Source organism: Suncus etruscus, chromosome 7 (assembly GCF_024139225.1).
Source record: "Suncus etruscus isolate mSunEtr1 chromosome 7, mSunEtr1.pri.cur, whole genome shotgun sequence".
In the NCBI taxonomy this organism is placed as follows: Eukaryota; Metazoa; Chordata; class Mammalia; order Eulipotyphla; family Soricidae; genus Suncus; species Suncus etruscus.
Genome location: NC_064854.1, coordinates 37,057,054 through 38,077,053, shown reverse-complemented (window position 1 = coordinate 38,077,053; position 1,020,000 = coordinate 37,057,054). Strand labels below are relative to the sequence as shown.

Below are 1,020,000 nucleotides of genomic sequence, written 5' to 3'. Positions count from 1 at the left end.
AGTGGTTCCCTCTGTGTCTAGCTTTCTCCTTAGTGATCTTACAACTGTTTGGTCTTGGTGCCTCCATTATTTCCCCCTCTAATTGGGAGGCGAGACTAGATAGTTCAAGTTATGTGGTTTTGTTTGAGGAAGAGAAAAATAATAAAATATGTTTCCAGAAGACCCATTCAATTGCTATTGTCTCATTCAGATCTCTGGAATTAGAGATCATGGTTGTTGTGCAGGTCGTAGAACAAACCCTAGACTAGGGCTTTTTTATTGGTCCCAGAATGCATACTGCCCGTGCATGGTTCTATCAGCCAGTCATCTGTAGATCGCGATCTTGGCTTTTGTTCAGACCAAAGGGTGACAAGTCTTCTGATTTTGTCTTATCGCTTGTTAGTGAGGTGGGATACCCTGCTCTTAGGTCCAGTTGTTCCCAATTTCCTCGTTGTCAGGATATCATCTTAGAGCTGGCAATGTTGGTGTTCGAGCAGTATTAACGTCCTTTTTAAAAAAAAAATATTTTGGGGTCACACCCGGCAGCACTCAGGGATTACTCCTGGCTCTATGCTCAGAAATTGCTCCTGGCAGGCTTGGGGGACCATATGGGATACCAGGATGTGAACCACTGTCTGCATGCAAGGCAAATGTCCTATCTCCATACTATCATTCTGGCCCCTTTCACGTCCTTTTTAAGTGCATTTCTTTTATTAAAAATTATATTGCATGGGGCCGTAGTGATAGCAAAGTGGTAGGGCATTTGCCTAGCATGCGGATGAACCGGGACAAACGAGGTTCAACTCCCGGCATCCCATGTGGTCCCTCGAGCCTGCCAGGAGTGATTTCTGAGCGCAGTCAGGAGTAACCCCTGAGCACTGCCAGGTGTGACCCCCCCCCAAAACAAAACAAATCAAAACAAATCACATGGGACCAGATGAATAGCACAGCAGGCAAGGTGTTTGCCTTGCACAAGGCCACCTGGGTTTGATCTCTGGCATCCATATGGTCCGCTGAGCCTACCAGAAATAATTTCGGAGCTCAGAGACAAGAGTAACCCCTGAGTGCTGCCAGGTGTGGCCTCAAAACAAATAAACACATACAAATATCAACCTACCCACTACTCACAAAAGGAAAAAAAAAAAAAAGCATATAACTTACACATATATCTCCTACCAGCAGAAATGTTTGATTTTTTTTGTATATGATTATAGAATAAAACAGAAAAGGAAATCATTTCAATTCTGATTAAATTTTAGCAACAAGCTATGTTAGAAGGGTCTGTTATATTGAAATGTTTAAATAAATTTTAAGAGAATGTTTTGCCCTGCTATGTAATCTAAGTAGACTGCTGTTTTTGAACGAATACTTTTCAGATGTATTTGCCTCCCGGGGTCAACACCTTCTTCAGATGTAAAACGACAGTGCTTTGGTGAGGAGATTTCAAAATCGTGTCCCAGACACCCGAAAGACATGAATGCTCAATTGGCCTGTTCTCCCCATGTACTTAAGAAACTGATCTGCTTACCAATTTTTTATCATCCTCAGAGAAGTGACTGTGCTCTAACCAGAGACATCTGTTTGCAATTTGCAGTCACAAAGTTGCTGAGGATTTTCATAGGCGCTTCAGCTGAAACTCTGGTTCATTTGTAGAAAAGTTAGCTTACGTCCATGTGGGCTGCAGACAACCATATCCCCACTGGGGCTCAGGGGAGGATTCTGATCTGAGTTCTGGGCTCTGTGTTTTTAGTCTGTCCCAGAATAGGGGTGAAACTGCACTGGTGAAGGGGGTGTTCTTTTTGAGACTGAATCCCAACTACAGTCAGGTTTGTAATCATGGTGTTTAAATAAAGATATTTAAAAAAAGAAAAAGAAAAGGAACTGAGATGTCTTTCTTTTTTGAGGCAGGGGGTAGGCAGCACACTTGGTGGTGCTCAGGGTTTTCTCCTGGCTCTGTGCTTAGGGATATCTCTTGGGATTGCTCAGGGGAACATATTGCTCAGGTCCTCATTTGAGCCCAGGTCTGCCATGTACCTGTGCCATGTACCTGGTTCTGGAACTAAGATTTGATGCTGATAATTTGCTATTGTTTGATTATTGTCTTGCTGGAATGAACTCTCTGGTTTTGGAGTGTGTGTGTGTTGTGTGTGTGTGTGTGTGTGTGTTTTATTTTTGTTTGGGGGCCAGGACACTCTGTGCTTTACTCTTGGCATAGTTACAAGGCTTCCTCCTGACTTAGGTATCACTCTTGATGGTGCTCAGGGAACCATATAGGGTGTCAGGGATTGATCCCAGTTTGGTGACATGCAACAAGCACCTTTTCTACTATACTATCTCAGACTTAATGAACGCCCTCTTATTCACAGAAAAGGACTCTATTTTGAGTTGATAAAGAAATGTTTCTCAAGTCACATAATTGCAGCACACACACACACACACACACACACACACACACACACACACACACACACCATAGAAAAGCCCAGCCCTAGGACTCCCAAAGATGTGAGTTCCAGTCCAAGTCCAGTCCCTCATAGCTCTGTGTACTTGAGAAACTAATGAACCTTCTCATCTTATTCTCCATATCTGAAAAAGGAAAATCACAATGCCTGCCATGATGGAAATGTCAGGAGGTCCTGTTTCTGGGAGAGAAAAGTTATTCTTGTTTCTACCATTTCTCTTTCTCTTGTTTCTATTACCTGTGGCCAACTGAGATTCAAAAACATTACCTAAAAAGAGAGAGAGAGTGAGAGAGAGAGAGAGAGAGAGAGAGAGAGAGAGAGAGAGAGAGAGAGAGACTTACATAACTTTCATTACAGCTTTATGTTAGTATTAGTTTTGCTTGTTGTTGTTGTTGTGATTTCAGAGACTTGCCCAGCAGTACTCAGGGACTCCCAGCTTGGAGCTCAGGAGTTATTATTCCTGGTGTGCTTAGTGGACGCTGTGGTGCCAGAGATTGAACCAGGCACTGCATGTAAAACAGCCAAACAGCCTGTTGAGTAACCTCTGATCCTATTATTAGTTCTTTTTTGGGGAAAGGAGAATATATTTAGTAATATTTGGGAGTTACTCCTGGCTTCAGACTCAGAAATTACTCCTGGCAGTGCTCAAGGAACTATATAGGATGCCAGGGATCAAACCCCTGTCTGGCCACTTGTAAGGCAAGTGCCTTACCTGATAGATTATCTCTCTGGATCCTCATATTAGTTCTTATTATTAATCTTGTGCTGTGCCTTATTTATAAATTAAACTGATCATATCAGAGTTCAGTGCTACCCAACCCACAATTTCAGAGACCCAATGGGAAGCTTGGAACATACCCTCCAAAGATAAAGGAGAACTATATTAGTATTTTATAATGTCTTATAAAGTATTGTTCCAACCTATGGTGCTATTTGTCAGAACTTTTTTTTGGCCACACTCAGCAGTGCTCAGGCTTACTCTTGGCTCAGGAATCATTCTTAGTAGGGCTTTGAGTACATATGAATGTCCAAGATTGAACCCTGGTTAGCTGCATGCATGTTAAGCACCGTTTTTCCTGTACTATTGCTCTGGCCCCATTTATCAGAACTTCTATGGTATTGTTTCCACAAATCCATTTGGAAAACAAATTTGAAAATGAGGATTAGGAGTGCTGCTGATTTTTTTTTTTGGTGTTAGAAATAAAACAGAAAACACATTTCATTTCAGCTTTAATAATCAAACTTTTCCCCTCCACCTAAAAATCAGTATGAGGCTTCCAATGGAAAAAGATCATTCACAGTGTGAGGTTGGTTATTGCTTTGGTGAGTTTGACAGAGCAGCTACATTTTTCTGAATTTCAGTGTGTTCATATATTAATTGAAAAGATTAATATCTAACTGGCAGATCATTCTAACATATAAATAATAAATGTAACACAAATGATTGTGCTATTTTAAGCCTCTGATTGCTTTATATTTCCAAGACAGTCTAAATGCTCAGTAAATGCCAGAGACGAAAGTATCATCTGTGTGGAACCTTGTGACAGCAATCATGAAGAGAAATACTTTTTAGCAGGGCTCCTGGGTACCCCTCCGGAACAAGTTTCTAAATCACTGCACCATTGACTTTTTTTTTTTTTAATAAATTGGTATTATAAATGACTGGAACTTTAAATTTCAATTCATACTCTTCCCTAAATACTTGAATCCCAGGAAATATAAACACATATCAATTAGCCAATCATACAACAAGAAAACAAACTCAGAAGATGGAGCGATAGTTCAGGGGTTAAAGCATTTGTTTTGCATGCAGCCAATGTGGGTTTAATCTCTGGTTTTACACCTGGCCCCCTGAACACCGCCAGTGCTTCCTAAACACCATCAGAAGTGGGTCTGAGGGCTTGGAGAGATAGCACAGCGGCGTTTGCCTTGCAAGCAGCCGATCCAGGACCAAAAGTGGTTGGTTCGAATCCCGGTGTCCCTATGGTCCCCCGTGCCTGCCAGGAGCTATTTCTGAGCAGACAGCCAGGAGTAGTAACCCCTGAGCACCGCCGGGTGTGACCCAAAAACTAAAAAAAAAAAAAAAAAAAAAGAAGTGGGTCTGAACCTCATATCCAAATAACAATGGTAACAATAACCAAATAACAATAACAAAAAGAAAATTTATTTATGCCAAACATAAATATAAATGCCATACAAAATTTGTTTGGTTTTGATTTTTGGCAGTGCTTTGGGCTTCTATGCTCAGAGATTAGCCATGTTGTTGCAAATGGCAGAATTTTATTTTTTTTCTACAAAATCATTGGTTGATGAACACTTGGTCCATTTCTTGGCTATTGTAAACAACCAACCCGGCTATTGAAACTAATGCTACAATACTTTTTAAATAATTATATGTTAAACATGGTGGAAGGTGCGTTTATTTCTTTGAAGTAATACAGTATTTCCATATTCTTCCAGTAACTGAATGCTTTGGATTTTTCATCTCCCATAGTTTTGAGGAAACACCATGCTATTTTTTCATGATGGCTGCACCAACCACACTCCCCCCCATGGAGTAGAGGGGAGTGCCTCTCTCCACTTCCTTGCTAAGGCTTGCTGTTTCTTGCTTTTTGGATGACAGCCGTTCTCATGGGTGTGAGATAATATCACATAGTTGTTTTCATTTGCTTTTCCCTAATAATAATAGATGCTGACAATATTTTCATTTGCCTATGTTGCCCTCTGCATGTCTTCTTTGGAAAGGAGCCTATTCAGTTACTCTGCCCATTTTTTTAAACTGTATTTGGTAGATATTTTAAGATATGATTTGCAAATATCTTCCATTCTCCATTTGTCAGAAAATAAAGTCTTAAATACATGTTGTTCTCTTACAGTCAACCCACAAAATATTTAGAGTTTATTAATAGTATTTTTCAGTTTTATTATGACTTTTCTCCCCACTCTATCCCTTATTTTCCTTGCCATTTTCCTTTTCTTTTCCTACACTCTTCTTCTACTAGTTCTCCTATTCCATCCAAGCTCCTTCTGTGCCCAGTGCAGGGTCCCCCCCAGCTCTGAGCAGTTTAAGTGCCCACTGAGATAACCTTCCAAATAGAAGTTCCCCCCCCCTGGAAAAGCCCATTCCTTCCCTGCAGGCAAATACTTCAGTCCTTCGAACTCTTCTGTTTAGATTTCACAAGAGTGTCTTTTGATGTTTTTTTAATATATCCAGTTTAGTAATTTTCCATTCACTTCTGATCCCAATAGCTTAGTATTTTACTCTAATGCTAGTATTCTTCCCTCTCTCATGTAGTTATAACCTAAGGACGATATTATGTTTGTATTAATATCATTAGACTCTTTTTTTTTCATTAGACTCTTAAATAATGTTCACTGCTGAGCTTCATAATGTACTGTCATTATGCTTCCTTTCTTACACAATTTTTCCATCTTTCCTGGAATCATTCAACACTCTTCTTTGCCTTTAGTTTTGCTACTTTAATATACTTATCTTTAATTTGACCCACAAACTTCATTTAAGATATTATAAATATTAAGTATTCTTTTCCAGAATGGCCAAGTAAATCAGCCAATCTATAAATTCCATTCCTTCTGTCCAACCCATAGAAAATCCTAGAGTTATTCTCTCTGTACTGGGTTGGACAAAGTTGTCATAATAGAAATTGCTTTATTGCTTCATGCTCTTTTTTGTTTTGTTTTGTTTTTTGGGCCACACCCGGCATTGCTCAGGGGTTACTCCTGGCTGTCTGCTCAGAAATAGCTCCTGGCAGGCATGGGGGACCATATGGGACACCGGGATTCGAACCAACCACCTTTGGTCCTGGATCGGCTGCTTGCAAGGCAAAGATAGCCCTCTGTGCTATCTCTCCGGGCCCCTGTTCATGCTCTTATATACTGATTGCCTCCTTGTTGCATGTGTCTTTTCTTCATTTATCTTTTTGGTGGGAAAAATATCCTTTTTTTGTTTGTTTGTTTTTGTTTTTTGGGCCACACCCGTTTGATACACAGGGGTTACTCCTGGCTAAGGGCTCAGAAATTGCCCCTGGCTTGGGGGGACCATATGGGACGCCGGAAGATCGAACCACGGTTCTTCCTTGGTTAGTGCTTGCAAGGCAGATACCTTACCTCTAGCGCCACCTCACCAGCCCCAGGAAAAATATCTTTTATGGTTGGGAAAGAGTGCTCAGGAAATAAATTGTATCCTGGGAGACTCTTTTCAGGTGCTATTATGTTTCTCGCTTGTTCATGCATATTTGAGGGTGAGGCAGTTGCTTAAAACCCAAAGTTCTTATATATACCACAGTTGTAGTAAAGAAGGAATGCCTATATAAACCTTGACTTCAGGGTTTAGGGAGGAGAAGGAAAGAAATCAAGACAAGAAGAAAGAAGATAAGCTAGGGAAGTAATGAGGAAACAGTGGCCAGAGATTAGATCACACTGTCAATGCAGGAGAGTGGTATTGCTATATATACAAAACACAGATGCTAAATACACTGAAAACATGAGATTTAAGCTGTAACCATCAGACTTTGTAATGTGCCTGTCAAGGTCGTGGGTGAGGGGTGAGAGTGAGGGATGATGGAGTATGGAAGCATTCATGAAGGGAGTTGATACTGGTGATGGGCTTTCTATTGAAATATATGCCTAAAATTCAACTATCAATAACTCTGTAAATTGTGGATCTTCAATTAAATAAAAAATTAGTTCATAAATAAATAAAGGAAAAACTCTCTAGATTTATTAAAGGGTAGACTAGGCTGAACAGACTTATCAGCTCAGGAGGATTGGCTAGTTTTTTTAAATTGGAAATACCCCCAAAATGCCAACATTTTCAGTATATATTAAGAATCTTTGTTCTCCAAGGATGTTTGCCGCCTCCTTCATTTCAAGGGGCAGGGGGACAAAGTGTATACTACTGACATTTCAAAAGAAGATTAGGAAAGAAAAATTAGGAAAAATTAGGTGCATGCAAGGCAAGCACCCTATTTACTATAATATTGCTTCATCACCTCATTTTACATTTTTATGTTCAAACCCTTATGGTCTCTTGATATTTGGTGTAATGAGGATGGTGCACTTGATATATAATGCTGACACCTGATTTCTGGGGGTGATGAAGAAAATTCCAACTTCTACCTCCTTGTCCCCAGTCTAGAGACTTTCAGGAGTTTTGGGGAAAGATTTTACTTGTTTGTTTCCTTTAGTACTCTCTGCAAATGAACTACCAACAAAATCTGTCTTCTTCCACTCTACTCAATTAGGCATCCCTCTATTAGACTGAACACATTTTTGAGTGTTTTCAAGTATTTTACTGTTTGATGTCTCCTACCAATATCTTTGTCCTTGTAGCTTTATATTTATGTTTATTCTAAAATGATAAGAGATATCTCAATGGATTAACTCATCACATTTATTTATATTTGGTGGGGTTTTTTTTGGCCACACCCGGTGACACTCCCCTGAGTGTCTGGCTATGCGCTCAGAAATCGCTCCTGACTTGGGGGACCATATGGAACGCTGGGGATCAAACCCATGGTTTGTCCTAGGCTAGTGTGGGCAAGGCAGACACCTTACCGCTTGCACCACCACTCAGGCCCCTAACTCATCATATTTAATACATAGTCTGATATCTGTGTCTCTTGTTGAAGAAAACTCTTCTAGTTCTGATAACAGGAAGTAAGGGGCAGCAACTGCTCCACTTTGGAGCAATAAGATGTCTGCTCAGCACTCTAGAGAACTGGGGGGTTTCTCACAATTAAAGGAGGACAAAATTTTCTGCTGGAACTTTCTTTTACCTTTTGAAGCCTTCCCCCACTAAGTCAGTTGCATTTTTGATTTGTATTTGTGATTTGCATCTTTGGACAAGATGAAACAGCAGAAAAGCAGAGAAAGTTTTTAGACTTTTCTTTTCTTTACTTGAGGGCCCATATCCTGGCTTGGAGTCTGAAGACAAATAGTGTATGAAGTAAGCAAGAATCAATATGATCTTTATTTTCTATTGCCTCTAATTGAACCCCAACATTATCTTTAACATGAATGTTATGACGATAGTTATGTGTACATTACTAATAAAAATCATGGATTTGCAACCCAATAGAGTGGTTAAGGTATATGCCTTACTTGCATGTAAACAACCCTGGTTCAATTTCCAATAGCACATGGTGCCCCAAACGTCACTGTGTACTTCCCTGGAGGTGTCTGGGAACCACTGGGGTGACTGCTGGGCTGCCTGGCTAAGAACAGTTGGGAGGGCCCGGAGAGTTAGCATAGCGGCGTTTGCCTTGCAAGCAGCTGATCCAGGACCAAAGGTGGTTGGTTCGAATCCCGGTGTCCCATATGGTTCCCCGTGCCTGCCAGGAGCTATTTCTGAGCAGACAGCCAGGAGTAACCCCTGAGCACAGCTGGGTGTGACCCCAAAAAAAAAAAACAAAAAACAAAAACAAAAACAAAAAAACAGTTGGGAGTGGTGTCTGGGTCTCTGAGCACTGTTTGGGAAACCAGTCCCCCAAACTATGGATTTTCTAGATTCTTATAAGAAAGTGAATGCAGATACCTTAATTGTCATTTATTCTTGCTAGAAATTATGATATTAGACCTGTTGAACTTATATTTACTGATTAAACTAGGTATTTGACTTAATGACCAATATTTTGATCAGTTCATTTCTGTATATGTGACTGGATTTGTAGCCCTATGCATGAGGTTTTTGCATTTAACACATTTTCTAAGGGACCAGAGAGATAATATGGCAGAGTTAGTGCTAACACTGTTTGCAGCTGCTCTCACCTCAAATCACAGCAGTAAGCCCAGAGCCAGGAATAAGCTGGGTGTGGCCCATAAGTGAAAACCAAAAAGAAATGAAATGAGAAGTAGTGGTGGCTAGCCAAACTGTGAGTTACATGGCTTTCTTGGAAAAGTTTTTTCTCTGGCTTTCTTGGAAGATTTTCTGTTTTGGTTAAGGTGGAATTAGTGGGGCCTGGCAGATAGACAGAGATTGGGGAGCATAACATGATGGTATTCATTAATTTCTTGCACCACATGGCCCCATTGGCATCACCAAGTATAGCCAAGACCTCCTAAGAACTCTGGTGCTCCTCTACAACACATGGTCAGAGCAGAACTGCATCTTTGAACCTGAGCATTCAAAATGCTGAGAATAACCAGGATTCATCACTGGAGACTCTGTTTGGGAGAGCCCCCATGACCTTAACCTCCCCAATGTGGTTTCAATAAACTTTTTCAGACTTGCATCCAATGAAAATGACATCCCTGCCATGTCATGCATCTCACAAGGAACGTGAGGGTGTCTTCAGTGCCATTTCAGGGGTCCTAACCCTTCCTCCCAGGCTCCTGTGACTTGCAGAAATGCTTTGTCAACTGTCACACCTTTGCTCTGAGGAACTCTGTTCCCATAAAAGCCTGGCACTTCTACTTCCATCCCACAGTTCACAAGTGAGGGACCCATGACTGACCTTGCAGAGCTCCTGCATGGGTTAAGGATGTCAAAACTCTCCCAAATGTGTCTCATAGAGGATATAGCCTAAACCTGGGAGTCCTTTGTGTTTGTGAATTAGACTTGGGATATTCCAGTGAAAGAAAATCAGTTATAGTTTCAGAACTTCTTATGGCTTAAAGTTTCATGTGGTCCTCAAACTATGGCTCTCGGACCACATATTGTATTTGTTCCCATTTTGTTTCTTCACTTCAAAGTAAGATATATGCAGATATGTGTGCATAGGAATTTGTTCATAATTTTTGTTTTTACTATAGTCCAGCCCTCCAACAGTCTGGCCCCCTGTTTAAAAAGTTTAAGGACCTCTGGAACATAAAGCCAACGTTTCTTGGGGCTGGAGAGATAGTACACCGAATAAAGCACTTGCTTTGCACGTGGCTGACCCAGGTTAGAACTCTGGCATCCAGAAACCCTTGAGCACTTCCAGGCGTGAATCCTGAGTACAAAGTAAGCCCTGAGCATTGCCAGGTATGGCCCCAAACAAACAAAAATTTTAATATTTCTTATAATCTTGTTGATGAGAAGAAAATGAAAGGCATAAGACTTATATCCCCCCCCCCTTGGGGCCAGAGAGATAGCATGGAGGTAGGGCATTTGCCTTTCATGCAGAAGGATGGTGGTTCAAATCCCGGCATCCCATATGGTCCCCCGTGCCTGCCAGGGGCGATTTCTGAGTGTAGAGCCAGGGGGAACCTCTGAGCGCTGTCGGGTGTGACCCAAAACACCAAAAAAAAAAAAAAAAAAAGAAAAGAAAAAGAAAGAAAGACTTATATCCTCCAATTCTAAAGGTGTTATTGATTTTTGTTACTAAATTGGTATGAGTCATCAAAAGTGTTAGACATAAAGCAATTCTCCAGTTGTGTTAAAGGAGGAAATAATGGAGGATACCAAGACCAAACAGTTGTATGAACATTGAGTAGAAATAAAAAATGATCAGACTTAAACACCAAACCCAAAGCCAATGACAACAGAATCAATACCCAATCTACAACAAGCTAGACACAGAGGGGGCCACTTATACTAGCAGCTCGGGGGCGGGGGAGGGGGAACAAAGAAGGGGGATATGGGATGCATGCTGGGAACAGGGCTGGAGGGAAGACAACACTGGTGGTGGGAATGCCCCTGATTCAATGCCACTATGTACCTAAAATATTACTGTGAAAGATTTGTAGTCCACTTGGTCAAAATAAAATTTATCTAATTAAAAAAAAAATTAACCTTCAAAAAGAAAAAAAAAAAAAAAAGAGGAAAGGCCTCAGGTCCCAGCCCTGGGAGTTCTGATTGAATTCAAACCAGTTAATGCTTGAACTGGACTCTTAAAAACTCAGTCGTTGAGGTAGAGTCTCGTTGTCCTACTGTGTTTTTCTTCCTTCTATGTGGAGTATGGAGTAGAAGAAGCTTCTGAAATGTGTGTGTGTATTGGGGTGGGGCCAGAAAACCCAAGCAAATCTGAGCCTATACTCTATAAGCTGGCCATAGTGCTTTCCGGGCTGGGATCCCATGAGGTCAAAGCCCATAATCCTTTGCTTTCTCCCTTGTTTTCATCAGTAAACAGTGAAAAAAAAAAAGTATAGCTGGTAGGGCATTTGCCTTGCAAGCAGCTGAACCAGGTTCAATCTCTGGCGTCTCATATGATTCCTCAAGCACCACCAATAGTGGTTCCTGAGGATACAGACAGGAGCAACCCCTGAGCATCATTGATGTGGTCCAGAAAGAAACAAATATATAAAAATAAGCCAGGAAAAATTTTCCCCTGAAAATTCTCCAGGAAATCACACCCTTCCTTTCCAGCTGTTCCCCTTCTGTGGAACTTTTCACCGACATGCTGTGTGATAAGAACTCACAGCCTGGTGAAATGAAAAATGAACTCAATAACTAAATGCCTCAAACTCAGGGCTCAGAACATCCTTGGATGATGGGGATCCAGACATTTGCCATTTTGGGGGGAGGTAGTCTCAGGGCTCACTCTTGGTGGGGTTTGGGGGAACCATATAGGATGCCAAGGATTGAACCTGGATTGGCAATGCGCACAGGGCAAGGCTCCTACCCACTGTACAATCTTCTGGTCCCAGACATTTACTCTTGTCCACACCTAAACTTGGCAAACAGTGGAAGTTCTAGGGAGATGGAACTTCCCCAGCAAACATGAAGCAAGTCTGCCTGGAAATGAAAGACAGGAGCAGGTTCTAAATAGGGGTCCCTGTAGAGCACAGGAAACATGCCCACTCATGAGTAGACAGGGAGAGAGGCAGGGTGAATTAATCAGTAATTCTGATTGCACAAGATTGCACAAGTGCTTAGTCAACCTAGCCTCACTAAAATGGTTAACAAGCTTAGAAAACACAAGCTTATACCAAGAATCAGGCTATTCTGATCTATGAGATGCTCCTAGAAATGCTAATCAAACAACTACCCCAGTTCATCTGCAGAGATTACTACTCAGATCTATTGCCCCATAACCTGGTCTAGTGCTCTCAGGCCAGATTGTCTGTTGAGAATGGAGAAAATCTCACTGTGTGGCCTGACAGCCTACATGGCCTCCTTTGACACAGACCATCGTATCTTCAATTCCTGAATTATTTATTAGATTTTTTTGCCACACCCGTTTGATGCTCAGGGGTTACTCCTGGCTAAGTGCTCAGAAATATAGGAGACCATATGGGACGCCGGGGGATCGAACCATGGTCCTTCCTTGGCTAGTGCTTGCAAGGCAGACACCTTACCTCTAACACCACCTCACCAGCCCCTATTTATTAGATTGAAAAGCCAAAGAAATATATGTTTTTGTAGCAAGAGAGGATTCGGCCACACTAGAAAGTGCTCAGATATTACTTCCTGCTTTGTGCTCAGGGTGCCAGTACTTAGAATCTAAACTGGGTAGGCTACATGCAAGGTAAGTATATATTTTTTTTAGGTTTTTGGGCCACACCTGGCAGTGCTCAGGGGTTACTCCTGCCTTTGTGCTTAGGAATCATTCCTGGTAAATTCACAGGAGCATATGGGATGCTGGGGATCAAACCTGGTTGACCACATGCAGGCAAACTCCCTACCTGTTGTGCTATTACTCTGGCTCACAAGGTAAGAATTTTAACTCCTGTACTCTTTTCTCCAGCCAGATATTCTTTTCTTTTTTTTGTTGTTGTTGTTTTTTTTTTTTTGTTTGTTTGTTTTTTTGGGGGGGCCACACCCAGCGTTGCTCAGAGGTTACTCCTGGCTGTCTGCTCAGAAATAGCTCCTGGCAGGCATGGGGGACCATATGGGACACCAGGATTCGAACCAACCACCTGTTTTCCTGGATCGGCTGCTTGCAAGGCAAATGCCGCTGTGCTATTTCTCTGGGCCCTCCAGCCAGATATTCTTCATTAAACCACAAATTAGTTTCCTGGAGTATATTCTGCCCACGACACCATTCTCAGTCACTGCAGAAACTCAGGATGAGTGGAAAGCTGGGCAGTGAGGGGGCTGGAGAAAAAGAGAGAGGCAGGGAGAGTGCAGTCTGTGGGGTGTCCCAGGTATCTAGAATATCTGATCCCATCTGAGATGAGACAGGGAGAGAAATAATGGGAAGAGGAGGAAGTGGTCTCTGAGGGAATGTATTCCCTCAGCAGTTGGAGAAGAGTTAGCTGTTTCCTCAGCATTTAGAGAAAAACATGTTTGTTTGTTTGTTTGTTTGTTTTGGGGCCACACCAAGTGACACTCGAGTTACTCCTAGCTCTATGCTCAGAAGTCACTCCTGGAACATTGGCATAATGACTTGGCTCAGACCTCAGAAGAATGGGCATTGCCCATACACCCCTGAACCATTGACCATCTACGGAAACAACCACAATTGTCTATAACACCACCAGGAAGCAAACCTCTGCCAGGGAAGACCCTACCACTACCCTGGCATTGACTTACTCCAAAGAGTGTTCTCTTAACATCCATACGACTCAGCAACAGCAACAACCTGCTTGCAGGGCAGGATGCTCTGCATCTAATAGTGAGATGAAACTAGAGGTCGTCCCACATCATCCTGACTTCGAGGAAAGAAATGCACAGAAACCAGAATCTTTAACTACAGAAACTTGACACTAACAACAGCTAATATGCGGAAAAAATTTCACCGGGACCACAGACAAGGACTCAGGGGTTGGACAACCTATTTTGACTGGAACCCAGAGTCAGTCTTATGCAAGAAAACTTTTGGGATAAGGTCTCCTTGTATTTAGGCCACGGCTTTTTTTTCTTTCCATTTTCCCCATATTTTGCTGGGCCTATGCAAACGACAACAATTGCCACTCTCACACCGTTATTACTGTATTTTTTTTTTTTTTTTTGGTTTTTGGGCCACACGCGCCATTGCTCAGGGGTTACTCCTGGCTGTCTGCTCAGAAATAACTCCTGGCAGGCACGGGGGACTATATGGGACACTGGGATTTGAACCAACCACCTTTGGTCCTGGATCGGCTGCTTGCAAGGCAAACGCCGCTGTGCTATCTCTCTGGGCCCTACTGTATTTTTTTTAACTCATATTTTTTTTAAAGAGCTTACTAAACTTTCTGCTGGTACTTTAATGAATTTATTGTGTTTCAATAATTTTCAAAAATATACTTGCTACTGAACTTTTTCTTCTTTCCTTTCTCTTCCATCTCTTTAGTTTTTCTTCCAATTTTCTATTTTTTTTAAATCATGTTGCTTTTGGTCTTCCTAAAACAAATGTATTATGATCAGTTATGTCAATTATGTAATGCATTTTCTTTAAATAAAGAAATAAGAGAAAAGTCACTCCTGGAAGGCTCAAGGAACCATATGGGATGCCGGGATTCGAACCAGGGTCTGTCCTGTGTTGACCACGTGCAAGGCAAACGCCTTAACATTTACAGCTCTGGCCTCTTTTTAAAATTTTGTTGTTGTTGTTTTTGAGTCACACCCAGCATCGCTCAGGGATTACTCCTGGCTCTGTGCTCAGAATCGCTTCTGGCAGGCTTGGGGGACCATATGGGATGCCAGGATTCTGACCACCATCTGTCCTAGATCAGCTGGGTGCAAGGCAAAGGCCCTACAGCTGTGCTATCTCTCTGACACCCCCCCCCCCCCAGATCCAGGGCTCTTAACCTAAGAAGTTCAGAATGGGACAGAGGCATTTTCTAAGCAGTGACCAAAGAATCTCCTCCAAATAACCCATTGATTTAATTTGTTGAGTTGTTAATATATTTTTTCTAATTATATTTTTCAATTTGAGATCCTAGAATTTGGGGATACAAGTTCACACTGTGCTCCCACAACTCAGCCATCACCAAAGTGCCCATCTTCTTACACCATAGCCCCCTGGCCCTTCTGCCCCATTTCCTTCCTTCCTTTTCCTCTCTTGGTCACCTCAGTTCTGGAGTCTGAGGGCAAGGATTTGTTTTCATCTCCTTGTATCTATTCCCTTGCTTTGCTCTTTTATATTCAAATATAAACAGTCCTCCACTATCTGTCTGTCTTCTGACCTAGTTCATGTAATGTGACCCTCTCTTATTCCATTCATGCTCTCACAAAAGACAACATTTCTCTTTCCTCATAGCTGAGTAGAAATCCATTTTCTACATATAGTCTACTTCCACTTTACTACTCTTCCATTGTTAGGCACGTGAGTTGTTTTCAGCTCAAATAGCACTGCATTGAGTTTAAGTGTACAGAATCTTTTCAAATTAGTATCATATTCTTTGGACAGATACCTATGATTGAACTGCTGGATCATAGAAAGGTAACTTTTAGTATTTTAACAAATATTTAAACTCTTGTTTATAGAGACTAAAACAATCTACATGACCCTCAACTGTATATGAGATTTCTCTCTACACACTTGCCAGCACTTATTGTTAATGAACTTTTCCCTCATTATTTGGAGTCGTCTATACTCTGTGTTGTTTGGGGATCACCTGGACCAGAGTAGGCAATGCTGGTGTAAGAGTATGCAGTCTAGGGCCCGGAGAGATAGCACAGCGGTGTTTGACTTGCAAGCAGCCGATCCAGGACCAAAGGTGGTTGGTTCAAATCCCGGTGTCCCATATGGTCCCCCATGCCTGCCAGGAGCTATTTCTGAGCAGACAGCCAGGAGTAACCCCTGAGTGCCGACGGGTGTGGCCCAAAAACAAAAACAAACAAAAAAAAAAAGAGTATGCAGTCTAGGGATCAAATTCAGTGCTTTGCATATGCAAGTTCGTCAAATGCTCTACCTTGAGTCATATCCCCTGCTTTGGTATTTTTAATGTAGGCCATTCTCACAAGTATGAGGTGAGATCTCATGGTTGCTTTGATTTGCATTTCTCTAATAATAAGTGAAAATTAGCATTTTTCCCCACTAGCCTATTGGCCATCTGAATGTCGACTTCAGGTCTTCTCTCTATTTCTATGGGGTTGTTTGTTTTCTTGTTGTTGAGGTTTTGAAGTTCTCTGAATAACTTGGATATCAGTACTTTGTCAAATGTATGTTGAGTGAATGTTTTCTCCTATTCTTTTTGTTTTAATAATAGGTTATTTTGGGAGACAGAAGTCTAGTTTGAAGTGACCCTGTTCTTTAGCTTTGTTTTTGTCTTCCTTGATATCACAGAATTGAACATCAAAATTAACTTATAATAATGTTCATTTTAATTTATTAACTTAATGATTTTGGTGGTACTAGGGATAAAACTCAGGTCTCATGCCAACAAGGATGTAACCACCTACTCACATCCCTGATTTATTATTTTGACAGTCATAAATAATATTGGGTTGTAATATTTTTGCTGAAAATTAATGTTAAATTTCATAAAGTCAGTAAAGAGTTTTCCTTTTTAAGTTTGGAGCTCATTAAGCAGAATCAAAGACTGCCTTCTCTTTAAAGAAGTTAGAGGATCCCTTAAAGTAAGTTGAGCATTTTTTGAGGGACTCTGACAATTTTCTTTTCTTTGTATAAATATCAATCCATTTTAATTTTCCTTCCTTTCCAGGGGTCTATTTTAAAAAATTATATTTTCTAAGAAAATTACATATTTCACCACCATTTTCAAGTGTAATTTCTTATTTATTCTTAGCCTTTCTGGGAACCCCAAAACATGGAGTCATTAAGCTCTTGAGCTTTTTAACTTAACTAGCACTTTGTCTATTGCTTTTTTTCCCCTTCAATTATTGAATTAATTTACTCATTTGACTGTTTGTCTTTTAACTCAGTAAATGAGAAAGCTCTGCTTTCTTTTTCACCGATATTTTCTCTTTGCATTCTTTTTATCTATTATGCTTATGACAATGCTTTAATAGTTATATTATAGATTTTAATATGTAGTAAATTTGTGTATTATCATTTTGTAGCCTCCTGCAATTTAATAATTTCTATTTTTTCTAAGAGTTGAGATCTTTTAAAACAACGTAAGTCCATTTGAGATAATTTCCAGGTAGAAAGAAATTTTTACTGTTTGATTTTAAAAATGATCTTATGGCTTTATTGTATAGTAGTCAAAGAATAGTGTCTGTAATATTACTACTTTTCTGTAATTTATTGAATATGTATATTCAATTGTATATGTGGCCTAATAATCAAATCAAATTTTGGAATGGATCATTTTTGAATATTTTTTGTACTGGGGAGTGGAAGGCAGACACAGCCAGTAGTGCTCCAGGGCTCAGATCTCTCTTAGTGGTGCTTGGGAGACCATGTAGTGCTGTGGATTGAACCAAGGTTAGTTCAGGTAAATATGCCTTGGAAGACAAATGTTTTAATCCTTTTAATATCTCTCCAGCTTCCTATTTTTGAGTATTCTTGAAAATAAAATTACTCAATGTGGAGAATAGAGTTTGCTGCAAATATTAATCAGATTTTATATATGAGTTCTGCATGATGGGTTTTATTTCAATGACTTGATTGGTCATAAACCATAGATACAGGAATGAAACCAGTGTGTTTCTGATGGTTTCTCCTTTTATCTCCCACAATGTCAAGTTTATGAGTGCTATCACTTTATTATTTGGTACTTAGCTATTTATAACTGTTATATCTTCTCTGTGAATCACACCCTTTAGCATTATAAGGTGCTTTTATTGGTCTTGCTTAATCACTGTTTTGGTCTGAATGCCAACTTACTTAAAGGACCAAGAACTCTGTTCTTTCTCTTTCAGTACATTTCCTTCTAATCTATCATCACTCATTCTTTTATTTTTAACATTATGACTTCTTTCAATCATGTTCTGTGTCTAGAAAATTAACTCTGCTATATAATTTAATATAAAATGTTCTCATAGCCATATTTGTTGCTTTTATAAGAGGTTTACTCATAGTTTTGATATTTTATTTTGTATTATGATTCACTTTTAGAATGTTTTTACATGTCAGTGCAATCGTTTTCAATTGTTTCCCTTTGCATTATTTTATGTCAATTTTTTTTTTTTTTTTTGCTTTTTGGGTCCCACCCAGTGATGCTCAGGGGTTTCTCCTGGCTATATACTCAGAAATCGCTCCTGGCTTGGGGGATCATATGGGACACTGGAGGAATTAAACCTAGGTTAGTGCATGCAAGGCAACACCTTGCTGCTTATGCCACCACTCTGGCCCCATCATGTCATTCTTTTGGTATTTAAGATATTCATAAATTTTTCTAGTGGATAACATTTATTAATAGTTATATATAGTACATTTAATATTTTATTTATTTAAAAAGTATATATAATTCTCAGTTTTAAAGTGAAGGCAACATTACTATGCTTTTTCTTCCTTCTCCCCATTCTACTGTTATCTAATTTTGAGTAGTAATATAATATTTATTACCATCAACCTTTGTTCTTTTAAGAGGTTTGCAGTTTTATTACTTGTCAGCTCTTAGATTAGTTATGGTTCAGGAAAATAGAAGTCATGTTAAAAGTTTAAAAAAATGAGTTACTTTTTGGTGGGCCAGGGGACAATACCAGGAAGTGCTCAGGGATTATTCCTAGTATTGCTCAGGGCATCATAAGCAGTTCTGGGGATTAAACCTGGATTGGCTCCATGCAAGGCAAGGACCTTCGACTCTGTATTCTCTCTCTCTCTCTCTCTCTCTCTCTCTCTCTCTCTCTCTCTCTCTCTCTCTCTCTCTCTCTCTCTCTCTCTCTCTCTCTCTCTCCCCTGAGTGACTTTTAACACAAAGAAATGGTTATAAAGGTGACATAAATGTTGTGAAACCAAGTAGGCTGCTGAAGAAGTCCGGATAACAGTAAAGCACAAAAGGTGATGTTTGGATGTCAGTGTTAAATGGGGATAGCTGTCACCATTTGAAGCTATCTTTTGAGACTCTAACCCTAGAGGAGATATTGAAGATATTGGCCAAGGCTTCTCTCTTTCCACTCTGCAGTCTCTCACTAGGGTCTTCTGGCTGACCCAGTCAAAGTCAAGGGCAACCAGTTGGAAAACAACTAGTTGGGATCCACTCCCTTGTGATTTGACCAGAGTAGCAAAAAAGTGAGGAGGAACAAGAACTTAAACTGACCTGAAGAAAGTCAAGGACTGTGGGGCTCTAAGAGGTATCTGCTGACTACTGGTTACTATGGATATAGTAATAGAAATAGATTCAGGTATTTCTTTTGGTTACCAACAAGCTTTCTACCATCGTCTCCATTTCTGCATTGTGAAACATAGAACATGTTCAGTCTGTCAGGTCACCTCTGCTCACATAGTTCTGGTTTTAGTCCCACTGTTCTTTCTATTTAGCTTTCTTCAAGAGAACTCCAACCCAATCACATTGGCTAATGTTGGCCTCTTCATTAAAGGTTACTCAAGGGAGGACAGAAAGATAGCATAGGGTGTAAGGCACTTGTTTTGCATGCAGCAAACCCCAGTTTTATCCCCAGCATCACAGATGACCCCTGAGCTCTTCCATATGTGATCTTTGAACACAAAGCTAGAGAACTACTAGGCGTGCCCATAAAGCAAACAAAGATGATTTAAGATAACAATGTGGGCCCGGAGAGATAGCACAGCGGCGTTTGCCTAGCAAGCAGCCGATCCAGGACCAAAGGTGGTTGGTTCGAATCCCGTTGTCCCATATGGTCCCCCGTGCCTGCCAGGAGCTATTTCTGAGCAGGCAGCCAGGAGTAACCCCTGAGCACCGCCGGGTGTGGCCCAAAAACAAACAAACAAACAAACAAACAAAAAAGATAACAATGTACTCTGGGGTTTCTCACATGTAAACTTGGTCTTCCATTTCCATGTTCTACACAGTCCAGTTACAAAACATCATCTTTTTGTTGCCCTAATAGGGAATTGTGTTGATTTTCTATAGAATTTCTTGCAATGGAGAGATCCAAGGTGAGCCTGATTTTTTTCCCTCCCTTTTAAATGATGTGGATTGTTTGTTCTTTTGTTTTTGTCAAACTCCCTGCAGGAATCTTTCATTTCATTAAAAGTTCAATAACTTTTCTAGAATATTTATCTAGGATGACAACACTGAATTAATTTCCTGTGGCTGGTTTTATGCCATTTTAACATGCAAGTTTATTTTATTCCCCAAGGATTCTTTTTATTGAGTTTGTTCCTAAATATTTATTTCTTCCTATTGTTTTAAATTTCTTTCTCAAGAATTTGTGTCAGAATTAATTAAAAGAGGGGTGAGATAAGTTGCAGTTACAGAGTTTGTCTAAGGTTATGTTTTTCTTATGGGTTCAAGCAGACACTCATGTGAGTTAAAGATACTTTGGTGAATGTTATCTCTTTTTTTTTTTTTTTTTTTGGTTTTTGGGCCACACCCGGCGGTGCTCAGGGGTTACTCCTGGCTGTCTGCTCACAAATAGCTCCTGGCAGGCTCAGGGGACCATATGGGACACCGGGATTCGAACCAACCACCTTTGGTCCTGGATCGGCTGCTTGCAAGGCAAACACCGCTGTGCTATCTCTCCGGGCCCCTGTGAATGTTATCTCTTAAGAATCCTTCTGGAGGGGGCCAGAGAGATAGCATGGAGGTAAGGCATTTGCCTTTCATGCAGGAGGTCATCGGTTCGAACCCCGGCGCTCCATATGGTCCCCTGTGCCTGCCAGGAGCAATTTCTGAGCCTGGAGCCAGGAATAACCCCTGAGCACTGCCGGGTGTGACCCCCCCAAAAAAAAACAAAACAAAACAAACAAACAAACAAAAAGAATCCTTCTGGAAAATTTAACTGAAAAAAAGAGAAAAGAAAAGAAAAGAAAAAGAAAGAAAGCCTGTCTGACATGGCTCATAAAAAAAAATCTTTGGAGGTTATTACTATGTTTAAGAATTAAAATTTTCTGGGGCTGGAGCAATAACACAGCAGGTAGGGCTTTTGCCTTGCATATGGCAGATTGGGGTTCAATCCCCAGCATTATACATGGTCCTCTGAGCATACCAGGAGTTATTTCTGAATGCAGAAATGCAGAGCTAGGAGTAACCCCTGAGCACCTCTAGGTGTGGCCCAAAAAACAAACAAATAAAAACAAACAAAAAATTTGGACCAATAATTACATTACCTGTTCTAATCTCTACCATCATGTTGCAAAGGCAAGAGTCAGCAAAATCTTTTGCCTTCCCAATCAACCTCTTTCTGAAAATCCATGGACAAGATAGTGAAGGGGAGGAGAATATAACCCAGAAAAATAGAAAATTAAGAACATGGGTCTGGAGCAATAACACAGTGGTAGGGCCTTTTCCATTGCACTCTTCCAATGCTGGATGACCTGGTTCGATTCCTGGCATCCCATATGGTCCCCTGTGCCTGCCAGGAGTGATTTCTGAGCGCATAGTCAGGAGTAACTTCTGAGCACCACTGGGTGTGACCCAAAAACAAAAACAAAACAAAACAAAAGAAAAAGAACAATGTTGGTTGGGGAGTGCAGGGGTGCTGTATATACTCAGGAATTATTTCTAGTTCTATTCTCAGGAGTGACTCTTGATCATGTTCAGGAAACCATATGTGGTACATGGATTTTGAAGCCAGATCTGGTACATAAGGAAAATGTTTACTCAGTCCATGTCCTTAATTATTTTTTATTTGTTTGAGATTGTATTGCCTTTTTTTGGGGGGGGAGGTTACACCCGGTGATGCTCAGGAGTTACTCCTGATTATGCGCTCAGAAATCACTCCTGGCTCGGGGGACCATATGGGACGCCAGGGATCGAACCGCAGTCTGTCCTGGATCAGCTGCTTGCAAGGCAAGTGCCCTACTGCTGCGCTACTGCTCCAGCCCTGTATTGCTTTTTGTATGGAGTGGAAAGGCCTTAAATGTGGTCAGGACTTATTGTTAACTGTGTGCTGCAGGATCACTCATGGTAGTGCTTAGGTAACCTTATGTAGGATGTTGGGGGTGGAAGCAGAATTGACTGCATGTAAGGTATGTGCCTAAACCTCTATACTGTCACTTTAGTCCCTTAATTATATCTTTTGAAAAAACTTAATGTGGAGTCCCTTTATCAAAGGGAACTCATTCTATTATAGTTTATACATTGGTGTACTATTTAAGCAATCTTGCTTACTTCAATGCTACAAAAGTGTTTCAATGTTTTCTTCTAGATACTTTATAGCTTTAGTCAGGATTTTATTACTAGAATTTAACTAAAATGTTGGTCTTGGCACTGTTGACATTATGAGTTGGATAATGCTATATTGGGAGAAGAGAAAATTGTTCTGTGCATTATAGATTGTTCAACTAAATTCTGGACCAAATTCGCTAGCACCTATCCCATTGTGAGAACTCCCAAATGCTTCCAGACAGTGAAAAGTCCCTTTTATTTATTTATTATTTATTTTTCATTTTTATTTAAACACTGTGATTACAAACATGACTGTAGTATCCCTTTTAGAAGACAAAATTGACTCCATTTGATAATCCAAGTTGATTTTGCTCTATGGCTCCTATTAAGTAAAGTTCTTTGTATGGTGTTAAGTAAAAATTGTGCAGTTTTCTTCTCTGCAGATGGTCACTTGTTTCAGAATCATTTGAGGAAAAATGATTGTCATTCCCCAGTTCACTATCTTTATCAAGAATAAGTTGACTCAGTCTGGAGGTAGGGAGGCGTGAGTCCTGTCTTTACTTCAAGGAAAAGAATGGAAACATTAAAAATCAGCAGTTTGAGGCTTAAGTGATATAGTATAACAGGCAGGGCACTTGCCTTGCAGGTGGCCAACACTGGTTCAATCCCCAGTGTCCCATATGGTCCCACATACCCTGCCAAGAGTAACACATGAGTGCAGAGCAAGGGGTTATCCCTGAGAATTGCTGAGTGTATTACACCCAATCAATAGCTCCTTTTAGAGCCTCTGACACTTGAAGTTAGAGGGGAAATTGCTACCCCACAAACTGGAGAGAAAGAAAGCAGTAAGGCTCCCATGAAAGCAGACATCCTGTAATTGGAGTCAGTGTCCAGGTAGGAAAATTTAAATATACTTGCTTAATTGTTATAAATATATATGAAAACATGTTGAGAGTTGAACATTAGAAAGGAGCTCCATTTTGGAGCTTCACTCAAGAGTTTTATCTTCAGGAGAATACAAAATTCACAGGAAGATCAGAGGTGAATCCTGGGGACTTCTGACAGAGAGGAGAAAAATAACCTTTGGAAACAGGTTTTCCTCAATGGGAAAATTAAGGAAGAGCATATACACAACTACATATGAAACCTTACACATAAAACACATGGAAATCTTATACTGCTCATAAGAGTTAAATCAAGCACATCAAAGATATACAAGCAAAATGCAAATCTATGAAACTTATAAGAGGTAACAGAAGAGAACAGTCTATATAGCTTGGCATTGGGCCATGGCATTTTAGGCATAGCACCAAAAGTAAAATACATTTTTTTTTTAAATTGCAGGTTGGATTCATTATAATTAAAATCCTGGGCCAGAACATATACCTAAAGCATAGCGTTGGGCATTTGCCTTGCACATGGCTGACCTGGGATGGACCTGAGTTCAATCCCATATGGTTCCCTGAGCCTGCCAGGAGTGATTTCTGAGCACAGGGCCAGGAGTAACCCCTGAGCACCACCGGGGATGGCTCCAAAACAAAATAAAACCAAAAATAAAATAAAATAAAATAAAATAAAATGGGTTAGTTTTAACACTCACAACCTGTGAAAAGCAAATTGATAGAATAAAGAGTAGAGATTCTCTATAGAATCAGTGTTCAAAAGACTCAGATGTTGAGCAGTCCAGGAAGTATTGGCATAGGGCAAGTGTATGTTCACTAACTTTGTTCTTTTCCAAATTTATTTGGACACAATTAAAAGAATAAAAAAGAAAGCTATAATCTAGAACATAATGATTGCAAAATGCCCATCTGTTAAAGGAACAGTACTTAAAATACACAAAATGTTAAAATTCAATGAGGAAGTAGACCGACAGGACAGCAGATAAGGCACTTGTCTTGCACACAGCCAATTTGAGTTCACTTCCCAGTACTGTATATGGCTCCCTGTGTTCTTAAGTGATCCCTGAGTCCAGAGCCAGGAGTAAACACTGAGGATCTCTGGGTGAGACCTCCTCCTTCTTAAATTCAAAAATAAGAAAATAGTTTAGGAAGGGGGCAAAAGATAAGATCTCACATACCAGTGAAGATTTACAGATGATAAAGTCATACATTCGACATCATTAGTAATTACAAACTAAGATAAAGATACTACTACATACATTCTAACATAGTCAAAATCCAAACACTAATAACACCAAATGCTAGTGATGTGGAATAATAGAAACTCATTCATTGCTGCAGGAATGTAGGTAAGCACAGCTACTTTAGAATATAGCATTGTCTAACAAAACTAAACATAGTCTTAGCTATATTATCTAAAATTTTCACTTCTTGGTATTTATCCAAAGGAGTTGAAAGCACATGTTCACACAAAAACCTGATCACATATGCATATAGCATCCTTATTCAAATTTCTAAGGCTTAGAAGCAGTCAAGTTATTTTTTTTGACAAGTAAATGGATAAATAAACTGTGATGTAACTATTATTCATTTAAAAAAAGGAAATTAAGCTAGCAAGCCATAAGACATGGAAGAAGCATCAATACGTGTTGTTGAGTGAAAAAAGACAACTTAGATTCTATTGACATTCAACTAAATGACATTCTGGAAAAGATTAGAAAATAGAGATAGTTGCCAGGGAGAAGAAACAAAGAAGGAAGTGAAACTGTTCTGTACTAGTATGAAACATATACTATAAACACATATAATAAAGCTCTCAAAGACAATAAGTTGGAGAATACAGAGAGGGAACATAATCTAAACTATGGGTTGTCATCTGAGCATGAACCCTAATAAACTATGGAATTATAGTTAATCATAATGATGCATCGATGCTATTTTCTCCCTTTTCATGGTCTACATGAATACAAGATATAAATAATAGTGATGAAGGGAAGGAGAGGGAGTTTGTGGGAACACTGTAGTTTCATACATTTTTTGTAAATCTAAAACTGTTCTAATATTTTTTTGGTTAAAATGACACAAAGAATAGATAAATTGAGTATATATACATATATAGGTGTGTGTCTCTATTACCTCTGTTTATAATAGTATTTAATGCCACAGTCTTGATTAATTAGCTCTGTGCTGTTATAAAATCAATTCAGAAATTGTGATTATGAAATACTGTCAGTCCTACATTCAAAGTTTTACTTTAAAAATACATAGATTATTGAGAGATTGGTAGGTATAGATAGATGCTAGAAAGATAGGTAGCAGATAAGTGATAGATATAGACCCACCTAGACTGGGTCAGAAATAGCAATAATAATAACTTACTTAGCAATAATAGTAGCCAAAGTGACCATCTTTCCCTCATTTGACCTCCCTACCAGAACAAGCATTATCTTTCTTTGAGGGGAAAAGACATTTCATTGTGATTTTGCTACATAAATAGCTATGGACAGTTGGGAAGACTGACTGCAGGCAGCCACAACCATCTCCTTCTGCACAGATCACTAAAAAAAAAAAACTCTTCAGCAGGGCAGTTGGGAGCAGGGAAGGATTAGAGGGAGAAAAAAATTCCCTGGCAAGGGGGGTTTACTGTGGATAAGAAATGAGGTTGTATGGAGGAAAAGCAGAATCTCAATTGTATGGGTAACAGAAAAGACATGATTAGACTTGATTGCTCAAACAACAACAACAATAAAGAAACAAACAAAACACGTCTTAATCCTGACTGTGACTATGGGATTTGAGTGACCCTATATCCACGGGTATAAATAAATAAAGTGCATTTGAAAAATAAAAGGCAGGCCGGAGAGATAGCATGGAGGTAAGGTGTTTGCCTTGCATGCAGAAGGATGGTGGTTCGAATCCCAGCATCCCATATGGTCCCCTGAGCCTGCCAGGAGCGGTTTCTGAGCATAGAGCCAGGAGTAACCCCTGAGCGCTGCCGGGTGTGACCCAACCCCCTACCAAAAGGCAACAGTTTCATAACAATGAAGTTTGTTAACTTTGTTAATACACTGACTATAAATAGGGAAAAATGATCTTTTTCTCTCTTCTTTTTTTTTGTTTTGTTTTCTTTCTCTTTTTTTCTTTTCTTTTTTTTTTTTTAATCACCACACCAGGTAATGCTTTAGGTTTATTTCTGGCTCTGCACTCAGGGATCACACTGGGATCACTGCTAGGGGTAGAACTCGGGTTGACAGCATGCAAAGCAAGTGCTCTATACACGTACTATTGCTTTAGGCAGATTTGGATTTTATTTTTCACTCCACATAGATATTTCTGCCCACATCTTTTGCCCACCCCTTTTATTTGGGGGGGGGTCACACCCGATGATGCTCAGAGGTTACTCCTGGCTATGTGCTTAGAAATCTCCCCTGGCTCAGGGGACCATATATGGGATCGAACCCAGGTCTGTCCTGGATCAGCTGTGTGCAAGGCAAATACCTTACTGCTGTGCTATTGCTCTGGTTTTTTTTTTTTTGTTTGTTTGTTTGTTTTGGCGCTATACCTGGTGATGTTCAGGGGTTACCTGGCTCTATACTCAGGAATCTCTCCTGGTGGTGTTTGGGGATCGTATAGGATGCTCAGGATTAAACCTAGGTTTACAGCGTGCAAGACAAACACCCTATACATTATTCTATCACTCTAGAAATCTTTTGCCCATATTAACACAGGGTTATGCCACACTTTTTGTTAAGTTTATATGAACTCTATGATCATGTGTAATCTGATGCCTAATAGAGATGAAGAATTCATTATGAATAACTTGTAATTCTTGTAATATTTCCCCCTTCAGCTACTAATTGACTTGGATTACTTTTGTGTATCCTTAGGGTTATTTCTATTTTGCTTTCACAAACTAACTGGTCAACATCTTATTGTTAATTCACCTTCAAAGTTCTTGGAGAAATAGTCATCTTGGTGGCACTCAAAATCACTAAATGATCTGTTGGCTATATATTTGCTCTTCCTCCACCTCATAGGAAATCTGTCTTCTAAGTTCCCCACCTCTAGCTCTTCAATTCTGAAGTGATTTTGCATTTTCTCCAGGAACATTGCTTTCTGAGTCCTGACAGTTTCTTTCTCCCATATTGTTGGACTTCATGCTTCTGAGTCCTATGTCTGCTGTTCTTTGTCTTTCTTCTCTCCTCTAAAATATTCTCATAGACATTCCTGAGAAACAGTACATGGGAGGTAATATTGTTTGAGATGATACATCTAAATGTTCTTATTCTATTCCACAAAGCCAATCTTTAATTATAATGTCTATACCACATTTATTAAGGAATGACACTTACAATGGAGAAGAGTGTGTATAAAAAAACAAAGTCAGGGAAATGAGATTGTTTGGGACCAGAGACATAGTACAGGAGAGCAGGCACTTACTCTGCATGTAGCTGCTTTGGCCATGACCCTAGTTCAATCCTTAGCATGGCATATGGGGTTCTCTTCCACTGTGTGAGGGGGGTCATTCCTGCAAAGCCAGGAATAATACTGCACCCTGACAACTGCACTCCCTAAAAAATGAGAAGAAATGAGATAGATCTAACAGATTTCTCTATTCCTTTGAAGCAATGAAATATATGCTTTTGTGAAACTGTGATTTGGGGTCTGAAGTGAGCTGTGTCCACCTGAAAGCATTTCTCCTTAAGAAACTCCTTTCCCCTATGAGACCAGTCCACCAGAGCCCTTTTTTTTATCTGACCACAGAGCTTGGGGCTTGAGAGGCCAATCAATTCTGTCTGTGATTAATAATAGATCTGGGATAGAAAAACAAGATAAAACAAGCTTTTGTATTATCTATCTTGTGCTTGCAATTTCAGACATTTTCTTACCATATGCTCCCTGACTTGATGTCCCGAGGGATGCCCTGTCTGTCACTTCCCACTTGTCTGAGTCTTTAGGGTATTGACAGGGAGCTAGAGGAGGAAATAGTCAGCCACAGGCCTCTACAATGGCACAGCTTATGCAGGAAAAGTGTCTCCACTCAGTTCTCCATTCCATTCCATTTGAACAGGAACACAGAGCTAGGAGTAAGCCCTGAGACCTTCCAGAAGTAACCCCCATCACCAAAATAAGAAAAAAAACCAAAATATCTCCTTTGGGGGCTGGAGCAATAGTTCAGTGTTAGGGCATTTACCTTGCATATATATGGCTGACCCAAGACGAACCACTGTTCGATCCCCTTGCATCCCATATGGTCTCCCGAGTCTGAGCACATAGCCAGGAGTAACCCCTGAGCATCACTGGGTGTGACCAAAAAACCAAAAAAAAAAAAAAAAAAAAAAGATTCCCTTTGAAATCTTTGCTACTTAATAACAATCACCCAATCACCTACTCTTCTTGAGAGCTGATGTCATTATGGAAAATGTATTGAATTTTTAGTCAAATACATTCCTCACTGACAGGAAAAGAATAAACTAAAGACATATTTCAGAATGTATGTACCACCATAGGCTGCAGTTTACGAGATCAAGATGTGACAATCAGTTGTATTGCTTTGTACTAACTATAATGTGAAAGTGAAATGAAGTATCATTTATAATAGCATGAAGAAATACATAATACCCGAAAAAGCCTGGCTCTCTCTTATATATACATACATATATATGCATATATATCAGATACATACCTTGAAAATAGCAAAAAAGTGTTTAAAAAACTTCAGTATTAAAAATAATAAATAATAATAAAAAACTTTTAATACAGTATTTTAAAAACCTTAGATTAAAAAAACTTCAGCAAATAGAAAGGTATACCAGGAATTTAAAAACCTGAATGCTAAGGTCCAGGAAACAGCTGAAGGTCTAATGCTCTTTTATGCCTAGCTTAAGGCATGAGTTCAGTCCCTGGAGTCACCAGTTGATAGGGTCTGATCCTGGCAGCTCTGTTATCTGTGGCTACATAAGAAATTTTTGTTGTTGTTGTTGTTGTTTTTGGCTATACCTAGAAGATCTTAGGGGTTGCTCCAGACTCTGCACTCAGAAATTGCTCCTGGCAGCCTCGGGGATCCCTCATATGGGATGCTGAGGAATGAACCCAGATCTGTCACGTGCAAAGCAAATGCCCTACCTGCTGTGCTTTCGCTCCAGCCCCATAAGCAATTTCTGGAAGCTGGAAAGATGGTGCTTGGATTAAGGTACCTGCCTTGCACTCAGTCAATCCAGGCTCGATTCCCAGTACTATCTATAGTCCTCAAGCCCTACCTGGAGTGATTTCTGAGGACAGAGTCACGAGTAAGTCCTGAGAAACAATGGACATACCCCTATCAACCAAACACACATAAGTAATTTCTGGCTATCCCAGAAATGTAGGCACACTAGAGATTCCTTCTAAACCCTGATACAACTTGCTGATTTAAAGATAAATATATCTCTATAGCTCACCCAATTTGTTTTGGTTCACCGAATTAATGTCATTTTCTGTGTCTTATTTCTCAATTGTTTCCAAACTCAGAAAATAAAGACTAGGCTGTTGTTTGACTCCTAAAATTCCGATACCCTTCTCCTAAAACTCCAACAACAACAAACCATAAATCAGCCAACATTTATTAGGTGTTTGCTATGTGCCAAAATTACTATGTGTGGGCCCGGAGAAATAGCACAGCGGCATTTGCCTTGCAAGCAGCCGATCCAGGACCTAAGGTGGTTGGTTTGAATCCCGGTGTCCCATATGGTCCCCCGTGCCTGCCAGGAGCTATTTCTGAGCAGACAGCCAGGATTGACCCCTGAGCAACGCCGGGTGTGGCCCCAAAACAAAACAAAACAAAAAAATTACTATGTGTAAAAATGCTTATAAAATGTTAAATCCTCATAACAGACCAATGAAATGGGTTTTGTTTTTATTTATATTTTGAGGTTGATAAAACCAAGGCACGGAAAGATTAAATAATTCATCCACCATCACATAACAAACTGGTTGGTGGCAGAATAGGGATTTGAATCCAAATAATCTAATTCCAAATAATTGCCTTACTGAGATTTCCATGCTGGCCTTCTTCTTGATGATTTCCACACAGTACAATTTGGCCGAACAATAGATTTGATCAGGTTAGTGATCTTTTGATGTCTTCTAAGACCATTAGGTATTTGATCTTATTGATATTGATATTATTGATATTACTTTTGATTTATTGGTGGGGTCTATGTGAGGCAACACTTATAGGCTGATTCTCAGCTCCACATTGAAGGGGCTGTTGTTGTTTGAGGGGTCATATCTGGCACTGCTCATGGGCTACTCTTACTTCTGTGCTCAGAAGGGATCTCTGGCCATGGTTGGGGGATCATATATAGTGTTGGGGATTCAAATCAGATTCAGCTATATACAAGGCAGCAGACTTAAGCCCTATAATATCTCTCTGGCATACTTTATTATTTTTTGTCCAATAGTATTACAGATGTTAATCTTTTTAAAATCTTTCTTTGGTCATTAGTTTTCTTTAAGTCTTTAATTTTTCTTTTACTGCTATATAGAACCTATGTCTACTGCATGCAAATCATGCCCTCAATCCACTGAACTTCTTCAGTTTCTCTAACCCTCTTTTTTTTTTTTTTTTTTTTTTTGGGGGGGGGGGGCTACACCTAGCGGTGCTCAGGGGTTACTCCTGGCTGTCTGCTCAGAAATAGCTCCTGGCAGGCACAGGGGACTATATGGGACACCGGGATTTGAACCAACCACCTTTGGTCCTGGATAGGCTGCTTGCAAGGCAAACGCCGCTGTGCTATCTCTCCGGGCCCTTCTCTAACCCTCTTATTATATTCTCAGGATTCAATAAGACTAACCACCTACCTTTTGCATCTGTTAGAGATTTTTTTCTCCTCATCTTTATATTTCTGGTCACTGTCATCTTATTTTGAGTTCCCACAGACCATTTGCACAGGCTATTTTCTTTATAAGGAATGCCTCTTGCTCACCACCACACCAATTGGTTCTTTTCAGTCCTGGGTTAAGAACCACATTTTAGAGAGGCTTTCCAAACTTCCTCTTCTCCAAATCCAACCCTATCCTTCTGTTATTCTTTTTTGCCAGTAAACCTGTCTTTTGCAGCCATTGCATGTATTACAATTTGGAATGATTTTCCTATTTCTGTGAGTAACTGGTATGACCTGCTGCTCCAGCTCCATGTGAAATTAAGTCACAGCGCTGAATTCAAGTCAGAACTGGCTCTGGCTTCTACTTGCCACAAGTCTGGGAAAATTGTTCCCTTCCTGGAGTTGCAAGAGTTTCAAACGCATTGTCCAATAATTTCAGGGATTTGTTCACCTTAGAGGTGAACAAACAGTTCTGATCTTTCAAGCCTTCAGCTTCAGAGTCAGCTGAGGTTTCTTGGTAGGTTGGCAGTTTGCCCTGGGGTAGCTTCCTCTGAAGTTAAAAACTCTTGAGGAGGGGCGGAGAGATAGTGCAGCAGGTACGGAACTTGCTTTGCAGGTGGCCGATGCTGGTTTGATCCTTGACACACCATTTGAACCCCTGAGCCACACCAAGAGTCATCCCTGAGGACTGAGACAGGAGTAAGCCCTGAGCAGATGTAATCCCCAAGCCAAACCAACACCCCTACTGTACCATTGTAGCTTCAAAGCTTACATTCAGGCTCCGCAATCAATTAGGGTGGGTGACCTGGGGATGCCTTGGCTGAGTCTGAGACCCACCAGGTCAGATGTTTCCCAGGCCCCCCTTTACTCCCACCTCTTGACAATGCAGCATTCCCTGCTCATCAATCAGCACCCGCTCCCACTACCCTGCCCTCCATCGTGTCAAAGGACTGGAGTCCCCCAGAACACAGGCACTTGCCTTCAGGGAGCCCTGTAACTCTGCCCCCACACAGGCTCCAGGTTTCCTTGGTCCTGCTGCCTGCCTCCTCCCCAGTTTCCCCAGGGCTGACCTCATGCAAAAGTCACTGATCGGTGAACCCTCACATCTCAGGATTCTGACTCCCAGAAGGGAACCTAAGAGAATCCTCTCTCATTGACAGATCTCTCAGCTCCTAGATATTTTCTCTGCCGGTAGATCCCCTGAAGACACACACAAGCCCACAAAAATATGGCACAAAAACCTGGCAATATTTTTTTGGGGGCATACCTAGTGACGTTCAGGGGTTACTCCTGGCTTTGCATTTAGAAATCGCTCCTGCATTGGGGGACCATATGGGCTGCCGGGGATCGAACCCAGGTCCATCCTACCGCTCAGACCCTATGGGCCCTGGCAATGTTGCTTTTTCTTTGTCCTGGGGAATTTGGAGTTCCTTGTCTGGGCTAGTCCACCTTCTCCATGTGTCCAGAGTAATAATAACATGTGTCTGCTCACTGGCTCATCTACACACACACACACACACACACACACACACACACACACACACACACACACACACACACACACACCTCTTTTATTTCCTTCTCTTGGAGTGATGAGCTTCCTTATTACTTTCCTAAGACCAGGAAAAACCATTCAAGTGATTTATTTCAGATCATGAATAATCCAGGGGTTTCCCAGATAGAAATAACCAAAAAAAAAAAAAAAAAACAAAAAAAAAACAAACAAACAAAAAAAAAACAAAAAAAACTTTAACTAGAAACTCTTAGATTTGGGTGGGAAAACCCTGCCAGCTTATTGTACATGAGACTATGTCCCTGGATTACGTGTCTTATGTCTTTTGCTTCTTTTTTTTTTTTTTTTTTTGGTTTTTGGGCCATACCCGTTTGATGCTCAGGGGTTACTCCTGGCTTTGCGTTCAGAAATCGCTCCTGGCTTGAGAGACCATATGGGACCTGGGGGATCGAACCACGGTCCATCCTACGCTAGCGCTTGCAAGGCAGACACCTTACCTCTAGCACCACCTTCCCGGCCCTGTCTTTTGCTTCTTTTGTAAACCTGGTTTTACCTAACCACCTAGCATATTGTGAGCAGTCACTCCATTTTCGTGCTATGAATGAGCTGCCAGCTCCTGACTAAAACTGCCTATCGGCAAACTAGGAAAAGAGAAAATGCCAATTAAAATGATGCCACCTCACACTAACAGGAGTGAGGAGTGAACTCTGAAATGAGGAGTGAATCCTGAGCTGACCCCTGAGCACAAAGAAAAATAAATGAAAAAAAGATCACTGTACTCCCACACTCCTCTGCACTCCTCTTCTCTTCACAGCATCTCCATTTACTCTAGTCAAGATCTGGAAACACTCAGAGCTCACCGACAGATGAGGAGTAAAAAAATATGAGGTCTAGGTACACAGTGAAATATGATTTGATTCAGCCCTAAGATACGGTAAAATTTTGCCTTTTGCAACAACATGGGTGGAACCAGAGATTCAGGCTAAGTGAACAAAATTCAAAAGATGAGCTCATTCCTCAGTGGGGTACAGAGAAGCAAGAGAACAGGCAAAACAAAATCTCACAGCAGAAGTTGCCTAAAGGAAAGGGGGAGCAGGGATCAGATGGAAGAGGGAGCCAGTGGGTGGCAGAACTCAGTGGTGTGGTAGTGCATATGCGGGCAGACTCCAGAGCAGGGGCTTTGTCTTACGATACTCAGAGCTGCTCGAAGAGCCTGACAGTTCAGTGTTCAGGCCCAGTGTTATGATGCTGGTGGTCATCAAGGCTGCCCTGGTTAGTCCTTGTCTGCAGGGGTTATAAGAGCTATGTCTGGTAGTGTGCAGAGATCCTTATAGACCAGACATTGAACTAGTGGTCTTGTGTATGGCCGCCATGCCTCCAGTCTTTTATTTATTTTATAATTTTTTGAAGACCAATATGAATTACAAGTCTTTCACATTTCTATTTAAGGTACATAGTGACAGCATATGCTCCAGTCTTTTGTATTGTGTCCTTGACCCTTAACATAAACTTGAATGAGGCATGGAATTAGACTAAAACATAGAGTCCTGTAAATTAATGTTATCTAGAATCTCTAAATTATGGTTTTTAAAAATTAAGATAATAGAGGCCGGAGAGGTAGAATAGGGGTTAAAGCACATGACCTGCATGTGGCAGATCCCAATACCATGTCTAGTCCTGCCAGGAGAGTTCCAAAGCAGAGCTACAAGTAAGCCCTGAGCACTGCTGGGTGTGGCCCAAAACAAATAAAAAGTTAGGAAAATAATTTCAGAATCAAAGAATGAACCAAGAATAATCTAATAGTCACATACAATTCTGGTTGATAATATGCACCTACATATATATACATGCTATTTCTTTCTCTTTTTTTTTTGTTTTTGGGTCACACTCAGCAGTGCTTAGGGGTTTACTCCTGGCTCTATGCTCAGAAATTGCTCCTGGCAGGCTCAGGGGACCATATGGGATGCTGGGATTCGAATCACCATCCTTCTGCATAAGAGGCAAACGCCTTACCTCCATGCTATCTCTCCGGTCCCTATACATGCTATTTCAACACATATTATCTTGCTTTTATTTTTGTTTTATTTTGCTTGGGGGCCACACCCAGTGATGTTTAGGCTCTGTATTTAGGAATTACTCCTGGTGGCACTCAGGGGACCACAAGAGATGCCCAGAAGCAAATCCAGGTCTATCCCATGCAAGGCAACTGCCCACTATACCACTCTGGCCCTTCTTTAAAAAAATGTTTAGGCACCAAGATTCACAGTACTGAAACATATTAGGGTTTCATGCTTACAGAGTTCCAACAGCATATCCACCACCAGACGACCCCTCCCTCAATCCACTCCCTTGCTTTTCATTAGAAGAAGAGCCCCTTTGTGTTTTGAAACTTTCAAGGAAGAGTTTAGATGTTCAAAGTGGTCTGAAGAATAGTTAGAAGGAGCATCAGGAAACTCTCCAGAAACTTTACAAATGAATAAATTTTCCTTTAGGAGGGGGCACACTTGTTCTGCTGGCCAGCTATCTATTCCCAGCTTAGTGCTCAGAAGTGGCTCTCAGCAGTGTCGTGGGCACCCAGAGATCAAAGCCAAGGCTCCAGCAAGCCAAGAGAACTAAAGCAGTTGGATTCATCTGGATCCTCTTCCTTTGTCAAACTAAAGCAGCTGGAAGAAGAGTCCAGGGGTCAGCCATTTGTCTTCCATGCAGCTGATCTAGGTTCCAGTGTCCAGGCTGAGCACCACCAGAAAGAGCCCCTGAGCACTTCCAGGCTTGCCTTTGAAACCAAAACCAAATAAATAAAGCTAAAGCAGTGATTCATGTGTCCGCTCTTCCCCATTTCCTACCCACCTGAAGTACACTGTCTCCTGTCCTACAACTGGGAGGTTCCACCCATGCTCCCAGCCAAACTGATGCTTTTTCTCAAGGATCCAGAATCACACTCCTGAGCTAATGTGTATGATGAACAAATCTTACAGGTCATGCTAATTTTAGGGTTCCAACTTTTCAGGGGGTGTGGCCTTGATAAGAAGCTCTGTGCACAGATGAATAGTGTGAACAGTGAGAAAAGGTGGAAAGATAGGGTACTACACAGAGATAAAGCTAAGGGAAGGTATTGGAGAAATGCCCTAAAGGGTGGAGCTCAGACCTCGCCTGCTGGAGTCCCAGCTTCAACTCCCTCTTCTTTCCCCACCCCAGCATTGCACAGTCCCCTGAGCAGCACTGGGAGTGAACCCAGAGCTGAGAGCTGGGAGCAGCTCCTGAGCACAGCTGAGTATGGCCCCAAATCAAAAAAGAAAGAAACAAGGCGGGTAAAGAAACGGGATTGGGGGGTAAGGTGAAATAGGCTGAAACAGGAAAAGGAAGGTTTTGATTTATTTACAATTCATATTCTACCCCTCTAAGGCTCTCCTGATTTTTCTATTTGGGGAGAAAGTGTGTTGGGGGCTGGGTCATACCCAGTGTTGTTCAGGAACTATTTTCCAGGGTGGGAAGTAGAGGCAATCTTGGAGGGACGCTGACAATGGTGATGGATGTGGATTAGATAGAACATTGTAGACAAGAAACTAGTATTAATAGTATTATAAAAGCAGGTAGGACATTTGCCTTACAAGTGTCAACCTAGGTCTGATTTCCCTCTGTCCCATATGGCCCCTGCCTAAACACTAGAGCCAGGAGTGGGCCCCGAGTTTAGCTGTCTGTGCCTCAAAACTAAAACAACAAAAAATACCCACAGTATAAGTAATGATGCCTAAGTAAAAATTGAAAGAAAAGGGGCCGGGCGGTGGCGCTAGAGGTAAGGTGCCTGCCTTGCCTGCGCTAGCCTTGGATGGACCGCGGTTCGATCCCCTGGTGTCCCATATGGTCCCCCAAGCCAGGAGCGACTTCTGAGTGCATAGCCAGGAGTAACCCCTGAGCATTACCGGGTGTGGCCCAAAAACAAACAAAAAAAAATTGAAAGAAAAAATCATTTACTTCTGGAACTAGAGGATTGAGGTCTATGGTTAAGGTACAGCTTAACTTTAACCTTGTGTGTACCAGTTCATTTCCCAGTACTATGTGTGAACCCCCCCCCCCCTTGAGCACGACCAGAAATTACCCTTGAGCACAGGGCTGGGAGTTGCCCCTGAACACTGCCAGGTGTGATTCCAGACCCCCAAATTAATCTTTATTTATGTTATTCCCCTCTGATCTATGTATGTTACAATTTAGGGTAGAGCAGGCACAAATGGGATTCATAGTACCCCTATGATTATGCCTGCTTTGACTTTGTTTTCGTTGGGAGGAGGTGCTTTTGACAATTCTTTTCTCTAAGTGATTCCTAAAGGATTGGGGGGTTGGGCCACACCTGTCGGTTCTCAGGGGTTACTCCTAGCTCTGCACTCAAAAATCGCTCCTGGCAGGCTCAGGGGACCATATGGGAGGCCAGGGATCTAACCTGGGTCAGCCACATGCAAGGCAAACTCCAATCCCACCAAAAGAATTCTTTTGTTTGTTTGTTTGTTATTGTTTTTGAGGTCACACCTGGCAGTGCTCAGGGGTTATTCCTGGCTCTATGCTCAGAAATCACCTCAGGCAGGCTCGGGGGACCACATGGGATGCCGGGATTTGAACCACCATCCTTCTGCATGCAAGGCAAATGCCCTACCTCCATGCTATCTCTCCAGCCCCACCAAAGGATTCTTGATATATGTGATATCTCCATTCACCAAACATCCATGGGCCCTCTGGTGCCTAGAGAAAAGGAAGGAGATGAGTCCTGCATTTCACTACTAGAACAGTGTCCAAAAAATGAAGCATTCTTTTGAAACCTTTGGAAGTCATAACAGCTTAAACTGAAGCCATTGGCATTCACAGATATGGAAACTTTCTGAATATTTCCAAAGCACATCCCTCACCCATGTTAGCCTGCCAAATAATAGCTAAGAACATAGACAGCCGAAAAGGACTCTAGCATATAGTAAATTCAGGGGTGATGTGAGAAACACACACCCACAAAATGCAAATAAAAAAAAATAACTGCATTCCACTGCCCTTTCCCAATCTCCCAAAAAAGCAGTTTATATAAAGGTTCGATTTCAGTTGTCTTTTCTCACCTCTTCTGTAATTCTTCTTCTTTTTTTCCCCACACCCAACCTAAGCACTTATAGACATACTTCCCATGTCCTTCAAAGTCTCTACTCAACTGGTTTCACTCAAGCCTTCTTGGACCATTCTAGAGGAAATAGCACTCAGGACCATGCCTGTTTCCTTTTAAAGCATTTTCACCACCTACTATATATTTTTGTTGTTATACTTATAACTTCTTCATTTCCCCCATTAAAATGTGAGAGTAGGGGTTCATTTTTTTTTAATTTTTTACAGCATCTCCAGTGCCTAAAACAAGAAAAACAAACTTACTAAATATTGGCAAAATAAGGGACCAGAAAGCTTCTCCAGATGTGGAGCCCTAAGTTCTGAACAAGGAGGGATGCCATTTTGTAAAGGACCATATGTTAGGCTTCTCTTTCTGAAGCCTAAATTTTCATTAATACTGCCCGGAGTTACCTGGTCACACTAGGTAGCCTATCTAAAAAGGACACAAGGGAGCAGCCAGAGGTACTCTAGACAATAAACACCCAATCATCTTAAAGATCGTCAAAAGTTAGAAAATCCTCATCCTGGGCCCGGAGAGATAGCACAGCAGCGTTGCCTTGCAAGCAGCCGATCCAGGACCAAAGGTGGTTGGTTTGAATCCCGGTGTCCTGCCAGGAGCTATTTCTGAGCAGACAGCCAGGAGTAACCCCTGAGCACCGCCGGGTGTGACCCAAAAACCAAAAAAAAAAAGAAAAAAAAAGAAAATCCTCATCCCCTCCTTATGTAAACTGGCTGTAACCTTGGTAGAGTCATCTCCTCTGGGAGATGGCCCTGACCAGTCAGTTTGGTTCTTGTAGCTAATGGAATCAAGTTTTGTTTTGCTTTATTACAATAGTGTGGTCTCATCCTTTGGCTCTGGACCCTAACACAGAGTTAAGTCATTTGCTTTACATGCAACTAGCTGGCCCCAGTTTGATTCCTGGAATCCCAGGTGGTCTTCTGAGCACCACTGAATAAACCTTCAGCATTGCTCAAAGTGGCCCACCCCCCCAAAATGCTTATCATCTATACCAGAAATGCAACTTCATTGATATGACATCCATTACTTGAATCATTTCAATTTGTACTGAGGAATTATATGGAAAGAAATGTATTCTGTGGCTCCTTTGCCTCTGATGTTTCCTCCCAAATCCCATCCCTCTTGCTCTCTTTGTCTTCCATGCACCCTAAAATTCTCCTTCTAAAGTTCAGTTTCTCTTCATGGCCTTTCCTTCCCTAAATCCCATGCAGGACTCCTCTGGTCTTTCCCCCTCCCATCATCAGCACAGTGCCCTCATCCTTTGGATTTCATTAACCTCATCAACACTTAAGTGATGAGTTGAAAGTGAACAGAAATAGTTTCTTAATTCTCTCCAAAAGTTCAGCTAGCTAATATGAATCAGATTTAAACATGGCATTTATAAAAGTCCTTGACCCACGTATCTGACCGTACAGCATGAAATCTGCTGCCGTAAGTAGGGTATATGTGAGTTGCCTGCAACAAAGCGCTGTATCATGTTAGCCACTCAGTTGGATGTCTCCCCCAGCTTTTGTCCTTCAGATACCACCTGACATCTTAGCCTTAACAGTCAGACTCTCATGAATACTATATTGTTGCTTTTTTAAATTTGTTTATCTTTGAGCAATCATCTGGCAGGGCTCAAGGCTTCTTTCTGGCTCTGCACTCAGGGATCTTTCCTAGCAGGGATTGAGCTGCTGGGATGGGCTGCTGGGGGGTGAATTGGGGCCACCATGGGCAAAGCAAGCACATTGATTTTTGTACTCTCTTCTCTCTGGCCTTATAGCACTGCTTTTTTTTTTTTATTTATCATGCCATTGGGCTGGAGAGATAGCACAGCAGAAAAGGCACTTGCCACACATGTGTCTAAACCAGGTTTGATCCCTGTCATCCCATTTATTCCCTGAGATTCACCACAAGTAATTCCTGAGTACAGAGCCAGGAGTAACCCCTGAGCATGACAGATGTCATGCCAAACCAAAACAACGAAACAAAACAAAAGAAAGAAAAATTAACTTCTTAATACACTTAGCTCCCATTCTTCCTAACAATGAAAGATTTTGGGTCTTATTAGTTGCAAACGTGTCATCAGTCTCCACAAAAGGGTGGAAGAGAGAATAACAAATGGCCAAAGTCAAGGGACCCCAAGAACTGGTCTACAAAATTGAATTTACTATGGCAGATTGTTGATTGGGATCAGCTCTGCTATGCTCCAGCTTTCTATATGCACCAGCCCGCTGAGCTACAGATAATTGTAAAAGCAGTGAAAAACTTGAGAGTCAAAAAGAAACTCTTTTCCTTAGATCTTAGCCCTTTCCCTGATGAAAGAACCAATCTTTTTTCCCTTTCATGATCTAGGAAATGTGATTTGGGGAGTATCACCAAGGTTTTAGTTTATCAATGATCCTGTCTGTTTTCTTTAAAATATATCCATGTAAGGGGCCAGAGTGATAGCACACCAGTAGGGCATTTGCCTTGCATGTGGCCAACTCAGGACAAACCTCGGTTCTATTCCCAGCATCCCATGGTCCCCTGAGCCTGCTAGAAGTAATTTCTGAGTGCAGAGCCAGGAGTAACCCCTGAGCACCACCAGGCGTGGTCCAAAAACAAAACAAACAAAAAAATTCATGTAAATTCTCTATATGCATATTCTTAAATAAATGTTTTCTGAACTTGTTGGGGAATTTTCTACTGACTTGACACAGGAATTATAGCTGGATTTCCTGCTTTTATTTTTAAATACAAACTTGGGATTGTCAGGGTATAAACATGTGGCTTAAAACCATTGAGTAATCTACAAATTGAATTGATGAGATGGCACTGGACTTTGTCCATTTTTTACTCCCTTTCATTTATTTCAGGATGTTCCTTTAATTGAACTAGGACCGTTTGAAAATCCAGATAAAGCCTCACTTGATTTCAGACTCCAGCCAATAGAACCCACTCTCCCTTTTTCTCAGAGAGTATAAGTCGAGAAGGTCAAATGACCACAAAACTTTTATGATGACTAAAAATGGAAGGCAGGATTTAACAACATATAAACACAGATCTTTATTCCTTTAAGTTTTATTTTCTATTCCAAATTCTTTTAGGATTGTTTTGGCTCATGGCAAATAAACAAGCATTATAGAAAGATGAACATCCACAACCCCATATGAAATGAAGAGTTGGGGACCTCAGTGCTAGAAGTTGGCTTCATTATTTGCTGTTCATGCAGGGACAGGTGTTTGGGTTAAACCCTGCAATGCTCAGAGACTATTTCTGGCTCTGTGTTCAGGAGTAACCCCTGGAAGTACTCCAGGGACCCTATACAGTGCTTGGGATTGAATCCAGGAGGACCCCATACTCATTGGGTTCAGGGGACCATACACAGTGCAAGAGATCAAATTCAATAGCAATAGGCTTATGCAAATGCCCTACCAGCTCCAGCCACAACTCAAATCTCTATATGTTTCAGTTTCTTTCTTTCTTTTTTTTTTTTTTCTTTTTTTTTTGGTGACATAATAGCACCATTTCCTCTATCAATACTGCTTAAACCTCAGGGAAAACAGTGCTCCAAGCAAAGAAAGGACTCACACAGAGTTACTGGACACCTCTTCCTAAATGCTAAATGCCAAGGTCTTGCACCATACATGGCTCCATCTATGTTACCAGTTTCCCTCCCTGCGGGAGCATCTCCTTCCTTTCATGGTTGCCAAAATCCCTTCAAGAAATGAAACAGTTCCTTGGAAAGCTCTGGGCAAGTTATAGAGAAATAGTCTCAGAGACTGTGAGCACTGCTTTCCCTTTATTTTCTTTTTCCTTTTTTACTCACTCTTACATTACATCCCTTTGCCTCTTCATTAGTTCCAGGTTTCCATAAGGTATAAAAACTTGCAGTATGACTCAGTTTGTTTGCTAATTATAAGTTGACATTTTGGTTTAAAAAAATGTTGGACTTTGCTATCAAAAAACCAAAAGAATGCCTGACCTTTCACTACAATTTTCACATTCTGAGACCAGTTTTATTAAATTTTCAAATAGTCAAAGAAATAAATAAAAAAGCACCTAGACATTGCCAAGTGTAGGGGTAAAATTAAAAAATGAACCAGCCTTGTGCCAAAGAGATAGATAGTACAGGGGTTAAAGTGAATGCCTGGCATGCATTTGACCCCAGTGCAGTTCCCAGTACTACGTGGTCCTTCCCTCCACCTCCAATCTAGCATAGCCATGAGTGATCGCTGAGCAGAGCCAAGTATAAGTCTTGAAGACAGTGGGTGGGGCCCCCAAACCAAAGGAAACAGCAAATTAAAGCAATATCCACATTATTACTGTTATTTTGTTGTACCTGGGATCAAACCCATATCCCTGGCCTCTGCAACAATATTGTTTTGTAGAATATTTTATTACTCAGATTTGAATGAATGCTTCTCCACCACTTTATCCCCTTTCTATTCCAATCTACTCGAAAGCCAAGGTCCTTGAGACTGGGGAGGTGGTTCAGTATACACTTGCCTGGCATATGGGAGGACATCCCCAAATTTGATCCCTGGGACCACCTCCCTTCTAAAAATTAAGTTTTCTTCGAAAACATATGACATTAAATGTGGCGGGGGAAGTGGGAAATCAATGAATCATTTGCTATTCAGAATTTAGCCTTCTGAAAGCAAACACTCCTACTAGATTTTACAGAATTTGTAGCTTTAACTGCAGGATACTTTTTATGGATTTTCAAGGACACATTCTGAATTGACTTTATTAAATGAGCTGATTTGTGTTCTCTAACTTTTATCGAGCACCATTTATGTAAGATGGTGTTTCTTTATATACCAACTGAGAAGGCCTGAGAAGCCTTGAGAGAGCTGAGATTTACTTTCAGAATAGAGACCACTCATTACATTCACAGGTACTTTCTTTTTCCCAGAGAAATTATTCCTTTAACCAGCAGTGCTTGGGCCTTCTACTTCTGAATGCTTAAATTACACAGTTAACACAAGTGTGAAAGCAAATGCTAATGGACTCTACTATGCCATCCTGTCACTCACACATCTTAAGCTCTTTCTTCCACCTACACACTATCCTAGGTTATTTTTTATGGGTTCTGAATCCATTTGTTCTAACCTGCACAAGCTGCTATTTAGAATACAGATGTTAATTACCTTTTTAACATTTCCCTCCTTGCTCTGAGCCTCAGAGGGCTCCCAGCAGTTCCCAGTTTCTCATCTCAACACTCCCGCCTTCCTGGTGCCTCACTGTTCTCCTAGGATCAGGCACAAAGCTCTAGCCTCCCAGCCCTCTGCAGGTAGAGGGAGGTTGACTACTTACCTTCCAGGGAAAGTCTAGAAATCAACAGGCACTTCATCTGTCAGCATTTAACTCCCAACAAAGGTGGATCTTTTCCCTCTGTGATGTGTTCTAACACATCAGTGAGTTTTATCCACCATGAAGTTTGTACACTTCTTCATTTGTAAACAACTATTTGACTTCATGTTGTCAAGTCTGTGCAGGGTTTATTCCCTTTAGTAGACAGTCTGCTGGAAAAATTTGGATATTTCGCCTTCCTTCCTTCCTTCCTTCCTTCCTTCCTTCCTTCCTTCCTTCCTTCCTTCCTTCCTTCCTTCCTTCCTTCCTTCCTTCCTTCCTTCCTTCCTTCCTTCCTTCCTTCCCCTTCCCTCCCCCTTCCTTCCCCATTCCTTCCTTCTCCTTCCCTCCCCCTTCCTTCTCATTCTTTCTTTCCTTTCTTCTCCCTTCATCCCTCCTCCTTTCCCTTCCTTTTCCTCCCCTCTTCTCCTGTACTTTCTCCTCTGATTCCCTTCCCTTTCATTTCTTTGATTGTTTCTAAAGATCCCAACATTACTATTATAATGAACAAAATGCTGCTTCCAAAGAGTCCCTGAGAATAAATCAGAAGCTGCATTTGGAATGAAAACACCATTTCATTTTTTTTTATTTATTTTAGTTTGAGAAACATTGGTTTATAATTTTGTGGCTGTCAGATCCTGATAATGGGTATTGACAAAAACAAACAAAACAACAACAACAAAAACACACTAGAACCTAAAGCAGCCCAAAGGCATGAAGGTATAACACCTTTGAACTTAAGGGCCCATCTGAGGAGCCTAAAAACCATTTGGTGGGACCGGAGAGATAGCATGGAGGTAAGGCGTTTACCTTTCATGCAGAAGGTCATCGGTTCGAATCCCAGTGTCCCATATGGTCCCCTGTGCCTGCCAGGGGCAATTTCTGAGCACGGAGCCAGGAAAAACCCCTGAGCACTGCCAGGTGTGACCCAAAAACCACACACACAAAAAAAAACAAAACAAAACAAAACAAAAAACCATTTGGTGCAGAATTACAGACCCTGAATATCACTGAACCCCTACACCCTTTGGGGCTACACTATAGGAACAAATACTTGCTAAGAATATTAAAGAAGACCACCAAAAATATTAAGAGCTCCTTTTTGACAATACCCTAACGACAGATGTCGGGATGGGCCACTTTGGAAAAACTATACAAACAAGAGGAAAAGATATAGGCAAGCATTTCCCTGCATCCATGCCTGAGATGTGGACTTGCTTATTTCATGCTACACATTCTTCATCATGGGGATTCTCTGCAAATCAACTTAGGATGTGCCCTCAGTCTTCTCTGCTTTACTTTCTGAGTAAACTTACATGACTTCACAATTCATCTCCTTCCTAAAATTCTCCTGGGGGAATTAGTGACAGATCTGGAAAACGTGGGTAAGATTTAGGGTTGACTTTCTTTGTCTGCAAACACTAATTTCTCACTCCAGCCTGGTTTCCATGGCACCCTGAGCAATTGGTTGTCAGGGATCATTTCTCACACTGGGCAGAACAAGTGGGACTCAGTTGTGATTTGACAGGCCACCTCATGGGGCTGGAGAGAAGTAAAGTGTGTACCATGTGTAGACTCAAAGCAGATTCTCATCAGTCCTTTACATCCAGTCTGGTGACCATGGTGGGTAAAGATGATAAAGAAGCCTGAGTGATAGCACAGTGGGTAGGCCCACATGCCTTAGATGCAACTGACTTAGGTTGATCACTGGCATCCCAGATGAACCCCCTTGTACTATCAGTAGTGAACCCTGATTGCAGACAGGAGTAACCCCTGAGCACCACTGAGTGTGCACCCTCCCCACCCCAAAGATGATGATAATAGAATCTTCTTTTCAAGACTGCTGACTCTTCTCCCCTTCCCACAATGGTTGCCTGCAACAACACTGCATATGCTATTGTTTGGAGTACTGGCTTTTGTTTCATCAAAAGTTTGCAGGCCGGGGCCCGAAGCAATTGCACAGCAGTAAGGCGCTTGCCTTGCACGCAGCCAACTCTGGACAGACTCTGGTTCGATTCCCAGCATCCCATATGGTTCTCCAAGCCTGCCAGGATTGACTTCTGCGCATAGAGCCAGGAGTAACCCCTGAGAACCATCAAGTGTGAGCCCCCCAAAAAACAAAAGTTTGTAGATTACATGCACCATCTAGTACCAGTTCCCCTCATCCCAGTCCCTCACACCATCCCTGTGATGTTCCTTCCTCCTCCTCCCCACTTTGGTAACCTCAATTTTTTCAGTCTCAATCCAAGGGTTTGGTTTTGTTTGTTCAAAAACGTCATACCAACTGAGGATTGCTTTGTTCTTAAAAATAACCCATTTTAGTAGAAAGGAAGTAAGTACTTGTAATTTGATAAGTCTTAAAGGACATTTTGCTAATTATAACTCCTCCCTTTCTCAGTGAGAGCTGCTGAGGGACGTTTGTTTTACAGTTGCAAAGAATGGACTTTTATTCTATTGAGGGAGCTCTTTCATATTACTATTTTACTAATCAAGCTAAAAATAAAATGAGCTAAAAATTAGTAGGAAGAGAGGAGTGCAAAACGTCAGAGAAGAATAGGTTCTGAGGATGTGCTGAAAAAAATGAGTCAAAAAAGAGAGAAAGGACCTTGAAAAATTTAGAGCCAGAGTTGCAATGGGCAGAATTTCAGAGCTTCTGGGATCAAATTCAATGAAATATATTGATGTCCTATTTTTGAGCACAAGTATGCTTTTCGTCCCTTGTTTTTCTTTACAGATTTTATTGAATCCTGCCATTCACAATAATGGAAACGATACTTTTAAGGCAAATGTCATTTCAACACCACATCCACCACTATTTCCCTCCAGCAATGTTCCAAGACTCCCCATCCAAAAGAGTATGATTGTTATGAGGATTACATGTCTCCTTGGGATAAATTCAAGAGAATGGAACTGAGGATGTGGTCCAGTGGTCCAGTACAGGTCTTGTACATTAAAGACTCTGGGATTAACTCTCAAGTGTTTGTCTTTCCCCCTCACCCCACTGCTCACACCAAGTGTGACCCCTATAATAACAAAAAAAAATCAATTAAGGTGACTGGACTGATAGTGGGTGGGGAATTTGCTTTACATGTAACTGACCCAGATTTAATCCCAACATTCCATGTGGTCCCCTGAGCTTGGCTGGAGTGATCCCACCCTGAGTACAAAGCCAGGTGTAATCCCTGAGCACTGTTGGGTATGGTCCAAAACCAAAACCAACAAAGATGTATTTCCAGAGGAAATGAATGTGATACACAAAAGATAAGGGAGAACAGGTAGGGTCCGGGATATGGCTCAGTCATAGTGTACCTGCCTGGCTGTGTTCAGTCCCTGGCACCATTCTACATAGCACTTCTGCTATGATCCTCAGTGGCCTGATGCACATGAAATCTCCAAAGAACCATAACCAAGTCCGAGTGAGCCCTGAAACCTGACCTTTTTGATTGTTTGTTTGTCTGTTTGTTTTGGGCCATACCCGGTGATGCTCAGGGGTTACTCCTGGCTATGCGCTCAGAAATCACTCCTGGCTTGGGGGACCATATGGGACGCTGGGGGATTGAACTGTGGTGCATCCTAGGCTAGCGCTTGCAAGGCAGATGCCTTACCTCTAGCGCCACCACTCCAGCTCCCAGATCCCTGAACTTTGAAACTAGTATAAGAGCAACAAAGAGAAACTAGAGGGGGAAAAGACTAATTTAGTTAAAGGATGTGAATGTGCTCACTCTTCAGTCCTCAGATTCTCTTTCCTTCTCTCCAATATTTAAACTTGCAATTCCAAAGGGAAATTCCAAAGCAATTTGGAAATCTTGTTAAGTAAGACAACACCAGGTGGCAAATAGCAATTGAATTCTCCTTGCCAACCTAAGGCCGAGAATGTTTTTTATTAGAAGAGTCGGGTGGAGAGAAGAGGGAAAAGGGGAGGGAGGAAACAGGCATGTGTTGTGCTAAAAATTCTCCAAAAAACTCTTTTAATACTTCAGGAATTTCTGTCTCATCTTAACCTCTTTCTCGAAAATTCTGGTACAATCATTGAAGACATTTCTTCAGGATCTAGTATGTCCACGCGGGTAGTGGCATGCGAGGCTCTGGGTTTTAGTGAGCAGGCTGATGCCTCTCAAGACATGTAGGAGCAGAAAGCAGGACCTGCCACACCCTGAGAGAGTAACCGGTTTTGGAGCTCCTCTAAGACTTAGATCTGCTCTGCCAACCAGAACAAGTGCAGCACTTTTCATTAGTAATTTATAAAGGGGCCAAGACATAGCACAGGGCTTAGACACATGCCTTGCATAAGGCCAACTGGGTTCAATGCTAACCACCATCTGATTCCCCAGGCATTGCTAGGTACATCCCTGGAGTCCCCCAAGACCCACTGAAGATAACCCTGAATAATGTCTGGATAACGCCAGCTCTCTAGGCTTGAGCTGCACTGCATTCTCAGTTCATTGAGCCCAAGACCCTGCGTTGAATCACTGGCCTAGTTGGCCAGTAAAGGACCTGGGCCCCTGAGTACAGCTTGAAAGCACTATTTTAAAATAGAGTAATAATAGTAATAATAGGGCTCCTGCCTTTTTGTAGAACCTTGGGACATGGATTACTATTTTACCTCATATTTCTGCATTTTTCTATAAAATTAATAATAAAAAAAGGATGGGGCCAGAGAACAAGTGGTCTCGGGTATATTAGTGGAGAAAAAAAAGACAGAACTAAATATCCAAGCCAAAGTAATGACAATAGAATCAGGCCAGGGGTCAGACGGTGGTGGGATAGGATGCATGCTGGGAACATTGGTGGAGGGAAATCGACACTGCTGGTGGCAATGGCTCTGACTCACTGTATATCTGAAATTCAACTACGAAGGACTTTGTAGATCACAATGGTTTTAATAAAATAAAAAAGAGTAATAAATAAAATTAAAATAATAAACATGATAAGGGGTCTGTTGCTCAACTCTTTCATTTTTGGGGAGAGGTTGTTTGGGGCCATACCTGGCTGTGCTTAGGACCTACTCTTGACAGGATCACTTCTGACAGTGCTCAGGAGACCCTACAGAGTGCTGGGAATTGAACTCAGGTCAGCAGCATGTAAGGCAAACACTCTAACCATTGTACTATCTTTTCTGGCCCCTTAACTCTTTTATATATTTATGTCCTGTCTGATATTTACCCAGTGGGAATATTGTTTTTTCTGGATCCCTCAGCATAATTATTTACTACTGATATAGGGATATTGTTTAACATTAAACCAGAATATTTTTGTTTTGTTTCTGGGTCGCACTTGGCAGAACTCAGGCTTTTATTCCTGGTTCAGTACTTAGGGTAACTCCTCTTATAATTTGGGGCTTATATCTGGTGCTGGTATTGAACTAGAATCTGCCATATCCAAGGCAAATACCCTACTCACTATATTATCTCCGGCTCCTAAACCAGATCTTGCTGCTGATAGTATTTCAATTCCTATACCAATTAGATTCCTCCATTCCTCTTTTCTAGGGACAGAGACCATTAAAGTGTTTTGCTATCATTGTTTTTCTTTACTTTTCATTTAAAAAATTGTTCATTTTAGAAAAACTCAGCCTGCTAATTTGAGCATGGCGATTTGGTGCTCAGGGACTTCTGGACCTCTAGGGCTGCAGTTGGTAGGGTGTTGGGGATAGATTTGAGGGCCCCAATACAATAAGCATGTGCTCTACCATATGAGCTGCCTTCCCAGCCCTATTTCATTATTTTTATCAAGGGCAATAATTTAAGACTCCTGAAAGGACAGTGACATGATAAGCATGTCCAATCTTGATTGTCCTGAACTAGAAACACAGGTAATATTTCTCTCCCCAATTTTTCTCTCATATTATATACTCTGGGGCCAGGGATGTGGGCAATCATAGATAGCTTACCTTGCAAGTCTGAGGTTCAGGGACTGATCACTGGCACTGAAAAAATGCATTCTTCTTTTTTATTAGGGCCAAGAGGAAATCGGGGGCCAAAATGGTAGCACAGCAGGTAAGCTGCTTATCTTGCATAATATTGATCTGGCTTTGATCCCTGGCACCTGATATGAAGTACTGGGTATCATGAGAAGTGATCCCTGAGCACAGAGCAGGGAGTAAGCCCTAAGCACTGCCTGGTATAGGCCAAAAGAAAGCAAGAGATAAACACATAAATAAATAAAGAAAATATGAATCAAAGAACCAGTCAGAAATCCTCTCCCCCTCATCCCGCCACCACATTCCTTACATGGGAACTAGATATAAAGAAACAAAGGTGCAAAGTCTAAGTAATTGTACAGCAAGTAAGGCATTTGCTTTACACCTAATTAACTCAGGTTCGATCCCAGCACTCCATATAAATGCCTGAGCACAGAGTCAGGAGAAAACTGTAAGCACTGAGGTTTGATCCACAAAGAAAATAAAGGAGCCACTAAATGAAGTAAATCTAATAAGCTTTGAACTACAGGCCCTCTGGCTCTTTGTCTATTAGCCTGACAATCATAAACAGTGAGTGGTCTATTTATAGAGCCATCTTCACACAGTGCCCCAGAGTCTGACTTGGTTTTTCTGACCTCACACAGTGCCCCATAGTCTGGCTTGGCTTTTCTCCTCCCCATCTACCCTGCTGGCTAATGAGGTGGCATTGTCCCAGTGATAGGAGAATGAACACCTTTTTGGTCATAGAACAACTTATGTTCCCTTCACATTGCCTGCTTCCCTCCGTGGGGTTTGCCTCATTAGAGTTTCTACATGTTCTAGTCTTACTGAAGTTGGAATATTCTATTTGATAAATGAACACATGTGGAGTGATAACACAGTGGGTAGGGTGTTTGCCTTGCACGCTACTGACCTGGGTTCAATTGTCAGCATCCTACAAAGTCCCCCCCATGCCGACCAGAAGTAACCTCTGAGCGCTGCTGGGTGTGTCCCAAAAGCCCCCCAAAAATGAACACATCTGGTAGTGCTCAGGAATCATGCCCTGTGTGATGCTAAAAGGTCATGCCTGGTGGTGACCTGGAAACCATGAATAACCAGAGATCAAATCTGGATCTTTAGCATGCAGAATATGTGCTCCAGTTCATTGATCTCCCTGATCCCAGAAAAATTCATGTAAAAACCATGGACAATGCAGATGAATGTAACAAGGAGTCTGGGGCAGTGAAAGTAGGGTGTCTCCAGTTTAGTTGTGGTTCGGGGATCAGGAAATACCTTTTGTATCTTCCCAAGTTGTTGAGTGTTGCTGTTTCCTGCAGGCCATGGTGAACTGGCAGGCTCTCTTTACACCTTGCACTCTGGTGAAAGCTCTGGAAGGAATGAGGCTGAGAGAAGAATTTGTGTTTAGCCAGGAGGCCATTGCTATGTTCCTAGTACCCTGAGAGGCCTGAAGGAAATCCCAGTGGAAGTGGAGAGGACAGGGAGGGATCTAGCGATGCTCCTGAAGTGGCAATGGAAGACTCTTGGGACGTGGAATGATAGTGAGGAAGGGGGAGAGAGTTCGGCCAGGAATTGGGCTGCAGTCAGGGATTAGTGGCAAGGATCTGGGTGTGGAACTGGAAATGGGTGCAAGTAGCAACACCACTGAGTGCTCCTGGCACTTGGCAGGGGTTAGTGCCATCATGGTTTTTGCAACCCTGGCAGGGGCATGATTATCTTCCTCAGAAGAGGGACACTGAGGCATGGAATGGGGAAGCTATTGTCCATATTCACAGAAGTGTGGGACCTGTGTCTGCCTTGCTCTTTACCCCATGAATGTTTGCTCCCTTCCTGTATATGGGGCTCTAACACCAGTTTGAAAGACTGCATAAAGATTGCATAAAACAGGTTGGACACATGCAGAAAGCCCAGGCAGATATCTCATAGGAGGCAGGCTGGGGTGAGAACATCGCAGAAGAGGAAAGTGACTACAACATTGGCCTGTCCCCCAACATTGCGGAGCTGGAGTAACAGAATTTGTAAACCATAAAGATCTGGTTCAACCCTGTCTCCTTTGTAGCAACCAAGAGGTCTTATCATTCAGACAGATATGATGGGACTGTTGAATGCTCCCTGCAGATGTTCTGTACACCTGAGGGAACATCTGCAACAGACTGAGGGTCCTTACGACTCCTGGCAGACATAGTCATGAATAAGGTGCTTTTATTCATTGTATATTTATACTGGACCCCATAATATCAGGAGGTAAATATTTTATTATTTCTTCCAACACATGAGAAATTGGTATCAGATGTTCCCCAATTCTGTTTTAAGTTAAAGTCTTATGAACCAAGCATCCTGCAAGACTGATAATTAGGACATTAGTTATTTCTTAGATCGGGTAGAAAAGCCCTATTTGTTTTGTTTGACTTTGTTGATTTGGGGGGCATTCCTGGTAGTTTTCAGGGGCTATTCTTTGCTCTGTGCTCAGGGATCACTCCTGGCAGTGCTTTGTTGGACCCTCTATGGTGCCAGGGACAGTTTTCTACAAGATGAGATCCCTGCTAGCTGTTCTCTGGCCCCCAAAGCACAACTTTTTTTTTTTTTTTGGGGGGTCACACCCGGCAGCACTCAGGAATTACTCCTGGCTTCATGCTCAGAAATTGCTCCTGGCAGGCTCGGGGGACCATATGGGACGCTGGGATTTGAACTGATGACCTTCTGCATGAAAGGCAAATGCCTTACCTCCATGCTATCTCTCTGGCCCCTCCAAAGCGCAACTTTAATACATCATTCAAATAAACTATGGTATATATACACAAAGGAATATTATGCAGCCATCAGGAGAGATGAAGTCATGAAATTATCCTATAAATGGATGTAAATAGAATTTATTATGCTGAGTGAAATAAGTCAGAGGGAGAGAGAGATAGACACAGAATAGTCTCATCTATGGGTTTTAAGAAAAATAAAAGACGGGGCCGGGCGGTGGCGCTCGAGGTAAGGTGCCTGCCTTACCTGCGCTAGCCTAGGAGACGGACCGCGGTTCGATCCCCCGGTGTCCCATATGGTCCCCCAAGCCAGGAGCGACTTCTGAGCGCATAGCCAGGAGTAACCCCTGAGCGTCACCGGGTGTGGCCCAAAAACCAAAAAAAAAAAAAAAAAAAAAAAAGAAAAATAAAAGACATTATTGAAATAATTCCAAGAGATGAGGGCTGGAAGGACCGACTCATGATATTAAGCTTACAAAGAGTGGTGAGTGCAGTTAAAGAAATAACTACACTGAGAACTATTATAACAATGTCAATGAGTGAGGAAAATAAAAGGCCTGTATTGAATACAGGCGGGGGAGGGGGGAAGGAAAATGGAGGCATCAGTGATAGAAATGTTGCACTGGTGAATGGGGATGTTCTTTTTATGACTGAAACCCAACTACAATCATGTTTGTAAACACCGTGTTTAAATAAAAATATTATTTTAAAAACGCTAAGACTATTTTGGATACAATGAGCATGTTTTCCTTTTCTTTTTCAGTTTAATTTTCTCCCCCTTTTCTTAGCTAATCAGATTTATTTCTGGCACCTTGGATCTGTGAAATGACATCACCATCTGATCAACATCTAAAAACATTTTGGCTAATGTTTAAAATTGAATTCTTTTTAAGCCCTTCTTAATTTGACCACTTAAGCAGGTGGCAAGAAAACTTTGGGTAGACAGCCTGGTTTGCAGTCTACCCAAAACAAGCTCTTTCGTCTCGCAGGCTAAGAGGATTCTGTTTAAAGGGTGTACGCTGTGAATCACAGTTTCAAAGGAAGACGACAAATACACATCTCAGCCAAGCAATTTGTAAAACTGGATTGCTGACAGAAATCCAGGAAGCAGCAGAAAAACAACCAAACACAGAAACACAGTCAAGTGCTTGGGTGTGAGCTGAAGTAATGCAGTAGAACAGACTCCCAGATGACACGAGGGAAAGAAAGCAAGTTCCAAGAGGAGGGTCTTGTTTTGCAAAGCCATGAGAGCACAACTGATCGAGACTGGAGAACACTGCTGAGACCACTAGGGCAGGCTCTCCTATGTGTGTACATTTGCCATAGGTACAGGATGCTGAAAATCTCTGCCATTCAATTCATGTGCTTCATTACTTTCATTTTCATTTAGGGAAACATCTCTTTAAATGACCACTTTCATGTATTTTGCAGTCCCTTTTACAAGAATAATGTTACTTAAGACTGAGTTCTCAGGGCTGGAGAGATAGCATGGAGGCTTTTGCCTTGCATGCAGGACGGTGGTTTGGATCCCGACATCCCATATGGTCCCCCGAGCCTGCTAGGAGTGATTTCTGAGCATAGAGCCTGGAGTAACCCCTGAGCGCTGCTGGGTGTGACCGTAACCCTCCCCCCCCCCAAAAAAAAAGACCGAGTTCTCTCCTAAAAAATTAACTGATGTGGGCTGGAGTGATAGCATAGTGGAAGGACATTTGCCTTACAAGCGGCCAACCCAGGACAGACCTGGGTTCGATGTCTGGCATCCCAAATCTATAAGGAACAATTTCTGAGCACAGAGCCAGGAGTAACCCCTGAGTACTGTCAGGTGTGGTCCCAAAACAACAACAACAACAAAAAATTAATCAAAGTTAGCCAAAGAGCTAGGACAGGGGTTCAATTTGTCTTACACACAGTTGACCCAGATTCAATACCAGCACTGCATATCCCAGCACTGACAAGTACAGGGCCAAGAGCAAGCCCTGAGCACCACTTTGTTTGGTTCCAAACTTCACCTTACTCTCCCTGTACCAAATATATATGTCAGAGCCAAGGCCAGACAGATCAGGAGGTAAGACATTTGTCTTACATGTAGCAGCCCTTAGTTCAATACCCATTTCTCCCATATTTGTGGACAGTCTTTGTATCGTGGTCATTGTTTCTTTTGAGGGTGCAGAAGCTTTTTTTTTTTTTTTTTGGTTTCTGGTTTTTGGGTCACACTCAGCAGTGCTCAGGCGTTACTCCTGACTCGATGCTCAGAAATTGGTCCTGGCAGGCTCAGGGGACCATATGGGATGTCAGGATTCGAACCACGAACCTTCTGATTGCAAGGCAAATGCCTTACCTCCATACTATCTCTCAAGCCCAAGAAGCTTCTTAATTTAATGTAGTCCCAGTTGTTTATCTTTGCTTCCACTTGCTTGGTCAGTGGTGTTTCATCCTTGAAGATGCCTTTAGGTTCAATGTCATGAAGAGTTCTTGCCATACACTCTTGACAGAGACATCAATAATTATCATGTATAACCTCTTAGATAATTAAAACCATATATTTACTAATGTCACTGAATTATATTAGCAGAAAATCAGAGACAGATTACTATAATATTATTTTTAATTAGTTTTTCTATTGGAAAATGTTTTATAATTAACATGAGAAACTATGCCGATTTATGTCAATATCAAATTTAGCCAAGTTAGTGGAAACAGGCCTTGTGGATTTTGATGAAGCTTCTTTTCTCTGTAGACAACCTCTCTATTTAAATAGATTTCGGACAATGAAAATGTGAAATATGAGTTTTATGTGAATGAGTATAAAAACATAGAATCCGGGGCTGGAGAGATAGCACAGTGTAAGGCGCTTGCCTTGCAAGAGGCAGACCCAGGACCAATGGTGGTTTGAATCCCGGCATCCCATATGGTCCCCCGTGTCTGCCAGGAGCAATTTCTGAGTAGAGAACCAAGAGTAACCCCTAAGTGCTGCTGGGTGTGGTCCAACCCCCCCCAAAATAGAATATGAAACTATCAATTCTAAAAGCCCATGATCCTCTAATTTAGAAAAAAATATCTCTCCCAAGAGAAAGCTGTTTACCTCTTTAATTTTTCTCTTCTATTTAAATTTGATATATGATTTTTTTAGTTTTTTTTTTACTTATTTAGTGTTTCTAACAATCAACAGAACCCTAGTTACATCCAACTTTAGGAAGAGACTTCTCAGCAATTTTCTTGGTACACCTGTAGAAGACTTTCTTTTAAAGTGTAGAATAAACACATTTTCTTGCCAGACAAATTTAACAAGTTTTGGTTCTGTCTGTTTTCTTGTTAGAGCATTTTAATTTTTTGTTGTTGTTACTCTTGGTTATGCTCTCAGAAATCACTCCTAGCTTGGGAGACCATATGGAATGCCAGGGGATCCAACTGCATTCTGTCCTAGGTTAGCTGTATGCAAGGCAAATGCCCTACCACTGCACCACTGCTCCAGCCCCAGCATTTTAATTTTTTAAGATATATACTAGAGAGAGAGAAAAAGAGAGAGAAGAGAGAGAGAGAGGAAGAAAGAGAGAGAGCTCATCAGAATAGAGCACATGCTGTGTATGTAAGAGGCCCAGGTTCAATCCCTGACCCCAAGCAACAAGCCAGGAGCAATCTCTGAGCACCATTAACTGTAGTTAATGAAACAGTTAAGTAAATAAATACAAAGACAAAACTGAATGTGAGAAAATAGCTGCACGACTTGCATTTGACAGATGCAATTTATTTTTGATCTAATTTTTATTGCATATAACATATTAAATATTTAAAGAACTCTTACAATTACATTAAAAATTAAAAGATAAATAGAAACTTCCTCAAAGAAGGCTGACAGGTATGTGAAAAAGTGCTCATTATCATTGATTATCAAAATGACAATAAGGTATCACTTTCTACCAGTGAGAATGGCCTTTATTAAAGAGTTCAGATAAGCAGGGCAGTTGGAGATAGGAAGAAAAAGAAACACTCATTCACTAATGTGGGACTGTCATCTGGTTTAGTGTCTATAGAGAATAATATGGAAATAGGGCTGGAGCGATAGCACAGTGGTAGGGCATTTGCCTTGCAAGTGGCTGACCCAGGACTAGCCTGGTTTCGATCCATGGAGTCCCATATGGTCCCCTGAGCCAGGAGTGATTTCTGAGTGCATAGCCAGGAGTAACTCCTGAGCATCACTGGGTGTGGCCCCTTCCAAAAAAAACCAAAGAGAACTACAATATGATTAAGTGATTCTATTCCCTGGCATATATCCCAAGAACACAAAGACATTAATTCAAAAATCTATATGCATACCTATCTTGATTGCTCTGCTATATACAATAGCTAAGGCCTGGAAATAAACCAAATACTCAATGACAGATGAGTGCATAAATAAATTATGGTATAAATAATCATCTGAAAAGATGGAAATATTTTCTTTTGCTATAACTTTGGTGGAAATAGAAGCAAAATGTTAGAGGTAGTAAGTAGGAAAAAATCAGATAATCTCATTTAAGTGTGGTTAAAAAAAAATAACAAGGGAATGGAGAGTGTTCAATGAAAACAGACTCTTGTGCTCTGACAACAGAACTGAGTTTACCAAGTTGAAGTGGCAGTAGGAGGGATGAGGTGGACTGAAATGGATATAGGAACAGGATGTAGAGTTTTGGGCACTTGGATAGTAGTAGTGGTTCAGCAACTTTATGCTCTAAACATATAAATATTAACACTATATGAAACACCAGGTACCACACACAAAAAAGCAAGCAAGCAACCAAGAAAGAAAGAACAAAAGGATGGAAGAAGGAAGGAAATAAAAAAGATAAAAGAAAAAAATAGGGGGCCCGGAGAGATAGCACAGCAGCGTTTGCCTTGTAAGCAGCCAATCCAGGACCAAAGGTGGTTGGTTTGAATCCTGGTGTCCCATATGGTCCCCCGTGCCTGCCAGGAGCTATTTCTGAGCAGACAGCCAGGAGTAACAGTGTGGCCCAAAAAGAAAGAAAGAAAGAAAGAAAGAAAGAAAGAAAGAAAGAAAGAAAGAAAGAAAGAAAGAAATAAAGAAAGAAAGAAAGAAAGAAAGAAAGAAAGAAGAAAGTAAGGAAAGAAAGAATGAAAGAAAAAAGAAGGAAAGACAGACGAAAGAAAGAAGAATGAAAGAAAGAAAGAAAGAAAGAAAGAAAGAAGGAAGAAGGAAGGAGAAGAAGGAAGGATGGAAGGAAGGAAGGAAGGAAGGAAGGAAGGAAGGAAGGAAGGAAGGAAGGAAGGAAGGAAGGAAGGAAGGAAGGAAGGAAGGAAGAAGGAAGGAAGGAAGAAAGGAAGGAAGGAAGGAAGAAAGGAAGAAAGGAAGGAAGAAAGGAAGAAAGGAAGGAAGGAAGGAAGAAAGGAAGAAAGGAAGGAAGAGAAAGAAAAAGAGAAAGAAAGAAAGAAAGAAGAAGGAAGGAAGGAAGAAAGAAAGAAAGAAAGAAAAAAAGAAAGAAAGAAAAAGGAAGGAAGGAAATAGAGAAATAAAATAAAAGGGCCAGAGAGATAGCACAGCAGTAGGGCATTTGCCTTGCACGCAGCTAATCCAGGATGGACCTGGGTTTGATTCCTGGCATCCCATGTGGACCCCTGAGTCTGCCTGGAGTGACTTCTGAGCATAGAGCCAGGAGTAATCCTTAGTGTGGTCAGGTGTGACCCAAAAACAAACAAAAAATAATAAAGGAAGGAAATTAAAAAAGATGAAAGCCAGAAAGAAAAGAAAGAAAAAAGGAAGAAGAAAGGAAGGAAAAAAGAAAAAGGAAGGAAGAAGAAAGGAAATAAAGATGAAAGAAAGAAGGAAATAAAAAATGAAAGAAGGAAGGAAATTAAGAAAGATGAAAAGAAGGAAGGAAGGAAAAGGAAGGAAGAAAAAGAAAGAAAGGAAAAGTACATGGGTAGGGGTGCTTGCCTTGCATAACTGAGTTTGATCACAAGGCACCCTATATTGTTCTCTAAGCCTGTCAGGAGTGGTTCCTGAGGACAGAATCAAGAATAAACTCTGAGCACTGCTGGGTGTGGCTCAAAACCAGAAAAACAAACACATTAGATTTTTATCTTGGGTTGATTATATGTTCCTTGCTAGTGTATGTAGGCCTCAAATTTTCTTTCTTTCATTTTTTTTTATTTCAGATGTTATAATTTAAACCTTTATAACTTTTTCTTAGAAGAAAAATCATGTGTCTTTTAAATTAAAAATTAATTCAACTAATCATAACCTGCTTTAGCAAACATTTCCAAAATATTTCTGACACATTCCCAATATCCTCCGAGGTGTGCCTTCCCCTCTCCCAAAGCATATCTCTTACTTGCTTTGTTTTGTCTTGAGACCCCCCCCCCCCTTCAGTGTTCAAGACTTACCCTTGGCTTTGTATTCAGGGCTCACTCCTAGCAGTGCTCAAGAAATCATATAGAGGGGCCGGAGATATAGCATGGAGGTAAGGTGTTTGCCTCTCATGCAGAAGGTCAGTGGTTTGAATCCCGGCAGGGCATCCCATTTGGTCCCTTGAGCCTGCCAGGAGCGATTTCTGAGTGTAGAGCCAGGAGTAACCCCTGAGCACTGCTGGGTGTGACCCAAAAACCAAAAACCAAAAAAAAAAAAAAAAAGAATCATGGAGGTAAGGCATTTGCCTTGCATGCAGAAGGAAGAAGGTTCGAATCCCGACATCCCATATGGTCTTCTGAGCCTGTCAGGAATGATTTCTGAGCATAGAACCAGGAGTAACCCCTCAGCACTGCTGGGTGTGACCCAAAAACCAAAAACCAAAAAAGAAATCATATAGAGTACCAAGAACAACCAGGATCTATATAGCCTTAACATTGTGTCCAGCAAAGTGGATCTTTACTATAACTAATTTAAAATTTATTTCCTCTCCATGACCCTACTAATCTTTCAGCTTTCTTGGTGGTAGAGTGGGAAGAGTTTTTTTAACACTGGAAAAATATGCCAAAAATAAATAAATAATATATATAAAACTTCAAGAGTAAATACATGGCAAAATATTTAGTTTTTTTTTGGCTTTGTTCTCTGAGCCCCACAATGAATAATCCTTGAGAGTAAAACCAGGTATAAGATCTGAACAAAGCCTGATGTGACCCCCAAACAAACAAACAAAAATCAATTTTTTTGTTTTTTATTTTTGTTTTTGTTTTTTTTTAGGGCCACACCAAGTGGTATTCAAGATCTTTGTTGGGCTTTGTGCACAGAAGTTGCTCTTAGATCTACTTGAAATTATGGTACATCTACACAATGGAATACTATGCAGCTGTTAGAAAAAAACTGAAGTCATGAAATTTGCCTTTATACAGATGGATATGGAGACTATTATGCTGAGTGATATGTCAGAGGGAGCAAGATAAGCACAGAATAGTCTTACTCATCTGTGGGATTTAAATATATAAAAGACAGGAGCCGGAGAGATAGCATGGAGGTAAGGCGTTTGCCTTTCATGCAGAAGGTCATCGGTTCGAATCCCGGCATCCCATATGGTCCCCTGAGCCTGCCAGGAGTGATTTCTGAGCTAGTAAAGCCAGGAGTAACCCCTGAGCACCGCCCAAAAAAAAAAACAAAAAAACAAAATATACAGTATATAATAATACCCAGAGACAATAGAGATGTGGGTTGGAAATACCAGTGTATGATATAAGGCTTACCACAAAGAGTGGTAAGTGTAGTTAGAGAAATAACTACACTAACAACTACCATGACAATTATATATATATAGATAGAATGCTTGTCTCGAAGACAGGCAGGGGATGGGGGAGGAGGGAAATGGGGGACATTGGTAGTGGGAAAGTTCCACTAGTGAAGGGGGAATGTGCATTTTATGACTGAAACCCAATTATGAACAAGTATGTAACTACGGTGCTTAAAGAAAAAAAATATTTTCATCAAAAATATTCAGATAACAGAAGTTATATTTATGGGGGAAAAAGGAACCCTATGTGGTACAGGGGACCAAATCTTGTGTCTTCCTCCTGCAAAGCATGTGCTCAGCCCACTGAATTATCTCTCTGGTATAAATATTAGCAATTTGAAGGGGGGCCCAAACCTGGTGATGCTCAAGGGTTACTCCTGGCTATGTGTTTAGAAATCGTATCTGGCTTTGAGGGACCATATGTAACACCAGGGATCAAACACAAGTCTGTCTGGGTCAGCCGCATGCAAGGCAACACCCTATTGATGGACTCTCACTCCAGCCCCAACTATTCACAATTTGTAAGTCAATTAAAGTAATTCAGAGGAGTTTTTAAAGGAAACTTGTGGATAATGTCGTCAGGATAATTTCATTTCTAGGTAATGAATTCACATGACTATGTGCTATAGATACTACATTATACAAACACATGAAGACTCAATATCATCAAAATAATTCATGAAAGTTAGGAAGATGTGATCAAGTACATTCATAATTTTCATTTTTTTAGGTTAGTAATTCTATATAGGTTCATACTAATCAAACGTAACAGTCTCTACCTATTGTTTTAATTTGATTTAAGCTTTTTTTTTTCATGTAGGAACAGCATCTGCCACCATATCTTGACTCTGGATTGGGAAACACCTTTGATTTTCCACCCCCTTTTACTATGCAAATCTTGTCTTTCTAATGAAAATTCCCAAATGTTTTTCAACTGGAGGCCGAAGAGATAGTACACAATGGGTAAGGTTCTTGCCTTGCATGCAGCCCACCCAGCTCCCCCAAACACCACCAAGACTGACGCATGACAATAATTTAGGAAATTCAGAGTCTTAAATCAGGTTTGCAAGAAAGGCTAACAGAGCTTCTCTGACAGGGCAAACTTCCCAACATGTGGCTTTGAGTTTGGCACTTGATAAAAGTGCATGTGATTGCACCTCGACCTAGATTACAATAGGTACGTTTACTCCTAACTTGCTAAGGGATTTTCTACTTTTTCCATAATGAATTAATGTCTTATTTAAAACCACTTAGCAATCAATCATCACAATTTGACTTTTATTGATTTATTTTCTGATTTGTCATTCCTTTAAGTCTTGTTGGAGCAAGCAATATGAAAAATGTTTGTTCTCATACCTGCCAAGGGAACAGGACTGGAGAATGGGAGGGAATATGAGGACACACCGGTGGAGAGAGGGGACACTGGAAGTGGTTGCAACGTTCTATGCCTGAAGCAACTCTATTATGAACAATTTTGTACATCATGGCATCTTCCCCTCCCCTCCAACTTTGTGAACCGCATCTGATAGTGCTTAGGAATTACTCCTGGCTCTGAACTCAGAAATTTCTCCTGGCTGTGCTCAGAGGACCATATGGAATGCTGGAAATCAAACCTGGGTTGGTTTCATGCAAGGCAAGTACCCTACCCGCTGTATGATTGCTCTGTACCCTAAATCACAGTGTCCGAGATAGCATGGAGGTAAGGCATTTGCCTTGCAAGCAGAAAGACGGTGGTTCAAATCCCGACATCCCATATGGTCCCCTGAGCCTGCCAGGAGCAATTTCTGAGTGTAGAGCTAGGAGTAACCCCTGACTGCTGCCGGGTGTAACCACAACCCCCCAAAAAAAGAAGAGTGACACCTGAGCACAGAGACAGAGGCAGCCCCAGAGGAGACACCACTGCACTTTCAATTTATCACACGAAGAAAGAAGTAAACTTTTTATTTATTGATGACATGACTTTCTATATTTAAAAAACAAGGAATCCTTGCAAAAATTATAAAGACAATTAGAATTTGCTTGACTTGTTGACTACAAAATCAATGCACAGATACCTATTGTGGGCCTGGAGAGATAGCACAGCGGCGTTTGCCTTGCAAGCAGCCGATCCAGGACCTAAGGTGGTTGGTTCAAATCCCAGCGTGCCATATGGTCCCCCGTGCCTGCCAGGAGCTATTTCTGAGCAGATAGCCAGGAATAACCCCTGAGCGCCGCCAGGTGTGGCCCAAAAACAAAAAAAAAAAAAAAAGAAATTATAAAAATGTTTAAAGGATGCCATTTTTCGTAGCAGCAATAGTATGAAGGCACAAAAGAAAAAAATATTCCAGAATCAATTTATTTATTTTGTTTTGGGGGCCACATGAAGTGGAATGGTGCTCAGTGGTACTCCTTGCTCTGCACTCAGAAGTCACTTTAGCCAGATTCAGTGGACCATATGAGATGTTAGTTAGAATATGGGTTGGAATGTGCAAGGCAAATACTCTACCCATTATACTATTGCTACAGCTCCTGGAGGTTTGATTCCTCTCACTCTCATTCTTAGGAGCCATAGAGTATCTCAGGGTTGGAACCCTGGTCACCCATATGCAAGGCAAATGCCTTACCTGCTGTTCTATTATTCCGGCCCTCAAATGAATTTCTTTATGAGAACATATTGATCATTGTGGTTGTTATTGTATTATTGTTATTGTGGTTGTGATGTTTAGGGTTTATTCCTGGCTCTGTACTCAGGAATTACTGCTGGAGAGGCTTTGGGCCTGACATAGGATGCCAGAAATCCTTGGCCTTGTTCAAGACAAGTACCTCACCTACTCTACTATTGCTTTGGTCTTCTTTTTTTAAAAAATTTTTAATTGTTTGTTTGGTCATACCTGGTGGTGCTCAAAGGTTATGCCTGTCTCTGTACTCAAGAATCACTCCTGGCAGGCTCGGTGCCCCATATGACATGCTGAGGATCAAACCCAGGTTGATTACGTGTAAGGCAAATGCCCTACCCTCTATGTTATTACTCCAGCCCCACATTGGTTTTCTTTATGCAAACATTTTTTTTTTTTTTTTGGTTTTTGGGCCACACTTGGCGGTGCTCAGGGGTTACTCCTGGCTGTCTGCTCAGAAATAGCTCCTGGCAGGCACGGGGGACCATATGGGACACCGGGATTCGAACCAACCACCTTTGGTCCTGGATTGGCTGCTTGCAAGGCAAACACCGCTGCGCTATCTCTCCGGGCCCTCTTTATGCAAACATTTTTAAGACTGGTGTACTGGAGTCGAGGGGGTAAATAAGTGGAATGATGTATTTTTAGGAATATTACATATTAATTTTCCTTTACTTGGGGCTGGAAAGATGGCACAGTGGTAGGCCGTTTGCCTTGCCTGTAGCTGATCCAGAACAGATGGTGGTTCCATCCCCGGCATCTCATATGATTCCCCAAGCCAGGAGCGGTTTCTGAGAGCATAGCCAGGAGAAACCCCTGAGCACTGCCTGGTGTGACCCAGCAACTAAAAAAATTCTTTTTCTTTACTTATCAGTTAATTTAAATAAAGACCCCAAAGGTTGAACCTACCCACCCTGAAAGTTGACCATTAATTGATTCTAAAATGTGTGAAGAGTGAAGGGCAAAAAGTGGTCAAGAACTGCCTGAAGAAGTGTCTTGGTTTGAGATAGCACAGTGGTATGCACAATGTGGTCGACACAGGACGGACCCGGGACTGACCTAGGTTTTATTCCCACCATCCCATATGGTCCTCCGAGCCTACCAGGAGTGATTATTTTTCCTTTTCTTTTGTTTTTGTTTTTGTGTTTCGGGCCACACCCATTTGATGCTCAGGGGTTACTCCTGGCTAACCGCTCAGAAATTGCCCCTAGCTTGGGGGGACCATATGGGACGCGGGGGGATTGAACCGCGGTCCTTCCTTGGCTAGCGCTTGCAAGGCAGACACCTTACCTCTAGCACCACCTCGTCGGCCCCTTTTTTTCTTTTCTTTACTTTTTTCGTTTTCATTTTTGTGCTACACCCAGTGGCGCTCAGGGATTACTCTTGAATCTGTGCTCAGAAATTGATCCTGGGACCATATGGCTCAGGGGACCATATGGGATTCCGGGGACTGAATCTGGGTCCATCCCTGGTCGGCCACATGTAAGGCAAACACCCTACCGCTGTGCCATTGCTCCAGCCTTCTGTCCAGGACTGATTTCTGAGTGCAAAGCCAGTAGTAACCCCTGAGCGCCACCGGGTTTGGTCCAAAAACAACAACAAAATAAATAAAATAAAGCCATGAGAATAAAGACGATTGGTATTGGCACAAATTTAGATAGAGCATTACAAGAGAATAGAAACCCAGGAATAGACTAGGGCAAGAAAGGAAGCTTTACTGTGGGTGGTACTGTAAATCAATGAGGAGCCATCTAGAAATCTATATAGAAAAAATGAACTTGTATTGCTCTCTCATACATTAAGAAGCAAGCTACTCTGGATGAATTAAAGACTTAAACTAAAAGGTAAACTATGTAAAATATGGAAGACAGTTAAAAGAATATTTTAATAAATTTAGGGTAACCATAGATTCTCTCCTTAATCTCCTTTTTATTGTGGTGGTAGTGGTGGGGAGAGGAGGATGGAGGTCCCACATTCTTGGTTAGACAACCTAGGATCATCCTGGCAAGGCTGGGGATTGAACATGATAGTGGTATGCAGTGGAACCATGGACTAAATCTCCAGGCAGTTGCTCAACCACATGCCCCTTGATTTTCAAAACAATATGTGTGTGTGTGTGTGTGTGTGTGTGTGTGTGTGTGTGTGAGAGAGAGAGAGAGAGAGAGAGAGAGAGAGAGAGAGAGAGAGAGAGAGGAGAGACCTCAGTAGGTAAGACATTTGTCTTGCATGCACCAATTTAGGTTTCATCCCTGGCATCCCATTATGCCCAAGCACTGCCAGGAGTAATTACTGAATGCAGAGCCAAAAATAACTCGTGAGCACAGCGTGGATATAACCCCCCCAAAAAAAAACCCCAAGATATAAAATATAGGAATATGAATAAAAGGCAAATTCAATTACTTTAAAATTATAAATGTTTATAGACTTTGGAGAGAGTTTAATAGTGCTGCCAATATTTAACCCCTGGCATTACATGACTACCTGCACCTGTACCAACCTTGGAAGATTCTATCACTATTGTGTGGTTTTCAGGAGCCCCAACACCAGTGGCCAAAGCACTTCCAGACATGTGAGCCAAACTCTACACGAGCTGAAAAAAATATTAATACAAGAAAAAAAATCTAAATGCTTGTTCATTAAACAACTAGTTTGGGTTTTTTTTGGGGGGGGGGAAGGGGATGGTGGTGCTAAGAGGCTCTTCCTGGCTCTGTGACCCCTGGGAGTGCTCTGGGACCAAACATGATGCCAGAGATTACTTATGGGTGTCTATAAGACACTCTTATTTCTTGTACTTTCTCTTTGGTTCTCATTAAATAGCTATTTCCTTCTGTTTACATTTGTTAATTGTTTGTTTTTGGACCACATCAGACAGTGCTCAGAGATTACTTTTGCTCAGGATCATTCCTGGTGGGGCTCAGGGAACATTTTGGAATGCTGGTTATCGGGCTGAGTTAAACACATGCAAGGTAAGACCCCCTCTATACTGTCACTCTAGTCCCATTAACAACAATTAAAAAATTCAATAAATCACAATGTGGGGCTGGAGCAGTGGTGCAAGCATTAAAGCATCTGCCTTGCACATGTTAACCTAGGACGGACTGCAGTTTGATTCCCCTGACGTTCCATATGGTCCCCCAAGTCAAGAGCGATTTCTGAGCTCATAGCCAGGAGTAACCCCTGAGCGTCACCAGATGTGGACCAAAAACCAAAGGAAAAAAAATCACAATGTGGGAGAAGACAAAGCTTTAATATAAAAAACAAACAAACCTATAAGAAAATGACAATAAAATAAGCCACAATAAAAAAACATGGATTAAGGCATGAGTGTGGTTGGGGAGCATCTTACTTTTTTTTTTGTTTTGTTTTTTGGGCCACACCCGGCAGTGCTCAGGCGTTACTCCTGGCTGTCTCTCAGAAATAGCTCCTGGCAGGCACGGGGGACCATATGGGACACCGGGATTCGAACCAACCACCTTTGGTCCTGGATCGGCTGCTTGCAAGGCAAACACCGCTGTGCTATCTCTCCAGGCCCTGGGGAGCATCCTCCTGAGCTTCCCCATCTTGTACTTCTCCCCAAAGCATCAGCTTCTATCAGGATGCAAGGGGTTGGTTATGTTGACGTGTGCCCTATTGGAAGCCTGTCACACTGTTCTGTTTAGAAATGACCTGATTTCTTTCCCACTTGATATTATTATATTTTCTTTCCCAAGACTAAAATGGTTGCCACTACTTAGACAAGTACTATACTCATGTATCAACCATTGCTTTTAAACAAGTCCTGTGGGAATAAATAAACTTGTTCAGGACAAGTTCTAGCAAGCTGTGTTTAAGGTTATTTATATTTTCTAAAGGCTCTTTATTTGGACCTCGTAAATAAATGCATGCGTTTGTATTGCAATCTGCTTGAGAATGAGAATGGTGCTTTTTACTACTTTGTATTTTCCAAGTAATGATCAAAGAGAGAACAAAATATAATTATCAAAGAGCCTGCTTTACAGAGGAGAGGTTCAGTGGTGACAATGCTACCTCTTTAGGTGATGGAAAATGAAGACTCACTGACTTTGCCACTATCTAGGTCATGAAAAGCGCCAGGGAATGAGAGCACTATTGGCTTGGACCCTTGATTGAAAAAGTCTTCATTCCATTTTTAACATCAACCTGGAGAATGATCAATTGCTAACCTTTGAAACTGTGCTATTTCTGTTGCATGTAGGCCATGTAAGAACCCGCATTATGTGAGTTTTAAACATTGCTCAAATTGAATACATTTCCAATGGGGAATAACCTTGCATATGGCTATTTTTAATATATTTTATTGAGATTTATCTCAAAAAAATAAAACTAGGTAATGTGAAAATTTGGCATCTTTTTGAGGGGAGAGGGGGTTGGGTCTTAACCAGCAGTGCTGAGGGGTTACTCTTAGTTCTGTGCTGGGAGCTTATTCCAGTATTGCTCTGGAGTGCTGAGGATTACATCTGTGCAAGACAACAGCCTTACCTCATATTCTCTGACCCCGAATTTTAAATGTTTTGTTGAGATTTATCTCAAAAAAGAAACCAGACAATGTAGAAGACTTTCCATTTTATTTTGAGGGAAGGGGTTTGGACCACACCTAGCAGTGCTCAGGGACTACTTCTTGCTCAGTGTTCAGGGGACCAGATGCTGTGACAGGGATCAAATCAGGGTCTGATGCCTGCAGGGCTACCATCTCCCTGTTCCTTACATTAACAAGTAACAAGTACACTGACAACTCTCATGACAATGGTAGTGAGTGAGAGAAATAGAATACCTGTCTCAAAAACAGGCAGAAGGAGGGGTATAGGGGCATTGGTGGTGGGAAGGTTGCACTGGTGAAAGGGCGTGTTCTATTTTATAACTGAAACACAACTACACACATTTTTGTAATCATGGCGCTTAAATAAAGATATTTAAAAATGTAATATCTTGAAAAGGCTATATAATATAATGCTATATATAGTCACAAATAAGTCTTGGAATATGCCAAGAGTATATGGATTATTTATTTGGGGGCAGCAATTACTCTCAGACAACTGCTATATAATAGAGCACCTTTTGCTTCCAGGCTGGTTTTTACAGTCTAATCATAAAAAGACTTATTTTTACAGAAACATTCACTAGTGTTATTAGCTCTCCTAAGGGCCTTCCTTCATCTTTTGATATTGTAGTGATTCCCTTTGAGAGCATCTATTTTACATGACACTGTCTCTTTCCCTGCACTGTGTTTAGCAGATGTGTCCTAGTCCCCAGCTCTGTCTGTGACAAGAAAAGCTCTCTGACACCATTTCCATGAAGGCTGGTTATTGCAGGTTGTACACACATGCAGGCATGTACAGTGAGACTGCAGCTGCATGCTAATAAGGTTTTCAAACCCCCTATTAGCATATGGCCACAGTCTTACTGGGCATGCCTGCCTGTGTGACATTGCAATAATCAGTGCTGACTGATGACCTTGGTGAGCTGCTGGTGACAGCAATGGAAACATTATACAGGGAGGCTGATAATGGTCATACGGGGGCCTTGTTAGTGGCCAAGTTTTCTGGTTTCTCCAGCTGATGTAATTTTGGAACATCAGTGAATATGCTGAGCCATTCCTGTTTGAAATAATTGGGTGAAGGGAGAGGAGGTAGGAAAGAATCAGAATGATTTGAAGTATTTGCTCTTGCTTCCCTTCCCACTTTACCCCATTTAGGTCTCTTGATGTTCCCCATTCCTCCTGAATAAAATCCTCCCTCCAAGGACAACATGAACCCCAAACCCTGATGCCTATCATTTCCTTCCCACCTCCTCTTTCTCCTGAACCCAGAAGTGAGGGGAAAAGGAAGAGAGTCTGAAGCTTAGAGTGCCTTTTCAGTATGCATTTGGACCCTTTAAGCAATGATGAGATGGATTTAGGTCCTGAGAAAAGGTAGGAGGATTGCATCTTCGGTCCCCATCCCATAATTTAAATTCTCTGTACAGCCTAGGGACCAGGGTGTAGCTATGTGGAGCAAGACTCTAATTACAGCCCTTCAGGGAATGTGGTTGTGCTACTGCCAATTTCCCCTTCCCTCCTACCGCCCACCCGTCCCCAGACAGCCCAGCCTAGGCCTATAGGCACCATGTCCATTGCTTTGCCAAGGCCAAAAGCTAGATTAGAGAACTGTTCTGTTCCAGGAACATTGTCTCAAACCACAGTGGAATTCTTTTTAATTCATCACTCATATGTTATCTAGACAATAGCACTGTTAATGGTTATGGACTATATTAATGAGGAGGACCTACTTGCACTGACATATAGAGATGTGCAAAAGATATTGACTTTAAAAATACAATACTATAAAGATACAGTGCTGTCCAAAAGATTTTTAATAGTTTACAAAATAAAAGCTATTTACATGTAGATATGCCCGATTGCAATGATTTGAGGCATAAATAGAATGAGGTTTTTGGGGGGCCGGAGAGATAGCATGGAAGTTAAGGCATTTGCCTTTCATGCAGAAGGTCATCGGTTCAAATCTCAGCCAGGAGCAATTTCTGAGTGTAAAGCCAGGAGTAACCCCTGAGCATTGCCAGGTGTGACCCTGCACCCCCCCCCAAAAGAATGAGGTTTTTGTTTGTTTTGGGCTCACACTTGGCAATACTCAGGGTCTATTCCTGGCTCTGTATTCAGGAATTACTTCTGCCAGTTCTGAGGGATAGGGGAGGTGGGATGTCACGGATAGAACCCAGGTCAGCCACACACAAGGCAAGAGCCCTACTCGCTGTACTATTATTTCAGCTAAGAGTGTTTTTTTTTTTTAATTATATATATTTAAAGTGTAGGAGCTTGAGAGACAATACAGGTGTTAAAACAATTACCTTGTGCACAACTGACTTAAGTTTTATCCCTGCACTGTATAGTGTCCCCCAGAACCCACCAGGAGTACTGAGCACACACCCTGAGAATAGCCAGATGTGCTTCTAAGATGAAACCACAACAAATTCGGTTATTGTGGCAGAGATGGGCATTCAGGATTATGCATGAAAACCATATTGAATTTGTATTTTGAGGAGATAGTAACTTTGGTTGTGTGCTCTCTTCTGATGAGCTATTTAAAAATATATACTTCAGGGGTTAGAGAGAGATCAATGGGTTGAGTACAGGCTTTGCAAGCAGGAGGCTTGGGTTTAGTCCTGGAGTCATATGATTCCCACTACCATTGGCAGTGAACCCCGAGCACAAAAACAGGAGTAGCTCCTGAGCATCATCTAATGCAACTGCCTCCTTCCTCCAAAACAATAGAAAAACACACTGTGGGGACTGGAGATAGTTCAGAAACTAATGACACCACCCTCGGCAAGAATGAAGCTGCCAGTTTAATCTCACACACAAAGCTCCTTCACTCTGTTCTGTGCCCTGCGCTCTTTGAGATATCCTGAACTACAAGCGAGTTCTGGCCACAATAAAGGCAGGTGGGGTCTCAGCTCAATGAAAGGATGCTGCCCGTGGCAAGCATTGTAACTATAAAGTTGTCTAAATGCTGTGGCCAGAAGGCAGCCCCCACTGAGCTCATCACCATCATGGTAATGAAACGATTTTGACTCCAGCAAGCATCAACACTGTCTGTGCGTATATGTGCACTGTATGAGTGCCATTACATAACCTGATGGGCAACCTTTGAAAAGTACTTTGAACTAATGAATGAGCTTTACACCAAGTATGTACGCAACCCCAAGTACTCATAGCAGCAACATCAACAGAGGGAAGACAATGTAGTAGGGGAGCAAAGAGGCCTGTGCTCTATCCCCAATCACAGATCTGGGGATAGCCACAGTATAGTTGGTTGAGGCCCCTAAACAAACATCTACAGAACAAAGGAAGTAGAGCAACTATAATATCAAAACTCAAACAGATTTAAACTTCGGCCCGGAGAGATAGCACAGCGGCGTTTGCCTTGCAAGCAGCCGATCCAGGACCAAAGGTGGTTGGTTCGAATCCCGGTGTCCCATATGATCCCCTGTGCCTGCCAGGAGCTATTTCTGAGCAGAAAGCCAGGAGTAACCCTGAGCACCACCGGGTGTGACCCAAAATCCAAAAAAAAAAAAAAAAAAAAGGCTAATGAGGCTCAATATATTAAAAGCATTCAATGCTTTTTTTGTTTGTTTGTTTTTGTTTTGGGGCCACATCCTTGGAGCTCAGGTGTTACTCCTGACTCTGTACTCAGAAACCACACCTGGCAGGCTCAGAGAACCAAACGAGATGCCAGGAATTGAACCTAGGTCGGCTGTGTGCAAGGCAATTGCTATTGCTTTACAATATTTTCACCTTACAGTGAATTTATTGGAATATTATGCCTTTGTTTTTTGTTTCATTTTTGTTTTGAAGACTGGTTTCTCCCAAAGATGCTCAAATAATTGGGCTGGCGGTTTAACATTCCAGCCCTGCTATGCCTGTTATTACTGCAGTGGGCTGAGTGTGTGGTGTCTGGACAGAAATCACCTGCTCAGTGCTCGCTTCGGCAGTACATATACTAAAATTGGAACGATACAGAGAAGATTAGCATGGCCCCTACGCAAGGATGACACGCAAATTCGTGAAGCGTTCCATATTTAAAAAAAAAAAGAAAGAAATCACCTACTCAGAGAATGCCAGTGGGCAGCCAAGGAAGGAGGGTTAATTTCTCCATTCCTTCTGCCATAACCCCTTGATTTTTGTCAAGTGAGCAAGTGAGGAAAAAGAAAAAGGAAACCAGATCTCAATGCTTTCAGGACAGGAAAGGATTTCCTTTGGAAAAAAGTTGAATCAAGGAGTACTATCCATGGAGACCTCATTTCTGAGATGCAGCTTTATTTATGTGATTTTTTTTTTACTCTAATCCCTAACACAGAGTAATAAAATTAAAAAGAAAATTGAGAAGCCTGCCTGTTTCCAGCCATTAACAGAAGGAAACTGCATCTGTGGAACTAATTTTTAAAGGACAGAGGGGAGAAAAAAACCCACACTGACTTTCTCTTATATTCCTTTGTTGTGCTTCATGAAAAGACTAATATTATAAACAAGGTAAAAAAAATCTGGAAAAAGGATGCTCTGGCTTTTTATTTCTGGGAGGCATGGGAGTTATTCATTTTTCTCTTATCTCTTTCCATTAGGTTTGAATTGTGTAAAGGAGACCATAGTTACAATCAGAAGAGCTGTGATGATAAATGTGTTTAGGGGAGAGTGAATGCTTCAAAAACATGAGCAAAATATTCTAGTTGAGAAAGAGAGCAAGTCAAAAACAAAATAACAAGTCATTATTAGTATTTGTAAAATGCATTGCATTTTACAAAGCATTTTAATTTTAACGATCTCACTGGACTGTTACAGCATCCTTAAAATTATGCATTTGAATTATTCACAGAATTGAATTATTCACAGAAGTTGAAACTGAGTGTTGCTTCACTTGGCCAGCAACTCTGCTGGTGAAGAGAAGGCTTCAATTCAAGAGTTCTGGCTGCAAGTCCTATGTTCTTTCCATCACAGACCCAGAATACTGTACTGCAGGGACCTCAAGTTATTAGGAAATGTTTCCCAGCCTAGTCCCAGTGGAGCGCACAAAACCCAAATGCGCATGACATCATAAAGCCACATTAACACAGCCTGTTCAGGCAGAGCTCTTCTGAACCTGGGTCCATTTTTTTTTCTCTAAACGTGGGAATCTATTCATATTTAATACTTTACTTCAGGGCTGAAATAAATAAACCTCTATACCTTCAGGCTGATAGTCTTGATGAATTCAAAATCTGTTCTTGATTCCAAAATTTCTTTAGTAGCATAGTCTAGAAATTTCATTTTCTTTGATTTATCATTTTCACTAGTAGTTATTCATTGTTGGTTTGATTTCTGGGCCACACTTAGTGGTACTCAGGGAGTATTCTTGGATTAGTGTTCAGAATTGACTCTAACAGGGACCATGATGCACTAGAGGTCAAACCTGGCACTATAGGATACAAAGTATGTACTGTGAACATTTTAGCTATCTCCCTAGCTCCAAACTTGTTCAGTTTTATTTTTTTTTCTGTTAAAAATAATCCACAGTTCTGTTCATAATCCATTTCTATGGATTGGCTTCCTCACTCCTAGTTGTGACTCCTAATTGGCTTTCTGCCAGGCATCCATTAAAAAATTACTTTTTTTTTATGGAAGAAAAATGACATTTGTCGGACTATTTCTGATAATAAAGGTTACAATGGCCTAACTTCCCAGTCCTCTCTTCTAAGCAGAAGATATCCTTGAAGGCTCAGAAGATCACATCTTGCACTATTATTTCCCATAGTGCTGGGCAAAATACAAATTTCCCAGTAAATCATGATGGAGTGAGCAAGAATAATTTTTACAAATATCTGAAAGGACATTTTTGAAGTATACAAAAGTCAAACCTGGAGCTGGAACGATTGGAAGCAGAAGAGCTTTTCCTTTGCATGCAGCCAAACCGGGATGGACCCAGGTTCCATCCCTGACATTCCATATGGTCTCCCAAGCCTGCCAGGAGGGATTTCTGAGCACAGAGCCAGGAGTAACCCCTGATCAAGGCTGGGTGTGACCCCAAAACAAAAATAAACAAAAATCAAGCCTGCAGAATTGAAGGAGGGCTAGTGAATTCGAGCAGAGGGAGGCAGATGGTCCAGTCCCTGTCCCCTCCTCCTTGGCCCCAATGTGCTCACAGGGTGGGAAGAGGAGAGGATTGGTCCTTTACCAAGGAGGTACCAACTGTAAAAACTGAGTGGATTTCAGAACTATAGTCTCCAGCAGGTCCACTTAGTTTTGACTCTGGCGACTCTTAGCCCCCCAAGGAAACTTTCTATGGGACTTTGTAGAAAGCACACTGCCTCCTTTCCAATCACCACCACCCACCATCCAGACAGGGCTTGCGAGTGTTGGGTACCCAATAGAGGTGGAAAAGTGTGGCATAGTTGTGCATTTGGAACAGTGAATGCAGTAGAGGTAGTGACTCTTGTGGTTCCCTGTGGAGGGCAGCAATGTTGGTGAAGGTGGGTGTGAGAATGTACTAGGTCTTAGCTGTGGGGCAGGGGAACTGCTCTGAATCACTACTTATGAATATTTCGTTGGCTGGTAGGTCAGGAAGGTAACACCAGCTATTTGGATTTCCCTCCCCACCAACAGATATGGCACCATCCTTTTGATCTTCAGATCCTTTCAAGTCTTGTCACTGAGTTTAATAACAAGTTGATTTGAATTCCTTTGAATTCAAGGGAACAATTAGCACAAAAAGCACACCATAGTGGGCCCCTCAACACACTTCTCCCCATTTCCATCTATCTAGTCCTTTACTGCCAAAGGCCTATCTATGTCATCTCTGCTTAGCTACAGGTCTATTATTCTCATTTATTCTACTTTCCCTCTGAATCACTTTGAGGGTTCAGGGGGCAAAATCTCCCCAATAATGCCGTTCTACATAGATACCCAGGTAGTAAGAAAAATATCATGTACATACATATCTACACTAGGCCTACCTAAGCACACACACATGTAATATGCCCAGAAACATTCAAGCACCCAAATACATACCTGCATACATTCATAGACTGCAGTGGTCCCTACTTGTCCAGAGTGTGGGGACCTTCACTCTATACTGCCACAGATTACATCTAATATTCAGGTTGAACTCTTGAAAACACATTAAGTGATCTTTTGATCTTAACATTAATTTGACAATTACATAAAACTAGAAGAGGTTGATATATAATCTATTTTTAGATGATGACCACATGTATGACCATAAGTCTATCTATGACATTCATTCATTTTCAACACACAGGTAAAGAACTTTTGTTCTCTGCTGGTTTCTAGAGGCTACTAGTGGAAGTCCTTAGTTTAGATGGGGTAGACACCTACTAATTAGTATAATTCTCACACTGTGCATGCATCCAAATCACTGGAACACAGATGGCTCCATGCTTTTCCAGGTTTTCTGATTTGGTCCATCTGGAGACAGCCTGAGAGTTGGCATTTGTAATATGTTCCCAGATGATGCTCATGAAGCATGGACCACACTTTGAGAACTTTTGCTATAAACAGACATTTGTTTTAGGTGTAGACTCAAAACTGAATAGGGGAATTTATTTGCTTATCACTAGAGTCTATATATTTCATGACTATATAGTATAGTCAATTCACTCATGAAGCAATTTAAAAACATAGAGTTCAGGATCCCACTCTACACTTTTGTATTGGAATCTCAAAGGAAGATTCCTGGGATTTTTTGTTGTTTGTTTTGGTTTTGGGGCCACACCTGGTGAATCACAGGGTTGCTCCTAGTAATGTACTCAGAACTCGCTCCTGGTTTGGGGGACCATCTGGGGTACCCAGGAACAAATCCAGGTCCATCCTGGGTCAACCGTGTATAAGGCAAATGCCCTACTGCTGTGCTATTGCTCTGGTCCTGGGATTTTCTATATTAATAAGCATCCTACATGATTTTTAGTATTAGGTCATACTTACTGCTTTAAGAGGAAACTTAAAATTTTAAGATGTTTCAATAAATAATTCAAATACATCATTGTTTTCTAGAGTTGTCCCCACTTATCCCATTTAATGAGAATCTCATTTAATGCCTCAAACTATGGATAGTACTGAGCCCTACAAACACACACACATACGCACACACATATAGATATGTATGTGTGATAAACTTTAATGCATAGGCACATAGGCCAGAGAAGTAGTATAGAGGTTAAAGTACCTGCCTTGTACATGACCAAATTAGTTTGATACCTGATACTGTAGATTTTTCCAAAATCTACCAGGAACGTACCCTCATCACAGAACCATGAGTATCTGAGCACTACTAGGTGAGGCCCAAATATCTCCTACCCCTAAGTAATACAATTTACAATGTAAAATAAAGCTCCATGAAGAAAGATAGTGCACGGGCCAGAGAGATAGCATGGAGGTAAGGCATTTGTCTTTCATGCAGAAGATTGGTGGTTGGAATAAGATTGATGGTTTGAATCCCGACATTCCATGTGGTCCCCTGAGCCTGCCAGGAATGATTTCTGAGCATAGAGCCAGGCGTAAACCCCTGAGTGCTGCCTGGTGTGACCCAAAAACCAAAAAAGAAAGAAAGAAAGAAAGAAAGAAAGAAAGAAAGAAAGAAAGAAAGAAAGAAAGAAAGAAAGAAAGAAAGGAAGGAAGGAAGGAAGGAAGGAAGGAAGGAAGGAAGGAAGGAAGGAAGGAAGGAAGGAAGAAAGAAAGAAAGGAAGAAAGAAAGGAAGAAAGGAAGAAGGAAAAAGAAAAATAGTGCAGCGAGTAAGGCATTTGTCTTGTATGCCATCAACCTAGTTTTGATCTCCAGTACTACATGTGGTCTCCTGGCTCTACCAAAAGTGATCCCTGAGCTTAGAGCACTGATCCCTGAGTCCTAAGCACTGCCAGATGTGGCCCCCAAAAACAAAAATAAAAAGTCACCATAAGTAGTCAACTGGCAATATGTTGTAATCAAAGCTATGTTAATGTTTATCACTCTCAAAATATCTTATTACACATGATATTTTTGGACAGAGGTTGACCTTGGGTAAATGAAACTGTATAAAGCAAAATCATGGGGCCAGAGAGATGGCACAGCACATAGGGTGCTTGCCTTGTACAAAATTGACCCAGGTTCTATCTCCAGCATCCCATGTGGCTTCCTAAGCCCAACAGGAGTGATTTCTGAGTGCAGAGCCAGAAGTAACACCTGAGGACCACCAGGTATGCTTCCCCTCCAAATAAAAACCCAACAAACAATAACAAATGAAAACAAACAAAGTCATGAATGGTGGGGGTTAGGTGTTACTCACTAGTTTTCTTTGGTTATGTTATAAATAGGTTTTGTAGATCAGGGGTTCAGGTACAGATGAATTGGCTCCTCTACTCTAGGGCTCCACTGTTACACAGGTGTTACCAGGCTGTTTTCATGTGGAAATTTGATTAGGGAAAAAGCAGTTCCCAAACTTTCATCAATGGCAAGATTCATTCCTAGAGGCCAATGATGGTGGTCCCTTGTATTTTTATTCCCTAAGAGCTAAAGCTGTTAAAGGCTGGGCATTTCTTTTCATAGATGACTTTTACAACAGGCACTTGCCTCTTCTAGGAAAGTCCTCTCCAGGATGCTGGGGTACAGTCTTGAAATGACAGAAAATAACCAAGACAGTGGCATCCCATTCTCTTGCTACGTTCTATTGATTAGAAGCACCAGTCACCCATCTGCTTGCAGTGTGAAAAAAGGATGTCATTTACCAAGGTTAGTAATTACAAGGGTAAAATTCACCAGCAGTGGCTTTAGGGTGTATCTGCCCCAACAGATTTGGAAATGGAAGCCCCAAGATGAACAATCAAGGTTCTGAGAATCAAAGGCTAATATGAAAAGGGAAAGTCAATTTTTAAGCTTTCTATACTCTTTCTCATTATCTAAACACTGTAAATTGCTTTAAACCATTGTTTTTTAATCTTTCACTCCAGTCTTCACACCCATGGCTAAAACACACAGCCAGAGCTGATGAGATAGTACAGTGCTTGACTTGCAAGCATCCTACCCTGTTTCAATCTACGATATCACATATGCTCCCCACAATAACCACCAGAAATGGTCTCTGAGTACAGAGACAGGAGTAAGCCCAGAGTGCTGTTGCTGGTGTGAAAGAGAGGAGAAGGAGAGGAAAGAGGAGGAAAGAAAGGAGAAACAAAGAAAAGGAAGAAAGAAAGAAAGAAAGAAAGAAAGAAAGAAAGAAAGAAAGAAAGAAAGAAAGAAAGAAAGAAAGAAAGAAAGAAAGAAAGAAAGAAAAAGAAAGAAAGAAAGAAGGAAAGAAAGAAAGAAAGAAAGAAAAGGAAGAAGAAAGAAAGAAAAGGAAAAAGAGAAAAAAGAAAAGAAAGGAAAGAAGGAAGTAAGGAAGACATAAGTTCAGAGCAATAAGACAGGAGGAGAGATTTACCTCATATGCAGCCAACTTGGTTTCATGCCCTGCACCTAATATAGTCCCCTAAGCCTGCCAGTAATGGTTCTTGAACTCAGATCCAGGAGAAAACCATGAACTTTTCTGCCTGTGGCTCAAAAACAAAAATAAAAGACAAACACACACACACACACACACACACACACACACACACACACACACACACACACCACAGTTAAATGGCAGCAAATTCTGTGGACTGGCAGTAAACCTCTTTAGATAATGCAGTATTTGGACCAGCAGTATCAAATTTCTTTTCTTTATAATTTTTTGAAAATGTCTTTTTTTGTAAATAACTAGGTAGCAAATATTTTTTAGCTGCTCATTCTGTCTAGAGAGCATCAAATCCACCATTGCTTACAGATATGAGTGAACATTCCTCCAAAATGGTCTAATGAATTTACTTTGCTGACACATGAATTTGAACTCATGTAAATATTACATACGTAACAAAACATTTTATTATGGGGCCAGAGAGATAGCATGGAGGTAAGGTGTTTGCCTTGCATACAGAAGGATAGTGGTTCTGATCCCGTCATCCCATATGGTCCCCTGATCCTGCCAGGAGCAATTTCTAACTATACAGCCAGGAGTAACCCCTGAACACTGCTGGGTCTGTCCCCCAAAACGAAACCAAACCAAACCAAATCAAAACACTTTTTCTTCTCCTGGTTAAAAATAATTTTTTGATTGAAGGTTACACTGAGTTATTTTTAGAGCTACTCCTGGCTTTGTGCTCAAGGATCATTCCTGGCAGTGCTCAGGGGACCAGTGCTCAGGGCTAGGGAACAAACCAGGGTAAGTCATATACAAGCACTTTAATTCCTATAGAGTTTCTCTATCCACTTAATTTTTTTCTTAACCACTTAAAAAAAGCCTACAGATTTGGCATGTGGATTAAAGAGATGTGGGTTAAAAAGAGAGAGCAACATGGCTCTTCATAGGCATATCTGAGAAGTGCCTGCCCCAGTGTCAGGAACAGAGTTGGCATTTACAATTTGAATAATAATACGTTATTATTCCTTATTAATATTGAGGAATCATAATGACACTGACCTTGTAAGGCTGCATGCTGAAGAAACATGATGTTATAGATCTGCTATGTGAAACATTTCCACCACCCCCCTCCTCAAGTGACATGTCTTGTGCTGGTCCCATAGTGACTGAGATTTATTTAGCAAATCATTATCAGCATTTTTAACTAAGCACTAGCATAGACACCAAGGACATGGTGTTAATCAAGATGAAAGAAGCAGGTAACTAATTAATAAACAAGTCTCCAGGAGAGGTATCAGCTGGTTAGAAGTGCAATAAAGAGAAAGTAAGCAAAGAAGGCAGAGTGACAGGGATAGGTATATTTTGATGCTAGGTGGTCAGGCAATACAAAGGTGACCTTGGAGAGAGCCCTTAGAAATTACAGGTTAGGGCCCAGAGAGATAGCACAGTGGTGTTTGCCTTGCAAGCAGCCGATCCAGGACCAAAGGTGGTTGGTTCGAATCCTGGTGTCCCATATGGTCCCCCGTGCCTGCCAGGAGCTATTTCTGAGCAGACAGCCAGGAATAATCCCTGAGCAATGCCGGGTGTGGCCCAAAAAAAAAAAACAAAAACAAACAAACAAAAAAGAAATTACAGGTTGGGAACAATCTATTAATGAGTTCAGAGCAAGGGAAGGGCATGTGTACAGTCCCTACAGAGGGAATCTGCCCAGTCTGTTTAAAGGCCTGCAAGGACCAGGGGTAATGGTGCTGAGTAAACTGGGAGAATAGTAGAAAAGCTTTGGGACAAAGAGTGGGACATAAAGGTCAGAGATAGTACAGGAAGTAAAGTATTTGCTTTGTGCAGTATGCAGCTGACTTCAATTCAATTCCCAGTACCACATATGATCCCCAGGAGCATCCCCAGGAGTGATCCCTGAGCACAGAGTCAGATGTAAGCCTTAAAAACTGCTGGGTGTGGTGCTCTCTCCCCTCAAAACAAAGAACAGGTCTTTGAGGGCTCTGTGCCCAGAGAAGTGATGGTGTTGTTCACAGATGACCCATGGAGAAAAAGACTAGATGGAGCAGGCAGGGATCAATTGGTCTTTGTCACCGCAATGCTTCTTTTAATTCTGGGGTTCTGGTCTGAACAGAAAGTAAATGTAAAAGTAAATTTATGCTGACTCAAGTAAACATCCCCAGCTAGAGACAAATGTGGCATTTCAACTTAGACATTGAGGGTTAGAGTGATGATAGCACAGTGGTACATGGATGACCTGGGACAACCCAGATTCAATTCCTGGCATCCCACATGCATGGTCCCCTGAGCCTGCCAGGAGTAATTTCATTTCTTCTTCTTCTTCTTCTTCTTCTTCTTCTTCTTCTTCTTCTTCTTCTTCTTCTTCTTCTTCTTCTTCTTCTTCTTCTTCTTCTTCTTCTTCTTCTTCTTCTTCTTCTTTTTTTTTTTTTTTGGTTTTTGGGCCACACCCAGCGGTGCTCAGGGCTTACTCCTGGCTGTCTGCTCAGAAATAGCTCCTGGCAGGCACGGGGGACCATATGGGACACTGGGATTCGAACCAACCACCTTTGGTCCTGGATCGGCTGCTTGCAAGGCAAACACCGCTGTGCTATCTCTCCGGGCCCTCTTCTTTTTTTTTAATCTGAGCACTAGGTGCGATTTTTGAGCACCAAGTCAGAAGCAATCCTGAGCACCAAGCTAGGAGCAACCCTGAGCACTGCCAGCTGTGGCCCATAAACAAACAAACAAACAAACAAACAAAAACCAAACAAAAATCCCCACAAAATCATCTTAGACTGAACAGTTTAGAAATTCAAGCTTAAGGGAGTAACCTGACAGTGGATAGAAGTATGAGTCAGTCAGGAAGGGAGAAGTGGGCTGGCTGGATGTGTGTCCTGGGCCAAAACTCCTGGTTTAGAGCAGAGAATGCCAGGAGCTCGGGCACTGGGTTTCATTAGAAATTCTCCTAGCCATCATTTGCCTCCTTCAGATATGAGTGTGTTTGGCTCTAGGGTAACTGGACCTTTTTCCTTTCATTGGATGGAGTTGGTAGAGGGTAGGCACCAGGAAAATCTTAGGTGTTCTGGGTAGGGTTACTTTAAATTGAGTGCGTTAATTAACCACAGCACTGAGAATTTAGCTAAAACTTTTCCTTGACTCATCCTCATTGTTTTAGGATTTGAGAATTTCAGTCACTAAACCTTGATAGGTTGAGGAAAAGTATATTGTTCCAACGTTCAAACTCATCGCATTTCCCCCCCCCCCCCCTTTTGCTTTACTGAATGAGCTACTTAACCACACTTGTCCTTAGAACACTGATTCATTTCCTCTTACCAGAAGTCCTTTTGAACTGAGATTTATCTAATCGCTAGTGTAAGGCTTTATGTGCTCAATTCATTTCATCCTGATCCTTTTTATCATAAACTGCTAAGGGTTTTTTTTTTTTTTTTTGGCTAAGTAGAATCTTACTTTTAAAGGAGTGAATAAAATAGGCTCCTTGATCTGCTCCCATTTCGACTTCAATTTCTCAATATCATTTTAGAGTAAAAAAAAATCTCCTGGAGACCTGTACTTATCAGTATTTTATAGTCGCAGACTTTGAACAAATATAAAAATGTATGTTGTTGAAGAAAAGGCAAAATTGGCTTGGGAAAGGGTAAGACTCTTGCCTTTCAGGAGACATATTTCAGTTTGATCTCTAGCATCATATAAGGTCTCTTGAGCACCAAAAGTGCTCTGTAAGTACAGAACTGGAGTAGAATTTGAGCACTGAAGGGTTTGCACCCCCATAAAGAGAGGAAAAAAGAAAAGGCAGAACAATAGATCTCTACTACCAGCACATAATCCTGCTTTAGACTCTGAAATCCCACAAACAGCAGTAGAATCTCTCTTTCAAGCCTTGAGTTTCCCAGCATATTAGAAGGCAAGCACTCTGACCTTACTAGAGATCTTAACCTCAGTCTTCGCCTCAGAATTTTAGTTGAAAGCAATGGCTTTATAAAGCATTCAGTGCAACTACCTCTCCATGCCACTGCCTGCTCCGAATGGTGCAATCAATCAAACTGAAGCACCAGAAGTTAAGTGGCTTAAGAATGCTTTCCTGGGCCCGGAGAGAGAGCACAGTGGAGTTTGCCTTGCAAGCAGCCGATCCAGGACCAAAGGTGGTTGGTTCGAATCCCGGTGTCCCATATGGTCCCCTGTGCCTGTCAGGAGCTATTTCTGAGCAGACAGCCAGGAGTAACCCCTGAGCACCGCCCGGTGTGACCCTAAAACAAAAACAAAAACAAAAAGAGTGCTTTGCTTTTCTGCACAATTGTCTTCAATTAGGTTGTTTCACCTGCAGTACCAACCTCTACCCTGCTCTTCGCCAAAGTGGATCAACCTTCAGATATTACATTAACAAGATCTACTGTTTTCTCTTGTTCTTAATGGAAGAGCGACACATTTGACTGGGGTTGTGAATCTGAGTAGATCACAAATGGTCATAGGATGACGGGAGATGATTTTCTGCAAGGAATTCAGGAATTCTAGCACTGGGAGTGCGGCTGTCATGGTGGGCTTTTTTGAAGAGGTCATCTCTGCCTGAACTCTAACTTTTTTTGAGCACAGTGAGTGACTGGAAACCATAAGCCAAGAATGTGATTAGCTTCACATCACATGGACAGGTGGAGGATGACTGTACTATTTTGAAGGTAAAGACTTAGGTCTGCATGATGGGGGCATAAAAGTCAATACTACTCCAACCTGTAATCATAGGTGGTGAGTAAGGTTCCACTTGGATTGCGTTAGCCTCCAGGGTGAAGAGGCAGCAGGAGATGCAAGAGGAAAAGAAGGTGGCCTGAGGAAGTTTGGCAAGGACCTACTTTGTTTGGGGCAATTTAGTTGTTTGAACCAAGTAGCTTCTGTACTTTGTATGTGTGATGTCTGCTTTTGGCAGGTTAGGGGATCATTAAGGCTCTGGCTTTCTCCTCCTCTTTTCTTTTCTTGTATTTTCTCTATTCCTTTGTTGCTCATCATTCTGATCCACATGATTGATATGATATGCTCATGTCTCTTTTGAAAAACTGCTGGTCTTAACACTTGTGTTTAATGTTGCACAACAATGGAAACGCTCTATTGACCCTAAGTGTGTTTCTTAATTCCCTTGATCTTTGAATTTTATCCTGAACATAGCTCTACCATTACATGCTTTCTCTAAGGCAAAAGGTCATCTTTCCTCCCACCTCCCCACAGTTATCCACTCATTCCTCCAATAGTGAGTAACAAGCCTGTATTGTACTGTGAGAGACCTGTGAAAGTATGATGCAGAGTTTCTGCCTTCCAGAGCTCAACCCATTTGTGAGTTAGTAAATTTCTGGACTGTGCATGCGATTTCTAGCCACCAGCAAACCCATTCATCAGAGCTATCTTAATGAATCTGTTATCTATAACCACTAAGCTCTTGGAAGATGGCTGTTTTCAATGGAGATGTGCTGGAAGTAGATTATATAGACTCCTAAGAATTAATGGGAAAAACGAATGAACACAAACTAGCCTTTTCTAAAAGTGATGATACATTGAGTTAAATAAAATATATTGGAAACATTATTGTAACTTGTTTTCTGGAAGATTTAAAATAGCTAACATTGTTTTTTTTTTTTTGTTTTTGTTTTTGTTTGATTTGGGGCCAAATCCAAGGGTAAGTCCTGGCTCTAAACTCAAGAATTAATCCTGATAGTGCTGGGGGACCATGTGGGATGCTGGGGATAGAACCTGGGTCAAGCTGCTATACTATTGTTCAGTCCCTGCTTTGTTTTTTATTTCTCCTGGATAGCTTTACTCTAGCTGGTCTTTTTTTTTTTTTTTGCCTTTTTTTTCTTTCTTTTCTCTCAAAGGAATGAATGAATGAACATTTCCACTGAGTACCACATTATGGTTAGTACCTATAATCCTCTCTTCTGGAGCCACAACCTACAATGATCTGGTGTTACTTCTGGATCTGCAGTACTTGGGGGATCATATGAAGTGTGGGAGATTGAACCCAGGTTGATTATGTGTGAGGCAAAATGCTTTACCAGCTGTATGCTCTGGCCACATCAGCCTATGATACTCTTAAAGTCCACCTTTTTACATCTTTACCAGATAGGATACTTTTAGGAACTTATATACCAGCTTGTCCTATTAGGCTTAACATAGTAGACAAATTCAACTCTTATAGAGTGGACTTGATTGAGGCTAAGTATACAGCATGTTGAATATATGGTAAGTTTAAGGATAATTTTTATGAGCAGGCACACAATGTATGTAAAAATACCATAATTGCTTTAATTTTGAAAGTATAGGGGGATGTATTTATGTCATGGATCTTAGGAATTCTGCTGAATACAGTGGAAAATATGCTCCATATGGTCACTCCTGCCCAGTAGTAGGAAGAAACAAAGCCAGCTGGATCCTCATTAATTTTCAGACATTCTGCGATATTGAAGACCAGTTGAATCAATAGGTTGATAAAACCAAAGAGAAAATGATTCCTTTTAGAATGTGCAAAGGATCTTTTATAAAATTTGAAATATGCACCATATAAGACCAAACAAACTAGAATATAGTAATGCCACATTCATTTGATCCTTGACTTTGGTGATTTCCTTTTCACTGGACCAGGGTTTGAGTATACAGTTACCTCAGACCAGAAGCAATTTGATCAAGCAGAACAATTTACCAGTGTAACTTGGCTCTACTACAACTATCTGGCTCTATATTCGGAGAGAATATTAATGAAAGCAGATCCATTATTTGCTTGGGGACTTTAGACTTTGATCTCAAGACACCAAAGAAAAAAAGTGTCTGGTATCAAAAGTGATACGAAATTAGTTTCTCATCAACTTATAGAATAAAAGAACTTTCTATATCTAAATAAAATTGGTAGACTTAAATGTAGTTGAAAGGTCTCAGTCAAAAATAAATAAATATGGGCCCGGAGAGATAACACAGTGGTGTTTGCCTTGCAAGCAGCCGATCCAGGTTCGAATCCTGGTGTCCCGTATGGTCCCCCGTGCCTGCCAGGAGCTATTTCTGAGTAGACAGCCAGGAGTAACCCCTGAGCATTGCCGGGTGTGGCCCAAGAAAAACAAAAAACAAAAAACAAAAAATAAATACAAGGGGCTGGAGATTAGCATGGAGGTATGGCATTTGCCTTGCATGCAGAAGGACAATGGTCTGAATCCCAGTTTGAATTCACAAATGTGAATCCCATATGGTCCCTCAAGCCTGCCGGGAGCAGTTTTTGAGTGTAGAGCCAGGAGTGACCCCTGAGCACTGCCGGGTGTGACCCAAAAACCAAATAAATAAGTATAAGCTTTTATTAGTTGAATAGATGCCATATGTATTAATCCAGTGTTGTTTTTGTTTATTATTGTTATTATTATTATTATTGGCTTTTGGGCAACAACTGGTGGCATTCAGCAGTTACTTCTAGCCTTGTGCTCAGAAATTGCTCCTGGCAGGCTCGGGAACCATTTGGGATGCCCAGGATTGAACCCAGGTCTGTCTGGGTCAGCTGCATGCTACCAGTGTGCTACCACTCGGACCCCTCATATTTGTTTTTATATTTGGACCATCCCCACTGGTTCTCATCAGTAACTTCTGGCTCTCTTGACAGCACTGAGGGACTATGTAGTATAGGGAATCAAAGCAGAGGTTCCTGCATTGGGAACATGCACTCCAGCTATTGAACTCTCTGCCTGGTCCTGGGTCATAGTTTTAAAAACATTTATATGCCCTTAGTATTGAAAGTGGAGTTAATTCATAGAAATAAAGCTGCACACATATACTATGCTTCTGCCTCTTTTTATGAAGGTATATCACCCTCCCCAATCCTGCCATAAACATTATTCTTGTTTGTTTGGGGGGCACATTGGGTAACTGGGTAATGCTCAGGGGTAACTACTGGCTCTCAGAAATACTCCTGGGATGCTGGTAATAAAACCCAGGGTCTGCTCTATGCAAAGTAAGCATCCTACTCATTGTACCATCCTCAGACTTCATAAACATTATTTTTGCATTAATGTTTAGGGTCATAGTTGTCAGTGGTTGAAGTGGTTGGAGGTTCTGGCTCCTGGCTCTGTGTACTGAGGACCATTCAGTGTCAGGGTTGGAACTTGGGCCTCTTGCACAAAAGCGTGTACTCTGACCATTGAGCTATATCACCTATCCCTTTTTTTTTTTTATTTTTGAGCCACACCCAATGACTATCAGCGTTTACTCCTGGCTATGCGCTCAGCAATCACTCCTGGCTCAGGGGGGAACCATATGGGATGCCGGTGATTGAACTAAGATCCATCCTAGATTGACCGTGTGCAAGGCAAATGTCCGGCTCCAAATGTGAATTATTTTGAGGAAGCTACTCTATAAATGAGTAAATGTTTTCCCCATGTCATACAGCTAAATAGAAATGCTAGTTATAATCATTAATAACTGTTGTAGGTCCAAGTATTAATACTAGAAGCAAGAAGACTACATCAAGGCTTGTCATCACAGCTGCCACCAACTTTATTAAAAAAATTTGGCAGGGGACAAAGAGATAGTATAGGGATAAGTCTTGCACACAGTCAATCTTCTTTTGATCACTGCCACCAAATAGGGTTCTCTGAGCTTAACTAGGCATGATTCCTGAGCACAAATCCAGCCAGCAGTGTTGGCTGTGGCATCCAGGTCAAAAATGATTTTTATGATGTTGGTAGGGGCTGGAGAGATAGCAATGGAGGTAAGGCGTTTGCCTTGCATGCAGAAGGTCGGATGTTCTAATTCCGGCATCCCATATGGTCCCCTCAGCCTGCCAGGAGCGATTTCTGAGCATAGAGTCAGGAGTAACCCCTGAGTGTTGCCGGGTGTGTCCCAAAAACCAGAAGAAAAAAAAACGTCGGTAGCAGTCACATAGGAGAACTAATTTCATTGAATGGAATAAAATTTAGAATTTACCCTTGTGGTCTGTCTCAAGTTTTCCATTTACTTGGAAAAGTAGCTTCCGCATTTGGTGATAGAGTAGAAGAGGAAAGGAGACATGGAGCATCTCCTTAAGTACTGGCCAGCACAGGTGATTGGTTACTTGGGACAAGACTGCATTGAGAGGAAGGACAATGTTGATGTGAAAAATTGCACTCTACCCAAGATATATATATATATATATATATATATATATATATATATGTGTGTGTGTGTGTGTGTGTGTGTGTGTGTGTGTGTGTGTGTGTGTGTGTGTGTGTGTGTGTGTGTGTGAGTGATCTCAGGGAGAAAAGGAGAGAGAGATCTTTGTATTGTGTCTTTCTTTTAAAGCTCTTTTCGCTGGAAATGAAATGCTGACGTTCTGCCTGAGTTCAGGGGAACCGGCCATTGGTCTCACATATCCTAAAATACGACAAAGATAAAGCTCCTACGGCTCGGGACAGACATGGACTCACAAAGCTTATTCTTTTCAAAAGCATGAAAACAGTTGTTCGGAAACTGCAGCTCAATACTCAGAGGCGAGCGTCGGCTACTTCTCCCAGACTTGGTTCACTTTTCAAAAACAACAAATCACCTCACGTCCCACATGCACGCACCCCACCCCGTCAAGGAGTTGCTTTCTCTCCTCCTGGGGTTCACTGCTTGTGTTCAGCGCTAGTGCTTCGAGGGCATCTCCTAGCACTGCTTTCACACAAGGCATTCTCCTAGAGATAGGATGGCTCATGATGCAGAATGGAAAAGAAGTAAACAAACAAACAAACAAACAAACAAAAACGATCTCAATTGCTGCCGTGGAAGTGGGTCATAACAAAACGACAAGGGAAATAGTGGCTTTGGAAGAAAGAAACACTGATTTGAGTCCAAACCTCTGCCCGGAGTCGAAGATTAATTATTGCCATTAAGGTTGGAGCCACCTCGGCCGGGCCTTGCAGCAGTCGAGCCAGCAGAGAGCTTAGTGCGAGAACCTCTGCCAGGGCTGCGGACTAGAGAGGGGGCGCCGGCGGGTTCAAGAAAGCTCGGCTGCAAGCCCCCTCCCTGCTCGGTGTCTCCCCAAAGCTGGCGGAGAAAGGGAAGCGCAGAGGAGAGGGAACGAGTCCAGCCTAAGGCTAGGACCGGGGATCTGCCTTGCACACAGACAGCTTTCCGGGGCGGGCGGCGATCCCTGGCGACCGGGGAGGGGATTCAAAGTGACAAAGAAAGAGAAGGAGGGAGGGAGGACTCGGGAAAAGACCTGGGCGGGAGGACGGGGTGCAGCGGGGGTTCCCCACCGAAGAGGCGATTGGGGGAAAGCGGGGTTTGCTGAGCGCTGTGCTGAGCGCCCCCGACTAGGCCACTGGGGCCAAGATTGGGGACCCTCGGCATCTGCGCGCGCGGCTGCGCGGCGCGGGGGTCCCGCCACGGCTCTGCGCGCCGCCCGAAGAGGCGGGGAGCACCCCGCCCCGCCTCACCACCCCCCCCCTGCCGCATGTGCGCGGTGTTGTGTGCCCGGCCCGGCCCCTGCTCCGCCCTCCTCTCCTCTCCTCTCCGCTCCGCTCCCCTCCCTTCCCTTCCCTTCGCTTCCCTTCCCCCGCGGCCCGGAGTGCGCGCGGCGAGCGCCACACAGCCCCGGGCCGCCACCATCGCCACCGCGCGCGCGAGACGCCGCCGAACAGGTGGCCGGAGGCATCGGGGCGCCGCCGCGGGGACCCCCAAGCGGGCGAGCGAGCCAGTCCCCCGGCGAGGCCAGGGCAGCCGGACTCGGGCATGCCAGGCGAGCGCACCCCGGGCGCCGCCGCCGCCGCCTGCCCGCGCTAAGCCCTAGACGAGAGTCTGCAGCAGCGCGCACCGAGCCGAGCCGAGCCGAGCCGAACCGCGCCCACTGCTAGTCCCGCCGCCCCGGCCCGGGGCTGCTCCGGCCGCGGGGAGCCCGAGCCCCGGGATCGGCGGCGGCATGAAAGTGACCGTGTGCTTCGGGCGGACCCGGGTGGTCGTGCCGTGCGGCGACGGCCACATGAAAGTTTTCAGCCTCATCCAGCAGGCGGTGACCCGCTACCGAAAGGCCATCGCCAAGGTAAGGCGAAGGGGCCGGGGGCGCGCGCGGGGTGCCTAGCCAGGGGGCGGGCGCGGGGAGGAGAAGGAGGAGGAGGAGGAAGAAGAGGAGGAGGAGGTTGAAGGCACCGGGATCAATATGGCGCTTCCTGGAAAGGGGCGGAGGAGACGGAGGGAGAGGCGGGGAAAGGGAAAGTGCGGCGGGGCCCCTCCGGGCCTCGCGGGCCCCCTGCCCCCCGGGTGGGGAAGTTCTCCGCTGCCAAGCGGGCGGCGGGGCCGGGCGCGGGGCTAACCCCGGGGCACCCCGTTGTTCCAGCCTTGGCCCCACTCCGGCTTCTCTAAGTCTACTCCAGTGGGGACTCGCCCCACTGGACGAAGCGCCCCTCTTCCCGGTGCCCGACTCGAGCCCCCGGCGCTGTACGGGCGAGGGCGCAGCTTGGCCGGCCGCCTGGTTCTCGATCGCCCGCTGCAGGCGCTGGAAATCCAGCCCCAGGCCTCCGCCCGCCCCAGGCCCCGCCGGCCGAGTTAGGGGAGAGGGAACTTTTCGGTGGGAGCAGAGTTTTAAGTCCCCCCCACCCCACCAAGCTTCCCACCCGGGAGTGGCCGCGCTTCTTTCCGCCCTGGCCCCGGGCGGGGGAAGGAATTGAAGCGATGGGGCTCCTTGCACCGGCCCTGCGGGGTTCCCGAGGGTCCCCCCGACTTCTGCCCTAGCCGCCCCGCGCCTTCAGGGGTGGCCCTTAGGAAGGGGAGAGTCAGTCGAGCGCAGGCTCGGTGTCGGGATCGGCCTGGTGGTCTCCGAGCTGTTGCACCCGCGACTCCCTTGCTAGGTTCCTTTATAAAGCGCCGCCCTCCAGCCGCTTGCCGAATTCAAAGTTTTTCTTGCGGGGTTCTCGGCGTTTACCTCCTTGGGAACGAGTTCCATATGGTGCCGGGCTGCGGGGAGCCCCGGCCGAGTTCAGAAAGGATTTCCCTTTTTTTTCTTGGAGCGACGCTAACATTGTCTCTACTTAAGCGCATTCCTCTACAATGTGTCAGAAGTGAAAAGGCATTTGGTTAAATTGTTTTATCCTCTGGCGGTGTCTGTTTGACAATGGCCCACTCCAGCACAAGTTTCTCTTTGGCACCTGATTCTTTCTCTCCCTTTCCCTTTCTCTTTCCCTTTCCGCCCCTCATTTCTTCCCCTCTCCCTCTTCCTCCCCCCCCCCCTTTCCTGGCCTCATCCCGGATGGGCCTCTGGAAAGGTGCAACGGGGAGTGGAGGGGGGGATGTCGGTGGCTTTGTCAGTTTAATTTAAAATCTACAGAGTGTTTGGGTGGCATCCTGCAAGACTTTCTGACATGAACAAAAACTTCTGCAGTTTTGTTCTTGATATAGATCGGGAAGACGCCATGGATGTGACTTTTAAAAGAGAATTTTAGGTAACGGGGGGATGTTTAGAAGGTGCCCGAGACAGTGATGGAACCATTTTTGACGTCATTTAGTAGCTCTACAATAAATCTTACCTAGACCAGGAGTGATAGTACATGGGGCAGGGTGTTTCCCTTGTATGAGGCTCTCCGGGCACCAGCATCACATATATTTCCCCAGTACAGCCATTAGTGTTCCCTAAAACGAAAACAAACAACAATTCCTTACTGTTGATCTCTTTTACTGAAAAAATCCGATAAAAGTAGTGGAAATAGGGCACTTGTTTGCCTTAACAAGCGTGCGAGAGCTTCCTAAATCTAACCTAGCATTTTAAAGGTTGACAGTTCGTTCTAAATATACAAAATAAGTTTACACATGTGCTTTGGAAACAAAATAAGTCACGAAGGAAAGAGGGAAAAATGCTGCTTTTGCAGTGTGCCTGTCCTAGAATAGGGAGAGATGATTTTGGATTTTACTCATTTCTAAGTCTAAAAGTTGCCATATATTTCACTGTGTGTACAATAGGTGTTGATTATCCAGCCTGTTCAGAGCCTGATGTGGTTGTATGATTGAGCCACTCATCATCTCACAGAAATCCTTCAGCATTAGCTCACGTTCTGTCTGGGGCATCGTTCCAGTACTGCATGTCTAATGGACCCATTGGTTACTTTGGGAAGGTGCACCACGGTAGAATAAGGAGGCCAGAGGTGTGCACTGAAGTGTGAGTGGGCAGAGGGCAGGGTTTTGCATAGACGAAGTTGAGAGGCCTTGTTGATAAATCTGGAACTAGGTTTTAGTGGCAGTCGTTTCACCATAATCTGGAATCACAGAAAAGTGCAGGTTTCTTCTTTTTGTTTTGTTTGGGACTGGACCCAGTGATATTCAGAGGTTTCTCCTGGCTCTGCACTCACTGATAAATCAGACCTGGCGGTGTATATGTGACTATTTGGGATACTGGGGGGGATCAAACCTAGGTTGAACACTTGCAGAGCAAATGCCTTACCCACTGTATTATCTCTCTGTCTCCTGCAGGTTTCTTTATTTTGGGGTCAGTTTGACTGTGCTTAGGGATTACTTCTGGTGGGCTCAGTGGACCAGATGTTGTAGTGCCTCGAATCAAACTGGAAATGGTTGGGTGCAAAGCAAGAGCCTTAATCGCTATTCTAGTTCTTATGCCCCAGAACAGTGCAGCTTCCTTTAGCATGGAAAAGCATTCCAAAGAACAGGGACACATAGCAGAGTTTATTTTCTGTCCTCTGCACACACACACACACACACTTGAACACATGAACATATCTCCACATGCATTCATGTGTACTAGATAATCAGCGTTGGCTTCAGGTTTCAAGAATTTTGAAGAGGTTATTGAGCATATGTGGCGGAATTCTCAGAGTCTTAGAAAGTGGTCCTAATATTCAATTTGGGGTAAATTAGTGGGCTGAGTTGTATAATGTAAATTTTTCAAAAATAATCAAAATGGTCTTTTGAGTATAATGCTTAGTATAGTGAATAAATTTTAAGACAGATTTTGCAGTATCCAAATTTTATTTTTTTTGGGGGGGAACAAGTGGTTGTACCCAGGGGTTATTCCTGGCTCTGCACTCAGGAATCATTCCTGGTGGTACTCAGGGGACCATATGGATGCCAGAGATCAAATTCAGGTTGGCCGTATGCAAGACAAGCGCCTTACTGCTGTACTATTTCACTGGTCCAATATCCAAAGTTTAGTCATGGAGTCACAAGACTGATTCACGAGTGTTGCAGGAGTCTGAGTATTTCCAAGGACCAGGTGTTTGTTTATTTTACTTACTTTTGAATGGCCAGGAAATGGTTGAGATTAAACATTAGTCCTCCTATTTCTCCCCCACTGCTCATTGAAAAATGGTTATGGAGTAAGACACATTAACACTTGTTTTCATTTTCCTTCTTTTATCTCCTTTGCACTTCTTATTGTTGACTAGAACAAGATAAATTCTGTACGAGGAAATAGGTACCTGGGTAGCCGTTAAGTGGTGTTTAGGTTGCTAGGTGACTTTGGGGGCATGATGAGCTCCCATCTGGTGGTGGAAAATGTGGGAAGATCATTTTTATGACTTTGTAAAAGAACCAGCTAAGCCAAACCGGGGGTGAAAAAGAGGCAGCAGGGAAAATAAAGATCCCAAGGCACTAAGGCCTTTTCTGTTTAATAAGCTTTTGGTGGTGTGGTGTGGCTAACTTAATCAAATTTCTGCATTACTTTTTAGTAGTTTTCTTAACCATCCCAAAATACAATTTTCTGTATGGTGAATGGTATGATTTAACATTACAAATATTCTAACATGCAGGTCTTTAAAAGATTATGACTAGATATAGCATTTTATATCCTCCAGTTGTGGGTGGGAGCTGGAGTATATATTTTTTTTTCTGCTGTGGTTACTGATGGGTAAAAATGTCTTAGCTGTTCATCCTACCTAGAGTCTCTTTAAGAAGTGACGCTCGAGGTAAGGTGCCTGCCTTACCTGCGCTAGCCTAGGAGACGGACCGCGGTTCAATCCCCCGGCGTCCCATATGGTCCCCCAAGCCAGGAGCGACTTCTGAGCGCATAGCCAGGAGTAACCCCTGAGCGTCACCGAGTGTGGCCCAAAAACAAAACAAAAAACAAAAAACAAAAAAAAAAAGAAGTGGGGCCAGGGGACCAGCACGGTGGTGCTAGAGGTAAGGTGCCTGCCTTGCCTGCGCTAGCCTAGGACGGACCGCGGTTTGATCCCCCAGCGTCCCATATGGTCCCCCAAGCCAGGAGCGACTTCTGAGTTCAGAGCCAGGAGTAACCCCTGAGCGTCACCGGGTGTGGCCCAAAAACAAACAAACAAAAAAAACAAACAAAAAAAAACAAAAAACAAACAAACAAAAAAAGAAGTCGGGCCAGACTGTGGAGGCTCAAAGAGCTCTGCATCTTGGTTTGATACCTGGCACTCCATGGTTCCCTAAGCCTCACTAATAATGTTTCCGGACCACAGAGCCAGAAATAGCCTCTGAATTCTGCCAAATATGCTACCCCTTTTTCCCCAAACAAACAAATAAACAAACAACAAAAAAGAGGTGGGAATGTCTTCTGCTAGACATAGACCTTTCTTGTGGGCTCAAATGAGAGGACTGCCCCCATTTTGTGAGGGCTTTGCTGGCCAATCTTCAATCCCACTGACTGTAGCTTGATTCCATCTTACCTGCTGTGTACTCAAACGCTGAGAGATTTTAAAAATCTGTATAGGAAATGGGGATATAGCTCTGAAGGTTGAAGTGCATGACATACAGAAGGAGATCTGGGTTAGGTCCCTGTCACTGCATAGTCCCCTGACCTTCATTGGGACAAAGTTCTGACTATGGAACCAGGATTAATCCCCCCAATCCTATATTGTACTTTTGGAGCACAAATGCTTATTTTAAAAAGAATCTTGATTGTTTTTTTTCGGGGGTGGGGGGAAGAAGTCAGCTGTACAAAATGTCATGCTTAATGAAAATTTATGGCAAAATTTATCATTCTATTGGGCTTTTGAGACTCAACCAATAGCGCTTATGGGCTTCTTCTGGCATGTTTTTCATGGGTCACTCCTGATGGTACTCAGAGGACTATGATGCAGCTACAGGGATTGAATATGGGCTTGCACTCTGAGCACTCTCTATAACCTACAAGTGATTAAGATGAGTGTAATCGGGCCCGGAGAGATCGCACAACGGTGTTTGCATTGCAAGCAGCCGATCCAGGACCAAAGGTGGTTGGTTCGAATCCCGGTGTCCCATATGGTCCCCGGTGCCTGCCAGGAGCTATTTCTGAACAGACAGCCAGGAGTAACCCCTGAGCACCGCTAGGTGTGGCCCAAAAGCCAAAAAAAAAAAAAAAAAAAAAAAAAAAAAAAAAGATGAGTGTAATCCAGGAGACAAGTTGAGTATCTGAAACAGTAAAAGGAGACATGGATATTAATTGACAACAGGGTGGTCCAAGTGCAAATTGTTCTCAGATTTCAGAGCTGGCAGTTTGTTGTCATAATAACATTGGAGGATGGGTTGGTCTCATTAAGCCAGTAGGGTTTGTTGTTATGTTGACCTGAATGGGAAGACTGACCTTGATTTAGAACCCTGTGTCCCAACTTGGGTAGTGGAATAGTCCTCAGAGGACCTGCCTGGCCCAGCCCTTCTGGTTCTATTGGTGTGCAGTGAGGCTCAGGCTAGGGCAGTGGCGGGAGAGCAACTGCTGTGGTTCTGAGCAGTGGGCGGGAGGGTGTGGCAGGGAGCATGACTGCAAATGGTGATGATTCAGGCTTTCAGGGCTTGTTTGGCTCCTCTGAAGCTTCATGTCAGAGGGTTGGAAAGGATCAAGCTGAGAATTCAGAATGCACAGTTGGGTACTGGGACTTTATGCACTTTTGGGGTTTAATTTTTGAGCCACACCCATGGTACTTATGGTTTACTTCTGATCTGGGCTCACGGATCACTCTTGAAAGGCCAGGGGACAATATAGGGTGTCAGGGCTTGAAATGGGGTTAGATGTATGCAAGGCAAGCACTTTACCCATGTCCTACCTCCTCCTTCCCTGTCATATACTTTGATGGTTCAGGTGAAGCCAGGAGAGTTGGCAAGGCAGCAGTTTGAACAAGTAGTCCTCTGTAGAAGATGGTTGGAACAGTGTGTGTGTGTGTGTGTGTGTGTGTGTGTGTGTGTGTGTGTGTGTGTTCCCTTCAAGAAGAGAGTGGGGGAGCAAGAGAGGAACATAGGTTGGGAACTTTATTTTGATGGGTGGTGTCACACTCAGCAGTGCTCAGGACTTACTCCTGGCTCTGCCTGCAATAAGGCTTCACTTCTGGCAGGCCTCAGGGTACCATATGGGGTGCAAGGTTAGCAGCATGCAAGGCAGTTGCCTTACCTGCTGTACTAAACAGGAGGGGAGCTTTAGATTGAACTTGGGGACTTATATTTTGTAATCTTCAACCTTGGGCAAGCTTCATTTTCTTTCTTTTTCTCATTCTCTCTCTCTCTCTCTCTCTCTCTCTCTCTCTCTCACACACACACACACACACACACACACACATCTTGCAATGCACAGGGCTTATTTCTGGCTCTGCACTTAGGGATCACTCCTGGAGGGGCTCAGAGGGCCATATAGAATGTTGGGGTTTGAATCAGGATTGGTCCTTCCTTTTCTAATATCTGACATGGCTTAGTCCTCTGTGTTCGGTGTGAGTGCTGATCAGAATGGGATACCCCTCCGTATTAGAACTGTCCCAAAGTAGCGGTTAGGTAAAGACATGTAGACTCACAAATAAATACATTTCTATCCACTGAACCATTTCATTAATTGGGACACTTTCTCATGTGTCATAATGACTACTGTTTCAGTTTTTCCTCTTGTGTAAAGAGGTGATTAAGCTTATTGTTGCTATTTGCCTCACTGGTATAATCAGAACATCCAAAATTTTGTGCTCCTGTGTGGACAGGGCTTGGGGATTGCTTATCTCCATCCCTTGATTGTGGGCGGTGACTTCTGTGTCTCAAGAACCCTACATCTTGGGGTTACTTAGTAACAGTTTGTTGGTACTTAAAAAAATAACGACTTGAGTTTATGCTCATTAGCTTGTTTTTGTTTTGTTTTTTTGTTTTTGTTTTTGGGGCACACCCGGCATTGCTCAGGGGTTACTCCTGGCTGTCTGCTCAGAAATAGCTCCTGGCAGGCACCGGGAACCATACGGGACACCAGGATTCGAACCAACCACCTTTGGTCCTGGATCGGCTGCTTGCAAGGCAAAAGCCGCTGTGCTATCTCTGCGGCCCGCCCATTAGCTTTTGAAACTGCTCTTTTTTTTTTTTTTTGTTAAGGGGAGGATTGTGATTATAAAAACTTTCAAATCACAGCTTTTATGAAAAATTTGGCAAGTATGAGATTTTCTTGTGTACAGATGAATACATTTTTTTTTACTACCGGCACTTACTGGAATTTTAGGATGGTTGTTATATTGTTTCAGATCGAGGATAGAGGCAAGCAGTAACAGTGAAATGAAATACATCTTACCAAGTTTCTCCCTTCCTAAAATTTTTTTTTAAATTTTTCTAAAATGCCTGTTTCGTTGCATTCTTTGCTGAACTGCTTTTGCATCCATCTTCTGGGCCAAGTCCTGTCTCTTTGCAGTTTCGCCTTGTGAATTCCTTCTTCTTCTTCTTCTTCTTCCTTTTTCTCACCTGACTCCTCATTTCCTCACTCCACATATTTCATCTTGCTTGTATGGTCTGCTTTGATTATGAAATTTTGTTTCTTTTGGGGAGGGTATTATACCCATCAGCGCTCAGGGATTACTTCTGCCTTTGTGCTCAGAAATGACTCCTGGCAGGTTTGGGGGGCCATATGGGATGCCAGGGATCGAAGCCAGATCAGCTGCATGCAAGGCAAATGTCCTACTCATTGTCTCTCTGGCCCCGATATTTTCTGTTCATTTTGACCAAGAAGAACCCTCTTGATGCATCTCTCTGTAGCCTGTCTTAGTTCAGATTGACCATTCATCTTGGGGAGGCTGTATCTTCATCCCAGCCTCTTTGTTTCTCTCAGAATTCCTGAAACTCCTGTGCTGCTCAAAACGAACATGTTGTGCTCTTGGTGCTTTTGTGTTGCACTCTTTCTCCTTCCATGGAGAACCATTGGCAGTTTGGGGTATGCACCAGTCTTACCTGAAGAGTCAATCTCACACAGAAATAACATTTTTATACAGAAGTATAACTGGCACTCAGTAATCTTAAGGATTTGGATTTTGGTGCGTTTGGCATATTGACACAAACAGACTGGTCATTGAAACTGAGGCTGATGTGATTTGGAGTAACTGGTAGTTATTCCGTTGTGTCAGCTATTTTGAAGCAGAGGGGATACTACTGGAGTTCGTGTGCTGTCTGGTTCCCTCCCAGGAGATAGCCATGTAGCCAGAATGGCAGGAGAATCTGGCTCTGAAATGCACCCCCTGTGCTAGATCTGGGGCCTGGGGTTTTGTTGGAATTCTATGGAAAAGCCAAGAGGAAAGAGAAATATTTTAGGATCTTAGAGTCACAGTGAGTCTGGCTGGCTGATGTCAGTCCTCTTGGCTCACCGTGAGCCTAGACAAATTGGTCATGGAGATCATTTAAAGTCCCTGTGGTCAGGAATCCTTTAACCATCTGTCCTGGGAGGATTTTTTTTTAAATCTCTTCTTCCCCATTTGGTAGAGTTAGATGTTGAAGGAAAACATGAAGATCTTTGCAATTTTCTCAACGATGGAAAGGAATATAAAGAACTGGTCCAGGAAGCCACTATCCTGGTTCATTTCCCTGGGGTGGAAAGGATGCTTCCCCTAGGCTCAGTCATGCAGCAGTCTCAGCTGGGACAAGGGCAAGAGTAGTATTAGCATTCTACCCACTTCTGATATCTTTTCTTTTTCATATGGAAAAGAGTAAAGCAAATTTTTTTTAAAAGCAAGATTTATGAAAGGTGACATTTTGGGGATGTGTTTTAAATTGTTTAGTCTATTTGTTTATTTATTTATTGGGATATAACTGGCAATGCTCAGGAGTTACACCTGTTTTTGCATTTAGGAATTATTCCTGATGGGTATTAAGTGACCATATGGTATCCTGGGAATTGAACCCAGGGCAGCTGAATACAAGGCAAACACCTGATCTACTCTACTATTGTTCCAGCCCCATTCTTTAATTTTAACATAAAAGGATGATTAAAAAAAATGCTTTATTCACAGCTCTTCCACCTTGTTTGTCCTGATTCATGTTATTAATATTTTTGGCACTGGATTGTGAGCTTATTAGCAGTGTGCAGAAGGAGGCTTGAATTCAAGTCCTAACACCATATGATTTCCCAAGTTTAGGGTGTGGAGAAGCCACTGAGCACTGTGCCCCCCAAATCCTACAACTCCAAACCCTACTTTGATCTCTTTTTCCTGCTCCATTGATGTTTGAGCTTCATTGACATTATAAATAATTAAATATGGAATTTGAAATTTTATTATTATTTGGTAGTTTCTGTGAGAATTACACTATATAATGTATTCAGAAGAAGGGAAAACATGTCTACACAAGAAACGTGCACATTACTTTTTATGGCAGTATTGTTTATGATGGCCCACATGGAGACAGGAAAGATGTGCTTCAGCTGAGCCAAAAATGTGGCATGCCCCTAAGGCGGAGTATTATTTAGCCTCAAAAAGGAATGAAGTTCTTGATGGAGGCTACAGGGATAGACTAGAAGACATATTAAAGGGTTTTGAAACACATGACAAATATGTAACAGTAATACTTTATGAAAAATATGGAACATACAATGACATGTAACAGTTGCTATGTGAAGGGAGCCAGCCACAGAAACCCACATTGTATACTTCTGTGTATATGACTTGACTAAGAGAGGCCACTCTAGATATAGAAAGTAGAGTAGTAGCTGGGGTAATGGTGATTAAATACTAATATGGTTGTTTTTTTGTGGTAATTAATGAGTTCTTTTTTTGGGGGGCTACACCTGGCAGCGCTCAGGGGTTACTCCTGGCTCTGGTCTCAAAAATCACTCCTTGTAGGCTCGAGGATGCCAGAGATTAAACCTGGGTCAGTCCCGGGTTGGCCATGTGCAAGGCAAAACCTGCTCACTGCTATATCGCTCCAGCCCCAATTAATGAATTCTAAATTTAGATTCTGGTGATAGGCAATTGCATGGCTGCATAAGTTATTATGAACAAAGTTCCAATTTAAGGTATTCCATTGAATCTGAGAGTCTCATATTTGTGTTGTGTGTCAGAGATGCTCAAACACCTCACCTCATATGAAAACTGGCTATTTTTAGTTTTCTATTGAGTATGTAAACTCAGCTCCTTTGGCCAGTTTGCTCTGTCCTGTGTTGTTGTCCACTGAGCTCTTATTGATGAGCCTCCCAGTTTCCCTGAGCAGCTTCACCAGCTGCTCACCTCATCTGTCTCTGCCAACTTACTGACTCTTCGTCTTTACTGAATGAAGGTTCCCTAGGGTTTTCCTGAGCTGGCCATTGGGCAAGAGCTCTTCCAGTGTTTGGTTTTGGTCTGCAGTAGTTTGTACTTTGGCAAATCTCAAAAGTCCTGGTCCTTTTATTTTTTCCATATTGACAGGTTCTGTTCAGAAGATCAGAAGCAGGCAAGTAGACCTCTTCCTCCACTTACCTCCCTGCCTCCCCTGAGAAAATTTTGCTGATTTGAAGCCATGATGCTTGCCCTTCAGGTCAAATGCACGCTACTGAACATTAGAGTCTATTTTACTTATCGTGTCCTTCAGAATTCCATAAAGTCACAAAATAAGTAATTTTCAAGATGAATTACATGCCCTGGCAATGACTTTCTACACTGTTTCCTTTGTGGATTATAAATACATGTATTTTATGGTATGATGCTAAATGTATAGGGCAATACATATGAGCACACCTTAAATATAATAAAAAGTTGGCCATTTACAGTGGTATATATAAATGTTTCTCCCATATTTGATGTACTTTGAAGACTTAATTTTTTTTTTTTGGCCACACCTGATGGTGCTTAGGAATTACTCCTGGCTCTGCATTTAGGAATCATACTCCTGACAGGGTCAGGAGAACCTATGGGATACCAGGAATTGAACTCAGGTCAACCATGTGCAAGGTAATTGCTCTACCCACTGTACTATTAATAGGCTTCAGCCTGATACTTAATTTTTTGAAACAGATTGTTTTCCTGGAATATGTTTTATTTTCTTCTATTGCATCCCCATAGAGTAGAGCATGCAACTGTATTATAGGGTTCATATTTCTGAAAAGGCTTCTTTGAGATATTTTACAATTAGAATCAGCGTTTCATTTATATAACACTTGAAAACAACTCTGTATAGTTTAAAAAATCTAGAATAGCTAGATACTAATAGTATGTTTTAGTCTTAAAACACAAAAAAGGGGCCCGGAGAGATAGCACAGTGGCGGCGTTTGCCTTGCAAGCAGCCGATCCAGGACCAAAGGTGGTTGGTTGGAATCCCGGTGTCCCATATGGTCCCCCATGCCTGCCAGGAGCTATTTCTGAGCAGACAGCCAGGAGTAACCCCTGAGCATCGCCGGGTGTGGCCCAAAAACTAAAAAAACAAAACAAACAAACAAACAAAAAACACAAAAAAGAGAGTGTCATTTTTGTTAGGTGTTTGATATGCGAATGGGATTTTTTTTCTTATTTAAATGTATAATATGGTCTAGATTCATTTTTTCCATTACTTTTCAAAATTCGGTATTAAATCTAAAATTGAAAAAAAAAAGCCAACTCTTTCGTAAGGAACACATTTTCTTCTAAGGCGAAAAGGCATTTAAGATGTATAATTTATAATTCTGAACTCAGTGTGCAGAGTCATATGTAAGTAATGGTTGTCCAGATTCATGCCCAGCAGAGTTCTGATCTAAACCAAGGTTTCTATTATTACAGCCAGCAGCACCTGCAGAAGAGGGAGGGAAGATGTACAGGATATTGTTTCCTGATGTCCCACCACACAGGATATGAGTAATCACACAATCCGTTATGGTTGAGTGTAGGATATCGTACCTTTACCACTTTGGTAGAGATCTGGAAAAGCATCTCCCAGATAAACTAAGGAGGTCTGTCAGTGAAAGTCATAATTTGATTTATAGATACTCTAATCAGCACATCTGCAGGATGACTCTTTCTCAGCATTTGTACTGTCTGAAGACAATGAATTGTATATATTTTTTAATTAGGAAGGCATAAATAAATAGGATTTTTTTTTTGCCTCCAAGGAAACTGGGAAAGTTCATAGAATCCTGAACTTCGGTAGGGTTAGTTTTATTTTTGTTTAATTGTATTATCTTCTTCAAAACAGATGTTTGCAAAAAAAAAAAAAAAGTGATGATTGTCATTTCTTATAGGAGACAGGCATATCAGACACACTTGAGACCAGAATTCAGAAGAGCAGATTTATCATTTCAGTGCTTGAGAGCAGAAACACTAACCTTGATTAGTCAAAATCCTTGACTATTAATACCACCTGCCTCATGGTGCAGTTTTGGGGTACTTAGTGAGAAGCCTAAAAGGAAACAAAACCCAGTAGACACTGGCTTGGTTGTTTTTTTGTTGTTTGTTTGCTCAGAATGGTTGCCAGTAATTAAGATTCACTTGAATAAATTCTTGTATGTTGTTTTTCTTATTCTCTTTAGAACTGCACCAGATGTGGGAAATTGAATGTGTGGTAAACTGTTCTCCCTATAAAACATCACAGGAATAGATTAGTGAACTTTAAGGAATGAAATCCCAGTTGTTTGCTCCATAAAGGCTTTTCCAGTTTCTAGTTTCTGAGCATTGCACACATAAGCCTCAATATTCCTACACTTTAATTGAAAAGATTTTCTTTTATGGGCAGTAATGAAGATGAAGTGATTGAGGATTCAGGGTTTAGAGACCAGCCCTCCCACTTCTGACCTTGTTTCCTATCAGTTGGTCCTTTTATGTCGTGTTGTAGCCCCCATTTATGCCATTTGCACCTGTGACTGCTTTGTTATACTCTGAGAATCTAGATTAAATACCTGAGAATCTCTAGTTTAGATACACCCATCTAGATCATGCTCCTGTCTTAAATATGACATTAAATCAATAGTATATCTTTGTCTTTATACTGTTTTAGGCAGGCATTAGACATGGTTTTAATGAAGAATTAACTTTATTATTCACACAATTCTGATTTAGGATACAAAGTATACCCCCCCCCCTTTTTTTTTTTTTTTTTTTTTTTTTGCTGTTGGACCATACCTAGCAATTCTCAGGGGTTTCTTCCTGGTGCTGTGTTCAGGAATCATTCCTGGCCTGGGATGGGATGCTGGGGATCGAATTTGGGTCAGCCACATGTAAGGTAAAATGTTCTACATGCTGTATTATTGCTCTGCCCCCCCAAAGTGCCATTTTTTTTGTTTGTTTTGTTTTGTTTTTGGGCCACACCCGGCAGTGCTCAGGGGTTACTCCGAGTTACTCCTGGCTATCTGCTCAGAAATAGCTCCTGGCAGGCACGGGGGACCATATGGGACACCGGGATTTGAACCAACCACCTTCGGTCCTGGATCTTCTGCTTGCAAGGCCAACACCGCTGTGCTATCTCTCCAGCCCCCCATGTCCCTTTTTTTATACTTGTGATGCTACTTCGCCAGAGTCCACAGCCCTCTACTATCATACCATTATCTCTTTGCATTCATATGTGCTTTCTTTAGGGAAGAGTTTAATCTTTTTTATTTAAGATGAAAAGGAAACTTCTATAATAAGACAGAGGACATGATCGGTAATTGTGGTAATTCAGAATCCTGAGAGCAATTTAAGGAGAAATGAAATATCTTGACATCAGCATCATATTTCAAAACATGGTATCTAAATAAAATTCAGGAGGAAGTGACTTTTTACTGCATGGGGACACATGTTGTTTCTGACTCACCTTTGTCTAAACTTTTCACTTAGTTGTATAATAAGAATAACTTGGGGCCAGAGAGATAGCACAGTGGTAGGGAATTTGCCTTGCATGTGGCTGACCCGAGATGGACCGGTTCAATTCTGGGCATACCATATTGTCCCCTGAGCTTGCCAGGAATGATTTCTGAGCACAGAGCCAGGAGTGACCCCTGAGCATTGCCTGGTGTGGCCCCCAAATTAATCAATTAATAAATAAACTTTTTTAAAAAAGAATAACTTAATATTCTTCTGAGGTTTTTGTAAGCAATTACATTGAATTTTTATAAATAAGTGATTTCTGTATTTCATTGTAGTTTTTCTTAATAGTAGCCATTTGTGTCCTTATTAACTATAATACATAAATTTTTTTTTTTTTTTTTTTTTGGTTTTTGGGTCACACCCAGCAATGCTCAGGGGTTACTCTTGGCTCTATGCTAAGAAATCACCCCTGGCAGGCACGGGGGACCATATGGAATGCCGGGATTTGAACCACCGTTCTTCTACATGAAATGCAAATACCTTACCTCCATGCTATCTCTCTGGCCCCTATAATACATAATTTTATAGTAAAGTAAAATATGTTTTCATAATATAAACATGAAGTGCCATTTTTTAGAGATGATTTATTAAAGGATTACTTTTATTTATTTTGGGGGGGGGCACACCCAGCTGTGCACAAGGGTAATTCCTGGCTCTATACTCAGAAATCACTCCTGGCGGGATCTGAGAACCATATGGGAATCTAGGGATCAAGTCCAGGTTGGTCGTATGCAAGACAAATATCCTATCCATTGTGCTATAAGTTCAGTCCCTTGCTTATAATTTTTGGACTACTCTCATCTGTGTTCAGGGCTTACTCCTGGCTCTGTGCTCAGGTAGTCCTGGGATTGAATCTGGGTCAGCTGTGTGCAAAGCAAGTCCCTTATTTATTGTCTTATGAGTGTGTGTGTGTGTTGAGAACTGAACCCAAGGCTTTTGCACATGGAGGACAAATGTAAGAATGAACTACTTGTTTTGGTCACTATTTTTTTTTTCCCTAAAGAGTTCTGTAGAGATTTCAGTGTTAGTATTTATTACTAAGTCATTTGGAAGTAGAAGTGGAAATTCTAGGTCCAAGAATATTCACTCAGGAGTTAATAGCTGATTCTTTCATATTTCAAAGAGAATTGCCTGCAGTCAGCTATCTTAGCTATGCCACTTTTTAATATTAATGACTGTTACTTTCTAAAATCATTGCGATTGCCATATCATTAGATCAAAGAGAATTATGTAAAATTTCTTATTTTGAAAGTTAATGGTTATATTTTTTTTCAAAAATCTCTAAAACTTGAATAAAATTTGAAGCTGTAATTACTTTTTATGTTTCTAAAAATGCATATTTTAAAGACCTTTGGCATTTATAAACCAGTAATGCTTAGAATATGCTGGAGTGCAGAGATAATCTGAGTTATAAAATAAAATGGCAAAATTGACATTTTTGTGACCTCTCTAATCCTTTTTTACATAGGGCTTGACAATTCATGTGTTCATAATATTTCTTTATTTTTCAGTGGGTCTTAAGATGGTGATATTTGGCAGCTCAATCAGCAATAAATAACTTCATTTATTACTTTTCCTTAGGTAGTTAAGGTTGACAGATTAATGTAATTTTTACTACCTTATTTCATTTAAAGTTACCCAATGCCAATCACCACAAGACTTCACCCAAAAGTTGACCCAATTATATTATTAACAAAAGAATAGTCTCTGTTTTTTTTTTTTTTTTTTTCTTTTTATGGGTCACACCCAATGATGCTCAGGGGTTACTCCTGTCTCTTCACTCAGAAATTGCTTTTGGCAGGGTTGCATGACCATATGGGATGCTGGGAATTGAACTGGGTTCCTTCCAAGGTTGGTCACATGCAAGGCAAATGCCCTACTGCTGTGCTATGGCTCCGGCCCCCTAGTCTCTGGTTTTGGGTCATATCCAGCATGGCTTAGTCCTGGTTGGTGGTCCAGGATCAATTCCTGGAGAAACTTAAGGGACCATATGGGGTTTTGGGGGATCAAAGTCAGGTCCTATCCACTGTACTATCTTATTAACTTAAATGACGATCCTCCCCCTTCTCCATATGTGTTTAGGAAGATTGCTAGGTAGTGATTAAAACAATAAAGCTTACCTAGTTGTGCAGTGTTCATGTTTTGTCTTTGATCCTTTTTAGTATTTGTTTCTGTACATTGTTTCATATCAGTGCATTTGAAACCCAAACCTTTTGTTTTATCTAGAACATAAAATAGCCATATCTTGGCATGGGAAATTGGAATATATCTATATCTATCTATATCTTCCCATCACAACTTCCTGTGCTTTTGTGTTTTGCTAATGAATGTGATAAATGGTGCTTTCAAAAATTTTCCAGGATGCCCCAGTGTTTTTTATAACAAAATAATTATTGAAAATTAACTCTGGGGATTTCCCCTGCCCTCCACTTGAGATATCAGTGATGAACAAAATTGTAGCATATTTAATACATACAATATGATTTGATTTATATACAGATTTTCATGAACTTCCCCCTTTAGTTAATTAACACATCCATCACCACATATTTGCTTGTATTTGTATATATGAGAGAGAATATTTAAATTTTCTTCTTTCTGGTTAGTTTTGATCTATGTAAAGAGATGGATAAGTGGGATTTTAGGTTGCAGAAGACTTTTTGTGTGTTATTTTTTCCATCTTTCAGGAAGTAAGCTGCTTTCTTTAGAGATTCAACAGAAGGTTGTTTACTACTCAGTCTTTGCTTTTGATTCCATAAAGCAGTAATTTACCTTTACTGAAAACTCATGTACAAGAGGTGATGTATGTAGGGCATTATAAACTCCAGATACATTTTTGAAGCTGTTAAGAAGCATCCTTCACAGTGAAATTTAGCATGCTTTCTAGTGTCATTTTGTTGAGTAGTTTCAGAGGAAGAACCAGGAATCAGTCTGATAAGGAAATAGTAGTGTCGATGTAATCCAGGGTAATGGTTAAGATGGATATTATTCCTGGCTCTGAGCATCCTGCTGCAGCAATAACAGCTCAAGTAATGATTAGAATTTATGGGCACTTTGTGTTTCTGGCCTTAAGTCCTGGACTAAGTAAGTGACTTCTCTGTATTTGAGTTCCAAGGAGTGGTGGTATTAAAGGCCAGTTTACAGTTGAGGGCACTTGGGCCAAAGAGGAAGAAACAGTCATAAAAGGTTGCACATCTGGGGCCGGAGAGATAGCTCAGTGGCGTTTGTCTTGCAAGTAGTCGATCCAGGACCGAAAGTGGTTGGTTTGAATCCTGGCATATGGTCCCCATGGCCTGCCAGGAGCTATTTCTGAGCAGATAGCCAGGAGTCACCCCTGAGCATCGCCAGGTGTGGCCCAAAAAAACAAAAACAAAAACAAAAACAAAACAAAAGGTTGCACATCTGATGCTTGTTGTGGCTTTTTTAGGCAAACTCCTCTTTTTTTTTTTTAAGCCAGTCAAATTGAGCAGGGGGGGGGGTTATATACCAACTTTTGTGATACTAATGTTAATAAGTTCTGATAAACCACTGCCATCGGACCAGCCAGGCAAACTCCTCTTACTGCTGAACTGGTTGCTGCATTGTGACAAGGGTCAGAGAAATTGTCTGCCAGTGGGTTAGTTTTAGAAACTTTATTATAGCATAGTTATTTTTAATATTTTTATGTCAAGTGGCTCCTTCTATTTAGTTAAAAATTTTTTTATGTATTACAACAGGTAGGGGAAAAGTGGACTTATAACCAGCTTGCCAGTCTTTAGTCAATCCTGGGTCAGATGTTTGCATTGTCTTGCATTGTCCCAGAAAAGACTGGGACATGAGTCCAGCTCAGGTTGGTCCACTTTCCCAGACCGTGTACTCCTCTGCAGCTAAGTGAGATAGAACCCAGCAGAGCACTCACAGTATTTGCTTTGTGATTGGCAACAGGTGATTAAGAGCTAGAATGTGTTTTTTTAAGAATGCCTTCACAGCAACAAGTCCAGTTGTTGTTAACATTTAAAACCAGTCTCAGAGGCCAGAGAGTTATAGCACAGTGGTAGGGCATGTGGCCAACCCAGGACAGACCCCAGTTTGACTCTCGGCATGCCATATGATCCCCCGAGCCTGCCAGAAATAACTCCTGAGCTGGGTGTGACCCCAAACTGCCCCCAGAATATAAACAATCTTCAGACATACTGTAGGTATAAGAACAAATTTTGTAGACCTGTTGTTAGAAATTACTTAAAAGGTATAGTATTTGTGATGGGAAAGCCTATGTAAGAAGCTTTTACTCAACAATTTCAAGTAGCACTTAACCATAAGTTAATTAGTCAATGATGTTTGAGGACAGAGAGATAGGACAGGGGTTCAGGCTCTTGGATTGTACATGGATCACTCTGGTTTGATCCTCATAGCCACATATAATTCGCCAAACACTGCCAGGAGTGATACTTGGTCAGTCAGGATAAGTTGTGAGCACTGGAAAGTATATCCCACCTCAAATCTAAAAATAAAAAACAAACAGTGCTTTGAAAGTGCTTTCAAAGTGAATGTATATTAGGTATTTATGCATAATAAACCACCCAAAAACTTAATGGTTTAAATCAACAGCTGTATAGTTTTTGTGGTTTTGTGGTTCAGAAAATTAGGCAGAATTCAGTGGTGACTCTTTTCCTTTTGATTGTGGTTACTTGGGGAATAGTCAGCTAGTGACAACTGGTCTGGTCTGAAGGGTCATAACTGGGACTATTCATATATCTGATTCTTGATAGGAATCTAGAATGGATCTGGTTTTTTGATAGGGACGAGTGATTGTTTAGGTCTTACTAGCATTCTAGGACAGACTAGACTATTTACAGGTGTGCCTGCAGGTCAGTCAGAGAACAGCCAGTTTGGGGCCAGAGAGATTGCACAGTGGTAGGGCATTTGCCTTGTATGCTGCCAACCCAGGACAGACCTGGGTTTGATTCCCGGCATGCCATATCGTCCCCCACGCCTGCCAGGAGCGATTTCTGAGTGTAGATCCTGGAGAAACCCCTGAGCACTGCTGGTGTGGCCCCCCAAAACAGATCACTTGCTGCCCTAGCCTTCCTAGACCATCTCTGCCACAGCACAGAGTCAGTCCCTAGGTGCCTTCTTTAACTCTTGGTCCCAATCCAGAGCTTCAAAACTAGTTTCAGTAGTCAAACAAAACAAAGAAACAAAGAAAAGAGAATAGCCAGTTGTATAATGGTGTAGTTGATGACTAGTAAATTGTCCAAAGTCAGAAAGAGAAAATTGTCACTTTCTTAAGACCTGGCTGCCTATTGAAGTCAGTACAGCATCATCAGCTCTGCCTTCTAAAAGTCAAACCAGGCAGTAAGCAACAAGGATTCTGGGAAGAGACTGATTGACTCCACTTCTTAGTACTACGAGTGTCAAAAAACTTGTCATCTTTATTCTATAATCATTACATATTCACTAGTGTGTGTTCTATGCACATCAAACATTGAGTCTTTTTATTATTTGGTGTTATGTTTTAAAATGCCATTTTTCTTGATCTAGGCACCGGTAATAAAATATATATCCTGAACATTTGAAGCCAACAAACCTAAGAAGTATTTTGCATTTATAATTCATGAGTCCAAAGATCTGACAGCTTTCCCAGGCTCTATGGTAGAGAGAGATAATGGTAATAACACCTTAGTTTTATGTGGCATTTTCTTCTAAGAGGTTCTTTAGGTTCAAAGTAGTCGTGCCACTCATGATTCTTTTATTGAATGTCTTGAGAGGTAAATAAGCCACAGTATCACCAAGTTCCTGTGCAGATGGGGAAGCAAGTTACTTTCATCAGTCTATTAATGAGACCGTGTTCAGAACACAATTCTAATGATGTGTATGCTGATTAGAACTTGAGACTACATTTAGCTTTCCTAGATGTAATTCTGGAAAAAGATGGAAATTGACTTTTGCACATCTGGTAGTATTTAAATTTATACACCACCTGTCAAAGAAGTGTCATGTGTATTTAATATACCAGCAGTGCTTATGGCTTATTCCTGGCTCTGCATTCAGGGATTACTTCTGAAGTGCCTCAGACACTATATATGGTGCCAGGGATTGAGCCACATTGGTGATATGCAAGGCAAGCAACCTGCCAGCTGTGTTTCAATCCCAGAACTGTTTTCTTTGCTTTTCCCCTAAACCTATTCCCTTTCCCCCTGGCCTGAACTGCTCTGTACACAGACCACTTGCTGCCCTAGCCTTCCTAGACCATCTCTACCACAGTGCAAAATCAGTCCGTAGGTGCCTTCTTTAACTCTTGGCCCCAATCCAGAACTTCAAAAATAGTTTTAGTAGTCAAAGGAATAAAAATCACTAGAGAAGCATAAATTTTTTTTGGAAAAAGTTTCTCTACTTATTGTTGTTGTTGTTGTTGTTGTTGTTGTTGTTATTTTTAATTTTTGGGCCACACCTGGTGATGCTCAGGGGTTACCCCTGGCTCGGGGGACCATATGGGATGCTTGGGTATCGAACCGAGGTCCATCGTAGGTTAGTGCGTGTAAGACAAATGCTCTACACCTGTGCCACTGCTCCGACCACTCTCTACTTATTTTTACTTTCTTATATTTGTAAGCATTTATTACTTATGTTCGATAGCACATAAAATGTTAAAAATTGATTACCTTAATTTGGTGGACCTGGAGTCCTTCTAATTAAAGGAAGAGAGCCATAGGGCCAAACCTGATGGTACCTTGGTCAGCTAGGATGCTTGGGTCTGGTTATGTGCCAGACCAGTGTTGGCTGCCTTCAAAGCCACCTTAATTTGGGAGCTTCTAGAGCTACCAATGTGGGGGGTGCAGCAAGTTATGCAGTTCCAGTGTTCAAATCTGGGATTGTGTGCATCCAAGACCTAAGCTAAGGACTCCTGGCCCCGAATGGGTGAACTTTTCATTTTGGGGCGCACTTCTGACTTTGCACTCAGGGTGTACTCCTGGCAGGGATTACGAGTCCCTGGGTGCAATTTTAAGGCACAGTAATATGATACCAATAAGTATTTCTGAAATCTTTCAGCATTAGTGTAGCACAGTCCTGCCTCCTGGAGAATCCACATTTCCCGGCCTCATTCTGCTGACAACTGGGTGCCGCACTAGTTTCCTGCTCACATGTCACCATAAAGAAAGTGTTAGTGGGTAGATGCAAGCTGCAGATGGTGGGTAGCTGCTTCATAATGAAGATAAAAGAGGGTGAAATGTGTCCCTGCTGGAAAGCCAGGTCCTGTAACACTGCAGGGCAACTCTGAGTAATGCTGGAGTTAATTAGGAATGCTCCTCTGAAGGAGTGGAACCAGCTTGCCTTTTATTTTTTAATCTTTTATAATTAGACCTGAATGAATAGTGAGAGGTGTGTGTGTGTGTGTGTGTGTGTCTGTGTGTGTCTGTCTGTGGTGTGTACATGTTCCTTTTCATTAACCAAACTCTGAGGAGAAGCATTTGAATTGCTAGTACAGGTGTAGTTTTATTAAAAAGAACAATTTTTGAATTGAAAGAAGACAGCTGTTAGTTTGAATAAGCAAGGTATTAGAAATAGTTATTGTTCTGGATTTTGTTTATTGGGGCCACATCTATTGGTACTTGAAGATGGGGTCCTGGTTTCAGCTGTGGGGCTGAAGGTTTTTCCTGACAGTGCTCAGATAAGGTGCCTGGGATCATACTGGAGTCAGCTGCATTCTAGGAAGATGTCATTATCCCCATATAATAGTCATTTCTGGTCCCAGAAATAGTCAAATATCTACCTTCCTACTCAGAATTGAGAGGACACTAGGGACTCATGTCTCTGTACTGTTCTCAGAGTGGTGGGCCCATTGAAAGAGGTGTGTGTGTGTGTGTGTGTGTGTGTGTGTGTGTGTGTGTGTGTGTGTGTGTGTGTGTGTGTATTTCGGTGTTTATGTGTAGATGCTACTCCAATAAGGAACCTGGGAATAGATAGCCCCATCTATTTAGCGGAGATGTCAAGTTGTCAGGGGCTCTCTGATGGGCTCACTTTCCCATCCAACCGTGCCTCCCTCACTCTTGTCTCTTCCCCCAAAGAGGAAGCAATTCATTTGAAGAGCATGTTCTTAAGATCTGAGGAGGGCTCTGCCTTCGACCACAACTTCCGGAGGAAAAGTGCTGGTCCAGACATGGGCTGTGTGCTGTGTGCCTGCAGCGGGCCCAGCCGGGTTACCCATGGCACCGTCATGCTCTAGGGTTTCCTGCTGACCTTGGCAGCAGTTCAGTGTCTCAGGAGGTTTACAAGCTTGCATTTGGTGGGTGCCAGCAGTGCAGTGGAGCCACGAGGAAGACCTGGTGATGGAGACTGGCCAGCTGCTCCTGCCTGTACTCTCCAGTTGTCCAAGTTTTCTTCAGGTTGGCCTTAGTTGGCCAGCTGCTGCCCTTGTGTCCCGTGAGCCTCTGGGCAGGTTCACTTAGGGTGGCCCAGACTTATAAAATGAGCTTGTCTCTCAGGTTTAGGAATACCTTGAGAAAAAAAAAGGTGTTTTGTGTTGCTTAGCTGAATGAAAAGGTGTCTTTTTTAGTCGTTGGTTCCTTGCTTGTCTTTATGCAGCTTCACTGGAATGATTTTTCTCTTCCCTCGCCCCCCCCCCCCCCCCCGATTTTCTTTTTTATGTTTCTCTCAAAGTGTGCCCTTTGGATTTGTGCTTGCTGAGTGGTGTGATTGTATGGTCTTACCCATCTCAGCTGTGTGCGCCCTCTGCAGGTTTCTACCCTGAATATATGGTGCCTGTGAGAGACCAAGCTGGGTGAAAGGCACAATTTGAAGAGTTGGGATTTATTTGATAGTTACTGGCTATTGGTGTCTTTTTTTTTTATTATTATTGGTTTTTGGGTCACACCCGTTGACTCAGGGGTTACTCCTGGCTCTGCACTCAGAAATAGCTCCTGGCAGGCATGGGGGACCACATGGAATGCCAGGATTTGAACCACTATCCATTCTGGGTTGGCTGTGTACAAGGCCTTGCTGCTATGCTATCTCTCCAGTCCCTATTGGTGTCTTTCATACAATAGACAATTTTTTTTTTCAAATCATTCCAATAGCCACAGAATAGAGTCACTCTTTCTGTGGCTTGGCAAATCTTTAAAGAAACCTTTTTATATGAGTATGCATTACTGGAATGCTTAGGACAAACTGCATTAATGCTTAGGACAAATTTTACTTTTTTTTTTTTTTTTTAAATTTGGGGGAGCTAGAGAGGTGATTTCAAATATCCCTTTATTTTAACTGCTTCATTAAAAACAATGAAAATATTCACTTTCCTAGCCTACATTGCCTAAATGCTGGTTCAGCGGCAGGTTCAGTTCGCCCATGACAGAACACAGTGCATCAGTGAAGCACTTACATCATTGCTGTGAAGACAGGCTTATGTATGTATCATGGCGGAGGGCAAAGCTGCTAAGCTCCTGTTCCCTGTCACATGTAGCTAATCTATCATGGGTGCTTTGTGCTATTGCAGCGAAAGAAGAATTTTCAGCATCCTTCCCCCGTTGTTTAGGCATTGGTGTCATTACTGTGTGTACTACCTCGGGGAACTGACTGATGGGTAAATTAGTGCTGGCAGAGGAAATGGAAGATAATGTGCAAGGGTATTTTATTTAAATAAATACACTTTACACTTTACAATTTTGTTGGATTTTGTCCTTTGAATGAGAATACCACAAGTAATCCGATTATAGTCAAGAAACTGCTTATTCCTGCCAAATCACAGGCTTCAGAATGATGTTGCTGCTACCTGGAAGCATGGCCTAATAAATCAGGTAGTTTTCAGCTTCATCAATAATTAACCTGGAATGTGACAGGTTTTATCACCGTCTATAACTGTGCAGTGTTTTCAACAAGCTGCTGTTGCGGGTGAAATCTCTTTGTACTTCCTGATTCAGCACCTCCGAGCACTGGATTATTCCATAGAGACACATTTGCGAGCAGAGCCAAACCCATAGTTTCTTGAAAAATGTTGTTCATTGTTTATAATAAAATGTATATATTAATGATATATTAAGACAACAATCCCCATTTTATACTACCCATAGAACATAATATTTGAATATTTGTTTTTTACTCATTCTACATGCTTATGTGGTTGCATATCTTTTAAAAAGAATTGGAATCATGACCCATGCACAGGTGTTGCTAATATTTTTGGGGAGGGGGTTTGGGCCACATCCAGAGGTGCTCAAGGGTAACTCCTAGCTCTGTGCTTACAACTTGCTCCTGGCAGACTCTGGAGACCATATGAGATGTCTAGAATTGAACCCACATTGGTCTTGAGTTGGTTGCATTCAAGGCAAACTCCCTAGCCACAGAGCTACAGCTCTGGCCTCAAGTGTTCCTAATTTGGGCAGCATTTCCTTATGTCCTTTAGAAAATTATAACTTAAAGGCGGTAATAAAGTGCTCATTTTATAGGCATATACATATTTTTCTATTTGCCTGATTCAAAACTTAGTTTCATAATTTTGCCATTTAAAATCATTGTTGTGTTCTTAGTGCATAAAATGGTGTATAGTTTAATTTTTTTTAATTTTATTTAATCACTGTACTTTACAGTGTTGTTCATAATACAGTTATTTTGGGTATTCAACTCTTTTTGTTTGCTTTTTGGGTCACACCCGGCAGTGCTCAGGGGTTACTCCTGGCTCTATGCTCAGAAATCGCTCCTGGCAGGCTCAGGGGACCATATGGGATGCTGGGATTCGAACTACCGTCCTTCTGCATGCAAGGCAAATGCCTTACCTCTATGCTATCTCTCCAGCCCCTGGGTATTCAGTTTTTTTTTTAACACCAATCCCATCACTTCCCTCCACCATTGTTTCTATTATTGTCTCCACCCCCCCAAGCCTGCCTCCTTAGCCATAAAATAATTTATTATATATATTTGGTTTTGGGGTCACACCCAGTGGTGCTTAGGGGTTACTCTTGGCTCTGTACCCAGAAATCGCTCCTGGCAGGCACGGGGACCATATGGGATGCTGGGATTTTAACCACCATCCATCCTGGGTTGGCTGCATGCAAGGCAAATGCCCTACCACCGTGCTATCTCTCTGGCCCCTTTATATTGCTTTTTGTTACAACAAAATGGTAAAATAAATGATCAGAAATAGTTCAGTAAAAGAAAATTTGTCAAAATTGGTATGTCTCAATGGTGTTATTAAAGTTATTTTCTGAGGATTTACTGAAATATTTGTTGCTAGTTGATGAGTCTTTGGTGTTATTGTTTTTGTTTATTGAGCTTAATGGTTTCTGTGTTACTTTTCCACCTAATTTTCTATGCTCCAACTGGGCTGTCATATTTGAAATTTGGAATTTGGAAGTTTTGAGCTGTAGAACTCAGATGATTTTTTTTTTGTTTTGGCATCTCTTGAGATAGTCTTGAGGCTGTGAAGCTAGACTGTTTATATGCTGGAGGCTGTGATGAATGGATGCTATTGCTGGTGGACTGGACTTTACCTACACCTTGTCCTGAAAAAACTCCAGAGTTTTCAGCCTGAAAACTGGTATACCTGGAGTTTCACTGATTTGACATCTCTTCCTATTATTTCTTGAAACCAGGTGCATATTTATTGTTTCGGAAATGAAAGATCTCAGCCCACATATTTTTGCCACTGTGTTTTCTAGACAAATTGCACTCATGTACAATTTGCTGGCAGGGAGATTGCTAACTACCTCTGCCCAGGAGACACACTGGCTCAATGAAGCACAGCAGTACTCTGCTTCTGAGCCGAGTCCTGGACCTAGGAATCAAGTCTCTGGTCCCACATTGAACATATTTTAGCCAGACTGTAGTATCTACTTATTCTCTTTGATCATATGAGTGATATGTAAAGGAGCTGACCCAGAACTGGGTTCTAAGCATCGTCGTGATGGACATTGTCTATGATTCTATGTGCAGTCTTTGGATTCTTTCATGTTAAATGAATCAGAGTGATGGCTGGAGGGAAAAGATTGTTAGATTATCTTGTCTATGACTTTCAGGGACACACAGAAAGTGCTTCATTGTTGAAATTCTCAATAAGATAATTGAAAACTACTTAGGATTCAAAAACATTCTCCTTGCCCCTAAGAATGTTACAAGGAGTGGATTTCAAAGATATCATAGTGCCTGGTAATTTTCTAAGGCTGCCTATGCCTTCGAAATTCCTTAGCTATGATTGGATTGTTATTATTATCAGATGATGTCTGGTGCCCCCTTGCTCTGTGCTTAGGATGTGGGTGATATTTTCATAACTTTTCTGCTATTCTGGCTACATTATGAAGTTTGCTTTAAAACTAAATATTATTTCCATTGTTTTTTTTTGGAAGATCTTTTTTTTTGTTTTGTTTTGTTTTGTTTTGGGGCCACACCTAGCGTTGCTCAGGGGTTATTCCTTGTTGCCTGCTCAGAAATAGCTCCTGGCAGCCACAGGGGATCATATGGGACACCGGGATTCGAACCAACCACCTTTGGTCCTGGATCGGCTGCTTGCAAGGCAAACGCCACTGTGCTATCTCTTTGGGAGATCTTTAATAAGATAATAAAATTATAAATGTCTAAATCTAGACCAGGGGTCTTCAAACTACGGCCCGCGGGACGCATGTGGCCCGCAGAGGAGTCTGATCCGGCCCGCCAGCAGTGAGTGCTGTTTGGTTGCCAAGATACCTGCCAGCATATACACTCAATGTATATCCAAATATCAGGAACCATGCACTCAAAATGGTAACCATCTTTGGTAGCACTTATGCCTGTGAACAGACTTTTTCAAGAATGAAACATCTGAAATCTCCAACCAGATCAAGATTAACTGATGCCCACTTGCATCACTTGTTACGGCTGGCAGTGACAAATATGGAACCGCACATTGACCATCTCATTAGCAAAAGCAGGCCCACAGTTCCCATTGAAATACTGGTGCGTGATCTGTTTATTTATAAATGGTTTTCATTTTATTTATATAAGATATGTGCAGTGTGAGTAGGAATTAGTAGCTCATATAGTCCGGCCCTCCAGCTCTCTAAGGGACCGTAATCCGGCCCCCACTTTAAAAAGTTTGAAGATGGGCCCGGAGAGATAGCACAGTGTTGTTTGCCTTGCAAGCAGCCGATCCAGGACCAAAGGTGGTTGGTTCAAATCCCGATGTCCCATATGGTCCCCCGTGCCTGCCAGGAGCTATTTCTGAGCAGACAGCCAGGAGTAACCCCTGAGCAATGCCGGGTGTGGCCCAAAAACCAAAAAAAAAAAAAAAAAAAAGTTTGAAGACCCCTGATCTAGACCATTGTTTAATCAATACTTCAAAGTCCCCAAACTGTTGATTGGTTGTAAACTACATCTTCTCTTGAGAATTTCCCTGACTATTCTTATATACGATTGACTTTGCCATTGATATAGATAATTTCATCTGATCTATATGACTAATGCTTTTTATTTGTCAAAATTCTGTCATTTTGGAAGCGTTTTTATTTGCTTCTGCATTTCTTATGGATGTGTTGAGTTTCCCGTTACATGTGAAGAATATGCCCTAGTTACCTCTTTGTTTGGATTATTTGTAATGGTTTATTATTGTACATACAAACTGGTAACATATTTGTGTTCTTGAAGTAGTGATAGATCTGTGATGATTTTATTAAGTATCCAGGGGTTGAGAAAAGATGTAAGAGATCTAGTAATTTTTCAGTTACTTAAATGTGTGCCCAACATGGTGCAAATTTAAGATTGTTTTTAGAGCACTTTTAAAAAGCTTTGCAATGTGTATGCCAATTTTGGTGTTGGATTTACCCCAAATAAAATTTCTTTGAAATCTACAGGGCAGTTTGGGACTTAAGGACAAGTCAAATTCTCTGCATTAGAAAAGAATATATATAGGATCTCAAAACTTATTTTCAAGTTTTAAAAATGTCTATAGTAAGCAATGAATGTCAGAAGTGAATAAATTAAATTGCTCTTTAGAGTGCAATTTAAATAGAAGCAGTTAATTGGATCAATGTGGGACCTCATAGACTATCTTATCTATCCTAGTCTGGCAGGCATTCTTCATTCCATTGTAATCCCTGAAGTAATGAGACCTCTGACTCTAGTTACTTGCAGTAGCCATTCATAAAATTGTTGAACAGTCCTCCCAGGTTATGTTCGCACTGTTTTTTGGATGTCAGAAGACTTAGATTATTCCCTGGTGGTCTTCTTGATAGTTCCATTATGATACTAAGGTTGCCATGATGCTTGTTTTTTTTAAACATCCAGTATAATTTTTCTTTTTAAAGTTTGGGCTAATTTAGTATTGAATGCTGTGCCAATCACTGGGCTATTTTTGGTCAGTGACTGAATCAAAGCTTTGACCAGACTACAAAATGATTGACAGAAAGTCTTCTTTTTTTTTTTTGGTTTTTGGGCCACACCCTGTGACGCTCAGGGGTTACTCCTGGCTATGCACTCAGAAGTTGCTCCTGGCTTCTTGGGGGACCATATGGGACGCCGGGGGATCGAACCGTGGTCCGTCCTAGGCTAGCGCAGGCAAGGCAGGCACCTTACCTCCAGCGCCACCGCCCGGCCCCGACAGAAAGTCTTTAAAGTAAGTTACATTCTGCGGAAAGCCTCGGCTTGGGATACTAGAGCGTGGGTTCAACAGCCAAGAACAGTTGCCACATGAAGCTTCCAGAGTCCAGCAAAGCTTGAGAGAGTTGGCTAAGCAAGTTTTCATTGATGAGACCTTTGCATGGGAAAAAGTACATTATTAGAGATCTGTAGTTAATATGTCATTTTATTTATATGTCTCAGCTCATTTAATTTTTTTTTCTTTTGGCCACACCCGCAGCACTCAGGGTTAGGTTACTCTTGGCTCTGTGTTCAGAAATTGCTCCTGGAAGGCTTGGGACCATATGAAATGTTGGGATCAAGCCAGGATCCATCCTATGTTGGCTATATGTAACGCAAATGCTCTACTATTGAGCTATTGCTCCAGCCCCATGCTTTTTTTTTTTTTTTTTTTTTTTTTGGTTTTTGGGTCACACCCAGCAGCACTCGGGTTTCTCCTGGCTCTATGCTCAGAAATCGTTCCTGGCAGGCTCGGCGGACCATATGGGATGCCGGGATTCAAACCACCATCTTTTTGCATGTAAGGCAAACACCTTACCTCCATGCTATATCTCCAGCCCCACCAGCCCCATGCTTTAAAATTTTATGTATGATACATAAAAAGCTTTCATTTGGTCATTCTTTACTTCTATAGCTGAATTTCAAAGTGAGATACTGAGGAAGTAAGAAAAGTCTATTAAGATAATGTATTTATATGTCTGGGCTTTTGAAGACATAAGATTTGAAGATTTTGGAGAGTCATATCATTTAATATTTGAAAAACATTCATTTTCAAAGGGACACAGCTATTCCTCTCCTGTGGATTGAAGTAATGATGTAACCCCTCATACCAGAAAATTTACCAAGTAGATGGTAAGATTAATAACATTCTTAAATCACACTAGCAAGCATTTCTACTATAAATTGGAGACATTAAAATTGTTTGGTATTTGGGGCTGGACAGATAGCATGGTGGTAAGGCGTTTGCCTTTCATGCAGGAGGTCATCGGTTCGAATCCCGGAGCCCCATATGGTCCCCTGTGCCTGCCAGGAGCAATTTCTGAGCCTGGAGCCAGAAATAACCCCTGAGCACTGCCAGGTGTGACCCAAAAACCACCAAAAAAAAATTGTTTGGTATTTAATTTATGGAATTTTTCTGTAGTCTCTATGTTAGGTAAATAGTTTACTATTGGTTTCTATTAGTGAAATAAATTTTAGTATCCACATTCAGTAGTTATCAGGGCAGGCAGAAAATTTAGGAATTAGTTTGCCACAAAAATTTTCAAAATTAAGATTAAAATGGTGAGAAATAAATTCTATAAAAAGTGCCCTGCAGGGGCTGGAGAGATAGCATGAAGGTAAGGCATTTGCCTTTCATGCAGAAGGATGGTGGTTCGAATCCTGGCATCCCATATGGTCCCCTGTGCCTGCCAGGGGCGATTTCTGAGCATGGATCCAGGAGTAACTCCTGAGCGCTGCCAGGTGTGACCCAAAAACTAAAAAAAAAAAAAAAAAGTGTCGGGCCCGGAGAGATAGCACAGCGGCGTTTGCCTTGCAAGCAGCTGATCCAGGACCAAAGGTGGTTGGTTCGAATCCCGGTGTCCCATATGGTTCCCCGTGCCTGCCAGGAGCTATTTCTGTGCAGACAGCCAGGAGTAACCCCTGAGCACCGCCGGGTGTGGCCCAAAAAAAAAACCAAAAAAAAAAAAAAAAAAGTGTCCTGCAAAAGTTGTATTCTTAGGGGCCGGAACATTTGTATATTGGGCAGGGCACTTGACTTGCATGCTGTACACTAGGTTTGATCCCCAGAATCACATGTTGTGCTCCTAACCACTGACAGGAGAAAGTAATTCCTGAGTGCAGAGCCAGAAGTAACCCTTCAACATTGCCTGGTGTGGCTTCCCCACAAAAGTTTTATTCCTAGACATGTTTTAACTGAGTAAGGCTTTAAAATGTTTGTTTTGGGGGCCTTGGCAAGGCATGTGCTCTGCCACTTAGGCCATATCTCAGCCCTTTAAAATGTTTGGGCATCGTATGTTGATGGGGCAGTAACTCTTAGTTAGGCAATCATTCCTAGTATAGAGCAGTAAGAAGAAGACTGGTGAGATTTTTAAAGCAGTTGATGCTATTTTTGAGAGTCACAGTTATTTAAAATGAAGAGAATTCTGAGGCCGGAGCTATGGCCCAAGTGGTAGGGTGTTTGCTAACTTAGGACAGACAGAGGTTCGATCCCCTCCCATGTCCCATATGGTCCCCGAAGCCAGGAGTGATTTCTGAGCACATAGCCAGGAGAAATCCCTGAGCGTCACTGGGTGTGGCCACCCCCCAAAAAAAGAATAAGAATAAAATGAAGAGAATTCTAACTTAATTTAGTATTTTGATGTTGGGGACAATGGAAAGATTCTCAGTGAAGCTTTTCCTCCATGCCCTTGGGAGGTTGAACTCTTCTTCTAAAGAGGAGGGTTAGGGTGTGGTTTGGGTGGGGTGGGGTGGGGATCCATGGTCCTCTTTTCTGGATTTCACTGGTATCCATTCTAGAACTTGACCCTTCACTTAGCCAGAAGGCTGGGTGCTGCCCTATATATCTGGAACATTTTAGACTCTTTACTGGGTCTTCTACAGGTTTTACATTTTTTTTTTTTTACATGGTTTGATTGTACTGTCCTTGGGTCAGCCAGTGTTACGGTGTTCTGAACTTGCTTTCTGCACGAAGTGGTACCTTTGTTTTTTTCTCTGATGTGTTGAAGCTAGTTAGGTGATAGTTGAAGGTAATTCAAATGGTAACAGTGAGACGAGCTGCAGTCCTTTAGCTTGTTTTCTTTGCAAGTTAAAAATATCTAAAAATTATAGCAGCCATGTCACAACTTCTCACTAGGTGCCAAATATAGGTTTTACCTTTAGCATGCTCAAGTACTGTAAAGAGAAAATGCCATTTGTTATAATTTTTGTTTTTCTAATAAGCTTAGAAACATTGCCACTGCTAACTTATGATTACTGGGGGCCTGCAGGTATCTTGAATGACTCGTATGTAGTTCAATATTCGCATTGGTTCAGACTTTTCTTTTTTTTTCTTTTTTCTTTTTTTGGTTTTTCGACCACACCCATTTGATGCTCAGGGGTTACTCCTGGCTAAGCGCTCAGAAATTGTCCCTGGCTTGGGGGGACTATATGGGACACCGGGGGATTGAACCGCGGTCCTTCCTTGGCTAGTGCCTGCAAGGCAGACACCTTACCTCTAGCACCACCTCGCTGGCCCCATGTTCAGACTTTTCTTGTTCCCTGTGAAGTGTGTGTGTGTGTGTGTGTGTGTGTGTGTGTGTGACTTCTTTGTCAGGTGTGAGTTTTCTGTTGCCCCCCCTTTCTTTTTCTGGTATTTATTTACTGAAGCATTATAAAGGGAAACAATTTTGCTCTGAGAAATTTTACTTATTTATTTTTTGGTTTTTTTGGCCACACCTGTTTGATGCTCAGGGGTTACGCCTGGCTATGCGCTCAGAAATTGCCCCTGGCTTGGGGGAACCATATGGGATGCTGGGGGATCGAACCACAGTCCGTTCCTTGGCTAGCGCTTGCAAGGCAGACATCTTACCTCTAGTGCCACCTCACCGGCCCCATGCTCTGAGAAATTTTAAATGAAAAAATTTAATTTTTTATTAAGCCAATAGGTTATAAAGTCATTCATAGTCGAGTTGCAGGCATACAATATTTTTTTGTTTTTGCTTTTCGGGCCACACCCGTTTGATGCTCAGGGGTTACTCCTGGCTAAGTGCTCAGAAATTGCCCCTGGCTTGGGGGGGACCATATGGGACGCGGGGGGATCGAACCGCTGTCCTTCCTTGGCTAGCGCTTGCAAGGCAGACACCTTACCTCTAGCACCACCTCGCCGGCCCCAAGCATACAATATTTTAATACCAACCCCATCACTCTTTTTTGTTATTGGTTATTTTTTGGCCCACACCAAGTGGCATCTAACCTGAGCCAGTCACATGTCCTTACTCCAGCTCTCCCACCACTTTTTGAATGGTCTGAGAAGTGCATGGTAGAAATTTGTTTTCCCCTCCCTCTGCTTTTCTTCCAGAAGCCCTTGTTTATTCAGGAACAAATAATTGAACTGAAATGATTTGAAGTGTTACAAGGAAAGACAGATGTTTAGAGAAGCTGATCCAACTTTCTTTTACCGTCTGTTGCAAAGTCAGAAGAACCTTTTCCTGAAAATAGGGACGGGACTCTAGTTCTGTAAACTTTCATTTGCTAGTTTTCCTTTTGAAAGGAGAAAGACAGCTGAGATCTGCTGGGCTTCCATATCCTGCTCTTTATTCTTGATGTGGAAACCACCAGGAACTAATAAAAAAGTATAGGAAATGACCAACGAGTAGACAGGAAATACCAGTTCCCCTTGGAAGCGCTGCAGATTATCCAAGGACCCTGATGTCCTGGTCAGAGGGGCAACAAAATACACATCTGCTTTCCCATGGCTCCTAACATCTGCAGCTCTGCAGGCACTCAAAAATGCTTGATGTCATCCAGATTCCTTGATTTATGCTCACGTGAGTCTCTTGACACTGCAGCGGGTGCCCTGAGCTTTGAGGGGGAGGGGTATCCGTGCCCCCAAAGGTATAGTTCTGTTTGGATACTCAGCTGGAATTGAGTAGTGTGGGATAGAAGAGTGAGCTGCCCCCAAGTTCAAGAAAAGTACAAAGTAAATGGAAATGCAGCTCTTCTAATATAGGAAATCCCAAGTTGCTTTTGTGTTTTCCCTCACAGCTGTGCGAAATAATATCTTTGCAATTTAGCCTTGCCATTGCGTTTTAGCTCTGTTGTTGTTGTTGTTATTATTATTATTATTATTATTATTACAAATGCATGATCTCCTGAATGTTATTTTTTAGTATTTCCTTATTACAGTGTATTATAGCTCGCATCTGCGCTGATTATTGTTCTTTGTTAGTTTGAAGGCTTGTTTTCTCCAAAGAAACCGAACAGAAAGATAACAGTCGTTTTGAATTGCAGTTCTCTCCCTTTTTATTTTTTAAAAAAACACTGCTTCTGTTAAAACCTGTGGCAGGAGAAAAGAAGTGGGCGTGCTGTTGTCCCTAGGGATAAAATAGGCATGAGACCAAAGGAGACTGAATTTCTACTTAGCAATGATTTTATTAATGAATCCCAGTAGAGTTTTAACAGAGCAGGATTTCCTCCTATTGTGATTCTCTATGACCTTTGAGAAATAATTTCTTTGGAGAGTGCTCAGAGGACATTTTTTTTTTGATTATAGGCTTGGAATAATTAGATGCTTATGCCCAGAAAAAATGTCATAAAATTTATTAATAGTGCAGGAAAAGTGCACTGTACTTTTATTTATTTGGCAGTGTTGTGGCTTGAATTCAGGGCCTCACACTTGTGTACTTTACTGTGTAAATTATTTATGCAAAGTGATATAGTTTGTCATTTCAAAAAATGATTCGAAAGGGCAGACTTTGGAGATTTCTATCATAAGCCAGTTTTCTAAAGCCTGAAAAATGTGTTTTCCTCACTTGCATTGAAAGGCATCTAGGTCTAGGAGTAGAAATGAAAAAGTATGTATTTGGTAAAAAAAAAAAAAAAAAAAAAAAGAAATATTTGGTAATTAGTTTTTGAGGTTAGGTCAGGTCAATGATAGAATAAAGCATTTATAAAATGCATCTCAGTGTCTTTATAGCCATTTATGAAAAAGATGTAGAATTTTACTTTTGTTCCCATTAGAGATAAGGCATCTTCTGATAGGGGATGCTAGAAATTGGAGGGTATAATTAGGATTGCTGATTTTATTTGTGACTCAGTGACATCAAATGTCAGTTTTAAATGTTTAGATTCTTTTTTTTTTTTTTTTTTAATGGGCCATACCCGGCAGCGCTCAGGGTTTACTTCTGATTCTGAGCTCAGAAATTGCTCCTTGCAGGCTGGGCAGTGGGGGAGGGAGCATATGGGATACCGGGGAATAGAACCCAAGTCCATCCGGGTCCGCTGCATGTGAGACAAATGCCTTACTGATGAGCCTTCGCTCTGCCCCTCTAAAAGTTTAGAGTCTTACCTGGAAGAGATCCAGAGAAAAGAGGGACCCAATAAGACTCCCAAGAAATCTGCCTTTGAGTAGCAATTTTGGGGGCATATCTTCCTCAAACTACAAGATGAGGACAATGCTGGATAATTTTTTCAGGTATGCATCTGACGTGGAGAGAATTTGCTGCTCATATTATTATTCTAGATGCAATATTATAGCCCGTCTGTGTGTCCTATCTGTACTGTCTATGCTTTATTTCATGGTAGTGAATCTAGTGAATCTAGAATTTTCCTTATAGAAAGTTCAGAAGCTGCTGCTATCTGAGTACTTGCCTTATTTTATGTGGATGATGCTGTATCTTCAAATACATTTTGATTATGCTGTTCTGTATGTTATTGGATGCTACATATTTTCAGAATCCTGTAAGGGACAGTTACATTGTTATTTGGCAATTCTTTGCAGGTAAAAATACTGGCCCTTTTCCCTTTAAGGAAAAAGATAGGAGATACCTTTTTCCAAAAGAGATAGAGAAGAAAATTGCACTCGATTTTTTATTTATGTCACTCCTGTGGGTTTTATTTGGGGGTCACACTTGGCAGTGCTCTGGGTTTACTCTTAGCTCTCTGTGGACTCATGGGGCCATATAGGGTCCTGGGGATCTAACCCAGGTTGGACACAAACAAGGCAACCCCTTTATCCAATGTATTGTCTCTCCAGCTCCTTTTTTTTGTTTTGGTTGGACCTTATACATGTGAACCACGTGCCCTACTGTAAGGTGAACCTAGGTAAAATTCTAAACAAAAATTTTCCCCCAACTCCTTTTTCCCCTAACCTCTTCTTTTGGTATGTAAAAGCCCACTGGATCATTGCTTTAGTATCCTTCCCTCTCCCTGGACTTGGGAGTTTGTTTGAATAAAGAAAGAAGCCTGGCTTTGGGCTAGAGAGAAAAAGAGAGAGAGAGAGAGAGAGAAAAAACACATGGCAGATTGGCAGCATGTGACAGAGAGAGGCCATGAAGTAAAATCAGGCTAACTCCAATGAATCTTTTGACTGGTTTGGTATTATTTCTCTGCTACTACTTTGCCTCATCAGACCTGTTCACCTAAGGCAATGCTTCTCAATTATTTTCTGTCATGCCCCACCCCTAGGAAGAAGAAAACATTTTCATGCCCCCTGCGCAACTGTAAATAGTATCTTTATTTAAAAAAAAAACTTTAACCTGCAAAACAAAAATATATAAAATAATTTGAGCTTATTTTTTAATCAGAGGTGATGTCTGGATTAATGGCTACACTGAGCACGTTTTGCAATGCATAGCTTTTCGCAGCAGGGTTTGAACAGGACACAGCAACTCTCAGCTCCAGAGACATACAGAGATGTAAACATGGGGCTTAAGTTTGTTATGACAGTGTTTGCCGAGGTCAAACGTTTATGGAGCCTTGCACCCACCTGAGGGGTTCGCCTCACTATTTGAGAACCACTGACTGAAGGGGTTAGAAATACAAGTACCTGCAACAGTTTGAAAGGCCCATGCTGGGCCTTTTATTCAAGTGCTTTATTCAAAACATGATTTGTTATTTATATCAGTTTATCATACATTAGTAGAACTTAGAGTAGCAAATAACCAAAGAGATTGTCTATAAATATGTTGGAAACTGAACAGTGTAGATAAATTTTCTCCATCATACCTTTACTGGGTAATATCCCTGGCATCAGTCGAAGCAGTCAGTATTAAGTATTAACAATTCCTGTAGGATAATGATTAGTTGGCTTCATGTCTGCTGCTTTTTCACCTTTGCCAACTTACACTTGTCTTTATTGTTAAATGACAATTTTATTTTTATATTTAATACTCTTTTTGGCGAGGGTGGCTTGGGCCACATCCAGTGGTGGTGGGGGGACTAGTTAAAGCTCAGGTATTGCTCTCAGCTGTCGTTGGGAGACCATTTTGTTTCAGGGATTGAACCTAAATTGTCCACAATGCAAGGCAAGTGTCTTCACTCTTACTGTCGCTCAGATCCTGGTATTCCTTGAAGCCTAGACAAGAGATTCTCAGCAGTTGGCTGAGTATGCCTTGGATAAGTGGATTTGAAACAGCTGTGTTGTCTTTCATCTGTTCTTGGCCCAAGGGGAGTTTCGAATTAAATGGACTGGAAATCAGACCTAAAGATCACCTGTTTCTGGCTTTTATGCATTTACAAGCGAACACCTGGAGTCTCCATAGCTTAAATGCACTGCCAAAAGTCACACACATTAGCTCTGAGTTTAGAGTTTTGTTTCAGGCCGAGGGTCAATAATGAAGAGGTACTTTGATCTCCAAGTTAAAAAGCTATAGTTTGTGTTTTTGGATTATGCTCTTGACCAAATTATATTCCCAGATCTTTAACCATGTATATACAGCTTACCATCTATTATTGTAATAATGATTTGTAAGTCTTTGCAGCATCAGCATGTGTAATCCCTGAGGACAGTCAGGAGAAAGCCTTGAGCACAGCTAAGTCTGGCTCTTTATTCCTCCAGCCTAACAATTGTTTTGATGACATCTGGAAACCATTTATAAAAGACCTGAATCTGGGGCCAGAACTATAGCACAATGGTAGGATGTTTGCCTTCCACATGGCCAACCCCAGACGGATTTGGGTTTGACCCCCGGCATCCCATATGGTCCCCTGAGCCTGCCAAGAGTGATTTGTGAATGCAGAGCTCTGAGTATCCCCTCAGTGCTGCTGGGTGTTGCCCTCAAATAAAACAAAAAAAACAAAAAAGACCTGAATCTAATTTATGTAGTCAACCTTCCTTTCTCAGCTTGATAAGAATAAAAAGGAGTGGCTTTGGAGGCTATTGAGAAAGAGTTCAGAACAAATACTGTACTTATCTGTGGGACTTTGATCAAGTTGCTCAACCATTGAGTGAGTTACCCTCCTTCACTCCCTTCTTATTTATTAATTTTTTTTTTTTTTTTTTGGTGTTTTGGGCTACACCCAGCGGCGCTCAGGAGTTACTGCTGGCTCTATGCTCAGAAATTGCTTCTGGCTCAGGGGACCATATGGGATGCTGGGGACCATATGGGATGCTGGGGGATCTAACTGTGGTATGTTCTAGGCTAGCATAGGCAAGGCAGACAGACGCCTTACCACTTGTGCCACCGCTCCAGTGCACTCCTTTCTTATTTTTATGTGATTTTATTTAATTAGAGAACCATGATTCACCAAGTTATTAAAAGTTAAATTTTAGGCATATATTTCCGAACCAATTCCACTACCAATGTCAACTTTCTCTCCCAATGTTCCTATATCCCTCCCCCGTTTCCCAGCCCTCCTCTCCCCTTGCCATTTTGAAAGGTACATTATAAAGTTCAATGGTACCAGCTTAGATTTCATGTTTTCAGTGTTGTTGAGTCTGTGCTTTGGATGTCTAGCTATTATCACTCACCCACATCACCAACATGATTGAAGCCTCAATCCCTATACCCCATTACTTTGTTATCTTCTTCCTTCTCTCCTTGGTTTCTTTCCTTCTGTCCGTCTCTCTAATCTAGGCATTTCCTCCCTTTACTATATTACATTTTCTCATCCAGTTATTCTATGTATCATAGATAAGTGAGCATCCTGTGTTTGCCTTTCTTCTCTGCCTTACTTCACTCAACATGATATTTTCCAGTCCCAACCAGGTTTCAGCAAATTGCACGACTTCATCATTCCCTGCAATTATATAGTATTCCATTGTGTATATGCACTACATCTTTCTAAGCCATTTGTCTATGTTTGGACACTCAGGTTGGTTCCATATCTTAGCTATTGTACTAAGTGCAGCAATGGATATGTGCATATGTCCTTTTGAATGAATGTTTTTAATTTCTAGAGGTACATATCTTAGCTATTGTACTAAGTGCAGCAATGGATATGTGCATATGTCCTTTTGAATGAATGTTTTTAATTTCTAGAGGTACATACACAAAAGTGGAGTTGCTGGATTAGATAGTTCAATTCTAAGTTCTCTGAGGACTCTATACTATTTTCTTCAAGGGTTGAACTAGACAACATGCCCACCAGCAGTGGATGAGAGTTCCTTTTTTATTTTTTTTTTATCACATTCTCATCAACACAGATGGTTCTTACTATATATATTATATATATATATATTTTAATTTTTGGGTCACACCCGGCAGTGCACAAGGGTTACTCCTTGTTCTATGCTCAGAAATCACTTCTGGCAGGCTTGGGGGACCATATAGGATGCCAGGATTTGAACTACCATCCTTTGGCATGCAAGGCAAACATCCTACCTCCATGCTATACCTCTGGCCCCAGTTCTTACTATTTTTGATGTGGGCAATTCTCACTAGTATAAGATAGTATCTAATTGTCCTCTTGATTTAGATTTTCCTAATGAGAAGTGATGCGAGCATTTTTTAATATGCCTACTTGCAATCTGCTTATTTTCTTTTGAGAAGTATCTTTCCCCATTTTTTGATAGGGTTTTGGAAATTTTTTTTATTTTTGTGAGTACTTTATATATACTTTATAAAAACTTTTTAGCTGTTATGTTAAATGTGAATATTCTTTCCAGTTAGCTCTCTTTTATTTTAGACTGTTTTATTTATTTATTTATTTATTTATTTATTTATTTATTTATTTTACCAGGGGATGCATGATACATCCATGCATAAGCAAATTGATCTTTTCTTTGTAATAGAAGAGCATCTTCTATGGTTTTTCTGGTGCTCAACTGAAGATCTTCCTTCTTCCTCAGATCCCACTGACCAGGCAGCAAAGATTAGAAACAGGGTAGGAGACAACATGCATGTCATGTTAGAAATACACAGTGTTGAGAAGCAAATCTAAGTCTCATGCATGCAAGGCAAATACTTTACTACCAAGAAACATCCCTAGCCCAGGCACAACCTTCTTCAAGCCTTCCTAGATGATGTCATAAAATTGAGATCCAGTGGATCAGATTTGAATGACTTCACCCAAGAAGGAGGACTGATACTAAAGAAAAAAGGCTTATTGCTAGACTGAGCAATTTGTTTTTATGCAGCACGTGTGTGTGTGTCTTTGTGTCTTTGTGTGTATGACCTTTGAAAGTTCTGAAATGGAGAGATGGCTCCAAATTACCTATATGTCTTGTAATGTTTCTGATTTTTTCCCTTGATAAACTACTTTGAAGGAGGAGAGAGTAGGGTTTTGTTTTTTTTTTTTTTTGACTTGAGGGTTATCTATTATAAATAAAAGACCAAGGAAACATGTCATCATTCATTGGTTTATAGTATTTCTGTGCTGCACTTTATATCTTTCTTGATCCAAATAAAGCTCATAACTTGACTTTCCTCGGCTTATTCAAAGGAAAAAAAAGTTGTCCTTGTGCTTCTCTTAATTCTGGGGCTTATCTTCCTGACAAAGTTCTTTGTGGTTTATACCACATTTTGGTTTCCTCTTTAAGCATGAGCATGCCCTTCTGTATTGTTTTAAAATAGGAACTGCCGGTTAGATTAATTGCTTCAGATGATGTTGTTTTAGCTTTCTAGATTGTCATATTTTAGTGTTCCCTGTGTTCCGAAATCAGTAATCTCTTTAGGTTGCATAGCATTTTTTTTTTTCCCTTCAGGGTTCTCAAAAATCAGTTTTTAGAAGCAGGCAAATGGTGTTGGAAGTATTTGTTTATTATTTCCTTGTTTCATTTCTATAATTAAAAAATTGTATTCCCATTTCTTCTCACTTTTTCATGCTTTTTTACTACCTGATCAAGTAGGGTCTCCCCCCTACCCAGATTATGAATAAATTAACTTCTCTTTACATTTCTCCAAAAGCACTACAATGATCCTATATTATTAAAGAGAACTGTGAGTTAATGAAACTGAAACAAGTTCAGAATAGCTTTCCTTTATTACTTCTTCAGAGTTATGACGTGCTTTAATATCACAGAGTGATACTTCAGAATTTGTCCCTATGTACTTCTTCTTCTTCTTCTTCTTCTTCTTCTTCTTCTTCTTCTTCTTCTTCTTCTTCTTCTTCTTCTTCTTCTTCTTCTTCTTCTTCTTTTTTTTTTTTTTTTTGTTTCATTTTTGGGCCACATCTGGTGGTGCTTAGGGTTATTCCTGAACTCAGAAGGCACTCCTGGCAGGCTTTTGAGATGCCTGGGATGGAACCCTTGTTGGCAGGGTAAATGCCCTACCCACTGTGCTATTGCTCTGGCTCCCTGTCTTTACATTCTTATACTGTGCACATTTGTGTTCAGGATGAAGAACATCATTGCATTTTATTTTTGTTTGTTTGTTTCTCTGGACAGTAAGTGGCAAATTCACAGTGGTACTTTATTTTGCTGCTCTCTTACTTTCATCCAAATTTCTTCATGCTTCCACATGCACATACAATATTTCCCCTTGTAAAAAATTTACAAAGGGTTCTTTTAATTGGCTCCCTTGCATTTCATTTTTTCAAGTCTAGTCTTGGTTTAGATGGATTTTTTTGTTTTTAGTGGTCAGTTTTAGTTCACACAAAAATCAACTTTTAACTCATTTGGCCTACCCGACCTCCTTTCAGGAACCCAAAATGATAAAAAGTCTCAGCATCCCCTGGGCATTTATTGTCTTCTTCTTTTGTCTTTTTTGTTTGTTTATTTGGTTTGGTTTTGGGGTACACTCAGTGGTGCTAAAGGATTACTCCTGAATCCGCATTTAGAAATTACTTCTTGCAGGCTCAGGGATGCCTGGAATCTAACCTGTGCCTGAGGTTTGCTAGGCAAACATTCTACCCACTGTGATGTAGCTCAATCCCCTGTAATCTGTCTTCTTTAACTGGACAAACTGAAAGTGCCCCACAGTTGTCCCAGGCTGCAGCCACCCCTGGATTGTTCTAGGGCATGGTGGACAGTACCTTACTTGGGGAAGCACTTATCTAAATGTGCAAAGGACGTTAGAATGCTGCTGTGCTGCGAGCAGTTTCTGGGGCCTCATCTTCAGTTGGCACTGTGCTGCTTCTTTCTATGCTATGTGAATTTTCAGAAAAAGGGATTTTTGAGCTTTAAAATTTCCTTTGTTTATCCCCTCAGAATACACTTTCATTAATTTCATTTGTTTGTTAATTTATTAAATTTTCAATATTGGTGCCCCCCCCCCCTTCTTTCTTGGTGAAAGTGGCACATCTGGAATTGGTCAGTCTTACTCCCAGCTCTGTGCTCCAGGATTACTTCCTGAGAAGCTTAGGAGACCCTTTGTGGTACTCAGGTTTTGTTAAGCCCAGGTAGACCTTCAAGTAAAACAACTGCCTGACCCACTGAGCCATTCTCCGGCCCTCAAGTTCAGTTATTTTTTTTATTTCTTTTCTTTTTTTGGGGGGAGTGGGGCACACACGCATCTGTGCTCAGAGTTATTTTTGATTCTGCAATCAAGAATCAATACTATTATTAGTGCTTAGGGGACCATATGGGTTGCCGGGATGGAACCTAAGTTAACGGCATTCAAGTCAAGGCCCTTACCACCTTGCTATACTATTGCACTGGTCCTCAAATTCAGTACTTTTTTTTTTTTTTTTTTTTTGTTTTGTTTTTTGGGTCACTCCCGGCAACGCTCAATGATTACTCCTGGCTCTATGCTCAGAAATCGTACTGGCAGGCTCAGGGGAACATATGGATGCCAGGATTCAAACCACCGTCCTTCTGCATGCAAGAAAAATGCTCTACCTCCATGCCATCTCTCTGGCTCCAAATTCAGTTTTTTTTTTTTTTTTTTTTTTTTTTTTTTGGTTTTTGGGTCAAACTCAGCAGCACTCAGGGGTTACTACTGGCTCTATGCTCAGAAATCGCCGTTGGCAGGCACAGAGGACCATATGGGATGCTGGGATTCGAACCACCGTCCTGCATGAAAGGCAAATGCCTTACCTCCATGCTATCTTTCCGGCCCCCCAAATTCAGTATTTTTAAGTCTCTAAAGTCTGTACATTGTTTAGTACTTAGCAAGGTTGCAAAATGGTGGCAGGTATATACATGTAGGTAATGCAAATTTAGGCAAATTGTGAGAAAGCCATGTTATCTATCAGCTTAAGATCACTGTGGTCTCCAGTTGGTCTGGCTTTCAGTTGCTGCTTTTGTTTTGCTTTTAAATTATAAATTAGTTCACCTGGCTTCACCATTATCAATTTACAGTGGCTTCATATCATATGCATCTAACTTATGTTAAGTCAACCATAAATGATTGCTTAAAAATAATAGCAGTAGAGGAGAACATGCCATGTGTATAGGAGGCCTTGGATTCAGTCAGTCCCTAGCATATAGACTACATATAGATGCAGTCATTCCTAATCTATATTTTTGCATGAAACATTCTATTAAATATTTTTTTAACCTTGTTTATTCATCCACCAAAACAGCAATTTCTCTAGCACTGTAGGGAAAACTGGCAGCATTGGACTTTAAGAGAAACAGCGCAGTACTCAAGAAAACCACAAGTGCTGTGCTGTGTGGTCTAAGTAATTTTCAAGGATAATTATATCCTAGCCTTAGCTTTGATTTTAGAACCCAAGTCTTACATAAAAGGTGATTCTGTCATGAATTTTTAGTCATGATTTTTTGTACAGGAATGAAGTACTTCATTTTCAGTACTACTATAATGTTAAAAGTTTTATTTTTTTTAAAAGAAAAACAGGACTTTCAGTCCTTATATATGCCTTACCGTTCAAATACAAATCGGCCATTAACCAGTTTCTAAGTGGATGTATATTTTTGCTTTTTATTTATTTGTACAACAGCAACTCATTTTTATCACTGAGTTTGCTCTCTATGGAAAGCAGTAATGGTTGAGAAATGTGGGCTATGTCAAATAAATTGGAGAGCCACTTGCTTAAAGTAAAAGCATATTTTATTTCCCAGAGGTGGGAGTTCATGGGAATCGTGATGTTTACTTCTGAACATTTGTCCAACTGATTGGTGATAGAATTGTCTCTATTCTTCTAATACGAAAGCCTCTAATTGAAAATGCAAGGCACTTATGGGGCACTTTGACTCCATCAAATTAATGAGAGGAACATTAAGAGCCCAATAGATGCTTGGCCAAGGACCCAAATGGGCAATTCACGAAGGAGGAAATTAATTTGTAAAAAGCCATGGAAAAATGTTGGATAAATCTAGTATTCAAAAGCTTACAAACAAAAATACTACCTTTTCTTCTCTTAAATTGGCAAAATGAGAAATGCATTAACAAGCCCAATGCTGCAAAGTCACAGTGGTCTGGTGCATTTGCAAATTGCTGGCATCTACACTGTTTCCTTGAAAAACAACAAGACCGAATTACTAAGATTTGTAGAATTATTCCTACTCTTTTATTTTGTTCTCAGAATATTGTCCTTAAGGATATTGTTTATCACTGGGAAATGAAGTAATGGTTGAGGAAATATTCAGCCTTATAAGTTTTTAAATCATCATAATAAGTTTCAGGTTCAAATTAAAAAATCATTATATTAGCCACAGTATTTTCTTAGAAGAAAAAATATATGGTCATTAAATGGATATAGAGACAAGATCAATGTGAAAAATACTGTTCTAGTGAAAAAAAGTACAGAATTAAATGTACACTGTAATTAGGACAGTGTTAAACATGCTGCAACTAAGGTATTACCCAATTGTTTTCCATCGAGGTGTGGTGAGCTGGTGGATGTATTTTCTGTTCTTTCTTTCTTTTTTTTAAATACAACTTTGTTAAGGCAAGAGAACATTAAAGAATTAGATAAGGCCTTGGTAGCATGAAAATGAGGTGTTGAGATGACTTCATTTTTAATCCAGGGGGATTGTGTCACTTCCTTCGTTGTGTTGCCTTGTTCTGCTAGCGGTTCATTTGCTGTGTGAATGGGTAGAGTTGTCTTAGATATGCCTTGGTACTAATGAGAAATAATTTTGGTCATTCAGTTGACATGTTTGGGCCATATTTTAAAGATCAGAATCTATCTCCTGCATGTATCTGTATTTGCAAAGGCATTTGTTAAGGTTCTTCATGTTGACAAAGCAAACCATAGAACTAGTAGAAATAGCTATTTTCCTTAACTCTCTTAGAGGAAATATTTGAATCATCAAAAGTTTGGATTGTTACTCCTTAATTGAAGGCTCTGAATTGCTTTAACTGTATGATGGGACTGTTGTACCTTTTCAATTTGTTATTTAATGTAACCATATTTCATCCACATACATACAGTTTTGGGGCCACACCTGCAGTGCTAAGGGATTACTCCTGGCTTTGGCTCAGTGATCATTCCTGGCATGCCTTTTCAGGGAACCATATGAGATGCTGGGAATCAAACCTTGGTTGACCACGTGTGAGATAAATGACCAATCCATTATACTACCACTCTGGTTTTAGAAAGCATATTTTAAGCAATAGATTAATGACACAAACTTTTGGGAATAATTTGCTATCTTTTCCAGTTGTAAAGATTTCCAATTTTCTCTAGTTATCTGTGATCACATATTTTTGGATGAAGATTAAAATGTTTTTACATTCGTATTCTGTAGTATAGGTGAATCCCAAGTATTAAAGAGCATATCCAGTTAAGACTTGGTGATCTCTTAGTTATTTTTTATTTATTTGTACATATTTTTCTTATTGTCCTAGCAGAATGTTAATGTTGAAGAACTAGTGTATGAGCCATGTAAGAGTTGTGCATTTCTGCTTGGTATGTATTTCTGTTTGAAGTATATTTAGGGCAAGTCTAACCACAGTCACTGACACTGTGGTGATTTATTGATTAGTGAGTTTTTAGATCCAAAAACACCCACCTACATCATTTAATGAAATTTGGCTGTGAGATGAGTTGAAATGGAAGATCTAAGTTTTTCTTAGTGGAGCTACTTTAGAGAAGATCTAAGTTTTGCTTAATGATTCTTTCCCTAGTTTAACTTTTTATTTTCTTTGTTTCTTTACTTATTGGAGTCTTTTTGTATGATGACTAAAAAGAACAAAATCTTATTTATTTATTTATTTATTTATTTATTTATTTATTTATTTAGGTTTTGGGGCCACACCTGGCAGTGCTCAGAGGTTACTCCTGGCTCTGCATTCAGAAATCTCTCCTGGCAGGCTGCAGGGACCATATGGGATGCCAGAGACCAAACCCTGGTCCATTCCAGGTTGGCTGCATGCAAGTCAAACACCCTACTGCTGTGCTATCTCTCTGGTCCCCCAAAACCTATTTATTGAGTCAACATATATTTGTTGAAAAGTTCACATTTTTCAGAGAATAAAGGTTTCCTTTGTGAGGTTCTTTTAGATGTGGGGTGCTCTAGCATTTATATATATTTGGCATCGAAAGCAAGATTAAGTTATGCTTTCAGCATACGGTTACTTCTTCAGTCAGGCCAAAGGTGTATTAATTAGTGAAGAGAGGGTACATATGATTTATGATAATGAATTTGATATTTAAAAATTCACCTCATTGAGAAATCCTTTTTCTTCTCTTCACCATCCCCTGGAAAGAAAGACTTTTTTTGTTTTTGTTTTTTGGGTCACACCCAGCAGTGCTCAGGGGTTACTCCTGGCTCTACACTCAGAAATCGCTCCTGGCAGGCTCGGGGGACCATATGGGATGCCAGGATTTGAACCACCGTCCTTCTGCATGAAAAGCAAACACCTTACCTCCATGCTATCTCTCTGGCCCAGCAAAGAAAGATTTTTATCAGTCTTTGATCTGGCTTGATTTTGGAACTAATGCTGAAGAAGAATCTTTTTGTTTTATTCTCAACCAGTCATGCTTTACTCCCCAAGGAGTAGTAGACTTGCCATTTTTAATGGATTTAAAATATCATCACTGCTTGATGGAGCTTATGGCTGTTTCCTAATAATGCAAAAGAAAGTGAATTGAGTCTCACTAACCCTGACTTCTCTCAGGATTTTAAGTCCATAAGCGTGGGCCGAAAGAAAGAAGGACTAAAGGAAGGCTTTGAGGCAGTGTTCGAATAACAAATCCAGGCAGAAAACAGGAACGACCAAGGTATAGATAATTCTAACAGAGACTCCTGGAACAGAGAGACGTAGTTGTTGGGAAATTATGACAGGCATCTAGGAATGAACATGGCAGAACACGAAGGCTTGGGAGAATTTTTTCCTTATTCTTTAAGAAATGGGAAATCCAGTGACGTTTCCCATAAGTAAAATTCCTGATCATAAATTGGGAGGACCTGATAGCAGGAACCTAATTCTGGGATGGATTTCATTTGGAGAAATAGTAAATAGACTTTCTGTAAGTATAATTACATTAGGTAGTGGAGCAATGAGCATTTCAGTGAACATGCTGATCAGAATAGAAAGGACTAAGCAAAAGACAAGGATGCTGATGCTACAGGTTTTTTTTTTTAGTCAGTGCCAAAGATTGAAACCAGGGCCTCGCTTATGCAAGGCATGTGTTCATTTGGTCTTGCTGAGGTATACATTTCTCCCCCAAAATCTCTTTTTTGATATGACATGTCAGGAAGATTCCTACAGATGGTTTATACAGTGTAAGGCTGAGTGATAGGGATAAAGAAGTATTTTATAATATCTCCATTCCAGGTTAGCAGTCCTTTTTGTAACCGTACACATCACATTTCTTATCTGTGGACTACAGAATTAGCTTGTAAATTCCCTTAACTATAGAAGTGAATTATTCAATGATCATCTAACTTCTTTTCTGAGACACCCCCATCACACATTTGAAGCATGAAGATTATCCCAGAGCTAGTATGACTCTGTACATTTTGTTAGCTGTGTATTTATTAGTGAAGGATGAATAGGATTTTATTGTTATAATGTGTGAGAGTTATGATTCCATGGGTTACTGTTTTCCTATTGGCCTTCCTTCCTTCCTTCCTTCCTTCTTTCCTTCCTTCCTTCCTTCCTTCCTTCCTTCCTTCCTTCCTTCCTTCCTTCCTTCCTTCCTTCCTTCCTTCCTTCCTTCCTTCCTTCCTTCCTTCCTTCCTTCCTTTCTTCCTTCCTTCGTAGTGCTTCTCAAATATTAATTAGCATATTGGGGATCTTTTAGAATTGTAAATTCTCATTTCTCAGGCCCTGTGGGTTTTTATCAAATGAATCCCCTTGCAGTGCAGATGCTGCTGGGACTCAGTGGCTAGACCTTGTCCGGCTCTTCAGGAAGTATGCATCTACTTAAATGACAAAGACTGGAAATTATTTTTTGATGTTAGGAAGGAACTTCAGTGTTATTTTAAAATTGCTGTGAAGGCAGATTTTGTTTGCTCTGTGTTTCTCATATTGCTGAAACATCAAAAAGAATACTCCCTCCTCATCTCTTCCAGAAGGGGCTTACGCTAGAAAAGTAGTAACGTTCAAAGTTTACTTAGTAAGATGAACTGGATATTTGAATAGTAATGCTTTCCAAGGTTGAAGAAACTTATTCTGGCTAATAATAGCTATAAAATATACTATGACATTTGGTAAGCTGCCATTTACAATGTAAGGCCAATGAAAAAAAATTTTAATAGTTTAACACAAAATTTAATAGCTTCAAATATGATGATTTTCTTTTATTTTGTATTAAGATAGCACAATGAAATATAATAGCCTCAGAAAAGACTTAGGATTAGAGTCTTGAAATTTTAAGCAGTTTGTAATGTATCATTTTGAGGTGTCAAGTAATTTGGAGTAAAACTGACTGTAGCTGCTTCAGAATTTTATCATGTGTAGAGAATAGAAGTTTTTTTTTTTTGAGAAGTTGGCTTCTGATTGTATCACTGTTAATGAAATACCTGTGAATGGTCACCTAATCAGTTATTTTTATTTTGGGGTCATACCCTGTAGGGCTCAGTGGTTGCTCTCTAGGGGACCATGTGTGGTGCTGGGGATTGAACCTGGGTTAGTGGTGTGCAAGGCAAGCACTGAACTTACTGTATTATCGCACAAGCCTCAGATATTCACTTTAAAGGGATAGAGATAAAGAAACAAAATGGAATTTTAATATAGGCCAAGTACCATTGAATTAGCCCAATTTTCAGTGTTCATTTCTATGGCTTTGTTGCAAATCAGCCCCTTATGAGGTTGACTGATGGAGGGATGGAGAGATGGAGGGATGGAGGGATGGAGGATGAGGCCTTTCTCCTCCAGCTCGGACCACATGTCTGTGACCCTGTTCATCCGGCGGTTCTGAGGTGAATGTGGTGGGAAGAAAGCCAACAGGCAGTCAGGCTTCCGAAGAAAACAGCTCTTTATTCCGTGAAGAGGCCGAAGCCAAAAGGCCTAAGAATAGGCCCCAGGAAAAAAGCCCCTCACCTTCCACAGACCCTTGCTTTAATGCCCCAGAATCAGGTACCACTCAATGGTGGGATCAGATACCACCCAATGGTGGGAGCAGAATCAGATACCACCCTAGGGTAGGAGCAGAATGCCAGGTCACACCCTGGGGTAGGGCACAATCACTGATCAGGGTAGGGTCAGTCACATAATAATCCCATAAAAATGTTTACATATACAACATGGCTTTTGCTTTTTTGCAATTGATTACTCTGTACTACTTTATTGCTGACACTTAAATGCCTCTCAGATATATGTGCATACATACACATGTGTATATATGTCTATGTGTATGTGTTCATGTAAAATTTTCTTTTCTTCCTTTCTGTGATTCTCACAGAGCAGTGGTGATAGTGATGCGGGTGGTGCTGTGGATTGAACTAATGATCTCCTTTATGCAAGACAAGTATCCTACTCTGAGCTACATCCCTGATCCATTTGCTTTATATATTTTGAAAATGTTCTTTCTAAAAGTCTGACCTTTATTCATTTCTGCTTTTTCTTGTACTACGAGTTCTTTAAATGTACAGGTTGAATTATCCTTGATATATTCAAGTTCCATTTCTGAATATTAATCAAAAAATATTTGGATTAGGGACCATATAAAATGCCCTGGATTGAACCACATCAGCATGTGCAACTCAAGCATATTGCTTGAAGGACTAACTATAGCTCCTAACTCAAACCTTTAATGATAGACTATTGGATTATTTTCTGTATACTTTACCTAGTGGTGCCATATCTAGTGGTGCTCGGGGCTTACTCCCAACTTTTTATTTAGGGATCATTCCTGGTGTTTTTGGAGGACCATGTATGGTACCTGGTTTGGCTATGTGCAAGTCTTTCTAGGCTTTCCATTACTTTCTAAAATTATTTCTCCTGCATTCTTACTGAGGGACACTCCTGAGGGAAGAGAGGGAGAGACGGAGGGAGGAAGGGAAAGAGGGAAGGAGAGAAAGAAGAGAGAGAGAGAGAAAGAGAGGAGAGAGTGAGAGCTATGAGTTGCAGTACTTGCATATTTGGTTGTGGTATGTCAGAGATCACACACTTCGTTATGGAGCTGAAGATCCCAAATAGAGCTGCTTGGTCATACTCAGTTATGTGAATTGCTCAGGACTTAATCCTGGATCTGTGCTCAGGGGTCATTTCTGGAATGTTTGGGAGACCACATGAGGTGTCAAGAATTTAACCTGGGTTGGCCACATGCGAGCCAAGTGCCCTATCAGATCCTACTTTTGCTCCAGCTTTACAGCTATATAACTCATTGTCTGCACATGAGTGTCAGTTGTCTATTGTAGTAAAGTTATTCCTTTTACCCCCTTATCTGTTGAACTCTGACAGCTGCTGATGGAATAGACACCACCTGCTTTAGCAACAGCTTCGGTAGCAAATGTGGGACATTTTGCCTCAATGACTTGGGTAGTGAAGTGATAGTTTCAGACAGATTATCTGCTTGGTGAGGATGAACTATCAGGCTATCACCTGATAATATGCACTGAGCAAAATTTATTTCTTCTGACCCTTTCTATCTTCATCCTGTCTATTTCATTCATTCACTCAATTCAAATGGAAATTAGTGTCAGCTTTGTGCTGGGAATATAGTCAGCCCTGCATGAGTTGAATTTCACTTCAATGTATTTCTGTTGTAGAACTTAAAGACTTACCAAAGTTGTTTGAAAAAGCAGGAACTTGTAAAGGTGAATCTTTACACTTTGCTAATCAGATGAAATGAATGTTGGCAGTCTTTTGAACCCAGTTTCTGACCTTTCCCTATGTGAAAGGGATCCATGACTTCATAGGCTGCCAGGAGTTGACCTGTGCTTATTTCCAAGTGTGACTACCTATTGATTTACCAGAGTGAGATGTTAGGAAACCGTTATTTTAATTTGCTTTATTAAAGTGAAGCCCCATTCAACAAGATTTAAACTCAGAGCTCAGGCTGATGAAAAACGTTGTTTCTCTCTAAAGGGAGGGAGGTATAGGATGTTCATTTTATCAGAATGGTTCTTTTAAATATAGCAGCGCGCGCGCGCGCGCGCGCGCGCGCGTGTGTGTGTGTGTGTGTGTGTGTGTGTGTGTGTCTGTCTTTGCCTAAGTACTCATTGTTCCATGAAACTATGCCACAAATTGAAAAGGATTTATGAAAACTGCCTTGGCCAGTCACAACAGCAAGTGTTTATAAGGCTTCCTTGGGTACAACGAACTCCTATTTTTCTTACTCAGTTTTGTGTAAGTAGTTTTTGTTTTCAAAGACATCTTGCAACATGCAGACAGAAATTGCCTTGCTAATTGCATGTTAGGACTCCGAGATAATGTTGATGATGGTCACAGCGACCATTAATTGTGGATACCCTCTGTGCTAGGCATTATGCCACACACAGGACCTTCAGTCTCACAGCAGTGGTAGCTTTGCTCATTGCTGTTGCTTTCAGAAAGTCAGATGCGAGGTTCCACTGTGAAGCCAGACAGCTGAGCAAGGCAGTATGTGCCCTGGCTGTCTTTTTCGTGGAACTGCCCAGTGGTGTGTCTTCAGGATCAGAAAGTCTTGTTCATGTTTTCTTTTAGAGTGCTGCATGTTTTAGTAAGTGGAGCAACCATTACTGTGAAAATTGGTTTTAGTTTTGTTTGGTTTCTCTTCTCATCTATCTTGTATTCCTTCCTGCTCCCTCTTCTGTCTCCTTTCTCTGTTCCTCTTCTACTGTCTTTAAGGACAATCTTGTTGGATTTTTATTTTATTTTATTTTTTGGTTTTTGATTTTTGGGTCACACCTGGCAGCACTCAGGGGTTACTCCTGGCTCAATGCTCAGAAATTGCTCCTGGCAGGCTCAGGGGACCATATGGGATGCCGGGATTCAAACCACCATCCTTCTGCATGAAAGGCAAACGCCTTACCTCCATGTTATCTCTCTGGCCCCCTTGTTGGCTTTTTCATGTTTTGAGTGCCTATGAGCATCTCAAAGCTTAAAATTTAATTATGCTACATCTTTGTTCTTGCAACTTTGCCTCTTTTCTCACCATTCCTGTCCTGAATATCTAAAAGGAATCTGGGTTTAGGAAAATAAACAGACTGACCAGAGGCTTGTAGTTTGGAAGACAACCAACCTCTTTTGAGAGAAGCTGCCCTGGTGCATTTTCTGCCCCTGTGCATTTTCTTGGGCCAAAGCTGAGCTTTTTGAGTGTTCTCATACAGCCAGGACCAGTCATGCCAGTGGAGACTGAACAGCAGAGTCCTTTTTGACCTCTATTCATCTTCTGCTTCATTCCCATACTAAAACCCCACCTCCCATGTTGCTTCTCTGTCCTGGTCCATACATGACACATTCATTGTATAGTCCTCAATTGCACCTGCTCCCTGTTCTCCCCCACATGCATGAGTTTCCTGGACAAAGATGACTGGGATATATATAAGCCATTACATCACTTTATCACTGCAGGGCCTATACCCAGGCCCCACTTCTCTTTGCAGCTGTTCTCCAGGTTGTGCTGGTGGATAGTCTTCCTGACATATTTTCTTGCCACTAGAGGTATTACTTCTTTTCTGTGCCATTGTTCTGTGCTTTGTCAAGTAATAGATTTTAAGAGTATAGAATAGAGCCAGGAGTAACCCCTGAACCCCCCAAAACTATAAATAAATAAATAGATAGATAGATTGATTAGATAGCAACACTTATGAAAAGAGCCTCAGGATCACTTAGGAAAAGAATAGGGTTAGAAAATCTCTTAGGAATCTCTTAGATAAAAATAAAAGCAGGGTTCACAACTGATCATACACACAGGCAGATGTTGTCAATATAAGAAGTGGAGCAAAACCCAGTGCTCATCGGGGCTGGAGAGGTGGTGCTAGAGGTAAGGCATCTGCCTTGCAAGTGCTAGCCTAGGACAGACCGAGGTTCAATCCTCTAGTGTCCTATATGATCCCCTCAAGCCAGGGGCGATATCTGAGCGCATAGCCAGAAGTACTCCCTGAGTGTCAAACGAGTGTGGCCCAAAAAACCAAAAAAAACAAAAACAAAAACAAAAAAAACCTCACACCAAATAAACCAACAATTCCCCCCCCCAAAAAATAAAAAACAAACAGTGCTTGTTGGAAACAACTGTGGCAGTGGTCACTGCTACAGCAAGCTGCTCTCAAATTAATCGGCAGTCACGTTAAAGGTCGTGTGTGTGCATGTTTGTGTGAGAGAGAGACAGAGAGGATAAAGAAAAATTTTGCATTTCTGTCTAGTGTAGTTCCTTAAAATTCCTGGTAATCTGTCAGTGCTAATATGTGTGATATCTAAACTTTTTAAGACCTTTGAGTTATTAGGAGTGTTTCAGTTCATTTTTCATCATTTATAAAGAGCCAAAATTGTTTTTAAATGAGAAGATAGAAAAAAATTGTATTCAGTTCATCTGTCTTAGAACTTACACATTTTTGTAATTTAATGGCGCTGAGTTCTGTTGCTGTTTTCCCACTCTTCCAGGTAGGTACCTCTCCCTCTTCCTCTCCCATCTCCAGACTCTCATGCCCTGTCTCTTTGGCTCCCACTCCCACTTACACAACCCATGCTACACCTTTTCTGAATCTTACAGTGCAGTGCTCACACTAGTGGTTTGCGACCACTGGTCTGTGGATTGGTGTTGGGGCTAGCCTGTGAGTATATTATGGCCACTTAACAGGTGGTACAAATGGATATAGTATTAAATTTATATGTAATATGCAAAATGTTATTATAAATAGCACTTAAATTTTTTCTTAAGTTTCTCAAATGGTTTCTATTTTCACTTGTGTGCAGGTATAGAAAGATTGAAAATCATACTGATAGAATAATATATAAACATGTTTCATTAATATATTGTGATAACACATATTGCATTTCACCCAGGTGTGTCCTTGTCATGAATTCCTTGTTTACAAAGCTCTTGTTTAATCTTTATTTTGCTACACCCATTGGTGCTCAGGGATTACTCCTGATTTGGTGCTCATTTGGAAGTGCCAAGGATTGAACCGGAGTGGGCTGCAAGCAAACCAGCACCTTATGCCTGTATTCTCTTTCCATTCTCACTACTGTCCATCTTGCATTCAGTGTGTATGTGCTCAATAGATGAGTGAACTGATACATATTTACAGTGAGCCTGAGTGAAATGAAAGGCTGTTGTATTAGCCAAACACCTGCTATCCAACATCCTGACAAGGAGGTAGATTCTGTGATTGCATCTACTTCTCTATTTTGTTTACTGGAATCATGACTTTGGTGAAAAATTAGTCCTCATCACTCCAACCGAAGTTGGAAGGGTGATGGGAGAGGGACCAGAACAAAACCAGGACTACTGAATCCTGGTGATGCTGATTTGGGCATTAGTTTTTAGAAGCTTCCAGTGAAGCCAGTTGAAGGCAATATTTTTCAGGAGAATTTGGTTGTAGGATGGATGTTGGATTTGGCAGTGCTATTGAAAGTCAACTGGCATTGCTTGCATATATAGAAGTCCTGAGATTCAAATGTATTCTCCACCCCTGCGTAGAAGGTGGAAAAGCCTGGCTCACAGCTACTACAGTTTAATTACATGGAAAGTGGAGACAGGTTGACAGTGACATTCACCTGAGGTCTACAAAGGTGCAGCCATGGATTTCATTCCATTTTAGGGGAATAATTTTGAGTAGTTGATGAAAACTTTGAAAGGAGGTAAGCAGGAGTATCTGCTGGTGTTTTGGGTGGTAAAGAAGAGGTACTGAAGTTGACAGTGAAGATGATAGTCCCAGGAATAGGATGCTTATTTTACCTGTTTCTACCTAAGATAATTGTGCCAAGCTGAGCTCTGTCACACAGCCTGGGGTGAAGCCACACCTGTGTTATGCTCTGCAGGTAATGACATGTATGTAGGGCTTCAGCCAGAGCTGGTGGCCAGGAACCAGGCTACCATTAGAGGATAAAAAGTGGGACCAAGATGATAAAGAAGTACAAAGAAGACAAATTTTGATTGTGCTTTTAAAAACAGGAGCTTGTTCCCTAAACACCTTCCTGACTACCTCCACTAAAGATTTTCTCCATGCCTTTCATCTTTTATCTGAAGTTGTATATGTTTCTTTGGCAATTAGCTACTTAAAATATTACAGCTGGTAGGAATCTTGGCCAGTATCTAGTCTAATTACAATATGTACCTGGACTGTGATTGTTTTCCATTAACTTTTGCCCCCAGGAGTTTCAAATCAGCTTTGGGGCTAGTAGCAACTGTAGATAATTGTTTCCCGATTAGGAGTCAGATTTGACACTTCCTATTGAAATGTTTTGCTGTCTGGGATGTGAAGCAGATGGCTGCTTATGGCAGAGCAGATGTCTGTGTTGAATCAGAGCATTTTAATCTGCTCTTGTACCTTCAAGTATTTCCCTTGACAAATACCCACTTTTGACCTGCCTTTTTTCAGCTTTGGGTAATTCTCTCTTATTAAGAAGCAACATTGAACCTAAAAAATGTGATAAATATGACTAATAAGACATCAACACTCAAGATTGTCAAGCCACATGCTTCTTCCAAGGCAGATACAGAGTTGTGACTAGCTAAGCAGTGAGTTATTGATACACAGTTGTCATAACTATTCATAACACCACATGGAAATAATTTCAATTAGATGCAGCTTGATTCTTCACTTTATCTGTTGAATAGTAGTATCAGTAGTTAAGAGCAGGAACTGTGGGTGGACTGCTTGGGTGGAAATACCTGCCACCTTCCTAACCCCCCACATATGTGTCTTTTAGTCAAATGACTTAACAATTCCTTGCTCCAGGGCTCTCATTTTTAAAGTGGGAGGGTGGGAAGATTGTAATTCCTTCAGGGCTAAGTGAGAATTATATGATGACATAGATGAAAAATGCTGAGACTATGCCCTTGGACATTTCAGAAATGATAACTCTGGTGCAGCTGGTGTGTGTCATCCTTGTCATGAAAGACACTAGTGGTAGTATTTACAGAGACACCAGCACATGGAAGAAATGCCCTTTCTGGCCTACCGTGATTTGGCTTCGTTTCTTCTTAAAGCACTGTTTGAGCCAGAGTTGTTACCTGGCATGTATGTACTGTTTCAAAGTTTCAAAGCACAGATGTTTTTGGATATCTTGTTTAGATTTGAGCCTGAGCCTTCTTCCTAAAGTTTTATGTGCATCCTCGAGTACGCAGCTGTTGGAATGAATATATTAGAGCTCTAGTGGTTTGAAGTTGGCATGTACTTAGGGAGGCAGAAAGTGGCTGTGTGCTTCTCCTCAGTGCCTGTGTAACATGAAACATAGCAGAAATGGCTGGTCTAATGACAACATATAAGGTGTTTCGCATATTGTGGGTGATACTAAGCTAAGTAAAATGCTGGTCTACACCCACACCACCAGCAGCCTTTTGTCTTGATTAGAAGATGAAGTGGATTATTGATTAGGTAGACTTTTTTTTTTGTTTGTTTGTTTTGTTTTTCTGGGTCACACCCGGCAGTGCTCAGGGGTTACTCCTGACTCTATGCTCAGAAATCGCTTCTGGCAGGCTCGGGGGACCATATGGGATGCCGGGATTTGAACCAATGACCTTCTGCATGAAAGGCAAACGCCTTACCTCCATGCTATTTCTCTGGCCCCAGGTAGAATATAAAGATTAAAATGTGTTAGTATGGTAGTGTTTTGATGGAGTGCTGTGTTCTGTAATGAGAAAACAAGACAGCAAGGTGTTCTCAGAAGAATGTGGAACAGTACCTGGCCCAGGAAGGAAATACCTTCCTTCCAGCATCTATTCCCTTCCTTTTATTTACCTCGATACCTGCTTCTCTTAACACACCTCAAAATATTTTCTTTTTGGTGAGAACTTTTCATTATGGAAAATTCCGAACATTTGTAAGTAGAGATTAATGAGTCATCACCGAGCTTCAACAGCTGTCAGCACAATCCACTTTTATTTTTTGTGCTCCCTTTCCCACAGCTCCCTGCTGGATTATTTCAAAGAAAATTCCAAAACAACATCTTTTTGTAAATTCTTCAGCATCACTCAAAGATAAGGGTGCCTGTGTTTGATCCCTGGCATTTCATATGTCCCCTGAGCCAGGAGTAGCCTTTGAGCTCTGCTGGATGTAGCTCCCAAACAAACAAACAAACAAACAAACAAATAACCCCTACCCCCCCAAAAAAAAAAGAGGAGAAAAAGAATATTTTATTATGCAAAAAAAAAAAAAAAGACTTAAGCCAAAGGCTTGAGAGTTCATAAATACTTTTCTTTTTAATCTACCTGAGTGTGTGATAGGACCTTCAGAAACCTAAGAAAAATGTCTTTTTTCTAAGAGAAAGTCCAGACATCACAGATAGAACTGACATTTCTTGACAGCTGCTATCATTGGCCCCAGTACTGGCTATTGTGCTTACTGAGTTTTCACCCTAGGAGTGGTACAGTTCCCTTGAGAACTACTAGTAAGATAAGGGTACAACCCTGGCCTTTTTTTCTTTTATTTTGGTGATGAAATTCTCTCTCTTAGTGCTGATGTTAAAAAGTTTCAATGTATATAGGTAGCATTGGTTTGAACTGATTCTATGATAATATTCATGTTCTGATGTACTGTATTCTTGTTTTTGCAAAGTGACAAATCCAGTGATTCAAGTGGTAGCAGGCAGGTTTGCTCTTTGCTAGAGGTAGAAGATCTAGAGATCTCTTTAGGATTTGCCTATCTGTTTGGTGAGTGCAGAGCCTTGCCAATCTCAGCACAGATAAATTCGGTTTCATTATTAACATAAAAGCACATTTTTCCTTCTCCAGTTTCAGACAAACTATTTTGTAGACCAGAAGACAAAAACATACTTTTAGTTGAGCCTTGCATACTGCTGACTCTGGTTTCAGGATCTCCCACAGCATAACCAGGTGTGCCCCAAAACAAACCTTTAAGCCTCAAAAAAAAAAAAAAAAGTCCAGAAAAATAGTACAGGAGATAAGTCACTTTGCATGTAGCTGCATTGGTTGCAACCTCAGCACTACATATGGTCCTTCAAGTTCCATCAGAGGTCACCAATCAGCACAGAGCTAAAATTAGCCTTGAGTATCACTGGGCTTGCACCTCCCACCCACCCTCATCTCTCCATGTATTTAGCATCATATAGATATTTATAGTTTGTTTGTTATTGGAGGGTTTTGTGAATAGAATCTGTTATGAGGTTGAATTTGATGCCTTTCGTATTGGAAGTAGAATTAGGGTTTCTAGTTCTATGATTTTTCTAAAGAACTCATTTCAGAGTCATTAAAAGTATGCATGTAGGGTCCAGAGAGATAGTATAGCAAGGAAGGCTTTTGCCTTGCATGTGGCTGACCTGGATTTGATTCCTGGAACTCCATACAGTTCCCTGAGTCTTTCCAGGCGTGATCCCTGAGCACAGTGCTAGGACTAAAAGCCCAGAGGCCCAGAGAATACCACCAGGTGTGACTCCAAATCCAAGAGAAATAAATGAGTGTAAATTAGAATGTAAATTAGACATAACTTGGTAAGTGTAGTTGAATTAACTTTTGTTTGGTGTATGTGATAATGAAACACATTTAACTTGTATATAATATGGAGGTTGATATCTTGGGTTCGTAAGCAGCACATAATCTACTTGTGTGAAAGCTCTTCAAATTCCTTCTTTAAGACATTTGTCTCCCTAGTTCATGTTCATGACATATATAATTCTTTTGGTGATTTTGTTCCTTTAGAAGTCATTTTCCCCCTTTTTTGGGGTGGATGGGGTGGGTGTTTGGACTGTGTCTAGTGGTACATGCAACTGTTCCTTGTGATGTTTGGGCCTCTGCAACTCATGTGTCTTAAACCTGTGCTATCATCCAAACCCTCATTCTTTTCTTTCTTTCTTTCTTTCTTTCTTTCTTTCTTTCTTTCTTTCTTTCTTTCTTTCTTTCTTTCTTTCTTTCTTTCTTTCTTTCTTTCTTTCTTTCTTTCTTTCTTTCTTTTTTTTTTTTTTGAGGGGGGAAGGTGTGCCTGCCACACCCAGTGACGCTCAGGGGTTACTCCTGGCTATGTGCTCAGAAATCACTCCTGGCTCAGGGACCATATGAGATGCTGGGATCGAACCAAGGTCCATCCTGGATCTGCAGCGTGCAAAGCAAATGCCCTACTGCTGTGGTATCGCTCTGGCCCCTCTTTTCTTAGAGAAAGCAATAAGCCTTTCTTTTGAGAAGCACAATTAATTGCTGATCATAAGTACTACAAAGTTATTGCTGGGAGGAATGCTTTTGGCTTTACTTAGGATTCTCAGGGGAAGTCTACTCATTTTCTGTGTCATGGGAGGAATGCTGCAATCATTTTATGTCTCTTAATAGAAGAAATGAGCTGTCATTTGCACTTTGCACCTCCTAGGGATTTTATAATTTGTCCATATTTCTATGATGTTTCTTTGATCAATTTTTAGAATAGTAAATAAGTAAACTCAAATAGTTTAGTTTTAAATTCCCTCCCAGAGACCAGAATATATGTGAACTCTTCCTCTACCCCTTCCCACTATACTCTCTGGTCTCTAAAATTTGGATATTTAATTGCTCTGTTTGTTGTTCTTAAGTGTTTGAAGCAGGATGTTGTTGTGGGTTGTTTCTCTCCATTTACTGATAAACTGTACAGACAAATGTGAAAATTTTCTTATGGTCATAATTTGGATCATTCTAACCTCTATAATAAGTAGAGGTGTTAGAGAAACATTTATCCTATCATCTAACAGACAACATTTTTGGATTAATTTTGTACATAGTTTATTTTTCTTTGTGTGTCATGGAACCCAGACCCAAAGTTTGCAACTGTGACAAATTCTTTAAAAGTCTATTCTGTATATTTTTTTCTGCAGCAGTACACTTCTTTGGTTTCTTATTAAATATAACAATTTACTAGTTATTGTTACTTGCATTTTTTTTAGTATTCAATTTTGATTAATTGGGTGGTAGTGAAGTATTTCTTTGTTTTAGCTTTCATTTATAGTTGGTGCTTTTGATTTTGTATACAAAATATTTTCCCTCTTTCTCTTTGTGGGTAGCTGTGAGTAGTGAAAATCATACTGGAGCTGGAGAGTTGGTACAGGGGTAAGGTGTTTGCTAAGACAGCAATCCCTGGTTAGTCTCTGGTTCAATTCCTGGTCCTGTATATGGTCCCCTGAGCACTGCTAGGAGTGATCCCTGAATTCAGAACCAGGAGCAAGTTCTAAACACTGATGGATAACCACCCCCTCAAACCAAAACCAAACAACTTCCCCCTCACCACCCCATCTTCATCTTATCCTTGGCTTGCATAACTTCTATGTGACACAACCTTCTATCAAGATTTATTTAGTTGTTTCCATCACACCCATGGCACCTAATATAATGGGGTGATTTTCAGCATTGTAAAATATTCCTTGTCACCCATCCCCTGCTCAAATTCTGCACAAGTTCAAGATGTGTCTTTGCAGGGGGCAGGGCTTGGAATCAGGTAGGAGCTGGGCTTCTGGATTCTCTCTCTCTCTCTCTCTCTCTCTCTCTCTCTCTCTCTCTCTCTCTCTCTCTCTCTCTCTCTCTCTCTCTCTCTCTCCCTCCCTCCCTCCCCTCTCATAAATGAGTAACAGGGAAAATAATCCCAACAGTATCTCCAGGATTAAAAGACATTTGCATATCACACTCTACTAGTTGAAAGTCCATAGTACTTGACGCCCCAACTAGAAAATGATTCATCATTAGATATAGTTCTTTAGAGAGCCTAACTCTCTCTAAAGGAAGAGAGGAAGAGGGAAGTGGCTGGTGGTTATCTCACTTACCATTCCCCTTTCTGCCTTCTTGTCCTTTATTTTATAGCTGCTCCCATGCAGTCCATGGTTGTAGGATGTAGTGCAGTCTGAGGGAGAGGCGTGGGAAGGGTGTCTGTCACTCTCAAGTTGTCTTTGTTGGTGGGAAAACTATATACCATATTTGCTGGCGTAGAGCAAGGACAAAATGAGGTATTGTTAATTCAGTATTTTATAATAGTTGTCAGAAAAATATGGCCTAAAAGGTTACCTGGGAGCCAGGGTTTTGGATGTTTTCATAACGTAGGTATCTTTGCTGTTGTTTTAGGAGATAGTGCTTCCTTCACCTTTTTTTGGAATGTAGGCATAACCAATAGGATATACTCTGATCTCATTTTCCTGGATCACTCCTTATTGGGGGCTAAATGAGGTGCCACGATTGAACCCAAGTCTGCCATATGCTAGACAAGTGCGTTAGTTCTAGCTCTCCATTCCTCATTATGTCTTCTGGGAAATTATTTCATAGTCTCAAGAAAATGATAAAACTACAGGAAAAGGAAAGGCAGCTTGTACTATGTCCAAGTTCACTGCTCCTGTGAATTTTGTTAACTATATGCTGTACTGGATGAGAATGCAAACTTAGTATGTTAATTTCAGTTTTGAATTATAGCTGTAAATAAAATTTTATGTTGATCACTATTTTTGAAGCTATCCTGCAAGTATCATGAGGCATTTTTTAAAATTTTTTGTTCTTTGGGTCACACCCAGCAGCACTCAGGGGTTACTCCTGGTTCTGCAATCAGAAATTGCTCCTGGAGGCTCAGGGAACCACATTGGATGCCGGGAATTGAACTAGGATCCATCCTGGGTTGGCTGTGTGCAAGGCAAATGCCCTGCTGCTGTGCTATCTCTCTGCACCCGCCCCTCCGAAAGTATCATGAAAATGGATAATTTAGGTGTGAAAATTTTGAAGAGTTCAAAATGATACCATCCACTTTAAGAAAATTGGTTTTGTACATTATTTTGTTTGTTTGTTTTTGGGTCACACCCAGCAGAGCTCAAGGATTACTCATAGCTGCACTCAGAAATCGCTCCTGGCATGCATAGGGGACCAGATGGAATGCCAGGATTCAAACCGCTATTCATCTTGGGTTAGTGTGTGCAAGACAAACGTCCTACTGCTGTGCTATCTTTCTGGCCTGACTTTGTACATTCTTTTTTTTTTTTTTTTTTTTTGGTTTTTGGATCATACCCGACAGTGCTCAGGGGTCATTCCTGGCTCCATCTCAGAAATTGCTCCTGGCACACTCGGGGGACCATATGGGATGCCAGGATTCGAACCACCGTCCTTCTGGACGCAAGGCAAACACCTTACCTCCATGTTATCTCTCTGGCCCTGACTTTGTACATTCTTAATGAATCATGAGACATTTCCTTCCATAACCATTTAAGAAATTATGTCATTTCACTCACTTGGAAGCCACCTTTTGGGAGAAGAGCTGCATCTTCTGGTAAGTTGAATTTGAAATGCTAAGATTCATGGAGAAAGGCAAGTAGAGAACAAAATGTCAAGGAAACAATGGTTGGGAAACTTTGAGGAGTATTTTCATCTCTCTTACTTTCCTGACAGCTCCTAGAAACTAGTGGCTGAGCACTTTAAACTTTTTTTTTTTTTTTTGCAGAGTAGTCCCAAACCTAGTGATGCTCAGAGCTTACTCCTGGCTCTGTGCTCAGGGATCAGTACTGGCGGGCTTGGGCGTACCATGTGAAATGCTAGGAATCAAACCTGGTTTAGCTCCATACAAGGCAAGTCCTCCACCCACCCACTGTACTATCACTCTGGCTCATGACTTATGACACTGTAAACAATTTAACTCTTTAAAATTGGGACAGGAACATCTGGTCATTAAGGCATGCAATCATGTAGTTTGGCTCTGATACATATTATGCTGCTTCTCAGCTGTCCACAGTCTGTCTGCCAGTGTTGGCTGGCCAGCAATTGATATTATAAATATCCAAATTGCCCTTGCAGTAAAACTTTCTCCATCCCTGAAAGTTTAAAAGGTTAGAGAGTTAGAGGTGTTCAAGCTCTTGCTTTGCAGGTTCAGGCCCCAGTGCTCTCCCTTGACAGCATATGGCTCTCTGAACACAGCCAGGTGTGGCCCCGAAGCACAGCTTTGGTGTGGATCTTTGCTGTTCCCACCTCTTCCCCTCAAAAAAAATTTCCTCTGGAAAGTTGAAAATTGGAAGAGGAAGAGGAGGAGGAGGAAGTAGAGGAAAGGACTAAATCATCTACCTATACAAGGCTATCGGACCTTTAAAACCATACATGGCCATTGCGGGTTTTGCTCCCCATCACACCTATATGGATGTTCTTGACTTCCCAGTGCATTAGGATCTGAAAGTGTAACTTTCATGAGCATTTGGAGATCTGAGCATAGCCTCTCTTAAGAGGAAGGGGTTGTTTTTATTTTGGCTGAGTTGTTAGTTGCTCAGGCCAGAAAGAGGATGGAGGGAAAATTGTGCAAGAAGTGGGTGGGATCCTTTCCTTTTTCCATTTCTCCTTTCAATGACACTTATTTGATTATCCACTTCCTTGGCAATAGGCTGTTCCTGAAAATACTGTGATTAGATAGCTTCTAAGACAGTCCAAGAAACTGACCTCAGAGGTTTTCTATTACCAGGATAATACAATCTTGATTTCCTGTAGCCAGGAGCCCAGTCTCCTCAATCTTGACCTCATGACTTGCTGCTTGACCTCAAGAAGGGAGAATTCCCATCATCACTTGTGCCCTGCCCCAGCCAATCCCTGCAGCCCTATTCTTGTCCATTCTGTTGCCTCATTTGACTCATTACAGAGATTTTGGCGACTCTGGAACAATGTCAGTAGCACCTCGACTGAACTTTTCATTTGGTCTCAGGCTAGTGGGATTTATTGTATGTGATCGTGCATGCTTACTGTTAGAGGTTAGGTCTTTGCTAATAATAAACCCAGTCTCTATTCCTGTTGCTATGGGTGCCTTTGTCTTTTTGTTGATTGATTAATGCTAATTGTTACAAATATTATTTACTTAAAAAGGGGAAGGTTATTTCTATGATAGTTGTTTGTAATGAGATGTTTTTTAAGCTGGTCTGAAATAGTGTTTGGAAGGTGACATGGTTAGGTCAGACTAATAAGTAGCCTTTATTCAGGAAATTATGAAATGTAGATATGATAGTAGCTATGTGTATGCATAGAACATAGATGAGTGTCAAACATGATATCTGGGGGCTGAGGCGATAGCACAGAGGGTAGGGAATTTTCCTTGCATGCAGCCTACCTGGTTTTGATATCTGGCATCTACATTTTTTTCCCCAAGCTTACCAGGAGTGATTTCTGTGTGCAGAGCCAGGGGTAACTCCTGAACGATGCCTGGTGTGGCCCAGCAGCCCCCTCCCAACCAATGATGTCTGCTTTCAAAGTCTCTACTTATTTAAGGAAGAATATAATGCAAAAAAATATGTCATCCAAGATAGGGGTTGTATAAATAGCCATATAGCTGGAAGGTTGTTTTTTTTTATTGGCACTGTAAATAGAGGCTTGTATATTTCTCAATAAATCAACAACCCAATACATTAAATTTATGTGCCATTTGACCTGTGTCTGACCTATATATAATTTCTTTTCTACAGTATTATAAAAACCAGTGATGCCAACAATACTTAGGGTGAAGCTCCTTTAAGTTTTTGTAACACATTTTGGCCATTTTACTTGGTCAGGTACTATAAAGGTCAATAGGCACTCCTTCCTGATGGAGCTGAGATGAGAAATACTTGCTCCATATTGATTGGTTTGTTTTCCTTGTCCTTTCCCTTCCTCACCCCTTTTCCCTGCACTTGAAACTCCTGAAGGTGGTTCTGCTTCCCCATGGCACATTTTCCTATAATGATCTGCTTTTGTTTATAACTAGATTCTCTGGTACAGCAATAGAGGATGGTTTAAACAGCATCTTCCAGAAGGAGAGGGACAGATGTAGGATGATCTCTCTCCTATGTGGGATAAATAGAAATACAGTTAGGAATAACAAATGGCCAAGGGCAACAGAACCTGAGAACTGGTCTATGGAACTGAGTTTACCATGATGGGGATGTGGTGTCTTTGCACTGAGACAGTGGTGGAGAAAGGCTGACTCTGGTGGACAGTGTGGTGTTGGAACTGTGTATGCACAAAACCCTGTCTGTAATGGTATTGTTGGTTTTTGTGAATCAAACATTTCCCCAGAGTTCACATAGTTGTGGTGTCCCTGTTCTATGGGGACAGACTGCTGGGGAAATTCTGTTGTTTTATTCTGCTAAATCTCAGCAGTGAGAGGAAATTAAGTACCTATTGTGGAAATCAATCAAGTTGGGAACATGGTGGAAGGAGGGGCTGTACAGTTTTCATTTTATTGTTGAATTTATTGTTTCAGTTTTTTGGGGGGTGGTGTTCACATGCTAATTGCAGTGCTCAGGGCTTGTTCTTGCCAGTGTTCTGAGGGATCAAACTTGGACTTCTCGCCTTAGATCCTTCTCTCTAGTACCCTGAGCTATCTCCTCGGTTGCTCCTTTTCGGGTGAAGTAGCTCAAAAGGTTCCTCAACCTGTTTCACATTGATAACTGGAGCAGTTTGTGGGTCGGAAGCTACAATTTCCCATTCATGGAAAAATAATCCACTACTTTAAAAGAGCACTTTAGCCCTTTCCAATAAAGGTTGCATTAGGTGGTGTGGAATACCTTGTTAAGCACTTTATTCTATTCCAGGTATGAGGGGAGAAGAAAATTTACTACCAAGTCAGAGAATTTTTAAAAGTTCCTTTTAACTTTCAGTCTGAGTTAAAAAAAAAAGAAAAAACCTTTGCTTTCAATTCTCTGCTAAAATTTTTTACATTCTGACTGGCATCTTATACTCTTGTAAATCTCTATAAGTATTTACTTTTATTTCACTTGGTATTAGATAGGCAGCTGGAAAATATAACGTATCATTTAACTAGAGCATGAGTTGCTTTCTGTTAAATGTCACTTACCACTTGTGAGAAGGTCTTAGAACTGTTTGCCTGTTCCTTTAACCTTCTGCATGAGTTCATTCCAGCCTTCCTTTGTGGTGGTCTGCTGTCACAAAGGAGGATTTGAAAGGTAAAAAAGCTTGGTGTGTTTAGTCAGCTGCGGCACCCTGTGGGTGCATGGCTGGCACCTTGCCTCCTATTCTTCGAAGTCTGCCTGGAGCGTGGCTGCCAGCTTCTCTGAAGGTGTCCTGGGTACGATGTTTGTTTTTCCATCTGCAATCCAAGTGCCCCTGAGCGTGGGATAGTGTGTCTTTTGCATCCACTCCTCAGTTGGGCTAGTGAATAGGAAAGATGATGTGTGCTTATAAAGCTTCAGACTGGCCTGATCTGACTCTGAGGACAAGTCATTGGGATTAGGTCTAGGGCAACTGAGTGGTGGGCCCGGGGAGGGATTTTTTTCTGCTGCTCTGGCTCTTTTCATCTAATCATCTCAGGAGAGAACATTTAAAAAATTAGGGAATGATAGAAGACTGCCCATTCTGATGTTGAGAACAGTCCCTGTTAAGGTTTTGGTAAAGGGACTGTAGGCTTCCCCGAGACAAAAGCTTTTTCCATTCAGGTATTCTCAAGGCAGGCCCCAGCCTCTGTAAAGGCAGGGAATAAATACAGAGTGGGGAGTGTCTTCAGGAAGTTATTAGGATGCCAGTCTTTCGAGGTCTGGTGAGTTTTGTAAACAAGAGCATCACCCTCCTGATTAAGGGCAGGACTCTGTTGTGAATTGTAGTAGGTTTGATCTGGCAACTGGACTTTTGGTGAATAGCTCAGCAAGAGATTCCACTGAATTGAGAAACAGTGAGTTTTTGATATTAGTGATTATATTTATCATATAGCAAACTTTAAAGTGTTAGGACTGTCTTTTTTGTTCATCAAATCTGAGTGCAGTGATCTGCTAACAAGATTTTATTATCCTCTGATATGTTCTTTAGGAATATTTAAATAACTTCTTAAATGTTTATAGTAAATGATATAAGGGTCAATTTTTATTTGCATTACTTCCAAATTGGTGTTTTTTTTTAATTGGTTTTGGGGCCACATCCAGTGATGTTCATGGGTTACTCCTGGCTCTACACTCAGGAGTTATACCTGCTGCTACTCAGTTGGCCATATGGGGTGCTGGAAACTGAACCCAGGTTGACTGCATGCAAGGCAAGCACTATACCTACTGTACTATCCTTTCAACCCCCATACTTACTCCCAAATTGGGAATGCTATATCCATAATATACTGTACAGAGTATTTGAATAAGTTATTTTCAAGTTGCTTTATTGAGATTTGAAGATATGTCATTCTTCCCTTCCTCCTTCCTTTCCTCCTTTCCTCCCTCTCTCCCTTCCTCCTTCGAATATATTTTGAATAGTAATTGTTAAGTTCCACATTGTAGTTACAGACATCTGAGAAAATCAGTTATTCTTGTCCCATAAAAAATAATCTTTCGGGGGCCCAGAGAGATAGCACAGCGGTGTTTGCCTTGCAAGCAGCCGATCCAGGACCAAAGGTGGTTGGTTCGAATCCCGGTGTCCAGTATGGTCCCCCGTGCCTGCCAGGAGCTATTTCTGAGCAGACAGCCAGGAGTAACCCCTGAGCAACGCCGGGTGTGGCCCAAAAAACAAAACAAAACAAACAAAAAAAAATAATCTTTCACAAAAATAGTTAATTCTCTGAGAAAATATTGCTAACATTTTTTTTCCCTGTGGAAAAGCATTAGATTAACAAATTAGGAGAAGTATGTGTCTCAGATATATAATTAACTCTGCCTGCCTTTCTTTGAGGTGGTATTGCTGTTTTAATCACAGCTCTCCACAGCACAGCATCCACTTCCATTTATTAACTAATTATGTACCCAGGATTAGGCTCAGCACTTTTATTGCATTTAATAGTTAAAACAATTTAGTGAAGGTATCTTCCTCATTTTGTAGATGAAGGGTTAGGCACATGGGAGATAAGCAAATCATGTTGGCAATGCAAGTTAACAGTGATGGGAGTTGAGACAGATTTTGTTTGAAAGCACAGGCCTTCAATATCAAGGGAAAACTGAATTGCTTATAAAAAAGCCTGTCAGTGTTTGGACTACATACTCTCTAAACAGACAAGAAATAAAGGACTCCAATTTTTAGTTCTTACCCAAATTTAAGCATATGTTAATTGTGTCTTCTGCATAATTTCCCCTTTTCCTTAATATTTTGGGGTTTGGGAAAGAAAAGAAAACAGCTAAAAGGAGGATGTAATTCCAATTTTAATAGCCTACAGATTATTTTCTACAAGTGGCATAGTGGCCATTTTTCTTTTATTTGTCACTTCTGTCTGCTTTTGCTGATATGTCATATATTTTATAAATGCAGGTGTTTGATTCTGCCTGCATTCTGTATTCTCATTGTCTTCTCATTTTTCCTTTATTTTAAAATTCCCAACTTTATAAAAAATTCTGTAAAGTAACTCTACAAGAAATTATTTTTTTCTCCTTTTGTAAAGAATTTTGATGTTATTTATTTGGGTGGAGGGTATGTGTATTGTGTCCATAGGGAGTGAGTGCCAGGGATTGAATTGTGGTCGGCCACATGCAAGTTAAGCACCTTATCTGATATCATTCTGACCCCAGTTGTTATTTCTTTTTATTATTTTTGTGAGCATTATGTATTTATTTTTTAAGATTTTAATGTCAATCTTTTTTTTGGCCAAATTCATATTCCAAAAATAGAGATCTAGTTAATTTTTACTTGGGATCTTACCTTAATTATGACTTATTTCAGGAGGAAATTGATGTTTTCAAAATAAATAATTCTATGTAGCCAAGGAAAAAAAAAGTCCAAGTATGTAGTTATAAAATAAGTGCCGCAGTGGTGGCACAGTGGTAGGGTGTTTGCCTTGCATGTGGCTGACCTAGGACGGACCGTGGTTCCATCCCTCGATTTCCCATATGGTCCTCCAAGCCATGAGCGATTTCTGAGTGCATAGTCAGGAGTAACCCCTGATCGTCACTGGGTTTGGCCCCAAAACCACTGGGTGTAGCCCCCCCCCCCAAAAATAAAGAAAAACCAAAAGTAATATTGTATTAGCATTTATAACTACACAAATTAATGTTTTATATTGAGTCACTATTTCCTTGGACACCCTAGGTGGGTTCAGTTGCCAGCATAGCCTGGTCTCCTGAGCACTGCCAGTAGTGACTCTCAAGTTCCAAACTGGGCACTGCCTGCTTTGACTCCCTCTCTCCCATAGGAATAGTGGTGTTGATGAGCTTCCTGACCAATTCACTGTGGGGTGGACATGTAATCATTTTGTGATAAGGATGATCAAATGTGCCACAAGGCATATAACTGTTAAAGTTGTAAGTTTGGAAACCATAATTAAAGCTAATAATAGACACGAAATTAAAAGTAAAAGTGCATGTAGGGAGTAGGTAAGATAATAGAGTTCATGGAAAAAATGAAGGTTAGTCTAGGTTAATGGACTATACTCTGCTGTAGGATGCTTATGCTGTTTATGTAAATGATTAATAATCAATGATTGTATACCAGTCAGATGCTATTAAGTAAAACATCTTTCTTTTTTCAAAGTGTCCTTGACACAGGAGGTGCTCTGTGTATGTATGTATGTATGTATGTATGTATGTATGTATGTATGAGGACCTTACTTTTGGCTCTGTGTTCATGGATGACTCCTAGAGAGCCCTTGGGGATCATTTGGGCTACTAGGATCAAACTTGTGTGCATGACAAGCAGCCTACCTGCTACACATGCTCCAGCCTGTTTTAAATGCTTTTGAAATGATATTTTTTTAGCGATGAGTACAGCAAAAGCTGAATAATACAACTTCGAGGCAGAAATTGACTCAGTATTTTAGGAGAGTGAAACTTCATCTACCTTTGCTGCTGGATTCCCTGCATGGTACTTGCATAGTGTATATGCTCTGTGGCATATGAACAGATAGAAAAAAGTGCTGCTTATTGCAAGCTTCTTGACCAGTGTCTGAGTAGGTTAAGAGTGGACTTTGATATTGGAAGGAGGAGGGTGGAAGAATTCTGTTTGCAGATGGAGGAGTTTGGTATGAATGAACTACCACAAACAGGGTGCATACAAGTCTATTCCATTTGAGGTGGGGAAGTTTTGCCAAGGACTTAGGTGTGGGAGGGTAAAGGATAGGTGGGACAGAGTACAGAGCATGGGGGTTTGGGCACTGACACCTTTAAGTGACACCTGCATTTGGATGCCTCTGTCCTGTTCCCTCTTCACCCATATGTTCTTTGTTCTTTTTAATATGCAAGACAGAAAGATGATTGTTGAGGTGGTTTCCTACTTTTGCACTTCATCCTGAGTTAGTCTTGGCTTGGTCTCGGTCTTATTAGTGAGTTATCTAGTGAACACTGTATGGAAACCTGAACCATGAGTGACATCTGAGGTCACCTACCATAGAAGAACTAATGGAAGAACTAAAGAAGAATTGAAGGAACTAAAGGATATTGGATGAGGACCACAGGCAATCAAATGCAGAGCCCTCCTAAAAATCTGTTTGTGTAACTTGTGTTCAACTTACTCTATTGTGAACATGTTTCAATATCTTTCTTAAGTGGTTTTTCAGTCATTTAAAATTTGATTAAATGGGGCCTGGAGAGATAGCACAGCGGCGTTTGCCTTGCAAGCAGCCGATCCGGGACCAAAGGTGGTTGGTTCAAATCCCGGTGTCCCATATGGTCCCCCGTGCCTACCAGGAGCTATTTCTGAGCAGACAGCCAGGAATAATCCCTGAGCAATGCCGGGTGTGGCCCAAAAACAAAACAAAAAAAAATTGATTAAATGAGTTATTAAGGATCCCAGTATGATGAACATATGCTAGGAATAATGGCTTTGGGTTTGCAAAGAGAGTTTTTCAGACCACTTACACTCTTGCTCCAGAGACTTTATATCACCTCTCTGGGACTCACTTTGTTTTGTTTTGTTTTTATTTTTTCCCACACCTGGTGGTGCTTTAGAGGTTATTCCTGGCTCAAAAATTGCTTCTGGGAGGCTTGAGGACCAAATGGGATGCTGGGGATTGAACCTAGGTTGCCCACATGCAAGGCAAACAAACTACCAGTTAATGTGCTATTGCTCCTGCCCCTGGGACTCAGGGGAGGGAGTTAGGTGAGGTATTGTGGAAGTCCCTTTGCTCAGTGAGCATCTTATCAGAGTTGCCGTGACACGAAAAAAGGCCAGTTTTACTTGAGAGATATAAGAAAACGTCAGCAAAATTTTATTTAGTAGGCTTTTTCTTTTCGATCATAGCTCCCAATATTATGTTTTCGAATGAGGTAATGATATATTTTTGAGCCTTTAGAAATGGCCTCCCTTGTTAAAGCACACAGCCCTACAAAGGCTGGGTTACTGGGAGAGGCTGATGTTTGTGGGAAAGGAATTGGCACCTCATTTCCCCCAGAAATGGCCTTCTCTCAAGTCTTTGTTTTCTTTAGCCAGTCACCCACTTACTGAGGACTCACATGTTTGGTGATATACATTTAGTTCCCTTTTCAGGATTTTCTTTGGGGGAGGGCACACTGGTTGAAGGACCATACCTGTCTTTGTGCTCAAGTCCTATTCATAGTTGAACTTATTTTGGTTTTGTCTACACCTATGGGATTCAGGGTATACTACTGGCTCTGGGTTCAGGGGTCACTTCTGGTGGTGCTTGAAACCATATGGGATTTTGGGGAATTTAACCCAGGTCAACTACATGCAAGACAAGTGCCTTACCTGCTGTACTATTGGTTGCTCTGGTGACCTCCTTTTCACCAATTTAAAACAATAGCCACTCCTACCCTCACCTCAGAAACTTGTCAGCAAAAATAAATAACACAAAAGAAACATTGATTTTCAATGAACATGTTTCTGTAGCTATTAAGAATAAAAGGAAGAGTAAGAATCAAATTTTCCTTGGGCGAAGGCAATTACTTCCCACCATAAGCAAGTGTTCCAACCAAATGTAGGAGCAGAGCCCAGGCCGCCTTTTAATCTCTGCAGCAAAGGGCTGAATGATCACAGCAGTGACTCAGCTCCAGAACTCTGGTGCTCTAAAGCTGAAGCGTGACCATCTGTGGCTTAGAGTTTAATTTTCCTTCTAGCTGCAGAGATCACTCCCTTTTTACCAAAAAAATCACATAAAAACTTATTAATGTTTCATAACTTAATTTCTAGTGACTCAGTAATAGAAGTAAACAAATTCTAATTTCCCAGGGGAAATTGCTAGAAATGTAGAAACAGCTTGGAAAAAAATTGGGTGTGTGGATATTTTCTATGTTTTCTTCACAGCTATTTATAATTTTGTTCTATCAAATTGACCCAAATTTTGTGATGCATAAGTTGATAGACATATTTGCAAAGATACTTCAAAATTTAAACTTAGGATCTTTGACTTCCATGTTTTTACAAATAAAATATGAGGTTGGAATGACAGCATAGTGGTAGGGTGTTTGCCTTTCATGTGCTGACTTGGATTTGATTCATAGCATCTCATATGGTCCCCCGAGTCCACCAGAAGTGATTTCTGAGCATAGAGTCAGTAGTAACCCTGAGCACTTGCCAGGTATGTATGGTCCCCAAACAAAAAATAAAGTATGTTGTCAATATTTTGACAGCAGTTTTAGGAAATTATCTTTGATAGTGGAGTTATTCTTTGAGACTCTTGTGATATTTTCTTAGTAAACACAAGGCTACCATGTTCACAGAAGAAACTATTAAATGGGGAGTGTGTTTTACCCTGATGTTTATTAATGTGAGTCTACAAACCCACATTAATTGAATTTCTTCAGAATCCTTAATCTTTTGGTACCCATAAAATTCCAATGTGCCCAATGTGCTATTAAATTCCCATAGGAATTTTTAGTGTAAAGCTGCTTAGAGAAGTACCTTTCGAATATCTTTTAATAGGTAGTTATGGTACAAGCACATGCTTATATTTCATCACTATATACCACAGTTAAGATATTTGGGATTATGTTACAGTTTAGGAATTCCAATTACATTGCTTTGTTAAGCCTCACCCTAATTCTCTGAGGTAAGCCAATAGCTTCCATTTTTGATAGAAGAGTGAACTGAAGCTAGATGAAGTTAATATACTTGTAGCATCTTTTGGCCTGGGAGAAAGAAACCTAAAGATGTCTAACTCAGGGGTCCCTGGATGGCAGGGGCTCAAATAAAGTCTGATCTGTCAATGTGGCCACTTAATGGAGAATATGTTTTGTAGTAAGGTTTTACTTAAAAGTTGAAAGGAAGGGAAGGGACTCGTGTGATAATACAGCAGGTAAGGTAGGGCACTTGCCTCGTACATGGTCAACCTGGGTTTGATCCCCAGCTCTCCATATAGCACCCCCAAACACTTTCAGGAGCAATTCCTGAGTGCAGAACCAGGGGTAACTATTGAGCATCACCAGATGGGTGGCCCAAAAATCAGGAAGTGTGTAAGAAATAAATAAAATTGAGAGGGGAAACTTTGCTTCTTAAATTGTGGGTTATGATCCCCATATGGGATGTAAGTAACTTAAATTTTTTTTTGTAAATAAATTTTATGATTTATACATTTGGTTTTGGGTTCATATCTACCTATGCTCAGTGTTTACTCCTAGTTCTGTGTTTTGGGGTTTTTCCTGATGGGGCTCTGGAGACCAACCATATATGGAACCAGGGACCAAACCTCAGCTAGATGCATAAAAGGCAAGTAGTACTTAACCAACTGTAATATTTCTGCCTACCAGAAATTGTTTTATTTATATGCCATTTTTATGTACCTATCTCTACTCAGGGTCACATGAAAATTTCTTGTGCTGAAGGGATTGTGAGTGGAAAAGTCGAGAAGCCTTGCTGTAGATGACAGTCATCCTAATAGGTGTGGGGTGATAGTTAATTGCCTATTTCCTGGGTGTCTGATGATCCTGAGTGCCTTTTAGTGGCCATAGTCACCAACCCTTATTAAGATCTTACGCTTATTTTAAAATTAAATTGTAGGATTTTTTTCTATTTTTTGTAGAGTTATTTGACTTTATATATCAGGTATATGAAATGTAATTATTTGAACTCTACCTGTAGGTTGTCTTTTGTTGATAACTTCCTTTTCTATGCTGATATAGTGATACTTGTTTATTTTTGTTTCTTTTTATTATTTATTTATTATTTTATTATTTATTATTTCTAGTTTTTTCTTTTTTCTTCTTTTTGGTTTGTGTCACACCCATTGCTACTCAGGATTTACTTCTGACTTTGTGCTCAGGGATCTCTCCTGATACAGTTGGGAAAGAAGCATATGTTGTGCTCAGATTGAACCCAAGTCTGCCACATACCCAACGTCAATTATCTTACCCATTATTGTCCTATATCTTTGGCCCTACTTATTTATTATGATGACAAACAAAAAGAAACGTTGATACTTAAGAAATATGCATTGGATTTTGGTATCAAATAATAAATACCTGATATTTGCAAATTATGAGTTGTATTTTCTAACATTTTTCAAGACTTTAATTTTCTTCTTGTATGAATGTATGTAAATGTATGAGGCCTTGGTTCAGTTCCCAGCACCAAAACAAAATAGTTTTATGAATTCTAAAATTTAGTTAGAGCAAATTTCTTTAATAGAAATTCTGTTACGATAGAAAGTACTGTTTCTGGTAAAGCACTAGCTTTAATTTTTGAAGAGGAATTAATCCCGAGAGGACAAATGAAAAGAATTTTATGTCAAAAAATATAAAATTGACCAGCTATTGAACTTTTTCAGAGGTAGAAATAGAAACATGTTCAGAGTTCTCTGGTCCCCTAACTTCAAGGGCACTTGCCACCTGGGGCAGTTGGTGGACTGGGTTACTTTCCAGCTTTTCACTAACAGTCAGCCTGAGTTTATGCATTTGCTTTCAAAAATTGCCCCGGTTTTTTTTATTTTTATCCCTTATATTTATTCACTGACAAGGTTGATTTATTTGCTCCTGATGTAATTTTCTGAGTCAAGACAGTCTGGACCTGGGTGCCTTGGAGAATGCTGAGGGCTTTGTTTAACCTTGCTGGTAGCTCTGTCTTCTGTGGAGGTAGAGGACTGAAGAGAAGTGTCCCTGAGTGATATTTGCAGTGAGGTGACTTCTAGGCTTCTGATTTGACAGGTGTAGGTGAGCCATGAATAGTCTCATGAATGTTGATGAGTTCTTGGGAATTGTGCTCATTTTCTTAGGCCCACTGGCCCTCTCCTGCCCCTCAAGGTTAGCAGAGTGGCTTATGAATATCATGCACATTTGGAGAGACTCTTGGGATTTACAGTGGGTTCCCAAGGAAAGTTCATAGGGGCTTGGAAACCACAGTGTTTTGGCTGAAGTTACTTCCATACACAGGCCTGTCTCCCACTAGCATTTGAGCTTTGGCTTCTGTACATGCCAGCTTTTTTTGTTGTTGTTGTTTATTTATTAAGACTTTTGGGCCACACCTTATGGTACTCATAGCAATATGCTCAGGGACCATGACTGGGGATTGATACTGGTTGGTCATGTGCAAGGTAAGCACCCCTACCTGATCCAGTCCCAAGTGCTAGGTCTCTTAAATTCTCTTCTTGATAGAAAGAATCCAGGTGATCCTATTTAATTTTAAAATTTGACATTTTTGTGTACCATGAATTTTTGGTAGCAACTGCATTTTTTCATGTTTCATATTATAACCTCAATCATAATCCACAGAATCTCTGAGTTTTGACACCCATGGTACCAGCTCTGACCATTGCCCTATAAAGATTGTAATGTGTTGCTGTTTATCATTAAAAGTCATTATCAAAGCCAAGTAATTTGAAGACTTAAACAGGAGATCCCAGTGGTGCCCTGGGAAAACATATGCCCATTTATGCCAATTTAGTTCAGGCTGGGCAGTGGCAGTCATGGAAACCTGACATGAAAGCAGCTGGAAGGCCGCAGGCTGTGATAAGTGCTGCCCACACTTTGAAAAGTGCTGAAAAGATGCCTTAGAATTCTGTGATCCTGGAAGGTAAATATAGATCCCATCATATCCTTGCTGTTTCATTCATCTTATGGTTAGCCTGCTTTAAAATAATTTCTTGTGGTAAATATTTCAAGATTTGTACCTCGCTGATGGCATATCCCCATAGATAATGTCAGGAGAAATTGCCCATCTAGCTCATTGTCTTTCCAGTGTACAATAAGTTTGTGCTTTTTATGATCCTCTCAGCGACACTGCAGGGACCACTAGAAAAGAGTGTAAAGCAGAAGTGAGGTTGAGATGTTGCTCTCAGGCTGCTGATTGTTATCTGGATTGGCCCTGGCTTGGCTCTTTGCTATTTCTTCTCCAAGCCCCAGAGTTTCTGGGGATGTCTCTAACAGGCAGAGACATGCTTTAACTCTGAAATATTTTACAGGCAGCCTCACCTCAGCCCTGAGTATGAGGTTGTCTGCTGTGCCCAGAGCTGCTCCCCGAGGCAGGGAAGGGTGGCAGTTAGGGGAGCAGTCCTGGCCTTCAGAAGGGTTACACATGCTCTCAGCCAGCTTTATTCTCCTCCTCTGACCTTGGCATTGATTTTCAACAGCTGATAGGTTGAATTCTTGTACTAAATGGAACAAGTCACACCTACTTCAGGTATTCATTTGCCAGGAAGGGGGTGTATGTGAAATCTGTCAAGGCTAGTTAGGGTGGCTGTAGGTCAGAGAACAGAGATTTTAGATATGGGAGACTTTGGCTCTGCAACCCTTGGCAGATTTTAGATTCTGAAATTTGGTGTGGATTTCAATGCACTTAAAAAGGCGGGTATGAGGTGTGGCTGTCTCTGTGGTATCTGCTATTTCAGTTTGGTGGGTCAGGGGTCTCCTAATGAAGACACACTTTTCCTCTTTCCAGTACTCTGTTTGTTAGGACTGTCCTAGAAGATGGTCTTTTTCTTTTTTTTTCCTTTTTTTTTTTTTTTTTTTTTTTGGTTTTTGGGCCACACCCGGCGGTGCTCAGGGATTACTCCTGGCCGTCTGCTCAGAAATAGCTCCTGGCAGGCATGGGGGACCATATGGGACACCGGGATTCGAACCAACCACCTTTGGTCCTGGATCGGCTGCTTGCAAGGCAAACGCCACTGTGCTATCTCTCCGGGCCCGAGAAGGTGGTCTTTTTCTAAGATGACAAAGATTGGTGCCATTTTTACTGGGTCACTGGTCTGGAGCAGGGCACAAGGCAATCAATACACAAGCCGTTGACAAACTGCATGTATGTGGTTCCTTGGGAAACTGCTCCCAGTGTGAAGACAACAACATCTGAGTGAGCACTGGAGCCTGGTGTGAGTTTCTTGCATGTCCAGATCTTTTCTAGTAGGCACCTGATGTGAATCTAGAAGTGCACAGGGACTTACTGCTTGAGAGAGCTATAATGGGAAAAAGATGAGGACAGATTTTAAACAAGCATTTACTAGACCTAGTTCATTCTTCCAGATCTTCAGCATTTGGATTCAGAAGCCTGCACATTCCTTCATTTCTTACAGAGGGAATTTTCAGTTTGATGAAAATTATTAGTTAATGACTGAAAAGGGACTGGGAGTCCACAAGCATCTCACACCATAGTTTTCTCTCATATTAAAGAGTGTGTGGAAGGAAGGCAAAGCCCACAGTTTCCAGGCGCTTGGAGCTTGTATTCCCTGTTGCTTGTAGACTTTTCACTCTGAACACAGGCAGGTCTGCCTTAATGCTTCCTTTTGAGAAAATACCTTTTCTGAAAAAATTGTACAGACATTTAAGCAGTTGCCATTAAGGATTATACTTTATTCTTGCTGCTGTCACTCCCAGAGGGTGATGAGTGTCACCGGGCTGGACTGGACACTTTTTGTGCATCTTGTCCTGCACACAATGAGAATGGTGTGGGAACTGCATGTCTTGGGGTGGGGGGAAACTTTCATCTGTGGGGAAGAATCTCTGTTCTGAAGGGCAGAAAATCCATGATGCTTTGCTTATAACCTGCCAGAACATTTTAAGGATTTTAAAAGCTTTAAAGGACTTGGGCTGCGGGATCTGAGAGATAACCTCTGCAGACAGTGCTGTTTGGAAGCCATCAAGCTAGGAAGAACATTAGGAGGTTTGGTGTGGCAGCAGGGCATTTAAGGCTCTGGGTTTATCACCCTGGACAGCTGGGAAAAGGGGACATCATGTACATTTCATCCCCCCCCAGGTGAATTTTCAAGGAGGGTGAGATAATAGAATTAGTAACAGAACTGTAGAAACTAAAAAGGAGCATTTTTGTGCTAGGCATATGCTGGAAGTGGTTTATTGATTAATAATGCATTTATTATTTAATAAGTGGCCAGTATTTTTGCTGGACTTGCATTTTATGTCCTGCCTTACTGTTAAATGTTTTAATAAAAGCTGCAAACTTTTGGGACTGGAGAGAAAGTATAGAGTTGAAGATGCTTTGCTTTGTATACAATTGAGTCCACTTTGATCCTTGACACCCCTTATAGTCCTCTGAGCAACATCAGGCCTTATTCCTGATCACAGATCCAGGAATGAGGCCTGAGTACTGTAAAATATTGAAGCAACCTGCCCCTTCTTTTCACCCTCAAAATCGTAAACTTTTTTCTTTTTTGCAATATATATATATATATTGGTTTTTGGGTCACACCGAGCAGTGCTCAGGGCCTACTCCTGGCTCTACTCTCAGAAGTTACTTCTGACAGGCTCAGGGGACCATATGGGATGCCAGGATTCGAACCACCGTCCTTCTGCATGCAAGGCAAATGCCTAACCTCCATGCTATCTCTTCGGCCCCTGCAAAAAATATTTTAAGGAAAAAATCTGAGCTATCATCAGTACCCGAGTTTGTGCACAGGTACTACAGGTACTACATTGTTCCCCTAATACTGCCAGGAGCAAGCTTGAATATCAAGCCTGGAGTAGTCCTGTGTACCAGGTAAAGCCCCAACCCCACCACCCCACCTCTCTCTCTCTCTCTCTCTCTCTCTCTCTCTCTCTCTCTCTGGAAATGTAGTTTGAAGTCCATTGTTTAGACACAGGTTTATTGATGCACACAAGCCATTTCCGTTAAGATGTAATATTCACAGAGAAGCCTATACTCTTGAATACTTCTCTCTCTCTCCCCTCACATCCTCATATTACTTTGGTTTCTTTCAATAAGTGTTCCACTTAAAAAATACAATAGCATTGATATTTATTCTGGAGATAAAATTTTGTGTAAATCCTTGCATTTATACTTCCATGTGTTTTGTTAAAATTAAAATTCAAGAATCAGTAATCTGCTATATCTACCAAAGTTCAGTGCACAAGGTTTAAAATGTAGTGATGTTTCTACATACATAGACCTCTCAAGTCTAGTTTCTCATTTTTAATGTTTTAAACCACTTTTAAAAATTGTTTTTTTATCTTCACCAATGCACCTGAGATCGCTTGGGTCTTGGCCCCCATCTTTTCATATTTGTATTTCTTCTCCATTTAGTTTCTTTTGTTCTCCTCACTATATTTTGGGGCCAAGGGTGTTCAAGCCAAAGTCAACAACAGTGGTATCAAGAAACCTAAACTCTAACAATCTAAACTTTAAATGGGCCTGGTCTACTGGCAAGCTGGGGGTAAAGGGTGATGGTTAGGACACACTCTGGGAACATGGTGGAGAGAACATGGCGACACTGGTGGTGTGATTGACCATGACTCATTGTATGTCTGAAACCCAACTATGAAGGACTTTGTGTATCACAATAATAAAATAAGCTACAAAAGCAAAAAGATTGTCTTATTCCAAATTGATTTTCTTAACCCATGGAGTCTGGATCTAAAAATAAATGATATGTCTCTCTCTGATTCTTTAGTTCAGAATAAAAATTCAGACTTTGAATCTCTAGTGTAAGGGCGACACCATAATTTGTTGTTCTTACTATATAAAAGGAGACACCTGAAACTTCCAGACTGATTGACAGGAACGTGAAGGGGCCCTTGGAAGATGACAGGTGGAAGGATGGGGGTGGGAGATGATAAAATAACTCCACTCTGAATATGCTTTTTACAGTCCTGTTCATAACTAGTGACAGATTTCAATTTATTCGAAGTGATAGCGCTGACTGACAGAGGAAGCTTGTGAGAAGTGCTGCTGCTGATTCCAAGACAGGTGAGGTAGAGGTGGTCAGGAAAGAGGCTGCTACCTAACAGGACATTTGATTTTAGGGAGACCAGATGTGTCTATCCATGTTTTACTATTTTGCATGGGGAGTGTCCATGTCTCCTGGAATTAACAGGGTGATTACCTGCCTATTCTTGAGTCCTCTACTACTATTCTGCTCAGAGCCTTTTCATTAGGGTGCATCTGGGCCCCAGTGATGGCTTGCATGAGTAGTCTGTCATCTTGGAAAAAGTGGTGACATTGGAGACTTCTGTTTGCCCCTCTTGTTTTGTGTTGTCTTTTCTTCTCATGGGTTGGGTGGGGCCTGCCTCTCACCAGCTTCCATCTTTGTTTTGTTTTTTTTTTTTCTCTCTAGCTACAGCTACTGCTCATCTTTCTTCTCTTACCCCGCTTTTCTTAAGGTTGCGTGCTCTTTAACATGTGGGAGGTAAATCCCAGTGCTTGTTAGTGGCCCTATCACCCACCATTGTCTACTGTTTGCTTACACTGTAGTCATATTCTACTTGACTTATGATTTACTGCTCCCTGATTTCTTTGAGAGATGATGAATATTACCACAAAAGATTTAGAAAATATCCCATATGAAATGTCCAGAGACTGCCTAGGTTTTAGATTTGTATTTAGTAATAGGACTCAAATTACAAATTGTGCATGTTGTGTAGTAGGCACGTCTTCTCCCTGCCTGACCTGAGGACCCCCCCCCCAACTGTGGGCAGTTAGGATCATCTGATCACATGCTCAGCACAGGGGATTAAGTTCATGGCTTCAATGTCCCCCCCCCCCTTTAAAAAAAAACACTTAAGCACTTTTTCAGCTCCTGAGCTATTTTTTTATTTTTTTAATTCTTTTTTTTTTTTTTTTTTTTGGGTGGGAGGACACCTGGTGATGCTCAGGGGTTACTCCTGGCTATGCACTCAGAAATTGCTCCTGTCTTGGGGAACCATATGGGTCATTGGAAGATCAAACTGTGGGCGACCTGGGTCAGCTACGTGCAAGGCAAATGTTCCACTGCTCCATCACCACTTTGGTCTTGAACTTTCTTAATGGTCCTTCTTTTGAAAATCCCTAAAAGCAGAGCTAGTGGATGTTGCTGGGTCTGAACTTGAAGCCTTGCACTTGCTGGGTTGGTGCTTTAATTATTGAGCCATCTTCTGTTTGCCCCATTTTTTATCATTCAACTCTATCATTCAACAGCTGAGTACTGGTAGTATTCAGTGGCTTAGGATGCCTACTTAGTTTACCAGAAGCTCTCAGAACCTTCTGATTCATTTTAGAGTCTTCTGGAGAACTTCTGAGATTGTTCATGGTGGGTGGTAATTGTGGAAGGCAAAGGGTATTGAGCTTTATGATGAGTTGGTCAAAAATCTTCTGGGAGATAACTTTGGACACTTCCATAGCTCCCCCACAGTTGTTAGTTTTTCTCCCTCCCTGCCTTTTCCAACACCTAGGGATGTTTCTTTTAAATAAAGACCAGGCCTTTGGACACTGACTTCAAAACACTTCTTTTTTTAAATGTCTTTATTTAAACACCTTGATTACAAATATGATTGTTAGTTGGATTTCAATCATGTAAAGAACACCCCCCCCTTCACCAGTGTAACATTCCCATCACCAATGTCCCAAATCTCCCTCCTCCCCACCCCACCCCCGCCTGTATTCATATTGTTAGGATAGTTCTCAATGTAGTTATTTCTGTAACTGAACTCACCACTCTTTGTGGTGAGCTTCATGTCGTGAGCTGGACCTTTAGTCCTCGTCTCCTTTGTCTCTGAGAATTATTGCAAATATGTCTTTTATTTTTCTTAAAACCCATAGATGAATGAGACTATTCTGTGTCTATATATCTTTCTCTGACTAATTTCACTCAGCATAATAGTTTCCATGTACATCCATGTATAGGAAAATTTCATGACTTCATAATATGACTTGCATAATATTCCATTGTGTATATGTACCACAGTTTCTTTAGCCATTCATCTGTTGAAGGGCATCTTGGTTGTTTCCAGTCTGGCTATTGTAAATAGTGCTGCAATGAATATAGGTGTGAGGAAGAGACTTTTGCATTGTGAAGAAGTGGTTGATCTCTCTCTCTCTCTTTTTTTTTTTTTGTTTGTTTGTTTTTGGGTCACACTTGGTGGTGCTTAGGGTTTGCTCCTGCTCTGTGCTCAGAAATCACTCCTGTCTGGCTTGGGGGATCATATGAGATGCTGGGATTCAAATCAACATCCATCCTGGGTCAGGTCCATGCAAGACAAACGTCCTACCACTGTGCTATCTCTCTGGCCCCTATCTCTTCTTGAGTAGCTATTGGTACAACTACATTTTTATATTTGTTATTTTTGGTTTGGGGGCCACACTAGGCAGTGCTCAGAGGCTACTCCCTGCTCTGTTGTCAGTAAGCAATGAAGTACCAGAGATAAAACCCAGGTAATTCCTCGTGCAGAATATGCCCTCCAAACCATTGAATTCTCTCTCTAGCCCTAACAACTGCAAATCTAAAACGAACTGTCTCTGGAGTATGCCTGCACACTGACTCTCTTTGTGTGTCTTAAAAAAAAAAAAGACTAATATAACCCATTTATTTTTAGCTTTATAGAGAGGTAGGAAGAATAACAAAGAGAGTTTCTTTATCCCCTTTCATCTTTCCTTGCTAACATCTTAATGCTATTTGTCAAAGCCCAGACATTAGTAACGATATGCTACGTTAACTAAATTTTAGTCTTAACTTGGTTTTCCCACTATTGTTCTCTTTCTAGTTCAGCATCCAATAGGGATACCACATTAGTTTCCTTATTATTATTATTATTATTATTATTATTATTTTGGTTTTTGCAGCATACTTGGTGGCACTCAGGGGTTACTCCTGGTTCTACACTCAGAAATCACTCCTGGCAGTGCTCAGGGAACTATATGGGATGTCAGAAATCGATCCTGGGTCCACTGCATCCAAGGCAAACACCCTATTTGCTGTGCTATTTCTCTGGCCCTCTACTGTATTTTAATAAAAGTATATATTTTAGGGGCCGGGCGGTGGCGCTGGAGGTAAGGTGCCTGCCTTACCTGCGCTAGCCTAGGAGACGGACCGCGGTTCGATCCCCCGGCGTCCCATATGGTCCCCCAAGCCAGGAGCGACTTCTGAGCGCATAGCCAGGAGTAACCCCTGAGCGTTACCGGGTGTGGCCCAAAAACCAAAAAAAAAAAAAAAAAAAAAAGTATATATTTTAAGAATTGTTAATACTCCCATACGATCCAGCTATACCACTCCTAGGAAAATACCCTAGGAACACAAAAATACAATACAAAAACCCCTTCCTTATACCTATATTCATTGCAGCACTATTTACCATAGCAAGACTCTGGAAACAACCAAGATGCCCTTCAACAGACGAATGGCTAAAGAAACTGTGGTACATATACACAATGGAATATTATGCAGCTGTCAGGAGAGATGAAGTCATGAAATTTTCCTATACATGGATGTACACGGAATCTATTATGCTGAATGAAATAAGTCAGAGAGAGAGAGAGAGAGAAAAACGCAGAATGGTCTCACTCATCTATGGGTTTTAAGAAAAATGAAAGACATTCTTGCAATAATAATTTTCAGACACAAAAGAGAAAAGAGCTGGAAGTTCCAGCTCACCTCAGGAAGCTCACCACAAAGAGTGATGAGTTTAGTTAGAGAAATAACTACATTTTGAACTGTCCTAATAATGAGAATGTATGAGAGAAATGGAGAGCTTGTTTAGAGTACAGGGGGGGGTCGGGTGGGGAGGAGGGAGACTTGGGACATTGGTGATGGGAATGTTGCACTGGTGATGGGTGGTGTTCTTTACATGACTGAAACCCAAACACAGTCATGTATGTAATCAAGGTGTTTAAATAAAAAAAAAAAAGAATTGTTAATACTAAGGGATAGTAGGGACAGTGAATCACATTTTCCTAGCTATTGTGTTTTTTTTATTGGCAAATACTTCATTTATATATATTAGTCATTGCAGTTTGTTGAATGTGCTCTATTCTGGTTTTTGTTTTTTAGAGCAGTGTGCTTGAAATACTTTATAGTTTCCATTAAAATTAGCCATATTTGGGGCCGGGCGGTGGCGCTAAAGGTAAGGTGCCTGCCTTGCTGCGCTAGCCTTGGACGGACCGAGGTTCGATCCCCCGGTGTCCCATATGGTCCCCCAAGCCAGGAGCAACTTCTGAGCACATAGACAGGAGTAACCCCTGAGCGTTACCGGGTGTGGCCCAAAAACAAAACAAAACAAAAAAAAATTAGCCATATTTGGGGCCAGTGAGGTGGCGCTAGAAGTAAGGTGTCTGCCTTGCAAGCACTAGCCAAGGAAGGACAGCAGTTTGATCCCCCGATGTCCCATATGGTCCCCCCAAGCCAGGGGCAATTTCTGAGCGCTTAGCCAGGAGTAACCCCTGAGCATCAAATGGGTGTGACCCAAAAAACCAAAAAAAAATAAAAAATAAAAAAATAAAAAATAGCCATATTTTAGTAAAGTAGTAATTGTTTTCTTTCTATTTTAGTGAGGTTTCAAATGCATGTATTCTCAATATGCCATGGAGCTTAATAAAAATGCAATTAATGTGCTTGAAAGAGAACTTGATAGGCTGCAGTGCATACATTGCAAGTGGAAGACCCTAGGTTCAGCCCCCATATAGTTCTCCAAACTCTTCCAGGTCTTACATTTGAACACCACAGTGGAGAGCCAGGAAGATAGGACAGTGGGTAGAGTGCTTGTCTTGCATGTTGCCAACCCCATTTTTAATCCTTGGCATCCCATACAGTCTCCTGAGCCTACCAGGAGTAAGTCTTCAGTGCAGAGCCTGGAGTAACTGCCAGGTGTGGCCTCAAAACTAACAAAAAGAATTTCTGTCTGTATGATCCTATGTTCTTAGTATCATATTCCCAAGGACCACTGGTATTTGCAAAGCCTCATTACTCATTTGATCTAGCAGATAAAAAAATTCTTTAAAATTATCAATGTATTTGGTGGCAGGAAATGTCACTGAAGGTTGTTTGTTGTACATCATTTGACTGTAACTCAATCATGAACAATTTTATCTGTGGGAACAATGTATTATGAAGCAACCTTGTAACCACGTAGTATGATTGATCTAATAATGTGTATAGGGACTGCAAAGGAAAGTGTTTTACATTTTACTCTTAGTGCTTTACAATTTAAAAAATATTAAAATCAACATAAAAATAAGATACTACAATATAAAAGGTCCTTGTCTTGAATGCAGCTGACCTGGGTTGCCCAACATAATCCCTGAGCTTTGCCACGAGTGCCAGAAGTAAGCCCTGAGTACCATCAGATGTGGCTCAACACTCTGCCACCCCCAAATTAAAACAAAACAAAAATGTGAAATTTTTTCAGTGATAAAGCAGCAGGTAGGGAGTTTGCCTTGTATCGGCCAACCCAGGTTTGATCCTTGAAACTCCATATGGTTTCCAAGGTCTTTCCAGGAGTAAGTCCTTAGCACTGTTGGGTGTGTTTTCCCCAACAAACAAAGGGAATAAAGAGCACATTGGGTCAGAGAGAGGGCACAAATGGCTGGCGAAATGCTTTACTTTCAGAAGACCTGAATTTGATTCTTGAGCATGACCAGAGGTGGTCCCCTGAGCACTGAGCCAGGAGTAGTCACTCAGCACCTTTGACTAAGGTAGCTTTGATTAAGTACCTCTGGGTGTGATACCAAACAAAACAATATTCTGCACTGTATGTAGAATAAATGGGTCACTCATATGGCAGCATGTTTGCCAGAGGTTTCCTCAGCCATAGGCAGGTGTATCCCATAGTACAGGTGCCTTGACTATTTTGCAGATCATCTGCTGCTTATCTGTTTCTTGCTTCCTGACCATGGTACTCTGGGCTCTGCTGATTCTCTTTTCCTAGATGTATATCAGACTGTCCTGTTGTGGTATTGCCTCCTTATACACAGTCATATGGAGGAAGGGAGTGTGATTTCCCTGCTGACTCAATGATGCAGATGCCTTTTTCAGCCCATGATGGGCTTCATGACTTGATCTGCTCTTGAGAACAAACTGGAGCCAAGTGCCTTGAGAACAGTTTTTCTGCTTCTGACTTTTGACTGCTGTTAGCGTAGAAATAGGAAATCCTCCTTGCCTGGCCACATAATCACAGAATAAACTTTGACTTCTGTTAAAAGTGAAAGGCACATTGTGTGTGTGGGATACCTTTGAACTGAACTGTTAGCTCAGCCACCTAAATAAACACGCTGTTTAATGAATTCTTGAGACCAGGTCAATACTGTCCCCCCCCCCCCCCCCAGGCTTACCCATTCATTTTGAACTTAGTTGGTATTGTGGGATATCTCAATAGTGAGTGCAGAGTGAATTATAATATTTGTCACTTCCAAACTTCTTCTATACTTCTTTTTTCTTCTTCTATACTTCTGAATGTCTGAAGGTAACCACTTTCAAAAGTCTTGTTATTTTTTTTTAATGGCTGCACCATTTGTTTACAAAAGCATAAATGGTTATATGTTTTCAAGTACAGTGTGCATACTATGCCTTTATTGTGCCAATATTTCTTTAATATCTCTCATTGGACCCTTTTAGACCACTCTCTGCTTGTCAGTTTTATGGAGGTGGATTAGTTTTTGTTGGACATTTTCATGTTTTGTTTCCTGTATGTCATCTCTGATTGCCTTTATTTAAAACATAATTTTTAGCTTTATTATCTGTAATTGTCTCTTTTATGAATATAGATAAGGTACAGAAACATGTGAATCTATTTTTATTTTACTATTTTTTATTAAGAAACCAACTTTAAATCTATTTTAAAATTTTAGCTAAATTATAAAGAGCGCATGTAAAGAGGGCATCAGAGAGGGAAACAGTTCATATTAGTTGCAGGTGATATGCACTGGTGAAGATTTTTATACATTGTATGACTGTAACTCAATTATGAACAATGGTCTTTGTAAAAAAACCTCTTGTAATATGAACAACCTTGTAACTTTGGTGTTTAAATTAAAAAAATAAATAAAATTAAAAATTTTAGTTAAACTCAAATACATATTTAAATGCATTGAGGAGCATGGAAAGTGAAATTTTTAAAAGAAACCCATCTGCACGTCCATTTCTCCCACAAGTATTTGTAAACTGTGTTTTTTTTTGTATTCCCTTTTAGGTGTTGGAGATATAGCAATGAATGGGCATATTTGTTTTAGTCCTGTGCAGTTGTTTGGTTGGTGGCATCTACGCCTGAGACAACCTTTAATTTTCCATTTGATAAACTAAAACATTTTGTTATTTTATTGCAGTTATAAGACTTATGGGGTTTTCTTTAGGCATCATGGAAACATTAATTATTAATCAATGTTTTCATTTTGGGTAGAGAGAGTTACAGAGATTACTGAACACATGACACCTGATTCTGGGTAGATGGGTCAATAGCACATTATGACTCACATAAACTACAAGCCAGGGAAAATATGTGCCAACGAAGATCATATTGGAATGTAGTTGGGAACAGTGAACTCTCAAGGATAGTGGGAGGCAGGCTGTCTAGTACCAAAAAGATGGAACAACCCTTTGTTCTTACATAGAATATGAACACAATTACTTTTTTTTAAAATGATTTTTAAAGATATAATACCACAGGGACCGGAGAGATAGCATGGAGGTAAGGCGTTTGCCTTTCATGCAGGAGATCATCGGTTCGAATCCCGGCATCCCATATGGTCCCCCGTGCCTGCCAGGAGCAATTTCTGAGCCTGGAGCCAGGAATAACCCCTGAGCACTGCCGGGTGTGACCCAAAATCAAATATATATATATATATAATTCCACAGTTTGATATGGAAATAAAGCTGGCCAATGAGGGATAAGCAGGATCCATGCTCACCAGGGATAACCAGGGATAACCAGGGTTCCTTGAGGGGTCTATATCTACTGGTCAGACTGGAGAGGGGAACTTGAAACTTGATGTGATTTTCTTTTTTTTTTTGTTTTTTTTTTTTTTTTTTTGTTTTGTTTTTTTTTTTTTGTGGTTTTTGGGTCACACCCGGCAGTGCTCAGGGGTTATTCCTGGCTCCAGGCTCAGAAATTGCTCCTGGCAGGCACGGGGGACCATATGGGACGCTGGGATTCAAACCGATGACCTCCTGCATGAAAGGCAAACGCCTTACCTCCATGCTATCTCTCCAGCCCCTGATGTGATTTTCTTAATATCAGTGCAGCACCTTGTACTGAGTCTTGATTTTATTCTTTATAGTACATAATAAAATTAAAACAATGCTTTTTTATTTATCTAATGCTTAGAGAATGATCCCTACCTCTGGGAGTTAGTTATTTGTGGAGATAAATACACAGAAAATTACAGTGACAGGCACATTTTACATGAATGATGTAAGTTAGCAACAAGCAGTGCATGGTCCATGTAATATTGATATGTTAAACCGTGGTCTGTGTCCAGAGGACAGAGTGAATTGTTTGCTAGCAGCTCTGTGTGGCTGGCTGTGCCTATGGAGAGCAGCTGCTCTATGTGCATGGCTGACATTAGATCTATAAGGACTGTAGCCTATTTTGGTCTTCCTGATTGAGACCTTCATGGAGACTGTGCTTCTCTTGAAGAGGCTTTGCTTTCTGCATAAAATTTTGTAGGTTTTTTTTTTTTTTTTGTCACACCCGGCAGTGCTCAGGGGTTACTTCTGGCTCTCTGCTCAGAAATCGCTCCTGGCAGCCTTAGGGAACCATATGGGGTGCCGGGAATCAAACCACCGACCTTCTGCATGAAAGGCAATTCCTTACCTCCATGCTATCTCTCTGGCCCCAAAATTTTGTAATTTTTGCTTTTGGGCCACATCCAGTGTTGCTCAGGGATTATTCCTCATTCTGCACTCAGGGATCACTCCTGGCAGTCTTGGGGAAATGCATGGATTGAACCCGGCCTGGTTGATTTCTTATAAGACAAACACCTTATTTGCCTGCTGTACTATCTCTCCAATCCTCAGCATCAAATTTTGGCTTTTGTTTGGTCCTTGCTTAATGTTGGAAAACAGGTCTAAATTACAAAAAAATAAGTTTAAAATGTTGAGTGGTAGTTAACAGTATGCATGCCAACTTGATTAGGGGCACTGTGCTGATGTCTACAATTTACTTTGAAAAGCATCACAAAATGAGATGGGATGGTATAAACTTATAATAAAGCAAATGTGCAAGCTATTGTAGAATTCAAGTGGTGGATACATGATGTACATGCTATAATTAAATTTTCTCTTGATTTGGTCATAATACAATAAGAGAAAAATATTTCAAAGTAAATGGGATATGTTTTACTAGTGAATAAAATGCACATTAAAAGTGATAGTTGAGGCCTGGAGAGGTAACTCAGATGGTTTAATAATGTGCTTTGCATGTGGGTTTGATCTATAGCACCACATAGTCCCCTGATTAAGAGCATTGGCAGAAAAGACTGGAACCCAGAGTTGGGAATAGTCCCTGAGCAGAGCTGGGTGTGTCCCCCAAATAAGCAAATGAGAGTGGGTAATATTTGAATAAACATATGGTAAGACTGCTCCATGGAATATTTTTTCACTTGTGTTTGATTCAAGTTTTTGCTGAAAAATATTCTACACCTTGAAAACACTAGTCATCATGATTAGAAATATGATTATAGTTGGGTTTCAGTCATGTAAAGAACACCCCCCTTCACCAGTGCAACATTCCCATCATCAATGTCCCAGATCTCCCTCCTCCTCACCCCATTCCCGCCTGTACTCTAGACAGGTTTTCTGCTTCCCTCATTCATTCACAACGTTATTATAGTTCTCAATGTAGTTACTTCTCTGACTGCACTCATCACTCTTTGTGGTGAGCTTCATGTCATGAGCTGGAACTTCCAGCCCTCCTGTCTTTTTTCTCTGAAAATTATTGCAAGAATGTCTTTTATTTTTCTTAAAACCCATAGATGAGTGAGACTATTTTGCATCTATCTCTCTCCTACTGACTTATTTCACTCATCATATTAGATTCCATGTACATCCATGTATAGGAAAATGTCATGACTTGTAAATATTGTAAATAGTGCTGCAATGAATATAGGTGTGAGGAAGAGATTGTGTATTGTATTTTTGTGTTCTTAGGATTGGTATGCTGGATCATATGGGAGCTCAATTTCTAGTTTTTGGAGGAATCTCCATATTGCTTTTCATAAAAGTTGGACTAGATGGCATTCACACCAGCAGTGGATAAGAGTTCCTTTCTCTCCACATCCCCACCAGCACTGCTTGTTCTCATTCTTTGTGATGTGTGCCAAACTCTGTGGTGTGAGATGGTACCTCATAGTTGTTCTGATTTGCTGGTTTACATTTTTAAAAGTACATTAAAAATCTGTTTCTCATCAAAAAAAAGAAAAAAGAAAAAAAGAAAAAAAGAAAACACTCGTCATGTGTTTTCTTTGTAAAAAAGAATGTAGCAGTGGTATGAGGCCAGGGAGTGTTTTCCACCTTCAAGCCTACCATCTTGAAAGCCAGTAAATGAGATTCAAGGTGTCTAACGTCAGGGCAGGGAGATGGGTCAAAGGGTTGGAACACATGTTTTGTGTGCAGGGGCCCTGGGTTCAACACTGGCATTTCATAATCCTCTGAGCCCCACCAGAAGTAGCTTTGAGCACTTTCAAATGTGGATCCTCAACAAAATCCCAATAATCATGTTAACACAAAATGTTTAATGAAAGTAGTATCTATTTACTCTATGTTCTACATTGTTTACCTGGTAAAAACCTCTGATATATCTTTTACCTTCATTTATTATTGTTATTATTATTTTTATTTACCTATCTATTTTGGTCGATTTCTCTGTTTGGGTGTGATTATTGAAATCGTTGTCCCCAATTATACTTATTTTTTTCTATTCTTTTCTTTTCCTTTGTTATGTGCTATGCCATGTTTCTTATTTCAAGACCATGGCGTGCTTTTGGTTTGTTTGTTTGTTTTTGTTTTGTCTTTTGTTTTTTTGTTTTGCTTTGTTTTTCGTCTGTTTTTTGTGGTGCTTATCGATATAGCTGGAGTCCTCACTGGATAATTGACACTTTTTTTGGTACTGGTGGAGTGTTTCACCTTCTTTCTCTCCTTCATCTCCCAAATCGATGATGAGAGCCTCTAGAAGGATTCCACCCATTTTGGGAGTATTAGACTCCTACCCCAGTTTATTTACCTCCTCCTTTTCAGGCAAAACCACGCAACTTGAACTAGCTAGTCCTGCCTACAGTTAGAGGGGGAGATAAGGGAGGCATCAAGACCAAACAGGTGCAAGACTACTGAGTAGTGGGTTGGATACAGAGGGGACCACATATTCTAGCCGCCCTGGGGGTGAGGGAAGAGGAAATGGGAGGTAGGACAAAAACGGAGGGGTAGGGAGGGCAATTTGGGGATGGGAATCCCCCCTGATTTTATGTAAATATGTACCTAAAATGTTATTGTCAACAATATGTAAGACACTATGATCAAAATAAAAATTATATTAAAAAAAAAAAAAAACCTCTGATAATATTTATCACTGGTTTTCTTTTCCCAGTGGTTATTTCTTTTTGTGGGGGCATGCTTGGGACATACCCAGTGATCCTCAGGACATAACTTCTGGCTCTATATTCAAGGTTCAATTCTGGCAGTGGCCTGGAACACCAAAAGGATTGGACAAAAGCTGGCCATTTGTATCCTATCTTGGATACTTTTCCTTGTTAGTGTGATTTTCAGTACTTAGAAGTTGCTGGAAATGCTAACTAGGGGAGTGTAGCTTCCATAGGTGATCAGGAAATGACTCATTAGTAATGAATTTGTTAGTCATACTTGTGTGCAATTGTTGGTGTTATCTTTGAACTTTGGTTTTAAGTCTACTTTAGAGGAAAACAAATGTTGAGTTGTGATAGTGAGACATTTGTGCTGATATATGTGGATTTTCTACCACTTGCTTACTTTGGGTACATGCTCTGTGGTGCTGGCATTTGCTTTCTGTTCAGGTAGGCATGTGCCTGGGAATGAAGCCCAGGGATCCCTCCCTACAAGCATAGCAGGCATCCAGCCCCTTGTACCATGGGTCTGTCCATGGCATCTATGTTTTTCTTGAAAACTTTGATCTTAGTCGACTCCTTTCATACAATATTATCCCGTTCTGTATATTAGGCAGACGAGAGATAGACCCCTAAAATTGATGGTACTTGGGGGTGAGACTCTAGAGACAGTGTCTTCATAAGAAGATTCGATTCTTTTTAAAGACTATGCTGTGCCTGGTGTTGAAAAGCAGGTTGGTTCTCTGCCTCACTCTGCCTTCCTAGGAAGTGGTGTGTGTGTGTGTGTGTGTGTGTGTGTGTGTGTGTGTGTGTGTGTGTGTGTGTGTGTGTGTGTGTGTGTGTGTGTGTTGGTTAGGGGAGGTGTGGATTTGACAGCTAGGCTTGTCTTTTTATCCCAAGGCATAGCTTTTGTTCAAACAGCACAAAATAGTGTAGTGAAGCACAAAATTTATATGCACTTTAAGTAAAGATAAAAATCAAGATATTCCAGGAGAGATTTCAGGCATTTTGAACTGGAGAAACGGAGAAAGGCTTGTGCAATTCATTTGAGTCTTTCCAGCATAGAATGGTCTTCGTTTTATGCTATTTATATTTCCTCTGCCCTTCTCTATCCCTTTTTCCCCTCTCTGAGGAAGGAAAATGTAAAGACATAGCTCAAAATATTATATTGATGCTTAGAATGATGATTTAGTCATACATACATGATTTTTCTGACTTACAATGGGTCTCTGATTAGCCCTTTATTGGGGGGGGGGGTTGTGTGCGCATGTTTTTGAGCCATACTTGGCTACTCCCCTCTCTGTTGAGAGAGGATACAGCCAGAGCTTCCTAAATGCAAAACATGTTATTCCATCTATTAAGCTTTTTCTCTTTATTACACACACACACACACACACACACACACACACACACACACACACACACACAAATAAATAGAGAAAGCTTAAAAAATAAGTATCCAAAATAGTGAACTGTACCAAATCGGCTCTTTACCCTCCTGGCGCTGTACTGCTGTCCAACAGGGCGCCACACTTCTTGTCTGAGACAAGATTCAAAGTTCAAGTGCATTTTTTTTACTGAATGCATAGGGTGTCTGTGCCATCCTAAATTTGGAAAGTCACAAGTCGAACCATAGTGAATAAGGGACTGATTGTACATTTATTGAGATACAGATATCTGTATAAGATGAGGGAATGTATTACTAGAAAGGCTTTTAAGCAAAGTTGTGTATTTGCCCCTAAAGAGCAGTTGTGATCAATCAATCAGATCCAATTATGGGCTGCTTCCCTTCCCCCCCTTCCTTAGGCATTAAGTCATTTCCCTTTAATGGGGATGTTAAAATAAGTGAACGTATAGAACTCAATGCTGGATTGTTAAAGAACAGTTCTGAGACTGTAGTTTACTGTGTCTTACACAGCATTCTCTTTTGAGAATCAATCCCCAAGTGAAATTGCTTCCTGGTATTAAGTACAGTCTTAGTTCTTTTCTTAAGTGTTTGTAATCAATGAGAGGGATTCCCTGCTTGCCTCTCATGCTAGAATTCACACAGCTAGTTAAGAGGCTTTATTTGAATAAACGTAGCCTTTCACTTCATTTTACTTTTCTGAACTGTTTCTTTACTCTTGATTTTAGGATTATTACCATTGAAATATGTATTATGTACATTTCTAGCTTTGCAGTCAGGATAATATTGGTGAAATGTAGTTTTCAGTCTGCATACTCATTAAGTCATTGAATTTCTAGGTAAATGTAAGTTGTCCTTTGTCAAACCAAAGACTTGGTTTTGTGGACAGGGGAGTGAGAGATGTGTCACGGCAGGGCGTCTCTGTAGTCCCAGCTGTGCTCTTTTGTATTTTGCTGGATTTAATTTGTTCATATTTTGAAAGGGGTTCTGGTGCCCGTGTTCATAAGAGACATTATGCACCTATTTTAATGGCTTTTTTTTTTTTTGATTTGGTGTCAGGTTTATGCTGATGATTTGAAACGAGTTGAGACAGGTCCCTCAGTCTTAAGAGAATTTATGTGAAATTGGTATTATGTCTCCTTTGAATGTTTATTAGAGAATTGAACAACGAAGTCAGCTTTACTTGGAGTTTTCATTGTAGTGATGTGTTAAAATATGGGCCCGGAGAGATAGCACAGCGGTGTTTGCCTTGCAAGCAGCCCATCCAGGACCAAAGGTAGTTGGTTCGAATCCCGGTGTCCCATATGGTCCCCCGTGCCTGCCAGGAGCTATTTCTGAGCAGACAGCCAGGAGTAACTCCTGAGCACAGCCGGGTGTGACCCAAAAACAAAAAAAAAAAAAAAAAAAAAAAAAAAAAATGAATCCATATTTAAAAACAGTTACTAAGCTTTTATATATCTGCTGTGTTTTGGTATTTGCATTTTTCTAAGAATGTCCATTTTATCTGCTTTATCAGACGTAACAGCATAAAGTTGTTCATGGTTGTCTATTTTTATTCTTTGAACATCTTTGTAACTCATATTGATACCCCTATTGCATTTTTGACATTATTTACCAATTTTTCATTCTTCATGATTATTTTAATTAGGGTTTACAGGCTACTCATTTTTCTGGGTGTTTGGTTTGGTTGATATTTTATACATAGGTTTATTATTTCCATCTTTTTGCCTTTTGTCTCAAGCATAAAAGCAGAAAACAATAATTATTTTAATTTTTTTCAAAATCAGCATTTTAGGACTATGGATTAATTTAATAACAAGGTCAAATTACTATCCACAGTTGTGATTGATTAATTTTTAAAATTTTTTTTCTGGTTTTGGGGCCACACCCGTTTGATGCTCAGGGGTTACTCCTGGCTAAGCACTCAGAAATTACCCCTGGCTTGGGGGGACCATATGGGATGCCGGGGGATCGAACCGCGGTCCTTCCTTGGCTAGCGCTTGCAAGGCAGGCACCTTACCTCTAGCGCCACCTCGCCGGCTCCTAAATAATCTTTTAGTTAAAGATATTCCTATCTGGGGCCGGAGAGATAGCATGGAGGTAAGGCGTCTGCCTTTCATGCAGAAGGACGGTGGTTCGAACCCCAGCATCCCATATGGTCTCCCATGCCTGCCAGGGGTGATTTCTGAGCACAGAGCCAGGAGTAACCCCTGAGTGTTGCTGGGTGTGACCCTAAAACAAAAAACAAAAAAAATTTTTTTAAATTTATTTTGTGATTGCCTTTATCTATGGGTTATTTAAATTATTTCCCTTAATTTTATTTATTTTTTATTTTTTTTTTTTTTTGTTTTTTTTGGGCCACACCCGTTTGACGCTCAGGGGTTACTCCTGGCTATGTGCTCAGAAATCGCCCCTGGCTTGGGGGGACCATATGGGACGCCGGGGGATCGAACTGCGGTCCGTTCCTTGGTAGAGCTTACAAGGCAGACACCTTATCTCTAGCGCCACCTTCCCGGCCCCTATTTCCCTTAATTTTAAACTGAAAACTTTTAATGATAGCCCAAATATTTATTGACTTATAATTCAGTTTTCTGAAATTAAATACAACTGTTATTTTCAATTCTTGGAAATTTATTTTTATATTTTAAGATTTGGGGTGTGATTTATTTTGGTGAATGTTCCATGTGCTCTTAAATATTTCTGCTTCAGAATTTAGCCAGGCAAGGAAAGATTGGATGGAAGCCAAATTGGCTGCCCCCTCTCCCCCTGGGGTGAGGTGTGGACTTGGCTTGGCTGCTGTTTCTACAGTGATTTCCAGGTGTGTTTTACATCAATAGGGGCTGGAGAGGCCCTTCCCAGGTACAACTGATTGCAGAGCCATAAATAATGAAACAGAGAGGCAATTAGAGTCCACAGAAAGAAAATTACTTCATCGGTTTCTTCCTCAAATTGCAAAATCTCTTACATTCCTTTGGATACTCACAAATGATGGATATATAATTTGATTGGCTGAAATTTCATTTTTGGCAGCTCTTTTTGTGTAATTTGTAAGCAATTTTTAGAGATGTTTTCTTCAAAGGTGGACGCAGAAGACTGTTGTGCTGTAAAAGATGACATGCTACCCCACAAATATTTTTCCAATACATCCTAAATTTTGATGCCTTACATTCTGTCTTAATACATATTGTAGCATTAATAGGCAGGTAGAATAAATCCTGGCCTAGCAAGGACAAACCTCATCTTATATTCTCTTATAGATCACATGCACACATCTGGCAAATACAGCTATCTGACAGCATGCATTTTGTTATTTTATTTATTTTATTTTATTTTATTTTTAGGATTATTGGCCAAATTCCACTAACCAAATCCACATTTCTTGTACTTGAGTGTCATGATAAATTTTGCTGACAACAAATTAACAATTACCTCAATATTTCTGATAACATACTGCTGGGCATACATAGAACAAATCAATGACACAAGAGTCACTTTTGTGAAATCTGACTTCAACCTTTGAAATATTTACTATAATTTTAAAGAACTTTGTTAACTTGAAATTTTCCTTGTCTTTTGGTGTAGATCAAGTTTTTTTTTTTAATGAGTATCAGCAGTTCATCACTTTTCCACAGCTTGTTGTTACTGCATCTGTTAATTTATTGCTTTTGAAAGACATGCTTTATAAAAGTCAGACTTAGAGATCTCAGAAGTACTCACATTTCATAAGATAAGCCCTTGTTTCTATAAAAGATCCTTCATGAGTGATAAAGTGTTTTATTAAGCATTTTAAAGAATCATGCAAAAATTCTTTTGTGAATTCCTCGTTAGTTTTGTGTCAGACTATAAATCTATTCAAAGCTTCCAAAACATATATTTTGAAAAGCCCCTGATTTGGACAGGAAGGAGGCATGAGTGGGGGGGGGGCACCTAGCTTTTTTTTTTTTTCCCTGAAGAATCTTTCCATACTTTCCCTATCCTATTTACATTGAGTCTCTAGAGGGATGGATCACAGATGAATCATGGTGGGCAGGAGCAGAACCCAATCAGATTCTTGGGCTCCTGTCAGGTGATTACTTTTTGCTCCTCAGGGAGACTCTTCATTGCATAATGAAGTGAATTTGTTGTGTGTAACTTCCTTAGTGTGTATTTAATTGTGTGTGTGTGTGTGTGTACATACTTGTTAAAATTGGGTTACTGTCATTGGCCCTCCTACATTAAATTAAGTTAGACTATTTGAAGACATTTGATTTCCACTTTAAGTGGACTGGCTTCAATTCTTACAAGATTTCCTCAGGACAGACTTCTTTCTCCTCCAGCTTTTCTATCTTGAAAAGTAGGCAGTGTTCATCATTTTTAGTATGATTTGAGAATATTGCCTTATGTGAAAACTTAGAATATTGTTCCAAATAAGACAAGCTATTTAAACATTAATGTAACTCTTGAAAACTTTAATTGAATCTTCTAGGTAATGTGAAATAGTTGAATTCTATGATACAATAAAAACCTTTTATTATGGTGTGCAATGACATCACTGCAGTTGGGAGCACTTAAAAGTTGGCAGCATGAGACTTAATCACTCTAACTTGGTAGAAGCTTTAGAAAAGATAAGAGCAAATCATTTTGAAATGCAAAGGCACCTTTGCCCATATAGTTCTCTTTCTTTTATGATTCATCTGTTAGAAACTGTTTCAGGATTAAAGAGAATCTGCGGGGGGTTTTTTCTCCCTCTTCTGAAGTATCCTATATCATTATAGGCCGTGGAAACATTTCAGATGGGAGACTGACTACTAAGCATAACTATTTTCTGAATTTGTGAAAATATACAGAAATGCTATTTAAGTCTCTGAATGAAAGTTTCTAGACATTTAATTTTCTGGTTTTAATATGCAGGTTTCCTGAAGGGTGTTTGTAGTTGAAGTACTCTATAATTTTGCCAAGTATTTGAGTCAATTTTTTTTCTAAAAGCTGTGTTTTATTAATTACAGTGAATTCTAAAGCAGACAGAGGAAAACAGATTGGAGGGCTTTTTTTATTGCTTGTCTCTCACCTATAGCTTCATCATGCACATTACTCAGCCCCCCAAATACCTAGACTGTAATAAAGTAGATGGAATAAACTTGGCCCTGCATCTGAAGTGTTCTGCCAGCATCTTGCACTGTTCAGGGTTGACATTATTGAACATTACTTGTCTGATGTTAGGCAGTGAGTGAGGCTCTAAGGTTGGATGGAATAGCATGTGATCGAGGGTTGAGGCTGAATAATTTTGTCTTGTGCCCTAAGGAAGCCTGCTTGAAATTCTCAAGGAAGACAGTGTGGAACTCAGTGTGTTCAATCAGGAATGGAGAGAAGAGAAAGGGAAAGAAGATATATAAGGATATACAAGGAAAGAAGATATACAAGTCTTCAGAGTGCCCATGAATCATCATGTTTACAAACCTGGCTAGTTCTCTGAGGCTAGTTTTCTGACTAAAGGGCAGAACAAAAGAAAACAAAACAACAGCAATCTCTCCTGTTGCCGTGTTAAGAGTTGCATCCGTTAAATTAATTTTGACCTCTTTACAAAGTATGAGGCATTCTGTTCTGTGCTTTCAGGCCTTAGCTCTGAAGGATGCGCTTGCTTAGGATCCCAAGAGGTTTGCATCGAGTGTTGAAAGGTGATCTGGCCAGCAGCACAAATGAAAATAAAATGAGGAGTGCACGTTGCAACTTGGGTCATGGCCCATGGCTCCCGCTCTTGCACCCGCCCTTGCATCTTGGAGCAGCTGCTCTTCAGATGTGGTTTCTCTCTCCTCTTTACAAGAGCCCACCCATTCTCTCCCTTCCACTTATTGTGTGTAATTGGAGTGTCTGAGCTTGGGATCCTGTGCCCAGTGTTCAGGTTTGACCTCCTAGAACGATGGCCCAGGCCACCACACTATGTGCTGTGGAACCGGATCTGATGTAATATTTGTGGGAAATGATGGCAGGATGGTAAGGGTAACAGAGTCTCTTAGAATTGGTACTGCCCCTCTATCTTTTCAGATGGGAAAACATGCAGAGTTTTTCATTGTCCAGGTGTGCAAAGCCATTTTTTTTTGCAAAGCAGGCACTAGAATTGATTCTTCTTTGTGTTTTGACTACACCCGGCTATGCCTACGGCTTAATCCTAGCTCTGTGTTCAGGGATCACTCTTGGCAGTGCCTGCAGACCAGATTGAATGCCAGGAATTGAAACCAAGCACCTTACCTGCTATACTCTCTCTCAGACAGCTAAAATTGATCTTGGTCTGCAAAACTCTGAGGAAAGCTACCAACCACAGAGGAAGAATCAAAATTCTGTCTCACGTCGTTGGAGGGGAAGTGGAGGGGCTGTGCTCTGGGGGTAATGCTCATCTTTTCATACATAGATGAGGGAAAAGCTTGGTTGCAGACATAGTATGTCAGTTAGGGTTCAGGCTAGGCATGGGTTCAAATCTCTACATTATACAATCCCCAAGCATCCATGGGTGTGGTGTCCTGGAGGATCCAGTAAAGAGGCCTCCTGAACTCACTCCTCCATGGCAGATGGGAAGGGGGAACTTTGAGAAAAATGTCACTTTAGGAAATTATGGTTTTAGGAAACCTTGAGGAGTTGCATTGCATCTAACTGTACTTTCAAGTATAAATTCACAAGGTGCTAATTGCTTACCTGTAATAACCTGGGTAGAACATTTAATTAAATGTAGGTTTGAGAATTCATGCTTAGGCACTGCATTTTTGCTGTTCCACATTTCAGAGCATGACATTCAAACAAAGAACAACCAGCTAATGAACTCATCCAAGACAGTAGAATCACATCACATCAAACAAGTAGGATGTTAGGTGTAATGAAGATTTGCCTGGTTTTAATTTGACAGTTGTGCTTCACCTACAGTCCACTGTGAGGTTCCCGGGTTGCTACGATTCATATCACTTGGGTTCCTGGTTTGGTTGGTATGGAGCTTTCATTGGTGGATGTATAGTTAATAATTTTCCTTTTGCAGGTTTTTGAGAAAGTCAGAACTGAAGTCCTTGTTAATATTCGTATTTATTGCTGAGACAGATTTACCAAACTACATACTTATGTCTTTAAAATAGTTGATTTTGTAATGTGCCATATTAGTGAACAAAGAGGAGAATGGACTTTTTTTTTTTTTTTTGGTTTTTGGGCCACACCCAGCATTGCTCAGGGATTACTCCTGGCTGTCTGCTCAGAAATAACTCCTGGCAGGCACGGGGGACCATATGGGACACCGGGATTCGAACCTACCACCTTAGGTTCTGGATCGGCTGCTTGCAAGGCAAACACCGCTGTGCTATCTCTCTGGGCCCAGACTTTTTTTTTTTTTAAATAAAATCTTATCAAATAATTAATTGTAACTAATGCTTGGTGGGCAGTGACTAAATGCCTAGAGCTACTTAAAAAGCTTTAAAGATTTGGACTCATTTAACACTTCTCATTAAGCTGTGAGTTAGGTGCTCTATTTATCAGATGAGGAAAACTAAGGTAGAGAGAAGTTAAATAAGTTGCTCAACTTAAGTTGCTGAATTTAAGTAAGTTAAGTAAGGTTAAGCAAGCCAAGGTCTGCTGCACCTTTACTCTGATCTCCAGAGCTACTTTGCTTGTGCTGTATGAGCTAATGCTTCCTCCATATTGATGAATAATAAGCCACATTCTTCTTGGAGCTCACTTGAAAGGCATTGACAAATTTCTCCTGCTTGGTCAGTTACTCCATAGCATGTCAGTTGTCTTTAAAGAAATGCCATTTTGATACTGTTTTTAGCTGCTATAGGTAAACAAGAACAAGGCATTAAAACAAACAACAGCCCAATGCTAAATGCATTCAATGGGTTTCTACATTCAGCAGACTACCATGAACTCTGGTGGAGATGGGTTAGGAGGCACTGGGAGCACTTTCAGACTGAATTAGTGTCTCCCACTTCTAGTACTACCCATTGATACTTTATGTTAAGAGGAAAATGAAAATATCTTATGTTTGATCAGCTTTCTATTTCCTGTATATAGTGAAACAGGTCAGTTTAGTGTATATTTTAATTTTCCTGTGTTTCCATGTCTATGGTGATGATAATAAATATTTAAAATACTGAGATCAAGAATAGGACAGCTTTGGGCCGGAGAGACAGCATGGAGGTAATGCGTTTGTCTTGCATGCAGAAGGTTGGTGGTTCGAATCCAGCATCCCATATAGTCCCCCGAGCCTGCCAGGAGCGATTTCTGAGCATAGAATAACCCCTGAGCGTTGCTGGGTGTGACCCCCCCCCAAAAAAAAAGAATAGGACAGCTTATTTTGTATGATTTAAATCCTTTACCAATTTAGAAATAATGAGGCTTTTAAAAAAAGAACTAATCATGTAAGAAATGAGGAAAATAACAAAGTATATTTACTCTCACAAAAGCTCATATAAGCTTACATAATTTGGAAAACCATTTTAATTGCCTTGAAAAAGCCATAGATCATGATGTATCTTCTAGTTGTACTAGATTGACCCTTCCCCTTACAATATTTTTTGTTTTGGTTTTTTTTGTTTTTCGGGCCACACCCATTTGATACTCAGGGGTTACTCCTGGCTAAGCACTCAGAAATTGCCCCTGGCTTGGGGGGGGACCATATGGGACATGGGGGATCTAACTGCAGTCGCTATCTTTCCTTGGCTAGCACTTGCAAGGCAGACACCTTACCTCTAGCACCACCTTGCCAACCCCCGTACAATATTTTAATTCTGAGATTTATCCTATATTTTTTATATAAAACATTCTAAACAATATTGGATTAATTTTGTAGTTTATTCACATTATTATCTCATAAATGCAAAAGTTTGCTCTAATTTCAAATTAAACTGTTCCCTTGCTGTATGTGAAGTTTCAACTAAGAATGTTTTGGTTCTAATTTTTTTTTTCTAATATTTCTAATGTTTTGCTCTAATTTCGATTAAACTGTCCCCTTGCAATATGTGAAGTTTCAATTCAGGATGTTTCTGTCTGGCTGGGATGTTGTCATTGTCAGAGAATCGGAAGCTCCGTACTCAAACAGTGCTCTCTGGTGGTAGCTCTGGCAGTTCCAAACAGATCTCTAGTGCAGAAAGAGCATATTAAAGGGCTTGAGTCAGAGGCACCCTGAAGCCAGCTGCCAAGGAAAGCAGCACCCTGTATGTCCCAGGCTGGATGAAGATCTCTTAGGAGGAAATCAGCCTCTCATCTTGGCCTTGCTGCTGTCTAGGCTCCAAGCTTAAGTGCCCACAGTGCCTGTGCTATGTCACTGGGATCAATACTTCGGCAGATTGGAATGAGCACCGTGTACCAGGACATTGCAATATTTATGAGCTAGTTGGGTTTTTTTCTTCCAAGCTGCAAAGTAACTGTGGAATATAGCGGTGTCAAATCTAAAATTAATCACTACCATGGCTGATCTTCAATATATTTATTTGCCTTGTTAAAAGGTTGTTTAAAATATACTGTCATCTGAGTGGAAAACAGTTTAACTGTGAAAGGCATTACCTTTAAAATTCAGTGGCAGGATTTTTTTTTTTTTAAGGAGAACAAGCCTAGGGACTTATAGTTGCTGGTGTGTGATGTGTGTGTGTGTGTGTGTGTGTGTGTGTGTGTGTGTGTGTGTGTGTGTGTATGTGTGTGCTCATTGATTTGTTTTTCCTTTCATGGATTTATTGGCTACACATGAATCAAAGGCACTTTCAAGTGACTATATGTATTTGACAAAGGGTAACATCAAATCAAAGTCCTGCTCTCAGTTTTGCATTGTAAAAACTATTCTGTATTTTGGGGCCGGAGTGATAGTGCCAGTGGTATGGCACCTTGCACGAGGACAGATTTTGGTTTAATCCCTGGTGTCCCATATGGTCCCCCAACCCAGGAGCGATTTCTGAGCGCATAGCCAGAAGTGGCCCCTGAGCATCGCTGGGTGTGGCCCCAAAACCAACCAACTAACCAACCAACCAATCAACCAACTAAACAGACCTATTCTGTGTTTTGTTTAGGCTGAGGATGTGGTTCAATGGTAGAGCCTTGCACAAGCCTGGCACATGCATGACCTTGGGTTTGACTCCTCATGGTTCTCAGAGTGCTACCAAGTGAGATCCTTAAGGAGCAGCAGCAATAACAACTTAAGAGTTTGTCAAACTGTATTTTATGGTGTAGGTAATGTACTGTAGAAAAGGCAATGGTGAATGACATATCTTTGGTGCCTTTTGTTGTTTGTTTGTTTTTGGGCCACACCCAGTGACGCTCAGGGGTTACTCCTAGTTATGTGCTCAGAAATTGCTCCAGGCTTAGGGGACCATGTGGGACCGTGGCGGAGTGAACCGTGGTTCGTTGTAGGTCAGCCATGTCTTGCATGCTCTATTGCTGCACCATCACTCTGGCTTCTAGTTGGTGCCATTTTACACCAATTTAGGAGTATTTGAGTTAGAAGATTTGAAACCAGCTTTTTTTTTAATAAATTTTTTGTTTGTTTGTTTGTTTTTGGGCCACACCCGGTGTTGCTCAGGGGTTACTCCTGGCTGTCTGCTCAGAAATAACTCCTGGCAGGCACAGGGGACCATATGGGACACTGGGATTCGAACCAACCACCTTTGGTCCTGGATCGGCTGCTTGCAAGGCAACCGCCGCTGTGCTATCTCTACGGACCCTTAATAAATTATTTGAGGTTAAATGTTTGCGACTAGCTGAATAATTTTATATAACTCACATACATTTTTTGTTGCATTTGTGTCTTCCTTCAGATACTGACACAATTTACACATTGAATCTGTCTTGTTCATTAACTGGTCCTGATGGATCAAAGTTTGGACTCTCACAGCATCAAACCTGCCATCAAGCACAATCTGTGTGTGATTTGTGTGTGTGTGTGTGTGTGTGTGTGTGCCTTTTTGTTTTTCTTTTCTGAGCCACACCCAACAGTGCTCAGGGGTTACTCCTGGCTCTTTGCCTAGAAATCAATCCTGGCAGGCTCGGGACCATATGGGATGCAGGGGATCGAACCTGAGTCTGCCCTGGGTCAGCTGCATGCAAAGCAAACGTCTTGCCTCTGTGCTATTGCTCCGGCCCCTGTGTGTGGTTTGAGATGTGGAGAATATGCTTTGCAAGGGGGGTGGACTCTATGTCCACTTCTTGGCATGTCCTTGTCTTGGGCACTCCCTGGCTAAGCTCTTTGCTCCCTCATCAGTCATGACCTCTTTGAAGTCACATTGTTCCTGATGCCAGTCAACTTCAAAAGGGTTTGGAGGAGAGGGTCACTCCTTTACCCTACCTGGCAGATCTGTGGGCACGTAACATTCCTGTGGCATTAGTTTTTCTTGTGTTTCTTCCTTTCACATGGTTCACTTTACACTTTATTCTTTTTATAAAGCTTTGGCTCTTTTCAAAGATAGCATAGTTAGGGGAAAGAAATAATTCGAAGATTAGAGTTCTGTCTTTTGAGTGGAAATGCAATTTCAAGTCTGGGATTTCCTTTGGATTCTATTGGTCTTATAGAGTATGGCATTGCTTAGAATTTATATATAATCCACCCAAGTTTGTGTAGCTTCCTTCCTCTGGGCAAACTTTTTCAGGAGTACTTTGAACAGTAAAAATCCTCTCAACATATTTGTATTGCTTTTCTGGTAGAACAAAGCACTAAAGTCACCAAATGCCCCATTAATTTACCTGAAAAGCTTTTTTTATTTTTTAAACTTTTGTAACATACCCCTCTTCATGAACCGAGCAATCCCCTTATATTGTGTGTCTGAAATAGAAGAACATTTTGGCCGTATTGTCAAATGAGTGTGTAGCAGGCTTGTGTGGGAAGCAAACTTAAAAAGGCTTTGCATCCAAACACTTAAGCCTATTGGACTCTATGTGACCTCAGATTTACAGTGACAGTGGCCCTGGTATTATAGTTCACATTATATGAATGTGGTCATTTTGTGTTATTTAAAACACCAACATGATTTGGTTCTGATGCAAACATTAGAAATCTTTAACTTGAGACTGGAGAGAGAGCATAGAGGTAGGGCATTTGCCTTGTATGCAGCCGATCCAGGATGGACGGTGGTTCGAATCCTGGCATCTCATATGGTCTCCCAAGTCTGCCAGGAGCGATTTCTGAGCAGAACCAGAAGTAACCCCTGAGTGCTATTGGGTGTGGACCCCCCACCCCCCAAAAAAAGAAATCTTTAACTTGAAGTTACACTCTTTGTTCAAATTTCGAGTTGGCTTGGAATATCTTGCTGGTGATAAGAGGGTAACAGGTTCCTATTGAACCTACTAGCTGTGTGGTATTGAACTGGCCTAATCAGAAGGGGGTGGTGGTTTTACTGGTGCTTAAAGGAACACCTCTGTGGCCTCAGCTGTCAAACTTGTTTTATGTTTTCCTTGTCTAGTCTTGTTGACCTGCTATTTATTTTTGTCTTTGAGAAACAGGAAGAGAGTTGCTGTAATCTCCAAAGGAATATCTTAAGGAATGTTAAGCAAATAAGAAGAATGAGAGTTTTATCCAGAAAGGATTTAACTTTATTTATTTACTTAGGTTCTGAGGTCACACCTGTTGGTGCTCAGGGCTTACTCTTTGCTCTGTTCTTATGTATCACTCTGTCATATGGGGTGCCCGAGATTTCATTCACATTCAACAGAAATGCCTTACCCACTGTACTAAGCCTTGGACATACTTAACTTAAAAAAAGAAAATAGAGGTATAGAGGAGAATGCAGTCCCAAAATGGACCTTAAAATCTTAGAATTTTGGGGGCCGGAAAGATAGCATAGCGTAAGGCGTTTGCTTTAGACACAGAAGGACGGTGGTTTGAATCCCGGCATCCCATAGGGTCCCCAGAGCCTGCCAAGAGCAATTTCTGAGCATGGAGCCAGGAGTAACCCCTGAGCGCTGCCGGGTGTGACCCAATCCCCCCAAAAAAAACCCAAATAAACAAATTTAGATTTTTTGTTTGTTTGTTTGATTTTGGGTCACACTGGCAGCATTCAGGGGTTACTCCTGGCTCTACACTCAGAAATCGCTCCTGGCAGGCTCGGGGGACCCTATGGGATGCCAGGATTCAAATCACCATCCTTCTGCATGAAAGGCAAACACTTTACCTCCATGCCATCTCTCCGGCCCCCAAACTTAGAATTTTTTAAAAAAGTTTTTACTCGAGCGTTTTTAGAATGCTGTTGTTACTCCTCAGATATCAAATTGTGGGGGGGGTTCCATTTGCAGTTTCTTTTTCTTTTTTTATTTCTTTTATAAAATCTTTATTTAAGTGCCTTGCTCCGATAGTTGTTTAGAACAAAGTTGACAGTTGACATGATGTTATTAGGGCTTGAGGACCAGTGATTTCTACAGAGGTCTAAAAAGTCTTCAGAGACCAAACGTAGGCCAGCAAAGCTCTGCCCGTGTCCTGGGGCACTGAGAAGGAATCAAGTGAAATTACAAGTGCCACAATATGTGGCGTGTTTGGGATTTATTCACCCTGTTCAAACATGCCATGTGTGTTTTGGCCTCCTCACCTTTGTCCTAAGATTTCCCCTGATGGAAGTAAAATAATACCTTCATGAAGTGTTCTTTGTCTTTGTTTGGTATTTTCCAAATTTTTGTAATTCTGGCTCCACTTGGTTGGCATTTAATGATGATAATCTGGTATTATTGGTGAACTTTCCCCATACCTGTGGCCTGCCTCCCTAAATGGCCTCAAAGTCTTGAAGAATAGGGACACTTTTCCTAGGCTTGTCTGTACCCTGCTCTTGTTCCGGAGCACAATCAGTTCATGTTGAATGTTTGGTGCTCCATTGGCTGTTCAAGTGTAAATTATATCCTACCCTCTGTGTTGTCCAAGTGTGTGCTGAGAATGAGGAGCCTTTGTGGATATTCTTCCTTAGAAGTGATTATTCCTGCTGGCAGTGATTGGTTTAGTTATCTACAGAGGACTGGATTTGGGTGGTGTGGAGTATAGTTCTCACACCATCGCCTCTGACTGGGAAAGTGATCCTGGGTAGTGGGTGCATGCAGGGCTGAGAACTGGGCTGCATCAAGGAAACCTTTCTGTACTTGTAAGCATGTGTTTAACAGAGAATGTTGTTGGGAAGGTTAGGTGGTTTTAATTTCACATTATGAGGTGTTCTCAAGATCAAATTATAGTGGTTGTGGGAATGGTTATCTTATTTTCTCTTAGCAAAGGAAAACTTCCTGAAGGACTTAAATTTTCGTGAGCTAGCACTGGAGATGGGTTGAGTAGACTCTTCCTTCAGCTAATCCATCCCCTCCTTTTGGACCTTCTAAGATTATAGTGCCCACAGAAGGAATGGCTGTGTGGGATCCAGACAGGCCTCTGCCACTCCTGTTTATTGCCCATCTCTTGACCTGTGAGGACAGGAGATGTGTCACAAGATGTCTTTGTTGTTTGACCCTGTTCTTGGGGTCAGTCCCTCTCTTTTTGTGTTTCTAAAGCTTTATCCTCTAGTCCTGCTGTCTTTTGGTTCTCTCTCCCCTCCTCCTCACATGAAAAGTTTTAAAAAGTTTATTGTCATTTGAGGTAATCAGTTTCACAGTTTAATTACTAGTTGTGTAATTGTTCAGCCTGGTTTGTTTCTTTGCTTCCATGCTGGATTTTTATCAGAAACTTTAATATGCTACTGAATAACAACAGAATTGCCTATAATGTCTTTGCTAAACGTTGTTTTCCTGCTTAGATGTGTAGCTTATATTTTTTCTGAGTTACTATGAACTATAATTTTTAAGAAGTAGAATTAGTTGAAGGCATAACTTCAACTAATTTTTGTATCTTAGGAGGAAAAATTTGAATGTCATAGAATGAAGCATGTATGTAAGGAAGTAAATTACATAACATCAACACACATCTACATTATTTTTGTTGTTATTTGTGTTTTGGGGCCACACCTGGTGGTCTCAGGCATTTCTCCTGGCTTTGCACTCAGATCATATGGATTGCCGGGAATCAAGCCAGGTCCGTCAGGGTTGGCCATGTGCAAGGCAAATGACCTATTGCAGTGCTTTTGATTTGGCCTCTCTATATAATATTTGTTATATTCTTTAGTTCTTTAAAGGTATCTTGGAATAGTATTAAACAACTTTCATTGCACATTTGAATTTGGCCAGATAAACCCCAATGACCTTTTGAGTGACAGTCCAGACTTAGAGAAAAAAATCTAAATGCTGCCAAACTAGAAAAAAAAGATAGGTTAAAAGTTGAAGAATACAGGGTAATCTTTGGCTTGAGCTAACCAGTAATGTACAACAATGAATGCTGGTAGTAGGCCTGGATTAAAAGAGCACAGAGCCAGAAATAGCTCCTAAGCATCACTAAGTTTGGCCTAAATTTAAAGTGAGACTTCAAGGGGGAAAATAATTCAAGGACCTTATTTCACCTATTATCTTAGAGATTGTGCAAGGGAAGCTGCCATTCCATGCTTGCCATAGAGTATGTTCCTTAAGCAAATTATGTCCTAAGACTCATTAGGAAATAAACAATAAAATGTCTCATCTTCAAGATATTACTTACTTCAAGTGCTCTGAAGCAAGAGGGCAAGGGATAAAGTGAGGCTGAAGACTGGGGTTATCGAGTAGGGGTAGAAGCTTAGTTGTGTGTGTGTGTGTGTGTGTGTGTGTGTGTGTGTGTGTCAAAGGCCCTGGGACAGTGGTGGAATTAAACAGACATTCTGGTGGAGAATGTAGTGCTGAAATGTATGTATATAACCTTACCAATAACAGTTTTGTAGACGACAGAGCCTAAAATAAAATAAAATATTTTGGGGGGAAAAAGAAGGCATGTGTTTAAGATTTACACTATTTGGGTCTGGAGAGATAGCACAGCAGTAGGGCATTGGCCTTGCATGTAGCTGATTCAGGACAAACAGAAGTTTGAATCTCAGCATCCCATATGGTCCCTATGTCTGCCAGGAATGATTTCTGAGCATAGAGCTAGGAGTAACCCCTGAGCACCATTGGGTGTGAACCAAAAACAACGCCCCCCAAACAAAAAAGATTTCCACTATTGAACAGTTGGGGATGGATGGCTTAACAGTAGGGTACAGCATCAACTTTGACAAGGTGTTATGGACTAGCTCCTTTCTTGGTAGTTGTGAATATGCATTAATATAGATGTATATGAATACACACACGAACACACTAATGTATAGAGTCTAATACAAATTAAACTTCCTGTGTCTAACTTACAAATTAGACTTCATCATAAGTATGTATGTATAGGAAAAATGTTATATCTAGGTTTCAGCTATCCTCTGGGGGTCTTGGAGAGTAACCCCAAAGATAAGAAGGGGGTGCACCTGTATATCTTCTGTTATATCCTTCCTTGATGAAAAAATTTTCCTGAAAGCTGGCACGTGTTCCCTGAGCCTAGGATATACTTTGCTTTGCAAAACCTTTGAAGATACCATCACAGATCCTCCCCAAGGGACTGGAGGAGGATCCCGAGGGAAGGGAGCCCCACCTGTGGCATCAGCAGACTTGAGGCCAGTTGGGAAGGGGGCCCCTCCACCCTCCAAGTGACTGTGTTTCAGAGCCACCTTCTCAGCACAGCTCTTGGGTGAGCAGTGCCTTGGCTGTGCTGCGATGTGGTGCTGTGGGCTGCCCCGCCAGACACCCTGTGGTGCAGGGTGTGCTGAGATTGAGTATAGGGCCCATAAGATTGAGCTGGAAAATTGTTTCCCCAAGCTGTCCAAGAAGAACTCAGAGGTAGGTACAGATCTTCTGTTAAGATCCACTCTTTGCCCCACACCTCCTCTCTGGTTTTAGGAAAATTTCTTCTGATTAGTCATGTTTATTAGTGCCAGGTGTAAGGAATTAAGTGCATATTTTAAAGTAATTTGAGGTAATTCCTTGAAGAAAAATCAGGAGGTTGCTTTGCATTAGGTATTGTAGGGAGGGGGGTGGAGTATTGCTTTAAGGTCAAATTTTTGTTGATTTGTTGTAGAAATCAGGATTATTTAGAATTTATTATGTTTCAGTGAGATTTTCTTTCCAAGCCAGAGAAATTCCATTTGGTCGGAGTCAGCCTCTCTTGTTTGCCATTTGGAGAGTAAATACATGAGACCAGGACTTTCTTTTGTTAGACTGAAGGACCAGCCATAAGAATCTCTTAGTGTAGTTATTTCTCTTGTAAATATTAGAGAGATACTTAAGGTTTTCATTAGTTTTAAAAGATCTCACTTTGTCAAAGTGATTTCCTCTAACCCTAGTGGCACTTGCCCTGCATGCCACTAAGACAGCTGGGTAAGGGTGCCAGGTATTTGACCAGGGCCCAACTTGTGCAAGACAAGAGCTCTGGCCCTATTGGTTTTCACCTGTGACCTTACTTTAATGTTTGTGTATTTCTTTCTGCAATTTTGAATCCTCCAGTTCTACCTGTATATGATTGAAATTCTTTTTATAAATCTGTATGTCTGGATAGGTGACATGGTTTAAAGCATTCCTTTCTCATATTTGAGTTTGTTAAGTATATTAACTGGTGATATTTGTCCCATATTGGTAAGTGTATTAACTGATGAAGATTTCTTGAATTCTTCTGCAATCTCTCCAAACAGGCATAGTGTTATTTAGATAAAGCACTAATAGATATCTGAATGTAAGCTTCCTTTCCTCTTCAACATGAGAGATCATCTCAGACAAGGTTCCTTTTCCTTACTCTTCTGAACTCTAAATGGAGGGAGCTGCAGATACCTGGCAAGATTGTCATTAGAACCTATGTAGATAGGAATGACACACAGAAGTGTTCAGGCATAGTAGCCCACCACACCTTTATTGGAAAAGGGTGAAGGAAGAGGGTGGGTTAGGGGGAGGCATGATAACCACTTTCATAGTGCTAAAGATTGTGACAAAGCTGCAGAGAAACATTTTGAATTGTAGAGCAGAATTTCTTATGGGTTATTATTGGTTTTAGGGGTTTAGGCTTGGATATCTTATTGCATTTGTACAACCCCAGGTTTCCTTTTCTCAGAAAAACTTCCTTCTGTCTCTGTCTGCTTATCAGGTAGCCATAGTGCATGCTCACACCTAACTCAATGCCCCTTTATCCCTTTCAGATGACTTAATGTCTACTACTACTAAAATTGGGAACTTCCTTGTCCACATGTGAATGTTCATCTTACCCTTGTGCCCCTGGGCATGTAGGAAAGTATGTGTATCCATGTTTAAATTCTGCTTGGCCTGGAAATTCAGGCAGGTATAAGAACACATCTGTGAGTAAGAAGGAGGGTGTTTAAGTTGAATTTGGGTACTTTTGTGGGGAGGGCTTTGGGCCATACTCAGCAACTGTTCAGGGATTAATCCTGGAGGTGCTTGGGTGACCATATGTAGAGCGGAGGATTGAACTCTAGTTGGATGTGTGTAAAGCAAGTTCCTTATGCCTATGCTATTGCTTCGCTCAGGATGCTTTATTTTGATAAGGCAAGACCATATGAATGTCTCTTCTTTTCCATATCTGAGGTATGGTCTGAAATATTTGGGACTTGGGGTGAGTATTGGTGAGCCTGGGTTCTGACATGTCACAGAAGCATTTCTATGGCATTTCTTGGGGGCAGTTAGGAGAACATGACTGTGGATTATTCTATCAAGGAATTTCTTTAATATTTTTCTCTCTCTCCAGTAAATTGTTTTTGTTATTATTTTTCAACTGGGTATATGAGGTATGTGGTGCTTTCTTCTTTGTTTTATGCAAATAAAATGCAGATAAAAGTCTCTGTATTTGGTTGACATATAAAAACATGATACATGTACAAGGATAAATTCATTAAATGACAGATAAATGTAGTCTGGATTAATACTTGGTGTTTGGAAAATATTTCAGGAATTTGCTCTGGAACTAGATCTAGAAACTTATATGCAATCCGGTTAGTTAGAGTGGTAGGGATTGTAGTCTTCCAGATATGGGAAAAAAAAATGAGCAAAAACATAAGGATTCACTCATGGTATTGATGAGTGTCCATATGCCTGAATGTTTGGAATTTATCAGAGAGCAGTAGAAGGCCCAGATATGGGAAGGCAGAGAGATGAGGGACTAGTACTGGGAGGGAGGAAAAAGCAGGAAAAGCAGGCTTGGGAAGCATGTTGGGTACCTGGCCAAGGATGTTGGATCTTGACCTTTTGAGTCTAGTGAGTCACTAGAAATTACTCAGGCTGATGAGATGGTAAAATGAAGGTTGATATATTGACGAGATGAAAAAAAAAATGGAAAAGATAGTCACAATATAGAGAATGAGTTTGAAGGCAATTAATTACATCACTGAGGTGAGAAGAAAGGGAAAGGAAGAAATACAGTTCCGATTTATTTAAAATTGTAACATTCAAAAGTTGTATGTGTATATATTTTGGATAACCAGAAAACAGACTAGTGCTGCCAGTCCTATCTGTCAGTTCTTGACTTCTGTCTTTGCCTATAGTTGGCATGTTGTGGAACTGAAGATGCACTGACACGCTACATAGTATTTTATAAACATCTTATATTTTGTGTAGTGTTTTATATCTAACTAATTTTATATGATTGGATATATAGTTGGTTTCTATGGTATAATTTTGGGGAGGGGGTTAAGTGTACTGGATTGTACACAGGGGCTACTCCTGGCAGTGCTTGAGGGTCCATATATGGTGACAAGACTCAACTCAGGGTTCACTGCATACAAATTAAATACCTTAATTCTTGTACTGCCTTTCTGGCTCATCTATTCTAATTTACTGTATATCAGAACATCTGCTTTAATGTGTACATCTTGACCAAAAAGATGCTCAATTTCAAGTCCTACTTCAATGGGTAGGTTAAATCTTTTTTTTTTTTGGTTTTTGGGCCACACCCTGTGACGCTCCAGGGTTACTCCTGGCTATGCGCTCAGAAGTTGCTCCTGGCTTCTTGGGGGACCATATGGGACGCCGGGGGATCGAACCGCGGTCCGTCCTAGGCTAGCGCAGGCAAGGCAGGCACCTTACCTCCAGCGCCACCGCCCGGCCCCCTAAATCTTAAACATTTGGATGAATACTGCCTAATTCCATCTCACTCTGTCCTCCCCTCCCCTCACAGTTGCCCACTGGAATTTATGTGATAATTTAATTTAACTCATGACCAGCTTCCTGTACTCCCATGAACCATGGGTCACTAAACTTGCTTAACATTTATCTGCTTTCCAGATTTGTTACCAAAACCTCAAAGTTTAGCTGAGAACATTGTCCAGAGTACAGCTGTGGTAGCTGACCTCTGCTTGGATTTGACCAGTGGGCGGTTGAGTGGGAGGTGGGCTTCCCATGAGGAACTTCTCATGGGAAGTTCTATTTCTTCTCTGCCTTTGCCTGTATCTTTGTAAGGCTCATGTTTTCCTAAAGTACAGCTCCTGCCATGGCATCTGTGGACCCAACTACTGCCTCAACATCCCAGATTTGGGCTTTTAATTTAATCCAGCAGTGATTATAGCATCCTACTGCTGGTGAAATGTGAATTGCTATACCAACTCTGTCCTGGTTTAGAGTCTCAATACATTGCTGTAGCCACATATCTTTTTATGTTCATTTTCATTTATTTAAAATACTTGGAATGAATTCTATTTTCCTGTATATTTATGCTGCAAATGAAAGGTATTAATCCATGTATGTGTAGATACGAATATACATTGGCGCTTAGGGGTTATTCCTGGCTCTGCTCAGGAATAACTCCTGATGGGCTCAGGGGACCAGCTAGAATGCTAGAAATTGAACCTGAGTCACTCACATGAAAGGCAAATGCCTGCTCCATCACACTGTCACTCTGGCCCCTATAACATGAGTATTCTTTAAATAATTCAACATATATTAATTACAAATATGAATATTTTCTTATGTATTCAAAAACCTATGGTCACCTAGAAAATTTAGAGGTAGTTTTTAGGTGCCATCTAACATCAAGATTACTTTATTTATTTATTTTTAGTTTTTGGGTCATACCAGGTGATGCCCAAGGGTTACTCCTGGCTCTGTGCTCAGAAATCACTCCTGGCATGGGGGACCATATGGGACGATCGAACAGTGGTCCATCCTAGCTCAGCCTCGTGCAAGGCTAATGGCCTAGCACTGTAGATTCACTAATTTTTAAATATATATTGGCTTTCATTTTGTTTATATGCACATATAAATATAAATACAATTAGCAGTACAGTACTATTAATTATTTTTTGTGTTACAGTATTTGAGACTACAGCGCAGATATTGCTATTCTCATCCCTAAATGTTTAAGCATGTATCTTCTAAAAACAAGACTATCCTTCTAGTTTTTAGTTTTTTTCGTTTTTGTTTTTATTTTTATTTTTGTTTTTGTTTTTGGTTTTTGGGTCACACCTGGCAGCGCTTCAAGGGTTATTCCTGGCACTATGCTCAGAAATCGCCCCTGGCAGGCACAGGGTACCATATGGGATGCCGGGATTCGAATCACTGTCCTTCTGCATGAAAGCAAATGCCTTACCTCTATGCTATCTCTCTGGCCCTAAGACTATCCTTCTATATATAACTATTGTATAATGACCACATATAAAAATTCCCTAATTCTAGAATTCTTTCATACTCTAATGGATGTATTTCTTTAATATCACAGTACTGTCCTTTATCTTAGCTCTTTTCCTCATGGTCCATCTCTTCCCCCCAACCCTGCCACCTTGTAAGGATCTACTGTAGGCAGGCATTGAGTATAGATGTCAAATGTGAAGATATTTAAAAGAGATCAGTGCAGTTGTTAAAAGTCTTTATCCTGAAGTTGTCTGAAGTTCCCTTTGGCATGATTTAACCTGGTTGTGTATATTCCATTTAATTACTATAAGAACTTGGTAGTTTGAATGAGTAGGTTGATGTTTTCTTTGATAGTTTGAATGAGTAGGATGATGCTTTTGAAGACAGGAAGTTGGTTTTGGAAGACAGAACTTAGTGAAGTTGAGTTCAAATACATTTGATTTGAAGCCTGGTACAGTCATTTAGTCCCAAGTAGATATGACCTTACTCAGAGCATTAACACTTCCTGGCAGCCTTTTGAAACAAGTTCTCTTGGGGATTCAGCAGCTCCCAAGTGACATGTAAGGGAGGTGAATGTTTGAGATGGGAGTGTTGGGAATTCTGGCCTAGATTGTCATTTTGCAATCTACTCTGCACGAACTTCGAGTTGAATCAACTTGAGCAGGAGACTGTAACCAATGGATAGCACAACATTTATCTATATGTTATCACGGGATATACATGGCACAACCTATGTGTCTGTGTCCAGAGTGACAGTTCAAAGATATAGTGAGTAATATCTCCTTGAATTGAGAAGAACACCTGAAGTAATTAACCCATGAATTCTGAGCTAAATTCTAAAATATGTCGAGGATTTAATAACTTTATTCTACATGGTAAAGATGGAATATTTGAACTTTGGATTGTGCTCAAATCATTTGGAGAGGTTGTTCAAGCCCAGATTGCTGGTCTGGCTTCTTTTGGAGTTCATGCCTCTACATGGCCAGTCTGGAGCTCAAACAGTGTTGTCAGGTGATGTTGAAGCCAAAATATTATCACTCTTTGATATCATTCATTGCTTCTGATTACGGGTATGGTTTGCATATGCACTGTCAGCTTTAGCATTTGTCATATTTGATTTTTTGTTTTTGGCTATACCCAATGTTGTTCAGTGGTTACTCCTGGATCTGCACCCAGGAATCACTCCTGACAGGTTAGGAGAACCATAAGGGATGCCTGGGATTGAACCCATGTTGACAGTATTCAAGGCAATCACCCAACTCATTGTTCTATCTTCTGGCCCAAATTTGATTTTTTTTAATAGCCAAAATACTTTCAATAGAAGATATCTATTTGTTGATCCTCCATTATATTAAAAGGGGAGTTATTGGGAAGACATTGGGAGTAGGAATTGTAGGTGAAAACTAGGAACTGGATGCATTTGATTAAAAAACATGTGTGAGGGGCCATAGAGAGAGCTCAGTGGGCTAGACTATATACTTTGCAGAAAGCCTGGGTTTAATCAGTAGTATTGCATACTCCCCTAAGTAGTGAGCTGGATGTAACCCCTGAGCATTTTTGGTATGGTGCAAAAACCAACACCAACTGCACCATCCCCAAATACACCCTCAGTAAAAAAAAAAAAAACCATCTTCGTGAGTCTGGAAAAGTACTGCAACCTAAACTAGCAGATGTGGCTTACAGTCCTGGGTGACAGTATTTACTAATTATGCCCACTTTTCAGTGATTTAGGTTCCTGAATTTTAATTTTATCATCTGTAAATAACTAGTTTTTGTTTGTTTTGGTTTTGGTTTTTGGGCCACATCCAGTGCTCAGGGGTTACTCCTGGCTCTGCACTCAGAAATCGCCCCTGGCAGACCCAGGACCATATGGAATGCAGGGCATCAAACCCGAGTTCATCCTGGGTGTCTACTTGCAAGGCAAATGCCCTACCACTGTGCTATCACTCCAGCTCTGAAAACAACTTTTACTATCATTAAAAATTGATACATGAATATACTTAAAAAAAAAAAAGATGTGGGCCAAAGCTAGAGTGATCTTATGGTGGAATGGCTGTTTGCCTTGCATGTGGCCAACCTGGATTCAATCCCCTGCATCTCAGAAGTCCCCTGAGCACTGCCAGGAGTAACCCTTGAGCACTGCTGGTTGTGACCCCAAAACAAAACAAAACAAAAACCAAAATGATGTACAACAATGAAATGTGAATGGCGGTCACCACTCTTGCCTGAATTCTGTTCCAAATCAGCTGTGCTATCTGGAGCATTATTTCCTCCCTTTAATTGGAGTGGTGGAGAAATTTTAAAAGATGACTTCTTTTCATTTGAAGGATGATTTCTAACATTTTCAGAGTTAGTGGTGAAGGTCAATGTGTGCATTGTCCTACATTAGAGGCTAATGTAGGTTTATAAGAGATACTGTGCATAAAAAATAAGAATTTTACTTGAGACTGGAATTCAATTTTGCTTTTATGCGGTCTTTTCTTTCTATTTTGATTTATGTATTAAATGAACCCCTTTTAAGGGGGCAGCAAGCAAGTTTGTTGTTTGCCTTTGTGCTGTGTTGTAGTGGTATTAGTGTTAGATGTAGTTTGGGCAGAGGAGTGCACTTACTTCTAAATATTAATAAGCCTTGATGGTGATACAGTGCATTTTAGTTGAGCATTAGCCATGGCTTTTGATGGCCTCTGTTTTCTGCCTTCATGGAGAATGCTTAACATGTGGCAGATTACAACAAAATTAGTACTTTATGCTTTTCATTTGTACCAAAAGGTAATCGTCCTTTAAATAGACAAGTGAAAATTGCTTGTACCACATCTGATTTGGAAGACCAATGCTGTATTTAAATATATGTATATATATGCATTTCTCCTAATATTCATTGATTGTGCTTCTGTTTGAGCAAACATTTTCAATAATTTCATTAAAAATGACTTTATTTGTCTTGATATCATACTTTTCCCCTGGTTGAGGCACTGGAAGAATGGCACCTTCAGGCTATTTTTCTTTTGTCCTTTTGTTTTTCCCATGGTATTTATATACGGTTTGAACCACCAAGCTTGAGGGGAGAAGAGGAGTACCTGAAGAGGTTGCTTTTTCCAGCCAACTCTTTTTTTTTTTTTAATGTCTTTATTTAAACACCATGATTGCAAACATGGTCTCATGGTACTTGGGTTTCAGTCATACAAAGAACACACCCCCCTTCGCCAGTGCACCATTCCCACCACCAGTGTCCCCGTCCGAAAATTTTTGAAAAGGATTTTTCTGATACTTTTCCTCTTGATTTCTGGGTAGACTGATCCCCACTCTTCCCCAGTTTGTCTTCTTTTGACTTAACATGGATGGTTGTATCTGTGTCACTGCCTTAGGTATGATTTGTCCCTGTTCCCTCACAGGTTGTCACTTCTTGACTTGCTACCTCCTCACTCTCTCTTCTGTCTGTCTTCTTCCCCCACACATACACCTACGTGTGCATGACACATTTGTTAGATTTTTCCTCTCAATGTAGATAAAATTCTGATTCTGTATCCTGAGTTCCCATTGCTATTTTTCAAAGGTACTTATAGGTTGCATGGATGGTAGATTCCACGATTACGGTTTCTTTTCCTTTTGTGCTTTCTTTGGAATGAACATTTCCCTCTTTGTTTTGATCTATGACTTAACAGCTTTGCTACTTATTAAAAACAAATCAAATAAATTTTTAGCTTTATCTTAGGAGTTTCAGGCCTGGTGCATTTGTGCTAGTTATAACCATCCACCTTTCCCTCGTTTCTGAGTTACATGTCCTTCATCCATAGGTCAGTTGGTGTGTTTTTTTTTTTGTTTTGTTTTGTTTTTTAATTATTTCTTTAGAACACCTATTGTTTCATTGCTTCATTTACTTGCCTGAGTTCTCAGTTCAGGCCCCCATGACACTGTCTTTGTAGAGTCAGCATTCAGGAGGTGCCTGGGGTGGGGCACTGTGCTCTGGGGTGAAGAGGAAAGCTTGGATTTCAGTGGTGCCTTTCTCAATGCTGCCGCTCTTCATCCCCTTTTCACTGCTTGTTCTGAGATTCATGGTTCTCTCAAGATCCTGGCGCATCTTGACAAAGGGAAACATTTGTTCTTTTGAGGGAGCCAGGTTTTCTCCACCTTCAAGTTTGCGTTCAAGTCCTCAGTTCTGCTGCATGTGTTTCCATGATGCTTCTGTTTCCCAATTTCCAAAAACTGACTTTGCTTTTTCCTCTCTGTCCTCTTTGTCCCACCTACCTTGGGTGGAGTGGGTGGGAGAGAGAGCATTCAACAAAAAGCGTTTGCCTTTCAGTAAGAAGGCACACACACACACACACACACACACACACACACACACACACACACACACACACACGTATCTGTAGGATCTATTTTTACCTGTTTATCTTTATATCTTAGAAATTTGATAGCATTTTCTCAATCAATTTTTTCCTTTTTTCACCCCCTTTCTTCTGCTTAGCGCACTGTGTCCTCCCATCCTCCCACAAGGCAGTGCTCTCTCTCATCATGAACTTTTTCCAACCGTCTCCAAATTAGTTGCCCTCTAATTTTTCTTATGACACACGGTCTATGTCTATTTCACTGCCAGTTTATCCTTGATCTGGTAAATTTTAATTTCTCACTTTGTTTCCTCAGTCAGTGATTTTATGTAGCAAATAGTAAATTTTTGATTTACATGGTTTTCATTTATCTTGTTTCTAGTCTTACATGTGTATTCTCACTTGAAAATTTGACAAGCGGGCCCGGAGAGATAGCACAGCGGCGTTTGCCTTGCAAGCAGCCGATCCAGGACCAAAGGTGGTTGGTTCAAATCCCGGTGTCCCATATGGTCCCCCGTGCCTGCCAGGAGCTATTTCTGAGCAGACAGCCAGGAGTAACCCCTGAGCAATGCTGGGTTTGGCCCAAAAACAAAAACAAAAACAAAAAACAAACAAAAAAAGAAAATTTGACAAGCTACAGACTTGTTTGCATGTCTGACTCTAATTATAGATACTGTTCTTAAAGCTTGTATGGACATAAATTGCAGAGGCTAAGTAGCAAATACATAGATTAAAACTCATTTTTACTGCATTATGTGATGATGCTCTATAGAACATGAGAAATTTCTTGAAGGTTGATTGGAAGTCAGTCTCTCAGCAGAAATTTATTTTGGGGCAAGGCACACCCATCAGTACTCAAGGCTTATTCCTGACTCTGCACTCTTGATGGCTCAGGAGACCATATAGGGTGCTGGAATAAAACTTGGGTCAGGTGCATGCAAGGCAGGCCCCCTGACTGCTGTGCTCTGATCCCTCATTAGAACTTGTATACTGCATACTTTAGCTGGATGCTGAAGTAAGTGTCATCACCTTTCCTGCAGCTGATGAAGTCACCTACTCTTCTATTCTCATTTGGCTTGATAAATGTTTCCCTACCCTGTTCTTCCAACATCAGGGCAGGTCTTGTTACTAATCCCAACTTCAATTTCCAGTAGACCTCTCTCCTTTCATTTTAGATGAACTTGATTATTTAAGTTTGATGGATATTTGGTGATTGTTATTTGTTTGCTTATTATGTATATGTATTATGTATATGTCCTAAATATATGTGTGTGTGTGTTTTCCAGCAGTTGTAGGAGACCAATAGGAGTCTCATTTCCATGATAATTGACCTGGTTGTGATGTCTGATGGTTAAGCTTTATCCATCTCAATGCTATGGTGCTTCTAGGGCCCAGTGATGCTCAGTGAGCTATGTGGTGCTGGAGATCAAATTTAGGGCATTCTGTATAGATGGCATGTGCTCTTGTCCTTTGAGCTATTTCCCTGATCATAAAAAAAAGAAAAAAAAAGTTATATGATGTTGTTTTTTAATTTAAGGACAATAGAATCAATGTTTATGGATATGTACCTGTGTGCCTTTTTTTTTTTTTGGTTTTGGGTCATGTTCAACAGTATTTAAAGCCCAGCAGTGCTTGAGGGGACCCTGCAGTATCAATGACTGAACTTTTCTCTCCAATGTGCAAAGTCTGGATTCTGTCCTTTAAACTAATCTCTACAGCATATTTGTTGATATTTTAAATGCCATTTGTTACAGCTTTTTGTTCATTTTGTTTTCTAGCTTTGCATAGACTGACTGCAAAGCTTATTATTTTATACTTATAAATGCAAATAATCATGATCTAAGCCCAACCAGTATGCTCCAACTTTTCTGGAAAACAATTTTCCCTGATGAATACTTAACTATTCCCTTGAAAGTACAAGTTTGCTGTTTGTTGGAAGGGAATTGTGTTGATGAAATCTGCCAGTAAAATCTCCCAAGAGACTGTTGTTCTAAGGAGTTCTATTTCTCAGTGGCAAAAAATACTCTTCCGAGTTTGCTGCTGTGGGAGGAGGTCATTTTAATATGCCCTGATCAGATTTTTGTTTTTAGTGTAGTGTGGTCTATTGGATTATAGATGATTTCCTCCTCAGTTCTATTTCTGAAAGTAGTCATTTCCATTCAGCACATATTTATGAAGAATCATTTAATAAAAGACAATCTTGTCCATGCTTTGGCATGATATTGACAGAGGTGATTGCTGAGTCAGGGATCATTCATTACTCACACACATATCAGGAGTCAATTAAATCTTAGAAGTTGTGAAGTCTTGATCAAATAGTTCAAGGATTTCAGCTAAGTATTTCCAGGATAATGACTGGCACCACATTCTGTTGATATATCAGAAAAATGATTCTTGACACCAAACTATTAGATTAAGCAATGTGGAAGCTGCTTCTGATCTTTGAAAGGGATTTTGGGGACAATGGTAGGTGTTGACCTTATTCGAACTGAGGTTATTGGAGAAGAAAAAATATGAACAAGAACAGACAAATCTTTAAAGAAATCTGCTGTAGAGAGGTTCAGGAAACTTATGCCATTTACCTTAGTAGCTTTTAAAGACTCAACGTTAACACCTCTGTATTTTTCCACACTAGAGTAGTTGTAGGAGATAGTACCGATGAGCCTGTAGATAGACCTCAACTTTTCCTGGGGTGTTCTGAGCAGGAAGAAAGTCTTGGAGAGGAGGTTAACTGAGGATTCTCGGTGGGTGGAAGTGGAGGATAAGAAAGGACTCCCAGCATCTGAAGTGATGGCACTGTGGAGAAAAAGGTACAGTTAGGCAAAACTTATTGCTATGGCATGGGAGGTGATAGTAGAAGCTTGGGACACAGCATTGTCTAGTTTAGAAGTAGTTAGTTAGGGTCTGAAAAAATATGCAGGTGGAAATTTATTTCAAAAGAGCAGATCCAAATGTTATGTAGTTCGTAGATTATGATCTCCTGAGAGAGTGGAGGGGACTCGGAAGCTTTAAAGAAAATTTTACTTAATAGACTACACCTAGTCATGCTTGGGTTGGGGTGAGGCATGTGGTACCAGGGACTTACTGGCAAGGTGTGTGCTCTTCTACTTGAACCTGACCTGTGAAAGTACCTAAATGACATTAGCAAAAAAAAAAACAAAAACAAAAACCCCACCACATTTTTTTTTGTGTGTGGTTTTGGGTCACACCCGGCAGTGCTCAGGGGTTACTCCTGGCTCCATGCTCAGAAATTGCTCCTGGCAGGCACGGGGGACCATATGGGATGCCGGGATTCGAACCAGTGACCTTCTGCATGAAAGGCAAACGCTTTACCTCCATGCTATCTCTCCGGCCCCAACCACATTTTTAAGTTGGCTGTGTGCATAAAATATTCAGAGATGAAATTTAATTTTTTTTTATTGTTTTTGGGCCACACCGGTGATGCTCAGGGGTTACTCCTGGCTGTCTGCTCAGAAATAGCTCCTGGCAGGCACGGGGGACCATATGGGACACCGGGATTCCAACCAACCACCTTTGGTCCTGAATCGGCTGCTTGCAAGGCAGACGCCACTGTGCTATCTCTCCGGGGCCTGAAATTTAATTTTTAACTTGATTAGATTTCCACACATTTTACTGGGACAAAAGAAGAGCAGAAAAGTGACAGCAAAGGAAATAATGACTAGTGGACATCTTTTTTTTAAATTATGGTCATGGATATTAGTTATTTTCAGCTTCCCTTAGAGAGAGAATTTTATTTAGTTGGGAAGGTTGGGAATATGGTTGATTTTGGGGCCTTGTTCTTTGACCACACAACCAGAAAGGTATTTCCAGAAAGGAAAATTTTGGTGCCCTACTGGATTTCCAGCAACAGGTTTCTTAGGTAGTGCCTAGATAACATGGAATTCTGGGAATCCCACAGGAGGAAGACGACAAGTGAGTGTGTGTGTATTTGTGTGGAATATGATGTGTCTATTTGTTTTACGAACTTAGTCTTTGTGGTTTGGGTGAACAGTGATTTGAGGACCTATGTTTTTTTTTTTTTCTTGGATCACACCCAGTAATGCTCAGTGACTACTTGGCTCAAAATGGTGCTTGGGGGGCATGCGACATAATAGATTTAGCCCAGGGCTCCTACTTGCAAAACATGTGTTGCAGCCCAGGGGCCCTTTGTGAACCCTTGGATCTCATTTCAAAGAGGTGTAGATAGATAAGGTAATCATTATAGGTTATGGGCGTAATAATTCTTTCAATGTTTAATAATGATCAGAATTAGCATACTAATTGCTTTCTGTGCTGGTGAAAAAATGGCAACGATCAGTTATTCTACATTTCATACTTAGTTTTATCTTAGCAGTCTATAGTGTTCTTAGCTGACTTCATTAGAGTCAACTCCTAAAGCAATACTTAGGAATGTGGATTTCCTGACCCTACCTTGGAAGATTTGAGATCTCACGTAGGGTCCAGGAACCTCTAGTTTATCATTAAGCTTCATTCCCTCCCTCTCAGTCTTTTATTTTTTTTTTTTTTGAAGGAAAAAAAGCCCCCCCAAAACTAGCAAATACTATTTAGATTGGGAAACTGGAATGTTTTGGATAAATTATTAGCTACTGACAAAACATAATCTTGGTTTCAGTTTTTCATTTGAGTATACAATGAGAATGCTTGTATCAAAGAGAATGGTTTAAAGGCAACTATATTCTTCCTAGAGATAATTTTAAAGCATTGCTTTATGTTATTGTTTATCTGTATATGTCCCTTGGAATGTAAATATACATGTATGTAAACAAATACACCTCATAGTATAGACATGTATAGAATTGAAAATAAGTTGGTGTTCCATTACCCAGTTCTGTTGCACATAAAAACACCACTGTGCCTACATTTTTGTTGTACATTTTGGTAAAACATTTTTATGTACACATGCAAGTATAAATATGCATATATGTGTACATATAAACAGCATACTTTAAAGAAACCAATATTTCTTATGCAGTGGATTTTTTTTTATTTTGTTTATTTAGTTTTTTCTTAAAATTCTGTGCCAGTATCTGAACCAAAGGAAAACATGTGCCTCAGTCAAAAAAGAAAAGGGAAATTAACTTGAGCAAAACTGGGGAGCTATCTAAATTTTCAGCAAATTGCAATAATGTTGATGTGGTTGATTTCCTCTTTAGGCAAGATATTATCCCAGTTTAAATTGTTCCCTCAGTGATGCTAACTTGCTCTATTGTTTCTTTTTCTTTTTTTAAAATAGGATCCAAACTACTGGATACAGGTGCACCGACTGGAACACCGCGATGGGGGAATACTTGACCTTGATGACATCCTGTGTGATGTGGCAGATGATAAAGACAGAGTAAGTCCTAGTCCCTGGGAAAGCTGCTCTGAAGGAATTTAGTGAGGCCTGTGGAGGGAGGAAGGAAATAAGTAGGTGTCCTTCTGTTTCACACATATGTGCTTTGCAGAACATTGGACTGTTCTGGCATGTTTTGTTTTACAGTTGTATGAGTTTTCATTGCCTTGAACTTCTGGTTAGCATGATTTTCTTGGTATCTGGGACTTAATCCTAATCTTTTTTGCTTTCTCAGCCTGTGTTCTCCCTTGAACACATCTTTCTTTTTCTTTTTTTCTCATTTTCTTTTTATCTTTCTTTCTTTCTTTTTATCTTTCTTTCTCTCTCTTTCTTTCTTTCTTTCTTTCTTTCTTTCTTTCTTTCTTTCTTTCTTTCTTTCTTTCTTTCTTTCTTTCTTTCTTTCTTTCTTTCTTTCTTTCTTTCTTTCTTTCTTTCTTTCTTTCTTTCTTTCTTTCTTTCTTTCTCTCTTTCTCTCTTTCTCTCTTTCTCTTTCTCTCTTTCTCTCTCCCTCCCTCCCTCCCTCCCTCCCTCCCTTTCTTTTTTTTTTTTCTTTCTCTTGAGTTTTTTTCTTTCTCTTGAGTTTTAAAGTAAATGTCAGTGAACAAAAACCACCTTGCTTCTCACACAAAATAGTGTAGTATTTTGCAACTTCTAAAATGGAGATGTTATTGGACATTAAGTACCTAAAACAATTGTATTATGAACAACTTTGTAAACCACAATGTTTAAATAAAGTTAAAAAAATAATAAAATAAACAAATAAAATAATGTTTCCTAATCATTTCCCACCTTAGTATAGTTTCATTTTTTTAAAACTTAAAAATAATTTTTTCCCCAGTGCTGGGGATCAAATCTATGTACTGGGTCATGCTCTTTATCACCAGGCTATATCTATATCCCTGATCCTCTTGCTAAACATCATAGCAGTGCCAGTCTTCTTTTGCAACCACTCTGCTCCAGTGTGAATTCCAATGTAAATTTTAGACATTGGAAAAGCCCAACAACCTCTTAGTTCTTACCCTCATATTAGCCTGGGGATTCCCTGCCTAGCTACAAGCATGAGCTCAGCTGGCATCTGCCCTGGCAAGTACTTGGCTTCTAGATTACTGTCCTTTCCTCCTTCCTGCTCTCATGATGCCGCACCACCTTTAGCATAGTCTACAAGTGTGATAGAGTTACTCCGGCTATTCAGGAGCATCTGCACTTTTTGAGAGAGGTTGAGGCTTTACTTTGAAGATTATAAGAATTAGTGGCAAGATATTTGCAATTGCATATAGAGGTCAGTGAATTCTTTCTTATAATGAGGTGATGGGTTTTTAGTTAAGTTAGAGCCACACCCTCCCTTGGGCTGGACTTGTAAGATTTAGAGATTCTGAGATGCAGAATGGCTCATGGTTGCATCCACAATGATATTATTATAGCCCTGTCACAGACGGCCTTGTTATTTCTGGGCAATTACATCCTGGGCTTGGGAGATGGTAAAATCCAGATCCTCTCCCTGGATCCTTCTAGGCAGCTCTGATTATTGGCGCTTTGCCTCACATCCTCTCCATTCCTTCCTTGAACAGAACGGTGGGTGAGCTCAGCTGTTACTTCTTGTCTGGCCTACGTTCCAGACAATTAGCCTGGTGCCTGGCTCAGAATTGCTGATTGCTTGTATGTTTTCTTAAAATCTTAAGGGAAATGAAATTTTTAAGAACCAAATGTGGTGTAAATTCAGAGATAATTGGTTCACTAGCACCTGCCTTCCTGGTTTATCCCCTGGGTAGCTACTGTGAGCCAGAGCATGTTATGTTAAAAGTGCAAACCACTTCTGCCCATTTGTGATTGGCTCTTATTTCTCTTGGTACCATTTCCCCTCTGTCATGCTTTTCACTGAGCCAAGAATAGGGTGGCTTTCAAATGTACTACTTCCAATCCACATGAAAAGAACTGTCTAGAGACAAATTACAGACAGTTTATCATGCAGTTCAGCTTCAAAGCTTGAAGTGATTATAGTGATTGATGAAGGATTTACCCAGGTGCCCTTTCCCAGGCATAATGCTAGACATCAATAAGCTAAGAAATTGATTTTTTTCAATAGTTTCCTTTTCTTTCTTGAATTTCTTTTCTTTTTCTTTTTTCATTTTCTTTCTGATTATCATTTCTTTTGTTAGGTTGTTTTTTCTTCTATAAAAGCAATATAGTTTCTTATATGAAGAACTCATAACCAAGGAGGAAATTGTCCCCTGTGATTCTATTGCTGGCCAGAGTCCATCACTGTTGTTAATTTGAGTGTGATTTGCTCCCATTCTCCAGGGGCCAAGGTCTTGTGTGCTCTAACCAGTAGCAGGCCATATCCCATGCCAGTGCACCCCTTCCCTTGCCTTTCTCTTCCCCATTGCACAAACAGAGACACACACTTTTTTTTGGGGGGGGGGTTGGGCCACACCAAGTGAAGCTCAGGAATTACTCCTGCCTATGCACTCAGAAATCGCTCCTGGTTTGGGGGACCATATGTAACGCTGGGGGATTGAACTTTGGTTCGTCCTAGGTTAGCGTGTGCAAGGCAAATACCATACTGCTTGCGCCACCACTCTTGCCCATACAGACACACAGTTTCTTTTCTTTTTTCTTTTTCCTTTTGTTTTTTTTTTGGGCCACACCCAGCAGCCCTTAAGGGTTACTCCTGGCTCTACACTCAGAAATTACTCCTGGCAGGTACAGGGGACCATATGGGATGCTGGGGGTTGATCCTGGGTCAGTCACATACAAGGCAAATGCCTTAACTGCTTTGCTATTCCTTTGGCCCCAACACACACTTCCTTTTAAAACAGAAGTATTAAGCCTGCTGTTTTCCTCTAGTTTATTGGTTTTAAATAGGTTTCTGTATCCATTAACATGACTTTGCTTACATAGCTGTCTAATACTCCTTTCATTAAACCAACAAATTAAAGTATTTACTGTATTTATTTGAGTGCTTAGATTACCGTGAAGAAAGGTAAGGCGGTTTTCTGTATGTGTGTTGTTGTATAAAGACAGGTTTCCCTCCTGTCAGTACAGTTCTCTTTTCATACTTTAATTTTTGATTTTTTTTTTTTTTGCCATTCTGTAGATAAGTAAATGCTTGTATAGCTTGGGATAACCAATTGTGGGCTTTGGGTTATTGTATACCGTAATGGAGATTGGTGGGTTAGTGTACTCCTGGGAAGATGAAGTGGGATCAACTCACTGAATCAATTCACTGATGCTTAGCTTGATTGCAGTAATGCTGTAGCAATTCAGTGAATTGCAGTGGCTGCTCCTAACGTATGCCCCCAATTACTGGAAAAATTATAAGTTTTGATTTTTGATGAGGTATAATATTGAGTTGTAGATATTCAGCAGTCCAATTTAAAAACCTCGAAAGTATACTTTTTTTTTTTAACCTAAGCTCCTGATTATTGACTTTCAGCTGGACATTTCACAGACTTGAAAATGTTTTTGTGATGGAATATTAATGGCTCATTAAGATCTTAAATGATTTTAATCTAAATATTATGGGGTTATTATTATTATTATTATTTCTTTTTTTAGATATTTTGAGGGTTAGAGGCGTTTTGGACCATATCTGCCAAGTACTCAACGTTTTCTTCTGACTCTCCACTCAGGCATTATTCCTGGTGGAGCTTAGAGGATAAAATGCGTAATGGGGATTAAAGTTAGTTTTTCAATTTATTTTAATCTACTTAAATTTGATATAGATTTGAAGCCTTCCCCCGCCCCAGAAATGTTTAAATATAGGATTATTTTCTATTTTAATCTTAGTTTCTTAGATTGAAGACCCTATTTAAGATGTATCTGTAAAAGTTTAATTAGTAATCTATAATGTAACATATAAACCCATGAGTAAAGTTTGGTTGTTTAAACTGAGGGATTGCATTAGTGACTTGTATGGCTAATTCCCATAACTGTGAAATTTGATTCTGATTTAATCATGCCTGAGTACTTTCAACTGTTTTTGGCAACTGCTCTAAGTAAGAACTTTGACACCTGTTTTGCTTTATGCTAACAAAAAAAAAATTACAGTTCTTCCAAATCATAAAATCCTTTTTTTTAAAAAAAAAAAAAAGGAAAAGAAAATTGCACTTGAATTCACTGAACACATCGGCAGTGCAGATTCAAATGCGTGAAGCAGAGCTCCATCCAGTGAATAGGCTTGTCTTCTGACTGCCTTTTATCATTCCCTCCTGATGGTTTTTGGGCTCACTAAACTTTGAAACTACTTTTAGTAACCCTGATATTAGCCTGTGAAATGGGGGAAATTCTTTCCAAGGTGCAGATTTTGTCTTGGGTCACTGTGGATTTTTAAAATCACGCAAACATTATTTTCACAAAGTAATATTAGATTCAAGAAGCAGTAATTGAAATGATAGCAAAAAAAAATTTGAAGTACCCAATTACATACTAGAACAACAATAAAACAATCTTTAGTGCACAACATTAAAACACTCTTCATACAGTTCCAATGATCAGAGTTTAGCTGAATTTGTCCTGATATTAGTTGATATTAGTGTGGGTCCCATCTTGGGTTTTTAGAGCAGTTTGATGGTCTAAGGTGAAGTCTTTTTTGAGCATAAAAATGTACCTGTATTTTGTGTCTCGATGCCACTCTACTGCTTTTTTGGAAAGGGAGAGTTAGTTCAAGGGCATATGGTGTTTATTTACTGCTCAAACTAAAGTTTCCATGTTATGTCTAGCATTACTCAGAATGAATCATTTTTATGAATTTGTCCTGATTCTTAAAAATATTTGAATTTCGGGGCCGGGCGGTGGCGCTAAAGGTAAGGTGCCTGCCTTGCCTGCGCTAGCCTTGGATGGACTGCGGTTCGATCCCCCGGTGTCCCATATGGTCCCCCAAGCCAGGAGCAACTTCTGAGCACATAGCCAGGAGTAACCCCTGAGCATTACCGGGTGTGGCCCAAAAACTGCCCCCCAAAATATTTGAATTTCATTAAATTTTAATTTTTATTATCTATTGTATATGTCAGTGCTCCTCAATAGATATAGATTTTGTCATACCATTCAAGTTTAGACATTTCCTAGTTACACAGAATAAAGATATTGTGTGTGTCAATCACCACCTGAGATTATTGATTTTCAGGTCAGGGCAAAACCAAAAATTTCAGACCTAACTGCTGAGAACTCTTGGAGAAAAAAACCTATGCTACCCTTTGCCTTTTCTTTCTTCTTCTTTCCCCGGCTACTCCCTTAGTGCTACAGGCATATATATAATTGGAGATGACATTATTCTGAGCATAGATGATGTCTTTTTTGTTCTTTTTGGCGAAAACTTATTAAAATATCTATCACTATTTGCTCATATCCTTTATGGAGAATAGGCTTCCTGGAATCTTAATTTACACTCTGAAAATTTTGCCCCATCTAGTTAATTAGATGGGGGAGGGGAGTGAAAAAAGGATTGCTGCGGAGATTGTATGCTGATTCTTGTTGGAAAAAGTTTGAGAATGTCTGGATAAGAGTGTGATCAGTAACAGAAGATGATTTTTGGGAGGCTGGAAAAATACAGGAGATAGCATGCAGCTGACCTTGGTTGTTCCATGAGGCTCTCCTGACCTCATTGTTGGGTGCAGCTTAGGAGCACCCCAGCTCCACCTGCATGACCAGCTCAGCCTTGGTACTGCAAGGCCTGAGCAGCACCATATGTTTGAGCCCTTGCATTGAACACCAGCCTTGTTGCTGAGAATTACCTGTTGGATCCTGGGCATCCTTAACACTGTTTGGGATGATCTCCCAACCCTTGTGAAAACAAACAAACAAACACGAAATAAAACATACCATCAAATATAATCCCCACCAAAGTTCTTAATGATATGGTATAAAGTTTCATAAATAGATGCCTTTGGTAGAGTTTTCAAAGATATTTATCTTCAATTGTGAAATACATAAGACCTTAAAACTATATAGTGAAAAAGACAAGAAGGAGAGAGGATAATGAATGAGCCAGGATTCAGTTGCATGTCATTGTCATGCATCCTAGCTTTAAAACTTATCTTCCTGAGAAACATCAAGCTGTACTGGGACCAGAGAGATATAGTAAGGTGCATAAGATTTGCTTCTTAGTAACTTAAGTTTATTGTGTGCACAGTATGTGACTTATACGACTAATGTGTCTTATGTGACTTGGTGGTGTTGTATAAGGGCAAATTGAAGTAGATGTGATTCCTGCTTCCTTAGTCCCTTTGATGGTCAATAGTGAAAGTTCATCAATCAGTGCAAATTAAAAAATCAGCTTAAGGCAGTGTTATGATGCTTAATTATATTATGATATTATCATTATAATATAATCATTATAATAGTTATAATGCCTAATTATATTAAGATAATTAAGTGCATTGGAGAAAGTTTGAAGTTTTAGATTGAAAATGGTCAGCCTGTTTTCTCTGAGGGTAGAATGTGTGAGGAATGGGGAATGTTTTTATTTACAATTTAAAAATTGTCCATAATTCTGCTTTTGCCTACTTCTTTTTTTTAATTTCTGAGCAATATTTTATTTAATATATATGTAAGTTGTATATATATTCTTATCCTTGAACTTATTATTGGAATTTTTTTTTTTTTTGCCTACTTCTGATATGAGGAAAGCAATAGGCTTTTCTAAATATAGCCTAGAATAGAAATGTCTTTTTAAAACCTTTTTTTTTTATAACTTGGTATAGGATTTAATTTAAATAAATGGAATTAAAATGATTTGTATAAATAGAATTTATTGGATGACGTGATTAGTTTTCTTTTAAATGGATTTATTTTGGTTAGGCTTTAAAGAGGAAAATACTTAAGTATACATGTTAATTTACTCAAAGGAATTATTTTCCAGTTTCATGTTATGGGAGTTAGTTGGTCCCCAACTCATCAATTTGTGGGACTATGACCTGGAGGTCTTGGGCCAGGTGTACCAGCAGTCGTGATGATTAGGGCTGTTTTAGGAGGGAATAGAGGGTTGGGTCTGGTCCTCTGCATGAGCACACTGAGAGGAAAGAGTGGACTCTTAATCAGTAGTGGGGGTTTTGAATTTGGGGACAGTATGATAGCCACAGATTGGCAGTCTTCCTAGAAAAGGATGGTAAAACTTTGCTTGTCTTGGGCTATCCAGTAATTGAGTCAGAAAGTCTTTCTCAGTTATTACATCAGTTCCTGACTTAGTTCTTTGAATTGCTGTACTTTGGTTTTAAATTTTAGTTTCATTAGTGGTAGTCAATGTCTTGCAAAGTGGGGTTAATTAGGAGCAAGCTTGTGATATAATAGTGCATAGTAATATGACTGGAAGAAATACATTTTAGAATTTAATGAATCCCCATATGGAATTAATATGTATGTTCCTTGGCAGCAGACAAGAAGCAATTCTCTTAGTTTTGGTGTTTAAAAATGGAAGTCAATAGGAACTGAATTAGTAAAAAGAAAACAGAGATAAAATGACACATAGACAGCATGTTCAATATCATTATTTATCAGGGAAATGTAAATCAAACTATGAAGAGGTATCACCCTACCACTGTTGTTCTATGAGTATTGGTGAGAGGGTGCAGAAAAGGAAACCCTGGTAAGTTGTTGGTAGAAATGGAAATCGGTGCATTCAGAATGGAAATACATGAGGTTCCTCCAACAAATTAAAAAACAAAAAGACCTACCAAGTGTTCCAGAAACTTTGCTTCCAGAAAAAAAATAAACTCACTGATTGATTTCTATAACCCATGCTCATTGTAGGATTATTGACTTATTGACAATAGGCAAGGCATGGAACCAGTCTTAAGTGTCTGTTGCTATTGGCGATGAATGGTTTAGAAGGTGTGCTTCATGTATGCAGGCACAGATGCACAGGGTAATATTCAGTGATATAAATTGAGAAAAAAGGGGACAATATGCTAAGTGAGATAAGCCAGAAAGAGAAAGGTCAAAGTCAGGTCGAGACTAAATTGACCATTTACCTTGGGACAGGGGATTTGGAGAAATGGGCACATATTGATCAAATAGTACATATTTAAGATTAATAAGATTTGGAGATCTTATTAGTATAGCATTGTGATTATATGTACTGAAGCTGTATTATATGCTTGAAAGTTCCTAAGAGAGTAGATCTGAAATGTTCTCACCACAAAAAAGAAATAATTATGTGATGTAATGCAGGTGTAGCTAATGTTAAGGTAATAATCATTTTGCAATGTGTATGTGTTTCAGATCAACATGTTGTATTTCTTCTTACACTTACACAACGTCATATGCCAATTATGTCCCAATAAGCTGGGGGTGGTGGTAGAGGGGAGATCTTGTTTACAGTTTTAAAATATTAGCCAGTCAGCAATTACAGTTCCCCTGATAAATAGCATAGCTCAAAGAAGTGTCCCAGTGGATTGAATAGATAATATAGCAGGTAAAGCGCTTGCTTGCCTGGTATGCAGTCAACTGGATTCAATCATAATGGCCCCCTGAGTAGCATCAGGAGTGAATCCTGTGGCCTCCCTTCAAAAAAAGACATGCTTTAGGAAAAAAAAAAAAAAAAAAAAGAGCTACTTCAAGCTGCTTTATAATATCTTTAAAAATACTTTGCACAGGTTTTCTCCTCTTTCATGTCTGGAGTAAAATGTGTAAAATTCAGCTTTTTCAGGGGCATAGTGAACTTTTTTCATCATTAAAAGGATCACTCCTTATGGGGCTTGGCAACCACTGCCAGGACTGAATCGCAGTCTACTGCATGCAAGGCAAGTGATATACTATACTATCACTCTGGCCCCTTTCCACTTTTTTTTTTTATGGGGTGGGGAGGGTGGATGTATCAAGTATTTTTCCAAATTTATCAATTTTTTTTGTTTCAATTCTTTGTTTACTATCTGATTCCAAATGACAATTTGTTTTTTGGGGGTGGGGAGGTCTACACTTAGCTTTACACAGGGATCACTCCTGCAGGGCTTGGAAAATCATATTGGTTTTTGGTAACAAACCTAGCTCAGCCTTGTGCAAGTCAGATGCTGTACTATTTCTATTGCACCCCCCCCCCTATTTTTTGCTTGAATTTGGAGACAACAGTTCTGATTGAAAAGTTAAATGCCTTTGGGATACCCAGGCATTGATGTCAAGTAGGTCATTGGACATATAAATATGAAGCTCATAGAATGATCAGAGTTAGATAGAACAATCTCAAAATCATCACTGTATACAATATATGGCATTTAAAGGCATTCAACAAATAGTATTTCCACCTGGAAATAAACTTATAGTCATTCTAACCTAATAATTCTTAATGGTTCCTTTGATAGTGCCTAACATTGGCTTAGAGTTTGCCTTGACTGAGGTGAAAAATACTGTAACAGCATCATCTCTTTAATTCAGTGCACATGCGTTTAGTGAGCATCACTTGCATTCTAGCAGATTGAGATACTAAAGTGAACTGTGAGAAGTCCTTGTAAAACAGGGAGATGGGCTGGAGCAGGATTTTTAGCCGGCACAGACGGGCAGCTGGCAGGCCTCCCCATGTGCCAGCGGCCTTTTGGTCTGGCCTAGGGTAAGGGGGGCCCGGACTTGGGTCACCCGACCCCCCTCTCCCCCATTCCTCCGGATCTCCAGGTGGGTTCCTGGAAGGAGTTGACGGGCACCCTGGGTTTTCCCCACTCCCAGGCCAGGCCGGGACACTGGCCTAGGGTGGGGCTCAAATCCCTGTCCTTCGGGCTTGGGAGGGTCTCGTCTCTCTCCCTTCCTGGAGCAGGATTTTTAGCCGGCACGGACAGGCAGTTGGCAGGCCTCCCCATGTGCCAGCGGCCTTTTGGTCCAGCCTAGGGTAAGGGAGGCCCGGACCTGGGTCACCCGGCCCCCCTCTCCCCCATTCCTCCGGATCTCCAGGTGGGTTCCTGGAAGGAGTTGACGGGGCACCCTGGGTTTTCCCCACTCCCAGGCCAGGCCGGGACACTGGCCTAGGGTGGGGCTTAGGGGTGGAGTTTGATCTGGTGGGTGGCAGATAGCTGCTCAGTTATACTCAGGCTGTCACTGGAAATTTCATACCAGTCTACATGTTGCATTTGCTTCTCCCAACCATCAGTACCCCAGATTTACCCTTCTTAACTTTAGTAACACATAGTTTTAATCTCTGACCTAAGACATACAGTAGTTCTAACAAATCCCAGAACTATTTAGAAGGACACAAATTGAACACATATATCTTTTGAATATTTTATGGTTATTTTCTTTAACTGATGTAACTTTCTATATATTTTTCTACCATGTTTCTATCCACTTTTCATCTTGTCTTTTCTTTGTAAGCTGTTTAGTAAGGATTGTTGTTGGAACTGTCCCTCAGTTTGATACCTATGATTGAACTATGTCATGGAAATTGCTGGTCTTGTTCCTATTGCCTCCAGATGCACCAATAACGCTTCATGGCATTGATCCTTGTTTGCATAGACACATTAAAATGGGAAAACACCATACATATAGATAAGTTCTTATCTAATAAATTTCAGTACAATGTACCTTACACCCTGAACATTGATATAATGACCTGGCACAGGCCTCAGAAGAATGGTCATCCATTCACGCCAGAACCAGGCAAGCTATCTACGAAACATCCAAGGTCTTTTATAGCAACAGCTGGAAGCAGTCCTCTACCAGGAAAGACACTACCAAGGGTCTGACATCGACCTCCTAAAAAGAGACTTCCGTTTACACTAAGAAGACTTGACAACAACAATGACCTGCTCTACAGGACATGGTTCTCTCTAGTACCCCTTAAGTGTGAGGTGAAACGAGAGCATGCTCTGCACCATCCTGACTGCAATATGGGATATGCAGACTCCAGGATCTTTAATACAGAAGCATGATACCAACAACAGAGACTATGTGAGGAATGGAGGTGTATTGCCACTACAGACGATGACTTGAACTGGACAAACTAGTTTGCCTGGACCCCAGAGTCAGTCCTGTGCCAGGAAACTTCAGGGGTAGGGTCTCCTTGTATTTAGACCATAATTTGTCTTTCCATGTCCCTTATGTTTTGGTGGGCCTATGCAAACAAATGCCACTTTAATACCGTTTTTTTACTAAGTTCCCTTGACTCCAATCCTTAAGAAAAACAACCCACTAAAACTTTTGTGGTTAACTTAAACTAGTAAGCATGTGCATGGAACTAGAGAAATGTACTTTGCCCTCAATGTTTAAAGAGTTACATAAGTCTAATGTCTTTAGATTATAATGTGTGCTGCTAAGAAACAGTATGTACTACAACTGGGGATTTGAGGGACAAAGTAATTGTATTGTACATGAGTTTAGTTTTGTTTTTCTTAATGTTCTTTGGCTGAAAGTTCAAGGCTGGGATATCATCGATGGGAATACCGTGAATTTTGTTTATGTGTGATTGGGCTTCCACTGTAACTTTACCCTTTCCTCTTTCTTTGCATCTTTGTTGTCATAATTAAAATTAAAAAATAAAAAAAAATAAAAAAAAAACAGGGAGATGGCTGAAGTGTGGCACAGTTGTACGACTCTTGCCTTGCATGTACTAACCTAGGATGGATCGTGGCTAGATCCATCAGCATCCTATATAGTCCCCCAAGCCAGGAGTGATTTCTGAGTGCATAGCCAGGAGTAACCTCTGAGCATCACCGGATGTGGTCCAAAAATAAAACAAACAACTCCCAAACCAAAACAAAACAGGGAGATGACAACAAAACAGTAGCAAAACATTTCCCCATTACAACAGTTTTCTTTGAGTCGTATGCTGCTAGTCTAGTTTTTATTTGTTTTTCCTTAGATGAAATTACTGTAATTCCAAGTATTTGAAATCTAGCATTGTTCCAGATGCTCGCATATTTAGAGATATTTTCTGATTCTTCATTCTGACTTTGCTATTTTTGGGGAAGGTGTCCTCTTGTTAGTTATTGAACATGGCAGAGCAGGGTTATCTGTCCATTTTTTTTTCCAATCTGTGTCAGACTTGTACTTCTGTAAAATGCAATACAGATTGATTATGTGCCTGAGTTTCTAGAAAATTAGTCTGTTTCAGTATTTCCAGAGGTTGGAACAACACTGAATAGTATAGCAGTGTATGATTCTGTTAATGATCAAGTAGATCTGTATTTAAATTGCCTGTTTATGTTTTCCCTTTTTAACTTTTATTGGATCACCATGAATCACAGAATTACAAAATTATTAATTATTCAGTTTAGGGCCTACAACGTTCCAACATCAGCCCCTTCACTAGTGTCCATTTCCCTCTACCAGAATCTCTGGTTTCCCTTCTGCCTCTCTCCCTTAGCCTGACTATATTGCAGACTCTTCTCCCCTCCACCATTGTCCTAGTATTTTCTTAGTTATTTCACCCTCATACACTAGTGGAGAACTTCCCACTAAACACCAGTTCTACTCTTCATTTTTGTTGTCTTGTGTAGCTGATATTTCCCTAGGAATTTTACTTTTATATCCTACACATGAGAGAAGTTATTGTGTATCTGTTTCTCTCCCTTTGACTAACTTTATTTGGATGATACTCCCCAGTCCTATCCACGTAGTAGCAAATTGAAATTTGCCTATTTATTAGCTAGGGATTATTGTATAGATGAATGTTTGGTTATGTAGCGTCTTTAATGACTGGTTTGTGTGCATTTGAAAAATGATAATGATAGGCCTTTTATGAAAAGGCCTGTTGGGTTGGAGAGAGTTTAATGAACTGAGAATATGCTTTGCATGTAGGCAACCCGAAGTTCACACCCAGCTTTATCTGGTCATGTAAGACACCCTCTACCACTTTAATAAACTTATAACAATAATAATCTTAGGATTACTATTATATCAGTCATTATCATAGGGTGAATATTAGGACAGTTTTCTAAAAAGGGGCCGGGCGGTGGCGCTGGAGGTAAGGTGCCTGCCTTACCTGCGCTAGCCTAGGAGACGGACCGCGGTTCGATCCCCCGGCGTCCCATATGGTCCCCCAAGCCAGGAGCGACTTCTGAGCGCATAGCCAGGAGTAACCCCTGAGCGTTACCGGGTGTGGCCCAAAAACCAAAAAAAAAAAAAAAAAAAAAAAAAAAAGGACAGTTTTCTAAAATGTTAAGATTATTATCTAAATAAAGAATTTTACTTTCAAGAGATCGGGGTGTTATAATGTGTTTGATTCCCAGTGCTAATTTGTCCCCTGAGTAATATTGAGTGTGGTTCTCAAACAAAAACAAAGAAAAATATTAATACCTGAATGTAGTACTTCCCAATTCTCTGAATAGATTTATGTGGATTCCAAAAACTTTGAATTTTGTGAAACTCTCCAATATTAAGAACATTATGGTTATTGTGAATATCCATTGTATTCAATATTCAGTAGAAACCTAGGTCCCTATTTTCTCATTTGTCTGACAGTTATGTTCTCACATCACACTCAGTTCCGTTCAGTTCAATCAGTAAGCCCAAAGTATAGTATAGTGAGGCACAGATGTTTGTGTTACCTTTTTGGGGAGACATAACAGCACAAACTTATTTGGGGACAGATTAAAATGCCAGTTAAATCTACTGGTGAATATTTTGTCTAATAGTTCTTTGTGTAAAACTATGAACTCGCACATTGAAACACTCCATTTTCCATTCACTGAGAAAAAAGGATGTTCAAGGAGCTTTTAAAAAAGGTTTCCTTAAAAAAAAAAAAAAAAAAAAAAAAAAGGTTTCCTTTTGAAGGGGGCTTGTGACTTGAAGGGAAGTTGTGATTGGATCCTATCCTTTTACCTTTTTCTATTTTGGCAAGGAGTGAGTTAAAGAAAGACTTCTTTGAACCTCCTATGTTTACTCATACTTCGCTGACTCCTAGGTGTGTTGCTACACCCTTTTTTACTTCGACAACTACTCAAGGCCTGTTTGACTGGTGAAGGTTGTTTTCATTTGAAGTGGTGGAACCTGTGACTGGTCTTTCTGCTGTGCCTGCAATCAGTGCTGCCATATGCAAAGTTGAGGTTACCTACATGGAATGGGATATGTTCCATTCTTAGGTTTGCTTTGTGCCCTTTCTAGAGGACTGAGCAAAGCACATGTCAGACGTCTGGAGTTTTCTAGGGACATCATTTTATTTTTAGTTAGTTTTGGAATCTGAGTCACTGGACTTTGCCTTTCTTATGGATTGCAATGGCAGACAGATTGAAAAGGAAACCTGCAAAGAGGTATTACACTTTCTCTGGTACTTCTCGGAAGGATTCTGTGAAGGCACTGCGATACTCCAGGTCTGTGGAACGCAAAAGGTCCCTTTCCGAAATCAGGAAGAGTCAGGTCAGTACAGAAATTTCTGACCTCTTTAAATTTCCTCTGGGTGTGAAAGTAGCATTTATTTAACCATGTTTCCTGATTCATATGTGCAACCTATTATAATTTAAAACATACCATTTTTTTCTGTGCAATTACTCTAGTTGTGTTGTATACTTATTCATTTATTACATGGTTTTAAATTACAGTGTGTCATAACACATATGACTGCCATCAGATGGTACCCCAGTATGAAATATTCACAGAAACATTGTGTTTTTTATACATATAATTTTTATTGCATATTTATAATATACATATTATTTTTATACATATAATTTTATTTATTATTAATATTGACTTACATATCTTTCACAGTAGTATTTTAGGTACATATTAACATTGAATCAGGGGAATTTCCATCACCAAATTTGCCCTCCCTCCATTGTTTTAATGAAAACTTTCATGTTACTCTAAACAGTTCATTGAAAAGCTTAGTTGGGTTTTGTAGCTAAACACAATATTTGAATAAAGACAAATTAGCATTTAAATAATTTCATCAGAATTTTATTTCTTAGCAGGTTTGGAAATTTATTATTTTCCTCCTATAAGAAAACAGTGAAGAGGTTATTGAATAGAAATAGATTGACAGGAAGAGAATTTTGGCTGTGGACTCCCTTGACATTTGTCTTATTTACTATTTTAGTGTGGAATATATAACTTTGGGTTGTTCAAATATTACATGGTACATACCTTTTTACACTACTGTCTTTTAAAATGAAAAGATATTTTCTCTTTATTTTAAAATCCATTTTATTTGAAACAAAAGCAAAAGCAACAATAGGGAATAAAATAAAGTAGTTCCCCACTGCTTTCTGAGCACAGAGGTTGTTTTGAGCTCATCAAAAAATGAGTCCTACTCAGCCAGGCATCCAGAGAACTGTGCCTGAACCATCATTTATAAATGTTTCTAACTACTACTTAGAATTTAAATTCAGTTCAGGTATGTGATCTTATCTGGCTATTTTAGGAATGATAGTTGTCTTGGGATACCTTTGACTTGTTTAAAGGTATGAACTCTGAAAAATGAATATGTAATGTCATTTATATTTTCTAGAGTTTCACATGCTTGATTACTGTGCAATTTATTAAGAGTTAAAAGTTTTTCTATAGTTTGTATGGGGTCCACATTCTGTCATTCTGGGGGGACTCTCAGGGCACAGTGCTTAGGGATCCTTGTGGTGCCAGAGATGAAACCTGGGATTCTTCCATGAAAATTTGTTTTCCAGTTCATTGGGCCATCTTCTCTTTCTGCTCCTCCTGTGTTTTTCAAATCTTGAGTTGTTTGGGTTTTAGCGTCTTGTACTTATTTTCCTTAGTTTCATGGAGGATGTTGACCATGAGACAAAGGCTGATATTTTCTCAGTCTCTAATATATTTTATCATGTGAAATCATAGGCATAATACTGCATGCTAAGAAATCTAAGCAGCCCTGAGTTCTATTCAAATCAAATTATGAGTTGAGTTCGGAACAAAGAGAAAAACCTGTTTTTAAGAAATTAAATCTCTGTAGAGTGTTCAGGAAGTAATACCAGAAGTGAATGAGGAAATTAAGTCAGCTGCTTTACAGCATTGGTGCTGATTAGGTTGGCAAAGTCTTTCCTTTTCCTCTCAAAGTACAGTGAGCTGAGTCTGAAACTATGCTTGAACTCGAGGGTGGGGGCTGCGTATGCTGGCACTTGATACTTGAGAGTTTAAATATGAGTGTCCTGGATTGTCATTAGGCATTCCATGGCATTATTTATAGAAGCAGGGTGTTAACCGAGAGTTCTCTGCCAAAACCCAATTGGTTTAATTAAATTCTGCGAAGCATTTCTAACTTCCTGCCCTAAACTACTTCTAATTGCTTACGATTCTAGTGGCTGTAATAATTACGATGGTGTTCTGCTTTTGTAAATAAGCTTTTAAATGATGAAGCCTGAGTTCTCAGGAAAAATAGTACTTTTTTTTTTTTCTTTTTCTGAGGAGTATGTATGGGACTTGGGTACTGTAGGTAAAGTCTTCACCATACTTTGTGTTCAGATTTCCTGGGTCATTTCATGAGGTAATATGTAATATTGATGAGAAAGAAAGACTTTGCCTTCAAGTCAGACACAACCTGTATTTGTTTGTCTACTTATTTACTTGGCACATCCCCTTTTTAGAGACTTGTTTCTCTGCTTGCATGTGCCTCTGAAGCAACCACACAATTTCAACTTGTATATTTTGTATATCAGTTTGCTCAAGGAATGGCTTCCAAAGAAAATATAAGCTCATTGTTTTGTATGTATGTATTATGTATACATGTGTGTGCATTTGAGGCTATGAGATTAAAAGAATAAGAATAAATAATATTTTTCAATGTTTTTAGTATATTCATAAAATTTTTTTTGCCACATCCAGCAGTGCTCAGGGGTTACTTCTGGCTTTGCTCTCAGAAAATGCTCCTGGCTCAGGGGACAATATGGGGTGCCAGGGATCAAACCCACATCCATCCTGGGTCAGCCAGTGCAAGGCCTACCACTGTGCTACCACACAGAATATTATTAGTAGAATTAAATCTATTAAGTATCTGTATTATTTTTTAAAGAAGACACTAGAAATATAGTACAGGGAGTAAGTTCTTGTCTTATACTGGGCTGAATCTGAGTCCCTGGCATCACTAAGCACCATCATTAATTACTCATGAGCACCAAGTCAAGAGTAGATCCTGAGCATGTCTGTGTGTGTACCCCACTTTCCCCGAAGAGGCCAGAAATATTGCCCAGTGTAGAGCATATGCCTTGCTTATATGTGGCTGGGTTTGATCTCTGACAGATCAAGAAGAGTTGACAGAGAGGGACAGGAAGAAAGGGAAGCTGAGATATTATATATTGCTCTGTTTGTGGGGCTTATAAAGTAAAGGACTTAATTGGAAGCACTAAAACTGGTGCAATAGTCTGCAAGCTCTACATGCAAGCACTTCAACTTTGATTCTTGTCACTGCTTGATCCTCTAAGCACCCGGGAACCAACCAACCCCTTAGCCCTGAGCTGAGAATAACTGAACACTGTTTGGTATGGCTCACAAGCCAAAATGTACCGAACTACTGACCATTATCTTAAAGCAAATTAATTCTCTCCAAAATCCCAGATTGAGAAGTTACTGATGTGAATGAATTAGACTTTGATGAGTTTTCTTTTTGGAAATGTGCAGTTATTATGCATTAACTACTTTTCTGTTCTCATATGTCATTTATAAAATAGTCTCTTCTAAAGTGGCATTCAAATTTGAAGGGAGACTGAGACAATGTTGGGTTAAAGTAGAGATTAATCTAAAGCATCTGGTAACTGAAACTGAGAAGGAAAAAAGTGAATGTAGGTGAGAGAGGCTGATATTTACTTATCATCCTAGTTGTATTAAGAAAAAAAACCTACACAGTTGTAAAGCAGAGAGATGGTGCAGTAGAGTGCTTGTCTTAAATGTAGTCAATCCATGTTCAATCCCTGGCATCACCTATAGTCGTTGACCCCTGCCAGAAGTAAGCCCTGAGCATAGCCAGGTGTGGCCCCCAACCAAAATAAACAGATACCAGCAAAACAATACAATGGAGAACAGATCTTTTTCCCCCTTACTGTAAAAAGAAATGAGCAAGATCAAAATCTTTAGATTTATTCTACTTTATAACCTTTATTACATATGTCTTACCTCATCATAACAGTAATGCAAATAGGTATTGACTATTAGTCTTCAGAAAAATCATTATGAAAGTTGCTAGTTTTGTTTTTAGCACCATTCTCCAGCATGGCCTAGAAGCAACTCTTGCTTCTTTGCTGAGAATTCACTCCTGCCAGTGCTCAACCATACGTGGTACCTGGGATTGAATAGATGTTGTCCACATGCAAAGTAACTGCTTTTATACCTGTATTCTCTTGTCCCGAAAAATTATTTATTTTGAGTAAAATACTTTGGTGTTACAGGTAGAGGATTTATATGCATACAACACCAATATTTAGTTCTTCAAAAATCTATCCAAAAAGTTACTACACTTGTCTGGGATTTGTCAGGGAGCTGTTAGACAGAACTCTGCATATCATGTGGGATTATGCACTTTCTTGATTAGAATTTGGGGCTCATTTGGTGACAGATTTTCTCTTTTCCTTTTCTGGACTATTATCGAAAACACTGCAATTTGTTAATTTTTATTTTAAAAGTCTTCAGTTTTGTGTTATTGTGTTTATTCATAAGGGTGAGTAAGAAAGATGAAAACTAGGCATATATAATAATGCTAGCAGTGAAAGGGATTTGCTTTTTAAATTCGAGACATGCTACTAAGCCTATGATTTTTTTCACTCATATATCAACATTAGATTTTTGTCTTTTAAAACTATAAAACCTGTTTTTTAAATGCATGCCTGATCTTTTCCTTTGGACCTGTGTCTTTTAAAACTACAAAACATGCTGTTTTTCAAATGTGTGCCTGGTCTTTTACTGTAGGAATTTTTTTTCCTTTTTTGTTTAGATTTTGTTTGTTTTTGGGACACTCTGGTTTTCAAGGTTTATTTCTGACTCTGTGTTCAGGATTTACTCTTGGTGAGTTAGGGGACCATATGGGGTGATGGGGATTGAACTGAGGTTCATGCATGCAATTCAAGTGCCCTATCTGCAGTGCTATTGCTCCAGTCTTCTTCCAAATCCTTACATATTTTAGTCGTGTAGTTAATTGCTATCTTTATGATGGTTGGTGTAATTGACATTAACTCTGAAGAGTAGTTTTTGGTGTTTAACTTCATCTTACAGCACTATAATATGGTAGCAACAACGTATTAATATTTTTCTTATTTTGATTTTAATTATCTTAAGGAGTTTGAAAGGCAGGACTGGAATGATAGTACATTTGTGTAGGGCACTTGCTTTGCAGGTGGCTCACCTGGGTTTGATATCTGGCATCCTATATGGTTTCTTGAGCACCACAAGGAGTAATTCCCTAGTCTAGAGTCAGAAGTAACCCCTAAGCATCCCCAGAGATGCTTTCCACTCCTGCCTCATAACTAAAGTATATATTACTATATTTTTACTACTGTACTTTGCATGTCAAAGTAACAATTCTAAACTGTTTTGGAAAAATTATTTGGACATTGTGAAACAGCAGTATTAATGATTATGTTTTTCATTTCCCCCTAAAATTAGCATTATCTTCCTTGTGAATACCTGTTTACACATTTAAGTTCTCTCCCTCTCTCCTTCCTTCTCTCTTCCTTTTTTCTTTCTTCCTACCATCCTCCTTTCTTTCCTTCTGTTCCTCCTCTTCTCACCATTTTTTAATTTTCCTTACTTGTATTACTTTAATTTTTTAATACTTTCTACTTTAATTTTCCTTACTTAGCCACTCAGTAGAGAGGAAGGGAGTAAGACTGTTCTCTGTATTGTGCTCAGGGTTGCTTCTGGAGGTCCTTGGCAACCATATAGAACTCCTTGCCTTTAGATTATCCCTCCCTCCCTCTTTCCTTCCCATGTCCAGCAATGCTCAGGAGTTTCTCCTGATTCTGCTCAGAAATCACTCCTGGAAGGCTGGGAGAACCATCTGGGATGCTGGGGATCAAACTCAGGTTGGCCATATGCAAGGCAAGTGTCTCCTCTCTGTGCTGTTGTTTCCAGATTATTTTTTAAAGTCAAAAAGATTTTTTTTTAACTCCTACTTCTTCCCCTCTGAGATCCAGATCCCTCTGTGAATGTAGCTTAAACCCTGACCATTTCCAGGTGAAAAAGCGAAGAAATCAGGGTATTTGCTGAAGATAAATAATAAGTGTTGGCAGCTTTGGGAACAGAACGCCATGACAGTGCACACATGAAATGGTTTCTCTCCAGTAAAAGAAAAAAAAGAGAGAGAGAAATGCCTGTTTTTGCACAGATGTCTATGAGAAACTGGAGGTTTTGAGCTGGTGTTGCATGCTGACACTTGTTAGTATACTTGTTAGTATACTTGAAGTCGTCTATAGTTCTGAAACAGATGAGCGAGCACTAGCAGCTGCTGAAGTGTGACTGTGAGTAGGGGCTAGGAGGGTTGACACTAGCTATTGCTGAGATTCCATGCCCTGATGATAATAACCAACGCTGACAGTCTAAGACTAGCTCAGCCACCTCATGACCACACCACCTGATTATGGCTTAGAAATTCCTTACCCTCTTTAGCACAAAGCACAGTTTCATTAATAACCATTAATATTTTGTTATTGAATCTTTGAGAAAGGTACACAGTAACTTTATCATGTAGTACACATTTGTTTTCATTGTAGAATCTTACTTTCATTATAGAATTGGAAATCAACTTTTTTTTTTTTTTTTTTTTTTTTTGGTTTTTGGGCCACACCCAGTAACGCTCAGGGGTTACTCCTGGCTATGCGCTCAGAAGTCGCTCCTGGCTCGGGGGACCATATGGGACACCGGGGGATCGAACCGCGGTCCGTCCAAGGCTAGCGCAGGCAAGGCAGGCACCTTACCTCTTGCGCCACCGCCCGGCCCCGGAAATCAACTTTTTAACAAATGATTTTGGACTGCTTTTATAGCCATGTGGAAGATCTTTTGAAATAAGCTCTTTGGGTAAACTATTCTTTAAACACTATATTTCACTCAAATATTGGGAAACAAGTATTTTGTCAAGTATTTATTTCCATGCATTAATTAGTTCCAAGATACTGCTTTTTCTTAAAATGTTTAGTTTTGTAAGAAGTTTCAGGTATTTTGTTTCCTCTCTTTTGGTCTCCTCTGTTTTCATTAGTGCATTAGTGTTTTCATCAGTGCCTTGAACAATGCTTGGCATATGGGACACACTCAAATATTTGTGGGATGAATGCAGATGAGTTAACAGCCAAAGGATCTTTGCTTTGAAAAGGCTGCCCTGTTGGGCAAATAATTTTTTTCTTTTTCTTATGCATGAACATTAAATATTTATCTTTGGATTGAAGTATCACTTTATTAAGAAGTCTGGGTATTTTATTCTTATAACTTAACATTTATATTCTATGAGTCATAATCATAAAAGCTTATGTTTCATTATGAAGAAAATTGTTTCTTAGCTCTTCATAAATTTTGAATTCTCTTAAAGCTACTCAAATGGATGTGAAAGATAGTAGTTCAGATTTCAATGGAGTAGTTAGGCATGTAGTGACCATGAAGCAGGATATATGGGAAGTGGCCAGTCTGTCAAAGTCCACTGCAGACTATGTTGTTATGGAAAAAGGGGGTAGGGGTTCTATATTGGAACGCTACTTCTGATTTCCAGCCATATCTCTGGGGCTACTTTGGCTCTGTTCTCCAGAGTGAACCCTTGTGATGCTTGGGGGGTCCAAATGCAGAGCTAGGATTTGAACTAGGCCAACTTTATGAGAGGCAAGTCTCTTAATCCATTGTACTGACCCAATAGGAAAGTGCTTTCTCTTTGTAAAGAGCAGGACTTGTGTGATGCAGCCGAGGAGTTTACAAGTGTTGTGATTTATCTAGGAACTGTCCTGGTTGTAATGATTTTGTTTATAATTGGGGATTGGATACCTAACAATGTGTTGTTTTGTTACTTTTGATCTATAGAAAATCGATATCTACCACTAGTGTATGCAGGAAAGGAAATGTGACAGTGTTGGTACTCTCATCGCCTGCCTTTCTTTTTCCTCCAGAAAATTTCCACTTTGTACCCCCTATTTATAGGACCATAGAACACTTAGACAAGAACAATTTTTACTTTTGGCTGCCCAAATGATTATTTAAACAAAATCTTCAGAATCCAATCAGTTTTTTTGTAATTGCATCGAAGAATGATTATTAGCCATTTTTATCAATATTTGCTGTTTCTCAACACCAACTCCATCATGTCTGGTTACAAAACCATCTTAAATCTTTATATATTTCTTCAGTGTCAACGCCTGTCAACAATCTCTTTTTTGCATAATGTTCTCATCGCTACACAATTAGGTGGGATCACCTTCAATTGTGCTTCTATCATCATAGCCATTGGGGATACCATTGTAGACATTGTTGGTCTTCACACCACAAGTCTCTGGATTTGACCCTGACATATCTGTAGTAAGAAGTGCTGGGGGGGGGGTGAGTGGTGGCACAAGCATTAGGGCATTTGCCTTGCATGTGCTAACCTAGGATGAATCCCAGTTTGATCCCCCAGCATCCCACATGGTCCCCCTAGCCAGGAGCGATTTCTGAGGGCATAGACAGGAGGAACACCTGAGCATCACTGGTGTGGCCCAAAGAGCAATAAATAAATAAATAAACAAATAAATAAAAAAGTGCTGTGGGATGGTACTTGAAGTCAATCAGTTATACTTTAGAAATGAAATTATTTCTGAGTTGTCTGCAGTAACAAAAAGATTACTTTCAGCCAATCACTTTTAACATTACTAATTTTTGTTCATTTCAATGTTTGGATTATCATGCAAAAATGAGATGTTACAATTAAGTTTGAATGCTTCTGGAAGATGTGAAAAATATTTTCGTTTGATACAAGGTCCTGGAGAGGAAGCAAATCACAGTCAGATTTTAAATTAGTTCCAAACAAGGTCTGCCAAGGTAATATGTAGCTTGAGTCATTCTTACAGTGCCACCTAGTGTCCAACTGTTGAACTGATTTGACTTTGGAACAAGCAAAAAAAAAAAAAAAATAATAAAGAAATTGAGATTCTTAAATACTCTTAATTTATTGGGACTCAATAGAAACCGGAATCAGAAGTGTTTTCTTCTTACTTCACTAACCCTATAATTAGTAAGTATTGCATGGGTGCATATGCCCATGATTTCTAATTATTTTTAGTCTGATATATCAGATTTTTGGAGGGGGGGGGTTGAGCCACACCTGGTGACGCTCAGGGGTTACTCCTGGCTATGCACTCAGAAATCGCTCCTGGCTTGGGGGACTATATGGGATGCTGGGGGATCGAACCGTATACATCCTAGGTTAGTGCGTGAAAGGCAGATGCCCTACTGCTTGCACCATCGCTTCAGCCCCTAAGTTTTGCACCCTCTATGCTTAACTGCTGGTAATATTTTTCTCAAGATATAGTGATTGGCTTTAATTTAGAGATAAATTTGGTGGCTCATGAGAATTTATCTTTTAGTATGGTTTTCCTCTTGTTCACTTTCACTATTATGCTTATTTTAATCAGCAGTTTTTGGTTTTGTTTCTGGGTTATACTCAGTGGTGCTCAGGACAACTCCTTATCTGTGCTCCCAGGGTAGGGGCTATCTACTTGTATTCCTGGGGATCAAACCCTGGTTGGATTCTTTGGTTGGATGCTTACAAGGCAAGCATCTTACTTGCTATTTCTCTAGCCCAGATGAGCAATTTTTAGAAATCTTTATTCACAGGTGAAATATAGAAAATATAGAAAACATTTTCAGGTTAGTTTCTTTTTTACTTAAAAATAAGTTTCTTTTATACCAGAGAGATAGATAGAACATTAGGTGAAATCCTTGCCTTGCACATGGCTGACCTGGCTTTGATCCCATCACCACATATAAATAGTCACCGAGCCTGCCAGGAGGATAGATCCCAGAAGTGTCAGGAGTAATCTGTGAGCACTGCTAGGTGTGATGTATAACCCCCCCCCCCAAAAAAAAAGAAAAAAAGAAAAACGGAGGAGGAATAGGAAGACCTTTGTTTTTATATATGTTATACTTACTTAATAAAAAAGTTTAACTACCAATACTTCCTGTATAGACACAAATTCTATATACATCATCATAGAAGAGTAGTCCTGAGTATAATTAAGAACTCAGGAGTTTAAAAAAGTATTGAGGGACCAGAGGATAATACAGTGATAGGGCTTTTGCCTTGCACATGGTCAACCCCAGAAGGACCCCAGTTCAATTCTTGGCATCCCATATGGTTCCCTGAGTCTGCCAGGAGTGATTTCTGAACTCAGAGGCAGGAGTAACCCCTGATCACTGCTGAGAGTGACCCCCAAACAAACAAAAATAAAATATTGAATACTTTATAAAGAAAGAATGTCTTGGATGTACTTCTTTGGGAAGGGGGGAAGCATCACAATGATACAAGTTTTTTTTAAATATTTGCCCAGTCTGGTATGATCTGACAGGGCCTCTGAGCTCTGGGTGCTTGTTTGTCTTGGTGTTAACCTGCATGCCTGGAAGTAAAGAGTGGACCCTTTTTTTGTTTTTGTTTTTGTTTTTTGGGCCACACCTGGCGGTGCTCAGGGGTTACTCCTGGCTGTCTGCTCAGAAATAGCTCCTGGCAGGCACGGGGACCATATGGGACACCAGGATTCAAACCAACCACCTTTGGTCCTGGATCGGCTGCTTGCAAGGCAAACGCCACTGTGCTATCTCTCTGGGCCCAAGAGTGGGCCTTTATAGAAGGAGGAAAGTGGGTTATGAAAAGAGAAAGGGTCAGTCCCCTTGGAGTGTCAGTAAAATCATGTTTCTCTGCTAGATTTCAAGAAAGCTCAGCAGCTGAAACATCATTGCCTCGGTCTTTCCCATATCAGAGGCCACAGATCAGGCAGAGCCCTAAACATAGAATGCTTTTCTTGTACTTACATTCCTGTAATACCATCTAGTTCATACAGGCAAAAGGAAAAGTGTAGAATTAAATAATTAGCGAAGGTGCTGGATAGAGGTGTGAGGGATTTTTCTCTGCCATCCCAGGCCACGTGGCTCCGCAATCCCCATTCAGTTGGCGGGTCCCAGGTTTAGGTGAACGGCTGAATTAGACTCATCCAGAGACAGGCATCAGGAAGCATCAACTTTATTCATGCACTATCCACCATATGTGTGGCCTATATCATAACCTTTTAAGCATTCAGCCATTCTTAGCTAGCCCTGCATTTTAACTCCTGTCAGCCATCTTCCCTTTGACCTTCATGCTGGCAAAAGACCAAAAAAGGCCTCATCCCCTCTGGTCAAAACCTTATCTACCCTTTCCAAGACCCCTCCCAGGAAATGGGCAGGGTCTTGCAGGTAAGGTCAAGTTACCTAGGAAGAATGGGGGGATGAGGCTTCAGAGAAGCTGACAACAAATAGGACAATTAATACACAGTAATGACAGTTTTGTGAATGTGCACTTTCTCTGAAAGCAAAGCAGGGAGAGAGGCCCCAATATTAGTGTGCTGCTTTCATCGACTGAATTGGTGTTTGAAGCTTGACACAGACTAGCTGGCTCACTCACTGTGTTCTCTGAGAAAGGTCAAAGCATCCTGTCCAGGCTGTCCTTTGTAGTATCAAAAATCCTCACCTTTGGCAGAAGGAACTTGAGCTGTTTGCTAGAACCATGATAACTGTTCTACTTTTAGTGATTCTTTCCTTTTATGTCACTGACTGAGTGTGAGGTATGGATCTAAGGAGGTTCAATTCTGGCAGTAAATGAATAATCAGGCTTTGTCCTGGTCTTTTCTTCTTGGCTCCATGCAAAGATTAGGCTTAATAGCTATGACTTCCTCGTGATAACCTCTCCAGATAATAGTTTTGTCTTTTCTCTGTTGTGATTTAACCTTTTCAGGCTATAAAAGTAGTGATGTTGAGCCCAAACTAATTTTCCTGTTATCAAATGTTAGCAATTTCGGGGGGGGGGGGGTAAATAGGATCACAAATAAGACCTTTAATTAAATTGACTTACATTTTCAGTGCATGAATGTATCAAGTTATATTTTTGCTTGTGCATTTATTTTAGAATGTTTGGAAGTAGTTTTTAAAAAACCTTAAAAACTTTAAAATTTTATTTTTGGTTTTTGGACTATGCCCAAATGTGATCAGGGTTTAATTCTGGTTCTGGGCTCAGGCATCACTCCTTTTCAGGAATTATTATACTGGAGTGCTGTGAATTGAATCTGGGTTACACAGGTGCTAGACAAGCACCTGCCTACTGTATTGTCTCTTCACTTCCTGAAAGTAGGTTTAATTAAGTAATAAACTTCCTTTATTTCTTGTAGATGGATTATAACTTAAGTGGGATTTTCACTTGAGAGCTCTAGTATGTTCTGGGACTATGCTATGTAAAAATCTTCTTGTTACACAAAGCACTTCTATTTAATGTCACCCTTCTGACACAGGTAGAAATATCTTTTAGTATGTGAATGTCAGTTGATAATTTAATTTTTTTTGTTTGTTTTTTGTTTGTGGGTCACACCTGTTAGTGCTCAGGGGTTACTCCTGGCTCCACGCTCAGAAATCACTCCTGGCAGGCTCGGGGGACCATATAGGATGCTGAGATTCGAACCAATGACTTTCTGCATGAAAGGCAAATGCCTTACCTCCATGCTATCTCTCCGGCCTCTGATAATTTAATTTTTAAAGATCTGTTTTGATTTATATTTTGGGGAAAGAGCATGTGAGGCTGCACCCTGCAATCAGGGGCTATTCCTGGCTCTGTGTTCTAGCTTGGGGTTCAAACCAGGGTTGGCTACATGCAAGGAGGCCAACATCTTTAACCCGTCTAGTCAAATGTTAGTTTTATTTAGATAACCAGTGAGTTAGACGAGTAGATTCAGTTCTTACATGCCAATATTAACCTTGGGACAAATTAGAACACAGCATGAAAAATTACTCTCAGTATTGCAGTAGAACACAATACTTCTGTAATGTTTTTAAAATAATGTGTTTTCGGTATTGAAATGACTTAGCATGGCTTCTGTTCAGTAGTTCACCACTCTATGCTCTTCTAAACTGTAGATACTTTTGGGGTTGATACAGATTGGGGCTTTATGTCGGCAATCTCAGTCTGGCTGTGAATGATTACTGCTGAACCGGCACTTTCAGACCCAGAGGATGCTCTGTTTACATGTGCATGGGTGTGTATTGGGGACAAATGCTTTTTTTTTCCCGAAGCGATTCTGCCTTGCTTTGCCTTGTCATTTTGGTGACAGCTGCACATTTGGGACTGCTGCATATGGCCATGCAGGATGCTTTTGTGCAGCTCTGTGAATGCCACCCCAGAAGCCACAAAGCCAGAAGGTTGTCTGGTGCCCAATTATATGTGTACCAATATCCCATTTCAGAAATGACCTTTACAGGTAAGAGAGGGGTGGGGCGGGGCGATAGATCAATATATCAACAGTCAGAGTGCTTGGTTCCAAGCACTGCAGGAGTGAATATCTGCCCCACTCAGGGAGTAGTAACGTCTTTGTTAGCTCTGTTACTGGGCACTGGAGGAAATCTGGAAGGCAGCAGGAGTGGGGGGTCATGGCACTGCTTTAACCCATTTTTTTGTTTTGTTTTGTTTTGTTTTGTTTCTGCATTGCCCCTTATACACCTGAAGTGGTGATTATTTCTCACTATTTTGATCTGTTTGACTTTTCCTGGTAGTTCCAGAGCTGGTTTCACTGTCCTGCTTAGCTGTGCCTAGATGAGCTCTGGGTGATCAGCACAACTCAGCAGAGAGCCTCAGAGTGTCGTACCCAGCTCCGAAGGCCATGCGATGCTCCCAAACCTGCACTGAGCTCTCTCTCCTCTGGAAGCCACAACAGACTTCCGGGGCATGTTTTTATTTTCCATTTGTTTGGTAGTTTTGGGGAGTGAGACTCAGAACTTCACATATGCAAGTGCTGTACCATGCAGCTACAATTATTCAGTATTACACAAATTAGACAAAATAATTTGGTGAATGTATTTTATGCAGTTTTGTTATTTTAACTAGTTTTTTTTTAATTTTTTGGTAATTTTTTGTTTTGGTGGTAGTGGTGCTCAGTTGTGACTTCTGGCTCTGCAGTCAGGGATCACTCCTGGCAGACTCAGGGGACCATATGGGATGCTGGGGATTGAACTGCAAGGCAAGTGCCCTACCTACTGTATTATCACTCTGGCACCTTCTTTTCTTTGCTTTGCTTTGCTTTTTCCTCCTCTTTTCCTCCCCTCCTCTCCCTCTTCCCTCCCCCCTTCCCTCAATCTGGCAGTGCTTACTTTTTAACAGGTGTATAAAATTCAAGTCATCTTTATTTAAAAATACATATAGTATGGTCATAATACCCAAAGACAATACAGTTAAGTGTCTGGAGTTCTGTTCCTTGGAAAGAAGCTTGCCACAAAGAGCATAAGAGTGCAGTTAGGGTAGAGATAGGACTGTGACATGATAGTTGGAAACAATCACTCTGGACAAGAACTAGTTGCTGAAAGGAGATAAGTGATATGCGTGGTACCTCTCCAGTAACAATATTGCAAACCACAGTGTCTAAAATAATGAGAAAGTGAGAGAAAGAGCTAGAGACAGAGAAAGAGACAGAGAAAATGAGAATGTCAGGGGAGGGTGAGGGAGAAACTGGGGACATTGGTGGCAGGAAATGTGCACCAGTGAAGGGTGGTAGACATCAACTGAAACTCAATCATAAACACCTTTGTAACTGTATCCCATGGTGATTCAATTAAAACATTTATTTAAAAATATACAAGCCATCTTTAAAACAAAGTGGAATGATGCCACTTAATTATTATTTTTGCTCCTCACCCCCAAAGGAAGTGAAAATGACACTGTAATAGAATGGAAAGTAGCAGAGATACGTTGATTAATGAGAGCTTGTGGGTTGGGGGGAGATGTTGATCCAATTAGAATAAATGGTTATCTTGATTTTAATGAAATCCCAGTACTTCCTTTTTTTGGGACAAAAATTCTTTGATTGCCAAATGAATTTCAAAGCACCACAACACTCTTAGTTCCCATCCCTCAATTTCTGCCACTTCAGCTCAAGATTGAAGGGGTCATAAAATGGATTGACTGTCCAGTATCTTGTGCTGATTTTTCTCATCTGTGCTGTTGCCAAAGATCTACATGGGTCAGTTAGTCAGTGTCTGCAAAAGGTTATGGTCAACGTTTGCACCAGGATATAGTTCCTTACAGTGGAAAATGTGGAAATGTGACAGCTTGGCTGTTCCCTCCCCTCAGGCACAGTTCTGAATGTTTAATAAAGGGCTGTTTCCTCACAACATGTTTACAGGGAGCTTGCGTGCATGCCTTAGCTTGACGCTTTTGCAATTTTTATGCAGCATCTGTTCCCAAATTCTAGAGCGCTAACAAGGCCTTAATACAGAAAGCAGTTGGGGCAGCAGGGAGAGGCCCCTGTCGGTATCTGGCTTCTCCTGTGGCCTTGCGTTATTATTCAGAACGTAAATTCTCTCAGTTCCCAGCATGTCCATAATTAATGGAAAAGACTATCGGAGGAAGTTCAGCAGCCACAAGTAGGTCAGCATTACCAGATGTTTAATTATTGTCATTAGGAAGCCTTTGGAAATACCTGGTGAGCTTTCTGAAAAGCATAACGATAAGCAAATCCCTTTGGATTTGATGGATTGGTTCTTTTGTATTGAACAATGATTAAAGAGATTACAGGCACTGTGCTTATGCCTTCTTCTGAACATCTTTATCAGAAAGAGGTAATAATTATGCTACACTCAATATGAAATACACGTCATCTTGCTTTTCATTTGTTCCCCGATTTCCTTCAAGTGAGCCAAGTTTTAATTAATGTGCTTCAATAGTATGAAAACTTGAGCATTCTATAATTATATATCTAGTAGCAATATTGAAGTCTTTGCTGACAATATTTTTATCATATGGGGCCGGCGAGGTGGCGCTAGAGGTAAGGTGTCTGCCTTGCAAGCGCTAGCCAAGGAAAGATCTCGACCTTGGTTCGATCCCCCGGTGTCCCATATGGTTCCCCCAAGCCAGGGGCAATTTCTGAGCACTTAGCCAGGAGTAACCCCTGAGCATCAAACGGCTGTGGCCCGAAAAACCAATATATATATATATATATATATATATATATATATATATATATATATATATATATGTATATTTATCATATAACATTTCCTGGAAATAAGGTCAGTTATCTGGAACCTCAAGAAAATATTGGAATTAAAATGTGATCCAGATGGTTTTCTTCTTCGCTCCTATTTTATAATTTTGGAGGTTAAAAATAAAATACAGCATAGTAGAAAACTGGAGACAAATCTTTTATGTATTCAACTTAAAAAAAAAAAGCTTTTCTTTGCTTGGGGCTGGTGTGTTTGGTGGTGGTCAGGGATTACTCTTGGCTCTGCACTCAAAAGGTTATCTTGGTGGGCTGGAGGACCATCTGTGGTTCTGGGATAAACCTAGGTAACCACATATAAGGAAAGTGCCCTACCCCACTGTACTATTGCTCTATCTTTATTTACTTTATGCTGAATTTATTACCAGCCACAAGGTTTTATTCCTTAAGTGTCATCTGAAATATAGATTTGTGCATCATTCTCTTGATTTAGAAGTTATCTTATCAGTAGGAATCTCTAACCTTGAGCTTATCCAGTTGACCCACACTTGAGCTCTCTTAGCTTCTGCACTGTTTTGTAAGGGCTTTGTTCACTCAGATGTTGTCAGTGACTCGTCCCTGAGCCCTGGAGTTCATCATCACTCTCAGCCTTTCCAAGCCCACAGAATAAAGCTTGGACTCACTAGTGAGGTCGCTGACCTTGTGTCCAGCCCTCCTCTGATGCCTGTGGACACCTACCAGCTCTGTCGCTGTCATGGCTGCATGCATACAGCTCTCCTGCTGTGACCACCTACAAATAGACTGGGTGGTTTTTCTCACTTGTCTTGAAGTTTCCTGAGAACTCTTTGTGTGAACACAAACATCTACATGATTTGTAGGCTTTCTTGGGCCAAACTTAAATGCCAAGCAAGGCTATCAGTATCCTCAAATATTTAGGAGCTTACCCTGAAGATAATCCCCCGCCGCCCGCCCCCCCCCCCCCCCCCGTGCTACCCACCCAATTTTATTTTTAAAATTTAGTTACGAGGAAAATAAGGAATGTTCCACATCTATTATTCTGTACTGCTTCTCTGCACCACAGCTTCTTCATTTCAAGTTTTGAGGCTTGTATTTATGGAATTTAAAGCCACGGTTGGGTTTAACTAGATTTTCTGGTCTCCTTAGTTTTGAAATGGACCCACAGGCTCCCTCTTGTGTCCACACTCCATATTATCCTTCCCAAGGCCTTTGTGTAATCATGTTCACATTACTATTAAGACCTGAAATGGCTGTGTTAACATTTTCATTCCTGTCTTCTGCATTATGCCATATTTTCAGGTTTTATGGAACATGCAGATGACCTTTCATGTGTCCTGTATGAGCAGGAGAAACATAGTTTGGGGCAGTACTCATTGTTTTTGCAGTGCCCCCCCCCCCCCCAACACTTTCCCATTTTCCGTGTACCACCTAAAGTGACTCTGAGTAATCAAGCAGGTGGTGGCTCAAACACCAGCATGTGTGGCCCTAAAGCCAAAAAGCAAGGGTCTCACAAACAACCAGGAGTAACCCTAACACAGAGCCAGGAGTAGTCCATGAGCACTGTTGGATATGACCCAATACTCTCACTCTTTCTTGACAACCCCCCTACCCAGTGCAGCTATTATGTTTGGAAGAATTAAAGAAAAATAATATGCTGTAAAAAAAGTACCTAAGAGTTTTATATGGCTTTTGATATTTTAAAATATAAACTTCATATTTTGAGGAACTTGTGGCTTGATATAAGGTAAATATCCTTTTCTAAACAGTTTGATAGAGATTACAGCATGCCAAATAGTACATGTTAAAGCACATAAGATTAGTTGGTTGTGAATGGTAATGACTATTATCAACAAGTTTAGGTTGCAAATATTGTTCAAGGTTATGCTCTTGGGTGGAGTGCTGGCATTTGAGCCTGCTCTTTCATTTTCACAATAGGGAAAATATCTATGTAATTGTTAAGTTTTTTTTTTTTTTGAAGGTAGTTGGCATGTAGAAGGGAGGAAATGGACACAGGCACAAGTAGTCAGGGACCGAGGGATATGATCTGAGAAAGAAGAGGTGAGAGTCAGAGACTATCTGTGGCCTGAGTATTGATGGAACTTCTCACCTGGAAAGGGCAGCTTGAGTCTGTGTAGCGTCAGTGTCTTCCTAGAGAGTCACAGAAGCCAGATTGCAGAGCTGAGTTTGGGAGTCCTGCAGACAGGAGAGTAATGGGGAAGATGACCGGAAGGAACAGATTTTGTGATTGGATTTGTAGTGCTGTTGCTGAGCACTTTTGAAGGTCTCACAGTAATGACTCTAGTTCTCATTGCCGAATCATTTGCTGTCCCACTGAGAGCCATTAGAAATCTATAGAAAACAAAAGGCAGTGTTGTTCTGGGACTTTAAATCCACTAAACCTAGCACCTGATTTCAAAGGGCTTGGGTTCAAATTCAGATTCATTATGTGTAACATTGGGAGAGTTCCGTAACATTGCTCTTATGTCTATAAAATATGATCGGTGCCTATTGCCTTGAGGTTTGATTTGAGGTTCAAAACATTGAGAGGCTGGAGCAATATACAAAACAAAAGGGTGATAATTGCCTTGTATGCAGCTGACCTGGGCTTGATCTCTGGCATAACCCTGAGCGTGTGCCAGCCCCTGAACACTGCTGTGTGACACAAAACCAGAAACTATATGTTTGCCATGTTATATGACATCATCTTATACACATTGTCTGTTATTATTGTAGCCATCAAAAGTGTGCATATCCTTACCAGAAGACAGAAGAATACTTAACACTAGCTCTTTAAACTGTTTTTCACAATTTTACCAACACCAAGTATGTTTATTTTCTCAGAATCTCCATTAGAGCCAAGCGATCACATTCATATTTTTATAGAAGTTGTCAGTTTTATATTAGAGCTGTGAGTAAAGACAAGGTGTGAATTTTTCTGTTAACTCATGCCTCAGAGTTAATGTGAAGCAGTAAATAAAAATTCTACTGTAACTGGACTGCATGTATGTTGGTGCACAGAAATGGTGTTTCTGTTATTTCTGCCTTCATTCACATCTTCAGGTATAGTAGTCACCCCTTCTCCATGGGGGCGGGGTTACAGTCTAAGACATCCAGCAGATGCTTAAAACTATAGATAGTACTGAACCCATAGACTGTCCACCCAGTGAAAGATTAACAACAATGATGCATTAGAAAATTTCTGATGATGAACTGTAATAGAATCTCCTGGGTTGTGCTCTCTGTCACAATATCTCATTGTCTGGGAGGCTGGGAATGAGGGTTTCCCTGTACTCTGTCCAGCGCTGACCTTTCTTTCCCTGACCAGCTGCTTTTGGGACAGTCCTGCTCAGGCTTCCCTTGGAGGGCCAAGGTTAGAGACTGACCCTCCCTCCCTCTGCCTGCTGCTCTGACTGCTGTTCTTTTTTCCTGTTCCTTTCAACTTGTGCTGATGGCCGCAAGCTACACTTGCTAATTTTAGTTCCCTTTGTGGGAGCAGTTTCATATCATAGAAGGGAAAGTTTATACAAACAAGGAAAAAAGAGGAAAAGATGACTATTATTTTTTTTTCCCTCGATGCAGCTTTTCTCTTGGGGGAATTGAGGTGGATATTTGGAGGATCACCGGGGGACTGAGAGATGAGAGTCAACTGCACTGACAAAGAAACCCCAGAAGGTGGCACCATCATATGCTTCTGATTTCCTATCGAAGTGTCTGAAACAGGCCTTTTTGTTTTGCTCCTAAATATTGACTATTTTTTACGTGTTTAAACATAATTGTTCTCTCCTAAGACAAGCAGTCTTGGTAACTTAGCCCAAGACGCCATTATTCTGATTAGTGAATTCTCATCCAAGACTCCACAGACCTTTCTCTTCCATAAAAGTGATCTAGGCTAATTTAGCAATAATTTAAAAAAAAAAAAAGCTCGAATATTTGCTTCTCCTCTCCCTTCTGTGTGCATAATATGTCCCTCATTGTCTTTAAAGAAGGTTTGTGATGTAAAAGATAGCATGCTTTTTTACATAATGCTCCCCTGCTATACAACTGTTTCTTTCCATTTACTTTAGCTAGCAGATTTTTGTTTGAAATGCAAAACTTCCTATCACAAACCAAAATGTAATCCACATATGCAATTTGTTCATTTATATGTAAGTTTCTGCTGCAGCTAAGGAAGTAGAATTTTTGTTGAATGCAGCTGATGGCATCAGCATCATAGTCTTTCTCTATTTGCTTTTCTACCTGGGGGCATCTGGTGAAGGTCAGGGTCCTTGTCCTGTTGAATAGTTAATCAAACATCCATATATATGTTTTTGTCTTTTAAAAATATCTTGAAGGCTATTGACCATTTTAGATCTCAGTATCTTGGTCCCATCTTCTCCTCTGGCCTTGGCATTAATGTGACTATTCATCACACTGTTTCAAACTAGGAGCATTTCCTAAAGAGAGTGAACAGAGACTGCTTCCTCAACTGCCTAAGAAAATCTGATTAAAAAGTTTTAAAAAGGCCAAAATGACTAGATTTATCTCTTAAAAGAGGAAAAGCATGCAGCTGGTGTGGATCATTACTCTGCGTCATATATGGAGCACTGCCAGGGGTCACTCGCAGGGGTCCTCAAACTTTTTAAACAGGGGGCCAGTTCACTGTCCCTCAGACCATTGGAGGTTCTGACTATAGTAAAAACAAAACTTATGAACATATTCTTATGCACACTGCATATATCTTATTTTGCAACGCAGAAACAAAACAGATACAAATACAATATGTGGCCCGCGGCCATAGTTTGAGGACCACTGCGAGTCTTGAGCATAGAGTCAGGACTTGCCTCCAAACACTAGCAAGTTATGATCCAAACCCCCAGTTGTTCCCATACACTCTCTCAAAAAAGCAGAGGTTTCTGGCTGTCTGCTTGTTCCTAAGCCATGAGCCTACTCCAGTATTGGCAGGTTCTTCATGGCGATAGAGGACTAACAAAAGTTAGCTCCATGAGGTCTTGCATCGGAAGAAGCACATGTCTATATAAATTAAGACCAGTTGCTTGGTAATTTAATGTTAGCCAGGAGGAAACAAACGTTAGTGTGTGGTCTGGGCTCCTGCCATGCACTGTGGGGACTCTTTTGTTAAGCAAAACAGATACTGTGTGTTTGCTTTATAGAACTCCACTTAGGAGCCAGCTATTAATCAGATGACTGCACATTGAAGTGTTCGATTTGCAAGAAGGGCGATTGTCTGTGCTGAAGTCTGAAATGTGAGGAGAAGGTACAGGAGTAGCCAGTCCACTTGATGCTGCTATTGTTCATCACCTCAACCCAAGCACCCAAACTCCCTCTCTTTATAGCCCAGAATATAAAGGGCTTAATGTGATTAATGGGATATACTTTTTTTGACATCCTTTTCTCCTGCAAGTACCCCTTACTTAACTTGGTCATGAAAGTTGACCCTCCTGGGCTTGGACTGAGGACCCTAAAGTTGATGTTGCATGTCATGTGATCCAGAAGCTGCAGCTGATGCATTGGTATGTTCACACACAATCTGGACACTGTGATGTCAGAGTTGTGTCTGTCTCAGCAGCTGGGGGGTTTCCCTTCTTGTGTCCCTACTTAGTGGATTAATGTGCAAAGGGAAGGACTTACTGAGCTAGCTGTGCCAATGGGTACTTTAAGTAGCGTTTCTTAATTTTTCCTCACCATGACCTCTTGCTGACCTGCTTTGCTTTCTGTCAAACCCCCCCCCCAACTTCCTGGTTGGCCCCCTCATTTCATTCTATGCCCCCATAACACCAAATTCGTGCAATTCACCCTACTATACTCCATTGGGATATCCTGGGGCTCTTGTTTATTGTGCCCTAAAGTACTTGGAAGATGACAGAAGGCTGGGGTTTGGCTGAGGAAAGCTTGAGGCTCTCAGCCATGCCCTCTTGTGAGGGCACCTCGGTCATACTGGCTCCCAGTGTCAGCCTTCTTTAGTGGTTTGCAGGTTGTTTGTCCGTATATGTACATGCCTCAAACCTGCATTGTGAGTAAGTTCTCAGCACAGAGAATACCTGGTACCATGCCCTCTGAGGAGGTTTAGCACATACATTTTAAGGAAAAGAAAGCTGTTCGAAAAGGAAGGTCTAAATAAGAGCTATCTTGGACATCCTTGGCTCCAAAGTATAGTGAGGAGAAGGAAAGAAATGAGTGGAAGAGAAGAAACACAAATATCTCAAGTGTATTGATGGAGATTAAAAAAAAAAAAAAAAAGGACAGAACTCAATATCCAAGCCATGCCTGAAGCCTGGTCTTATAACCAGATGTTTCCTGGATAAGAACACCCTGCTCTTGGGCTAAAGTTTATTTCTTCTTATTTCTTTAACTTTTACTGTGCCTATGCAAAATACTGCCACCCGTTTAACCTCTAAATAGGGGTTGCTGCCTTTTATAGAGAACTTTGGGGTATGATTTATTTTGCTTTATCTCATATTGCTGCATTTTAAGTGAAATCAATGAGAAGGGGTTGTTGGAGCATAAAGTTTTCACCCTAATCAGGATATTTCTTCTTTGCATGTGCTTATTTCACCTGGGCAGGAAGAATTGGCCCCTTACCTGTACCTGTTCCCAACCTATGGGGGTGGTCCTGCTATTTTTAATAAAGATCTCAGCTCAGAGAGACTTCTTCCAATTTAGGTCCATCACAGATAGCTGTGGTGGAAGTTCCTGAACCTATTTTATCTCTCTAACCTCTGTGGATTACTTCCTGTGTTGGTTTTGCTTCCAGACCTGTGCTCCCCAATCCCCCCATGATTGGGGTATATGGCTTTCTCTCTATAAAGTCAACAATAGTAGAATCAAGAGATCCAAATTCTCACAAACTAAACTTTAAATGAGTCTATTTATTATATTGATTGGCAAGGAGAGTTGGAAAGGGCAATGGTAGAGGATACATTCTGGTACACAGTGAAGGGAGGTGGACAACGTTGGTGGGATTGGTCTTGATTCATTGTGTATCTGAAACCCAACTATGAAGGACTTGGCAAATCACAATGATTTCAATAAAATGAAAGGAAGGAAGAAAGAAGGAAGGAAGGAAGGAAGGAAGGAAGGAAGGAAGGAAGGAAGGAAGGAAGGAAGGAAGGAAGGAAGGAAAAAAAGAAAGAGAAGGTTCGTGCCATTCTAAGACAGCATTCTTTTCTCTTTTAGAGCTTCTTCCCTACCCATGCACACAGCTGTATTGTGCTTGAATTCTCCATCCAATAAACACACCTGGTCTTTTAGGATTTTTACTCGGAAACAGTCATGCTCTTGGAGCACCTCTGTTCACTCTGAACAGTTTTCTACCATCTGGCATGTGAGAGAGTGCAGACCTTGGATATTCAGGGTCTGGCTGAAGGTGGGCCATTTGAGAATGCTTAGCTCCGCAGCCATGTTTCAAACCGGTGATGGTGGTTTTAGTATTTTGAAGGTTCCTTTGTGTTGCAAGTTAGCCCTTGATGGGGTTGACTGATGGAGGGATGGAGGATGAGGTCTTTCCCCTCCAGCTTAGAGCACGCTCTGCCACCCTGTTCAGCCGGCGGTTCTGAGGTGAAGCGGCAGGTAAAAGGCTAGCAGACAGTCAGGCTTGTGAAAATATCAGCTTTATTCAGAGCACAAGACTGAAGCCAAATGCCTCAGCATCGGTTCCAGCCAAAAAGCCCCTCGCCTTCCATGAACCCTTGCTTTTATCCCCCAGAATCAGGTACCACTCAATGATGAAATGAGGTACCACCCAATGGTGGGAGCAGAATCAAGTACCACCCTAGGGTGGGAGCAGGATGCCAGGTCACACCCTAGGGTAGGGCACAATCACTGATCAGGGTAGGGTCAGTAACATAATAATCCCATTGAAATGCTTACTTACACAACACCTTTGTAAGTGACAGTGGGAGGCTGGCTTATCCTGGTCATGTCTCTAAGGACAGCAAGAATCTCAGCCCATCTTGGGAAGGTCTCAGTGGCCTCTTACTGAGCCAGGCTTCTCTGAAACTCCATTTCCAATATGTCCACCCTTGCTGCTCCACTTTCTTTCATCTCATCTTTCCACAAGGTGTTCCTTGGTCATATCAAAGTGTCCTCTCAGCATCACCAACATGAAAAGAAGAGACTGTACCACAGCTCTTGGCGTTTGGTTTAAGATGAAATGTTTCTCTATTAAAAAATAAACTATAAAACATTCATGAAAGTATTTAGAGTCCCTTTTAAGAAGTCCTTTGATGCCGACTTAATATTGTTGCATTTATTACAGTCACTCCCTAGCTCAATGCGGCTTTATCAGGTTTTAATCTTGGGTTCACATGTGTGTTTTAAGATGATCTAGCATTACATGAAGTTTCAGGTCTGTTTATAAAAATCAAATGAGGTCTTCAGACCATGTGCAGACCACATGGCAATATTGGGATAAAGAAAGTGTTTCTATTTATAAACAACTAGATGTGTGAGTATTTTGGATGTGATTTATATATTAAATTTCAATCTAGAATTGACCTAACTTTAAATATGCTCAGAAAAGAATAATGAAACCTCAGGGGTCTCATTGCATCCTGTCCTGTGAGCTTTGAATTCAGGCCCTCATATCTGTGCCTCAGTATTCCCAAACACCCCAAACCACCGACTTCAGCCAGCCCATGTACAGTGCTTGTAAAGCTTGTTTTTTACATGGACTTATTATTTCTTGATTGGGTACTTTCAAATGCTAACTTCTCTTAATAAATTTCTCAAATGGCGTTACAAACAGTCTTGATTTGAAGACTAAATCACAACTATGTTATGTTTACTTGGGGTTTAGCTAGAAAGAACAAGAAAATGATGACTACAACTCAGTCTATACCTCAAAGTAACTAGTTTAACAGAATAGGGCTTCTTAAACATTTTTGATTTTTTTCTGTTATGCATGAACCTATTCCTATGAACCCAAAGAGAAAATGTTAAAAATTCCTATTTTTCTGACACTATTTCTATCTCAGAAAACAAAACAGGATAAGAGAGATACTATAGGGTTAAGGTGCATGTCCCTGGAACTCCTCTGATCCCCTGAGCATGTCCAGGAGTAGCCCCTGAATGCTGCTGGGTATGGCATGTAATCGCCTTCCCAGTACCTCCTGCATTCCAAATCTGTAGGACTGCTGACTTTGTGAAAACTTTGCCCTTCTGATGCTTTGTAGAGGTAGTCTTGACTTAATTGTCTAATGCTTCCATTTGTGGATGTATATTGGGTGAAGACAGTCCCGCAGCTTGTGGATAATGGGCAGCAGAGGAAGATAGTCACAGGAAGGGATGAATAATGGATTGTTCAAACTGTGATTCAGTTAGAGACAGAACAAACCAAATTTCCACACGCAAAAGTTGTCTATCTGAGCTCGCCGTCTCCCTCTCCTCCTTTCTCCTAAGTGTCTCCTTAGTAGTCGAGGTGAAGGAGTAATTAGTAAGGCTCTTTGCCTAACCAAGAAACAAATGCTTTTGCAATTCCAAACACTAAATACCTAAGTAGGAGGATAAAAGAGAACCATGAAAAGTGTATGGAAATTTGGAGAGGGAGGTAGTAATGACATAAAAAGGGCACATATTATTGAATTAGAGATGTGGCATGGGGAATGCTCCCATTTTAGTAATGAGCCGAGCATGCTTTCATGAAGAGTACTAGAAAATTCTAGCACGTTCCCTTTCAGGTGATTAGTGCATGATGGCCATGCTTTGTTTTATTGCCAAATTATTCTTATGCTCTCTGAGGTATGAAGTGATATTAATGACTATTTTCAATGAGAAATAACACTTTATAGTCTTGGTATTATTTGGACATATTTAAATATGTTGTATTACAGAAGAATACCCTAGGAAAGAGAGATGAAAACTTAGGAGTTTAATTTGAAATGCAGCTGGAAAATTATTTGGACAGCAGAGAAAGCTTTAGGGCAAATTTTTAATAAAAAGTACATTCATTTATTAACTATTCATGAGGGAGAAGAATTATTTTTTCATGTACCTGAACTTAATTATGATTACAAAAGATGAAAAAGAGGGGGGTTTGACTAATTGTAGTCATTCGTCCATACTAATCAAAAGTTATTTTTTTTTAATTTAGTGATAGTTAAGAGAACTTTTTTTCCTCTCGCATCTTTTAAAGTTGTTTCTTTGATGAAGAAGAATGTTCTGTGTGTCCTGGTTACTGTTTTTCTCAAAGGACAGTATTGCCCTGATGGGTCACAGAGCCTCATCCGAGACAGCTATCATTTTCCTATCTCAGATGGCAGCCTCAAGTCTTACTAGTCTGTCTTACATGTCTAAACATGTGGCTAAGGCAGGGAGGAACAGGACACAGCAGAGTAAAGGGCTTTTGGGCCTCTCCTCCCTCCCATCCTAGCTTCCTCTGCTTCTCAGGAGATCCATGATCCATTTATTGCTCCTGTGTTCACAGGGGCCTGAGGGGCTATGTGTGAGGAGAGGCCACACCTGCTTGTTGTGGTGTCCACTACATCATTAGAGACAGAAAGGCTCCATTCAAAGACATCTGGTTGAAGTTGGGGGACTGAGTATGGGGCCCTGAATGTTGGGTTCATTCATCTTTGACTATGGGGTCTGGGAAAATGGGATCCTGCACCCCCACTTTGAATGTCTTGCAGAGGCTGAAGAAGCTGGTATGATCTGAGGCTCTGAGGGGTGCATTCTGCCCTGTCCCCTAAAGGAGGGTTGAGCAGGGTAGCAGAGGATCCTGTGTGTCCTCAAGAGTCAGACATAAATCTCCATTGCTGGCTTATCACCAAGGCCACTATTTATTTATTTTTTATATTTTCTTTTTATATTGAGTTTCAGTCACTATTCCATCACCCATTCCATCACCAGAGCACATTACTGCCACCAATGTCCCGGTTTCCCTCCCACGTCCCACACCCCAGCTCACCTCTATGCAGACACTTTCCACTCCCCCACCCCCTTGCTCTCCTCTCTTTGCCTTTTGTATTTTTAGGCGGTGTGGTTAGAGCCACTATTTATACTATAAAAAAAAATCTTTGCTTCTTACTAATCTTGTGTAAAGCACAGGCTTTAGGAAAGTCTTGGTTACTTTTGTAGTGGCAGCTTTGAGGCTTGAATCCCATTAACTCAGTTCATTCATTTGATATTCTTATAAACTATTGTCTGCCTGCAAGTCTCACCTTGCAGAGTCTCCTGGCTAGGGTGGTACAGCTCTACACAGACACAGGCATCATAGGTGATGGGAAGGGCTTACTGTATCTGCCGGCGTATAAGACGACCCTTCAACCCATGAAAAACTTCCTAAAAGTCGGGAGTCATATTATATGCTGGTATACGGCATGCTGAAACTTGTTCCAGCTTCAGGGACGAGTGATCCGCACCCCTCTTACTTTTAAGAAGTAACTTTTAAGACTTTTAGGAAGTTTTTCATGGGTTGAAGGGTCATCTTATATGCCAGCAAATACGGTAATTTCCTTCTCTTTACATGTGTCTTTACCTCTGCTTGTTCAGGTACATTTCTTAAACTCATGGACTTTGTGAGAAAGGGGTTTTGTGTTTCCTGTCATGGGGAGCAGAGCTGTGCCCACAGAGCTCTCTGTATTTCATGGGCATCTGATTTCCATCAGTTAGGGACAATTGATGTGACCACATGCAAGGATCATTCCATGTTTCCTGGGTCCCCAAGTGATATCTTGAGGAAGCTGGAGTCAGACTGTCAGGTGGGGGCAGGAGGGCACCTTTATCCCTATTCTGTGGACCTGGCCTTGAAATAAGCTACTGGTGCAAACTCTAGGCTTCGAGGTGCACCGTGAAGTGTGAAGCTCTGGTGGGTTTGGAGCCTAATGTTGGCCCCCATCATGCTTCTGCCCTTGGCCTGCACAGCTGCACGGTAGCAATGAAAGTAGACCTGCGAGCATGGCACAGCAGTCAGAAAACTGTTGGAGCACAGAGCCGGGCCCTCGGGCCTCAGCTGCTACTTGTATGAAGCAGTTTAAAATATTAAGCTTGGAAAACTCCCACTGAGCCGGGTAAAGACTGTGTGTCCTTTGGGTCCCTCTCCTTGTTCTATTAGTTCCCGGCTGCAGGGCAGATGTCATCCCTGGGCTGAAGTCCTTGGCGTTAGAGAGGCAGGTTTGACTCTGGAAACCCCAGCAGGCACCGAGAAATGCTTTTGAATTTTGTTTGTTTGCCTTTGAGTTCAATATCCATCTACTGTAGACAGCTTTGCTATGTGTGGCAGCCTCAGAAAAAATTATACAGTAAATGAAATGAAAATATCTCTCTAAACACACACACACACACACACACACACACACACACACACACACACACACACACACACACACACACACACACACCATAACACACTCCCTGTCTATCTTTCCCAGTATAGCCATTTATTTCTGTATGCGTTGCTGTTTTCTTTAGATTCCCATAAGAAATGATGTTATTTTTTATGTATTGCCCCTAATTAAAGGGAAATTCCAGTAGTATTTTTTTTCGGGCCACACCCATTTGATGCTCAGGGGTTACTCCTGGCTAATTGCTCAGAAATTCCCCCTGGCTTGGGGGGACCATATGGGATGCTGGGGGATCGAACCGCGGTCCTTCCTTGGCTAGCTGTTGCAAGTCAGACACCTTACCTCTAGCGCCACCTCGCAGGCCCCTCCAGTAGTATTAAATATATAAATATGAAAGCATGAGCTAGCAGGTTTAGAGAAACCCAGTGCCTGTTTGCATGTGCTTCTTCTGTAAGTAACACATACTTTTCATGTCTTTAGCTCCATTGTACAATAATGTATCTAAGTTGTTCTGGTCTCTCGCTGTACTTTTTTTTTTGAGCATTTCCCTATATATATTTTTTTTTCGCTTTTCTCTCATGGCATGTTTATAGAAATATCATTGACATGAAACTTTGGTCAAGTTGAGGGGCAACGTGATGATATGTATGTTGTGAAGTGATTTTCATGTCAACGTCAGTTAGCACATCCATCACCTCCCATGATAGTTATTGCGCACATGTGCACGTGTGTGGTATGAATGTTTAAGATTTACTCCCTTAGCAAGTTTCAAATTTATGATGTTATCAAATATCGTTAAATGTGTCAACATCATTTTCCATGATTCCTTGCCCCAATATTCTCCCAGCTCCTGGCAACAGCTGGTTCATTTGCTTTCTGTGAGTTCAGCTTCTACATATAAGATGAGATCATGTTGTATTTTCTTGCCCATCTCGTGTTTTCTTATTCCTTTTAATCATCGTGCCCTCAAGGTTGTGTTCTAGAGAAAGCACTGGAACAAGGCTACAAGAGTACTGGCTTTATTAGCAAGGACACAGTTAAAGTTCAGAAGGATGGCCGCCAGCATGAGTTACACTATGGTTTTAGGTGCAGTAGAGATAGGGGGATTCTACTATCTATTGTGCATATTCTAGTTGTTTTTTCAGGTGGTTCATACATATTCATGAGAGAGATGTATTTCTTGAATATTTAAAATAGGTTTGTGTATGTGTGTGTGTTAAACTGGCAGCTCTGTGCTATATCCTTATAGGTAGCTGAAAACTGTGTCACTAGTATCCACTTGTTCTTATGCTCTGGGTAGTTTTGTCAGAACACTATCCTTGGGGCTAACTTTTATTTCATTATTTCTTTTGTTTCAGGGTCATATCTGGCAGTGTGTAGGGGACCATATGTCATACTGGGTTTTGTAGAACCCCAGTGGGTGACCTGCAAAGCAAAAATCCTACCCATTGATTGTCTTATGAAGCCTGCCCCATGGCTGCCTCTTTTGAAGTAGGAATGGAAAGGAGCTTCCAAGAGATGGAGGTGGCCAGAAGGTTCTGGGGCTGGGCTGAGGGACCCTGGTCTCCCTCCAGGATGAAAGGGCAATATAGTGACTGGCAGACAAACTAGGCTTCCAGGAGGTAGTGAGAGAGACATTCTGGCCTTAGACCATGACTGGCTTCTGTGGAAAGGTATGGGCTTGTGATCTTTCCTTTCTGGTCATTGTGAGACACTGGCTCAGGGGTATAATGGGTAGGTATGAAGAGCAGCCAGAGAGGTGCACCCTGGAATGTTGTCTTCAGGCCACTGAAATATTTCCTGTAAGCATGTGGAATGCACCCTGGGGCTTTCCAAGGAGAGACAGGGGGAATCTGGCTTCATTGTGGCCCTTGAAGCCTGACAGGAAGCTTTGGAGAAACCAGGAGAGACAAGAGGTCGATTCTACCTGGCAGGGCAAGGAGCAAAGAGTGGGCAGGTTCACAAGAGATGGCATTTTATTTGAATTAGAAACTTTTTTTTTTTTTTTTGGTCAAGGCACCAGTATTTACCATACTGTGGATCACATTCTACTGCATTCATCATTCCGTATCACACGCATCAACAGAGAGCTAGCAGTGTCCCAAGGACCCCTCCAGGTGTCGCCCTAGTCTCCATGCAAGTTCAGTTTTGTAGGCTTCAGTTCCCATGACTTTGATCATTTATTGTTCCTTTACTATATTTCTTTTTTATCTCATATGAGAGACCCCTCTTTTTCAACCCCCTTATGTGGAGGTGGTGACACTCATATACATATAAATAAATGGAACTGAGGATGACAGATGACAGTATTTTAGAAGGTGAGTTGACAGGCTGTGGTGACTTGCTGTGGGTTGTGGTGAGGATGGGGTCAGGTACTAACCCAGGGTCTTGGGACACTGTTCTGTACCCTCAGACCACAGTCTCCTGCAGGGCTCAGATATGATGCCCTGGAAGAGGTGTGGGCTGGGGAAATTAATCTTTTATGACTGAAGAGTCTGGCGAGGGACAGAAAGAATGACCAGGTCAGTTTCCACTGGCTGGATGTTGAAAGCAAAAAATTCTGGGGTAGCAAGTGATCGTGGAACAAGGGGTGTTAGTTCCTGGGCATTTGGAAGGATTGATGGAGAAAAGTGCAAGTCATAGAAGCACCAAGGGCAGTAAAGGATGTTTGGGGTCTCAGGAGGGCTGGAGGGGCGAGAACCCCCTTCCTGATGATTGTGTTTATGTGTCACTGGTTGGGAGTTATAGTGGGTGCCAGGCGCTCAGAGACCTGATGTCTTCAGGTATATGTGGCTGGAAGTTGAATGTCAATATACCATCTGCTTCCTTGGACATACCCTGCTACTCAGCACCCCTTCTAACCCTAGGGCACAATACACTCAGCAAGTGGGCAGTCACCCCATTTTATACATGAGGGTACAGATTGAGGTCTTCCTTGTGCAGTGGGGAGCAAGAGGGCTGGGCAGGGCAGGGCAGGGGACATGTCCTGGCTGCCTGGTAGCCTCAATGTCCTGAGTCTAGTATTGAAAATTACTTTATCAGGGAAGGCCATGGGCCGATGAAACATTTGTGTTTTCCTTCCTTTTTCACCTTTGCAGGCTATAGATCTGGGAGGCCTTTGCCTGCCTGGTCCCAAAATAGCAATTTTCCCTCCCATCCCCAGACCTACTTCCATTATTTATTTATTTATTTATTTATTTATTTATTTATTTATTTATTTATTTATTTATTTATTTATTTATTTATTTATTTATTTATATCTATCTATCATCTATCTATCCATTCATTCATTCATTCATTTATTTATTTTTGATAGGTAATTTTTTTATTGTTGTTTTATTCTGGGGCCACACCTGTTGGTGCTCAGGAGCTACTCCACACACTGCATGATCATCTTTTTCAAGTTTTCTTGGTTAGTTTATCATTTCTTTATTTAAGCACCACGGTTACAAAAATGTTTGTAGTTGGGTTTTGGTCATCGGATGTACACCACTCTTACCAGACAGGTGTCCTGATGTGCTTATATTTGACTCATTTCAGCTTGAAAAATAATTGCACGAAGCATTCCATGTTTATTAATATATATATCACAGCTTCACACCACCCTGTTCTCCCCCCCCCCCCATTTCCCTAAGACCTTATGAGGTAGACTTGCTCGAATCTACACCACAGACTGTATCTGGTAATAGGATTGCTAGGCCAGAGGGATCATGTGTATTTAAAATTCTGATCTTGTCAGATTGTCACTCTAAGTTACCTGTAATGTTAAGGTCAAGCTTCATGGAATGTTTACGTTTTTCAAAGGGCTTGTGAGGCCAGTCAGGCCTTGAGGACACTAAAGGCCCCAGAGGGTCTTTCTCAGCCCAGAAATGCTACTTCTAGCTGCTCACAGCCCATTTGCAGGAGTTTTTCTTGTTCTGTTTTTTTCAGGTCACACTTAGTAGTGTTCTGGGTTGGGTTGGGGTTCGAATTTAGGCGCTCTCACATGCAAAGGTGTATTCATGTACCAGCCCTCCTTGGTCTTGGTAACTATTTGAAGAACAGTACTAGGCCAAAGGGCTGGGATGTATTTCCTGTCCCTGTTGGAAAACCTGCACTGTTTGTGAAGAGAAAATTCAGTTGGTCTCTGTGTGAGGTATAAAACTTATTTTTTTCACAGTATAAGTTATGTATGTCCTAAGTGTGGGGTACACTTGGAGCTGTTCTTATGATTTGATTGCGTGACTTCATTTTTTGTTTGTTCTAATGCATGTTATTGAGTATTTTAATTATAATCTTGTATTTTATTATGCACACATATTTTTTCTTTTTGCATGAGTTGTCTCTTTATCTGTCTGTGCCTAGCCCTAACCATATCTTGCTTCATAGATTGAAGTGGATTTGAAAGCAGGAAACATTATAGTATTCTGCTAATGGCCTAACCTTAGGCATGTAAGACATATTCTTTGAAATAGTCTTATGTAGCCATATCTCACACATTATATTCATGGAATTGTGAAATAATAGAATTTTATTTTTCAAAAATTATATAGACTATAATTTATATCAATATTAACAAAGATTCAAAGAGTTTGATAATTGAACTCAATTTATAACTGATTTCCAAGCCAAAATTTAGCCAGGTAAAAGTCTAAGCTTTTAAAGTGCTTTGTCAAAACCAGATGGCAGGGGCTATTCTAAGACACCTTGAGCCCTTGTGGTTTTTTATTTTGGACTAGCCAGTATTTATTTAATTTTGCATTTACAGTGTGATTCACGAATTTTCCAGCAGAGGTCGCTGTGAGCTTGTGGTGGAACTTTGTGATTGGTCGTGGAGGGAAGGTGTGTGTGTGTGTGTGTGTGTGTGTGTGTGTGTGTGTGTGTGTGTGTGTGTGTGTGTGTGTGTGTGTGTGTGTGTGTGGTGGGAAATACAGCTGCCTGTGATGTGAAAATACTTTCCTTTTACTTTAAAATGTTGTCATGGAAATTATTGTAGGTGTCATAATAGCATTTTAAAGACTGACTCTTTCCTGCTACCTAGGCACACTGCATATACTTAGCTTCTTGATAGGGTTTCATGAGGGGCAGTGGGTATTAAATTTTTCTTCCTCTTTCATTTTATTTGTGTTTTAGAAAAGATTGATTGCTAGATGCCAATGCAGGGGGCAAATGCCACTTTTGGTGTGATTTTAATTATGCGTGGCTTTAGCAACATTGCATACCACTTTTTTTTCCCCTAGTGACTGTGGCTTCTTCATGATTTTGAATGGTCATTAAAAGTATTTCTTTACCGACCTGCTTTGAATTCTGCCAACTGACTACATTATAATTGGAGACCAAACACCCCGTTCATCACCCCTTCCCTCTTTCTCCTCACAAATTCCAAGTGATCTTTCTGTATTTTTTTTGGTCTATCAGACTAACATGGACATTATATTTTGTGGACTTCAAATTTGTCACTTTTTCTTCAGCGTAGAGATAGAGAATAATATAGAATACACGAGGTAATAAGATGTCTAGGTACATTTGTGTGCATTGTGTATATTTACATGTATTGCTACGCATGCCTTTTTGCCAGAGTTTTTTCAGTATGTAATTTTGTTAAGTGCTACAGACATCTTTGCATTTCTGAAATCGGAGTGCATTTTGTGTCTTTAAGTCTGTTTATCTAGTGCCTCTAAAATGCTTCTGAAGTGATAGGAGACATCACTTTATATTTTCTTAGGTTGATTGTCATCTGATTTTTTATTTTTCTCCTTCCAATTCTCTCCCTTATTTCACATTTTCCCCCACTCCTGCCTTGCCTTGTAAGCAAGCGCTGGCCTTCTCTAGAATGCCTTGGCGGGAAGCATCCACTAGAGGACAGCACAACCACACGCAGTTCTGCAAAGGGTCTCTGGTTTTCTTTTTAGTTGGCAGGTGTGAGGGGCACTTGTGAGAACAAAGCACATTATTACTGAACATAGAAACCCCCGGTGACAAAGCATTGTAGTGAATTCAAATACACGGTCTGGGAAATTCTCAGAGTCCCCGTGACTGGTCTCCCAGGCAAGGCCTGATACACACAATCACTTGTAATTAAAACTAACACTTGTGGATGGGGTGGTGGGATGGGGTGGGGTGGGAAGCTATAATGGTAATGGATGTCTCATTGTAGAACTTTCCAAGTGGGTGACAGGCTTTTGAAAAAGCCCTCCACCCCCACCTCGAATCCCTTGAATAGTTATGAGGCATAAGAATAAGAAGAGTTGGTTGGGAGAAAGCGAGCTCTCTGGCTTCGTCTTTGTTTTAGGAAAGAATGGAAAATAGTTGCAAATAGAAGCATATGGATGGCTTTATCCACCTTGCAAGAAACTGTGCTCCTAGCACCTGATTAAGTTCTTGCTAACAGGTTTATTTCACTCATTGACAACTGAAAATAAAGCAAACACAAAACCGAACCCTTTGAGTATCCAAGGCCTGCAAAAAAGGGGGGTAATTACAGTAATAGATTTGTTTTTATATCACTTGTGTGACTTGTGCCCTAGATTATCATCTTGATTTTAACTTCCTTTCTTTATGACTGCTTCAATTTTTATATTTCCAGGCATAGAGTATTGAAATGACAAGGCGTGACAATGTTTTGTATTAAGGCTAATTGTTTTTTTATTTTTTATTTTTGGTAGCATGAGCGCATGCTTTATTCTCCTCCTTGGATTTCATGTTTCACATATTTTTCTGGGCTAACTCCTGAAGCTCCTGCCCCCAGCCCTTCTCAACACAGAGGCCACGATCTTTCCTCTCAGCCACACTACGCTGGTCCACCTTGGCTCTAAGTCCTGATTCTCCACTGTAGCACACAGGCAAATTAATGCAGAGACACGGCCCATTATGAGTAAATCAATTTATTCTGCTAATTGGTTGACAACATCGGGCTTGATGGGGACTGGCATTTTATCTTCCGTCTCACTGTTCCTTTGACTCTGGGCGAGATGACTTGAGATGCTGTTTGAGGCTGATTTCCATTCCTCTGCCTGGCAGAAGCACTCAGGGCAGAAACCAGCTCTGTGGTTATCTGTCTCCTGCTCTCACCTTCTCTTCCTGCATCCAGCATCTTTTTCATCTTCTTCCCAGACTGGGCCTCAAGATGGGGCAGGGTGCCAGCAGGGAATGTCAGAGGGGTGGTCGCACCACTGGGGGTCAACGAGAAAGGAGGAGTGATGGGGCCCCGAGGGAGTGATGGGGCTGTTGTTAGGAAGCCAGCAAGGGTGGCAAAGACAGGGTGAGCAGAACAGGCCGGGGCAGATAGAGTGGCCACAGAGCTGTGTCCCAGCTGCAAGGAGTTAATGGTGGCTTTGACTTGTACCCTTGAAGCCCTTCACACTTAAACATGGTTAGAGGCCTCAGCCAGCAGAAAAGAGGAAAACATGGGAAGGGTCATAAAAGGAATAGGGGGCTCCTGTTCAGGGTCTGGAGGATACTGGCATTGTAGTGCAGCTAAGATCTGGCAGTCCTTAGGGGTCACCAAAACCTCATGGGTAATGAGGGGAGGGAATTGTCAATAGATTGGGACCTGGTGCTGCCAGGAATGTGTTCCAATCCTTCATATTTTCTCCTTGAACAGTTTATTACTTTCTACTCATGTCTGTTTTTTGGCCACACCCACCTGTGCTTATATCCAGGGATCACCATCTTGGCTTTGTGCTCAGGGATCATAAGTGGTGTTGGGGATCAAACCCAGATTGACTGCATGCACGCCCTACTACTATACTATCTGTCCATCTCAAATTACTTTTAATTTTTAAAAATGTGAATTGAGAGAAACCCAATATATAGGAATAAAATATTTTTGTGTGGTGTACAATACCATAAACTACACCATAAGTAGCACCCAAATGTCAGAGATCTTTTGACTTTCTTCTTAGAAGACAATGAATGGGGGCCGGAGAGATAGCACAGTGGTAGGGCGTTTGCCTTGCAAGTGGCTGATTCAGAACTGATGTTGGTTCAAATCCCAGCATCGCATATGGTCCCTCGTGCCTACCAGGAGCAATTTCTGAGCATGGAGCCAGGAGTAACCCTGGAGCGCTACCAGGGTTGACCCAAAAACCAAAACCAAAACCAAAACCAAAACCAAAAACAAAAACAAAAAAAAAGAAGACAGTGAATGAATAGAAGTAGTCTTAAAGCCGTGACACCTTGTGGATGAAATGCAGTGTGTACATCAGACCTTGTAATGTCGGATAATGGGCTCTTGTCAAGATGCTTATACTAAAGTCCAGCACAGTGTCTAATACATACCAGCAGGGTCTTGCACATTTATTTCCATTTCTATCCCATCCTTTTAAAATCTAAAATCAGAATTAAAGCAAATATGTTGGGTTTTATGTATATGCCTGCTGACAGACATCCAGGTACCCAATCAGCAGACTTGATTGAAGTGTTCAGTTTTCATTACATAATGCGATCTTCAGTCTCATACAGTCCTCATAGAAACTTTGTCGTTGGCACTCCTTTCCACAGCTACTCTCCCTTCCTCCTCCCCTACCTTGATACAGTCTGAGATATAGTACAAGGTCACCACATAAGGTTTTTGAGAAAAACAAGCAATGGGGTGATAAGAGGCAGAGGTTAAGAAGTTCTCATATGTAGGCCAGAGAGATAGTACAGTGGGCAGGGAGCTTGCCTTACATTCAGCGTTACATTCAGGTTCCAGCTGCAGAACCCTGGATGGCCTTTTAACCTTTTCAGTGATCCCTGAGTTCTGAGCCAGAAGTAACTCCGGCCTCTGCTGGCCCAAGTCTTCAGTGATCATTTCCAGTTCATTTTTTTTTCCAGAGAAATGTGGGAGCTGACCTGAGCAAAAAGAGACTTAGTTACTTTCTCTTACTGTGGTTTGAAGTAACCGAGCTACTTTGTGTAGTCTGGTGTGGGCAGTGTGGCTGAGGGCAAGAACTGCAGGGCAGAATCCTTTGATTAGTTCCTGATAGTTGAGCAGAGCACTTCACTTCTGTGCCTTCAGTTCTCCTCCTTGTATTTGGAGCAGAGTTTTAAATGGGATCGTCACAAGAGCGTCCAGAGTAGGAACCCACTTTCTGTGCTGAGCATGAAATTTTTCAGCACCTCTGTGTTCCAGTCAAGTCCTTCCACTTGGTCATGCCATCTCTGCTTTGCCCTCATTTTCAGGATGTCACCCTTTGCTTCTTGATGCCTTGTGTTCCCAGCTCATCAGCTTCAATCTTAACTAGAAATCATCCCATAAATTGAAAAAGGCTCCAATTCTGGAAATGGTATTTGGCAGCTTTCATTCAGTCCATAAAATATTTGAAAGCACTAAATTTGGGCTCTACTGGCGAACAGAAAAATGAAGCTACCTGTGGTGTTTTCCGTTCTCTTCACCGCTGTGCCTGGGAGCGGACTTCATGAGTTTGTGCCCCTCAACAACCTTGCCAGCCGAACACCTGTCCTGAGCCCTGATCTTTGTCCCCTTAAAGCCTGAGGTGTTTTCTCTTCTTTTTTAATTATAAATATAGTACATGCTCATAGCAAAAGAGAGCAATAAGTGTGTAAAGAGGGAAAATAAATAAAAATGCCCTGATTATTAGACCTCTGATTTCCCCTGGAGGGAAAATACAATTATCTTTTATTCCTCCTTCCTTCCTTCCTTCCTTCCTTCCTTCCTTCCTTCCTTCCTTCCTTCCTTCCTTCCTTCCTTCCTTCCTTCCTTCCTTCCTTCCTTCCTTCCTTCCTTCCTTCCTTCCTTCCTTCCTTCCTTCCTTCCTTCCTTCCTTCCTTCCTTCCCTCCCTCCCTCCCTCCCTCCCTCCCTCCCTCCCTCCCTCCCTTCCCTTCCCTTCCCTTCCCTTCCCTTCCCTTCCCTTCCCTTTCCTTTCCTTTCCTTTCCTTTCCTTTCCTTTCCTTTCCTTTCCTTTCCTTTCTTTTCTTTCTCTTGGTGTAACCTTCCAGAAATTTTCCACACATATGAGCTTTTTTAAACTCCCTCCCCCCACAAATGGTTTCCTGCTATACAAATTGTTCTGCCAGTATATCTTGGCTATGTTTCCGTATCAGCAAATATAGATTGACTTCATCTGTTAGCAGATCCTTAGTAATTAGTGGATAATTTCTTACAACTCATTCCCCTCCCCCCCCCTTTTTTTTGCTTCCCCAACAAGATGTTTTGGATGCATTCCCATGGTCCTCCATAGATTATTCCAGCGTTTTTTCACTTCAGCATCTCTGAGAAAAAGTTTCATCAGCTTGCTTTGCATGTGGCTGATCCAGGTTCTATCCCTGCACCTGAATAGTTCCCCTACACCCCAGTAAAAGTGCATAGGTAGGGGTAAGCCCTTTAACAGCAACATGTGGCCCCAAGCTAAAACTAACAAAAAAAAGTCTTAAAATCTCTTGCATATTTTGTTGCTCGTCATTTTAAAAAAGTAACAGAACAGAGGACGATGACTACCGGATATCACTGTGTTTTATCTCCATTTTCTGAGTAACTGGGTAGTCTTATATTAATGGTTACCAATTAATGTAAGATAATACTAAATTGGATCCATCTCTGGATGTGTTTTTTATTTTCTTTTTATTGAGTTCCAAGTTTTGCAATACTGTTAGTCACACATTTTATTCACACATCATTCTAACTCCAGCCCCATCACCAGAAAACCTGCTTCCTTCCCCTCAGTGACCCTGGGACTTCTGTTTGAGATGAGAATGGGTGACGTTGCCTGTGAGTTTCCTCTTACAGACAAGGTGTTTTCTTTTTTTAGGGTGTAGGAAGCAGATATTCTACAGCAGAGTGTGCTTACAAATTTCTGCTCATTGGCCTTTAGTGTGTGTGTATGTGTGTGTGTGTGTGTGTGTGTAAATCCTTTTCCTGCTTTTGGATTACTACTTTCATAACATAGACAGACTGAAAGGCCCTTTATTTCTTTCCTTAATTTTTTTTTAGATTTCTTTTTTGGCAAGGGCTTTAAAGCGAGATCACATTAGTGTAACCTTTGCCTCCTAAGGTGTGGATGAGTGCGTTGTGTTTGGAATGTAATTTTAGCAGGTTTTATCAACCTGCTAAAAGATATTGAAAATGTTTAATTCGAGAGTCAGGGGCAGTAAATCATATGAAGGCTTGTTAAAATAGATGTCCACAGAACAGGGGTGTGCAGAGCATGTGTTTCTGTCCAGGGACTTTTCATTACTGCCCCAATCGGGTGCACTGCTCTCACCTCGTAACTCTGCGAGTTATGATTACATGGCATGTCCAGCAGTGGTGAAGGAGGAATTCCGCATGCCAGCATTCCCCTTTCGGGAGAGGGTTTAAGAGCCTATTCTTTTATCCATTTACAGGACATTCAGCTTTTCACAGGGATTTGAAACATTATTTATTTTGAATAAAAAGTTGTGTGTGGGGGTTAGGGTCATACCCAGGGAATACTTCCATTTGGGTGCTTAGGGATTCCCTTCTAGTCATGAACAGGGACCATAGGATGTCAGAAATAGAAACTGGGTTTCCTGTGTGTAAAATACCCACTCAAGCTCTTTGAACTGTCTCCCTTAAATGCAATGTTATGGTTTTACCATTGGTTTGTAATATAATGCGTTGAGAGCAGACTTTAGCATGTTTCCATTCTTTACTGCATATACCATCAAAGTTCAGCAAATCTTAATTGAAGTATCTAGGCAATGCATTGTTCTTATGATGAAGTTGCTCTGTTATTAGGTATATAGTGGTGTTGGCTGGCCTTTCTGTCCCTTATGTATGACCTCTTTGCTCTTCTTTCATTTCTGTTCCTTTTCTTTTGGCTCTCCATATTTTCACCATCTCATTGGCTAAAGTTGTATTTGTTAGAGGGACAGATGTGGCCAGGTCTCTCATTGTTGGTGATGTGTGTCTGTACCAAGTAGCATTTTGCTCGCTGGCTCCTGTCTCAGCTAGTTGGAGCCTTTTGTGGGCAGGGCTGACTTGTAGTTCCACTATCTAACTTGGCCTGGCACACCGTGATCTTTGTGTCAAATGTAATACCGCTTCTCACTGCCATAGGATTGGGCCTCAGCGAGTGGGTGTGACAGTGTGCACAGTCCACAGAGCCACCAAGATTATGCTATGGTGTTTTACTGGCAAAGTTTGCCTACCCTAGCCTAACTCTTAGTAGTCACTCAAGAAATGCTGCATAAATTCAGTATAGTCAAAGTTTTTTCAGTTAGATTTTAATAAGGAAATAGTCACTGGTGCTTGGCCTATTTGTACTTCCTGTTGTAAAGACATGCTTGGGCTTAGTTCAATGGATGCATTATCCCATCACAGCATGACTAAATGCAAAGTTTCATAAAACATTTCTCAATAGGAAAGGGATAAAAAGGGGAAATAAGATGTGGGCTTTGGGAAGGCGTTCCAAACATGGATATCCACAGCTTATTTTCATTGTGAATTGGGAAGATGAGGGTGAGCTTGTGTGTCATGTTTTTTCTGGGATTCAGAAGGAAAGGTGAGGTTGGCCTGTGGAGATCAGAGTGTGGACACAACTTCAGGTACTTCAACACACCTACGAAGCACTTATATGTGCTTTCTTTTACTTCCCACTTGCTCTTGAAATTGAGGATCTTACCTCTCACATAAAGCTTCAAAACTGAAGGCTGGAGTGACAGTGCAGTGTTTGGGGCATTTGCTTTGTATACAGATGACTCAGGTTTAATTCCAGTTTCAGCAGGAGTGATCCTTGAATACCAGGACAAGCATTAGTTCTGAGCATCACTGGGTGTGGCCCAAAGAGCCTCCTCCCCCCAAAAAAAGGAGGAAAAAAAAAAAGAAAAGAAAGAAAAATCTTCAAAATCTGTCTCAAAAGTTGTATGCAGGGATGACATAGCAAAGAACTAAGGATTGCTTGGCTGAAAATGACAGGAATTCATTGTCTTACAGTTCTTCGGTCTAGAAGTATGGAATGAAGATGTGACTTGGCTGTATTTCCTCTAATGGTTCTTAAGAAGGATTATTGCATGCCTCTTCCCTTCCCACATTTGGCTTGTCAGCACAGCTTGGCTGTGGACACCCCTGACAGCCCTCCTCCTTCTCATTTCCCCACATCCTCATGGTGTCCCTCCTCAGACTCTGGGCTCCATTCCCTCCTTTGTATAAGAACATCAGTCACAGAGTATTAGGACCTGCTATATGACCTCATTTTAACGTAATTATTTCTGTAAAGACACTATCTCCAAATAAGGTCACTAAAGGCTGGGACTTCCACATATCTTGTTTGGGTGGGACACAGTTCAGAGCATAATCGATGGGTATCACCGATCAATATAATTTAAAAGGATTTTAGCTTCAAAAGCTGGAGTCTTACCAAAAAATTAAATAAGGCAACAAGCTTTTCTCTAAGCCTAGAAAGTCTTAGACACAATAGCTTAGGCACCTAAATGGACTTATGTGTTGAGTACATTGATTATGACAGTTCCTTTTGGGTGTGTACTTAGAGTCATTCATATTTTGGATGTGGTTTGATAGAAGGAACCATTTTTGAAAGCTTGCCCTCCAATTGTAGTACATGCAAATATGTTAAATGTAAGGAATGCAACCTCGATCTTATGTATTTTGTCATTTTCTTGGCTAATTTTCAGATGTTTGCATCCACATATGCGTTCAAGTCCTCAAACCAATCAGAATTGTCTTCTTGATTTTACATTTCAGTCATAACACATATAATGCATGCTCTGTGGCTTGGTTTCAGAGACTAGGTACTGCCAAGTGCAGAGCTATGAGCTAATCGTAGAATCCTGTCCAACTATATTGTTAGCTTTTGTTTCCTTACTCTGAAGGGAGAAATTGTGAAGGACAAGCTTTATTCTCACAGAGAGTCTTCAAGTCAGAGACAGGGTCCTGGAGGGGCAGAGACAAGGGAAGCCACTCAGGAGTGTGATTTACTAACTGTTGCCAGTACACTTAAAGTGCACTGCTGAGATAGGTATCGATGAAGGTTCGGTCAGTCTGTCTCCTCTCAGTTGTCTCTCACATGGGGCCACTGGATGTCAGCAGCACCTTGCACTGAGTCCAGGCCTACGGTTTCCAGTCCTTGTCTCTTCTTTTTGTGTGGGGAGTGGCAGTAGGGATGGATGCTCCTGACCTTCAACACTACTGGCTACAAACCCAAGGACAAGGAAGTTGAAGACACAATTGAAAAGAAAACACTGAATAGGCAAGATCTTATTCCTTAGACCTGATTTAGGCCTAATGTAGGCAGGGCTCTCGTAGAACTGACACTTACTTTTACTCTTAAACTCGTTGGTTACATGCTTTCAAAGTTTAACGTTTCAGAGTTTAAAGTTGCTCCTGCCATAGAAATCTCGGATAATGACTCAGCCTGGACTCCTACAACTTCCTCCTGTGAAGCTGGGCTTGTACGGGAGCTACGGGTACTGCTGCTGGTTAGGTGTCTGCGAGATGGTGAGGAGAGTGGTCTTGCTTGACTTGGTTTCTCTAGGAATCCAGGCACTGACCTAGGACTGTGCCAGTTTACTTTTATTTTGGTGTTTCTTGTACAGTGCTTGGGTGCCGTGGGGCCATCCCTGGTGCCACTCAGTCATCAGCAGGATGGTTCCATTTCAGGCTTGGTGGTGCTGCTCCTGCCCTGCTACATGTGCAGTGCTTGGTCTCCAAGCTCTCTCCTAGCCCCACTAAGGGATTTATGTATTTATTTCTGTTCTGGGTTTAAGCTTGGGGCCTGATAGATGGAAGGTAAGTGCTTTGCCCTTGGGATGCCTATGTGGTGATTGCTACTTCTTGTTTGTTTATGTTCTACTGGTGCTGCTTGGTGGTGTTAGGGATGGAATCCAGTTTCCTGCAGACAAAGCTTGTACTCAGCCCATTAACCATCGCTATGGCCCTTACACACAGGTTGGTTTTTAAGGTTAGTAGCTCTTGTCCTGACCTGATCCTGAGAAGCTGATTATCGCTGCAGAGTGGCCTAGACGCCTGGTAGCAAAGGCGGCCTTGGTGCTTTGGTGGCTTGGCCTAATGTGACAGACTAGGATGAGCAGCTCCTGCTGAGACACCCCTTTCCAAGAGTGTTCTGTGACGGTGGAGTATCAGCTCCCAGGGCTCATGGCCCTTGGCTTCCTCCGCTGATGACACCCACTCCTTGGTGTCACCTTCCTTGCCAGTTACCCCTCTGGACATGGAGGGTCTTGCCAGTTGTGTGGGGCTGTGTATAACCCAAGACCTTCCAGACCTCATGTAGCTCTGGAGTGACCAGGTTCTCTCAAGACCTCTACAGCTGAAGGATTCCTAACAGGACAACTGCTCTTGGTCCCTTATAGAACCTTTTTGTTGTTTTATTCTTGTTTTTGTGCCATATCTGGTAGTGCTCAGGAACTCTTTTCTCAGGGATTATTTCTAGCAGGGTTTAGGGGAACCAATCATATGGATTGTCTGGACTGAACCTGGTTTGGCTACATGCAAGGCAAATTCTTTGTCCATTGTACTGCTATCACTCTGGCCCCAGACAGAGCTTATTTGTGTCTCTATCACTTTTCTTTGCTGAAAGTTTCTCTCTTCCAGCTGTGAGAGGGGGATCAGAACAACATTGTTCTAGCCCTTTCAACAGCAACACTGTCAACGTTTCACATGCAGTTTTTTTTTTTTTTTTCCTTTGCATCAGAGAAGCGCAAACATGACCTCAGGAGCTGCTGACAGAAAACAGCTTCTCTGGAGGGAGGGGCCTCACCTCCTTGAAAGATGACAGAAATAGTGGCAGGGACCCAGATTGCTGTGCTGACCAGGGGTCAAGTTTGGATTTGGGGGCTGAGAGAATGGATTGCAGAATTACTTGTAAAATGTGCCTCATTACGATTATTTTCTCGCTGCTATCAGTGAATGATGAGACAGGTAGTCTCTTTAGTTTTTCTTCTAACCACCTGTTACTAAGATGGTAATATATTCTGGCCCTGAGGATTTATATTCAAATGATTTATTTTGAGGAAGGTGGAAGACTTGAGTTACTTAAAATTGAACATAGTTGGGGACAAGGGTTATAGAGCCTATTAGAAGATGCACAGACAGTTCCCCTTTTGGTTCTGTAATACCGTTAAATAATGCATAGTTGATGTGCATAAATAATGGCGTCTGGAGACATCAGGTCTGCTATATATAGATGTTGTCAGACATGGTGAAATGCAGTTCCTTCACTCTGGGAACAGCCTTCGGTGGTGTTCCGTGGCTTCTAGCCTATGTGCTAATGACGAAGCCTTGTGAAAGTATCAATTTTCACTTTTGACTGTTGAAATCTGGCTTATTCCCATATGTTCTCTGTCTCAGTTAAAGAGTTTTGGGGTATACTTTTTGCCATTTCATCACTTTTCGCACCTTGCTTTTGGGGGTCGGAATCATTGAAGTTTCACATGTGACTTGCACACTTGCAAGCCTCCCAGACACAGATGAAGGGAAAAGAGAAACACGTGAGGAAGTGCTAAGGAGCCCACTTACTCTGGCCACTAGTGATGGTCCTGGGAGGAATAAGAGAAATGATAGCAGTGTGACTGATGTGGGAGCCTCAGTGCCAGGACACACTCTGCAGGGCTGGGGTGGGACTGAACCTCTTCTGCTGGCCCAGCTCACTTTCTTTTTTTGTTTTTGTTTTTTTGTTTTGTTTTGTTTTGTTTTGTTTTGTTTTTTTGTTTTTGGTTTTTGGGCCACTCCTGGCGGTGCTCAGGGGTTACTCCTGGCTGTCTTCTCAGAAATAGCTCCTGGCAGGCACGGGGGACCATATGGGACACCGGGATTCGAACCAACCACCTTTGGTCCTGGATTGGCTGCTTGCAAGGCAAACGCTGCTGTGCTATCTCTCCGGGCCCCCAGCTCACTTTCTTTTTCTCAAAGTTGCTTGGTCTTGAAAAAGAAAATCAGAACAACTGGCTCAAGTTTATCCAATAAGTGTATAAATTCACCCAACTACAAAATAGTCAGTTTTGTTTTTTATTTTATTTTAATTTGCTTTGGTTTTGGGGCCATACCTGGCTGTGCTCAGGGTTTACTTCTGGCTCTGCTCTTAGGGACCACTCCTGGCAGGCTAAGGAAAACATACTGGATGCTGCAGATCCAACCTAGCAAGCATCCTACCCTCTGGACTATCTCCCTGATCAAGTTAATGTTTTTAAGGCAGCATAATGGGACTAATAGTAATTGAATTTTGCTGCAAATGCAAACTCATTCTTTTCCCTTATAAGTGATTGACTCTTGCTCTCCATTTCAGAGACAGGAAGAACTGATTATGATAAATAGGATCTGAAATCAGCCTTTCTACCAGTTGAAATTACTAGACTTTTAGGTGAAAGTTATTGTGGAGAATTATTTTCAGGACTTATAAAAGAATGAAACATTTTATTTCAAAGATATACAAATTTGTGTAGTTTTTGTGATCCTGGAGCACATAACCAGGAGTAAGTCCTGAGCACAGCTGAGTGTGGCTCCAAAATTCCCCAAACAGTGAAAAACATTTTGGTAAGTTGAAGTAGAGTTAACATGAGAAGACATTTTTGTAAAAAAGTTAAATCTTCATAATGTGTTTCTTTTGGGGATAGGCTCTTGAAAACTTCTAGATAGTAGAGTATTTCATATTTAAATATAATAGATTTCTTTTAAGTTTTATTTTTTTAGGCCACACCTGGTGGTACTCTTGGCTGTGTGCTCAAGGATTTTTCCTGACAGTGCTCAACAGATCACATTTGGTGTTGGGGTCAGCTATGTGCAAAGCAAGCACCTTATCCATTATACTGTCTCTTTGTGACTCGTTCTCTCCCCCCCCCCACTCTCTCTTATTGGTGTGTGGTGTAGGAAATCTAAGTCATTGCCTAATGCATGCAAGATTTTAATAATTTTGAAAAGACATGTAAAAGCAGAGGTGCATGGATTCAAGTTTATTGGTTTGATCTTTGGTGTTTTGAAGGGTGTTCTGTTAGGCATTTCATGTTTTCTTGTGAAATGTTGAAGGCTCCCAATACTTTCATGTGAATAAATCCTTAAATCTTTTAATCTGCCTGCCACACTGTCTTTTATTCTGTGCACACTTAGAATGGAGCAGGATATCTCTGTTCAAAGGTTTCTCTTTAATGTGTCTCTGACAGGAAGTCGCTGAGGCCATGCCCTGGCCTCTTCCTGTTAGACAGGTGCCATTCCCTTCCTTGTGATCACACAAGTTTATGGTATACAGTGAAGTGCCCACACAACAGTTGCAGTGATGTGCTAAGAAGGGGACGTGTGCGGCAATAGGGTGATAGAGTTTTGTTTTCCAGTTCTAATATTTGAGTGCTTGTCATCTCCTGTAGTTCGGATTCTCCATTAGTGATTCAACTCTGAGTCAGAAATTTTCCCCTTCTCTTTCAAGCTTCTGGATTTGTTTAATTAAAGTGTGTCCTGAAATTCCAAGTTGAGCTTTTTATCTGTTTATGAAGGTTTAAGCTGATAATGTGTAAGCAGAACAGAAATAAAACAAATTGGATTCTGAAGCTGATAGAAAGCTCAGTCCCAGATTGGACTCACTGTTTTATTCATTAAACAACTTTGTTGTTTTCTACAATTGCTCTCTAACAATAATAAATGCTATATAACCTCTGTTAAAGACAAATTGATGCTAATATATTTTTTTAGCTTTTTTTTTAAGTGTATGCAGAGTCCATGAAAACTTTGGTTTAAAACGAAACAAAACAAAAAGAACCAAAATAGGATTTTCCTCTTGGTTCAGAAATGAGAAACATATCACCAAAACTTCCTGCTTTCTAGTGTCAGTGGGTGTTGTCTTCCTGGGAGAGAGATATGAAAATCTGAATGAATATGAGATTACCCAATGGGCAAGAGTTCAGGTGCTGACAGCGTGGGGGTGTCACTGTATTGGTTGTTAGGGGACGCAGATAGTGTTTTCTTGAAAAAAAATTTCTAAAAAGTTGGTGGTGTAATAAATTCAAAAGTGGGATGCCAAGACTATGAAAGGAAAGCAAGATCTATGCCATAGGCAGAGGGGCTTCTGGCATTCATCTTCATTAGATGCCTGTTGTTTGGCATTGGATTAAACCCCTCAAAGTAGGCACAGGGTAAATGTCTGTTGAGTGAGTAAAAAAGCAAGTATAAACCTAGAAAGTTCATTCTATTTTCCAGAAGCAGGATGAGTGCCAGGGAGATGGGGGAAAAAGTGTCAGGAAAAGCTTCCTAATGTCAGAGCTCTCAACATTGCTGCAAGCTGCCTGCCAGGGAGAGAGTTCAAGCAGAGACTGAGTGGTAGAAATATTGTAGAGAGCACTCAAAGGCTTTTAATGGGTAGTTAAACCAGATGATCCTAAAATACGACTAATATTCTGAGACTCTATTTGAACATCTATCTACTATATCCATAATAATCAGTGAGTCACCAGGGAGAGATTCAGCAATGTGCAAGATGAGATGCCTACCTATGCTTGGGTATTCCCAGTCTCACTGTGGTGACAAAATGACAATTGAACAATAAAATTTAGTACATAACAAATTACAAATGCACGTAATAAAATTCAGATTATTTTCACCATTCATTTAGCTCAATAAATATTTGCATGCCAAGAAACATTGCAGGTGCCAAGGTTTTCTTTGTAGCTGGAGAGGACAGCAGAACCTTAGAGGCAATGGAGTTGAGCGAGATTATAAAGAATTTATAGGCATGTATTGGCAGAATGGAGAGCATTCATTCGGTGAGGTAATGTTGGGTGAGGAAAACTTACAGGATTGCTACAGTGTGTCCCAGGAAGAATGAAGAAACCTTAGAGAAGGGGGAGGTAGTGACACACGGGAAAGGAGGATGGAGCCCTATTGTTACTAACTGGAAAAAATTAGCTCCCTCCAGTGGGGGGTGGGTGGGAGGGAGGGAAAGAAGAAGGGGGGGGGGGAGAGAGAGATATGCCATGTGAGGATGAGGCCCTATTGTTACTAACTGGAAATATTATCTCCTCCTCAGTGTTGTGGTGGTGGGGGAGAGACAGACACAGAGAGACAGGAAAGTAGTGGTGAGAAATACCATGTGAAGTCCAGTATTTTCTGAACCACTTGGAAAGATTTGGCCAGGATGATACCGCAGGTTGGAAAGACATTAGGAGTTTTGGAAATAACTCATCTCTTTGCTAATTTGAAAATGCTTTCAGTTCCTTGGTGCTGGAATGACAGCACAGTGGTTAGGGTGTTTGCTTTGCACAAGGCTGACCCGGATTCTATCCTGGCATCTTATATGGTACCTTCAGCACTGCCAGGCAGGACCTCTGAGCCCTGAGCCAGGAGTAACTGCTGAGTACTGCCACTGTGGTCCAAAAACCAAAAGAGAGAGAGAGAGAGAGAGACAGAGAGAGAGAGAGACAAAGAGAGAGAAAGAGAGACAGAGACAGAGACAGAGAGAGACAGAGAGACAGAGACAGAGAAACAGACAGAGAGAGACAGACAGACAGAGAGACAGAGAGACAGAGAGAAAGAAGCTTGTAGTTCCTTTTGGGTCTGTTGTTTTTCTTAATTTCCATTTTCTTTTCAAATGGATTAATGGGCATTTGCCAGATTGCAGTTTTTCCTGGTTGAGATGCCCCCTTTGTTTCTGTGATCACTGGGACCTAGTATGGAAACAGAACTGAGTGGTCACTGTGGAGACTGTTTTCACATGCTACCATTACTAGTGCACAGCACGATTAGATGTCATAAGAGTTCAAGAAGGCTCTTGTAAGTGGGGTGGAAAAGGAATTTATTTTTATTTTTGAATTTTCACACTAAGCTCAGGATTCCTAATGAGGCACTCTGGCTTTCTGCAAATCTTGGAAGGTCAAGGTTTTATTCTAGTTCTTTGTTTATAGGTTTGTGCTACATTGTCGAGCACTCAGTAAACAAAGAGAATTGTGTGTTCATTTTAAAATACTTTTAAAGATTAGAAACTTGGGTTTTAGAGGATATGCAGAGGAGTTCTATTCTTTTATCCTTCTCAGAGATTATTTTTCTGAAGACTTGAGGTTGTGAAAATCCTCCATTGTAAAGATAAAGTTTTCTTTTGGACCAGGGACTCTAATGATCAATAGTTATAAAAAGACCATAATAAATACTATAAAATATGTTCCTTTAAAAATGTTTAAAAAATTGAGTCTCTTTTCAATATTTGTTCAGAGTTTTACTTCCCTATCAAGCTTAACAATTAAAAAAACCAAACATTTAAAAATAGAATTTGGACTGTTCCAGGTTTTCCAAATCCCTGGGGAAGAGTCTTTTGTTTTTTGGGGGGTGGCTTTTCCTTTTTTGAGTTTAAATGGGCAAAACTACCCTGTACAACTGCTCCTCCCACTCACCATATGTGTCTGTTTTTGGCTTGTAAAACAATTAGCTGCTTTTGGTTTTGTGGGTCAGATTACTAGGTTGCTTATAGAAAATCTTTTTAGTTAAGAACTCAAGAAAAATGTTCCATGTCAGTATGATTATGTAGATTATTTTTTAGGGGGAGATGGATTTTGGCATTTGTGGAGAAAACTTTTTTAGCATTTCCAAAACTCAGAACATCCAATAGGAATGTTCTACTTTTAGATATCGGGATTGAAACCTGAATTCTCAAATAACCTTAAGAGCTTTGGCTCTTTTTATTTCTTCTTCAGAGTCAGCTCTGAAATAATTTCCCTGAAGATTTTACTCTTGTTGTTTTTCCTTTCTCCAAGAGAATTGGTCCTGGTAGTAGATCCCAAATTTGAGTGCTTGTTGCTTGAAAGCCAATATCCAAAAAACAAGAATGTTGGGTCAGAGAGAACAGCAGGTAAGGGGCTTGCTTTGTACATGTCTAGATTTTCTAGCATCTAGTATGGTCTGTTAAGTGCCACCAGGAGTGATTCCTGAGTAGCCTCTGAGCATCCGGCTGGGATTAAGAGTATATAAAGGCTGATCAGCGAAGTAAATTAGCAGACATTTGTGGGAAATGGGTCTTTGGGAGGAACATGAGCTGCAGGCATCAATGACCTGGTATTGACTCTGGGCTGAGAGGACTCCTTGGGTAGGATGCACTCTAGAAATATCTTGGAAGGGCCTGATGTTATGCCCCCCATCTTTTCCTCACATCCCTACCCCAGAACCCAGTTTATTACTAGAATTGACTTAACACCAAACACACTGTTTAGGAGCAAGTTTTAAGACTATCAAGCAGGGCAAGAGCCAAGAGTGAGTGAGAGATGGTATGAGACATTTGTGGGGATAGAATGAAGTTTTTAGTAATTCTTTTCTAACTTACTGTCCTTCTGTGCCAGGCAGTGGAACAGATAGAGAGGCCAGAGATGCAAATGACTTACATTAGGTTAGTTAAATGCCACAGAAAGAGTTTCCAAGAAAAAAATACTCTGGAAAGGAGCTCAGGGTGAGGTGTCTTTCCAGGTGGTACTGAGATAACCCTGGGGGTGTTTCTAGTGATTCTAGGCCAATCAGGCAGCAGTTCTTTGCTAGAAACTGAGGACATGGTGCTGCTCAGGCCCTTGTACTGTTTGGGGCCACAGTGAACACTCCAGAGTTATACCTGGTAATGCTTGGGAGGCCATGTGTTCCTAGGCATTAAACTAGGTTTGCATATACCCTAACATACATACTATCTCCCTGGTCATAAAAAACACAATTTTTTGGTCACACATGGTGTGTCTCCAGGCTTACTTCTGGCTATGTGCTCATAGATCACTTTTGATGGTGCTCAGGGAACTATCTGGGTGCTTGAGATCAACCTGGGACAACTGCATGCCAGGTAGTATACCTATACATTATTGCTCTGACTTCAAGAAACACCTATGTGAAAAAAAGGATCAACTATTCCTCTTCTCCCAAATTGAACTCTTTGCTTTTGAAAGGGAGACCCCACATTCAACACTCAGTTATGAACACATGCGTGTGAGTGCGCATGTTCTCACATTTCTGTGTTTGTAATATTTTCCTACAGGATTTTCTAGTGGAACTTTGGAGATGGCTGTGGAATATGAGCTGGTTCACAGGAGTGTCTGCAAACAACAGAATTTGATTTCAATAGGCAGCTTGTGATAACATAAGGATTTTAAGGAAGGACATTAATATATATATATTATTAATATATACATATATATATATATATATATATATATATATAGGTTTTTGGGCCACACCCGGTGGTGCTCAGGGGTTACTCCTGGCTGTCTGCTCAGAAATAACTCCTGGCAGGCACGGGGGACCATATGGGACACCGGGATTTAAACCAACCACCTTAGGTCCTGGATCGGCTGCTTGCAAGACAAATAGCGCTGTGCTATCCCTCCGGGCCCGGACATTAATTTTTTTAACTTTAAAAATATTCCCCTTAAAATGATTTATTTATTTTAACATAGAATTAGTAATTAAACAAGCACTTTTCAAACAAAAATTAACAAAGCTTTTAGGAAGAGCAGCAAATTGCCTTTTTGCACATCGATCCTTAATGGTTTTCTCCATAAACTCAGAAACTTGGAAGCTGATTCCCAGAGACTATTGGACAGAAAACTATTTTTTAAACGTTTTTTTCATTCTACAGGAAATGGATTTGTTTGCCCTTTTCCTGTGGCGCCATATTGTCTGAATTTTCTTTCTGTTCTTATAATAGGCAGAAAGAATAAGGCCCCACAGTTGCTAATCTTCTGGTGCTGAATGGTGCTATGCTGTGGGGTTGAATAATTATGATTAATTGTAAGCTGGACCATGTGCGTTTCAGAGAGTGGATCATAATGAAATAAAACTTAATGATTTTAACATTGTGTTACCGGTATGTATTTATGATTCATAGCTCTTATTATTTCTCTAAGATATACTTTGCAATGGCACAGATGTTGTTAGCTCAAATTTCAAGCCATAAAAATGTTGTGGGACTGTTTTCTGGTGAAAATAAGGTTTTCTGTTTCTTAGTATTTCACATAAAATATGTAAAAAAAAAAAAAAGAAAAAATGAAGAACTGACTCAAAAGAAAACATCTTGATTTTGAAATTAAAATAAAATGCATGTATGGGGCTGGATTGATGGCATAGCGGTAAGGCGTTTGCAAGGAACCGTGGTTCGATCCCCCGGCGTCCCATATGGTTCCCCAAGCCAGGAGTGATTTCTGAGCGCATAGCATAGCCAGGAGTAACCCCTGAGCGTCACTGGGTGTGGTCTAACCCCCTCACCCCAAATAAACATGTGCACATTTTTTAAAGCAGGATGTGTGAATTTAGATTCCTTATGCCAAGGTGAGAGATTCACCCATCAGGGATTTCTGGATTGATCCAAGGGTGACAGCAAGTAGCCTTGAAAGCTTCTGTTTGTTCACTTAAATGAGGTAGATTTTCAAAGGGGTGTTGCTGAGTAGATTTCTTTTTTCTTTAAAGGGAGGTAATAGGCCAGATGAGTTTGGGAATTTCTAATTTACTTGGTGTCAGGGATCCTAAAGACTATTCTCTATGTTTCTTTTTTTTGTTTTTGTTTTTGGTTTTTGGGCCACACCCGGTGGTGCTCAGGGGTTACTCCTGGCTGTCTGCTCAGAAATAGCTCCTGGCAGGCACGGGGGACCATATGGGACACCGAGATTTGAACCAATCACCTTAGGTTCTGGATCGGCTGCTTGCAAGGCAAGCACAGCTGTGCTATCTCTCCGGGCCCTCTCTGTGTTTCTTGGCTCATCTGTGCATGTGATTCAACTCTAGGGTGCAAGGATACAGTAGTGCTGTGAAATACCAGCATCATGGTGTTTAGCGCAAGACCTCCATGGCCATTCCTGGCTGTGCTCAGGGGACCATATGGTGCCGAGGCATCTGATTGGAGCTGATTGCATGCTTGAAGCCTAGCCCCTGTATCACTTTCCTGGGTTTTTTTCATATTCATTTATTTTGGTTTATTTTTCATATCCGGTGGTGCTCAGAGGCAACTTTTGGTTCTCTTCAAGGTTGCTTGGTGGACCATGTGGTGTTGGGATCGAATCATGCACAACCTATATACAAACAAGCGCTTAGCCCTTTGGGTTATCTCTTTGGCCTATGGCTTAGACTTTATATAACTGCCTGGAGATTTATGTGCATTAACATAAATAAAGATTAATTGCAATGGTTACTTGAGATTAATCAGAATGATTCACTTGATTGATGGTAAAGTGTTTTCTCTTCTCTCCTTCAGCTGCTCAGCCATTTTGGAGACAGATAACTCAGTATCTGATTCTCTTATCTCCCCCTGGCCCCCAAAATACAGTGATGCATTGCAATGATTGTTAGTAATTAGAGAGTTGATTCATTTAGGCTAGTACTGTACCCCAGAACTAAGACATCCATTAACGCTTACTACTGCTTTTAGAGCTGGGAATTGCTGCTTTATTTCTCCAGTTAAAGAAATTAATCTTCAAAGATCCCGTGGCTTACCTGTAGTTGTTCAAAGATCCTGAGAAATTGTTAGGATGATACTTACAAAGCACCCAGCATAGTGCTTATTGAGATCCAGACTCTCATGGTGCTATATTAAATGTTTCAAATATTTATATTGTTTTCGGATTAGAAAGAAAATTATAGTTGCCTGCTTCCTAAGGAATAATTGGTCTCTTTGAAACATTGGCACGCACCTGCTTTAACCTATATTTGGATTTACATTATATACTGCATATAGATGTTTGCTTCTATTTTCATATGCATTAAAATGAACTTGTCATTTTCAACTTTCCCCCTCTCCCATATAATGAAAAAATTATGTTTTGGCTCATTTTCTTTCTATTGTTGTGTTTAGGACTCTAGTTGTTTAATAGTATGATAATTTGCTATTAGACAGGTTATATGTATAAAAAAGTCTACTTAAAGGTACAAAATCAAGATTGAAAACACTTTTTTTTTACCTTTTGTTTTATAAATAACTAGTAAACATAGAATGCCTCTGAAAGCTATGATTAATTTTTCAAGCCACTACAGATTTTTCACTTTATATGAGCATTGAAGCATTAATGAATATAGGGAAAATCTACTCTGTATTCAATCTAATTAGAAAATGATGATTTTCTTCCATGTTAAGGACCAAATTTGGCAAGCATCATAAACATCGACCAATTTTAGCTCTTCTAAATTATTAAGGCCTCAAATGTTTTCTGCAAGGATTTTTTAAAACCACCTAGCTTTTTTTTTCTGTTGCACAATTGTGTATTTCTTTAGGATTTGCTCACTAAAATTGAAACATCAAGTTGAAAGTTCTTAAGTTTTTTTCTATCATTTCTCCCCCTGCTCTCCCACCCACACCAGTCATTGGATTTTGCAAATATAAATGAGCCTTGTGTATTTTCAGTAAGCAAATGCTGTGCATTGTTCTGTTGTGTGCTGTAATTTATAAAAACTTGTTACTCATATACCATGTTTAGCAATTTTAATTTCTCTTAGAATCAATGAAGATTATGAACTGGAATGAATAAAAATGCTAACCACTTAAGACTGTCATAAAACCAAAGCCACCAATAACAAAATCTCTCCTAACATACCTGGAACTTAGTATTTTAGTGAAACACTATAATTCAACTGTGGTCATTTTTATTCCTTAGGCTTTTCTTCATATCCATTCTTTGCATATGTATCACTTTTTTCTTTAATTCCTTGGATATAAGTCTGTATGTAACATTTTTTATTTATTTGGGTATACTACTGACTAATTTAAGACTAGACCTATTGTTTCATCTTAATAATTGAATTTTTGGGGGGAGGGAGAACTTGGGTCACACCTGGTGGTACTCAGGGCTTACTCTTGGATCTGTGCCTTATGATCATTCCTTGTGGGCTGAGGAAACAATATAGGGTGCTGGGGATTAACTTGACTTGACTACATGCAAGACAAGTGCCCTGCTTAGTGTACTAGCATTCTGGCCCGATTGAATTCTTTAAAACATATCCTGTTCCCATAAAGTCCAGCCTGTTTTTTGTAATCATTACCCCTTTCCTTCCTTTTTGAACAGTATTCTATTTTAACATAGCATATTAACATGTGAAATACTTGTCATTGAGACAAGTGAAAAACCCAGAAACAAATTGCCCGGTCTAAGTCAGGACCAATGTCATAATTTGTGCTGCACTATATGGCATAAATGTATAAGGTACTTGGTTAAAAAGCTAAGAATTTTTGAACCTTGATAACAGAGCTTAAACTTGTGAGGCTTTCTATACACTTGAAGCCTGTTTTGCTCAGTCTCAAACACATGAAAGCAAACAAAGCACCTTAATGTTTCTCACAAACTTTTCTTGATTCTGATGTGAGAGAGCAGAGTGGAGCAGAGTTGAATAAGGCCTATCACTTTAAAACACTCTGAATCTAAAATTTCATTGCTAGTTAACCTCTGGCCCTCCCATGGTCTGTAGAATGAGCTCTGAGGGGTGCCAGTAATATCAACAGAAATATCTGATAGGTGCCAAAGGACTGACCTTACCACCTTTTCCTCTTCTCAACCTCATTTAGAGCAGAAAATAATTATAAAAAGCCCATATCCCCCAGGGTAATTCATTCAAATTTGTATAATTATTAGAATTTATGTAAAACAGGATACTCTTTTCTTTTAATCTGTTAATTTTTCATTCATGCTCTTTCCTCTTCCAATATCCCAGGAAGTTACTTAATTATTCAACTGCTCTTCTAGCTGTTGCACATTAAGAATTCCTATTGTTGGCACAAAAATCTATCACTTATCCTCATCTTGGGAATGCTCTCCTCTTTATTTCTGATATGACTATGAAATGTTGTCAGTTTTTGCACATTTATGTGTACTCAGGAGGGTTGCTTAAAAATATGGATTGCATATGTTGCAAATCTTATCCAGAATATTGATGAAAGATGATGGCATATTTTTAGGATTTTAATGTGTCTGGAATAATGTCTTTGTGGGTGGGATGGGGTGAAGCTCTGTCAATTTTGAAATCTGTAAAATACGGAAACCATGATACTTTCTTACAAGGAATTTAGGTTGTCCCCAGTGATTAAAACTTGAGCTTAAGAAAATTTCTCAAGTTTTTCTATACTTCAAAACACAATGGAACTGCCTACAAATCTAGACAGCTCCTTACATGTTTCAGCTGTTGTAAGGTTGTTTCATTAATACTGGCAGAAATGTAGCTGCTTTACCTCATAAAACTCATGAAGAATCAACTAATCAGAAGTAAACCTGGAATATCATATTCAACAGAATACAGACAACAAAAAAAATGAACCCAATTTTCTCTTTTTCTATACCAGCCCCGTCTTTCTATTTCTCAAACATACATCTTTAGATACCAAACACATAATTTCTTCAATACAAGCTAGAAAGTTTAGTATTTTTGATTACTGGTTATTGTTTTGTGATCTCACAAAGATACATTTATCTTTTGGGTGCATTCTTTGAGGAGGGTGGGTGAATGACTCCAGAATGGAACTCTGGAGGTCAAGGGGCTCTGGTCTTAGAATAAAGCCCATGGAGAGGGAGGTGTTGGAGATTACTCAGGCCAGTCCAGCCATGCTTGAGGGATTTCACAGCTGCACCCAACAATGTTCAGACAATAAATTCATGCTAGGGATTGAACTGAGTTTGACCATATGCACTACCCATCCTGTTCCAGGGGCTTGTGAAATGAAGGAATTGCTCCTATTAGCAATTTCAAGGTAGCAGGGTTTGTGGGGTGGAACCAGATAGTATTCCTTGTCACCTCTTTCTTCCCTTCTTCCATTCCCTTTGACTTCACTGCTGCTGCTACAGTGACAGGGGAACTTAGCTTTGGCTGTGGTACTAGCCAGGAGTTGAGTTGCACACTTGGGATTGTGGTGCTCACACATACTAGGTTGTAGTGTGTCAAATGTGATTTTGGTTGTGGATCCTGGTATGGCTCTTGGCCTGTGTGCCAGTCTTAGGAATGAAGGCACAACCTCCTGCTTTGATTCCAGGTGCTCCTTGAACTCTGTCTTGACCCTAGGTAGTTTTTGAATATCTTGCTGGCCCACTTTTGTTGTTGTTTATTGTTGTTTGTTTTAGAGAAAATGGTTGCAGGTTGGGCAGTTTTCTCTGCCTTTAGTTCTTCTTCACTGAAGTTAGAACCATGGTCTAAATCTACTTGTCTTCCATCCATCTTTCTTACATTCTCCTTGATTGTCACGGGTATAATTTTGTCTCTCTTTATATAGTTTACCTTTCTTCTCTTTCTTGCCCTCCAACTTCCTATTGGCCATGTTGTGATGAATCTTATGACCTCACAAACTATTTCATTGTTTGGTTCTGAAATCTTGAGTAAAGAAGTAAGTTGTAGCAGTGGTCCTCAAACTTTTTAAACATTGGCCCAATTCACTGTCCCTCAGATCATTGAAGGGCTGGATTATAGTAAAAACAAAAATGATGAACAAATTCCTATGCACACTGGATATATCTTATTTTGAAGTGAAGAAACAAAATGGGAACAAATACATTATGTGGCCCCAGGCTGTAGTTTGAGGACCACTGTGAGGGTCCCCTTCATTGTGCTTTGCTTAATAATCAGAGAGAACAAGGCAGAAGGGGTAGTCTTTGTAGATTAAACTCAGGCAAGTTAATATTGTCATTGGGCAAAAGAGTATTAACCTCTGGAGCTCTTGGATTGGCAGGATGCCATTAAGGGCAAAGATGCGCTCTTTAGGGAAACCAGGATGCAGCTTTATTAACACCAGAACTGCAAAGCTTGAGGCAGGTGGTCCTTTCTAATTTAACACGCAAGCCCACCAAGGCGCCATTGCTTCACTCTGGGATACTTTGACAATCTGCCAGGAAAAGAGTAATTTTCAAAGTGCAGTAGTTATTTTTCTGATATTCTCTCCGAGGTCCCATAGACACTGCTTAATTTTGATAGACATTTGTTGCTTATACTTGACTGCATTTTTTTTTCTTTTCATTAATCTCTATCAAAAACTATTTATCATATTAAGGACATAATATTTAGAAAATTTGAAACCAATGTATTTATCAACAGCATTTAACTATATCCAACATTTTTTAATGTAGTGCTAATGATTTTGGCATGTTGTTTCCATTTTTGGAGTATCTTTTATAGTGAGCAATCATCTTGTCAATTGGAGGTATACATGGTATACATGGAAAAGAGAATTTAGGAGTTGAAGATAATGCAGGGATAAGACCTTGCTTGCTGCTATCCTGGTTTGATTCCAGACTTTATAATTCCATAAACACTGCAAGACATGATCCATGAGCATATATTTAGGAATAGTTCCCTAATCACTCTGGCATGACCCAGCCCCCTGACACCTTTCTTCTGACCAAGAAAGAAAGAAAAGAAATGAAGGAAAAAAGAAGCAAGAAAGAAAGAAAGAAAAGAAGAAAGAAAGAAAAAGCAAAAGAAAGAAAGAAAAAGATAGAAAAGTAGAAAAGAAAGAAAAGAAAAAAAGAAAAATTAAGTGAAGGACTGAAGTTTTTTTCTTTTTAAGGATTTTTATATTGTTTTTTTTTTTTTTTTTTTTTTTTTTTTTGGTTTTTGGGCCACACCCGGTGACGCTCAGGGGTTACTCCTGGCTATGCGCTCAGAAGTCGCTCCTGGCTTGGGGGACCATATGGGGCGCCGGGGGATCGAACCGCGGTCCGTCCTAGGCTAGCGCAGGTAAGCAAGCACCTTACCTTTGGCGCCACCGCCCGGCCCGATTTTTATATTGTTAAACCCATATAATTGCCATCCATATTAAGATTTAGGACATTGTCCAATCGCTATCCACTGTTCTGACTCATGTGATTCCTTTGTGATGAGTTGTTTAGCCTCCCCTTTTCTTATTAAATGGTGGTCATAGGTTTTACAGGCTCTGGTTTTTTGACTACATTTTTTATTTTCTCATGTATAAGATCTGTCCATATCCTTTGAGAGCAGTTGTTTATTTTGTGTTGTCTTTTTATTGTTTGACTCCACTAAAATTTTTTTTCTTATCTAGTTCTGATAGACATTTGGATTGCTTCCAGTTGGATCACGACTAGCACACCTAATGTACTGGCCACCAGCATGGATTATTTTTACACACCCTACTATATAACAAAATCACTTTCATTAGTAATTATGACATGAAATACCTAGTAAAACTGCCAGAAAAGCAATACTGTGAGTTTTCACTTAGCAAATCTCCAGTATTTGTCAATTAAAAAAATCAAATAAATATTATATGACCAAAAGGAAAAAAAGACAGATTGCTTACATTTAATCTCGCTCCATGTGCCTATAGTGTACTGAGTAAAAACATTGCATTTTCTGTTTTGAAATCTTTTTTAGGCTGGTTGATTACATTGCCATAATTTATCTGTCAATTTCTGTGAATTTAAACCCTATCCCCTGCAGTTGAAGCTTTGTAAGCACAAAGAGAAAATCCAAAGGCCCACAAAAATGAAATGATTAGTTTTGCTTCTTTTTTATTGCAACCATAATGGTGTCTTTTTTTTTTTTTTTTTTTTTTTTTAAGTTCAAATCTTTCATCTAGCTGAAAGACTTTGTATTACCATAGGGACTGGAGAAACAAACTGTGACTTGGGTGACTTGCTACGATTTCACAGTTAGGAACAGAATCTGTGCAACCGAGTTTATGTGGCGTGGAAGGCCCTGGGAAGAGGGAGCCAGTCTCATGACAGTTATTTCTGGGAGTTATGATTCATGTGCAAAACAATGTTTGAGAAAGTGTAAACAATCAAACTCTGCTAATTTGAATTTTAAATTACAGCCAAAAACTTGCCAGTAACTTCAGTTGTTTAGAATATACACCAATAATAGGAGTCAGTGGAGGAAGACTCTTTTATCAATGACTTTGCTTGAAATGCTAGTGTTTAGTGAATATGAAAAGCTGTTTTTTTCCCTTAACATTTTTTAAAAAAGAAGCTGTTTATACAAGTTTACTTCAGTTTACCCCTGAAGTGCTGTCAGTGGGGTAGATGAACCATCCCCACACCTTACCTAGCCATTAGTTTACTCAGGGTGTCAGTGTGTTTCTAGGGAACATTAATGTGAATGTCTGTTGGGGGTGTCTGATTGTGCCTTGTTTATATATCTCTCAACACTTGGTTCTATTTTTTTTACTTTAACATTCCATAGCTTTCTGTAAGTAATAGCTTTATGCAGCCACAGAAATGGTACAGAGTTTAAAGTGCGCTCTTTGTACATGGTGGTATCTGATCTTCAGCACAGCATATGATTCCGTAAACAATGATATACTAGCCCAGAACCAGGAGTAAGCCCTGAACTCTGACAGCTATGGCTCCAAAGAACAATTACAAATATATACATGTGCATTTTCTTATTGTTTCATTCTTACATTTCTATCCTTAGTATCTTTTAATTCTTCTTCTTGCTTTTTTCCATTGGCTAGCAGCTACAGTGATATTGGGTACAGTGATGACAGCCTGTGACTTTTTCTTGTTTACAAACCCAGAGGAAAGTAGTCAGTTTTTCTCAAAGATTACAGCAGTTCCTAGAAAGTAAGTGTGTGTGTGTGTGTGTGTGTGTGTGTGTGTGTGAATGCATGCATGCATGTACATGCTTGTGTATGTTGCCAAGGGTTGATATTCAAGGCTGTGTCCTGCCACTGAGCCACATCCTGGAAGCTCAAGATATTTTATTAAAATTGATTACACTATAGTAAAGTTGACTTGATTCTTTTCATGAATATGGTATAGTATTTTGTAGATGTTAACTTGAGTTTGAGCATTATCATCTCTGATCACTGCTTACTGGTATTAAAATTAATGACATAAAATTAGATTGTCCATGCAAAGTGCATTGTATTGTCTTTTTTGTATAGGCATATTCAAGACCTCTCTGTTGTTGGCTATTTGTTTCTGACAATAAATTGAGGAGGGCCATACTGTTATTTTCTTATTTAAAAAGGCGTTATTCATAGAAAGATTTGGAAATAAACTATATTTCTGGTAATGAAGTACCTCTTGAGATTTCATGGAAGTTAAGGCTGTGTTGTGATTCTGTAGAGCCAGTGGGTGGGAAAAGACATATTCTGGACTAAAGGACTGGACCCATAGTATAGTGGATAGAGCACTTGCCTTGCATGGGTTCAATTCTTGGCACCCCATATGGTCAGAGCCAGAGTGCAGAGCCAGGAGTAATCCCTGAACACCTCTGGATGTGGCCCCAAAAGACAAATTTTGGATTACACTGGTGATATACAGGGGTTATTCTCAGGTTACTACTACTTGGAACTTGTTACTGGTGGTGTTTGGGCAAACTTAATGTAGGGCCTGAGACTGAACTTAGGTCTCCAGAATGTAAACAATGGCCATTAAGCTATCTCTGCAGTATCTATTTGGGTAATTTCGAGATTAGTGTGCAATTTTGATCATAAGGAGCTGTATGGGAAGAGGTGTTGGTTGGACCTTGGTGACTTTCAAGCCTTGGTTTCTCTGCCTTTTTCAGATAATAGTGCTATACTCACCTTGCATTTTCCTGTGATCTCTCTGTCATACTTACTGGTTAGCTCACTAGTTTCATACATATCCTCATATACATGATTTAACTCATGGTCTTAGAATATCCTAGAGACCCATGGTGTGATTAGACAGCATCCAGTAGAGAAACACTGATCCATGTTGTGCTAAGGATCTTGGGCTTTCTCTATTTCTCCTTTTAGGAGGCAGTAGTCAAATGTTCAGTTTTATATTCTTAAGGCAGTTGCATATTCCCATCTATTAGAAGCTGTTTATAACTCTTTTCTTGTGGTACCTTTGGGGCCTATTGATGGCTCTTGATCTCTTTCCAAGTTTTGCAGTTTCCAAAATATTTGGTGATGGATTATAACTCAATTTAGTCATGAAGTCCTGGTGCAATCTGAAACATAGCAAAGTTTAATTTTATAATTTGTCTTGGAAAAAAGAGCCTCTTTCATGGGCATACTATCTTCATTATTTTAAAAATATCTTCATTTTCATGTTACCTACAGGGTGCCCTCATATTTATAACATTATATAAACAGAAAGTTCTAAGTATTTTTCCCTTTGCACTTTATTCCAGGGTAGACAGTTCCTTGTAATAAAGATGGAAATACAATTTTAAACCGACAGCTGGTGCCAATTTCATGTTCCACTGTTTTATTTATATTTAAAATTTTTCTATATTGCTAATATCTGTTCTCCATAATTGTATCTTAGTGCTCTTCCTTTTCGTAAGTATTATTTATTAAGCTCTTTCAAACTGGAAGGACTTCAGAAATTTTTGTTTTTCAGAACACAATTGGAATTTCTCCTCTATTTTAGTGTCTTGATGATATTAACATGTGCATAATTAAATACACTTTAGTTCTTGGCGAAGGATTTCTTTTTAGTTCTTATAAAAAGACACTTAAGGGTAATAGTTGTTACTTGTAAATTTTTTTGGGGGGAGCAATCATGTGGGGGCAGGCAGTGATTTGGGCCACAGCTGGTGGTACTTGGGAACTATTTCTGGCTTTGCCACCCTCAGAGAATAGAACCCAGGCCTTCTATAGCAAAACACGTCCTCAGCCTATCAAGTTATTTCTTTGTCTCATCTCCTAGTTGACAGATTCTTATAAAGCTGCGTAGAGTTTGCAAGAAAGTCCTACTGAGGGATCAAAACTATCAGTCATAATTGACACTAGTGGTATAAATTGGAATGAGGTTTTCTTTACTGAGCAAATATTTATCTCTTGAGAACCGGAGAGATGGCATGGACGTAATGTGTTTGCCTTGCATGCAGAAGGATAGTGGTTCGAATTCCGGTATCCCATATGGTCCCCCGAGCCTGCCAGGAGCAATTTCTGAGCACAGAGCTAGGAGTAACCCCTGAGTGCTGCCAGGTTATGACCTCCAAACAACAACAACAACAACAACAACAACAACAACAACAACAACAACAAGAAAAATTGTCTCTTAATTGACTTTCTAGTCCAGTCAGCTTTTCTATGCAAAGGGAGAGTGCAGCCCCCTGCAGGACTCCCCAGGAATTGCCAGTGGTTCAGGAGTCTAACCACCCAAATGGTCTTCAGGCTGAGCCCACTCTCTTCTGTTCTTCATATGTATTCTCTAACCCACCCCAACTTCATGTTCCCCAAAATCATACTAAAATTGTTCTATTCCTGAACGATTGAATTTAGATAATTTTTTCCTTAGAAACAAATCTTTAAATTGAAGTGCAGTGAAAAGTTTGTTTTTCAAGTTAAAATTGCTGATTTTTCTAAACAAGTTCTCACAGTATACATGGTCAGGAGTGTAATTTAAGCAAACATACAAATATATTACAGATTTGCTACATAATTTGCAATCCATTAATATTATTTATAAGCTAAGCCAAGAAATTGTGAACAAATGACACAGGGGAGGGTACAGCTGTGGCCTGGAGGATATTGGATTCTCTTAGCAGCCTTTGCTGTTCTTGTCCTGTTATCACCGCAAACCCAGGGCTGCTGAGAACACCTAATCCTTCCCAGCTGCTGTATCCTAGTATAATCTTGGATGCCTATCAGCTACTAACTTATTCCTTGTTTTAGCTTAACACCCCAGGACTTTTTGTTTGGCTGTTCTGTTAGGACCTAGAGGCAGGATTACAAGGGTTTCGGAGCCTTGGAATTTCTTCAGCTATGGGGTTCTAAAAATCTACTCTCTCTGTATTTAAACTGGGAGCAGTTTTTTATTTTTGTGCCTAAAGCTAGTTAAGCCCCTACTCTATTTAGCAGTCTCTCTTCAGATTTATTTAAGATTGAGATAATAGTTAAAATAAGTCTCTACTTCTCTTCAAGATGGCTGAGCTAATCAAGTCACAAGTCCTTGACATCATCGTTTTCCCATTTTTAGAATATGTTAGTCACCTATGCAGCATATTGGCATTTGTATATAGGTACTGGAAGGGCGATCTGTGTAGTCATGTTCAAGTGGATAAGCATTTTTCCAAAAGAGAGTAAAAATTAGGGTTGGTTGTATATTCATTTTAAGTTTATGCTTTTAATGCCAAATTTTATTTGGTCCACAGTGACACCATTGTATTTAGCTTGTAAAGCTCAGAGCAAAGATTATTACTGGAAGACAATTTTGTTTTTGGTCACATGTGCCAGTACTCAAAGCTTTCTTGTGGTTCTGTGCTTGTGGATCCCTCTTGAGAGTGTACAGGGCATTCTCCAAGAACATTCTCCAAGAATATGTGGATATGTGGATATAGGATATGTGGTGCTGGAGATGAAAAGAGTCAGTTTCACGCAAGGCAAGTAACTTACCAACCCCTGTATAATATTCCAGACTAAAATTTTGTTGTATCTACTTTATTTTCCTCCCCAGCCCATAACATTTTGTTTTTAATAAAATATTTGGCATATACTTAAGTGTGAGGGCTGATTTCCTGGGGGCTGCTGCCTGCAGTTCACAGTATACACCATGTTCATAGTTGTGCGGACCCTGGAATATATGGGTCAGCCTTAGGAACATTACACAAGAAAAGAGTCATGGGAGAAGGTACATAAGGACCAGGGGGTTGAATAGCCTCTTGGATCTTACTGAACCAGCTTCTTGCTTTGCAGAGCTGCTTTCTCTGCCACTTTTATTAGCCAGAGTTAACAGAACAAAGATATTTCACTAGGGAGGCTGGGTTGACTTAGTTAAGGGTACTTGTGTTAATTAAACCTACTCGGGTCCCTAATCAAGCTTATGTGGGTTTTTACAACTCAAAAAGGGTGTGTGTGTGGGGGGGGGGGGGCGGGAAGGCAGGGAGTGATCTAAGAATCAAATACAGATGTCTACACATAAGGGTAAAAATATGTATAGTAATGTGTCAGATCACTTGGTTTGAAATCCTTTCATTCTGAAAACATTGTCATAGTCTTTTAAATGCCATGGGTTATATTTGAGTGTAAATAAGAAAGTGAAGTCAAGTTTAGCCAAGTGAAAAATGTTATGCTTTGTATTAAATGTAGTACTTTGTAATATATTTTTTAGTATTTTGTGATAGATTTTGAAGTGTTCCTTTTAAATTAAAATGCTTTTTCTTAGTCATCCCAAAGATTTCATTAAAATTCTGAAAGTATATTTAGTAAACACTTATGTGTATGCGTTCTTTCACAATATAATGTCAATTCTGAAAGTACATTTAGTAAACACTTATAAATTGTCTCACAATATAACCTCGTTTAAATAATCTTCTTGTAGAAATTTCTATTGTACCCTTTTGTACGGTTTTTAGTCCAGGGTGTGCATAAGAGAGACTCAGGCTTGATATATGGTGGCATGATTTGACCCTCTAAGAACCTCTAGTAACCATCCCAGAGTGCCAAGCCCGTAATAAGCCACCCTTTCCTCCTACTCTCACACTCTCAAGTGTGGCCCCAAAATAAAAATCAAAAATGCCTTCAAATGAATTTTTTTTTTTCCTTCCCACACCAAGGGCCTCATGAATTAAAACCAGTCATTTGCCACTGAGGCCACATTGCTTGACCCTTATTTTATTTTTAGATATGCTAAAGTTCTTGTGTATTTTTGAAATACGAGTTCTAACTTCAAGCCTATTGCTTTTGGTAAGCGACTTAATAATAATGACAATACTAATAGTAGTAGCCCCTTCCTGCATGACTAGTATTTGCTTTGCCCTGTCTTTAGGACGCCTGCCCTAAGTGTTCTTATCCAGAATGTAGACAACCCCCTGGTGCTTGTTATGTAGTAACTAAAGCTCAAGTGTCACTTCAGAAAGTGTACCCCATTCGTCATTCCACTTCTGGGGGAAAAGCCTACATCTGATTTATTTTAAAGCCCCTTCCTTCTCCTTTTACTGTTCTCATTTGATTTTAGAAGGCACGTGGATAGGATAATTCTTGTCTCTTTAACTTGAGGGATTCATCTACTTGAATTTTTCTAGAGAGATGAGGTTTTTATTCAGCTTTTAGTCATATCTATATTTTTATAAATGGCTCACAGAGCTAAGACATTTTTAGAAAAAGCCTGTCTCATTCCTTTGTTATAACAGAAACTATCACTTCTAGTTTTATTAGGGCTTTCTGGAACTTGGGAAATATAGTTTAAATGTAATAGCCATTAAATTAAGCACAAATTGTGGATCATTTCTAAGCCATTGTTTTTACAACTTGATCGCACATTACTAGGTCCTTCAAGTACATGCAGTGATTGAATAGAAGTCTTTACTGGCAGGACATGTTCCTTCTGCTTTGTTGTCCTGAGGGCCTGCAATTGACTGTTAAAGTAATAAACCTTTCTTTTGCTTCTCTAAGGAAGAAAAGAAAGCTGTGGTCTGAGTGCCTGGGAAGAGGTATAAGTCATAATGGTGGGTGTAATAAATGTAAATCTGTGAAAAATGGTTCAGCTTAAAGCTGCTGAATAGCAGCAGCTTGTAAAACCATGCCCCAGTATTCCTCTTGGACCCCAGGTCATCAAAGAATTATCCATCTTTCAGAGCAGTGAAAGTTCTAAGGCATATGAAAATCTCTGGTCTCTCTCAGCTTCTACAAAGAACACAGAGTAAAGTCTTAAGCGACAGAAATGAATTTCTAAATAAGTTAAAACCTTTTCAGGCTTTTGCTAAATTTAAATAATTCTCATACAAATGATAGCTCAGGTCTTCACTTCATCAGTGGCTCTGAACTAACATTCTAAATTTGAAATGGCAGGCTCTCTGTTCCCCTGTCTGGGTAATCACTGATAAAACATTAATCATCTCAAGGTTCTATTCAAGTCCATTGATGGAAATTGTGAAATGTAATTTAACTTGAGGAATTGAATTAATGCTTTCTAATAGCTAGGAGGTATTCAGTGATTTATAGGTTCCATGCTGGAAGGTAGGGGTGTGTTGCGCATATGTGTGGTGTGTGTTTTCTCATATAGGGATGCATTACTTAATCTAAATAGGCAATCACAGATGATACCATCTGTATCATGAAAATGTGGATGATTAGTGTAATAAAATATTCATATGTCACCATAACTTAGTTCATCTTTATACCAGTATAAAGTGGTGCTTATTTAAGAACTATTTGTTGACTATAAAATACACTATGCATATATATACAAATATACAAGTATGTATCAGCATATACACATTTTAATGTTTCGATTTCAAGAAGTTTCAGAATTTGTTATAACTACCAATCATCTAAACATTAATCCTTCCCCTTTTTACAGCTCTTATATTCTTTGTAAAGTTATGTTTGTTTGTATTCTGAATGTTCACCCCAGAACTTTCTTACCTGGCTATGAGTGCCCATTGCATCTTTCATAGGCCTCCTGTGTCATAAAGTCCAGTTGCCTTGTAATTGTGGCTATACTGATTTGTACCTAAAGTTGGTGTGTTTAGGTTCTAAATTGGAAATACTAAGATCAGAAATATCACATGTAACCTAACTTCTCTCAGCTTATTTTGCACCCACCTACATTTTAGCCATTTGGGAATTTTTTTGCTTCATCACAATGATCTTTTTTCAAAATTGTGTTAATCTCCCTGCTGGAATGCTATTTCCTCAATTTGAGAACTATTCATTCCTTGTCTTGGTGATATCTTCAGACCTGACTCTTCAGTAAATCATTTTCCACCCTGTCCTTCTCTTTTAGTTCTTACTGTGTTTTGTGATATTATCAATTAGTACCACATGAACTCATGAGAAGAGAGTTTTTTGTCTTACTGCTGTATCTCTTGTGTGTTGAATGGTGTTTGACTTGCTATGGCCACTCAAGTGCTTATTTAAATGAATGAATGAAGATATCACAGCCTCATTTTTAAAATGTCTCCTACTATGCCATGCCATTTGTATTAAAAATATAACCAGAAAGACACCAACACTTGCTGAATGCTAGGTAATGGAGATCTATTATCCACTCATTGATGTAAGATTTATTCTTTGTAAGAAGAAGCAGTTACCAAGTGAGCAATTAGAATGTGGCAGGGCAGGTGTAGTAGTAGGGTATGGGGATGGCTGGGGCTATTTCAATGGAATTTCTTTGGCTCTTTTTTGGGAATCCTGTAAGACCTTTGGGTTGCACAGAACTGTGCATGGGGTTTGTTTACTGCTTATAGCTGTCTTAGAAATGCTGACAGGGTTAGAGCCAGAAGCAATCATTTTAAGTGTCAAGTCTCTAGTAGTAGAGGATGGAAAGTCAGGAGATTTAATAAATGACCACAAGAGTAGCATAAAAGTCTTTTCTGCACACCCATGCTGCACTTTTCCTGTTCTACTATGTGTTTTTGTTTTGTTTTTATTTGTTTGTTTGTTTGTTTTTTTACTCACTTGTGAAGCACACCTGGCAGTGCTTAGGCTTACTCCTTGCTCTGTACTCAGGGGCCATTTATGATGCCAAGAATCTAACCTGGGTTGGCCACATGCAAATCAAATATGTACCTTGCCTATTGTACTATCTCTATGGTCCCTGGTTTCTTGGTACTTTGATGTATCTTTTTGCTACTCAGCTATTCTTTGAATTAAATTTTTTTATATAGTCAGAAGTTTGTGTAGAGCCACAAGTTTTGTTGGACTGGGATTCTAAATTTCCAACTAGAAGTACTCTTAATTTTCTGGGAACACCTTGTGGTGCTCAGGGTTGACTCTTGGATTGTACTCAGGGATCATTCCTGTGGGGCTCAGTAGACAATGTGTGATACTGGGGGGCTGGACCCAGGTCAACCAAGTATCTGAACTGCTGAAGTTTTATGCAGCCTTATGAGCTGTACTTTTGAGACAGTTTCTTTGGCTCACAGAAATCATAAAGTTAGTGCTTTCCCTTACTTTCTTTAGCTGCCTACCCTCTGCCTCCCAATTATACTACAAATCAACAAAAATGTAGACATATATGGCTTATTCACTATGATAGCATTCAAATAATTATATGCATTTTTTCTCTCTCCCCCATACAAGGGGGAAATTGGAAACTTGGGAAAAACTAAGGGAGGTGTTTCCCAAACGACACTTCATGTGGTCAGAAAATAGATGAAGAGTCACATTTTATTTGTCACAGTTTCTAGGACTCTGCAAGGGTTCTGGACCTTTGAGGAGAGCCCTCAAAATGTCACAGACTTTCTGAGTCATGCTTCTTCTTTAGCACTAATTTGAAATTAGATTTGAAGAGCTTTTGATGAATAGTCTCAGTTGTCATGTATGGATGAACCCTTCTGGCTAATGTTACCCACTGCCCATTTGCAGTGAAAGAGAAGAGACCCAGGAAGACAGAATGAGACTCTGGTGAGATCATTTTTCATATAAGGTATAATTGCATTTATGTTAGCAGAACTCAATGAAGCTAGCTTGGGAAAGGAAGTATATAAGATTTCATAAGTGTATCCACACATTGCATCTTAGTATGCATCATGGAAACGAAGAAAAGTGTTGGACCCATCCTAAGATTACTACCATGTCATTCTCCTTCTTTCAGCATGAAAATTACAGTGTGGTTAGTCATTGAATGATGAGGGAATAATGCATATTGCTGATAAATATTGTGCCTATATAGCAAGTAACTTGGGGATTTTGATGATGGGCTAATTGGAGAATTTAAAGACACATCACTTGGTACCAATTGTCCATTACAGCAATTGTAAATCAGAGAAACAAGATTGATAAGCAATTAGCTTGAATGATAACTTAAAGGGCTGAAATAATATATTGCATGCAGGTGCACAAGGTTCATACCCCAGCATTATGTGGTCCCCCAAGTGCAGAGACAGACAGAAGTAGCTTTGAGCACTGCTTGTTGTGGCCCCTAAAACTGAGGTCAGGAATGCCAGGCAGGCGACTTACCCACTATACTATCTCTCTACCTGTTAAAATAATAATAATTATTTTTTATTTTTAAAAATATTTAAATTATTAATAAATAAAATATTGCCATATCCTACTGTGTTTCAGGCCTTACCTTATGTATGTGTGTGCGCATTTAAATAATTTATTCTTCTAAAAACTGTAGTTGTATAAGGTTAGTGTTCAGCTAGTAACATGTCAACATAATTATCAATATAAAGACCTGAAATAGGGCCCGGAGAGATAGCACAGAGTTGTTTGCCTTGCAAGCAGCCGATCCAGGACCAAAGGTGGTTGGTTCGAATCCCGGTGTCCCATATGGTCCCGTGCCTGCCAGGAGCTATTTCTGAACAGACAGCCAGGAGTAACCCCGAAGTGCCGCCGGGTGTGGCCCAAAAACAAAACAAAACAAAACAAAAAAAGACTTGAAATAATGGTATTAGGATCCTGTCACATGAGTCTATAGGAGACAGAGACAGACTTTACCAGTGTTAGTTTTTCTTTTTTCTTTCTTTATTTGGGGGGTGGGGGAGTGAATCTCTTGTTAAGAGAAAAAAGCTGTGTTTAACTACATTCTGACTTCTAGAAACCAAAATTGTTATTGATTAATCTTACAAATTGCTTGAGTTCTGATCATTACTCATGCATTCTTTCTAGCTCAAAAGGTGATTTGGAAGCATTAATCTTTGGACCTTATTATGCAAAATAACATTGTAGTGACCTAGATCAAAAGTAGGTTTCAGGTCAGTGGGAACTCCATAGAGTACTCAATGCTACTGGCTATCAGTCTGCACGATGAGAACCTGGCCCAGGACTGGTTACACAATTTACAGGTACCAGCATAGAATGAAATTGTGGGTCCCTTGCTCAAGGATGATTAAGATGCTGTTAAATCAAGTTTATGAAGCACAGTTGTTACATACCAATGGTATGGTTACAGTCAGCCCTAAGCAAGTATCAATGTGCACATGGAAATGATCTTGGGGCACTTAGTTACACTGATTTGTAAGATAATTATTTTCATTGGCAAGTTATAAAATTCTTATAGTGCTGGCTAATTATAGTTTTACATAGCATTAGCATGACTCTTCTTAGAACAGTGGGAAGCATTAACATGCAGTAAAAAAAAAAAAAGACTGCATTACTCCAGATGCTCTAAATATCATTGTGTCTTAAAACAGAATATTATGGGCCTTCCCCTAGTGCTTATAATATATGACTTGACTTTATTTTGGAAAGTCTCAAAGGATTCTAGGCCATGACACTGACCTTCTTTGCCAATGATGATTATTTTCCATTGTCCTTGAGGTAATAATGGTGCTTGTCTTTTAATGGTAGTATTTAATTATCACAGTAGAATTCATTACTTTTTTTCCCTGAGATTAAGATCATTATCGTGATAGTTGAAAACTTGATTTTAAAATGCTTTGCTGTACATATACCTGGATTTGTTCTGAGTCATATGTTTTTAGACATGTGTCCCCGGATTCTTACTTTATCTTTTGCTTTTCTTTTCATTAAGAAAATTGTATAGGTCTGTATTTCTGGAAGCCTAGGGCATGTTTTTCATTTAATATAAGCCCAAGAAGAAACTTTAGGTATGATGAAATGGTTTGAGGTCTGTTCTTGCTCATCCTACTCAATTGCCTCTTGGTGCTTTTCCAAGTCCTTGATACTGAGTTCCTTTAATCAAGTAATTATTTCACAGAAAATGATCAGGTTTCCACAGGGTCATTATTTCTTCTGTATTCTTAGTTTTTTATACCTTACTCCCCATACCTCTGTTTCAGGAGTTCTATATTCTTTATCTTTCAATTCGGGCTGAAAACTAACATGTTTTACATCAAAAGTTGCTATTGATAGAACTAATCCATTCAATCATAATATAGAAATATCATGGGAGTTTAGAAAATATCTATATGCCTAGAGATATAGATATAAAGTGTTGGTGAGCAACATTTGGAAGATTTTGATTCTCTGGAATAAAAACTTGCAATTTAAATATGATGTTTTAGAGGCTGGAGTGATAGTACAGAGGGTAAGGCAGTTAGTTGCCTTGCTCACAGCCCACCTAGGACAAACCCAGGTTTGATCCCCGATATCTCAAATTCTGTCAGGAGTGATTTCTGAGTGCAGAGCCAGGAGTAACCCCTGAACACTGCCAGGTTGGACCCCAAACAAAGAAACAAATAAATAAATACAATGTATTTATCTGGTTCAAAAATCAAAACATGGTTGTGTGTATGTGTGTGTGTCTGTGCTTCTAGAATTAGTTTATAAGAGCAAAATCAAGTATTTTATACAAACAGAAGTATTGCTTATACTATTTCATGACTTGAAAATTCAGGGAAATTTTAATGTTTTGGAATTTTACACAGGACAAAGACAAAAACTCTAAGGACTCTGTGTAAGGCAGAACAGTTTGAATGGTAAGAAGTGTATATGCTGAGTCATCTGAAATCACACCCACTGGCATGGCATCTCCTTTCATCCCATCAAATTGGTGCTCTCAGTAGGAATCAAGAGTTTTGCCCAAAGAATAAAATTAGAAAAAGTATTGGTGATTAGTACTAGAAATAAGAAAAATTAGTTTGGAAAATTTAGTAGATTGTTTTTAAAAAGAAAAATTAGGAGCCAGTTAGTTTAATTTCAGCTCCTAATAGACTGATGAAATAACATTAACAAGAGTGTTTGTAAGATAATGGAAGCAGGACCAAAGACTTTAAAGCAGTAATCATCATACAAAAACCTGATTGCTTTCCTTGATAGCTTTATAGAATTACTTGATTAAAAAAAACAGCTATAGATGTTAAATATCATGAATTTGAGAAGGCAATTTTTTGGAAAATCTTGCATACTAAATTAAATGAATTGGATAAATAAATGGTATAATAAACTGTCCAAAGAGGTAATGATTATTGAAAACATGCCAAATTGAAGAGAACTCAGAATGATTTGTATGCATTTTTAATGGTCTGGAAAAGTTAGCGAATCAGTATATTAATGAAATCTACAGATAATGAGTGGGGAGTCTTTATTCTCCCTTCCTTCCTTCCTTCCTTCCTTCCTTCCTTCCTTCCTTCCTTCCTTCCTTCCTTCCTTCCTTCCTTCCTTCCTTCCTTCCTTCCTATTTTCCATATCTCCCCCTCTTTCCCTCCCTTTTCCTTCCTTCCTTCCTTCCTTCCTTCCTTCCTTCCTTCCTTCCTTCCTTCCTTCCTTCCTTCCTTCCTTCCTTCCTTCCTTCCTTCCTTCCTTCCTTCCTTCCTTCCTTCCTTCCTTCCTTCCTTCCTTCCTTCCTTCCCTCCCTCCCTCCCTCCCTCCCTCCCTCCCTCCCTCCCTCCCTCCCTCCCGTAAGACTGGAGCAATAGGGTCAAACATGCAAGTTTTGTAAAGTAGCAAACCATGAAATTCACGTTTTTCAGGACCCAAATCTCACCTAATATCTGGTGAGAATAACCAAATTAATGCCTATAGAAGGGAACTATCTAGTTACCAGGATACTAGTTTAGAAATATACTGTAGGGCCCGGAGAGATAGCACAGTGGCGTTTGCCTTGTAAGCAGCCGATCCAGGACCAAAGGTGGTTGGTTCGAATCCCGGTGTCCCATATGGTCCCCCGTGCCTGCCAGGAGCTATTTCTGAGCAGACAGCCAGGAGTAACCCCTGAGCACCGCCGGGTGTGATCCAAAAACCAAAAACCAAAAACAAAAAACAAAAAAAACCCTGTAAAATGTTAATTTCTTATTAAAATAGTTAATTTGATATGAACTTGATATAATTAAAGTTTTTTAGTCTATATGATGAGAAAATAGTTGTCATCTAGCACTATTAAACATTTTGCTAATCTAATTACTCACCCATGATCAAATGACTTTGTTATTGGGAAACCGATAAACTTCTGCGATAAGAGAATTTAAAGGTTTATTTTGTATTTCAACTGACGAAATAGGGAAAGATGGATATATGTTGTAAAGGCACACTTGGCATTTTATTGAGCCAGCTCTTATTTGTTTTCTTTTTTGGTTTTCTGGCCACACCTGGCAATGCTGGGGATTGAACCCGATGGCTGCATGCATCTGGGCCATCATTTGTTTTCTTATGAATCATTAGATTACTGAACTCTTTGATTACTTGTCTCATGTACCTGCCATTCTTTCTCAAGACTCTGAGCACATTTGCTTGAGAAGGTATGAAGTGGAGGCAAAAAACTAGCATCTGAGCTATCTTTGCTGTAGATGTTACCTTGATTTTACAAGATTAGGTTTGGAGAAGTTGCAGTGTTACACTCAAGGTGTTATGTAGCAAATGGCCAAGGAACGATTGAGATCTCTGACTCTTTTTGTTCTCCTACAAAGGAAAAGCCTTTGCAAAGGAATATTCTGAGATATCTATTTGTTCAGTCTTCATTTTTGTAAGCAGTCAGGGATATTTCCAAGTGGACGCCAAGGAGAATAAGATTTCAAATTTTAAAGCAATGATGAAGGCTTACTCTTTTGACTTGGAGAGTCTCTCATTAACCAGTCCTTGTCTTCTTTGGATCAAGAAGTAGAAGTAGTGTAAAACATCATTTGGTCATCTTCACATCTTCAAATATGTACATCATTCCTAAGTTTTATGACCTGAATAAATTTGCCTTTCTTGTCATAGATGATTTATGTATACCAAAAGCTCTAACAAAATATGGAAGCATTGTTGACATGTATTAAATAGGTAGACATGATGGAATTAAAATTAATACCATTTTGTATTTTTTAAAACATCAATTTTAAAGAAATTTGGAGAATCAAAGTGATTGAGAATTGTGAGACACATTATCCTTTTGGCAGAGTAATTTTTCCTTTATAATTTTAACAGTCAATGCTAATATTATTTGTATTGCACTTTATTGTTTACAAAGTGGACTCACATATATTCTCATGTTTCATCCATGCAGTGACCTCTGGAAGATAAGATTTCCTAATTACATTTTTTTAATGTCTATTTTTTTTAACTTTGTCTAAAAGCAGATTGAGCTCCATTTCCTCAATTTAGAAGACTGCACTGATTAACTGTTTGTTGGAACATTCAGAGAAACAGAGGAAAAGATTAGACAAATTCTAAATACTGAAATCTACTCTTGAAATTACTTGAATCAGTGTCTCAGTCAAATTTTTTTTCCAAAGACTGAAAGCCAAACAAAGTTAGAAGCACGAGTGTCTTTCATCTTGACTGTCTATTTAGAAAAAAAATTAAACTTAAGTTTCTTAGAGTTAAAAAATTGTATATTTTTTTAGTGATTTAACAAATATAACCTGAAATCACATGCTGAACAATCCATTATTTTCTCTTTTCTGTAAGATAAGCATACAGCAGTCCAGAATTGGTATGGATATCTGATGGTCCTAGATACGTATTTCATTGAGGTGAACAATCCATTATTTTCTCTTTCCTGTAAGATAAGCATACAGCAGTCCAGAATTGGTATGGATATATGATGGTCCTAGATACGTATTTCATTGAGGTGTCATCCTTAACCCATCACCTAAGGATGGTCTAAGGATGCTGCCAATCACTAGACATTAGCTTTTCATTGTAGGGTGTACAAAAGAAGCAAGAGAAGGGAGACCTATTTTCTTTCTTAGGATGGTTTTGTGAGACAGCACACATTGCGTACCTACGTATTTGACTCTAGTTGTAGAACAAATGTGAAAACAACTTGCTACAAGATAAGCTTAGTACTACAGAGTAAAGTTACCTTACAAAGGAGGAGGTGGAGGAGAAAGGATGTTGGTGTAAGCACCCCCTCAATATCGTTTACATACAGTGTGTAATATAGATCTGTTGAAAGGATGATTCATACAATTACTTTGCTTTGGGGTTGCATTAATTACTTTATAATTTTAAAGACTATGTATAGGTGCATATTTTTTAGTTACCCCCCTATTCATTTAAACATATAGATTCAAGAGACTGTTGGAGAACTGTAATTATATTCACAAGTTGTTTTTTTTTTTCCCCCACATAGCCCTAACTAAATTTTCACCATGTTTCCAATTTCTGAATTATTTCCTGTCTTCTGGAGAAAATCAAGGGGGTTTGATACTATAATAGTTTTCCATGTTTGCCATCTTCATTCTTGTAAGTAAATAAAATTTGCCAAAGAACAAAGTGCAAAATTCCAGTTCACTTATTTTTTTTTTAAGGGTTTAGGATTTGGTTTTAGAAAATAGAAAAAAATATTCCAGAAACTCTTAAGAAAGTTTTTTTTTTCAAAGGTAATTTGGCACAGTAAAGGACAGTATGTTTTATAGCACAATTGTTAAACAACAGAATTGGCAATAAATTCATATAATGAAATTTTCAGCGAGTCTTTATATTTCTACTGGGGAATTTCTTGTTTCTTGGTGTAAATTTTTAAATAGTTAATATCATCTCTCTAGCCTTTAAATTTCTTTACTTTAGAAGTAATATATAAAACAGTATGCTATGTTGCAAAGAATGCTTTCTAGTCAGCCAAACTCATGCATATTTCAGTTGTCAGACATGCTAAACACTAGATTTTAGGCACTTGAGAGATTGCTATAAGGTTGTTTTCTGAGATTCTATTCCTCATCCATTGCCATAACATTCTTTCTTTTCCACCACCGTTTCTTACAGGACTTTCATGCCTAGTTCTTTACTATAGTCTCTCTACAACAGGTCAGCCCAAGTTACTCCTGGTTTCTGAAAGATCCCATTATCTTTAAGCCCCAGTGGAGGGAGGTGGGTACATTGGTGATGGATGTTATTGGAATTATGTTCCAGAGAAACCATCATTACTGATATTGTAACCACAAAATCACAATAAGAAGCAAAGAACAACAAACCGCAAGCAAATGAACAAAAGACCAAAATAACAGTTTTAGATTTTCTGTTACAGTGAAAAGTGTAAATTCAGGGGATCAGGAAGTGTCAGAAGGGGTCCCTACTGTAGGGGAGGTCAAATAGTGGCACTGTGATGGTTGGTGTGATGCAGTAGGATTATAGCCTAGAATACAAATATTAATGCTACTACAAATTATAGCATTGTTACCTCATGTTTTCTCATCGTACTGATTACAAGCAAATGAACAAAAACAAAATATTGAGACAGATCAAATTGAAGTTGGCTACATGTAACTCAGCAACTTTACTCCTCTACTATTTCTTATGTTGCATGGGATCCAGTTTTGAATTTTTTCTTATTTTGCTTTTTTGGCCACACCTGGTGATGCGTCACGCTCAGGGTTACTCCTGGCTATTTGCTCAGAAATTGTTCCTGGCTTGGGGGACCATATGGGATGCCAGGGGATGGTTCATCCTAGGGTAGAGCATGCTAGGTAGATGTCCTACCACTTGTGCCACTGCTCTGGCCCCAGTTTTGGAATAATTTTTAAAGATAGCAGCTAGTATGATTGTATCAGGAGAAGATAAAATATTTCATTTTTGATTGGGGATCAAATCTAGGGCTGAACTGAACTGTATGCCACTGAACTATTTAACCCACAATATTCTGCGCTTTGTATGAGAATGACAACAGTGATGATGATATCTGCAAATTCAGTGTTGATGACAATGTCTGTACTGATACCCTCACATCAGATACAGCTGTAGCTCTGTTTGAACATACAGATGATGATGAGGAGGAATCAAGTTTTGAAGGATTTTAACCTTTGTGATTTAGCTTGATTACCTGTTAAGCTACAGTTTTCTTCACTTTAAAGTTTTAAAGTTACTGTTGCTAGTTTACAGTTTTTCTTTAGCAATAAATACCAAAAAACATTTAAACTACTGATTCCTCAATTATTGAATTGTTTTGGGTATATATTTTTATTTTTTTAAATTTACCAGTGGCTGCTGCATTTTTTTTTTACCTTGACTTATACTTGAGTCACTACGTTTTCCCAGTATTTAGGGTAAAATTTGGGGGGAGTCGGCTTATACGCGAGTATATAGGCTTAGTTGAATTCACCAAATGTTTTGTTTCTTACCTCATGGAGCTCTCAGTCTCTTCATAGATAAAAAGGAAAATAGAACCCAATTCAGTGTCAAATTAAAGTGAAATAATATTTATTTGTGATGAGTCTTGTTTTGTTTGTTTATTTTGTTTTTGGGCTACACCCAGCAGCACTCAGGGCTTACTTCTGGCTCTGCACTTGGGGAAGGGGGGTCATTCCTGGTGGTGCTTAGGGGACTATATGGGATGCTGAGGATTGAACTGGGGTCAAACATGTGCAAGGCAAACACCCTACCTACTGTGATATTACTCTGGCTCCTGAGTCTTGTTTTAAATGTATTTGATAATTCTGTAGTTCATTGCCATGATATACCTTCTCATTTAATTTAAGGAAAATGGTGTTTTAATATTTTTTTAAATGAGAAATGGAGATTTATTTAATGCTCGGAACATACATATATATTTATTGGGTAAATTTGTAGATATTTAGTTTTAGATTACAAAATTATCTGGAGTTTCTCTAAATAAAATCTTCCCTGTGAATTAGAATATTATTTATTTAGAAATATTTTAATAATATTTTTAAACAGTAGATAAAGTACCCCAAGATTGAATAACATTTTAAAACAGGTTGCATTAGTTTCCATTTGCAAATGAAATATTTTCTATCTATAAACAAGATAAAGGTCTTATTCAATTATTTCAAACATATGAAGTGTATGAAATATAGTCAAAGGAGTTTTTATTTTGGGAAAAAAATCTTTCTTATTTTCATTTAATAAGCAAGGAAGATGAACCATACAATACTTTACAAGAGTAAGAGATTTGAGCTAGGTAGGATAAAGATAACAAGGAAAAAAAAATCCTCGATTTGCATTCGAATTGGATTTATTCTGCTGTAAAGTGTAGTGTCAGCAGTATGGCCAGCCACTTGAAACATTTTTAATTTTGATTTTGGTATGCCATATAGTTCGGTACATGTGACTGGAAAAGTCTCTTAGGCAGAGATGCTAATCTAATAATGTTGTCCATATCAACATTTCTAGGAGGATTAAACACATTCCAAAGCAAGTCCTGATGTTTGACCAAAGCAGGTCCCCCCTGCCCCATTGCCATAAAATTTTTTTAGAAAATATACAAGAATCATCTCCTAAACGAAATAAATATACAGTTATATTAATGAGCTCAGCTCACATGAATGGACAGTCACTAAGAGAACCTCATTTGCAGGCTTTGCTTTAGCTATATGAACTGTTACACTAAGTTTTAATTAGAATTTATTTACAGCTAGAAGCAGCTTCTGTGTTTTTCTCCCCAAAGTCAGTAATGAAGCATTTCTCCTTGCCTCATCATTAGTATTCAGAGCTCCATCAGCCCACGGTTCAAACTCTTTCCCTTGTTTTGTCAGAGAAGATGATGGGGCAAGGTTGCTTAGAAACACTTAGCCACTCTCTCAATGGGTATTATCAATCTGTTCTGTACGTTCACCTCCACACACAGGGGAGAAAATTGAGTTTTGCTGCTGACGACGTTAATTGATTGCAAGTTGTTTTAAGTGGAAGGATGATGTTGAAAACTGGATTTCCTTTCCTTTTTATTCATTTGACGCAGAGCAACTGTTCAGTGTGACACATTCCACTGGAACTAAAATTATCTTAGAGGTACCCAAATTTGGAACCGTATGTTTTAGTATTCAGATCTTGACACTGGTCAGCTTACAGGATTATCTTTGGGTATTGGAGACTGTTTCTGTAGTGATTTCTTTGCTTTCCAATAAATTCACACAGCCATCTCCTTCAATAGAGTTCTGGTTAGGGCTGTCAGAGAGGGACGCATGAAATTGGGGATGGTAGTGGGGGTGAAATGGAAACCAGCCACCATCTGGTTACCTCTAGTTTTATATGGTTTAAAAACATGCTTTTGTCTGTCCTCTTCTCCTAGGTTTACCTCCCCTCCTCCCATTAAAAATTGCCTTCACAATTTCTTGCCCTAAAATGTAAAGTAATGAACGCAATGTTTCTATGGGTGATTTCATTTGATTCTCTGATTTGTTCATTACAAGCTCTTAAAAGCTGATGAGAAGAAAGCAAACTAACACCTCTGAGGTAGGATTTAGAGTAAGGAACAAAGGCTAGAGAAAAACTAATAGTATTATTTTGGTTTTTGATTTGATGCTTATATATTTAAAGCTTAATGTCATTTGTCATAATCTGCTTATCAAAGACACATTGAAACTCATAGATTAACATGAGTTTTAAGAATAGTTTTCAGGGCCGGAGAGATAGCATGGAAGGTAAGGCGTTTGTCTTTCATGCAGAAAGTCATCGGTTCAAATCCCGGCGTCCCATATGATTCCCCCGAGCCTGCTAGGAGCGATTTCTGAGCATAGAGCCAGGAGTAACCCCTGAGCAATGCCGGGTGTGACCCCCCCTCACAATACCTCCCCCCCCAAAAAAAAGAATAGTTTTCATTCACAGGTATAGGTTCTGGGGTGGTGGTGGGGAAGCTCCTGCAGAGCTGAAAGAAACAATACTGACTTCTGGTTTGCTGTTCTTTTTTCTTTTTCCTTTCAAATACGGAGTTAGTGGAAAGGCAGTGGCCCTAAACCCATCCCAGGTCTAGTGATACAGAACTTGTTATGGGAAACAACTCCCTGATGCTGAAATCCAGTAAGGATGCTCATTTTTTGGTTGCCAGCATTGCTTCTTTAAGTTTTGTTGAGTCCTTTAACTTGAGTTCTGAGGCCCAAAAATAGGAGTATTTGTATTTTTATCAGAAAAACACAATGATAATTTTTGCATTCTCTCAGGAAGTCCGGAGTCCTTATTTTCCATAGCTACTTTTAGAGATATTGTTGGTTATGTTACTAGAGTTCTTTGTATATTGAATTGGTCCAATGCAAAATTCTTATACTAGTAGATTAGAAGTTTAATTCATAGTGCAATTATACTAGGAACATTTGCAGTCTTGATTGAATAATCATTGCTTCTTTCAATAGAAGTTTCAATTCCATCTTTTATTTTTATTTATTACTTTTTGGTAATTTGCTTTATTTGCTTTATTTCCTAAATGTATGAGGACTTTGCCATGTAATGTAAATTACTGCCAGTTTTGCTTCCACATACTAAGGGTGAACAATTGTGACTATTTTGGGCTAGGAGTGCCATGACCGTACCCACTAATACTCAGAGGTTACTTCTGGCCCTTAACTCAGGGATTACTTTTTGTGGGGGAGCAGGGGACTCTGGGATACCAGGGATAGGCTTTGTGCAAAGTAAGTGCCCCAACCACTGTAATATCTCTTAGACCCCATGTTTCATGATTTAATTGACATTAAGTTTCTGATGAGTTATATAAGAGGCTCAAAACAATGCTTGGCCCATTCTTAATGCAGTGTAAATGTTTGCTGCTCTTATCAACATCATCCTCAGTCTATTTATATCACATCTATAATCAATATCCTCTGGCCTCTGAAGAAGAGAACATTTAGTCTAACTCCATTAAAATGCCTTTTTATTTCCTCTCACTACTACTTCCCTAAGATATTAGACAGTGTGCTTGGAACAATGAGTCCATGAGTGTCTGTGTATTTTTCTGTTTTTAAATTAGCAAAGTTGCTACTATTATCAGCGGTGTTCTTGTTTTTCTCCTCCTCTTCCTCTTTCCTTCTTTTCTTTTTGTCTTCTCCCTTACCCACAATTGAGGTTTATTCTTTTTTTTTTTTTTTTTTTATTCTTGGCTCTGCACTCAGGAATCACTCCTATTGGTGCTGGAGATCAAACTTGAATCAACTGTTTGCAATGTTAAGTGTCCTCTTTCTTTTTTTTTTTTTTTTTTTTTTTTTTTGGTTTTTGGGCCACACCCGTTTGACGCTCAGGGGTTACCCCTGGCTATGTGCTCAGAAATCGCCCCTGGCTTTGGGGGACCATATGGGACGCCGGGGGATCGAACCGCGGTCCGTTCCTTGGCTAGCGCTTGTAAGGCAGACACCTTACCTCTAGCGCCACCTTCCCGGCCCCTAAGTGTCCTCTTTCTTTGATACCTGACTCTTGTTTTTTTTTTACCCTTACTAGAATTACAAAATTTGGTATTTCAGTCTCTGAAGGAAAATAAATTTCGTGCACATTTATATACTTATAACAAAAAGTTGCTGTGCTCCTCAATTTTTGCAATTTAATGGACTATTGAAGCTTTGAATGGATAGAAGCAGTCCAATTACATTCCAGTTTTTTGTTTATTGTCTTTTGCACTCCACCTTCTCCTCGGATTAGTAGACCATTACTAAGCTTTGTTGTAAACCAAATCAACTTGCAGTATTTTGCTTTTAAAGTAACTCAGGCAACTTACTTAAACAAAAATTTAAATAAGCCTGAGTACTTTGACTATAACTTAAAGAGTAAGCAACTTTAAGAATTTAAAACAATATTCTTATAGTATTAGTAGATGTTTTTTTCTATTTTAAAATATTTCATTTTATCCTATTATATGCCTACGGGAAGTTAAAAAAATCCGGGGTTATGGAATAATTGAAGTCTGTTTTTTGTTTTATGCATTATTCATTGATTTTATATCACACTCTACTTTGTGCTCAGGGATCAGTTCTGGAGGACTTGGGAACTAAATGAGAACTTGGGTCAGTTGCATGTAAAGCAAAGCCTGAACTCCTGTGCCATCTCTCTCTCCCACCCATTTTTGTTATCAAGATATAAAACCTCTATAACAAGTTGTATGAACATTGAGTAGAAATAAAAAAAAATGATCAGACTTAAACACCAAACCTAAAGTCAATGACAATGGAATCAATACCCAATCTTCAACAAGCTATACACAGAGGGGACCAGTTATACTAGGAGCCTGGGGGAACAAACGAGGGGGATGCTGGGAATAAGGGTGGAGGGAGGACAACACTGGTGGTGGGAATACCTCTGATTCAATGCCACTATGTACCTTAATTTTTTTTTTTTTTTTTTTGGTTTTTGGTTTTTGGTTCACACCCGGCAGTGTCAGGGTTACTCCTGGCTCTATGCTCAGAAATTGCTCCTGGCAGGCTCAGGGGACTATACGGTATGGCAGGAATCAAACCACAGACCTTCAGCATGCAAGGCAAATGCCTTACCTCCATGTTACCTCTCCGGCCCCCTTAAATATTACTGTGAAAGATTTGTGATCCTTGTTGTTCACAATAAAAATTATTTAAAAAACCCCCCACCATGTTCTCTGTAACTAAAACAATGTTTTCACATGATGGGTATTCAAATAGTTATGAAATAAACTATTGTCTAATAAAAAACAAACGAACCTCTAATAACAATGTGTAACATGAGAGTTCACATTATTTTTAGGTGTAGGAACAGTGAGGAAGCACTTGTATAGCCATATGTAGTCATGTGTCTAAACAGCTACACTTGGGTTTCATCCTTTTTTTCTGAGTATATACTCAGAAATATAAAACATATTTTATATTTGATATAAAAATAGTATTTTTCCAGAAAATTATATTTGCATTTAGTGGTGCCGATTTCTTTAAAATTCTTTTGTAACAATATTGTATTTAACAATTGCAGATTTATTTTGAGTCATCTTCATGATTTAAAAATATTCAAATATTTTAAACATTCTTAACAGTTTTATATGCTAAAATTTAAGTCTTATGCTATAAAGTTTTTCTTATTTTGCACATGGCTGACATATTGCTTTCTTTGCTAAAGAGTTTCAAAAAAAGAATTTGTCAAAGGAAAATAGAGTTATTCTCTCTTTTTCTTTTAATAGAGTTATTCTTTAAATTATTATGTATAGACTTCTACTCATCTGGCATTTAAAAGGTTTTCCAAATATATTTAGGTATAATGAAGATGACTTTGAACAGTGTGATGAAGTTTAGGTTTGAATTTTAAAACCTCCTAATTATTAATCACAATAAGGCATGGTTTTTAGTATTTGGATGACTGGAATGAAAATGTTTTTATTTGAAGATAGTACACACTGTAAATGTAATTAAGTCTGTGTCACTTGAAGTATTTCATATTCAATACCACTAGAAAAAATAAGTTAGAGAAAAGAATTAGGCACTTGACATTTGCGAGCATCCTTTTTGTAGTTGTGGGAATTGAAGTTCAGAGAGGTTAATTTGCCTGAAGTCAAATAGTGGGCAAGTTCTGAAGCAGGATTTTAGCTCTCCTGACTATCTTTAGTTTCTTTCTTTTTTAACATGCAAATTGCTGGATTTGAGAGGAGCAGAGTAGATTACCCTGGCTACCACCCCTTAGCTATGTGGCTGTTTGATTATTGTATTAATTCTAGAACCTACAGTCTTCTGATTTTTATATGCACACACCTATCTATTAAAAAGAAATATCTCAGATTTAAAAAAAATCTAATTTCTTCTAAATAGGATATAACATTTCATATAATTGTTAGAGATAATTTTCTTTTAAATTGAATAGGTAATTTCAAGGTAAACATGGTTTTCATTCCTAACAAAACCATGTAAATAATAATGAATTAAATGAGGCCTCTTTAAAATGTATTTTGCCAACAATGAAACATTACTTTGATTATGCAAGTTTGCTCTTTAGGATAAAACAGTATTCACATTTTACTTGGTGAATTTCAGTTGAAGTTTCCTGTCCAAGGTCAGTTCCCAGCAGGATAAAATGTAATTGTTGGAAGGCAGTTACAACAACTCTATTTACTAGGAGCCATAGATAATAGTCTTGAATGTTGTCTATGATGGTTCCAGATGGGCTCTTGAAGGAAAGATCAGAGAGCAGTGGATTTGATTGTCCCATAGGAAGATGAAGAGAAAATGCATAGTGAATGGAAGACAGTTGGTCTCACTCCCACTTAATTTTGCCCATAAGTAGTTCTCTGATGGACAGAACTCAGTTCCATTTTATTGGTTACAGAACTCTGCAACATGTGCATTGTACTAAGCTAATCATTCTTACTATCTAGATCCTCCAACAATTAACACATATCGTCATTCTTAGGACAGATGGTTGGAGCATAAATCTTGAAAAGTTAATTCCGTGTCTATTGTATGAGACCTCTTGGTTAAAAAATTGATAGCTTAGTGCCCAGCTGTAACCGCTCATTTCTGTTTTTTTCTATTTCTCAAATCTTATTGTTTAAATGAGTAATGCTGTTATTGCTTTAAAAGCCACTGAAAAATGTTAAATTAGGTTAAATTGTCAATGTACATAATTGATTTGTTTGCATCCTTTTGTATCCGTGTTGTCTAATGACTTAAAAGATGTGTTCTATGGATTGCATTCATGGGAGAGTTTCTGTGTTCTATAGATGGATTTCATTGTTGAGAGTTTGAAATTCTAACTAGAGCAGTTTTTAATAATCAGCCAAGTAAGTGTAAAACAAATACTGCCAATGGGTAGCTTTTTAAAAAGTTTTTAGTAGGGATTTCAGAAGTGAGTTTATTGAATTTTATAGAATATTACACACATTTTATAATTTATACCTATTTATATACGTGAATCCATATATAGCTGTACATACTACTTAATGAGTTAAAATACTCTCAATTTTTAAGTATTGTTGAGTGAGTATATCGACATTTTAAAATTTTTTTAAATTAAATTTTAATATGTTAATATTTTATTTTCAGATAGCATAAATAATCAGTATGTAGTTCAATAGGCTTGTGTCATAGATATTGGTATGCATACTTCACTATTTTTCCCCCCTATTGCACATCAACTAACCATCCTTGTTTTAGGCAGATTGGCCCAGCAAATATTCATTAAAACCAGATTTCTATGAGGGTGCATATACTAGCAGCTATAAATATATTTTTTTCTTATGAATTTACTAAATAGTAATCTTTCTTAAACAGTCCATGCTACTCTTTTATTTCACAGTTTTTATTAGAGAAGTAAGTATAAATAGAGAAGTTAAAGTTTATTCTAAAATCCATATTAAAAATAATCCTAGAAAAAAGTGAATGGCTTTCAAAATGATTTTTATTTTTGTCTCATAGTATAGTACATCTGAAAATTATTTTTTAATAATAACATTTGGTGATGTTATTATCTTAAAGCAATATTGGCATTGACAGCAATTAGATTAGCATCTGTGCTTTATTTGGCGTGCTACAGCAATAAATGGTGCCAATTGCAAAGCTACTTTGATTAATTTGTTTAATATCTAGAAAGAATTCTATAAATGAACTACTGTGGGACAGATAGGTGATATTTTCCTTCATAAAATCACACACAGATAGGAAACTTTACAATTCATTTATAGCTTGCTTTGCGAGTGGGGTTTGGGGGCAGTACACAAGTAAATTTTTCATTTTGATTATGTTTACTCCATTTTTAATTCTGTTTTTTTTTGGGGGGGGGGTCAGATATTCTTTGACATTTCCTGAGCAGTGCATTTATCATACAGTTTACTCTATACACCTCTGAGTTACCATATTGTCATTCTTTGCTTCAGATTATCATAGTGTTTGCCTCCCAGGAAAAAATATCAAGTGTTATTTAACAAGGAATATGATAGATTGCCAAATAGGCACGTGAAGAAAATAACTTATTACTAGGAAAATTTCACATAGAAACTACAGTGAGGTGTGACCTGGTACTTACTAGAATTGTCTTTATCAAAAAGGGGGACAACAAGTGATGGCAAATGTGTGAAGGAAAAAAAGCGCCCACTATAAATGCAGATTGGTTTAACCTCCAAGGAAAACAATGTGAAGGAAGATTTCTCAAAATATTGAAAGTAAATCTGCCATTTGACACAGTTATTCTGCCCCTAAATATCTATCCAAAGAAGACAAAAATACTTTTTGATGCAAAAGCTGAACAGAGTTTAATGGATAGTTATGGAGGAAATTTAGTACCGTGTTGTGGTGTATTGTGACAGCTTATACTTGAAGTGGTGGCAAAAGCACTTTTTTCTTTCTTGATTATAATTTCTTTATTTAAGAACTGTGGTTACAAAAATGTTTGTAGTTGGGTTTCAGTCATCAAAGCACTTCTTAAAACACAATGATATAGATCAATGCTGCCTCAACATAAATACATTGATATACATAGATGTCTCAACTCCCTAACTGAAGCTTAACCCCAGCACACATACAAAAAAGACTAAGTCATGATATGAGAAAGTTTTTTATGGAATTGGACCTGTTTGGGGCAATTATTCAGTTTGTAAGATCAAATCCCAAAGGATTCATGTTTTTCTTCTTTGAAAATACTTTCAAAACCCTATATATATTTATAGTCACACTCTGTGATGCTTAGGGGTTATTCCTGGCTCTATGCTTGGGGGACCATATGGGACTCCGGGGATCAAACCTAGGTCTGACCTGGGTCAGCCATGTGCAAGGCAAACACCCTACCACTGTGCCATCATTCCAGCCCCACAACCTATATGTTTTTTTAAATCATTGAACAGTTTAGGATAATATCCTTCTTTTAGTTATTTTTTTTTGTTTTGTTTTCAGGAATTAATTATAGGAACCACAGTATGATAATTTGAATTATACATTTCAAAAAGGTCATTCCTTCTTTTCTTTTCCTCTTTCCCATCTTGAATAAAATAACCTCATCATTGATTTTGTGGTCTGTGTTTGCTCATGTTCTTAAAGGAAAGGGCTACTATTTTTTCATGTTTGTCAGATAAATGCTGTGAAGTTTTTAATTGCTTGTTATGAACAGAGGTTCCTCGGTATATTATTCACCTAAATCATTTTTAGAATCACAGATTTTTAAAGAATTTGTAATAGGTGACCTAAAACATTAAAGAACACATTGCTTATGGGGATAAGAAACATTGATTAAATATTTTAACGTTATTCTTTTTATCTGAGCATATGGTCTTCAATAGTGACCAGATGAAGAATTATCTTAATATAATTAAACTAGCTCTCATAATTAGGTATAATTTGATCACAAATTATCTTAGACTTATGGTCCTCAATACTTATGGTCCTCCAAATTTATTTTAATACTATTTATTTAATTGACAGTATTGCCTCATATTTTGGGATAGACATAGGAGCCAAATTGTTCTATTATTAGCCTCCCAAGTTAATAGTCCTATGTATTTAAACAAGATATATGAATTTTATGTGCATCATTGACATATCTTTAAATTTGAGGTAAGAAATAGACCTACAGCACAGTTTTCTTGTAAAAGCAAGTTGATTACAGCAAGGATTTTTTGATGTTTTGGTTTTCCCCACAAAGTATAAAAATCATATTAGAAAATTTTTGTTATAAACTGAGATTATAAAATATGTCTATATAGTCACAAAACAGGAATACTGAAATGATTGTTCAATAAGCCTATTTATGTGCTATAAAATTTTTATCTCAAACATTAAAAAATCTTTTTTTGCATAATTCTATATTCCATAACATATATGAGGTTTTGTTAATTAAGAAAGTCAATAATGTTAATAAGTAGGCACCTTCTTCATTTTGCTCTCATCCTCAGCATATAGGCTAATTCTTCTCAGAGTCTATGTTCTGCAGGGATTAGAAAGATAGTACAGAGGATAAGCCAGGCCCTGGCCTCTGTTTATTCTCAGGCATCTTGTATATGCCTTCCTGAACATTGTCAGGAGTGATTCATGATCATCGAACCAGGAGCAAGCTCTGAACACAGCAGGGTATGGCCCCATTAACAGAAACAAAACTTCTCTCAAACCTTATGTATCCAGGATAGGACTGCAAATTGTTATCTTCACTGATTCAAGAATAAAATGAAATTTTTTGGGGGGGCCACACCAAGCAGTGCTCAGGTCTTTCTGTTGTCTCTGTGTTCAAGAATCATTCCTGGTGGGCTTAGGGACCCTTTGGGTTAGTTGCCCTGAATCGAACCCCAGTTGGCTGTGAGTGAAGATACTTTTGATTAATTGGTGATTTTGGTTTTCTGTGATTCTGTTAGGCCCAGGAATTCTTCCATTCTCTGGTCATAAACATATAACAATTCGTGGAGTGTTAAAATAAGCATTAACATACATAAGAAACTATTTTCACTTTAACCTCAGTGGGCAAAACATGGGATCATTCTACGTGCCTACCAAAAATTGAATGTATAAATAAGTTGTAGAGTGGGTACTCCATGTAAAATAATCTTCCGATTAAAAAATGATGAAATCATGTGTTTTGAACAAACAGGCCTTGAGGTTATTTATGCTAGGTGAAATAAATAAGGAAGTTAAAGTCAACAAATCATTTCACAGATTTGCAGAATATGAATACCTACAGCAAGGAAACTGATAGTAAACAACAGAACTAGCTCCTGCAAGATGTAAAAACTATGTTTGTTGATTATATAGGAAAAGGAGGTAATTGGGAAAAAAATTTTTGTTTGATAATATTGAAACTTTGGTGATACAGAGTTTTATATTTATATAGAGTATTGTGTTAAATATTTTAAAGATACAAAGATATAAGGCATGGCCCTTAATATTCTATAATATCATAAACCAAAGATTTAGCAATAAAAGATTATTAGTCTTTGTCAGGTATCTGTAGTTACAATATGTATGACTTATCTTTTTTAGTATGATTTACTCTTAAGTGATAACTGTTCTAATATTATTAATATGTACCAATATGAAAGTATATAATAACTTCATTATTCTGAGAGTAAAGGAAAGTATAATGCCTTTTATGAGCTCTGATTTGTGCCTCTCCCCATCTCACAGTAGGCATAGTTAACTATGGCTCATGATTTTTTTTTTTTTTTTTTTTTGGTTTTTGGTTTTTGGGCCACACCCGTTTGACGCTCAGGGGTTACTCCTGGCTATGTGCTCAGAAATCGCCCCTGGCTTGGGGGGACCATATAGGACGCCAGGGATGGAACCGCGGTCCGTCCTACACTAGCGCTTGCAAGGCAGACACCTTACCTCTAGCACCACCTTCCCGGCCCCTGGCTCATGATTTTTAAGTCTTAAAGATCAAAAATTTTTTAGGGGGGGGGGGTAAAAATATACACAACATTTTATATACTATGGAATTATATGTATAGTAGAATATTCTTGTTTTGTGGTACAGATAATGTGGGAACATAATTTTTTCCACATTTTATTCAATCATTTAGATTTGGGGGGAGAGGTTTGTACCAGTGGTGCTCAGGGTTTACTCCTAGCTATACCCTTAGGGTTACTCCTGGCAGTCATCAGGGGATCATATTTGGTGCTGGGGATCAAACTTCTGTTGGCTGAGAACAAGGCAAGTTCCATACCCCCTGTGGTAATTCTTTTTTCCCCCTTAAAATAGTTTATTTTATAAAACTACTTTATTAAGTAAGATAACTTCTCTCTCAATGATTTATTTTAAATACCTATTTTTTTATTACTTGGACAATCTCACTTTAGCTCCCAGGACCTTTTTTAAACCTTTTTTAAAGTGCATGTTTGTTGTTATAGTCACTTCTATTTTCATTGATTAAGTAATGTCAAATTATATTGCTCTCTTGGGAGTAATTTTTGTATCACTTATTGTGTTTTTCTCTTGAATGAGTGTTTATTAAACTGTGTAAATGATTTACAGAGGAAAGAGTGGCTTTGAGGAGTGGAATCTTGATTGACTGGAATGTTAAAAGGTAGCAGTTTTATTTTCTCTTTTGTTAACATATGTCTGTTCTTTTGATCAGTTACTAATGCCTTAGGTCAAATTTATTAGATATGTTTAAGTTTTGTTATTTTGGGGCCACAACTGTCTATGCTCAGGATTGATTTCTGGCTCTTCACTCAGGGGTCATTTTGTGAGAGCTTGGGGGGTACCTGGGATAGAACAAGGTTGGATCTCTTGCAAGCACACAGCCCTCTATACTATCTGGCCTAATGTTTTGTTTCTATTTTAAACAGTATTACAAAAGCTCCCAAAATCTGTAGTAGTGAATAAGGCCTAAAATACTTCCAGCTAATTCTCTAGAGTTTGTGATTCTTGCCTAAAAATGTATGGGTAATTCTAGTACTTAACAGTTACAAATAAGAGGTCAAGCCATTCCGCTTAATGCATGGATTATAGAAAGACACAACAATTTTGTATTAATTGACCTATAAGCCTTTTTATCGCCGATCAATGAAAAGTATTGCTTTGCCAATATCATCAATTCTATCAGACTGAGCCTTAGTAAGACATATATAATTAACTGAAATTTTAGATAATGTATAATACTAATAGCTAACAAGACATGTGAAAGGAATCTAGAGGAATTAAAGATGGTGCACATTGGCAGAGGAGCATAGGAAAATTCAATTTTATAAAAGAAAAAAATGAATCTTTTTATTCAGAAAGAGTTATCGCATGTAGAGGGAACAGCTGGGTTTCGAGTTCTGCCAAATATAATGATTGGTTCAGGATATTGGAAAAGAAGGTAACTATGCATGTTTTTCACAGAGGGTGCTTTAGGTAATAAAAGCGGCCTTTCATTACATAACTATCATTTTGATAATTTAGTATTTAGTGTCAAGGGGGACTGAAAGAAAGGGAATATAATTTATTCCCGTGTTAATTCTTTGAGGAATGAGTTAATTGAAAGGTTAAGTGTTTTCTTAGTTGTCCTAAAAGTCAAGGTAATTATGATAATTTGCCTACGTTGTGCTTCTTTCTTCTGATTCCATATGGTTAGTACACTGAATTAGAGCTTTCTAGTAAGAATGAATTCTGCTCCCAAATTGTAATAGTCTAATTAAATAGGTTTTGAAGAAACACTTCATAAATGCACCTCTGAAAACAATGCCATTTGGTGCGAAGTAATGAAGTTTATCACGGTTGTCGCAATATTTTTTGAGCTAGAAGTTATGCAGTTCGCATACAACATTTCATAGTAGTTGAAACATCTGGCATCTTCTACAGGGATATATGCTTGAAAAACTTCACTTTGTTATATACAGTTGTAACATCATTATCTTCATCACTGAATAATAACCAGTCCTGGACAAGATAAAAAGTATTAATCACTTTCTAGTGATTTTATCTTCTAGTGAATCTATATGATATTTCTTTTTTTTTTTTTTGATATTTATTTTCTTTCCATGATCAATGTGTTTGCATCAAGGGAAGGATTCAAAATGAATGAAACACTGCTTATCTTCCCCAAGTAGCTTAGTTGATTCTAATCTGTTCTTCTCCCAAACCACTCTGGTAAAAATATACCAAAAGTAACAGTGACTCAGTTTGAGAAAGGTGGAGAAGAATCTGACACAGAGTTAATAAATTTTAGCTAAAAGTCTACCTAGTGCTAGTTATCCGTCTCAATGATTCACGGAGCATCAGTGAATCCACTGAATATTGCTGAGCTAGCAGTTCAGAGGCAAAGAGATCAACAAGTAAGCCTTTCTTTACCACTAGTGTTTCAGAATGTCTGGGTTAACTGTATCTTAAGTTTTTAGGTGTAGGAAATAAAAAATTTGTATGTAGTGTAGATAATCTGTGGACTCTCACTTTCTTTTGTGTACAAGGTTGTTGAACTCATCTTAGTAAATAAAGGATAGTGAACTAGTGAAAGCAAAAAATATGTGGGGCATATTCATTAATAATTCTTAAAAGTTCATGACTGAAACATGTGTCTAGGAAGAAAGAAAAATAGGCACTGCAACATTTTAATCTAAGTTCTTGTAAATCAAGGGATTAAAGAGTGATAGGCACCTACACACATTCAGACCTTGTTACTTACACATATCATGTTGTAATGTCTTCATTTGTGTCGTCAATGCCCCACATGACAAGTCATATCAAGTTGTCAGAAATAGAAAAGATTGGCATTGCTATGGCACCAGTGAGGTTCAGAACCTCAACTAATAATAGAAAGTTAATGGGAACAAAAATTTAAAGGTATTAGAAACTTTAAAAGTAGCTGCAGTTTCAGATTCCTTCCTCCAAACCCATAATTCTTGGTTCTTCTATTAACACAATTTTCTTTGCATCTACTTGCTCTATGGTACCTCTTTTTGTCTCCTAGTTCCATTTGCAAGGTCCCTGGAAAGAGCATGGAGTTGGGTTAGTTTAAATCAATGGTTCAACTTTGATCGCATGAGTTATGGGAGAAAGGGGATAGTCTGACATAGTGGTACCAGCAGCTATGAGTGATCATGTAAAGGGTCTTTTCCCTTAGATGGGTGGTAAGTAGGGATAGAGGTGTGTGATTTAGCAGTGGAAGGTATGATCTGAGTTTGAACAAACTGTTCTTTACAATACACAAAAACTTGTTTTTAAAGCACGTGACACACAACTTTTTTATATGGTTAGAAAACCAAGCATTAGAAAGCTAGTAAACATAAATATTCTAAGCTATCTTTATTTAGAATTTTTCACATTCTTAGTTTACTTGAAAACATTTGTCAACACTTCATTACTAACATGGAGTATAAGTTAATGAAGCACACAGTTTAAAACCTTTTATATTCAATTAGAGGACCTATTAGCTTTGAAAGCAGTAAATAATAATTGGCACTTACTGAATTTTAAATAGGATCAACATGTTGCATTTTTTGTTTAGAGTGCATGTATACAATTTTGTGTTAATGCAGTGAAAACTCGTTGCTCTGAAAATACAGTTACCTTTTTAACATTTAACCTAGAATCTCTTCCTGATTTTAATGTGGAATATTTCCTCCCTTTAATTGCTAACATGTTTTTCAAATATTTGCACATGATCTTAAAGGTGCTAATTGGCACTAGAATGGTTGATGGATAGTAAACTGTTGGAATCAACATTAACTTAGAGTACGCCCACAGTAAATTTTTGTATCCTGGCCTGGAATTGCTGGCATTTGTGCATTAAATGTATCTCTAGTCTAGCAATAAAAGAACATAAAACAGCAGTAGGCAGTATTAGCGTTTACTTTACCAGATCCTTAGCATACCAGCTCTTGGGTTGGCCTTAGCAGAATTTGGTGGTACTTCGTAGTTCCCTGTTATGACAAAAGAATCTTACTCTTCTTTAGGGCAAAGTGCTGCCTATTTCTGTGTATAGCTCATTTGGTTCAAACTAGCAAAAACTTGCTTCTAAAACTCAAGGAATTTGATTAGTGCAAGTTTTCTCCTTTCACCTTTTTTTTTTTATTTATGCCATTATTTCTTAACAAATTTTCTTTTATTGTAAGTTTCTGTCATTGGTATATTCCATTAAAAACATGCATGCCAGTAACCTGGACTTTCTGCTAAGTCAAGCATCCTGACATTCATCAGTTTATCCTGTCTTCTCTCCGGTTCCTTGAATTTGTTCTTTCATTAAACACTCCATATGCAATTATTCTATTGTTTAAAGACATTCAAGGACCCTATTTTTTTCTACTGTGAATCAGTCTGGTAACCATGGACCTGCCTTTCTTTTCTGTGGCTCTTTATCTTTCTCCCAGGACTCATTTTTAGTGGACTGGTGGTTCCTGCAGCCTTTCAAATCATGTCTGGCAACCACTGCCACCAGACCCTCACCTCATACCTTGAACCTCGAGACTTGAAAAGATTGAAACTCTGTTAGAGCTGTTTTGCCACCATTCCTCAGCCCTCACTATTTGCTGACCAGCATGTGTTTAAATCTCTTTCAAAGCCTAATCACATAGTATACTTGTTGAGTTATGTTCTGTAGCATCATTTTATAGAGTGTTGGAGCATTTGAAGTGCAGCTTTTAAGAGCAGAATGTTACTTCAAGTTTCACTAACATAAAGTTTCAGTAGGTTTTACTGTTGTATTTTGAAGACATTATTGGGCATTTTATATGCTTTTTCAATCCATTTTATCTAAGTTCCCCAAAAGTTTAAAGTAAGGTTGTTTGCCATTTTAAAATATTTGATCTAGGAAACACAATATAGATGTAAGTGATGACTTGCTTCAATATTTTTAGAAGTTTGATTTACCTTAGGAAAATAGTTTAAAATATGATTATAAATGTTTTAGATGTAGCCCTCCTATTTCATCTGGTCTCCTCTGGTCTCCTCTCCTCTCGTCACAGCTAGCAGTGGTCATGATTTTTCCTGCTCTCTCTGCTCAGGAATAATCTTGGCCATATTCAAGGAACCATATATAGTTCTGGGGAACAAATTTGGGTCAGTTGCATGTAAGGCAAGCAGCCTACCCACTGTACTATTTCTTTGGTTCTTCATTTTTTATACCAGAAAAATGTTTTTAATTATTTTTGTGGTGCCAGGATCATATTATAAACACACAGTTGACTTATTGGATCTATCACTTTGGCCTCTTTTTCTTGAGATCTTAATCATTTGTTGTTTGTAGTTAGGGTGAAACAAACAATAATTTTGGGGGGATAACAATGAACTTGTATTGTCATTCTTAACTTGAGCCTTCAGTGCATAGACAGGTCCTCATGTTTGTTTAGTATTTTAAGGTTCTTACTGCCTGTGGGTACTGTAAAGTACCAAGGGGAATTGATTGGGAAAGCAGATTTGGGACATGTTAGTCAGATCTTTCTCTGTTCTTACTGTTGATGTCTCAGATACCCGCTTTCTTACCTGAACAAAGCCATAGCTTTTACATTTGCTTATTTGTAGGACACCCTCTACTTCTTTTTCAAAGTACCCCACATCCTACCCAGTCCCCACCCCATGTTATCACTTTTTCTGCCTAGAGTTCTTCCTTGGAGCCGGCTCTTAGTTTGGAGCTGGGATAGAGGCAGCTTCCCACTTCTCACTTGATCTTTATCTCAAGCAAAAGACAATTGAAGTCTGACTTCAGCAGAATAAAAGATTCCCAGACTTTTGGATATTGAAATTTCCTGTTAGATTCTGTTTGTATGTTTGACCGAGTGAATGCACTTTTTGGAGTATGAAGATTCTATATTTCTATTTTGCATATAACTTCTAAGGTATATTAAGTATCATTTGTTTGTTTGTTTTGGGGCCACACCCAGCAGTGCTCAGGCATTACTCCTGACTGTGCTCAGAAATCACTCCTGGCATGGAACTTAATGGGATGCAGAGATAGAACCCCAGATCAGCAACATACAAGGCAAATGCCCTACGCCCAAGTGTTGTGTTTTTAAGTTAATCAATTTTAATGAAAAGAATTCCTCAGTGGGCTGTTGATGCAGGATGCCAAGGGTCTTTGTCATTTCATCAGGGTATTTTGAAAACCTCACCTAGTCAGCTGTGTATCTCAGAACATGAACATTACTTTCCTTCCTCTTTCAGATGTGTGAATGTGCAAATTTTTATGAAATTGACATTTCTTAATAGGTATTCATAATTAATCAGTATAAGCTGATTATATATTGTGACTGAGGGTCAGGTGAGGCCACTAGGTCACACCAACAGTACTCAGGGAGTGAACCTGAGTCAGTGACTTACATGGATTGCACCTTAATTTCTTTTTATTTGGGGTGTGTGTGAAGTTCATACTTAGTAATGCCCAGAGATTATTCCTGTCAGGCTTAGGGACCATATGTGGGCCAGGCATGTGCAAGGCAAGTGCCCTACTCACTGTACTATCACTCTGACTCAAGACTCTTACCTTCTATTACTATCTTTAAGTGGGATATTTTTCTTACACTGTAAATTCATTTCAAAACACTTGTCTTTTTGCATGCATTTGGAAGATGTACTCGATTTAATGTACTTCAATAGCTGAGTTCAGGATAGCTAGATAAACATAAGTAATTTCTCGAGTACTACTTTGAGCATTAAATGGACCTGCATTAATAGAATTCTTATTTATATTCTGAAGTGAAGTGTCTGCTAGTGTGTTGTCCCTATAATGTTATAGTTTGTGTTTGGTGTATAGACATGTCTTTATAAAATGTAAATAGGTGAGAAATTAGTATATTTATACAGATAATGAAAAACACTTTATCTTTGAACATGTTTTTGAACACTTATGCTTTTGAAGTATGATCTTTAAATGTCATACTCCTGCTGTTTTATTTTAAAACTTAGAGTTGAAACAGGACAACAAAGATTTCTTTTTTTTTAAGTTGGAGGAAAAAATTCTAATTATCCCCAAATATAGAGAGACTGTAAAATCCATAAGCCCTGAGGAGAGACATTTGTTTTACTTAAGCCTCTGTGTACTTAATTTCTTTGAAAAATTTACATTGCTCTATAATTTTTTAAAGGAAGAATTCAGTTCCTCTTTGTGGTCTGGGATCAAATATATTAAATATGGAACAGGCTCAGGAATGATCTGCTTATTATGTGGGAACATATAGATTCTGTTCTTCTGTGCATGTATTTGTGTCCAGTCGCTGTACATATGGGAACTTCACTGTGTAAGGAACTAGCAAATGAACCATGACTTATTTTTTAGAACTTATGAGATTTCCTTTCAACCAAGTGTCACTGAAGGAATCCAGCAGAATCCATTCAGCAGAATTCTCACCTATTTATTGCAGTACTGATTAAAGATGGTACAGTTTTTGTTGACAAGAGTGTATGGATGATAACAGCTCCTTGAATTTTCTGGATATGGTCATCCAGGGAAGCAGAATTGTGTTTGGATTAGAAATTTTTTTTTTAAAAGTTTATTTATTTATTTATTTTGTTTGTTTTTTGGGTCACACCCGGCAGTGCTCAGGGGTTATTCCTGGCTCCAGGCTCAGAAATTGCTCCTGGCAGGCACGGGGGACCATATGGGACGCCGGGATTCGAACCGATGACCTCCTGCATGAAAGGCAAACACTTTACCTCCATGCTATCTCTCCGGCCCTGGATTAGAAATTTTTTAGAGTGATAAAGTCAGCTTCACCCACAGAGTGGAAGAACTTGCCTATTAAAAGATGGGCACATAATGCTTTCACTTCTGTTGTGATTTGTGGATGCCAAGTCTAATTTAGTGAGGGGCAGTGCTGATAAGCACAGCATTGGAGGATCCTGCAGTGCCAGGGTTTGAATTTAGGGTATTGTACATGCAGACACAGTTTGCCATCACTTGATTCATATTCCCAGTCTTGGTCTCATTTTCTAAAATGAAATTTCAGTGCTGTTCTTGCTTAAAAAATAATTAAGTTAGAAAACAACAACAACAACAACAACACCCCTTCTAAGTGCACTCTAACCAATATGGAAATTGTTTTTTTGGAGGTACTTAACATGCTTAGTTGAAATGACATTTTGTAATGAAAAAAGCAAAATCTTATTATTGGGAGTCTAGTTATTTATTTATTAATTTTTACCCGGCAACACTCGGGGGTTACTCCTTGCTGGCTGTACGCTCAGAAATTGCTCCTGGCAGGCTCGGGGGACCATATGGGATGCTGGGATTCAAATCACCGTCCTTCTGCATCTAAGGCAAACGCCCTACCGCTGTGCTATTTCTCCGGCCCCCTGGAAATCTAGTTTTTGACAAAATGCTGAAAATAAACTTAACATCAAACTCCTTATCCTATTTAATATATCATTCTTTATATAATAGATTTCATGTAGGACCTTTAGGGACCTCTTTATGATATGATGGTTTCTGCTATTGAATACTTCTCTTAATTTCTTTGAACTGGATGTTATTCGTCAGTCAGACCATACCGATCAGGCATATTTTGTGAGTAGCCAGCACAAAATACATTGTACCATTTACCAGATCTGATTATATTATTTTACAGACTTTTGCATAATGTTTATAAAGTCATGGAAATTTTTTAATGTTTAATGAAGGGCATTTTTTAGTGGTTAATCAAACTGATGGTCAGAATTTCCTCATTCAAGGTATTTAAGAAGCCTAAGAAATATGTTTGTCTTTTCTACTCATTATATTTATTCTTTCATCATTAAAGTGTTTTAATTTGAGTTGCCATGCAAACACTAGATTTTCATTCAGTTACAATTTTAGAAGAAAAAGGCTTTCCTAACAGCCCATTTGAATGCAAACTCAACCAAATGGTTGTTATCTCCTCTTTGATCTTGATGATCATTTCTAGCTAATATTGAGAATTAAATGTGTGATATCCTTACAGAGCTTAAAAACTGTATGTCTCAAAGTAATAAATCTTTAGATGAATTCTTGGCATTGATGCATATGTTTTATGTGTGCTGTGATTATCTCCTCATAATTATTTAATATACATAGTATAGATTACATTTATAATCTTTCCATGGGGGAAATAATATGGCATCATTCTGGCATATTATTTATATTGTTTATACTTGAAATGTATGGTAAAAATTGCTGTGTATTTGATTTTGAAAACCCCTGCTGTTCTGTTCTTAAATGTCTATGTAAAAATAAGAAGCAAAGCAAGTAAGTCCTGCTGCCTTTTACATACTCTGTTTGCAAATTATTGGGACGCTCTAATGGTCTTTGAATTGACCTACACTAAACCTGCTGACAATGCAATCATTCCCTTAACTTTTCATTAATAAAGTATTTAATAATGCTCTACATTCTATAAATTTGCAGGAATGTTTGAAAGTCTTTTTTTTTTTAGTTATTGTAGACTAGGAAAATTTGTGTCCTTATCAAATATTGAATAATTATATTTATTAAAATGACTTTTTAAGTGATTCTTAAAAATAAAAAATAATTTTGGCTTTGTGCTTTGAAAATGAGACATTGAGGCAATAATTTCTTAATTATTTCTTACCTTTTGAGATTTTGTATCATTTATATTCTGCCAGCGAATAACTTTCATAGGACTGTCAAGATTTTTTAGGATTGTCTTAAGTTCTAAATTTCAACCTTGTGTTGAGCCTTTCCAAAAATGGAAAAAGAAAATTAAGAAAAGCTAGTTAGTTGCTGATCAAATAAGAGCTATGTGTATATATCTGTGTGCATGTATATGTATGTTTTCAGTGGAACCCTGAAGCTTAGTGATTACCATGATCTGAAGACTGATTTTTCCTTTGTACAAAGATGCTTGTAATACTGAGTTTCATTAAAATATACTCATTTTAACTTTTGATGCAAAAAATTAATCTCAATTAAAATAACTTTTGATCATAACTTACTATGCTATTCTCTTTTATTTTATCATTATCATTTATCATCTATGGGTATTTGTCATGGTCATATATTGCATATATTTATATTTATGGATAATAATCTTTATTCTCCCTGTTCCTCTCTTCCTTCTCTTTTTCCTCCTTCTTTTGTCCTCTTTCTCCTTGTGCTCTATGCTCAGAAATCACTTGGGAAGTTTTGGGATGTTGGGGATCTTATCCAGGTCAGTTATGTGTAAAACAAGTTCCTGACCCATTGTAGTAATTTTTTTGGTCCCTGTATATATATATTTTGAAATAACAGTTTTGTGGAAGGATATACTTGGATGAAACACAGGCTACCACCTTTCCTGGTTAAGTACTTGGTGGTCATTCTTGGCTGTTGGGGAACAAAGTAGTGGTAGGGATGGAGCCTGGATCATTTGCATGCAAGCACTGGCTCTGCACATTGTACTTTCTTTCTGCCTTTATTAATATTCATAATAATAAAAATACTTATTTCATGCATAACAAGAATATAGAGAAGTTATTGAAGCCCCTATAATTCTAGTATTTATAATAATGCCATAGTATTTTGGGATTCAGTTTGGTCTATGTTTTTATATATTTGGTTTTGGGCCATACCCGGTGACGCTCATGGGTTACTCCTGGTTATGCACTCAGAAATCGCTCCTGGCTTGGGGGGGGAAGGCATATGGGACGCTGGGGGATCGAACCGCGGTCCATCCTAGGCTAGCGCTGGCAAGGCAGACACCTTACCTCTAGTGCCACTGCTCTGGCCCCTATAAATACATATTTTTAATAAATAAAGTTTACTGCTTTACATGATGAACATCTTATCTGAAGCTCTGTACATATTAAACATAAAGTCTCCCTTTGAGCAATATTCATAATTATTGCTTCAGTATTATTTATTTAATTAAATAATTATTAATTATTGTTTTAATTACATTTGAACCAATACAATTGGAATTAGATGATCATCTAAAAAACTACTGAGTTATTTTTTCAAGGGAGAAACGATCAGTTTAAATTATATATCTTAAGTATGTGATACAAAACTCAAGTCTTCCAATGAGACCTCATGAAGGCTTGGAATACTGAGTGAACCTAGTTTTCCCCTAAAATATTTTGCTATTTATTGAGTTTATGAACTCATAACTATAGAGCTTATAGAGCAGAATTTGAGAAAAAATGATCCTTCTCCATTGCCATATAATGGTGAATAATTGTGAAATTTAATTTCACATTAATCACTATTCAAGACTTCAGAGTCTTGGCTTAGATACTTATTGTCATTCACTCAGAATTGTTTGTACACAAGAGTAATAGCTTTTACACCACAAATTATTGTCTAATTTAAATGAGGAAAATGCTGGGTGCTGCTTAGTTTAGTATGAGCTGGTAAACACCCAAGATAGTCTTTGTTCATGTCTTTTCCCACCCTTTTAGGTTTAGTGCAGAGTTTAGATTAAAATCTCCTGGAAGGTTTGTGATAACATGGACTTCTAGAACCGAGTCCCATAGTTTTAGATTCAGTAGATCTTGTCTGAGGTCTAAGTATTTTCATTTCTAAAAGTTCTTAGATAATACTCATATTTTAGCTCAGGGAATGCACAGGTGCTATTTTCAACCACTAAATTATATATTTCTTAATTATGTGCGTGTATGTGCATGCATATATTTTTCCAGAGAATTAAACTTGGATTTCTACATACAAGACATGCAATTTGCCATTGAGCTTCAAACTCAGCTACTCTTTGCTTTATAAGCATTTTTCTGAATAAATTTAAATAACTTCTTGGTAAAACATGTTACCATATAGAGCAGTTTTTTCCAAATAGTCAAATTTGAATTGTCATAGAAATTTAAAGCTAGAATTACTTAAATTTTAGAACAAGGATCACTTAGATTCTTGAACATTTCAATAGCAATTTAAATATATGCATTAGAAATTGGCTTAAGTTTAATGAGATTCATAAAAGTTTTGCTTTATAAAAGTTTTTTAGTACAACTTTTGCTTGTATGTTTTCCTGATAGATCAAGATTATTGGGACTTCATTTAGTTTCAAGGTAGTGTGTGGATCTTTAAAATAGAAGCAAAATTGTGAATAATCTGTGGAGCTCGAGCAATAGCATAGCAGGTAGGGCATTTGCCTTGCATGCAGTGGATCCGGATTTGATCCCTGGCATTCCATATGGTCCTCATGAACTTGCTAGGAGTGATTTCTTGATTTTTGGGTTGTACCTGGTGATCCTCAGGGGTTATTCTTGGCTCTGTGCTCAGAAATCACTCCTGAGTGCAGATCTTGGAGGAATGCCTAAGTGGTGCTTGATTTTGCTCCCAAACAAATGAAAATGAAAGTGAATAATCTGAAACTAAACTTTATTTTCTTTATTCTTTAAAAATATTTGGGTTTTTGGACCACATCCAGCAGTTGTTGGGCATGGGTGGATGGTGTGTGTGTGTGTGTGTGTGTGTGTGTGTGTGTGTGTGTGTGTGTGTGTGTGTGTATGTTGTGTGTGTGGGAGAGAGAGAGAGAGAGAAAGAGAGAGAGTTAGTTTAGACAAAGACACGAGAATGCAAAATGCAGACGGTTATTTGCTTAGCTAGCTAAGGGTTCAAGACTTCCACCTCAGAGCAGGCATCCAGTAAAGGACCCAGAGACCCTATTCTACTCTAGACCCACCCAGTTACTTTCCTATTGGTACCAGTCACACTTCAAATTCCATTGGGTCCCACTTAATGTCAAAATTCAGACATGAATCCATGATAATAGACATGAATGTAAGTGTCCCCTTTTATCTATATCTCCCATCCTACACCCACATAGGACGTTACAGCCATCTGGTCCCAACTGATGGCCTTCCTTCTCCAACTTTTATATGAAGGTCACATTCCCATAGGCCTACAAGCTAACAATGGGAGTATACAGAAGCTAATAAGCAGTTTTAAGTAGTTTAGCAAAAAGCAGAATCACTTCTGTTGTTATTTAAAGACCAGACCAGACCATATGAGGTACTGAGGATTGAATTCAGGTCTGTTGTGTCCAAGGCAACTGCCTTACCAGCTGTACTATTTCTCTGCCTCCCATTTTTAATTATTTTTATTTTTGGATGAAAGCTTCACCAGTGCCAAACTGACTGTGTGTGTGTGTGTGTGTGTGTGTGTGTGTGTGTGTGTGTGTGTGTGTGTGTGTATGTCTGTCTGTCTTGCTCCCAGATAATCCCATAGTGATTATCCAAAGTGTCATTCATGGAAAAACCATAGTTATGAGGCCTACCTGTTAAGTGTTAGGCTTACAAATGCATTGTTGCTGATTGCAGCATTGCTGGGTGTCTGGAGGTAGGAGGTCCAGAGGTGTGTATGTGGGTGGGTGGGGAGCTGTGAAACTAGGAATTTAACTTGAGCATGTAAGCTATATGTTCCAGCTCTTTGAACAGTCTTCCTGTTAATTGCATAATTTTATATTTTTTGACCAGATATCTTAAAAAAAAAAGCATGGTCTATTAAGCAAATATTTTGTCTTCTGCTAATTTGTTCTCTATTATGTGAAAGTTTTACTTATGTAACTTTTCTGATTAGTGCAACATAGGGGCACTAAATATATACCACTAAATAAATATGTGGTATTGACACAGTTAATTTAATGCTCCTTCCACAAAGCTGCTAAATTGACTATTAATTAGACTTTTGATAAAATTTCTGTTTATTGCAAGTGGTGAGCAAAGACATTTTATTGTACTAACTACTGTTTCTAATATAATTTGAATTCCCTGAGATCTCATTAGTGACAGAAAACCTGGACATTATTCTTTCTAATGTAATTTGGATTCTTTTAAATATATAGTTATCCCCTTATCCATAGTAATATGTTCCAAGGACTGCCAGTGAATGCTAAAACTATGGTTAGTATTCAATTCTACATACACTGGTTTTTTTTTGTAGGTACAGTGGAGGTTAACAATAATAATAATAATAATGTGTAGAACTATTATGATAGTATTCTCTGAGAACTCATGTGGATCTAGTGATCAGTAGTTTATTGTATATAATATTTATTTATCTTACTGTTGATTGAATCTAACAAGTTGAGAAACTGTGGACAAGTACTATAATGACTAAAATATATGGAGTGAATGCAAAACAAATTTTTTTTTGGGTTTTGGGTCACACCAGTGGTGCTCAGGGGTTACTCGTGTTCTGTGCTCAGATATAACTCCCGGCAAGCTCCGGGAACCATATGGGAAGGTGGAAATCTAACCAGGGTCCATCCTGAGTTGGCCACATACAAAGCAAATGCCCTACTACTGTGCTATTGCTCTGGCCCCTGCAAAAATATTTTAAGTCAAATCTCTAATCCTATCTTCTAAACAATCTCTTTCTTCACAGTTTCTAAAAAAATTTTTCTGCCCAATGTTTCACTTGTCTAGATTCCAGAGAGATGACACTGTCTATGAGTAGGTTGCAGGTGACAGATTTCATTGTTTCAATCTAAAAACCTTTACATTATGTTTTGAAAACATGTAAGCTTTCTATTTGTGGTTTCCTAATTTTGTTTTCCTTCTGTCTTTTTTTCTTTCTGTCTTCTGCATCTTTCCTTTTCAATATCTTATGTTTAGGGGAATTTTTGTTTGTATTCGTTTTTTGTTTTGGGGCCACACCCACCAGCACTGTGGGGTTTACAGTTTGCAGTGGTCGGCAACCTTTTTTTTTCAACTGAGCCAAATCTCGCCAAAACCACGATTGAAATTTATTTTGAGAGCCACACAGGGCGCGCACTGACAGAGGCTAAGAGCAGAGTCCTGACTCCTGGAGTGGCCGCCCGGCATACAGAAGAGCCAAATTAAAAGTGGAAAGAGCCAAATGTGGCTCACGAGCCAAAGGTTTCCGACCACTGTTCTAGGCTCTCCCTTCTGGAGAGCATGGGCGGGGGCCTGGGACCTGGGGCCATAGTGGGTACTGGAGATCCAATCCAGGTTGGCCTCATGAAATCAAGTGCCCTATCTGCTACATTATTGTTCAACCCCTAGGCAATTTATTTTTATTCATTTTATATTCTAATGCTCTGGATTTTTCTGTCAATTGAGTTTCTTATTGTTATGTGTGAACTGATGTTCAGATAAAAAAAGAGAGAGAACCAATGGCATATTTATTATATTTATATCAAAAAATTTATAAATTTCTGACAGAATATTTAAATGCTTTAAGTTTTTTTGCAAAAATGTTTAACTTTTATAATTCTTCAATGAGCATCTAATATTCTTGTAATTATGAAACATTATATAACTCAGTTTCACTGAGAGCTATTGCATATTCAACTTTTAAATATTTGTATTCTCCACATTACCATCTGATGAATTAAAATATACGTCATGTACTCACCTTTAAATCTTGAACTATCTTCTGTAAAAGGACTTATCAGGCATCGATGATATTTTTGTATAGGACTTTTTGGGGGGCCCGGAGAGATAGCACAGCGTTTGCCTTACAAGCAGCCGATCCAGGACCAGAGGTGGTTGGTTCAAATCCCGGTGTCCCATATGGTCCCCCGTGCCTGCCAGGAGCTATTTCTGAGCAGACAGCCAGGAGGAACCCCTGAGCACCGCCGGGTGTGGCCCAAAAACAAACAAAAAAAAAAGGGGGGGGGAAAGGACTTTTTGGAAACATTGTGGAATATTTTGTAGTTTCCCTGACCTGTGATAACTACATGACAGTAAGGCCACTCTCCATATCCCCAGTTGTGATAACTGAGTCTCGACGGTTGTCTTTCCTCTGGTTGTAGAGTTGCTCTTCACTGAATATTTAAGCACTATAACAAAAAATATCTTTGATCAGACAGCCAAGTGGACAAATGTGCTCATGCTCACACAAATCCTCAGTGCATAATTTGATATTTTCTGTTCTGTATACCATTCCATTTAAAAAAATATTGTAAAAGTGAGTGGGTCACTGTGATACTTAGTTTTCTTTGGAAAATAGATGTAGGATAAAGGTGTTGCTTTATTCATGAAAATGAATTTTCTTAAAGCAAAGCCCACCAAGCTTTAAAACATAATTGGAGGACTTTCTCTAGATATTGTTGACTGAACGTTGTTTCAAAAAACAGCTGCTATTGGCCATCAGAGCTTCCTGATGGCCCCCTTTCCCTGAGATGTAAAGACCAAGACAGATTGTAATTGGTATTGACTGGATATGTCGTTGCCTTTCTTTTCTTATCTTTTCTTTTTCTTTTTCTTTTTTTTTTTTTTTACAGTAAAGGTTATATTGTCAGATTGAAAGGGTTGTTTCTTCTTGTGCTTTGGGGGGCTTTGTAAAAGATTCAATGGAAAATTTCTTGTGAATTTAGAATTTGTAGCAGATTCACAAAGTCAAAGAATTCTGTTTCTGCAGGATTAGGGACTGGGTTTGGGGGCAGCGGAATTTTTGTCTCACACTAAAGAGTAAAGATTTGAATTTTCAGTTTTTTTTTTACAAAAGCAATTGTAACATTAGGCATACACATGTTCAAAACTCTTTCTTTCTATTTGATCTATGTTTCGTATTTTTTATGAGGATATCATTTTGAAATGTTAATTATAATGCTATTATGCACAGAATGAGGGTTTATTCTAGACAATAAATACATCTTTCAAATAGCTTTAAATAATGCATTTATCTTAGAATTAAAATTTGAGCATTATCTTCCAGAAAATCAACTTTTGCAAGGGAAATGTAGTATAGGGTATAAGGTACCTGACTTGCATGAGGTTGACCTCAGTTTGGTACCTGGCATCACATATTATCTCTTGAATTTCTCCAGGAATCACTCCTGAGTTCTGCGCAATCTTAGGTACAGACTTCATCACATCCTTTTCCCAACTACCCCAATCAGTTTTTATTATATTATTATTTTAATATGTCTTTATGGAAGGTTTAATGATGATTAATATCTTTGCTCCTTTTTCTTCCTGTTCCTCTTCTTCCTCCTTTCATCTTTCTTCTTTCCCTAGATGCTTCTCTGCAGTGAATCTGATTTCCCTTTTTACAGCTTTCTGTGGTGATTCATTATAACCCATGTTTGTGTGTCTTAGCAAGTATGACATTCTAGAGGCCACACAGCTAGAAGTCTAGGCACCCTACCCCTCATGGCAGTGGAATGCAGTTTCTAGTTTTCTTTGATCTGTGAACCCCAACTTGGAAATGAGTTTCTAATAGTTTTGGTGTTTTGATGCTTGTGTTTTTGCAGAAAATATATCTTTGAAGCCCTGTGACTTTGCATATTAATTTTGTGACCTATGTCTCAGTGAGCATATATCTGAGGGATTTCATCTGGTGGTAGAGTCTAGCAGTGAAGTCACATTAATGAACCTGAAGTAGTGCTTTCACTTAAGTGCTTCTTTGAATCTTCCTTCAGTGCTTGGATTTCTTTGGATATTAAAAAATCTGTTAGATGGTAGAAGTGGATAACAGGGCTACCTTGAATGCGGCTGACTTGGGTTCAATCCTTGGTACCCTGAACCCCTGATATAGTTGGGTATGTGAACAAAATATTTTTTTCTTTTAAAATAACTAAGACCTGGGGCAAGAGTGGTGGCACAAGTGGTAAGACATCTGCCTTGCGTGAGCTAGCCTAGGATGGACTGCGTTTCTATCCCCCAGTGTCCCATATGGTCCCCTAAGCTAGGAGCGATTTCTGAGCCCATAGCCAGAAGTAACCCCTGAACGTCAATGGTTGTAGCCCAAAAACCAAAATAAAAATCAAAAAATTTCCCCCCTCAAACCTAAGCCCTGACCATATTTAGATATGTGAACAACAATAAAAATATTGGAATTATCTGATATATTTTCTTATTTCAAGGGCTTTACAGTAATACTATCATTTTTAGAATAAATTTATTTAAACACCATGGTTACAAAGTTGTTTATGATTGAGTTTCAGTCCTACAATGAACATCACCCTTCACCAGTGTCCACTTCCCACCACTAATGTCCCCAGTTTTCCTCCCATCCTCCCCACTGCCTGCCTCTGAGGCAGATATTTTACTTCTCTTTATCTCTTTTTTTCTTTCTCTCTTTCTTTTAGACACTGTGATTTGCACAATGAAGGGATAATTCCTATCACTTTATCTCCTTTCAGCACCCAGTTCTTGTACAGTGATCATTTTCAACGACAATTTTCATAGTGGCCCCTTCTCTTCCTTAACTGCACTGCTCTACTACTTGTGGAAAGCAGTCACTATTTACAATAGCCAGAATCTGGAAACAACCCAAATGCCTGAGAACAGTTTAGTGCATTAAAAATGTGGTATATCGGGGCCGGGTAGGTGGCGCTGGAGGTAAGGTGTCTGCCTTGCAAGCGCTAGCCAAGGAAGGACCTCGGTTCGATCCCCCGGCGTCCCATATGGTCCACCCAAGCCAGGGGCGATTTCTGAGCACATAGCCAGGAGTAACCCCTGAGCGTCAAACGGGTGTGGCCCAAAAACCAAAAAAAAAAAAAAATGTGGTATATCTACACAATGGAATACTACACAGTCATTAGGAAAAATGAAGTAATCTAATTTACTTTTTCATGAATGGATATGGAGAGTATTTTCTGAGTGTGAGTCAGAAGGAGAGGGATAAGGATAGAATGATCTCACTCATTTGTGGTATATTTTTTCTTTTTTAAAAAAAAGGTAGTATGGCAATAAAATCCAGAGTCAATATTGTCAATATTAGAGAGCTAGTGAGTAATCTTGCATTTTAATTTTGTTATGCAGACATTTTACTTCTTCATCTCCTTCCCTGGGCTGGAAATATTGAATGGTAAAGCACATGTTACATTTTTGACTCCTAATTCAGCCTTCCCAGATGAAAAATATTGTATGTTTTCACAATCTTGTACAGTATCCCATTTTATTTATTTATTACACTTGGAGTTGTCACTGTTTTTGAAGCGTCTTTTTTCCTCTGGTAATTTACCACTTGTCTAAGTATATTTCACTCACTGACAGTTCTGCAATAGGTCATGTTTTAGGTAGCAACAAGTGATAAATAATATTGTTTTTTCAAATAAAAAGCAGATTATTAAAGGTTTGCTTACACCAAGTTTGTTTTTATTTCTGAAAATCTTGATGTCAATAGTCTGATTAGATTAGTATTTTATTGTAAACGCTAATTTGGCCAATGTTTTGGATTATTGTTTATCTTTTCATTTATGCTTGTTTCAAAGACATAAGAATTATAAGGTGTTTTACAATGGCCTTTTCTGCATTTTCTGCCTTGCATATTCTATCTATGAGTTTTTTCTCTCACGTGAATGATTTCATTTTCTGAATGCCTTTCCGTATCTTTCTCCGAATGTTGAGATGAAACCTTTGATGAGGAGTGTGACCCCCTCTCACCCTTTATCATGATCTTGATTACTTTCCCTTTGAATCAATACATGTCTCTTCCTCACCTCTGGCAGTTATCTGGTTGTTGCTTTTCTGGTACTGTGCTTTTTCTTTTGTGTTGTTCCCTCAAACTTTCAGTCTTTTGACTAGTTATATTTCCCATCATGTTTGTATCATGTAAAGGTATCAACTCCTTTGAATAACTCAGGGGAAAGCAGGATGATGTGCCCTCCTAGTAGGAGACGGAGGTTTCACTGCAAAGGTTCAGCTGTAAACAGTGGAATGCAGGACTCTGGATCCCACAGTGATGGGTGGCCTGCTGGCATCAGCACTGCCCTCCAAAAGTTTCTGAGATGGCTTCAGAATATTCTACAAAGAAAAAAATGTAATAATAAAATATGTTGGTTTTGTGCTGTATTTTATTTTATTATTGCTTTATAGTTTTAAAAATAGGGTCATTAGAAAATTAAAATTATAAATGTGAAGATCTTAGACCTAATGTCATCTGAATCCTTGACATGTTTCTGGTGTTTGGTACTTAGTATTGGGTTGGAATCCTCTGCACCACTCTATGACACTTCCAGAGAGTCTAAAAGTCATCAATCACTTAGTCTTAGCTTTTCTCTACATGTGAAAGATGTTTTTATTATTTATTGAAGATATGAAGATACAATAACCCTTAACTTGTTAATGACTTAAATATCTTTAATATACACATACATATGCATTCTTTACCTATAAATGTAGATGTAGCGGTAGATCATGTCCCAGAATTTAATATGCCAATTACATGGAAAACAAAGTGCAGCATCTCATGGGAATTGGGGAGTTTACTGTCTCCTGAAAGCTTGTGTAAATGTTTTCCAGAATTGAATATTTATACTAAAGGTACATTGCAAACATTGTTTTCCATTTTTAGAAAGAGTGGGCTAATCAGAAGGAAAACATGCTAGGTTATGTCTCTGATTGTGTCTAGATTATGTCTCTGAGTGCTTTCCATAAAAACGTGTGACTGTTATTGATCTCTCTGTCAGTTGACCTCAATGTAGGTTGCATAGTAAACAGTGTCATAAGGTGAATCTGGACATATAGTTTATCTTGACTTCTGGTGCATTCCTGCAATTCTGCCACTAAGAAGTGATGGTATAGCTTGGCCACCTAATCCTTTAGATTTTCACTTTTTCTAGATATTGAATAGGTATGATAGTAGGTTTGAGGACTAAGTATGATGTTAGGAACTATCAATAATATCAGTGAGTGCTCTTTGATCTTCAAATTATGCTCAATGATATTCAGCCTGTTGCTGCAATGACAGAATTCCTTGATTTGGTCTACCAGTGCTCTGTGGTTGTCAGAGCTAAATCCATGGTACTCAGGGACTTTATTGTATTGGGGGGTCAAACTCAGGACCTCTCTCATGCCAAGTCTGCTCATTTCTGCTTTGACTTTTCTCCCTGCCCCTTCGTAGCCCTGTTTTCTAATCTTAAGAATTCATGATTTAATTCATTTCAACTCAAACATATATATCTTGTATTTTATAGTGGTTTTTTATTTCTAGTTTATATCACTAAATATTTATAGAGTAATGAGCTAAGATGAGCAAGAAACTAGCAGGGATACCTGAGGGTAAAAACGAGAAGATATTTTAAAGGTTTTCACTCTGCTAATATCAAACTTTGAACAAATGAAGTAATTGAGATAGAATTTAAGAAGAATTTATTAATATGTATATGAACATTAGAAAGTGTGTTTTTGAGAGGTGGATTGGGCCATATGTGGTGGCATTTATGTACTGCTATTTTTTTCCCCTCAGGAGTTACTCAGGGAGGTCTTGTGGAGTTTGGGATCAAACCAGATTTGATAGAAAGCAAGGTGGTAATCTGTTTATTTTGTATCAGGAATGCATTTTGGGGCTAGAGGCATGTTACAGTAGGTAGGGTGATTGATTGCCTTGCACATGGCCAGCCTGGGTTTGAATCTTGTCTCCTGACACTACATATAATGCCCTGAGCACCATTTGGAGTGCAGAGCCAGGAGTAAGCCCTGAATTTAGCTGGTTTTGGGCCAAAAACAAAAAACAAGGAAAAAAAAGTCATGCTTTTGTGCATTTTTTTTCTGTGGAGAAATTTTATTTGTAATTTATTAAATTTTTAATGGTCTATGTCTAATGCTTCTCAAAGTTCTTTATACAGAGTGGTTGCATAGTTTGAATAAAAGAATCAACATACGTGAATAAATGATGTGCCATAGCTCTTGCAAAATTGTTTAATCAAAAATGCAAGCTGTGATTCTCTAGGAAAGGAAGACTCTGTTGTTCAGAGAACTCAGGGTACGTGAACACAGGTTGACCCCTTAGTGTGCATGTATTGTTTCTTTATTTTTTATTTTATTTATTTATTTATTTATTTATTTTTTTTGGTCACACCCGGCAGTGCTCAGGGGTTACTCCTGGCATTATGCTCAGAAATCACTCCTAGCAGGCTCAGGGAACCATATAAGATGCCGGGATTTGAACCACTGTCCTTCTGCATGCAAGGCAAATGCCTTACCTCCATGCTATCTCTCTGGCCTGCATGTATTGTTTCTTAAGAGTCTGGCTCAGGGTATTTTAAATATATGTTTTACTTGAGAGGATAATAAGACCTGTATCTCAGAATGCTTAAAAATAGAAGGACTATGACATGTGCAATTAGTCTCATTTTTTGAACTAAAGGCACATGCCAAAATTGACTTTTCTCTCATCTACAGGCTGTGAAAGGAACTTGATTTTGCGTTGTAAGTAAAGGGTGAAGTTGGAAATGATGCCCAAAAGACTTGCAGTATATTAGCTGCTTATAATAACTGGCTATGGATTTCAAAAGATTGCAAAAGATATGATAAGTGATATTAATTCATCACATTTATTGAGTAACCTTTTGGGAAACAGTAGGGCAGTGCATTAAGATTTATGACATGGTTTCTCTGATTAAAAAGTCAAGAACAGGGGCCGGGCGGTGGCGCTAAAGGTAAGGTGCCTGCCTTGCCTGCGCTAGCCTTGGACAGACCGCGGTTCGATCCCCCGGTGTCCCATATGGTCCCCCAAGCCAGGAGCAACTTCTGAGCACATAGCCAGGAGTAACCCCTGAACGTTACTGGGTGTGGCCCAAAAACCAAAAAAAAAAAAAAAGTGTCAAGAACATTTTATAAGTTTTTCATATGTTAAAGATAAGGTAATCTTTAAGTTAAATTGATCTGATTACATAAATATTTGGGTTTCTTTATATATCAGTAGATCAAAAAATAGTTTCTTTGATATTATTTCCTGTTATTGAATTTTAGTATAGGTTTGGAAAAAAACTTTTTTTTTTTTTTTTTTGGTTTTTGGTTTTTGGGCCACACCTGGCGGTGCTCAGGGGTTACTCCTGGCCATCTGCTCAGAAATAGCTCCTGGCAGATACGGGGGACCATATGGGACACCGGGATTCGAACCAACCACCTTAGGTCCTGGATTGGCTGCTTGCAAGGCAAACACCGCTGTGCTATTTCTCCAGCTCCAGAAAAAAAATTTTAGGGCTTATTGGAAATAAACATCTTGTAACCTTCCTTGATTAAGTACTAATATGTTTTCTTAGGTACTTAAGCATTTCCTTTAGTTAACTTACAGTTTTTGCTTTTTCTCCTAAATTTATTTGAAAGTGGAATTGGTGGAAGGGCAGAGAAATAATGCAGCCTCGTCTCTGTCCAGAGTTTGCCCAATTTAGGATCTTTGATGAAAATATAATTTTATGGAGGGAATTGCACACCTCTTAGGTTTCTTCTAAGACTGGATGAATGAAGAGTATCTTTAGAGACATTAGTGGGAGAAAAGGCCAAAATAAATAGTCTCCATGTAAAAAATGTGTATGACTGACTTCTGAAGGAAAAATGAGGCAAACTAATTCTAAGCATCCTGCTCCAAGGGCCCTGAGGCATTCAGAGGTGAGGAGAGATAAGTTTCTCAAATGAGGAGAGACATGTTCCCTGGTGAAACTATAGCATTGCGACAACTCCAGATCATATTCCTCTGGATCATAAACTAGGGAGCAATAATTGCAACTTTTGTTAGGAAAATGGCAAAAAGTCATGAAATAATGATCTTTTATATCAGGGATTGGCAGGGAGATTTCTCCAACACTCAGGTCTTCATGTCCTCACTCCAAATAATCTAAATTCACTTTGGGGGAGTGGGGGAAAAGGATTGGGTCACAAGAATTGTGCTCAAGAATTACTCCTAACCCCTGAGTTCAGGCATCACTTGTGGCAGTGCTGGAGATGGGAGCATATATGGTGGCCGGAAAGCATCTTCCTTCCTGTATTGACTCTTTGGCTTAGTAATCTGCATTCATAAGTGAGGTAACAGTTTCTTCGCTGGGCTCTCAGGCCTCTGTTGACTGTAGTTCCTAAACCAATGTGACATATACTGGAAAAAGGCCTTGTCGAGAAAAGCCTGCCTCACCCTTTTGGGGAGAACAGTCCCAGGGCTTCAGCTACTGCCAACATGATGATATCACCCAGTTTTATCTATTAACCTTGAACTCTTCTTCACATTATAGTCTCCTATCTCCAGCTGTCTGATGGGAATGGGATATTGGATATGTGGTACTTTTACTGTAAATGGAATGAGTCATTTTTTTTTTTAAGTCTTGTACTTGTTTGTCCTGGTCTTTAAATTTCAACCAACTGGTCAAAATGCAGCTAGACACCTACCTCCTTCACAATGCCTCCTACCCAGGGCATATCAAGTCCTTTTAAATAAGTCGCCATTCTAAGTTTTAATTGCCATTTTGCTCCACTACCTTTCCATTTATGGAGGCCCTCATGACTTCGTTATTGGAGTAGTGAACTATGAATGTTTAGCCATCCAGTTCTTTGCATTTCTTGCAACCTTCTGCAGAATAATTGCGAATTGACACCTGTGCTTTTAAGGATGCCCCAGTTTTTTAGGATGAAGTTTATCCAGTTGTCTTTCATCTTTCTCTGTTGATAGTCTCATTTTCTTGAGATCGTCTCAAATCATAACAACTGCCATTTATGGAGTGCTTGTTATATGCAAAAACTACTTGAGTAATTTGTAATAAATAAGATAATGTGTGCAACAGTCTTATACAATAGTGAGACAAAGAGCACTGATGACTACCTAAGCAGCCACAGCTGAGGTAGTGACCTCTGACTTTACACTTTAGAGAACCCATTCAGAAGGCAGCCTCAGATCAGAACAATGAGTAAATTGTCCTTGAGCAACTGGATGAGAGGGACCTAACTGACTGCCATGGTTCTGGGTTATTTTGGGGGAAACTTCTGTGGAGAAACAAATGAAAGCAAACTTTAGAGCAGTGTGCATTGCTGGGCACCTGGTGGAGGACAGGGGATGTGAATAGTATCCTTAGTACAATTTAAAGGTGTTGTTTGTCTAGAGAAAAGCATGGTGCTAAATAGCTCCCTTTATAAGTTTGACTTCTGTTTCAGAATATATTTCCCTAAATATTCAAATTTCTAAACTTTGTGCTTGGTTAAATCCATTCAATGACACCGGATTTCAAAAAATTTGCATTAAATTTCAGTATTAAAGAGATTTATGGATGCAGGAATGTGTAACTTGCAAGTTATTTCTTCTATCTGTCAAATATTGTGGGGAAGGGATTGACATACAATTAGTATTTGTTCTGTGTTCTTTTTAAAAACTGCTAAACAGATTTCTCTAATGAAGAGTTGCTATAAGGAATTTTATTATTTCGTTAGTTTTTGAATAAACCTGCCAGTTGATTAAAATAGGCCTAATTTAATCAGCATTGTATTGCAAACTGAAGATAATTTAGGCTAGTGTCAAGGACACTGTTATCTCTCCTTTGTAAAAGGTATTGAAATAATGAGTGGGAAAAAAGGGTTGAAAAATGTTTAAAGTTTTTCATCTCAGCCTCTGGGTGGATATTTTAAAAATCATACTTTTTCTTTTTGTATGCAAATTAAGCTGAAGGCATTTTGTAATGTAACATATGCATTATATTTTACACAACAAATTTACTGAACTCTGATCTTTCGCTACTGTTGACTTGTATTTGTCAGAATGAATGGTGTCTTTTCATTATATATCATTGTAAATTGAACTTTCTGTGCTTTGAATAAAAGTAACGGGCTTGCTTTGTTTTCACTTAAAAATAAACCCTTGTTATACAAAAAGTAAAAGATAATATGGTAATAATATCTAGAGACAATAGAGATGAGGGCCAGGAGGACCTCCATGGTAAGAGATTTGCCACAAATTGTGCAGCAGTGCAGCTACAGTAGAAAAGGGACGACAGTGACAATGATAGTTGGAACTGATCACTTTTGGACAATAACTGGGTATTGAACAGAGATAAAGTGATATGCGTAGTTATCAATAGTGCAATCTACATTGTCTAAAGGGGAAAAATGTATGGTAAGGTGGAAGGGAGAAAGAGAGTAAATGGCTGCCCCAAAGGCAGGCATGGGTGGGTGTAGGGAAAAATGAGGATATTGGTGATGGAAAATTTTCATGGATGAAGGGATACATTTAAGACTAAAACCCAATCATGAACAACTTTGAAATTGTTCTAATTAAAGGAAAAAAAAATCCTCGTTAAGCAGAAACTCCCAGTTCTTCATTAGTTGACTTTTTTCATCCTTTGCCTTCTTCCTAAAATTAAACGATTCTATTAAAATAAACCATTCTCTCCCCATCGCTACCCCATACAGTCTTAGATTGAAATTCACTTATAAATGTAGGTTTGTTTTAAATAGTGAAACAAGCAGAAGAAATATTCTTTGTGGTTCCCAGCAATGTTCCAAGCGGGTCCCTTTTACAAATGGTAAATTGCTTTGGAAACAAGGCTAGTTCTTTCATCTGGGAATATTATTTTCTTCTTTAAGTACCCAATATGCTTCTGTTTATTTTGTCATCTCTAGGTTTTACATATTTCGAGACATGTTCTGCTTACTACTTTCTAATACTGATATTTTGAGGAAGTCACAGCCAAGTTTTCTTTTCTAGTGTTTTTAAATTTGTAAATAATTTGCAAAATTTAGAACTAAATAAATGATGCATCAAATTCCTATCTTAAGGTGGGATTTTTCTACTACTAATTAACAAGGAATATTTTGGGGGGGCACACCCGGTGGCGCTCAGGGGTTACTCCTGGCTATCTGCTCAGAAATAGCACTGGCAGGCATGGGGGACCACATGGGATGCCAGGATTCGAACCAACCACCTTAGGTCCTGGGTCAGCTGCTTGCAAGGCAAACACTGCTGTGCTATCTCTTCGGCCCTAACAAAGAATATTTTTTTTATAGTTTTACTAGGTTTGACTGGAAGGAAGTTTTAGTGATGACACATTTGTCATATGTTCACTAATGTAAATAGTTTTTGGTTGATTTCTGAGAGTCTGTGTCTAAATTCTTCAAGATGATGCTACTTGATAAAAAATTAGGGTGATTTCTCTAATGTGCCTGTTGACACTTGATATACACCCTAACTTGAAGCTTGAGGAATAAGCTCTAGTGATTTTGACACAAGGTTTAAATTGAACTACTTTCTTCCCATTTAAGCATTTGTAGATTTGCTGGTTCATTATCTGGTAAAACAAGGAATTGTGGGGTGACATGGGGTTAGGAAATCATGTTATCTGGTTAGTGAAATGGGCACTAAATTAATTTGTTTGATTATTTAAGGTGGTAGTAATACCAAAATTAACCTTCTTATTAAAGGAACTCAACTTTGCTTTGGTGGTTTTATCAGATTCTAGACAAGCAAAATAGCAGATCTTGCCCATGACAGTTATGCTGTTCTGTTTCTGGACTGGCAATCATGCCATGCTTCTTAGCTATTAGGTCTGTGGGCCAAGGTTTGGACATAACCATAGTTTGTATATCATAGTACAGTGTAGGGAAAAGACTTAGAGATCTTTGTCATTCTTAGCTTATTTTGGAAGCAAATCAGACCATTAGTGTTCTCATATTTTAGACTTCCTTTCTTATCTTAAGTCTTCTTATTTTTTTAAAATCAAGTTATATGTTTAATTATTAAATGTTGATGAATCACATATTTAATACTATGAAGCATTTAAAGTTTTTTTGAGAGAGGATAATGTAGAGATTCTCTTTTTATAGTATTGATTTATATTCTTATAGCTTGTATCACTACTATAACAAAGATCATCAGCCCAAATATATTCTCCTACTGTTGTTTAGTTTACTCATCCAGTAAAATGGAAGCTCTTTTGAAATGAGTTTTTAATGAACCATGAGAGCAAGTAAGGCTTAGAGAATGACTAAGGATTTAGTATTGTCTATATGTCATTAATGTAAGTTTAGTCATTGAAAGCTTACAAATTGATTTTATAGTTTTCATCCCTATCCACATAATTAGTAATTATTCTATCATTACATGTGCTTTGATCCTAGTTTAGTATCATTTTTTTTTTTTTTTTTGGTTTTTGGTTTTTGGTTTTTGGGCCACACCTCGCGATGCTCAGGGGTTACTCCTGGCTGTCTGCTCAGAAATAGCTCCTGGCAGGCACGGGGGACCATATGGGGCGCCGGGATTCGAACCGATGACCTCCTGCATGAAAGGCAAATGCCTTACCTCCATGCTATCTCTCCGGCCCCTAGTATCATTTCTTTAAGCAAAAGTTGCATGTGTTCAAGATAAGAAGGAAGGCCACCATTTCAATGTGCAGTCATGCTTTTTGAAATTTTTATTCATGTATATGTAGTAGTGTAGATAGTAGAAACCTTTGGGATAGGTGCAAACACAAGAGTGGCATTTGCTTACAAGAATAAGTAGCAGGATGACTTGCAGCATATTTGACTAGTGGTCCAGCTAGCTTATTGCTATAACATTTGCATATTTTCATTGTGGTTTGCGGTTGACATCCTCAAGGCTATTAGTTGAACATAACTCTTAAATTGGAACCTAATTAGTCTGAAGGCTTCATGTGTGATGGAGTGTGTCACCCTATGGGCCAGTAGAATTAAATCTTCAGCCTGAAATCACAAGTATTAGGACTGGAGAGTACCATAGGTTAATATATTTCACTGTGATTTTCAGATGAAGCATAATGCCTTTATTAGGCATATGAGAACCAAATAATATTGCATTCTTAAACTAATATCGCTGTATGAGGAGACCTTTGACCATCCACAGGCAGAATTATATGATGATACTGTTCTTGGCTGGACAGGCTGCTGTGGGAATGTCTTGGCTTCACCTTGAAATGGAACTTGTGAAGACTGATCTCATTAGGTTTAGGATTATTAACATGCTTTGACATTCTAGAAAACCAGGCTAGGTTATGTGCTACATTACTTAGTTGTATTTTATGGGAGATAGGTATAAATCAAAAAATATAAAAGGGAAATGATAGGAGCTATGATGATTATTTCAAGGGACTGGTTTGCAAGTGGTGATGGGTGGGGAAGGAGATTGGGATCAAACCCTAATAGCATATGGTCCTCTGAGCACGGCTACAAATGGCCCTGGGCACCAAATAGGAGTATACCCCGAGCATCCTGAAACAAAAGAAAAATAAAAGAAGATGATTGAAACCAAAATAAAATGTACTGTGTTTTTTCAAAATTTTCCTTGAGGAAAATGACTATCCCCCTTCTCCCCCACTTTTCACTTATTTATGTGAAAGAAGGCATTTTTTGAATAATAGTAATTTATAATTATTTGTTTTGGAACAGATTCACTAGTACAGTACATCTTTCTACTACTACTTGAATTCTGTTAATAGGTTTTAAAAATCTATAGTATCATGAGATAGTTGTCACATTTGTACTGTATTTTTCTCCCTTTTTAAAAATCTGCCCATGATATCATCATTCCGTTGCTCAGAAATGTATATTAAATCACAACACCATAATTTTAGATGTCAAATACCTCACCAAAGTACTGTTATAAAAATTGTAAAATGAAAAATTTTATAAATAAAAATTACTTTTTGGGTTTATTTTTATGTTTTGATTCAGTTGACAAATGATATAGTAGAATTTGGCTTACTTGCAGTATTGAAGACATCTTATATGTTTCAATATTTTCTCTTCCTCCCCACATATTCTGTACTTTCTACAGTACAAAAAAAAGATCTGGATGACTTTATAAAGAATTTTAAATATTGATATCAAAGTCTAATGATCCTACATATAAAAGTTGAATGTACAAAGGTCTTTTAGGCAACCCTTAATTTAACTTAATTGTGGAGATGTTTAGTTTGTACACAAAGAGAAGAAATCAGCAAAGTCAGAAAGATTACTCAAAGCCTGGAAACATGGCATTCTTTGGGTGTGCTGTGTCTGAGCGTTCTTTGAGTCTACAATTAGAAATTAACTTGGTTTTAGTCACCTGCAATTGTCTTGTGATTGGAAGAAAAGAAGTACCTTTTGATTCTTTTAAGAAGTTCTTCTAAGACTTAATGATGATGTTACAATCTGGAATTGGTTGTGATTATTTTGGTTGCCTCCAAATAGGTTTAGAAAAGAACAGGTAGTATTAAAATGACATGAAATTCTAAAGTGTGTTATTATGTTTGATTAATCAAGTGTGAATATAATCCTACTCAGATTTGTAGATTTCATAGCATATGGTTATTCAGAGGGTTATTGTCCCCAACAAGAACCTGTTGTCCCCCAAGAACCTGAGGATTGGGGGAAATAGGATGTTTTAAGATAGATAGCTATAATATTCAACCACAGATTTATTCTGTATTCATTTATACTTAAACCCTTGTCATATTAAAGTAGATTTGATATTCAACCTTAGATTTCTTCTGTACTTATAGTTAAGCCCTGGTTTGATTAATCAATCTTGAGTCTTGGTGCTTTTTCTTTGAAGTGGCACATAAGTTTCTCGTTGATAGGTGAGGAGTTGTGGAGAATTTAGAGCTACTAACAAAGGACTATATTCCTACTGAGATGAGGACAGTAAGGCATAGAAATGGATCAAGAGGGTAATGGATGTATTTAGCAATTTCTATTCAAGAATATGCTTTGAACTGTTTTTAGTGTAAATCCCTCTAATCTGAATTCTATGCTCTTAGCCACTTTGCTACATGCAGTTTTAAGCTTTGAACTAATAACTTACTCACTAAAAAGGGGCCACTTTTGGTCTAAATGGTTAATAAGTGTTTGTATGTGATTTTAATATATTAGGATTTTGTTAGAACGTTCTACTGTTTGAAAAAGATACAGAAGTGGGACATGTGTGGTCAAGTTTAATTTATCATGCGTTTAATCCTAAATTCAGCTTGTCTTTTCTCATGAAGACAATGAATAAATGGCTCAGGAAGAGATTAAGTAACAACTATTAAAAATAAAAATGAACTTTCAAAAATGATTTACTTCATGGACAGCAGCGAAGAATCCATCTGTTAATAAGGATTTCAGTCACGTTTCACAAATTTAAAAACACACATTCCCCTTCTCAGTTTTTGGAAGGGCAGAATAGAGATTTTTCCATGCGATGTTATTGTGAAGGTCCCCTTTTCTTTTGCTATGTTACAGTAGTATCCTTGTAGATTTTCTAAAATTATATATCTTTCCTAATTCTACACAGAATTACTTTATATCTGCACCTGGCATTTACATTTTGGTTTAAAGGAAAGCTGTAGAATTGTGTTATTGGCATATTGCAAATCACCAACTGTGATTCTGCTACTGAAATTCAAACAGCATTTGTTCATGATGCAGTCCAGATTTCATAATACTTGTGTTTTCTAAAAGTTCTGGAGATAATTATTGAAACTAATGTACATGTAGAAGTTCTTCTATCATGTGTGGCATTTAAAGACTCAGTTTTTATAAGTTTCAATCTTCCTTTTCAGTTTGCGGAAAGTACTTGATTCTTGAGAGTACACATAATTGTGAAAGTTAATGACAAAATTTGAATCACATTTGTCTCCAGCTAAGCATCAAAATGTCAAAATTTAATATCTTTAAAATGCATAGTATACCACATACCTTGTAAGAAGTTGAATGATACTAAAATCAAGTATAGAAATGTAAAATCCCATTATTACAGCGTTAACTCTTGTACTTGGATTGTAGTTTTCTTTCCCAAATTTTAAATTTAAATAACTATACCAACAACTATCATCATAATGGTAGTGAGTGAGAGAAATAGAATACCTGTCTTGTAGACAGGCAAAGGGCGGGGGAAGAGGGTGATGGGTCATTGGTGGTGGGAAAGTTGCCCTGGTTGGGGGAGGTACTTTTTTATGACTCAAATCCAACTACAAACATGTTTGTAATCATGGTGCTTAAATATTTTAATAAAAAATTAAAATGCTTAAATTGTATATTGTTCAAGGAACAATAGTTCTCTTGGTTTCATAACAATATAGACAATAACTTTTTAAATAAAATTTTATTAAAATATAGTGATACACATATTTATTTATTTATTTATTTATTTATTTATTTATTTATTTATTTATTTATTTATTTATTTATTTATTTATTTATTTTGGTTTTTGGGCCACACCCAGTAATGCTCAGGGGTTACTCCTGGCTATGCGCTCAGAAGTTGCTCCTGGCTTGGGGGACCATATGGGACACCGGGGGATCGAACCTCGGTCCGTCCAAGGCTAGCGCAGGCAAGGCAGGCACCTTACCTTTAGCGCCACCGCCCGGCCCCATACACATATTTATGTGGCTTCTGAGACTGCTTTCATATTATTGTGAGAGTAAAATAGTTGTTGACAGAGACAGTTCAGATTGTGCAGCATCAAATATATTTACTATCTGATCTTTTTTGTTTGTTTGTTTTGTTTTGTTTTGTTTGTTTGTTTTTGGTTTTTGGGTCACACCCAGCCACGCTCAGGAGCTACTCCTGCCTCTACACTCAGAAATCGCCCCCGGCAGGCTCGGGGGACCACATGGATGCCGGGATTCGAACCACTGTCCTTCTGCATACAAGGCAAATGCCTTACCGCGGTATTATCTCTCCGGCCCCTACTATCTGATCTTTTAAGAAAAAATTTACTGATATTTCATAGAATTTCTGTTATTAATCCCCAAAGCTCCTTGCCACTTACTGCATATATTTACTTACCAGTTATTTTTCTTCCAAATTACTCCATCAACTAATTATATGATAGCACATCAGTTTCCTGAGCTTCCTGTTTGTCTCCTCTTTTCTATATGAATTGATTGATGATCTGTAAATGCATTTTTTAATGATGGAAATTCTCTATGAAATGAGAATTGTAATGATAAATACCTCTTAAATTCTGCACATTTCACTTTACTTCCTCTATCTGGTAGGAGCATTGACATTGATAAAACTATAACTGAAGATAAAAGAAGTGATTTGTTTTGGATACAAGAATGGTACTCCTTTCCTTTCTTGAAATTCTAACCTTAATTTTAAGATAAAGGATTCAGTAATCACCAAGGTATTGCTGTTTGTTAGAACTTTTTCCTTTTTGATTCGAAAGGAATTCTGTTACAATTTATAGTTGGAATTTTAACTTTTATGGTATTTTAAAATACTCAATTTTAATGACTTTTAACTTATGAAATGAGTTCACAATGTTTCCATATAGTCTTCGTCTACCTCTATTGTTTACATTTGACAAAACCATAGTACAATTATCAAAAGTTGGAAATGAACATTGTGTTTACCTCTAATTGATCTAGCTTTTTAAATTTTGTCTCTTTCTACTCTTTTCTTTTTTTTGGTTTTGGGGTCACACCCAGCAGTGCTCAGGGGTTACGCCTGGCTGTCTGCTCAGAAATAGCTCCTGGCAGGCACGGGGGACCATATGGGACACCAGGATTCGAACCAACCACCTTTGGTCCTGGATCGGCTGCTTGCAAGGCAAACACCGCTGTGCTATCTCTCCGGGCCCTTTCTACTCTTTTCTAAGTCACAGTCCAGCCAAGGACCTCTCACCTTGACCGTGGCTTGCCTTTCTTTTCATTTGCTTACAATTTATCTAATTCAATCAGTTAAAATTGTTTTACTTCCATGACCTTGAATCAAAACTATATTGGTTACTTTGTAAAATGACTGTCAGTTTGAACTTGTCTTGTGTTTCTTCATGCTGATTGAAGTCATGCATTTTTGGCAGTAAATATATACTTCAATATCCCCCCCCCCCCCTGGCTACACCTGGTGACGCTCAGGGGTTACTCCTGGCTATGCCCTCAGAAATCACTCCTGGCTTGGGGGACCATATAGGACCCTGAGGGATCAAATGGCGATCTGTCCCAGGCTAGTGCGTGCAAGACAGACGCCTTACCACTTTCATCACCACTCCGGCCCCTATACTTCAGTATTTTATCAGTAAGTACATACATAAATTTTGTGATCTTAGAACTGCTGGAACCAGTGAAACAATATAGGATGCAGGATGCTAACCTTGCATATGTTTGATTCTGAACACTAAATATAGTTCCCTGAGCAGAGCCAGGAGTAAATCCTGAGCACTGTTGGCCCATAAAACAACAAAGAAACAGCTAATGTTAACCTTACTAAGGAGTCAAGTTTCTCTCCAGCATTGAGGTGTATCTTGTTTAAAATGATATGTTGGGAATTGTTTTGTGTCTTACTGGCATCCAGTACTCACTCTCGGCCCACGAGTTGTTGCGGCCCTCAGTACAACATTTTGTGGCCCGCGACCGGCCTTCAAATATGCGATTTTTATTCTGTAAGCGAATAATCGTGAATCCTGTGATATTTGAAGGCCGGCCACAGGCCACAAAATGTTGTATGGAGGGCCGCAACAACTCGTGAGCCGCGAGTTTGAGACCCCCGCAACTACAAGATCTTGCTAGTAGTAGTTATTGCTGTTGAGATGACCAAATGAGCACTTATAGTTCCATCTACCTTTATTTATTGCTATGATGTTGAAAGAAGAGCTGCCCTTCACTGCTATTTACTTAGGTAAATAAAATAATTCAAAGTTTAGATTATATTTTGAGTAACAGTACATGTTTTGAATAAGTTGTCTTAACTTTGACCATTAGATCTTCTGATTACTCCCTTATTTTCCTATTATATAACATTCTAAGGTATTGTAGACTTACCTGTATATTCTTTCTCAAATCCTATAATTAACTATTCTTCCATGGAGTCCAGTCTCTTTATTGAAGAATGGTAGAATGAATACATTTACTACACATCAAGTATGTGTAGTCATTGGTACTGGAGTGTCTTACCTGAACCTGGTAGAGGACAGAGCTGGGACACATATTTATGTACTCATTGCAGTAACATCTGTTCATACCTATCTAAGTGCCAACCTACTTGCCTAATTATAAGACCCAGGAGTTCTTATTACTGCCTCTAATTAATTTTTATCACCAGATTACATTCTAGCTTTCCCTTTTATTTTGAACTGTGAGACTATTGACTGTGTGTGCATATGTGCTTGCTTATGTTTGTGGTGGTGGTGGTGGTGGTAGTGTGAGAATTTAAAGATGGTAAACTTGTAATAATGGTGGTGGTGGAGGTGGGAGTAGTACTAGTATGGTTATTCTAAACAATACACCTGTGAAAAACAAAATTACTAATCATAAGCCAATATTGAACCGGTGGATTTTTAGAGATGAGTGGGCTCCAAATAGTGTTTCAAAGACCTCATGACCCCACTAGTGATTCTTGGATAACGGAACAGCAGGTCTGCATTTGGTACTATCTAGTTCTGGGATCCAACCAAGGTCAGCTACATGCAAGGCAACTCTTGCTCCTTGGTGATGTGTCTGTCTGTCCATCTGTCATCCCCTCATCAATCTCCACTATTTAAAATAGTCAAAATGTTTCCCAAATTTACTTTGTCCTTTTCTTCCCAACCCCATTCAGTGTGGTCACATACTGCTTTATATCATTGACTTACTTGTTTATACCTTTGGTTTTCTTAACAACTCTTTCTTAACTCTTTGATTTTCTTAACAACTCTTTCTTAACAACCCCATCTCTTTGTAATTCTTATTTTTATTTTCATTATTATTTCATTTGTTTTAGATATTTGAATCATTATTATGGTTCAAGTGTTTTAGAGAACTATATTGATAAATAAATGCAATTTATTTGCACATGCAATTATGTGTTGTTCCTATTCATTCTTTAGACCAGTTTGTATAAACTTAATATAGGCAAACAGTCTGAATAGATTCTTTTATCTTCCTCTACTTCTTATGCATAAATGAGCAGATAGTTGCATAATTTTTATTATTCTCCTTTGTTGGGGGAGTTTGAGTCACACCTAGCCGTGTACAGGGCTTACCTTGGTGAAGCTTGGGGACCAGAAGGAATGTAGAAAATGGGACTGCATCATGCCATACAAGCACCCTACCTTCTGTACTTTCACTCTTGCTCCTCATATCCTCTTTTTTTTTTTTTTGTTTGTTTTTTTTTGGGTCACACCTGGTGGTGCTCAGGGGTTACCCCTGGCTGTCTGCTCAGAAATAGCTCCTGGCAGGCACGGGGACCATATGGGACACCAGGATTAGAACCAACCACCTTTGGACCTGGATCGGCTGCTTGCAAGGCAAATGCCGCTGTGCTCTCTCTGGGCCCTCATATCCTCTTTTTATATGCAGCCAGCCTGGCAACATACATTTTACCACAACTATATACAGTTCGTTCCACATATGCATATAGACACATCTTTCTTAGTATATCCTTTATTAAAAAATTCAGTTGGTTTACTCTCCCTTTGCATTTTGAGATATAAACTCTCTATTTTCACCCATACAGTTTTTGTGGCCTGAAGTTTTTAAACTTTGAAATGTAAAAGTAACATAAAATTTCAGTAAGATCTTGCTTGAATTTTGCTTCTTAAAACAAAATTTCTGGGTACACAAATTGTTATCTTATCCAAAATGTATTTCAAACACTGTGCTTTTGGAGTATATGTGTAAATGTATTTCTCTAATAAAATTTTATTTACCTTTTATTTCCAGCTGGTAGCTGTGTTTGATGAGCAAGATCCACACCATGGAGGGGACGGCACCAGTGCCAGTTCCACAGGCACGCAGAGTCCAGAGATCTTTGGCAGTGAGCTTGGTCCCAACAATGTTTCAGCCTTTCAGCCTTATCAAGCAACAAGTGAAATTGAGGTCACACCTTCAGTCCTTCGAGCAAGTAAGTGAAACCTTTCTCTTCTGCACATTTCATCTTAATTTACAAGGATGCCAGTATTTGTTATTCAGCCATGCTCCTGTAAATGGAACTCATTATCTGTTTTTATCAAAAATTGATTAAGTTTAGAACCTGGGCCAATGTCTTTTGCTTGAGAGTTAGGCAAGGTTTGTTACATTTTAATAGATTGGGCTTACTTTAGACCAACAGATATTTTCATTTCTCTCTCAACATGTATTATTTTGCCGGAATTTGAATTTTCATATAGTTTCCTTTGAATGCAAGGGCACATAAAACTAGTCAAAGACCTTCACAGTGTCATGCATATCAGTTTGATTATAAATATTACTTGAGTTTTACCAGAAAAGCAGGAGGAAGATGAAACCTGAGGTTCTATTTATCTTTAGCGAATCTGGACGACACCATTAGATCACCATCTAAGAGGAAGACATTATAGAAAGGATACTTTGCATTTTTGTTTTGTATCTTAGTACCCAATTCCATGGATGGGAGAATTCTGTTAGTTAATCTTAAGAATCTTATTAAATGGAAAAAGAATCTTACTAAGTGAAAAAACATTTTAAAATAATAATATTTATGTAATCTTGGAAATTAGATGGCAGTTGTCAAAAGTAAGATAATCAATTTTAATTAATAGCAATTGAATCAAAAAATTGGTTGTTAGCGTATGATGATCAATTTCAGTTGAAATTTTTAATTAAATATATCATTTCTGTTCCTCTGGGAACAATTCCTGAGTAATAAGTCAAAAGTGTCCACTGAAAAAAAAAAAAAAAAAAAAAAAAGTGTCCACTGAACCCTACAAGGCATGGCTCAGAAAGACGCAAACAAACCATCTAGTGTTTTTTCTTATTTACATGGAGGTAAATAGACTAGCAACATGTAGACATTTTCTTGATTGAGGAATAACAGTATCAACTAAATTTGAGGTTAATAAGGTATTTGAAATTGACTAATTTTTTCTTGAAGAAAAAAATATTGTTTTCTAAGATTTTCATTCATTTTTCTTCCACTTTCCATAAATTGTTGACGAAAGCTGAAGAAGTGTCTTTAGGAAGTTTCCCCCCCTCATCCCAAATTCCACAGTAGTTTGGGTATAAAAACAAAGGTTATTATAAATAAAGGGTTTAATACATAAAATTCTTACTTTAAGATAAGTTTATGCTTGGGGCTAGAGTGATAGCAGAGTGGATCAGATATACGTGTCTCACCTGGGCTTGATCCCTGACAACCCTATATTCTCCAAGCCAGAAATGATAGAGCACAAAGCGAGGAGTAAGCCCCAAGCATTACAGGGAATCAGAAGCAAAAACAAGCCCCCAAACCCTCCCAAACAAAAAAGATCAATTTATGCTTCCAATGAAGTCACATTTAATTGGCTGTTTTCTTGTAGAATAAACAAAGAACCCTTGGTTTGCACAGGAGTTGAATGATATTTACTCCTGAGAGTTATGCTAATATGTGGAGGAATTTTTGGGTTCACATATGGTGAAGGTGAAGGTTTTTTTTTTTTTTTTGCCAACTGACTTAAATAAGGGATGCTGCTAAACAATCAAGACACAAAGTATCTAAGAACTACCCATATCAAAGGTCATTTGTGCAGAGCTGGAGAGACCTTGAATTAACGGGTCATTGTACTTATGCCAATTGGCAGAATGAGAAGATGCTAAAAGAAAAGTAAAAGTAAAAATGAAATAAAGCATTAGTAGTTAAACAAGTTTTCCTAATGTTATTTCTTAAATGGAGAGTAAATATAATTCAGCCAATAATAATGTTCATAGTAGGTATCCAGTTGTCCATATCACAGGAAAAGAGCAATTATAGGTAATATATATAGACTATATGAATAAATATAATTGGAAAATATGTTTTTTTAAATGTCAAAGTTGCATATATTACATTTTTGTTATACTGTGCTCTGAAAATAGCACAGTATAACTATTAAATCTGAGTACCAGTGAATTCTTTAGAAAAAAAATGTCTGGACCCAGGCTGGAATAGGAATATACGATCCTTGATTATTGCATCCTGACAGAAGATATAGAAACTATTTGAGAGGTTAGAATTATGTCCAAAGGTCCCAGAGGGAGTTTGAGAGGCCCATTGACCCAAGTAAAACAATTAGAACCTCAATAAAGACAGTAACAGTAAGTTCACGATGACAAGTGAGCAGGTAAAAGATGTTAGTGATCCAACTTGTTATTTGTAAAATGGGTGAAAGATTCTGATATTTAGCCTAAATTGCATTGCCAAACCATCAAATAGTAGATGCTGGGAAATTTCTATGAATAAAATATTCTGGCATATAAATGAAGAAGTAATAGATAGGATTAGAATATCATTATTTTGCAGCTTCTGATGAAATAATGGATCTAGGAATTATCCGTCTTAGTTTGTAAATGTAAAAACGAATCAGTCAACTGAGTATTGTGTACTTCCTGAAGGACGATTTAAATAACTCCTATCACAGACTTGACCAAAAAAGATTAATCATAATCAAAGTCAAACATCTATATTTGACTGTCAATTTATAGGAAATCTGTGGAGTTGGGAAGCATGGGAATTCTGTCAGCCAAGTCAAGATTGGGAAACCATGCAAGACAAATGACCCATATTCTTTAGTAGTCAAGTGGTAAGGGGTAATAGATAAAAAGGAAGCTTACAGAGTGATAGTCTTAAGGGACTTGACATGCAGTCATTAGTTGTGGATTTATTTAAATCCTAGCTTAAGTCAAGCAATAGCAGCAGCAATGACGAATCACACTTAAATCCTGGGTTAGATAGTATTTGGGCATTTGCTATTAAATAATTATTTCCTTGAGCGTAGAAATGTGAATATATTTAAATATGTATGGTTGAAATTATGACTTTGCAATTTATTTTGAAATAATAGAGACTGGGAAGTGATGAAATTGATCAGATGGTTTGATACTTGGGGATTCACTATACTATTCTGTTTAAAATTATGAGGCCAGTGCAAGAATATAGTGGGTAGTGCATTTGCCTTTCATGTGCCTGACTAATTTGATCCCCACCACACCATAATAGTCCTTGACTTCACCAGATGTGATCTTTGAGCTCAAATCAAAACAAAATAAATAACAACAAAAATAAGAGGAGAAAATGTTTATTTAAAGTATATTCTGCTTGGTAAGGTAAAGCAAAGGTGGGCAAGCCTCTCATTGTTTGAAATACATTCAGCAGTGCCCTGGACTCACTTTTGAGGATGCTTATGGAACCCTATGAATACTTGGGAATGAATTGAAGGCAAACTATTGATTCAAGGCAAGGGGATGTGTCGTCATCATTTTAATTGGCAGAGGTGCAATGGTCATTTGAAGAATGAAAAAAAATTTTTTTTAAAGGTTTGGTTTTGGTTTTTGGGTGCTCAGGGGTTACTCCTGGCTCTGTTCAGAAATTGCTTCTGTCAAATTTGGGGGACTATATGGGATGCTGGGAATTGAACTGGTGTCCATCGTTTGTTGGCCTCATGCAAGGCCCCCATTCACTTTTATTTTTTAATATTAAGTGGAAAAAAACCAAAGGGACTTTAGTGATGCTTTAGTAGACATTGTCTTTAAGTTGTAGGAGTACCTAGAAATGGGGTTTCCTTGTGATTGGTTAGGAAGCATATTTGCATTTCTCTTGATTGTCCCTACATTGGAAGCAGGATCAAAAATTTGGGAAGCTGTAAATAATTAATCAAGTCCTGCCTGTTTTCAGCTGATAGTTAAAGGATTCTTAGATGACTTCCTGAACTGATTGTAGCACATTGTCTTCTGAACTGATTATTGCAGGTAGCAGGCTGGCTTCCTCAGGTGGTTTTAGTGAACTGTAGGACAGACTCCTAATTTCTATTAGAATATTCTGTCTCATCAACCATTTAAAAATGTTTTACTATGATGGTATCCCTTTAAGTAGGACCTTTCAAACCAATTAGTGTATTCATCCACTGAAAATTACTAAATATTTCTTTGAGGATTCATGTTCACAGTATAACTATGTAGTTAGGATGTAGACTGAGGTTTTTTTTTTTTTATAACAGTATCACCTGATTATTATAACTCTAAGCTGCATGCTGAACTTAAATTACTGATTTTCATGAAGATTATTTTCATTGTTGTATCTGTGGACAGTTCATTGCCTGATATCATACTTCTATTTTGTTGAATATAATGCTGACGTAAGTAGAAACTAGTTGAGTGATGGAGGTATTGTTACCAGAGTTTTTCAGCTTTAGGCCACTCTATGAAAATGTCCCTTTCTTTCAATGCACAATGTCTGTATCTTGTAATGTATTTTTATTTATTTTTAGGGTGGGCAACCCTCAGCTGTGCTCAGAGCGTAACCTCTGGTTCTGAATTCAGGGCTCCTGTCTTGGTTCAAAAGACAATATGTGGTGCCAGTGATAGAATTGTGGGCAGCAGTTTACAAGGCAAGGATCCTGCTGGATGAATGTATTATCATTCTGGCCTATCTTTTATAATTTTAGATACACACACACACACACACACACACATATTAGAACGCATAAAAGTTTATTGGAAAGTAGAGGACAAAGGAAAAGGAGCTCCTCATATGGTGAGAAAGTTAGTCTAGATACATATTCTTCATTTTGTGTAAATAAATAATACCTATTTAGAATACCACTAGGATAATCCTGCACTCCAGGATTTTGTACTTTCATTGACCCTGTTAGGCCCTTCTATGATAATAATTAGATAAATAATGTTTTATTATTTGGGTTTTTTTCTATTTGATAAAAAATTAATTAGTTATTTTGGAAGTTAAGTTTCATTTCCCATGATGTGAGAAGATAGAACATTTTGTTAAACATAGTATCAATCATGCCATAGTGGTTCTCATTCGTATGTGGTTTAGTAACTACAAATTACAGCACCAGTGTCAATGTGTCAATTCACAATTTAATTTTTTCTTATGGTTGAAGAGAAAGTCCTAATATTTAGGCCCCTGATCATTCTGTGTGCCCTAGCCTTGGACCCTCTGCCTGAGAGATATGGCAGTCCAAGGGCTGAGGGCAGAACCAGGCAGAACCAGCATTTCATGTTCAGACCTCTTGTAGCCATGCTAGGAAATTATGCATGTTCCACTTGGTGTTTTTAACACATAATTCCTAAACTTGCTGGTGTTCTAGTCATCTCTTGTAAGATGTTTGTACCTTCTAAGACACAAGCATACTTTGATTTAAAGAAACGTCATGCCAAATAAACAGTCTAAATAAATCATTTATTTATTACTTGTTTTAGCGTCCTATCCTGTGGTGCTAAGCGGTTAACTCCTAGCTCTGCACTTACGACTCCTTGCAGACTTGGGTACCATATGGAATACCAGGCAACAAAACCAGGTTAGCCTCATACAAGGCAAACACCCTATGCTCTGTACTATTGCTCTGACCTTTGTTTATCTTTTTAATTAAGAAACAAAAGTAGAGGTTTAATAAGAAAGTTTGCTTTATTTTGTTTTACTTTGCTTTTTTTCTAGACACATGCACCATCATGGTTGAGAAATAGTGGATAAATTACTTTTCTAGTTTGAATGCTTAGATGTGATTCATAGATGTGATCTCAGTTTTAAGCCTCTAAATCAGAAGGGCTATAAAAAGTTAAATGAAACATTTTAAGTTCATGACATAGGCTAAGCATGAGCCTAGAGCCTAGAGCCTAGTGGGAGGTTATAGAATGATGATGATTGCAGGTCGACTTCTTATGGAAGTGTAAAATGGTCGAGAAGTCATACATTCCTAGTAACAGATATGCTTTGAAGAAAACACAATGCTGTTCCTAGGTTGGTGACAGTCCTTTCTTATAGAGAAGTGTCCAGTTGGAACCACTTTCTCCTAACCTCACTGTGAAAGATGAAGTGCTTCACCTTACAGCCCGTCATCTTTTGTTTTTTTCTTTTTAAAATAATATTTTTGGGGCCAGAGCAATAGCACAGGGGTAGAGTGTTTGCCTTGCATGTGGCCAACACAGGACAGATCCTGGTTTGATTCCTGGCAATCCATATGGTCCCCTGAGCCTGCCAGGAGTGATTTCTGACTGCATAGCCAGAAGTAACCCCTGAGTGTCACAGGGTATGGCCCCAAAACCAAAAACCAACAAAAACAACAAAAAAGGAAGATCAAATGTGGTTAGAACACACAGTTTCTGTGACTATCAGAATTCATGTCTTGGATTCTTTTACACACTAGGATCTCCTCTTTCTTTTTAAATTCACAAATATTTTAATTGAAGTAAAACTTTTGGTCAAATTTTGATTTTTAAATTAATTTTGCTGTTTTTATGCCACATTTTGTTGTGCTTTAATTTACTCCTGACTATTCAGATCTGGCTGTGGTCAAGGAACCATTGCCTAATATTGAGTTCCAGTCAGGTGCATGAAGCCAAATACTCTCCCTGCTGTGCTATCTCTCTATCTCCCAGGAATCTGATTTTTAAAGTATTGCACTTGAAAGATACAGATTGAAGATTCAGTATTCCTTTGGAAGTGGCATATGTTCTAGTAATGACAAGAATTTTGGAAGTTCATTGCCATAAAAATTTTGAGAAACAAAATATATGACATTTTAGGTTTTTAAAAACTTTTTTGTTTAATCATTTACCCTATATTTCTGTTGTATTTTTGTTGCTTTTGGGCCACATCCGGCCATGCTCTGGAGTTACTCTGAACTCTGTACTGGTGAGTCACTCTTGGCGGGCACAGGGGAACTTATTGGTTGCTGGGGATTAAACACTGACTGGTCAGCCTCGTGTGAGGCAAGTGCCTTACCACTGTACTATCTCGCTGGCCCCAAAGTTACTAAATTTTATAGTTAATTTATTTTCATTTCTAGGAAAACAAATTAAAATGTTCATGTTAAATCAACTGTTAAGAATTTACCAGTTCACTTTTTTTTTTTTTCATTTAAAGAGAAGACTGTTAGTGCTTAGTGCTCTTTTACCTCTTTGAGTTCTTAAATTTTTTTCATTCAAGTATAAACAACCCAGTCTTGTTCTACAGAGAGCTCCAGAATCTTATGTTTTAAGATCTAGCCTCTAAGCATTAACTGGTATTAGAACACTATTTTCTGGATTTAATTTAAATATGTATTGAAAATAGGAATACTATTCCTATTGTATTTCCTTTTAACTTGTGAAGTGGAGCATGGCATACAAATGGTATTCTCAGTATTTCATATAATTACCTTCTTACTGTGCAAGTTCTATTCAGCATATAAAACCCATCCAGTTTTGTTGTAGATGCAATCTACATGTTGACAAGGTCATATATCTATTAATTGGATTGGAGATGGGATACAAAATTGCTGTAATTATTGTAATTTTCGAGCTAATTGCAGGGTTGGTGGTGAATATTTTACTTCTGCAAAATGAAAAACAGTATTCCATCAGAAGTTGTTTTATGGGCTTTCAGACATATTGTTTCATATCTTTGGTGCTTTTTGCCCACAAAGTATCCTTCTTTGTATTTCTTTGTGTATTGATCTGCTTATGAATGTCAGAGTGCTCATTGGCAGGAATCAGAGTAAGCTGGGCAGAGGCAGAGAGCCCAGTAATACTCTCAGCTCCCTTTGTTCTGGTTGCCAGAGTCCGCTATTGTTTATTTATAAATTGGAGTACTCTTCTTACAATCCTATAATATAGGTTGAATGGGTCAGATCCAATTGAAAGAGAAATCCACTTCTCTTTTCTTGTCACCCAGCCCCTCTCAGCTCTATTTCCTGAAATGAACATTTTTCTTTAAAGATGAAATTCAGATTATGTTGTTTTTCATGTTAAGAAGTAGATTCGTTCGCCCACTTAGTACTGTAACATGGGGGCTTACTTTGCATGTTTTTGCTCTTTTATTTTTGCTTTATTTAAGCTAAGCTTGCTTACCAATGTGGAAGCCAAATTGATATTTTAAGAATAATGGCATGTACACAAGGTGAGTGTATTTGGAGAATTGCGGATGGGTGGCAACTGTGCTGGCTGCGAGGGTTCTGGGAGCTTGCTGCAGATGATGTAAAAGCCGGCTGATGTTTATTCCCTGCTGAAATATAAACTGGAGACGCAGGTGAAAATTGCCAAACCTAATGAGCAATTTGGCAGATCAGACGGGCTGTCAGACGTCGACAGTTCAGTGGCAGGCACTGTCTGTGTCTCACGTTATTTGTTTCAGAGGATTCCATTTAGGCACCATGAATACGGTCTTCCCCACTGGCATTTGGTTCCATAAAGCAGTGTATTTTGTCCTGTATTTTCTTCCGATTAAATAACCAGACTCCTCATCTAGGAATTTGGGTTGTGACATAATTCTTAAGCGGACTGTACGTGCTGTCCCCCTAATGAGAAAGATATTTGCTCTACATAAGAATGGCAACAAACTTAGGATTGCATTTCCCCTTTCCCCTGCCATGCCTTTTAAAATGGATTTTCATTAGTTGGCAGGACTTTGATTTTCAGGTGTAATAGCTTAACAAATTCCTGTGTATAGGATTTGCTCAACCCTTCACTAAAGACCGTGGTAGTCATTTCCAGAGTTTCCTTGTCTTTTATATAATCGACAAAAGATGAATGTTTTAAGGTGCATTAATACAATATATGTAAGCACTTGCTTCATTGTATTGCAGCTTCTCATTGGTGATCTTCAGAACACTACAGAGTAGCATTAAAGGATCTCAGATGTGGGGGCCAGAGCTATAGCTCAGTGCGTAGGGTTTTGCCTTGCATACAGTTTACCCAGGTTCAACCCCTAGCATCCCATATGTTCTTCCGACCCTGCCAGGAGTGATTTCTGAACTCAGAGCTAGGAGTAACTCCTGAGCACTGCTGGGTATGGCCCAAATAACAAAAAACAAACAAAAACATAAAAAAGTATCTCACATGTACAATGTCATTTATTTTTACCAGTTTACTTAAGATGCCTTTTCTATCACTGAATACATAAAAATGTAGACACAGGACTTTTTCATATTAAGGCTACCAATATATTGATTTGTATAGAGGACATTTAAAATATTTTTCTTGTTTTGCTAAAATATAGTTGCCCTGTTGGAACTTTCTATACTTTAACCTAATTTTAACTTTAGTATGCTGATGTTCACATGTGACTTATTTAACCTATGGTTAAAGCATAAGCACTGCTCATGTCTTCACAAGTGCCATGGAACATGTATGGATGCTTTTTTTCTTCAGATTTCCCCCTTTTCTCCCAATTCCTTTACATACTTCAAAATATATTTGCCATTTGTATTTCACATAAAAGCTTCCTTTTAGCCAACTAAGTATTTTTTCTTGTGCATATATATATACATATATATATACACACAATTTAATATTTTGTGTTACGAATAGTGATTACTACAGTTGCTGAAAAAATATTTTTCTTCACTTGGAAATATTCTATCCTCAAAATCAGGTGGACTTTATTTGTTTATTTTTTATTTATTTATTTATTTATTTATTTATTTATTTATTTATTTATTTATGGGCCACACCCAGTGACATTCAGGGGTTACTCCTGGCTATGTGCTCAGAAATCACTCCTGGCTTAGAGGACCATATAGGATGCGGGGGGGGGGGGGGGGAACCGAACCTCAGTCCGTCCTAGGCTAGTGCTTGCAAGGCAGACACTGCTCTGGCCTCCAGATGGACTTTTGGAGAGTTTATTCATCTGAATAGACTCCTATTCATGGTGCTGACTATGGGGTTCTTCATAATCTTGACATGTGGCTCTTTAGTGTGGCATGAATAAAGTTTGTTGAAGAAGTTGTCTTTGAAATTAGACCTGAACCATGTGAACTGGACACTTTGTAATCTACTGAAGGGGGGAATCTACTTAGGGGGAAAACAGATGTGCAGATTTGTTTTTCTTGGAAAAGATTTACCTAATCATTCTCTCCCTTCTCACTTCTTTTTGTCTGCCTAGTACATTTTTTTTTTACTCTGTGGTCTTGCCTTGCTCTCTTGCCTTTGGTTGAGAATTTACTCTTCTTGCTCAAACATATTATTTGCCTTTAAAGTGCAGAAATGGTTGTTTACATTTGAAAAATTGCAATGGTAATGCAACTATGGATATCTTGAGAAAGGACTTGAAAGAGAGCTAAAAAAGCTTGAGTCTGAGTTCCATTTTCTGATACTGCATATTTCCCTGAACAACTCCAGGAGAAATCTTTACCCCACCCTCTATTCCACACTATTCCTAAGTGGGAAATGGCCTCAGAGTACTGCTGAGTATAATCCCCAAACCATTGGGGAGGGAAAAAAATATTTTAAGCCAAGGCATGGATTATTGGAATAACCAATTTCAAATGCCAAGGAACGAAGACAAAATAGTTGTATGGAGATTTTTGTTCATTTGTTTATTATTTTTGCCACACCCTGCGATGCTCAGGGGTTACTCCTGTCTCTACACTCAGGAATTATGCCTGATGGTACTTTGGAGGACCATGTGGAATGCCAGGGATTAAATAAACCCTGGTCATCAGCTTGCAAGACAAGCACCCAACCCACTGTGATATCTTTCTGCTCCCATGTAGGAAGCTATTGTAGTAAACAACATTAGATTATAAGCAAAATCTTTCAATCTAACCAAGTATCCAGCTTCATTTTCCTATTAGTGCATGATATAGAGAAGCCTATATTGTGTAGATTATTTTGTCAGCATGAAAGCCTAGTGGATAAAATATTTTCTTCTCTTCTTGATGTACTTGGTATATATAAATCTCTTGTTTACTTCTTGAGACTATGCTTGCTTATTTATTTATTTATTTATTTATTTATTTATTTATTTATTTTTCACTGCTTTGAATGTCAGAAAATGGCTTTGCTTTTTTAGTTAGTTTGCTCCTGTCTGACTTCTGCACCAAGTTGGATGTGAGCTTTATGTCTCAGAATCATTGTTTCTGCCCCAAGTGGGATGACTGTGAGGAAGGGGCATGAATGGTGCAAGGTGCCTGGCAAAGGCACTTTAGATATTTTAACTCCTTCTATTTTTCCCCAGAGAATGTATCTAAGTAATTCATCTGTCATTTTACTTTTACTAGATTAAATTTGTATCAAAATGTACTTTAGAATTTATGGCTTATTTATTGTCCACATAGTCTCAATGCAGTATAATGTTGCTTTTTGTTGTTTTGTCTCTGCTCAGGGATTACTCTTGGGGGAATTTATGGGACCATATGTGGTGCCAGGAATTGAACCTGGGTTGACTGTATTTGAGACAAATGTCCTACCTGCTGTATTATTTCTCTAGCCCTTTGAAGCAAAAAAAAAAAAAAAAAAAAGTGAGCAATGAATGTAAGTGGCTTTTTCTCTTGGAAAAGTTTGAGTGCATTAATGTATGCAAGTATTTGTGTACTTAAGGGATATATTTCTGAAAGAACAAATGTTGTCTTCATTGCACAGGATACTTTTTGGCTGAAAGAGGAGTTCTCTTAGTCAGTTTTCAGGTCACTGCTAGGATATGCTGCCTTGGATCACACCTACTCCAGTCATTCTATGAAGGTGCTTCCATCATTTAGAGTTGATGCGTCTTTTGAATTGTTTTTATATTGGGATTTGACAGTATGTAATTCAAATAAATTTAAAATTTTCATAACTCCCTAAAAATGGAATTATGTATCCATTATTTCACCTACCATTTCCCCCTGCTAGTCTAATGAATTCAAAACCAATTACCTTGCTTATTCTTCAACACTGCCTCACATTTCCTATGTGGAATTCTTTATATTTTTTATTCATTCTAAAACACAGTTTCTGTTTTCTACCGTTTTTATCTGTTCTAGAAATTAAGCAGTCAGCCTGTCATTTTCCAACAATCATAGTAGCTCGTTTCTTTCTTATAATTGTGTTTTCTGTTTGACTGTTTTTTTTATCTTCTCTCTTTCAAAATATACTAATAATTTCTTAATGCACATGTTCACATTTTCTAACATTATATAAGGAAGGAATAAAGGATTTGCATGTAATTTCAGGAAAATGCATAATTTTGTAACAATGATTCCCTGTTTAAAGATGGATAATTGCAATGGGATAGATTAGTTTAGGAAGCCAGAGACCAACCATTATATGGAAAAAGCAGTCATCAAAGGGCATTTCAGAATCAGGGAGGTTACTTAACCTATCATCACATTTAATTAAAATGTCAGTTTGTGCTGTGACTGATCTATTGGTTAATTTGTTATTTTTATCAGTTTGAGAAGTATTTGTTTTAAATATAGAATTTGTGTTAATGAGGGGGGAAGAATACTCTATTGTTTGCTTGTAGATATTATAGCCTAAAGAGTTATGAATTAGAACAACAATAACTATCAGGTGATCTCTTTGCAAAAGTAGTTTCTGAGTATCGGCTAATATTTTCCCATAGCCATTCCTATAAGTGGTGCAAGAGGATTGGGAATAAAAGGTAGATAGCAAGGCTCCTGGGAGACTTAGTTGGATATAAATTGTTTTGTTTTTGTTATTGTATATTTTAGGGCCAAACCCAGTGGTGCCTGATAATCCTCCAATTCCTTTCTCTGGGGTTGCTCCAAGTCATGTTCAAATGACCTTCTTTTGATGAGATTTGAACCTGGGCTTCTTCCATTCAATCCATATTCTCCAGTCCTTTGAATCATCTCCCTGTCAGGGATTTAGTTTTGAACAAAGATTTTAAGGTGACGAGAATATATATATATATATATATATATATATATATATATATATGTTTCATATATATATAATATCTATATATCTGACACCTTTTTTATTGTAAAGAAGTGATTTTTCGGGCCCGGAGAGATAGCACAGCGGTGTTTGCCTTGCAAGCAGCCGATCCAGGATTGAAGGTGGGGTTGGTTCGAATCCCGGTGTCCCATATGGTCCCCTGTGCCTGCCAGGAGCCATTTTTGAGCAGACAGCCAGGAGTAACCCCTGAGCAATGCTGGGTGTGGCCCAAAAGCCAAAAAAAAAAAAGTGATTTTTCTGGACATTAATCTCTTAAGTAATGTAAAGTTTATTTAGATTTGAATTTTTTTCTGTTTGTGTATTATTATGCTATTCTTTATCTTGTAACTACAAGATATTTCCCTAGCTTCATCAATTGTACATCAGTTGTGAATGTAGGGCTGTATCTGACTGTGCTAGGATGCAATCTTGGCCATGCTCAGGGGACCATATGTGATGCCAGCAATTCTTAGGAGACAAATAGTTCCTTGCCTCCTATATAATTTCTCTAGCTCACAGCCAAGTAAATTTTAAAAAGAAAGAATAAAGAACAATCCTGTGTACTTGCAGTTGCTGATTCAGTGCTTTGTATTAAAAACGTTTATTCCTTTCCTCTGAGCCTTGCCAGACTGTCGACAGGATCACGAAGCTATTCATAGAGTTGGTTAAGAGCAGTAGCCAGTGGTTTGATTCTTTTGGACCCTAGACAATATTTCACACAAAAATGGTTGCATATTAATGAATAAAATCTTAAAAATCCATGTGATTTTAATTTTATTGACCAATATGTAAGATTTTTGTTCTTGGAATGTCTTCAAAATGAAAAAATAATTTAAATTGTTTTTTTTTAAGTAATATGGTCTTTTAGATTTTCAATTTTATACATTTTCTAGAATTCCAAATTAATGTGGAAACCTCGAAAATCACCTACTCCTATGTTCTCCTTTTGATCTGCTTGATTAGTAGCCAATGAAGTATATTTCATTTCATCATCGTATATTACCATATTTCTATTATCATAGAAAATTGAGATCCTTAATTATAAAACATATCTCCTGAAAGTAAATCTAAAATGATCATGTTTTGCTTTTAGTTACCTCATCTATCTTCATTTGCTTGCAATGTTTTCTAGACATACATCGCTGCTTTTTGTTTTGTTTTTTTTTGTTTGTTTGTTTTGTTTTTTGTTTTTTGGGTCACACCTGGTGGTGCTCGGGGGTTACTCCTGGCTTTCTGCTCAGAAATAGCTCCTGGCAGGCACGGGGGACCATATGGGACATCGGGATTAGAACCAACCACCTTTGGTCCTGAATCGGCTGCTTGCAAGGCAAACGCCGCTGTGCTATCTCTCCGGGCCCAGACATTGCTGCATTTTTATAAGACCTTTAAGGCTTGGTTTTTTAAACAGTAAGGTTCAAATGAGCTCTAGGTTTTGTTGTTGTTGTTGTTTAATTGTATTTCTTCAAGATAGTGTAGTGGCAGGAAAGATAGTACAGTGAGTTAGGCATTTGTTTTGATTTTGCTGATCTGAATTCAATCTCTAGCACCCCATATGGTTTTCTGAGCTCCATCAGGAATATATCTATGTACAGAGTCAGGAGTAAACTTTTAGGGGGAGTGATTAATCAGATGAAGTTAAAACACAGTGCCATCCTTCTCTTTATATCTAGTTCTCTCTTTTGGTACTTGCTTTCAATTTCTATGGGTTTCAAGCATCTAGTTTTTATGCTGCTCACATTTGAAATTTTTATTTTCTTCTGTAAAGAAGAATTTTGAGTAAAAATTAGCTTTTTCATCTTCTAGTAATATCCTTAAAGGAAATAAAAATAATGACAAATATTCTCACACTTCCTTACCATTACTTACTATCTTCCACTCCATTGACTTTTGAAATATTTCTGGAAGTATGGGAGGATGCACCTGCTGATATCCATAACTCAATTATGGGCAAATGTATTTCATCCTTTTGAAAAATGGAAGAAATCAGACTCCAGATTTATTTGTTATTTATTTTTTCAAAGTCAGCGCACATCAAAGTAAATGGCTTTCATGCCAGGTCTAAAACTACTAATGATCATGTTGTTAAATTTCATGTTGCATTTTAGCATTATCTCGCTTGTGAGAAACATCATTTCAGCGGGCTTAACTTAGCACATCTTTTCAGTTGGACTGAATGAAGCTCTTCTGAATGAATGTTGTATGAAGTTAGCACAGACTGTTCTTAAAAGATGAATGCAACTGTAGAACACACATTATAGAAATTATATTTTAGTATAGTCAGTTATTTTTTCTTTTGATAAAAGAATGAACTCTCACTGGGGAATGAAGTATTTATTTAAGTGCCATTGCTTGGGTTTTTGCATGATTATTTTGATTTGGGAGGTATTCTTCAGGACTTATTTCTAGTTCTGGTCTCTGGGACCAAGATGCAATATCTGGGATAAAACCCAGGTAATTTGTGTTCAAGGCAAGCACAGTAACTTACCCTATATTACCCTGTATTATGCATTCATTTATCAATTTATCCATAATTTTCTTCATCTTTTTTATTCCTAGGACTTAAAAGTGAAAATATATATATATTATACACTTATATATATTACTTTATTTTTCCTTTTCCTTTTTGGCCATGCTGGACATCAAACTAAGTATGCACTTTGCATGTGTATGAACCCACATCCCTGGCTACTCAGTATTTATTTTTAAACACTTATAGTTTTAAAATACATTCTAATATTGTTTAAGAAAAGTACTGCTCTAAAAACATTTCATAATATTATCATTAAAATTATCCTACTATGTAAATGTGATTTTGTATTTGGCTTTTAAAAGATAGGATTCAAGGACATCACATGAACTATATTTGATAGATAAATATTCATTTCTTGTGTACGTGTGTTATAACATACATACAAGGCTATCTATGTGCACAGAATAATTTTATCAATGAAACTGGATAGTTTATTCCATTGTCCATTTTGTTGTAGTCTTCCCTGTGATATGTACTGTGCTCTCTTTTTTAGGATTAAGACACTCAAGTAATGCTTGAGAACTTAACGGCTAGTCCTGGCAATTTTTAGTTGTTTCAGAAGATTCAGTGCTTAGATCTGATGTTGTGGTGCTGTTTAGACCCAGGATACTTGGGCTGTTGATGCTCAGGGAACCATGCAGTGCCAGAGACACATTTAAGGACTTCATTTCAAGTCTGAGCTTTAACTCTTTGATCCATTTCCCTGATCCTCTACTATTTTGCACGTCCCCTCTACTTCCTCTAAACTTATAATGTAACTTGAATTGATTCGAATGTGAATTTTTGACATTTCTATCTCTGGCTAGTATATAGAACAGGGAATAGTAAGATGCTTGCCCTGCCTGACCTGATTTTGCTCCCTGGTATTGCATATGTTACCCCAATCTCTTGATGCTGAAATTATGGTTCCTTTTTATTTTTTGAAATCACTACATTGGTAATTATTACCTAGATTCCCCCCTTCTCCTATATGTTGAATATCAACTCGCATTCTTGTAGTATAACAAGTAAAGAAAGAAAAATCTGTAAAGAAAAAAAATTTTTGCATCAACTTGTTTAATACCATAAGGTTCCTTTTGTATAGGAAAGATGAACCAAATGCTTTATTCTGTATCTTTACCAGCATTTTTGTATAATGAACTGATTTTCTTGGGTAAAATTCCTCATTTTTCATTTTAAAAAGTCAGTAATATAGTTTCTTCAGCCAGAAGCCAAGCTCATGTGGGAGGTCGGGATTCGAACCGCAGCTTGTCTGGGGGTAAGCTGCATGAGAGAGCAGTCGCCGTATCCATTACACTACGCTCAGTCTCTAGTAATATAGTTTCTGTTCTGGTTAATTGCATCATTAGACTTCTTTTGTTTTAGATTCTTTGGTTTTGAACACTCCCAAAGATGTTTAGAAAACTGAGCCTAGAGATTCTAAACCAAGTAGGATTGTCATTCAATACCAGTGTCCTCTCCACTCCACTCATGCTTGGGATGCCTGAAAGACATCAGCCAGGCTTGCTCAGGGGACTATGTGAAGCCAGGGTTAATCTGTATGCAGGGGATATGCATTAATACTGGTTCTATCTTTTTAGGCTCTGTTACACTTCTTGATGCTCAGATTGTCTAATTAGGGGTCTCAAACTCACGGCCTGCGGGCTGCAAATGGCCCTCCGTACAACATTTTGTGGCTCTTCCCTAGAGGAATCTTGTTTTGTTTTGTTTTCGTTGTTTGGGTCACACCCCCCCCCCCAATGTTCAAGGCTTACTACTGACTTTGCACACAAGGATCACCCCGACTTTGCCTCCTGCGGCCCCCAGGTAAATTGAGTTTGAGACCCCTGATAGTGAGACCTTTCTAAATCTACTTTTCATTGGCTTTGATAATAGCATTTTAGTTTTCTGTATTGATGTATTGATGGTGTGTTTTTTACTCATATATTTTATGCATACTTCCTTATATCTGGAATCACCATTTCTCCTGGCCATTTTGATCTGTTAGTAGGCAAGAGTTTTAAAAATTGTTGTTGAAATACCTTGGTTTTATTTTGCTGACTCTAAAATAAATTAAACTAAAAAAATCATTTTGGGCTCAAAGAATACAGGTAAACATGGTTTCTTCATGCCAATTCTCATTCCTTTTTTGTTTGTTTGTTTTTGGTTTGTTTTTGGTTTTGGGCCACACCCGGTGACTCTAGGGATTACTCCTGGCTATGCCTCAGAAATTACTCCTGGCTTCAGGGACCATATGGGATGCCAGGGGATTGAACCCCGGTCTGTCCTAGGTTAGTGTGTGCATGGCAAATGCCCTACCGCTTGCGCCACCACTCTGGCCCCAACCAATTTTGACTTCTTTTATTTATTTTTTAGGTACATTTTAAGGTTATTTAAAATTTAATATTTCTGTGGCACCATGATTGCATTTAGTAAGTTTTGTTTTTGGTTCACAATCATCGATGCTCAGGGGTTACTTCTGGGTAATTGGCTTACTCAGGGATCGTGTCTGAAATTACTAGGGATAGAAAGCCTACGTATTGTATTGTCAGGTCTTAATTGATAAATCAATAGGCCTTTTGTGGGACTTTATTTCTAATCTGTATTATTTGGTCCTTTTTGGATATGTCTTTCATAGGATACTTCAACACAGGGCTTTCACTGTTTTATCATGCTAGAGATGTTCAAACTTGGACATCTAATACTAAACTGAAAGAAGTATTTGAAGTTTCCTTCCTTTCCTTTCCTCCTCTCCTTTCCTGCAGAATTCAGGGTTACTTCCGACTCTGATCTCATGGGGGCCACTTCTGGCTGGTTTGGGGAAGCATATGCTGTGTATGAACTTGGTCAGCCTGCATGCCAACCATATGTTGGCACTGATTTATGTCTTCAGTCTGGAGTTTTATTTTTTGTAATTTGACTTTTAGTTTTAGTAGCTAAGATGAACATATTCTCAGGTAATGAAATTATCATATTCTGTACCATAGTGTTGAAATTGAGCATGAACACACTAATTCCTGGCTCCAGTTCCCAGTCCTCACCATTTTTCTTTTGACATTTAAATTTCCAGGGGAGCATCACTAATTGTCTCTAAAGTAGGATGCTGAATGATTGAATTGTGTAGAAATTGAGCACAAGTCTGAGCCTTTTAAAATAAATAAGTTGTGTATGACCTGTTTCTTTTGATATTTTCCAAAATTATTAAACTTTGTGTATATAAAGTATATATTCGATAAATAAAATAAATAGGCTCTGATTATCTACCTATCTGATTTGATAAGTTAAGTAGTAAAAATAATAATAGGGAGCAGAAATAGGACTATAAAAAAGAAACTTAGGGGCTGGAGTGATAGCACAGTGGCAGGGCGTTTGCCTTGCACACAACTGACCTGGGATGGACCCAGATTTGATCTCTGGCTTTCCATATGGCATTCTGAGTCTGCCAGGAGCGATTTTTGAGCAAAGAGCCAGGAGTAATCCCTGAGCACCACCAGGTGTGGCACAAAAACAAAAACAAACAAACAAAAAGAAACTTAAGTAGAGGTTGAAAATGAAATAAAGGATAAAATTTATGAATCAGAAATGTTCAGATTTGCTTTCTGGCCATTATAGAAAAAGAAGAACCCATTCAGTGTTTTCATATAACCTTCTTTATCAGCCTTTGTTTCAAAGCACAAAGCATTTGCTAGATACCTGTTAGGTAGTGTTAGTGTGTTATGTGAAAATCATGAAAAATTTTTTTTCATTTTTCCTCTAATTGACTCCAATTTTTCACTAAATATTATTTTGAATTTTCCTTCATTTGATCATGTGTTGAAAGAACTTTTTGCTAAGCATGTGTATTGACATCCAGTGCTATAAATAGCAAACTGTAATAGAGTCTAGTGAGATTAAACAAAAAGGAAAAGCAAATGTGACTGCACTGAAATTAATTTCTAAGATTATGGGGCCAGAGAGATAGCACAGTGGTAAGGTGTTTGCCTTGCACGCAGTTCGAATCTCGGTGGTCCCTACAGGCCCTGTGCCTGCCAGGAGCAATTTCTGAGCACAGAGTCAGGAGTAACCCCTGACCGCTACCAGGTGTGACCCCCCAAAAAAGATTAGGCTCACTAGTACATATACTATTTTTCTTAAACTTTTCTTTTTTTTTCACTTTTGATTCTTCACACTTTATTTTTCTCTTGTTTATTTGGGCCACACCCGATAATGCTCAGGAATCACTCCTGGCTATGCACTCTGAAATCAGTCCTGGCTTGGGGGATCATATGGATGCTGGGAGATCGAACTGCAGTTTGTCCTAGGTTAGTGGCGGCAAGGAAGATGCCTTATCGCTCCGTGCCACCGCTCCGACTTCATTTTCAAATTTTAATATTATAAGTTGCATATCTTGCATTCTAACAACTTCTGTATGGGAAATATTATTATAAATGGGAAATATGCAAGAAAATAAGATACCCCAAAAGACTTCTTCATGAGAGAAGTAGATGGATGAAGCAAGTCACTTGAGTCACAGTCAGAGCTGGTGGAGAATGAATTGCAATATATTGCATTACTGAAAACACAGAATAAAAAGGAAGAATGGTAAACTTATTTATTCTTGAAATACTTATTTTGCTATACATTCCTTAATTTAGCAATCATTGAGAGTTGAATTACCAGGAAAACACTTTAGTGATATTTGCCTGAAGCTACTTAATTGGAAATTTTGTCTGAATTACTTAATCAATTCAATCTAAATTCCTAAATTGACCAAGCATTTGACTGAAATGACTCTTTTGTTGAAAACAGACTTTTCCTCAAGATTGCAGTGACACATGTGAAAGTATAGATTAAGGGTATATCCAGCACATTTCTGTTAATTGAAGTAAATGTTCATAACCTGGATACAAAAACAAGTGTGATCATGATTATAAAAGTTGATATAAAATTTAAACTTTTAACAACTAAGCAGTAAGACATTTCCAATATATTTCTCTAAAGGTTAGCTGTAAAAATTTAGGTCATGTGTAGAAAAAAATTTAATTGCTTTAGATCATCTCATTTATTTCTGAAGCAGTATTTTTGCTAAAGTAGTCATTTTCTATTTTATTTCTAAAAATCACAAATATTTAGATTAAGGTAATTTTTAATAATACAGTTTTTTTTATAGATAAAGATGTTCATGATTGAGTTATTGTCATGCAATATACAACAATCCTCACCAGTGTACATTTCCTGCCAATAATGTCCCAGTTTCCCTCTCAACCTCCCTGATGCTTTCTCCCCTTATATTTTTCTTTTCTCTGTATCCCTCCTTTATTTTCCTTTAAGACACATTGGTTTGTAGTCTAGTGCATATTTCCCACTAGGTCCAGGTGACTATCAGGTCTTTGGGTTGTAGATGAGGAAACTGTCACCTAGTGAGACTTCGGTCAGTGCTTTGTTAGCCTGAGTTTTGCAACCTATGATTTACTGTTTGCATTAAAATCCAAGCATGTACATGTTTGTCTCAGTCACAGAGGGTGCCTAGGCATATACTTTATACTCTGTTGCCTTCTTATTCTGGGTAACTCTTCTTTCTAGGTTGAATCAATGTATTGTTATATTTGCAGAGAAAACAAAAGGAGGTGTATTAGAAATCTGTACTAATGTAGATAAATTTTGTAAAATCAAACAAGATTGATTACCATCCCTACTTAATTCAGAGCAAGAGAAGGGAATCTAATTTTTCTATTTTTCCACACCTCGTTTGCCATAATGAAAATGGCATTCTGCTTTGAATCATTTTCAATGAAATGATTTTCAATATTGTTGTCTTTGTGACGTTTTGACAATTAAAGTGTATTTCTCAGCCTACTGCAAATGCTGCTATGCTTTTCCTTGTTTTCTTTTTTTCCCCCCCCCCATAGGCTCTATTGGGGCTTGTTGCCTTGGAAACTTCTGTTGGGCTAAATTCTGTTTGTTTAGTTGTCAGATTGTCAGAGTTATGTTTAAAGTTCTTGGCTTTATAAAGTTGTAAAAGTACTCCTTAAATATTGGACATATTTAAAATGTTTTATTTTCTCAATTAAAAAGCACCAAAAGCAGTTCTTTGGCTTTCTTAAAATAATAGTGTATTCCCGCTTATATTATTTTTAGAATATTTTATTTTGTATACAAATTTACAAAAGGGTTTGAATTATAATACTGGGTTACTTCCAAATATAGCACTTGAATAAATTTTTTTATGTAAATATTTGTTTACTCTGGGGAATCAGGATATTTGTATGTTTTTCAAAATGTGCAAATACAAACATTAAAAAAACTCACTAACATATCTAGTAAGTTTTACAAAACTGTTGATTATTTGTCCTATATGTGATAAGACAAAATTAAATTTAGAAAGTTGCAATTGAGGGCTGAATAGCACAGAAGGCAAGATGCTTGCTTTGCATGCAGCTGACTCTGCAACTGGCTTTGGTCACCTAAAATTGATCAGGGGTCACTCTTGAGCACAGAGATGAGTCACCTCTGGGCACCATCAAATGTGGCTCTAGTCTTCCCCCACCAGAAAAGGGAGGGTAATGGGACTACCTTAGAAACTATCCGTCCTTAGCAACTAAACTTGATATGTGTGACTTGAGAGCAAGTGCACGTTGCATCCAACTGAGTTTTATCTTTCGCACCTTGCTTGGTTCCCCAAATTAACCAGGTGTGATCTCTGAGCACAGAGCCTAGAGTACGTTCTGAGCACTTCCATTATATGTGAGGAAACACCCCCTCATCTATAGTCCCAATTGATGTGGGCTTGAGAGATAATACAGCAGTTTGACTTGCATGTGGTGAGCCCATCTCAAACCTCAATACTGCATATGGTCCTCTGAGAACCTCCAGAGTGAGCATTCAGCACATTTATGCCCCCAAACAAAAATTAACCTTATTTTTGAGTTTGTAAAATTGATTATTATTTGTTACTTTTTTCCCCAATAAATTAGTGTCCTCAACATTTTTTTTTAAATACTTAACAGATTTCAAGATAAGTACGTTTGCGCACAATGATAGCAACTTAACTCCTGGGCCTATTGAGCCTTGAGAGAGATAGGGTTTATGAGAATTGACTTTCAATAGGCAACGTGGTTAGTCACTCTGTGTTGGTCAGCAAAGATTCGATTTTGTTCTTTCAAGGCATTCCCCCTGAACATTCACACCCATATCTAGAGAATAGGCTGAGTCTACTTTTTACTAAGATTTGTTTGTATTGATGTTTGTAATGGCAATCTTGTCTACTTCGAGCTGTACTTTTCATCCGTAGCTGCACAGTGGAGTTTTCTGAAGAACTTGTGAAATTAATTCCCAGGCTTCATTCTATATTCGGTTTTGTCTTATTTCTACCTTTGTATTTGTGGTTAGGGCTTTAGAAACTACCATTTTATCAAATATTTTCATATTGTCTTTCTAGCTCATGAAGACTTGACAGCACTGACTTAAATCAGAATGTTTGCATCCGTATGGTGTTATGATGGGGAAATCTTAACTACTAGATTTCTCAACTTTTGGTAATGTCAAGTATAGGAAGTTTGTATTAGTAGGAGGAGTATTTCTTTTCATTGACGGGTTAGTATATGTTAGACAATTTAACCCTATGTCAAATGCTTATTTGACTGAGAAATCTCAGTAAAAATAAAGTCTACTTCATAAGTCTGTAGTTATGTACTAGTTGAAAATCCAACACATTTCTGTTTATCCAAGTCAGTGTTCCTTGAATAGATATGAACATGAAGAATTTAGTTTTATTCTTTCTTCTCTCTCAATCTCTGTTATTTTTTGAGTCACACCCAGTGATGTTCAGGAGTTACTCCTGGCCCTGCATTCAGGAATCACTTCTGGTGGTGCTTTGGGAAACCATGTAAGGTGCTGGTAATTGAACCTGGGTATGCTGTATACAAGGCAAATGGCCTACCTCCTGTTCTGTCACTGCAGGCTTTTCTCTTTCTCTCTCTTTTTAAGGACTTTACTTCTTTAATGTATTACAGATATACTGTCTTGATTTAAAATAATTTGTGATGCAGTTAAAAAGCCATGTTTGTTTTGTTGACATTTTTAAAGAAAACATTCTGTCTCATCACATTTTTCTCATGGTTTTATTTGTAAAAAATAATAGCAAAGACACCAAGCATAAGATGGGGCTACATCCCACTGATTTTTTTCCCCCAAACTCTGAGGTTCAGTGTGAGTAGATTCAGGTCATATGCATTAACTGTTTCATACAGGAAAATAGCCTTAATAGCACATGTTGCAAAATAAAGTGCAATTATTAAACAGAATACCTCTTTTTAATTTCTTTGTCTTCTTTGATTTCCACACTCTCTTGCTGTGATCTACCTATTGTGGTTTAGTTTTGTCTCTACCACTATTAATAGGCTAATTTTAGTCCAGGGTACCTTAACTCTGTTTTTATATTTCTTAAGTAGGATAACTAATATAATCCATTTTTTAGCTTTGTTCAGGGAATATGATAAATTAATGTTTAATAAATTATTTTAATATTTAATAATTAATAATATTAAATAATATTTAATAAATTATTGTTTAGAAACCACAGGTGATCCTTAGTAAATTATCAGTAAATGTTAATGAATTATCACAGATGATTAGGCTATATTTAAATTTGCATTTTTAAAGAGATAAGAATGATTTTTATTAGATTAGCTATGAAAGATTTCTACACTTTTTTGGGGGAACACACCCAGTAGCTCTCTGGCTTTGCATTCAGAAATCACTACTGGCTGGCTTTCAGGACCATATGGAGATTGGACCAGGGTTTATCCTGGGTCCACTGCATGCAAGGTAAATGTCCTACTGCTGAGCCTTTGTTCCAATATTTCTACACTTTGAAGGCAGTTTGAGCAGGCATGTAGTTGTATACCTTAGAACCTTAACATCCTGTTTTTAATTTTTTGGTTTTTGATTTTTGGGTCATACCCAGTGACACTCAGATGTTACTTATGGAAGATTCAGGGGCCATATGGAACACTGGGGATCAAATTTAGGTTGGCTGCATGCAAGACAAATACCCTACCCACTGTGCTATTGCTCTGGCCTGGAACTGTGACTTCTTATTGCCTCTTTAGAATAACCATTTGCTGCCAAATAACAATATATGCAAGCTTATGTAGTAAAGAATTAGGAAGAAACTGGAACATTTAAGATAGAAAATTGGACAATTAAACATATGCATAACTATATTCATACAGCATTATTTATAATAGTCAAGACCTGAAAATCCATGTGTATTGCAATAAAAATGAGTTAATAAAGAGATTTTTATATAAATACAATGGAATAGTCTCAGTTATAAGTAGTAAACTTTGCTATAATTTGGATGGGATTGGAAGATGTCATGGTAAATGAAGTGATTTAGAAAGGATAAAGCTAAACAGATAATTTCACTCATGGAATTGAGAGGAACAAATGGGTGTGATAGTCCCCAATGGAAGCAAATCCTAGTATGATCAATAAACCAAGAATTGAATATGCTAAGATGTTGGAAAAAGGAGTTGATACTGTAGGAAAGGGGACTTGATAGAGGGACTTTTATAGCAACACTGCAGGTATAAAGCACTTATCTCAGTGACTGTTGTAAATTATAGTACCACAATAAAAAAAATACTTTAAAAATGTCAAGTGTGGGGCCAGTGAGGTGGCGCTAGAGGTAAGGTGCCTGCCTTTCAAGTGCTAGCCAAGGAAGGACCGCCGTTCGATCCCCCGGCATCCCATATGGTCCCCCCAAGCCAGGGGCGATATCTGAGCGCTTAGCCAGGAGTAACCCCTGAGCATGTGTGGCACCAAAAACCAACCCCCCCCCCCCCAAAAAAAAAAGTCAAGTGTGTGAGTCTGTGGTAGTGTTACTCCCTTAGTATGAAAGAGATTTTTCTTAACTTCTGTCAGTCCCCGGACCTATGCTTGCTTTTTTTTTTTTTCTTAGCATTGATCATCTCATGACATATAAAGTTTCATCACCTCTTGTGTTTTCCTTCCACTAAATGTAAAATCCTAGACAGATTATTAAGTACTGCTAGCAGTTACACTATGCCTGGCACATTGTAGATGCTCAATAGATATTTATCTTCAAGGATTGACTTGATAGTAATGTTATATTCTCAAATGGAATTTCTGAAGTATAGAAGCTCTAGGGAAATTTTTATTATGGAGCTAGGGAGATGACTCAATGGTGGAGTTAATATTTTAAATGCAGGAAGCATAGTTTTGACTTTCAGAACAACATGGCCTACCAAGCACCAGGAATAACTCTTGAATACTAAGACTTGTAGTTGTGAAGTAGTTGTTTTTTTAGCCTGCCTATGAAATAAAGTCTAGTTAAGTAAAGAAGCTTCAAGTGTATATTTTAAATAACAGAAAATAGGCAAATGAAATTAGTGTTCGCCATCCCTTCATAATAAGGGCGATTTTACTTTTGTGTAATATTATGGATTAATAGTAGCAAAAATAAAGGAACTGGGAGAATAATGCTCACCAGAAGTTAACTTGACAGTTACTGATGTTTTTGAATTTTTAATAAATGCTAGAACATACATGTTGAAGAAGGTCATTGAGCATTTACATAGTCTACAGTTTAATCAATAATCATAAATTTTTAAAGGCAAATTACTTGTCAAATGAATTTGTTAATTTTATATTTAAATTATGATTTTTGTATATAATTGGTAAAGTGAAAATGATATGATGCAAATGTGCATATAAAATTATATGGGAAAAATTTATTTAGATTTGCTTATACCCCAATTTCTACCAGGGGACTAGAGTATGAAGAACAAAAGTGCAAAGTTAATTGTAAAATATTATTGAGATTTCTGATCTGTTTATCTCCAATATGTGTAGTCGCAGTTCTTTGAACTTTCTTCTCTGGCTTTATAATATTTGTTACTTTTTTGCTAAAATGATTGGCCCATAATAATTAAAACAGTCAATTATTACAAGAAAATAATTGAAAAGAGATGGATTGTCATTTACTCATCTCTTTTATTTTATATAGCTACACTTTAAAAAACATTTCTAAGTGCCATTTGATTTATTCTGCAACTGTGGTAGCAACTCTAGTATTAAAGAGGGAAACCATCAAGAATGCACTTGTATTCCGTGAAATCAATTTGGGATTGGTTTTACTTGTACCAGGGGAATCTCTTTTGAACTCCACAGAAAAGATAGAAATCTCCAGAATGGCCTTAAAGTGGTGATCACTGGGTGTAAAGGGAGGGACTTAGACAAGCAGGGAGACTGCTGCCTTCTGGTTGCTTTGAAGCTCCCAGAAGGATTTGCACATAGATTTGAGAACTACTGCTCAGATCACAGAGGGAAGGTGCTAGGACTAAATTCCATGATGCAATGATCTAACTAGACGTAGAATTCTGAGTTTTGCTATCTGGTGATTTAGAAAAGGTGGGGTGTTTCCTAGTGGGTAAATTAGAATGTGCCAAGACTGGCAGGAACAGTGGTGCCAATCCAAGATAAAGTTTAGTTACTGTTATTGTTTCGAGCACAACTGAATAGGTTTGTTCATTTTTGAACAGTACAGCCCTTCTATTCAGTTTCAAAGTGTTGTGGTTAATGTGCATTGTTCACTGGGATCTTTCAGACTTTCAAGACTTTTAAGTCCTATGTGAAATTTACAGAAATATTACTTTTGGGTTGGGTTGGACTCACTTGACAGTGCTCAGTGCTTTCTCTGAACTCTGTGCTAATACCACAACCTTTTAGAAACAATCATAGTTTTAAAAAAATGTATATGTAAACTGCATTAAAAATACAACCGTACATAAAGTTCGTTTTGACTTTTCTTTCAGCATATGTTTCAAATTTGATTAAGCTGTTATCAATAGGAATGCTTTAAATTCAGTTTTCCTAGGAAATCACCTGTTATCTTAACATGAAGTGTAAGGGTTTGATGCATTCTAGTTTAATTCCCCAGGAAAATGATATCTTCTCCAAAGTAACAGGGCTGATAGTTGGTTACAAGCACTCCTGGTACCTTGGGATGCCAGAGAAATGGCTTGTCCTCTATATCCACCCTTACATGATTCCTTAGAATGCTTATCTGTAAATGTACCCTGTCAGTTTCCTGGCACTTTGCATCTAGATAGTACACTTGGTTATAAAAATAATTAATAAGTATGATGAAATTCATTTTATTTCTTTCTTTTGAGCCATTTGCTGTTTCTAGGGCATATTGTGTATACTGTTTTTCAAGGGCTATTGTCAGTAAGTGAAATACTGATAAAAATACTTTATAGAAAGGGACAGTGTATATTGAAAGGTCAACTTTACAATCCTCTTGATAGATTTTTATCCTGTGGCATGTGTTAATAACTTGGTTCTTCTCACTTGCAAAGATTTGTCTTAGGAAATACGTAATTGCTCTCCAAAGGGGAATATTGTTTTCATTTTGCAAGAAGTGTATCTCTGTTGTTTGTATCATAAGTTCTGTTAGAGTATGTGTGACTGCATATTATTTTTAGATTTAAATACCTCGATGGCATATGCCTGTTTTCTTGGAGAAGATTTATTGTCTTGAGTGGTAAAATGATTTAGAAACTACTGTACATGTGAAAGATGAGAGGCATTGGGGAAAGCTGATTATAAATATGGATGGTTATTTAACAGTTAATATATATAAATCTGCACTTTTAGTATTTGCTTTAATTCATTATTAGATTTGACATTTTCCACTTATTTAAAAGGCACCTTACCTAGAGAAGCAAATCAATATTTACAGTGCATTAGTGCCACTGAGAATGTGAGATCTTGTGATGAGGGTTTATTGCTGTTTTATCCACTCTTCAAAGGAATGCACACATCAAACAGTGTAGACCGCCGTCCTGGACCCAATGACATCCTTACAGTCTCTGTGTGCTTCATCCAGTAACTTAATTATTGAAGATCCTATCTTTGAGTTTTCCTTTTCATTATTTGCAGGCCATACCTTGGAAATGTATGTACTAAACAAGCCAGAAAATTTAGAAAAAAGTCTTATTATGCTTTTGATGCATCAATTTTCCTTAAAATGGGAATGAAAAATTGTAATAATAATAATAATGTCCAAATGATCATAAATAAAAAGTTTCTATTATGTTGAATTGCTGAAAAGAATACAAATTATATCAGGTTCTTAGACATGCTGAAATAGGCCAGAAATCCCAACACTCTGCAGCAAATCATAGAGAAGAGCCTTCTTATATTTAGTTTTCATAAGCCACCACAGAACTGCCTTTTGTACAATATTGTGTTTTATTGAAACTGTTCAAGGTGGGAAACCTGTCAGATGAATTGGCAGTTGTGTTGCATGGTTTATTTTGATTAGTCCAGGTTTTTTTTTTTTTTTTTTTTTTAGTAACCTCTTCATTAAAGATAGGTTCAGCTTGTCCAAAACTGTCGTGCCATTTGTCGCTATGTGGGCACCATTGCCATAGTAAAACTCTTGCCTCTTTTATTGTCTTTTGGTTGCATTTGCTACTTCAACCTGTTCACAGGTACCTGGCAGTGGCTACTGTTGCTTCTTGGAAATTCTTTTGTATTTTTTCTAATTCAGTAAATTATAAGTTCTTTTAGGGTGATTATTGGGATATGATCATCAGATCTATCATGCAGGGTTTCTTAAATATTTTCCACTCAAAACCCCCTTTTGTCTAAGAAATTTCTGCATTACTTTGGGTATATGAAATAAGTATCCACAATCAAGCATTTATATATATAAATATTTATATATTATTTTATATATATTATATATAAATCACATATGCATTTAAAACCATGCAATCTACTGCCCCAGTTGAGTTATATAACTCCATATGGGGTTATGACTCTAAGATGAAAAAGATTAGGCAATAATTAGTTTTGGTTTGTTTTTATTTATAACAAAAAGCATTGAATTTATTTATTTTAAACACTGTGACTTGGGCCCGGAGAGATAGCACTGTGGCATTTGCCTTGCAAGCAGCCAATCCAGGACCAAAGGTGGTTGGTTAGAATCCCGGTGTTCCATATGGTCCCCCGTGCCTGCCAGGAGCTATTTCTGAGCAGACAGCCAGGAGTCACCCCTGAGCAGCACCGGGTGTGGCCCAAAAACCAAACCAAACCAAAACAAAACAAAACACTGTGACTTATAGAGTTGTTTACAATATAACTATTCTGGCATTCAGTATTCCAACACTAATCCCACATCAATCTAACATTGCCTCCACAATTGTCCTCAGTTTCCCAACCTCTCCAAAACCTGTCCTTGGCAGATATGAATAATTTACCTAACATTACACGGTACAACTAAATGTCAATAGAATTATTCAAAAGAGCCTTCATTAAAATAAAAAATTTGACAATTGTCGTGTCTTGTAATGGGGTCATTATTGTCATTGTCTGAAAATTTGCTAAGCGTTTTAATACTAGTTGAGCATTCTGTTGTTGATTTTGTTTGCTGGGCATGTGTGGCTTCTATGATAACTTAACATCTAATCTGCTGGGTTCCTAATGGAAAGTCAGGGGGCTGGAGAGATAGCACAGTAATAGGGCATTTGCCCTCCACGCGGCCAACCAGGAGGAAACTAGGTTCGATTCCCAGCATCCTATGTGGTCCCCTGAGCCTGCCAGGAGCAGTTTCTGAGCTCAGAGCCAGGAGTAACCCCTGAGCACCACCGGGTATGGCCCAACTCCCCCCCCCCACCCAAAAAAAAGAAACCTAATGGAAAGTCAGTATTAAAATTATGGAGGTTTTAGTGTGGCTACATAAATGGTTGTACCATCTAGGACTTTGAGAATTTGTGAAACTGGGCTCATATGGTGAGCTTATATGGCAATAGTAATGCTTCATAAGTTGTGCTGCTGGGACTTCTGTAAGTACAGAAACATGGTGAAGGGGAGCAGAGACGTGAGCTAGCCACAAAGACAGCATACCTGAAGTTTATGGCGGTTAGGAGTCTCCCAGTTTGGGTTCGCATTTTATAAAATAGGAAACTGAAGAGGTGAACGAACCCTCATGTCAGGATAACACTACTGGTCAATAGTTGTAAAATTTATAATTAAACAATCTTCATCTTTATTAAGTTATTCTATGCTTAAATAAACATATTTTAATTTTTACTGTTGAGGCCTTAATATTTAAATTGTCTTACATTGAAGGCATCATTTTTTATTCCCTAAAAGTATAAATTAATGTTTTTTTTTGGGGGGGGGGTGGTGGATGCAAAAATAACCCAGTAGTGCTCAGAGGTTACTTCTAGCTTTTTGCTCGGGAGCAACTCTCCACAGTGCTCAGCAAACTAATATGGTTCAGATAATTTAACCCAAATGCAGAACAAATACTTTTTTTTGTTTGTTTTGGTTTTGGGGTCAAACCCCGCAGTGCTCAGGGGTTACTCCTGGCTCTATGCTCAAAAATCGCTCCTGGCAGTCTCCTTCAGTGTCTAAGACAAACGCCCTACTGCTGTGCTATCTCTCCGGCCCCAAGAGCAAATACTTTTTTGCCTAACCTGTCTTTCTAGCCCTTGCCTGCCCTGCCCTCTCCGTCTCAATTTCTGTCTTTATGTTTGTCCCTTTCTCTTCATCCTTTTCCCCACTTCTCTTTTTCTGTTTCCCTCTCCTCCTCTCTGCCCTATCCTTCTTGTCCTAACTTTCCTGTGTTTTGCCTTTGTCTTTCTTAGTCTGCTTTTTTTTCTTGCTGTATCTTGCCTCTCCTTTACATCATTCTTCTCTTTTACTTTCTTTCTTCATTGTATACAAGACTGACCTGTTTGTTATTGGTCATATTTTCATGTTCATGTGGGTTTATTTCTCTGTTCTCTGTTCTATCCTATAGTCTCTGTTGTTTTTGTTTCAGTATTGTACTGTTATAATTACTTTGGCTTTGTAATACAATCAAAATTAAGATGTGAGATGTCTGTATTTCTTTCTCTCAAAATTACTTTTATTATATCTGTCATTTTATGGTTCTACCCAGATTTAAACAACTATATCCTTGGGAAAAAAAGACTTTTTTTTAGTATTTGGTTTTGGGGTCACTCTTCGTGATTTTCAGGGTTTACTTCTGGCTCTGCACCTTGGGCTCACTGCTGGGAGGGCTCAGGGTACCTTATGGATTGCTGGAGATTGAACCCAGGTTTAGCTGTGTACAAAGAAAGCACCCTAACTGCTGTTCTGTCACTCTAGCCCCTGATATTGTTATTTTATTAGGGAATGTTTTAGGTAAGATAAGGCCAGAGATCTGTGGGCCCTTGGGTATCACCACTTTATTTTTTGCAAACTATCAGGGGCAAACAAAGCTTGTTGGATCAGGGCAATATTATAGAGGGTGTTTGCCTTCCAAGAGCTGACCCAGGTTTAATCTGTAGCATCCCTTATGGCCCCCCAAGAATTGCCAGGAGTGATTCCTGAGTACAGATCAGGAGTAAGCCCTGAACATCACCAGGTGTGCCTCTGCGCCCTTCTCCCCCCTCCCCAAAAAGGGAAAAACCAACAAACAAATACCAAAAAAAAAAAAAAAAAGCTTTTTACTAAAGTAATATTTTCATTCATCATTGATGTACAGCCAAGGATAGTATAAAATATAGATCCCATGACAAATCAGACTATGACACCAAATTTATTCTGCCCCCTTTACACTAACAGTTTAAAAAATAAAAGGCAGACATTTTTATCCACTGCCATTGATGAGACACACAATTATTACATTTTTTTTTGCACACCACAATTATTACATTTTATTAATTTTGACTGTTCAGCCACAAATATGGAGTGTGGCAACTGGTGTGTAGGCGTAAAGTACTAATTCATAGTTAGTGGTAATTTTGAGAAAAAATTTTCACTTATGATTTATGTTGTTAGCTAAGATGTCCATTTATTAAAGGAATGCATTTAAGCACACAAAAGCTATGGTTGTTCAAGCCATTGAGTCTGGCAGTTTCTTGAAAATAAATATATTCCTCTTTTTACTACATGCCAAATGGCAATGATATTTACACATTATTTTGTCCTATGAAAAACTCTATCAATATTTTAATCATTCATTAACATATTTATTCAAAATAGGCTGGAAAATATATTTAAAAAGTTAGCTAGACAGTAGATTTAACATTATACAAAGATATAATTGTACCTTTGTCCTCGTATTATTAGTATGACATGATGCCTTTCTTGAATCCCAAGCAGCATCAATTTGTACCCACAATATGTGGCATTGAATAGTTTTTGTTTTTATTTTGTTTTTATATTTGGAACTCATTATGCCTTTGTGTTCTTTACTGCTTTAGTTGTTTGAATACAACACAGTGTTAGAAACCTTAGATTTTCTGACTGTATGGTGTCATTTGATATTATTTTGGTAAAAATGTACTGTTTGCGGAGAGATAGCACAGTGGCATTTGCTTTGCAAGCAGCCGATTCAGAACCTAAGGTGGTTGGTTCGAATCCCGGTGTCCCATATGGTCCCCCGTGCCTGCCAGGAGCGATTTCTGAGCAGATAGCCAGGAGTGACCCCTGAGCACCACCGGGAGTGGCCCAAAACCACCCCCCCCATTACTATTTGCTTTTTGAATTGAGTTCTAGTCCTTTTCTTTAATTGGGTTATCAAATCTAGAACATCTACTTGTATCTTGCCAGTAACTGTAAATATAATGACATAAGTGTATTTACAATGAGAATGATCCAGAGATGCTCACTTACAAATATCACCTAAATGAAGATGAAAAGTTTGTGAGTGAAGAACTAGCAGAATGGGGTGCCTCTCTGGCATCTCTTGGGAGTGTCCCTTGCAATGTCATTGATTTGCTGCCCAGCACCCCCTTTCAGGAACAGTTGAGAGATCTGTAGCCCTTGCTGTAAACTGTTTAGTCTCTTGTCCCTTCCTTTCTTGTGTCTCCAATCTCAAGGATTACATATAAAATAAGGTAGAAAACTAATTAATCTTTTCTGTCCCAGGCTAACGGATTAACAGTGATAATGATCAATCAGTAGGTTTTTCTCCTAATTATGTATCTTACCTGACTCATGTATTTAATGTTTTTCTCCTGGGGGAATTTTCAGAAATGTGTAGAGTAAGCTGTTCTAATGCATCTGAGAAAATTATTTGAAATTATATAGTGCTTGACTTATTGTGTTGAAACATGCTTTTTTTTTTTTTTTTGCTTCTTTTTGACTTACACATAGTATTTAAGGTGCATAGAGTTTCTATACCATTGAATAATTAAGGACCCTGTACTTGAAAGCCAGTAATATTTATACCTAAGTAGCAGTATTAAGTTGCCCCAAGGTAATTTTTTTTTTTTTTTAATTTTGGGCTACTCCCGGTGATGCTGAGGGGTTACTTCTGGCTATGTTCTTAGAAATTGCTACTGGCTTGGGTGACCATTTGGGATGCTGGGGAATTGAACTGCGCAGTCCTTCCTGGTTCAGCGGCATGCAAGGCAAACGCCCTACCACTGTGCCATCGCTCTAAAGTATTTTTTCCTCTTATCCTATAATGTTACTTTTTGCTTCCAATTTTTATGTAGTGTTTCTGGCAAAGTTTTTTTTTTTTTAAAGGAGTAAACACTTTTTTTTTAATGTATAGTAAGGGCGTAGATTAATACGTATTCTTGGGTGTATCATATTTTGTGAACTCATTTTCAAAGCTTATCATATTTGTTATATTTTTGGTGGACGTCTTATGCAGTAAAAACTCTCATACTTTTTTTTTGCACGAACTTATAATTGAAAAAACTTCTAAAAATTGTATGTGTATGTTTCTCTTAGTATATTCCAATTACTGCCAACAATATTTGATGTAATAATCAGCACACTTTTCCTATGATTGTTTTGCCAGGCTTAATTATTTTTTTCAGATCCTTATGTTGTAGAAGCAAATGTTAAATGCAATATTTTTATGACTCATTTGTTTCTGTTTCTGAATTGTTCCTAATTTGCTTTAACTTATTTGAGACTATTGGACTGGATAATGGTGTAAATGTAATCTTCAATGTATAGTCTGTCTTTAGCTCCTGTAAGGATTTATATACCCACACAATTGGCCAATTTTTCAATGTTCCCAACAATGTTTCTCATAAATAATGAGTCTTTTCCCTCAAGTTTATATTGGTTGAATGGTTTTTAAAAATACTATACTTTAAAAAAATTGTTTTAAAAAACATTGAACCTAATTTATTCTAAATTTATTTTCCTATATTTTTAGTGCTTTCCATTCAGTGCAGGGCATTTAGTGTTATAGATTGTGCATTTATTCTTATTTTTGTAGTTCTATTCTCTTTTGCTCTAACACTGATCATATCTGCTAACATGTTCTCAGTGATATCGACGCAAATGTTAGCCCTAGTTTTTTATTGATTTTATTATAGCAATTGCAAACAAACTCTTCTTTTATGTGATTACCATTGTAAAAGCCATTTTTGGTAATTTGTCTATGGGTCTGGCAGATGCAACCTGCATGGTTACATGTTATTTTCAAGATTATCATTATTTCAAGGATAAATAAGTTTGTGTTCTAAAATTTCTTATAGCATGTTACATTTCTTTAATAGGCTAACCAAACTGGATTTTTCCATTCAATTGATATAAAATTTACTCTATGCTTAAGTTTATTAATAGTTTAGAATATGTGATTTTTATTTATACATATTTGCAAAATGATTATAGTAATGTTTCTTACTAGTCTATGAGAATGACATATTTTGGCATAATGTTTAAAGTCCTTTATCTCTATTAATCTCATGACATCCTATGAATCTGTACTCTTCTTACTGCCTTTATGTGAGCAGAGAGGAGAGGTAGTGGTCAGTTAACCAGCCTGCTCAGAGCTTCACAAATAACCAGTGACAAGTTGCAAACATAAGCTTAACCCATCTCAGCAGATTGTCCCACCTCAGTCAAATTTGTTTTTTTTTTTGTTTTTTTTTTTTTTTTATTTTTTTGGTTTTTGGGTCACACCCGGCAGTGCTCAGGGGTTATTCCTGGCTCCAGGCTCAGAAATTGCTCCTGGCAGGCACAGGGGACCATATGGGATGCCGGGATTCGAACCGATGACCTCCTGCATGAAAGGCAAACGCTTTACCTCCATGCTATCTCTCCAGCCCCAGTCAAATTTGTTTTAACCAGAGAGTGTTCTTTTAATTTTACAAATAAAGAATGATATAATCATAGAATGTGATGCAATGGATGGAATTGGTAGATATGTTAAATGATGTGAGTCAGAAAAAGGATAAACACAGATTGATATTGCTTACATGTGGTGTTTAAAATAACTCTACAATGTGATGCAAGGGTTTAAGGTCATAATTAGATAATCCTTAGCAAGAGTATAGGGAAAAAGAAGGAAAGAAATACAATGAAGGAGAGGGAGAGAAAGTCAGATGAAAAACAGTGGAATATAGGGGTCAAGGGATTTTGAGCACAGTGGTGGTGTTATGGAAGGACAGAACTAAATTATTAAGTATATAGAGACTTTTTATAATATTTCTCTTCGATATTTGTTTCCTTGCCTGCTTTCCTAACTACAACCTTCCAGGTGTGTGGGTTGCTGTTCGAATTTCATTAAATAGGTGATGAGCTGGAAAGTCAGGGTCCTTTTTGCAGTTGGCTAGTGAGCTCTTGGTTTTTGGAGCCGCTAGCAGGCTGACAAAGGATTCTGTGACCGTCCTTCTTGCCTTTTTTTACCCTCCTATCTGTGTGGATTATTTGCTGTGGGTAGATATTACCAGAATTGATTCCTGTCCTGGGGGCACAGGGGAATGGGAATTGCTTTCCCGTTCTGGGGACTCTTTGGGGATTAAGCCTCAACCAATCTAGGAGAGAATGTGACTCCACTAAATATTCAAATCACAGAATCAATAGCACTGAAATCATGAGACCCAAACTGGAGCCACCAAATTCTAAAAGGTGTCTGTCAAGTTGACAGGCTGGGTTGGGAAGGTATGGAGGAAGCCTGGGAACATTGGTGAGGGACATTGACTCTGATAGTGGGATTGGTCCTGGAACATAGTATGTGTAAAGTATGTGTAAAGTTCAACTGTGAATAACTTTTTAAATCACTGTGTTTTAATATAAATTTTATAGAGAGGAAAGTGTAATAGGTATAAAGATTGACCCAATGATTTTGAAAATAATATAAAGAAAGAAAAGGAATTTTTGTTTGGAGTGCTCATTCATTGAATATATTTATGCATTTTTAAAAATATTTTATAGGGATTTTCTACCTTTACCCTAATATATACTTCTTAGAAATTTGTTGCCAGAGAATAGCACAGCAGGTTCAATTTCTGGTATCCTATATGGTCTCCTGGCCCTGCCAGGAGATATTTTAAGCACAGAGCCAGGAGTAACCCCTGAGGGCCGCTGGGCATGGTGCCCAAATCAAAAAATAATAATAATGATAACAACAACAATAATAAATTTGTTGCCTATTTAAAAATTTATAATGGTCTTTGTGTTTTTATAGATATGCCTCTTCATGTCCGACGGAGCAGTGATCCAGCTTTAATTGGCCTTTCTACATCTATCAGTGATAATAACTTTTCCTCAGAAGAACCTTCACGGAAAAACCCCACACGCTGGTCAACAACAGCTGGTTTTCTCAAGCAAAACACTGCCGGTAGCCCGAAAACCTCCGACAGGAAGGTAACTGCTGCTATTTGATTATTTCCTAGTGGCAGTGATATGTGTCATCTATTGAAAGTGAACTCCACGATCATTTAGTTTATATTCCCAGGTGGTCATTTTCTCTCTCCAAAAGAGAAGTTTGCTAGTTAGCCTTCATAAAATTTTCATCTTCCACCCAGTTTATTATAGTCGATGACCTGATTTATTTAGTATATGGGAATAAACATTACCAAGGTATATTTCCACCCATTTGCTTACTAATAATTTTTGCTGGATATTTCTACAGACCTGTATCATTTTATTCTGTTACACTTCAAACCTTGATTTTTAAGCTGGGTTTGCCATTTTCATTGCTGAATCTATAAGCACTCTTTGAATGAATTAATAAACATTTTTCAATGCAGAGAGTAATTTGGCATAATAGGCATTGAGAATGTGGAAACATGCTATTCACAAATTAATATTAATATGAATAGTTTGCTATTTGCTTAATTTATTCTCTGCATTTGTGTAAAAATACCTGCTTTAAATAATTATTTTCACTTAGTTTAGCATTTCAACAAACTGTTCATTGCATTTTTTTTTCTTCTTGGTATCTGATATAAAGAAATTTAAGTATATGGAATAAAGAAATTTAAACTGAGAACAATTTACTGGGTCAGGGCAAAATTATTCTGCTGTTTCTAACATTTTGATTAGACTTAACTATTGGACTCACTCTTCTGTAATATATATATCTTCTGAGAAATCTTACCAGAGTATCTTCTTATTGAGATTACTTGCAATTTTAGAATTTGTTATGAGGCTATCCAAAGGAGACTCTAGTCTGTGAATAGATCTCATGATATAAGCATTGAGAATAGAACTAATTTACATGGATATTAGCAAATATAAAAAAATGAGTCAAGTTGGCAGTTAGAAAAAACTTTTTGTTCTAGGAAAGTTTTCACCTTATTGAAAAATAGTGATTCCTAAGTCATATAGGTAATCTGTAATTTTTTTTATCATCATTAAAAGTCTTTCCATGAGAATCATGTCCACTTGCAGCTAATAGAAGCACTTGTAGATACTTGTGTGATTTTACTTAAACTATTTGATTATAATTTGTGGGGAAACAGGGTTATACTATGTTAACATTTATAGTGTTGGTACATAGAATATCTGTACCCAATTATACTGTTGCTATTTTAAACATAAAAGTCTTAATGCTTGCAATTTGTTTCTCAGAAAAATTTTGGATCAGCTTAAAAGAATAAACCCCTGGCTGGCTCTCAAGTACATTTTGAACAGAATAGTGCTGCCCCTCTGGCATATCTTAGGGGAAGGTGGGGCTGATGTGCAGGGCTGGGATCCTGGACTTAACATTCTTCTTTAGTATGCTCACCTGGGTAGGTGGGGACTGATGCCAGCTATGCCTCAAAAAAGCCCATGAGGTTTCTGTTTTACAAGCATCATTAAAATGGATCAAATTGGCATAATGCATGTTTCATACAGATCGTTATCTACAGGTGTTTGGGAAATGACTTAAGTTTTCCAGTCTCTCTAGTACTTATTGGCAAAGTGAGAGAGAGCTCAGTTACTCATTTCTACCTCACCTGGGCACCTCATTGAATTTTTTCTTGACTTACTTATATCCTTGCTAGTTATTTGAGTAACTATTAAAATAGAATTAAACTATTTGAGTAACTATTAAAATAGAATAAGCTAAATTATAACTCTTTTTTTTACCCACCCCTAAAATATAACTCTTAAACTCAGCATTAACATGTTGAATATTTTTAATTTTGGAAATGCTTATAAATAAATAGTTTCAAATGATGTTCCACAGCCGGGGCCTCACTTTGGCCCTGAGCCACTGCCCTCTCTCAGAAGAACAACGGGGACTTCCTTCCAATGGGTGTGCCAGGCTAGCTACAACTCCATGTTGTCATGCCTTCACTGCATACCCACCTCCTCTTATGGCCTGTCCTGGGCTGCCTCACCAGAACTAGGTCAACAGGGCTTTTACCCAAGCTCTCCCTGCTTCTTCCCACTAAACGCGTTCAACTTAAAGCTGGTCCAGGAATGGGGGCCCCTCTGAGCTGTGGCTTCTCAGACAGACCCATTTTTCCTTTCTGCTGTGATTAATATTGTCACTGTTGTGCTGCCTCTTTTTCCCCTGATGCTCCTGCATCTCCCACCATTGTCCATGTGGGTCTTTATCTTTGTATCTAAACTTGAGCCAGGTGGGGGCCTAACTTGCTCAATTGGTAGCACATATCATGGCTCCTGCATCTAGGCTTCTGCTGCAGTGTCCAGAGCTTTCTGTTGCCTCTCCTCCTCCTGATGCTTTTCTTTCTCACATTCTTTTTTTTTTTTTGTTTGTTTTTTTGTTTTTTTTTGGGTCACACTTGGCGGTGCTCAGGGGTTACTCCTGGCTGTCTGCTCAGAAATAGCTCCCAGCAGGCACGGGGGACCATATGGGACACCGGGATTCGAACCAGCCACCTTTGATCCTGGATCGGCTGCTTGCAAGGCAAACGCCGCTGTGCTATCTCTCCGGGCCCTCTTTCTCACATTCTTTATTGCCCCTGACACCTCTTTCTCTTCCTCAAGGTCCTCCACAGGTCCACTGGGTCGGAATTTGAAGTTCTTGTTCTGAGGCTTTCCTGGGCTCTGGATACTGATGCCTGATGATTGCATAGGAATTCTTTGTGGGCCTCCTGTTGGGTCTAGGCTTTGTCATGCTGCATGTATGTGACATTGTCCTTGTTTCAGATGTGCCAGCTTTTCTCGGGCAGTATATTCATGTTGCCATAGCTTTCCATGTAATGTGTGTACATGTACACACATGCATGTACATGTGTGTGCGCACATACACTCACACACATCTTTCTAATCCCATCAGAGGAAATATGAATGTACTTTTGGGTTTATGGGCCACACCTAGCTATGCAACTTTTGGTTCTTTCTTTGGGGGGTGCTTGGGCAGGTTGGGGCAATCATATCGACCTTGGTGTTAGTATTTCTAAGGTGAGGTGCTGAGGAAAGACAGTCAGATTTTATTCAAAAATTTTTGAACATTGTTCCTTCCTCTTTCTCCACATTTTGTGCCTGACTGACTTTTTCAACTCTTAGAAGTATATTTTAACTCACATTTTGTATGGCAGTATCTTGGTAAAAGATGATTTTTTCATGTGAAAATTTATATGTGCTTAATAACTCATCTTGGGAATGAGTATTTCAATCAGTGTGAATGCTTAAATCATTCTGCAACCTCTTTGGTCATTCTTATTCAGTTAGTGTCCCTGTGAATAAAGAAACCAGCTAGTACGTGGGCAGCCTTTGATTCATTCCATCAAGAGAGGTGTAATGAGGCACTTATCAGAAGCAGTCTACCATGAAGTTTCAAGGATAAAGTCTATGTACTATTTCACCATGCAGTTGTTATAAGCTATTTTCTGTAGCCCCTAAATAACTAGAAGGTTGCTTTCCTAATTTATATTACCCCTCATCTCTCCTCCCAATAACAACTTGTAGATTTAGCTTAAAAACCTTATATTGACTAGTCTCCATTAGATTTTTTTTTTTTGATCTGAGTAGAGAACAGGGAAAAAAGTTATAAGAGAACTTAATGTATTGGCATTGTGAGCCTGTAAAATTTTTCCTCTTTGGTTTTTAAAGAGAAACTTTGGAATGTTTCTGATCCCCGTGGATTTCTCATTTCTGTTTGATTTACTTGCTTTGCATGTTTGGTATCTTTCCAGTATTTCTGGTACATGCAAGCTTTTGGAAGAATTGCTATCTTAATTACAACTTAGTCATCTCTCTCTTTCTTAGAAGTTTTGTAAGATCTTCTAACTTTAGAAAATTATTTTGATGAGTATTTTCAGTAGCACATTTATGAAGTCATAAAGTATAACATAAAGAAGTAGGTCAGTGATTTTGATTCTTGAAGATGAATAGTATTGACACTTATTATATATATATATATATATATATATATATATTTGCTTTAGGACTTTTGTGGAACTTAGGTCTGTAGAAATAGTAACTGTCCCTATTTCTAGGGATTCATTTAACAAGTAGATTAATTATATGCGACTATTCACTAGTTTATATTCTATGAGAACATTTTCTTATATGTCTTATAAATATTAATACCATGCATAATGTTACAGTGATAGATATTTCAAGTGGGTTAAAATAAGACATGGTTTTAGGGGAAAGAGATGTGACTTTTATAATTAACCCACAGAGCTTAGATTAGTAATTAATATTGGTGTCCGATTTATGTTAATACTGTAGCTAAGGAGATAGCTCCAAAGACTGGCTCAAAAGGCTCAAAAGATGGCTCCTATGCATTCAGGAGGCCTGTTCTCATCCCTGGCTCTCTGAGCATCTGAGTAGGGAGGTAACACTGAACATTGACTCAGGATCAGTCCTTGAGCATGCTCAGGTGTGTTCTGTAAACTATGCTAAAAGTGATAAGTTAATTTTTTACCTGATCATTTTGCTTCCTCAATCTCTTCTTAGTCTTCTGATTTCTTGGTCCCTTTTTCTCATTAATTCGTTTTAAAATTTTTGGGGCACTCTGCTTTATAATAATATTAACAGCTAGGTTTCATGTATACAGTGCTCCAGTACTATGGCCTCCCTTACCTATCTCTTCCCCTTTCTCACCTATCCTGCTATGCTCAGTACTCTAGTTCTGTATATAAGATTATACACAGTAATTTGAAAAGCGCCATGGTAAATTTGAAAGCACCATGGTCCAGAGCGATAACACAGTGGGGAGAGCATTTGCCTTGCATGTGGGCTGACCTGGGTTCAATCATCAGCATCCTATATGGTCCCCCAAGTCTGTCAAGAGTGATTTCTGAGGGCAGAGCCAGGAGTTAACTCCTGTATACAGCCAGGCGTGGCCCAACACCCTCTCCCCACAATCAAAAACACCATTTTATTTTTAACTACTACAGTTGACTAGTTAACTATTAAAAATATCACAGATGTCTATCTTCTCAGTATTTGTTGAGCCAAAACTAGCTGCCATTAAAATACATTAGCCATCTAAAAAAATCTCAGATGAATAAAGATAGTTCTTTAGTACCACATGTTTCCTCAATGAGAGACCTATAGCTAGCTGTGTTTAATTTTCTGGGGCATTAGCTTCAAGGGAGGCCCAGCTGAGACCTAGACCAACAAGTATCTTGCAAAATTTGTATTTCCTGTTAAATGCCTCTAAAACTATAAATTTCAGTGCACTATTTTGCATATTAAAAGAGCTAATATAAATGCAGTGCATTTTGTTCTTTCACTAAACGATGCTTATAATCATTTCTATAACAGGGCAATTTTAAGTGCCAACATCACCTAGTCTGAGTTGTTAATAACCTAGTCTCATCTACTTCTGTCCACATTTAGGAACATTATCTGCCTTCATGTATTGAAAATATTATTACTTGTATCAAATCTACCAAAAGAACAAGGTAATACTGAGAGAAATTTTACACCTGCTTTTGATAATTTTAGAATTCACAAGCTAGTCCAATAATAATAAAGTAATGCTAGAATTTTTATTGACTATTCTCAGAATTAACTATTGTATAAGAAAGAATGTTTCAGTTTTGTTTTGTTTTGTTTTGTTTTTTTGGTATTTGGGGGCCACACCCAGTGTCACACAGGGGTTATGCCTGGCTTTGCACTCATAAATAACTACTGGCAGGCTGAGGGGACCATATGGGATGCTGGTATTTGAACCCAGGTCCATTATGGATTATTCGAGTGCAAGATAAATGCCCTTCTGCTATGCTATCACTGGCCCAGTTTTTTTTTTTTTCTTTTTTGTTTTTTGGGCCAACCCAGTGATGCTCAGGGGTTACACCTGGCTTGGGGGACCATATGGGATGTTAGGTGATCGAACAGTGGTCAGTCCTAGGTCAGCATGCAAGGCAAATGCCTTACTGCTGTGCCACCACTCCGGCCCCAATCAGTTTTGTTTTTTAATATCTTGGAGTTAAGACCAGGAAATGGCCTTGATTAAATCATCAAACAATAAATCATATGTAATTGCACACTTAAATATATTTTAGTCTTAACAGAAATGTTGCTCAGTGGTACAGAGTATACCTTGCAAGTGTAAAGCCCTGCATTTGCTTTCTAGAACTGGAAAACAAACAAAAACTGACACATAGGTTTCTTGATTTCTCTCTCTCTCTCTCTGACTCTCTCACACAGATATTCAGATTTATGACTGATTTTTATCTTTTTTTTTTGGTCTATACATTTTTAATAATTTACTTTATTTAAAGACCTGTATTACTGAGTTGCTCATAATACATTTGTTTCAAGACCAGACCCACCACTAATGTAATATTCACTCCACCATTGTCCCTGGATTTTCACCCATTCCCAAGCATAACCCCTTGCCATAAGCTTGGTAATAATATGTTTTATATTGCTTGTTTATAGGTAAATGGAAATGAAGCTATTTTTGAAAAAGTACAGTAATAAGAAAAATTTTGAAAATTAATGCATGTTGCAACAAAATCATTAATCAATTGTCAGATGGTTTGCTAAACGATTTATTGGTAGCTGACTTTCTGTCATTTGTTTAGGTTCTGAATAAATAGGTGGCTTTGAATCAAGGTTAATTTCTAAATTGGTGTGGTCCTACAGGGATGACAGTATTGAAAATAATTTGGGAGTTGTTGTGCAGCCACTATCCTGTTTCAGTCCTGGAATTCTAAGTTCTGTGACTAATATTGATGTTTTTCTTGGGCATGGTTTTGGTTACCAGGACTTCCAGAAGTAAGAGAAGGTAGATACTGTATGTCTACATTCACAGCCAGAAAAGCCCAAATACCTGACTTTTTGATTGGTTTGTTGTCTCTTCAGAAAACTGTGGTTGAGTGGTGAAGCAGCTTTTGTGGATTGTTGGTCCAGTAGGTATGGCTTCAAGATGGCAGGGAGCTGGCTCTTCCTCTTCTGAGATTGCCATTTTTAGCTGTATGGCCAATATATTCATGATTTTTCATGCCTTGGTATACATCACTTGTGAGAATAGAGTGAATAATCTATAGAGCTGGCCAAATGTACTCATGGAGACTGCATTTGTGAGGCTGGTTTATACTTTTTAATTTTTTTTGTTTTGTTTTTGGGTCACACCCGGCAGCGCTCAGGGATTACTCCTGGCTCTATGCTCAGAAATCGCTCCTGGCAGGCTTGGGGGACCATATAGAATGCTGGTATTTGAACCATAGTCCTTCTGCATGCAAGGCAAATGCCGTATCTCCCTCCAGCCCCTATACTTTCTAATTTTTAATACATAAGTTTCAATAAAGTCACTTCATGTTCTGCTAATAAACAATGACAAGGCAATTGAAAATGAATTTAATAATTGTAGTGTACAATTTTTTGTTTCTTTATAATCATGGTTTTTATTTGCATGGACTCTTGTTTCCATTGTACTCTGAGTCTGGACTACCTTGGAGAAATGTGTCGAGGTATTTATTTTCATTTTTTACCATGTTTAGAAAGAAATGGTTTCCACCTGCTCCACTGATAAGTTATGTTCTGGCCTGTGATACTGAGGTATTTTCATGTAACTATAGGAAGGTAATTTTGTGTAAACGAGCTGTACTTTCTTTGATCTCATTTAATCTGTATAAGTATTGTCACTGTTCCTATCTATTGATGAGGAATAAGCACTTCAGAGAATTTTAATAATTTATATAATTGCTAAACCAACTGTTAAAAATAATTTTGTAATCGCTGGATTATGACCTGTGATTTTTCAGAGAGGGTCCTCTCTGGTAGTGTTTATTAATACTCATAATTCAGTACTCAGTGCTTGGAGGTCACTCCTGGTGATTCTCAGTAGATAAGGCCAGGCCTGAGATTGAACCTACGATTCCTACTTGCAAAGCTTGTGCTGTATTTCTGGGTCCATCTCCTAAACTCATAAATTCCTGAACAAACATGTCAATCACTTGTTTAAATACTTGTATATTTTATTTGTTTCAATATACTAAACAGAAATACATAAAATCATGTTGATCATTTTATTTTTACCTCCTTTAAAGCTTTCTATTAAGAAATTCAAATATGTCTATTAAATAATATATGTTCTTTTCTACTACTGGCATATTTTTTAAATTCAATAAGTATATTTTAATCTTAAGTAAAATTATACTAGTTTCATTAATATTACCATTAATATTTCAACATGAAAATGGGCCTTTCCTCTTCGGTCCTCTTCTTCATTAAAAGTTTTATCTTTAATCCTTGTAGATAATATGATTATTGTCATTACTCTTGAAGTTCAAATACTTGTTTGGCCAATTTAATCTTTTGAGGTGAATAACATGTCTTTTTTTGTGTGTATATTTGCTTATTTTAGTTCCTACATGAAGTCATTTCTTCCTCCTCTTTTGTGATCTTAATCACAAAAGAGATTATGTTGGACACATTCACTTGTTAAGAACTCACATCTCTTTTTGATATTTTATATACACTGCTCAAAATAGTAAAGTAAGTAGTTATATAGCTGGATCATATGCCAGATACCAAAATAAATATCTACAAGACTACTCTTAAGTTAGTAAATGATTGAGTGCAAATAGAGAGTAGAAACTATATTGACAACTTTCCTTGAGAAGAGTTAAAAAAAAAATTACGTAGCTGGAGAGATAATTCTGTTAGTAGGCTGCTGCCTTGCATGCTATTGAACCAGATTCAACAGCCAGCATTTCACAGTATCCCCTAAGTACTACCATGAGTGATTACTGAGTGTAGAAGTAGGAATAAGCCCTGAGCGTCACTGAATGTGGTCCCCAAATAAAAATATATAAATATGTAATTATATAAATTCTTACATTTGTAATAGCATAAAAAGTGATGAGTAAAATTGTATAACTGTAACAAGTGTTTGTTGAATTAAAGAGTATGTTAAGGGAATTATATAGAAATATATATTTCATAAATTTAATCATATATTAAATCGAATTATTATTTATTATTAATAATTGCATGTAATTACATATCATATTAAATTATATTATATTGAATATATAAATATATGTTTAGTCATAAATACAAATACTCATTGATGTGATTTCTATGTAGACCCCAAAGAAATAAAGAAGGTAGCAATTAGAATTTACAGAGAGCTGATTGGTTCTTACCAGCGTCAGGGAATAGGTTACTAAATAAAAGTTTGTATACTGGCATGAGGTAAGAACATTACTGAGGAGTAAGAGCAAAGCACAGCAGGCATTTGCCTTGCATGTGACTGGCCCAGGTTCAATCCTCAGAATCCCAGATCCTGCCAGGAGAGATTTCTGAGCAAAGAACCAGGAGTAACCCCTGAGTGCCACCAGGTGTGGCCCCAAAACAAAACAAAAAGAACATTGTTGAAAATAATGGTGAATTGTAAATATTCACAATTATATTTATAACATGAAAATTGTAAATATTGTTAATGATATTGTACCAATGTTCTTTTTTTTTTTTTTGGTTTTGAACAATTCAATCTCCATGTACTATTTAAAAAAATTTTTGGTGACTGAATTTTTTCTAAAGACTGTCTAAGAAGAAATTCAAGTTAGTGGGTCAGGTATGTATCATAAAGGCTAGTGGTTATACTTTGCATGTTGTAGTCCAGGGTCTCATCCTGTGTACCCCTGGTCTTCTAATGATGGGAATTGCTTATAAGAACTGCTGAAATTAGAAATCAAGCTGGAAACAGAAACAACCAATCATACAAACAAAACAAAACCCACCAGTTTCCCACGGTAGGTTGTATACCACACATATTTTATGCTGAGAATCAGAAACTGGTTAATGTACAAATAAGAAGTTGGAATGTGTGGAAGGAAGCAAGATTTCGACAGGTTTCTGTGAGCAACAGCTTATATTCTTTAAAGATGAGATTTTTTTATACCTTCTTAAATGTATTATATGAAATGTTTTATTGTTACTATTACTCAACGTATGGAATTATGTTCTATTAAATACTGATTTATTGTTGGCACATTGATGAAAATCCTGGACTTGACGAATGCTGCCTTTTTGGAAACATGTTTTATTCTCAAGGCTGGATACTCCACTTTCATGTTTTTGATAAGCTACCTGGTAAACACTTTCTTGTTTCCATTTCATCTGATGGAAATTTTAGGAAATCTACTAAAAACCTTCAGAGAATCACATTCTCTAAAATGAAAAGAGATTTATATATCTGGAGCACAAATATTGTTTTTCTGAAAATTAATATCATGCAGGGGCCAGAGCGATACAACAGAAGGTAGGGCATTTGCTTTGCACACAGCCAACCCAGGTTTTATCTCTGTATACCATATGATCTCCTGAGCACTGCCAGGAATGAAGGAAGGAGCATAGAGCTAGGAATCATTCCTGAGCACTTCTGGAGTGGCCCCCCCCCCCCCAAAAAAAAAAAAAAAAAGCATATGAGGAAATAAAAAGAAAATCAATATGCTCAGAGAACATAGTTACTTTGCAACTGAGGTTTGGGAGAAAGTTTCAATTTTGAAAAGTATTTCCATTATTTCTTTTATTTTTCCTGTGGTTTTTTGGGTCACACCTAGCAATTTTCAGGGCTTACTCCTGTCTCTGCACTCAGAGATAACCACCAAATGCTTGTTAGACCATATGCAGTGCCACGTATAGAGCCCGGGTCTGCCACATACAAATCAAAGGCTTTAACTGCTGGCCTCTGTCCTCTGTCATCAAGTACATTATTCTGGGTGATTTCAATGAGGAAAGGGAATTGTCCAGAAAAGTCATTATTGTGTGAAAACTATCAAGATAATATTTAATACCTGAAAATTTTTTCATTAAAAATCCATTTATGGCTGTGAATTTCTTGCAAAGTTCATTTAGCAATTCAGGTCAAACTTTAAGAAAATTAACTTATAATCTGCATGTAGGGTATTTACAGAAATTTCTGTTCTTAACAGTCCAATAAAGTTAGAACTGTGCTCTGAAAAATATAAGGCTGTGCTAAGGACAGGTTTGTTTGTGCTTTGCATGTTGCTACCCATTTTTTTTGTCCCTTGGTACCATATAGTCATTAGGAGTACAACCATGTATGGGTCAACATTCTCCCTCCAAAAAAAAAAAAAAAGTAATAAAAGAAAGAAATTAAATAAAGGAGTGATACCTAGCCAGAATGATGCATATGGTGCAAGCATCATAATTTCTTTTCAAATAATTACTCATCTGCTTTTCTAATTTTCTTCAGAATGTTTAGCAAATATGAAGATTTGTATTGTATATCAGGTAATAATGAGGACTGTTCTGTAATTAGACAAGTACTTTAAGTATTAAGTATTTTACATTCTCTTTCTCATCTTCTCCCTTATGTTCCCTTTATTTTGGTATTATGTAAATCTCTCCGGATGCAAAATATATGTTATTTACAATTTTAGTTTCACAATAAACATTGGGATGTAATTATTTTGTGTTTTGGCAGGAAATGAAGCATGGAAGGATTATTTCATGTCTTGAAAACAAAAAATGCATAGCACTTTTGTTCTTTTTTAAAAACATTATTTCAGATTTTAAATTTTTAAATATTGATATGTTGCTCTTGCCTTTACTATAGTGTTCAGAATGAAATCTGGTCTGAAATATTTATAATTTACACTTAGCTGTGTTAAAGGAGCAAAGTCAACACTGTTTGTTCTTTTCCTTTCATTTGCTCATAGTGGGATGCTTTTGACTTTAGGATATTCCAATTGCCATGATGGTTTTGTTGAAGGACTGTTCAAGAATTTAACTAGACTGGTTTCCTTGCTGCTTCAATATTTTAGTTTTGGGGTCATGCCCAACGGTGCTCAGGGGTTACTCCTGGCCCTGCACTCAGAAATTGCTTCTAGCAGGCTTGGAGGACCATACGGGATGCCAGGGATTGAACCCAGGTTGCCTTGGGTTGGCTGAGTGTAAGGCAAACACCCTACCGCGGTACTATCACTCTGGCCTGGATTTATTTTTTATGTGATTTAAAAGTATTAAAATACTGGCTTGTAGGTTGTGATATAAAACTAAAATGTCAGTTTCTGGTTTTGTCAACATATCATCAGATAGATTTTTTTGTGTGTGACAGGAAATGTATTTTCAGAATTTATCCTTATTTTGCAATTTGTAAAACTGAAATCCCCCCAGCATGTTCAGCAATCTTGACTTAGTTATTTAATGTCATTTTTTATGATGTGGAAGGTATTGAATATGTGTCATAGTAACTGGCAAAGGTATGATTTATAGGTCAGAATTAACTTTAAAGAACTATGTATTTTTAGCATTTCAAAGAAAAAATTTAATAAAATTTGATGTTCATGAAGGAACCTTTATTTTTTGATAAAAAGTTATAACTGAGTAAGTTCTTTTCCATTTTTGTTACTAATTATTGCTCTTTTCTTAACTATATTTACAAAGAAAAATTTAATTGACTCTTTTGGAGGGTGCTACACTCATTGGTGCTTGGGACTTACTCCTGACTGAGCTCAGAAAATACTCCAGCAGTGTTCAGGGACCACATGGCATTCCAGGGAACAAATGCCCTAAATTGAATTTTCAAGTTAAAATATTGCAAGTTGTGGGGCCCAGAGAGATAGCACAAAGGTGTTTGCCTTGCAAGCAGCCAATCCAGGACCAAAGGTGGTTGGTTCGAATCCCGGTGTCCCATATGGTCCCCCGTGCCTGCCAGGAGCTATTTTTGAACAGCCAGCCAGGAGTAACCCCTAAGCAATGCCGGGTGTGGCCCCCCCAAAAAAAACAAACAAACAAACAAAAAAAGAAACAAAATATTGCAAATTGTGGGACTCATCAGATTCAATTCATGGGATCTTATGTGACACCTGGAATTGAACCAGGGTCATCTTTATATGAGGCAAACACCCAACTTCTGCACTAATTTTCTGGCTTTAAAATAAAATATTGATATTAAATTTGAGCTATAGAGATGTTGTAGTAGTAAATGCTTTGCTATTGAAAGATTCTGATTTTAGGCTTTTCTTTTTTTAACTTTAAAAAAATCTCAGTATCTTTTTATTTTCATTTTATTTAATTAGTTGTTTTTTTGTCTATTTGTTTGTTTGGTTTATTTTTATATTTGCTTTGGTTTTGGGGCTCAACTGGTAGCACTCAAGGGTTATTCCTGGTTCTGCACTCAGTAATCGCTCCTGGTAGGGGCTCTGTGGACCACTGGAATGCTGGGGTTTGAACCCAAGTAATTCCCTGGTTGGCCACATGCAAGGCTAATGCCCTCCCACTGTGCTATTGCTACAGGCCCTGTCCCTTTTCTTTCTGTTTGACTTTACTCATCAAGACATCCTCTAGTACCATCTATGTTGCTACAAATTGCAAAATATTGTTTTTTCTTAGAACTTCATAATCTTTCATGACAGTTCACTTCATAATATTTCATGACTATTTGAATTATGAGAATTTAAAATAAAATATTAAATGTTAATGAGAACTTTCTATTAATATGAGATTTTTATTAACATGAGACACATTAACATTATTATAATCTATAGAATCTCAGTACATTTATTTTTTATTTTTAAAAAATTACAGTCTCACTGTAACCAGTTTCTATTGTAGCAATATTAACATCTGTCATTAATGATCACAGTTTGTTTTGGCAAAATTTATTGTTTAGGGCCAGAGTACAGCAGCTAGGGCATTTGCCTTGCACAAAGCTAACCCAGGTTTGATCACTGGCATCATAATGTCCTTCAAGTCAGCGAGGAGTAATTTCTAAATGCGAGCACCTCTGGAAATGGCCCCAAAACAAACAACAACAAAAAATTATTCATGTTGAATTTTCTCGTTATCTCGTCAGTGCTTCTGTGTAGAAATAAAACCTGTGTATGAATGAATATTTATTTTTTGTCTTCTAATAATAATGAATAATGTGAAGATTGCAATTATTAAAATGAAATGTGTATATACATCTGTATATATGCACATTTACATATAGGGATTACAGATAACATAGGTTCATAAATTGTAGCTAACATGGGAATTAAAATTGCCTAACCTGCAAGTAAGGCTGATTATAATAATATAATACAAAATATTTATTGATTAAAATAGTCACATCAAATTCAAAATAGCTATGTGTCAGAACAGCTATGAGATGACTAAGAAGTCTGGTTTTTTTTTTTTATTTGTTTTGTTTTGTTTTTTTGGGCCACACCCATTTGATGCTCAGGGGTTACTCCTGGCTAAACACTCAGAAATTGCCCCTTGCTTGGGGGGGGGGGACCATATGGGACGCAGAGGGATCAAACCGTGGTCCTTCCTTGGCTAGCGCTTGCAAGGCAGACACCTTACCTCTAGCGCCACCTTGCCGGCCCCAAGATGACTAAGAACTCTGGAATAAAATCCTGTTTTCCTTCCTTTAAAAATCTTACTATACATGTTACTGGTTAAATTATTAGAAACTGCCAAATTTTCTGCTTTGTTTGCAAAGAGATTATTAAAGCTCTATATGAGTGAGAGGGAGAAAGAGAGAAGGAAAGACAGATGATTTATTTTCCCCATTTTAATTTATGTTAAAAGATGACTTGAGAATAACATAATAATCCTCTTTAAAGACCATTTTTTTTAGCTCTGCTTTCTTCTATACTTTAGTTAATAATGCATTACTTTTAAGGTTGTAATCTATGTAACCATCAGGAGGCAAGAATGATAAACTCCAGGAATGGGTCTGCTACATTGAATTAACAATATAATTACTGATGATTTTACTAAGCTTTATGTAATTTTTTTTAAAAAGAAAATTATCCTAAACTATAATTACTAATGGTACTTAAGTTTTATAATTTCAAGTTAGACTTCCTGGAAATAGTCTATTTCTTGGGGAATTGAAAAGACAGACAATTGAATCGATTTTAACCACAGTTGTAGAGTTTAAAATATTGCAAATTAAAAACCAAGTGAAAATTTACTTGGATTTTTTTTCATAAAAATTTTATGGAAATTTTATGGAATTCTCTATGGTAACATAGATATCTGGATCTTCTGAGTGCTCATAAAATATTACTCTATTTATGAGACATAATTATGTAGATTTGCCAAGAAGTCTGACCAGTGAGTAAATAGCTGTTTTTTGAGAGACAAAGCCATGGATTGCAGCTTCCAACTCAAGTCGTTGATTGGGTGGATTTGGTGTGCTTGTATTTTATTAAATTTTAATTGGCTTGAGGAGGAGATATGGAGGCATAGTGACTTTCCATATTGTAGAAAAACATCTATTTCATAGCTGATGTTCTTCACTTGGGAACTACAAATTAATATGTTTTTATTTGGGGTGATTATTTTGATACTTGTTCTTGTGGTATATTCCAGTATTAAGGGAAATCTTCCACCACAGAAGTAACATCTGGAGGATTTTTTTAAAGAGTGAAAGTTTCCCATACAACACAAAGCTGCTTGGCACTTAGAACTGTCTCAGAAGTCAAGGATAATATTTATTTAAAAGAGAAAAATTCAGGGACCAGAGAGATAGTAAGAAGCAGTTCACTTGCCTTGCATGTGCCTGATCCATGTGGAACTCTGGCATCTCCTATGCTTACTGAGTCCTACCAGGAGTGATCTGAGTACAGAATCAGGAATAAGCTCTGACTACTGCACAATATGTTCCCAAAATACAAAATACAAAGAAGACTAATAGTTCCTTTTCCTATTTCATTATATAATCTTTCAGATAAAGTTGTGACTTTATTGTAATTATTGTTCTGGCAACTTAATAAACATTATGGTTTTGTCTATGAGTTTGCTGATAGACTTTTCTATGTTTAAAGAGAGATTTGGTTTTTTGAAAAAAGTTGATCAGTATACAGAATAATGTCATTAATTTTCATTATAGAATGAAATATAATCTACAATAATTTATTCAATAAAATACCAATAAATAATGATATATTTTTTTCTTTCTTTCTTTTTTTTTTTTTGGTTTTTGGGCCACACCCGTTTGACGCTCAGGGGTTACTCCTGGCTATGTGCTCAGAAATCGCCCCTGGCTTGGGGGGACCATATGGGACGCCGGGGGATCGAACCGCAGTCCTTCCTTGGCTAGCGCTTGCAAGGCAGACACCTTACCTCCAGCGCCACCTACCCGGCCCCCATATTTTTTTCTAATTTTGATTATGAAGTATAAGATTTTAAAGATATTGTACTAAAATTACTAGGGCTGCACATACAGTACAGATGATAGGGCATTTGATATTCTTAGCAATATCAGGAATGCTTACTGAAGTACAGAGCAAGGAATAACCCCTGAGCACCACTGCTAGTAGCCCAAACCCCCACCAAAATTTAAAAAATATATATTTTTAGTTATTTTGGTAATTGACTATAGTTACTTTAATTTGACTCATATAAAATGTAAGATTATCTTCCATAAACAAAGTTAAACATATATTAAAACTACATTGAAAGTTATTTTAAAGTTGAAAATAGGATTTATTAAATACATTTTAATTAGAATCTGTGATTTCCCATGTATATGCTGTGAAGTAGAAAGTATGATGCATGCTGGGAACTTTATTGAATCTAATTTAATACAGTCAGACTTATAGTTTATGAGTATCATCTTTGTGTTCCAAGTACCGAATTGTAATGTAGAACATAGCCAAATCAATTGCAGGGCCTGTATGCTGCTATCAATATAATGTCCGTTCTGTAGCAATTAGTAATATATTTTTAAAAATCTTTGCTAGCTTAAATCTCTTTAAGATTATATTTTATGGGCTCAGATAAATTTTATGCTGGTAGGGTATTTGCCTTCATGTAGCTCATCCAGCTTCAATCCCAGGCCCCACATATGGTCCGTAGTCTTGCCAGTAGTAAGACCTGAGCACCACCAGATGTGTTAACACTCACCACAAAACAAACCTTTAAATATGTAAAATTATGACAAAGAATTCTGGATTAGTAAAACCTATGAACACTGGATTCTATGGAAGCATTCTAGAATTGAAACAGGAGATAAGTTTCACTTTGGATGTATTGTTTTGAGGTATCATGAAAGATGCCCTCTTCTAGACATAGACCATGAATCTGGGAAAAACTTTAATATCAGTGATATGTACATAAAATTTGCCTGATTTGGAATTGGATATTTTGGGGACCAGCCAGATAGAATAGTGGATAGTGTACTTCTATGTGTCATCAACCCAGGTTTAATTCCCAGCAACTCATGTGGTCCCCTGAACACTGCTAGAAGTGATATATGCATGCAGAACCAGGAAGTAGTAAGTCCTGAGAGCTGCCAGTTGCAGTCACAAAATGAAATTGAATACTTTATTATATTCTTTCTAGATAAACTTCAAACAGTCCAACCTTTACCAAGTATTGTTAAGAGAAAAATGATTGATTTTCAAAAGAAAATCAAAGGAAGTATCAGTAATATACTTAATGCTTGACTCCAAGAAAAGTAAGGTAGTGATATCTGATCGCTTCATCTTAAGATGGTTTCTCTTGGTAACTGGTACTTGATCATATGAAAACATTTATTTAATATCACAACCCAATTTAGTATCTATAGGTTAACTTTTCTTGAATAAAGGTTTCATTAGGAGTTGAAAACGATTTTTTTTATCCCATTCTACTTCTATTGTCAGTCTTCTGAAAAGACAAGCTTCCTTTCGATTACAACTTTTGTTTCCTTGAAAATACAATAGAAAAAGATGGGCAGACTTAAAATTTGCACGTTTAATTTTGTCAAAATGTTGGTGTAGTAATTATGATTTATTCTTATAAGGGATACTAAGTTAATTGCAACTGTATTTTTGACCACACCAATTGTACTGTGGGAGGGCACTTCAGGTGGTGCTCAGGGTGCTTGTTGTATGGAGAATGGAATTAGTTTCAGCTGCTTGCCCATAAGTTTCTTTTCCTCTGTGCTCTCTCTGCTCCAAAGCCATTTAGATTTAGTTATCTAAATAAAAGTTTGACTTTCTTACCATGTCTCAACTAGCCTTTCAGAACCTTGAATTGAAGTTTTTAGTTCAGAGGACAAACAAAAATGTTCTTGGGAAGGAACGAACATCTTTTTTTTTTAAATATCTTTATATAAACACCTTGATTACAAATATGATTGTAGTTGGGGTTCAGTCATGTAAAGAATACCCCCTTCACCGGTGCAACATTCCCACCACCAATGTCCCAAATCTCTCTCCCCATACCCAATTCCCACCTGTACTCTAGACAGGCTTTCCACTTCCCTTATTCATTCACATGGTTATGATAGTTCTCAGTGTAGTTATTTCTCTAAGTGCACTCAGCACTCTTTGTGGTGAGCTTCATGTTGTGAGCTGGACCTTCCAGCCCTCCTCTCTTTGTCTCTGAGGATTATTGCAAAAATGTCTTTATTTTTCTTAAGACCCATAGATGAGTGAGACTATTCTGCATCTATCTCTCACCCTCTGACTTATTTCACTCAGCATAATAGATTCCATGTACATTTATGTATAGGAAAATTTCATGACTTTATCTCTCCTGATGGCTGTGTAATATTCCATTGTATATATGTACCAGTTTCTTTAGCCATTCATCTGTTGAAGGGCATCTTGGTTGTTTCCAGAATCTGACTATTGTAAATAGCCCAGCAATGAACATAGGTGTGAGGAAAGGATTTTTGTATTGTATTTTTGTGGCAAGGAATGAACTTCTTTGTAATTTTATCTCATGGTGATTCCATTAAAAATTATTAATTAAAAATAGTAATGTCCAGAAACATCACTATTGCTCTGGGATTTATTAAATATTTAATCAATCACTTCCGTGTGTTTATGTGTCTATTTCTGCTTATTGTTAGTGTGCTGCCCCTTCCAGTAGTGCTTAGAAGATATTTGTTTGGTTGGCAGTAGAGGCTACTCTATATTATTCAGGGAAACATTCAGTACTAAGGCCAAACTCATTCTGGCTTACGTACTCTGTGGCTCACTAGTAACTTTGTTTTTATATAAAGATATCCCACGCTTGATAAAAAATGATGTGTCTGTATGTGTCATGATTTGGATTAAATTTTGTTTATATGTATATATATATATACATATACTTACAACTAACTATGTAACATATATAAGACTAGTCTGTGTTCCTAGTCTTCTGTTCAAATTCACACTGTTACAAGGTGTTACACAAGGTGTAATTTTTTTAAAGGCTTTGAAAACAGGTATAGGGCCGGATCGATAGTACAGTAGTTAGGGTGTTTGCCTTGTAACACTAGCTGGGATTCCTGAGACCTCCAGCAGTGATTTCTAAGCACAGAGTCAGGAGTAACACCTGAGCACAGCCAGGTGTATTCCCAAATCAAAACAATTAAACAAATAAGTAAATGAATGAATTTGAAACCCTTTGGTGACTTTTAGACATTATTTCACAATATGATCAAATTAGAAATAAGAGAAAAATGTTGTGATTGAGAGAGTAAGTCTGGGGTAGAAATACCTTACATTTTTTTGGTACATGTGGTTGGCCTGAGGGATTGTTTTGGGAGGGAATGCATATTATTTTGTCTTTTTATTCCCCTATTACGTGTGATACAGTTTTTCCTGATGTGTCACTACAGATATCTTTTTCTTAGGTGTGTAGCAAAATGTACTCAACCAGCTATTCTTTATAAAGTTGGGACATATTCTAAATATATGGCAAACTTTATCTTGTTACCTTTGAATACTAATTTCAGCAGTCATTTTCAATATTTGCTATTTACATGGCAACTTCCTATTTCTTTTTGAATAGAAAGATGAAAACTACAGAAGCCTTCCACGGGATACCAGTAACTGGTCGAACCAATTTCAGAGAGACAATGCTCGCTCATCTTTGAGTGCCAGTCACCCAATGGTGGACAAGTGGCTGGAGAAGCAAGAACAGGTATGACTACTTCATCTGCCATTAATAAAACTTCTTGGTCCATATACACTCTGTCACAGTGACCATGTAGACACTACTTATCATGAATAGCTCACACTTAAATGTGACTTAATTAACACAAATTGCCAGCATCAATTGTTATTCTAAAAAAAATTTGGGGTGGGGGAAGCTGTCTAAAATAAAAAGATTTTTGTGATGGTCCCTCATTAGAGATTTCCCATAAGTCGTTTTGGGACTTGTGATGAATTCTGAATCCACTTAGAGTTTGTTATGTTGTTGCACAGACATTTTGGCAATAAATAATGCTGTTTAACGTTCATTTGCAGGCATTTGGTAAAAAATGAGTTGCCTTAAAACTATAAGATTTAAAGTATATTAAAATGTATTAAAATAGAATAAATATATTTACATATTACATATATTTATTAAATACATTACATTTAAAATATAATATTTTGATAATAAATGTTTTAAATAATGCTGATATTAATCTACTACTATCAGATTAATAGCTTTAATCTAGAGAGCATTAAGGGTGAAGTGGCTTAGCATAGACCTGTAGTCAGGTTATATGGCTTTTCTATTCACCATATGTAAGATAGAGCTTTGTGGCAAAACTTGTTCCTCAGTTTAAATGCTCCTCACTATCTATCAAATGGGCATCAAAATAGACCTGTTTTATGGGGTTGTTTGATTAAGTGGTGCTAAATCTGCTGCCAAGGATTTAAAATAATGAATCATGGGCTGGAAGAACAGTACAGTGCAATATGCTCATGCCTTGCATGTAGTTGATCTGAGTTTGATTCTCAGCACCAAATAAATATATTTCCCCTTTCCCAATCAGGAGTGATCTGAGCGTAGAGCCAGTAGTACAGTAGAACCTGAGCACAGCTCGACATGGCCCCAAACCAGAATAAAATAGCCCTACAAAAATAAATAGAAATATTTTGGCTGGTACCTAGAAAAATTCAATGCATCATCATATTGTTGTTAAGAAGAAATCGGTTGCTAAAAATAAGAAACCTGGGTTGCATAAGAAAATACATGTGCCAGAAAATCTTGAGCAAAAGAAGCTGAGAGGAGGGTGTCACTGAAGTTACCTCTGGGTGGCTTTGACTCTCTGTTTTGGGCATGTACACACCATATTATCTAACAATTATTGAACTGTCTAATTATGTTGGCTGAGTATGCTGTGAATTGTTTAGGACCCCTGAAAAATCCCGAGAATATTACTTCCTCTTCCTTCCACCAAAATAAAAGAAAATGAAAGCTTTTCTTCTTTGTAATTTTCATATAAAATAGTTTGTAAACTAAAGAGATTTCATGCCTTGATTTGATTGAATTTATTTGATGGTTTTATTCCATTATAAGCAGTTTTTTAAGAAGAAACCAAACTTCCTTTGCCTCTGTAGTTTGGTGTAGCTAACATTAGCTAATTGATTCCTGGAACTGAAAACATTCCTCCTTGACTTAAGTTTAAAAAATAATGATCCATTCTCTAAATTTGATGACTTCACATCAACAGGATAATTAACTAGGTGGAAATTCTATTTAACTGTACAAGAACAGCAAAACCCATATTAAAACTTGAAAAGTAAGCACAATTGTTTGAGCAGTAAAAGATTAATAGGCTATGTGGATTCCACTGGAAGTCTAGTCTCTTTTTTTCTCATTTAATTGTAGAGTTTTTTTCCTTAACAATTCCCCATGAGTCATCTGCCTTCAGTGACCTGATGTGGCTTTCTCATTTCTCTCCTCAAGTTTCTGCCACTGAAAGTACAGTAAAGAGCATGGTTTCACATAGATGAAATGATGTTGTTACATGCTTTTTTAAAAAAGCCTTTCCAGTCTAGATCACCAGGAAAGAACTGATGACTGTGTTTTTTAGTTATGCCATTTGGACTGAAGAGGTCAACAGAGCTCTAGGTTTTATATGCCTTTACTGTTTTTCTTTTTGCTCTGATTTCTACCAAACTGTTTGCCTCTCATTATCTCTATTTTTTAAATGTAATTATGACCACATGAGCTTTGCCAGTGGGAATAAACAGTAGGAATGAAATGAACAAAAGAGTGTTAAATACTCTGTGCCAGTAATCACCTCTGGTAGTTGATGGCGTCTTTGCTTTATTGTGGGATTAAATTTATAGAACTTGGTATTGAATCTTCTTCTATGTTAGAATTTTGATAAGCTACACATCTCTGAATCAAAGTTAGGTGAGATACCTTCTTTGAGCATTCCCAGAACAGTCTTGGAGTTAAGCCCAGTGTATCTTCTAGAAATAGAAGTTTTTCATTATTTTGTTTTTCAGTATCTGATTTCCTCTAGCTCAGAATTACTTGTACCAGAATTTCGCATCACATTCATTTAATGTATTTCTCAAAAACATCTTTGAAGCCACACCTGGCAGTGCTCAGGACTTACTCTTGATGCTGCACCAAGACCTACTTCTGTTAGGCTGTTGGGACAATATGGGTCATTGGGAATCAAATTTAGATTTGTTGCATGTGAGGCTAGTATCCAACCTGCTGCTCCAGTCCTCCTCCTCTTCCTCCTCCTCCTCCTTCCAGTGTCAATCTTAGTACTTCTTTTCTAAGAGATCTTAGAGGAAGGATTAAGGGTTTTCCAATTTAATGAGTGGCTGTTATAGACCCTTGAAAATTTTATATGCATCTGAAATTTTAACCCTACCATCCAAAAAATAAAAAGTAACAAAGCCCTTGAGTTTTGATGTTTGGTAATGTTTTAAGAAATCTGACTTCCTTTTAACTTTTACCATTTCCCTGACTCTGTGTAAACTATAAATTAATGTTGGCAGATAATAGGTCATAGGCTGACTTTGTTCTTTTGTGCCCACAGTTTATTGTAACTAATAAATTCCACAAAAGGGGAGGTAGGAACTTTACATGATTGGAAGAATTTAGGACCAGAAAGTAGATGAATCTTAAGTGAAATTTAAACTAATTGGGAGCCTGCCATTTTCACTACAATATCTTGGTGAACAGGCCTGAAGCCAATTAACAGAAATAGCAAGGAGGTGCAAGGCACATTGTAACCACCACTTAAGTTCTGTTATAGGGAATGACTGCCTTGACCTTTAGAGAAAAATCATGTTTTAGGGTTCTTTCCATCAAGCAAAAGCTTATCTAATTGGTAGTTGTTTTCTGAAAGACATAAACTGATGAGAAGACAAACTACCTTAAATGGCTGGTGATGACTCAGTGCATCTGTGACAGTTACTGTCTCCTTTGTACCTGGACAAGAGTGACACCTCCGAGTCTCAAAACCAGCAGTTCTAGGATCAGTAACCATAGATTTTAAAAATTACGCATTTTTTGAAAGTCTCCACATATGCTACTCTCGTTTAATACTTTTTTTTTTTATGTACAATAGAACATTCCGGAACTCTGAGGATTTATTTCTAAAATAAAGAAGTCTAATTCAGGAACAATGTCTATTTTTACATTAATCTGTATTTGCTAAATATTCATTAGAATTGAAAAACTGCTCAATGTGAAATATTTATTTAAATAAAATAAAGTGAGAAGCTAAATAATTTCTTATTCTCAGCAAAGGATAATTCTTGTTTTCATAATTTTAAGCTTTGGAAGGTATTTCTACTCTCATGGATTTGGTTAAGTTTCTATGAAATTTTTTTAGCTTTGACTTCCCTGGTAATTTGATTAGGCCCCAAATTTTGAAGAATAAGTAAAATTCTAATGCATAAGCAAGTTGATAATTTTGGGTCTGTTTTAGTGAACAATATTTTATTTTATATATAAATCTTTATTTAAACACCATGATTACAAGCATGTTCGTAGTTGGGTTTCAGTCATATACAGAATACCTCCCCTTCACTAATGCAACATTCCCACCACCAATACCCCCCTCTCCTGCCTGTATCTCGACAGGCATTCTACTTCTCTCATTCTTTAACAATGTCATGCTAGTTAGTGTAGTTATTTCCCTAACAGCGTTCAAGCTTCAAATTTTGAGTTGCTCCTTCCGGCCCTCCCAGCCCTTAACTCTATTGTCTCTGGACCTTATTACAGTAATGTCTTTAATTTTTCTTAAAACCCATAGATGAGTGATACTATTCTGTGTGTCTCTCTCTCTCCCTCTGACGTATTTCACTCAATATTTTAAATATTTAAATATTTTAAATGTATAATTTTTAACACTTGTGTATCAGTATATAAATAAGTGTGCTTTTTCACACATAAATTCTGCTTTTTCACTGATAAAGTAGTAGGTCTTTGGGATGAGCAGATTGTGGGATTTCTAGTCATCTGTTTTATCACAATGTGTTCTTCCTGATTTGTTTGCATAGGGGATGATTCCTTTTTTCAATATCCTTTTCTAAATAGAAAATTAAAAACAGGGCCGGGCGGTGGCGCTCGAGGTAAGGTGCCTGCCTTACCTGCCCTAGCCTAGGAGACGGACCACAGTTCGATCCCCCGGCGTCCCATATGGTCCCCCAAGCCAGGAGCGACTTCTGAGCGCATAGCCAGGAGTAACCCCTGAGCGTCACCGGGTGTGGCCCAAAAACCAAAAAAAAAAAAAAAAAAAAAGAAAATTAAAAACAACAACAACAACATGTCATTTCACTGATGCGAAGAAGTATCCAAATGACAAAAAGAAGTTGGCTTAAGAATATAAAACACAATCTTAATTACGAAATTGGGACATGGCTTCTGTGGAAATCTGATTACTGCAACTGAAAACTAGTGATCCAAATGCAGTCAAGGCCATTCCCTTAAAACATGGCTTTATAAATTTTGATGAGCATATAGGACTTCATGGTACCTGCTGTCATTAATGAAGCATCAATTTGCCTTTTTGGCTGCCAAATAGTAATTGGATTGTGATTTCTCTTTTCCTTTTTAATTGACACTGCGTGTATAAACTATGGAACTAAACGACTATTTAAAAATAAAAGGCTATTTAAAATAATGACTATAAAATATTTTTAAAATTACAGTTTCTTTTTTAATTTAAATGAAGGGAATTTTAAAAATAGATTATTTCCTTGACTGACAAAATCTCCACAGAGTGTATGTTGAAATAAACATACATTATATTTAGGCTCAGCAAATGAAAAAAACTTTTAATTCCAAAATTGCTTCAAAAGTAAAGTTCTTTTTTTGTTGTCGTTAAAGTGCCAGCAAGCATTGTAGCAAAACCTAGACTATTCACATATCTAAAATAAAAACTAAAGTAAACTTTGAAATGTTTTTGTGTTATCTGTGTGCATGAATAAAATTAGGTGATTTTTTAACTTTAATTTCAGAATAACTGCTGTAAATAAGAATTCAAAATGTTTTGAGTGAAGAAATCAAATTCATCTTCTCTTGAATGATGATACCACATACCACATATCATAAGCACCAGATGTTTTCCATTTCTATTATCTATTTCTGTTATCGAGGAGTTACTGAACAAGTGCCACACAGGGCAGTGGTGCTGATGGATGCTCTTCTGAGAACTCATAGATTTCTGGGAGATTCTCGTCAATTGTATCCAGGCCCAATTTTAATGACATTTTCTTTTGAGCATCAGAAGCAACATTTTACCCTTATACAAATTTAGTGACAGAAGATTGATTAAGTTTGGGAAGTATGATCTCGGATGATCCTCTTGTCTGATCCTTTGTTTGTGTGACCTTCCTTGGTTGTATAAACTCTGCAAACTTCCTTTTTGTGCGTGTTCAAAATGGGGGAAATAATATCCATTAAATGGTTTTGTGTGTCAAGATTTACACAGTAGCCCTTGTCAAAATGCAGATTAGGTTTGTGGGGTACTGAGGCACTTGTTGCTAGGTTTCTTTCTATATTTTAAGTAAGAATAGATTAAATGACTACACTTCAACAATCCCCTCTAGTTTAGAGTAACAATTTTTTATTTTCCTTAAATACTTTCCCTGAACTGTGTATTGGAAGTACCATTTGGTATGCTGGCATGATTCATTTTCGTCCCTGGTGTATTTTTAATGCCCTCATCATCTTTTTAGAAATGGATTCTTGTTTCTGAGGCTTCTTGTCAGAATTAGAATAAAACTTAATCTTTTTACATCATCTCTGTTTCTTTTCTGAAGAACAGAATCTGACACAAAAATGACGTTAGTGTTAGTCTCTATGTCTGTGTCCATTTTTTAACCTTCCCTTTTGTTTTTGGCAAGCATGCATGTTTTTTAATACTATTAAATCTAAGGATACCATTTATGGATGCTAAGTGTCTTCCAGGGGCTTCTTCTTCTAAGCATCTGGTTCCCTTTGTGACATGAATGGAGTTGGGAAAGCACAGTGCTACTCATTGGCTTTTAGTGTGCAGTTGAAGGGTCCTTATCTATTTTCCTGTACCTTTATGATTGACTATATTTATTGTTTCTCTGGCCCATGGATCTAAAAGCCTGTAAGCAGTTAGCAATTGTGTCCTAAACTCTTTTGAGTGAAAAATCCTTGATGGTGTGTGGATTAACCTTCCTGGGGATCCTGTCAGTAGCTGATGATTTCCTTGCCTCTGAATGCATCTGCTAAACTTGATGGTTAGAGCTTGCACTGTGGATAAAGATACATTTTCATTTATAGTTATGACCCTCAGGTTGCCTTTTATATTTTCATTACATGCAGTCTTCAAGATTTTTGTTGTGAGCAGTGTGATTAAGTGTGCTGTTGAAAAGAATACATGCTTTATACTCTAACTCTTATTCCTACCCATCTGTATGTCAGTTGCTCTTCAAAATTGTTCTTTATTTCTATGTTCAGTGAGCAGTAGAACTGCTAGTTTTTTAAAAATACTAGTTAAGAAACTGCATTAACATTTCCAGTCTGCGGTACCTGGCTTTTATTGCGCTTTCCCTTAAGGCCTGCCTACAACAGTGACTCATTCTTAAGCCATTTTTAATTTTGGAATTTAATGATGGAGGTCGGTACGCTTTCAAAAATGAGTCCTACACAGGCTTTTTTTTCTACTACCTTTTGCATCATTTTGAAATGATCCTGAAAAATCGCTATTTTTAGTGCTAGATCCTTTTCCCCCAATGGTTTTATGTCTTTCTGCCTCTTACCCCTGCCACTAAAATCTGGAATATGTTTCCAATAGTTTTTCATTGGCTATGCATATTAGCAAACCAGTGTTTTCTCTTGGCTTTAGAACTGAAATGAACTCTTTTAAATAGTGGAAAACATTTCAAAAAAAATGAATGAATGAATGAAATGAGTATGTTGTGGTGCTGTTGGGTGGGCTTTTGCATTTCACTCTTGGCGTTGGTATTATTTAGATTCATACGTAGCACATAATTGGGACCAAGAGCTTGTACTGTAGTTAGGGTGCATGCTTAGTATACAATTGAAACTGGTCAGACTCCAGCAGCACTTGGTTCCCTTAGTATTTCCAGGTGCAGACTTCAGGACCAAAGTAGTATCTCATCCTCTGCTCCTTGGATTGAACTATTTGCCAAGCTGACCCAGAATTTTGGGCTCCAGGATTCCTTAGCACAACCTCTTCCATGACACATAGTATTACTGATTTTATTTTTTATTTTTAGCAAATCAATTATTTTTGTTGGAAGGATTAGATTGTCCAGCCACATGTCATATGTAATATGGTGAGATACTAGCATATGCTGTTACCGAAAGAAGTATTATTGATAGGCACAAATTCATGGATATTCATGTTATTCTTCACAACAAAATGTAACTCACAATACAGGCAAAATAAAATGTAATTGTTTGGGGGGGGGGATTTGTGCCACACCTCATGGTGTGATCACTCCTGTTAGGCTCAGGGGATCATATGGGATGCCAGGTATCAAACCCGGATCTGCTGAATGTGAGGCTCGCAGCACCCTATTCACCCAGCCCAAGAATAAGTAATTTTAACATTAATTAATTTTAAATTGTATTTATTTTGTTTAGAAATATGAAACACCATTCAAGAATTTTTTTTTTACCATTTTCCCCCCATAGTCTGTGAACTTACAAATTTGGTGGTAGAGGGTCAGTTTATAGCTTTCATGTATGTAGATAAAACTCTCATTTCCATGATTGATCTGGAATTGAGCGACTCAGAGTAAAGCTGTGTATAAACATGACTATCTAGTCACATAGGAATATGCTTGTTTTTGCATTACTATCAGGTTATTTCCACTGAAGAAAATAAACCTTAGAATCTTGTTGCTTGCATCTTTCATTAGCCAGTGATACTCTATGTATTTTTATTGTTTTACCCCACCTCTAATTGCCCTCCAGTCCTGGAAAATCTCTTTATAAATATAGCTCATATTTTCTTGATGTTTTTGCACCTCCTACCCCTCCTCTCTCTGTCTGTTTTTCAGGTTCCTATTAGTCAGTTATCACTGTTGACAATTTTGTAGAACAAAAATTATCCAATAGTTTCTATTGGCTCTAAGCTGGGTATAATGTAGCTTCATGACAGGCTTTTGTTCAACACCTGGCTTCCCTGTGACATTAGACTGATTTGTGTTAAATAGTTGTATCACACCATTTTCTGCACTGGTAGGCTTGTGGAGTGGTAAGGGGTAAAATACTTAACAGCTGGCTAAAGTTGCAGTCAATTTCCTTGGAATTCCTCAGCATGCATTATGTTGAGCAAATTCTGATTTACTGAACTTTAAATCAGGTTTCACAATTTTCTGAGCTGTATTTTCAGAAGATGGTGAAGATTGGATATGACAGTCTGCATAAAACCTTAAAAACAGTACCCAACACTCATCTACCCAACACATAGTATGTGTTACTTTTGATGCTGGTATTTTGGGGAGTTGGGCCTGCATTATGTTCCTCTACCAGCCACTTCCAAACTGCTCCTCTGGGGCATGTCCAGGTGCCATCATCACTGAGCTCATGCTGGTTACCTTTTTCTTTCTAATCTTGGGAGTCCTTGAACCTGCTTTTCTCATCCTAAAAGATATTCTTTTATCCTGACCCTCCTCTCCCTTCTCTTCCCCTTCCCTTCCCCAAACTGACATCTCCAAAAGAGGAAAGAATAAAATACAGATGGGGACAATTTCTCCAGAGAAAATTGTGCACTAAAGTAAGAAACTGCACATCAGAGACAAGGATTTGGATATAGCACCCATTAAGTAGGAAAGTACATACCTCAGAGAACATATGGGCAAATGTACCTCCCTTCCTCCCTCATTCCCTCCCTTCTTTCCTTTAATTCTTTTTTTTTTTTTTCATTTTATTTTTTAGACCAGACAAGGTAGTGCTTAAGGCTTATTTCTGGCTCTGTGCTCAATGAACACTATCGATCTTATTTGGACCATATAAGGTTCAAGCAATTTAGCCCACATTAGCTCTGTGTATAAGACAAATGCCATAGCTATTCTGCACATCTTTCTTATCTCTAGGTACTTTTCTTGGTATCAACTTGGTTCTCCATCCTCAAGTTCTGATTCTTTTTATTTTTTAATACTAATTTTTATTTTGACCAAAGTGGATTACATATCTTTCACAGTAATATTTTACGTACATATTAACATTGAATCAGGGGAATTCCCATCATCAAAGATGTCCTTCCTCCATACCTGATTCCATCTTGCATCCCATACCCCCCACCCTCACCCCACCTCCGGCTGCAAGTATAAGTGATCCCCTCTGTATCAAGCATTCTTGACACTATTTCCCATTATCCTACTTACTCATGCTTTTTGTACCTGCCCTGGCCAAAATGTGGTTATGTGCAGTAGTTTTGTCCTTTTCTCCTCATCATGGCAGTTATACCATTTTTAAAAAAATTACTTGTATTTCTCTTTTAATGTAGTCTGCTTTATATGTGTTTCTTATGCTATTTTATTTCATAATTTATTTTGAGGAATGCATGGCTACTGGTGTCAGTAGATTTATTTCACGACGTTTGCACCTAAACACATCATACTTGGAGTGAATATACCTATAAGACAATATCTGCTTATAATTAGTGTACTTAAAATGTTCATCTTTTAAAAGATTTTATAACAGGCATTTTTAGTAAAAAAAAGACTTATTTCACATATAATTTATCTTCCCTTACATTAAAAACTTTTAAAGAATCTCTTTTGGGTAAAATTGAAGGAAGTTTGAGAGGAGGGCAGTGAGTGTTAGATTATATCAGCAGAACTTTATGCTTTTGGACTTACTGATATTTTTAGTCCCCGGAGAGACTAATTTTCCTGAGAACTTTGTATTTTAATCATAAACAGACTCAATTCTCTAATACTTTCATAAACCTTTGGCTGAGACTTTCACATTAATGTCTTGAACTCTTAGAAGTAAAAACATATTTTTGTATGTTGGCCAAGGAAAATATGTCTCAACTCAAATAAAAATAAAGTATTTGTTATCTTAAAGCGGTTTTCCCATTGAACTTTGCCTTTAATATTTTGCTAATTTAGTTTCCTAATATTGGACATGACTTAGCAGCGATTTGACACATTTGCTGTGGTCAACATAATGATTATTTGAATTTTTATACTTTGTCTTTGACCAGGGTGCATATTGTGATAGTGTATTTTATTATTGAATTAATTCATTTTGGGAAATTGTAATGAGATGACAAATATATGCCTTTAAAATGATGAATTAGGTACTTCAGATTATGAGAAAAACGGATTGTGCAAATGTTTTCTTCAAGATACATGTACACTTTCTTTTCCTGCTCTTAGTAAATAGGTGTACTTGCACTTTGACTTGGTCGCATGCTGGAATACTATTCTAGGCTTCTCTAACACCATTTCAAAGCTCATCATTGTCTTGAGAACTGTGGTGTACATCATTAGTAGATTTCCTTCCTGAAATATTTCAGCACTACATCATCTACCTGATATCTGCTTCCCTTGCCATTACCCCAGTCTCCCTCACCTCTGCATGTGCCATGTGGTAAGCTTCTTCTGAAGATGCGTTTTTAAGTTTCTGTTGTTGTTGGACATCTGTTGCTTCATGTTTATGTGTGATAAAAATCTTTCTGTGTCTTTCGCTCTTCCTCTAACTTTACTCAACATGATAGTCTCTGTTTCCATCCATGATGTGCCAACAAAATTGCTAGTTTCGTATAGCTGTGCCGTATTCCGTTGTTTTTTAATGCCTGCTTATTTTCTTTTAATTTTTTGTGGTAAATGTTAACTCAGGAGTCTAAGGTATAAGTATATGAAATTTTACAGACACTTTTAAATTGTACTTAAAAGTCTAAATATAATAAAAATTTTCCATTTAAAAGGTATAAGCTTAAAAATTCTTAAAACAATTTAAGGGTATTACTATGAATCATATAGTTTCTTCAAGAAATACTGCTTTGGGATCACTGGACACGTGCTTTTTGTTTTGTTTTTGGGGTTTTGGAGACACATCCAGCAGTGTTCAGGGGTTAATCTTGACTGTACTCAGAAATTAATCTTGTAAGGCTCCAGGGACAATATGGAGTGCTAAGAATCAAACCTGGGCAGGCTGCAGGCAAGGCAAATGGCCTATTCACTATGCTATTGCTCAAGCCCCGGAATGTACATTTTTTGACATAGATGACTGCTATAGGTGCTAAAACCTTGCATGCAGAGACAGTGGAGTTCAATCAAAGCATGAGCAGACATGGTGGTTAGCTCTGGATCATGCGTATGGTTGCCTATACTTCTGGAAGTGTGGAGTGGGTGTGGGGGTTAGGTAGCCTGCCCTATTGCCAATTTTTATCTAGTTACCTAATCTTGGACATTGGATTGTTTTTAAATTTTGGCTCTTGTTAATAGTTTTACAATAAACCAGGGAGTGCAGCTGTCTTTTCTAACTTAATTTTTTTAGACCCTAGGGGTTCATGCCCCAAAGTGGAATTGATGGTTCATAAACTAAATTTCTTGTCCATATTGTTTTCCATAAAGGTTATATCATTTGATTAGTTGACAATCTCACACAAATAAATAAAGGTGCCTTTTCCCCCACGTCCTTGCCAAAATCTGGTAAATTTTATTCTTTGTGCTGAGATCCAGTCTCACTGGTATAATATGATTTTTCATTATTGTTTTGTTATGCATTTTCCTGACAATATATGATAAAAATTTTCAATATACCTTTGCCTATCTGTATGTTACTTTTTCACCTCTGCATTCATTTTTTGATAAAGTTGTTTGTCTTTATATTTATGGAATATTAACCTTATCCAAAGGGTGGTGGGTAAATATTCTCTTTCAGGTTGGGGTATCTTTATTCTGACCATCATTTTCCGTGAGGTATAGAAACGTGTTTGTTAAATATAATTGCATTTATTTGTGTTTGTTTCAGTTTGCTTGTCCAATGATTTCAAATTACCTTCAATGTTATGAAATGTTTTTCCTCATTTTCCACAATCTATGGACTCAAACTAGGGATATCAAAGTTTGATATCAAAGTCTTCAATGCATTTTGATTTGGCTTTTGTAGAGGGCATCAAAAAGTGATCTGAGCTTTATTTTATTTTTGCAACTTACCAACCAGTTTTCCCCAGCACTATTTGTTGAAGGGACTTTCCTTGTTCCAATTCATCTATCTTGCTTCTTTATTAATTGCTCATTGTCTTATTCAGAGGCATGTTTTTCTTCTGCTAGAGGTGTGTGTGTGTGAGAAGGTGATTTCTGTAGGTAGGATCTCATACACTCTTCCTTAGTTTCACCTTTTCTCTTTTTTGTTTTATTTCTCTGGTCTTGTGCTTTGCCACAAACACTAGCTGAGTACTTTTATTTAGAAGTCTTTAAACTCAGGCCTGGAGAGGTAGCACAGCGGCATTTGCCTTGCAAGCAGCCGATCCAGGACCAAAGGTGGTTGGTTCGAATCCCAGCGTCCCGTATGGTCCCCTGTGCCTGCCAGGAGCTATTTCTGAGCAGACAGCCAGGAGTAACCCCTGAGCACCACCGGGTGTGGCCCAAAAAAACACCAAAAAACAAAAAAAAGAAGTCTTTAAACTCAATCTATACTTTCTTTTAAATAATTTTTTTTGCCAGACTCCCAGCTCTCCTTTAAAATTTTTATTTTTTTTACACTTTTAAAACTTTATTGTTTGTGGTACTATGATTTAAAATACTGTCAGTGATCCATTTTTCTGTACATAATTCTAATTCCACACTTAGCACTATTGTACCCATTTTCTTCTCCCCAAGACCCTTATGCCCTCTCTTTCAACCTGTGTTCTCCCTGAAAACTCAGTTCTGTGGAGCAGTTCTTCCACTGTGTTGTCTTTGGGCCTTTGTTCTTGATGTTATATATAGTATATTTTATATATATGTATATATAATATGTATATATTAATATATATAATAAGTCCTACCTATTAGAATCATCATTCTTTACTTGTTTCTTTATTTCTGATTGATTTTACTTTGAACTCATTTATAGTTTTTCCCAAGCAGAAGGAATGTGGTTCCTAGTCTAATAACCCCTTCTTCTATACCTCACTTTCCATGCTATTGCACAGCACAACAATGGCCAGATAACCTTACCCCATTGCAGTCATTTCAAATGTTTCCTAGACCTAGAAAATAATACTACTGTCCATAACTTTCTTATCTTTATTTTGCTGTGTCTTCACGGATTTTAGCTATCTCATTTGTTTAAAAAAATGTTTTATCAATTGTCAGATTCTATATATATTTTTACTCTTGCTTGAAGACATGTCTTTCTACTTTCACAAAACCTGTTCTCATCCACAATTGTTTTAAATGAGGAAGTTATAGAGCATTTGTCTTTCTCTTCATCTATTTCTCCCTTATAGGAATAGTTCCTACTTGCTTAATCACTGATCTAAAATTAAACACATTAGCATTACTTTTTAAAGTATGTTTTCTTCCAGCCAGAGTCCAATTTAACTTTTTATTTTTCTGATTTTATTTCATACCATGATTGAATGCATATCCTATACTCCATTGGATTACTCATAAATATTCCATTTTGTTTGTCATAGATGTCCTCCCCACTTTTGAATACACAAATAAATTCTGTGCTTCACTTTTAAATGCTTATTGGATATTTGCTTTAAGACATTGCTGTGTGTAAAAGGAGAGTAGTTGGACTAGGGATACTAATTATATCAGCCAAAATTGATGTCTAGTTCATGCTTACTGAGTGTAATATTTTTGTTTGCTTGTTTGTTAAGAAAGGAAGTCACAAGGTACAAGAGCTGTACATGCACCTTAATTTTTGCTTTCCTGGAGGAAGAGAACCTGAGTTAAAAAGATACTTAAAATTAACATTTTCAAATTAGTTCACAGTAAGGGGGACTATGTTCATGTTTGTCTTCTGAAGAGGTGTGGACCTATGTCTATAACTAGAAGCTTTGGACAATGTTTGCTCTCTTTACAAACCCTTTCTGAAACACTGTTATTCATATGAAAAATTATGTTGAATTACCTCTGCTTCTAACTCAGATAGTTTTTCAAAAGTTTTAATGATCATCATCATAGTGTTCCACCTTATGCACAATAGTCCAAACAATTTCTGCTGCTTTAGCTATGTGATCTTGTTTACTCTCTCTCTCTTTTTTTTATTTGTAAAATAGCTGATAGGAACTGAAGCACTAGTATAGCAAGAAGGGTGCTTGCCTTACACACAACAGACCAGAGTTCTATTTCTGGTCTCCCATATTGTCCCTTAAGCACACCAGGAGAAATTACTGAGTGCAGAGCCAGAAGTAACCCCTGAGTATCACCAGGTGTGGCCAAAATAAAAGTAGCAAATAACTCCCTGTCTCATCACCTTTTTTTTTTATAATAATTTTTATTTTGACCAAAGTGGATTAAATATCTTTCACAGTAATATTTTAGGTGCATATTAACATTGAATCAGGGGATTCCTGATTCGCCTTTTTTTAAAAATTAGAAAAAGTGGCTATCAATTATTTCAATTATATTACATGCTAATCCAAAAAAAATGACAAATCCAAATTTGTAATAAAAATTACAGTTGTTAGATTGTAGGGATAGTACAGCTGTTGTGGTGCTTTTTTGTTATTGTGGCTGGTCTAAAAGCAATCCCTGGCACCATATGGTTCCCTGAGCCCCACCAGAAGTGATTTTTTTTGGACTTTTTAAAAATCATTTAATTTAGTAGTTTTCTTGGAAAAAAAAAACAATAAGTCAAAAATACCAAAAATATATACAGTTTTGTTTTCGTGTGGTTTTATTTCACCTGAAGGACTTGATGCTTCTTCCGTAGCAGGAATCTGGCTGCTGAAGAAGAGATTCTTGAGCCTAATAGAGTAAGCCCAGAACACCACATGATGTGGCCTGCAAATAAAAACAGCTGTAGCTCACCTATTCTAATGAGAGGTTGCTTTAAATTTTTATAAGTCATCTGCTTATTTTAGGAATGCAATCGTTTTTAAAACCTTTAAATAAAAATAAATAAAAATGTTGGTTTATTAGAACAAAAGACAGTATAATGGTAAATTTATTGACTATAATATTGTATTTTTGAAATAAATTTGTGCTATCTACATAGTATTTTATTTTTATTTCTATATGTTTCTTCTAATTATTTTATATCATATAGTTAAATATTTTGATAGAAAAAATGTAGCTAATATCAAATGTCAACTCATTTTTCTAATTGTTCTAGTACTATATAAACTTGAATATATTTTTAATATTCCACTAAGAAAAATTGTCATTATACTAAGCTTCTCTTCTTAGTATTAAAGGTAAAAGGCACAGTTTTATTTATTGCTGAATATTTTAATTATTGCGCTACAGTGCTTCTCATCTAGATGGATATTTTTGTTTAATTTCACACAATATGTAAATTGAGGAAGACATATAGAACCTTAATTCGTAAATTTTTGGCAGACATCTGTACATAAAATTTCCTGAGCTTTGATAGACAGGTTTTATAGATTCTGCACCCTTCCCCTCCCCTTCCCTCTGTCCCCTTCCCTTCCTTTCCCACCCCTCCCCTCCCTTCTCTTCTCCCCTTTTTCCCTCCTCTTTTTTCCCCTGTGCCCCCTCCCTTCCATCCCTTTCCCTCCAGTCCCCTCTGCTCCCTTCTATTTCCCTCCCCTCTGCTCCCTTCCCCTCTCCTCCCTTCTCCTCCCCTCTCCTCCCCTCTCTTCCTCTTCCCTCTCCTCTCCTCTCTTTATATTGTGGTGTTTGTTGACATTTTGCAGTTCTGTGCTTGGAGGATGCTCCTGTAGGCTGCTGGGAACCAAATATTTTGTGTTGTGCCATTAAACCTTGAACTCCTGTATCCAAGGCATGTGCTCAGTTCATTGAGTTATCTTTCTAACCCTTGTTTTTCTCTTTATTCAGTCTTCTTGAGCTCCAGACTATTTTACTTCTAGGAATACAATAAAGGAAATGAGTTTTTGTTATGTTTTCTATTGTAAAATCATAGTGATTTTGGAAATATGGGGACTTTGGGAAAACCATCAATACTTAGAGACTATTACTGAATTTGTGCTTAGGAAGACAGTGCTCACAGTGCTTAATGGACCATATGTGATGCTGGGGGTTTAACCAGAATTGATGGGATCCAAGGCAAGTGCCTTAAACATCTGCTACCTCTTTTCCCAAAATGTATATTTTATACATTAAATATTTAATTTTTTCTTAAATGAAGCAAAATCTTTTCTAATGAAAGAAATTTAGAGTGAATTTGAAGGCGAGAAATATCTGTTCAAGAGAGAACAAGGACTTGGAAATAGCTGATATTTAAACTTTTGACTATAAACTGTAAGACTGCTTTTTGAAATAAGATTGTATCTTTTTTTTTTTTTTTTTGGAGGAAATGGTATTATTTCGTGTGTGGTGCAAGATGAAACTAGTTTTTGCCTTCTTTCTCCCTTCAGTTTTTTGAACTAGCTACACTGCTGGCTTTGCCTTTGCCTTTTTTTTTTTTTTTTTTAAATAAACTCAATAGCTGTGTTCTGACTTTTTTATGTTGGGCACCTTTACATGTCATTTTTTTTCTATCAAATAGTGAAGGCCACACCATATTTTTTTATTTTGGGAAAAAACTGTTCTTTGACCTTCACTTTTATAATTAAAGGTTGTAAATAAAATGCAATTTGCAGAATTTTAGGCATTTGTAATAATAAAACTATCATTACAATTTATGATTAAATAGTAGAATTTTATGTGTTGGAACTTTTGCTGTCTTGGAGCTCTGATGTTTTTTATAAGAAAATTTTTGTAGGTTTACTTATATGGTAATAGTATTTGAAATAAGATGAGTATAAAAAGTTCTTTGTTATTTAAGCTTCATATTTCATTGTTTGGTGCAGTGATGCAGAGATATTGGCCAATGATTTTATTGCTTGAGTTATATTTGGGGAGTTTTCTCATTCTGTATGAGCCTTGGTCTACTTGCACATGTTTTCCTGTGTTTACTGTATATTCTGGGTTTACTCAACTTCCTTTTGCTTTTATATACCAATACGGGGTGTTGATTTCTTTCATGCCTCATGCATTTGCCACAATCCCCCCCTCTAATATACCTTAAAATACCTTCATTTTACTCCCTTCTATGATTCTAAGTAATTTTTAAAGTAGAACTTCTATTATATTCTTTCCATTGCAAGTGAGATATATTTGCAAAACACCTACTTAAATATATTATAACTAATTGAGCAGAAGCAGTGGTATGGGTAAGGCTTTTGCCTTGCACTTGGCTGAACTGCGTTTGAGCCCAGACATCCAAATATGGTCATCCAAGCACTGCTAGGAATAATTTCGGGTACCTAGCCAGGAGAAACCACTGAGCCTCACTGAGTATGGCCCTCAAACAAACAAAATAGTCATTTATTATAACATTTATTTATATTTGTAAAAAACTATTATAATATGGTATTCTTTTTAAGAAATATTGAAGAAGCATTTTGAAATAGTCGTATTCTTGAGTTTTTTGTTTCTCTACTTTTTATATATATGAATTTTGTGGTTTTATGTTTTTATTCATCTTAACATTTTAGTATAGAATAAGCTTCAACGCACAATTAAAAACGGTGGACTCATATTTCATGTCTTTATAAACCATATAGATATAAGTACAAATAATAAGAAACTTCATTCTGCTGAGTAATCACCATGATTCAGGCTTATTGAATAAGTACTTATTCATGACCCATGATTAAGATTTAAATTACATTATCTTTTAAAGGTGAAGAAACGTTTCACCACAGTGTTTGCTTGTATAATTATCTATCTAATAATGGAGAGAAAATGTAAAATGATTTTCTTTGACTTCAAAGCCAGTCTATTCTACAGTGGAAATAAAATTCTAAATTTGTCCTTTTGATTTTGTTCAGTTATTTCTATAGAACTGTTGATATTTGATACTCAGTATTGGCCAAACTCATTTTACTTCCACAGTTAGAAACCTCTATTTCTAGTGTATTGACTTAATAGGGAACCAAAAATCATTGCTGTGCCTGTGATGAAGTAACAAAGGTAGATGAAAGGATTTTGTTTGTGTGGATATGATGGTTTGACTCCTATTCAGTAACTCTGCCCATTATGGTAGGACTACTTTTGGTACATAGATAGTTTTCACTTTGTATTTGTATTGAGGTCTTGCAGTGCTTTGATAAAATAAACATGAAAACAGATGGATTTATTTTCATGGTGAGTGAATGATGTAAATTTAGTTTTCATATATTGAAAAGAAGGCCCAGCTTAGAATAAGATCATCAGATTGAAGCCAGTGATAGAAGAGGTGTTAAATCACTTGCCTGGCATGCAGCCCACACCAGTTTGATCCCAGATTGATCCCATCAGTAGCCAAAAGTAGCTCCTGAGCATTATGGGGTGTGGCCTATCACTAAGTCCCCCAACCGCAGATCATCAAAATGATTTAAATTGCTTGTTTTTCATTTTTTCTCTGAAGTACACTGCAGATGAGTTGAGAAGAAAAATCCTCATTAGGAAGATAGAAATAGTATATCCTGGTTTTGCATTAAAGATGGAAAGAATAAATCTCATAGATACAAGGAGGTAGAATAGATTGGTTTTGGTTATTATCAAGGTGGGATTTTACTATGATGGTTGTGATTTGAAAAATGGCTTAAAGCTGTTTTATTAGAATGGAGGGACATGTGCCTTATTTCTAGGGGGTGTTGTAGAATGAATTAACATTTTGAACCTGGACTGCAAAGAACTGATATGAAGATGAATTTCTCCTCCCCCACCTCCAGTGACATCAGAAGTTGTTGCCTAGTTGCCTGACAAAAGACACTGTCAGTCATTTGATAGGGTTATTGTTCAAAGTTTAAAAGTAAGAATATCTTGACCCAAACAAACAAACAAATGAAAAAAGAAGACTAAAGTAAGGATATCTTTGATCACCTTCCATTGATAACCACATCTTATCAGGCTTCATATTTGATTAGTTTCTTTTGTAGCTTTTCGGTGGTTTTTCCTTCTGGTTTCTATTTACCTAAATCGTTTTGAATTACTGGGATATATCTTGTCTATTTTTTTCAACAGACTACTTGAGATATATTAAATAAACTTAGACTTGATTCTTATCCCCGCAGGCTCTGACTATTAAAATATGTCTTCATACTAAGGAACTTTATATGTGTTTTGTTAGAAAATATGATATGGCTAGTGATTTTATATTTTGCCATCTATGTGAATTGCTCTTTGTAATGAGACAGCATAGCTGTTTATCATCAGTTTTTATCATCTTTCTTTTATTTTTCAGCAATTAGGTAAGATGTTAATTACTATGCCATATGGTATATAACCTTCGCAAATATAGAAGTATATTTGAGTTTCAAATTAAGAGAATTTAATAGGCCAGAGATGGAAGTATGTATAAAGGCTAGATGATAGCATGCGTATGTGGTATGTAAAGAAATGGAGCAAGGATATAGAAGGAAAACAACCAAATCCTCTGAAAACAAACTCTTGGTTTCTGACAATAGAAATGAGGTTACAGAGAAGCTGGGGATAGGAGTTTCAGAGGAGCAATGGGGTGAACCAAAAAAGAACTTTAGGATGGTCTAGATGGAGTGATAGTACACCTCGTAAGGTGCTTGTACTGCAAGTGGCTGACCCATGTTTTATCCCTTGAATCCCTTATAGATCCCCAAGTCCTGTCAGGCTGGAAGTTATCTCTTAGCTCAGAGCTAGGAATGAGTTAGAACCAAAGACTGGGATATAGAAGGGCTTTGGTACAGTAACTTTGTACTCTAGAAGAAGCATAAACATTAATACTATTTTATGCCATATTAGCTTGATAATAATTTTCAAAGAATTTAAAGGATTAATCATCAGTTTGTGACTAGCTGGAACATTGCTTAAGGATTTCATGCAAATGAGATTGAAATTGAACTAGAGTATTATGGTTTCTTTTTATAAATTTTTATAAATGATTATAAATTTGCCAGATTGTTATCATTTTTATTTTAGGGTGGTCTGGAAAATCTTGGTAATTGTTTTATATAATTGTAATTTTATATTAAGCATGGGTTGACTATGTTTGTTAACCTTAAGTGTTATTTGGTTTGCTTTTGCTGTTGTTTATTTGTTTTGTTGTTTTTGGGGGGACCACACCTTGCAGTAGTTAGGGTTTACTTCTGGGGTTATTCAGAAGTCACTCCTGGCAGGCTCTAGGGACCATATGGGATGTCAGGAATTGAATCCGGTTCAGCCATGTGCAAGGCAAATGCCCTACCCACTGTGTGTTCACTCTGGCCCCCAAAGAGTCATTCTGTATGTGTATCTATGGTATATTTAGAATAACTTTTTGTTAAGAGTATTAGCAAGATCTCCCATTTGTTGAATTTTACTGTGAAAAAATTTTTTTGGTGGGTTGTGGGCAGTGTTTTGGTTCACACCCAATTGTATTCCAGGTTATTCTTAGTAGGGATACATTCAATATTATTAATTTAAAACACATTCAATTTTATAAATGTTATATATCTCATATTAAAGTTATTTTTGGGAGACAAATCAGTTTTTCTCTGAAAATTGAGTAAATCTATGTGACTAATGCCATCATTTTATGGTTGTCACTAGGTACAGACTGGTAAAATTAAAGAGTTCTAATTTAGGTGACAGCAATGTTATTGAAGAATTGTAGTCATGGATATTTGTTTCCATTTATGACACATAATATTAATTTAGCCTAAGAATGCTCATTTCACTTTTCCTGTTAGAAATGTATATAATGTCAAATAAAAAGGTTTATATATGTATATATATGTATGTATGTATGTATATATATATATATACACACACACACACACACACACACACACTGATACATACATATAAAATATTGCTCCTGGCATTCTTGGGGATATAAGATGCTGGAGATCTAACCCGGGTTGGTCTAAGGTAATGCCCTACCTGATCTCTGGCCCCTACAGTAATATTTTTTAAACTCCTGTGGGATCCTCAGATCCCCTAAATTCCTAATCATTTGCTGTATAGACCTTTTTATAATATAGTAAAATACCAGAAAACTTGAAGAGAAATAACTGATACAATTAAAATATATACTCCCATTATTTTCATAGAGAAATTCTCCATATTCAGATAGACCAACTCAGTTAGATTCTATTTTTAAAAAATACTTGTCTTTCTCACATATAAACTTTTAATATTTTATATTAACTTAATCTCAAGGTTTTAAAAATAAAGAAAATAGAGCATAAATGTTAGAACTTTGTGAATTTACATGATGTATTTCTTGTGTTGAATATAATTATTCATGTATTTTTTGGGTTTTAACCAAACCCAATGACTCTCAGGGTTATTCCTGGCTATGTGCTTAGATATCACTTCTGGCTTGGGGGACCAAATGGGATGCCAGGGATTGAACCGAGGTCCGTGCTGTGTCAGCTGTGTGCAAGGCAAATGCCCTACCACTGTGCTATCACTCCAGCCCCTTAATCTTTTTTTTTTTTTAATGTACAGCTGATTTAGTGGATTGATAGCAGTGTGACAAATGACAGGTTACTAAATCACTCAGTTACAATCCTCACTTTGAAGTGCAGGAATAATATACATACACTAAAATGTGTAGATAACTGTAATGAAGGCTTGATGGATGAGTACATGGATGGATAGATAGAGATATGAATAAATGAACCATTCATAAATATTTTTAATGTTACTGCCCTTTTACTAAACATCTTGTTTCCTATTCATCTTTATTCCCTGAGGCAATTGCTTTGAATAAAGTTCTTTTCAAGTAGTTAATTGAAATACATAAAATTAATTTGACTGCTTTAAAACTATGTACACCTAACAGTTATAATTATTAAATAGCATAAAGAGATTTTGTGCTCAAAACCCTGGCTTTTTCTAACCTTGCTAGGGAGAGAATTGGAATAATGTATATTCTGTGCTCTAACATTCCAAGCTCTGAACCCTACAAGGAGATATCTTTCCCCCATTTTACTAAGGTATTACTCTATTCAATCTTACCTTTAAGTACAGTATTTTTTTGCTCTATAAGACTCACCTGACCATAAGGCACACATAGTTTTTATATGCTCTCTTATCCTGCACTCAGGCTTTGGCTTCAGGTGGCATTTGCTCCATTAAGACACATATTTTTTGGTGGGGAGCAAAGGTATGTCTCATGGTATGAAAAATTTGGTAAGTCAGTATCATTTTAGGTAGGCTTGATTTTTTTTGGTTTTATTTATTATTTCCAAATATCCTTAAATGTAAAAAAAAAAGTGATGATATTACTGGCTTTATTTATGATGTTTTAGGAACTATTCTTGAGGGTTTTAGTGGTTAGGACACATTCAGCAGTGCTGAGGTCTTACTTTCTTGGCTCTGTGCTGAGGGATCAAACTGAGGTTGCCTACAAGCAAGGTCACATAACTGTTTCTTTTAAATCTTCCTCAAAACCACTTTCAGTAGTCATTCACAAAGTTCAGTCTTACCTAAGAGTACTTATTTTATCCTAACTGTGGTTCAATGTCATCATCTTGGTAACTTGAAGTTACCATAATATTTTTATCTTTGAAGCTGGAAAACCTGAAATCATTTTTCTTTTTCCTCCTTTTCATCTAGAAAAGTCATCTGCTCTACATTTATAAGCACAGTCCTGAGTGTGTCACATCTTCATATCAGTTTCTAGATTTTGTTGGTTATTTTTTCAATTTATTGTTTTTTATATTAATTTTTATTTAAGCCACATGATCAAATATTTGGTTAACCCAAATGAATTTCTGCCTTTCTGCATCTACCTTCTCTCCAAGATTCCCTAGAAGAATTACAAACAGATGGTTGCAGGTCTTTTCAGTTCTTTTCAAGCTTTTTCAGTGCTGTTTAGTGACCCAGCTTTAAAAGAAAACCCACCATTTTGACTTGATGTTGTGATATTTATACAGACTCTTTTAAGTCTGGAGACCCAGTATAATGACTAAGGTGCTTGTCTTGCATGTGACCAACCCAACCAAGTTCTATCTGTAGCACCACACATGGTATCCTGAATACTACAAGGAGTGATCCCTGAGAATACCGGGAGTAATCCCTCAGCACTTTTGGGTTTGTGGCCATGATCTAATAAACAATAAAACAGAACCAGAAACATGAAACAGACCCTTTCAAGCTTTCAAATTTTACCCGTAGCCCATAGGAGGATAAAACCTGTGACCTTGCTATAAGCACCATGCTCTAACCAACTGAGCTAACCAGTCACTCACTAAGCTTTCCAATTTTGTCAGAAAAAATACAGCACTGAGTACATTGAGTATTATATTTAGGTTAATAGAGTCATCTCAATTGGTGTTCCGTATACCTAGAGACCCCTCCTGACCAATCAGGCAGGTTACTTAATGTGTGTCAAGGGTACAAGTATTATTTAGGCTCTGCAAAGCTGGGATTACTTGGGCCACCCTGACTGTGCTCACAGTGCTGAATACTCAGAATTAGGTCCATACATAGTTATGCTCCAGTGATCAAGTTGTGCTGGGTATTATACAGGAGTTGGCTACTTGAGAGGCAAATGCCCTATACTGTCTGGCTTTTAGGCATCTTGTCAACATGTCTTAAAGTGTTGAGTAGACACAGATGCCAAAGCAGGCCTTTCCTTAAAGATGTAGAGTACTTTTTTAAATCTGCTCCTTTATTTTGGGGGTGGAGGGCAATTCTATATGTGCTCAGGCTTTATTATGGCTCTGTGTTCAAGAATCAATCCTGGTGAACATATGTATTCATTTGCAAGCTTGTGAACCAGTCAACCTCCTGCAAGGCAGCACCTAATATTCTGTTCTGTCTCTGACCCTTTAATGTGATGTCTTTAAATGGTCAGAAATGATGTTTGTAACTGCATGTCTATTTGACCTTGTCAAGTAGGTTTGAGTCAACTGCTTTGACCTTTACAATAATATTTATAATGTCACAAATTTTCACACAGATTAAAGACCTTTGAGGTCTTTAATCCCCAACAATGCTCTTCACTCAGGAATCACTTATGGTGATGCTTGGGATGTCAGGCCAACCTGGATCTACCGCATTTAAGGCCAGAGCCTTACCCACTACACTTTTTTTCAGGCTCCAGATTAATGATCCTTTTGCAAAGTTTATTATTAGGCATTATACTCGAAGAAATAATTATAGGCACAAAAATATTCCCCTTCACCAACTTCCAACTTTTACAAATTATGTGGTAAGTTTCAAGATGGCTGATGACAGAAACAAAGAATGGGGGCTCAAAAATGATAGGCTGCTGTGGGGAAGGCAACTGGCCCCTGAAAAGGTATTCTGAATTATAATTTGGGCTGATTTTACAGGAAAAGTATAAAAGGCTCCTGAATGTACCTCATATTTTCCTGAAGATTCTGTACATTATTCTTGCACATTAAACATGTCCAATTTCTGGAGTCCTGATATTCAATGAATAAGTGATATGGATATTTTATTTTTAAATAAAGATGCTCATTGCCTAATATTTTAAAATTTTATTTCATTTGTTATTAGTTATAAAGTATGTTTTCTACCACAGTGGTAGAAATATTTCTATGGAAATAATTTTTTTTTATTTCAGGAGAACAGACTCTTACTATTCTTTGTTCTATTACTAGTTATAATTTAATTAGGTCTATTTGGAATACAAAGCAGCATTAAATTTGCTTTTTCTCTCAATATTACTAAATAAACATTTCAATAGTAAAATGGTTTCATTACCTATATCTGACCTAAATAAATATTAAACCTTTTTTATTTTAGTAACTCTAATTAACAAATGTGTCTGATACTACATTTAATTAATTGATTTTCATACTAAAATTATGATTCTCCTTTCTCTGAAGGCATCTCTTTCTGGTAAATATTGATAAGCCAATCTTTCATATAAAATGAGCTGCGATTTTTTTAGTACATTTGCAAATCAAAAATTCCAGATTTAATTATATCCCAAGGGAAAAACCTCAGAAAACCAAAAGTACGGGCATAATTGGATCAAATTGTGTAATCAAAAGCAAATGATATGGTTATTAAATCTAATGAATGATTTCCAAGTATTTAATTCATGTGTTTTATTTAAGAAATTTTAGTAATAATTAAGTGTGTTGAAATGGACATTTTAGGAAGATACCATTCCCTAATAGTTCTTTTGTTTGGGGATGAAAATACTTATCATGGTATCTCCTAAAAGTAGATATTTTATGCTATTTGTGACAAGTACAGGAGAAATGTCAGAAAATGAAATGCGGGTCCTTATTCAAGTCATAAGGGCAGCAATGAAAAGAGTGAATTGCTGTCTTAAATGATATTTTATTGTATTACCACTTTTAAATTCCATAAAATGAAAAAGAATTTGGTAACAGCTATATGACCCTCATAATAGTTATGATTCAGCAATTTTTAAAAAAAAATTACTAGTAAAAAGTAAAGTCCTGAGAGGTGAGATGAATAGTCAAAGCCACCAAGTTTACATAAAGTGACCATTTTGTAGATTTGATGGTATTCAGTCTCTAGTAATTTTTCATTGAAAAACACGGTTGGTCTGACTAAAGGGAGTATATGCATGCATATGTACAGGCAATCAGTTAAGAATGAGAAGGCTTAGCTAGGAAGAGTGTTAGGTGATTGAGCAAATATAGGAGACCCACACTTGATCCCTGACATTGGGCCCTGTTAGGGGCATACAAGCTCTGTGTGTTATATTGTAAGGTATTCTAAACTTAGAAGACAGAAATCCTTTATAATAGCAATGAAGATGGCTGCCCTTAGCATGGGATACAGATCCTATCATCTTTGGGGGGGGGGGCGGCTTGACAGTTGACACTATAATTGCAGTGCTCAGGGGCTACTCCCAACTATGTGATCAGGAGTTTTGCTCAGCCATGCCTAAAGGGTGTACTATCTCCATGACTGAGGAGATCTGATCCTTTTCACAAAATATAAGGATATCGTTGCTGGAGAGATAGTACAGTTGGTAAAATGTTTGCCTTGTACAAGGTCCACCCAACTTCAGTACCTGGCACTCCATGTGGTCTTCTTAGCTCTGCCATGAGTGATCCTTGAGTGAGAACCAGGAGTATAATGGGGTATGGCCGAAAATCCAATAAATATGTTAATGTGTGTATATGTATATACATACACACAAATCAATGAATCTGATGAAAAGTTCTAATGTAGACATTAATGCCTATGAAATAATTGAATATGAGATTGAAAGTAGTTTTAACAGTGTATAGTTTAATTTCTTATGAAGTAATTGTCATCAGGTATCTTAAAATGGTGTTTTTTAAACTTTCTTCAAATAAAGTAAACTTGATAAGAAAATATCTTATATAGAAATGAATAATTATGGGCCCGGAGAGATAGCGCAGTGGTGTTTGCCTTGCAAGCAGCCGATCCAGGACCAAAGGTGGTTGGTTCAAATCCCGGTGTCCCATATGGTCCCCCGTGCCTGCCAGGAGCTATTTCTGAGCAGACAGCCAGGAGTAACCCCTGAGCACCGCCGGGTGTGGCCCAAAACCCCAAAAAAAAAAAAAAAAAAAAAAAGAAATGAATAATTATTGTAGTTTTAAAAGTAAATGTGAATTGATTAAATATTTGGTCATTACAATGATTCCTGCAGATTTTCAAATAGAATTATACATGAATTAAAATAGTTTGGTTAAAATATTTATATTCATGATATTTGAGTAAGCAAAAATACTTCTTGTTTTAGGTGGGGAAAAATACTTCTTATTTTAAAGTTCTGAAGGAATACTACAGGAAAATGGAAAATATTGAAAGTATCTTATATCAATTCATTTGTTCTCTTAACATACATCCTTAAATCACCCTAACTAAATTTTGATTCCACATAAGATAGAAAACTGACCATGCATTTTTTTTTTAAAGTAAGTGACAGGTTATAGGTCAAGTTTTATGTCACTACTGAATTATAGTCTTCTAAATTTCATCACTAAATTGTAAAACTTAATGCTAAATTCATGATTAACACCTAATATATCTAAGACTGAGGGCCAAGGATTTTATATTAACTCATTTGATCCTTATAGAATCTCAGTACTTAAATCTTAGATAATGGCAATATAAATATTTTTAGGTCCTTGACTATTTTCAAAACCATTGTTCAGAGGAAATATAGTTATAATACATAAGTAGTAAAAAGCATTTGTGAACTTTTAAAAAAATCCTTCATTTCTAAAATATTTTATGTTCATTGTAAAAACAGTGTTATAGAATATATTATATAGAGTGGAGCTGGAGAGATAGCACAGCAAGTAGGGCTTTTGCCTTGCTTGCTGCCTACCCAGGTTCAATCCCCAGCATCCCATATGGTCTCCCAAGAATGCCAGGAGTAATTTCTGAATGCAGAGCCTGAAGTGACCCCTGAGCACCTCTATCTGTGTCCCTCAAACAAAAACAAAAATAAAACAAACAAAACAGTGTTATAAAGGCTCAGTGAAAACCACTAGCTATCCTGCCACCTAGTTGTGGCCATCAGTGAGATCTCCTAATGTTCTTGATGTTTCTCCTAAAAAATAGATACTTAGGGGAAGGAAAGTTATTTTAACAATAATTTTTGATCTATATAAAAGTAGTTGCATTTTTTTTTATTATAGGCTCTAACTCTACTACTAACTTGATGTCAGGCTGGTTCACATTCATTACTAATGAGCATATGAGTTCTTCCTTGAGTAATAAGAGTTAAAAGAAATAGGATGACTGAAGAACTTCAGGCTTTGATGCAGTTTTCAAAGCCCTTGCTACTGTAGAGAAACTCTTTTCTAGATCTAATCTTCTTTTAATAAGAATTCCTATCCTGCTGTGAGGATGAAACAGTGTAGTACAGTTTGTAGTATATTTTGTGTACTTTATCACATTTATTTTTATAACATTTACTCTTATACAAAAACCCTTTTTATATAAGGTGCTTGGCTTGTAGAGATATCCTTTAATTATTCTAGCAATCTTATGACATAGATGAAGTTATTTTTACTTAAGTTACCAGTATTTTGTGGAGGAAAAAAAAAAAAGAATTTGAGGTAGCTCATCTCACACCTAATTGTTATTTAAACTTGTGCCCATGCTGAGTGGCTCTAAATGCCTTTAAATAATTACATGTGGTTCAGTTAAACCATATTAACATATATTTTGCTTGTTATCATTGTAGCTAATTTTCATTTGTTTGTTTTAAATCTAAGTATATTGGGCTTGAATTTTTATGAACTTCTGTGGTTTGTGTTGCATAGTTGGATTTGGAAAAAAAGACATTACAAATGCCTAATGTAGGACATATTTTTTTTTATTTAATGGAATTCCAGTGTTGTTAATGATTAAGCTGAGGATAGGTTGAGGAACAAATTATGAGTTTTCCCCCAGAAATGTTCACATGAAAACCAATTGGTGTTATTTTAGGAAGCAACTCTCATATGATTAAACTATTATATAATATATAATTATATATAGTAATTTAATGTATAGTATAACATAATATCGTATAATAAATAATAGTTTTATATATATATATTTAGGACCTGAGTAAGAGTAGGGCACTTTCCTTGTTACTTGATTCCGGGAACCCCACACCAGAAGTAAACTGGCGTGCTGAGCCAAGATAAAGCTCTTAGCACCATGAGTGCAGCCTCAAGATTAATATTAATTGTAAAAACATTAAAAATAAAAAGGTTTTAACCATTTTAATGTCTGCAGACCCACCCAGGTCAATGAACTGTCCATTTATAACCAAAGCTTTAGACCAGTGTTTTTAAGCTTTATTCACTTTCGAATTAGCACTGATGCATGAACAGTGGTTGATGACATGGTTATTCCGTAGCTACTTGGCCTTTAGTGATTGGTGGGAATTCATGTTTATGCAAATATACTTCCTGGAACAGAAGTGTTTTCCCTATAATTGCAGTAGAGGTACATGATTGATCCCCTTTTGGGGGAATTATGGATAGGACAGTGGCTATGGATCCAGGTGAGATACTGGATCTGTTTCTTGAATAATCACTCTCATGTAGGTTTTCCTTTGTCTCTCAGGTAGCACAGGAAAATTGGGAGAAGGTAGTGAAGGAGAAGATTGCAATATACTGTGGTAATGCACTAGATATATTCCATAGAGATTTTTCCTTGTCCTGAAATTTTAGTTGTCTACAATGGAAACTCAGATTTTGGAACTTAATTTTGAGATTCTTTTCTGCATGTTAACAGGTGAAAATTCCCTTTCTGTTGTTCTCTGTATTTTGATAGCTTTCATAAATCTGCACCATCTGTTCTTCTTTTAAAGACTTGTCTTGCCTTTGGGTAGTGTGGAGTCATGTTGTGTAAGTTTCATTTCTGTGGGAAATGGAAATTTCATGGACTGTGTTAAATACCATGCTTGTCATTCTATTTGATCACTACTACTAGCTTAACAGAATGCTAGGAATTTGGTTGAGGGGGTAAAGTTCACATGTAATGTTTAACATCAAAGGTACTTAGTAAGTCTCTATATAATCCTGAATGATTTGGATCTTTGCAGCCTGAGTTTATATTAGTAATGAACTACACTGTGTCTAAACATGTAACTATTAGTAATTTTCCTCAGGAACTCATGAAGATGATTTTATTTTGAAAGATTTTTTTGTATTATCTGCTATTGTCTAGCTTAATCGTACATGAAGTGGTTTCCCTCTCCCAAATGTTTTTATTCTAGGGAATGATAATGATGTGGAGTAAAATTAATTACATATTTAAAAAATTTATTTCCTTAAAGGTGGATGTAGATTTACCATTTTCTTTTCTTTTTTTTTCTTTTTGTTTTTTTTGGCCACACCCTTTTGATGCTCAGGGGTTACTCCTGGCTAAGCACTCAGAGATTGCCCCTGGCTTGAGGGGGGACCATATGGGACGCTGGGGGATAGAACCACGGTCCTTCCTTGGCTAGTGCTTGCAAGGCAGACGCCTTGCCTCTAGCGCCACCTCGCCGGCCCTGATTTACCATTTTCTATTGAGAAGCCTTCACTGCAGATGTTTTCAATTGTTTTCCACATTTGATGGGAAATTACATTTCCCTGGTGATTTTGCCAATTAATCAAGTAGTCACAACACTAGCAGAAAAGCCTTCTGGAATCCTATCTGTGATACCTAGGGACTTAAAAATAGATTCCTTTGGAATTATTTTCTAACATGTGATTTAAAAAAAAAAAAGTGGTTTAATTCATTTTCTTGTTATCCAAATAAATATTTTCTCCAGGATAACTCTATAGCCTAAAATGGCTAACATGTCTCACATTAAGTACAGAAAACCTGGGAAAACATTCTGATGTGAGAAATGCCACTGACTTGAGCATTTTTGTAGCAATTTAAACGAGGCAATGCAATTTTCTACTACTGAAGATAGATACAAAAACCTGATGAAAAAGATTTTGACTTTTTTTTTTTGTTTGTTTTTTCGGGCTACACCCGTTTGATGCTCAGGGGTTACTCCTGGCTAAGCGCTCAGAAATTGCCCCTGGCTTGGGGAGACCATATGGGACGCCGGAGGATTGAACCGCGGTCCTTCCTCGGCTAGCGCTTGCAAGGCAGACACCTTACCTCTAGCACCACCTCGCCGACCCCAACATTTTGACTTTTAATGAGGGTATTAACAGAATTCTTTTGAGCTTCCTAAATACAAAATCAAAGATAGAGATGCAGGCAATTTATTATTTAAGGAGAGCTTTGGGCTTTAAAAAAAAAAACCGGCTGTAAAATGATAAATTATTTTTTAAAATTTTGACCTTCGTTACTGTTTTATCTATTTCATTCATGTGTTCCTTGGAACTTTGAAAGCAGCTGTATAGGAAAGTAGTTGATTTCTTGATGCTTCAGTATGTCTGTGAAGCAGAAATATGTTTTTATTTTCCTTGTTTTGTAAACAAAGTAGTTACAAAATTTTTCCCTTTCTATTACATAGTGAATTTTGGAGGCCACATTGAACTCTTGAAATGTAATTACAAATTGTGAACTCTATGGCCTGCCTTTAACTTGTATCTTTGCATATTTTTGGTTTTCAATCTGAAATGTTGAGACGATATCAAAATAGTCATGAAAAATCTAATTATGTTTATAGGAAATTAAAAGAATTAGCAGCTTAGAGTATTTAGTCTTCTTAAACATATGGTTTGAATGAATGCTGCTGAGTTTAAAATGTATCATCATTAGTCCTGTTATCTTACTAGGATACTTTAAAATGGGATTTAACCTTTACTGTTATAATAGGAAAAAGTAAGATAATTAATTTGGACTATAATCAGATAATGAATTAGTTTATATATGTTTTTCCTCTCACCTTACCTAATCCGCATTTAGACTGACTTTATTTTTTATTTTAATTACTTTACTTTTTTTTTTTTTTTTTTTGGTTTTTGGGCCACACCCGGCATTGCTCAGGGGTTACTCCTGGCTGTCTGCTCAGAAATAGCTCCTGGCAGGCACGGAGGACCATATGGGACACCGGGATTCGAACCAACCACCTTTGGTCCTGGATCGGCTGCTTGCAAGGCAAACGCAGCTGTTCTATCTCTCCGGGCCCTACTTTAACTTTTTTTAAGCACCATGATTACAGACATGTTTGTAGTTGGGTTTCAGTTATAAAAAAGAATACCCTCTTCACCAGTGCAACATTCCCATCACCAATGCCTCCATCTGCCTTCTCCTCTACCCCCTGTCTGTATTCTAGACAGGCATTCTATTTCTCTCACTCACTACCATTGTCATGATAGTTCCCAGTTCTACTCTGATTTTAAGCATCCTCATCACCCAATCTTATTATTTATTTTTTTTATCATCTTTCAACAGCTTTGACTCCATCTTTAAAAAGCATTTGCTTAGATCAATGTATGATGAGTAAATAGTTAACAAAAGCATATTTCTTCCATTTGAGAATTTAAACTTTGTATATTTTGGGTTCCCATTTTCTGACAACCCAGTGAAATTTACTAATAGTCATTAAATGTCAAAGTGATCCCATTTTGGTAAGTTTCCTCTAAACTCCAAAACTTTTAGCGTGTAGCTAACATGCTGGTACATCACCTGTAGCTATTATAAGCATGTTGACTCTCCAAAGCATGAGCAGGGATAACTCTTGCAATCAGTTGAAACAAGTATCTTTCCCTGCACCTGTTCTGTAAACTCTGTCAAAGGTGAGTAGCATCTTAGACAGAGGTGGACTCTGTTCCTCCCACGAATGAAATGTTGAATGAAGTGTTGCTTTCTTGGCAAATTGGGTATCATGCCTGTGTCTTACATATTTAGGTCGATTTTGGTCATCTTGAGAGTCTGTCTAAAAGGTCATGTTGTGCCCCCTACAGGTCTTCCAAATATAAAGAAAGAATGAAAATAAAGAAGTAGTGCTAGGAACCCTTTATAAAATAAACTTGTAATCTCTCTGCTTCATTCCTCTTGGCATCCTTCTTTTCAGTTACTAACTTGAACTTATGCACATCTTTGTTCTCATATTTACTTCTAATTTTCTAAATAAAATATTTATGTAGCCCTTTTTTGTTACAGTATAATCTGTTGACATTATGGAAAAATGAGGGTTGTTATTTTTCAGCAGTTCTATTTTCTGTGTTCCTAACTTCTTAGCATTGCTATATAAAAATCTAAGTTAAATCAATACCCATTGTCACATTAAATAACAAGGTAAGAGTTGCTCACTGAATAACCATAGAGGTACTCTGAATAAACATCCTTTCTTACACATTTTATTTTGTTATTCCTGAAGTTAATTGATTTGACTTCAGAAATATTTTAGTTTCTTTTCTTCACATCTATTCATTTTCTCTCACATTCTCTGAAGATTCTTCAAATACTAAAATGATCCGACTAATGATAGATAGAATAATTTTTTTCATGGGGACTGTCTTCCAGAATTCTCTAACCTGCTGTTGTGCTTTGAACTGGATGTTGCCTTCCTGAGCTCTGTTCACCACATCTGTGGATTTTCCTTGCTTTCTTCTTCCCTTATTGCTGTTTCTTGATTTTTGCTAATTATACCCAAAGAGAGTTTTATATGGAAGGGTCTATGATAAGAAAATGATTTTGCATATTCAGTTTTATCCAGTTTTCACTCGTTTGTTGATGTTTGGGTAGTTTAAAACAGTGTTCTGCATTGAGAAGTAATTTTTTTTCTTTGATATGAAAAGTAACTTTTTTTTAACTATTTATTGGTACATTTTAGGAGTAATTGTTAGCATTGAGCACTTAATAATATTATAATAATATAAATATATATAAATAATAATATAAACATACTAAGATTAGTATGTTAGTCAGCATCCAGCGACTACCATTGGCAGAGCTTCAATCTTTGTTTTTGGAAAGTAATCCTCAGTTGTTATCTTGCATGTCTGATGTCTTGAGAATGGAGATCCTTGCAAAGGTGTGTATGCAGCAAACCACCTTTGATGAAATCCTTTGTTGCATCCTCCAAAGCAGTGAGTAGGCATGTGCATTGTCCATATAAACAATTTGTGTGACCTCTCTTTGATTTCATATGTGTGCCTGTGCCCACAGGTCCTCCTCATCACCCATGACAATGTTAGAGGATCTAGTGCCTAAAAGAAAGTACAATGACATGCTAGCTGATGCTGTTGTTACTATAGATTATTCTTTCAAGTATCCATTATGCTGTTGACATGGATTCTTTTCCTTATTCCTCTCAGTTAACCCCAAAGGAGATGTTTTTATTGTCCCTATTTCACATAAGAAGTGAAAGAATCCATAAAGGGTATAAAATTAGCAAAAAATTGAGCTGGTACTTTTCTTGCCCAGGTTTGCCCTAATTCTAGACAAGAAATGAAGACAAAGAAAAAACATTCATTCATTTATTAAATTTCTTAGTTTAATGCTAAGAGGTTCAATATTGATCTGACCTATCTAATAACTAAGCTTTACTTAAAACAGCTGCAATAGTGTATAAATCTTGTGGAAAAAAATAACTATATTCATTTAGTTAAAGATTTTTAAAATTCCACCAAACCAAAGCAAACTAGTGACAGAGGAGTTGATATTTACACATTTCAAAGTTGGGAACTTCTAAGTTCGGGTTCCCATAGCCATTGCAGCTGGGCCATAAGCAGTGAATTGTCATCTAAATTGAATACCATATGTGTTACATAAAACAATATTTAATATCCTCCCAGGAGACCTGATAATGTCCAAAGTGGGAATGATGAACATGTAAATTACTAGTCATTCTTTGATCACTGTGGTCCAGAGCATTTCATCGATATGGCTGTTTCACTGTACACTTTGATGCGTCAACTGGTTATGTATTCTGGTGTTGTTTCTGCGCTACTTAAATTACTGAGATCTAAACAGAAATTCTCAGTTTATAAGATTATTTTATGTTTTCTGTCTGGTATATACACAATATCTGTTTGCTCCTCTCTCCCTCAGTTCTCAGTGGAGAAGCATAGTTTAAGGGAGTTCTTGTTTACATTCCAAGTGTGTTTCTTAGGCAGGTTCAAGTTGCTGGTTAACCTTTGAAATGTATTATGTGCCGGTGCTTAAAAGAGATAGATGACTAAGAAGTGCATATTAGAGACTCTCAAAACACAGGATCATCAATCTTCAAGTAGCCTGGCTTCATGCAGAGCAGAGCCATCCAGGACACACAGGGCATTTCTGCAGCGCATAGACAAGCTCTGTGCATTCAGCTTCTTATTTTGGTTGATTCTTTGAGTAAATGTCAATTGGGCATTATCAGCTGCTATACCTTGCCTTAATATTGCTTCAGTCATTTAAAACATTGTTTGGTGCAGTGTCTTGAACCTATAACCTTTGCTTATCATTGTCTTGATTGATGTTTCTGTTTATGGCATATCAATTTTATTTGAGTGTCTCAAATGTTCCATTAAAAGCACAAAATATTTTATCTGGTGGTTTCTATTAAATACTGGTGACTGGAAAGGTGGGTTTTTTTTTTCTTCTTATTGTTGGTGGTATTGTTGTTGTTTTGGTTTTTGGGCCACACCAGGCATGGTGCTCAGGGTTTACGCCTGGCTCTGCACTCAGAAATTACCCCTGGCAGGCTAGGGGGACCAAATAGGGTGCCAGGATTGGTGTCCCGGGTTGACCAATTGCAAGGCAAATGCCCTACCATTGTGCTGTTACTCTGGTCCCCCTAAAAAGTTTATTATGTAGTAACAAAAGTTATTATTTTGAAATAGAGGACCCTGAAGTTTCCACATTCCCTATGAAAGTTTCTGTTTTTGCTAAAACTGCTTCTGTATACTCCCTTTGTTAGCTTGTGGGAATGTGGCCTTCAGATAAGAGTTGGAGACAAAGGGAGACACAAGATTCAGAATACAGCACCCAGTGCTCTCAGGATAAGCCTTAACTGATCAGCCTCATAACATCTGAATTATGTATCTTGTGGAGTTGAAATCTGTATCCCTTTTATCTGCTTCCTGGAGCTGTACATTCAGCTCTGATACATGGACATACTTGGCCATGACTATATATACCCTTACTCCCCTAGACTCTGGTCCTTGACTGAAAGCCTGTTTCCAGGTGAAAGTCGTGGACCCTTCACTAGCTAAGCAAATAAAACCCCACTTTGTGACTTGCATTGCCAAGGGGTCTCTTTGTCTTATCGCTGGGCTGCTAGCTCAGACCCAACAATATAAAGTACAGCAACCTAACATTATATAATGTGCATAAATACAAAATAAGTAGTTTGAATTTTAATTGTGTTGTGTTTGGAAACTTATTATATAAGAGATTCCACGAGATAACTTTTTAATTTTCAGAATATTCATTAGATGTTAAAAATATCTAAGACTCTTTCTTACCCATTTTATATGTGGGTTCTGACCTTTTCAAAATAGGATGATTTTGTTCATCATGATATTGGTACCTGCCAAGCATTTCATCATTTTTTTCCCATTTTTTCTTTATTTAAACATCTTGATTACATATATGATTGTGATTAGGTTTTGGTCATGTAAAGAACACCCCCATCACCAGTGCAACATTCCCACCACCAATGTCCCAAATCTCCCTCCATCCCACTCCACCCCCACCTGTACTCCAGACAGGCTTTCTAGTTCCCTCATTTATTCACATGATTATGGTAGTTCTCTGTGTAGTTATTTCTATAACTGCACTCACCACTCTTTGTGGTGAGCTTCATGAAGTGAGCTGGAAGTTCCAGCCCTCCTCTCATTGTCTCTGAGGATTGTTGCAAAAATGACTTTTATTTTTCTTAAAACCCATAGATGAGTGAGACTATATTTAAAAGATCTTAAAAAGCTTACTTTCCAGGAATTCTCTTACTGATAGGACAATGGCTAAATTGATAAAATTAGGCATATTCTTAGTAGGCATTTCATGTGGTTTTTATGAACCATCTTGTTTATCACACATTCACCTTTTATAATACAAGCATAATTACCGAGTTTTTACTATACAGCAGAACATTACATTTTAGAAAATAATACATTTGTAGAAGAAAATCCAAAGATGTTTCTATTTGTACCTTTCCATATGCTTAATCCTAAACAGTTAAAAAATAAAAAAGATTTGTTTTCCTTTGGTGCCCTGCTTTTCCTTTTGAAGTTGCGATGGCCAGGGTTCCCTCTTTTTATCTCTCTCTTACTCTCTGGCTTTCACAATTTATCTTTCTCTCCTTGTCATCATGGACCTTTCCAATGACCACACTCTTGAGAACTTGTACACTTTCTTGCTGGGGTTTTATTCCTTAGTAGTGATGCTCATACATTGGCTTATCAGGAGCACACTCTTGGTTCTGGTGCTCACACATCTTTACTTTGCTGTGTTAGCTTCAGGTTGCAGTGCTCATACACACACACACACACACACAGACACACAAACACACATCCTAACTGTGCCAAAGATTGCATCCCTTTCTTGCAGCATCAAGATTCTAGTGAGCTGAGATACAGGGACCATGCTCAGAACTGGGCCATGTGAGTGGCATGGGTCTCAATATCAGAGTTGTACCTTTACAGCATAGGCACTTTTTTTTTTTAAACCAATGAGTCTTTCCCAAGTTCTCCAGAAGTAGTTCTTTTCCTTTTTAAACAATTAAGTTCTGAGTGTTTTTAAAGCTACTTCTGAATAATCATCCGATAGGTTAACTTCTTGTCAAATTTTATAAGGTGAAAGATTTAAATCTGGTATTGAATTCACTGCATACACATTTTGACAAATTCTGTTTGTAGGCTCTAAGAAACAGGCTTTGAATATTTTGTTAATAATTAATTGGTAGTTTGATTAGTAGTTTAGTTTGTAGTTGTAGGTAGTAAAACTGAAAGTTTTTCATTTATTAAAAATAATAATCTTAGCGGCCAGAGAAGTGGCACAAGTTGTCGGGCATTTGCCTTGCACACGCTAACCTAGGACGGATGGCAATTTGACCCCCGGCGTCCCATATGGTCCCCCAAGCCAGGAGCGATTTCTGTGTGCATAGTCAAGAGTAACCCGTGAGTGTCACTGGGTGTGGCCCAGAAAGCAAAAACAAAAACCAAACCAAAACAACAACAACAAAAAACCACTTAGAGAACTTTATTCATTTATTTATTTTAGTTTTCAGGCTACACCCAGTGTGTTTAGGGGTTACTCCTGGCTCTGCACTCAGAAATCACTCCTGGCAGGCTAGGGACACCATATGGGATGCCAGGTTTCGAACCCGGGTCCATCCTGGGTCAGCCATGTGCAAGGCAAATGCCCTACTGCTGTCCTATCACTCTGGCCCCTGAAGATTTTTCATTTGGGATAAACCATAGTGTTCTCGGTGTTTGGATTAGTGATTAAGAAGGCATACCTAATACCATGTAGTATAACTTCTCTCTCTCTCTCTCTCTCTCTCTCTCTCTCTCTCTCTCTCTCTCTCTCATGTTTTTCAGCTACTCTTACTTTATTTACCAGAGGCAATCATCTTCCCTAGAGGAAAGATCCATTTGACATAAATATGCCTTAGACTCTTTTGCTTTACATTATAGAAATCAACCCTAACAATACCCTATCTTTGTGTTCCCCTATCTTTAGGATGAAGATGGGACAGAAGAAGAAAACAGCCGTGTTGAACCCGTTGGACATGCTGACACTGGTTTGGAGAACATACCCAACTTTTCTCTGGAGTAAGTACCTCATAGTTATAATGAAAATTGTAATGTACTTGTAGCATAATTGATGGCAGCAAGTTTTCTAAAAGCATATGGCATGTGGAATGTTTGGGCTTAAGTATAAACATGCCTTACATTGACTTCCTCTTCCCCCCCAAAACCATCATTTGTCTATTGAGGTAGTTATACAATGAAAGAAAAAGAACTTTTAATATTCATCATGTGGACAGCACTTTGTTTTCAGAATGCTTTGTGTCAGTAATTGCCCATTTGTTTGTTCTTCAGAATGACTGTGTTTAAAAAACTTAGACAGCCCAGATTAGTGTAGGTTGTGTAAGTAGTTAGATGTTTGACTTGCATGCACTGTACATCAGTTTGATCCCAGGAATCCCATGGTTCTCTGGGCATTATCAGAGATCAGTTTTGAATACCGACCCAGGAAAATCACGAGAGTGTCACCAGGTGTGTCCCTCTGACCCTGTCCCCATATAGTTCGAATAACAAACCCAAACATCTTGTGAAGGGAGCAACAAAAAATAAACCTAGACAGAACTTCAGTTGAAAAACTAATTATATCAGGTAAACATTAGTTTTGTATATATATTTCATAAAGTAGAATATCTAGATACTAAATAACAAATCAGAGGTTATCAGATAGGGATCTTGAATATTATGTTTAATATAGAAAGACAAAGGATAATTTTGCCATTATATCGCAACTTTAAGATTCTCTGGGGCCGGTGAGATGGCGCTAGAGGTAAGGTGTCTACCTTGCAAGCGCTAACCAAGGAAGGACTGCGGTTCGATCCCCTGGCGTCCCATATGGTCCCCCCAAGCCAGGGGCAATTTCTGAGTGCTTAGCCAGGAGTAACCCCTGAGCATCAAACGAGTGTGGTCCAAAAAACCAAAAATAAAAAAAAAACACAAGATATTCTTTAATATTAGCATAGTCAAAAAGAAGATATTCACAGGTTTCTTCCCTTGACAACTCAGTGTAGCAGGCAGCATTATAATTTCATTGTTTCTGTCAATTGTCGGAGAATTTTAAAGAAATATCGATACTAAAGTTTAAACTATTTTCTTTTGGTCTTCTAAGAGAATGATTAAATGTATTCTAATGTCAAATTCTATCACAGCTGGTACTCTGATTATTTACATTGTCAATGTACTTGCCACGTCAGGGTTTTTAAAAGAAAGTATGTGGAAGGAATTAAATTTATTAAAATTAACATACTGCCCATCATTTATAAATCAACCATTAAATGGCTGTTCACACGTTCAATTATCTAAAACAAGATGCTACCAAATTCTCTGAGTATGTAAAAGCATAAAAATTCATTTGAATAATGCTACCTTGGTAAATATTTTTGTAATCTGACAAAATTTTCGTTTTCCCCAACTTATATATATGATTAAATTTCTGTGCTTTTTATATTTTTATTAATTTTGCCTTGTCTTTGATTCTGCTCTGGACATTGTATTCTGTAGTATATCCTTAGTGTTTTATTGAAGGAACACAGTGTTACTGGTATTATAGTTCAGAAATAGAGCATATGGTTCGCATGTCTGATGCCCTCAGTTCAGTCCTTTGCTATGCAAACTTAATCAGTTAATGCAAAAGAAATACATTAAAAGAATTATAATTTTTATTACAAACTATTCTGTGATGTCACCAAGCCCTTTGGTAATCATTTATTGTTGCCTAGTTTACTTTTATGCCATATATTGAAGTGATATAATTTTCAAGTATTGTTAGATAAATATATTTAGCTTTCTATGATATATATTCATATATAGATGGGAAAATAATATGAATATATACCTTAATCACATAAATATACACCGGAAGTTAGCACAACTACAACATTATCTTAATGATTTAGATAATTTACATCTTCCAAATTACATCAGTTTTTATTTAACACATGCTTATATTAACAGTAAAGATTCTTTGATTTGACTTTTGAACTACTGCTTTGTTTTTTTGTATAGAATACTTTTTCATATCTTTGTATTTCAGTTACAACCCAACCACTTTACCAAATTTACTTGAGTTTTAGTGGCTATCTTTGTATTAGATTTACAGCAGTTTAGAAATTAGTGACTCAATTTGTGAGTTAAAAAGGGCATAAGGATCAGTGACACCTGTCATAAGGACAAAAGCTTGGATTCACTATTAGAAGACACAGAAGTGAGATATGTAAGAGCATTCTAAGTTCAGTGCAGCCACAACACCTGTATTCAGTTAATCTTCAGATTCCTCAAAGAAATATCAGAATGGAAAATTTTCCATGAAAATGTAGACCTTAGGTGGGTCCAAGAGAAATTATTCTACTGTTTTTAATGTAGTTATTTCTGATGATTGCTCTCCTTCCATGCCATCAGACTAGTGTTCAGGTATGTAGTGTTTAATGTTGCATTCATCACCATGCTTATATTTCAGAATACTTTGTATATGTATGTGTGTGTGCTTGGTGGGATTCCTATTTTGTTTTGTTTTGTTGATGATGTGTCAGTGTTATGCTTTTTTGTTTTGGTTTAGTTTTGGTTTGTTTACAGTACATGTTCATGCTCCCTCATTCATCATTGTCTCACAGTGCTATGGTAAAGCTCGTACAAGTCCTCAACGATGGAGGGCCTCTGGGGATCCATGTAGTGCCTTTCAGTGCTCGAGGCGGCAGGTAATGTATCCTGGAGGTTTTTCATTGAATCATAATGTGGAGTGTTTTTATCTTCATTTATGTTCAGATATAGAGTAAAACTGATTTATATATGCCTATTAGAAAATAGTTTGGTTTGAGAGCAACTTCCACTTCAATCATGCATATATATGCCGTCATCACAGAAAACACTTGAAGAAATTGTGCATTTAAATTATCCTAATAATTTTATTACTTTTATCACATCTATGTAAGCATTTTACTTGGTTAAAAATTAGTAGTAGACTTTTAGAGTCAGAACTCTGGCTGAATTTGCAAAGCAAGTGCTTAAGCAATTTTTTTTAAAAAAAATTAGCCTTAAATATCATTGAGATAATATAATTATTTTTATGTAATATTTTTAATTTAGTAATTTCAATATGATTATGTTTGAAATTGTGTTAGACATACTATAGAGACTTGGCTGGTAGGCCAGATACCATGATCATGAAGGTGGTTTCCCCAGGGCGAGGCTTATCCATTGCATTGTACTCCGTATGTGCTGAACCCTGTGATTTCCCCAAATGTGGGAAACTCGACTGCATTAAAAAGAAAAATCATACTTTAAAAAAATTGTGACTTTGGCTGCTGCTGCTAAAAAAAAAATTAAAATAATTGTGACTTTATTTCTTTCATTAAAACTTTTCACTTATATAACTTTCATTCTGTTGTCTTTTATTTGTTAAAATGAAATCATATGTTTTAAAATGTATATACTCAAAGACCATAAATCAGTTTTGTCAGCTAATGGTTGGTGGAGCTTCTTATTAAAATGAGTTGCACTATCTTTGTCTTTAAATTAAACCTTTTAAAACTTCAGTCTTATCTATGCATACTTACTCATTTAAGAATTATCCAACAAAGCATATTTAAACTTATTAGCTGTGGGCTGGAGTTATAGCGCAGCTGTAAGGCTTTTGTGTTGCACATGGCCCACAAAGGATGGACCCCCGTTTAAATCCTTGTATCCCTGAGTCTGCCAGGAGTGACTTCTGAGCACAGAGTCAGAAGTAACTCCTGAGTGCCACTGGGTGTGACCCCAAAACCAAAATAAATAAATAAATAAATAAAATAAATAAAATTGGGGCTGGAGAGATAGCATGCTTTGCATGCAGAAGGTTGGTGGTTCGAATCCTGGCATCCCATATGGTCCCCCGTGCCTTCCAGGGGTGATTTCTGAGCACAGATCGAGGAGTAACTCCTGAGTGCTGCCGGGTGTGATCCCCCCCCAAAAAATTAGAAAATGTGTTGAATTTGTTGAATTTGTTTTTTTGTTTTTGATTTTGTTTTTGTTTTTGCTTTTAACTAGCCTAAAATGGGGGACTCTGCAGAGATAGAAAAGCTACTAAATTATAATTTAATTCATTCCCAAAGAGTATCATTATCTAGTGTGTTGTAAGGTACAAAATATGAATTCTAGGTGTGATTAAATTTTCTACTTGAATGTTTTAAAATTATTTAGAAATGTTTAATTACTTTATTATTGTTTTTTTCCTTTTTTGCCCAGCACCCCCATGCACTTCATTTTTTGTTTATTATTATTATTATTATTATTATTATTATTATGCCTTACATAACAACACTTAGGGACTACTCTTATCTCTGCACTCAGAAATTACTCCTTTCTGGTTTAGGGCATTATATGAATTGCTTGGTATTGAACCAGGTCAGTTGTCTGCAAGGAAAATGCCCTCCCCTGCTGTGCTATTGCTTCAATCTTTAAAATACTTAAATATTTAATTAAATGTTTAAATCAGCACCTAACAGTTATCTTCCATTTATAATATATTTAGTATTAATTTTTGCCAGGTGATTTTATATCTTATGCATGCAAGTACTTTCTAGCCCCTCCCTTTCTCTTCTCTCTTCCCTCTTCACCCCTTCTTTCTGTTCCCATCACCTGTCCTCTTCTTTTTCTGGAGGGCGATGATGAAATCCAACTAGCAATTTTTGGCCAAGAGACCTATATTTTAATGCAAGAGAATGAAAGGATGCAGCTCATACCCTCTGGTGTTTGGGATTATTGAGGCCTATCCAGAGGTGCCCAGAAAGGCTTACAGAAATACATCCAGTAATGCTCAGAACATCACTTTGTGATTATACTTTGGTTAGCCACATTCATGGCTTGTGACTTCACTGATGTATTATCTTTGGTACCTTTATTTTTTAAAGAAAAATTTTAACTCCAAAAAAAATCATCAAAATTTTCTCAAAATACTTCTAGTTACATTTGATTTCTTATTTCAAAATGGCCACTGCCCTTTTTCCTTTAAGATATACTTATTTTTTCCTCAAAAAGTAAATCTTTTTTTCATGAATAGAACTAAAAGATGAAACCAAAAATGCAAGGGATTATGGCTTTCCGAATATTAATGTGGATTTAATGGCCTGTGGAATATAACTCATTACAAATAAAATTTAATTGTGTATATGCTAGCTTTGAAAGAGCCATTTCAGTGACAACATGTTATTTTCTGTCATTTATTGTATATTTCTAGTTCAGTGTGAGGGAATCTTACAATAAAATTAATAGATAAAAAAGCCTAAAGCAAAAGGCAAATAAAAAAGAAAAAATAAACCTACTGTTTATTCATTCAGTGGAAGGCATGTCACAAAGATCTAACACAGTTATTGGTTACCATGGCATTTAGTTTCAACATATGAACACATGCAAGCAAACAAGTATACTTAAAAGAAATTGTTTTATTGTTGAGTCATTTTTTAATCCCTGTTGATTTGGCACGTGATGCGGAAGACTTGTGTAGCTTTCCTGTGCAATAGACAAAAAGACTAGGAAAATCAATATATCTAAAACCCTTTGCAGACATCAGTTTTTTATGTTGGAAAACACAAGGAGACATATTTCGCTTTCTGCTAGCACCTGTGATGCATCTTTAAAGCTTCTTTTGAATTTGATAGAGTCAAGGTTCTTCATAACTTCTTTGACCGCAGGACAGAGAAACATTAGGTGAACTGCTCAGAACTCATGGATACTTATTGACAGGAGCACAAGAGACAACTATAAGTATTTGAAGAGGAATATTTTCATTCATGCAAAGTGTTCCTAGGCTTTTACATTATTAGATGTCGTGTTTTAGTCCTAGGAAAGAATGATAAACAGAACAAACTCTTTCTAGGAATTTTCATTCAACACGGCGTGACAAGAACGCACAAAATTATAATTACATAATAAAAGTCTATAGAGTTACAAAATAGGAGTTCTGTGAGTTACTAGAAGAATTGCCAATGTTAGGTAATTAAGCTACCTTGTTGTATAAGATGACTTAAGTAGAATTCAACTTTATTGTTTTATAATATTTTAAAAAATTGAATCACTGAAGTGCAAAGTTACAAAAGTATTTATAATTGAATTTTAAGTATGCATTGTTCCAAGACCAATGACTAGTCTTTTGACCAATGTTACTATCCTTTTCCCTCCTGAGCCTCAGCCTACCTCTTTGGTAGGCACTTTATGCCTTAGAAAATCAAGTGCTGAGGAATTAATCTTAAAGAGGGAAATAGCTGCACAAAGAAAAATACAAAACATTACTTCAAGAAATAAAAGTAGACAAGAAGAAATGGAAGCATACCCTACTTGTATATTGGGAGGATTAACATAATCAAAATGGTAGTACAATTCAAACCTCTATACAAATACTTTGCAATCTCCAACGGATACCCATGGCATTTGTTTGTTCAAAGAAATAGATCAAATACTCCTGGAATTTTATGGAATAATAACCCTCTCCACCTTAAATACCTAAAATAAACCTTGGGAAAAGAAAAATGGAGGCATCACTTCATTGACTATAAACAGTGCTATCATACAGTTGTAATTAAGACAGAATGTTACTAGAATAAGGACAGACTCTCAGGTCAATGGCATAGAATAGAAAACCCAGCGACAGACTTCAGCTAATTAATTTTTGAGAAAGTATCAAAACATGAAGTAGTGTAAGGAAGGCCTCTTCAACAAGTGATGTTGGGAAAACTGGATAGCTACAGGCAAAGAAACTGAAGTCAGACCTCTTTCTAATTCCCTGCACAAAAAGTCAAATAAAAATGGATTAAAGACCTAGATTTAAAAGAAAGAAAGAAAGAAAGAAAGAAGAAAGAAAGAAAGAAAGAAGAAAGAAAGAAAGAAAGAAAGAAAGAAAAAGAAAGAAAGAAAGAAAGAAAGAAAGAAAGAAAGAAAGAAAGAAAAGACCTAGATAACAGGCCTGAATCCTTAAATTATGTTGGAGAAAATATAGATGAAACTCTCCTTGACATTGAAGGTAGAGGCATTTTTAAGGACAAATCACGACTGACTGAGCAAATAGAAGCAAAGATAAATAAATGGGACTACATTAAACAGAGATGCTTCTGCACCTCAAAAGAAATGATGACCAGAATTTAAAGCTATCCAACACTGTCATTGTGTAAGATGATTTAAAACGTGATGACAGCTTTCAGGAAGCTGCATCAACTCCATAGTGGCTGCAAGGGGCAAATTAAGCAGTGCAGTATAGCAGAAAGGAAGAAATTAAGTGGAACTCGTGAAGAAATTTACAACATTTCTAGTGGGAATATAAGAATACATTTCATAGGACTAAGGTGAAATTTTCCCAGAATAACTTCCCTTGTACAAGAATTCCAATCATACTTGTCTGTCTCAATTTGGGCGGATTATACTAATTCAATAACACTAAATGAATATTTTAATTTTTACAAAAGTGACACATATATGTCAGTATTTGCTTTCTGACACAAAATTATAAAGATGAATAACATTGGAGAATGGAAATTACGTCTTGTAAAGAGAAGAAATACAATGGAGACCGTTACATATGGTATATAATTTAAGAACAGAGACTTGCCACATTACAGAAAATGGTTAAAGCCTAAGATAGGTAATAAAGTCCATATTTTTTGTGGACTGATGTATAACAAGGATTTAAGAAATATATGGATATCACTGTTTATTAGATAAAGTCTTGCCAGTCCTACAAAATACTATTTCCCCTGGTGGGTAGCTTTTCGTTCCTTGATTAGGAACTTTAATGATATTGGCTTATGGTCTTTATGCCATCAGTACCTGGAAAAGGGTACACATGAATTGCATATGGAATTGCCATGTTAATCTTCTCCTTGATAGTGTTGGTTTTTTTCCACTCTTTACCTGGTAATTTATTCTAAACTAAAGTGAACAAAGTTCCCTGCAGAACTATTTATTCATCATTACTTTAGAAATCAATTTGACTTCACACATATCATTTCATTTCCCTCCTGATTTAAATGTCAAATATAACCTTTTTTCTTTTAAATGAAAAAACTCACTATTTTTCAGAAAAGGGTTATCCTATGAAAATTGTCATTCTCTTTGAAAGGAAAATCATTTTATGTTTAGTTTTACATTTTTTTCTTTTTCTACACCTCATCAACAGGTATTTTCCTGTAAAGTTCACTCTGTAGGGGAACACATGCTTCTGTGACTAACATCTTAGCTATGGCATTGCTTTAATGAGAATAGAGGAATACAGACATATACTGACTTGATAATTGTTAACAAGTTCTCACCGAAACTTTCTGATTACATAGGAAATGCAATTATGGTATGACATTAGAATTTGGAAAACAAGATATGAAATGATAAGATTATTGTGCCAGTATTTATTACCCAGGAATTCATTGCCCAGTGTTGCCTGCTACCATGCCAATTACTCAGGGATCATACACAGTGACTATAAGTAGTCCTGTGCACAGAATAAAGTGTGTGATACATGCAACATTAGTATTCTACTATTGAGCAACACATCTTTAGCCTCTGAAATTATGAATATTTTATTTGCTTTTAGGAAAAATAAATTCTAATTAAAAATATATGCAAAAAGCCATCCTGGAAATGTATTCACATTTCCACATGGTATTAAAAGTCATGTATAGACTGTTTTGATACTCTGACAAATTCTGAGAAAAGATAATTAATTTGAAAGGAGCATTTTATATAAAAACGTATGGGATTTGCGCTGGAATTATAGTACAGTAGGTAGGGCTGTACTTACATCTGATGACCTGGTTTCAACCTCTGGTTTCCAGATGGCTCCCTTGAGCCTGCCAAGAGTAACATCTGAGTGCAAAGCCTGGTGCAAACCCTGAGGAATTCCGGGTGTGGGGCCCAAACACAAAGAAATGTATAGGATTTATTGAGGAATTAGTGAATGATTTGAAGAAGAATGTATTAGAAAATAACACTGGAAAGATTATCAAAAAGTACCTAATCCTTCAAGAAATAATAGGAGAATTGTCAAAATCTGATTTTTAAAAAGTAATTTTGGAGGGTAAAAGAAATGCCATGGGTTTAATGAGATTGTCTTTAGTGCCGCTGACCCTGCTTTTATCCTTAGCTTTGAATATGTTTCACCAGACCCTAGAAAGTCACTCCTGAGCCAGGTATAACCCTGAGCACCTTAGGATATGATTAAAAGCTATTAAAAAACAATAACAGGGCCAGAGCAATAGCACAATGATAGGATGTTTGCTTTGGATGTGACTTGGGATAAACCTGGGTCCAATTCCTGGCATCCAATCCCATGGTTCAGAGCCAGGAGTAACCCCTGAGCGCTGCCAGGTGCATCCCAGCCATCCTCCAAATAGCAAATCTTTTGCATTTCTACATAAACTCCAAAGACTAATAAATAGTAGAGAGTCTAATTCTTTCATTGTAGAAATAAGTATGACAAACCTGTATTATTTACAGTACATTGCTGTCCTCCCTGTTCTTACTAATAATGAACATTTCTTATACCATTGATTTATTTTATTTTTCATTTTGTCTTATAGAGTTTTCTTTTGATTGTTTTTTTAATGTATGCAGTAATGTGTCTTGTTAATTTACTAAATTAATAAATTAATTCTAGTTTGTTTTAAAGATCTTGTATCTGCTACAGTTTTTGTTTTAGGCATACTCCACATAAGAGGTGGACAAATATTTTTGCAAATAAATTAAAATATTCGATAGTTTTGACATTGTTGAGCTAGTCAATTTGTTTTGAAACTACTCAGTTCTGTCTTAAGTCACAAGGGACTCTATTCACAATATATAGCTAAGCAAGCATGTTCCAATGAAGTTTTGTTTGTTTGTTTGTTTGTTTTTTGAGTCACACCCAGCGGCACTCAGGGGTTACTCCTGGCTCTATGCTCAGAAATCACTCCTCGCAGGGTTGGGGAACCATATGGGATGCTGGGATTTGAACCACCTGGATCATCTGCATGCAAGGCAAATGCTCTACTGCTGTGCTATCTCTCTGGCCCCTCTTTTAGTTTATATTATTTAGGGAATAAGAGTTTAAGATTTCTTCTTAGTAGTTGTTATGAAAACGACTTTCTTTGTATCTGTTTCCCACACTGCTGACTCAAAGAAATTCCCAGGAGGTGGTGAAATAGGAAAAATAATTTAACAACCTCCAATTAGTGATGTGTACTCCCAGAACATTTTCTAAATCTGATTGTCAGTCATTAGATTTAAGAAAACATGTGATGTTTTAAATAATTAGTAAAACAGCCTCTGGACAGGAGAGTGTGTGTGTGTCTGCTGCTTTCTCCTGTTGGAATGCTCTGCTTATTAATTACTTTTTACAGACCTCTCATCATTTGATTTGCCTGATTAATTTTGTTAATTAAACTTTTAGTTTAGTTTGAGGGTGCCACATTTGATGATAATTGGTGCCTTCTCTCAGTTCTGTGCTCAGGCAGAGCTTGGGAGACCTTGAGGTTATGAGGATTGAACCGGGGCCTCTTGCATTCAATATATATAAACTCAACCTTTTGACCTATCTCTCAACTCAGATTTTACTTTTTAACCTAAAATTATCCCATCAGCTCATATTTTGAAATTTATGTTTAGAGTATAAAAATAGCAAACACCAAACCCTACAGTTGTCGCTTTTGTGTGGGGTGGGTGGGCCACACCCATCAGTGCTTAGGCGTTGGTTCCTCCTACCTCTTCACTCTAGTTCTTTTTCTGGTGGCCTCCACTAACCATAGGAATGCTTGGGATTGAATCTAGGTCGCATGCAAGGCAAATGCTCTACCTTCTATACTCTCTCTCTCTCTCAAGGCCCCTTCAATCGCTATTTCAAATTTTTATTTGTGTGTGTGATTTTATTTTTCATCATAAACGTATTGTCTTACTAATATTACAGGCATATATTCTGCCATGTCAGCTGAGAAAAATCACATCAAAAATAATATTTCACCATTTTAAAGGGTTTTGAATTGAAATTGAAATTATCTTATTAGAGAAAATACATATATACTTATGGGATCATATTTCTTTGGAAAGTATTTAAAATTTAAATGTTGTCTCTTTATTCACATTTACTTATTGAATCGTTTCCCTCTCAAAATCTGATACTTACGTTTGTAATAAGCATCTAGAAGTGTTAGCAAATCCCCTGAAATATGATTAATATCATAACCAGCTATTTAGGTTTTCAGTCAAAACCTGAGCTTGTCTTCTGCTCAGATTTATATGATAATAATTATTTTACATCTTCAGCTCCTTTAACCTTTTTAATATTTTCCATTTTTGTTCTATAATACACAAAGAATTTAAAGGTTTATTTTCTTTAAGAAAACATTTCTAGTTAGAAAAATACATAGCTTTTCTGTAAAGATTCATCTCAGCCAATAACTAATTTGGCTATATACTAAGCCTGTGTTTCTTTTTAATTTATTTTTTAAAATAATTTTTACTGTGACCAAAGTAAATAAAAAATCTTTTACAGTAATATTTAAGGTGCATAGTGACAATGAATCAGGGCCATTTCCACCACCAGGGTTGTCCTCCCTCCAACCTTGTGCTTTTTTGTTTTTATTTTACAGAAGAATTTAGTTGGTATTTATCCAAGTTGTAAAAACCTGTTTTTATAGTTAGTGACTTTTGTCTTGGGTGATTTAGTATGTTACTGTCAGTCTTTAAAAGTTTGTACATGTTTGTGAATTTGGTTTAAATAAGAAAATTAAGCATATCTTTTGAGTTGTAGTTGATACTGATAAGAAGTAACTAGATTTTATCTCCCATCTTCTTTTTTTTTTTTTTTAATTTTTATTGTGACCAAAGTGCATTACAAAACTTTCACTGCATCATTTATGGTACATAGTGACAATGAATGAGGAGCATTCCCACCACCAGTGCTATCCTCCCTCTGCCCCTGTTCCCAGTATGCATCCCATATCTCCCTCCTTTACCCCCCAGAATGCTAGTGCAACTGGTCTCCACTTTACAGCTTGTTGTAGATTGAGCATTCATTCCACTGTCATTGAAGATAAAAAGGATAAAAAAGGGGAGAAAAAAATTTGGTGACAACTACCAAAAAAGAAAGAAGAGAGAGAGAGAAAAAAAAGAAAAGAAAAATCGAAGAAAAAAAGAAAAAAATGGAATTGGCAAATAAAAATAAAAATAAATCTCTAAATAATAACCGCAAGAGTGATAAAAAAAAGAGAAAAGTGGAAGAAAAAAGAGAAGGAAAATAAAGTAAAAAACTAACAACTCAAAACAAAACAAGAAAAAGTATGGGTGCTGGAGTGGCAGGGTTTGGCGTTCCCCCCACTTTTTTTTTTGCATAGGCACAGTAATCATTGGGGAAGAAAGGGAATTCCTGTGGCCTAAGAGATTCAGGGTTTCTCCATCCTTGAAACATACCATCATGGAATCAACCCCTGGCTCCATATATACTCATTACCCCATCCCAAAGGCTTTTTTTGTGATGCCAGGAAAGTTTCCTCTCGGTTTTGTGTGAGAAAATCAAGCCACTGTAGCTAGTGATCTTGATATTTTTGCGGGTTATAGGTCAGGGTCTAGGATAGAGTCTCTAGGTTCTAGAGGTTCCTATTCATTGTTGTTGTTGTGTTCAGTCTTCTGTAACACTTGCTCCCTGTTTTCGTTCAGACCCTAAGCCGAAGCCTAGGATATTATGGATCCAAAGATTCTGCCCAGTCTCTGTTGTCCAAGTTGGACCTCTGCAATAAGACATCTTGTTGTTGTTGTTGTTGTTTATGTGTCCTGGGCCTAGGGTAGGGTTTTCCTTATTAGTCCCAAGGTAGGTTCTGTTCAGTCATGGTTGTCAAAGTCAGTTTTCTGTTGTTGGTGCTCTTATTTTTCACAGTTCAAAATATGGTGTCTCTTCTTATTTCCATTTAGTGTTAGGTGATGTGATAGGACAGCCTGGTCTTATGTCAAGTTTTCCTTTCCTCGTTGTCATATCAAAACTGGCACAAGTTGGTGCCAGAGCAGTGTTATAAATCTCCCAATGGAGCTTAGTTCCTGGTGGTGTTGCCTGGAGCTGTATCATTTCTACGCCGGGGATCTGGGGTTTGGGATTGGACTAACACTGTCCAATCTCCTGGGGACTGCGTTGTATCCACATGACACATGTTCAGGATGGGAGGCACCCTTCTGCTATAAAAAATGAGTTCTTATCCTAGAAGATAAGATTTTGTTTCTGTGTCTATGGTTCCCCCCCCCCTTTTTTTTTACTGTGCCCATACAAAAACGTATGGTGTCATACTGTGTTGCTGGTGCTATTCTGGGTAAGGATGACAGGCTGCACACACAGGCTCTGTTGTCTGGTTTTGTTCTGAGCTTTTATCCCAATCAAGGCTTTTTGTACCAAGCAGCACCAAAAATGGTAAGGATAGACGGTTCCTAGGAAAGGAAACGAATGCCAAAGATTTGGATGATAACACTCAAATAGATCTTTAAAGTCAGTCTTTATGTGGACGTGACTTTCCATACTGACTCCAAGCCGAAATCACAACAATTCATATATGTGTATATATATATATGCATATATATATATAGTATATAGCCCCTGTCATGTATTGTCTCTTCCCTACCCCTGTGTGTCTCTTCTATCCCCTCATCTCCCAATCCTGATCCCTTATCTTCCCCTAATTTAACCCTTTTTACCCTCAGTTCCTAACTCGGTAGGCACCAAGATTGACCTCCTGCCCCAATAGACCACCTTCCAGCTCCTCAGTGAAAGACACCCTCTGGTTCCCTGTTCTCGTGCCTTGGCAAAGAACTACTACCAGCATGCCTGCTGACTCATGCTTGATGGCCCCTCTCACCCCCACCAAATTGTGGACTGTTGCACGATACAGGAATCAGCCTCAGCAAAACCCCCAGCTCAAAGACACTATATGGTCTTGTAATGCAGCAAAGCATCTCTCAAACTCAATTCCAAGGCCTGTGAATCGAAAAATTCCTTGACTTTTGCTCCCCACAAGAATATATCAAAAGACCTAATTGGGAGTCTTATATTGCCTATGGAAGCTCACTCAATACCTGTATAACAATACATCTTAAGTTGTGCATTCCTAAATATACAGGTAGCCTCCTCCACCATTTGTTTTATTCGAATACCTTTTCTTTTTAACTCAGTTTTATTTATTTGATCTATTTTAATATATACATTTTTTTCTCTATCTCCTATCTGCTTAATATATACCTTACATTTCCATTTTGTGTTGTTTGGAATTCTGGTGATCTAGGTAGGCACTGCTTAGTCCATTATTTTCTCCTTCCTTCCTTCCTTCCTTCCTTCCTTCCTTCCTTCCTTCCTTCCTTCCTTCCTTCCTTCCTTCCTTCCTTCCTTCCTTCCTTCCTTCCTTCCTTCCTTCCTTTCCTTCCTTCCTCCCTCCTTTCCTTTCCTTTCCTTTCCTTTTTCCTTTCCTTTCCTTTTTCCTTTCCTTTCCTTTTTCCTTTCCTTTCCTTTCCTTTCCTTTCCTTTCCTTTTTCCTTTCCTTTCCTTTTTCCTTTCCTTTCCTTTTTCCTTTCCTTTCCTTTCCTTTCCTTTCCTTTCCTTTCCTTTCCTTTCCTTTCCTTTCCTTTCCTTTCCTTTCCTTTCCTTTTTCCTTTCCTTTCCTTTTTCCTTTCCTTTCCTTTTTCCTTTCCTTTCCTTTTTCCTTTCCTTTCCTTTCCTTTCCTTTCCTTTCCTTTCCTTTCCTTTCCTTTCCTTTTTCCTTTCCTTTTTTCCTTTCCTTTTTTTTTTCCTTTCCTTTCCTTCCTTTCCTTTCCTTTCCTTTTTCCTTTCCTTTTCCTTTCCTTTCCTTTTCCTTTCCTTTCCTTTCCTTTCCTTTCCTTTTTCCTTTCCTTTCCTTTCCTTTTTCCTTTCCTTTTCCTTTCCTTTCCTTTTCCTTTCCTTTTCCTTTCCTTTCCTTTCCTTTCCTTTCCTTTTTCCTTTCCTTTCCTTTTTCCTTTCCTTTCCTTTCCTTTCCTTTCCTTTCCTTTCCTTTTTCCTTTCCTTTCCTTTTTCCTTTCCTTTCCTTTCCTTTCCTTTCCTTTCCTTTCCTTTCCTTTCCTTTCCTTTCCTTTCCTTTCCTTTCCTTTCCTTTCCTTTCCTTTCCTTTCCTTTCCTTTCCTTTTTCCTTCCTTTCCTTTTTCCTTTCCTTTCCTTTTTCCTTTCCTTTCCTTTTTCCTTTCCTTTCCTTTCCTTTCCTTTCCTTTCCTTTTTCCTTTCCTTTCCTTTCCTTTTTCCTTTCCTTTCCTTTTTCCTTTCCTTTCCATTTTCCTTTCCTTTCCTTTCCTTTCCTTTCCTTTCCTTTCCTTTCCTTTCCTTTCCTTTCCTTTCCTTTCCTTCCCTTCCTCCTTCCCTTTTTCCTTCCCTTTCCTTTCCTTTCCTTCCCTTTTTCCTTTCCTTTCCTTCCTTTCCTTTCCTTTCCTTTCCTTTCCTTTTTTCCTTTCCTTTCCTTTCCTTTCCTTTCCTTTCCTTTCCTTTCCTTTCCTTTCCTTTACTTTCCTTTCCTTTCCTTTCCTTTCCTTTTCTTTGCTTTCCTTTTCTTTTCTTTTCTTTCCTTTCCCTTTTCCTTTCCCTTTCCCTTTCCCTTTTCCTTTCCCCTTTCCTTTCCCCTTTCCTTTCCCCTTTCCTTTCCTTCCTTTCTCTTTTTTCTTTTTCTTTCTTTCTTTTTTTGATGGGGATGGTGGAGTTTGGGTCACACCCTGTGATGTTCAGGGGTTAATTCTGGCTATGTGCTCAGAAATTGCTCCTGGCTTGAGGGACCTTATGGGATGCCAGGGATTAAACTGTAGTCCTTCCTAGGCTAGTGCGAGCAAAGCAGACGCCTTACCACTTGCGCCATTGCTCTGGCCCCTGCTTATTCCATTATTATTGGGATAAATAATAAAATTTATTTATAAATTTATAATTTTGAATAAACACATTTTAGTGATTTGGATGTATATATATTTAGAGAATTAGAACCAATTTGAATTTCATGTTGCAAGTGAGTAAAAGAAGCTTTATTATCTACATTTTAGCTCATTGAAGGCTTTCTCCACTGAATAGTAACTTTAAAATAATAAATGTGCTTATGAATTTTACTCAACTTTAAGTTCATTATTTTGCAAAGAGTACAATATAACTATTCACTACATTGGCTGACTTCTGTTTGAAAGATTTTAATTGTACCTCCTTAGCTACAGACTTATTTGTTCTAAGGAAGATCATAATGCATACTTTCATTTTAGAAATTTAGAAATTTATGCCACAAATTTAGATAAATCTTGCCTTTTTAAATGTAGTTGTAGGAGATTGTTGTTTGCCTTAAGCTGAGAAAGTTCTCTTGTTTTATATCTACTTAGTCTCCTTTTCATTTACTAAAGGATTTTTATTTGTTATGTTAAAGACTTTATTACTACCCTCCCCATCACCTTCACCCCTGAAGATTTTATTTTAATGAAACTTCTTTAGATTTTGCTTGGCTTCTTTCTGCTCTAATGGTGACTTTCTCAGGAAGCAAATTAGGTAATTGGAAGACCCTCATGTTTTCTTCCCAGAGAGGAGAGCAGTACTTATTGATGAGAACCTCTTCTGCCATTCATACACTGCTTCTCTACAGTTGTGGTGTTTGTACTGTGTCAGCTTTTATTAAGATGAATTATGATCATTTCCATACAGCTGGGTGCAGTTGTGGGAGTTTACATTATCAAAGCGAAACTTAGATTTGCTCAACCAATTTAGATGTCAATAAAACATTTGTTACTTATTTTCAGTTTTATCATTGGTTGTAATTTATATTTAGAATTGAAAGTGTTAGCATGTGTGAGTGAGTTTGTTTTAATTAAGTATATAATTAGGCTAATGAACCTTGTAAAAATGTAGTGGTGCAATCCTTAATATAATCTAAGCAGTTAAATTTCTAATTACGCATCCAAAGTCATGTACAAAGATACAGCATTTCAATGACTTGCGTTCTGTAACTGTATTCTTCATTATTCTTTTATAGGGAGGGGCAGGAAGTAAAGCCTTGGTCAAAGCTATGAGGAAAGGCTTAAAAAGAAATAAAATGTTTTCATTTAGAAAAATTATTTAGAAATGAGATTCATGTAGAGTTGAAATAGGTTTCCCCTCTTATGTGCCCTAACACATACCTAAATTTGAGAAGTACAGGAAGCAGATATGGTGCAGGTAGGTTTAAAATCAGTCCCTGTTTGTCATACAAAAATAGAATATCTGTTTGCTTAAAAAGTTTATTCTAAGTATTATTAATGTTAGAGTTAGTTGGGAGGTGAAAAGGTTCTTTTACACAATCCCCTAAACCTGTAGCCATATTCGTGAATTTGTTCCATTACCATAATCAGTGTTTATTTTTTAAATCTTTATTTAAGCACCATGATTCCAAACATGATTGTAGTTGGGTTTCCCTCATAAAAAATCACCCCCCCCCTTCACCAGTGCAGCATTCACATCACCAATTACCAATTCACTTTCCTACACCCCCGCCTGTTTTTTAGGCAGGCATTCTACTTCTCTCACTCATTGACATTGTCATAATAGTTGTCAGTGTAGTTATTTCTCTAACTGCACTCACCATTCTTTTTGGATGAGCTTTATACTGAGAGCTGGTCCTTCCTGTATTATTACAATAATGTCTTTTATTTTTCTTAAAAGATATAGATGAATGAGACTATTTTATGTATATCTCTCTCCCTCTGACTTATTTCACTCAGCATATTTATAATCTTCCAGGGTTAAAACAGGATAATAGCATATTTAAACAGACCCATCACTACTAAAGAAATTAAAATGGTTATCAAAAGTCTTCTCAAAAACAAAAGCCCAGGCTCAGATGAATTCACTAATGAATTCTTTCAAACCTTTCAAGAGGTGGCTGTGCTTTGACTCTATCTCCAATCAAGGCTCACACCAATTTCTTTTCTTTTCTTTTCTTTCTTTCTTTTTTTTTTTTTTTTTTTTTTTTGGGTTTTGGGTTTTGGGGCCACACCTGGTGACACTAAGGTGTTACTTCTAGCTATGTGCTCAGAAATTGCTCCTGGCTTGGGGGACCATCTGGGACGCCGGGGGATCGAACCATGATTTGTCATAGGTTAGCGCATGCAAGGCAAATGCCCTACTGCTTGTGCCGCTCTGGCCCCTCACCCAAATTTCTTTTCAGCCTTCTTTAGTTTTTTTTTTTTTTTGGCTAATTGGTTTCTTTTGATGGAACATGGTTGCCCTAATAAGGAATTATAGTAAGCTGCCAAAGGGGGGAAAAAATCTATTCTCTTTTTCAGTACATTGTTGACATGCTAAAATGTTCTCAGCTTAATTATCTTCAATTATTTTCTCTAATAAAAGAGGAGCCATGTCATAGATAGATAACTATTATTTTAGTTACAAATTCTGGATGCTACATGAATTTCAAGATACCTAAGTTTTGTTTCAAATTATGCAATTTTAGAAGTTTTTAAATTGAGTCAGAGAGAGGCATGGCAATATATATACTTGCCCACACATTTTTTCAGGAAACTGAAAGTACCTATATTACTGTCTGTTGATTTCCCTTTAGAGAGTTCATTTCATTCTCAGTCAGGCTGTTATGTTATCAGTTCAATTTTCCTGTGAAGTTTTTTTTTTTTTTGATTGTTCGTTCCCATTCCTTTTGTAATCATTTTTACCTAGTGAAGCAAATGAGATAATTTTGAAGATTGTACCACTTTACTTTTAAATTAATCCATTCTTTTTGAGAGAATGATTCTAATAGTGTGGTCAAGTACTTAGAAATCAGCAGGCTACTAACTTCTTAATTCAGTCTGTTCTCTTGATTCCCTGATCACTTGCAGTGTCACTCAGTAATATTTCTCTTGTTCTTCTCTACTCAGCTTTCCCTACATTCCATAAATTATGGTGTTTTAGAATGAAGAAAATGGGTTCTGTGATTTTTGCCACTATTTTAACAATGTTTCTTTTAAAAATTCTCACACATTAAGTGTCTATTCTTTCATATAAATGAAGAGGATACCTATTATTTGTAACATGTAACATGTATATTTGTAACATATTAGTATTACTTTATGCATAGGTCTTACATAAGAATTTCCTAAAATGAGATATTCACTGATTCTGTTGAGACCAAGCACCATAATTCTCAACTTCAAATTATTTTTCTAAAATTTGCCCATCAGGGTTGAAGTAGATTTTCAAAAGAAAAATCGATTCTCTACATGCATATTTATCTGAAAAATATTGAGGGCATTGACAGAATTAAATAATAAATTACATGATTATATTAAATTGTCAAAGAATATTCTCAGAATAATCTGTCAGTCATAATTCAAATTTACACAAATCTTTAGCACAGGATAATTGGGAAATAATTTTCATTAAACAGTTTATTTCTGTAGCTATATACAAGTAGCCTTTATATTTTGCTAAAAATATTTTAAAAAAACATTTGAATGCATAAAACATAATTGTTAGTCAGTTTAGTTGCAGAAATATGGCAAACATATAAGAAACTTCTGAGTTTACCCATTAAGAACTATTTAAGTGGAGTGATTGTTGGTAAGCCTTATGTTTATTGCAGAGTATATGTACTTTTAAAAACAGTTTATAAAGAGGTAGCAAGAGGTATGTCACTACATCAGTGGTTAGCTAAGCTTGTTTGCAGGAGATTCTATATAGTATTGAGAATAAAAATTATAATATTTATCTAGTATTATGAATGACTGATTTAATTCATTCATCAATTTTTTTCATTCAACCAAATCATGACTATATTTTAATAAACTGATTCTTCTGATAGGATGTTTTGTTCAATTGCAGATAAAAACACACACAACTGGGAAGTCTAGAGAAGTAAATTATGGGCATGGTGACATTTGAGCAGAAAATTTTTGAAATGGACCTTTTAGTTACAAAGACTTCCATCAGTTTAGTTTCTTATGATGCTATGTCACTGTGACTTATTCTCCTATTTTTGACCTAAATTATATTTTATATTTATCTTGATTCCAGTAAGTGACATTAACAAATTGAAAAAGTCACCTCAATAGTACTGTGTTCATCAGTCACTAGTATCTATTGACTACCACACTAATGGCCATTTAAACATTATTTGCTCTCACTGTTCTTTTAAAATGGTGAAACTGACCTAGTCAAACACCATGACATGTTACTATATTAAAAATAAAATTTTATAAAATCAACCAAAAGCCATAAGTTGTCACAAAACAGGGTTGAACTCTAAAATGTAAAGTACAAAAATAGTTTCTTCATTTTGGTTAATTTTATTCCAGCCATATATTTGATAAAAATCAGTGATTTTCAGTTTTTTAATTTTTTTAAATTTTGGGGTCACATTAGTGATTCTCATGGATTACTCTTGACTTTTACTCAGGAATTATTTCTGGCTGTGGTCAGGTAACCATAGGACACCCGGGATTGAACTTGGGTTGAACATTTGTGTTTTTCAGCCCCTATTTTCAACCTTTTTTTTAACCCTGCAGACCAGCACTTAGCCAAGCTCTGGTCCATAAACTGGTTGTTAATATCCACTATAATAAAAGAGTGGCTTCAACCATTTTATGCCTTGAAACAGCACGGGTCTATGGGTCAACTTGAAATCCAAGAGGAGCGAAATCTGAATCTAAATTTTGTCTTACTTGTATTCTTTGAAAAAACAAACAAAAACTAGAACAAAAACAAAAAAATGCTTTACAAAATAAAAGGTACACTGTGGTGTCATTTAGTTATAATTTAGCAAGTCCTTCCTACCACTAATGTGCTTGAGCTCTGTTGCTAAACATAAGCTTCTCTATACCCCTGGAGCTTACAGTGCAATAGAAGAATTGAGATATGTACACAAGTAACAATCAAGTGGGAATGAATGGCCATAGTTCAGATAACATTAGTTGCCAGAAAGATCTGAGAGGAGCTATCTCTTTCTGTATAATTCTACTAGAAAGCAGATATAAAATACTGAAAGTAGTATCTTATTGGAAAACATAGAGGTGGAAAGTTACACTTCCCTAATTTATGCAGGATTCTAAATTCAATCTATAGCAACATTGTCTTTAAATATTAGGATTCTGAAAGAAAATATAAGCATGGGTAATCCAAAAATAAGTTTGTAAATACTTTAACATCATCTTATAGAACTTGTGTTATCAAGTAAAACATCAGAACTAAATATAATTTTCTCTTCATATTCATATATGCTAATTATATAAAAATCTATATGCTACTATTTCTCCTGTGATAACTACATTTTTCTTTCTATCTAAAGTTAGTGTGTCAGATCAGGTATGAGAATAATTTTACTGCTTTTCCAAAAGTTCATTCTGGATATTCTGTCTATTTGAATTCACTGTTACTGGCTTCCGTTTTTCTTCAGATGGGAATCATAACATCACATTCCTTGCTTTTGAAGGATCTAATAACTTTTATTTTCTTTTTGGGCTATAACCAGCAGTACTCAGGGCTTACTTCTGACTCTGTGCTCAGAGATCTCTTGTGGTGATATTCTGGGGATCATACAGGGTGCCAAGGATTGAAGCTGTGTACAAAACACACATCCTATCCTTTGCATTATCATTCTAGTTCCAGGACCATACACCATTTTTCCTTCAGATCATTAGTTACCCTCAAATTTAGACACTAAGTATGGCAATTCTTTCTGAAATCCTATTTTCCTTCTCTGATATACTGGGGCTACCATTACTTGCACACAAAACCAGGGGTTACCATCAGTAGTGTACCAGCTGGCCTACAACAAAACACTGACAAAGCTATTTGCAAATACATGTTTCTCCCTGTTCCACACTGTGAAATCCACTGAACCATCAGGACAGCTGTGTTTTAAACATTTTTAGCATAGAGTGAAGTATGTGGTTTTCTTCAAAAACATGATACTGACAAGTCAGAAACAATTTCTTCTATTTATTGAAAGGGTCCATTTCTGCACATCATTTATACAAGTATGCTTATTGTGGTGCTGTTATTTTATAATGTATTAATAATGATTTCATATGCCAATTTTATAAGCAAGTCTTTTCAAGTAGAATAGTAGCATTAAAGCAGCAGGGCTCTGTGCACGTTAGAAATATTATCCATGTAATGATTTGCATTCTTAATGTTCCAGAACCCTGGGGTTATTAGTAAAACGATTGGAGAAAGGTGGTAAAGCTGAACAAGAAGGCCTTTTTCATGAGAATGATTGCATTGTCAGGATTAATGATGGCGACCTTCGAAATAGAAGATTTGAACAGTAAGTGTGTGCTGGATGCTGCGTGTCCTTTCATGCTTTAGGCGTGACAGAGTGCAGTCAATTGAAATGCTTCAAACAACATGCTTGTGATCTCTGTAGACTGCAGAGGAGTATTTTCTGCCATTATCTGGCTTTTAAAATTTTAATCAAACTTCAGGTAATTACTGCCATTAGACTATTTTTCAGAATGCCCTGTGACTGATGGTGTGCTTCAGAAAATATTATGGACCTAATTTAGGCTTTGCAATTTTGCTACGTTCTCTTTCACCTTTTGGAAAATAGCCCAATGTGTTATTTTTTTTATTATTATACCTTAACTCATATTTCAAGTTGTCACACATAACACGTCTCAGTACAATTACATATTCCATTTTTCTTTATCCTGATGCAAGTTTCTATTTAATCAGATAGATAAAAATGTGTCCACTTTGGGGCCGGTGAGGTGGCGCTAGAGGCAAGGTGTCTGCCTTGTAAGTGCTAGCCAAGGAAGGACCACAGTTCGATCCCCCGGTGTCCCATATAGTCCCCCTAAGCCAGGGGCAATTTCTGAGCGCTTAGCCAGGAGTAACCCCTGAGCATCAAATGGGTGTGGCTCAAAAAAACAAAAAAAAATGTGTCCACTTTGATCAAAGCAGGCAGGAATGAACAGAATTTGTCAAGATTCTTGGGGAGACTTAGCTAGATCATTCTAGCATTAGATGAGACTGCTTATGGGATAGCACTAGGCCACTCATCCCATGTTGTGAATCACTGAGGCTGCATCAGTTCTCTTGATGTGTTTGAATACTGGCTGAACTAATTTTTGCTGACACATCATTCATAAGTATATTATTCAAAAATGCTAATAGACCTCATGTAATAAGCATACACTTTAAACATAATTTCAGATATAATAAATATATATTACTGTTAATACTGGAATTATGATACCTTTTGTGTAAGACCATTAAAGAATTCACAGTGGAGTGTTTTTATGCGGTTGCAAATATTTTTGCAATTTTCATTTAGAGAATAAGATATTTGTATGTGAAGAAGCACCTATGCTTCCATCAGAGCTTGCAAACTTGATTGATAAATGGGCAATTAGAATTTGGTTTTTCAATTTCCACAAAGTCTGTCAGTTCTTGTTGCTTAATTAGTATACTTAATTAAGCTCATAATATCTTCTCTTCTGCCAGTCTTAATTTGCTAAATTTCCATTCTTTCTCAAACCCAGAGCACAACATATGTTTCGCCAAGCCATGCGTACGCCCATCATTTGGTTCCATGTGGTTCCTGCAGCAAATAAAGAGCAGTATGAACAACTATCCCAAAGTGAGAAGAACAATTACTATTCCAGCCGCTTCAACCCTGACAGCCAATATATTGATAGTAGGGGTGTGACTAGCCCAGGGCTGCAGACACTGCCTAGAGCACCAAGACTGAGCCATCCAGCAGAGCAGATAGACTCTAACTCCAGGCTACTACCTCAGAGCACCCAGCCCTGCGGGAAACCACCCACAGCTCCTGCTCCGGCGCCACAAAATGTATTTACTGCAAATGTGAGCAGTGGCTATAACACCAAAAGAATAGGCAAGAAGCTTAATATCCAGCTTAAGAAAGGTATGACTTGCTTGTTTCTGTCTGATGGAATTTCTGTTTTCAAAAGTTAACTATTGAACTCCAAGCACCCTAAATTTCCCCCCATTATTAAGTGAGATAAGCAATTCATTGCTCTGGTCCCCACATTTGACTATTTTCATTCTTTTGTTTGTTTGTTTGTTTTTTGGCCACACCTGGTGAGGCTCAGGGGTTACTCCTGGCTATGCGCTCAGAAATCGCCCCTGGCTTGGGAGACCATATGGGATACCAGAGGATCGAACTGCGGTCCATTCTAGGCTAGCACACGCAAGGCAGATACCTTGTGCCCTGCGCCACCTCTTGGGCCCCATATTTGACTATTTTTAACTAAAATATAAATGATCTCCATGTGTTTATGTGAAAAAGGTAGTAGTTTATTTTTTTGATTTGACAGTGGGGGTGCGTGAAATCTCAAAGGCATAGCTCAGGGTGGGCAAGGCTATTCTCAGGATAACTTAGCCAAGAAGTCTAGAAGGTGATGTGTGCTGCCCGAACTTGGCAATGTTGCAGCCTCTTGGGTCACTCCAGTGGTCCTCAGAGGAACCATATCCTGGCCTCTTAAGGAATCAAGGGTTTTGCTAATGTAAATCATGTACCACTGACCTCTGAGCTATCTCTCTGGTCCCCTAAAACAATTACAAAATGCTGACACTGAAGGAAACTAACTAAATTATGAATTTAGCAGTAAGAATTTGTGTTTATTGGCCCACTTGACATATACATATACAATACTCACAGGCAGACCTTGTGGTGTTCTATTTTAGCCTTAAAATTTTGCTGAGGTAAAATGATTTTTTTGAAGCTGCCCATAATCTGTGATATAATATAAAGAAACCAGAATAGTATGTCCTTATATTCTGTTTTTGAAGTATAATACATTATGTTCCTTTCTTAAGGTCACAAAGTTCACGAGGACTGCCAACTCTTTATTATATAAACCTGCTCTAAGTTTATTCAAGTATCATCTTGCTATATACTATGAATTCTTTAGTTGTTTCTTTTCCTCCATGATTCATAGAAAGATAGTTTCAGATTTCTAAGTGCCGTATTTTCTGGCATATAAGACAACTGGGTGTATAAGACGACCCCTAATTTTGCAGTTAAAACATAGGTTTAGGCCTATATTCGCTGTATCAGACAGAGCCTTCCTGTGCTGCAACTGTATGTACCACAGTGAGCCAATCACAACAAGCAAAGGTTCAAAGGTTATACTGTCATAGACTTTCTCTCTGACTCTGGCCAATCTGAGCAGGCTTTTGACAGTGTAGATTCAGGTCCAGAACATTGTCTAATTTGCATGCATAAAAAGCCTGCTTGGATTGGCTGAGTTAGAGAGGCGGTCTGAGCAGCCTTGCAGTGTGATTGGTGCAGGATCGAGTTGGAAAATTCGTTTTGTGGCAATATTCAGACAATTTTCGTTTATCGGCATATTGAAACATTTTTCGGAATATACTCGGCATATAAGACGATCCCTGATTTTCGGTTAACTTTTTTTGTTTCAAAAGTCGTCTTATACGCCGGGAGATATGGTACTCTTTCTTCATATGAGCACCAAGATACACTTTGCTCTTATCTATCCAGTTAATAAGAACATTTCATATACATTTAAGTTAAATAAAAGGTCAAATGTTATAATGGTAAAGAATATTTCTCTTCATAAGGACAGTTAGATGGGAATAAATCTAATAGGTTGAGTAAGTTCTTTATGGGCAGCAGATTCTCAGTAGAATATTTTGTATATCCTGACACAAAGATCATTCCTCTTTCCACTTAGAATCAGGTTTACAAGACTATAAACTCCTCTTTCCTTCCTAAATCATATTCACTCACTGAACTTTATGTGAACCACAAATTCCTTATTTCAGGTTACTAGCTTTAATTCTTATCATCAGAAATTGACAGCTTGTCTTCTTTTTTGAAATCTTTTAGAAATACAAAGATATAACAGCATAAACTTTGAACTGTTATTTTTAAATGGAGGCAATATTAGTTATTTTTTTAACTACTTAAGAAATCGGGCCTAGTTTTTAGCATAAATATATTAGAAGCCATAAATTGTGTTCTGCTTGGTATTGCTCAACATACATAAAATATTTTACTTGTTTCTTTCATAATAACATTAACCCTCAAACATTTTTATGCTTTCATCCTGATACAAGTCTATTCATTTTGTTACAGTGTTTCATACAATTGTGTATGAACCACTTTTGACACACTGATGTGAAATAAAATTTTATTTACTAGTGAAAAAAATTAATTTTTTGATTATAGAAATTAATGTTTTGTTATAAGAGAATTTAATTGAAGACATGATATTTTACCTTAGGTAATTAGGAAGGCTGCTTAAGATAAGTATAGAAAGATACAGTTTTCATTCAAAATTTTAGACTTTGAGAAATCTAAATTCTATAAAACAACACGGGTCTATCCTAAATTTAATATACTTAAGGTGACAATGTTTGATAGAGTATAGAAATTGCTTATTTTTTTTACAACACCTACAAATATATACTATATATTCTATATATTTTTATATATTATATACCATATTTGCCAGCCTATAAGATGACCCTTCAATCCATGAAAAACCTTCTAAAAGTCTTAAAAGTAAGTTACTTCTTAAAAGTAAGAGGGGTGCGAATCGGATAACTCGTCCCTGAAGCTGGAACAAGTTTCAGCATGCCGTATACCAGCATATAATATGACTCCCGACTTTTAGGAAGTTTTTCATGGGTTGAAGGGTCGTCTTATATGCTGGCAAATATGGTGTTTGTGTATATATATATACACATATATATATTATTATATATTATTATAATATATGTATTATATATTATTATAATATATATATTATTTTTGGGTTATATCGGTGGCAGTCAAGGATTATTCCTCATTCTGTGCTCAGAAGTCGTTCCTGGCAGCTTATGGGATCATATGGGATGCCAGGAATCGAACTGGGGTCCATCCGATTTGGCCATGTACAAGGCAAACACCCTATAGCTGTGCTATTGCTCTAGCTCCAGCACTTAAAAATATTTTATAGGGACTAGACAGATTAGTCTAAGGGTCAGGGTGCTTGCTTTGCATGTAGCCAACCCAGGTTTATCCATGGAAACCCCATTTGGTCCAGACGTAGTCCCTGAACAAGGCTGCATATAGCACATAAACAAATAAAAGTTTTCAAAAATATAGTTTATGGGAGGCAGTGCAATAGCACAGCTGGTAGGGTGTTTGCCTTGCAAATGGATCCCAGATGCCTGGTTCCATCCCTAGTATCCAAGATAGTTCCCTGAACCTGCTAGGAGCGATTTCTAAATGCAGAACCCAGGAATAATCTCTGAGCATTGTCAGATATGACCCCAAACCAACCTCTCAAAATGTAGTTTATTATTAATATAAATAGAGAATAATGATTATCTTTGGAACAAAAGTAATTTTATAGTACTGATTGAAATTGAACAGGATTTTATTGTAGTTAACATTTTTTAATTATTTTTGCATTTAACATTGTTATTAAGTACATAAAACCCACAGGGATGTTAGTATTAAATAGTAAATTCACTTCAAAACGAATCTACATATTTTGAATGGCAGTTTTTCTTAAACTGGAATCAATTCTAAGAGCTGAAAAGTCTTCATTGTATATTATTTTGGCATAATTTTGGAAATATGTCATATAACATGACAAAATAGGATAGCCCCAATATTCTTGCTTATATAATTATGATTTCTTAATATTTATTGCCATTTTGGCATTCTCAAATACCCTGCTCTTTTGTAGAAATTAGCTTTTTAATAAAGTCAGAGTAGAAGGTCAGTAATCTGTTTCAGTCAGTGCAGAATGTTTTGTTGGCTTTACTAAATGAAAATTGATATCTATTTATCTTTCTTTTAAAGGTCATTGCCTGAACTTTTAGCTTGCAGATTTAAGGGTTATTGCTGATATTTTAATAGTATTGAGGATCATATAACAGTCAGCTTTGTGGTTCATACAAATTAATATTACAAAGAAGAATAATTTAGAATTCTTTCTTAATAAATGTTATTGCAAGTCATTAGATTTTCATAAAAGCACAGAGACATATGGATAAGTCCCAGTAGAATAATAAAGGAAATTCCATATAGACAATATGCCATTCAAATCTTCAACACAGAAGACATAGAGAATTAATAGTCCAGGCATCATCAAGTCACTTTAGATTTGAAGCAAATGAATATTTTATTTCAGCTTAGTAAATCTGTAGGCTTTGTTATAGGTATAATATTTTTACCACTTTTTCTCTTTTCTACTTTGTATCTTCTTTAGTTTCCATTTTCAGTTATTTCTATTTTTTCATGATTGTATTCTTTAAGATTTGATATCTTAACATTTTGTATTCTTTTTTAAAATTTCGTATTTTTTTAATTTTTAAAAAATAATCAATTTATTTAAACACCATGGGTACAATGCTGTTCATAATAGAGTTGGTTTCTTAAATTATTTATCTAAGCATCATGGTTACATAATAATTCGTAGTTGGGTTTTAAAGGATAAAAACTTTGTATTCTTTTTTGTGTGTGTGTGTGTGGTTTTTGGGTCACACCCAGCAGTGCTCAGGGTTTACTCCTGGCTCCATGCTCAGAAATTGCTCCTGGCAGGCATGGGACGTGGGATTTGAACCAATGACCTTCTGCATGAAAGGCAAATGCTTTACCTCCATGCTATCTCTCCGGCCCCTAAAACTTTGTATTCTTAAAGATTATTATTATTATAGGTTTATAGTTTTGTACTAAGTTCTGTATCTAATTAATGTATCCTTTATAGATTTTTCAGCTTTACTTCTCTTTAATCTTCCTTCTCAAGATGAGCAGTTATTTTTCCTAATATCATTTGAACTGAAATGGAACTTAATATTAGAATCATCTTTTTAAAAATTCTGATTAATGGTAATCATTTTAGAAGAATTAGAATCATTCTATGATTTATTAAAAATGTATCAATTTTTGGTACATCTTAGCATATTTCATGTTTCACATGCATTGTATGCCCTTTTCTATAGTTTTGAGTTTATAGGCTCATTTGTCATGAATTAAAGTATATCATAAATGCTTCCTAGGAACCTAGAACATCTTTTAAATTTTTAATTTAATGTGTGTGTGATGCTGGGGATTTAATACAGGATTCTCACATACAAGTAAAATGCTTAACCTCTGAATTATATCTATGGCTGGGTTTAAATTTTACACATCTGTAGAATAATTTAAAAATGACTCATCAACTTTTCTACTTTTAAACATATGACTTCAGACTTGGTAACCATGACTCAATTTGGGTTTCTTTACTGAAATATTTGCCTTTCAGAAATACTTTTGAGGGATATGTGTGGTATAATTTAGGTATTTTAAAAAGAAATAGGGGCTAAATAGAGAAGAGTGGGCAAGGTACTTACTTTGCCTGCTGCTGACCCAGGTTTGATTCCCAGCATAGTATAGTCTCTGCACCATCAGGAGTGATGTCTGATGGTAGAGCCAGGAAGTTATTGATCATTCCCAGGTAAACTCCCCCAGATCCCCATAAAAATGAATGAAAAATTAGTAGACAGATATAACTCATTTATTTGTCAGTGTAGCTGTATTTATAGTTTTATGAAATTCTCCATTTCTTTCCCATCTCTTCTATTGTTTTATCTCTGACCTTTTGAACCATATTATCTTTTTTTTTAAAATAATACCGGGTAGGGGGAGGATAATGCCAGGGCTCTGTTTGGGCAGATTTTTGTTGTTAGTTTATTCTTTTAGAGAAATTAAGTTTATTTTCATGATCAAATATTTAGAAATAAAATTTTGATAATTCTATTTATATATTAACTTCATCTGTCTTGAAGTGGATTGTTATTTAATCTATATTAATTAATTTTTATATAGAAACCATTTAAGCCTCTAATTTGACTTTTTTCATTTTTGGCTTTAATTTTTGCCCACACCTGGTGGTACTTATGGGTTACTCCTGACTCTGTGCTCAGAAATCACTCCTCGCAGTCTCTGGGACCATATGGGATGCTGAGGATCGAACCTGGGTTAGCTGCATGCAAGGCAAACACCCTACCTCTGTGCTCACTCTAGCCCCTCTAATTTGACTTTTAAAAGTTGTTGATATGATTTTGGTTTTTTAGATGAGCATATCTACCCCTATTCAGAACTTAGTCCTGACTTTGCAATTAGAAATTGCTCTTGGTGGTGTTCAGAGGACCTTATAGGATGTTGGGGATGAAATGCAAATCAGTTGCATACAAGACAAGCACCCTATATGCAGTGCTATTTCTTACAGATTTTATAGTAGTAACAAAAATGTAGGTCATTGAAATTACAAAAGTTGGGATAGAAAGTAATGATGAATTTCTTTTATGTACATACATTTGTAAAATTCAAGTCATTTCATTGTAATCAGTTGTTTCTCTCTTGAATCTCTTTAGGAACCGAAGGTTTGGGATTCAGTATCACTTCTCGAGATGTAACAATAGGTGGCTCAGCTCCAATCTATGTAAAAAACATTCTTCCAAGAGGTGCTGCTATTCAAGATGGCAGACTCAAGGCAGGGGATAGACTAATTGAGGTATGTGTTTGTTCTATCTATGCAATAAACTTCCTAAATTTTGCAGTTTTACTTTCAAAGTTTTATTTAAAATAACATTTTCCAAAAAAAAACTAATGTTTTTGAAAAAAAAAAAACATAAACTTTAAAACATTCTGTATTTGATTTGCCTTTACATATTTCTATATCTTATTTAAAGAAAAAAATTTTTGTTTACTCAATGATTTTTAGTTAGACATTTCATTAATGAGATAACATAAAATTTTATTATGATCCAGGTACCACATCTAGCCAATTATATTTCTATATGGTTTTACATTTATGTCTATCAATTTAGAAATGCCATCTACTTTGTAATTAGAATAGATACAGATAAAATAAATAAAATTAGTGTATCTTGAAGAGATTTTTGAAATAGCAGTGTGAAGAATAAATTGAGACATAAAGTCAAATGTCTTGAAAAAAAATGAGAAATGGTTCTCAGAAAATTTTTTTGTGTTTTCTTTTCATTTGCTTAAGGTCTTGTTTGGCCGATATAAACATATTTCTCTCTGTGTAAAATGCATTTTCTATAGAAGTAAAGTGGAAAATATTTAGAAAAAGTTAAAGTAAATTCTTACAATATTACCCATTTTCTTAACTAATAAATAGTTTTATATATAATTTTCAACTTTATTTATTCAGCCCTCATAAAGACTCCTGGAAAAGTAATAGAGTTGAATGCATATCTTTTATGCATATATTTTAAACTTAAAACATTTTTTTCTAATGTCTTTTTTCTTATATGTATTAAATTTTATTAAGTTCAAATTATATTTCCGATGGTGTTTCTATAAGTGGCCAATTGTCATTGGGTTATAGAATAGTAATAATCCAATTTTGCAGACATAGCTTGTTTTATTTAGTATACTTATCAACTGAGATTTGAATCTAGCCATATTTTTCTTTCTTTTTTTGTTTTTGTTTTGGGCCCACAACTGGTGGCTCCCAGGAGTTACTCATGGCTCTGGACTCAGAAATCACTCCTAGTAGTCTAGGGGGAACATATGGGATGTTGGGATCAAACCTTGGTTAGCTGCATGCAAGGCACATCCTCCCTGCTATGCTATTGTTCTGACCCAGCACTATTTTTCTCTTTGTACATACAAGTACACACACACACACACACACACACACACACACACACACACACACACACAAACACGCGCGCGCGCCTTATTGAGCCTTTTCCTTACTTATTCTTCAGACCCAGCCGCCTTTCTGTGAGTCTTTCTCTCTTTATATAATTATTTTCAACACATTTGGAACAAAAATAAATACCTGTTTTTATTTATTATTGGGAAGGGCTTTTAGCCTTTTAGCTTTACTTTCTATTGCTATCTACTTGTCCTTAGGACTATAGTTAGTTATATTTTTTTCAAAATATAGCTCTCTAATATCAGTAATAGTAGTTGTTGACAGATTTTCTGTGCCTTTTTTTTTTATTTGTTTGTTTGTTTTTGTTTTGGGGCCACACTTGGAGACACTCAGGGGTTACTCCTAGTTGTGCACTCAGAAATCTCTCTTGGCTTGGGGGGACCACATGGGATGCTGGGGATTGAACTCAAATCCATCCTGAGTCAACTGCGTGCAATGCCCTACCACTGCACTATCTCTCCGGCCCTTTTGTATTTTAAATATTCAGAATCAAACATAAAACTGTATAATGTGTCAATTTTTTGGAGGGCCACACCAAGTGATGCTTGGGTTATTACTGGCTATGTGCTCAGAAATCACTCCTGGCTTGGGGTACCATATGCCGGGGATTGAGTCAAGATCCATTTTGCCCTACAGCTGTGCTGTCACTCTGACCTCTATAACATGCCAATTTTTTGTTATTTATATTATGTTTGTTCAATTTTAACCTGTATGTAATACTGATAATATTGCTTTGAATTAAATAAATTTTCTTGATTTTGCAAAGTGGAACAATGTTTTGAAACATTTAAATAACACAACAATCTTACATGATTATTTAAGTAGCCTATTAATTGCCTTAAATGAGTTTTATTTGTGTCTAAAGGGAGCAAAATAAAATGCCACTTAAACACTTACATTCTCATAAAACTGATCATATACTTCTGAAGATTAAAAATTTTTTGATTTCCCTAAGAATTTATTGTTTCAAATAATGTACTCTAGTAAAATTCTTTTATAACATTAAAAATAGCATGTGAATTATTATTTATTATTATTTTTATCTTTAATAATTATCTTTAATAATATTATCTTTAATAATACATTATCTTTAATAATACATTAATTCTTAGAGATTTTTAACTGAGTGATATTGTTTAGTGATAAAATAATTTTAAAATTTTAAGCAATTTTATTGAATTTTTATATTGTATATTTGAATGTTTGCATTTTTGAATTATTGAATATTTAACATTTAAATGTTATTGAAAGCCATAATTTTTTACTTTGACATACACAAACTAATGATAACAGAAAGCCATCAGGGTACCTCAATAAAAAGATAGAACATTTTGTATTACCCTGCCATTTTAGATATATTTATTTATTACTCATTACTTGGTAATGCTCTGCTGGCTGTAGCTTTTGGTTTATTGATGAGCATTAAAAGATTTACTGCTTCCTATGTCACTTTTAGATGCCTAGTCTGTGCTTCTTTACTAGCCAGGAGCACCCTAATGGTTTCCACATCATGACTGATTTTACCATGAAATGAGTTATTATATTTCACTGAGGATAAGATCAGAACTCGGATGTGTCTCTTTGTTAGGGTTTTTGCAGAAGATTGTAACTGAAAACTTTTTGTTTTAGGTAAATGGAGTAGATTTAGCAGGCAAATCCCAAGAGGAAGTTGTTTCCCTGTTGAGAAGCACCAAGATGGAAGGGACTGTGAGCCTTCTGGTCTTTCGCCAAGAAGATGCCTTTCACCCGAGGGAACTGGTGTGTAAATTTAGAACAGATAAATGATTTCTAGTGCAGATGACAAGGATCTGGGTTAGCTACCTGATGGCCAGTTTTTATTGACACATTATTCTTTTCAAAAGATCCTTAATTTTTAAAATACATGTCTACAATGCTGATTGAGGCCTGTTTAAAAGTCAAATTGCTATGGCATTTTCTAGGTTATTAAGTGTGTATTACTGAACGTTTTCACATGGACTGATTGAAGAGGAATGTCGATTATATCATCACTGTCATTTCAAAAACTGTTGTTGAACACTTGGCATCTTTTCTGCTGCATATGACAAATTTTCATATTTCACATTTTCATATCAAGGAGTCAAGCCAAATAAAGATGTTTGCTTACTCTTAGATGGGAGGAATATCTTCATTAAATATTATTATTGAAACTAAAAGACCTAAGCCTTCTGTCCATTAATTACTAGCTACTGGATTGATATTAAAATGAGGTGAATAGGCTTTTGGTTATCAAACAGTATATTTTACTTTAACATACATATCAATACATTTCTTATATAGGAATTTTCTATTTGTGTGAAAGAAATATAAAAATTTACAAGTTACTTTTTCTGTAAGAAGTACATGGTTTCATATCTATATATATATTACTTATACAGATAAGTAATGTCATTGGAGGGATTTCCTTTATATTTTGATGTGGTAAGAAAATTCATTTATTTCAAATAGCAGTGACTTAAAAATAGATTCTTTGGGTCATTTTAGACCCTAGCTTTGCTTGATCTAAAGAAGTCATTCATAAACAGTGGAGTGGCAAGGTTTTATAGATCACACTTCTGAAATTTGTCACAAAATCTTAATTCTATATGTATTTTAGGTATCATTTATCATGATAAATAACATCTTTTTATTATAAAATTGTTCAGTTATGGTCACAAAATGTTCCTCTGTTATTTACAGATGAAAAGTATAATGTGTTTGTGTAGAAATTTCCGATTGTGAAAAGAGCTGAGAAATGAACACTTGTGTTTAAGTCAATTTAGGAACAAATAATTTTAATAATCCGTTAGTTTTATTTTTAAAACTAAATGTTTAATGCATATATCTTTACTTAAATTTAGTTTTCTATATTCTCTTCCCACTGTTATCCAATTTTGTGCTTAAAATGCCACCTGATCCTAATTCTGAATATGTTTCCATTAAATTGTAAATGAGCACTTAAAAAAAAAATCTCTGCTTTAGATGTGATTTGATGAAGCTTTAATTCTTACTCAGTCAGTATATCTGAGCTTGGATAGTAGTTAGCATTATTAGATTGCCAAAGCTTAAACGTTACTCTTAAACAGCTTCCCAGAGTTAGTGCCAACATATAGCCATCTTAAGGTTATTCAGGTTCTTCTGTCCAATTTTGATCTTCCAAGCTTCTGTTTTCCCCTTCTGCTGCCTATATTTTTTTTCTTGCTTATTTAATTTATTGCTTGTGAGCTTTTCATTAAGGAGTGAGCCAGTAGGCCGTCAGTCTATTATTCATGTTGCAGCTGCTTTTCAAGATTTAAAAGAAGAAAATTCTGAAAACTTAAAGGGGACATTTAAGCGAGCTGATATGTGAATCCAATTAACAAAGCTCTTTCCTTGATTTGGGTATCTGTGTTTAAATTCTTGTAAACACAATTACATTTATCAATATATGCTTTTGTAAAATGGATCAGCTTTTTGAGTGTAATTTTAGCAGCTAAAATTTAAAAATCATAGTTTATGGTCTATAATGTTTTAATTAATAATATTTATTGTTTAGATTATTATGATCTTGCCTAGCTATTAAATTATAATATAACTTATAACTTAGGCTTAGTTGGGAAAATTAAAAGCAATGTAAGGAACAACACATGACTAGAAGAAGCTAGTGACATTCCCTTTACTCAGATTAATAAATTATTTATTGTTTTGACTAAACAAATTTATGTTTGGAAAAATTGTTAAAATATACACAGCACACACAAAGCTTACCAGCAAAAGTTTGGAAGATGGAATAATGTACTGTAATAATATATTCACTCTATATATTCTATGGATTTAAGAACTAAGATACTTCCCCTTAAAGTAAAGCTTTGTATCCCTCTGTATTAATGATGGCTTTGGTCAGTCTGGATTTATGTTTTTCTTCAATTCTTCTAGAGTACAGAGCCAAGCCAGATGCAGATTCCAAAAGAAACGGTAAGAGCTTTGTCTTTTGTAGGATACAGACATGTTTATAAAGTAAACTGAACTAGTTTCTTATTAATTAAATATGAAGTTACTTGCCATCCCTTTCCTCACTCATAAGATACTACATAGGTTTATTAAAATTCAAACTAATTTCATTTTCCGATGACTTATTTGTATATCCAAAATAAAGACTATAATTATTTTGGTTGGAGTGGTAGCATAGATAGTGGCATTAATTTTCTATTCACCAATTTAATCTGAGGTCCCACAAATTAGTGTTCATAATAACTCTACATGTATATGAATAACTTCATTATAAAATTCTGTATTATATGTGACAAGTTAAAATAAATTGTATTCAGACCAGAAATAGAGATAAAAATTCAATGAAATATATAAAATGGTGATATATTAGTAATTAGAATAAACATTAGTTATGCTAATTATGGTTATATTTAATATAAGTTATTTTAGTGTAATATTAGGGCTAATTTTCTTGATAAAAGTGTTTTCTGCTTATAAGATATTCTGCTTCAAAGACAAATTCTGCTTAGAAGACAAATTCTAATTCATGTGAATAAGACTTATTTTTAAACTAAGTTCAGCAGATAATACTAAACTAATATAAGAATTGCTGTATCAGTCTTATAAAATATGGCTTTAATATAATTGCATGGCAGAGGTCATTTATATTGACACATAATATCAATTAGAAATTTTGGTAGAATTTTTATCTGTCAAGCAATCTATTGATATTGTTGTCATTCCTAAGCTCTTTTAAATAGAAGATTTAGCAAAACCATATCAAATAGGTAATAGTATTTTTCTAAAAATTGTCATAATTAGGTATGGAAATCTAAGAATACATCAGACTCAACACAATTAAGAGGCTTTTTTTGTCTTGACACTTGCAAACAGACAACTTTGTACTGAATAAAGAAATAAAATATTATTTTCCAATATTCTATTTTTATAAAAGCAAATTCTAGATCAAACAGAACCACATAACTTGAATCATCTTGTTTTGTCTCATAAATTGAGGGGAAAAAGATAGATGGTACCAAGACCAAACAGTTGTATGAACATTGAGTAGAAATAAAAAAAAAAGAGAGAGAGAATTGATATCCAATCAACAACAAGCTAGACACAGAGGGGACCAATTATATTAGTAGCCCAGGGGGAAAAAAAGGGAGATAAGGGATGCATGCTGGGAACAAGGTTTTAGGGAGGACAACACTAGTGGTGGGAATTCCCTGGGTTTAAGCGCTATGTACCTAAAATATTACTGTGAAATATTTGTAATCCACATTGGTCACAATAAAAGTTATAAATTAAAAAAAGTAATTTTAAGGGACCAGAGTGATAGTACAGCAGTAGGACATTTCCCTGCACATGGCTGATTCCGGATGGACCTCTGTTCAATCTTTCCACATTCCATATGGTCCCTCCTGAGTCAAGAGTGATTTCTGAGCACATAGCTAGGAATCATTGCATGTGGCCCAAAATTAAAACCAAACCAAACAAATGAGTAATTTTAAATAGTCTTCAGGGGACAGGCAAAAAGATAGTGCTTCTGATAGGTTGCATACTTTTTATGTGACCATTCTGTTTTCAGTTCCCAACACCCCCTATGATCCCCTGAAACCTGACAGGAGTAATTCCTCGGGGCAGATCCTAGACAGAGCCTGGAGCAGTGCTTGTTGGACACAAAATAAAGATAAAATAGTTAAAAGATGGTTTTGTTTTCTTAGCATTTTCAACAGTTGACTTTCTTTTTCTCATCATACATCAAAATAAATATCAGTTGATTTTGTAATTACACCTTAGAAAATACTAAAAATTGGGGCTGTAAAATATAGTACTGTGGTAGGACATTTATCTTCCATGCAATCAACCCATGTTCAACCCCCTGGACTCTAGCACATTAAGCCTTCCAGGAGTAATTTCTGAGCACAGAGCCTGAAGTCAGCCTTTGAGTGTTATTGCCTGTTGCATACACACACACAAACACACACACACACACACACACACACACACACACACGCTAAAATTTATTAAGAGAAAATATGTGAAAGTTTTTATTAACATCAGATATTGAATTCTTCTCTAAATCAGATTTTAAATTGATAGATTTGTAGGTTATTTCATATATACTAAGATGCATTGCATAATAGTTAGCTTAGTATGCTATAATTGCAAGATACAAGATAGTAGATTGTGAGAAATATTTTGCAATGTGATTTGGATGAAGACAGTTTGGACGTTAAGATTCCAAACAACAAAGGTGCCCTTGTTTGGAGTCTTAACATCATGGAACTTTTTGGAAAGCAGTTGTCTCACAGAGGAATTACATGTGTTAATGCCTAATACATTCTGAGTAAACAGTAAAGTTAGGCATAGTCTAACTATGACTATCATTAATCATTCTTGGTGAACTTTACATTATATATTTGTGTGTATACATATATGTACGCATATATGTATATTAGAACACACTCAGGATAAATCTATATGTAAAAATAGTTATATACCTAAGGCAGAATATTCTTTAGTAAAAAATAAATATAACAAAGTCTTTCTATTTGTGATAGTATGGTTGCCCTCTAGGGCATCATGCTAAGAGAGATAATCAGACAAAGATAAGTATCATACGATCTCATTTGCATGTGGAGTCTACTAAATAAGTATAAACTTCATTATATATTCCTTTAGATATAAAGGATAGATTGTTAGTTATTAGAAGGAGAAAGTAGATACTGAGAAATGTGGGTTAAAGACATTGAATGCTAAAAGATAAATACTACTTTTAGGGTTTCACACCTCTTTTGTACCCTTTTATAATAAGCCATTCACAGGGCCGGAGAGATAGCATGAAGGTAAGGCATTTGCCTTTCATGCAGGAGGTCATCGTTCGAATCCCGGCGTCCCATATGGTCCCCCGTGCCTGCCAGGAGCAATTTCTGAGCCTGGAGCCAGGAATAACCCCTGAGCACTGCCAGGTGTGACCCAAAACACACACACACACACGCGCGCACACACACACACACACACACACACACACACAAGCCATTCAATGCATTCAAGTCATGAAATATTTATCTTCCTTATCATTATATATGAATAAATAACTTAACAAGATCCCTAAAATACTATCAGTGTTTGAATGTCAAAGGTATTCACTACCCAGATTTGTTCTAAGAAATAAAAGGAAGGGGCCAGTGAGATGGCGCTAGAGGTAAGGTGTCTGCCTTGCAAGCACTAGCCAAGGATCAGGACCGTGGTTCGATCCCCCGGCGTCCCATATGGTCCCCCCAAGCCAGGGGCAATTTCTGAGCGCTTAGCCAGGAGTAACCCCTGAGCATCAAATGGTGTGGCCCGAAAAACCAAAAAAAAAAAAAAAAAAAAAAGAAATAAAAGGAAAATGATTATGTAGGTAAATTAACTTGAATTTCTGAGATATAATTGTTATATATATCATAAATATTGTGTATATGTAAGTTGAAACTAAAATCTGGTTTAAGTTTTAATATCAAAGTCCATTGCATTTGTATAAAAATTTAATTAATTATCAGTGCATCACGTTTCATTGCTCCATTCAGAACATTTTTTTTCCTCTTTATGGCTTTTGGGCTATATCCAGTTATATTCAGGATTATTCTTGGTATATGTTGGGAAAATGCTAAGGTATCAACGTAGTTTGTTAATCAAATGTTAAACATCAGTACTATCTTTGCTCTAGAAGAAACTTTCTGAATTGGAAAATTAATTCACTTCACATAGAGCATTGTCATAGAATTGTCTATATTGTACTGAACAGTATATGGAAGTTCTAGTGAAATTTTTAAAGCCAACCAATAGCAGGAATATAGAAATTTATGTCAGGAATTGGTTCACATTATTATAGGAACTGGCAAGTTCTATTTTGTAAAGTAGGCCAGTAGAGTAAATGATCTAGTACTAGTCCAAAGGCCAGCCTAGTACGTTGAAACCAGAGACTCAGTAGTACCAATGAAGTCTAAAGTAAGTGTGCTCAGGAATTACACAGTTTTAGTAGGGAGGTTTATTTTTCTATTTTATGTAGACTTTTAACTGAGTGATTTAGGCCTATACCTACAATTTTATTTAAAGTCCAGAAATCCAGAAATTATCTGCAAACTTAAAGTTACAACAAGAAATCAATCATCACTATTTTATATATATATATATATATATATATATATTTTTTTTTTTCTACTTGTGGCCAGGTTTTTACTTACTAAAGTATAAGTTTCTTCCTTTAACTAGGACTAATACAGCCCACTTTAGGAATCTTCTCAGGAATATTGGTAAAATGCATGGTAAAATATATTCAGCAGTTTCAGAGCTATTGAAAAAATATTAAAATATTAGGAATATTAGGGGCCGGGTGGTGGCGCTAGAGGTAAGGTGTCTGCCTTGCCTGCACTAGCCTTGGATGGACCGCGGTTCGATCCCCCGGCATCCCATCTGGTCCCCCAAGCCAGGAGCGACTTCTAAATGCATAGCCAGGAGTAACCCCAGAGCGTCACTGGGTGTGGCCCAAAAACCAAATATATATATATATATATATTAGAAATATTAGAATTTAGCAATTATATTGACTAGAGAAAAGGTGATTATAGACTTACATATCAGGAATTCAAATGCATTCTAAAAAGTTTTCTCTATAGACAATCTGGAGCTACATTTGGGAATCTTTGCAAACCTTTCTGATGATCAGGAGGCATTGTGATAGTCTAATTCAAGAAGATTGCAGTCTTGAATTAGAAATTTAATGAACTATGTAATAGATACTCAGTAATAGGTTTATTTAACCATGTTCTCGTCTAGATCAAGTAAATACTACCATATTATCTCCACTATAAACCAAGTAAATCGTTGATAAATTTGAGAAACTATTTTATTTAGAGTAGCATCAAGTCCAGTCCTAATATGTAGACGTTCTTTCCCCACTACCAGGTACTTCCATCTCTCAATGGCAGAGTGTATCACTTTTGGCCTGTAATCACCACAAAATATGGTCCCTATAAAAAGTACAGTATCACAATCTTAAAAATAGGTTGTTAATAAAAATAAAGAATGATCAGAATTAAACACCAAACCCAAAGTTAATAACAACAAATTGATACCCAATCTACAAGTTATACACAGAGGGAACCAGTTATGCTATCAGTCTGGGGTCAAAGGAGGGAGATATGGGATGCATGCTGGGAACAGGTGTGGAGGGAGGACAACAATTGTGGTTGGAATGCCCCTGATCCATTGTCACTCTGTACCTTAAATATTACAGTGAAAGATTCGTAATTCACTTTGGTCACAATGAAAATTATTAAAAGCCAACAAGCAAAAAATAGGTTGTTAAATAGACAGGCTGGATCTGAGGGTAGAGGAGGAAGGAAGTTGACACTGGGTGTTGTGAATGGTCTTCAAACATAGTACTCCGGGAACTCAACTATGAATAATTTTCGAATCTCAGAGTCATAATAAAAGTCAATTATAAACTTTAATTATAGGTCCAAAGAGCTACTGTGGATTTAAGGCAAGCAGTTGACCCTGGTTTTGAGTCCCAGCACCATATATAGGCCTGCTGAGTATTGTCACAGAGCCAGGAGGAAGGCTTGAGCACCTATGTGTACCCTCTCCTCCCCGCAATTAGAGTATTACCAAAAAGAGCTAAGTATTAAGGAACAGATTTAAGAAGAAAATAAAATATTTGTTCACTGAAAATGATAGAATACTAATACAAGAAATGAAATAAGACAGTAACTGTGCTGGAGCTAGAAGTACAGTACAGGATAGTGTTTCTTACATGTTGTCAATTTAGCTTTGGTCCTAACATCAAATAAGTCTTCTGAGTACGTTCAGTAGTAACTCTTAACACAGGGCCAGAATAGCCCCTCAGCACCACCAGGTATGATGCAGTTTTCCCCTCCTCTCAAGAAAAGATATACTATGCCTGAGGCCAGAGAGATAGGCTGATTAGTGGAAGCAATATTTAGACTGGGGCAATTTTTCTATGGGCTAGAGTTCATTCTTTGCATGATAATCCATTATTAGAACAGTACTGGGAGTGGAGCATTGCAACTCCTATTTGCTAATTATATTGCAATGCATTAGTTACTGTGACTGTAAGGTATTAATCAACAAACTGCTACAAAAATTTATGGGACTGACTTGACAACCTAAATTTAAAATTTAACCTATTCATATAGCGAGCAATTAGCACATCTTTGGGTTCAGTACCCAGGGATTTTGTCAACTGCTAATTGAAATTATTCTCTTTGTAATTAGCTTTGGAGTGATTGTTTCTGTACTTTATGTGCATCATTATTTTTTTCTTTAGTCTTCAAACAATATAGTGCAACTCTAAAGTAATTTGTGTTAGATGTTATAAATAACATAGAAATTGATGGATATGGATATGCTAGACTAAAAGTGCTTAATGCCAGGGACCAGAGTGGTAGTGCGAGCCATAAGGCGTCTGCCTTGCAAGCTAGCCTAGAACAGACCATGGTTCGATCCCCTGGCAATCCCATGTGGTGCCCCCAAGCCAGGAGTGATTTCTGAACGCATAGCCAGGAGTAATCTCTGAATGTCACTGGGTGTAGCCAAAAAAAAACAAAAAAAAACAAAAACAAAAAAAAGATTAATGCCACATTTTATATTAGAAACTTGAACATCTGGATTTTGATATCTGCCCTACAATTAATTCTTATTGATTCCAATGGAAAACTATTTATGTTTGATTTACAATGAGCCAACAGTATGTAATGGAGAAAAAATAATCTTACAGTAAAGAATAAATTTGAACATAGGGCCAGGGAATGTGCAGTAGGTAGGGTGATTGCTTGCATGTATCTGACCAGGGTTTGATCCCAGGCACCACCTAAAGTCCCCTGAACCCCACCAGGTGTGATGCCAAAGTGTCATCATGAACACTGAAAATAGCTTAAGTATATATAGCTAGATGAGTAGATTAACAAATCAGCATGTATTTGATCTGAAAAATTATTCATCCAAAATAAAGGAAATACTATTTTTAAAACATAAAAATAAAAAAATGTGTTTGGTTTGGGGGACACACCTGGTTATGCATAGCAATAATTTCTCACTCTGAACTCAAGAGCCACTCCTTGAGTCTCAGGGGACCTTATTGCATGCTAAGGATCAAATCAAAGGGCTACATTCAAGGCAAGTGCTCTACTTGTACTATATAATTCTACCTAACATGGGTAAAATCTTGATAGCATTTTGCTAATTGAAGTAAGTCAGAGAAAGACTGCTATAGTAGATCCCACTTTTATACAAATCAAAAGAGCTGAATTCATATAAACAAAAGATAGAATTGTGGTTTGCTATGACATGGATGTGGAATAAATTGTTAGTCAGAAAGAATGATTATTAATTTATAAAATTAGTAAGTTCTGTATAGCTTATATATTGCATAATGATTATACTTCCTCATTGTAATATAGTTTTTATGGTTGCTTAAAAGGTAAATCCTAAATGTTCTCACTACAGGAAAGAAATGATAGTTATGTAAGATGGTAGGTCTGTTCCCTTGAACTGATGGTATTCATTTGCGATTAAGTAAATGAATCCAATTAAAATACTGTAACCTTAATTTTTTTTTTTTTGCTATTTTTTATTATAGGAACCAAGCTTGGTAGTGTTCAGTGTATACTCCTTGCTCTGTGCTCAAGCTTCACCCCTGGCAGGCCTCAAGGAACTTGTGCTGTGCCAGAAAACATATATGATGTCATGAGTTGGCTTCTCTCTAGCCCATGTTGCACAGTTTAAATTTATATGCCATTATATGTCAATTGTATCTCAGAGAGCTGGGGAAAAGAATTCTATTAGACATCATACATAATAATAAAGGAGTTGAATGATAGTTACTACAAATTCTATAAGATATTTTTCCTTTAATATTTTAGAACTGTAAACCAAATTTTGCTACTGTAGGGAAGACAGGCTAATACACAAAACTCTCTGATTTGAGTTTTTATTGAAGGTTTACACTTTGATAAGCTACTATGTGTTGACCTTAAAAGTGGCCTTGATGTTATTGTTAGAAATAATTTTTGTCTTGTGCCATAACTAGTGTTCGAACTGCCATATTTATTTTACATTTGTAATTCATTGAACTGTTTTAATTAAAATGATCTGAACTTGATTTAAATCTTATTCTAAACTGAGAGTAATATTTTTATGAGCTTATAAGCAGTAGTAATATTAGTAAACCACTATTTCGTTTTTTAAAATTTCAATTAAAATTGCTCACTCTTACTACAGTCATTTAACAAATTGTATGACTCATATTTTATTATGAAATATATTCTAATTCTATTGTCTACTTTTTGTGGTACAGTTATAGTATTAAAAATTTCAACATATGGGGGCCTAGTGATAACACTGTGGTAGGGTGTTTGCCTTGCATGTGGCAGATCCCTGATGGACCTGAATTTGATCCCCAGCCATATGTGGGCCATATATCCCATATGGTCTCCCAAGCCAGGAGCAATGTCTAGGCGCATAGTCAGGAGTAACCCCTGAGCGTCACTGGGTGTGGCCCCAAAACAAAATAAAACAAAAATTCAGCATATTTTTTTTTATCTAACATAGTCATTTAAAGTAAAATGCTATGTAATGGTATCTTTGGATTTTTTCAATTTTAAAAATCTACATTTTTGATGTAACAAAATTATTATATACTAATGTTATCAAATTTGGTAACATGAATGTTTTTGAAACAGGACTTTTCCGAAAAGTTTTAAGTATAGTTTATAGTTCAGTATTGAATTATAGTATATATTTGACCCATAGTCCCAATTTTTTCCCAAAATTTTGCCACATTTTATATATATTTATCTATCTTCCTCTACTCTGTCACTTTCCTGATATTTAGTTTATGAAATAAGAAAATAATTGCTGGCATATTTGCCATATACCAGTGTGTATCATTTGGAAAGATGAATGTTATTAGTGTAACAGATTTAAATATGAAAATCACAAAACTAACATTGACATAATAGCTTTGCTATTATTATCGGAATATTGATAATAAGTTTTCTTAATGTTTATTATAGCATGGGAGAATGAATGAGTCTTAACAATTTTTGATATTGTTTTGATTTCAGGAGGATTTTTGATACTTATTCATTATTTCTCTTCAGTTTTCTCAAACTAAATTATTTAATTCATCTTTGTTTTGAGGTTTTGAAAAGCAAGCTGTTTTATGTCTTATTTTGGTTTATATTTCCCCTTTTTGGGTTGGATAAGGAATTTGTGATATCACAATTTCACACATGAGCACTGCCAAGGGTTACCCCAAAACAATAAAAAACAGAATAAAAGTATCTACACACTAGTAAAACTTTTTGAAAGTTTTAGTTTAGTATTGTAAGGTAGCATTAGGAATGTTTCTGTTGTTTGTGTTTTGTTGTTTTGGGAGCGACTCATGGCAGTGCTCGGGGATTACTCCTGGCTCTGCACTCAGAAATCACTCCTGGCATGCTCAGAACCATATGGGATGGCTAGAGTCGAACCCGGGTCTGTCCTAGGTTGGCCGTGTGCAAGGCAAACACCCTACCACTGTGCTATCGCTCCAGCTCCTAGAAATGATGTTTGAAGGACAATTTTTGTAATCTTTAGACAGCCAGAGAATTAAGTTCTAAAAACTAGAGCTACTTTCAGTATTATTAAGAACCATATGAATGAATGTTGAAATTTCAAAGGAGAAGTATAGATTTTTTTTCTTTAATTTGTTAATGATAATAATGACTTAAGATGGTAAGAATGCTGGAATAAAATATTATTCTCATCTTGAAGTTTTTATAATCAATGAAACTTTCCCAGGGAGAATATAGCTAAAGTTGTAGGGCATGTCAGGAAATGATTCTAACTTGATTAAATTTTTTCTTTGTATATTCAGTCAGCTCCTTGTCTTGATTATTGAAGTAGAAATAAAATAAGAAGTTTAAGCCTTAGTAAAATGTTATGGAAATGTCAAAATAAGTAAACATTAAAGAACACTGAAGATTTAAGTCAGTAAGTGATCATTAAAACCCTTCCAGGTTGGGGGCCAATAAACAGAATGAAGGAGCACATGCTAATGTGCCCAACTAAGGACCATTTTTGGTTTCCATATTTGTTCAATGCAATTTTTCAGCAATATAAATACCTTTCCAGAAAATAATTTTTATTTTCTTAGTGTTTCTTTTTCTTTTTTATTTATTTATTTATTTATTTATTTATTTATTTATTTATTTATTTTTTATTATTATTGTTATTATTATTTTGGTTTTTGGGCCACACCCGGTGGTGCTCAGGGGTTACTCCTGGCTGTCTGCTCAGAAGTAGCTCCTGGCAGGCACGGGGGACCATATGGGACACCGGGATTCGAACCAACCACCTTTGGTCCTGGATCGGCTGCTTGCAAGGCAAATGCCGCTGTGCTATCTCTCTGGGCCTTCTTAGTGCTTCTTAATATAAAATAGGCAAGAATTGTTTTGTGGTTATTTGGGGGAGGGGGTTGGGCCACATCTGCTCATCTCAGGGATTCTTCTAGCTCCAAGCTTAGGGGTCACTTTTCACAGTTTTGGGACACCATAAAGGGTGCTGGAATACAGTCTGGCTGTGTATAGGGCTAACTTTTATTTATTTGTGTGTGTGGTGTGTGTGTGTGTGTGTGTGTGATTGTGTGTGATTGTGTGTGTGTGTGATTGTGTGTGTGTGCTCAGAGATCATCCCTGGTGATATTCTAGGGCGATATTCAGCTCTGAGGTCAAATCCTGGTTAACTATGCAAGGCTTTGCAAGGCAAATGCATTGCCTGTTGTACTCTGTTCTCAACCCAACAATAAAAAATGTGTAAGGGACAGAAAAAGAGGCATAGCAGGAGTACATGGGCCCGTGGGTTTTATATTCAGCATCCAATGTACCCCTCCACACTTCTGGTTACTTGTTGTAGCACTGTCATCCACTATTGTAGTTGGCCCAATAATCATTGAACTGTCAAACCAGTTGTTAGTTTCACCAAGAATGGCCCTAGGCTTTCTGCTCATTGCTAGGGTGGCCCACCTTTGTACCCTGGGGAAAAATGAAGAAAAAACACACAGAAAAAAAAAGTTATATAAAGATACTTTATATCATAATGACATTAATTATTTATACTTGCATTGCTTTTTTCAGTCATTGGTTTTCTTTGAAGCATAATCAAAATCTCACAAAAATATAATAGACTGCAGTATATTGTGACTTTGATTTTGAAATTTACTTTGTATAGTTAACATGGCTATTGTTCTATATATCCCTTTAATTTCTGATTTTATACTTATTGCATTACTATTCCTTTTATTAGTAGTTTTAATTTTTATTTTGAATCATGACTTGTGCTGATAAATATTTGGTAACATGTCCTTTGAGATCTCACAAACAGTATCCTATATATAAAATGCAAATTAAAAGCCTCATTTCACAATTCAACATTTATTGATTATAAATTTTCTTTTTATTTTTGAGCCATGCCTGGCAGTGCTCAGGGGTTAGGCCAGGCTCTGTGTTCAGAAATTACTCCTGGCAGGCTCAGGGAACCATATGGGATGCTGGGGCCCTAAGCTAGATCTGCTGCATGCAAGGCAAATGCCATAACTGCTGTGCTATAGTTCCTGCCCCAGATTGAAAATTTTTAAATGCCTTAAATAGGACATGTTCTATTATAATAAATTTCAAAATGCCTTATTGATAAATGTTGTACTTCCAACATTTATTTCTCCTGAGATATCTCATTCAATGTTAAATCTCAGAATTCTTTCTTAAGAATTAAAATTTTCTTTTAATTAAATATGTAAATATTTTTACTACAAAAGGAATTTAAATCTATCCACATTCTCATCACTGTAATATTCTTCTTGCATCTGTGTGCAAAATACATTATAGTCCAGCCTAACGCGCCACCAATATATGTTAAAAATTACTTCAATTACAATTTAATAATTCTGACTAGAATGATTAGTTTAATATCAGAAATATTTCTAAATTGAAAAATAAATGGAATGAATAATTTATAGGCCTTGATCAGGTTTTTTATGAATTAAATTTGTGCTACATGTCCATCTGATGGAAATTTGAAAATTAAAAATTTTGTATATGGTAATACCTATGTGTATTTTGATCATTGAATTGATGGTCATCAAAGTCTTAACTAAAAATGAGAAATTTTTAAAGAAGAACTTAGAAGGGGGAGCTCTTCCTTTTCTGCTGTACAAAAATAAATTTTTGACAGAAATATTAGGTCTCTGTGTCATCCAGTTATATATTTTTTCTTTATTTCTTCCTCATTGTTCAAAAGATATTGGCAAGAGCTGTATATCATAATGTGTTATGTTCTGAGATGGTTTTCTTATGTTCTTGTGTAACTAATTATAATTCATATCAAAGCTTGCATATACGACTAATTAATTAAACAATATTGCTTGAATTATATTCATCAGCTGTTAATATGTATAAAATAGGATTTTGGAAAGGTTTTCTTTGAGGGTTAGCACCACTTTGTCTCACAGATGTTGAAGGTTAAAGCTCTTTAATGGTTCTCTGAAAATTAGTGCCTTTTATGCTGACTTTATATCATCTGTATTTGTTATTCTTTGTGAATAAAATGATGACACACCATCAGTGAACCTTAAACTATTAATAACATTAAAAATTCCTAGTGCAAAAAGAGGGACAAATGAGTTTCATCTATTTGTTTTAATTCCTGCTGTTACTGCTTCTCTCCTGTGGCTTAGAATATATAAACAGGGAAAACAAAACAAAACATAACTCTGAAAATCTGCATGCCTTTACATTTTCACCACAATTTTATCCCTAATATTTCTCCAAATTGGGTTTGGGTTTGTGTCAATATTGAAACAAGTGCTGCATAAAAATATTAACAGCTGGCTTTAGGAATCATCTGGAGGGGGTACGGCTGCACAGTTATCATGGATCTTGTCACGGAGCTTGGTTGAAATACTCTGCCTGTTGTGATTAAATAATTGCTCATTAACAGTCTTTAAAAATAACTGTGAGACAGCAACATTGGAATGTAATGTGCTCTGTAATTTTGTCCCCTATTAGAAAGCAGAAGATGAAGATATTGTTCTCACACCTGATGGCACCAGGGAATTTCTGACATTTGAAGTTCCACTTAATGACTCGGGATCAGCAGGTCTTGGTGTCAGTGTCAAAGGGAATCGGTCCAAAGAGAACCATGCAGATTTGGGAATCTTTGTCAAGTCCATTATTAATGGTGGAGCAGCATCTAAAGTAAGCAAATGACAACTTTATCAAACCATATGCCCATTAATGAAAAAGCGTAATCCTGCATTCATTCTTATTTAAGCATGGTGGATAAGCTTAACCAGGCTTCTTAGATTTGTTATGATTAAAATGAGATAAGATAGATTAATTAGGGAGGAAATTCTTTTCACTTTAATAATGATTCTATTGGCTCTTCACAGAAATGAAGTGAAAACCCAGAAAAGTGGTTAAACTGCTATTTTTTGCATTTTTCAACAAAGGAAAATGCTTTATAGAGAAATAACTAGGCAAAGTTAGAGGTTTGGACTGGTAGGGATGGCGAAGAACCCTGTTCAGTAGTCCTCAAACTTTTTAAACATGGAGCCAGTTTATTTTCTCTCAGACTGTTGGAGGGCCGGACTATAGTAAAAACAAAAATGAACAAATTTCTATGCACACTGCATGCATCTTATTTTGAAGTGAAGAAACAAAACAAGAACAAATACAGTATGTGGCCCGTGGGCATGATTTGAGGACCACTGCATGAAACACTCTTGGTTGAAAAGATTTATTAAGACATAGCTCATTTATGTGAACTCATTTTAATGCCACCTTTGTCTCCAGTCATGGGAGTTCTACCCTTCCTGGTGAGGGACTGGAGCCCAGGAATCTTCACAAAGGGAAATTCATGTTTGTGTGTAGCCAGAATGGGGGAGGAGGACAGAGATCCTACTTTGTCTGCCTTTCACAGTTGCCTTCTGTGCAAAATGATCTTATTGTGACATATTTCTGGTGGCATATGCTGATGCCCTTAGCAAATGTTATCTGGCTTTTTTACAATAACTATCCAGGATCACACAACTTGCAGAAACCTCAGTGAATAATGGGATGGAATTCATAGCTTTCACTATTTTACCCCCCTTAAAAAAAGAATCTGGTCTACCAGATTATTCCCCCAGTCATTCTTATTCATAAAGATGATTTATGGAGATTTAGTTTAGGTTCTGGCAAAGATCTACCTAAGTGTAAAGGTTAATCTTTGCCCACCACTCCTCTGCCTATGGATCACTTATCCAATTTTCATCCTACAGAAATTTTCCTGGCTGTGAAGGCACTTCTCTTCAATTGCCTAGTGAGCTTTTGCATGTCTTGGGTTGTAAATAACCTCTATGGGTGTCTTTGGAAGCAAGAAAGTAATCACTTTGTGTCCTTTAAATTAGTATGCTATTTCGGTAAACAGATTATGATAATGACTTGATTTACAAATGTATAAATGATTGAAATAGACACTGGCTGCCCTGGCTGCTTAGACATTATTATGCTGTGTTCAATTGGGTATAATCCATTAGGATTAAAGCTTGTATTTTTTGCTTTGTTTTTATTTATTTTTTTAACCAAAAGGAAAGCAACTTTTTTTTTTTCTAACTGACTATTTAATAGCACTTATTCTTACCTGTTTTCTTCCCAGGATGGAAGGCTTCGGGTGAATGATCAACTGATAGCAGTAAATGGAGAATCCCTGTTGGGCAAGACAAACCAAGATGCCATGGAAACCCTCCGAAGGTCTATGTCTACTGAAGGGAACAAACGAGGAATGATCCAGCTTATTGTTGCAAGACGAATAAGCAAGTGCAATGAGGTAAGAAATGAAAATGAAAAAGACAAAAGGCATTTGAAATTATAATCAGACCCAACTTTCCTTCCTAACCTTGGACAGAATTAATTCGCAGGTCCTATCATTTCCTTTGCTGTAATTTTGTTATTATTAGTAGATTATAATTGGTTTTCTTCATTTATTTGATCAACATAGTTCAAATCATGTAGACCTTGATGTATTACTACCAACTGAGCAAATCAGACTGGAACCTTAAAGTTTTGTCTGTCAGGGTTCTCTTCTTGAAAACAGGGTCATAACCTTATTCTGTTCAGAGCCAACAATTTCTATTTTGTTCCCTAGGAGAGAGAAACTCTGGAAGACTAATTACTTGTTCATTTAGGTATCTAAAATGAAATGCCTCCTACAAAGTTCCTAACAAGGAAGACTCTCTAGAGAAGTATCGTTAAGATAGAAGTTTTCCTTCCTCAATTCCTTTTTCTCCTACTCTCCACTCATCCCTTTTTTTCTTTAGGGAAATTGTCCAAGATTCTATTGGTGCCTGAAATCATGAACAATGCCCAGATCAAATAGAAACTATGTGTATATACTTAAATAAGCATTACTTGGAATTTATAGAAATAATAATATTAGAGTATAACAATAAGCTATAATAAAATTTATGAGCATACTCCTTTTTTTCTTGCTCAGAATAACTAATTTTGTGTAATTAGTTCAAACCACAGTTTGTGGTATATTACTTCAACCTAAGAAAATAAAACTGGATACTGGAGCATTTCTGTATGTGGCTGAGTCTTTTTCCTTGAGTACTTGTTTTTTTAGTGGAGTCTATTGCACACTGCCATAGTGGATTCTAAATAAATCTAGGCTAGTAGGTATAATTATGATTGACTAGAAAGAGCATCATTATTTACTGTCCCAAATAAGTGAAAACATACTAAGTAGAAGCATCCTTTCTGGTGGTGTGATATTAGAAGCTTAAAAAAAGTATAATTAATATAGGAATCAAAAGAAGCAAAATTTCAAAATACCAAAAAGGTATATGTTCCAGATTGGCTCTACAGTATGTACCATCTACAGAAAAGGGGTGAGTTTAGCCATTTACAGAGTAAATGATGAAAATATAAAGATAATTGCCTTTAATCTATTTTGCTGAAATCCCCAAATACATCAAGTTCAGTTAGACCCTCACATTGAAATGAACTTACAAATGGCTAGCATATTAACTAATGAAAAAAATTAGACATACAGTTTTAAATGTTTTTTAATTTAAAAAATTATATTTTATAACGTAGAGCACTTCTTTGGGCTGTTGTGATCATTCCTATATTATTTTGTAACAAAAATGCCCACTTGAGTGGGTAATCATTACAGAGGTGATCACCTTTTGAAAGATTATTGACTATTTTGTTATTTTTTCCTTGTATTTATAAGTGGAGAATAAAGAGTAAAAATTATATTTTGCAGTAAGAAAAACAATGTAGATCTGAAGGGATAGTTCAAAAAGGTTGAGTGCACTCTTTCAGGTACAAGATCAAGAATTCAATCCCTGGTACTACCCTGGTTCCCTGAGTACCACTGAGAATGACCTCTAAATACAGAACATGAAGAAAGGAAAGAAACAAAGGAGGGAGGAACCAGAAGGAAGGAATGAAGGGAGGAAAAGAGGAAGAAAAGGGAAGAAGGAAGAAGGAAGGAAGGAAGGAAGGAGGAGGGAGGTGGCAGGGAAGCTGCTGGAGTGAAGAATTGTGGAGGGTGAAAATAATCATTTACATTAGATATACAAATACTACTATTTCATAGGTCTGTATATTTTAGATAAATTTTTTAATTGGTTGCCAAATCATTAGCTCTTCATTTTAATGTAAATTTTGCAAGATAGAAAACTCAATAGTGACTCTGCAAGACACATTGTCCTGTCTTAGATCATGTTCTGAAATAATTTCACAGTTCACAGGATTGTATTCATTTGACAGATGTTTTCTGAGCATGCACTATTTTCAGAAAAATGTACCAGGTTGTGGGAACACTGTAGTAAATAATACTGATGGGGTTCCTTCTCTCAGGAAACCCATGCTCTACTAGACATACTATATTCTCTTTAGACACAAACTGAAATGCATAACGCCTTCTAAATTTTTCTTTCAAAAGAGAACACAGAATGTGTCCAGAAAACTTTTGTCTGACTCAGAGTATTTTCTATTGTCCCCACACAGCAGAAAAGCAATACCAGCCTGAATGTGTTTGGGTAAAGGTGCTTTATTCCCTGGTGCCCTCTAAAAGACATAAAACTGGAATCCCGCTGAAATATCTTTGTGCCTCATTCACTTTTGCATATGAATTTCTGTGAATGAAAATGATTTAAGTAAGGGAACAGCTGTAATCGACAGTAATAGACTTTAATATTCAATATTCCTTATGGTATCATTTTCATACATTGCTGGTTATTACTATTTCTTAGGATCTCGAAAGCTTATAAAACAATTATATAAAAAAATGTAACTTACCAAGAGTGCTGTGCTTTCTTTGTAATAATAGCAAGAAGTCTTTTGTACTGACAGGGTTTAACTAAAGAATTATATGAAGACAGAGAGCTCAATTCAGTTTCCCACAAGGCATAAGACATGATTTTGCTGCTGTTGAAGTTATATTATATATTACCTCTGGAGAAACATCTCCCCGAATTACTGGGAGGATATGTGTAAATTATGTTACAGTAAATATTGATATAAGCGTAGGGTATCTTGTTGTCTTAAGTGAACCTTAAGCCAGAATAATGTGCTTGACTTCTCCCCTCCCGGGTCTATAACTCAACTGTTCTACAACATCACAAAAATCTTACTTCAGTCACTCATCTTTAAATCTAGGATTTACATACTAAACTTCAAGCCAGAGAAAAGTATTTGCAAGGAGAAGTTTCATACACTTTTTTACATTCCCCACTCCTTTTTTTAAATATATATGGTTGTGCTATGTAGTAACAGGTTTTTATTGGATATTCATTTCCAAAACTTCATACTCACTTCACTGAAGTAAAGGTCTCACTTCACTCCACATTTCACTTAATTTTTTCCTCCTACAACTTTGAGACAGGTTTTTTATTGTTTGTGTTCAGTTGGACTCTTTCTGGGCTGTTTCTTTTTACTGTTACATGTTCTCTGGGTGATAGGTTAGTCCCTGTTTTTTGAGTACCAACCCTATTAGGAAGAATCCCTAATTTCTGTCCCCAGCACTGACTCTATTCTGTCTATTCAATTTCCTTACAACTTTACCCACCTACTCTTGGAGGTATTTTATGTTGTCTTGCTTAGTCACCCAGTTCCCATATTGCCCAACACTTTGTGCTTCTTTCTCCAAAACCAGTTTCCCAGTAAATTATTTCTTCCATTTCCTTCTCCCACCCCTCTTAACTGGAGCCATCATCCTTCAGTTCTTGAAGCTGGGATTGTTCTTTACCAACAAATGCCTTTACTTTTCCTATAGTTTCTATTTTGAATCTTTCTTCTCAGTCTTTCCATCTATATTTTTTCCCCCATTCTCAGTCATTGCCTGCATTCAGCTGTTCCCTCGGTGCTTGCTTCATCTTAGACATGTAGATTCAACTTTTCTCCTCCAAAGTATTCTTGTGTTTCTGTTTATCTTCATGTAGCCTCTTTTACTCCATTTAGCTTTCATCTTTGGTTTTCTTTCTCTATTATATTCCTTTCTTCAATATCAATCGGCTATATTTCTTTTAGTCTTTCTCTGATATCTCATCTGGGACTTGATACCTAAACAGAGTCTGAACAGCAAGAGAAATATAGTCTTAGAGAATTGTAATTTTTCTCAGAAAACTAGTTTTTAGGAGACTTTTAAGAAATTTGACAGGTAACAAAAAATGTTTTTGGTCAGTAATTCTATATTTCCTTTGCTTTCTTAGATCTATTGTTCTTATTTAAGCCTAATTGAAAACATTTCATCAATTGAGTATTTCTTTACTTGGGTAAAGAAGTCAGTTTCTTTCTCTTTTTTTTAATTATTTCTGAATAAAAAGAAAGCTAATACTTTTTGGGGAGATATAGTTCCTTCCTCTCCACTTCTCTCCTGTCCTCACTCTTTTTTAATTTGGGCCACATAGTGTGTTTTTCAGGTGTCACTCCTAGCTTTGTGCTTATCTGTAACTCCAGCAGTACTCAAGGAACCTCCTTCATGCTTAGCAAGTCCTTTGAGGCTATCTCCTCATTCCTGGGAAATATTGTTTTAGTCCATCATTCTTTTTCTTTGTGTGGAATATCTAAAGAAGTCAGTCTTCACTTATAGTCAAGGCAAAAACTTAGGGAAGATCAGGAAAAGGTTGGGTGTTGAAAGGAGAGCCAAAACCTGACTATTGAAAATAACCTGTTATAGAGAATCACATATAAATGTTCTAAGAAAATTAAAATTGTGAAAACTACTGCAGTTCAGCATCGCTCTCATTCTTTTCATTGTTACATATCATTCACATTACTAATAAATCATATGCTAGCAGTGAATTCATGGAAAGCCAGTAGAGAAATGCCCAGCTGCGCTTTTGTTGCTTAGATCCTATATGAAAGAATTAGTCATAAGGACTACTTGAAGTGTAATTTCCCTAGTTTTAATCCTCTTAGCTTAAACAGTTACATTAGAGTAGAAAGGGACCTTAGGTATTATTTATTATTTTCTCCATTTTATATATTAGGAAATTAATGCTAAAAGGTCAAGTGATTTGCTTATGGCTACAAGGTTAAGTAGATCAAGACTAATTGAAAAGTAAGTTGTCTGTTCATTTCATGAATGTAAGTGGGTCTACTGTTTCGCCAATTTGTATTATTATGTCGAGAAACAGTCTACAATGAAAGTAGATGTCTTTACAGAGGAAACAGTTATATCTTGGGTTAACCACATTATCTGCAGAATGACCACTGAGCTTTGCTTCTATTCTCTTAACTTTACTGTTCCCTACTTGAGAATGTGAAGCAAGTTCAGCGTGGTCCTGCATGAAAATAGTAGACATTGAAAAATATTTTTATGGAATCACCATGAATTACAAAGTGATTCATGACTGAGTTGCAGATACACAATGTTCAAGGCAAATCTCTTCACCGGTGTCCACTTTCTTTCATCAATGTTCCTAGTGTCTCTCCCACTGCTAACCATCCTGCCTCTATGAGAGGAACTTTTTTCCCTTTTTCCTTTGTTTTTATTTCTTTTAAACACTTTGGTTTGAAATATTGTTCCTGATAGGCTATCATGCATGTCATTTTACCTCCATTCAGGACATGGTCTTCATCCATAATGATCACTTCTCTCCATCATTGTCATAATGATTCCTTCCCTGACCTATTTTTCTATCCCCAGTGGCAAGCTTCCTACAAGGACCAGTTCTCCTACTCTATTTTATATCATCTCTGCACATTAGTTATTTCCCTATTATTATATTTTCCTCTAACACGTTTCACTCAGCATGATACTCACCACATTCATCCATGTATCAGAAAATGGATTGACTTCATCTTTTCTTAAGGCTGAGTAGTTATTCCATTGTGAATATAGACCATAGCTTCTTTATCTCCTCTGTAGTGGGAACTTAACTCTCCTGTCACTCTTCATCAAAGCTAATCCGTTTATTTTTTTTTTTTTTTACTGACTGCTTACCTGTCCTTGGATGTCTGAGCTTTCTCCAATATGTAATTATAATATGGTTCATATTTTTTCCATTAGCTTTCCAGTCCTTCCATGGGGCCTTGTATGCCTATGATTTATAAACTATTTTTACAAAATATCAGTTATTAATTAGTGAATTTATTTATCTGAATATTTACCCAGTTTCTGCCCTCTAAAACACATCAGGAATAAAACAGAAGAAAGTCTTTAAAGACATACACATCAAATAACAAATCCATGGTAATTGCTAATGAAGGTCTAGATTTTCATTTTCTAAGGGGGATTAGAGCTTAGTCTGGGCCAGCTTTGCAAGGTTTATATAATAGATATTCAGACCCATTTTATTTATGTGAAAGACAACGGTTGACCCACTAATGCATACTAACAACATAAGCTTTAACTTACTCCTGCATAAATTGTATTAATTGTTTAAAAGAAACAAGTGATGGACCACTTTTATAATGAAGCATAGACATTGGATTATTTCCAATTTTTGCTTGTGGTATTTTTAATATTAAAAACAATATATGCTAATTTTGAATATATTTTAAAAAAGCACCTCATTTACATTATTTTTATATTAGTCCTAATATTTTTACCTTTATATATAAACATGATAAATATTAACTCATATGAATGTTATTCACTTAGGTCATTATTTCCTTTCATGAGTGGCCATAGTATATGAATTTTAAAAGCCTGGTTCAAGACCAGAAGATGGTATTTGATATGCATTTCTACATTATGAATAAGGTTGTCACTCTATACTCCTACTAAGATGAGCTACCTTGCTTTACTCTAGAATTCAGATTTCTTTTTTTTGGGGGGGGGGCACAACTGGTGATGCTCATAGGTTACTCCTGATTGTACACTCAGAAATCACTCCTGGCTTGGGGGTTCATATGGGACGCCAGGGGATCAAATCATAGTTTGTCCTAGGTTAGCAAATGCAAGGCAAACATGCTATCACTTGCGCCACCACTCTGGCCTCTAGAGTTCAGATTTTTTAAGTGCATGGGAAGGCATTGTTATTTTCTTAGAGATCATCCTAAGGGCATCCAAACACCATGATCACTAATTGGAATTAAAGAATATTTGTGTGGGGCTGGAGAGATAGCATGGAGGTAAGGTGTTTGCCTTGCATCCAGAGAAGGATGGTGGTTCAAATCCCGGCATCCATATTGTTCCCTGAGCCTGTCAGGAATGTTTTCTGAGCGTAGAGCCAGGAGTAACCTGTGAGCGCAGCTGGGTATGCCCCCCCCCCCCCCGTAAAAAAGAATATTTTTGCATGGATCAGTTCCTCTCAAATATATAATCATCCCCCCAAAAGGGGAAATATTATTGTTGGACAGTGAACAACAATGTGAAAAATATTGTTTTTATTTAGTATCAGTATTTTATTTATATTAGTTTTGCTAGAAGTTTTGTATGATAAGAACGGCAGAACTTGGGAGCAATGATTTCAGCAGACAGACTAGGCATGACTCTACATATTTTCCTTCTGAAACTCATGTTCTTGCTATGACAACAAGAAAAATTATTAAAAGATTTGAAAGAACAATGTGTGTCCCAGAGATTTTATTCTATTTTATTTTATTTTATTTCTGGTTTATGGGTCACATCTGGCAGCACTCAGGAGTTACTCCTGTCTCTGTGCTCAGAGGTCGCTCCTGGCAGGTTTAGGGGACCACATGCAATGCAGGGATTCGAAGCAGGATCCCTCCTGTGTTGGCCGCGTGCAAGGCAAACGTTTGCCTTACCGCTGTGCTATTGCTCCAGCCTCCGAGTTGGTTTTTTTTTGTTTTTGTTTTTGTTTTTTTAGTTTTTGGGTCACACCCAGCAGCGCTCGGGATTGCTCCTGGCAGGCTCAGGGGACCATATAGGATGCCGGGGTTTGAACCACTGACTTTCTGCATGGAAGGCAAATGCTTTACCTCCATGCTATCTCTCTCGCCCCAGAGATATTTTTTTTTTTAAGAAATTAAAATACATTGTATCTTCTGTTAAATATTTATGTCATAGACTGTTGATATCTTCATTTATATCTTTTTGTTGTTGTTTTTATATGTATTAGACATGGTTAGGGAGATACAGGAGGTATATAGAGTCTTTCCCAAGAACATGTTCAAATGCCTGTTTTTTTTCTGAACAAACAGCTTCTTTTTCTCTAGGAAGTCTGCTGCATTTGCTATTTTTAATGGAATCTTTATTTGACTTTATAAAATTGTAAAATAGCCTCTTGAGGTCTCTTGGTTTTGCTCATGAAGGAGCGTTATAGAGATTTTTATCAGCTAAGAACTCATAGAGTTCCATAAATTAAATGTATTGGTGAAGCAACTAGGATATGTTTCTTTCTGTGATAAAATTAATTATTGTATAGCAGGCAGATTTTGTAAATAGAGAGTTATATAGCAAGTTTCTTTACTGTTTCTGTTCATTAAAAAATTATGTGTATCTTGTTTTTAGGGAATAAAGTGCATTTCTTATGTTTGTTTTTATTTTTACTTCCCCAAAGTATTTTAAAAGTTAGGCATAGTATCCCTTCAGAAAATGCTCTATTTTTTTTATACCACAGACCTTGAATATTTAATTTACTCTTCACTAAAATTGTCAGCTATAATCTGCAATTAAAAAAAACTAATAAAATAAATCCTCATTTCACCATTTAAACCTTATTGAGTCTAATTCACCAGTGCTGCAAGTTTATTATTCTCTTGCAGTTTGACGTGGCTTCAATTGTAATTGTGTTGACCCTTCAATGCAGTACATCTCCCCAGTGCTTATCAAACTGGGAGAGATAAGTCCACAATTCAAAACTTCATTAAATATCCCATTTATATTAAACAGATGATAGCTTCTAACAGAAATAATAATTTGTTCAGTCTAAGGAACTGAGACAGTTGTGTTTTCATCTGTTTAGACTGTGCAGACTTCTACTTCGCTAGGTTATGCTCCTGCCTCCACCCCTAGCCCTCTGTGTCTTTAGCTACAAAGCTTCACTAGATTCTATTTCATGAAGTTCAACTTAGAGAGTCCATTGGGGGCAAGGGGAGGGGGCTTTTGTTAAATGTGTTCTGTTCCTCCTTATAGCTGATGCTTCAAGGCCTTATTAGCATTCCTTGTTCATCTTACTTTAAGACTTTAATGTAGAAGTTAGAGTAATTTGATATTTTTATGTTTTTATTTATTTGGGGGGGGGTGGTCCACACTCCATGGTACTTAAGGTTTGCTCCTGGCTCTATACTCAAAAATCACTACTAGCAACATGTACTGGGATTTTACCTAGTCAGTATAAACAAAGCAAGTGCCTAAACCCTGTACTATTTGGGCTCAGCACAGTTATTTTTAGAGAATGACACATTCAGTTTTATTTCTGGCTCTAGAATTGACCTGTTCTTGTTTGTTAGTTTGTTCTTTTTTTTTTTTTCTAGTAGGTAGTATATATTTGTGAAATATGTATTTTTGCCTACTTTATTTGAAAATTTGGTCTTTTAATGTGCTTCTCTCAATTACTATTTCAAAGTTACACTTAAAGGATTGAATGATTATTCCTAATTTCAAACATAAGTTTAGGCCTGATGTATTTTTTAGGATACCTGAACAAGAGAATGGTCTATGGAACTTCCAGGTAGTAATTTCTACCAGCACACACACAAATATTTGCTAATATTTAGGAGTTTTTATCTAATATGGGTACGAAAGGAATAATTAAAATCCAGATTCCATTTTGAGAAATCTGTCTCATGCAGAGCGAAAATCTTAAAGAATGCTGAAGTAAACTCTAACTTAAACTGCCTTCAATAGATACAACAGTCAAATTAGAAAAATAAGCAACAAGATAGTTTTTTTGAAGGTTTAATATACATATTTTCCCCCCAATGGTTGAAATCTGACAGAGCTTCATGGGAGGCACAGTGTAAAGTGGCACAGAAAGTTGGTCATTAGGCAGAGCTGTCATCACAAATTATTTTGGTACAGGGTGAAAAGTTCTAGTTCATTTGGTACCCAGTTGGATGCAGGCCTTGGGCAAGTTGTTATAATTCCCCCATGCTGCTAATGGACCTACAGTACTGATTTCCCCTATCTGCCCTCCCCACTTTCTCTATAGCCGAAGTCACCTGGAAGCCCCTCTGGTCCAGAGCTGCCCATTGAAAGCATGTTGGATGATAGAGAACGAAGAATTTCCCATTCGCTCTACAGTGGAATCGAGGGACTTGATGAATCTCCCTCAAGAAATGCTGCACTCAGTAGGATAATGGGTGAGTCAGGTAAAACCCTATTTATCACAACTTATTTTTATGCTTTCACTGGTTCATCGAGAGGCTACTAATGTAATATTAATGGAAAGAAGACTATGTTTTTTGGAGGGAAAAAGAGCAGGTTTATTATAATCATATAGGGGTGTTGATGTGAAGAAAGCAATCAATACATTGATTTATTAAGTGAGTTTTAGATCCTATAACATGGAAGGAAAAAAAAAGAATTATCTGAAAGGTTTCTGAGTGATCAGGATGTTCTTAGCCTGTTTGAGATAGTATGAAAATAAGTGAAGCTCTTTTTGAGAAAAAAGAAAAATAAAATTTTAGTGGTTTATATTCAGAAGGGCTGAAGGTTTATATATATTGTCCATTAGCATTATTTGGAAAGAAAAAATATAGATACTCATAATATGTAATATGTTTAATACATGTTTATGAAGTAGTCACATACACTTGATTTGCTCTTAGAAGCAGGTTTCCATATTATAATTGCATCTTCACTTTTGCAAGGCCTTCATTTTAAAATCCTGAAACTTGTTTTCTGCATCCTTTGTTTGGATTCAACACCATACTGTCTGCATGGCCCCCAGTGGGTAATGAGGTTATTAGCACTTGCTCTGCAGCATTTCTGCTCTCTACTAACAGATCCAGTTAATAAAGACTTGCTTTGCCACTGGAGTGGTTGGATTTACTGAGTTGCTCATCTTGGGATTAGCTTGTGAGAGTTTTCAAATTTAAAACATTGGAAGCTGTTTTGATTAAAATAGCACCTGACAAACATTCTTATTGCTGGTATATTTTGTAAGGCTCTAATATAAAATCAGACCCTAAATTTATCTCTTTTTAAAAAATATTTGATGCAGATTCAGTACAATTAAAGTTTCTGTTACATAGGAACCAAAATTAATTTTTGTTAAACATCTGAGGTGTTTATAGAAAGCCTGCTATTGGCAAGATACAATACTTTCAGTCAAATACAAAGAAATAATCTCTGCTTCAGACACATTTCTCCTGAAAATAATAAGAAAAAAGCATCAACATGACACATAGAATTTGTTGTTCTTCCTCTAATCCTTGTAGCTTTCTAGTATGGAAAAAAATTATTAAATTATCTACTTATTTTGTTATACATGCAACTTAAATGTTCTAACTCTATACTTTGACCTTATAATGCTTCTCTTTTTGTCTTTTGAGGGCCTATATGAAAGTAAGGGCGTAATCTCAAAGTTGTAATTTTGCCTTTTGAGTAACAGTCATGGTGGTACAGTTTATATTACATAATCTTGGCTTGTTAATGATACTTTCTGCACTGTTGTGGGTTTCCATACTCTTCTTGGCTTTGGTGTAAAGTTTGACTTTTATTAAATACTTTTTTATTTATGACAAGTCAGATCCCTTGAGAGAGAAGAGTGCATGTGTCACTTCACACAAAGTGATTTGCTGTAATTTCCCCTTTATTATAGGAACATAGGACTTGCCAAACTGAATCAGACCATTGGCCCACCAGTTCCTGTAACCTGCATCCTGCCTCCAATCCCTGATGCTTCAGAGGAAGGCGAAAAACTATACTAAAACAAATAAAAAGCCCAAATTTGACTAGTGACCTTTTCAAATGTTGTATATGGGTTGAGGATTCCTTCAGTGTTTTTTTTTTTTTATGACTATTTCCCTGATGTTGTTAGCTATGACTTTATTGGTCCTCCTAAGATTGCAGAACAGTTGACTTTGTTTTCCTTTTCCTCTGTAAAGATATAATGGACTTTTAAAACTCCAGAAGCTCTTTTCAGGACAGTTCACTTTGTTCTTGATCTGTGCTTTGTGATGTACTGTGCATGCCCTTTGGGGCTTGGTAGTGGTATCTTGAGAGACTCTTTACCCTTTGAGTATAGGCCATATTGATTTGGAATGAGTTGATTTTTTTTTTCTCCAGGCAAGTTTTATGCATATATGAGTAACTATTGATCCAGTATGGTTGTGTTCCTGGTCTGAGAAATATATATGTTTTATTTTATTTTTCTTGGGTTTTTCAGGTTTGCCTACTTGAAGTATACAAATTGCAAAAATTGAACATTTCAGTCCTTTTACTAATATTATCAGTCGTAAGAGATTGATACTAAGGCATTTATTCACTTAAAATTATAATTATTGCAAATTATATTACCTTGTAATAAAAAGAGGGTAGCAAATACAAGATCTGAGAGCTTGAATTTCTTTCAATCCAAAGCCAATAAAAATACTATTTATTATTTTATATAGTATCTCAGTGCATGGAAAGTTCCAGGTCTTTTGGTTAATGGTTAGTTTTAGCATGATTTGGAAAATTCCTGTGTAGATTCTGGTATAGGTGGTGGTATTGCCTTCATGTTCTCCTATGATTTAAAAATCACTTAATTTTGAAATTTCAGCAGATAAGATTAGAAAATTATTATTCTTATGCAAACAGTATAGATGTTCACATAGATTGTTACACTCATATAGGACGCTAGTACAAAGGTAGTACTGAATTTTCTGATTCTTTTCTCAGGGAATGTATCCCAGAAATGATAGTTTTATAAAATACAACCAAAAACCTGGAAGCGATAGCAAGGATCTCACTTATTTTTAGCCACACTTCCCCACTTGATAAATATATAGAACATAAGACCCAAGATCCCATGAAGATTTTTATTTTATTTCACTTTTGCCTATTTCTTCAAATAGCCTTCCATGAGGGAATACTGAGATCACACAGTGTTAGTGATATCAATGAAAATCATTCTTTATTAGTTTCAGTTTGTAAACATCCACATTTCATTGCAGCAGGCATTAGGCAGTTTCCAGAACTTATTCTTTAGAAACTACTGTGCTCTAGAAATTGAAGAAGATGATCATTGAAGTACCCTTAAAAAGCATTTCTTGAGCTGCTTATCTTCCATTCAGGGGAGTTGAAGACTAAAGAAATTAACTGAAATATCTGAAGGTGCAAAGTTTCTGAACCCAAAGTGTAATGGACATTTTTCTGAGCCCTACATTTCCCAAAGTACTCTACCTTTAGCGTTAGGTGGGAAGAACAGAGATGTGAACAAAATTGAAACTTCTCAAAATATTACCTGTATTGGATGACTTTCTACCACTAGGGATTTATAAAGATTTGTTGTAGACATTCACCTAAACAAAATCTGTAATGAGTCTACATAAAGATTATTTCTTTAAAGCCTTAAAATATTTTATAACTAGCTGGACTGTTTAATGAAAACTAATGTAATACTCCCAGTAGCTAACTTAATCACTGTGTAAAATACATAAAAATGCATTACAAGTTGACACTTGTATCTTTACCCCCCCAACTTTTGTCATCTGAAGTTTTTTCTGTTTTAAGCTAAAACAAAATCTATTGTATTCATTTTAGAATTTAAGCCAAGTACTTTTTATATTCATCATTTGTGACAAGTTATATGAAAACTATATTGAAAATAATTCATCTTATTAGGAATTCAGCATAAAGAAATGGAACATTAAGTATTTTTTTATTGTTAGTCAAATCACTGGAAACATTCTTCCTCATTTCATATGTTCCTAGTGTCATGCATGATATTGACTTTTCTGTAAATGTGTCAATGAATAAATGTCTGGAAAACAACCATTCTGTATCTCATTTTTTCACTTCTCTGCAAGATAAAGATGGTTTGAAAGTAGTGTAGTTGTTGGTTAACTAGATAAGAGAAAAAAATTTCTCTACCAGATAAAAGATCAAAGATTTTTCACATTATACTTGAAGATTTCAAATCTATGATGTATCACACTCACAAGCATAAGTATGAGGTTATGTTCTGGTCTAGGTGTAGTTTAGTAGATATATATAGAGGCAGAGATTTAATCTTTCATTAATCACAATTTATTCCTGGAGCCAAATCCCAAAACTCCCTGACATGCATGTTACAAAGTAGAAATGGATGAAAAATATGACTCAGTTTGTTTGAATATTGTCCTATGAAATCACAAATGAGAGGAAAAAATACTACCATCTGTTTTACAATACATTTATAAAATTTATTGCACTTAAGGTATAATATTTTACCCTAAACATCATATTATAATAAAGGATTTCGTGAAAGAACTATTTGATGTTCTATATTGCTTATCTGGATGTATTGTAGACTTATACTTGTAAGTCCAATTTCATTTTATTGCTTTTAAGAATGAGTACTTTGTGGTTACAGCATAATTTTTCTTTCCAATAAGTTTCGTCTGTAAGGGAACTTGGATTTTAACTGTGACATGTATCTTACTAGTGGTCATTCAGGGATAAGCTTGGATCACCCTCGTTTTATCACTTTGGAACCTTTCTGAGGAAAGAAAGTATGTCTTGAATGGAATTTTTTTGGGGAATGGAAAGCCTGCCTTTTAAGAACGTTAGTTTATTAAATAGTTTTCAGGTTTCTGGCACTTCTATGCTAACTTAGACATAAGTAGGAATTCACATGCTATTTTAATTTAGGAAAGAAATACAACAAATCTTATATTTTATTTACATTTCAATCAGGTGCATTCATAAATATATCTAGTTCTAACCATTTACCAAAATGCATTTCAAATCAAAATGGCTTTTCTTGTGAAACTTACATAGATGTTTTGGTGAGGTTTGTGTTTCTGAGTAGTTGCTCTAAATTATAAATGAGTTTGAAATTTCTAATAAGTTGACATTGTTTTCAAAAGGCATTTACTTTTTGTTCCTTTATTGAAATATTTTGAGTACTATACATTAAAGCTTTTAGCCATATCTATGTTATCTCCAAATTTCCAAAATGTTATTAAAACAGGTCAGAATTTGGGGCTGGAGAGATAGCACAGCAGAAGGGCATTTGCCTTGCACACAGCTGATTTGAACAGAAGGTGGTTCGAATCCTGGCATCTCATATGGTCCCCCAAGCCTGCCAGGAGTGATTTCTAAGCGTAGAGCCAGGAGTAACCCCTGAGCGCTGTTGGGTGTAACTTCAAAACCAAACAACAAAAACAAAAACAAAAAGGTCATAATTTGTACATGCTAAAGAAGAGTTTCTTTTCCATACTGATTGTCTATTGATCAATAATGCTGTTGATAAAGTCATGTTCTTCACACATGGGAGCCATGTGATCTACCACTAAAATATGTACATTTCTTGTTTCAAATGCTTATTTTTGAATTTATTTTTAAAAAACGACCAATGTTAGAAATCCTAAACTCTAGTTATTACTGTTGTGCTATATTTTAAAATAACTTTAATAGGAGTTGGAGCAATAGTACAGCAAGCAGGGCATTTGCCTTGCACATCGCTGACCTGGGTTCCATTTTCAGTGTCCCAGGTGGTCCTCTGAAAATTCAGGAGTGATTCCTGAGTGCAGAGCCAGTAGTAACCCCTGGGCACTGCTAGGTTTAGCCCCAAAACTAAAATGTAAATATGAATAATAATACATTTTGATAAAGGAGAGATACACCTGGCAGAAGATGTCAGTCAGATGCAGAACTTCTTTGTATTAGGCAAAGCAGATATGCACGTTGAACTTAAAATGAGAGATTTTTCTGCCCTTCTAAGGTAATGAGGATAGTTTTTCGATCTTGCTGTATTGTGATAGGCAGTTTTGTGGACTTACTCATATCATAGTAGACGTTTCTGTACAATAATTTTTATCAAGCAAGTATGTGCATTTGTATTTATACATATATATTTGCACATGGCACGATATAAGAGGGAAACAGAGCAATTATTATTTTGAGGAAGACAATGGCAATATTTTGATCTAGCTTTATCTTTAGAAAAAATGGCCTTGTATTATAAGATTGCCACAGGAATGGTAAACATTCCATGTTGATGCATGAATCTAAGCAGATTTTCCTAAAAAAAGCTGATCAGTAGAGACAGTTATGAGTCTTTCCTTATCCTCCATTCTTTTGTAATTGAACAAATCACACTTTCAAGGATCCCCTGGTATGGTATGAACACATCTGGGCAGGAAAATTGTGTCAGAAAAAATTGACATATTTTCCTGTCATTTCCTCCTGTAAGTTTGATTCTGGGCATGTCCCAGTTTGAGATGTCCTATACATACAAGTGTGGGCTTTTCTTCATTTCACACAAAATGATGTTATTGTCCCTGTTTAAAAATAATTTCATCATTTCTTCCAGTCAAGAAGACAATATTCATTCTTTAAAACATGTCTCTGTTGTTAACTCTTGTTGAGATCTCCAGCCTCACCTGCCTTCAGCCTAACCATCCAATACAGGGCTGTGCATGCTTGAATGCCTTTGACACATTCCAGTACTAATGAGTCATCACTTTCTGTACATTTGCCTCTCACTAAGATAAGGTCTTTCTTACAGTACATGCAAGGTGCCCAGCAAATAATTACTACTTTTTTTGTTTCCTGGTGAAATTTTCAAAAAATGTCTACAATTTAAGATTCAGATAGCAGTTTCACATTTTGAAGAATCTATTTTTGGTTAGAAATTTTACCTACTAATTTATTTTGATTTTGAGGGATTAGGGGGCTGTAACTGCCCTTGCTTAATGGCTATTCCTGACCATATTTGGGGACTGCTTATGATACAGTGGATCAAATTAGGGCTGACTGAATGCAGCGCAAACACCTTAATCCATATGCTATCTCTAACCCTCATTTAGTAATTTCAACCCAGGATATTGCATACTTGCCCAAAGTTAATAGTAGTTATGTTAGGAAAAGGAAAGACTTAAAGTCTCGTTTGATAGTCATTTATAAATAAAGAAAAGCATTTCATTCTATTTTGTTCTGCCAGGTGAAGGATGTATGGAAATTGGGACATTTTATAATGTAGCAAAACATTAACATTAATTCACAGAACATGTAGATCGATGTCTAGAATTTCTTTTTATTTTCCTTTTGGACAGGTAAATACCAGCTATCCCCCACAGTGAACATGCCCCAGGATGATACTGTCATTATTGAAGATGACAGGCTACCAGTGCTTCCTCCTCATCTCTCTGATCAGTCCTCTTCGAGTTCCCATGATGATGTTGGATTCGTGACCACAGATGGCACCTGGGCTAAGGCCACTATCACTGACTCAGCAGACTGGTAAGATCACAGTCCACATTCAGAAGCCATTAGTCCACTGCATTCCCACTCTGTTTTGTGTTTAAATGGTGTCATATTGAACACAATTATTTTTAAATAGCACTGTTTTATTTTTCTGGTTTTTCTACTCTTTACTTCTCTTTTAATAAAGGCTCCCCCTAATTTACAAATAGTCAAATTAGTTTATTCTTTCCAGTTAATAATTTATCCACCTTCCCAATTAATAAGAAAGGAAAACAAACAGCAAACCTAAAAAACTAGCACTAACCAAGATTTTTTTTCTTTTTCTTTTCATTTTTTCCTTTACCCACATTTTTTTCTCCTTTGGTTTTTGGGGGTATATGGTATCAGGGATTGAACTGGAGTTGGCTGCATCAAGTACCTCAATCCTTATACTATCTTTTCACCCCCTCAACTTCTTTCTTTTTTTTTTTTTTTTTTTTTTGGTTTTTGGGCCACACCCGTTTGACGCTCAGGGGTTACTCCTGGCTATGTGCTCAGAAATCGCCCCTGGCTTGGGGGGACCATATGGGACACCGGGGGATCGAACCGCGGTCCGTTCCTTGGTAGCGCTTACAAGGCAGACACCTTATCTCCAGCGCCACCTTCCCGGCCCCCCTCAACTTCTTTCTTATGTTTTATAATCAGTTCTTTTAGGTTAGTATTAATATGAAGAACTGTTTTATTGCTAAATAAAAATCTAAGTAAACTCTGAGAGTTTATAACAATGATTTGATCTTGGCTAAATTAATAGTCGACAAAAACCCCATTTGAGATTGTGTATCTATATCTATGTATTTCATTATTTCACAAGGAGGGTAAGGTTATTTTTACTCCTCATGAGTGACCTGTGGAGGTCCTGTGAAACATGGCTCAGTTGCAGATGAGTAAGTGCTTTACCTCCCTCTCTTCTCTCAGTATATAAGTTTTTAGAAAGGTTTATTTTTATTTTTAGCCTTCTTTAAAACTGTCATTTTGAATAATTTTATGTATTTTTAAGAATATAACTTTTGGGGCAGTCTACTGCTGTCTTTTCTCCTTCATCTTTCAAAATAAAGGAAAGCTTTTGATCATTTTCATTTGTTTGGCTCTACACTCAAGAATCACTCTTGGCATTGTTCAGGGGAACCATATGAGTTGCCACGGATCAAACATAGATTAGCTGTGTGCCAGGCAAGCATCCTACCTGCTATACTATCACTTTGGCCCTCATTTGATAATTTCAAGCTAATTTGTGGCACATAGATGTGTATGTATGCTATAATTCACATGTCTCTTAATTATATCCATCAATAAGCCAAAGGAAAGTTCCTCATAGTGATGACCTTGTTGATCTGTTGATAATTAACACAGACCATGTGAGGCACTTTACCAGGATTTTCTCTTTGCACTTTCTCTGGGGTCTTTTATGATTATATCAGCAAAATTATACATTTAAATTTATGGCAACATTTCTTTACCAATTAGCCATTTCTACTTTTTGTTTGACTTGTGTCAATATTAAATGTTAGATCAAGGGAGACAAGGGTACTGACATTTAATTGTATTAACATTTTAGTAATGATCTTAACAAAGTAAGCCATTTTCTTCGCATGTACCCACTCAGATAGAATGTGTTTATCTAATTATGTGGGAGTTGTCTTGGAATGAATTTCACCTGTTATTTGCATCCTTTAAAATTCCATCTCTAGCTTTTCTTTTTCACATAGCTCTCTTGCGGAAAACACAGCATTTAAAAATAGAGTTACACTCAAGCCTGCATGATAATACATCTTTGAATGAGATTTCTGGTTTAACATAGAGTGGGGAAACTGCAATGTAAAGTAAAAACCCATTTGAAATGTGCAGATACTGTTAACATTTACTGCTGCCATTTATGTCTGTTTCTGAAAGTGGAAGCAACAACAGAGAGAGTAAAGATTCAGTATTTGCTGTATTCATCTCAATGACAAAAGCTTTTGATTCTCACCATGATGAGAAAATGTGAAGGTGGCCATGTGACTGGATCTGTTTGGCTCCATATAAAGCATTGTCAGTGAAAATAAATAAACAAATAGTAAAGGTAGATTGTGGCATTAATTTCCCTAAGAGGATTCATGAAATGGTAAGAACTTGTGTGATTTTGCTGTGGGGAACGTGGGGCAACTAGGCGAATATGAATAAAGGGTTATCCAAACAAGAATGGCAGCTGTTCTGAATCACAGAAGAAAATATAAGCTTTTCCAGCCTGACAATATCTCCCTAATCCTTGATGAAAATGTTATGAAAACAAAGGGGCAATAAGACAGGATTAATAGCTGGAATTTTAATAACACTGGGGGCCAGAATATGGTTACGTTTTTTAAAGAATCAGCTGTCAGTTCACCATCTAACTTGTTCAATATTCTGTTTTACTATTTATTGGTCTAAAATAGTTTGATATATTCATTTTCATTTGGCGTGTTCTGGTTTATTTGGGGGACACACCCATCAAAGCCCAGGGATTACTCTTGATGACGCTAGGGAGACCATATGAAATGCCAGGAATGGAACCTGGGTCAACTAAGTGCAAGATAAATACCTTATTCACTGTACTATCACTCCAAATCTGAGATTCATTTTCAATATAATAAATACTCTGGAGCAAATAAGGCTCTTGCCTTTTACATTGCCAACCTGGGTTTGATCCCTCAGATCTCATATGGTCCTATATGCACAGCAGGAGTAGTTCCTGAGTGAACAGCCAGAAGTAACCCCCAAGCACTGGTGAATGCATCCCAGATTCTAAAAAAAAAAGAAAAGAAAAAAAGAAAAAATACTCTTGAATATGTATTACTTTGAGACTGCTTCTCCAAAATTCACTCATAGTTCTATAATATGATTTTTAATTTCACATTCCACAGTATTTTTGAATGGAGATATGTGTGTCCTTGATAATATAATATAACATAATTTTAGCACAGTATATGAGGAACATATTTGTCTCAATATGTATAAGCAAATGTGTATTATTATTATTATTATTTTATTTATTTATTTATTTTTTTGGTTTTTGGGCCACACCTGGCGGTGCTCAGGGGTTACTCCTGGCTGTCTGCTCAGAAATAGCTCCTGGCAGGCACGGGGGACCATATGGAACACCGGGATTCGAACCAACCACCTTTGGTCCTGGATTGGCTGCTTCTAAGGCAAACACCGCTGTGCTATCTCTCCGGGCCCAAAATGTGTATTATTTTATATGTGAAAAAACACCTCAAAGTCTACATGACCTTGATTCTTTGAACTCATCAAAATTTTTGTTGTAACACGACAAAGATTAAAAGATTTATGTGGAATTCAAACACAGTAGTAGAATTTGGACATAATACAGTCTCTTATTGTCCCCCAAAATTGTTCTCATCTTTATCTAAATTCCCTATTTCTGCAGTACAACTCTATTTGCAGTACTTGGGGCAGGCCTCTGGTGAGCCATGGTGGCTGGGTTGCCCAGGATCCAGAATATAAAGAACTGCTCACTTTCAGATGGTAACTGGTGACTGTCATGCCTGTTAAGTGTGAGGCCTGCCTCAAATGTTGAGCACATGATAGCTCCCTTGCCTCATCCTAGCATCCTACTGTATACTTTGTGAAACTGCCTAGAAAGATTGGTTTTCTTCCCTTTGGGGGCCTTTAAGGACTCAAGTTCCATGATCATAATTTGGCTTTGATAGTTTGATATAGGAGTCTTTGTTAGGTAATAACTTATTTTGTATGGTTTTTTGTAATTTACTAAAACCTTTTAACCTTAGATCCTTTTATATTCTCTTAATAGTCTGTACAGTTTGTTAATACTGTTTTCCTATCAAGCATATTTAGACATGAGAACTAAAACATTCCAGGTCACTTAATTGTATGACTTAACTGCATGATCTTTCTTTATATCTTCCCTTTCACAATTTTTGATCTAGCTTTTCTCTGTGAACCCATATTATATAATGCTCAGCAAATTGTAACAGACTTTCTGATGAAAATACTAAACAGAGCACAATTCTTTTATCAAAATAAATGAAAATTCTTATGAAGCCAAAAGAATTTTGGTTCTATCAGAAGGGTAAGGAATTTTTTAACAGTGTAGCCAACAGAGTGGTGTGGGCCCCTTCATTCTATTAAATTTTGTTAACTGTGGACAAACCTTAACCTGCTTGACTTGACAGGTAAGGTAGTATGTTCCTAATATCAGAGTTATTTGGTTCCTCAGGATGGCAGACTAGAGAAACAATTCTTTTTCACCATATGGATCATGTTTTATAAAGTGCTTATGTCTATGCTATACCCAAATAATTTTACTGAGAAAAAAATTTCTTTTTTTTTTTAATTTAGTTGATTTTTGGTTACACAATGGAGAAGCACTGTGTGTGTGTGTGTGTGTGTGTGTGTGTGTGTGTGTGTGTATGTTTGTGTGTGTGTGTGTGTGTGTGGTTTTTGGTTTTGGGGCCACACCTGGCAGCGCTCAATTGTTACTTTTGGCTCTGCACTCAAAAATTTTCTCCTGGAAGGCTCTGGGGCAATGTGGGATGCTGCGGATTGAACTCAGTTCAATCATATCAGCAGGATGCAAGGCAAATGCCCTACTACTGTGCTAGGGTTCTGGCCCCAGAAAGCACTTTATTTATTTTGGGGGGGTGTCACACCCAACAGTGCTCAGGTGTTACTCCTGGCTCTGTGATCAGACATCACTCCTGGCAGACACATATAGAGGACCATATAGGATGCCAGGATTCGAACCACTGTTCATTCAAAATTGGCTGCATACAGGGCAAATGTCCTATTGCCATGCTATCTCTCCAGCCCCCAAGAAAGCACTTTAAAGTGTACCCTGCAACCAATTGTTTTCCAGTATGATCATCAGTATTGTTGCACTGTGTTGGGTTCTCCAAAACAAATCTAGTCTTAGGCACGCTTTTCCTAATTTCCTTGAATTCTTTTTTCTGATCTGTGCATCCTTCATATTTATTCTATATTTATGGATTTCTGATTTTCTTAGGAGGTTGTGGAGAACTAAATAGTTCAACTTTGATACCAGCATAATTTCTTAAATTGGTTCAAGAATAATTAACTTAGTTTCTTTTTGTTTAAATATTAAAGAAAAACTACTCATGAAACTATGACATAAAAATGCTATTTTAATTTTTTGGAATACCAAATAAAGATATTAAAGATACTTAATAACTTAATAACTAAAGATACTTAACATCCCTTTAAAATGTCCTATTTTACTATAATTTGAGTGTTCATTTTGTTGTTCCCAAGATTCATTTTAAGTAGTTTTCCTCAAATAATCTTTTCTTCCAGTGTCAAAAATAATCAGATTCATTTATGTAATGACTTAGAAATAGTGGTGTACTATCAAATAGAATGAAGTAACAGTGAGTAAATAACTCACATGAAAAGTTAGCATAAATTAATTTAGTATAAGTTAGTGGTATATTTTCCCATTATACAGTCAAATTTTAATGCACTTTATCTTTGTTATTTTTATTTAAATCTTTTGTAGTATATGTATACATGAGCATGTGAAATATATTACACATGTAGAAATCTATAGTTGCACATATTCATACCCACAGCTATGTATGTATGAACATTTCTAAATTAGATGTCTCCCATTTTTGGTAATTATGTTTATCTTTCTCTTCATACCAGCTCTTTGAGTCCAGATGTTGATCCAGTTCTTGCTTTTCAACGGGAAGGATTTGGACGTCAGAGTATGTCAGAAAAACGCACAAAGCAATTTTCAGATGCCAGTCAATTGGATTTCGTTAAAACGAGAAAATCAAAAAGCATGGATTTAGGTAGTGAGTACAATCTCCATGAATCTTTATCTAAATAAGGTTTAGATGCTTTCAGATTAAAATTGATGGTCTCAAACACATGTCTGTTTACTTTAAGCAATAGAGAAAACAAATGTGAAATGTGACGATTTGGCAAAAATTAGTTTTTCTCTGAATTTGAGATAACTATATTACTCATAAGTGGCATGTTTACATAATGTGCAATATGTTAATATATATGTTTTCTGATGAGAAATGAAACAAACACATGTGCTTATCATGCTATATTCATGCTCGTTATTTGAAAAAAATGAAATGTTTTAACACTTTCGCTGTTTAAAATCAATTTCATTGAAATAGTATTTGGTTCATTGTGAGATTTTTAAATAAGAAGGAAAAGTTTTGGAGAGAAACCATTATCTCAATCCATGTCTAGAGTTTGCTTACTTCATATCTTTCATTGCTATTTTAATAACTTGTTTAATCAAAATGCTTAAATTTTGATAATTAAGGCATTTAATTGAAGTAATGATTTGTATTTCAAAGCAAATGAGAGGATGAAAATAACCATAATTGCTCACACACCAATCAGGTAGTGTCTCTTTTTAATTCCAAATCCACCAAAACCAACAAAAATATAAAATAATTATAGCTACAAACTGAATGATTTAAAAAAACCTTTGTTAATCAACTATAACTTCTGCTGTTTTCTGGTGGCTGTATATACTCAAGACTAAAAGCATTAATTTATCACATGAGTAAAAGAAAAATTTGGCGGTGCATTGTCTTGGCTAATTATGATATGCTAACATATAAATAACACACATGTCTGTGAAATGAAGTGACTGGCAAATTGCATGGAGACACTGCTTTTCCCCCTTTTATTGATTCGGATGTTTGCTTGATGTTTCATATTATTTGCATGAAATATTATCTAAGAATTGCCACCTAACTGAAAAAATCTGGGAAACATTGATGCATGTTGGGCTGTGGGACTAACTGGGCTAACCATTATACATTTACCTTTTAACAGTAGCTGACGAGACTAAACTCAATACAGTGGATGACCAGAAAGCAGGTAAGAATGGACAGTTAGACTGTTGCCATAGTAACTGTGAACCAAGGAGCTTATCATAATTATAGAGCTGCCAATCATACCACATGTAAACATAAATATTCTAGTCTTGCACAGATGTTTTTATTGTAGAAAATCAAGTTGTATATGAAGAAAAAAAATTTTGTTAGAAGAAATTTATCAGTATAGTATTTGTTAAATGGAAATATAATTTATTGCTTCAAGAATGTGAGAGCAACCTAGATTCTCTCAATTACATTGATGTTAGAATGTTTTCTTCACACACACAAAAATCATTTTGGAAAATATAATCTCTAGTGGTAGGCTCTTAACTTCTTAATTTATCTGTTTGATATCTAGTTAACTTCTTGATATTAGCCTCAAAGGTTGATCTAAAGGGTACTAGCACAAATATAAATATTTTTTGCCAAATGACAATGTTCAGTATTGCTATCATTATTTACTCGGAAATCCTATTTCAGACGCAAGAATTAACTCATAGTTACCTGGCATTGTATTAGATTGCATAATAAATACAGTTTCTTATTTTAACTTTGTGTAGTCTTTGAATGGGTTTTCCATCTTTCTACCTCTACTCCATAACATTTAGGGCTCCTTTTTTTTTTTTTTTTTTTTTCCCTCCCCTAGGGCTCCTTTTTTAAAGGACTGCTCATATGATTCTTTAGGAACAATTATATTGAGCTAGGCCTTATGTTAGAGTAGATTTTACTTTTTCTGCTATTTTAGATGGAAAGTATATTTAATTAAAGTAATGTGATTTGTATAATGAACATTTATGATTTATTACTATATGTTTGAAGTTGTATTCTAAATTATCCTGGCTCAAGTATGATGGAGCTATACCACTTAGCACTAATTAATTTTAATTCACCTTAATTCACCTTTTTAACTTGCACTAGTCATTATCTTTAGCCTGCTTGAGAAATATATATGTTTAATACATATGTAGAAATTATTGTGAATATGGTCAGAGATTTCACATCTTGTAGAGTAAAAGATAGATTGTGAAAAGTACATGTAATAAATCATAAAATTAACTGAAATGCAAGGCAATTAACGATAGTTGCAGTCTATGAAGTAGTTATTTATCTTATCAAACACAATTCATTGAAATTCTAAAACAAGGCCAAATAAAAATTTATTTGATAGTTTATATATGTAAATTAGTAATAAGATTTTGGAGTTATGGTTATTTAGTCCTTTTCGAAAAGTAATCTTATTGTTCATGAAAACCAAATTGTTTTGTACATATTATGAAGCATGACTTTCCTATGTCAATTAGGTAATATAAGAGAATTTAATTAACCACTTCTACCATTGAAAGTAAAAGAACAATTTATCATGATTTTTAAGAGAATAATAATATTCAAATTAATACTGAAGGCATTGAATAATTTTTCCTGTATGAAGGCAGATTTTATTACCGATTTTAGCTATGCATTTTTCACTTATTTTAATGGTGAATATTAAAGTTGTGTTTTGTTGTAACCTCTATGTGAAAGCTGTGCATTCCAATTTAAATTGGTGATCTTGGGAGAAGAAAAATAGTATATATATGCCAAAGTATTCTTTGGTCTATTGTTTTTAAATCTATAGAAATAAAATATGTAAACTAAGTCCACGATCTACCTTTTAATATTGGGCAAGGAATAGATGCTTAGTTATTTTTATTTCTTCCAGTTACCTGAATTGTCAAGATTATTAGTTTTTCAGATAGTCCAATAATTTTGACAGACTTCTGTTGGTATTACTTTGTAGATCATCATCAGTCTAGCCAAAGGTCTTTCATAATAAAAAGCTGAATTCTGGGGCCGGAGTGGTAGCACAGCAGTAGGACATTTGTTTTCAAGGCTTCTGACTTAGCATGGACTGCAATTCGATCGATCCCCCAGCGTCCCAGATGGTCCCCCAAGCAGGAGTGAAAATTTCTGAGTGCATAGCCAGGAGTAACCAATAAGTGTCACTGGGTGTGGCCAAAAAAAACAAAAATAAATAAATAAATAAATAAAAACTAAGTTCTATTTTCTTTGCTCCTTGCAGATATCCTCTACTTCTTTTCAGTAAGAGCAGTATTCATAGACTGGAGTAGGAAAAACAGTTTAGTCCTTTTACTTCTAGATTTGCCAATTTTGTATCATATTTAGAAGATAGATTTATTTTTTGAAAGAAAAGAGACAAATATAGGATTAAAAGTTGGTTTCTACACTTTAGGGGCAGGGAATTCCCAGAGGTGCTCAGGAATCAGATGGGGTACTAGAGATCAAACCTGGGTCAGTCATGTATAAGACAAATGCCCAGCCTGCTGTGCTATCACTCCAGAATTCTAACCATTTGATAATTAAATGTGACATAGACACATAATTGAATATGTGATATAGCATAATTTAAGAAATTTACATAAGTTTTAAAATTAAAACTCCTGTGTGAATAAAGGCCAGTCCTTTTTTGGGCGGGAGGGGGTGGACACCCGGCAGTGTTCAGGAGTTACTCCTAGCTCTGCACTTAGAAATCGCTCCAGGCAGGCTCAGCATTCATTCTTTGTTGGCTATGAGGACTATATGTGGTGTCAGGGATTGATCTCAAGTCACCCATATGCAAGACAAGTGCATATATATATATATATATTCTCATCAAGCCCACAGAAGTGAAAAGTATTTATTTTATGATTTTTTTGTTTTGTTTTCATTTTTTGTTGGTCACAGCCAATGGTGCTCAGAATTTACTCTGCTCAGGTGTGTGCCCAGGGATTACTTCTAACTGAGGCTCAGGGGACCATATGGTATGCAGGAAATTGAACCTGGTTCAGTTGTATACAAGCCTACCTGTTACTATTGCTCTGGCCCCTGTCTTAATGTGTTTATAAGACCCAAATAAAAAGTCCTAAATTATGACAATTAATGGTAGAATATTTGAAAATATTGTAAGAAGTATAGTGGTTAATGTTCTTGTCCAGTAATGATCCTTTCTCATTTTTTTATTATCTTTGATTTCTTAATATCATACTTTTTATGTTGTTCCATAAAAAATTCCATTTTTATCCAGTGATATGGCTTTTATGAATGTTTAAAGAATAATATCAAAAATTACAGTGCTGCAGCCGGAGCGATAGCACAGCAGTAGGGCATTTGCCAGGCATGATACAGGATGAACCTTGGTTTGATCCCCAGCATCCTATATGGTCCCCAAGCCAGGAACAATTTCTGAGCACATAGCCAGGAGTAACCCCTGAGCGTCACCTGTATCCTCCCCCCCCCCCAAATTACAGTGTTATCAAGAGAAAGTAGACAATTGATTATTTTAAAAATATTTTATGTGAACTTTTTTCATAAAATAATCAAATATCTACAAGCCTGCGTCAAGAAATTTAGCAAATTGTCTTTCTCTCCGAAGTAAAATAGTTTATCTTCATTAGAATCATCTGTCTACTATTCAGACTATGTTACATTTTTACCATATTTGTTCTGACTTAAAAATAGTATCTCATGTGAAAATTAGGTGAAAGACATATGTAAGTGAATCCTTTTTGACTCATAATTTAATTTTTATTCTGTATTATATTGAGTCTGGAAAGCCAATGTCAAAACTATCTTTCTTCTATGTGATAACAAGTCTGCTCCTAAATTATTGGCCAGCATATGGGCTGATGACCCCATGTAGAGATAAACTATCTATCTCCTATAGACTTCCATTTTTCTTGCCTGTCTTGAAAACTGTGTAAGAGAATGACTAGTTCCATAACATGGGTTGCCCAGGTGGTGTTGCTAAGCTGGTATATTCTAAATTTGCCTACCTCTGAGAGTCAGGCCAAGCAGTGATAGATGAGGCTGTCTTACTTGGTTAAAGAAATCCATTCTGATTGCCGTATAAAGCCAAGGGTACTGTTGGAATTATCTCAGACTTACCTGCCCTAGATCTTAAGAAATAGAACCAAATTTTTAATATCCATATTCTTGATGTTCCACTGAATTTTTTAGATAATTATTCATCTTCCTACTGATTGTATTTAATTTATTAGGAAGGTGGTATGATTCCCAGGTCTGGATATGTTTCCATATCTGTCTCTATATTTTCCTCTATTTCTCACCACAGAGAGCCATTATATAGTGTGTTTCTCTGTATTGTTTATTCCACAGAATATAAAAGTTTCCCACAATTTGGTTTCTACTTGGTTCAAAGCTTTACTAATGTCATAATGATACATATTTTCTTGTGCTCTTTTCACTTCATGTTGCTAAATATGCTCAATAATGAATACATTTATGAACTTTATTTGTTTCATAATACATTCTATTGTGAATCATTTTTAAATTTGTAGTTGTATTTCTTGTTGGTTTGGGACCATATCCAGCAGTGCTCAATAATCACTCCTGACAGGCCTTGGTGAACCATATAGGGTGCTGGGGATTGAATCCAAGTTGGCTGCATGTGAAGCAAGCACCCTACTCATGGGACCATTAAGTAGTTTTAAAAAATAAATTTTGGGGGGCTGGAGAGATAGCCCAGCGGTAGGGCGTTTGCCTTGCAAGCGGCTGACCCAGGATGAACGGTGGCTCGAATCCCGGCATCCCATATAGTTCCTTGGTGCCTGCCAGGAGCAATTTCTGAGCACAGAGCCAGAAGTAACCCCTGAGTGCTGATGGGTGTGACCCAAAAATCAAAAAAAAAATTTTTCCCTATGGTATAGATAACATGGTTGTAGTAATGTTACAGTTATGGGGTAACAAAATGCCTTTACACTATCACCATTGAGGCACTAAAGTTTGGAAAATAATTTTAAGTTTGGTAATAATTTACCAAAACAGATTAAAGAAAGAATCAATTTTTTTTATTACTTTTGTTTAGTTTTCTCATTTCTACTCTTCAAATGAGCTTCTGGTTTATTCTGGTTATTGTATAGTATTTAAATGACTTTCAGCAAGTTATATTGACACATTTTATCTTTTGAAATAAAAGTGAAAACTGATGCATTAGTTTTTCCGAATGAAAAAAATGTATGTTTTATTTATCATTGGTATAATACATATGATTTTAATGGTCAATTTTATTTCTCTACATATGTAGATCGCAACCAATGCCAAAGTGAGACTAGACAAATTATATGGGAATTTGAGAAAAACTGAAATTAGTAACATTACTTTACTTTTCTATTTTTATACATCATTAACAAATAATTTTATTAGATCCCTAATGTTTTTCACTATTTATTAATAGCATGGTATGTGATATCTCCTCACTAACTCTATTGTTTTGTTTTATAAAATTTCAAGGTTCCCCCAGTAGAGATGTGGGACCTTCACTAGGTCTGAAGAAGTCCAGTTCCTTAGAGAGTTTGCAGACAGCAGTGGCTGAGGTGACTTTAAATGGGGATATTCCTTTCCATCGCCCACGGCCACGGATTATTCGAGGAAGAGGATGCAACGAGAGTTTCCGAGCTGCCATTGACAAGTCTTATGACAAACCAGTAGTAGATGATGATGATGAGGGCATGGAGACATGTAAGTTTCTAATGTCTGACAGCGTGTACTGACAAAGAACCCTATGAAGGGGAAGTTCTCAGATTGTACTCAGGGAATGAGCTCTGGCCATTGCCAGTTCACAGATGTCTGTGCAGCCTAATAATCATGCAATGTCATTTACTTTTTTACTCTTATTGTCTAACAGTTTGACAGTGGAGTTTTTCCAAAGTTGTTAAATCAGGAGACAGTATAGTATAGTGAGTGCAAACTAGACAGTGTGATCTCAAGGCCAAATATTAAAGATATAGTCAATCTTAAAATGGTGTTATTCTTACCAGTTAATTTTGAAATAATAATAACCACTTATGGTTTGAAAGTAAGATTTTTGATAAATAATACATTACTGCTTATTCAGTTTCAAATCAATAAGCATTGTTAGTAATGATCCACAATTATAATGTTACAGTACTTAATTTTTAGGATAAAACCAATATGTGTATAAACCATTGCTCTTTAGTGACCCTTGTAATCTAATTTTGCCACTGATTACTTAAGATAATCTGATTTTGAGAACATTTTTAGGGTGTTTTATTTATTTTGTTTTGGGGGCCACACCCAGCTTTGCTCAGGACTCTGTGCTTAGGGATCACTCCCGGAATATTTTTGGAGACTATATGTGGTACCAGGGATCAGATCCAGGTAATACTGCATCAAGGCAAGTTCCTTACCAACTATATTAACTCTCTGGCCTCTTGTTTTGTTTTATGAATTGCTCTTTCTTTGAAGTGAGCTATCAAGATATGTTTATTTCTAAATTGTAAAATATGTAAAGTCATATTATTTAAAGTTCAATGTTAATATGAATGAGTAACCTCTTTTCCATAGTAGCATATTCAAAAGAAAATTTTAATGTTTATAAACATGTCTTAATGTCAGCTTCAGAGAGTTATATTTAAACAGTATAGTATATAAATAACACTCCAATTAAGTAAGTAAAAGAAAACTCTTGGTTACTTACTTAGGGATTATGAGCTTTAATGGGTAAAAAAAAATGTTGATTAGCTTTCATTATTTAGAACTACTAATTTGTATTTATATTTTTAACTTTTAATATGACTGCATCCATTTCACCACTAAGTAAAGTTGAATATACTGCTGCCAAAAATTAAGCAAAGGGCAGAGATAATTTAAGAAACTGTAAAATAGTCACAATTTAATGTTTAGTTGGGATCATTTTTATCACACATATTTAAGAGTGTGAGTGAAAGAGGGCCCGGGCGGTGGCGCTAAAGATAAGGTGCCTGCCTTGCCTGCGCTAGCCTTGGATGGACCGCGGTTCGATCCCCCGGTGTCCCATATGGTCCCCCAAGCCAGGAGCAACTTCTGAGCACATAGCCAGGAGTAACCCCTGAGCGTTACCGGGTGTGGCCCAAAAACAAAAACAAAAAACAAACAAAAAAAAAAAGAGTGTGAGTGAAAGAAAAATGTAAATAAAATCACAATTTGAGGATACATAGGTGAAATTCTATGGTTTTTTGTTTAGCCCATAGAGTATGTTTAGAAGGCTGAATATTTCTTCCATAATGTCACATATAAAGCAACACTTGGGAGAAGATCAATTTCCCTCTAAACTCTCTACCTTCACCTAATCCTTCTCTAAATCTGAATGGCTTTTTCAATCCAGTCAGTTAGCAATTTCAAATTTATGCAGCCTATTCTTGCCAGATAAAGAACATATTTCCTATTTTTGCTGCCAAGTCTGGTATCCAAGATTCTGAGTCATAAGCTTTCAATCTTCTTTTCTCCCCCTCCACCCCTCCACTCATACACACACCCTTCACACACACCCTCCATAGTATCAATAGTATTTTGCCATCCTAACCAATATTCCTTGGACAGCTCTTTTGGGGGTAGGATCTTCCTCACTGGCAACGATCGCAGTCTCTCCTGGGTATATATTTAAATAAAAGATATAGTACTTTGGCTCCTCAAAAATACTTTTTTTTTTAGAGTATCTACATTGTGTGATTTTTCTGTGCTTTTTTTTTTTTCTTGTTCTGGTTAAAATGTTATTTAAATTACCTTATAAAATGTGATTTTTCTCACATATGCCACTCATTTTGAATGCAGTGGGATGGGATGCTTATCAAATGAAGACATGTTTTTAACTCTTTATGGACCACCTCTAGAGTTTTTCTCCAAGGTTTCATCCAAACTTGCTCCTATATACATATAGATATTTTTTTAATAAAAAATAAGATTTAAATATAGTAAAACCTATTTTCTCATCAAAATAAAAAGATAAATATGTGAATCATACTTAGTGAATCAAAGATAAAGTTTTAGACAGCAGTGGGGTAAAATACTTATATCATGCCCACCTATTATCATAAAGGGCTCTGTCTTTCCAAATTCCAAAACATAATTGTTTTTAGGTCATTCTATTGAATTTTGGGGATGATTTTTGGGCACTTCATGCACATTTCAATATCTGCCAGTTGAATGGTTGAGATTGTATTAGCTCAGTGGGGTGAGCATTGAATCAGAATTTGGTTGACTTAAATCTAGTGCATGTTCTTTTTACTTGATTTGACTTGGGATTTTGGTCAAACTGCTTAAAAGCCTAAAAGCTTGATTTCTCATTTTGTAAAATTGCCAGTTTGGACAATGAGGTAATTGATGCCTCCCATATGGAACCTGAGAACTCTGGGTGCCTCAATGGTGGAGGGGTGAGAGTGGGGACAAGTGAGGATCTCTGAATGCCCTCCTCCTCCTTATTCCTTGCATCAGTTGCGGAGGGGCTAAAATGACCCAACCCCCCCACCCCCAAACAAAAGAGAAAAATGTCTTAATACATTTAAAAAAAATCACATTATGGAAGGGTAGCTTGTTTTTCTAAGAATAAGTTTGAAAAGCTCTAGTGTGGACAGTTTATGAGGTTCCTTCTAGTTTTTTTTTTTTTTTCTTTCTTTCTTTTTTGAAAGCTACCTCCTTCTAGTTTTGATTTTCCTTGATTCTGGTTCCCATTTCTTGCCAATTTAAAGTCCTGCTCATTAAGCCTTTTTCTATGGGAAGATACTCCCATAACTGTCATAGACTGCACGACCAAACAACTTTGCATGACAATAACAACAGCATTGTCAAATCACAGAACTCCTTGATTGTTGCCATGTCAGGACGTGAGCCCTCCTGCCTAAGTAGCACCACCAATCAAAGACAAAGTGTATGTCAGACTGACAAACACTCAGCAAAGTAGGACCATGGATTAGAAAAAGAGTGGGCTGCCTCAGACAGACAGATAGACAAAGCATAAATTAGGATAGCAGCATAAATATTCCTATTTATGGCCTACACTGAACTTCCATGTACTGAATTTTCAACACCATAACAAATGTTGTTCTTTTCAAGACATAAATTCGCTAAGGGTATTGGTTAGTAGACTGTCACCTTTACATGTTATTGGAGACAGAATGTCTCATGTTTCCAGTTGTGAGAAAGAAGGCTGGTTGAGAGGCTCAATGAACTCTTCCTTTTATTTTCCAAATAAACTTTCAAAGCCTGCCTATGCATCCTCAGAACAATAGCCTCCTGTCACTGGCTTCCTGGGAATCCACATTCTGGTTGTACTACCCATCACAGTGCCTGTGGGACTCAGTGGCTAAGGACCTCCCAGCATCACTTGTAATGAAAATAGCATCGCATTTTCAACTTTCCTCCAAAATCTGTCTCTTGGTCAAAGCAGAGGTCCTTTATCTCCTGGAGGAAAAGCCTTAGGAGTGCATTTCTATATCCAGAAATGTTAGGGACAGCAGACACAGGTGTTGGGAGGTAAGAAGGCAGTCAGTCCTGGTCATCCTCTGGCTCTGCTCTCCCACTTTTTCTCACATGGCTCTTTTCTAGGCAGAGGCACAGCTGATTGCTCTTGTCAGTTGGCTGAGCGCCTCCCCAGTGACTGTACTTCATGGTTCCACACAGGCCTGCCTCTTCTCTGCAGTGTCGCAATCATGGCACGGGCACAGCAGTGGGGGCCAAGAGACTGGGGCGGGATCCATGTGGTATCTGGTATCTGTCATCTTCTGTAACACTTACGTTCTTCCTGTGGAGATGGCAGAAGCCAGCATTTTTGTCTCTCATTTAATCCATCTGGCCTCTCCATGTTGTGCATGTCTGCCTGGATCAAGATGGAGCTTTGTATTCTGGGGCCCATTATCTCTGAGGCCCTACCTGTGTTTGACAGGTCAGGGCATCCACAATCTGCTCCCTCTTCAATGCAAATTATGTGCCCCGCCTGGCTCTCAGCACGCAGCTTCAACAGGCACCCCTAATAAATCAGTTGCTGTTGCTACCAAGAAAATTCATGAGTAAAATTGCTTTGTTTTCTTTTTAAAAAATATATAGCCCCAGTTTTTCTCAATTAAAAGTTGCCAAATTGCCTCACTATCAGTTCCCTAACAGCTTTTTTGTTGGATTAGAGGAGGTGGAACAGAACAAAACTAAATACAAACCTATTAGCTGTACCTATTGATTTAAGTTATAGCCTCTTTAGAATTTTAAATGTGAAAAGCTGTATGCCTTGAAAACATAAAGACAATTTACTTTTGATCAGCTTGCCTACTTTCTTATAATGCTCTTATTAAGAGATAAGGCAAACCTATTGCTCTAAAATATCCATAACTTAGATAAGCAGTTCATGTGTGATGAAACTGAGTTGATGTTAGTAAATCAGCTAGTAGAGTTTCCATTAGAATTTATTTTTTAACTAATTAAAGAATAGCAAATTGTATTTCATGTCTCTGTCTGCTCTTAGCATTCTTCACATTATAATCACTTTTTTATCAATACTTATGTGAGCAGAAATCATGCAAACTAAATCTAATTTTATTTTAAGTAAAACCCAATATATGAAAAAATATAGGGTATGAATTTCAAAGACAAAGTACTTTGTAAAATATTTATTTTTTTGATTTACCTATTTTAATTAGTTTGGTGTTTGCCTTTAGACAAATATTCTGGGACTGGGATAATACAGCCATTTGCTTTATACATGGCCAATTCAGTTTCAATCCTGATACCACATTTAGATCTCTAACACTTCCAGAAGTGATCCCTGAGCGCAGAGCCAGGAGTGATCCCTAAATACCACCGTGTGCCCCACCCCTGCAATAAATGAAATGTTTAAACGCTTTGGGATTAGAGAGATAACACAGTGAGTGGGGTGGTTGCCTTTCATGTGACCAACCTAGATTCAATCCTGGGCATTCAGGTGGACCTCATGTCCTACTAGGAGTGACCTCTAGTACAAAGCCAGGAGTAAAATCCCGAGTACAGCCAGATATGCCCCTCACTCTCCCAAATATGTGCTATGAAGTGATGTAAATAAAAATAACTTATTCTTTTATGCCAATTATATGCTTAAATGTTTACATTAATTGTTTTATTTTTTAAATTTATTTTTATGTATTTTATTTTGGACCACACATAGTGACACTCAAGGGTTACTTCTAACTCTGCACTCAGAAATTACTCCTGGCTGGCTCAGGGACCATATGGGATGCCAGGAATCGAACCCGGTTGGCCACGTGCAAGGCAATGACTCTACCAGCTGTGCAATCGCTCCAGCCTTTACTTTTAGTCTAAGACAATGATGTTTAATTAATTTTTTAAAGTTTTTAAATGTAGTATAAATATAGACATATAAGTAGGCAGTTAAAGCTATTTTTTTGCATTTCTTTTTCATAAATCAAAAAATATCAATAAAAAGTCATTTTTAAATACTGGGTTGTTGAACACTCATTTAACTCTTTTCTGTTAAGGAAAATTTATTTTCTTTGTTGACCAAGATTATTCTATGAACTGAATTATATAATGCCTACCTTATGATTTTTTTTCTAGAGTGTTAAACAGATTTTTTAAATTAGAAAGGCTATTATTAAGCTAATGCTACCTTAAGCTATTTAAATGTGTGTGGATGCCTTGTAGACCTTAGATCTGATTTTGAGGTTGATATTAAGACATAAGTGCAATGCCTTTGACAAAACTGACACATGAGAAGCAACGTGATTCAACATTATCCTGAACCAGAGGGTGGGTTACCTGCTCAAATGATTCAGCTTGGAATAGGAGGGGAGATGGAACAGGTTGGGCTTCCAAGAAGATTCTTGATAAATAGGAATACTTGTTTGGGCACAACTCAGGAGTTTCTCAGGTTTCAAGCCTAAGAGGCAGAGGACAGGGAACACCCAGAAGTTAGGTCACTGCAGATTGGTGCTATCACTTTCTATAAATAAGAAGGCTTACTAGGAAGGCACAGTCTTGGTTGACCACCAGGTAGGGAATGTTCCTCTCTAACCTCCACCAAGTCTGTATCTTACAGAGAATAGAGTTGAATTAGTCCCTTACTAAACTCAGCAGTGTAGGCACATCAAAGGCTGTGTGCTTGTAGCAGCTTTTAAGATACTTTATGCTGAAGAAGGGGAAGAGAAATTCAAGACCAGTAGGTCAGTTTACAGATCAGTTTTGGAGGTCAGTTTGGAGATTTTGTCCTGCCCACCGTGACTGGGCTGTTGCTTGCGTGGGCTCCAAGTGAAAGGATGGGAACAGATGGATCAGAATGATCCCTTCACTGCTCTTATTGGCTAGGGTGATGTCTTCAGGTGAGGGCGAAGTGAGGGGTGACAAGATTTAAGAGATAGCCAGAGACTAGATCACTGAGAGCCTTGTAGGAATTACTTACTTTTCATACTAAGGAATTCAAAAAAGCACTTGGAGAATTTCAAGTAAAGGACTATGATTATTGGATTGCTAGGACTTGAGGATGGGCTATCCTGCTTGGGATAGAAAGCAACAAAACTGTTGAGAATATATCTGTTCTTTAGTTGAAATGTAATAATCCAGGTGAGTAATGGTGCTTGGCAGTGGCAAGGAAAAGGAAGAAACTGTGTTTACATGCATGCTTAGCATCTCACTTATAAAGATGGATGATGATGAGTGATTTCTCTCATTAGCACTTCTAGGCTCAAAACCCTCAAATCATCATCTCGCTGTGGAATCAGTCATTTCCAAGCTTTCTTAATTTCTCCCATGGAATCTCCTCATTTCCCTCCTTCTGTCCAATCTAGACCTTATCCTCAATATTTAAAGTCTTAAATTATTGTTAGGGTCTCCTAAGTGATGCCAGTGCTTCTGAATTTGCTGAGTAAGCTATATAAAATATACTCACAGTCTCTTAGGCTAGCCCAGTTGCTCCCTCAGAGGACCACACATAGTACATGAGGTGGGTTTTGTTTCTGCTCCTTCGTGTGCTCCTCCCTACTGTGCAGGCATTAGGTTCCCTCCTCCTTCCTAGGCATTCTAGCTTTCCCTTGGTTTTCAAAATCTCTCACTTATTTTAGACAATGTATATGGAATTTTTTTAGTGTAATCTTTTAAAAACCATTATATTTTTGTGTAGCCCAATATAGAATACATGGCATAATAGTTAGGAACACTGACTTAGGGGAAAGGGCAAAGCATTTTGATTTCTTGGAAACATAACAAAAATAGTGCACTGCTTACCAATTTGTTTTTTATGTCACATTTGCAGAATTGGATTTTGTTCTTTACTTTAGCTTATTTTTACACTTCAAAGATTCAGAGTAATGACCTGGGATTTTTTTTTCCTTAACAGTATAAATTCTGGTTTGTATGTTGAAAAAAATATATTTGACAACAAGTGTTCTTTTTGATTGAGTGGACATTTTAGTGGTAATTCTAAAAGTTGTATTATTCTAGGAATAAGAGTGTTGCCACTTTGATTGAGGAATCAGTCCATGTGGGAAGATTTTTGAAAGGAAGCCTCAGTTTCACTTTCCCCTGGCCCGGAAAGACTTCCTTTGTGAACCATCAGTTGAGTGTAAAAGTCAATTTGACACCAACACCACATTTGCAAGCATTCAGAAAACGAAGAGTGCAACCCTCATTGTATTTTCTCAGTGGCATTCTTTCAAAAAGAGAGAATGGAGATGACAGCTGGTCATTCCTTTCAGGAGCTTCATTTTACCTGCTTCATTTAGAGGTAAAGAGAATGCATTAAAGAGAAGTTTAGAATATCAAGTAGATGTGAAGACTTTTTTCTTTTTTAATAAATCTTCAACTGTGAGAGACTTTTTGTTTTTGTTTTTATTGGTTTTGGTTTTCCATCCACTCCACATCCCAATGTAAACTGAGAGACTTTATTTCTTAATCAAATTCATCTTTGTTTAGAATTGAGTGGCTTAGGGATCAACTTTATAAACTTCCTTCCAGTTACTGAAGCCCCTAATAGATAAAATGATGCTAATATCTGATTCCTTCATATCTTTTACTACCACTTGAGTCATATATTTGGGTTTTTATTTTACATTAGTTATATTTCTCATCCCACATTTTAGTATAAAAGCTTCCTGATTCCTCATGTTTTGTGCCAGCTTTGTGTGGGGTTTTTATTTTTTTATTTTTTTTTGGTTGCTTTTTTTCCCTCTTCTGTTCAGAAAAAAACTAAGTTTTTCTATTGCCAAGCGCTCATCATTCTAATGTTAAAAGTCAGAGACCAGAAAAGCAAATCCTGTTATTCGACACCATCTGTATCACTAGCTGTTCATTTTCTACTTCTTTTTCTTTTTCCAAAGTCAAAATATTCAACTAAAATAAGAAACAAAAACAATATTTACATTCCCAAAGTTCTTGATATCTGCATAAGACTTTGTAGTCTCTGGGATACAAGTCCTCCACTTGTTTCTGTCACATTAGTTTCTTTAATCCAATAATGGTGATTGAATTTACTGAGTTTAATGACATTTCCCATCACTATGTCCCATTCTAGTTTATTCTTTTTAATAAATTTTGTTGTAAGGATATAGCTACTGAAAAGACATTATTCAATGTATAATATTAATATTTAATCTTAGTCTCAAGAATATAGGACAGGAAGATAGTATAAAAGTTAGACTCTGCCTTGCATTCATGGGACCAAATGGCCCCTGACATCACTGATATAGCCCTGGAGATCTCTGAGCACCATTGGGTTTGGCCCAGTTGTCCCTGAACACTACCATAGAGACTTTGGTGCTCCTTAGACATAGCAAAGAAATCTGAGCAATTCTGCATCTCCAAATGCTATCATTCAAGCATCTGACACAGTGGTGGACACCCACCTCCTTCTATCTTCCCTCTCAAAATTGAATATGTATCACTGTCACTGAATGTACCTAATACCAACATCACTCATAAATGGTGAATAATAGAGATAGCTATTCAAATGATTGGATACCTGATTAATCATTCTGTCATTCACTCAAAAAATATTAAACTAAGCTCCTTTAAATTGTGCCTTTAGATACATTACTTGTTCAGTGAATTGGGTCATTTTCATTGTTTTCTCCTTTCCTTCCTCTTTTCCCTTTCTCCTTTTCTTCTTTCTTTTCTATTTTCTTTATCCATTCCTTCCTTTCTCTTTCTCCCTTCTTTTCCCTTCCTTCCATCCTTCTTCCTTCCCTTCTTCCTCCCTTCCTTCTTCTATCCCTCTTTCTCCCTTTCTTCTTCCCTTCCTTTCCTCCCTTCTTCCCTCCTTCCATTCCTTCCTTCTTCCTTTTCTTCTATCCTTTCTCCCTTCCTTCCTTCCATCTTTTTTTCTTCTCTTTTCCTTCCTGTTTATTGAAAAGTCAAAGAGAAAAAAGTGTCCCTCTGGGATGAAGCTTATTATTAGACTTATTTTGTGTGTTTCTGTTTATATATATCGCAAACAATACTCTTGACTCTAGTAATAAGAATGAACAACTAATTTACAACTAGTAATTGTCTAAGCTGCCTAAAATACTAGTAACTACTAAATCTTACCCTTGTGATAACTGACACTTTAGATACTTCATATATTATCTAAAATTTGATTATACAGGATAATCTTAGAATGCTTTTAGCTGCACTTAACAGAAAATCTAACTCAAAATTTGGGAAATAGTTTTTCTGCCATAACTAAGCTTATATTTGAGTATTTTTCAGGATCTCTAATTTATAGCTTATATCTTTGTCCCCCTTTTCCCCACCCCCCAACTACTTAATCTGGTAAGCCAGTGTTTGGGCTCTCTATTTTCTCATTCATGCCTAGCAGAAGTTATCTCCCTAAACATTTCCATTTTGACTAATGGGGACCATTCTTGATTAATAACCATGATCAACACGATCATGTCATCTATAGATTAGTGTAAACTTAATAACAAATTTACCACTTAAAATAGTTTATATTTTTTAAACACAATCAGCTTTCCATTAGGGAGAATAAAAGAAATGGGATTTAAATAAGCAACCACTATATACCATTACGTTATCAGCAGTAACAGACTTCTCAATGAGGGAAATACTCTAATGACCATGTGGCATAGTGTCAACTTTGACTATAGAGTGGTTACTAATAGAAGTATATGTTTATGGCAAGAGCTACAGAACTTTATTTTAATCAAAACCAGAAGTCATTTTCTCCATAATCATCAACACATAAATGCCTTAATCTTTTCCAAACTTCTTGGTGACCCAGTCCTAACATGATACCTTGCAGTTTAGTAGCTTAATTTGTAACATGGGCTCAGATTTTAATTGCATTGCATTTGCATCTGTTGAAAACATGGTAATTAGGTATGTCTTAATTGCAGAATGACTATACTATGCTGCATTAAAGAAAGATAAACAGCATGCTATATCTTCCTTAAAAAGAAAAACTTGAAAGAATCTTAAAGGTAATCACTTAGTAATGTTGCTGATAAGTCAATACATAAAGCACATTAAAATAAAAATATTAGAAATAGAAACAGGTTTTGCAAGAAGATAATCACCTTTCTTTGTGTAGACTATATGCTGAAGAAAAGCAGATAATCTGTAAAGAGTAAAATTAAAAAGAAAAATATAAGCTTATATACTATTTAAAATAATCAAATGTGAATTAAAATTATTTCTTGCATTATAATTTACTGTATCTACACAATAGGCCAAGCCATTTACTACCAATATGTTACCAGTAATTTTTTAAAAAAATTGGTTCATATTAATATTTTTTGTATTTCTTTAGTAGAGTGTGTCAAAATCTTCAAAAATTGTAGTATTTATGCATATGGATAGGATAAGTGAGGGATCCTTATTTTTCTGTCAAATATTTTCAGTTTGAAGCATATAGAATGTAATTATCTAAAAGAACATCTTATGTTTGTACATATGAAGCACATATTGCTAAATATTTTTAATTAGTTGGTGTTCAAAGGGATTAGTTAAATCAGTACAACCCCAGAAGAGTTTCTTTGATGATGTATTATCAAAATTAGAACATTCAGAATAAGCATAAAAAATTCTCAAACGTGCAAGTATCTATCATTTTAAACAGTCCACTTACTTAGAACAGGAGCTAGGATTTTTAAATTTATGAAATGCAGTTACCAAACTCAAAGTTAGTAAAAGATTTAATACTAATTTTCTGTTTCACTCAATTTAGAAAAGTTGTAGTACACATAGCAAAAAAAAAATTATTGTGAAAATGGAAAGTATTGGCAACAAACATAATTTCAGCATATAGTTTGTTGTGAAGGCGCTGCCTTTATTCTCTTACTAAGCCAAGAGCAGACATATGCCCCTTGTACTTCTGCCAAAACTATTAGGCAGAAAACTAGCAGAATTACTACTGATATTTCCATTCATGATTTATGATAATGGTTGCTGTGGAAGACTAAGTCATTTACATTTATTGAGCTCTTTTCTTGTTGTTTATAGTTCAGACATTGTAGATGGTTGATGAAACATATAACACTAATAATAGTTGCATAAAATAGCCCCAAACTGGTTAGATCTAAACAAAAAGGAATGGCCCTTTCTGATGCTACTTTGTTGGGGTCTGGCAAGCTTTGTTAGGCTTGATTGGAGGAGAGTAAACATTGCTTTTAAGTATAATAGTTAAATATTGGGAAGGGGTGTTCCTTTGGGATAAAATCATGAGCCAGATTTATCGTAGGATTTCATTAAACGACCACTTATGACTAGTTAGTTTTGGTCATCAGTCTTAAATTTTGCCCATCAGTCTTCATTTTTTTTTTTTTTTTGTGGTTTTTGGGTCACACCCGGCAATGCTCAGGGGTTTTTCCTGGCTCCATGCTCAGAAATTGCTCCTGGCATGCACGGGGGACCATATGGGACTCCGGGATTCGAACCGATGACCTTCTGCATGAAAGGTAAATGCCTTACCTCCATGCTATCTCTCCGGCCCCATCAGTCTTCATTTTTTGAGATGTCTTTTTTTTTTTTTTTTTGAGATCAGTCTTTGAGATGTCTGACAATGTCAGGCACTAGAAGACCAATAACAGTTTCTACAAGGAGTTCTGGGAATATGAGTGAAAGGTTTGAGAATTTTATTCATTGCACCCATATATCCAGTTTAAATCTACCAACACATCTAGGGTTTGTAGCTTCTTTTGGGAATTATTTTCTAAGGATTTGATCAATTTTATCATCCTTGAGACCACACCCATTTCCTCTAGGGTTGAAGAAGAAATCAGATAGAGCACAGTGCTGTTTAAGTCCAACACTGGCTCAATTGTACTTGGATTTTCTTGTAAAGCTCTTAAAAGGCTGCACATAATGAATAATAATTAAGTCAACAAAAAATATTTGCAGTCTTACCTTAGTATTTATTTGTAATATTTTGTTTTTTATAGAAAATATACATTTTTTATAATTACAGAATATATATGTATGTGATTAATTTGTAATGGGCTTTTTGCAACAAACCTGTATGATTTCTACTTATGTGCTGCAGGAGAGGATAATGACACATTTTAAAAGTTACCTAGTTCCTAGGCAGATGATAATGACTCCTCACAATAGTGCAGAGGTAGGCCTGCCCTTCTAAAGATATTCCCAGCACATTTCTGCACATTTGATCTAACGACTTGAATAATTTCATCAATAGGAGGCACAAGCCATAGTGTTAAACAACCACACAGAATTGACAATAGGTTTTTGAAAAACAATGCTGACTGTTGGAATTATCTTCTGGGCTGTGTAATGGTTGGATGATAGATTACTCAAATACATGCTATATGAAGCATGGAATTGAGCAGTCACAGGGTTGGCCAAAGAAAGGTATGAAGGTTTTACTGAACTACAAGTGTACAAGAATATTATAGCAGAAAGAGCCCTAGACTGGGAGTGTGCCAGTCTTCCAACATTTCTCTTTCTTCAGCTAAAAATGGAAGGAGTTGGTCTTAGTGACCTCCAGAATTCCTTCCAAGTTTATACCTGGTGATCTTTTCACTTGTTGGCTCTGCCTAATTCATAACCTGCTGCTATGTTGGCTCATGCTTTTTAAGTTAACACCCACAAAGAAAGCACAGAAAGATTGACACTTTTTTTTTCTATCATGATATCTGGTGTTTAAACAATAAACTGATTTACTTGCTTCTGGTTGTATCATCATTTGTCTCTTCTCATATTTGGAAGGTTTTAATAACAGAACATTAGGTACCAGGCTCTTTTAACTGATCTTATACTCTGGATATTGTGTATTGCCAATTCAAGTCTTCCTTACAGGCTGAGAATCAAGACTGAATTCTATTTGAAGATATATTACCTAGTTTAAGAGGTCAGATCTTTGTGAAATATTGGGAACATACCTAGCTCTTCTATTTGGTTCTGTCAGAAGCCCCAAAACACTGATTTATGAAACTTTTTTGGTGGAGTTAAAGAATTCAAGTAGTAACCTGAAGACCCAGTAACATTTTTTTTCTAGAGGGGAGGCTTTGTCACACCCCTTGGTGTTTATTCCTGGCTCTCTGTACAGAAGTGACCCCTTAGTGTTCAGGAAACCATATTCAGTGGCAGAAATGGAAACAGTTTGTGGCATGCAAGTGACCTTCTATACTGGCTCTCTGTCCTTCTCTAATAATTCTTACATTTCAAAAAATTCCATTGGCAATCAATCCATAGAAGATTTATGAAAGTAGGCAATCTTTTTTTTTTTTTTTTTTTTTTTTTTTTTTTTTTTTTTTTTTTTTTTTTTGGTTTTTGGGCCACACCCGTTTGACGTTCAGGGGTTACTCCTAGCTATGTGCTCAGAAATCGCCCCTGGCTTGGGGGGACCATATGGGACGCCGGGGGATCGAACCGCGGTCCGTTCCTTGGCTAGCGCTTGTAAGGCAGACACCTTACCTCTAGCGCCACCTTCCCGGCCCCGAAAGTAGGCAATCTTATAGGCATCTATTGCTTCTGACTCAGTATGGAACTCACTGTAGCATATGCACATTTATTTTTAATGATATGTACCTAGAAATCATAGGTTTTATGCAATGTTGGTTCACTAAAAATATTTTTAAATAGAAAGAAATTTCTGAGACCAGAGAAATAAGACAGGTGTTAAGGTTTTTGCTTTTTATGTGGCCAACCCTGTGTCGGTCCCTAACACTATATATGGTGCCCAAGCACCACCACGAAGGGTCATTCCTGAGCACATAGCCATGAGTAACCCGTGAGCATTTTGGGGTAGTGTGGCCCAGGCTCCTGTCCCAAGAAAATTAAAATTAAAAAAGACATTCTTGAAGTTCTTTTGGTAGGTAGAAATCTACTCTAGTCACTTCTCATTCATTCTGCTGCCAAGACTTGGGAGTACAGAAATGTTCCTCAACCATATGTCTACTAAGTACTATTTCAGAGAAGGGAATATTGTTATTACTAAGCAGATCTTGTTTTGCTATGGGGGTGGGAGGCACATTTGAGGAGGCACTGCTTGTTTCCTTTACGTTTTGGAAATATCAGACCCCCAAAAAATGTTCAACAGAACTAATTTTTTAAAAGATTATTTTAGTGCCTGAAGCAATATAGTACATTGAGTAGGAAGTTTGCTTTGTACATGGCCAAGCTTGGTTTGATTCACAGGTTTCCATATGGTCCCCTGAGTACTGCTGGGAGTGATCCCAGAGCACAGACAGGTATGGCTCAAAATAAAAAAAAAAAAATTATTTTTATTCAATCTTGTTTGGAATTAACTCAGGTTTTAGCCCTGTGTATGGCCAGCTTCAGTATTACTATACCTCCTTAAATAAGCAAATATGTTATGTTTTGGGATCACATCCAGAAGGGGTCAAAGCTTACTCCTGTTTTTCTGCTCAGGGATCATTCCTCCTGGGCTCAAGGGACCATATAGAATGCCAGGGCTCAACGCTGGGTCTGTTGCATGCAAGGCAATCATTCTACTCATTACACTACCACTTGAGCTCTTCAGCACAAATTTTTAAGATCTTATTGCTTTTATACAATGATTTACAAATTAGGGGGCCAGAGAGATAGCATGGAGGTAAAGAGTTTGCCTTGCATGCAGAAGGACGGTGGTTTGAATCCCGGCATCCCATATGGTCCCCCGAGCCTGCTAGGAGTGATATCTGAGCATAGAGCCAGGAGTAACCCCTGAGCGCTGCTGGTGTGACCCCAAAACCAAACAAAAACAAAAACAAATTAGGCAATCTTCTATCTAGTAGATAAGATGAACTCTGATGAGCTGTGAAAATAAAATAATTTCTTTTCTTTTTTTTTTTCCCCCCTTTGGATTTTGGGTCACACCCAGCAGCACTCAGGGGTTACTCCTAGCTCTATGCTCAGAAGTCGATCCTGGCAGGCTCGGGGACCATATGGGATGCTGGGATTCGAACCACCATCCTTCTGCATGCAAGGCAAATGCCTTACCTCCATGCTATCTTTCTGGCCCCAATAAAATAATTTCTTATGCAAAGGAGATGAAACGAAGAAGTTGATAGCAAAGAGTTGTTTGGGGCAAAGTTAACTTCTTTACGTGGATGGCAGGGTAAATAGAAATCTCACTTGTGCTGAAAAGATAATTCCCAGTCAACGAGTGTTTATTAGTTGTGAAAACTGGTGTGGTGACCTGGGGTTGGCAAAAGTGACTCCATTTTTTTTTTATCTTTTTCTTTTTCAACAGTATCTATGAATCTCTGAAGTCTATATTGTGTGCTTAGTGTGTCTTAGTTCCCCTATCTCCCATTGTATTTGTACATGGTCTCTGTCAAGGATGGATTTAGCCTGAATAAATCAGTCTCTGGCCAGGAAGCTGCTTCTTCATTCTACTATTGACACATAATTTTCACATAGGAATATACATATGCAACTTAACATCGCTATCACATTTTCTGCTCTAATCCTACTTCGACACCAACTATATTGAATACATATGGATGATAGAACCTTACTATAGTAGGAAATGTGGGAAAGTAAAAGCTCCACATACATTTTAGCCCCTTTATTTTTAAATCCTTGATTCATTACTCTATTCTTTATTAATGTCTTTTTCCTTTTTTTTTTTTTTTTCCAAGTGGAAGAAGACACAGAAGAAAGTTCAAGATCAGGGAGAGAATCTGTGTCCACAGCCAGTGATCAGCCTTCACATTCTCTGGAGAGACAAATGAATGGAAACCAAGAGAAGACTGATAGGAGAAAAGACAAAATAGGAAAAGAGAAGAAAAAAGATAGAGATAAGGAAAAGGAAAAGATAAAGGCCAAGAAGGGCATGCTGAAAGGCTTGGGAGACATGTTCAGGTAAGTTGCTTCCTTCTCAAATCAAAACATGAACATATATGAGTGAGACGTTATTAGATCATACTCAAAGCGTAGATTAGAAACCAATATCTCTCCAATCAACTGAACTTCTTATCCAATTTTCAGTCCTGGCTACTGCATTTTTACTTTCTCTGAGGATTATACTTTAGCTATTTCAGGTCATTTTAATAGTCGTTATCACGCCAACCATGTAAATAAATGCAGAGAGAGAGGAGGGACAAATCTGTATCTGAGCTCTACAGGAGAGTAAAAGCCCTGTGATGACAAAGGGCTGTTAAAACCCTGTTTGTTCTTTTGTATGTGTGAACAATGGTTCATTATTTAAATTTAACATAGAGCTCAAGTTAGTGGTAGCATTTAAAGGTTCATTAATAACAAGTCTAATAAAAATGTTACAAATAGAGCTTCAATTAAGCTGTGTTGATTAATTTAATACTTATTACTTCGGCTGTAAAGATTTCATTAGACTCAGTCTTTTGCCTGTTTCCTGACAGTTGTTTTTGTGTCTCTAAATTATACTCTAGGATTACTTAGCATATCATTTTTTACAAATCATTGCTACACAATAAAAGTGACAAGTTGTTCTGAAGTTGCACTGAAACTCTCCCATAAATGTTCGTCTAAGGTGATTTATAATATTCAGGTATTTAATGTTAAATATAAAGATTGCTTGATTATTCCATAAATGAAACCCTAAACATATCAAGATGATGGTTTAAAATTGAAAACATACAGCAGAACCACTTAACTTTCAAAAAACTAGTTATCTTGCATTATGAATCTCTTCCTTGTAACTTTTTTTTTTTTTGCAAAATGTGTACAGTTTTATTATTTTCATAGAACTTGTTGATTTATGTTCTTAAGGTTGCCCCCAATAACTCAGGGAGCAACAAATAGGTCAGGCCTGCAAAATGGAGGCCTCAAACCCAGCCTGCAGGCTACCCAACACAGCAGCTGTGTTCTGTAGGTGTCTGATTAAGTCAAGTGCCTGGATGATATAAGTCAGAAGGACAGAGCGCAAGGTCTGCCCTATTAGCAGATGAGCTTTGGCTTCTCTTTTCCAGTTCTTCGAAATGCTGGAATTTTTACAGTTTTTGCATTAGTGTTATTCTTGTTTATATACTGTTCCTTCTGGATGCCTTTTTAATAGGTCATATTTCTTCATTATATTCCTTGTCCAGAACACTTACAGGATGAAATTGCTCTAACTGCCACTTTATTTCAGTTGCTGTGTTAGCCAGGGGGTTTTTAATTCCCTATATGCAAACTAACACTTCATAAGCTGTCACCTGCATAATGCACAGAAATAAGGCTATTTACCATTGATTAAATTGGAAGGAATTAATATTTCTTCAAATTAAGGAATGCATGGTGGGAGGAAATCTCCCCGGAGACTGACACTTCTTTTTGTTATTGTTCGGGTTTGATTTGGAGCCACATCTGGCTCTGCACTCAGGAATTACTCCTGGAGGTACTCAGGGGATCATAGGATTCTGGGGATCAAATATTGGTCAGTCACATATAAGGCAAGCACCTTACCTACTGTACCATTGCTCCAGCTCTAAGACTGATACTTTTGACAGTCTCTTTCTCCTGGGGTCTCTGGAACACCTATTGAAAACTTGCTGTTTTCCTTTATTGGTCAACATTTATTTAAACAAACTGTCTAGTATTCTATTCTTTTTTGGAGGATTGGGCCACACCCGGTGATGCTCAGGGGTTACTTCTGACTATGTGCTCAGAAATCGCTCCTGGCTTGGGGAACCATACGAGATGCCCAGGGATAGAACCGAGTCCATCCTGGGTCAGCCACGTGCGCAGCAAACTTTGCCTTACCACCGTGCTATTCCTCTGGCCCCTAGTAGTCTATTCTTGTTATAGAATAAAGAGTAAAATTCTTATATTGTTATAGATCATTTTTTATTATTTTTACAAGTAATGAATCGTTTTAATTACACATCTTTCCCCTTGTAATTTGTTATTCTACGAGGAAGGCCTTGTGATAGAATTTTTTTTTGGGGGGGGGGAGACCAGAGAACCCTGGGATAAATGGCAAAATGTACATTGCTTCACAGGTGCACTGAGATAATAATTCAACCATGTTTTTGCCAAAATTCTATAAATTACATAATTTTCCCCTCTAAATTGAATTCTATAGGTCATATCTCTAACCTGTGTTGAAAGCCAACTTTTTAATAAAGAACTTGATTTATTTGTAATTCAAAGCCTGCATAGTTTTAAAAGGCAATTTCTATCTTAAGGTACAAGGACTAAAACATTTTCTGATTACTAAATGTGTAAAAACCACTCCCAGTGTGTAAGAATATGACTACTATGAAAATCACAGGGTTTGCAATGTGGTTAAGTGAAGGAGTATATATACACATACATACACCTTGCATTTATTAAGCCAAAGCTTTGGGTTCTACCTGGCTGGGGCAGGGGAAAAAAATAAAGGAATTCAAAAAAGAGACATATTTAGGGAGAGAGATAGATCATAGAGCTGTTTTGATTATGGGGCCTGGATTTGCAGCACCCCTTGGTTGTTTGGTTGTCTGAGCACTGCTGGAAGTGACCCAGATATGGCCAAAATAGACACACGCATGCACACACACACACACACAGAGTCACATCACAAACATTCATACTTTTCTGGGTGTAGTTTGCCAACAGTACACATAGGCTTTGTCAGAATGGATTGTACAAGTTTTAGAAATCAGGTCAACTATGTGTTGAAGAATGATCATTATTAGAAATTAAAATAAGCCATATGAACCAAATATATTTTATATTATATATGAGTTTCTAATTAAGTTATTGTATTTTGCTGTGATCTCTTTTTTTAAGTTTGAGTTTGGATTTGGGGACATACCTGGACACTGAATCCACTCACAGGGACCATGCAGGATCAGGGATTAAATTTGGACCTCCTACATGCCAAGAATGAAAGAGCTCTGTTTTCTGGGGTTTTCCTAAAAGTGCTCACGTGATGCTTGGGGCTCCAGGGCTGTAAACAAAGTGCTCAGCAGACCATGTAGTGTTGAGGATTGAACCATTGTCTGCTGCATATCTTGTACTGTCTGTCTTCTCTCTGTACCTCTTGCTTTGGCATGGCATGGCATGGCATGGCACTAAATCCTGGTCTGCTGCTATCCTTTTCAACTCCTTTTTTTGGGTAGGGGGAGTTTGGTTTTTGGACCACACCCAGCAGTGCTCAGGGATTACTCCTGGCACTGTGTTCAGAAATCACTCCTGGCTCAGGGGTGCCAGGGATCGAACCCGGGTCCATCCTGGGTCAGTCGCGTGCAGCTTGCAAGGCAAACGCCTACCATTGTGCTACCACTCCAGTCCCTGATTCTTCCCAACTCCTTTCTTTCGTGCTACCATGCTGGTACATTACTGGCAACACAGTGTATGAATAAAGTAGAGTCCTGCCTCCAGGAGAACTGCACACCAACCAGTGAGAATACAAACATCTCAAGCAGAGTTGCAGACTAGTTTGGTTTGCATGAGCATGGCTGTGTTCTGACTAGCTGTCATTGCTTCAGCCCTCTGGAAATAGTTGAGCCTGGCTGGATTTTGATCCTTGATGAGAAGTTGAAAATTATTAACCATAAACAAGATTTTTGTTTTATGGACTATTTCTTTTGTTTTGAGGGCCACAAGGATTTGTTTTGGGTCCTGGCGGATTACTCAAGGATTACTCCTGGCTCTTCACTCAGAAGCACTCCTGGCAGGCTCAGGGGTACCATATGGCATGCCGGAGAGCAAACCTAGGTTGGCTGAGTGCCAGGCAGGCGCTTTAACTGTTGTCCTGTCTCTTCAGCCTTGCCTTTTTTTTTCTCCAGAACATTTTTAACTCTCCATACTTACTGGATTATTTGAGACTAATAGACTCATGTTTTTTAATGATTTCCTTTGTTTTCTGAATAACATAAAATTATACAGTTAGATTTTTTTAAATGATTCCTTTTTTCTCTGCTGTTCTAAGGAGAATAGAATGTGGTTTTCTTAGCAGTCTTACACTTAAAAAGCTTAAAACAATGTACAAGGCTGGAGAGGTAATACAGGCCTAAGGGGTTTGCCTTACATGAGACCTATCTTGGTTATATCCCACCACTGTATTTGGTTCCCAGAACACCATCAAATTCCAGCACTTCATATTCCCTTGAGCTTGTCAGGTGTGGTTCCTGACAATAAATATATAAATATAATATATAAATATATATAAATATATAAATATATATATAAATAAATATATAAATAACTGATTACACAACCTAAAATTAAACACACTTAGCAGATGAAAAGGTGTGTAAGATTCACCAGATATTGGGAATGTAGTTTTCTAGATATTTAATCTGTTTCTCTTCAGTCGCTTGAGTTCATAATAATGTATTTTCCTTTAAATATCAGATCATTTGTTTTTTTTCTATAGTATACACTTAACAATCACATACTACAGACAACACATATGTACACACATACACAATTTCTATCCCCATAGCTGAAGGCCAAATAGATGGACCCTCTTTAAATTGTACTTGAGGAAATCATGGCATGTTGAGTAAATTGCTTTATTCACTGGTATATGCAGAAACATGATTTTCTTTTTTATACACTGAATGGTAGTTACAAAAATGATTTAATTATTGATAAACAGTTCTATGAAAGAATGTTGAAAGTTATATAAATTGCTCTTCGATTTATAAATTATAGAGTATGTGAAATAAAAAGCTGCCTTCAAGCAAGTTTTAAATCATAACTTTAAATCACATAACAAACGTGTTTTATGTTCTTATGAATTTCTCCTTGTTTGTACATTTTTTGCTGTACATATGGCATTCCTATTGTCTAATTCAAATGGTTTTTTATCTAAGAAATTTGACTGCTTATCAAACATTTAAAATGGATTGTTTATGTAATCATTCTTTGTGAAAGTGAAGGGGATTCTTGGGTCTTTGTTTATGATTCTCAGGGGCTTGATTATTCAAATTAGTTCTATGGAACTGAAGCTATAACTCAACTATAGAAATCATGCTTGATATAGTCAAGGCCCTGGATTCAATCCTTAATGTGGAAAAAAGTAATCCTAAAAATATTTTTGACAATTCTGCAATTGTAGGATATTGTCATAAAGAGGAAATGTCTTCACTTAAAAGCTGAAAGATCTCTTATTTTAAGGGTTCAAATGTGTTCATATTTAAAAAAAAAAAGTAAGAGCCTCATTAAGCAATATTTTTGCCTTTGTTTCTATCTCCAAATTCAGATAACCAACAAAATAATGTGTGTTTTCCCTTTTTCGGTCTTGGAAAAAAAAAAGGAGTTTGTTTTTTTTCTTTGCCTGAAAAGTGAACTGTTAGTATTTGAGTGTCGATGAATTGTATACACTCAAAAGGGTTCTTTTTTTCCCTCCAGAAGGTTCTTAGATGTGATGTTACTATGCATGTCTCATTTATTTTGTGCTGCCATCCATGTGTTTAGCTGAGAGCTTATCACTATGGAAAACTCAAGCAAAAGCAATGTTGCAGTATTACCATTAAAATTGAATCCTCCAATTACATTACATTAAATGATTACCTGGGTCCCTGCAGCATTGCTTTTATTCAGTTCTGTAAGAGGAAATAGATAATTTAGTTTGAAACCTGGTTTGGTTGAAATCAGATATACTGCTAACTTTCCCTTTTTAGAATATAATAGTTTGCAGAACACAATGAACATGATCAGATTTGAGAACTTAATGTTGTCATTTGGATTACAGCAGAAAGGCTTTTGAGAGAATAACAAACACAAATTCTTATTGCCTCCCTTCCCCAGACTTAACTAACCGTGTGTCTATACCGTGTTTCTCATTTAGCCTTGCCAAACTGAAGCCTGAGAAGAGATGAACAACAAACCAGATTCAAAAATGACTTGAGAAGCACATATTGCACAGTTGTTTAAAAAAAAAAAGATAATAAATTTACTTTTAATGAATTATTAGTGGCTGTTGACGATTTTGTTTACGACATCAGCAGTTTTGATGGTTTAGTAATTTCCATATGAATCCATTTGAAACTTTCTGATCTTGCTTTCCAGCTTAGAGGTTTAAATGACTGCTTGAAAAAACAGAAGTGTTTTGTGTTTTTTTTTTTTTCTCCTCTATCATTTTTTTATTTGCCCCTTTTCATGGTGCAAAGCCATATTCCCAGCTGCTGATATATTCAGAAATCATCAGCACACAATTTGTGCTTTCAAGATTAGGTACTTTCTTGGTTCGTTTGTGCCAGTTCCTGAGCTGCCCAGTTCCAGGGCAGTGATGCAAGAGAGTGGAGACAGTCATGCACCAGCTGATGACTGAATGGGCCAGACTGAAAGGCACTTTTTAGAAGGGATGGTTTCCTCATGCATTCCTCATGGTTGCCTCATCCGAGTATAGATTTAAAAAAAAAATCCATGGGGGGAGATATGAGGAAAAGAAATATCATGTCCATGGGGACATTTGAACCAGTACACCCTTCTGGTCAGAGCAAGTCTAGCTATTATCAGATAATAAGACCCCATTTTGCTGAGACCACAAAAGTTGAAAGCTGGCCTCTTTCATAAACATGTTTCTGGAAAAAGTATGCCTAACACGGGGGCATGATCACAGGCCTGCTAATGCAGACAGGAGTCCATCTGTCCTTCTATCACAAGAAAGACTTCTTTCGGTAGTAGCTTCCATTCTTTGCATTCTTCACAACCCCCTGAAAGTTTCTTTTTGCCTCTATTTCTTGAGAATGTTAGATTTGCATTGCAAAGCAATTATAAAAACAAATAAAATAATGAAAAGGCAGTCCTTTCCTGCAGGGTGTCATGAAGTTGGGCTGCATGCCTGTGAGAAAGATGGAACTCCGCTGTGACTGGGAGGCGGTGTGTATAGCCTCTCTCCCACCCCCTTCTATCCCCACTAAGCAAAACCCTTCACCTGTGTCTAGGAAGAAGGCCCACAGAGAAGGTTTATTTGTTCATGTCAGAAATATCAAGGCTTATAGTTTCGCCTGGCTCAGTCCTAATTGCCCTGTGGAATAATGTGACCAGTTTCACATTGGCAAAATTAAGTAACATCCTGGGGAACCTGCTAGTGATTTAGGAAATGCAGTTAAAATAAATATATAGAAAACTCTGCCCAGCTAAATGAAATACAGGAGTAATACTTGGGCATTGAAAAGAAAGAGCTTGAAAAAGAACAATTGTAAATCATTCTGGATTTTTTTTTTTTGAGTTTTTTGGTTGGATATATTTTTTTTTGGTGGGCTTTTTGTTTGGTTTTTGATTTTTTGGGTTTTTTTTTTTTGTCATTTTGACACACAACAGCCATATTTCATAAGGACAGATGTGGGGAGTTTTCTTTGGAGTAAGTTCCAAATTGGTAGAGCCCAAGGACTTAATGTGTGCTGCTTTTAATTTGAATGGCAATAGAGGCTCTCATTTTTTAAAACAGGAAAATAAGTGTCAGACTGACCGACTAACAAAGACAAGTTCTGGGTAGCTGTTATCATTGTCTTCAAGTAGTCTTCTTTTCCTTGTTAGCACTCATCAATAGAGACCTCCTGACATCTGCAGCCCTGAAGCTGGCTGCCAAGGAGGCCTCCGAAGGCACAAAGCACGACGCTGGGCCTTTCTAAGACCTTTCTGATGCTCCTCAGCGTTTCTTTTCCATAAACCTGCAGCATGAATATAGAATGCAAGTGTCAAGGATGACACCTACTTTAGAGTCTCTGTAAAGCAAACCTTTTCGTAAAAGAAATTTTTGACAGTTCTGAGATGCTAAGTCAATTTCAATTCCAGACTGTGTAGAAAATGGGATTTTTTTCCCCCCTGCAATTGATGTGAAAATTGAAGACTAGTGACTATTCACTCTCTAATAACACAGGATAAATAAATACGATCACACCATTGAAAAATGTACTAGAGGGGCCGGAGAGATAGCATGGAGGTAAGGTGTTTGCCTTTCATGCAGAAGGTCCGTGGTTCAAATCCCGGCGTCCCATATGGTCCCCCGTGCCTGCCAGGAGCGATTTCTGAGCATAGAGCCAGGAGTAACCCCTGAGCACTGCCGGGTGTGACCCAAAAACCAAAAAAAAAAAAAAAAAAAAAAAGAAAAATGTACTAGAAAGAAGATCAACACAGCTAATGACGTTTACCACAACAACATATAGAGGAAATATTCCTTCTGAATATTTTTATTACTACCAGAAGCTCCATCCATATCTTTTACGTTAAATATAATGGATCATGAACATGTTATTTCTCAGCATACTTTTATCTAGTCACAAATTATTATATAAAAGTAATTGTTTGATCCTAACAGCCTTAAAAAAATTCACTGGGGGACATGACCTCTTACATAATTGAATGTTAGTTGGTTTTCTTCTGACCTGTATTTAATAATGACTAATTTAGAAACAAAGGAATAAAATTGGATTGAATTTCACATCATAGTGAAGTAACCAGGTCTCCTCTTAACCTTTCCATTTGCATTTATTTCTGAGGAAGGATGATTCATCCATGCTTCAGCCTAAGGCCAGGCCCCCTAAAACCATTCCATTTCACCCTCTTCTGGTACATCACTATAGGAACTCTTTGTTCTGCCTTAGAACCTTGGACCTTTAACTACAGTCCCTAGATAGATGATTTCTAAATTTGTACCTTCTACCTAGACATACTCACACTCTAACTTTGTAGCAAAAGCATCTTAATAAGTTTGCTAGCCGGCCCTGAGTCTCACATGCTCCCCACACCCAGTGCTGTACTTGCTGCCAAAATGTTTCCCTTCTCTGAAAATGGCAGCTTAATGATTTTAGGTTTGGGTTTTTTTGTTTGTTTGTTTGTTTTTGGGTTTTGGGCCACCCCTGTTGATGCTCAGGCTATGCACTCAGAAATCACTCCTGGCTTGGGGGACCATATGGGACACCGCACATCGAACCCCAGGTCCATCCTGGGTGAGCCTTGTGAAAGGCAAATTCCCTACTGCTGTGCTATTGCTCCATCCCTGATTTTAGGAGTTTTTTAAGGCCCCCATCCTTGACTCCTGTTTTTCCTTTACAGCTCACATTGAATTTATTCATGTACAAAAGCCCATTTGGTTTGTTTTGAGCCTTTCTATCGTGGTATTTGGTAATAGCCCTAGACTATTCTGTTTCTACAGTAACTATTACTGTTTCTGCTCAAGCTTTCCTAAGCTTATTTTAGCACCACAGCCCAAGTCATGTCTTTCCCTTCTTTTGAGTTGCTAGTATTTTCCCAAGTACTGCAGCCAAAGCCCTTCAGAGTTCTCTCAGAGATTCTGTGATTCCTCTTCCTGCCCAATCCCCTGTCTTTGTCCTCGTTTATCCCTCAGCCTGTTAAATCTCTGCTCATCCATCCATGGATTTGTTCTTGCACCTTACCTGCATTACTCAACTTCCCTGTGAGTGTATCCAACCTGGCAGACTGCTCCCTCCTGCTTCCAACAATTTCTCTCCCATGCTTAGCTCTACCTGATACCTAATATATTCTTGCTTACTTGACGTAAATCTAATTTGGCTGTGGCAGGGGTTGCGGACCCCTTTACTCTGCTCTATCCATCCTTATCAACCTTGCTGGTGCATAGCTGGTGTCTAGAAAGTATCCCAGAAGTCAGTAGGATGTTTGTTCATTCCACTTCTGTGCCTTCCTCAAATTCAGTAGCATCACTGCCTCCCTGAGCCTTGGAAAGCAGCTCTGCTCTGCAGGAACTGCCTGAGTACCTGAGCTCCTCTAGTGAACCGAGGAATTGTATATAAACTTCTCCATCTCCTGTACTCTTAAGGCCTGATTTCTGAGGCGTCTATCTGCAACCCTAGCCCTGAAAGTACAGACCTTGTTTCAGGAACCTCATAGAACCCCGAACCTGGCAGAATCTTTGAGTGACAGGCCTCACTTCTATTCTCCACATCCACAACACATCTTGGGGTAGCAGACTAACCTAGTGGCTCATGAGCCATAACCCTGGAAGCTCATCACTCTGGAGATGAAGGATGCGGGAGGGTAAAAAGCTTTCTCTTCATTCCCCTCTTGATTCTTTGATAGAAGAATTAAATCAGCCTAAAATATTCATAGGAGGAAAACAATTGTAATTTTCTACGTACAAAGACCCCAGAAATGTGAAACCTGCAGAAGTAAACAATGCAGGCCGTGTTGACACCTCATGATCTGGAATCAATATGTTGGTTTGTGAAGAAATGGCCTGACCAATGAAGACATTTGATGTTGGCAAAATAAATTAATAAGGGAAGAGCTTCTCAGATCTAAATCCCTCTGTATAGTGAATGGTGCCTCATGTACCTGGATAAATGAAGTATAGCTTTTCTTTGGGCAGTAATGTCCTATTCCAGACAAAGTAGATTGAATGTCCTTAAGTGTTTTCTACCACTCATTTTCTTCTGAAGTAACATTAATTCATCAGAATTTCAAGTGGTATATTTGGGGGCACCTTGCCTGGAACACCTATCCCCTATCCCAGGTCAAGAGTCCCTATTACCCCTCCCACCTCCTGACCTTTTCTCAGAATCTATAGAAAGAAGCTCTGCCCACATTTGCAGAACACATCTTTTTTATTTTGGGGGGATCACACCTAGAGGTGCTCAGGGCTTATTTCTAGCTCTGCACTCAGGAATCATTTCTGGTGGGCTCACGGGACCATATAGAGTGTTGGGGGTGAACCTGGGTCAGTTGCACACAAGGCAAATAAATGCCTTATCCACTGTACAATCTCTTTGATCCAGAATACATGTTTTTCTTCCCTCTCTTGTGTCATTACCTCCTCCTCATTTTTATATCTTCATTAAACCACTGCCTGGCTCCTTGTCTCTGGATTCACACCAAATTAGTGTGGGGAACCCATAAATCAATCAGCTTTCTCAAATAAAGGAACACACATAGGTTAGGAATTTTTGCCTGGAGTAGCTTTCACTATGATGAGTTATGCCATTGGTTGTACTGATCACTTCACAGACCTGTATGTGATCCACCCATCAGTACTCAGCGATGACTCCTCTTGGCTTGGTGCTCAGGGGTCACTTTGGGCAGTGCTTGGGGCAACTTGTGCAGGGGATTTAACCTAGGCCTCTTACGTGCAAAGCATGCATGCTCCAGCCTGTTGAACTATTTTTACAACTAATTTTACAAGCTAGTGAATTTCTGCTATAGAGCTTGAGCTGTTGAAAAGCCTTTTTCTATCTTCCAAAGGTCACACCCATATGACAAGAATCTCACCCATAGATGGTGCTCTAATGCTTTTGTCTACCTGCCTTGTGTAGACATATTGATATACATGGAGACCACTTCCTCCTTTTTCTTCCTGAATGCAAATTGAGTAATGACTGGATTAGGCTTGGTGATGGTCTCACCTCCTTAGTTTCTATCTCCTTAATATTATAATATCTATAGCACATTTCTTCTGTATTGAAAGGCTAGCTTTTTAATTTTTATTTTATGTTTTGTTTGGAGCTCATACCTGGCAGTGCTCGGAGTTTAATCATGGCTCTGCTGGTGGGCATCAGGGGAGCATCTAGGCATTGTGGATTGAACTCGGGTTGGCCACATGCAAGGCAAGCACCCTACCCACTGTACGAGCTCCCCAGCCCTGTTTAGTAAATAAAGTTAATCTCTAGATAATAAATTAAATCATAAAGAAGATAAAAGAAAAGCTTGACATTTATGAACACACAGAAGGAATAAACCCTTTGAACTGAATGAACATTCTGAAATCAGCGCACAATATTTCCTCTTTTGTTTATTAAAGATTTCTCTGTTTTCACTCTTGTAGTGCATTTAGTTCTCACTTTAGGGCCTACATATCTGGTATTTCTGGGTAAAGCCTGTGCTAGTCATTATGACTTTCCTAAGGAGAAAAGGCTTTCTTCATGTAATATACTGCCACCACCACCACTAGGAGTTAGCATTTACTGCATGTTCATACTGTGGACATGTCAATGGGACATTTTCATTACCCATCTAATCCTTTTCATAGCCCTGTTGAATGTTAAGTTCCGTTTTATGGGAAAACAATCTAAAGTCAAAATTTCCAAGAAGCGAACTAATCCAAGTTACAACTGGTTGAGTGCTAGATGTATGAGAGCCAGTTTGCTGTCAAGTTCCTCCTGTAATATGGAATTCCCATTGTATGTTAAGAAAGCATGTATCTCTATTGGGCCTGTGGAACCCAGAATCTTTTAAGGCTGACATAGTAATGCTATTATAGTGATCATTTTGTGTGTGTGTGTTTGACATTTACATGATTCTTTAGTATAAAAAGGGGTAGTTAGTCATCTTAAACATAGGGAAATACTGGACAGTTGTTCTTTACATTGTTCAATACACAAAACACAACACATCCACACACATGCTCCTGCCTCATTTCTCCAGTCTCTTGCCTTAAGCAACCACTAATCTGTTCTCTGTATCTATGATCCTGGCTGTTTATTTATTTATTTTTTGTTTGTTTTTGGGTCACACCCAGCGGTGCTCAGGAGTTACTCCTGGCTCTATGCTCAGAAGTCACTCCAGGCAGTCTCAGGGGACCATATGGAATGCTGGCATTAGAACGGGGTTCTGTTTAGGTTGGCCGCATGCAAGGCAACGTTGTGCTATTGCTCTGGCTCCCATGGCTGTTTATTTTTTGACCCCATATAAACAGGTGAGGTCATAGGTATCTGTCTTTCTCTGAGTGAATGTCCTCATTGTCATGTATCGTTATAATTGGCAAGATTGGTTTTTGTTTTAGGACCACACCTGGCTTTGCTAAAGGCTTACCTCCTGGCTATCTGCTCAGAGATCAGTCTTTCTAAATCTCAGGAAATACGTGGCAGCTGGGTTAGTCAGTCACATGTAAAAGAAGGTCCCTACATGTTCTACTATATCCCTGGCCTTACACATAGCAAGATTTAATTCTTTCTGAATAAAACATTCTAAATTATGGGGCCGGAACAGTGGTGCAGTGGTAGGGCATTTGCCTTGCACACGTCTGACCTAGGACAGACCACGGTTAGATCCCAGTGTCGCATATGGTCCCCAAACCAGGAGCGATTTCTGAGGGTAGAGCCAGGAGTAACCCCTGAGCATCACCGGGTGTGGCCCCAAAACCAAAAAGAAAAAAATCCAAATTTCCAAGTTGTTACTGGATTACCATATTTTGGGGGGTTACTTAGATTTTCATAGCATGTGTAATTGAAACTATTATAGTGAACATGAAGTCACCTCTTGTAGACTTAGTGTTTTCTTTTATAAACAACAATAAAGGAAATCATATGATTCTTCTATTTTAAATTTTAATGGGACTTTTATATTTTTGTTGCGACTATGCCATTTATATTCCCAACAATAATATACTGAATTTTTCTTGTCTTGCTTGTCTGATTTATTATTGCTTTCTCTTTTTTTATGATTCTCATTTTAATAGGTGTGAGGTAGTAACATTGCGGCTTTGAGTTTATATTTTCCTGATTTGTTATACTCAGCATGCTTTTCCATGTGCCATGTGAGTTTTTTCGTACCTGTTGACTGTCTGAAAAAAAAAAACACTCTGTTTAGACCCTCTGCCTATTTTTTTTATTTTACTAGTTTCTTTTTCTTTTTCTTTTCTTTGTTAGGTTGTATAGATTCATATGTATATATGCATATGTATTTGATATTAGCACCTATGAGATGTATGGATGACAAAATATTCTCTCCCATTTGTTAGGTTGCCCTTTTTGCTGATACTTTGTTATTCATAGCTTTTTACTTTGTATAATTCCACTTGGTAATTGCTTTTTGTTGCTTGCCTTTAGTGTAAAAATAGAAAAATTATCAGGAAATTTAAATCAAAACTACCACCTACATTTTTATCTAGGCACTTAATGGTTTTAGTGCTTCTATTACGTCTTCAATCTATTTGGAGGTGTAAGATAGTGTAAAATAGTGAGTGGTCTTGGCTTATTCTTTTGTTCATGACTGCTCAGTTTTCTTAGCACCATTTCTTGATCAGATTATCTTTTGCCCTTTCCATTTGTGTGGGTTTATTTCTGGATTCTCTAATTTATTCAGTTGATCCATGTTGTTTTCTTAGAGTCATTCTCAGTGGTCTTAGCCATTTGATACTCAGAGATCACCAGGAAATGTCAGGCTATGCTAGATAGGGGAGGGGTGTACTGAGATTCAACCCAGGGCCTCTTGCATCAGAGCATGTGTTCTGCCACTTGAGCAGATAATGTTAATGATAATGTTCTGTATCAGAATATTAGTGATAATGATTTAAAGAAAAAGATACTCTTTCTCCTTTCTTTTCTTCCAACTTCAGTCTAAGGATACTCCTTTCCTTTTTCTATATCTCATGTCCCCCTGAACACTTACATGTACCTCATTATTACTTTTTCTTTATTTTTCTCATTAAGATATCAATGAAGTAATTCTTTATTCCCAAGTTATATTTGTGTTCTCTATTTTCTCACCAGTTTCCCCAGTTTCCTGTGCCATCCTTTCACCTGAATCTTTGATCTGATTCCTTTTTTGTTTTTGGGCCATGCTTGTGAAACTCAGGGGTTACTCCTGGCTATTCACTGGAAATCACTTCCGGCTTGAGAGAGCTTATGGGATGCCAAGGAATAATCTCAGTCTGTCCTAGGTCAGCTGCGTGCAAGGCAAACGCCCTACAGCTGTGCCACTGCTCTGGCCCCTAATTCCATTTTTATATAACTAATTTGGTCCTTAGGAAAGCATCCTGTATTTACTTTTGAATTCCTAAAATTTTAGATCTTTTTCCTTTTTTATTTGCTAAATAAATATTTATTTCCTTTTATTGCTAAAACTCTTGTAATTGAAGATATTATAGCAACTATTAGATGATCTCAGTATTTGCTGATTCTGAACTGCTTTAAGAAAGTAAATAAGAGGCCCACTGTAGATGGGCATTCAGAGTGGAACATTTCCTTTGGTCTTTTTGGAAAAGAACAACATCTAGTTTGTTGTCTGATATCAGTTAGAATCAGTGACAGCATTGAATCATTTAGAAAGAACACTGAGTTGTGTTAGCCACACTGAGGGAGAGGTAATTGACCTAAAATAAATGTGGTCAAGATTCAGACAAGAATATTTGCCAATAAGCAGTGAGCCTTCTGAAGGGCAATCACATTTCAGTACTTAAGTAAAAATATCTTATGAGAAATTAACTTTCACTGCTGCTCCTTACAAATTGGTGAGTGAAAGTTATCTATCTGGAGACCAGGAAGTCTGTGTTTTCTGTGACTCTGAAAGCCTAGTGAGAGCTTTCCTGGATATGTGCTTCCAGGAAGGGTTATGATCCTACCACCACCTAAGCAGTGGTCTTCAAACTATGGCCTGCGGGCCACATATTGTATTTGTATCTGTTTTGTTTATTCATTGCAAAATAAGATATATGCATAAGAATTCATTCGTAAGTTTTGTTTTTACTATAGTCAGACCCTCCAATGGTCTGAGACCAGTGAACTGGCCCCCTGTTTAAAAAGTTTGAGGACCCCTGTCCTAAGGGAACAACTTAATTCTCTTCCCATATCCAATACCTGCTTCTCTCCTGTTCCTGTTTCCTTATTTTTGTGTCTCTCAGGAGAACATATAAAGATTATGAATCCTTATATAAAGATTCATATAGGCAGTCAATTTATGTGCATTTTGCTATTTACATGATTATAAAAATGTTTCTAATAGTGAGCACTTTGAATTTGTTTTCAGTCTGGTTAGGGTGTGTCATCAAACATCAAAGACTGGAGACCTGCCTGCTGGGCAGGAGAGATTTGATGGGAGATGCACCTGCAGAAGGAAGGCTCTCAACAAGTGGACACCTTAAAACTGGGCCTGTCCAAGGGACAAAGGAATCATTGCAAGAGCTTAGGAAGATGGATGGAGTTTAGACCATGTCACTCAAACTCTCTTTAGAAGATAGTAAAACTGAGGTCCAAGGGACTTTTTTACTAAAAGGGTATTTGAGGGGAAAGTCATATTTTGCATTAACACAATTTGAACCTCTTTGATAGGATCCTTAGTAAGAAACACATATTTCCCTGTAAGTCCACCTAGAGATAAACCCAAATAACTGAAGTCAATTTTCATTGAGTTGGTCTTGTTCTGCCCACTGGGGAGCCCTATGCTGTGCTTGCTGCAATCAACAGAGTCTGAACTCAGGGTTTGGGCTATGAAGTTAGGTTTCCCCACTCAGATCAAGGCTGCCACTCCAGTCTTTATGCTTGGGAAAGTGAATTCACTTTTGTGTGTTTTGTCTTTCTCAGTTGTAAAATGTGGGTAATAATGAATCTGGAAAAACTCCTGACAGGGTTGTTTTGGAGCTAAAATAAGTTCTTACATACAAAAGCACTTTAGAATCCAGGTGTGTACAGAGAACACTTTTTGCAAATGTGCAAATGTTAGCTACTGCTGTGGTTACTATTATCAAAGCTATTATTACTTGTTAAGTTTAGGGTGTGTGCCACTACTGAATTAATTTTACATATTTAAAGGGTTGGGAATTTCTACTTAGATGATGGAAATGCCTTAAGTCATGGGAGAAAGCTGCAGGATTGTGGAACTAGGGTGCTCTCTTACTAAGGATACATGATACAGTTTGATAGTTTGGACCTTATCCTAAACCATCTAAGAAGCCATCCAGAGATTGCCTTGATATATTTTACATTCTTTAGAAATTAAAAGATTACTGTAACCACAGTGAGTTTAAGGATTGGGCCAGAATAAATACCATGGACTCTGATCATTGATTGTAATTTAAAAAAAAAAAAATTCAAAGTTAAAGATGGTGGTTGGCTTGTGGGCAGATATATGGTATCTATTTCTCAGGTAGAATCTGGGAGACCTGACTCCTTTTTTGCATGTAAAAATGAGAGAAAGAACAGGAAAAAAATAATTCTCATAGTTTCGACCTGATCAACTGGATGGATTTTATACAGTGACTGAAAAACACAGGAGGAGTATTATATTGGCAGCTGTGTTGCCTGTTAAATCTGACTTTTTTTGTTTTTGTTTTTGTTTTTTTTTTTGTTTTTGGTTTTTGGTTTTTGGGCCACACCCGGCGTTGCTCAGGGGTTACTCCTGGCTGTCTGCTCAGAAATAGCTCCTGGCAGGCACGGGGACCATATGGGACACCGGTATTCGAACCAACCACCCTAGGTCCTGAATCGGCTGCTTGCAAGGCAAACGCCATTGTGCTATCTCTCCAGCCCCTACATCTGACTTTTTACTCATCTTGTGTAGGTTTTCTTTGTTTGTTTCTGGGCTACACCTGGTGGTACAGGGGCTACTCCTGGCTCTGCACTCAGAAATTGCTCCTGGCAGACTTGGGGGACCATATGGGATACTGGGGTTTGAATCCAGGTCAGCCACTTTTAAGGCAATCGCCCTACCTGGTGTGCTATCGCTCAGGCTCTACTCTTTTTGGTTATTTGTGTGACAATAATGTTGAGCAGGGGAAGGAGAAGGGCTAGCAAGGTAAAAATTTGGAAGTTAAATTTTAAAAGGTGATTGTGGTATTTCTAGTGGAGGGGTTACCTGGGAAGGATTGTAGCAAGACAGGAAGTACATGGAGACCAGAGATCTGATGTCTCAAATATGAATACAGCCCAGGTTTGGATGTGTTGGTAGATGGAGAGGATATACTAGTGATCAAGAAGGGCCTGCTACCAAGAGAACAGAAAAAATAGAGTCTGAATATTTAAGCTAGGCAAGAGTGTCCATTGTGTAGTGTCCCAATACTCTGAGCCTTGCTGCTGGCCATCATTAATGTCAGAAGATAACACTGGTCTGATGTTATATGGTTGCCTTTCATTATGTGACATTCTTTGCTACTCCTTCTTCTTTTTCTTCTTTTTTTTCTTCTTTTTCTTCTTCTTTTTCTTCTTCTTCTTCTTCTTCTTCTTCTTCTTATTATTATTATTATTATTATTATTATTATTATTATTATTATTATTATTTTGCTATTCCTTATTGATGCTAGTACAGACAGATTTTATTTGATGCTAGCTCTTGTTCCAAGAAAAAGGTATCAGGTAGTAATGATTGTTTTAACAAGTAAACACCCATTCTCTCTCCCAACACTCCCTACACAAAGGCAGAAACTTCTACTGGCTGTCCATACATTTAGTTAATACAAATGATACTTCAAGTGACATGAATCCCAGTTGTAAATTTTCACAAGGGTTTATTAAATTATGAGAACACTTTTTAAAAGTAAACTATTACCAGATGTAACTTGGAGGGAAAAATATAAGCTTTGAATGGTTCCATTGTCTAAGAATCACTCTTTGGTGGAGTGTGGGGTATGCTCAGTTCTTACTTCTGGCTTAGAAATTACTCCTAGCTTTGCATTTAGGGGTCACTCCTTGTGAATCCCAGGGAGTATATAGTGTGATGGGGACTGAAAGTGGGCTGGTCTCCTGCTCGCAGGAGCCTTATCCACTGTACGTTCTCTCTGGCCCCAGGAATTGCTTCTTTTCTGCAGCTCAGGGAGAACTCACCATTTAACTACGGCTCATCTTCCATGTCTGTATGTTTATAGAACTACCACATTTATGGCCAGAAGGGCTGAAGATCCCAGTTCTTGAAGGCATCAGCATATCTCTACACCATAATAGCACTTAGTTCCAATTTCCTCTCATGTTTACAAAATAAGAAAAATACTTACACTTAGGTCAGAAAACTATTTGCTTCCTTTAAGAGCCAGCTTTCAAATTACCATTTTTATAAGGCTTATAATTTAACCCTTATAATACATTTGACCTTTACAATATATGATTAGGTTGACTTAAAAATTTATTTTAAGGGTCTGTTTTTTCACCCAAGATTCATAAGTGTTTTGATTTCTATGACTTCAAAAATATTTATTAGGGGATCAAACTCAGGGCCTTTACATGCTTGGCATATTGCTTTCCCACTGGCCTATCTCTCTGGCCTCTGAAATGGTACTGACTGCTACACTTTACAGAATGTGCTTTGCCTATTACATGTGTCATTTGAAAAATGATTATAGTTTTTCTTGATGACTTTGTTTTTGTTTTGTTCTTGGGTCATGTCTGGCAGTGCTTGGGGGTTACTCCTAGGATATTGTTCAGGGTTTACTACTGGCAGTACAAGGGGTGGGGGACTGTGAGGTGAATTGTCGGGGCTTTGAATAGATATCTTGCATGCAAGGTATGTGCATAGCCCTTTAAAATATCTCCCTAATCCATGATTTTTTTTTTGGAGGAACTTTCTCAGAAGTTTTAGGGATCACCAGGGCTCTACCCAGTGTTGGTAGGGAGGCCATGTGGAACTGGGGATTAAACCAAGGTTTCTGTGATAAATTATTTTTATATGCACATTTGCTATCATGAGCCACTCAATGCCTTGTATAGTGTATAGTTAGAGTGACATTCAGAAACTTTTGAATTAGATTTGTTTCTGTAAATATATTTCCCAGCAAAGTGTAGACATACATGTGTTTCCTGCTATGATTTCTCTTCTGTTTTCATGGTGACATATTAGCAACTAAATATTTTCAATTAGGCAACATAGAGCCAGAGAGTCAGTAAAGCACTTGCCTTGTACATGGACTACCCCAGTTTTATTCTTTGCACATCAGATAGTTTCTTGAGTCCTGCCAGGAGGCAACCTTGAGAGTTGAGCCAGGAGTAAGTCCTGAGCACTGTTGTATGTGGTCCATAAAAACTACAATAAAAAAACTTGGAACCTCCCAGGGGTATTGGGGATGAGGATGGGAGGACTGGGGGGCTTTGCTCAGAAGTACTAATGGTACAGACCTGATTTTCCTCCTGCTTTAGGTCTTGTGCTTCTGGGGCCATACTCAGCATGTTATGGTGTCAGGGATTGAACTTGGGTCATTCATCACACTTGATTGCACTTGGCCCTTTGTTCTATCACCCCACCTCTGCCTTCTCATTTTTCAAGAACAGAGAGAAAATATTTAAATAACACTTTTTCCATGAAAATTTCTTTTTGGAAAGGCTCTATATTTAAATATACTTTTATTCCTATGGGTCTTATAATATTTACTGTCAAAATTCCCTTTTTATTCTCAGAGTGGACCTCTGTCTATTTAGTCTGGCAAAAGTCCAGTTAACAATTCTTTTTCTTTGGAGATCAAGTTATTTGTCTATAATAATTTTCATACCCCTGCCAGATCCTGTGAGCAGTGGGAAGGGTCTTCCTTTCATAAGCGTCCTCTGCTGTTCAGAGCATACACACACAGCACCGAGGCAGCCATCTAATTAGAGAGAAGTATTCTCCACAGCCCAAATAATAGAAAGTATGTGGAGCCAGCTCCACTCAACAACTGGAGAGAACCCAAATAGCGCCCAAAACAATGAGGAGAAAATGAAAATCAGTTCTGACTCATGGAATGCTGTTTTCTTCTTGTTTTTATACTGAAAGTCTTTGTCAGCTGGACTGGCAGTGTTGGCCTGAATAGACAGGACTTCATTTGGTGCCTATTTTTAGTTATCTCAATTAGTTCTGCTCTCTCACTCTTGGAAGGCTCTTGGCTCCATCCTCTCCTCTCTTGGCCACCATGGACTAACTTGGAGGGTAACATCTTGAGGAGAAAATTAGTTGCTGAGAACTATAGAACTAAACAGTGAGGTATTGATGGTGAGAATGAGATCATTTACCAAGATGTTGCAATGAGTTTATTTCCCTTTTCTCTGTTTAGAATGAAAGCACTTATTGCTTTCTTATCCCCATGACTGTATCTCTCAAAAGCTGTTTTGCTTGTAGCACCCAGTTAAATAATGATGGTTTAAATAAGATGGAGCTTTTCTTTCTTTAATTTTTTGCATTTTGCCATGATATATGGATGGAACTAAGTGTCATATTAAGGAAAATAAATCAGAAGGAGGCAGACAAATTTTGGGTGATCTCAGTCTCTGTGATATCTGAGGAAACAAAAGGGAATAGACCATATTCACTGAAAACAAACTCTTAGACTCTGCCCACAGAACTGAAGTAACCATGTAAGAGGTGGCTATGGATAGGAAGGATCCTATGGAGATCTTAGATTTTGGTACTTTGGTGGTGGGTGTTGGATGGTTGCATTGTTTACTTTTGTAACACTACACATTGTTACCTGGATTTTAAAAATCTAATTTGTTCCAAATTCAAAAAAGTAAACTATAAGAGGAGCCTGAAGATTATCCATCCAACACTTGAATGATAGAACAAGAATGTCAAGAGTAATACTGTTTCTTTTCATTTCGCCACTCAAAATGACTTTTATTGTTTTAAAAATAGTGTTAAAATGTGCATTACATTTTTCCCAGCCATTACCATCATAGCCATTTTAAAGCATACCATTAAATATGGGTTACTGTGTAATCAACTTCATCTTTAGAGCTTACATCTTAGGAAATTGAGACTATCCCCTTTAAACTATAACCTTTTCCCCTCCCTCACCTCCAAATCACCACCATTCCACTTTCTATATATCTTAATTTGACTGCCCAGGTTTCAGTTAAGTGGCATCAGTGTACTTTTGTGTCATTGGATTATTTCATATAGAATATCTTCAAGGTACCTTTACCTATTATCTAATTTGTGTCCAAAGTTTTTTTAAGGTTGAATAATATTCCATTATATGCATAGGCCACATTTGGTTTATCTGCACATGCATTGGTGGACACTGAGTTTACTTACTCCCCTCTGGCTTTTGTGAATAAGAACAGTTTTCATATATATTGGTCATCACTGTCACTTCATAGTGACAACTTTAGCCATCTCATATTTATAAGCAGAAAAAAGTAGGCAGGGGAAAAGGCAAATTTTAGCAGAGCCAGCTCTAGCTCCTTTTAGAATGAACTTCTCTAAGTCCTCTCACTGAATTCTATGAAAAGCCATGATTTGGTTAATATTTATCAGTGCTAACTGTTGTAATGCATTTTCTTCTCAAAGTAAACATGGCGGGGGAAGGTGTTTTATGAGAGAAGAGACTGAGGCTCAAAAAGGTTGGATTGTGAATTAACAGCAAGTCTCTTGGCTGCATATCCCATAACTAGTGAGAGCATCCTGAAGTTACCTGGAATCATCCTCCTGGGAGTCTGCACTATTAACTACTCCTCTTTCCAAAGGAGGCAGGAGAATGTAGTCTTAGCTTAAGGAGACCTAGTTTTTCATCCTACACTATTTGGGCTCTGCTTCTAAGGAGGAAGAGGAAGAGATATCACATTAGAATCACCTGTTGTGTATTGCTTGTCCTGGGTGCTGCCAGTCTAACTGGAGGTTTCTAAAGCCAGAGGCCTTCTGAAATTAAACTGCTTGGAAGCACTGGGCTTTCATCTACCCTCGCTCTTCTGTGCTGGCCAAGACTAATCACCCCTGGCCACATCCTTTTGGCTTCACCCAAAAAGCAGACCACAAATCCTACTTTATCATGACAACTTACATGGTTATAATCTTTGAAAGTTAAGGAACTCAGAGTAGCTCCCTAGAAATGGAGAAAGGGATGAACTTGTTAGAAAATCATATCTTGGGCCCGGAGAGATAGCACAGCGGCGTTTGCCTTGCAAGCAGCCCATCCAGGACCAAAGGAGGTTGGTTCGAATCCCGGTGTCCCATATGGTCCCCCGTGCCTGCCAGGAGCTATTTCTGAGCAGACAGCCAGGAGTAAGCCCTGAGCACCGCCGGGTGTGACCCAAAAACCAAAAAAAAAAAAAGAAAATCATTTCTTGTATACTGATGGGTTACCAATGATACTGTTTGTTACCAGAATTACCAGAATTAACAATTGTAATTAACAATTACCAGAATACTGATGGGTTCTGCCAACAATGTGCTGCATGCTTACGATCACAATAACATTTTATCTATATGTGTGATACTGTTCAAAAATAGTATTTTTATAATTATTTCAGAGTATAAATTTCTAAAACTTAGACAACCCATGTTTTTTCTGATGTTGGTAACTCCTTTTTGCTTATTTATGTGCCACACCTGGTGGTATTCAGGCCTTACTCTTGGTTCTGCATTCAGGGGTTACTCCTGGGGTACTTGTAGGATCATATGTGATGCCAGGAATGGAACTAGGGCAAGTTACATGCATTGCCATTTCTTTACTTGCTGAACTATCTCTCTGAATCCTGAAGTACAAATTTCTTTTTTGGTTTGGAAGCTGTATCTGGTGGTACATGGAGAATACTCCCAATTCTTGCTTGGGGGTCACTTAGAGGCCCATGTGGTGCCAAGAATTGAGCCAGCAATGTATGTACTCACTCCAATTCCTTGAAAAAACTCTCTCACTCTCTCTCTCTTGCTCTCTCTCTCTCTCTCACTCTCTCTCTCTCTCCATATATTCTAGGATTTTAACATTAGAATTTGGCTTGCAAGATTTTGTACTTCTTTGTTCGTTTGTTTGTTTGGGGGCCACACCCAGCAGTGCTCAAGGTTTACTCCTGGCTCTACACTCAAAAATCACTCCTGACAGGCTTAGGGAATCATATGGGATGCGAGAATCAAACTAGGTCATCCACATACAAGGCAAATGCCTTACCCACTGTTCTATAGCCCTTATCTTCTAAGATATTTATAATCATATGTACTCAAGTTGAACTCTCTTATTTGGAAGTGTACTGAAATAAATGGAACATGTGAGCCACAAGACCAAATACCACCTCTTTTGAATTCTCTTATTTTTAATTGTTTGTCCTAAGCCTTAGGTCATTGGTGTTTAACCCCAATTTTGACCCACAAGGATTTCTGGCAACATCTGGTGACATAATGGTGGTCACCTGTGTGTGTAGGTTTTTTGGGGAGGAGAGCTACTGTCACAAGGTGAGAGATCACAGATTCCACAAAACCTTCCCTGTCATGGAAGTCCCCTGCCTCCATGTACTAATCTGGCCCAGAATCTCAGTAGTGCCATGTTTGAAAACCTATGCCCTTAGCCTGTCTCTCCAGCTGTGTAACAGTGTATGGAGCTATGGCTATTCCAGAATCTTGGCTAGACAAGTAATTGACTCATCCCAGTGATTGGCTAGTCCCAGACGGGAGTCCTTATGGAGTTTTTGCTCCAGGTGCATGTTACAGCATGTTACAGTGGCCATGGCCAACTTTGAAGGAGTCTCATTGGTATCACACAATTTATGCTGCTCAAATAATGGTAGTTCTTGACGTTTGCTTTTAATATAATTTAGTGTCATCATTTTGCTTCATGGATTCTTACATAGATCCACCTGAGGATCTCAGAAGTCATTAAAAAGAATTTGAGATCAACCAGAGAGAATTTTTAGGCACAAAGAATTCGAGTTTGAAGTCCTCTTTTTCCTAGCCTGGCTCTAACATCTTTGGCTTGTCACACCTCTCAGCTTTATTTTCTTTAGTTCCACTTTAAGATTTCTTTCATCTTCTTGATTTTTTTCCTCCCTATACTGAGGGGTGAATCCAAGGGTCTATTATATGCAAGGCCTATGCACTTCTGCTGAGCCACATCCCCAGGCTAATTTCCCTTTTAATTTTTTTTTGATTTTATTTTAAATGCAGAATCAAAGAATATTGGTGAAAAACTTTGTGAGATTTTTAAGGGCTACACATCTACCAGTACAGGTTATTTATTAAATGCTTTTTCTTCCCTTAGAGTTCTTCCTGGTAGGAATTTTGAGTGCCTACGCTAAAATGGATTGAAGGGTCATTTCAATCCTTGGGGGATAAAAGCAGACATCTAGATAGAACTACACAGATTTTTCACTCCTCATTGTAGTGAGCTGGGCTAATAGACTGTGTTTATACTCTTTGGTTTAGAACAGTTGCAAGCTTTAGCCAAAGAAAAGCTATCTAATGATATGCTGCAAAAGCAAATGTAACTGGGGGAGACAAAACAGTCAGTGTGTTACTAGTGTGTTGGCTTTAGCTACAGGACAATTTAGGACAAACAGGGTGCCAGTTTTCAGAACTCCACTTGGCTCTGCTGCCAGCAAGTCCAAGGAGCCTGGAACCACGTAGCAGGCGGTGTGGACGTGATAGTTCTCAGAGATGGAATTGCATTGAGATGAGAGGAATTCCAGAGCACAAGTCAACAAGTTCTCTATCTGATTGCTTTTTGAACTCTTTAGTCAAGTAAGAAAAAATGTGGTGGCTTGTCCTTTGTCACACTTCATGCTTCTTTTCACATGAGGAACATGATGATTGGAGATGAGACATTGAGCCTGTCTCTTCCCTAAGTCCTTCTGGCTCCATCCCTGACCGTGTTGGATCCTGGTTACCACTGTGTTCTTTTCTTTTGTCCCATTTATATTTTAGTAGCATGATTAAAAGTTATGTTAATAGCATCTGAAGCAGATGATATTCCAACACCACACCCATCAGCAAAGTATCATTGTCTCTCAACTAAAGTCTCGAGATCCTGTCTCACTCATTCAGCCCAATTTTTAGCAAATTCATTTCTGTGGGATGACTTGCAGGGTCTGTTAACATTGGCCATTTGTTATTATCTTACTGTGTTTCTTTATATTCCACATATGAGAGATCACTCTTTCATATTACATAAAACCCTTTAGGTCTGTCTACATAGTGACAAATTTCATCTTTTCTTATAGATGAATAGTATTCAGAGTGTGTGTATATATGTACATACATGTACATGCACCACAGATTCTTTTACCACTCACCTGTTCTTGGACACTTGGGTTGTTTCAGATCTTGACTACTGTGAGGAGTATTACAGTAAATATAGATGTGCGAATATCTCTTCCAGGAACAATGTTTCAGGCTTTTGGGAAAGTTGTCAAGGGGTGGAATTCCTGGGTATTAAGGAAGCTCAATCCTTAATTTTGGGAGTTGTTTTCATGCTGTTGACTATAGAGACTGCAGGACAGAATTTCTGCCAACAATGAATGAGTATTCCCGACATCTACACCAACTCTAGTTGTTTCTACTTTTTTGATATACGCTCTTCTTGCTGGTATAAAGTGATAAAACATAGGTTTTTTTTGGGGGGGTGGGTGGGTAAGTTTGGGCTTACTCATGGCTCTTAAATCAGAAGTCTTTCCTGGCTCTTTGCTAAAGGATCACATTTGGTGATCCTGGGAACCAATTGGAATACTAGGGATTAAACCTGGATTGGCTACTTGCAAGGCAAACACCTTGAGAGCTGTACTATCACTCTGGCCCAGAAAGAGTTTCTTTTTTGAAGACCTTAGCTTGGCTCTTGTTCCTTTTCTCTGATTTTCTCCATTCCCATTATTGTTGATCTGTTGAGATGACCAGAGATTGCACACACGTAAGGCACTTGTGCTGCAGTGTTGGCAAGAGGGATTATAGTACTCATACTATGTACACTCCTTTTATGATGGAGGTTGCACACGTGATCATCAAGTTGAGGCACTGAGTTGAGGGGCATACCTTAGGAGCATGGTGCTTGTGGGCCATCACTGCAGTGCTCACCAGGTGTTGTATTTTCTGCTGTGGGAACCATACCACTTTTTATGTCTGGAGTTCCACACCTGACTATGCTGTGTGAAGTCACTCTTCTGGTGGGTGAAAATTATTGGGCATGCCAGGGCCCATAGACTGAGGGATTGGCATTTAAATCACAGAACTCCTGAGATGATGCTCAGTGCATGTGTAACACCAGGAATTTAAACTTGGGACTATGTGGGCTACATATTGTGCTGAGGCAGGTTCTGTATGCCAGTGCTCCATTCTTCCAGCTTCCTAGCTGGGCCTCTAACCACTGCTGACTTATAAGTGATAAGTGGAGCTATGAATCATGGTAAAGTGTAGCTGCAGTCCAGAAGAAGGTGAAAGAATCCTTGTGGGAAAGTTATTGCTTATTTGTTTGTTTGTTTGTTTGTTTGGGGTCACAACCAGTAGAGATCAGGGATTACCCTTGGCTCTGAGCTCAGAAATCTTTCCTGGCTGGCTTGGGGGACCATATAGGATACCGGGATTCGAATCACCGTCCATCTGCACGCAAGGCAAATGCCCTACCACTGTGCCATCTCTCCAGCCCCAGTATTGCCATTTTTTTGTTTCTTCGTTTGGTTTTTGGGTTGCACCCAGCAGTGCTCAGGGCTTACTCCTGGCTCTAAGTTCAGAAATTGCTCCTGGCAGGCTTGGGGGACCATATGGAATGCTCGATTCGATCCACCGCCCTTCTGCATGCAAGGCAAAAGTCCTACCTCCATGCTATCTCTCCTGCCTCAGTATTGCCATTTTTTGAAGTCACACTATCATCATCTGTATGTGGTAAAGTTACCTGGCCCTGGGTATGTTACAAGACATTGATTGGAACCAAAGGTGTGATCCTTATTGACTTGTGATTTAATTTTTATAAGGGAATAGGAGAATGGAGAGCCAAGTAATACAAAAATGATCTTTTGCTCAGGCTGGCATTGTGGTCCTCAGCCCAGAGGTGTTTGAGGGCTATTAGAACCAGAGATCAAACTTGAAGCTTCATTCATACAAAGCCTGTGCTCCGGGTCTATTTGCTACCTCCCTGTCCTCTTAATGCTGGTTTTTCAGAGGTGCTGTGATTCAGGTAGACTTTCCTTCTACTGGACCAAGAGGCCTGGCGAGCTGCTCATTCTTGACTGTTTTCAGATTCACGTGTGGACTCTGGCATTTGACTTTGCCCCAGAGCCCTCTTCAGGTCTACAATTGTGTCAGCTCCTTAAAGTTAAAACTAAATATGCAAATCAACTAAAAGATAAAAAATGAAAGTCTACACCTCTTAATTTACTCTAGAGAGCATTCTCTGAGAAATGTGAATCAACAGAAATTGTTTCCTATCATCGACAGAAAAAAGTGCTGACGGACACCTTAACTTTCCAGATAATGAGCTCTTCGGGGAAGTTTTAATCTTCCAAAGTTTCCAGGAGCCATGCAAAAAGTTCTTCTCCCACCCCCCCCACCCCACCCACAAACTTCAGAGCCTCTATTTCTGTCATTCTTCAGTGTTATTTGTTCTGCAAACAAGTTAAGGGTCAAAATTATTGAAGGGTGTTGTAGGCACTGTATTAGTCATGTCTAATCAAATTTTTATTGAATTTGAATGTCATTGCTGCTGAAGAGAAGAAAAATATTTCTGTTAAGATTCAAAAAAGCACTACTTAAGATAGGTGTGCATTTGCACTAGCTCATGAGCATATAAAACCTGAATAATGACCGAAACCGAACTACAAAATGGTGCTTGAAAAAAAGAAATTATTAAAAATACCATTAATAGGGCCCAGAGAGATAGCTCAGCGGCGTTTGCCTTGCAAGCAGCTGATCCAGGATCTAAAGTGGTTGGTTCGAATCCCGGTGTCCCATATGGTCCCCCGTGCCTGCCAGGAGCTATTTCTGAGCAGACAGCCAGGAGTAACCCCTGAGCACGAGCCGGGTGTGACCCAAAAACTTAAAAAAAAAACATTAATAATAACAACATGGATTTGAATATCAATATGAATATCAATTTGATGCGTTTAAATACAATTTGAATATGAACCAGGTAGACAAACGACGACAAGAGGAAATTACTAGGATTATTTGTGTTGTGTTATACATTTAATTCTTTGCTCTAATAGAAAATAGAAAAATCACATTCTTTCTCATCATTCTAGAGTCTTTTGTTATAAATGTGGTTTTTGGCTTTTTTTTTTTTTTTGACGTGAGACTCATTAGCATTTCTTATGGGGACTGCCTTTGGGGCAGTACCACTCACTAAATTGTTCTGATGTTGTAGGAGAAGGAAAACCATGGTAACCAGATGCAGGGTATGATTATTTGCCTCTGACCTGGCAAAGTGTTGGATTTAACAAAAGAAGCTTAATAGAAATGTTCAAATTGACCCTTCTCATCTCTTGGGCTGCTTCACTCAATCAATCCCTCATTATTATCAGAGTTATTCGAGCAAAGGCAACAGCGATAGTATTTTTTCATAATCACTCCTTGAGCCAAATGTAATCTGCAATTTGTAGTATTGTATTATGAAACAATAATGCATTAAAATGAACAGTGCATGAATTAGGAGTATAGTTGTAAAGAAAGGACCTGGAGAAGAAGTTGTGCGAAAGGCTCTCTCAAAATCATTTTAAATGGACATGGCTGATTTCAATGTCAAATTCAGCATTTAGAAAATTTAGAATGATATGTTGTTTTTACTGCTTTGCTCTGTGCATGTTTTTTTTATTTTATATATAATAGTATACATGTCATATTTATTATAAACTTGGTGTAGAGGGGAAACAAAAATATACTTGGTATATTATTTGCATGTTTAGTATTAAGAGGTTATTGTGGTCTGATTACCTTGTGTGGTTGTGTTTTCAAAGAAAAATTAAAGAGGCCTATCAAATCTTATAAAATCCTGTAGGGGACAACAATTACAAATGACCCCTTTTTACAAAGAGGAAATTTATTTGCTATAGAAAATATGTCGTTTGGTCTATGATATACTGACGCGTGAAAAACCTTAATAGCATAATTAAGATATATTTCCATTCATCTGTCATCTTACAAAAATGGTTCTACATATAGATTATAAATACTATTTCAGTGTCTCAAGTGGTTTTATCATATATTTTGAAGGATTAATCTCCGTTCAGTTTTTTCTTAAATCATTTTCTCTAGATCCCAATTTTAAGTTTTCCCTTTTTTTCTGTGTTATTTTGTTTTTAACATCTTTGGAGTTTAGAATGATTTTTATGCAGTCAATTTGATAACATCCTGAGTTCTGTTTTTAATCATTGCTTTACTATTTTTTTTTGCCTTATATCTTTCAGGGTTCCTGGAATGTTGGGTTACTATGTATTTGGGGGTGACCATAGTTAGATAACAGGCAAGGTCTGGTGGAAATGCTCTTACAGGGATATTTAATGGAAGTCCTCAGAAGAACTTGTCTATTAATAGAAAATTTTGCATAAAGGTTGTGCTAATTTGGTTAAGGCAAAGTCATTTTATTCTTTAAAAAGTCAGTTTTCCTCTGGATTCCAAGCAATATAAATTTAGTTTATTAAATCTAATCAGGCTAGCACTGATGAAAACTGTTACACAATCAAATAATGATTCTCAAGTTTTCGAATTTCCTTTTAAAGAGAACCCCTGCTAAACTCTGCCAACTTAAAACTGCATCCCATTTTATAAAAGCACTATCAAGTTGTCATGTACCCTTTCCAAAGTCTCCTTTCTCATCATTTGTTGATTACCAAGCTTTTTTCCCCCTAAATAGGAGCTTTCTGCTTTTCATAATCAGCCTCCTCTTCCTTGATTCATCCAGCATTGCAACAAACTACTGCTGAGCAAATCAGTATGCTCTCATGATAGTGATTTTTTTAAATGTCACTAAAATCTGTTAGCTCTAGACTGAAAGGACATATTAGAAGTAACTGGATCTTTTTTCTTGTTCTCATTTGTAAAATAGAGTTGAGACACAGACACAAAATAATGGACCAGAAACTTTGAGTATGTTATTATGAAAGATAAATTCTTATTGATGTACCTACCCTCTTGATTTATATAGGCAGTTTGACATGCTGGCGTGATTGCCTAGAAGGATTTGCATATATCAGAAGGCACAATTGTGACATTTGGAATGTCATTGTATTCGGCAATATTGGCAATTTTCTATGAAGGGATATGTAAATAGTGTTTTGTGGTCCATTACAATGGTTAGAAGCAGTCCTTGACCTTGTATTTAGATCCTTGACCTTCAGGGGCAAATTCTATTTGGGAAAATGTCCTCTGGACCTCATTGCTACAGGCAATACAAGATTTATTTCATTTATTTCAACAAAGATTTTTTTTTTAATTTTTTGTGGTTCTTGGGTCACACCCGGCAGTGCTCAGGGGTTACTCCTGGCTTCATGCTCAGAAATTGCTCCTGGCAGGCACAGGGGACCATATGGGACGCCGGGATTCGAACCGATGACCTTCTGCATGAAGGTCAAATGCCTTACCTCCATGCTATCTCTCCCGCCCCAACAAAGATTTTTTTTTTAATATGCTGCTCTTCACATAGAATCATGGAATGATTCACCTAAAGCTAGATGTAGACTTGCTTTGTGATCCACAAAAACATTAAGCCTCCATAATTTTGCAGTTTCCACTAAACAGGAGGATACTAATACCTACCTTATGAACTTCTTGTGAATACAGAATAAGTCAAATTCTAGTAAGATGTAGTTAAAATAAGCAAAAAAGCAATCATAGGCACTCAATTATATGTCTAATACAAGATTTATATAAAAGTGGATTTCATGGGGTCGGAGTGATAGCACAGCGGTAGGGCATTTGCCTTGCACATGGCGGATCCAGAATGGACCTGGGTTCCTTCCCCATCTCATATGATCACTCACACCAGAAGCAATTTCTGAGCGCATAGCCAGGAGTAACCCCTGAACATCACTGAGTGTGGCCCAAAAACCAAAATTAAGTGAATTTCATAGGTCTGAGGATTTTATTTCCCTCTGAATGTCTAGTTTAGAACCACTGAGATGTCTTCAAGTGGCATTGTTGTGGTCTGTACACTTTTTTCCTCTAGATTTTAGTGTGACTTGGAACAGCTCTATGTATCTCATAAGCTTCAACTTCCTCGGTCAAGTAAAGACATTCATCTTTACAGAGACTGATTTTCACACACATGTATACTTATGACTTCAAATTGTGGGGAAAGCATGCATTACAATAATCTACATAAATATATGACTAGAAGATTTTTTAAGATAAAATTTAATAGATAAATAGAAGTTCATATCTGTGCATTCGAACCTGAAGTGATATGTTGAAAAGCCAATCTTCCCACTGATTATGGGGGCAAAGAACACATCAGAATCAAGGGAACACGATATTATCTAGAGAAGTTTAATCAAAATCTGTTTGGGGGAAGAATGAGTCAAAGAATTCTAGAGGAATGATTATTATTTTTTCTTAGTTTAATAAATTATGTCCCTGAACCTTTTTGAAGCCTAGATTGGGACATAGTTATGATATAGTACTAGATATATGCCTGTTCTGTGCAAGATCTTGAACCTGCCAGCTTTGGAATCTGTGTAATCTCTCCAGGAGTTTTAAAATAATTGACAGCATTATCAAAACAAACAGTGATCAGAGCCAGATTAGTGCAATGATTATACAAATATAGGTATTCACCAGAAACAACTGGAATGTTCCAGAAAGAGATTATGAATTCCTAAAGAAAGAAAGTGAATGAATGTTATGATGTGATAGGCAGGATTCTAGGCTGTGGAAATTAGGAACTAGATACATAATAGAGAATTGAGTTAGATATGTATTGGCTGCTTTAAATCTAGAGGCATTGTGGGGAAGATGATAGGCTTATGGGAACTGACATTAAATTCATATTTGACTCATTCTCTTTTCCAACCTTTTAGTATCACTTAACCTACACATTTCTGAGGATAAATAATAAGACAATTATGATAGTCAATCTCTCCCAAACAAAAATACCTTTGTAATTAGCAGTGAGAAATATTAGATTTTGAGGTGGCATTTCAGTGAGGTAGATTTTTTTAATAAAATATTTTCAAATTTATTCCTCAAAGCTCACAATCTAATTGGCTCTGGGTATTCTTTTTTATCTATTTTTAAATATAGCAACCGATTTTTTAAAAACTTTTGTCTTTACTGTCATGTTTTTAAATATAGTAAGAAAAGTCCTTTCATTATAAAACCAATTATATTTTTATTTCAGTTATTACAAGATGCTGTATGTTATTCAGCATAATTTTTATAAAGCTCTCTAATTTTAGTAGAAGTATAAAAATAGTAAAAGAATTCAGTGCTGTTTATACTACTGAGATAATTAGGTTAATTTACAAAAAAGGATAGGTTTAATAGCATAAAAACTTTAATTTTTAATGACAGTTCTCTTCTACATAACAACAACCAAATTTTGCTGCACTCTTTTGGTGTTTTTCATTTGTTTACTCTTCCCATTCATCAACAAGTACACATTTCTCCCTTCATTCTTTCTTGTCTATATGACTGTTCTGGCAACTGGGAATGATCTCATTTGTAACAGCATCATAATAAAACCCATTTAGCAGATTACTTTGAGATTACTTTAGCTGAAAGAAAACAGTGTTATGTCCTTTATAAAGAAAGCCATATGTTTAAGAAATGTCACAATCAATTTGCTCTGATAAGACAACCCTCACCCTCTCCTTCTGTGAAGAATCTGGGGCCACATGGCTCTCCTATCACCAATAAACCATTTGCTCATACTGCAGAACTCTACTGCCATTATTCTCTCTCCTAACAGTATTTCTTCACTTCATATTTTTTGTATCTCTACTTAGTCCAAAAAGTCACCTATGTTGGCCCATCTTAAGATAACAAGGCAAATTTTACTGTGCTAATAGCCTAGATAGATAGATAGATAGATAGATAGATAGATAGATAGATAGATAGATAGATAGATAGATAGGCAGGCAGGCAGGCAGACATGCATATTTGTTGGTGGTTGGATTTTTCTCTTTGAACATTCATGTGTGTTCATCAGTTCATAAAACATAACTACTAAGAGTAAGTTTGCTTCCTATATATGATTATGATTAACATTGTATTTTTCCAAATGTGCTGTTCTTTGGAAGGTATCTGAAAGTTTTCTCTGGCTTTCAATAAACTAGTAAAATTGTGTCCCAATTGTAAAATCACACATCATGCATGGATGAGGCTCTTGAATTTGAGCCCACCCAGCAGTACCTTCCTTCCCCCAAGACCATCAAGAGTGGTCCTTTCAAAAGAATCAAGATAGGAAGATGAAGGTAATTGATGCATTTCAAAAGTTTAAGTTCTAATTTAATTTAAATTAAAATTTAATTAAATTCTTTTCCTCATCATTTGGTTATTGATTTCAGCTATTAACCTAACTTTGTGACTACATGTGTAGCTGAAGTTTCTCCGTGAGCTATCTTCTCTTTCGGGAAAAATTAACCATAAATTAAGAACACTAAGTGTATTGGCAATTAGAGCAAATAAGGATGTATTGCCATTTTTTTTTCATTTTACACTATAGAATGCTGTATGTTTTCACTTACTCTATTTCACTGTCAAAAAATTATAGCTGAGGGATCCATTTTATTCCAATTATAAAGTAATATGCTGTGGTTTCAAAGTATGCATTAAGGAAATTGCATAATTTATTTACTAAAGCAGGAATTAAGGAAAATAGTCCACATGTTAACCTATAACCATTTTATCTATATAAATTCTTTTTCCATATTAACCTTGAATCTATAATTTAAAAAGGAAATTGTAGTATAACCATTTGATAATACTTTCATACAATAAAATAGTATATTTTGATAATTAGGGGGGTCTAGGAAAAAGTAATATTTGAAACAATCAGAAATACAATGAGGGGTCCAAATTCTTCTTGCCTGTATCCTTGTCTGCCACAAAACTGAGTAGCACCCCATGAATGATCCTTTGAGCATTTGCTGGCCTTGAAGGCCTTTATTTACTATTGGGGTGACTCAGGTAATTTCTGGCATGCAGAATCTAAGCATTACTATGTCCTGGGTTCTTGCAACCATCTTTATCAAGGTACCATGATTCATAATATTGTTAATGGTGCTTTCCTGCCTCCAGAGTCCCAACATCACATCCATGACAAGCAGGTTCTCTTCCTCCCCAATGTTCCAGACACCCTTTTTATCTTCCCCCACCATACTAAGGTCAGTTCTATATAGACCAAGTCTCCAGCTATTTTGCCTTTTACCCACCCTTCCTTCCTTCCTTCCTTCCTTCCTTCCTTCCTTCCTTCCTTCCTTCCTTCCTTCCTTCCTTCCTTCCTTCCTTCCTTCCTTCCTTCCTTCCTTCCTTCCTTCCTTGTTTTTGGGTCAATCTGGTTGCATCCTTCCTTCCTTCCTTCCTTCCTTCCTTCCTCCCTCCCTCCCTCCCCCCCTCCCCTCTCCCTCCCTCCCTCCCTCCCTCCCTTCCTTCCTCCCTCCCTCCCTTCCTTCCTTCCTTCCTTCCTTCCTTCCTTCCTTCCTTCCTTCCTTCCTTCCTTCCTTCCTTCCTTCCTTCCTTCCTTCTTTCCTTGTTTTTGGGTCAATCTGGTTGCATTCATCCCTCCTTCCCTCCTTCCCTCCTTCCCTCCTTCCTTCCTTCCTTCCTTCCTTCCTTCCTTCCTTCCTTCCTTCCTTCCTTCCTTCCTTCCTTCCTTCCTTCCTTCCTTCCTTCCTTCCTTCCTTCCTTCCTTCCTTCCTTCCTTCCTTCCTTCCTTCCTTCCTTGTTTTTGGGTCAATCTGGTTGCATCCTTCCTTCCTTCCTTCCTTCCTTCCTTCCTTCCTTCCTTCCTTCCTTCCTTCCTTCCTTCCTTCCTTCCTTCCTTCCTTCCTTCCTTCCTTCCTTCCTTCCATAATGGGGGGGGTTTGAACTCAGAAACTATTTACTTAAGCTTCAAATGCTTGAGTTTTTACCTCATTTCTGTTTGTGATTACTTTTCATTTTCAAGGCATCATGAATATTATGGAATAAAAAAGGTGGTCATGGTGATTTGCACTCAGTAATTCTTATTTTAAATAATTATGATCTATTGATGTTTATTGTAACATGTTTTTTTAAGTTAACAATATATGTTATGTCAAGATACTGCAATGTTCCAAAATTTTGAGGATGGGAATTTAGATCAACTTTTAATATTGCCTACATGCTGATGAGACTCAAGTTAGTCTATCTAACCCTATTCTATTTTGTGAATTTTTTGTAGATGCTTAGTAAATTTTTGTTGAATTAGATGCTGTTTCTTATTGAGATGTATATTCACTTATTCATTTACTCCCTAATGTCAAATCATTATGCTTAATGCAAATGTTATTGATATATGGACAAAAAATTTACTTTTACTGCTGTGTATTTTTAAAGCACAGTACAAATTTATACTTTTTCTAAAATGTCAGATTATAGGGGCCTGAGAGAGAGCACAGCAGTAGGGTGTTTGCCTTGCACGCAGCTTGCAGGACAAACTGTGCTTTGAATCTCGGCATCTCATTTTGTCTCCTGTACCTGCCAGGAGCGATTTCTGAGTGCATAGCCAGGAGTAACCCCTGAGCGCCTCCAGGTATGACCCAAAAACAAAAACAAAACAAAAAAAATGTCAGATTATGTACCTAAACTCATAAAGATATTTTCATTTATTTCTTTCTGGTGATCTTTAAGTTTATATTAGATTAAATTTTACAGATATATTTACTTTATAGAAGTCAATTTTACATTAGTTTTATGTACTACTTGATAGTTTACATAGTTACTAAAAGTAGTGTTAGAGGCATTCTGATTTATCTATTTTAACATTTTAAAGAGTTATTTGCTTCCTGATTTGTAAGTTCCTTTCCAAAAATATCAATACTCTCACTAACTTCTGGGCTATTCCTATGACAAGTTCATGTCATTGATATTGATAGGAACATTGATCTTATCTAGCATTTAAAATTAGATTTATATAAATAAAATAATGGTTTATATTGCTAACCATGTCATTATAAGATACATTTTTTAATTTAATTTTATTTAGGGGGCACACCCAACTGTGTTAAGGGCTTACTTGTACCTGGGGAGGTTTGAGGGAACATAAGTCATTTTGAGGTTTGAATTCAATTGACTGCATTCAAGACAAGTGACCTATCCCTGTACTAACTCTGTCTTTTCCCGCTTTCTTCATCTTTTGTTTGTTTTTTTGGACCACACCCAGCAGCACTCAGGGGTTACTCCTGGTTCTGCACTCAGATATACTCCTGCCAGTCTTGGAGTACTATGTAGATACTATGTATTGACCCTAAGTTGGCCGAGTTTAAAGCCTTACCCACTGTACTATGGCTCTGGCCCCATTCCTCCACTCCTTTCTTATATGAATAACGGACCAGCCCTTTTCCTTTACTCAATATGGTTATCTCCATAAGCCAGATTTCTACTTTGTCCTCAAAGGAGACACTTAATATATATTATATATGTATTAGTTGAATATCTATATAAGATTTCTTGTTTGAAACATCTGGTGACTAAATTAATTAATATTACTTGATGGTCTGTAGTACAGAAATAACAAGCAGCTCCAGAGAGAATGGAGGTTAAGGTTCTTGTTTATACACAGCTGACCCTGGTTGGCTCTCCAGCACTGCATGCCCTGAGCACTATCCTAAATGATCTTTGAGCACAGAGCCAGCAGTAGGTTCTAAGAAACTCCCAGAACACCCTCCTTCAAAAAGAATTCTAAGCAGGATGGTCTTTTATGAAAAGTAATAGCAGAAAAAAGAACCTATACCATCGCTGAGGTTTCTGAGATTGGATAGCAGAGAGAGCCCAGACTGTTGTTTGCTCAGAGTGTTTATGTTTATTGCCAATCTGTGGAACTTCATGAGCGTTGTTTTGAATGACATGCTTGATCCTTTTCTTAATTTTCACCAGCTTTAGATTTCCAAGCCAACCAAACCATATCCAGCACTTGCGTTTTGTCAGATTTAACAATAATATCTTAAAGTGCTCCTTTTAATAAGTGTAAAGTTATAGGAATGAAAACCAGCATTTGTTCTTCAAACCTTGTCAACATGGCCTTGTTTGTCAATTTTTAGCTGTAATGAAATTTTCCAATAAACATGACTTAAAAAAAAAGGAAAACATGACTTTATATTTAGAAACTATTAAGAAGGTCATTGTGAATTAGTATTTTTAGAACCTAAGAGAAACCCTTTTAAATGCAGGTTTGTTTCTACTAGTATCTGAAGCATTCATTCAACACTCAGTTCTATAATTTTACTGTTTGTTGAGTAAGAATAAATCATAAATTATTGTCTATTTTTGGTCTGAGAAAAAAAGCTCCCAAAACCCATTTTCTACAAGTTATTTTCTTAGAAGTTTGAATTAAAAATGAATGAAATATTCTAATTATAACAATATTGATATGGAAAAGGTTAGTGAACAGCAGGAGACAGCTTGTCTTCAAGAAAACTCATGATTTGCTAAGTCCCTATGATTTTATATGAAAGAGAGAAAACTCATTTTGTATATATTGACAAGTTAGAATTTTTTGTTATCAACAGGTTTGGCAAACATCGCAAAGATGACAAGATTGAGAGAACGGGTAAAATAAAAACGCAGGACTCCCTTACATCAGAAGAGGAGAGAATACGTATGAAGCAGGAGCAGGAGAGGTAGATTTCAGTTATTTGATTCAACCTCACTAGATAGAGGATTTTTATTCTTTCCACTCTTTTTTAAATGTAAATAATTTGTTTTATCTACTTTCATATTTTCTGTCATTTCAAATGCTGATGGTGCCAAGATGAATATTATGTAAAGAAAGCTTAAAAGAAAATAAATTTATTTGAGGCATTAAAGTGAATTTAATGGTTTCAGCTAAGATCTTTTCTTAGGAGAGATAGTAGGCCATTTAAGAAAAATAAATAAATATTAGCACTACATTTATGATCACCTTTGAATTTATGGTTGTTTGAATTCCTATCTCTATTGTACATTGTGATATATTTTTAGGAATTGAAGAAATATCACAAGTAAAAGTCTTTGAATTTTTATGTCTGACTTAAAATATTTCTACGTGTAATAACAAGTGAGGGCACTATTCAGCTTCTATGTTTTCCTTTCAAACGTGGACTTTTTTTCTCTACCTCACACTCTCATATTTTTATCTCAACTAGATTTTATTTCGTCTCTGCTAGAAAGACAGTTGTCTCTGATTGAACAATTTCATGTTGCAATTCCAAATATCCGTGAGATTAGTAAAAGGAAATACTTTAAATAAACATTGAAAACAATTTTTCTAAGTAATTAGAAATTTTCCCATTGGAATTTTTATACTCTGAGAAAAACCTCTCATACTTTGGTTCTTCAAGTTAATAGCAACTTTTAGCTCCAAGTAGCTCACTGTAGAACAACCATCACAATACATTGTGTCTCTTTCAGTTTGAACACTCTCATGGGTAAGAGGGTTTCTTTCTGGTGCCTTGACCATATTGGTACCCATAATGGTGCTTATTAGATGGACCAATTCAGTAATATCACCATATATCTGTAATTAAAAACACATTGAGTCTTACACTTAACACTGTAAGGGCTAAAAGGGTACTTGCTGCATTTTATAGTATATGGTTAAATCCTTTTCTCATCTTTCTGACATTTTGAAGGTTATTTGAGAGTATAACATATACAAGTGATTAATAAAAGCCTCTTAATTTATGGTGTTACCTGGGTTTATTCTTCCTTAAATTTTATATTTAAACATTCATTTTACTTTATTTTTTTAATTTTCTTTCTAGTGCTCACTAATTTGGGGAACCTGAAACTGATGAATAAACTATTTTTATGTGGGGTGCAATTTATCAGTGTGTATAATATGACCTTTAACTGCCAGGTAGTAAAAATTTTTATGTAAAAGGGCTTTCTTGTCCCTAAGAGTATATACCAGGTAAATATATGAACTCAGATTTATCCACAGGCAAATATGTGATTTCAAATATATGATTTAGTTCGAAAGCAATCTGAGCCATAGAAAGAAACATTATACTTCTCCTTTATCTTGATGTCAGCCGAAGGGGATAGCTTCATTAATCTTTACCATTTTTCATATTCAGAACATTCTTTCTTTGCAGTTTAAGATGTTTGCTGTGTTTCAGTGTGAAATTCTATCAACATTTCCACAATACTTTTATAAAGCAGAGTCAAATATTTTCAGCCAAACTATGATTTTTACATAATGGTTTTACTTGCATTATTAATTTGCCAAAGGCACAGTTTATTTCTCAGTTTTACTTTTAATCTCCATCTCTGTGACTCAAATGATACAATACATCTGAGAGCTAAATTGGTCAGAATGAATTTCTATTGTACAGGAGGCCTAGGATAAAAATCTTTTCGAATCAAGGATCAAGTGAATGGTGTATTAAAAATATCAATTTCATAATTTTAGGAAGCTATCCGTTGACTTTGTATTTTAATAGCAGTATATAAGTGTAGTGTGTTTAGTATTTGTTATTTTGATAAAGCAAGTCAATTTTATGGCCTTTCTTTAGTCCATCTGCTGGCATTCTTTAGCAATGCTTGTTTTGCAAATTGAAACTCTAACTTTGGGAAGAATTTGAAGGAATAGATGGAAATAAATAAACCACTGCTTATATTCTCATCACAGTCTTTACTGCACAGCTGAGCAGTTGTGAGCTTATCCTTTAACATGATTTACCACTGCAGCTCTTTGAGTTCCAGAAATTATCCCGGCCAGTCTCATATAAAAATAGAAAACTTGACATTTCTTAGTTATTACTTATGACATGTTCACATACCAAAATATTTTTGTCTGCACGTATCCGTGAAGACTATTACTCAAGATATAATATTTTTAAATGAAAGGACAATGAATATAATTTAAAATGTGCTTCTTACTAGGTCAAGTTCTATTTGCATAGTGGATATAAATTAAAGTCATTTGAGTGTGGGTCTGAGTTTAAATTGGTCATTGTTCTTTCATTTTCCTCATCATCTGTTTGCTGCTATCACTGGGAAGTGTGTTCTTTGATTCATGGGATCCAAGTAGGAGAATGTACATGGTCAGATTTGTTCTCTGGTTCTTTTGTTGCTCTCCCACATGGTGAGCTGTGACCATAGGTCTTTCATTGAAAAAGGGGGTATCTGAGTATAATGCTAACACTGTAGTTAGTGGTGTTTTTGGAGGTTAGTGTGCTTTTGGAGGTTAGCTCTGAGCTCTAAATTGAGGTTCCCTAAACCTTTCAGAATAGCCACCTTTGAACTAGGTAGGAAACTAACCACCTAGGTGATGAGGTGTGAATTTAGTGCTTATTGCTGGTCACTAATTAATCTTTCAGTCAAGTCCAGGGATAGAGTCTCTACTGGCTCATTTTCTCCAGATGAAAGAAACAGGTGCCAAACTTGAATCTAAGTAGAACTAGCTTAAATAAAAAGATCCATGTAAATTTCAGGTCCACTTTGCTTCCAGCATGAAGCCAAGTGATAGATATTATTATCTGTTTATTGCATGTCAAAAGTAAAATTTTTACTTTTTTGTTGAATTTTTTTTTTTTGCCAGTACATATTTGCTGATGTATTTCTGTAGGTATATGAGCATTGTAGTGTAGAATTTCCCGAATGTCATTTAGTAGCCGAAAAATCATTCCATGCACAAATGTACTGAGAAACATGTGGCTAAAACCACCAGCTTATGCATCATTTTTACTTCATTACTTCTCAAAGCCCTGGTTCTATGAATGCATATTGTGAGCTGCCAAGTTAAGAACAGATAATCATTTCCTAATTTATTTATTCAGAAACCATCTCTCTTCACATTTTGCTTTTCACAAAATACCAATATCTCACATATTTTGGAAAGTTATTTTGTGTAACTAAAGCCTACTGACTCTAGGTTCAAGCAATAGCCAGTAATCTTCTCTAAGTGGTATTTGAAATCAGAATTGATTATTTCTCAGAGCTGTGACCAAGTTTCTGACCAATGTTTATGACCTGTCTCTACTTTTTGGTTGCTCTTTTTCTTCCTGGCTATTTATTTATTTATTTTATAAAATCTTTATTTAAGCCCCATGATTACAAGGATGATTATAGTTGGGTTTCAATCATAAACAGAACACCCCCCTTCACCAGAGCAACATTCCTACCACCAATGCCCCCCCCCTCTCCACCCAGCCTGTATTTGAGACAGGCATTCTACTTCTCTCACTAATTAACTCTTTTATGAACTTATCAATCTTATACTTGTTCCATCTATCTTTTCCAATGTTCTTTTTCTTGAGTGTTTGGTTTGGGGCCATACCTGGCTGTCCTCAGAGCTTACTCCTAGTTCTGTGCTCAGGGATCACTTTTGGCAGAACTTGATCATGACCATATGAGGTGACAGGAATTGAATCTAGGTCAGTCATGAGCAAGGAAAACACTGTACCCAATGTACTATCTATTCTGCCCTTTTATCTCGCCCAATTGAAAGCATAATGATTTTTTTCTAGTATAATTAAGCTAACATGTTTACACTAATGTTAAAGTTTATGGAATTGACATATAGTTACTGCATCTCACCACCACCAAAGTGCCTAATATTCCTCTCCCTGCCACCTCCACAATTCCCCACAATGTTCTTATGTTAATTCTAACCCACCATTCATTCCTCCTCATCCCCATACTCCCACTTGCTAATCTCTGTTTGTAATCCAGGGCCAAGAATTTGTTCTCATATGTTATTTGTATTACTTTTTGAATACCACTGGTGAGTGAAGTCATTTCATATTTGCCCTCTTTCTAACTTATTTCATTCAACATGATATCCTCTACGTCCATCCAATTTTTAGTCGACCACAAGATTTTATCTAGTCTTTTAGGGGTAGGAGATATTTGTATCACACCACAGTGTGTTATTCTTGGACTGAGCTCAGAAATGACTCTTCATTTCTTGGTGAACTATACACAATGCTAGGGATCAAAATGGGTTGGCCACATGCAAAGCAAGTACCTTAACACCTGTATTTTCACTTTTTTTTTTTTTTTTTTTTTTTTTTTTGGTTTTTGGGCCACACCCCATGGTGCTCAGAGGTTATTCCTAGCTGTCTGCTCAGAAATAGCTCCTGGCAGGCACGGGTGACCATATGGGACACCAGGATTCGAACCAACCACATTTGGTCCTGGATCAACTGCTTGCAAGGCAAACGCCGCTGTGCTATCTCTCCGGGCCCTGTATTTTCACTTTGACCCAAAGATTTATTTTATTTTACAAGTGCATTTTATTCTGTTGTGTGTGTATACATGCATCAGCTTCTTTATTCAATCATGGTGGATATTTAGGTTGCTTCTGTATTTATAGCTTTTATACTAAGTGCTGAAGTCAACATAGATATATTTGAGTGAAATTTTTGTGTTTAGAGAGTATTTGCCAGGAAGTGGAATCACTGCTTCATATGAAACTTATATTTTCACATTTTTTTTAGAGCTCTCCATACTATTTTCAATGGGGGTGGTGAAACAAATGTTATTGCTACCAACAGTGTAAGAGGATAGCTTTTTCATCACATTATTGACTATATTGTTTCCAGTTTTTTATGTATATATGCCGATCTTACTATTGTGGGTTTATATCTTTTTTTTTAGTGGCCCATATGGGGAACGGTGGGATTATATCTTATTGTCACTTTCATTGCATTTTCCTGATAATAAGTGAAATATGAGCCTTTTTAGGCTTCAGTTCTAAGTTTATTTTAATTAGAAATCTATAGAAAATTTGGAGGAAAAAAAGGCCAATACAAGGGTCAGAGAGAGAGAGAGAGAGAGAGAGAGAGAGAGAGAGAGAGAGAGAGAGAGAGAGAGAAAGTTCAAAGGTAAGACAGACACCAGAGCAATAGTACAATGTGTAGGGAGGGGTTTTGCCTTACATAAACTGACCCAGGTTCCATTTCCAGCATCCCATATGGTCCCAAGAGCCCTCCAAGAGTGATCCCTGAGTGCAGAGTCAGGAGTAACCCCTGAGCACTACTAGGTGTGGCACAAAAACCAAATAAGAAAAAGGTAAGGCACTTGCCTTGTATGTAGCTGAAACCAGTTTGATTCCTGACACCACATATGGTCCTCTTAGTGCCGCTAAAAATGATCCCTGAGCATAGAACCATAGTAAGCTCTGAGTACCACTGGATAGAACCACAAAACTCACAATAACAATAAATACCTGTACAGTTAAATTTGAAGATATTTTTGATTTGGATTTGGATCACACCCTGTGGTTGGTGCTCAGGGATTTTCGCTCAGGGATCACCCTAGGTGGGTGCCAGGAATGAAACTTGGCTTGCCACATACAATGCAAGTGTCTTACCTATTGTACTATCTCTCCAGCTTTGAAGGATAAACTCATCTGTATTAACTGAATGTGTCGTTTTAATTTTTTCTATAAAAAATATATTTACACATGCACTTTAAAAATAAAAAAATCAACATCTATTTTCAATTTTATTTTTGCATTTTATACATTCCTAAAAATCATGTTAAATGCTTTTTAGTACAAGATGGTTTCCTGTCCAACTTGATGGTTGGGAAGGAAAGATAAAAAAAAAAAGAATGAAGGTTTGTAAATAAAATATTTGTTACCATTCTGACCAGATTCCCAAATATCAAATAATAAATGCTATTCATTCTTATTTAATGCAAACGATAGTGTTGCTGGCTTGCATTTTGTAGTAGCTCAGCAAGGGATGTCTATTATGAGATTATTTACCTAGAAAATTGCACTTTGAAAATATTTTCAGAGGGACTTGTATAACTCTAGCAGAGAAATAAAAAAGTTAATGATTTCTTATGAAATGTATAAGAAGAGTATTTATAAATTCAGTGAAATGTATTGCTTGAACATTCCACTTTTCAAAGAGACCATCACATTTACCCTCATGTTTTCAGTGCTAGTCCATTGAGCTGTCTTGAGATTTTGTTTGGCAAATTTTTGTGGTATTTTTCTTCTTGATTTCATCAAGGATTCCTAGTATCTTCATTGCATAATTATTTTAAATTGTGATTAAAACGTATTTCTGTTTTACTTAAAGCAGTAATATTATTATAGTAAATGATAATGTTGGTCTTTTTTCAAATAAATTGATGCTTTAAAATCATATATTTATAGTTTAGCAGTAATCTTATTTAAAGTGCATAAAAAGTAATCTTACAGAAAGAACAATCTATTTAGCAGGAGCAGGTTCATTCTCTACATCTAGAATTTTTTTTAAATGTTATCACATATTTGAGTTTTAAAAAAATTATATTCCAATCCTCTAAACTCTGACAACAGAACTTACATTTTCATTTAGTTCACATTTTGTTATTTAAAGCTGGACTCTTAAAAATTAATTTTAATGGAAGAACATATTTTCATCTAATAGCAAAATCTTTATATTTTCTCTAATTTTAAATGCCTTTCAGAAAATTTAACTTTAGAGATCAGTAAAGATACAGTGGGTAGGACACTTTCCTTGTAGCTGACTCCAATTTGGTCTGTGGCCCCACAAGTGAGTCTCCTGATCTTTACTAGTGGTGATCCCCATGCAAAAGTTAGGAAAGTGCACCACTAGGTATGATCCCAAAACAAAATAAACAAAAATCCAATGATAGTTTAAAAAATTTACTGTACAAGTGAACAAAAAATGTCTAACATTCTTAGAGCTTGTTTTGTGGTCATCCATTATTTAGACCAATACCTAAGTAAAATGTATATAAGTTTATATACATACATGTGTGTGGTGTTTTTTATATACACATGTGTGTGGTATTTGAAGCTCACTTTATCAACAGACTGTAATTGGGGTAGGAAGTTTTAATAGTTGTATTTAGCATTGTACCACCTCTTTGAATTATGAATAGTTGTTGGTACTTTTATATTTGTGAAAGCACAAATATAATGACTAAACATTGTGAATACATGTGTGTATATATGCATCTGTGTGGTTGATTGGTAAAATATTAAAGTGTCTTACTGTATCTGAAGTTTTAGTTATTTCATAATAGTTATAATTTGTTTATTATAACATCGACCCTGCTAAGAATTAAACACATTGATATTTAATAATAATGCAACATAATGTGATCATTTATGACATAAATATTGCAGAGCTGTAGAAGGGGGAAATATTGGTGGACTTATTAATTATGAGTCCTTTATAGAAATAGTAATTTAGGTTCTAGATCTTATTCTATAATCTTGCGCAAAATAGAAAACCCCACACTTAGGCAACTCTCTGTTTGGTGAGTATTCTTTTATCAGCTTTAAAATGTGTTTTGTGGTCAGAGAGATAACACACCAGTTTCAAGTGCCTGCTTGGGAGCTGGAGAGATAGCACAGTGGTAGGGCATTTGCCTTGCAGGCAGCCCACCCAGGATGGATGGTGGTTAGACTCCCTTAGAATCCCAGCATCCAGATGATCCCCTTTCCTGCTAGGAGTGATTTCTGAGCACAGAGCCAGGATTAACCCCTGAGCACCACCACGTGTGACCCCCCCCCCCAAAAAAAAACCCAAATAAATAAATAATGATAAAGTCCTTGCCTAGCTTGCAGTGATTCAATCATTGATAAGATATATGGTCCCCTGAGTCCTGCTAGGAGTGATCCCTTAGATCAGAAGCAGCAGTGAGTCCTGATCATAGTCAGGTCTGCCTCTCAAACTAACAAATAAAATAGTACTTTTGTTCTCAGAGAAGACTTATGATAATGGTGCAGTTAGTTGGGTAAATGGTGCACCAAAGAGTTGATCGAAAGAGTTTAAACATGTCTTGAAAATAGCACCATCTAATATCTAGTAATCTGAAATAACTTTTTCTTTTAAACTAATTTATCTTTTGTAGATGTTAACAGCATTTGTTAAATTTGAAATCATTAAAGGTAAACTTTTGTTTCTTAGAGTCTTTAAAAAAAACTGTGAACCAACACACATATATGGAGCTTTATATGTTTGAAGGGATCTTACATATATAGGTATATATCAGTAACTTAATAAGTATAGCGTTGATTTTCTATCTTGAGGAGTTGGAAGCTCAATGGCGTTTTTCATATCTTGTACCTTTTCTGGATATATAGACTATACTTCATAGTCATAAAAATGCTATTTTCCTCTTATTGTATGGCAATTAGGCTAAAAGCTATTTATTGTGAAAGCAAAATTTCTAATGAATAGAAATGTTTCAAGAACAGAAGTCTTGTATGTTTTATCTCCATCATGCATCATCCATTTTAATTAGAGAAGAGGGTAGCGAACACTGTGACAAGAGTCTGGAATTAAAATCATTAATTGATGTCAAGCTGTAGAGAGACTGTTAGCATGAATTTAGTGACAGCAGGAAAGAAATTAACCTTATTACTTTATTTAGTATATTGCATTATTTTGTGTATTATTTTCTATGCAGGTTCAAGGGAATTTCATTATCATAATGGAAAGTGCCTTTTTAACACAAAGGAATGGTATGAATATTTGTTTGAAAATAATGAATTAAAATGATAAATTCTTACCTTCTTGTTTTAATAAAAAGTTTTGATGATGCTTCAATTTCTTATTTTCTTTCTTTTTTACATTTCAAGAATAGCAGAATAAATAGTATGTGATGCCCATTGCTATCATTGTCAGTTGAAGCAGCTGTCTGTTAATTAAACCTCAGAATTGTTCTCTCATTTATAACTAATAAGGACTTTCTGAGATGATTAAAGCAGTAGATATTTGACTAAGTTTTTAGCCAAGCAGTTGCCTCTGTCACTGTTAAGATTTGATTCACGGGCCCGGAGAGATAGCACAGCGGTGTTTGCCTTGCAAGCAACCCATCCGGGACCAAAGGTGGTTGGTTCGAATCCCGGTGTCCCATATGGTCCCCCATGCCTGCCAGGAGCTATTTCTGAGCAGACAGCCAGGAGTAACCCCTGAGCACTGCCGGGTGTGGCCCCAAAAAACAAACAAACAAAAAAGAGATTTGATTCACAGTGTCGATTCAAATAGCATGAATTTGCTAAACTGCCTGCTTTCAAAAATCTAATTTTCTACATCTTATAAAGTATTTGTAATATTGAGGTCACAAATATCAAGTTATAGATTGTGTATTCTTTCATAGCATGGATCGTTTTAAACCATTAAGGACTTCACTACAACTGCTATCTTTTCTTGAATATTTCTAGGAAACTATTTTTATTAAAACATCCAAATAATTTCTTCTCAGAACCTTTCTGTAATAAGTTTCTCCACAGAGAATGAAAATGTATCATTAATATAACCTTTCAAGTGCATTTGCTAAACCTCTTCACTTTATAAGCAAGATGGTCAAGCATAACTTCATATAAGAAACCTATTTGTGTCTTTTATGAATTTGACTGTGATTTGACAGCGATTCACAGAGAACACAGTGATTTCTGCTCTTTAAATCTCCTTTGTGTGCTATTTACACAGTAACCTCCATTAACATTAATTTCTAGAATGAGTTTTAAAATACACATTAAGGGACCAAATTATACAGTGGGTAGGGAACTTACCTTGCAGATAACCAACATAGATTTGATCCCTGTTGCCCCAAATAGTAAGCCCTGAGCACTACCAGGTGTGACCCCCAAATGGTTTTAAAAATTAAAATGTATATTAGTTCTGGATAGTATCTTAACTTGTTAACTTTTGCAGCACTGATCTCCACTTTAGTGATCAAATACATGCTGTGGTTTTATTTGAGATTTTTCATTGTGAATGTGAGATCCTAGCATAGCTAGAAAAAATTCAAAGAACTTTTATGAATTTAGAGAAATTTATTGGTGGTGACAAGATAAACAATAAAAATGTTTTCTTGTGTTATTGAAGTTTAGGGAAAAATCATTGTGTTTAGAAGCTTTTTTGGATGTATCTATAATTTTTATTGGATCCAATTATTAGTAGTTAGTAATAATTTACAGATTTGGAAAGAAAGCAATAAGATTTGGCTTTGAGAAGAAAACTTTTTGCTATTAAGTATTTTTTCTAAGCAATTGACTTGTTATAAATTAATCCTTAATGGAAATTAATTTTATGACATTTGAAATAGAATATTCCATCTTGGGACCTATTAATAATAGAATGAAACTAATATGCAAGAAATTTGAGATGATATAGGTTCATGCTTTCCCTAGAAAGGAATATGTATATTATCCTCTTCTGATTACTTCCATTCGAACTTAATGGGTTTATCTTCATTGTTTGTTTGTTTGTTTGTTTTTTGAGTTGACCTTCAAGTATCATAAGATTAAGTCATTTAGAAAGCAATCTTCAAATTCAGAACTTTTACATGTGCTTGTTTGTTTTGGGAATATACTAGGCTGCGCTGGTGAAGGGGGTATTCTGTTTATGACTGAAACCCAACTACAAACATGCTTGTAATCATAATGCTTAAATAAAGTTTTATATATATATACAAAACACCTATATATTTATATATATGTTACATATATATGTGTATATATATAAACACGTGGTTCTGTGCTCAGATTCACTTCTGGCAGGCTCAGGGGGCCAATGGGGTGCCAAGAATCAAACTCTAGTTGGCCATGTGCACTGCAAACACCTACCCACAGTACTATCTTTCTGTTCCCCACCCCAATACCAGTTTAGATCATTTGATTTTATTTCTGTTGAGGCTCTTTAGATTTTTTTCAACTTCCCAAACTTTAAGATGTATATGGCTATTTTTATATAATTATAAATTATTTTATTTTAAAATCATGTATCACCTAGTTAATATGGTTGATCACAATATATATTTCAAGGGAATTGGGAGTAAAATAACTTAAAAGGAGAGAAAAAGAAAAGAATGAAAAAAACGAAGTGTACAGCAAAAGAACATTTTCAAAAATTATTGTATCTCAAAATGAGGCCATTAAGTCATTATCAGAGTTTTAAATAAGCTCTTCTTACTAGATGATCATTCTATTATTTTTCTTGTTTCTGAACATTAGCTATCTTCAGATACACATTAGCATCTAAATTGATGTGTTCCTACAGGGCTTTTGTGGGGCTTACTTTCCACTGCCAGTCCTTCCAGAAGTACAAGGAGATGGAGGGAGGGTTCCCTAACTCTCTCAAAAATGCCCTGATTATGTCAGCCCAAATACCAGCATACCTGGAATTTTGGTTCTCTGCAAAGAGTTCTAGACAAATAGTGAAGCTAGAGACCATGGTCATTGTGGCAGTGCGGGTGGTGGATGTAGCTGGTGTGGCTTCAGCAGGGTGGGGAGTTGGCTTGCCCTCTCTTCATTTTCAGCTAACAGAGATTAGGATTCAGAAACTGCCAGAGTCAGCTGCATGTTTTCAGTGCTTGGTATACATTCCTTTCAAAAATGGAGTGAGTCTCTGGAGCTGGCTGAATGCAAGCTTGGTGACTACGTTTATGGGAGTGGCTTCAGCTCTAAGATGTATTTGACTCTTGACCTTACCCATGTATTACTTACCATTCCGTTGATTATCAGCTGCTTTATAGCAACTGACTTGTCAAATAAGTGATTGCAATTAAAGTTTCAAATGAATTTTACATTGAGTTAAAGGAAGAAGTCATTTCCCTCTCAAGTTTTTCTGACTGAATAGAGAATCAAATAAGAAAATGGGGGGAAAATGAAAAAATTATCATTAAACATATATGAACTTTTTAGTATGACTGATCAGTAGTTAGTGCTACTTCACTTCTAATATTTACATCTTTGTCTTAATTGCTCCTCAGTGAATAAATTATAAGAAAAACAATCTAGTATCAATTCAGCTAAATCTGACATCAGAATTTTAGTTGCTGTAATTCTTAATATTTTTTAATACTTATTGGAGTTTAGGACTCAGTTACAAATTTCCCATATTTATAGGAGTTGAGGCACTGTATTTCAACTGTGGAAGTAATGCCCTCTGAGGGAACATTTGGGAATATTTGTAAGTTCTTGGTTGCTCCTATAACTGGGGGCTACATGGTATGTAACTGGAACCAATTTATAAGTTTATAAAATCACAACAGTGATTTTACCTTTCTCAAATGGGTCCCTTGCTGAGAAACTCTATAAAAGTGTATGTAACTTCTTCAGTGCCATTGCTACAATATTAGAAAAGTTTGACCTGGTGAGTCTAAAGTTTATACGGTACTGAAATGGAATAGTAGCTCAATGGACTGAAGCACGTGCTTTGTATGCAGAAACCTAGGTTCACTTTCTAGGATTGCGTTGTACTTGAGGCATCAAGCTGGGAGTAGCCCCTGAGCTACTGAAGTATAGTCCCCATACTCAAAATAAATTAAAGAAAATAATATAAAAGAAAATAATATAAAATAAAATAAGGGGTCAGAGAGATAGCATGGAGGTAGAGTGTTTGCTTTGCATGCTGGACAGTGGTTCGAATCCCAGCATCCCATATGGTTCACGAGCCTGCCAGGAGTGATTTCTGGGCAGAGAGCCAGGAATAACCCCTGAGCACTGCTGGGCGTGACCCAAAAACCAAAGAAAGAAAAGAAAAAACAAAAGAAAATTTGAAAAATAAGCATAGACTAATGATAATAGGAACAAAGGAGAAAAGGCAAATGGGACAATTTTTAATTTTAGAAAGCTTTTTCCTTTTCAATAATTTTTAACCAATAGGATATTGCAAAGGTTTAACAGAGACAGCATCATCCAACTTCCCTTTCAGTTACAACAGCATTGCTATAGTATGAGATCAGATGGAGAAAATGGTATTGGTACCACATGTGTTTGTAGCACCTAACTAGATGTCAACTTATTACATATGTCACCTCTTGAAATTGAAATTTTATTAAATGTACTTACCCTATATGATTGTGCATATATATTATCCATTTGTATTGTCGAGCCAGATTCTGTAATATAGTTAGGACTTTCTTATTTTTTTGAGCCATTTCCCTATTCTAGAGTATTTTACTATTTACAATATTTTAATATGAAAGGTGCCTAGGTGCCTATGATCAATTATACATAGACTTTTGCATTTACTTTTTTCTTTTATTTGAATTAAACATCTTAGACTACAATTAGCTGACTTGTATGGCAAATACATGCTTTATTTGTTTGTTTGTTTGTTTTTGGTTTTTGGGTCACACCCGGCAGTGCTCAGGGGTTACTCCTAGCTCTATTCTCAAAAATCACTCCTGGCAGGCTTGGGGGACCAAATGGGATGCTGGGATTCGAACCACCGACCTTCTATATGCAAGGCAAATGCCTTACCTCCATGCTATCTCTCCAGCCCCACATGCTTTATTTTTATAAAAAATATATCAGTCAATTCTGTCTTCCTCATAGTAGTGGCACTATTTTGCATTTTATAGGAAAGAGCCAGTTTTTCTCTATTCTGACTAGCATTTGAAATAGTCCCTATTGTTTATTTTAACTAATATGTTATTATTATAGTAATAGCTCATTATGTTATTTTTATTTATTTAATACATTAATATTTTACCAAGTATAAAATTATAAAATCAATCAATAATTAATACATTAATATTTGTATTTTCCTAATGGTTGCTTATGTTAACAATCTTTAATGTGCTTGTTTGTCATTTATAAATTATTTTTAGAGAAATAGATCTCTTTTGCCTTTATAGATAGGTTGTTTTCTTATTCTTGAGTTTTGAATCTTATTATATATTCTGGACTTTATTTCTTTGCAATAGATATATATAGTTTACAAATTCTTTTCCCCAATACTTTTTTTTCCTTTTAATAGAACCTTTCAAAGGAAATGTTTTTAATTTTGATGATGTACAAGTTACTTTTTGTTTTGTTTTGTTTTTGTTTGGGGGCCACACCCAGTGGCACTCAGTGTTTACTCCTGGCTCTGCACTCAGAAATTGCTCCTGAAGGCTTGGGTGACCAGATGGAATTCCAGGGATTGAACCTGGGTCAGCTGCATACAAGGCAAATACCCTGCCTGCTGTACTATCACTCGGACACCTGTCCAAGATACTTTAATTTTTATTTACTAATCATGCTCTTGGTGTCTTTTCTAAGAAGTCTTTATCATATACTAGGTTCAAAAGGTTTTCTTCTGAGGTCTATGAATGTTTCATTTTCATGTAAATCTGAATTTTGCAATTTGAGGGGTTTAGTATGCTTTGTGTTACAACATGTAAATTTTTATTTCCGAGTTTAAAGTTGCAAGGGTTTGACTTTGTTTTCATCTGTGAATGTTTAATTGTTCCAGCACTGCTTATTGAAAAGACTTTTATTGTATTGAAGTTGGCCATGCTTTTTGACTATTTTGAGAGTCTTTGTTAAGTTTCCTTGGTCTGTGTGTATGATATCAAACTATCTTGATTACTCTAGCTATATCACAAATCTTATAGTTAAAAAGTATGAGTTCTAATATTCTTCTTTACAGATATTTGTCCCTTGTGCCCTTTGCCTTTCCATTTAAGTTGAAAAATAATCTTGTCTATGTGGGCTAAATGGTGGCACTGAGTGGTAAGGCCTTGCCAGCGTGAGCCTAGGACGAGCCGCGGTTCAATCCCCAGCATCCCATATGGTCCCCCAAGCCAGGATCGATTTCTGAGCTCATAACCAGGAGTAACCCCTGCATGTCACTGGGTGTGGCCCAAAAAGCCAATTAATAATAATAATAATAATAATAATAATAATAATAATCTTGCCTATATCTGCAAGAGACTTGCATGTGTTTCTCCAGGTACTTTTAGGAATGATCCCTGCACAAAGAGCCAGGTCTAAGCCCAGAACACCATTAGGTGCTCACAAACCAACAAAAGAATTACTAAAAAACACACAAACTAACTAAAGAATTACACTAACTTACCAGTTTCAAAGAATTGACATATTACTATGTTGACTCATAACATACAAGATCACAATATGTCCCAACTTTTATATTAGTGTTCCTTTAGTTGGGCAGTGCCACCCTTTTGGGAGCTAAAATGATTCTTGGGTGCTGTAATAGATTCGTGCTCTCTTGGGCATATGCATTTTTTTGCTTGTTTGCCTGAATAAATAAGCAGATTTCTAGGAAGGAATTGATTACATTTTTTCTGAAAAGAAATTTCCAGTAATTGAGCTAAATAAGTTTGGAAACTTCTGTTGAAGTTCTTTGATGTCTTTCAGCAGCATTGGATAATACATTTGGTTATATTCATAGATAATAAATAAATTTTCTTCCTAGATTTTCTTTTCAGTTCTAGATTTTTATAGTTTCTCATGCATTTATGTGAAGCGCAAGTTATCCACAGATAAGCATCGTTATCATTTTATTTCTTATTCATCCTACCTCCCTCTCCTCCCTTCCCTCTCCCTCCCTCTTTCTCTGTTCCCTCCCTTCCCTCTCCCTCCCTTCCCTCTCCTTCTTCCCTCTGTTCCCTCCCTTCCCTCCCCTCCTTCCCTTACCTCCATTCCCTCCCTTCCCTCCCCTCCCTCCCTTCTCTACCTTCCCTCCACTCCTTCCCTTACCTCTGTTCCCTCCCTTCCCTCCCTCCATTTCCTCCCATCCTTGCCTTTTCTCCCCTTCCTCCCTCCCTTCCTTTCCCTCCCCTCCTTCCTCCTTCCTTTCCCTCCCCTCCTTCCCTTCCTTTTCCTTCCTTCCTCCCTCTCTTTCCTCCCTCCCTCCCTCTCTCCCTCCCTTCCTCCCTCCCTCTCTCCCTCCCTCCCTCCCTCCCTTCCTCCCTTCCTCCCTCCCTCCCTCCCTCCCTTCCTCCCTACCTCCCTTCCTCCCTTCCTCCCTTCCTCCCTCCCTCCCTTCCTCCCTTCCTCCCTCCCTCCCTCCCTCCCTCCCTCCCTCCCTCCCTCCCTCCCTCCCTCCCTCCCTTCCTCCCTTCCTTCCTTCCTTCCTTCCTTCCTTCCTTCCTTCCTTCCTTCCTTCCTTCCTTCCTTCCTTCCTTCCTTCAGTTTTTGGGCCACACCAGCAGTGTTCAAAGGTTACTCCTGACTCTGCACTCAAAAGTTACTCCTATCAAGTTCGGGAACCCTATGGTATAGCAGGAGAACCTAGTTCTGCCATGTACCAGGCAAATGAGCTACCCTTTTTTACTATTGCTCTGGTCCTTTTGTTTCTTCTTTCTCATCTGTTTGCTGGCAGTTTTCTTTTTTAGGCATATTACATCATTTAGAATTTCTAGGACTAGATTGAATTACAGGAGTTGAATTAGATATCTTTACAGTAATTCTAATCTTATCTTAAACTGTAATCTTTCTCATCATGTATGATGTTACATAAAGAGTTTTTTGTTGATATGCTCTCATAGCAATAAGAAATTCTATTCTACTCCTACTTTTCAGAGTTTCTGTCATGATGAGTATTGAATTTTGTCAGATCCTTTTTTTTTTTTTTGCATCAGTGATTTTTCTACTTTAACCTGTTAATGTGTAGATTATCTTAGTTGATTTTTTTTTTTTTTTTGCTTGAGAGTGGTTGGAACATGTATCCCACCCAAGTGGTGTTCTAGAGGTTAAGGAGGCCCCTTCTAGTGGTTCTTGGCCAATGAGACCAGAAGTTAAATGCAATTTGGGGCATGGTGGTGCAAAGGACATCTTGGCATTTCTTGGGATCCTCCAGGGAAATACTCAGTGGTGCTCAGGGCCTATATGGTATTAAAGTTGAGCCAGGTTTGGCCACATGCCAAAAGTACTATAACCCCTGTCCTCTCCTGTCCTACATTAGTTGTTTTTAATTCTAAATCCTCTTAAGTTCTTACACAAATATTACTTGGTCATGGTTACCTTGTTCTTTATATATATATTGTTAAAAGTATTCATATTCATGTCATTTTGATTTTTTGGTACTATCCTCATTTACTTTTGATATCTTCTTTATTTTTAATATAAAAATATTAAAATCATTCGAAAATAGTTTCAAGTATATTAAATATTTATGTTTATACAATATATTTTATATGTACAAAATATAAATGTTTATATTTATAAATATATTTTCATATATTTATGAATGCAATATAAGTAAAATCACTAAATACAGATTTATATTGTTAATACCACTTGCAAGTAAGCTTTGAATGTTAAGTATGTAATAAAAATATTTTAATAAAATTCCTCAAATTGTATTGAGGGTTATTTATTTTTAGCTCCCTAATATCAATTTAGAACATAAACTATATGAAGAAATTTTGTATGAAGTAGTCTAGTAAAATATTTGGAAATATTTAAACATCTTTAGTAAAAGTTGTTATGGTCCTTTCCATAATAATAATGCAAGTAGTTTTGTCATCTATAAGAAATCCTGGTATGGATCCATGCTTAGCATGACAGTACAATGACTGTTAATGATTTGTTTAATTGAATAATAAATAAAACATATGCATTATAATGCACAGTTGCTTTTTTAAAAAGCACTGGTACTGTAGAGATAGCACAACAGATAAAACATTTACTTGCCTTGCATGCAGCTGACCTCAATTCAACCCCCTAAACATAGTCATAGGAATAAACCCTAAATACAGCCTTGTGTGTCCCCCCAAACTTAAAAAATTGCTTGCTCCAACAATCAACTAAACAAACGAAAGAAAACACTTAAAAAAAGGAGTAAAACCTGAATGATATTACAAATTACCAAACAAATTAATAAGTGAAGCTTTAAATTATAATGCAAATTTGAATGATCTTATTAATATGAATAAAAGTAGCTAAATGATTAATTTTGCTATATCATATTGCCTGGACAACTTAAGTGAACATAACATTGTTTATACAAGCAACCCTTCCTGGTGGGTGTTCTGTTTATGACTGAAGCCCAACTACAATTATGCTTGTAATTATAGTGCTTAAATAAGGATTTTATTTAAAAAAAAAAAACAAGCAACCCTTTCCATAGCTAAGTGAGATAAAATATATCATCAGATAGATATACACATATATTTTTTTTACTCTCAGTATTCATTTTTTATATATATCTATTTAAGCACCATGATTACAAACATGTTCGTAGTTGAGTTTCAGTCATAGATTTTGAGCCATATCAGGCAGTGCTCAGGGGCTCTGTGCTCAGGATTAATTTTGTGCTAGAATTCTTTCATTCTGGCAGTACTAATAGAGAGCAGGGACCAAGCAGTACTGGAGACAGAACCCAACCCTTCCACATGCAAAACCTGTACTCAGCTTGTTGAACGATCTCTAAGCCTCTTGCATCTTAGTTTAGTGAGTTATTATTATTTTTTTTTTATGTGCAGTTCTTATTTTTGTGTTTGTGGTTTGGGAGCCACACTTAGTGATGCTCAGTTACTCTTGCTCTCCACTCAGGAATCATTTCTGGCTGTGCTCCTGGGTCCTTAACAAGGATGCCAGGCCATAGCAAGGCAAGTGCCCTACCCACTCTACTAATGCAGTTTATAGGAAAACCATATTTTTGTTTCAACTTTGTTCTTACTTTACAGGATTCAAGCCAAAACTCGAGAATTTAGAGAGAGACAAGCTCGTGAGCGGGACTATGCTGAAATTCAAGATTTTCATCGGACATTTCCCTGCGATGATGAGTTGAGATACAGGGGAATTTCTTCCTTTGAAGGTTCCTTGACTCTCAATGCTAGACCTCAGAGCCCAAGAGAAGAGCACATGATGGATGCCTTGTATGCCCAAGTAAAGAAGCCACGGAACTCCAAACCTTCACCTGTGGACAGGTAAGTTTCAGGAGCAGAATATTGCTCCAAATCTACTTGTATGTAGTTTTGATGAGTGTGGCTTCATCAGTTCTTAAGCTGGAATGACTTTTCATTAATGGTCTTTAGAATGCTGTGATGTCTCCAAGAATCAAGTTATAGAAATCAAAACCTAATGGATGGAGCAGCAGAGGTTTTGGTAGCCTTTTCGCAGATTCTAACATATTTTAAATTATTCTTAAAATAATCTGAGACTGGAGAGCAAAACTTTGGTTTATAACTCAAAAAGCATACTTGAAATTATTTCTTTTACTTAAACCATATTTCTTCTTATTGAAAGGAGAATTTCTAGTTCATGGTAATTAAATCGATGAGGAATGACATGCTTTGTTTCAATTATGATTTATCCCAGAGGACATTTGTTTTGGGTGAAATGGTTTTTTACTTAAAAAAATTAATAGATGAAATGTGCTGTATTTGAATGCATGGTCAGCACTCAAATGCTTGTTGAGAACTGCCAATCACTAGTTTTATGATGCATGTTACTGTTGTATAAAGGGGCACAACGTTACCTTGATGTTAATGGCTGCTTTTAATTCAAATTTCAAATACCATTATGGTTATCTACCTGGATTATATATTTGTGGGTATATATTGATTTCAAATTTTAACTAAAACCTTTTAAAAAAACTGATCTCTCCTACCCCTCTATCTATATTCAAACACCCTATGTAATTCATGAAGAAAATAGTACCTGATCCTTTTTTATTTCAGGCATATTCATGTTGTCATAAATACAGGTGTCATAAATGTACTAACCTATCATGTCATAATCTTCTTTCTAATTATTAAAATATATTTTTATATTACTGCATATACTCAGAATACTATTGCATATACATACATACTATAGTAGAGCTATATTTTTGGTTTTTTGTTTGTTTGTGTTTTGGAGCCACACCCATTGACACTCAGGGGTTACTCCTGGCTATGCACTTAGAAATCGCTCCTGACTTGGGGGGACCATATGGGATGCCAGGGGAGAGAACCACGGTCTGTCCTAGGCTAGTGCTTGCAAGGCAGATGCCTTACCTCTAGTGCCACTGCTCTAGCCCCTAGTAGAGCTATATTTTTTGTTAAAATTAGCTATCTTCCCTTAAAGCAAGAAGCTCTCATGCTTTACTATGAATTAGAATCACCTGAACAGCTTCTCAGAAAACATTAAATTTAACTTTAGAATGAGAGAGATGCATAGAACTTATTTCCTCTGCAGTTCCCATGTTTTATTTGACCACTGCATTTTGAAAGCAGTTTATCATTTTGTTGCCTATTTATGGCTATTTTTAATAGAAGTTTGCCAAGGTAACAGGTATCCCTCAGGCAAACCCCACAGAAATATTTAAACAGTGGATAAAAAGAGAGAAGGATCTTAGAGGGAAAGCTCCAGTTAGATTTTTGTTCTGGTGCTTACTTTATGTTGTTTGTAGGTTTGCTTGGTTTTAGGTATTCTTTATTGCTTAACGAAAATCTATTTGCCATTGATTGGGTGAAGATGTTAATCTGGCAGACTTAAGTGTATTTAAGCCTTTTAAGCATGATCATCTGGAAAGTTCACAGTGCTTGTTAACTACCACAAAGCATACAGAGAATAAATTTATAATGACTGAGAGTGACATTTGCTTTTAAAACACACACACACACACACACACACGGGTTTAAAAAATAAAAAGAGCAAAACTTGGTTTGAGCTGTAGTTGGGACAGCACTTTGAACTCACAACACATTTGAAGACCATAAGTAGACCAGTGAATTCTTGGGAAACTGAACTACTGGCGTTACCAGATTTTCAATTTTGGAGGAACTGAAAGATATAATTAGTTAGCATGTTAGTGATAATAACATTAGTGATAAAAATCATCACTGCTAATTTCAATGTGATTCATTTCTATCATCTTCTATATTTAATTTGCAAATCTAAAAGCTAGTGGATATGTTGGCCATGGTTGTTCACATAGCACAGAAGTGCATGTGGGTTGAGAGTCAGGTGTCAGGAGAGAGTCCCCCCTCTCTCTTGAATTCTAGAAACAATTGCTTTATTACCAGGGTTAAAACCTCAGTATCCTGTAAGAGTCTACAACTCCCTGGATTTCTGCAAATTATCGATTGAGCTTCCATGTATTTAGAACTGTCTGCTCTGTGCTCCAGCTTCCTGCTGCAATATTCGCTCTACAGTGTATGGATCTTACACTGAAACTCATCTCTTGGTGAATTTACTCCAGGACTAGAGAGATTGTATAAACTAAGGCACTTGCGTTGCACTCAAATTCCCCATATTCAATCACTGTCACTGGTATTACAACAGTCTCCTGAGCACAGAGCCAAGAGTAAGCCTTGAGCATAATTGGATGTGGCCCCAGAAAACAAACCAAAGAACCACATTCAGCAGAACATTTCAGGGGAGACTTTCATCATGAAGAAGAGCCACAACGATGCAATAAACAGCTCCGATTCATATCAGAGCATCATGATATTCAAAACCTCTCTCAGAGTCCTGAAAGCGCAATCTAGACATTTATCTTTAGGGGAATTTTGTAGTTGTATGCATGTGTTTACAAAAGGAGATTGGACCAGAATATTTTAAGATATTTGCACTTACAGAGATAGAGTCTATTTATTTTTAGATAGATGACCGAAAAAAACTTAAGTTGATTTTTTAGGTAATTATTATTTTACAGAGACCAAGATGCTCAATAAACAATTATGTTGCTAATCCCCAAAGTTGGGTATTATTGTACATAGAAGGTACTTTTCACCTACTTGTAATTGAATATGAATTTGACTTGTTACTAAGGGGTGTCACCTCCTTTGTCTTTTCCTGTCAGAGAAAGCTGGAGAAAGTATTTCTCAGACTGGATTCCTTCCTTCCTTCCTTCCTTCCTTCCTTCCTTCCTTCCTTCCTTCCTTCCTTCCTTCCTTCCTTCCTTCCTTCCTTCCTTCCTTCCTTCCTTCCTTCCTTCCTTCCTTCCTTCCTTCCTTCCTTCCTTCCTTCCTTCTTTTATTTTCTTTTCCTTTCTCTTCTGTTCTTCTTTCAGTTTTAGGGGCACTCCTGATACTGTTCTCAAGGTTTACTCCTGACTCTGTTCTCAGGAATTACTCCTAGAGGTGCTCAGGAGACAACATCAGATGCCAGGGATCAGACCTGGGTTAGGCACATGCAAGGCAAGCAAGCACCTTATCTGCTATACTATTTCTCCAGCCCTAGAGAATCTTTTTGAAGAAATGACAATCTCTTGATTCTACAATATTGAATTAAATTGTTTTGATTATAATGTTATTTAAATATGTATAAGAATAAAATAAGACTAAACTCCTGTATATAGCAATTAGGCAACTATAAAACTGAACAACTTTACAAATTAAATATAAACAAAACAATAAAACCATTACATTCAAGTGAACAACATTAATTTAATGTGCCAAACAATGTTTTCTTGAAATCTAAACTCTAGCACAAATGAATATGATTGTGACTTCTACACTATAGGATCATTTGTGTTGCTTTGCTTATTCCACAGGATTTGTGCTGTCTCAATTTGTCTTTCATTTTTCTAAGTAAATGTCTGCATTTGTTTTGTGTGTCCATATGCAGTGACCTTTGGCCATAAGGCTGTGTTGCCTCATTTATGAAGAGGTCCATGATAGCTTTTCGATGAAAGTAGCATTTTTCAGTGCTATTAGACTTAAGTTCAGTAAGTGAAATGACACATGTAAAATTTTCTAGAATGCCTACAATATGCTCATTTATGCTTCACTTTGAAAAAAAATTCAGAAACATAAAACTTTGAAACAGTATTGTATACTCTGTATAAGGAATGTACTCCAGAAAGAAATTCTCTTTTCAACTAATGAAATTTTATCAAATTTGATAAATTTGATAAAGCAATATCAAATTTGATCATTTGATACAAAATTCATATTTTGTATTACATGGTAGTATGGCAGTATCTTAATAGTCTAAAGTGTAATCTATATCAGTTCTGATATTTTTATTGTTCACAATAAGAGCAATATTCTGGATTTCACTCCTCAATCATTTTGATTGAATTTATATTCAGACATATGAATATATGTGTTATGGGACCCCATATTGAACTAATCAGTGATAATTTCCTAAGCACTGTGAATTCTATATCAAAAAAGGATCATTTTTCGGTTTCTACATATATGTATAAAAAATTTAAAAAACAGAAACAATAAGATGCAACATAAAAAAGTCTTCTGCCTATTTAACTTGACACAAACTGTTGACTGTGCTTTTATTAATAACCTTGATAAAAGTCCACTTCTGTGGGGGAGGTCAACCCTGCAGTATTCAAGGGTTGCTAATGGTTCTGCACTCAAGAATGGCTCCTGGCATTGCTTGGGGGACCCATATGGGATGAGAAGATCAAACCCAGGTCAGCTGCATGCAAAGCAAATGCCCTACCTTCTTTGGGCCCCATATCATTTCACTTTTTCATGTCAGATTAATACAAAAGAGAAGCTGACCCTCTTCTTTTGTTTCATATTAGTAACAAGGCATACACACACACTCTCTCTCTCTCCTCTCTTTCTCTCTCTCTCTCTTTATATATATATATATATATATATATATATATATATATATATATATATATATATATATATATATATATGGTTTTGGGCCACCGCAAGCAGCCCTCAGGGGTTACTCCTGGCTCTGTGCTCAGAAATTCCTCCTGGCAGGCTTAGGAGACCACATGGGTTGCCGGGACTTGAACCAGGTCCATTCCAGGTCAGCCACATGCAAGGCAAACACCCTACGTCTGTGCTATCTCTCCGGCCCCTAATGTGGTATATTTGTGGTTTTTATTCTGCCTATAATCTGACACTTGCAATATCTAATTAGTATACATGATTTATAATTTATATAAAGAATTGATGTCCTATTTGTATTTTCAGTTGGCTGAAATACTTTAGCACATGATATAATGCTCATTTATCTCTGCTTTTTTTCCACTGTAGATAACACTACTAGTTGTCTAGTCTACTCAGTCCATAATTAGTAGAATCAAAATTTTGTAAGAAATCTGGTTATTTCTTACCAAAGTGCATTTGACTTAAGTTTTTTCCTTTGCCATTTGCCCACTCTTTACCAGGGAAGTGAATAGATGCTTCAAGGTAGAGCTTCTCTAACACCTATGATACAGATCAGGAGCTGGCTGGTTCTCTGAGCAGCTTTTCCTACCTTAACATGCCCAAGCTCCTTCTCTGACCCATGAAACAGGACCCTTTGTTGCTTAAGTTAGATGTTATTAATTTTCTATTTCATGGAAAACCAAGTATCATTCTAACTAAGTATAGTGAGCTGGTACATAAGTGCTCAGAAGAAATGATTATCATTAGTCCAAACTGCCTACTTATGGGAGAGCTATCTTCTAGTCAAATCATTTGTACAGTGTTTATGAAATGACTTCATGAGCAAAGATTTCCAGTGTCACTAATCAGCTCATCTACCTTTCCTTTTGTTCAGCCTTTACTTAAAGATATGCCATCAGATATTGGCTAGTATAAAACTTTTTTTAACTCTAATAAACCACTGATTTTTCACAACTCTTTCCACTCCCAACAATTCTTTTATAAATTAAAAGCAATTGAGGATTTTGTACAAGTGCATGGGCTATGTAGTCACAGTGCCTAAGTTTGGTTCTGAGTTCTTCCACCATCAGCTATAGAAATTCTATGCTTAATTTTCCTTTTCTGTCAAATGGGGATGATAATGTTACTTCATTAGGCACAGGGAGGACTACATCTATTAATATTTATAAAGCACTTAGCAGTGTGCTTTGCTTCAGTAAGCAGTACGAAAGTGTTGTTGCTATTGTTAGAAAAGGAGCATTTACTCTAAGAAAGCATAACATACTCACTGTGGATTCAGAAAGAAGCAAGAAATGAAATTTAAATGGATATAGATAGATTTTTATTCTTTATACTTAACCTAGATACAAAAAGAGCAGAATGTAATTTTGTGGATACCACATCAGTCCCCAAATAGTTTGGAATCAAAGTTTCTTCATAAATCATCTCATATCATAAACAAGTCTCTCTAAATGGGGATTTCCTGAGTTCAGTGGGATACTTTCCTGATTGCGTTTGTAGACTAACTGCTTAAAATAGAAGTCAGGACTGGATAAAGTGAAGTGACTTACTTGAGAGTAATTAGTTGGATGGTATAAGAACCCGCTCAATCAATTTCAGACCATTTTTTGACATTTTGAAGACCTGTGTTTTGTTTTTTCATGGAATTTTGTTTTGTTTTGTTTTGGGGCCTCACCCAGTGGCTCTCTAGATTTAATCCTGGCTCTGAGCTCAGACATCACTCCTGGTAGGCGCGGGAGACCATATGGGATGCCAAGATCAAACCCAAGTCAGTCCTAGGTCAGTCCTGGGATGGCTGCATGCAAGGCATGCAGTGCTATCAGCTCTCCTGAATTCTTTTATTTTTTTGGGGGGGTGGAGGGGGGTCACATCCTGCAGCGCTCAGGGTTTACTCCTGGCTCTATGCTCAGAAATTGCTCTTACCTCCATGCTATCTCTCCAGCTCTCCTCCTGAATTCTTTAAACTTTATGTTTTACTTTTATGAAATTCTTACTGGTGCCAATTTACCATGCTCCTTGAAGATCTGAAGGCTTGAAGTTCTCAGAACCTGTCTAAAACTTGAACATTTCTATTTATATCAAGTTATCATCTGGAAGGTCAGGCAAGCATCACAATGATCTTCAGAACTGTCAAGGGTAGTGTTTTTTGAACAATGATCGTTCTCATTTTACCATAGATGTGGAAAATTGGGAGAGCTTCTCAGATGTGCCATGTGTCTTCTCACTGATCCTACTGTTCAGTGGATCTTGTTGGAGACTAAGAACCCACATTTTTTAATGAGCACCTAAATTACCTGTAATGCAAGTGATTCCTTTGGAATGCATTACTTTGGAACTAATGAAAAAAAAAAAGGAACCTTTTTAGTTTATTAAGTTATGTTAACATTGAAGCCCATAAAATCAGTCATAATTTCTTTATTGGACCCAAGTTGATCTTGACATTTATAAGTGCACATTCTTCATCTCTGATTAAATAATCACTGTACTTAAAAGTTTGGTTTGTAAGTATAATAATCATGGACTTTAGGCAATGTTTCTTGATATTTAGCAGCAATGTTACTTTTCATGCAAGTTTAATAAGCATAAAAGTTTATTGGGCTTGCATTCTAATGAAGAAAGGAAGTGCTGGTCAGTAATGTTTTTTATTTACATGAGGACACCATCCAATTCATATATGTACATATGTATATATACAGATGCCAAGATAAATAGTCAAAAATTCCATAGAAAGATGGCTCTAATGGACATTTGCTGACTGTCATAACGCTATCATTTGCCACCAAGAGTGCATTGTCCTCAAATATAATTGAAATAAAATAGGTACTGTGCTGCTATAAATCTAAATAGCAGGAAAATAGTAGGCTAGACTCCCCCAGCTTGCTGAGGACACCTTAATGGAAACATAAATACCATAATCATATGCTTTTTGCATGCATTTTACTGCTGAAGAGAAAAATGTCGATTTTAAAAGAAAGGACCTTTATGAACTTGTTTTTTTCCCCCATTAAAACTGAAATCCAGTTGTGTCAGAAAGAAGCCTGACAAACACAGTACAAAATTAATTTTCTTAGACACAGGCAGCTATTAAGTGTATGTATGCTCTTTTAAAAATGTTGGGTCATTTACAAAGTTACTTGCCTTTCTCAAAAGTCAAATACCAATTTATTTACATTTATTTAGCACTATTTATCTTTACTTTGCTTAAAATGTGAGCACATAGTTTTAAAATGTAGTAAAGTTCATCTGAAGATTGAGTTTTAAAAGTTGGTATCCCTCAAAGTCTGGTGAGTTCAGGTAAAATAGACAAGGTTCTACTCTGACAATGATAGTTGGAGCTGATCACTTTGGACAAGGACTGGGTGCTAAAAGGGAAAAATGTGACATGCATGTTACCCCTTCATTAGCAATAGTGCAAACCACAGTGTAAAAGAGAAAAAAGGGAGGAGGACAAAATGCTTGTCCCAGAGGTAGGTGGGGTGGAGAGGTAGGGAGTAAATGGGGGACCTTGATGATGGCAAAGGTGCATTGGTAAAGGGTGGCATATTCAGTTCTATGACTGAAACCCAACTATGAACAATTCTGTAACCATGGTGCTTAAATAAAGCAATTAAGAAAACTAAATTGATGCCCCTGCTAATTAATGATCTTCACTCTGATCTATCTTTCCTTAGCTATTTATCTCTGAACTTGGGGCTTTTGTTTTTTGTTTTTTGTTTTTTTGTTTGGTTTGTTTGGGGTTTTTCTGCTTTTGTTTTTTTGTTTTTGTTTTTGCTTTTGGGGCCACACCTGGTGATGCTCAGGGGTTATTCCTGGCTATGAGCTCAGAAATCTCTCCTGGCTTGGTGGACCATTTGGGACGCCAGGGGATCAAACCACAGTTCGTCCTAGGTTAGCATGTGAAGGCAAATGCTCTACTGCTTTGGCCACCACTCTGGCCCTGACCTTGATATTCTTTTAACATATGCCTCACCCCCATAACTACACCCGACCTATTTCTGTGCCTGAGCTACTGGACTCTCCCTGCTTACCAATGGTCAAAGAAGGAAGAAGCTTTCCTTCTTCCTAACCAATTCAGGGAACATTTTTCCTGACCCCAATCTCTCCATGTAAAGACCTCACATATTTGTCTCAGTCCCTTCTGCATCTGGTGCCTTTCTACTAGAACTTTTAGCTGTAAACATGCTAAAATGTTCATCATGCTGTTAAAAAGATATTTCAGCCTCTAGCTACTTTCTGACCTGTTGTTTTCTTTACTTCCAGTTCAGGCTTTTTGAAAGATTAATCCAGACTTGATGTTGCTATCTATATATTCTTTTCCCCATTCTTTAATGTCTAGAACCTGATCCCCCAAACCTGCAAATATATTAGTTCACTCTGTGGAAAGAACATTGCAGAGATGATTCGATTACTCTTCAACAGTGGATTATCCAGTTGGGCTTGCATTATATACTCTTCCTAATTAAAAGAAATAAGCAAGTTTTCCTAATTAGAAGAAAGAGGAAAGAGAATCCTAAATGTTGAAAGATGCTGAGGCTGACTTTGAAGACAGGAAGAAGGCAAAGACAGGGAATACAAATTCTAGGAGCTGGAAAAGACAATTTGATAGGGAGTTAGGGTACATGCCTGAAATGCACTTGACCTGTGATGAATTCAGCATCATTTAGCCTCCTGAACAATACTGGGTCTAACCCTAATGGCTCCCAAAGCTCTACTGGGATGTCCCGGTAATAAGTTGTTACAGAGGCCTTAGTTTTTTTATTTTTCTAAAGGCCTGCTAGATTCCTAGTCCAGTGAACACTTGGTTCAATTCCTTCGGGATCCCTGTGACATTCTTGACTCACTATCTTTAGTTTCGTTATTGCAGTTGTCTTGTGTTCCTTCTTTCTGAGTCTTCCTTAACAGTCTTTATCTCTTCCCCTTATCTCCTAACTTTAGACTCCCTGGAGAAACAACTTCAAACCAATGCTATTCAGTATGTGTTCTTTGGAGGTTAAAGTTTTAACTACACTTTGACAGTAGTGATGTGTAATCTACTCTAACCCAGCTCTCTCCTTTCAGCCCTAGATTCTTGGCACTAACATCCCACTGGGAATGCATGTTCCTCTATCTCTCAGACACCTACACCCAACTTATCCAAAATCAAATTAATCAGTTTTCATTCCAGACTTCTTGTAGTTCTGTCAACTTAATCTTCAAGAATGCTCTCACCACCCACATATTTACTCAGGTCAGAAGCTTTTCTTTGGCAACCAGCCTTTTCCCCTCCAAATCAGGCAGTGACATAGGCGTCTCACTTGCACATCATAAATAATTTCAGATCTTTTCAAATCTTCTGTAGTTCTTTGCAACCGTTAGCTTCTTAATTTCTCTCCCTGCTTCCAGTCTTGTTCTCTGATCATACCTTATCCAATACCTGGAGTTTTTTTTTTATCTAGACTTATAGAACTGTTTCATTCTCTTGCCATAAATTATTCTTAGGCTGTCTATTGTCTCTAAAATGCAGTAGAAGACCCTAGTGTGGTGTCTGAGAGTTTCTAAGATCTCTTATTCTAGATTTATCTTTAATAGTCTTAGGCAATGTCATATTGATTCACAATCAGACTTTCCTTAAACGGGATTCATCTTAAAGTATAAAGCCAACCTCATCTAATATATGGGTGAATTAAATGGTGTTATATATTCTGCAAATGTTAAATTTTGGTGAGTTAAAAACAAGCAATCACCATTCATTAAGCTATTCTAATATAGTTAGAGATACAGCAATTAAATTAAAGGCTGAGGTGACATAAACAACCCAACAAAGGAAATCTCAAAAGTAATGAAGCCATAAATAAGGTCATGGCTAATTTTAAAGACTTCTTGTTTAATTCTTTTTGTTGATTAACATTGCCTGAAACCACAATTTGTTTGTAGAAGTAATGTGTAATGGGGGTTGTTTATATATTTATTTTAGCCTTAGAGAAAGCTTAAATATTCTGTAGAAATATGAAGATAAACAAAAACCATTTTAGATCTGGTACTTATCAGGGATACCATCCTCCAGCAAAGAATATTGGTTTTTGTTTTAATGCCTTTCCTTTTATACTGCATTGAATTTGAGGCTTTTTGTGTTTGAATTAGTCACAAGGTAGACTAAATCTTCTTGAGTTTACTTGGTGTTTTGTTTTATTTCAACCATCAAACAGAAGATGCAAGATTCTATTTTACATGCAGCCTGCATAGTAAATCATCTTTTTTATTTTGACCCAACCACTCAATTCTTCAGTCCTTTTGACTGCTCAAACTCATGGATTCAAGTACCAATCGTATTGGTATTTAGTGGTTATAGTTTGGTGTTATTTTCCTTCTTGCCCTTGCATAAGAATGGAATATCAATCAGCTATTAATATAAATTCATGAGGACTTATGTGGAGCCCTGTTGTGAGATGCATTTTCAACTTCTGGGGAGACTTCATCAAGACCTGAATTCAAAATCCATTTTCAAATTAACTTCCAGATGGTTCATAGCTTTTTTGCGGGTACCCCAAGCCCTCACAGTGAATAACAATTTGATTATTTTCTATTTATTGTTTCATTCCTTTTCCTTTTATTAATTCTCCATAAATTGATTTTATGTAACTTATGGTAAAGCATTAGTTGATATAAATCTTTTTTCCAGATAAGCAATGGTTGAAAAGTCCTTAACTTGCTTTCTTTCACTAAAATAGATTGTGTGTATATAGAAATATGAAAATTCTAAACTTTTAATATTGTTACAAAAATGATTTATAAGTCATATTTCCTTGGATATCTGGTAAGAATTTTAATATATACTTTAAATTGCATAAAATGGGGGCCAGAATTATGGTAGAAAATGGGTATGTGCTGACCCAGATTTGATCCCCTGTACCACATAGGGTCTCCTAGCACCATCAGTATTAGTTCCTCAGTACAGAGCCTGGACTAAAACCCTTAACATCACCTGGTATGGCCTAAATTACTTTTTAAAAAAGGAGGAATAAAGGGCCCGGAGAGATAGCACAGCGGTGTTTGCCTTGCAAGCAGCCGATCTAGGACCAAAGGTGGTTGGTTCGAATCCCGGTGTCCCATATGGTCCCCCGTGCCTGCCAGGAGCTATTTCTGAGCAGACAGCCAGGAGTAATCCCTGAGCACCGCCTGGTGTGGCCCAAAAACAAAACAAAACAAAAAAAAAAAAAAAAAAAAAAGGAGGAATAAAAAACAAAGAGATTGCATAAAAAGAACTAAGTAAATGTATACACATTTCAGTAAAGCAATTTTTTTTTGTTTTGTTTTTGGGTCACATCCGGCAGCGCTCAGGGGTCACTCCTGGCTCTACACTCAGAAATCGCCTCTGGCGGGCTCCAGGGACCATATGAGATGCCGGGATTTGAACCACTCTCCTTCTTTCTGCAAGGCAAATGCCTTGCCGTTGTGCTATCTGTCCGGCCCCCTAAAGCAAATATTTTTAAAACTGTTTTCTTTATCAATTTATGCTTTTATCAAGTTCTACCCAATAGATTGTAACCGATACATTCTTCATGCACTATTTTGTTGAATCCTTAGGAGTTGAGTTTTTTTTTAAATATTCTCAAAACAAAATAATTTAAACTACATGTCTCCAAGGTGACCCCATTATGTGGGTAGAACTCTTTCAGTATTCCCCACACAAATCTATGTACAACTTTAAAACCAATCTTGTTACTGGGTGAAAAACTTAACTTTGTATTTATGTTTGCTCTTGCTCTCCTTGTTTGGGGTGTGTACCCAGTGGAGTTCAAAGGCTTTTCTTGTCTTAGTGCTCAGAGATATTCCCTATTGCCTCGTTTTAACTGAAATCTTGATTATTTTTGGAAGGCCTCTGTGATTAGTCCCAATGAATGCTTATATTCCTGTGGTTGCTGAGCTCTTGTGGCTGAGTCTGAAGTGAAGCAAAGAACAAAGGGCATCTGAGCCCAGCTAGAAAATGCTCAGACTATACCAATGAAATGAAGACCACCTTCAGGAGTTTGAAGGGGTTTCTTAGTTTGTATGAATTTGGCTTAGAATTTTGTGACTTAATATTAATTTTTGTGTCAATGAGAGAATAGAAAAAAATAAATTAAGAATATGCTCAGGTTAAAACTTGAACTTTAAAGCATGCCCTATTATTCAGTTGGCAAGGAACTATATTTCATTGGAAACTTTTATTTCTTAAAATAAATAATCTGGGCCCGGAGAGATAGCACTGTGGCGTTTGCCTTGCAAGCAGCCAATCCAGGACCAAAGGTGGCTGGTTCGAATCCCGGTGTCCCATATGGTCCCCCGTGCCTGCCAGGAGCTATTTCTGAGCAGACAGCCAGGAGTAACCCCTGAGCAACGCCGGGTGTGGCCCAAAAACCAAAAAAATTAAATAAATAAATAAAATAAATAATCTATTTCTCAAAAGAAACAAAAATATTACCACAGATATTTTTAATTATAACAGATATAAAACAAAGTTTTCTAATTTTTTTCCTCCACTCCTGCAAATGTGATTGAAAAGAAAGATTTTGGTCTGGGGAGATGACTGATGGAGTAGTACTCTTGCCAGAAACCTGTATCTCTGGCACTGCTTATTCTGCCTACCTGTACCAATACTGAGCCAGGAGTTGCCTCCTGAGTATTATTGGGCAACTCCACCCAAACAAAAATATAATTAAAAGAAAGGAAAGTTTATTATTGTAAAACTTATTATCAGAGATTGAATCAGTTTCCTCCAAGTAATTCTGTAAAATCAATAGTGCTATATCTTGTCTATTCACTGGTTATTACTTCTGTCCTTAACAGTTCTTTTAATACTAAGTGCATTGTTGTAAAGGCAATAGTTTTCAGGTAGTTAGAGACATAGTAAAGAAAAAATTAAATCCCAAGATCATTTTAAATTCCAGCATCTCTTAGGATATAAGCTTGGAGTAGAGAATAGATTTGACACAAATATAACTTTGAATTTGGACAGTTGTCTGGCAAATAGTAGTACCTAAAAAATTAGGAATTCCTTTAAAAATTATAGTCACACAGAAGCCTGTGGAATAAACATAGAAAAATGGTTTAACTTATATATTATCATTCTAAAATTTTTGATGTTGAAAATTTGTTTTGTTTTGCAAACTACTCTTGTATATTTTTAAAAAATGTCACTTGCTTTGTAAGAAAAACAAAAGATAAGGTTACATACTAATTTATAGTGACTTCTTCCTTTAGTTTCTATGTTTAAACTACATGACGTATTTGAGATTTTAAACTCTTTGGACCTAAAAAGATAGTATAGCAGATAGGACACTTGTCTTGCACATGACCAAATTGAGTTCAATCCCTGGCATCCCGTATGGTTCCCTAAACCAACCAGAAATAATTACTGAATGTAAAGCCAGGAGTATCTCCTGAGCACTGCCAGTTGTGGTTCAAAAACCAAAAGCCAAAACAAAACAACAATAAAAGTTTAAACTCTTTGATCAAGCAAAAGCTCTTGTAGACATTTGTCTTCTATTCTGTCAATTCACTTCTCAACAGTTATTTGTGATTTGTCTTGTACCAGCAATTGTTTGGGAAATGGAAATGTGAAAGACTCTTCACTTCCCAAGTTCCATGAATTGGTGCTACATGACAAACCACACATAACAAACTAATTGCACGCAGAGTGATAATAATTGATTAGCATGTTAAGATGATTGACTTAATTTGGGGCAGGAGATACCTCTTAAAAGGTGGTAGTAAAGGGGCTAGAGAGATATAGCACAGAAGGTAGGGCATTTGCTTTGCAAGTGGCTAACCTGGCATCCCATGTGATCCCCCAAGCCTGCCAGGAGTGATTTCTGAGCACAGAGCAAAAAGTAGCCCCTGTGCCCCACCAGATATGAACCAAAATCAAAAACAAATAATAAAAAAAGAAGATAGGACTGAGATGCAGCACAAATAGGGAAGATTTTTTTATTACAGCTCATTTATTTATATCATTTTTATGAATAGTACTTTGTACACATCAGCACATACAGAGTTTTGAATAATGCTACACTGCAATTAAGGTAAGCCCTTTTCTTTGTAAGAGATCCTTTGTTTCTAAAAGCCCCTGGTAGACCCATCATCTTTTTACTGTGAGAGTTCTCCTTTGAAGTTTTAAGAGATGTCAATACTTCTAAAAAGTGCTTGATTTTTAGAGTTCTTGGTATCTTGAATCCGTGTCTAGATAGAGCTTTGATCCTACAGTTAAAAAAAAAAATGGAGCCTTGGGCCAGAATGATAGCACAGCGGTAGGGTATTTGCCTTGCACGTGGCTGACCTGGGATGAACCCAGGTTCAATTTCCAGCATCACATACTGTCCCTTCAGCCTGCCAGGAGCAATTTCTGAGCACAGAGCCAGGACTAACCCCTGAGCACTGTCAGATGTGGCCCAAAAACCATTACAAAAAAGGCAATGGAGCCTAGAGAGAAAACATTGATAGGTAGCAATCAGTTCAGTTGGTTTCTATGTGGGCTCATTTGGGATTCAGTTGCCAGAGGTTCAGATTAGTTATATTGACCCTAAAGATGAACACATTTGTCATAATATGAAAGTATTTTTGTTTGTTTGCTTGTTTTATGGGTGGGTCACATCTGGGAGCACTCAGGGGTTACTTCTGATTCTGCACTCAGAAATAACTTCTGCTGGAAGGATAGAGATAACTGTATGAGATGCTGGGGATCGAACCTAGGTCAGCCACATGCAAGGCAAATGCCCTACCCACTGTTCTATCTCTTTGGCCCCAAGTCTTTAACACTCTTACTTTAAGCATTCAGGAGTCTAACATTTCTGTTTTGGAAAGAAGAATAAAGTATAGTATACTGAGTTCACAAGTCTCTCCTGACTTTGAGTGAGAGTTGAAGTATAAATTTAATAAATTAGCATGTGTCTGCTGACACAAAAGATTCAGACTGCTTGCCAGGACAATTCAGAGTCATTGTTATGTTTCATGGAGTACTAGATTGAGCCGTACCTTCCTCTGTTATTATCTCATTTAATTTGCATCTTTGAGATTTTCTTTAATCCCTCTAATAGTTGAATTTAAAATGCAGAGACCTACTTTCCTTTATAGTTCAGCACACCTTTATTTTTGTTTTGGTGATTATCCTCACTTTTTGACCAAGATATGCAGAGAGTGAGGATAGAGCTTGCCTGCTGTCTGAGGGGTATATGTGTCTAGCACTCTCATCCATCTCCAATTGAAGAACATAGCTTGATTTTTCAGGCAATAGTCTATAACATCTAGTACATTCATTTCTTCCTCCTCCACTTCCTTGATTTGGGGTGTGGAAAAAATTATACTTTGTTGAACAGATATAGTTTATGATTCTTCATATATTTTGAATTTTCCCATGTATTAGATTTTATAGTCTGGTGCTTTTCTGGATAATGTTCAGAACTCCCAAGCCCTGTGCCTACACATCTCTGTGTTGGCAGATTTAGGCTGTTATTATTTTTTTTTGTGCATTTTTGTTTTGTTTTTGACCTGTAAATGAAGAACAATGTTTCTGGGTTGAAAATGGAGGCATATATATGCCAGGACTCCTGTCACTTTCCTGTCTCAGTAGGAATAAGGGCCATCTTTTCCTAGACAGTTAACTTTGGGTGATTTTCTGGGCTCAGTTCAAGCTTGCACAGGGCCACCAGGCTAAGTGTTCCCTTGTAGCCTTTCAAAGCACAGTGGAAAGAGGGCAGCTTAGAAGGTGGTATGGTCAGAGAGATAAAGATGGGTGTTGGGATAAGTGGGCAGGTCTGCCAAGAAAATTCCAGGCTCTTCCAGGAGCATTCATGTTTGTTTGTCTTGGTTTTGGCACCACACCTAGCATTGCTCAGAGGTTACTCCTGGCTCTGTGTTCAAGAACTATTCCTAGGTGTAGGAGAGATAGCACAGCAGTAAGGCATTTGCCTTGTGTGCGGCCAACCCAGAAGGAACCTGGTTCAGTTCCTGGCATCCCATATGCTCCTCCAGCCTGCTAGGGGCAATTTCTGAATGCAGAGCCAGGAGTGGCCTCTGAGTTCTGCTGGGTGTGGCTCAGAAACCAATTAATCAATTAATTAATGAATAAGAAAGTTTAAAAAATAATTATTCCTGGTAAGCTCAGGGGACTATATGGGATACCAGGCATCAAACCTGGGCTAATCATGGTGCAAGACAAGGAAACACTAACTGTGCTATCTCTCCTGCCCCCAGGATCATCTGTGTTTGGAGGAAATTTCAAACATTATATTCTGAGTGGAATGTTAAACTCTCATACCCACAAAGTAGCTGTCTCTGAGTGGTCTGGGTCTGCCTATCTTACTTCCAGCAGCTCGAGGTGGAAGATGGTACCTAAAAACACCACCAGTGACTACAGTTAGTTGGCTCCAGCAAATACTAATCATTTAAAAGTTTAGCCCTCACCTCTTCCTTTCCTTCCTTCTTCAGCTGCCTCTCCTACTTAGTCTTAGTGAAACTCATGACCTTATGATATGGCATCTTCATACTGAAATACATTTTATTATCACTTGCCTTTCACAAAAAAAAAATCCCACTTTACAACAGGAATGGAGTTTGTTCATGGGTAGACTCCCAATACTGGCAAATAGATATTCATTTCTATCCAATAAAGGAACAACTGAATAAACCAACTCACAGCGCAACAGAGGGAGATCAAGGAGCAGAGTGCCTAGGAAGGAAAACTGTTCATAAGCAGAGAAAATGTAGGAATTCTATCAGCTAGATGTGTTTATTAAACATTTTATTTGTTAAAGTCTTTTATTTGTCACCTGTTAAATTATAGTTTATATATATACATATACATATATATACATATATATATGTATATATACATATATACATATAGCTAGATGTGTTTATTAAACATCTTATTTGTTAAAGTCTCTTTTATTTGTCACCTGTTAAATTATAGTTAAATTATAGTTTGTTGAACAAATATAGTTTATGATTCTTCATATATTTTGAATTTTCTCATGTATCAGATTTCTTACAGATTTCCTAAAGTTGTGAATGTGAATTTGTGTGTGCAGAAGAGAGACAGAGTAAAAATCCATATGGTATGACATGAGTGATACACCATGAGAGGTATAGATGCCATTAAGAGCACATGCTCAGGAGCTAGCCTGAATTCCCATCCTGGCTCTGCCAGTTCACCTTCTGGCCTCATTTGTGTCTTTAAAATGAAGGTGGATGTTGTACTTTGTTTATTGGGCTCCTTTGTAGAAGAAAATGAGTAGCTATATTTAAGATAATTTTGAATATTTCTGGAAAATCCTTATACAGTGAGTTTTAGCCACTGTCATGGTGATGTTTATCATGCTACGGCCAGAGTCGTCATCATCTATATTCTTGAGTGTGAAGGACGTATAAATGCTAAAATGTTTGCTGTATACACGAAAATCTTTTTATCTGAGTATGATATGATTTTGCATTCTTTTAGTACCCTTTGTGTGTAAAAACTTATTTGAGGTTTCTCAACATTTTTACTTTGCAGCTAAAATTGGTGCCCGTAACATTGCACATTATGGACTGGTACAAAAATATGCATTTCTGTGGCATTTGGTTAATTTCTGTAATTTGGAAGCAACTTGATCTACAGTAGTATAGTTTCCTGTGAATATTCCTCTGAATATTCCTCTAAATAATTGAGCAGTCGCAGAGTTATCTCCAGAATGGGGAGTAAGAGGGACAAGTGTTAGGCTGCTAAGAGGTCATGACTGAAGATGGCGCAGACCAGGGCGGTGGGAAAGTCCTTTGACTCACGGTGCTGCAGCCAGTATGATTCCTACTTCTAAAGATACAATTTGTGCTTCTCTCTCTTGGAAGTCTGGAGTGTGTGGAGTGGAATACCAAAACCATTTTAAGTAGCTTTCTGAGAATTTTAAATAAAAATGGCCATGTAATTGCATCATATTAGTATTATGAATGCCTTGTATTCATTATATGACAATTAATTAAAATAAGGTTCAGTGCTAATAAATATGTAGAACAGGGTATTATTGATGTTTTATTTAAAGTAAACAGAAAATGTCCTGAGTTGTTTTGTTTTTTAGTTACCAACTGAAAATGATAAATCAGATATGAAAGAAGGCTACTTTTTTTTAGTTTATTTAATGGCTTGCTTTTTCTGACATATTTTGCCAACTTACCTGGGATCAACGCTATACATACCTCACAAAATGAAGTCCCATTATACCCAAGGATAGCTAAATGCCCATCAAGGAATAAATGAATGCGTTTGAGTTGTTTTAATTAGCTAGGTGTGATTTAAAGGTTGCTGAAATCAAAAAGGCTTATTCATTTTTCATCAATAATCACTTACCTTAATATTTCATTAGAACCCGCTGATTTGCAGACCTCCTTCTGGGCTTTGATTCATTATGACTGCAGATATAATTTAATTTTTCCTCTTTTTCTCATTCTGTGTTATACTCTTTCATCGCTGAGACACCGTTAAGATGTTTCCAACATTCACGGGGCTGCTAATTGATCCAACTTTTTTTTTTAACTGTACTTAAAGCTAAGAGTTCTAGGCTATGGAAAGCTATGTGTGTAAACATGTGTGTGCAGTCAGTCACACACAACACACAGATTCATATTTCAGGCACTTTCATCATGTAAGCTTCTGATAATAATGTGCAAATTTTCTGCCTCATGTTTTGCAAGTAAGGACTGATTTATCATCAGCATAAGTCAGGAAATAAATAGTTTGGACACATTCTCAGACTATGCTCTCAATCTGAAAGAACAAAGATGCTTGTGTGTGGTGGCTTAGTGGATGAGATCACTATCTGTGCACATACCTTATTTTCAAAACACTTCTCCGGTGGCTTAGATGCAGGCTTACTTGGCCTCAGATGTTCAGCTTCAGGTGGTTGTACTCTCCCAGGCTTCTCTCCTGCCACCTGGGAGCGCTGCTCTGACACAGAGATGCTGAGAAACAAGCCCTCACATTCATATGTTAATATGATGTATGTGCAGAAAAGAGCCATTCCGCTTCTTAAATTGTCCATTAAATTGTATGTGAATGATCAGAGACATCCTGGACTTGGGGTAGGGGTGTGTGTGTGTGTGTGTGTGTGTGTGTGTGTGTGTGTGTGTGTGTGTGTGTGTCAGTCCCAAATTTTAGGATTTTCCCCAAAAGAATGGTTCTAGATTTTGGGGGGGCCTAAAACCTAATCTTCATGAGGAAACAAATCCAACACAGACTGACATTTTAATATCTAATACAAAGGCCATGAAAAAAATTGGTGAAGAGCTTTTTAATAGATTTTTCCAGGTTAATTAGAAATTTTTTTCTGTCCATCTTTAATTATGTTAAAAAATATAACTCTTAGTGAGTAGAATAGATTTTTATAATGTTAGAATTGCTAAATATTAAGAAATGAAAATATGTGCACTTAAGAATTTGGTCAATGTGTATGTATTGAGAATAAAATATTGTCTTTTTAAAATTTTACTGTCTCTTTAAAACTTTTCTGAACTTTACTGTCTTTTTAAAATTTTTTCAAGAAAACTTAAATTTGATTTGATCATGTCTTGGCTTTCTTCCAGAAACATGTTTTGAAAAAGAACAAATCACCAAGAGATATACAAATAGCTACTTATGAAAAACTAAAAGTATGCTTATGTGCAGGGGATAGTCACCACCATTATAAATTCTTTTATACTCAGAGCTACTATTTACCCTTTGCTTAGCTTTAGAATGTATATTGATACACTGATCCATAGAATTAACTTTTTTTTTTTTTTTTTTTTTTTTGGTTTTTGGGCCACACCCATTTGACGCTCAGGGGTTACTCCTGGCTATGTGCTCAGAAATTGCCCCTGGCTTGGGGGACCATATGGGACGCCGGGGGATCGAACCGCGGTCCGTTCCTTGGTAGCGCTTACAAGGCAGACACCTTATCTCTAGCGCCACCTTCCCGGCCCCAACTTTTTTCTTATCAATTCAAATCAACATAACTTGGTGTGTGTGTGTGTGTGTGTGTGTGTGTGTGTGTGTGTGTGTGTGTGTGTGTGTGTGTGTGTGTGTCAGTTTCAATTCTTAGATTCTTTGCTTACTGCTGGTACTTCAGAAGTCTGGGAAGAAGTTTATATAGTGTACAATGAGCCTTTATGGTATTTTCCCTTTACTATTGTGATCTCAACCTGTTTGCTCTGCTTTGCAGCCTCTGTGGTGCAGGTGAAAGCAGATACCTGCAAATACAGTAGTGTGATAGAATAGACCCAGTGATTTTATATTCAGTTCTTGGCTCATTTGCTTCCTTGGATATTTGGCAAATCATTTAACCTCAGTGAGCCTCGTTAAACTCATCTGTATTTTAATTTTCTTGGTCCCATTGTTAGACCATATGTCAGCTGTGTCCTGATTTTTATATTTAGAAAAATATGTTCTATATAACCCTACATCATGATCTCTTGGAAACTATTGAAGCTAAAAGAGCTACACAGAACCAGTTTTTGATAGTAATGTTCTTCCAGTCTTCTGGGAGAATAACAGACGGACTTAAATAACATAACCAGTTTTATTGACCAGGCTGTTTATTTTAATAGCTATACCAGGAAGGTTTGATTGACTTTTTAAAAATCTGGTATGTTTTTTGCCATATGGACAAGGCCATATCTAGAGTGCCAAGCTAATAAGCCTTCTTTTCTCTGCCAGTGAACCATGAAAGTTGTTAGCAAAATGTTTTATTTTGAATTGATCCATTTTTTTCGAGCTCTTGGTGACATAAACACCCAACTTAAGAGATAAAGTGCAGATTAGCATTCATTAGTCACTGGAAATTTACTGCTCCCAAGAACTAAAGGCAGCTAATAGGGACAATGATCTAGAAAGAACTATCCACAGCATGGTTGGAAATGTCTAACAATATTACAAAATTACCCTACATCAACTGATTATGGATACACAGTATAGATAACTCTCATCTGAATGATATTGTAATACTTAAAGAGCATAAAACATGGGAGTTCAGGGATATATAGCAGTTAACACATTTTTAAATAGCAATTTTGAGTATGATGACTGTACTTTTCTCATATTCACAATGGGATCAAAATATAAATTATTCAGAATCAGAATTCTATTAATTTCCATGTATAACTAGAACAGTATTAGATTTACGCCCTATCAATTGATACCAAAACAATTTTTTAATAATAATTTTATTTAAACACCTTGTTTACAAACATGATTGTGGTTGTGTTTCAGTCATATAAGAGGACACCCCCCCATCACCAGTGCAACATTCCCACCACCAATGTCCCACATATTCCTCCTCCCCACCCCGCCCCCACTTGTATTCTAGACAGGCTTTCTATTTCCTTCCTATATTCTCATTGTTAGGATAGTTCGCAATGTAGTTATTTCTCTAACTCATCACTCTTTGTGGTGAGGTTCATGAAGTGGGCTGTAACTACCAGCCCTCCTCTCTTTTGTCTCTGAAAATTATTGCAAGAATGTCTTTCATTTTTCTTAAAACCCATAGATGAGTGAGACCATTCTGCGTCTCTCTCTCTCTCACTCTCTCTCTCTCTCTCTGATTTATTTCACTCAGCATAATAGATTCCATGTACATCCATGTATAGGAAAATTTCATGACTTCATCTCTCCTGACGGCTGCATAATATTCCATTGTGTATATGTACACAATTGGTTTTTTAACCAAAACAATTTGTATCTTTTAATTCTCTCCTCTTCATATCTAGTCACTTATCTGACCCCACAACCATCCCACTTACTCCTTAGCTCTTAGTTCCTTTTTATTTGTTTTTGGGGTCTGCACCCTGAAGTACTCATGACTTACTCCTGGCTCTTTCCTTGGGGTGTCATTCTTGATGGGCCTAAGGAATCATATGGGATGCAGAGGATCTAACCCTGGGTAGCCACTTAAAAGGCAAGTACCCAACCCACTGTACTAATGCCTAGGCCCCTCAACTTCTTAAAGTAAAGTATAGATTTTAGCTTCTTAACTGAATGTATGGATTGTGAAAAATTGAACAATGTTAATAAGTGTCTAGATATGTGATGACCATAAATTAATTCAAAATCAACTATTTGAAAGTGAGGTGTTTCTAGCAATGCTCACTTATGCTGTTACATTTCTCAGGCAGTAAGGGGTTGTATGTGGAGAAGTCTGAGAACCCCTGTTTAGCATATAGCATATATATTGAATTTAAAGTTCATATATCTGTAATACCATCATCACTGTCCTTTGGACAGTTTTTATTGCTTGTTTTTTTTTTAAATCTAGTTGTAGGGCCTGGAGAGATAGCACAGCAGGGTTTGCCTTGCAAGCAGCCGATCCAGGTGTCCCATATGGTCCCCCGTGCCTGCCAGGAACTATTTCTGAGCAGACAGCCAGGAGTAAGCCCTGAGCACCATCGTGTGTGGCCCAAAAACAAAAAAAAAAAACAAAAACAAAAACAAAAAAAAACAATTTTCTGTCGGGCGGTGGCGCTAGAGGTAAGGTGCCTGCCTTGCCTGCGCTAGCCTAGGACGGACCGCAGTTCGATTCCCCGGCATCCCATATGGTCCCCCAAGCCAGGAGCGACTTCTGAGCACATAGCCAGGAGTAACCCCTGAGCGTCACTGGGTGTGACCCCCCAAAAAAAAATCTAGTTGTGAATTACTTTTTACTTTTGATGTCTAATCATTGTTAACCAGGGTCATACATTTTGAATTTCATATTAAAGCTCTTTTATTATGTATCTATATCTATCTGTCTCTAGGTTGGGTTTTGAGTTCACACCACTGGCCCTCAGGACTCACTTCTGCTTCTGTGCTCAGAGATCTCCCCTGACCTTATAGGGAACCGTATGTTAGCCATGTGCAAGGCAAGCACCTAACCCTCTATTGTCTCTACTATCTTATTTTATTTTTGAAGAGTGTTGGATCTTTCTTGGCAGGCAGTTAAACTGTTTGCTGGTTATTTCTTTTTGTCCACTTATTTTTCCAGTCTCTTTGAGGCTGAGTTCAAAGCAGCTATTAGGTTAATGGGCTGATTTATCCCCATTTCTAAAATTAGGATTTCATTTTAATTTAGCCCTTTCTTAACTGAATCATGCTTTCAATGTCGTACATATCTCTTCCTTGTATTGAAACAAATTGTGCCTTTCTGGCACTTGAATAGTGCCTCAAATTGTTCATTTTACCTGGGATTTTTTTTTTTTTTCAGGGATTATCCTGTCTGGACTTGGGAAAGAGGTGGTGGGTTTCTTGGCAGCTTTAGTATTTGAGACTGAAGAGAATCTTCTGGAATTTCTTGAGTTCTTCCTTTGCTCACTTCCCTCCTTTCAGATAATCTCTTTCACAGATTCTAATCTCATTCTCCTCCCCTACCCACAAATCTCATCTCCTCACCTCACTCTATAATCTTACCCTAGTCCCCTGCATGGCAGATTAAGTATTAGCACAAAAGGTTAGGTCTATCTACCTCTTCTTCCTGGAGATTGCATTCCTTGTTTTCCCTCTGCTCAATTTCTGAAAATGGTTTTCCTTCTATTTTTCTAGTTGCTGATAGTAAAAAAAAAAAGGGGGGGTTAGATCAACTCTTCTCATTGCTAGAAGTTGAAATCTCTTAAAACATATATTTGAACATATTTGAAAAGATATATTTTGCTGATTTCACTACTGAGGGCTTCTTCCATCTGCTCTCTTCATTGTTGCTCTAAAACCACTCACAGTTGGCTTCAGCCTCTCCCTGTGAAGAACTAGACAGTCTTTTTAAGTGACCAAATCGCCATCTGGAGATCACAGCACATTCTTTTTCCTCCTTGTCCTTTCTGTAATATTTAGTCTATTTCAGTGACTTTTCTTTCACATCTGAAAGGGTGTGCTCATTTCATTTACAGGATGCTCTTCGTTCTTGGTCTTTTATGCTCAAACTATGCTGTCTTTGCTGACTGTTACTTTGCGGATGGTTCATTTGTTTCTGACATATTGCAACACTCTTTATGCTAGTTTTTCCCTCTCATGCCTTCAACTATCAATTATATATAATTAATTCCTAAATTATTTATTTTTTTTTTGTGGTTTTTGGGTCACACCCGGCAGTGCTCAGGAGTTATTCCTGGCTCCATGCTCAGAAATTGCTCCTGGCAGGCACGGGGGACCATATGGGACACCGGGATTCGAACCGATGACCTTCTGCATGAAAGGCAAACGCCTTACCTCCATGCTATCTCTCTGGCCCCAATTCCTAAATTTTTAAGAAGAACTAATCTATTTTTAAGTACTAGATGTACTTTTAAGTATCTCTCTAGTATCATGATCCATCATAAACTTAGCAGGAGCATCCCTACTGTTTTGATCAAAACTGTGGCTACATATGTGTATACATATATATGTATATGAGTATATATTTATCTATCTATCTATCTATCTATCTATCTATCTATCTATCTATCTATCTATCTATCTATCTATCTATCTATCTATCTATCTCTATATATATCCTGAACTCTTCTTGTATCTTCTTTATCATCTCTTTATCTTACAAGATTTATCAATTCTTTATATTTTTGCTTTGGGACTGTACCTCACTGCTCAAGACTTTCTCCTGGTTCTGTCCTTAGGTATCACTCCCTGAAGGCTCATAGGGACATGTGGGTGCCAGAGATTGAATCCAAGTCAGCCGCATAAAAGGAAAGCATTCTATGCACTGTTGAGAATTCTCTTTTATACTGTTTTCAGGTTTTTTGGTTTTGGGGTTTTTTTTTTGCTTTTGGGGTCACACCTGGTGACAGTTAGGGTTACTCCTGGCTATGTGCTCAGAAATCACTCCTAGCTTGTGGCACCATTTGGGATGCTGGGAGATCGAACCATGGTCGTCCTAGGTTATCACGTGCAAGGTAAATGCCCTACTGCTTGCTTGCTTCACCACTCTGGCCCTATACTGTTTTCTTATCAATTCTTTTTCACCTATCTCACTTTCTAGGTTCAGGAATGTTAGGTTCTTTGTCTGGTATAATAAAGTAGCAAGCCTCACATTTCTATACGTATTCACACACGCTGTCTTTTTTATAGAATTCTTTTAACTTTATCTTTCAAAATACTATTTTATGGGACATCACTCAAGAAACTCAAGTGTAGAAACAAGCCCAAACTTCTTTTTTTTTTTTTTTTTTTTTTTGGTTTTTGGGCCATACCCGATAGTGCTCAGGGGTTACTCTTGGCTGTCTGCTCAGAAATAGCTCCTGGCAGGCACGGGGGACCATATGGGATACCGGGATTCAAACCAACCACCTTTGGTCCAGGATTGGCTGCTTGCAAGGCAAACGCCGCTGTGCTATCTCTTCAGGCCCGCCCAAACATTTTTGTGTGACATTTTTCTCCTAGTTAGTTCTTTGGTTTTTTTCCTCATCAATGAAAATTTGAGGCTATTTACTATCCCAGAATATGTGAAGTGTGAAGTGTTTTTCATACTATAGCCCCACTATATATGACTTTCACAATCATATAGAACTAATTTGTATGACCCTCCCATATATAATTTCTATGGCCCTCCTATACCTATTGTTAAGATCCCAAGTATAAAATTTTGTTTTCTCTGTAAATTTCTTCTATGTAGTTAGAATGAATCTGTTTTTCTTTTTTGGGCTCAAAATGGTTTATCTAATTAGAAATATTTTCTTAAGGTCTTTACAAGATAATGAGAAATGTCTATGACCCTCCTCTTTTTTCATGATTTACATGATTTTCTTGCTCCTTCTGGCCATCTTTAGTGATGGTAGATTATTAAAGAACCCCAGAAAGTTATTTTTAGAACTTATACTTCTCCTGACAACCAGCCTTATGAATAGAGCCATTGTGATCACTCTCTGGGTGGGAAATTCTCTAAGGAAATCACAACTTATTAATAAGGATTGCCTTGCTTTAGCTATTATAACCCCACTAAATCCTTTTGTACATTTGGGGGGAGACATTAAAGGTAGGGATGTAAGATGAATAAATAATTTGTCTTACAATTGTTCAATGAGTTGATTTATTTGAGAAGATTCCTTTGCATAGCATGTGTGACTTTAATAGATAAAAATGATTCCATTTATGAAAATATTCATATAAGTTTTCAGTAATGTGTCAATGATATGATATATAGTATAATTGTACAAAGCCAGTATTACACTGTAATTTTTTGCTAGCACTCCCCCGCCACCACACACACATAAGTCAATGATCATGACACATTCTTCTACTCATTTTTCTGATGTCAAGCCCATGTGTCAGAAGGAAGCAACGAACTTGTCAGTTATTTTGGGAACTTTCAGTATCTCTACTCTTGTCAATGTTTTTTTCCTGTGCAGATATTCAGGCACCACTGGGCACTGTGTTTAATTAGATGCAACATTTTGCTGATTTCCTTTAAATGTTTCCTGAGTAAGAAGCATATTATCCCTTAATCAGCTTCTTTTGAGATGCCTGTTTACACTAAACAAAGTCCTATTCCAATTAGTCTTAAATTCTAAGCAAAAGCTCTGGTAATTAAACATTGTCTGAAGGAGCATCCTGTTACAGTACTGCAATATTGAAGTTGAGGTGTGGCAGCAACAATATTAAGCTTATTAGCACACTTATCAATTTAATTGATCAACTGCATAGAAGGACTAATGCACTGATGTTCAGATTTTTTTCCCTCCAGCTTAAATACTATGTGAATTTGTGACCACTATTCCTTTAAAATGTAAAATTAGATAGCTACATACAAGTAAATAATAATTAGTATACAGTGGTTATATGGGATAGAGTAGATAATAAAGTAAGACATTTGGCATGGTTGCTGCTTGTAGTATTATAAGTGTAATTATTATTGGTGTAGGTCAAATCTTATGATGAAACATTATGATTTTTTGGGAAAGAACTGAGCACATGCTTTATATGCGGGCGCCTGAGTTTGATTGCAGCACTTTATGGTTCCCTGAGCTTAACCAGGAGGCAATGGACTCTAAGCCAGGAATAACCCCAGAATAACACTGGGTATGGCCCCAAACAAGCAAAAAAAAAAACAACAAAAAAAAAAAACAAGTATATTAAGACCATAACCATTAATACTCTTGTTATCGTAACTCTAGCAACAGACATTTTTTCTAATTTTTTCTTTTGGTTCTAATTTTTCTCCTGGCTATGCACTCAGAAATCACTCCTGGCTTTGGGGACCATTTGGGACACTGGGATTCGAACTTGGATCAGCTGCATGCAAGGCAAATGCCCTACTGCTGTGCCATTGCTCCAGCCCCAGTAAAAATTATTTTTAAGTCGAAAATCCAAAAGAACATACAAACTAATAATAACTATTTATAATATTGATATATAACTGATTAGATCTCTGACTATAGATATATAATTACATGAAATTGTTCTCATTTTTAAGTAGTATGTATTATGGTTTATTTTAAACCATGGTAAGACATTTTAAAAGTTCTGTGGATAGTGCTGGAGTGATTGTAAAGCCGGTAGGGCATGCATGTGCCTTGCACATGACCAAACAGAATCTCTGGCATCCCTTATGGTCCCCTGAGCCTGCCAGGAGTAATTTCTAAGTCCAGAGCAAGGAGTAACTGCTAAGCATCACCATGTGTGGTCCCCAAAACAAACAAAGTTTTAAAATAAAAGTTAATGCAATATATTTTTTAATAATTTAATGGATAGCACAGTTCCTGAAGAAGAATTGCTAGCACATTATCAAGGTTTTCACAAATTCTTGCTCTCATTTTAAATGAAAGTTAGTCTTTAAGAAACTCCCAGCCAAACTATAAACTAAAATGAAACCATAGCTGTATGCTACACGATGAGCAAGTTTCTTAATATATGTTGCATATAAAAATAGCAGTTTGCAGCTCTAGTATTTTCTGGTATTGTGTGGTGATGTGGGCATCAGCTGGGAGGAAAGCATTTCAAACTGCCAGTAGATGAACCACTGTAATATTAATTGGCAATAGAATTTATTTCTTAATGTGTGTGATATGTAGCGGTGGTAAAATAGATTATTTTTAGATTCCCATATAAAATTATTTTCTCACCAGATAATTATAATTTGCTCTGTGTATAACACAAATTTTAAATATTTTATGTTATTAGTAACACCAGCGTAACAGGCGAATTAACAAGATAGAAAAATGCAAATACATTTTCCTGTTTCTTAAACTGTGGTTGCAAATGGAGAATAGGTTCTGTAAATTATTTTTAATGTGCCTACGTTTTTAACAAGGTCCTTAAAGTGGTAATCATTTCTCAGTTTCCAACATCGAGGGGTAGTGATGGCTTGACAGCTGTAATGCTGCTTTTGTTGGTGATAAAATATTGGTTTTCATTAAATTTCATTTTAAAAAATACTCTAAAATCACGGATTGCTTATATTGTAAAGCTGGGAGGGAGGTGATTTCATATCCCCCTTTTTATAGGCTAGGTACAGAGGGAAGGATGTTGGGTGCAGACAGGGTAGTTGTAGCTTGAGTTCATCTCTTTTTTTTTAAGGAATTCTTGATGCTCCATAACAAGAAAAGTAGAATGAGAACACTTACCACCTAGTGATTGCTAGCTTTCAAATGCCGCCATGGATTGAGCACCTACTTATTACTAACCTTGGTGCAGATCGATGAAACAGGAACTAGATCACCAGTGAAAAGAGATCTGAGGACCCTGGCAATTGCCCAAAGGACTTAGTACATTCCTGTATGCTCAATTCCTAGAGTTTGGTCCCAGCATTGCCTGACTTTTACCCTAGTACTGCTTGTCTCTGTTCACAACCTTTAGGCTTACACCACCAGATCATGTATCTCCAGTATGATCTCTGAACCCCACAATTGAGAAGCTTCTCCCAAAAAAGAAAGCTATATTGATCAAATTAAGTTAGATGTATAAAGGCATATTTAAAAATAGAAATTATTGTCTGTGTGTTATGTCATACTGTTAGTGTTCTCTGCCAGATCCTTTAGAATCGAGTCTAGATTGAGATTAATCTAAAGAGAAAGTACATGTAGTAGCAACTTTAAGAAGGAGACTCAACCTTATTTTGTCACTAGCAGAAAAATATTCTGGCTTTGGGGCTGGACTGATAGCACTGTGAGTAAGGTATTTGCCTGGCACACAACTGACAAGCGTCGATCCCCAGCATCCTATATGGTCCCCTGAACATGCCAGGAGTACTTTCCGAGAGCAGAACCTGGAGTAACCCCTGAGTACTGCTGGGTGTGGCCCAAAAACAAAAAACAAAAGCAAAAAAAAATATTCTGGCATTAGATGTTACTTTGATAAGCAGTGCCCAGTTAATGATCTTAATTGGATTTCAACTGAAAGGGGATTTTTTTTTTCAAAAAGGATTCAATATGTACAGTGCACATAGTTATAACAAGATTTCCTTCAAAGAGAAATTAAGCAGATGCAGCTAGTTTTCAGTGAGGAAACCAAGCAAGCGTGACTTATATGTCTTCCGTTCTTTCTGATTCTGAACCAGCATTCTCAGGCCTGGGAGATCTATGTTCTTTTCCTGTAAATTCCACACTCACCTTCTTATTCCTCATGGCCTACGTGGCTGTGGCTGAGCTCCCTTTTCAGTTTGCTAAAGCATCTTGTTTACCTTCCTGCTCTGTGCCTTCCGATGATTGTGGCATAAATACATTTATCCTGCTCTGCCTGGGAAACTTCTCACTTAGTTTTCCTGCTTCCTTTTTCCAGGATCTACTTCTATCTGGCTTTCAAACTTTTTGTTCTTTACTTTCTCTTGCTATTCATCTAGCCTTGCCTTTTTGTTTCTGTACTCCAGGTGCTTAGCTCATTCTCTTTCCCGGCGCCTGCCTAGTTCACTGTACCCTCTTCTGGTTTCATATTAGGCGAATTCAAAGAAGATTTGCATTATCTGTCTTTGCTGGCCTGGTCTGGTCCTTGCTCCCCAGTGTCCTCTGTTTTGATCATACCAGCCTCTCTCCTGACAGCTCCTTTTTACAAATTAAGTGGAAAATGGCTGTGCTAGTGCTGGCACTGACCCCTTCAAGTGCTTGAAGCCTCCCTGGATAGTGCCATGCCTGTCTTACTCCTCTCTTGTCTTCCAGGCTCAGTTCCAAGTTTCCTCTTGAGAGTGGCTTTCCTGATGGCCAGTCTAAACAAGAGGCCTCCACTCCCTCTGTTCTCCCCCTGCCTTAATTCTTGGCACACATCTGACCCTATCTCCAGTCGCCCAATTCATTCATGTGTTTTTTTTCTATTTCTGATACTGCCCTATTGGATAAAAGTCTACAAGGGCAGAGACCATCTGTTCCAAGAACTATTTTATCTGTAAGTGGCTGGAGAATGGTCTGGCAAACACTAGGAATTGGTTGATATTTTGATATCTGTATGTATATATTTTTAGATTTGCATGATCAGTCTTGCAAGTAGCAGTATTAATGAAAGTTTATTCAGGAATATCAGAAGAATTACAATCTGAGATATACAGTTTGGTGGTCTCAAAAGATGAGTGGAGAATTAACAGAGGGAGTTCTTTAAAGCAGGGAAAAGGTGGCAGGCAGGTTTATTTTTTTTCCCTTTTCATCTTTCCCAATAGTATAGCTTTATGTTTTTATTGTGGGTATGTGTTTGTTTGTTTTTTGGCTTGGTTTTAGTTTGTGGGCCACAATTAGCAGTGCTCAGAGGTTATTGTGTCTCTGCATTCAGGAATTGCTCCTGGTGGGACTTTGGGAACCATATGTGGTGCCAAAAGTCACACCTACAGGTCAGTCACATGCAAAGCAAGTGTCTTACCCACTGTGCTAACTGTCCAGTCCCCTGTGGTGTAGCTTGAAACAAAATTTTAATTGAACATTGTATTTTCCTGTTATATGTGTCAAGTGCATCATTAAAAATCACTGCCTGGATACTGCATTGAGTTCACCACTGCCAGATGAATCGAAGTTCTTTGGAGCAAGGGGAGAGAGGCTTCAAAGTGGCAATGGCCGCTCCCTGTCTAAGCTGTAATAATTCTATGGAAGGGGCTGTTGGTGGCAAAAAGACTACTTTCTTTCTCCTTGCCAAGTGTGGTACAACTCCCTCTTGTCTGTGAGCTCCTAGGTGATAGACATAGTGCACATTAGATCTTTAGGCTTCAGAGTCAACAATATTCCTTTTTTTTTTTTTTTGTGGAGGGGGGGCACACCCAGCAGTGCTCAGGGGTTACTCCTAGCTATCTGCTCAGAAATAGCTCCTGGCAGGCACAGGGAACCATATGGGATGCCGGGATTCGAACCAACCACCTTGGGTCCTGGATTGGCTGCTTGCAAGGCAAACACCGCTGTGCTATCTCTCCGGCCCCAAGTCAACAATATTCCTTTATTAACCCTCACAGTATGTTAGTATGTGTGTTTTGTTATTCAACCTGGGACTTAGGTTCCTCTCTCTTTTTTCATTTGCTTTCTATGTATCCTGAAACACTCTTCAACTCTCTTCCTTCTTTTATTTTTGGTTTTTGGGCCATACCTGGTAACGCTCAGGGGTTACTCCTGGCTATGTGCTCAGAAGTTGCTCCTGGCTTGGGGGACCATATGGGACACCAGGGGATCGAACCGCGATCTGTCCAAGGCTAGCGCAGGCAAGGCAGGCATCTTACCTTTAGCGCCACCACCCGGCCCCAACTCTCTTCCTTCTGACAACAGTTTTGTACCCCCATTTAATGTCACTGATTGTCACTTATAGAATCCTACTAGTTCTGGGGTAGTTGACTCATAGGTGTGGTATCTAGAAATACATTACTGACCAGGAGGAAAATCAATCCTCTCTTTTGATGGTGCTTTTTGACTTTTAAAGTATCTCATTTTTGGTTTGTATGCTTAGTTTTGGGGCCACACCCAGCTGTGCTCAGCATTTATTTCTGGCAGTGCATTCAGGCATCATTTCTGTTCATGCTCAGGAGTTCATGTGGGACTCCAGAGATAGAATCTGAGTCGGCTCTGTTCAAAGCACTCACTCTACTTTCTGTACTATCTGCTCTGGCCCCTTAAGGACCTTCTTTTCATCAAATATCATGCATTTCCTCAAAGCAACTATATTTAAAGTACTATCAAAAATTTTTCTTGTAAATCTTCTTTGCATGGCTTCCAATAGTTTCTTCTATAGTTATAGTGAAGAACTTCTGGAAAGTATCCAGAGGTGAGTCAAATCATATAACTAGCTACCTTACACTAAATCTTGAAATGATTTTGATATTACAGTAATGGTTTTGGTTTCAATTTTTTTCAAAATCTTAAAAGACAGAGAAATAAGCAATTATGTCACCACAGAACAATAGTTACTCACCTAATAGTATATATTCTGAGGAATACTGCCCTTGTACATGAGTATTTCTTCAAAAGTAAAGGCAGGTACATTAGTAGACTGCCTTTTGTGTTAATATCCCAGGCATATTTTTCATATCTTTCTCTTATCAAATTGACTTTTAAGGGGATGTGCAATATTTCATTTTATTTTCCTTAAATTCTTTAATAGTGAACATTTCAGGATTATTACCTGTTTATATTGACCAGTTTCTTCCTCGTTTTTTAGCAGCACCATGGGCTGTCTGACTACAATTTAATGCAAAACTAAATCAAACATTATTTTAGCAATCAAGCAACCACCTCTCTCAGTCACTTTGTGTTGTTTTCCTACACTTGAGATAATTTTATCAGAAGCTGGATGGGCAGTTCTCATTAAGGTAAACCTCTTAATAAAAGGCAATTCACAGTTTTAGCAGAATCTCTCAGGGGCTTCCTCCTAAAAATTCAGCCTCTCTCATTGTTTTTTTCTGTCACCTTTACCTGCTCTTCCACCTGACCTGCTAAAGACCAGTGCTTCAGGGTGGCAATGGCCGATCCCTGGCTAAGCTGTAACATTTCTATGGGAAAGGGCTATTGGTGGCAAGAAGACCACTTTCTTTCTGTACTGGTTTGGTTGAGATGGTTCAGAGTGAAACAGAACAGCCTCCACACAGCTTCTTTCATTTTCACTCCTCTGGTAGCGAGGGACCCCCAAGCAGCTAGCCTTTGGACAGTATTTGAATAAAGAAACTCTGGTTTAAGTGTCTGCCGTAGAGGAAGGCTAAAAAAATGGGAGGGGAGTGAATACTGTTCAAGGGATGGGTGCACAGATATCATACAACTGAAACTCAATCATGGACAACTCTATAACTTGTACTTCATGAAGATTCAAAATAAATTTTAAAAAATTTGCCATCAAGTAATTCACCAATAGTCTTTAACTGTACATATGACATGAAAAACAAGCTGATCAATTTAATTTATAATAACCATTTTTTGAAGTCTTTTCTGCCACTCGACAGAAAAGAAAAACTGATAAATGTTGAACTATTTGTATTATTCTCTTTTAAGAAGTATCCATCTCTATGTCTAAGGAACATTTATTTTCCCTTTAAAGCATTTCAAAGTTAAATTTCTGTTCTGACATCATATATGTGTAAGAATCTGTATTTATTTATGGTTGTATAATGCATTATTAGAACTGGAAAAAGAAATACTGGTTCAATTTTAATTGAGTCAATACTGTATGCATTTCTTTTTCTCCATTCCATGAGTTACTCAAAATCATTTTTCTAAAGAATATGGGATAGTCAGAAGAGAATATATTTCTTCAAAGTAATATCAAATTCTAGTGAGCATATATTTTCATGATTGATGATTCTTGGGAAAGTTTTCAAGTGTTTTGTGTTCCCTAATTTAAAGAGAAGAAATCTGATTTTTGAAAATGTTTGTTTTCCTTTAAAAGGATATGCAATTGTTTTTTCTCAATATTTCTCTTTACTATTCTAAACCAGTTGTTGGACACCAATTTCTTTATACTGTCTTCCATATGTGTGGGAGACATTTAGGAGTGAAGGAGTTTGTTAGACCTCTAGATGTTTGTCATAAATGGAACTAGCAGTTGAAACATGTTAGCACAAAACATTGGCCATTACTTTATTTGTGTATTAAAGGTCCTGACCAAATTTAAAGAACAAGAAAGCCTCATTGAGCCCAAGTCTGTTGGGCTATGAAATGCACTCTGAGTTTTGAAGAAGTGAACACATTTATAGCTTTAATTACTCATTTGGGATACTCCAGTCTGTTGCCAATGCCAGTTATCATCTGTTTTGATTAGAAATCAGGGAAGACAGCTGCTAAAATGTAGAGTGAAAAGAATTGTATTGGATTAGAAAGGCAGTCTTTTGAATCTGAAAGAGAAGGAAAGCATCTTTGGGAAACATCTGAATATGCATTTATTTTAATAATTCAGTGACGAGAGGTGTAGTACAGTGCGTTGTAGGTTGGAGTGGTTTTCATTATTAAATTAAGTGCCTTTGTTCATTTCATCTAGATTTTCCTATTGGCGGCTGTAGTCTTTTTTTCCTCTTTGAGCTTCATTTTGATGCAGTGTTTCTTTCTCTTTCGTGGGTTGAAATGTGTCAGTATTCATAAAGTAAATTCATGAACCATTTTCCCAATCATTTGGGCTGATGAAACACCATTTACCAGTGTGAAGCCAAGCCAGGAGAGACACATAAAATATGCATTCAAATGCTAAGCTTAAGAAGTTCCCTTCATTCCCATCTTACATGTAAGAAGTACTACCTTGAACTTTATTATTTTAGTGATGTAATTTCAGATTTTAATGTATATCAGAATAAAAACTTACATACTCCAAAATAAATCACAATTTTGGGGCTGTCTTTACATGCATGTGTTTATAATTTTTCAAATCAAAAATGTGTCAGAATGATTTACCTTCTACCTTTGAAAAGCTCTTTGAAAAACGTATATAAGGCTATACCCTTCCTTCTTCTCCTGAACTTTGCTAAGCAGTTTCTTCTATTTTCACTAAAGATGATCTTGGTAGCTTATAAAAACATGAATAAATATTGTCTACAGAAGTATGTCTATCTATTAAATAACTATATAAGCACTAAGAGTAGTTGTATTTATGTTCATATTTGCAGGAGAGTAAACATTTATGCAAATACACAAGAAAATTATTAAACACTTTGTCTCCATGAGCTCTAGCTTCAAAGTGAAGCTAAGGATTTTCACCCAATTATTTAACTCCAGGCAATGTAATGCTTAAACAAAACAAAGATAACATTCTGTACCTACACAATGGATCAAAACAGCTTTCTTCATCCTCACTTTGGACCATCTGTTTAAAAGAAACTAAAAACCCTCAGGAAGCAAGCGTCTAATCTGTGGTTAAGAGTTTAAAGACACATGTGCCTTCTGACAACCCAGCACTGTGTACCCAGTGCTATAATAGGTTTTGTATTAGCTGTAAAAGACGACATAGCTTGACCTCAGCATCTGTCAGTTATAGCTTCCCTATTCTTAGATTTTAAAAATTCTTCTTTTAGAACATTTATTTTTTTCCTATTTTAATAAGACCATAAATATTGATAATTATATTTTCCAGGAGGAAATTATTCTAAAAGTTTCCAAACGCTTACAGAATCATAATTCTTAGCCCACCTCTATGTCCCCTTGATGAAAGGAACCACAGATACATGCCAATAGCCTATTCACATAATGGAACTCATTCAGACTTATTGAAGAATAGACTTGATTGGTGCCAAAAGAATTCTGAAGCTCTTTATTCCACATTATTCCTTCTTGAATCTCACTGACACTTTTGAAAATTTTACCTTGGTTCTGAGATTTAGGCATCTGTTTACATTTTTAGCTGTTGAACAGAGGCATGGATCTCAATCTATTTCTTCCCATAAACTAGTACTTAATTACAGCTTTTAATTTGTATTATGTACTGGTTATAGATATTGCTGCCCTTTTTTACCCTTTTATTTGATATAGTTGAACATATTATCTGTTCTTCTTTATTATAATTGTGGGATAACTATGGTACCCCTATATCACAACTATAGTATAGAAAAGGCAGACAGGTAATACAGAAGCTAAAGTACTTGCCTTTCATGTGGCCAACTCAGCACTACATATAGTTTTCCTGAACACAGAATCAAAAGTAAGCCCTGAACAATACTGGGTATGCTCTCATTCCCCCACCACTCTTCCAAAAAATTATTAAACAAAACTGGTCAAGAACCCTGGAAATGGAAGTAGTTGGAAAATAAACATTTCAGTGTGGGTTCTGAAATAAATAGAGCTATTAGTATGCTTTTCTTTGTTTTGATATTATGTCATTTTATCACAGGTTATGTAAATTGTAAAATTGAGTCTTTAGGGCCCGGAGAGATAGCACAGCGGCATTTGCCTTGCAAACAGCCGATCCAGGACCAAAGGTGGTTGGTTCGAATCCCGGTGTCCCATATGGTCCCCCGTGCCTTCCAGGAGCTATTTCTGAGCAGACAGCCAGGAGTAACCCCTGAGCACCGCCAGGTGTGGCCCAAAAAACAAAAAAAAAAAATTGAGTCTTTAAATTCCAATAGATGTCCTCCCTACCTGATTCCCTGGTTCATAAACCACAGATTATTCATATAACAGTCATTACTGGCTTCACATTTCTATCGGTGATTGGACTGAGTATAATGTTCAAGATCTTTCCCAACTATGATAATAGCATTTAGGAGGCACCTAACTATGGAGCACTGGCTTAGTGGTACTCTTTAGTTGTATAAGATTTTCTTCCTGTCTTCTGTCTCCATTTGTATAAATACCTTTTAAAGGCATGAATGTTTTCACATGGCTTAATACTCAGAAGGAAATACTGTGTTTGGAAGCATTTCAGCTGGAAAATGCATTGAGGTGGATATTGTAAGACATTTTCTGGGAACAAATCAAAATCATTTAGTAGTTTGTAAAGTAAAAAGACATGCAAATACAAAAGCAATTATTGTAACCTTCACTCTTGAAAATATGCTTCACTGATTCATATTTCGACCAGTAAGACCACAAGTGAATATCATTAGTCAGAACTCAGCAAAATCTGATTTCATGCCTGTCACATTCACACACACACATTTGTTTGTTTATGTCACCCATTAGAATTCAGTAACTAAACAGTGGTGGTAGTTAATGTGGCATTTTATGAACATGCAGATGAATTAGGAAAAAAATTGGCCACAAAGAGTGACCAATTATAAATAATGTCATAGCCATCAGAAATAGATGTGTGAGTAGAAATCTATGTGTCAGAAAATGACAAACGCAAGCAGTTCAAATGTGTTCATACCAAAAAAAGAAAAATAATAGAATCTGGTAAAAAGCCTAGACATTTTCTAGAAGATTCCTGAGAAGATTCTCTTTAATGTAAGTTGTTTTAATGCTTAACAGCAACAATGATAAGAATTTCCTCTTTCATACCTCTCCTGCTTTCTCACTGATTTACTAAATGAATTATATTTTCAAGAAAATTTGTAATGTTTTCATCTGTGTAGAATAAAAAGTATTTGATCTGTTGTATTAAAAGCATAGTTCTATTACAAAATATCTTGCTTTTGGAAAACTGGAGAAAGAATATCAAAAATTAAACTTATTAGATAGGAGAAAGAACTAACTAAATTAGTGGTCTGAATTATGGTATCTTCATAAAATATTGATTTAATTACTTTTGGATTCATGGCATTCCTTAGAGAAATTTCCTTGGTAAATAGAAAAGAAATATTTACAGATAGCACATCAGTGGGTAAATAAAGCATTGTTTTTAAAGAACTCACTATGGACTGGTATTTTTAAGTGTTTTTTTCCCTGAAGTATGTCTGTTATTAATTTGCCTTTCAAGTCTTCCTTTATAAGAAAGAGATAAATCTGATTTAGAATTATTTGTGAAGTGGGAAAATCACAAATGCAAAATGCAAAAATACTAAAAACGATAGTCATTTGTTAACTCAGTCATTCATTCATTTGTTAAAAAAATGTAATAAGGTCATTTTACTGGATATATCCAGTGGTGAGTTCAGCAAAATGACTGATTTCTATATCCTGGGAATTAAGGTTAATTAACTTTTAACTAAATTTTTAATGAATAAATAATTACAAGTTATGATAAGAATGTAATCAGGGTGCTAAAATATTTTAGGAGGAGAGAGACTTCTTTGAAAAGACACTGTTTTGCTTTCATCCTAAAGCATACACAGGAAACAATATACTACTAATAGCAGAAAGAACTGCCCATGCAGGAGCAGCTACATTAGTTAAATGAAAGGTAGAAAAATTGTAACATGTTTCAGAAACTTAGGATAAAGCCAGGGTAGCTAATAAATAAAAATAGAGTGAGTATTATGGGATGGCATTAGAGAGAGATGCAGGAATTAAATTTACATAGGCGAACTTTCAAGCTGACTTCTATTCTGGGTGCCATGGGGAGTCTGAAAAAGTGAAGTGTTTATTGAAGTGTTTGTTAGATTGTGAATGTAGTCTAGTTTTATAAATTTAAGACCACTCACTGACTGCTGTATGAAGCACTGATTTTTTTTTTTTTTTGGTTTTTGGGCCACACCCGGCAGTGCTCAGGGGTTACTCCTGGCTGTCTGCTCAGAAATAGCTCCTGGCAGGCACGGGGGGACCATATGGGACACTGGGATTCGAACCAACCACCTTTGGTCCTGGATTAGCTGCTTGCAAGGCAAACACTGCTGTGCTATCTCTCCGGGCCCGAAGCACTGATTTTAAGGTGGATCTATCAGCTATAAAAAGTAGAAGTTAGGAATAATTAAATGTAGTGGCTTGATTACTCAAGAGTTGGGAGAGGCACCATACAAGTGTCCAGAGATAATAACTGCAGAGAACACAGAGGAAAGTATATAAACATGACTCTGGGATGAGGCACAGTGAATAAGCACTCATCAAGCAAAAGAAAGCTGTTTCCCCGATCTAGAGATAAAAAAGTGGAAGTTTCTATTAGATGAGATGGAAACAAGAATAAATACTCTGAGAAATTTATGAGATAGCACCTAAGTAGATAGATTTTATGGAATCAGATAGACTCGAATGGTTCTGGCTTACTGTGTTGGAGCCCAGCTTATTGAGATTGGAAAACCAAACAGAACTGGTTAAATCTTGAGATGTGAATATGTTAAGTGTGAATATCTGAAGAAAGAGGTATCAGGGCTGAGATTCAAATGTGGGTATCATCAACTTTCAGATAGTACTAAAAAGTATGGAAATGAATGCCATCACCTACAAAGAGGCTGATGGGAGAGAAGGGCATGCTCTGAGTATTGGGAATCCTATGCGGATACATCAGTCCAAGCATTGCAAAGTATAGAGGGAAGTGATACAGCACAAAAGAATGGGAGAAGGGAAGTCAGGAAGAATGGCACAAGCCAAAAGAAGACAGTAGCCAGCTGTTTTTCATGATTCTGAAAGTGTAGATAGAAAGACTTGAGGACAGAATGAGGACCATGGATAAAAACATTTGGTGACACACCTGATGGGATGGAAGGTAGAAGTGTTTCCAAAAGATAATCTGACATAGTTATTCTAGAGAGGGACGTAAAGGCCCAGTATTTCCTTAAGGCAACATGCAGAATTGGGGGAAAGAAATTATTCATATTTGACACTAAGGTATTTTCCTTCCTGGCATGGTCTAAAATTGCCACGAAGAAAGATTCTAGAGATCTACTCTTCCAAGTTCTTTCTCTTCATTTTTTTTTTTTTTTGTGGTTTTTGGGTCACACCCGGCAGTGCTCTGGGGTTATTCCTGGCTCCAGGCTCAGAAATTGCTCCTGGCAGGCACGGGGGACCATATGGGACGCCGCGATTCGAACCGATGACCTCCTGCATGAAAGGCAAACACCTTACCTCCATGCTATCTCTCCGGCCCCCTTTCTCTTCATTTTAATTTGGAAACCAAGTGTTTGTTCATATTTCTGGCATGCATTGCTTTTGTGACCAACTTTCTAAGTTGATATTTCCTCACAGATGAGGAAAAACAGTTCACATATCTAAAAGTCATTTTGTTTGGAAAAATGTTAGAAACTCCATTGGTGGGACTTGATTTCTTGAGCTTAAACTCTATGCAAAACATTTGCTTTTTCCAAGTGTCAAAGGAAATCCCACATTGAAATAGGTGCTTGTTTCCTAAAGTGTGTAGGCAGCTCTGTGATGCCAAAGATCAGAAGTGACACTCTGACCTTTTTAAGCTTTCCTTCCTCTCTGTCATATCCAGGTCAGCCACTCTAACTGAATAGATAGGCTGTGAGGATCGCAGTTGATTCGAGTGTTTGAAAATCAACATTTTGTCAGTATTATCAGTCCCCAAATACCCAAGTTGAACTAGGTACATAATTTAGATGTTACAGTCATATAAATATGTATATGTATATATCTTATCTACATATAAATAACATTTTCTCCAGTAATGCCATCTCAGTAATAATAAGTTCTGCTTCTGTTCTTGGGCGAAATTGTTTTGTCACTGGTTAAAGTTTAGATCTTCACTAATTTCCCACAGAATGCCTACATCTGAGAGATGCAGATAATTATCTCTTACGTAAGTTATCATTCAGTTTGCTTTGCTTCCATAATTAAAGGGATAAGAGCAGAAATCCTATTTACTGGTCAAAGTGCTATTTTTATAGCAGGACAAACCATGCATTGTTTCACTTTACTTATCAGCAGGCCACACTCTGTCTTCTAAGGTTGTGTTTAATAAGTATGTTCTCTTGGGCCAAGATGTCAAATATATCTCTAATGAGTTCAGTGACATCATCAGGCATGCTTATATTCCCTGCCAATAGTCAGCATTGTTGAAGCAGATCGCATTAGCTGTCATTTGAGCGCAGATGCCAAGGTCAGGGTATTAATAAGCAAGAGTACTTTGAAAAAAACATGAAGATTTAAAGCAAAGTCTGTCTATACCAGAGAACAATAGATGGCTGTTTGGATGAGTAGTGGAGAATTTTTCAAGGAAACATTGGTTTCTAGAAAGTTTACTGTGTCTCTCTTCCCTGTGAAAATTGTGGAAGTCAGTGACGGATTCAAAAGATGATCATCTTTAAGTCGCTCTGCCACTTAGAATGCTGAGTTTTGGGATATGCCAGACAGCCCTGACATTCTAAAATTGATTGAAGTTTTATGACCTTCAAAGGTACCTAATAAATTTCCAGCTAGCATGATTTCTGGAAAAATAAAGTTCAGCAACCAAAAGTTGATTATTCTTAGCAAAGAGTTCATAAATGTTTTGAAGCTTTTAAGATGATTACATTCAGTATCTATCAAAAGGGGAACCATGTGCTTTCCATAGTACATATAAAAGTGAGCATAGTTTATCATTCCATTTATTTCAAGAAATGCATGTGTAAATATGTATGAATTATCTAATCTCATTTGACAGACTTTGGCAGATTTTTTTTTTTTGGGCCACACCCGGTAACGCTCAGGGGTTACTCCTGGCTATGTGCTCAGAAGTTGCTCCTGGCTTGGGGGACCATATGGGAAACCGGGGGATCGAACCGCGGTCCGTCCAAGGCTAGCGCAGGCAAGGCAGGCACCTTATCTTTAGCGCCACCGCCCGGCCCCTGACTTTGGCATATTTTATGGCAAGGTTGAGCCTCCTATTTTGGACTCAGCTGCAGAATTCTAAAATTGAAAAGCAACCTCAAGGGCATTGGTGGTTTTTAAGCCAGAACTTATATACTTTCCCTTTTGCTTCTAAATGTGTTGCCATTTTAGAATAGAAAAAGAGTTTTCTCTTTGCCAGGTGGCTAGATTGCATTGAGGAGCAAAAGACCAGGAGTAAGGCAAGACATTTTCTCAAAGAAACTAAACTTGGAAGAGATAGAGTCATTCCAGGTCTACAGTCAAGCATCAAGTTGCTTGACATGGAAGCAAACTTCCAATCGATTTCTTGCTTCAACAAACTTCTAGATGTTGGCTGTATTGAAATGTTTTATTTTTTTTAACTCTGGCTTCTGACAAATGTAAACAAAATGTTTTGCTTAATCAATGTGAATTTGGAAAGAAATTTTTTTCTCATTTAGCAGTCTGAGCTAGAGACAAGTTAGCAGCATGTCTGGTGTCAGCTGATACTGTGCTCTGTGTATTTATCTCTGTTCAAGAAATCGACATATTGAGGCACTTCTTGGTTTCTGTGTCCATGTTGGTTTATCGTCTATTGTATGTATTTATTGGATTCAGCTTTGATATGTGGTTTCTCAGTACATAAAATAGAGCCAAAAAACCAAATTGTTTTCTTAGCTCAGAATCCAACAAGAAATGGGCCATGAAAAGCTATATTCATGGCATTCATTGACATGAAGGTATTGAGGTTTTTATTGTAATTGACCAAATATATAAATAGGATTTAAAAAGGCAGCGTTTTCAAACTGTCCATAAGAATCAATATGAAGGCCACGTGATAACTAAGGGTTCACTAGTAAGTAACTAGTACTGCAAGACTTTCCTTATGCTCCCAAGGAATTCAAATAAATAAATTAGATGAATCATCTAACATGAAAGAAGTGTGGGGCTGGAGATTTAGTACAGTAGATAAGTGTTTGCACTTGGCTGACCCAGTTTTGATCCCAGCACCTCATAGGGTTCCCATGTACCACTAAAAGTAAACCCTAAGCATCACTGGATGTTGCTTCTAAGAAAGGGGGAGGGAAATCAAAGAAATAGTTTTATGTTGCATTGATTAATGCATATATTTCTGTTGTTTATTTGTTTATTTTTGCCCCCTAGCAAAAAAATTTTTAATGAATTAGGTATGTTGGAAGCATAAGAAATGAGACAATTTTAATCTGATCACTTACACACATTCTCATACTGTACAAGTCAGAAGAATAAGAAAAAGATATATGTAGTAGAGCAAAATAATTCCATTAAATAGTCATATTGAAGCTTAATGGTAATAGAGTATGATGTAGCAATGGTACTGGCTATGGAATTCAGGGCCTCACATAGGCCTCATCATTGCTCTGCCACTGAGCTGTATCCTTGGCCCTAGCCCTGGTCATATTTTTTTTGTTTGTTTTGGTTTGTTTTGGGGTCACACCCAGGGTTGCTACTGGCTCTATGCTCAGAAATTGCTCCTGGCAGGCACAGGAGACCATTTGAGACATGGGGATTCCAACCACCATCTGTCCTGAATAGACTGCGTGCAAGGCAAACACCTTACCGCTGTACTATCTCTTTGGCCCCCCTGCCACATATAGATAGATAGATAGATAGATAGATAGATAGATAGATAGATAGATAGATAGATAGATAGATAGATAGATACAGATATATATATGCCACAAAATTATATATATGCTTTTTGGGCCATACTCATTGACACTCAGGAGTTACTCCTGGCTATCTACTAAGAAATCACTCCTGGTTTGGGGGACCATATGGGACGCCGGGGGATCAAACTACTAGCACATGCAAGATAAATGCCCTACAGCTTGTGCCACCACTCCCACCCCGGTGCCACATCTTTTTAATAATATTACCATATTATGCCAGTGCATATTAACTGTGGCTCACACTTGGATGTGATTTAATTAACACAAATTGTAGCACCCATTTCAATGTGTTCAGACTACTTTTGAAGTGCTGACCTATGTGCTCTGGAGGGAAAAAGAAACAATGAGTTCTATAGCTGGTTATTGGGAACTCAATGTGTAGGTCTGTGCCAGTGCGGGGGAGGGGGGGCATCTGCTTGGGGAGGAAACATTAGACCAAAACAAGAGAGCTTGTTGCTGAAGGTTCTGAGACAGAGGAAACCCTGCTAGTAGATCTCTTTATCTCATCTGGTTTATAGGAAAGAGACCAGGGAAACTTTGTTAGTTGGATATGGAGAAGAACCAGCCATTTAGAAAGATGAATATTGGAAAAGATTATAGAAAGAAAGTAGGAATGAGAGAGAATTCAAAATATTCCAGGGTTGGCCTTTGACACAAGAAACCATGTGAGTGACCAAGGAGAATGATGGCATAATGCAAAGTATTTATCAACACATGCCTTGATGCATGGTATTCTTTCTCTTTTTTTGGTTTTAAAAGTATTTGGGAGCCAGAGTGATAGTTTAGTAGCTAAGGAGCTTGCCTTGCATGTGACTGACACAGGTTTGATTTCAGCATCTTACATGGTTCCCCCAAGCATTGTCTTCAGTAATCCCTGTGCACATGGCCAGGCATAGACCCTAAGAATTATAAGGTGTGGCCTAAAATACAATTTTTTAATCAGGCATGAGACTATTCAATTATTTTATATACTTTATTTAAACACCTTGATTACATACATGATTGTGTTTGGGTTTCAGTCATGTAAAGAACATCACCCATCACCAGTGCAACATTCCCATCACCAATGTCCCAAATCTCCCTCCTTCCCACCCAACCCCCGCCTGTACTCTAGACAGGCTTTCTATAACCCTCATATGTTCTCATTATTAGGATAGTTCAAAATGTAGTTATTTCTCTAACTAAACTCATCCCAGTTTGTGGTGAGCTTCATGAGGTGAGCTGTAACTTCCAGCCCTTCTTTTGTGTCTGAAAATTATTATTGCAAGAATGTCTTTCTTTTTTCTTAAAACCGATAAATGAGTGAGACCATTCTGTGTTTCTCTCTCTCTCTCTCTCTCTCTCTCTCTCTCTCTCTCTCTCTCTCTGCCTTATTTCACTCAGCATAATAGATTCCATGTATAGGAAAATTTCATAACTTCATCTCTCCTGACAGCTGCATAATATTCCATTGTGTATATGTACCACAGTTTCTTTAGCCATTCGTCTGTTGAAGGGCATCTCGGTTGCTTCAAGAGACTATTCAATTATTGTATTGCCTAAAAATCTTCATCTTTTCCCATTCTTCATCCTAACCAATAATTTTAGCAATTTTTTGACGTATGATTCATAGATCATAAAGTTTCCTGGTCCAAGTATAACTGTTACCTTCAGTTATTTCAGATAAGTGTTTAGAATCATATGCCATTACTTTAATCCAGTTTTTGACTGGACTAGCATCAAAAACTTCCTTTGATTATTGAGAATTATTCCTTATTCTTTCTCCATTTCACTTCTTAACTGCTGTCTATCTTAATAAATTTACCTTCTCTGAACATTTCATGTTTCAGATAAGTGGAAATCTACACATGTTTTTGTTTGTTTGTTTGGTTTTATTTTTTGTTTTGTTTGTTTTGGTTTGGTTTTTGGGTCACACCCGGTGGTGCTCAGTGGCTACTCCTGGCTGTCTGCTCAGAAATAGCTCCTGGCAGGCACGGGGGACCACATGGGACACCGGGATTTGAACCAACCACCTTTGGTCCTGAATCTGCTGCTTGCAAGGCAAACACCGCTATGCTATCTCTCCAGGCCCTACAGCATGTTTTTATATTTGATTTCTTTAACTTAATATTTTTAGGTTCATTCATGTTGTAGTATATCTGTTTGCATAGTTTTTTATTATCTTATAATATTCCAATATGCAGATATATATTGTTTATCAGTAAGTAAATAATTAGATTTTTTCTAGTCTGAGGAATTGCAAGTAATGTTGTGGGTTTAGGGATCACTTGTGGTGGGGCACAGGGACCCAGGTTGACTGTATGCAGGCAAACAACTTATACACTCACTACTGTACTCTCTGGACACTAGGTTTTTGCTTGCCTTCAATAATCCACCACACTTTTTCAAAGTACTTGTGTCATTTATATTTCTGACAGCAAGATATTAGAGTTCTAGTTTATTGATATCTTTGCAGTACTTGTTATCTTCTTTAGTAGTTGTTACTGTCCTGTGGTTATGAAATTCTCTTATTAAGATTTTAATTTGCATTCCCTAATGACCAATGATATTGAAAACCTTTTTGTTTGCTTATTAACCATATGTATATCTTTCTTGTTGATACGTTGTCTATTTTACTATTGAGTCTTTAATAGGGTCTAGAGACAAATACTTGAAGAAATAACATGATTTACCAGTATCTTTCATAGTCTTTGGTTTGTTGATTTTTTTCATTGACATCTGTGAAATACAAAATCTTTCATTTTAATGAACCAATTTGTTGATTTTTTTTATGATTATGCTTTTGGGATCTTATGGAAGAACACTTTCCTTAGCCTAGCACAAGAAAGGTTGTTTGTTGGGGGGTGGGGGAGTGTGCTATTCTTCAAGTTTTATGAATTCAGTTTTTAAATTCAGATCTATGCCCCATTTTTCATTAGGAACTAAAATTCATCTCACATGTGGAGATACTAGCTAATTATTAAAACAGAATGAAGGAGTCTAGCAGAATTCCATCCATGCTTAAGAGTTCTCTGTGCTTTCCTTCCCATTCCCTTCCCTTCCCTTTCTTCTTAAACATTCTTCTGTGTTGTCATGTGTTTTTGTTTCCCCTTACTAGAATATGAACTTGCTTATCTCTATGTCTTCAATGCTGGAAACATAGTTGGCCCAAAAATATTTTTGGTTTAATTTGATTTAATGCCAACTTTCTTGAACCTTAAAAGGCAAACCCCTCCTTTTGCCTTTCCCCATTTTCTTGTTGATTTCTCCTCTTTCACTGCTTTCTCTTCTCTCTCTCTCTCTCTCTCTCTCTCTCTCTCTCTCTCTCTCTCTCTCTCTCTCTCTCTCTCTCTCCTCCTCTCTCTCTCTCTCCTCTCCAGCTCTCCCCTCCTTTCTCCTCTCTCAAAACTTACAAACATGCTAGCTTTTAAAATGGCAACAATAGCCCAGGGAACAGGCTTGTTCAAGAATTAGAATAAATCACTCTAGCTGACAGTACCCAGATTTCTGCATAGCTGCTTTGTAGCTTTCTCAGATGGAAATATAAAAAGAAACTGATTTGATAGGACTTGCACAGGGTTATGGGTAACTGCTACAGTCCTAATGAAATAGCATATTTAAGAAACCTGGAAACCCTCAGATGACAGCGATGAACAGCTCAGCCCGTCTCTATTATTTACTCACAGTCCTTTTGTGCTGTTCTGCAAAGGGTTTTCCTTGTCTGTATTGATCTCAGACGTGTCCTTTCCCATCCCCTGTCCTGCACACTTCCTGTGGTGTTTCTTGAGACCTGCTTTCCTACTCACAAGGTGAAACAGTAGCCAGTGCTTTAGGGATCAATTTTACATTTGCCGCAATAAAGATTTATTTATTTTTCTTTACAATCAGGTGGATGAGGATCTAGTTTACTTTCTCCAACAGATATTTATTGAGGATTTTGTATGTATTAAGCTCTGTACCTGAGGAACCCTCTCCTTTCTCTCTCTCTTCTCTCTCTCTCTTTCTCTCTCTCTGTTACACACACACACACACACAAACACACACACACACACACACACACACACACACACTCTTGAATGAAACCTGGCCTTCCCAAGAGAGAACTTTTCAATATGCTTAAAACATTGATGAAACTGGTAGAAATATTGCCTTAATTCCCCTAGGTATCTCTGAAAAATCTTGTGAGATTTTCCCAAATCCGACTGAGGAATAATCTGTACCTATTATCAACTTAAGTAGTTTTCCATAAGCAATGTATTTGGGTATTGATTGCCTTAACTATGTCTTATGAAAAGCTTTTACGTCAATGTCTCACAATGTGTTGTTTCAAGACAGCAGGAGGATAGTCATGATTCTCAGATTTGGCAGCACTCTCAAAACAAGGTTTCTCTCACCCCAGAGGCTGATCTGCCTTTGAGCCTGCAGCCTGAATCTTGTGAGGCCACAGGGATAAGTTATGTCCTCAAGGCATAAGAGAGGCTTTTCAATATCCACCTTGATTTCCTCACCTTCCATTTTATGTGAAGTCTGTGGTTTGGCATATCAATTTTGCTGGCACTGGGACCCACAACAATCAGTTGCATGTCCTGAGGAACAGGGCTTGACCTCACTGTTTCTTGATGTGTAGATAGACATGTTGCTCACACCACTCTAGGAAGGCTATAGTGTTTAGCTTAGAAATAGATGAGGGGTCAGAGAGATAGCATGGAGGTAGGGCATTTGCCTTGTATGCAGGACTGTGGTTTGAATCCCGGCATCCCATATGGTCCCCCAAGCCTGCCAGGAACAATTTCTGAGCTTAGAGCCAGGAGGAACCCCTGAGCACTGCCAGGTGTGACCCAAAAAACAAACAACAACAACTAAAAGAAATAGATGTGGAGATCTAAGCTTCCAGTAGATAGTTCTTCATAAATGGCTGCCATTATTAATGTTTTGGGGTTTTGTTTCATTTTATTTCTTTACTTTTTTCTCTGCTGATTTGAACCTGATATCTAAGGCCCACATGCACTCTTCATAGCATTCTGTGCCTCACACTTATTGTCCCTGACTTTGATTGTTCCATTGCTTAGATCTCTCTTCTCTCTCCCTTTCCCTTGCCCTTTGTTGATGTGTCATTTATTGCATTACTGTTGGAGTGACTGTGTATGGCCCACTTGGGCGCAGTGCTTGCACACTTCACTTGGACTCTCTGGAGTTATTCTGCACCATCAGGTGTGTAGCTTTTAAACACTTAGTTCTGCTCTTGATGGGGGCTACACGCTTCAGTTTAGATGCTTGCCCACACTTGGTTGTGTGAGACAGAGATCACATGCTTAGCTGTACTCTTGAAAATAAAAAATGGGTGAAGGTGTAGCAGTTACGGTCCCTGGTAGTTGCCTCTCAGGTATCTGATGTGGATTCAATCATCATCAACACACAGTCTCCCAAGCACTGCTGGGATGGCTCAGATAATCTAAGTATCTCAATTTGAGTAGTACCAGTTTCTTAGGCCTTTCACATTAAACCACTGGCCCAGTCGACCAAGAACTGTTGATGTTTCCTGGGCCTCCTAAGGACTTTTTAGGAGAGTTGGGTACTGAACTTGCAACCTCATGTCTGCAGAACAAATGCTTTGTTTTGAGGTATCACCAAGCAGCCAAGTTTTTTCGTGAAAGAATTCTCTTGTTATAGATATATGCAGTTGATTATAAATAGGTAAATACATATTATTATAATAATGTGTTTATTTTTGCCTTAGTTGTCCATGAAATATTTCTTCTTTTTCACTCATCTACAGGTATAAAAGGTTTAAAAACTAGTCCAACTTTAAAAACTTAAAACCAATAAATTAATATTAGTTTCATAGCATCTAATTTATAGTTCATGTTCAAGTTTCCCCCACAGTCATGGTTTGTCAGCAATCCAAAATCCAATTATTTTACGTGTTGCCTTTGGTGTCCATGTTTTTTTTTTTTTTTTTTTTTTTAGTTTCTTCCCATCATTCCATTGCCTGGCTCTCTCCTGTTCTCTTTCCCAGTAGTGTCATTTGTACAGAGATGGGGTCTGTTTTATAAAATGCCCCAGGTTATAGAAGTGCCTGGCAGTTTCCCCTATGAACACCGTGAAATGATGGGAAAGTGCAGGCCTATTTCTTGCTCTACCCTGTGATGTCACTCATATGGCTTCATCCCACAGAACCTGCAGGACATCTGAAATAAGGGACCCAAATCATGTGCACCACAGAGGATGGTAAAACATTACCATTGAGATAATTTAGGTCAGTGTTTCCTAAAGTGGGCAATGCCATCCCATTAGTAAGGTGGAATGATGGAGTTTGTAGTAGTAGTCTCCTTTGTAAATCATGGATTGGTGGAGTGCTTCCTGTTTGTCCTCCTACAGATTTGCAGTGGCCACCAAATAATTTTGCTTTTGCAAAGGGAAGAGTTAGTCAAATGTGTTTGGGAACCTGACATTTAAGTAAAAGCCCTTGTAATTTCAGGCTTGCAGGCTCCTTAGCATGATTTTCAGCTAAGAGAAGGGTATTGGTTATAGAGACAAGGGGAGAAGAAGGGGTCTCATAGCCATCCAGAGCTGTCAAGGGCAATAAATGCTGATGACTGGCAGATTTTCTGTTTTGAGATCTGTCATGCATTGATTTGTGGTAGAGGCATTTGAGAATACACGGAGGCAGCAAATTCCAAAGGGCTGCCAGATCAGAAAGTTGCCTTGTTTAGGAAGCACTGAAGCCGACACATTGCTGGTAGCTTCTGTTCCTAGACCTAGAACACTATTGGCTTATTTTTTGGCCTCTGCAAGCTTTGGCCAGCCCTTGTAGATGCTCACTGAGCTGGCAAAACCTCCATGTAGGTAAGGAGCACACACCACCAGATGGACTAGCTCCCCCTCTCTGTGTGTTGGACTCCTGGTTATAAGAGAAACTCCTGCTCTTACTACTGCTGTCTTTGCACACAGTGGCCAGAACAGTAGGGTTTATGGAAGTTTCCCCAGTCTTTAAAGATGTCTGTTCACTTGGAGCTTAAAACTATCAGTTCACAAGGAGGGGAACTTTGCTCTAATCATTTTCCTTCTAGAAGGGAGCCTCTTGTTCTTGGTTAATCCCACCTTTGCTCAGGTCCCACCAAGGACAAACACCCAGGTGCAGATCATCTGGCTGAAGACTAATGCCAGTTACATCCTTGGTGAGGCCCAGGGTAAAAGAGAACATGTGCCCCCTGTTTACAGTGCCAGGAAAATGGGCTCTTCAAGCTTATCCTTTTTACTTTCCAACAGAAGACTTCTAATTTGCTCTCAAATATTGTTCTGAAGAAAGATACCTTCAACTGTTAAATTGTTAGTGTGAAACACCATGGATCTTTTGCATTGCTTATCTTTCTAATATGGACAAAGCCATATAGCTTACAAGTTACCATCTTAGCCATTTTTAAGTGTATTTACAGCTTTTAAGTGTATTTACAACTAAGTGCAGTGACATCATTATGATCCATGCCAGTTCTAAATACAAATGTATGAGCTTTCAGCTGGCCTGCTGAAGCAGTGAAATTACATCATTTGTATACTGTCTCCTTCATGCACACAACACAGCTATTTGTGTCTCCCTCTGAGAAGAAAATGTTGGAGACCTGCTTTGTTTAGTGACTAGTGGGAAAAGAACTAGTGGTTACCCTGTTTTCCACTCTTTTTCTCTGTCATCCTTTACACTCTTTGGTAAATGGTGGGAATTAATGCCAAACTGAATGGCTATGCTAGAAATCAGGTTTAATTGGTCATTTCAATTCTTGGGAATACCTGTGCCTTCCTTTGGCATTTCAAATTTATCCTTATTCCATCTGGACTTCACTTATTCACATTCAAAGGAAAATTAAAGGGAAGTTCAGACAATGACAGTAAGTTCCCATGCCATTGGAGGAAGGGCAGATATTGGGCACTGTAACACATTTGCAAACTTATTCTCTCAGCATCTGGAGTATCTTGAAATTTATTCCTCCTGATCTGACCAGCTCCCATTCTTTTCCTCTTTTGAGCTCTTTCATTAGCTCCTTCCTGGTTTCCCAAGGTATGGTATGGCCATGCCCAAAGATGAATTTAGATTTGCTTTATTAATCAGAATAAACAAAATAAATTTCAATCATTTTGTGAAACATCGGCACCTCTTTATAGAAAATGTGTAAAACACTAGCTACCCAATGAACTGGTTATTGAATGTATCCTGGACTTGGGGATGAGCAAATAATCCTCACTCTGGCATGAGACGGTTTTATCAATCTATTTTATAGCTGAGTACACCAAGGCCCCATGTACATCGGATAGAATTTGGTGTCTCTCAATTACATGCTAGGTCCTGGGATTGTGATTTCTAACTTTTGCCCATGATCTTCAACTGCGTGGGCTGAAAGCAAGGACTCACTCGCCCTCTTTGAAGTTGATATTCCAGCCTAAGTCTTTGCAGGTGAAAGGCCCTTAATGTGTGAGGTGACAGGTATCAATCAAATGGAGGTGAACACTGAATCACAAGGCTGCAAAAGTTAACCTGTCCCTTTGCCTACCTCTGGAGATGAAAGTGCATGATTTTCACAGCCTATCTATCTATCTATCTATCTATCTATCTATCTATCTATCTATCTATCTATCTATCTGTTTGAAAGCTTATCAGGAGCTTTTTTTTTTAATTTTTTTTTGTTTTGTTTTTCTTAAATGCAGTGTGTCGCTTCCCATCATCTCTGCAGTTCCCCTGTGGCTGAACATTTTAATCAGCTGTTTTTGTGCTTTAAAGATTTTTCATTTGATTTACAACTTGTAGGAGTGGAGTTGCAGTGAGTAATCAGGGAGAATGTCATAAAGAGGACAAAAGGAAGGTGAAGCAGAGTGTTAATAATTTAGTTTCAATAACCTTAAAAGGTTTACTGTTCACTTTTAACCTTGTATCCCCAAAAGCAAGCTGCTGCAGTGAATCATAAAAAAAAAAAAAGCTTATTTTAATTTGCAAGTCCTTCATTGAAGGCAGCTGATGCCCTAAACCAAAAGAACACAAAACGCCTTGCACAGATCATCTGTGGTCAGTGGAAAGATCTTAAGTAGAAACTTGCTTTTTCAAAGTATGGATTGTTCTAATGTCAAATTGTTAACTGAATAACATTTTACTTACTACTGGGCCAATCAAAAGCAGAAAAAAAGACTCATACATTGGCACAGAGGTGAGAAAAGAGGCAAAGTGTGTTTTTTGAGAGGGGCAAATTGACTGAGAGAATTACAGGTGATATTTAAAACCTAATGTCAAAACTAGGGGGCAGGCTGGGGTCAGGATTGGAGAGGAACTTTAAAACACCTGCAAACTCAAATTTTTGCATCTCAGGAGGACTGCTAAATTAACGCAGAGATTTTCCACCCAGATCTCATTACCAACCCTATTAAAACAATCCCTGTTGAACATCCTTCTCCGCCATTGCATAGGAAATCACCAGGTGCATAAAGGCGCACGATTTCACAATGGGAGGAGGGGCACACAGATCAGCTAAGGTGAGAGAGATAATGGCATATTTCTTTGGGGGTTCTTCCTTTTCTTTAATTAAGAATATGTGCTGTAATAAGGAAATATTTAAGACTTTTTTTCAGGTCATGAAGTTTGTCAGGTTTCTCAGGTTTTTTTAGAGAGTAGTGACCCCCTTTTCCAGCTTCACCCTCCAAATAGATAGTTGAGACATCTCTAAAGGTTGATTATCTGATATGCTGAATTCTACTAAACTCAGAAAGCGCAGATGATCTGGAAATTTAGAAGAAAGGTGGAGAGACTTTCCTTTTGATGTTTTAAATGGACCTACCCAACTGAATGAGGGTAGAGTCTGATCCACGTCTTCCTGGATTTTTATTGGGGGTGGGGGTTGTATGGAGAGGCGCACACACCATATGTATACACCAAGACTTTCTCCTGGCTCTGTACACCAGAGAATCATGTACTCCAGGGGATTATGCAGAGTTGTAGAGCAAAGCAAGCCCTTTTGCTTGTAGAGCAGGTATTCATCTTGTCAAGCTCACTCTCCAGCCCAAATTTTCACTTTTCGATGAATTTTTTGTTTGAACTACACCCAACTATGCTTAAGTTTTACTCCTTACTCTGTACTTAGGAATCATATCTATCAATGCTTAGGGGGCCACATGGGGTGCCAAGTCTAAACCTGGGTCAGTTGTGTGCAAAGCAAACACCTTACCTGTGTACTATATGCATTCCCTTAAAATGAACCAATGGGTAGGTAGAGTGGGTAGGGCACTTGTTTTGCCAACTGGGTTCAATTCCCAGCATTCCATATGCCCCCCAACAGTACCCCCAAGAGTAATTCTTGAGTGTATGAGTTAGCCCAATCATCACCTGGTATAGTCCAAACTCTTCTCAATACTCCTCTCCTTCCAAATATAAACAAAACAAAACAAAAAAAAAGAGGGGCCCGGAGAGATAGCACAGCGGGTCGTTTGCCTTGCAAGCAGCCGATCCAGGACCAAAGGTGGTTGGTTTGAATCCCGGTGTTCCATATGGTCCCCTGTGCCTGCCAGGAGCTATTTCTGAGCAGACAGCCAGGAGTAACCCCTGAGCAATGCCGGGTGTGGCCCAAAAACAAAAAAAAAAAAAAAAAAAAAAGAATAAAGTTGAACTTTTAAAGTCCTCCTCCTTCAACAGACCTGTGACTATTGTAGCTACACTTGTCCTATCCCTAGTTTTCTCCAGAATTTCATCTGCCTATACAGTGGGCTTGATGAGGATCACAGTGCTGGAACAGGCAGCCCAAACTCCCCATACTGTGGTCCCAGGTCCAGTTGTATCTTTGATCTTCTGAGCTAAATATACCTGGAGTCAAGGCCCCCAGGAACCTGCATAGCACTTTTGTTTCCTAAAAGGCAGGTAACTTTCTTCGGCACCATTTTCCCCTCCCTGTACCTTTTATTCAAATGGAACACCTATTGTCACCTGACATAAAATTATGTCCCAATTCCAGATGGACATAATCAGTGATGTGAATGCACACTTAGGGGTAAGGCTGGCAAGATAGTACAGTGGATAATGCATTAGCCTTGTATGCAGCCAATCCAGGTTCAATCCCCTGCACTGCTTCTGATCCTTTGAGCCCTGGCAAGTGTGATCACTGAGGGACCAAAGCTATAGCACAGCAGGTAAGGCACTTGCCTAGGTTCAGCCAAGCTGGGTTCAATCCCCATCATGACAAAAAGTGCCCTGAGCCCACCAGTTATGGTACACTTAGAAAGTGTACTATGAGGCAACAGTATGAGGAAAACCTTAAAAACGTGTGAGAGAGATTTGGAATCAGAGAGCTAGTGCAGCTCACTTGTCATGTAACTGAAGCCAAGAACTTGCACTTCTGAGATTGTTTCCTTCTGTGTTAGAAATGAAAATAAGAATGTTTTCCCCTCAAACACACACATGGACTTTTGTGTCTCTGTCCTGTCTTGTCAGAAGCCTGTCTTGTTTTCAGTATTTGTTTCATGAATTTGCCTGTTAACATGCTTGGGAGAGGGCAGAGAGTTTGCTGAGGTTGTAGGGTTGTGATAGGTTCCATTGAAAATAAGGATTTCTTTTTTCATAGTTTGGTTCTTGGTATCATTAACATTATTTGGGATGTTACTGAGTGCTTACTGCAAGACCCCCCCAAAAAAATTTCAGCCCTAGGTTACTACCACCTTCTTTGAGATGATTAAACAGAAAGCTAACTGTGAAGTTTAAAAAAAGAATCCATCTTATGAAACTGAAATCCAGGCACCCAGCAACTAGTCAGGAGTCTGTATCATTAGTGTCCGTTGTTTGACAAGTTATATTATCACCAGTGGACAAGTCTGAGGTAGCCTGAGGCACAGTCTTGTATGTTTGCATAAGCTCTGGAATAAGGCCCCTGAAAATTAGAATTTGTGAAATAAATCCTTCACAAGTCTCCTTCGCCTTCCCTGTCGTCCACTGGCAGTCCTGCCTTCCACACTTCCAACCCTCCATGTATTGTTATTAAATCTCATTGCTTTTAATCATTGCTTCTCAGTTACTTGGTTCTGGCCATCTGCATTAACTTGATTTCTTCCAGCTGGACTCAGAATTCTTTCCGACTGGGGAGTTAAGGGATTCTTCAACTCTTCTGTGAGCTTCCCTTGTGGCTGTAGTTGGCAGTTTTCACAATGTCTTGTGTAAAAAACTGTCGATCTAACTTGAATTACAGAGGAGTCCTCAATTAATTTTCCAAAGCAGACCTGATTTTAAAATACCCTACGGCTTGTCATTCTCTGAAGCCAGAACTGATTATAGAATAAATCTATTTCCCCTTGTCTTTGTCTTTCTCATTCTTGATTTAATTCTATGACCCGAATTTCATGTCCTCCCTTCCCTAAATTCTTCAAGACCACTTCTGCTCAACCCTCTTCCTCCATTCCCTTCTATAACCTCTGCATACCTTCCCACTCCACCACAGTGTAGCCCATCTCTCTACCCAGAAAGCGAGAGTGTAATACTATTGTATTGTTGGTATCACTAATATCTGGTTATTTGGGATGTTACTGAGTGCTTACTGTGGGACCTAAAAAATAAAATTGTAATTTCATTTCATAGCTTACTACCAACTTCTTTGAGATGAATAAAAGAAAGGCTAAATATGTGAAGTTTTGGGAGAAATGATATCCAGGCACCCTCTAACTAGGCAGAACTCTATATTATTTGATTTTTTTATTGCCAATGGACATGTCTGACTTAAAGACTACTTTTAGAATGATAGGAATGAATTGTCCTTTCCAAAAGCTTGCAAAAGTTTGAAAGTTTGTTCTAGGGGAGTGTGGTTTACAAGTGTGGAAATCAATCTACATGCTTTCCCCCAAATAAAGGATCATTTCCCCTGGCCCTGTGAGCAGTATCAGCTACTTGACACTCACTCCTTGCCAAACGATGACAGTACTATCTATTCTCTCTTCCTGAGAGTGAGTGAATGCTCCAGTCCAGCCCCAGCGAGTGAACTCTCATGCAGGGCTAGAATTCATGGATGGCAGAACTTGCTCTTCTGTGCCAGAAATAGTATCCTATCTTCAACCCACAAATTCTTAAGGCATTCTCTCATTAATCTAAGGGAAAAATTATAGTAGATAGTACAGCAGATAGGGCACTTGCCTTACACACCACCAACCTAATTTTGTTGGATAGGGCTAATGGGGCTGGAGCAATAGTACAGCAGTAGATTGTTTGCCTTGCATAGGACCAACCTGGGTTCAATCCCCACAACTCATATGGTCCCCTGATTACTGCTAGGAGAAAGTCCTAAGTACCACGAGTGTGGCCCAAAATCAATGGGGAAAAAAAGTAAAGCTAAAGAAGAAACCTATTTATTTAAAACCAGAGTTCCTTTCTCTTACAGAAAGCCATTCGATGGGGCTGGAGATAAAGTTTTAAGATGACATTAGCTCAGAACATGTGAGCCACAGCAATTTCCTCTAACATGTAATTGGCTGTAGTGTTAATCTCTATGTCCATAGTCAAGGAAATCACCGTTATAGTTTTCACATGTGAGGGAAGTCAGAAGTGCCTTGTTTACATTACTGCCATTTAATGAAACATTTAAAACAGCTATTCTGCTGAATAAACATTCAAAAGCCCAAAGGATAAGCATATCACTTAAACTTCTTAAGACTAAACTTTCCAAACCATTTCCTGCCAGAGGGACCCAACAGCAAAATTGCAAACTCTGTGCCCTGAGATGAGATAGGCTGAATTAGATTAAGCAGCTTACTGTTGACATGTCTATTGATCTGGGTTCAGTGCAGTTTCCTGTCTCTGCCAGCAGTCAGATTGCTGTGTACAATAACACAGTGGCCTGGTTTATGTGAAATTGGGGACTCCAAGCATCAATTACTCCAGGAAGGCAGTGGCACTGGGAGATAAGGTTAAGCTGCTTGCAGTGTTTAAGAGCGTTAAAATCCAGGCAACATATTTGCTGTCCAAAATGTTATTTATAAATTTGACAGTGTTCCATTTATAAAATTCCAAAGAGATCATCCAGTGTTATTCTCTGCAGGTAGTAGTACAAATAGCATTTTGAATGCTTATTGTTGAAGTAGTGTGACACACTTCCTCGATTTCATGCATGTTTCTTGATTATTTGCATAAAGATACTGAATTGGGCAGCGGATGTTGTGGCGCCATCTCAAACCATCAGCGGTGCCCAAATGGAAGGAAACATACAGTCAATGTGAGAAATAGATGTCAGCCAGTTGGGTGGGCTATTTAGTTTTCTCTTTTCCTGGGCCCAATTGTATGAATTCTGTCAACTACCTTCTTTGTTATTTCTAATAACTAGTCATATGTTATTAGAAAGTCCTTATTTTCCTAAATACTAATTACAATATCTTTAATGCAAAATTCACGGAGAATGCAGAAGAGAACAAAGAGAATGCAAATATCACTCCCAACTGATAACTGTTTTGTGCTTTTTGGGTAAATGTCCCTCCTCCTAACCTCCATGTGCCACTCCTACATATGCATATATGTACACATGTACACAGTGCTTTGCTAAGTACTCATTTGTGAATAGCATTTGCTTTCATTTTATTGTTTTTGATAAAAGGAAACCTCACTTTGCTTTGAAAATCCTGAGCTCTCACCCTGCTTTAAGCATTACAAAAAAGGCAGAAATTGAACCTGTGTTTATATACTTTGGTGGAGGGTACTGGAAAATTTTTTGGGTTTTTTTTTTTTTTGGTTTTTGGTTTTTGGGCCACACCCGGCGGTGCTCAGAAATAGCTCCTGGCAGGCACGGGGAACCATATGGGACACCGGGATTTGAACCAACCACCTTTGGTCCTGGATCGGCTGCTTGCAAGGCAAATGCCGCTGTGCTATCTCTCTGGGCCCTGGGAAGATATTTTTATAATTTATGGTGTTGGGCCCCTTCAGAAATACTTGATGGGTCAACCCTTTAAGTTTGTGCACAAGTTGTTAACTTTCATGTTTAAAAATCTAACTCCTCGGGGCCGGAGAGATAGCATGGAGGTAAGGCGTTTGCCTCTCATGCAGGAGGTCATCGGTTCGAATCCCGGCGTCCCATATATGGTCCTCCCGTGCCTGCCAGGAGCAATTTCTGAGCCTGGAGCCAGGAATAACCCCTGAGCACTGCCGGGTGTGACCCAAAAACCACAAAAAAAAAAAAAAAAATCTAACTCCTCATTTTTATGAGAGATGTTCACAGAGCAAATTCTATACTTTCTGGTGAGACACATGTGCTTTGAATTGGATAAAATGATAGATTTTTGAAAGTGACATTTCAGCCTGCCTATCATTACATGTTATATATTTTCCAATATACATTTATCTTAGAAATATCTCCCTTACTTTATTACAGATAGGAGAGTTTCATATAAAACTTAGGAAATCCTTGAAATACAGTGCTGATGGAAACCAGACCAGGCAAGTTGACAGGTCTCAGCATATTTTACTAATTTAATTGTATTTTCCAGGTTGACCTCCTGAGATTGGTACCTCAATTGAAGCTTTGCAACATTCATGCTATTCTTTTCCAACTTATACTTTCCAAGCATGATACAAAAGGAATGTATTTAAAATGTATTTAGCATTTATTGGCATAGTTTTTGGTTTTATCTTTTAATGAGATTTTAATTGGTTTTATTGCAGAATTTATACGAGGTGCCTGGAATGCCAATAGGCATGAGGCACCTAATAAGTAAATTGGGCCATTGCAATTAATGCTAATATGAGGGACAGCCCAGCCAAGCTAATTTGTTGACTTCCTGACTGGGGTGAATCCCAAAAGGAAACCAGGCTTGTTTATTTTGGGTTGTTCAAGTATCCTACACTCTTTCAAGTGCCAAAAATTCATCTCATAGATGAGTTTTGAAAAATACTGAATCTTCAAAATATTACTTTTCTGTTGTGATTGAATTGTTAAATCCCCTCCTTGTGAGATTGTCACACATATAGCACAAACATTCTCCACCTATCCCTGCCTCAACACACATACACATGGCATGGTAGTGGTGGCAGCTGTAAGGCAGGTCAAAGAGGTGGCTTATGAGCTATGTTCCCCCCATCCCATATGCACTGGACACAGAATAGGTATCTCCTCACCACCACTCACACAACACTGGAAACCATAACAAACCCACTTGGTCAATTTAACCTGTCAATGGTGATATGGAAGGAATAATTACTTTTCTTTTGATAAAAATTGCATGAATAGCCAGCTTAATAATTGCATCAACTTCATTATGGCTCTTTGAAATCACCAATACTCAGTTTGTAGATACCAAGAGCTATAAATTAAGGCACTCTATTTAATCAGAGGAGTCTACTCATCAAAAATGAGCCTGAAAAGTTACCATATAAATAAGCAACATAAGTTGAAAAAGGGTGTGACAGAAAAGTCAGTAGTTTGCCCTTGTTAAATGAGAAACCATAAAATGCAGAGTATTAGTAAGTACATCCCTTCCTTTGAATAATCTGGGACTCATTGTACCTTCGCATTTTCCCTGTCAGTCAAGCATATCTCTACTAGAGGATAGTGAGTTCTTTGGGGATCTCCTCTTTACACTCACACAGCCCAGCTGAACAGGAGGGCATACCATTGACATTTCAGCAAGCATTGATTTAATCATCAACCCGTCCTGAGTTGTGTCAATAGGTTTCCTACGTCTGAATGGAATGTAGAGGCTGAGCATGAAACAAAGGGCACTTCATTTAATCTAGACCTGGGGATAGATGGGTTTGATCATTTAAAGATCAGAAAGCCCATTCGAGTTTAAGATTAAATTCAGAAATCTTTCTTTTCTTGACTGTGTTTTTTTTTTTGTTTTGTTTTGTTTTTGTTTTTATTTGGAGGAGGAGAGAGGGTGGTGAGGAGGAGTCATTCCTGGAAGTGATCAGAAGGACCGTGTGGTAGCACGAATTAAACCCTGGGCTCTTGCATGCACAGCATGTGATCAAAACCTTGGAGCCATCTCCCAGCTCTAAAGAGTTTAAAGACTGAAATAGATGGAGGCTTGCCTTGTATGTGCCCAACCCAGGTTCAATACTTGGCATCCCATATAGTCCTTTGAGCCCACCTGGAGTAATTCCTAAGTGCAGAACCAGGTGTAACTTGTAAGCATTACCAGGTATGACTCTAAACATTATCTAAAAAAGAATAAAATAAAAGAGGAAAGACCAAATGAATGAGCTTTTCAGAAGAATTTCCTAATTCTTCTGGAGGGATAGTATAAGAGTTAATGTTCTTTTGCCATGCATATAACTGACCAGGTTCAATCCCCAGCTCTGCCACTGCACAGATCCCCTTAAGTTGTGGCCACAATTGTGGCCCCAAATCTAAAAACAAAAAAAAAAAAAATCACAAGAATTTTTTTCCCTTAGAATTCCTTAGAATTTTTACTAGAGTGTAAGCAGATGGAAGTATTGATGAAAATCAGACAAGAATTTCCTAACTGGCTTTTAATCATGGACCTCCCTCTCTCCAAACCATTCGCAAGAGCTGACATCTTTGATTTATGAGTAGCTTTTTACAAGACCCTAAATCTAATCCCCAGAACCTTCAGCCTCGCCATTTGCAGTTCCTGCTGTATGTATTCCAGAATCAATGCAACAACAAAAAGAGGGAAAGTGGGAAGAAAAGGGGGAAATCAAATTAAAATGTGTCTTAAGAAAATTAGCAGACACAAGATTGGGAGGAATAGAGATATACATGATAGCAAAACATAGAGCAAAAAGTACATGAGAACAATAATTAAAGACAATCTCGGGCTCTGTCAGATTATGAATAAAGAATATCTGGCATAGTATACCATGAAGTGGTTTTTTGTTTTGTTTCATTTTGGCGCTTTTTTGTTTGTTTGTTTGTTGTTGTGTTGTTGTTGATCAAAAGGAAGAAATAGAAAGAAGCTGAGATTTCAGCTGTAGGAGTGAGAGGAAAGCCTTGGGGTAATACGAGTGGAGATGCTAACAAACTGATCTCTCCAAATTTCCAACAAGAACTTTACCTTTCTAGCTTTTTTTCATTTCTCTTCTCTTCCTACTTTGTCCCCCCCCCCCAGTACCCCTTATACTTATATCCCTGCCATATTGAGGATTTCTTTTAGCAAACTGTCACTTTCTGATATCATGACTGATATTTTTGGTTAAGATGGAGGTGCTTCCCTGGCTCTGGAGCCTTGGTCTGGCATCTGTTATTCTCAAAGATTAAATGCAAAGGTCCAAGAATACAGGATACTATGCTGCTTTGGATCCTGTAATACTAGGAATTACCTGAGCTTTCCTTGGGGTTCTGGGGGCCTCATGAGTTCATCCAGTAATACATGAGGGCTCCTGGAGTGCCAGGAATCAAACCCAGGCCAAGAACATGTAACACATGTTTCTCTAACCACTGTGCTATTTCTTGACTCCATTAATATCATGATTGATATTATGGGGCTGGGAAGGGAGTGTACGGGGGGAGGGAGAACATGCTTTGGAGGTGCTGATGTTGCAGGAAAAAAAAGGACTGCATAGACTTCAGGATCTGAATAACCAGAACTGCACCTTCATTTCACTCCTCAACTTCCACTCTGTATTAAAAAAATTATCAAAAAAAAAAAAAAAAAAGAAATTGTCTGTGAACCCCCATGGCCAACCTCATTCTAGTTTTCTTAGAAATCAACTCATGGAGATTTTGCTGGGCTGCCACATGTCTTAAAAAATTAGTTCAGGCTGCAGCTGTGAAGGCAGTGAGACAGGGCACAGAGATGGGGTCACTCCCACTTCAGAGTTTGGCATCTTCATAGGTAGCAAGTTGGAGGTAATTAATATCTATTAGGTCAGTCAAGAGAGAATGATAGATTCTTTCCACTTTGTACCATGGGGCCTATCTTCCCTGTTGAAGACTGAAGTGCCAGAACACCTTGAGCTATTCCAGATGCCACAGCAGCTATAGACTTGTGAATGCAGAGGTAGTTTTCTACCAGAAACACATTTCCACTGGCCTCACCAAATGCATCGTCCAACATTTTCACACAATTTCTGTAGGGCAATCCGCCATGAAGTAGCAGTTCTGATTTATGTTGACACGTCACTGAGGAATTAAACCACAATCTTACTGAAAAGAGGAAAAAAAAGAAATGAAGTGAAAATGGTCCTCATTTCTTTCCTGATGTCTCTACCACATATTGTGGACTCCTGTACACCCCAGGTGCATAAAACAATTGACTATATATACTTGTTTTTGTATCAGTACTTTAAATGCAGAGAAAGTCCTAGCCTTCACCATCTAACACACACACACACACACACACACACACACACACACACACCACATTGTGCAGATGTTCACATCTAGAGGTGAGTTCTAGAACATCTTCCTGCCCTTGCAGATCATTTTAGAAAAATGCCTGTGAGAAATTTAGTGAATCTAATTTTCATTATGTAGGAGGACACTTGAGAATGGAATGTAGTTGGTGCATGAATGATAATTAAATTGGGTTTCTTTTCATAAATACCTGATCGAGTTTTATCATTTCATAACTTGCAATAAAACAGTAATGTTAAAGATATTGATAATAGTTAACATTTTTGAGTCCTTTCTGTTAAAGAATTTGCATGGGCTTTCTCATTTTAATTTCTCATCATCCCTTTGATGTAGGCTCTTTTGTTTTAAGTCGGTGTATATAGTACAGAATTACAGAATTTACTGATCCTTAGTGACACCAATCAGCTAGCATCCTTGCTAGCAAGTGGTAGAACCAGCTTGTCAGTCATGTCTTTATGGCTTGTTTCTTTGTTCTTGGTTAAGACAACGGAGTTAAGAAGTATTTTCTCTACTTATCAAAGATCTTAAATCGTTTCTCCCATAGTAGTTCTTGCAAAGCTCATTAGTATTTAACATTAATTTTAATATTTATCTCACAAATAGAATGAGCCACACTTATTTCATTTTACAGAACACTTTCAAACTCTACTACTTGATACTGTTGATGTCTCCATGTCCCTTCTACCCCCTTTTCATTTCTACAATATTTAATAGCATTTTAAAGTAAGTTAAGTTATATTGTATCCTCTGGGTTCCTCATAACCAAATAATCCTCTGACTAAATATTCTGCTAGACCTTTGATGAGAAGATGTTTCCTGTGAAATGAAGTTTGTTTCTCATTAGAATAACCAGTGCATTCATATTTCGTTCATCCCTTGACCTAAAAAATGGAATTTAAAGAAATTGGACTTTCTTAGATTATTGGAGAAAGAAGGGAATCTAGTTATGTTTTTATTTCCGGCATATTAATTTTAAATGACAGGATTAAAGTTTGCTTTCCTTTTCTCTCATGAAAAAATATATATGTGAAAATTTAGGTTACATTAAATTGGAAATCCAAGTATACTACATTTCCAGTTTAGTCAGTCATATATACCTGACAAAAATATTAATGAATATCAAAGTACTCGAGACATTTAAATTCATAAAGTTCTAGTGTCTGTGGGATTTTTTTTTATAGCTGTTTTAGACATTCTGTATTCACAGAAGATTTGAGAGCTCCTTTTGTAATTGTTTTTAAGACACCAGAAATAGTGAATTTAAGTGTTTGAAAGGAACCTTGAGGCTTCTGAGCCAGCCCTAGAGCAGCCTGAGATGTTGATGGCCCTGATTCCATGAGCTCATTTGTGGAGTTGTCAGGTGCTATTATTTTGTGTGGCCAGGGTTGGAGCTAATTGCTGCCCAGCTAGCTCTTACTCCTTGAGCTGATGCCCTAAGAGAGGAGTCCCAGAAAACTGCCATGTCACAGATAGCACACACTTCTGCCCTCTTTTTGCTCTCTTTTACCCTGAGCAAAATGACACAGATTCAAAAGAACTCTTGAAGATTTGCCTCTGCTGTGAAGTGTGATGTATTAGTCAACAGCCTTGTTAAAAATGTTCTGAAAGCCCTGTATCCCCCTGGTGGTGTTGACCAGGATTTTGAAGATGGAAGATAGAGGGGAATGTCATTAGTAATGGTAGACGGGAGTTCACTAATATTGCTGTTCTCTCTCCAACCACTGAATAAATAGTCATGCAAAACCTCTGTAATTTGGTTCTGTGTCCTACATTCAGACCACCTGCAGGCGATCTTCACTTATGTGTCATCTTTATTGTCAGTTACTTTTCTTTGCTAAAATACTTCTCTAATGAATGCTATTATTTGTACGTTGGAGAATGGCTCATTATTCCTGATTTGACTTGTGTCCATGACAGAGACAGAATCTTTTTTTTTTTTTTAAAGGAGGCATATTAGAAAAAAAAAAAAAGTAAATGTTATGTTCATGGTTATGTGTCTCTAAAAAAAATGCAATTCTTCCGATTTGCGGTTAAAAGTGACTCATTAATTAGCAAGAGAACTTACAAATGTTTTACACCATAGAGAATATTCAAGCTTTGAAAATTAGAAAAGTATGTTTGTTACTTGAAAGTCTCAGGCATACTTTGTCCAGAGAGAGCTCATAACTTTTTCCTTCTTACACAAAGAACAATCTCTTTTGACATAAAAATTTTATTTCTGAAGGACAGGAGACGCACTTTAAAAAAAAAAAAAAATCACCCTTTTCAGCTTTTCTAACATAGCTCCTTTGTCCATTCTATAGGAAATTTATAACACTTTACAAACTAGACTCACACTGCTTATTTGTACTGCAGGTAGAGATTGCAACATTTCAAAAAGAAGAAACCCTTTTAAAAATATCAATGGGGAATTCCCACAGGAATTACTGTATATCTTTATTAGTGTGTGTTTTGGGGGACTTGTAAAAGTAGGGGAAATCCTTGTTTTATGGTAAAGGAAGAGGTGATATATGTATTTAACTCTTCAGTAACTCAGATCTTGACCTTATTTATCAAACTTGCTTTGGTTTGAGCTAGTGAAACTAAATCCCTGGTGTCCCCATCTGCAGTGACCTCTGACATACCATTTGATGACCAGGGCACAGTGCTTGCCACCCACTTTGGAGATGCTTTTTCCAGAAACCCCAGGGTTGGGAGTTCGCCTAAATGTACATCAGTTTGCAGGAGATCAGCTGCATTTGCCTGCACTTAGTGTAAGGATCTCATATTGGAAACTTGCTGCTGTGCTCATTTTAATTTATGTGTTTGTTTCTTCTTTATCCAGTTTTTTATTGAGGCACATGATCTAAAGTCATGTTAATGAGAAGGTTCAAGCAATCACCACACCCACCACTGCAATGTCAGCCTCCCTCCTCCAATGTCACCAGGACATTTCCTACAGCTCTTCCATCCCTACACCCTACCCCCTTGGCAAACTCAGTTTTGTCCACAGATTTTCAGAGAGAAATCATTCTCTCTTTGCCTCTCTTCTTCTGACTGCTTTCTGTCAACATGATACCTTCTACTTCCATCCACAAACTGGCAAATGGCAAGATTCCAATCTTTTTTGTTGTTGTTGTTCTTTCAAATGATGTATTTGAAATGACAGAGATTACTAACTGCTCACCAAACCTTTCTTCCTCCTTTTCCCTATGAATTGATGCGTAGTCAATCTTTTCTTAATCAAATGGTATTCCCTTGTATAACTATACCACAGTTTATCCAATCCATTTATCTGTTCTTGGACACTTTTGGTTGTTTCCAGATCTTAGTTAAAGTGAATAATGCTGCAATGAACATAGAAATGAAAAAATATATATACATACATTGTTTTGGGACTCTTGGGGAAATAGCAGGAAGTAGAATTACTGCGTCATCAGGAAATTCAATTCTGATTTATTTTATTACTTTTATCACAGGAGTTGCAAAACAACCATTGGAATGGGAGTATGCAGAAGACTGAATCTTTATCAGCTTATTTGGTTTGAGGGCCACAACTGGAGCCCTCAAACATTTGCTCAGATCACCCTCCTTTGAGCACCTTATCCATCTCAAATTGATAGATGTGATCGATTGATAAAATATTAAAGGGGGTTCTATTTCAGGAGTAAATTGCTCATAGTAACTTTGTAAGTCTTGCTCTGTTTTATTGTAAACAAGGATTCCCCCAACCCCTCTGACTCATCAAACACAGCTGAGCATACCTGTGAGAACATACACACCTTGGCAGATGGTGGCTTAAGGAAATTTAGTTGCTCGTTGATGATGCAGCCACTATAATGCAAACAAATCTTGTACCATATTGATCCATTTTCATTATAGAGCTGTACCATTGTTTTCCTTTAGTGCTGCTCAAAAGAACTTCTTCCAGAAACATACAGACAGAACAGGGGCTTGAATCCATCAAGAGTTTGACAAGTCTAAAGAGCAGAAGGGGCTTGAAAAGAAATGATGGTGTCATGCTGAGCAAAGTGAAAGAGAAGCAAAGGGATAAATACAGAACAATCTTTCTCCTATGGGTATTTAAATATACACAATAAGAAAACACCAAATGGTCAAAAGGTAACAGAACTGAGGTCATGCTATAGGAAGTGTGGGGGGGAACAAAGGAGGGAACTTGGGCAGGAAAAAAGGGGGCACACTGGTGGCAGGCATTAGAATCTGTGCATGAAACTATCATTAACTATCATATATCACAATATAGATTTTAGATGATTAAAAATTTAGAAGATAACCCCCAAATCAAAGTGGTGTGGATTCTCTTAAAGCAAATGTCACCCATTTCTCAATGGTACTGCATTTGCTGCACCTCTGTTCTGATAGCTTGAGATCATTGTCTATTTTTTTTAACCCCAGTACACTAATTATAAGGAATTAACGGTTAGCTGGCCCTAGAGGAGTTGGCCAGTCAGCACAGGGCTTTCTCTGTGCTGCTCCATGGCTAATGGTACTTGTTCCTTTTCAACCAACAGGCACCTTCTCTCTAATGTCTGTGTCTTTTCACCTTCCTTCTCTTTTTCATAAGTCTGAAGTCAGTGAAATGAATACGCAGTTGGCTGTCTGGACCTATACCTATTTGAAGTTCTAACTCATACATTTGTCCCCCACTACCCTGTTCACAAGGAAGAGGCCACCCCTCCTCCCACCTCCCTGTTTTCCCTAGCTATGACCCTATGGGGGTTGGTGACAATAGTCCTCAGGTGCCCAGCCCCAGGGGCGAGGTATTCTATCCACAGCACACTCGAAGGGTACACCTACTCCCTGCCCAGATAGCCACTGCAGGAATAAGCCCAGGCTTCTTGGTATCTATAGCTTTTACTGAACCCCAAGAACTTTCAAAAGTAAGGATCCTCAGCCTGAGGAGGTAAGTCCTTATATATTTTTCAAGACCTGGTTTTATTTTCTTCACGATTCCAGACTTTTCCTTTCTCCAGAACAGTGTCCTCTCCCTCCTACCCTAGCATCCTTATCCCAAATCCCACTCCCTCTGCTTACCTTTGTGTTAACCTTTGAGTCATAAGTCATTAAGGCTTTGGTAGTCAGATTTACCTCTGAACAATGATCATGAGAACAGAGTTGGAAGACAAATGCTTTATTTTATTAAGTTTAAAAAATTGCAAGGAGACTTTAATACTATATTGATTTGTTTTCCTATACATGGAAAAGTTTTCCTCATTCCACCTTGCCTTTGAAACATTTTAAGAGAATTTAGGCCAACACAGCAATATTTTAAAACTGAGTTCAGCTATCAATATAGCAGGCTAAATATAGTCAGATTAAGCAAGTTCAACAAGCAGGTGTTAAAGATCTCATCTCCTGTGGATTCTCACCTGAAATTTTCAATGACTTAAGCATCAGATGTTTCTTACTTGGGAAATACAAAATCAAAGATTTTTTCCCCTATTGTTAAGGATCTAACACACTTAATTGATTTCACTAGAGCTCTGAGATAGCTGTTGACGAAATGTGCTTATGATGCAAAGGTTTACAGTGTGTTGTTTTCTAATTTTTTTTTTTTGAGGATGATTGTCCCCAGACTCAAATTATGCCTTACAATTGCTGTAATGATGCTGGTACAATTGTTTTGCTTAATTATGGTTGACTATCTAAAACTACCTTTCCCTTGAGTCATTGTAAGTTTTATTGGAGTTCTTTAATATGATTATAAAAATTAATGGGCTTGTAATTAGATATAAGAAAAGCTAATCCAAAGTTTGACAAACAATTGTTTTCGCTTTATAAAGTTACACCATTCTAAACATAATATGAATTGAAAAATATTATGCTGGTTAATGCCCATATCAAGGAGTATAATTTGAACGATTATTCAGATCATCTTATAGCTGTCATTAAAATGATAACATCCCATCATCATTGAAATAAGTGTTGTCAATAAATATTTGATATATCCCACTATCCATGTACTTTCCATTTTCTAAGTGAGATCCAGGCTTAGTCAATGCATTTATTATTCAGAACCCTCAATCAAGGTTTAGAATAGAATTCTCATTCATGAATATTCTAACTTCAATCTAGCTTTAGATTTAGTCCTAACATGAGAGTCATCGTTGACTCATTCAGAGTTTTCTATGAAGAAATTAAATGTATTCCTCCCATGTCTTATATCTGAATAAAATACTTCATCCCTGTTTTATGTAATGAATATATTTTCTAATTTAACAAAACCTAATGTCAAAACTTGCTTTGCCAGTATGTAGTGTTCAGCTGGTAATTTCTCTGCATTTTGGAATGTGTTTCAGCTTTGTAAATGATGCAGAAGGCCAAAGGCAAACTACTTTCTCATTTTGGTATTTTTCTTACCAGTTTTCAGAATTACCATTATTTGTTGAGTCTGAAATGCAGAATTCTCTGTAGGAGCTATTGGTAACATTTATTTTTTATTTGTTTGGTATATGCATTGAAGTGCTTTGCTTTTGTACCACATAGTAGAGGTAGAGAGAAACAGCTCTTTTGCTTTACTCTTACACCCAAAATGTTAGAAAAATGATCTTCAGAATTAAATGGTCATATGATATGTTTTGAATGTAATCCAAGAGGGAAACTGGGCACAAGTACACTAGGGTTACACCTGGCAGTAGGACTTTGGTAGTGGGAAAGGTGATGTCAGCAAAAAAGGAGTTGTGCCACTTGGATGCATTCAAGCTGAGATCTCAGAGGATCCACACTTTTGCTTTTTTGGAAAACCAAACATTCTCATTTACAGCAAGCTCAAGAAAGAATGTTGCTTTTGTGTGCATTTACTTCTATGTACTGTGTGCCTCACAAGAAGATAATTTCTCTGAGAATGGATCCTTGTATTGTGCCTTAAAATATTCTCTGAGAAAGTAACATATTGAACACATATTTAGACCTACCTTCTTTTTTTCTCCTGCTGTTGTTAAATTAGAGATAAGCTCATTAAAAGAAGTAGTTCTGCAGTGTAACTTAATTTGTCAGTACATGGAAAGGAATACCACCATATGTACAAATATCACTAGGAATGAAGAGAGGGGAAAGTTTATTTTAGTGAGTAGTGAGATATACTGATAAATAATTTGGGTCCTTGGCCAGTGCCCTGATTTGGGATCCATTGAACAGTGTAGGAAAGTCTGTCCCTGTTTTTTCTTCAGTTACATATTGCAATGTTTGGACAAGTGATGTTCTTCCAGGGAATAGGTCTCAGTCATGGTCAGATTTCTGTAAAATGCTATAGGGGGAGATATATAATGAATATATTGAAAACGACTAAAGCCATCCCCTTAAGATCACAAATACTAAGCTTTAATCTTTTTGAAAAGCTGAGTGGTATTTTGTTGTATACATATACACATTTTTTAATCCTGTGATCAGCAAAGGATGGCATGACTTTTCTAATAGTGTCTTTTCTAAATAAGGTGCCAATGATGATATAGAGAGACCTATATATTTTATTCACTTTATTTACAAGTTTTAATTTATTCTCTTATTTTTATATTTAATCTTTTTATTTAATTTCTTGATATATTAAAATTAATTTTAGTCTTTGAAATTAAAGAGCTGACATTTGGGTTGTATGTTTTAGTAGAACCACAAAAAGTCAGTTTTACTTTTTTACTCTGTTAGTAATATTCTGTTAGAATATTATGGGTTTCACCTTTGGAAAGAGTTTTGCCACACTTAGTGGCTGAACTGTCCCTCTCCAGAATATCATAATTCTCTTTACACTGGTGGATTTTCACTGCTTCCCCATTTTGATATTCCTCTTGGTCTTTCCAAGAGGTTTTTAAAATATACTTCTATTTATATGAGATAAGATCTGCCTTTGTTAATAAAGTACTGTTTTAAATAAGGAAAGAATGGCTGTTAATATCTCACAATGGAATTAAGAGACAGTTTATCAGCATTTACTGAGAAACAGCTGGGAACAATAGAGTTCGTGTCAGTCATTGAATGTACAGCTACCTTAAGTTTCTGACCTGCTGCCATGTATCTGGAATTACTTTACTTCATCTCAGATCTACCTGGAAACATATGAGTGCATCTATCTTTAGAGGATAAGAAAGGGACTCCAAGCAGCCACTTAATACCTGAGAGAATAAACAGGATCGAAACCCAGCTCTTTCCAAATCTCATGCCTGTCCCTTCCCAGTGTGCCTCCTTGCGAATAGACATAGTGTATGAAGAGAATTGGCAGACATATGCCTGCCTGCACACATAGGCACTAAAAGCAATAGGAGGCAGGAACAATGAGAAACTACCAAAGTTTGTTGGCTATCACCCCTATTTCTGAAATCGCAGAGATTGATGCTGGGCCAACCTCTAGATGTTTGACATCTTCTCAGTGGTTTTCAACTGTAGGGCCACTGTCCAGATTTGGCTGGTTTGCAGGGGTCAAAGAGCTGGAAGCTACTGCTCTAGCTGCTTGTGTTCTGGATGGAGACCTCAATATTGACAAAGCCAGTTGCATTTGTGGCCCTGCATGTGCTCTTTGTTCTATGATGCAACAATTACTGCATTGGGGTGAAGGAATCAACAGTCCAGTAACTGGTGCTCTCTCCCCTTTTTTCTTGTCATTGTTCAGTATCTCTTGTTTTGTTGTGTTGTGGGGAAAACACCTAACAGTGTTAATGACTTACTTTAGACTCTGTGCTCGGGATAGTATCTGATAAAGTTTAAGGGGTCACATGAGGTTCTGGAGATCAAATCCAGATCTGCCACATGCAAGGCCTACTGTATTAATCGCTCTAGCCCCTTGTTTGTTATCATCTTGCTAGTTCCCAGATAGCCACTTTCTTTCCTACAGATTTGGTTGTACAGTTGCACACTAGCAGTGGGGAGCAAGATAACCTTATCTAAGTTCAGTAAGCAGTAAACCATGTGGTTCTGGGCTGAGGCTGTTAATAGCTTCTTTTCTCTGATACAAATGAAGATTCTCAATGAGTGATAAGTAGGAAGTTCCTGCCTGTTGTCAACCTCCCTCCTGATGTTTTTCTTTTAGTGAGATTTTTTTTTGTTCTTTGCTTGGGGTACAATGGCCCAGAGTTCAGCTCTGATCTTCCAAACTCTCCCAAAGAGCAAATATAGTTCTTCTCTGGATCATTTAGCTGTGGGAATTTGTGACTGACTTTTTCCTGTTGTTGGTTAAGAGGTGTTAAAGTCAACACCCTAAGTCTGTCCCTTCCTGCCAATAATTCAAAGGGAGACAGTTGACCTATTATTTAACCTCTACAGGTTCAATGAAAGAAAACAAAGAAACTGCCCTATTTTCTGAGGTTGTTTTGTAAAGTTAGTAAGGTGATAAATGTTAGATAGAATCTAGCTAGAGATCAAATCATTATCATTATTTTCACTATCTTTTAACAAAGAGTCATATGACCATAACCTCAAAGTCTACCTTGTAGAGCAGGATTTCAATTTTCAGAATAGACTTGATCAATTCCTCATCTCAGGGAAAATGGTGTACAGATAATGTCTTGGATCCCTATTTTTTCATAAAATATGCTGCTTTTGGTTGGGTGAAATTACTCACATAGTCTGCTAAAAGACTAGGAAATTATCAGGTCAAGCAGGGACTGCAAGTAGGCACTCACACCTTTCTTTCAGCACATCTTATCTACCTTTCTCCTGTTCTGATTAGCTACTCAGACAAGAAAGCTGTATTCTTTATATTCAAGAGTGAGAGGAAGGTGCTAATGTACCTGGTGGGATATTAATTATCAATATTCTGTGTGCTCTCTATTCTATTCATGTTTTTACCCAGGTTTCTTTCCCTTAACAGGCCAGGCCTTGGTGACAGATCATTGGGATTAGATGCCCTCAGTGTTTGGAAAGCAAAGTAAATTTCCATGGCCCTGACTCTATGGCCTGACTGAGTTAATTCTAGGCTCTGCCTTTGCTACTGGAGCCACCCGGGAGTGTTAATTAGAGTACTCATTATAACTTCTGGGTCCTCACACCACTGTTTCTGGGAGATATGCTCTCTCAGTTCTGGGGTCTTCTTTAGCTGAAGTTGCTACTACCTTTAAACCACACCGATTCTCATAATACACATTGGCATGAGTACCCAGCTATCAAGTTACTGACCAAATAAATTAGAGGCCTGAGATTTAATCTGACACCTCAGCTGTCCTTTTGAATTTTCCCTATTTTAGTGACAGTCTTTGAAGGATTAATAGCTTTTGGCAATTTTGTAGTCTGTAAAAAGGTGTTGGAGGTTTACACGTGTGGTATAGTTGACTGTTTTAAAGCAAAATGGCAGCCAGTGAAAATTTTCCAATCAGAAAGGATCATTTCAGGTATTCAGCCATGAAAATAACAATAGTCATTACCAAAATTCAAAAAAAGTGGACTGGAGAGATAGCACAACAGGAAAGTACTTGCTTTGCATGCGACCAACTTGGGTTTGATTCATGGTACCACATAAGCGCCTCTGAACACCATCCAGGGGTTATCCCTGAGCAAAAAATTAGGAGTAAGCCTGGAGTACAGCTGGGTGTACCCCTACAAATATTTTTAAAACTAATATTCAGAAAAGTATTTATTAGAAAATGAAGATGATCCACACCCTCGAAGCCATTATACTTGTGCTCCATGTCCAGATTGCTCCTTCCTGTGTCTCTACAAGTATGTTGGTGGGCAGTAATATGGGCATTTTTCCTCATATTTTAAGTTAATTTGTTTAGTTGGTTTATTTTTATATAATTGATTTATAAAGTTGATATCCAGGTGGGAATAAAACATGATCAGTATTCACTAAGTCACTAAGGGGGGAAAAAAACAAAAACAAAATATTTGAATTAAAACTGTAGGGATATGAGTGATTTTTCATTTCCTTCATTTTTAATACTATATTTTCTAAATTTACTAAGATTCTATTTTTTTTTTTTTTTGGTTTTTGGACCACACCAGTTATGCTCAGGATTTACTCTTGGCTATGTGCTCAGAAATTGCTTCTGGCTTGGAGGACCATTTGGGACACCAGGGAATGGAACCACAGTCCATGCTAGGTTAGCTTGTGCAAGGCAGACACCCTACTGCTTATGCTACCACTTCGGCCCCTAAGGTTCTTAAATAATTAAAAATAACATTAGAATTTTAAGGTGGCTAGGAATTATGCATGTGTGTGACTTAGTTTTTTGCAAGATATTAACACTGTAACTTGCTATTTTTTTTTATTAATGTTAGGATCCCTATTGTGAATGTCAGTGTCCAGAAATATTTCTCATTTATTGAATATCAGGTTGGCTACCTTCTGTAGTTAGAGCTATGGTTATACAGTCAATATCATAGTGGAGATTCTGTTAATTTATGTTAAATAATTTGATGTGTTAACCTGGAGATGTGCTTTTGCTGACTCAGTAGACACCTGGCCCAAGAGAATGACTAGGGCTACAGTGATTTTTATGCCCTAAACTAATTAAATGCAAACTAATAATGTTTATATTGGTTATTGTTGAAGGATTGGCAACACATGTAGAATGGTGAGACTTTTGTGTGGTTTGTGGTGGGCAAATGGTCTGTGTTTTTTCTTAGAGAAAAACAATATATTGTCCTTTCCAGTCTGCATTGAGTACTGATGGGACAAAAACCAGAAGGGTGAAGGTTTAATTCCAGTTTGGTTTAATCAGTCCCACAGACTGAGTAATTAAAACATTAAGACCATCTGTGAATACTCAAAAACCAACTGAATTTTAAAAACAAGGTTCCCCCACCCCAAGAATACATTGATCATATTTGGTTATCACAATAAGTTGTTCAAAATTATGAGCTATTTGTGTGTGTGTGCATACATGGATGTATGTACATATCACATGTGCAGTTTCAATTCAGGATAACACGCAATGTTTTTAAGACACTGCACAATTTAAACTTAGCCAAATTAATTTGGAACTGAGTATTTTTCTCATCTTCTGAGTACGGATGGAAAAGCACAAGATGATAAAGTATAATTCTATCTGCTTCAAGACACATTTTTGTAAGGTTATGTGTTTAGCTTGTGGTGCTTAGGTAACAATGAAAGAATTAGATCAATGCTAGAATCTGTGTTTCTCATGTGTGAGGCCCTGGATTCCATTTCACATCAGCCTGATAGCACGTGCAAAATAAAAGAAAGTAGCTGAGGGAGGCAACACACAAGATGCATATACAGAGATTAAGGTTGGCTTTATTGCTCACCTATCTCTTAATGTCATTAATAACCAGAAGAGAAAGTACTTAGAATTTCAAAGATACTGCAAATGAAAACAGGGTAGCAAAAAAAAAAAAATGAAAACCAGTGTGACATCTATGAGTTCTATGCTTCTCTTAGAAGCATATCTTTTTATCTCACACATTGTTCAACTTAAAATGGGAAGTAAAACCAGTCCTATATTGTATAAAAAAATTGTCATCAACATTGGTTCATGATGCAGGCATATTTGGTTATTAGGGATAAAGTTGAGGACAAAAGGAATTCTTTCTTACTAGGAAAGTAAATCAGAGGCATTAGGTTCAATCCCTGAACCAAACAGGTATCAGTAAAATGTAGAGTAAGTCATGTTCAAAATATGACATTCTTTAATTACCTTGACAGATAGAAGCTAACACAATGCTCTTGGCTTGAACATTAAGTCACAGAACTGCGATGTGATCATTGCTGGCCACCTGACCTCACAGAGTTCTGTGACACTGAACTAACTGGGTTCATCATTGGGGTCACTCTTTTCTAGAAAGTATAGACAAGGGGGCTCCTAGACCATCAACCAGACTTACTAAGAGTATGAGAAGATTCATTATGAATACAAATTAAGTGACATAAGCATGAATTACTGGCTTAAGAGGGGGTGAGGTAAGTTTCATTTTATTCTAGCTAATATTTCTTGAAAATGAGCTTGCCTCAAGTTCCATAGCTAGTGAGGAAAGCTCTGTTTGTGGGTGAAGTATGTTTGCAGGTTAATGTCATACTCTCCTATTCTATCAACTGACTTCATACACCTCTTCCAGAAATATTTTTAGGACCTTTGTTTGTACCTGCATGATCTCTAAGTGCAGCTTTTGTGTGTGTGCTTCTTCATATAGCACCTTCTGTTCCTTCTTATTTTTCATGTAACATAGATGCCTTATGTTCTTGTTTATATAAATATAGCTTGTCTCCTAAACTAGGGATAATTTCTTGAGGGTGATAAATGTGACTTTTGTCCCACTATATAAACACTCTGTAAATGTTTGGTTTTGACATGTATATTTATAATTTGTCTGTTTTAAAGGAGTTTTCCTCTCACGACTCTCAGCTTTATTGTTTTGTACTGCAAGTTGATGTTCATTTTAGAACCATAGTGTTGTGTATGGTTGTGTTCATTTAATGAGCAGGCACATATGTAAATGGCATCTCATAGTCATAGAGTGCCTATTCTAAGTGTCAGCTACTGCTTGAACAACAAAGAACGAAGCATTTGCCTTACTTAGGGTGAAAAATTAAGTTTATTGTCAACACCGAGAATCTTGCTCTCAAACTTGTCAATCTGAAATTGAACATGAAAAAAATTAACTTTATTTTAAGGTTGGCCTCAGAGAAGATGAACATGTAAAGAAGACAGCCAAACCTTAGATCAATGGTGTTCAGTTTTTATTTTTTTGCAACTTCTTCAATGAGTTATTGTCTTTTTATTTCAGAGATACTATTTATCATATTTATTTTTGAAATAAAATTATTTTTATCCATTCGTTCACTTATCACAAAAAATTGCTTTGTCTCATCTTGGAATAAGTGATGACAAATAAGGGAATTATGAAATCAGCAATGATTCTGCTAGATTAAACACAGCAAATCTCTTATGAGGGGAAGGGGTGGAAGTGGACCACACCTGGCTGTGCTTAGGTATTACCCCTGGCTCTGTGCTCAAGGATTAGTCCAGCCACTACTCAGGGAGCAACTATATGTGATGCCAGAGATGGAACCAGGGTCAAGAACTTCATCAAACTCTGTATCTTTAATATATGAAATCTGACCCAATACAAAGTAGAAGTCTATAATGACAAAGTTTTTCAACTAAGATAAAAAGGTGTTTCTTTTTTCTTTTGCGACAGTTCCACAAATACTCTTCTGGGTCCAGAAAGGTTCTTGTACTCTTTGTGATGCATTTCTCTTTAATCCACAATTTGTTGCCCATCATCTTCTTAACAATGATGTCCTGAACCTGGAGAATGTTGAGGAATGTTGTGAGCTTTTCTTTTTTTTCTTTTTTTAAATAATAGAAAGAACAAAAAAAAAAAAAAGGCAGCATAGTTTTGGCATGCCACTGGATATTCAAACTGATTTCTTGAATTATTTTAGGAAACTCACTTCCCACTGATTTCCAGAGACCAGATTTGATGCAAATATCCCTAACTTGTTTATTTTAGAGACCATCTTAAGCGTAGCATTTGTTTTTGCTTTTTTCTGTGATATCTTGGTTTTGCATCAGGGGGACTGAGGCACAGCAGCCATGTGACCAGCCAGAGCCCACACAGAAAGCTCCTGTAGCCTGCTGTGTCAGGAACTCTTCCAAGCAGCCCTTCCCTGCCGCTTAACTGTACCACCAAGGCTGTCTCCACATCCAGCTTTTCAAGGGAAAGTGCCATCTGCCAGATAGCATTCTTTCACAAATGGAAGAATGTCAAAACTCTTATTTTGCTTAGGTATGTCTGATTTCTGGGCAGGCAGGCAGCTTTCTTCTCTGAAGCTTCAAGCAGGAACCTAAAATTACTTTAAATCAAGGGGGGCAAGCCCTTCTGCAAGTGCAGCGGTTATTTATGAAGCTTGGGTTCCAATGAAATCAGCGAGATAAAATTTTCATGTAGAAGGCACTTGTATTTTAAGTGTTTCCTACCATTTTGCTCCCTCTGCAATCCTTGAAGAAATAACTGCTGGAGAAAAAAAAAAGGTCAGACTGAGAAGAACACCCTGTATTTTGTGACGCTAGTTGAGGGCCGAGACATTGAAAACCAGGGGGTGGAGTATCAACAGCTTCCATCTCTGTAAAATAACCAACTGAATTATTTCACATAAAGAGTGGCCCAGGCTGACCTCCAATCTGATGATGCTCTCCTAAGGAGGGCAGAGTTATTGTGAATGTAAATTCAAGCTCCAAAGAAGAGGGAGATGTGGAGAAAATCCAATTAACTAGAGTGGAAGTCCTATAGTATAAGCTTCCCCCCCCCCCCGCTAAAAATAATATTTTTTAAATTGGATGAATCTTTAGCATTGAACTGATAAAACATATCCTTGTTGTGTGAGAAGATGCACTTTGCAAATTATATTTTTTCAGGAGACATCATCTGCTCAAGGATGTTTCATGTTCTTGTTAAGAAGGCGATTAGAAGTTTGAAGTCGTTTTCGTTATCGTTATTAACATGCAGAGGGAACTCATTCTATTCCAGTCTTCATTAAATGGACCTCTTTGTGTGTGCAAATATTAAAAGTAGTCTTGCTAGTATTATAGGTAAGCAAGGTACAAATGCACTGTTTGTTTCCTCATAGAATTGACATTTTTATTTAGGGGAACAATTCCATGAATTTACAATCTCTCCCTTTCTAGGTTTTTTAACATTTCTTGCAAATTGTATGTAAATGAATGCAAATAAGCAATCCTCACTAGCAAGCTGCTTAGAAGTGTAAAATGCATAAAATTAAGATGCTGAGAGAAACGTGCATCTAATTAAGGTAGCATGTAAAGAAATGTTTAAATTCAAATTAGATTCTTCAGTGGGAAGAATTACTTGTTTAATTCCAAAGGTGTTTTGTATAATTCAGGAAGACTTGTCCTTAGTGGTGAACCCTTTTCCTTCAAAAGTCAGTTTGAGGAGCTCGTGCTGACTCAGTTAAACCTTACATTTATGGTGTAATCTAAAAATTAAAATACCATAAAAACATTCTAGTTTAAATACCTTTACTTTGAATATAGAGTGAGTCTGTATTCAAAGGCAGAATGATCATTGATTTCTAGAGTAGGGGGCAAACTTGACACACTCAGCAGTGCTATAGGTCTACTCCTGGCTTTGTGCTCAGGAATATTTCTGGAGATTCGTGGAGTACCATATGCAATGCCTGTAGGACCATATGCAGTGCCAAGGATCTAACCAGGTTTGGCTGCATGTAACACAAGGACTTTACACAACCCTGCATGGTCTCTCTGACCCAGAGTAGTCATTTCAGCAAGGGTGGTGACTGAAGGGACCATCTCCCCTCCTTCATTCACACGAAATATTGTAATTTTATGCAATGGGAATATATGCAGCCTTGAGATACTTAGACCATACCCAACTTTCCAGGATCCTAAGAAGATTTTCTGTGCAAGAGATGAAAGACACCAGCATACGCTTCTGACAGGCCTTGGCCTCTCTATTACATCCAAATGAATACCATTACTTTCTCAGGTAACATTAGGTATCATCCAGCTCTGCTGGGATAGAAGAGGAAAGTATATAGTCTGTAGTTAGAAGCCTGCAGTTTCAATAAGTAGAACTTAGAGCAAAATTAGAAGTGAGTAAATGTAGGTAACTACACATAGAATATTTAGAGTTGCTTGCTATAGTTTTAACTGCGAAAACATTAGCTTATGAGTGTAAATCTGTTTTAAGATATAGTGTTACCTATCACAACACACCCACTACCAAAGTACCATTATCCATCTACCACAGTTTGTAGGACCCTTCTTGTTGACAACCCCCCACTCCCCACCAACTGTTTTTGTCCTAGAGTCCAAGGACTTGCTTCACTGGTCTTTGTCTATTTCTTTTGTTTCTTTACATACTATGTAGAATTGAGATCATCTCATATTTGTCTTTCTCCTTTTGCTTAGCACCACACCCTTCAAATGCTTTTCTATTGTATCAAACTTCAATATTTCATTTTCTCCATAACAAAGTAGAAGTCTATTGTGCATATAAACCACAGCTTCTTTATCTACTCATCTGTCACTGAGCATAAGTTGTTTTCAAAACTTGGCTGTTAATAAAGAATGTTACAATGAACGTAAGTGGGCAAATATCTTTTCAAATTAGTAATCTTTCCCAAGAACACAAATAATGATCATATTTTAAATTTAAACATATTATAAATCACTTATTAATTCCTTTAAGATCAGCAATTGTAAACAAAATACATGGAACTATAGGTGATATATTTTATAGAAAGTAACTTATTCAAAGTGAAATAAAAGATCAGGAGCCAGAGTGATATTACAGCAGGAAGTGAATTTGCTTTGCAAATGGTCAACACAGGTTCAATCTCATATGGACCTCATAGGTATCTCTTAGGTACCTCATATGGTCCACTAAGACCACTAGGAATGATCTCTGAGCATAGAGCCTAGAACAAGCCCTGAGAATCTCAGGGTGGGTCTCCAAAACAAACAAGCATAAAAACCAAAAGAAATAAGGAATAGGCATGATTTATTTTTTAAGCTCATTTTTTTTTGGTTTGTTAAGAAAAAACAACCCCTAATGCTAAGTCTACATACAAATTAATGCCACAGATTATTTTGTTTCAAGTGAAGATAATCCACTTTAATTATGGTAGTTTTCTACACCAAAACCCAAGTGGTAGTTGCTTACATGCTATTGTAATATGAAACCTAAAACCACAGCAATAAGCTTTCCATATTTTTTCCTCAGAACTACTGTTCTTTCTTCCTTTCAAAAGCTTTGAAAAGTTCTTTACCACAACATAATTTAGTCACTATGCATTGGTCACTTGCATATATATGGCTCTATTGAGTCATTATTCTTCCACATTAAGAAAACACAAATCTTAAGTGCTAAGAAACATTTGATTCATGATTATAGCTACAAGTCCCCGAAGTTCTTATTCTTATTTGAAAGCTCAAATTTCATAATGGCAGAAATACTATCAGTAGTTTTTCTCAAAGGAACAGGCTTCCTTTTACATTTTCAGAAAATGCTTTTTGACTCCTGACTGAAATAATAGTTTTGTGTTCTTTTTTAAGTAAAAGAAAGTGGTTTGGGGCCATTTAAAAAAAATACTAGTCTAGGGGCCCGGAGAGATAGCACAGTGGTGTTTGCCTTGCAAGCAGCCGATCCAGGACCTAAGGTGGTTGGTTCGAATCCCGGTGTCCCATATGGTCCCCAGTGCCTGCCAGGAGCTATTTCTGAGCAAACAGCCAGGAGTAACCCCTGAGCATCGCCAGGTGTGGCCAAAAAAAAAAAAAAAATCCAAAAAAAAAAAAAAGATACTAGTCTAGTTTGCAGCTCAGTGATATGACTTGGGACAAATATCACATTTTACTATCTAAGGAGATGTTGTGTATGTACTTGCTTACAGAATTCTAGAATGTTTAAAAGATATTCAAGATGAAGATTTACTGAAGTTAATTTTAACTGCTTCATCCACTGCTTAATGAAACTGACACATATTTTACTTTTAGCTTTTGCATGAGGATAAATACAATCATCAGTACTGTCCGGTTTTGGTGCTTTGGTTGGTGTCAAATCACTAACTCTGTTATCTCTTCCCTGTGTGTCTTTGCACCATTAGTGTAAATGTTAGTCCAGTAAAAATGGCAAACAATGTCTTTGTATGGACTCTGAGAAGGGGTTTTGAAAGCTGCAGAAAGACTGTGCTCTGTGTTCTGTGTTACCAGATTCAAGCAGAGTCTCCTGTCTTGAGCTGCAAAGTTAACTCAGTGCTAAGAGGAAAGGAGTGGCCTGCTAAAACTTGTACATTGGAGTGACCAAAGTTGTAACAGGGTACACCATCTTCTGGACAGTTGGGAAACTAGAACTGAATGCTACTGTTCAAAACTAGCCAGGCTTCTGAGTTGCTAGATTAATGTGTATGATTAAGTCCCAAATTTAAAATTTTTGGAGGGCTACCAAAGAGATAGTACAGCAGGCAGGGCATTTTTTCCTACACATGACCAACCTGGGTTCAGTCCCCTGAGCACAAAGCCAAGAATAAACACTAAGCACTGCTGCATGTGGTCCAAAAGCCAACCAAGCGAACAAGCAAAAACACTTTTGGAGCATTAACTGCATACAAATTATGTACAGCTGCATGAATAGACTAGGTAGATAGTTTCAGTGTAGATTTTTTTTGTTTGTTTTTTGGGCCACACCCAATGACACTCAGGGGTTACTCCTGGCTATGCACTCAGAAATCACTCCTGGCTTGGGGGACTATATGGGATGCCACGAGATCAAACCGTGGTCCATCTTAAGTTAGCACATGCAAGGCAAATGCCCCACCACTTGCACCACTGCTCTGACCCCAGTTTCAGAGTGAATTCTAATTTCTTCTTTGTGGGTGTCATTCATTGGCGAGTTGGGCTAGTATATATTACTGTAAAATAAGGAAACTGTTGTTGTCTCCTTACCAAGTCAGTTCATTTTTATGTTAGTTTTAGCATCAGCAGTACATTTCTTAGACTGTGCACATCATCCTGGATCATATATGAAAAATATTTGTTTGCCAGGGAGACCTCCTCACAGTAGAAGTGTCACTCAGTCCAAAGGTCTAGGTCAATATGGTATTCAGAAAGAATCATAAATCACTCTAACCAGGCCAGCACTGCTTGCTTAGAACTCCTTTCCCAAGCTCTGCCTTTCTGTTGATTGTTTTAAAATTCTGAGCAAAAGACAATGAATCTTCAAAGTCGATTGATTCCATTGTGATTGATCAGAGCCAATTTTTAAGGTAATTGATGATATTGCCTTTAGTTGAGTCTGTTAGTGCAAATAATTATTAATCAATATGCTCTCAGCTCTTACTTCTGAAGATAATTCTAACACATGATTTATTCTGGACATTTCAATTGAGCTACCTTTACAAGAGGAAAATCAATTGGGAGTAGGCTAAAGCACTTTAATTATCTTCAGCTCCATGTTCCTTTCTTAGCCATATTTACTCAGATAATTTGCTGTTCTGTTTTGGCAATGGTGTCAGGAAGTTTTTCATTGCCATCCTAGAAAGGTAACATTTGGCATATCCTTGATTGACTCCTTGTATTTAAATGTCTTAACAATAAAGTAGTGTGGCTCTACTTTGGAAAATATAGTTAGCATTGCCCTGGAAAAAGAAGGAGCAAATAATGAGTTTCCAGTCAGTTGGAAAACAGTTGTTTTCCAGTTGTTTGTGGATAGTGTTTTCCAGTTGTTTGTGGATAGTGAGTGTCAAGTAAGTCAGTTTACAGAGTTGAAAGTGTGAAGCATTTGGGGTACTAGACTTATGTTAGTCCCCAAATTGTCACTGTTGTTGAAAATGCTTTGTGGCCTCCTAAATGCTTAGGTTTTTAAACATGGGATTTGTTGTTTTGCCCTTTTAGGCAATGATCTAATGAATGTTGTGGTTTGCTGGAATTTTTTTTTTCTTTCTGAGAAGACATTCAGAAGAAAATAATCAGCCCCAGGAACTAGCCTGCCTTTACTTCAGAGTGAAGCTTCCAAGCATCTGTTTTTGTTGTACTTGTGGAGGGTACAGGAATGTGTGGGCCTTGGCCTGAGACTTTTAGACATATATAGACATCTATAACAGATGAAAATTAGAAATGGCAGTTTCTGAATCGTCAATTGAATTTCTTTAAGAAGCCTTACAATGTTCTATTTTGCTTCTTGCCAAACACCATCACTGCTTGCTGCATATCTAAAAGGCAAATAATTTAGGTGTTCTCTAACACACAGGGTCAGTTGTTAATGGTCTTCTCCTCCCCTACTACATCCACCACCCCATGAACTTCTAGAACAACTAAGACTTTCCATACCACTAAATTCAAAGTCCATCTCAGCAGGCATAGCTGGTCCAGTGTTGTATCTCCAGAAGAAAATGTTCTTAAGCATTGTATAGAGTTCCTAAGTCAGTTAAACATTGGGGAATCAGAAAGGTGGATTCTGTAAGGACTTTGGGGCTGGGGGGGGCTTTTTAGACATGAATTTAGGGGCTGAAGTGACAGTACAGATGGTAAGGTGCTTGTCTTGCATGTAGTCAACCTGAGTTCAATCTCCATCATCCCATATGGTCCCCCAAGTCTGACAGGAGTGATTCCTGTACTGCCAGAAATATAAGCCAACAAAGCAAAACAGCAGCTATTTTCATAGACAGTTTTGGAATATCTGCCTTTGAACTAGTACTGAAGTGAAGACCAAGAAAATAAAGCCTTGTGTCCAATCATAGATAGTTACAGTCCTATTGGGCATGTTTAGAGTGAAGAGTTGAGATGTCAAATCTTAGAATATAGGAGGAAAGGGATGTAGAGGGATAGGGGAGCAGAGACGGAGCAGGACTTAAGTCCATAATATCCAGGAAAGAGAAAGTAAGGCTGATGAGTCACAGAACTCACTAATACCATGATATGATCAAATCTAGAGGTTGCCACACCTTCTTGCTCTCTCCCCAACTGCTCTACTCCATTTTTCAGGGAGCAGTAGTTATTTGCTATGGATCAGTGAGAGAAAGAAAATTGCAGAATGGTCTCACTCATTTATGGGTTTTAAGAAAAATGAAAGACATTCTTGCAATAATAATTTTCAGACACAAAAGAGAAAAGAGCTGGAAGTTACAGCTCACCTCATGAAGCTCACCACAAACAGGGATGAGTTTAGTTAGAGAAATAACTACATGTTGAACTATCCTAATAATGAGAATGTACGAGGTAAATAGAAAGCCTGCCTAGAGTACAGGCGGGGGTTGGGTGGGGAGGAGGGAGATTTGGGACATTGGTGATGGGAATGTTGCACTGGTAATGGGTGGTGTTCTTTACATGACTGAAACCCAAACACAATCATGTATGTAATCAAGGTGTTTAAAATATATTAAAAAAAAGACCTAAAATTGATATGAACTGTAGTCCTTATCATGATATCTTCTAGATGATTTAGAGTTGAATGTAGAGACCAGCCATGTTTGGTCATGAGCACACAGTGAGACAGCTACTTCCATTCCAACTTGTGTATGCAAATTTTGTGGTGGTTGGACATTTTTCGAATTGGTGCACCTTTCAGAAATTCCTGAGTTGCTAAGTTGTGTCATCTTGATTTTAATGCTCCTAAACCACTTAAAGATCTTCACTCATTATTGTCTCTCTCCTTGTTCATAATTTAAGTGCCAACTCGTCTCCAGGTCCTGGCAGGATAATGAGCTCAGGCTTGGCACCTGAACTGACTATGTGAGTGACGTCACTCAACTCCTTTCAGGCCAAGTTGTAAAATGAATATAATGCTTTTCTCAGAGTGGGTGCTATGAAAATAAGGCGAGACAAATGTATAAAAACTTTTTAAACTGCAAAATTTCACAATTAAATGTAGACTATGTATGTAAATATTTTTAAGTATGTTATAGTAGGGAAGGTTTTACTTCACATTTCAACTTTATGATTCTTCCTTATCTGCTGCCTGCTCTGGAATCTTCTAGTATTCCTCCATATACTGAGGTAGTTCAGCCCTGAGAACATGCGGTAGTCTCATTATGTCTGCTTTCTTTGTCCTGAAGATACATCATGTCCAAGGACTGCCATGGGAAAGTAAAAATATCCAAGAAATAAAAACTATGTCTATGTTGCATGGTTCAGACACCATCCGCGAATGAATTTAAGTGGTTTTTCTTGTTGTTTTCATACTCCATCTTTGCTTCTGACATTGCATAATATGAACAACACTAAGTGAAAGACAATGACCCTTAACACAGTGGAATGGAATTCCCAAAAACTAATAAAAGTGGCCAAAGTATTTGCAGATCAGGACCCAGGATGATGCTTACATAACCTCCTTACTGTTTTCCCTAGTCTAGAGTGAAAATAACAGATAAAGGCAGAAATAACATGTATAAACATGATATATGAATAATTCCTCCCATCTATATAACAAAATAAACCAGGGATATAGGTCCTAAAAGTGATCATCATGGTGTCAAATGTCCCCCTCCCCCTTTATTCCAAAGTGGAGAGTTATGATAGGTAAAACATAGCATTTGTTTAAACAGAACAGAGGAAGACAGCAAAGCATTCAATGACAGGAAGTGGCAATAAATACTACACACAGTTGGAACAGCAGGAGACCTTGAGGTGAGCAGAATATAATCACTCACAAAGGAATTTGGCCAGGGTCTCCTGAGTCTCACTAAGGGACATGGTGAACTTTCTAAGAAGTCAGGACCCTCTGTCTTATCTCCTCACCAAGATGAGAAAGTGAGATGTGAAACTCCTTTCTGGAGGTAGGATTTGTTTTTAATGATTGTTTCTGATCTTTTTTTGCAGGCTTGGAATATAAGAGTTCAAAAATAGCTCCTCCAGGGAGGACAAAAAAAAAAAAAAATCCTAGTGCCTGGAACAGAGGCTGATGTGCAGACATTGGTGATCTTGGGTTGTAAATCGACAATCCCTCTAACAGAGGAAGACCTAGTTAGGGAGACTGGTCTTATAAGGCATGAATAAGTGCTCTGGGCAGCCTGCCCCATTGGAAAACAGAATAATGCTAATAATTTGCATTTATATAATGCCCCTTGGCTTGTGGATCTACAAGCACTTTGCAAACATTAATTAATTCTCTAACCCCCCTGTGGGCCAGGGGGTGCCATTGGTAACTAATCATGAAGGAGGGCCAGTGATTCTTGCCAGAGTGGATATGCAAGTTAGAGAACACTGCAGGCTTGGGAGCTAGAGGAGGTTGAGTAGAATTTTTATGAGAAAGAACAACAAAGGTAGAATATTGATCAGCCTGTGTGAGAAATAAACCTGGATATTATAGTTGCAGCTAAAATTCCATCAACTCACCATTTAGTTTCTCTCCTTTGGTTCCAGACTTTTGTTGTGAAATACACCCTGTGATATTTTGTGTCTTGCTGCTTTCTCTTCATTTTCAAAGCTCTGGCTGTGCTTATTTTAGAACCCATGTGTAAAGAATTGAACTCTGTAATCTCTATCCAGTATAAGAGGACATACAGCAGTCAGACTGTACTGGAAATCAGTCTTTCAGAAGCTGTTTAATCAGGTCAAAGATTTACTCATTCATTGATTTATTCCCCCAATCACTCAATCACACAAACACAGGTTTTTATTCCCTGTCTGACATCAGAGTTATCCCCCAAGGACTTAAATGTGAGAAAAGCAAACCTCTATTCATCGTCTAAGATTTAATGCTATTTTCTTTATTCTCTCCATGGCTTATGAACATTTTCATTTAGCCAGTTTGTTTCTCTGTCATAGATGTGAAGATCATTGGAATGTTTTTGTAATTAGAATGTAATTTACCAATAAACATTATATACTTGAAATTCTTATGAGAAAGACACACTATGAATGCATGGAAGATAGTAATGATGTGGCATAAAAGAAACCATTCTGTATAGAGTTGAACCTTCACAATGTGGTCTGCTTGATGGATTTTTGGAATTTGTGAAAACTCAGATTTTAACTTATTACAGAAAAAAATGTAGTTTCTGGGTGTTTTGAAGCAAGGCCAATCAAGTATCGCTTGTTGTTGTTAGGAAATTTGTTTGTACTTAATAGATATGATGTATTCATGCTTTTCTTTTTTTGTTTGTTTGTTTTGGGCCCACATCCAGCATGAATTGGAACTTACTCCTGGCTCTGTGCTTAAGGATCACTCCTGCTGGGGTTTGAGGAACCATGTAGGGTGCTGAAGATCAAACCTGGGTCTGCTTTAGGCAAGGCAAGACCCTGCTGGTTCTGCTATCTCTCCAATTCTGTATTTGTGGTTTTTCTGGCTTATATCAAAGGGAGTAGTGAATGCTTTGGGGAGTGGCCAAAAAATTGGTTATAACAATGATTTTTCTAAAGCAGATGATTGTTCTTCTAGGTTAAAAGAGAAAAACATAATGTACACAAAACCTGATTTAAATCTAGTTTTTTCTCCAAGTATTTGAATTAGTGGTTTAGCAATCCTTGAGGTGTATTCTCTATTCATGCACATATGTGCCTCTGCTATGAGATAAGCCAGATAAAATACTTAAATCACTGGGGAGAGCTTTAAAATAATTTTTATGTGGCTTTCGAGTTAACTAGTACATAAAGAGGGACCTGTTTGATAGAAAATGTATATTATTTCCTTCAAATAGTTTTGAACTCATGGGGAAAGATAGAATCGTAGGATCCAGGCTTCTTCCTGAAGCCTTTGCTCAGGCGAACGAGCTATCAGGACTATTCAGGCTTGGACTTTGGAAGAGGAAAGCTTTGCTCGGTGTGTGTGAAAAATCAAACACCCTGGCCTGGGACTCTTCGCAGTAAGACACACACTTTCTTTGGGACTTTTGCCAGCTGCTTTTGTTGTGCAGTGGTGCTAAACTCTACAGATTGAAAACATCTGGCTTTTCATCAGAAGGAGAGCGGTGGAAGCCCAAGAAAATTCACCAAATTCTTATCTGACACATTTAGCTGACCCTAATGTGATAAGTTGGGGGCAATTTCAAGGATAAATCTTATTTCCAAGTATGAGACTCATATTCTCATCCTTCTTTTGGGGGGAGAATCTGGCATTGGATGTTTATTTGGGAGCATCAAATGCAACATCAGAAGCAATTTTAGAAAGTGTCAAGAAGTATTTGCATAAAGGTTAAACTCAAAGTTTCCTGCAAGGAACTTCCTGAACTATGAAGTTTCTGAGCAATCCCATGGAACCAGATTTCAGCAGGTTCCCAAACAATGACCTTTTACCTGTAGCTGTTACATACAGTGGAGTTCTGGTGACAAGTGATTTTGAGGAAATGAAAGAAATTTAGTGATTAATAGAAAAGTTTCTATTCGTCTCCAGGCACAGCTTGAGAAATAAGTGCAAATTGTAGTGATGGAAGTGTTTGAGATATCTGTCTTTGGGAATATCTTGTGTGATTTTGTAGTTCATGTCTGCAGCACTTTATAGAATATACGGAAAGGGATATTTTTAGGGAGAGAAAAAGTTGGGGGTCTCATCCAGTGGTGCTTAGATACTACTCGTGGCTCTGTGCTCAGGAGTGACCTCTGATTGTGCTCAGAAGATCATATACATTATCGGGGATCTAAAAGGAGTTGGCCACATGCAAGGCAACCACATTAGCCCCTTTGTTAATCTTTCGAGCCCTGAACCCCTCTGCTTTTAAGATTGAAATTCAATCTACATTTCCCTCTGAATATTAGCATATAATATTTTTAACTTGAAAAATGGATACAGATATTTATCTTTGAACAAGGCTACTCAAGCCAAATGTTGGTTCTTAAGATATACCTTTCAACTACTGGAGACTTTTAGAGCTAATTGATCAGTGTTTATAATATGTTATCTATTGTCATTGGTCTTTACACTTTAATTTCAAGTGTCTAAACAAACAAATGACTTGTTAAAACAAAATACACTAGAGACTGTTCTTAGAGGAGCCAGGTGGAAGCCAGAAATATTTAAATAATGTATCTGTAACATTGCATATCTAATTTGCAATTTATTTATCAGCCTGATAATAACAAGAGATGTTAGTATTGATGCTGATTTGATATTGGGACCCTGAGAGGTAATATTGCTGGTGCCCAATCACACTGTTAGTACGTCCCTATGCTGGTTGATTAAAAATATGAGTCTATTGGGGCCGGAGAGATAGCATGGAGGTAGAGCGTTTGCCTTGCATGCAGAAGGATGGTGGTTTGATTCCCAGCATCCTATAAGGTCACCCAACCCTGCTGGGGGCGATTTCTAAGCGTAGAGCCAGGAGTAACTCCTGAGCGCTGCCAGGTGTGACCCAAAAACATATATGTGTGTGTGTGTATGTGTGTGTGATAATCTTAAATTATCTACCCTGGCCCTTCTACTATTTTATGAGCTTACTATTGACTCTGAGCCCAGAAGTCTCTCCCAATAGGATTCATAGGACCATATGGGGTACCAGGGATTGAACCCAGGTTGGCTGTCATGCAAGGCAAGTTCCCTGCTCGCTGTACTTACTCTCTAGCCAAGCTCTTACACTATTTTAAAGATCTCAGAAGAGAGAATTCTTTGAATTTGAATTGATTCTTTGAATTTATAGAATATAGGCTAAACTCTTGAGTTAGACTCCCCTTCTGCTTCCTAATAACACTTATGACATTGAGGCTTTTTTCTTTGTTTTCATAGTTCCTTTGTTGATATAAGAGAACTTTTTTGTACTTGTTCCTTTGGTCTGATATTCAGATTCTACAGATTACCAGAGATCATAAATATGCTGGTTTTGTTTTTATTTTGTCGCTGAAAATTTATCCCAACTCTTAAGAGTTGACTGTCTGACCAAACTGCTTCAACCAAATTGCATTTCAGACCCCTTAAGAAACACTGACTCGCCAGAGGTGCTAAAAAAAAAAAAGTAACCTCTCTTACTTTTCTACCTAAGTTATTTGTGCGTGTTATTAAGAAGCTGTGATCCCTGTCTGAGGATTCCATCTTCTGTACATTTGTTCCTGGTCCTCAAGGAAAGAGTTGTGAAGGCCAGATAGTTCAGGGATTAAGGCATGTTCTCTAATTTCCTCTAACTTGTATTGTAACCTGGCTGCACATATGGTCCTCCGAGTATCACCAAAATTCACTCAAAAGCCAGGAACAGCTTCTGGGCACTGTTGCGTGTGGCCCATCATCACCACCCCCCCAAAAAAAAAGATTTTTAAAAATCTGGTGTGATTCTGTGTGATGGATATTCTTTTCATTTCTTTTTACTTTGGACCTACACCTCCCCTTTTCAAATCCTGAAAATGTTTCTGCATTAGAATTTGATAACAACTAGATGATAATTTCAGTTAATGCAGAGAGGGGTAAGCATAAGACATTTGGTCCAAGTGATGTGAAGAGAGTCAAAATGAGTGATGAACAAAATGAGATCTGAATTTCTGCAGTCCAGGGGCATTTATTTATCTTGGATTGTTAGAGAAATTTTCTGGATGATTTTTATCATAATTACCTTGATTAATATTTAAGGGGTATGTTTACATTTTGAGTTGAAGTCTAGCTTTTCCTCCACTAGAGCACTCAGTTTTCTCATGTTACCGCCGTGATAGAAACCATTCTCTCTGCTCCGTGACACTTGCTCTCGAAAGCTTTCCCGATTTGAAGAATGGCAGAGTCGCCTCCTGTATTTCTCAAAACAGCAGCCACATAGGCCAAATGTCCCACCAGAGAGCTATCTCTTCTAGATCTCATCCTATTTATAGGTACCTCTACTTAGGGCCTCCTTGACCAACAGTAAATCGAAAACTACAGTTGTTAACTCTGTGTGTGTGTGTTTGTGTGTGTGCATTGTGTGCATAGGTGTATGCATGCATGCGTGTGTGGGCACAGCGCAATAAATGTCCTCTTGAATTATTTTCGTGTTTGAAGAGCAGAGAGAAATTTGAACAGTGTTTCTTCCCATCTTGGTACTTTGCCTGGATTTCATTGCCTGGGTTCCTCACCTGATTCCTCTGGGAGGAAAAGCATTTCAGGCAGTGCCCATGTGTTTGCCTGACTGTTTGGGAAACCATGCCCAAAGTAGCGCCACTGCTTGGCATAGAAACGCAGGCTAACGTCCCAGATCCTGTGGTTGTTTCCTATCAACAAGTAATGATTTCTTCTTTTCTAAAACTCAATGCCTTTATTAGTAAAAAGAGTTACAGTAATACACGAGGGCCTTGTTAAAAATGACAGAAGGACCATGTTAGCTGACCCTCTGAAGATTATGGGAAGTTAGAGTTCTATTCATATCACCTGATCTTTCTTCCTTCTCATTTGTGTTGGCATTTTTTTGGGGGGGAGGGGGAGTAGCAAGTGTTCAGACCTTTGTAGAGCCCACTCTGCCTTGCCTCAAGGCCCAGTGTTGTGATCAGACTGTAAGTTCAACTGAAGCCCTTTACTAAGGAGGACTCCTGAGATTTAATTTTTTTTTACTCTTCCTGTTTTTCCTTAGGAGAAATTCTCACCATAAAGGTCAGTGTTGGTGAAGCATGCCATCTCTCAGTGGCTGCTGCTGCTTTCTTATTTTTTTTTCACAGCTACATTAAAATTCAGTATCTTATCTTGGAAAAAAATGTAGAACTCACTCTTGGTAAGCTGTGTCCTATGGACTGAGCTGACTCTTTTCCTGAAATGCCTCCACTTTACATTAATCGCCCCCTATGGCTGCGGAATCTTCAGATTTCCATTTACGGAACTGGATTTATGAATAAAAGAAACTAACCTTGATGTAAGTAATTAGGTTAGAGGAAAGTTTATTGGTGTCACTGTTCATTTTATTAGCGAAGGCTCTGCTTATTCACGAAGCATCTTTTTATCCCCTTGCCTTTATAAATGCACAATTCACAGATTTGCAGGAAAAAAATGTATTGTCTAATGAGCTCTTTTTTTGTCAGACATAAAAAAAATTGTCATTTTCATAGCAAAGTCAGTAAAAAATACTGATACGGGCATTGATATGTCTACTTGGAGTTTTATTAGCATAGTGTATTTTAGGACCAATGATAGTGATTTGTGTAAATAAGTTTATAAGGTCGGCAGCACTCAAAGACATTAGAAAGGCCAACGGCTAGAATCCTCAGGAGGGAAAGCAAGACTGCTAGTGCAGCACATTAAGGGGTGTGGGCCAAGGAAGTGAGGACTCCCTGTTTCTAGTACTGCTATTAATTCTGAGGGCGGAAGTTGCAAGGTCTTAAAAGCAGCTGTGAAGTCCCCTAGCCTGGACAGCTTCCTGCCCTTTCAAGGGAATTCCTTGATCAAGCATTACTCTAAAAACCGGCTCTGGAAAACAGCCCTGGTGTTCTAATTTCCCAGTGGGTTGAGATTTGGGGACAGTAACTAGATATCAAGGAAGGGTCAGGCAGGAGCAGAGTCTGAAGGGCAGCCAAGGCTTTCAAAACTGGCCTGCCTGTTAGTGAGGATTTTTTTTTCTTTGCTCTCCATCTTGGTGTTGAAGAAAGATTTGGTTCATCTGGTTGATGAATATTTGATAATAGGGTTTTGTCTTAACTTTAATCTTTTTTTTTTAATTTTTATTTTTAATTATGAGAACAAGGGTGCAAAGAAAGAGGACAAGGTAAAGTTACAGTGGAAGGACAATCACCCATAACATAATTCTCAGAAGTCCCCTTGCTGATATCTTAACTTTGAAATTTCAGCCAAAGAACATTAAGATAAATAAGACAGAATCCATGTACAATTACTTTGTTCCTCAAGTCCCCAGATTGTAACACATTATAATATTTCTTAACAGTACACAAGGCAATCTAAAGCCATAAAACTTACGTAACTCCTTAAACATTACAGGCATAGTATTTTCTTACATTTCCATATACATGCATATTAGCTTAAGTTAACCTCAAATTTTAAGTGAGTTCTTTTTAAGGATTAGAGTCAAAGGAGCACAGTAAAAATGGTGTTAGAGTGGCAATTGTTGTTTGCATAGGCCCACCAAAATATGAGGGACATGGAAAGAAATAACCTTGGCCTAAGTACAAAGAGACCAGACCCCTGAAGTTTCTTGGCACAAGACGAAGTCTAGGCTCCAGGCAAGCTAGATCGTCCAATCCAATACATTGTCTGTAGTGCCAACACACTTTTATTTTTCACACAGTCTCTGTTGTTGGTATCATGTTTCTGTATTAAAGATCCTGGAATCTGCATATCTTACATTGAAGTCAGGATGTGGAGCATCCTCTCCTTTCACCTCACAATCAAAGGGCAATGCAGGGAGCCCTGTCCTGTAAGCAGGACGTTGTTGTTGTTAAGTCTTCTCAGTGTTAAGGGAAGTCTCTTTTGAGCAGGTCGAGGTCTGAGCAGTGTAGGTCTTCCGTGTTAGAGGATTGCTTCCAGGTGATGTTATAGACCAGCCTGGATGTTTCGTGGATGGCTTTCCTGGTTCAGGGGAGAATGGAATATGCCCTTTCTTCTGAGGTCTGTGCCAGGTCGTTATGTCAATGTTCAGGGTGTAAGGTCCCTTTGCACTACAAGATTTGTGTGTTCCAATCTCTATTAGATAGGATCTTATTTGTATTTATACTATTTTCCCATCTTTTTTATTGGACCATAATGCAAATCACAGCCGAAAGTGTGACCAAGTGCTGAAACAAGTATGCTACCACTAAAAGGATAATCCATGGAAGACGAGATGCATGTAGATGTGAAAAGAACATTCTTGCTTTATTTCCTGCTGTTGCCTTTAATATTGACTGGACATAAGTGCAATTGTAAATATTTGACTTTTTAAGTACAATCTTTTTGCTATGTTCTTGCCTTCAGAACAGTATGCTTATACATTTGTATAATGTAATATTAAGTAATGTACTTATACATTACTAACCTTAGATTTTTTTTTAATTAAGACATTTATAATTGAAGCAAATAATGGCATGGTTTCCTTCAATAGTAGGGAAAATTGGCAGTCAAACACTCACTCACTCTCTCTCTCTCTCACTCTCTCTCTCTCATTCTCTCTCAAAAAAGATTTTGATTGTGCACAATTGCAGATCACTTCCACTGACAATCTTGTAACCAAGGAAAGCCCTGTGAATTCAACTGCTTTGTTGATTAGAACTTTATGATTGGCTGAGTTTTATTCCTATTGAAGGGCTTCTGCCTTTGCAAAGCTAGTGAGTGGGGTTGATTGTGTGTGTGTGTGTGTGTGTGTGTGTGTGTGTGTGTGTGTTTAATTGTCATTTCAGATGTGATTGCACCAGCCTTTGCAGCATCTGTGTCCTTTCCCTGAAGTCCAGACCTCTTCCTCGGGTGATGGTAGAGAGAAAGATTGGCAAATCTGGGGTGGGGGTGAGGTTTGGTACAGGTGGCAGGAATCACCCAAGAGACAAAGCACAACACCCAGGGGCCCATTATTTGGTTGGAAATGCGTAAGGAAACCTTGCTTCAAAGTAGAAACAATAAACAAATTATCCATTTCCACAATCAGCTAATTAAGGCTGTCTCTCAATAAACAAGTGGGTTCTCTGCTAACAAGCCCTTTTATGAGTTTAATCTCCACTGCTTTCTGCCCTTCCCCATTTAAGTTATGCTCACTAACATTTGTCTCAGCAACATTACTTATCAGTAATACTTAGTGTGTACATTTTTGCACTCTTTTGGCTTAAAAGTTCACAACTATCATTTGATTGCTGGTTGCCAATTTCTTGAAATGGAATTCAAATGAAATTGGTTAAACTTCTTTTTATTTTCTCAGAAACCCAAGAAAAATTCTAACATAAATTTGCATGGTTTAGCAATTTTAGGGACATGGAAACAGTCTTTTTTTTAAAACAAAAACAAAAACTGCTATATCATGTCAAATTAGAATTGTTACTTTTTTTTTTTGGGGGGGGGGGGGAGTGTTACTCCTGATTGTGCACTCAGAAATGGCTCCTGGCTTGGGGGAACCATATGAGATGCCGGGGGATTGAACCTTGGTCCGTCCTAGGCTAGCACTGGCAGGTCAGAGCCTTACTGCTTGCACCACCACTCTGGCCCCAGAATAGTTACTTTTGTTAATAAACGAGGGAATTGGGCTGGAGAGATAGAGATAGAACAGGGTGTTTGCCTTGCAAGCAGCGGATCCAGGACCGAAGGTGGTTGGTTCGAATCCCAGCGTCCCATATGGTCCCCCGTGCCTGCCAGAGGCTATTTCTGAGCAGAGAGCCAGGAGTAACCCCTGACTGCTGCCGAGTGTGGCCCAAAAACCAATAAATAAATAAATAAATAAATAAATAAATAAATAAATAAATAAATAAATAAATAAATAAATAAATAAAAATTAAACGAGGGAATAAAGTTTTAGGGAAACATTTTTATTTGTTTTGCTTTTAATAGTTTGGGGATCATACAGAGAGGTCTTCAAGAAGACTTACCTCTGGATCTGTGCTTGGAGATAACTCCTGAGAGGCCTCCGTGAACCATATGTAGTGCCAGAGGGTGCACACCTAATATGTCTGCATGCAAAGCAAGCACTTTATCCATAGTACTCTCTCTCCAGTCCCAATTTTTAATTTGAATTAAATTTGATTGTTTTTAATGTATGAAGAACTACAATTATTATTTGAAAATTAATAGTATGGTAAACTTTTGTATAAAAATATAAGAACTTAAACACCTGTTTTCTATTTAGCAATACGAAGGTAATTAAATTAGTTGACATGTGGAGATTTAATACTTACATCATTAATCTTTTTACTTTAAAATTCTCCATCATCCCATAACATCGGTTGTTTTCAATTCCTTTCTTATATAATTTGTCATTCACTCCATATTACCTTCTCATACAAGGGGGAATGGTGGCTTTTTAGATGTCTTAACATGCAGAACATTTACTTATAATTTATTTGATGCTTGGATGTCTAAGTAAAATATCCTATTGTTTGCCAGGGAAATAAATACATTTCCTCATGTGAAAATACATTTTATTTATGTGAGTGTGATGATGAAAATGCTTAGACACTTTTTGAATCTAAAATCCATGTAGACAATTTAAATGTGCAAGTTTATGATGTAGTCTCTAGGGTCCCCGAGTTGGCATATGGAAGCATATTGAAGTTTATTTTTAATTTCCTTTACGGTTGGCATGACTTCTTTTAGTTTAGTCACATGCATACTCGCTCACACATATAAACACAACACACTAGCAGAAAGCATAAATAGGGATTTTCCAAGCTATCAAGGCAATTTTCTGAATGAGCTGCAAAACTGAAATTGAGATCCTTCTTTGAAATCATCAAGAACAAAAACCATCAGCTGCTACCCTCCTTGCTGTTAACTTCTCCATGAAGTTAATGTGGATTTTCTAAGAACACATCATGGGAAAGTAGATATTTCTTTTTTAACTCTGTGCTGTTAAATCCGACCATAGTATAAGATTCCATATTTCTCACCATATAACATGATGCAGCCAGATTGATATCAATAATGAGGATGCTATCAACAATGTCATGAATAGTGGGAACTCCAAGTGTCAAAATCAACACATATTGTTTTAAAATTACAATGAATTTTAAATTTAACTTTGAAATGAATTTGTATTGTAACTAAAATAAATTCCATAACTAGTGCTTTCACCCTCTATAAAGATATATCCATGAGCAGTGTCATTTTTCTCTGGTACAGTGACATAGACTCTCAGAATAGATAACAAATCAAAAAAATTTTATTTTATCGGTGTCAATATATTTCTTCTTAATATATTTGATTAGGCTACCTCTGTAGAGTCTCAGGACTCAAAAATATAAAAAGGTGTTTGAAGCATCCATCCATTATCCAGCTCTTTGATATGATGATTTCTTACTTAATCCACAGCCTTTTATACTTGCAGGATGAATTTTGACTTTTAAAAAAGTGTGATTTCTACAAAGCTAGTATCCATGTCTATTTGTGTTTGATCTAGGTCATTTAGAATATGTTTTTCTAGAGATTATTATGCCCCTTGGTGATATACCTGATACACAGATCTAGTGTTTGGCCCACCCAAAACATACAGGTTTGCTCCCATAATCAGTCCTGTATTATGGGGAGGGGGGTTGGGATGTTTCCTGTCTTTGCCTGATGAGTGCAGCAGAAACTCTGCAGAACTTCATTACAGTGGAGTTGGAGCTTCAGCTGCAAAAAAAAAAAAAAAATAGGGAAAACAAGGATAGTTGATTGGATCCTTAGGGGCCACCTCCACTTGTTGACCTTCATTTGCTGTGCAGAGACCACCTTCTGTGTCTGCTTGGCCAGATGTTCCGGTGTGGAATAAAGGCAGGGTTGGTGACTTCCCCAGTGGTGTGCAGTGGGTTTTCCAGAAGCTGGGAATGACCTGACTCTCCCAAAGGCAATCAAATTTGAGAAAAACTTTTCCTAGCTTTGCCATATGATTGTGTGTGTGTGTGTGTGTGTGTTGTGTGTGTGGTATATATAAAAGTAAGTAAAAGTAACTTGCTTCTCTACATAACTTTTCCCAAGAGGCAAATAAGAGCATTCTTCTTCTTAATAAGTTCCCTATAAAGTTGCATACATGAAAAACAGTCCCCTTCATTCCCTGAGGGAAAGAAGTTACAAAGTTTTTATCCAGCCTGCATGAATATTAAATGGTTAAGTGGATAAGTATTGAATGTTTTCTCAGAACTTCTGAGTTTTCTTACCCAACTCCAATCTCAGTCCCCTGCCTTAAACCCTTCCCTCTAGTTGACAAACAGACACTGAATTCTAACATTCTAGAGATATTGTTGACTCTTCGTATGCTCTTGAAAAATTGTAAGCTAAGTTTTGTGAAGCTTTCATATGCTTATACAGAATGTTCTTATTACATGGTCAACTCAGAAAGCAAGTTGAAGGATGCTCAGATAGAGAATAGACACTGTCCACAGCATCATGGAGATTAAAAGTTAGTTGAGAAAGTAAGGCGGCCATGTGTGTAAAACTAGTGCATGCAACAGGGCCAAATGCTCCTGACTAATTAGTCATGTGGTAAACAAAAAAAAAGTGGGTGAATTTAAAACAGACCATATCAGATGTCTGAAGTGATTTGGAAGATTTTATTAGAAAATTCCCAGTCGGGATAGATAGAGTAGTAGCAGAGCTGGTAATGATGAATATTTACTGTTTTTTTTTATTTGTTTTTATCATTGTTCATGTGTAATAATGAATACATTACTCATTACTTCTAATCAGTGGGTATTGTCATGTAAATTTCATAGCAATTATCTATACCATTTTAGCAGGGTATTTTCTTTCTCATTTATGTAATTTCATTTCAAGGGGGAGGTGTCACCAGACAGGAATCTCAGGAAGCTCAGAGAGGTATTATGGTGCAGAATGGCTTGTGTGGTGAGTGGTGACATGTAACATGGGTGATCGGAATTCCTGCTGCTCAAGTGGATTCTGTGAACCAGCAGCAATATCATCTGAGCACTTGTTATAAATGCCGAATCGGGTTCTATCGAGACACGCTGAATCTGAACCTGCGTTTTCACAAAAATCCCCAAATAATACGCGTACATATTCAATGCTAGGAATCACTTTTCTCAGTCACAAAAAAACATTTAATGTTTGTTTCTCATCTGGTCCTATTGAAGCTCTGTACAAAATTGTGAAGCTAGGTGTTTAATCACTCTCGAAGCAATTTGCTTGGAGCATGAAACATTATGTAATAGAACAAAATTTCGTAGCATTATGGATGAATGATTCTGGCTATAGTTAAAAGTGAAGTGAGTACCTAAACTATTTTTCCCAGCACTTGGAGTTATTCAAAACGCAAACCATGTTTTGGAAAACAGTATTTTCCCTTTTATATCCTAAGTCCATGTGAATTCAATTTTGTGGGAAATTTAAGCCACATGTTTCTGAATCATTTACACTTAACCCTTGAAAAGGTTGTGTTACAACAGCAATTGCCTGTCTGAAAAAATTTCTTTTTGTTGGGGTAGAGTGGGGACTGGTGAAGGGGTGATATCTTTGGAAAGACCCTTGAGAAGTTGGGGTGTGGTTTCAGGACTCTGAATCTAGAAACGTGTGTAGGTTCTAAATGTAGAAGGCTTCCATTTTTACATGCTTGCTGGTAAGAATAAGTATAAGATCTCATACTCAGATGAATCTGGGACATATGTAGGTCATATGAAGCCTTTATTTTGATCATGCATTCCCATTCACTTTTCTATGAATTACATTCATTTTATTTGTTTTGTTTTGTTTTGGGGGACACACTTAGCAGCACTCAGGGTTACTCCTGGATCTCTGCTCAGAAATCACTCCTGGCAGGCTTGGGGAACCGCAGGGGATGCCAGGGATTGAACCTGGGTCTGTCCCGGTTCGGCCACATGCAAGACAAACACCCTAACACTGTGCTATTGCTCCGTCCCCAAATTGATATTATTTTATGAGATTGCTGTGTTTTGAGTCTCATAGAGAGCTTGCTTGTACTTAGTATGAGTTAACCTCTTAGCAATGCTGACAAGATGCGAAAATAAAATGCTTCTTGAAGCTGCTGGGAAAGTCTCAATGAGTGATGAGCTTAAAAAAATAAAAAGCTTGATTACCTTACTCTTACAATTTGAGCTGCTATAGGTATGTTGTTTGTGTGAATATGTATTTTAAAAAACAAAAATTATGAAAATTCTTTCAGCTTTATGCCTCATGGTAAAACTTGGTTCTAGCTTGTGTAATCACATATACAATGAAGCACCCTTTCTTAAATTTGACTAATGTATAATATGTATAAACACATGTGTATACATATGAGAATATATGTCTTGAATAAAAAGTCAGTGTTTATGGAGAAAGAAAACAATGATCAAATTAATCATGTTTTCTATTTAGACATTGCTTCCTACACTTAGTGAGTTTGTTTAGGTAAGACGACTTTGCTTGATTATGGTTCTTAGTAGCCATTGATAAACCAAAGGACATTTAAATTCTATGTGTAGCACATTATGCGAGGGAACCAGCAAATACATATTCAAATGACAGATGCTCTAATCAAGGCTGAAGGTCTTGCTTAAATATTTTAAAAAGCAACCTTGTCACTAGAAGGCAAATGGAACAGGCGCCGAAATTGTGTGCTTGCCAGTTCTCCACTAGCAATAGGCTTTCACATGATCATTCTTTGTTGTGGCATGTAATGCCTTTAAACATGCTGTACTTTTTTTATCTATGGAGAAAGGTCCCCCCCCCCACTTTAGCAGCTGCCCAACTCTGTCCTTCCAGGATGGCCGGTGTCAGTGTGTGTGCCTTCCTAGTGCCCTCTGTCTAGGGTCAGTGATCACCATCTGTGCTTTTAACATATTTTGGCCTTACTTCTATCCCAACGTTTGTGCTCTGCTGCATAATTAACTGTTTATGTGCCTTTCGGCTTGAAGGTGTGAGTGTTCTGCCTAGCACCTAATGTATGAGAAGCACTTAAGAACTAACATCACTGAGTGAATAAACCAGGGAGTGCAGTGATATTCTAAACAGACTCTTTAAAAACTGAGCAGCTTCTCCTGATGCCAGACTTAACACTTAACCTTAAGGACTGACTTTGTCAAGATTTCTGCAAAAGAATCAGCATGGTAGGTTCAGGTCACACAACTGGAACCTTGCTGGACTTCTCTGGCTCTGTCACCTAACAAATGCACCCTCACTGTGGATGAGTATGGTGTCTGAAAAACTGTGGTGACTCACTAGGAACAACATGGCTAGGGAAGAACCCCATGTAGATGTATCCAAGAAGCCCTCTCACAGTCACGGGAAGTTGATGCGGTGTGGTTTCCATTAGGTTCCTAAACCTTCTCTCTTCCTTGCTCCATTCTTGAGGATGTTGAAAATCTATCCCAGTTTTAAAGACTTTCACAGATGACATTTTCACAGTTTCCTTCTGTAACCTATCCCATTATTTGTTTAAAAAATCTCTCTGTCAGAAATAGGTGTTTTTTTTTTTTTCAAATCTAATTCCCCAAATGCCCATTTCCCCCACTTTGGTCTACATTCAAGAGGAGAAACAGCTGGCCACCTCAAAGTGTTCTTCTCTATTCATCCTTTGGATCATGTATCATCTCCTTCAGGTTATCAAAAGTTTTTCATTATTTATGTAAGTAAAAATAAAACGAACTTTTAACTCCAAGTTTATCATCAGCTTATATTCCACTTTCTTTGACACCTCCTGCTTGCTTCCGTGTCTTCTTCCAGATTGGTTTCTGTTTTGATTTTGTCATTGGAAAAAAAAAAACTGCTCCATTTTCTATTCTTCTGAATTTGGTATTTCTCTGCAACTGGAAGCACCTTAAAAATAAATATTGTATGAATATTCCTTGCATTTTCCTGGATTTAGTATATAGAATTTAGTGTATAGAATTGAGTTTCCAGCAGCATTCCCATTGTTGGACATTGTCCTGGTTTGATTAAGAAATGTAGCTGGGGAACCAGAGTGATAGTACAGCGGGTAGGGCCTTGCTCGTGACTGACCCGAGTTCGATCCCTAGCATCTCTATGGTTCCCACCAGGAGTGGGAACACCTGGAATAAATTCTGAGTGCAGAGCCAGGAGTAAACCCTGACCAATGCTGGGTATGGCCGCCAGACAAACAAAAAATGTCGCTGGTAAACTGGCATGTATCACAGGAAAAAAATCTGTATTTGAAAGAAGCAACTTGGGAAAAGAATTTTTCTAAACTGGTGAAAAGCACAGTGTGAAATAGAGTAGATTTAAAGTTCTTTATTCATCAGCAAGATAGCAAATATTTCGAGGTAGCATTATAGCATTCCATTAAGTGCATTTCCATAGTGTAATCCAGTGAAGAAAGTGGATGTGTTAATATTACAGATAATTAGAATAATAGTGATATCAACATGTCTGTGAGAGGATTTTGTTTGGCATAATTAATGCCCTTAAACTATTTCAACATTGTTGGGTGAAAGAAGATACAGAAGTGGGAGTTTTGGTGTTGAAAACACAAAAGCAAACTCTGTTTGAAATATGTTACCAAACATCATATTTTATGAGCACATATTGGCAAAACATCAGGACACAGCTGTTGATTTTAGATGCTCTTTTCAGCAACTGCCTCAGAGCCAATGAACTCGTGCAGGGAGAGCCTATCAGAGCAATCCAAGTGGAGTGTGTTAGCCCAGCAATAACTTACCAAATTGTTTGTCCTGGAGATTCCCTGTCTTAAGAAGTTTTTGGATTAATAGAACCTACAGCAGAGTATGGGCTTGACTATCTAACAACAAAACAAAACCTGGGCAAGCCCCCAAACCTGTTTTGCGTTTTCTGGATTTAAGAAAAGAGAAATCAATAATCAATTATTTAGTAATATTGACATATTTTAATACTAACACCTTCTTGAGACAAAAACACCATTTTGACATCAAAGTATGGAGCAAGGGAATGATCTGTTTCCATGCCAAATACAAAAATATTACTGAGTAGCTTTATCTGAAACTTAGCATAGAGTCATATGTTAAATTATTAACTTTTCTGTTAAGGCGGGGGGAATTTTTCATTAAATATTTAAGCTTCGCATTTCAGAACTCTATTTTGGCAACTGATACCCAAGCTCTAAAATGAAGATGGCTCATCTGTTATAGCTCTGTCAAATATTCAGCCTTTTCATTAAGGGAAAAAAGAAGAAAAGGAAAACCCAGCATCAAACCATTATTTGTGGCACGACCTTTGCTCTGAATGATCCATGTTTCAACATAACGCAGCTGCTCTCCAGGGAACCTCCAGGCCAAAGGGCAGCGTTTTCTCTTAATGCTGGTACATGACTTTAGGATTCAGGGTCAGTGGGTATTTCATTTAGTCCAAGAGTCTATCATTGTACCAAAAGACACAAATAAGTAGCTATACAAATAATTAAATTAGAAAGAAAATTAGAAATTAATTAGCCTTACAAAGCTACCATCCTGGTTATGCAGCAGACACCTTCAAGCATAAACAATGTCTTTGGTTTGAAGTTGGTAGAGTTTAGAATATATTAGGGAAGAAATACCCTTAAGGAAGACATTTTCCTATGTTAGTCCTGCTTTATATGTGCTTTGTATTATATATAAATTTTTTATTTTATTTTTTTTAAAGAAGATATTCTTCCATTCACCCAGACATTACTTTTTTTCCCCATTTTCTATTACTAGCCTGGAGAATAATTTCTTAGCATGCAGCTTTTCTTATATATATATATTTTTTAGAGAATTGAACAAGTCTTGTCATTTATAAAGCACCTTTTATGAAACCACTCAATACTGTTCCTAGTGTATTCTGTAATAAGAAAAGGCATTCCTAGGAGCCTAATTGTGCATGGCCCAGCATGCAGCCTGGCACTCCAGTCCATCACACACCAAAGTTCAGGTGCCGGCTGAACCTAACAGAGAGGGTTGATGTTCACAGCAATCCTGAGGTATCCGGTATAATTTAGGGCTGAGAATACATATCTGATTATAGTTGGGCTCTAGGAAGTAAGATGTTCATGAACGTTTATTAATAAACAATATCTAATTGGCCATCATGGATAAGTAGATTTCTGCAACTTAAGCCCAGCTGCTCCCCTATCTGAGGTTATCGCCTCAGAACAGACACACACTCTGGCCCACTCACAGCACATTTAAAGAACACAGGAAAACAGAGCTGGCTGCGAGTATAAATCTTTAGTGGCACACCAGGTTTATATCATTACTGGCCAGACAAATCGGTCATGCTTATTTTTTGTTGTTCTCACAAATCACTGCCTTAATTAGCTTGATAGTTTGTTTTGCAAAGAGTCAAATAGTGACTCTGACAGAGTATGAAGTTTCAGGTAGAATATTCAGGATGTTGATATTGAATTATACCAATTACTTTTCCTTAACCAGTAAAGCAGTGGGGGAACCCCACCAGCTTCAAAGATTTTTAAGATTTGCTTTCAATTTGTGCATGTGTGTTTTGGAAATTAAAAAAAAACGTATTTAAGGAACTGGAGTATTTAAGGTACTGGATGATAGGGTACTTGCCTAGCATGCAGCATGGGCCTTATCCCCAGCATATATGATCCACTGAGCACCACCAGGAATAATTCTTGAGTTGGAGAGCCAGAAATAGCTCCCTGAGCATTGCCAACTGTAGGGAGGAGAAGGGAAGAAATAGATACAAATGAAAAATTATGTATTTAAAGAGAATTATAGTTTGGGTTTTATATATTTACATGGGAAGTATTTTATTATAGGAACCTTCCCAGTCTTGCTCATGATCCAGGGGCCATCAGTGCTATATCCAGTTGTTCTGGAGAACCCTACTGATGCAATCTATCTGTTCTAGCTCGTTGAGCTATCTCCACTGAGTGGAGGTGAGGTGGAGGGTTCATTGTAGTGTATTGTTTTCTGGTTTCTGGTTTTATGATTGTAGTATATTGTAAGTGGTAAGCTAAGAAGCCAGGCTGTTCTTTGGGAAGAAGTACTTACATAAGTCAGGCGGCCCTATTTGTAGATTTAGAAGTTCTTGAAGCTATTTGAGCTATGTTTTTATGCAAGTGAAATTTCTGGTGTGACCATGTGTTAGAGTTGATACAACGTTTTTAGCTTGAGAATTACCTAAGTCATCAATGTATATTAAAAACAAAACTAAGTTCCTGTTTTAGAAGGCACCAAGCATTATTTCTAAAAGTAATTTTGTTTTCTAATTTATTTTGTCTGATAAAGTAACTTTTTCAGAGCTTAATATTTTTCAAGCAATAAAGTAAAATCTATTCCTTTTTTATGTATCTGAACCTGGTTTATTTGATAAAGAATTTTGAAAAGAAAACTTTGTAAGTAGCTGATTTTAAGGATGGAATATAAGAGTTTTCATCATATAGGGGCTATAAAAGCAGAGGAAGTTTTGGGGAGAAAATGCTCTTACTTATTGGGTTCAAAATGTTGTTAGCTGTTTAGATTAATGTCCAGCAGGCAATGAGAATAAGCAGTGTGGTTTTTTAGAAAGTTTGTCAGACTTAAGTGATGGAGTCTTTACATAAATGTGATTGCTTTGTCATGGTTTGGATCTAGGAATGCAGCTACCAAAGATAAAAGATGAGTGATAGTTCAGAGAATTCATCCACAAATGTAGTGAATTTGTGTCTTAGCTTAGGGAAAGGATTCAGCAGGGTCAACTTTTACAATAAAAAATATGAAGCTCACTTAAATGTTATTCCCTGCTTTATTAAAAAAAAATTGAGGGTGCACTAGGAGTAACTGAATCCAAATTGTGGGTGTTAAGAAGACAGCGTAATATGAGGGAGTGGGACACCAATGAGTCTCATGTATGTTAGTAATAGAACAGTAGAGATGGAATTTAGTATTTATAACTCAGTCTAATAGGAAGGTCAAGGAAAGGTTATTGCATCTAGATAAATCAACCAGCAAGGAGGGAGGCATTGATGATCTAAGTGGAAGATAACTCAGGCAGTGAAGTCCTAATTACTCATTCAGAATGAGGAGTAGAGGCAGGTAGGAAGATGTTATAGAATTAGGACACTAAAGATAAGAATTATCTCTGTGAAAGAACAAGGACTATCTTTCTATCTTTCCTCTTGAGTCAAGGGGAAGTTTGGCCCACAGTGCATTGCAAAATGCCAGCTATTTAATAAATTTTTACTTAAAATGAATATAGGGCCCAAGCGGTGGCACAAGAGATAAGGTGTCTGCCTTGCACACGCTAGCCTAGGATGGAAACATGATTTAATCCCCTGGCATCCCATATGGTCCCCCAAGCCAGGTGCGATTTCTGAGCACCAGGAGTAACCCCTAAGCGTCACCAGGTGTGGCCAAAAAACCACACCAAAAAATGAGTATAGATTTTAAATTGCAATAGAGATTTTAAATTTCTATAACTAGTTGGAGGAGAAATAAGGGAGAGTACCAAGACCTAACAGTTGTATGAACATCAAGTAGAAGTAAAAAATGATCAGACTTAAACTCCAAAGCCAATGACAACAGAATTGCTTCCCAATCTACAACAAGCTAGACACAGAGAGGACCACTTATACTAGCAGCCGGGGGGGGGGGGGGGAGGGGGGGGGGAAGAGGGGACGACAAAGGAGGGGAATATGGGATGCATGCTGGGAACCAGGGTGGAGGGAGGACAACATTGGTGGTGGGAAATATTACTGTGAAAGATTTTTAATCCACTGTGGTAAAAATAAAAACAAAACTTCTCAAAAAAATTAAATAAAGCAGAGTCATTTCCATATGTTTAATGATGTTAACAGTTTATAAAAAAAATCTGCATTTGAAATAAACTAAAACTTTTTGCTAATCTTTTATTAATTAACCAAGCACAGAAAGAGTGCTTTTTTTCCTTCTTCTTCCTGGACATTCCTTCTTTTTCTTTGTTATCTGGCAGCTCTTTGTTTCGCATTTCCAACCTTCTATGAAGTTATTTACTGTTCTGCTTTGGCAGAGATTATTTTAGCGACTTGCTATTTATTTTCTTTTACAAGTTGACCATGGTATGTGACATTTGAAATAACCATCTTCAGTTCTTACTTACTCTATCTTGAGAAAATAATGATTATACAAAGCAACAATAGCACTAATTATCCAGTTTAGTATTTTTGTGTGTGTGTGTTCCTTGTTACTTCTTTCGCCCATCTCTATTGGCTATGCAACCTTGGCATGAATTGAAGATCCATTACTTCACTGCAAATATTACTCATGGGCCCTTTCTAGCTCTTGCTTCAGCACAACTTTGATTTTGATTCTGTTATTTGAGCAGCCCTCCCATAACAATGCTTAGGAAGATCCTATTTTCCTAAAATGCTCTAACTTGAGTTTCTGCAAATGATGGCCCACACGCCAAAATTCTCCCAGGCTCTCTGTGTGACTATTTTTGGACAACAAAAGCATAATATGCAAGACAAGTAACCTACTTGCTGAACTGAATTAGTTCTATATGTTTATAGCTTTATCTCACACTCTTTTATCTTTTATCATATTTTCTCTTTTACCATATTTGAGAGAGAGAGAGAGAGAGAGAGAGAGAGAGAGAGAGAGAGAGATCCACAACATCCTGCTTATTTTTTTTTTTTTTGGAGGGATGGAGGTTTTGCTCACTTGGTGGTATTCAGTACTTAACTCCTGGTGTTATGATCAGGGATCAATCCTGGCATGGCTCCTAGCAAAATATGGGGTTCCAGGAAACAAACCCAGGTCAGCCATGTGCAAGGCAAGTGCCTTACTAACTGTACTATTTCTCCAGCCTCAGCATATATTATATTTTCCTTTTTGACTTTTCTTCATCTTTTCAAATTCTGCTTTAATTTGAGGATGGGGATGGAGGCGATCTTAAGCAATGCTCAGTGGTCCTGTGATACTTGACCACTCTGAAGGGTCGAGACTCAGAAATGCTGGGGGTCTGAATCCCTGGGACCATCCAGACTGTGCTCAGGAGCCACATGGCAATAGGAATTTAACTCAGTGCCTCACACATGCAAGATATAGCTCCAACCCTTGGAACTGACTCCTTTACTTTTAATACCAACATATTGACAATGTCACTCAGGAATTCTCTGATTCTCTAACATAAATTATTCTACTTTTAGTTTCCTTTTCCAGCAAGCATCTTTAAAATGTCTCCTTTCTCTGTCCATAGAGTGTTGAAGTACAGGCTTCCTCTCCATGTTTAATTTTGTGGGTAGGAACTCAGATTACTCTTTGGGGTGTGGAGTGGATGTTTTAATTTCCAGCATATTGGGCTAAATCCTTATGGTCATCAATGTAGAGGATGACAAATCACTTATTATTGGAGTCAAAATAATAAATACTCTGATAATCACAAAAGCACCTAAATTTATCTATAGGAGTGGAAAGATAGGCTGAAGCATGTATTTTGCATGTAGAAGAGCTGAGCTCAATTCATATCTCACTTATGCCTCCTCCCCTTTTCCAACAGCACTGCCAAAAGTGACCCCTGGGTATCAGGCCAGAAGTAATGTTGTGTATGTAAATATTTTATGGGATTATTATGTTACTGACCCTACCCTGATTGGTGATTGTGCCCTACCCTAGGGTGTGACCTGGCATTCTGCCCCCACCTGATTCTGCTTCCACCATTGGGTGGTATCTGATCCCACCATTGGGTGGTACCTGATTCTGGGGGATAAAAACAAGGGTCTGTGGAAGGCGAGAGGCTTTTTGCTGGAACTAAGACTGAGACTTTGGACTTCAGTCTTGTTCACCAAATAAAGCTAATATTTCCACAAGCCTGACTGCGAGCTATTTACCCGCCGTTTCACCTCAGAACCGTCGGCTGGACGGGGTGGCAGACGCGTGCTCCGAGCTGGAGGGGAAAGACCTCATCCTCCATCCCTCCATCAGTCAACCTCTTCAGGGGCTGACTTGCAACAGTAACCATGAGCACCATCAGGTGTGACTGCTAGCCCTCCCTCTCCAAATCAATGAATTCATACTAATGTTCAAAGCGTACCTCATGTGCATCTATAATAGGAGAGGCTTGCACTACAATTTCTTAAGTTATTTTTAATTAATTCTTTAAGGACAGTCCATATCTATACATTGTTGTAGAACTAGACTTTTCCATTTAAGAAAGTGTTTTTAGCTCTGGAATGATGAGACTTCAGAATTCCATTGGGAGTTCTGAATCATTTATCCTAGAGATGAGTAGATGGGTCTGAATCCTCCCAACAGTCATGTCAAAAGTGTGTGGGCAAACCACTTACATCCAGTGGCTCATTTGAAGTCACAGCCATAAGTAGGGGATCCCTAGCCCATCAGGATACCAGTTTGTGCTTTGATTTTGAGTTTTAAAACTTCTCTCTTTATTAAAATGTATAGCACACCCAACTATGCTCAAGAATTATTCCTGGCTTTGTGCTTGAGAATCACTCCTACCAGTGATCAGGGGATTACATGGGGTTCTGGGAATCAAATTCAAATCAACCACATGTGAGGCAAGTATCTTCCCCACTGTACTATCTCTCTGGCCCCCACGAAGCTTGAGTATTTAAATTAGCTCAAACTAGATATACCTCCTTCTTTTCATTCCCAGCATATCACATTAGTTAAAATATATTACTGGAACAGTTGTTCCATGACAGGAAACACACCTGTGTACTAGTTAGTCATTGCTTTTTGGCCCAAATATGAAGCATATTAGGCACTGCCAAAAAGCATGTAACAACTGTTTTATGTATATACATACTTATTTACTTTTGCCTATGTGTATCTTGTCTTTCTAGTCCCAGAGAATGTGTCTTAGCTTATTCCCTAGAGGTATAGCATAGCGACGTTTATGAACTGTATAATATTTGAATGGATCTGTTCTTTACTCAATTTATTGTTTTGAATTTCAGTTTGTACAGTGCCTCTCCCCCACCCCACTCCTTGATTATACTACCTTGCTCTCTTTTCTATGATGCTTTGTCCTTGTTTACACTGGCCTAAAAATAAAACTCTAAACATAAGCTGGTTAAGTCTTCGTCCACATACTTCCTCACCTGAACCCCATGTATTGGAAACACCCCCAAAGGTGCTTTGCTCCTTTTTCCAGGAGTGTTGCAGTTAATAAATGGCTACACTGTCCTTTGTCCAGTTGTGCAGTCAATAACTGCACACTGTGAATGGTCAGAGTTTACACGTTGGTCAAAAGTCTGGGGATGTGCACCATTGTTCTCTTGCTTTCTTTTTTTCCGATGGAAAGCAATTGCTTTGAACGCTGAAGAAAGAAAAATGTTACAGAAGATTATACCTTTTAAAGGCAATCTCTGCATCTTGTTCAGTGTGAAACACAAGTCTGTAAAATGTGGTGTGACTTGCACAGCAGTTATTCACCTTGTTAGATCTAATTTTGGAAATGCCTCAATTGCCCATTATTTTAGCACATTTTAAAAATGTACCTAACAGCAATGTTGAGACAGCAGTTCTCCTGAAGTTGTTGTGTTAGTGCCTAGTGATTGCATCAAGTTATGTACATTTGTGAGTATAAACACATTGGGACACTTAGCTCAATTTGTTCTGTTTATCAAAGAAAGACCTGTAAGCTTGACATCATTTTGTTATGAGGTTAATATAGTGACTCTTCTAAGTAGCCAAAGTTTACTTTTGAGGACTAAAATTTTCTCTCTTTTACTTTAATTATTTTCTTTTTAAAAACTTTTATTTATTTAGGATTTTGGGCCATACCCAGTAGTGCTCAGGGGTTACTCCTAGCTTTGTGCTCAGAAATCGCTTCTGGCAGGCTCAGGGGGCCAAGTGGGATGCCAGGAATCAAACCTGGGTCCATCCCAAGTTGGCCACGTGCAAGGCAAATGCCCTACTGCTGTGCTACCACTCCTGCCCCTATTTTGCTTATTTTCAATAAAAATTCTAACAACTCCAAAATATATTCAGTAGTATACCCAAATGGTGAGGACTGTTAGATGGTTTTCTATTTCATTGACTTTTTTTCTCACTGGATTATTAAATATAAAAAAAAAGAATTCTGTCTTCATTGAATTATTTCACAATGTCAAATGTTTTAGTCTGTTATAAATATGTTATATTATTTTAAAGACAATTTCCAGAATGATCATGTTATGACCATCAAATCCACTCCTTAAGTAAAAACTGTTATTAGTGATTAAAATGTATATTTTATTTTAATCTTTTTCTCAGCTCCCCATTGATTTTAGAAAAATGGCTTAACATTTTTATTTTTCCCCTCTTTTATATCATCTGCTAAATAATCCCAGTAGTACTCACTCTCTAAAATTGTGAGGATTTTGGTACATGGAACAATAATTAAATTATGGAGAAAGTTAAATAACTATATTAATGATTGTGGTGGTTGATATACTAATGGATAAGTATCTCAGAGACCTTCTGATTTTTGGTCAGCCATATTCGAGGTTTAGAGGCTTAATAATAAAATAGCCGATCTTCTATAATTTATATTTGTTTTATTTGGTGGTGGAGTTAGTAGGAGAAATTCTACTTCCTAAAAGTAACCAAGGCCAAGCATTGTGAAATTTCTTATAACTCTGCTTTTGTCTGTTAATCTACTATTCAAATTTCTTGTTCAAAGTCCATATTGGTAAAATAACAGTGTGGTCTGATGTTTTTCAGAAACAATGCACAATATGTAAACACTTATAATTTCTGAGTGAAAATAGGGTTATACTTAAAAAGAAACAATAATAGAATAGCTCCAATGCATTGATAGCTTTCTGTATATTAAACACTGAATTGCTAAGTATTTGCCAAATATTATTCCATTTTATCTTAATAACAACCTATTTGTATTTAATAAAAATTAACACGTTCCATTGAGCAACCTTTAGCCTTGATCCCATTATCCTCTTCTCCAAGGACATCACCATTTTGCCCTTAGATTCACTAGTTTACTTTTGTTTTGTATGTTCATTTTCTTTGTTTCCTTCTATTCCACATTGGTCAAACCATCCAATAACTGTCTTTCCATTTTTTTCCTATGAATCCTTCTTTGTACTTCCACTTTACTTCAAATGGAAGAGATAATTCCAGAAGATTCTAGTTTTTTTGGCTTCTTCCATGAGATAGTTTCTTCTGTATAGGTCTTAATGACTCTATACATTTTTCTCTTTCAATTGTATCACAGCTTCTCTCTTGAAATAAGAAAGGAACTTGTGAAATGAGTCAAGCCATGAGTCCCCTCCCATTGTCTGTCAAGTAATGGGATCATAATAGTTTGCATTGTTAATTTTTAAAGAAGATAAAGTAGAGTAGAACATAATAGTGTCTTAGGTTTTACTTCATAATCTATTTTCAGTTATATTTATGTACATTTAGACTGGTTACTATGTAAAAGATGCTTTTGTGGGATGTGGTCAAAGTCTGAATAATGCTGAGTTAGAATGTAATTAACACAATAGATTTTTTTCCCCTAATTTTCCAATGCCTTTTCCATTACATTTGCTTTATCATATGGTTTATGTTGTCCTTTTGTGGATATCAGAACCATGAAAAATAAATTATTCATTTTGAGTATGTGTGGTTATGAGTGAGCAACCCCCATAGAAAGAAAATGATGGTCTTTAATTATGAATCACTAGTTTGGAAATCTTGGAAATATGTAAATATGTGATAGTCACATTATAAAACATTGCAGATTTGAGGAGATAAACTCCTTTCTGCTGGGTTTTATGGTGACAGGGGAGAATATTGCGTGTGTGCTCATGCCAGGAGGGACCAACAATTCTAAATACTTATAAAAAGATGGAGAATTTCTTTGGAAAGCAGATATCAGAGGATATGAGGACTGAGAAGTGGTAAGGGGGGGTGAAGGGTTGGCACAGAAATTAAAGTTAATGAGGCAAAGATGAATGTGACCCGGTCTCTCCCCTAAAAAGTTTGTTATTTACTTTTCAGAGTCATGCCCAGTAAACAAGCCCCTACTACAATATAGCTTGAATGTTAGATAGGCTGTTGGCTATAGTGTTTTACTCAGCTATTGGAAAGGTATTTTCATCCTTTGGGGGCTTCTCTATCCAAACCCCTTTTCCACCACACTGAAAAATCTCCATCCTTGACATCTTCTTGTGTAAAGTTCACTTAGATCAATGCACAGCCATTCACAGGATTTATACACAGCTATAAAATGAGGTTCTTAGATGCAGTTTGAATCTTTTCATATAATAATCATGCTCATGATTCAGCACAGATTTATTTTTTTATGTTGCATTCATACTCCAGGCTGTTTTTTTTTTTTTCTTTTTCCCTTTCCATTGAAAGAATGTTAACAGGAATAAATTGAGTGGGATGAACCTTCATTGTCACCTTTTTCCTTCACATAGGTATTCATAGTAAGATTAAATGTACAAAAGCAGTTCTTCCCATTCATGTAAACTTAAGATATTAGGGATTTAGTAAGAACCTGGTGGTGGTTTGTTCTAAGGAGAAGAAAATTGAACTGGTATCCCCTTGAGCTTAGCTGAACTGTGCTGTTGCAACTTTGGCTGGGCTGCTCAAAGCAATAGAACTGGATGATCCAGCAGCTGCAGTCCTGCTATGCACTTTTGTGGCTAGAAAGGGGACCTCGAGGGGCCCGAGAGATAGCACAGCGGCGTTTGCCTTGCAAGCAGCGGATGCAGGACCTAAGGTGGTTGGTTTGAATTCCAGCGTCCCATATGCGCCCCCCCCCCCCCAACCCCCATGCCTGCCAGGAGCTATTTCTGAGCAGATAGCCAGGAGTAACCCCTGAGCGCTGCCAGGTGTGACCCAAAAACCAAAAACCAAAAAAAAAAAAAAAAAAAAAAGAAAAAGAAAAAGAAAGAAAGGGGACATCGCTTGCAGGACTTCGACCAAGATATCATCCACTTTAAATATTCTTTTATTTTTATTTTTATTTTTATTTATTTTTATTTTTTGGTTTTTGGGTCACACCCAGCAGCGCTCAAGGGTTACTCCTGGCTCTATGCTCAGAAATCGCTCCTGGAAGGCTTGGGGGACCATATGGGATGTTGGAATTCAAACCATAGTCCTTCTGCTTGTAAGGCAAACACCCCACCTCCATGCTATCTCTCCGGCCCCTCATTTTGAATACTCTTAAAGAAGCACTACTAATGTAGTCCTTCCCACCAACTCCTTAACATTCCCAACATCCCCCAATCCCAACTGTTTGGTTCGACCTTACAGAAAGGGTGGATGGGCCCTGAGAGATAGCACAGCAGCGTTTGCCTTGCAAGCAGCCGATCCAGGACCAAAGGCGGTTGGTTCGAATTCCGGTGTCCCATATGGTCCCCCGTGCCTGCCAGGAGCTATTTCTGAGCAGACAGCCAGGAGTAACTCCTGAGCACCACCGGGTGTGACCCAAAAACAAAAAACAAAAACAAAAACAAAAAAAAAAAAGAACAAAAAGGGTGGAGCCACAATCCATTTGGGCTATGAGAAGTTGTTTATTACTGTGCCTTAATAAAGCTGCTCAAGGGGAAGATGTAAAGCCAAAATGCCTAAAGGACCGTCTTCTCAGCCAGCTATTTTCTTTCTTGGTTCTTGCTGGCTCAGTTCCCAAATGTTTCTGGGGTTCTACAGGAAAAGCATTGTCTCCTAGTATCATTTCCTGGTGCACTCAGGATCCTGCTTGTTTCAAGATGCTAAGTCTGTCTCTTCCCTTAGCCCTTTGGCTTCTAGAATCTTCTTTTATTTGTTGTGGTCTCCGGTTGTCATTCTCTTTTTCCTGGTGGTTTTTGGACTTTAGCAAATTTCTCTGTTGCCACTGAGTAGGGTTTTAGAAGAGTGTGAACCTTACTTATGCTTTCCGTGTGTCATGTTTGACGGTCCATTGGAACCATCTTGAAGTTTCTCAAGCCTTCATGCTCCTCATGTGGTTCCATATTTCAGCTGGCTGATATCTCTTCTTCATGCCACATCCTGTGTAGCTAACACAGGGCTGCCCCTGAAAACATATTACCCATCTTTATTTTCACAAAAGTTGGTACATTTCCTTTCTCCTGGTAGAGCTTATCTATTAATTATGTTACCTCTCTGGTGAGTACAGGAACCATTCCCTGCCACCCCATTTTTGTATTCCCATAGTGTATATGTTACTCATCATTTAATAGATTATTTAAAAATAGTGAAGTTGAAGGGAGAGGAACTAGAAAAGGTGACATAGCCACCTTTCATACAGTGACAAAATTGTTACTAATGCTCAAAATGCTCTACTCGTTTTTTTTGTTGTTGTTGTTTTGTTTTTTTATTTTTTGTCTCAATTAAAATTCCTTAAGACCTGGGGATCTTATTTCCACCAAAACAAATGAGTAACAATACTTCTAGTGGTACTACAGGTGCCGTTATACCAGCAAGCTGTGTATGTGTCCTTTGAGGGTGTGGAGACTTTAGAATTGAGGGAGCATGCAAAAAAAAAAAAAAATCAGCCATATATATAGAGTTATTGAACCTAAATATATTGCTGCATCTGCTACTCTTCCTATCTCACTGTGAAAAAATAAAGGGTATTCCAAGAAAGTTGGGAGCACTGGGTGGAGAGAAACTGTTGAGCAAAAATGTTTTTATGTCCAAGATATCTGAGGCCCAGGCATGACACTTGAGCATCAATGGAACCACTCACTTGTCTATGTTGTTCTTATGGGGAAGGGAGGCCTGTGCTACACATCTGGGATGGTCTCTTTCATCCCTGCTCAGTTCCTAGCAGTTCAATCCCAGGCAATGCCAGGAAAGCCTAGAATGGGTGCTAAGAAACTTCACTAGAAAAAAAATCTCTTCATTTCCTTTCACTCAGAGTCACCTAGAGAGCTTCCCTTGCCTTTTCCCCTGCATATATCATGATGCTACATTTCTGTGGGCTTTCACTGAAGCCTTGCATGACTGTTTCCTATGTCTGACACTCCCTTCACCATGACACATACTATCTTTGCAGTGGCTGGATGTCAGAAAACCCTAATTGCTTTATGTGTGAGAACATTAAACTGCAATAAATTTATGTACGCAGCTGCTCCATTACTGGAGAACAAGTTTTATATCCTAATAAATTGATGTTTCTTTTTAGTGTCAACTAAAACCAAAATTTATACCCAAGGAAGTGAACCTTAACATTAAATAATTACTTTGATACCACGAGTGGTAAGAAAGGGTACTCACTATCCGATTCTAAGAAGACCAGAGCAAGGAAAATGGTTCTTTCCTCTGTTAATTGTTTCTTGAAAGCATAATTGTTCAAGGGCTCTAATTGCAATTGGAATGGAAGCTCTGCCCTTTTGAAGCAGATACTATAAAGAGCATCATCATTTGGTTTGAGTTACAACATAAGTAAAAAGTCTAAAAGACATATTTATGTTGAAAAGTAAGGGGGGAAATAAGGGGTTTGCTTTAGTAGTTTATCTGCAGTTGCGTTTAAGATAATGGAATAGACTTAAAATGCTCTGGACTTTTGAATAATGTTTAATTCATCATTTTGACAAGACTTTGAATTAAACTATTAATAAAGGACACAACTCAGACAAAGGAATTAAATATATTTGGCTTACTTTTTGAGGACTTTAAAGTGACCAGAGACTGTTTTTCTTCTTTTATTTGTTTATTATATGTCAGGTATGGTACTTTTTCATGAACAATATGCACTAAAACTTTAATTGATTAGACTCACGCAAAATAATTTCCAAAAATGTTTCCTTTAAATTAAAAATTTAAAGCCTAAAAGTTTTGTTTATTATTTTGGGGGCCACACCCAGCAGTGTTGAAGGGTTATTCCTGGCTCTATACTCTTAGACGGTTCTTAGAGGAACTTATGGAATGCTGGGGATGTTAGTCAGCTGCATGCAATATATGGGACTATCTCACTAGTACCTGAAAGTTTAATTTAATGTGTGAGAGTGTGTTGGGGCAAGAAAGAGACAGATCTTCTAATTTACCTATGTCACATATTGAAAGAGTTTTCTCCAAATTCTATACATAAGTAAGACTTGAGCAATCTGATGTTAAACCATGAGCCAAAGTAGCTGGGCTAAGAATCCACATATCTGCAAAACCTTCATTCTACCATCTTCCTGTTTGTTACAATTGACATGTGGTCTTTTTTCCCTCTGCCTCCCTGTTCTTAAAAAAGTGAAAAGATTGGGTGGGTCTAATGAACTGAACTACTACCTTATAATATGAATATTCTTTAATTCCAATCATGAAGATTTTATGATCATGGAATATCATCTCAACAGAGGATTTTGTGTGATCATTTATTTTATACTATGTAATTAACCCTTACGTTTCCCTTTTCTTTGCCTTTATCTTTCATTCAGTCATTTTTAGAGTAGGTGTGTGGGTCAAGACAAGAAAGCAAATATTAAAAATACAGATTAGATATTGTTCTGTGCCAGTTCTGTCAATTATCTGTAAAATTAGTGAATCTTTATCTTTAAGATAAATGATACTTGAGTAAAATATTAAATGTCATAAGAGATCAACATAAACTTAAATACTTAATTAAGTAGTCTTTGATGTTCTTGCTTTCACATTTTGATATAGTTATAAAGTCGATGAGATAACTTTTGGGAAAATGTTCTGCCAGTTTCTCAAGGAAATTATAAAAAGTCTAAGAATGTTTATTAAACAAATTATACAAAATCTATAAAATGGTTTTTGGATCTCTAAAATGAAATTAATCACCTTGACTATGAGATGTTAATCTTCCCTTTTAAAAAAATCTGTTTTATTTTCTTTTCAAGGCCATATAAGTTTTTTAAGGAAACAGCTTAATGATATCCAGTTGGCATATTGATTTCATGACAAACTTCTATACGTTTCTTATTCTAAATATATATTTAAGATAAATTGCATTTTTCTGGCAATATGTAGAATATTATAAAAACAGATTTTATGGTACTTATAGTCTACTTTTGCTATTAGAATTACTACATAAATTTAGTTGATTACATCTTCTTATGCGATCCATTATTACTATAGCATATAGTTATCTGAAGCCAACTTCTTGGTCAGAAACTTAATCTCTAACTCTAACATTGTTTCTATGGGAAAAATGAGATGCAATTTATGATATGGTTTTAAGAAACACTTTGTGGTAAAAAGTAGAGATCATCTACAATTTTAAAAATTAAGCTTTTTAATTCTTTGGATCATTAGGAATGACTTGGGAATATGTGAATTATACATTTTAGGTCAAAAGTTAATGTTGGACTGAATAAGAATAAAATCCCATAGCCCTTTTTCAAACATATAGTAAACAGGTAACAAATGTTTATGTGGAATTTATATTACTCATAGGTTTGAAATGAGAATGTTTTAAAATTATTAAGTTAAAAGATCTCTCTACTTTATGATGCCAAACATCTTATTCTTCTAAACAATATAAACTATGCTATTAGCTATTGATCCATTCTGGTTTTTGTCTTTTTTTGTCATTAAGCAAAATTACATTATTGGTAAAAACCTATAACTTTTTAATTATTTCTAAGATCCAGAGGAGAATCATGTTGTAAGTTATCAGGTTGAAAAAAAAATAGTTTAGTGGCCAGAGCAGTGGTGCATTGGTAGGGCATTTGCCTTACACGCAGCCAACCTGCGATGGACCTCAGTTTGATCCCCTGTGTCCCATATGGTCCCCCAAGCCAGGAGCGATTTCTGAGCACATAGCCAGGAATAACCCCTGAGCATCACCAGGTGTGGCCCAAAAACAAAACAAAACAAAACAAAAATTTATTCTAGGACTTAGATAGTATAGCAGGTCTACCTAAGTTTAGTTTCTAGTAATACATATAGTCTCCCAAGCACAGCAAGAGTGATTCCAGAACATAGATCCAGAAGTAATTCTTGAGCACAGAGCCAGAAGAAAACTTTGATCATAGCCAGTTGTGATCCCCTACCCATCCACCCCCAAATTGTATCATAACATTTATCTTGTAGGGGAAGTATTTGGGTAAATTGAAAATGTTCAATATTTTTGAAGTATTTTTTTCATAATGTAATCCATTATGACTTTAAAATCAATATAAAATCAATAATTTATCTGCAAAAAAAATCAAAGCCTGAGATTATAGTGAACTAAGAAATTAACTAAACTTTTGATTTCAATTATTTTCATGAGAAAAGTTAACCAAACTGTCGATGGGGAAGACACACATTTGATAACAGACATTAATCTAACATCAAAAAAATAGGAAGGTTAATCTCAAAAACTTGGACTTAGAAAGGGTAATCATGACACCAATACATCATAGCTGTCAATGTTGGTTAATTTAAGCAAATATTTAATTTTCCTTAAAGCTTATTTCAATTAGTGGAACCTTGACATTTATGAAAGGGATCAGATCAGCAAAGCCCGAGTATTGTAAAGTTGAGGCCCAGCCTGGAAGGAGCAGAAGTTTATGTTCACTACTGTTCTCAGACTGGACATTTTTTACAGTCCTTGGGATCCCCGCTTCATAACCAGCCAGTGTTCTTTTTCTGTTGTTATACACAAACTTTGTGACTAGAAACAGTGGTTAAGAAGATTATTGGTTGAATTTATCATATATGTTCATCCCCCTTCTCCTTCTATATGTCCTCTCATTGTGATCCAGTCTGTTGCTCTGGCTTAAATGTTTTATAAATATATATATATTTTATAATATATATATATATTTATACACACATACATACATGTTATATATATGTTATATATATGTTGAAGACCACCAAAGATGTACTTCAATATCACTTCTCTCCACAACTGCTGGTCTGGATTTACGATGACCTACTCTGTGTCTCTATTGGAGTATCCAATTTTTTTCTTTGTATTTGGCATTTATGAAGTACTGTATATACTCAATTATAAACCGAACACCCCCCTCCAATTATACGCTAGAAACTGGGAAAACTTAGTGACTCTAGTATAAACCAAGGTAAAAAAAGAAATGCAGCAGCTACTGGTAAATTTCAAAAATAAAAATATATACCCAAAACAATTACAGTAATTGAGGAATCAGTAGGTTAAATATTTTCAATATTTATTGCTAAAGAAAAACTGTAAACTAACAACAATAACTTTAAAACTTTAAATAAAGTGCAGAAAACTGTAGTTTAACAGGTAATCAAGCTAAATCACAAAGGTTAAAATCCTTCAAAACTGGATTCCCATCATCATCATCTGTATGTCCAAACAGAGCTTCAGTTGAATCTGATGTGAGGGTATCAGCATAGGCATTGTCATCGTCACTGAGTTCTCAGGTATCATCATCACTGCTGTCGGTCTCATACAAAGTGCAGAATATTGAGGGTTAAATTGTTCAGTGGCATCCAGTTCAGTTCAGCCACCTACCTCCAGCTCAGCACCAAATTAAATAACCTGTATGACCCAAGTATATGCTGAGTTCAGGTTTTTCAGCACAAATTTTTTGCCACATGGGCTAGATGCTTCCTATTTCTCACATCCTATTATTCACACACATAAGCCAGACATTATTTTTATTAGAAGAACCAGAAGAAATAAATAATCAAAATAAGGAATAGAGTTTATATTACAAACTCAATAAAGTATCTTTTTTGATATCTTCTAAGAACTCCAGTTAGCCATATAAATTTTTGCACGTACGTTAATTTCCAGAATTAAAACATTTTTCTTCTTGGGGCCGGAGAGATAACGCAGTGGTAGGGCATTTGCCTTGCACATGGCCAACTGAGGGGACGGTAGTTCAATTCTGGGCATCCATATGGTCCCTTGAGCCTGCCAGGAGCAATTTCTGAGTGCAGAGCCAGGAGTAACCCCTGAGTGCTATTGGGTATGACCCAAAAAACAAAAACAAACAAACAAAAAAGAAACATTTTTCTTTACAATTAAAAAATTTTAATTAAAGTTAGAAAATTTAATTTGAATGACTTTGAAATAAACCACAAAAGATAGTAGAGAGTGGTGTGAATAGTTATAACTGAACATTTATAGCAATCTCAGAGTTTTCTAGTAGCCAAAGTAAAAAGGACAACATAATTCTAACTCTGTGACAGAGAAAAGGAGTTCATCTAAAGAAATGCTTTCATTTCTGCTAATCCCAGGGGATTATCTTTAGCATTCATACATAAAGAGACAAACATTTGAAGCAAACATTTTTGTTGAAAGAAAATTTAGACAAGTATAGGGGATAAAAAGAGAAAGATATATGTTGAAGAGAGAAAACTGGCTTCTCCGGAGGAGGAAAAACAGAATAGCTGTGAAGAGAAGGTTATATACAATTTCATCAAATTGTCTTGGTTCAGAGCTCTTTGCTTACATAAAAGTTAATCTGGCTGTTCTTTCACAGGGAAAATCTTTCCAATTTGCTTCTCCTCTAGCTTCTCCTTTTCTAAGGGGTCTCCTTTCTTCTGTGTTTATCTCTAAAAACTCATCATTTGCATTGCAAAAGGTAGTCTTCATATCCTTGGGCTAATTCAGGACTGGGTAAGTGCTTACTTTTGAAAAAAATAGTGTAACAAAATGATCATTTCAAAGGAAGAATTTATAATACAAATGGCAATATTATAATTTTGTGATAAAGGTAAATATTGAGTCCATTTATAGAAATAAACATTTCTGATATTGTTAGGAGTATTTATACTCACATATATGTGGACACATATAGATAGATACAAATATATTTACAAAGTCAGTGATAGTTTACACAGTGATAGTTGAGTTTTTAGCATTCAATGTTTCAACACAAATCCCACTGGCATGTCAAATCCCATCACCAGTGATCCCATATTCCATCATCCCCCGCACTGAAGAACGTTGTCTGAATTTGGATGGGGATACATATATATTTTCTAAAATAAAATCTTTATAACAAATTTCATGTTTACAAAAAAGGTTGCAGAAACACAAAAATATTCACTTTAGAATCTTATGTCGTGCTGATTTTTTATCAATAAAAAGCTCTCCTCTCTCTCTCTCTCTCTCTCTCTCTCTCTCTCTCTCTCTCTCTCTCTCTCTCTCTCTCTCTCTCTCTCTCTCTTCCCGCCCTTTCTCTCCCCCTCTCATATTTTATGGGCTGCTGAGGATCAAACCCAGATCTGCAGCATGAAAAGCAAACATCCTACACACTGCTTGTCATGATATTTTCCTGGGAATTTCAAATAGTCTAACAAAGATATTTTGTTCTGGGATCAGCATACTTGGTTTTATTATGAATAGTAAATGCTCATAGAAAATTTCACAAATTCAAAAGATAGAAAAACTATGAAGAAATGGGGAACTATTTCAAATCCCTTCTCAGGAAATCCACCAACAATGTCTATATGACATTGAAAAACTGAAAAATCAGTTTGAGATTTATGTTTTTGTTTCATCATTTTAAAGGAAAACACTCAAACTATCATCTTTCATTTTTATTGCTATATTTCATTGGTAGTGATAACTTTATCGAATGTCATGCTGTCACCATCAATTATAAGATTTATAATTTTTCCAAATATAAAATCTCTGATATGAAGCTATTTCTTGCTATAAATGTCACTTTAATAGGTAACTTTTTCTTTCATTTAGAGATATATAAAATGTGTTATGATCAGTGCTTTCTTAAATTTAGTCATATATTTTATAAAGATGTCTTCCATTTAAATTTAATTAGAAATACAAAATAGATCTTATAAATAAAAATAAACAATAACTTGATTCTTGCAACAAAAGGTAATATTATTTCTCTAAAATGTTTTATATGTAGAAGGATTGACAGGGTTTCATATTATTAGAAAGATGGAAATCACCACCTTAATATTATCTATATTGTAATAAACCGTAGTGATTTGATGGAAACAATTTTGCAAATTTTGCATTAAATATCATATAAATGTGTATTTGTCAAAATACCTTCCAGTTTATTAAATGTTTTGCATTTTACCCATCTATGCTATGGACCCTAAACCTCTTCATAAAGTTCTATAGATAATGTCATGCCAGGAACATGGAGATGACATTTTGATGTCAAAACAAAATAGTGTAACAGAAACCTATAGGAACAATGTTGCAGTGACAAAATGAAATGTCAGTGGAGGTCTATTGTAGCATAATGTCAAAACAAAATGTCAGCCAAAATCCAGGGAGACACCATTATGATATCAAAATGAAACAATATCAGTGCCAGTCTATAGAGACATTACAATATGAGAAATGAAAACAAAACTATATCTATAGAGGTCTGCAACATCTGCCTCTCAACATAGCATCCTGTCAGATAATTGGCTCATGACAAACATGGGTCATATATTATCATACATTTTCTAATCTTTCTTTTGAAAGTCAAATATGCTAAACTGCTTCCTGGATATATATGCCTTTGTTAGGAGATTGTTGATATTTATATCTAAATTTATGTCATGTCTCTGCATCTGTTTATAATCAATCTTGGCTATTGCATACATAGTTAGTTTACTTAATCTTGGCTTACCTCCCCTACACAATAGTTTTTGCACATCAATTGAAAGTAAAAATATAAGAAAAGTAGTCTTCAATCTGCTTGTAAAGGACCATGCTGAGTTTTAACAGATGCTTTGCTCCATTTCTTTGTCATCTGTCCTCAGGTAAAAGCTGGCACTGCTCCTGCCTTAGTAAGCCTTCAGGCATGTAGGCTAATTTTGAAATAAATGCACTTGAATTTCTGCAACCTTTGCCCCTTCCACTCATGATTTAGTAGCACCTTTACTCTGTCATTACGCTATTTCATTTCTAGCTCTTTGCTATTAATTGCAAAAAAAAAAAAAAAAAAAGACAAAAAACATTACCACTCATTATGGAAGTTTTTTGTTAAAATCTAGAATATTAAATTGAAATTATGTTTTCCAAAAAGATTTATTAGTCACATGTCAAATTAAAGTCTTTTGAACAACATCTAAACATAGACATGAAAATTTGATTATATAAATCAACTTATAAGGTCAAGTGTTTAACTTATTCTTCATCTTAAACAATTTGTGCTCAGAATTCAATATTAGTGACTTTTTCAACTAAAGCAATTTAAGGAATCACTAAAATTGAGAGAACAAGTCAAACTAGAAAAGTGAATCATTTCCATGAATAATGTGTCCTTAATAGTTTTTCACATTTTGTTCAGCTATAGTATACTTTTGAAATTCATATTAAAACATTATGACACAATAAAGGCTTAATTAACTAGAAGCCAACCAATGTATCCTCAAATTATACTTTTAGAAGAGGTCATGCCTATGAAAATACAGCTATTAAACAAAAAGAATTAGTGACAAATACGAAGAGTAAGAGTAACATTTTTAATTAAAATATTTAAATAAAATAAGATTAAAATTAATTTAATTTGAAATATTTTTATTTTTTATTTTATTTTAAATTAAAAATGAATAAAAATTGGGGAGATCCTATATTCATTTAATTAATATTCAGCAAGAGTCCTTTTTTCTACTTGGAATACTCAGTGAAAACTAAAGGTCAAGCATCTCTTAAACCTTTTTAAAAATAGTTAAATGATATTTATTATTCTTCTTTCCAAGACTGAAGAGACAGTGATTTCTAAGAGTATTTTCAAAATACAAGGATTGAAACAAAAAGAACATTTGGTAAACTTTGACTTAGGCAAAGTAAAAAAAGTGGTTATTTTATAGCTACGATTTTTCAGTATCTCAAACTTGGTCCAGTTTGCTTATTTCGGTTGATTTACAGTATCACCAAGCTCTATTTCCCACGAAATGACATCAGCTTTGTTGTTAGTAGCAATGCGCTGGAGACTAGAATCATATTCTCAAATCCTGTTCACATAGCTGTGGAGGATAACGCCTTGCATGGGCTCCCTACTAAAGTCACCAGGACAGTCATTGTAAAAGATTCAAATATGGTAGAATAATTAAGAGTGGAGGTCAGAAAACAATATAAAAATTGATAAATGAGGTACCACAGCAATAGCACAGTGGGTCCCCCGAACCTGCCAGTAGTAATTTCTGGGTTTGCACTAAACCAGAAGTAACCCCTGAACACTAGGGGTGGAGCAAATTTTTTTTGTTTGTTTTTTGTTTTTTGGGCCACTCCCAGCAGTGCTCAGGGGTTACTCCTGGCTGCCTGCTCAGAAATAGCTCCTGGCAGGCACGAGGGACCATATGGGACACCGAGATTCGAACCAACCACCTTTGGTCCTGGATCGGCTGCTTGCAAGGCAAATGCCACTGTGCTATCTCTCCAGCCAGGAGCAAATTATCATCTCATTGACTAACAAAAGTAAACATGTATTTGAGAACAATTCATGACATTTCAAAGTTTTTATTTTAATTTTTTTATTTTTAATTATGAGAACAAAGATGCAAAGAAAGAGGACAAGGTAAAGTTACAGTGGAAGGACAATCACCCATAACATAATTCTCAGAAGTCCCCTTGCTGATATCTTAACTTTGAAATTTTAGCCAAAGAACATTAAGATAAATAAGAAAGAATCCATGTACAATTACTTTGTCCCTCAAGTCCCCAGATCGTAACACATTATAATATTTCTTAACAGCACACAAGGCAATCTAAAGCCATAAAACTTATGTAACTCCTTAAACATTACAGGCATAGTATTTTTTTACATTTCCATGTACATGCATATTAGCTTAAGTTAACCTCAAATTTTAAGTGGGTTCTTTTTAAGGATTAGAGTCAAAGGAGCACAGTAAAAACGGTGTTAGAGTGGCAATTGTTGTTTGCATAGGCCCACCAAAATATGAGGGACATGGAAAGGAATAACCTTGGCCTAAATACAAAGAGACCCGACCTCAAGTTTCCAGGCACAAGACCCACTCTAGGCTCCAGGCAAGCTAGATCGTCCGTTCCAAGACATTGTCTGTAGTGCCAACACACTTTTATTTTTCACACAGTCTGTTGTTGGTATCATGTTTCTGTATTAAAGATCCTGGAATCTGCATATCCTACATTGAAGTCAGGATGCGGAGCGTCCTCTCGTTTCACCTCACAATCAAAGGGCAATGCAGGGAGCCCTGTCCTGTAAGCAGGTGTTGTTGTTGTTAAGTCTTCTCAGTGTTAAGAGAAGTCTCTTTTGAGCAGGTCGATGTCTGAGCAGTGTAGGGTCTTCCGAGGTAGAGGATTGCTTCCAGGTGATGTTATAGACAAGCAGAGACATTTCAAAGTTTAACAAAGCAATTTGTATAATGCCAGGATGTGTGGGGAGGAAAGTTTGCAAGACTTGACTAAATCATGCAATTTGGCTTATAAGTTCAATGTGTTGAGATCTTTGTTAAGTTTTACATGAAGCTTAATATATGCGTATGAATATCTATACTGATAAAAATGCATAGGGGCCTGAGTGTAGCACAGTAGTAGGGCATTTGCCTTGCACACAGCTGATACATGATGAATGCAGGTTTGATCCCCGGCATCCCATAGGTCCCCACGTGGTCCCCTGAGCCAAGAGTGATTTCTGAGCGCAGAGCCAGGAGTAACCTCTGAGCACCACCAGGTGTGGCCCAGAAAACCAAGGGGAAAAAAAAGGACCAACCCAGATATTATAAGTTTATTCAGGGACATCCAGTACATGACTAATATGCTTTCTAGAAAAAAAGAATAGAGAGATAATGAAGAAATTCTTACTGAAATAAAGTAAGAAATTTATCCAGAAGTAGAGAACTTATATTTCTAGACTGACATAATTACTACTATGCAGAAAAATCAATTTTTAAAAGATACCAGCATAGTGAAATTTCAAGATATCAGAAATAAAAGAGTGATCTTTCAAAAACTATAAAATAAAACAGTTGGAAATTTGATTTCTCAGTAGTAATTTTGGAAGCTAAAAGACTATGGAGCTAGACATGTAAATATTGAAGGGCACTATTTTATATCCCATAATTATTTTTAGTTAGCCAAAATCTCATTGAATGGTGATAGCAGAAAAAAATTAATAATTGTAAACATTTTAAAAAATCTTCTGGTATATCCCCCTTGAGGAAGCTACAGAATATGCATTCTATTGTCCCAGGGTAATGATGAAGGTAGACTTGAGGATTCACTTTGCAGGGAACAGGAGAACTTGTGCAGATTGCAGCCTGTGTGAACTCTATTTGGGATTAGGAAACTCAAAGGAGAAATATTGGCATTGAGAAGCTATGATAGGTTTGATCTAGTAGAACTGTGTCTAAAAGTTTATAGATAGAGAAAACTATTTGCGAAAGGCAAATCTGAGTAAGAACTTTTATCAAGCACATGCAAAGAACTCAGCAATGAAAACACAAATAAACAAAAAACTCAGCAATAAGAAATCTAACTTTTAAAAGGGCCAAACCTGTTACTAGGTATCTCAATGAAAATGATAGACAGATGGCAGGTATATAAGTGAAAATATGCTTTCCATAATTTGCCATCAGAGAAATACAATTAAAGAGCTGGAATTATAGTACAGTGGGTAAGGCATTTGCTCTGCACAAGGTCCACCTGGGTTCAATACCTGGCGTTCCATATGGCTCCCCCAATTTCCAGGGGTAATTCTTGAATGCAATATCAGGAGTAACCCCTGGGCATTACCAGGCATGACCCAAAAAACAAAAACAAAACAAAACAAGCAAAGCAATGAGACACCAGAATGTACCTATTAGAATGGTTAGAATAAGAACTTTGACAAAACCTAATGCAGAAGAGCTAGAATAGTAGTTAGTTTCATTTATTGCTAGTATCAATACAAAATCAGGTACATTGCAAAAAAAATTGTTCATTTCTTACTACACTTAGTATACTTTTATCATATGACTCAACAGTCATGTTTCTAAGTCCACACAAGAATTTCAGTATTTTTGAATGTTTATTCATAATTGCTTAAACTTGGAAGCAACCAAGATATCTTTTTAAGATATTTCAAACAATCAAGATATTTCATCAGGTAAATCTAAGAATAAATTCTAGTACTTCCAGAAAATTGAGGATTATCCAGAGCCAAAAAAAGGGAAATGAGCTGTCAAGCATAAACATATATATGGGAGAAAGTTAATGCTTATTTCTAAGCAAAAAAAATTTGTGAAAGCCACCTACTGTATGATTCCAGCTATATGACATACTTTAGAAAACAAAACTGTAGAAATATAAAATGGATCACTTGTTGCCAGGGATTTAGAGGAGGGATGAATAATTATAGCAAAGAGGAATTCGAAGACAGTGAAAATACTCTGATACTATGCCATTGTTCCTTTGCCCAAACCCGTAGAAAAGACACCACCAGGATTGATTTTCCAGGAGTAATTTCTCAGTAAATAAAACTCAGAGTTTTATTTACTCATGATGGGGAAGGTCCGAGAGTCGTAACAAATGTACCTTTCGAGTAGGAGATGTTGATTGTGAAGGAAGGTTCTCAGTTTGTTAACAAGGGAGGCATATGGGAAATTTCTCTGCTTTTCTCACAATTTTGCTGTGAACTTAAACTTCTAAAAATAGTCTAAGAAAATCAAGACACGCTGAACACCTGTCAACCCTTCAGGCCCTCCTTGCTGGACTATTTCTGGAAAAATAAAATCTATGCAAATTGTAATGTATTATATAAACACTAAAGTAATATATGGGATTTTCTCTCATAAGCTCTTGAATGAAATAACTAAAAATTAGCCTACTTTAAAAAGACTGTAGAGGGTGAAGGAAAGTAAAGACAAGCAAAGTTAAGCACATAAAACCCAAAAATGTCCTAAAAGAAAAAAATGGTAATCATAAGTGTCTGAGTTAGCAGTGCGTAATATTTATAAAAGCAATAATGAAATTACAAAATATTTTATGCTTTATCTGTATAGGGGACATGAAATTAGGGGTCAGTATGTGAGGAGCCAATGCTTTACTTTCATAAGAAGTCAATAGACAAAGTCCAAGATGAATGAATCAGGAGTTGCGGCATAAGTGTATCACTTATAAATATGTAGTGAAATGCTAGAGGTATGTAGCTAGTAATTATTGTTAAATTTATAACTATTGTATGATAAATCATTGATAATTTAACAAAAGTGGTTTTGTTTTGTTTTGTTTTGATTTTTGGGTCATACCTGGCAGCGCTCAGGGGTTATTTCTAGCTCTGTGCTCAGAAGTTGTTCCTGGCAGACACGGGGACCACATGGGATACCAGGTTTCGAACCACCATCCATCCTGGACCAGTGGCATGCAAGGCTAATGCCCTACGGCTGTGCTATCTCTCCCGCCCTAAGTATAGTGTTATCTTAACTTAGTGTAGTGACTATAAAAACAAAAGTAGTAGTTTCCAAAACATTAAATATATGTATATATGTCATTTAGCCACAAGATGAAATATCCTATTTGCTACAGTATGGTAAACCCTGATAGCATTATGCTATAGGATATAAGTGAGCAAAAGACAAACACAGTATCTCATTTAAATGTGAAATCTCTGTGCACTGCCGAGTGTGACCAATAAATAAATAAATAAATGTGAAATCTAAAAATCCCAAAAATAAACTACTTTATATAAAGGACAGATTCGGTGGTCTCCAGAGGTCGGGGGAGTGCTAAGTGGGAGAAATGGATCTAAAAGTAAAGTATTCCAGTTGACAAATAATCAAATCCAAAAGAATGTACATTATATTGGTATGACTAAGGTTCCAAATCAACATTTTGTGGCATATTTGAAATCAACATGTGGCATATTTGAAATTTCATAAAAATATATCTTTAAACTTCTCATCACACACAGTGTATACATTGAAATGGAAGGTATCTAGACTTATTTATTTTGGTGATCACTTCACAATATATACAGGTATCATATCATTATGTTGTAGACCTGCAAGTAATATAATGATAAAATGTCATTTAATCCTCAATTTAAATAAAAAAAAACCAAATCAAGAAATAAATAAATCAGAATAGTGTTTTATGTTAGGAACTGTCAAAGCATAGTAAATGAAAGAATCTGAGTCATAGGAGAAGCATGCGCAAATGTATGTCACATAGAAGCAATTATAATTATCTATTCTGCATATCTTTGGTTGAGTTAACATTTTAGAAAAGATTGGAGAGCCTTTTAAGTATGTTTCTTGGGATTGGCTAGTCAGAGAAGTAAGAAATAATGAAACAGGAAATATTTTTCTTTGTATTTAATTAGCATTCAAAATTACATGTTATAAATAGATTTTACTTTGAAAATTTGTGATTTTCGAAAAAAAATTGTGAAAGTCATTTTAAAGATATAGCAGTAATTCCAAGCCTATATGTTCACACTTTTTAAAGTTCATTCAAAATAATTCAGCAAAGTATGAAATATGAAGTTAAATTCATTTTGCTATCTCATTTATCCCTTCTACTCCAATAAATAATTTGTAAAATAGAACATGATCTAGCTGTGTATAGAAGAAAATAACTTAAAAAAATTTACTAATAACTATGAAGTTAATTAGGAGCAAAAAATAAAAGCAAAAAATACTATCAGTCCAAAAAAAAAAATAGAAAAGCTATTTTATTGATTCAAAGCAAAATTATGTGCTAACTTTATTTGGGGATGCCCAATGTTCTGCTTAAACCAACAAAAACTAGACCAGTACAGGCTTGGATGTTTGCCTTCCATGGAATAAAATCAAATTCAATTCATGGCACGATGTATATGGTCTTCCAGTGCACTCTAAGAGTTCTTGCTGAGCATAGAAGTAAGCCTTGAGCACCTCTTGTGTGTCCCCAAAATCAAAGCAATAACAAGAACAACTAATACATGTATATTTTTGCTTTTACCTTAGTACTCTACTCAAAAAAGCATTTCAGTGTTAACCAATTATGAAACCCTCAATTTCTTGTAACATCAGAAATCCAGGTAGAAGATTGCCATAATTCAAAATTATAACATGAATGTTAAGCATTATATTGCATTGGATTTTTTCTTAAAATATAGCATAATTTTATAAAGTATTTGCAGACAGTTTTCATTTAAAAAAGGAAAATGTTAGACATGAAGTATATGTAGTTCTTTCATGGTCAAAGATTAAAATGATAGCGCAATAATTAATTTCTGTTTGTATGACAAAACTTCTCTAAAGTGAAAAAATAAACCTGATAATTTCATTTTATCAACAAAACTCATCAGGTCTTATTTCATTTCACTGCCTTTTTGGGGGTGGAGCCTTTTGGGCCACACCCAGTGACACTCAGGGTTTACTCCTGGCTATATGCTCAGAAATCACTCCTGGCTTGGGGGAGCATATGGGAGGCCAGGTGATCGAACCGTCCTAGGTCAGCAGTATGCAAGACAAACACCACACTGCTGTGCCACCACTCTGGCCCCTTCACTGCCTTTTTTTTAACTTCAAAATTTCATAGTGTATTCCTGATTTTTCTCTCTTCCATTAGTTAAGGTTTTAACCTTTAATATTGAATTCCATTTGCTCTTTATTCAGGCACCTAAATGCACAGTTTAATTTGAAGCACCGACTTCAACTGTGTGAGAGTCACACTGGCTAACCTCTGAATCCCTGGCAGTTCCTCTGAATGAAAAGTAGAAGACATAAACTTTCTTAACCTAGTAGAATATATAAGAGAGTTCATGGAAACCACACTCACTATGAAAAGAACACTTTGAGCCTGAACCTTACATTATAACAGAAATTTGAGTTGTGCAGAGCAGAGGGCCTTCTTCCTGGCAGTAAAGTTTTGTTTGATTAATTTAGGGTCACACCTGCTAGTGCACAGATCTCACTCCTGACTCTGAGCTCAGGGATCACTCTCTGTGGGGCTCAGGGAACCATAGAGGTTATTGGGTATTGAACCAAAGTCAGCCATGTTCAAGGCAAGCACCTTGCCTGCTGTACTATCACTCCAGCTCCTAGTCAGTACAGTTTTATGGTAGGATGCATTTAAATCCATAAAAATTCCTGGAAATCATTTGTTTGTTTGAAGGAGTACCTGCTTGGAGACTCAGGAGCACTACTTACTACCTTTTCCCATTTTCATTTGAATTTTTGACTGTCTTGGGGCTTTTGGGACCTCTGATTCACTGAAACAATATTCAAAGGCCATTTGTTTAACATTTTCTTATTGTAGATTGTATGATGTCTGAGACAAAAACTTTGATGACCTTTATAATGATAAGATTTTTTAGTGTGCTTTTTAGTACTACTTTGGGTTTCAATAGGCTGCTTTGTTGACCATGTGACTGCCATAGTTGAAGTAATCTTTTTTTAGTAGAAGTCAACTTGGATTATTTCTGTGAAATGCCTTAGTTGGGAAAAACTACCTCGGGCTCACAACAGAATGTCTTTTTTGCATTTATTTATTGTGGGGTCTTGAAATTATGTATGTCTATGCACGTGTGTGCTTTGTAGCTGGAGGAATTCCCCTCGAAAAAGTAAAACTAAATTTTTCTCACTCTGGCCTGAGCCCAGTGACAGGCTAATAAGGAAGAGTGATGATAGTAATAAAATGAGACGAGGGGTACATTCCTAAGTTTTTGCTGCTTATAAAATGATAGCCCTGTTACCCAATGAGCACAGAGGGGCCCAGAGTGAGATCCAGCCCAAAGTCCTCCTGATGGAGAGAAGCAAGCATCCTTTTGACCCATCACATAAGAAGCAAATGCAGCATTAACAGCTTTGGTGACCACCTTTTTAACCCAGAGAACGTAGCTGTATGTTTTTCATTTGTTATGATTTATTACACTGAAATTGGTGTGAAATGGACAACAAATCATGGGTGTCAGAATCTGAAAATGAATTTTATCAGCTGAGGAAAGTGAGTGCCTTTGGGATTTGCATAAGTTTCTCATAATTCTTTTCATATTACAGATGATGAACAAAATTGTAAGAATATACTGAAAATGACATATTTCCTAAATTGCTCATTTTACTTGTATACATAGGCACATAAATATATCCAGTTAGCCTCATTTGGGATGTTTATCATGTGAGATGATTTGTACTCATCTATAGGAATATTTGTCAAAACACCTGAAAGTGGATATTAAAGACTCTATTTGTTCCCGTACCTCAAATATCTGGAGTTATCTACAGAAAAAACACAAACCTATCACCAGGCATTTACCAACTTAGATTTTCCATTGTTCAGATATGGAGAAGAGAATTTTTACCTTCATATCAATATAAAAATGCTAAGCTAGAAGAAAGATATATTCCCAATTTTCAGATGTTATAAATACCCTTTAGCATTGCAAAAAAAAGCTGCCCTTGTTAGAAGCTAACTTTGCATGCATAATTAATTTGAGCATCACATTCCTACTTCACAACCAGAAGAGAAATTGAATTCAGGTGTTTGGTGAGCATATGGGGGGGATTCACTGTGAATTTATGACCTGTGGTTTGAGTGTAAAACCCCAAGAAGCTTGCTGATAAAACTTAATGAAGCTTGTGCTTAGGAGCTATTTTTATTTGTAGATTGGTAATTGATACGTTTCTTGGTTTAACCCTTCCACCCTTTCCCCCCATTCCTCATAAATCCCCCAGCCCCAGATATAGAGCTAGAAGACAAAGCCCCTATTTCTTAGTGAGGTGGAAAAGCTAGAGTTCACTTTTCAGGGCATTTTCATTTCTCCTTTTTTCCCCATTAATATATCAATTTATGCTTTTTCACCTGTACAGGTGACAAAGCAAAGCTGAGTACCAGGGAAATGCCTGATGTTCCTCTTAGGAGTAGAAACAGCTGTCACAGAATGGTGATACCACTGTAGCTGATGAAAACTAGACATGAAAGTACAATACATTATAACAATTCATTAAAATTAAGGGACTAGGAGAGAATACTGAAGTTAGGTTACTTGTATCACATGGTCCCTTAAGCATCACCAGGAATCCAGATGTAACCCTAAAATGTTACACACACACACACACACACACACACACATACACATACACAATTACTTCCAGTTGTGGTAAAGATAATTCTAGCATAGCAGAGTCTGAGTAGTAGAGCACTGTTTGCAGACTTGAGTCTTTGCTTTGAACCAATGGCCTTTTAGCTAAGAATCTCCATTGTATGCCCCCCCCCCCCAGATCTTCTGCTTAGGAAGGCCTTCCAAAATAAAGCAACCAGGCACTGATATTAGAAGATCTGCTCCCCAATAATAGAAATAGTTCTGCAACAGATAACACACACTCACACATCAACAATTTTCCTGTACCTAGGATTCTACAAAGAATACTGATTTGAGTGCCAGAAAAGAGAACACATGACAAGTGCTCCATTTTAACATACGGGTGTAATGGGTTTAATGAGAAACCTGTGTTTGCTCACTAATTTATGGCAATTAAGAACTCAGTTCTGACATCTGTAGATTATAACTATTTGTCTGGCGATTACACGCAATGGAATATTTTATGGAGTTGCTAATCAGTGTAGGAAAAAAAGATGGAGGTAAAAATTGTTTACCTCTAGACTAGGAGGGCAGCAATGCCTGGGTGTTGGGCTTGCCACTCCATTGAGTTCTGTGCCATTCTTCCCCCCAACGCTTTAGTCATTCCTGTTCAAGAACTTGTTTGTCTCCACTTTATCATGCTGACAATCTGTCTGTTTTGAAAGGATTACAGCTCTGTACATCCTTGCATGACATCACAGTAAGACATTGCTTAATGATCTGAGACACTCATGGTCATTGCTGCCTGCTTGCTTCTGTACTGTGTGACAGGTCTGCCCTACATATGTTTTTCCAGTGTCTTTTTTTTCTATTCCAATCTTGGTGACTGTTTTAAGTGACTTCCAGGAAAGACTTGGTGCAAATGAAGCAACTTCTTTGTTTTCCCTCCCCTGGAATTTGAGATGAATTGAACATTGGGCTATGCAGGGAATGGGATTCTAGTTATTTTACAATGGCATCTTGGACTGTGAATAAATGAGTTCTGGAAGCTTTGGTATATGGTATTTTCTCCTTAGTAAGTGTGTTGGAATACAGACCAGAATGACACTTCAAAAGTATTACCTATGGAGACTCAGAATTAGAAAAATTGTAGCAGAGAAATTCCATAGTCAGAAAAATTCTTAGTTGGGCCGGCGAGGTGTTGCTAGAGGTAAGGTGTATGCCTTGCAAGCGCTAGCCAAGGAAGGACCGCGGTTCGATCGCCTGGCGTCCCATATGGTCCCCCCAAGCCAAGGGTGATTTCTGAGTGCTTAGCCAGGATTAACCCCTGAGCATAAAACAGATGTGGCCTGTAAAACCAAAATAAATAAATAAATAAATAAATAAATAAATAAATAAATAAATAAATAAAAGAAAAATTGGCAGTTAATAAAAATCTAGAACTTTAAAATACTTGGGGATTGAAAGAAATACATATATTTAAATATATATTCTAGGGGCCTGAGCGATAGCACTTTGGGTAGAGCTGTGTACATTCTTGACCCAGGTTCAATCCCCGACATCCCGTATGGTCTCCTAAGCCTGTCAGGAGTAATTTCTGATTACAGAGCCAGGAGTAACCCTGGAGATCTGCCAGGTGTGGCCCCCAAACAAACAATCAAAAATATATATTCTAGTCTGCTATTGGCTTATTCCTAAGATCCCAGATGAAATTTGGAAGTAGAGTTTGTGTATTTCTTAATTGGGAAAAGAATAATGTCATCTTGTGTTCCTAGTAATTGGTTGCCAAATGCAGGTGTGAAATTCACTACTGTTTGGTATAGAATTTTATGCTTAGGCTTAGATTTTTGTACTACATTGCTTGGCTTGGGAAATATATAGCAGAAATGTAAAGACTGGTGATAGGAGTCTTAAAAATATTAAAGCAATCTTTACTAAACTTTTTACTCTTTACTAAGATCTTTACTCTAAAAATCTTTGCTATATACTTCTTTCTAAAATTGGGTTTGAAAAAATATCTTTAAGTACTAAACTCTTGGCAAAACAAGCAAAGCAGTTTTGAGCAAGGGTGTCTCCTGTAAGTTGCATGTTAACCCAAATTCTGACAGGTCACCAGTTTTCCTGAAAGAAAAACTAAAAATAAGTCCCTGAGTCCTGTTTTGCTGAAAGATTGGGTGGGCAGGTATATTTCATCATTCTTTCTAATAATACTCAGTTTCTTCGTTGGGATCCCATAGCCAGAATGAAGTGTGTTGGGTGAAATGATGAAAGGTTAGAAAAAGATCTCCCAAACAACTGGATAGATGTGAGCATTCTTGACTATTATCTTGGTCCTCCAAGGAAAACACAATCTGATGATTTTATGTGATAAGACTCCATAGTCACCATTTTTCAGTGACATCTTCTACAGTTGTATTTACTTGTGTCTTTGTTCTCAGAGGCTAAAATTTTGGTGTGCCTAGCTGTTTGGTGTGCCTAATCATTTATCAGATAAATTATAGTGATAAAACTTATTCATAAATATGACTTTTTATTTTGCTCTTCTAATCAACTTATAAGTTTCAACTCTGGGCATTATTTTGTGCACACCTAGTACTGTTTCATTATGAAGAAAAGCAAAACTATTGATAAGGGGTGACTGCTCACTAGCCTGCCAAACATTATTTATGGAAATGTGGTACATTGTGATGAGTGTTTATGGCAAGAAGACACGGGTAGTTTCTGTAGCACCTACTGTTAATGAAACACAAGAGAGCAGACCCATCATTGCAATCCACATTTCAAACTCCTACTAGATCACATCTGCTAATATCATTTGCTGAAAGAAAATCATATGACCTAGGCCAGAATTGACGGATATTTGCTTTTTAGTGCTACATCAAGTATGCAGGTATAGCAGTATAAAGTAACAGACCTATATTATATCACTAAGAGTGTCTGAAGTCTGCAAACAGCTTAGCTGAATCCTCTCTTTGGATATTGTCCAGATGTCATCAAGGTGCCAGCAGGTTTGGTTCTCAATTGGTGGGACTCCTAAAAAAATCACCTACATCCTTGCTCCTGGAATATTTGGCAGCATTTTGCTCTTTGTAGCTCTAAGATGTGTGGTCTTTTTCAAACCCAGAAAGAAGGAAGATAGACTGGCAAGATAAAATAGATCTAGCATTCTTATACATATTCCTCACCTTCGTCCATTTTATTGGTTAGAAGCAAATCATAGGCCCTGCTCAAATTCCAGGCTGGAGGAATTGCAAATAGGCATAAATACCAGCAACTGGTGTTCATTGAGGCCACCTTAAAGTTTCTCCAGTACAAATATTTGCTGAGCAATGTGTTAGGCCGCTGAGATGTGATGTACAAAAAAGGCACATAGTTGTGTGATGTTCCTAAATTAGGAAAGGACAACATTTTGAGACTGAGAAGATAGTACAGTAGGTAGGGTAGGGCACTTGCCTTGTGCATAGTCAATGCAGATTCAATCCCTGGTCCCAATCTCACATGGTCCCAAGCATTGCCAGGTATGGTTGAAAAAGAAAAAAAAAATATGAGAATAAAAGGAGGATATTTAAGTCTAGGTTGTGGCAAACACTATAAAATAATATTTAAATTAAATAAAAGCTAGTATGAGGAAGAAAATATGGTCTGACTTGGTTAGAAACGACTTCAAGGAATGAGAATTTGATTTTTTTTTTTTGAGAATTTGATTTTTTGATTTGACTTAATGATAGAACTGAAATGATGGAAAGAAATAAAAGGTAATGTAGATAGTATTTCTTCCTCTTCTGGCAACAATTTTACTTCTCTTATATTAGAGATCATAATTAATCATTGACCCATTCTGAGCATCTTGGGAAGCTAGCCATGATTTGGCCCCCATGCTCTTATGCCTACCCCCACCCTTCCCTTTTATCTTTTTTGCATGGGAAGATTACTAGACTAAAGTAGTGCCACCTATGAAAAAAAAAAAAACTGTTCCTCCTTCCATTGAATTCTTTATATTAAAGTATGGCCTCTGATTCTGCTTTTCATATATCCTTTGCCTAAATAAATTTTAAAAAATAGCAAAGGAATTTATCAGTTACATAACCAACTTCGATAAACATCTGCTTGTGCAAAGAGATAAAATTTTTTTAAATAAATTTAGCTCAAACCTGCAGGACAGTTTTCTAGAATTAGACAGATAAGAAGGAATAGATAATTTAGGAGAGGCAAGGCTACACTAACAATGCTAAGTTGTCAGGTTTTTAAATATTTGTTTCTTAGGATCTTTACTAGTGAATCACTTGCCTTACTTTTGATAGAGAAAGTAAATAGCCTATAAAAATAATACACACAATTGGTTGCATTTGCAAAATATTGTGTAGAGGTTTCAAACTCACAGTTTACAGATTTTTGGAAGAAGTCTCATCTAGGATGAAAAAATAAAATAAGTGACCATTCAAAATGGGAATGGAAGGGAACTGTAGAAGGGAAGGAGAGAGTAGTGTAGGGGAGATGGAGGAGAAGGCAGATGAAAAAGAAGAGTGGTGAAGAAGAGGGCAGAGGAAGAGAAACCAGGTCTTTTTTCTTCAGACAACAGTCTGCTAGAACCAACTAACTCTCCCCGCCCCTTTAGATCACTCTTGAGTTTATTACCCCAAAGGCACTGAAATTTGTCCCAATATGAGGCTGCAGGCATTGTTTTCTTTGTCCCTCTAGCATCTGTATTGCTTTTGATGCATGCAGATCCCCTTACCCTGGACTACACATAATGAATCAGAAAATCTCAAAGGGAGTTCCAGTCAATTCCTATTTTTAAACAAGCACTTGGATGATGCCCTTATACATACAATATGCATTTGTGAGAACCAGTATTGTCGAGTTTCTTTTTCAGCCCCTGTACCTAAGGAGGGGGTTGAATTGGCATGCCTGAGGCACACAGCTGCAAAACAGACTCCAGTGCTTACCCATAGACAGGACCATTGCTACAGTCAGCGTGAATCATGATTTGCAAAGCAGGATACCATGGTACAATCTGAATGGTCTCTAAAGCCTAGTTCACCTCTGACCTGGGGAGAGTACAATCCCCATGGCAATCGTGGATGGAAAAGATTAGAATTCCAGAAAATTCGGAATCCTGTTGTAAAGGCAGTTAGGAATCTCTGTACATGTGTGAACCAATGTACCCTGACTTAACCCTGCAGGAAAATAAAAAAAACTTATAGGACCCAGAAAAACAGTACAGGGGGTAAGCTACTTGTCTTGTATGAGGAAGACTCTGGTTCAGTCCCCAGCACCAGAGTGACCCCTAAGTGGAGAGTCAGGAGCAATCCTTGAGCACCACCAGGTATAGCCCCAAAATAAAAAATAAAAAAATACTAAACAATCCTTGAATCTCTTTATAGTCATTATTGACCTAAAACCAGCCCATTCCCTTTAGTTTTAAAAATTGCACACACATGCATGTCCATGCACACACACCATATACATGTGTGGTATGTATGTGTGTAAAATAAATTTTTAGATTGGCCAAAAATGCCAGTCTGTAAATGTAGGCTTGAGTAATATTGGTTTTAACCTTATGTCTATGTTTTTTTAGTACAAAAACCATCTATAATTCCCCTTCTCATCTCTCCTTTTTTGTGCTCTGTTGATCAATTATTAATTGAGTCTTCTCATTAAGACTCTTATCTCACTCACCCATCTGATCAACTTAGATGGTATCTGTATGATAGTCCCCCAAATAATGAGCAACTTAATTTGGCAATACACACAAATATAAATTGATTAGGGTATGTAGGGATTAGCCACTAATGCTAATGAATATTTAAAATTTCCTTTTGCTTTCTTGGCAAGAAGAATGAACTGAGAACTTTAGAAGTTCAAATGTGAATTATTGGCCCATAGTAGACTGGCCTGAGAAACAGAACTGTGTAGTTGCAATGGTTTTATCTCTTGAAGCCAGTATTTTACTTTCAGACTGCCAATTCTTGTTCCCCAAGGGTGCTTGACAGTCTTCCAGTCTTTGGAAGTCATCATCAATCATGAAAACCATTGCAGCCTGTTTTCCAACATCAACCTTAGAGTGGCTTTGTTAGTTTTAAGCAAGTTGGTCAGCATTTTCGAGAGCCAAAGCCTAAAGCAAGCAAAGAAAAGAAAGTGAAACAGTCATCTTACCAGCTACTCAGATTTGGAAATAAGGGCAAAAGTACCTTTAGAACTAGTCCCATGCTGCAAAAACTTTCAAGATCATCATAATTTAAAATTATGGACAATAGTCCCTTTTTCTTCATTGAAAGACTGCACTCTCAATCACAGTCAGTCAATTTTAATCTATGGTATGGATTTCATGAGCCTAATAATTATGAGCTTCAGGTTCTCTATGCTGAAGGAAAACAATATAGAAATATTTCCAGTTATATTTGTAAAGAACTTTTTTACTCAAGCCTGCAGTCTTATGAAAAGCTATGAAGTTTGCTAGAAACTGAGGCACAACTAGAAAGATGGCAGTGAGTTTAAAAATGTTCACCTTTCTCTCTCTCTCTCTCTCTCTCTCTCTCTCTCTCTCTCTCTCTCTCTCTCTCTCTCTCTTATAAATCTCTCCTATGCCCTTGACATTACAATTTCATGTGAACAGCAAGGAAATTGAGATAAGAGGATTGTAGCTGGCAATCATAATTAAAAAATACATGTTTTAAAATAAAAGATACTAGTAGATATATCTTTGAACCAGTGAAAATAACAGTCTGCCTGGCTCAAAAATATGGAAGGGAAGCCTTGATGTGTTACCCAGATGGGGACGAAAGGTACATGTTGTCAAGTAGCACATTTTAGATCCATTAACCTATAATGTTCTCTGGTCGATCAGTTCAGAAGATTTGTCAGAAGAAGAAAGGGAAGACAAGATTTTATTGATTGGGAAAACAATCAAATTAAAAGGACTGACAGGATATTATAGAAGCTCTAATGAAATTAATAGAAAAACAAGGGTGCTAGGTACCCATCCAGTACATTAAATGATGAAAGACCATCCCACTTTCTTAAAAAATGTTAATACTAATTATATATTCATTTTCAATGTGAGATTTCCCAACTATGGATTTCTTCAATTTGTGTAGAATTACTCTAAGACATACATGTTTGAGAACTATGTTCTAATATAATAGTGGAAAGTCTCTTTCCAAGACATCATTCAGAAATTAGATGATTTGTGAACCAGAAGAACTCAGATACATATTTAAAAAGCAAGACTTTGGGGCCAGTGAGGTGGCGTTAGAGGTAAGTGCAAGTGCTAGCCAAGGAAGGACCGTGGTTCGAATCCCCGACGTCCCATATGGTCCCCCCAAGCCAGGGGCGATTTCTGAGCGCGTAGCCAGGAGTAACCCCTGAGCATCAAACAGGTGTGGCCCTAAATAAATAAATAAATAAATAAATAAATAAATAAAAGGCAGGACTTTGCTTTTTTAATAATAAAAGTTAAACTTTCTGTATTTAGCTTCCCATTCTGCTGAAAGTGTATTTATGATCATTTGTAAGACTTGGCCCTTGTCTTAAAGATGTCTGAAATAGTTTTTTATTGGGGAGTGAGATTTGGGCGGGGGGTGTTAGACACAAAATGCTTGAATAACTTTTTTTTGTGTGTGTGTGTGGTTTTTGGGTCACACCCAGCAGTGCTCAGGGGTTATTCCTGGCTCCAGGCTCAGAAATTGCTCCTGGCAGTCACAGGGGACCATATGGGACACCTGGATTTGAACCGATGACCTCCGCATGAAAGGCAAACGCCTTACCTCCATGCTATCTCTCCGGCCCCTGAATAGCTTTCTCATAGGATGCAAATTAGTGCTCAAAAGAATATAATAGGCCTAAAAGCCATATCAATTAATTGACTTGATTATGGCTGGAGCAATAGGACAGCTGTTAGCGTGTTTGCCTTGTATATGGCCAATCCAGATTCTACCCGTGGCATTCCACCTAGTTCCTCAAACACCACCAAGAGTGATCCCTGAATGCAAAGCCAGAAGTAAGCCCTGAATACTGTTGAGCATGGCCCAAGCTCTCTTGTCCCAGGCCCCCCAAAAAAGATTGACTTAATTATTGTCATGTCATCACTTTTGCAAAATAGAGAGAGAGAGAGAGAGAGAGAGAGAGAGAGAGAGAGAGAGAGAGAAAGAGAGAGAGAGAGAGTGTGTGTGTGTGTGTGTACTTTAATAGGGGGAAGTTTTGGGATCTGAAATGCAGCATGTTATAGTAAAATGGTGATTGAATTGATCTAGAAGGCAGGAAAGTCTGGTCTCTCACTTTCTCTCCAAACTGTGTACAACACCCTTCAGATCTACACGTCTGGACTGAAAACTGGTGGGTGTGGTCTCACTCTAAAAACAAAAACAGTTATTGTCAATTAACTGATTATATCACGCTGTCATCTGAAGTTACTAAAAATGATTTTCATTGATATTATGAATATTGTATTTTGTGTATAGTTGATAACTCAAAAACTATGTAATGACATTATGAAAATAACACACTTGCAAGACTAATTTATACTGTTGTCTCATTTGTTACTATGAGGCTCTTTAGAGTATTTTGTCCACTTAGTATGTATTGAAAAACTGCAGATCAGTGGCCTAAGTGCTTTAGTTTGAGAAGGTGGAGGAGTTCAGAAGGGACCCTTGCATTTCTCACTTTTAATGCAGTGTCCTTTCCAAAAAAAAATTTTTTTTTGCTGCCAACACCTTGCTAGCTCAAAGAAAGGAAATGAGACGTTTAAAGAACTGCATAAAAAGGAATGTCTAAAAATACTACTCACCCTCTTGAATATCTGTCTGAAGTAATTTCAATAAGGCTTAATCATAATAACAAAATGAAAATGTATTTTAAAATGCCCAGATATTGTTTTTAAAATTCACTTCCTCTTAAATAGCGTCATTTCACAGCAAGCTGCCATTTTTTCCCTAGCAACTGCAATTCACAGATTGTATTCCTGAAGGGTGTTCATTGTTGCCCCTTTTCTCTTTTAGCAACAGATCAACGCCTAGCAACCATGATCGGATACAGCGTTTACGACAAGAATTTCAGCAAGCAAAGCAGGACGAAGATGTAGAAGACAGGAGGCGTACTTATAGCTTTGAACAACCCTGGGTAACTATTTGGTTCTTTGGCACAATGAATAGAAAGAAAGACCTTCCCTGCAGTAAAAACCACTAAGCTATGACCTCAGTCCTTTATAAAGTGAGACAAGATGGAGCCAAATTCCTTTGACCTTTAACATATTGACCTTTCCCTTATTTCCATCTGGATTTCATCATTGCTAATTTCATTTTGTATTTTGTTGCGCCATCTGTCCATTGCATAATAGGTTTCATTTGCCTTGATGAAAAGACATAGCCAAAGTATTCTTGCTTTCAACTTTGCATTTAAGTATAATATTTTTCTGCATATATTTTTCTCAGAATCAGATTCATAATTAGCTCAACTCATGTCTGTTGTATATCTGCTATATTCAAAGTATGGTATTTAGTAATTCTTGAGTCAGAATTTCTTCTTCAGTCACTTGGCATGTGTTGTATTCCTCATTTATCTACATTGATCTCTACTTGTACCCACTCATTGCACAGCCACCCGAGTGAGATTCTCCAACAAAATTTTGAATGGCTTCTTGGTTCCCATATCCCAGTCTAAATTCCACAGTGTGGTGTGTGAATCCTCCTCATCCACCCTGGATTTGTGCTCTGATGACCCTTCCTGGAATGAGAGATATTAGCGAAAACATAGGGGTACAAAGTAATGGGAAAATGAAAAGGTAGTTGTGTAACTTTCAGAGGCATTCGGTAGATTATTGGAGAAAGAGAAATCAACATGGAGGTGTGACTAATATGTTTATAAGGCAAAGAATGGAAAATACTTTAAAAAACACACGAAAAATAATTCTGTGATAGGATAGAGAAAGAAGAAAGTCGAAGGAGACATTGTAGACTCTGGAAGATGTGTTGTCTAGTCTTGGTAGGGTGTCAGATAAAATAGATCTATAGTATCGAGAAGGGGGAGGACAGAGTAAGTTGAGAAGTGCCTGGGAGGAACCAACAGAGGTAAGTAATCTAGATAGGCACTTCTCAACTTACTTTGTGGTCCCCTTTCAATCAAGTTTCCTTACTGTGTTCTCTCCCAACCCCACCGAACACCCTAGACTATGACTGCTGATATGAAAACTATAGTATGGAGCTCATATATCCTAGGAGTGTTTTTTTTTTTTGTTTGTTTGTTTTTATCACAATAATATTTCTGAATCTGGTATTTGGAGAAGATTGCTAAAGACCTAAAGTGTGTAATTCACACATGTGGATTAGTGAAGTAGAGGAGATATTAGGTTCCCCAAAAGTTAATGACTTGTTTAAGTAGTTAAGAACCACTAGCTATTTGGAAGTATAAAAACAGATGTAAAAATGGTGTTAGAAAAGGCAGTCATCAGCTGGAGTAGAACCAAGAGGATTGTTGTTTTGCATAGAAGAGAAAAAGATAGAGTTGTTAGTAACTTGAGTTTTAGCTTGAAGTTAATTTTAGCAGTTTAGTTTTAGCAGTATTACTCAGGTGACTTGGTTCTCTGATTTTCTTTGCAAACGAAGGAGGTAAGAATGCTAGAGATGCTTATTGCATGCCAATTATTAAGTATTTCTAAGAAATTCAAATGTAAGAGGAAGCTGCCTGCGTGCAAAGTAAAGCAGACAAAAGCAGAGTTCTTCCAAGGCAATACAGAGGCAGCTAGTGGGAAATCGAAGTTTCTTCTCAGTGGTCCATAGGCAGTATCTTCAGTATCACTTGGAAGTTGTTTCACACTCATTCATGGGCTGCTCTCAGATGTAGTGTCTTCTATGGTTGGAACCTGGGAATTCATGTGTTAACAACCCTCCTCTAAGTTATTCCAAACCATTCTAATACTGAGCAATTCAGCTTTAGGTTTTTAGATCAACAATAACTGTCTTTCTAGGTTTACAATCCAAATAGTTTCAATATACCCCCCACAAAGAAGCCTAGAAGGGTTTTGATCCTAGATCTTAGCCATAACATTGTAGTTTATGGAAGATTAATTTTGTGAATGAAAGAAAAATAAGAGAAGCATTATTAGCTAGAAGGGTTCAGGTGAGGGAGATGGGCGACTGGAAATAGAAGCCAATAGTGAAAGCTCCTCATAAAATTCATCCTAGCTTGACTTTGGGAGCTTTGAAAACAAACTCAACAGATTTAAGATCTAAGAAAAAAAAATCCCAAATTGTCATCTGCAACAGTATTACTATTAATGATATTTAAGTAAATTATTGAGTTTTTTTCTAGACCATCAAACTAATTGAATCATTGGCATGTAACAACATGACAGAATTATGTTAATCTACTTCTATTATTTAGCATAATTAACATAACTTATTCCTACTTGGTTTCTAAAAACAAAAATTCTTTTGTCATGTGTGGTAAATATCCTTAACAATATCTATACACGTATATTTGCACAAGGATCTTGAAAGGGTGATGCATACAATGGCAGGTTGGAAGAGAAATATCAACTACATATAGAAGTGGTTCTCACTTGCACACAGTCCTGACTTGGTGTGATCCTGGATGCAGCCCTTAGGGACGGACACCTGAGGGCCTGGCAGTTCATGCCTGACAGTGCATGCCCATCAAGCCTAGCAGTACTAGGGAGTACTAGTACTAGTACTAGGGAGGACTAGAACCACACCAAGTAGGGCTTGTGGGCCACTGGGGCTATATTGGTAGTACTTGAGGGACTGAATTGGGATTAAATTGGGGCCTCTGCATGCAGGGCATATATGCCAGCCTTAGTCTTTTGAGCTGTCTTCCTGGTCCCAGAATATATTTTAAATATCTAACTTCGACAAAAGAGAAATCTAGTTTGGAGAACTCCGATTACATTGATTTCTGGTTGGTGATCAATCTTATCACATGCAAAACTTCCATGTCAGGTTGCATCTAAATTTTATACTTCTTAGCTCTAGGTTATTTTCTACATTTTAGCTATAGAGATTTTTCACTGGAAGATGTAGGAATGATTGGATATCTATTTATTTTTCACAAGATAAATGGTTTCTTTTTAAGATTTTGTGAGGACAGTGAATATGTTGACTTGTATTTTTTTTTACGTTGTCCACTTACTAAGAACTATCATGTTAGGAAAAACATTTGAGAAAATATTGTATATTTAGAAACTCATCCACTGAAGGTCATGGGCCAAATTATTGTGTTTCAAAATGTCATTTTTCTGTGAGTCCTACAACTCGGCTTGTATTCTTATTTCCTATGAGTGAGAAGAGAATTATTTTGATGACAGGCTGATTATGTTAGGAATAGAATAATTTCCTACATTGTGGGTCATAAATTGACCTTTTCTTTTTATTTAATTTTTTCACTTTCAAATGATTGGGACCTTGAGCTGAAAGTGACTATAATTCTATAGTGTTAATTTTCATATCCATTCACATTGTTGCCTGCATAAGTCACTCAGTTGTTTTAAATCCATCATGGATTATAGTTTATATCATCTGTATTGTTTGCTTTTGTTTTTATTTTTATATTTTGTTATATATAAAATCTTTAAGTACCATGATTAGAAGCATGATTGGAATTGAGTTTTAGTCATAAATAAAACAACTCCCTTCACTAGTGCAACATTCCCATCATCAATAACTGCCTCCCTTTGTTTTTGTTTTTAAAGCCTTGAGCATCTTAAAATCCTTTTCTCTTTTTCTATGTGAATTCTGACCTTAAAAGGTCATTGTGTTTGAGAAAGATGAGACCCCAATCTCGCCATTGAAATGATCAGTAGTTGTTTTAATTGTAAGGAACCATAATCTCAAAAGCCTGTGTGTACAACATAGACCATATTAGTTGAAATTCCAGTGCTTGTTAGTGATGCCCACATACAGAGTGCAACCAGATGTATCATACAGAAAAATATCCAAGTCAATTACTTTACATACAGAGATGCTGCAGAAAATTGAGCCAAGCGACCCTTTTCAGATCATCCATTTTCAAAATGTTCTCTCAAAACTCCAGCAGTTTGGAATGCACCTGTTCCTGAACTTTTGTTCAAAATAATGCTTAGGCCTGGGGGAGCTGATTTGAGGTACAAAAGGTCTTTAGATGAGCAGAGGCCCAGAAAATTTCTTCAGCTCTGTAATTGAAGTGAATTTTTTCCCAAGATGAGCGAGAGAAGAGGAAGAAGAAGAAAAAAAAGCGACTTCTTCCCCTACATAGTGCCAGGTGTAACATAAATAAAGCAGCAAGTTGCTTTAAATCTTCCTTAAGATAATGGAACAATAGCTGAGGTTAGGGTTATTATCACAGAGCTCAGATATGGACAGGACTTTGTGTTGCTTTTAAAAGAATTAAATTGCAGGCTACAGACATAAGTACAGTACGCTGTTAAAACTTTGCAGATACCTGAGTGTTGCCCACAAGGAGACTTTCTGGCTGAGACGACTGATAGATGGGATAATGGAGCCTTTAATAGCTATATTGCTAAATTCTTTCTATCCCAGGTTGGTAGTGACTGAAAGTAGTTTAGTCCTTCAGATAGAAAATTGATCCTCTGCAATGTGAATATCCCTTTCTCCCCCCCCAAGCTTTCTTTCCTAGCTGTCTTTAAACAAATGGGAAGAAAAAAAAAATCTGTCTTTTTCTCCATTTCACAACTTGGACTTTTAATGGCTCCTCTTACTGTTTTAGGATTTTTCCTGGCTTTCACTGGTGAACCCATCTCTAGCACACAGTCACCCTGCACCCGAAGATTGCCTAGCCGCCTACACTGCACCTGGGGAATTTGAGAAAATAATGATTTTCTTTTCATTTTCCTTTTTCTGAAGATTTAAGCAGTGTCTGCTGTCACTTCCTCATAGTGGGCTCTTCTGCCTTAACTTAAAAAAATAAAATAAAAAGCTTTCTTAGTTGACAGCTTTGCAAGGAGTATTACTCTAGTTTAAATTGGGTAGAAGTCTAGAAAAAAAAATCTGGAGAAAGCCATTTAACAGCCAAGAGGTGTCCTTTACTCCTGACAAAAGATGTCCTTGATGCTTTTACTCTGCTGCAAAGTAGACCTTTTCCTTTAGTCCCCTGGTCCATAGCCAAGTCTGTACACAGGAATCTCAGGCAATGAGACTGGGGAGACTGCTAGAGACTGGACTTGCTGGTAGACATGTCCTTGTATTTCCATCATACCTGCTACTTATCCTGGTGCTTGGGGGTTTAGGGGCAGGGTGGATTCTGGCAGTGTTTGGGAAAGAGAAGGTAAAAACAAACCCTGCATAAAGGCCAAAGCACATACAAACTTTATGAGGGCAATTGCAGACTTTTCAGTTAGTACGCAGGCTATTAATAGTAATTAAGCTACTCAACTCTCAGCACCCAGGAGTACTCAATTGAGAGTTGTTTAAGTAGAGTTGTGTGAGCTGGGGAGAGTAGTGGTGGAAGGTTGAGAAGGCAGCCAAAGTTAATTTTTAATTTTAATAAAAGTTTTGAATAAGTCTACTGAAAATAATGGCTAATGTTAGCAACACCCACTTAAAACAGATTAGGCAGGATACATTCGCAACATGACTTAATAGCATAAAATAATTTCCACTATATTACAAATCTTTAAATTATCATTTTTATTGACATGTAGAATTTAGAGTATGGAGCCAGAAATTGACCCCAGGGTTTTATGGCCTATATGGCAATTGTGCAGCTGCTAACTCACCTCCCTGACCTCTTCATTGTCATTCTCACCATCCTTATCATATGTTTCATTCTCACCAACACAAACTTCTCACTTCTTACTTTTGTTTTCTATGCATAATCTTAAACAGATGGAAAAATATAAAAAAATGATCATTTGTCATAATTTAAGTAGAAAACCCACTGAAAATTTGTTAAAAGAACATTATATATACACACAATTTAATACATATTACTTTGTCTCTTTTATTTTAAGAAGAATAAGAATATCATTTCATCAAAAAGTTTAATGACCATTTAGTAAGACACTGAAGTTATTTTAAAATATTATACTAGTGATAGCTTAATTTATATATTTTTCCATGCTTTGTATAATTTACTGCAATTTTTTGGGGGGGTTGGGGGGCCACACCCATTTGATGCTCAGGGGTTACTGCTGGCTACACGCTCAGAAATCACCCCTGGTTTGGGGGGACCATATGGGACGCTGGGGGATCGAACTGCAGTTTGTTCCTTGGCTAGCGCTTGCAAGCAGACACCTTACCTCTAGCGCCACCTCGCCGGCCCCAATTTACTGCAATTTAATAGTGTAACTTTTTATATTTATGTTTTATATTATAAAAAATTTTACATATAATTTTTGCCAATTATAAAGTGTCTGGGGAAGCACAGTCAGTGGTTCTCAGGGTAAGCATCTTAACCCTTGTAGTTATCTCTCCAGTCCTGAACAGAGCTTTTAAAAGTCATGATAAAAACAGTCCATTTCAGTTCCTTTACAAAAGTAATATGAAATATTTTTCATATGGCTTTAAACACAAGCCAGAAAAGACTTCACATACTATGGTCCTCAATTTCACTATATAATAGATAATCATGCATTCTTTTCTGTCTAACAATCTCTATCATTATTATGGCCTTTGTGACCTTAACTGTTTTTACATTTAAAAGTTCATTGCTCATCACCAATTTCACGAGAAATAAACCCGGGTTTCTTGTAATTTGTAAGGTTAAAATAGAATTGTTGCCTTATTATCTGGTGACTTGCCAGAATTATTACAACTATGGTTATTTGTGTTTTTCCCTGTCCAGATGTTGCTTTTGTTGTTATCTTTGTTGATGGTGTTTTACTTGAAAACAAATACTTCTCCCTGGGTTACAAATGAACTCTTAATTTATTTTTATGATTTGCACTGTACATATTTTTGTGTTTCTGCTATAAGGAAGGCAGCCAAGACTTTTTTGTTTTGTTTTGTTTTTAGGCTCATTTGTTTTATTTTATGCTGATTGTTGCTGAGGGAATCTGAATTCCTCTAATGTTGATGTTTAGGGTTTTAGTGTACAAAGTTATTACACCTTTGCCACCACCGTACTGCCCAAATCTCCACTGCCCTGATGTCACTCTGCTTATGTCATCTCCTCTGTTCAATCTCTGCCTCCTCTTTTTCCTCAGCCCCTTTCCTCTAACTACCAACCCCAACCAAAGGAAACTCAGTTCTGTGGTTAGAGTCAGAGGGTACGTTTTCTCTAAGTGTTGTCTGTTTCACATTTTAGATCATTTGGCATTTATCCTTCACCCTCTGACTTGCTTTATTTAACACAATACTCTCCAGTTATATCCAAGATGTGGTAAAAGGCAAGATTTCATTTTCTCTTAGAGATGAATGATGTTTCATTGTATGTGCTGTCAGTTTCTTTATCCACTCATCTGTTGTTTGGAAACCAAGATATTTACAGGTTTGAATTGTAGGTTGTAACACTTCTCCCACCTTTTGCATTTTTACAAATCTTCATTGAAATGACATACTAGGTATTTCTTTATCTTAGCCAAAGAAACTCTCCACAATATAGTTGTGTGGTCTCTCATTACATTCATTACATACATTCATTGGTTCAATAACATTTCATCATAAAAATTAAGATAAAGGACTAGAGCAATAGTACAAACACTAGGGTCCTTTCCTTGCTTTTGGCCAATCTGGGTTCTATCCCCAATATCCTATATAATCCACTAGGTCCACCAGAGCTAGGATTCAGCCCTTGAGCACTGCTGGGTATGGCAAAAAAAAAAAGAGGGGGGGGGATTTAAAAAATACCACCCCACTTTGTATATCTGACAAAAAGACTTGGAATAAAATGTTACTGGAAAGTCAAATTTATATTTCATCTCATGAACATAATAGTATGAAATATGTCAGTGTGTTCACACCAGGCTCAAGCATTTGAAGTTTTCAGATTCTATCTTGATCATTTCATTATTTGAGTTTATTGAAATCCACCTAGAAGCTTGCCACTGATAAGTTTTGAGATGTACGATGTCAGAAAACTCAGAATTGAGGAAATAAAAGCCCTTTGACTTATTTTTTTCTCTGTCAGAATAAAATGTTCAGGCCTCTGGGAGAAACAGCTTAAAAATACACCTGAAATTTCTACAAGACCTTGCATTTTCTTTTCACATTTCCAGAAGCAGTGTGTCACGGACCAGCATGAGCTTAAAAAGCTGGTTACTAAATCCTGCTACCGAATGCCAGTTCTTTCAAGACTGCTTGACACATGTATATAGATTATACTGTGTGTAAAGAGGAGGAAAATATGGTTCTTTTTCTAAGGTGCAAAAGAAATTGTGTCGTATTTTCTTGCTTTGCTCTTCTCTGTCCCTTAGCTTCTCTCGAGCTTCCATATCTCGCCACAGACCATAGAATAGCTCAGTTTTCCCTTTGGCTGAGTTCATCAAGGGTGATGGAAGAACATGTCTATCTTCTTAATGTAGTTGAGGACCAATTTGGTTGATGCTTTGTTTGCATAAGCAGAACCCACTCAGTGAAGTGTTTGCCTTGCTAAAGGCACCACTGACATGTTATTTGAATGGAGTTGTGGAGTGGGTCTCTAAACACACATTTGTTCCAATGAGTGTGGTTATAAACATCCACTAGTAGAGACAGGGGTATTGTAAAGCCTAATCTCTTCCCATATTATTTTTGTATCGGGATATTTTTAATATGCTCCCTGACTATGCCCATATGCTTTGAAAATTTTATCCTGTATATTGCTGTATTATTGCTTACCAACAAATAAGATTGTGCTGGCCAGGCAGAAGGAGAATAATAGTGCCTTCTTTCTCTTCAGACAAAAGCCTGCCATCGGAGTCATTCTTTAAGTAACACACTCACAGATTATCTTCCAACTCTCCAAATGAATGTTAAGACTGCTATTTTTGAAAATTATGATTGAATCCAAATCTGCCATTGGCTTTCAACTCTAACAAATAGAAATAAAATCAATACATTATTGTTACCAGACCCTCAACCCTCACATTGTATGATATAACACACAGGGAGTAGAGGTTAGCAAATACCAAATAAGATTGCTGAAGTGTGCATACCACTATGATAGGCCATTGTTGATTTTTTTTTTTTTTATAAAGTTAAAGGCATTGCTATCCATTTGGAATGGAGCTACTCTCATTTCGGAAGTCCAGATACAGCAGGCAAGCTGCAAAATGTGACCAAGAAACAGATGTGTCCTGCTTGACATGTGTAGCCCAGTATATAAATACAACATCTGATTTTGGTGAGCAGGCGACAATAAGCAGATGACCTGCTGACCAAAGTATTTAGCAGGAAGAATGAAAATTTTCTTTGTGGGATATAATTGACCTAGGCAAAAAGGCCATTTCCTAATAACTAATGCAAAATGTATTACCTGATAACCAATTCAAGTAGCTATTAGCTTTCAGGTTTATTCTTGATAAGCATTTCTATTCCCCATTAGGCTGCCATCCATAGATGGCAGGAGACCTGTACATGGTTAGCAGGGCTTTGTTTCAACTAATCTTGGTTCAGAATTGAACTGTCATCCTCTATTAAAGGGGACTCAACTATATTATATCTTATTGCAAGACTAAAACAGATAGGTCCTGAAAAACATAGCTAGCATCCCAAACTTGGAAGAGTTTTCCTGGACTACCCCACGTCTGTGAATTACCACACAAAAAAAATTTACTTATTTGTGATTTTTTTTTGTTTTAGCTTTGACTTTCTCATTTCCTGAGTAGTTTCTTTCCCCTGTATTTGCTGTGTCTGTAAGAGAGTAAACCAGTATGTCATGTCAGTATTTACCAAACCACTTTAGAAAGACTGAAAAGGTTGACCTCTTCATTTCAAGCCATTTGAAAACCATAATCAAAATGTAAGAGGATTGTGCTTTGGGGGTGCCTCGGAGCAATTAGAGCCTTCTTTTAGCTAAGACACTTGAGAAAATTGCACTTGATTTTTTTTAAATCACAGAATTTAAGTCAATCTGTAAGACTCAAAATTAAGCCCAGCAGTGAGTGATATGAGACATAACCCTTCTCTCATTCCTTCTGCTTTGCCTCCCTCCAGCCCAATTCGAGAACAGTGGCGCCCAGCGGCAGACACTCTGTGTCGGTGGAGATGCAGATGCAGCGGCAGCGACAGGAGGAACGCGAGAGCTTCCAGCAGGCCCAGCGCCAGTACAGCTCCTTGCCCAGGTACCCCCAACTCTCCTCAGTATTCTATTCACACCCTCCCTGCCCTATGGTAACCTTCCAAGTCACACTGGCTTCTCCATCTTACACTATGTGACATAAAGGATGGGGAGTGGGGATCATTGCTACTTTGTGAGGGTCTTCTGACTGAATGGCAAGAAGAACGGGGATATGGGAGTTTCTGGAAATGTCAGCCATGCTTCTTCAGAGCTCCCAGTCCATGCTGAAGTGACCTGATACTGAAGTACTGAAGTTAGTGATTATAGCTAAGGATTGTCTCCTTCCAGATGGAGAATGGAACCGTTTCTGCATCAGACAGTTGGAAAAAATAAGCTCTTGCTTTGCTTAGGTCCTAGAGTCACTAGCATAATTGGGAATTCATAAATCTAGTACTCTGGAAGGAGAGGGGTGAGTGCTCCAGGTACTGAGCTAAGGAGAGTTCTGGGTACTCAGACCACCCTTTTTTGCTATCTTATTACCTCATGCTAATGCACCATGTTGAACCCCAAATCCTCGGATATATGATTTCATAAGCTGGCAGCCCAGATGAGAAGGTTTTGTCAACTGGGTTTCACACAAAGAGGTCAATCTGTTCTGAGGGTCTTTGTCAAAGATCTGCAATGTGCTCAGTGACTGATCCAAAGTACATTGAAATAATGACCATTTTCTCCTGAAAGTATTCAAAACGTTCAGCTTTACAAGCTAGACACTCACTCATCACAGTTTTGGTTGGGGGGTCTGGAGGGGGGTCACACTAATAGGTCCTTAGGGCTATTTGTTGGCTCTTTGCTTAGGAGTACCCCAGTTGGTTCAGGAAACCATATGTAGTGCTGGGGGGCAGGCGTCAAACCTGCATCAGTTGTGTGCAAGACAAGCATATTAAACCCAATGATAACTCTCTAGCCACTTATAGTTATGTGTTCATGTATGTTTATTATTCTATTTCAAAACAAGATGACAAAATATTTAGGGTGAAAAAAATCCACATACCACTTTGATATCAAGTAAACTGTTTTTGAATGATACCAGAACAATTTGGAGAGAGAGAGAAGTAAATTAGCTGTATTTGAAAATACAAGAATGGTGAGATATGTGGTTGACCTGGAAATCAAAGACCAGAGGCCAGGAGTCAGGGGAAAACAGTTGGAACATTTATAAGAGGACTGAGTTAGTAAACACAAAAGTACTAAGGAAGGTAGAGGGAATGAACATTAATATTTGAACATGGAAGGACAGACAACCTGACTGAAAGAGATATTCTAAGGCTTCTCTTCTTGTGAACAAAGATAGATGCATGAGTTTTTTCTTCTCTATTTTGGCCACTTTCCACCCAAAATTCTTTGATTCTGACCTCCATTCCCACTTTTACTCTAAATCCCTTCTTTTCATCACTTTCTCCAGGCCTGTTTCCTCTCATTTCCCTATGAAGAATCTGGCACAAGTATCTCTATTCACATGGAAAGCTAGGCTACTGTGACTGGCACTGTTATTATCATTTAGTATTTTCCTAAGCAAGTTCCATATTCTCTGTGGGTTAATTGCCTTATTATCAGACATTTTATCCTGTGCCAACATGAGTAAAGCAGACATTCTATGGTTAAAGCATTGTCAAAGATCAAGCAAGAGGAGCTGGAAGGCCTCTATATCACATTTTATTTTTCAGAGACAGATCCTCAATGTGCATCTTTGTATGTGTGAGGGAGATGAGGGATGTGGGAGCTTGCACTTAGCTTGATTCCTAGCAGCTCAGCCCACTCTGCTGTAGGCTGGATGCAGAAATCAGAAGAAAGTAAAAAATAAAAATTTAAAAAAATCCCACAGGGATTCAGAGGAGGCCTGCATCAACCTTCAGGTGCTAGAGACAAATCTAAATGTCTGACATGTGATAGTCTTCAAAGACACTTGACCTCTGCTTTTTGAATGTTGACAATTAGCAGAGTTTTCTCTAAACATACCAAGCTGGCATGATATTTGATACTAAAAAGACTTCCCATGCACATGTACACGTGTGTGTGTGCGCGCGTGTGGTCACACATATCACTTGTAAAGTAGAGCATAAAATAAAACAAATGTCAGAACTTGATATCAGTCATGCTAGATAAGGTGGTTTGAATTAAAGAGATGTATGTGAGCCAGAGTGGTTTGTACATTCGAACTGTAATTAAGAACCCTATAGGCACAATTCAAGTTACATTTGGAAATGTCAGTGAGAAACACTAGGCAGGTGGTAGCACTAGATGGGGAAGGAAGAGGAGTGACAGGGGCGGGGCCAAGTTCAATTCTCTGAGTAGGATTTTCTTTTGACAACACATTTTATCACTAGATTTTCTTGTTGTCAATGGCCTTTTTTTTTCTCACTATACTATTTCCTTTATTTGGTTTTCTAAAGGCAACTCTCAAGCTGAGTATATTCAGAATCAATAGGCTCATTTAAGATAAGCTGTTTTCCCTTCTTTTCCTGAGTTTTCTCTGCTCTTCATCTCCCATCTGAGCCCTTGACTGTCTTCTGTTGGTTCCTCTGCTCTCTCCATCCTGCTAGTCTTCCCACCAGAAACATTCATTAGGTCTGTCTCTAAACCTGTTAACTTGTCTTTGGTCTTGGCATTTGTCTTTATCCTTCCATATTCTTCTCCTCTGGAGAAATGGCTGGCTTTCCTTAAATTGTAGGTATTGTGTATCAATCCTCCACATGACAGTCGTCACACCACAATGAAGACTGTTGTGATGATTAAAGTATTGCCATACTAGCATGTGTGCTATGTGTGGGTCAAGAAATAAAGTGGACTTATCCTGAGATGAACAATTACATCTGTTGACTATAGAGATATTAGTAAAGGGAGATGGAAGTTCTGCTGCTTATGTTCCTTTTGATCTCAAAGCATTCATAGATTCTTTAATAGCATATAGTTCCCAAACATGAACTTCCTTCTCATGTCCAAGCATAAGATGTTTTCTCTACTCCTTGGTTTCCTTCCTTCCTTCCTTCCTTCCTTCCTTCCTTCCTTCCTTCCTTCCTTCCTTCCTTCCTTCCTTCCTTCCTTCCTTCCTTCCTTCCTTCCTTCTTTTATTTCTTTTATTTCTTTCTTCATTCCTTCTTTCTTTTCCTTCCTTCCTTCCTTCTTTCTTTTCCTTCCTTCCTTCCTTCCTTCCTTCCTTCCTTCCTTCCTTCCTTCCTTCCTTCCTTCCTTCCTTCCTTCCTTCCTTCCTTCCTTCCTTCCTTCCTTCCTTCCTTCCTTCCTTCCTTCCTTCCTTCCTTCCTTCCTTCCTTCCTTCCTTCCTTTCTTTCTTTCTTTCTCTCTCTCTCTCTCTCTCTCTCTCTCTCTCTTTCTTTCTTTCTTTCTTTCTTTCTTTCTTTCTTTCTTTCTTTCTTTCTTTCTTTCTTTCTTTCTTTCTTTCTTTCTTTCGGTGTTTTTTTTTATTTTGGGGGGGTCACACCCGGCAGTGCTCAAGGGTTATTCCTGGCTCCATGCTCAGAAATTGCTCCTGGCAGGCATGGGGGACCATATGGGACGCCGGGATTCGAACCGATGACCTTCTGCATGAAAGGTAAACGCCTTACCTCCATGCTATCTCTCCGGCCCCTCTTTCTTTCTTTTATTTTTTCCTTTTTTTCTTTTTCTTTTCCTCTCTTCCTTCCTTCTTTCTTTTCCTTCCTTCCTTCCTTTCTTCCTTCCTTCCTTCTTTCCTTCCTTCCTTCCTTCCTTTTTTTGTTTTTGGGTCACACCCTGTAGTGCTCAGGGGTTACTCCTGACTGCACTCAGAAATCACTCCTGGCAAGCTTGGGGGACCCACATGGGATGCTGGGATTCAAACCACCATCTGTCCTGGAGTGGCTGCATGCAAGGCAAACATCCTACAGCTGTGCTATCTCTCTGAACCCTACTTCTTGGTTTCTATGCAATTTTCCGGACAAAGAATGGAAAGCAAATATTTTTGTTGAATTTTCTTCTTTGATCAGAAAGACATTATCCCAAATCCAGAGCCTAATTTTGGAAGACAAAATGACTCAGTGTTAGAACTCCTTGTATTCCTCTTGTACTTTGGAGTCAATCATTTAGTCTATACCACAGTTTTCTAAGCATTTTACTAGTATTTTAGTAGTCTTAATCTTCACTCAGTCTCCAATGAGTCTAGGAAGATAGACTTTGTGCCTGTTTCATAGATGAGTCAGCATCAATTCAGAATCCTTTTAAGTTCACACAGCTGGCTAGTGAATCTTGAGGCATTCGCCCAGCATGTGTGGCGTCTTGTTAAAACATCTCTCTGCTGCTTTCTGCTGTTTGTCTGATCTATCTGCTCACTTTGGTCTTAACCATGATCAAGAGCTTATCGATGCTACTAACAGTTTTTACTAGGGAAGTACATAGTGTGTGTATGTCTGATCATGTATGTTTTATGTGTATTTGAATACCAGTGTGCACATGAGTATATGGTATGTAATTCCCCCATACCTTATTTCAAATCTCAGAGAGTTCGGCTTCCTTCTCTCTATACTGCTTAATTTGAAGAAAATTTTAGCTCTGAGAAATTCTTCCTCCCACATAATCATAATTTTTTTCCCTAACAGACCTTTAGTGAATTCCCAATATGTTTAAATTTAGAAAGACTCTGTCTTCATAGAATTATTCAAAATTTGTTATGAATCACAGCTACCATAAAGCAAAGCCCCAGGCTTTAGAGAATTGGGGAGCAGGAAGAGGGAGTTAGTAGATCTCTATAGGCCAAGGTTAAGAAAAAGGTGACATTTCTGCAGCCTATTTCTGCTTATCTTTAAATTGATAGCCAACCCGTGAAGGAATCCCACTTTTGTTGCTATAACATCAGTAACAAGTTCATTGTTTTAATTAAAGTTTCATGATTAATGTCAAATCCCTGGTTTCATACTGGCAATTTCCATCATTCATGTCTCTGGGCAGATTAATTTATGACTTTTTAAGTGAAGATAATCAGTGCTTTAGGCAAATAAACTATTCCATCAAATCTTAGGATTCTTGCCGTGGCTGATTATACAAATGGTCTGATTCTTATTAGAAGAGAACCGACAAATATACTATAGACTAGTCAATTAATCATAGTCATAATATCCAGAGATTCACTAGACATAAATTCATTTTCCTTCTTGAAGATTTCTCTGGCTGCATTTGAGGTCGTATGGAAAATGGGCAGATTTCATCCCAAACCATATTGGTGGCTCTTCTGAATGTTCAAAAATGTAAATTATATCATTCCTCAGGGAGATCTGATGGCTGAAAAGAGTTTATTTTTCCTCCCCAGGAATCTTTCTGACATCCAGTCATGTTATATGTGTTGATTTGAAAGGCTGAGCAATACATACTGTCACCAAGTGATTTTCTTATTGATAAATGGAGCAATATATTTTGTTTTATTACTCAATTCTCTCTCCCTCTCTTCCATTTTCCAGACAAAAAATTAGGCCATGGCATCTTTTCTGGCCCAGAATTGTTTTACTTTATCATGGCCAATCTTATTGTAAATTCATAAAAGCATCTAGATACTTGATAGTAAATTAAAGATGTTTCAGAACAATAATGTTTCCTGAAAATGATGTGCGACTTTATTGCAGAAGTGATTCAACTTTGAAATTTCTATATGACTCTGATTTATTTCCCTGACATAATCCTGGCATTTGGTAAAGGTATAGTGTGTAGGGTACCAGCGCTCACTCCACAGCTGTCCACCTTCTTCTACCTTGATGAGTGCATATTCTCAAGAACATCAGCTGCTCATTCAGACTTCAAATGCTGGGGCTTTAAGGGACTGCTTGTTGCATTTTTAATCATGAAGGAGTCTAGACTTAAATCTTTCATAACTGAGCTCATGTTATAATCCATTACATGTACTCGATATTAGCTAGCATCTTGGGCTTTATGGCGGCAGCTGTGTAAAATATTTGTTGTGCTTGTTTAGAATTGAATTGTAACATTCTAACGCAGGTGATTATTGCTGGGGTAGATGCTGCCAAATCTCTAATACCCCTATAGAGCATCTTGCCATCGCATCTAAATTGCTGGAGATAGTGTTACCCTCAGCAGTACAGACAGTATCTACCCAGCCACAGAAGAAAGCTCCTACTTCAGAATCTATTTGTTCTCTCCAGTTCTATGTGTTTCCCTCATTGGTTGACTTATTTGAGCCTGGGAGTTTGCTGAGAGCAGTTGCTGGGGGCAGTTTTGCTTAGTTCTTTTCCAGTGGTCAGCATATGTTTGGAATGCAGTGGTATGGATTTAGTTGTTACGATGCATATTTCCCTTTCTTTCAATTTTTTTTTCTTCCTCCTCTCTCCTTTTATCTAATCTTTCTTTCCTTCTTAAAACCATCACACTAACCTTTGGGTTTTGTTTTTTTTTTAGGCAAAGTAGGAAAAATGCCAGTTCCATCTCACAGGATTCGTGGGAGCAGAACTATTCCCCAGGGGAAGGTTTTCAGAGTGCCAAGGAGAACCCCAGATACTCCAGCTACCAAGGCTCCAGAAATGGCTACCTGGGCGGGCATGGATTTAATGCCCGAGTGATGCTGGAAACCCAAGAGCTTCTTCGCCAGGAACAGAGGCGGAAAGAGCAACAGATGAAGAAGCAGCCTCCTGCTGAGGGCCTCAGCAACTATGACTCGTATAAGAAAGGCCAGGACCCCAGTTACACACCCCCCAAAGGACCCTTCCGGCAGGACGTCCCCCCATCCCCTTCTCAGGTCGCCAGGCTGAATAGACTCCAGACGCCTGAGAAAGGAAGACACTTCTATTCCTGAGCCAGAGAAGAATAGACATTTCTTGCCATGCAATAAAGGACATTTTCCTATGAAGACTTGTATTTTGGGAGTTTTTTTTTTTAAAAACAACAACAATAACTTCAACAACAACAACAACAACAAAAAGCCCTTGATGGTTCTGTGGAATATTTCTGTTGTTGGTATCAGTGCCTTTATGCAGTATGGGAGGCCTTAATGTCTTAGCCACTATGTTGCTATGTGTCTATTTCTTAGAAGGATTTTTCACCCTCTGACAATCATCTGTTTGAGTCTTTCTTAGACTCTGTCTCTCTGAAGTACCAGAAATTTCAGCCTCATTTATGATTTGCCCATAATTTTTGTGATACAATCCTACACACAACTTGTGATGAATTGGTTGAAAGTGTCCATGATGTGATCCTTTAATCTCTCACCATCCCCCCCCACAAAAATTTTAGATACATGACAACATCTCAATCTCTGATGGATGGAAGCAATGGCATTGACCAGAAATGGGGTTTTATGAAAGGCAATTTCAATCTAGCCCTAGATAGTGCTTTGTATTCAATATGATTTTTCTTTTCATCCTCAGCTCCTTATAACAGAAAGTTCCTACATCCTGTTGAAGTAGAGAAGCCATATTCTACTTGTCTGATTATCATGGGAATCTTTTTTTTTGTAACTGCCTTATAAATTAACACTACCCAGGAAATGGTCATTTTCATTTGTGTTTATAAATATACTTGTCACGTTCCCAACTCATGCCCTAGTTCTACCTGGAGAGCATAGGGGATGGGGGTGGAGGGCAACCCCTGGTGGGGGAAGGCTTGGGTTTATCTACTGGCTCTGTGCTTGTCTTCATATGGGAGATGGCAGCTAAGAGAAGAATTCTCCCCAAATGAGCTTCTGGCCCTTTGCATTCCCAAAATTATCTTAATTAGTTTTCATTTGGCAGGTTGGCAGGAAGGGCATTACATGGGACAAAGAGAAATCAGGCCTGCATATATGGAATCTAAAATTCATCTGTTTCCTACAGTTTTTCAAGTTGGTGGGTTTTTTTTTCTATGTACATCCACATACTCTGGATATATGTGACACATACTCTGTCTCTGCCTTATGATGCCATCCATACTACTTATTAATTCTGCCCAAAACCCCAAAGAAGGGAAAAGCTGTGGCACATCATACAGAGACCATTCTTGTCTACCCAACCATAGGGACAAAAGATTTCTCTTGCATTGCTATTTGATTATTTGTGCCCCTAGGTTGTAACCATGTTCCCATCTGTGGCTCTGAATGTCATGCACTGTAAACCATGGCTGGACTGCTAAAGTGCCTGCAAATCCTGTGAAAAAGCTTGAGATGCAAGCTCAGCATACCTTGTATTAACAAAACAGGAAGAAAAAAAAAAGAGAAAAACTTGTAATGATAATGCCTATTTTTTTTATACTGGCACATCATATTTTTTGTGTCCACTTGTTTTTTAAAAATGTGATGTGTTCATATACATCCCTTTGTTTTGGCATTTCTGTGTAATGGTTCTGTTTGTTCCATAGTGAAGTGGTGTTTCATTGGTGTTCACAGTGTAAGCGTAGTGACCGTGGTTGATCATGGCGCTTTCTTGTGTCCTTCCCTAAGCTGTGAAAAGCAGCTTCCCTGTACATATGAGACTTCTAATAAAAGGCATATTTCTCCCTGTTCTTGATGGTGTCTTTAATATTTCTCTGGAAATTCATATAGCTGTCTTTGTTTTAAGTATATATGTCTATATGCATATATATTTTATATTTTAAAAAGTTGAAAGTTTCTCAGACCTGTGTGTGCACGAGCATACAAATGAGTAATAGAACTCCCAAGGAGAAGAGAAGGGAAGGTGAGAAGGACTGTACAATTTGAATAGATGACCAAGGACTACTTTCTTCCCTAAAGAATCCTTGAATTCTGAATTGAAGGTACCAATATACTATACTCAATAATAAAAAAAATCATTTTTCTATTGTCTTTTGCTCCTTTTGTATCATTTCAGCTTGTTAAATATCTTGATTAAGTGTCCATTTTGGGTGCTGTGATCACAGAGAAAGGTCTAAATTCAAGTTCATTTCTAAATTAAAAGAATAGACCTTGCTGTTCCTTTTAGATGAAAACTCATTTATGAGTTTTATTTATGTGGAGGGCATTATATTCCCCCATATGCTTGTGCCCAAATCGAGATGTGGTCCTTGCCCAAAGAGCAAGCTTTGCAAAGATATCTGCAAATGACGTCTGTATGGAGTGCCTAGCGCGACTTGGTTGTCATGGCAGCCCTCATCCTTTCACTAAGTCCAAATTCTGTCACCTCAGGATCAGTAATGAAAGGGCTATAACAAGCCAAGGAAATAACACATCCTTCGCTTGCATGTGTGCGGGAAGGTGTGGGAAAGAAAAGAGGAAAAGATGGACAGATGTGTTAATTTTCTCACTGACCAGGAGGCCCATGGCAAAGGCCCAAACTCACGGGTTATTTATCTCAGCTGACAGTAAGAAGTTGAGCAAGAGAGGTAATATTGAATGTTCTGGGGATCCATATCACACAGGAATGCCTGGATTAAAAGTGATAATTTGAGCTACACTGAGACATAGGATTCAACAAGGAGCAGCATGGAAGTGAGAATCAGCTCCATGCAGCAGCCTGGTCTAAAGTTCCTGACTTCTGGTTGCAGAACTCTTCAGTAGCATGTGGATGGAGGTCACTGAAGGAGCTGGTCCACACAAAGAGCCAGGTTGGACAGGATCAGCATTACAAAAGGGTACCAGCAGCAATCCTGAGATCTACACTCAGAATGGAAGTGAAGTGACTTAGCTGTCTTTCAGAAAAGAGAGTCCCACTCACATGTTTTCACTACACTTAGTACATAGTCATATAAATATAATGTGAGTTATAATGCATTTATTTGTGATTTAAGCCCCACAACTCCCCTCTTCTGATATTAGTATAAGGCTGTAGATAGCTCACAGGTCAAAGCATGCTGTGAATGACAATCCTGGTGTGCTCCCAGGACAAATAGCATACAATGGGCTTCTCACGTTTTCTATCAAGGAGGTCAGATATTTCAAGTAAGAGACAGTGAAACAAATGATATTTTTGTTTCGTTGAATTAGGCAACCGATTTGATCACAAGCCCTTTTTGAAAAAAGAAGGAAATAAGCAAACAGAGTTGATCACTTTGTCATTAGTATGCATTGTAATCATCCGCCATCATGAGTCTGAAAAGGAGATCAGAGGTGGAAGACTCGTTTTCTCTGTCCTCATCTGTGCTGGCGATTTACCCAGATGTGGCATTAACCTTCCACACTGCTCCCTGCCCACAGTAGGTTTCATTAGAAACCTTTTCATATACACAAAGCAGGCATCTGTAGCTTTTGCAAAATGCATATGTAATTCTCATTCTATGAGTCACATACTCAGGTTGTGATCTTGTTTGAAAGCATCCTCAGATGAAGAAGGTGGAACTGCTTCTAGCTTTGTCACTTCATCATGAAAGAGTAAGTGACTAAGATTCAACTAACTACCTCTAAGGAGATTCCATTAAAGATGTGTCTTCCTTTGGATAGTGTGGGGTGACTTACATTTAAATGTCTATTTAACAGTTCCTTTTCTGTCTTATTTTTTAACGAAGATTACTCCAGTGATGACATGTCAGGTAAGGAGATCATCTTTTCTTATATCAGAGACAGGATATCATTTTAATAAGGCAGTTAATAAGAACATTCACAGGTCAGAGAGTAAGAGTGATGGGATACTTTAATGGAAAACTACCTTCGTCTCTGTGTAATGATTAGATCACAGAGCTGGTTGAATTAAATTGACTTTTTTTTTAATGGGTGGCAGATGATGGTTAAAATTTTGAACATCACTTTAAGAAAAAAACACCTGATATTTTACTTTAGACCTCGTGAGAAAAGGGCAGAATTCTCCCTGCATTAAACTTATCCTGGCAGATGAGTTCTCCAGAGTCCAGCATACCAACCATTGTCTTCTCTGCTGCTAGTCCTCTTTCCTCATCTTCCACCTCCCATTCTGAAAAGTAAAAGTCTGTGTTATTCCACAAATTTAGTTTTTGAGGGCAGGGAAGATAGCTTAAGGGTTAGAGATTCTGTTTTGATATCAAGCATGATATGGACCCCTGAGCACGACTAGGTATAAATAACCTTAGAGGCCCCAAGCATGGTGGTTGGGTGGTTCAAGCAATGGTGGTTCAAGCAATGCAGGACACACACAGCACAGTAACCTTGGGCCCTTAAATCAGCCCATTCTGCTTGGTTGGACAAGTATTACTAGAAGTTGCAATATTTGGCCACCTGAACATTGATTGGATGGTCTCACCAAAACAAATTTTACAGCTAACATTTATTTATTTAGGGGGTATGAGTTGGGACTTGGATCATTTCCAGCAGTGCTCAGAGGTTTCTCCTGGCTTTATGCTTAAGAGTGACCTCTTGGCCATGCACAGGGGACTATGCAGTCAGGGAATTAAATTAGAGTCAGCCATATGCCTTACCCCCCCTGTAGTGTCTTTGGCCAGCAGCTTCTGTCCCAAGACTTTCTTGAAGGATCCCATATCCCATGATGCTTCCCACTGACAGAATGACCTTTTCTATTCAGTTTATTTTTCTTTTGTGGGTTTGTGTTAATCTCTCTCTCTCTCTCTCTCTCTCTCTCTCTCTCTCTCTCTCTCTCTCTCTCTCTCTCTCTCTCTCTCTCTCAGGGATACTCAGGTATCATTCTTTGGTGTTGTTTGAGAGACCATACATGGTGCGAGCGATGGAATCAGAGCTGGCCTCATGCAAAGCAAGTTGTGTATTAATCCCTGTAGTAGTTGTTCAGTTCTATTTTTTGTTTGTTTTTAATGATTTTAAATTATTTCAAATGATTTTGACTCCTCTATACAAGAAGGGTAAACACAAGAGAAAAGGACAAGAAGCTTTGGGGCTAAGCCGTTCCACCATGAGCGGAACCATTTTTCTTGTTTCATCCTTAGCACTTATTTGCTCACAGGATCAATTAAATGTGTGAAAAACACACTTTTCTGAATTGCTCAACTAACTGCTGAGTCACCTCACACTGTCGTTGGCTCAGAAAAGCCATAGAGAGCTTGTTCCTAGAAACTGAGGACGACTCCTGAGGATCCCAGGCAGGTCCTTCCTTGGGGGTCCCCAGCCTCTCTGGACTATTGCTGCAAGATAGGGCTGTTGGGAGGACCCTGCCTGCTCCTGTCTCTGAAGGCAGGTTTGCTGCTTGCTACAAGGTTCCTGTGACATGGAAGTTTGGCTTTGCGCAGGGATTTTCTGATGCAAATATTTTAAGTACAACTTTGAAGATTTTGCCATTAAAAACAGTCTCGCATGGCTCAGGGCCCAGCCAACTGCAGACTACAGAGGGGAAGTGCAGTGTATCGTTGGCAAGTGGCAGGAAGGAAAACAGCACAAATTTCTAAACTAGTCATGACCTTGGCTAATGAATGGTTGCAGGGTTCAGTTCCTATCTGACTTGCTTATGTGCAACTCTGGCTGTCAGCAGCAACATACTTTTCCCGGTTGTTTATGTTGGGATGAAATGGATGCACACATGAATCTGACAACCCAGAAATGGGTGGAGGCGTGCCAATGTACTGAGGTATTTGGGTATTTGGGAATGAGGTAAAGCTTTAAACTACTCTTGTAAAGTCTCAGAGTGGATTGGTCTGACACATACCATGACCTGCAACTAAACATCCATTTTTTTCTTCCTTTTATTTTTTTCATGTGACTCCATATGACCCAAGAAACACCCACTTCTGTGTATGCCACTAAAATTTGTACCTGCAATCAGCACAGGCTGGCAGCACTCTCTTCATTTGGCTGATTGATTTATGCATGGTGCACTCTGCCATTTGCAGGATGTTCTCATCTTTCCTTTTTGCAGTCCCCACTCTCTGTGAAGCAGATTAGAGAAACAATGGTCCAGTTTGACACATGAGAAAGCCAAGATTCCCCAGGATTCTGAGCAGCAACAACAGATCACCAAATCTGAGTTCCTCTCTACAACTCCTCTCGGTGACACAAAGGTTTGATCAACAGGAGAAATTTTGGTGCCTCTTTCCTCTTTTTATTCTTGAACAGTTTTTAAAAAGTCTTACTTTATGGCCATGCATTGGTTGGGCACAACATTATAATTTATATTGAGCTATAAAATTGGTAACACCTTGAAAATAAATTTACTTCACCACAATAGTCATTGCATACATTGGGAAATTGTACTTATACAGTTGCTTCTTAGATAGTAGCTTCTATCTGTACTTTCACATCCCAAGATTTCAATTGGCTGAAGTCAACGACTCTCAAAAAAAATCAGGAATAATGTATTTTAGTTGATTTAGTTTATTAATTAATGTATTTTAGTTAATTTCACAGTCCTTTTTACACTGTCAAAATATTTATTTTTATATATTGTTAATATTTTACTTGCCTAATTTATAAATTAAATTTCATTATAAATATATTTGGATATAAAACATTATATATTGGATTATTTCTGCAGTTTTAGGCATTCACTGGTGGGGATTGTCTTATTTCACATGAAGAAGGGGAACTCCAGCATTTGATGTATATCACATATTATATACACATTATATTACACAGACATCATAGTTTGTTCATTTTTATTTTTGGCCCACTGTGTTATATATTTTAAAATGTTTGTTAAGGGGCTGGAGAGATAGCATGGAGGTAAGGTTTCATGCAGGAGGTCATCGGTTCGAATCCCGCCGTCCCATATGGTCCCCCGTGCCTGCCAGGAGCAATTTCTGAGCTTGGAGCCAGGAATAACCCCTGAGCACTGCCGGGTGTGACCCAAAAACCACACACACACACACACACACACACACAAAATGTTTGTTAAAACAGAAGTAGAATGCCTGTCTTGAATACAGGCCGGGAGGAGGGAGTTGAGGGGTATTTATGGTTAGAATGTTGCACTGGTGAAATGTAAAGGGGTGATAAAGGGGTGTTCTTTTTATGACTGAAACCCAACTACAAACATGTTTGTAATCATGGTGCTTAAATAAAGATATTGTTGAAAAAAAGACAACAAACAAACAAGGTTTTATGCAGATTTCAGATCCAACGGGTTATTTCTATATTAGGAACTGTCATTCTATCCTTCTCTTTATTTTGCCATTTAAATCTCAACGCATCTGACCCTTGTTCAATTTTCAGCACCCAGTATGTTCCCACAATCAGCACCAGAGTCCTGAGTACAGAGCCAAGAATAATACTTAAGCACTATTGGTTCTGGCCCAATCATCTCCCCTAAATAACAACAAAAATAAATCTTATAGACAAGAAGGTATTTAATTTTTTAGCCAGATTTTAATTTTTGAGGAAGGAAAGAGTTATGAGACTGAAACAATGAAACATTGTTATGAAACTGGAAAAAAAAGAAACATTGAATAAAGCCTTAAAAAAGAAAAACGGAAGATGTCCTAGTCCAGACTGGCCACAACAATAAGCCAATCCCTGCAGTCGAATTCCCCAAGCAGATGCAGAAAAGACCTCAAATGTTAATACAAAATAGGAAAGATCACTGGGAAATTGTGAAACAATAACAATTTGCATTAAATCATCAGCTGTTTTCAGCACAGATGGGACAGCCTGTTACAAAATGTTGTAAGACATTTTTGCAATGAGTTGCAAGCTGGACATGCTTTTAAACAATTCTTAAGCTTCTCACCATGGGAATTAAATTGTAAATCATTTCTAGTGAGGCATTTTTTTCTTTTCATATAATTTTTTCTTTGCATTTTATTTTATTTTTTGGTAAGGAGATGACATATTAATAGCCAAGGGGAAATGATCCATTTACAGAGTTGGAGAGATAAAATTTATCTTCAAAGTGGTAGAATATTAATTATGCGAAGAAAGAAACTTTTAGCTCTGAGACATTCCTTGTGAAGTGAGTGGCTTATTTCACTCAAGATCCTGATCAAACACCGTTAGTGATTCTCAGAAACCCAGCAATTATTGAATATGGTTCAGAGTTTATTCAGGAAGTGCTCTGGGTTCACAGCTACTGCTTCTGTGTAAAATAAATGCCACACGTTGTGAGATCACCCCCAGGTCATATTTCCACCACCACCACCACCACCCCCCACCCCCCACCCCCCACCCCCTCCGCAGATGGGTCTGAAGGATCTGAGTAGCGGTGAAGAATTAATAAACCAAGCTAGTCCAGAAAGTCATGGAGTCAAGTAGCTTCTCCCTCATGGTGTCTCTCCAAGCACACCAAGCCAAAATCGACTCTTTTTTCAGTTAAACCAATACCCATTAACCAGGAGGGGGAAGGTCAAGTGATCCAAGTGGGTTTTTACATAACAAAGGATAGTTTTTTAAGGAAAGTGGAAGTTAGGGGAACACCTTTATTTTGGGTTAATAACTGGGTGTCATCTTACGCTTCTGGATAAAGGTTATTTTTACCCTTTCTTAGCAAAGGCATATCCCCTCCCTGCTCCCTTCAAAGGACTGTAGCATTTGAGGCAGGAGCCAGTAGCTGATACTTCAAGTCCCTTCCTCTAATTCTGTGTCCCTAGAGAAGAGACATAGACAACCACAGACTCAGCGTCTGAAAGAGCTGCCTGGTCTAAGGAAACAAGTTTCTAATAACTGATCCAGCTGAACAAGACACTTCCCTCGGCTCCAGAGCTTCTTCCCGTAAGCCAGGAAATGTTCTCTCCATTCATTAGGGGATGGCTCATCCTCATCAGGGACTTCTAACCTCTGATTGGTTGCTTCATATACTGTGCTAGTATCTTCTGCCTATCTTAAGTCCTTTTAGGTGTTCCCTCTGGATTCATTGAAAATCATGGATATCCTGTTTGTGTGATTTGCTCAAGGTAATTGTAAAGCCATGAAGAGAGCATTATTGATTTTTAGTGAATATACCACTTGACATGATCTGCAATGGATAATGTGGAATGTGGAGTCTGCTTAGGAAAAAAACAGTCATCCATTCACTCAAAGTAAGCCATGCGCTCTTCTTAGACCCTGGGAACACATCAGTGAATGATTGTCTTATTCTAATGAGTCTTAGAGCATTTTATCATAATCAGAGAGTGATATGTAACATAAAGAAAATCAAGTGGGATTAGGGGATAGAAAATGAGAAGGATCAAGGGGGCTGTAATGTTGAGAAGAGTAGCTCGAGTCACAGTTGAACAAAGATCTGAAGTAAGTTGGGGAGGCCGGTGGCTCTTCAAGGAAGAAGGGAGGCAGGTGAAGAGGATAAATTGGCTTTGGCCCAGTGCATTCAGAGAATAGGGAGGAGTCAGACTAAGCCTTTTTTCAGGTGAGTCTGACTGAGATGAAGACACTAGGAAGTTTGTGATCATAAAATATCAAAGCTGGGCAAAGATAAAAGTGATGATATAAAAGAGATAAGAACCCCAAAAGAGTGCTGTTCAATGGATTGGGGTCTAAAATGGTTGCAGTTGGAGAAACTGAATTGTCAGTGAATGGGGTCCTTTAAGGATAGATTCAGGAGAAGTGGATAGATGTAACCCTGGGAGAAGGGGCTTAACATTGAGACAGAAGACAAGTCAATGAAGGTGAAATAGCCAAGGAAGAAAGATTCCTGTGCTAGCAAGACCTTGCTTGTAGTATGAAAATCAACAAGAATTAAATATTCTTGCAAGACCAAAATGCACGCATGTATAGGTTGCAACAAAGTGAAATGGCACATAGCAAATTAACAGCCTTAAAGGTATAGGGTAAAAGAGGAGGTTAGGGAGATGGCAGGAAAATGACCTCGAAGTGCCAATAAGGAGTGAGAGAGACACCTATTCCATTTCCATGCTCAAAATATGCTTTGTGTAAGCAGAAAACAGCCGCCCTCGGGAAGATTGCAGGTGTCAATTAGAGCAAGAAGTAGGTGAGGGGTGGATAAATCCCTCTGGAAAGCTCAGATCATATAATGAGGGACTTAGGCTTGTTTCTGAAGCCTGATATCAAAGAGATGTGGAGCAAGATAAAACTCTGTGGTCTCTGAGGGGCTGGTATAAACTTTATTCTCTCCATGGTCTGCAGTTTCTCACATACAGAAAAGCAGAATTTTTAGCATTTGGGGTCTGTTTGTATAGGGATGGCTGCTATGCTGCTTCCTGCATCATAGCAATTTCCTAACATATTGTGTCTTGATGTTATCATGTGTCTCAACCATTTATTTGTTCATTCAGTCATTGTGAGGCTAATAATAACAGACAATGGACAATGCGCTGTCACCTTGCATTCAATGGTGAGCTAAAGAGACATCGATGGAACTGAAGGGATGGTTCAAAGAACTGGAGCACATGTTTTGTTTGTAGAGTCATGGGTTCAATCTTGTATTTCTTGGACCCCTCAAAATAGAAGGTATTGGTCTTATAGAAATTACAGGCCAGGGTCCGGGTAATAGTATAGCAGATAAAGCACATGCCTTGCACACAAGTCAACCTGGGTTCAATCCTTAGCATACAATATGGTCTCCCAAGTCCTCCAGGACTGTAAGTGCAGAGCTAGGAGTCAGTTCTGAGCATGCCCGATCTGGCCCATAAAATAAAAACAAGCAAACAAATATAAAATTATAAAAAAAAAAAGGGTCAGATATAAGGTTAAGGACATGCCTTGAATGCAGCTGATCCCCTTTTGATTCCTTATACTACTTGGTCCCTAAAACACAGTGAGTTGTGGCTCCTAACACCTCTGCATGGGCCCACTGACAGGGTGCAATATGTCTTTGGCCACAAAGACAAATTCAATTAAGAATGACTGTGAAGTACCAGTAGGACTCCTGATTACTGATTGGGAAACACTGCCCCGTCCCCATAAGAGGAAAAGGAAAAAAAAAAAAAGAAATAAATTAAAAGGCAAAGCAAACAAATTGCCTTAATAGCTGGTCTATGTCTCACTTTGAGAAGGGTTCCCAGGTCAAATGATTAGAGAATAGCAGGAAGGGGCATAATTAAGGTGAGGGACATGAAAGCTGCATGCTGAGGATCAACTTGTAAGCTGAGGTTTCAATGATGCTTGAAAACTTAAAATTTGACACTCAAGTACAAAAGCCTTTTCTGGGATCTGGTGATATACCTAAAAGTACTTAAAACCATCACAAAAGGGAAAAAAAATCTACTTTAACATGCAAGATGAGAAGAGTTAAGTAAATTATACAGGGTATAAAATATAGTGGTGTCTACGAAATGTATATTGATATTAAATATTACTAACATAAAAGAAAACTAGTGTTTATTTATTACAAACTATATCAATTAATGTGTGATAAATAATAAACAAAAAATTAAGTCTTTTTGAAAATATTTTGCCAGCTTAGAAATATGACTCATAGGGTATCAAAATAGGGTATCAGTCATTGCTGACTGACATAATGACTGGTTGATTGACATGATTCACAGACATGATTGATATGTGTACATATACATATATACATAAAAATAAAAGGAAGAACTCACCCTCCAAATTAACAAAAATTATGGCTGAATGTTTAGACTCGGATATGTTTCCTTTTTTATCTATGCCTCCCTAAATTAAAAGCAATCAACGCACATTTAAAATCTGCACAGAACAGAAGAAACCTGTGAGTTACCCAAAGGCCTTTCATTCACAGTTTGGCATTTGAGCTGTCTTTGGTGATGACAGAATTCAGTCAACAAGTGTTTCTAAACTCCTGGGCCTCAGCAATGTAGGGCCTTTGGGAGAATATCTGGGTCAGAAAGGGGAAGGTCACCTGGTTTGAGGTGAGGCAGGACCACTTTGTGGAGGAGAAGGGAGGTGGTGAAGGAAGAAATCCTAGAGCATGAAAAGTACAGAAATGGAAATTGAGCATCTGTGTGCAGAGATGGGTTTGTATGGGTCTGTATGTGTCTAGGAATGCCCTCTATGAACATATGTTTGAATATATATTAGGGTTGTGGTGTGAGCATTAAGGGATACAGGCAGTGAGTAAGCAACTCAATGAAAAAATGTTGAGGCGAGGGGATTGGAGTGTTGGGCTATACCCAGCAACACTCAGGAGCTATTTCTGATTCTGGACTCAGAGAACTGTGTATGGTACTGGATAATTAAATTGGGGTTTTGGGGATGCAAAAGAAGTATTAGACCTACTGTACTTTCTTTTTTTGGGGGGAGGTTTGGGTCACACCCGGCAGTGCTCAGGAATTACTCCTGACTCTACACTCAGAAATCGCTCCTGGCAGGCTCGGGGGACCAGATGGGATGCCGGGGTTTGAACCACCATCCTTCTGAATGCAAGGCAAACGCAATACCTCCATGCTATCTCTCCAGTCCCAACCTACTGTATGTTCTCTTTGGCCCCTGGTCTCCTTTTGGCTCATGTGAGGAGTAGCCATGGCTCAATATCATCCCAATGGATTATTTTAGGTCATCTAGTGATGATGACCTAAGCTGGTAAAAAGACAAATAGAGATAGCATAGAGGTAAGGCATTTGCCTTGCATGCAAAAGGTCAGTGGCTCGAATCCTGGCATCCCATATGGTCCCATGAGCCTGCCAGGAGTGATTTCTGAGCATAGAGCCAGGAGTAACCCCTGAGCGCTGCTGGGTGTGACCCAAAAACAAACAAAAAACAAACAAAAACAAAAAACAAAAACAAAAAAGACAAATAGGATGAAAGCAATATTTTAGGAAAATTTACTCTGTAAAATACACAGGTAAATTAGCTAAAAGATGATGCAAAGTAGTAACAGTAAAGGCAACAGCCTAGAGAAATGTAACTGAGTTTAAGGACAACTGATTTTATCTTTAGTTAATTACATATTCAAGGTATTTGGGCCGGTAGTGGTGATATCTATGTAATTCATCTTGGTACTATACATCAACAAGTTTCTCTTTCAGTGGAAAAGTGACAAAAAAGTAGATAGCAAGATTAGATTGAATGAGATAAATTAATAACAGGAAGTGCTAGTTAATAAGAAAAGACTGAGAGGAACCTGGGAGAGGCATTAGCATGGTTTAATCCTAACTACTGTAGAGAAGAGAGGTATGGAGGAGGAATGGTCATTAACTGGTGAAGATCTTAAGAAGGGATGGGGAGTCTTTGGACTAAAATCACCTCTCAGAGAATTTATGAACAATTGGCCTTAGTATCCCTGCTATACTGGTGTCAGAAACTCATGAAAAACAATACAAAGGAATGAACTTCAGAGGGCAGTAATCAGAACCATTAATCATATTTATTCTGGTGTTCATTCTTAGTGACTCCTCTTCCTAGTTAGTTGGGTTTACAATTCTTAGTTACTTGGGCTCATTTTTCATACAGCTTAGATGCCTGAATCACCTGTAATCTAATTTTTATTCAGTAGGTTTTGTGTTGATCTAACCTCACCTTCTTTACTGGAATGTCTTCATACCCAAATTATACATCTTAGAACATAATATAGTTTGTCACTTAATAGTGAAATTATAGCCAAAGTTGGAATAGCCAAAGTTAATGTCGAAGTATAAAAATTCCACATAATTTTTTGGTTTTTGGGTCACACCTGGCATCGCTCAGGGGTTTCTCCTGGCTCTATCCTCAGAAATTGCCCCTGGCAGCACAGGGGACCATATGGGATGCCGGGATTCGAACCACTGACCTTCTGCATGAAAGGCAAACGCCTTACCTCCATGCTATCTCTCCGGCCAAAAATTCCACATTTTAATCTCTTTTCAGTAGGATGTTATTGTGCCATGATTGTTCCCTATTGTACTTTGAAGTGCCAGAGGAAAAAATCCCTTTCTCCATTTGAGGATTTTTTTTTTTACAGAATTGTATTATTAGTTGTGGAAACCATATTTAGAATTGCTCAGGGACCATAAGATTGGTGCTCAGAAACCAAGTGCTGCTAAGGATGGAAACCAGGAATATATGTGTGTATATAGAAACACACACACGTATATATAGTATATACTTGAATTTTATATCAACACCAAGATAGTATTTTTGATAATATTTTAATTAAAAAATTTTTGGCAAAATTATGAACTTTATTACATATACATATTTGGATTATTTGAAAATATTTTATTCTGATCTTCACACTGATATAGATTTTTTTTTTTTTTGGTTTTTGGGCCACACCCAGCAGCACTCGGGGGTTACTCCTGGCTCAGAAATAGCTCCTGGCAGGCACGGGGGACCATATGGGACACCGGGATTCGAACCAACCACCTTAGGTCCTGGATCGGCTGCTTGCAAGTCAAACACCGCTGTGCTATCTCTCTGGCCCCTGATATAGATTCTTCATTGATTTCCCACCTCAATATTATTGCCAATTTTAAGTCCTTAAATGTTCGATTGACTCCTATCTAGAAATAATTTTATCTCTTTGAGATAGTAAGAATTCCATGTTCTATGGGTAAAACAGTTATTTTGGTGGCTATCAAAATTTTCCTTGCTCAATGGGAATTGGTTAGTATTCTTCAATGACTTAAACTGGAGAAAATGATACAGAAATTGCATGTTATTCAATTTGCAAGGAAACTTAGGAAGGTTATTTTTTTTTCCTTGTTAACATACATCAATCTCCTAAACTCAGTAAATAATTGTGGTGGTTAATAATCCAGGGAGGGAGGAAGTGGGAATAATTGGTAGGGGGGGTCTTTTTTTTTAATGATAGGTTGGTATTGGAACTTTGTTTTATTGATTGAGTTTCTGTGATTTGTGATACTGTTAATGACAGATTCTCATTGAAATGATTCTGAAACCACATCCATCACCAGTGTATTCAATTCTTCCTCCTCCTCTTTATTTTTACTCCTCCTTCAATATGGCTCCCTTTTAAACCCCTCATCCTGCTACCAACTCAATAGTATGGATCAATTCACCCATACTGTTGCCTTAGCCTTTTGTTGCTTCCTTGTGGTGTATCTTTAGATAATTCTGGCACTTTGGTGGCAGGTGTGGTGACTCCTGTATACCTATAGAAGAATAAAGCTGTACTTCCAAAATTCTATGATGTTATAAAACATTTAATATTTATTAAGACAAAAATTGCTAGATACAATACAGAGGAGCCCCAGAAATTTCCTAACCTCAGGCTAGCTCAGAAACAGAGTTTTCTATCTTCTCTGTCCCTTTTCTTAATCACCAGTTTAGTAACTTCAGAAAAAAAAAAAAGAAAGAAAAAGAAAAGCTCTTTGACAATGATAAACTCTTAGCCTTATCTTTTTTTTTAACTGACCTTTGTGAAAAGATTTTAAAGTTTAACCAGAAGAAGAATTGTCTAAAGCTCAGTTTTTATAAATACCAGAAATCAGAGCTCATACTTAGCTGCTGATTGATCTCCAGAGGGGAAAGTGAGAAATCTGCTAGAGGGAAAAGCACCATATTTCTGTGCTGCGGATTTTCTCCACAGAAAAACATTCCAGGGTCACTCTTTTCCCACGTATGGCACAAATCACAACTTTTCCAGAACACATCCACAGGATAGCTGCTTTGCACAAAAGCTCAAGTGAAGATGAGTGAGAGCCAGAGAACTTGTGCAACGTGCTAGAAATGCAGAGCACAAGTTTTCAGCACATCCTTGGGAAGGTAATGGAGATAGGGCTCCCGTTACGCAAGGGCTGAGTGCTTGGCACTCCTGCAATCCTTTGAATCCTGAGATGACAAGAAGCTGAGAAGTCTAGAGTTGTATGATTACTATTTAATAACGTTGGCCATTAGGAGACTGTCAAAGATTCATGTTTTGCTCAAGAGTGCCAACTTCCTTTTGAGTCTTGGAGGGCCTGGCAAAATGCTGGCTTTGGCAGATGGTCTGTTGGCACAAGTGGCATTATTGATCACCGTTGAAGCCTAGAAAATGCTACTCCATCTCTGATTAAAAGTTTCTTACAAAGGAGAACAAAGGCCTAAGGTGGTCGGTATGGTTAATAGCTTACATTAAAGAAATCTCTACATTAAGGAGTACAAGTTGCCAGAATGTATACTGTCAATGTTACCACAGTGCACCCACCTTTAATGGATCGATTTTTTTCCTTCCAGATGCTGTCTCCTTTCGTTTGACTCAGACATCTTTGCTTATTTTATTTTTTATAAATGTTTCTTTAATAAGACCTATAATTTTTTTTCTGTGAAATGTGACCACTAGCTAGTGGGAAAGATAGGGATAGTGGACAGATATTTAGGGACACACATATTTTTATGGGTCACACCCAGCAGTGCTCAGGGGTTACTCCTATATCTATGCTAAGAAATTGCTCCTGGCAGGCTCAGGGGACCATATGGCATGCCAGGATTCGAACCACCATCCTTCTGCATGCAAGGCAAATGCCTTATCTCTATGTCATCTCTCCGGCCCCAGGGACACACCTTTTATGGTGAATCTGAAGATGAGTATACCAAATAGAGCATAGAAAGTATTATGAAATATTTTACCCACAGTAAATAGCTGGAGTCCTTTACTACCCCATAATTTATTCCAAATTCTTGACCATTGGCTAGTTCTATGGCATGATTGATATCTAAATCTCTGTCTTAGTTTATTTTAGCCACTGACTTCAGGATTCATTTATCTCCATCATCTCTCCTAGGTCTTTTGCTGACATTTCTTTTGTATCCTATGCAAAGCCTTTGGTGACCTCAGGTCCACTTCCTCTGGTTTCACCAAACCAGTTGAGCTGCTGGTACTCCTTGTTTGAATCTCATTCCATTTTTCCCAGATGGCACTTAGGGATTCTACATCCATCACTTATGATAGATGAACTTTGTGAAATTAATTGACCATGAAATTAAAATGGCTCTTCCAGATATTTTCTCATAGTAAGCATTCAATTAATGTTTGTTGAGTGGATGCTTTGCATACAACTTTATCTGCAATATTTTTGTAACAATAGTAGAAAAGAAAATTAAGTTAAAAGAAAATAGTTATTGAATGTGGAGATACCTGACATGTACACACATGTACTAGGTTCTGAGTTTGATCTCCAACACTATTTGCCATTTCCCCAGCACCTGGTGACCCATGAGAGCCCCGGGGCCTGAGCAACATTGCATTAATGGTCTGAGCAATGAACTTAATATAATTAGAAATGCCATTAGACTTAATATAGTTAGAAATGCCCCCTCCTTATTGGGTTTGGGGATCACATCTGAAAGTACTCCAGGCTTAATCCAGCCTCTGCACTCAAGGACCACTCTGGGCAGAATTAGAAACCAAATGAACTGCCAGGAATCCAACTCAGGTAGGACATGTGCTAGCAAATATCCTATCCACTGTATTTTCACTCCAGTCGCAGATGACTCCAATATTTTAAAAAGTAAATATTTTACCACTCCTAGGGATATACCCTAGGAATACAAAAACACAAAACAAAACTGCCTTCTGCACACCTATATTCATTGCAGCACTATTTACAATAGCCAGAATCTGGAAACAACCCAGATGCCTGAAAAAGATAAGTGGCTAAAAACAAAAACAAAAACAAAAAACTGTGATACATATACACAATGGAATACTATGCAGTGTCAAAAAATGAAGTCATGAAATTTTGCTATACATGGATGGGCATGGAAACTATTATACTGAGAAATAAATTAGAGGGTGATAGATACAGAATAGTCTCACTCATCTATGAGTTTTAAGAAAAATAAAAGACCATATTATAATAATACCCAGAAACAACAGAGATGAGGATTTAAGGTCTGGCCAACGAAAGTGTTTTGAGTTCAGTTAGAGAAATATCTACACTGACAACTATCATGACAATGGTAGTGAGTGAGAGAAATAGCATGCCTGCTTCAAATACAGGAAAGGGGTGGGAGAGGAGGGAAATGGGGTGGAAATTGGTGGTAGGAATGTTGCACTGGTGAAGGAGGATGTTCTTTTTTTTTCACACAAAAGCATATAATTTTAACAATGATGTGACACAACATGTGATACATGGATACCCCCGTCCCCCCCACTCGCTGGCCCATGCAGTTGTTTCCAAGGAATGAGAGATGAACGATGTGCTCGGAGATCTCTCCTCAGAGGTCCTTCCTCAGGATGTTCTTTTTTTTTTAAAACTAAAACCCATCTACAAACATCTTTGTAATCATGGTGCTTAAAGATAATAAAAATATAAAAAGAAAGAAAATAAAGAAGTAAATATTTTCCCAAAGAACAAGAGATTGCTGAAGTAGGAAAATTCAAAAAGATGAATTCTTCCATGAATGACAAATATTGACCCTTCTTTCTCGGTTTTGACTTTGATCTTTGATCTACCCTGAAGGTAGATGTTTTTCTAGGATCTGACTTTCTTCTCTTACTCTGCCACTTTCCAGCATAGTCTTTTCCACTACTGTCTATAAGTTATAGATGCCCAATCTCAATGTCTCTGAAACCCTCAGTTATCTCCTGGTTTACATACTGATGGCTTTATTCCAGTCTAAAGACCAAGAAGATAATACTCCTATTGTTGGTGCCCTCTTTGTAATCACCTGTGTATCTTCACGAGGCTCTGGTGCCACACTGTGGTTCCCTGTGTCCCTTCTATTGTCCCAGGTTCTAGGGAGGATAATCTTAGACTGGACTGTGACACCATTTATCAATGTTAAGGAAAATGGATGCAAACCAGCCAAACTGGGCATGAATCCCACTTTTCCTCTTACTGGATCTTAGATTTTACCTCCTTCATATCTCAGTAGGTTTGTGAAATAACAAAAATAGAACACCTGATAGGTTTTTTTTTAACAGATTAGCTGATAACATGCTATCATAATTCAATGCTGAGAACACAAGTGCTTCCCATCAAATGCTGTGTTTTCTTCAGATATATCTCTGTAAAAGTATCTCCTTCCATTTTTCCTAGTAGCCACCCACCCTGTACCAGAGACTAGAGGGAACTTGCAGGAATGTTCAGAAAACTGTCCTTGAACAATTTGTCATTTCCCACCATTTCCTTTCTTGTCCCCCTTCTGTTCTCCAACATGAGGCTTTTATGTACATTAAATGTTTGGGAGTTTGGTCTCCAATTTATCATATGCTCAGAGCTCCTGAACCAGACTTCTGAACTGGGACCTCAGACACACCAATCTTCCCAGTGTCATGGATTTGACTCTTACTCCATATGCAGACCATTGCTCCTGTTCCCAAAAGAACCTGCTAGCATTGCCAGGCCTGTGATGATGGAGAGCACCATTGCTTTCTGAGCACCAGTGAATGCATTCAGGATATTTACTTTGACTCCACTTCTAGGTTTGTTATGCATCTAAGGGAATTTCTCAATATGTTTCTATAGCGTTACATAAATAACTTCAAAATCATAATTTGTTTGGGAAGCTTATTATTCTCTTTAAGTTCCTTAAATTATTAAGATTAGCTGGTTTCCTGGGAAGCAGTTGTGTTTTAGAGTAATTTAATTCTATACTGTGGGGAACAATTGGGAACTGTCTGGGGAGACACACTAAAAAAACCTATTAAGTCTATGCATTCTTTAATTTTCCTGATTCTGCAGCTCAGTGAGGAGATGGTCCCAGGTAAGAGAATATTTGTCCATTACCCAGCTTGCACAGATGTTGCAAGAATTCTCAAATGACTCCTTCCTACTTTTGCTTTGGTTTCTTTCTTTTTTTGTAACAAGAAGCGTCCCCTCCCTCTCCGTGAAAGCACAGCCATAGTTACATCCAACTGTGAGTGAGAGGTATCCAGGGCAGGCAGGAGCATGAGGGACGCAATCATTCTGACCCCAGATAACTTCGGATGGTAGCATCTAGCTACTCCATGACCAAGGTTAACTTTCTAGACCATTGAGTTTAGATCAGTTCAGCTCAATGTTTCTCAACCATTTCAGTCTCTGCTTCCTCTTCTAACCTTGTTTCCTTCCTCGGGCCCTTTGTTCTACTGATTGGCTCCCTAATTCTAAAACTATGACTCCCCATTTATGTGGCTCTCTTGGAATATTCTGGGCTCCTAGTTGAGAAATGCTGCTCTAGAGTTTCCAGTCTGGATTGTACCTGAAGTCAGACCAAATGACCTCAGGGGAGCATTTTCAAGTCATTCTGTAGGAGAATGGTTTTCTACCTAGATACTCATGATTTATACTGAAATGTCCAACTCTTTTAGCTTAGCTCTGAGGCTCGCAAAGGCCCAGACTTAAATTTCTATCTTTTTATTTTAATGCAACCCATCTTTAAACTCCACAACTCCATCAAATCACATCCTGCATTTCTGCATCTGTGACATTACTCTGAGCTCAAAGGTCTCATATCCCTCTTGACTCACCAATAACCATTTTGCTTGCCTGAATTCTACTCACCTTTCAAAATGTAACACAACTCTAAAACTCCGGCCTATTAAACTCTCCCTGGCTGCTCCAACCTATGAAATTTTTCCCCACAGAGAGCTTTTCTACCTATTGAGTACTTCTTAGGTTTGGTTTTCATTATTTGGTAATATGTGTGTGCTCACATCTTATTGGTCTCACTGGTCTGTCCGCTTCCTGGGGACAAAGGCTATATTTGTGTTTCTTTGTATCCCCCATGGTGCTTTCCTCACACAGGCTACTCTGAAACAGTCTTGATTCATTGATTAATTTAAAGCAAGTCCTGACTCTTTGGGAACCTGTCAGCTTGTCAATCCTGTAAATTCCCTGCCTACCAGCAGTGCAGAAAGGCAACATGATAGAATCGATTTTATCCTGATTGAAGAATAATAACTAGCTCTAATCAATTCAGCAAGTATTGAACAAGTCCTCTGGGCTGAACACTGTCATATGTGAAAAATAAAGGTATTTTTGGGCACAACTTTTTACCTTCAAAACGGCAATTGTTGCCAGGGATGGAGCTGAACAACAGAACACTTGCCTTGTGCATGTTAGTGTGTAAGGTCCCGGGTTTGATCTATAAGACCATCACACACACACACACACACACACACACACACACACACACACACACACACACACACACACACACACACACACACACACACAATTAGACTTCCTTGCAATTGCATAGGAGGGCAGGAACGAAACTCAATCAATGTGGCCATATCCATTAAAGATAAATTGAATTACAAAGTCCAGGTGTAGAAAATAGCTCTTAAGTAGCAATGTGGGCTCCAAGATGGGGAGGAAAGCAGGGATCAGAGAGGAAGCCACAGAGAAAAGTATCAAACTCCTGGTGACGTTTTTTTTAATTACTTAATTTAAATATTGTGGTTACAAAATTGTTCATGATTGAGTTGCAGTTATACAATAGAAACCACCCTTCACCAGTGCACATTTCCAGCCACCAATGTTCGCAGATTCCCTCCCACCTTCCCCTTTGTCTGCCTCTGGGGCAGACATTTTACTTCTCTTTCTCTTCCTTTCAGACACTGTACTTTGCACAATTGTTAATGAAGGGGTACCATGCATATCCTGGTGAAGTTTTAAAGAGATAGGCAGAAGGGCAGTTCTTTCTGTCAGAAGAACAGCAAATATTTTATTATTTCCTATAGGCTAGGAAATAAAAATATTGAGTAGCAGTTATTGATCAAGTCATTTAATTCTCAAAGTTCTTATGAAGTTTTCCCTGATTTTCCTCTGCCAGGAGCAGTCATGGAGTCACTAATTTCCCTGAGACATAGGTAATACCTGGCAGTGTTACCACTGGGCTCTACTCTCACCATGTCAGCTGTCATATTCAATATGAGAGAAACACCTACACTAGAACAGCCTCCACCATGGAATTTTTCTCTTCTAAGATAGCTATTCAGAAGGGAAATAAATTTAGTTGAGAAGATATCTGTTTTGTGCTGTTTCTAAATTGGTCTCTTTGTGTTACCAGACCCCCACCCCATCTCCATCTTTGAGCTACTCCCAGTGATCCACATCCTGTGAATAAATTAGAACAAAGATTGTGGATGACTCTTCTATGATTGGATCTCTGCTTGGGTGACTTTCACCCAATAGGAGAAACCTACACGGCAGGAAACGGCATCCTTTATGGAGCATATGAAGAACTAAATGCTGCCAGTTTTTAGGGGAGAAAGCAGTTCTGTCCCCAATTGAGCTCTCAGATGATGCAGCCGCCTAGCTAACACCACGATTGCAGCCTTGTGAGAAACCCTGAAAAAGAGAACACAGCCCAAGACTTACTTAGGTCTCTAGCCTATGCATGGACAGACACTAAAAATATTTGAGGAGATATTACTTTGTTATGGAGCAATATTTAAGTAGTACATATTAGATTAATTTAAAACACAATCTCTCCTATGGCTGAAAGCTGACCTACTAACTAGAAAATTAAAAATACTCTTAATAAACTTATTAGACAATAAAGCTTTCTTTTACAAGATATAGAAGTAGTAGGGGTGTAATGAACAACACCAAAATCCCGTTTACACTGTTATTTGATTGATAAGAAAGTTGTTGAGAGAGAAATACAAATACATTCTAATTTATTTATATAAGTAATGTACTTATTAATGTTTTGTTATAAATATTTTAAAAGTAATATATTTCTCTTTCTCTTCCTTCTTAAAAGAAGAAAACTTTAACTATGTGCGAAAATGAACATTAACCAAACCTATTGGAGTAAACTCATAACATATGTAAATTAAATCATCATGTGGTATGCTTTAAACTTATATAAAGACACATGTAAACTGTTTTGTAATCAAACTGGAAAAACTGTCAGAATTACAGAATAATCAATCAGTATGCTATGAATCTTTAGTATTCCAATTCTAATCTCCAATTGGTGCTCGCTCATATTAGGGTGGCTGGAATCTCTAAAAGTAGGCACAATAACAGAAACTCATTACCAATCTCAAACATGATGCACTGCCCATTTCCTTCACACTGCAAATTCAATGAAGAAAAGCAGCCCACCTCTTGATTTGAATTTCTCCTCAACATAGGTCAGAGGCTCACAAACTAGTCCCTCATCTTTTGCAGGTATGCTTTGTCAACAAGGCAATTCATGGGCAGCTCCTGAAGCTTAAATTCCAGTCTGTCTCTTGCAGGGTCCCTTCCAAGGTCTGAGTGGGCCAGAATATTTTGAAAAAGAATTTAATTATTTATTCCTTCCATAAAGAACGTTTCCTTTAGTCATATGCATTTCACCTTCCACAAACTTAGATTTGCTCCCATTGAAGAGAATCCACTTAAGGTGTCTCTACAATTGGAAACTCTACTTTTTCTCTTTCTGGCATTGAGGGCCACTGTGATTGACCCTCAAATATCTTCCTTAGTCCTACTTCCCTTATTTCCTTCTCTCTAGGAATTTGTATTCTGTACTGGATTACTAAACCTACCTTTCCTTGGGTGAGTGCTAGAGACATCGCTATCAAATTGCCTTTACTTTTCGCTCACAATAGCATGCAAGGTCTATATGGAATTCAGCCAAGCCCATTTGCTGAAGGCCTAAATCCAGATTGCTTCCTCCTTCACCCAGTCACTTTCCCCCATCCTCCCCTCCCACTTCCATCTTCCAACACCACATGTTAACATTTTGAGGATGAGTCTTTGTCAACATTCTATGTGCTAGTTGTAGGGGGCACAGTAATTGGCCAGTTATCACCGATTTAGGCTTCCAGTTTACACAAACTCTAGAAGTTTGTGGAAGAATTGTCTGTGGTCTATATTGTCCTTATCTAGAACATTTGTGATAAAGATATGGGGAAAATGAATTTTCCTGCCCTGGACATTGACCAGAAGTAATGAAGTTCTTTTGTGAATAACCATTCACAAATTTCTACAATTGTTCACTTTTGATTCTTCTGAAAGTCTTATTGCATGAATGATTTTTCTCATCTTCATGCAGAATTTTTCCACATTTTTGTTGACTAAAATATTACTAATCTAATTTCCTATTAAAAAACTCATTTCCAGCATTGCAGAGCTGAAAGGTGCTACCAACCATTTAGTCTTCAATTTACATACAACAAATCCTGTAATCTGATGGGGGCTTTTACACTAGGGTGACTGCAAGCAATTACATGGGCAAAGAAATATTTTCGTCCAGAGCTGTGTGCTGTGTTAATTTCATCTGTTGAACTCCCATTGAGATTTCTCCTATTGTTAAATTGCCTATTGATGTAGATTTAGAGAGGAAACTTTACCAAATACAGCAATTCAAAGTTATAATGCTGTTTGTGCTCTAATATTTTCCTTTTTAATTATAATTCGGGAGATTGGGGTTTATTAGAAAGAAAAGAAAGCATCAGACTGGAATAATTTATTCCATTTTTTCCTACACAGACCATGACAAAGTAGAATATTCTCCAGGTGAAATATTGATTTGGAAAGACCTGTAAAAAGTCTTGATCTCACAAAAGAGATGAAAGCAGTGCTTTGGGAGTACTAACTGTTACAGAAGTAAGAGCTGTGGGCCAATGGCATTGGTTGCTATTAGAAAGGGTTCAGGGAGATTTTATAAGATAATAGTGAAATATAGCTTCAGATATTACAAACTCAGGTTTGGCCAAGTCAGTGCATCTTTCTACCCTCCTCTCTCTCTCCTCCTTTCCTCCTTCCATCTACCCTTTATTGAATGTTAAGTATATATTATGTTCCTACACTATTATCTACAGGTTATGAAAACTCAAGTTAAATGCTTTATTTATTTATTCATTCAATCAATGGACATTTAATGAGTATCTATATGTCTGATTATAATATCAACAACACAGTTTTTAAATATAGAACTCTAACTGACATTAAGTATTATATAACCCAATTAATGATGACAAATACTCTAGTGAGTGTTATTGTGAAAGATGATTTGCACAGTCATCCTAAACAGAGCCTTTGTGTGTGTGCATGAGTGTGTGAGAGATAGAGAGAGAAAAAAAGGGAGAGAGAGGGGAAGAGAGAGAAATAAGGAGAGAGAAAGGGAGAGAGGGAGAGAGAGAGAGAAGGGCAGTTGTCAAGTTTCTCTAAGAGGTACCATCTCACACCACAGAGACTGGCACACATCACAAAGAACAAGAACAATCAGTGCTGGCAGGGATGTGGGGACAAAGGAACTCTCATTTACTGCTGGTGGAAATGCCATCTAGTCCAGCTTTGATGGAAAACAATATGGAGATTCCTCAAAAAAACTGAAAATCGAGCTTCCATATGATCCTGCTATACCACTCCTAGGGCTATACCCTAGGAACACAAAAGCACAATACAAAAATGCTCTCTGCATGCTTATGTTCATTAAAGCTTTATTTACAATAGCCAGTATCTGTAAACAACCCAGATGCCTGGCATCATGAGTGGCTAAAAACTGTGGTATATATACACAATGGAATACTATGCAGCTGTCAGGAAAAATGAAGTCATGAAATTTTCCTATACATGGAGGGACATGGAAACTAGTATGCTGAGTGAAATGAGTCAGAGGGAGATAGACACAGACGTCTGTGGGATTTAAGAAAAATAAAAGGTAGTATGGTAATAATACCCATAGACAATAGAGATGCTGTTTGAAAGGATAGCCCTGGATATGAAGCTTACTGCAAAGATTGGTGAGTGCAGATAGAGAAATAACTACACTGAAAACTATCGTGACAATAGTGGTGAATGAAAGAGAATGCCTGTCTCAAAGCCAGGCAGTGGTAGGGGAGGAGGGAGATGGGGCTTTGATGGTGGTAAGGTTACATTGGTGAAGAGGGGGTATACTTTCTTATGACTGAAATCCAACTACAAACATGTTTGTAACCATGGTGCTTAAATAAATATATTAATTAAAAATTAAGCTAATATTCAAAGAGAATCATGAAGCAGTTTTAGGATGAGTGGAAGTCATGCATGTTTCAAAACGATTTTATTTTAACTGCATAACTGATAAATAGTAAGTTGAAGGATGTAATTAATAAATTTTGTCATGTGTTAAATCGTCCCCCAAAAGATACAGAATATTGTAATCACTCCCAAAAGTTTTCTCTTGCTTTTCAAAATTTCTTCCTGTCAGTTACTCCATCCCCAGACAACCACTTCTCTACTTTCAATCAGTAAAGACTAAATCATGGGTTGAAATAATAGTACAGTGAATAGGGCCTTTGCTTTGCATGTGGCTGACTTGGGTTCTCTTGGGGCTGTATATGGTCCCTGCCAGGAGTGATAGTAAGTTCTGAGTACCTTTGGATATGCCCTTAAAGCAAACAAATAAAAGACTAAATCTAAATAATTTCTTTCATGTTACTAGAATGCTTGTAAATGAAAGACATTATTTACTATGTGTTCTTTTTATGCCTTTTTCATACCTTTGTTACACACATATATGTTATATGTACATACACTTGTTATATGTAGAAAGGGCTAGCTCCGCTTATAGCAGAGAACTATGCTGTTGGATGAATGACCAGACCATCATTTGTTTACTCACCTGTTGGTGTTCACTTCGGATGTTTCTATGTCTGGGCTATAAATAAAACTGTGTGCGTGCATGGAAGTAGCTTCCTCCCCCCACACCCCCAACCCCTGAGTAAATATCAAGAAGTGAGATAGCTAGGTCTTATATAAGTGTATGCTTAACATTTTAAGTAACTGCCACGCTGTTTCCAAAGTGATTACATCCTTTCATGGCCTTGGCAGCAGTAAAGGGGAATTCCAGTCTTACATTCTCATGAAAAGCAGATATTCCTATGTCTGCCACTAAACAGGAAGAAAACCAAGATTCCCAGAGCTGAGCGACTGAGACTGAAGTTTCTGATCATCCGTCATTGCTGGACCACCAGACCACTGTCTCCCTCAGCCAGCCAGGGCTTTGCTAGAAGGTGGTTGGTGATGGGAAGTCCCTTTCAACTCACTGAAGGCGATGCAGTCACATACGGGGCAGTTCAGGCTGTTGCTTTTGTGAAACAGTTCCCCTAGAAAAGCCTGCTAAAGAATACGGCTCCATTATAATTTTTTTTTCTTCTCCTCATGAGAGGTTTCAATTGTGTCTTCCTCACAGGACCCAAATCCGTCCCAAATGTCTGCCTCTGTCAGTGAGGAGGATTAGGGAAACTAGCCCACGTGACAACCCAAAGCCTGTCTTGCATACATTTCCCTTTTTAAGCTGGCCAGCCACCCACCTTGCTTTGTCCTGATTCCGCCTGCATAATCACACTCCAGAGGCCCGTCAGAGCAGACAGGCAAACAAAAGACTCCTATTTCCCTTTGACCGGCCTTTACTTCAGAAACCTTTTTAACCTAATTTTTCCTGACGTTTTCTATGGGCATTTGAAAATGTGGTGATTGGTGCTTCACAACATGCCTCCCAAACAGGGGGAGATTATTACATGGAATCCCTACCCTCGGCCTCAGTCCTGAATGTGAGAGCAGCCAACACTAAAGGGGAGGAAGAAGAAAACAATGGAATGCTGGATACATCTATTCCAGAAAAATGAAGCAGTTTGATTTGCCAATTCACTGGGTACTTGTTGTCTGCCAAGTCTTGAACCCCAGCCCTGTTCTACTTTCTCTTTTCCCAAACACTCTGGTTAACCGAAATCACTTTCTTTGGTATTATCTCCACAGTTCCCTGGATTCCTTCTTTGGGGGAATTTTGGTTCAACTGTGTTTTTTCGTTTTTGTTTTAATTTGTCTCATAGGTCTCCAGAGATTAGATTTTTGCTAACACAGGAAATCAGAAAGTTGATCTTTGCAATCCTACATTCTTGAGGTGAAGTATCCTTTTCAAATGTGGTATGTTGGTGTCATATCTCATGTTAGAGGTGTTGGGAAAAGTGACTCCAGTTGCCCATTACCCAGGAGAGAGCTAAACATATAAGAGAAGGGTGGCCTGCAATGTTAGTGAGGCAGGCAGGTAGTGGTCACATGCACATGTTGCCAGCATCTCCCCTCTTGAGATGTGGACGTTCCTAATTTTATGCTGGGTTCTGTACGAGGGCTCTCTCAGCCTTTGGAGATGCCAGCACTTTCTCTCTTAAGTGCATTACTCTCTCTCTCTCTCTCTCTCTCTCTCTCTCTCTCTCTCTCTCTCTCTCTCTCTCTCTCCCTTTCATCTTTTTCAAAGAACAAAGCTGTTTTCACTTCTCTGCCCATCTTCTGAAATTCTTTTCTGAAGGTGATGGCCTTGAGAGACCTCTGACTTTGCTTTTCTTGGCAGAGCAAAGCTCACAGTCCTAAATCTTTCCAGTTATTCCTGAGGTACCCATGGTGTAGAGTGAGAAAGCGGCAGGTTCTCTTCTTGAGGCTGCTGTCCTTTGCCTTCTCACTTCATATAAGTCACCTGAGTACCTCCACTGGCATCACCAGGATCTAGACCAGAATTGTGGAGATGGGGCAGGGAAGCCAAGAGATAAAGTATTCTGACTGACATCACCAAAAGTAGTACTGTGATTTCCAAATTTATTTTTTATTACATATTCCATAACTTTGCTTTATTTTCCTTTAAAAATAAATCCTGAGCTATTTATTTGACATCACAATCAGTTTTATGTTAAGATAATATTTGTCCCAGACTTGTTACATTCCTGCCATAGAACTATGATAGAGATCATGCTCACTTTTAGAAATTAGCACAGAAGAATCACAGCTATATAAAACATTTAAAAATTACATTTCTGGAGGCTCAAGAATGGCATAATCTAGTAATGAGATCTGTATTTGACCTTTTCTTATTGAAGATCAAGTAAGAAAAAAATAATTTAGTGTTAGAATGTAATGTGTCCCAAACATAAAAAATCTCTGACACTAACCCAGGCATCAAGCAAAGATGAACAAAGGACAGAAACCTAGGCTTTGCCCCTGGCAAATGTAAAAGCATCCCCACCAATGAACTGTCTCTTTGCCCATTGCCAGTGGTTTATACATTTTGCTTTTGCGAAGGCCTCAACATCCTGATCTATTTTACTGTAATTATTCATGTTTAGATGCCATGTTGAAAAGAAAATATTGGTGGGAATCAGGGTGACAGACGGTTAACATTTAAAGAGACCTCCATGATCCTTGTCTAAATCCTTCATCTGGAAATGGGAACCCAATGATAAACTGATTCATTTTGTGTAGGTGTCTGATTCATACACAGTCATCAAACCAGTCATAAATAACTCTGGAGCCTACCATTAAAGAAAAGCTGGACATATTTGGAGTCACCCTACAGAGTACACCTTCCTAGTGGAAAGTCCTGAAGATTTCTGTCACTAGAGTAGCAATAGCAACCTCTAAAGAAAGAACACAAAGTTGTGAGTTGACTTTGGAGTGGAGTTTCCATGTTGTCTATCTACTCTATCCAGTTTAGTCCCCATTTCTTTAGTATTTATGCATGTCTAGATATTATTTCTACTTCTTAGTTTTGTTTACTACTTCAGTTAATATGTAGAGCTCTTATTGTTTGGGGAGCAATTTCTGTGTTTATTGGGATATTGTTCATGTTGCTAAATTGAAGAATTTGATGATCATATACTAGTTTATTTTTTTAAACACAGACCAAAAGAGATATTGTCTTTCCTGTGGACTGATTGTCTACTAAAAATACAATCTGATATGGCTGGGGAGAAGGACTGTGTTCTTTAAATGTGTGTGTTTGAGTATATAAAGAGTTTCCTCCAATGTATGCCAAGGATGTAGGTGGTCAGTACTGGGAAAGATATGGGGATAATATATGCAATAACAGGACTGTATAGCAAGGTATTTCACTAAATTTCTTAAGTATCCAAGCTGTTTGCAAAACATCAACAGCTATCTAGTCACTTCTTGGTAGAGAAGTTAGTTAAAGCACAAATGCATTTATTGCTAAGGGAAAAACTACTAATGCTTTTATCTGTTGGTTAGTTCTGTATAGTTGCTAAACATTGTCCAAATTTGTATCCTATTTCTTCATTTTCTCTTAAAAGCATGTTTTTAAAGCAATCATAAATCTTCATTCTATAATATTTATTACCAATTATGTATAACTATGTCCTACCCAAATAGAATGTGGGTAGAATTCCACACACACAATTCTAAAACACAGTGGAATGTATCCACAATAGACACAAATAGTCCTTAACAGATGAAAAAGAATAATTTGGTTTGTGACTACAAAGGGCAAATATTAGATATTGAGGATTTTTTTTGGTAGAACCTGCTTTTCACTTTACAAAAATTGGTTGATTTATATATATTTTTATTTTGGGCCACACTCAGCTATGCCCAAGGGCTACTCCCAGTTTTGTGCATTGAGATCACTCCTAAAAAACTGGAGGTGTCAGGAACCTAACCCAGGTCTTCTGCATACAAAGCATTTTCTAGTCCATTGAACTGGCTCTCTTCCCAGATTATTTGATTCTAAGAGGTAAAGAAATACTGATTTTTATACATCTCAAGTAGACATACTTTAATAATGTCAAGGAAGATACAACCAGTTATAATTAGCAACATTATATTCCATTTTCTTTTTTGTTTTGTTTTTTTATTTGTTTGTTTTTCAGCCACACCCTATACTCAGGGGTTACTCCTGACTTTGCGCTCAGAAATTGCTCCTGGCTTGAGGGACCATATGGGACACCATGGGATGGAACCTCAGGTCGAGGTTCGTCCTAGGCTAGCGCATGCAATGCAGATGCCTTACGCCCTGCACCACTGCTCTGGCCCCTATACTCCATTTTCTGTGGGGTCTTTCTATCCTTCTGTGTCCTTAGTCTGAGTGGTAAAGGAAGGAGAAACAGAGAGAGGATTGTTTTGCCTTGTGTTGTGTGGTCACCATGCGGGTTTTCCTCTGACATCCTTGTATATAACAAAAAGAGTTTGACAATTCCGTTAGACTTCCCAGGTTGACCAAGAAATACTGTGAGACATTATTCTGACTATGGAGATAATGAGGTAAAGTCTATTGAGTGTAGAAACCACTCCAAGGAAGAGAATATATGACCTCAGTATTTCAGAATGTAGTTATGATTATTAGTCTGTTCATGTCATAATAAAACACTAAACTAAGATGCAGTCTCACAATGCTAAAGTTCAGAAGTCTAAGATCAAAGATTTACTAAGGGGCTGGAGTGGTGGCGCAGAGCGGTAAGGTGTCCGCCTTGCTGGCACTAGACTAGGATGAACCATGGTTTGACCCCCTGGTCTCCTGAGCCAGGAGTGATTTCTGAGTGCATAGCCAGGAGTAACCCCTGAACGTCACAGGGTGTGGCCCCAAAAGCAAAGCAAAACAACAACAACAACAACAAAACGATTTAGCTAGATTGGTTCCTTCAGTGGCCTTATAGCTAGCTACCTTTCTCCTCTCCATAGATTTATATCTTTACCCTTATTTTTGTTTTCATATCCAAATTTTTCTTTTCATAGGATACAAGTCTAATATGCTAATGGTATTGTTTCCTTGTGACTTCTTAGAGACTCACTCTTCAAATGCAGCCAACTCTGAGATACTGGCAGTTAATGATTCAACATTTGACTTTAAGGGGGGGTTGGGCCACACCCTGTGACACTCAGGGGTTACTCCTGGCTATGCGCTCAGAAATCACTCCTGGCTCGGGAGACTATATGGGATGCCAGGGACCAAACCGAGGTTCGTCCTGAGTCAGCTGTGCACAAGGCAAACACACTACTGCTGTGCTACTGCTCTGACCCTCTCAACATTTGACTTTTTGCATACACTTTAGCCCATTGTCTGGTGTATGCAGCCCACAATTGAGTCTAGAGAATCTGTGATTTAGGTTGAGCAGAAAGGCAGACCCCAAGATCCTGAGACTTGAGGAAACTTCTGGATTCTCCAAGCTGTCAAGTAGTTGATAACTCTATTCATTTGTTAATTTTCTTTGAATGAAAGCTTTCAAAACCTTTCTAAAAAGAGAGAAGTGGTCTCAGGTGCATTGGTTGATATTAAAAATAAAAAAGAACTAAATCTCCAAGCCAAAGTCAACAACAATGGAATTAAATGACTCAAACTCTAACAATCTAAACTTTAAAAGGGCCTGTTCTACTGACAGGCTGGGGAAGTGGGGGCACTTAAAAATAAGTCAGATCTGTGCCAGATAATTAGTACAAGAGGAAAGACACTGGCCTTGCACATGGCTGCTTTGGCTAACACTGTTCAGATTCCCCAGTAACACATAAGTTTCCCAGATTCCTGTTAGTGGTCACTTCTGAACACAGACCTAGGAATAATAGACCCTGAGCACTGCCAGGTATGAGCCTGAAAGTCCTTCTTCAACCCATCACCACAATTACCATCACTACCACCTTCCCTTACACACACACACACACACACACACACACACACACACACACACACACACACACACACACACCTGTCAGATGTAAACATTTAGGCCATGGGGTTTACAGGGCTCCTTCTTAGGAAAGAGAGGGGTACACTTTGTCTCTCTTATGGAGACTTAAATTCTTTCTGAAAGTCTATCACATGCAAACAATTACCATGTTTTTTGTTAGTCCTTTCCCCCTCTGATTTCAGCTTTTTGGCACCCTACTGTGAGTGCCTCATTTCCCAACTTCCCCCTCAGTCATGATGTAACATCTTAGACTGCAACATCTGTGCAAGATCTCATTGCATCCTTGCAATCCAGTGTGTGTGTGTGTGTGTGTGTGTGTGTGTGTAAATTTCATCTTTTATCCCCCTTCCAGACATACATAATTGTTTGGCCACACCCAGCTATAATCAGGGCTTACTCCTGACTCAGTGCTCAGGGATCACAATCTGCAGTGCTCACTGATGCCATATGTCGTGCCAGGAATCTAACCAAGCTGGCAACATGAAAAACAAGTGCCTTACTTACTGTACTACCTTTTCAGTCTCCAGATATAGTTTCGCATGGAGTTGTGAGCAATTACTAAGTATGTTCTCTAAAAGTAGAGGTTCTGAGCACTTTCAATACAGGAATGTTACCAGGGCAGCCTTGGTAAGAAACAATAAGAACAAGCACAGGTAAGTCTGAAAGTATGAAAGCAATGTTTTAATCTAAGTTGGGGTTCAGGAAAGGTTCCTAAGACAAATGTCTTTGCTTTTTCCATTCTTCAGAGCCTTAAGGAACAGACGGAGGGGAGGAAATGAAGACATATTTCCATCTTTCCTGTATACTCAGAGCCCACCCTGAACCCCCACGGGTCCTGGTACATAAGAATCTGTCTGCTATGTTCTTCTGCCCAGAGTCATTCTCAAATTCAGTCCCAGCAAGTTTCCCTCAGAACATGGCAGCTGCCAGATCCCTGGGGGAGGGATTCAAGCTGTGGAAAGAGCACAGCTTTGAGGACATCATGTTACACACACTAAAATGGTGTCAAGAGGCACAAGGGGGAGGTAGCTTCAGAAGGAGAAAGAACAAGAAGGCCTGAAACTATGTAGGGACAATCTGGGCTCTGCAGATTGCTCTGTGACAGTGAAGATACAATAGATCCTTTGGTGATATTGGCTTCTAGGCACCTTTCTTCCCTTGCCCAGATGACTTACTGATCTTGGACTCTTGCCCAATATCAGTGCTGGTGAGTTACCTGGCATTATCCACCCCCCAAGTGCCAGTCATGCCATAACCAGTGACGAAAGCTTCCTGTGGAGTGCTGGCCTTGAAGACCTCTCTCATGTCAAGGGCAGAGTGGGTCTTTGGTGAAAAGACTTAATTCAGAACTTGGACTCTGAATTTTCTGTTCATTTCATGTCTTTCCTCCGGCTGCACAATAATATTGTTTTGGTTGCTAAGAAACCCTCTTAATTGAATACTGGGTTGAGTGGCGATAGTACAACAATATACCATGCAGATGTCAGGAGAATAGCACAGTGCCCAAGTGACAATCAGACCATTTCTCACAATGGGCATGCCATAATACATGAGTGTCTTTCCAGATTTTCTTTCCTGGCTACTGGGATGTTGATTTGTGTCACAAATGTAAGATTCCCTCCCCAAACCTGTGACATGGCCCAGCAGCAATCTTTTTGTGTCTGTAAGCAAACTCAGCGTGGTTTTATAGGCTGATATTTTGTGGGCTATTAGTCTGAATGAAACACTATCCTAATGATCAGATCATTATAATGGTGCATTAGTTTGATGCAAGGTAATGAAATATTGTTACCTCAATAAGGCTGGCTGTCTATTATGGACCTTATCGCCTAATCCCTGCTTAACAGAGGCATCCTTGGTTTCTTTTGTAGTAAAGACCCAGTTCCTGATTGATGATCTCTTTGAGAAAAGGACTTTAGTGTCATTTAAAAAGCTAAGATTAAAGTTTAATATTCCTAATAGTAATTGCTTTCCATTTGGTTTTTCACAACTGAGAGTCATTGTTTGGAGAAATCTCTAGGGGGAGGTGAGAGAAGCAGCAAATAATCCCAGCTCTGAATGCCCTGATAAAATTAGTGTGTTCTTTCACTTTAGAGACAGAAGGAGGTTCATGCATTGTTTGCCAGGCAATTTTCTAGCACAGGGATATAGAAGACTGTGAAACTAGGTTCATATCTCTTGGCTAGGAAATCAGATAGACGCCTAGGTCGAGTTGAGGGTGTCGATTAGTATAAGACCTTAAGTAGACATTGTACTTCTCACCTTGATGAACTGATTTTGGTATCAAAAATGTGGCCTGATTAACATGAAAACTGTTCAAAAGTTGGCTTTTGAAATTATTTCAGTGAATAGAATTACAAGTAATTTTTGTAAAAAATGAAGATTAGAAGCTCTCTTTGTCTTGAATAAGCAAACTTCTTTGATTGTAAGTAACTCAGTTAAACTTAAGGTGAAGTTTAAAGTTGGTTCAAGTGGTATTAAGAAGCTCATATATATATTATATATATGTATATATGTATGCACATATATACACACATATATATACATATATGTATATATATATATATGTAAAGCTTGAACTACGAGAGATCTAGAAAAACTTGCCCTGAGAAACCTAAAGGGTACCTCAATATGAATGTAGTTACTTTATCCAGCTCCTGTATTTTAATTACTCTGGGAATCAAATATCAAGCAAGAGTAATTTGTTCAATTGTTCTAAGTGACAGCTCCAGAATTTCTATACAGGAGAATTTTATAAGTTGATCTAGTCCGAATGGACAATGGCAAACATGTTGCTTGTGCTCATTTGGTGGAGTGAGGTTCAATAAGGTTAATGACAATTTTTTCAAGTGACTTTTAACATTTGAATTTGTGGGGTTTTTTTGGTGCTGAGACCGCAAGCTTATTTCCTGTTTAATATTAACATTATGTTCTCAGCTGACTATTTCTTCAGTATTGGGTCAAGGAGAAATCACAGGCTCTATCCCACATTTTTCATGTTTTAATTGCATTTTGTTTTGTTTTGTTTTCAGGCCATACTCGATGGTGCTCAGAGTTTATTTCTGGCTCTGTGATCAGAGATTACTCCTGGTGGTGCTCAGTGGTGCCAGGAATGGAACCTAGGTCAGCCAGGTGTAAGGCAAGTGTATTACTCCCGAACTATCTCTCTGACCCTAAATTACACATATTTAAAAACATGTGGATCAATTCTTGTAACTTTAGCCTTTGGACAGTTTCTTTTTTTGTTTTTTTTGTTTTTTTTTTTCTGGACAGTTTCTAAGGTCTGAGAATAAAGACGTTTCCTCTTTCTAGAACAATAATTACCACTTCTAAGGAAATGCCATAACTTGCTACTAAATATTGTTTTTTAATCTCTTTGGTGGTTATTCAAATTATATCAAATATTTATTTTTATTTTCTCTGCTGCACATCCTAGATCTGGTCATTTATCCACAAAAGACAGTTTGAGAAAGTCTTTAATTCCAATATGGCTAGAATGCTGAAAAATGTGTCAATCTTTTGGGAATCCTGAGGACAAGGCTGGAGTGGCAAGTTAGTGAGCTGAGCATGGCAAATTTAAAGTCCTTTGGATTAATTGTCTTTCAGAATTAACCCAACCTAAAATCAACTCTTTATAAGGCTCTTGCTCAGTAGAATAAGTGCCTTTAATATTTTAACCTTTTCAGTGGGGCTGGGAAGCAGCAGAATATGCAGCAGAAGCATCTCTCATACCCTGGGAAGATGCTCAGCTGTCCTCTTGGAGATGGTTCTCAGAGTCAAGATTCTTGTAGGTCAGACGTACATTCAGAGGATCCTTCATGGGTTCTCAAGAGAAGGAACAGACATATTTAGCAGTCTCCCTTTCTGACTTCCCTTCCCTGAGCTGTGGGTAGTTCCTCACTGCCTCCCTCTTCTGATTCAACCCTTTTTGTAGTGAAATGTCAGTCAGCCATGGAGATTGAGGAACTTTTCAATAATATGGATTGCTCCCTTTTGGGGGGGAACTATGATGTGCTCTTCACTGACTCAGAGTAGTGAGAGGAAGACTGCTATTGGGTCTTGTAATGTATTTAGCCTCAATATCCAGTCTCACCAGGGCAGAAACCAAGTGTCATCTACTTCCTGCTGATTCTCACCCTGATCTCTGGACCAGTCCTGACTCTAGACAGGAGAGGTTTAAGAACTTAGCATCAAATCTTCTTTGCTACTCATGCAGCTTTGACCTTGGGCCACATCTGGTCTTGATAATGATGCTTTTATTGTTCCTGGAATTCGATTCTGGTTGTAAATACTTATTCTGGAAACTAGATGCTGTCTAGCCCCCTATGCTAAGTACCATTTGGGCAGCACAATTCATAGCTCAGACCCCTGGGGGCAAAACCCTGCATTTTATACAGGGTAGTGATTAAAGTATGGCTTCTTATTGAGCCTGTTCTCTGACAACTGTAACCAACACCCAGAATGGGTTTCTAAACTTCTCTTGTCCCTCTACTCATTTGTGTCCAGAATTTGAGTGAGGATTGATTTTTCTCATTGTTCTCATCCTCCTCTCATTCTGTCCAAATACAAGGCATAAAAAATTAGTTCATTCATTCAAATATACACTGAACAAAATAAAACAAAACCAACTTGATGGGAAATGGGCCCTGGCTGCTGAGGCAATGACTCAAGCTCCTTATACATTTTAGTGTGGCTTCTAAAGGTGCTTGAGCTCTCTGGTTTTCTAAGAACTGTTGTACGATCTCCAGTCATTACATCCACATTTCAATCAAGCAAGGAGGGAGAATGAAGTTTAGGTACCCAGCAATTTTGCAGTCTCTTCTCACCTGTTGATACTGATGTCAACAGCTATTTCCAACCCCCTACCTCCCCACTTTGTGCCGGCTTGTATTTTCCCCCCTCCTCTATCCTTCCAGATGATTATTTGGCACCCTTGAACCTGTTGTACTGCATCCTAATATAGAGTCTACTCTTCTGAGTTACATCTTCTATAATGCTCATTGATAATACCTGACCAACTGGGATAGAGCATTTCTGATTTTATGAGCAACTAGTGGAGATGTGTCTGGGTCTACTCATGATGATGCTATTTAATTCATTAGAGGATGACCTTTATTTTTAGTCGTTTTGGGAGAGAAGAGCACACCTGGTGATGTTCAGGAGTTACTCCTGGCTCTGCACTCAGGAATTATTCCTAGCAGTGTTCTGGAAATTATATGGGCTGCCAGGAATGGAACCTAGATTCTCTATGTGCAAAAAATGCATCCTACCTGCCATGCTATTACTTCGGCCCTTCATCTTGAGTCTTGAACTTGTTGGAGATGGCAAATTTACCTTAGCTACCGAGATTTCCTAGAAAAACCATGCAAAAGGTAAAATATATAATTGAATGTTCATGTGGTTAAGCTGTTGAGTAAATCTGATGAAGGAGTTCAATTTTTCAAAGAATTGGCTCTTGTGATTGACCCTTTTGTGTGTTCCACTCTAATCTGACTTCAACAAGCACGAAAAAGAAGCACAACCACCAGGCCTTATTCTTACACAGCTGCTGGTACTTCTTGCCTAGTTGTCACCAAATCTTAATAATATTTTAAGGTTATTTCTTTCCATGTCCCTTATATTTTGGTGGGCCTATGCAAACAACAATTGCCACTCTAACACCATTTTTGCTGTGCTCCTTTGACTCTAATCCTTAAAAAGAACCCAGTTAAGATTTGAGGTTAACTTAAGCTAATATGCATGAATATGGAAATGTAAAAAAAATGCTATGCCTGTAATGTGTAAGGAGTTATGTAAGTTATATGGCTTTAGATTGCCTTGTGTGCTGTTAAGAAATATTATAGTGTGTTACAATCTTAATTTGTTCTTTGGATGAAATTTCAAAGTTGGGATATCAGCAAGGGGACTTCTGAGAATTATGTTATGTATTGTCCTTCCACTGTAACTTTATCTTGTCCTCTTTCTTTGCATCCTTGTTCTCATAATTAAAAATAAAAAAATTAATAAAAAAATAATATTTTAAGGTTACTTTTGAGGGAACTAAAGTGTTTTCAAGAAGCTATCCCTCTATTACCAAATATATATTATTATATGTTTCCAAAAAAGTATTTTATTAATTGTCTAGAAATGTGGACTTTCTTAAAAAATGAATAAGTTGGACTGGAATGATAGTACAGTTGGTAGGATATTTGCCTTGCATGTAGCTAACTCAGGTTTAATCCCTGACAACAAATATGGTCCTCTGAACCCCACCAGGAGTGATCCCTCAACACCCTCCCAAAGAAAGAATTCATTTTCTAGCTACTTTAAATTAATGTTTTGTGTTTAACTGTGTAGAGTGCCAATTATATGAGGTTGGGTAAGAAGTAGGGTCTCATTTCTTTTTTATTTTTATTTTATTTTTTTTGGTTTTTGGGTCACACCCGGCAGTGCTCAGGGGTTACTCCTGGCTCTATGTTCAGAAATCTCTCCTGGCAGGCTCAGGGGACCATAAGTCATGCCGGTATTTGAATCACCATCCTTCTGCATGCAAGGCAAACACCCTATCTCCATGCTATCTTTCTGGCCCAAGGGTCTCATTTCAAATGAAGAAAATTCTGGAAGCCATTTGTTTCCCACTTCCTGATAAATGGAGTAAATGTGAATGACCTAAGCCTAGGAATGAAATGCTCTTACCTGAACCCCAAACTGAATAAATGAGTCAAATACAAGAAGGCAGTTGAAAAGAATAGCTGTCCCTTTATATATAAAAGAAATAATTTCTATAAAACCTTTTGTAAGATAAAGCATCATAAAACAAGTAAATAATTATTAATTTATATGGAAACAGCCTGTGCATTCTCATATCTCCTCCATTAATTCTACATGCTATACAACACATAAAATCTGAAATGATATGACTATTTAGTAAAAGCAAAAATTCTGTGAAAAATTATCAATTGTATAAAGTAGATTTACAGAGAAGTTGGCAAGCCCATTCTCAATACCTTTTTAAATATTTTTTTAAATTTTTTTATGTAAAAAATTTTATTTCATATATGATTGTGTTTGGGCTTCAGTCATGTAAAGAACACCACCCATCACCAGTGCAACATTGCCATCACCAATGTCCCAAATCTCCCTCCTCCCCAACCAACCCCCACCTGTACTCTAGACAGGCTTTCTATTTCCCTCGTACATCCTCATTATTAGGATAGTTCAAAACATAGTTATTTCTCTAACTAAACTCATCCCTCTTTGTGGTGAGCTTCCTGAGGTGAGCTGGAACTTCCAGCTCTTTTCTCTTTTGTGTCAGAAAATTATTATTGCAAGAATGTCTTTCATTTTTCTTAAAACCCATAGATGAGTGAGACCATTCTGCATTTTTTTCTCTCTCTCTGACTTATTTCACTCAGCATAATAGATTCCGTGTACATCCATGTATAGGAAAATTTCATGACTTCTTCTCTCCTGACAGCTGCATAATATTCCATTGTGTATATGTACCACAGTTTCTTTAGCCATTCGTCTGTTGAAGGGCATCTTGGCTGTTTCCAGAGTCTTGCTATGGTAAATAGTGCTGCAATGAATATAGGTGTAAGGAAGGGGCTTTTGTATTGTATTTTTGTGTTCCTAGGGTATATTCCTAGGAGTGGTATAGCTGGATTGTATGGGAGTTCTATTTCCAGTTTTTGGAGGAATCTCCATATCGCTTTCCATAAAGGTTGAACTAGACAGCATTCCCACCAGCAGTGGATAAGAGTTCCTTTCTCTCCACATCCCCGCCAACACCGTTTATTCTCATTCTTTGTGATGTGTGCCATTCTCTGTGGTGTGAGGTGGTATCTCATCCTTGTTTTGATTTGCATCTCCCGGATGATTAGTGATTTGGAGCATTTTTTCATGTGTCTTTTGGCCATGTGTATTTCTCCTTTGTCAAAGTGTCTGTTCATTACTTCTCCCCATTTTTTGATGGGATTAGATGTTTTTTTCTTGTAAATTTCCATCAGTGCCTTAGTATATTTTGGACATTAGCCCCTTGTCTGATGCGTATTGGGTGAATAGTTTCTCCCACTCAGTGGGTGGCTCTTGTATCCTGGGCACTATTTCTTTTGAGGTGCAAAAGCTTCTCAGTTTAATATATTCCCATCTGTTAATCTCTGCTTTCACTTACTTGGAGAGTGCAGTTTCCTCTTTGAAGATGCCTTTAATCACAATATCTTTTAGTGTTTTACCTACGTGTTGTTCTATATATCTTATGGTTTCGGGTCTAATATTGAGGTCTTTCATTCATTTGGATTTAACCTTTGTACATGATGTTTGCTGGGGGTCTAAGTTCAATTTTTTGCAAGTGGCTAGCCAGTTGTGCCAATACCACTTGTTGAAGAGGCTTTCTTTGCTCCATTTAGGACTTCTTGCTCCTTTATCAAAAATTAGGTGATTATAAGTCTGGGAATATTCTCTGAATATTCAAGCCTATTTCACTGATCTGAGGGCCTGTCCTTATTCTAATACCATGCTGTTTTGATAACTATTGCTTTGTAGTACAGTTTAAAGTTGGGGAAAGTAATTCCTCCCAGATTATTTTTCCCAATGATTGCTTTAACTATTCTAGGGTGTTTATTGTTCCAAATGAATTTCAAAAGTGCCTGATCCACTTCTTTGAAAAATGCCATGGGTATCTTTACAGGGATCACATTAAATCTGTACAATGCTTTGGGGAGTATTGCCATTTTAATGATGTTAATCCTGCCAATCCACGAGCATGGTATGTGCTTCCATTTCCGTGTGTCCTCTCTTATTTCTTGGAGTAGAGTTTTATAGTTTTCTTTGTATAGGTCCTTCACATTTTTAGTCAAGTTGATTCCAAGATATTTGTGTTTGTGTGGCAGTATTGTGAATGGGGTTGTTTTCTTAATGTCCATTTCTTCCTTATTACTATTGGTGTATAAAAAGACCATTGATTTTTGTGTGTTAATTTTGTAGCCTGCCACCTTGCTATATGAGCCTATTGTTTCTAGAAGCTTTTTAATAGAGACTTTAAGGTTTTCTAGGTAGAGTATCATGTCATCTGCAAACAGCAAGAACTTGACTTCTTCCTTTCCTATCTGGATTCCCTTGATGTCTTTTTCTTGCCTAATCGCTATAGCAAGTACTTCCAGTGCTATGTTGAAAAGGAGTGGTGAGAGATGACAGCCTTTTCTTGTGCCAGAATTTAGAGGAAAGGCTTTCAGTTTTTCTCCATTGAGGACAATATTTGCCACTGGCTTGTGGTAGATGGCCTTTACTATATTGCGAAAGGTTCCTTCCATTCCCATCTTGCTGAGAGTTTTGATCAAGAATGGGTGTTGGACCTTATCAAATACTTTCTCTGTGTCTATTGATATGATCATGTGATTTCTATTTTTCTTGTTGTTGATGTGTATTATGTTGATAGATTTACGGATGTTAAACCAGCCTTGCATTCCTGGAATGAAACCTACTTGATCATAGTGGATGATCTTCTTAATGAGGCATTGAATCCTATTTGCCAGGATTTTGTTGAGGATCTTTGCATCTGCATTCATCAGCGAAATTGGTCTGTAATTTTCTTTTTTGGTAGTATCTCTGTCTGGCTTAGGTGTCAAGGTGATATTGGCTTCATAAAAGCTATATGGAAGTGTTCCTGCTTTTTCGATTTCATGAAAGAGTCTTGCCAGGATTGGTAGAAGTTCCTCTTGAAAGGTTTGAAAGAATTTATTAGTAAATCCATCTGGGCCTGGGCTTTTGTTTTTGGGCAGACATTTGATTACTGTCTTAATTTCCTCAATAGTGATGGGTGTGTTTAGATATGCTACATCCTCTTCATTCAACCGTGGAAGATTATGAGTCCAAAAATTTATCGATTTCTTCAGGTTTTCATTTTTAGTAGCATAGAGTTTCTCAATGTAGTTTCTGATTACCCTTTGAATCTCTGTTATATCAGTAGTGATCTCTCCTTTTTCATTCCTAATACGAGTTATCAAGTTTCTCTCTCTCTCTCTCTCTCTTTCTCTCTCTCTCTTTGTTAATTTTGCCAGTGGTCTATCAATCTTGTTTATTTTTTCAAAGAACCAACTTCTGCTTTTGTTGATTTTTGGATTGTTTTTCGGGTTTCCACTTCATTGATTTCTGCTCTCAGCTTTGTTATTTCCTTCTTTCTCCCTATTTTTGGGTCCTTTTGTTGAGTACTTTCTAATTCTATGAGCTGTGTCATTAAGCTATTCAGGTATGCCCCCTTCTTCTTTCCTGATGTGTGCTTGCAAAGCTATAAATTTTCCTCTCAATACCACTTTTGCTGTGTCCCATAGGTTCTGATATTTTGTGTCTCTATTTTCATTTGTTTCTAGGAAGGTTTTGATTTCCTCTTTGATTTCATCTCGGACCCACTGGTTATTCAGTATTAGCTGTTTAACTTCCAGGTATTAAAGTTTTTCTTCTGTGTCCCTTTGTAGTTCACATATAATTTCAGGGCCTTGTGGTCAGTGAAGGTAGCCTGCAAAATTTTTATTCTAGTGATATTATGGAGGTATGTTTTATGTAGTCTATCCTGGAGAATGTCCCATGTACATTAGAGAAGAATGTGTATCCAGGCTTCTGGCGGTGGAGTGTCCTGTATATATCTACTAGGTCTTTTCCTTCCATTTTTCTTTTCAGGTCTAGTATATTCTTGTTGGGTTTCGTCTGGTTGACTTGTCAAGTGTTGACAATGCCATGTTGAGGTCCCCCACAATTACTGTGTTGTTATTGATATTATTTTTCAGATTTGTCAACAATTGTATTAAATATTTTGCTGGCCCCTCATTTTGTGCATATATGTTTAGGAGAGTGATTTCTTCCTGCTGTATGTATCCCTTGACTAATACAAAATGTCCATCTTTGTCCCTTACAACTTTCCTATAAAGTATAAAGTTTGCATCATCTGATATTAGTATGGTCACTCCAGCTTTTTTATGGTGTTGTTTGCTTGGATGATTTTCCTCCAGCCTTTTATTTTGAGTCTATGTTTATTCTGACTATTCAGGTGTGTTTCTTGTAGGCAGCAGAAGGTTAGATTGAGTTTTTTTGATCCATTTAACCACTCTGTGTCTCTTAACTGGTGCATTTAGTCCATTGACATTGAGAGAAAGAATTGTCCTTGAAATCAGTGCCATCTTTATATCGAAGTTTGGTGTGTCTGTTGGTCAGTCTTGTCTTAAAGTAGGCCGTTCAGTTTTTCTTTTATGAATGGTTTTCAGTCTGTAATGTTTCTGAGCTGTTGTTTGTCTGTGAAACCATGTATTGTTCCTTCAAGCCTGAAAGTAAGTTTCGCTGGTGCAGTATTCTAGGCGAAGCATTTATTTCATTGAGTTTTGTCACTATGTTCCACCACTGCCTTCTGGCCTTGAGTGTTTCTGGTGACAGGTCTGCAGTAAATCTCAAGGATGTTTCCTTGAATGTAATTTCTCTTTTTGATCTTGCTGCTTTCAGAATTATGTCTCTATCTGTGGGATTCGTCATTGTAACTAGGATGTGTCTTGGGGTGTTTTCTCTGGGATCTCTTTTAGTTGGTACACTTCGGGCATGCAGGATTTGATTGCATGTTTCATTAGCTCTGGTAGTTTCTCTTTAATCATGTTATTGACCATTGATTCTTCCTGGAGATTTTCTTCCTGAGTCTCTGGGACTCCAATGATTTTTAAGTTGTTTCTGTTGAGCTTATCATAGACTTCTATTTTCATCTCTCCCCATTCTTTGACTAATTTTTCCATTGTTTGATCATTTTCTTTAAGGCGTTTTTTCCAATTTCTTCTCTTGTATGGAATTATTATTCATCTCATCTTCCAGTGTACAAATTCTATCCTCAGCTGCTGTTAACCTGTGGGAAAGCTCAAGCATGTTTTTCTTCAATTCATCTACTGAGTTTTTCAGATCTGTATTTGACCTGAAATTTCAGTTTGGAGTTTTCTGATTTCTATCTTCTTATTTTCTTGATTCTTATTAGTGTTCTCTGCTAAACTTTCTTTGAGTTCTTTGAATATCTTCCATATTGCGACTCTAAACTCCTTATCTGAGAGATTGACTATTTGGTTGGTCATGTTCAAGTCATCAGAGTTGTCACCATCATTTTCTATGTCTGACACTGTCCTGCATTGTTTCCCCATTGTCACACTTGTATTGTGGGTTTTTCTACGTATTGTGGTTGTATTCATTGGCTAAATGATGTGCACAGCTGGGAAGTGAAGCGGAGCGGCTGTGCTCCTCTGGCTCCACCTTTTCTGGGCTTGTAAACTTACCTCCAGGGAAGGCTCTAGGGAAGGCAAGCTGTCCTCAGATGAGCCACACACAGGATAAAATCAGGCCGAAAATGGAGCACAGCACAGAAGACAGGCAGATAGGGGTGCTGGCGTCTGAGTTCTAGCAGAGTTCAGCGGCTTCTCCTTTCTGGGCTTGTAAACTCACCTCCAGGGAAGGTGCCAGGGAAGGTGATCCATCCGCAGATGAGCCACACACAGGATGAAATCAGGCCGAAAATCTCAGAGAATACAGGTTTATTCCAAAACTTTGAGACTCTGGGGGATAGCCATGTGAACTCCCATTCTCAATACTTGATGTGTCACTGTCTGCAACAGCTGCTACTAAATCAAGACTAAATATCATGTTTACTTTCCACCTTTTGGTGCAGAGATATGTATTAAAATTAAAATTTATTGTCGGATTTATTTTTAGTTAATGAAAATATTTAATAATATGAGCCTTCCATAAATTTTAACCTTTTGAAAACAAACTTTTGAAAAGAAATTTAAATAAACTTTTGAAAAGCAGAGGATACCTGTATGTCTGTTGGCCAATGCCAGCAATACTGTTTCTGTCCTCATTTGGAGCCAGAAACTGTGCTGAGTACCAACAGATGGTGGTAATGGGAACATTCCAACCAACTGATTCTCTGGTATTTTTTGGGCTCTGTTTTTCTACCTCTCTGAGATCTAATTTATTTGTCAAATATTGTTCTCCATTTGATGACAGATTCTATACATTGCTTGATAATGATATTAAATTCTTAAATTTCTAGGATTACATAAGGTTGCTAAAAGTTACTTGTAACAAAGAACAGTCATGGCCACATATGATATGCTTCTTATATTAGTACTTTTTCTATGTCACCATGAATTTTTCGCTCCCTCAACGTGTGTTTCTAACACCAAAGAAGTAGAAGTTGTCCTGGGTCTTGGAGAAGAGAGAAGAAATGGTGTCAGGAAAAATAAAAGCAGTGTGAGCAAATCCTGATGGAAGGAATAAGCAAATTGTGCATGTGAGACAGTGAAGAAATTACCCAGTTTTAGTATCAGGTTTGTTTTGGGAGCGAGATTGGCGAAGAAGTGTTCTGGAAAGAAATGGCAGTATCAAGGCAGCAGAAACTGAAAGCTTTTGAACAGGGAAATAACCTTATGGAAATAAAATGAATGAGTCAGTTAAGTCTTTAAAAACTTAATTTCTAGGGGCCAGTGAGATGGCGCGAGAGGTAAGGTGCCTGCCTTGCAAGTGCTAGCTAAGGAAGGACTGCAGTTCGATCCCCCGGCGTCCCATATGGTCCCCTCAGGCCAGGGGCAATTTTTGAGTGCTTAGCCAGGAGTAACCCCTGAGCATCAAATGGGTGCAGCCAAAATACTGACAAAAGACAAAACAGCAACAACAACAAAAAACTTAATTTCTAAATCTAAGGACGGAAAACTAGTTGACAAGATGTCATTTGACAAGCCAAGTACAGTGCCACAATGCTTCAGTAATGGCTGGCATTTAGGATGACATGTGAGTCTATGAAAAAAGTAACATCTTCTGTATTTTTTTTCACTACCATGGAACTGGTTGCTGAGAGTTTCTTTACTGGACAGGCTAGATGATCTATCATTTTAGATGATATGAGGTCAAATGAAAAGAAGAACATATTTGGCTTCAAAGGTCAATTAAACTTCTATTAATTTTTTAGATCAATTTGAATTCTATAAATCCTAAAAAGCCACCCAGATATTTATTTATTCTGTTTTTGGGGGTCACAGTCAATGGTGCTCTGGGCTTATTCCTAGTCTGTACTCACAAATTATTTGTTGGAATGTCAAATGGGGACCTGGGACAGAAATCATGGTTGACTGCATTCAAGGCAAGTGCCCTGCCTATTGTACTATCACTCTGGAACAGAGTCATTCAGATATATAAAACATTTATCATAACACTTTAGCATGTAACAAAACACTTGTATGCCAACAGTGCATCTTTGAGTGCTTTATAAACTTTTAATGCAAATTTATCATGGTTGAATAATTCTCAATCAGGGTAGGAATATTGGTTTGTGAGTATAAGAAAATAAATTGGTTTATTAGTTGAGATAGGGAATAGAAAATCTGAGCACCAAATAAATACATTTTGGTATTCATAATGTAGTTATTTGATAGAAATAATTTATTTAGTTGATAGAAAACACATTTTAATTGTCATCAGTAGGAATCTTTAAAATATTTTATTGAAACCATTGTGATTTACAAAGTTTATCATAGTTGGGTTTCAGACATACAATGTTTCATAAAATCCTACCACCAGTGTCACTCTCCATCCAACAATGTTCCCAGAGTACCTCCCATGCCACTATCCCTGGCCCCAGCCTGCCAACATAACAGGCTCATTTTAAGTTTTGAAAGTTGAGGTTTGGGTCTTGTGATTTTATTGTTGCTGACTTTAGCTTAGATATTTAGTTCTTTACTTTTTTTTAAACACCAGCAATGCACCTGAACCCTGGCCACATTCCTTTTATATTTGTAATTTTATCCTCTACTCAATTTTTTTTCTTCTCCTCACTATACTCTGGGGCCAAGAGTGTTTCAATACAACTCCTATTTAAACCATTGCATTTCTTCATGCAGTCTAAATACCACATATAAGTGATATCATTCTTTATCTTTCTTCTGGCTTACTTTTAACATAATATCTTCCAGCTCATCCTTGTTGCGGCAAATTGCATGATTGCATTATTCCTTACAGCTATGTAATATTCCACTGTGATTATGTACCACATCTTTATGATCCTGTCATCTGTGGTCTGACATCTAGAGTGATTTCAAGTCTTAGCTATTGGATGAAGTGCTGTGTTGAATAGTGGTGTGTATACCTCATTTTGGATCAGTGTTTTTACTTATCTGGGGATAGATAACAAAAAGTGGGATGCTGGGTCATATGACAGATTGATTCTTAGTTTACTGAGAACCCGCCATATTGTTTTTCCATAGGAGTTGGACCAGGCAGCATTCCCACTTGCAGTGAATGAAAATTACTTTCTCACCACTAACACATCCCCACTAACACAAATTCTGTTACATTCCCCACCAACACAAATTGTTCCTGATATTTTTGTACATGCCATCCTCACTGGTGTAAGATGATGTCTCATGTTGTTTTGATTGGGTTTTCCCTAATGATAAGTGATGATGAGCATTTTTTCATGTGCTTGGTGACCATCTGCTGTTCTTCCTCAGAGAAGAAGACCATGTCTATTCATTTCTTCTCCCCATTTTTTGATGGTTTTTTTTAAGTTTTGTGAGGTTAACCTTTGTTAATACTTTATATATCCTAGATATTAACAATTTATCTGATTCTTAAATGCAGATATTTTCTCCCACTCAGTTAACTGTCTTTTGGTTTTAGCCCATGCATTTTTTTGCCATACAGAAACGTTTTTAGTTTGATGCAGTCCTATTTATTCATATTTGATTCTATGGCCCTTGCCATTGGCATCCTATCATTGCAGTAGAAACTTTTTTTAAGCCTTCATTATATGAAGAATACTATACTTGGGTTCTAGTAAATATAATTCTGTCATTTTCCTATTGGATTTCTACCTGAAAATTCCATAACTTTCATCATTATGCTACATTTTTTTTCTTGCCAGTTGTGATACTATGAGAGAGAATATAATTGATTTTAAAATTTGTTTTACTAAGATTTTCTGGGACAATTTTCTCAAGTGGTTTTCCACAATTATCTATATAAGATGCAAAGATAATAATCTTTAAGAGACTGTATATCATTACACAATGTATTTTAGTTTCTAAAAAGGAGAAAAGCTCTCAATTAGATTTATCCTTTCCTGCAATATCAGAAAAGTTGGGTTGTAAAATTGCTTTAATGAGTCTCCTCTGAGAACTCAACTTCTCTTAATGTAAAAGGATAGGTGAAATGTTTTCCATGTCAAACTTATTGTGTGGATTCCTTACTCATGTGTCCTCATGAGTAAGCGCAAAAGTCACTCAATGCAGAGTCACTTTCTTGACTCTGTTCCTTCTTGTATTTCACATAACCCTTTTTTGTTTCTAAAGTACGTTCTCTACACTGTGCTACTAAAAATCATTCCCAGATGGTTTTCTGTTAACAAATAGTTTATTATTAGTTTTCTGTATAATAAATGATAAAGGTAGATTAGAATGCACACAGCAATTTGATATTGCTTCAATATCCAAAGGCAAGGCCAGTGTTTGATAGGTTGAGAGTCAGAGGTCCAAGTACAAGTACAGGTTGGAAATTAAAAAGCAAAATGGGCCTAAGGTATAGTAAGCAGGTGAGGAAGTTGCTTTGCAACTGGCTGAACCAACTTTCATCCATGGCATCCCATATAGGACACCCAAGCACTGCCAGGAGTAACCTGAGTCTGGAGCCAGGAGTAACCCCTGAATATCATATTCTGTAGTCCAAAAACAAAAAACAAACACAAAATTCTGAAGGAAAAAAGCTAACTAAATGAACCGCCTCCACCACCCCCCCTTCAAATTTCTATAGCTCCTTTACCACAGGAAAGTTGAGAAGTATGTTTTTTAACATTTTTTTCTTCTCTTATTTTTTTTGGGGGGGGGGAACGCTCCTGGCAATGCTCAGAGCCTTACTGCTAGCTGTATACTCAGGGACCACTTTTTGCAGATGTGGAAAGTCATATCTGATGCTAAGGATTGAACATGATCTACCATGTCCAAGGCAAGTGTCCTATCTGTTGTATCTGTTGCACTATTGCTTTAACTAGAAATTGTTTTAATGTAAATATGTTATGACAAGCTCTTTGTAGGTTTATAATATAATGATTTAGAATTTGTTGCACTGGTTATATTCTACATTAACAATAATTTTCTCAAGTATATAAATTATGTTTTCCATTGATTTTCAACTTATAGTGTCTTAAAATATATAAGATTACTTTATTTAAAAACCATGTATTACATATTTGATCATATTACATTTGTTTACAGTTAAGTGGGAATAACGTTTTTTTAAAAAAAAAACAAAGAAAGAAAAAGAGGAAAAAAAGTGCAGTAACAAGAAAATTTGTGAAAATTATTGTATGTCCAACGGAATATTATGCAGCCATCAGGAGAGATGAAGTCATGAATTTTTCCTATACATGGATGTTATGGAATCTATTATGCTCAGAGAAATAAGTCAAAGGTAGAGAGATAGATGCAGAATAGTCTTTTTCATCTATGGGTTTTAAGAAAAATAAAAGACATTTTTGCAATAATCCTCAGAGACAAAGAGAGGAGGGCTGGAAGGTCCAGCTCACAACATGAAGCTCACAACAAAGAGTGGTGAGTGCAGTTAGAGGAATAACTACACGGAGAACTATCATAACCATGTGAATGAATGAGGGAAGTGGAAAGCCTGTCTAGAGTACAGGTGGGGGTGGAGTGGGGAGGAGGGAGATTTGGGACATTGGTGGTGGGAATGTTGCACTGGTGAAGGGGGGTGTTCTTTACATACAACTACAATCATATTTGTAATTAAGGTGTTTAAATAAAGTTATTAATAAACGGGAAAATCCTAATAAAATGATTTAGACTTACCAATAAAAAAAAGAAAATCATTGTATGGCGAAACAAAGTCATTAAGTCATTACTAGAAAGTTTAGAAGCTCTTGTTGCTAGTTCGATTTTTTGTTACTTCTTTTGCTTCTAAACATTGGGTAGCTTTAAGTAAACATTTTCATCTAAATTGCTGTGTTCTTACTAGGATTACAGAATTTAAAAAGTTGGAGCTATAGCACTCTGGAATTTTAGCACTCTGGCTGATTTTATGGCTTTTGTGGGGCATGATTTCAGCTGCCAGGGCTTCCTAAAGCACAGTGTAGGGGAAGGGTATCTGCGCTCATTCCAAAAGAGTCCTGGTGATGCAGCCCCAATACCAGCATACCTGGAGTTTTGGTCAGATTGGTATCTCTCTGCAAAGAACTGTAAAGATGTGGTGAACCTGAGTCACTGATGAAGAGGAGTTTATGGATGATGAGTGCAGCTCATGTGACTTTAGCAGGGCAAGAAATCTCCTCCTGAGATTGCCAGCATGGCCAGTGTACTCATAATTTTTCAAAGATTAATTTGCATCTCTTCTGAGAACAAAGTAAGTCTATGAAGCTGGCTAGATGCAGACATCCATTTTTGAGAAGTCAGTTGTCAGTCTAACCATGACCAATTTGAATTTTTGTTTCTTTTAGAGACTCTTTGTTTTTAGCTTTCTTTATTTCATTATGATAAATGAGGAGGTATAAGAATATAATATTATTTATTTTTCCTGTAAATTTTTTATATCTGTAATTTGAAATCTTTTACTGTTCTAGAAACTTTTCACTTATTATTTCTTCTTATGTATTTACTTTATTCCTTTTTTCTCTTTTCAAAGAAATACAAAACAGAAATATATAAATTGCTATCAGCCATTACTCTATACCTATTTTATTTATATTTTTTGCATGTTTTGTTTCTATGTATGGCATTCTGGAAAAGTATCTGAATTTTAATATAAAGAGCATGTTGTCAACAATTATAGTCTCAGTGAATTATTAATCTTGGATACAGAAACTGAGTATAAGAATTGAAATTATGCAACTTGCACACAACTCTTTAGGTTTTAGTTGTTTCTGGTTCATTCTTTCCTTAAGTGAGTGCACTGTTTGGACATCATTGATTTGAAGGCTACTCCACTTACTTCCTCCTCTTATAAACTCAGAATCAAGACTTATTACATTATCTGTTACAAAAACTTTTAATCTGACTGTTAATATTAGCCCAGATCAGTGAATAGTTTTAGAACAAAAGTGCTTCCTCTGGGGCCAGAGCAGTGGCACAGGCGGTAAGACATTTGACTTGCATGTCCTGACCTAGGATGGACCACGGTTTGACCTCCCAGTGTCCTATATGGTTCCCCAAGCCAGGGGCGACTTCTGAGTGCATAGCCAGGAGTAACCCCTGAGCATCACCGGGTGTAGCCCTAAACCAAAAACCAAAATAAATAAATAAATAAATAAATAAATAAATAAATAAATAAAAGTGCTTCCTCAATTTTGTTGAGCTTTCTTGACTACAAAATCATTTTTTCTTAACACATCTTTAAGTAGGAAACTTATTTAGTTTAGTCATAAAAATTTGACTGTTTTTCACGGGGTAATAGATCAAAATAATCACCATGCCATTCCTTAAAATTCTTGTGTTTGCTCTTTCAGGACATACAATAACTAATATAAGAAATGTTTAGGGGTGGGCGGGGTAGAAAGAAAAAAAAAGAAATGCTTCAGGAATTAACAACAGTAAAGACCACTAGAGTAACAGACCAAATGTAGTCATATGGAAGAAAAATTACCTTTCTTATCCATAAAATAAAGTCTGCTTTTTGACTCTAGTTTAATTGGGAATAATGTCATGAAATTAAATTGACATTGAGTAGAGCTCAATTCATCAGCAACAATCCACCCAGTAAAATTTCTGAACATTTTTAAGTTTGTCTTAGGAACCATTTCTCACTATAGTATTATTTTGAAAATAATTTAAAAGACAATAAAACACTCATTTTTTAAGAATAATCTATTATCTGTTGGAAAAATGAGCACTTGGGTTTAATTTCCCAAAGTGATGATCATGGACTAGAATTTTAAGCTATGTATGTGGCCAGTTTGTTTGCAATTTTGGGAATGGTTCTTTAAGTAAACAAGTTTACCTTAATTAAGAGTTGTCAAAATGCTATATTACATGAACACTATAATTTCACAGTAATTTTTTTTAGAAATTCTTGCAAATTACTTGAAGATCTTATTTAAATATAAATCTTGATTCTGGATGGAACCAGGATTCAGCCTTTTAAACAAGTTCTCAAAAGTTTCCATTACTGCTCTTTCTCAAACCTTACTATGAATAATTAAATTCAGAACATATCATAGTGATCCTGCATTTGTGAACCAGAACTTTAGCAGGTAAAGCACGTGGCACAGAGCTGACCTGGTTTGATACTGGACACACATATAGTTCCATAGTAACTGCTAGGAGTGACCTGTGATCACAGTGCCAGGACTAAGACCTGACTATTGATAGATGTGACCCTACAAATAAAATGCAAAAAAACACAACACAACACAAAAAAACTTAAAAAAAAAAAACAAAAAGCCACTCAGCAGAACATGCTAAGGGAGACTTTTGTTTGTACAGATATAGGGATGAGTCATACCCAGGAAACAGTTCAAATTACACCAGAGGATCACTATACTCAAAACCTCTTTCAGGCTTTTTCAGTCATAGTCTAGACATTTCTCAGTTGGGTGTTCTATAGTGAACTGGTGACCAATATTCATATTCACTGTCATTACATAGAAAGTGGCTATTCTAAGTGTACTCAAACTAACAGCATCAATGTCATCTGGGGACTCTTTGGAAATGGTGTTCGGGTCTCACTCTTGACCTCTTGAATCAAAATAAGAAAATTGAACAGAACTCCCTACTGGTTCATCAGCCAATTAATGTTTGAGAAATTGACATAGAAAACAGGGACATGCTGTTTTGGGCCAAATTTGTAATAACTGACACTGTAGCCTTGACCCAGAAACACAGAGGATGCTTATAAACTTTTTCCGAAGATAGAAGAACCTCTCAAAAATATTGCATATAGACTCATTTTCCTGTTCCAACTGGTGATTTGGATTCTTCTGAGATTTTTTTAACTTTCATATAATGAGATAAATATATGGTGTTTAGATTCACTGATGCCTTTTCACTAAACTAGACTGTTTCAGAAATAGTCTTCCATAAGCCTTAGGGAAGAAGATAGAAATTTTTAGAATATGAAATTTTGGTTCAAATGGGATTTTTGCTGTTGTTATAATTAAGATTCTCTTCAAAACTAGGCCAGCCCCATGCGATCCAGTTGGCAGTATGTTTAGAATCTCTTTGTAAACATGTAGTAGCTTGTACAAACAAGGCGGCTTTACTTTTCCATCATAAGAAGGGCCTGAAATAAATTCCAGACAACTCTCAAGTTTGTCTTTACCATAAAAATAGTGAATTCATTGAGAGCTCTCTCACTGCATCCAGACAGGATACAGTTAATTGGCCCTGGGAACCAGCTGGTGGTGGGTTTCACTATTCAAACTGTGGAAGAGAGATAGATCTTAGCATTGTTTTTAGAGCATTTACAGCTTTACATTTAGATGATGGTAGTATAGAGTAAACCAGACAGTCTGGTTTTTATTAATGACCCTGAGAACTACTCTGGAGTGCTCTTCCTGAGAAAAGCCTAGCAAAGCTAATTTTGGTTTGGGGAACAGAATCACTTGGAGCATAGCATCACTGTGATCCTCTCTCAGATACAAATATTTATTATGTTGTATTATTGATTGAGAGAAAGGAAGATCGTTTTATCCTTTTGTGTTTAGTACATTGGAGGAACTGATCATGGACAGTCACTAGCCTTAAAAGCCAAGTAACTAAATAGAACAAACCCAGAATGACCCAATGGGAGTAACTATATTAACTATATCAACTCAAGACAGACTTTATGTCATGGTTATCTCTCTACATGCAGTGCCTGATATGTAACAGGTTCTTAATAAATCATTATAATAAAATAAATGAATTGAACCATTCATCTCTATGAGAAAGTATTAGTCAATTTTGCATTGTTTCAAGTTTTGCTTTCTCTATTTCTCATTGCACATTGCTTATAAATTACCTATACTTTCACATTAGACAAGGTCTTTGAGTACCTGAGTTGATCCTAAAATTTTTATTTTGTTAAAAGTAATGGTTTGTTTACAAAGTCTGAATATAAGGACAGAGATAGAAATCCAGTTGTTTCTAGTTTACAGATTTTTTTTTTTGCAACCAACAGTCAGGGATTTTGTTTCAGAAATTTGCTGAGTTAATATAAGTATAAGTAAATATCACAGAATTGCTAACACTTTTGTTTAAATATCCATCACTGTTCATGTCTGAATAAAGATATAATAGGTTGAAGCTTTAGAATTTCTTAAGTCATAGGAGAATTAGGTTCTCAAATTCTGCCCAATAACATTTATTCTGATACTGTGATTGTAGCAGTAAAATGTGTATTTGTCCTTTCCTACTAACCTAGGTTGCAAAGTGGAGTGGACTTGGGTTTTACCCAGTATTGTAATATGATCTATTTTCAGAGAGGGAAAGAACAATAGTTCCTTTTCCAGCAATAATGTCATGATGCAGAAGAGACTTTGCTCAATTCAGATGTGCTCTAATGGGAGAAAATAAATTGTTTAAATTTGTTGGTAAATCTCTCCATATTTTTCTTGAAGACATTTCCTATGTAGGGAATGATTCTTATCTGAGTGGAATTGTGCCTGATTGGGGTGATCTGGAATTTATTTGGTTCTGGAAGTGGAAGTAGTAATATTATTTGTATTAATACCATTGTTTATTTTGGGTGGAGGTCCCTGCTCAGAATTTACTCCTGGATCTGTACTCAGAGATTATTTCTGGCTCTATGCTCTATGCTCAGGGATCATTCCTGGCAGGGCTGAGCATACAATTGTGATTGCTGGGTATTGAATCAAAGTCAGCCACATGAAAGACCAGTTTACTAACTCTCTGGCCACTGTATGTGGTCCATATTAACTAAGAATATCAGCCTCTTTGGGCCTCAGTTAAATATATTACTATACCTTATGTGAAATTATATCTTGCGTTGTTTTGAAAATTGGGATAATGAATTCTTAACTGCCTTTTACTGAGCATCTCTATTCTCATGGTAACCTCAACCTTGAGAATTAATAATAAAAATTATGAGGAACTTACTAGCCTATGTTTTAAAATGGCTGTCATGTTATTGCAGTAAGAGACAATAAATACTTCTTGAACAAAATAGGGAGGAATCTTTTATTTGTGTTATAACAATAGACACACATGATAGTACAATTCGGGGTTTAGCACCAATGGCTCCTTACTAAGACTAATGCAACCAAGAACAATGGCTAAATTGGGGTGATTCTTTATGTGTACATATGTGTATGTCTGCATACATTTGTGTTTGAAAATTTCCCTAGATAATTCTGTTATGCTTGGTTGAGAATTACTATTCAGAAAGTCACACTGCTGTATTACTTTATGCAAAATTCTCACAGACATTTTTTACAAGTTTCTGTTAAAATATGTAAGAAATTGAAACTCAGAGAAAAGTTGCAAATACAGTATTTTTAAAGAATTGTTTGAGATCAATTTGCCAACCATATTTGGTCAGAATATCTGAATATTTTAGTGTGTTTCCTTACAAACAAGGAAACTCTTATATGACCACAATGAAATGATCAACAGAATATTAACAATCATACATTTTATGCTCTGACTTTTTCTGCATGCACCAATTGTCCAACAGTGGCTGTGTAGTGAAAGGATCCAGTCTGCAATCACTGGATGCATTTAGTGGTCATGTTGCATTAGTCTCTCAGCCTGCAACTATTTCTTAAGCTGTGCTCAAGTTTCAGGACCCCGACAATTTGAAGACTAAAACCCAACATATGTAGACTGTCCTTCAATTTGGGGTTGTCTGGGGTGTTCTCATGGCTAGATTTCGGTTATATATATATTTTGCAGCAACATTAGATTGCTTCTGTATTCTTTTCACCAGGACATATACAACTTTAGGTTATCTTATTTGTGGTAAGAACCACTTAGACATTTGATTATGCTGTCTGCCAGGCTGCTATACACTACATTTATTCCTTTATCCTTTGTTTACAACACAAATTATGAAATGGTATGAGTATCCTATGATATATCTCCAATTATGCATATTTGTATAAATTAGACTAGTTTAGCTTTGCTATTTAATGGGTTTTGATCAATTATATCAGTTGCTAACCTTATTTATTTTGATTCACTAATTGCCATAGATTTGTCCACCAGAAGCCCTTCAAGCTAATTTCTTTGACACTTTGACATGTCCCCAGTCAGTATTTGAACACTCCTACATTTTCTTGCATAATTAGATGGTCCAGATTCATTATTATCTTTTTACTATAGTTATGAAATAATTCCTTTCTCCAAGGGTCCTTGGTTCCTTTCAGTGGAAAAGGGTATTTAGAAATTTATATCTGGGGTTTCAGAGGTAATTGTTGCTAGTGGAATGTTGTCTTCTCAGCAGACACAGGGTATATGTGTGTGTGTGTGTAGGAACTATATATTGACACAAAACATGTATATATAATTTGTGCATATAGATATGTGAACATATGCAAAGAAACATATTCATACTTATATACAACTCTATGTTATATTAAAACATCTTCATAAACAATATTTAATATGCACATAAACGTACCAGTTTATATATAATAATACTTAAGTCCTTATATTTGTCAATTTTGAGAACCTCAAGAGTTATAACAACATTTAAGTATTTACTTAACATGTTTTTAGCTTCTTGAAAACTGTGACTTTAAGCCATACAATCTATAATAAAAGCAGATCCTTAAACAATATTAGTTCATTCAACAGTGTCTGGTATTATTTTTTTTCACATCAATATTATAGTTAAATGATACTGAACAAAACATGATTTGTTGAAGAACTACTGTGTTTCCAATTCAAATATAATATTATTGAATTCATTCTTTCTTTCCTTATTTAAATTTCCTTCTGTGACTAAAAAATGCATAAAGCAGAATTTTACTGTCTTAGCATATTTTTGATCAATATATTTGTATATATTCAGCTCTACTGTTTTACTGCATCCATCTTCACATAAATCACATAAATAATTTCTCTTTGATTCCATATGAGCTACAATTCTGTTATCTACTTTGTGAGCAATCTCTCTCCTCTGGTACTTCTCAGAGATGACTTTTATATCCATATTCCCCCCATCATTGCTCATGCCCCACTTAAAATCCCATTCTGGTCCCTCAACCTATCCCTATCTATGCATTGTTTAGTAACTCTAGGACTAATCATGTTCAAGATAGGAAATAAGAAAGGTCTTTATGGTTTGAATTATAAGTCTTTATATGCTTTCAAAGAGTGTCCCAATTAGTTTGAGTCACCCCAAATTAAGCTAGCTTCAACCCCATGCCTTGGAAAAGACACTACGCCAGGATACTTCCTCTTGCTTTGGAAAGTAGACACTTTTCATCTTCTCTAAATTGATCACCAGGAGTAAAGATTCATTTCCCCCAGTTTGTTTTGATCAATTTTAGGCCAATTATTTTATTATGATTATCTTTTTACATGCTACCCAAATCCAACAAAGTCTTCAAAGTCTTAATTAGAACTATAGTTATAGAGTTAAAGGTAATAAGTATGATTTTTGTTATTTTCAATCTAAAACCCATAAGATTTCCATTCCTGTGCTCCTCATTTTCATCTCTAGTTGTTTTCTGCTACAATAATTCCATCTCCAAGGGAAATTTGAACTCTCACTATTTTCTTTGTTATTATTGTGACCAATGAGAATTACAAGTCTTTCACAGTTATATTTAAGGTACATAGTGAATTAGGGCCATTCCCACCACCATTGTTGTCCTCCGTCCACCCCTGTTCCCAGCATGCATCCCATACTTTCCCTCTTTGCACCCTGGACTGCTAGTATAACAGGTTCCTTTTATATATAACTTGTAGATTGGGTATCTATATTCTGTTGTCATTGACTTTGGATTTACTATTTAGGTCTGATTTGAGGGAGAGGGTTGGGCCACACCTGGTGACACTCAGGGGTTTATCCTGGCTATACACTCAGAAATTGCTCCTGGCTTTGGGACCATATGGGATGCTGGGGTATCAAACTGTGGTCCATTCTAGGTTAGTATGTGCAAGGAAGATGCCCTACATCTTATGCCACTGCTCCGTGCTCTGTCCCCTTAGGTCTGATTATTTTTTATTTCCACTCAATGTTCATGCGACTGTTTGCACCTGGTACCATCCACTATTTTTCCCCCTCAATTTATGAGACAAAAGATGATTCAAGCTCTGTGGTTCTGTTGGGAAAGAAAAAGAAAAAAGAAAGAAAGCTAGGAGGAGTCCAGCTAGGAGCTATCAATTTAAAAAAAAAGGAAAAAAGGAAGAAAAGAAAAGTCAATGACAAAAAACACAACAGCAACAATAAACAACAGCTAAAACAACAACAACAATGAGAAAATGGGGGGAAGAGGATTTGTGTGGCAAGGTTTTGTGTCTTCTTTTTTTTTTTTTTTTTTGGCATAGGCACGGTAAGTATTGGGGGAAATTATAAAGGGAATTCCCTCTGCCTAAGAGATACCAGGTTTCTCCACCCTTGAAACATACTGTCTTGGGAAAGACTACAGGCTCCAGACATGCTCATCATCAAACTCCAAGGTCCTTTTATGATGCCAGGATACGTTCTGCTCAGTTGTGGTTGACAAAATAAGTCCTCTGTAATTAGAGAACTTGGTATTTGCACAGGTCATAGGACAAAGTCTAGGATAGAGTCTTTATGGTTCTGGAAGTTCTGCTTCATCATGGCTGTTGTAGTCAGTCTTCTGTAATTGGTGATCTTGGTATTTGCACAGATCTTAGGACTAAGCCTAGAATAGAGTCTTTACTTAGGGTTCCAGAAGTTCTGCTCAGTCGCAGTTGTCAAAATTTGACCTCTGGAATTAGAGATCTTGGTTTTTGTACAAATCCTAGGCCAAAGCCTAGCCTAAGGTCTTTTTTATTGGTTTCAAGAAAAGTTCTGCTCAGTCGTGGTTAGTTCAGTCTTCTGTAATTAGTGATCTTGATTTTTGCACAGATCAAAGGATGGAGGGTCTTCTGATTTCATCCTACTGCTTTTAGATAAATCTGTTGCTGTTTCCTCGTCGTCAGGGTGTCATATCAACCTGGCACAAGTTGGTGCCATAGCACTATTAGGAACTCCCCGGGGGGGGGGGGGTTTGATTCCTGGTGCTGTTGCAGGGAACTGTGCCAGTTCTATGGTTAGATTCTGGGGTTCAGAAAGTTGTTGTCCGATCACATGGAGTTTAAGTCAAGTCCCATGACAAATGTTCAGGGTGGGAGGTGCCCCATATTATAAAATTTATGGGTTCTTATCCCTAGTAGATAAGAGCTTGTTTCTATACATAAGGTTTCCCCCTTTTTAGTATGTCTATGCAAAAGGGAACATTGCCATATTATATTACTATATATTATATGATATATAATTATAAAAATAATTTATGAATTATATAATAATATATATATTATTATATTTGTGGATAAGAATGATAGGCTATATAATCTCTGTGCCCTGATTTTGACCTGATCCCAAGCAAGATATTTTCTTCTAGAATTCTGTACCAAGTAAAACCAAAACCAGTGAAATTAAAAAAAATCTATCTATCTATCTATCTATCTATCTATCTATCTATCTATGTATATATAGAAAAAATAATAAAAAGTATAAAGGAGGCTTTACCTTTAGTAATAAACACTCTAAGAGGTATAATTATTGAGATACTAAACATACAGGGAAAATATGGATATCCCCATTAAGTCTTTTGAGATATTCTTGGGAGGATTTTCAAATTTTTTTTACTATTTTCAAAAGATCAATCTACCCACAACATTGGCTTGCTCCAGAATACTTACTGTCTTAGAGTGAAGTTGGCCTCCACCATGGAGGTCTTCAATGGCTTTAACTGTTGGTCTAGGGATTGGTGCCAGTTCACAGGTGTAAAGGTTAAAAACCACTTCTTTACTGCCTTGATAACAACTGCTCGTCTGTGGACCAATATGTAGGTCAGCTGCCAATTAACAAGTCTCAGAAGGCTGAAGAATTCATCTCTAACAGAAGTCATTCTCCCGGGTCACATTTGTGTTTTGCTGCTCACACCAGCTTCTTGTTTCATGGCAACAAGCATTACTCATCTATTCAAAGACAAGTCCTGGCTACTTGTGTTCAGAAGTGTGAAATCAAAGTAGATATTTGGTAAAAAGCTTCCTGAAATAACAAGAACTTTTGACTGTCACTTTTGCATAATTTCTTTCAAAAGCATTTCTGATGTATGAGTAAGTGTTGATGTAGGCAATACTGCTTGAAGTGGGAGGAATGGTATTTACAAAATCCTCTTAGTTGTTGACGTTTGCTTCCTGTTTTTTCCTTTTAAACAAATCTTAATGGAATAAATGACACGACAAAATACTCTGAAAGCTTCTGAAACATGAGCTCCACCTCCACACGCCTCCATATATCATCTCAAGTCAAAATGCTGTTGTTAGCGGGTGCCGCCTGAACTGACTCATGGCTCCTCTGAGCTCATGGTCTTGGTGGGTGCTCACGCCTCTCACACTCTTTTCTCTTCCCTGCCTGTCATACAAGGCAAAGCAAGGGCCCTCTCAACTGCTCCGAACCCCTGGAACTTCTCTTAAATGAGTTTGGCTTTCTAATGTTGCCTGGAGGGAAGAATTTCCCAGCACTAGATTTACATTATTTCCCTGCTGTGCTTTGGATAGCATTTTAGAAATTCCATTCACACTATGCGAGGAGATGGCTTCAAGAAAATAAAGGGGTTGAAAATCTATCTCGCTTGCACACCCGTAATTCCCACGCTGCCCCACTGTCAGCGAATCAAAGAATCGGGCTAGCAGAATTTAGCTAGAATGACCTTCTCTGGAGGTGTCAAAGCTGATTTAAAAAAATAGTAGGAAAAAAATAGTTCTTTTCAGGAAGGACAGGTGGCTCCTTCAAGCTGCTGCGTTCTTCTTCCTTTGTAGATGCAGCAAAGTTGCTTTTCAGATTCAGACAGATGTATTAGTGTCAGATATGTGGTCTTAGGAATTATTCTGTAAACTGTTAACCAGGGAGAGAAATATGGGAGACAAGACAGAATCAGTGGTAATGTAAGAAAGATGTTTGGTACAAAACCACGTAACTTGAACTAGCTAGTTCTGCCCCCCAGTTAGAGGGGGAAATAAGGGAGGCACCAGGACCAAACAGGTGCAAGACTTCTAAGTAATAGGCTAGATACAGAGGAGACCACATATTCTAGCAACCCTGGGGCTGAGGGAAGAGGATATGGGAGGTAGGACAAAAACGGAGGTGTAGGGAGGCCAATTTGGTGATGGGAATCCCCCCTGATTTTATGTAAATATGTACCTAAAATATTATTGTCAACAATATGTAAGCCACTATGATCAAAATAAAAATTATATTAAAAAAAAGAAAGATGTTTGGTAATTAAGACTTTACTGGAAAGGAGAAGCTATATAAATTCCTCCTCAAGATGGGGAAATGCAGAATAGAAAAACCTAGGATTCTTAGGGATTCTTAGATCTTTTTTGGGGGGAAGGAGGTGTCATACCCGGCAGCGCTCAGGGTTACTACTGGCTTTGCACTCAGAAATCGATCCTGGCAAGCATGGGGGACCATATGGAATGCTGGGATTCAAACCACCATTCGTCCTGGATCAGCTGCGTGCAAGGCAAACACCCTACCACTGTGCTATCTCTCCGGTCCAGGGAAAACAGATCCGTAAAGACATAATTTTTACAAAGCTAAAATGATAGAATTTAGATATAGCAAAGGGCTTAAATTAATACCAGCTCTGTTGAGAGACTCTCTAGAAGAGATGCTTTGAGAACTAACTAATCTGATCTGATTCTTAAGTAGGCAGGACTGATGTGCAGATGGATATGGAGAACAAACTCCTGCATTTTGAGGCTGGACAACTCATGATGAAGTGTCCAGGTTTTGTGTAAAAACCTGCTTCCTGTTGTGTACAGGGCCATGGATAAAGCTGACCTGGTGAGTTGGTTTTGGATTTGTGACATGCCATTGTTTTCAGATGGGTAGAATAAAAAGTTTGGGAACAATTTTTTTTGCCTCACTTCTCTACTTATTTGATACAGCTCCTAGAGCTTCACCATTCCCATCTCTAATGGGAAAATAATGTACTGTGAAGTAGTGTAGAAAATCAGTTTAATATTGCCAACTCTATTCTAATGAATAAACATAAGAACTCACTAAGCACCAAGGTCATCTGCAATCACTATTTTGGGTTCTTAAATATTTTGTATACTGGCTCACTCTTAAGATCGTTTATTTTTATCATTAGACAATACTTTGAATGTTAAGGTTTTGACATGCAACCTGGATCATATAAAAAAATTTTGGTACCTGGTGAATATTAAGGGTGATCCCATAAGAATAGTGGAGGAGATAGATAGTTTTTGATCTGAGGGAAGAAAAGTAGTCTTTATATGTCTGGCAAAAGCTCTAAAGTATGGCCACATCCTAAACAATTGGCATGGTACTGAAAGAGATTTCTTTCTAAAACCACACCATGTTTGAGCAGGACCAAGTTTAACCTATCCATCTCTCTGAATATTCTTTGGCATGGAATATTTAGTGCACTTAGGGGTAGAGTATATCATTAGAACGCTTAACAATAGAAATGATCTTGGGGTTTTAAGCCTGAACAGGAAATGAGAACTGAGCAGAGGTATGAAAGGTCTTTTGGAAGGAGAAAGTGTTTCTGCAGTCACCATATACTTGCCAAGCCCAGTGTCTCTCTCTCTCTGACATGTATGACAGGACTCAATAATCAGGTGTGAGTCTGCTCAGGCCCAGTTCCTAGAAGGAAAATGTGTTGTCGATCTAAAAGCGAGTGTTTGGTAACATTTTGACCTTGGGGGTTTGTATGAAGGAAAAAAAGTTATGCAAAGTCTTTTAGCTTTGACTTCTATGTTTCTATGAAAAAAGGCAGCAGTGCTGAGAATCCACTGAAAGACAGAGTAGCTAAAACTGCAAAGCTCTGAAATTGGGTGAAGGGAGGGAGAACAGAAGGGTGTATAATGGAATTTATTGGGAACTATAACTGGCTTTTCACTTCTTTTTCTGGAATCTGAAGTAGGAACTTTGTCAATGGACTGTTGATTTGGATCTAAGAGGGATAGTTTTTGGTTGGGTTTAAAGAACAGCTTTGGAGAAGAGGAAGAAAATATACCTGTGTATCCGAATGACATCTTAAAACTTGTCTTCTTTTTAATGTTTCAGTGTGTCCCTACCCCAATTAGATCAATGGAACAGATTCAAATTGCACTCCATCTTTCTTGAAATAATGTGATAGGAAAATCTCCTATCATTCATTCCTGGGGTAGTCTTGAGCCTAAAAAGCATGCTTGAACATAAAACTGGGGGAGAGATGCCTGGTGCTTATGCATCTCTACACAGATCCATGACAGTGATTATATGATAGAGACAGACACTGAATGTGTGGCAGATGGTCAGGCTGCTCTGAGTTCGGAGTGAGTAGATGGATATTTACATACACACAAACATGCCCAGAGCAGCTGTCTGCCCTATGTCTCCATGGAAAAAAGGGAGACCAGGACTCAAGGTCACCAGCCCCAGGCCATTGTCACTGCTCCCCTGCCTTCTGCTAGCAATATTCAAGGTAAAATTCCCATGAGGTCTGACTCTTTACTAGGTCTTTGATTCCCCCATGAATGGGGCAGTTCAAGAGGCAGACTGAAGTTACAGTGGGGAAATGCTGAAGTATGGCTATTGATCTCAGTGAAGTTGAGACTCCAGAGAATGTACTCAGATGCTCCAAACAGTCCCTGATCTGAACTTCAGAAGACCTGCTGCAATTACCTCGTCTCTTTACATTCATCTGCTTTCTCCTACACTAGTAAGAGTTTGATGTTAAGTTACCTGATTAAAAAATAATACGTGACAGGAAGCTGTAGAGAAAAGAGATCTTGATCTAGGATTGAATATAAATGAGACACATCGACAAGGGTTTTACTTATGAATTTAATATAATCTACAAAGAGCCTGTTATAGGGAAGATTTTTAAAGATGTTTAACAAGTACTTGCTCATCAATGTCCTCATCAAAAGGCATTCCAGAGCCAGGGTGACTGCCAGCCTTCACACTGAATGTGCATGTTTAATGGCCAGTCCTTGCTAGGCATTCACTGTATGAAAGTGATGACATTGATACAGGTATGCCTATAAATAGCAGTATACTGAAATGTGTAATAGAACAATGTAGGAGGAGGGGAATGCAAGTCCCTTTATGACCAGCTGGAACTAATGTCTTACACACCTGTCTTTCTCTCCACGATGCCTGCCAAAGCTGATTCTAGACTTAGAACGATATAGTTGTCTCTCACAAATATTCAGCTTGAAGTGTCCAATGGATAAACCTGCTTTCATGGGCCTCCCCAATAAGGTCCCTGATTACACTTTACTTGTATATCCCATATCAAATGGACTCCAAGATACCTGCCCTTGGAGATCACATTCATATGGCCATTTGTTCTCAAAAGTTGCATTGCATTAGCTTAGTAAAACTGATGATGCCATGACATTAGGCTCTTGCTTTGCTGAGGCCAGTCCTCATATGATCCTCAGACAGACCATTGGCTGGACTGAGGAATTCACATACAATCATTCCTTTTATTCTTGGGAAGTTTCTGTTTAGTGGGTTCTTTTTTCCTGAGCACAACCATAGTCAGAGACCTTTAAGTCATATGCTTATCTGAGGTTCAGAATTGAGAAACAAGACTGTAGGTTTCCCAGAAACTGGTGTATTTTTATGTACCTGCTCTGCAAAACTCTACACCTGGGCTACCTGGGAACATCTTTCCCTAGGCACAGATGTGTCTCCTGATTTTCCTGATGCTAGTTGGTACCTGCAGGATCTGCAATATTTTTAAGTAAGAGAAGTGGGTCAAATGATTCCTCTCAAATAGGAAAAATCAGCTCCAAACTTTTGTGGCTATATTTTGGGAAAGAGAAGAGAGTTTAAAACATTGGTTAAAATGTTCTATCCATGTCAGTGTCAGTGTCATTGGTTCTGATCACAAGGAATAAGACAGAACTCTCCAGAGAGTGAAAAGATGTAAAGATGTCTGCATTTGGAGGGTAGAGGACAAGTTTATGGTTATTGAAATACTTGGTTCTACTCATAACAACTTCATCTAATAAAGACCCATTTGTCCTTGTCCCTTTACCACTTACCATAAACATGTTCATATCTAAGACCCATATAAATCACAGTGACCATCTTTGGGAAACCAGACTGCCAACTGTCTGTGAACTGATTATGATAACCTACTTATGCTCTTTATTTACTCAATACTATAAATATCATTTTGGTTCTTGCTTTAGTCACATTAAGGCATAATTTTCTTAAGAAAAGTATTTAATAGGTTTTAGTAAAGTGCCTCTTTCTCCCGCCTAACCTGAATCATCCCCCACACTTCAAAGGCTGGTGTCCTGCAAATAATAATTCAGTGAACCAACCACTATCAAGACAGCAGATATGAAAGACCAGAAATATGGACAGAAATTGACATGTGTAAGGCTCCAGGGAAGTCCAAGGAGCCTAAGACTGTTGTCATGTTTGGTAAAATAGGGTGGCCTCATTAAATGATGAAGATATTTTTCTCTTCCTAGTTCACAGGCAGTTGACCAGAGACTGGTACACATCACAAAGAACAAGAGCAATCAGTGCTGGCGGGAATGTGGGGAGAAAGGAATAAACTTTCATTCACTGCTGGTGAGAATGCTGCCTAGTCCAGCTTTTCTGGAAAACAATATGGAGATTCCTCAAAAACTGGTAATTGAGCTCCTATATGATCCAGCTATACCACTCCTAGGGGTATATCCTAGGAACACAAAATCATAATACAAAAGAGCCCTCTGCACACCCATGTTTGTTGCAGCTCTATTTACAATAGCCAGAATCTAGAAACAACCCAGATGCCTGACAATAGATGAGTGGTTAAAGAAACTGTTGTATATCTATATCTATCTATCTATCTATCTATCTATCTATCTATCTATCTATCTATCTATCTATCTATCTATCTATCTATCTATCTATTTATCTATCTATCTATCATCTATCTCTCTATCTATCTATCTATCTATCTATCTATCTATCTATCTATCTATCTATCTATCTATCTATCTATCTATCTATACAATTGACTACTATGCAGCTGTCAGGATAAATGAAGTCATGACATTTTCCTATACCTAGATAGACATGGAGACTATTATGCTGAGTGAAAAAAGTAGGGGGAGAGAGATAGAACAGAATAGTCTCACTCATCTGTGAGATTTAAGAAAAATAAAAGATAGTATGTTAATAATATCCAGAGACAATAGAGATGTGGTTTGAAAGGGCCAGCTTATGATACGAAGCTTACCACAAAGATTGGTGAATTCAGTTAGAAAATTTATATACCAAAAGCTATCATGATAATGATAGTAAGTGAGAGAAACAGAATGCCTGTCTAGAAGACAGGCAGGGGGTGAGGAAGGTGGAAAATGGGGGACATTCATGGTGGAAAAGTTGCACTTATGAAGGGGGGTGTACTTTTTATGACTGAAACCTAACTATAAATAAATTTGTAATCATGGTGCTTAAATAAATATATTAATAAAATAAAAGTAAAAGAAAAAATACAAATATAAATATATTTATATACTAGGAATCATGGATAAAGGAGGAAGTAAATTTTCTTTGTATCTTGGGTTCCTTCAAAAATAACTAAAAATAGCTTCTATGTACAGCTATGTAAAAGAGTGATACCAGGGAGATGAACCAAACCCTGGGTGAGTAATTATAATAAGCACTCTGAAATTTTGCCTACTAGAAATACAGCTGTATTCATTATGATTCAAATAGATTTACTACATTATACTAGTCTATAAATATCTTTCCTCTGGTGACTCATCATTTTAAACACCTCTAAGAAAGTAGTTGATGAATTTAAAATTATTTTATTCTGTATATATAATAAGTAGATGTCCAGTCAGATGTAAAAATTTCCTTTATCAGTGGTGGGTTTTTTGAGATATAAAATAAACTCATTTGTCTTCTCTTTTTCTATTCCATTTTCCCCCCATTCAAGCTGTTCAACTGTTCTGAGACCTTGAAAGGAAAGGAAGGCAGAAAATAGAAAAAGAAACCTTTTTTTATTTTCTTGGATTCATTTTTCTTTTCATGGGAAAGGCAAGGAGTTAACCTTGACAAGATTTTTGGAACTTTTAAAGTAAGATTAAATTACTCTGTTTCTGCCTTTCTGCTAGTCTCCTACAGTGGGGTGAATGGAATGAGATGCCAAGGACCTATAGGGATAAGTGACCAGGAGGACTGCACAGAAGAGGTGCATGTGCTGGCTGATCTCCTGTAGGCCAAGTCATGGTTAGCACACAATCTGCAGTTGTTCATCTGGGGAACAATTCCCCCAACTCTTCAATTCTGATGAACCCCAGATTGAAGGTTTCCCTTGAACTGCTCTTGAAAATGTCTCTGAGACATTTTCTAGACACCTAGCAGGATGAGAAATCCAATTGTACACAGAATCAAGCTGAGTTCACCAAAGGAAACATATCCCTGTAATGAGACACATGAATGCCTGGTTCCATTTTCTTGGATGGTATGCTTTTTGCATCATCATGTTGGTTTTTCAGGTGAAAGTGAAATTAATTCCTCTGTTAGTTAACTTCTAAAACAAAGGTATGATCATGTAATTTCTAATGCAACGTTGTTTAGAGGCCTTTTGGGATCACTCCAAATGTGGAACATAATGTAGTAGCATCCACTGCATCTTCTATTCCTTCCCTTCCTCCTTCCACCCTTCCTCCCTCTCTCTCTCCTTCTATGTTTCCTTTTCTTCCTTCCTCCCTCCCTCCTTCCTTCCCTTTTTCCCTCCCTCCCTCTCTCCTTTCTTCCTTTCTACCCTCCATCCCACCTTCCTATATTCCTTCCTCCTTTCCTCCTTCCCTTCCTTCCTTTCTTTTCTCCCTTCCTTCCTTACCTTCCTTCTTTCTTCTAATCTTTTTCCTATTTATTTATTTGTTTTTATTTATTTATTTATTTTCAAGGCTGATGACTTCATGCAGAGCTGGGAACTTGAGTTTGAACCTGGACCTTCTGTATGCAGAGTATGTGCTCTAATATATTGAGCACTCTCTCTAGCCTACTTTCCTAAATATACTTCACCATCCACACACCTCCACACAGGCATATTGAGTTAGACCTGATGCCCAGAGTCCCTCAGAATCTCTGCTCCATAATGCCTTAGTTCATCCTTCCACTGCCTGAAATACTGATTCTTCCTTATTCTCATTACACACTCGGTCCCTACCCAACACAACCCCCTGCTGAAAACCACACAACACACATATACTTGATTAGAAAATATTAGCTTTCACCCAAAGCTCAGGAAAACTTCACTTCCCAATCAACATTGATTTATTTCTATAAACCAGTGCACCTCCAGAGAATACTGTACTAGTGGAAATTGCATCTCCAAACATCTGTATAAATCGCAAGTTCATAATTTCTGTAATAGAGTTGTGTTCACTAAGAGTAGCCCCTCTGTTCCTCTCATTCTGGTTTTGTACCTGGCACATAGGTTTGCACCAAGTAGTTATTAAATTAATATTTGTGTGTTTGCTTGTTGAAAATAAAATAAATCCTTAATAGTTACTGAACTTTCTGCTTGTATATTGATACTTCTTGTATTGTTTCATAAGATACCTGAGTTATTTAATTAATGAGACTCCAGGTGATATTCTGTAGAGAAGGTAGATTCAAAATAGTCTTTCAGTGCTGTTTTAAAAATTCATCACAGTTTATGTTTTTGCACCAAATATTTTGATAATCTCTTATAGAATATCTTCTATGTTCCTGATGCTGCCCATAATGAGCCATTGTTAATTGTGCCAAAGAAAGGTTAGGTGACAGCAAGAAAGTAGAAGGAAGAGATGTATGAAGCTCAGATACTTTGAGTCCTTTACAACACCCTGCTCTGTCCCCAGTACCCTACAATTTTTCAAGGTGAAGAGAAGTCTGGGATGCTCTCCCGGGAAAGAGAGAAGCCACCATGGGTGTAGAAATCTGTGTCTATTGGCAAAGCTGAGCCCAGTATGAGCTTGTGCCTTTGTGCTTTTGAAAGGAAGGTTATCTGAGAGTGGAGTGGAGATTTATATTGTTCAGAATAAGAAGTGGGCAGCCAAAGTGATGAGAAGTGAGCTTTTACATCCTGTGCTTGGCATGAGGCCTCTAGAAGGGACAGGCAGGCATTCCAGGTCTTTTGCTTTAGACCAGATTGAGTCATTTTTGGCCAGAGAGAAGCTCTGCAGCAAGAAAAATGTTGGCAAACTCTCATGCTCCTTTGCCATAGATGAAAGTCATATCTCCATAGGTAGAGGATGTGGACTATTACGGTGGTAAACAAGTTTGAAAAGTCATGAAGTCTGTGTGTCCTCCAAATTCTCTCTATACCAATACTTAGCTGACACCCAGTTTGGCAGTAGGCAGAATATCACCATGAATAGGACATGGTCTTTAGCCTTAAAAAGTCTGTCTAATTGATGTAGAGAAAAGGATTGAAACACATTGCAATTAATCACTGCAACAAAGAAGAAAGCTCTAAGTGCCAAAATAAACAATCATCTTTTCCTCTATCCTATCACCAGCTTGACTTGTGGAATATACTGAAATAAAGGCCTGGGTCTACAGTGAACAAACCCCAAGAGAAGGCTTGTTGTTTCTGTGTTGTTGTTTTTATTTTATTTTTTCATCCACAATGAATCTGTTTGCCTATCAACTAGCCATGTCTTCCCTCTGAGCCATATTGCCAAGGTCATATCACTGGACATCTTCTATGGAAACATCTGCTCCGCCTAGAGCAAAGCCTGGTGAATAGAGGCAATGTGAAAGGGCAGAAGGGAAAATTTGTCCATAGGGAATATCTTTAGCCTGGTAGTCACAGACTTGATGCTTGGAATCCTTCCAAGGTCATTGATTGTATATGTAGCTACTTGCTCAATAGAATGGACTTTAAGAGGAAAAATTTGTGAAAAATTTTGATAACATTTCTGGATTGGTCATGATGTACTTACATCTGTGTCTCTTGCGTAAGGTTGATAAGTTCTTAAAATCCTAAGCTCAACACTAAGATTGTTGTGATCTTTCTATTCTTTGTTATATAAAGCTAACTTTTTTCAGGATTAATTCTTTCCTTTTGTTTTATCTTTAAATTTCCTCAATTGGTTAGTTCTTCCTTGTTTACCCCATTTGTCCAAAATCATTTCATTTGCACTTATCTTAAAGGATAGAAATAATTTAATACATTTGATGCTTCCACTAGAAAATAAAGAAAAGGGGACACTAGCTTTAGTCTAAGTATACAGTCACAACCCTAAATTAGGTTAAAATTAATCATTAGATATAAGTTAAATAAATATACTTCTTAGTTTAAATCCCAGTACAGTATTGAAGGATGAGGCTCTGAAGAGATGGAGTGGATGTCTCCTACTTCTTGTTAGGAGACATATTTGTTAGACTAATAGGTAGGGAAATGTTCTCTTTTGGACTTTTTTTTTTCCAGTTTTATCTATCAGATGCCAGGGCCATTACCAGGGCAAAAGCAGCTGCTCTCAGATTCTAAGCCAGAGCCTGGGGAGTCCTTCCTAGTGAGGGACTTATCATGCTTTCCTATGTCTCCTGTTCATTGGCACCTCTGAGGGATTGGTCTCCACAGAGACCACAGGTGTATATGTGAGGGAGTCTCAGCATGGGAGAAGAACACAGATTGTCTTCACTGACTACTTCCTACCATAAATCCAACCAAAGACTCAGAATTGGATCAATCACAAGGGAGCAAATAGGAATGTTGTTCATGGCAATTTTACTTCTATAAATCCTAGGATGTTATGGGGTAGATGCAAAAAACATGTATGTATACTGCCTTATTCTTATTTTTACATCATCCTTTCTGATAATGACACTATAAGATAAAGGATGGGGGTGGGATCTTTGGAAAAAGCCACTAGGCTTCTCAACTTTGCATAAATACCATAGAAATTAGGATGGTTCTTTGCTTAAAATAAATATTTGATGAATGTTTAGAGTTGACAAATATCAACATCATTTTTAACATACATATTTAAATTTAGACATAATGTTTACAAAACAAAATGGTTTACAAAACAAAAATTACTAGGGCTCATGCATAAAACAATACACCACACCCTCTACGAGAGTGTCCGCTTCCCTCCATTCTTTTTTTTTTTTTTTTTGGTTTTTGGGCCACACCAGGTGACGCTCAGGGGTTATTCCTGGCTATGTGCTCAGAGGTCGCTCCTGGCTTGGGGGACCATATGGGATACCGGGGGATCGAACCTTGGTCTGCCCTAGGCTAGCGCTGGCAAGGCAGACACCTTACCTCTAGTGCCACCACGCCGGCCCCCGCTCCCCTCCATTCTTATCTCAAATTTTCCTCTCGATTTTCTTCTTCCAATGTATGTTTCCTACTAAAGATCAATTCTCAGTTTCTGTTGCTATTTTCAAGTGTGTGTGTGTGTGTGTGTGTGTGTGTGTGTGTGTGTGTGTGTGTGTGTGTGTATGTATGTGTTTGCCTTTGAACAATATTTAGGAATTACTCCTCGCCACTGGTCAGGAATCACATCTACTAGAGCTCAGGTGACCCTATAGGGTGCCACAATAAAAGTGGAGTTGTTCACATGCATGACAAGTGCCTTAAACTCTCAATTGCTTTCCAGCCCCAATCAGCTCCAATCTGCTTGGGTATTTATTCATTTCTTGATTCCATAAACATGTACTAAAGTTCTATAAAAAGGTTCACTGTACATTGGGTGGACTTGAGCATACTCACCTGAAAATTGATAGTAATGTTAGATAAAGTAGGGTCAAATGTCAGAATTTTATGAATTGAGGCAGCTATTCCAGCTAAACTGGAGACTGGCTTCTGAGAGATAGTTTGAAACCTATCTTTAGTCGTGGCCAAGAGTGGTTTTTTTTGTTGTTGTTGTTGTTGTTTTGGGGGGGGACCACACCCGGTAACGCTCAAGGATTGCTCCTGGCTATGCGCTCAGAAGTTGCTCCTGGCTTGGGGGACCATATGGGACGCCGGGGGATCAACCCGCGGTCCATCCAAGGTTAACTCAAGAAAGGCAGGCACCTTACCTCTAGCGCCACCGCCCGGCCCCAGGCCAAGAGTGTTTTAAATTCAACTATCATAGAAGAGGACAACTATTATGTTCTGACTACTGACTCTTTAGCATTCAGTTCTCATAACAAGTCAGTGAGATAAACATGATTATCTTTATTTGATGAGGAATCTATTAGAGTTTAAAAGGTCTTCTAACGTCTTTACTAATTACCTTAAATGACAGATTTATTAAAATTATTAAATCCAAAATTTTAAGATACAATCCACACATCACCCACAAGTGAGATTAGGTAGGCATGAGTGAAGATTTCTTGTCCATGCCCATAGGAAATAAGAGGATTGATATGGAAAAAGCATTAAAGCTCTCTTTTATTCTTGAAAGAATCCAGTCAGTCCCCAAGAGGAAGAAACTTTATAAAAAAAATATAGAAGGATATTTGTAAGACTATGAATAAGGTACTCTAGTTCCAAAGAGACATCCCAAATAACAGTATGGGAACTAAGTAGACACCTTATAGAGAATACTCATAAAATTTTTGTTTTGTTTTGTTTTAGGCCACACCTGGTGACGCTCAGAGCTTATTCCTGGCTATGTGCTCAGAAATTGCTCCTGGCTTGGAGGACCATATGGGACGCAGGGAGCAGGGAGATCGAACTGCCGTCGGTCCTAGGTCAGCCACGTGCAAGGAAAACACCCCATCACTGCGCAACCGCTCTGGCCCTTACTCATCTGAATTTTTAAAAATGATTTTGTTTTGGTTTTGGGCCCACCCTGCTGTAAATCTGCTCTACCCAGGACTTAATCCTGGCTTTGCCCTTAGGATTCTCCTAAGGGTCCCAGGGGACTATTTGGGATGCCAAAGATCAAAGCCAGGCAAGGTAAGCACCCTACCTACTGTGCTATCACTCTGGCCTCTCATTTAAATTTTATGAAAGTGTAGGTGGATTAAATATATATATATATACATATATATATGTATATATATATATATTGGGCCGGAGCGGTGGTGCAGACAGTAGGGCACTTGCCTTGAGCGCCCTAACCTAGGACGCCCCATATGGTCCCCCAAGCCAGGGGCGATTTCTGAGCGCATAGCCAGGAGTAACCCCTGAGTGTCACCGGGAGTGGCCCCCCCCAAAAAAAATATATATATATATATATAGTCTGTGTTACTTATGAGCTAAGTTGATTAAAATATTTTATTATTCAGTATTGGGGCCCAATAAATCAAAGTGAACATTAGCTTCAGCCTGGAGGCAAAGTTGATGATGAGCCTTGCTAAGTAGACAAATTATATACTGTCATTGATAGAAAATGTACTAAGAGTGGAATGTTGAGGTACCAGAATCAGTCTTGTTCAGGAACTGCCTCAGAATCATCCTTTCACAGTGGCCCAGATATCCTATCGTTTTACAGGTTCCAACAGTCCCCAAAATACCAGTTCTGTGGTATTTTTACCATGAAACTGCAATTCATATTATGTCTATCTTTTCTGAGACCATGGCAACCAGTACCTTTTATCCTTTGGAAAATGTGAAGTGACTTGGGTAGGAGTGTGCTTCCAAGAGGAAGATGAACACACCTCAATCACTAGGAAGGAGGATTGGACAAAGGCATTGTTACCCACATAATCACTTTGCATTATTCCCTTGAGCATACAGCAACAGTGTGAGAGTCACATGGGAAATTGTGACTTTTAGAGATTTCAGCTCTAAAATGAGTACCTACTTGGATCTGCATTTGTATGGTGCTTGTAATTATGTGACATACAAAAGATCTGACATCACTATCTCTCTCCAACAGTTCAGGATGCTATTTCAGCTTTATTATGTTAGGACCAGGATTTTCTACTGCCCTTAATGAACTGATCATTATCCAGGTGGGTTTATCCCCAATATGCACATCATCTAGTGAAGAGTGGGGGTGGAGGAATAAGAGGGCCTGCTTATTCCTTTTAGGACATAATCTATGAGTGAGCATATTACAGATCCCAAAACTTAGTCGCATGGCTTGCATGGTCTAGCCAGCTAAGCAATGTATTCTATTAAGAAAATGAGACATTTTGGGACAACTAGCAATCAAAATAAATATTTTGGGGCCTGGAGAGATAGCACAGTGATGTTTGCCTTGCAAGCAGCCGATCCAGGACCAAAGGTGGTTGGTTCGAATCCCGGTGTCCCATATGGTCCCCCGTGCCTGCCAGGAGCTATTTCTGAGCAGACAGCCAGGAGTAACCCCTGAGCACTGCAGGGTGTGGCCCAAAAATCAAAAATAAATAAATAAATATTTTGGCCAATCATACATGTATTTAGTCACTCATACATATTTTTATTGACTTCCAAATTACTGCCTACTCTAGTCCCCATCTTCAAAAGAAACTCTTCTATTTTTTGGTTTGTTTGTTTTAGGAATTCTCTGGGGTTACTCATGGCTCTTCACTAAGGAATTACTTCTGGCAGGCTTGGGACCATATGTGATGCTAGGGATCAAATCTGGGCTGGCCATGCCCTACCCATTGTACTATTGCTCCAGCCAGCGAGACTGTTCTAAAGTCTTCTCAAGTCATTTCACCTAACTTACAATCTAGAATCTTTCAAATATGTATAGTCTGCCAGGCTACATCTAGAAGAATGACATGTAAATTCTAGAAACAATTTATCTTTTTTCTCTTCATTCAACATATAGCATTAGGTCATGGTAAACAAACAAACAAACAATAAACACAACTTCCATTCAAAAAAATTAAGAATAGGAATTTAAGAATAGACCACAACAATGATCAATCCCACCAGGTGGATATAGCTACTTTCCAGACTGGCTAGAAAGTAATTTTCTATGTAGGCATCAGCAGAAGAAGCTACAATTACTGATAAATTTAGAGAACAAAACAGAAAAACCTGCCTCCTAGGAAATATAATGTTTTTTAATTGTTTTGGGAAAAATTGTAGAGATACTGAAAATCAGAGCAATGTATTCACAAACATGCTTCTAAATCAGGACTTTTTAATTTTTGAGTGACATGGATATCAAAAATGCTCAGTGAGGGGGATATACCCACCCTCTGGGAAGGGTAAACTTGGATTTAGATCTTCGACTAAAGGACTTGAACCATCACTGAATCTTTTCCTTCTAGTCTCTGCTGCTCTTCATGTGACAGCATCCTATTTTCCCTATATAGAACTACTTTTTCTATGTGATGGGAAATATAATCTAGTGTTTACCAGATTGTACCACAAAGCATAGTGGCCCAATTTAGTAATTCCTTAGAGCAGGTCTATAGTAAGTTAATTTCAGTCATGTGCAGTATGCACTTCAAGTAACAGCTCATGAGAAGAGCTCAAGAGGAGGACATGGGAAAGAAAAGCATTTCTCTAGGGAGGGCTGAGCAAACACAGCATGGTACCCCCTGCATTTTTGGAGATCACAGATAACTTTCATGCTTAATCCAGTATGCTTCCATCCTCCCATCCCCATGATTTGGATTAGTTGATTTTTATTTGCAGGCAGTGACATCTGACATAGTTAATTTTGGTTGGATTTGAGCTGTCGCATTCTGAGTTCAGCAAGGATACACAAGTGTCAGGTAATAATCCTTCTCAGTCTTGTGAACCAGTTAACACTGCTAACAGGCAGAACCATTAATATGCTGACTTACTTCTCTAACATAATAATCCTCTGGCTGCCTAAGCTGTACTGATTGATATTCCACCTAATAAAACTGATCTGGATCAGCTTCTGTGGTCTCCAAGGATGTCATTCTAACTGTGGGGCTTAAAATTTTTTGTGCTGAAATAAGTTTAATATCTTTACAGAACTCTACTTTCCAACCACCTTGCTGGACCTGACTACTATGAGTATCTTCTGTTAATAGACTGTGTGGAAATGTCTCTCTCATCACCTGAGCTATAAAACTCAGTCCTTTCATGCTAAAGGTCAGTTGATGCTGCCACTGACATAGGAGGATTCTATGTTGGTTAATTCAAACATCCAGGGAGCCAACAAGGAAAGTAAGCAATAAAACTCCAAACAGAAGAAAGGAAGCTTGCAAACAATAAAAAAAAATGACAGGAAGGCCCAAATCCATCTGTAACCCATTAGAATGTTGTGAACCATTTTCCAGAATATTTTTTCTCATGTTGTTTTCCCATTTCTGTCCCAGTTTTTGCTAGGGATATCTCATTTGAGAACAAGGGCAGCACTATGGAGTAAATGAGACTTTTAGACATGGACGTTTCTTGGAAGAAACGAAATTTCTTTGAAGAGTCTTGCTAGTGTTGATAGTAAAATAATGTATAAGTAGAACTCAGTACAAATGTGTATATGCCCTTAAGAAAAATTTTATTACACTGTTTTACTAAAGATTCAGTGTACTTAAAATTAAAAATAAAGCTTTCAGATAAACTAGAAAAATGCCTTTAAAAATGTGAAACTCTATACCACTTATAAGTCAGAAATGCTAAATAGTTTACATTTTAGTTAATAGTAAGGAACAAGTCTTTCAGTTTTATTTTTATTTAGAGGTAACCTATTTTTTTAGTCCTAGAGTCCAGCACCAATCATCCATAAAAGTGGTCCATCCCTTTAAGTAAAACCCTAATTTTGATTGGCTGGCTGAGTCTATTAACACCCCTTCCCTACAAGACTGGGTGTGGGAAGTTGTTGGCAGTTAGAAGAGACAGTTGGGGGCCGGAGCAATGGCGCAAGCGGTAAGGCACCTGCCTTGCCCTCGCTTGCCTCAGATGATGGACTGCGGTTCAATCCCCCGGTGTCCCATATGGTCCCCTAAACCAGGAGAGATTTCTGAGCACATTGCCAGGAGTAACCCCTGAGCGTCACCTGGTGTGGCTCAAAAACCAAAAAAAGAAAAAATAAATAAAGAGACAGTTGAACGAGCAATCAGATTGAACTGTTTTTATTTTCTCCCTGATTTGAACAGATATTTGGCTACTTTTGACTATATCCTTTTACTTTACATCTCATACCTGTTCCTTTTACCTGGCCCTCAGTCTGACCTTACCCTTGTCCCAAACCTATCTCTCTCTCCCTTGTTCTCTTTTTCCTGGCCTAGGGCTTTGTCATAGACTCCTGGGCCTCTAATAAAAAGGATTGAGATATTTGTCTGAATCTTGCCTTTGGGGCCCCAGGGACACCAGCAGTGTGGGCCCATTGGCAGCTTGGCTCTGACAGGAATATTGATGTATGGCAGTTGGACTTGGACACACCCACCCCTTGGATACCCCCACTTGGCAGTTGGACTTGGACATGCCTCTTTGATATCCCCACTGTAATGACTGTTGAAACTGGGTACACCCCCTGACATGTCCCTTGGGCACGCCTCCTTGTCATGCTGGCTATAAAAGGGAAAAAATGGAACTTGCAATGGGGTTAGGAGAACAGTGACCAAAGCAATGCCTGCTGGTTCACAGGGGCTAGAGATAAAGCACTGGGGAGATGCCGCCTGCTTTGTATTTATTCTTTTCTTTTTTTATTCTTGTATCAGGGCCTTCCTCAGCCACCTCTGACTGGTGCATTTCCATCTATCTCTCCCTTTCCCTCAGAAACCTCTGGGCTCTCTCTTGCTCGCTTGCTTTCTCTCTCTCGTTTTCTCTCTCGTTTTCTCTCTTTCTCTCCCTCTCCCTCTCTCTCTCTCTCTCTCTCTCTCTCTCTCTCTCTCTCTCACACACACACACACACACACACACACAGAGTTCTTGGTGGGCATTCTCACCACATGTTGGTTTCCCTGTGTGGCACAAGGCCCAACCTGACAGCTGGGCCCCAGGAGCCCCTGTGAGCCATGTAGCATTGGGCCCTGGAAGCCTTGGGCTTTTACATATTTTGTCTGATAGATTCCATAGGTTTTGGTTTTAAATAGGGGAAAATATTTTAACTACGAATATTTTGGGACACTCACCCAAGGACCTTAATTATTGTAGATTTCCATAGAGTAATTAAGAAATATTAGATCAAGAAACAGGACTTAGGCAATGTCAGCAATGATATTTACATTTAAAAAATTAAAAATAATTTTAAGAAAAATATTACATCCATTTTTTAAAAAGTAAAGTTCTGTGGGGGAATCTTAAAAATGAACATCTTTAAAGATGCATATGAAAAACAATTTTATAGTTCTGCTTAAAATTTTGTTTTCCTTCAAATGGTTTGATATATTTATATCCAGTAACAGATATGTATGGCCATTTTAAAGATGATAAAAAAGATTTGGAAATGATGGAAAATTGCCACTACTTAATGTATCAAGTTGCGTGTGTGTGTACATGTTCACTTGTGAATATGAACACTCAGGCTACTTCATATCCCTTGTCAGTGGACAGATAATATATATCTTCCATTTTCCTACCCTGAGCTAACGGGAAAAATCTTCATGAGCTTCAGTAGAAAGGCTCAGGTTTGGGTATCTTATATTTCATTCAGGTGTTGTGACATTATTCTACAGGTTGTATGTTCATTGAGAACCTAGGGTCTAGACCTGTAAAATGGGGGAAATCCCAGAACTACTAAAATGATAAGCCAAGAAATAAATGCCAAGTGTCTGTCTGTGAGTTTTCAGTAAGCATCACTGTTATTATCATCATGCTTGTTATTGCGAGTCAGAAGGACTTCATCTGGATGTCCAACCTTGTGGCCGTGGGGAGCTGCCCACAGGCATTTATGTGTCAGTCCTCTGTTGGGAAGGCTTCTTTCTCTCCAAGCAAGGTCCAGCTCAGCTGCCACTTTTCATTGCATGTGGAGATTTTGAAGAGATGGCATAGAGTTTGTTTTTCATCTTAGCTTTTTCTGTCCAACTCGGTTTGATTGGGAACAGGCTCTTCTCCTGCCACCTGTCAGGGGAATGCCTTTGCCAAAGAAGAGGGTCTGCTCTCTGCTCCCACATGCACTAGAATGTCAGCTGTTTCCTATTTTCTTCACCTGTAGGGCTTTAGGCCAGACTTATAGAGGACTGCTACAACCAAGGTGAGAAGAGAATAAAACATCTGGTCTTGGGTGCAGCTGGTTGTCTAAGCATCAGGATTATGTCTAATGCCCTTGTGTTTTGTGTCCTATTTACAACTAATCCTGCCCTTGCTCTCCCTTATTGGGTTATGGGCTGCTGTTTATCCACGTTCCATTCTTTCTTATTATTGCTATCCCTGACAGTCTTTCTTTACACTCTGTATTTCTAGCCTTGATTTGAATTTCTAACAACCATCTTGAATTATTTGTTAGGACTACTTCTGAATACACTGGTGCCAGATTCTCCTTCTTTTACTCAAGCTCTTTCCCCAAACTTTTTTCATTTAGAAATCACAGGTGAGAGTGAATCAACTGAAAATTGGTGAGTATCACATGTGAAAGGTTAGCTTTGCAACCATTCATATGTGCTATGAACCATATCTATGTCACCTACTTTCTCCAAGTCACCAGGCAGCTGACTTAACCCCTGTGAGACAAATTTCTATCTCAAGTAAAGCCAACCAAAACATAGCTCTCTTTCAGTTTTCATAGGTGCTTCTGGCTTGTTGTCAGCAACACAAGACCATCTTGCTGTCAAGGGATTGGATCAATAATTGATTAAATGTCATAGCAAGATTGAATCTATAAGCCAATAGTGAAGATAACTGTGGCACTATCCAAATTAAATCAGTCTCTTTAATCATCTTTTTCTGTTTGGATGGGAAATGCTACCATTTCTTGAATGACCTATTTAGAGAAAGGATCTTTGTGTCTATAGAACCAGACATAGACTTGGAACAGGCACTTGAGTTGAGCAACATGATGATTAATAGTGCACTGTTGGAAGTTAGTCCATAAGCTGTGATACATGTAGAGCCATGTACTTAGAATTAGATTGGTATTTTAGTTATTTCTTTAAAAATATTTCCTATTTCCTGTAATGTCCTCATAGATTGTAAGTGATCCAACAAATCTCACTTGAACACTCATTCAATATGATTGCTTCTCTAAGAGAAGTGAAATTGTGGCATATCTCCACTATTTCAGAAGACATATGAAAGAAAAAATAATCAAGATTTACAACTTTGAGAACTAATTGTTTCATGTCAGCTATTTCCTGGTTCTTTCATAACCAGCTGTTTTCCCAGTTATGAAAAAAATTTCATTAGACCTAGAGACTCTATAGAGTCATGCCAAGATAATTCAACTATGTTCACAGAAGGCTTTCCTCATTTTCCTTCCTTGTTTGGTGTATGGATCATTGAAGCCTTGTTCATTCTTTTTCCATCTCTGTATTCCTACTAAGGGATTTTGATGATATACTATAGATTGGAAAAAGAAAACCCATTCAGTCAAGCATTTAATGTTGAGTTATTACCAAAGCTCGACTCAGAAATAGACATTGATTCTATTCCTGAACATGGCACTGGAAGACACAGTGGATTTTTCTTTGAGAGAATAACAGTCAATTTTTAGTTTTGTGCACCTCGGTAGCACAGTAATATTCCTCACACACCTATTCATTAAGCTCCAAGCTATACTCTTAGAGACCCTTCCTTCCAGTCCTAAGAAATGAAAGGCAACAGTCTTGAAATAAACTTCTCTTGATAATCTCTTTCAAAATTAACACAGATAAAGGTCTCCAAAAGCTATCAAGGCAACTTATGACAGAGATGAATGTAAGCAATACCCTGCTAAGTATATCCATTAATCACTATTTTTATATATTTTTTACAAGCAACATTTTTCCTTCTCTCTTTTTTAGTTATAGTTTGCCTTAAAGCAAAACTATTTGGTTAACTGTTTAAGTGAAAGTAAATGCCGTTAACCCTTTCTGTACCATGAACTTAGCCTGTGATCAAAAGGATTTTGTTTATCAGGCCAGAGAGATAATATATGAGATAAAATGTTTACTTGGCTGACTCCAGTTTGACCTGGACTATTATGGTTCCCTAAGTTCGATCAGAAGTGACCCTTGAGCACATAGCTAGGAATAGACTCTGAACACTGCTGAGTGTAGCCCCAATTTCCCCACTTCCATACCATAAAATAAATTCAGCATATCAGCACACAGGCAAGAAAATAATTATCCTTGCATTGATTGTATAATTTTTTGTATCTCTCCAGAATCCTTAAATGCTTTTAATAAGCACCCACCTGTCTATAGTGCTCTGTATGACACGGCTTCATAGGAAACAGAAAAGAATTTGCTCCCTGGGAATGTATGTTTTGTTTTACCACTTTTGAAAATCTAGCAGAAGGTGAAGCTTATCCTTCACTAGGGAGATAGACTGGAGTAAGATTAGTATTGCCAGACCGTGTTATTCAGAGATATTCTGTCTCTGTTTTCTCCCATCTGTGTTCTTGTGGAACTATGTTGTTGAGCCATATTTTGGCTCTGATATTTAGAAGAAAAATTGTGTATGTATGCAGCTCTGCAAAGATACCAGACTGACCAAAACTCCAGGTATGTTGGTATTTGGGCTGATATCTTCAGGACATTTTTGGGATGAGTGTAGACACCCTCCCTCAATTATTTTATATTTCTGGAATTCCTGGCATCCAAAATGCACTCCACAAAATCCACATTATTAACCACAAAGCTTAGAATTTCTGGATTATATGGCCACATCTTTGGTCATACTATAACTCTCAATTTTTTCAATACTCTCATTCCAGTAAAGACATACCAATTTAGGTGTCAATATGGATTCATAGCCATCTAATGTACAGAAGCAATACAAATAATAGAATATCAATGAGGAACAATAGCCTAGAAAACTTTTGACAATGATATAATGATATCACTGCATGATACATAAATTTTCTTATGTGCTCCTTTAACAAATTTATTACAACTTACCTATAAAGAAGCAATATAAACTATATTATTTCATGGCTGCCAAGGATGTAGACTTGAGAATAGCTGGAAATCTGGAGACAATGAGGAAGAGAATTTTACATTGGTGACAGGATTGGTCTTGGAACAAAAGTATTATGAGCAATTATGTAATACATGGTCTTTAAATAAAGTGATTTATTAAAAAACATTTTAAAATAGTAAAAGAAGAATCAGTGATGAGATGCGGTTGTATGTAAAAAATGTGTGTAAGAAAGAAATTGAAGAAGACCTAAGGCAATGGAAAAAGATTTGATAATAATGAATAAAGCCAATTAATGTTATCAAAACGACCATTTTATCTAAACTAATATAGAGTTAATGCAATCCCCATCCAAATTCAGAAAATATTCTTAAATAATTTAGAATAATCAATTATAAAGTTTGTGTGAAACCATAAAAAACCTAGGATAACCAAACCATGTTGAAAAACAAGAAACTAATTGTCATCTCATTATCTAACTTGAAGGTCTACTACAAAGCAATAATGATCAAAACAGCCTGGTATTGGAACAAAGGCATCCTTTCAGACCAATGGTTAGAATAAAATATCTAGTTACAAATCCCCAAGTATGTCAATCTTTGACAAAGGAGCCAAGAACTTGAAATGGAATAGAAACAGTCTCTTCAACAAAAAATTCTGGGACAATTAATAATCACTTGTAAGAAAGTGTAATAAATAAAAGATCAATCCATATCTCACACAGTACACAAAAGTCAATTCAAAATGGATCAAAGACCTTGAGATTAGACCCAAATCCATAAAGTTCAGTGAGGAAAACAAGCAGAACATCCCAAGACTTATCACAACGGAGTTTTCAATAATAGGATTCCAATGCAAAGGCTATCAAATCAAATCTGAATAAATGGTACTACATCAAATTAAAAAGTTTCTGTATGGCAAAAGACACATGGGATAAAACTAATAGACAGCTAACTGAATGGAAGAAAATATTCTCACTCAACACATCAGATAAAGGTTTGATGCCTAGAATATATAAAGTACAGAGATTAACCCCACAAAACTTAAAGACTTAAACAATGGGGAGAAGAAATGAACAGACACTTCTCTAAGAAATACCAACAGATGGCCAACCAACACATAAAAAACAGGTTCATTGTCACTTACTATTAGGTAAATCTCATGACAGCAATAAAATGTCATCTTAAATCAGTGAGGATAGCATATATCAAAATATTGGGAAGAATCTCTGTGGCGAGGATATGGTGAGAAAGAAACTCTCAGCAGCTGTATTTGGGAATGCTCCCTGATTGAAAACAAGATGGAGGGTTCTCAGTAAACTAAGAATAAATATGCTATATGACCCATCATTCTCACTTTTGGTTACCTATTCCAGAAAAACAATTAAAAACACACCCAAAAGGTTGTATGCACATCGCTATTTATTGCAGCACTCAGTACAATAGCTAAGAGTTGGAATCAATCTAGATATCTAACAGGGGATGAATAGATCATGAAGATGTACTACGTATTCATTAATGTCTTCCTTCCTTTCTTGAGTCCAAGTCTGTTTTGAGGTAACTTTTAAAAATGTATGATGTCGTCGTTCTCTTTTCTCACTGGGACATCTGCTCTCCCTTTAATGTTTTTTTTCCTCAAGTTCTGCTGTCTATTCCTCACATTATTTCTACTGAATGAAAACAACGAGACTGCTCACCATATTATCTAGAACAAGAATGGAGCTAGATGAGACTCCAATTTAGTTTGAGAGTTTTTGGGGAACCAAATGATATTTCTATTCCTTGTAAGTGCCAATCAGCTAGATACTCTAGGTAGTGTCTTCTGGGAAAATCTATTCCTCTCTTCTTTAAGTGAAGAGATTTTGACCCTAATAGCTTGACTTAAAATTTACCACAAATACCCTTGTCACCTATAATAATACAGAATATAATTAGATTTTTTTGGAATTTGTTTTCTAATATTCAAAATGAAAATGCTGATATTTTTCTGCCCATCACTTGCCATGCTGTGTGAGTAAAGAGGTGATATATATGAAAGACACAGGGAATCTGCTTTACTGCCAGTGCCAAGCCATTGGTGTGACTTCCCAAAATGCTGTATCAGAATGACTTTTGAGGACCTAGTTGGTAAGAGAACAGTAATTTATTAATTGTTTAGAGATATCTGACATGGTGTGTATATGTGAGTGAATGTGTATTCATGCAGACACATGAAACGGCTCTTGATGAAGATTTGTCATACTTATACAATATTCATATTTACATGATTTGACATACGTAATACCAGATTAACTCTTACATACATTAATTATTCATCTTACATTAGAAGGCAGATACATTTTGATAAAAATAGAATTTACCACATGAAAGAGAAGGGTTTTCCAGTTGTAGTGCAGAGTGCAATTGTGTGGCTAGAAGTGATGGGAAGGCCATGCCCAAAAAGAGAAAAGGAAATAACGTGATTCAATTTGGGTATCTCTTAATTTTGATTCTAGGGACAGTCCTAGGCTAGAAACATAGGTTAACATAAGTTCACAGATGCCCTGTCAGAAGTTTCATCTAAGGATTTCAAACTCTAATGCCTTCTGGAATGCACTCATAGGATCAATAAGGAGCTGGACTAGGGAGGTAGTATGGAAAGGTGGGGAATGGGATAAATTTTAGAGCACATGATTCATCTAAAAGGAGGATACAGGTTGGTTTAGTTGGTTTAGTCATTTGCTATTAGAAGTAACTATGGGCACATGGTTGCCAGAATAATCTATTCTAAAGAAGTTAAGAATCTGAATCTGGCATTATATGTAAAAGATTCCATTTTAAAATGTCCCAATTAAAAAATAACTGTGGATTCAACAGAACACATCTGTGGACCAGATTTAGCCTCTAGCTGCCAAATTGAGATCTGTCTTCTAGATGCTATTAAAAAAAGGGGAAAATTAACTCTTTTTAACTAATGCTTACATATGTACAGTGGAATCTCATTAATTTGAGTCAACAGACAATTATTTACCATGGAAGTCCCAGGTTGGAAAACTTAAAATTAAGCTATAAAAATGGTGAATTGCAGTAGAGGGCTATAATTTCAAGATACAAATAAACAAGCTAGAAATAGTAGGAGACATAACATATTATAATAAAAATGCTGCAAGAAAATTTTTATTTGTGAACAGGGTAGGAGTAAAGAGGAGTTGGTGGTGGGTTGTGATAGCATTGGAGACTTGTTTTATGTATTTGAAGGATTTCCAAAGATGATCCATGAAGGATAGAAATCAGATGAGAAATTCAGATCTAATTTATGAAAGGTGAGCCTCTTACTTTACTTTGGACTTACTGAATAGGTAGGTAGGATATAAGACATCAAGTTTTGTAGGTCTCTGAATGTCTATTGGACAATCTTTACTAAAATCAGCAGGCAATAGGGAGATATTCAAGTTTCTAATCAAGAAAAATATCATTGAGTAGGACTCCACGCCTAAATATACAGCATATTTGAAAAGCAAAATGTAAAAAGTCATTGAATAATTGTTTTAGTGTGGGAAGAAAAATTAAGAATGGTCAAATGCAGAGTGGCATATGTATAATGGAAGGTGGGGAAAGATATGAGGAATAATGGGGAGATAAGATAGATGTGATTTTTTTTAACAAAATGGATGCAAGCAATCAAAAGAGAATGAAAAATTATGCACTTTATTTGAAATGTTGAAATGAAGAAATAAATAATTTGAATTTGGAAAAGGGGGATGTCAGTGAAGATTTAACTACAAATTTCAACTAAATACAGAAAACATGTATTTAGTTGAAATTATAGAAGAGAGATAATGGTCTGGCTTTAGCATGAGTGCAGATATTACCATTCAAGAAGAGAAAGAGAAGGAAAAGTGGTATACATAGAGATAGGAATATAAGTAAAGATAAAGATAGTATTTGAGTTGGAGATAGAGGTAAAAGTAAAGATAGAGTTAGAGAACCAGGCATAGCCACATGATTAAAGGACATATCTATAGATAGAAAGTCTGTCTGGGGACAAATGCACTCACCATGTTTGCACCTATTCATCTCCATAGACTCACTCTGTTCTCAAAAGATATGCAAACCAAGCCATGAAAAATCTGGTACACTGACCATGTAAAAGAAAGCTGGCAATCTCAGAGGAAGAGAGTGGGCCAATTCCCTGCCTTACCAAGAGCGCACCTGCTGTACCTATCATCCACAATTGCCATTTTGCCAATTCCTCATCTTAACCACCCCTTTACAACTCTCTGCAGAGATACCAATCTAACCAAAACTCCAAGTATGCTGGTATTTGAGCTGACATCACCAGGACATTTTTGGAGTGAGTGCAGGTTCACTTATCACTCATTCTTATGTTTCTGGACGATCTACGCCCTAAAGCATGCCCCATAATCGTACTTAGAATTTCTGGACTTTACAAATACAAGACAACTTCATTTCTGTTAAATACTGTCATCTCTATAGGAACACATAGATTTAGATGCCAATGTGTATTTGAAGTCACCTAATGTTAGAAACAAATGCAGTAACAGAATTGCCAACTACCAACAAGACTTACAATGACTTCCCGACCTCATTGGTGATACAATAATTTTCAAAAACTTGCTTGTCATTGTATTTCTTTTTATTCCTTCTTTCCTTCTTTCTTCTTTCTTTTTTTCCTTCCTTCCTTCCTCCTTCCTTCCTTCCTTCCTTCCTTCCTTCCTTCTTTCTTTCTTTCTTTCTTTCTTTTTCTTTCTTTCTTTCTTTCTTTCTTTCTTTCTTTCTTTCTTTCTTTCTTTCTTTCTTTCTTTCTTTCTTTCTTTCTTTCTTTCTTTCTTTCTTTCTTTCTTTCTTTCTTTCTTTCTCTCTCTTTCTTTCTCTCTCTCTCTTTCTTTCTTTTATTCTTTCTTTTATTCTTTCTTTTATTCTTTCTTTCTTTCTTTCTTTCTTTCTTTCTTTCTTTCTTTCTTTCTTTCTTTCTTTCTTTCTTTCTTTCTTTCTTTCTTTCTTTCTTTCTTTCTTTCTTTCTTTCTTTCTTTCTTTCTTTTTAAAATTTGCTACTTATCTGGAAACAAATGTACTATGATCAACTCCGTCAAGTATGTGATGCATGCTCTTTACATGAAGTAAATTTAAATTTGATAATATGTAATGGGCAGGATTTATAGGCAAGTTAAAAGAATACTGAAATAATATGTTGAGAGGAACTATTCTCACTTTTTAGATCTCTATTTTTTTTTGGGGGGGGGAGGTGGGGGAGTCACACCCAGCAGCGCTCAAGAGTTACTCCTGGCTCTACACTCAGAAATCGCTCCTGACAGGCTTGGGGGGACCATATGGGATGCCGGGATTCGAACCACTGTCCTTCTGCATGCAAGGCAAACACCCTACCTCCATGCTATCTCTTTGGTCCCACATTTAGATATTTTAACTCTCAATCTAAAATGGAATCTTTTGGTATATTAACTGAACAATCATGTCTGCATATTGACATAACTAAATTTACAAGATTTTACTTGCCTGTGAAAAATATCACTTTTCTTAATTGTCTCCAAAACTTTCCCATGTATTTTCAACTGCTGCCATTAACATACTCTTATAAAGACTACACTGTATTATTTATTGTTTTTAACATTTTCACTGTCATATTTCTTTAAAATAATTGTTTAGCTTAGACTAATCACAATCTGTATTAAATTTCTTACATCTTGATTTTTGTGAGTACAGTTATAGACCACTGTACTACAGATATTGTAAAAAAAAAATAACATGTGCTTAAAAAAGTTTAGCTGTGGGGCCCGGAGAGATAGCACAGCAGCGTTTGCCTTGCAAGCAGCCGATCCAGGACCAAAGGTGGTTGGTTTCAATCCCGGTGTCCCATATGGTCCCCCCGTGCCTGCCAGGAGCTATTTCTGAGCAGACAGCCAGGAGTAACCCCTGAGCACCACGGGTGTGGCCCAAAAACCAAAAAAAAAAAAAAAAAAAAAGTTTAGCTGTGGATATTATAAGAAAATCTGTCATTGTCTCTTTAAGGGTGAAAGCATCTGTTACCAGAAGCCTGCCCCTTGTAACTGCTGCAGTATGGCAGTTGTCCTGGAGGTGCATATAAAGCCCAGGATTGAAGTACTGGGGGAGAGGGGTAGAGACAAGGAGATTTTGGCGTTGCTATCCCTGCCAGATTGCTCTTGCTGGATGGTTGCTAATGCTCCTGGTCTAATACTAATAGATATGATGGATATATGGGGATGGAGTTCTTCATGGAGGCTGATGAGAAGGAGGAGCATGTGTGGGAAAGGAGCAAAAGAATAAGGCAACATGATTCTGTGTAGTGCTCATATATAGGATGTAAGAATCAGAAAAAGGATTGAAGAAATGATTCTAAAATGTAAAAAAGAAAATGAGCAGAATTCCAGAAAGCAGATACCAATGGAAACTAGAGGGAGATACAGTGGTTGGCAGTTTCTAGTACCATGGAGAAATCTGGAAGGAGACTTCTACAATCTGAATCTGAACCATCACCCTATTATCCTCAATTAGAATGTAATAAACAAATTGTTCTTAATAACTGCATTTTAACATTCATCTAACAGTAGCACTGATAGTACCAGCCTCTTGTTCATTCTTGAAATATTCTCCAAGTTTGCTCTTACAAAACCACACCCTAATTTACTTCTGTTTCAGAATTCTCCAACTCAGTTCCCTTATGGTTTCCCTTTCCTGCAACCATTGTTAGAAATTACTGTTAATTAGATTTTTGACTCTGTTAACTTAACTTCCTGTCTCTGCCCTCCACTGACTTCACTCACCATTTATAAGTTAATGACTTCCAGATTTTTATCTCCAAGTTAGAGCTTTTGTCTGATCTGCTAGATCCAGGAAACCAAACTGCCAACTGGACATTTCCAATCAGCTGTTTCACAGGTATATTAAACTCTACACCACAAAACTTAATGTGGTCTTCTTTGCCCCACAAAATTGATGCTTTCTTTTGTTCTCAATTGCAGTGAATATTGTTACTTACACAATTATCCTAGACAGAACTATGGACATATCCTGAACTTCTGAACCTACTTACTCCCATATTCTACCAACTGTTGATTCTCTTAGAAATGTTTAATGTTTCAGGAACCTGACCACTCTTGCCTGTATAACTACAACAACTGCTGATGTAAGTCACCATGTTCTCATATTTTTAAATGTCCTCCCTGTAACACAAATCGACCATCTTTAATTTTCTACACTCTATAGTCATATCATCTACATTTTATTACTGTGTCTTAGGACATTACAGTGGTTTATATTTTTTTAAGCACATAGAAGATAGATTTCAATTTTCTTCATTTGATCTTAATAGTGGTCTTATCACTATATAATTTATCTGGTTTCTCCTCTTCCTCCTTCTTCACCTTACTCTTCTTTCATTTCTGTTATTCACCTTATCTCTTTTTCTTTTTTCTTTCTCTCTCTCTTCTTTCTCTCTCTTTGACCACAGCCAGCTTGCTGAGGGAATTTTTTTTTTGACTCAGGGATCATTCCTGACAGGACTCAGGGGAAATATGAAGTTTAATATGAATATTCAACTTGGTTTAGCAAAATGCCAGACAATGTCTAGCTGCTCTTATTTTCTTTCTCCTTTTCTTTTTCATGAATATTTTCTTTTCCACTATTTGCAATCCAATTCAACTTAAATTGATATTCTTTTTTCTTTCTTTCTTTCTTTCTTTCTTTCTTTCTTTCTTTCTTTCTTTCTTTCTTTCTTTCTTTCTTTCTTTCTTTCTTTCTTTCTTTCTTTCTTTCTTTCTTCTTCCTTCCTTCCTTCCTTTCTTTCTTTCTTTCTTTCTCTCTTTCTTTCTCTCTCTTTCTTTCTTTCTTTCTTTCTTTCTTCTTCCTTCCTTCCTTCCTTCCTTCCTTCCTTCCTTCCTTCCTTCCTTCCTTCCTTCCTTTCTTTCTTCTTCTTTCTTTCTCTCTTTCTTCTTTCTTTCTTTCTTTCTTTCTTTCTTTCTTTCTTTCTTTCTTTCTTTCTTCTTCCTTCCTTCCTTCCTTCCTTCCTTCCTTCCTTCCTTCCTTCCTTCCTTCCTTCCTTCCTTTCTTTCTTTCTTTCTTTCTTTCTTTCTTTCTTTCTTTCTTTCTTTCTTTCTTTCTTTCTTTCTTTCTTTCTTTCTTTCTTTCTTTCTTTCTTTCTTTCTTTCTTTCTTTCTTTCTTTTTTTGATTTTTGGGTCACACCCGGCAGCTCTTAGGGGAACTCCTGGCTCTACACTCAGAAATCGCTCCTGACAATTCAGGGGACCATATGGAATGCTGGGATTCGGACCACCATCCTTCTCCATGCAAGGCAAATGCTTTACCTTCATGCTATCTCTCCGGCCCCTTAAATTGTTATTCTAACAACATTCTCTTTCTTGCTTCCTCACTTGTCACTATTGTGATATTAGTCTCTACAGTACTTAGAAGCCACCTGGGCCATACCCAGAGATGCTCAGGAATCCTAATGTATCAGGTCCAAAACCAGAACCACAAAAGGGATTTCCATGGACTTTGCCAACCTTGCCTATACAAGCCAAATGTTCTATTACTTGAATAACAAATCACTTTTTACGTGAACAAATCCTCTGCCTGAAAAGTACCCCTTGACAAAAATATCTTTCTTTGCTATATACTACTCCTCCTTCAGATATCATTTGGGAAAATTCTTTTTAAAATGTACTAAGGTGGAGCCGGAGAGATAGCATGGAGGTAGGGCATTTGCCTTGCAAGCAGAGGGACTGTGGTTCGAATCCCGGCATTCTATATGGTTCCCCAAGCCTGCCAGGAACAATTCTGAGAATAGAGCCAGGAGTAACCCCTGAGCACTGCCCGGTGTGACCCCAAAACAAAACACAACAAAAAAATGTACTAAGGTTAAGAGATCAGTTTGTTCTTTTCTTCCATTTGAATACTGAAGCCATGTGACATATATAATTCTTTCTGACTCTCCAGAAAATTATACAGTTTATGAAATTTTTTAAATATGGTGTATAGTATTCCAATTTATGTACAATAATCTCACGCTATTTGTTGAATTGTTTATAATTGAGTGATTTGGTAAATAGAAGATGGTGATTTAGTATTTAATTCAACTGGTTAAAGTATATACAGTATATATATATAGAGAGAGATAGGTATTTTATTTATTTATTTATATATTTATTTATTTATTTATTTATTTATTGGTTTTGGGGCCACACCTGGCAATGCTCAGGGGTTACTCCTGGCTATCTACTCAGAAATAGCTCCAGGCAGGTGCAGGGGACCATATGGGACCCCGGGATTCGAACCAACCACCTTAGGTCCTGGGTCGGCTGCTTGCAAGGCAAAGGCCACTGTGTTATCTCTCTGACACAGGTATTTTATTTTTAACATGTTTAAGGTTGTGAAGAAATAAATTTTCTAAGCCACGACTTTGCTATTAATTTAGCATTTTAGAAATATAATTTTGTTTTAAAGTATTAAAAGAAATGATTATTGGGGCCGGAGAGATAGCATAAAGAGGTAAGGCATTTGCCTTTCATGCAGGAGGTCATCGGTTCGAATCCCGCACCCCATATGGTCCCCGTGCCTGCCAGGAGCAATTTCTGAGCATGGAGCCAGGAATAACCCCTGAACACTGCCGGGTGTGACCCAAAAACCAAAAAAAAAAAAAGATTATTAAAATACCTATGGAGAAATAATTAACTTATTAATTTGCACCAAATAAATGTACCTGATGTAAAACAGAAAACATTTGCTCAATTATTCTCTTTGAGTTGTTTGTCATACTTTGTTGTTTGTAATACTTTGTCAGCGACACTTCCTTTTTTTTTTTAGTTCATGCAAAGATAAATCCTTAGTATAATGTTTGCAAATTAAAGAATAAAATCATGAAATATTAAAGCTTAAAATAATTTAAAGATCATCATATTTAAATGCTTCATTAAAAGGTTGAATTATAGAGTTGTATCTAATTAAAAACTTCATACATATACTTAACCAACAAATAATAATTGAGTACTTACTATACAAGTAATTGTCCTAGGTAAAATTAGAGGAAAACCAGAAATACATGACAGCATCACATATGGTATCTCCATTTAGTGACTCCTGTGTTAATTAGCTTACCATCTACTCTGAAAGCACAGATAAGTTTACATAAATAGACAACTACATCTACCAGTTAGGCAAAGTGTCAACTGAGTGTCAATTGAGATAAGAGGTTCTGGGAAGAAAGGAAGAGAGCCATGGTCAGAAAAAGGCTGTTAGTCTGTTCAGAAAAAGAGTTTGGAAATTATTGGGAGAATTCATTATGTAGAATGCCACCTTCAAAATATCAAATCCCTTCCTCCTTATCCCCTAAACATCAAATAAACAATCACAATTCAGTTGTGACGCAGTGAGTCAGAAGAAAAGATGGGCTTGATGGGCAAGATAGTTTAATTTGCACAGGTGAGATTTCTACTAGGTTGAGTACTTTGTTGAAAGCTTCCCCCTGTCAGTTACATAGCAGGCAGTCTTTAAAAACAAATTCTTCTGTATATAACAGAACAAAAAATATTTGTGAGCCAAAGTGATATTACAGCTGGTAGGGCACTTGCCTTGCATGTGACTGACTTGGTTTGATCCCAGCATTCCCTATGATGTGCAGAGCCAGAGTAATCCCTGAATACAGCTGGGTATTGTCCAAAAATAAACAAGCAAAATTTAATTGTGTTTCTATTTTTCTTATTATATTTAAGTATTTTTTATTTCAGTTTTTTATTTTTATCTTTTGACATGTCAGCACTATTTTTTTGGACATTTTTCCTTATTTTCTCCTTCCTAGTTAAAGATAAAATATATTCTATGAAAAAAATGGAAAACTAGTCTAAAAATCATAGTTTCAATTTATAGAAGTATTTATCTGGATTGTTCATTAGTTTTTCTTTGTGGAATGAAACTCTAAGTGGTTACATAATTCAAAATTAGTGTTTTCCCATATTGTAACTGTTTTTGAGGCCATCAGATGGCTTAGAATTAAAAGACATTGATTGCATTGTTTTTCATAGTCAGAACTTTGATTGTAAAATTCATGATAATGATCAGAGTTGGGCCATGTACTAATTGGTGTGAAGATAGGAGCAGTCCTTTAGAAAAATTGGGGTTTGCATTACTGATGTATTCATTAATAGATTCACAGATATACTATGTTCAGAGTGTGACTATTAATTCTATATCCTTGTATTTGTTTACTACCATCTCTATTCGTTGTGGCTTATATTTTTAATAAAGGCCTCTGCTCACAAATATTGTATTAGAGTAATATTAGCATAAGTCTCTATTGAAACGTCTTTTTAATGATTGATCAGCCACTTTGCTCCTTTCTCTATCCTCATTTATTAAGTGAAATTGAAGATTGTTTATATTGAGCACATTCAGTCATCTGGAAAGAAGGTAGGAACTCAACACATTTGTACAAAAGAGTTGAAGTCTGGATTGGTTCTGTTTTTCTGTTTCTTTTTGTTTAGTTTTGGAGCCACTCTTAGTGGCACTCAGGGATTACACATGGCTCTGTGCTCAGAAATCACTCCTGGCAGGTTCTAAGACCATATGAGATATTGGGGATCAAACCTGGGTAGAATGCATGCAAATCAAATGTCCTATCTGCTGTGCTACTGCTCCGCCCCCTGGTTCTTTTTATTTTTTATTTTTATTTATTTTTTATTTTTGTTTTTTTGCGTCACACCGGCAGCGCTCAGGTGTTACTCCTGGCTCTATGCTCAGAAATGGCTCCTGGCAGGCTCGGGAGATCATATGAGATGCCGAAATTTGAACCACCATCCTTCTGCATGTAAGGCAAATGCCTTACCTCCATGCTATCTCTCCAGCCCCCCACTCCCTGGTTCTGTTTCTTATCTGTCAATTATTTGATGCTGCTACTACAGAAATAAAGTGTTTTCCAGGAGCTGGATCACTAAATTCATATATAGAAGCTGTATCTATTTTTTTAAATGAATAATGATTAAGACAAAAATTTAAAATATAAAGTGTTACTTTTAAACTCAATGTGGGGGCTGAACAGATAACACAGCAGTAGGGCATCTGCCTTGCATGTGGCCATCCTAGGACAGACTCCAGCTTTATTCCCAGCATCTCCTCTGGTCTCCTAAGCCTGCAAGGAGCAATTTCTGAGTGCAGAGCCTGTAACCCGAGTGCTGCTGGGTGTGGCCCCAAAACCAAAATAAATAAATAAATAAATAAATAAAGTTATTAAAAATAAAATTCAGTGTGTTTAGTTGCATACTAAACATTGTGTTTTGTATTTAGAACAAATCACTTTTTTAAAGGGGAAAGTCACACTTCCTACAACTGTTTTACTTAGAAAAATATCAAGTGTCAGAGTTCAATAATGAATGGGAAAAGTGTCATAATTTTGAAATGGGGAGAACTGTACCTTAGGATAAGCATTTTACTAAGTGTTGAGAACAGCTACTCTTCTTTCTTTGGAGATCTACATGCTCTTGTGGTCTCACTGACTTTGTTTTTTTTTTTGTTGTTGGGTTTCTTTTTTTTTTTTGATTGTTCTAGTTTTCCCCCATTAAGATTACTTGAGACTGTTTAGATTGATTTTTTTTCCAAAAGAGAATATCCTTTTTTCCAAAATCAATCCATAATTTTGGCTCTGGTTTTCCCATTTTCTTTGATCCCTTGGACAACTCATGGTAAGATCAGATCACTGTCCTGTCATTTTGTATTCTTGATTGAACAATTATATCCTGACCTAGTGTCTTTCTTTCAAGGATCATATTTACTGGGCGTTAATTAGGTAGAGAGAAGTTGCCCTTTGAAAGTTTTTTCCAGTAAGTCCAGTGTGTTTGGGTGAAGCCTTGATGTAGTATCTGCACTCATCCTAGTTGTGGAATACCATTCTTCCTTCTGCAAGGACAGTGAGCCCATATGGGGTTTGACCCTGCAACCCTCACATCATTAGCATTGTTTTTGAAACAACTAAGTTAACCCAATCAGGGCATTCAGACTTTGTTATGCTAGTTCAACTGCCCCTGAGAGGAAATAATTTCCGCTCAATTGCTTGTGAATTGCAATTCCACTGTCCAGCAAAAGGAATCAGGGTGTCTATTGGGGTCATTGACTTCCCAAAGAGGTCATCTGTAACAATACAACTTTTCGACTGGTTTTGCACCTGGTCTATAGCCTATTGATGGAGATTAGAAAGTACTCTGAACTATTCTGAATAGTATTTGAATCAAATTATAGATTATTAGACTCAAATTCCTATTACTTTTTACTAATAAAGTTTATATCCCTTGATTCCACTAATATAAAAATGCTTTTCAGGTTTTATATCAGAGATTTGAATGTATGTGTCTTGTTATATTTGGGGGTCTAATTTCTTTTCTAACAATCTTGCTTAGTCAGATCATCTTACCATTGTTTTTAAAATACATTTCTATGTACTGTTGGATAAGGATAAAGCAGTAGACATTTGAAGATTTGTTTGGGGAAAGCAGACTGAATGTTTTCCCCTCTTATTCATCAAGACATAGATGATCCACTTCAGAATGGAAATCAGAGATAAGGCAACATCACAAAAGGAGCTCTGAAGGCATTAAGGACATTGGTGTGGAACCACCCATTCAGGTTTTCCTGTATGATTTATACACTATGAAGGAACAGAAACCATCTGTTTTAATGATCCAGTGAGAAGAACTTGTGTGATCTGATAGAGACCCAGCCACATGGTTTAATTTCATTAAAATACTTGGGCATTGGGTTCCATAAAATATTGCTTTAGAAGAGAATAGTTAAGGCAGAGTCGTAACTACTCTTGAAGGACAATGGGTGGGTTTGGTTGTGATTGTAAGCCACGTATACAGGGAACTTTGGTCATTCTGACCTTGCAATGTCTTGATCCCCTTCATCTTTAGCAGGGTGCCTTCGCTGAGTGAAGTATTATTCCTGCCACATTATATATGATCCTGACATTTTAGCCAAGCCCAGCTGATTTTTCTGGCTAGCCACATTCTCTTTATCTCTCCTGTTGATCAGAGTGACAGCAATGTTCCCTGTTTATCATATACAGTTTTGTGCTGTCATTTAGAAATAGTCACAGGCTCACCCTGTGAATATTGATAAGATACCTTTGTAATAAGATAAAATGTGGTAAAGGAAGCATATCTTTCTAAAGTGATAAAGAACTTTAGAATATCTGATAAAATGTGATAAAAGCATACTACAAGGCCATTATGGAGAAGAGTAGTCTGTGGTGTGCCCTGAACTCAGAGGTGGAGAAACACAGGAGGATGCTTATTGTTTGAATCTTCTCTTTCAAAGGCTTAGGGCTTTTCATTTGTGTTTCTAAAGGAAAAAAGCTCTGTGAAGGTCATGTTTGAATTAAAGGCTGTATTTATTATCTATTTTTCCCATGTTATCTATATTACAATTGCATATCGAATTTGGAAGCCTAGTATCTCCTGAAGGTAGTTATTTTCTAATTCTTCTTTTATCCTACCCTCTGGTATAGTATTTGTCAGCCTATGTTTGCATCTGCTGAGGCTGATAAGGTAGAAGCACTACCTGACTAACATTCATATAGTCTCTCCTCCTTCTCTTCACTAGCTTGAAATGATTATGGCCTCTGGACTCAGGTCTTCTAGAAGAGAATACAGCTTCTGGTCATAACACCCTCTCTCCACTCCCCATCACTTTGAAGTCCTACTTGGTGGGACTTCCTAGTCACTATTGAGCTAGAAGGAGGGAGTCAAAGTAGGAATTAAATACACAGGGTGCATACTGTTTTTATAACCAGGAACTTAGAGTTCACTGCTTGTTCAGATTTCAGACAAAGCAATGAAAGTAGAATTGTGCTAAATGTAGCCATTCTACAACAGGGCTTCTGTTATAGAAGATTTAAGAATGGGTAGGCATGGAATGAAGTGCTAGATCTTTGAAATGATCTCATTTGGGAAATAATTTAGAAGTATAATCAACTTTTTTTTGGGGGGGGGGTTTGGTTTTTGGGCCACACCCGGCGATGCTCAGGGGTTACTCCTGGCTATCTGCTCAGAAATAGCTCCTGGCAGGCACCAGGGACCATATGGGACATCGGGATTCGAACCAACCACCTTTGGTCCTGGATCGGCTGCTTGCAAGGCAAACCCCACTGTGCTATCTCTCCGGGTCCATAATCAACTTTTTTTTTAAATAAAACATTACTATTGATGAGTGGTGACCAATATTTACTGATTTTGGGGGGGGAACAATTGCTGAAATATATCTTGCCCAGGTCAGTATTTTACAAATGTTAAAATAGGCACTGGCTTTAAAAGGTTAAATGACATCTCCCAAGTTGCTTAAACGAATGAGAGAGATCAGCTGAATGTCTGTAAGTATAGTGTTTTTCTCAGTAGAGTTTTTCTTGTGGCACTTTCCTTGTTGAGAACAGATGATATTATTTTTAAGCACAGATTTTCCTTGGTGGGGGTGGATAGGGTTGAATAAATCTAAACGATTGACTCATATAAAAATTTTTTTTAGTTTCATTAAGATGTAATTGACACAAAAACTGTAAGAGCTTAAGGTGTTTTATATATAGCACACAATATGTTGATTTAATATATTATAAAATCATCACCATATAGGTTTAGTTAACACCTTCATTATTGAACATAATTATCATTTCTTCTTTGGGTTGAGGACATTCAGGTATACTCTCTTAACAACTGCCAAGTATATAGCACAGCATAATTAGCTAAAAACATCATATAATAGATTCCTATAATTTAGTTATCTAAGTACTTGGAGATTGTACCCTTTGATCTAGATCTCTTCATTTTTTCTTTCACCCTTTTTAAGTCCCTGGACACTATCACTTATCCTCTATTTCTCTGAGTTTAACTGTGTTAAATTCTAATTATAAATGATACAAATTTATTAATCTTCAACAGACTTATTTCATTTAAAGGTTGTTCATCTAGTTATAAATGACAGATTTCCATTATTCTCATGACTGAATAATATTCTACTGTACACATGTGCATCACAGCTTCTTTATTCATTCATCAACAGGTAGATAAGCTGCTTCATATCTTGATTGTTATGAACAATGCTGCAATATGGAGACCAGATAGAACTTTGATTTTTATGTTATCCTTTTATGGATATACTCTTGGAAGCAGGATTTCTAGATCATATGGTAATTTTGCATGGATGTTTTTGAGGGACTTCTGTATTGTTTTTCATAGTGTCTGTACCTTTACAGGGAACCCTTTTCTCAGCATCTCTATTTAGATTTGTATCTTACATTCTTGATGGCAGCCATTTAAAGAGATATGAAGTTATTCACATTAAAGTTTTGATTTGTATTTGTATCACTGGTAGTGGTGATATTTTTTCATGTATTTGTATAGTTGTATATTTTTAGGAATAACTTCTATTCAGCATTCTATTAAAATTATTTCTATTTATTTTAGGGATTCTTTACATATTGTGATCATCAAAACCTCATTAGATATAATCTGTGTGCATTTTTTCACTTTCATAAGTTTTATTTTTATTTTGTTTATTATTTATTTTGCTATGCCAAAGACTCATATGATTTAGCGTTATGAATCTGGGGTAAAATTTTAAAGTCAAAACAGTGATGTAGGGGCTGGAGTGGTGGCACAAGCAATAAGGTATATACATTGCACGTGTTAACCTAGAATGGATGGCGGTTCTATCCCCAGCATCCCATATAGCCCTCCAAACCAGGAGTGATATTTGATTTGATAGCCAGGAGTAACCCCTGAGCATCACCAGGTGTGGAGCAAAATCTAAAAAAAAAAAGAAAGAAAGAAAGAAAGAAAGAAAGAAAGAAAGAAAGAAAGAAAGAAAGAAAGAAAGAAAGAAAGAAAGAAAGAAAGAAAGAAAGAAAGAAAGAAAGAAAGAAAGAAAGAAAGAAAGAAAGAGAAAGAAAGAAAGAAAGAAAGAAAGAAAGAAAGAAAGAAAGAAAGAAAGAAAGAAAGAAAGAAAGAAAGAAAGAAAGAAAGAAAGAAAGAAAGAAAGAAGTAATATAGTATATTTTGGTTCTCATGTACTCTTCTACATGATACTGCCATAGAATGTTTATATTTAATTCCCCTTTGAACTGATGAATATCAACTATTTATTATTATAACATGTAAGCTTGTTGTAGTAAAAATTTTGTTTTGAACCAGTCTTGTCTTTTTATACTAATGTGCCTCTTTCCACTCCATTTTTCTTAATAATCAAGGGTTAAAATTAATAATTAATATAGAGTATTATAATATCTACTCAGCCCTATGTGCCAAACTCTATTAAATAATTGAATATTTATATTACAGATGAGGAAATTGAAGCCTTAAAAAATTAAGATTTTTCCAAGCCTGAATACACAACATCTAACTACTAAAATACCTGACATAATATAGGTCTCTTAACTCTCCCATTAATTAGTGCTCTCCCATTAATTGAGTAAGTATAATTAAGCATGTATTTTGTGAGGGTAACTGTGTGTATGTAACATATGGTTGAAATGCGCAAGGAAATTTGATCTCTGTGTGGGAAACTTTTTCTTCAGTGACCTTTTCTCTTTCAAAGTTATAACCTTTTATAATAAAAGATAAAATTTCTATTATCTTGATGAGAATTAGAGATTAAATAAAGAATCCTATCTTTAGTTAAATATTTGTGGTGGTGGTGGTGGTGGTGGTGGTGGTGGTAGTGCTGCTGCTGCTGCTGCTGGTGTGTGTGTATGTTCGTGTGTGTGTGTGTGTGTGTGTGTGTGTGTGTGTGTGTGTGTGTGTGTGTGTGGTGAGAGCACCTGGTGATGCCCATGGCTGACTCTGACTCTGCACTCAGCACCCACTTCTGGCCTGCTTGAGGGACAATGTGAGGTGTCTGGGTTTGAACCCAGCCTGAGCATATGCAAAGCAAGTACCCTACCAGCTATCCATCTTTCTAGCCCCCAAGATCCCTATCTTTAAGTTAAATTGAGATTAAGATTTTTCAACAATTTCTCTATGGGGGTAAATTTAATGAATAATTTATTCTAGTAATAAAGAAATGTCTTGACATAAATATATAGAAAATACCACACAGAGCTGTGTGATTAGAGAGTAACTTCGTCAAGCAGCCAATTAGTGCTGGAGTTTCCCAATCTCTTGTTCAGCCTAGTTGAAGTCACTCATTTGAGACTTCCTAAGGACTCAGAGTTAAATTGGAGGGAATTTTATTCATACTTTTGCTTTTGTTCTGACCTTCCACTTGGAAACACAGTAGTGAAAGGAAAATGAAACTTAGCAAGAAGGAGTGTACTTCTTCCAAAATATACACACATTACCATGTTGGCCTCAAAATCCCAAGCCTATCTTGGTACAATCCAAGGGAGCTCACTGAGTATAGAAAACCCACTGAGAGAAAAATATCTTCAAAGAAAAATCATTTCTCAGAAGAATGTTAAAGGGTGAAGAGTGAGGGATTAAAAAAAATTCTTTGACTTTTGTTTTTCTTTGGATTCTATTTCTCTTTGCTGAACATTAAAAGAGAAAGCTCTCTTCTACCTCTCTTCCTACAATATTGCAATTATTTGTTCATTTGCCTTTGATTCTAAGTATGTCTACATAAAATGGTTTAGAAATGCAATGTATTTGTTACTAATGTTTATCATTACTCGTTTCATAATTTTCAAAAACATTCATATTCATTTGTTTATGAATTTTATTCCATTAGCTTAGTTTTGCTTTAATAGCAATTTTATTTTATAATTTAAATTTTCTCTGATCATTACTACTGAATGAATTACTTTAATGAAAAATGGAAATTATTACTGCTTCTACTCAAGAAATGTCTTTATTTCACTAAGAGCTGTCAATTTTACTTGTAAGATAAGATCATTTTAAATGGAGCAAAATTCTGAAAATCTTACTGTGCTAAAAATTATTGACATATTACGAGGAGAGGAAACTTCATTTCTGATGAAAATCAAAACATTGAGCCTCATAAATAATTTAAAAACAAATGCTCTGAACTGCCCATAAAATTATTTTTTTGTGGGGCCGGGCGGTGGCGCTAAAGGTAAGGTGCCTGCCTTGCCTACGCTAGCCTCGGACGGACCGCGGTTCGATCCCCCGGCGTCCCATATGGTCCCCCCAAGCCAGGAGCGACTTCTGAGCACATAGCCAGGAGTAACCCCTGAGCGTTACTGGGTGTGGCCCAAAAACCAAAAAAAAAAAAAATTATTTTTTTGTACTGGAATTTACCCAGTCATTTAAGGTGATAAACATTTAGAATACTGAAATAGTTAATAGAAAAAAACAAATGATACTTTATATTTTTTCTCTAATAATATAGAGAAGGGAAAATGCTTATGGGAACATAGAAAATTGTGTGTTGGTAACTTAACACGGGTTGTTCATTGAAGTAGTTTAGATTCCAGTTTCTTGCTCAAAATATGTGTTCTGAGTTCCCAGACTAGTAGATGTATGGGAAGGTCCTATAAAAATATTAGGTACATTTTAAGGTTGTAACGCTATGTTATTCAGACTCTTTGTCTTGGTATCATGATGAAACTTGGAAATGTGTTTGAGTGTGTTAATGATCAAGAGTCCTTTCAAGAATATTTCTGGATCTGCTATTCTTCTCAAAATATCAAAGGCATGTTGGAGTTGAAGACATACACTTGTGCTTGTTTACCTCAAAAGCTAAAGGTCACATTTAAAAGATGAACATAGCAACATTTAGTTCAAAGTAAAAATAAAGACATAATTATTATTTCAGTATTGGGTGGAAGCGATTGAGTTCTTAGATTTTTTGGGTGTTTATACTTGGAGATATTTTATTTTATAGACTTCTATACTCATAATTACTCTCAGGCTGCCCATTAGCTCTTTGGTCAACTTCTCATAAGGAGCTTCTGCTCCCTCATGAACAATGTCAGTCATTAACAGATGTAGGACCATATCTATTCATTTTAGGGATGGTGTTCAGGGATTACTCCAGCTCTGTGCTTAGGAATCACTCCTGGTGGTGTATTGTGGACCATTTGGATGCCAGGGATTAAATTTGGGTTGACTATGTGCAGGAAAGCGACTACCTACTATAGTAGGAAAAGAAAGTACCTACCTACTATCAAGTATCTCCAGCCCCAGGATTCTTTATAGAACATCCATGGGTCAAGAATAGAGACTGGAGCATTTGTCTTCCAAGATATCACAGGGGCCTTTGGAAATATCCTATTACTCTAGAGACTGCCTTTTCTCATAAAGCACAGGAATAAAACATCATGTTGACAGACTTCGTAATTTGCTTGAATTTAAAAAAAAATTACCTCCCAGCTTATCTCTCTCTTTCTCCTTTTTGTTTCAGGTAATCTTAGTTCATCAGACAGCAAACAAGTTAGCATTTAAAATTATTTATGTATGGCTTTATTGTCTCCCAACCAGAGCCAGGGGCTGCTCCTGTGATACTTGACCTGTCAATGTCCAACCTGAAGTTTAGGGCAAAGTGTGCTAGGAGTTACCTAGCAGTGTAGTGAGAGAAGCAAATAACCATTGGAACTCCAAGTTAACATATTTTAGATCTGTAATTATAATGGTAATTAATGAAAATTACCTTTCCCTATGGAAACTTAACCTCTTTTGGTGTTTCCTCTAATTTATCTTATTCTCTTTTCCATTGTAATTCTCACTGCTTATTTTGTCTGTTCATAATGGAAGAAAAAGAGTCGCGAATTTTCAATGAATATAGGGGTGCAGAAGCCCTTTTTATATTGTGTTTTTGTGTTCCTCGGGCATATCCCTTGGAGTGGTATAGCTGGATCATATGGGAGCTCAATTTCCAGGTTTTTTTTTTTTTTTTTTTTTTGAGGAATCTCCATATTGTTTTCAGTAAAGGCTGGATTCGCCGGCATTCCCACCAATAGTGAATGAGAATTCATTTTTCTCCACACCCCTGCCAGCACTGATTGTTCCTGTTTTTTGTGATGTGTGCCAGTCTTTGTGGCGGAAGATGGTACCTCATTGTTGTTTTGATTTGCATTTCCCCGAGGATTAATAATTGCCAGAGTCAGAGAAACCAAAGAAATTGTTGCCCATCGCCCTAAAACCCAGAGAGACAGAGACTACCAATCGGTGATGCTAGTACCATAGTGATTTTTTTTAATACCTGGGCGCTCCAGGGGTCCGACAGTCTCCTGAAAAAGTAGAGCCACCCACTGAGTGGGAGAAACTATTCACCCAATACCCATCAGATAAGGGGCTAATCTCCAAAATATACAAGGCACTGACAGAACTTTACAAGAAAAAAACATCTAACCCCATCAAAAAATGGGGAGAAGAAATGAACAGACACTTTGACAAAGAAGAAATACGCATGGCCAAAAGACACATGAAAAAATGTTCCACATCACTAATCATCAGGGAGATGCAAATCAAAACAACGATGAGATACCACCTCACACCCCAGAGAATGGCACACATCACAAAGAATGAGAATAAACAGTGTTGGCGGGGATGTGGAGAGAAAGGAACTCTTATCCACTGCTGGTGGGAATGCTGTCTAGTTCAACCTTTATGGAAAGCGATATGGAGATTCCTCCAAAAACTGGAAATCGAGCTCCCATACGATCCAGCTATACCACTCCTAGGAATATACCCTAGGAACACAAAAATACAATACAAAAACCCCTTCCTTACACCTATATTCATTGCAGCTCTATCTACCATAGCAAGACTCTGGAAACAACCAAGATGCCCTTCAACAGACGAATGGCTAAAGAAACTGTGGTACATATACACAATGGAATATTATGCAGCTGTCAGGAGAGATGAAGTCATGAAATTTTCCTATACATGGATGTACATGGAATCTATTATGCTGAGTGAAATAAGTCAGAGAGAGAGAGAAAAACGCAGAATGGTCTCACTCATCTATGGGTTTTAAGAAAAATGAAAGACACCCTTGTAATAATAATTTTCAGACACAAAAGAGAAAAGAGCTGGAAGTTCCAGCTCACCTCAAGAAGCTCACCACAAAGAGTGATGAGTTTAGTTAGAGAAATAACTACATTTTGAACTGTCCTAATATTGAGAATGTATGAGGGAAATGTAGAGCCTGTTTAGGGTACAGGCGGGGGTTGGGGGGGGGAGGAGGGAGATTTGGGACTTGGGTGATGGGAATGTTGCACTGGTGATGGGTGGTGTTCCTTTTATGACTGAAACCCAAACACAATCATGTATGTAATCAAGGTGTTTAAATAAAAAAAAATTAAAAAAAAAAAAAAAAGTAGGTTGACCTGCGGACCCAGAACAGAGGAAGGACAGAGTTTATAAAGGGTTCCACAGGTTTAGCAACACTAGTATCTCATTGGTGCACACAGATGCATTAGTTCAAAATTAACAAATAGCAAACAAGAGTTTGTCAAAGGACAAAGGCTCACAACCTTGTGACAATCAAGAGTTCTTGCTGTCGGCAATTTCTCCTATGTTCCGGATCTGATATCTTTTTACGGCTAACAGATGTTCTGAGAGGAGACCTTGAAAGGTCCTGTATCTTGTCCTTACATTCCCGCAGTGGGGGGTACATCCCAGTTAAACATTCCAAAGATACAATCCCCAAGGAGGATGATTACCTAGGAGAACAGTCTCACATATCTTGTCCTTTGCTCAGGACAAAGACCTGAGCTGCCAGAGCGTGTGTTGTGTGTCAGACTGCAACTCTGGGGTACACTGCTTTCTAACAGTGACATGGTGCATTTTTTCATGTGCCTTTTGGCCATTTGTTTTTCTTCTTTGAGAAAGTGTCTACGTTCATTTATTCTCCCCATTATTTTTTTGATGGAGTTAGATATTTTTTCTTGATAAATTCTGGAAGGACTGGCTCACAATATGAAGCTCACTACAAAGAGTGGTGAGCACAGTTAGAGAAATAACTACACTACTACTAACAATCATAACAATGAGTGAGAGAAGTAGAAGGCTTGCTTTGAATTCAGGCAGGGGGTGGGGGAGGAGAGAGATGAGGGGCATTGGTAGTGGGAATTTTGCAATGGTGAAGGGGGAGTGTTCTTTTTATGACTGAAACCCAGCTACAACATGCTTGTAATCATGGTGCTTAAATAAAGATATTATATAAACGTTAAAAAAATAAATAAAATAGGGGCCGAGAAGGTGGTGCTAGAGGTAAGGTGTCTGCCTTACAAGCGCTAGCCAAGGAACGAACCGCGGTTAGATCCCCCGGCGTCCCATATGGTCCCCCCAAGCCAGGGGCGATTTCTGAGCACATAGCCAGGAGTAACCCCTGAGCGTCAAACGGGTGTGGCCCAAAAAAACCAAAAATAAATAAATAAATAAATAAATAAATAAAATAAAAGACTTTTTTTTTTTTTTGGTTTTTTTTGGGCCACACCCGGTGACGCTCAGGGGTTACTCCTGGCTATACGCTCAGAAGTCGCTCCTGGCTTGGGGGACCATATGGGACGCCGGGGGATCGAACCGCGGTCCGTCTCCTAGGCTAGCGCAGGTAAGGCAGGCACCTTACCTCCAGCGCCACCGCCCGGCCCCAAGACATTTTTTTTTAACAAAAAAGAATCTCAAATTTAGGAGACAGCATATAAAGTCTGTTACTTGGTGGTCCCTTTATCTCTTCACCCATCTTTAGCAACTTCTCTCATTGGTCTGCCCTACACTCAGAGGACATTGAGGCATAAGAGATTTTTGTTTAATATATCTATTATACAAGTTGAATATTCCCTTGCCAACTACTGTCTACTTTCTCCATTTTAGCTTTCCCAATCCAACATTGTAAACATTCCTGTGAATTCCTGGACTCTTTCTGATGAGTGGGAAGTTAAAAATTCTCCAAGACTATATTCCTCTAATCTTAGGCTCACTAAGAGACAATGAGATTTTAGGCTCACTCAGAGATTACGAGATAATGAATAATACCAAGAACAATGGCTAAAGAAATAACACAGAAGGACCATAGCCAAATAGATAATACAAAAGGCGCAAAAACAGCCAAACCACCTTATATAATTTTTTCATTTTCTGTAAACATTTTTGTCCACTTTATAAAAATGTTAAAGAGCCCAGTTTTCATATTGAAAGCCCACAAAAAAGGGGCTGGAGAGATAGCATGGAGGTAAGGCGTTTGCCTTTCATGCAAGAGGTCATCGGTTCGAATCCCAGCGTCCCATATGGTCCCCTGTGCCTGCCAGGAGCAATTTCTGAGCATGGAGCCAGGAGTAACCCCTGAGCACTGCCGGGTGTGACCCAAAAACCACACACAAAAAAAAAAAAAAAAGAAAGCCCACAAAACAAACCATATTTAACTTAGTCATATGATAAATTCCACTCCTAGCTTTAGAGTTTCCTTTCCTTTCCCTTTTATTTTCCAATAAATCACTCTAAGTTTGAGCATCATTATTATTTAGTATTTTCATTCTTGACATTATTGAAGAACCTGGAAACATAGACCAACACAGAGACCCGTTATTACCATTTCTGAATCACCAACTTCAGATAAACTAGGAAATTTTTAAGAATATATTTTGAACTCTCTTATTTTATTGTAAAGCTGCAGAGACATTCCTTTGGTTAATAATAAATACATTTAAATTACTCAATTTTACTATGGAGAATGCAGTAAGAAAAGAGAAAGTAAACAAATTTTAGTTTAATGTATACCCTCAGGGGAAACTATTATTATAAATCTTACCTGCATTTTAATTTAGCTACTAAAGATTTTGCAAATGATTACTTAAAGCTATTCTTTCCCCAGAGAGAGAGAGAAATTTGAATAACTAGTAAAAATGATAGGAATGAAAATGAACCAGTTATAATAATGAGTGATTATTGATTTTAATACTATGGTGGTTTATCAATTTATTTTTTAAAATTTCTATAAAACACTATTTAAAATGGCTCACTAGTGACAAATGCAAAGATAACATAATGTGGATTTTTCAGGAATGACCCGATGCAAGGTTTGATGTGTTCAAATATGAAAAAAGGTATACATAAAATATGATAGGTGCTTAGAAGATAGAAATTATTTTCAATGAATGGTTGAACTATATTAAGAAAATAAAATTTTATTTTGATAGGTATATCAAAAATAAATATATTGTTCTTCTGTCCATCACCCATTTCTCCTTTTTCCTATAATATATATTTTCTTGGTATATATAGTCTTCACTTTGGTCATTGAAGCATGCTTCCTGTCTCTTACTTCAAAAGAGATTAGGTATCTGAAGTTTGGGTCATTCAGTTCTTTGCATTTTCTTAGATAGAATTTGCCAGGGCAACATAATAGCTAGGATGATCTAATATCAAAGTGAATGTATTAGTCCTTTAGAGGTTATTTGAAAAGAAACTATACCTGTTTGTCTACTACTTTGGTATGGTAAAAATATAGGTTTACAGTTTTTACAAAATGGGTGTAGGGTCAGAAAATAAATTCTAATAGTTTTATATGAGCCCCTGTATCAAATCTTACTAAAAGGTAAACTCATATTATTATTTTAATTTCTTTATTTAAACATCATGGTTATAGAAATGTTCATACTTGGGTTTCTGTCATAGAATGTATATCACCCTTCACCAGTGCAATATTCCTGCCAGCCTGGGATGGATTTTTGTCTCATAAAATTGGAAAAAAAAACTTATCAATCCATTTATTTTGATGGGAAAAAACATGGGTTAAGGTCAATCTAATATAGGAAGTGAGATTAAAAGCAAATTTGTCAATTGTAGAAAATGCAGGATCTATTTGAAGGGACAAATTTCGTGGAATTTTAGAATAAATGAGCAAGAATACAAAATAAATATAGAAATATCAGTTGGGATTTAATCATAAAAGTTTCTTCCACTTTTCTTGTTGATTTATCATTAGTGTCCGAGTACTTGGGTTCAGAAATATAGCTCACCATCTCTATGTTTATTGTACTCACCACCAAAGTTAACTACAAAAACGTTTAAATGCTTGGTCAAAAATTGTCATTTGTATGGAAATTGGGAATGACTGAAATATAGCAGGTCAGGTGCTTGATTTACATGTTGCCAGTCCAGGTTAGATCCCTGGCAACCCATTCCATTCCTGATCACTGTCAGGAGTGATCATAGAGCAAAGAGACAAAAGTAAACCTTGAGCATGATAGGGTGTGGACAAAAACAGACAAAAAAGTGTATTTGGAAATACATATGGAACATGTATTTGAAAAAAAAAAAGAAATAGAGATAATGAAACATACTAGGAGAGAAATGGGTGAACAAAATTTTATGGAAAATATTGTTTAGATTCAATGAGGCAGCATTGAATGGACATTTGTAACAAGATATAGCAAGATAAAAAGGTAATAAATAAGGTAATGTACAGTGATGAGTTAAATTTTGTAAATACTCCATAGAACCACAATGAACCCTTAACTGAATTTGTTGATAAGATTGATAATATCAAACACACACATCAAGAGAGTATAAATATATTTATTATTAGCATAATGAAACTCTGGAATGAGTCAGGAAGTCCTACACACATCTGAAACTGGCCTGAATGAGTAGACAAAGGCAATTGGCTTGGAGATTTTTATTGGGTGAGGAGTGGGTGGAGTACTGTGAAGAGTTTATATATGTGTTTTGAAGTTCTTACTGGTTCTAAAGGGGGAATACCTGGGGTTTATTAGCTTTTCCAAATAAATATGCCATTGCTTGTCATGTTGTGAATTTCAAGTGTGTGTATATTCATGTAAATATAGTTTATGATCAAGAGCATGCATTGAGAGGCTGCTGATGTGGCACTAGAAGTAAGGTGTCTGCCTTGCAAGCGCTAGCCAAGGAAGAACCTAAGCTAGGGGCAATTTCTGAGCGCTTAGCCAAGAGTAATCCCTGAGCATCAAATGGGTGTGGCCCAAAAAACCAAAAAAAAAAAAGAGAGTGAGAGAGCATGCATTGAACTTGAGTTTTTAGTTAGTAATTATATGTATATGGTAATTCTATTACTAAAATATATTATATATTACTAAATTATATATTACTATTATATATATTTAGTAATTATCCACAAAGATGTGGTAGAAATAGATAAAAAAAATTCCAAAGGAGAGAAATATAAGAAGTACAAAGAACAGAAATATAATTTTGGGAGAAAGTTAAAAATAGAAATCAAAATAAATGTAGATAGAACAGAATGTGGGAGAAGCAAGAACTTGCACTGTTGGAGCAAATGGTGAATAAAGTGTCATAGAGAAGGAATAATTTTTTTCTAATTCTATAAAGAATTTGAAGAGAAGGGATTTAAAATTGAAGGAAGGGTGAATGATTATCTTTAAGACAGCAGATAATTTTAGAATAACAGACATAGACAGTTTAGAGAAAGTAGAGAAAATAGTGATTGGTAGACACAGTCTGCTTTGCAATGCAATCAAGAAACCCAAAATTTAATAATCTATACTTAAAATGGTTCTATTATATAGACAGGCTGGGAGGTAGGGGAGTGGTGGTATGGGATGCATTGGTGGAGGGAATAATGGTGGTGAAATTGAACCTGATTTATTATATGTCTGAACCCAACTATGAAGGACTTCGTAATGGTTTCAATAAAATTAAAAAAAGGAAATTTTGTTGCAAAGAAAAGAAGATAATTAAAATAGATCATTAAAATGACAAAAAATTTAAAAACCGGGAGATACAAATTATATTTTGCAGAGAGTAAAATAAAAGGACACACTGTCTTTAGACACAACAAGGACTAGATATTGTATAATAGGTAGAACACTTGCCTTGCCTTGCCTCAGCTGACCCAGGGTTAATCCCCAGGAGCCCCAGATGACCCTTGAATCCACCAGGAGTTATACCAGAGCACAAAGTCAGGAGTAACTCCTGAGTATAAAAGGATGTTCCCTAATACAGAAAAAAAATAATTCTATTTAGAACAAGGATATGAGAAAGGGTTGGTTAGAGTCATGAGAGATAAGTTGATTTTGTCAAGACATACTTCTTTTTAAATAAGAAGCTTTGGAAAATGCATGAATAGATGATGGTAATTAAAGTGTGTGCATGAGGTTGTATGCACATGTTTGAAATAGAGACCTGGGTATTGCTAAAGAAATCAGGACCTCTGAAAGATTTGAATTTTAGGAAAGGTAATAAATAAATTTGAGATAAATAATAATAATAATGCCAAGTAAGACTAGAGAGATAGGAGAGTGGCAAGACACTTGCCTTGCATGGAGTCAACCCAGGTTCCCTCTCAGGCACCCCACATGGCCATCCAATCTCAAAAAATTCTGAACAAATTAGAACACAAAGTAAAGGGTAATCATGTGCATTTTTCAATGATTTAAAAACACATTTCTCTGATCTGAAATAATAGCAGTTAAGATAAAAGGATGGGGTTATTGGGTTAAGACTTAATTGGGTTAAAAGTTCATAGGATCAGAAGATAGGAACAAGGAAGTTGAAGAATCTTCAAGGGAATTCACTGAAATGATGGCAATAGGAAAGAAGAGAGATAAGAATTAAGAGTGGCAGATGGTCTGGGAGAAAGGGGAAAAAAACAAATATTGAGCAAAGTGTGGGATTATTGTAACTAAAGGAATGAGGCATGACAGATAGGAAAGAAAGACCTAGGAATTTTATCATGCGAAGCTTGTAGAAATGAGTAGTTCTGTGCTGATATGGTCCTAATCTAGATAGTGAGGTGTAAACAAATAGTAGATTAAAGTTGCTAAGAACTGTAAGATGTCAGTATATGTTGAAGAGATGGAGGACGATGAACCAGAAAGTCAAATATAGAAGAGAGTCCCAGGGCTTCCAGGGCTTAGTCAAGACTATCCTAGGCTGGCTTAGCCTATATAGACCAAGTAAGCCTGGAGGATTAAAGCTAAAAGTTATTAGGATTTCAGCACCAAAAAAGTTCACATCAAAGTAGGTTTAACTCTAGGGAGTTGGTTATCAACCACAGAGACAATTCCTGCTGAGAAGTGTTAGCCATCTGGGAAAGTATAGAGAAGGACACAGGAGGGTGAATACAAAGAGAGGAATGAATGCTCATATTTTTTTTTATCACCAAAGGTCCAAGGGAAAAGAAATGGACCCAATAGTCTGGACTGCAAAATCTAAATTCTGAAAATACAAGAGTCAGTGATGATGGGACATGGGAGAAGTATCAGTGGCTGGTCAGGGAATGGTAAATATTTGAAAATTTGTTTTTAAATTTTATTTTATAACACTAAGTCAAAATTTCAACTTACTGTTATTACTAGAATATAATAATCAGAATCATAGTAAAGTATTAGATATACTGTATTCATTTATACCATGTCTACTAGGTTTTTTTCAAGGGCCACATTTGGCTGGGGTCAAGGCATAATCCTGGCTCTGTGCTCAGATATCACTCCTAGTGATTAAGATACCATAGGCAAGGCAAGCATCTTGCCTGCTTTACTAATTTTTACCCCACCCCACATCCAGCTATTAATTGTTTTACATTGTTTTTTATAGTCAGGCATCATACTACACAACATATCTGATTTTCCTTATTATATTAGAGGAGAAACTGTAAATTCTTAATTTTTGTTTTTAATTTTTTTATTTTTTGGGGGGAAGGGAGGGAAGGAGGGAGTGAGAGAGCAAGAAAGAAAGAGGGATGGAAGAAGGGAGAGCAAGAAAAAGAGAGAAAGAAGGATGGAGGGAAGAGAGAGAAAGAAAGAAAAAGGGAGGGAGGGAAGGAGGGAGAGTGAAAGAGAATGAAAGTGAGAAAGAAAGAGAGCGAGGGAAGGAAGAAGGCAGAGGGAGAAAGAAAGAAAGACAGGGAGGGATGAAGGAAGGGAGAAAGAAAGAGAGGGAAGGAGGGAGAGAGAACGACAGAAAGAAAGTGAGAAAAAAGAGGGAGGGAGGGATGGAAAAAGAAAGAAAGAAACAGAGACAGAGAAAGAGAAAGAGAGGGGTGGAAGGAAAGAAGAGTAGGCAGGAATGAGGAGAGAGAGAAAAGGAGAGAAAAAGAAAGGAAAGAGGGAGGGAGGGAAGGAGGGAGAGAAAAAGAGGGAGGGAGGGAAGGAGGGAGAAAAAGAAAGGAAGAAAGAAAGAAAGAAAGAAAGAAAGAAAGAAAGAAAGAAAGAAAGAAAAAGAGAAAGAAAGAAAGAAAGAAAAAGAGAAAGAAAGAAAGAAAGAAAAAAGAAAGAAAGATAGAAAGAGGAAGAAAGAAAGAAGAAAGAAAGAAAGAAAGAAAGAAAGAAAGAAAAAAGAAAGAGGAAGAAAGAAAGAAAGAAAGAAAGAAAGAAAGAAAGAAAGAAAGAACGAAAGAAAGAAAGAAAGAAAGAAAGAAAAAGAAAGGAGCAAGAGAGGGGGCGTGTCCTGCGCTCGTGCGTTGCTGCTGCGTCCAAATTCTTAATTTTTATATAAAAGCAACCAACTTCAAATAAAAGAAGTTAGCTGCTGAAAGACACTCAGGAGGTATTAAACTAGTTCTTTTATTTTTAGTGGTTCCAAGCCATGCTCTTATACCAGGTAACTTTCCCTTGAACAGGTTAAGAGGCAAGGAACCCATGGTAAATATAACAATTTCTGATTTAAAGAATCCCTATCCAGTGGTTGAGAATTGACTCTCTTTATGTTAATCAGCCATCTCAGAACATTTAGAAATATTTTGAGTAACATTTGTTATGATATTATTAGCCCTTTTAAATTTTTATTCCTTTAACTAATGGCATTCTAAAATATCCTTTTGTCTCTGGTGTTTGAAAATCCAATCCACTCTGTAGACTGACTATAAACACAAATAAGAGCATTGATTTCTTCATTTCATCACCTCTAGAGAACAATTCATAAAGCACAGAAGTTCTAACTAGTCAATCAATAGTCACTACTTAAATCAGAGACTCAAACAGTAGTCTATTATTAAAAAGTATTCTTCTAACGATGATGTAAAATGAAAATAAAGGAACTGATCTGCGCAGGATCCATACTGAGTTTCAGGAAATAGTTAAGAGCAAAGAATTCTCTTAGCCATATTTAGAGCTTTTCCTGTTTCTGGTTCCTGCCTGAGGAAAAGTGGGGCAAATCCAATTTCTCAAAAACCACTTAACTGTTATTAAGCAATTCATGGCAACAGGGCTGAGCAGTGCTATTGGTGGGTTTTCCCCTGACTACGATCAACTAACCAAAATTGTTGTTCATCTATCTGTCTCATTTTGGCCTATATTTAACTAACAGAATTAATACAGAGTTGTATAAAGCTTTCACTGTGTAGACCAAGACAACCAGCCTCATTAATTCTTGGAAATGTTATTATCTTACTCATTTTGTAATCCTATTTCTGAAGTTAGTTGTATAATTTCGTTGGCCACAGAAAGGAACCTTTGACCTGAATTATATTTAAAATGAACCTTTGACTATATCAGGAAGAAAGATTTTTTTCCCTTCTTAATGAATCATAATTGGAAGGCTATTATAGATGCAAGTGTGAATGTGTGGAAGAGGAAATAAGAATGCCATTCATTATTTCAAGTAATTCAAATATTTAAAACCACACTTTATCACAGCAAATTGGGACTTCAATCAGACTATTATTCAGTTTGTCTATTAATGTGTTCCATAAATTCATGTTGCTGTTAGTGCTGCCAAGGATATTTTAGATCTAGTTCTCTAGGAAATCTAAAGCCTTAGAAAATGATACTGGTTCAAGACTTCACAAAAGCAGATTCATACTTGAATCTGGACCTTTGATTCTTAGTTCAAAATGCATTCAATTCTATTCCCTTCTTTCTTCAGGAATAGTTCTGCAAATGGAGAGTTGACTTGGCAATTGGATGCCTATAAACTCTACTGTTTTTCTCTTCAGTAAGCAAGCAAGCTTGCTTGTCATCTACAGTTTCCTCTTTTAGAGCATGGGATTTCCTTTTGCATAAACAAAGAATAAAAATGCGTCAAGTGTCTTGCTTTTTGTGTTATGAAAAGCATAGAAAACAGGCATTCTACATTCATAATAAAATTGTGTAATATTTTTTCAGAGTGCTATTCTATAACATTGAATTGAAATACTTAATCTAATATAGAGTTGTAAGTAATAGCTAGATTTATGTTTAAAGTTGAGTGCTTTGCTACCTTGTAAGAGCCATTTTTCAGCCTCTATATTATCAGGAAAGTAGGATAAACAATAATGAGTACTGTATAGAGCTCTTCTGGACCAAATACTACTTCTCTGGATGAAATCACAAATTAGAAGCACTTCTTCCTGGAATATAAAAAAAATACCTTATTAGTGTGCAAATATTCCTGGAAGAGGTAGTATTGAATATTTTGCTGCATTAGCTATAAACACGTTAGTAAGTGTGGGCCTAGCTTTCCCCAATAAGAGAAATTTTTACAAAGAAGGCACCTAAGATAAGATTTGCCTAGAGCTGAACTTGAATATTACTATGAATAATAAGTGAAAATAGTTTAAATTCCATTAGTAACATGATTCTAGCCAATAGATTTCACACTAGAAGAGGATGCTATTATAAATCATTATTATTTTATGTTCAAAAAATGAATATACCCATGTTTACAGCAAGGGAAAATGCAAACCAGCTTTCACCTTTCCTCCTGAGGAAAGTGATGAACTGGTATGCATTTAGAAAATGCTGAATGTCTTCTAAGTCTAACCAACTCCTCTCCTAAAAAGTCCATATGTGAATTAGGTACTTTGCAGATTTTTTTAAATGCAACATTTTCTGATCTTAAAAAGATTGCTAGTATAAAAATATACCTTACCTTTGAAAGAAACCTGTTATAATAAAAGGTGTGAACAAAATGCATTATGTTTTTCTGACATATTGGAAGTGGATTATTTTACTCAAAGGTGATTCTCTTTTCTGTCTCTCCTCCTTGCAATTTTTCCACCCCCTACACACACCTTTTAGTTTGGATGCAATGCAATTTTATTGGAAGATGGCCAAATAGTCTCCCTGTCAGTGCTAATTTTCCAGACTTCTATCTCAAGATTTTCTTTCCTAAAAGAGCCCACTATTAGCTAACTAGATACAGGCAAAGGGTTAGTCTTCAGCTGTATGTCGTATTAAAATTCTCAGAAACATAGACTGTAATTTTTCCTCTTTCATTCTTGCTGTTTAGGAGAGAGTGGATCTTAATTTAAGAAAAATTAGCAATTAATTTGTTAACCTACTTCTCCCTAATTCAATATATAATAAATTTTCTAGATTAAGAAAATATAATAATATCAAAAAGAAATAAATTAGTGTTTTTGTTATGCAATGCAATTTTATGAAACAATGCTATGTGTTTTGCATATAGAAAATAACATATAGGTTTTTTTTTAAATGTTATAAATAAAGTCTTGCTGAGATCTACTTTCCAAAATGCATAAAATTTGAAAATCACAAAGTAATTATCTAAAGTCTTGTGTATATTTATTGAAGGGAAGAAAAGTGGTGAAGTGTGTTTTTTTTTGCCCAGTACATCAATTTTAATCAATTAAATTTGAGAAGAAATCAGAATACAAAGAAACATTGCATAAAGCAATATTTTGTTCAAAATATTTAGATAGCATATTATTTTAAAATTTAAATAATACCCACAATTTCTGTTTTTGTTATTTAGACCTTTCCCAAGTTCCAAGAAATAGATGAATAATGTATAATGTTATGCCTCGGTAATTCTCATAGCTAAATTCAGGAAAATATTTGATACAAGATTTTGATTTTAACATCATAGAGAATCTTAAGATGAGTATTTGGAAGATAGTCTTAGCAAAGATACAGTAACTTAGATCAGTGAGAATTAAATGAGACCACTTATTTTCATCTTGCATATTGAAAGCAGAGAGATAATAACGACTAATAAATGTACTAATAAATTAACAGGGCAAATAGTTAGATTTCAGAAAAGTAAATAGTTGTTGATTCTAGATATAAATAGCTGATAAGGCAACCAATTTTATACATGCTACCTATATCCAGGGGCCAGATTTGGTTGTCCTTATAAATGATCACCATAATGTATCAGATATCAGAACACATCATACCCGAGGGACCTCAAAACATGAATGGAATGGAGAGGGATAATAAACTATTATTAATCATAGATCTTATTAGCATTTTTCTAGTCTGTCAGAGTAAATGGTGCCACGAACAGATAATGTATTCCTTACAAGAAATTACACAAGAGTGAACACAACTTATGATCTAGAATGGGAAGGAAAATGATTTTTATAAGAGAAATACTTAATTCAGCTCAGGTTGTCTCAGATGATCTGAAACTGCCTGTCATTTAAGCCAGTTTGGAAGAAATGGGCATGCTCGTTATTCCAGGAAACTCACACAAAAGTAAAGATGAGTGAAAAACGTTGTAGCCTGAAGGCACCTTTGGAAACAAAGACCAAATATTGACCCAATTGAAATTTGGTTGCTCCTTCTCCCTAGAGTAACTCTTCTGGGTCACAGATTAGGTGACTGTGACATTGGTCCCAGCTGTCTCTTGGAGGCAGCATCGGGCTGTAGCCTCCAGGGCTAGTAATCTGTCACTCTCCAGGATAACTCTATTTCAGAGAGATTGTAGACTGGCCAGGGAGGCAGGCCGGCTACCCGCTGTGGCCTGATGTCTGAGCCTCACAAGACCCCTCCCTCTTGGCCAACCATTGACCCTAAAGGCTTGTGCTTGCATCCATCTCAGCGCACCAGAATGATCTGCATCTTGCTTTGCTCTATTTCATTTTGAAAGAACTCTTCTAAGCATACATTAATATAGTGTAAGGACTAGAGGAAGATGACTAGCTGGGTATTAGACAGAGTAGTACTTTTAGAAGTAAAAGATAAAAATTTGTGCAATGTTTAATCCAGTCATCTCCAGTATCTTAATTTTCTCATATTTGGTTTTGTGGTGCTTTACGGGTTATTTTTTGTTGTTGTTGTTGTTGGAACTTTGTGAAATCTGTCAATGATACTATACATACACATATTAAAATTAATTTAGTCTCCTCTCCCCCTTCAGAAATTCTTCTATCCTTTCACACACCCCAATCATGATAGGGTATCCTTCCTTATTTAACTTTCTTTACCCTCAGTTTTTAACTCAGTAGGTGCCAAAACCAACCTCCTGCCCCAATAAGTCATCAACCAGCTCCCAAAGTGAAAGGACACATTCTCAGCCCACATCTCTTGCCCTGGCAAGAAACTACAACCAACATTCTCACTGACTCATGCTGTGTAGCCCCTTTTCTCACACCCCCAAATGTGGACTGTTGCATGATACCAGATTCTGCCCAGAAGGACCCCCCAAAAAAAGAACAAAGAAAAAAGAAAAAAATTAATTTTGTCCTGTAAAATTTGATGTAATTACAAAATGTGCTTTTATTCAGTTAATAATTTATCATGATCTTGATAGTGTGTGATAAAATTTTAAATTTCCTTTCTTCCTCCTTCCTTTCATCCCTCCCTCCCTCCTTCCTTCCCTCCCTCCTTTGCTCCCTCTTTCCTCCTTCTTTCCCTCGCTCCCTCCCTCCCTCCCTCTCTCCCTCCTTCCTTCCCTCCCTCTTTCCTTCCCTCTCTCTTCTCTCTCCTTCCTTTCTGCTCTTTCTTCTTCCTTCTTTCTGCTTCCCTTCCTCTTTCCTTCCCTCTCTCTACCTCCTTCCTTCTCTCCCTCCCCTCTTCCATTCCTTCCCCTCCTTTCCTCCCTCTACTCTCTCTCCCTCTCTTCTTTTCTCCCTCCCTCTCTTTCTCCCTCCATCCCTCCCTTTCCCTCCCTCCCACCCCTTTCTCTCCCTTCCTCCCTCCTTTCCTCCCTCCTTTCCTTCCTTCCTTCCTTCCTTCCTTCCTTCCTTCCTTCCTTCCTTCCTTCCTTCCTTCCTTCCTTCCTTCCTTCCTTCCTTCCTTCCTTCCTTCCTTCCTTCCTTCCTTCCTTCCTTCCTTCCTTCCTTCCTTCCTTCCTTCCTTCCCCCTTCCTTCTCTTCTTTATTTCCTTAAGGTTTAGTCCTGGCTCCATGCTCAAAAGTAACTTTTGTTGGTGTTTTGGGGATCATATATGGTTCTAGGGATTGTACCCATGTGGATGGATTCAGGTCAGATAAGGCAAATTTCTATATCACTTCACTATCTCTCCAGCCCTTAAGGGGTATTTTCTATCACAAAATAAATATTATTATATAGCTTTCTCCTTTATGAGAATTTTTTTCAGTGCCAATATCTTTATTTAAATGAAATATAAATGATAAATATTTGGTGTTTTAGAAACTGTATATTTAAATTCTTATTTTCTTTTTTTTTAAATATGGAACGTTTCATGAATTTGTATGTCATCCTTGCGTAGGGGCCATGCTAATCTTCTCTGTATCGTTCCAATTTTAGTATATGTGCTGCCGAAGCAAGCACTTATTTTCTTTTTTTATATTTTATTTTTTAAATGTAGAACCTACCATTTTTTCCTTGAATTCAAGTATTTTCATTCTATGGAGTATGAGATTTTTAAATCAACACTCCTTTTGGTATTTGTCAATTAAATGACAATGAATTGTTTGAAAGAAGTTGGCAGTGGGCTATTTGTAGCTGGAAAAAAAATAAAGGGATGCCTTATATTTACAAGTTGGTCCTCTGTTTCTTGATAATACACAGAAAATAAAGACTAGAGCTGAGTCATTAAAATGTCTATACCAACATGGTGAATGATACCACAGAGAGTAGACTCCTCTTATAGTACTCACTATCATATTGCTTAGTACTCTAGACATGAAAATATGGTTATCCTAAAATGCGCCATGCACAATCTAACCCTGAAAGCGTTATTTAGAAAAGTTTATCTTTGCCATTAATGAAGTACCTCAAAATTGGAAAACCTTTCCCCTTCAATGCATTGCCCAGCCCTCTTTTTAAAATTAATTTTTTTCATATATTTATTGTTATTTTATTTATTTATTATTTATTTTAAGTACTCTGACCCATCTCCTATGAGTCAGGCCTCAACTATAAGCTATGTCTGTCTATAAGTTGTTCTGAGTATGTATGCAGTGGACTCCTCTATGTTTGCCTAATCTGTGTTGTAAATAATCCATGCCTAAATTGTATATATTCCTTCCTTCTTTCCTCCTCCTCCCATTCATCATCTTACAAAACTTCTATCCTCTTACCCCCTTAATCCTGATCCATTATCTCTCCCTATTTCACCCTCTTTACCTTCAGTTCTTAACTTCTCAGGAACTGAGATCGTCCCCCAGTCCCAGTAAGCTGCCAATGGCTCCAAAGCAAAAGGATACCCTCTCAGCCCCTCCATCTCCCGCCCCATCATGAGACTGCAGCCACTGTTCCAGCTGACTCATTCAATGTGGCCCTTTTCCTCCCACCTCCCCTCAATGTGGATTCTTGCTTAATACCAGATTCAGCTCCAGATGTGTTGCCAGCTTGGGGACACTACCTGATCCCTTATTACTATAAAATATATCTAAGACTTCATAAGACCATGGTGTGGGACAAAAATGTGCCCTGGATCTTATCCCACCCTTCAAACTATCTCAAAAGACTTAATGGAGATATCAATATTTTCTTTGTATGTTTATTTTCTTAATAGTTATAGCTCTTAGTGTGTTTATTTCCATATGTAGAGGTAGCTCTTCTATTCCCCAACTCCCCCAGCTTTATTTTCTTTTTTGCTTGTTTTGGTTCTGCTTAGTAACAAATTCTAGTAGAAAAGTCTTGCTTGGATTGAGAGCTCAGTTCAAAACCAGGGCACAAAGATTGTATGGCTTGTCATTTTTATCCCCCAAAGAAACAATAATATATTATGGCATCATTCCTTTATGCATAGGCACACTTAAATGGAGTCAATCTTATATATAAAAGCAAGTTCTCATCTAACAGGAATAAGAACCCATAATTTTTTTTTGTTTTTTGGGCCACACCCTGCAGTGCTCAGGGATTACTCCTGGCTATCTGCTCAGAAATAGCTCCTGGCAGGCACGGGGGACCAATGGGACATCGGGACTCGAACCAACTACCTTAGGTCCTGGGTTGGCTGCTTGCAAGGCAAACGCTGCTGTACTATCTCTCCGGCCCCAAAAACCCATAAATTTTATAATACGGGGGCACCTTCCACTCTGAACATTTGTCATGAGGCCTTGACTTAGACCTCAAGTGATCGGAAATCGACCGTCCAACCCTCAAGGTTGCATCCCAACCTTAGAACTGGCACAGTTCCCTGAACCAGCACCAGGGATCAACTCTCCCCCCACAGGGGGGGATGCCCTAATATTGCTCTGGCACCAACTTGAGCTAGGGTAGGTTCATATGAACACCTTGATGATGAGGAAATAGCAACAATCTTGATCTAAGTGCAGGTTGCCCTATCTCATCACCTAATGGTGAAATGAAATCAGAAGACACTCCATCCTAGGATCTGTGCAAAAACCAAGATCACTAATTACAAAAGACTGACTGCAACAACCACAACTGAGCAGAACTTTTCCTGAGACCATAAAGAAAGACTCTATTCTAAGCTTCATCCTAGAATCTGTGCAAAAACCAAGGTCTCTAATTACAGAGGATTGACTTTGACAACCAGGACTGAAAAGAATGTTTTGAGTCTGTGACTGAAAAGAACGTTTCATGGCACCATAAAGAAAGACCTTGGTATTTGATCACTAACATGTCCGAAGCTGGTAGTCAGTCTCATGACAGTATGCTTCAATGGTGAAGATAACCTGTAGGGGAATTTCCTTTCTAATTTACCCAATATTTACTGTGCCTATGAAAATAACAACAACAATAACAACAACAAAAAGCCCTACCTTGCCACATCTGCCCTTCCTTTTTATTAATTTAATTAATTAATTGATTACTTTTATATTTATTTTTTCTTTTAATTTTGTTTATATTTATAACTTCTAGACAGGGGCTCTGCTCTTTTTTTTAAAATATATAGAACCTTAGAACATGAACCATCTTGATCTGCCTCATATTTCTGTGTCTTCCTACAAACTAAGAAAAAAAAATGAATAGAACCCAGGGGCCAAGTGGTCTCAGGAGCATTGAGAGGAATTAAAAGATAGTCAGACCTAAATACCCAAACCAAAGTCAATGACAAAGAATCAAAAGACCCAAACTACAACAGGCTATACACAAAAGGGACCTGTTACACTAGTAGTCCAGGGAGCTAAGGGAGGAGCTATAAGATGCATGCTGGGAATTATGATGGAGGGATGTCAACATTGGTAGTGGGATTGACTTTAATTCACTGTCACTTTGTACCTTAAATACAACTGTGAAAGATTTGTCATTTACATTGGTCTCAATAAAAATGATTTTGAAAAATATCTTTATCAGCTTTTACATAAAAATACATCTAGTGCAGAGGAGGAAAGGAGAAAAAAATTTTCAGAATCAAATCAAATGAAATGGATTTGCAAAAAGTGTCTCTTAAAAAGACAAAATGGCATTAATTTTACTATTTAGAAAGTAAGTTTTATTCTTTTGTTGAACTCATTACAAACTCTACCCAATATCAAAACAGACTAAACTGTACTGTTACAGCAAATCAAGTAACATTTCTCTCAGTGCTATGGTTAATATGGTCCAGATAATAAACTGTAGGTTAATTTAAAGCTCAGTACTATTTACTACTATCAGGTAGACATCAGAAGCCAGGAATAAATATAAAAATATTGTGTGTTTTTTTTTTTAATAATTTTACCCAAAAAACCTCAACAGGGTAGAAGTGGTCACTACTTAAAGTAAAACTATTTTCTCTTAAGTATCCTATTTCTCAAATGGTATTTGAGCTTTCAAGTTCAACTTTCAGAGGCCTCCAAGGAATGATTTGACTCATACTCTTTTTATTTTTTAACTCTGAATCTTCACTTGTTTAAACTACCAGCCGAATCTAGTTAATACATGTTCACTTTTTCTGGTCTCATTTTATTGCTAGGTGCCATCTTCAAAAACTGCTTGTCCTCTATATTTTATACATTTCTTTCCTAACTAAATCTCACAAACATTCAGTCAGCCAACACTTTTGTAACTAGTATTTCTTAGCATTTCTCATGTGTTCAACAGATGGGAGAGTACTGTTGCCTTAAGTTGTCTCTAACAACCTCCATGATTGGTGAAGGAAATGCTGTGCTAAACAGCAGATGTGTGGGTATGTAGGGTGGGTGGGTAGTGTGGAAGATTGTAAGATTATAGAACATTGGCAAAAAAAACCTGGGCTTCCTAGATGTGGAAAGAAGGTAATAAATGTAAATGTGGGGAGAAAATGGACGAGTTGCATACATTTTATTAGGCTTTTTCTATTTAAACAATAGACTTAGGATGGATGGTTACATGTATTGAAGACATAAAATATAGATAGATTGGGGTCTGATTATGATTTTTTGGAAATCTCCATACTTTATCATGCTGTCTCTGTTTCTCTTTAATCTGGTCTATTATCAATCCCAATTTATCATTTTCTATATATCTAACTTAAATCCCAGAAAGACTACCTGGTTAACTATTTGCCATTGATCAGTTTGGTCAGGGATTTCCATGACACACAGCTGCATTCTGTGTCTGTGGAATATTTCCACTTGTTATCACTGACCTCTGATAACAGAGAGTAGCCTGAGAATTGTGTTGTAAAGGACAGAGCAATCAGTCGCAGGAGGTGTATGTATAGTTGCAGTGGACTCTATCAACACCTAACACTCACTATTCAGTGTGGGTATACAATGTTTTAAACATAACAAAAAACCTAGAGTCTACACAAAAATTTCAAGGCTAATGGTTTTTTCTTGTTGATTTTTTTCTTTATTTAAGGAGCAAAGATGGAAACTTTGGCAATGAAAGTGAAGGATTCTGTTAAATTGCATTTTAGAAGAGGAAATGGTTGAATCACTTTCTAAATTAAAGGAAAGGAAGTTTAGACCATGTTGGTATATTTAAAGTATGTCTTGGAGTTCAAAGCAAGAGAGAAACCAAGTGATAAAAGAGGAGGTGTGGAGAGCATAAAAAAGGAAGAATGCATTTGCTTTACCTTCTTTTTAGAGTGCAATGTGAATTTTCTTCCTAGGGGAGGAAATTCCTTTTTGTGCTATAACAGTTTCAAAACAAACAAACAAACAACAAAAAAACTTAGAGAAAGGACATTTTATCCTCCAAGTATCTGAACTGTGGTTGTATTTTGTGAAGCCAACTGGAAAATAGGTATGGAAGATTTTCTTTTTTTTTTTTCCTGCGGGGGGCATTAATAATGTTTTTATTTCAATACAGGACATTTAAAGGATTTTATACCAAAACATATAAAGATAATATATTTGAGAATATTTGCATATTTTCAAACTTACTTAAGAAGAGCTGCATGCAAATTTTTTTTGTTTGGTTTGGTTTTTTTTTTGTTTTTGGGCCACACCCGGCGGTGCTCAGGGTTACTCCTGGCTGTCTGCTCAGAAATAGCTCCTGGCGGGCCCGGGGGACCATATGGGACACCGGGATTCGAACCAACCACCTTTGGTCCTGGATCGGCTGCTTGCAAGGCAAACACCGCTGTGCTATCTCTCCAGGCCCAAGCTGCATGCAAATTTATGGCAGAAAAAAAATCTATGCTAGTTACAGAAATGGTTGATGGAATCTATTACAACAAACTCAAACAGAATAGCTCTGGTGAGAAGTTTTAAAAGTTCACAACACTGCAGGTACCACTAGAAGCAAATTCTGAGCACCAAGAAGTCCCTGAACAAAACCAGATGTGGCAAAATTTTATTTTAAATGTTTTTCCAGCTTTAAGAAGGTATAACTGACAGAATATATAGTACAACTCTAAGTATACAATATCTAAGTGTACAATATGTTGATTTAAAATTTATATACATTTTCAAATTTCCTCTATTGAGTTACCATATTCATATTTACCTCCTAATATTTAACTTTTATGTAAAAGCATTTAATCTTAACTCTCTGAAAATTTTATTACACTACTATTATCAGTGACATTCATTATATAATCAGACCTTATTCATATTAGAATATAAATTCTTTTTTTTTACTTTTTTTTCTTTATTTAAACATCTTGATTACATATATGATTGTGATTAGGTTTCAGTCATGTAAAGAACACCCCCTTAACCAGAGCAACATTCCTACCACCAATGTCCCCAATCTCCCTCCGTCCCACCCCACCCCCACCTGTACTCCAGACAGGCTTTCCAGTTCCCTCATTCATTCACATGATTGTGGTACTTCTCTGTGTAGTTATTTATATAATTGCACTCACCACTCTTTGTGGTGAGCTTCATGAAGTGAGCTGGAAGTTCCAGCCCTCCTCTCATTGTCTCTGAGGATTGTTGCAAAAATGACTTTTATTTTTCTTAAACCCATAGATGAGTGAGACTATTCTGCGTCTCTCTCTCTCTCTCTCCTTCTGACTTATTTCACTCAGCATGATAGATTCCACGTACATCCATGTATAGGAAAATTTCATGACTTCATCTCTCCTGACGGCTGTATAATATTCCATTGTGTGTATGTACTACAAAGCAATAGTTATCAAAACAGCATGGTATTGGAATAAAGACAGACCCTCAGATCAGTGGAATAGGCTTGAGTTCTCAGACATTGTCTTTCAGACATACAATTAACTAATTTTTGACAAAGGATCAAGAAATCCTAAGTGGAGCAGGGAAAACCTCTTCAACAAGTGATGCTGGCAGAACTGGTTAGCCACTTGCAAAAAAGCGAACATAGACCCCCCCCTGTTAACATCATGTATAAAGGTAAAATCCAAATGGATTAAAGACCTTGATATCAGACCTGATACCATAAGGTATATAGAACAACACGTCAGTAAAACACTCCATGACATTGAGACTAAAGGCATCTTCCAGGAGGAAACTGCACTTTCCAAACAAGTGGAAGCAGAGATCAACAGATGGGAATACATTAAACTGAGAAGCTTCTGCACCTCAAAATAAATAGTGCCCAGGATACAAGAGTCACCCACCGAGTGGAAGTAACTATTCACCCAACACCTTTCAGATAAGGGGCTAATATCCAAAATATACAGGGCACTGACAGAACATTAGAAGAAAAAAGCATTTAATCCCATGAAAAGATGGGTAGAAGAAATGAACAGATGCTTTGATAAAAAAAAGAAATACAAATGGCCAAAAGGCACATGAAAAAATGCTCCTCGTCACTAATCACCAGGGAGATGCAAATCAAAAGAACGATGAGATACCACCTCACATCACAGAGATTGGCGCACATCACAAAGAATGAGAACAATCAGTGCTGGCAGGGATGTGGAGAGAAAGGAATTCTTATCCATGTTGTTGGGAATGCCGTCTAGTCCAACCTCTATGGAAAGCGATATGGAGATTCCTCCAAAATCTAGAAATTAAGCTTCCATTCGACCCAGCTATTCCACTCCTAGGGATATACCCTAGGAACACAAGAATACAGTACAAAAACTCCTTCCTCACACCTATATTTATTGCAGCACTATTCACAATAGCCAGGCTCTGGAAACAACCAAGATGCCCTTCAACAGACAAATGGTATGGAAGATTTTCATGGGGTGGGAAGTAGGTACCATTCAATTTAAGAAATGCTGGATTCTGGGGCCGGGCGGTGGCGCTAAAGGTAAGGTGCCTGACTTGCCTGCGCTAGCCTTGGACGGACCGCGGTTCGATCCCCCGGTGTCCCATATGGTCCCCCAAGCCAGGAGCAACTTCTGAGCACATAGCCAGGAGTAACCCCTGAGCATTACCGGGTGTGGCCCAAAAACCAAAAAAAAAAAAAAAATGCTGGATTCTTCTCTTGGTTGGGACTTAACTTCACACAAGTTACCATGATTTTACATCATATAAGGAAAATGTTTTTATAATGAATACAAGAAAATTCATTATAATACAAGACAATTAGAGATGTTTCTACACACATAGTTGTTTTATTGGCATAAATCCTTAATATTTTAATATAAGAGTACAACTTGAACTGAAAAAGACAATTCAGAATATTCTATTACTTTGTGCCTCTTTAAATTATTCAGGGAATGATATTTTGGTAGAGAAAGTAAAATATTGCATTAAAAATTTAGAATGCACACAAAAACTGAATTTTATGTGAACAAAACATGATCTTTACATGGTATACTATTGGCAGATGATGACATTTCAGTTTCATCAGACACAGGTGAGCTCTGTTGAGTGCTCTCTACAGTCATATGCGCAGGTGGGTTCTTTAATAGATATTCTTAGGTTAGGAACTTCTGCCAAATGTGTAGCTACATGCACTGGATTTTCTTACATTAAAATGCTGGTTGACTATACGTTATCTTATTCTCTCTAAGCCAAATAGTAAGTTGCTTTATATTGACACATGTGCAATAATTTCCTTGGTAACTTAAAACGATAGGTATGCAATCTGGGTTGAAACACAGAATGTAGAGAATGTAGCATTGAATCGACAGCCTCGAATGAATGTGCTTGCATTATTTATTTTTCTATTTTGCATTTTGTAATTCAGGACAACTGTTATAAGACTTATTTTTGTCAAATATAAAGCCAATTAAATTTTAATCTGGACCAATCAAATAAAAATGAATCTGGAACATATAGTCAATACAGAAAAAGTAAGCTGAATGTGCATTCACTCAAAAAAAAATGATACATTTTCTTGCTGTTCCGAGAGAGGTTATTGGGGAGGGAAATTCTTTAGCATTTGTTCATTTACAGATAAGGATAACTCTCTACCCAATCTTCTGAGCAGGATGCTATGAGAATTTCATCAAAAGCTGTGCAATTCTGTAAACATATTATTGGAAGTTATAGAAATTCTTACCCATCCGCATGTAATTTTGCATGCAACCTCCACGGACAAGTCCTCTAATTTGTGTTGGATGAATGATGTCTTTTTCTAATTAGACAGATGCTTCCATTTTAGCTGAGGACCTGAAGACAATGCCTAATTGAGCTTTCTTTTTGTTTTTGTTTGGGACAGTGCTAGAATTAGCTTTGGAATTTCATCTTCTGATTGACTCATGTCCTAATTAAAGCCCAATTTGATTGATTCTGCTTGTGCCTTTCCATAGGAAACACAGCACAACTTCCCAGATTAACAACATGTTGGATTTGCTGACTGCTTCTGATTCCCTTGATATGTTCTGACATTCACAACTCTTCACACAGAAGCCTACTCTACAGTAAAGTGTTCTCGTTAGCAATAATACTGACAGTTCCTCCACCTGACCTTTTATTATGCCTTTGGTATAGTATATATTCCAATTCAATTAAAAAAAAAAAACAAGGGCTTATAGAGTAAATATAGTGATTCTAGTTTCTATTTTCTTAATAGTTTATTTGAGAGAAAAAAATCACTTCCAGAATCTAAACAAAGATCTTCATTTCACCCCCCCACCCCCCCCACCTTTTGCTGTTAGTGTTGAAGCTATAGAAAGTCCTATTATTCTAAAAATTTAAATTGGCTTGGTTTAATGCATACAGATGGCAATGCCTTGTGCTAGGTATAGCTGTCATTTTCATCCTCAAAAGAGAGGATGGAAATGTACCACGAGCTTACCTTTGGCATATAACTTATATGACAAAAGGTGGGCACTTGGCAAAGAATCAGAATATTTGTCCGATGCAATCACATCTGCATAAAATAAAATCTTTCCTTTTTAGGGAAAAATGTTTCTTGTGTAACTTGTCATCCACTCAATTTTAGAAACTAACCAACCAACCAACCAGATTTGTATCATTGTTAATCAGGCCCTCATTTGAAAGCTTTTGTGCTTGAATAAAAAGAAAGGCATAGTATTTGTAGACCTATCCAGTGAAATTCTCTGTCCAATCTCTTTTGAAAGTAAATATATGGAAAGTTCATTTTCTGACCCAAGATAAAATCAACTTCTCTCCTAGGAACTCATCCATTTCGCTTTGAGAATGTCCAATTTTCTATCTATATCAAATTGGTTGGTAATTTTTTTGGGGGGGAGGGCCTTAACTTCTGAGTGTTTGTTAAATGTTTATGGAATAAATGCATGCACTTTACAAAGAGGTAAACAGTGATATCAACTTCCTCAATGCTATTTGTTTTATTTAATAGGTATGCAGTGAAGATGGCTTTGTCTTGTTAGTGTAAAGCTTTAAGAAATATACAGTTTAGAATAGGCCAAGTTTGTATGCTTCCCATGAGATACTGAAAAAGAGGGGAACAGAGAAATGATCACATTTCAGCTGATGGAGGGGAGAGATGCTCACTTAGCAAGCACCTCCACCAGCAGATTGCTGAACATTCTCTGAGTTTATTTTACAGTGTGCGTAGGCCCACTTTGCTGGAGAAAGGCAACCGAGACAAGCTTTGCCAGAAATCTGGAATAAAGTTTATATTGGTTCCATAGAACAAAAATTTATTTCAGGACATCATGTAGATCTGTTTTGGCTATTTTTCAAGACTGCATTTATGCTTGGGTCAATAACAGAGGGGGGAAGAAACATCCTGTTATTAATTACTACAATTTAAAAGGAAGTGAAAATTCATCCCCAGAAATCAGCAATCTATCTTGGCAGCACAGAAACTTACCAATCAAATTTTGAAACTTATTTTGTACAACATTATCTGCTGAACATAGTGGGAAGTTTTTATTAAAGATATGACCAGTTCTTTGCAATGTACTAGATTCCACGAAAAGTGACATAAAAGCATTTAAAAAACTTAATAACACTCAACAACTGGGGACTAAGGTCCACTTCTAGTAAAACATAGGCCAGGAATACTCCGGCCAGTGGTGATCCATGGAGATTGCAGTACTGTTTCCAGAACTGTTCAATAGACCTTGTGGCATTGATCATTGTTCATGAGGCTTCATGCATGCCAGGCCTGTACCATCACACTGAACTTTGCAAAAATTTCTATCTTTGCATTTTATAAATAATAAACTATTTTGGATTTTAGGCAATGTTACAGTCCAGTGTTATAGTAACAATTCAACTATGTGTAAACTTGGATTTTCAAATATCAGTTTTACCTAAAATGGCATGCTATTGCTTGAAGATAAGTAACTATTTGGTTACAGACAGCAGAAAAAAGTAATTTCAGTAAATGAATTACCATTTTGACCTTGTGGGAACCTGGAATGACAGCTTGCCAAGAAGGAGGCATTGCCAAGTTCTTGTCTCATTTATGTAATTTAGACTGCACCTACTCTTCTGACTTACAATCATCTTGCAGATTGCTTGAGCAGTATTTAAATGAATATGCATTTCTTCTGTTTTTCTTTTACATGTGGGCATCTTCAAAAAATCCTCTGGCCCATTAGGAGGTGAAGTCAAGATGTTACAAGTCCTTTGGCATGATGGCCCAGGTTCAGGACTGAAAAAAAATAAATCAAAACGTAATGCTGAATCAAGGGGGGTAGGTTGGACTAGGTCTCCTTGGTGCCTTCCAGCCTGTTGTGCAGTGATACTACCTCCCAAAATAAACAAATAAAAACCCCATTTATTTTCAGGTCTTAGCCTGTATTTTCTTAGGAGCCCAACATTCAGCAACCACTCTTAGAGTAAGCACTTTTTCCCAGAAGTGTGTGTGGAGAGTGGGGTTTGGGAGGAGTAAATATCTGGGAGGTCTATGCATGTCTCTTGTGGGTTTGTTACAGCTTGAGTCACTGGACAGACAGGAGTGACATGGGCATGATGGGCTTCTATGCTACTTTGACCTGAACTTCCTCATTGATTTGTTGGAATCTCATTATTGAATTTCTCCAAGCATGTTTAGCTAGACATTTCTCTTTCTGTTCCCCCTCTCCTAATTTTTTAACTGTCTCTTTCTCTTTCCAAACTACCCTCTGCATAGGCGGGAGTCAGTTCTCAAAGTCTCTTTTTACTTCACAAATTCTCAGAGAGTTAGTCAAGAATGGCTACCTTGAAAATAACTACTAGGTTTTAGTTTTGCAGATATTTCCTAGTCATTTTTCAACTTTCTGAAAAATAAGACAAATATTTGAAATGTACAGTATTATCAAGCCACTGAATTTCTAGAGGACAGAAGGTTAAGAAAAACGGGCAGATTGAATTTTGATCAGCAAAATTATGTTCAACTACATGGCAGTCGAGATCATGCTTCTTCCAGATCGTCGTAGTTTATCCCATACAATTACCACTCAAGACATATTAGTTGAATAAATAAATACTGGTGAGATATATGGCAAGGTTGTGTTCAGTTGTGTTGTAGAAATCTATAACTCTATTTTCATATGTTATAAAACTATGTAGATACATGCACACAGTGGGTCCAGACCTAAAGGAATTCAGTTTACACAATGTTGATAAGAGCATCAATATCTGAATTTTGTTCAGAACCTTATCTTATCTTTGTATCATACTTTAGAAATTTTTTTCCAGTTACCTATTTTCATTTAATCTCATGACTATGTCTTCAATGTAGGGACTCTTCTGGTTAATCAAATGTTTGAGGCTTTTCTTTTTTCCTTCAATATAATTGCTCTCCTAGTATTTTATGTATATTTATTAAAGAAGACACAGGAATATAAATATGACAATATTGATAATTAAAGATTTGTATATATGAATATATACATGCATACAACACATTTTTTCTAATTCTAGTTTTGTTTTATTATTTAAACCTGTATTAATTCATTTCAGGTTTTGTCAGAGCTTATGATAAATATCAAGTAAATATTGAGAGTTTTGTTCTCAAACTTAAAATCACATAAGGATGTCAAAATTGAGCCAGTAATTATAATGAAAACCTGCAGACAAATAAATATAAATTTCTTTATTAATAATTTTTATTTTGACCATAGTGGATTACAAATCATTCACAGTAGTATTTTAGGTACATAGTGACATTGAATCAGGGGCATTCCCACCACCAATGCTGTCCTCCCTCCATATAGCATACAATATGGCCCCTCCTTTGCCCCTCGGGCTATTAGTATAAGTGGTCCTTTCTGTGTCTAGCTTGTTGTAGATTGGGTATCTATTTTGTTGTAGTTGGCTTTAGATTTGTGTTTAAGTCTGATCATTTTTTAAAAAGTGACTGTGTGCAGAGGCAGAAAAGAACTAGGAAAAAATATGACTTGCAGACCAAGAATATTGGGAGTATCATCCTATAATATGGACAAACAAGAACTCAAACTGAATCAAAGAGTTAAATATAAAACCTAAAACTATAGTCTCAGTGACTAAAGAGAGAGCACAATGTTCTAAGCACATGTTTTGCATGTGGGACATCCAGGTTTCATTCTCAGCATCAGATAGTTCCCTGACCACTACCATCTGTGACCCCTAAATCCAGAGCCAGGAACAGCTCATGTACACTGCTAGGTATAGCCCCCTGACTTCCCACCTTTCAAGTTAAAGGGTAAAGCTCTATCATTTTGAACTAAGTAGTTATTTCTTTGATATGCTACCAAAAGATAAACAGTAGAAGTAAACGTACAGACAAATAAATGTCTTTTAATTCTTTTTTTTGAAAGAACACGAAGAAAGGGAAAACAGAACTTACAGAGTATGATAAAGAGCACATATTTGTTACAAGTTTTATATCTAGAACACAGAAAAGATCTTACAATGTAATAATAATAAATATGCAAAAGAGGTGTTCAGCATTATTACACACTAGGGAAATGCAAATCAAATCCACAATGAGATTCCACTTCATACCCTCTAGTATGGTGGTAATAAACATGATGTATAATAACAAGTGTGTGGTGAGGATGTGGAGTAATTGGAATCCTCCCATAATACTGAACATAAAGTGGTATAATAACTTTGGAGAGCAGTTTTTCAAAAGTTACATATGTGTTGTCCTGTGATCTGGCAAGTAGATGCCCAGGTATGTAGCAATGGCAAAAGAAAATATGTTCACACCAAATTTTTTTCATGCATTCATAGCAACATTATTCACATCTTTCCAAAAGGGGGAAACAAATTCTATCACATGGTTTGGACAGATCATATCATTCACATCTGTCCAAAAGAGAAAACAACAATCCATCCAAAAAAGATGATCAATTGGTGAATGGATAAATATATAATATATTTACATATTCATATAATAAATTGTTATTTTTCCATAAAAAGAAAAGAAGCATTTATACACAGTACAACTTGAATGAACATAGAATATATATGGCATGTAAAAGAACCAATCACAAGAAAACATATACTGTATGATTTATAATTTAAAATACATCAAGTATTCTACAAAAAAGGTGAATATATAGAGACCAAAATGAGATTAATGTTTGCCATGAACCAAAAAGAAGGATTAGAAGAACTGGATTAAATGCTAAAGGATATATACTTTCTTTTGGGAATGATAAAAACATTTTAAATTTATTGCGGTGATGATTACACAATTCTAAGTATACTAATAATTGTATAGTATGTAAATTTATCTCAATAATGTTATAAAATAAAAATTAACCAACCAGTAAGAGAACATCAGTATCTATATAATAGTTGCAGGAATTAAAATGATCTCAGAGTTTATTAATAAGACAGTAACTAAGAATCTTGAAAAGAGCAGCCTTTGAAGAGAAAAAACAGATTTGACACATTGATCAAAGGAAAAGTGGTAAAAACTGACTCATTTTTAAATGATTATTTTAGGTAGCTTGGCTCTGAAAAGAACTAAAAAGAATGAGCAACCGGCATAGGACATGAGAAAATAAACATCTTTTTAGGGATGAAAGAATCTGAGTAGTTTCAATGCCTTAAAAAAAATGTCAAAGGCTGTGGCAACTGACAAAGAGATATGACTAAGATGGGACAAGATAGATAAGAGAGATCACAGTGAGGACTTGAGACCAAAGACTCTTCAAGTCTCTGAGGCTTGGTAGATCTCCCTAGTGGAGTTTCACAATCTCAAAATGGAATCAATGAACTCTTACACACAGAGTTTTACAGGGCAGGAGGAATGAAACACAAGAGTGCCCAAACTGAAAGATCACTGGAAAATGAACTGAAGGAAAAGATTTGAAAAAAAAAAAATTGAATGAGAGTAGAATGAGATGGGAATGGCCTAGTTTAGGAATGCTTCAAGAATAGGTGTGATGTAAGAATATAAGATAATTGTAATACTGGGAGATTTTAATCAGTAAATAAACGATTATATTTTAAAACTTAGAAGATAAAATAAATCTCCGGTTTGTAAGATTCAGAGTGATAATGGAGAGATATTGGGATTCCAGAAAACAAAATACCATAGTCTAGGTGTATATATGCATTACACGAGCAGTTCTTTCAATCCTTGAAGATTGAGCAATATTAGAGCAAAGATAATTTTTTTTGTTTGTTTGTTTTTGGGCCACACCCGGCGGTGCTCAGGAGTTACTCCTGGCTGTCTGCTCAGAAATAGCTCCTGGCAGGCACGGGGGACCATATGGGACACCGGGATTCGAACCACCACCTTTGGTCCTGGATGGGCTGTTTGCAAGGCAAACGCCGCTGTACTATCTCTCCGGGCCCAGATAATTTTTGGTGAATAAAGTGTCAAAATATTCCATAAATATGTTGGAGAAACTTAAGGTTCATCAGCTAAGAGTAACTAGACTGGACAGAATGGTCAATTTGTTTATGTCATCTGTGTTGTTCATTTCCTTTTTGGATTACAAACATCTTTCTTGTAATTACCTACTTCAGAAACATAACATTTACGACTCATGATTAGATATTTGGTTAAAACATAAGATATGTATCCCTGGCAGCATTGGAATTGGTTCCAATTTTTCACTAATACAACCAATGCAATGGTAAATATAATTTAGACTCTTTTCTAATTGAAGACAGCTTTTAAATTCAGGCAGTTGGTTTACTTTTTACTTAACATTGATTGAACTGAGCCATATCACTTTGTTGACTGGTTAAATTAATTTAATTCCAACCTTTAAGAGCTAAATTCTATGCTGGTTGTAGTTTGAGGTTTCCAATCCACTAAAATAATGTGGTAGTTAGATAAACAAATAACTTTGTCCTCAGTAGTTCAGCAAGGGCAATGAGGTGCTTTTCTAGTTTGCAAATAGAAAAGAAAGTTTTCTGACTGGAGTCCAGGAAATTGCTTCAATCTAATCTGTGAGGTAATCCAAACTGTAAATCAGAACTTCAGGCACAAATAAATAGGTGATAGCTATTTGGAACAAGACATGATTAATGATTATGTCTTGATGAGAAATACTATAACTTAATTTCAGATTTAACTATTGGAAAATCAGAATTGTTCTGCAGCCCTAAGAGTGGCATGTGAGTCAAGAAATGTCAATAAATTGATGGAAACTGGGGTTGCAAGGGGAGAAGCAGAGAACCAAAATAAAAAAAATTATGTTAGAAGATATAGACTGCTGGAAGACTACCAAGAAGAAATCTACTACTAAAGTAAAAGGAAAAGGCATTTTTGTGGTTTCACATTGGTGGGAACATAGGTAAAAGAAGAAAGTTAGGCAGGGGAGAGGGCAGGGGGAGAGCTGGAGAGAAACTGGGGACATTAGTGGAGGGAAGTGTGTGTATTGGACACTCTATGACTGAAATTGAATGATGAACAACTGGGTATTTGTGAAAAAAGAAACCAATTGTATTACCAACAACCTTGTAACCATGGTGTTTAAGTAATTAGAAAAGCAAAGGTCAGGAGAAGGCTAGCATGTTTTGGGATTAAAAATTGGATACCAATATGTAGGAAAAAATCCAACTTTTTCCCAGAAACTACTATTAACCTACTTATTAATAAATTGTTGGTTCCCCCACAATCACTGAATAGTAAGGTTACTTCATCAATTAGAATTAGGTTTGTCTGCAAATAAGAGATTTAAAACATCAAATCGAGTTTATTCTCTCAGCTGAAGAATTCTAAAGGCATCTGTTCAAAGAAGAGAGGGCAACTCCATAAAGTCAGCAGGGAGCCAGGAACTAAGTTTTCCTTTCCAATAATCTTGGAGTGTGGCTTCATTTTTAAGAGTCAAAATAACTGCTGGAACAGTAGACATCACATGTGAGTTCCAAGCATCAGAAAGGAGGGACTGCAGAAATAATTTTTTTTCAACTATTTCTAAGAAGTCTTTTCCCAGGATGTAAATTGAGACAATTACTGTGCAAGACATTATAAATATTATTCAGAAAATATTGGGAATGATTATTAGATGACATAATAATTCCACCTTAAAAATATATCTAATAAATGAGAAATATTCCCTCAACATTATATATGTATTGTTATGTTTATTATACAATTATTAACAAAAGCTGACTTACATAGCATATGAACATATAAAGAAAATGTATTATTTACATATGTATGTATATACCAAATTACATAAATTCCACATTTGTGCTAACAAAATAGATTATAAATCAGCCATAAAAGAAGGAAAACTTGGAGCCGGAGTGGTGGCACAAGTGGTAGGGCATTTACCTTGCACACACTAAGCTAGGATGGACCGTGGTTTGATCCTCCGGCATCCCATATGGTCCCCAAGTCAGGAGCAATTTCTGAGAGCATTGCCAGGAGTAACCTCTGAGCACCACTGGGTGTGGCCCCAAAACAAACAAAAAAATGAAGGAAAACTTATTTGTAACAGGGATGAAACTTAAGAGCATTATACTAAGCAAAGTAAGTTGGACAAAAAAGACAAATAGGGTCTATCTCACACAAGTAAAATCTTTGAAAAGTGAACTCATATAATCAATGAAAATATTGGTGGTTGATGGGGGTCATGATTTATGGGGGATTGAATGTTGGTCAAAATGGAATAGAATGTATAACTTGATGACTATAGCTAATAATATTCTATTGTAGCTAAGAGTAAATCTTTTACAGCTTCATAAAACTTACTTTACCAGTGTATATTTATTAAATATGGGCCTTCCTCGAGATGCTCGGGGTGGGGGTAGTCAAGATTTCCCTGGTGGTGCTCCAGGGGTCATGTGATATCAGAGATCAGTTAGATCAGTTTGAGTTCTCACATATATAAAGGTCCTGCTCTATTCTTTTGAAATCTCCACTACTTCTAATTGCGAATCTTAAACATTCTTTCCACATATGCCAAACAGGTGATTTCTTTTATATGATGACAAATGTGCAGATAACGTATTCTTATTTTGGTAACTGCTTTATTTTATACAGGTATATCAAAGTCTTACATCATATATGCAAATTTACACAGGGTTATATGTCATTTTATCTTGGGGAGGAATCCTTTCCAGGAATCCTGAAGCAAGTTTCTCTTCTATATAATGATTAACATTGATCGAATTCATAAGATGATTAAGTTTAAATATATAACCGAACTAGCAACAAGAATAAAACTGCCATTGTGATAAGTTCATGTGTATAACACTTCCCCAAATGAAACTAGGGTCTGGTTATAAAAATGAAGATGACAAAAATATTAGGTAGTATTAATATCATTGACACTTCATTAGGTCATATTTTGTGTTTGTTGAAAGTAGGGCATAATGAATTAACTATGGTCATATAGTTTCCAGGATCAGAGCACAAGCTTCTCTGATTTCAATCTTCTTTCATGGCATGGTCCAACTCTCAGCAAAAGTAGTCTTCTGGAAGGATGTAGGATAGTAAATGTCAAATGTCAAAATGTCAAGGTTTGAGATATTTCTTGAGGTCAAAGAAGTTATCATTTTTTTCAAATGAATAAACATGATTGAGAACCTGGTTCTCCTATCCTGAAATGAATATTCTGTCGCACATATCATTTTCAAACTAGTATTGCTCTGAGCATTTCTACTTTTAGAAATTCCATACATAAAAATTATTGAAATGGGTAAAAATGTATGTATGCTTGCTGAAACTTTATAATAATAGACAATTAAAACAATCAAAATACTCAACCAAGGAAGTTAGCTAAATCATAGAACACTGAAATATCTATATGCCAGAAGATAATGTGACCATTACAAATTATGTTCCTCAGAGCAGGTTGGGTTTGGCAGGGTATAAAGTCTCCTGAGGCCACTAGGAATGATCCATGAGTACAGAGCCAACCTCAAGTATGACCCCCCAAACAAAAATAAAATTATGTTCCTCAAAAATATTTAAAGATATACATGGTAAATCTTTTAGTTTAAAATTAATAATCATATCATCTCAATTTTGTTACATGTGTGTATAGAAACATGGGTCATACCCCAGTCCCTAGAAATATAAGCATCAAGTGATTAACAGTTCTTTTGTAGATGAGGGGGCCTATTATTTTACTCATTATTTATGCTTTTCTGTATTTTTCCAAATTTCTCTAATGTATATGCATTGCTTTAGTAATCAGAAAAAATGCTCATAAATTGTCATTTCCTTCTCAGGAAAACAGTTTTTTTATTCTCAAAATGACTTCTTAGATGTTTAGCACTGTCAAAATGCTAGCATGAAAAAGGTTACAGCAGATTGACTTCAATAAATATTTATTGAGTGCCGGTTGTATATAAGTTTCTGTTCTGAGAATTGAGTTGGAGGGGCGACTGGAGTGGGATGAGGTGGGAGGGAATGAATTACAAAGATGAACAAGCTATGGTCCTTCTCCCCAGAGAGGTTTCTCTCTGCGAGGTACAATACTTGGGAGGTGATGGTCACAGAAAAAGGTTTCAGGCTCTTCTGGCAAGATAGAAAGGCCATGAACTAAGGTTGTGTCAGTTGTAATCCATTGATTTAAAATGTACCTTTCCTCTCTGTCTAAATGCTTGAAGTCAGAAAGGCAGGCTGAAGTCAGCTTGAACTATTCATCAGAAGTTACCTGTCTGGTTCCCTTACTGAGATCAGACCATCAACTCTCTCAAATACTATGCTGTCTTGGTGCAAGTCAAAGACTATGACGATGAAGATGATGAAAGTGACAACCACCACCATAACAATTAACAAATGACTGATCCCACTAATGGAATGAGGTTTTTATGCATTTTTCTAATAAAGTGTTGCTATGCAACAAATGAATTAGTCTGTTTACCAATCCTGGTACTACCATTTATTAGAATTTTGCCAACCCCCACCCAATCTAATTTGTTCTTATTTTGAATTGGTAATAATCTGAGACTAGCTTGAATATAAAAGATTCTGTCAGAATTACAACACATGTCTCCTTTTTTTTGTTTTTTTTTTTTTTTTGAAACTATCTGATTTGTTTACTGGGAACCTCTCATAATTCTGCTTGGTTCTTGAATTCATGCAGAATTATGGAGAAAGCAAAAGAAAACTTAGAACGCTAAATATATATTTTTAGGGTGAATTTAGAGCAAAAAACAGAAGCAGAAAATGAGGATGTCTCAGAACCCAGCTATCTCTTCTACCCAGCTTTAATGTTTTTATGCTATGATTTTGTAAGGGAGGTCTTGAAAACTCTTTCCAATGAATAGGCAAGGAACTTTTTGATTAGCTTAAAGTAAAAATGGTTCTACCAAAGGGGACAAGCAATATTGGTTTTGAAAACCTATGTCCTACATTCAGCCTGACCACAGCAGCAGTGGATGAAGGCAGCTGATGAAAAGGAGGGAGTAGGGTGAAGGGGTTCACTTTATCCCTTTCAGTGTCAGGGGAATGACACAATGACTTGCATTTCCTTTATGAGGCTTTTTTTTTTTCCTTTAATGTTATCTGATTTCAAAAAAATCACACCTGGTCTTTTGAAATTATTCTATAAGACAATTTAGTCAACTCACTACCCTGTTCAATACCTTTCTCCTCTAAAAATAAATTCAGCACCCCTTGAACCCTTTCTTTCCATTCTCTTTTTCAGGAAATTAGACCATATGTTTTTTGGCCTGGAGCAGCTATACTTGCATTCTTTTTGGTAACAGATGAACAACTTCTAACTGCCCTTGAAATGTAGCAAAGGTTCAGGCATTTACAGGGGTAAAAGGGCAAAAAGACAATCTTGTGAAAATAGAGGTGCAAATGGACCAATTGCTTCTGTAGGGGCTCGATGTATGGTGTTTGTTAGGGGCTCGATGTATGGTGTTTGTGCATTATATTTTGGGGTACTATGATCTACATTCACGAGTGACCGAAGTAGGACACCATCTTTAGGGAATATTCATTTGCAGCAAATATTGCCAAGCCAAAGGACATTCAAAGGCATCCTGTTCTCCCCAGAAAGATATTTTTCTCATGTTTTCTGGGGGAAAAAAAATCTTACTATGAGATGTAATGAGAGCCCATATTGTGACTCAGGAGACATTATTTCATGGAACAAACAAAAACACTTTGTTCCAGTCAAAAAAAGGGTTTATAAACTTTTTATGTGTAAACATTGCTTTGAAACCGTATTAAATATTGAAATTGCATTTTTAGTGAAATAAATAGGAATGTTTTTGATTAAAATATGCTTTTTGCTATACCTACATGAATAGTCGTTGGCATTCTAAGCCGTGGAATATATATATAGTTTTGGTGGCCTTTATTATACTTCGATCTTACCTTTACTTCTCAGAAGCTGTGGGATCTTGGTGTCAAACCTGTTTTGAGTCTGACTCCATCTTGTCTCCAGGCTGCCATTGAAGCTTCTACGTGAAAACTAAACAGTTGAACTCAGCTGTTAGCTGACAGAAAAACTCATTAAATCATTTACTGACGCTGAGAACAGAGCCCATATACTACTATAGAGTTCTGTGTAGACACTTTTGCTCATCATTCAGAGATAGATTGATGGGCTTTAGAACCAATATAAAAGTTTCACTATAAACTTCCTAACCTCCTGCCACCACCCTGCCTGCTCCTTTAATACTTCTATTATTCTACTTCATACTTCTATATGTTCTGACTTTGAGGGACATACTTTGGGACTATCCTTTGTTCATGAACCTGGATTTTGAGTCTTAATTTTGAATAAAAATTTGCTGATCATTGCTCTCAGGTTGACATTAGACAAGCTAGGTAAACTTTATGTCACTGTTTCTTCCTATATCAATGTATTTTCACTTTTCCTTCTTTTCGCTAAACCAGAGTTGTATAGTACTTGTGTTTTCAGTGAAAAGAACCTAGGATTTCACTGTTCACCAGTGCTCTGTAGCTGTTCATTGACAAATGGAGCTACAGCTCCAAGCCCAGGTTTTAAGCCCTCACTATGGCTATTTATTTTTTATTAAGATCTTTATTTAAACACCTGATTACAAATATGATTGTAGTTGGGTTTCAGTCATTTCTTAGTTAATGACTGAATTAGGTAATGACTGGTAATTTTCAGGTAACTTCCTGAAAATTAAGATTATACTGACTAGGAATGGTTGATGGGTGGATCTTCATTTTCATTGAGCTAGTCATGATAGCTCAAGGATTTTAAAAATATACCCAACTCTTTCTGATTTTTATACTCATGTTATGTCCTTTATTCTTGGCGAAAGTATAGAAAGCGTTGACGTTTCTCATAATGTGTTATAAATCAGAGGGGGGAAGGAAATGGGAGAGAGGGGCCCTCAGGAGGAAATATTCCAAGTTAATTTGGGTGAAAAAGGCAGCACATGGCATCCCGGAATACCATGTGGCTCCAATCAGAGCTTAGTGGCTGTTAGCACTTTGTTTTTTTAAGCTCAGTTGCCTTTCTGTTTGTGTGGGTACATTTGGCATGACACTGTTCCAAAGCATTTGTTTGAGACATTTCAAACATAGCAATTTAATGAGTGGCAATAAAAATATCTTTATTTAAGTAATGCCTTTGGTTATTCATATAGCATATATATATATGTATATATGTATTCATATTTTGTGGCTTTCTGGATATGAAACAATTTGAGTTCTGAGTGTAATTACAGGAACATGCACCATAGGGGAAGTTGTTAAGAAAAAAGACTGGAGCTGCTGTGGTAACATTTCTACAGATGGCTAATGTTTTTAAAAACACATCCCTTTGTACATAAAGCTTGTATTTTTTAGTCACTGAGGAGACAATCCAAGCAGTTACCTGTAGATTTCCTCATCAGGCAGCAGTGGAGGTATGTTATTTTCGACCAAAACATCCATTCAGCCTGTCTTATACTATGTAGTGTGAACAGATTGCTTTGCTATGGGATTTTTAAAAATATAATATTAGATGAAAAATAATTGTGCCTATTCAATTCTAAAAGAATAGGCTAGATATTTGAAAATCATCATATATAGAAAGACTCCTCTGGAATTATACTGTCACAAGGAAGACTAATATTTATTATTCACATCTTTGCAATCTTTACATAGCCCTAGCCATAGAACAAATAGAAGAATGCTAGAGGCATAGAATACTGGGAAGAGAAATTACTGAAGACCTAACAGTTTTTAAAGGGAATATGATAGTTTTGGGCAGATCAGACCCTTCATTGGTGTTTTTCATTGGTATCTCTTGAGTAATTTTCATAAGCCCAGGATGGGAGGATATAAAGCATTTGCCTAAAGATCTGACTTCAAAGAATTTGAAAAACTAAGAATTAGCCTTTATCAATCTGGAAAACCCCAGGGAGCATTTCTGTAAGATTTGTTCCAGGCATGAGAGTGAGGAAAATTCCTGGCCTTGTCTTGTTCAATATATATCCTGCATTCCAGGAACTTGGAGCTGGGTTGGGAAAATCAGTTCTTTGAATAGTTCTTGTTTATAATAAAAGTTGTCTATGACAAATATGGTAAAATGGTTGGGTGACATTTTCCAAATTTGTGTTCTATGAAAACATAAGGCCTGAGAGAACCAAGGAAGAGAATATAAGTAAGTTACATAAATGTTTAAATAAAATTGAGAAATGCTGTATACTATGTCTCTTTCCTGTAAAATCAGTATTTAAATTTAGTATTTGAGGGCCCGGAGAGATAGCACAGCGACGTTTGCCTTGCAAGCAGCCGATCCAGGACCAAAGGTGGTTGGTTCGAATCCCGGTGTCCCATATGGTCCCCCGTGCCTGCCAGAAGCTATATCTGAGCAGGAGTAACCCCTGACCATTGCCGGGTGTGGCCCAAAAAACAAAAAACAAAAACAAAAATAAATAAATAAAATTAGTATTTGAAAAATTCTGAGAAAACAAAGATAGTAAAGAAATCAACTTTACATTCTTGAACTATTTTTCTTCACATATTTAATCTTAGAAGGTTTATTTGTATATATTAGAAGCCCATAGAACGTTCATTAGAAAGTACTACACTTAGCATTTTACTTCACAGGAATAAGCAAGAATATTTGCCATAAAATCTGTAGAGCTTCTGAGCCATGCTATAAAATGCAGAAATTTGGCAGTAAAAAAAAATTGCACTGGAGAGAAGAAATTAAGTAATCATCATGTGCAGAAGTCCCTAATTAAATAGAATAATTATAATATTGATAGTGGTATAAGTGAATGAGATAAAAAAATAACAATCAAAGCCAAACACATTTTTGTATACTAAATAAAGTGGCAATAAGGTAATTTTTTCAATAAAATGCTTGAATTTATAGCAGCCATAATAAAAATACAGCCCTAAAAGTTAGCCTTTTAAGAAATATTTGATATATATGCAGAAGATAATTAGTTATTGCTGAGATGGCATAATGGAAAGAATAAATAAATGCAAAAGCAAATCATGTTCCTTGTTAGATTAAGTTAATTTTATATAAAATAATAACAATGTGGCTGGAGAGATAGTACAGTCAGTAAGATGCTTACTTTGTATGCAGCCAACCCAGGTTTAGTCCCTGGTACTGTACATGTTCCCTAAAAATCAGCCAAACAGTAGTGATCCCAGAGCACAGAGACAGGGGTATGCGCTGAGTATTGCTAGGTATTTAAGAAATAGTTTACCATTATGAATTTCATGGAATACTTAGCATATCACCTCTTAATTTTATGTCCATAGTTTGTTATAAAAATTTCAAAAATTTAATTAATAATGTCTGTAATTAACTTAATATTTTCACACTTAGCTGTATTTTAAATGCCATGCAGGCATAAGCTCTGGTCTTACCTGCATACTTTTTTGCTTATTACAATATCTTGCATAAGCAAGTGCTCTAGCTTAATAGAATATTGACTATAAATAAGAAAAATATCATTAAAGAGTAGCAGAAGAGCTACAGTAGCAAATAAATAAACACAGTAAAACTGCAATGATTAAAACAATATATTGCCTGTATCAGAACTGAAAGGTCATTAAAACAGAATATAAACCTGGAAAACAAACTATCCTATAGATAAATTTTGTGTCTGATGAATATAATGTAACACTGGGTAAGTAAAATTTTTTTAAATTTTAGTTGCTTAAGTCATTGGCTAACTCTTTAGATAATAAATGTAGAACTCTAGTATTTGAATAACAACATGAATTGTAAATAAAGGGAAGTCTATTTCCAATATTAATCACAAGAACTCTAACCTGGGGACTGGTAATATGGTTAGCTTGAAAAATTACCTGTATGGATGTATAACTTTGGTAGTGCCAAATTTAGCTAAATTAAACTCTCTTTTTTTTTTGCTGCAAAAAATCTAAAAATGAGGGTAAAGTATATAGTGGCCTCCAAATTTGCATTATGTTAAAAACTTTTGGCATAATTACATATAATTATTTATAGAGCAAATTAAAAAGTTCAGAATAATAAGTATAAAAAACTCTAAAGAATAATTACAAGAAACAGTCACTTATATAAAATAATTTGGGCCTAAGAAGAACTTTCTACACATTATTAAAAAATAAAAGCAGAACTCCAGATAAAAAATGGCATAATTTTAGGATTTCTCAATTGTAAGTAATATGAAATTTTTTGATAACTAAAAAAATTATTTTAGCAGTGTTTATAACCATTTGCTCTCTTCCTTTGGGAAGTTATAGTTCTTTGTTTCTGTAACATTTGTTTTGTGGTTAAGTAAAACTGTTAAATCACAAGCTCTGTGGTTCCATCATGATACTTGCTTTGACCTATGAATAACAAATAAATAATGGTGTAAAAATTTTAGGTAAAATGTTCAGAGAATCTTAATTTACTATGTACTTGTCCACATAATAATGAAAGTATGTTAATATTAGTCTATTCATATCACAATTTCATCAGCTAGAATCTTTAATAACTCTGGGAATAAAACTTTCTTGCCAGCATAGAACGTGAATGAGAGATGAAATTTGATGAGGTTGGTCACCTTTGTTACCTTGTTACAGCCTTGCTTATACTAATTTATTAAATTAGACCAATTTTACAATTAGTAAATTTATTAAAGAAAACAGGTAATCATTTAATTAATATCAAGAGCTCATCATGTGTATGATTAGAAATAGGTAGGTTTGGGAGGTGCAAAGCAAAAGCACAGTGGGTAGAGTGTTTACCTTGCAGGTGACTGAACTGGGATAGATCCTGGCATCCTATTTGGTCCCATGAGCCTGCTAGGTGTGATTTCTGAGTGCAGAGCCAGGAGTAACCGCTGAGCAGTGCTGGGTGTGGCCCAAAAATCTAAAACCAGACCAAAAAAAAAAGAAAAAGAAAGAAGAAGAAAGAAAGAAAGGAAAAGAAGGAAGGAAGGAAGAAGAAGGAAGGAAGGAAGGAAGGAAGAAGGAAGGAAGGAAGGAAGGAAGAAGGAAGGAAGGAAGGAAGAAGGAAGGAAGGAAGGAAGGAAGGAAGGAAGGAAGGAAGGAAGAAGGAAGGAAGGAAGGAAGGAAGGAAGGAAGGAAGGAAGGAAGAAGGAAGGAAGGAAAGGAAGGAAGGAAGGAGAAGAAGGAAGGAAGGAAGGAAGGAAGAGAAGGAAGGAAGGAAGGAAGGAAGGAAGGAAGGAAGAAGGAAGGAAGGAAGGAAGAAGGAAGGAAGGAAGAAGAGGAAGGAAGGAGGAAAGAAGAAGAAGAAGAAAAAAGAAGGAAGAAAAGAAGAAGAAGAAAGGAAGAAAAGAAAGAAAGAGAAGAAAGAGAAGAAAGAAAGAAAGAAAGAAAGAGAAAGAAAGAAAGAAAAAGAAAGAAAGAAAGAAAGAAAGAAAGAAAGAAAGAAAGAAAGAAAGAAAGAAAGAAGAAGAAGAAAGAAAGAAAAGAAAGAAAGAAAGAAAGAAAGAAAGAACAAAGAAACAAAGAAAGAAAGAAAGAAAAGAAGCAGGTTTGGAAAAGAAGAGACTCAAAAATCAAAATTACAGGGATAGCATTATTTTTATTAATTTATATTCCATTATTTATAATATTTTTTAATGATTATTGCTAATTCATATAATTCCACCAGCACTCCTATCTCCAGTGTAGCCACATCCCTTCCCCAGATCTAAACAAATCTCTCTATTACCCCCACATCCACCCCACCATGACACACACCAACTCAATTGTGTAGATCAGTTTTGTGGTTGATTTTTGCATATCTTTAAGTTTCACATATAAGAGAACTTATCCTGTATTTGTTAAGGAAATAATTTTATAGTAGGAAACTAATCAGAGCACTTCAACAAGTATTAAATAAACGGTAAAGCTTCCCCATTTCTTTGTTTTTCAGTTAAAAATTTAAATAAATAAAATAAATAAAATAAAAAAAAGAATACCCCACAACCAAATATTTATCACATGTCTACTCTCTGTATAAAGGAACTAGGCTTCTGATTGTAGCCTCATTAGATTTTCTCCAAAAGGAAAGAAGAAAAAAAAGAATCTGGAGTGCTATTAAGAAAAGAAAATAGAATCTAAGTAAAGATATGATAGTTACTTACAACTCAAGGTGAAATCGATACACCCTTGTATCTCAGAAAGTGAAAAAAAAAAAACAAGGGAAGATATTTTTAAAAAAATGAAACCCACTTATTCACACTTCACTAGATAGAAAGTGAATGGAGAGAGCTAAGTGAAGGCTATGGACACAGAAAAGGCCAGTGAGCCAAGCTAGCAGTTCTGGAGAGAAAAGATTAGACTTTATATTGAAAGTTACACTCAATAAACAAACCACACTCACCTGGAGATTTTGACTTCCTACATACAGATAAAGAGAACAACAAAGAAAGCAATCAGATTGCTTTCTCAGTTCTTCATTTTCCAAAATAGGAAAAAGCATTATGGAACACACTGATGAAAGATGGACTGCAAATTTTTAGATCGGGGAAATCCATAAAAAAAAATATAGCAATGGTTCCTTGACCATAAACCCAACTTCTATCACCTAAGCACATCAACAGAAGCTTGTCTCTTCTATTCCCTTCCTACATCTGCTGACACTGTAACTCCTTCACCCTTCTATAAACACACACACACACACACACACACACACACAGACATGCACAACACATTTATATACATATGACTTAGTAAAGTCCTGAGAAATCTAATCTACTTGAATCTAGTAAAATAGAGCACCATTTACTGGAAAAGTAAAGTAGTTGATATCTCTAAAGTACTAATCTACATAGGATAAAAACAAATAAAATTTAAATTAAATAAAACCCCAGAAACTTAAAGCAGCAAAATAGGGAAACTGAAAATAATAAGACGCAACAATTTGAGTCATCAGGAAAATCTTATATTATAAAGATAATTTTACATATTTCAACTTGGAATACATGAGAAACTATATCCCTATTCAAATGTGAAAGTTAATATAAAAAACTTAAGAAGGTGGTAGAGAATAGAGAGATAGATTGAATTGATATAATTCAGAAAAACTAATTCAAGAGATAAAAATCAGAAAAGCAAACTAATGGTATCAGCAATGAAATACTCATGCATGAGGGACAGTTTAAAACCAAAAGATAAAAATATAACACAAAAACAGTTTCAGAATGCAAAGAGATCTTTATGAAAAAGACTCCTGGAGGAAACTATGGAAACAGGAAAAGTCAAATAGAGAATTGAGTCAGTGAGCTTGAAGACAGTAATAGCAAACTGATTCAGGTGGACAAAAATAATATAAGGTATAAAAATTAAGCTATGAGGGCCATCTGACTCTATTAATAAAGATATTATTAGAATAATGGGTATACCAAAAAGGGAAGAGAGAGAAAAGTAAAGGAGAAGCTTACTTAAAGAAACAATAAACAATAAAATAATAAACAATAAAAAACCAAATCTGGGGACTAAATATAACAGTCTAGTAAGCAAATAGACTATCTGTTTATGTTTATCTATATGTGGAGTTATACAGTATTGAAACTATCAAGAGTTTGAGGCAAAAAAAAAAAAAAAAAAAAGGTGAAAGGACTAGAGGGGCCAGAGCGGTGTCTCAAAGCAGTAAGATGTCTGCCTTGCTGGCGCCAGACTAGGATGGATGGCAATTCAATCCCCTGAGTCCCATATGGTCTCCCAAGCCAGGAGCTATTCTGAGCACATAGCCAGGAGTAACCCCTGAGCGAAACAAGGAAGGAAGGAAGGAAGGAAGGAAGGAAGGAAGGAAGGAAGGAAGGAAGGAAGGAAGGAAGGAAGGAAGGAAGGAAGGAAGGAAGGAAGGAAGGAAGGAAGGAAGGAGGGAAGGAGGGAAGGAGGGAAGGAGGGAAGGAGGGAAGGAGGGAAGGAGGGAAGGAGGGAAGGAGGGAGGGAGGGCGGGAGGGAGGGAGGGCGGGCGGGGGGAGGGAGGAGGGAGGGCGGGAGGGAAGGAGGAAGGGAGGGAGGGAGAGAGAGGGAAGGAGGGAGGGAAAGAGGGAGGAAGGAGCAAAAAAAGAATGAAAGGAAAGGAAAAGAAAAGAAGAAAGAAAAAAAAAGAAAATTCAAATAACAACAAAAAATACACCCATCAGGCTTTCACAAACTTCTCTGTGGAAAACATGCAAATCAGGAGATAAGAGAATAAGATATTCAAATTACTAAAAGATTAAAAACTGCTATCTAAGAATATTATAACCTGCTAGATCCACATCACCTTAAAGGGTTAGAAAACTTAATGCTCTGGGAATTATAACAGCTAGGATGAAAACAAGCCAAGATAAACAAATGGATTTACATCAAAATAAAATATTTTTACACCATGAAAGAAACTTGTACAAAAAACTAAAGACATTATTTAAGATTAAAGGAATATTGCATTTTAATTTATTGACCTAGATAATATCTCATAATAATAACTCATAAAGTTCAATAAATTAATAAAAATGTTATTGAGTTGAATAGACTTCTCCAAAGAAGATATGCAAGATGGACAGTAGGCATATGAAAGGAAGTTCATCAGCTTGATCATTTAGAAAAATCATAACTGTAAACAATATTGAAATATTATTTCATACCTCTGAGAAAAGCTCAGAGGTATAAGAAACGAACAGAGAAAAGAATGTAGAAAAAAGAAATTTTATAGACTGCTGGTGGGAATATATATTGGTATAACAATTATGGAAAACAGTATGGGAATTTCTCAAGTATTGAAAACAGATATCCCATATGATCCACTGGAATTTTTATATCCTACTTTTGGCTATTTATCTGAAAAATACAAAATCACCAATTTAAAAGAGTTGCATGCACTTAGGTGTTTATGGTTGTAATAGTTACTTTAGCCCCGAACACTATACAACATAAGTGCTCAACAACTGATATTGGATAAAGCAATAAAATGATATCCAGCTATAAAGAAAACTATTCTTACCACTTACAATAACACGGATAGACCTAAAGTTACTTATGTTTAGCAAAATATGCCATATACTTCATGATTTTCTCATATATGGTAAAGAAAAAAAACATATAAACTAAATAAATAATAAACTTTTGTACCATAAGACTGATTAGGACTTACCAGACAGAAAGAGGAAAGAACATGTAAATTAGGACAAAGGCGATAAATGTCTATTGAAAGATAGCATTGGCCTTCCAGTGGTGAATTTAATGTAGTAAGAATATAGTCATGATGAGATCCACTTGAAGCATATCTTAGAATTATATATGCATCATGTGTAATATTATTTCAATTAAAAATAAAATAGATGGGCCCGGAGAGATAGCACAGCGGCGTTTGCCTTGCAAGCAGCCAATCCAGGACCAAAGGTGGTTGGTTCGAATCCTGGTGTCCCATATGGTCCCCCGTGCCTGCCAGGAGCTACTTCTGAGCAGACAGCCAGGAGTAACCCCTGAGCACCGCCGGGTGTAGCCCAAAAACAAACAAAAATAAATAAATAAAAATAAAATAAAATAAAATAGATGATAGAAACCAAAATACAAATATTTACTTTCTAATCCAAAATATTTGACTATAAAAAATTCAGTACATAAAATAAAATCCCTTTCAATAAAATGAAAGTGATAACAAATACAGGTATTTAGGGTATGTGAGAGTAAAATACTGATATTCTAAATTTATAAGTATAAAAATGAGGGTCAGAGAGCTACTACAGGCTTTAAAGTATCTTTGTATCCCACCCACCTCAGTTATAAATCCACAGTTCTAATTCACATAAGACCTCTCAGACATTAAAAAAATAAATAAAAATAAAATAAAATAAAATAGATGATAGAAACCAAAATACAAATATTTACTTTCTAATCCAAAATATTTGACTATAAAAAATTCAGTACATAAAATAAAATCCCTTTCAATAAAATGAAAGTGATAACAAATACAGGTATTTAGGGTATGTGAGAGTAAAATACTGATATTCTAAATTTATAAGTATAAAAATGAGGGTCAGAGAGCTACTACAGGCTTTAAAGTATCTTTGTATCCCACCCACCTCAGTTATAAATCCACAGTTCTAATTCACATAAGACCTCTCAGACATTACCAGGGATCACTCCTGACCACAGAGCGAAGAATAACTACTGTCCACCAATGGGTGCGTCCAAAATACCAAAACAAACAAACATACAAATAAATATACAAATGAAAAATAAGACTACATTAGTAGAATGAGATCATACCAATGCAAAACTCAAATATAAATTTAAAGCACCAAGTGTAAATAGCCAGAAAATTGGAAAAAAAATGTAAGCCACCAACATCAAAGAAATGCAACTACATACATGCAAGTTCATGATTTTGCACAATTCTCAATAGTCCCTTAATGAATTATAACTTTGCCAATAAAATAAAGCCCAATACATATAAAAATCTATAACTGGTTGTGTGCTATAGTGATTTCCACTAAATAATGTGCACCACAATTTGCCTTAAAGTGAATTTTCCAGGACCAGAAAGATAGGACAGAGGTAATGGTGCTTGCTTTACATATGCTGCCTTATATGAATTTCCAAACACTTCCCATTATTAAACCCTGAGTGAAGAGCCAGGAATAGGTCCTAATTACTTTTGGGTATGACCCCCAAAACAAAATAAATAAATAAAAAATTAACTCTCCAGTAACGAGGTATTGCAATTCACATAAATAATTTTTTTTTATCACTAGAAGTTTTCTTTGTGAAAATTCAATTCAAAAATATTTTAAGGACTTCTTCGTTTTGATTTTAGGACAATTCTAATATTTTAAAAATCAAAACAATTTACTAGTTATGGCGATGTGTTTAAATGATGCTTATCTTACATCCTGGACATCTAAAGAACCAGCTAAAAGAGATCCAAATAAAAGCATCTCAAGGCACAGTCCAGTCGCAATGATGAAAAACCAAGATAAAGATAGACTACTGAAAGATAGAAGATCAAAAAAGAAAACTATATACAATAATAGAATCAAGAGACCTAAACTTAAACAATCTAAACTCAAATGGACCTGTTACACTGGCAGGCCAGGGGGCAAAGTATGGTGGGATAGGATGCACTCTGGGTCCATTGGTGGAGAGAGGTTGACACTGGCGGTGGAAAGGGCCCTGACTCACTGTATATCTAAAATTCAACTATGAAGGACTCTGTAGATCCCAATTGTTTCAATAAAATAAAATTAATTTTTTCCCAATTTTCAAACAATCATTTAAAAATGATCTAAGTTTGGGGAATTCTTTTCTTTTGTAAAATACATATCAACTGGCCATATACAGTAATCTGTGTGACTTATTTCTCCAAGAATTCATGCTTATATTAATGTTTCTACCTTTAATTATCTGGAAATGGAGGATTGTCCAGAAATTTCTGGTTTTGTTGTTTTGTGTCACTGCTTCATTCATCATCAGGAATATAGAAATATAAGGAAACATGACCAATATTCTATAATTCAATAACATCTGTAGTTTAGAAATAATTTCAGTGCTGTTCTAGTAATCACACGTGAATTTAGGAAAGAAACTAATCTAATTCAATAATATGTTCATTGGTATCCTACATACACTTAGCTGTATCTCACATACATTGAAATAAATAACAGAGTTCCAGTTGATAAAGTGCAAAATAAATGGTATGCATAGTAAGATTATTAGAATTCTTAGGAATAAAGAGTAGTCAAAAGAACTTTTCAGACTATCACTTTATAATATAGAAACTATAATATAACATAACAATATATTATAAATATAGAATTATATACAAATATATATATCAATCATACCATATTATTATCATATAATTATTTTATTTATATATGAATAATCATATATTATAGCCATAACAATACATATATAACAATAAATTAAAAATAAAAATATATAATATAAAATAATTCTATGATATAATATGGAGTGATATAACATAATTATGTTATAATATAGTATATTGTTATATTGTACATATTTATATAATGTATTATTTGTATGCATTATATGTACATATGTACATATATATACATGTGAATATACATATATACATATACAATATGTATGTTGTGTGTATATGTATATGCAATATTTGTATATGTGTATATAATTATATATGCATTATAATAATACAATATTACTATACACTTACTATTAGGTGTATAAACTATGGAGTCAATCTATAATTAAGAGTCTCTTCTAAAAAACATTCAATGGCCTGGTTTGTTCCAGAAATGGGTTATATTGTTTAGTAGTAATTTACTTCAGGCAATAGAAACCTGAAAATAGATTCCTGAAAAGTCAAGTGAGTATGTTATTTGCTTAATTAAAGTTATTTCTGTAACATCTGTAGTTTAGAAATAATTTCAGTGCTGTTCTAGTGAATTTAGGAAAGAAACTAATCTATTTTAATCATTAGAAAATAATGAGGGGGCCAGAGCGATAGCACAACAGTAGGGTGTTTGCCTTGCACTCAGCTGACCCAGAAAGGACCACAGTTTGATCCCCAGCATCCGATATGGTCCCCTGAGCCAGGAGTGGTTTCTGAACACATAGCCAGGAGAAACCCCTGAGCATCGCTGGGTATGGCCCCAAAACAAAAACAAAGCAAAACAACAAAAAAAGAAAATAATGAGGGTACAAAACCATGTGCTTAAGCTTTTATATTCCTCCTTCATCTTTATTGCTAAAGATGATGAAGAAATTGTCCCAAATCTTTAGTTAAAGTTACCTGCTCCAGCTGTCCACTGACTCTTACCCTTTCCAAAGTAGGAATTAGTTCACACACTGTTTTTTCTTTTACTTCATTGTTTTTATCTCTCTCCTGGGGATTATTTCTATCAATATACAAATATGTGGCTATTTCTCTCAGAAAAAAGAAATTCTCTTTAGAGTTCACTTCTATTTGATTTCTTTCCTTTAGAAGAAAAAAAAATGAAAACTAAGAGCCAGGAGAGATAATACAGTGGGTGGGTTAGGTGCTTGCTTTGCACAGTTCACCTGGTTTGACTCCCTGCCTCATTTATGGTCCACCAGAGGACTTCCAGGAGTGTTTCTAAGCACAGAGCCAGGAGTAAGTCCTGAACACATCTTGATGTGCCCCCCAAAACCAATCCAAGAAAAATAAATAAAAATCGAGTGGCCATATGTGTTTTCTCTAACTTATATATGTATATAAATCTTACGTTCTTCTCACTTCATCAGGTATTTTGCCCATATTGATGTACCAAAATTTTATTTTTAAAAACAGTCACTTCTCACTTATTTTATAGGACCTACAAGCAATATATGACAGAGTAGTCTATACATTCTTGTTATATTTATGACTTGACCTCTACATATTTTTCCAATTGATAAATTACTAATCACTCTTAACACTAATCAAGTCTTAGATTCTTTTATTGCATTTTCTTCAGGAACCAAGCATAAATATTCAAATATTGTGTATTTCTTGGGCCATTCTTTTTTTTCCTATTTATAAACTTGTCTTTATAATCATTTTTTTAAATAAATTTTTATTGTGACTAAAGTGCATTACAAATATTTCACAGAATTATTTATGGTACATAGTGACAATGAATGAGGGGCATTCCCACCACCAGTGTTGTCCTCCCTCCACCCCTGTTCCCAGCATGTATCCCATATCTCCCTTCTTTACCCCCCAGAATAGTAGTGTATCTATCTGGCCTCCACTTTACAGCTTGTTGTAGATTGGGTATCTATTCTGTTGTCATTGGAGATAAAAAGGAAAAGAAAAAGGGAAGAAAAAATTTGGTAGCAACTACCAAATAAAGAAAGAAGAGGGCCTGGAGAGATAGCACAGCGGTGTTTGCCTTGCAAGCAGCCGATCCAGGACCAAAGGTGGTTGGTTTGAATCCCAGTGTCCCATATGGTCCCCCGTGCCTGCCAGGAGCTATTTCTGAGCAGACAGCCAGGAGTAACCCCTGAGCACTGCCGGGTGTGACCCAAAAACCAAAAAAAAAAAAAAAAAAAAAAAAAAAAAAGAAAGAAAGAAGAGAAAAAAAAGAAAAAGGGAAGAAAAAAAATGCACCCGGCAAAGAAAAATACTCCAAATAATAACCATAAGAGTGAAAAGAAAGAAAAAAGTGGAAGAAAAAATAGAAGGAAAATAAAGTCAAAAACTGACAAATCAAAACAAGAAAAAGAAGGGGTGCTAGAGTGGCAGGGTTTGGCGTCCCCCCACTTTTTTTTTATTGGGGGTGAGGCACACCCGTTTGATGCTCAGGGGTTACTCCTGGCTAAGCACTCAGAAATCACCCCTGGCTGGGGGGGACCATATGGGACGCCAGGGGATTGAACCACGGTCCGTGGCTAGCACTTGCCAGGCAGACACCTTACCTCTAGCGCCACCTCAGCAGCCCCCACATTTATTTATTTATTTTTTTTTGCATAGGCACAGTAAGCATTGGGGAGGAAAGGGAATTCTCATAGCCTAAGAAATTCAGGGTTTCTCCATCCTGGAAACATACCATCATGGGATCAACCACTGGCTCCATATATACTCATTACCCCATCCCAAGGGCTTTTTTGTGGTGCCAGGAAACTTTCCTCTCAGTTGTGGGTGACCTGCACAAATACCAAGATCGCTATCTACAGTGGCCCGATTTTCTCACCCGCCTTTATAATCTTATTTAGTTTTTCAGCTAAATAAAACATCCCCAATTTATTGATAATTTCTTATTATACCTTTGGCTATATCCTCTGTCCTGAATTCAAGACTCTTTATCTAACTTTCTACTTATACCTTCATTTTAATGTCCCACTATGCACCTAAAACCAAAATGTAAGAAACAGATCTTAATACTTTCCTTTAAGGCGTATCCCAGGCTTATTCATTGAAAAATTTACATCCTATTCATATGAAGTTCCTCTTTTTGGAGGGGGATTAAATATTTTTTTTCTTGTAGTTCTTTTGCATATGTACAAATATATACAAACAATATATACATGCAATATATTTTGTAGATACAATGTACAAACAATATATTTTGTAGGCTAATACTTTATAATATATGAGGGTTTCTGAAGTTATTTTTGGCAGTATTTTTACAGTTTTCTATGTATAATATAATGTTATCTGAAATAAGTGATAGTTTAACTTGCTTTTTTATTAGTAATTTTTATTTTGACCAAAGTGGATTACAAATTTTTCACAGTAGTATTTTAGGTACATAGTGACATTGAATCAGGGGCATAGTTTATTTTGATTTCTTTCCTTTTCTTATTCCAAATATTATCTGTAAAATAATTTTATGCCTCTATGTCATCATTTATTCTCAATCTGAATAGTTTTTATCAATTCTACTAGATAGCCCAAACCTCCATTACTTATTTTCTTTTCAACCAATATCCTTTCTGACTCTTCATACGCAACTATGCTCAATAATACAATCAAATCACAGTTATAAACAACTCTGATCCTGGTACCTCTCTACTTAAACTCTAAAGTATCTTTTGTTTGCTCAAGTCAAAGACTTTGAAAAATCTGTAGGACTCAACACTATCAATTTCTCAACCTCTTTATCTCTAACTGCATCTCTTGCCATCCTCCCCACTGTTTCCTTCCTTCTCCATAACACACTAATCAGACTAATCGGACCTCTGATCAGACTTTGCACCTGTGTTCCGTCCATTTGGGCCTTTTCATCTCTCAGACCTCACATTTGCCTCACTCCCTCACATTCTTGTCATTTCTCATATGTCATTTCCTCATTGAGATTTTGTCTGCCTTAACTAAAACCAGAATCTTTAGCCCAAGGTTTCTTTACGTCCTTCACACTTTAAAAAAAAAAAGTGTTTATTTTTCAACTAAGTTCTCCAAAAAGGCTATTTATCCCATTGGACATTCATTTATTTGTTTTAAATCATTCTATAAGCTGCATATTAGGTAAAAATAAATAAACCTTCAATATTATTATAGTCTGTTGGGGAAGGTAAGCAAATAGATATAGAGAAACAGGATATAAATTCCTACACATTATCCCTGTATCAAATCTTTACCTCAGGTGAGATTTATAAAATAGAGGTTAACATTTTTGCAAATGAATTGATAATATTTTTGCCACTTTATCTTTGCGAGAAATTTTCTAAAAATTAAGTGTTTTCCTTTAGTTTAAGCATTGAAGGAAGGCTTATATAACCTTTTATAATTACCTTATAAAGCTGATTTTATTTTCTTCAAATAATATCTTCATAGTATTAGTAATGTCTGTCATTTATTGGATGTTATCATCTATTATACATTATAATAAAAATGTTTTGTCAACAATTTTACAGTAAGTCTATTGTAAATAAACTCATGAGTCCATGAGTTGATGCTATTATTATTTCATTTTTAAAAATAAAATAATCTGAAGTTCCGGCATTAATTTTCTTAAGGTCACAGCATTAAATGGTGGAGCTTCTGATCAAACTAAGATCTGTCTTATTTATTGAGACCAGACTTCTGGTAAAGAATCTTCTATCTTGCCCATAGAATTTCATAAGTTAAGTGGCAGATTGGGGTATGAACTATTTTCTGATTATCAATCCAAAGCTATCTCCATAGAGAACTGCTACTTTTGTTTAGTAAAAATGAAGTATATTTACGTAGTTCAAAGTAATTCCTACATCTATGCTTAAACAGACATGTATATATTCCTATGTATTGCAAAGTATTTTTAATTTATATATGTATAAATAATATATAAGTATATATTCACATATACATACATATCCTATGTGAAAAATATATGTAATTCTTTTTTTTTTTTTGGTGTTTTGGGCCACACCCAGTGACACTCAGAGGTTATTCTTGTCTATATGCTCAGAAATTGCTCCTGGGTTGGGGGACCATATGGGATGCCAGGGGATCAAACCACAGGCTAGCGCAGGCAAGGCAAATGCCTCACCACTTGTGCCACCGCTCTGGCCCCAATATATGTAATTCTAACATATATGCCATAAATCATCCATTTTTTAGTGAGTTAGGTAAATGGGAGAAAGAAAACAGAGATGGAGTCAAATCTTCATTAATATCAATAGCTTCTCTAGTTTATATGCCATTATATCAACATTCTGTGGAAGGATAAAATATTTTAAATAGTTCAATAGTATAATAGCAATGAAGTAACTATCACAATGTATATTGCACACCACTGCTTACATATAAACACACAGTAATTTTAAGAGTTTACTATAGCCAGAGAAAAATAATCCTAAAAGTTTTTTCTTGTCTTGCATCACTAGAAAAAATCATTTGCTCTTCTTAATGACAGAACAATCTGTGTATTTTTGCAATCGCAGTAAGTAGTTATAGAAAGCATTGTGATAACATCAATAGAAGCACAGTATGGTCATGTAAAATTAATGAGAGATGGCAATCTCCTTTTTAGGCGTATAGCACAGTACTTGACAATACAGCACACTCTCTCAATTAGTCTCTTCTTAGGAATCAGAGAATGTGAGTATTGTAAACTGTGTTTCTGAAGATGTGGGAGTAATTAAAGAAGATGGCTGCAATTGACAAATAATATACAAGGCTCTTGATAGGATGTAAGAACTATATGCAAACAGAATATGCATTAACTCTCTTTTGAAGTGACTTGTTTATGGCCAGAAACAACTCAAATGATTTTAAATGATTGAAACAACCGATTTGAGCTTAAACAATTAATAAATAAGCAAATATGTTATACCACCTCAAGTTCTGCTTTTTAAAAAATGGTGTAGATGCAATGACTAGCAAATCCAACAAAAAGGCATGAAGATTTAGGCTTGCTTACCAAACAAAGGATCATTTATATTACTGAGGTAGAGATTCATATTTTCCTGCTTAGAATGGAGACCTAAATCTTGTAATAAACACTAAACTGGAATTTTAATCAGGAGCTCTATAGAGTGTTTTTAGACTGTTCCAAAAGACTTGAACTGTAGGAAATAAAAGAAATTAGGATGGATTTTTAGAAAATAAATTTGATAAATTGGTGCAATATTGTATTGTGTGGAATAATCTGATGAGATATAGAAAAGTGTGATGTGGTATTTTATTCCAATATCACAATGTTTTATTCTAATGTCAAAGAAAACAAATATGTAGTGGTTGACTCTAATTAATTGCCAACTAATTTTTTAATTATGGTTTTATTTAATTTGCTTGAGCATTGACATAGAAAGATATTGAAAATTAGTAAACACATTCAACTACTTTAAAATGTTCATTAAAATGTTATGTATGCCAATAGAAAAAACTGCATGGATATGAAATTACTACAAATAATTTTCAAATAAATGAACCTTTGTTATTTTAATATATAAATCTAGTCATTTCCCAAGATATTTGATGCATAAAAATGAAGAGTTTTCTTACTTCTTTTACATACTGAGTAATCTTTGTAGCAATGGTCCATGTAAGTTACCAGTTACAATAAGGTACGGCTGGGAACAATAAGATAGTAAGTGCCCTGGAATTATGCTAAGTGATGATCTATAGCATGATGATGCTAAGTGATGATGCTAAGTGATTTTTGTAACTCATTGTAAATGGGAAAAATCCAACTTGAAGAAGTAATTTAGAAAGATTTGAACTTAAGGACTCAGAGGATGGGTTGAGTGAGAAGAGAGAGGACTAGTGCATGACCATACCACTTCTGCTACTAGAAATATTTTTTATAAGGAAGTCGTGGAAAGAATCTTTTCTTTATTCTCGGAGCTCTAATATATGTTTTAAAAACTGGCCATTACATTTTTCTCTTAATAATTTATTCTTTAGTTGATCCAAGTGTTGAACAACTTTAGTTTATCCAAGCTTGCCTATGTGTTTATTATACAGTGAATTCAAATAACTAAATTCATTCAGTGCTTAATCTATGTGAGTTACTTATCACTGAAACATAAAATAGCTTCACAATTTGGGCAGCTTGGACTATAGCAAGTTGAGGGGAAAAAGTCAGAAAAGGGCATTATTGAGATCATGTTCTATCCATTCCAATTATGGGCTTATTTGTTCTTCATTTTGCAAGAGATCATGAATATTTTGTTGTGTTTTCTTCTTTACTTTCTTTTTCTAATTTGGTTTTTGGGCCATATGCACTGATATTCAGAGGTCCTGGCTCTGCACTCAGGAATCACTCCTGTAGGGCTCAGGAGGACCATCTGGAATATTTGGGAACTACCCCAGGTATGCTTTGTATGTTTGGAAGGCAGCAATGCTCACCACTATACCACCAATGCTATGCTTTGTATGTTTGTTTGCAAACACTCTACATTCCGTACAATTGCTCTGGCCCTATATTTTGTCATATAACAAAAACTTTCATACACATCATTGAAAATGACTATTTACTGATTTACCTTACTCACTTTTTATCATTTAAAGACTGATAACAAAATTGTTAGGGTTGTTTCTAATTATTTTGTTCTAATGACGCTTTTTAAATAATTTTCTGTTGACTTATTACCTCATGTTTTCAATCATTTTGAGACTAAAAGTTAAATGATTGGGTCAAAGAAATGAATCACCTTTGTCAAGTTTCTCATGTACCTTGCCAGATTTCTTCCTGAGATGTGTTCTTTGAAGTAATATTCAGAGTGACTAATGCCACAGCATTTGTTTCTCTCCCTGGGGCAAGTACAGCTATAGTTCTTCCCATAAAGTAGACTGAGCATTCTAGCTTCTACACTGACAGAGCTTTCATTTGATTCACACATGTTTTTTCTCTGGGGTATGTGGACATTTGTTCACTTTTTTCTCTGCAATCTCATATTGTGGCAGATCTGAATAAATACAGCTATTCTAGCCATTTGTCAGGTTAGAGGAAATGAGCTTTAATGGTGAGTCTCTGTCTACACAAATATTAAAGCTCTATGTTTCAAAAAGAAAACAAGAGATAAAAAATAATTCTTTTTCATGGGAATATTACTACTTATGATTTTTTAAAATCAAAAATAATCATCGTGAATTTCATTCAGTGCTTAAGGTATACAAAGCATAATTTATCTTTTGGCTGTTTACAAGGTGCTTACTAAAATGTTCTTTTGTTCTCCATATTTTAGATATGGTAGTAACATCTTTTATCTTGTCTTTTTTCAGTTTTTTTCTTTTCTTTTTTCTTCTTTATTTCTTATAGGCTGTTTCGTCTTGTGATCAGGCTGTTCATTGTGCATGGGCTGTTTCTGGCCTGATGACACTTGGGGTATCATATGTGGTGTGTATGTTTTATAACTGAGGTCTGAACAATGCAAGACAAATACCTTAGCCCCTATATAATTTTCTTGCCTCCCTGCCAATTCAAAATTCAGAGAACAGTGGTTTACATAAAACTATATATTTTTAGGGGTATAATATCACATCTCTTCAACTGTGTTACTACACTGTACCTATCACCAAAGTACCAATATCCTTCCACCACACTCCACTACTTCCACTTTATTCCTCTCCTTCCTTATCCTCCGGTAGTCTCAGTTCAGCGATTAGAGTCCAAAGGATGTTTCTGTTAAAGCAAAACCTACCTTTACCTACTTGTTTTTAAAGACCTAACTCTCTGAAGGCTCTTCTATATCTCTATTATTCTGCTTCCCTAGCAGTTTGTAACTATTTTCTTTCTACCTTTCCAGATATCTGGAACATGGCTCAGTTAAGTATCAACCTTATGCTAAAAGCTGATTTACAACAAGGTTTCTTAGCCAGGAAGAAAATTCCTTCAAAGGCATGTTTCATTCACCTTTTTATCCTTAATTTATCAAGTGCACGACAAAAATTTTAGACAATAACTAACATCATACTATGGACACTAGAAATGCAGGTGCTCTGAGTAATACTAGAATGTTATTGCCAATACCACTTTAATAATAAAAATTCAGATAGCACCATTGATCTTTAATTCATTTGGATCTTAAGTATGTAGAATGTTTGATATTGAGCATGCCTACTTTGATGTCAGAGAGATGATTTTTATAGAGCACAAGGAATGTTTAATAAAATGTTCTTTCAAATTGTTATTGCCACGTGGAGAAATTTCCATGCTTTTTAGCGGGAAGTCTAGTAATTTCTTAGCTAGCAAATGTTTCCATTTATCGGTAGGCTAGCGCATGAAGAATAAATCTTTTGAGTGTGCTGTAAATCTTAGATGAGCATTTGTTAGAGTTAATTGCAGAGATCTTATTTCATTTATATAGTTTTTGTATGTCCTGTTTTGCCTAGATCTAAAGTTGCTCTGAACTAATAATGTGGTACTAATGTGCTATAAGAATTGCCTCTAGAAATAGTAGTAGGAATATACACATACAGCTTTATATAATTATTAATTTATTTATCTAAGGAAAACCTTGCTTTTAACTAGTCTACCTAAACACTATAGTTAAAAAACTATGCACTAACAATTCATAATAACAAACATTTATTACAGCTTGTCTCATATATCAGCTCTATTTTTAATCTATCGCAATCTTTTTAAAACCAAAAGACTTGCCTCCCTCAAGGAATATTGAAAAAATGAAATTTATTGCTGCTTAAGAAAGGATAATCTATTATAAGAGTTGTTGCTAGGGAAGATTTATTCATTCACGTATTTACTTAGCCAATAAAAAAACTTCTCATAGTCTTACTGATTATGAGACTCTATAGTTAGTAGAATGATTTACAAAAGAAATATTAGTCAGAGCTTCAGGAAGTGAACTAGAAAAGTTAATATGTACAAAAATGACAACACAAATATATTAAGTATAATAGTTCTGGCATGAGACACCACCATCCACTGGGTGTTCAGTCTTACAAGATAAAGAGGAAGAGATTATTTTTTATTAAAATTGGGAGAAAGTCTTAAACAATAATAATGATGTATTTAATTGAATTTTTAAGAATGTTCAGAGTTCTGATAACTAAAGGTAGAAAGAGCTTCAGCTCATGAAAATGAATGGGGACCAAATTAAACTGAATGAAATACTATGGCCAGAAACTATGAGAAAATTTTAACTATGCAGAGAATTTGTTGAAAAAGATAAGTTCAAGATACTTGGAAGAGAGGGCCGGAGAGGTAGCATGAAGGTAAGGCATTTGCAGAAGGACGGTGGTTCGAATTCTGGCATCCCATATGCCCCCACCCTCCCGGAGCTGCCAGGAGCATCTTCAGAGTGTAGAGCCAGGAGTAACCCCTGAGCGCTGCCGGGTGTGACCCCAAAACCAATAATAATAATAATAATAATAATAATAATTCATTAGGGGCTGGAGAGACAGCATGGAGGTAGGGCATTTGCCTTGCAACCAGAGGGACGGTGGTTGGAATCCCGGCATCCCATATGGTCCCCCATGCCTGCCAGGGGCGATTTCTGAGCCCAGAGCCAGGAGTAACCCCTGAGCGCTGCCAGGTGTGACCCAAAAAACAAAATAAAATAAAATACTTGGAAGTTTTTAACTACAAGACTTTGGTTTAAACTAGATGGTTTTGGTTTTAATTCTACAAAGCTGGAAAAGAACAGTAATTCACTGAACATCTGAGTAGGAAATTAACGTAAGGAAATCAATAGTTTATAAACATTTATTTTGTATAATATATAAAATGGGTAGGGAATTCAATAGACTGGAGGACAGTTTCAGTGTCCTAAAAATGAAACCAATATGAGATAATGAGTGAAATGAAATGCAATAGAGTCTATGCTGTTCTTTGTTTCTCTCTCCTTGTCTCTTTTTCTTCTCTCTCTTTGGTAAGGAAGAAAATTGAGTCTAGTTAATATGACTATCAGGGGTTTGGGGAAATTTGTGAACAAATTTACAAAAGCAGACTATGAATATCTGAATAGCTGGCATAGGACCTTAGGCAAAGAGGCAATGGAGAGTCCAGTGACCTGCCCTGATGACCAAAATATCAACCATGGAGAGTCTATGACTCTCCTTCCTCTAATTCTCTTCCTCAATCTTTCTCCTCATTCCCTTTGCTCATTTTGTTTTAGTGCTTTCCTCTGAAAAACGTTACCGGTTGATAAGATAAAACGTATTGCTAGAGCAGTCATTACACGTGAAGTTCAAAGGCATCAGCAGCCTTATCTTCATTTTGGTCCTGTGTGAGCCTGGGGGTTATTGGGAATGGAGAGTAGAAGAGAGCCAACAAAAATTGCTCAAGGAAATCAAAACTTGGTGACAAATTTGGTATGTAAAGAAATAAAAAGTAAGAGATTGTCATCTTCCAAAAAAGCATTAAAATAATAATAGAAAAGGGGAACTTTATTGGTAAGAAAACAACACAGGTTGAGAAGTAAGTACAGTACAGTCCACGCTGTAGACACAGCTTCAAAGAAAGCCTTTATTTGTAATTTTCTTTTTAGGGTGACCTAGATGTCTATACATATTAAGTAGCCTTTCAGGAAACATGCATAGTAATGGTGGGGAATAATGGGCATGTGGACTGAGAAATATCAGAAGTATGATTTTTAGTATGGTAGTGAGGAGAAAAGTGGCTGTAGATTGAGGAAGCTTCCATAGAGCTTTCTCTATTGACTGCTATTGACCAACTGGGAAGTTGAGGCAAACATATTCTAGAAATCTGCTTCGCCCAATAAAAGTTAAAAGAATATAGCAATTATTTGGGGGAGAGTTAAGCCATAGCCAGTGATGCTCAGGGGATATTCCTGGCTATGTGCTCAGAAATTGCTCCTGGCTCGGGGGACCAGATGGGATGCCAGGAATTAAACTCAGGTCTGTCCTGAGCAGGGTGTATGTATGTATGTATGTATGTGTATATATATATATATATATATATATATATAAATTATATTCTGATTGAAAACCAAAGAGATAAGTTGATATTGTGAAGCTGGGGAGGTAGTACAGCTGGTTAAACACTTGCATTGTAAGTGTCCTATCCCTGGGTCCTATCCTTGGCATCCCATATTGTTTTGTGCACCGCCAGGAATAATTTTTGAGTGCATAGCTAGGCATACCCCCTTAATATGCTGGGAATGGCCCTCTCAAAAAAACTCAAAGCACAACAAAAAAGAAATTAGTGAGGTGATTTGTCTAAGAGAGGGTTGTCACTTCTTCCAAAGTGTAAGACTTAGTAGAAGGGACAGAGCAGAATGAACTGTCTCATATGCAGAACTTCTAGATAAAAAACAAGGTAACAATAAAGAGCCAAAGACAACACCATGAAAAAACTGATCCACACAATTGAGTTAGTGGAGGTGAGGCACTTTGAAAAGTGAAGTTATTGGACTCCTTGGGGAAATGAAGTGAGGGGTGTATTTTTGATTTGATATAGGTTGTTGGATGCCTTGGGGAAAGGAAGTGAGGGGTGTGTTGTTGGGATGATGTGCCTTGGAAACCATCATTAATAGTATCGTCAATCACAGAACTTGAATTAATAAAAAGGTTTTCAAAATGTCAAGATTTATTAATGTCTATTTAAGTTTTCTTAATATCAGATAATTTTAATTTTGAGGGAGAAAGAGAAAGGCCACAAAAATAAAAAAATCTTTGATTATTTGATTACAGCATAGTTTTGATACCACAATTTTCACTCTGGGGCTTCAAGAAAATTTCAGAAAAAAATTAGTTTGGGAAAAATGTAATATGTTTTGAAGTCTCATTATGGCTGTAAAATATATTTATCTGTATTACAATCCTCAATCCCTGTGTTCTCATCCCCTTTGCATCATCTTGCCGAGGGTTCAAAGTAAGGATAGACATATCCAATAATGGGGAAAATTCTATATCTTGAAATAGTATATTATATTTTTAAAGTTTCATTCAGCCCAAGAGTATCTAGTGAAGAAAGGCTCTTATAATAGAGGACATGGGAATTTTTTAAGACCATAGAGAGAAAAGAGTTAAGGAGTTAAGGATTTAAGTGAAGGAGTTAAGGATTGAAAACCAAAAAAATAGGTGGATATTATGATAAGTGGCTAGAAAAATTATCCCCAGTGGATAGAGAGAAAGGATGAATAAGAGGTAATGATTGACCTAGGGAGGACAAGAAAGAGAAAAGGGCAAAGAGATGAACTAGAACTATATAAATTATATATAGTACAGTATTTTTCTGTTCTTTCCATTTACATTGCAGCATCATGCTTTAAAATAGTACTATTAGGGCTGGAGAGATAGCATGGAGGTAAGGCGTTTGCTTTTCATGCAGAAGGTCACCAGTTCGAATCCGGCTTCCCATATGGTCCCCCGTGCCTGCCAGGAGCAATTTATGAGCATGGAGCCAGGAGTTTCCCCTGAGCACTGCCGGGTGTGACCCAAAAACCACACACACACACACACACACACACACACACAAAAGTAAAATAGTACTATTAATGATACTTTTCTCCCTATCAGAATGCCTTCTTTCCTTTCCTAATGCTCCAAGGAACCTTTTTACCCACCCACTCTCACCTCAGCTAAACTCAAATTATCAACTCTGCAATTCTGAATTCTTCATAATCAGTTCTTCATTTGTTGTTCCTTGTTATGTATTTTCTATCCCATATATAGAATATGATTTATTCATTGTGAAGAGGGTGACAATTATATAGATGAATAAAGTTAAATTCCTGAAATCCCAATTAATTATTAATCAATGATGAGTTGATAATTTTTTCCAAAATCTGTAGTATAGTATTTTGAATGTTAAGACAGGGTCTTCGAAAGAAGATAAGTAATGTGTGATCAAATCTTCATAGTGATGACTCAATTTTATTGGAAGCCAATTCTTAGAATATTAGAAACAACCATACTTAATTTTAAGGATAAGATCATATCCCACATCCAAATATAAATGGCTTATTATTCCCACATTCTTTGTATCTTGTAATGTAAAACTTTCAAAACACATTATAACTTCTTTCTTGTCCAAGATGAATATTTAAATATTATAATCAGGAAAACTTGAAAAAGTATATTGTATACAAAAAGACAATATTGTGATTTTGAGCATACTGTGCATTTTTCTATGAACATTTGCACAAATATTATTGGACTGTTTCAGTAGACTTCATAATATATTGTTTGAATTATAAGTTATGAATATACTTGTGGGAGAGATGGTTCAAGTCTGTCATAGGTTGTCAGTATAAGATCACTGATGATTTTATTTAAATCCATACTGGACATTTCTCCATATTACAAAATCACTGACCATGAAATTTGGCAGAAGTGGCAATTTTGTTCACTGCAGGGCTATCACTAACAGGATGCAGGATATTTATAGATCAGATGTAAAGTATTTTACTGCTGTTGTTTTAATAAGCTCTGTGGTACTAGAGCTTTTTTCCTGCAATCTGGTATCTACACTATAAACCTGATTAACATAGAGCAATCATTCATTTGTTTTATATTAATTCAAAAATGCTGCTGAATGATAGTCCAGATATAACTAGAAGGTATCGTTGAAAGATTCAGAAAAGCATTCCTAAAGGCAGAGGGGAGTGGATGGGAGAAGTGCAAGGGGTGTTATCATGTCAATTATTGCTGTAAAACCATCAGTCACATGTTATTCACATTTAAGGGTCAACTTAAGGTTTTATAGCCCAAATATAATGGTATAGTTAATTAACTTGGTAGTTTGTGAAAGGGATAGTAGGATACTATGATAGGAAGTTTGGGAAAGATCTACGGAATATTGTGAAAGATATGAGGAAACTAGTGAGAACATTGTGTCCTAGAGATAGAGTGAATGCTCAAAGACAGGAGCCTATCTATAGTTAGGGGGAAAAAGGTGTTAGGGGAGCATAGAGCATGCTACTTCAATCAACACATGGATTTGCTTGTCTTCCCTTTTCCTTTTATAGGTTCGTTCATTAATAGTATAAATATTTTTATTCATAATACTAAGGAGGATGCTAAAAATGGGCATTCCTAAACCTATGGGTGGGTGGGGGTTACCAGAACAAAGATAAATTGTGATAAGCTTTGAAAAGAACCAGATAGGATTCAACTGCTAACACTATCACTTGTAAAATATGAAAGTATTCTTACCATGGTTTTTTTTTTTCATTTTTTTTTATCTCTTAAATTGATAGACCTCCTTAGAATGCTGTTATAAGAGTAAAATGCCACATAAGTATTAAACAGTACCATCCTGTATAATGATCCACCTTGAGTAATGTTCTTAATTCTTCCCTCTCCACCCAAACTACCTTACGGAGGAGAATGAGAATACTGAGAGGGAGAGAAATCCTGTTAATCTCTTCCCTCATCTTCCCACTAAAATGGCCTCATCTGTGTGCTTCCTGAGGTTTTAGTCCCATTTTTGAGAGGGATGTCTCTGCCAGAATCAAATAGACTTCTGAGCATTGCATCTCAACAGTCTCTCTGGACCACACACTGAGAAGAACTTACGACTAATTTTTTGTGTCTCTAACACCATTGAAAAATAATTTAATAACGTTTGAAACAAAGATTTGGTGTTTGCTTGCAAATACAAATTATGTCCCAGTTCATGGTACTAGAGTCCTTTGTCAGTAAATTCTGCCTAGCTTTGGGTTCTTGAAGATTTGTGCATGATTGTTGTTAGGGTCCAGAAATCGAAGGACGAGAGCACACAATTTGGAGTAAAGTTTAAATTTCATTCCGCCTGCCAACAGCTCCTAATTGACCGGTCAGGGTTCTCTCCCACAAGGTATGAAAGAACCCCGCCCAAGGTCAAGAATGGGATTATATAGGGAAGGGATGTAGGGAGGTTCCAGCTTTCTGATGATCCTTAAAATGATTGGCTCTTGTCTAGGGGTACCTTCCTACTGCTCCCTTGTCCTTCCCCATAGGCTACCTGGTATGGCCAGGTAGATTGAGCAGGGGTCTATGGAAATAGGGTTGTGAAGCCCCAGTATGTGGCTCACACCATGTGGTCCTTACAAAATGGTGTTTCTCCCTGCTCAGAATCTAAGAAGAAGCTTGCCATGTGGCTTTTACAAAATGGCATCCCTCCTTGTTCAGAATTCATGTCCCAACAATTACCATAGATATCCTTGATATGATTGCTATTTATTCATTGACTCTTTAGTTAAAAGCTTAAGTGGGTATTTGTACCTTCACTGACTGCAGCAGCCATGGAAATAGAAATGTCCATGTTTGGTCTGTTAGCACTTATTATCTCTCCTCCATTGACTTTTTCAGACTTTTTACCATCCAAGTCTGTGTCATCCAGATCCACTCTTTCCTGATCCTCTCAATCAGGTCTCAAGTCCACTGCCCAGGTCTGCTCAAGTTCCAGGGACTCTCAGCACCTGTTTGAGAGAAAAGGGAAGAGCCTATCTAGGGTCCCACCTTTTATATTTTTCTTATCTTTGCACTTAATATTTTCATTCTTTGACTTTCTATCCTTTATATAAGTTAAATTAAAAATGACTAATGGAGCCATCTTGATTGTTTGACCCTCTCCTCAAATTTTATAAAAGCAGTTCTAAAGTCTATATCGTCTTGGGAATGAGTTTTCCCACTTCCTCTTCTTTTTCCAAGTCACATGTAGTTAGCTGATGACTAAGCCAATTGTCCCCTGCAAAGGAAAATGAGGAAGGAGGATTAAAAAGGTCCAGGAAATTTTTTTTTCTTTTGGAGTGAAAATGAATTAAAAATAAAAACAGGAAAAGAGAAACATACTTTCTACTAAGACTTGGTCAGTGAAAGCATTATGGGATATCAAGATGAATATTTAAACATATTTTGTCTCTATTTAGGTTACATTTTTGGAGTCTTAAATATTTGCATATTCTTAGATGCAAACCAAATAATGTAGCTGCCAAAGGATTTAGATATTTTAAGATAACATTTATTTCTCTAACATTTTGTTGATGTCTAAATACAGTCACTCAAAGTAAAATTTCTTTCATTTATTTTATTTGCTTTGTAAAAGATTATGCTGACACTTTATTTCTACTCGAAAAGCAAAGACCAAGTCCTATGAAATACTGATTCTTTTGCCTAACCCTATGTCTACCTTCTTAGGAAACTTCTCTCTATATTGACTTAACAGAGTCCTTGAACAAAGGTCACTATGATGCTAATGTCTGCACCCCTGATTCTCATCTCAACCCCCACCCTAACTCTGTAGTCCATGGTTTGGGAATCAATATGGAAGCCAGAAGTGAGAATTGCTCAAGGAAAAATCAGAATTAAGACTGAGAACATTAAACACAACTGATGGCAAGGTTCCCAGTGTCACTGAAAACAGTCATTCTATAAAATATAAGGAACAGCTTTGTCAGTCTTTTTACTTTGTGTCTGGCGAAAATTTCAAAGATCTTGAATAGCCAGAAAAAGGCATCAAGATAAGGGAGAGCACAGGACCTTCTTGGTTCTGCTCCCTTCCCTCAGAGACTGCTGCCAGGCAAAAACCCAAAGGGCAGGGCTGCAAGAAGAGAAATAGGGCTCTTCAGTGGCTAACCACCTCCAACCAATGCTAATCACTTAAAAAATGTGCTCAGTGCTCAGTGAAGGGAAGCAAAATTAAAAGGAGCAGATGAAAGATTTTATATTGAGTTTTCTCTAGATTTCTGACCAGAGAGGATTGCAATGCCAAAATTACTGTGTGAAAGCCTAGTCATGGGATACTACGTCTCATTTAAAACAAAACAATAAAAGACCCCCCCCACAAATCTCTTTATCATGGTGCAAAATAATGTTGAGCATGAAGCCAGAGTTGGGTAAACATCTGAAAATTTCATTTAAATGAAGTAGTGAACTTGAAAGACTTTAACAAAGTATAAAGTGGCTTTCAATTTCTTTGTATTATCATCAGCTAAAAATCAATAAAATTTCTATCTGCAGTTTGTGTCTCTATATGAGAAATAAGCAACTCATTTGTAGATATAATATTAGTTGCAGGAGAAAAGTCATTTCCTATTAGCAAAGGTAAACAAATTGGGACTTACCGAGAAGCAAGAAAATAAGATACTGTGAAATTTAAGGTTGGGGGAGAAGGGATGAATATGAGGATGATTAAAATGAATTTCCAAAAAAAAAAAAAAAAAAAAGAAAGACTAAAACCAGACATTCATTCCTAATCTGAAAGGGTGTGGTAGGGAATTTTGACTTTGGAATGCTGACAAACCAACAGGAGGTTATCAACTGGTTTGGAAAATGGAGAGCAAAGTTAGTGCTGGGTTGCTAGGCAACAGATTTTTAAGCTGAGTTCTCATTTTTAAAGGACTGATGCGATGTTTTGGTTTTGAAAATACTCGTTATTTATTTACTCATTCATTGAAAATTAGAATAACTATTCACAGAATAAGACTAGATAAGCCAGGAAGAGTACAAGTGCAGACAATTAAAATACAATTTGGTAGCCAAAAGTTGGGCTTGTGAGAAGGTATTTGTGATGTGAAGTGAAATAATACTATTCAGGCACACTCATAAGTTTTATGTGGCCAAGATAATTTCTAATTAGAGCTCCAAACCTAAGAGAATTATAGATGTCCAATAAAAATTTATTGCAAAAGATAAAATGACTCAGAGAAGACAAATTGCTAAGAGGTTGACAGCAAAGAGAGAGAAGAGTTGTCCTTTGGAAATGGATCCTGGATGTCATTCAAGGGTCATGTCCCACAGGAGGTTGTCCCTCGTAGGTCATCATTTTACAAACATGCAAGATTGGTTGCTGCCAGTTCTCAGGTGTTGACTTCCAGCCCACAATGGAAGGGTTCCAAGGGGTCAGATAAGATCCAGCCTTACAGCTTAGCAAACGGGCCTGACTCAAGGAGATGGAATTTAGGGTCTTTGAGATGAAAGCTCCTCTGAGTCTCCCTCACAACAAAGTCACTTTATCAACTTTCCTAATGTGAAATCGGACTTACAGCTAGAGGGAGGGCAGGAAAACACTTTTGGCGCTTGAGGAGAAGGGGGAGGATTTGATTAATGTACAGCTAGGGAGTGAATCAGTTCTCAGGGAAAAGAATCTTTGATCAATGGTACGAAGAAGCATCTTTCAAAACCCCCAGATTCCAGCTACTTTCAAAAGAACCAAAGGAAGCTGATTCAGGGCACAGCTGTTGTTATTAAAAACAAAACACAAGACAAAACAAGAAAAGGAACCAGAAACACTCTGTGAAAGTATCATCTCAAATGTATTACCTGGCACAGCAGCGAATGAATAATGTTTCTCATCAGAATTCACCTCAAAACTGCAGGGGCAATGTTTGGCCACTCTTGGAATAATTATAAGTCTGGGAGAACTTGTTGTTGGCCTTCCTTTTTCCTCTAGAAAACTGTGTGTGCTTATGCCTCTTTCAAAAGGTAAGTTGACCTATCAAATATTTAGAAGAAAACTGCTTTTGATCTAGTGCCTGCTGATCTATGGTGCAGGATATTTTCACTTGGTATTTAATTGAAACTTATATCCCTCAGATTTTATTCAGTATGAGATGACTGTGAGAAAATATTGATTTCATATGCTTCTATTTAGAATGTACAGGTAGATGCATTTTAGTAGTCATCACTTTATCTCCGGTGTCAGAAGACTTTTGAACCTAAATGTCAGTTTTTCTGGTTAGTACTTTCTAAAACATGTTGCCGAGGAGGGAAAAAAAGAACAAACCACATTGCCACCTTGATTATTTTCAACCACTGAGCATTAATTTTAAAGTTTTTGAATGTTTGATGTATCCATTCCAAACCTCTCAGGAAACTGTTACATATATATGCAGATTAAAAAATATTATCTGGGGGCTGGAGAGATAGCATGGAGGTAAGGCATTTGCCTATCATGCAGAAGGTCATTGGTTCAAATCCCAGCATCCCTGAGCCTGCCAGGAGCGATTTCTAAATATGTAGCCAGGAGTAACCCCTGAGCACTGCCGAGTGTGACCCAAAAAAACAACAACACAACAATATATATATATATATATGTGTATATATATGTATATGTATATATATATATTATCTGGTTTGAAGAGATAGTACAGCAGTAAGTACTGGTAAGAAAGATGAAAAAGATTCTTACTTACTTTGCACACATTTGACCTGGGTTTGATCCTAGTACCTGATTTAGTTCCAGGAGATCACTATCATAGATCTCTGAGCATAGAATCACAAGTCCTGAATACAAACAAGTGTGGCACACCAATAAATAAATAAAAAACAAAACACTATTTAGAAGATATTTAGATACTATTTTAAAAAATTAAAAAAATTATTTAGAAGAAGTATAGTTATTCCTTTATTTTATGGGTCTGTGCAGTTTATTCCTGACTGGCTATTAAAACAATACTGCCAATTGCTTTCTCTTTTCTCTTGCTCTTTCTTGCTCACTACATACATATCTGGTTGATGTGTCATTGAAACTTCAAAACTCTTGCTTTTTAATTGGTTTTAGTGGGATACCCAGTTGTACTCAGGGTTTACTCTTGGCACTAAGCTCAGGGATCTCTCCTGGTGATGTGGCTTTAGGCTTTTATGGCTTTAGGGACCATAAAAATTCAGGAATAGAGCCCAGGTCAGATGCATGCAAAGCAAGCACCTTATCTCTTCTACTATCTTTGACTCCCAACTCTCAAAATTTTTAATGATCTTCAACTTTCTCTAGCCAATCAGCACAGTCTGCCAAGTCTGTTGTACTTTGTCATTCAGGAAAAAAAAAAAGAACTGTTAGTACACTCATTGAATAAAATAGAGCAGAGTCTCAGCCTGCAGAAAGGCCACATTGGAGAATTGCTTGTGCCAAGTAATCTGCTACTGGTACCTCTCTGTTGCCCTTACCCTTGTCCTGATAGATATTTAATCTTCAGGATACCTCTGACTCTGTGGAAATCCTGAAGAGGGCATAACCTCAGTGCCCATTCCAGTGAGGGCCTCCAAGCAAAGGACAGAGCAGAGTGAGTCAAGAGAGGTAATAAGGGGCCAGAGTGACAGAACAGTGGGTAGGATAGGACATTTGTCTTGCATGCCATGGTCCTATTATCCCTTATGATCCCCTGAGCAATCCCAGGAGTGAATCCTGAATGTAGAGCCAAGAGTAACATCTTAGCATCACCAAGAGTGGCCCAAAAAACAGAGCAAGCAAACAAGCAAGAGAAAGAGGGCGAGGAAGGGAGAGAGAGGGAGAGAGGGGAGGAAGAGAGAGAAACTGGGATAAGAGAGGGAGGGAGAGGGGAGGAAGAGAGAGAAACTGAGATAAGAGAAGGAGGGAAAGAGGGAAGGGGAGAGAGGGAGGGAGAGGGGGAGACAAAGGGAGAGAGGGAGAGGGAAAGAGAGGGAAGGAGAGAGGGAAACAAAGGGAGAGAGGGAGAGGGAAAGGGAGAGAGGGGGAGAGAGGGAGAGAGGTAGATAGGAGAGGGTGAAGAGGGAGAGAAGTGGAGGGAGAGAGGGAGAGGGAGAAAGGGAAGAAGAGAGGGAGAGGGAAAAAGGGAGGAAAAGAGAGAAAATAGGATGGAGAGAGGGAGAGAAGGAGTGGGAGAGTGAGGGAGGGAGAGGGGGAGGAAAAGAGAGAGGGAGAGAGGTAGATAGGAGAGGGTGGAGAGGGAGAGAAGGGGAGGGAGAGAGGGGGAGGGAGAGAGGGAGGGAGAGAAGGAAGAAGAGAGGGAGAGGGAGAAAGGGAGGAAGAGAGAAAATAGGATGGATAGAGGGAGGGAGGGAGTGGGAGAGTGAGGGAGGGAGAGAGGGAGGAGAAGAGAGAGGGAGAGAGGTAGATAGGAGAGGGTGGAGAGGGAGAGAAGGGGAGGGGGAGAGGGGGGAGAGAGGGGAGGGAGAGAGGGAAGAAGAGAGGGAGAGGAAGAGAGAGAAAATAGGATGGAGAGAGGGAGGGAGGGAGGGAGGGAGGGAGGGAGTGGGAGAGTGAGGGAGGGAGAGGGGGAGGAGAAGAGAGAAAGAATGGAGAGCAAAGAAAGGGAGTGGGAGAGAGAAGGAAGAAGAGAGGTAGAGAGAGGTAGAGAGGGCAGGGTGGGGAAGGAGAGAGAGGGAGGGGGAGAGAGGGAATGAGAGGGAGGGAGAGAGGGAGGGAGAGAAGAGAGGGAGAGAGAGAGAGGGAAAGAAAGGGAGAAAGAGAGAGAAAGTGGAATGGAGAAAGGGAGTGGGAGAGAGGGAGGGAGAGAGGAAGTGAGAGAAGGAGAGAGAGGGAGGGAGAAAGAGAGTGGGAGGAAGAGAGGGAGGAAGACAGAGGGAGGGAAGGAGAGGGAGAGAGGGTGAGAGAGGGAGAGTAGGGGAAGAAGGAAGAGAAAGGGGGGGGGAGGGAGAGATGATAGCAATGCTAGGCAATGCTAGCTAGTAGTTGACTAAATTAGCACCTCAGTGACCTCATCTCATGTTCCTCACTCAGCCTGAGTCCAAGAGAACCCCTGAGATTTACCAACTTTGTCCTTAAGAGGGAAACTGATTCAGGAAGCCCTATGAGAAACAGCAGCGTTCAGCTCTGTTGTCTTAGCAGTGCTGGTACTAGCTGGTCAGTATTTCCTCCAGGACTGATTGGTTATCTACATATGGTTTTTTACTCTGTTTCCTGGGGCTATTCTTGTCAGGGTACTGCTGAGAGAGCAAAAATCAGTGACAGCTCTCGGTCCTTTATGACCAGTGAAGACCTCTGGCTGTGCCAAGGGCCTCTGGTTCATAACCAAATGTATTGATCAGGGCCTGCTGGAGTCTGGGCTTAATGCGTAAGCTGAAATAGGGTTTGCTATTAAGTGTGGAGCTAAATACTTCATTTTCTTCCCTGGGCTAGAATAAAATCACTCAAAAGACATTTGGGATTGAAGAGTACAATAGCAGAAAAGCTGGGGAAGAAAAAAAAATTAAGTTTTTCAGAATTGATTGCAATATTTCTAAAGCTATTCTTTATCTTTTCACAAAATCAAACTTTCCATTTGGACTTGTCAGGTTTAGCTTTTAGTGAAACCTGTTTTTATGGTTCTTTTTGATTAATGGAAAGGAGCCGTTTTATTTTTCTTCACTGTAATAAAAATCAAGCTGTCTCATGGTGCCCTTCAAAATAGAAATCAAGAGACAATTTGAACAGAATATTAAAACTGCTCTTTTAAACTTTTGGGTTTTTTTTTTCACCCTATTTTAATAGACTAAATTTAAAACTGATCTTTCTAAATGTAATCTACATTTTGTGAAAATATAAGAATTTATGACAAAACTTGATCATAATCTTTTATACATCCTTTCCTATTTACAGATAGCAAGACGAATCCAGACTGTAACTCTCTTTTGTATAGTGTTTGTGCTTGAATAGGCCAGACGGAATTGTGATTAGATGAATTTGGGCATCTCAATCATTTTTGTGTCACTATTGTTGCAATGTAGAATTCATGGGGCCTAATTTTTAATTTAAGAATCCAAAGTATAGTTTGCTCTTTTGCAAATATGATTTCTCCATTTCCAATGATAAGACTTAGAATCAGGCCCACAATCTGTGAACACAATATAGTATACTTTACAATATAGTCTACATTGATTTAATTTAACCCCAGCCACTCTGACAGCCAGAATATCTTAAAACTTTCGCCAGTTATGTAGTTGTTGTTCATCTCTGAGCTCAGAAGCCCCTAAAATTTTCCAGAAGAATTTAGGATTATTCCAATGAGTTTTTAAAAATACATTTTTTAAATGAATCCTCATGAGATACACAGTTACAAAGTTGTCTATGTTCGAGATTCAGTCACACAATGCCAAACACCCATCGCTCACCAGTGAACATTTCCTGCCACCGAAGTCCACAGTTTTCCTCTCACCCTCCTCCCTGACCTCTGTCCCTTGCCTCTGTGTCAGACATCATCAACTTTTGTTTGTCATCAATTTTGTTTTTTTTTCTCCATTAAAATAGTAACTTTCCAGTCAGAGAAATAGCACAGCGGTAGGACATTTACTTATTGGTAGGAATGGACCTGGTTTTATTCCCAGCATCCCAGATAGTCCCCGACCCTGCCAGGAGCTATTTCTGAGCACAGAGCCAGGAGTAATTCATGAGTGCCACTGGGTGTGCCCCCAAACGAAACTAAAACAAAACAAAACAGTAATTCTCAACCCTATCTCATTAATATCCTCTTCTCCAAGTCTTTTAAAATGTATTTTTCTGATTGCCATGAAAATTAATCCTTGTAAATAAATGTATGTGATCTTCCACATTACAGACCACTGTAATAATGCAAAATTAATTTTTCTCCCAAGAGCCAAACTTTATTTTTTATAATATTGGCCCTTCCCACTAAGACCTATGCTAACAGCAATCACAATTTGCTAATAGTAAAATAAGATTTACCAGGAAAATTGGTTCCACTTTCACTCGAAGGTCAATGAAAAGAGACATAATATCATGTCAAGTAAGAGCTTTATTGCCAATCTCTGAACAAGTTGGAAGATGCTGAATTCCTGCCCTCAACACAATCATCTTGTCTGCATAGCCACAAGACAGGCTTTTTGTTTGTTTTTTTATATCTTGAGTTTTGTTTACTCATTTTTTTAAGGAAAGGGTTTTGATCTATAAAGGGAACTGAGAAGCACATTTTTTAAAAAGGTGAATTCCAGACCAGTGCTTTTCAGAATGAATATATCCACTCCTGAGCTGGTCCCCTGAGGCACACTCTTATCTACAAACCAAAACAAAGCAAGGGTTAGGCTTTGGCCAAAGGGTGTATTGAGAATAATTTATCCTTGTAGTTAGGCTTTGGGGTAAGGATGGTTGTCTTTGTCTAATTTTGAACTTTGGTTCAGTTTCATTACTGAAGTGTTTTTGTAATGGTTCACCTCCGTTGTTGAAATAAATAATTTCTACTTGGCATCCAATTGGAATAAACACATTGTGCTTAAAGTTTATTCTCATGGGAAGATTTACATTGTGCGCCCACCTCCTCTTGGACTTCGGAAAATGAGTGAACTCATGTCAGGAAATTGGTAGAGGTGTTGATACAGGAGCCAATGTTTCAGGGTTTCTCTGTCTATCCATAGTTCCCAAGTTCTTCAATATTTTCAATAATGCAAATATTTAGTACAGCTGCTTAGACTCAAAATTAGAAAATAGAAAAGGTTTTTGGAAAGTCAAAAGAAAAGAAACTTCTTGGGAGAAATTTAATATAGGACAAAGTTCAATATGGCTTCATTTGTGGGTTGTGGTTTTTGTTTTTGTTTAATATGTATAGGAACAATGAGTTTTATATTATGTAGCAGGCCACAGAATATTTACAGAAAATGGAAGGATTATACAGGGTAGCTGTTTAATTTAGGTGTTTTGAATTATCTATTTGTCCATTGTCTTCAGTATTATCCTTTGTCTTCTAATTTCTTGGACTGGGGCAGAATCTATGATCTTGGGGAATTGTTATTTTACTTATAACTGATAATTAAACTGTTATCAGAAAAAGTCTACAAATTCTCAAGGGTGTTAAAAATGTACTATGTGGACAGTACTATATGGTTAGACAAACTTCTCATTGCATCTGGCCAGGAGAAACCGAAACTTCCTCTTTCAGTATCATAGAATTTAGTCAAATCCATAGTAAATATGAATGCATATTGTATTGTTTTGTGGGATTTCTACCTTGTGTTCAAGATAACAGTCTTTGTTCTTCTAATCTTTCAACTTGATCCTAACACTGTTTACCATAAAACTAGTCCTTTCTCCATCTCAAATTTTGAATCTTGACAAAAAAAAAAAAAAAAAAGTAGATGTAGAACAGAAATGAAGAAAAAAGTTGAGAAGAAAGTGGAGGAAATTAGAAAAAAAAACATTATGAAGTATAGACACAGTGGACTGAAATAAAAGAAATTGTTTGAAAATTGTTTTAGAAATCTTAAAGACATTCAAAGATTTTCCAAGAAATTATTAAAAATTTTATTTTAAAATAGAGGATATAGGTTTGTAAAAGGTGCTTTTTTGTTTGTTTGTTTGTTTGTTTTTGGGCCACACCCAGTGACGCTAGTGACACTCAAGGGTTACTCCTGGCTGTGCTCCTGGCTTGGGGGACAAGGGAATGATGGTCTGTCCTAGGCTAGTGCAAGGCAAGGCAGACGCTTTACTGCTTGTGCCACCGCTCTGGCCCCCAAAGGTACTTTTAGTACTTTAAAAGGTATTGCTAAATATATCAAATGATTAGTTTAAGATTACCCAAAATAACCTGCAGAACTAGAACTCAAACTTGTCCTCATAGTCATTTTCCTCATCAAGTATCCTTTTCCTTTATACAAGAATCTGTCTATTTCCCAAATGATTCCTTTTCCCCAATTCCTCCCTTTCTAGATTCTCCAGTGGTTGATGTTATCTTCCGGAACATATAAGACTCATTTAAAATGCAGATTTTTTAAAAAAATGCAGATTCTTATACTCCATGTTTGAAAAAGGAAGTTCCAGAGATCTTAACAGAGAGCAGAAATATATATATATTTAGTTTTTGGGCCACACCCAGTGGTGCTCAGGGGTTACTCCTTCTGTTTGCTCAGAAATAGCTCCTGGCAGGCACTGGGGACCATATGGGACACCAGGATTCGAACCAACCACCTTTGGTCCTGGATCGGCTGCTTGCAAGGCAAACGCAGCTGTGCTATCTCTCCAGGCCCAGAAATATATTATTTTAATAAACACTCCTAGTAGCTACCTAGTGTGTTGTCCTGGTCATTTGGTCTCACAACACTTAGAATAATGCCACATTGTATCTGCGAGACTTTTACCAAAGATTTCTTTCAAGCAGAGGATTTTTTCAGCCATTCATTATAACATTTAACTTTTGATTAGTAAATTATCAACCAATTGAAGTATAAAAATTTAGGTATTATATGTATGCTGCATTTGTATCTTGTATCCTGGCTTCTTGGACTAATTACTCAAATCTATGCAATACAAAGCTATTAGCAATATATTATAAAGGTAAACAATGGAAAAACAAAATGAAGATGAGATACATTTACATAACATATTTGCTATGCAATTTATTATGCTTACTAGAGCTAAGAAAACTCTCTAGCAGATCAAACAAGAGAAAAATGTATCAGTATGATGATTCTTTATGATATGGTACTTATTCAAAAGAAGCACAACCATTCCTAGGATTAGGAACACAGAGAAATTGTCCCACTGTAATATTATATTGAGTTCGGTGTAGCATTTTTATAGAAAGCCCCATTGTGAAGTTAAAATGTATTTATTTTATGACCCTATGTGCTATTTGACGGAACTGATAAAATCAATCTAGTCCATGTAATCTAGTCAATGATCAAATGAGGAAGTCAGGCTCTTCATTCTCTGATGGTCACTATTTAAAATGAATTTTAAACTATCCCCAGCTTTTAGAAGCTGAGGGCAAAAATCATTTGCCTTTGGATCAAATGTGAGTGTCTTTTATATTTGTAATTAGTTCAAGAAAAGAATGTTTCATGACGTGAAAATTATCTACATTTTAAATTTTAGTGTTCATCAATAAAATTTTATTGGAACAAATCATTCTTATTTATTCACATATTTTCTATGCCTGCTTTTATGATACAATAGAATAGTTACACAGTTGTGACAGAGACCATATGGCCCACATAGCCTAAATTATTTCCTAACTCATTGTTTATAGAGGAAGAGTGTCCTTGCCTTAGATGCTTATTTGAGGATAGGCTATGTAGACATTAGTCTTGTTTTTCTCAACTGACCTTTGCTTCTTACTACAGAGAGCCAAGGAGTTAAAAGCTGATGAGTATATGAGTGTGTGTATGCTATTTTTCTTCCTATGACAACAGACACATATTTTTAAAAAGTCAGTTGAACTATAGGTAGAGACATCCCACCTCTTGTGAAAGTTGAAAAGCTTAATGGAAGCATGTGATATGTTTGTGATATATCACCACAACCACGAGCACACATAAACATGGGGAATGTGTCAAGCTGTTGAACAGCAGGATCAGCTGTTACTGAGCTTCTTTCCAACTATGTGCTATTTGTTCATCCATTTTGTCGTCTGCCAACAGACTCTAATGAATACATGATGAACAAACACTATGTTTTTAAGAAGAATATACAGAAGAAGACCTATTGAGAGTCATTAATGTTAACGTTTTTCTAGGAATTGTTTAGAGCTGGCTTTATTGAATTTCACCAGTAAAATATTTTGATCCTGCTTAAGTAGCAATTTTATTTTTTTACTGAAGCCATTGTGATTTACAAAGTTCTTCATAGTTGGGTTTCAGACATACAATGTTTCAGGGCTAATCCTACCACCAATATTGACCTCCTTTCACCAGTGTTTCCAGAATGTATCCCATTGCCATTCCCTTCAAGACCCCACATTGCCAGCATGACAGAATCATTTTAAGTTTTGATTGTTAAAGTTTAGTTCTCATGATTTTATTGTTGCAACTGACTTGGAAATTTAGCTCTGTCCTTAAAGCCATCGAGGCACCTGAGAACTTTTGACCCCTATCTCCCAAGGAGCACTATTATTTTATGGCCATGTTTTAAGAATTACTCGTTTAAAAGATAAAGTGGGGGGAAATCAAATATAAATTAATCTTTAATTCTATCTCTAATTCTATTTTTGCATGTCAATTGTATGACACTTTACAGAGATAGTAGATTCTAAAAGAATATTGGACCGAAGAGATAACACAGCAGGTAGAGCACTTGTCTTGCATGCAGCCTATTTAAGTGAAACCTCTGACACCCCATTTGGTCTCTTAGTACTTTCAGGAGTGATCCCTGAATGCGCAGCAGGAAGTGACCCAAACATCAAAAAAAAGTAAATAAAAAGACGATATTTTTAGCAAAAAACTACAACAGTTGATTATAATCATAAATTTTTTCTAGTATAAGAAGAAAGAGCTAAAAGTAAATACCACAAACATTTATTTGGGGTTCACAGAGTAAACAAGAAATAGTCTTCTGAGCATATGAGTCAGTGTGATAGCAAAATTCTTAGATTCTTTCTTCATACAATAGATTAGAAATTGGATAGTGACTTTGCACCCTGATCATGTCCCAGAGGTATATAGAAGTCTGTCCTGAATCCAACTGCCAATTGGTGTTTAGAAATGTCACCAATAATTTGTAGCATGGAAGTGCTTGACTTGTGGACCCCTGGTGCTAATTGGATCCACTGATTTCTGTAAAATCCCTACTTGTCATCAGCTCAGCAGTAGGTATGATACTGAAGCTCTAATGAACCCAGGAATAACTTGAAATAGCCAGTGTGAATATTTTTGATTCTGGAGCTAGGCAAAAAGTATAAATGGTTAGGGAGGGAATTTTCTTCTTCTCCTTTTTTTTTTTTTTTTTTTTCAAAATAATGGTTTCTGTCTTAGCCTTTCATTAGGACTCAAACTGCTTAAGAAGGATGAAAAATGTTAACCTGTAAGATATTTATTAGTAGAGTGGCAGTTCTAGGCAACTTTATATTAAGTTAAATAAGTCAGATAAGGCAAATATTATGCATGGAATATAAAACAAATAGCTCATAGGAAAAGAGATCAGACTAGTAACTAATATTGGTTGGAGGGAGAAAGATTGGAGGCAGGGGTTCAAAAACATAAACTTTCACTTAAAATTGCCAGGGATTCAATGTAGATAGCTCCCATTACTACTTAGTATGTAAGAAAATTGTTAAGAGAAAAAGAAATCCCAAGAGTTTTCATTAAAAGGTTATTTTCCTCTTTCATCCATTCTCTATTTTTTTTAATTGTATAGGAGAAATGGATGTTGACTGGCTTAGAATAGTTTGCATTTGACACATATTTAAATCAAACCATCATGCTATACAACTTAAATACATAGATGATGTCTGCTTAGATGTTTCTCAATGAAGTTGGGGAAAAAGAATTTTAGCATTTCATCCCGTGGAGCTATCCACAACCTGGTTGGAAAATGAATGTTCAGTTCTTATTAAGTGAGGACTACCTTGTTTCATAAGAGCAGTAGAAAAATCCATTGTAGGAAGTAGAGAGTCAGTGACCCGAGGCTCTGGGCTGCTACCTGCTGGTCTTGCTTCAGTGGTTATTTTCTTTGGTGTTGCAATCTCAGGGAAGAATTCACTTGCAAACCTAGTTCTTGTGTCGCTGTGGGAGTTCCCTGTCTCTTGCTTCAGTGGTTTTTTCTTTGGTGTTGCAATCTCAGGAAGAATTCACTTGCAAACCTAGTTCTTGTGTCGCTGTGGGAGTTCCCTGTCTCTAAAAGTAGAGACTGTCCTGTTACAGGGTACTGTCCTCTGGGAGAAAAAGAATTACACTGGACAAGCTCCAGCCTGCATCTCTGTGCTTTGAAACCAGGAAGGAAGTGCTTAGTTCCCTTTTCTTAGCAGAACACTCTCAGGAGCTGTTTATGATATAGGGGACTTGAATTGCCCATTACACATTCTGTGTTATCTAGGTTTTTGACTAGAGAGAATGGAAAATGCCTCCCATCCACAAAACAACCCACTTACTTAGGGGCTACTCTGTGAACAGTACTTGGGGATTAAACCCTCCTCCATGCAAAGGAGACACATGTTCTTGGAAAATTTATGTTTAGTAGCTCTTTGTTTCTGTGGCAGCAATGAACTCAAGTGTCAGCAGGGATATCATACTATTTGCCACAAGTCTGAATTAGAAAATCGCTACCCAAACCCCAGAAACCAAGGTTAAATCATAATCAGTTCAGATCATTACCCTGATGCTATTCTTGTTTCTTGAGCCCTAGGGTCCTTGCTGTGACTTCCAGGCATCAAAATAGATAAGTGAGAAAGGACATGTTAAGTGACGATGCCAGGTCATCTGATCCTAGGGACTATTCCCTTTGGTGTCTCCTGATGCTTTGACTCGCCTGGATTTGAATAATGCTAGCAACAAGGCTTCAGCTTCTTCCCTTGAGAATTGATAATACATTCTCTTCTTGATTTCAACAGTATTTCTTGATTTATTCAATCATTTCTGTGAATGTCCAAGTTGGATTTTACTTGGAATAAAAGCCTGGTCATACTCTCATAGTCTTCTTTTGATATTTTCTGATATTTAGCCATCAGGTATTTCATCTTCTTATTTCTTATGCTCAGCTGTGTGTACATTGCTTTCTTTTGTGACATATGTGGTCTCCATCGCTATAGATGTTTTATTGCTGCGTAGTTGTAAATTATCTTTATTTTTAGATCAATCTCTTTATTTGGCACATTATTAAGGTGTTGATATATTAATATGAGAAATTAGGAACATGGGAAGAAGCTGAACCATAGATGAGGAAAAATTCTTTAGCTTGCACAATGAGTGAATATTTGGCTTCAGAACAGATTGGGAATTAGAAGACACCAACATGGGGTTAAGGGTTGAGAAGCAAATTGGAAATGGGCACTGGGAAACTGGAAAGGGGCTCTTGAAATACAACCACCAGCCAGTTGGGAATGGGTATATTGGTGGTTATCAAATTGTCAAGCTGGATTTTTATCTCCAACTAGTTTTCTTTCAGGTTACAGTCTTTTATGTTTGGTCTTAGTTTTCACTATAACTGTGTGTCTTTCCCCATAATTTCAGACTAAAAGAGTAGAGATTATCTATGTCAATTTATTAACTTAGATAAGAACTCAGTAATTCCAAAGAGGCTGGTGTCTTCCTCGAGGACACATGACAAGCTAGTAGAGGCCCATCTCTTGAATCTCAGGCCAAAGCTGTCTTCTATAATGCATCACTGGTTAAATCCAAAAACTTCAGCAAAAGGAAACTTTTGCTAAAGCAGCTGCCTGAAAGTGTGCTTAGAAAGTAATGGTGTGCATCAATTTGCCAGTGGGAATGGCATGGGAGAGAACACACTGCACCAAGAGAAGAAAATTCATACAAACCTTCAATTAGCCTTACTCTTCTGCAGCAAAAACTGAAATTAACATAGCATATAACACCAAATTAAATGATTTGACTTGGAATCTACAGTCATTAACATCTTCTGGGGTTTCTTCTCTTCATAATTTAAAGTATTTTTTCTTAAAAAAATAAAATTTTGAGACAGGTGTTCTAGACATTATTTAATTATCCATAGTTTCTTTACCTAGTGTCTCTAAACCAGTGGTAATTGGCTAATTTTAATTTGGAATTCAGAATAAAGTATTTTAAGTAGATCCTATGGCAGACAGCAGCATGTATGTCTAATAATGGAGTGCCAGACCCTGCTTGTAAATCATGGGCCTCTGTTACTGTTTGTAATTTGCCTTTGAGCTGCCCTGTGGCATATTATACATTTCATGGCTTTTCTCATTGACATGTGCATGAGAACATACTTCTAAAAAATAGGGTGTCCCATACATTAAAACTCCTCTTAACCATGCATAAGTTTTTTTTTTTTGGGGGGGGGTGTTTAGATCACACCTGGCAGCGCTCAGGGGTCACTCCTGGCTCCATGCTCAGAAATCGCTCCTGGCAGGCTTGGGGGATCATATGGGATGCTGGGATTCAAACCACCGCCCTTCAGCATGAAAGGCAAACGCCTTATCTTCATGTTATTTCTCCGGCCCCTCATAAATTTTTCTAAGGCATTAATTATATAATAAACTGGTTCTCTTTTATCTTTCTTCAATATTTTATTTTATTTTACTTTTTATTAATTTTTTATTTAATCACGGCATTTGCAAAAATTTTTATACTGGGGTTTCAGTCATAGAATATACATCCTCCTTCACCAATATTATCTTTCCACCACTATTGTCCCTTCATATCTCTCCTCCACCGCAACCCCCTGCCTGTCTCTCAGACAGGCATTCTGCCTCTCTTCCTCACTAGCATTGTTACGATAGTTGTCATTGTGATTAATTCTCTAGTTGTACTCACTGCTCTTTGTGGCTAGCTTCATGTAATGAGCTGGTTCTCCTGGCATTCAGCTCTATTGTCTCTGGATATTATTGCCATACTGTCTTTGATTATTTTTATATCCAGCAGATGAGTGAAACTATTCTATTCCTCCTATGTGTTTATCCCTCTCCCTCTGATTCACTTCACTCAGCATAACAGTTTCCAGGTCCATCTATGTATAGGCAAATGTTATGACTTCATTTTTCCTAATAGCTGCATAGTATTCCATTGTGTAAATGTACCAGTTTCTTTAGCCATTTATCTGTTGTTGGGCACTTGGGTTATTTCTAGATTATGGCTATTGTATATAGTGCTGCAATAAAAATAGGGGTACAGAGGACATTTTTGTATTGTGATTTCGTGTTCCTAGTGCATATCCCTATGAGTGATATTTCTGGATCATATGGGAGCTCAATTTACAGCATTTATTTATTTGGTTCTTGGGTCACATCCAGTGATGCTCAGGGATTACTCCTGGCTATGTGCTCAGAAATCGCTCCTGGCTTTGCGGGACCATATTGGATGCTGGGGATTGAACCCAGGTCTGTCCTGGATCAGCCACTTAAAAGGCAAAAACCCTACTTCTGCGCTATTGCTCTGGCCCCCTCAATTTCCAGCATTTTGACAAATATCCATATAGTTTCCCAGAATAGTTAAACTGGACGGCATTCCCACCAGCAGTGAATGAAAGTTCCTTTCTTCCTGTATTCCCGCCAGCATCAGTTGTTCTTGTTTTTTTTTTTGTGTGATGTATGCCAATCTCCGTTGCATGAGATGGTACCTCATTATAGTTTAGAGTTGCACTTCCCTGATAATTAGTGATGTGGAGTATTTTTATCTTCATGTGCCTTTTGGCTATCTGTATTTCTTCTTTGAGGAAATGTTTGTTCATTTCTTCTCTCCATTTTTTGATGGGTTAAGATTTTTTTCTTGTTAACTTCTGTTAGTACTTTGTATATCTTGGATATTAGCTGCTTATCAAATGGGTTTTGGGTTAATAGTTTCTTTCAATCCCTGAGTGGCCTTTGTACCTTGATCACTGCTTCCTTTGAGGTGCAGAGTTTCTCAATTTAATGTAGCTCCATTTGTTTATCTGCTTCCCACTGTTTTGGACAGTGGTGTTTCCTCCTGAAGATGCCTTTAGTTTCAATTTCATGGAGTGAATAAACTGATTCTTAATCCTCAAAAGTAGTCCCCACAAATGGCAGTGAGTCCAAAATGAAAATGATGAAGATATCTTGTATTTTGGTTTTGGTACCAGTAAATGAAGAACCTAATTTATCTCTCATGTGATAAAATGGAAAACCAAATGAAAGAAAGCAATAAACAAATTTAAGATCTATGTAATTGTACACTTTTACCTTTTGTTCTAGCAATATTAAAATGCTATTTCTAAAGCATTGGACCTAAGAAATAAGAAGAATAAAGATAAAAATCTAAAAAATGGAGAAAAATAAAGATAAAATCAAAACAAAACAGAGTAGGAATGTTCTACAGATAAACAGAATGATACAGAAATGATAGAATAGCATGAATAATTTTCACCAAGGATAAGGAAACTAGGAATTTTTTAACATTAGATGGATATCAGTAGATGGATGTAAGTTGTTCTAAACCTTTATGAGCCCAATGCCTTCATTACCTAAATATACGTATTGTGCAGAGTTGATTTTACTCTAGCTCTTCCTTAAGGTATTCAGTTGGAATTATAAGCCTTCCAAATAAGCATTACTTGTTTAAGTACTTATAGGTGTTTTGTCATCGTCCCTGCTTCTAGGTCTGTACTTATTCTAAATGAACTTACACAGAGTTTTATTAAATGAGGATGTATGAACATAAATCTGTGCATTGGGCATAAAAAAGGAGAATCTCACTGTGTAGTCCATCTTTTCTCGAGGGGGTTGGGTTTTTGGACTACACCCCGCAGCATCCAGGGTTACTTCCTGTTCTGAGCTCAGAAATCGCTCCTGACAGGCTCTGAGGACCATATGGAATGCTGGGGATCGAACCCGTGTCAGTCCCGGGTTGGCAGCTTGTAAGGCAAATGCCCTACCAACTGTGCTATCGTTCCAGCCCCATAGTCTGTCTTTTTTTTTTTTTTAATATTTTTTAAACAGCCTGGTTATAAAGTTGTTCATTATACAGTTTTATTTTCACAGATAAAATTGTTCATGATTGAGTACAGACATACAATATATAACAACCTTCACAGCATGCATTTCTCAACACTGTAGTCTTTTTTAAATTCTCTCTCTCTTCCTCAGGTTTTCTGTCATTGGATCTTTTTCTATTTGGGGTCTTCTTATTTTTGCCTAGTAAGCTTCTGATTTTTGAGGACCTATACTAAGAGAAGGGACACCTGCTCTTGTATCATGGGTTATATTTTGACTAGCAACCTTCATCCACATACATTTATTTTACCCCATCTTGTTCTGTTGCTAACCCCATATCTCCATATAAAACTTTGTTTAAATTCTTCAAAAAGCAGCACTAAGTGCTATTTTAATTTCTTAACACAGATTTTATTTCTGATTACTGATCTGACTCCAATCCTAAAAGATATAATGGGAAAACATTTGAGAAAATTCTCCTATTTAACAGAGTTAGAATACCTTCATCATTTGACAACCTCCATAGAAGTCCATAGACTCAAGCCAGGGAGTCTATTCGTAAGGAGAGCAAGACAGATGGATCTAGTTTTAAAACTTAGCTATTGTGTGATGTACTCAACTAATATTTTAGAATTCATGTTTAATATCTTTCATTCTTATATTGAGGACATTTGTGGTTTCCTTTTTATCTGTTATGGACACTGATTTCTCCATTCTCTGACAATTATTATTTAGCTTAATCATAGAGTTTATAATATGACAACCTATTTATAATTTCTGTGTAGAAAACACAGTCTACTGGCAAATATTATTCTTAATAGAGATAAACTAAAAGCCTTTCCTCTAAAATCTGGTAAAAGACAAGGCTGCCCACTCTCACCACTCCTATTCAACATGGTTCTGGAATTTCTTGCCTTAGCTACTAAGCAAGAAAAAGATATCAAGGGTATCCAGTTAGAAAAGGAAGAAGCCAAGCTCTCACTGTTTACATATGATATGATACTATATATAGAAAACCCTAAAGACTCTATCAAAAAGCTTCTAGAAACAATAGATTCATTTAGCAAAGTGGCAGGCTACAAAATTAATATGCAAAAACCAAAAATGATAGAGAAGAAATGGACATTAAAAACTATCCCTTCTACATTAGTGTCACATAAACTCAAATACCTTGGAGTCAATTTAACTAAAGAAATGAAGGATGTAAACAAAGAAAACTATAAAACCCTGCTTTAAGAAATAAAAGAGGACACAAGGAAATGGAAACACATCCCCTGCTTATGGATTGGTAGGATTAACGTAATTAAAATAGCAATACTGACCAAAGCTTTGTACAGATTCAATTCAATCCCTCTAAGGATATCCATGACATTTTTTAAAGAAGTGGATCAAATACTCCTAAAATATATTTGGAACAATAAATACCCACGAATAGCTAGAACAACCCTTGGGGAAAGGAATAGGGGAGGCATCACTTTCTCCAACTATAAATTGTATTACATAGCTATAGTTATTAAAACAGCATGGTATCAATAAAGACAGACCTTAGATCAGTGGAAAAGACTTGAGTATTCAGAGAATATTCACCAAACATACAGTAAATTGATATTTGATAAAGGGGCAAGAAATGCAAAATGGGGCAAGGAAAGCCTCTTCAACAAGTGGTGCTGGAACAACTGGTCAGCCACATGCACATAAGCAAACTCAGACCTCCATCTAACACCATGCTAAAAGGTAAAATACAAATGGATTACAGACCTTGATATCAGACCCAAAACCATAAGGTATATAGAATAACATGTATGTAAAACACTTCAAGACACTAAAGGAATCTTTAAGGAGGAAACATCATTCTTCAAACAAGTGGAAGTGAAGATAAACAGATGGAACAATATTAAGCTGAGAAGCTTCTGCACTTCAAAGTAAATAGTGACTAGGATACAAAAGCCACCCACAGAATGGGAGAAACTATTCACCAATACGCATCAGATAATGGGCTAATATCGAAAATATACAAAACACTGACAGAACGTAACAAGAAAAAATATCTAACCCCATCAAAAAATGGGGAGAAGAAATGAACAGAACTCTCTTTCACTGCTGGTGGGAATGCTGTCTAGTCCAACCTTTATGGAAAGCGATAAGGAGATTCCTACAAAAACTGTAAATTGAGCTCTCATACGATCCAGCTATACCACTCCTAGGTATATTCCCTAGGAACACAACAATACAATACAAAAATCCCTTCCTCACACCTATATTCATTACAGCACTATTTACAATAGCCAGACTCTGGAAACAACCAAGATGCCCTTCAACAGATGAATGGCTAAAGAAACTGTGGTACATATACACAATGGAATATTATGCAGCCATCAGGAGAAATGAAGTCATGAAATTTTCCTGTACGTGGATGTACATGGAATCTATTATGCTGAGTGAAATAAGTCAGAGGGAGAGAGATAGTCGCAGAATAGTCTCACTCATCTATAGATTTTAAGAAAAATAAAAGACATTATTGCAATAATTGTCAGAGACAAAAGAGAGGAGGGCTAGAAGGTCCAGCTCACAACATGAAGCTCACCACAGAGTGATGACACTCAGGGGTTACTCCTGGCTATGCACTCAGAAATCACTCCTGGCTTGGGGGACCATATGGTATGCCAGGGGATTGAACTGCATTCTATCCTAGGCTAGTACTACCAAGGCAGATGCCTTGCTGCTCTGCACCACTGCTCTGCCCCCCCTTTTATTTTTTTAATATTTTTATTTAAGCACCTTGGCTACAGACATAATTGTAGTTGGGTATATAAAGAACACTCCCTTCACAGTACAACATTCCCCACCAATGCCTCCGAATCTCCCATTCCCCCCAGGCCTTGCACTTCTCTCACTCATTGTTATGGTAATTGTCAGTGTAGTTATTTCTCTAACTACACTCACCACTCTTTGTGATGAGCTTCATACTGTGAGCCCATCCCTCAGACCTTCATCTCTATTCTCTCTAGGTATTATTACAGTAATGTCTTTTATTTTTCTTAAAAACCATAGATGAGGGGGGATTGAAAAAAACCATAGATGAGTGATACTATTCTGTGTCTATCTCTCTCCCCCTGATTTATTTCACTCATCATAATAGATTCCATGTACATCTATGTATAGGAGAATTTCATGACTCCATCTCTCCTGCAAAGTATTCCATCTCAGCTGCAAAGTGTTCCATTGTGTACATGTCCACAGTTTCATTTTTTAAATTAATATCCTAATTTAAACACCTTGATTACAAATATGATTGTAGTATTTCAGTCATGTAAAGAACACCCCCCCTTTACCAGTGCAACATTCCCATCACCAATGTCCCAAATCTCCCTTCTCCCCACCCCACCCCACCTGTACTTTCTACTTTCCTCATTCATTCACTTTGTTATGATAGTTCTCAATGTAGTTATTTCTCTAACTGTACTCATCACTCTGTGGTGAGCTTCATGTCGTGAGCTGGACCTTCTAGCCCTCCTCTCTTTTGTCTCTGACAATTATGCAATAATGTCTTTTATTTTTCTTAAAACTTATAGATGAGTGAGACTATTCTGCGACTATCTCTCTCCCTCTGACTTATTTCACTCAGCATAATAGATTCCATGTACATCCACGTATAGGAAAATTTCATGACTTCATTTCTCCTGACGGCTGCATAATATTCCATTGTGTATATGTACCACAGTTTCTTTAGCCATTCATCTGTTGAAGGGCATCTTGGTTGTTTCCAGAGTCTGGCTATTGTAAATAGTGCTGTAATGAATATAGGTGTGAGGAAGGGATTTTTGTATTGTATTGTTGTGTTCCTAGGGAATATACCTAGGAGTGGTATAGCTGGATCGTATGAGAGCTCAATTTACAGTTTTTGTAGGAATCTCCTTATCGCTTTCCATAAAGGTTGGACTAGACAGCATTCCCACCAGCAGTGAAAGAGAGTTCCTTTCTCTCCACATCACTGCCAGCATTGCTTGTTCTCATCCTTTGTAATGTGCGCCAATTTCTGTGGCATGAGATGGTACCTCATAGTTGTTTTGATTTGCATCTCTCTGATGATTAATGATGTGGAGCATATTTTCATGTGCCTTTTGGCCATTTGTATTTCTTCTTTGACAAAGTGTCTGTTCATTTCTTCTCCCCATTTTTTGATGGGATTAGATGGTTTTTCTTGTAAAGTTCTGACTGTGCCTTGTATATTTTGAATATTAGCCCCCACCCCCAAAAAGAAAAAAACAAAAACAAGAAAAAAACAAGAAAACAAACTCACTTAAAAGTGAGTCATATAACAAGCAATACACAAAAGGAACCTGTTACACAGCAGTCCATGGAGCAAAGGGCAGAGTTATGGGATGTATGCTGGTAATAGTGGTGGAGGGAAGTCAACTCTGGTAGTGAGAATTGCCTTAATTCATAGTCACTTTGTACCCTAATGTAACTGTGAAAGACTTAAAATTCATACAGGTCTTAATAGAAATTATTTAAAAATTGAGTTGTATAGAGTATGCAATTAATTAAAAATTAAAAAGCAGAAGCATATGCTCATGAGCCTATATCTGGTATTTTAGAACAGTTCTTCTAATAGTGATGGGCTCTAAAGTTAGTCAGATATGCATTAGTAATTAGCTTTGTTGTGTAATGAAGCTTAGACAAAAGCTTAACTTTTCTGTAGCTTACTTACCTTACCTGAAAAATGTGAATACTAATATAGAGCCTACAAAATGAAATTGTGAAGATTAAATGTAATGATGCATATAAAATGTAGTGCTCAGTAGTTATAATGTTACTATACTCAAACTATGTCATACAAAATATGACAATAATGTATAGCTTCCTCAAATTTTCCCTATGAATCTAATTAAATTGAGTTATTAAGTTGAAGAAAAACTGAAATGTCTTATAAAAGAAAAGCATACAACTTCCTCAAATATCAATTAGATAATTTTCATTTTCTCCAAAATTTGAAATATTCTTGTTGCTAAAACATCATTCATAAGTCTCATATGTTTTTACAGATCTTGCTGCATGTATGGTTATGGTAGTTATTTACCCAGGCTAGTTTTTGGCACATGCTTAAAGCTAGTAGCACAGGTTTGCTTGCTATGGAAACAGTGGGTTCTCCAAACTCAGTGATTCCTAGCTATGACACAAATTCAGTCTTTTATAATATCTATCAGGGCCCAGATAGCTCAGACCCTTGAGAATTAGAGTGACTAGGAAATAATTATAAACATGAGGTACCAATGATTCTTGTCATGCTGTAATAGTCTATTGTATATTGTAACCCTAGAAAAGTGAATTTTCTGTGGACATCCATGACATAGTTTTGAGATGGTTTATTAGCTTCATAGGTTAGAAAAATATCCCAGGACCCTTATCACCTTTTCCCTAAAGTATTAGGATTATATAAAAAAATAGACTCAGTATCAAACCATCAGACATGAACCATATTATTTGGAATATCTTTCTAAAACAGTTCCATCAAAAAAGGACATACCACATAGCTGTGATCAAAGGTACTCTTGAATGTTATTAGGTCTGCTAAGGAACAGGAATAGAAATTTAGAGAATCCAAAATTAAGGGAAAATATTAATGCTAATGCCCATTTTTCAGAGAGCATATGGATACCTTATTGAATGTTTTAAAATTTTCTTTTCCAATGGGCATATATTTGTTTATGGACTTACCATTACTAAAACTTTCTCTCTTGATAATCCTATCTATCTTATTCTATGCTACATGTGTATGGAGAATTTTCATTGATTTATTCAATGAGGATCATCAGGTAGTATATGATATAGGAAGTCTTGTGTTAGAATAGGGACAAAGCTCTACACAAGTTGATATCATTCTTTCTAGAATAGACATATTCCTTCTGAGTGCACTTTGTTTGCTCTTCCTTATTAATGAAGATTCACATATATCTTCCAGGGTTTCACTTAAGACCCATTTGGTCTCAGAAATAAACTTTGACACAAGTCTTATATTTTTCTCCTTTATGCCTGCTCCACTGAAAGCAAATCTCTACCATAGCTATGACTACCCTTATTGTCATCAATTATTTATTTAGGTGACTTGCTATCTCTACCCAATAATAATATCATTCAATACCCAACTCATGCTCAATATTCTTTGCAATTATTTTTTAAAATTATTTTAGGCAGAGGCTGGAGCAGTGGTGCAAACAGTAGGGCGTTTGACTTGCATGCACTAACCTAGGACGGACTGCGGTTCAATCCCTCGGCATTCCATATGGTCCTCCAAGTCAGAAGTGACTTCTGAGCACACAGCAGGAGTAACCCCTGAGCGTCACTGGGTGTGGCCCGAAAAAGCAAAACAACAACAACAAAAAAAAAAAAACAGAACAAAAAACTTTAAGCACATGGTTTATAAAACTGTTAATGGTGGTGTATAGTGGCTATAATATTCAGCACCAAATCTTCCATCAAATTGACCACTTCCCCCTAATATTATTCCTATTTCCCCACCACCACATCACATCCCCATCACTTTGAAAAGACAAATGTTTAGTTTTTGTCACTTATTATCTCCATACTGTGCTTCTTTATATGCCAGGTATTAGAAAGATCATTCTGTGTCTATCCCTCTCCTCACATGCAACATGATATCCTGCAGATCCAACAATGTAGCAACAAATTTCATGATTTTTTATTTTCTTATAGGAAGCGATATCCTATTGTGAACCATAATTTATTTATGTAGTAATCTGTTCTCAGACAGTTGAGGTGTTTCTAGAGTTTCATTATTGTGAATAGTACTGCAATGAACATTAGAAGTGCAAATGCCTTTCTTGTGTAGTTATTGGGTTCTGTGGAAAAATACAAAAAAGAGGAATTGATGGTCAGATGGAAGCTCAGTTTCAAGTTTTTTGAACAGTGTCCATATCATTTATAAAAAAGATGGACCAATCAACATTCACACCAACAGTGAAAAAGAGACTTTATCCCTCACATCCACATCAATAGAGATTGTTTTTTAGTGTGTGTGTGTGTCAGTTTCACTGATGTGGGGTAATATATCATTCATTTGGTTTGAACTTAATTAATAAGTGAAGCCGAGTACTTTGGTCATCTATATGTATTCTTAAAAAAAATTTCAGTTTATTTTTAACTTCCCATTTTTTTTGAATCATGCCCAGCAGTGCTCACGGGTTATTACTGGCTCTATACTCAGAAATCACTCCTGGAAGGCACAGGGGACCATATGGGATGCCGAGATTCGAACCACTAACCTTCTGCATGAAAGGCAAACGCCTTACCTCCATGCTATCTCTCCAGCCCCTCAACTTCCCATTTTTAATCTTTTTTTTCCTTATAAAATTATATATATATATATATATTGGATATCATCCAACTTTTATAAGATGAATGGTGGATCAATACTCTTTCCCAGTCTGTGGAATGTCTGTATTATGTCCTTCATTTACTTTGCAATTTGGACTCACCCATTTCTTTATCTTTGTTTCCATTTGTTTGGCCAACAGCATTGAATCATTAAAGAAAACACTAGAATCAGTGTTAGAAAGTGTTCTACTTACATTTTCCTCAATACAGTTTACTGATTCAGGTTTGATATTGAGGAATTTAATCTATTTTGACTTTTATGGAGGGTGATAGAGGAAGTATGCATTCCTTTTTCTGCATGTGATCCAATATTATTTTGCATATTTCCCAATACCATTTGTTGAAGAGGCTTTCTTATTTCACTTCACTTATTTTTTGCTGCATTTTTAAAGATTAACTGTTCATATATCTTAAAATTTGTCTTGAACTCTCAAACCTATTTTATTGATTTGAGAATCTATCCTTATTTCAGTACCACACTGTTTTGATTATTACAGCTTTATATAGTATAGCTAAAAGTTGGGTAAATATCTTATTTCATGATATTTCTTTGGCTGCTCAGAATGTGCATATGTGGGAAGGATACTTCATATGTATTTCAATAGCATTGCTCTATGTATTTAAAAAGTATCATGGGTATTTTTATAGGCACTATTGTATAATAGTTTTTCTAACTATTTACATTTACATTTACTCAAGTCTTTTTTTTCTTTTAATAATTTTATATAGAATTATATAGAATGTAGAATGGTAAATTCTTTGCAATTTTAATGCAAAATTTACATCTTAATAACATATGTTTTTACACTTATGATCTTGCACAGTATCTGACATAAACATTTGATAAATATGTTGTAGCATCAATTAATAATTTATTTAGACTCCACTTTAAACTTTGGTACTCAATGCATACAGTCAGACTTATGTAACTGTAGTTTCATATCACTTCCAATTTTTTCACAGATAAGGTGTTTTTTAGTTATGTAAATGCATATACATACATAAAAATACACTATAAATACTTTTCAGTGATTAGAGTTGTAGACCTGAGAACAGAAACCATAATTTGGTTGTAGTTATGATAAGAAAATATATTTTATTTTAGCAGTTAGTTTGTTTCATAGAACAGGTAGGATATGTGTAAACTTGTATTCTGTTTCACCTTGTTGGGCTTAAGAAGACCATTGAAATATTAAACATTTACTCAATTGTGAGTTTGTTGATGATCATGCCTTACTTACCCTTAATTTAATAGCCCTATGCATATGGAAATGTTCAATAAATAGCTGAAAGATAAGGTAAAAAGAATAAAATTCTGAGATGTAGTCAAGTGAAAAGGAAAGTAATAGAACATGGTTTTTATTAGGTGAATGGACATAAACTTGAGAATGTGGTATTCAGAATCCCAGTCAGAAGATGCAGCAGGCAGGAAGAAAAGGAGTTTGTTTCTATAGAGGAAATGAATTTTTAAAATCCTCTGATGTATCCTCTTTTCATTATCTCTTGGTTTTCTTTTATGCTTGCTTGTGTTTCTTCCATAGAAATTGCTATTTGTCTCTGGCATCTGTTCAGTTCTTTATAATGCAGCCACCTGTGAGTGCTAGGGAGCATATGCTTTTAATCTTCTCATAACTTGTATTTAGAGTCAGTTAAGTTCTACTAGAGTAGAATCTGCTGAAGAAAAGTTCAAACAACTTGTACAATATGATTAAATTTTGATGAAAATAATTGTTGAACTAAATTGCTTTACTGGGGTCAGAAAGACAGTATGGCAGGTAACTTGCTTTACACATGGATGACTAGATTTAATCCCCAGAATCATGACATATTGTCTCCTAAATTTCATCAGGAGTGATCTCACTGTACAGAGTCAAGAGTAAACCCTGAGCACTGTGGACATGACCCTGAAATCAACTTTTCTCATTAACAACTCATGACTAGGCCAAATGGATATATTTGAGGTAGTCTTTGACCTCATAATGCTCAATCATCTGATGAATCCTTACAGGATCCTTTTGCCCATCACCTCAATTAAAGTTGCTAAAGATGACCCCAAAGAGAAAGTAAAGCACTCATTTTTTGGTCTTATTTTAAAAAATAAACAACTCCTGGGCCAGAGAGATAGCACAACAGTAGGGCCTTTGACTTGCACACTGCTGATCCAGGATGGATGGTGGTTCAAATCCCTGCATCTCATCTGGTCTCATGTGCCTGCCAGGAGCGATTTCTGAGCACAGAGCCAGGAGTAACCCACTAAGTGCTGCCAGGTGTGACCCCCCAAAAAACCCCAACTCCCTTGATACATCCTAATCTCACACTGGGATCCTTAAAATAATACTGTTTTGTAAAGTGTTCATAAAAATTCGATACTATAAATGCAAGTACTGACTGAAATTTTAGACGTTATTCTCAAAAACAAAATTAGCAAATGCCCATTCTTTGTGGCCTGTATGCTCTTTGTTTGGCTACAAGGTCTATTTTGGGGCTTTAGAAAACATATAGAAAACATTATATCTCTAGTCTGTTTCATTGTATATACTTGTTCATAGTCTTCCTTATACATAATTACAAATAATGCAAATGGAGCTTTATTTTAGTTGTTGGTTTTTGTTTTGGGAACAGACTTAGAAGTGCTCAGAGCTCATTCCTATTTCTGTTCTCAAGGATCACTCCTAGTAGTGCTCAGACATAAAATCTAGGTTGGATGCATGCAAAGCAATTGCCTGTTTGCTCTACTATCTCTCTGGTTCCAAATTTTGGTAGCTAGGTATTTAAAATTCACTAAATAGAAAATTGACAATTTATTTTATTCTTGCTATCTTTTTTTTTTAAATATGGAACGCTTCACGAATTTGCGTGTCATCCTTGCGCAGGGGCCATGCTAATCTTCTCTGTATCGTTCCAATTTTAGTATATGTGCTGCTGAAGCGAGCACATTCTTGCTATCTTCTAGTAAAAAAAAAATTGTCCCAGTAAACATGCTCCTTTTTTTTTTTTTTTGGTTTTTGGGCCACACCCGGCGGTGCTCAGGGGTTACTCCTGTCTGTCTGCTCAGAAATAGCTCCTGGCAGGCACGGGGGACCATATGGGACACCGGGATTTGAACCAACCACCTTTGGTCCTGGATCGGCTGTTTGCAAGGCAAAAGCCGCTGTGCTATCTCTCCGGGCCCAAACATGCTCCTTTTTGTAAGTATAATTTTATTTCAAAAAATGTCTTTTCATCTCCTCTACTCCCCTACTCTATTTGCCAGAAAAACCTATTTACCTGAAAAAAAAAATGTAGCAAATGCTAGAGGTTAAGAACTGCCTAAGAGAAAGATAAGAGACTAGGAACAACTAAGTGGCTCTAAGGCATGTCTCTGTTTAGTAAAGCTCTCATGACTTCTCTTTCAGAATATGAAGCTAATGTGCCCTACAAGGAAAGATCTAATTCCTTTGTTTCAGTATTTCCTACTTTAGAATGGTCATTAGTTTTATCAGAAACTTCTAATTTCCTTTAAATATGCAATTTTAACAGGATTCAGTACATTCTTAAGTACCTCTATTCCATCTTTTAGCAAGTATTTTTCCTGAAGCCATGTCAAAATTTATAATGGAATTTGATATAATTTTAAATATTTGATGGATTTTTAATTTTTAATTTTTGAATAGTTTATATATTATATAATGAAATATTCAAAGCATATAAAATATATATATGAAAAGCAAATCTTTCTTCATCTCTTGCCCCTTGGCTTCTTATTTCCAGTTCTTTCTAGAGACAACTATGCTTGCTTATTTCTTACGTATTCTTCCAGACAAATATACATTATATATGCATAGTCTATATACACCTCTTCAACTATACATGGAGACGTATATTACACAGTTTTCTATATTTTTGTTTTCCTCATTTATCTACATAACTCAGGAAATGTTTCAATCAGTACATATAGAATTATTGTGTCAGTTTGGGGAGAGGCAGATTTGGGTCACACTTAATGCTTAGAAGCTACTTCTGTCTCTGTTTAAGGTCCCTCTTGACTGTGTTTGGGACAATATATAATGTTGGAAATCTAACCAGGGTTAGTCATAAGCAAAGCAAGTGCATTAATTTCTGCATAATTTCTTCCATCCTGTGCATCATTAATTTTTCATAACTGTACTTTATCCAGTTGTATGAAAGTACCATCATTTTTTTTGTTTTTGTTTTCTTTTTTGTTTTGTTTTTGGGTCACACTCTGCAGCGCTCAGGAGTTACTCCTGGCTCTATGCTCAAGAAATCGCTCCTGGCAGGCTCAGGGGACCATATGGGATGCCAGGATTCGAACCACCGTCCTTCTGCATGCATACTATCTCTTGCCTCCATACTATCTCTCTGGCCCCAAAAGTACCATAATTTAACTAACTTACTTTGTATTGATGAATAGTTAGCCTGTGTCCAAATTTTTTCTGTTTCTATCAATTTTGCAATGACTATCTTTGTCCATATATTTGAGCATACCTGTAAAACAATTTGTAGAATAAAGGGCTAGATACAAGTTTCATGGTCAAAATGAATATATCAATTTTTCAACTTTTATAAATATTGACAAATTACCCTATGAAGATGTTTTTTCTATGGTACACTAGTGTAGTTTGAGAACATGGGCTTTTTAAAAAAACCTTTAAGGAGAGGTAAACCTACTCAATGCATCTTGTAATCAGGAGCCAAATGAATCTTCCAGACACTAAATATAATTAAGAGCCTATTAAAGTTACTATTGAAATTAGTCAGGGTAATGCTCTTTCTCACCTTCCCCAGCTGATTAAATGTGTACTTAATATCCATTCCTTATCTTGCAATCTTGAGAGTATTTAGTGGCTGCACACAGAGCGTTTGACAGCTATGCTCATTGACAGGAGCGAAGGTGTTCTATGTATTTTAGACAAATAAAGGTCAATGTCTTAAGCGTGATGCTGGTTTGCTAGACAAGTACTTAAACTGTGATCTTATATCTCAAAATTCAGCACAATATTAACTATGATGGTGAGTTCAGCAGGTGTTTGCTATTGCTGCCTCAAACTGTCTACACTTTTGATGTTGGCTCATAATCAGATCATTTAGACTCAGCCTGAAACAATTCTGCCTGCTTTTAACATGCCAATAAAAAATGGCTTCAATGTCTGATTTTTGAGTTACTAATGTTATTTTTTATGGATTTTTGTATTTTATGATGAATTCACTATATGTAATTATTTGTACGTATTTGGAATATCTCACATTATCCTGTGAGTCTCTCTTTTTTTTTTTTACTTTTTAACGTATTACAAATATTTTTTTGAAATCTGGATTTTATACTTTTGCTCAGTGCTTTGACTTCTCTACAGATATCTTTTATCTACAGCCGAGTGTGTCTTCTCAAGATTAGATAAAATAAAACAAGATCTTATTTGTGCAAATCAACAATTTCAATTATGTAAAATTCTAGAGAGATCATTGTGAACTATTAAATTCATTAATGAAAAATCTAACTTTTCTATTCCTAAAAATCAAGAGTTGAATTTATTATTTTTATTTTCTGCTGACATATTTAGTATGAAATGAATTTTTCAACAAATATATTCCTAATGTCAAATAAATGGCTCATAATAATCCAAAGAAGATCCTAGAAATGATAGTCCACAATACTTTTTGCTTTATATATATATATATTTGTTTGTTTGTTTGTTTATTTGGGGAGCTACACCTGGCAGTGTTCAGGGATTCTGAGCTCCAGGGTCATTCCTGGCAGTGCTCAGGGAACCATATAAATGATCAGATCTAAATGGGGTTGGATGCATGCAAGGCAAAAGCCTCCCCCTCTGTGTTATTGCTTCAACCCCTCTAGTAATACTTTTAATAATCCATTACTTTCTTATTATCTTGTCTTAGCCTTGCCTTTTAATAAATCACTCATTACCTTATAAAGGCTCTGGCCATTAAAAACAAGTCCAATATATCTCAAATTGAATTTATTCATCTTAAACCAGTTCCTCCTCCCAATTTCTCTGTTAGTGTGTAATGTCACCATCCACTTAGTCCTCATGTTAATGCCTTTTTATGTCTCTTTTACAATCTATAAGTCTTCAAATAGGTTAATTCTACATCTAACTATATTTCAAAATGAACTACTTTCATCTGTTTCTTCTGCACTTTAGCCCTACCTGGACATAGCCAACTAATTAATATCCTCAAGATATAGTCTTGTTGCTTCCAGATGATTTTTCTAAATAAATCACATAGAAATAAGATTTCTACTTAAGGTCAACATAAGTTAATTTGGATCAGATTTATCCTCTCACATGAAAATTAAACAACTAGAAAAAATACTAGATACAATAGTTCACTAAGCAATAAATGAGAAATAATTGAACAATTAAAACGAAGCAAACCAAATGAATTTCCTGATTTATTATGTGAAGAAAATTTTCAGAACAGGATGCAGAAAGAGAAACTATGTGATGTCAAATAGTCTCTTTGGTTAGGGAGTAGCAGCTGGGATAACAGGTGATTAGGTGACTAAATTTCACAGGAAAAAAAAGTGCTAAAGAGAAGAGAGAGGTCTTTGGAGATCTCTAGATATTCTTTTCATGTATTCAGCAGGATGACAATCAGTTCATGTCTATGAAGAAACTGCCCATGGTTGAAAAAAAACATAGTCATAGGAATTGGAATGAAAATTATCTAGAACTCAATTATGCCCATTCCTATCAGTCAAAGTGGAATAATTTATACTCTCTAATTTATTGAGTAGAGCACTCTAAGGGTTTTATTTTTCTAAGAATGGAGGAAATTATCCATAAGTAATGCTATTCTGGTGCTATTCCCAAAGGTTTAAATAAAAGACTTAGGAGAATCAAACTTTTCTAAGTTTGTTTTTTGTTTGTTTTTGAGCCACACCCGGTGACATTCAGGGGTTACTCCTGACTAAGTACTCACAAATCGTTCCTTGCTTGGGGGAGGGATCATATAGGATGCTGAGGGATCGAACTGGTGTCTGTCCTAGGTTAGTGCGTGCAAGGCAGATGCCCTACCACTTGTGCCACCGTTCCAGCCCCTTTTCAAGTCATTTGACCATGTCCCAGAAAAATAAAGGATAGAAAGAAAAATAAAAGATAGAAAAAAGTTAACTATTAATAAATTAAGAATTACCATTCTGGGCCGGAGAGATAGCATGGAGGTAGGGAGTGTGCCTCACATGCAGAAGGGCAGTGGTTCGAATCCCGGCATCCTATATATTCCCCCGAGCCTGTCAGGAGTGATTTCTGAGCATAGAGCCAGGAGTAACACTGAGCAGAGCCGGGTGTGACTCAAAACAAAACAAAACAAAACAAAAAAATAAAACAAAACAAAACAAGAATTACCATTCAGTTAGCAAATAACACATTATCAGGCATTTGAGTTGAAAGATATTATAGTGGTTAAGGAACTCACCTTTCATTCTATCAACCCTTGTTTGAATACCTCGTGAAGGTGTAGTACATTTTAGATTTGGTCATCTAAGCATTGCAAGGGTCACTTCTGATTACTGTTTAGAGTGGCCTTATTACTGCTTCCTCCCCAAAATATTACCAGGAATTAAAAGATAGAGGAATAGGGGCTGGAGCGATAGCACATCAGGTAGGGCATTTGCCTTGCAAGCAGTCAACCCAGGTTCAACGCTTGGCATCCCATATAACCTGCCAGAAACAGTATCTGAATGCTGCCAGCTGTGGCCTTCAAACAAACATAAAACAGAAGAATACTACAATATAAGACTAAAAATTGATTCAGAGTTAAAAACAAATGACAGAATTTGTGTACAAATACATTGAAATAATTCTTGAGCTTTATATAATATGACCAAAAATAGAGGAAAGAGTGAATATGATAAGAAGAGTGAAATTACATTTGTAGAGATGAGGTCTACAATGTCAATAATGAGAAATACAACTGAATGTGGTTAATAAAATAGCAGACATTGCAGAATAAAAAAAAACTAGTGAGGCTAAACATTAGCAATAGAAGCTCTAACAAAAAAGACAATGCAAAACAGTTTCAAAAGTCACCAGTAACTTCTGCTAAAGCTTTAGTAAGACAAATACGTTATAATTGGGTAAGAAGAAAAAATTATTTGAAGAAATAATCCTCAAAATGTTTCCAAATTAGATGAAAATTATAAGCCAGCATATTCAAGATGCCTTAAAAAACAAAAATCTTGAAGAAAACCGTACCAAGGCTGATTATAATAGAGTTATTAAAGACCAGTGAAGAGAGTTTACTAAAAATAACCAGGAAAGAGGGCTACATTAGTGCAAAAAAACAAAGAAAAACAAAAACATAGTTTTTTGCAGAAACCATACAAAAGAAGATAGTGGGACAATATCTTTAAATTATTTAAAGACAAAGACTGTCAATTTATAACCTTCACCAATGAAAATATCTTGGAAATATAACAGAACTATAAAGGATTATTTCAGATGAAGAAAGCCAAAAAATATTAGCAACTATCTTCACTACAAGAAATATTAAAGGAAGTTCTTTAAGTAGAGAAAATGATTCCAGATGGAAATTTGTATCTATACAAAGGAATGAAGAGGTTAGAAAATGGTAACAATGTGGATAGCATGAAGCATTTTTCTTATTATTTTTCTTTTGATGGCCTAATTAACTGTTTAAAGTAATAACACATTATAGAGCACTATCATCTGTAGAAATTAAGGACAACAATATGAGAGTTGAAGGAAGAAATAAAAGTGTAGTGTTGAAAAGTTTTTATATGTGTGTGACTTCATGTAATTTGCAAACAAAAATAAGAAGGGATATTCATAAAATCTAACAAAATACTGTACACCTTAAAACAAAATGTAATAGTGCCACATAAAGTTGTAAATAAAAAAATTATTCTCCATATCATATATTTAATACAAAACAGGAGAAAACAGAATAATTTTAAAATATTCAAGGACGGGGCCGGAGAGATAGCATGGAGGTAAGGCGTTTGCCTTTCATGCAGAAGGTCATCAGTTTGAATCTGGCTTCCCATATGGTCCCCAGTGCCTGCCAGGAGCAATTTCTGAGCATGGAGCCAGGAGTTTCCCCTGAGCACTGTCGGGTGTGACCCCAAAACCACAAAAAAAAAAAATCAAGAACTTTTAGTCCAGGTAAGAGAGTGCTGATTAGTTTATCTGCCAAATACTGATATTCTAGAAAGAATTCAATAGCAACTGAAAACAGCTCTGAATGGCAGAAAGAAGTCAAACTAGTTAGGAACACCAGGGTTAGAAGAAAACAAGCATTTGGGGCCAGAGAGATAGATGGAGGTGGGGCATTTGCCTTGCATGCAGAAGGATGGTGGTTCGAATCCTGACATCCCATGTGCCTGCCAGGAGCGATTTCTGGAGCCAGGAGTGATCCCTGAGCGCTGCTGGGTGTGACCCAAAAACGAAAAGAAAGAAAAAGAAAGGAAAGAAAGAAAGAAAGAAAGAAAGAAAGAAAGAAAGAAAGAAAGAAAGAAAGAATAAAGAAAGAAAGAAAGAAAGAAAGAAAAGAAAGCAAGCAAGCAAGCAAGAAAGAAAGAAAGGAAGAAAAATGAAAGAAAGAAAGAAAAAAAGAAAGAAAGAAAGAAAGAAAGAAAGAAAAAAGAAAGAAAGAAAGAAAGAAAGAAAGAAAGAAAGAAAGAAAAAGAAAAAAAAGAAAAAGAAAAACAAGCATTCATGTGTCTTAAAACACCCTGCACCCTAAGGAAGACCACTCAGACCTGGTATTTTCTTTTTAATTACTTTATTTAAACAGTGGTTACAAAGTTGTTTATGTTTTTCAGAGTTACCAAGTTGTTTATAACTGAGTTTCAGTCATATTATGTACAACACCCTTCACTACTGCACATTTCAAGTCACTATTGTCCTCAGTTTCACTCCCCCTCAGCCCATTTCCCTCTTGTTTTTTTGTTTGTTTGTTTGTTTGTTTACTTTTAGACACTGAAGTTTATACTAATGTTACTGAAGGGGTATCAAGTATATCGCTTTATCTCCATTAAGCATCCAGTTCTGGTCCAAATTAATCATTTCCAACTATCACTGTCATAATGGTCCCTTCTTTACTGTACTCCTCCATTATGTGTGGCAAACTTCCTACCATGGGTTGGTCCTCCTGGCCCTCATCTCTATTTTCTCTGGATATCATTAACCATATTATCATTTTTTTATATTTCACAAATTAGTGCAATTACCTTATTGTATCCCTCTTCCTCTGACTCATTTACTCAGCATAATACTCTCCATGACCATCCATGTATAAGCAAATTTCATTTTTTTCCCTCAGAGCTGCATAGTATTCCATTGTATAGATTTACAGTTACTTTAGCCACTCATCTCTTCACGGGCACTTGGATTTTTTCCAGATTCTGGCTATTATGAATAGTGCTACAATGAACATAGGAGTGCATGGGGCTTTTAGAATTGTGTTTTTGGACGCCTAGGGTATTTTGCTAGGAGGGCTATTGCTGAGTCACATGGAAGCTCAATTTCTAGACTTTTTTCTGAGGAATAGCCATATTGTTTTCAAAAAGTAAGTCCCTTTCTCCCTGCATACATAACAGCACTGGTTGTTCTTTGTGAGGTGTGCAAACTTGGCAGTTTTTGACTTTAAAATTCAATGGAAGGTAGCGTTTGCTAGGCATTTTTTGGTGCCCCATTGCGTAAGAGTATACTCACTAACAAAAGGGTCATTACAATATGGACGTAGTTAAGAAAGTCTTTTTGTTCTGTTCTGAGCCACCACTCTCTCTTAGAAACAATAGTCTGGTTGCACTTTTAACTTCTTCAGTCAGAATTCTTCATTCAAAATTGAAATCAGATCATTTTACTTTCAAGCTCAGAACCTACTGGTAGCTTCTCATCACACAGAGAATAAATACAATTTAGCATAATTTCTTTTTTTTATAAATATAATTTTTATTTTAATCATAGTGGCTTATATATCATTGACAATAATATTTTAGGTACATATTAACATAAAATCAGGGGAATTCCCATCACTGAATTGCCCTCCCTCCATCTCCGTTCCTGTCCTACCTCCCATATCCTCCTCCCTCACCCCCAGGGCTGCCAGAATAAGTGGTCCCCTCTGTGCCTAGCTTACTACTTTGTGGTCCTACCCCTGTTTGGTTTTGGTACCTGCCTTATTTCCTGCTCTAATTGGGAGGCGGGACTAGATAGTTCCACAAGTTATGTGATTTTGTTTGAAGAAGAGAAAAGTAATAAACTGGGGGGGAAAATCAAATACGCCAAAAATGGGCGGAGTCCCTTTGGAGGCGCTCATCCTAGGTTGGAGAGACGAAGGGGAAAAAGAAGGTGAAACACCACAACAGTATAAAAAGAGGTGTCAAATAAAATATCCAGTGAGCACTCCAACAATAAAGATAAGCACCACATAAAAGACATGGTCTTCAGATAAAACAAGGCCTATATGCTCTGAATTCCTCACTTGAACCCTTTTCTTTGGTCTTGTCCATCTCTTACATATTATACTCCAACCATGCTGGTCTCCTTGATATCAATGTCAATATATGTTAATATGGAACAGAGTTTTAGCAGGTATAGGATTTGTTTTTTTCTATTTAGTGTTGTAACTGCAGTGTCTCAGCCACTGCTTGATACACAATATTATCAATTATTAATTCTTATACAAATGAATATAAACGTACTAAATCAAAAAGAAGGCATAAAGTACAGGAAAAAGGAACAGAGGGGGAAGTATAAATAGTTGTTAGCAGATATATTTTAAAATTAAATAAGAAATTGATAGGGTAATTTAAAATACATATAAGATGGTTAATATAACTCAATTATTTCTCACTTAAATTAATTCACAATGACCTCACACCTAATTAAAATGCAAAAACTATAAGATTAAAAAAAGCAAAAACCACTATATGTGGATTACAAGAAATGTAATTTAGTTTAAAAGACACAATTAGGTTAAATTTATAAGAAAGATGCATCATGCTAACTCTAATAATAAGAAATCTTCAATAGTTATATTAGTAGAAGACAAAACATTTTTCAAAACAAAGTTACAAATAGTGAAAAAGATGATTGTGTCATGATGGAAAAAAACCAACTCACTGTAGAATAGTATCATTGTTAGTGCAACTTCAAAATACAGAATTAATAAAATTACAAGAATAAATAAAAATATTGAAAACAATTCTTTTTTCTTCCTTTATTCCTTTCTTCCTTCCTCTTTCTTTCTTTCTTTCTTTCTTTCTTTCTTTCTTTCTTTCTTTCTTTCTTTCTTTCTTTCTTTCTTTCTTTCTTTCTTTCTTTCTTTCTTTCTTTCTTTCTTTCTTTCTTTCTTTCTTTCTTTCTTTCTTTCTTTCTTTCTTTCTTTCTTTCTTTCTTTCTTTCTTTCTTTCTTACATAATTTTTATTTTAATTGTAGTGGCTTACATATCGTTACAGTAATATTCCAGGTACATATTTACATTGAATCAGGGGAATTCCCACCACCGAATTGTCCTCCCACAACCGCTCCCATCCTGCCTCCCATATCCTGAACTCTTCCCCCCAGGGGCTGCTAGAATGCGTGGTCCCCTCTGTGTCTAGTTAATTACTTAGTGGGCTTATAACTGTTTGGTCTTGGTACCTCCATTATTGCCCCCTCTAGTTGGGAGGCGGGACTAGAAACATCAAGTTATACGGATTTGTTTGAGGAAGAGAAAGGTAATATAATGGGGTAAAAATCGACTACGCCGACTATGAGCGGAGTCATTCTAGAGGCTCTCATCCTTGGTTTGAGGGACGATGGGGAAAAGAAGAAGGTGAAACACCACAGCAGTTCAAAAAGAGGAATCAAATAAGATATTCAGTGAGCACTGCAGCCATAAAAATATGCACCACATAGTTGCCATGGTATTGAGATAGAAAATATGACAAGACGCAAGGAGGAAGAATAGAAAAGAAGAAAGAAAAAGTAAATATATAATTAAATAATGGACAACTACTTCAATATTTACCCCAAAACAAAGAATTCAATCAAAACTAGATAAAAAATAATAAAAAATAAAAAAAGGATTATTTAGTCTTTTTTGTCCCCCCCCCCACATAGGCACAGTAAATGTTGGGGTCATCCGAAACGGGAATCCCCTTGGCCTAAGAGATACAGGGTTTCCCTACCCTTGGAATATATTGTCATGGGATTATCTATAGACTCCTTTCAAGTTCATTTACTCTCCCCTTGGTGTTTTTGTGCCGTATGGAAGACTTCTGCTCTGATCTGGATGATAAAGATAGACCTCTAAATCTAGGGGTCTTAGTCTGTGCACAGGTCAAGGAGTGGAACTTATGATGATGACTTGCTTTGTGATTTTAGAAGTTCTGTTTCCTTGATGTCATTTTAATCTGTCTTCTGTGGTTAGTGGTCTTGGCCCTTGCGCTGAAGCTCAGATGGAGTCTGGGATATCGTCTTTCATTATGATTCCAGAAGACCCGTTCAGTTGCAATTGCCTCAGTCAGGACTCTGGCATTGGAGGTCATGTTCGTTATGTAGGACGTAGACCAGACCCTAGACTAGGTCTTTCTTGTTGGTCCCAGAATACATACTGCCCGGTCATGGTTCTATCAGCCAGTCATCTGTAGATCACGTTCTTGGCTTTTGCACAACCCATAGTGTGGTAAGTCTTCCAATTTTGTTTTATCATTAGTTGGTAAGGTAGGATAACCTGTTCAAATGTCTATTTGTTCCCAATTTCCTCGTTGTCAGGATCTCATATTAGAACTGGCACATGTTGGAGATCGAGTAGTATTCAGGATGTCCCAGGTGGGCTTTGGTTCCTGTAGCTGTTGTGAAGAACTGTGTCCATTCTATCTGGGGTTTAGGATTGAAGTCTGGATCATCGGTGTATAATCTTCTGGCATCTAAGATGGATCCACATGACATATTTTCAAGGTGGGAGATTCTCCTGTATTGTAAATAAGTATGAGTTCTTATCTCTAGTAGATAAGAATTTGTTTATATACGTGGGGTTTCCCCATTTTTAGTGTGCCTTTGCAGGAAGAAATGGTGCTTCATTATATTGCCAGTGCATTTGGGGGTGAAAAGAACAGAGAAACAAGTCACGCACCCAAAAAAAACCATAAAAATAGAAATAAAAAATATATATTTACTCACATATATATATATAGTGAAAAATGATTGTAAGTAAAAATGAAATAAAAAATAAAGAGCTAGTGTTATACAGGTCTTATACTTATGATGGAAGTATATGTTTCCCCATTGCCTTTTGAGATTTTCTTGTGTAGTGTGGGTTCCCAGGCACCTTTTCATCGCACACCCTGCCCTTCCTGAGATTGGTAAAAGATTTGAGGGGGGGTCTTGTATAAAGTTCTTGCAATGGAGTCCTTTTAGGGCTAAGTCTGGTATCCAGCAACAGTCCACGTTAGGATAAGTTGGTAGGGAGAGTCACACAGCATGAGTCAGTAGGGGTGTTGGTTGTCTTTTCCTGCCAGGGATGAGGTGTGAGTTTGAGTGGATGTCCCTTCGCTTGGGTGCTGGGTACTGGTTTGTTGGGGTAGGAGGTCAGTCTTGATGCCTAATAGATTAAGAACTGAGGGTGAAGAGTTTTAATAAATTGGAAAATCTGGATGGGATTGAGGGGTAAAAGGGTAGTCGGATTCCTGGAAGGGGTATAGGGGAGAGTATTTGGAAGGGGCAGAAAGGAAGAAAGGGGAAAATAAGATTAAATAGGAAATAAAAAAAAAAAAAAAAGGAAGAGGGAGTAGTGAGAAGAGAGGTGAAAAGAGCAGGGGCATGTCATTTTGCTTGAATATGTACGATGAGTGGGCCCCTTAGTATAAGTCTGCAGGTAACGGTTGCTGCTTCGGTGGTCTGCTGGTCACATGCTTCAGGTCCTAAATGAAGGTATGCCATAGAGATAAAGGGTGTGTTAAAAAGTTTTGTCAAGACAATTTTGTAACGCAACCTGGGTATGGTATCTCGTGTGGCTTAGCTCTGAGATGCCATCTTAGGTTGTCCATCCTTTGTATCCAAGAACACCTGTGGACAGAAAAGCTGAGAGGTTATTTTGACTATATTCTTTCTTTCTTTCTTTCTTTCTTTCTTTCTTTCTTTCTTTCTTTCTTTCTTTCTTTCTTTCTTTCTTTCTTTCTTTCTTTCTTTCTTTCTTTCTTTCTTTCTTTCTTTCTTTCTTTCTTTCTTTCTTCTTCTTCCTTCCTTCCTTCCTTCCTTCCTTCCTTCCTTCCTTCCTTCCTTCCTTCCTTCCTTCCTTCCTTCCTTCCTTCCTTCCTTCCTTCCTTCCTTCCTTCCTTCCTTCCTTCCTTCCTTCCTTCCTTCCTTCCTTCCTTCCTTTCTTTCTTTCTTTCTCTCTTTCTTTCTTTCTTTCTCTCTTTCTTTCTCTTTCTTTTTTCCTCACACCTGGTGATTTTCAGGACTTACTCCTTGGGCTACACTAAAAGATTTCTCCTGGAAGGGGCTGTGGGACCATATAGATTGCAAAGGATCAAACTCAGGAAAGGGAAATGCAAGGCAAATGCCTAGCCTGAAACCATTTCAAATGGAGACAACTGCAATGCTCATCCGATAGTATTTCCATGCAATTCAATGAATCTTCAGCTCAGCAACAAAATTGAATGAAAATCTCAAAATAATAATGCTAAATGAAATGAGCCAGTTAGATCCTTACTCTCCAAATAATGCAGTACAAATCTATGCATGTAAAATTCTAGGAAACGTAAGGTTTAATGAAATAACCAATTGGCTAAAGATTATATGATGTGAGGGGCCGGCGAGGTGGCGCTAGAGGTAAGGTGTCTGCCTTGCAAGTGCTAGCCAAGGAAGGACAGCGGTTCTATCCCCTGGCGCCCCATATGGTCCCCCCAAGCCAGGGGCAATTTCTGAGAGCTTAGCCAGGAGTAACCCCTGAGCATCAAACGGCTGTGGCCCAAAAACCAAAAAAAAAAAAAAAAAAAAAAAAAAGAAAGAAAAGAAATAAAAGAGGACACAAGGAAATGGATATATATATATATACTGCTCTTGGATTGGGAGGATTAACATCACTAAAATGGCAATCTTTTCAAAGCATTATACAAATCAAATTTAATACAATCTCTAAGAATACTCATGATATTATTTTTCAAATTGGATCAGATGCTCCTGAAATTCATATGGAGTAAAAAACATCCACAACTAGCTAAAACAAATAGATTTTCCTTGAGAAAAAAAGATGGGCGGCATCACTTCCCCAACTCTAAACTGTACTATAAAACAGTAGTCATTAAAAAGAGTATGGTATTGGAATAAAGATAGACCCTCAGATCAATAGAATACACCTGAGTATTCTGACACTTACCCACAGACATACAACCAATTACTCTTTGATAAAGGGACAAGAAATACAAAGTGGAGCAAGGAATGTCTCTTCAACAAGCAGTGTTGGGAAAACTGGTTAACTACATGCAAAACAGTGAACACAGAGCTCTCTTTAACACCATGCACAAAGATCAAATAAAAGTGGATTAAAAACATTGATATCATACCTGAAACCATAAGGTATATAGAGGAAAATGTAGGCAGAAAACTCCATGACTTTGAAGCTAAAGGTATCATCAAGGATGAAACACCACTGTCCAAGTAAGTGGAAGCAAAAATAAATGGGACTAAATTAAATTGAAAGTCTTCTGCAATTCAAAGGAAACAGTGACTAGAATACAGAGATTACCATGGATTGGGAGAAACTATCAAGTATTCATCAGATAAGGGGTTACTATCTAAGATATACAAGGTACTAATAGAACTTAGCAAGAACAAAAACATCTAACCCCATCCAAAAAATGGGGAGAAGTGAACAAACAGTACCTCAAAGAAGAAAGATGGCCAAGAGACCCAAAGAAAAAATGCTCTACATCACTAATCATTAGGGAGATACTAAATCAAAAAACAATGAGATATCATCTCACACCACAGAGACTGGCACATATCACAAAAAATAAGATCAAACAATGCTAGTACGTATACAGAGAGAAAGGACTCTCATTTATTGCTGGTGACAATGTAGATTGGTCCAGCCTTTGTGGAAAAACAATATAGATATTTCTCACAAAACTAGAAATTGAGCTCCCATGTGACCCAACAATAACCCTTCTAGAAATATACTCTTGGAGCCCAAAAGAATCATGCAGAAAAACCCTCTGCATTCCAATCTTCATCACAGCACTACATACAATATTTACATCTTTACATTAAATATCGCAATATTTACAATTACTTCCAGAATCTGGAAACAACTCAGCTGCCCAAGAACAGACAGTGACTAAAGAAACTGTGGTATTTTTATATTATGGAATACTACGCAGCTGTTAAGAAAAATGAAATAATCAAATTTGCTTATACTGGGGCCAGAGAGATAGCACAGTAGTAGGGTGTTTGCCTTGCAAGCAGCCAACTCAGGACCAATGGTGGTTTGATTCTTGGTATTCCATTTTGTCCCTTGAGCCTGCCAGGGGCGATTTCTGAGCTCAGAGTCAGGAGTAACCCCTGAGCCTTGTCAGGTTTGATGCAACCCCCCCACCCGGAAAAAAAAAACCCAAATTTGCTTATACATGAATGGATATAGGCATTATTATGTTGAGTAAAATAAGTAAGAGGAATAGGGACTGACAGAATAATATCACTCATTTGTTGGATATAAAAAATAAAAATAATATGGTAATAATATCCATAGACCATAGATATTAGGGACAGAAGGACCAATCCATGGTAAAAAAAAACTTGACACAAAGAATGATGAGTGCAGTTAGGGTAGAGAAGGACTACTATGACAATGTTAATTGGAAATGATCACTCTGGAAAAGAACTGGGTCCTGAAAGAAGATAAAGTAATATGCATGGTAACCTTTCATTAAAAATACCAAAAATTAAGTGTCAATAAGGAGAGAGAGTGAAAGAGAGAGAGCACAAGAGAGAATTAAAATCCCTGCCCCAGACACATGTATGGCTTGGGTGGGTGGAGGGGACGGAAACTCGGGACATTGGTGGCAGGAATAGTACACTGGTAAAGAGAGATATACATTCTTTTTTTTGGGGGGGGAGGGTGGCACACCATGTGATGCTAAGAGTTACTCTTGGCTATGCACTCAGAAATCGCTCCTAGCTTGGGGGGCCCATATGGAACGTTGGGGATTGAACCCAGGTCCTTCCTGGGCCAGTCACATGCAATGCAAATGCCCTACCGCTCTAGCCCCATAGAGAGATATGTATTCTATAACAGAAACTCAATCATGATTCATTTTATAACTATGGTGCTTAAATAAAGTACTTATAAAAATAAATAGAATACATTTAATATACTTATTACTTTTGAACAAATTAGAAAGTGCACAATTCTCCCTAGGTGCTTTCTCCTCTCTCAGAAAATTGTCATTGTTTGCCTTCTTTTATTCAACTGACATTGGGAGATTTTAAGATCATTGACTGGTATTGGCCCAGGTTAAATAAACACAAATAATTTAGTTTTATTTTCAATATTCTCTAGAGTATTGTAACAATAGAAGCCTTTGGGTATATTTCTTAAGAGAAAGTTTGCTAAAATATTACTAGAAATATAACTGCTATAATTTCAAGCAAGTTTCCTAAGTATTATTAACTTTGAAAGTTTCATCTTCCCCTACTGGTACGGGGAAGTGCTTCTTCGTATGGTGCATATGCATTTGTTTTAAACTAATTTTGTTTATGTGAATGTTAGATATATGGGAGTTTGATATATGACTTTTCTATATTTTTAGAAGAAGTGATGTAAGGGCATTTTAGGGCCAGTGAGCTTCCTCAAAGGAATTTAACAGACTTTGCATGCAGAAGCCGTAGGTTTTATTCCAACTAATACAGTTACCCTTCCCACCACCCCAAGCACCACTGGGGGTGACAACACAAAGAGAAATAAACCTATTGTTTATGAGTTGAATGTGTATAAATTTAGACATGCAATTAAAATTTAGGAGGAAAAAACCTGCAGTAATATTCTTTCTAATTTAGAATGACTAAGGATGAGGTAATGGAGGCCCAGAAACATGTTTTAGTTAAGACTGTACTCCAGAGAATTTGGTTTGCTTCCCAGCTCCACAGTTGGGCCAAGAAAAGTAATTACAGTGATTAATAATAATATTTGATTTTCTAGTCCCTTAGCCCACTCCTCAGGGCTGGTATTATCTGGGGGCAGAGAAACAAATTGCAGAAAGAAAATGAGAAGTATGTTCTACTATTTGAATTCTTAAGCACTACACTCTCCCAAAGCTGCCATCCTAAACCTGCCTGTGTTCCCCAAGAATTTTGACACATGAGATTCTTGGCATCATGTTTTCCTGTTTACACTAGAACTGAGGGTAGCTCAGAGGTGACATTTTTATTCCTTAGGAGCAAATTTTAACTAATACCCTCTTTCGGAGCACCTCATCATGTTAATAAGTGCTGTAAAAAAAAGTTGTAAGCGATGACAGGGCATGCAGATGAAATCAATCAGCTTCTATTTGAGAACCAAAGAGGAGACCAAACGAAACTACTACATCTTTTTGTTCATTAAAGAATCTCATGTTCTCATTTCTGGCAGGATCCTGATGGTCAGTGAAAGGACACTTCTGAGATATCCAAGGTTTAATATAAACAAATACGAAGGAAGAAAGAGATTGAAAAGTAAAACTCTACCCAGGGCAGGGCTGGGTTTCAAGACTCCAGTAGCCTTCAGCCCTGCCAATAGCAGGAGGAGTTGCTATGGGAACCATCCAGCGTGCAAGATTAAATATATCAAAGACTACATGATTGTGAAAAAGAGATTTATATTAATGTGGAAATAATGGCTTTTCTCTTTGTGAAGTTTTCACTTTTTTTACCCCTAAATCTCGTACAAAACCTTCAACAAATATAGAATTTATAAATAAATATGTATTTTTTTGCTTGCTGCATGCTAGAGAGAAAAAATGCTCAACATTTTTAGTAAAATTATGGAAAGGTTGTTCATATTGTTTATTATTATGAATTATTATTATAGTACTTGCCTTGTTTTTTGACCAGCATTTATTTAGGATGAAATTTTGCCATTTTCCTCTAATAGTAAAAGATCTTAGATAATGCTTTGATAGAGGATCTGGAATAGAACACTTCTCCTCTCATTTTACCATACACAATATATATATATATATATATATATATACTATGTTTATTTTGTGTCTTAAATCAGGGGGAGAATATCTTTGTAATTGTGTTGAGTATTGCAATTTCTTAGGGGAAAAATCACCAGTAGTCTTAAAGTTAAATAAATAAGTTTAAGAAAGTTCCTTGAGTCAGAGAGAGAGAGAGAGTACAACAGGTAGGTCACTTGCTTTGCATGCAGCTGACCTGGGTTTAATCCTGATGTCATATTGGTACCCAGAGTGATGTCACAGCAGAGTCAGGAATAAGTCCTGAGCATCACTGAGTGTTTCCACTTCACAAAAAAATTTAAGAAAACTCCTTAACACAGTGTACATGCTGGGATTTGAATGGATTATTTACAATCTACAGGATCCTCAAAAAAACTTCAGTTTTCATTATTGTTACTATAACTTTTTCTTAGTCTGTGAGGAGTCAGCTGCAAAGTCTTACTTTGCAAAGAGGGTAGCTTGATCAGAACTCTTTAGTGACTGGCTCACAGAGTCTTTCTGGGTCACCCAGAGACCTAATACCGAAGACTTAATATCAGTTCATTATTTCATTTTGAATCATGATGTTTCTTTGCTTTGTTGGAAGAATTTATTTTAAGAAGTGAGATTAAAAGTAGAAGAGCCCTTAGTCTTAAATAAACTGTTCAGATGAGTTGGTTTTTCAAGAACAGCAGGTAAATATTTTTCTGTTTTGTGATTATTATGGATCATGTTTTAATGTAAGTTCTTGTTAGGAGCAAATTGCTTTTTTCTGTTTAACTTTACCCATAGTACAGAACTGCACCCTTTTTTATGGCTATTACAGTTGGCTGAAGAACTATATGGCCAATAAGATGATATGCTCCCTAGAGTGTTTCTAATACAATAAGCATTCTGAAATACAGAAATTTGTTGTTTTAAAATTGTAATATCTAGGCCAGAGAGATGGCTGAAAAAGATGAACACAGGTTTTGCATGCAGGCAGACCAGGTTTACTTTCCAGTATCTTAGCATTCCCTGGGTACCACTAAGAGGGATTCTTGGGCACATTCCAGGAGTCACCTTTAAGCACTGCTAGGTTTGTCTCAAGAGCAACAAAAATGGTAATCTACAACTTAAAGATGAAACTTCTTCATTGACTTTTTAAATTAAGAGGTAAACTCTGTATTCCAGGCTTTAAACATCTGTAGCCTTCCAATGTTTCACATCTATTTGTTTTCATTTAAGATCATTGGCATGCAGGAAAAAGAAATAAAGAGCACTGTAACCTGGAGGATGCAGCGGAACCCTCCCTTCCTCAGAAGATGTATCAGCTCACTAGCAGCCTTTTACTCCTTAGAAAAACACATTTTGGCTAACTTCCTTTGAAGCAATCCATGAATGCAGACTTTTTTTGGAATAAAGGTGATTTCCTATTTACAGTTTCTAAGGTTCACTGGCTAAAGAATACTCTAAACAAATGTGTCCGTCTCATTTATGCTTTCAGGAGGCAGCAAAATAAAAGTACTAACATTGGAAAACTAGCACTTTATTTGATGTTTTAGGGTCTTGGCCTCTTTTGGGGAAGTGGCTAGTAAATGTTATGTTTTGATATCAACAGTTACTATCTCCCCTTTCATGAAACACTTTTTGTCTTTTGTGTGTGTGTGTGTGTGTGTGTGTGTGTGTGTGTGTGTGGTTTTTGGGTCACACCCGGCAGTGCTCAGGGGTTACTCCTGGCTTCATGCTCAGAAATTGCTCCTGGCAGGCACGGGGGACCATATGGGACACCGGGATTCGAACTGATGACCTTCTGCATGAAAGGCAAACGCCTTACCTCCATGCTATCTCTCTGGCCCCACTTTTTGTCTTTTTTTATCACTAGAAGCACGCCCATACTTATTTCAGAAGGATGCGAGTTTGCAAATTAAATTAATCCTACTACCACCCTTTGCTGTAAGGTTCTGACAAGAGCATATTAAATGTATACATCTTGTTCCTTTCATAGATTTTTTTTTTTAGAATGATCTCACTGTGGAAAGAAATCAAGTGCAAAGTCATATTTTAATGCATTTAAGAAGAGAGGTTTGCAGTCAACATGCTTCTGTTTCATTTGCGGGTATTTTCCTTCTAAAGTGCTGTCAATTGTCACTGTGCTTGATTTTGTTCAAATGCAACTTGGCAGTAATGCTGACCACATCAATTTCATATTCTCTTTGTCTGACTCAAGGATATCAGACACTGTTTCATCTTAATGAGGTCTAGTTCTACCCCTATTACCAGCCTATTTTTCTCTGATAAATCACAGTGTCCTGTGGTGTCATTGCACCTGTAATAGCAGGCAGGTGAAGAGAAAATGATGCTTTGGAATGCCTACGCTTCTTTCCTAACAGAGCTATTGCTCTATGGTTAAATGCCTGATCTCAAGATCAGAATAGAGCAAATCTCTAGGCTATGAATTTTCCTGAGTCATGCTTAAACTTGCCCATCACAGATGTCCTGATTCTTGGTGTGAACTAAGACCTTCTCAAGAGGGTATCACTTGTGGTTCACTTGAAAAGGTTCTGCTTCCTTCTCAGGGTCACACTGAAAACTTTTCTCTTTGATTTTTAAAGAGTGCCAAAATAGGCCAACAAGACTGTTTTCTCCAAGAAGGTCTAGGTTAAATACATGAAGAGAAATAAAAATAAATTATTCCTTTCATAATATAGCCAAGAAAATGTTCTGAGATGAACATTTATTCAGGCATGTATTTCATATTAATTGAACTCCAACTTCGGGAAAGCTATTATTCTAACTTATATGTAGGATACAAAAGTTGACAGGACTTCAAGAGGTGGTGAGGTCAGGGTATCATTTGGGGTGACAAAGATATATTTCCATGAAAGGAAGCTGTGAACATTGGCAGCGTCATAAAAGTGCAGACTTTTCATGGGAGATGAATGTCTGGAAAGGCAAGTTGAGATCTAAAGCTGCATCAATAATTCCAGTAAGAAAAAAAAAACATTAAAAAAAAGTCAGGGATATGCTTTCAGAATCTAAATTTTAATTCTATCTAAATTATACCAATTCACATTCCAAGTGACCAGACTGAAAGAAATGAGAGTTTTCATAATTCTAGGGGAAGTGCATTGATAAGCTGACCCAAGGCAGTGAAATTGACATATGAGATTGAGAGTTCACAGATACCTTTGCAAGAAGCAGAGTAATTTAAAAATCTCTCTGAGTAATATGTATGAGGAAGATTGAGGAACAGCATTCATCATTTTTCAAAACTTGAGTTTAAGGTATTGTATCTAGAGAGGATTGCCTGAAGGATATTCAATGCAACCATTTCACTAGACATACCACATTTTCTTCTTTGATTAAACCAGGAAAACTAATTTTCCATAATACAACACTGCATCCTCGTGACATTCTATAAATGAATTCTTTTCTAGGTTGAGCCACTGGCCTACATTAAGGAGTGTTTAGAATTAGAATCTTTAAAAATTCATTGCTATATTATGTAGAAACCTGTCGAGAATTTTATTTTCTCTACAAATTGAACCTTGTAAAAATTTTCACTTGGGTCTTAGTACTAGTACAAGAACTAATTATATTTTTTGAGTAATTGACTTTTTCCCCTTATAGTTTGGGAAGGAGTTTTTTTTTAATGGGTTGGTTTCTAGAAAATGTAAGTGTAAGTTCATCTTGCAACGGTCTTCTTGTGTCACACACTTATGGCAATGGTATTTTATATTCACCCATTTCTTGGCTTGCTACTTAAAGTTTTGTATGTACTCATGTTAATAACACCAAATTAGTTTACAAGTAAAGAGTGATATATAATAAAATGTGGATTACAGTAAACACTTGATATTTTACAATATTGTAGGATAAAATTTGAACATACTCCCTATTTTTCCCTAAGGGTTGAAGTTCTGAGTCATAATACCATTCATTTACTGGAATCTCCAGAACAAAAACAATATTTGAAAAAATTTCTAGACTTGTAGAGGGCCAATATGTTCCCAGTTCATAGTCTTTTGGACTGGTCATATGTGACAAGCTTCCAGATGGTTATTTAAAGAGGAATCTCAAGCATAAATATGAACTGAGAAAGAAAGGATCTGGCAATTTTGAGACTATGAAATTGAAAAATATGAGGATAGAACATTAAGCTATTTAATTTACTGATGCAGTGTTCTGACAACAAAAGCTATAAACAAACCACTTTGAAAATAAAAGAATTCTCTTTTTTTTGATTTATACAAAAAGAGAGACACTTTCTACAGAAAAATAATTTCACACTTTGCATGTTTAAACTAATTTTTCTCTTTTAGGCAAATTTGGTCAAAGTTTTGTATACATGATTTCTCCTGGAAAATATATACATTCATTTTAGAGTCAAATACATCTGTAAATAGTTGAAAATCAAACAGTTCATGCCACTTATACTGCCAAAGTGACACCCCATTTAAATTTCTCATAAATGTTTTCCAGATTGTGCAAAATCTTCTTTGATGTTTTACATTTAATGAACAGTGCTGAAATGGTTTTACAGTGGATGCAAGGATTTCGACCTATAGCTACAGTGACTATATCTCATTCAGATCACCTGAGTACAATTTTTTAGATGCCAAAATAAAATATACCTGTCTTAGAGTCGTTAACTTTTTGAGTTAAATGTATTTTGTAACTACTTCCCATTTCCTTCTAAGAATCCCTAATTTTATCAGCACTAAATCATGTCCAATGCCAAATAAAGCAATGGTGTTGGGCAATTTAAGTTCTCTTTTAGAAGCTAATGTAGGGGCTGGAGAGATGCATGCCTTGCATGCAGAAGGACCGTGGTTTGAATCCTGGCATCCCATGTAGTCCCCTGAACCTGCCAGGAGCGATTTCTGAGCATACATCCAGGAGTTACTCCTGAGTGCTGCAAGGTATGACTCATCCCCCACCCCCCAAATAAAAGAGTAAAGAAGCTAATGTAAATTTCAGTACTCTTGACAGGTGGTTTGTGGGGAACATTGCACACCTGGCTGAGCTTAGGGATGATCCCTGGATCTGCACTCAGTGATCATTCCTGGTGGAGTTTGGGGCACATGTACAGTGCTGAGTATTGAACTTAGGACAGCAACATTCAATGCAAGGCAAGAGCCCTAACCACTTGACTTTGCTTTTGCCCCAGTAAAGTCTAAATATAAGCCTAGATATAAATGATTTAATGTGAATGAGATAAAAGACTATTACATAGAATACACAGAGATATCTAAATGGTATCTTAAATACTTAGAGCAGAAAGAAGTGAACTATTAGAATGCCAAGTTTTTTTTTCACTAATCTAAAGCAAAGTTCTAAATGCTGTATGTATTTGATACCACTTTTTTTTTCAACAAGAGAGATGATTCTGTCAGAAAGAGCCAATAATTAGTCCATATATAACCTGTTCCCAGAAACCAAAAATTTCCTGTTTTCTGGGAAGAGATAGTCCCACTGGATCACTGATGATTCTCAACTGCAAGCAAGTCAACATCATATTCCAAGGGGAGTTTGGTTGGTTTCTTGGGCTGACAGCTGCCTGCCACTTGCAATTCATAGTATTTGCCATGTGCGTGTTTCTGCCAAGCCCGGAACGGATGGGTCAGCCACAGGGATGTAACATAAGAAATCGAACAGTCATGAGAGAAGATGCATAAGGACCAGGGAATTGAGTAGCCTCTTGGATCTTCTGAGACATCCAAGCTTCTAGCTTCTTGCTAAACTGAGCTGTTTTCTCTGCTACTTTTATTAGCCAGAGTTAATAGAACAAAGGTAAATCACCTGAGGGGCAGGGTTAATGTAGTTTTAAGGGTATATATGTTAATTAAATCTAGGTGGGTCCTTAATCAAGCCTAGGTGGATTTTTACAACTCAAAAGAAGATTGCAGGGAAGAAAATAAAAAGCAGGGTCTCCTAAGAATCAACAGGAGTCATCAATATTCTACTAAAATGTCTAACAGAAAGCACCATGAAGGATGAGAGATGGTTTAGTGAGTAAGAAATTTGCCGTGCATGCAGACCACCCAGGTTCAATACCCAACACCATTAGGATTGGTTCCTGAGCAAAGACCCAGGAATAAGGTGTGATGAAAATGTCAAAAGGGGAAAAATGTTCTAACACTGATTTCCTTCCAGCTTGCATATTTCACTTCACTTCACTTCACTACCAACACAGCACACTCCTTATTTCTTTTTGTTTGTTTGTTTGTTTGTTTTTGGGCCAAACCCGGTGATACTCAAGGGGTTACTCCTGGCTATGCATACAGAAATCGCTCCTGACTCAAGGGATTATATGGGACACTGACTCAAACCAAAGTCTGCCCTGGATCAGCCATGTGCAAGGCTGATACCCTACTGCTGTGCTATTGCTCCGGCCCCTCATTATTATTTATTTATTTATTTATTTATTTATTTATTTTATAAAATCAGATCACTGTATGTTTTCCTTCTTCCTATGGAACGAAGAGAAGAATCTTTAACTATTCCTGGAAACAGAGTATACATTTCCCTTCAAACCTCACCCTCTTTTTTTCTTTTCTTAATTGCTAACAACATATATTTTGATATCTTCTCTCTGTCTCTCTATCTCTCAATATCTCTGTCAGACTTACTCTTTGAATTGAAAAGGTCATCACCTCAGAAGTGGAGTTATCCATTATCCAATTTAAAAACTACATGAAAAAAAATTAGATTATCTTTGGCATCCAGTATGGCTGTGTTAGCAACTCTTTTGACAAAGACATTCATTGTTCTTCCTCTGGAAGTCCAGGGTTCACTACAGATGATAGCTGGAGAAGTGGGTTATCTTTTTCATTCAAAAATCAAACAACTGCTTTTTATTTTAGCGTTGCATATTGCAGTGAAACTATTTGTCCCTTTCTTGCTAAAATTCCTGGTGAGGTTAGTTATCTCTGCAAGGTTAAATGTTAAAGAACAAAATGACAAAGAAATTGAAAGAATGACAATATAACTAATAAGTCTCCCTTTCCGTAGTTCATGCTGAAGCTAGTTGTTGGGGCTTCAAAAAAGCAAATTTGGGGATATGTGTAGGATGTGGCCAAACATTTGGAAATAAGCTTGTTTTTATCCTTCCATTAGAGCCTCAAATTTGTCATGCTTAAACAGAATACTTCAAAACAAGTTTGAGGATCTAAAAGAATGTACCCCCCAAAAAAGTTTAGAGAAAGGTCAAAGGGTATATTGCATACCTCCTTTTAAACATACAAATTAAAGAATTTATTTTCCAAGAACTGGATTTAATTATTAGTCATATGGAAGATTTGGGATCCTAACTGGGGAATCAGGATATTGCGTCGTCTCTCTATCAGTCTGTTTTGAGCCTTAACAGACTGATCCAATTAATTGTTCCTTCCCACTTATTGTTGCCTTTTGTAGCTATTATTCTACCTCTTTTGAACTTCACTTCCTGCTCACCACTCAACCTTCACAGTCACACACCAATACTCATTTTTACCCTCCCTCCCTTTATCTTGAACTCTGGGTTTAAATCTTTTCAAGCTCTTGAAGAAACACTTCAACTGCAGAAGGATGTCACCTATGCACTGAACAAAAAAATGCCATTCATTATTTGCACATCCAGCGTTAACTTTCTCTGACCATAATTAGCTCATTCTCCAAGTGCAATTAAAACTGTCATCTTGGTGAAGTCACAGAGTAACTGATCCTTCCTACCTTTTCTTGCTCAGCTCTATTCATCTTTCAGTAAATTGTTCCTATCCAGCTTGAAAGACAAGAAAACTCTTGCTGGTAACTCCTAACCAATTTACTTTGTTCTGACACCTCTCCTGAGAGCACAAGAACTCTCATAAAGCTGGTCTCATAGATGACGAGCTACTTATATTCATGAGTTAAGTACTATAAAGAGAAAGGTTTATTGTTTTAGAGTTGTGGTCTAAGTCGGGTTGACTGTAATAACAGAACACTGTGGACTGAGTGGCTCATAAACAACAGAAATATATTTTTCATAGTTTTTGAGGATTTATAGTCCAAGATTAAGGTGTTGACAGACTTGATGTCTGTTGAGGGTCTGCTTCCTGTTCCACAGCTGGTTGCCTTTTTGCCGTGCCCTCAGATAGAGGAGGGGGGCACCTGGGGCCTCTTTAACAAGGGTACAAATTTCATTTAAAAGAACTTCACCCTCGTGGCCTGTTCCCATAATACATTGGAGGTGAGAGAGGCCCAACTCCTTAATACATTGGAGGTCAGGTGTCAACCTATAAATTTTGGAAAGAAACCTTTATTTCTAATAGCTGTATATTAATTAATAGTTGTAAATATATTAGTTATATTATATATAATAGTTGTATATTTATTAATATAATGAGAAAGTAGCACCAGGAATCAAACCCATGTCCTCCGTATGCAAGGCATGCACACTACAGTGGTAAATCCTTGCCCTTTATATGTAAATGTTAAATAATTAGTTGATTTACTAAGTATTGTAGTAAAAACAAGAGAAAACGACAACAATAATAAAAGTGTAAGAAGACTAAGGTATGGAAAGATACTAATTCTAACAGCCAGAAGCCCTTTCATAATGAAGTGGACAAAGTTTAAGAGTTAAATTTGAAAATCGCACAAATATGAGGTAAAACAAAGTAATTCATGTCTCAAAGTCCTATAATAAAGGCGGGAGATCCAACGATAAAAGGAGTGGCAACATTTTGCATAGGCACAGCAAAAGTTGGAGAAAACAGAAAGAAATTACCTTTGGTCTAAAAATAGGGTATCCCTACTCATGAAGCATCCTGCATAAGACCAACTACAGGGGTTGGGGGGGAGGAATTAATAAAAAAAAAAAAGACCAACTACAGGCTTTAGGCATACAAAGTTGTCTAACTCCAGTGTCTTCCCTTATGGTCCTAGGAAAAGTTCTTTTCAATCACCGTTGCCACAGTCAAGTTTCAGTAATTAGAGATCTTGGTTTCTCCACAGATCTTATGTTGAAATCAGAGTGTGATGAAGCGTCTTCTGATTTCACCTAACCTTAGGTGACTAGGCAAGGAAACCTGCTCTGAAAGCAATTTGCTACTGTTTCCAAGTCGTCAGGGTGTCATAAGAATCCACATTTTCCTATAAAATTAAGAAGGGAGAAATAAAAAGTAAGAATTGGGGCCAGAGGCCAAGTGGTCTCAGGTGCATTGGTGGAGACAAAAAAAGGAAAGAATTAAATATCCAGCCAAAGTTAACAACAATGAAATCAAGAGACCCAAATTTTAACAACCTAAACTTTAAATGGGCCTATTCTACTGGCAGGCTGGGAAGCAGAGGGTAGAAGTTGGGATTCACTCTGGGAACATAGTAGAGGGAGGTAGACATTGGTGGTGGGATTGGCCCTGATTTATTGTATGTCTGAAATCTAACTATGAAGGACTTTTTAAATCACAATGGTTTCAATAAAATAAAATAAAATAAAATAAAATAAAATAAAATAAAATAAAATAATAAAATAAATGTTAAACTTGACCGTAGCGTCAAGGTTGACATTCATGGACCTTCTCCTTCCTTTTGAAACTCTAATACTTTGTTACTTTATTCTAGTATGGTTTACTTGTGCCCCTTAGCCTGTTCCATTTTCTACTCATGTTGCTCATGGGTAGAAATCACTAAATGAATCATTTCTACCCATGTTGCTCATGGGTAGAAATCATTAAATATGAATCATTAAATGATTCTTTGTTTCTCATTACTACCATATTTAAAAAATCTTAACAGAGGTGAGTGTTTAAATCCAGAGTGGGTCCTACAATGATGAATGACTGCTTTTTGGGTCTCAAAGATAGACCACTAAGAAAGTTAGTGAAATGTTGGGGTATAGGCAGGGCAGACTTGGGTTATAAGATGCTACAAGGGATATCTTCTAGCTCATACTCAACATGAAGAAGTGATCCTCTATGTTTATAAGTATTAACTTTTCTTAGAATAAGGCATTCTTGGAAAAAGGAGTTATCTTTGGGAATAAGAGAAGTCTGATCAAGTAGTGGGTAGGGCTGGAGAGATAGCATGGAGATAAGGCATTTGCCTTTCATGCAGAAGGATGGTGGTTCGAATCCCGGCATCCCATATGGTCCCCCGTGCCTGCCAGGGGTGACTTCTGAGCATAGAGTGAAAGTAGCCCCTTGAGCGCTGCCAGGTGTGACCCAAAAACCAAAAGAAGTAGTGGTTATGCTGGGTGTGGCCCCAAAAAACAACAGCAAAAAAGGAAGTAGTCCTTAAAAGGCAGGGGAATTTCTATAGAATCCATATTTGGCTTCTTTCTTTATGCCCCTTTTTATTTTATCTTTCTTTTAAATGATGTATTAAAAGAAAGAATCAGTCTGGGGTTGGGGGGGGTCAGTGATATAAAGGCTGGAAAGATGTTCCATGAAGTTCAGGCATTAGGTTGGCCATGCACAGTCTCATTGAATTGATTGGAATTTACTGCTTTATTCTGTTGTTCCACCTTCATAGTTTTACTAACCCACCTTGGCAATCTACACTGGAGACCAACAGAAAATAAAGGTCCAAGTGGGCCCTGGATGGGGAAAAACCACTACTCTGTAGCAATGAGAAAGAGAACACCAATCAGGTCTTTAAGAGAATAAAAAAACAACAACATTGTCCCCCAGATGCTGAAATACCAGGAGGGACTTTATGAATAATTGTCATATTGCCTACATATAACATGACATTTGCTCCTGATTTCAATAGTTAAAATTTGGTGTCTGACTGGTTGGCGATAGTCTGCATGCATGCATGATTTTAACACTGCGAGCTTTCCAATTGTGTTTTTATTAAAAAGTAAAGGACCAATATAAAGATAAAAATATTTATGTAAATTTATAGTATTGTGTGAGGATTATTATAATTATGAAGTACCTCTTACATAGATCTCCAAAGACTAAGCCTGCTAAAAAGATAAGCTGCTGATTTATTTTTCTCCCATATCAATGCATTTCAGTCCTCATTTTATCTAGGAAGTCTTTGTTATGCATTTTCTTTGGTGCATAATGAAAAATGTTTACCCTGGTCTTCTTATATATAAGAGAATAAATCACCTGCATAATTTTATAATAAATTATTTTTATATAAATAGTTATATTATTGTGTGAACATCACATCTAAAAGTGATTCACAGTATTTGTTTGAATATAATTTCAGGGCTACACTGTTTAATAAAATTTTTTTCTAAACATAGAATGTTCTTTGTTGGTCAATATGGTGGTGACAAGCCACAGATGACTATTGAGTCCTTAAAAAATGGTTCAAGTGACAATGGATACCATCTATGGAAACAACCACAATTGTCTTTTTTTTTTGATTTTTTTTTATTTAAACACCTTGATTACATACATGATTGTGTTTGGGTTTCAGTCATAAAAGGAACACCACCCATCACCAGTGCAACATTCCCATCACCCATGTCCTAAATCTCCCTCCTCCCCACCCGACCCCTGCCTGTACTCTAAACAGGCTTTGCATTTCCCTCATACATTCTCAATATTAGGACAGTTCAAAATGTAGTTATTTCTCTAACTAAACTCATCACTCTTTGTGGTGAACTTCCTGAGGTGAGCTGGAACTTCCAGCTCTTTTCTCTTTTGTGTCTGAAATTTATTATTGCAAGAATGTCTTTCATTTTCCTTAAAACCCATAGATGAGTGAGACCATTCTGCGTTTTTCTCTCTCTCTCTGACTTATTTCACTCAGCATAATAGATTCTGTGTACATCCATGTATAGGAAAATTTCATGACTTCATCTCTCCTGACAGCTCTTTCATCTAAGTGTGAAAAAGTTTCACCGGGACCATGGAGAATGGCTCGGGATGGACAGACTGGTATGCGTGGAGCCCAGAGTGGGTCTTATGCCAATAAACTTCAGGGGTGAGGTCTTCTTGTAATCAGGCCAAGGATTTTTTTTTCCATTTTCCCCATATTTTTCTGGGCCTATGCAAAAACAGTGAATGCCATTGTCAAACCTTTACTATTAGTTTTTTTTTAACCCTTATCCTTTAGGAAAAGAAAAAAACAATTCACTGAATTTAAAAAAAAATATAACTGTAGTAGAATGCCTGTCTCGAATACAGGCAGGGGTTGGGAATGGGGGAGTGGGGAATGTTATACTGGTGAAGGGGGGTGTTCTGTTTGTGACTGTAACCCAACTATGATCATGTTACTTAAATACAAATATATTTAAAAAATGGTTCAAGTGATTGATATTTTGACTTCTCAATTTAACATAATTTTTATCAATTAAAATTTAAGCAGCCATTTGTAGCAACTAGTTACTTAATGAGTAGTGCAAGCCCAGAGTTGCTCAAGTGAGTGAAATCATATGAATTGAGTGACTTAAGATTTGTTAAAAGGGCCCCATTCAAAAAACACTGTCCCGTTCACCAAATTGTCATTTTAAAACTAAACAGCAACAAATGCAAACTTATGGACTGAATATACATGTCCCATCCAGTTTCATATGTTGAAATCTTAATTCCTAAATCTGGTAGTATTTGAACATAATGTTTGGGAAAGCAATTAGGCCACAAAGATTTCTTATGCGGGGGATTAGTAACTTTTCAGGAGAGAAGAGATACTTGCTTACCCCTCTCAGTACTGCCATGTAGGGATATAGGATAGAACAGTGGCCTTTTGCAAAACAAGAAGTGGACCTGCATTAGAACCCATCCATTATAAACTTGCCAGCATCCAGGATCATGAGAAATGAATGTTGACTGTATCAACCATCTCATTGAAAATAATTTTTTTTCTAGTAGCCTGTGTTGACAAAGGAAAAAATAAAACTTCTAAGTGCAAATGTCACTAGGACTTAAATTCTTCCTAAAATGTGGGAGAAGGCTGTGCTAAAGTAAAGGAAGCTACAGGTTCCCATAAGTCATGCAAGAAAGTAGGCTTCCTCATTGTTAGAAAGGAGGGAGGTAGTGGTATAGATTCCCCTAGCCACATGAATTGCAGCAACCTAATGTCAACCCCTCCACCATCTGACAAAAACAGTCCTGCTCTGTGACTTAACCTTATTAAACATCCAAGACACCAAATTTATTTGAGATTTATAAATCCCGAACCACGTGGCTGCACACAGTCGCCTGACATCTCAATATCTCATAGTAGTGTAAGCCCAGTAGTATCACAGGAAATCTGATGGGAAAGTTACATTGTAATCTACCAAGCTCAGTGAATCTAATCTGTAACAGAGAAGGCTGAACTAGCACTGACCACTGAGCCATATATCTGTATATCCTTAGACGCTGACTTTAGTAACACCAGGGAGAAATAGAACAAACATTTCAAATTGACCTGTGTTGATATAAGTTTTGATAATGCCATTTGCCTTGTGTTGTAACAAAGAATATGGAGTAAATTTATTTGTGACTGCTTGGACGCAGGCTATGGTGGTAGCTGAGAGATTGAGGACACTGGTTTAAAGAAGGTCACACTGGTGGTGGGATTGGTGTTTAAATGTTTAATGACCAAAATTATTGCATTATAAACAACATGGTAAATCACAGTGTTATAATAAAAAGTAGAAAAAAATCAGTGATTATTCTTTGTAAAAGACACATTGCTGTATTCTGGTCACAAGACAAACACAACATAGTTTTTGTTTTATGACTGACTTGAGACCCTGTCCAGAGAGAGAGGAAGGAGGCATGAGCCAGATGACGGTGTTTCTAAAATAGTGGACAAAGGGGGATAGGAAGCAACATCATGGAGGCAAGGAAAGATTGGGGCCAAGACAAACTAAATAATTCACACTTTTACTCTGTCACTTCCGCTAGACTGAGAAGATCATATATTAAGAGGATTGCAAATAACCCACGGGAACTAGAATGAATGTTCCTTAGGCCCAGCCATTTCCACTAGTGGGAACAAATTTATGTTCCTACTTTAACATACTCTTTTGAGGGCAGGAATTGCATTTTAGGGACTAGAGCAATAATAGAGAGTAATTTCCTTGCACACAGCCAACCTGGATTACATTTCTGTAATGCATCCCATATGGTCCCCCATGTACTGTGAGGAGTAATTTCTGAGCACAGAGCCAGGAGTAATGCCAAAGCATCACCAAGTATGCTTCCCCCTCACCCCCCACACAAAATGAAAAGCCAAACGAGTTGCATTTGATTTATTTTTTTTAAGCCTTACAAGATCAATAAAGTACCACTAACCTCTTCATGAATATTTGAGGGCCAATGGATGGGCATCAGCACTGTGTTTTTTCCATCTTTGCTAACTTCCTTCTTATAGAAGATTCTGCTCCTGTTTCCATTTCACTATTGAGAGATCAATTGATACATCTGGAATGCAGACTTGCAAGTTTCCCACTCTTCCTTGGTAGTTGGGAGAAATGACTGAGATATTTTAAAAGCTTTAAATGCTAATCTGAGAATCACGAAAAAGAATGCTGAAGTAAAAAGATGCCCAGACATTAGCAAATGATTTATGAATTCCATTAGTTTTTACTTGATCCTCAGTAGTGAATTTCAAAAAAGTTAAGAAGATAATCAGAGATTTCTAGAGCCACTTGAGGGACTTGGGGAAATCCTTTCAATGAGGTATGTATGTTTATGCATGCATGCATTTGTTTATTTAGTTTTAGTTATAAACTAAATTTTGGGTATGGAATTTTCTTTATACAATTTCCTCTTTACTTGCCCAACTATTTTTTTCTTTCCACCTCCATATATCATCACTTTGTGGTAAGATCATTTTCTTGGGAAAGCCGTAGTTCTTTACATTATAAATCCTGCTTAGCGCTATCCAAGGACTTCAGTGAAAATAATTTTGATGATGTATTTACTATAGAAGTTTAGAAAGAAATGACCATTGAAAAGAGGACCCAGACTTAAGAGTTGACATCTTAATAATATACTTTGTTTTCAGAGCACAGAAAGTTTTATTGACCGATCATAGAAAATCTATAAAAAGAATACCATATATTTTTCATGTACATTGGTGTAGTGAAAGAGTTCTAAACCATTTCCCTTCTTTCAAGTAAGGCTATTGTGTAAATACAAGTTGTTAATATGATGTTAGTTCCCCATTTCTTTTATGTCACTGATACTTTCTTAGAGAAGCATACACTTATCTTCCACATGAACTTTTCAAGAAATGAGAAACATAAAAAAAAAATATCAACTTTTTTAGTAACCATAGTCTTTAAGTTAGTTGCTATATATAATACTCTGCTAGTTTAAGGAAGAAAGATAAAGCTATGAAAGTTAGTGAACTGAACAGTGTTTTACTTATGAGAGAGACAAACTGTTGTGCATTCTGTGTAATATATTATTTCTGGCAGTAGGGTACCTAGATTCATGGATTCAGAAATTCTCCTGCTTTATAAGAATCTGACAGGTTCATTTTGATTACATATCTTTTTGAGCAGAGCAGTACTCTTGGTGCTTTAAAAATGTGCTCGGATTTTGTGAGCGGTTGCTCTAGTTTGTTAATGTGAGTTTTGATCTAAGACATAATTACATTATGTTTTACCTATTTTATTAAGTAAATTCTAGATGACAGGACTGATTTGAACTTTGTTAAGCCTTTTAGAGCAGCTGTGTGTAGGTCTTTTCTACTTTACACATTTATTTGTATCTGAGTTTCATTGAGTTCATTCCATCTTTGATGTAAAATGGGGGTCAAATGCATATAGATTAATATTTTTCTCCCTCTCTACTCTTATTCACTTAATCCATGGATACTTATGAATTGAAAATAAGAGAGTAACATCGGGTTGATTGGCATCCTATCTTAAGTAAGTCTTCTTTAATCCATCCACATTCCCATTTCTAGCTTTTTTTTTTTCTTTTTGGGTACTCATGTCTTTAAGGTTAACTTAAATATCTGGTTATAAACATAAATAAAATATACTAAGACAGGTTCTCTGTGTATAATTTTGGAGACAGATTTGACCAATTGAGCTCAGAAGTATGCAGCTATTCTACAGCTTCCTCTACTCTCAGTTCCAACTCCTAGTTAAGTCTTTGGCATACTGTTCTGTTGTTTCTACCATCTGTTTATGTCCTTCAACCCCATGTTTTCTGATGACTCAGACCTTCTTTTAAGTTGGGGATTAATGTACCAACCTACCACTATTGCCTGCTTCTTGTCCCTCTGAGTCCAATCCAATGCACCTTCATGTTAGATTCACTTTTTAAGAAGAAAATCTGATTAAACATAAAAACAGACAATGCCCCTCCTTCTTCTACAGAATATCCTACATAAAATCAGATCAACCAAGACAAAAACACTAAGCTACTTTTGCAGTTTATCTCCTATACTCCTCATTACAATAATTTGCATCTTTGTCCCCTCTTCATCATTGCTGATATTATCCCTAATATCCCTACAAATTCTCTCTTCCTATACATACCCTTACGTAATGAGTACAGTTTGCATCATTTTCTAAGTATTACTCTGGTGCTGCCTTATTCATATAGCTACTCATCATGTTGGAAGTAATCTTTTCTAATTTTACTTCTAGGTTCATATAACATACAATTATTAAATAAAATTGACTTATTTGAATGGAAGCATAATTCGGTGCCAAATTAATGACAACGTATTGTTTTTCATATGCAGTACACTTTTGCCTAAAACCCAGCTCACTTTACATTTGCCTTCAAGATTCAATGGTGGGTAGATTTTGACAAGATGAGTCTTTTCTTCGTTTGTCTCACTGTTTCACTGAGATGTTCACTTTGTTGTGATTAACCATTGCATTATAGCAGGGTTTTCACCACCATTTTGAAATAGTTTTGAGGAGACCATTCTTGGGCACACTGCAAGGCCAGTTTCAACCATGTGCAGAGGATCTGGGATCTGGGATTTGGGAGTTGGGTGTGTATGTGAGTGGGTGTGTGTGTGTTGGGTGGGTGGGTGGGTGGATGATGGTGGTAGTTGTGGTTTAAGAGAGCAGAGAAGCAGCCAGAGGTAACCGTCCCAGAGAAAATGGTTCTTGTACACCTTTAAGTAGTAGTTTAAAAGATAGTCAAGGACAATGCCAGTCAGTTTCTATCAGAAAAGTTCCTGCTGAATTGGCATTGTTACCAAACTTTCTTAACAAGTTTCTTATTTTGTGATAATTTAAAATCTTCCCTTCAGGGTCTATCTAGGAGAGAGCTTGTTTGGAAAAGGAGAAGCAACTATTTCATGAGGAATATATTTGACTCATAGTCTCAGCTCAATGAATAATGTATTAAAATACATCTTGAAATGTCTATGCTTCTAATGTATTGAATGATACCATAAACCCCAATTATCAAGAAAAGTGATCATCTCATATAAGTGATCTTCATGCGGATTTATACAGTTTGCCTCCCTACTAATCTGCACATATGGACATAAGAGCTCAGGGAACGCTAAAAATGTGGATTTGATTTTACTAATAATTGATGCAAATAAAATGGTGAAGTGATCCTTATATTTATAAATAGCAATTAGAACTAAACGAATTTACCAAGGAAAATCATGGGTATTGGACTTCTTAAAGGGCCTCCATATATTGTTTATAGGCTGTTTATTTTTATTCAGTCTTTCTTTCAATAACTATCAGCCCTCCTCACAAATTAAAGACTTTAGTAATTGCTACAGATTATTAAGATTGTGTTTTTCAATTATTTGCCAAGTTGAAACAGTCTCTTCCTTGGCCTGCTAGCATCCTATGTGCAAATAATTTTGCTGTAGAAATTCCTTGCCAATTTTATATTTTGGCTCTTTAAAAAATATTTTTAAAATGGTATTTTTTTTTTTTGTGAAGAACTTTACTGAAGTGTCTGTCATTAGTATAATAAGGGCTGTGTTCTCTCTTCTCTCCCTCCTCCCACTCCTCTCTCACACTTCCTTTCTGAAGCAAGACCTAAGCATTTGTGTACTTCAAACTTTATCAACTACATTTGATTCCAGATATTATCTCACCTCATCTGAAATAGAAAAATGCTCAAGACTTAAGACCCAGAGAACAATTTCACTCACCAGGAGGCTGATTAAGCTTATTATTTGCTGTCCAAAAAAGCTTCAGGTGCTTATGTGACCTGTACTAAATTGGAAAAGAGCAAAGGCAGAGAAAAGGAATATGCACCTAATTGAAAGCCCCAAGGAAACTGGGTCAGTAAAGTTAGAAATGGACCCATCTTAGTGCAAGTTGAGGAACCCAAATATTTCTGCTGAGCCTATGGCCTAGGAAAGCTTTCTTCTTTTTTAGAGACCCGTGATACCCAAAACCACATTTACAAAAGCTTGGCCATGTTTTCACACCTGGTTAAGTATCCATATTTCTTCGCATGCAAACAAGAAGTGAGTTTTATGCTTATCTTTTCACTCAAATATTTGAATTCTCAGGAGAACCATTCAACACTTTGGTACTAGAGTTGCTCAGCTGAGGTTCAGATTTATTCAGTGCCCACCAAGGATCCTATTGCTTGCCAAGAAAAACAACATAACAGCTGCATTTTGCTAGTGCTCTGAAATTTTTTAAATATTATTTTTAAATAATTACTTATAAAAAATGCAAAATCTTCAACCATACTGACATTTTTAATGAGTTACATAGATCTTAGTTTCATTGCCTATGGTTCCCCAAAATATCAAAACTCTAAAATTTTTAATAAATCAATACAATTTTCCTGTAGAAATTAAGAATATTCAGTATATAACAGAATAAAAAGTGAACTAAAAGATTATTTGAGGGTCACTTTTATGATAAATAATATTTTAATTTTTCTTACTTTACTCAAATAAAATATGGAATAATTGAGATAAATTTGGCTCAAAATTATGATTTGACAAGAGAGATTCTTACATTATTATTTTTTAAAGGTCACATTCTGAATGGTTTGAGATTGATCTATATTTATATTTGTGTTAGTGATCAGGGGAAAACTATGAGGGGAAAGGGAACAAGTGAATAGAATACATTTGGAAGACATTTTATGTTTTCACCATCATGTAGAATTTGACAAGTATACATGTTTTCTTTTATTTTGGAGGGGCAAATCACTTATCTATTTTGTGAATTTGATCTTTCTCAACTTAAAAGAAAGTAGGGGCAATTTGTGGAACTTTAACAGCCAAGATAAACAAATTTGTTTCAAACCAAAATTATTTTAATGATATTGGGCAATCCTCCTCTAAGAGGGATTTACTAAGTGATGGTAAAGGCAGAAATGAAATCAGCCAGAGATTTCTTACATGAGATTTAGCCAGTGCTCTTATTGTACTTATTTTATTTTTCTTCATTTATTTATTGACTTTTATTATAACACTGTGAATTTACAAAGTTATTCATACTGTAGTTATTTCATTGTATATCAGTTGATTCATCACCACTTCCACCACTAGTAAGACCTTCCCTCGTCCAATGCTCCCAGATTCTCTTCCCACTCACTGACTGCCCTTTTATCAGGTACGTAACAAATTTATTTCATATTGCTTGCTACAAGTAAAATGGCATGCAAGAATGATCAGTAAATAGATTTAATATGGGTTTTAAGAAAAATAAAAGTCATTTTTGGCAACAATCCTCAGAGACAATGAGAGGAGGGCTGGAACACCAGCTCACTCCATGAAGCTCACCACAAAGAGTGGTGAGCACAGTTATAGAAATAACTATACTGAGAACTACCATAATCAAGTGAATGAATGAGGGAACTGGAAAGCCTGTCTTGAGTACAGAGTGGGGGGTGGGGTGGGATGGAGGGAGATTTGGTACATTGGTGCGGGAATGTTGCACTGGTGAAGAGGGTGTTCTTTATAGTGACTGAAACCTTATCACAATCATTTATGTAATCAAGATATTCAAATAAAGAGAAAAAATAAAAAAAAATTAAAAAAAAATAAAAAAAAAAGGACTGAAAGTAGATTGGAAAATTATGCACCAACCTCAAAAAAAAAAAAAAAGAAAAGAAAATAGATTTAAAAAAGTCAACTCATGAAGATTCATTGTTATACCTCACAATGGTGTTCCTAAAATTATTGAAAATTTACTGAGCTGATTGAGAATTCTGTGTTACTGTTTTTTCTCATTTATGGCAGATTTCTACACAACTTTCTCATCAAATTGCTGTGCTTCTACTGGGATGTAATATTAGAAAAATTTGGAGGTATCTAAGAACAGTTTGGGTAGTTTGACTGTTTGTTAAGGGTTTAGCTGTGAAGCTGAACCTATTTATAGGGCAGACAAGGTCAGGGTGTACAGCTAGGCCCAGCTGGAAGGAAGGGAAATCTGTCTACCTCATTATAGAAGCTAAAATTTTCATCCCCAGAGATCAATCTACCTGGAACATTTAGGCTGCCAAAGCTTGTTGAAGTTCACATGTGAAACTGAGCCTCTTTATATGATGGAGGAGGTTGGGTGTGGATTTCTGCTGGGCCCATCCCAAAGGAGGAGAATCTTCCCATCCCCATTCCAAAAAGCTCAGAATTTTCAGCCTAGAGATCAATCTACCTGGAATAGTTTGACAGTTTGGCTATTGAAGTTCAGCTGTGAAACTAGACCTATTCATATGACAGAGGAGTTTGGGTATGGCAGCTGCTGGGCTCAGATGAAGAGAAGGAAATTTGCCTGCTCCCATTCTAAAAAGGCAAAAATTTTCAACCTGGAGATGGATAGATGTGAAACAGGCAGTTTAGCAGTTTGTTGAGTTTAACTGTGAAGCTGATTCACATTTCTAAAGTGGAAGAGGTCAGGTATGGAATCTACTGGTCCCTCACTGAAGAGATTTAAGTGAAGGTTCACTTGCAATCCTTTAAACTACTCAAAGCCTGAATTTCAGGATCATGTACCAATATAATCAAAGCCTGAATTTGAATTTTTGAAGCTAACTATAACAATATTTACTGTGCCTGTGGCAGGAGGGAAGAAAAAAGAAAAAAAAATGGCAAAAAGAACAAAACAATTTTTTTTATTTATGTATCTAGGTTTTGCTGATTTCTTTGTTTTGGTGTGGTTATTGAAGTTGTTGTCTCCATTCATGTTTATTTTTTTCTTCTTTTCTTTTCTTCCTTTATGTGGTCTGCTATGTTTTTTATATATATATATATGTTTTATATATATATGTTTTATATATATATATATATATATATATCTCAAGACCATGGCCTTTATGTAGTGCTTATCTTTATTGTTGGAGTGTTCACTGGATATTTTATTTGACACTTCTTTTTGTACTGTTGTGGTGTTCCACCTCCTTTTCCCCCTTCATCTCTCAAACCTAGGATGAGAGCTTCCAGAAGGACTCTGCCCATTTTCGGCGTATTTGATTTTTTTCCCCCAATTTATTACTTTTTTCTTCTTCAAACAAAACCACATAACTTGAACTATCTAGTCCCGCCTCCCAATTAGAGCAGGAAATAAGGGAGGTACCAAGACCAAACAGGTGTAGGACCACTAAGTAGTTAGCTAGACACAGAGGGGACCACTTATTCTGGCAGCCCCGGGGGTGAGGGAGGAGGATATGGTAGGTAGGACGGGAACGGAGGTGGAGGGATGGGAATTCCCCTGATTTTGTGTTAATATGTACCTAAAATATTATTGTCAATGATATTAGAGAGAGGCCACTATGATTAAAATAAAAATTATATTAAAAAATTATAGAAAGCACTTACCCCCCCACCCCCCACATCCGGCTTCCCATGTGGTCCCCCCAAGCCAGGGGTGATTTCTGAGCACTAGCCAGGAGTAACCCCTGAGCATCAAACGGATGTGGCCAAAAAAAAAAAAAAAGAAAGTACTTTTGACTATTATTCATTCTTCTTTGGATTTGGCACATCAACAATTAGCTGACTATAAACTGAGTATAAAATATAAACTGACTATCAGAACGACACTGGTCTGTCATAGGTGAGCTCTTTTTTTTCCTCCTCAAGAACATGATTTTGAGTAACTCTACTCAAAAATGAAATTCCTTCATAGTATATCTATTGCTTAAAATATAGTATTTTAGATAGTCTCAGGAATGTGAGTTCCTGCTTTTTAAAAAATTAATATCTTTATTTAAGCACCATGATTACAAACATGTTTGTAATAGGGTTTCAGGTTATAAAAATGAACAGTGCAATATTCCCACTGCCAATGCCCCCCCCCTCTTCCTCTACCTCCAGCCTGTAATTTCGAGGACAGGCATTCTATTTTCTTATCACTGCAATATTCATGATAGGTTATCAGTGTAGTAAATCTCTAACTGAACTCACCATCCTTTGTGGAAACTTTCATACCATGGGGAATGATCCTTCCAGCTCTAATAACTATTGTCCTCTGGGTATTATTACAATGTCTTATTTTTCTTAAAAACCCATAAATGAATGAGACTATTCTGTATCGTATCGCTCTCTGACTTATTTTACTCAGCATAATAGGTTCCATGTGCATCCATAAATAGAAAAATTTCATGACTTCATTTTTCCTGATGGCTGCATAGTATTCCATTGTGTATATTACCACAGTTTTCTTTAGCCACTCAACTGTTGTTTGGGCATCTGGGTTTTTCCAGATTCTGGCTACTGTAAAAGTGCTGCAATGAATTTAGGTGTGCAGAATCCTTTTTGTATTGTGCATTTGTGTTCCTAGGGTCTATTCCTAAGAATTCCTACTTTTAAAATATCAAGTTTTCAGAACACTTCACTTGAAAATGAAGTTCCTTTATACCTTATTTCATAGTAAGGTATTTTTTTTTGCTAAAAATCTACAATTTTGGACTCTTACAAAAAATACTTCTGCAAAATATTCATGTCCTGAATAAAAACTTTAATTCTGATGAGGTCTAGTTGTTTTTCCACTACATGTTGTACACATTGAGAACCACTGACTGATTAGTCCCATCCTTCTTCCTGGGCATGACCTTTTACTCTCGCTATTACAGCTTGTTAGGGTGTAGGCTATTCCCACCTCTGCTGGCACTATAAGGGGACAGGAGTGGAAAATAAGCTAACAACCTGGCCAGTGGTGGCCATGGTGGAAACACTGAGAAGTGCCAATTCTAGGGAGCTGCTGACAGGATCCTATGAGCCCAAATGGGCTTGTCTGGTGGCAAAACTGCTCTGGTCTATGTCTATTGTACTAATACTAATCAGGGTTTTAAAGTCAACTGCTATTTTTTAGCCAACTATTTTTTCCCTAAATAATTTCGTTATTTAACCTTACATACTACATGTTTAACAGTATGTTTTTTTTGTTGTTGTTGTTGTTGTGTGAGAACCAAAGCCCCTGGGCCTAGAAACAAGGTCGTCCCAAGTCCCCAATAAAATCACTGTAAAATATTTTTTCACTTTATAACTTCCTCATAGACAGAAAGTGTCTATGTTCAGCTGAAATAGAGGAAATAGGTGGGTTTGAATGTTCCACCAGACACAAAGTTGAGTCAGCAATATTGAGACATCAACCCTAAGTATGATGTGATTTCTGATGTGATTTCTGTTCAAATGGATGAAATGCTTGCATTTTATATTAAACAATGAAATGCCTGAGTTGTTGAAGCTTGTAAAGCTCTATATAAACTGCTTGAAGATTTGACTCAGGGCCTTTGTCACCTCCACTGGTTGGATGGTACTTGGACCTTGGCTAGTCAAATAAACTCTCTTTTGAAATTTGTATTATTGAAGGTGATCTTTGATTCTCATCGATGACTTGGGTATCAACTTGAACCCTAGCAGGTGCTTTAATAAAAGCAACTTGTCATTTTGTATTGTCTTTAGTAGAAAGACAGTTGATAACCAATTTCCCTTTTGTTCATGTCGCCTGAAGGCTCTTGATTTTTGTTGTGGTATTGTATCTTTGCTATTTGCTTACATGCTTTTTTCTTTGCCTTTTTTTTTTTACCTTCAAGTTAAATGTCTCTGCAGAAAACCAGAGACTTCAATGCATGATCTTAATTTTAGGGCATTTTTAGTATGAAACCTACATATAAGTAGGTAGGGAAACTCAGAAGCTAGGAAACTACTCAGAAAGCAGAAATCTCATATATAACCAGAATTCCAAGTTTTCTACAATGGCTATACCACATTTAGGGGAAAGATGGAGAGAAATAGGAATGGAAAGAAACATTCTTCAGAAAATGGAATCCCTTTATCCAAAGCACCATGGGGAAATTGCCAATAATTTGTATTCCAGACAAGAAATAGATTTTGGCTTGTCACGTTGAGCAGCTCCAAATGAAGGAGGGGAAAGTTAACCTTACTTTTCTCTATTTGTACAATCCAGCACTGTAGCTAATCACACTGTGTTTTAACATCCAGAGCATACACTCTGATTTTTTAATCCCTTTAACCACTTTCCCTAAACACAGAAGCACATCCCCTGTATTAGTTCTCTCTCACATCCTACCGATTGGCTGACAGAGTTTACACATTACTCTTCCCTAATATAAATATCCATTTCCCACCTACAATAAACTGACTTATTCTCCCAAAGTGGCTAGTGGATACTTCTTAGTGAGTGCTCTACTCACCCTCAATCTGACTTCTACATCCAGTGACTCTGACCTCACCAGTGACTTCAACATCTTGGGATCTGACCTTACCAGCCTCATTTACACAGCACAATCCAGTTAAGTCTGGCTGACCTCTATTCATTCTTAATGTCAAGTTATAGGACACTTTGATTTTAGGCCTCTGGTTTTAAACTATTTGTTTATCTTCAATGTGTGTGTGTGTGTGTGTGTGTGTGTGTGTGTGTGTGTGTGTCCACACAGAGCTTTTCCTCTGTGGAGCTTAGGACCATGTACCACAACTAAAGGACTGAATTTGAAGTTCAATTATTCCTTGCTGGGCCAGTGATTTGTAAGTCAAATTATTGAGACCTCTGATAACTGACAAAGGGGAGGCCAACCAGGGCAGTTAGAAAGAGTAAGAAGAAAGGCATGGTGGAAATATTAAGATGGGTTTGGGAGAGAAGGGCTTATAACCAGCCAAAGGGTCACCAGGAGGTCAAAATATAGTCTAGAGGCCTATTAAAAAGTTTTTGGAGGAAAGGAACCCAGAACATTTTTTTTGAAAACCACTAAAGAGGAGCAATTTAGTTAAGAGGGTGGAGAAAGAATTTTCCACTTCTGAATTCTTCAGAGCCATACTTGGATACATAAAACATGTTTTGACTTTTCATAAATTCTTTAACTTCTTTATAGTCATAGTGGTTAGAAAACATTAATGCTTACTATTAGAACAGTAAAATAATACAATAATTATGCTAATTATGCATTAATAATGAATATTATCAAACATTATTGTAAACTTGAACACATATTTAGCCTTTATTCTCTTTTAGGACTTTTAAACCAACAATAAATACTTTAAAAGGTTTAAGATTTGGGCCACAGAGATAGCTGAATCATCCATGATTTGCAGACAGGCACACACACAAGGAGGCCTGAGTTCTATGCCTGCAAAGTCAAGAGCAATCCTGGATTACTGAGCAAAGAATGGCCCTTGAGCCCCCAAACAAAAGAATAGGCATTGTTTCTTTTTGGAAGGCAACAAAAGGGCTAGCAGAGATGACAAGAGATTCAGTGAAATGTCTCACTGAGAGGTGCATCTCCCTACCATATTCTCTAGTGAGTTCCCCACATTCTATAACTTGAAATGCAGGATTTCTCACTAAATAAATAAACTGGTCTAATTATAAAGAAAAAAAAGACTTGTTACTGTTGGTGCTTGAAATAATCTAGTGAAATGGTTGACCTTTTTCACTCTAATGCAAAACCTATAAATCCCACAAAAAATCCTCTCCTTGACCTATGAGTGACAACTATGAACACAGGCAAATAAAAATTATTCTCATATGAAAGGTTATATATGTTGTACCATATATAACCCAGCATTGCTCAGGGGTTAATTCTGGCTCTTCACTTAGAAATCACTCCTGGTAGGTTCAGGAGGCCATATGTAATGCTGGAGGTTGAACCTGGGTTTGCCGTGTGCAAGGCAAATGTCCTACCGCTCTATTATCACTCCAGCTCCAAGAATAAAATAATTTAAGAAACATAATAGCATCAAAACAGTGACACCCCCTCCTGCCTTCTGTCCCCTAGTTTTGTACTTTTTGCTCTGAAAATTACTGGATGTTGACAAATTTAAAGCACAATGTTGAAAGTGTTTACTGAGAACAGATCTGAATAAAAACAGAGGAATCCTGGAGAAATAAAGCAACAGATATTAATATCCTTGATGTATGTAGTCATGTTATGATGAACTCACCACCATCTCTATCTAGGAATGTTTCAGTGATAAGGCATAGAAAACTAATGGTACTGACAAATCATGGTAGACAAACCAAACTGAGAAATGAGGTAAAAAATTATACAAGAAGGAAAATATTACTATCCTTCACTCTGTGGTGGCTGGAACAATAATTGCATATGACAAAAAGTAGTTGGTATAGCGCTTTTAACATTATGGAGTTATGAATAGAAATATACACATGAATATACTCAGAGAAAAGCATAAGGAGAGATATAGAGAGTTGAGAGATAAATCTTCATTTGTCTTAATAGGAAATTAATATCTGATTTTAATTTAATCATAATATTTAGAAAATGGAACCAGGTTTCAAAGAAATCAAGTAAAATTGTTGCTCAGGACTGAGACACAAGGGGTAGAAAGAGGTGAGAGGAAAACAACTATCATTTATAAGGTCTATAGTTCCACTCTGCTTTCTAAATTATGTACAAATATTGATTTCATAAAAACAGACCATCTACTGTACTATGCATTAGGTACTCTTTAATAACTTCCCATGAATTATTGCTATTAATTCTCACAGAAGTTTGCATGAGGTAGGTAGTTTACTTGCTTCATTGAAGTATAAGGTAGACATAGAAAGACTTCAGACATAGACAGGTTAAGAAACTTCTAGAAGTCACAGAACAGTTTTCATAAATGGGCTACAAACTCAGGTAGTGAATCTAGCTTCTAGGCTTTTAATTACTAAATTATTATGCTTACTTCTCACACCATTTTTATGCAAAGGCAAACATTTTGAGATTGTATACTTTCACATACCAATGTTTTATAAAAGCATGATACAAGTGAATGCCACAAAGTGGTAAAAGTTAAAGGACTTGAGAATTGAACTAATAGTATTATATTGGGTATGGAGGAATGGGCTGGGCCTCATACAGTGATGCTCCTCAGGAGACCATCTGTGTAGCTGACTATTGCAAGGCCAGCACCTTAATTCCTATATTTTCTCTTGGGTTCTGGGAATATGATTTCACAGGTGATGGGAGGAAAGCAAGTTAAAAATACAGACCATTACAATCTAATGTCACTGGGCCAAAAGGTGGTAGAGTTAGAAACCCAAATCACCTCTCATACTTCACAATGAGATGTGCAGAATCACCCATCTGGAGATTATTCATGACTTGCACTAGAATAAGCAAATCTTTGATCTTTGCCGACCTCTCTACATACTGAATCTGAGAAAATGACTTCTTTAAAAGTCAGTACCATAAAATTGGGATAGAAATTATTCCATGACACTTTGGAAGATTTTAAATAATTACGAACCAAATAAATATAAAGCACAGCGCTAATGCCAGGTGTATCCTAAGTAAAGAGTTAGTAATATTATCTCATTAATTATTTACATACAATGAGAGATTATTTGGTTTCAGTAAAGTTGAAATGTTTGACAGTAGCTACAGCCACATGTACTTAATTTACTTTTGAAGATTTTATTTTTTTTAATGGGAAGATCATTGCATTAATATTACAGGAAGTTAAGCTTTTTGGAGAATATGGAGGGAAGAAGTTTGTGTTTCTATCTTGTCTTTGACTTTTAGAAGAAAATTAATCTAGGCCCATAGTACCAAAGTGCTCTAGATCAGGAAATTACCACATGCTTTCACTCTGTTTGGACTTCCTAGTACTCTCTATTATCACTTTAGGACAAGTACTGATTTAATACTTAATTTTTTTTTAGGTTAAAACCTAAGTCATTGCTGGAATAAACTCTGGGGTCTGAGTATGTCTGGATTTGCCCTCCCAACCCTGACCCCATTGCTTTCCATGTCTTCCATTCTGTATTCTCAAAAGGATGGAAATTTAAGCAGTAAGGATTGTGTTGTATATAACAGATTATAAAACTTAATGTACTTCGGTGCCTTTGACTCTATAAAAATTGGTTTTCATGCCCTGCTTGGATTTGGCACCAGAGTAAGAAGGGTTGAACTCTCGCTCTAGGGAACACTCTTGACTTCTCAACCACAAACTCATGTCAAGTGAAAGCTTAGAAGTGGCCACAAGCAGTCTGGTTTTGATACCTGCCAACATTTTCCTCAAGCAAGCCCTTAACCACTTTCATAATTCACTTTTAAAACTATCCAGTCTTTGTAAGTCAATGAGACTAAACAGTGTCAGCTGCTGGCTTAGAGTTGTTCCTCTGATGGCTGTATTAATATTTCTGTGTTCTCACCTCCTTCCCCTGGAGGAATCAGCTTGCATGACTAGGGCTATTAGTTCCACCCAAGATTTTAGTCTAAGGCAAGCCAGAGACAGATGATGTGGAAGACAGATGTTTCTGAATCCATATTCACAAGCCTTAGACTATGTCAAACACCCAAGGAAAGGGTTATTATTTGATTTTACTTATACATTCAGAATTTGTGTTCAGTTGAACTGTGAGACATAGACAAGCTACCTGCCCATGGATAGCAGAATATTCTGGCTTCCATCACTCTCCCCTATTTCTCTGTTTCTGTTTATTGCTCCATTTTTTATCTCCTCTCCTGGGAGGAATAACTCAAAGGAAGCCCTGATAGATTTTTAGTATTAAGTTTTTCTCTCTTTAAAAGAGCTTAGTTATAAGTTGATCTCTTTGAATTTAATTTTAAATTATTTTACTTTCAATATCAATCTTTATAAAATTAAATAATAGCATTAGCAAAGTAATTTAAGTCACATTCAAGTATTTCCCCTGCATACAAAAATAAAAAGCAAAAACACTTCTACAAACTGCTCAGAATAATTTGTGGTATTAATAAGGGAAGCTTCCTTTCACCAAAATCAAGTTCTAGATCATAATGATAATTTAATTTTTATATACTTTAACTTATAAACATGCATTATAACATACTACCATAGTTGTAAGATAAAGTATTTTAAAATGGATACACTCTCCTGATTTGGGATTATAATTGTTTGGGTTAGAATCTAAATAGAAAACTAGGTTTGGGTCAATAATTCATTAGTAACTGTTCTCTTCATTTTGTTTTCCCAACTACCACTACCAAAACATGGATGGACTATGAAAATTAAGATGATCTGAAATGCAAGAAACTATACAGAGAATGGAGTAATGTCCACTGGATAAAGGAGGATTTTCTTATTTTTTTATTTTTGGGCCACACCAATTTGATGCTCAGGGGTTACTCCTGGCTAAGCGCTCAGAAATTGTCCGTGGCTTGGGGGGACCATATGGACGCCGGGGGATCGAACCGCTGTCCTTCCTTGGCTAGCGCTTGCAAGGCAGACACCTTACCTCTAGCGCCACCTCACCGGCCCAAAGGAGGATATTCTAAGTATCATTTACTTTCTATAGGGATAGAAATACCAACCTTTGTTATTAAGGGGTTGATTTTATGTCACTTAATCTTCTTCCTTTAGGGAAACCTCAATTCTTACTAGTGAAGGTACATTCACTTTAAAAAGAAGGTTAGGGAGAAATTTGTGGTTTTCAGGGACCCATTTCTTGTTCTGTTATCATGACTATACTTTTATTAAACCTCACCACTGATGTTTGTTTCTAATTTTCAGTTCTACTAGTTAGTTGAGCTAACCTCAATGTACCTTTGGGGAAAGGTGAGCCAGTTATCACATGAACACTGAAGGTTACCTGTCTTCGTGTATTAGTAGTTCTTTATTAGCAGTCCACTTAACATATGAAAGATTTATGTGACATTATAAATATAATGAAACCCATAAAAACAGTGTGTTTATCACCACATGACAAGTTTTAGATACATGAGCCTAACACCACTATCAGAGGGAGAGACCTCAAATAAACTATAGAATTTTTCTACAAGTGACATTGCTTAAAAAAATAATCGATGGCAATTCTGGATAAAGAAAAAAGGCCCATTTATCTATTGTATTGTACTTAGGATAAAGTATTGTATTGTACTTATAAAAAATCCAAATTCCTGAACATTATCTTCATCTTCATTAGCTAACTACCTTAACATAATTCTGTGACAGTCAATATGAAATTATTTTAATCCACTTTTTAAGGCACATTTTCTCACCTTCAAGTTCCTATGCCTTCTTCAGTTGTCTTTTCCCCAAGTTCACTATTTCTGTTTCACCTGGGGAACTTGTAAATATTTGAACTTCTCTTATTCAAAAGATCTGGAGAGATATCCTGGGGAATGAAACTTCAAAGACTCCCCTGGAAATGTTGAAGAACAGATGAGTTTGGAAATCATATACAGACATCACTTCTCTGGAAAGTTTCTCTAACCTGACACCTCCAACTTTGAGCTGTTCCCCTCAAAACAGGACTATAGTAACTTTAATTTTATATTTATTCAATTAATGTCTACTACATGAGGCCAGCTTAGAGATATTTCAAAAGATAGTCATTAAGTTGAACAGAAAGTGAAAGCATTATATAATTTATCTTCTCAACTTCTTAAAATAAATGTAAATTTCTTTTATTAAATTTTGGTTTTTGGGGCCAGAGAGATAGCATGGAGGTAAGGCGTTTGCCTTTTATTCAAATCCTGGCATCCCATATGGTCCCCTGAGACTGCCAGGAGCTATTTCTGAGCATAGAGCCAGGAGTAACCCCTGAGTGCTGCCGGGTGTGACTCAAAAACCAAAAAAAAAAAAATGGTTTCTTTATTTAAATAAATGATATCTAACTAAGACAATTAGCTATCTTTGAATGTGGCTAACCTAGATTTAGTCCCTGGAACCTTATATTGTCCCATGAGCCCTGTCAAGAATGATCTCTCATCACAGAGCCAGGTGAAAGTCCTGATTACCATTGGATGTAGACCCAAAACTAACAAAAAAAAAAATCAGAAAAATTTAAAATATAAAAAAAACTTATAAACTATTAATTTTGGTCTGTTATAAGTATTTAAGTATAAATAGTTTGGGTCCAAACTTCTTTGCGCTTTTTTTTTGGTAATGATTTAATTTAGCAGAATAGTTGCTTCTTAGTTTTTACATCTGTTAGGCCATGATATGGAAGCTATAATTTCTTTTTCGTTCAGCTTGATCTATACTTTCTTGGAGTTCTGTGAACATCCTCCATATTTCTTCTTTAAATTCCTTATCTGAGAGGCTAGGCTAAATAAGTGGTTGGCACTCTTGGGTCACCAGAGTTGCCATTATCATTCTCTATGTATGTTGTTGGCCTGCGTTGTTTCCCCATTGTTTGCCCTTTTTTTTTTTTTTTTTTTTAATATATTTTGGTTTTGAGCCAAACACAGTGCTGCTCAGGTCTTACTCCTGGTTGTACACCTAGGAATTACTCCTGTTGGTGCTCAGGGAAACATACATGGTACTGGGGATTGATTGAAAACGGGCCTGCTGTGTGCAAGACAATCTCCCTACCCACTTTACTATCACTGAGCACTCATTTGTTTTCTTAGGGAGATTTACATGCTTGACTTACTTCCCCAATATATAACTTCTCTTTCCTTCTCTGACTTCTTCCTCTGTCTATGTCCCCTTCTGTTTCTCTCCCACTCTCCCTCCCTTCTCTATATTTATGTGACACCACAGTTTTCTGATAGATTCTAAGATGTATATACAAGGCAAAATGATTATTGTGATGGTTCTCAAATCTGCAAATTTCAAAGCATTCTTTTTATCATCCACGGTCCAATTTTCAGCATACATTAGCTGCTAGAAGTCACTGAAAGTAAATTCATCTCATGGATATTGAGAGAAATAATGCCTAGAACTGACTGTTGTTTCTCAGCAAGGGTAGAAGACATGATGTTATGCTATTAGCTATTATTTTTGTTGATGCAGATGCTGTTATCTGAATTAAACATCCAAGGGATTATTTTATTTTGTTTTTGCCCTGAAGGCTAAAAAAATACCAGAAACATTTTAAAAAGGAAAGCATCCAATAATTAAATATACTTTCCCAGAGAGCTGAAGAGCAGATGTTCTGTCTCTTTCATGGAGTGGGAGGGTGTGGATACTTAGGGGAGTTGTACCCAGAGCACGTTTTATAATCTCAAAAAGTCAAGGGGTTTGAGGAAAGTCCCTGAACATGGGAGGTCTGGTTGGGATAAATTCATTCTTAACAGAAACACAAAAGGGAATTTACCACATTTTTTGGCAATAGTTTATTTTTAATTTTTCTTCCAAACTCTCATGATGTAAAAGATTGTTATCACCACAAGTTAATAGAGTTTTTGAAATTGGGGGAAAATCTTTTTACTTGACTCAGACAGTTTTGCTAAGTAAATTGTAATATTGAATTCCCTAACAGTCTACCATGCAGAAGGAAAGTCAAGCCATATGAAATAGGCTAATTTTGTAGGAAAGAAAAGTAATTGATAGTATATAAAAAAGAAGGCGTCCAAAATAAGAAGATGGAAAGTTACAGGATGATTTTCCCCCCCAATGTTTTGGTCTAGTTATCAATCCACAGTCTCTTAACTCCTCATCCTTTGTTTCCAAAGAATAAATAATTAAAAATTTCAAAAGCTCATTTAAATTCAGTATGTCCTCTTTTTCAGAACAAGGCACTCTCTTACTCAATTGGTGATCTAGTGCTACAAAATATAAATGTTTAATTGAAGAGTTGAGGTTGTCAGTACATTTCAGGTCAATATTGCTTTGAAATTAAAAGCAGAGAAAGACATCATACAAAAAGAAAAATACAGTTAATATCCTTGGTTAGTACAGATGCAAAAATTCTCAATAGAATCTTAGAAAACTAATTTCAACAAAATAAAAAGTAATCACATATCAGTTTATGTTGAACTAGTTTTTTGGTCTTTATTCTCAGGAATGCAAGGAAAGCTTTGTTCTACTTTGATATCACAGGAAAAACAATAACTCAATAAATCAAAATATCAAACTATGAGATTATATTTATTATCTTTTAGATCTGATTGAAGTAATGATAACTTTTATGGGTTTGGTTGCATAAAATAACTCTACCTTCATCTCCTCCAAAGTGTCCAAAACCTTCCTCCATAACTATATGATCATACCAATGGACATATAGAAAACAATTGGAAACAATAAGCATTAATTTATAATACAAATGAAATAGAATTGGTATAGAAAAACAATCCTAAACAATAAATATCATTTGTCTTAAAATGCATCATTTATTAGCAACTCACAATTAACATCATATTCAATAATAAAAAGACTGAGAGCTTTTCCTCTAAGATTAGATATAAGACTAGGTTGTTCATTATCACTCACCACTATTATTCAACATAGTATTTTAAGTCCTACCTAGAGCATCCAGGCAAGATAAATAAATAAAATAAATCCAACTTGAAAAAAAGTAAAGCTACCACTATTTTCAGATGACTTAAAAATGCATAAAACAGACATAAAACCCTAGAGACTACACAAAAATAAAAACTAGTGAAGAAGTAAAAATAGAGTAAAATGACAGATTACAAAATAAATTAAAAAAATGGTTGCACTACTATATGCAAAATTTGAAGAGATAGAATCCAAGATAAATATTTTATTTACATTTATTAAAAATGAAATAGTTACCTAGAAATAAATAGGAGTACATGGATAATCTGAATATCAAAAGTGATAAAATTCTAAATATATATATATATATATGAAGACATTAAATTTTATTTTGGTTATTTTAAATGGAGAATTACTTGATTTTCTCTGACATATAACCTTTGCAATTGTCCTAGGAGCTTCATCATATTTGGATAGATCAGCCTCTAAAGATGAAGATAATTACTTCTTATCTCCTTAGACATTTGCTTTGGAGTATTAGCTGTTTATTTTGTATGTTGAATTTATTATTAAATTCCTTCTATATCATTTATAATTCTTTTCTGATATCTCTTTCAATACACTTGAAATATCTGGAATCCTCTGGGACTGAAATAAATATTTAAAATTCCATAATTTTTGAGAGATGTAAGGAGTATGCAAGGTTGTTCCCTACAGTTTTGTAGAAATCATTTTATTTTTTTAGTATGTTTGTCAGTTGCTTCTTTTGTATTTTAAAAACTTAGGCACCTATTACTTCACAAGGAAGTGTTTTTTTTATTTTTTATTTTGGAGCATGCACTATTGATTGAAATAAATTAAAAGCATTTCTCTTCTTAATGTCTTCCAATTTTATGAATCATCCAGATAGATGGTCTATCTTCCCATAATAACTTCACATGAGCCCCAAATCAAGGTGTCACTTTGCTTAGGAGTGGAAAGCATTCAACTTCAATCTTGGACTCGTTGAGTTCTGTTGAGTTTGATTTTTCTGCAGATCCATGATTCTTCTTGTAATTGGCCAGTACTCTTAGTGCTATTTATATGACTAGTGATCATCCTAAAGCGATCATGACCGGAAGAGAAAGCCCTGAGCCTTCTGTATTTCTTAGCCAGGAGTAGATCAACCCTTTAAGACTAGCTTTGCTGGCAGAGTTGATCCTGGTCACCTATGACACAGCCCAGAGGGCATGGCCACAACTGAAATTTCTCAGACATTTTACGAGTTATTAGGTCAAACTCTTAGTTCTATGGAAAAACAACAATAGCAAACAAGACAGTTGGACATTTGGTATCGAATAGAGGAAATATCTGTTCCCTGAACTTTTGCACTATCATCTGTAATATTTGGCATCATAGGAATGTAGTTTTAGTTTTTCTCATGGGAGAGAATAGCCACTTTCTGTCTGGGCTCAGGGGTCATTTCTTACATTTCAGCTCTAGAAATGTGTACACTTGATAAATGTATTTTTACTTCTGAGACTAAACTTGCTTGTTTTTTTTTTGTTGTCAATTTACATTTATCTCGTTTCTATAACCTCATATTTCTTGAAAATGATACCAGATTCCTTCTCCCTGCCAATGTTTACAATTTTCTACCATATAAATATTACTTTATATTCTGTTTATTCTTTCCATGACATTTAATAAAGATTTTACAGACTTTATTACAGTTCCATCTAAAATCCATATATTTTGTTTGAGATTGATGAATTTCTTGATAAAAGATGCTTTCTAGTAGTTCCATTGCCCATGACTTGAAAGACACTGTGTGGCCTGAACACAAGAATAAGTTGGAGGAATTGGTTCATTCTTAAACAGTCATCCATGTTCTCCATGTGAAAACCTAGGTGAACACTCATGTGCTAAATTATCTTCCCCAAATTTAAATGTCAAATGTCTTATATCCAGTATTTGTGAATGTGCATTTATTTGAAAATATTGACATATAAAAAATTAAGACAAAGTCATGTTCTATTAAGGTGAACATTAATCCAATGACTAATTTCTTTGTAAGAAGTAGAGAAGCATACGGGAAATATTGGGGGAGACGATCTGTGAAATCAGGTGCAAAGATTGGAGTGGTACATTTACAACATAAGAAATGCTAAAACTCTGGTAGACACCAGAAATTAAGAAGGCGAGGTGGAATGATTTTCTAGATTCTCAAATGGAATGCTTTTCTATTAACACTTTTTAATTATATAACTCTAGTTACCAGAATTAAAAAATTTGAAGTTTTTTCTGGTTTCATTTTCAGTTTTTGTTGTAGACTGGTTCATGCCTAGGGATGGATCATGTAAAAACAAGTGCTTTTTCCACCATACATTCTCTCTCTGGCCTAGTTTTTTGTTGTTTAAGCTAACCAAATTAGAACACATTATTGTGACAATCCTAGAAACCTATTGAAGTATTCAAAAGAAATGTCCATTTTTTTCAGACTAACAAAGTAATATGGAATACCAATTTGTCTCTCTCCTCGTAGTAGAAGCAGAACATGGAATGAAAACTCAAAACTATCTAGGACTCGTGACTAGGAGAAACATTTTCCTGCCAACCCCACTCACTGACAGAACTCACATATAAAGTTTCTGTTGATTATGTCAACATTCTTGGGATAAGATCTTGACCTTTACTGAGCTTTTATTCTAGTAGGGGAGGACAGACAATAAACAGAGAAGCAGGTGGAGAAGAGTGATGTCATTGCAGATGGTGTTCACTGTCAGAGAGAAAATTATCTCCTTGGTTCCTGGTGTAGCTCCTAATAACATGGGATTCTCCAGTGTAAGAAAATCTTTGCTGTTCTGATGCAAAAGTGACAGGAAATGGCTGCATAGCTTCAGGGTGACATGACTGATCCAGTCAAGTTTAATTGGTTGTAAATTCATATTCAACCCCAATCCTCATCCTCACTCACCAGGGAAGAAGAGGAAGGAATTATTGGTTTAATCACCAATGACCAATTATTTAATGATATTTTGTTCCTATATATAAAGTCTTTCATGAAAATTACTACAGGTTGATGGTGAATGCATTGAAATGCCAAAACAGTAAGCATAACCAGAAAGGACATGGAAGTGTGACATTTCTCCCCTGCATCATTTAGGTGCTGATTAGAAACTAATCATAGTAAGGGCCATGCTTTCTCAAGTTATGTGAATCAGTCCAATAAGTTAATGAATATAAGAGGAGGTGGATGGTTGTGGCAAGACCCTCCAACATTTTAGACAAGTTGGATAGAGTGTGTGTAATCTGGAGAATTCTGAGAATGGCATTAGAAGTGAGATAGTTCTGTGGGTCTGGACTCTCAAACTTGCTGGGTTATGTGTGTCAGCACTCTTGGTATCTGAAGAGTTGGAGGATAATTTGGTGTGAGAAAAAAATACACATATTTAACAGAAGTATTATGAGTAAAACAAACCACAGTGTGGATCAAAAAGAAAAGTGAGAGATAAGGTCATTTGAAAAGGCCCCTCTGAGAAATGGAACTTGGAGAAGGTGCCTAACATGCAGTGGATACTCTAAAGAAAGATCTAGAAGAAGAGTGTGTGAAGTAAAAGGAAATCATACTGAAAAGACCTTGGGCTGGAAATATGCTTTATGTGAGGCAATAATAGGAAGGAGACTAAGTCACTGAAATGCAAGAGAACTCAGAAGCTTGACTCAGAAGCTCAGATTACAAGATCACTTGTGAAAAGAATCTGGATTTTTTTTTAAAGAACTCTTTGGTTGGTGAGTGTGCCTGTCTGTATGAGGGTGGGGGGCTATTTAAGACTCTAATCTACCTAATGCAAAACAAATGTTTGCAGTTTATTCATTTGATAGTGATAATACTTTTAAATAAAGAAATGCTGTCCTCGCACTCTTTACAATAGCCAGAATCTGGAAACAACCCAAGTTCCTGAGGACAGATGAGTGGCTAAAGAAACTAGTACATCTACACAATGGAACTACTCAGCTGTTAGGAAAAATGCAGTCACGAAATTTGCTCATACATGAATGAATATGAAGATTATTATACTGAGTCAAGTTAATCAGAGAGAGAGGGAGAGACATTTAATAATCTCACTCCTTTGTGGGTATAAGAAAAATAATAGAGAGTATGGTAATAATACCCAGAGACAATAGAGATGAAGATCAGACGGACTAGCTCATGGTAGGAAGTTTGCCACAAAGAGCAGTGAATACAATTAGGATAGTAAACAGTCCATGGTGACAGTGATGGTTGGAACTAAACACTCTGCACAAGAACTGGATGCTGAAAGGGGAAAAAAGTGACATACATGATACCTCTTAATTATCAATAGTGAATATCACAGTATTGAAAAAATAAATAAGAGAAACGGAAGGAAAGAGAGAAGTAAAATGTGTGTCCCAGAGGCAGATGGGGAGGGTGGATATGAGGAAACTGGGGACATTGGAGGCAGAAAATGTACACTGTACTGCAAACAAAAGTATCTCAAAGGAAGAAAAAAGGAAGAGAGGAGAGAAAGAGATGAAGAGAGAAAAAATGTATGCCCTAGAGAAAGTAGGGGAGAGAACTTTGGGGAGGATGAGAGGGAAACTGGGGACATTGGTGGTAGGAAATATGCACTGGTGAAGGTTGTTGTGACTCAATCATGAACAATTTTATCTGTGGAAGAAAAATCCACACAACTGTATTATGAACAACCCTTTAACCATGGTTTTTAAATAAAACAATAATAAAAATAAATAAAATAAAGGAATGCTTTTCCTCATGATTAATATGTACTTTCAAGGTATTTAGTAGATAGGTTATTTCAACAGAAATTCCTCTAAATTGTAAGAAGCAGAAGCAAAGCATAAGCAAAGGGGTTAAAGCTTTTTCATTCCTGAGGCATCCTTCTGTGAACATTTCTCAGAGAAGACCTCTGGGTCTCCCATGACTCCATTTCTGACTTGGAAGAAAATCTGGCATGCTCAAGAATGGAATCATTAAAAAGCCCTCAACATTCAATATTAATTGCTTATCTGATCTGTGCCAGGCATGATTTCTGCTGCCAAGTACACAACAATGAAATGAGACATGGTCCCTCCCTTCAGGAATGTACAGTATGATAAGGATGTCAGACAGACCCCACACAGTGTGAACAGTACATAAGAGATTAATGTGGTGAGTTTGGGGATGTACAAAGATGAGGTACCTAAACGGAAGGGAGATATCACTTTTCCAGCACAGAAATGTCTTCAGAACAACAGGACATTATCTAATTCACTTTAGGGATTGTCTCAGCAAGGGAGAGCTTTGACTTTAGATGAAAAGCTCAGTTAGTCAGGTGGGAAAGTCAAACCCATTATCTAGGGTATATGCTGGCATCTTTTGCTTGCCTTTGTTTGGTAAATGAGCAAAAGATTTCTGTCAATCTTTGGGACTTCTAGGTTTAATCTAAATATGATTTGCTTTTGCTGTGCAAACGATTATACTCCTCTGTAATCATTTGCAGGTAGAATGTTGAGAAATGTAATCTATTCCTCCATTATCATGTAAATCCTGTATTTGAATATTTCAGTGTCACTATATTTTTCTCTTTATGTTTCCTTTCTTTCAAGCCTATGGGAGAGTAAGTTTTGGTTTCACTTTTTTTTTTATAAAACTTTAGGTTAATAAATCTTAAGTTTGCAGAAAGCTGCATGTGGAGATTCTATCCTTATTATGTGAGTGCTGATGGAAGGCAAGATTCTTAAGCCAGCAGCTGAGGCTGCTGACAGGGCAGCCCAGCAGAGGGACATGGAGAAGAAACCAAGGCAGCAAGACATGTGTTCAGACACTTCACTTACCTTAGTTGGTTTGTATTTCAAATTGCCCTATTATAAACTGAGAGATGTCTAGGCAAAAAGATAGGGAGATGGAAAATGAATAATGCTGTTCTCAACAGAAATATTTCCTGGAAGTGGGGAATAAATGAATAGTTAGGTGAAGAAATGGATGACTAAGTATATATTTCTCAAAATAGATAGGCTACCCTAGGTCTTTAGTAATGTTTAATGGGCTAGTATCTTGTTTGAATTTATGTGAGTTAATTTCAGGTTGAAAAGGAATAAATGTTTTAAGCTGGTTTAAAAATCAAAGGACATGATTTTTTTAATTTTTTATTTTATTTTATTGAAATATTTGTGTCCTTCATAGTTAAATCAGGGACAATCCCATCAACAGTGTCATCCTCCCTCACTGTGTTCCAATAGTGTATCCCAACTAAAATCCTTTGACACCCCTTTCCCCCTATCTGCCAGTATAACAGTATCATTTAAAGTTTAGATTGGGGTCTCTTGATTCCATTGTTGTTGACTTTGACTTGGATATTTAATTCTGTCCTTTTTTTTTTTTAAATCTTCACTAATGCACCTAAAACCACTTGGCCCCAGGACCCCATCCTTTCATATTGGTCTTTCTACTCCTCTACTCAGTTTCTTCCTTCTCCTTGTTATATTCTGGGGCCAAGGTTGTTCAAGGCAACCCCCATTTGGACCATTGCATTTCTTCATGCAGTATTCTAAGTACCACAGATGAGTGATGTCATTCTGTATGTATTCTTAATCTTCTGGTTTACTTCATTTAACATAATATCTTTCAGTATAATCCATTTTTCAGCAAATTGCATGACTGCATCACTCCTTACAGCTATGTAGTATTCCATTGTGTGTGTATATATATATATATATATATATATATCACATCTTCATGATCCATTCATTTGTTGTTGGACATGTAGGTTGATTTCCAAGTTTTAATTATTGTACTGAGTACTGCAATTAATAGAAGTTTGCATACATCCTTTTGGATGAATATTTTTCTCTCCTGAAGATAGATACCCAAAAGAGGAATTGCTAGGTTATATGGCAACTCACTTTTGAGTTTACTGAGAACCTTTTATACTGTTTTTCATAAGGGTTGGACCAGGCAGCATTTCCACCAGATGTGGATGAGAGTTCTTTTCTCACTACAACCCACCTACAGAGATTATTCCCACTATTTTTGCTATGTGCCATCCTCACTGAAATAAGATATCTCATCTCATTGTCTTGATTTGGATTTTCTTAGTACTAAGTGACAATGAACATTTTTTCATGTGTCTGTTGGCTATCTGTTGGTATTCCTCAGAAAAGTGTCTGTTCATTTCTTCTCCCCATTTTTTTTTGTTTGTTTTTGGGCCACACCCGGCGGTGCTCAGAGATTACTCCTGGCTGTCTGCTCAGAAATAGCTCCTGGCAGGCACGGGGGACCATATGGGACACCGGGATTCGAACCAATCACCTTTGGTCCTGAATCGGCTGCTTGCAAGGCAAACGCCGCTGTGCTATCTCTCCGGTCCCTCTTCTCTCCATTTTTAGATGTTATTTTTAAGTTTTGTGGAGTTAACCTTTGTGAGTACTTCGTATATCATAGATATCTAAAGGACATGAAATTTTAAAGCAACATTCTTTCTTTCTTTTTTGGGCCAGACCCAGTGATACTCAGGTGTTACTCCTGGCTATGTGCTCAGAAATTGCTCCTGGCATGGGGCACCATGAGGGATGCTGGAGATCGAACCCAGATTCGTCCTGGGTCAGCTGCATGCAAGGCAAATGTCCTAGCACCACACAATTGCTTATTTTTTTTCTTTTGTTTGTTTGCTTGATTTTTGCCACACTCAGTGGTACTCAAGGTTTATTCCTGGCTCTTTAATTGAGGAGTACTACTAGTGAGGCTTAGAAGACCAAATGCAGTACCAGGTTAACTGGTAGGCAAGTGCGTTAGTCACTGTCTATCAGTCCAATTCTAAGAAATCTTTTTTCTAAAGAAAGCATGTCTGGTATCAAAAGATTTGTGCAGCTTTTGCAAAATATTTTGCTGGTTTGAAACAAGAGTCTATGTTTGTTCATGCATACTCAGTTCTTCCATTGGTATTGCTGAATAGGAGTATATTTATGTGTTGGTATCTGAGACTCACGTCTGAGATAAGATGCATAAACATTAAAACTTCTTAAAAGCCCATGAGAATTTTGTTTTGTTTTGTTTTTAGGCCACACCTGCCTGTGCTTAGGGCTTACACAAGACTCTTCACTCAGTGAGTATACCTGGTGATGCTTGGGATACCATGGTCTAAACCCAGTCAGCCAGTTTCAAACAAGTACCTTACCTTGTCAGTCACATTTAAGCAAGCACCTTATGAGGATAGTGTGTGTGTGTGTGTGTGTGTGTGTATATATATATATGTTGTAGAATTAGGCATAACTAGGATGACAAACAACTCCTAAAATTCAGCAATCTAAAAAAAAGGTATTTTCTATCTATCCCTATTTTCTTTGCTATATTATCCTTTGTCTAGAATCAAAGTCTAATGGAATAGTCATCAGCTAAAATATTGCTGACCATGGTGGCATATGGTAAAAGGAAGGAATGGCAGTTATACTCTGGCTTTTAAAATTTCCCTCCATATGGAATGTATATTACTAAGTTACTTTATGGGCAAACCATGGGGCCACACATAAGTAGAAGGTCACGAAGTTTCAATGACAACATGCTCAGAAGAAAATCCAGGAAGATGCTAGATAGCACAAGTGACTTTCACAGCTATAAATAATGTATGTGGGCAAACCATGGACAGTCAGTTGAGGCAATGGCAAAGCTCCAGACAGCCTTTTTAAAATTTCTTGTGCGTTGTGTGTGCATGCTTTGGAAAGTGAAGAACTGAGGTTGACTCTAAAGCTAGTGTTGAATATAGACAACTCTAGAGAAAGATAAATAAATTATACCTTCCTGACCCCCATCTTCTCAATAAACATCTAATGCATCCAAGTGCTTAACTACAATAGAACTGTTTAAAATTTATGTTCTAAGAACCCTGTCAGTTGGACAGAAAACAAGCTGGGAGAGTTTCTAAGGAGCTAGAGTACCTTTTCTGAGCCAAAGCAGAGAAGAATAGAGCTATTTCATTCAAGAGTCAAAAAAGTAGTGAGTAGACCACTCAAGACACGAGTAGAACGCATGGTGACAAGGAGAGACACAGAAACCAAAATATTTTTTGATAAAAAAGCAATTCCCACCCTCTGTTTTCTAATCTTGTGTAATGATTTTACATGGTACAGAAGGAATTGGTGGAAAAGAGCATATTTCCTTCCCTTTTCACCTAGAGGCTTATATTTTTAGAAGAGTTATCATTTTTGATACATCATCAGAGATCTACCAATCTTTGGTATGATATTGCTTTATTGAGATTGCAAACTGTTTCTGAATTGGGGCTGACACCAGTCACTGCTTCTAATGCAGCCAGAAAGAAATTGACAGTTGCATATTCTGGGTAAACCTCACATTAATTAAAGCTTCACATGACACTGTCTTCTTCCTTTTGCTATTCACATGGGGTTTTGTGAATCATACTGCTTACAAATAAGGCTAAATCCAAATGCCACACTTCCATCTGAGAGTCCCTTTCCAGACCAATTCTTAATTGCTGGGCGTAAGTGAAAAAAGAAAACTTGTAAGCAGGGATGAGAAGATAATGAGATGGAGAAGCTGTACAATTCCATTTTCTATAAAATAAATAGCTTCGAGAGCTAGCAAAAGTTCCCTGTGCTAACTAAAGTTTCTGGAGGCCAATTATCTGAACTAGATCAACCATGAGTTTGCCTGTTTTCATTGTCATTTTCTCAAATTTAATCTTTAAGAATACCAAATATCAAATACGGGAGCCTGTATGGTAGGATGTTTGTTTTGTACACAGCCAACCTGGGTTTCACCTCAGCATCCCATATTGTCCCGTATCCCCCGATTTGCCAGGAGTGATTCCTGGGCGCAGAGCCAGACATAAGCCCTGAGCATCACTGGTTGGGGCCTCTATCCCAAGAAACAACAAAAAAGGAATGTCAAAATATGGAACTTATTTCATGTAAAATTTGAAATTCATTTATTGTGTATATGACAATGGGGTTAAAATAATAAACAATGTATAATTAAAAAAAATAATGTCTAAAATTAAGTTGATATTATCTTGTAACTTGTCAATCAGATGTTTTGTTTGAAGAACAAAGCTACTCTGTTGTGCTTCATTTTGCCCACACAATTTATTTGTTAAGAATGGAATGGATATGTGAAGTCTACTTATATTAAATTTTAATGATTATTCATTAAACATATTTGAATAAGATTAATGCCAATTTCAAATATACATGAATCAACCCTGCATGATAACCCACTAATTAGAAAAATGTTTCAGACTTACTGGTTACAACCTAAGTTATTCAGATTATTTATCAAGAAAATTATGTACAATTACATTAATAAATTCGTAAATTGTTTTGTTTTGTTTTGGGGGGCCATACCCGATGACACTCAGGGGCTACTCCTGGCTATGCATTCAGAAATCACTCCTGGCTTGGGGGGACCATATGGGACTCTGAGGGATTGAACCATGGTCTGTCCGAGGCTAGAGCGGGCAAGAAAGACACCTTACCTCTTGCGTCACCACTCCAGTCCCAAAATTGTAGTTCTTTTGGTAGTGAGACATGTTGTACTGGGTCAAATGAACTGTTTTATATAAACTTTTAGTAATATGGAATGAGGTGTAGAAATCAGAAAAGCTTTATATAGATCTTTAAACTGAGTTCTGTAAAATAAAAATCCATGAGTTTTGAGATCACTGCACACATCCTTAGTTGAACAGTTCTAAAGAAGTAGGGTAGTTGTGAAGAAATAATCAACAAAGCTAGTCAGGAAAGAATAAATATGGTGTCTGCTGACTTTACCTGGTGCTCTCTGCCTCAGCCAAATAGCCAGAACTCTTTCTTTATTCAAATTAATTCCCAATACCAGGAGGGGGAAGGTTGAATAATCCATATGGGCTTAACATAAGAAGAGATTTAGGGAAGGAGGAGGTTGGGAGAACACTATTGTTTGGGATTGATAATTTGTAATCATCATACAGAGCTCAAGATGAGTTTTTGACTTTGGACTTTTTGGACTTTTGGCTTTTCCTCCCATATCTTTTATGGAATAAGGTGGACTAAGAGTGATATTTTACTTCCCCAGGTCAGTTAGGCTATGGTAAAACCCAGCATGTCAGAATGTTATACTCTTGCATACTAGTTTCTTTTGATGGTAGGCCTTGTTCAGAAAAGAATGATCCACTCTTGGTGGCTGGGTAATAACACAGTGGGTAGGGCATTTGCCTTACCTGCAGTCTACCTGGGTTCGAATCCCAGCATCCCAGATGGTCTCCCAAGCCTGCCAGGGAATGATTTCTGAGTGTAGAGCCAGGAGAAACCCCTGAATGCCACAGAGTGTGATCCAGAAACAAACAAAACAGAGAAAAGAATGATCTAGTAATATTTACGTGGTTCCTTTGCTCCTCCCCTTACTGATATCCACAGTGAAAACCTGGTAAAACTTACCCAAACAGTGGGAGCTCCTCTATATTTAGATTATTTTTGAAATTTCAGATCTATCTACACTATAGTTCTATGGAATCAATTCATATTCAATAAATTACTATAGAATGTTTTTCTACTCCAACATTGCTTCTCTTTGATGTTATACCTTATAGGTTTCTATTCCAGGATATGACAATTCTCTGTACTTGCCTGTTAATTTACCTAATTTCCCATATAGATCTAAAAAGGTTTTTTTTTTTTTAGTTAATCAAATGTTTTGTTTGACTTTGGACCATAACCAGTGAAGCTCAGGGATTACTCTTGACTCTGCCATCAGAAATTACTCCTGGCACCATTCAGGGGACCATATGGAATGCCAAGGATTGAACCCAGGCAGCTGTATTCAAGGTAAATATTCTAACCACAGAAATATTATTGCTTTGGATCCCTCATTTAACTCTTTTTTTTGTTGTTGTTTGTTTGTTTGTTTTTCTGGTCACACCTGGTGGTGTTCAGGGTTTATTCCTTGCTTTGCACTCAGAAATAATTCCTATTGGTGCTTGGATAAC

At 37.5% G+C, this 1,020,000-nt stretch overlaps 1 protein-coding gene, 3 non-coding genes and 1 pseudogene across 15 annotated transcripts; 3 read left to right on the top strand and 2 right to left on the bottom strand.

The window, feature by feature from the left end:
• Window positions 1–70,679: 70,679 nt before the first annotated feature.
• On the top strand, window positions 70,680–70,786 carry LOC126015114 (U6 spliceosomal RNA). The gene has a single exon (XR_007498009.1). It is a non-coding gene; the product is annotated as a U6 spliceosomal RNA (small nuclear RNA).
• Window positions 70,787–87,991: 17,205 nt separating this feature from the next.
• PARD3 (par-3 family cell polarity regulator) lies at window positions 87,992–762,262 on the top strand. Of its 12 annotated transcripts, none has more exons than XM_049776402.1 (25): window positions 87,992–88,186; window positions 211,876–211,977; window positions 352,058–352,238; window positions 388,915–389,093; window positions 408,831–408,962; window positions 447,383–447,474; window positions 450,057–450,140; window positions 469,563–469,688; window positions 470,905–471,290; window positions 477,761–477,900; window positions 480,706–480,834; window positions 482,989–483,027; window positions 496,155–496,343; window positions 497,785–497,955; window positions 507,704–507,854; window positions 514,740–514,926; window positions 520,588–520,739; window positions 521,749–521,793; window positions 527,079–527,306; window positions 543,635–543,857; window positions 581,900–582,010; window positions 600,720–600,962; window positions 743,611–743,731; window positions 753,694–753,821; window positions 760,190–762,262. In XM_049776402.1, exons 1-25 carry the CDS (start codon window positions 88,067–88,069, stop codon window positions 760,581–760,583), a joined length of 4,053 nt encoding a protein of 1,350 aa, XP_049632359.1. In that variant the 5' UTR covers window positions 87,992–88,066; the 3' UTR covers window positions 760,584–762,262. The 12 variants fall into 12 exon arrangements, with proteins under 12 accessions (XP_049632359.1, XP_049632363.1, XP_049632358.1 ...); XM_049776406.1 differs by having other exon boundaries at window positions 507,704–507,863; window positions 520,588–520,649; XM_049776401.1 differs by having other exon boundaries at window positions 507,704–507,863.
• LOC126014902 (uncharacterized) lies at window positions 450,575–450,707 on the top strand (annotated as a pseudogene).
• A 116,801-nt stretch (window positions 762,263–879,063) lies between the features above and the next one.
• LOC126015108 (U6 spliceosomal RNA) lies at window positions 879,064–879,170 on the bottom strand. Its single transcript, XR_007498003.1, has one exon. It is a non-coding gene; the product is annotated as a U6 spliceosomal RNA (small nuclear RNA).
• A 78,098-nt stretch (window positions 879,171–957,268) lies between these two features.
• LOC126015042 (U6 spliceosomal RNA) lies at window positions 957,269–957,375 on the bottom strand. Its single transcript, XR_007497947.1, has one exon. It is a non-coding gene; the product is annotated as a U6 spliceosomal RNA (small nuclear RNA).
• Window positions 957,376–1,020,000: the final 62,625 nt, after the last annotated feature.

What these genes read in the sequence shown, in the direction of transcription:
- PARD3 (XM_049776401.1), top strand. Translation starts at nt 88,067, where the DNA reads ATGAAAGTGACCGTGTGCTTCGGGCGGACCCGGGTGGTCGTGCCGTGC. An exon ending in ACCGAAAGGCCATCGCCAAG is followed by an intron (nt 88,187 to 211,875) that starts GTAAGGCGAAGG and finishes TTTTTAAAATAG; the next exon opens with GATCCAAACTACTGGATACA. An exon ending in TGGCAGATGATAAAGACAGA is followed by an intron (nt 211,978 to 352,057) that starts GTAAGTCCTAGT and finishes TTTTATTTCCAG; the next exon opens with CTGGTAGCTGTGTTTGATGA.